The 1,128,080-nt window shown below is 47.1% G+C and overlaps 1 protein-coding gene across 2 annotated transcripts; it reads left to right on the plus strand.

Moving 5' to 3' along the window:
• Window positions 1–207,991: 207,991 nt before the first annotated feature.
• Window positions 207,992–908,988, plus strand: PRKRA (protein activator of interferon induced protein kinase EIF2AK2). 2 transcript variants are annotated; one of them, XM_069616107.1, is made up of 9 exons: window positions 207,992–208,181; window positions 248,217–248,386; window positions 357,984–358,065; window positions 461,024–461,188; window positions 491,483–491,561; window positions 681,020–681,137; window positions 749,559–749,656; window positions 856,631–856,805; window positions 908,195–908,988. In XM_069616107.1, the coding sequence occupies exons 1-9, from the start codon at window positions 208,117–208,119 to the stop codon at window positions 908,350–908,352; spliced, it is 1,110 nt and encodes a 369-aa protein (XP_069472208.1). In that variant the 5' UTR covers window positions 207,992–208,116; the 3' UTR covers window positions 908,353–908,988. The 2 variants fall into 2 exon arrangements, with proteins under 2 accessions (XP_069472208.1, XP_069472209.1); XM_069616108.1 differs by lacking the exon at window positions 461,024–461,188.
• The last annotated feature ends 219,092 nt before the right edge of the window (window positions 908,989–1,128,080 follow it).

Below are 1,128,080 nucleotides of genomic sequence, written 5' to 3' on the forward strand. Positions count from 1 at the left end.
AGCTCATGCTGTCCTGTGCCCCTGAAATCGCACAACATCCCATGAAGGAAAGCCTAAAGGATCACAGAGACCAGCATAGCACATCACTCTACCAGTTACATCACCGAAAGGAAAACAATGAGCCAAAACCAGCTAAACATAGCGCTTTTAAGTCATAGCGCTATGTTGAGCTAGAATGGTGAAAATGGGTGCCACGGGACTGCATATTGCTGGGTCAGACAGATGAATTTGCTGCATGTGTTCACCTGGAGAATCTTTCAAAGGACCTCTGTAATACACTATGATCTGCCTCTTTAACTGCGATGGGGTGTTTTTTAGGTGTTCGATGCTGATGGGAGATGGTTAAAACTCAAGGATTAAAACACATAATCAGTCAATTCAGTACAGAAGAGGCAGGAGCACCTAAAAACCTGGATGATGTGGTGTAAAGCATGAGATTACAACTTGAAACAAAATCCTAATAAAATTAATTACTTTCGGAAGGGACCCGCACTTATTAAAAGAAACATGGAAAACCTTACAACGTACAGTAAAGGGGCACACCGCTATCTTTATATTTGAATCTGTCTTTCAACTGAATGGGTTCATTGCTCAGGGATAATTATTTTGGTTAATTTACTATTACACGCATGTAATATTGATTTTCCTACATAAGTAATACATGATGATAGAAATATAAACAACGATCTTACCAGCTGAAATCTCCTTTTCCCCCTGCAGAATATCTTTAAGTGTAAAAGGTGTGGAGATGAACTTGGATTTTTTGGAGAGGAAGCGTCTCTTCTTTTTGATCACCAGGCTCAGGGGCTGGTATTTGTCTGCTTCACTCAGGCAGGGAACGGGGATTAGTTTCCCGCCATCGCCAACCTGCTTAACAAAATTCTTTGTAGCCGCCGCAAACATTGCACTGCGCTAGGCCTCCAATCCCACACAAGAGAATTCTGTAATTCAGCCTCGAGTGCACATCCGCGAGCCTTGCACTACTTCCCAAATCGATAAGCAGGGTGGCAAACCACACACGCGCATCTGTTTTTTCCTTTCGTTCTTTTAATAAGGGAAGGAGTCTGCGGTGTCTTGAATATCCCTTGCCTGCAGTGAACCGCAGAATGTATGGCTCGATCAGCTGGGATGGGCGCCCCAAGGCAATGAATTATAGACGAGGACTGTAAAACGATAGGTTTTAGGGAGGGACCAGTTAGTAGTAATAGTTTCCTTTTATACATGCAGCCACGAGGCGTTGACTTAAGTAACCCACTAAACGTGAAAGAATACTGCATATTAGTTTTAGTATTTCTAGTTCACTAATCAGAATCTTCAGAACTACGTCTATAAAGCAAGAAAACAACCAAACGCACACCTAGAGGAATGTCTAAGGGGTTGCCGAGTGCCGTAGGTGCATTGGCAAAGACAACAGCTTTGGCAGACATGTTCTCGCTAGTCACATATTTTTAACATTAGAACTATTATATATTACCATTTTTTACCAAATCGCCCCAATGAAGTCAGTCATTTTACTAAAAGTCTTGAACTTTTATTTACAAAACCAAAACAAAGAATACTGCAATTCTTTACCGTTTCTTTACAAAAGAAAATGAGACAAGCCAAGTACATGAATTCAGGGCTGTGTGAGATGCTGTATTACCTAAGTGAAGTGGCTGAAACAACGCTTTTTCTTGAAGTTTATATTTCACCAAGAGCTGCTTAATATCTGTATTTAACCCATAATCCCTTCATCCCTGATCTCTTCCTCGGCCCACTCCCAAGAATTGATGGGAGGATACCACAGGCGCAACATGATCCCCTTGGAAGCAAGACGATACGAGATGTTGCGTAGTAATACGCGAGTGCGCGCATGCGTGAGCGATGACGAGGCTCGCGCATGCGCAGTGTAAAATAAAGACGGCCCGCCGGCAGTTCGCGCCGGGGACCCGAGCAACCACACGTCTCCGGCATGTCTCCTTCTGCGAATGAGGAGCGCATGAGTGAATGCTAGCGTGGGGCCTGACACCGCCCCCACGCACACAACACTGACGACGAGGACGGCGCTGGAGCAGTCCTCCGCTCCGATAGCGTTTCGAGGAGGCGAACGCTGCTCCGTGTCGAAACAGACCCACACGTGTGGCCGGCGGCCATTTTGGATTGCACGCAGAGTGCAGTGGTTGCGGCCCGTGAGGGTGCTCATGCGCCATCTGCACCGCGAAGCATACATTTTTGGAACTCCCACAGCCTCTGCAGCTGCAAGGCTGTGGCATACTGCCTGGAGGTGAGAAGAAGTGCAGCAAGAAGGAACCACGCCACAAGTGGACTAGGCTGACCAGAACCTCAATCACTGGAGAGTTTCGACAACTACCTGTGAGTAACACGCTCCAGAATGGAGGAAGAAGATGATCAGGAAGGCGCCCTTGCACCCATCCCACGCAGGATGACCAGTACACTAGCTCCCATGCCCGAATTCAATACCACGGGCCCTCCATCCAAACTGGGATCTAAATGGCTCCTGTGGGTAAAGAGGTTGGAGATGTTCTTCAGAGCCTCGGGGATTACGGATGATGAAGAAAGGATTGCCACCATGGTGTACTCGGCAGGGGCGGAGGTCCACAAAATTTATGACTCTTTGGACATTGTGGTCGCCACATATGATGCCGTGAAACAAGCATTCAAAGATCACTTTCTTCCCATGGCAAATGTCGACTTTGACAGGTTTGTCATGAGTGCGGAGAAGCAACGTGAAGAGGAGTCATTGGACCAATTCTGTGCGCGGCTCAGAATTTTGGCAAGCTCCTGTAGATGGGGGAACGAAGAGGAGATGATTCGGAACCAGTTGTTGCAGGGTTGCAGCTCAGGAAAACTGAGGAGACAGGTCCTGAGAGAACCAGGTTTGACTCTGCAACAGATCTTGGACACGGGGAGAGCGTACGAACTGGCCGATGCCAGGGGACGAAGATGGACACAGCCACACACGGGAGAAAGGAAGATGAAGCTTTTGCAATCGGACGCTCCACCCCAGGAAAGGCAAGATGGGCATCAAGAGGTGGTGAGAGCCCCACGGGGCATGGCAACGCCCCATCGTGTCAATACTGCGGGTATGACCTGCCGCACGTGGGTGATTGTCTAGCCAAATCGAGAGTATGTGGCCGGTGTGGCACACCAGGACACTATGCGAGGGTGTGCAGGGCAACAACACCCGTCGCAGCTTCTAGGGGGCCCGAAAGGATTGGCAGAGGCAACACTCGAAGAGTAAGGGGAGTGTCGTCCATCGAACAAGGCATGCAAGATCTAAACATCGCCGAGGAGGAGTAGGAGGATGAAAGTTCAATTGGTCAAACATTTTGCAAGTAAACATTTTCTGATTATTTTGGGATTAAGACTAGCGACAAATGGGACTCGGGAGAGCTAATTGCTGGTAGTAGTTGCATTCTACGATGGAGGGGAGGTGCAACCCTAGCTTTCTCTAGAGAATATTGGAGGAGAAATTATACGCGAAACACTAGAGGTATATACAAAAGGCAGGCACGTTCGGCTGCCCTATATAGTGCCAAACTTTGGGGCTTTGTCCCCATACAGGGAACTGAAAGGGGCAAAAACAGTTTTCTGGTAAGGCTAATCAGTTTACCAACCTGTGCTCCAACTGTCCCCATTAATTTAAGCCAGGCCTGCTGCCAATTCAATATGCTGCATGGCAACGAGCCCTCATGTTCCGGGTTCACCTTATTACTAGGGTTGAACTAAAGCTACACATAATGTGTGTGCGTGATATGGAGACAAAAGGAGGGTTGCCGATGGGTATGGCTTGAAGATGGTGAATTAGCAGCATTAAGAAGTCTTTTAAGGATTGGTCGATGTATCTTTTCTTGAGTAGCCCAAAGTTGGGCCTGATGTCTATTGAATATCCTTGTTTTAGGACAACTACAGGGTGTGAGCAATATTTGGAGTGGCTAACATGTCCTAGTAAGCGGGCTTTGTTTTCCAAATTTAAACTAAATCTCCTTCCTCTTGCTGCTATCAGTGCAAAGTGGGACAAAGGAAACTCTAATGTCTGTCAGTTCAGTAAAACTACTAGTAAAACCCAAGACAGACATTTCTCAAGACAGCAGAAACCTACATACCTGGTTCCCCTTTATTAGGCATCAGCAGTGTAGTATAGTCTGACAGTCAATGCACCAACCACAGGACTGTAAGACTGTACTACAATGATGATCCCTAATGAGGATGAAAGCAACTTTGTAATTGTCCTGGCAGTCTTGAGAAATGTCTGCCTTGGGTTGATTAACCTATGTATAAAGTATCACTGCCCTAAAAGACAAAGGCAATTTTCTGGACCAAAAAGCCTCCGAACCACCCGCCATATAGTTCTGAGTTTTTTCAGTCATTTTGTTTGAAAAATTACTTTTAATAAAATCATGTCGGGAAACCAACGCAATACACTCCAGAAGACGTGATACCTAAATCCATGATATTTATTGTATTGCAATAAATGTTGATGACATATCTTCATGAATTGGGGTTGCCTTGGTGACCCTTGGTAATTGCTCGCAAGACATTGCGCATACAGGCCACCGTGTGCAACATGTGATTGGAGGACATTCAGATGCACGTCATCGAGCTCATGCTGTCATGTGCCCCTGAAATCGCACAACATCCCATGAAGGAAAGCCTAAAGGATCACAGAGACCAGCATAGCACATCACTCTACCAGTTACATCACCGAAAGGAAAACAAGAGCCAAAACCAGCTAAACATAGCGCTTTTAAGTCATAGCGCTATGTTGAGCTAGAATGGTGAAAATGGGTGCCACGGGACTGCATATTGCTGGGTCAGACAGATGAATTTGCTGGATGTGTTCACCTGGAGAATCTTTCAAAGGACCTCTGTAATACACTATGATCTGCCTCTTTAACTGCGATGGGGTGTTTTTTAGGTGTTCGATGCTGATGGGAGATGGTTAAAACTCAAGGATTAAAACACATAATCAGTCAATTCAGTACAGAAGAGGCAGGAGTGCCTAAAAACCTGGATGATGTGGTGTAAAGCATGAGATTACAACTTGAAACAAAATCCTAATAAAATTAATTACTTTCGGAAGGGACCCGCACTTATTAAAAGAAACATGGAAAACCTTACAACGTACAGTAAAGGGGCACACCGCTATCTTTATATTTGAATCTGTCTTTCAACTGAATGGGTTCATTGCTCAGGGATAATTATTTTGGTTAATTTACTATTACACGCATGTAATATTGAATTTCCTACATAAGTTATACATGATGATAGAAATATAAACAACGATCTTACCAGCTGAAATCTCCTTTTCCCCCTGCAGAATATCTTTAAGTGTAAAAGGTGTGGAGATGAACTTGGATTTTTTGGAGAGGAAGCGTCTCTTCTTTTTGATCACCAGGCTCAGGGGCTGGTATTTGTCTGCTTCACTCAGGCAGGGAACGGGGATTAGTTTCCCGCCATCGCCAACCTGCTTAACAAAATTCTTTGTAGCCGTCGCAAACATTGCACTGCGCTAGGCCTCCAATCCCACACAAGAGAATTCTGTAATTCAGCCTCGAGTGCACATCCGCGAGCCTTGCACTACTTCCCAAATCGATAAGCAGGGTGGCAAACGACACACACGCATCTGTTTTTTCCTTTCGTTCTTTTAATAAGGGAAGGAGTCTGCAGTGTCTTCAATATCCCTTGCCTGCAGTGAACCGCAGAATGTATGGCTCGATCAGCTGGGATGGGCGCCCCAAGGCAATGAATTATAGACGAGGACTGTAAAACGATAGGCTTTAGGGAGGGACCAGTTAGTAGTAATAGTTTCCTTTTATACATGCAGCCACGAGGCGTTGACTTAAGTAACCCACTAAACGTGAAAGAATACTGCATATTAGTTTTAGTATTTCTAGTTCACTAATCAGAATCTTCAGAACTACGTCTATAAAGCAAGAAAACAACCAAACGCACACCTAGAGGAATGTCTAAGGGGTTGCCGAGTGCCGTAGGTGCATTGGCAAAGACAACAGCTTTGGCAGACATGTTCTCGCTAGTCACATATTTTTAACATTAGAACTATTATATATTACCATTTTTTACCAAATCGCCCCAATGAAGTCAGTCATTTTACTAAAAGTCTTGAACTTTTATTTACAAAACCAAAACAAAGAATACTGCAATTCTTTACCGTTTCTTTACAAAAGAAAATGAGACAAGCCAAGTACATGAATTCAGGGCTGTGTGAGATGCTGTATTACCTAAGTGAAGTGGCTGAAACAACGCTTTTTCTTGAAGTTTATATTTCACCAAGAGCTGCTTAATATCTGTATTTAACCCATAATCCCTTCATCCCTGATCTCTTCCTCGGCCCACTCCCAAGAATTGATGGGAGGATACCACAGGCACAACATGATCCCCTTGGAAGCAAGACGATACGAGATGTTGCGTAGTAATACGCGAGTGCGCGCATGCGTGAGCGATGACGAGGCTCGCGCATGCGCAGTGTAAAATAAAGACGGCCCGCCGGCAGTTCGCGCCGGGGACCCGAGCAACCACACGTCTCCGGCATGTCTCCTTGTGCGAATGAGGAGCGCATGAGTGAATGCTAGCGTGGGGCCTGACACCGCCCCCACGCACACAACACTGACGACGAGGACGGCGCTGGAGCAGTCCTCCGCTCCGATAGCGTTTCGAGGAGGCGAACGCTGCTCCGTGTCGAAACACACCCACACGTGTGGCCGGCAGCCATTTTGGATTGCACGCAGAGTGCAGTGGTTGCGGCCCGTGAGGGTGCTCATGCGCCATCTGCACCGCGAAGCATACATTTTTGGAACTCCCACAGCCTCTGCAGCTGCAAGGCTGTGGCATACTGTCTGGAGGTGAGAAGAAGTGCAGCAAGAAGGAACCACGCCACAAGTGGACTAGGCTGACCAGAACCTCAATCACTGGAGAGTTTCGACAACTACCTGTGAGTAACACGCTCCAGAATGGAGGAAGAAGATGATCAGGAAGGCGCCCTTGCCCCCATCCCACGCAGGATGACCAGTACACTAGCTCCCATGCCCGAATTCAATACCACGGGCCCTCCATCCAAACTGGGATCTAAATGGCTCCTGTGGGTAAAGAGGTTGGTGATGTTCTTCAGGGCCTCGGGGATTACGGATGATGAAGAAAGGATTGCCACCATGGTGTACTCGGCAGGGGCGGAGGTCCACAAAATGTATGACTCTTTGGACATTGTGGTCGCCACATATGATGCCGTGAAACAAGCATTCAAAGATCACTTTCTTCCCATGGCAAATGTCGACTTTGACAGGTTTGTCATGAGTGCGGAGAAGCAACGTGAAGAGGAGTCATTGGACCAATTCTGTGCGCGGCTCAGAATTTTGGCAAGCTCCTGTAGATGGGGGAACGAAGAGGAGATGATTCGGAACCAGTTGTTGCAGGGTTGCAGCTCAGGAAAACTGAGGAGACAGGTCCTGAGAGAACCAGGTTTGACTCTGCAACAGATCTTGGACACGGGGAGAGCGTACGAACTGGCCGATGCCAGGGGACGAAGATGGACACAGCCACACACGGGAGAAAGGAAGATGAAGCTTTTGCAATCGGACGCTCCACCCCAGGAAAGGCAAAATGGGCATCAATAGGTGGTGAGAGCCCCACGGGGCATGGCAACGCCCCATCGTGTCAATACTGCGGGTATGACCTGCAGCACTTGGGTGATTGTCTAGCCAAATCGAGAGTATGTGGCCGGTGTGGCACACCAGGACACTATGCGAGGGTGTGCAGGGCAACAACACCCGTCGCAGCTTCTAGAGGGCCCGAAAGGATTGGCAGAGGCAACACTCGGAGAGTAAGGGGAGTGTCGTCCTTCGAACAAGGCATGCAAGATCTAAACATCGCCGAGGAGGAGTAGGAGGATGAAAGTTCAATTGGTCAAACATTTTGCAAGTAAACATTTTCTGATTATTTTGGGATTAAGACTAGCGACAAATGGGACTCGGGAGAGCTAATTGCTGGTAGTAGTTGCATTCTACGATGGAGGGGAGGTGCAACCCTAGCTTTCTCTAGAGAATATTGGAGGAGAAATTATACGCGAAACACTAGAGGTATATACAAAAGGGAGGCACGTTCGGCTGCCCTATATAGTGCCAAACTTTGGGGCTTTGTCCCCATACAGGGAACTGAAAGGGGCAAAAACAGTTTTTTGGTAAGGCTAATCAGTTTACCAACCTGTGCTCCAACTGTCCCCATTAGTTTAAGCCAGGCCTGCTGCCAATTCAATATGCTGCATGGCAACAAGCCCTCATGTTCCGGGTTCACCTTATTACTAGGGTTGAACTAAAGCTACACATAATGTGTGTGCGTGATATGGAGACAAAAGGAGGGTTGCCGATGGGTATGGCTTGAATATGGTGAATTAGCAGCATTAAGAAGTCTTTTAAGGATTGGTCGATGTATCTTTTCTTGAGTAGCCCAAAGTTGGGCCTGATGTCTATTGAATATCCTTGTTTTAGGACAACTACAGGGTGTGAGCAATATTTGGAGTGGCTAACATGTCCTAGTAAGCGGGCTTTGTTTTCCAAATTTAAACTAAATCTCCTTCCTCTGGCTGCTATCAGTGCAAAGTGGGACAAAGGAAACTCTAATGTCTGTCAGTTCAGTAAAACTACTAGTAAAACCCAAGACAGACATTTCTCAAGACAACAGAAACCTACATACCTGGTTCCCCTTTATTAGGCATCAGCAGTGTAGTATAGTCTGACAGTCAATGCACCAACCATAGGACTGTAAGACTGTACTACAATGATGATCCCTAATGAGGATGAAAGCAACTTTGTAATTGTCCTGGCAGTCTTGAGAAATGTCTGCCTTGGGTTGATTAACCTATGTATAAAGTATCACTGCCCTAAAAGACAAAGGCAATTTTCTGGACCAAAAAGCCTCCGAACCACCTGCCATATAGTTCTGAGTTTTTTCAGTCATTTTGTTTGAAAAATTACTTTTAATAAAATCATGTCGGGAAACCAACGCGATACACTCCAGAAGACGTGATACCTAAATCCATGATATTTATTGTATTGCAATAAATGTTGATGACATATCTTCATGAATTGGGGTTGCCTTGGTGACCCTTGGTAATTGCTCGCAAGACATTGCGCATACAGGCCACCGTGTGCAACATGTGATTGGAGGACATTCAGATGCACGTCATCGAGCTCATGCTGTCCTGTGCCCCTGAAATCGCACAACATCCCATGAAGGAAAGCCTAAAGGATCACAGAGACCAGCATAGCACATCACTCTACCAGTTACATCACCGAAAGGAAAACAATGAGCCAAAACCAGCTAAACATAGCGCTTTTAAGTCATAGCGCTATGTTGAGCTAGAATGGTGAAAATGGGTGCCACGGGACTGCATATTGCTGGGTCAGACAGATGAATTTGCTGCATGTGTTCACCTGGAGAATCTTTCAAAGGACCTCTGTAATACACTATGATCTGCCTCTTTAACTGCGATGGGGTGTTTTTTAGGTGTTCGATGCTGATGGGAGATGGTTAAAACTCAAGGATTAAAACACATAATCAGTCAATTCAGTACAGAAGAGGCAGGAGCACCTAAAAACCTGGATGATGTGGTGTAAAGCATGAGATTACAACTTGAAACTAAATCCTAATAAAATTAATTACTTTCGGAAGGGACCCGCACTTATTAAAAGAAACATGGAAAACCTTACAACGTACAGTAAAGGGGCACACCGCTATCTTTATATTTGAATCTGTCTTTCAACTGAATGGGTTCATTGCTCAGGGATAATTATTTTGGTTAATTTACTATTACACGCATGTAATATTGATTTTCCTACATAAGTAATACATGATGATAGAAATATAAACAACGATCTTACCAGCTGAAATCTCCTTTTCCCCCTGCAGAATATCTTTAAGTGTAAAAGGTGTGGAGATGAACTTGGATTTTTTGGAGAGGAAGCGTCTCTTCTTTTTGATCACCAGGCTCAGGGGCTGGTATTTGTCTGCTTCACTCAGGCAGGGAACGGGGATTAGTTTCCCGCCATCGCCAACCTGCTTAACAAAATTCTTTGTAGCCGCCGCAAACATTGCACTGCGCTAGGCCTCCAATCCCACACAAGAGAATTCTGTAATTCAGCCTCGAGTGCACATCCGCGAGCCTTGCACTACTTCCCAAATCGATAAGCAGGGTGGCAAACCACACACGCGCATCTGTTTTTTCCTTTCGTTCTTTTAATAAGGGAAGGAGTCTGCGGTGTCTTGAATATCCCTTGCCTGCAGTGAACCGCAGAATGTATGGCTCGATCAGCTGGGATGGGCGCCCCAAGGCAATGAATTATAGACGAGGACTGTAAAACGATAGGTTTTAGGGAGGGACCAGTTAGTAGTAATAGTTTCCTTTTATACATGCAGCCACGAGGCGTTGACTTAAGTAACCCACTAAACGTGAAAGAATACTGCATATTAGTTTTAGTATTTCTAGTTCACTAATCAGAATCTTCAGAACTACGTCTATAAAGCAAGAAAACAACCAAACGCACACCTAGAGGAATGTCTAAGGGGTTGCCGAGTGCCGTAGGTGCATTGGCAAAGACAACAGCTTTGGCAGACATGTTCTCGCTAGTCACATATTTTTAACATTAGAACTATTATATATTACCATTTTTTACCAAATCGCCCCAATGAAGTCAGTCATTTTACTAAAAGTCTTGAACTTTTATTTACAAAACCAAAACAAAGAATACTGCAATTCTTTACCGTTTCTTTACAAAAGAAAATGAGACAAGCCAAGTACATGAATTCAGGGCTGTGTGAGATGCTGTATTACCTAAGTGAAGTGGCTGAAACAACGCTTTTTCTTGAAGTTTATATTTCACCAAGAGCTGCTTAATATCTGTATTTAACCCATAATCCCTTCATCCCTGATCTCTTCCTCGGCCCACTCCCAAGAATTGATGGGAGGATACCACAGGCGCAACATGATCCCCTTGGAAGCAAGACGATACGAGATGTTGCGTAGTAATACGCGAGTGCGCGCATGCGTGAGCGATGACGAGGCTCGCGCATGCGCAGTGTAAAATAAAGACGGCCCGCCGGCAGTTCGCGCCGGGGACCCGAGCAACCACACGTCTCCGGCATGTCTCCTTCTGCGAATGAGGAGCGCATGAGTGAATGCTAGCGTGGGGCCTGACACCGCCCCCACGCACACAACACTGACGACGAGGACGGCGCTGGAGCAGTCCTCCGCTCCGATAGCGTTTCGAGGAGGCGAACGCTGCTCCGTGTCGAAACAGACCCACACGTGTGGCCGGCGGCCATTTTGGATTGCACGCAGAGTGCAGTGGTTGCGGCCCGTGAGGGTGCTCATGCGCCATCTGCACCGCGAAGCATACATTTTTGGAACTCCCACAGCCTCTGCAGCTGCAAGGCTGTGGCATACTGCCTGGAGGTGAGAAGAAGTGCAGCAAGAAGGAACCACACCACAAGTGGACTAGGCTGACCAGAACCTCAATCACTGGAGAGTTTCGACAACTACCTGTGAGTAGCACGCTCCAGAATGGAGGAAGAAGATGATCAGGAAGGCGCCCTTGCCCCCATCCCACGCAGGATGACCAGTACACTAGCTCCCATGCCCGAATTCAATACCACGGGCCCTCCATCCAAACTGGGATCTAAATGGCTCCTGTGGGTAAAGAGGTTGGAGATGTTCTTCAGAGCCTCGGGGATTACGGATGATGAAGAAAGGATTGCCACCATGGTGTACTCGGCAGGGGCGGAGGTCCACAAAATTTATGACTCTTTGGACATTGTGGTCGCCACATATGATGCCGTGAAACAAGCATTCAAAGATCACTTTCTTCCCATGGCAAATGTCGACTTTGACAGGTTTGTCATGAGTGCGGAGAAGCAACGTGAAGAGGAGTCATTGGACCAATTCTGTGCGCGGCTCAGAATTTTGGCAAGCTCCTGTAGATGGGGGAACGAAGAGGAGATGATTCGGAACCAGTTGTTGCAGGGTTGCAGCTCAGGAAAACTGAGGAGACAGGTCCTGAGAGAACCAGGTTTGACTCTGCAACAGATCTTGGACACGGGGAGAGCGTACGAACTGGCCGATGCCAGGGGACGAAGATGGACACAGCCACACACGGGAGAAAGGAAGATGAAGCTTTTGCAATCGGACGCTCCACCCCAGGAAAGGCAAGATGGGCATCAAGAGGTGGTGAGAGCCCCACGGGGCATGGCAACGCCCCATCGTGTCAATACTGCGGGTATGACCTGCCGCACGTGGGTGATTGTCTAGCCAAATCGAGAGTATGTGGCCGGTGTGGCACACCAGGACACTATGCGAGGGTGTGCAGGGCAACAACACCCGTCGCAGCTTCTAGGGGGCCCGAAAGGATTGGCAGAGGCAACACTCGAAGAGTAAGGGGAGTGTCGTCCATCGAACAAGGCATGCAAGATCTAAACATCGCCGAGGAGGAGTAGGAGGATGAAAGTTCAATTGGTCAAACATTTTGCAAGTAAACATTTTCTGATTATTTTGGGATTAAGACTAGCGACAAATGGGACTCGGGAGAGCTAATTGCTGGTAGTAGTTGCATTCTACGATGGAGGGGAGGTGCAACCCTAGCTTTCTCTAGAGAATATTGGAGGAGAAATTATACGCGAAACACTAGAGGTATATACAAAAGGCAGGCACGTTCGGCTGCCCTATATAGTGCCAAACTTTGGGGCTTTGTCCCCATACAGGGAACTGAAAGGGGCAAAAACAGTTTTCTGGTAAGGCTAATCAGTTTACCAACCTGTGCTCCAACTGTCCCCATTAATTTAAGCCAGGCCTGCTGCCAATTCAATATGCTGCATGGCAACGAGCCCTCATGTTCCAGGTTCACCTTATTACTAGGGTTGAACTAAAGCTACACATAATGTGTGTGCGTGATATGGAGACAAAAGGAGGGTTGCCGATGGGTATGGCTTGAAGATGGTGAATTAGCAGCATTAAGAAGTCTTTTAAGGATTGGTCGATGTATCTTTTCTTGAGTAGCCCAAAGTTGGGCCTGATGTCTATTGAATATCCTTGTTTTAGGACAACTACAGGGTGTGAGCAATATTTGGAGTGGCTAACATGTCCTAGTAAGCGGGCTTTGTTTTCCAAATTTAAACTAAATCTCCTTCCTCTTGCTGCTATCAGTGCAAAGTGGGACAAAGGAAACTCTAATGTCTGTCAGTTCAGTAAAACTACTAGTAAAACCCAAGACAGACATTTCTCAAGACAGCAGAAACCTACATACCTGGTTCCCCTTTATTAGGCATCAGCAGTGTAGTATAGTCTGACAGTCAATGCACCAACCACAGGACTGTAAGACTGTACTACAATGATGATCCCTAATGAGGATGAAAGCAACTTTGTAATTGTCCTGGCAGTCTTGAGAAATGTCTGCCTTGGGTTGATTAACCTATGTATAAAGTATCACTGCCCTAAAAGACAAAGGCAATTTTCTGGACCAAAAAGCCTCCGAACCACCCGCCATATAGTTCTGAGTTTTTTCAGTCATTTTGTTTGAAAAATTACTTTTAATAAAATCATGTCGGGAAACCAACGCGATACACTCCAGAAGACGTGATACCTAAATCCATGATATTTATTGTATTGCAATAAATGTTGATGACATATCTTCATGAATTGGGGTTGCCTTGGTGACCCTTGGTAATTGCTCGCAAGACATTGCGCATACAGGCCACCGTGTGCAACATGTGATTGGAGGACATTCAGATGCACGTCATCGAGCTCATGCTGTCCTGTGCCCCTGAAATCGCACAACATCCCATGAAGGAAAGCCTAAAGGATCACAGAGACCAGCATAGCACATCACTCTACCAGTTACATCACCGAAAGGAAAACAAGAGCCAAAACCAGCTAAACATAGCGCTTTTAAGTCATAGCGCTATGTTGAGCTAGAATGGTGAAAATGGGTGCCACGGGACTGCATATTGCTGGGTCAGACAGATGAATTTGCTGGATGTGTTCACCTGGAGAATCTTTCAAAGGACCTCTGTAATACACTATGATCTGCCTCTTTAACTGCGATGGGGTGTTTTTTAGGTGTTCGATGCTGATGGGAGATGGTTAAAACTCAAGGATTAAAACACATAATCAGTCAATTCAGTACAGAAGAGGCAGGAGTGCCTAAAAACCTGGATGATGTGGTGTAAAGCATGAGATTACAACTTGAAACAAAATCCTAATAAAATTAATTACTTTCGGAAGGGACCCGCACTTATTAAAAGAAACATGGAAAACCTTACAACGTACAGTAAAGGGGCACACCGCTATCTTTATATTTGAATCTGTCTTTCAACTGAATGGGTTCATTGCTCAGGGATAATTATTTTGGTTAATTTACTATTACACGCATGTAATATTGATTTTCCTACATAAGTTATACATGATGATAGAAATATAAACAACGATCTTACCAGCTGAAATCTCCTTTTCCCCCTGCAGAATATCTTTAAGTGTAAAAGGTGTGGAGATGAACTTGGATTTTTTGGAGAGGAAGCGTCTCTTCTTTTTGATCACCAGGCTCAGGGGCTGGTATTTGTCTGCTTCACTCAGGCAGGGAACGGGGATTAGTTTCCCGCCATCGCCAACCTGCTTAACAAAATTCTTTGTAGCCGTCGCAAACATTGCACTGCGCTAGGCCTCCAATCCCACACAAGAGAATTCTGTAATTCAGCCTCGAGTGCACATCCGCGAGCCTTGCACTACTTCCCAAATCGATAAGCAGGGTGGCAAACGACACACACGCATCTGTTTTTTCCTTTCGTTCTTTTAATAAGGGAAGGAGTCTGCAGTGTCTTCAATATCCCTTGCCTGCAGTGAACCGCAGAATGTATGGCTCGATCAGCTGGGATGGGCGCCCCAAGGCAATGAATTATAGACGAGGACTGTAAAACGATAGGCTTTAGGGAGGGACCAGTTAGTAGTAATAGTTTCCTTTTATACATGCAGCCACGAGGCGTTGACTTAAGTAACCCACTAAACGTGAAAGAATACTGCATATTAGTTTTAGTATTTCTAGTTCACTAATCAGAATCTTCAGAACTACGTCTATAAAGCAAGAAAACAACCAAACGCACACCTAGAGGAATGTCTAAGGGGTTGCCGAGTGCCGTAGGTGCATTGGCAAAGACAACAGCTTTGGCAGACATGTTCTCGCTAGTCACATATTTTTAACATTAGAACTATTATATATTACCATTTTTTACCAAATCGCCCCAATGAAGTCAGTCATTTTACTAAAAGTCTTGAACTTTTATTTACAAAACCAAAACAAAGAATACTGCAATTCTTTACCGTTTCTTTACAAAAGAAAATGAGACAAGCCAAGTACATGAATTCAGGGCTGTGTGAGATGCTGTATTACCTAAGTGAAGTGGCTGAAACAACGCTTTTTCTTGAAGTTTATATTTCACCAAGAGCTGCTTAATATCTGTATTTAACCCATAATCCCTTCATCCCTGATCTCTTCCTCGGCCCACTCCCAAGAATTGATGGGAGGATACCACAGGCGCAACATGATCCCCTTGGAAGCAAGACGATACGAGATGTTGCGTAGTAATACGCGAGTGCGCGCATGCGTGAGCGATGACGAGGCTCGCGCATGCGCAGTGTAAAATAAAGACGGCCCGCCGGCAGTTCGCGCCGGGGACCCGAGCAACCACACGTCTCCGGCATGTCTCCTTGTGCGAATGAGGAGCGCATGAGTGAATGCTAGCGTGGGGCCTGACACCGCCCCCACGCACACAACACTGACGACGAGGACGGCGCTGGAGCAGTCCTCCGCTCCGATAGCGTTTCGAGGAGGCGAACGCTGCTCCGTGTCGAAACACACCCACACGTGTGGCCGGCAGGCATTTTGGATTGCACGCAGAGTGCAGTGGTTGCGGCCCGTGAGGGTGCTCATGCGCCATCTGCACCGCGAAGCATACATTTTTGGAACTCCCACAGCCTCTGCAGCTGCAAGGCTGTGGCATACTGTCTGGAGGTGAGAAGAAGTGCAGCAAGAAGGAACCACGCCACAAGTGGACTAGGCTGACCAGAACCTCAATCACTGGAGAGTTTCGACAACTACCTGTGAGTAACACGCTCCAGAATGGAGGAAGAAGATGATCAGGAAGGCGCCCTTGCCCCCATCCCACGCAGGATGACCAGTACACTAGCTCCCATGCCCGAATTCAATACCACGGGCCCTCCATCCAAACTGGGATCTAAATGGCTCCTGTGGGTAAAGAGGTTGGTGATGTTCTTCAGGGCCTCGGGGATTACGGATGATGAAGAAAGGATTGCCACCATGGTGTACTCGGCAGGGGCGGAGGTCCACAAAATGTATGACTCTTTGGACATTGTGGTCGCCACATATGATGCCGTGAAACAAGCATTCAAAGATCACTTTCTTCCCATGGCAAATGTCGACTTTGACAGGTTTGTCATGAGTGCGGAGAAGCAACGTGAAGAGGAGTCATTGGACCAATTCTGTGCGCGGCTCAGAATTTTGGCAAGCTCCTGTAGATGGGGGAACGAAGAGGAGATGATTCGGAACCAGTTGTTGCAGGGTTGCAGCTCAGGAAAACTGAGGAGACAGGTCCTGAGAGAACCAGGTTTGACTCTGCAACAGATCTTGGACACGGGGAGAGCGTACGAACTGGCCGATGCCAGGGGACGAAGATGGACACAGCCACACACGGGAGAAAGGAAGATGAAGCTTTTGCAATCGGACGCTCCACCCCAGGAAAGGCAAGATGGGCATCAAGAGGTGGTGAGAGCCCCACGGGGCATGGCAACGCCCCATCGTGTCAATACTGCGGGTATGACCTGCCGCACGTGGGTGATTGTCTAGCCAAATCGAGAGTATGTGGCCGGTGTGGCACACCAGGACACTATGCGAGGGTGTGCAGGGCAACAACACCCGTCGCAGCTTCTAGAGGGCCCGAAAGGATTGGCAGAGGCAACACTCGGAGAGTAAGGGGAGTGTCGTCCATCGAACAAGGCATGCAAGATCTAAACATCGCCGAGGAGGAGTAGGAGGATGAAAGTTCAATTGGTCAAACATTTTGCAAGTAAACATTTTCTGATTATTTTGGGATTAAGACTAGCGACAAATGGGACTCGGGAGAGCTAATTGCTGGTAGTAGTTGCATTCTACGATGGAGGGGAGGTGCAACCCTAGCTTTCTCTAGAGAATATTGGAGGAGAAATTATACGCGAAACACTAGAGGTATATACAAAAGGGAGGCACGTTCGGCTGCCCTATATAGTGCCAAACTTTGGGGCTTTGTCCCCATACAGGGAACTGAAAGGGGCAAAAACAGTTTTTTGGTAAGGCTAATCAGTTTACCAACCTGTGCTCCAACTGTCCCCATTAATTTAAGCCAGGCCTGCTGCCAATTCAATATGCTGCATGGCAACGAGCCCTCATGTTCCGGGTTCACCTTATTACTAGGGTTGAACTAAAGCTACACATAATGTGTGTGCGTGATATGGAGACAAAAGGAGGGTTGCCGATGGGTATGGCTTGAATATGGTGAATTAGCAGCATTAAGAAGTCTTTTAAGGATTGGTCGATGTATCTTTTCTTGAGTAGCCCAAAGTTGGGCCTGATGTCTATTGAATATCCTTGTTTTAGGACAACTACAGGGTGTGAGCAATATTTGGAGTGGCTAACATGTCCTAGTAAGCGGGCTTTGTTTTCCAAATTTAAACTAAATCTCCTTCCTCTTGCTGCTATCAGTGCAAAGTGGGACAAAGGAAACTCTAATGTCTGTCAGTTCAGTAAAACTACTAGTAAAACCCAAGACAGACATTTCTCAAGACAACAGAAACCTACATACCTGGTTCCCCTTTATTAGGCATCAGCAGTGTAGTATAGTCTGACAGTCAATGCACCAACCATAGGACTGTAAGACTGTACTACAATGATGATCCCTAATGAGGATGAAAGCAACTTTGTAATTGTCCTGGCAGTCTTGAGAAATGTCTGCCTTGGGTTGATTAACCTATGTATAAAGTATCACTGCCCTAAAAGACAAAGGCAATTTTCTGGACCAAAAAGCCTCCGAACCACCCGCCATATAGTTCTGAGTTTTTTCAGTCATTTTGTTTGAAAAATTACTTTTAATAAAATCATGTCGGGAAACCAACGCGATACACTCCAGAAGACGTGATACCATGATATTTATTGTATTGCAATAAATGTTGATGACATATCTTCATGAATTGGGGTTGCCTTGGTGACCCTTGGTAATTGCTCGCAAGACATTGCGCATACAGGCCACCGTCTGCAACATGTGATTGGAGGACATTCAGATGCACGTCATCGAGCTCATGCTGTCCTGTGCCCCTGAAATCGCACAACATCCCATGAAGGAAAGCCTAAAGGATCACAGAGACCAGCATAGCACATCACTCTACCAGTTACATCACCGAAAGGAAAACAAGAGCCAAAACCAGCTAAAGATAGCGCTTTTAAGTCATAGCGCTATGTTGAGCTAGAATGGTGAAAATGGGTGCCACGGGACTGCATATTGCTGGGTCAGACAGATGAATTTGCTGCATGTGTTCACCTGGAGAATCTTTCAAAGGACCTCTGTAATACACTATGATCTGCCTCTTTAACTGCGATGGGGTGTTTTTTAGGTGTTCGATGCTGATGGGAGATGGTTAAAACTCAAGGATTAAAACACATAGTCAGTCAATTCAGTACAGAAGAGGCAGGAGCGCCTAAAAACCTGGATGATGTGGTGTAAAGCTTGAGATTACAACTTGAAACAAAATTCCAATAAAATTAATTACTTTCGGAAGGGACCCGCACTTATTAAAAGAAACATGGAAAACCTTACAACGTACAGTAAAGGGGCACACCGCTATCTTTATATTTGAATCTGTCTTTCAACTGAATGGGTTCATTGCTCAGGGATAATTATTTTGGTTAATTTACTATTACACGCATGTAATATTGATTTTCCTACATAAGTTATACATGATGATAGAAATATAAACAGCGATCTTACCAGCTGAAATCTCCTTTTCCCCCTGCAGAATATCTTTAAGTGTAAAAGGTGTGGAGATGAACTTGGATTTTTTGGAGAGGAAGCGTCTCTTCTTTTTGATCACCAGGCTCAGGGGCTGGTATTTGTCTGCTTCACTCAGGCAGGGAACGGGGATTAGTTTCCCGCCATCGCCAACCTGCTTAACAAAATTCTTTGTAGCCGCCGCAAACATTGCACTGCGCTAGGCCACCAATCCCACACAAGAGAATTCTGTAATTCAGCCTCGAGTGCACATCCGCGAGCCTTGCACTACTTCCCAAATCGATAAGCAGGGTGGCAAACGACACACACGCATCTGTTTTTTCCTTTCGTTCTTTTAATAAGGGAAGGAGTCTGCAGTGTCTTGAATATCCCTTGCCTGCAGTGAACCGCAGAATGTATGGCTCGATCAGCTGGGATGGGCGCCCCAAGGCAATGAATTATAGACGAGGACTGTAAAACGATAGGCTTTAGGGAGGGACCAGTTAGTAGTAATAGTTTCCTTTTATACATGCAGCCACGAGGCGTTGACTTAAGTAACCCACTAAACGTGAAAGAATACTGCATATTAGTTTTAGTATTTCTAGTTCACTAATCAGAATCTTCAGAACTACGTCTATAAAGCAAGAAAACAACCAAACGCACACCTAGAGGAATGTCTAAGGGGTTGCCGAGTGCCGTAGGTGCATTAGCAAAGACAACAGCTTTGGCAGACATGTTCTCGCTAGTCACATATTTTTAACATTAGAACTATTATATATTACCATTTTTTACCAAATCGCCCCAATGAAGTCAGTCATTTTACTAAAAGTCTTGAACTTTTATTTACAGAACCAAAACAAAGAATACTGCAATTCTTTACCGTTTCTTTACAAAAGAAAATGAGACAAGCCAAGTACATGAATTCAGGGCTGTGTGAGATGCTGTATTACCTAAGTGAAGTGGCTGAAACAACGCTTTTTCTTGAAGTTTATATTTCACCAAGAGCTGCTTAATATCTGTATTTAACCCATAATCCCTTCATCCCTGATCTCTTCCTCGACCCACTCCCAAGAATTGATGGGAGGATACCACAGGCGCAACATGATCCCCTTGGAAGCAAGACGATACGAGATGTTGCGTAGTAATACGCGAGTGCGCGCATGCGTGAGCGATGACGAGGCTCGCGCATGCGCAGTGTAAAATAAAGACGGCCCGCCGGTAGTTCGCGCCGGGGACCCGAGCAACCACACGTCTCCGGCATGTCTCCTTGTACGAATGAGGAGCGCATGAGTGAATGCTACCGTGGGGCCTGACACCGCCCCCACGCACACAACACTGACGACGAGGACGGCGCTGGAGCAGTCCTCCGCTCCGATAGCGTTTCAAGGAGGCGAACGCTGCTCCGTGTCGAAACAGACCCACACGTGTGGCCGGCGGCCATTTTGGATTGCACGCAGAGTGCAGTGGTTGCGGCCCGTGAGGGTGCTCATGCGCCATCTGCACCGCGAAGCATACATTTTTGGAACTCCCACAGCCTCTGCAGCTGCAAGGCTGTGGCATACTGCCTGGAGGTGAGAAGAAGTGCAGCAAGAAGGAACCACGCCACAAGTGGACTAGGCTGACCAGAACCTCAATCACTGGAGAGTTTCGACAACTACCTGTGAGTAACACGCTCCAGAATGGAGGAAGAAGATGATCAGGAAGGCGCCCTAGCCCCCATCCCACGCAGGATGACCAGTACACTAGCTCCCATGCCCGAATTCAATACCACGGGCCCTCCATCCAAACTGGGATCTAAATGGCTCCTGTGGGTAAAGAGGTTGGAGATGTTCTTCAGGGCCTCGGGGATTACGGATGATGAAGAAAGGATTGCCACCATGGTGTACTCGGCAGGGGCGGAGGTCCACAAAATTTATGACTCTTTGGACATTGTGTTCGCCACATATGATGCCGTGAAACAAGCATTCAAAGATCACTTTCTTCCCATGGCAAATGTCGACTTTGACAGGTTTGTCATGAGTGCGGAGAAGCAACGTGAAGAGGAGTCATTGGACCAATTCTGTGCGCGGCTCAGAATTTTGGCAAGCTCCTGTAGATGGGGGAACGAAGAGGAGATGATTCGGAACCAGTTGTTGCAGGGTTGCAGCTCAGGAAATCTGAGGAGACAGGTCCTGAGAGAACCAGGTTTGACTCTGCAACAGATCTTGGACACGGGGAGAGCGTACGAACTGGCCGATGCCAGGGGACGAAGATGGACACAGCCACACACGGGAGAAAGGAAAATGAAGCTTTTGCAATCGGACGCTCCACCCCAGGAAAGGCAAGATGGGCATCAAGAGGTGGTGAGAGCCCCACGGGGCATGGCAACGCCCCATCGTGTCAATACTGCGGGTATGACCTGCCGCACGTGGGTGATTGTCTAGCCAAATCGAGAGTATGTGACCGGTGTGGCACACCAGGACACTATGCGAGGGTGTGCAGGGCAACAACACCCGTCGCAGCTTCTAGAGGGCCCGAAAGGATTGGCAGAGGCAACACTCGGAGAGTAAGGGGAGTGTCGTCCATCGAACAAGGCATGCAAGATCTAAACATCGCCGAGGAGGAGTAGGAGGATGAAAGTTCAATTGGTCAAACATTTTGCAAGTAAACATTTTCTGATTATTTTGGGATTAAGACTAGCGACAAATGGGACTCGGGAGAGCTAATTGCTGGTAGTAGTTGCATTCTACGATGGAGGGGAGGTGCAACCCTAGCTTTCTCTAGAGAATATTGGAGGAGAAATTATACGCGAAACACTAGAGGTATATACAAAAGGCAGGCACGTTCGGCTGCCCTATATAGTGCCAAACTTTGGGGCTTTGTCCCCATACAGGGAACTGAAAGGGGCAAAAACAGTTTTCTGGTAAGGCTAATCAGTTTACCAACCTGTGCTCCAACTGTCCCCATTAATTTAAGCCAGGCCTGCTGCCAATTCAATATGCTGCATGGCAACGAGCCCTCATGTTCCGGGTTCACCTTATTACTAGGGTTGAACTAAAGCTACACATAATGTGTGTGCGTGATATGGAGACAAAAGGAGGGTTGCCGATGGGTATGGCTTGAAGATGGTGAATTAGCAGCATTAAGAAGTCTTTTAAGGATTGGTCGATGTATCTTTTCTTGAGTAGCCCAAAGTTGGGCCTGATGTCTATTGAATATCCTTGTTTTAGGACAACTACAGGGTGTGAGCAATATTTGGAGTGGCTAACATGTCCTAGTATGCGGGCTTTGTTTTCCAAATTTAAACTAAATCTCCTTCCTCTTGCTGCTATCAGTGCAAAGTGGGACAAAGGAAACTCTAATGTCTGCCAGTTCAGTAAAACTACTAGTAAAACCCAAGACAGACATTTCTCAAGACAGCAGAAACCTACATACCTGGTTCCCCTTTATTAGGCATTAGCAGTGTAGTATAGTCTGACAGTCAATGCACCAACCACAGGACTGTAAGACTGTACTACAATGATGATCCCTACTGAGGATGAAAGCAACTTTGTAATTGTCCTGGCAGTCTTGAGAAATGTCTGCCTTGGGTTGATTAACCTATGTATAAAGTATCACTGCCCTAAAAGACAAAGGCAATTTTCTGGACCAAAAAGCCTCCGAACCACCCGCCATATAGTTCTGAGTTTTTTCAGTCATTTTGTTTGAAAAATTACTTTTAATAAAATCATGTCGGGAAACCAACGCGATACACTCCAGAAGACGTGATACCTAAATCCATGATATTTATTGTATTGCAATAAATGTTGATGACATATCTTCATGAATTGGGGTTGCCTTGGTGACCCTTGGTAATTGCTCGCAAGACATTGCGCATACAGGCCACCGTGTGCAACATGTGAGTGGAGGACATTCAGATGCACGTCATCGAGCTCATGCTGTCCTGTGCCCCTGAAATCGCACAACATCCCATGAAGGAAAGCCTAAAGGATCACAGAGACCAGCATAGCACATCACTCTACCAGTTACATCACCGAAAGGAAAACAATGAGCCAAAACCAGCTAAACATAGCGCTTTTAAGTCATAGCGCTATGTTGAGCTAGAATGGTGAAATTGGGTGCCACGGGACTGCATATTGCTGGGTCAGACAGATGAATTTGCTGCATGTGTTCACCTGGAGAATCTTTCAAAGGACCTCTGTAATACACTATGATCTGCCTCTTTAACTGCGATGGGGTGTTTTTTAGGTGTTCGATGCTGATGGGAGATGGTTAAAACTCAAGGATTAAAACACATAATCAGTCAATTCAGTACAGAAGAGGCAGGAACGCCTAAAAACCTGGATGATGTGGTGTAAAGCATGAGATTACAACTTGAAACAAAATCCTAATAAAATTAATTACTTTCGGAAGGGACCCGCACTTATTAAAAGAAACATGGAAAACCTTACAACGTACAGTAAAGGGGCACACCGCTATCTTTATATTTGAATCTGTCTTTCAACTGAATGGGTTCATTGCTCAGGGATAATTATTTTGGTTAATTTACTATTACACGCATGTAATATTGATTTTCTTACATAAGTAATACATGATGATAGAAATATAAACAACGATCTTACCAGCTGAAATCTCCTTTTCCTCCTGCAGAATATCTTTAAGTGTAAAAGGTGTGGAGATGAACTTGGATTTTTTGGAGAGGAAGCGTCTCTTCTTTTTGATCACCAGGCTCAGGGGCTGGTATTTGTCTGCTTCACTCAGGCAGGGAACGGGGATTAGTTTCCCGCCATCGCCAACCTGCTTAACAAAATTCTTTGTAGCCGCCGCAAACATTGCACTGCGCTAGGCCTCCAATCCCACACAAGAGAATTCTGTAAATCAGCCTCGAGTGCACATCCGCGAGCCTTGCACTACTTCCCAAATCGATAAGCAGGGTGGCAAACGACACACACGCATCTGTTTTTTCCTTTCGTTCTTTTAATAAGGGAAGGAGTCTGCGGTGTCTTGAATATCCCTTGCCTGCAGTGAACCGCAGAATGTATGGCTCGATCAGCTGGGATGGGCGCCCCAAGGCAATGAATTATAGACGAGGACTGTAAAACGATAGGCTTTAGGGAGGGACCAGTTAGTAGTAATAGTTTCCTTTTATACATGCAGCCACGAGGCGTTGACTTAAGTAACCCACTAAACGTGAAATAATACTGCATATTAGTTTTAGTATTTCTAGTTCACTAATCAGAATCTTCAGAACTACGTCTATAAAGCAAGAAAACAACCAAACGCACACCTAGAGGAATGTCTAAGGGGTTGCCGAGTGCCGTAGGTGCATTGGCAAAGACAACAGCTTTGGCAGACATGTTCTCGCTAGTCACATATTTTTAACATTAGAACTATTATATATTACCATTTTTTACCAAATCGCCCCAATGAAGTCAGTCATTTTACTAAAAGTCTTGAACTTTTATTTACAAAACCAAAACAAAGAATACTGCAATTCTTTACCGTTTCTTTACAAAAGAAAATGAGACAAGCCAAGTACATGAATTCAGGGCTGTGTGAGATGCTGTATTACCTAAGTGAAGTGGCTGAAACAACGCTTTTTCTTGAAGTTTATATTTCACCAAGAGCTGCTTAATATCTGTATTTAACCCATAATCCCTTCATCCCTGATCTCTTCCTCGGCCCACTCCCAAGAATTGATGGGAGGATACCACAGGCGCAACATGATCCCCTTGGAAGCAAGACGATACGAGATGTTGTGTAGTAATACGCGAGTGCGCGCATGAGTGAGCGATGACGAGGCTCGCGCATGCGCAGTGTAAAATAAAGACGGCCCGCCGGCAGTTCGCGCCGGGGACCCGAGCAACCACACGTCTCCGGCATGTCTCCTTGTGCGAATGAGGAGCGCATGAGTGAATGCTAGTGTGGGGCCTGACACCGCCCCCACGCACCCAACACTGACGACGAGGACGGCGCTGGAGCAGTCCTCCGCTCCGATAGCGTTTCGAGGAGGCGAACGCTGCTCCGTGTCGAAACAGACCCACACGTGTGGCCGGCGGCCATTTTGGATTGCACGCAGAGTGCAGTGGTTGCGGCCCGTGAGGGTGCTCATGCGCCATCTGCACCGCGAAGCATACATTTTTGGAACTCCCACAGCCTCTGCAGCTGCAAGGCTGTGGCATACTGCCTGGAGGTGAGGAGAAGTGCAGCAAGAAGGAACCACGCCACAAGTGGACTAGGCTGACCAGAACCTCAATCACTGGAGAGTTTCGACAACTACCTGTGAGTAACACGCTCCAGAATGGAGGAAGAAGATGATCAGGAAGGCGCCCTTGCCCCCATCCCACGCAGGATGACCAGTACACTAGCTCCCATGCCCGAATTCAATACCACGGGCCCTCCATCCAAACTGGGATCTAAATGGCTCCTGTGGGTAAAGAGGTTGGAGATGTTCTTCAGGGCCTCGGGGATTACGGATGATGAAGAAAGGATTGCCACCATGGTGTACTCGGCAGGGGCGGAGGTCCACAAAATTTATGACTCTTTGGACATTGTGGTCGCCACATATGATGCCGTGAAACAAGCATTCAAAGATCACTTTCTTCCCATGGCAAATGTCGACTTTGACAGGTTTGTCATGAGTGCGGAGAAGCAACGTGAAGAGGAGTCATTGGACCAATTCTGTGCGCGGCTCAGAATTTTGGCAAGCTCCTGTAGATGGGGGAACGAAGAGGAGATGATTCGGAACCAGTTGTTGCAGGGTTGCAGCTCAGGAAAACTGAGGAGACAGGTCCTGAGAGAACCAGGTTTGACTCTGCAACAGATCTTGGACACGGGGAGAGCGTACGAACTGGCCGATGCCAGGGGACGAAGATGGACACAGCCACACACGGGAGAAAGGAAGATGAAGCTTTTGCAATCGGACGCTCCACCCCAGAAAAGGCAAGATGGGCATCAAGAGGTGGTGAGAGCCCCACGGGGCATGGCAACGCCCCATCGTGTCAATACTGCGGGTATGACCTGCCGCACGTGGGTGATTGTCTAGCCAAATCGAGAGTATGTGGCCGGTGTGGCACACCAGGACACTATGCGAGGGTGTGCAGGGCAACAACACCCATCGCAGCTTCTAGAGGGCCCGAAAGGATTGGCAGAGGCAACACTCGGAGAGTAAGGGGAGTGTCGTCCATCGAACAAGGCATGCAAGATCTAAACATCGCCGAGGAGGAGTAGGAGGATGAAAGTTCAATTGGTCAAACATTTTGCAAGTAAACATTTTCTGATTATTTTGGGATTAAGACTAGCGACAAATGGGACTCGGGAGAGCTAATTGCTGGTAGTAGTTGCATTCTACGATGGAGGGGAGGTGCAACCCTAGCTTTCTCTAGAGAATATTGGAGGAGAAATTATACGCGAAACACTAGAGGTATATACAAAAGGCAGGCACGTTCGGCTGCCCTATATAGTGCCAAACTTTGGGGCTTTGTCCCCATACAGGGAACTGAAAGGGGCAAAAACAGTTTTCTGGTAAGGCTAATCAGTTTACCAACCTGTGCTCCAACTGTCCCCATTAATTTAAGCCAGGCCTGCTGCCAATTCAATATGCTGCATGGCAACGAGCCCTCATGTTCCGGGTTCACCTTATTACTAGGGTTGAACTAAAGCTACACATAATGTGTGTGCGTGATATGGAGACAAAAGGAGGGTTGCCGATGGGTATGGCTTGAAGATGGTGAATTAGCAGCATTAAGAAGTCTTTTAAGGATTGGTCGATGTATCTTTTCTTGAGTAGCCCAAAGTTGGGCCTGATGTCTATTGAATATCCTTGTTTTAGGACAACTACAGGGTGTGAGCAATATCTGGAGTGGCTAACATGTCCTAGTAAGCGGGCTTTGTTTTCCAAATTTAAACTAAATCTCCTTCCTCTTGCTGCTATCAGTGCAAAGTGGGACAAAGGAAACTCTAATGTCTGTCAGTTCAGTAAAACTACTAGTAAAACCCAAGACAGACATTTCTCAAGACAGCAGAAACCTACATACCTGGTTCCCCTTTATTAGGCATCAGCAGTGTAGTATAGTCTGACAGTCAATGCACCAACCACAGGACTGTAAGACTGTACTACAATGATGATCCCTAATGAGGATGAAAGCAACTTTGTAATTGTCCTGGCAGTCTTGAGAAATGTCTGCCTTGGGTTGATTAACCTATGTATAAAGTATCACTGCCCTAAAAGACAAAGGCAATTTTCTGGACCAAAAAGCCTCCGAACCACCCGCCATATAGTTCTGAGTTTTTTCAGTCATTTTGTTTGAAAAATTACTTTTAATAAAATCATGTCGGGAAACCAACGCGATACACTCCAGAAGACGTGATACCTAAATCCATGATATTTATTGTATTGCAATAAATGTTGATGACATATCTTCATGAATTGGGGTTGCCTTGGTGACCCTTGGTAATTGCTCGCAAGACATTGCGCATACAGGCCACCGTGTGCAACATGTGATTGGAGGACATTCAGATGCACGTCATCGAGCTCATGCTGTCCTGTGCCCCTGAAATCGCACAACATCCCATGAAGGAAAGCCTAAAGGATCACAGAGACCAGCATAGCACATCACTCTACCAGTTACATCACCGAAAGGAAAACAATGAGCCAAAACCAGCTAAACATAGCGCTTTTAAGTCATAGCGCTATGTTGAGCTAGAATGGTGAAAATGGGTGCCACGGGACTGCATATTGCTGGGTCAGACAGATGAATTTGCTGCATGTGTTCACCTGGAGAATCTTTCAAAGGACCTCTGTAATACACTATGATCTGCCTCTTTAACTGCGATGGGGTGTTTTTTAGGTGTTCGATGCTGATGGGAGATGGTTAAAACTCAAGGATTAAAACACATAATCAGTCAATTCAGTACAGAAGAGGCAGGAGCGCCTAAAAACCTGGATGATGTGGTGTAAAGCATGAGATTACAACTTGAAACAAAATCCTAATAAAATTAATTACTTTCGGAAGGGACCCGCACTTATTAAAAGAAACATGGAAAACCTTACAACGTACAGTAAAGGGGCACACCGCTATCTTTATATTTGAATCTGTCTTTCAACAGAATGGGTTCATTGCTCAGGGATAATTATTTTGGTTAATTTACTATTACACGCATGTAATATTGATTTTCCTACATAAGTTATACATGATGATAGAAATATAAACAGCGATCTTACCAGCTGAAATCTCCTTTTCCCCCTGCAGAATATCTTTAAGTGTAAAAGGTGTGGAGATGAACTTGGATTTTTTGGAGAGGAAGCGTCTCTTCTTTTTGATCACCAGGCTCAGGGGCTGGTATTTGTCTGCTTCACTCAGGCAGGGAACGGGGATTAGTTTCCCGCCATCGCCAACCTGCTTAACAAAATTCTTTGTAGCCGCCGCAAACATTGCACTGCGCTAGGCCACCAATCCCACACAAGAGAATTCTGTAATTCAGCCTCGAGTGCACATCCGCGAGCCTTGCACTACTTCCCAAATCGATAAGCAGGGTGGCAAACGACACACACGCATCTGTTTTTTCCTTTCGTTCTTTTAATAAGGGAAGGAGTCTGCAGTGTCTTGAATATCCCTTGCCTGCAGTGAACCGCAGAATGTATGGCTCGATCAGCTGGGATGGGCGCCCCAAGGCAATGAATTATAGACGAGGACTGTAAAACGATAGGCTTTAGGGAGGGACCAGTTAGTAGTAATAGTTTCCTTTTATACATGCAGCCACGAGGCGTTGACTTAAGTAACCCACTAAACGTGAAAGAATACTGCATATTAGTTTTAGTATTTCTAGTTCACTAATCAGAATCTTCAGAACTACGTCTATAAAGCAAGAAAACAACCAAACGCACACCTAGAGGAATGTCTAAGGGGTTGCCGAGTGCCGTAGGTGCATTAGCAAAGACAACAGCTTTGGCAGACATGTTCTCGCTAGTCACATATTTTTAACATTAGAACTATTATATATTACCATTTTTTACCAAATCGCCCCAATGAAGTCAGTCATTTTACTAAAAGTCTTGAACTTTTATTTACAGAACCAAAACAAAGAATACTGCAATTCTTTACCGTTTCTTTACAAAAGAAAATGAGACAAGCCAAGTACATGAATTCAGGGCTGTGTGAGATGCTGTATTACCTAAGTGAAGTGGCTGAAACAACGCTTTTTCTTGAAGTTTATATTTCACCAAGAGCTGCTTAATATCTGTATTTAACCCATAATCCCTTCATCCCTGATCTCTTCCTCGACCCACTCCCAAGAATTGATGGGAGGATACCACAGGCGCAACATGATCCCCTTGGAAGCAAGACGATACGAGATGTTGCGTAGTAATACGCGAGTGCGCGCATGCGTGAGCGATGACGAGGCTCGCGCATGCGCAGTGTAAAATAAAGACGGCCCGCCGGTAGTTCGCGCCGGGGACCCGAGCAACCACACGTCTCCGGCATGTCTCCTTGTACGAATGAGGAGCGCATGAGTGAATGCTACCGTGGGGCCTGACACCGCCCCCACGCACACAACACTGACGACGAGGACGGCGCTGGAGCAGTCCTCCGCTCCGATAGCGTTTCAAGGAGGCGAACGCTGCTCCGTGTCGAAACAGACCCACACGTGTGGCCGGCGGCCATTTTGGATTGCACGCAGAGTGCAGTGGTTGCGGCCCGTGAGGGTGCTCATGCGCCATCTGCACCGCGAAGCATACATTTTTGAAACTCCCACAGCCTCTGCAGCTGCAAGGCTGTGGCATACTGCCTGGAGGTGAGAAGAAGTGCAGCAAGAAGGAACCACGCCACAAGTGGACTAGGCTGACCAGAACCTCAATCACTGGAGAGTTTCGACAACTACCTGTGAGTAACACGCTCCAGAATGGAGGAAGAAGATGATCAGGAAGGCGCCCTAGCCCCCATCCCACGCAGGATGACCAGTACACTAGCTCCCATGCCCGAATTCAATACCACGGGCCCTCCATCCAAACTGGGATCTAAATGGCTCCTGTGGGTAAAGAGGTTGGAGATGTTCTTCAGGGCCTCGGGGATTACGGATGATGAAGAAAGGATTGCCACCATGGTGTACTCGGCAGGGGCGGAGGTCCACAAAATTTATGACTCTTTGGACATTGTGTTCGCCACATATGATGCCGTGAAACAAGCATTCAAAGATCACTTTCTTCCCATGGCAAATGTCGACTTTGACAGGTTTGTCATGAGTGCGGAGAAGCAACGTGAAGAGGAGTCATTGGACCAATTCTGTGCGCGGCTCAGAATTTTGGCAAGCTCCTGTAGATGGGGGAACGAAGAGGAGATGATTCGGAACCAGTTGTTGCAGGGTTGCAGCTCAGGAAATCTGAGGAGACAGGTCCTGAGAGAACCAGGTTTGACTCTGCAACAGATCTTGGACACGGGGAGAGCGTACGAACTGGCCGATGCCAGGGGACGAAGATGGACACAGCCACACACGGGAGAAAGGAAAATGAAGCTTTTGCAATCGGACGCTCCACCCCAGGAAAGGCAAGATGGGCATCAAGAGGTGGTGAGAGCCCCACGGGGCATGGCAACGCCCCATCGTGTCAATACTGCGGGTATGACCTGCCGCACGTGGGTGATTGTCTAGCCAAATCGAGAGTATGTGGCCGGTGTGGCACACCAGGACACTATGCGAGGGTGTGCAGGGCAACAACACCCGTCGCAGCTTCTAGAGGGCCCGAAAGGATTGGCAGAGGCAACACTCGGAGAGTAAGGGGAGTGTCGTCCATCGAACAAGGCATGCAAGATCTAAACATCGCCGAGGAGGAGTAGGAGGATGAAAGTTCAATTGGTCAAACATTTTGCAAGTAAACATTTTCTGATTATTTTGGGATTAAGACTAGCGACAAATGGGACTCGGGAGAGCTAATTGCTGGTAGTAGTTGCATTCTACGATGGAGGGGAGGTGCAACCCTAGCTTTCTCTAGAGAATATTGGAGGAGAAATTATACGCGAAACACTAGGGGTATATACAAAAGGCAGGCACGTTCGGCTGCCCTATATAGTGCCAAACTTTGGGGCTTTGTCCCCATACAGGGAACTGAAAGGGGCAAAAACAGTTTTCTGGTAAGGCTAATCAGTTTACCAACCTGTGCTCCAACTGTCCCCATTAATTTAAGCCAGGCCTGCTGCCAATTCAATATGCTGCATGGCAACGAGCCCTCATGTTCCGGGTTCACCTTATTACTAGGGTTGAACTAAAGCTACACATAATGTGTGTGCGTGATATGGAGACAAAAGGAGGGTTGCCGATGGGTATGGCTTGAAGATGGTGAATTAGCAGCATTAAGAAGTCTTTTAAGGATTGGTCGATGTATCTTTTCTTGAGTAGCCCAAAGTTGGGCCTGATGTCTATTGAATATCCTTGTTTTAGGACAACTACAGGGTGTGAGCAATATTTGGAGTGGCTAACATGTCCTAGTATGCGGGCTTTGTTTTCCAAATTTAAACTAAATCTCCTTCCTCTTGCTGCTATCAGTGCAAAGTGGGACAAAGGAAACTCTAATGTCTGCCAGTTCAGTAAAACTACTAGTAAAACCCAAGACAGACATTTCTCAAGACAGCAGAAACCTACATACCTGGTTCCCCTTTATTAGGCATTAGCAGTGTAGTATAGTCTGACAGTCAATGCACCAACCACAGGACTGTAAGACTGTACTACAATGATGATCCCTACTGAGGATGAAAGCAACTTTGTAATTGTCCTGGCAGTCTTGAGAAATGTCTGCCTTGGGTTGATTAACCTATGTATAAAGTATCACTGCCCTAAAAGACAAAGGCAATTTTCTGGACCAAAAAGCCTCCGAACCACCCGCCATATAGTTCTGAGTTTTTTCAGTCATTTTGTTTGAAAAATTACTTTTAATAAAATCATGTCGGGAAACCAACGCGATACACTCCAGAAGACGTGATACCTAAATCCATGATATTTATTGTATTGCAATAAATGTTGATGACATATCTTCATGAATTGGGGTTGCCTTGGTGACCCTTGGTAATTGCTCGCAAGACATTGCGCATACAGGCCACCGTGTGCAACATGTGAGTGGAGGACATTCAGATGCACGTCATCGAGCTCATGCTGTCCTGTGCCCCTGAAATCGCACAACATCCCATGAAGGAAAGCCTAAAGGATCACAGAGACCAGCATAGCACATCACTCTACCAGTTACATCACCGAAAGGAAAACAATGAGCCAAAACCAGCTAAACATAGCGCTTTTAAGTCATAGCGCTATGTTGAGCTAGAATGGTGAAATTGGGTGCCACGGGACTGCATATTGCTGGGTCAGACAGATGAATTTGCTGCATGTGTTCACCTGGAGAATCTTTCAAAGGACCTCTGTAATACACTATGATCTGCCTCTTCAACTGCGATGGGGTGTTTTTTAGGTGTTCGATGCTGATGGGAGATGGTTAAAACTCAAGGATTAAAACACATAATCAGTCAATTCAGTACAGAAGAGGCAGGAACGCCTAAAAACCTGGATGATGTGGTGTAAAGCATGAGATTACAACTTGAAACAAAATCCTAATAAAATTAATTACTTTCGGAAGGGACCCGCACTTATTAAAAGAAACATGGAAAACCTTACAACGTACAGTAAAGGGGCACACCGCTATCTTTATATTTGAATCTGTCTTTCAACTGAATGGGTTCATTGCTCAGGGATAATTATTTTGGTTAATTTACTATTACACGCATGTAATATTGATTTTCTTACATAAGTAATACATGATGATAGAAATATAAACAACGATCTTACCAGCTGAAATCTCCTTTTCCTCCTGCAGAATATCTTTAAGTGTAAAAGGTGTGGAGATGAACTTGGATTTTTTGGAGAGGAAGCGTCTCTTCTTTTTGATCACCAGGCTCAGGGGCTGGTATTTGTCTGCTTCACTCAGGCAGGGAACGGGGATTAGTTTCCCGCCATCGCCAACCTGCTTAACAAAATTCTTTGTAGCCGCCGCAAACATTGCACTGCGCTAGGCCTCCAATCCCACACAAGAGAATTCTGTAAATCAGCCTCGAGTGCACATCCGCGAGCCTTGCACTACTTCCCAAATCGATAAGCAGGGTGGCAAACGACACACACGCATCTGTTTTTTCCTTTCGTTCTTTTAATAAGGGAAGGAGTCTGCGGTGTCTTGAATATCCCTTGCCTGCAGTGAACCGCAGAATGTATGGCTCGATCAGCTGGGATGGGCGCCCCAAGGCAATGAATTATAGACGAGGACTGTAAAACGATAGGCTTTAGGGAGGGACCAGTTAGTAGTAATAGTTTCCTTTTATACATGCAGCCACGAGGCGTTGACTTAAGTAACCCACTAAACGTGAAATAATACTGCATATTAGTTTTAGTATTTCTAGTTCACTAATCAGAATCTTCAGAACTACGTCTATAAAGCAAGAAAACAACCAAACGCACACCTAGAGGAATGTCTAAGGGGTTGCCGAGTGCCGTAGGTGCATTGGCAAAGACAACAGCTTTGGCAGACATGTTCTCGCTAGTCACATATTTTTAACATTAGAACTATTATATATTACCATTTTTTACCAAATCGCCCCAATGAAGTCAGTCATTTTACTAAAAGTCTTGAACTTTTATTTACAAAACCAAAACAAAGAATACTGCAATTCTTTACCGTTTCTTTACAAAAGAAAATGAGACAAGCCAAGTACATGAATTCAGGGCTGTGTGAGATGCTGTATTACCTAAGTGAAGTGGCTGAAACAACGCTTTTTCTTGAAGTTTATATTTCACCAAGAGCTGCTTAATATCTGTATTTAACCCATAATCCCTTCATCCCTGATCTCTTCCTCGGCCCACTCCCAAGAATTGATGGGAGGATACCACAGGCGCAACATGATCCCCTTGGAAGCAAGACGATACGAGATGTTGTGTAGTAATACGCGAGTGCGCGCATGAGTGAGCGATGACGAGGCTCGCGCATGCGCAGTGTAAAATAAAGACGGCCCGCCGGCAGTTCGCGCCGGGGACCCGAGCAACCACACGTCTCCGGCATGTCTCCTTGTGCGAATGAGGAGCGCATGAGTGAATGCTAGCGTGGGGCCTGACACCGCCCCCACGCACCCAACACTGACGACGAGGACGGCGCTGGAGCAGTCCTCCGCTCCGATAGCGTTTCGAGGAGGCGAACGCTGCTCCGTGTCGAAACAGACCCACACGTGTGGCCGGCGGCCATTTTGGATTGCACGCAGAGTGCAGTGGTTGCGGCCCGTGAGGGTGCTCATGCGCCATCTGCACCGCGAAGCATACATTTTTGGAACTCCCACAGCCTCTGCAGCTGCAAGGCTGTGGCATACTGCCTGGAGGTGAGGAGAAGTGCAGCAAGAAGGAACCACGCCACAAGTGGACTAGGCTGACCAGAACCTCAATCACTGGAGAGTTTCGACAACTACCTGTGAGTAACACGCTCCAGAATGGAGGAAGAAGATGATCAGGAAGGCGCCCTTGCCCCCATCCCACGCAGGATGACCAGTACACTAGCTCCCATGCCCGAATTCAATACCACGGGCCCTCCATCCAAACTGGGATCTAAATGGCTCCTGTGGGTAAAGAGGTTGGAGATGTTCTTCAGGGCCTCGGGGATTACGGATGATGAAGAAAGGATTGCCACCATGGTGTACTCGGCAGGGGCGGAGGTCCACAAAATTTATGACTCTTTGGACATTGTGGTCGCCACATATGATGCCGTGAAACAAGCATTCAAAGATCACTTTCTTCCCATGGCAAATGTCGACTTTGACAGGTTTGTCATGAGTGCGGAGAAGCAACGTGAAGAGGAGTCATTGGACCAATTCTGTGCGCGGCTCAGAATTTTGGCAAGCTCCTGTAGATGGGGGAACGAAGAGGAGATGATTCGGAACCAGTTGTTGCAGGGTTGCAGCTCAGGAAAACTGAGGAGACAGGTCCTGAGAGAACCAGGTTTGACTCTGCAACAGATCTTGGACACGGGGAGAGCGTACGAACTGGCCGATGCCAGGGGACGAAGATGGACACAGCCACACACGGGAGAAAGGAAGATGAAGCTTTTGCAATCGGACGCTCCACCCCAGAAAAGGCAAGATGGGCATCAAGAGGTGGTGAGAGCCCCACGGGGCATGGCAACGCCCCATCGTGTCATTACTGCGGGTATGACCTGCCGCACGTGGGTGATTGTCTAGCCAAATCGAGAGTATGTGGCCGGTGTGGCACACCAGGACACTATGCGAGGGTGTGCAGGGCAACAACACCCATCGCAGCTTCTAGAGGGCCCGAAAGGATTGGCAGAGGCAACACTCGGAGAGTAAGGGGAGTGTCGTCCATCGAACAAGGCATGCAAGATCTAAACATCGCCGAGGAGGAGTAGGAGGATGAAAGTTCAATTGGTCAAACATTTTGCAAGTAAACATTTTCTGATTATTTTGGGATTAAGACTAGCGACAAATGGGACTCGGGAGAGCTAATTGCTGGTAGTAGTTGCATTCTACGATGGAGGGGAGGTGCAACCCTAGCTTTCTCTAGAGAATATTGGAGGAGAAATTATACGCGAAACACTAGAGGTATATACAAAAGGCAGGCACGTTCGGCTGCCCTATATAGTGCCAAACTTTGGGGCTTTGTCCCCATACAGGGAACTGAAAGGGGCAAAAACAGTTTTCTGGTAAGGCTAATCAGTTTACCAACCTGTGCTCCAACTGTCCCCATTAATTTAAGCCAGGCCTGCTGCCAATTCAATATGCTGCATGGCAACGAGCCCTCATGTTCCGGGTTCACCTTATTACTAGGGTTGAACTAAAGCTACACATAATGTGTGTGCGTGATATGGAGACAAAAGGAGGGTTGCCGATGGGTATGGCTTGAAGATGGTGAATTAGCAGCATTAAGAAGTCTTTTAAGGATTGGTCGATGTATCTTTTCTTGAGTAGCCCAAAGTTGGGCCTGATGTCTATTGAATATCCTTGTTTTAGGACAACTACAGGGTGTGAGCAATATCTGGAGTGGCTAACATGTCCTAGTAAGCGGGCTTTGTTTTCCAAATTTAAACTAAATCTCCTTCCTCTTGCTGCTATCAGTGCAAAGTGGGACAAAGGAAACTCTAATGTCTGTCAGTTCAGTAAAACTACTAGTAAAACCCAAGACAGACATTTCTCAAGACAGCAGAAACCTACATACCTGGTTCCCCTTTATTAGGCATCAGCAGTGTAGTATAGTCTGACAGTCAATGCACCAACCACAGGACTGTAAGACTGTACTACAATGATGATCCCTAATGAGGATGAAAGCAACTTTGTAATTGTCCTGGCAGTCTTGAGAAATGTCTGCCTTGGGTTGATTAACCTATGTATAAAGTATCACTGCCCTAAAAGACAAAGGCAATTTTCTGGACCAAAAAGCCTCCGAACCACCCGCCATATAGTTCTGAGTTTTTTCAGTCATTTTGTTTGAAAAATTACTTTTAATAAAATCATGTCGGGAAACCAACGCGATACACTCCAGAAGACGTGATACCTAAATCCATGATATTTATTGTATTGCAATAAATGTTGATGACATATCTTCATGAATTGGGGTTGCCTTGGTGACCCTTGGTAATTGCTCGCAAGACATTGCGCATACAGGCCACCGTGTGCAACATGTGATTGGAGGACATTCAGATGCACGTCATCGAGCTCATGCTGTTCTGTGCCCCTGAAATCGCACAACATCCCATGAAGGAAAGCCTAAAGGATCACAGAGACCAGCATAGCACATCACTCTACCAGTTACATCACCGAAAGGAAAACAATGAGCCAAAACCAGCTAAACATAGCGCTTTTAAGTCATAGCGCTATGTTGAGCTAGAATGGTGAAAATGGGTGCCACGGGACTGCATATTGCTGGGTCAGACAGATGAATTTGCTGCATGTGTTCACCTGGAGAATCTTTCAAAGGACCTCTGTAATACACTATGATCTGCCTCTTTAACTGCGATGGGGTGTTTTTTAGGTGTTCGATGCTGATGGGAGATGGTTAAAACTCAAGGATTAAAACACATAATCAGTCAATTCAGTACAGAAGAGGCAGGAGCGCCTAAAAACCTGGATGATGTGGTGTAAAGCATGAGATTACAACTTGAAACAAAATCCTAATAAAATTAATTACTTTCGGAAGGGACCCGCACTTATTAAAAGAAACATGGAAAACCTTACAACGTACAGTAAAGGGGCACACCGCTATCTTTATATTTGAATCTGTCTTTCAACTGAATGGGTTCATTGCTCAGGGATAATTATTTTGGTTAATTTACTATTACACGCATGTAATATTGATTTTCCTACATAAGTAATACATGATGATAGAAATATAAACAACGATCTTACCAGCTGAAATCTCCTTTTCCCCCTGCAGAATATCTTTAAGTGTAAAAGGTGTGGAGATGAACTTGGATTTTTTGGAGAGGAAGCGTCTCTTCTTTTTGATCACCAGGCTCAGGGGCTGGTATTTGTCTGCTTCACTCAGGCAGGGAACGGGGATTAGTTTCCCGCCATCGCCAACCTGCTTAACAAAATTCTTTGTAGCCGCCGCAAACATTGCACTGCGCTAGGCCTCCAATCCCACACAAGAGAATTCTGTAATTCAGCCTCGAGTGCACATCCGCGAGCCTTGCACTACTTCCCAAATCGATAAGCAGGGTGGCAAACGACACACACGCATCTGTTTTTTCCTTTCGTTCTTTTAATAAGGGAAGGAGTCTGCGGTGTCTTGAATATCCCTTGCCTGCAGTGAACCGCAGAATGTATGGCTCGATCAGCTGGGATGGGCGCCCCAAGGCAATGAATTATAGACGAGGACTGTAAAACGATAGGCTTTAGGGAGGGACCAGTTAGTAGTAATAGTTTCCTTTTATACATGCAGCCACGAGGCGTTGACTTAAGTAACCCACTAAACGTGAAAGAATACTGCATATTAGTTTTAGTATTTCTAGTTCACTAATCAGAATCTTCAGAACTACGTCTATAAAGCAAGAAAACAACCAAACGCACACCTAGAGGAATGTCTAAGGGGTTGCCGAGTGCCGTAGGTGCATTGGCAAAGACAACAGCTTTGGCAGACATGTTCTCGCTAGTCACATATTTTTAACATTAGAACTATTATATATTACCATTTTTTACCAAATCGCCCCAATGAAGTCAGTCATTTTACTAAAAGTCTTGAACTTTTATTTACAAAACCAAAACAAAGAATACTGCAATTCTTTACTGTTTCTTTACAAAAGAAAATGAGACAAGCCAAGTACATGAATTCAGGGCTGTGTGAGATGCTGTATTACCTAAGTGAAGTGGCTGAAACAACGCTTTTTCTTGAAGTTTATATTTCACCAAGAGCTGCTTAATATCTGTATTTAACCCATAATCCCTTCATCCCTGATCTCTTCCTCGGCCCACTCCCAAGAATTGATGGGAGGATACCACAGGCGCAACATGATCCCCTTGGAAGCAAGACGATACGAGATGTTGCGTAGTAATACGCGAGTGCGCGCATGAGTGAGCGATGACGAGGCTCGCGCATGCGCAGTGTAAAATAAAGACGGCCCGCCGGCAGTTCGCGCCGGGGACCCGAGCAACCACACGTCTCCGGCATGTCTCCTTGTGCGAATGAGGAGCGCATGAGTGAATGCTAGCGTGGGGCCTGACACCGCCCCCACGCACCCAACACTGACGACGAGGACGGCGCTGGAGCAGTCCTCCGCTCCAATAGCGTTTCGAGGAGGCGAACGCTGCTCCGTGTCGAAACAGACCCACACGTGTGGCCGGCGGCCATTTTGGATTGCACGCCGAGTGCAGTGGTTGCGGCCCGTGAGGGTGCTCATGCGCCATCTGCACCGCGAAGCATACATTTTTGGAACTCCCACAGCCTCTGCAGCTGCAAGGCTGTGGCATACTGCCTGGAGGTGAGGAGAAGTGCAGCAAGAAGGAACCACGCCACAAGTGGACTAGGCTGACCAGAACCTCAATCACTGGAGAGTTTCGACAACTACCTGTGAGTAACACGCTCCAGAATGGAGGAAGAAGATGATCAGGAAGGCGCCCTTGCCCCCATCCCACGCAGGATGACCAGTACACTAGCTCCCATGCCCGAATTCAATACCACGGGCCCTCCATCCAAACTGGGATCTAAATGGCTCCTGTGGGTAAAGAGGTTGGAGATGTTCTTCAGGGCCTCGGGGATTACGGATGATGAAGAAAGGATTGCCACCATGGTGTACTCGGCAGGGGCGGAGGTCCACAAAATTTATGACTCTTTGGACATTGTGGTCGCCACATATGATGCCGTGAAACAAGCATTCAAAGATCACTTTCTTCCCATGGCAAATGTCGACTTTGACAGGTTTGTCATGAGTGCAGAGAAGCAACGTGAAGAGGAGTCATTGGACCAATTCTGTGCGCGGCTCAGAATTTTGGCAAGCTCCTGTAGATGGGGGAACGAAGAGGAGATGATTCGGAACCAGTTGTTGCAGGGTTGCAGCTCAGGAAAACTGAGGAGACAGGTCCTGAGAGAACCAGGTTTGACTCTGCAACAGATCTTGGACACGGGGAGAGCGTACGAACTGGCCGATGCCAGGGGACGAAGATGGACACAGCCACACACGGGAGAAAGGAAGATGAAGCTTTTGCAATCGGACGCTCCACCCCAGGAAAGGCAAGATGGGCATCAAGAGGTGGTGAGAGCCCCACGGGGCATGGCAACGCCCCATCGTGTCAATACTGCGGGTATGACCTGCCGCACGTGGGTGATTGTCTAGCCAAATCGAGAGTATGTGGCCGGTGTGGCACACCAGGACACTATGCGAGGGTGTGCAGGGCAACAACACCCATCGCAGCTTCTAGAGGGCCCGAAAGGATTGGCAGAGGCAACACTCGGAGAGTAAGGGGAGTGTCGTCCATCGAACAAGGCATGCAAGATCTAAACATCGCCGAGGAGGAGTAGGAGGATGAAAGTTCAATTGGTCAAACATTTTGCAAGTAAACATTTTCTGATTATTTTGGGATTAAGACTAGCGACAAATGGGACTCGGGAGAGCTAATTGCTGGTAGTAGTTGCATTCTACGATGGAGGGGAGGTGCAACCCTAGCTTTCTCTAGAGAATATTGGAGGAGAAATTATACGCGAAACACTAGAGGTATATACAAAAGGCAGGCACGTTCGGCTGCCCTATATAGTGCCAAACTTTGGGGCTTTGTCCCCATACAGGGAACTGAAAGGGGCAAAAACAGTTTTCTGGTAAGGCTAATCAGTTTACCAACCTGTGCTCCAACTGTCCCCATTAATTTAAGCCAGGCCTGCTGCCAATTCAATATGCTGCATGGCAACGAGCCCTCATGTTCCGGGTTCACCTTATTACTAGGGTTGAACTAAAGCTACACATAATGTGTGTGCGTGATATGGAGACAAAAGGAGGGTTGCCGATGGGTATGGCTTGAAGATGGTGAATTAGCAGCATTAAGAAGTCTTTTAAGGATTGGTCGATGTATCTTTTCTTGAGTAGCCCAAAGTTGGGCCTGATGTCTATTGAATATCCTTGTTTTAGGACAACTACAGGGTGTGAGCAATATTTGGAGTGGCTAACATGTCCTAGTATGCGGGCTTTGTTTTCCAAATTTAAACTAAATCTCCTTCCTCTTGCTGCTATCAGTGCAAAGTGGGACAAAGGAAACTCTAATGTCTGCCAGTTCAGTAAAACTACTAGTAAAACCCAAGACAGACATTTCTCAAGACAGCAGAAACCTACATACCTGGTTCCCCTTTATTAGGCATTAGCAGTGTAGTATAGTCTGACAGTCAATGCACCAACCACAGGACTGTAAGACTGTACTACAATGATGATCCCTAATGAGGATGAAAGCAACTTTGTAATTGTCCTGGCAGTCTTGAGAAATGTCTGCCTTGGGTTGATTAACCTATGTATAAAGTATCACTGCCCTAAAAGACAAAGGCAATTTTCTGGACCAAAAAGCCTCCGAACCACCCGCCATATAGTTCTGAGTTTTTTCAGTCATTTTGTTTGAAAAATTACTTTTAATAAAATCATGTCGGGAAACCAACGCGATACACTCCAGAAGACGTGATACCTAAATCCATGATATTTATTGTATTGCAATAAATGTTGATGACATATCTTCATGAATTGGGGTTGCCTTGGTGACCCTTGGTAATTGCTCGCAAGACATTGCGCATACAGGCCACCGTGTGCAACATGTGATTGGAGGACATTCAGATGCACGTCATCGAGCTCATGCTGTCCTGTGCCCCTGAAATCGCACAACATCCCATGAAGGAAAGCCTAAAGGATCACAGAGACCAGCATAGCACATCACTCTACCAGTTACATCACCGAAAGGAAAACAATGAGCCAAAACCAGCTAAACATAGCGCTTTTAAGTCATAGCGCTATGTTGAGCTAGAATGGTGAAAATGGGTGCCACGGGACTGCATATTGCTGGGTCAGACAGATGAATTTGCTGCATGTGTTCACCTGGAGAATCTTTCAAAGGACCTCTGTAATACACTATGATCTGCCTCTTTAACTGCGATGGGGTGTTTTTTAGGTGTTCGATGCTGATGGGAGATGGTTAAAACTCAAGGATTAAAACACATAATCAGTCAATTCAGTACAGAAGAGGCAGGAGCGCCTAAAAACCTGGATGATGTGGTGTAAAGCATGAGATTACAACTTGAAACAAAATCCTAATAAAATTAATTACTTTCGGAAGGGACCCGCACTTATTAAAAGAAACATGGAAAACCTTACAACGTACAGTAAAGGGGCACACCGCTATCTTTATATTTGAATCTGTCTTTCAACTGAATGGGTTCATTGCTCAGGGATAATTATTTTGGTTAATTTACTATTACACGCATGTAATATTGATTTTCTTACATAAGTAATACATGATGATAGAAATATAAACAACGATCTTACCAGCTGAAATCTCCTTTTCCTCCTGCAGAATATCTTTAAGTGTAAAAGGTGTGGAGATGAACTTGGATTTTTTGGAGAGGAAGCGTCTCTTCTTTTTGATCACCAGGCTCAGGGGCTGGTATTTGTCTGCTTCACTCAGGCAGGGAACGGGGATTAGTTTCCCGCCATCGCCAACCTGCTTAACAAAATTCTTTGTAGCCGCCGCAAACATTGCACTGCGCTAGGCCTCCAATCCCACACAAGAGAATTCTGTAAATCAGCCTCGAGTGCACATCCGCGAGCCTTGCACTACTTCCCAAATCGATAAGCAGGGTGGCAAACGACACACACGCATCTGTTTTTTCCTTTCGTTCTTTTAATAAGGGAAGGAGTCTGCGGTGTCTTGAATATCCCTTGCCTGCAGTGAACCGCAGAATGTATGGCTCGATCAGCTGGGATGGGCGCCCCAAGGCAATGAATTATAGACGAGGACTGTAAAACGATAGGCTTTAGGGAGGGACCAGTTAGTAGTAATAGTTTCCTTTTATACATGCAGCCACGAGGCGTTGACTTAAGTAACCCACTAAAAGTGAAATAATACTGCATATTAGTTTTAGTATTTCTAGTTCACTAATCAGAATCTTCAGAACTACGTCTATAAAGCAAGAAAACAACCAAACGCACACCTAGAGGAATGTCTAAGGGGTTGCCGAGTGCCGTAGGTGCATTGGCAAAGACAACAGCTTTGGCAGACATGTTCTCGCTAGTCACATATTTTTAACATTAGAACTATTATATATTACCATTTTTTACCAAATCGCCCCAATGAAGTCAGTCATTTTACTAAAAGTCTTGAACTTTTATTTACAAAACCAAAACAAAGAATACTGCAATTCTTTACCGTTTCTTTACAAAAGAAAATGAGACAAGCCAAGTACATGAATTCAGGGCTGTGTGAGATGCTGTATTACCTAAGTGAAGTGGCTGAAACAACGCTTTTTCTTGAAGTTTATATTTCACCAAGAGCTGCTTAATATCTGTATTTAACCCATAATCCCTTCATCCCTGATCTCTTCCTCGGCCCACTCCCAAGAATTGATGGGAGGATACCACAGGCGCAACATGATCCCCTTGGAAGCAAGACGATACGAGATGTTGTGTAGTAATACGCGAGTGCGCGCATGAGTGAGCGATGACGAGGCTCGCGCATGCGCAGTGTAAAATAAAGACGGCCCGCCGGCAGTTCGCGCCGGGGACCCGAGCAACCACACGTCTCCGGCATGTCTCCTTGTGCGAATGAGGAGCGCATGAGTGAATGCTAGCGTGGGGCCTGACACCGCCCCCACGCACCCAACACTGACGACGAGGACGGCGCTGGAGCAGTCCTCCGCTCCGATAGCGTTTCGAGGAGGCGAACGCTGCTCCGTGTCGAAACAGACCCACACGTGTGGCCGGCGGCCATTTTGGATTGCACGCAGAGTGCAGTGGTTGCGGCCCGTGAGGGTGCTCATGCGCCATCTGCACCGCGAAGCATACATTTTTGGAACTCCCACAGCCTCTGCAGCTGCAAGGCTGTGGCATACTGCCTGGAGGTGAGGAGAAGTGCAGCAAGAAGGAACCACGCCACAAGTGGACTAGGCTGACCAGAACCTCAATCACTGGAGAGTTTCGACAACTACCTGTGAGTAACACGCTCCAGAATGGAGGAAGAAGATGATCAGGAAGGCGCCCTTGCCCCCATCCCACGCAGGATGACCAGTACACTAGCTCCCATGCCCGAATTCAATACCAAGGGCCCTCCATCCAAACTGGGATCTAAATGGCTCCTGTGGGTAAAGAGGTTGGAGATGTTCTTCAGGGCCTCGGGGATTACGGATGATGAAGAAAGGATTGCCACCATGGTGTACTCGGCAGGGGCGGAGGTCCACAAAATTTATGACTCTTTGGACATTGTGGTCGCCACATATGATGCCGTGAAACAAGCATTCAAAGATCACTTTCTTCCCATGGCAAATGTCGACTTTGACAGGTTTGTCATGAGTGCGGAGAAGCAACGTGAAGAGGAGTCATTGGACCAATTCTGTGCGCGGCTCAGAATTTTGGCAAGCTCCTGTAGATGGGGGAACGAAGAGGAGATGATTCGGAACCAGTTGTTGCAGGGTTGCAGCTCAGGAAAACTGAGGAGACAGGTCCTGAGAGAACCAGGTTTGACTCTGCAACAGATCTTGGACACGGGGAGAGCGTACGAACTGGCCGATGCCAGGGGACGAAGATGGACACAGCCACACACGGGAGAAAGGAAGATGAAGCTTTTGCAATCGGACGCTCCACCCCAGAAAAGGCAAGATGGGCATCAAGAGGTGGTGAGAGCCCCACGGGGCATGGCAACGCCCCATCGTGTCAATACTGCGGGTATGACCTGCCGCACGTGGGTGATTGTCTAGCCAAATCGAGAGTATGTGGCCGGTGTGGCACACCAGGACACTATGCGAGGGTGTGCAGGGCAACAACACCCATCGCAGCTTCTAGAGGGCCCGAAAGGATTGGCAGAGGCAACACTCGGAGAGTAAGGGGAGTGTCGTCCATCGAACAAGGCATGCAAGATCTAAACATCGCCGAGGAGGAGTAGGAGGATGAAAGTTCAATTGGTCAAACATTTTGCAAGTAAACATTTTCTGATTATTTTGGGATTAAGACTAGCGACAAATGGGACTCGGGAGAGCTAATTGCTGGTAGTAGTTGCATTCTACGATGGAGGGGAGGTGCAACCCTAGCTTTCTCTAGAGAATATTGGAGGAGAAATTATACGCGAAACACTAGAGGTATATACAAAAGGCAGGCACGTTCGGCTGCCCTATATAGTGCCAAACTTTGGGGCTTTGTCCCCATACAGGGAACTGAAAGGGGCAAAAACAGTTTTCTGGTAAGGCTAATCAGTTTACCAACCTGTGCTCCAACTGTCCCCATTAATTTAAGCCAGGCCTGCTGCCAATACAATATGCTGCATGGCAACGAGCCCTCATGTTCCGGGTTCACCTTATTACTAGGGTTGAACTAAAGCTACACATAATGTGTGTGCGTGATATGGAGACAAAAGGAGGGTTGCCGATGGGTATGGCTTGAAGATGGTGAATTAGCAGCATTAAGAAGTCTTTTAAGGATTGGTCGATGTATCTTTTCTTGAGTAGCCCAAAGTTGGGCCTGATGTCTATTGAATATCCTTGTTTTAGGACAACTACAGGGTGTGAGCAATATCTGGAGTGGCTAACATGTCCTAGTAAGCGGGCTTTGTTTTCCAAATTTAAACTAAATCTCCTTCCTCTTGCTGCTATCAGTGCAAAGTGGGACAAAGGAAACTCTAATGTCTGTCAGTTCAGTAAAACTACTAGTAAAACCCAAGACAGACATTTCTCAAGACAGCAGAAACCTACATACCTGGTTCCCCTTTATTAGGCATCAGCAGTGTAGTATAGTCTGACAGTCAATGCACCAACCACAGGACTGTAAGACTGTACTACAATGATGATCCCTAATGAGGATGAAAGCAACTTTGTAATTGTCCTGGCAGTCTTGAGAAATGTCTGCCTTGGGTTGATTAACCTATGTATAAAGTATCACTGCCCTAAACGACGTAGGCAATTTTCTGGACCAAAAAGCCTCCGAACCACCCGCCATATAGTTCTGAGTTTTTTCAGTCATTTTGTTTGAAAAATTACTTTTAATAAAATCATGTCGGGAAACCAACGCGATACACTCCAGAAGACGTGATACCTAAATCCATGATATTTATTGTATTGCAATAAATGTTGATGACATATCTTCATGAATTGGGGTTGCCTTGGTGACCCTTGGTAATTGCTCGCAAGACATTGCGCATACAGGCCACCGTGTGCAACATGTGATTGGAGGACATTCAGATGCACGTCATCGAGCTCATGCTGTCCTGTGCCCCTGAAATCGCACAACATCCCATGAAGGAAAGCCTAAAGGATCACAGAGACCAGCATAGCACATCACTCTACCAGTTACATCACCGAAAGGAAAACAATGAGCCAAAACCAGCTAAACATAGCGCTTTTAAGTCATAGCGCTATGTTGAGCTAGAATGGTGAAAATGGGTGCCACGGGACTGCATATTGCTGGGTCAGACAGATGAATTTGCTGCATGTGTTCACCTGGAGAATCTTTCAAAGGACCTCTGTAATACACTGTGATCTGCCTCTTTAACTGCGATGGGGTGTTTTTTAGGTGTTCGATGCTGATGGGAGATGGTTAAAACTCAAGGATTAAAACACATAATCAGTCAATTCAGTACAGAAGAGGCAGGAGCGCCTAAAAACCTGGATGATGTGGTGTAAAGCATGAGATTACAACTTGAAACAAAATCCTAATAAAATTAATTACTTTCGGAAGGGACCCGCACTTATTAAAAGAAACATGGAAAACCTTACAACGTACAGTAAAGGGGCACACCGCTATCTTTATATTTGAATCTGTCTTTCAACTGAATGGGTTCATTGCTCAGGGATAATTATTTTGGTTAATTTACTATTACACGCATGTAATATTGATTTTCCTACATAAGTAATACATGATGATAGAAATATAAACAACGATCTTACCAGCTGAAATCTCCTTTTCCCCCTGCAGAATATCTTTAAGTGTAAAAGGTGTGGAGATGAACTTGGATTTTTTGGAGAGGAAGCGTCTCTTCTTTTTGATCACCAGGCTCAGGGGCTGGTATTTGTCTGCTTCACTCAGGCAGGGAACGGGGATTAGTTTCCCGCCATCGCCAACCTGCTTAACAAAATTCTTTGTAGCCGCCGCAAACATTGCACTGCGCTAGGCCTCCAATCCCACACAAGAGAATTCTGTAATTCAGCCTCGAGTGCACATCCGCGAGCCTTGCACTACTTCCCAAATCGATAAGCAGGGTGGCAAACGACACACACGCATCTGTTTTTTCCTTTCGTTCTTTTAATAAGGGAAGGAGTCTGCGGTGTCTTGAATATCCCTTGCCTGCAGTGAACCGCAGAATGTATGGCTCGATCAGCTGGGATGGGCGCCCCAAGGCAATGAATTATAGACGAGGACTGTAAAACGATAGGCTTTAGGGAGGGACCAGTTAGTAGTAATAGTTTCCTTTTATACATGCAGCCACGAGGCGTTGACTTAAGTAACCCACTAAACGTGAAAGAATACTGCATATTAGTTTTAGTATTTCTAGTTCACTAATCAGAATCTTCAGAACTACGTCTATAAAGCAAGAAAACAACCAAACGCACACCTAGAGGAATGTCTAAGGGGTTGCCGAGTGCCGTAGGTGCATTGGCAAAGACAACAGCTTTGGCAGACATGTTCTCGCTAGTCACATATTTTTAACATTAGAACTATTATATATTACCATTTTTTACCAAATCGCCCCAATGAAGTCAGTCATTTTACTAAAAGTCTTGAACTTTTATTTACAAAACCAAAACAAAGAATACTGCAATTCTTTACTGTTTCTTTACAAAAGAAAATGAGACAAGCCAAGTACATGAATTCAGGGCTGTGTGAGATGCTGTATTACCTAAGTGAAGTGGCTGAAACAACGCTTTTTCTTGAAGTTTATATTTCACCAAGAGCTGCTTAATATCTGTATTTAACCCATAATCCCTTCATCCCTGATCTCTTCCTCGGCCCACTCCCAAGAATTGATGGGAGGATACCACAGGCGCAACATGATCCCCTTGGAAGCAAGACGATACGAGATGTTGCGTAGTAATACGCGAGTGCGCGCATGAGTGAGCGATGATGAGGCTCGCGCATGCGCAGTGTAAAATAAAGACGGCCCGCCGGCAGTTCGCGCCGGGGACCCGAGCAACCACACGTCTCCGGCATGTCTCCTTGTGCGAATGAGGAGCGCATGAGTGAATGCTAGCGTGGCGCCTGACACCGCCCCCACGCACCCAACACTGACGACGAGGACGGCGCTGGAGCAGTCCTCCGCTCCGATAGCGTTTCGAGGAGGCGAACGCTGCTCCGTGTCGAAACAGACCCACACGTGTGGCCGGCGGCCATTTTGGATTGCACGCAGAGTGCAGTGGTTGCGGCCCGTGAGGGTGCTCATGCGCCATCTGCACCGCGAAGCATACATTTTTGGAACTCCCACAGCCTCTGCAGCTGCAAGGCTGTGGCATACTGCCTGGAGGTGAGGAGAAGTGCAGCAAGAAGGAACCACGCCACAAGTGGACTAGGCTGACCAGAACCTCAATCACTGGAGAGTTTCGACAACTACCTGTGAGTAACACGCTCCAGAATGGAGGAAGAAGATGATCAGGAAGGCGCCCTTGCCCCCATCCCACGCAGGATGACCAGTACACTAGCTCCCATGCCCGAATTCAATACCACGGGCCCTCCATCCAAACTGGGATCTAAATGGCTCCTGTGGGTAAAGAGGTTGGAGATGTTCTTCAGGGCCTCGGGGATTACGGATGATGAAGAAAGGATTGCCACCATGGTGTACTCGGCAGGGGCGGAGGTCCACAAAATTTATGACTCTTTGGACATTGTGGTCGCCACATATGATGCCGTGAAACAAGCATTCAAAGATCACTTTCTTCCCATGGCAAATGTCGATTTTGACAGGTTTGTCATGAGTGCGGAGAAGCAACGTGAAGAGGAGTCATTGGACCAATTCTGTGCGCGGCTCAGAATTTTGGCAAGCTCCTGTAGATGGGGGAACGAAGAGGAGATGATTCGGAACCAGTTGTTGCAGGGTTGCAGCTCAGGAAAACTGAGGAGACAGGTCCTGAGAGAACCAGGTTTGACTCTGCAACAGATCTTGGACACGGGGAGAGCGTACGAACTGGCCGATGCCAGGGGACGAAGATGGACACAGCCACACACGGGAGAAAGGAAGATGAAGCTTTTGCAATCGGACGCTCCACCCCAGGAAAGGCAAGATGGGCATCAAGAGGTGGTGAGAGCCCCACGGGGCATGGCAACGCCCCATCGTGTCAATACTGCGGGTATGACCTGCCGCACGTGGGTGATTGTCTAGCCAAATCGAGAGTATGTGGCCGGTGTGGCACACCAGGACACTATGCGAGGGTGTGCAGGGCAACAACACCCATCGCAGCTTCTAGAGGGCCCGAAAGGATTGGCAGAGGCAACACTCGGAGAGTAAGGGGAGTGTCGTCCATCGAACAAGGCATGCAAGATCTAAACATCGCCGAGGAGGAGTAGGAGGATGAAAGTTCAATTGGTCAAACATTTTGCAAGTAAACATTTTCTGATTATTTTGGGATTAAGACTAGCGACAAATGGGACTCGGGAGAGCTAATTGCTGGTAGTAGTTGCATTCTACGATGGAGGGGAGGTGCAACCCTAGCTTTCTCTAGAGAATATTGGAGGAGAAATTATACGCGAAACACTAGAGGTATATACAAAAGGCAGGCACGTTCGGCTGCCCTATAAAGTGCCAAACTTTGGGGCTTTGTCCCCATACAGGGAACTGAAAGGGGCAAAAACAGTTTTCTGGTAAGGCTAATCAGTTTACCAACCTGTGCTCCAACTGTCCCCATTAATTTAAGCCAGGCCTGCTGCCAATTCAATATGCTGCATGGCAACGAGCCCTCATGTTCCGGGTTCACCTTATTACTAGGGTTGAACTAAAGCTACACATAATGTGTGTGCGTGATATGGAGACAAAAGGAGGGTTGCCGATGGGTATGGCTTGAAGATGGTGAATTAGCAGCATTAAGAAGTCTTTTAAGGATTGGTCGATGTATCTTTTCTTGAGTAGCCCAAAGTTGGGCCTGATGTCTATTGAATATCCTTGTTTTAGGACAACTACAGGGTGTGAGCAATATTTGGAGTGGCTAACATGTCCTAGTAAGCGGGCTTTGTTTTCCAAATTTAAACTAAATCTCCTTCCTCTTGCTGCTATCAGTGCAAAGTGGGACAAAGGAAACTCTAATGTCTGTCAGTTCAGTAAAACTACTAGTAAAACCCAAGACAGACATTTCTCAAGACAGCAGAAACCTACATACCTGGTTCCCCTTTATTAGGCATCAGCAGTGTAGTATAGTCTGACAGTCAATGCACCAACCACAGGACTGTAAGACTGTACTACAATGATGATCCCTAATGAGGATGAAAGCAACTTTGTAATTGTCCTGGCAGTCTTGAGAAATGTCTGCCTTGGGTTGATTAACCTATGTATAAAGTATCACTGCCCTAAAAGACAAAGGCAATTTTCTGGACCAAAAAGCCTCCGAACCACCCGCCATATAGTTCTGAGTTTTTTCAGTCATTTTGTTTGAAAAATTACTTTTAATAAAATCATGTCGGGAAACCAACGCGATACACTCCAGAAGACGTGATACCTAAATCCATGATATTTATTGTATTGCAATAAATGTTGATGACATATCTTCATGAACTGGGGTTGCCTTGGTGACCCTTGGTAATTGCTCGCAAGACATTGCGCATACAGGCCACCGTGTGCAACATGTGATTGGAGGACATTCAGATGCACGTCATCGAGCTCATGCTGTCCTGTGCCCCTGAAATCGCACAACATCCCATGAAGGAAAGCCTAAAGGATCACAGAGACCAGCATAGCACATCACTCTACCAGTTACATCACCGAAAGGAAAACATTGATCCAAAACCAGCTAAACATAGCGCTTTTAAGTCATAGCGCTATGTTGAGCTAGAATGGTGAAAATGGGTGCCACGGGACTGCATATTGCTGGGTCAGACAGATGAATTTGCTGCATGTGTTCACCTGGAGAATCTTTCAAAGGACCTCTGTAATACACTATGATCTGCCTCTTTAACTGCGATGGGGTGTTTTTTAGGTGTTCGATGCTGATGGGAGATGGTTAAAACTCAAGGATTAAAACACATAATCAGTCAATTCAGTACAGAAGAGGCAGGAGCGCCTAAAAACCTGGATGATGTGGTGTAAAGCATGAGATTACAACTTGAAACAAAATCCTAATAAAATTAATTACTTTCGGAAGGGACCCGCACTTATTAAAAGAAACATGGAAAACCTTACAACGTACAGTAAAGGGGCACACCGCTATCTTTATATTTGAATCTGTCTTTCAACTGAATGGGTTCATTGCTCAGGGATAATTATTTTGGTTAATTTACTATTACACGCATGTAATATTGATTTTCCTACATAAGTAATACATGATGATAGAAATATAAACAACAATCTTACCAGCTGAAATCTCCTTTTCCCCCTGCAGAATATCTTTAAGTGTAAAAGGTGTGGAGATGAACTTGGATTTTTTGGAGAGGAAGCGTCTCTTCTTTTTGATCACCAGGCTCAGGGGCTGGTATTTGCCTGCTTCACTCAGGCAGGGAACGGGGATTAGTTTCCCGCCATCGCCAACCTGCTTAACAAAATTCTTTGTAGCCGCCGCAAACATTGCACTGCGCTAGGCCTCCAATCCCACACAAGAGAATTCTGTAATTCAGCCTCGAGTGCACATCCGCGAGCCTTGCACTACTTCCCAAATCGATAAGCAGGGTGGCAAACGACACACACGCATCTGTTTTTTCCTTTCGTTCTTTTAATAAGGGAAGGAGTCTGCGGTGTCTTGAATATCCCTTGCCTGCAGTGAACCGCAGAATGTATGGCTCGATCAGCTGGGATGGGCGCCCCAAGGCAATGAATTATAGACGAGGACTGTAAAACGATAGGCTTTAGGGAGGGACCAGTTAGTAGTAATAGTTTCCTTTTATACATGCAGCCACGAGGCGTTGACTTAAGTAACCCACTAAACGTGAAAGAATACTGCATATTAGTTTTAGTATTTCTAGTTCACTAATCAGAATCTTCAGAACTACGTCTATAAAGCAAGAAAACAACCAAACACACACCTAGAGGAATGTCTAAGGGGTTGCCGAGTGCTGTAGGTGCATTGGCAAAGACAACAGCTTTGGCAGACATGTTCTCGCTAGTCACATATTTTTAACATTAGAACTATTATATATTACCATTTTTTACCAAATCGCCCCAATGAAGTCAGTCATTTTACTAAAAGTCTTGAACTTTTATTTACAAAACCAAAACAAAGAATACTGCAATTCTTTACCGTTTCTTTACAAAAGAAAATGAGACAAGCCAAGTACATGAATTCAGGGCTGTGTGAGATGCTGTATTACCTAAGTGAAGTGGCTGAAACAACGCTTTTTCTTGAAGTTTATATTTCACCAAGAGCTGCTTAATATCTGTATTTAACCCATAATCCCTTCATCCCTGATCTCTTCCTCGGCCCACTCCCAAGAATTGATGGGAGGATACCACAGGCGCAACATGATCCCCTTGGAAGCAAGACGATACGAGATGTTGCGTAGTAATACGCGAGTGCGCGCATGCGTGAGCGATGACGAGGCTCGTGCATGCGCAGTGTAAAATAAAGACGGCCCGCCGGCAGTTCGCGCCGGGGACCCGAGCAACCACACGTCTCCGGCATGTCTCCTTGTGCGAATGAGGAGCGCATGAGTGAATGCTAGCGTGGGGCCTGACACCGCCCCCACGCACACAACACTGACGACGAGGACGGCGCTGGAGCAGTCCTCCGCTCCGATAGCGTTTCGAGGAGGCGAACGCTGCTCCGTGTCGAAACACACCCACACGTGTGGCCGGCAGCCATTTTGGATTGCACGCAGAGTGCAGTGGTTGCGGCCCGTGAGGGTGCTCATGCGCCATCTGCACCGCGAAGCATACATTTTTGGAACTCCCACAGCCTCTGCAGCTGCAAGGCTGTGGCATACTGTCTGGAGGTGAGAAGAAGTGCAGCAAGAAGGAACCACGCCACAAGTGGACTAGGCTGACCAGAACCTCAATCACTGGAGAGTTTCGACAACTACCTGTGAGTAACACGCTCCAGAATGGAGGAAGAAGATGATCAGGAAGGCGCCCTTGCCCCCATCCCACGCAGGTTGACCAGTACACTAGCTCCCATGCCCGAATTCAATACCACGGGCCCTCCATCCAAACTGGGATCTAAATGGCTCCTGTGGGTAAAGAGGTTGGAGATGTTCTTCAGGGCCTCGGGGATTACGGATGATGAAGAAAGGATTGCCACCATGGTGTACTCGGCAGGGGCGGAGGTCCACAAAATTTATGACTCTTTGGACATTGTGGTCGCCACATATGATGCCGTGAAACAAGCATTCAAAGATCACTTTCTTCCCATGGCAAATGTCGACTTTGACAGGTTTGTCATGAGTGCAGAGAAGCAACGTGAAGAGGAGTCATTGGACCAATTCTGTGCGCGGCTCAGAATTTTGGCAAGCTCCTGTAGATGGGGGAACGAAGAGGAGATGATTCGGAACCAGTTGTTGCAGGGTTGCAGCTCAGGAAAACTGAGGAGACAGGTCCTGAGAGAACCAGGTTTGACTCTGCAACAGATCTTGGACACGGGGAGAGCGTACGAACTGGCCGATGCCAGGGGACGAAGATGGACACAGCCACACACGGGAGAAAGGAAGATGAAGCTTTTGCAATCGGACGCTCCACCCCAGGAAAGGCAAGATGGGCATCAAGAGGTGGTGAGAGCCCCACGGGGCATGGCAACGCCCCATCGTGTCAATACTGCGGGTATGACCTGCCGCACGTGGGTGATTGTCTAGCCAAATCGAGAGTATGTGGCCGGTGTGGCACACCAGGACACTATGCGAGGGTGTGCAGGGCAACAACGCCCGTCGCAGCTTCTAGGGGGCCCGAAAGGATTGGCAGAGGCAACACTCGAAGAGTAAGGGGAGTGTCTTCCATCGAACAAGGCATGCAAGATCTAAACATCGCCGAGGAGGAGTAGGAGGATGAAAGTTCAATTGGTCAAACATTTTGCAAGTAAACATTTTCTGATTATTTTGGGATTAAGACTAGCGACAAATGGGACTCGGGAGAGCTAATTGCTGGTAGTAGTTGCATTCTACGATGGAGGGGAGGTGCAACCCTAGCTTTCTCTAGAGAATATTGGAGGAGAAATTATACGCGAAACACTAGAGGTATATACAAAAGGCAGGCACGTTCGGCTGCCCTATATAGTGCCAAACTTTGGGGCTTTGTCCCCATACAGGGAACTGAAAGGGGCAAAAACAGTTTTCTGGTAAGGCTAATCAGTTTACCAACCTGTGCTCCAACTGTCCCCATTAATTTAAGCCAGGCCTGCTGCCAATTCAATATGCTGCATGGCAACGAGCCCTCATGTTCCGGGTTCACCTTATTACTAGGGTTGAACTAAAGCTACACATAATGTGTGTGCGTGATATGGAGACAAAAGGAGGGTTGCCGATGGGTATGGCTTGAAGATGGTGAATTAGCAGCATTAAGAAGTCTTTTAAGGATTGGTCGATGTATCTTTTCTTGAGTAGCCCAAAGTTGGGCCTGATGTCTATTGAATATCCTTGTTTTAGGACAACTACAGGGTGTGAGCAATATTTGGAGTGGCTAACATGTCCTAGTAAGCGGGCTTTGTTTTCCAAATTTAAACTAAATCTCCTTCCTCTTGCTGCTATCAGTGCAAAGTGGGACAAAGGAAACTCTAATGTCTGTCAGTTCAGTAAAACTACTAGTAAAACCCAAGACAGACATTTCTCAAGACAGCAGAAACCTACATACCTGGTTCCCCTTTATTAGGCATCAGCAGTGTAGTATAGTCTGACAGTCAATGCACCAACCACAGGACTGTAAGACTGTACTACAATGATGATCCCTAATGAGGATGAAAGCAACTTTGTAATTGTCCTGGCAGTCTTGAGAAATGTCTGCCTTGGGTTGATTAACCTATGTATAAAGTATCACTGCCCTAAAAGACAAAGGCAATTTTCTGGACCAAAAAGCCTCCGAACCACCCGCCATATAGTTCTGAGTTTTTTCAGTCATTTTGTTTGAAAAATTACTTTTAATAAAATCATGTCGGGAAACCAACGCGATACACTCCAGAAGACGTGATACCATGATATTTATTGTATTGCAATAAATGTTGATGACATATCTTCATGAATTGGGGTTGCCTTGGTGACCCTTGGTAATTGCTCGCAAGACATTGCGCATACAGGCCACCGTGTGCAACATGTGATTGGAGGACATTCAGATGCACGTCATCGAGCTCATGCTGGCCTGTGCCCCTGAAATCGCACAACATCCCATGAAGGAAAGCCTAAAGGATCACAGAGACCAGCATAGCACATCACTCTACCAGTTACATCACCGAAAGGAAAACAATGAGCCAAAACCAGCTAAACATAGCGCTTTTAAGTCATAGCGCTATGTTGAGCTAGAATGGTGAAAATGGGTGCCACGGGACTGCATATTGCTGGGTCAGACAGATGAATTTGCTGCATGTGTTCACCTGGAGAATCTTTCAAAGGACCTCTGTAATACACTATGATCTGCCTCTTTAACTGCGATGGGGTGTTTTTTAGGTGTTCGATGCTGATGGGAGATGGTTAAAACTCAAGGATTAAAACACATAGTCAGTCAATTCAGTACAGAAGAGGCAGGAGCGCCTAAAAACCTGGATGATGTGGTGTAAAGCTTGAGATTACAACTTGAAACAAAATTCCAATAAAATTAATTACTTTCGGAAGGGACCCGCACTTATTAAAAGAAACATGGAAAACCTTACAACGTACAGTAAAGGGGCACACCGCTATCTTTATATTTGAATCTGTCTTTCAACTGAATGGGTTCATTGCTCAGGGATAATTATTTTGGTTAATTTACTATTACACGCATGTAATATTGATTTTCCTACATAAGTTATACATGATGATAGAAATATAAACAACGATCTTACCAGCTGAAATCTCCTTTTCCCCCTGCAGAATATCTTTAAGTGTAAAAGGTGTGGAGATGAACTTGGATTTTTTGGAGAGGAAGCGTCTCTTCTTTTTGATCACCAGGCTCAGGGGCTGGTATTTGTCTGCTTCACTCAGGCAGGGAACGGGGATTAGTTTCCCGCCATCGCCAACCTGCTTAACAAAATTCTTTGTAGCCGCCGCAAACATTGCACTGCGCTAGGCCACCAATCCCACACAAGAGAATTCTGTAATTCAGCCTCGAGTGCACATCCGCGAGCCTTGCACTACTTCCCAAATCGATAAGCAGGGTGGCAAACGACACACACGCATCTGTTTTTTCCTTTCGTTCTTTTAATAAGGGAAGGAGTCTGCAGTGTCTTGAATATCCCTTGCCTGCAGTGAACCGCAGAATGTATGGCTCGATCAGCTGGGATGGGCGCCCCAAGGCAATGAATTATAGACGAGGACTGTAAAACGATAGGCTTTAGGGAGGGACCAGTTAGTAGTAATAGTTTCCTTTTATACATGCAGCCACGAGGCGTTGACTTAAGTAACCCACTAAACGTGAAAGAATACTGCATATTAGTTTTAGTATTTCTAGTTCACTAATCAGAATCTTCAGAACTACGTCTATAAAGCAAGAAAACAACCAAACGCACACCTAGAGGAATGTCTAAGGGGTTGCCGAGTGCCGTAGGTGCATTAGCAAAGACAACAGCTTTGGCAGACATGTTCTCGCTAGTCACATATTTTTAACATTAGAACTATTATATATTACCATTTTTTACCAAATCGCCCCAATGAAGTCAGTCATTTTACTAAAAGTCTTGAACTTTTATTTACAAAACCAAAACAAAGAATACTGCAATTCTTTACCGTTTCTTTACAAAAGAAAATGAGACAAGCCAAGTACATGAATTCAGGGCTGTGTGAGATGCTGTATTACCTAAGTGAAGTGGCTGAAACAACGCTTTTTCTTGAAGTTTATATTTCACCAAGAGCTGCTTAATATCTGTATTTAACCCATTATCCCTTCATCCCTGATCTCTTCCTCGACCCACTCCCAAGAATTGATGGGAGGATACCACAGGCGCAACATGATCCCCTTGGAAGCAAGACGATACGAGATGTTGCGTAGTAATACGCGAGTGCGCGCATGCGTGAGCGATGACGAGGCTCGCGCATGCGCAGTGTAAAATAAAGACGGCCCGCCGGTAGTTCGCGCCGGGGACCCGAGCAACCACACGTCTCCGGCATGTCTCCTTGTGCGAATGAGGAGCGCATGAGTGAATGCTAGCGTGGGGCCTGACACCGCCCCCACGCACACAACACTGACGACGAGGACGGCGCTGGAGCAGTCCTCCGCTCCGATAGCGTTTCAAGGAGGCGAACGCTGCTCCGTGTCGAAACAGACCCACACGTGTGGCCGGCGGCCATTTTGGATTGCACGCAGAGTGCAGTGGTTGCGGCCCGTGAGGGTGCTCATGCGCCATCTGCACCGCGAAGCATACATTTTTGGAACTCCCACAGCCTCTGCAGCTGCAAGGCTGTGGCATACTGCCTGGAGGTGAGAAGAAGTGCAGCAAGAAGGAACCACGCCACAAGTGGACTAGGCTGACCAGAACCTCAATCACTGGAGAGTTTCGACAACTACCTGTGAGTAACACGCTCCAGAATGGAGGAAGAAGATGATCAGGAAGGCGCCCTAGCCCCCATCCCACGCAGGATGACCAGTACACTAGCTCCCATGCCCGAATTCAATACCACGGGCCCTCCATCCAAACTGGGATCTAAATGGCTCCTGTGGGTAAAGAGGTTGGAGATGTTCTTCAGGGCCTCGGGGATTACGGATGATGAAGAAAGGATTGCCACCATGGTGTACTCGGCAGGGGCGGAGGTCCACAAAATTTATGACTCTTTGGACATTGTGGTCGCCACATATGATGCCGTGAAACAAGCATTCAAAGATCACTTTCTTCCCATGGCAAATGTCGACTTTGACAGGTTTGTCATGAGTGCGGAGAAGCAACGTGAAGAGGAGTCATTGGACCAATTCTGTGCGCGGCTCAGAATTTTGGCAAGCTCCTGTAGATGGGGGAACGAAGAGGAGATGATTCGGAACCAGTTGTTGCAGGGTTGCAGCTCAGGAAATCTGAGGAGACAGGTCCTGAGAGAACCAGGTTTGACTCTGCAACAGATCTTGGACACGGGGAGAGCGTACGAACTGGCCGATGCCAGGGGACGAAGATGGACACAGCCACACACGGGAGAAAGGAAAATGAAGCTTTTGCAATCGGACGCTCCACCCCAGGAAAGGCAAGATGGGCATCAAGAGGTGGTGAGAGCCCCACGGGGCATGGCAACGCCCCATCGTGTCAATACTGCGGGTATGACCTGCCGCACGTGGGTGATTGTCTAGCCAAATCGAGAGTATGTGGCCGGTGTGGCACACCAGGACACTATGCGAGGGTGTGCAGGGCAACAACACCCGTCGCAGCTTCTAGAGGGCCCGAAAGGATTGGCAGAGGCAACACTCGGAGAGTAAGGGGAGTGTCGTCCATCGAACAAGGCATGCAAGATCTAAACATCGCCGAGGAGGAGTAGGAGGATGAAAGTTCAATTGGTCAAACATTTTGCAAGTAAACATTTTCTGATTATTTTGGGATTAAGACTAGCGACAAATGGGACTCGGGAGAGCTAATTGCTGGTAGTAGTTGCATTCTACGATGGAGGGGAGGTGCAACCCTAGCTTTCTCTAGAGAATATTGGAGGAGAAATTATACGCGAAACACTAGAGGTATATACAAAAGGCAGGCACGTTCGGCTGCCCTATATAGTGCCAAACTTTGGGGCTTTGTCCCCATACAGGGAACTGAAAGGGGCAAAAACAGTTTTCTGGTAAGGCTAATCAGTTTACCAACCTGTGCTCCAACTGTCCCCATTAATTTAAGCCAGGCCTGCTGCCAATTCAATATGCTGCATGGCAACGAGCCCTCATGTTCCGGGTTCACCTTATTACTAGGGTTGAACTAAAGCTACACATAATGTGTGTGCGTGATATGGAGACAAAAGGAGGGTTGCCGATGGGTATGGCTTGAAGATGGTGAATTAGCAGCATTAAGAAGTCTTTTAAGGATTGGTCGATGTATCTTTTCTTGAGTAGCCCAAAGTTGGGCCTGATGTCTATTGAATATCCTTGTTTTAGGACAACTACAGGGTGTGAGCAATATTTGGAGTGGCTAACATGTCCTAGTAAGCGGGCTTTGTTTTCCAAATTTAAACTAAATCTCCTTCCTCTTGCTGCTATCAGTGCAAAGTGGGACAAAGGAAACTCTAATGTCTGCCAGTTCAGTAAAACTACTAGTAAAACCCAAGACAGACATTTCTCAAGACAGCAGAAACCTACATACCTGGTTCCCCTTTATTAGGCATTAGCAGTGTAGTATAGTCTGACAGTCAATGCACCAACCACGGGACTGTAAGACTGTACTACAATGATGATCCCTAATGAGGATGAAAGCAACTTTGTAATTGTCCTGGCAGTCTTGAGAAATGTCTGCCTTGGGTTGATTAACCTATGTATAAAGTATCACTGCCCTAAAAGACAAAGGCAATTTTCTGGACCAAAAAGCCTCCGAACCACCCGCCATATAGTTCTGAGTTTTTTCAGTCATTTTGTTTGAAAAATTACTTTTAATAAAATCATGTCGGGAAACCAACGCGATACACTCCAGAAGACGTGATACCAAAATCCATGATATTTATTGTATTGCAATAAATGTTGATGACATATCTTCATGAATTGGGGTTGCCTTGGTGACCCTTGGTAATTGCTCGCAAGACATTGCGCATACAGGCCACCGTGTGCAACATGTGATTGGAGGACATTCAGATGCACGTCATCGAGCTCATGCTGTCCTGTGCCCCTGAAATCGCACAACATCCCATGAAGGAAAGCCTAAAGGATCACAGAGACCAGCATAGCACATCACTCTACCAGTTACATCACCGAAAGGAAAACAATGAGCCAAAACCAGCTAAACATAGCGCTTTTAAGTCATAGCGCTATGTTGAGCTAGAATGGTGAAAATGGGTGCCACGGGACTGCATATTGCTGGGTCAGACAGATGAATTTGCTGCATGTGTTCACCTGGAGAATCTTTCAAAGGACCTCTGTAATACACTATGATCTGCCTCTTTAACTGCGATGGGGTGTTTTTTAGGTGTTCGATGCTGATGGGAGATGGTTAAAACTCAAGGATTAAAACACATAATCAGTCAATTCAGTACAGAAGAGGCAGGAGCGCCTAAAAACCTGGATGATGTGGTGTAAAGCATGAGATTACAACTTGAAACAAAATCCTAATAAAATTAATTACTTTCGGAAGGGACCCGCACTTATTAAAAGAAACATGGAAAACCTTACAACGTACAGTAAAGGGGCACACCGCTATCTTTATATTTGAATCTGTCTTTCAACTGAATGGGTTCATTGCTCAGGGATAATTATTTTGGTTAATTTACTATTACACGCATGTAATATTGATTTTCCTACATAAGTAATACATGATGATAGAAATATAAACAACGATCTTACCAGCTGAAATCTCCTTTTCCTCCTGCAGAATATCTTTAAGTGTAAAAGGTGTGGAGATGAACTTGGATTTTTTGGAGAGGAAGCGTCTCTTCTTTTTGATCACCAGGCTCAGGGGCTGGTATTTGTCTGCTTCACTCAGGCAGGGAACGGGGATTAGTTTCCCGCCATCGCCAACCTGCTTAACAAAATTCTTTGTAGCCGCCGCAAACATTGCACTGCGCTAGGCCTCCAATCCCACACAAGAGAATTCTGTAATTCAGCCTCGAGTGCACATCCGCGAGCCTTGCACTACTTCCCAAATCGATAAGCAGGGTGGCAAACGACACACACGCATCTGTTTTTTCCTTTCGTTCTTTTAATAAGGGAAGGAGTCTGCGGTGTCTTGAATATCCCTTGCCTGCAGTGAACCGCAGAATGTATGGCTCGATCAGCTGGGATGGGCGCCCCAAGGCAATGAATTATAGACGAGGACTGTAAAACGATAGGCTTTAGGGAGGGACCAGTTAGTAGTAATAGTTTCCTTTTATACATGCAGCCACGAGGCGTTGACTTAAGTAACCCACTAAACGTGAAAGAATACTGCATATTAGTTTTAGTATTTCTAGTTCACTAATCAGAATCTTCAGAACTACGTCTATAAAGCAAGAAAACAACCAAACGCACACCTAGAGGAATGTCTAAGGGGTTGCCGAGTGCCGTAGGTGCATTGGCAAAGACAACAGCTTTGGCAGACATGTTCTCGCTAGTCACATATTTTTAACATTAGAACTATTATATATTACCATTTTTTACCAAATCGCCCCAATGAAGTCAGTCATTTTACTAAAAGTCTTGAACTTTTATTTACAAAACCAAAACAAAGAATACTGCAATTCTTTACCGTTTCTTTACAAAAGAAAATGAGACAAGCCAAGTACATGAATTCAGGGCTGTGTGAGATGCTGTATTACCTAAGTGAAGTGGCTGAAACAACGCTTTTTCTTGAAGTTTATATTTCACCAAGAGCTGCTTAATATCTGTATTTAACCCATAATCCCTTCATCCCTGATCTCTTCCTCGGCCCACTCCCAAGAATTGATGGGAGGATACCACAGGCGCAACATGATCCCCTTGGAAGCAAGACGATACGAGATGTTGTGTAGTAATACGCGAGTGCGCGCATGAGTGAGCGATGACGAGGCTCGCGCATGCGCAGTGTAAAATAAAGACGGCCCGCCGGCAGTTCGCGCCGGGGACCCGAGCAACCACACGTCTCCGGCATGTCTCCTTGTGCGAATGAGGAGCGCATGAGTGAATGCTAGCGTGGGGCCTGACACCGCCCCCACGCACCCAACACTGACGACGAGGACGGCGCTGGAGCAGTCCTCCGCTCCGATAGCGTTTCGAGGAGGCGAACGCTGCTCCGTGTCGAAACAGACCCACACGTGTGGCCGGCGGCCATTTTGGATTGCACGCAGAGTGCAGTGGTTGCGGCCCGTGAGGGTGCTCATGCGCCATCTGCACCGCGAAGCATACATTTTTGGAACTCCCACAGCCTCTGCAGCTGCAAGGCTGTGGCATACTGCCTGGAGGTGAGGAGAAGTGCAGCAAGAAGGAACCACGCCACAAGTGGACTAGGCTGACCAGAACCTCAATCACTGGAGAGTTTCGACAACTACCTGTGAGTAACACGCTCCAGAATGGAGGAAGAAGATGATCAGGAAGGCGCCCTTGCCCCCATCCCACGCAGGATGACCAGTACACTAGCTCCCATGCCCGAATTCAATACCACAGGCCCTCCATCCAAACTGGGATCTAAATGGCTCCTGTGGGTAAAGAGGTTGGAGATGTTCTTCAGGGCCTCGGGGATTACGGATGATGAAGAAAGGATTGCCACCATGGTGTACTCGGCAGGGGCGGAGGTCCACAAAATTTATGACTCTTTGGACATTGTGGTCGCCACATATGATGCCGTGAAACAAGCATTCAAAGATCACTTTCTTCCCATGGCAAATGTCGACTTTGACAGGTTTGTCATGAGTGCGGAGAAGCAACGTGAAGAGGAGTCATTGGACCAATTCTGTGCGCGGCTCAGAATTTTGGCAAGCTCCTGTAGATGGGGGAACGAAGAGGAGATGATTCGGAACCAGTTGTTGCAGGGTTGCAGCTCAGGAAAACTGAGGAGACAGGTCCTGAGAGAACCAGGTTTGACTCTGCAACAGATCTTGGACACGGGGAGAGCGTACGAACTGGCCGATGCCAGGGGACGAAGATGGACACAGCCACACACGGGAGAAAGGAAGATGAAGCTTTTGCAATCGGACGCTCCACCCCAGGAAAGGCAAGATGGGCATCAAGAGGTGGTGAGAGCCCCACGGGGCATGGCAACGCCCCATCGTGTCAATACTGCGGGTATGACCTGCCGCACGTGGGTGATTGTCTAGCCAAATCGAGAGTATGTGGCCGGTGTGGCACACCAGGACACTATGCGAGGGTGTGCAGGGCAACAACACCCATCGCAGCTTCTAGAGGGCCCGAAAGGATTGGCAGAGGCAACACTCGGAGAGTAAGGGGAGTGTCGTCCATCGAACAAGGCATGCAAGATCTAAACATCGCCGAGGAGGAGTAGGAGGATGAAAGTTCAATTGGTCAAACATTTTGCAAGTAAACATTTTCTGATTATTTTGGGATTAAGACTAGCGACAAATGGGACTCGGGAGAGCTAATTGCTGGTAGTAGTTGCATTCTACGATGGAGGGGAGGTGCAACCCTAGCTTTCTCTAGAGAATATTGGAGGAGAAATTATACGCGAAACACTAGAGGTATATACAAAAGGCAGGCACGTTCGGCTGCCCTATAAAGTGCCAAACTTTGGGGCTTTGTCCCCATACAGGGAACTGAAAGGGGCAAAAACAGTTTTCTGGTAAGGCTAATCAGTTTACCAACCTGTGCTCCAACTGTCCCCATTAATTTAAGCCAGGCCTGCTGCCAATTCAATATGCTGCATGGCAACGAGCCCTCATGTTCCGGGTTCACCTTATTACTAGGGTTGAACTAAAGCTACACATAATGTGTGTGCGTGATATGGAGACAAAAGGAGGGTTGCCGATGGGTATGGCTTGAAGATGGTGAATTAGCAGCATTAAGAAGTCTTTTAAGGATTGGTCGATGTATCTTTTCTTGAGTAGCCCAAAGTTGGGCCTGATGTCTATTGAATATCCTTGTTTTAGGACAACTACAGGGTGTGAGCAATATTTGGAGTGGCTAACATGTCCTAGTAAGCGGGCTTTGTTTTCCAAATTTAAACTAAATCTCCTTCCTCTTGCTGCTATCAGTGCAAAGTGGGACAAAGGAAACTCTAATGTCTGTCAGTTCAGTAAAACTACTAGTAAAACCCAAGACAGACATTTCTCAAGACAGCAGAAACCTACATACCTGGTTCCCCTTTATTAGGCATCAGCAGTGTAGTATAGTCTGACAGTCAATGCACCAACCACAGGACTGTAAGACTGTACTACAATGATGATCCCTAATGAGGATGAAAGCAACTTTGTAATTGTCCTGGCAGTCTTGAGAAATGTCTGCCTTGGGTTGATTAACCTATGTATAAAGTATCACTGCCCTAAAAGAGAAAAGGCAATTTTCTGGACCAAAAAGCCTCCGAACCACCCGCCATATAGTTCTGAGTTTTTTCAGTCATTTTGTTTGAAAAATTACTTTTAATAAAATCATGTCGGGAAACCAACGCGATACACTCCAGAAGACGTGATACCTAAATCCATGATATTTATTGTATTGCAATAAATGTTGATGACATATCTTCATGAACTGGGGTTGCCTTGGTGACCCTTGGTAATTGCTCGCAAGACATTGCGCATACAGGCCACCGTGTGCAACATGTGATTGGAGGACATTCAGATGCACGTCATCGAGCTCATGCTGTCCTGTGCCCCTGAAATCGCACAACATCCCATGAAGGAAAGCCTAAAGGATCACAGAGACCAGCATAGCACATCACTCTACCAGTTACATCACCGAAAGGAAAACATTGAGCCAAAACCAGCTAAACATAGCGCTTTTAAGTCATAGCGCTATGTTGAGCTAGAATGGTGAAAATGGGTGCCACGGGACTGCATATTGCTGGGTCAGACAGATGAATTTGCTGCATGTGTTCACCTGGAGAATCTTTCAAAGGACTTCTGTAATACACTATGATCTGCCTCTTTAACTGCGATGGGGTGTTTTTTAGGTGTTCGATGCTGATGGGAGATGGTTAAAACTCAAGGATTAAAACACATAATCAGTCAATTCAGTACAGAAGAGGCAGGAGCGCCTAAAAACCTGGATGATGTGGTGTAAAGCATGAGATTACAACTTGAAACAAAATCCTAATAAAATTAATTACTTTCGGAAGGGACCCGCACTTATTAAAAGAAACATGGAAAACCTTACAACGTACAGTAAAGGGGCACACCGCTATCTTTATATTTGAATCTGTCTTTCAACTGAATGGGTTCATTGCTCAGGGATAATTATTTTGGTTAATTTACTATTACACGCATGTAATATTGATTTTCTTACATAAGTAATACATGATGATAGAAATATAAACAACGATCTTACCAGCTGAAATCTCCTTTTCCCCCTGCAGAATATCTTTAAGTGTAAAAGGTGTGGAGATGAACTTGGATTTTTTGGAGAGGAAGCGTCTCTTCTTTTTGATCACCAGGCTCAGGGGCTGGTATTTGTCTGCTTCACTCAGGCAGGGAACGGGGATTAGTTTCCCGCCATCGCCAACCTGCTTAACAAAATTCTTTGTAGCCGCCGCAAACATTGCACTGCACTAGGCCTCCAATCCCACACAAGAGAATTCTGTAATTCAGCCTCGAGTGCACATCCGCGAGCCTTGCACTACTTCCCAAATCGATAAGCAGGGTGGCAAACGACACACACGCATCTGTTTTTTCCTTTCGTTCTTTTAATAAGGGAAGGAGTCTGCGGTGTCTTGAATATCCCTTGCCTGCAGTGAACCGCAGAATGTATGGCTCGATCAGCTGGGATGGGCACCCCAAGGCAATGAATTATAGACGAGGACTGTAAAACGATAGGCTTTAGGGAGGGACCAGTTAGTAGTAATAGTTTCCTTTTATACATGCAGCCACGAGGCGTTGACTTAAGTAACCCACTAAACGTGAAAGAATACTGCATATTAGTTTTAGTATTTCTAGTTCACTAATCAGAATCTTCAGAACTACGTCTATAAAGCAAGAAAACAACCAAACGCACACCTAGAGGAATGTCTAAGGGGTTGCCGAGTGCTGTAGGTGCATTGGCAAAGACAACAGCTTTGGCAGACATGTTCTCGCTAGTCACATATTTTTAACATTAGAACTATTATATATTACCATTTTTTACCAAATCGCCCCAATGAAGTCAGTCATTTTACTAAAAGTCTTGAACTTTTATTTACAAAACCAAAACAAAGAATACTGCAATTCTTTACCGTTTCTTTACAAAAGAAAATGAGACAAGCCAAGTACATGAATTCAGGGCTGTGTGAGATGCTGTATTACCTAAGTGAAGTGGCTGAAACAACGCTTTTTCTTGAAGTTTATATTTCACCAAGAGCTGCTTAATATCTGTATTTAACCCATAATCCCTTCATCCCTGATCTCTTCCTCGGCCCACTCCCAAGAATTGATGGGAGGATACCACAGGCGCAACATGATCCCCTTGGAAGCAAGACGATACGAGATGTTGCGTAGTAATACGCGAGTGCGCGCATGCGTGAGCGATGACGAGGCTCGTGCATGCGCAGTGTAAAATAAAGACGGCCCGCCGGCAGTTCGCGCCGGGGACCCGAGCAACCACACGTCTCCGGCATGTCTCCTTGTGCGAATGAGGAGCGCATGAGTGAATGCTAGCGTGGGGCCTGACACCGCCCCCACGCACACAACACTGACGACGAGGACGGCGCTGGAGCAGTCCTCCGCTCCGATAGCGTTTCGAGGAGGCGAACGCTGCTCCGTGTCGAAACAGACCCACACGTGTGGCCGGCGGCCATTTTGGATTGCACGCAGAGTGCAGTGGTTGCGGCCCGTGAGGGTGCTCATGCGCCATCTGCACCGCGAAGCATACATTTTTGGAACTCCCACAGCCTCTGCAGCTGCAAGGCTGTGGCATACTGCCTGGAGGTGAGAAGAAGTGCAGCAAGAAGGAACCACGCCACAAGTGGACTAGGCTGACCAGAACCTCAATCACTGGAGAGTTTCGACAACTACCTGTGAGTAACACGCTCCAGAATGGAGGAAGAAGATGATCAGGAAGGCGCCCTTGCCCCCATCCCACGCAGGATGACCAGTACACTAGCTCCCATGCCCGAATTCAATACCACGGGCCCTCCATCCAAACTGGGATCTAAATGGCTCCTGTGGGTAAAGAGGTTGGAGATGTTCTTCAGGGCCTCGGGGATTACGGATGATGAAGAAAGAATTGCCACCATGGTGTACTCGGCAGGGGCGGAGGTCCACAAAATTTATGACTCTTTGGACATTGTTGTCCCCACATATGATGCCGTGAAACAAGCATTCAAAGATCACTTTCTTCCCATGGCAAATGTCGACTTTGACAGGTTTGTCATGAGTGCGGAGAAGCAACGTGAAGAGGAGTCATTGGACCAATTCTGTGCGCGGCTCAGAATTTTGGCAAGCTCCTGTAGATGGGGGAACGAAGAGGAGATGATTCGGAACCAGTTGTTGCAGGGTTGCAGCTCAGGAAAACTGAGGAGACAGGTCCTGAGAGAACCAGGTTTGACTCTGCAACAGATCTTGGACACGGGGAGAGCGTACGAACTGGCCGATGCCAGGGGACGAAGATGGACACAGCCACACACGGGAGAAAGGAAGATGAAGCTTTTGCAATCGGACGCTCCACCCCAGGAAAGGCAAGATGGGCATCAAGAGGTGGTGAGAGCCCGACGGGGCATGGCAACGCCCCATCGTGTCAATACTGCGGGTATGACCTGCCGCACGTGGGTGATTGTCTAGCCAAATCGAGAGTATGTGGCCGGTGTGGCACACCAGGACACTATGCGAGGGTGTGCAGGGCAACAACACCCATCGCAGCTTCTAGAGGGCCCGAAAGGATTGGCAGAGGCAACACTCGGAGAGTAAGGGGAGTGTCGTCCATCGAACAAGGCATGCAAGATCTAAACATCGCCGAGGAGGAGTAGGAGGATGAAAGTTCAATTGGTCAAACATTTTGCAAGTAAACATTTTCTGATTATTTTGGGATTAAGACTAGCGACAAATGGGACTCGGGAGAGCTAATTGCTGGTAGTAGTTGCATTCTACGATGGAGGGGAGGTGCAACCCTAGCTTTCTCTAGAGAATATTGGAGGAGAAATTATACGCGAAACACTAGAGGTATATACAAAAGGCAGGCACGTTCGGCTGCCCTATAAAGTGCCAAACTTTGGGGCTTTGTCCCCATACAGGGAACTGAAAGGGGCAAAAACAGTTTTCTGGTAAGGCTAATCAGTTTACCAACCTGTGCTCCAACTGTCCCCATTAATTTAAGCCAGGCCTGCTGCCAATTCAATATGCTGCATGGCAACGAGCCCTCATGTTCCGGGTTCACCTTATTACTAGGGTTGAACTAAAGCTACACATAATGTGTGTGCGTGATATGGAGACAAAAGGAAGGTTGCCGATGGGTATGGCTTGAAGATGGTGAATTAGCAGCATTAAGAAGTCTTTTAAGGATTGGTCGATGTATCTTTTCTTGAGTAGCCCAAAGTTGGGCCTGATGTCTATTGAATATCCTTGTTTTAGGACAACTACAGGGTGTGAGCAATATTTGGAGTGGCTAACATGTCCTAGTAAGCGGGCTTTGTTTTCCAAATTTAAACTAAATCTCCTTCCTCTTGCTGCTATCAGTGCAAAGTGGGACAAAGGAAACTCTAATGTCTGTCAGTTCAGTAAAACTACTAGTAAAACCCAAGACAGACATTTCTCAAGACAGCAGAAACCTACATACCTGGTTCCCCTTTATTAGGCATCAGCAGTGTAGTATAGTATGACAGTCAATGCACCAACCACAGGACTGTAAGACTGTACTACAATGATGATCCCTAATGAGGATGAAAGCAACTTTGTAATTGTCCTGGCAGTCTTGAGAAATGTCTGCCTTGGGTTGATTAACCTATGTATAAAGTATCACTGCCCTAAAAGACAAAGGCAATTTTCTGGACCAAAAAGCCTCCGAACCACCCGCCATATAGTTCTGAGTTTTTTCAGTCATTTTGTTTGAAAAATTACTTTTCATAAAATCATGTCGGGAAACCAACGCGATACACTCCAGAAGACGTGATACCTAAATCCATGATATTTATTGTATTGCAATAAATGTTGATGACATATCTTCATGAACTGGGGTTGCCTTGGTGACCCTTGGTAATTGCTCGCAAGGCATTGCGCATACAGGCCACCATGTGCAACATGTGATTGGAGGACATTCAGATGCACGTCATCGAGCTCATGCTGTCCTGTGCCCCTGAAATCGCACAACATCCCATGAAGGAAAGCCTAAAGGATCACAGAGACCAGCATAGCACATCACTCTACCAGTTACATCACCGAAAGGAAAACAATGAGCCAAAACCAGCTAAACATAGCGCTTTTAAGTCATAGCGCTATGTTGAGCTAGAATGGTGAAAATGGGTGCCACAGGACTGCATATTGCTGGGTCAGACAGATGAATTTGCTGCATGTGTTCACCTGGAGAATCTTTCAAAGGACCTCTGTAATACACTATGATCTGCCTCTTTAACTGCGATGGGGTGTTTTTTAGGTGTTCGATGCTGATGGGAGATGGTTAAAACTCAAGGATTAAAACACATAATCAGTCAATTCAGTACAGAAGAGGCAGGAGCGCCTAAAAACCTGGATGATGTGGTGTAAAGCATGAGATTACAACTTGAAACAAAATCCTAATAAAATTAATTACTTTCGGAAGGGACCCGCACTTATTAAAAGAAACATGGAAAACCTTACAACGTACAGTAAAGGGGCACACCGCTATCTTTATATTTGAATCTGTCTTTCAACTGAATGGGTTCATTGCTCAGGGATAATTATTTTGGTTAATTTACTATTACACGCATGTAATATTGATTTTCCTACATAAGTAATACATGATGATAGAAATATAAACAACGATCTTACCAGCTGAAATCTCCTTTTCCCCCTGCAGAATATCTTTAAGTGTAAAAGGTGTGAAGATGAACTTGGATTTTTTGGAGAGGAAGCGTCTCTTCTTTTTGATCACCAGGCTCAGGGGCTGGTATTTGTCTGCTTCACTCAGGCAGGGAACGGGGATTAGTTTCCCGCCATCGCCAACCTGCTTAACAAAATTCTTTGTAGCCGCCGCAAACATTGCACTGCGCTAGGCCTCCAATCCCACACAAGAGAATTCTGTAATTCAGCCTCGAGTGCACATCCGCGAGCCTTGCACTACTTCCCAAATCGATAAGCAGGGTGGCAAACGACACACACGCATCTGTTTTTTCCTTTCGTTCTTTTAATAAGGGAAGGAGTCTGCGGTGTCTTGAATATCCCTTGCCTGCAGTGAACCGCAGAATGTATGGCTCGATCAGCTGGGATGGGCGCCCCAAGGCAATGAATTATAGACGAGGACTGTAAAACGATAGGCTTTAGGGAGGGACCAGTTAGTAGTAATAGTTTCCTTTTATACATGCAGCCACGAGGCGTTGACTTAAGTAACCCACTAAACGTGAAAGAATACTGCATATTAGTTTTAGTATTTCTAGTTCACTAATCAGAATCTTCAGAACTACGTCTATAAAGCAAGAAAACAACCAAACGCACACCTAGAGGAATGTCTAAGGGGTTGCCGAGTGCCGTAGGTGCATTGGCAAAGACAACAGCTTTGGCAGACATGTTCTCGCTAGTCACATATTTTTAACATTAGAACTATTATATATTACCATTTTTTACCAAATCGCCCCAATGAAGTCAGTCATTTTACTAAAAGTCTTGAACTTTTATTTACAAAACCAAAACAAAGAATACTGCAATTCTTTACCGTTTCTTTACAAAAGAAAATGAGACAAGCCAAGTACATGAATTCAGGGCTGTGTGAGATGCTGTATTACCTAAGTGAAGTGGCTGAAACAACGCTTTTTCTTGAAGTTTATATTTCACCAAGAGCTGCTTAATATCTGTATTTAACCCATAATCCCTTCATCCCTGATCTCTTCCTCGGCCCACTCCCAAGAATTGATGGGAGGATACCACAGGCGCAACATGATCCCCTTGGAAGCAAGACGATACGAGATGTTGCGTAGTAATACGCGAGTGCGCGCATGCGTGAGCGATGACAAGGCTCGCGCATGCGCAGTGTAAAATAAAGACGGCCCGCCGGCAGTTCGCGCCGGGGACCCGAGCAACCACACGTCTCCGGCATGTCTCCTTGTGCGAATGAGGAGCGCATGAGTGAATGCTAGCGTGGGGCCTGACACCGCCCCCACGCACACAACACTGACGACGAGGACGGCGCTGGAGCAGTCCTCCGCTCCGATAGCGTTTCGAGGAGGCGAACGCTGCTCCGTGTCGAAACGGACCCACACGTGTGGCCGGCGGCCATTTTGGATTGCACGCAGAGTGCAGTGGTTGCTGCCCGTGAGGGTGCTCATGCGCCATCTGCACCGCGAAGCATACATTTTTGGAACTCCCACAGCCTCTGCAGCTGCAAGGCTGTGGCATACTGCCTGGAGGTGAGAAGAAGTGCAGCAAGAAGGAACCACGCCACAAGTGGACTAGGCTGACCAGAACCTCAATCACTGGAGAGTTTCGACAACTACCTGTGAGTAACACGCTCCAGAATGGAGGAAGAGGATGATCAGGAAGGCGCCCTTGCCCCCATCCCACGCAGGATGACCAGTACACTAGCTCCCATGCCCGAATTCAATACCACGGGCCCTCCATCCAAACTGGGATCTAAATGGCTCCTGTGGGTAAAGAGGTTGGAGATGTTCTTCAGGGCCTCGGGGATTACGGATGATGAAGAAAGAATTGCCACCATGGTGTACTCGGCAGGGGCGGAGGTCCACAAAATTTATGACTCTTTGGGCATTGTGGTCGCCACATATGATGCCGTGAAACAAGCATTCAAAGATCACTTTCTTCCCATGGCAAATGTCGACTTTGACAGGTTTGTCATGAGTGCGGAGAAGCAACGTGAAGAGGAGTCATTGGACCAATTCTGTGCGCGGCTCAGAATTTTGGCAAGCTCCTGTAGATGGGGGAACGAAGAGGAGATGATTCGGAACCAGTTGTTGCAGGGTTGCAGCTCAGGAAAACTGAGGAGACAGGTCCTGAGAGAACCAGGTTTGACTCTGCAACAGATCTTGGACACGGGGAGAGCGTACGAACTGGCCGATGCCAGGGGACGAAGATGGACACAGCCACACACGGGAGGAAGGAAGATGAAGCTTTTGCAATCGGACGCTCCACCCCAGGAAAGGCAAGATGGGCATCAAGAGGTGGTGAGAGCCCCACGGGGCATGGCAACGCCCCATCGTGTCAATACTGCGGGTATGACCTGCCGCACGTGGGTGATTGTCTAGCCAAATCGAGAGTATGTGGCCGGTGTGGCACACCAGGACACTATGCGAGGGTGTGCAGGGCAACAACACCCGTCGCAGCTTCTAGAGGGCCCGAAAGGATTGGCAGAGGCAACACTCGGAGAGTAAGGGGAGTGTCGTCCATCGAACAAGGCATGCAAGATCTAAACATCGCCGAGGAGGAGTAGGAGGATGAAATCTTCTTCATCTCAAGCATAGCCAAGGGCCCAGGAAGAAGACGACAACCCACGTGCACGGTAAACATTGGGGAAACACCCACGCCAGTCTTGATAGACACTGGAGCATCCGTCTGTGTGCTGGCGACTGAACACTACAACGCACTCCCTGGTCCGCCAGGCTTGACAGAATCCACGGCACGTATATACGCCTTCGGAGGACACACATCTCTTCCCATCCAAGGAGTGTTCGTGGCTCCAGTAACTCATGGGCAGAACAAAATAAGAGCAAGGTTCTTTGTCACAAGCATGAGCCCACACTCCCTTCTGAGTTGTGCCGCAGCTGAGGCACTAAACATTGTACATTTCTCATTTGCTGTTTACCGCACCGACCTGGAGAATCTACTGCAGCGTTTTGAGACGATTTTCAGAGGCGTAGGGAAACTGAAGGCCGACCCGATACGCCTCCACATCGATGGGTCAGTGAGACCGACAGCACTCAAACACCGCCGCATCCCATTCCATCTGAGGGCACAGGTGGAAAAAGAATTACAATCCCTAATCGACCGGGACATCATTGAAAGTGTGGAAGGCCCCACACCGTGGGTCTCTCCAATCGTGGTGGCCCCAAAGCCCAAGCAGTCAGGTGCAGTACGCATCTGCGTGGACATGAGGCTGCCCAACATAGCAATTAAAAGAGAACGCCACCTAATGCCCACCTTGGACGACATTATTGGAGAACTCCAGGGAGCAAAAGTATTTTTGAAACTGGACTTGAGATCTGGGTATCACCAGTTAGAGCTCCACCACGAGTCAAGATACATTACGACCTTTACGACTCACGAGGGGTTATATCAATATAAAAGACTCAGTTTTGGGATCTCGTCTGGGGCAGAGGTCTTCCAGAATGCCATCAGGGGGGCCCTGTCTGGACTCAAGGGGGTGATCAACATGTCGGACGATATCCTAGTCTTTGCCCGATCGGAGGCGGAACACCTAAAGCGCCTAGAGAACACCCTTGAAAGGCTGCGTGACCTCGGTTTAACACTACACAAAGAAAAATGTGAGTTCCTAAAGGATAGGTTGGAGTTTTTCGGTTTTGTTTTCCATGCTGGGGGCATCTCCCTGGATCCCAAAAAGGTAAAGGACATCCGAGAAGCGACCCCGCCAACCTCACCAGCGGAAATCAGAAGCTTTCTGGGGATGGTGACTTATTGTGGTTGCTTTATCCGCGACTTAGCCTCCTTGTCGGAACCCCTGAGAGCGCTCACCAGAAATGACGCTGCATGGAACTGGAGCGGTAAGGAACAGAGGGCGTTCAACGACATCAAGAATGCCCTATCGGGACAAGAAACAATGGCCTATTTCAACCCTGACCGTGAGTCAGAAATCGTGGTTAACGCCAGCCCCGTAGGACTGGGAGCAGTCCTCATGCAGGCAGACAATCAGGGGACCATGAGACCCATCGCCTATGCCAGCAAAGCTCTCCCCGAGACAGAGAAGCGGTACTCCCAAATTGAATGGGAGGCCTTGGCCATACTATGGGGGTGCAGGCACTTCCGGATCTACATTTTGGGAAAACCAGTAGTCGTCGTAACGGATCACAAACCACTCATCCCGATCTTGTCAGGGACCTCGTCCAAACCACCACCTCGCATAGAAAGATGGATGCTTTCGCTAATGGAGTACGGTGTCAAACTACTATATCGGCCGGGTACAGACAACCCAGCAGACTATCTGTCCCGCCATCCAGGCGCTGGGTGATCACGTGACTCAATGGAGGTGGCCGACGGCATAGAGGCAGTTACCCCTAGCAGTTGAGTCGGCGTTACCCGTCGCCCTGGCCCGCCAGGAGATCGCGGAAGAATCCAACACGGACGAGACATTCATAAAGATAAAGCCTGTGATGGCAAGTGGGGAATGGCGCGAGGTCCTTCAGGATAACTCCCGGAGGAACGCAGGGGCACAGAAAGACCTGCAAGCCCTCTGGAGGGCGCGACACGGGTTGTCCGTAGCTGAGGATGGCATCCGGCTTAGGGGTCACCAGATTGTGATTCCAAGAACACTGGTTGACAAGGTCCTACACCTTGCCCACAATGGCCATCAGGGGATGGCAAAGATGAAAGCACGTCTGAGACTAAAAGTCTGGTTCCCTGACCTGGAAAGCAGAGTGGAGGAGTTTGTGAGAATTTGCATCCCCTACCAAGCAGCACGCCCTGTGGAGAAGGGCCCACCAATCCAGGCCATGGAGAGGAGCGACCAGCCATGGGGGACGGTTCATGCCGACTTCGGGTCCACAGGCCGAGGGTTATACTTTCTAGCGGTGACAGACCAGTGGTCGCGCTATCCAGAGGTTGAGCTGGTTGAATCCACGGCCAGTGACCACATCATCATGGCCTTGGAGAAAATGTTCGCCACACATGGGTTTCCCCTGGAGATATGTTCGGACAATGGGGCAATGGGGCACCATTCATGGGACAACAATTTGCCCGCTATTGTGAAGAAAGAGGGATACGACACAGGAAAGTCACCCCCCTCTGGCCGAGGGCTAATGGAGAGGTAGAGCGCTTCATGCGAACGCTCAACAAAGTGTTTCGCATATCAGCGGATGGGGCGAAGACCTCCGACGCAACCTATTTGACTTCCTTCGAGAATACCACTCGACCCCACATCAATCCACTGGGGTCGCCCCAGCAGATGCACTCTTCAAGCGTATACCAAGAGGGCTGCCCCCGGAAATTGAAGGTCGTCATCTGGGAGAAATTGATAATGAACACGTGCAAACGGAGAGAGCCGCTCAAAATGAAAGGGAGACAATCAGAAGGAGACTCCCAGAGAAAGAGATTGCCGTGGGCGACACTGTGCTCGTGCGAAACAGGAGAGCAGAAGGGAAGTTGTCGCTACCATACGAAACACAGCCCCTGGGAGTGACACATGTCAAAGGATCGATGGTTACCGCCGCCAATGCGCGAGGAACAGTCACCAGGAACGTCTCGTTCTTCAAGCGCTTCAGAGCTGCGGAAACGGAGGAGACCGACACACAAGGACCAGAGCAGAATGCAGGACCGACACTGAGACACGATGAACCGACAGAGACTCAAGGGACACAAGATGTGCCTCAGGCCGAGGCACGCAGATACCCGAGCTGGGCGGGGCGCAAGCCGCCGCAGAGGTTCCAGGACTTCATTATGGACCCTGCCTCGTAGACAGTACGTTATGGACAGATAAGGTTTGAAGCGTAAGATAATGATAATGTTTGTTAATGTTTACTGTTTGGGGGGAAAAGGAGGGATGTTGCGTAGTAATGCACGAGTGTGTGCATGCGTGAGCGATGACGAGGCTCGCGCATGCGCAGTGTAAAATAAAGACGGCCGCCGGCGGTTCGTGCCGGGGTCCGGAGCAACCACACGTCTCCGGCGTGTCTCCTTGTGCGAATGCGGAGCGCATGAGTGAATGCTAGCGTGGGGCCTGACACCGACGCCACTCACACAACACGATCAATACAGGTTCGATCCCGGTGTCCGCGCTTTGAAACCTCTGGGTATTAAGCCATTAACCTGGCAGCTCCCCTTCTGGGAGAGAACAAGAAACCTCACACTCCTGAGCAGAGGCGTTGCTGGGGGGGGCGGGTATGGGGGCTATACAACCAAAAGTCTAGCAAGCCCCTAGTCCCAACAGTTCCGACATTAGTGTAGCCCTGGGTCTTTTCCAGACCTAGCAACACCCCTGCTCCTGAGAAAGACCTGTTTCTCCAGGCTATGTCCCCTGTAAGATAAATACTCCGCTTTTTTGATAGAGCATCAGTGTACCTGCTGAGGTCGGACCAGTAAATAAGGCATGCTGTCTGTCAGCCCTGTGGACTGCGTGCATCCTCTTCTCCCCAATACATTGCAAGTCCTTGGCTCGCCTGACTGACTGTGGAGCCAGGGAACCAGGCACGAAAACCTGTACATGCAAGATATCATAATCAGTGCTGTAGGCGAGACACAGAGATCAGCTCTGTGACTACTTCGTTTTTTGCATTGCTGGCTCATTTCTCTGACAAAGAGCAAGCAAAGAGCAGATTCAGACCAGGCAGTCTCAATCACGCTTCTGTTCAAACAGGGTTCACCATAGAAGCCACAAAAAAATCAAAGAGACATTGCCACTCCAACTGCAGGAAGGGGTCTCTAGTGCCTCTGGTTGTTTCTAATGGTCCGACCATTACCAAGGCTGTTGTGGGTCTTAAAGTAAGGATTGGGGACACTATCAATTAGACAACTGACAAGCGATGGCCCCCACTTACCTCTGCTCCACAGTTCTCTCCAGATGGGAGGATTAGATGTGTCACTGGGAAAAGCAAATGGAAAGTACCGCCATAGAGAGCTGAAAGAGGGGTAATCTATTTGGGAACTTAGGATTGGTGCGCCATCAGCATACTGTGATGAATCCTGCGGATCCCTCACTAAACCCCTGACTATAGTCTCCTCCCACACGGGCGGGGAAAGACAGACGCTTCCTGATCCTGACCTTGGGGGTGGTGTACTGCAGAAGGGTCACCTGGGAGGAGACAAGGCCCAGGTTGATGAGCAGATCCTGTGGGATGAGACGTGGTATGTGTCCTTTGAAAGGCAACATCTCTCTAAATTGCCAAAGCAGGTAATGGCTTATTGCCATTATAATATATCTGAACTACACAAAATATGTGGCTCCGGGCACACATATTATAACACTTGAACAAGCCTTACCCACAGAGAGACCCTTCAAAGTATTTCAGGATAAACACCCTCCTTACTCCCAAAGGTAATGGAAAGGAATCTAAAAGTATTGCCTTTAATAGACTGTTTTCTTCTGTAACTGCAAATTCTAATAATTCATCCTTAAATAACTTTAAGGGCACTAAATCTACCCTTTAAAACCAAAAGTTGTTGAAAAGAAATAACTTTGTTGTTGGGAACTATGAGTCCCATAATCCCATGAGTACTGGGACGAAGGAGGGGACTGAAGAGGCATGTTGTAGCAGTAGTCAGGCAATTATGCCTAACAGCCCACACCTGAAGGAACTGTGTGGCATAAAAGGCCCCCTCAGGTGCAGGCAATCAGAAGAAGCTGTAACTGTAACTGGAGTGCGTGCTGAGGTAGTAGAAGTAGAAAGAAGAAGGCATGAAGCTGGCAAACCAAGCAGAAGTGGGAGAACCAGAAGGACGCCGGAACCTGGATGCAGCAGATTTCACATGCTTAGTCTTAGAGGGTCCTGTTCCCCCAAACTCTGAAGTGCAGAGGCTACACAATGTAAGACGTGCAGGAAGGTTGTCTTTCCCCTGTGAGCCTGGTTGCTGTGCAGAGAACATGTCAGAGACTGTGGCGAGGAGCTGTTGTCAAGCTGTGGGTCTCAGGAGCAAGAGGGGCTCCTTAAATGAGTGGCCAAACAGCAGACACCTTCAGCAGGGAAGGGTGTGGGCCCCTATAAAGCCAGAAGCAGTGGAAGTGGTGGCAGAAGTCGTAGAAGTTGTGTAACATGCAGAAAAAGGTTCACAGAAACCAGTAAGTGAAACCTGCCATTCTGATTCCTTGCGCAAGCACTGCCGGTAACAGTATCCAGTTTCCTATTCACTTGCGTATAGTCAGAAGAGAGCTGAAGTTATTTGTTGAAGCTTTAGTAAGGGAACAATGGAAATGTAACACTTGCGTGTACTGGCTAATTCCCATTTACTCACGTGAAGAGCAAACGCTGCGGGGACCATTGTTAAACCCTTATACTTTATAAACTTTATGACGAAGTGGTCGCATGTCTTTCATTATGAAGAGTAAATGTTGCGAAGGCCATTGCTGAACATTTAACGCTGCAAAGACCATTGTTACATCTTTAACCTTTCCAAACGACCTGAAGAAGTGGTCATGTGTGCCTAATTGTGCTTCCCAAAGGAAGACTGAACTCTAGCCTTTATTTCATGCAGGCATTCTTCTCTTATAAAACAAGTTGAAAAGTAAAACATTATCTACATTTGAAGAGAAGAGCAAGCATTGCCCAAGCCAAGAGTCTCCCCATATTAAGATTGAAAGTAGTCTGTCTGAGAGCCAAAAAGCAATCTAACTATTACTGTCAACCCAATAAAAGTCCAACATTGCCTAACATACAAGTGTGCAAGCATTACCTAAACCCAAGAGAGTGGCACCAAGGCTTTTAGGTAATTACTTGAGCTAACAGTTGGCCGAGAGGTGAAGGCAAAGTTGGGGAAGGGAAACCTGCTGTTGATGAACATTTTATGAAGTTGTTGATGTGGCAGACAGACAAAAGAGGAAAGGGGGTTGTCCCTTTTGAAGAGAGGTATTCAGAGGAAGAGTGCCTTGCCTACTTGAAGGTGTTGACATACTTTAAAGTAAATCTTGTCAAAGCCTGCCTTGAATCACAAATTACTGAAGCTGTGGTAGTTGTCCAAAGTACTGAAGGTGTGGTGGTATATCTGGTTGTCAGTAGATGCAACATTTCAGTAGCCTAAACAAAGTGGAGTACTATGAGGCAAAGGAGACTGGTCTCATGGTAAAATGGAGTAGAAGTGAAGTTTTTGAAATAGAAGTAGCAGCTCTGCTCTGTGAAGTCACCCTAACAAATAAACCTACTGGGAATCCTAATTTTGTAATTAATGAAATTCTAACGGTCAACTCACAGTCGTAGAAGTTGCATTTCTTTTGAACTGTGGCAAGTCTTCTTGGATTTCTGAAAGTGGTCGCAAAGCATTGTGGCTCGGAATATCATTGGTGAATTGCCATATATTTTCTTTGTGTATTTTTTGATTAGTGTAAGGGCCAGACATCCTGTGTTAGAGGGTTTCCCTTTAGCTTTGGTTGAGCAGGGAAATCCTCAGCAGAGTGGCTACAGTGAGGCATATTTTCTTCCTTTATTCTTTAATAAAATGGCATATGTTAACCAATCATCAAACAGTTGTCTGCCTCGCATTGCTGATCCCTCACATAACCCATCTCTGGCAGAGTTAGATCAAAGTATGCTTACAGCTACTATGAGCCTTTTGCCTGCTCTGGCTTTTCATCCTACAGAGCATGAGGAACATGGTACGCGAAGAATGATGAGACCAACAACAGAGAGCAATCGCAAGGGCTTGACCTAAAATGTATCAACTTCAGGGATTTGAGAAATAATTCCCTGTCTCAAGGCTGACTCCTTTTTGGCTTCTATCTCAAGCCAACCATCTGTACTTTCTGAATACACCTCCCCAACAAATCACTTGGCAAAGAGGGCAATGATAACCCTTAGGAAGGCATGTGCAGCATCATACTTTGCCTTACAAGTGGGTATTTAATGTGCTTACATCTTGCAATCTCTTGCAGGATTTCCAGGCCCTGATGACCACCTTAGTTGTGCTTCACTCATTGGTGAAGCAGTTGATGTGCACTTCAGACATTACAAGTGACATGCTTAAAACTACTGCCTTCAAAGAGGTGGCTATCATGGCTGACAGGCCAGACCTTTAGCTTCAAGGATATGAGGATTGAAGGGCGCAAGGGGGGCTTACACAAATCCATTCTGTTGGGTTTCATGTGAAGATGTCCCCAACAAAAAGACATTCATTACAAAATGTTGCCAGGATTAGGCTGTGGTGAAAGGCTGTTTCGTTTTGTATTGTCCCACGCATTCCATGTAATGGAAGCAGAGGAAACCCCTGCAGCCCCCAAACCCATTATATGCTCAAGAGGAGCAGGGGACATCCCTGCATCCCCTTGAACGTATGGTGCAATACAAAACAGCCTTTTCCCGGTGACATTTTGTAATGACTGTCTTTTGGTTGGGGATATTTTCAATGGATACGTTCTGTTGCACTTCTGCACATTCCATTGAGACAGGATACAGTGTAATTCACATTGTACACTCCAAAATCAGTAGTGCTGACAAAGCTTAGAGAACCAAGAGAGACTTGCGTTGTTGAAGTTGTGGTTCTCACACTGAAGAGTACAGTGTAGGGGTGCTTACAAACCCATGAGATTCAAAGAAGAATTATCTTGTAGGAATTGTGGTTCTAACCCTCCAAAAGTCTAGTGTAGTGATGCTGAAAAATCCAAGAGAACCAAAAAAGATTTTCTTTGTGAAAGGTGTAGTTCTAACACTGAAAATACCCAGCCGAGTTATCCTGACAAAGAGCAAGGAATCCAATAAGGAAAGGAAACTCAAAATTCTGGTTCCAACATTCCAAAAGGCCAGCATAGAGTGACTGATAGGCCCAGAGAGCCAAAGAGAACCTACCTTTTGGGAGTCGAGAGTCAAACTGCAAATGCCTCTTTTAGAGCCTCTTATAAACCAAGAGAATCAAGGATGACTACAGATTCATAACTGTGACTTGAACATTTCACAAACACATGGTGTGGACCCTGTTGAGCAGCAGTAAGCACTTGAGAACTACATGGTGGGAAGAGTGGTCCTGATTCTACCAGAACCTGATATAGATATAGAGTCACTGATAGATTAAAAGTAGACATCAAAGGGAAAAGATATGCTGAACAGAGTGGCTCCAACACTGACTTTAAAGCAAAGCCAATATGGAGAAGACTGGATCCTTTGTGAAACATTACACCATCCTTTCAGCTTCTGCCTAGCATACTCTTCAGTCCCTAGAGGTAGGAGGTTTCCCGGATTCTCATGGCTCCTTGGTGTGGTTTACTCTTGTTCCATCCTTAAGAGTAGGCCCTAGTTGAAAGCACCCAATCCATCTGTCTCCACTGAAGTGTCCTGCCCTTCCACGTCTGTTTCTGGAAACTGAACAGTGGGGTCTATTTCGCTTGGGTCTATCTGCACCTCTAGCAATGGCAGATCCGAATTTTAGGAAACCAACAAGCCTAACTGTGTTCCCCTGAATTTCTAATTCTTTCTGTGATTGGTGTGGCAATGGTGATCTGGATTCTCTAAAACACAAACTTGTTTGGATCCTACACTGTCTTAGTGAAGGGCTCTTCTTGGGATTGATGGTTTCCAGCCTGAATTTTCAACTAGCTGCCACTGATTTCTTTTTACGGATCCCTAGGATGGTATCGTTGAGAAGGAGAAGACCCCCCACTTTCATTAGGGGGATTCACCAAGCTAAGCATTCTTTGCAGTATCCTGGTCCTTCTTGGGACACGCATTTGGTTCTTTGTGCCCAGGGGGCTCCACCTTTTAAAGCGTTGGATGATGTTTCACTTCAACTACTGTTCTTCACCACTTTTTTTCTTTTGGCCATTACTTATATGAAGAGATTGAGGGAACTGAGCCCATCACTTTGCACATTCCATTAGTATGATTGCATCCTGCAGATCTGGTCTTGTGCACCTCAAGAGCCTTTAGTTCTCTTTCCACCTTAACGAGAACATTGTGCACAGGCTCTTTTAATTCTTAGGGAAATTGATATTTCAAGAGTTAATTTCCTGGGTGTCAAATGGTCAATACGGATCGACCTCGCTCTCTGGCTAAATTCAGTACCACTGATTCTCTGCTAGCCTCCTATTGAGCACACTTAGGGTTAAAACCTACTGTTCCTACGCTTCTACCATGAGTAGGTGAGTTAGATCAGCTATCTATGTATCATAAGCTACAGCCCAATTCATGATAGGTCCACTGGGACATGTCGGCATCTTGGAATACTTTCATGCATGCTTCATTGCTTGATTTCTGCCAGGCAGGCCCATTGGCATCACCTGGCACTTTCAGTTGGCCACTACTGAGTGGCCATGATAGGCCCATCTACTGCCTTTGGTTCAACGGTATTGGATTGTGCAAACCACTGATTAGTTTTACCTTGAATACATTTCACTTGGTCTCCTTCAGTGGTTTATTTTGTTTCCAGTGTCAATAGTAGCCACTACTTTGTATATCCTCAATTCTTAGGACTGGGACAAGGGGAAAAAAACAAAGGGGTAATCTATTCGTAATCTTCTGGAGTCCATCTGTTCCTCATCCATGTTCTACTTCCCGACCCGCCTTCCAATGGGGATAGTGCGATGTTTGTGACACTGCTTTTGCCAGTTCAGAATACTGGCGCCAGGGTGACACCAAGATAAATGTTTTTTGACGACGAGGAAGGGTGAGACTCTGAGCAATGAGGATTACGGTTAAGAATTCAGGGCATTACTTATAGAGAGATGCATCTGCTGGCATATATGTCTCTTCTAAATCACCTTAATTTGACAACGATATAAACACCATTTGAGGATGCAATAGCTGCACCTTACCCATTACCTATCAAAATGATCTTTTTGCAGGCATAAATGTATTTTTAAAATCACCTTTTTTGACAAAGAGTAAGAGAATGCCCACTGGTCATGCTACTGGCACATATGTATCGCTTTGCCAATACTAGAAAAAGTACTGAGCCCACATAAACTTTCTATTCCAATCGTCTTTTTATTAGTGCAACTTCTGTGACCCAAAGAAAAGTACTACCCACTAATAAATCATGAGGTACGCATTAACTGCTGAAAACAGACAAACAAATTGTCCAAGATCCGGAGATGCAGGGAGGGAATAATATTTACAAATACCCACTAATACAAGAAACAGTCCATTAAGGAGCAAATAAACAAGAACTGACAAAGAAAATCGCTTTGACTTTTATATAGTGAAAATGTGTTCCACACTGCTAGGTACATGTGGTCTATCATCATTTGCAGGGTATTGTCACGATAAGCTCGGGTACTCTTCAGTCCCGTTGGAGCTAGTTTAAGCAAATACTGAACCAACAATTTCTGTTGATGTTAATGTTGTCAAATCAGCATATTTTTGGTCATTCAATCACGTTATAACATAGGCAACTGGAGTGAGACTTGTTTTATAGCAAATATAAGTATACTTAGTAGGTGTGGCCCTGTCACTATAACTTTTTTTTGGTATTTGTAGCCTATGGGCCATCTACAAACTCAGTGATCCAATAAGAGCATTTGAGGATGTAATAGCTGCACCTTACCCATTACCTTTTAGACTGATGTTTTTTCCGGCATTTTTAAATTACCTTATTGACAAGGAGTAAAAGAATGCCCCATTGGGCAGGAGGAGGGGGAGGGATGCCAGAACTTGTCAAATTCGGTGGATAAGAAAAGTTAATTGGATTCAAACTAAATTGTTTAAGAGATAGTTGGTGTCTCATGGATGGAGTGGGCTGCAAACGTTGGCTTGCTCGATGTGTTGGACTACAACGCCCATCAGCCCTAGCCAGCATAGTCAATGAAGAAGGCTCATAGGAGTCATTTCCAAAGAGTTCTGGAGAGCAAAAGGTTAGCAGACCCCTGCCTTTAGGGTGCCTAGCACCACCCAGACATTACGCCTGTCAGTTGGGATGTTTCGCTGGCTTTCTGGCTTTGACCAATCTGTGTTGTCTTTCTTGTTGCTAAATAACGAATATTTACTGCGCTGTAAATGTGCCTCTTCACATCCACCTTCACTTTTACAAAACATCTGTTTTTATTAACATTTAATACGAGGGATACCCAAGAGAAAATCATGCAATATAATGACAGAACTACATTCATCCTTGAAATTCTATAGTTTACAGACAGCCCATAACAAACCTCCATCCGCCTACCTTCCCCCAATAGTGCCTCCTTGCGTTGGCATACATGATAAATACAGTGTTCAAGGGCAATAGAATTTCAATGCAGTGCACCTGTTAGATCAATCATTGATCTTGATGATGCTATCCTTTTGAAAAGGCATAGATAAGTACAAGGATACACTAGGGCTGAGTGAAACATTGCTTGTGAGGGTTGTGATGGAGTTAATAACATGGAATAACAACTGGTATGTGATGCATCGCAGAAGTGGTACCTGGTGGATCTCCCAGGTCTCCTCCCTCTCCTGTGGCCCGTGAACAATAGACATATTATGGTTTCAATGAGGAGGGAAAGGCCAGCAACTTTACTAAGTGCTCATGAGCCCTGAGTCACAGGAGTCTGCAAGCTGCTCTTTATGCAGCAAGGTAACAGATGGTGCGAGCCAATAGACGCACAAGTGCAGTTCACAAGTTAAACCACAAAACTCACCAGTGGGGGCAAAGAGAAGAGGACAACTAGGCAAAAAATAAGGAGATGCTCAGGATCGCACATTGGAGGTCCTCAGTGCCACCATGTTGGAGTTGGGCAGTCGAGGATACAAATCCACTTGACTTCTACTGGCAAATGGCCAAATGGCCATCTTAAGCACTCAGGATACAACCCTGCAGTGTGGCCCATGAGTCACACTTGTACACACGAGGAATCACCAGTTAGATCTGGCCTCAGCCAATTAGAGGTCCTGATCCTCCTTATCACACAAGTGCCCACAATTTGCCCATCACAGCCCAAATTGCGACCTGTAAAGGGGTGTACATGAAGGAAGAACAGGCAGGGTAGTGTGGGAAGTTAAAGGTGGACCTTGAGATGGAGAGTGGAGACAGTGAGAAATCAGGAGCAGGGCGAGGAAAGAGATGGAGGAGGGGAAGAGGTGGAGGCAGGAGCAAGAGGAGATTTGGAAGAAGGCAAGAAGATAAAGGAAGAATGAAAGTATGTAGCCGGAAAAGGGACTGCCAGGATGAAAAAAAGGAGGGAAGGCCATAAGGAGAGTTATGAGAAGGACGAGGACAGCTAGAAGAAAACCTCCTACTGGGAAAAAGGGGAAAGTGCAAAGAGAAACATCTAGTGAAAGGAGGAACGAGGAAAGAGACAGAAGAGGGAAGGTATGAAGAACCATTAGAGTGGAGGAGTAGTGAGATGGGAAGAAAACCAACAGTACCGAGGAGGGGTGAAGAGGAAGGGGTAACATCAGAGTGGTGAAGAAAGAAGGGAATCAGCAGAGAGAAGAAAGATGCAAAGAGGGAGCCTAGAAGGATCAAGGGATCGGCATTGACTGGGGAGTGTGATGTTCACGTGATCTGTGACTGACAGGGTCAGGACAGATCACGTGAAGCAAAGTAAATAAAAGGGAGCAAGAAAGCCCGCCAAGGCATTCTCCGCTCCGACACCAGACCAGAGTGTGTGTATCGTGTGCTGTCATTGTGCTGCGCAGCGTGCCCAGTCTGCAGGCCACGCCTGCCGTTCCCGCCATCCGCAAACCCACGAGCCTGGCCGGCAGTGCCCATCACACTGGCGGTGAGGAGGGAGGAGCGAATAATCTCCTGCTGCAGCCCCGACCCGCAACGGCAAGTCATGCCGTCCCGGCATTGCGCCCCAGCACATCAGGGCCTGCTGACTCGTGTCACGCCCTTCCCCACACGGGCCCTGGGTGTCGATGGAACACTGGCGATGGAGATAGGAAGACAAAAAAACATCAAAGACATTAAAAGCGCCCCTCACTGCCAGCCACGCAGGAACTCCCAGCCCTCGGCCTAAGGCCCCAGACAGCGCACCTGCTACGGCCTCACCAGCAGAAAGCAGACTACGTGCCAGGAAGCCCAACTTCCACAACATAAGCATCCTAAAGCACAGGACAACATATCTGGCATCTGGCCTTGACAACCACCAGTCACTACACAGCACTGGCCCTCAAACCTCATCCAGTGACCCCACCAGTGAGGACAACCACACGGCACAGCAACTGGTGCCACACACATCACTGGCCAGGCCAGTACTGAAGCTGCTGGCAGACAGCCGCAACACATCGGTTAGGAAAAGACAGTCACCAAGCGCACATGCCCTCCTGTGAACCACGCACCATGGCAGAGGACCCCACAGCAACACCACAGAGGCAGCCAGGCCAGAATCCCGACAACAACACTTGGCTTGACACCACGCAAGGAACATTTATGCAGCCATTTCCACCTTTTGACCCCTGTGCAGGGCTCCGCTGGGAGCTCTGGATCCAGCAATTTGAGCTGAGCCTCACGGCACGTGACATTAGAAGAAAGGACTTTCCTTATGCTTAACCTTAGCACCATGGCCCTTAGGTTATTCAATGCACTCCCGAACCGATGCACAGAAGACGACTATGAGACGGCGAAGGCGTCCTCACGAGGAAATTCAAGCCCCAGGCCAGCCCAGACTTTGAGCGGTTCAAAATGAGCCAAGCCAGACAACACCCACAAGAGAGCATCAATGACTTCCATGGCCAGCTGCGGGACATGGCCATCGGCTGTGACTTCCCGGATGATGAGGTAGCATTGAGGCAACAGGTCATACATGGACTCTCCTCTGAAAAACTCCAGAGGTCCATACTGTCAGAGACGAATCTCCCGGTAGACACCATCCTGACCATGGGGCGACAACGAGAAAGAACTGACGAACACGTGGCACAAAGGGAGCAAATGATCAGTCGCCTGCCACTGGATACGGAGATGCCATGCAACAGCATGACCACAATCAATGCCCTGCGATACACCAACCCCCCACAAGGACAGGCAGTAAGCAAGCCCAGAGAATGCCTGTGGTGTGGCGGACAGCAACACAAAGGAGAACGCTGCCCAGCGTATCGCACCACGTGCTACAAGTGTGGGAAGGTCAACCATTACGTGTTAGTATGCCTAAACTCCCATAGAACCAAAAATTCGTCCCCGAGGAAAACTCAAGACTGGAGGCGTGACACAAGGTCCAGGAATGCACAAACGTTCCACCCCAGACAACCTGGCAGTCGCCAGTGGAGTCAACCCGACTGGACCTGTGACACCCAGAGAGGACCGGGCAATTGAGGGAGAAGACACAGCAGCAGCGGCGATGACGATCAGCCGAGCAGAGAACAGTCCCCAAACCACACAAACCAGCACCACAGACCAAGGCATGAGAAAGCACACATAATCTCAGCCATCAAGCAGGCCCACGGCAGACCCAACAATGACAGCAGATCACATTGCAGCTGCACCATCACTGTAGGAGACATCCCGGTGACGATGATGATCGACACGGGAGTAACAGTGAATGTCATGCCGACCACACTGTTCGACAAACTAGACCCCAGGCCACCTTTGCGGTGGAAGACCGTGCAACTATTTGAATATGTGTGCAAAAAGACCCTGCCAGTGGTGGGATACTTGAAGACCCCCTCACAGACAAAGAGAAGAGAGTTGCAGAACCCACATCTACGTAGTGGATGCAAGAACTGAAACGCTACTTAGCTGCCAAACCACAGAGAGGTTGAAACTAATCCTGTTCACCTTTGCTATCAACTCCCAAGAAATCGATCACCTGCTAGCCAAGCACAGGAAGCTATTCCAGAGCATTGGATGCCTAAAGCAGAGGACAGTAAAACTCCACATTGACCCCACAGTTGAACCGAGGGCATTCCGGCACCGAAAAGTCCCCTTCCACATGACGGCGACAGTGGAGATAGAACTGAATAAGCTCGAGGACCTTTGAATAATCGAGAAGACCACAGGCCCCACACCCTGGGTTTCCCCCATGGTTGTGACTGTGAAGCCCAAGCAGAACCAAGCAGTGCGGATATGAATGATATGCGCCTGCCAAATGTGGCAATTGGGCGGGAAAGACACATAACGGCAACAGTAGATGAACTAATTGTGGACCTGACAGTGGCCACCATTTTCAGCAAGCTGGACTTAAGGTCAGGGTGCCACCAGATCTGCCTGGAAAAAGAATCAAGATATATCACGACTTTCTCGTCACACCTGGGACTAAGGAGATATCGTCGGCTTAATTTTGGAATTTCGTCCGCAGCAGAAGTGTTCGAACACGAAATCCGCAAAGTACTGCAGGACCTCCCTGGTGTCACAAATGTCAGCGATGACATCTCAGTGTATGGCAAAACCGAAAAAGAACACAACGACCGGCTGGCTGCCACACTACACCGGCTGGAAGAGTCAGGGTTAACGCTCCATGAAGAGAAATGTGAATTTGGGAAATCTACATTAAGCTTTTTTGGATAAGTCTTCAATGAGGAAGGTGTGTCCTCGGACCCCGTAAAAGTAGAAGACATCAAAAATGCCCGAGCCCCCACCAGCGCCACTGAAGTCTGCAGCTTCCTAGGTATGGCAACATACTGCGGTCGGTTTATGCCCGACCTGGCCACCATTGCCACACCCCTGCGGGAGCTCACAAAAGCACTATGGAGTGGGGAGCATCCCAAGAGACAGCATTTCAAAAGATCAAGGACTCACTGTCCAGCGACGCCACCATGGCATTTTTTGATACATCCAGAAAGACAGAACTACTAGTGGACGCCAGTCCGGTTGGCCTCGGGCAGTCCTCACCCAGTCTGACCGAGACGGGACAATTGTCCCCATTGAATTTGCCAGCCGAGCCGTCACTCCCACAGAGAAAAATGTGCGCACATAGAAAAAGAGGCCCTCCCCATCATATGGGGGTGCAGACACTTTCACGTATATATCCTGGGCCACCCCGTGACAGTACTAACGGACCACAAACCCCTGGTACCAATATTCAAGGGGTCAGCACCACACCCTCCACCCAGAATTGAACACTGGATGCTGCAGCTACAGCAATTTGACCTTGAAGTATAGTACCGTGCAGGAGCATACAACCTTGTAGACTTCTTATCCCGACATCCCCCGACCAGCCACAGGAACAGAATGCAAAGCGGCCAAGGAGACAGAAGACCACGTTTGCCAGATCATCGCCTGTGCCAAACCGAAGGCCATGAAGCTACATGAAATCATGGAAGAAACAGACAAGGACCCCTGCCTCCAGAAGACCAAAGAAGCAATACTCTCTGGGGAGTGGAATACGGTCCTCTCATCTGTTGCTCTGCGGACACCCCAAGCGCAGGAGATAATGCAATCTCTTTTTGGAATATGACACAAGCTGTCTGTATCACTGGAAGGCCTAATCCTTAAAGGACACTGCATCATATTGCCCACCAACCTCCACGAGAGAGCGCTCCAGCTTGCACACGAAGGGCACCAGGGCATCGTAAAGACACAGGAGTATGGATGCCGCAAATCGTACTGAAAGTCATGAACCTTGTTGAAGCCTGCACAGCGTGACCTGCCCCCCACGAAGTGAGTGTCGGTGGGATGCAGTGAGCATACACTTTTGCACTATCGCCAACGATGCCTACCTCCTGGTGGCAGTAGATGAATATACAAGATACCCCGAAGTCGAGCCAGTCAACTCAACTGATGCAGCCTCTGTCACAACAGCGCTGGAGAAGATGTTTGCAATCCACGGCATACCATCGTCGATAAAGAGTGACAATGGGCCCCCATTCACGAGTAAAGAGTTCAAACGCTTCATTGACGACATGGGAATCCGTCACCACCATATTACACCATACTGGCCCCAGGCCAATGGGGACGTGGAAAGATTCATGGCGTTTATCAACAAGTGCGTTAGGATCGCCAAAGACAAAAGACGGCCATAGCTACTGGAACTATACCGATTTCTTCGCTCGTACCGGCAAACTCCCCACTCAGCCACTCAGGTCAGCCCAGCTGCCCCGATGTTCGGGGTGCCCATTCAAGCAGGACTTTCCCTACATCACTCGTGGCGACCCCCACAAGTGGACCTGGAGCAAATAGAACAAAGGAGACAAGAGCCCAATGCAAGGGAAGACTAGGTAAGACGAGCAACACCAAATCACCTCAGAGTAGAATACACAGTACTCGTCAAGAACCGCACCCCTAGGGGAAAGATGACCCTCTCCTATGAGTCTCTCCCCTGGACCGTCACCCACCGAGAATACGGGGTGGCTATAGCCACACGAGGCCCTGAAACAGTAACCAGAAACGTGTCCCACTTCAGGCGGACACCAGCTACCATGTGGGAAGAAATTCAACAGGACAAAACCCCTGTGAGGACCTCCTCCATGCTGACGGAACAGACCCCACTAGCGGAAGCCCAGAGAGAAACATCAGATCCAGAGACTCCGGCACCTAGAGACAGAGAAAGGAGTCCACCCAGACCAGCAACTCCACGAAGGGAAGACAGAGGGCGATACTCACTCCAGAGGCGGCTGGTGCCATCCACCCGACCCCAAGGATATGTATTGCATGGCATCTACCAACGCACGTGAGCGAGAACACACGAGACAGTCACCACCAGAATGTTTAAAGGTCTTACTATTCACTTGGTTATTGGTCACGTTGTTTGTTGGCCCAAGTTGGAGAGGATTGTGATGTCCACGTGATCTGTGACTGACAGGGTCAGGACAGATCACGTGAAGCAAAGTAAATAAAAGGGCACGAGAAAGCCAGCCAAAGCATTCTCTTCTCCGACACCAGACCAGAGTGTGTGTGTCGTGTACTGTCATTGTGCCCAGCCCGCAGGCCCGCCTTCCATTCCCGCCATCCCGCAAGCCTGCGGGTCCGGCCGGCAGTGCCAATCACAGGGAGTTACCGTAGTGCTGTTTCCTGACTGCACTGTAACAAATTAGTCCCAAATACCTCTTCCCAAATATGTCTGTGGTACCCCTAGAAGTTCCTAACTCACCCTTACCTGAATTTACTTTTCTTAATAGTCACCCCTCATCCCAGCTTCCCAATGATCGACTGTGTGTGCATATTATGGGGAATAGCTCCCCAGTACCACCATTTACAACTCCACACCTCCATCCACACTGCAATGGTCAACCCTACCTCCACACTTCTTGCCCCTGGATTAGTGCTCTCCCAGTGCCCACAAAATGCATGAACTCCTATACTCTCTCTCCTCTTAACGTTCTGCCCTTCTTAACATTTTGATTTCTGTCACCTCTCCTTCACACTGCAATACTTGATGCCGCAAGATTGCATTTTTGCTGGCTCTTCAACGTGCTGTGACTATTGGCAACAGGTTTGAGCCCTGCTACGGATGTGTGGTCATACAACTATTGTTTCTGTAAAGATCACTAATGGCCATTTTGCCCCATAATCGGGTAACTTTCCCTGCACAAAGTGGTTTGTGAAGACATGGCTGGTAAACATGGATCATCCCACTGGTGAGAGAGCCAGAGGAGAAAAAGTAGGTGGAGAAACGTCTGAGGGGTTAAAGGCAAACCAACACCCCCTTGGCTTGACTACCATACAGGCCTGACAGTAGAAACAAGCATTGGCAACCGTTTGGGCTTTTGTGTAGACATGGAAAAGGCACTTTCCAGGCACTGCAGTAGTGGTATTAACTGCCCACTGATGGTAGCAGGTGCAAAATGGTGCGATTACCTGGGCATCTAATAGCAAATGCCTGATATGTATACAAAAGCCAAAACCGTTGGCTTTGCCAATGCTTGTTTTTAACAGGACTTTGGTGAAGGACATACATAGTGCTTATGAATAGTGGCTGAAGGCAGACCTTGTTAAGGCATTTTTATTACACCAGTAGCAGGTTTGGAACTCCATTAACTCTAAGAAGACTGCTTTAAAAGACCACTGGCAGGCACTTCGAGTGCAAAGTTTGATGGTAAGGTTTGACTAAAGCGAGCTCAAAGAGTTCCCATGAGGAGGTGTTTTGGGCGGGAGGGGCAGGAACTGGGTGGGAATGGCCATAAGGATTAGTATGGCCATGGGCAGTCAATGGGTGGGCAAATAACCAGACAACACCTACAAGCTGTGTGTCCCTCCTCATATGCCATTTCTCCCTATCTGCACTCTAATGCAATAGTTTCGGCTCACCTAATAGCAATGTGTTGCACCAGAGCTGGTTTACACAAGAACCTAACCTCCTGAAAAAATGTAAGAGAAGGGCAGAGGCCAAATGGCTTAAATGCCCCTCAGATGCTAACAAAAACAATTGGAAAATGTCAGAAAAAACATACAGGCAAAAAATGGCCGAAGTTTAAGGACATTTTTTTAACAACCAAATTGAGGTTGCTAAAAATTCCAAAAAACAGTTTGAAGTTTTTAGAATGTTAGAAAAGCTGAAGGCCTTATCACCTCCTAACAACCCCAATGACCAAGACTGTGTTAGGAATCAATCTGCCTTTGAAGACAAAATGCAAAAAGCAAGGGCGATGATACAAAGCAGCCTATATAACATGTTTTCTCCTTATCCTACTGATAGAGCTATGACTAGTGACACATCACTTAATTTTGACTTCCTACACATCACTACTTCAGAGATGGTTAAAATCCTATCTTCCATGCGTCCATCTGCTTGCCCAGAAAATGTAATAACCCCTAAGATGATCTTGGACACTAAAGACATTTTTGCTCCATTATTAACGAGATTTGTTTACACTTCTTTCTACCACGACATGGTACCGGATTCTATCACAAGTGCCACCATCACCCCCTTGATTAAGAAAAAGGTTTAGACCCTCAAGATGCTATTAACCAGAGGCACATTACGAATTGTAATTTCCTACTTAAAATCTTAGACAAAACTGCCACTTCACAACTCCAAACATTTATCGAAGCTTCCAACCTCTTGCACCCCAGGCAGTCTGGCTTCAGGCATAGCTACAGCACTGAGGCTGCTCTAATTGACCTACAAACCCACTTGTTAAGTATTCTTGACAAAGGTAACACAGCCTTACTCGTGTTATTAGACTTGTCAGCCTTAACCTTTTGGACCACGAATGCTTGCTCCAGACACTGACTAATACTGGATTACTTAGCTCAGATTCCATCAGCTTGGCACACTCATTTCTGTCCAATCGAAAGTCAAGAGTCTGTTGGGGTAATGCCTCCTCCCCTTCTTTACCCATTGTACATGGTGTTCCACATAGGGCCTGTATGTCCCCTCTCCTTTTTAACCTTTATATTAAACCGCTATGTGACCTGCTTGAAGGCTCCAGGACCTTCTTCATCAACTACACTGATGATACTCAGCTGGTGCTGGAGCTTTGTGGGAACTATAAGCAGGATTTAGCGAGCCTTAACAATCTTTATCTTGTGGTGGAAACCTGGATGTATCTTAACTGGATGTGTCTAAACGGTAACAAGACTGAACTGCTAATGTGTGGTTCCTCTCTGGTCCGGGCTAAACTCGACCCAATATACCAGTCTTTTAAAATCCACGATTGTGACATCCCAGTTGCCAAGAAAGTTATGACCCTTGGTTTCCACCTTAAAGCTTCTCTCAATTCAGACTTTCCCATCAATCAGGTTGTAGCTAATTGCTCGTACTATCTCCGACTTCTTGAAAACATTTGTTCAGTTCTCTCAGAGCCAAATAGCACATACATTGCACGTGCAATAATTCTCCCAAGGATCGATTATTGTGATGCATTATTGGGGAGCACAACTAAAAAGAACCTACAGAAACTTCAAGTGGTCCAAAATTATGCTGTTTGCATTGTCAAAAGAAAAACCAGAAAAGACCATATAATTGGATGCCGGCAAGCACTGTATTGGCTTCCTGTCTCTGCTAAGGTGCAATTTAAGGCAGCTACACTGGTGCATAGATGCCTGTACGGTACCAACGCCATATACATGCAAAATACGATATGCCCCTATGAGCCTTCAAGGATACTTCGTTCTTCTACCTTATCTCTAGTCAACGCTCTAAGGTACAAGCTTAGTTTAGTTTAGTTTAGTTTATTATTTGTATGGCGCGCCATACCCTGGAGTATCAGGGCGCAAACAGACAAGGATATGCTCAACTTAGTGACAGATACATGAAAATCAGATGAAGGTACAGAGATACCCTGAGCTTCGTTACAGATATGCTCGGCTAATTGCAAGTACAAGGAAAAGGCAGGAAGTGTAGACATAGGCATCAGCAATATTACAGTAAGCAGATATGAACAGGAAGAGATCAAGAGCAAGGGAGCAAGGAGCATGCTCCTGCATGGTCCTGTTCACGTAATATAAAGTTATATACAGTTATGTACAGTTATACAGTTATGTACAATGTGACAAGTGGAGTGGTTAGCTGTCACTGGCTCTCAGCCACCTAGTGAGGTTTTGTCTAAATTTTGCGAAAGGCTGAGGTTCTCTGACGTCATGGGGGAGGGAGTTCCATAACTGCGCAGCCTTGACTGGGAAGCTATTTCCTCCTATAGTGGCAAGTTTGAAACGCAGAACCTGGAGGCAGTTTGCGTTGGCTATTCTGGTAGGTCTGGAAGAAGTTCTTTTACGTAATCTGTCCATGAGGTAGGGAGGAGCTTTGTTATTGATGCATTTGTGGGTGAGGGAAGCGATTTTGAGATGAATTTTGTCTATGGTGGAGAGCCATTTGTATTCTCTTCTAGTAGAGGATATATGTTCATTTCTGTTCATCTTGAGTGCTTCTCTCAAGGCATTGTTCTGGAGCACTTGGATTTTGTGGATGGTCTGTTTATTTGCTCCAATGTAAAGTCCATTACAATAGTCTAATTTGGATAGTATCAAGGCTCTGGCAAGTGTAATGCAACTATCTGTACAGAGGAATTGTTTGCTCGCTCTGATAAGTTTGCATGTGTATGCTGTGGCAGAAGCTAGAGAGTTGACTTTTTTGGTAAAGTTCATGGTGGCGTCTAGGTAGAATCCTAGGGTTTTTACTTCGTGAGCTACTTTTATGTTGTTCCCATCGATAATGAAGTTGTCATAATCAGGGGTAAGTTTGGATATATAGGTAGTGGTGCCCAGGATGATAAGCTCAGTTTTATCATCGTTCAGGCATAAACCGTGTGTGGCCATCCATGCCTAAACGATGCTATATATCCTGTTCACTAGGGCCAGGTCCTTGGCGTAGTCTTCTGAGAGCGGGAGGAGGATCTGGGTATCGTCTGCGTAGTTGGTGTAGGCGATACCCAGATGATCCATTTCGTCAAAGAGGGGCTTCGTAAAGACATTGTAGAGGGTGAGTGAGGCACAAGACCCTTGTGGAACACCGCATGTTATGGGAATTTGATCTGCTGAGGCTGATGGAGCGAAGACTCTCATGGTCCGATTACTCAAAAATGACTTGATCCAAATTATGGCCTCTTTTGAGAAGTGGGCTGCAGAGTCGATGTGACTACAGAGGTCCGTGTGGTCCACTAAGTCGAATGCCGCTGATAGGTCCAGGAGGAGAAATAGGGCCGCTTGGCCATTGTCTCTGCAGTCGTCTATTTGGGCCTTGAGGTCTATTAACGCTGTCTCGGTCCCATGTTGCGGGCGGAATTCTGATTGACGGGTTCCAAGTAGGTGGTTAGACTCTAGGAAGTTTTGAATTTGCAGGTAAGCCACTAAGTTAGTCGGAATGGCAGGGTCAAGGGTTTGTTTCTTTAGAAGTGGCAGTACCCAGGACTCTTTTAGGTTGATCGGTACTGAACCAGAGGTAAAGGAGGAGTTGATTAGTTTGGTTATAAATGGCGATAGTTCTCTCGCAGCATCCTTGATGAGTTGTGCTGGGCATTGGTCACCTTTGCAGTTGGACGGTTTAAGTCCCAGGATTATCTTTTCTACCTCTATGATCGATACCTTAGAAAAGCAGAATCGGGCTCCCGTCTTAGGCTGTGGCGGTGGCATGGCCTCGGTAGATCCTTCCCTGCGACCTTGACGAAACTCTGGAACACATTACCGTTTGAACTTTGACAAAAAAACATTCTAAAACCTTTCACACACAACTAAAAACATTCCTGTTCACATAAAACTTCCCGGGACCCCCGGTCTGTTCTTGACTATATCAAGATTCCACAACTTCCGCCCCCATTTAAATACACTGATCTTCTCATCTTCCCATAAACCTTTCCATGACCTCCAGGTTGTTTTGTTCCTTTAACAACATTTTTTCAGTGAATTTCATAGGTTTTTATGAGTGAAAATATTTCATGATGTTACATCACTGTACGTACGTTTTTGATAATTCCTCTTTTAACATATATGAAAGAACTATACACCTCCTCTAACAAACATATTTCTTGCAACGCATACTGATACGTGTCGTTATCTGCAGCGCGTGCTGGGGATGCAAGTCATGGTTGAATTGTCTAGGTCATGAGGTTCGACCATGACCCTAGCCCCACCAAACCACCCACGTTATCCACTGCACCTACCCTGCACCCTTGTTCAGTGCCACTATACCCTCATAATGTGACCAATGGCCAGTGCTCATGGCTTGCAGCCATGGCCAGTCTCCACAATACATGGGGCATGGGCTTCGGCCATGCCGCATTCCCCAATAAGCAAATCAGAGTAGAAATTTTTCCTTGCAGAGCGCCAGGCCGGCTGCCCAGGCAGAAAAGTTACATCACTATTTTTGTACTTACATTTTGACACTTTGGAAAAAATAAAACACAGGACATATTTGCAAAAGCATGCTTTCAGGTCCTTGCTGATGCTCCTCGTGCAGGTTTGCTGAAATCCCGCCCAGCTCTTCAGGCTGTAGCTGCAAGCAGATTTTTTGTCCCATTTAAACCTAGGGCTTCAGCCATGCTGCATGCCCCAATAAGCAAATCAGAGTATACATTTTTCCTTGCCAAAGGCCAGTCCCATTGACCAGACACCAAAGTTATAACACTACTTTTTGTACTTATATTCTGACACTTTGGGGAATAAAACACAGACACATTTGCAAAACCATGCTTTCAGGTCCTTGCCAATGCTCCTTGCATGTGTTTGCTGCAAATCCGTCCATGTTTTATTTTTTGAAAAGTGTCAAAATCTGCATACAATATAAAGAATAGTCATATAACTTAGCCCCCACATCACATAATCCTTTCAGACTTTGCACAAACATTCAAGGTTGAGTCTATGATCTTTCTGCAAACTATTGTGCACATTCGTGAAACAGCAACAAAGTTATAAGCCATCTAAAAATGTTGAGACCCCCCTCTAATTTTGCCCCCTCTTGACAACATCACACCAAACTTTGCAAAAACATTCAGATCTGGGTCTAAAATCTGTTTTCAAACTTTTGTGCAGAGTCATCAAGCTGCACCAAATTGATAAGCCTTTCAAATATTTTGGGGCCACAGCCTCTAATTTTGCCCCCTCTTGGCGAAACAGCACCAGACTTTGCAGCACCATTTACGGTCAGCTCTAAAATGATATTGCAAAACATCGTGCAGTTTCCTTGAGTGGCACCAAAGTTATAAGTCATCCAAAAACTGCTTTTCACTGACCCTATAATGCAGAAATATGCATGGATGTCCCTGAAAATCTCAGATGTTTGCAGACATCACAGGAATGTTCCCGAACATCTGAGATGCTTGCGGACTTCGGAGAAGAAATAAAACCCAATTATTGGCTTTTTATAGCCATTTCCCATCCCACCCTCATCACCCCTCACCTCCCCAGAGATTGTTTCATTAGTTTGACAGGTGTTATCTCGGGTTTTTTAATATGTTTTTACTGCGATGTCCATGGACTACAGGCGCAGTTTGCGAAACCAACATGGTGTCTGTTTCAAATGTTTTGACACACCTCACGTTTTTAATTGACCAATCAACGGGCATGTATGATGTCCGTGAACGTCACGTGGCTGTCTGATTGGTCCAGAAGTGTACGAGGACACCGAATGAGGAAATTAGTCCTTGAGCTAGACGCAGCTATTACTAATTTTTTTAACATACTTTTTGGCCATTTAAAAAAAAACTACTGGACAGATTTACACAAAATTTGCAAAAGCACACTTTCGGGACCAAGCCATCGCTCCTCGAGGAAGTTTGGTGCAAATCTGTCTAGCAGTTTGGACTTTTTTTTGAAAGTTTGGTGAAGATTCGTCAAACGGCGCCCAAAAAGTGTCCTTCCTATGGGTTGAGCATCTTAACCAAATCCCGCAGGCCATGTAATGCATACAATACATTTATATATATATCAGTGAAAAAATGTTGTTAAAGGGAATGTTATGGTTAAGTGGCACTAGTAAAAATGTATGAAATTCAATGGAAATACGTTGTTACAGGGATGTTATGGTTACAGGTAAAACTGAAAAACCCCATAAATTCACCAGTTTTGGTAAGCTAAGCAACCATAACTCGCGCTACCACTGTGCACGGCAAGGACTAACACCCATGACATCAAAGATGACATCACAAATGTCATTGATGACATCACTGATGACATCACATGTGTATTTAGTTTTCATGCAAAGCCTCCACAAGGGATTGTCATTGTAAAGTTGGCAGAAAACTATCAGAGATCTTTGGAAGCACTATCATGACATAAATAGCTCATTACCCAATGCATTGCTATAAACACCCTTGCATTACAGAGTTCTTTCCAGTACATGAACCAACTCATGTAGAAACATAGGCATTGTCTGCAGCATACATCATAGAGACAAAATCTTCCCATGTTGGATAGTAAAATGATGAATGGTTTCGTTTCAGAGTTTTGTGTGCTGCAAAACATGTAATAAGTAACTAAGAATGCCTCACTTACAACATAATTGCAGTACTATACACAAAACATAAAGAGACCACAACGCATACAAAAATGAGCATATACAGGGAAAGTAAAGTAAGCAAAAAGTAGTACTACCAGAAAGTGTTCATAACCTAACTGAATATCTTCATGCACAGAAATGATTGCTGTGTTTCAGGCTGCCTTCTTCCCCTATCCATATGTATCATATGATGTGCCTGAACACTTTAGAAGACGTTTAAGAACATATGAGTAGGGTGAGGTCTGCAAACCTAGTACCTTTTGCATTCTTACTTCCTGAATATCATTGAAGAAAACCACCTGGCCTACATATGTCAGTGAACAAAAAAAGAGGGAGGCAGACATGTGATGTCATCAGTGATGTCATTAATGACATTTGTGAAGTCATCTTTGATGTCATGGGTGTTAGTCCTTGCAGTGCACAGTGGTAGCGTGAGTTATGGTTGCTTAGCTTACCATAACTGGCACATTTCTGGGGGGTTTCGGTTTTACCTGTAACCATAACGTCCGTGTAACAACGTATTTCCATTGAATTTCATATGTTTTTACTAGTGCAACCTAACCATAACGTCCCTTTAACAATGTTTTTTCACTGAATTGCATAGGTTTTTACCAGGATACCCTTAGTTTGTAAAGATGTACTTTACAACATACTGAACCTGCTGGCACCATGTTAATGCGCACAGCAGTCGCGGACTATGCGTCTGGTTGCGGACTTCCGGTGTCATCCAACCTGCTCAGAAAGGCAGGGGCTCTCTTACGTAGTGGTACCATACAGAAAACACAAGGAACATATAAAAACAGCACCATGTACATGAATTGCAAGTGAATGCACCAACAAGAGAAGTGCTGTCTGCCGTCAATAGTTTTACCGCACTGCTACTTTACATGGTAACAAAGAACGAACGGGCCGAGTAAAGACTGGAAAGTACTAAGAGCAAAACATCACTACAACGTAGTAAGCACAGTAAAGTTTGTCTGATAATTGCACAGGGGATGCAGTATACAATAGTAGAAAAGCATAACGTTTCTTTTTTTACACAGCAATGGCAAGCACCTTAGAGTGGCTGGAAGAAAATTTCCCTTATGACGCAATAACTTACGATAGTAACCCCATTAGTACGCACCGGAGTCTAAAACGTAAAATATTTAATAACTACTGCTTCATGTACACCTAAAAGATTTATTTTTTCTGTAACTGAACATATTGGAAAGGAAAGCAAGGCAACACAACACAAGCGGCACCCCTTCCACAACAGCATACCGACACAAGAAAGGAAAGAAATAGCAAAGTGGACGACCTGGAAGGCAAAATGAAGAATAGGTGAACAATTTTGCTGCCTTAAAAGATTACGTACAAGGACATATTATGGACAAAATAAAGTACCACTGTCAGACCTGCACGTGTACCCCTTCCCCATTTCATAGCCCGCCATCCCCTCAAAATATGTGTGATTAGAGATGTTACGCTGATACCTCAATCCCTACCTCCCCTCACGACCAACTTGTGCAAATCCCAATTCCCCACAGTAAGTATGCACTTGTGCTACGCCTTCCCTTTTGTAACGGTATGTATGAATGTGTGGAAGTGTACGTTGATATTTAAATTGCTGCTGAGTGTATATGTGGCTTTTCCTTTGTTGTTAAAATGCTGTTATGACTCTGCGGTGCACAGTACGGGTAGGAATGACCACATTTAAGTAAAAGGGAGGTGTCCTACAGACACTGCACCTGCCCGGCCTATCCGCAATCACAATGGAGTCATCCGTACGACGCCAGTACAACCTGCATGTGCACATCATGTGAACCACCTATAATTAGTTGTGGGAGCGGACGTTTGTCAGTTGCACAAGTACACGCATGCATATCTCTTCCTCTGTCTCCTGGTGACACCGCCCCTGTGCAGCATAGGCAAACACACTTGTGATAAACTTTAATTAGTTGAAGCTGCCCAGCCACGTCCTACAGGTAGCTGCAAACATAAACATCCCACCTGCTATACCCTATAAACACCCAGCGGTCCCAATCGAGAACATTTGGAAGGTCAACATGTGACCGCACCCATGCTGCACGTGGGCCTTTATTTCGCAGACACGATCCGGATCCTCGGACAGCAGTGTACTGCAATCTACAGATTGTTATTGGGAAAGTACAAGCTTACAAACACCCCACAATGTGCCATTGCACATGTATGTCTTTGTTTCAATGATGTAGGCCTGTTTTCCGGGTGCAAGATCTCCACAGCAGCCCTACAAAAGGCCACACCCCAGAGGTGCTCCTCGATCTGTTTGTAACTTTTGAGAACATAGTAGGGGGCCACATAGCTTTGAGCTGTAAGTGATGTCGGACTAAATCTGCTCTGCTACATTACCTTTGCAAGTAATGGCAACCATGTCAGCCGGGCTCACTATGCACAGTAATGGAGAAAAGTATCAAGACCCCTTCCTGTGACCCACACCCTCAATACCTATAGTCCCCACTGTCCCATTCCCATGGGCAGCATGCTGAAGACGGTAGTATGTGGCACGTGCGGTTCCCCAAGTACGGTGACGGCCATGCCCCAATAAAGCAGAAACAGTCCTTCTTCCCTTTCCACTATCTTCTTTCCAGCACGCCCTCATTGGGTACTGTTAAATAGTCACACACGCATCCACCAATCACATTGAAGAGCTCTCCATGTAACATTATCAGGTCTGTACAATAGTCCTCTTCGTACACACCACACCCAGAAATGTCATTGCACAATCCCTTAGCCTCCACAGTCCCATTTCCATGTCTGCCATCCGCAAAAGCCCCAGATGTGGCTTTCGTGCTGTGTGCAGTCGTGGGGAATACATTGCAACCAGGGTAATGGATTTCATATGTAGCGGTGGCTCTGAAAAGAGCCTTTTTTTCTGCTTCTAGAGAAACACCTTTATTTATAGGTTTTTCTGTTTTCTTCACCTCCTCACATTCTTACAGTAAATTTTTCAATGCCTTCTGTAGATGGGCAAACAAAAGAGCATCACCAATGCTGGACGAAAAAATGCCATCTGCATGGGAAAACTCTGCATTTCGAGAATTAATAATGTCATTGTTGCAGAAGAACATCCCACGAGCGCACAAAAAATCACACATGCTTCTGTTGATGAGACCCCTTCCAGCCTCTATCTGGGAACAACATACATTAGGATAGTCCCCTACTCTTCTTGGTGGTATGGCTGAGAAAACCACCTGGGCAGTGGGAAAAAGTCTCTTCACTGTATTCAGCAACCTCTTCAGTTGATGGAACAAACGTAAACAAGCCATGTAACCCAAACTTCATGCCGCCATAATGCACAACGACTACGTGGACAGTAGCGAAGTGCAAACATATCACTTGTGCAGATCTACCACAAAGGCATCAGCCAAAACCAAGACAATGCGTTTCTCCATGTCAGCCCTCCTCACTATGGAGAGTAATGAAAAACAGTATTACCGCCCCTTCCTGTGAACCACACCCTCGGTACCTGATTGGATAATCCCCACAGTCCTATTTCCATTGGTCCGCATGTTTAGAAGTGCAGACTGTGGCACGTGCGCTTCCCCAAGCACTGCGAGGGCTGCTCCCCAGTACAGCAGGACCAGTCCTTCTTCCCTTTCCTTTATTTTTTGTCCAACATTACCTCAATGGGTACAGTTAAATAGTGACACACGCATCCACCAATCACATCGAAGACGTCAGCATGTAATACTGTCAGTTCTGTACAACAATTAATATGTACCGTTAGACATTCAGAGTGGAAGTGGCGTGTGATGCGAAAGCACCTCCAGTAGAAAGTTCTGTAAAACTATCCAAGATTTCTGCATCCACATTCATCCACATGGTCACCCATCACCACAAAGTACAGGTAGAAATATTTTCTGTACACTATTTTTACAACTCTGTTATAAGTGTCTCTGAGCAGGCTGTCTGTCACTGAACGTCCACAACGTACTTACAAGGCGTACTGTTCTTTCTCGCATCACCTACCATCTAGTGCCACTGCAATGGAATATGCTTTCAACGTTTTCATTTACCCATATTAGCCATTCTAATATCCAAACAGTAACTTTCTTCTTTCCTTCCAACAATGCTACAAATGTGGATCCGCACTTACCCATCTCGTACAAAATTCGTTAAAATATCACACAAAAGCAGCATTCAATTTTTCTTAGCAATGTACAACAAGTACATACAGTGCATGCATACAAACAGGATGCCTCCCCTTACCTTGCACACTTCAACCATAGCCATCTGCAGTTCTCTGTACAAATAGAACTTCTGCCACAGTTTTTGCATACACACCACAACCAGAAACCTTATTGAGCAATGCATTAGCCTCCACAGTCCCGCTTCCATGCCTGCCATCCTGAAAAGGGCGAGATGTGGCACGTTTAATGCTCAAACTACAGCGGAATCCGCGGAGTTATCATGCAAGAAAGGGAGGGAAGAAATTTGAAACCGGGTATGGGATTGGGGCTGTAGTGGTGGCTCTGAAAAGATTTTTTTGTTTTGTTTCGTATTTGTTTTTTTACGTGATTGCAAACAACATTTTTTTCTCTTCATATAAGTTTCTGATTGCTTCTCCTACTTACGTTTTTACCGAATTCTGGTCAACGCTTCTTGCACAGTGTAAAAGAAAATGGCATTGCCAATGGTGCTCAAATAAATGCCATTTCTATAGAACCACTGCATATTTTGCGACCTCATGATCTCATAGTGGGTGGAGATCATCACAGCAGTGCACATTAATTCACACATGCTTCTGTTGATAAGACAACTTCCGAGCTCTGGCTGGGGACAAATTACACTGGCATGGTCCCATACTCCTCTTGGTGTTATGCATGAGAAAACGACCTTGGCAGTGGAAAAATTCCGAATCACTGCATTCAGCAACTTCTTCAGGTGACGGAGCAAATGTCCACTCAACATGTAACCCAAATATAGACTTCCATAATGCACCACCACAACATTAACAGTATCCACAGACGCCAAGGCGAACCATCCCACGGAAACTGCACTCATAGAGACTGCCCCACAAAACGTGCACTCCTTCTAACCTGAAATTATCAGCAACGCCTCTTTGCACGGCACACCTGTGCAGATGTTGCACAAAGGTATCACCCACGATCAGCACTGTGTGTCTCTCCATCTCTACCAACCTGACTACGCAGAGTATTGGGAAAAAATAGAACCGCCCCTTCCTGTCAACCACACCCTGAACACCTGATTGGATAATCCCCACAGTTCTATTTCCATGCCCACCATGCTCAGAATGGCAGGATGTGGCACGTGCGCGTTCCCAGCTAAAGTGAGGGCTGCATCACAGTAAAGCAGGGACAGTACTTTTTCCCTTCCACTGTTCTTTTTCCAGCACTCCCTCATTGGGTACTGTGAAATATTCACACACGCATTTAAGACCTCTGCATCCAACACTATAATTTCTGTACAGCACTCCATATTTACCATTAAACACTTTGAAGGCACGTTGCGTGTGCTTCCAAAGCACCTCCAGTAGAAAGTTCTGCAAAATAATCCACAATTTCACCATCCAAAATCAACCAGAGCACCACCTATCACGACTTTAGCCATGCACTCAAGAATCTAAGCCTTGCCCACACCCAGCACAACATAATGGAGCCATGCATACGAACATGTGGCCAGATACCACACTCCACAAACATTTCTTATCCAGCGGCACTTCTACCCAACCCCCTCACCATAACACAGTGATGCATGGAAACATGTAACAGGTAGCAGAATCCACAAACATACCACAGCCTCCGGCACCCCTACCCACTTCCAGTCACTAAGTATTGTGTCACTGCCAACCAAACCACAACATCTTCACAACATTGGCCCTACCTCCACCAATCTGCACAAACCAGAGTATCCAAGCACATAGAAGATCCACTTCAACCCTACCCTCTTCTACACTGACAGTACTCCAACACTGCACCCAGTGGCCACATTGCAGGACTTGTCATGGCACCATCGCCAGCCATACACCGAAAACTGTAGGATATTCTAACAATGACCACACCCATGGAACCAACAATGTACGCAGGTCAGCTCACTCCCGGTGCTCTATCAAGTCTAAAATGTGCTGCACAACCATTCTTTACAGGTCACTACCCTCTGACTGATGCACAGTCCAAACTGCATTGCTGCGGTGGGTGTGTCCAAGGCCTTGGCTCTTGGGTGCATAGCCTACGGCCATGCACCCAATAGTCTAGGCCTTGGACACACCCACTGCAACGTAATGCAACCATGCATGCCAACATGTGACTAAGTATCACAATCCACAAACATTCCACAGCCACCGGCACTCCTTCCCAACCTCTACACTGTGATACAGCTATACATGGAAACATGTAACAGTTAGCAGAATCTACAAACATAACAGAGCCTCCCACTTTCATTCACATATTATGTTGTTACTAGCAACCAAACCAAAACATTGTTCACAACAGTGGCCCTGCGCCGCAAATTTGGTTAAAATCCGTCCAGCCGTTCGGCCAGTAGGCGTGCGCAAAGTTTTTGCCCATTAAGTCAATGGAAAAAACAAAATGTTTGGGATCCCCCTATAACTTTCCCCCCACTCCACGAAACCTCCCCCAACTTTCTAAAAGAATTCAGAGCAAGCCATATACGTTATTTGCCAGGTTTGGTAAGGATTGGTCCAGGGGGAGCAAAGTTATAAGCTGCCCAAAAAGTGGTCTTCCTGTAAGTTTAGCAATTTAACCATAACTACACGCCCGATACCGCGGGCTGTATATATATATATATATATATATATATATATATATATATATATATATTACATGGCCCGCGACAGCGGGCGTGTAGTTGTGGTTAAGTTGCTAAACTCCTAGGAAGAGCACTTCTTTGGCGGCTTATAACTTTGTTCCCCCTGGACGAATCCTCACCAAACTTTGCAAAATAAGTATATGGGCGACTCTGAATATTTTCGCCGAGTTGGGCAAGGTTTCGTGTGGGGGGGGGGAGTTATAATGGGGGTCCCAAAATGTTTTTTTCCCATAGACTGAATGGGGAAAAACTTTGCGCACGGCTACAGGTCGAATGGCTGGATGGATTTTCACCAAATTTGCACCAGGAGCGGGGGCTTGGCCCACAAAGCATGATATTGTGTGTTTGGTAGAAATCGGACTGGTAAATATTTTGCAAAAAACTGAAATGTACGTCCCAAAAAATGTGTGATATCTGGGTCTGCTCCGTGGACCCATTTCCCTGTTCAATTTGCGGACAGAAGTGTCATTGGATCGCGGTACGGCGTGGTGTCAGAAAAGTTTGGACGTGGCCGGTGGTTGGCTGGAGGGAAGCGTGCTGTGCGTCAACATTTTTTGGGACAGCCGCCATGGTGTATCGGAGGACAGTGCGCGGGGGAAGGGTCTGGAAAATGTACCACACACATTGTGTTGGCGGCAACAAGGGAGGGAATGGCTGTGGGAGCGAGAAGTGCTTTATATGTGACATATGTAGACTAGTATTTTCTGTGGTGATTGTAGGCACCTGTCATAACAGTCCCTTAGCTTCTGCCGTGACTTGTTTGCGGCGAACGCTTTTCCTGGTGAGCGATGGCAGGTTATTTGCAGATGGGGAGTGAATTGCACATGACAGGTTGGGTGGGAGCGCGGGTGGCAGTGCGCTGCGGATGGAATGCAGTAGTTGGGCACATGGAGGCATGCATGGGTGAATGAAGGTGCGGTGGGTCTGTGGAAGGATTACATGATTGGGTGCATGGCCGAAGCCTGTAGGCTGTAGGCTGTAGGGCATGCACTGAGGAGCATAGGGCTGCAACATACACATCGCAGGAAGGCATGTTTTAGTCTGCATCCGGAACAGGGTGGCGGCTGCATAGTGCAGTGTGTGCAGATTGGTTGCAGTAGCGTTAGTGCTGCAAACTGAATGTGGGTAGGTTGGCAGTGACACAGTACTTTGTGAATGGGAGTGGGTACGCCTATAGTATGTGAATGAAAGGGTACAGGGCTGCAGGAGAGAGTGTTTCCTTTCCACATTGTGTTAACTGTTGCAATTTGTTGCTGAATAGCTACATGGTGGTGCGCAGGTTGGGTAGGACTGCTGGTGGCAGTGGTGTGTATGTCAATGGTCGTAGTTTGGTGAAATGGTGAAATGCATGGTGGCATTACGTTGCTGTAGGTGTGTTCAAGGCCTATGCTGTGTGCAGAATTACTGAAGTAGGCTGAATTTTGTGAAAATGTTGTGGTTAGTGACACAATACTTTGTGAATTGCTGTGGGTAGAGGTGGTGGAAGATTTGGTATGTTTGTGCATTCTGGTAAGTGTGACCTGTGTTCGTGATTGGGAGTTTTATGGCGTGGGGTGAAGTGCTGCTACCTACGTGTGGCACGTTTGTGCAAAATGGAAGCTGCACACATGGCCATTATGTTAACTGTTGCCATTTGTTGCTGTGTAGCGCCATGGCGGTGTACAGGTTGGGTATGAGTGTTGGCGGCAGTGGTGTCTATGTGGATTGTCGCAGTTGCTAATATGGAGATATGCATGGTGGCATTACGTTGCTGTGAGTGTATTCAAGGCCTCGACTATTGGATGCATGGCCGAAGACCGTCGGCCGTAGGCCATGCATTCAAGAGCATAGGCATTGAAGACACGCACGGCAGTAATGCAGTTAGAGGGTGGTGACATGTAAGGAATGGGTGTGGAGCACATTTAAGCTGTTACAGGCCACTGTTGCAAACAGATTGTGGGTGGGTAGGTTAGTAGTGGCACAAAACTTTGTGAATGGTAGTGGGTACGCCCATAGTATGTGATTGAAAGTGCACAGGGATGCAGGAGAGATTGTCTTGTTTGTACATTATGGTAACTGTTGCAATTTGTTACTGCATAGCTCCATGGCGGTGCCCTGTGGTTGAAGATGCTGTAGTGAAAAGTCACGCTATGTGGGCACTGGGTGCAATGCTTGTATACTGTCAGTATGTTACAGGGTATGGTTGAAGAGCAGCTTATATATGCTTGTAGAGTGTGCTGCATGCACAATGCTTGCAGTATGGGCAATGTTGTAAACATGTTGTGTTTATGTTGCCAGTGAAACAATCCTTTCTGAGTGGGAGTGGGTAAGACAATAGTATGCGAATGATAGGGCGTAGGGGTGCCGGAGACAGTGTAATGTTTATACATTGTGGTAACAGTTGTATGTAATGATGTGCATGTCCATTGTGGTGTCGAGGTTGGTTAGGAGTGCTTGTGCCAGTGGTGCATATGTGCATAGTGGTGGTGATATGCTGACCAGGGACGTCATTTCACCAAAATACCAGGGGTAGCGGAAGTGACATCACACGACCCTTGACCCCCCTGATGACATCACAGGAAGTGATGTCATTTTCCCCCACCCCTAAGTGATATCGCAGGAAGCGATGGAACACGACCTTTCACCCATTGACAAAACAGGAAGTGACATCACATAGCATTGTACACTACGAAAAATATGGTTACGAAATCACTATGTGATGTACATTTCATGCAAGAATAGATTGCCATATATAGCGTTAAGATCAGTGTGTATAGGCCTATATTCTCAAATTACTGTGAATGCAAGCAGACGTCCATGACCAAATGATAATGATGTGTTATTATATAGCACTTACGCTTAAGCGCTTTATATAGAAAAAATTTACAGCCAATATCATCCAACCTGTGTCGGTACTCATTTATCGACCTCAGAATGATGAAAGGCTGAGTTGAGGCGTTTAATAACAGACTAAATAAGTGACTCACCCCCTGAAGTGTGCCTGAAATAAACCTTTAATGAGTCTAGCAATTATTGTATAGAATTCCAGTAAGACACATTATTTGGTATTCCTATTCTTTCTTATTTAGGGTCAGTGCTGAAAGTGGTAGACTTGTGGCACTCCTGTTCTTATTTTTCTTCTTTTTTTTTTTAAAGGGCCTGTACAAGAAATCCAGCCGCTCCAGGAGCTTGCATTACAAAAAATGAAAAGAAAACAAAAAAAATACGTTTTATTTTTTACAGAGGTCGCAAGGGAGACCACAGAGGTCGCAAGGGAGACCTCAGAGGTCGCAGTTGCGACCTCTGGCGACCCCTAAATGACGTCCCTGATGCTGACATGTATTGATGAATTACGGTGGGGGGAATGTGTGCAAGGAGCAGACCCACTGGAGCAATGCAGGTTTGGTAGTGTATGAGGCACAGGGTGGTGATCTTTGGAGAATGCGTGTGGAGCACATTGTCGACGTGCTACAGCAGCACAAGTGAGTTGCAAAGCGTGTATTGTGCATTCTATGGTTGTGGTGATAGTTGGAACATGCTACAGTATTTGGTGTGCGGCAGGAGATGGTGCAGTGAGAAGTTGGGTAGTGTGGCCACAGCGTGCAGTGCGTACATAATGTGAGTATGGAAGTGGGTATGGTTGAAGGGAAGCTTATATGTGGTTGGTTACTCTGCTGTGTGCAGATTTATTGAAGTAGGCCCACTGTTGTGAAGGTGGTGTGCATAGGTTGGCAGTGACACAATAGCGTGTGAATGGTAGTGCATAGGGGTGGTGCAGGCTGTGCTATGTTTGTGGCTTCTGCTAAGTGTGATACGTTTTCGTGGTTTTTTATGGTTTGGGGAAGATGGGTAGAACTGCTGCTATGAATGTAACGTTTGTGCATAATGTTAAGTGCCCACATGGTCGCTTGCTTGGATGTGTAGTGTTGTGGTGGGTGTGGAAAGGGTTGCAATGTTGTGTGCATAGCTAAAGGTGTGCTTGGGGCGTGTTAGGATGTTTGTGGATGCTGCAATGGTGCTTTCTTTAGCAGAAATTTCTGGTGGAGGGGCTTTGCAATCAAACGGAACGTGTACTGAGAGTGTTTAACAGTAAATAAGGAGTGGTGTATAGAAATGACAGTGTTCAATGCAGAGGTTTTGTATGTGATCGGTGCATGCTTGTATTCAAATGTGACAGCAACCAATTTGGGGAGTGCTGCAAAAGGTGACCGTGCAAAGGGAAGAAGGAACAAGTTACTTACCTGTAACTGTTGTTCTCCAGCATGGGTCTGGCATGGATTCACATGCTCATGAATATTCCCCGTCGTCAGGCTGGGAATCCTCGGTAAAGAAAAAACCAGTATCAGTTTCGTTTCTGATCTGTCTTTCGTAGTAATAACCAATCACTGGTCTCTGCGTCATACTGACCACAGCCAATGACTGCCCTCTACCTAAGCACCGCCTCTGGCAGCCATCTTCAGATTTGGAAGCACGTGAAGTGGCAGTATGACCAAGTGAAGAGCCGCAGAGGGGTAGGCGGGAGGGTTCGCATGTGAATCCATGCCAGACCCATGCTGGAGAACAACAGTTACAGGTAAGTAACTTGTTCCTTCTCCAGCATGGGGTCTGGCATGGATTCACATGCTCATGAATAAAGAATACATAGCAGTACACACATGCACAACCACGGGAGGTGGCAAAGGCTCAACATTAAGCATCACATCAACTCAACATTAAGCATCTTACCTCCTCACCAGGCTCACCTCAGGCGAACAGGTTGCGCAGCACTGCTTGGCCGACCCTGGACTCCTCCCTGGAATCCCGGTCGACGCAGTAGAATTTCGTGAAGGTGTGCGTCGACCTCCACGTAGCAGCCCTGCATATGTCCAGCAGGGGCACACCAGATAGGAACGCCGTGGTAGCTGCGATCGCTCTGGTGGAATGGGCTCTCGGACGGCCAGGCAGCGGTCGGTTTGCCAACCGGTGACAGTACATGATACAGCCGGAGAGCCATCTGGAGATGGAAGCCTTCGAGAGAGCCTTCCCCTGATTGACAGGTCCAAAGTTCACAAAGAGTTGTGACGTCTTCCGAAACCCCTTCGTGCGGTCCACGTAGAACTTCAGCGCTCTAGCTACATCCAGCGAGTGCAAAGTCCTCTCAGCCGGCGACGAAGGCGACGGGAAGAACACAGGTAACACCAAGGGTTCGTTGAGATGGAAGTCCGACGGTACCTTGGGCATGAAGGAGGGGTGCGTCCTGAGCACTACCCTCGTGTCGTGGAAAGTCAAGTACGGGGCCTTGCAGGAAAGGGCCTGGATCTCTCCCACTCGTCGTGCGGAGGTGATGGCCACAAGAAAAGCTGTTTTCCACGATAGAAACTTCAACGGGGCCGAGTGCAGAGGCTCGAACGGAGGTCCCATGAGCTTGGTCAGCACCACGTTGAGCTCCCACGCTGGGGCCGGAGCCTTCACCGGCGGGAACGATCTGAACAGTCCCTTCATGAACTCTTTCACCAGACGATGAGACCACAAGGACGTCCGCCCCGTGGTTCTGGTGTATCGGGAGATCGCAGCAAGATGAATCTTGATGGACGCGTGTGCCAAACCAGCTTTGGCCAGCGTCAGCAGGTACGGCAGTACTTGGGGAGCCGTAATCCGTAGAAGTTAATCTTCTGTGCGTGGCACCAGACAGAGAACCTCTTCCATTTGTGTCCGTAGCATTTAAGAGTCGAGGACGCCCTGGCCTTTGCAAGAACCTCTCTGCAGTCGGCCGGTATGTCGTATCCTCCAAACTCTAGCGCTGCAGGAGCCAGGCCTGCAAGTTCAGCGACTTCGGGTCGTGGTGGAGGATGGCGCCTCCTTCCCTGGAGAGTAGATCCGCGTCCGCCGGCAGCTTGATCGGCGGGGACGCTGACAAGTCCAGAAGGTCCGGGAACCATATCTGCCTCGGCCACGCAGGTGCGACGAGGATCATCCTGCACCGTGACCTCTTGAGCTGGTTGACGAGCCGGATTAGCAGAGGCAAGGGAGGGAACGCGTAGAGGAACAGGCCCTCCCAGGGGAACGAGAAAGCATCGCCCATGCTCCTCGTCTGGGGAAACCTGCTGGCGAACCTCCGGCACTTGGTGTTCGTCGCCGTCGCGAACAGGTCGATCTGGGGTGTGCCCCACCGTCGGAAGAGGCGATCCACCAGATCCTGCCGTAGTTCCCACTCGTGGCACGAGCGCAGCTCCCTGCTGAGTGAGTCGGCGATGGTGTTTTTTATCCCTGCCAGATGAAACGGCACCAGAAAAATCCCTTGGGCGACGGCCCAATGCCACAGGTCCTGCGCCTCCTTGGACAGCGCTGGGGACCTGGTTCCGCCCTGTTTCCTGATGTAAAACATGGTGGTGGTGTTGTCGGTGAAGATCCTCACCACCTTGCCCTTGAGGGACGGAAGGAAGGACCTGAGGGCCCAAAACACTGCACGGAGCTCCAGGACGTTGATATGCAGGGACTTCTCCGTCGGGAGCCAGAGTCCCCTCGCGTGCAGATTTTCGGTGTGCGCTCCCCACCCTTCCAGGGAGGCATCCGTGGTCACAGTCTCCTGGTGGGCTGGGGTCTGGAAGTCCATGCCCGCCGTCAGATGCGCGCGGGTGCCCCACCACCGTATCGCTCGTCGGAAACTCTCGTCGAGCTTGATCCTTTCCTCGAAGCTGCCCGTCGTCTGGATCCAGCGCGCATCCAGGAATTCTTGCAACGGGCGCATCCGGAGCCTGCACATGGGAATGAGGTAGATGCAGGAAGACATCATCCCGAGGAGGGACTTGATGGATCTCACTTTGGCCGCGTCGGCCACCAACATCCGTTGCACCTTGCCCAAGATGGTCCTGGTCCTCTCCTCCGACGGGGAGGCCAGAAGGGACACTGTGTCGAGCCTCGCTCCCAGAAACAGTGCGACTTGCGCGGGCACCAGGTGGGATTTGGCGTAGTTCACGGAGAATCCCAGGTCCGTGAGGAGTTGGACGGTCCTTGCCGTGTGGACCACAGCGAGCTCCTTCGTCTTGGCGCGGATGAGCCAGTCGTCCAGGTAGGGGTAGACGTGAATCCCCTCGCGGCGCAGCTGCGCCGCCACCGGTGCGAGGCACTTGGTGAATACCCTGGGTGCCGACCGTAGTCCGAAGGGAAGGGCTTTGAACTGGTAATGACGCCCTTGGACCACGAACCTGAGGAATTTTCGGTGCCCCTTTAGGATGGGAATGTGGAAGTAGGCATCCTCCAAATCCAACGACGATAGGAAGTCTCCTTCCTCCAGTTGACCCAGGACGTGCTGGAGGGTGACCATCCGGAACTTCTGCGCCTTGATGAACTTGTTCAGCCGTCGCAGGTCCAGGATGGGGCGCCATCCTCCCGTCTTCTTCTTCACGAGGAAGTATCGCGAGTAGACTCCGGAGCCCCGAAGCCTCTTTGGGACGAGTTCGATGGCGCCCTTTCTGAGCATCGCCTTTACCTCCAGGAGAAGTTGAGGGACGTGAAGTTCTTTCCTGGCCACGGGGGGGACGCGCGGGCACCTTCTTTGAAACTCGAGCGCGTGGCCCCGGGCCAGGGCGTCCAGCACCCAACGGTCGGTGGAGATGGACTCCCACACGCTGACGAAGCCCGCCAGCCGGCCTCCCACCGGGGTGCTTCGGTGGGGGCCCGACCCCACGGCCGGTTCAATCCTGCTTGGACGCGGCCTTGCCGCCTTGACCTCCTTGTCGACGACGGCGGGGTCCGCTAGACTTGCCTCGTCCTCTGTAGGCCTCTTGCGACGACGAGCGGGCCGCTTGACGGTAGGAAGCGAAACCGCCGCCGGAACCTTTGGAGGCGCCCTTGCCTCCGCCGCTCCGAAAGGGCGTCCGTCGCTGCTGCAGGACTCCAAGGGCCCGGGCCGTCTCAGTATCCGCCTTGATGGCCTGAAGGGAATCGTCCACTGTCTTCCCAAACAGGTTGTTCCCGTCGAAGGGCATGTCCAGGACTCTGGTCTGGACGTCCTGCCGAAAATCCGTAGCTTTGAGCCATCCACGACGTCGAAGGCAAACGCCGTTGCCCAGCTGGCGGAACCCAGTGTCGGCGATGTCCGTCGCCACGGTGATGGCGTGGTCCGAAGCCACTTCACCTTCCTGGAGGATCTCAAGGGCCTCCGCCCTCTTGTCGTCCGGCAGAAAATCCAGCAGGGGAGCTATCTTGTACCAGAGCTCCCTGTCGTAGCGGGCCACGATAGCCAAGGCGTTGGCCGCTTTAATCGTCGTCGCTGCCGACGAGATGACTCTCCGTCCCATAGCATCCAATTTCTTTCCCTCGCCGTCCGGCGGGGAAGTCGATGTGGAGGCCGCACCCCCCCCCCGCTTTCTTCCTGGCTGCCGCGGAGACGACGGAGTCCGGGGTAGGCTGCGCCCGGAGGCATAGCGGGGCCGTGTCCGGGACCCGGTACTTTTTCTCGTACCGGTCTCTTCTAGCTGGCGTAGTGGAAGGGTTCTTGAGGAGGGACAGGCCCTCATCCCAAATGTCGTCCAACAGAGGCACTGCGAGGACCGTCTTCCTCTTGGCCTCGCGCCGCTGATAAAGGAAGCCTTCCTTTTTCTTCTCCTCAGGGCAGAGTTGGAAAAGCTCGGAAGCCCTGGAGATCATGGAGTGGAAAGATCCGATCTCGTCGGGCGGAGAAGCCCTGGTGGGGGGCGACGACGGAAAATCCTCGTCGTATGCCTCGTCGTCCGTACCCGTCGCTGCCGTGTCAGTCCCCGTATCATCCCCTCGGGTGGACGGGGAGGAGGGCTGGACGGGGCGCGACGGTTGAAAAGGAGGTGGAGGATGGATCCTTCTTTTCTTGGTAGGGGGAACACCAGAAGGTCCCGGTTCTGGATCCCCCGACGGGAGAGGTTCCTCCGTCGGTAACGGTAGCCTCGTCCTTATCTCGGTACATAAGGACTGTATGGCCAACAAAATGGCCGCCGAGTTGTCTTGCGGCGCTGGCAGAGGGGAATCCGACGGGCGAGCAGGGGCCCCGTCGGTATCCTCGACGATGTCGTCGTCGTCACCCGCGTCGGGGTCCATTCCGACGGGCTGGCCTTGTTCCACGCCTAGGCCGTGGCTTAAGACCTCGATCAGCTCCTCTTCTGAGGTTGAGGCCGAATCTACGACGACGCCCTGCCCCCCCTTCTTCTTCCCCACGGAGGGTTTCACGGGGGTCCTATCGATGGGCACAAAAGAAGACTCCCTCCGAGGAGGCAGGGAGATTCTGGGCCCTGATGTCGCCACCACTGGCGCAGCCTCCACAGGCTGAGCCAGGGCCGCCGCGACCGTTTCGATAGAGGGCTTGGTCGGATGGATCAAGGCCTTCACCACCTTAGGTGCGCTCACCGCCTTATCCTTGAGTGAGGGGGCACTGCCACGCTCCTCCTCTGCCTTAGAGCTCGACCGGGGCCTCTCCAGGAGCTTCGCCGGGTGCTCGGCCTTCCTCCTACCCGACCCAGAGCGTTGGCTCGTGGTTGATGGTGCCGGGGAGGGTGCGCCCTGCCTGGCGCCCGTAGAGCCCGACCGTTCGGCGCTCCCGGTGCCAGCGGACTCGCGGTGCTTGGCCTTATGTTGGGCCCCCGTCGCCGGGGCGCCCTCAAAGGTCTTAGAAGACCGCTCGGGTTTCTTCTTCTTCTCGCCAGACGGGCTCTTACCCTCCAGCCAGTTGGCGAGACGTTGATGACGGTCCTTCATGGTCCGTTCCGACATGTTGCCGCAAAACGCACAATCCTTCTCCACGTGCGTTTTGTCCTCATGAAGGCAGTAAAGGCAGAAAGAGTGTTCGTCTTCCTTAAAGACGTTCTGCAGCTGGCATCCAGGGCAGACCCTGAACAGCTTTCCGGGCGTCGAGCTTCCCTTCTCCTGGGCCATCTCCGAGACCGGGCCTGAGAAGCTTCTGGAGTCCGAAGTGTAGCTCGACGAAATCTTCACCCTTGAGGGGCACAGACGAATCCGACACGGGTCCCCGTTGATCGGATGTAGGATCGGTGGAGCTTGAGGCTCTTTTGACCGAAAGAATTGAAGTTTTTTGTGAAAAAGCGCGAAAAAAAGCACTAACGCTCGAGAGCAATAGCACGAGGATCCCAACACATGAACGTGCGGTAAAAATCTGAAGATGGCTGCCAGAGGCGGTGCTTAGGTAGAGGGCAGTCATTGGCTGTGGTCAGTATGACGCAGAGACCAGTGATTGGTTATTACTACGAAAGACAGATCAGAAACGAAACTGATACTGGTTTTTTCTTTACCGAGGATTCCCAGCCTGACGACGGGGAATATTCATGAGCATGTGAATCCATGCCAGACCCCATGCTGGAGAAGTATTGTCAGAGCTTTACTGGGCTGTGGCCCTCATTGTAGATGGGAAAGTGCATGTGCACATCCTCCCATTATGAGCATGGCAGAAATGGAAATGGAATTGTGGGAAATAGGCCATTAGTAGTTTAGGGCATGGTTCATAGGAAGGGGTGGTACCATTTCATCTCAATACTGTGTCGTGAATGTGGTCGACATGGAGAGACGCACAGTGCTTATCGTCAGTGATACCTTTGTGCGCCATCTGCACAGGTGTTGTGTGCAAAGAGGCATTGCTGATAATTTTGGGTTGGAAGGAGTGGACGCTTTCTGGGCCTGTCAGGGTGACTGCAGTTTCGGCGGGATGGTTTGCCTTTGCAGATATGTGGAAGTGCACATTTGGGTTACATGTCGTGTGGATGATTAATCCGTCTACTGATGAGGTTGCTGACCAAAGTGATGCATATTTTGCCCAGTGTCAAGGTGGTTTTCTCATGCATAACACCAAGAGCAGTGTGGGTCCATGACGGTGTAATTTGTCCCCAGTCAGCAGTCGGAAGGTGTGTTATAAACAGAATTATGCTTCCGTTTATGCAGACTTCTGGCATGTTCTCCACCCACTATGAGATCATGAGGTCGCAAAATATGCAGTGGTTCCGTAGAAATGGCATTTATTTGAGCGCCATTGGCAATGCCATTTTTTTTCACACTGTGCAAAAAGCATTGACCAGAATGCTGTATAAATGTGAGGACAGGCAAACAGAAATGCATATAAAGAGAAAATACAAAAAACAATTGCTTGCACGCACGTAAAATAAATAATAAAAAACATTTTATACAAATACGCTGGAAGACTGAATCCCCTGCCCAGTTTCATATTGTTTACCACCCAACCCCCCCCACCTTCACTATCATAAAAAGGTAGTGGATTACGCAATACTTTCAGGATGGCACATGCCACATCCTGGGTGGCTATGTGGATGTATGCGGATGGAGAAATTATGCATGCTTTCATTGAGCTTTGTCGTGGACGTGCTTTGGAATGGCACGACATTTGTACTGTAAATGTGTAACAGTACATTTCAAGTGTTGTACAGCAGTGACAGTGTTTGATGATGGCGGTTGTAATGCGATTGGTGGATGCGTGTGTGCCTCTTTACCAGTAACCTAATGAAGTAGAGCTGCAGAGAAGATGCAAAGGGAAGAAGGACTGTTCCAGTTTTACAGGGGTGCAGCCCACATGTTACTTTGGGAGACGCATGTGCCAAAATGTGCCCATTACACCACCTTGCCCAATTGCCATGGCAGTGTGGGGATTAGCCAATCAGGTAGTGTGGGTGTGGTTAACAGGAAGGGGTGGTTCAACGGTTGCACATTATACTCTGCGTACTGAGGGTGGCTGACATGGCGAAACGTATTGTGTTGACTGTAGGTGATCCCTTTGTAATAGATCTGCACAACTATGCCCTGCAAAGAAACTTTGACGGCAATTTTGGTTTGGAAGGAGTGGACGCATTGTGGAACACTGTTTGTGAGTGGCATTTCGTCGATATGCATGTACTTTGCAAAGACCTCGCCACGTTTCCAGTAGTAGATGTTATTGTGATTCATTAGGGCGGCATGCATATGGGTTACCTGCCTTGCTTACATTTATTCCGTAGACTGAGGAGGTTGCTGCATGTTGTGAGGAAGCTTTTTCCCACCGCCAAGGTGCTTTTCTCATCTATAATACCGCAAAGAGTATGGCCTACTGCTCATGGATGTTGTTCCGAGCCAGACGAAGGAAGGTGTCTCATCAACAGAAGCATGTACACTTTTTTGTCCGCTCGTGGAATGTTCTTCTGCAACAATTACCTTATTACTTGTGGAAATGCTGAGTTTTTCCAAGAAAATGGCATTTTGTTGTCATCCATTGGCAATGCAGTTTTGTTTGCTCATCTACAGGATATGGTTAACAGTTTACTGAAGTAATGTGCGTAGAAGAAAACACAAAAGCTACTAAAAACAGACAAAAAAGGTGTTTTTGTAGAAGGATCTACACAAAAAAAACAGACTCTTTTAAGAGTCGCCCCTTACTACGAACTCCCCCTGCCCTGGTTGCGAGTTATTCCCCCACGACTGCACGCAGCACGAACGTCACATGCAGGGATATTGCGGGTGGCAGCCACGAAAATGGAACTGTGGGGATTTTCCAATGAGTTGCTTAGGATGTGCGGCAATAGGAAGAGGGACTCCTTCTGCACTGGGGACCGTCCCTCGACGTACTTGGGGACCCGCACGTGCCACATTCGACACTCCTCAAGATGCTGGCCTATGGAAATGGCACAGTACCGATTGTCCTATCATGTGCTGCTTAAGATATGCGTCAGAGGAAAGCTGGGAAGAAAGACTCCTCCGGCTTTACTGGGGTGCGGCCCTGGCGGTACTTGGAGAAAGGCACGAGCCACATTCTGCGTTTGTGAGCATGCTGGCCAATAGACATGGGACTATGCCCTTTGGCCAATCAGGTGGTCAGGGTGTACGTTACAGAAAGAGCACCAATAGGGAGAAGGAGTCCTCCTGCTTCACCGGGGTGCCTCCCTCGCAGTGATTGGGCAAAGGTACGTGCCACATTTTGCCCTTCTCACCATGTTGGCCAATCGAAATGGGACTATAGCCTTTGGCCAATCAGGTGCTCTGGGTGTGCGTCACAGGAAAGAGAGGCATTCACTTTTCCATAACTTTGGGTACTGCGGCTGGCAAACATGGCAAGATGCACAGTTTTCGTTGTGGGCGATTACTTTGTGGTAGATCTGAGCGTGTATGCCCTCCAAGAAGACCCTACTGTACGGATGTGAGCTGAAGTTGAAAACACACATTCACGTATGAAAACCCCCAAAAAAGTGTTTCTAGAAAAGCACCTTTAAAAAATAAAATAAAAAAAAACAACAACAGAAAACAAAGGTACTTTTAAGAGCCACCACAACCAACGATGTGCGCTCCCCTGGTAGAAAGTTATTCCCCCACTCCTGTGCGCGTGCAGCACGAAAAGTCCATGAATATCGCAATAGTTGGCAGGGCGGCACGTGGTACATATGCCCCTTTTGCAGATGACGCCCATAGAAATGGGTCTGCAGAGGCTATGGGATTGGGCAATAAAGTTTGTGGGTGTGGTGTTGTCAGGGTAATTTCCCAGGGGCTGGCAGGGCCTTCCGCGGACCTCCGGGGGTGTGGAGGCCCCAACTCCTCCTGCGTCCCAAAAGGGAGTATGAGGCACACACAAGCGCAAGGTAGATACTGCTGTTTATTACAGAAACAGGCAGGGACGAACTCTCAGACCAGATGCATCCGGGAGGCTCTCATCATTAGTGGGCTCGCAGGCCCGTTTTACCATTGTGTGTCACCTGGGAAAACTATCCCCAAAACCTAGCGCCACTTCGGGTTGGCTCCCCGAGTGGTAGGGTCAGTATAGTTACCTATAGGAAAGGGTGTTATTGGGTGAGGAAGGGTCAGGTGGTACGCTTGGGCCATCCCTAACAATTGCTACAACAAATTTGTTACAGGGGGACACTTGGTGATTGGCTAGACTATATTGGCGTCATGATGCGCCCCTCATATTCTGATTGGTTCATCCGCGAGCCCCCAAGCCTGAGACCATCGTTGTTCACAGTTCGCGGTGTACCTGGTGCTGGCAACAATGTGTGACTATGTGTCAGTGACGGACAATGGACAGGTCTGACTAGTGGTTAGTGTGCATGTCTTTCCCATCGCTGTAGGTGTCCAATTTGTTACTTTATTGTTGCAGACTGTGTCCCAGACGTGAGACCCCAGCGCTCTTCTGTCCCGCAGGCTTGGCATTGTATCAGGTTGGCTTGGTCACGTGTGGCGAGACCATGGCTGGAGCAGAATAATGAGCATTTGATTTGTATTTCGGCTCTTACGAGCGTTTAGCAGTGGCATGTGTAACCTTGGCGCTGGGAGCTTGGCATGTTGATTGCAACATCACGGCTTTGGCAGTGGGCTCTCGTTGGGGCTCGTTCTGCGTGATCAGCGCTTTGCAGTTTTCGTCTGAGAGGCTTATACCTGGGGACTCTTGCTTTGCAGCCTTCCTGGGCCTAGTTTCTGGGTGCCGGTACATGATCCATAATATGGGGTCGCGAGGGGCGACAGAGTGTCATATCTATTAGTAGATATGTAGGGTGGCGTCTTCATGGCGTGAGTGGCGAAAAAGCGTCTGCAAGCATATACACAAGCTCTTCAGGCATCTTGCGTTTCTGTGGTGCTGTAGGTGGCCTAGGTGGAAAATAACAACGATGCATGTCTGTGGGTGTATACGGTCCTCTATGTCATAGCACTGAGTATGTTCTTCGTGTAGGTTGGTGTGTGAGTGACCGATGTGCATGGTGGCTATGTAAGCTCTTTTCTGTAAGCTATGTCGTCCTGGCATCTCTAACAATGATGGCGTTTGTGGTTACTGTCTAATCGAGTTGGTCCAAAAAGTCGACGTCAGTTCCACCTGAGGTTCCCGCACGTGGTTTCATTAACGGGCAGGCTCCCTGGCCGTGCGGAGCGTGGCCACAGTGGATCTTGCCGTCTGGTGCGGAAGTGAACGGGTCGAATTCCTCTCGCGGGTGGTGCTTGGGCCGTGACATCATAGGCCATGGTTTGGATGAAAATGGGGGGAAGCGACTCTCCCATTTTCCCTCTTCAGTGTGTACAGACCGACGGTGCTACATTGTGTATCAGTGATGTCATGAATGAGATTTGTGATGGCATCTTTGATGTCATGGGTGTTAGTCCTTGCAGTGCACACTGGTGGCACGAGTTATGGTTGCTTAGCTTACCATAACTGTCGAATTTCGTTTTTTTTCTCGGTTTTACATGTAACTTTAACGTCCCTGTAACAATGTTTTTCCTTCGAATTTCATAGGTTTTTGCTAGTGCAACTTAACCATAACGTACCTTTAACAATGTTTTTTGTTAGTGTATATATATATATGTGTCATGAACCGTCGCCTGCGTCCCTTTTGGACCTTGTGGTCCCTGACCCATAGAGCACTGAATGCAGTAACCCTCCCAACATGGCCATCGCATTCGAAACGCAGCTTGCCAGCCTTTACGTTCCACGCTCGGAGCACTACTAAACAGACACACCCCGCGGCTCTACGCGTCTCAACGCTACTGTTCGCCGTAGCTGGACGTGTGCTGTCGGAGTTCACTCGGGGCTATTTTCCTGATCTCTCTATTCCCGGTTCATTGATTCCTCCTCCTTTCCTTTCCTCCCTCAAACTTACCGAACTATCCTGGATTTTCACCCGCGCTCGAGCCATGGTTTCCGTGCCTCCACGCATGGACATTGTTCCTTCCTGGTTCCGTCCTGGACAATCTGAACGAAGCAAGCTGGAATCCGAAGACCGGCGTGCAGGCTTATATAAATCCCGGACTGTGCGGAAGAAGTCACAAAAGAAGGTCGCAAACAAACAAGAAAGACAGGAGAGAAGGGGAGAGGCTTGTGACAGATTGAGATGCCTAAAAATCGATACGGATACAGGGATAGAAGCCGCGGTTCAAGACCTCATGCGAGGCATGCAGGAACTCACCACAGAAGTTCAAACCCTTAAAGCTGAGAACGTTGCCTTAAAGCAGCTGGTATTGTGTTGTGATTCTGCTACCACGGAAAGTGTGTTATTGGGAGGAGTGGTGGACAAATATGATGGCTCTCCAAAGACCCTTCGTGCCTTCCTAGATTCATGCTTGGTACATTTCACCTTCAAGTCCTACTACTTTTCCACCCCTACAGCAAAAGTAGGGTTTATGATATCACACCTCACCGGCAACGCATTAACCTGGGCAACTCCCCTAGTCAATTCGGGTGACGCCCTCCTGGATGATTACAATGGATTCGTGGAAGCCCTAAAGGCCATGTTTGATCGTCCTGAGCAGGTTTACAGCACTCAAGAACGTCTACTTGATTTTCGACAAGGATCCCAGGATATGCTTACCTACGTCACCCGTTTCAAACAACTTATGAAGGAAGCTGATTGGTCCCAAGAGGCTAGCTTCACTCTCTTTCGCAGAGGGTTGAATGAAGAAATAAAGGACGAGCTAGCCAGGGTAGCTCACCCTAATTCCTTCCAGGCCCTCTTGGATCTTTTCTTGCAAATTGATTTTCGAATCCAGGAAAGAAAGGCAGAGAAAAAGAAGTCGAAATCATCATTCCCTAAGGCTGACATAGACCACCCTTCTAGTCCAGAACCTGCAATTTCTCCGACCTCAGATCCAGAACCCATGCAACTTGGGGCATTCCGTGGACCCATTACCCCACAAGAAAGGATGCGCCGTATTCACACTGGTCTCTGCATGTATTGCGCCTCCGATAAACATCTTGTCAGAGAGTGCCCTATTGCTCCTCCACAGCGTTCGGGAAACGCCAGCTCCCGATCCTAGATGGGGCACAGTTTCGGGAGAATTATGTCTGCTCCACATCAATTCCTTCCTTAAACTCTCCTGGACAAAATAACCTTGTGATTCTACAGGCCTTTCTATCGCCTTCCAAGAAAGAATCCTACCCCATCCTGGCATTAGTGAATTGCGGAGCCATGGGCATATTCATATATCATGATTGGGTCACAACTCATCACATTCCATGCGAAACACGAGAAACTGTGCAACCTGTTGGAGCTATCGATGGAAGACCCCTGTCTTCAGGACCCATAACCCTTCAAACCAAGGAGCTTCTTCTCTCCATAAACCACCATCAAGAAAAGGTTAAATTTGATATTATAAGATCTGCCCACTATCCAATGGTTTTAGGCATGCCCTGGTTACAGAAGCACAATCCTTATATCAATTGGGCAGCTGGCTCTCTATTTCTTGGTTCGGAACATTCTATGTCCCACTGTTTGTCCCTGAACATCTTACCAAAAGCCTCTGAAGACTTCCAAAAAGATCAACAAATACCAGTCACCGTCTCTAACGTTATCCAGATTCCCAGGTCCTATCAGGCGTACACAGATGTCTTTTCAACAGCCATAGTTCAAGCTCTACCACCCCACAGACCTGAAGATTGTGCCATTGATACCGAACCTTCAGCAGTAATTCCATTTGGAAGAATGTTTATCTTGTCAGAACCTGAAAAGAGGGCCCTCCGGGAATACCTGGATACCAATCTGGAAAACTGAACTATTCGACCATCCAAGTCCTCGGCAGGCGCCTCCCTATTTTTTGTTCCCAAGAAGGATTCCAAGGAGCTTAGGCCATGTCTCAATTACTGCGGTCTTAATCAATGCACTCTTAAGGACCGTTATCCATTGCCTCTCATATCAGACATCCTGGAAGCCGTCAGAGGTGCTGTCATCTTTACAAAACTAGACCTCAGGGGCGCCTACCATCTTATTCGTATAAAGGAAGGTGACGAATGGAAGACAGCCTTTAGAACACCCTTCAGCCATTTTGAATATCTAGTTATGCCCTTTGGACTTACTAATGCCCCAGCAGTCTTCCAACGCTTCATGGATCGGGTATTTTCTGATATGCTGTTCCTCTTCGTCATTGTATATCTAGACGACATACTGATCTACTCCAAGGACCATCAAAAACATGAAGAACACGCAAGGGCAGTCTTACAACGTCTACGGGAACATAAACTCCTGGCCAAACCCGAGAAATACCTTTTTCACGTATCTACTGTTCACTATCTTAGATTTGTTCTTAGCCAAAAAGGGATTGGAATGGACTCTTCGAAGGTTGACTTGATTCTATCTTGGCCTGTTCCCACTAGCGTAAAGCAAATTCAATCCTTCCTGGGGCTTGCTAACTTCTACAGAAAGTTTATTCAAGCATTTTCGGAAATTGTTCATCCTATTCTTACATTGTTAAAAAAGGACACCCCCTTTCATTGGACCTCAGTCCAAGATTCGGCGTTTCAACGATTAAAGTCGGAGTTTACACAAGCTCCCATCCTTGCTCAACCTGACACAGACAGAGCCTTCATTGTCGAAACTGATGCTTCCAACTACGCCATTGGGGCAGTCCTGAAACAGAAACTTGGAGACAAACTGGAACACCCCATAGCCTATCTCTCACGCACCTTCACTCCCAGTGAAACCCATTATTCCGTCCTGGAGAAGGAATTGTTGGCCATCTGTCAGGCCTTCAAGGATTGGCGTCATCTCCTTCTGGGAGCTAAACACCCGGTTCAAGTTCGCACAGACCATCGGAATCTCCAAGTCCTACAATCCCTAGAATGTAGAAACAGTCGCCAAGCCCGCTGGGCTTTCTTTTTTGCCCAATACCAATTCCAAATCCATCACTTCCCTGGAACACATAACGTTATAACCGATGCCTTATCCAGGCGTCCTGACGATGAACCCCTTGAGGATTGGACCTTTCCTAAGATGTTTCCCCACACAATATTTGTTGCCCAAGAAATTACTCTCCTGGAGGATATTCTAATTCAAAGCCAGTCCTCTGAACTTTGGAATGAGTTTAAGAGAAACAATCAATGGAATCTTAAAACAAAGGATGGATACCTGTTCAAGGACAATCGCTTGGTCATTCCCACTCCTGGACTGAGACAAAAGATCACAAGCCTATGTCATGATACTTTCCATTCAGGACACCGTGGCATCACCAACACTCTCCATCTAATACAAAGACAGTTTTGGTGGCCAAAGATGAAGGATGATATCAAGATCCATATCCAGACATGTGCAGTCTGCAATCAGAACAAACATGATAACAAAAGACCAGCAGGTCTCCTGCTCCAACCGGCGATACCAACAAGACCCTGGGAAATCATTGCCATGGATTCCATCATGGAGGGGCTACACAACTATAATGGTTACCATTGATTTGTTCACTCATATGGCTCATTTTACACCTTTATGCAAACTGCCATCCTCATCCGAACTTGCTGGAATTTTCCTGGAATACATATTCCGGCTTCATGGACTGCCTTCCAAGATCATTTCGGATAGAGGGCCCCAGTACATATCCCAGTTCTGGAAACATTTATGTCGTATACTGGGTATCCAGCGTGCCTTGTCTTCAGGTTATCATCCACAGACCAATGGAGCTACTGAGCGAGTAAACCAAACTCTGGAACAATATCTTCGTTGCTTCACCACCAAGGTCCAGGACGATTGGTCACTCTTAATACCTGTGGCCGAATTCACATACAACAATTCGGATCATTCAGCTATCAAAACCAGCCCCTTTTTCTGTAGTCAAGGATTTCATCCTTCAGTCCTACCGTCCATTCTTCCACATCCAACCCCAGTTCCTACGGTTGGTTCCTGGATTGAAACACTAATCAATGTACATAAAGAAGATAAAGAAAAACTAGAAAAGGCCCGAAGAGACGTGAAACATTATGCTGACTTCAAAAGAAGACCAGGGCCTTCCTATTCAATAGGTGATAAGGTCTGGTTATCCTCAAAACTCCTCCCACGTCACCTATGACCAAATAAATTGGCTCCCAGGTATTACGGTCCTTTTACTATAAAAGAAATCGTCAATCCAGTGGCTTTTTGACTCCGACTACCAGAATCTTGGAAAAGGAACCACCCTGTCTTCCATACTTCTCTGTTGAAGCCATATGTTCAACCGTCTCGAACTGCTCCAAGATCTACTCCAGTGATTGTCAATGACCAACTCGAATACGAGGTCTCCAGAATTTGTGATTCTAGATACCGACGTGGTCAGCTGCAATACTTGGTCGAATGGAAAGGATATTGTCATGCACCAGCCCTGGAAGATTGATTAGCGTTGGAAGTACTACTAAGATGGAATCCATTAGCAAGACCAACGGTCTAGCTATTCCAAGATGGCCGACGGAACCTATAACTAGCTGATCAAACTAGCGCACGGCGCGTTGTATCGTATGTGTTACCTGCGCTGCCAGTCTCATACAGTGACTAGCTTTACTCCGTCTCCCATATTACTTTGCTTTTGCCTTTACTGTTCCCTGCCACTCGCGGTGTCTAAAGGTTTTCAGGTAAGGTGATCGGGGACTTTTCTAGCGACTTTCGCTTTCACTACGCGGTCCCTTTCTCCACGCGTATTCCGTGTACTTGTCTCTCTTTGCAACCCTCTTAGTCTCCGCCTTCTTATACCTCTCTAGTATCTGGAAACTTCTATCTTTACTCTGTTCTATCCTAATTTTCGTGTTCCCTCTATTGTTATCTTTTCTGATCAATTCTTACCTGCATTGTTACCTATGTGCAATATCTTTCACGGAAGTCCGCTATACCATTTAAGCCTTCGGACCCCCTACACCAGGTCCCACAGCTTCCCGCATCCGGTCTCTGCTATTTACATCTATTTACATCAAAGCCTCGCTTCTTTGGAGTCAGCAGACCAGATTCCCTCTTCTGCAAGTCTTCTGGTTTATTATCGGACATTCCCATTACAACTGTCCTGGAATCCATCGGGGTTTTTTCAGCCAACTGGCTTTTTCCCCATTTTTAGGGCGTGCTCCTCGGGTTACCTCCGGATCTGTACTATATTCAGACCACGGAGGCGGCCGAGGGAGCGCGACCCTACTTACGTCAAAAAAAGGAGAAGGAAGAGCTCAGCCAGGGTAGAGGAAGTACCTGAGCATACAGGTGAGGAGGAGTCAGTGGAGGAGGAGAGCCCGTCTGACAGTATGCAACGCCAAAACAAGGAAATGGCATCTCCGGAACAAATACAAGAGATGTGTAACGCCATACAAGGTCTTAGAGCTGATATGCAATCACTCCATGCTGAAAACCTCCTTCTTCGACAGCAAGCTGCGGCTCGAGACGCCAGCAGAGATGACCTACCTCCAATGCCCTTTACCTATGGGAAATACGACAGAAATCCTAAATACATTAAGGAATTTCTAGATGCCTGCTCGGTTTATTTCTCCTTTAGACCTCGAGCATTTGAGTCCGGAAGGGCTCGAGTTGGATTCCTCATAGCCAACCTGGCTGGAAGTGCCCTGGCATGGGCGACCCCGTTAGTTACCGGCCAAGACCCAATGGTGAATGACTATGCCCTGTTCGTACAAGGATTCAACAACAGATTTGAGCGCTATGACGTACAGTACTCTTAAGTACGACGCCTTCCTCGAAGTCAAACAGGGGAATCAAGATTTACAAGGTTATATTGCACAATTCCAGGCCTTAGCTGTGTCAACTGAATGGCCAGACACCGCAAGACAGGCCATATTCAGACGAGGCTTAAATGAAGAACTTAAAGATGAGCTTGCTCGGGTGATTCGGCCTAACAGCTTCCAAGAACTAGTTACCCTAGTACTCCAGATCGATTTCCGTCTTCAGGAAAGGCGGAAAGAAAGGAGAAGAGGAAGAGGAACGGCCACTCAATATAGCCCCCCACAGGGAAGAAGAGAACGTCCTAACATAGAGGAACCCATACAGAGAGGTGCTACCCGAGGACCTCTTACCAAGGCCGAAAGGAGGTGAAGACAGGAACTGAACCTCTGTATGTACTGTGGGTCAGCGAAACATATTCTGAAGGACTGTCCTGACATACCCGCTAAGCGACAGGGAAACGCCAGACCCCAGGGGATTGCAAGGGAAACCGTGGGGAAGACAGCCCAAACCCTTGCAATCTTACCCGAATTTCCCCAGAAGGAGTAGAGGATAATCGATTGATGGTGTTCCAAGTTACGTTTACTTGCAGACCAGGGCAAGAGCTCTCAGTTTTGGCCATGCTGGACTGCGGAGCGGCAGGAAACTTCCTCGATGTGACGTGGGCCCCGGAGAACAAGATCCCACTAAGAGAAAAGGACACACCTGTACCAGTAGAGGGGGTGGACGGGCATCCTCTAACTTCTGGACCCATTACTATGGAGACCATTCCCATTATGATCGGAATGGAGCATCATGTCGAGACTCTTCGCTTTGATGTAATCAGAGCCGCCCATTTTCCATTGATTCTGGGAATCCCATGGCTGAGAAGACATAATCCCAGAATCGACTGGGCAAGGAACAAGATCGATTTCGACTCAGACTTTTGTCAAGAACACTGCTTGAATCCGAGGGTCTCCTCCACAGAAGTTCGATCCAGTCTAGCCAATATTCAAGGAAGCCTCTTGGTATCCTCTTTACCTAGGCACTACCAGTCTTTTGCTAGAGTAGTGGAAGATCTAAACCCTAGACTCCTCCCGCCTCATCGCAACGAGGACTGCAGCATAGACCTCAAGGAAGAAGCTTCACTTCCATTCGGACGCATGTATCCGCTATCTTTGGCCGAAAAGGAAGCCTTGAAAGAATACCTAGCTGCCAACTTGGAAAACGGCCTTATCAGACCATCGAGATCATCAGGAGGAGCATCATTGTTTTTCATTTCCAAGAAGGACTCGAAGGAATTACGCCCCTGTATAGATTACAGGGGTCTGAACAGTATATCCATTCGAGACAGATACCCGATGCCACTTATCAGAGACATTCTCGAGGCAGTCAGAGACTCCGAGGTGTTTACCAAACTCGACCTCCGAGGAGCATATCACTTATTAAGGATCAAGAATGGGGACGAGTGGAAGACGGCATTCAGAACACAGTTGGGGTTGTTCGAATATTGTGTTATGCCATTCGGTCTGGTGAATGCCCCTGCGGTGTTTCAGAGTTTTGTTGACAGGATTTTCGCGGATATGTTATACATTTTAGTTGTCGTATACCTCGACGATATACTGATTTTCTCTCCTTCCTTGGCTGAACATCGTGTCCATGTAAGTAAGGTTCTCCGCAGACTATTAGAGAACAACCTGTTTGCAAAGCCAGAGAAGTGTCAATTTGAGGCCTCAGAGGTACCTTATTTGGGATTCATATTATCCGCCAAGGGAATCCGCATGGATCCAGCCAAGGTTCAAGCTATAGATCGATGGCCAGAACCCTCCTCAGTCAAGGAGATTCAACGTTTCTTAGGTCTGGCAAATTTCTATCGCAGGTTCATACCAAGGTTCTCTGACTTCGTATTACCCATCACCAATCTTCTCAAGAAGGGAGTAGCTTTCCATTGGGGACCCTCCGCACAGGAAGCCTTCAGGAACCTAAAAGAATCTTTTACCTCTGCTCCTGTTTTGGTCCAGCCTGATCAGAGTAAACCCTTTGTTCTGGAGACAGATGCCTCTGGGGGTGCCTTGGGAGCCGTCTTGTTACAGAAAGGAACTGATGAGTTGGAACACCCGATTGCTTATTACTCTCGTACATTGACAGGAAGAGAAAGGAACTACTCGGTACTCGAGAGAGAACTGTTGGCTATACGAAGTGCCTGCCAAGAATGGAGACATCTTCTACAAGGAGCCTTACATCAGTTCATCATCCAGACGGATCATCGAAATCTGAAGGTTCTTCAACAGATGGAGTGCAGAAACTCAAGACATGCTCGTTGGGCATACTACTTCTCTAACTTTGACTTCCAGATCACCCACATACCGGAATCTCAAAACAGTGTCGCTGATGCCTTATCCCGAAGTTGGGCTAATGAGGAACTATCTGAGGTGAAGACGGAGATGATCCTGCCTAGACACCACTTCCTTATGATTGCCAATCTTTTCCTTCAAGAGGTCAGAGAGAAACAACTTCATAGCTCCCAGGAAGAGAAGAACTCCTGCCAGTTGCAGGAACGCAGGGGATTGTGATTCCATCAATCGGCTTTGTTTCTTCCCACACCCACTCTGAGAACACAATCCATTGGTTTTTGTCATGACCTACCCCTAGTCGGACATAAGGGAGAGAAGGCAACGTTTGAGTTGGTCTCCAGGAGCTTTTGGTGGCCGGCTATGCGAAAAGACATTACATCTTATGTATCTTCGTGTCCCACCTGCGCAATCAACAAGACCTCCCGTCATAGACCTCTTGGTCTCTTGCACCAAGCTAAGGCACCTACACGCCCCTGGGAAGATCTCTCACTGGACTTTATAGTGGAATTTCCCATCTCAAAGGAAAGGACCGCTATTCTAGTGATAGTAGACTCGTTCACAAAGCTGGCACATTTGGTATCCCTTTCAGGGGTTCCTTCTGCCTCAGAGACAGCTACCGTCTTCCTTCGTGAGGTGGTTAGATTACATGGGTTACCGCGTTCCATCTTATCTGACAGAGGGACGCAATTTACCTCAAAGTTCTGGAATTCATTGTGCACCCAACTGGGTATCCAAAAAGCCCTGTCTTCTGGGTTTCACCCGCAAACCAAGGGGCAGACAGAGAGGTTAAATGCCAATCTAGAACAGTATCTTAGCTGTTTTTGTAACAAGGAACAGGACGATTGGGCAGACCTGCTGCCTATGGCAGAATTCGCCTATAATAACACCTATCACACTGCAATCAAGATGAGTCCTTTTAAATGCACGTATGTATACCATCCTCACCATCTACCAGGAACTTCCATTCTCAGAGATCAGACAGCCACTCCCGCTTTGGAAAGGATGCTCACTGATCTCCGTCGTACCCACAAGGAAGCCTTACAAACACTAGAGGACAGCCGCAGGACATACAAGACTTATGCTGATGCCAAATGAGTGCTGTTCCTCTATGGAAGCCGGGTGATCTGGTCTGGCTCTCTACAAGATATCTTCCCCGGTGGGCACATATGGGAAAGTTTGCAGCCAGATATATAGGTCCCTATTCAGTCTCAGATCAATCCAGTGGCCTTCCGATTAAAGCTACCTCACGCCTTGCGGCGGATCCATCTGGTCTTCCATTCCTCTCTACTCAAGACACATAAGGAGGATCCCTTTAAGAGATCTATGAGAAGACCCATAGTCACACCTCGGGAAGAACCAGAAGAATATGAAGTGGACCGAATAGTGGATTCCTGTTACAGGAAAGGAACATTACAATATTTGATCCACTGGAAGGGCTATCCTATAGCCGAAAGAACATGGGAACCAAGAACACATGTGAATGCCCCCAGACTAGTACAGCATTTCCATAGACTGAATCCGGGGAAACCAGGAGGAAGCAAGTATAGGAGGGGGCATACTGTCATGCACCAGCCCTGGAAGATTGCTTACCGTTGGAAGTACTACTAAAATGGAATCCATTAGCAAGACCAGCGGTCTAGCTTATTCCAAGATGGCCGACGGAACCAGAACTAGCTGATCAAACTAGCGCACGGCGCGTTGTATCGTATGTGTTACCCGCGCTGCCAGTCTCATACAGTGACTAGCTTTACTCCGTCTCCCGTATTACTTTGCTTTTGCCTTTACTGTTCCTTGCCACTCGCGGTGTCTAAAGGTTTTCAGGTAAGGTGATCAGGGACTTTTCTAGCGACTTTCGCTTTCACTACACGTTCCCTTTCTCCACGCGTATTCCGTGTACTTGTCTCTCTCTGCAACCCTCTTAGTCTCTGCCTTCTTATACCTCTCTAGTATCTGGAGACTTCTATCTTTACTCTGTTCTATCCTAATTTTCGTGTTCCCTCTATTGTTACCTTTTCTGATCAATTCTTACCTGCATTGTTACCTATGTGCAGTATCTTTCACGGAAGTCCGCTATACCATTTAAGCCTTCGGACCCCCTACACCGGGTCCCATAGCTTCCCGCATCCGGTCTCTGCTATTTACATCTATTTACATCAGAGCCTTGCTTCTTTGGAGTCAGCAGACCAGATTCCCTCTTCTGCAAGTCTTCTGGTTTATTATCGGACATTCCCATTACAACTGTTCTGGAATCCATCGGGGTTTTTTCAGCCAACCGGCTTTTTCCCCATTTTTAGGGCGTGCTCCTCGGGTTACCTCCGGATCTGTACTATATTCAGACAACGGAGGCGGCCGAGGGAGCGCGACCCTACTTACGTCAAAAAAAAGGAGAAGAAGCTTGGGCAAGGGACGAAGATAAAGACCAAGAAGAAGAGCTCAGCTAGGGTAGAGGAAGTACCTGAGCATACAGGTGAGGAGGAGTCAGGGGAGGAGGAGAGCCCGTCTGACAGATATCCACCTAGTGAGCGCACCTGGGAACCCACATCAAGCATGGATGACCCCAGGCTGATTCGAAGATACCACCTTATCCATCCAGGCAAACCCGGAGGAGCTGGGTTTCAGAGGAGGCATGCTGTCATGAACCGTCGCCTACGTCCCTTTTGGACCTCGTGGTCCCTGAACCATAGAGCACTGAATGCAGTAACCCTCCCAACATGGCCGTCGCATTCAAAACGCAGCTTTCTAGCCTTTCCGTTCCACGCTCAGAGCACTACTAAACAGACACACTCCGTCTCCCATATTACTTTGCTTTTGCCTTTACTGTTCCTTGCCACTCGCGGTGTCTGAAGGTTTTCAGGTAAGGTGATCGGGGACTTTTCTAGCGACTTCCGCTTTCACTACGCGTTCCCTTTTTTCCACGCGTATTCCGTTTACTTGTCTCTCTCTGCAACCCTCTTAGTCTCCGCCTTCTTATACCTCTCTAGTATCTGGAGACTTCTATCTTTACTCTGTTCTATCCTAATTTTCGTGTTCCCTCTATTGTTATCTTTTCTGATCAATTCTTACCTGCATTGTTACCTATGTGCAGTATCTTTCACGGAAGTCCGCTATACCATTTAAGCCTTCGGACCCCCTACACCGGGTCCCATAGCTTCCCGCATCCGGTCTCTGCTATTTACATCTATTTACATCAGAGCCTCGCTTCTTTGGAGTCAGCAGACCAGATTCCCTCTTCTGCAAGTCTTCTGGTTTATTATCGGACATTCCCATTACAACTGTCCTGGAATCCATCTGGGTTTTTTCAGCCAACCGGCTTTTTCCCCATTTTTAGGGCGTGCTCCTCGGGTTACCTCCGGATCTGTACTATATTCAGACAACGGAGGCGGCCGAGGGAGCGCGACCCTACTTACGTCAAAAAAAGGAGAAGAAGCTTGGGCAAGGGACGAAGATAAAGACCAAGAAGAAGAGCTCAGCCAGGGTAGAGGAAGTACCTGAGCATACAGGTGAGGAGGAGTCAGGGGAGGAGGAGAGCCCGTCTGACAGATATCCACCTAGTGAGCGCACCTGGGAACCCACATCAAACATGGATGACCCCAGGCTGATTCGAAGATACCACCTTATCCATCCAGGAAAACCCGGAGGAGCTGGGTTTCAGAGGAGGCATGCTGTCATGAACCGTCGCCTATGTCCCTTTTGGACCTCGTGGTCCCTGAACCATAGAGCACTGAATGCAGTAACCCTCCCAACATGGCCGTCGCATTCAAAACGCAGCTTGCCAGCCTTTACGTTCCACGCTCAGAGCACTACTAAACAGACACACCCCTGAAGCTCTGCACGTCTCAACGCTACTGTTCGCCGTAGCTGGACGTGTGCTGTCGGAGTTCGCTTGGGGCTATTTTCCTGATCTCTCTATTCCCGGTTCCTTGATTTCTCCTCCTTTCCTTTCATCCCTCAAACTTACTGAACTATCCTGGATTTTTGCCCGCGCTCGAGCCACGGTTTCCGTGCCTCCACGCGCGGACATTGTTCCTTCCTGGTTCTGTCCTGGACAATCTGAACAAAGCACGCTGGAATCCGAAGACCCGAGCGCGGGCTTATATAAATCCCGGACTGTGCGGCAGAAGTCACAAAAGAAGGTTGCAAGCAAACAGGAAAGACAGGTGCGAAGGGGAGAGACTTGTGACAATATGACTTCAACAAACCAATACTCAGCGGGAAAACCACACTCCAGGGACCTCAGAGAATAAAAAGACAAACCAGGTAGTCCAAAAATAATAAAATATTCAATGTATTACTTAGTAGGCCTCAGGGAGGCAGAAAAAAGGAACAGCAGCACGTTTCACACTGCTTGGTGCTTGCTCACACAGCTGGTTCCTGCACAAATGCTGATTACATAGTTACATTGTCCATCATTAGTTGGCAAGTACCTGCTAGCCACCCACCCTAGTCAAACATGTCGGCCATCTTAAACTGCTCGTTAACACATGGATAAGCACTGTTGGAGTACTGATATCCACTCCAAATATTCCCTTCACATATAATTAACACATACTATGCAGAGCAATGTTCATTCAAAGTTGTCCAGAACAATTCAAATGCAAGTATCATTTAATATACATTTGCAAAAACCTTTTTAAGTTCTGAAAAGATTATGACTTTAAATGTCCATGAAAAATTATAGGTTACACTTCTATACTGTGTAGCTTCTAACTTCATTAGAACATCAAATTATACTGAAAGGAAATCATTTATCACAAATGGCATACAAAATTCCATACTACGGATATGATAAGTGCATAATGCTTAGCAGCAATACACACATCAAAGTGCAAAATGCCAACCAACCATCATTGATAAGCTAAAGCCTGAGACCTACACATCAACTGGCAGTGGATGTAAAAGGTGGGAAGTGCAGGAACTTGAGATATAAACATTCTAGTGTGACATGAATAAATACCTTAATGAAGAGATCACAGTAATCCATAGGTGTATCTACTGAGGTGCCGGGTGCAAAGTAATTGGCCTATCATACATGGAATACAGGACCATGAAGAGATCTGAGGTGCGTGTCGCCTCAAAATGGATGCCCACAAACATACACCTGAGCACCGTACTACTCTGTGTTCAGTGCATGCACAGTATAGACAATAATCTGTCATACCAATGCAGTGGTGCTCCTCAGATCTCCTATGGAAATCCCATACTCAAACGGCCCAGTTTTGAATAAAGTGCACAGTGCATGGCAACCTACATGAGCAATAATCACTGGCCCATATAAAGTGCATAGCAGCCAAATATAATGGTAATGTGCAAATCGGCAAATGACAAATCACAAAACACAACCACTGTATAATGCATCCAGCGCCCTCAGGAATCTATGTGTGCAGATGGCAGCATCAGCTATGTAAACTAATGGAATATATATATGATGATAAGAAGCTCAAGAAAACAGGTTTGCCCACTAGTACCTCCCTCTAAGTAAAAAAGGGATGGCAAGAACCCAATTGTTTTTCTTTTTTTCTTTATTTTCCTTTTGATATGAAGTTGAATGGAGCAGGTTTACTCAGCAGTACCTTCCTATACACAATTAAAAGGTACCAGAGGGTTCTGTGACAATTCACAAGGTCTCGTCACTTCTCCCCAACGGGGCGGGGGGCCTTTTTCATGAGCTAGGGAGAGCGGCTGCTAACTAATACTCCCCTTAGGGGTGGTTTAATGTGGAAGGACCTCATGAGGAGGGACTCCCACTTTGTGGACAAGGACGCTCACCTGGGGTGCAGCCCATTGACAATTGTCACTCCCCAACATTCCCTAGCCTTTCCCGCTGTTCAGAACCATTTTTCTTAATGCAAACTTATGTACTACTGTAATACAGGAGATAAAGCTGAAGCCAAAAGTACTAGGACGAAGAAGAGCACAGGAGACATGAAGGTCATTGACTATGCTAGTATTGGTACGAGGTGGCCCTGAGGAGGCATGAAGAATAAGTTATCAACAACAACAAAAGACTTTTACAATCTCTCAGAGTGGGACTGGCAACCTTGTATAAGTATAGACGACGGACTAACCAAGCGGTCAAACCCAGCTGGAAGAGGCAACAGGCACGGAAAACACAGACGTTTCAAACGCTGTGGGTCTTCTGAGAAGAGCAGAGGGCGCCGGCGAGGCAAGCAAGAAGTTCTCTGCGGGTCCAGCTGACGCAGACCCGAACACGAAGCAGGAACGAAGCAGACCGTAGTGCGGAGACGCTGCGGTGCTGTGGGAACCGAAGAAAGAAGACCGGTGTGGTGAAGAGAAAAACCCCAGTCTTAGGAAGTCCCGGTAGTGTGCTGAACTCCTTTAGAAGGTAATAGGAGGTGCAAGAGCCTGGTCAGGGACCCTAACATTGACATACCAGGGATCAGAGGAGAACTTCCTCATCGCAGTGGCGACCATAAAACCACTGACTACCGGAGACAGGTCGGTGACCGTAACCAAGATAAACCGAGCATCCGAGGAAAACTTCATCACAGTGGCGACCATAAAACCACTGACTACCAGAGATGGGTTGGTGACCCTAACCAAGATAAGCTGAGCATCCGAGAAGAACTTCCTCATTGCAGTGGCAGCCAAAAGCCCACTGACCACCAGAGAAGGGTTGGAGATCCTAAACAGCATAAACCAAGCATCGGAGGAGAGCTTCCTCATCACAGTAGCACTAATAAGCCCACTGAGCACCAGAGAAGGGTCTGGGACCCCAACAAATGGAAACTGAGCAAGTAAGGCGAACTTCCTCATCACAGTGGAGGCACTGGACCCAGTGATCAGCAAATAAGGATTTGGAACTTTGCTAACAACAGAACAGAGTGGCAACATGTAACCGAAGCTGAGGGTTATGAGAAGGAACTTTTGCAACACAAGGAGAAGGGAGCCATTCTCCTGAAGAAGGGGCCAAACCTCTTGGAACATACACTAAAGATGTCAGGGGAAGGGAGTAATTTCCCATGGCCTTTTTGTGAAATGTTCCAAGCAATACCAGGAGCAGGGAGTCATTGTCCTGGTCCCGAACTAGGAGCTGTGCTAAAGACGCCAGGGGAAGTGTGAGGGGTCAGAAATGTGGGACAGTCAAGTAGATACAGTTTTCTCACAAGAAGCCATTTTATTAATTAATAAGGGTGAGACAATCATCTATCTTTCCCTAACCAATCAAGGATTTCCCTACCTATCAAACTAAGTCTAAAGGAAAATGATCTAATATGCAAAAAGTGTCTGTCCCACACTCCCAAAATCATACAAGGGTTATTTGGCTGTTTAAACCTCAGAAAATAACAGTTATATTCAAACAGAAATCCTTGTAACCAGGGTCGAATCCCATTTGCCAGGAGTAATTCAGGATATTTCTAACCAAAGTCCAAAATCAAGAAAGTTCTTTTCGAGGGCCAAGTTCCGCTCCAAGTACATGTGAGGGGCCAGGAATGCGAGACGGACAAGTAGATGACATTCACTAACAATTAGCCATTTTATTGAACAGTAAGGTTGAGTAAGGTTGAGATAATAGCCTAACACTCCCTAACCCTAACCCTAACCCTAACCTAACAAACCCAAAACTAAAGAAAAAAGACCTATTGTCCAAATATTTCAATTTAAAAGACTCAGTAGTAAAATTAATTATCTATCCAGGTAATCCAGCAAGTAGATAATCAGGAACGTGGTAATATAAAGAATAATGTGGTTAAGTATCAGTTCTCTAGGTCTGCCCTTAATCAGGTTCCATATATGGAATGTGACCGCTGTGGTCACTAAGGACTCGGCACCATATACTGAGCCCCAGAATTCATCAGAACCATAGTCCTTAAATTCCACGTCACCTTTATTGTAGCAAGAAACCAGGCAACTAAAATTAGTAAGCACGTGTCTAGCGATTTCTATTTCCCCTTTACAAAATCTACATAGACGATCCTCTCTAGATACATTGATCCAAGCGCCAGTGTTGTCAAATACCGGTAACAACTCAAATATCAAATATGTAATAAAACGTATCAAGGGCGGAGAATGGCATTTTGTTAATTAACTATGAGCTCTGTCAGAAAAACCACCTTGTTGAGTGTATCTCACATACTTAGATTTGCCTGCAAGCTTTGCCAATGTCTGTATTCAGTCCCATTCTAAGGTCTTTTTAACATGGCCTGCCAGGCAAAACTCAATAAGAGTCTCAGGAAGTGTAAACACCCCGATTACGAAAAGGTGATCTCTGACCATCCTGTCAAGGTCTACAAACCAGGTACTTCAGGAGTACCTTGAGTGTTGGACAGAAGTTGACCTCATTAATGGGTTACTATCCTTCTCCAAGTTTCTCTCAAAGTGTGGCACAAAGTTCTGTTCTTCTTACCGATTTTTCACTTGACAACACAATTGTATTATTGCCCAATAGGGTTCCTCAATCTCCAAGGCAATATTCAAAGTGTCCACAAATTGTCCACAAATTGCTGGTTGTTAGACTGAAGATTTACTTTTATATAACATAGTTCTGTCAAGATGACTGCATAAAAGTTAACTAACAAGACCAACTCACTGGTTTTTCCTTGCGTCTCAACTGGACCCAGTGCTTTGGTTTCTTTGTTTGTCAGAATTGTCGTGGCGCCTGACAGGTCTGGTAACACTCCTGCTGCTCACGCTTCCTGAAAAGAGAGCTTTCTCTGCTCCGCACAAATACTCTGATGCACGCCACCCATTAGAGCGGAATGCAGGACCCGGAGAGCTAGTTTCAGTACTGCTTCACGCTGCGCGTTCTCTGCATTCTACAGGTGTCCAGACTTCTGCCACTCCTTTCGACACAGCGACCTGCTTGCAACACAGCAGCTGCTCCGTTTTCCACTGCTTCTTCCTGCTTCTGCTGGTTCCACTGCTTCTCCTTCATGGCTCGCACCTGAAAGGCCTTTAAATGTTTATAGTCCCAATCAAGTGTTGGCATTACAACCACAAGACTGCACACTATCGTTTTGAAACTCTGAGCCCCTCTTCCCCTCTTCCTCATCTTAGTACTATGAGTTATGGGACTTGAAGTCCATAATGTTCTTATTTATTTTAAGATTATTTAATTCACTCTGTTTTAATGATTTATAGAATGTAAATTTTGGGGGATCTTTCAAATGAATTAGTAGTTGGTTCTTGGTTTTATAATTCAAATATAATGTAGAATTATAACTATCAGAAGTAGGTGTATTAACTCTCTAACCCTTACATATATCATTCCCATGTTTACCATAAGGGTTTTCACAACTGACATTTTGGGAAAGCCTAACTATGACAACATGCCATTAGGTATTTATTTATTGATTTACTTGTTTTTTTTATAACGTGCCTAATACCGTACCTGAGTTTGGTTTCTAATCGCAGATCCAGGGTTCAGACCTCTGTTGCTCTGGGTGGTCTTGCTTCCAAGACCATCGCGTTGCCCCTGTGCTTTTGTCCGTTCACAGGTATTCAGGTATTAAAGAAACTTCACCCTTAGAAGAGGATGACTACAGAGTCATCATATTCCCTTGGTGGCCTTCTCCTCCTTTGTGATCCACCCTTCTAATACCACCCCCAGGGCTGCCTTCCCCTGGCCACATGGGAGGAGACTTTAGGCTGGGATTCTGTGAGGACTCTGTAGGATTCATCACATACCCTTCCCCTAAAGACCTGGCCTCCTGCTCCAGGTTCTTGTCCTACCTCTGATCCACCAGTCTCCCCTACATTCAAAGAGTATTCCTGAGTTTCCCAATTCCAAAATGGCTCTTTTGAAAAATGTTCTTCTTGTACCCAAGAATTTTGGGGAGAATAAGATGAAAACATTGTATTCTTCTTTTCATCAAGATAATTTATGGTTTTCAATTTTAGATGTGCCACTCAGTGGATCCATTCATCAAAATGGGGGACATCACTACCCAAAATCCTTTGAGTGGGAAGGTCAGGTATTGCTGCTACTAACAGCGAGATTTCCTTCCCCAATATGGTAACATCAGGTTTGGTTAAAGGATGTCCTTTAGCTTGACCATGAAGAAGAATAGCAGCTTTTACTGCAGACCCTTTGCTTCATGGGTCCAATTGGGCCCAAATCATCTTCACCTGCTCTAATTCCTGCTGGCAGGGTGAGTTACAGCTTTCTAGCCTATTAGAAGGACAACATTTTGTGGAGTGCCCCAGACTTCCACAGAAGAAGCATTCCTGTACTAGTGGACAATAGCCTACAGGGAATCCAAATTCCTCCCATGAGGGATCTGGTTCATCTTCACTTTCTTCTTCCATCAAGGGACTCTATCATCAGATTCTTTTAACAATGGTGTGATGGGATATCAATTCCCATCATATTCCCTTGGTGACCATCTTCTCTCATGTGATCTACCAGGCTAATACCACCCCCAGGGTTAGGATCAGGTAGCGGCTGCCTTCCTCTGGCCACATCGGAGGAGACTTGAGGCTGGGATTCTGTGGGGACACTGTAGGATTCATCACAGAAGGGAGTCATGCCCCCTGGCCCGATTGTGAACTGTGCCAAGCAATAGCAGGAGAAGGGAGTCATTCTCCTGGTACCAAACTGAGAGTTGTAGAGACGCTAGGGGACGGGAGTCTTCCCTCTGGTTTTATTGGAAACTGTATCAATCTGCACCAGGTGAAGGGAGACATTCTCCTGGATTTGGAAAGACTGTGTGAAACCTGCATGCCAGGGGAAGACAGTCATTCCCCCTAGCATATTTTTGTTGCAAACGAACATTCTGTTGAACATTATCCAAGCATCAGGAGAAGGGAGACATTCTCCTGGAGAAGGAACTTTCTGTTAGATTATCTTTAGTTGTAGTGGGAGGGTTGTAAGTAGGTTACAGGGCTCAAGTTGAGGGGACACGTGGGGGGACGGAGTCCACACACTTTATTCAGAGGGTGGCCTCACTCCCCCCCAGTAAAGATGAGAAAAATTGGATGTCATCCTTGAATTTATGAATTAAAGCCGTCCTTGGCAGTCAGCAGATTTGTAGACCGAACATTTCACCTCTACACTATATAACCTGATGAAAAATAAAAAACTAAAGGTGAAATGTCCCATTTTGGTACTGCAAGTTTCAGGGAAAACATTTGTATTGGTTCTTGGAGTTTAAAACATGCACACCTTTTAAAGTTTTCAGAAATACCATTAGAAGAAAAGAAAATCTCTTGGTTTTGTGTGTGTGTTGATTTCACAAAAGGCAAATGCCATTCGACCTGTTCAATTTGCGTGGTAATCTAAAGCCAATTTAATGAATTGTGCATATTTCACATTGATATTCTAATTTCTGTTTGTTGATGATTCCCTCCACTTTAATTTTTAGCACTTGACCCATGGTAGGTTATGACACAAGACAGTGGTGTTTTGATTAGACAGACATTCTTACAGACTCCTTATTGTTTGTTTTGAGGAAGGGAAACCACTCTTAGAAATAGGGATAGTGAGGAACTGTTTATACACAAATAAAAATCTATAACCAAAACCATGCCACCTTTGTGTCAGCTTCCTTCTTTGACACCCTTACAGTTCAAAAACACCACTATTTATCCTGGATCACCGCTGTGCCCCATTGGGGTTCCTACTTCATATTCTAAACTGGTAGCCCCACAAGAGGTAAGGACAGAGAAACAACTACATTTTAGCCACAGGGCAAGTCCGGCAAATTCCTATCGCAGGCTTCAAGAAGGAAAATAATTAAAATGATATCTGGCATACAGAGATGGGCCCTCAATGTTATATTATTGCTCATAATCTTCTAGCCCAAATGACTTGTAGAATATCCTAAACAGGAAGAACATACAACAGAAAGTCATCCGCAGACAAGTCTAAATAGCACAAACTACTTACCTCTGATACGCTGAAGAGGTGGCAAATGTGAAAAATGCCTCCAGTAGAGACCGACAAAACAGCAAGTCACAGGTACTTTATACTCAATTGAGAGAGGAACTTTGGTGTGAAAAAATGGGAAGAGCAAACCATTTTCCCTGGCGAGCACTCATCTCACACTGTATGTAACGCTCACCTGATTCTCGCAGAGGCGCCGGTCTTGACTGGGCGACTACCGTATCTTCAAAGGTGATGTGTAGCACCCGGTTGGCTCTTTGGGCTGGACCTCTGTGCACTGTATGCCTGACGTGTAGAGTAAGATGTCTTAGGTAAGTGAATGCCGAGCTCTCCATCTGCCTCGGGGCAGGGTGCTGTAACCAGTTTCTTCACTGGATAGGTAGCGCAGGCCTCTTGACTTCAGAGGACTGCTGTCCGTCGTTTACTGCACGAACGGTAAGTTTCGAGTCATTCAAATGTCTTTAAAGTCTTTAGTAATGATGTCTCTTGTTTTGCAGGGTTCCGGCGATGGCGGATGACGGGCTGAAGTGAGTTGAAGATGGAGCCCGTGTGATGAATAGAAGCGCCTGGAAGCACGTAAGTAAGCGCTTGTTGCCTGCTTCACGATGCGCTCTAACTGTCTTTTTATTTTGCAGGTACGAGTTCGGAGCGGCTGCAGGGTGCCGAAATACCCACTGGATTAGATGTGGAAAGGAGTAATGGCACGTGAGTATTAAAGTTCCCCAATGTCTTTAAACGCACCTTGTTTTGTCTTTCAGATGCGGGATGCAGCGCCGAAGGCCTCCGGAGCGTGCGAAGAGATGGTAAGCTTTTGTCTTTCAGATGCCGGAATGCAGTGTGAAGACCTCCGGAGCGCACGAAGAGTAGGTAAGCCTTTGCCTTCCTTTGCCTTTCAGATGCCGGAATGCTAACCTGTTCTTTCTTGTCTTTATAGGTGTTGCTGAAGACTGGATTCAGGATGGTAAGCCTTTTTCCTTAGGCCCAGGACCGGATGCAGAAGACACGATGAGCGTTCTGCTGCAGAGGTTGCAGAATAACGCAAAGCAAGATTCATCCACCGGGTGTGGTTTAAATAGCCTCCTGTAGTGCTTAGGTGTCTCCTTCCACAGCCACGCCTAGGTAAGAAAAGAGTTCCTGGTAAAAAAAGAGTTCCTGCCTTCCAGAAGAGTTCCAGTGTTCTGAATCTAGGGAGTGGCTCCAGCCCCACCCAACAGGAAAAGTAGTTCCAAACAGAAGAGGATCAGAGACTCAACTGGCAGGCAAGTAAGCAGCATGGTCTGCTGCAGGTAAGTCCACCCAAGCATTATGAGCCCGGCGCTTCCAGCGCTGGGACTGGGCATATTTATGAGCCTGGTGCCACTGGCGCCAGGACTGGGTCCAAAAGGTCCCAATTGGGACTGGTTGGCACTCGGAACCCGGGTTATGGATCTGCTTCCAAGGGAGTTGGGAAAACCCTGACCTTTTGGAAGCAGAGATCATGACACTGTATGAACTGTGATGAGGGAGACAGACAAGGAGAGGATGTGCTGTATAAACCTCCCTTCTATGAAAGTAAAACGTTGGTAGTGACTCTGTGATGCATTTGTTAGCAGTATTCAGAAATGTAGTCTCCCACTTCTCGCCTTCATATTTGTCTCATCTGAAGATGGATGTTGTGCTGTACATGTATCTAAAGACAAACTGATGCATACTGCGCTTGTTGTGTGATTTGATAGAAAAGCCTGGATGCACCCTCTTGCTCCCGGTATCATTCTGGTACACCACTCAGCGCAAATACTCCTGCCATTTAAAGGGAGTTTTCACAAAGCCAGGTGGTCACCACAAAAGACTCAAGTTGGATATAGAATTTGACATAAAGGTTTAGTCGGTCATGAACAAAATGTGGAGTGAGGTTGAGGTTCAACGCAAAGGCACCATATGTCAGAATGGCAGTTCCTTAGATAGCTTTTCAAAGCAAATGGAAAGATGTTTCTCATAAGTTTCGCCTGGTCTTTACCCAGCATCATATACAGTCCTGATCATTTTCTTTAGAGTTGTGGTGTCTTTTCGGAGATTGCTGGTTGACACGGTTGTGGCTTCAGCTTCCAATACAGATGTATGCCAGCAGATTCCACGTTGCCCACAAATCTTCCACATGTGAAGCAGGCTTAGAGGGCTTACTGGCTGATTAAAAGGGTTCTGACTGCATCCTTGTACACTTTCTATCTCCCCTTTTCATAGTCATGAAGGAAATGCATACCTGTGGACTCTTTTGCTAACTTTTCATTAGTTACCTTACTCTCCACTGACTCTTGAAGCACCTCTTTGATGTCTCAGTAAAACAAAAGAGCTGATGACTTGAAGGGTTAGAATTAGTCTCAACCTCTGGCATAGCGCTGTAGGCCAAGCCATTACAGAAAGGGGAAATACAACATGCAAATCAGGCTTGGTTCCATCCATAAAGGGGCACTCCGGCCTGAACTGTTTGACATACTGCAATACAATAGAATACAATTATGTGAATTGGCATGACTAAGAATTCAAGTATTGCCAAAGCTGCTTTATACATATTATTATATACATATTTCTTATCATATATCTATACATGCCGGTTGTGTATGGTCTATACGGTTTGGTTGTATGTCTCTAGTCCTTTGGGTATCTTATCTTGTGACTTGTAGCCAGGTAGTCTGCTGTTTTTTCTGCTGTGTTACAGTTCTCTGCTAGCAGTATTTGCATCGTTTGTTCATCATTTAGATATGGGAATCCTCTCATTTCTCTTGTGAGGTCTTCATCTTCAATATGGTTCATGTCACATTGTTAATCTATCCTACTGCTTTCTATTTTCCAAGTCCCTTTATGTCTTCAAATTTCGATCTCTAACCTATGGCCGCTCATCAAGTATTTGATCATTAGTTTTCTGTGTATAGTACTTTTGTCTCTCAAATGATAGTTGTCAAGGCGGTATTCCTGTTAACTAGTTTGTAACATTTCACCTTGCTCTGTTTCCTTGTTTGTTTTTCCTAGTGCATTATGTATTGTTCTTCAGTTTATTTTGTCTTAAAGTGCAAAATTACTTTTACAGTATTTTCATCTTGTCTGGATTGGTCTGTAACTGATTCACAGTTTGTTTAAGAGTGATATGTCCCTGTTTCACTTTCTATGATGTGATGCAAGAATTTTGTGGGTCTTCTTTTTATTTCATGCATTAGTGAGAATCTTCCTCGTTCTACTCCACATCCATTATTGGATGCATTTCAGTGGGCCTTGTGTATCTGTTTACAGGCTAATGGATGATTGCTTTCAGTTGATGGAATCTTAATTTTGGTTTGGTCCCCATGCTGCCATATGGCAGGAATGGCTTAACTATTTTGTTGGGTCAGTAATGATAGGCGGACAACTGTTTGAAGATCGCTCAAAATATGCCATTTTATCATTAAAGAAAAGGTATCAAGATGCCTCACTGTCCCTACTCTGGTGAGGAATTCCCTGCCTAGTCAAAAAGCTAAGGGAATACACTTTAACAGAGGATAACTGGCCCTCCCACTAAACGACAAACACATATAGAAAAGGTATGGCAATTCAACATAACATGAATATTATGAACATTTCCTAAATGACCTTCTCATATCCTGGGTGATTTCCCTTCGCCAGGATTTAAAGACACTTCAACAAAATGGTCAACCCTGGAAGGAAAATGTCTTAATTTAGTTCTTAAAGTTATAAAGTCAGTTATAAAGTCAAAGTAAAAGTTCATCAACAAAGATTCTGCTTGCAACAAATCTCCTCTTCTGACAAAAGGTCCAATGGCAACAAATCTCCTCTTTTGGGTGATGTTGTCCACTTCCCACTTCAAACAGAATATCCCAAATGGTAATCCTGGCCATGATGCTTTGTCAATCCCACAGGAGAATTTGCCACAGTTCAAAAGAAAATGCAATATCCACACTGTCAATGATACACAGTTAAATTATGGTTTCAACATTCAAAATGGTATATTTGTCAGGATGACTTCTTAGTATTGCTGCTTCTACTTCAACAACTATATTTCTGCTTGTTTTACCATGAGAACAGTCATTTATGTCCCACAGTATTTCAGGCTGGTTTCAACTAGTGCAAATTAGCATCTACTGACAACCAGATATACCTCTTGTGTTTCAATGCTTTGGACTACTGCCACAGCTTCAATGACTTTGGACAGACTTTGACAAGTGAGATTTTACAATACATCACCTTCCTCAGGTAGGCAAGGCACTCTTCCTTCAAATCACTTCCTTTAAAGGGGCAGCCTCTTAGCCTCTCTGGACTAACTGTCAAAATGATAATCTGTGTTTGCCTTCAAGACTCACTTATCTCTGGTCTCCACAGCCTTGGGCATTACAGAGTGAGTCTGCTTCAAAATAGTCTTCACACGCAGCCAATTCCCCTTCCTCAACTTTACCTGCACCTTTCTGACAGCTTTCAGCCCAACAATTACCCAGAAGTCTTGCTGCCACTCTCTTAGCCTCAGTTAAGAATTTCACATTTGTTGGTTTAGGCCAATTAACTGTTAATAACTTCACAGTCTTGCTGGATGGCTTTTTAACTTCAAGAAAGGGTCAGCTTCACAATTAGTGTGGGGTACCTCTTGGCTTAGGCAATGTGTGTTCTCTTCTTTAATCATTTAATATAAGGTATGTCAGAAAGTATAAGGTCCACTCTTTCAGTAGAAACTATAAACATGCACATGCGACCACTCTTTGATGTTCTTTTCAAGCTTTGAATGTGGGTATGTAATTGTATTCCCATAGAAGAAAGGAATAGAGTTCAGGCCTCCTTGGAGAACCACAATAAGGCATGCGCAACCTTTCGTTAATGCAGTTTTCCCACAGTAAAGATTGTAACTCTGTTATCGTCATGGTTAAGTGTTTAGAAATGGTCTTCTTAGCGTTCTCTTTCCTTAACTAGGGACACGTGACCACTCTTTGAGCAGGTATAGTCTTTAAATAGTGGAACAACAATGGGTGTTTGTAACATTAGTTCTTATGCAATTAAGCAGCACTTTGCCTTGTATGTGTATGTTACAATTGCATTGATCAGAAGCTTTTAAATATTGCGATCAACTTCTACTCGCTTCAGTTCTAACTCGAGGGGCTAAGGAGCTGGTTTCTGTGACCAGTAAGGCTTGCGGAATGTTGAAGAACGCCATGCTTCACTCACCGGCTTCTGAAACTCTTTCTCTGCAGGTCGCACTGCTTTCCCAACTTCTATTGCAACTTCTACTGATTCTGTCTTGCTGGGAATACACACCCTTCTCCTAAACAGGTGTCTCCAGTCCGGCGACTCGTTTTGGGAGTCTCCTCTACTCCCGAGACCCTTGGCTTGATATTTACTTCTTGCCTCAGTCTCTGACACACCAGCAGCTCGTCAACCATGGTAATCAGGCTCACATGGGAAAAACCATTTCTCCTGCACGTCTTCCTCTGCATAGCCTCTGCACCTCAGAGTTTGGGAGGACAGGATTCTATCAGAACATGCAGGTGAAATCTGTTGTCTCCATGTTCCAGCGTCCCTCTTGTTCTCCCACTTCTGCTAGGTTTGCCAGCCTTGTGCCTTCTTTCTGCTTCCACTGCTGCAGCATGCATGCCAGCCAACCTTCCAGCTCCCCTTCTACTCCTTCCTCCTGCCTGAATTTGAGGGGGCGTTTTATGCCTCAAAGTTTCCTTCAGGTGTGGGCTCTTAGGCCCAATCGCCTGACTCCTAAAATGGCTGTTAGACTTAATTGCCGGATTGTTACAGATGCATGCCTTTTCAGCCCTCTTCCTTGTCTCAGTCCTTATTGAATTCTGGGACGTGCAGTTCCTTTTTGACAAAGTTATTTTTTTCAAACTTCCAAGTTACTTTTAAGGGTAGATTTAGTTCCCTTCAAGATGTTGAAAGGTGGACTATGAGTTTTATCTAATATAGAGGAAGATCGTTTATTGAAGACAACATTTCCAGATTCTTTCATATTGTACTCTTGGGATTGAGGAAGGTGTTTAGTTTGGGATACCCAAAAATATCTTTTTTGTGGCAATGTTTGCTCAGATCTTACAACCTTAGGCTTCACAATCCTAGATCTAATAAGCCATTACCTCTTTAGGTATCTTGGGAAGAATATTCCTTCCAGAGGAAAAATTGCATGTCTCATTCCACAGAATCTCCTCACCACCCCGGGTCCTGTCTCCTCCCAGGTGATCCTCCTGTAGTTCACCAGCACCAGGGTTGGGATCAGCAAGCGTCTGCCTTCCCCTGGCCACCTGGGAAGAGGCTTTAGGCAGGGTTTCAGTGAGGGATCTGTAGGATTCTTCACACTATGTATTTGACTACTGTTGTTATTAAGTTATTCCTGTGGCTAAATCCCTATAATTAACTAGTTCACCCTGTGTGTATGTAATTTGTTCACCAACGGTTTGGTCAGTCCAGCCCTAGCATGCGCTGGTGTGACGCCTACAACCGAGGTGTTGAGGTTACTCACCCTATCCTCATTCACTACTTTCCTATCTCTAAAAGTCAAGTGCACCCTTATTACATACACACAGGGTGAACTAGTTAATTATAGTGATTTAGCCACAGGAATAACTTAATAATAATAAGTCTTCTGTCTATATTGTGATACAGATGTGAGGGTACAGACAGGAGAAAGTAGCCCCTTGACTCTAACTGTAAATATCAGTTGAATACTGTTAGCCAGACTGTTACAAATGGGTTCATAGGTACCTGTTTGGACTTAAAATTAAAATAGACCATTCTTGCTTTTCTTGGAAAGCATTTTGTGGCCAGGACAAAGCTTCCTGGGGCACTGAGGATTATTACCAGGTAGGTGTAAATTGTAATGTGCTCTAGGGTTTCACCTTTGAGATTAAAGTTATATAGTTTACTCCTGTTTGTGGGTCTCTTTTTGAATATCATTTGATTTTTACTTTGGTTAGCATTAGGGACCATCAGCTACAGCATTCGGATAGGATGTCTAGGCTTTTTTGTAAACCCTCTTGTATGAGTGATTGTAGGATTAGATCATCAGCAAAGAACAGGCAGTTAATCTGTATCTTTATCTTTATTTGTGCACCTGTAATGCGCCGGAGCCCACAGGCCTTTGGGTGATGATTTCTCCATGGCTATGAGTAAGTAATTTATGTATAGATTGCAAAGGATGAGTCTTAAGGGGCATCCCTGCGTCAGTTCCTTCTTCTGTGTGAATATTTTTGTTTTCATCCCATTTACTTTGATGCTGAATTTGATCAAATTCAGAATACTCACTGAGGGGAATCAGAGTCTCATTTCTGTATGCAAGTATACTGTGACAGATCGCAGGAGTGTGTCCCTTCTCCCCAAGGGGGAGCCCCCTCCCATACCCCTGTGAGGCTTGGGAGTTGAGCCCACTCTGCAATAACCTCCCTAGGGGTAGCGGCAAGTGGGACCTCACTGGGAGACACTCCCCCTTTGGGGACAAGGACTCCCGCTCCCTAGAGTACCTGCCAAAATGCCATCTTCTAGCCTTCCTTATAACAATCTATATGTGTTATTGCCAGCATGAAGTTGAAAACCTCCTTATAAGTTCCAATCTTACTGGTATGAGGAAAAGGACATCTGGAGGAGAGGAGAGTTCAAAACAGAAAGAGAAGAAGGAACAGATATTTGGGCAGAGGAAGCCCCACGGCTATGTCAGCCTAGCAAGGGGAGGAGACTGGGGGAATAAACAGAGGGCCCGCGAGTTTCAAAGACACACACACTGATTCTGTAGAGCAGCAGAACCAAGACGTGCAGTGTCTTCCAGTCAGAGGAGACTGAGTGCTGACAGGTGTGCTACTGTCCATAGCAAGGTCAGACGAGCTGAAGCCATACATGGGGCGTGCTGAGGCAAAGGAGGAGAAGGAAGCCAAGATTGGTGGTCTCCACGTTGTATAGTACGGGGTTAGATGGAAGACTTAATGGATGAACACACTTTGGCATGCGAACACACTTAGGTGGCTTGCTCTGCCCTCCAGAACCTTCTTGGCCGTTCAAATCTGAGTCACATGTTCACAGGTTTAACCTCTCGAGTTCCCATCACCCACGTTCAGGTCACCCTTCAAGCTTCTACACAGTTTCAACAAAAAGTTTCTAAGTATAGTATTTGGTCGCAGTTCACTATAGGTTCCCCTCAATCGGGTTCAAACCTTTTCTCCTTGGTAGGGTTCCCTTCCCCAAGCTTTCTTGACACACAAGGGCTTCCCTCCGTCGAGTTCTGTTAGGACTGCTAGGCCCTATGACACAAATGGACGCACACCAGGGATCGAGGCAAACGTCCTCCTTTACTAAACATTAAACAGGAATTGCCTTCCCTGCCTTTACTCCTCCCTCCTCCTACGTCACGGGTGATGTGACGGTGATCACCCGGGCTTGTCTCTATCTTAAAGAGACATTAGCCCTCTAACAACACCCACAGACAAATGTCCTTGCTTGTGTTCAGCATTCTTTGACCAGCCGTGGTGGCTTCTTGATGGTTCTCTGGGGCTGACCCATGGACCCACTGTTGGGTCCTGTCTCAGGGCTGTCAGTCAGCTCCATCGGATGTCGAGTCCACAGACTGTCTCTGGAATCGTGGGGTTCTGGATCCGGATCAGGAGCTGGAGGCCTCTCCTCTTCTTCACTAACGGCATGCTTGAACAGCGAGCTGTTTCGTGTTCTCTTTCTCAGCATTCACAGCGGTTACCATTGTTCCTTTGATGGCGGTAACCTGCAGAGGTTTTGGGGCAAATTGCGAGTCGGTGTTTCTGCTGATGGCTTGTTGGAAACACATTTCATCTACTGTGTGGAATTCTTTTGGTCAGGCTCCTCTCCTTTCATCTGGCTCCACTCGGGTCCTTTTCTTCTGCTCAGCATCTCTTCTTATGACCTCTTGGTTCACTTTAGGCTGGCTTGCTGGGTGTCTGACAAATCGCGTGCGAATCTAATACTTCATCATCAGTTCCGCAGGGGTCTTGTTCGTGGCTTCGTGGGGGGTGTTGCGGTAGTCTCTTAGCAGTTGACAAATCGCTTGATGGGGGTTGGCGCCTTCGATGCGGGCTCTCTGCAGGGTTTTCTTGATCGAGGCCATAAATCTGTCCGCCATTTCATTGACCTGGGGCCAGCGTGGTGTTATTTTCTGATGGCTGAACCCCATGTGCTTTGCAAAGACCGCAAACTCATGGCTGCTGAAGGGTGGACCGTTGTCTTATTTTATGGTATCTGGGATTCCTCACTCGCTTATGACTTCATCGAAGATGGCAGCCACCTGGGCAAATGCAGTGAATGTTGCCTTCTTTACAATCGAAAATCTTGAATGTTCATCGATGAAGAGTAATAGATACTCTCCCGATTCAAGGGGTCCATAAAAGTCCACAGCGACCTTCTCCCTTGGAGTGGGATGAGAGGCTTGGCCTTGGCTGTGCACGGGCAGGCTACACAGTTCTTCACTCACTGGTCTACCGTTGCATCCAAGAACGGGAACCACATGTGACATCTGAGCTGCCTCTTGGTGTTGTCTGCCCCACGGTGTCCTTCATGGGCTGTCTTGAAGACCTCAGATTGGAGGGTCGCCGGGATGACTAGCCGGCAACCTCTTAAAAGGATTGTTTTGTCCTGTACAGCCAGCTCCGTGTGTAACTTGACTAACCTCTCCAATTCAGCTTTGCATGCCCCTGGATGTCTGACCACAGCTCGGCGGTAGTCCTTCTGTCTATTGTTCTCAGTGAGGCTGATCGCTAAGGGCATGGAGGGGTTCGCAGCTGGGGCTGATGCCACAGTCTCGAGTGAGACGGCTGGCGGGAGTGCATTGGATGTCACGTAGCTGATGTATTCTGAGTCTTTGGGTCTGGGTACGGGTTTGCCTGCTGGATGCCTCGATGGATAATCAGCTGAGTTATTTTCGCCTACAGGTCGATTAATGATTTCAAAGTCGTACTCCTGTAGCCTGATGCCCCATCTCTCAATCCTGGGGGGCATTTTTGTCCTGGGGTTCCCAAATAGTGATAACAGAGCCTGGTGAACTTCTTTCCTATCACGAAGTTGTGGAAGTGTTCTAATGCGCATACGGCCGCCAAGCTCTCCTTCTCGGCCTGCGAGTACGCAGATTGCGGTGGGGCCAGTGCCCTACTGGCATATGCCACTATGTGTCTCGGATGGGCGTCTGTCCCATTGGTCTGTGCTAATATGGCTCCCAGCCCCACTGGGCTCGCATCCACTACGAACTCTGTGTGCCATTCTGGGTCGAAGTAGGTGAGTCTCTCGGCCTCGGCTAGGGCGTGTTTGATGGTGCCAAATGCTGTTTGACACTCAGTCAACCATGTGAACGGGACGTCCTTCTGTAGTGGCTCTGTGATGGTGGTGTAGTGTGGAATATACCTGGCACAGTAGCCCGCCATCCCCAGAAACGATCTCACATCAGCTGCCTGACCTGGTTCTTGAAGGTTAAATATGGTGGAGACTTTGTCGTGGTCGGGTGTCATGCCTTCGGCTGAGAAAATAGGTCCAAAGAACTTCAGTTTGGTTTTGCTGAAGCAGCATTTTTCTATGTTGAGGGTGAGCCCTGCTCCTTGAACGGCAGTGTAGGCTTCCCGTAAGGCTGTGTCGTGCTCTTCTCGTGATTTCCCAAACACGAGAATGTCATCACTGTAGTTGAGTGTCTGATGACCTGCCTGATGGCCTCGTGTAAGTTTTCAGCCGCTGACGAGATGCCAAAGTTTAGGCGCTTGTAGCGGAAGAGTCCATCATGGGTGGCGAAGGTGGTAATGCCTCTTGACTCAGGGTGGAGTTCCATCTGATGGTATCCTTGGCTGAGCTCAAGTTTGGAGAAGAGGACAGCTTTGTTGAGTTGGACAATCATGTCCTCTATTCTCGGTCCAGGTGCCACTCTATCTGGATGGCTGTGTTGGCCATCCTCATGTCCATACAGAGTCTCAGGCGACCCCCTTCTTTCGGTACGATGACGAGTGGTGAGAGCCATGGAGTCGGGCCTGTGGCAGGCTCAATGATGCCGTCCCTCAGGAGCTGGTTGAGTTTGTTTGACACGGCTGCCTGTAGGTGAAACCCCACTCTCCTTCGGTGTTGGGGGACTGGGCGGACTGATAGGTCTATGTGTAGTTTGATAGGGGGACCTTTCATTTTGCCTAGTCCTTTGCACAGGAGTGGGAATTTGTTTAGTATTGTCTCTTTCGTGTTGGGGTGCAAAGCTGAATGACTGTTCGCCATGTTGCAGATCGGGTCCCTCGCCTCAGTTGAAGGGTCAGTTGAGTGGATGGTGTCACCTTCCTGGATGTGAATGTCGATCTGGCCCAGACAGGAGGCCGTCCGGTAACTTAGGAGGCATCTTTCTTTGGTGGGGCTTCGGATCACATGAATGGCCGTTGCCGTGAACCGCTCGTCGTGGATGAGTCGGCGCTTGAATGATCCGATGGAGTGTAGCGGGATATCAGCTCCCCATTGAAAGATCTTGGATGTTGTATGTATTAGCGTTGGTTTGTCAGGGATCTGTTGAAATTCTTTCTCCCCCATGATGTTCACAGTGGCCCCTCAATCAACTGGAAAACAGAATTGTCTGCCACATATTTCCACTGGTATTCGGGGTGCTTCTTTGGCTTCTCTTTCGTCCATGATGAGGTTTACGTATTCATCTTGCGTATACTGGTCATACTGGTCACTCTTGTATTCTTGACCATGATGCGCCATCATGTAGTATCTTTGGCGTGATGAGGAGGACCATCATATTCATCACGAATTTGTGGGTTCTAGTCATGTGCCTCAAGTTCCCGGGGCTCGTCGTCAGGGTGGAGCTCTTCCACCACCCTCACAAATCTTCTTGTTCCTTGTTGGTATGGACGCATCTGGTACGTAGGGCTCTACGGTGACCAGTTGTATGACCTGAACTGTGGCGCTGTCGATACTCACGGTGTGGGGAAAGGGCTTCCTTCCTTGCAGACTGACTGGAAGTGGCCTTCTCTTCCACAGTTTCCGCATCTCTGGGTGAGTGTGGGACATGTCCCAGAGTGGGGAAAGGCCGTCCCACAGCGGTAGCACTGCCGTTGTATCCTCGGGGTCATCGGGTAGCTGGTCCCGGTATTCTTATCCCCCGCTCTTGTGTTACTTGTTTGGATTGCTGCTATGAACTCACCTCTATCCTGCTTGGGCGTGGTGTTGCCTGACATTTGAGTTGCCTGTATGTCCACTCTTTCGAGGATCTTGACCATTTCGCTGACCTCTTCGATGGTGAGTGATTTCTTGAGCAGTTGTTTTTTGAATATCTGCGAGACACACCCTTCAATCACTCATAGACGGATGGCTTCATCTAATGAAAAAGCATGGAACTGGCAGTGCGCTCCTTTGATTTGCAGCCGGGTGATGAATTCATCCACTGTTTCATCTATTCTTTGGGTGCATTGATTAAACATATATCTTTCATAACCTCTGTTTTGCCCTTGTTGAGGGCCGTGAGTAGTGATGTAAAATCAGGGTGTTCAGGCACTGGAATGGTCTTTATTAGTGTTTTTACCTCGTTTCCGACTATGTTGAGAAACATGCTGCATAGTTTAGGGGAGCTCTCTTCACCCACCGCTGCAATGAAGTTGTTAAAGTCCTCCAGCCACTATACCCACCGCAGGCCCTTGTCAGCTTGCGGGGTCATAGAAAATGGCTGAGGCATTCGCCACACAGTGGTGGCAGATTTTGTAGTGGGAGTTTGAACTGCCTGGGGGGGACCAGCTTGCCCAGGGGGTGAACTCATGGTGACTGCGGGAGATGGTGGGTGATTGAGCAGCCTGGCAAATGGGTCCACTCGTGGCACCTATCAGGCACGTTTCCCTGCTTGTTGGTATGTAGCTGATTGTGGCGGTATGTCGCATCTCCACGTGCTTGGTAAACAGAGGCCTGTCAGGCATATTTCTCTGCTTGTTGGTATGTAGCAGATGGTGTCGGTATGTTGCGTCTCCACGTGCTTGGTAAACAGGGGCTTTGGCGTGGTATTGCGAGGAGCAGGCTCCTTTATAAATGTTCTGGGAGGGGTGGGGAGCAGGCTTGTCCGTGTGTTTTATTTCCTATATACATATTTTTTCCACTTTCTTTCGAGCAATCTGGTTGGGCCCAAGTGCAGGCGGAGCGGTTGGCCATTGGAGCAGGATCAGTGGGGGAAGGGCGCCACCCGCCTGGTTGGAACGCGTGGGCTGCAGAGTTTCTGGATCATCCATCGCTGGCCAACTGCCACGTGGCAATGGGATAGCGCTTCCCATGTTTGCGCCACCCGTTCCGTGGGTCCACCACAGCAGTAGGAGGAGAAAGAAGACAGGGCCCGGGATTGTGTCAGATTATAGCCGCGGAGGAGGAGGAAGGCGGGGCCCGGGATCGGGACTGCCGCCGGAGGACGCGGCTTGGCGAGCCACGTAATTATAGTGCAGCAGGATCTCTAGCACCTGAAAGGAGGAGGACCTGGTGTGCGAGGTAGCAGCCTTGTCGCCAGTTGTTAGGGCTGCTAGGCCCTATGACAATAATAGACGCACACCAGGGACTGAGACAAACGTCCTCCTTTATTAAACATTAAACAGGAACTGCCTTCCCTTCCTTTTCTCCTCCCTCCTCCTATGTCACGGGTGACGTGACAGTGATCACTCGGGCTTGTCTCGATCTTAAAGAGACATTAGCCCTCTAACAGGTTCAAGCCACCTTTCCTGTTTTAATTTCGCTATCAAACACTTTCAAAATTGGAAGGATTTTTGCTCTCACCATCCCATGAACACTTCCACCATCCTTTCTTTCTTTTCTTGCACTTTATATATGTTCCTTCCATTCCAATGCCTCTTGGAAAATGTACTTGCTACGTATGACGGGCTTTTCATATCAATTGCTCTTAGATCAAGTCTTTCAAACCTTTCTTTCATGCAGTTTTGTGGTTACTTTCTTTCTCTTGCTTCCCGCTACCTCTGCAGCTTTAAAACATTTCACAGAGACTTTTGATTAGGTAATCTCACTTCACCGGACAACTATGCTACTTTCCATTTCATATTCAGAGTTCTTAACAATGGATTCACTTTCTCTAGCAGTTTATCGGCGCTCACATAAACTTCATCCCTTGGATACTGTCGCAAGCATTCAACCGAGAGAGGGCTGGTAACCTTGTAGTCAGCCCTCCAGATAAGGGGCTTATTGGGCATTTTTACACATTTTATTCTTGGCAATATGCCACATTTCATTTTTAAGTGCATACAGTTTACGCAGGATTGTCACTGTAATTCTTTATTTTAAAAAGTCCTCTTTCCGCCAGTAGATGGCCCTGCAGTATGAACCATTAGTTTAGCTCACGGGAGTTTCATGAGCAGACTGCAGTGCCACTGGATTTCTGGATATCAAGATATCAAGCTCTGCAGGACAGCACCCAGCCTGCAAAAATATGCACAACCATGGAGGCTTGCTTGAATGACAAAGAGGAGTGTTTTTAGGAATTTTTTCGGGGTAATGGCTGCAGGGTTCCATGTCATTTTGCTGACACCCATTTTTAAGACAGGGTTTTTTGCCGCTGGAGTTTTTATGTAAAAACTCATCGAAATTTATTTACATTATTTGTGGGGGGTTCCAAGCCCCCCTTCATTTTACAATTTTTTTTATTTCCCTAAATTTCCAATAAAAACTCCTGCGGCAAAACACCCTTCGTAAAAACAGGTGTTGGCGAAAGGACGCCATTCTGGCTGGTTGACCAGCTGGTCTTTTCAGCGGTTGCGTGTGGGAGGGTTACTCGCGTTAAGTCTAGTGAGTGCCAGGGTCTGCTTGTTCGTACGGGCATTTAGGGGTGAAGGTGTATGGCTTTGACCATACGGAAAAGTCTGTATAATTACAAATCACTGTGCAATAACAGGGCATAGACTTGCACAATAACGAGTTGATGGGTTTTGCATGAACGACGACTTCTACGCTTAGCTTCAGCAATTACTCCTCTATAACAATCGTTACCACTGGCAGTGGATTGGCTTAAAGTGTAATACTGTCTGTAAATGCGATTAATTTGTGATGAAAAATTAAGCCCACTTTTGCACAGTCCTTCAAATAATCCCTGTATACTTTTATGGCTACCTCTGTTAGTGTCCGGTTTAAAAGTGTAAATCGGCAGTGAACTTCGTTTCATTTATGTTAGTCAATGCAGAGTACTTATTGCAAGGCCCTTCAAAGGCATCCTTCCCAAAAAAAGGCGAAACCCATGGTCCAAGCGATTGCATTGCGTAGCAATGCTCGTTGCGGCTTATTTGCTTTCATGTACTGGGATTGCTTCATGGTCGCACAGTGGTAGTGAGGGCAAGAAGGGTTTCTGTGATGATTTAGTGTTGTACATCATCGCCTGTGCTTTCGCCATGGAGGGCCTCCTAGCTCGTAGGTTAGGGCATGTGGTTTCCAGTGGCAAGGTTGCAGGTTTAAGTCTCCTCATTGGTAAGGTAAATACACACAGCCAGATTGGTTAGGCGAGCATGGGAGAGAAAGGGCACAAGGTTTATGACTTGAGCCAGAACACCAGAAGTTCCGGAAGTAGCTCAATACCTTCCTTTTGCCTCTGCTTTCTCTCCCTCTCTACCCTGCTGACTGGTTGCCTAGCAACCCCCAGAGTCTCACTGGGTACCACGCTCCTCCGCCCCTACACTGCCTCCGGCCCTACTGTGCACTTAGGGGCTGTAACTGTAACCCTACAGTCCCCAGCCTCCTTGCACTTACCCAGAGCCACGCTGCCCTGGCTGCACTTCCCCCTTCTCCTCTACCTGGCACTTACCTGGCTTTTTACTAGCCGGCAGTGGTCTGAAAACGGGTGTGTGGATGCAAGGGTGTGTACTAAAAGCATAGGTGATAAAAAGCAAGTCTATGAGTATGCATGTGAGGCTACTTGAGACCTAGCAGAAGTGTGATAATGAGCAATGGTGTGTAAGTGTGCAGGAGTGTAAGTGCAAGGATGGTGTGAGTGCGAGCAAAGGATGCAAGAGAGGGAACAGGGAGGAGCGATGGTGTAGAAGAGAGAGGGTGAGCTACAAGGGTGGAAGTGAAGATTGAATCGAATTGTGGTGCAGAACGGGCAGTACCCTGGACCTAGGACAGCAGATGATGGGAGGTGACACTACCATGGCAGTAAAGGTCTGGCTTGGGCTTGAAGAGAGGCGGAGGGAAGGGGGCCGCATGCATTCTCTTAATGATGCAAATAACGGCATTAATGAGCTCACACAGCACACATTTTCTTACAGTAAGTAGAACGTGCAGGCCATATGCGCAGAGGCCTTGCTAGGAGGGGGAGGGGCTGAAGGGGCTATAGCCCCGGGTCTTTTTGTTGTAGCCCCAGATAGAAGCTGAGGGGTTACAACCAAAAAGGCTAGCTAGCCCCCACTCCCAACAGTCCCAAAATAAGCATAGCCTTGGATCTTTTCCAGACCTAGCAACACCCCGGCCGGTATATGCGGCACATCCATCACAAGTGTTCACACTGTGGCTTGGGCGAGGTTGGTGGTACATACAATGTCCTTTCACTAGGGTGTCCTTTATAATGTCAGTAATGGTGTAATTGGGCTCAGGCAGCACTGGTGTTTCTGCATTGGGAAATACTGGCCTTACTTGGCAGTGGCACCCTTACTGTTCTTACGGTGCATAATTCACTGTGCAGTGTGCATATATTTATACCAAGTTTGAACACTGGCCAAAATGTGCTCCAGAAGAAGTCTGGGTTCAGTGGACAGCCGGACACCCGGGGCCATGGAGGTAACAGGCGTTGCCTGGTCACTCTGTATCCCCTAAGGAAGGCTCCCTCTCTGGAGGCGTGCATTCCCAGGCACTGTACAAGAGGTAATTTAGTATTTTTTACAACCGGTACTCTCTTAATCATTTGTTTGTCCCTGTGTTTCTATTCCATTTTATTGCTTTTATATTTCATTGTATATCTGCTGATCATTCACACAACCTGATTAGAAAACTATAGGCGGGGGAGGTTGACTGGATTTTGCCTCAAGGTTGGGGTCTACTGATACTATGTGTGAGGTTATGTTCTGTAGTGCTTTTGCCAGTTGTTGCGGGACATGAGGCACTGCATCTTTTCAGGATGTAAGATGAAGATGTGCCCTATTGTACAGCATTGCTCTTGAAAGCAAAGGTGTTTTGAGAATCGTGCACCTGTTTGTAATGCAATAAAACAGCTCATTGGGTTTAGCACCATCTGCAGAGAGCTACGTGTATCCTGCAGGCCACAGGGTATAGGCCCTCCATGCTGGCTCAGCCTTTCATTTTTCTAATCTCTGATTATTCCTATACTGCGAGTGCAGTGGGATACCTATATTAAGTGAAGCCAGCGGATAGCAGGGCTTTGTCATAAAGTCCGCTTTCAAGCAGTTGGAACGACTTGGAGACCAGACAACTATGTACACTGGCAAGTGCATGTATGTGTGTGTTTCTGACTAGAATGGCATTGCATGCACCTGAATACTAAAGCAGTTGTGCGTTTACCCGATAGGGATAATGCACCTGCTGCAGAGATCATATTATTATCGGAGGTTCACGAGGATGAAACTTGGCAAGGATGAGTGCTTTTTATTTCCCGTCATTAAAAACGCTAGCTTCCTCTCTGTATTGGGAACACCTGGCAACATTTAAACAATAAATCTGTTGCACGGATCAAGAATACTAACACCAATAAAGGATACCAGATGTTTAAAGGATACACGTAGAGTCTACTAAACTGATTCGGAATACAGCGCTCGTTGAATTCAGACCTTCCAACTGATGTCACTCTTCGACTATGTATTATTCAGTCAAAAGGAGAGGAATCAGTGGAAATGGCGTGTTATTGAAAAAGGAGCCACCAGCCTGCTGGATAGAGCACAAGAAGGAGTTTAGGAACTGATTCAAGTGAATTGGGATAAATGGAGCTGAATGAATAGCACTAACCTGTGGAATAGAAAAGTCACTCAGGAACTCCACACAAAATAACAAACCAACGACCAGGGAGAGGACAGTTAGTAAGGATACTAACCCGAACGGCACGAGGGACACACTAGATCCGGGATGGTGCACACAGGAGCGCGTCCACAAGTCTAGTGCACTGAATCCTGTTGCCTTGGTTTGGAAGGAGTGGAAGTGCAAATAATCTGGAGGAGTTAGTCCAAGAAGTTCGAAATAAAGCAGACACTGATTGGGCTCTTGAGATGGAATGGGACAGATTTTGTAATAAACAAAGAGAACAGAAATGCAGAAGGTTCCTGCTCTCACCTTATTCAGTTGTACAAGATAGCTCTTTGAATGAAGGTAGTCAGGAGCAGGTGTCAGTAGACAGACGGCTGTGGCTGGTAACACTCCTGTTGGCAATGTCGGGACAGGAGCGTCTGCAGGAAAGTTAAGCCGTCGCCAAAGTGCAGAACCGCAGAGTGCAGTTCTGAAAGCAAAAGAGAATGGCTTTCCGATGGTAAATACAGGCCGCAAAGTAATGCGGTACAAAGTCTCTGCACTCCGTAGAAGAATGTGGAGCGAGCGCGGACTGCTGCCGATATAAGACGCCGCTGAGAGCTCAGCTATGCAGCGACAGAGGTGGCAGCTTAGAGAAAGCAATGAGAATGGCTTTATCCTCTGGTGGATGGATGCCGCGAGGAACGCGGCTGGGCGTCAGCTGCTAGAAGACTGAACAGCTGACAAAAGCTCTGCTAGGAAAGCGGGGAAGGAGTTTCTATAACAGCAGCTCCGGAACGTAGAAAAGTAAACGACGATCAGAAGCGCCGAACCCCAGAAGTGCCGGATTATATACATGTCAGTTGATGATAGCGTGTAGAACGTGGTGACGTTAAATCAGCTGACACTTGCATGCCTCAGAATCGACAGTACGCATCTGCTGAATGCTGAATGGACGTTATTGGCAAGAAGGCAAAAGGATTGTAAAGTCCCTTAAAGTGTAAGGCGCCTGTAATTGTTTTAATGGAATCGTTTGCCTAAGAGGCGCCAGCGAGTAAAGAACGGCCTGGCTGTCCTCTGGGCTGTGCGAGTAGGCGTAGGAGAGAGGCCAGGTCTGGCAGGCATGACAGTGCCATCCCCAAAGGGCGTCCCACCCCTCTGCAGGCATGAAACCGGCGCAACAGCGCAGGTGCATGGATTTTAGTCAATGGTTCCCAGGATCGATCTTCGGGACCATATCCCTTCCAGTCGATGAGATAGTGAGGACCCCAGCACGCATTTTCATGTCCAATATCGCCTTTACCTCATATTCATCAGAGCCTTTTACAGACACTGCCAAAGGCCGCACAGGTAACCGGGTACCATCCATGACTGGTTTCACCAATGACACATGAAAAACTGGGTGTACTCTTCAACGTGAGGGTAATTCCAAACGCACTGCTACAGGATTTATCACTTTGGTGATCATATATGGTCCCACAAAACGCGGTAGCAGTTTCCTTTTGCCTGGTATCCTCAGGTTTTTTGTGGACAACCAGACAGACATACCGACCCTGTAGGGTGAGCAACATGTATGTGTCTGTCTGCATTCCTTTTTGAGCGAGCGTGTGCTTCTTCCAGGTTCCTTTTTATCTTGGCATGCAAGGTAGTGATTATTTTAAGCTTGTCAGCTGCTTCAGGGACGGTACCAGGAGACTCCAAAACCACTGGAATGGACTGGGGATGCTGACCGTATAGGGCGTAAAATGGAGAAACCCCGGTAGAGGAATGCACAGAATTATTATACGCAAACTCGGCTGCGGGCAAAACTGCAAGCCACGTGGTCTGGTATTGTAGTAATAAACACCGAAGAAACTGTTCCATGGTACCATTAACCCGTTCTGTTTGTCCGTCAGTTTGAGGGTGATGAGAACTGGATAGACGCTCGTCCATCAGAAGGGCTGATGTCAGTGCCTTCCAAAAACGGGATGCAAACTGCAACCCCCTGTCGGTGATCACCACAGACGGTAATCCAAAAAAACGGAATACATGTCGCAGGAAGAGATCCGCTAAGACACTGGCATTAGGAATACCCTGACAAGGTAGAAATAGCGCCATTTTGGTGAAATAATCCACAACAACCCACACAGTATCGTACCCCTGGACAGGGGGCAATTCGACCACGAAATCCATGGATACCATGTGTAAAGACTGGTAGGGGGTGTCTGTACTTCCGCTCTCTATATGGTAGAGGAGAGGCACAGAAGACCCCAGCCAAGATTCTCTATAAGGTAGCAATGGATGAGCAATCAAGGCCTAGCTTCTCAGGAGGTGATGCGGGCTGGTTCTTAAGTACAGTGTAGTCCCTGAACCCCCACAAAGGAATGTCCACACACTGTATTACTGAAAACACAGTCTTTATATAATTAATATTCAAAGGTATGTACAAGATCACAATAACGCACGTTGTACTCGGAAGTCAATAATGATAAATATATACAATTCTAAAGTGGTACCACTAGTTTTGTCGAATCTCATTAAAGTGCATCAACTGTACGGTTAAAATGTCACACAGATTGATAACGAGGAAACCAGAAATAGAGATAGGCAGGAACGTAAGATGGTTGGAACAATAGGCAGAACACTGACCCCTACCACTAGGCGCAGTTCTGAGTGGAGATCCCCTACCTGGGCAACCTGTAAATAAAGATATATAGCACAAGCCCAGTCCATATAATGTTCGATAGTCTTACTTCTCCCTATTAAGGTTTTACCCCCCCAATGTACCTGGTGGAGTAGAGTTCTCCGACGATGCGCCGACCGATCCTTCTTGAGTGCCTCCCTTTCAGGCGGGAGCCACGGATCGTCGAGAGGTGTCGGGGAACTTGGCGTTCGGTGTCGGGGAATCGACGGCCCTTCTTGAGTGCCCTCCCTTTAAGGCGGGAGTCACGGGTCGTCGAACGTCCGACGGTGAACAGGGTGAACTACGGCAGGGAAGTGGCAGCTTCGTTCCTAGCGGTGCTCGTTGACGACAGAGCGTTGGCGTCCTGCAAGGAAGAGGCGTGCCGGGCACCTCGGTGATGAAAGTTCTGGACCGCAAAGAGATGATGAAGAACTGTGGCCCAGCAAGGGTGTCGAGTCGTCGGCATCTCTGTGGTCTTTAGGTGGCGGGAAACCCACCAGTGGATGCTCCTCGGCACGTCGGTGGGCGGGCCTTCTCCAGCGGGAGACAAGCGGATGACGATGCAGGCGAGAGCGTCCGATGATCAATGGAGCACGGCGGCTCCGGTCATCGACAGCGGTCGTCGACAGTGGCAGACAACAGTCCGAGGGCTTCTCCTTGGAGTTCCGCAGCAGACCCCGTATCGGGTCGGCAGCCTGTCGTAGATCTGTCTACCAGGGAGCGTTGGCAAAGATCAGCTGTGCACGATGGTCCCTCGTAGCTCGGGAAGAGGGCGCCTTACCAGGGCCTCTGTGGGTCAGTCCTTGGAAACACAGCAGCCTTCAGATTGCGAGGGAGAGCCACAGCATTCCTTCTCGTCCAGCGGGGGTTTCAAGGTCAAGCGTCAGTTACTCCAGTTACTCGTCGTAGTGGACTTCAGCTTCTGAACACGATTCCGAGCAGTGAGAGGTCCCCAGATATACTGTTGATCTCCCATTCATTCCGCTGGGTCACACTCAAGCATCCAATCATGACTACTGGCATTCATGCAGGCAGGCAGCCAATCAGGCACACGAGGTATTCAGGCCATTCACTTCTCTCCAGACACTCACAACAAGTTATGTGTATTGGGACAAGTACCAAGCCATTCAACACTCCAAGCTGCATTCATACCGGTTTCGGGCAGGGTTGTCTCAGTCATTGTGTCAACCACCAGATACTAGACACCCACAACACCGAATGCATATTCGTCACACACTCTATTCACCCAGGTCCCACGCACAGGAGGTACCCACAACATACATCACCGGGAAGGCTCCAACTAGTCTGGCCGGGCCTTCACAACAACACCATATATGGCACTTCCACCCAACAGCCAGTCAGGGGGAAGGGACAGAGTCAGGGCTTCCCAGGACTTTGGGAGAACAAGGTAATGGGTAATAGAAAGCAAGAGGCCTCGGGGCCATCTTGTTTTCCATCAGGAATCATCTGATCCCAATGGCAGGGCTGGGGTATCCCAAAATGGAGGATACTCCGCACACCTGTCAAACTCAGCATGGAGCTGCCACCAGCCCTTACCCTGCTCTGCGGGCCACCCGCAGGTGCCCAAAAACATACACTAGGGGCACAGGGTTGTACCCCCACCCATGGGTGCCATAAGGGTATCCCACGGGTCCGTTCACCAAACCAAAAGAGAGCTGCACCGCCAGGAGTCCCAAATGAACTCCTGCGTGGAAAACACGACAGAACACACAATAAAAAGCAGTAAAGGACAAGGATACGGAGGCCCTGTCCCTCCGATGCATTTCTAGCATCACAGTCGCCCCCCCCCTAGACTGAGGTGGAGGGTGCCTAATCTCCCACGGGATAGACACCCTCATCCAGACGGTCAACATACCTTCTGGAAAGGCCACCTGCATTATCGTGACTCTTCCCTGGTCTGTGCTCTATGGTGAAGTCTAGCCCTTGCAGGCTAATGGACCACCTGAGCAGTTTCGGGTTTTCACCCTTCATCTGCATAAGCCACTTCAGGGGCTTATGATCTGTTTGGACCTTGAAGGTAGACCCCGTAAGGTAGGGTCTAAAACACCTAAGGCTCCAAACTATACTAAAACATTCCTTTTCAACAGTAGCCCACTTAAGTTCTCTACCCTTGAGTTGTCTACTGATGAATATGATAGGATGTTCTCTCCCTTTGTCATCTAACTGGGACAAGACAGCTCCAATTCCGATGTCGCAGGCATCCGTCTGGACGATAAAGGGTCGGCTGTAGTCAGGCGCACACAACACGGGTGCCCGACACAGACTTTCTTTCAAGCCATCAAAGGCCCTCTGACAGTCTTCAGTCCAATTGACCTTCCTAGGCTACTTGGGTGAAGTCAGAGCTGTCAGTGGTGCAGCTATGGTTCTATAGTCCGCCATGAAATTGTGATAGTACCCGGTGAGGCCCAAAAAGGCTCTTACCTGGGTTTGAGTAGTGGGAGTCTCCCAGTCCTGTACATAATGTACCTTACTGGGGAGAGGATGGATTTGACCCCCTCCTATCTCATGACCAAGATACGTGACTTTCCCCTGAGCTATCTGGCACTTGGTGGCCTTGATAGTGAGGTTAGCCCTCTTTAAGGCCTGCAACACTCTACCCAGATGTGTCAAGTGCTCTTCTCAAGTGGAACTGTAGATGGCAATGTCGTCTAAATAAGCCACACAAAAGGCTTCCAGCCCACTGAGAGCATGTGTCACGATTCGCTCCCTTCGCTCCCGCCACTTGGGGGCATGTTTTGGGGTTTATTCCCTACTGGACATTTCCTCCAAACCTAATGCTACAGTGCTGTGATGAATTGGGAGCGCTAAAACCTTATTTTTCAAGTTACTTCAGTTCCGGATCCATTCCAGGTTTTTGGCAGCCAGCATGCTACTTTGATCAAATGACTATGCTTCCCAGAATGCCTGGCTCACTGCTTCACCTTCCCCCTTGCAGGACACGGTTGGGTGGAGGATAGGCAACACCTGTGGCTGCAGGTGCAGCAGGCGGCACACCTGAGGGGTGTGCTCGTTAAGCAGCTTTAAAAGCCTCAGTTTACTTCAGTCCAGCGCTGGTCATCGTTGCAGTGTTTCCTGTTGTGACTAGTCCCTTGTTCCTTGTTCTTAGCTTATGTGCCTAGTTCCTAGTTCCTGTTTTCTTGTTCCTCCGCCCTAGATTTCGGATTCATGCGCTAATTGATTTCTGCTCCCTAGATTCCCTTTTTTGTCTTCCTCTGTTTGCAGGCAGCATTTCTCAGTGCTTTCCCCTTTTAGATGCAGCCCAGTTTGTCTGTGTTCTATATTTCTTTGACTTTGTCCTTTCCTGCTGTAAACCCGTATGCCTTAGCCTTCCTCTTAGATTAGCTTCCTGTCTTTTCCTTAGAGGGGTAGGGGGAAGTTTGCCTTGGTTATTTCGTTTTTTTCCCTGCTCCTGATCCTTACTTTCTATTGGGATCCATTCCATGTTTTCCATTGCACTTCTGCATTTATTTCCCATTTGATTATTAGGTGTGGTGTGCTGTTGTAGCTAGCTCCTGTGTGAATGCTTATGTTTTCCTCACTATTTTGTAATCACTATTCCAATTTAGGTATTTAGTTATCCTCCCATTGCTGTTATAGCCTTTCTGGGTCCCAGTTTGATTCAACAGGGTTCGTGGGCTTGCTGACATTCAAGAGGTTTTTCTCGTCCTCGTGAGTACTGTTTTTTAGTTCCCTTATTTAATACCATCAAGAGTGTTAGTCCACAGATCCTGTCATTGCTTACCCTCTACGTGGGTTTAGCGCTGTCAGTACCTGTAACAGCAATTGGGGGTAAGGCACTTGCCGACTTTCCTCGCGGTCAGGTGCTTACCCCACATCCCTTTTCATATATTGGTTTTGTTGTCACACTCTATTTTGCACTCCTGGGTTTTAGCATACATGAGTCTTGGTTCCTGTGTGCACATAGTTTAATTCAAGGCTATTCACGGTGTGATTTAGTGCACATTTCCCTTGCCATATTCGCTGCCTTTGTACTCGCCTGATTAATCCTGACAGAATGACCAGCCTAAAATTCCCATTGAATATTTTTTTTTTATTTTTTTTTATTTTATTTGATTCAACTGTTTTCACAGTTTTAACAAAGTTTGTTGTTCAGAGAGTTTGTGATCCCAAAGGAATTCTGATCTATTGCGCTTCTGTGTCTAGACAGGTGAAAATGTACTTGTCAGATTGGATCTTCTTTCTTCAGGTTTATGTTCTGGAAGAACTGGCCGACTGCGATTACTGATTTTACATTTCCACCTGACATCAGGATATTCCACCAATATTCCTCCTCCCCGCAACTGCTGTTTTTGGATAAGTGGCCCATATGTATCATTCTTTTGGCCGCTAGTCCCGGGCATGACAGCAGCAGATGCCTCAAGGTTTCTATTGTTTCGGGTTTGTTGCAGAATCTGCAGAGGTTATTAGCAGCAGAGCCTCTGATGAATAGGATTTCTTTCGTGTGTAAGAGATTCAGCCTGGCCCTTAGAAAGGTGTTTCTAATTTGCTTACTTGGACCTTGTAGTAAATAGCTCATGGGTTCATTTTGTTTTTGGTAATTGACTGGTAGGTCCGCGGCCAGTTTGTATTTAGCGGCCTCTTCCAGCGTTTTGATCCAGTCCATTTGTTTAAATTTTTTTACTGTTTTAGCGGGGTTGCTTTCTAATTCTTCCCATGAGCTTCCAATTTCCTCAAGGGTTTCTGTATTTATTTGCTCCCAAGAGGCTAGGATGTTGTTCTCTCCTGTTTTGAGTTCTTCCTTTATAAACTTGAAGATCTTCACAGAGGATAGTCTAATTTTCCGGTTCAGCATTAAGATGTTTAGCTTGACTCTTCCTTTTAAAGAGATGACGTTGATTTCTCTGCGAATAGATGCCATCGGAGTAGAATTTGGGAGCATTAGAATTTTCCTCCAAAATAAGCCTTCTAGCTTCTGCCAGGTCCGTTCTGGAATCATGGGCATCGCTTCTGCACCATAGGTAATAGCGGGTACCGCTTTCGCTGTGTAGAAGTTCAGCACTGGTTTCAGTGAAAATTTTCCGTATTTTTTGTCCATGAGTCGAGCTTGTGTTATCATAATTTTGGTCTTGGCAATCAAGGATTCCTGCATGGGGGTTTCAAAGCGATTTGCGCTTATCGTGACTCCCAGGTATCGGAATGATTTTACTTTCTCCAGTTTCTCTCCAGCCAAGAACCATTTAGATTTTTCTTTTTGTGTAGTGGGTTTTTCCAGAGTCATTATTTTTGTTTTTGATGAGTTTAGAATCAGATCGTTGGTCTCAAGATATTCTGCGAGCGAAGTAAGTTTGCGTTGTAGCCCTATGGCGGTTTGATCCATTAATAAGATATCGTCGGCATAGAGTAGTCTGCCAACCGTTTCATCTCCAATTCTAGGCGGAAATGTTCTAATGGTGGGGTCCCAGTGTTGGTAGTCTCCAATGAACGCGTTGTACAGTGCGGGGGCCAGTGGGCAACTTTGTTTCACGCCTCTGTAAGTGTTGATCTCCTCTGAAAGTTGTCCTTTTCCATTGAGTCTGACCCTCATGGATGTTCCAGAGTACAGCTCCATGATTGGGTTCAGGATTGATGTCGGGCAGTTCCCTGTCCTCAGTTTAGTCCATAGGCACTCTCTATTCACCGTGTCGAATGCGTGAGAGAGGTCTATGAACGCCAGGTGTATCTTTGGTCGTCCCTCTAGCACCTTGGCTTTCAATACACTGAGTAACATTATGTTAGCTAGTGTTCCAATATGTTTTACAAATCCTGTCTGAAAGTCATCGTGTAATTCGGAAGTGGCTGCCCAGTTCTTAAATTTGTCTAGAAGAAAGGCTCCAAACAATTTCCCAATGGTGTCCAATAAGGCTATTGGGCGGTAATTTGCTGGGTTGCCTTTATCGCCTTTCTTGAAAATTGGGACCACGTTTGCTGATTTCCAAGATTTCGGGATGGATTGGGTGTCCGCGCATTGTTGGAATATTCGGGCTATGAGTCCGCCCCATACTTCGGTGTTCGTTTTGAGATCCATGTTAGAGATTCCGTCGGGTCCAGGTGCCCTTGAGTTGTTCAGTTTCCTTATTTTTTCGCAGATTTCCTTTTCATCCTTTTCAATGTCCCATCGATTTTTTTGGGGCCTTATTGTTTCTTGGGTGTTGCCCTTTGGTGAGGCGAACATATCCGAGAAGAATGATCTCCAGTGATTCTCTCCAATTGAGTTAGCTAGGGCCTCATTTGAGTTATTTCCTTTCGGGTTGATCAAGGCCCAGAAAGTTTTAGATTGTTTCCCACTTAGGGTCTTTAGCATGGTCTCAGAGTCTTCCTGGTACAAAATGGCACGGTGCGATTTAAGCCAGTTTTTGTAAGACTTTTTCGCAGATATTGCTGCCTCCTCTGTTTGTTTTGAGGGGCAAGATTTCGCTTTGCGTAAAATTCTTCTCATTTCCCTTCTTTTCTCCACCAGTGGCTTGTTGTATATATGATTTGGCTTTTTTACTGAAGATTGAGCTTTCCTTTGTTGTTGGTATGGGATCAACAGGGGATAATAGTCAGGTGGATTTTCTTCCCCTGGCACCGCAATAGTTCTTTCGAAGGTCCTTGTAATGGTTCTTATTGCTTCATCAGAGAGTCTTAGTCTGGTCCCTGCACCATTAGTAAGAATTGAGGTAGTCATTTCCTGTCGGTTTGCCTCCGATTTCCTTTCTGGGGCTGACTATGAGGCCGTCAGAAGGTTGTGATCACTATTTTGAGTTCTTATAACTTCATATGCAGATATCATTGCGAGCAAATTTCTGGATACATATATGTGATCCAGAAAGGCATTACGTGAGCCTTGTTCCCAAGTTGGAGTGTGATTTAGTGTGGTCGAGCTCAGATAATGGAGGTTATGGAGATCTAGTGCGTCCATGAGCAGTTCCCATCCTTTGCCTCTCAGGTCAGATTCTCGAGTTGTCGAAGAGACGGTAGGAGCCAATGCGGAGTGTGAATCGCAGTTCGATGTGGTTAGGCCAATGTTAGGTAATGTTAAATTTAAATCTCTGCATACTATGATGTGGTCAATTGTCATCGTATTAAGGCATGTCTCTATCGTTTGGCCGATGATTTCAAGAAGGGCTGTTTCTTTCACAACTTTTGGGTTCCAGTATGTGTTTATCACTAGGTAAGATGTTGGTTTGTTCCTATTCTCCCATTCTCCGGGTTTCTGTTCTGATACCAAGGAAGCCAGAATTGACGTGTTAGATAGTATTGTTTGTTTGAGTTGTAGGCCACTGCAGATTCTGACTGCTGTCAAGAGGCCTGAGGAGGGCCTGCCCAACGCTCCTTGTGTGGCTGGGGAGAAGTCGATTTCGAAGCCATCTATTGTTGGCTTCCTGAGGAGCCAAGTCTCCTGTAAACAAAGAAGGTCGAAGGTCCCCAGTTGTACATCTGAGTTGAGTGTCAAGTGAACGAATCCTCTTGTGTTCCACGACCCCATTTTAAGTTTGTTTGCGATCTGGTGAGGGTTACCGGATTCTTCCTTGACTCCCGTCGTGTACACTTGTGGCTATCTTCTTGTTTTTGTGAAGAGTCTTTCCGGCGTCCAGGTCCATCTTTTTTTTTCCAGGTCTTGACGATATAGCCGTGAATGGATGTGTTGGTCGCTTGACCTGTTTCTGGAATAGGCTGGGTCCTTTGATGACTTCCAGTTCTGCGGGGGTCCCTTGGGGTCTCGATCTGAGACCGTATTACTCTGTTTTTCGTTGTGTTTGCTCCTGGTGCTACTCAGGGCACTTTTGTGCCATTGTTGGATGTTAGTTGGAGTAAACTGTGGTTCCCATCTGTCTCTATAGATGAGGGTTCTTCTCGTCTTAGGTGCCCTCCCTTGCTGTTTACTAAGTGGGCTCAGTTCTTCATGGCCTCCTATTCTGATTTCCTCGAGGTTATTATAGGGTCTATAATGTGAGACCCGGTGTCGTGGGGGTTCGTCTTGAGAAACATCAGATGTGTTACTTTCACTCCTAAGTAAAGTTTCTGTTCCTGGGTGAAAGTTGCGAAAAGCGTGGCGAGAGGCTCGTTCTCTTGAAGGGGAGACTGTCTTGTGTTGGGGCGTACGGTCTCTGGTGGTTGTAAGGTCTCTGTCCTTTAATCCTCTCTGTGTATTACTGGGGATCTCCCTGTCGCTGTATAATTCTTCCAGATAGTAGCCTAGTTCTTTAAGGGCTCTGGCCTCCTTCTTGAGTTTGAGTCTCGTGCTAGCAGAAGATATGTGGATGTACACGCTGTCTATGCTGTGAGGGCCCGAGAATTCGATGACGTCTAGGCAGTCTGATGTTACTGATCTGAGAGCCGGGACTTGATGAAATAAGTCCAGTATGGCGGTTCTGTTTAGAACCCGGTTGTGCTTTGCTTTACAATTCGGCTGCAAAAAGAAGGAGCGCGTTGCCGTTGTTCTGTTATTTCTCATTAAGCCGTAGCGTTTCCATTCTCTCTCGCGGATATTCAGTGGAGTCCTCCTAGTGCTTTCCCTTTTTTGGCTGCGTTCTCTGGAGTCTCTTTTTTGTTTCAAGTGCACTCTAGTTTTCCACCTATTGGGAGTGGACTTGTGTTTCACTGTGGTGTCTTCCTCCCGTTTTTTGGAGCTCTGTTTTAGTTTGGTCCCAGCCAAAGACGCATCTTCCCCCCTGTGTGGTGCTGGGGGTTTAGACTCCCACTGTCTGATTTTCTTTGGAGGTGTGTCTTTATCCTGGCTTCGTTTAAAAGACACTGTTTTTCTTTTGGCTCCCCGATTGTTGTCTAGGTTTGGATCTTTGTCCTGCCAAAGCGACACAAGTTTCAGAGCGTCTTCCATTAGGTCGCTTTCAGTGGAAGTGGGAGATCTGTTGATGTTTTGGCTGTCACTGTTTTGCTGGCTGGATTTTGAGGTCAGTGGTTTAGTGCAGATTTTGATGTACTTTCTGTCTGACGATGGAGAGGATTTATTCGAGATCTGAGATTTGACCGTGGCCGATTTAGGAAGCACAGGTGGACCGCTTTTTACTTTTTTTGTTGGAGCCAAAAGCGTGGGTGGGTCTTCCGAGAAAGCTCTAAGATCTTGTTCTTTCTCGTTAACGATGCAACCATTGGTTTTTTCTATTATGCTCTTGCTCGATTGAAGTTTGGGGAATTTGAGAGTACTTTGGTTTCCATTGGTGTGGCCCTCCTGTGCTTTCTTTGTTGGCTCGAGATTAAGACTTAGGAGGGGTGTTTTTATGCTCCATTTGCCCGGGGCCGTCGACACTGCTGGGGTATTTACGTGATCCTCCAGACTGGAGTTGGCGATTGTTTTGCCAGTGCCTGCTTTGAAGTGGAATGTTTTCTCCGGCAAGAAGTCAGTCTTAGACTGAACTGCTTTCGTTTCTCGGTGATGTTGGTCCTTTGTTTGAGTGCAGGCGTGTTTTAAAGTCTTCCTGTTTTCAATTTTTGAAGTGATGAATCCCTCTAAAAACGTGAGTTTAGTTTGGGTCAGTACCGCCAGTGATGCTTGGTCCTTTACAGAGTCATTCAATGATTCGTATAGTTTTGTGAATGGAGTTAGGGCTATGGTGATAGCTGACATTATCGTCATTAAGTCTGGTTTTTTATTTGGAGTTTCTTTTATTGAATTACCCACAGTATCACTTTGTCTCCTGTTCATTGGCTGTGGGCTGGACGTACATGGCTTAGAAATTTGAGTTTCCGATTGTCGCCTAGTCATAGGCGTTTTGAGCGTTGTCAAGTGTTCTGGATGAACTGTGGCTTGTATTTGCTTACATGGCAAGGGTTGCGTTGTGGGTCTCGTTAAATTAGAGTTGGTTGGCTCTGAGTTCCTAAGAGGTGGACCGAGACTGTCTGATTTTCCCACTGAGGGTGTGGCTTCTGCCACCCCCCCATGTGAGGGATTTTCTTTGGGCAAATTTGCCTTGTTGGGGTTGTATAATGGGGCAGAGGACTGTGCGGAAGGCTCTGTTGATGTAAGTTCCGTGGACTTAGCTGGCGGTTTCCCAAAATGCCATCTTTTGTTGGTAAGCGGCTGAGGACTCGAGGTATTGGGGTTCGGGTTATGTGCGTTGAAAGTAAGTCTCAGTGGAATAGCGGGAGAGTTGAAATGAACTGATTCCTCTAGGGACCCCTCCAGAAGCTCTGCGTCTGATATCTCACTTTTCTCATTCTGATTTCTTTTTCCTTGTTTGCTAAAAAATTTGTCCAGGGTGCCCACCAAGGGCTTCGGGGCCTCTTTGCTCCGCTTGGTGGGAGCCAACTGCTGGTAATTCTTTTTAGTCTTGGGCATAAGGGGGTTTATTTTATTTGTAATTCCTGAGATGAGTCTATCTTCCCTTTCCGGCGCTTGTTTGTTCTCCTTTGGGATTGGGTCTTTGAGCGGCTTTCTGTCGATAGTTAGTGAAGGGGCCTCCTCGGGAAACTCCGTTGGCGCTGTCTTTGAGATATCTGGAAAAAGCGCTGAGTTTTGATTTGACATGGGTTCGTTTTCTGAATCCTCTATTAATGAACAAGAACAGTCGTCTGACCAGGCTGTTTCCAAATTTCCCAAGCTGGAGGGAGGGCTGACTAAGTCCTCTCTTGCTATTATAGGATGAATCTCCAGGTCGATTTTGATTTTATTGGGCCTGTCGTAAGGTGCGTTTTTATTGAGCACGTTTTTGGGGTCAGATCTCTTGTCAGTCTCAGGTGTAATGGAGTGCTCACAGATCTTGGGTGAGTCTGATGGCGCCGCTAGAACTAACACAGCGCATCCTCCCTCGCATCTGGGGCTCTGAACTCCCAAGCCCACTCCTGTAGGACCTGACCGTGCCTGGGAGCTCTCGCCCGCTGCCCCTTCGCTGGCGTCTCCTGGGTCAAAGTGACTGCCTGTGGGGCTGTTCGCCACGCCTGGAGAAACTTCGTACTCTGCAGCTGTCTCTTTGGGAAGTGCCCCGCCTTCAAGGCTTTCCGGCAGCGGGGAAATTTGGACACATCTCACCGGAGAAGCCCGCATGCCCGCCCCTGCGACGATCGATGGAGGTCGATCCGGCACGTCCGGGCCAGTGGGTAAGTGCGGGTCGGGCTTTGTAGGTGGGCGGTCTACTCTGCCTTCCCTTTTGCCAGACGTTGCAGTTGGAGATCGAGCCGACGCTCCCAAACCATCCGTCGTTTTTGTGGCATCCTGCTGCGGCTGGATTGTCTCCGCGGTTTCCTTGCCCCGCTCGTTGTCTTCTGTCGGTCTAGCTGGGCCAGCATCCAGGCCGTTCAAAGGCGGGCTGTGCGCTGGTGCTGTAAAGTTCGCGCCCTTCCCAGCTCGGTTTAGCTCCTCCGTGCTTCGCACTCGAGTCGCTAGTTCCAGTCCCTTCGAGGCTTGTGGGAGGGCCATACGAGAGTTGAGGGCAGCATCCCGTGACCCCCCCTGTTCCTCAAGGCCTGACAGACAAGCGAACGTTTCCAGACCCCCCAGGAGTTGAGGGACGGCCCCGGGCGGCCTGTCATTCTCCGTCCGGGCAGCCCTCAGCGGCGCCATCGCTGTGTGACGAGCCGGCCTTTCCGAGTGGGACTCTGCTGCTTGCCGGTGCGCCTGCGGAAAGGCAGGCAAGCTGAAGGCCTCCGACTTGGGGTCCTCGATTGACCTCCCCAATGACCCTCGAACGCCTTGACTTTGTAGGTTTGTCAAGGGTTCAGGCTTCTGTTGGGGGGGGATAGGCGGCCGCGCGTCTTGTGTTTTCTTGCTTCTTGGGAAGTGTTTATGAGGGCTACGGTGCTCAAGCCCACTGTCTTCACTACGGGTTCTCTGGCTTCTTAGCCAGTGTGTATCTAATTCTGATACATGTGCCGCTCGATTCATCTTATCAGGGCGTCGGGGCCCTAGTGGTCCTGGCTCGGACTGCCACGGACTGCCTTGACTCTGCAGCCTCGACTCCGCGGCCCGCTCCGCGGTAGGGTTGATGTCTTGTAGACACGCCTTGCTGTAGCAGCAACTGTGAAGAGACTGCCACGGACTGCCTTGACTCTGCAATATGAATATGGCAAGTTTAAGAAAGAAAGGCAGCAAGGCCTCTAACAAATGTGTACAGAAAGCTTCCCCTACATTTCCCTGTGACAATCAAATCACTAGTCCTGACTTGAATGAACTCCTTGTCACGAATGGACATTTAAGCGCAGAGTATTTTTCCCACAGGATGGCACATCTTACATTGCCTGATCCTAGTTCTGTCTTTTATTCAGATCCAGATTCTATGTCAGCGCAAGCCTTAGCCGCAGAAAACAACACACTGTTAGACTTATTATACAAGAGTACCTCTGTTGTTGAACCCCATGATTCCAGTTGTGCTTCACCTCAGATTGAACAGTTTCATGGTACAAACATAAAGAATGGAGGGGTTCCTTGCATAACTTCTGTTTTCTACCCTCAGTCTAAAGCATACTCCTTCGCACAGGTACATACTGTAGTCCCTAATGCCAAGAGGTCTAATGTCAATAGTTTGCTTAAGGAAAACACAGACCAAGTTGGTAAGAGAAAGTATAAGTCACAGAACCTGCAAGCAGTAAAGGACAATGTACAATCGGTGCACATCCAGACTGCTAGTGCAGGATCCAGCCCTGATGCCACTATGCCTCCCCCTGTGCCTACTGATAGTGATGTACAGTTAATGCAGGGCATGCTAAGAGCTAAGCTTGAGGAGTTAAGACAAGAATTCATTTCTTTACAAGAGGAGAATAAAACCTTGCACTCTTTACTGAATACACCTCAGACTTTATCCGTTGATGTTGATGAAGTGAACACTGTTCAGCCCCTGAGTGCAGAGACTTTGGTAAACCATGATATTTGTCAATATGTTAGATCTATTGGGAGTGAAAGTCTTTCTTCTAGCACAGCGCTTAATATGGGCACAGTTTCTAACAATTGTTCTGCTGTTTGTCAGGGATTGCAGTTAGCTGAAGATTTACAAGCCACTCCTTTTCCTAAAATTTCCTGTGTAGCAGTTTGTCATAATTCTGAGCTAGCACACATACAAGCTTCTGATTTCCAAACACAATCCACAATGGTGGCATACACAGATTCAGTCACTACAGTAGGCTTAGGCCCTGCTCTTGATACAGCTGCTGAGACTGAAGTAGATGTTAAAGCTGATGTGGAAAACGATGTTACCTCTGGGTTTACTCTTCCTTCTGCCAATTCTGATCAATACGAAGAGTCAGAGACAGTACAGATTTCATGTTCTGATGGACTCATTCCACAGTATACAGAACCAAAAGACCGGCAGGCGATTCCTGAACTGTTGATAGTTAATCTGCCTCTTTCAGAAGCTAAGACAGAGGAATGGACAATTGACGAAATCCTGATTAACAGAGACTTTACTATGGTGATTCCACTGGTTGATTTTGACTTCTACAAAGAAAGAGACTCTGTGTCACCCACTAAAGTAAGGGACTGCAAGGGTACAGCTCAGTCTTTGGTTACTGGTGCCAAGGAGTCTACTGCCCTAAAGGTGCCCTCCATTCCTGAGCCACCAATGTGTCTGTCAACTTCTGAGACTTCTGTCTGTCCTCCTACAACCATTGACTCTTCTATGATCCAACCCACAGCCCTGCAGTCATCTTTGGCACACGTGTCTCCAACCAATGAACCGCTGCCATGTCTGCCATTTATTCAAGAGCCAGTCCCAAAGACCTGGACATGTTTGTATCCAGCAACCGAGATTGCTCCAGCTTGCATGCCTTCAGCCTCAAGGTCTCCTCTGGCCTGCCTGTCTTCAGCTACAGTGACTCATCCTGCAAATCCTCCTTCAGCTACAGAGCCTCCGGCAGTCCATCATAAGTGCATGTCTTCAGTCCCGGAGTATACTGAGCATTTGCCTTCAGTTCATGAGACGCCTGTATCCTGCTTAGCCTCGCTGCCAATATCAGAGGTATACCTGTCTACACCATCAGATCCTGCTGTATTTTCTTCTGCTCCAGCGATTCCTCCTGAATCCCAACCATTTACTGCCGATGAACATCTAGCCTGCCTTTCTTATGCTTCAGGCGGATCATCAGAATGCCTGCCTTTTCCACAAGACGATTCTCCCAACTGCTTCACTTTAGCATCAGAGCCTCCTAAATATGCAGCATCAGAGTTTGAGACTTTTGCCAGCTCCCGCTTCAGAGTCATCAAGCTGGACCAAGTGATGGGTCAGAACCACTCACCTGGGTGTGCACAGGGGGTGGTGCAGACCGGCGTATTACCTACAGGACTTGTGCAACAGAATTCCGCCAAGAAGCACCAGTTGGGTGCTAGTAGCCAAAGGAAGGGAATGACTGCTGCAGTTCAAAGTGTGCCTGAAATACCAAGTACTGCGTCTATTACTCCTATCAGTATGCCAAACGTCCCTGCTGTTGTATCCCACGAGCAACAAGGTGGCTACACGACTGTCAACAGGAGTACTAGCCTTGTACAACCCATTGGACTTCCAGGTCTCCAAGGCGTAGAACATGTGCAGTCAAACCTTAGTCACTTTCAACCACAAGCCTTTTCCCAGATGGATGACAGAAGAAAATCTGAACCTCTACCTCAGCCACCACCTTCTCTAATGGCTGAACATAAACCTTTCCTGAAGCCAGCAATTTCCTCACCTCCTGCATGTCCACTCTCGGCAGAAAGGCTAACAGGGCTTCTACCATCGTCTAAGGCATGTTGCACCAGCCTGCCTCCCTCCTCAAAGACTTATAAGTGTCCACTCCCAGTGACTGAGCTTCCTGGACCTTCCAACCCTGCTTCAGGTCCTGCAAGTCCTTCATGCCTTTCTTCGAACCATGGGTCTCTTCCTCACCAGAAGCCACCGTTTCCATCAGTGCCACCTCCAAAGACAAAGCGCTCCTATCATGGAAGGAAGAGGTTTTGTGTGGGTGACGGTCGCCTGGAGACGGCCATGGGAGGGGGCATACTGTCACAATTCGCTCCCTTCGCTCCCGTTCCCGCCACTTGGGGGCATGTTTTGGGGTTTATTCCCTACTGGACATTTCCTCCACACCTAATGCTACAGTGCTGTGATGAATTGGGAGCGCTAAAACCTTATTTTTCAAGTTACTTCCGTTCCGGATCCATTCCAGGTTTTTGGCAGCCAGCATGCTACTTTGATCAAATGACTATGCTTCCCAGAATGCCTGGCTCACTGCTTCACCTTCTCCCTTGCAGGACACGGTTGGGTGGAGGATAGGCAACACCTGTGGCTGCAGGTGCAGCAGGCGGCACACCTGAGGGGTGTGCTCGTTAAGCAGCTTTAAAAGCCTCAGTTTACTTCAGTCCAGCGCTGGTCATCGTTGCAGTGTTTCCTGTTGTGACTAGTCCCTTGTTCCTTGTTCTTAGCTTATGTGCCTAGTTCCTAGTTCCTGTTTTCTTGTTCCTCCGCCCTAGATTTCGGATTCATGCGCTAATTGATTTCTGCTCCCTAGATTCCCTTTTTTGTCTTCCTCTGTTTGCAGGCAGCATTTCTCAGTGCTTTCCCCTTTTAGATGCAGCCCAGTTTGTCTGTGTTCTATATTTCTTTGACTTTGTCCTTTCCTGCTGTAAACCCGTATGCCTTAGCCTTCCTCTTAGATTAGCTTCCTGTCTTTTCCTTGGAGGGGTAGGGGGAAGTTTGCCTTGGTTATTTTGTTTTTTCCCTGCTCCTGATCCTTACTTTCTATTGGGATCCATTCCATGTTTTCCATTGCACTTCTGCATTTATTTCCCATTTGATTATTAGGTGTGGTGTGCTGTTGTAGCTAGCTCCTGTGTGAATGCTTATGTTTTCCTCACTATTTTGTAATCACTATTCCAATTTAGGTATTTAGTTATCCTCCCATTGCTGTTATAGCCTTTCTGGGTCCCAGTTTGATTCAACAGGGTTCGTGGGCTTGCTGACATTCAAGAGGTTTTTCTCGTCCTCGTGAGTACTGTTTTTTAGTTCCCTTATTTAATACCATCAAGAGTGTTAGTTCACAGATCCTGTCATTGCTTACCCTCTACGTGGGTTTAGCGCTGTCAGTACCTGTAACAGCAATTGGGGGTAAGGCACTTGCCGACTTTCCTCGCGGTCAGGTGCTTACCCCACATCCCTTTTCATATATTGGTTTTGTTGTCACACTCTATTTTGCACTCCTGGGTTTTAGCATACATGAGTCTTGGTTCCTGTGTGCACATAGTTTAATTCAAGGCTATTCACTGTGTGATTTAGTGCACATTTCCCTTGCCATATTCGCTGCCTTTGTACTCGCCTGATTAATCCTGACAGCATGATTGACCAATCTCTGGAAGGTGGCAGGGGCATTCTTCAACGCAAAAGGCATGACCCTAAACGGGTAGAGTCCCTCTGGTGTTGAGAACGCCGTCATTTCCTTGGCATGGTCCGTCAGAGCTATTTGCCAATAGCCTGAGGTGAGGTCAAAGGTGCTCACAAATTTGGCAGCACCTATGGTGTCCACAAGCTCATCAGCCCTGGGCAATGGGTGCGCGTCGGTTTTGGTGATGGCATTGACTCCTCGGTAGTCCACACAGAACCTTCAATCCGTGGTACCTGCCTGGGAACTTGCCTTGGGGACAAGGACCACGGGACTGGACCAGGGACTGGTTGAGGGTTCAATAACACCCAGATCCAACATCTTGGCGACCTCAGCCTGGATGTGGTTCTTAACCGTATCTGACATTCGGTAGCTCCTGCTCTTGACAGGCACGCTGTCACCAGTGTCAATCTCGTGCTTGCACCACGGTGTAAAGCCTGGCGTCAGTGAAAACAGAGAGGCATACTGCTGGAGCACAGTGCTGCAGGCCCTCTGCTGCTCGGTTGTCAAATCTGGAGAGAGCTGCACTCCCTCCACTGAGCCATCCTGAGGGTTGCTATGCAGCAAATCAGGAAGGGGCTCACTCTCATCCTCTTCTTGCTCTGAAGCTAGCAAGAGACATGAGACTTCTGCTCGCCGGTGGAAAGGCTTGAGCCTATTGACATGGAATACCTGAGGGGCTACCCCTGGGACTCCCATGTCAACCAGATAGTTGACCTCGCCCATCTTGGAGATTATCCGGAAGGGTCCAGTGCATTTATCTGCCAATGCCCGAGGCTTGGTAGGCTCCATCACGAGGACCTCCTGTCCCGGAGTCCAATCCACTTGCGATGCTTTAAGGTCATGCCAGTATTTGTTCAATTCTTGGCTGGCCTTGAGATTCGCCGTTGCTTGACCCATCATCTGTGTCATCCTCTGTCTGAGGCCTAACACATAGTCCCCCACTTGCTTGGCGGGACCGGGAGGGGTGGCTTCCAAACCTTCTCTGATCAAGGCGAGAGGCCCCCTCACGGGATGTCCAAAGGGCAACCCAAAGGGGCTGAAACCAACACCCTCTAGAGGTACCTCTCTGTAAGCAAACAGCAGGCATGGCAGGAGGAGATCCCATTTCCTCCTTAGGGGCTCTTCCAAAGCACCTAGCATGCCCTTGAGAGTTTTATTAAATCTCTCAACCAGACCATTGGTCTGGGGGTGGTAGGAAGTGGAGAACTTGTAGGTTACCCCGCCCTCTTTCCACATGGTTTTCATGTAACTAGTCATAAAGTTGGATCCTCGGTCAGAGACAACTTCCTTGGGGAATCCAACACGGGTGAAAATGCCCAGGAGAGCCTGGGCAACCACCTTGGCCATAAGAGTCCGAAAGGGGTATAGCCTCAGGGTACCTGGTGGCATGATCTACCAAAACCAGGATGAACCGATGTCCACCTGACGTGGGAAGGTCAAGGGGACCGACGATGTCGATGCCCACCCTCTCAAACGGTGTGCCAACCACTGGCAATGGCTGCAGTGGGGCAATGATACTGCCTCTAGTTTTGCCAGACAACTGACAAGTTGGGCAGGTCCTGCAGTGGGACTCCACTTCTACTCCCATCCGAGGCCAGTAGAAATGGGCAGAGAGCCTCTGCTTAGTCTTCTTGGTACCAAGTCTGTCCGGGGGGGTCCCCCTTCAGCTAACAAGCATTGAAGATCGGGATGATCCTCCAGGTTGAGAACCTCTCCCACAGGAGAGTCTTCTGGCTCTTCTCCCACAGGAGTTGAGACAGGGTTTACCACTGGACCCAGCCTGTCCGGAGCATGGATCCCAATGGGTGCTGTAGGAACAGCAGGAAGAGGAGGAGCTCCCTCCACAGAGGTGGCCTTCTTTCTCTTCCTTCGTCGTGCCTTAGGCCGCGCCTTCGGCTCGGGTACCTGACTCACAGCCAGACCCGGTGTCACCTGTGATCTAGTGACCGCAGCAGCAGTCATGGGAAGACCATCCGCGATCAATCCCAAATCGACTAGATCGTTACCTAACAGAATGTTAGCAGGGACATTGTCCTGAACCAGGACAGGAAGCTTTGCTATCTTGTCTCCAATTACGAGTGTGACTCGGGCTACAGGCGTTAATTTGGGAGGCCCACCAGCTAACCTGGTGGTTCTCAGAGGAGCATCTACATAGTCCTCTGGCTTGAGCAGGGTCCTGTCCACCACTGTCATGCTTGCCCCAGTGTCTCTCAAACCAGTAGGAGGCTGGCCATTCAGGAGGACACTTCTCAAAAATCTACGGGTGTTCTGTGGGATAGTCGCCAGTACTTCCATGTACTGGTCCCAGGCCCCAAGGGACACTAAGGAAATCTCTACGGGAGCACCAAAGGTGATCCCTGTAGAGGAGGGGAGGACAGTGGCCTCCACCTCAGACATGGGGTAAGGGTAGGTCAGGCTGACAGCCTGTACTCTGAGTGCCTTACCTTTACACTTGGAGTCACCCCTTTTGTGATCCAGAGCCCCATAGTCCCAACAAGTGCCGGGAGTGCGGGGTACGGTACTGGAACCACCGGGAGCCTGCTTTGCAGCAGGTGGACCACTACTCTTATTCCCACCCACAGATGACTTATCCCCACTAGAAATTTGGGTCTTAGGAGAGGAGGGTTTAGGTTTATTCGACTGTGACTGCTTTTGGGACTCCTCAGCTTTCTGAGAGGCCCCTTTTTCTTTGTCCTTGTCCTTCCCACTGGAGTCCTTAGGGCACACCCGGTGGGAGACCCACTTGTCAGCCAACCTAGCCAGCTTAAAGAGATCCAAAATGTTCTGGTCAACAACATACTGACGCAGCTCCTGTGAACAGGCTTCAGAAAAATGCTCAAAAAACAATAGGTGGGACAATTCAACGAAAGTTTTCACCTTGTAACCATCAATCCACCCCATCATATTCATGTGCGCAGCACTCACCCAGTCAACCCAATACACATTCTCTTTTTTCTTAAAATCCCTGAACCTTTTAAGGTATTGGGTAGGTGTCTTGCCAAACTTGGCAATCAAAGCAGATTTCATACACTCATACTGACCCCTTTCTTCCACACTCAGCTTCAGAATACAGTCATATCCAGTTTGAAGCACTCTGCTTAGCAAACACTTAGCCCAATCTCTTTTGTCAACATCATGAATTGCACATGCCATTTCAAACGCTTCAATCCATCGGAGGATATCAGAACCCTCTGAAAACACACCAACCAAATCCTTCATAAATTTAGTTGCTGGGGACCTGACACTCTCACTGGATTTCGCTGAAGTCTCCTCTCGAGCTTTCTCTAGCTGGATTCTCTGAAATTCAGTGTCCTTGTCTTTGAGTTCAAGATCCCTATTCTTGAGTTCAACTTGTTGAGCCAGCTCCTCCTTCTTAAGTTCAGCATCTATTTCCAACTTGCGATATTCAAAGGCCAATTTCATCCTTAATAACTCAAGTTCCAAGGAATTGCTGGGGTTCGGAACAGAGGCAGCAGGAATGGCGGCATTCCCAGAAACAGATTCAGTAGAAACCCCAGGGGCAGAGTCCTCATTGGTTGCATTCCCCCCCTCATCAAGAGTTTCACCATCGGCCTGGTAGTCCATCAGGGCAGCTATCAGCTCAGCCCTAGACTTATCCACAAAGTCTAACTCCCTGGCTTCACAAGCACTCTGGAGAGCCTCTAAGCTCATCCGAGTCAATTTACCATTTGCAATAGACTCCATTGCTTGTAATGCAGTTATTTTGTACACACCCAAACCTCAATCTAATAAAGTGCAGATATTTTGTAAGTGGCACGGTTATACACTGATTCTTAAAACCATAAGCATCCCGCCGCTGCCACCAGTGTAAAGACTGCTAGGGGGTGTCTGTACTTCCGCTCTCTATATGGTAGAGGAGAGGCACAGAAGACCCCAGCCAAGATTCTCTATAAGGTAGCAATGGACGAGCAATCAAGGCCTAGCTTCTCAGGAGGGGTTGCGGGCTGGTTCTTAAGTACAGTGTAGTCCCCGAACCCCCACAAAGGAATGTCCACACACTGTATTACTGAAAACACAGTCTTTATATAATTAATATTTAAAGGTATGTACACGATCACAATAATGCACTTTGTACTCGGAAGTCAATAAAGATAAATATATACAATTCTAAAGTGGTACCACTAGTGTTATCGAATCTCATTAAAGTGCATCAACTGTACGGTTAAAATGTCACACAGATTGATAACGAGGAAACCAGCAATGGAGATAGGCAGGAACGTAAAATGGTTGGAACAATAGGCAGAACACTGACCCCTACCGCTAGGCGCAGTTCTGAGTGGAGATCCCCCCACCTGGGCAACCTGTAAATAAAGATATATAGCACAAGCCCAGTCCATATAATGTTCGATAGTCTTACTTATTCCTATTAAGGTTTTACCCCCCCAATGTACCTGGTGGAGTAGGGTTCTCTGACGATGCGCCGACCGATCCTTCTTGAGTGCCTCCCTTTCAGGCGGGAGCCACGGATCGTCGAGAGGTGTCGGGGAACTTGGCGTTCGGTGTCAGGGAATCGACAGCCCTTCTTGAGTGCCCTCCCTTTAAGGCAGGAGTCACGGGTCGTCGAAGGTCCGATGGTGAACAGGGTGAACTACGGCAGGGAAGTGGCAGCTTCGTTCCTAGCGGTGCTCCTCGACGACAGAGCGTTGGCGTCCTGCAAGGAAGAGGCGTGCGGGGCACCTCAGTGACGATAGTTCTGGACCGCAAAGAGATGATGAAGAACTGTGGCCCAGCAAGGGCGTCGAGTCGTCGGCGTCTCTGTGGTCTTTAGGTGGCGGGAAACCCACCGGTGGATGCTCCTCGGTGCGTCGACGGTCGGGCCTTCTCCAGCGGGAGACAAGCGGATGACGATGCAGGCGAGAGCGTCCGATGATCAATGGAAGTTCTTAGGTAAACGGGAGCACAGCGGCTCCGGTCGGCGACAGCGGTCGCCGACAGTGGCAGACAACAGTCCGAGGGCTTCTCCTTGGAGTTCCGCAGCAGTCCCCATATCGGGTCTGCAGCCTGTCGTAGGTCTGTCTTCCAGGGAGCGTTGGCAAAGATCAGATGTGCACGATGGTCCCTCGTAACTCGGGAAGAGGGCGCCTTACCAGGTCCTCTCTGGGTCAGTCCTTGGAAACACAGCAGCCTTCAGATTGCGAGGGAGAGCCACAGCACTCCTTCTCGTCCAGCGGGGGTTTCAAGGTCAAGCGTCAGTTACTCCAGTTACTCGTCGTAGTGGACTTCAGCTTCTGAACACGATTCCTAGCAGTGAGAGGTCCCCAGATATACTGTTGATCTTCCATTCATTCAGCTGGGTCACACTCAAGCATCCAATCACGACTACGGGCATTCATGCAGGCAGGCAGCCAATCAGGCACACGAGGTATTCAGGCCATTCACTTGTCTCCAGACACTCACAACAAGTTATGTGTATTGGGACAAGTACCAAGCCATTCAACACTGCAAGCTGCATTCATACCGGTTTCGGGCAGGGTTGTCTCAGTCATTGTGTCAACCACCAGATACTAGACACCCACAACACAGAATGCATATTGTCACACACTCTATTCACCCAGGTCCCACCCACAGGAGGTACCCACAACATACATCACCGGGAAGGCTCCAGCTAGTCTGCCCGGGCCTTGACAACAACACCATATATGGCACTTCCATCCAACAGCCAGTCAGGGGGAAGGGACAGAGTCAGGGCTTCCCAGGACTTTGGGAGAACAAGGTAATGGGTAATAGAAAGCAAGAGGCCACCGGGGCCATCTTGTTTTCCATCAGGAATCAACTGATCCCAATGGCAGGGCCGGGGTATCCCAAAATGGAGGATACTACGCACACCTGTCAAACTCAGCATGGAGCTGCCACCAGCCCCTACCCTGCTCTGCGGGCCACCCAGAGGTGCCCAAAAACATACACTAGGGGCACAGGGTTGTACCCCCACCCATGGGTGCCATAAGGGTATCCCACTGGTCTGTTCACCAAACCAAAAGAGAGCTGCACTGCCAGGAGTCTCACATGAACTCCTGCGCCGAAAACACGACAGAACACACGATAAAAAGCAGTAAAGGACAAGGATACGGAGGCCCTGTCCCTCCAATGTATTTCCAGCATCACACCATGAACCAAGGTTTGTGAGGTACTGGTAATGGATGTAACAATCCCATAGATTTACCTGATGATTCCTTGCATTGAGCGCATAGAGCGCAGGAGGAAACGTAGTCTATTACATCTTTTGCCATCCTGGGCCACCAACACCATCTCTGGACTAGTTCCAGTGTCTTCTTTTGACCAGGATGGGCTGCCACAAAAGAATCATGACCCCATTTTAACGCCTTTGAACAGGTCTTTTCAGTGGGTAGATACAAGAGGTCATTGTAATACGGTAGTCCACCGTTGATATGAAGATTCAGATCTATCACTTCTTGGGGATTCTGAGAAACCCAATCAGCTATTTCTTGCTTCAAAGAGGGTTGAATAGAACAGCTACAAATCACCTTCTCTGCCAATAGGGTAGGTTTTGCTATATCGCCGTCAATGTTACCAGTATGAATACGGGATAACGCATCTGCTTTCATGTGGTCTTTGGCTGGGCAATATCTGATATGGTAATCAAATTGGGCAAAGAAAGAATGCCACCGAGCTTGACGCGCAGTCAGGCATTTCATTGTTTTTATGGCTTGAAGGTTGTGATGATCTGAATATACACAGACTGTATGTTTTGCCCCCAGGAGATGGTGACGCCAAGTCAGGAATGCTTCTTTAATCGCCAAGAGCACTTTCTCTGTGACTGTGTAGTTCCTCTCGTATGGGGCTAATTTACGAGTGAAAAAGGCCACTGGATGTTCCATCCTAGTGTACGCACATTCCTGAGAAAGGATAGCACCAATAGCCATGCTGGAAGCGTCCGCCTCTACAATGAATGGTACATTAGGATCTGGATGTTGTAAAATAGGTGCTGAGGTAAAGACTTCTTGCAACCTATCGAAGGCCTTTTGTGCCTCTTTTGTCCACTGATATGTATACTTTGGACTTGTCAACGCTGTGAGTGGTGCTAAAATCTTAGAGAAAGAATGTATAAATCTCCTATAAAAGTTAGCAAAACCAAGAAAGGATTGCAAGGATTTCACGTAGGTAGGCACAGGCCAATCCAGGATGGCTTTGACTTTGGAACGGCTCATTCTAACCCCCTGACTGGTGATGTCATAACCCAAAAACTCCACCTCGTGGGTGTGGAAGACACACTTTTCAGCTTTTACGAACAGATGATTGTCTCGTAGCCTTTGGAGGACTTTGGTGACATGTGTAATATGGTCTTTCATAGAGGACGAAATAAATCAGGATGTCATCGAGGTAGATGACCATAAATTGATCGCTATAGTCACTGAATATGTCGTTCATAAAGTATTGGAACGTTGTGGGGGCGTTGTACAGACCAAACGGCATGACGAGGTATTCGAAGAGACCGTACCGGGTTTTGAAAGCGGTCTTCCATTCGTCACCTCGTCATATGCGCACAAGATTGTATGCCCCCCTCAAGTCCAATTTCGTGAAAACGACAGAGGTACCCAGCTGATCCAGTAGTACATTGATTAAGGGTAGAGGGTACTGATTTTTCACAGTTATTGCATTGAGAGCCCTGTAGTCGATGCACGGTCGCAGATCCCCCTCCTTTTTTGGGACGAAGAACAAAGGAGAGGCGGCCGCTGATTGTGAGAGGTGAATGAACCTGTTCTTGAGGGCTTTGTCAATGTAGTCTTTCGAGACTTCGTCCTCCCGTTGGGTGAGTGAAAAAACACGCCCTGTTGGTATCTTGGCACCCTCAATTAGCTCTATGCGACAATCATATGGCCTGTGCGGTTATAACAACTCCGCTTTACCCTTGTCAAACACGTCGGAATAGGCTTCATACTCCTTAGGTACCAGGATGGAATTAGAACCAAGCACTGCAATACTAGGAGTCCCCTCAAGGAAAGCCAGTATAGGTGTGTGTGCTACCTCCGACTCTAGGAAGCATCTCTCATTGCAATAATCCGAGGGGTATTGGATGTGACCGTTGACCCAGTCTATGACGGGATTATGCAGTTTGAGCCAGGATAAGTCCAAGATTAATGGGTATTGAGGAGCGGCAATTATGTCGAAAACCAGATATTCCGTATGACCATCGGGCAAGGACACCTTGAGTGGTATGGTCTCTTCCGTTACCAACCCAGAAGTCAAGGCTGATCCATCAATGGTACTGACTGCTTCTGGAATTGGTTTGATAACCTTAGGTATGGATGACTGAGCAGCAAATGTTAGATCGATGTAACTATTGGATGCGCCTGAATCCAACATTGCCTTGGAGTGGATAAGGTTCCCGTTGAATTCCAATGATACTGCCACCGCTATGGAGGACACCAGGTACTGCGGGGAGTCAGTTTTGGTACTCGACAGAGGGACCCCTGCTATTGCCGAGCTTTGGCGTTTTCTGCTTTCCGAACCGGTTTCTTGGGGCATGAAACCAACTGATGTTCTGCTGAACCGCAGTACATGCCCAGATTGTTCTTTCGGCGGTTCTCGCGTTCAGCAACCAACAAGCGGCCACGTACCGCTCCTATCTGCATGGGTTCGGGTTCACTGAGAACAGACTGAGATGCCCCGGAACGACCGGGTGCAGACATAAAGGGTTTCTTTTCCCCTTTTCTAGCAGATCGCCGTGCATCGATCTGGAGGATCAAGTCTAATAGGTCCGAAAACCCTGCAGGGACCACGGGGACAGTTGACAAGACGTCTTTTGATTCTTCGGTCAGTCCTTTATAAAAGACTGCAGCCTTTTTGTCCTCTGGCCATTGTGTTTCAGCGGTGAGCTGATTAAAGCGAGCAAGGTATGTCAGCAACGTCTGATTGCCTTGCTGTAAATTCAACAGTTCCAAATCCGTGGCCTGAGTAGCATATCGCATATCGAAGACCTTGCTCATTGCAGCTAATAGAGCGTCACAATCATACAATAATGGACTGTTTGATTCAAGTAACGGGTTAGCCCATGCTGCAGCAGTACCGCCCAGATGCGACAATACAAATGCCGCTTTTGTGGTCAAGTCTGGAAATGAGCTAGGTCTACATAGGAAATGGAGGCGACATTGGTTTACGAAGGTACGATAACTCTTCGGGTCACCCATGAACCTCCCATGAACCTCTCAGGTGGAGCCAGGGGAAACTGAGTTGACATAAGTACTTGTACAGCTTCCTTTGGTGGGACAAAGAGACCTGAACCAGAAGCTCCTCCCCCTGAGGAGACGCGTGCATAGCATCTTGTAGCACATCTATGCGATGGTGCAAGGTATCCTGAGCCGCTATCATTTCCTGCCTCACATCAGCCACTAGCTGAGTGAGTACAGTTAAAGGGTCAGCACCCTCCATCATGGCTTCTGATTCTTTCACACAGATCAAGAATACTAACACCAATAAAGGATACCAGATGTTTAAAGGATACACGTAGAGTCTCCTAAGCTGATTCGGAATACAGCGCCCGTTGAATTCAGACCTTCCAACTGATGTCACTCTTCGACTATGTATTATTCAGTCAAAAAGAGAGGAATCAGTGGAAAGGGCGTGTTATTGAAAAAGGAGCCACCAGCCTGCTGGATAGAGCACAAGAAGGAGTTTAGGAACTGATTCAAGTGAATTGGGATGAATGGAGCTGAATGAATAGCACTAACCTGTGGAATAGAAAAGTCACTCAGGAACTCCACACAAAATAACAAACCAACGACCAGGGAGAAGACAGTTAGTAAGGAGACTAACCCAAACGGCACGAGGGACACACTAGATCTGGGATGGTGCACACAGGAGAGCGTCCACAAGTCTAGTGCACTGAATCCTGTTGCCTTGGTTTGGAAGGAGTGGAAGTGCAAATAATCTGTAGGAGTTAGTCCAAGAAGTTCGAAATAAAGCAGACACTGATTGGGCTCTTGAGATGGAATGGGACAGATTTTGTAATAAACAAAGAGAACAGAAATGCAGAAGGTTCCTGCTCTCACCTTATTCAGTTGTACAAGATCGCTCTTTGAATGAAGGTAGTCAGGAGCAGGTGTCAGTAGACAGATGGCTGTGGCTGGTAACACTCCTGTTGGCAATGTCGGGACAGGAGCGTCTGCAGGAAAGTTAAGCCGTCGCGAAGTGCAGAACCGTAGAATGCAGTTCTGAAAGCCAAAGAGAATGGCGTTCCGATGGTAAATACAGGCCGCAAAGTAATGCGGTAGAAAGTCTCTGCACTCCGTAGAAGAGTGTGGAGCGAGAGCGGACTGCTGCCGATACAAGACGCCACTGAGAGCTCAGCTATGCGGCGACGGAGGTGGCAGTTTAGAGAAAGCAATGAGAACGGCTTTCTCCTGTGGTGGATGGATGCCGCGAGGAACGCAGCTGGGCTTCAGCTGCTAGAAGACTTAACAGCTGACAAAAGCTCCGCTAGGAAAGCGGGGAAGGAGTTTCTATAACAGCAGCTCCGGAACGTAGAAAAGTAAACGACGATCAGAAGCGCCGAACCCCGGAAGTGCCGCATTATATACATGTCAGCTGATGATAACGTGTAGAACGTGGTGACGTTACATCAGCTGACACTCGCATGCCTCAGAATCGACAGTACGTATCTGCTGAATGCTGAATGGACGCTATTGGGAAGAAGGCAAAAGGATTGTAAAGTCCCTTGAAGTGTAAGGCGCCTGTAATTGTTTTATTGGAATCGTTTGCCTAAGAGGCTCCAGCGAGTAAAGAACGGCCTGGCTGTCCTCTGTGCTGTGCGAGTAGGCATAGGAGAGAAGCCAGGTCTGGCAGGCATGACAAAATCAAAATGGGAATCCCCTCGGGTTCGTTTGTTTTCTTTCCTCATTGGAGCTTTGCACCATACAAAAAATTGACCACAAACTGCTTCTTAAGTCTGTGTGCACAGCTGGAAGGTACAGTGTGCCCAAGCTGCACACTCTGTGCATTTTCATGACTTCAGGTACACTGTTGGCACAGGAACCATTCCACTGTACAGTTTACCACACCTCACCCCATACTCCATGGTCCAGTTACCATATCAATGCTGGTTGATTGGTTAGTCAAGGTCTGCAATCATGCCTTAAGACCTCATTTCTATCACTGACTGAATGCAGGGACTGAAAGTTTATTTCCCCAATGTCTGAACATTTCAGATACATTTTTACCATCTTAAAATTGCATTTACTCTCTAATTGTAAAATAAGGGAGTACAATACTCCCACCTCAAAATATTATCTGGAGCACTGCTTATAGCACTCGGAAGACTCTCCGCTGTCATGCGCAATCCTCGTGGCCTTTCGGAAATAACGATCTCTCGCCAGGGGTTCTCTGGCTTTCTGCCCCTTTGGTTCAACCCCCTGGTTTGTCACTCTCCTTCGCCTGGTTCGCCATTACCCTGGAGGTACTGCTCCTTCTTGTGCACCGCCTTGCTCAAAGTGTATCACAGTGTGCTACCTTTTAACCATGTGGGGAGAGTTAATAGGTACTAGGTGTGCGTGATTAAACCTCCCTGAAATCGTTAGAAGGACATGTCCAGTGTATTGCACGGGTGGTAATACTTCCAGCCTTAAGCCTCCTCTTCCTCGGCTCAGTGTTTGTGTAGGAAAGCTGGTCGGGGAGGATTTGGGAAGTTGGAATATCCTATGAAATAGGATTGGGTATTGGGAAAGGGGGTATACCGCGTCTTGCTATCGGGTGTCTCTCCCCCACTCACAGAGAACACCTCATCCAGGTGATCTTCCTGCACTTGTCCGCCCCCAGGGTCTGGATCCAAAGGCGATGGCCGTGCCTTTGCCACCTGAGTAAGGAATTCCCGGGTCTGGCAGTGAAACACCCTCTGGTTTTTTACACACTCATCACAGTCAAGGGTGAGAACTCGTAATACAAGTAAATGAGAATCATTAATGGAATGCTCATAGTCATCACAGTCAAGAGAGAGAAAACATAACAAAAGGAATCAGATTCATTGTTGGAGCACTCATTCTAATCTCAGGTTTGATGGAAACATTGTACAGACAAAACAAAGATAAGAGAAGGACATATATTTTGGAAAGGCTCCGATGAGTAATGACTTATACCAAAACAGCCTAGGTGAAATAACAGAGCCAGACATAAAGGGGAACCCTGAGTACAAGCTGGACTTTGTGAAAAGATATTCAGCAGAAGAAGAGAAATAGCAAATCAAAACATAATGAAAAGATAATTATTGGATAGAGTCCTCAGGGGGCGAGAGAAAGATCCCCTGTACTGGAAGAAAACAAGATAACAAACAAAACTCTAAAACAGTGTTGAATGAACTGTACAAACTGATAAAAGTGATCACTAGAGATTATGTTATCTTATGCTGAATTATACCGGGCACCGTTACCACCGATTACCCATTGTAAAGTGGCAGAACCATAAACTAACAAATCGTAGGCTATGGGAGACCTTCCCAATGTTTTGAGTTGTTAAACTTAATGGTAGGGTCAGATAGGTTAGAGTTGGATGGTGGATGGTTATCATTTATGGACTTTCACTGATGAATAACAAGCACCTTAGTTAGTTTTGTTAGGTAGGGATGCCTTGTAGAATAGGTATATACAGAGATAGACAGTCTTTATTAACATTCTTTAATAAATACCTGGTGAAATATCTAACCAGAATCCCTGTCCTTCCTCTGACCTACCACAAAACATACTATAATGCTCTGCAGGCGGGGTCAGGTTGCTCACACTCAGTTTGGACTTTGGTAGCACATTCACTGATGGGCCAGTGGTTATTATTGTTGAGGCATGTAGGTCATTGATGCACACTTTGCAGCGGGGCACATTGTTTTCCTGCTCTTGGTAGAAGAACACATCATCTTCTCCAGACTCATGTGCTTAAGGTGTTATTTTCCTTTCAGAGAGCGGTGGTACCCTTCTCATCATGTCTCTTACTACTTCTCTACTTTGTGTGGTAGGTCGCAATCGACAGACCTTGGAGAAATGGTTTAAATGGTTGCAGTTTCTGCAGGCGTATCCTCTTGCAGACATTCTTGTACATTATGTGGATTGCCTCCACAATGTGCGCATTTGCGCCTGTATATTGGCAGCACAGTGCTTCTTTCTTGTCGGCTTTTTCATGTGTCCGTCTGCCACTTTTTAGAGCCAGAAGGAGGGCTTCCTCGCTGAATAGCCTGCCCTTGCTCGACCACATGTGCTCTGCCAGGTGAGTTGTGTTCGACCCACTTGGACATGGTTGTGGCTCTTGTTTCAGTCAGTTTGTGGTTTTGTGACATTTCCAACGTGTTCTGCAATGAAATGCATGGTTTTCGCAAGATGTTTCTCTGGAGACTCACCAGCGCACTCCCTTGTATGAGCTGTGCTCTTATTTCATCGTTGGCATTAGTAACTGTTGCATGATTTGGCAATGCGTCCCAACCTGGCATGAAACACATTGAGGGACTCACCTTGTTTTTGGGTTGCCTGTCAACGACTGAAGCGTTCATAGTCACAATTTATTTGTGGCATGAAATGCACTGATAAAGCTGTAGTTGCTGAATCACAGTCATCGGCACGTTCTGTATTGGGGAGAGAGATGAAAAGGCCATGCACATCTTCCCCCCATCAAGTGAAGCAAAGTTGATCTCTTTTATTTATTTTATTTGTGTTGAGCCGTTAATTTGACTTTTCACAATTAGAAACATAGAAAGATACATCTGCCATACGAGGGGGGAAAAGCGTACATTAAATCCATCAGAACACCTTTGACTGTTTCAACCTATCAGAACATGTTAAATCTAGTTCATAATTATAATTTAACAAGATCTAATTCATTTAACAATCTTAAAAGTTCCAAAGATAGAAAGGTTTCATTCCCAGCTGATAATCTTGACCAAAGGTCCCCAGTATCCAACCAGTCATTATTATTCACAAATCTTGCAAAATACTTAAACCTCAAGGCCGTTGTAGCTCTGCAGACAATTAGCAGATGTGTCAAGTGTTAAGTCACTTCATCCCTGCAAAGATCACAGTTCCCCTCAAGAGGTTCTTTTTTTCTCAGAATTCTCTACATTTCTTTAGTAACGACTACGTTTAATCGGAATCTTAAAAGTTCGGATCTCCATCTTGCATTAGGCAATCGCCGCAGATAGGGTAATACAAAGTCCCTAGGTTTATCCCAGAGAGGTAATGCCCTGCAGGACTCCAATTCACTGAGCTTCTGTTTGGTCAGTATCCAGTCCATTCTCATTAAGGCCCTTTTGACTTTCATCGGGTTTTCAATTAACACTAATTCTGATTGGTCACAGACTGCAAGTATTTTACATGCTTCTTGTTTCAAGGTAGAGAGGAAGTCACAATTGCATTGACTCAGGTGAACCACTATATCGACATGTAGTGAGTTCCTCCTGGGCAATACAACCAGGCTCAAGACCTTCTTCCAAATACGCTGCTCCAATCTAATCCAATTTAGTTTTCGGGCACAGGGATCACTGTCCATACCATACAGAATCATAGGAATAACCTTCCCCTTATAGAACTTAATCAGTGGAAGTAATGAGAATCTACACTATGAATATGAGATATTTTTTATTTGGCATATTAGTTGAACTGCCTTTCTCTCAATATCTACTTCAAGGGCCTTTATCGAGGTACTAGCCCTCAACTGGAAACCCAGATAAGTAATTTATTTTATTACTGGCAAGGCCTGGTTGCCCAACTTCCATCTAAATCTTGGGGTTCTTTTTAGTGGATTGCAAACAATCCTAATGGTAGTTTTCGCTGGATTTATTAGGAGACCATTCAGATCAGCATATTTTTCAAAAGCAGAGAGCATGCGCTGGAGGCCTTTGGGTGTATAGTCTAATAGTAGTAATAAGGGTGTAGAGGAGCACACCTGTTGTCTATTTTGTCCTTAGCTTTTTCAACAGATCTTCTGAATTTGTGAAAAGTCTTCCAATAATTTAGATGCTGACAGAGCCAGATTCTGGGCTACAGAATCAAATCTAAACAGAAAAGTTTTTGGGGTCACTTTACATCAAAAATGACCATGGCTCCGTGCACACTTTTGGGCATAAAACTATGCAAAAATAATTTTCTATCACAATGCAATTGTGTCATTGGTGTGTTTTAATTATTTAAACAAATTGATAAATCATAAATATAAATATACCTGCTTAACTTGCAAATATTATCAACAAATAGTGTAAAGTACAATGATTTCAAAATATTAGCATTTCCTCATGCATAAAAGTGCTTAATTCAAATTTTACAAACAGTACTTAAAAATTGTTCTCTTTCGGATTGTTTTATCCCTCATGAAATGTTACCATTTATTCTCCTAAGAGTTAATTTCCCATTTTTGAAGAAACTAAATTCAGAGTTCATCCAATACGTTGATATGATTATATAATGCACGACGCGTTTCGGGCAATGGCTGCCCTTCATCAGGTGCTGACTACTGTCTTTTTTCTGAAATTAAAATAAACAGATGTACTAATCAGTATAGTTTTAGATGGTGCTTTCAACATTCTATTTGATTCAAAAAATTATATACTCTCATATTGTCTCTGACCTTAAGTGCCTGTGACTCTGGCGACCCTTTCTTCTTCATTGGACGTTCATCCTGTTAAGTTATCTTGTGCAGTATGCGGATACTGCATTGCTTACAGTGCAACCAGAGGTTCTTAGCTCAATCTGTAGGTTGAAGATGATTGAAATGCATTTTATGGTCAGCCATCCTGTTTAAGAAATGTAGGTTTTGACCCGAGACCAGTCGCTAAAAAGTAGCGCTGGGTACAAGTTACAAACCCATGTTCGCATATTGACTTGCATTTTTTTATCAAGTTGCTTGTTTAGACAGAGTTTCAGTTTTCATGCTCACCTCTGTCTGTGAGCAGCCCCACAACTGTCCTTGGATCTTTAAAGCGTCTCTGCTCGAGGGTGTTCAAGTATCAGAGTTGCCTCTTGCTTGGTTGTTCGATCCCTGTAAAGTGAGCGATTTGGTATGAGCGTCCTGTGTTTTGCCTCTATCTTGTTTCCGTAACACAAAATAGCGTGCACAACGCCATCTATTTTAAGAATACCTGGAGATGATTTTCTCTTCTCCTCTCCCTCTCGTTCGTTCGTCCTCCTTGGCTTAGTCGCTGGATGTTCATGACGTTATATTCCTCATCTACCGGGTTTGCAATCCAGTGGGGTGCTTCCGCCTTCCTGTGGTCTTGCGTACTCGGTTCTTGCAGTTGTTATGGAAACCGTGTTGTCATCCTTCAGTAATCTCCCTCAGTGTTTAGAGGAGGTGACTACCGCTTGGGTTAAGTGGGCGCCATCTTGGAATGTCCATGGTAAGCCTTTCTCCTTGGTCTTGAATGGAGGAATCCTTTGTTGGTCCGTTTAACTTTTAATTACTCCTCCTAGCTTAATTTCACTTTCTTTCAACTTGATGCTTCTCTTGATTTAGTATTGGCTACCGTTCAGAGTATTTCATCAGTAACCTCTCACTATATTAAGAGCGGTGCCTTGCCGCTGCAGAATCATGGGTAACTTTTTATGTTGTTGTTACCATTAATTTTGCATGTTGTCCTGGTCTTTGTGGTCCCATGATGTTTTCAATTCAGTAGGCTCATTTGATGTCTTCTTAATCTATCACACTGAGTTGATTCACAGAAAACAACTTAAATCCCAGTCTGCATTCATGCCATCGGGCTACATGGAATTAAGTTCTTCGATCCAGTAGGTTTCTTTATGTAACAGCATTTTGTTCAGGTTACCTCCCCTCCTTGATACTTTAACTTGTTCCAGAATGATAAATCGTATCTGGGCAATGTTGTGTCTCTCTTTTTTGAAGTGTTGTGTGACTGGAGATTTTATCGCACCTGTCCTTATGTTTGACTTGTGTTCTGACCACCTTGTTTTTGCCTTTCTCGTTGTCATTCCTACTACATTTTTGGAGTCACATGTGCAAGAGTGATAAAGATTTATCTTGAAGCCTTTGTGTGGATGAGTAATGGTATTTCCCTTTATTAAGTTGTTGCAGTTATTGCAGTTATAACACAGTGTCGTTCCTTTATGATTTGTCTGTGTCTGTCTTTCAACTGAAAAATCTACCTTGATCAAGTGTTCTTTAATGGATTTGCTTTTGTTATAAGCAAAGAGTGGAGGTTCAGGGAAGAGTCTTTTCATCATTGAATCGAGAGTGAGAGTGGTCCAGTTTTTTTATGATCTTTTTAATTTTAGGACTTTGTTGAGAGAAAGTAGTCACATATACCAACTCTTCTCCACCTTCCTTGTTTTTAGCTTTCAATGCATCTTCTCTACTTATCATGCTTACTTTTTCAGCACTTGTCCTGATGTTAATTTGCTGGTATCCTCTTTTTTCAAATTTGTTTTTCAATTCTTCAGTGTTCCTGTTGTATTCCTCTTCTTCGGAGATAATCCGTCTGTATCTTAAAAATTGACTGAACGGTATGCTTTCTATTGTTCTTCTTGGGTGAAAACTGCTGGCGTGCAGTATGCTGTTCCTATCTGTCTGTTTTGTGTATATTGTAGTCTCCAATTTCCCTCTTTTCTTGTAGATTTGTACATCTAAAATTTAATTGTTTCCTTGCTTGTCTTTGTTGTCAATTTTATCCTGGGTGCCATACTGTTTAGATGTAGAAAAAATGACTCAAGCTCATCTTGTGAGCCACTCCAAATTCCAAATATGTCGTCAATGAACCGATAAATGCATTTTAGTTGTTTCGTCCATCTTTCATCACTGAAGATGTTTGTCTCTTCTAGATAGGCCATATATGTGTTGGCATAGCTGGGGGCCATAGCGGCCCCCATAGATGTTCTGGATGTTTGCATATAGTATTTGTCTTCAAACATAAAGAAGTTATTTTGTAATACTATTTTCAACAGTTTTAAGATGAACAATTTATCTGCTTTGCAATCTGTATCTGGTTTCAAAAGAAGCCATTCCATGGCTTCAAGTCCCCCCCTCGTGGGTAATATTTGTGTATAAACTTACGACATCCATCGTGAAGAGGATGTCTTGCTCTTCATTGATCACTATATTCTTCAATTTGAACAAAAAGTAATTTGTATCCTTGATGTAGGTCTTGAATTTCTGAATTGAAGGTTGAATAGCTCGGTCTATGTACTTTGCTAGGGGTTCAAGTAAGCTATTATTAGCATGATTGGTCTTCCTGACGGGTTTGTCAAGTTCTTGTGAACTTTAGGTAACATGTATATAATTGGAATCGATGGATGAATATTCATCAAGAACATTTTTGTGCGATGACTTATTAGTTCATCATTTTCTGCTTTGTCTAGAGTAGTCTGGATTAATTTCTTTACTTTTTCTGTAGGATTCTCAAAAATTTTAAGGTAGGTATTGCCATCCTCTAGTTGTCTTTCTATTTCTCTTTTTTTTAAAAAAATTCTTTTTATTTGTGTGTAATCTTTTTAGATTTTTACAAAATGGTTTTTCATCGTTACGAAGTAGATGGACTAAAAAAAAGTTATCACAAGAGCTTTGGTCGTCTAAACTTTGATTGTCTAGACTATGCATTTCTCTTTTGTATTGTTCAGAATTCATCACTACTAGCGCTCCCCCTTTGTCTGCCGGTTTAATGCTAATATTTTGAAATCATTGTACTTTACACTATTTGTTGATAATATTTGCAAGTTAAGCAGGTATATTTATATTTATGATTCATCAATTTGTTTAAATAATTAAAACACACCAATGACACAATTGCATTGTGACAGAAAATTATTTTTGGATAGTTTTATACCCAAAAGTGTGCACGGAGCCATGGTCATTTTAGGTCTAAAGTGACCCCAAAAACCTTTCTGTATAGTCTAATAGGACAATATCGTCCGCGTAGGCCATCCAATTGATTGGGCATGCACCAATTCTAGGGCCGGCAAGGGCATGAGGGGATCAAGTTTCGGCAAGGTAGGCTAGATAAAGATTTAAGAGGCAGGGAGCCAATATGCATCACTGCTTCACACCCTTCTATGTTGGTATATGCAATGATAGATGTCCTTGCATATGAAGCTTGACCTTAATGCTAGTATTCTGATGCAGATGCATAATTATGGCAAGCAGACCTACTGGGGGGGCACAGCATTTCAATGTGTACCATTGTCTGCTCCTATTAACTGTGTCAAATGCTTTTGATAAGTCGGTCCATGCTCCATATATTGTAGGGCTATTCTTGCTCCAGGTTTTATCATTGCTGGTATTAATAATGAAACCATTTAATGTTGTGGAGAGCCCTTTCCGGAACCCAATGTGATATTTGGAAAGAATACCATTGAATTCCGCCCAGTCTTCCAGTTCCTTCAAAATTATGCCCGAAAAGATTTTACTTTCAGCGTCAAGAAGGGCGATTGGGCGGTAATTAGTGGGATCAGTCCGATCGCCCTTCATGTAAATAGGAATTATTATTGCCTGACTCCACGAGTCTGGACATCTTCTAGACATCAAAATGCCCCTAAATAAATGGAGCAGGATTTGAGTCCACATTCCTACATCATTCTTAAGGATCCTATTTGTCAATCTATTCGGCCCTGATGCCCTAGATCTAGAAGAACGAGCTATAAATCTTTCGACGGTATCACAATCTAGAGGAATTTTCCACTGATCTTCCTTTGTTTGCTCAATGCTCACTGGATTGGACTCCCTAAACACATTTCCAAAGTAATTTAGCCAATCATACTCCAAAATCACATTAGTCTGCAAAGGGCCTTGAACAGACAATTGATGGTTTATAATGCCCTAAACATTTTTAGCATTTCCTGGAGTCACTGCCTCCAACATCATTTGGCCATCAGACCAGCTGCACCTAAATCTGTGGCACCTGGACCTATTTCTGTTTATATTACACAATTCCCTTTTTTTAAAGGAAAGATTAAACCAGAATAAGCCTGTTGGTTTAGTGCCCGGATCTCCTTTCTCAGTACTCTCTTCCAGATGCACGTCTACTCGTAAAAATTGTGGTTATGCCTACCAAACATTAACCCCATTTTTACTCTAGGAAATCCAAGTCCCACAGAAATTTGACAAAACCTGCCAGTGTGTATAGCTTTCACAAATCCAAGTTTACCTAGTGCTTCGCCCAATTTCGCATTTAGAACCAAGCCTTCTCTTATGAATCGAACTATACAATTCTTACTGGAATTTACAGTTACAGCAGGACAAAGATTTTTCTCTGTTCTCTGTGATCCAAATGCGAATGAGGCCTGTAATGTACTGTGATTACTTGTTCGAATCTCCTCAATCATCAGAGTCACACAACAGTTGAAGGAATCCAAGGAAACCACCAAGTAATCAATGACAGATCTTACATTCCCGTTCCTCCAGGTCATTGCCGGAATCAAATCACCTATTACATTCCCATTAGCAATTTTCAGATTCCACTCCAAGAAGAGGTTATTTCATCTTTCGCCATTGAGACTACCTATAGAATTCTTATTCATCGTGCCTATGTTTGACAAACAGTGCCAAATATTCAGATCCCTGGACAATATAAGGCCATCACATCCAAATGTAGAATTCACCTCTGTGAACAAAATAGAGAGTTCCTCCACGAACACAGATAAGTTGGAATGAGCTGGGTTCCAATATGAATTAACAACCACCATAGATATAGTTGTTTTCCCCGATTTGAGGGAAACTCTAACGGACAAAATGCCTTGTACCAGGGAGCTGATACTTTCAGATTTTTCCATTGATGAATTTCGTATCGCTATTAAGAGGCTTCCTGAAAAACCCACCGCCATTCTGGTGGGTGGCCAGATGTTCAACAATCGTGAAGCCATCCAGCTTAAAACTCACCTGAAGCCAAGTCTCCTGGAAGAGGACCAGACACTGGTTATTGAAAAAAAACATACTCATTCCTTTACCCCTAAAAGAACTGGAGCCCTGTGTATTACAACTCATAAGTTTCACCCGTTCCCCAGCTAAAGAAGTCCCTCAGTCACATTTAATTCTTGAAATACCTGTGTCGGAATGACAGGAAGTAAGGCCCAGATGTTCGTTTTACTATCTTCTGTGGAACAACTAGCACCCCTTGTTAGGCAAGATTGTATACAGTACCCTTTGGATGCCCTACAACAACCCTGACCTCCTGGCAATAGGAACACAACCTTTGGTATAAGTCTGTACTAGACAGGTTGGTAGCTTGTTGAGCAGCCAGGCGTATCTCAAGAAGGGTCAATGTGAGCTGTAGGGGAGTTACACAGAGATTCACAGCTCCAAGTATTCAAATAAACGCTTACACACAAGGTTTCTTGATTAAACAATTATTAATTTATTTAACAGTCAGTTAGAGTAAGCCTTCTTCAGAAGGGGGCAATATAATAGCAACACACAAATACACTTCAAAATACACACTCTTAATATTTCTAAATCAGTAAGTACCCTTTTGGGGTGGCACACAGACACCCTCAGGTGACTTGAGTAACTAGGACACTGTGGACATTAATATGCCTCTATTTGCATTTAGAATCAGACTTAGGAGGGAGTCAAAGGACAAATGTTATTAGAACAGAACAAGAGATCACACAAATATTCTGAAGCAGGTAAGTACTTTTGGTAACCCCCAATGCAAATTTAGTTAACCCCTTCCTGGAAGGAAGACAAAACACAATGGGCCTCATTACGACCCAGGCGGTCCGGAAATAACGGTGGCGGTAAACCCGCTGCCACCGTTGTTTCCGGACCGCCTGAGTCCGACACCTGCAGGCGGGAGGTGATGTTCCCGCCAGGTCTGACCTGGCGAGTTTAACACCGCCCGCCTGCAGGCGGACGAGGAAACACCGGCAGCATTACAAGATGCTGCCGGTGTTTCCATGATCCCCATTCCCATCGAGTCCCAGAGGACTCCATGGGAATGGGGATTAACACCATTCCGCCTCCGTGATTCCCGGAAAACTGGGGTTGTAATGCCCCGGTAATTCCGGGAATCATGGAGGCGGAATGGTAATACGAGTACGGCGGTAACCAGGCGGTTTTACCGCCGCGGTTACCGCCGGACTCGTAATGAGGCCCACTGTCTTCCTTTCAGGAAGATTCATTCAGGGGGCCAGGCTAAACCAAAGTCAATTGGGCAAAAGTGTAGGTGAGCTGAAGCACTTCTTGCAGGTAAGTAAAAGTCTTGCACAATGTTTTCAGAAGTCTTTGTAGAAAAGAAGAAATCGAAGCAGGGCCACAAGCTGTTTAGGCTTGTGAAGTAAAGAAGCTGTCAGCAACTCTACAGAGCAACCACAACAAGTCTCACCAACAGAGAACAAGTGCAGACTGTACAGATCCTTAAGTTGAAGAAAAGTGAAGCAGATGGCTTCTGTTCCTGTGCAGCTCTGCATATCCTGGTGTTCCTGAGCCTCAGTCGTGGGGACAAGAGGGAGGACGCCTGGGGACTCCTGCACTGCAATGGGACGGTCACAGACCGCAACTGGCAATCTTCAAACAAGTGGCACTTCAGTGTTTCAGCTCCTCGCGTCTACAGCAAATAGCCACACTGCGGTTCCTGGCTGTCGTGATGGACTTTCCTTGCATCTGGGGTCCAGAACTCTGTTGAGGTGGCTCAGGATCGGTCAGTCCTGCTTCCTGGGAGCTCTTGGCTAGCTTAAAAGCAACGCAAACGATCTAGGGTTCCTCTTCCTGGCTAGTCGGTTCCAGCTGCAACTGCAGTGGAATTACAACCAGCTCCAAGAGGATGTCCATGTGGCTTAATTTGGAGTTGATTGGTCCCACCAACTCAAGGGGAGAAGTCGGCCTTGCAGGGGCTTCTCTAGTCGAAACGAAATTGGAGTTTCAGCACAGCAGCAGGGCTTCACTGGGCAAACCAATGGTCCAGGAGTTGCAGCAGGCGTCTTCTTCAAGTTCTTCTTCGGATTCCTTCGTCCAGTGGTCGACTCTGCCTTCCAAGCCAAAAAGCCTCGCCTTTTATGCAGGTTTCTCCCATTCATTCCAGCCTGGATGTCAGTCACCCAGCAGGATGGCTGTCCTTGCCGGACAGCCAGCTGGCCAGTCACCAAAGAGTGCATTCCTGTCTCCTAGGAGACTAAGAACAGGGAGTTTCGGGCACCTCCCGTGCTTCCTGTCCCCGCCAGACACCCTGGTACCAGAGGCGGGCTTCACTTGTGAATCCCGCCAAAGGCAAAACAAACAAAGGGATCAACCCTGGTTTGGTACGCAGAATACATTTCAAGAAGGATCTTTCCACAAAAGAATGGCAAAAAAAGAAGACCAGGGCCATTTTGACAAAAATGGCACCCTTGGGTGCTTTACTGCAGCTGCGAACGCAGCCCGCGGTAAATGCACACCACGGTAGTTAAAAGTAAACCAATGCCACCAGCCATTAATTGAGGAAAAGGTAACATAAAAATGTTACATGAGAAGCTAGACAAAAGGGGATACTAAGTAACCCCTCCAGCACCATATTGTAAGATAGTGTGTGCCGGGTCAAGAAAGTTCCAATGTAAGCGAAGTCAATTTCTCTTCACTTCTCTTGGAAACAGTAGTTTATCCAAGAGAAGGTATTTAAACCTTGGGGAATCTAAAAGACTTCCACTGCACTGAAGGTGCTGTGTGACACAATGTAAAAAGATGATGCCTATGGAGTTTGTCAGACTTCACAACCAAAAGAAACACAGAGTTCAAAATCACATTAAAATACATGAGAGAGTGGGAAAAAGGGTTTCACTCTCTCCAGGCAAAACATGTAAGTACTAGAGTCCAGCAAAAGAGCTTGGGGTCTCTAAGGTAGAGAGGAATTAGCACATTTCTGAGAATTCTCCCTAACACCCCTCCCCTGTTTTCCCCTGGTATCACAGTTTACACTCTTAGCCTCACTAACATCCGTACGGGTGGGGACACTTCTATCTTTCCCTGTTACACTACCTTCCTAGAATGGAATTCGGGAAGACAGACACCTCAATTCCCAACTTTTGAAACTCACTCGCAGAGTTTAACATAGCATTCGCCCCCATCCTAGTTTGGAGATCTACTTCTACTATGTAAGTCACTTCATCATAGGGAAAACAAATATAATCAATGTCATTGGGAGGAAAGCAAAAATAAATCTGGAATTTCCCTCACGAGTGATAATATGACTCCACGATATAACAACCTGTGACCTTCACTTATATCCAATTGTTTCAGCCAAACTTTTGGTAGTGCAAAGGGCTTTAGGGCATGCAGCAACCACGCTGATATGCCCATGAGACCTTGTTCCTTCGCGTTATAAATAAATAAAATAAATAAATAAATATCATCCTCTCTGGCAATATGGGGATCTGTCAGAGGTTTATCAACTTGAATCCTTAGAGGGCTATCCGTTAGTACCAACTCAGTCTCTGATGATCTAGCTGCTATTGACGTCACAGTAGAGGCATCCCTGAAGGAGATCTGAGGAGACTTCAAAAGATTTATCGGTGATGAGACTGACGCATTTATATTTTTCATGGGGTCTTTTTTCTGCCACCCTAATATCCTTATTGGAGTTATTCATGTTATTTCTTCCTCTGTAAAAGATAGGGGTGTGATGCTGGAAATGCATTGGAGGGACATGGCATCCCTGTCCTTTTTCATGTGTGTTCTGTATTATTTTCTGCCTTGGAGTCCATGTGGGACTCCTGGCAGTGCAGCTCTTCCTCTTTTTGGTTTGGTGAACAAACCCTTGGGTTACCCTTATGGCACCCATGGGTGGGGTTACAACCCTGTGCCCCTAGTGTATGTTGTGGGCACCTGTGTGTAGCCCACAGAGCAGGGTATGGGCAGGTGGCAGCTCCATGCTGAATTTGACAGGTGCTCTGAGTATCCTCCATTTTGGGATACCCAGGTCCTGCCATTGGAATCAGTTGATTCCTGATAGGAGACAAGATGGCCCCTGTGGCCTCTTGCTTTATATTGCTTGTTACCTTGTTTTTCCCAAAGTCCTGGGAAGCCCTGACTCTGTCCCTTCCCCCTGACTGGCTGTTGGGTGGAAGTTCCATATATGGTATTGTGTTGTGGGGAAGTCCAGGCCAGCCTGGCTGGAGCCTTCCCAGTGACTATATGTTGTGGATACACCCTTGGGGTGGGACCTGGGTGAATGGAGTGCGTGACCAATATGCAATTCTTGTTATGGGTGTCTGGTTTCTGGTATGTAACACAATGAATGAGACAGCCCTGCCAGAAACTGGTATGAATGCAGTGTGGAGTGCTGAATGGCAGAGTGATTGTCCCAATACACATTCCTTGTTGTGAGTGTCTGGAGGTAGGAGAATGGCCTGAATGCACTATGAGCCTGATTGGCTGCCTGCCTGCATGAATGCCCTTCTGAGTGATTGGTTGCCTAGGTGTGACCCAGCAGAGTGAATGAGAGACAGAACAGTATATCTGGGGGCCTCTCACTGCTAGAAATCGTTCAGAAGCTGAAGTCGAAACTTGATGCTTGATCTCGAAAGTCAAGCCCGAAGAAGGTTGACTGCTGTTACCTTTGACACAATCCGAAAGCTGCCGTGCCGTCGAGGACTGATCCGAGAGAGGACCTGGCTAGGAGACCTCTTCCCGAGCTACGAGGGACCATCGTGCACTGCTAACCTTTGCCAAAGCGTCCTGGAAGCCAGCCTTCGAAAGACTGTCAACCGAAGACGGGGACCGCTGAGTAGAATGAAGAGAAGCACCGGACATTCTGCCCACTGTCATCGACGAGGGTTCGGAGGAAGGCCATAACCGCTGGAGGCCTGTCGAAGCGGTGTTGCCCAGAAGCTGGGACAGCTTTACACCATGCCGCCAATGTCCGGAGCCGCAACGCTCCATTGATTAAGACACTTTGAATTCAAGGACGCTCTCGCCAGCACCGCCAACCGCGTTGTCCCGCCGGAGAAAGTCATGGCCGTCGACGCACCGAGGAGCATCCGCCGGTGGGTTTCCCGCGACCCGAAGACCTCAGAGATGCCGATGACTCGACGCCCTTGCTGGGTCAAAGTTCTTCAGTGACTCTTTGTGGCAACAAACTATCGTCGTCGAGGTTCACTGCACGCCTTGTCTCTGCAGGACGTCCACGACCGATCGTCGACGAGCACCGCCAGGACCGAAGCTGTTGCCTCAATGCCTTTGTTCACCATTTCTTTGAGGGATCTCGACGATTTGTGGCTCCTGCTTTATAGGGAGCCGCTCAAGGAGGATCCGTCGACGACCCGATGTCAAACTCTGCTATTCAAGGTACATTGGGCTGGTAGAACTATTTAGAAGGAAATACGACTCATATAAACAATATATGGACTGGGCTTGTATTATATCTTTATTTACATGTTGCCCAGGTGGGGGGATACTCACACAGAACTGTGCCTAGTGGTAGGGGTCCAGTATTCTGCCTATTGTTTTAACCAACCTGCTTTCCTCCTATGTCTGTTGTTGATTCACTTTATTAACTGATTTGTATGACATTTGAACTGAGTACAGTTGATGCATTTTAATCGAATCTAAGAAGTAATTGTGGTACCACATAGAAACTGTATATATTTACCATTTTAGATTAACTTTAGCACAAAGTGTGTTATTGTGATTGTTTACATAACTTGAGCCTATTTATATAAAGAACTGTGTTATCACTAACATAGTGTGTAGACATTCCTTTGTGGGTGCTTGGGGACTACACTGTACTTAAGAACCAGCCTGCATCATCTCCTGAGAGCTTTAGCCTTGATTGCTCGACCATAGCTACCGAATAGAGAATCTTGGCTGGGGTGCTCTGTGCTTCGACCCTGCCATATAGAGAGCAGGAGCGCAGATAGCCCCTTCCAGTCTTTATAGGTGGCCCTGCACATTGGCTGAATTACAGAGTTTGTAGGATTCATAGTTTGCTGGTCCACACTGATTTTTTGTGGATTTGTATCCTTGGCCCGGGCTCAGAACTATGAGGTGATTTTATCAAGCGTTGTTCACCGTCAGATGATTGTTCCTTGCTCATATCAACTTGCTGACAGAAAGTCTTAATTCTGGGTTTTGCACTGGTTTTCCCCAGCCGTGTCTCTTCACAGATTCTGTTTAGAGCATTAAAATAATGTCTCTTTACCAGCTTTTTCAATTTTCCTTGTCTTGGATTTTTAGATTTGGGCACGGGCGTCTGCTCACCCATTTCCTCTGCTAACAATGTTTTTTTGTTCTTTTTTCTTACCTCAATTTTTTTTCCTTTATGCTCTTGTTGCTCATCTTGCTCATAATGATCCGGTTGCACTTGTTGGGAACAGCCATTAAAGGAGGCAGTGAGAACTATTACGCCAATCACTATAGGCCAGCTTTTTGATGCATCTACTGGGAATTCCACTTGGTTTAGTTTCAGGCACAGTTCATCCTCTATCTGGGCCAACCTTATAAATTCCTCCAACACCGACTGCAATAGTGGGGTATCATCTAGGAGCGGGGATGAGGTCCAATCTCTAGATGCAGAGTGTTTCCGTCCACACCTCCATCCTTTGGAGAAATAGTTTCCTTTAGGCTTTTGATCTCAACCCACATTTGGTCAAATTGAATCTGATAAAGTTCTCCTTGAATTCTTTCAGGGATGCTAACTGATCATGGTAGGATGAATTCAAAGTTTTCAAAGAATCCAACACCGATGAATTGATTGCACCACTTAAGCCCACCAAGGATGATTCAACACCAACCCCCTTCTTGCTCAGCTCCAACAAAATGCCCGAGTGAGTTTGTACTTCACTTTTAAGTAACTTGAAGACGTTTACCAAGGAATTCAAAACAAAACTAAGTGCAGTTAAGGTTGACTCCGAAGGGTTTGTTCCACTGGCCAACACTGGACTTCCACGTCGCTGATTTCTTTATTACGTGGGCTACCAATAAGGGACGGAGAGCCAGTGTTCATAGGTGTACCCATTCCCAGAAATGTTTGCGGAAATTAACTGCAAGAGGGAGCCTCACATGCGGGGCTTCTGCCTTCCTCCCATTCCCCTGTTTCATCATCCCAATAGGAGGATTCTACACCAGGGTACCCATAGGATCTGGTTGTGAATATCAGAGCCTCTACCTCACCTAGACTATGCTATCTTCTTTTTGTGAAAGAAATCAGTTATGGTCCTTTTCATTGAGGTAGTCAATACTGTTTATTCCAAATTGTTCTTATATTCTTCCCCCAAAGGTTGCACCGGGGAGTGTGGGGATCTCCAAAACAATGATGTAATTTGCTCCCTGAGTGGGAGCTACGCCACATTTGGCAATAACCGAGACAAACAGTCTAACGCTGGAGAAAGAGAGCAGAGAGCATTCACCCTCACACTCTCGCATTGCGGTATAGCGTCCATCTCTGGGGCCCGTAGATCGTCCCTTAGGCTCCCGCTTCTCAAGTTATATATATTGGACATCCACACCCCTCTGACCAGGCAGAGAACTAGTAGGAATTCCGTCCCGGGTCAGTTTTACACCAGTCACTACTCAGTCCCACACTCTTTCACCCACACCAATATGTAGAAAGGGAATGGAGTCGCCGGGGGGGTAACTACAAGTTACTTCAACATGGTCAAATTTGTTTATGCGGGGTGAGGGCTAGGGCAGGAGATTGGGACCCCACAACAGCTATATGATATGATATTTTATTTGTATCACGCTCGTTCACAAGTGTTTCCAGAGCTCAGAAAGTCAAGCACTCACCACTTTCTGTCCTCGGCCTTCAGCTTGCGGCTTATCCAAAGTATTATCCTCTGGCCTCCATGCATCCAAGCCTCCATACCACAGCCATCTAGAGAATGCGGAAACACAGCAACACACTTCACTGCACTCCGCAACGCTATGCTTCAGGAGCAAGTTTTTGTTGTTAAAGGGCCGCCTCCTTGTTAGATACCGTAGGCAGACTGTATGACACCAGCTCCAATGATAGTACCGACACGGCAACACACTCCACCGCATTCCGTAAGGCTCCTCTTGAAGAGCAGGTTTTTATAATTAAAGGACCGCCTCCTTGTTACATACTGAAGACAGACTGTGTCCCACCAGCTCCAACGATAGTACCAACACACTCCACTGTGCTCCTCAACGCTCTGCTTGAGAAGCAAGTTTTTGTTGTTAAAGGACCGCCTCCCTGTTAGATACCGATGACAGAGTTTATCACACCAGCTCCAAAGATAGTATCAACACGGCAACACACTCAACCGCACTCCGCTGTTGATCTCTTTACCTCAGCGATGGTCTTCTTCACTACTTAGAAGTAGTGGTTAAGGGGCCTAGCCAACGAGCCCAGGGATGATGGATCATGTGCCATATCAAACTGTAGCAGAGGCGTAAAATGGGACCATGTGGGCCTACTGCTGGACGTGCAGTGGCTGCATAGCCAGGGGCAAACATGTCTAAATTTTGGCATGGATATTAGCACATCGAATTGTATCACAGTGTTGTGTGCATTACCTCTGGATAATATGTGCCACCATTTTGCCAAGGAGGATGTGCAGTGGGTCTTCGCCACTTCTGGACCCTCAATCACATATATGTCAACATTTCGACACACCTAGGCGGGAGATTTCGACAGAGAAATCACGAAACTCGGGAAACAAATTTTAGGCATGCATTGGGGCTAGAATTATTTTAGGCGGGAGAACGTGAAAAATAGTGATATTTTTCAATGAAAAATCGGGAGTCTCCGGACTGGCATGCGTGCAATCATCCTCTCAGTGTTGTTGATTAACTGTGTGTGAACATTGTAAGAGGTCCATGTTACTTTCTCATTTCTATATCCGCGGGCAGTGTTAATTGAGAATCGTGTGTGTGCATGCGTGCGTGTTAGGAACTGAACATGACATGACACAGCATGCATACAACTCAACTCACACGCTTTTGGTGGTGTGTCAACCTTTTGGATCGCCTGGGACATTTAATCAGGAGAATGAAATTTTCCCATTGAAGTGCATCGCGGTTAGGGTTATTTTAGGCGGGAGACAGTAAAACATAGCAACATTTTTGACAGGGGAATCCGGAGTCTCCAAATAAATAGCGAGGGTTGACAGGTATGCATGTAAGCAACTCTCTCGCATAAGTAAATGGACTTTCACCTGCTAAAAAACAAGATCAGGTGTTTTCACTCGCCCAGAAGCCACATAAGATTGAGAGCTATGCAGCATGTCACCATTGTACTGTATAGCAGATCTCATATCTAACGTTTTAATACCGTCAAACACATTCTGTCGTATAGAGATTGCGTTTATAAACCACAGAACACGTTTAAAAACATTAACACAATGCAAAATTGTACAAGAAATCTGCACGTGTTTATTTTAAGCGGAACTTGCTTTTTTACAAAGCGTGAAATAAACTGTATGGCAGTCTTGAGTTCCGACGTTTACTGCTGGATTAATCTTTCTTTGCAGTGAAATGAAGCGCCGACTTTCTCTGTCTCCCCTTACTTCCGGGTACCAGAAAAGCACAGCCAGGGAGGCTAAGAAAAATGGAGAACACCGGAACCACAACACAAAGCGGAAAGAGTAGAGGCCAGTCGTACTCCGGTGCCGGGCAAGAGCCGAGAGCCTTTTCTGCGCGGCTTCATTCAATCCTCCGCGAGCCCCAGCATATCAACATGTCACTGGAGGGGTTTGAAGCCGCGTCTAAAAGGCGCTCTGAAAAGATCCCAAAGCCCGTCAGGTCAGTCCACTTAAAGAGGGGAAATGCCATTGCCGCGCATTGCATGCTGGGCAGGGATGATCAACTGGTTTCAGTGTTGCCATGTCTGCTTATTATAAGCTACTTTCGGCTTCTTTTTCCCTAAAGTCGCTTATAATTTTGTCAGGTCGGGTGTTGCGGTTTTTGTCCGCTTATCACCCTGATTGTGTTCTTGCCTGTAAAAACACGCATGAAAGGAGAACTAATGTTCGTCCTTTCACACCTTTCTATTGTCATGCAATGACACACGCCTGCAGTCTTTTGATGGCCTGCTGCATTTGCCTTCTTATCCGCAGTGCGAAAGATGTATAAAATAAACATCCTAGAAGTGCATACACGGTGTGTTTCCTGTTTTATTTATTTATTTCTTTTTTGAAAGCATTCATCTCATTATAAACGGGCACAACTTTACATTTTTCTTTCTCTAGGTGTGTGATCCTGGGCAAGTATAGAGGACTCACCTTAGCAGGGTCAACATCAATTTTCACCCCCGTTGCTCCCATTCACGAGTTGCATGGGCCACCCACAGTACTGCCCCACAGAAGACTGTGACATTCTTTGCTATGCCCTGTTGATGTGCAGTCGAGGTTACTAACGTAAATTGCGTGATTGCCAAAAGATGTGCTTTTGGAAGCCCCATTCAGATGAGAAATTAAAGTACACACGTGTTCCTGAAAAGAAAATTGAATTGTTTTGTTCTAGCATATCTGTTATCTTTATGTAGGTGTGCGTTACTGTATTCTTTCTTTCTATAACTTATAGTTTGTAGTCTCTGTAATAGAGTGCCCTATTGCTTGCGCTGTGTTCTAAAGCGTTCGAAATGAATTCTCTCTGTACTGGGGTTTGCAGCAGGTGGTATGGTTCCTTGGGGTGCCACTCGTCCCTGTAGCTCGTTCTATGTCTCAAAATTGTATTTATTTTTTAAGCGCGGATTCAAGATATGAAGCTTTGTTGCTCTGCATGTTCTTGCTTTCAAGACCATCGCGTTGCCCCTGTGCTATCCTCCGTTCACAATACATTGTAAACGTAATTTTGCATCGTTTTGAAAACACAAGTGACCAGTAGTATTTTTGGAAATGTCTTAGTTTGTGTCCTTGCATTAATTTATTGTCATCAGGAAAAGGACTTTTCCTTATCCACCTACCCCGTTCGCTGGCCCAGGAAATACCCCTTAATTTTAATCGGGGGTGGAGTGGTGGCTGGGTGCAACTGCTTGCCCTTTGGCTGTCAAACTGTTCTTAGAGGGCTTTTGATGTAAAGATTCTGGTCCTACCTATTTATTTTAGGAGGAAGGGGGGGTGGAGGGCAGGGGCTAGGCAAACGCATCATTTAATTTGTATTGACCGGAACACGGGGGGGGGGCAGACCGCCCACACCAATCCCAAAAGTGACCCCACTGTCTGTCATACACCTTCAGAGTAGAAGGTCTACACTAATCATCGACTCGACCACAGGACCTGAAAACCCATGGGAGATCAACCGAGACCATGCAATAGCCAAACCGCCCATTGAATTTGTCTGATCCCAGACCCTTCTGCAGGGGACAAGGCCACCTCGGAATCAACCAAGTTTCCCGGGACCGAAGCTCCAACAGGGAGGGGATCCAGCTCCGGCGGGGCCAGAACGGAGCAACCAACAGCACGGAGCAACCAACAGCACAGTTGACCTGCTCTCCCTGATGCGCTGAACCACCTGGGGAAGAAGGGGGAGAGGAGGGAACGCATAAAGGAGACCCCAAGGCCACTCCACAGCAAGGGCATCCACCCCACAAACCCCCCCCGGCCGGGAGCAGAAGAGAGGAACCGTCACAGATGCCGGAGAGGCAAAGAGATCCAGAACCGGGAGCCCAAACTGACACAGATCTCTGTAAAATACCCTGTCTGACAGAACCAGTTCTAAAGAGGAGGGGAACCGGCAGCTGAGCTGATCCGCCTGAATATTGTCCACCCCCCCTGACATGAGAGGCCACCAGGGAGAACAGGTGCGACCCCCCCCCCCAGGAACCTGTCTGAGCTGCCAGAGCATTCAAGGAGCGTCCGGAAACCCCCGGGTGGTTGAAATATGCCAATGCTGTGGTATTGTCCGTCCGGACCAACACAGCCCTGCCTTTCAGAAACGCCCTAAAGTGCAACAGGGCCCGGAGAATGGCATACAACTCTCTCCAATTGGATGAAGGATGCACCTCCTCCGGAGCCCACAACCCCTGGGTCGTGAGGATGCCCAATGGGGCCCCCAACCCCTTCCGCAGCCATCTGTAGTAAGAGTGGTCAATCTGCCCGGATATTCGAAGCCTGCAACCGCCACAGTAAAGAGGCCCTCGGAGCAGGAGACACTGGGATCAAGGTCTCGTAAGCCTGAGAAGCCGGGAGCCAGTGGGCGAGTAGATAAGACACTGGAGGACACAGATGAAGACAAGCCAAAGGAACCAGGAAGACACCAGACGCTATGTGCCCCTGAAGCATGAGCAACAGGCGAGCCGTGACACACTGCCGCCTGAGAACCCTGCCCAGAGCAGACAGCAGGCGCTGGACCCTCTCCTGGGAGAGAAAAACTCTCCCCATCCTGGTGCAAATCTGAGCCCCGATGAAAACTAGATCTTGAGTGGGCTCCAAATGAGACTTCTGCCAGTTCACCAGAAACCCCCACTCCCGCAATGCCTGGCAAACCTGAAGGAGATGAGCCAGGACTGTCGGCCGGAGGGCCGCCTTGACCAACCAGTCGTCCAGGTAGGGAAAAATCTGAATGCCCCTCAGGTGAAGATGTGCCACCAGCTTGGTGAACACCCTGGGGGCAGATCGCTGACCCGACTCCCAAAAAAAAAAAGGCTGCAGGGGTGTCCCCCGCAACACCCTGCTCACTATACTGTACACCCCTGCAGCTGACCCCTAAAAAAAAAAATAAAGGAACCTGTGGCGCCGGTTCCCGATCACAGAAGTGAAAGTGAACTGGTGTTGCAGGGGCCAGCGAGACTGAATGAAAGGTAAGTAGGGGTGTGGGCGGGTGAGGCAGTGGTAGGAGGGTTAGGTTATATTTAGATTTGGGGTTGTTGTACCTTGAATGACCGAATGGGTAATGTACGAACAATTTTGCATTGCGTTCATTTTCATTCGGTCATTTCCGTCGTGGTTATTTCTGCCGCGGTAAAACCACCCCAATTCAGTCTAACACCAGGCCCCTTGTGGAGAAACTTTAATAAACTCCCAACCCCGGAAGGCACAAACACTACCAGACTGCCGGGGCTGTCCCATGCGCATAGATCCTAGAGAAACAGCACAAATCTGCGGAATGGACCGCCCCGGGGTATACACAGGGCCCCGATGCTGACTCAACACCAGGGCAGAGCCCCTTACCTTAGCCCGGGTCACATCTGTAGGAGCCTGGGCAGGAGCCTGGGCAGGGACACCTCTCAAGTCAGCCACGATGCCCAGCAAAAACCAGGAGAGGCACCAGTTCATGCTCAACCAGAGCCCAAGCCCAGCATGGGAACCGGGAGCGCTCCACACCTGTAGGGAACTGAGGCCCCGCCATGCAGCCCCACCCAGGGGCCAGCAACTAGCTCCCCAGAGCACAGCGCTGGGAAAAGTCAACCTGCCAGAGGCAGGAAAAATGAAACTGGATGATGTGGCTCAAGGGGAGGAGTTATAAAGAATAAAAGAAATAGAAGGTCCTGTGTCGGAAGCAGAGGCCTCATGATGTAAGTACTGCGACGAGGAAGAGTGGACACGGAGGTAATGCTGTCTCTGCAGACAGAGCATGGGTGCCCTTCTGAGGGATCAGATATGTGTATGTTTAAAGCGAATGTATATGGTGCGTGGGTATTCCTAAGATCCCCGCCTTTGTTGCTAGATTAATCTCATCTGCTTATACCTGCGGTGGTGCTGCATGCCCACCCATACCTAATTGGAAAGAGGAGCACATTTACTTATTTATTTCTAGATATCACAGGAAAGCAATGCATTCTTGGCACAAAATGCTTACAAAATGTAACATGGATGCCATGGGTCTTTGACAATGGGGTGATAGAATGTGACTTGAAAACCAGATGTTGCAGGGGAATGTGGAATGGATCTCTGTGTTTCTAAAAATGAAATAAAACATTAGTAACAATCCCTAAATACCGATATTGTTTTTTTTTTGTTTGTTTTGTTATTCGTTTTTTTAAATTGGGTGGGGAACCCCCCCCCCCCCACCTGTTTTAACCCCCCCCCCCACCTGTTTTAATCCTTTACCCAATCCCCAATATGTTTTTACAAAAAAATCTGTATTTTTTGGTATTTATGGGTTTGTTGAAAATGTATTTAATTATTTTCACTTCGTTAATATCACCACGTGGAAACATAAACCAGGGATGAAGACAGAATAGATTAAAATAGGAACATGAAAGGGGAGGAAGTGCTAAATTAAGGATGGTTGACGGAAAAGTACTGTAGGGTTGTCTGTGAGGGTAGGGAGATGGGGAAGCAGGGTGATGGAGTTACGTAGAGTGCTAGGAAACCGACAGGTTATTCAGATAGGAGCAGAGAGCGGGAATAACCACTAAAGGGGGCTCGAGTAGTGGCAAGGATGCAAGCCGAGGATGAGCATAGCAAGTGAGGGGGAGAGAAGGGAGTGAGATGAGCAGATAGGTAGTATGGGGCAAGTCCATGGATAGTTGTGAAGATGTTGAGAAGAGGTTAAGCAGAGATAAGCTGTTTAACAAGATTAAAAGGATGACATATTTTTCAGATATTTAGGAGGTGAGTCTAAATGCAGTGGCAGATTTGGAGAGGTAGAGCGAGAAGTTGTGAGTTGGGTCTAAGATGAAACCAAGGTTACAAGTGAAAGCAGATTAAGGATGGTAGTTAGGCGAGAAGAGGGTGGAGAAGAAGAGATAGTTTGTTTGGCTGGGAAGTAGAGAACTTCAGGAACTACGTTGAAAGACCGTATTCTGAAAAGCTCCAGTTACAAAATAGCAAAGCCGACTTGCTTGCATTTTGTAACTCAAGCATTTCCGAATGTCCCTTTTTGTCCCCGCTTTACATTTAAAGTATGTGGGGGACACCCCTGCAGCCTATAATGCTGAACTAGGGGGGCAGGGGACATTTTATCCCTTAGCCTTCCCCAGGTTGAGCCGCCCTGGGAAATTCCGTATATGGTCAGGCAGGCTACCGTGCAAGCGGAGGCTTTCGCAGGCTTCTGCAGGCCTTGTGGGTGTGCACCCAGGATGTGGGCTGGACCTTTCTAGTTCCAAAACACATCCTGGGTGCCAAGATGTCTGGTGTGCTGGGATGACTGGGACCACCGTGGTCCATGATTGGTCCACATCTGGGATGGTTGAATGTGAGCAGATCGCCCATTGGATGCTGTTCGTTTTGGCACGAAGCAAACTTTGGATAAGAGAAGACACCATACACCCATTTCAGGTCGATGTGCTTAGTAAAGGAGCCAAGTATCCTGAACCGAAGAAACAGATCCATAGAACCCCTGGAAACCCGCTGGAAGGTTTGGCACCCTGACCCCTCTGTTGTCCTGGCGGAGCCCCTGTTGCTCATCGATCACCGAAGGCCTGCAAGGGTTGGAGTAGTGGGACCAACTACTCTTGGCACCTCCTTCTTAACCTGCAAATGAGCCCCTTCGGAAGTGCTCCTGGACCGCTCACTGAACTGACTAGCTCGTGTTGGACCTTTGCCCTGGAATTGCTGCCGTCTCGAATTTTGACTAGAGACTTTGGGAACCGTAAGCTCTTGATAGAAGGCACTCCCGCCGACTTTCATACACCTAGCATTCGTAGGTATGGAACTAGGAGAGTCCGCCTGAATCCGAGCCTATGTGGTACCCGTGTCGCTCTGCTGTGGTGACGAGCTTCGTGGGTGCCTTGCTGCTGTGCCCTAATGAGCTGCAGTGGAACTAGCCCGATCCCTTCCCCAGAAGTGGAGTAAAGGCCACTGTCTTGACACGGACTGAAGTCCCGGAACGCAGCCTCTGAAAGCTGGAGGGATGTGCAACTGGTGGACTCAAACCTGCGAGCAAACTGGACTAGACTGGCGAAGTTTGGTTTGGGATGCATCGAGGTTCGGTGAGTACTTGCAACACTTGCTGGTGGCCCCTGGCGCATCCATAGACTTTTATGCACAAGTGTCCCCCAAAGGCCACTCTCCTTAGTTAGGGTAGCCTGAGCTACCATCCTATTCCAGATTCCTGGAAATCACTCTGCCCTCTTGTGGCAAACCTCCTCGAATAGTGGAACTCTATTCTTCGTCTCACCCCCCTTCCTAAGACCCGTTTTGTACTTAAACGCATGATCGAGTGCTACAGCGCTAAATATACTTTTGAGCATAAGGCTCCACACTTCTTAGGGATTGGATAAAAGAAACCCAGTCGGTTAATCTGTTTTATGCATTCCAGATCTGATGTTGACTTAAATCTAATACTCCTCTCTTAGAGTGCATACCTGCTCATCTGTGCCAAAGAGTCTGATGCACGAAACTCATAGAACACAGCGTTTGCCGTCGAGTGTACTGATGGCAGACCCAATGGGGGTTCACTTCCAAGAATTGTTACATTGACATTGGAATGCCATACAAACAGAAGTGTACTGGCCTCCAGCTGTCTATAAGGAAATCCATTGTTTTCTAGCACGTCTCTAACTGAGACGGGCAGTTGGACGAAGAAATTGTACTTTAAATGTATAAAGTGTAACTTGGCTCCACAACTGCTGAATTATTTTGATTTATTTGCAAACAGTTGCTCTATTTTCTATGGTTCTTTCATTCTGTTTTACTTTTTGTACTCTATAGGACCATCATCTAGGTCACTCACACCTCTTTGACACTGGGTCTTGTCTATTCACCAACTTATATTGTTTCCTCACTCAAGTGTGGTCTTTTCCCACTCATGATACATACTAACATTATTAGAGTATGGTAAATGCATTTAGAGCTGTTTCTACTCTGTACTGATGAGATTTAAAATATCCAATGAATTACTTTTTACTATGTTCCTTTTTCTTTATTTAAACTTTTTTTCTTCTATTTGGAACAATAATAACTCAAGTTTGATATACTCACAGGCTGTGTCTCATATAATATATCTCTATTGGGATTTGTTTATTATCCAAACCCAATGTTTGAGATCTTAAAAACTTTGCACCAAATAAGTGCTCTTGGTATCAACCTATAGCAGGAGTTTTCTCTTTTTTGATACGTGGAGTGTACTGTATACAGGAGACACCCAACATTGCCAGGCGATGCTGCGTGTCCCAGAACGCGCTGACGTTGCGACCGCCCTCATCTCGCAGATCCCTGTTGCCAGGGCCTACGTGATGTCAAGTGTCAGCGACACTGTGTCGCTGGCAATGTTCTTGTTTAATTCATATGTTTATTATAAAAACAAAACTCAAATGTTTGCCTTGCGTGTACGCTGGTGTGGGTTAAGTGTGTGCATTGAGACCTGCCGTTGCTAGGTGACATGACTCCACGCGTTCTAGAAAGCGTTGACGTAGCGATCGCCTCGCGTCCCGCAGGTCCTTGTTGCCAGGGCCTACGGGATGCCAGGTCTCTGCAATTATCGTATTGGGGGCCGCTGCCATAACATTTTTTTCACATATTTCTGCACAAATCATTCATTTTGTGCGCCATATTCCTAATCATATGCTGTAGTTGTTATCATTTAAGCAGGAGTCTAGATCACTGTGTATTCGTCACATAACACATTATAGTTGTCATATGAATCACCACTAGTATTCAGCCTGATCTGTGTTTTATTATTACGTTTCCATATCTATCCCTTGTTATCGCCTTATTGCCGTAGTCATGCATTATACCTACGTTGTTGCTACCTGCTTCTCTGATGAATCACTAAACATGAAACATAACGTAGAGTGTTAAGCATATTCTTATACTGTCGTTATCGCAGCTGATCAACATTAAATGATCGATGTATACCATTACTTGCTTCAGTGGAATTCATGTTTTCATTAGCATACATTAAATTGTGGGCATGTCTGGAGGCATGTTACATGGAACGGTCACACGCTGTTATAGAGCGGTCAAACGATAATTAGATACACTACGAGTAATCATTTTCATATCTCTCAGGGAGCCTTAACAATTGAACAATCGTAGTGTATAAAACATGTACCATCTCTGGTTACTAATGTCCACATCCTGTTACAGTAGATAGTTCACAGGTAACACATATAGTTTATCTCCTCATTAATCCCCCCTGGTGCGAGGCAGTCCAATCGGTCAATCCAGTATGTCTCGTTTTGATCCAGACGTCTGCTTAGGTTTTCGCGTGCATTATGTTGTTTTACCACCTTAACCACTTGAAAACGTATCTGGTTGATGTTATGCTTTTTATCACTCCAATGTCTTGCAACTGCCGAGTTGGTATTATTTGTTCTGATACGCGGTCTGTGCTCAATCCATTGCACCTTCCCTTGTCGTTTAGACTGGCCTACGTAGTAAATGCCACATGGGCACTTGATGGCGTAAATTATTTTGGGTGTATCGCAGGTAGTATAGCTATTGATCTTTATCTTTTCATCTGTACGCAGGTGATTGATTGTATCTCCTTTATTTATGAAACCACAATTACTGCAATGTAGACAGGGGAAGTGCATTTTCTCTGTGTAATTGGTGGTTTGGTTGTTGGTCTGGTTTTAACCAATCTGTCTCTGAGGTTCGCACTCCTTTTGTAAGCAAATATCGGATTGTCTTTAAATGTTCGACCCTCGATTCACTTGTTAAAATACGGCAATTTTTGTTGATTGAAGACTTTATACGACTGCTCTAGGTGGAATAGCAGGGTACATAAACAAGTGGTGCCGTTGCTTCATTTGATCTTTTTCTATTTGTTGGTGTTGTAATCTGGTCTTTTGCAGCCTGTATCTCTTCTGTTTTTGTATCCACGTGCTTCAAATTTGTTGCCCATATTCTCTATTTCTCTTTCATACGACGCTGGGTCATTTACAATTTTCTTCACCCGCATCATTTGGCTGAAAGGTAAGTTCTTTATTAGACTTGGCTGATGAAAACTCAGATGATGCACAAGGTTGTTGCGGTCCGTCTTCTTTCGAAAAATATTTGTCAGATATTTATCCTGCTGTACTTGTATGGATACATCTAAAAAGTGTATCTCTATCGTGGAACTTTCAATGGTGAATTGAATCCTTGAGTCTATTGTGTTCAGGTATTCAAAGAAGTCTTGCAGGCTTTCTCATGAGCCTATCCAGATACCAAAAATATAGTCAATAAAACGGACCCAAAGGGATATGTAATTGCGCCATACTGAATGATCTAAAATATTTTCCCTCTCAAACGTATGCATACAGCAATTGGCGTATGGGGGGGCCATGGTGGCCCCCATAGATGTTCCTGAAGTTTGTAGAAAAAACTGGTTTCTATATTGGAAATCCAAGTTTTCGGATATGAACTGGAGGAGAACCAGAATTAATTCTTTGATTGCTCTAAATGTCTCCCTCATTAAAGTAGGTTACATTCAATTGCTTCAAGTCCTGCGTCATGTGGGATAGACGTATACAGACTCTTGACGTTAATGGTAAATAGATTGGAGTCTTTAATATAACCCGTATCGTTAAGACATTCCAAAAAGTGAGTAGTGTCTTTGATATACTGCTGGTTTTTAGTATTAGAGGTTGAAGGAAATAATCAATATACTTTCCCAATGGTTGCAGTAGGCTGTCCATTCCTGAAACTATTTGCCTACCTGCTGGTTGAGTCGGATGTTTGTGCACTTTTGGTAAAGTATAGAAGTTAGGAAACCTGGGGTGTCTGTTGATCAAAAAGGCTTTAGTGCGATCATTAATCCAGCCTAATTCTTCTGCCCTGTTCTAACCTATTTTTGTGACCTGTTTTGTAGCATAACATTTGTGCAATTGGTGCTCAGCCCATGAGCTGATCCAGAACTCCTTGACATTCTATCTTATCACTCTGTTGCACTATATCGGCTATCCTGAAAGTCAGATGGCCACAAGCTACAATATTCCACCTAGTTTGCCCGGTTCTCTGTCTGCCACGTCAGCCACTCCGCTCTTACTTTCTTTCTTCTTACATAATGAATACACACAGCTAACTAAATATGTATGCAAAGTATTGATCAGTAGATCATCCAGTCTGTACATAAGGATTGCATTACATATTATATTATTTATTTGTATCCATTGATGCAGCTAACCTTTGCATTTTACGGGCACTCCTCTCACCATGGCTTACTTCAGCAATACACAAAAATGCTGTATTGTTGCTCATTTTATGTCTTTGGTACAGATAACTCCTGGTGACATTAAAAATATGACTATGTTGTTTGCTAATCAAGAGCATTTTAATTGGCAGACTGCAAATTATTTTTGTGAAATAATTTACACTGTGGTGCATTACTGCCCTGCTCCGGAGAATACCAATAGGCTCAAAAATACCAAATGGCTCTCCAGTATGCCTGGATGAGTGAAAGGAAGACTCTGTTTGCGACATCTTCCAGCTCCATACCTATGTTAAAGAGAATCGTAGGTGAACTGTTAAGGAACAGCCCTCCCGGACTAAATAACAGTACTAGTCAAAGTTCTGGCCAGTCCAACCGAGCAAATCCTAGATCCAACCAATACCCTGCACATAAGCCTCCCTCCTGTCAAAAACGTGCGAAAAGGATGTTACCAGAACAACTCAACGTGCCTAGCATGTGAGCCATCATAACCGTAAAACCGACACACAGAGCTTCACCAATACTAATGAGCACTCAAAATCATGGCAAGCCCTAAAAGGGGCAGGGCAGCCCTGGGAGATGGGCCATAACCCAACACTTAATGCACCTTGAAATCAAACCCATGCCCTCAGCCTTAAGTCTAAGCAATATATGCCAAACTGGAGCGGCCTCCCACAAGTCATCAAAACTGGCCAGTCACGACCACCAGAGCGCACACACCAGGCACTGAACATGGGAGTCCAGACACTCCCAGCAAGAGATGCATTTTGCAACCACTATATGAGAGAGAGAGAGAGAGAGAGAGAGAGAGAGAGACAGAGAGACGAGGGAGACAAGAGCGCATGGCAGCCACACTGGTAGGTAGCTTGGCCACTGTGCAGACATACAGGAGTATGCACCATTACCACTATCTAGCAACTACAAAGACCATTTTTGGCCCAAGATCATGAGGCACCCACTGCAATCCCAGACTCATCCCCCTGGAAAGCTTTTTCACGTTTGTCAGTCTGTAACCTGTACCCTCATTCCATGACCTCAGCGTGGGCTGCCTGTCTTCTCAATGGCCACCAACCTCATATGCTGCATAAGCCCAAATCATGTCCTTTACGGGTTTTAGACAAGCCTACACAATACTCAATTTGCTGTATCCTTCCTTTACTACTGGAAACAGTCATCGAGTCATAGGAGGGTGAGGCAGTTTGGGTGTCCCAGATCCAACTAAGAGGTACCTAATGCTACATATTTACAGAGTCATGATAGAAATCGCTCCTTGTTCTGCACCATGTTCTCATGATAGTTGCAGACCTCGCTGGGAAAGCATCATAAACAATACCAATCTGCAACACAGCCCCCTCTTCCCACAGTGCCAAAGTACGAGCGCAGGATTCTCTGTGGTGCTCACAGAATTCCTCTACTGCTCCTACTCTGCACCTTCCTGGTAGCAGGCTTGATGTGCACATGATCCGCAGTGGGATCCTGACCTGTTTATCGGCTCATTGCTGTAAACTGCATCTACTAAGGGACACAGTCCATACAAGAGCATGAGGTAGTGTTCCAGGTAGGCTGCACTGCCTCCTGATTATGTTCCGCAATACTTTATACTTTCTCTGATAAAGACTTTCCTTTCACCAGCCATTAAAATGCATTCACCGCCCATCGAGACCTTTGAGGGAATGCATCAGCCCTTAACCCATCTGCAGTGCCTCCTATCATGGTCTCAGTCCTTGCTCAATCCCACTGACGCTCACATACCTCCTCTGCTGCTCAATCTTCCTGCCTCACCAATTGCAGGTTTGGTGAGAGTTGTCCTCGGCGAGCCGCAGGCCTGTGTACTCATGGCGCTCTTCCCAGTTAGAACCCACAGAGGTGCCCTGAATACTCAGACCTCCACCTCTTCTCTTGTTTCAGTCCAGCAGGTACTGAGGGGGGGTTACAAAAAACCCAGAGCCCAGCGTAGGAGTCTTAATAGAGAAGAAGGAAGCCAGCCCAGCAGGCCTCCCCTGGATTCACTGTCTGTAGAGGCAGAAAACAAAATTGGATCAGTTGGGGTAAAGAGAAGGGTTGTATCGCCAGGATGACAGGGGAAACATTTGGGAAAGGGTTCTGTTAGAAGGTGGCCTGACTGAATGAGTAAGTACTGGGATTAGGAATGGGTCGTGGAGGTAGCAGGGCCGGGGATTTTAGGATGAATGTATAGATCACATACTTTTCATTAATTCTACTCTATCTCGTCACAGTTCTTACATAAGAGCCACTAACCTCCATGACAGGCTCCATTACCAAATCCATTTAATCCTGCCTTCGCACATATGAGAAGTCTAACTATTTCCCAATCTGTTATCTTGTCTAGAATGCTCATTGGCCATTCTGATTACCTCGAGGGAGAGGCATGTGGTCAGTTCTGCGCAAGGATGTGTACGCAGTGCTCCAGATAAGATTTTGAAGTGGGAGTTTTTTACTCCCTATTTTTGAAAGTTGGGAGGAAAATGATTTTTTAGGGAGTAAAACATGAGTCCCGTTCCAACGGAAGTATTTTTATAAACAAGTAAACATATGTTCAGTTGTAAAACAGAAATGTTTTTGTGAGAATTACTTTTACTTATTTGCGCCAAGTTATTCATGCATATTAAAAGATACATTTGACCTCTTCCGTTTTTATTGTCATTTCTTCCTGTGGTAGTAAATTAATTGCTAGTCTAAACGCATCCATGGACTGTTTGGGTGAAAGCAGGGGCACACGCTCCTATTTATACTTTTCCCATTTTTTATTGGGAGTATTTTTACTCCCTGTTTTTTTTTTTTACTCTCTGTTTTTAGAGAGTAAAAGTGGCTGATACACCCCTTATCTGTAGGGCTGTGTGTAGGACTAGGAGTAATGAAGGTTACAGTAAGTAATCTATATTACCTCCACACCCATCTTCATTGTCCTAGTACTTACCTATGAGGTGTACCAGTTCCTAGGATGTCAGAGTTCCATGTTCTATGACGGAGCACATTGACCAAGACATGTGGTTCCAGACCCTCTTTCACCAATTGGCAACAATTCACAGCATCAGGAAAGCAAAATGCATTCCAGAAAGCAAAACACCTGTGCCAAAAGAGTGTGTGGCCTGACTGTCCACATGAAGCCTGTAATGCCTACTGCGCTTGTCTGGATCTGCCCACTTGGCAGCCCTACATGCTTCCTCTAGTGAGGCCCACTGAGTGTTTGCCTGAGAGGTTGTGCCCCTGGTAAATCTCCCATGCACCTGACCTGGCAGAGAATGCCCTGCTATAGACCATAGTAATCATAGTTCTGATTCGATGACTGACACTACTGAGTCTTTTCTGGCAGCTCCTGATGTGCTGAACATGACCAACACATGTTCCTGTGTCCTGAATTCTTAAGTTCGTTTTAGATAACCCATAACTGTCAGTGCTAAATCTCTTCCTCTAGGAAATATGGATTCTGGAAGAAAGACAGCAAAAGTATTTCTTGCAAACTATGAAACTTTGAGAAGACCTTAGGCAACTATATTGGGTCTCATCTGAACACAATTGCATCTAAGTGAACTAACAGAAAAGGAGGTCTAGTAGAAGCACCCGTAACTCACCCCAGCCCCAACCTTTGGGTCAAGTGATTGCCACCAAAAAGGTGACCACCTGCATAAGATGTTTAATGTTGATGGATTCAAACAGCTAAATTGATATACCTGTAACGATTTATGTACAAAGGACGGATTCTATGGTGGTGTGATTGATGTATGATGAGTTGTCTGTGTTAGTACAGCTTGATCCATAGTCTGAGCTGAAAAGACCAGCAGAACCTTTCCTATTGCTGCCAGCTCCCTCCAATTGGGGGGGAGTTTCCTGCCACCTTGTTTGCCTTCTTCTGATGTGCACTGGCTACCAATGTTCCCCACACCCTATGCTGCCTGCATTCTTGGTAATTAGGGACATGCAATACTGTTCCAATCTCACCCTCTCATGAAATTGGACATTGGCAACTGCCATTGAAGTTTGAGCCGTTAGTCTGGGGTCACTGGGATCAATATATCAAAGGCTTGCAAGGCTGCAATACACTGTCTGTGTGACACAGGGGGACATTGATGCAATCCTGTCCACAGCACCTCAGAGATGCAAGAGCCCATGTGCCTCTATACCTGCAGGAATCACTTGGCCATTGGTGATGTCCCCTGAATCTCCTTTTTCTAAACCTACAGAAGCTAAGCCTTCCCGACTTGGTGCAGAGCTTTGCCCACCGAAGCTAAAGGACTGACCGATTTCCCGGTTGGACTTCTACAGATTCACCACAAACCCCAATTGGGACCGACACTGGCACGTCCTCCTGTATTTGAGCTGACTTCATGGTCCTGGACGTGGACGTGATACACCAGAAATTGACATATCTGGATCCCCTCCAAATGCAATGAAGATGCATCTGAGCCAGAAACTTGGTAAACAACTTGGGTGCTGTTTTTAGCTCAAAGGGGTAGAACTCTGAACTTTAAGTCCTCTTCTGGTAATTCAACCGTTAGGAATGCCTAGTCATGTTCCCTAATCTGAATGAGATGGTATGTGTCCTGAAGGACAATTGATGCAAACCAGTCCCTTTTTGATATAAAGGGTAATCTTTTGTAAGGTCTCCATCTTGAATCTTTCCTTGCCAATGTGCAGATTAAGAGACTTCAGGCCTAGTACCAGTATGAACTTTCCTAACTGTTTGGGCACAAGGAAATTATGAAATAAAAGCCCTAGCTACTGTCCCCGGGAACCTTCAACATCGTTCCTTTGTTAATTAGCTCCTGTATGGCTGAGGACATTGCATTCCGCTTTCCCTTGTTCCTTGTAGCTGGAGTCAGGATAAGTCCTATTTGGTGCCCAAATTACACAGTTCTGTGATCAATATATCTGATGACACTGTCACGAATCTTGAAGAAATGTTGGATTTTGCAACCTTAGTGGCCAACTTTGATTGTTAGTATTTCTGCAGTTCGTAAGGGATTTTCTGCTACACTTGATGCTCTGAAATCTTTCCTTTGTTTTCTGGAATGGCCTGGATCTGTATGAAGGCAGTCCTAGACGGATTTTGGGCCCCTCAGGGTCTGGTTTTGCATGCTGATCTGTCATTTCACTTCAGTTTATCCTCCATTGTTTCCACTTTAAACGCCCTCTGTGCTTTTTCCTCAAGGTGTCCACAAAGTGCTTTTTTCTTTTCAATCAGGAGCTTCAGGGCGATTGTCTCCTGGGACCCTTCAGAGTCCCAGTCCCTTAGGTGTAAATGTCCTCTATTAGAGAGGACTGCTCTCATTCCAATTGATGCCCCTCTCACTCTGTGAAGTCAGAGGTCTGATTACATCTCTGCCTGTCGTTCAGTATTGAGTCACAGTCAATGCCCTCCTCATTTGCCATGTTCCGTGCCTTAAATCAACAAAGTACTGCCTCTGTCGTTTATGAGCAATATGTATTGGCTGTCAAAGACAAGCCTCTGCCATGCAACCTTTTCCAAGCAGTCAGTCTTTCTGTCAACCTGGTCTCACACTGCTGTGTCTTCAGCTGCCATTGATGACCTGCCTACCAGGCTGGACAGAATCTCCTCCACCTCCATAGTCTATTCAAAGGCGGCTTCATGCCCTTTCAGTCTGTAAAACTAGGACTGTAATGGAGGCATGACCGTATTGCTCAGGCTTCTTCCATTTCTTCAATATCTAGTCCCTGATGCCCATGATCAGGGAGAGATCATTCTTCAGCAGCCTTTTGCACAGCCTGACCTGCTGAGGAATCCAGATTGAGTGTTCGCAAACCCCATAAAGTCAGAGACCTGAGTCTAGACGTATTCCACTTCGTCTCAATCCAAATACATTTTCCCCTCTGGTCACTCCTCCCCAGATCTGGAGGATAAAGTTGAAGGTGACGAGGATGAAATGACGAGGAGAATGAGATGGAAGATGTCTTTGATGTTTCTCTTCTTCCTTAAACTCTTTCTGCTCTTGCAAATCCATCCTAACACATTTCTTTAACCTCCTTTTAAAAAAACGTTAATGTTTTCTTGCTTTTTCTGAATTTGTGCTTTTTAAGTCCCGTTTTCTCTTAACTTGATGTATTTCTTTCAGGGAATCCTGTTTCTGTGTTTTTCCCTGTGCTTCGTCTTTTTTCTTTAACAAACTCATTCTGTCCGTTGACAGTGAACAAGCTAAGTGACAAGCACTGATGCCTGCTGCCTGCAGCAAAGTAACGCTGCTACGTGTTTGCAGTTTTTTTTCTCATTTTGGGGATAAATGTGCATGCCTAATTGCGCCTCCTGGTCCCTCAACCAACAAGGCCACCACACTCTTGCAGTGACGCATGAGCCTGCATCACCATTAACTGTTTTTCAGAGAGTGCCTGCTTCTCAAACCACAAAACTGTATCACAGGAATGCACAATACCTACAGTAGTGGGCCCTGCGGAGAGACTGAAAGTGAGACTGCAACCGCCTTGGTCCAGTTTGAAAGACTCCAGCAATTTCAGACTGTAAACAGTAGAGAACTACCAGCGAAACACAGACTTTCATGTTTTGTGGCAAGGTGAAGCACGCATTTCATTTGTTAAGGCTGACCGTCTTGTAAAATGTTCTACACTCGTGCTGTATATCTGTAAATACTAGGTCATAATTCAAAAACAATTCTGCTGATACATTTATGATCTGTGACACGAGAATAAGTAAGACTCTGAAGCATACAAAGCCAGTGTAAAGGAACTTGGTGAGTCGACAGAATAGGGGCCGTGACCATCCACACCCACAGTCAGAACTTGCCTCTGCCTTTTTGTACAGCGCTGTGTTGTTTCCTACCTATGTTTGCTCTATATGAGCTCAGATACAAAATTAAATTAATGTAATATATATTTTTAATTTTGGCTGTTAGGTGACCAACCTAATGCTGTACAGTTGTCTCTCTTCAAAAAACGTGCGTGCACAGTTCTAATGGTTTACTTTTTCTTAGGGCACTGAAGGCTGGTGAGGCAGCTAATGCAGATATGTCACTGTCCGCTCCTCTTGCTTGAATCTGGGTTAAGAACATGTGCATAAAAGGTTTTATTATTTTTTATTTTATTGTTTAAAGCGCTGACTTAGCTCGAGAGCAGAAGAGCACTGTACAGAGTGTGGGTAACCAGCATTTGGGTTGCCATCTTTTAACAGTAGCACAGTACTGTGAGGTCTGTGCGTTCCTTGGAATTAGTCCTCGGTCAGGAGTTGTTGAAAGAGCCATGTTCTAAGAGATTTGTGAAATTTGAGGATTGTGGTGGCATTCCGCTGCAACACCGGGGTCAAGTTCCAGATGGTGGGTGCCTAACAAGAGAAGGATTGTTTGCAGGTCCTCTGTTAGCAGACGAGTTGCGATTCAAGCCAGTTGGTTGATTTTCTGCACGCAGAACGTGTGGTACCGGATATGTGGAGCTTAGCCACCCGGTATGCTGGTGCGCTACTCGTGACTGCTTTGTAGATGAAACGCACAGTCTTGAACGGTATCCTGGCCTGGAGAGGAAGCCAATGTAGTTTGCGTAGGATGGGGATGATTCCGTCAAATGGCTCTGCCTGTAATAAGACATGCTGCAGTGTGATGGTCGTCTTTAAGTGGAGCCAACTGAGCAGCTGGGAGCCTTGTCATGAGAGCATTTCCCCCATCGATGTGCAAAACCACAAGGGCCTAGACTACAGTCCAGAATGCCTCTGGCGGGTTAAGAGTTTGATTTTTTTTAAAGGGTGGAGATTCGGAACCAGGCTTTTTGGGGCGCCTTGGCTATGTGTTTCTGGAAGGAGATGCTGCTGTCAATGGTGAAGCCTATGGATTGTTCTGAGTCTGAGAGTTGTTTATCAGTTCCTTCTAGGCACGCATCATTGAGCCATTGTTGAACAAGTTTTTTTTTTTTAAACCTTTATTTTATTTCGACAGACATGAAATAAATGTACAAGCTTTGGGAGTTAATCTTACAGTTACATAGGCAATGATAAGAATGTTCTCTACAGCACATCTGCAGTTGACCACCTTAGTTTTTATGTTTTCATGTGGAGTCCGCTGAGCTACTTTCTTCGTTATCCCTGAGATAAGATCGCAAGGGAGCCCAAATGTCTTTCGGTCTGTTAGTAGACGTGACACTGTTGACCTATTGTTCCCCTGATTCCTGGACATATATCAGGTCCTGCAACCATGCTCCGTGAGTGGGGCCTTTTCTAGATTTCCAAGACTGTAGTATATTTCTTTTGGCCACTGCACTTCCAATAGCCACCAATCTACAGATTTTAACGGATGCCTTCCCTATGTCCTGCTCTATGGTGCTGTCCAGATCCCGTTCCCATTTCAGTTTCATGGTATTCACGGATGGGATATGTTTCTGGGTTGCTTTATACAGTGTTGATATCGTTCCTGTGAAGCCCTCTTGTGTCATGACCTCAGACATGAATTGGTGTATTGGGGGGGCCTCAGGGAACAATGGCCATTGTTTCTTGCAAGCTGCTTTCATACGGTAGTACTGTAGCGTAGTGATGAGGCCCGGCCCCACTTTATCTTGCACTATTTTAAGTGATGCAAATTTACCATCTGGGTATAAATCTCCTGTTTCCATTTCTTTGTCCGGATCCCATTTTCGCTGGAGGGCCGTGTCAAACGTGGGTTCTAAATCGGGATAGTGCCACAAGGGGGTATACGGCCAGTATGGGTTTGTACAGCCCAGCCTTGCAAAGAGTGCTGCCCAGGCACGAACTGTTGAGTTTACAGGGTCTACCTCTCCAATATTCACTTTACTTTTAACAAATGGCATCGCTTGGATATTAGCCGGGGCTACCCCAAATTTCTCAGCCCCCACGTGTGCATGTTTTTCAGTAATGTCTCCCCAGTATTTTGCAAAATGTGCTTGCTCTGCGTGATAGTATAGCAGAAAGTCGGGGACTGCCATTCCGCCTGTTACATATCTTTCGCACATCTTGGGCCAATTAAATCGCACCAATTTCCCACCCCATGCAAAGTTTACAGCTAGCTTTTGTAATCTCTGGAAGAAGTCCCTGCCAGGCCATATGGGAATACCACAAAACATATATAACAACGTGGGTACCACCACCCTTTTAAGGAGGGCCACATGCCCATACATGGATATTGGAAGTTTTCGCCACACGGGCAGTTTATGCTCTATGAGTTGAAGATGTGGTTCATAATTATTTGTGTATAGTGTTTGCCTATCAGTGGCCATTAGTATTCCCAGATATCGCGCGGTCACAGGGGACCATCTGAAATCAGTGGTAGCCCGTGACTGTACTGTGGCCGGCGTCAGTGGAATTATTTCTGACTTGGATTGGTTAATTTCATACATGGAAAAGGTATTTATTTCCTGCATTATTGGGGGTAGGTGAGTTTCCGGGCATCTTACATACAACTTTGTGTCGTCTGCATATAGTGAAAGGAGCTGGGGAGACCCTCTAATGCGAATACCCCTCCATATGTGCTTGTGTCTAACCTTAGCAGCCATACCCTCTATCGTGAGTGCGAATGTGAGTGGAGACAGGGCAACCTTGTCGGGCGCCTCTTCCTAGCTTAATGGTGATGATAAGTGGAGTTATTGGTCCTTACTATTGCTACCGGATTTGTATATAGCAGGCGGATGTACCCCAGAAACATTGGTCCAAACCCCAGTTTACATCAAAAACATGTAGTTCCAGGAAACAGAGTCAAACGCTTTTTTCTGCGTCTAGTGATTTTGCCGCCACCTTGGCGTTTGGGTCCATTTGTGAAGTAATCGCAAAAAACCTCCTAAAATTCAGTGCCGTTGATTTGGCCGGGATAAATCCTGTTTGGTCCGTATGGATTAGATTATTCATGTGCTAGATCAGTCGATTTGCCATTGCTTTGGCGAAGATTTTGGCATCTGAGTGGATCAGGGACAGTGGGAGGTAACATGCAGGGTCTTGGGGAGATTTGTGGGGGCTTTAGCAGGACTGTTATTATCGCCTCTCTCATGGTGCCCGGAAGCTCTCCTCTTTCGAGCGCCTCTTCCCATACCTCCAGCAGTTTCGGGGACATCTCAGCTTTGAATATTTTGTAGAAGTCAAGCGGAACACCGTCTGACCCAGGGGTTTTACCCGCATGTAGGTCTGAGATCGCTTGTTCAATTTCCTCGGTTGTCAATGGGAGTTCCAGCAGGGTTCTTTCGGTTTCCCCCAGCTTAGGCACTTGAAATGTGTCCATGTAATTTTGTAACTCTCCTGGGGTCACTGTGTCTACATTGCTGTAGAGTTTGGTGTAGAACTGTTTAAACACCTCATTGATTGCCCTTCGTGTCGTTTGCGCTGCTCCATTGGGATCATTGATACTGGTAATATGTCTCGATCCTTGTTCTGCCCTGATTAGAGTTGCCATTGCCTTGCTCGCTTTGTTGCCCTCTCCATACTTCCTCGCTTTCATGGGTTGGGTTATGTAGTATAGTTATTTTTCTGCTAGGGCTCGAAACGTTTCCAGTTGTATTTGTATCTTTTGTAAATGTGCCTTCTCTGTGGACACGGGCTGCTGGGTCTCAAGGTCCCTAAATTCTTGTTCGGTCTAACAGAAGTCCCTTCTGACATCTCTCAGGGCCCCGTATGTTGTCCCCATCAGTTGGCCTCTCAGCCACACTTTGATGGTTTCCCAAATTGACTTTTGGGTCGGCACTGTTCCTGAATTTCGTTAAAAAAAGTCCACTATTTCCGTTCGTAATGGTTCAACCACCGACTCATCTTTGAGTAGTTCGGGCGGCATGCGCCAGGTACGCGTAGTGCGTATCTTTTAGGACCAGCTTCAGGAGGACTGGGGAATGATCTGACAGTGTAGGTGGGTGAATTAAGCATTGTTCTGTTTCTGCAATTAATCTGGGAGAACATAGCCAGTAGTTTATGCGGGAGCTGGACCCATGTACCCCAGAGTAGAATGTGTATTCCCTTTTGTGAAAGTACAGTTTTCTCCAGACATCTGTCAGGAGGAGTAAGGTAGCCATTGCTTGCTTCAGCACTAGTGCTGCTCTCGTACATTGTCTGCAGCCTCCTGTTGATCTGTCCAATTCTGGGTCTAGTATTACATTGAGGTCGCCTCCCCATATTACCACTGCCTTCCCAAGAGGTGATATTAGTCCCACTATGCGCAGATAGAACTCCAGACTATCTATGTTGGGGCCATACGTGTTTCCCAGAATGACTTCTCTGTTATACAGCTGCCCCCAGATGATTACATAATGGCCATCTTCGTCTGCCAGTGATTTAGAGATTTGAAAATTGACCCACTTGTGTACCACTGTGATCACCCCCCTGGCCATCGAGTAGTAGTTTGTAGCTACTTTTATGCGGCCTCAGTTACGTGCAAATACGTATGCTGGCGGGCCGTTTGAACACTGTAGGTGGGGGGAGGGGAAGCAGGCCACACCAACGCCTCTCTCCGCGGGGCTGTAGTTTGGATTTTCTCGGTGTTCACTGGTCGCTGAATCTTCCCGAGGGTGTTTTCAGGTGCACAATTGCTTCTGATTTCACGCCCTTTAAGGCACTTAAAAATTGTGCTGATCCAGAGAGAGAAAACTTATCAGGATTTTCCGCACACGGTGCAGCTACACAGCTAGGCGGCCATTTTCGGTCTGTTAGTAGACGTGACACTGTTGACCTATTGTTCCCCTGATTCCTGGACATATATCAGGTCCTGCAACCATGCTCCGTGAGTGGGGCCTTTTCTAGATTTCCAAGACTGTAGTATATTTCTTTTGGCCACTGCACTTGCAATAGCCACCAATCTACAGATTGTAACAGATGCCTTCCCTATGTCCTATGGCGTGCTCTATGGTGCTGTCCAGATCCCGTTCCCATTTCAGTTTCATGGTATTCACGGATGGGATATGTTTCTGGGTTGCTTTATACAGTGTTGATATCGTTCCTGTGAAGCCCTCTTGTGTCATGACCTCAGACATGAATTGGTGTATTGGGGGGGCCTCAGGGAACAATGGCCATTGTTTCTTGCAAGCTGCTTTCATACGGTAGTACTGTAGCGTAGTGATAAGGCCCGGCCCCACTTTATCTTGCACTATTTTAAGTGATGCAAATTTACCATCTGGGTATAAATCTCCTGTTTCCATTTCTTTGTCCGGATCCCATTTTCGCTGGAGGGCCGTGTCAAACGTGGGTTCTAAATCGGGATAGTGCCACAAGGGGGTATAAGGCCAGTATGGGTTTGTACAGCCCAGCCTTGCAAAGAGTGCTGCCCAGGCACGAACTGTTGAGTTTACAGGGTCTACCTCTCCAATATTCACTTTACTTTTAACAAATGGCATCGCTTGGATATTAGCCGGGGCTACCCCAAATTTCTCAGCCCCCACGTGTGCATGTTTTTCAGTAATGTCTCCCCAGTATTTTGCAAAATGTGATTGCTCTGCGTGATAGTATAGCAGAAAGTCGGGGACTGCCATTCCGCCTGTTACGTATCTTTCGCACATCTTGGGCCAATTAAATCGCACCAATTTCCCACCCCATGCAAAGTTTACAGCTAGCTTTTGTAATCTCTGGAAGAAGTCCCTGCCAGGCCATATGGGAATACCACAAAACATATATAACAACGTGGGTACCACCACCCTTTTAAGGAGGGCCACATGCCCATACATGGATATTGGAAGTTTTCGCCACACGGGCAGTTTATGCTCTATGAGTTGAAGATGGGGTTCATAATTATTTGTGTATAGTGTTTGCCTATCAGTGGCCATTAGTATTCCCAGATATTGCGCGGTCACAGGGGACCATCTGAAATCAGTGGTAGCCCGTGACTGTACTGTGGCCGGCGTCAGTGGAATTATTTCTGACTTGGATTGGTTAATTTCATACATGGAAAAGGTATTTATTTCCTGCATTATTGGGGGTAGGTGAGTTTCCGGGCATCTTACATACAACTTTGTGTCGTCTGCATATAGTGAAAGGAGCTGGGGAGACCCTCTAATGCGAATACCCCTCCATATGTGCTTGTGTCTAACCTTAGCAGCCATACCCTCTATCGTGAGTGCGAATGTGAGTGGAGACAGGGCAACCTTGTCGGGCGCCTCTTCCTAGCTTAATGGTGATGATAAGTGGAGTTATTGGTCCTTACTATTGCTACCGGATTTGTATATAGCAGGCGGATGTACCCCAGAAACATTGGTCCAAACCCCAGTTTACATCAAAAACATGTAGTTCCAGGAAACAGAGTCAAACGCTTTTTTCTGCGTCTAGTGATTTTGCCGCCACCTTGGCGTTTGGGTCCATTTGTGAAGTAATCGCAAAAAACCTCCTAAAATTCAGTGCCGTTGATTTGGCCGGGATAAATCCTGTTTGGTCCGTATGGATTAGATTATTCATGTGCGAGATTAGTCGATTTGCCATTGCTTTGGCGAAGATTTTGGCATCTGAGTGGATCAGGGACAGTGGGAGGTAACATGCAGGGTCTTGGGGAGATTTGTGGGGGCTTTAGCAGGACTGTTATTATCGCCTCTCTCATGGTGCCCGGAAGCTCTCCTCTTTCGAGCACCTCTTCCCATACCTCCAGCAGTTTCGGGGACATCTCAGCTTTGAATATTTTGTAGAAGTCAAGCGGAACACCGTCTGACCCAGGGGTTTTACCCGCATGTAGGTCTGAGATCGCTTGTTCAATTTCCTCGGTTGTCAATGGGAGTTCCAGCAGGGTTCTTTCGGTTTCCCCCAGCTTAGGCACTTGAAATGTGTCCATGTAATTTTGTAACTCTCCTGGGGTCACTGTGTCTACATTGCTGTAGAGTTTGGTGTAGAACTGTTTAAACACCTCATTGATTGCCCTTCGTGTCGTTTGCGCTGCTCCATTGGGATCATTGATACTGGTAATATGTCTCGATCCTTGTTCTGCCCTGATTAGAGTTGCCATTGCCTTGCTCGCTTTGTTGCCCTCTCCATACTTCCTCGCTTTCATGGGTTGGGTTATGTAGTATAGTTATTTTTCTGCTAGGGCTCGAAACGTTTCCAGTTGTATTTGTATCCTTTGTAAATGTGCCTTCTCTGTGGACACGGGCTGCTGGGTCTCAAGGTCCCTAAATTCTTGTTCGGTCTAACAGAAGTCCCTTCTGACATCTCTCAGGGCCCCGTATGTTGTCCCCATCAGTTGGCCTCTCAGCCACACTTTGATGGTTTCCCAAATTGACTTTTGGGTCGGCACTGTTCCTGAATTTCGTTAAAAAAAGTCCACTATTTCCGTTCGTAATGGTTCAACCACCGACTCATCTTTGAGTAGTTCGGGCGGCATGCGCCAGGTACGCGTAGTGCGTTCCATATCTTTTAGGACCAGCTTCAGGAGGACTGGGGAATGATCTGACAGTGTACGTGGGTGAATTAAGCATTGTTCTGTTTCTGCAATTAATCTGGGAGAACATAGCCAGTAGTTTATGCGGGAGCTGGACCCATGTACCCCAGAGTAGAATGTGTATTCCCTTTTGTGAAAGTACAGTTTTCTCCAGACATCTGTCAGGAGGAGTAAGGTAGCCATTGCTTGCTTCAGCACTAGTGCTGCTCTCGTACATTGTCTGCAGCCTCCTGTTGATCTGTCCAATTCTGGGTCTAGTATTACATTGAGGTCGCCTCCCCATATTACCACTGCCTTCCCAAGAGGTGATATTAGTCCCACTATGCGCAGATAGAACTCCAGACTATCTATGTTGGGGCCATACGTGTTTCCCAGAATGACTTCTCTGTTATACAGCTGCCCCCAGATGATTACATAATGGCCATCTTCATCTGCCAGTGATTTAGAGATTTGAAAATTGACCCACTTGTGTACCACTGTGATCACCCCCCTGGCCATCGAGTAGTAGTTTGTAGCTACTTTTATGCGGCCTCAGTTACGTGCAAATACCTCCGTGACTTTCTTCGTGGCATGAGTCTCTTGTAATAAAAGTATGTCTATCTTGTGACGATTTGCATATGCGATTACCTTTCTAGCTTTGATCGGGTGTGCCAGTATGTTCCAAGTGAGCAGCTTAATGTCTTGCATATTTGGCAGTTACAGTGATGTTGTCGAAGGTGTGCTGTGTCCCTGTGTTTATCACCTCCTCACGTGCGCCATGTCCATCAGTATTTTGTTGTATGTCCTTCTCTTCCCTCTCCCGTATGGATTCAGATCCCATTTCAGCCTGTCTACCTTGGAGCCTCTTTTCATGCATTAACTCTTCCCTTTCAACTGGTAGGCAACTGGCCCAACTTCACCTCCTCCCCCCACCCTCACCATCCCCCCAACTGGACAGTGTAGATCCCCTGAAAATTCTCAACCTTTGAACGTTTAGGCGGCTCTGCACGGTTATTCTATCCTGTTTTGCGTGCCAACCAGACCGCCCGCTTGGTCGCTGCATCCGTTCACTTCTGTATCCATGAGTTTCGGATGGTTTAAGTGTGGTCATGCTCACAGCAAGCACTTCCTCTATATACACCTCCATCGGTGTGTTGATTTGTTTTTTGCTAGCCCGACCACCCTGATGTTATTGCGGCGGGACCTAGATTCCAAATCATCGCATTTCATTTGGACTAGTTTCAGGTTTTTCTTTATGGTCTCCATGTCTTTGCCCTGACTTGTGAGAATGTCTTCCACCGTACTTATCCTGTTTTCTGTTTCCAGCACTCGGGCATTCACTTTTTGGAGGTCTGTTTTAATGGATGATATGGTGCTCACTATGTCGTCTAGTCTGGTGTTTACTGCAGCAAATCCTGCCTGTAATGCCACCATGTAAGGATTTGATTGCGAGTCTGTGGTATTCTTTGAGTCTGGTGTGCCTGGTCGCGATGCACCTGCATTCTTGTCTTCCATGGCGATGTTTGTAAATGCGTCCATGGGTCCCTTTTTATTTGATTTGTTAGCTCTGGTCATGGGCAATCTGTTTTTGTGGAGAATTGCCCAGTGTTTGGGCAATATTGGTCGTTTTCTTTGTACTGTGTCCCCGCTGTTATCCCAATCTCACAATCTCAGAGTTCTCCTGGGGACCGTTCTACTTGCACCCACCACCCCAATGGGTATATTGACTCGTGGGCATGAAGTCTTGCGTACAGTCCGGGTACTTTGTGTCACTCTTGCCACTGTGTTTATTTGGCCTGTGTGATTAGAGAATGTGCATTTTCGCACACTGCCGACACCCCTGCAGTGCTCCCGGGTTCTCCCGCTGAATGGAAGAGGCTCTCCCTCAACCCGGTCGGCCTGCCGCTCGCCCACAGAGCACACGGTGGCCTTCGGGGAGGGGGCGCCCACACCTCCTACTTACTTGCGGGGGCTCCGGAGCCTTCGTTCTCGCGTTGTGCAGTGCCCGTTCGTTCCGGTGCTGAAGGGCTCACGTCTCGTCACCGCTGTCCCTCTGTCAATGCAAGTTGAGCGCAGCTGCTTCCCGCGTATGCTGGCGGGCCGTTTGAACACTGTAGGTGGGGGGAGGAGAAGCAGGCCACACCAACGCCTCTCTCCGCGGGGCTGTAGTTTGGATTTTCTCGGTGTTCACTGGTCGCTGAATCTTCCCGAGGGTGTTTTCAGGTGCACAATTGCTTCTGATTTCACGCCCTTTACAGCACTTAAAAATTGTGCTGATCCAGAGATAGAAAACTTATCAGGATTTTCCGCACACGGTGCAGCTACACAGCTAGGCGGCCATTTTCATTGGCATCCGACAGCGCCCCCTCGGACAAGTTGTTTTTGAGTGGGCATACCAAAGAGGACGAAATCTGTCTTGGATGGGTTAAGTTTGAGGTAAGCAGTCGACATCCAGGACTGGATGATGGCTAGGTAATTGCAGAGACAAAATATGTCCTGCATGCTATTTACTTGCATGTACAACTGAGTATCGCCCTTGTATTGGTAGATGGCTATATTGGGATCTTTGAGGAGAGGGCCCAGAGGCTCCATATAAAGCTTAGAAAGGATTGGTTGGTGGATGGAGCCTTGGGGGGTGAGGGGGAGACCTGGAGTTGCTAAGAATGCAACAAGTTCATCTGGAGGTCTTGGTGTCTGCCTGAGAGGTAGGCAGTAAACCAATTCAGGACCGTGCCAGAGAATCCCATCCTGTCGGCAAGGAGGGAGAGAAGGATGCAGCTGGGAGGTCAAGGAGGAAGAAGAGGCGGGTGTCTCCCTTATCCATGATTTGGTGGGCATCATCCACCACCTCGATGGTGGCTGTCTCGATGCTTCACTTGGGGTGGTACCCTGACTGATAGTCATTTAGGAAGTGGAGTTGTTCGATTCTGGCGAGTAGTTGTGTAGCAACTACTTTTTCCAAAATATTGCCAATAAGCGGATGGTTCGTAATGGGCCGGTGGTTGGCCAGGTCGTCCGGATCGAGGGTTGGTTTTTTTCAATAGGTCGTATGCGACCAGTCTTGCGGCTGTCTGGGAATGACCCTTCTGTTTGGGAGGCATTGATGATGCTGAGGAGCGCATTGAGCACGGGACCCATCCATTGTTTAATGATGGAGGCCGAGATTATACCATCGGAGTAAGAAGTAGGTATGAGGGATGCAATTATTTTTAGGAGATCTGGGGGAAAGAGAGGAGAGAAATCAGTCCAATGGGGCAGTGTGTGTACAGGGGGCGCTAATGCTCTGAGAGGGTGATTCAATGGTCTCTCTGATTTTTGTCTATTTTGTTTCTATTAAAAATGTGTTGATTTCATGCTTTACTACTTCAAAAAGAACTTTGCTCCTGTTCGAGGCTGCTGCAATGGTTGTGTAGTGGTAAGCAGCATTGGCCTTCCTAATCTGAATCCTACGGTTTGCGCAGAGAGATTTGTCGTTGGTGAGGTCTCCCTGGTTATGGTTTTTGGCTACCGCTTCCCTAGGGATCTGATTGAGCATTTGTTGGAGGCTGGCTCGATGGTGTACCAAGTGGTGGATGGTTTGGTTTTAGCCTGGCTAGTTTTTAGGGATGGCAGGAGTGTCCACCAGTTTCATAGCAGAGTTGTTGAATAATTCAAGGAGGCCTGAGGCATTCCCTGTGGTGGGGAAGCCTGCAGAGTTTGCTTCTAGCTCATTGACCATGAAGGATTTGAAAGCGCGGCGTTGAGTGTGGGGGAGTGTAGCCTGACCTTTCTGGACATAGTCGAGTGGATGACTGATAATGGGATTGTCAGAGCAGTCAAGTAGTATACAGTCTGCACAGGTAATGTGGGGAGATGATGTGAAGACTAAGTCTAGAGGGTTGCCATTTTTGTGCGTGGTGTGAGCACAATTTGCTTCAGGTCCATGGAACCGGTCAATGCGAAAAGTATGTGGTTTGTCAGCTTTTGACTCTGAGATGTGCACCTTACCTGGGTCGAGGGTCGCCTGTGGTCAGGGAAGAGGTAGTGTCTATCCTTTTGGGAAGCCACCTGAGGTAACGGGGACAAGGCGGGGTCTTTCCCTAAAGAACGATCCAGTGAGAGGGGAGAAAAAACCAAAAGGGGGAAAACCCTATGGCAGCCGATGTTTTGAGGGTGCAGAGAAGCAGCAAGCGGGAATCGGACGCTGTATGCAGAGAAGCAGGCGCAACACGCAGGGCTGCGGAGTTGGTTCTGCAGGAGAACGGCAGACACCAAAAAGCAAAGCATATAAGTAGAGTCAAGGAAGCAATCCGAGTGGGCTGAAGGATGAGCCTTGCAATCGGGAGGCAAAGCAAGTACGGAGACAGAATCCAGAGTAACAAGGCTGAGCAGGGAAGGAAACTAGCGTCACTGCAATGAAGAGAACAGTTGCAACGCACTTGCTTACCCGTCGGGCGGTCTGATATCCCTGCGAGAGCTGTTCCGACCGTTATGTTTCTGGCGCTGGAACATTACAGTGGCCATCTTGGAGAAGTCCCTGCGGCACAATAAGTGCCATCTTGGTTGGGGCGTGAGTCTCCACGGAGTCCAGGCAGGTTTGCATTTCTGCCTCGTGACAGTGACTCAGGGACGTTAAAATCTCTGAGATGACATTATTACCATGTGCTAATTTGGCAGAGGAGAGTAAGTTTGAGATCTCAGAAATAAAGGAGTAGAAATAAAGGAGTCACTCCTTTGAGGTGGTCTGTCGATAAGGTGGAAGCTGATGATTACTTGTGCGATAGATGGGACCGGCAGGCTAGTGATTCAAACAAGGCTGTTCTGGGAGAGTGGATGATGGAGCATGGCCAATTGCTCCTGTGGGTTTATTTATTTTTGCATTTGTTACAGCGCACAAAACCCTTGGGTATCTAGGCACAAGTTACATTAAGGTACAAAGTTACAAGTTACATAAAGCCTTAATGAATAAGGTGAAAGGAGAGGGGGGTCGGGAGATGCAGTAGTGGGATGGAAGAGTCTTAGGAGGAACAAAGTTAGTTGAACAGCCAAGTCTTTTAAGTTTCTGAGGAAGGTCCAGTAGGCCTATTCTTTTCTGTATGCTGGTAGAAGATTATTACAGAGTTTGGCAGCCATGACCGGGAAGCTCTTGCCCCCTACTGAGAGAGGCAGTTGAAGTTGGGGAGGGGGGGGGTGCGTCTTCAGGAAGTGAGAGTTTGCCGATCTGAGTGGTCAGGCCGGGGCGTAATTCTCCACGCAGTGTGAGAAGTAGGTCTGGGGATTGTTGAAGAGACATCGGTGGACCAGGGACAATGTTTTGAACTTCATACTTTCCTGGATGGGCAACCACTGTACAGCTCTCCTGGCTTCGGAGATATGGTCAGATTTGGAGAGATCAATGGCTGCTTGGAGGGCATTGTTCTGAATCATCTGGAGTTTGTTCAGGTGGCGTTCAGAAGTGCCGGTAAATAGGGCGTTACAGTAGTCGAGCTTGGCTCCTAGGATAGCTCTTACAATTGTTAGGCGGTTAGGAGTGGAGAGGAAGGGCCTGCTGGCATGAAGTAGTTTGGCTGTGTAAGTCGCAGCTGAGGCGATCGTATTCACTTGACGTAAGAGGTTGAGGTTGGCATCCAGGTGGACGCCAAGAGTTTTGGCAGTGGCAGAGGTGGTGATACGGTTACTATCGATGATAAACTCCTTGTATGCTGGGTGAATGTTGCGAAGCGTGGAGTTGGAGCCAACGATGAGGATTTCGGTTTTGTTGTCGTCGAGGCAGAGTAGGTGAGAACCATCCAATTTTGTGTGACCTTGTATGCAGAGTTTATGGTGGCCGAGTACTGGGAGTATGATGAGAGGAGGATAAGGAGCTGCGTGTCGTCGGCGTAGTTCGTGTATGATATGCCTAGTATGTCAAGATGGGGTTTTGTATAAATGTTGTAGAGGGCGGGGGAGAGGCAGGAACTCTGGGGGACTCCACAGGTGACAGGAGTAGATTCAGCGGAAAAGTCATTGATGAAGACACGTTCTTCTGTTGATGATTTCATGTGTGTTATGTAGCAGTGAAACAAAAGTATTTTTCTCCATAAATTTCTCCCTGATTTCTTTTGCGCAGTGGATAAAGTAGGCATGACAGCTGGATACACAATATATTCTACCAATAACCACCCCCCATTAACATCTAGTGTGATAAAATGAATATTGCATACATAAAAGTTTGGGTCATGTACCATTCTTTCCTTTTCCTCTTTGGATGAACTGTTGACATAGCATATTGTCAACCACGTGATGGGTAAGGCAAAGGAACAGGCTGCAATAATACTGCAATTTTCTGGAGTCTCTTTTTTTTTCTTTTCTATCTCACCCCTTAGATCATCCAAAAGACGGTGGGCTTGCCACCTGGCCGCAATTCTTCAGGAACACATTTTCTTTTCTTTTCAGTCTGTAGTTCCGCTTACAGCTTCCTGGGTCTCAAGTTGTATTTTCATTCTTCTTTTGGTCCCCTAATGTCCTCAGGCACACTGTTTTTATAATAATCGTCACTAGTTTCATCACCCAGAGGTGGTTTTTGGGTTTCCTTACTGGCCAATGTTCTATCCACAAGAGCATGTATCAATGCGCAGGGTGCACGCTTCATGTGACTGGTGTGGATCCAGCTTTTATGGCCACTGCACTTCACAGTAGTCTGAGTGGTCAATGGCACCTGTGCCAGACCCTTCCAGTGGTTCTGGCAATTTGTCAGTGAACAGTTTGAGAAGAACAGATCATGTTTTAGTCCACTCCTTACAGTAATCTATCAACAAAGGGTAAGGTACAGTGCTTAAACGCTTTGGATTTGGCACACCCCACACATTAGTTTCCTGGCCCATGACTACTTCGTACGGAGTTAATCCAACACCTGAATGTACAATATTTTTAATTGAGAACAATGCCAGCGGAAGTGCATCTACCCATCCTAGGGTGCTACTGGCTCAGATTTTTGCCTGAGGCCTAATGCCTTACATACCAAATCCATAGTGGTATTTAACAAAATGAACCCCGTTATCACTCCAAACTGTGTGTGGCAACCGAAATCGGGGGGAAATATTCCTTAACTAACGCCTTTGAAGTGCTCAAAGCAGTATTATCCTTTAATGGGAATGCTTCTACCCATTTGCTGAAAATACATACTACTGCTAATGCATATTTCTTTCCTTGACATGGAGGCAATTCAATACAGTCCATCTGCACGGCTTCAAATGGGAACTCTGGAGGTCTAAAATGTCCCTTTTGGTGCGCCTTCCCCCTTACTAATATTGTGAACAGCACACACATGACAGTTTCTACAATATGCAATAGCTGCTTGCCTTCATTTAGTGTTACACCATACTGTGGTTAACAGACTAAACGTACCATCTACATGAGATGGACCATGGGCATGAGACAACATTAGGGGTATATATTTATTCGGTAACTTCCATCTATGTTCATTCCGTGAATCCACCCAACACCAATCAATACATGTTGCATGCAGTTTCCAATCCTGCAACTCTTGCTCAATGGCCTCAGCCTGAATGTTTCACACTGTCGCAAGGGTATTATCAAATACAATATTCTGTCTGCATCATGAGTGTAAGATACACAGGTGATACAGGGGACTGTGAAGTTGCCTTTGCAGTTTGGTCAGCAAAAGCATTTCCTCTCCCCATATCATTTACAATAGCCTTATGGGTGTTACATTTAATGACAGCCGATTTCTTTGGCAGGGTCAGTGCATACAATACATTTAAAATTAAGGTACCATGCTGTATCTTTGTCCCATTGGAAGTCAAAAAATCCTCTCTCTGCCCATAAGCGGCCAAAGTTGTGAGCCACTCCAAATGCATACTGACTGTCAGTAAAGATGTTAACTACTAGACCTGAACTTAACTTGCTAGCCCTAGTAAGGGCAATCATTTCAGCTGCCTGGGCAGAATGCTGAGGTACTCTACAAGCCTCAACAATGGTTCTCCATGTTGTATAGGCATATGCTGCCGTGGTAGTACCAATTGGTAATTTATAACACGACCCATCTAAAAATAATGTACCATCAGGTTTATCAATTGGAGTATCCAACAAGTCTACCCGTCCCTTCGTCTCCTCATCTGTTATTAATATACAATCATGCATTACTTTTGATTCATCTGATGGGATGGGTAGCAATGTGGCAGGATTTAAAGTGTTACATCGTTGTATGACAATATTTGGGGCCAATAAGGTCAGCTCATATTTTGTCAACCTGGCATTTGTCAGGTGCTGTGTATTAGTTATATTCAATAAAATATCAATTGTATGTGGCACAGACAATGTGACTTGATGTCCCAATATTATGGTATTGGCTTGCTTCATAGAAATGGCTGCATCCGCCGCACCCCTTAAACAATTTGTAAGTGCTTTAACCACTGGGTCCAATGTGGAAGAAAAATATGCACATGGTCTGTTTTTTCCCCCTTGTTGTTGAGTTAGTACAGATAACACACAGCCTTGCTTTTCATGCACAAACAAAATAAAGGTTTTGGTGCAATCGGGGATGCCGAACACGGGCGAGTTACACAATGCAGATTTTAGAACATCAAAACTCTCTTGCTGAGCAGCAGTCCATGGCAAGGGAACTTGGGCGCTGCTCAGTGTTAGTTCTAAAAGTGGTTTTGCTAAAAGTGAAAAATTGGGAATCCATTGCCCACAGAATGAAATCACCCCCTAATAACCTCTGACATCTTTCTGTGTGATAGGAACAGGTATTTTCATTATAACCTCTATACGCTCTGCGTGTAATCTACCCTCTCATTTTGACAACAAATGTCCTAAATAGGTGACCTGAGTTTTGCTAAACAGGAATTTCTTTAGACACTTCGTGTTCCAGTGGCACTAAAATCAGTAACAACCGTACGGTGCAATCTATGCATTGCTCTAGGGTATCTGCAACTATCAACAAATCATCAACATATTGAAGCAGTGTAGTATTTGTAGTTGGCGTGAACATGTTTAGCTGTATTTTGAGTGCTTGGCTGTAAATACTTGGGCTTTCACTGTTACCTTGGGGGCGCTACAGAAGGTGTTGGACCGCCCCTCCACATTGAAGGCAAATAAATACTGCCTGTCTTCATGGATCGGAATGCAAAAGAAAGCATTTTTAATGTCTACTACTGTGAAATACTGAGCTGAAGGTGGTATCATGTAAACAAAGAAGTCATGTCTGGTACCACTGGATACTGTGGTTGTACGATTTTATTTATTGATTGCAGATCAATTATTATTCTCCATTCTGCTGGAACACGGGGTTTCCCATGAATTTGTTTTTGTACAGGAAGAATTGGGCTGTTACATGGACTACCCACAATTTCTTTTAAAAATCCCTTTAGCTAGAAAATCCTGTATTACAGACTTAATTCCTTCCAGTCCCTCCTTGGGTATTTTATACAGCGGAATCCGTGGTAATATGGCACCGGGCTTGACTTATTTTCACTGGATCAACTACCATACAGCCTACATCATTAGATCCAGTAGCCCATATCACAGGGTGAATTCCCTTAAACTCGGGAGGCAGTTCATTAGTAACGGTGACAAAACATTTTGAACAGGACTCTGCATTACATGTTAGGTATACCCCATCCGGCGAACAATAAATGTTAGCATGCAAATGTTTAAACCAATCCATTCCCAACAGATTTAAAGCACATTTATCAGTGACAACAAGATGTGCCATGCAAGATTTAGGACCTATGCTAAACTGTACAGGGTCAGATATTGGACTTTGGACCGGATTAGTAGAGAATCCCACTGAGTTTACTTTCCCGGAGAGGGGAATATGGGGCACTAATTTGTAGGAAATTGATGTGTTAGACGCACATGTATGAAGGAGGAATGTTGCCAGTTTGCCTGGCACTGTAGCTTTTACAAATGGCCCATTTGATTCTGCAGGAATACTTATGCGCCCTCTTCCCTCTCAAGGGCAGCTCTATGCTGGGTAATTCATGGTACTGTATTCATCCTTATAATAATCCCAAGCTGAATATTGCTGACCTTGCCTAGGTTCAAAATAATTATGCTGCTGCTCATTATTCTCTTCTACTGTCCCAGTCTTTGCTACTATGCTGTTCCCCGCTCGGTTCTTAAAAAGGTACCCCTTGTCATTCCTCGTCCATAAGAACGTCTGCTCCCTCTCTGGCGCAAAGGACACCCCCTTATCCAGTGACCTTCTGCCTTACAAAAATGACACCCAGTGTCTATCATACCTGCTCCCATATGTGGCAGGGCAATACCACTTCTTCCTCCTATATACATTATTTTTCCACTTGGCATTCACATATTACCTCTGCCTCTTTCTGGAAAAGCCTGTTGCATTAGTGCCCTTACTTTTAATTCCTAGCCATAGTCAAAATCTGGCCAGCAGTTTGAGTGGACCATGTAGACTCCTAGGTTTGTATATCATGTTTTAAATAAGGCAACAATCCTTCTACAAAATGGGAACGCCAGGCTTTCTGTCCCTCTGGTATAGCCATGTCCATTCCGCTAATTGAAGTAAAAGCTTCTTCTTTTCGTGCAAAATACTGCAAGGGAACTGCAGGGAACCACTTGCTGCAAACGTGTTATCAATAGTGCTGGGAGAGCTATTATTTCTTTTGCCAATTTCTTCCCTCTTTTTCCTACTGCCTCATCACCTCTTCCCACTTTATGACCGGATCTAAACTGTCCTGCATTCTGCATTGGCTCCATTATCTGCTGGTAGTATGCATGACAACAGCTGATCTATGTCTCCCAATGTGAGCAGACCTGTTTTAAGCACCCAGTCTGTCTGGGTGTACCACTGTTCTGGATTTTGTCTAATATCTGGATAATCTTTAGTAAAGGACCGTAATTCCATACGGTTCCAAGGGACATGAACCCGGTGTGTCGGATTATCATTGTCAACCCCAGGAACTTCTCTCATTGGGAACACTTGAGTTACCATAGACTTTGATGGGGCATTTACGATCCACAATAACATTTTTGAATCTATTGCAGGACAGAATTTTGCATCAAGTTTATACCCCTTAATTGCTTGGTCTATTTCCTGATAACCATCTGGCAGGGAATATACTTCATCCATAGCGTTTATCTTTTTATGAAATTCCCACATTTGTTTGCACAGCCTCTGTACTATTGCAAATGTAAGTGTATGTATACTTTAGCTTGCTCCACTCCTTCTACCCCATTTTTAATCCATGCTCCTACTACCTTTTCCATAGTTTCCATGTCGTGGGTTGTAATCCTGCAAACACGATGTGGTGGAAAGACCACCTTGTCATTAGGTACTTGATAGGGTGGTGGAGGAGGTCTTTTAACCATTAAACATTCTAACAATGGATCTGCTTCATCCTCTAAAGTCATTTTTGGTTTGGGCGCTGGGGCTGAGGGGTACACACCCTTTATCCTCATTGTATCTTCACGATCTCCCTCATCCCAATCTTTTTTCATCTCTTTCTGATTATATGCACACTCTTTCTCTTTTTCAGTTTGTGGCTTACGTTTCTTAATCTGTGCTTCTCTGATGGTTTTCTGTCTTGAAAAATCTTCCCATTGCTTGTATATTTCCCATTGCAGGGGTCTGATGACCTGATCACCCTTAGAGGCTAGTACTTCCCTTGAATATCCTATCTTTTCCAGATCAATAGAACCATGTAATGGGAATTGCAGGTAAGGGTTGTTGGCAGTGTATTCATGCCATTTGTTCATAAACATTACTACGCCCAAGCCTTTTTTAATCATTTATTCCCAGCCTGGCGTTCCTTCAAGTGGGGTAGACGCATATCTTTCTAACTTCTGTTGCCTCTTAAAACATTTTAACCCAATTTCTTGTCTACTTACTTTGTGATCACAAAGTTGCATGGATAATGTCTCACTTAAATGTAGTGTGTCCACAATCGATGCAATCTACAAGCTTATTTCATGATTCATCCATGCCATGGTTTCTAACTTTATATACACCAAATGTATATTCATTACTCGTATGCTTCCTATAGAAACATTACATTACATATTCAACTGCGTTACCCTATGGCCCATTAACAATATGCTCTCAAAGGGAACACGGCACTACATATAAAAGTGTGCTTCTCTATGGTACATTAACAGTATGTTTTCACAGGGAACACATCACTACGTATCCAAGTGTATTTCTCTATAGGTCATTTAACAGTATGCTTCCTATAGGAAATGCATTTAATTCTTAAAATTTCAGATCATACAATATTATTGTGCAACGGTCTCGCCCCTTTTTCTCAGTCTTCTGTTGCAGTGCTTCACCAGGAATGTAAATCCTCTTTTCACGCAGACAGGGGACCCTCAGTTGTAGAGATTGTGTGTCAAAGAGGTCGGCTGATGAGAGAAAGTGTGGCTGCTAGGAAAGGTTCTTGTCCTTAGAACAGCAGTGCGCTTCACCCCGACTCCCACCTTTGCCTGCTATCTCACCATGGCAGCTTAGTCCAACTGGATCTTTCTGCAATGAGGTCCCATCTGGTGGTGCCAAATGTAAAATATATAATAATAATGAATAACTATATTTTATTAAGTCTAACAAATAATGAAGCACTCTAACAGAGTATTATTCTCAGCGAGCAAGAGTTTTATTTAATAACAGCTGTAGCTATTGCTCAGTTTGGTGTAAATACACTTTCTGAGCTGAATTCTCCTTTAGTCCATCCTTTCACAAAGCATTTCAACAGCTGTTCACTTTGTTATAATTAAACTGAAGCCAGGGTCTGATAGTCTCTGCTACAGCTGCTCCTAGCTATTTTAACATTATCCTGTATGTGCTCTAGGACCCCCAAACCCAACAGCTGTGACTTGGCAAGGACATTCTGTGTGTTTGCAGGCTGAAGCTATTTAAAACATGTTTGCAGTTACTGTTTCACAAGAGACTAAGCTCATAGTTTTTGGCGAAACACCCCCACCCCCATGTCGGAGGTCACATCCCTCCCCTGTGGCCTCTGTCTCTTCTGTCACAGCGCCACATCTGTTTCCCATTAGAAACCTAGGATTCAAACTTGATGAACAACTTTCCTTATTGCAGACCCATAAATTGCTTAATTTTGCTTTCACCAACTCTGAGTACTTCATTGGGACCATCCTTTATTCACCCCTTCTGCAAGAACAACCGATGGTCTCACACTCTTGTATTCTCTGTCAGATTATTGCATCTCTTTATATTGGTCTCCCCTCCTTCAAGGGACACTGTGGCTGGCTCCCAGAGGGACATGTGTCTTTCTGGAGGTTCGTTTTTCAGTAAAGTGTTTTTTCCTTTGCCACATCCTATTTTGCCAGAGGACCCTGTGCACCATCTGAGGATACTGCCCACAAAACGACTCATCACAAGGCTGAGGAAGCTTTGACAATGAGAGTCAGACACTAGGTTGTCATGTTTTGGCTGAAGACTTTCATTAAATGAAAATGGGTTGGGAAATGCTCCTCTGACCCTATTCTGAAGAGGAGTTTGCCTACTTAAAAACAAAACTAAGGATCTGTGTGTGTCAGAGCGTCAATGACTGAAAAGCCACCCTTGTGTCCAAAATGTCTTATCCTGACCCTCACACTACAAATAAAACAATAAAAGTGTGCAAGGAAATGTCTTCAACATGATATTGTCAAAACAGTGTTCACAACTGAAAATAAGGATAGCCCGAGCAGGGTGAAAGACCTTGGACCCAGAGGGTGTTCCACTTTCCCTGGATTCTTAAGTATGATGGTAATTCTCTCTTTTACTAACGGTCCTTAGTGTCTCTCCTTGATCCACAAGGTTCCTGTTTAGGCAACAAGTTCTGTAACAGTGTTTCTTTAACACAAGTTTCATGTTTAGGAAGCACTGGGCCTCATTACGGGCCAGTGGTAACCCTGCCGGTGCTACCGGCGGGTTGCTGCCAGACCTGTAATAATTTACCTGCGCCTGGCCTCCCAGTGCCACTTTCTCATTATGAGTCCGGCGGCTGGGATGTCAGGTACTGATATATTTGTTAATTCCCAACAGGACTCTATGGGAGTGGGGACACGGGAGCACCGGCCAGTGCTTCCGTGAAGAGTCTACCTACCGTGGCCGCTGCGCCTGGAAGAGTCAGACCTGTCGAGCACAGCAGCCACGGCAGGCAGACCCATAGTTTGTCCAAAATTGCATGTGGTGTTCTTGGTTTGGTATATATGTTTGTGGTAATGTTTGCTCAAACTTTGCCCCATATTTGCATCTCATGGATCTGTAGCTCACTGGGGTTTGAATGTGTACTTTGTCTTTTCTGTATTCAAACAATGTTCTTGGAGTCTTAGCAATGGTATTACATTCACATTGTCACTGGTACGGTAGCTGGGACGTCCCAGGGTCCCCACTGGCTTCGGGTTGCCTAACTGGCCCACTCCAGTGTATCCAGTCCAGTTCACTCTTCTGCGCTGAGGCTTTCACTCGCTTCACACGTTGGAGTGATCAGATGTGTTTCTGGCTTCCTTCGCGGCTCTGCAGTCACACGTCTGCTTCCCTTCAGCTCCTTGTATGGCGAACCCTGCTTCTTCAAGCTGCCGAGGGCCCAGGAACTCACTTGCGGTTCCCAGCGTCTCCACAGCACTTCTGCTTCCGCACTGCATTTCTCCATAGATCTTAGTGGGGGTTTGACCAGAAAAATTTGAAGAAGAGGTTTCTTTACTTTCGCTACAAGGGGGAACACGCACCTGACAATATGCCATTAAGGTCTTGGTTATTAGAGGGTCTTCCTCATGGAAGAAGGTCTTGGGTATTAGAGGGTCTTCCTCATGGGAAAGGGGGAGATACCGAGTCTCGTCCAATGAAGTCATTACATCTCCCCGGTAGTTATCTCCTTCCATGTGATCCTCCCTCACATAGCCACCCCAGGGTCCAGATCGGGTAGCGGCTACTGTCCCCTGGCCACATGGAAGGAGGTCACTGCCGGCGGAATCTGTGATGACTCCATTGGATTCATCACAGCCTACAGCACCCAGGACTCTGTCTGGAAGTGTGGAAGCCATTTGGAGCACTGTGACTGGCTCCCGTAAGAAAACATGTGAAACACTACCTCCCTTATACGGTCTCCCCTGGGCGTTGAGCCCAGCCGTCTCCAGCCAAGGGTCAAAAACAGCAAAGGGCAGCTTTCTGTTTGGACCGATAAGGGCCTCCTATGGAAAAAAACCCTGCTCAAGCTGGACTTCACCAAGCTCACTCTTTACCCAACTTCTGCTTCTATGCATAGAAATCCTTGCACCATTGATTATCCTTTCGCTGCAGAGAGAGATTTGTCTTCTGTTTTTTTTTAGTATCTTTTCAATTAATGACCCTTGCAAGAAATTTACTAATGACCCAAATAGGTTGTTACTTTACTAACAAACGAGCAAATTGATACTCTTTTGGCTGTGCCATTTATTCTGTAAATGCCACTAAGCCATACTTCGTATGCGCTAAGTAGGCATTACTTTTGTTAAGTAAACACAATTTGGAAGAGGGGTTAGAGTGAATTCCTAAAAACCGGTTAACTAGTAATTAATTTCCTTTCCTTGTTTCCAGCTTGAATGAAATGATTGCAGCCCATCCAGGAAAAACACCAATTCAGTTACTGCAGGAGTATGGAATTAAGACTGGTAAACCACCTATGTATGAACTGGAGAAAGCTGAGGGCCAAGCACATCTTCCAAGCTTTACATATAAAGTGACTTTGGACGAAATAGTCTGCACAGGTAAGCCATAGTGTTTTCAATATCAAGTGTTGGTCTCTTTTTTTTAATTAAATGAGTATGCATTGATGTTGTTCTATTGTCAAGACTCTCAGACCCCTTTTTATTTATTTTAATTTTATTGTTTAAAGCGCAAACCTATTTTGATAGCAGTAGAGCTCTGCAAAGACTGTGGGTAGCCAGCATTTGGACTGGCATCTTTTCACAGTAGCCCACAACTGTGAGGACTGTGCGTCAATATATATGCGTCCATTGGCATTAGTCCTTTGTCAGGTGATGTTGAAAGAGCCATGATTTTAGAGTTTTCTGAAATTGAAGAAGCGTGGTGGCATTCTGAGCCGACAACGGGATCAAGTTCCAGATGGTGGTTGCATAACAAGAGAAGGATGTTTTGCGGGTCCTCTTTGCGGATGAGTTGTGATTAAAGCCGGTTGGTCTATTTGCTGCGTGAGGAGCATATGCCACCAGAAATGTGGAGCGTAGCCGCCAGGTAGGCTTGTCTGCTACTCGTGACGACTTTGTAGATGATACATGCAGTCTTGAACAGTATCCTGGCTTGGAGCAGAAGCCAATGTAGTTTGCGTAGGATGGGGGTGTCTCAGTCAAATTGCTGTGCTCCTGTAATAAGACGTGCTGCAGTGTGGTGGACGGCTTTTAGGGGAGCCAAGTGAACAGCTGGGAACCCTGCCGGGAGCATTTCTCCCATCGATTCATGAGACCACCCGGGCCTGTCTTGTTGTGGGCTGATGGGTTTGATTTTTTTGAAGGTTAGAGATTCTGAGCCAGGCTATTTGGGCCTTCCTGGCTATGTGTTTCTGGAAGAACAGGCTGCTGTCCATGGTGAAGCCAAAGGATTTTGCTGAGTCGGAGAGTTGTGGATCAAATCCTTCTAGGCACATATCTCTGAGCCATTGTTGGACAAGTAGTTCTTTAGCGGGCGGTTCGATGAGGACAAATTCAGTCTTGGATGGGTATAGTTCACGGTAGGCGGTTGACATCCATGTCTGGATGGTGGCTAGGTAATTGCGTAGACAAATTATGTTGTGCACACTATTTACTCTCATGTACAACTGAGTATCATCCTCGTATTGGTGAATGGCTATATTGGGATCTTTGAGAAAAGTGCCCAGAGGCTCCATGAAGGTTAAAAAGGATTGGCAAGAGAATGGAGCCTTTAGGGACTCAGCAGGAGACCTGGAGTCGGTTAGAGCGCAACGGGTTCATCTGGACAGCCTGGTGTCTGCCTGAGAGGTAGGAGGTAAACCAATTCAGGAGAGTGCCAGAGAATCCCATCCTGTCAGCAAGAAGGAAGAGAAGGATGCAGTGGTTGACTGTTGAATGCAGCAGAAAGGTCAAGGAGGACGAGGAGGCATGAGCTGCCCTTATCCATGATTTGGAGGGTATCATCCATCACCTGGATGGTGGCTGTCTCGATGCTACACTTGGGGCAGAACCCTGACTGATAAGTCACTTAGGAGGTGGAGTTGATCGATTCTGGTGAGTAGTTGTGAAACGACTACGTTTTCCAAGATTTGGCCAATAAATGGGAGGTTCGAATGGACCTGTAGTTGGCCAGGTCGTCTGGATCTAGGGTTGATTTTTTTTTTAAAAGAGTTTTTATGATGCCAGGCTTGAGGGTGTCCGGGAATGATCCTTCTGTGAGGTGGGCATTGATGATGCTGAGGAGCGCATTGAGCGCTGGACCCGCCAATTGATGGAAGCCGGGATTATATCATCAGAGTACAAAGTGGTTTTGAGGGAGGCAAACATTTTTAGGAGATCCGGGAAGAGAGAGGATAGAATTCGTCCCAGAGGGGCAGTATGCGTCAAAGGAATGCAAATGCTGTGAGAGGTTGATTCAATGTTCTCTCGGATTTTGTTTATTTTTTCAAAAAACGATTTGTTGATTCTGTTGCATTTTTCCTGAGTTGCTAACATCTCGGGGTTGGATGAGAGTTTGGTACAGTGCTTTACTACTTCAAAGAGAGCTTTGCTCCTGTTAGAGGCTGCCGCAATGGTGGTAAGCAGTGCTGTCCTCAATAATCAGATTCCTAAGTTTTTTGTGGAGTGAGATTTGAGGTTGGTGAGATCTCCTGGGTTATGGTTTTTGCACCACCTCTGATTGAGCGTTTGTTGGATGCTAGTTTGGGGGTGTATCATGGGGTGGATGGTTTGTTCTCAGCCCAGCTGTATTTTAGGGGGTCATGAGTGTTCAGCAGTTTCATAGTGCAGAGTTGCAGAATAATTCCAGGGGGCCCGAGGCATTCCCTGTTGTGGGGAGGCCTACACATTTTTCTTCTAGCTTATTGACCGGGAAGGTTTTCAGTGAGTCTCGTTGTGAGGGGTCGTTTAGCCTGCTTTTGTGGGCCGTAGTTGAGTGGGTGACTGATAATGTTCTCGTGTTTAGTTTTCTCACTGGATATCAAGCTTGAATCTGAAAACCTATAACCTTTTGTTAATATTTGTTGTAATCTTGTGCATTCAACATCTGCAGCTGCTGTGAAACATGTATCTCCTGTTTGCTGTCTGTGACATGTAGAACAGCTTTATGTTTGCTCGTGTGGTAAGACGCAATACTTATCAATATAACTACATAACAAAAGTACTACTATAGAACAAAGCATTAAAAAATAGGCCAGTCCTTGTTAGTTTTCAGCAATATATCTTAGCCAACAGCAGTTCCTTGCTGCAAGTGTTGCTGCCCGTATGCTGTGTTTTTTAATGAGGTCACTTTCCTCGTTTGTAAATTACTCATGCATTTTTCCCCCACAGACGTTTTCATCGATGTATTTATTTTAGAAAAATCTATATGTATGTTGTGTGTTTGGGGGTAGGGTGGTGAGTGGCAGGGGGGGTGGTGGTGGGTGGGTTTGAGGGTGGGTGGGGCTGAAAGACCAAATAAATATCGAGGCTTAGTACCACAAAGGAAATACGCCAATTACGGTTTGACAAGATACAAGTATCTTTTATTTCTGTACAGTCAAAACAAAACTGATAGCTATCTGGCCCCCAACACCTCACAGTGTGTACTAGCAGACACAGTCAGGGGTGAGAGTGCTGGACATCTAAACACAGCAAAAACAAAGAGGTGATGGCTGGAAGGTTTAGACTTAATCTTAACCACTGGCAATGCTCTGGGCAACTCTCCAGACCACCGTTCTTCGCCTGCCAAGCCATTACAGAAGGGAAAGACCATATGCAAATCAGGCTTGGCCCCACCCCAAGAGGGGCAGTCCAGCCCGAACTGCTAGGCCACATCCCTTCTGCACGAGACCACAAGCATCCCCAAACATGTTTCGCCCTTGTTGGGGCTCATCAGTGAGGAGTAGCCTGGGTCTCTAGGCCCAGCAGGCACGGGACCCACGTCTGGGCATACCCGTCCCACTCGGGGTGACATAGCAAAAACAAAGAGGTGATGGCTGGAAGGTTTAGACTTAATCTTAACCACTGGCAATGCTCTGGGCAACTCTCCAGACCACCGTTCTTCGCCTGCCAAGCCATTACAGAAGGGAAAGACCATATGCAAATCAGGCTTGGCCCCACCCCAAGAGGGGCAGTCCAGCCCGAACTGCTAGGCCACATCCCTTCTGCACGAGACCACAAGCATCCCCAAACATGTTTCGCCCTTGTTGGGGCTCATCAGTGAGGAGTAGCCTGGGTCTCTAGGCCCAGCAGGCACGGGACCCACGTCTGGGCATACCCGTCCCACTCGGGGTGCCTGCTGGGCCTAGAGACCCAAGCTACTCCTCACTGATGAGCCCCAACAAGGGCGAAACATGTTTGGGGATGCTTGTGGTCTCGTGCAGAGGGGATGTGGCCTAGCAGTTCGGGCTGGACTGCCCCTTTTGGGGTGGGGCCAAGCCTGATTTGCATATGGTCTTTCCCTTCTGTAATGGTTTGGCAGGCGAAGAACGGTGGTCTGGAGGGTTGCCCAGAGCGTTGCCAGTGGTTAAGATTAATTCTAAACCTTCCAGCCATCACCTCTTTGTTTTTGCTATGTCACCCCGAGTGGGACGGGTATGCCCAGACGTGGGTCCCGTGCCTGCTGGGCCTAGAGACCCAAGCTACTCCTCACTGATGAGCCCCAACAAGGGCGAAACATGTTTGGGGATGCTTGTGGTCTCGTGCAGAAGGGATGTGGCCTAGCAGTTCGGGCTGGACTGCCCCTTTTGGGGTGGGGCCAAGCCTGATTTGCATATGGTCTTTCCCTTCTGTAATGGTTTGGCAGGCGAAGAACGGTGGTCTGGAGGGTTGCCCAGAGCGTTGCCAGTGGTTAAGATTAATTCTAAACCTTCCAGCCATCACCTCTTTGTTTTTGCTATGTCACCCCGAGTGGGACGGGTATGCCCAGACGTGGGTCCCGTGCCTGCTGGGCCTAGAGACCCAAGCTACTCCTCACTGATGAGCCCCAAAAAGGGCGAAACATGTTTGGGGATGCTTGTGGTCTCGTGCAGAGGGGATGTGGCCTAGCAGTTCGGGCTGGACTGCCCCTTTTGGGGTGGGGCCAAGCCTGATTTGCATATGGTCTTTCCCTTCTGTAATGGTTTGGCAGGCGAAGAACGGTGGTCTGGAGGGTTGCCCAGAGCGTTGCCAGTGGTTAAGATTAATTCTAAACCTTCCAGCCATCACCTCTTTGTTTTTGCTATGTCACCCCGAGTGGGACGGGTATGCCCAGACGTGGGTCCCGTGCCTGCTGGGCCTAGAGACCCAAGCTACTCCTCACTGATGAGCCCCAACAAGGGCGAAACATGTTTGGGGATGCTTGTGGTCTCGTGCAGAGGGGATGTGGCCTAGCAGTTCGGGCTGGACTGCCCCTTTTGGGGTGGGGCCAAGCCTGATTTGCATATGGTCTTTCCCTTCTGTAATGGTTTGGCAGGCGAAGAACGGTGGTCTGGAGGGTTGCCCAGAGCGTTGCCAGTGGTTAAGATTAATTCTAAACCTTCCAGCCATCACCTCTTTGTTTTTGCTACATCTAAACACAGACATATTTATACCATTTTTCAAAACATTGTTCAGCCTCTCTCCAAGCTAATAATTCACCTGCTAGAGTTCGTTCTCAGTTAACATGTCAAATATTACAATACAATACAATTACAATACAATCCCTTGTACATGGGATTAAAAGTTTGCATGTCCATGAAGTTACAATGGTGCTGTTGGTTCTCTGATCCACGGTAAGCCTTGTTCCAAGAATCTCTACAATGCAGTTCAGCCAGACCACACGATCTGAGTTTGTTTTCCATTGTCTCATTGTTTATATGAGGATTAGGCTTGTGAGCGCAGACAACACTTGGATGGCAGTTCATTCGAGTCACAAGGTTTCTTTACATTGGTCAAACAGTCTGCTCTCGGTCAGCCTAAACATTAACAGAACTCAAAGGTTGTTCGGCTCGGCTGCATGTTGAAAACACAGTCCACCATTTTAGAACACAGAAACAAGAGTTGAAATGAAAATAGCAGACAATTCTTAAAATGGTGGCAGAGTTGATAGAAAAGTGGAACATTTCAAATGCGGTTTTCTGTGCAACGCGAAAGGGCTTAGGCCAATATTCATAATAAGGCGGTAATATACGCATACAGTTTAACAAACCCTCCTTTTGGCCTAAGCCAAGAGCATTACTCAAACATTTGTTTTACTCAAAACCCCACATATCAATGTCTGTACATACTGAATCACATTCTTCAGAAATCCATCACCATGAGTTCCTTGATAGTGATATCTTTCATTACAAAAGCGTTAGCAGTTTCCTTGGGCGCATGTACCTTTTGGTCCTAATGTACCTATAGTTTGCGCACAACATCCTTCTAACATCGAACATATGGCAGGAAGACATTGTACACAACAACAACAAAACAATAGAACACCAAGAATTATCATCAGCACTGAAAAGAGCTTCCAATCCTATGTACGTAGAAAGTCCCAGAACCAAGCGCTAAGATCCCGGTTTCCCTCTGTGACCTGTACTTTCGTACTTAAGGTATGCAGATTTTGTATTGCCTTGAATATAGTAGGGGAGGAGTCCGGTACGAAAACACAGCAAGCAGATCCCACCAATTTACATACCCCACCACGTTCAGCCAGGATGACGTCTAACACCATCCTATATTGAAGGGCCACTAATCTAATCGCCTTTTGTTCCAGTTTCATGTTGTATATATCGGTGGTTCTGTTGATAGTTCTCTCCAACACTCTTGCCAGTCTCCTGATATCCTCACAGAGTTCATGATCTGTCCCCAAAATGGGTTTGCTACATCACCCATAACCTGCGGAGTATCACCACCATTCTCGTCCCGCCTTGGATGAGCTCTGGAGACCTCAGAGGTGCTAGCCACATATACACCTGGTAACAAGATACCCAAGTAACAAGTACCCTGCCAATCTCTACGTAGCCAAGGATAAGCTTCATTGCCACAGACAAAGTAAACGGGATCACCTACATACAAAGGTCTGTCCTCACTAGTTAGGTTTGCAATGTTGGTGCAACCCTCGAATGTACCAATTGGCTGAGAACCATCCCATTTTTATACAGAAGGAAACAGAGTTGGGGCTATGGTTGATGGTATAGGAAGGAGGCATGGCTGTAACGCTTACCTGGTATCCACAGGGACGCCACCCAATCTGGCTGGACTGCTACCGGCCTGGACCCACTCCCTCAGGTTCTTGTTCTGCCAATGATCTAGTCTGGAACACGGGAGTTTTGATTTTAGCTTACAGTCTCTTCTTTCCCAGAGCCCACCTCCCTTGTGGACCCAACGACTCCTTAGTGCTTTCCTCGCCTTGGTTTTTTATATGGTCCGCTCTCCGTCCTGCTGTTCTGTGCAGGGGCGCGTCGTGGATGGGCGCGCCGCCACCGAGTTGCTTCACTGGTGCGGGCCCTGAGAGTCCAGAGCTGCTGCGACTCAGTTCTTCAGGTAAGTCTGTTGGTTTGACAGCTTGTCCTTAATTGTTATTGCCAGTGTTAATGTCTTTCCTTCTCTCTTAGGTACAGAAAGAGTTCTAATATGCTGTGCTGGTTGGGGCTGTGCTCCAGATGGTAAGTGAAAGCGCAGAGCACAGCGCTATGTACTTTTCTTGCGGTGTGCTAACCTGTGTTGTCCTTCTCTTGCAGGCCACCACAATGTTTCGTATGGTAGCTGCCGAGAGGATGCGGAGCGGTGAGTAGATGTTGTTAGAATCTCTGCAGAGCAATTCTGCGTATTAATCAGCCTTGCCTTTTCTCTTGCAGGTTGTCAGAAGGCCGGAATGGGCATGAATCAACAGCGAGTTCAACTCAGGTAAGTGTGAGCCTTCAGATTGTTGTTTAAATGTGAAGAATTAATGCTTACTAATACTGTTTTTCTTTGTTCCCCAGGTTACGGCTTCCAGGAGAGAAAGCGGGCGTTCGCCAAGATGCTGGATGTTCGGGACACTGGAGAGTATGACAGGAGCTGGGCTCGCTAACAGGTTAGAATAACTAATGGTGGTGTTCATCTTGCAGGTGTAGGCCCGGAATGCTGAAGAAGATCCGACAGGCCATGATAAATGTCACGCTGTGAGAGCAGAGCAACACGAAGCGTGTTCTCCAGCTTGGGCGTGGCTTATATATATTTTTTTCTTTTTAAAAAAAAATAATATATTTTTGGATTTTACAAATATAAACACATACATTTGCACCAACCGGGTGCAATCAAAACCGTTCCAACTTGCCAGCTTCATTACTCACATCACCCTCCTTCTGATACACTTCTTAGAGAATACATGCTGTATGCTAGTTCCCGTTAACTTTTGCTGTTACTAGTGGCGCACCTTGTCGGTGCCCGTTTTCCCACATTGTTCATGTAGTTTGAGTTTGTGAATTTGCGTTCTCGGCTGTGTTTAGCAGTTGAACTATGTATGGACCCCAGATGTCGGGGGCCGTGCATGCAATGGTAGCGTCCGTATAAATTCGGTGTCCATATCCTGACAATATAGGATGTCTTTTTTTCCATGCTGCGATCGTAGGGGACGGGCCACGGCCCCAAGTCATAGCGACCCTCCTGCGTGCCAACACCAATAGCAGGGCTGCTAGTTTCCTTGTCGTGGGCTGTAGGTATTTGGTCAGGCCCAAGAGAGCCACCAGTGGGGAGGGGGACATCTCTTCACCCAATATGTCGGCTATGGTTTGTAAAACAGAGGACCATAATTGATGTATCCGGGGGCAGTCCCATGCAAGGTGCAAGAAATCGGCGATAGTGGCGCTGCATCTTACACATTTTGCTGACAGCTCCGGGTGGTGTCTGTGGCTCTTCGCCGGGGTATAGTAGTCTTGGTGCACAAAATTAAAGTGTATTTGTTTATATCGTGTGTTTATCGCGACTTTCTGGGTTTGCCGAAGAATGTATATCCAATGTTCGTCAGGTATTGTCGCCTGTATGGCTACTTCCCATCTTGACTTTGTTCGGGGATCGGTAGTTACTATGTCTGTTAATAGGGTTTTATATACCAAAGACACTAGTCTCCCTTTGCCTGGATTACGTTATGTAATAGGTCCCATGTTTCAGGTTGTTTGGGAAACGATGGGAACATGCCTTGTATAGTATAGCGTAATCTAAAATATAGGAACGTATCGAGTGAGGTGGTGCCTCCCTTTTCTTTGGCCATTTATGGAGTTAAGAACGTGCCCTCAGGGAAGAGGTCACCAAGGGATTGGATGTTGACCTTTTCCAGCCATATAAGAAATACTTTTTCAGCCGTTAGGGGGATGCCTGGGATGAATTTGACTGGCAATAGGGGAGAGAACCTTATGCTCATGTTATATTTCTGTGCAATCTTCTTCCATATTGCGTAGGTGGATAATACAATGTTCAACGTTGATGTGACTGATAATGAGGGCTTGCAGCAAGTTGGGGGATGCGAGGGCTTGTTCCACCTGTACATGCGGCCAGATGAAGTGTATTGTGTACCAGTGACTTAGAAATTGTGCCTGGGCTGCCCAGTAGTATTTCTCCATGTGTGGGAGTGCAAGGCCGCCACTAGATATAGGGAGAGTTAATGTTGCATGGGCTACCCGTGCTGGTTTCCTTGCGCATAGTAACTCCAGAATGAGACTTTTGATTTTTTGGAAAAAGGATCTCAGGAGAAGTATTGGTATATTTGTAAATAAATAGAAAAGTTTGGGAAGAATAACCATTTTGGTCAGTGAGGCCCTACCCCAGAGTGTTAGTGGGAGTGACTTCCATCTATGAACCTGGTCTTGCAGAGAGCTAAGCGTTGCCTCATAGTTATCCTTAAATTCAAAACCCTCTGCATTGCCCACAAGGCTTTCTGGGGCCTGGGTCCAAAATACCTTCAGCTATCCCTCCGCAAATACCTCCCCTCTCGAGCTCCTCGCTCCTCTACTTCCAACTCACTCAGGGTCAGTCATTTTTCTAAGAAACAAGCTGGGGGTAGATCTCTGTCTTCGGCTGGGGCCTCCCTCTGGAACGGCCTCCCTGCCATTCTAAAACTTGAGGAGAACCATCTCCGGTTCCGCAAGCACCTCAAGACCTTCCTCTTTTCTTCTGCCTTCGCTCCCCCTCTCCCCTGCTGATCTGTTCTCTCTTGGCACTGTGCACCTGGCCACCCTCTGTCTTTTGGGCCCAGTTACCTGCTCATCCTGCCACCCTCCCGCACTGCCTCCGGGCCACCCCTTGCACTGGGGTCTGTATCTGTACCCATACAGCCCCCCCTTTTTTCTTCCTGCACTTATCAGACCTACCCTGTCTGCTGCCTTAAACCTAGCACTTGCAAATTGCTGGCTGCATTACCACTGTTTGTTGCCTTTATTATTTATTTATTGTTATTTATCCTTTCTACTCTGCTTCGCACTTTCCACCTCTCCCCCCTTCCATTCACTTTTTCCCTCCCCCTCTCCCATGCACTTGCGCGTTCTCAATGTCACTGGGCCTAGTAAGATCGCTGTTTTGTTCTCCTCTGTTCCCCTCCCTTGCCTTGTCGCGCTCTGAAACACTTGTGTACAAGCGCAATAGAAATAAAATATTAATCAATCAATCCTTAAATATGTCGTTATAACTGAGGGACATGTAAATCCCGAGGTATCGGACCCGTGAGCTTTCCCACTTGAAACCATGATCGTCTGTGAACTTGACGGTGTTTGGAGTCAATGGGAATACCAATGATTTCGAGTGATTGGTTTTGAGGCCAGAGACGTGGCTAAATTTGATCACTTCACGCATTATCGGGTTAAGGTTGGTTTGGGGGTCGTTGACAAATAACATGACATCGTCCGCATATAAGGAGACCACTAGTTTATGGGGACCCAGCGTGAGGCCTCTGTGTAGTTGGTATTCCCTCAATCTAGAAGCTAGGGGTTCCATCACCAAGGCAAAGATAAGGGCTGATAGGGGGCAACCCTGTCTGGTCCCGCATTCCAACTTGATGCTGGGAGATTTAGTGTTGCCTAAACTGATATAGGATGTTGGGTCGTTGTAAAGCAGCGAAACCAGCTTAAGTAAGAACTTCCCCAGTCCTATTTGTTTGAGTTTTGCAAAGAGGAAGGGCCATTTGACGGAGTCGAAGGCCTTTTCGGCATCGAGTAGAACGGCTATTGCTTGCTGTGTTGGGTCAAGTGCTTCTATGACGCCGAAGAGCCTTCCGATACCATATGTTGTGTTCTGCCCTGGGATAAAACCTGCTTGGTCGCCCAACACTAGTGCCGGCATTATGGGAAGCAGACGTGTTGCTAAGATTTCGGCTAGGATCTTGTTGTCCAAGTTAATCAGGGAGATCGGTCTGTAGGATGCACATTCCTCTGGTGGTTTACCCTCTTTGTGTAGTAATATCACGTTGGCTTTGTGTAAAAGGTTGGTGGGAGGATCCCACGGTCTATGGCTTCTTCGTAGACACGAAGAAGAAGAGGGGTTATGGTGGACGGGTGAGCTTTATGGAATTCTCCTGTGAGCCCATCAGGGCCGGGTGTCTTGGTTTTCGGAAGATGTTTGCTTCTAGGATTTCTTCCACTGTTATTGGGGCGTTTAGAGGTTCCCGTAAATCATTGGACACCCAATACAGTTCGGTGTCGTTGAGAACGTTTTGCAGTGTCTCGGGATCTGTGCTCTCTTTGGAGCTGTATAGGTCTTGGTAGAAGTTACGGAATGCGTCGACGATGTCCTCCTCTGTGTAGACTAGGGATCCATTAGCGTCTTTTGATGTGTTCCACTCGGGTTGGGTTTCTTGTCGATTGTTAGAAGCAGGGCCAGTAGCGCTCCTGGTTTCTGGCCTTCACCATATCGCCGGATTTGGTGTTTATGCCCAAGGAATTTCAGCTCACGCTCAGCTATAGCTTTGAAATTTAATAGTTCTTCCTTTAGATCAGCTTGGGTCTGTGGATCACTAGAGGAGGTGTATTTCAGTTCAAGCTTCTTTAGCCGTTTTTCACTGTCAGCCAGTTCCCAACAAATTATTTTTAGGATCCCGTTCTCCTTTGCGATGCATACTCCTCGAACAAAGCATTTTAGTGTTTCCCATAAGGTGCCAGCGGAGTCCACAGAGTTTTGATTAACCTCCAAAAAAGTTGCAATTTATTGTTGCATTTCAGTTGCGAACACAGAGTCAGACAGTGAACCTGGCTTGAATCTCCAGTTACACTTCGGTACTGTAGCTCCCGATAGTGTGAGTTCTAGGGTTACCATCGAGTGATCCGAGAAGGAGCACGGGTGGATTTGACCAGGTCCCCAACAGAATGGGCTAAGCGCTGACGCCAGAATATAGTCTATGCGAGAGCTGGTGTTGTGGACAGCTGAGTGAAACGTATACTCTCTTGCATCTTGGTTGTAGTGTCTCCATGTGTCAATCAGGTTGAAAGTGTGACATATTTCCTTGACCTGGAGGCTGGCCTTAGATGATTTGCCTGTTGTGTTGTGAGACTCTGGGCTCTATTGGTGTGTTGAGATCTGCCCCCCAGATGATCGTCGCTGCGTTAGCTCTTCCCAACTGCGCCATAACCCAGTTGAAATTGTTTTGTCTGTCAGTATTAGGAGCGTATGAGTTCACAAGGACAATTTCTTTTCCTGCTAGGAGGCCTTTCACTAGTAGTGCTCTTCCCTCAGTGTCTTTCTTCGATTCAATCAAACTGAAATTGGCTTTCCTGTCTATTAAGATTGCGACCCCTCTGGCATATGATGAATATGATGAAAAGTACCTGCGGCACCCCCATGACCGGGTCCAGTGTTGTTCTGAAGTTGGAAGGAGATGGGTCTCTTGTAGCATGGCTATGCTGATTTTAGGTCTTCTGAGGTATTGGAGGATTCTTCTGGTTTTTGCTGGTTGGTTGCCACCCCGGATATTCCAAGTAGCAATTTTAAGCGGCGTTACCGGATGGTAGGTGGTAGTAGGTGCTGGATCTGACATGGTCGACGGGTCTCGTCTGGAGCCTGGTTTTTCCTCGGGAACTAGTGGCACTTAACGGTGTCTGGGTGGGGTGTACTCGTGTAGACATGTTGGTACGTGATTGAGCAATCGATGGCGACTTCTTGTTACTCTTGTCCCTCCCCTGCGTGGGCAACCCCCAACTGGCCCACGTTGACCCTTCCCTTCTAAACAAAAGAGTCAACATAGCTGCACTTGGGGCGCTAGTAGCCTTCCAAGAGGGGAGTGGGCTCCCTGAGTTGCAGAATTGAGGAACTGTGGCACAGGTTTTCTGGTATTAACAGTGATTTGTTTGTTACTTGTGCGCTGTGGTTTATGGTGGGTCTCTTCTCATCCGGTCTCTCTGCTGTGGTCTTGCGTTGTTGGAGTCAGGCCTGCAACCGGCGTGATCTAGATAGTCACTGACTTCTTCGGGCGTATTAAAAAACTGAGTTCTTCCTTCGTGCTGGACGCAAAGTTTAGCGGGGAAAAGCTTTGAGTATTGAATTTGGTTGACTTGTAGTCAGCGTTTGACGGCTGTGTATGTCCTTCTTTGGGCCTGGACCGCTTGGGAGAAGTCGGGGAAGAATTGGATGTGATCACCCTCGTACTGGAGGTTGCCTTTTTCTCTTGCCCCCCTGAGCATTGCGTTGCAGTCTTTATAATTTAAGAGTTTTGCTATAATCGGACGAGTACTTGTTCCTGCAATTGGTCTGGCACTGGGGACCCTGTGCGCTCTTTCGATGACAAACAATTGTGAGAGAGTCTCAGCTCGAAACTCTCTGACCCCGACTATTCTAATGTTATTTCTCCGAGAGCGTCCCTCTAAATCTTCGTTTTTGGCGCACACAGCTTTCATCTGGGACTCCAGTGGGAACACCCTGAAGGTCAGGGACGTTGCACCATCGTCAAGGTCCGATATGCGTTCCGCTGCGTCCAGCCTGTCTGCATGCTTGTCCAGCCTATGCTGAAGTTGGTCAAGTTTCGAGGACAGCATGTCCAGCTTGCTTCCCAGGCCTCCGATTTCAGCTTTCAATTCCAGTACAATCTCTCTGATGTCAAAATTCAACCACTCTTCTTCCGCCTGGGGGGCCTCATGTGTAGGTGATGGTGGGCTACTGTTGGGATTAGTCTTTTTGGCTGAGGAGCTGGCTTTAAAAGTCAGTTTTCTTTGGGACTTATCCGTCTTCCCCATAATTAGTCCAGAGGCGATCGATACTGGGCTGTCAGCTGAGTACACTTTTGAGGGTAGTATCTGGGCGTGGTCTCCGGTGTGTCGGGGTTTACGCCGTTGTTGCAGACAGATTGTGAGGGATGGTTTTTGAGTCTTGCGTGATTTGCACAGCAAGCACTTCTGATGGAATTGTGGGTTGTGCAGGACCCTATCCGCGGGCGGGTTATGGTTGGAGTTGGTGCTTATTTAGACTTGTTGAGGGTCCACTGTAGCGTATGCACTCAGGTTTTTGTGGGGTCTGGGGTGTCCAGGAGCATTATCCTCTGCCTGTGCACTGGTCAGCGTCCCGCAACCTTGTTTGTTAGGCAGGAGTCTCAGATGGCCACATGCTGGTCTGTCCAGGAGTAGGGGCCACCTCCTGCGTCTGAGTGGAAAATAGTTGGTTTGTGAGGCAGTCCGGCTGTGCTCTCGCTTATTGGACTATTTTCTCGTGGTACAGGGGTGTTGCTGGCAGTGTGGACGATCAGGGTGGCAGGAGATGCCGTTTGATTTGTACAGTGTTGGTGGTGCAGCGTTATGCTGTTCTGGGGCACTGCGTTGGGTGGATCTGCAACGATTATTTGGAGGCGTGTTCCTGTTTGGGTTACGCAGCTGGTGGTGGTGTGAGGATCAGGCCGGAGCACCCGCAGGGCCGGCTGTGTCAGGTAGGGCCGCCGCAGCGTTTTACTTGGTTGTCCGGGGTACTTCGTAGGACACAGGGAGAGAACCTGGCCCAGGCGGGCGGGGCGTGCGCCTTATCACCTGTGAGGCATTCGTATGATGTTCGTGCCGGTTATGGATTGCGGCGCGGGGACCCGCTGGGGACCAGCGTGCGATGCCTGCTCCTGGGGATGGGGAGGGGACTGTTGCGGCCGTGACGGGGGGCTGTGTCTACCTCGGGGTGCTCCTACCTTGACCTCTGTGGGGGCTGGATCGGGGTCAGCTGCACTGACTCTCCACTTAGCTGGGGACTGATGGGTGGGATCCACCGCAGGCAGCCGGATCACTCGTGCTCTTTCAGGCTACCGGGTCATACCCGCTTCTTGGGTATTGCTGATCCGCTCTCGCCTTACGCCGCCACTCTTCCCTGGCGTGTTACTCAACCTCCGGTCGCGTCTTTCCTGATGCCTCGTTGAGTGTGTCCGCCGCACGGCCCATGCAGGCGGCCACTCCAGGGCCCCGCGGGTGATCAAGCCATTGTCAGCCGTACTTCTGGCTCGCCGGTCTTGGGGGTACGTTTTTGGTCTCTATGTGACCAGCAGGATTTCCCACGGGATTCGTGCAGCAACAGGCGGGCGAAAAGGATGCCACAGAGCTTCGATGTGTCAGGATTTATTGGGAGCTACACAGAGCACTTTAGGAACCCGCTATCTTGGTCGGCTCTCTAGTGCCCTCTATGGGCATGGCTTATATAGCCCTTCAGATATCCCAAGTGTCTTCAGGCCTGACCACACCCTAAATGCTAGACCGCATGGTTCAGTTCTGGAAAAACTTGGAAGCACCTCCTTCTACCACTTAGCCGCAAAAACCTGGAACAAAATCCCAAAAGAAATGAGAAACACTGAAGATCACCTAAAATTCAGGAAATCACTAAAAACCTGGCTCTTCAACACCAGAGACTAAATCTGGAAACCAAAACCGGAAAAGGATGACTAAACCGGAAAGGACACGGACATCCCCGACCCGGGAGGGTAGCTCCCACGGCACCTGGACGGGTGACACCAGATAGACTGGAACACAGGCGGCACGCACGGGGACTGAGTCAACTACCCCAGACTATCCCACCAACACTTTCGCCCGCCCCTTAGTTATCGCCAGGTACCACAGTGGTGTGGAATTGTCGAGATACTGGCAATCACCACACTACCTGAGAGGTTGACATTGGCAGGTGCACTAGCCACAGGAGTATGAAGGGAGGATAAGGGGACCAGAGGAGTAAGGAACCTTGTATGCCAGTCGGACCCAGATCAGGACAGAGCCGCATCAGGGGAAACTATGCAAGCCGAGCGCCTCAACTAGGATAGAGATGCAAACTAACCAACCCTACTAACAATTTCCCTTTCTACATACACCTCTCAAACTCCAAACCAATCACAATCAAAACCTACAGCACAACAAACCGCACAAACTTCACTACGTTGCAACAACAAAACAAAAACACACATAGTCTTGCACAACAGTACACAACGACTACCGGCCGCAAACACCCCAGGCCCAGCCAACTGACCCACCGGGCTGAGGCCGCCAACAGCACATCATTGCTCTCTTGCACTTTTCCTGTTTCATCCCACTAACTCAACCTCCCCTCCTCTTTCAGAGCCGCCAGAGCGCCAGGGGACCACTCCGGTGGTGATAGTGTGCGGTACAAATGTCCTTTAACATTAACATGTGGGGACATCCATGTTGTGACACTGCCATTGTGAGCTCCAGCTCCCCCTTCTGCCATATGAACCTGGCGCCAAAGGCGCCAGGGCTGACTCCCAAGAGAGTCTTGGGGGACATGATTGGGCCCTTGGAGCCATGAAGGGACACCGTGGAACGGCCCAGGGCCCCCGACTGCCAGGGTTAGGGGCAGTGGTCATGACAATGGCATCCTGGTTGCCTATGACACCCATCTTGAAAGAAATTAGCGATTGGAAAGGTCTATAAAGTCTATCGGAAGGCCTAATAGAAGCAACATTGAGTTTGATCCTATTTGCGAAAAGGGAACATCTCAAAGGTGCCAGGACTCGTTTCTCGAACTCATTCAGATTAGTCTGATCGAAGTTCCCAGAAATACTATTGTTCAAACAACCAAAGAATAATGGCCTTAGTGAGGCATAGCATGCAGTAGTCAAAGGAAGAGGATGAATACACCAACCCAACCCATTTCCCCGTGTTGTGGCAAATGTGACCACACCCAGCAATTCGTTTAGAATCGCATGGGTCGTATTCATGATTAGTAGGAGAGTGTTATTGTGATAACACTGTCTATGTTGGGAGTCCCTAGGAGGTAGTGTGCAGATGCACGAAAGATGAAGACATAGTGGGAACAATTTCAGTAGGTAACAAAGTCTCAGGTCGACACACCCCTTCCAAATACCAAAACCCAAGCGAAAATACAACTGTCAGACCAATTAACACTGTGAAAATTAAACAATGAGTCCTCAAGGACCCATGATCTCTGATGAACAGATTCCGTCTCAGCCATAAGACCAATAGCTTGTTCCGTATGAGTAGAGTTAAAAAAGGACATTGTTTCTCAGAGTCTGTTCAGAAGCCTCTCCGTCAGGCTCTTACAGTTCATCCGTCTGTGGCCCCTGACCACGTGGCCTATCTTGCTTGAAGGTAACTTTGCCGGTCCCTGTCACTTATTTCCGTTTCAGTGAGAGCGTGGCAAGGGACTAGCTCAACAGTGGTTTCTTGTGGGCACAGCCGATGCTATGCTGTAAGTCTAGTGCCGCGGATGCAGATAGTACCTCAAGACTCCAGGTACGGCATGATCTGTGAACGGAGTGTTGTCGATGGAAGTGGTGAAACAGAAGCAAGATTGCTCAATGATGCAGAAAGATCCGAAGAAGAATTCAAAGGCAAAGCAGCAGTCTCCCCAAGCCCCACGGGCTCAGGAAGGGTTTACGGGACACCCTTGGTGTCGGTCAGAACGGGCTCGCAATGAGGAACAAAGTGAACAATTTCTTTCTCTTCTCCTTCGTCGTGCAGCAGAGGAAAGGGTATCTTCTTAACATGCGTTGTGTGTATCCAATGTTTCTTTCCGTCTACTCGTACAGCGGTCTGTGTGGCCAATAGGACTTGAAACAGTCCTCTCCAGCGTGGTGCGAGACAGGATGCTCTTTCAAGGTGCCCTCCTTGCAAGCAACTTCTGAGTCTGCAGCTAAAAGAAGATCGTCAACATATTGTAACAACGTACAAGTGGAAAGCAACTTGAGTGTATCGAGCTGCTCCTTCAAAGCTCTGCTGTAAATGCTTGGACTCTCAGTGTACCCTTGCGGCACACGAGTGAATGTAAACGAGCGTCCTCCTAGGGTGAAGGCGAACAAGTATCTACTGTCAACGTGTACAGGAATGCTAAAGCAAGCATTCTTTAGATCCACAACACTAAAATGAGTAGCTGAAGCTGGAATCATTGTTAATATAGTGGTTACATCAGGCATAATTGGAAATTGTGGAGCAACAATCTTATTGATAGCATGTAAATCAATAATGAAACGGAAAGGAATTGCATTATCCCCTTTCTTATACACCGGTAAAATTGGACTATTACACAAACTTCCTGCAATTTCCTCAATCACTCCTCGATGTACAAAATCGGAAACTTTACTCTTTAAAGCTTGCTCAATGTCAACTGAAATCTTATACTGTGGAATACGTTGCAACTTAACATCTGGTTTCAAAACAATTTTAACAGGTTCAATTTGCAAAATACCAACATATTATCATCAACTGCCCATAAACATGCCGAACCTTATCCAATTCAGTCGGTAAACGCCTAGTCAAAAATTGTAGAACGGAAGTTCGTTGAGGTGAAATCGTCAAATGCACTCCATCCGGAGAACAGTGAATTATTGCATTCAATTCTTTCAACAGGTTCAACCCCAACACATTTTCGCCACAATTCATCGTCAAAAGAAATGGACATGAATCAGTGAACGGCCCCAGTGAGATCGGTACTGGCTGAGAGACCGGACTAACCACTGGCGTACCAGAGAACCCTACAGAAATGTTATTCTGCCCTGACAGTGGAATATCTGGAAACCGTGAATGATCGACGGAACACTTCTGTGCTCCTGTAACTATCAAAAATAGATGCTTCCGATTCCCCACCTTCATTTATACGTAGGGCCCTTTCTGATCGACGGGAATAGGCACTGGTTCCAGACTTTGCTTCGGGCTGTCCTAATGGAACAATATATCATCAAATGCAAGATCCTCAGAAAGATAGGAAGTCGAAGGATTATCAAAAATATTCCTATTATCAACACTATGTTGCTGACTATGGATTCTGAGCGAACTGACTTCTAGCAGGACCCCCATTCTAGGACGGCCTCTGGATCGTCTACCCTTGGTACCATATGTGTTATTCGATCTCTGCTGAAAGTTCGGGCATTGTGCTCGCCAATGACCTTCTTGTCTGCAATAAGCACATTGGTTCATGTGTAAAGGACCCATCTGCACATTACTCTGTGTAGCAAACTGACCTCTAAACTGTGTACTCCCACCTCTAGTCACTCTTACTATCTGCTGCAACAATACTTTGGTTTTCAAATCTCCCTTCTTCTTTTCTAATCTCTCTTTTTCATTGTGGACTCTATTTTCATAATACTGAGCCATATGCAATACTTCGGACTGCGATTTAGCTTGCCCTGGACTTTCGGAAGTCATAATTTGTGATTGGATATCGGGCAACAATCTATGCACACATTTGTCCACAAACAGCCTCTTTCCTGACTCAGTGCTTATGTCCTGACTGCTAAAATCTGAAAATACTTATTCGAACCGATTGAAAAATTCGGTAGCACCTTCAGATTTCCCTTTGGTGCATGCAGTAAGCTTGTCCCAAACTATTCTCTCTGGAACTCGAGTCTTCAGTTTTGTTACTATTCTGTCTGGCAGTGTCCTTATCACCTGTGGTGGTCTCTCACCAGCTTTCCTTTCTCCGTCTATCCGTACCAAGTTAACCCAACCCTGCCTGATCACCTACAGTTCTAATCTGTTTCCATAAATCAGCAGGTCGTATCACAGGGAACAACAAGTCCATGTCACCCAGCGTGAAAACGGACAAATGCGAAACAAATTCTATTTCTTTGTAAAACCCTGTTGGATTTTTCCTAATATCTGGTATCAACTGTCTAATGTTATTCATTTCCTGTCTAGAGAATGGGACATGAACAAACTGTGAAACATAATGAGCTTCAATAGTAGCGGCTGCTGCGCCTGTTGCGACATTAGCTGGACTCTCTACTTTAGGAACAAATGTCAGAGGAACCTCCCTCATTGGCAATTGATAAGTAGGCAATTCTGAACGTTCATTAAGCAACAGGGCTAAATCAAGAGACAAAGCAGTCGAAGCAGTATCAGGTGAAAATGCTCTTATAAATGACCATCAAATCTGCGGGACAACAAACCTTTTTCTTCATACACTCATCCTGCAGGTACTCTACCATTACCTGTAACACTTTCCTTTGCATAGCCGGTGTATACTGACTAAACGTGTCATATACTTCCATGGGAGATATCGAATCATCTGAAATCCATCTAAGCGCATCCCTTGTACAAATACGCACCTCTTCACTCTTTGGTTTACAAGAGGGGAGAAATTGCTTATGCACATACAAAGCGTCCAATCTATCACCATTCATATCATCACTCTGTAACTGATCTAACTCCCTCTTAAACTCAAAAACCCTCTCAACATGCTCATGTACTTTCTCTGCAGTGTCTCTTGAGTAAGCTAAGACATTCAAATCCCTCAACACTTGTGGGACATCCATGTCTGTCAAATCATTCCACATTTCAGCCAAGTGCATTCCCATCCACTCTATAAAAATATTCTGTTCGGGAATACCTTCTTGGTCCGAAATTGCTGTTAAGACAGCTGATTGTTCACCTTTTTCTATACATTTCTTAGCCCATGCATACAATTCTCTTTTTCTAGCTTTTGAAACTGTACTTCGAGTCACTACTTTTGAATCGGCACAACCACCTGGAAAAGCAAGTTCAGACACATCTTGTACAACCGGTAGTGCAGACACTACCGCTGGCGGTAAAAGGGAACAACAAGTAGCGATAAGGGCAGAGATGCAAAAGGAGGAGCAAAAACTGGAGGAAGAGCTACAATAGGAGGAACGGGAATAACAGCGGGAGGAGGTGCAACAGCAGGAAGAGGTAAAGCAACAGGGAGAGTAAAATAGGGAGGAGGGGCAGGAGCAACAGTCCTACGTTCATTCAAAAGCTTATCGATCAGCTCGTCTGAGTCATGAAGTCCTGAGACGGATATATTTTCTGTACACCAAGTTGGAAAGCCCTATCCATATTTCTACCAGCCTCCGACTGTTTCTGTTGATCATACAATAATGCTTTCTCTGAGTTAGACATGTGACGACGTGCATGTTTCTCTTTACTCTTAAATTGCTGCATAGCTTCCTTTTTCCAATTCTGAATTACATCAAATTCTGCAGGCCTAGCCTTTTTCTTTAACAATATAGATTCCAAATACTCTATGCGAGCAATCTCAAAATTACCATTAACTGGCCACTGAAATTTGGAAGCATGTCTAGTTTGTCTGTGCCAAATATCGTTGAATACTATACTACCAATGCCGTACTTATAGTACATAGTATATGCCGGCGACACCACCTGTGGCGCCGGTCGGCCAAATTCAAAAGATTGTCTGTCTCTGCGGAATTAACCCCTGAAACAGGCAGACAATTTCCTAGGCATATCAGATCACTAGTGTTACCTGGCGTCGTTTGAACCCACGGGTGCAAATCTACAACCAAATATCAGGATACTTAGGAATCGGGGCACAACTCACCTGATTACAAAGGACTAAGGAGGTCCAATCGGATTACAAAGGACCCTTGTGGTTGGTGATTTCAGCAAAACAGCCCGCCTCGATATGGGGACCCTCGTCAAGATGCCCTCTCGAACCGCATGCTCACTGTTCAGGGATTCGGATTGTGAAGTACTGTCGAGGTGTTGCGTCTCCTACGAAGGGGCCCCCTTTTTCTCACTCTCCGATCCCGGTCCGATAGCCACGTATTCTCTTCAGCGAGGTGACATCAATTTTGAGGGTCCCTATTCTGGCGCCATCTGAAAGACCATAGAAATATTGAGGCTTAGTACCACAAAGGAAATACGCCAATCGCAGGTTGAAAAGATACAAGTATCTTTTATTTTGGTACATTCAAATCAAAACAGATAGCTATCTGGCTCCCAACACCTCACAGTGTGTACCAGCAGACATAGTGAGGGGTGAGAGTGCTGGACATCTAAACACAGACATATTTATACAATTGTTCAAAACATTGTCCAGCCTCTCTCCAAGCTAATAATTCACCTGCTAGAGCTAGTGCCCAGTTCACATGTCAAATATTACATTATTGTACAAGAGATTAAACAACTTTGCATGTCCATGAAGTTAGAATGGTGCTGTTGGTTCTCTGATCCACGGTAAGCCTTGTTCCAAGAATCGCTACAATGCAGTTCAGCCAAACCACACAACGTTTGTTTTCCATTGTCTCATTGTTTATATGAGGATGAGGCTTGTGAGCGCTTGGATGGCAGTTCATTCGAGTCACAAGGTTTCTTTACATTGGTCAAACAGTCTGCTCTCGGTCAGCCTAAACATTAACAGAACTCAAAGGTTGTTCAGCTCGGCTGCAAGTTGAAAACAGTCCATCATTTTAGAACACAGAAACAAGAGTTGAAATCAAAATGGCAGATGATTCTTAAAATGGCGGCGGAGTTGATAGAAAAGTAGAACATTAAAGATGCGGTTTTCTGTGCGGCGCGAAAGGGCTTAGGCCAAAATTCATAATAAGGCGGTAATATACAAATACGGTTTAACAGGGGAAACGAGGAAAAGTGACCTTGTTAAAAAGACATAGAACTGTTGTTGCCTGTGGAATAGGAGCTGTTGCAAATGTAATCTTATGCTACTTGTGCTCCCCGCTCTCGTGTATCTCTGCTTCCCTCCGTGTAAAATCCCATTGTCTAATTGGTATTTAGCAATCTATGTGAAAACCATGGGGACGCATATGTGATAATTCAAGTGTCCTAGTGGTTCACCCAGATGCTTCAATAGACAAAACTGACAGCGATATTCAGAAATTTCTATTTGCCGAAGTTAATCTGCGGACCAATTCTAAATTTGAAAAACAATTGTAATCATAGAACAATCAATGTTTACTTTATGTTGTCGGGGCTTAGGTAGTGCAACCTCTGACATTTGCATGCCTTCAAGTTCTATAACAGATGCAGGGCTGTAGAATGTTTAGTCGGAGCAGAACAAGATTGTTTTTGCTGAATTGGTGGTGCAAGCCAGACCACAGAAACTGTGCTCTGATGTTCCATGTGTACATGCAAAGTACCTATACACATATTCAAAGGCCTGGGACACCGGCAGTGACATAGGATGGACAGGATATTTGTCAGGTTTGACTGTACTGTAAGGTATTAACAGATTGAGTCTGAACGATTCATAAGAAAGCAAACATTTCAACAGGGAGTAGGTAGAATTGCATGGCAATATAATAGACTAGATCTACTTAATATCCTACACAGGACTACGGTGGACCTCCATAGCAGTTTGGCACTATTGTGTCTTGTGGTTTAGTGAGAAAGGGTTTTGATAAATGAGATGTTCTTTATCAGATCGATAAAAAAGATTCCACTTGTATTTGAGGGTTACTTGTGTTGGAGTGAACCCCAGGTTCCCCATCTCATCGGTCTACCTTTGTGGATACCATCTTCCTGTGTCTGATCATCTTTATCCTGGCTCACTGCTGCTAATTGTTATCGAGGATCCTTTCCTCCATTATTGCTGTGTCCCGACACCCTATATTCTTCATTTCCACAGCTTTGGAGGTGGACCTTACGATGCAAATGGTTGTGATCCATGTTCCATGATTGAGGGAGTGGATATCTGGTTGAGAAGTGACTTGATGGCTAATGTCAGCATGCTGTGTGCTTCTGGTGCCACAGGGAAGGTTGATGTTAGTTTAAAGCTTATGAAGGTATCTAAAGAGATGTTGAATCAGTGGCGTGCAGGAGAAAGGCAATTTGAAGGGGCAGAGATTAGTAAAGGGAGGAGAGTGATGCACCAAAAGAGAAGATGAAGGTATGAAGAGGAGGCCTAGGCAAGACGAGCAGTTGAAAAGAAGAGCGTGAAGTGACGGAAGAGGGCGACGAGAAGGGAGAGTTGAGAAAAGGCAGATAGAGTGGTTGAGAAGGAAGTGGGTAAGGATGAGAGAAAATATAGAAGATTAGAGGAAAGATGAGTAACTGTTGAGGTTAAAGAATGAGAGAGCGGCGATTGCGAACAAATTGAGGATGTAATGTGTTTTATTTAAGCTGCTTTTGTTGCTGAGAGGGTTTGAGTTATCTGACGCATAAAGGATTTGTATAAAAATGTAGAAAAGCATCAGATATTTTTTGGGGTTAGTTAAGATTGATCCATTATATAAATGAATATGCGTTATAGAATTCCTTTCTCTTTTATGTTTTAGATAAGAGGCTAGCATTTTACCAGCTTTATTAGAGCCTCCATAATATTTACATTTTAGACGAAGGATGGTATAGCACGCTTTTTCTGTGCATAATTTATCATATTGAAGGAGTGTCTGCTAATTCTCTTAATATAGGATCAGTCTGATTATTCAAGTAAGAGAATGCAAGATTTTTTATTTCTTCATTGCATTTTATGTGTATTTGTCAACATTTGTTTTTGGGCTACAAAGCTAATAATGAAACCCCTAAGAGATGCTTTGTAGGCATCCCAATTATTAGTGATAGAAGTATCTATACAACGATTGAATTGAAAGAACTCTGAGGTAAAACGAGTAATTTCTCCTATACATTTTTCATCTTTAAGGAGTAAGGAGTTACATCTCCAGCTGCAGGTTTTGTTAAGACTAGCGAACCATTCTAAAGTGGTACGTACCGGAGCATGGTCTGAAATAGTAAGGGAACCAATAAAAGAAGTTAAAATGGAAGGGGTGAGTACCGGGATAAGAAAAATATAATCCAATCTAGAAAAATAGTTGTGTGGGTGAGAGTAGAAAGTCAAATCTATCTGGTTGGGGTTAACCAAACGCCATGAGTCTTGTAAATGAGTGTCTTGTATAAATTGTAAGCAACATTTGCGAGTTTTAGAATTGACAAATCTGGATTTGGACGGCGGTCTAAAGCAATGTCCTTAATTTGATTAAAATCACCACAGCATATTACTCTATCGTAGTTATAAGAGAGCAGTCTAGAATTGAGTGATAACCAAAAATTTGAGTCTAAGTTGGTTGGACCATAAAGATTCAGAATAGTCACAGGGATATTATTAACCAGTAGATCAATCATAATCCATCTGCCATCCGTATCTTTTTCTTCATTTAAAGCTTGGCATTTCAATTTTTAGAGATAAGTATAGCCACACCTCCTTTATTACTAGTAGCCGGGCAGAAACAAACATGACCAACCCACTGTTTAGCTAACCTATTATTTTCCTGAGTACTATTCAAATGAGTCTCTTGAATGCAAGCAATATCTGTCTTTAAATTGGCTAAGTGAGTAATGATGTTATGCCTTTTGATGGGATGTTTTATACCCTTCACATTCCATGTAAACTTTGCCAGATGCATATTAACAAATATAGAGATACTAAAACATATTTGATTAATAAAAAGCAGCAATACAAGTGAAGAAACACACTGCAAGGAATATGAATTGTGACATGTGCCTCATACATCTTCGATTCCAAGAAGGTCCATAAAAAAAATGATTATCAAAACATAGTACAGACTACGCAAGCGAAGGATAAGACAAACATTAAGTGACAAATGAATAAAACCGATACATATGAAATATGAATGAGTCGAAACCCAAAGATGGAAAGACAAGCAAACACAAGGGGCACCAATCTATTGGGGACCCACACCCACTAATAGGAAGAAGTGACCATAACCGTAAACGGGCAGATCCGGGTAGATAACATTGTGAGATCTGTCATCATAAAATACATATACCTAATACTCTAATAGGATTCAAGAGTGTAGGGCAGTAAAAGATATTTCATTCAACTAGATAATTCAGGGGAGTTTCAGAACATTTAATTGGCGAGCAAGATTTATCTCTTGATCGGTCTCTGGATTTGTCTAATATTAGCTTGCTTTCAGAAGAGGAAGGGCCATCAAAGCGACCATGAAAGGAATGGTGTTTATTAGATTTGCCTTTTCGTTGAGAATACTGAGACGATTGAGGATTTGTGGATTCCGAATCCACAGATGACATAGACAGAGGATTGGAAATATCCATATGGTTAGAGTCAAGTTCATGCAGAAAAGAGCGAAGAGAGTCGGGATCCAGAAATTCCTTAGTAGGGCCATTAGGAAAAGTAATGATCATTTTGGCAGGTTCTAATAAACCACATTGAATGCCCATTTTTTAAAGCAACGGATGGATGTCAAGAAACTGTTTCCTTTTCGCTTGTGTCCCTCCTGGAAAAATCAGGAGCAAAGTAGATTTTATTACCAGCAAAAAACATTAAGGGCGTTTCTTTAGTTTGAGATAGGATCTGCCTAACTTGTTGGTGTAGTGGCAGGCATGCAATTGAAGGTCTTGGGGCCTGGCTTGATGATGTAAATCGCGGCTTGACTTGATGAGCCCTCTGCAACTCAAGAGGCGAGGAAATAAATATCCTGAGGATTTTGGGAATCCAGATCTCTAGGATTTAATCGGGTTGTCGCCTTCCTCTTTCTCTGGAATACCATAAATTTGAATATTATTCCTCCTGTTGCGGTCTTCTAACTCAATGTAGTTTCCCTCTAGCTGGTGTAATCTCGATTGCATTTGTTCTATGCCCTCAAGCCTGTCTTCTCCTGAGAAATGCACTCCTCCACTTCTTCAAGTCTGCTGGATAAACCCTTGATTTCATTTTAAAACATTTGAAAGTCTTCTTGAAAAGCAAGGGAACGCTTATCAAGAGCATTGATGGATGGTCGTATATTGGTGAGCTCCATAAGCATTTTATCTAAGTTCAGTTCCAGCTATGAAGGACCAGGCATATCCATATTTGGACAGGCGGTGACAAATGAAGTAAACGAGCGCAGAAAATAAGTTTGTGTTAGACACGCACCAACTGGCAGTTAGCAGGAGGCAGCCAAAATATAAGTCTGTGTTACTCCAAAAACTAGCAATGCAGTCAGTGTGGTTAAGAGAACCAAATTAAAGGCACAACTTGGGTATTGTACATATATTATTGTGAACATGAAATACGCTGCTCCAATAGTAGAACAAAAGCTTCATTAGAAGTAAGGCCTGTTAATGAGCATGCCTATACCATATTAGTAAAAGCAAGAGTAGGTCCTGTTAAAGTTATCGGAAAATACACAGTATTCACTATATGGTATCATTACAGAGTGCAAATACCATATATGGAAATATTGTGTGCTTTTGCAAAAAGAAAAAAATCCATATATCAACACCTTGTGATGGTAGTTAGTAGTAACATATCTCCCAAACAACCATTATGAGATAGGGTACAGTTGTAATGTCAAAAGATGAATTCTGAGTCAGGTTCATCACACAAACAGTAATACCTCACAGTTTGTAGACGTATCCAGTGTTATTCAGTCAATCTTTTAGATCACATATCTGATGAAAAGTTGAATTGTTGTGCAATTGTCAGTAACATTGTTTGGGGCAGAATATCCGATTTGAATATTTAAATTGACTTCACTCCGACATATATACACATTAAGCAAGGACTTTTGCAATAAACCACAGAGCAATAGTCTCACAATAACAAACAATTATCCTAGAGCTAAAAGTAATTGTCAAAGCGCATAATTCTGGGATTTCAAAGCTCCGCCTGCAAATATAAATACTGAAAGCCAGGCATTTCATACAGCCAAGGTGAGCAATTTTAAATCACGCAGGTGTGCCACTTCAGTCATTTAGTAGTCGTAAGGAGTACTGTGAACGTGGCACTAAGAGTAAACAGACTTCAAAATGTTGGAAAAAATGCTGCACTCGTGTATGGAGGAGAGCAGAAGGAAAAATAAATACATTTTTTTTTTAAGTGAAGCAGTCAGTTGGCGGCAAAGCTGGCACTGAAAATCTGAGCACTTTCTTCAGTGCTTATAAACTCTAAGAGAAAAATAAACAGTTTGACAGGAGAGCTGTCAAAGCAACTACAAAGCGTCTCAGTCAGCCGAGCGTGTAATCAGCTGTGTTAAAACAAGCAAACCACTCACTTGACAGATCCATGAAGTCCTCCAGGGCAAAGAAGCAGCAGCAGGAGCCGGCAATGGGACAGTGTGCACAGGCTACTTCAAAGGGTACATAACATCCCGCGTCGGTTGATGAAGAGAGCTGACAGGAAAGCGTTGTCCCATGGAAGCCAGTAAACATTGGCAGCAGCAGCGAAAGAAATACACATTCTTCAAAGCGGGCAACAGCGAATTAAAGAGTGTGTATGGAAGCAAAACATATCGTGTATATTGTGTCGGCAACACAACCGGCATGAAGATAGCGAGGCTAGCAATAATGAATGGACCCCAGGCTGATGTTGGAATGAAAACAGCAGGTGTGAGGAGAGCCCAAGTCAAGCGGCTATCTGGTGGGCTGCTGGCCACGCCCCCCAGAGCAGATGCCGTTTAACACAATGCTGGTTGGATTTTCATGTATACAATTTCTCAGGTGATTCACGGTTCACCCCGGATCCTCCTTAGCCGGACTCCGATCAGTTTTAACACAATGTTCAATCAGTCTCTCTCTGCCAGGCTCTGACCAATTTAATTCACTCTAACACAAACTTGCTTTAACCCAAAACTTTCACTTGATATCCCTCGTTTGGGCTCAGGCCAACTTTCTACTTTGTCATCAACTTTCTTGGCAATATCAACATTGAAAACCTTCGATTGTGCACAGGATTTAGCTTGACCCGTTGCAGGACCACTTCGATGCACAGTTCTTTGCCACTCTTACACCTTTGTCAACTCTCAGTTGGATACCTTACAGAAACCTTCGAATGAGCACACACGCGGTGCCGGACCACTCCACCAAAAGTATTGTATCTTGGTTTCAAAGTTAAATCACTCATCTGTTGTTCAATTTTACTCAAGTTGGTTATCACATGCGTTTCATACACTGTTCGCTTCAGCGCTCACCATACAATGTCGCCGCTTGCAACCTTGGCTTCAACACAGACCGGTCTGGTATCGGTTGTTAGGCATAATCCTGTGCAGTTCCCTTGGGGAACACTGCAAAAAGATTAAGACTACAGGAGTAAGCAGTAAACCCAATTGGTAGCAGTCTGTATCACCCATATTTACCTGGTAGCTGTGGCTGAGCAGTCAGACTTCTCTCAAGAAGAGTTAGGCAGTATACAGAGGATACACAATAGGGTCAAAAACACAGTAGAACAAGCAAATACTGACCAGAGCTTTGTATCAAAAGTATATAATGATGTATTTAATAGACACTTTAGAAAATACACTAGCACTACTAATCAAAAGCAAGTTCCAACACAATCAGAAAAGTATTTACATCTCCCTTAGCAATTACTAGACAAGTTAAAACGCCACTTTTTGTCAAAACAGAGGTGAGCGCGTAACTTAGATGGCACTCCAATAATTAGCTTAAAGGGAGAGAAAAAGGCAGGTCATAAAAATAAAACAGTTCCCAACACTTTTAAGAGACAAAATCAAGTTACTGAAGGCAGGGTATACTGTAGAGCCAAAGTTCATAGGCCAGGCCCACTTTGAATGGAGCAAGGCGAAATGTGCCCAAGATCACACGGTTTGGCAATGCATTCAAGTCTTTGTAGAAATGTTCAAAAGAGGTTGGGGTGGTTCAAAAGACAAGGTTAGAAGGTCTGGGGGCCAACCCAGTTGGAAAGCCAAGGATTTAAGGGTCACCTTGGGCAAACCTAAGAAAGGGAGGCCAGGTAGAACACAGTACCTTAAAGAGTGAGGAAGCTCCAGCGGTGGCAGTTGTTCCTGGCAGGCGGGTGCAATTCGTGGTTTCGACCAGGGGAAGAGAGGATCTCGTCGAGGAGGAAACTTGGAGTCGTTGCACTGCCCAGGGAAGAAACCAGCTGCGGAGTTCGTCGGTGAAAAAGTGTGTTCCTGGTATTCGCGGTCACAGTGGTGCAGCTTGGCTATCTGGCCACAGGGGTGCTTGGCACTGGCGATTCAACCAAGAGACGTTCTGGAAGGCGAAATGGCGAACTGGTTGATCCCACCAGCTCAGAGGGAGAAGACTCTTCCAGCAGAAGATCTCCTCTTGTCGTCGGGAAAGTGGTGAGGTCGTTGCAGCAGGGCTCCACCAGTGGTGTTGTCGTTGCAGATGGCTCAGCTTCTTCCCTCTTCGGATTTCTTAGGTCCTGTGGCAGTCCCAAAAGCCCTGCTTTTATACAGAAAACCCCCCATTCAATAGCCTAGCTGTCACTCAAACATGCTAAGTGGTGAGCCGGGCAGGTCACCACTGGCCCAATCAGAACAGAGTGCGACTTGAGTTGCTAAGGCAACGCAGTCCAGGGTGCCAGTTCCCCCACCCACACATCCTGTGGAACCCAGACAGAGTGGCACCAGTTGGAGGGCTACTGTGGAGAAGCCTGCCAAAAAGTGGAACAAAGGGCCCGACCTTGGTTGGAGTTACAGAGACGGACACAAACGCCATTTTAGAAAAGAGTTCTGGTGAAAAGACCCAACCGCTGATTTAATATTGAATAAATAAACCGGCAGTATATTTTAACATTGCACCGAAAAGTGGTGCGTTTAAAATCAGTGGGAAAATCCCATAGGAAATAGTCTGGTGGAATATTTTGCGTGGTAACCACTGCTACCAGCCAGAAACTCGACGAGGGGGGACTGGACAGTGCCCCCTTGGAAACAGACCCAGGGGGCAATCGAATTAACCCTTTCCAGTACTTCCACAATATGATGGTTTGTAATGGTTCTGTTCACAATTTTGGACTAGTAAAGTCAATGGTGACTTTACATGCCCTGGGAGACAGTAGTCAGTCCCAGGGTATGGAGTCTATGTTTGGGGGTCACTATGACACCCCTGCGTTATTGCACTGAGGGTGCTGTCTAACACATACACAAAAAACAGATGATACCCTATGGAGTAAAAGACCCCATAGCCCATAAGCACACAAAAAGTCAAACACATACCTCAAATCATGCCTAAGAGTGGGAGGAAATGAGTCTCACTCTTAGCAGGAGAAAAAAACAAACCCCAAAAATCCAGCAAAGCTGCTGGGGGACTCACTAGGTTTGGGAAATTAGCCTTATAAGAGAATTTCCCCTAACATCAGTCTCCCCAACTCACCAGCTGTGTTGATTTCACTGGTGCTGCTTTGTTGTAGGAGCCAAGGACAGTCCCATGGCAGTAGGCGATTATCCCTGCCTTGATTATCGACGCAGGAGGGCCCCGGGTACCTCTGCCACACAATGCAGGATTCTTCAGCCTGGTTTCCTGGTTTTATGCTTTCTATTCCTGAGGTTTTGTGTAAGTAATGGTTCCTTGTCGCAAAGGTCAAGGGCACTTCCCTCCTTGCGATCCCCTTCTGGTTTACCGTCTTTCCCCTCGTGTTAATCTGCCATGTTGGAACTGCTGCCCCCTTGTGTGCTTTGCCTCACTCAGGGTGTGCTCTTGTGCTCCGCCTTCTTTTCTGTGTGGGGAAGTGTAATGGAAGTCAGATGTGCGTGATGGTCAGTAATTGCCTGACCCTGCCTTACCATTGTATTGGGACATGTGAGATATACGGCTCGGGCGTTAGTCAGTTTTCTCTCATAGCGAGCTGTCCGTGAGAAAGTGTTTGTGTTGTAAAAGGGGCAGGGGGTTGAGTTCTTAAGTATCCTACCTTTTAAAATGGGCTAAAAGTGTTACAGGGAAGGGAATTCTGCATCTCGCCATCCGGTGTCCCACTCCCCGAAGACACCTCACCCAGGTGATCCTCCCACACTGGTCCACCCCAAGGAACTGGATCCAATAGTGATGACTGTGTTCTGGTCACCTGGATGACAGATCCCTGGGGAACACGCAGTCTCCCAGCACCACCAAACTCAGATAGACCATTAACCATCAAATCCTTTGACTCCTGGCTTAATGAATCACTACTTCCTCGCACCCCCTTTATGCCCCGCAGGCTCTCGCAAAGGACCATCCCCCAAATGCTTCACGACGCACCAGAAGACCTTCAAAAGCAAAAATAACTCTCTTGAGCGCAAATGGAGAACATCTAAAACCTTTCTCAGCAGATCTATGTTCGCCCGTCACCACCGTAATTACAAATCCGAGATCCAAAAAAGCCAAAACGGCCTATTACAATAAACGAATCCCGAACTTTCACAACAGCAGCAAAGAGCTCCATAGGATCATCTCCCAATTTGTGAAACCCTCCTGCACCTCTGGCCTGATCACGCCCACGTAAACACTCTGCAACTCCCTCTCCCTGCATTTCCACAACGCATAACTAGACCGGATGGCAACCCTGAATACCAGACTTTATACCCTCACCCCCTACCCCACATTGGCCCCTCCTGACTCCACTGCTCCAACCGTCGCAAAAGCATCTTTTGAATATTTTGGCCCCATCTCGAGAGACGAGTTCCTTGATATACTCTGTGGCAGCAGACCCTTCAGATCCCTCCTTGGCCCCTAGCTGGCCTCTCTTCTGAAAGAAATATTCTCTTCCACATGTGCAGGAGAAAAAGCAAAGTCCATTCTAAATGACTCCCTCACCTCTGGCATCTTTCCCGAGGCTTTTAAAATAGCGCATGTCAAACCTCTTCTGAAAAAGGCATTCATTGACCCCCTTCAGCCTAAGAATTACAGGCCGATTTCCAACATCTGATTCTTGGTGAAACTCATTGACCGGCTGTGTACTCTCTGCTCCAACGTTTCGTAGAATCCACCAACCTACTCGGCCCCACTCAGGCTTCAGGCCTCGCCATGGGACAGAAACCTCTCTATCTCAATATAGGATGATCTCAAGGTCTCGGCAGACTCGGAGGGCCGTGCAGCGCTGCTTCTCCTTGATTTGTCAGCCGCCTTGGACACCCTTAACCATTCTATCCTCCTTGACCGACTGCACTCCCTAGGAATCCGAGGCTCAGCACCCAAAGGAGTGCCTCATTCCTCAACAACAGGAAACAAATCACTTTCCTCTCCCCTTTTCTCTCAACCGCTCGCACTGTGAACACTGGAGTACCACAAGGCGCCTGCCTCTCTGCTCTCCTTTTCAACCTCTATCTGACCACTGTACTGGGGATTATCCGTGCGCACAACTTCACCTGCTACAACTACGCTGACGATACCCAAATTATCCAAAAGCTTCAACCCACGACCCAACCTTGAAGCTTGCCTCAGAGACATTGACCGATGGATGACAATAAACCACCTCCTTCTGAACCATGATAAAACTGAGATCATGCTGCAACACTGCTCTTCTACTGCTTCAACTCCCATGGCCCCCTCCCTTGGCACCCCCCCTTTCTACTTATGAAATAGTCAGAAACCTTGGCTGCACTATGGACTTGAGCGTAACCCTCTCCCATCAGATCAACAATGTATAAAAATCCTTTCACTACCAGCTCAAGCTCCCAAGACACATTTTCCCTTACCTTACCTACACCAACAGACTCGCTGCTTTTATGTCCACTGTTATGTCGAGATTGGACTATATCTGGGTACACCTGCATACCGATTTAACAAACTCCAAAGAGGACAAGATGTTGCTGCCAGACTCCTCCTTGCACTGGGACACAGGGACCACATCTCCCCCACTCTCTGCACCCTTCACTGGCTCACTGTTGTGCGAAGGGCCACTTTCAAAATCCTATATATTTCCCATTGAGCAGTGCACAAGACTGGCCCAGCATATCTACAGGAGAGGATTACACCCTACCACTCATCACACACCCTAAGGTCAGCCACTGCCCTCTTACTAGTGATTCCAACCTCCAATTCAGCCAAGATTGGAGGGTCCACCTACTCAACCTTGGCTCCAACTCTTTGGAGCTCACTCCTTCCTCACATGCGACACACGCAAAACTACATGGCCTTCAGAAAAAGCTCTAAAAACCTGGCTTTTTCCGTAAACCGTGATTAGGACCATCTAAGGCAGCCGAAACTCACCAAAATGATAGAATCATGAGCTCAATGACATTAAATTGGAAAGTAATTACAGCCGGCCAACGTGTGTTTGTATTTGTATTTTTATTGATCTTTATATAGCGCCTTTATCCAAAGCGCTTTACATCAGAGATCAACAGTACATCAGAACAGTGGAGTAAAACATGGATCAGGTACAGGTAAAGAAAAACAAAGATGTTCCCAGTCTCACTGCGCCAAGAAATTATAATTAGTTGTTTGTGCAAAGAAAAGCCTTTATTGTTTGTGCGAAGAGAAGCCTGACACGTGTTTCAAGCTGTGTACAGCTTTTCATCAGAGGCTTAGGTTGCAGCAATAAGAACTCCACATTTAGAGTAGGACAATGCCAGATACAGTTCTCAAAATGCCTCGCAGTTGCGGAAAGCTCAATGACCGCTTGTTTCAGTCTTCTCATGTTACCATTGCCAAGAGAGTAAGACGTAATAGAGCGAAGGGACAGAGGGAGCAAGTTCCAGTTAAGAAGGGCGAGGAGCTGAAAGGAGCGAAAGCGGGATTGAGCGCAGGGAGGCCTGGGAACGGTCAGTCTAAACAGATATGAGGAGCGGAAAGAACGAGAGGGAGAGTAGAATGAAAGGAGGGAAGCAAGATAGTCAGGGGCCAGTCTGTATAGAGATTTGAACACTAGACAAAGAAAGTTGTATTTAAGTTGAGTGGAAAGACAACCAAACAAGTGAGGCAAGAGAAGAAGAGATCGAGTCACAATAAGAACAAAAAGTAAGCGAATGGCTGAATGATAGATAGATTTAAGAGGAGCAAGGCATGAGTGAGGAAGACCAAAGAAGGTGACGGAACAGTAGAAAAGTCGAGAGAAGATTAAAGACGAGATGAGAAGTTTTGAGGCATGGAAAGTTAGGAAAGGGTGGACTTTGCGAATGTTGTAGAGGTGGAATCGACAGACGTGGGATGTGAGAGGGATATGGAGGGGGAAAGGAAAGGTTTGAGTCAAAGTATAGGCCGAGATTGCGGGCTGTGGGGGAGATGGATATGTTGGAAGGAGGAAAGGAGATGGATAAGCGAGGAGACTGTGGTGGGAGAGTATTTCCGGGAAAGAATAAGAGTAGAGTGAATGTCAGGCATGAAAGAGGAGAACGAAAGAAAGAGCTGTGTGTCATCAGCAAAGAAGTGGTGAGATAGTCCAAAAGAGGAGATTATGTGGGTGGGGAAAGAGGTATATAAGGAGAATAGAAAGGGACCAAGTACTGATCCTTGAGGAACACCGTGATTGAGGGGAAGAGGTAAAAAGGTCTTGCCACCCCAGGAGACAGCGAAAGTGCGGTTGGATAGGTAAGCGGAGAACCACGATAGAACAGAGCAACGAAAGCCAAATGAGGAGAGGTAGTTCAGAAGCAGAGAGCGATCAAAGGTGTCAAAAGCAGCAGATAAGTTGAGAAGAATAAGGACAGAGGATTGCTTAGAGTAACGAGTTTTGAGAATAGAGTTAATTACACAAGTCGGGTCTGTTTCAGTGGAGTGACGGGGACGAAAGCCAGACTGAGTGGAAGGAAAAAGAGATGGACCAGAGATAAATGAGAAATCTGAGAATAAACAGGATGCTCAAGGAGTTTAGATAGAAAGGGTAAGAGAGAAATACGATGAAAGTTTGAGACAAGAACGGGGTTAGCAGTGGGTTTTTTAAGCGGGAAGGGACCACAGAAACCGACCAATAAGACATCAAGGCAGATTTAGGATCTGTGAGGCTACAGTTGGCAGCCTTGGTGACCTACTGGCTCTCTGCTGACTCTCTGCTTCCTGATAGTACTAGACAGGCCTAGCAACCTCTTGTGCCATCAAGTTGATCATACCCATTCAATCCCTACCTTTCCAGACTACATACCTAAGATATGAACCGTCCAAAAACACCAAGCAACTGGGCTTTACAATGCCTCTGTCCAGCCTGTCCTTAGCACCACTGCCTCGGTAGGGCTACGTTGCTGCAAGATGTATCCTGTCCTATAACTGGTATCCTGCCAAGACCTACCCTGTAACCTACCATAAACCACAACCAGAGACCCGAAAATGGGCCCCCCGACACATAGTGCTGAGCATAAGAATAATGATCCTCTCACCGCGCAATACATAACTCACTCCAGCCCAACCTGAGAATCTACCTCTGAGTACTGCTACCGTGCATCATGAGGACGATCACTGCCAGCTCATCCAGACCCAGAAAGTAATCAGGAACAGTGGGCCCATATGAGTACATCATCCACTCCAGACACTCACTCTCCTACCACTATGCTCACTCTCCACTTTACACCAACAAACAATAGAGCGCAGCTATACCGCTCGATCAATTTCGGCGTAGCTGCACACCTACTGTCATGGCCACTTGCCCAGGATCACAGGAGCGGCACCATCAGGTGGAGGGAGCACAGGACACCATGGTTCACACACGTCCCTTTGGGATGTTTATACATTGGGGGCCCGGTTGGCCTCAGTCCCTGGCGCCTTTGGTGCCAGGCTCGTGGAAAAACATAAGCAAGACTCTCTTTATTATGGGCAGGAATGCTTGAAACAGAAGTAAGAATCTTTATTTAGGGGCAGGAGAGCTTTCAAGAACTTTCCACTTCTGTGTAACCAGTCTGGGTGTGGCCTTCTATCTATCTTCAGCTGCACGTGCAACTTCAAGGAGTAGCAGGGTGTGGCAAGCAGGACTGAGCTAGTGAGCGTGGCCTTAAGAACTCAGCTATAAAAGCCAGCCCAACCCCAAGGCACACACTTTGCGTTAATCTGCATTTGCATGCAGCGTAACGCTCACCGCCGCCTGGGTAAACTAGCACTTACGTTGGGAATCCAGTCTCCTGTTCCTATGCTTACCTCTTGGAGTAAGCTTACACCTGCATCCATCACTGCTGAGCCTGCCATCCATTCTTCATCTTCCGGATCACAGGACTTCAGCTGTGGGCACGACATCTTCTTCGCCTCCAACACGCAGAACTCCAGCTCCCGGCACTTCAGCGCGACATCTTGTTCATCTCCGGCACGCGGAACTCCGGCTCTGGACTCTGCAAGCAACACGACATCTCCTTCTTCCACGAAGGCAGACCCTGTAAAAGGACAAAAGACAAGGTTAGACATACGAACCTGCAGTTTAAGATTGCGCTTGCAAAATTCTTCGGGCTTGACCTTAAAAGCACACTTACCTGCTGCTGGACCCCCGCAGAATCTTCCGCACCTCATCAAGAGTCACTTCGGGCTCTGTTGCTCTGCTGGACCTCAATCACACCTATGTGGGGAGAAAAATAGACATTGTTACAGAGCTGACAACAGTTTGAGAACAAGACAATACCAATACTTCACGACAAACAGAAAACAGAAATACACTTACCAGAAACGCGTGGAATTGTGTCAGCTGGTCTGGACACCATGTATAAAGGACCAGTGAAGGAACTCGGTCCTCATTCTACATGCGCCCCTGCCACAAGTGGCAGGACGGAGAGTTCGCCCTTAATAATTTACAGGTGAGCCTTAATGGGAAGATGCATGCTCACCACACTATGGGAGGAAGGTATTGAGAGGGAATTCACTCGCGGGCCAGGAAACCTACGTCCTATCATATTTACGCAGGAGCAGGGGCCCAATTCAACGCAGCAGCAGAGGGAGGAAGCAGATCATGGGGTCCTACTTCCTGGGAGGGCTGCAACCGTGCCCCAATGGCCCCGCAGAGACCGGGTGAGCGTAACACATACAAACAATTCTCCATAAACATCTCACCAACCTGTTAGAACACAGCTATACCCCACGAAAAAATCAGCCTTGCTGCAAACATAAACGTCCTACACAGAGTTAATGCAGTCGCAGAGACCATCCACCTGACTGCACACATTCAACTGATCTCTCACTACCACCGCACCTAGTGCTAGGATGCAGCCACCATGACGCAAACCACACTGGCTGCACACATATTAAATGCACCCAAGCACAGTATACTACCCTACTCTCTCGACTAACTTGGACTACGGTCCCCAAGGGCGTTCAACCCACAAGCGCTTTGAGATCATACCAATGATATATAAGGTGCTTTGTAAATGCCAAATAACATAACATAACTAGCGGATGAGGTGTCTCATAGCACTGTGAATAGTCTCGTCCCCATTTACTGGTTGAATAGTGTTCAGCAGCCAAGGCCCACAGAGGCAAGAGTGGGCATCTCTCTGTACTGCTCCTAGATAGAGATAAAGGACAAGAAAGGTTATTCCCATGATTTATTTTCAGATCAAATCCCCCTGATGCATTCAAAGCCTTTCTCTGCATCAAGTGAGATGGCACTGGAATGGATTTCACCCTATAGTTGAAGTCTGAGATCTAATATGTGTCTTGTGCAGTGCCCCCGATAAGATTTGGAAGTGGGTATTTTTTTCTCTATTTATTTTTAACATTGGTAGTAAAATGATTTTTGGCAGGGGTAAAAAAGTAATTCCCAGTCATAATTGGAGTGTAATGAGCAAGTATACATGTTTTAACTTGAAAATTAAATGATTTTGTAAGAAATAGGTCTTTGTACCTAGTTATTCTAATGGTCGACTTTGTTGGTGTAGATCTTATCCTCAATATTGAGTAGTGTTATTGGCCCCTTTTGGAGTATCAGAGCACAAGGTCCTTACTGGGATTAGTGATCAGAGATCAAGGCATAACCTGTAGTGACTGCACCTTGCAGCATACTATGGTTAAGAATCCCCCTATGGTGCATGAAAGCAAATTCTGAAAGGATTTAGAGCATTGACCTCTTAAGCAAACTCGGCTGAGAACTATATTAAGTTAGAGGCTGGAAATTGATGATTCCTGCTTTCACAATGGGTTGTTGCAAGTATTATCTGTCCTGTCCAGATATGGAGAGATGGTCAATTGTATCAAAGTTCCACATTCTGTCCTCAACTGTTCAGTTAGATATACATAAAAACCCTTAAAAGCTTCTGTCTTGTTGTCTGACAACCCTGACCCTTAATGCCATGAATGTGTGTACTATGCGTTCTAGCTTTTAGTTTAAATGCAGGAACCTGTCTGGTTTATTTCCATTTTCATAATGTCTCCAATATGTGCTCTGGAGAGCCAATTCCTCTTTATTTGTTAAAATATTTAGTGGTCGCTGAACCAGCAGACGTACGTGTGATCCAGATGTGTCTGTGCTCCCTTTTTAACACTATTACCCTTTTTTTACATTAAAAAAAATAATGTATTTGTTAGTTTTAACCTTGTAAAAAACAATACAGAGGTACAAAAGTAGGAAGCTCAGAATTGTACAATCCCAATCCAGTTCAGTTACTCAGTCTTGTAGGATGTATATCCCTTTTTGTAGGTTTGTTCACTTCAGATCCTCTCAGTGTGGAGACTTGCTCTATCAGAAAGTCAATTATCATAGCCTTCATCGTGTCCCATCTGGTGGTGCTACTAGTATTCCCCAATTTGTTGTAGTCAAGGAATTTATTAATACTGTTCCTTCATTTCCTTATGTATGACTGGGTCACTCAAAAGGGTTGGGCACAACTTCCACATGCCAGGCCTTGTCTCGATGACCACCACATGCATCTCAAAATAGGCTAGAGTCTGGTCAGATAGTGATTGTGTCAGTTGAGACACTGTGTACCATGGTGATCATTACCCCAGACATCCAAACATTGTCAGTTTGGGAGAGTGCTGTACACGAGAATAGTACACGAGAATAGTAGTTCAATCTTTGGATGTATCGCTCTCCTAGGGTGTTCGACAGACCACCTGCACCCTTTCTACAGAGGCCCCACACAAAGATGGCCACCCCTAGCTCGTCTTCATCTCTCATGATTTCCTGCAGAGTACTGGCTACATCAAACATGACTGCCGGGTTCTCCCATCCAAGAGGCACCATAAAGCCGGTCAGTGCCTTCAAGCTGCACGGGGCACAGTTCAGCGCTGCAGGGTGACTCGTCCTCCCCAGATCAGCACGGGACACCAATCGGATGCCAAGACACCGGTCACACATATAACCCAGGGAAGCCTCTCTCACAGACCTCCGCTGCTCGATGTACGTCTTTGAACCAGGTCCCTCCAGCAGAACTCGCTTCTTCCAGGGAAGCAAGTACAGGGCTCACAGAAAATGCCCCCAAAGTGCTGACATCTTCGCCACGCCCCCACATTGTGCCATCTTAAAGTGCCTGCATCTTCCACCTGTATGACCTGGTGTGTTTTTACTTTCCCAAGTGAATTGCACCTCAAATGGAAATGTCCATTTGTATCACACATCTCCTTACTACAAAAACTTTCAGTGATCATATAGAAGACTTTTTTTTGTCTTTCTTTTATTTGGAGCATTGCTTGTGTCGAGGGAAACTGTTTCCTGCTTAGAGTTCTGCAATACTTTACATGCAAACCACATTCAGATTTGGTTGATATGTCTTTGATACATTGCAATGCATGCCCACTTGTCAGGTCGATGTCCAGTCCCACTGTACTATGAACACCAGCAGATAAACTCAAGAGAATATGTCTGTTTCACAAGTGGTAGATATTGTATGATAGACCAAAGGAAGGGAAATATTATTCTGCTCAGGATACGCATGAAAACCATCCAATAGAATAGAAAATGGTGTCGTGGGGTATTCACTGGAGGTATATGTGAATCATAGGTTGTGTTGCAATGCATTGTGTTATCATGAAGAGCCTATTTCCGATATTTAAATAAAGATATGAATACCTGGAGCTAAAAACAGCTCCTGTGTATCTGTCATCACCCAGTAACAGAAGCTCGTTATGGAAAACATGGGCTATTCTAATGCATGCCACAATTTTAACTCTCACATGAGATGTAACCTATCTTATTTTATCAATTCTATGTGACCCAATTATACTTGTCTTCTAGATGTACCCTAATGCCCATTTATTGACTGTTAAATTCCATATTCGGATCTGCCACTAACCCGACTCCTGAACGAGGGCAACCATCATACCATATACAAGAAAGAAGGCCGGGAGAACGCTGAAAATAACAGGCCCGTTTCCCTGCTCAACGCAGTTTGGAAGGTCTACGCGAGAGTTCTGTTACCACACCTCAAAGGATGCGTGTGGGAGAAGAACATAATCAGTCATCTCCAGGCAGCCTTTCAGCCCAACCTAAGCACCCTGGATCAATCTTTGAGATTATATATGTTGTTTCAAAAATACGTCTGCTTTAGGAAGATGAAACTGTACACCAAGTTATTGAAACCAAGACACAAACTGGACATTCCACTCCATTTGCTCTAAGAGCTCTTGGGTTTATACAATCGCAAGTTTCTTTTTACTTAGTGTGAGACACATAAATGTTTTGGCGAGACAAGAATGCACCCTTGTGCCAACACCATTTTGTGTCTTAAATTAACAAGATCAACAATTTCCCCTCTTAACTTGCAAAAGGATGCCCCAAAGCTGGGAGAGGAGTAAATACTGCTACAGCTGTTTGGAGATGATGTGGTCCTAATTTCCCTGACCTACTGGGGATTGCACAGCAAGTGAAAGCCTTTTATGAAGGATGTATTGAAAGCGAGTTAACCATTAACTGTGCTATAAAACCAAATCGATAGTATTTCACGCACCTCGTAAGAGAGGCAAACACAGACTCGGTACAGAGATTGATGGCCACAGTATCGAACAAGTGGAGCGCTTTATTACCTCGGCATCCGGTTCACAAGTGATGCTAGCTGGACAAGTTAAAACATTCCTAAAAAAGACTTTGTGCTTACCTCAAAGTACACCAAATACAACGTTACGTCTGGATCTGAATCGGAGGCAAAAGCTCAGATGTTATTTCTTTTAGCCCAGCCCGATACTGCCTTCGGTTGTGGACCTCACCACACCCGAGTAAATACAGGGGAGCAATGTTAGATCTTTTGTCGCAAAGTGGAGAGGCAGATTAAAGATGGTGTAGTCATGTCGGGTTCTGAATTCACTGGGCTTTGAAGATCTTTGGCTTAATCTCTAAAACAAAAATGTGCACAATAAGCCATTTCTTCTTCAGGCATGTGATACCTGTGACGAAACCAGGGTATTTGTCTCTTCTCCCCAGAGCCATCCCCTTTGTGGCTAGGGAGGCAAACCCATTCTACAAGAACCTCCCTAGGGGTCTGGCCAAGTCGGACCTCAATGGGAGTCACTGCCCCCTTGGAGACAGCGACTCCCATTCTGACAAGGAACCCCCTGTCCAGAACACGTCATCTGCCTACATGAGAACCAGAAAGATTGTTGTTACTTTTGTTTTGAACTCTCCAAATAATGACATTTCCTCAATCTCTTTGTAGAGTTCATGCAAGATGCAGAATTACCTGAAACCAGTCAAAGTGGAACGACATACCCCTTTTGTTTATGATGACGTACATAAAACCACAAGGAGCTTTGAGTCAGAGAGAGAGAGAATGCTATGCAGAGGATAGCCTCTGCCAGCAGGACATCCTGGAGGAGCGAAGCCACACTAGAACACAGAGCTGGCGGTCTCATGGAGAGCGAGCAAATTACTAGTTGGAAGACGGAAGGATGGCATCCAGACTGACCGAGAAGCAAAGGTCAAGATGGAGACCGAGACGGTAAAGCAAACGTCTCACCTGGTGGCGCGCCCACACTGGAGCCTTGGTGGGCCTCGGGCCTGTTAACTTATGCCGAGACCAGACCGCAGAAGAGAAGTCGGATCCCGATCTCCGCATAAGAACTGTGTTGGCTGTCGAACCGGACAGCGGAAGGGAAACGAATGCTCACAAAGAGGTAACGCTGTTGAGAGTGGTAAACATAGGTATCAGAAAACTATGAGGGTGATGGGAGCCGAGAAACCACGAACGGGCAGACGCCCTACTGAGGCCCTGCTAAAGCAAGCCTAGCAGAGGGCCAGAGGACCTTGGAATGTTCTGGGAAGCCGAGACACAGTAATCTTGGAGGCTGGAGAAGCTACAAGGCTTACGGGAGCCCAGAAAACCTGAACGGGCAGATGCCCTACCTAGGTCCTTTAGCAAGACTAGCAGAGGGCCAGAGCGTTTTGGGGAGCCCAGGATATACAACACATAATGAGCAGATCTGCAGAGAGAGAACATGAAGGGTTCTGGCACTTAAAAACAAACCATGGGCACTATCAGACACCAAGGCAAAGTAAAGGAAACCTTTCCTTCCTGGAACGAAGGAACCATAGGGAATATATGTAAAGACTGGGAGTTGGCCTACAGAACGTACAGAGAGACTGATGACTGTACTGTGCAAAACTGATGAACCTTTAAAAAAAAAAAAAGGACCGAGGCTGTTGCTATGGCAAGTTTTTTTTGTTTAATTTTTTCATTTTTCCTTTCTAAGGCCAGTTAGATATGAGGACTTTTTTTTATTTGTGACTTTGACGAGCACCCTTATTTTTTAGTTGGTTATGTAGGGAATACCCCTCATAGCAGTAGGGCAAGATGAGCGTTTTTCCTTTTTTATTTTAAATAAACACCGTTGAAAATGTGAAAACGTTGTCCGACTCCTTCGCCACCTACCTTATTGCGAAATAAAGCGAGTATCACCTGCTGCCAATCTAATCAAGCGGCTGCACACTGGAGCATAAAATCGGATTTTGGGTATGAAAATTATTTGGGCATCATTTCTTCCACTTATGTACGGTCTCTGTACATACAATTCTGTGTAATCACCTTACCAGTGACCACACTACTGCTGACTTGGCATATGGATATCTCAGAGTTGTGTCCATCTTGCTCAGTGGCCAAAGAACACATCACTCATTTCCTCTTTTTCTGCCCATCGTAAAGAGAATTGAGGGCACAATACATAAAGCCACTCTTATGAACATTTTCTGGGAAACATCTCAAGGATGCCTTAACTCCATGCAGGTCCACCGACAGCAACATGGTGATCTTTGCTGTTTCAACTTAATATACACAGAGAATGGTTAATCAAGAAAAACTGACCAAGCCCTATACCCTCACCATTGACTCTGTATCATTAGTTCAAGGATGGGGAGATGCTCCTTCTCTTGAAGAGATTTGCACATTGCACATACCACTCATGCTCCTAGCAACAGCAAGATTCTGTCTGTGATACTTTTTAAATCTACTTACTGCTATTTACTTCAATTCATGCCCCAGCAACCAATACATGAAATGCTTTTGAAAGTATTGTCATAAGGTGCAGGACCAGCATAGGACAGTGTAGTAAGCAGAATCTTTCAATCTCATGTATCGAAAATTAATGACTGCTTTCTGAATAATTCCTGGAAGGACTTGAGCAAGCATTTTGTATTCTTTTTTTAGATGTGGTTTTAATTTAATTTTAACTGCTGTTGCCTTCTAATTACGCTTCATGAACATCTGCTAACGGCCAATCATGTGGATTTTACACAATTCTTCTATTTTAAACTATTTTTTTACTGGTTTTACATAAAATAGGCATAACATGATACTCTTGCACATTATCAACATTGATCAAACATAAACCCCCCCCTAAACTCTTCCACCCCAACAGTACCCCCTTCCCTCTCCAGTTCGCTCCCCCCTGCCACATATACTACTGGCCATTGATTTATATGAACCTCCTGCAGAGTAACTCTGGTTGGCAACAATAATTATGGAGTGTCATGTCTGTGGGGGTGTATGCCCATCTTCTACGCCTGTGACCAATGGGGCATACAAACCCTGAATTAGGTCATCCCATGCCATAATATCTTTGCTGGCTACAGGTAGACCAAAGTGCGCCACCCCCATCCAAACCACTGTCTCGGCCTGTACCCACTTCTTCTGATCACGCCACCAGTCTTCAACGCTAGGGCCGCTTGGGGCTTTCCTTGCCATAGCAATCCTGCTTTTGGCCAAGATGTACGCCAGATCTTTCATTTAATGAATATGCTTCACACATTTAGGACGTGAAAATTGACCTAACAAACAAGCTCCACTGGACAGCATTCTAACACCAGCCCTCCTCTGCCCATTCTGGCTGCTACCTCCTGCCAATAATTCCTAACCATGGGACATGCCCAGAACATATGTAACATTCCAGCCTCTACGGAATTGCACCTAGGGCATTGTTGCGCTTTTCTGCCAGGGAAGCGTGAGATTCCTAAAGGGGTCATGTATGCTCTGTGTGTCACAAACAGCTGTATCAGCTGTAATCTGGCGTTGTGGGACACTCTTTTGTGGTATTCAATCATCTCCTTACAGTGTGTGTCTGGAAAGTGTGCACCTAGGTCTTCTTCCCATTCGCATTTTACCGCTAGTGTAGTGGGGGGACCTCCCATTAAAAGTAAGTCGTATATCCTGGATATGGTATGTCCTCCCTCTCAGACGTCATACAGGATGTCTACGATTGAATGCTTGCCCATTAGTTCACCGTACGTGGGCCATCTACCTATGATCTCCTTTTTAGGGTGCAGTGTGGCAAGTATTGGCCTTGGTGCAGGCCCGTGAGGTCGCATAACTCGCTAAAAGGTATGAAGGAGGTATCCTGCCGTAGGTCACCCAATGTAGCGACACCATTGCATACCTCGTCGCGCCTGCGTGGTGGACGATACTACTGACACTAAGGGGATCTGCACTGAGATTGGGTCCGTTAGTCCAATCTGTGTGAGCGCCCCAGGCCACACCTGTACCCCCAGAGACACCAGGTGAGAACTGTGGCGGACGCCGGGTCTCCTGTTCCATAACAATTCCCTTAGATAAAAGCGTGGTTCGGTGGGCAGAAGTATCTGCGTGTCTGGATTGGGGTCGTCTGCTAACCAATCCACCACACATTGCAATTGTCCTGCTATATAGTACAATATGAAGTGCGGGACCTTGATCCCACCCTCTGCATTCGGTCTCCGTAAATCAGACGGTGCTATCCTACTCCTTCTATTTTTCCAAAGAAATCTGCTACATACGGAGTCTAGCGTCTTGAAGAATGTTTTGGGTATGTAATACAGGATGTCTACAAAGAAATGCAATAATCTAGGCAGGGCCACAATCTTTAGCAGAGCCGCTCTTCCCATCAACGAAAGGGACAATCTATTCCAAAATCTGTTCCGCATGTGGATTCCAGCATATGTTGACCCCCAGGTATCTAAACGTATTGACACTCCACTGTAACGCCAATACAGGGAGTGTGTGCTGCTCTCTCCTAGCTAAGCTCGCCAACAGAAATAGGCATGACTTATCTACACTGATCTTGATCCCCAACAGTTTTGCAAACTGTTCTAGAACTTCCATAACTAATTCCAGGCTGTCTTCTGGGTTTGGTATGTACAGCAAGGTTTTATCGGCATAGATTGATATCGGGTGACTTGTACTATCTGTGTCTATGCCTGCTGTAATATATTCCACCCTCAAATACTGTGCTATTGGTTCCATTGCCAGGATGTAAAGCAGTGGGGACATCGGGCACCCCTGTCTAGTTTCCTTTTCTAGCTCCCAATAGTCCAAGATGTGTCTGCCTGTCTTGACTCTTGGGACAGGTTGGGTGTATACTAGCCGTACCCATCTCATGTACACAAGCCCAAAGCCGAACCTGTGTTCCGTATAGCCATTCCCATCTCACAGAATCAAAAGCTTTTACAGCGTTGAGCGCTGCCATTGCACAGGGGGTCTCCCAAAGTGCAGTGCTATCGATAACATGATGCAGCCGCTGCAGATTCCAGGCCATATTTCTGCCTGGCACGTATCAGGTTTGGTCTGGATGTATAATTGTGTGGATCATCTTTTTCAGCCGATTAGCCAACGTGGTAGTCAGTATCTTGTTGTCCTGATTGAGCATGGACAGAGGCCTGTATGAGTTGCACTCCGTCGGTGGTTTACAGGGTTTCAGAAGGTGAACAATAACCGACTCCCTCAAGCTAAGAGGGAGAGCACCGGCTTCATAGGAGTCCGTGAATGTGTTCAGGAGCTGAGGACCTAGTTCCACAATGTATTCTTTTTAAACTTGCTCCGTAAGCCATCTGAGCCTGGGGTTTTGCCCGTTGGCAAAGATCTAATCGTATTCTGTAGCTCATCTAATGTGATGGGTGTTTCAAGACTATCGATCGCCTCCTGGTTTAGCCGGGGGAGGTTTATCTCATTCAACGCCTCCTGTATGTATATATGTGGTGTCTTGGACCCCACTTGATATAGGGAGTGATAAAATTCCTTGAAGACAGCATTAATACCCTCACAGTTCTCCTTTCGGCATGCAGATTGGGTGGATAGGACTCTGGAGTTATTCCCTTTTTGTATAACCATGCCAACAACCTGCCTGGCATGTCTCCCTCCTTGTGTTATCTCTCAATATATTTAGCGTAGTTGTATTTACCCAGCATTCCACACACCTCTTCCTTAATGTCATTACCTCTGCCTCTATACTCTCTTGGCTCACGTGGGACTGTTCAGCGTTTGTAACTGTTTCTCTGCAGCGGCTAGTTCCCTGCCAATAACAGTTTGGACCCTGTTGGATTTAGCAATGGCAGAGCTTCTGATAACTACTTTCAGAGCTTCCCATAGGTTGCCTGCACTTAAGACACTGCCTGTGTTGAGCATAATGTAATCTGTAATGCTAACTGTAATATGGTCTCGGAAGGGGATGTCTTGCAAGGATTAGCTCCTAAGCCTCCACGTGGGTATCGGGGCTCTTGGGGGCACATACTGCCAGTGCAGCCAGAGAGGGGCATGATCCGACAGGACTCTACCCTTATAATCCGCAAGTGTAAAATTGCCAAATGTCTCTTGGCTAGTGAACAAGTAATCTATCCTAGTATGGACTGCATGTGGGGAGGAAAAGTGAGAGTAGTGCATAGTCTGTGGGGGCAGTGTCCTCCAGATATCTATCAGATCAAAGGACGTCAGGAGCATTTGTAGGGCTCTAGCAGGCGAAGAAGGTCTATGTAGCCTAGCATCTGATCTGTGTAGTTCAGGATTTAAAGCACAATGAAACCCTCCCTTCCCCACCCAAATGACGTTGCTATTTCTAAAGGGGCTAAGCCTTGGGTATAGCGATTGGAAGAACCTGGCCGCATTGCGATTGGGACCATATGTGTTTATTAAGCATACATCAATGTGTTCCAGGAGCCCTGTACCAGCACCATTCTATCCTCGTTGTCCGTTTTAATTTGGGTGACCTTAAACGGAGTCGTAGGCGCTATACAAAACAATTTCCCACTGGCATATGCAGAAAATGTGGGGCTGAACACACGCCCACGCCATTTACTAGACAACAGAGCTTGTCTCTCAGCAGTTAAGTGTGCCTCTTGTAACAAGGCTATTTCGAATGGTTTGTGTGCTCTAACGTATTCCTCATCTTTAACATGTAATGTTCAGCTTGTGTGCATCGATGGCGTGGAGTCGATGTCCCTCGAAGGCCTCCCCTGAGGGTGACGTCATCAGAGGATATATGTAGCACGCGTGGTGCCCTTTGGCCTCAGTTCCGTTTTTCCGCAAACAGCGTTTGCTTCGTGTGAAACTCAGCACACCTCTTAACTGTGAAGATCGTTACTTTGTGCGATTGTCTTCGAAAACTCGACGATTATGTCATCTTCATCTACACCGTCGACACCAAAGTCAGGGTTCAAAAAATGCAGGGCTTGCGGTTCGAAGATGTCCCTAACCGACCGGCATCGAATCTGCCTGTGGTGCCTCGGGGAGTACCACGATACTACTGTTTGCTCCAAGTGTCAGTCCATGACAGGAAAAGCCTTGAGGGAAAGGAAGGGGAAACTCAAGGTAGGAAAAACACCTAAGTCCCCTAAACCCCGACCTGCTAGGCCTTCGACCGATGAGTCGAGAGGTGACTCTCCTCGGAGGAAGAAGGCCAAGCGTTCCAGGTTTAGAAGTGGTTCACGCCACTCGTCATCTTCGAAGAGGAAGCTCCACCGGTCACCTTCGTCGACCTCTTCGTCTGACGGTTCCCCTGTAAGCGTCGAGTGCCCCTTGAAAAAGTCTACTCCACCAGAATGGGAAGCTTTCCGTGTGGAAATGCTAAAAATATTCGAGAAACAAAGCAGTGCTCCGACCGAGCCTTCTAAGGAATCCGGAAAGGAGAGGTCTAGGCCTAAAACTCACGCACCCTCGTGCCCGGGTACAAGGCATGATCATCATCGAGAGGCCTCGATCTGAGAAATCGAAGGATCACTCGAGACATGGGGAGAGCTTGAGGTCCTCAATGCCTTAGAGACCATTGTCGCTGTTGATGCTGATAACGCCCATCAGGCCCTCAACCCCTACTAAATCGTCGATGCCATGGGCGCCACTGTCGACGTCAGCTGTGCCAATTTTGCCAACTAAACCAGCTGTACTAAGTGACCTTCGTATAAAGGCACTATCTAAGAAAACGTTGACGACTTCGACCACCTCAAAGCCCCTGGGTTCAAAACCAGAAAAAATATATACTCTCCCTTTTTAAAAGGGCTTTTTCAAGTCTCTGACTTCTATTTTTGAGGAGCAAGAACATTGAGATGAGGAAGATGCCCCTTTTGGGCTTCAATACGGTACACCTAATGTGCCTAAATGCCTCATTTCAGAGGAAAGTAAAATGCAAGATCTATATGATAATTTGCACAATGCAAGTGGAATTGACACCTCTCCACAGCTGGAGTTCAGAAGACCAGAACCAGAGGAACATGCTGACTTCTCTTACAGGCAGCACATGTCCAAAGTTGTTGAGTTCTTGGTTTGGTCAAAGCCTCCAGCCCCCTATGACCAAGATGATAACTGACATTCTGGACAAGAGCCCACCTACTGATCCAATGTTGCCTTTCCATGTGGCACTTCAAAAATGTGTGGCCAGGAATTAGGAGACTCTGGATACTATTCCGGCAGTTGACAAGAATCTCACAAAAAAATACCATCCCTACAGTAGCGACCCTGGCTATCTGTCAAAGCACCCCACTCTGGAGAGTCTGGTGATCCAGGCAACTTTAAAACAAAAAGGTGTACTCTACCATCCCTCCTGATAGGGACGATAAGTGCATAAATGGATGGGCGAGAAAGGTATTTTCCGCAGAGAGCATGGCATTAAAATCTGCCAACTCCACTTGTGACCTTGCAACATTTTTCGTATACTCTATAGGAGTGTATTTCTATGGCGCCAGAGCATATTCCTGAAGGGGAGGAAAGGGACGGCTTATTAGCTATTGTTAAGGACAGCAAAGGAGCCATGTGTGAGTCTCTTCAATTTGGATTGGATTCTGCAGATAGCATCAGCAGTTCCATTGCTACCAGCACTGTGATGCGCAGATTTGCGTGGTTGCGGAAGTTGTTTTGCACCTGATGTGCAGGCTAGACTTCTCAACATGCCCTTTGATGGTTCTCATCTTTTTGGCACGAATGCTGTCGAAGGCGTCGGCCAAATCTTTAGGTGCCACTGTTACACAACCTCAGCCTTTTCGTCCTAGTGGATAACCTTGGAGGGGTAGATCTTTTTGCTACAACTCCTCATTTGGAAGGGCGAGAGGAAAGGCCAGTCAGAGAGGCCAAAGAAAATGTCCTTGTGGTGGACGAGGTTAGAGGTGCCAAGCCTGCTCAAGCAGCAGCCTCTTTACCATCAGCCTCTGCAACAGCCGCTACAAAACCACTCTGAGGGCTTGAGACACAGCTCACCAGTGGGGGGCGGACTGTCTCAGCATCTAGAAGAATGGCGAGACATTACTTCAGATGCTTGGGGTCTGGAAACAATAGCCCACGGTTACTGCCTTCCTTTTATAAAGAAGCCTCAGACCAATCCACCGGGGAATCACTCTCTGAGGATTCCGGATCTGCTCCTTGTGCAGGAAATTCTAACCCTGCTAAAGAAAGGCGCTATAGAACCAGTGCCTGTGACGGAGAGGAACAAGGGTTGGTATTCCCCAAAAAGGACTGAGACTGAATCCCATCTTGGACTTGAGATACTTGAACAAGTTCCTCAGAAAGCACCAGTTCAAGATGGTCACTCTTTCTCAGATCCTTCAGGCCCTCTAACTTCAGGATTGGTGTCATTGCACCTTCAGGATGCTTATTGTTATTTGCCAATCCATCTCAAGCACAGAAAATACCTGAGGTTCGCGATTGGTGGGTCGAATTATCAATTTTGAGTTCTGCCATTCGGGCTGACCTCTGCCCGAGGGTTTTCACCAAACTGATGGCAGTGGTTTGTTTGTTTATTTATTTGTATGGCGCACCAAACCCGGGGGTAACTGGGCGCAAGCAATACATGACAACGTTAAGCTTAGGTTACAAGATATGTCGTTAACAAAGTTTGAATATATGGTATACAGGATTTACAAGGTACATGGTGCATAGTTACACAGAGATCAGTAATATACAATATTTACAAAATGTATAAGTTACAGTTAGTCAGCAGAAGGAGAGCAGACTAGTTACTCGGTACAAAGTATGAGTCTGCGAGGCATTGTTGTTCACAGAATTGTGCTGAGAGATGAATTAGGTTGTGTGATGTTCTTGAGATTCGGTCCCAGAATGTTTATCGTTAGTTCTCAACCATTTCTGTATGTTGTGTCTAAAGCTAGGGTAAGTTTGATTAGTACGGAGTGTAAGAGGGAGTGAGTTCCATGTTTGAGCTGCCATAACTGGGAAGCTTCTGCCGCCAGATTTGATTAGGTTAAAATGAGGTACATTTAGGCAGTAGGAGTTACTGGTCCTGGAGGAGGCGATTAGAAGTTTTCCTGACAATACGGTTCGTGAGATAGATTGGGGCGGCGTTGTTCAGGCATTTGGAGGTCAAATATGCGATTTTAAGCAGGATTCTGCCCTTAATTGTCAGCCAGTGATTTGGTCGTTTAGGGCTTTTCTTAAAGCATTGTTCTGAAGTGTCTGAATCTTGTTCAAGGTATACTTATTAGCGCCCAGATAAAGCGCATTACAGTAGTCTAATCTTGAGAGTATAAGGGCGTTTGCTAAGGTGATGCAGCTGGGTGCGGATAAATACGGCCTGCATGCCCTAATTAACTTGCATGTGTAAGCTGAAGTCGAAGCCTAGTGAGTTAACTTGTTTGCTCAATGTTAAGGTAGAATCAAGGTAAAAACCTAAGGTTTTTACCTATTTTTCGACCTTGTTGGTGTTACCGTCAATATCAAACGAGGAGTAATCGCTGTTAAGTTTTTAAGGTTAGCCGGGGTTCCCATGATCAGTAGTTCAGTCTTGTCATTCAGGCATAGGCCATGGGTGGCCATCCATGCCTGAATGAGGAGATAGATTTTGTTCACAAGAGCTGTGTCACTGAGGTAATTGCCCGAAAGGGGTATGAGGATCTGGGTTTCGTCTGCATAATTGGTGTAGGAGACACCCAGATTATGCAATTTGTCAAACGGCTTTTTGAAGATGTTGTACATGGTAGGCGAGACGCATGAACCTTGTGGAACGCTGCATGTTATGGGAATCGGATCTGGCGAGTATGAGGGGGTGAAGACTTGCATGGTTCTATTATTGAGGAACGATTGGACCCATGCTATTGCGTCCTTAGAGAAGTGAGCCGCCAAGGCAAGGTGATTACATAAAACTTCATGATCTACAAAGTCAAAGGCGGCTGATAGGTCAAGGAGGAGTAGCATGGCGGTTTTCCCTTTGTTCTTAAGCTCCTCAATTTGGGTCTTTAGGTCAATTAGGGCCGTTTCAGTACCATGTAATGGTCTGAAGCCTGATCTACCGACGGCAACGGTTGAGAACATGGGGTTGCGATGGAGGAATCGTGTACTGGTCGATTCTGTTTTGCATGGTGGGCTGTCTAGTTTTGTCTTTCCCCATGTCGGTTGCCGGGCCCCTTGTGCTTCTTCCTGTGTCCAGATTATGGTCCCGCCACACTCTGACCCAGCCCCACAAGGGTACTTCACAGGTCGATAAACACAGCCCGCACCTTGTCTGGGTATAGATTGCCCCCCTCGACCGAGGCAGGTGGGAAGAAGGAGGGCGCAAACTGAACGGCGATTCCCTGTCGCAGACCGTTAGGCGGTGGTAGAGCCGGGTGGTGAGCTCGTGTTAGCGGCTGTGTTGGCCTGGCCACAGGGTGCTGGAGATCTTGCTGTTTTGCCCCAGGGGTGTATCGGGTTCAGTCAGCTTTAGTGCGTTGGTGTGCCACCACGTCCCCTTTTAGGCGGGCCAGTGTCCGTACCACTGAGGACAGGGAAGAAATGGGAGACCTCTCCCCCTTCAGACGGTTCCAGACAACGGGGGGCCCCCGCTGCAGGCACTCACCGGCGGGGCTGCCTCCGCTGTGTACGGGTCTCCGCCGCGGCCACCAACTGGCCACGCCCATCTCTCCTCGTCAGGGCAGGCCGGCTCAGAGCCCGGCACACCGATTCCTCCAGTCGGGGTCCCACAGGGCCTCGCCTCCGGTCCCGGCCCCCACCAGTTCTCCGGAGCTCCGTCCCCGATGCAAGCTGGCAACCACCGCAGGGTGTGTGGATGGTCCGGTCCCCACTCAAAGCGCGCCCAGCGCTCCGGCGGCCATCTTGGTTCGTCGTCGGGCCGCACTGGCGTCTCCTTCCCCGCTCCCACCTCTGCCGCCCCAGCGCGTTTCAGGCTGGAGTTCACCCCAGATGTTCCCTGGGGTATCACGCACCGGAGAGCGTATTTTGGGGGTCACCATATACCCTTAAGTAGTCGTTTATAACAGGATGTTAAGCCGCGGCAGCGGGAGCTCCAGAGGCACAGCCTCTCCAGAAGCTCCTTTGTTACAGCCTAATTCTATCCCTTACACTACAAATAAAGAATAATATAATCCATCAGAAAGTTCCTTCTCCAGGAGAATGACTCCCTTCTCCTGGTATTTGAAAGTTCCTTTTCAACTTGGCTTTCATCATGGAACTCTTTCACTATATCAGCAAAGTCCCAAGTCCTTCTCTGATGTCCAGTGGACCTATCTATGCCACTGCATTGAGGAAGATTTCCTCGTATGCCGTTTCAGTGATGGTAGGATCCCAGGCCCTTACCTGATCATCAGTGGACTTAACCCTGCCACTGCTGTGAGGATTGTTTCCTTCAATGCTTGTTTTACTTATATCGGGGTCCCAGACCCTTCCCTGGTGGTCAGTGGGCTTATCTCTGCCATTGGTACGAGGGAGATTACCTCTGATGCACTTTTTGCCTTGTTTTGGGTCTTGGATCCCTGACCGTTGATGGCCTTCTGAAAGCCTTTGCGCTTGCCCCTGCATGAAGCAGAGACCTCTCTACCCCCCCCCCACGTCTCTGCTGGTCTGCCCGTGGTTCGTGTTACTGTGCCGGTTTCTCCAGAGGCTGGGATTGGTCTCCTTCCCATCTGCTTTGTTACTGCTTTTGCAGCGAGTCTGCATGTTGTGACTCCTTGCAGTCTTGGCACCGTTAAAAGACTGCGTGATCCAACTCCTCCTAGAGGTCGTGCCACTGCGTTGCCTGCTTTCTGCTGGGCTCGATCCTGCCGACGCAGGACACGTTACAGAATCCTTCAGCCGCTCTGGTATCCTCTGCAGAGCCAACTCTTCCGGTCGAGTGTGGACTTTGAAACTCCTGGGTTCTCCAACGAGGACGGAAGACTAAGACGCAGAGTCTTTCCTCTCTTTCCACTTCATAGGGCTTATTCTGCACCAGCGTAACGTCAGCACCTGTTGTCAGTGGTTTCATGGTATTGCTCATGCCACCTGTGAGCCACCTCGTCTCAGTACTAGCAGTCAGTATTCTCGTTGTTTTCTGTGCTCATCTTTCGTCCTAGTATTTTCTGTCTTAGCTGTACCCCAAGTACTACAGAAATAAATTGGTTTACTTTCAATATAGTGGTTTAAAATGGAGGGAGTCTAAGGAATGTGGGGGTGTGATATTGTACCCAAGGTGGTTGTCCTTATCCCCAGAAGGGTAATCCCTCCCCATGAGGTTCTGCCGCATTAAACCACCCCTAGGGGGACTATTGGGTAGCGGCCGCACCTCCTTACCCTCATGGGAAAGGGCCCCCCGCTGGGGACAAGTGACGATACCTGGCAAATCGTCACAATATCCTCTGACTGGTTCACATGCACGGTTTCACATGCACTGCGCCCAGAGAGGGAGACTGGGGAACAGAGGACACCGGCCATTCCGTGATGCAACCTTTGAAGATGGTAAATGGAGGTTCCCACAGTGCTCCCCGAGTCCTCTCAAGCTATTCAGGGGATCCATGACTAACCAGCAAAGAGCAGGAACAGTACATTCATGGGAAAAATATGTGCCTTTTGATATCCAGTGAAGAGTGTAGGTTTGCGTCCTGAGTCTGATTCATGTCCTGATCAGAACAGGGCTCCCCAAGGAAAATCACCAAGAAACTCCCCCTCAAGAATATTTGGGAAGTTGTAAATACATGACTATTTTGAGCCAGTTTGAAATCTATCGCATGTTGAGTACACAAACCCTGCCATAGTATCTGAACACGAGCTGAATGTAAATCCTACACCAGTATGTGAAAATGCAGAGCTTGAGCATTGCACTCATAGTACGAATGCTGACAACTAGAGATCACCCTTACCCTGGAATGAAAAGCTGTCTCTGGATGCTGCCATGACAAACCCGCCTCACGGTAACATGGCAGGCAGACATTTTGTGATCTGCCAATCATTGCTGTACTCACTATCCAACTTCCCCACCCTCCCACCGCTATAAAAGGCAGAAATCTCCTAGTTGTGTCGGTGTTACAATGCCATTCCAGGAGCAGAGTAGTAAGTCAGTGGACAGAGTGAAAGAAGTCCAGCAACTTAGGATCTGTGTTGGCAGAATTGGAACTGGAGAATCAGTTAGCCATGCCAGTTATCTCACATCATTGACAGTCTAGAAAGTGATGCCTACTGAGAAACTGGACCAAGAGTCTGGGGTGAAAGACTTAATAGGAGCTACCACACTCTGGGGTAGGTGGTCTAACCCAGAGTGTGGTAGCACCTGAAAGGTCTCCAGCTGATATTAAGGAATCTTGTAAATACCTGAGAACACATATAAGGTGGAATCATCCTACCTCTAATTAACCTGTAGTGGGGAATACCTTCTTGCAAATAGTTGAGACAACCACTAGAGGAAGAGGGGTGCACTACAGGTTATGAAAAAGCTAGCAGAATTATGAAGATCACTTCAAACGGGGAGCGACGTAAGACCAATACAAAGACAGACCAGAACTTCAACAGGGTAAATACCAATACCTCAGTGGTGGCCCGTATCAAAACAAGGGAAAGGTCAAAGCAGTATCCTGGGAAACTATAACCCACCCTGTGACTCTGACTGACTTAAACAATATTGTACTGGGCGTGGATGCCCTAGGAACTTTGGGATCTACACTGGGTAATTGGACGTTCTGATTCAGGACATTAGGCACTTTAGACTAGTTTTCTTCACTTGGGTTCATTATTTCCCAACCTGACATATTTGCTATAGAAACAACTCCTGAGTTGGCCCTTCCTGGTAGTTAATCCTCCAACCCTGTCTTCTCCACAGAGAAATAATGGTGTTGAACTGTCATCCCTTGTCTGTGTGTTCTGTGGTGTCCACTCGTGACAGACCTTAGTTTTTTTATGGTATTGTGGTTGGTTACTTTTACTAGCATTAATGGTAGTCTTCGCTGGTTTAGAAGGTGCATTTAACCACCAGTCTGGAGCAATTCGCTCACAAGCTTATGTAACTCATTTTTGTATAAGATGATACCTACTTGGGTGCATCAGAGAGGCACACTAATATGTCACCTGAGCTCCTAACGTGTAATAACACTTGACCCTTAGTGCCAACTGGCTTGTAGTTAGTAAATATGTGCCTCTACCTACCAAAAGGGGAGTCCCCCACTAGTAAAATTGACAATGAAGAATATCTGTGTCACAGAGATGAAATAACTACATGTCTGTTTGCTAGTTGATTCGTTTAATTAACAAGTAGGCTTTAAAATACATTTTATGCACATACAATTAATGGATAACCCAATAGTTTCATTGTGACGATGAACTAAACTCTGTGGAGTTTTCTGCCCCAGCGCAGCTGTCTAACTCGGCGAGAAATGCTGCAGGCAGCGACATAACCTTATCCTTGCTAGAGCACATACCCATGGTGCTGCCTAAGACAGTCTGTATGAATGCTAGAAAGGCCCCAGCCAGAGCACCGCAGACCTTCTGCCTCTACCGGAAGCACAGTTATGAAAGGTGCCCTCAGTGATATCCAATGTTTGCCTGGGTAATTCCTATTAATACTGGCACTTTTTAAGTACCTCAGAATACATGTGTTAAACAACTTCAAGGCACCAATGAGACGCCTGATAAAATGAAAATGCTGTATGAAAATGCTGTAACCAGGGTGCATCATTTGCACTCCCTTCTAACCATTGGCTAGTCATAATTGACTCTTGGTGAATAAGAAATGGTGTTCTGTGTGTATGTGTAGAATAGAGACGGAGAGTGACTTTTTGTGGCTGCTTGCAACTTGAAATCTTTATCCCTGCTGTAATGCTCTGGTGCACCTTTTTTTAAGAGAATGACCGAAGGAGTGCTTTGGGAGTTGTGAAACCCTCGCCCACTGAATGTGATAACGGAGGGAATACTATGGGGGCTGTAAAACCCTCACTCTCCGAACATACCCTTTTGGTTGAGACTAGATTATGTGCACTAAAGGCTAGTGGACCCTGAACCCAGAAAACTACATATATCCTTGCATGGTCAGTCTGCTCACTCATCACTCTGCTCTATGGCACCAAAACCTCACCAGGGGCAGCACATGGGCTTATCCACAAGTAATCTCCCTCTTGAGTGGCAACCCTCTGAGGTTGTGTGTCATACAATCTGGCACAAGTCTGCATTTGTATCTTGGGGACTGCCTCCTCATCTGGGGGTAATAAGGCCCCAGGAAACTTACGAGGAAGAATCCTGGGACCTATTCAGTGCCTTTTTACCTGAATCCAAACAACTGTTCTTCACAGGCCTTCTCCCCCCAAAGAACCAGCCGTCCCACCCAACTGTCATATCTGTCTGTGTCAATGCAGTCCATTGGTTCTGTTCTTTTTTGTCACATGTCACAGATGGCAGAAAATCCTTCTAAGTGGTAAAGATGGTTCTAGAGTTTTTCTTTTTGTGGGGTCTAGGGCTGTCACTCTCTCTCGTTCTTGAATTGTTTGGATGCTCCTCCCTAACCCAGATGTCCATAACCCTTGGTTAGTGCTACTGAATGTTGACTCCTAATGTCTAAGCAGCTGGCTTATGCTAGAGAGGGTAATCTAAATGCTAGCTGTCTAAACTCTCTCCGGGACTTCGCAAGTGTCCCTACTCTATCCGTATATTAGTGATCTAATGGGATTTGGGATAGTGCCTTATAAATACACTTGTAATTCAGACTTCTTCTAACATGCCCACTCTTGCCTCGTGTTCACTTCCTCTCACTACTCTTCTGTTCCCTTCAATGTTCACACTCCACCTAGGTATTACCTCCACCCTTTGGTGTTACTCCTCCTTCCAGTATATACTACTCCCTTCTCCACACTACCACTTCCTCTCTCTCCACACTACTCCTCTTCCATCCAAACCATTACTACTCCATTCAAACGACCGCTGCTCTCTCCAAATGAACACTCAAAGACCCTGGACTACTCCCATGCCACACACTCACATTAACTTCTTAGCCAATACCTCACCTGTTAAAAAATTACCCTTCACACTGCTGATCCTTCATTATTTATTTTATTTATTTCATTGTTTGCTTGGTAGGTGCTTGTACAGGAAGTAAATACTTTTTCGAAGCGCCCACAGGGCAACAGGGAGGGAACATGGGAAATAAACATGATACGATACATGAAATATTAATACAGTGAGGGAAAAACTCACAAACCTACTATGCCTGTGAGTATTCAGAACGTGCAGCAAGGAAGAGGGCAGTGGGGTTAAGTGCTGGGGTCTCCGTGCTCGAGGGTGAGTCGCATAGGGAAGTGCAAGCTATAGTAACTGCTACGCGGCTAGGAGCCGCATTGGGTGTAAAGTGCGACCCTCCAGGGTGGAGGGATGTGCTGAAAGGTGCTGAAGGCAGACAGAAGCTAGAGTGAGTGAGTGGGTGTGGGAAGTCAATGGGCCAGAGGTTGAATAAGGGCCCTGTACACCAATCACAGCAACTGTGAGATTAGCAGAGGAGAGAAGGAGGGAAGGAGGAGGTAAAGAGGGAAAGTCTTGAGGAGCTTCCGGAAATTAAGAAAGTCCTGCTCAAGACGTAGAGGCTGTTCCATAGTAGGGAGCAAGCTGAGGAAAGTGATCGACCTCCGGCACTCTCTTTAGCAAAACGATTTACACACAGAGAGTTGGTGCCAGAGGAATGTAGAGGTCGAGAAGGAGAGTATTTAGCGAGAGTTGCAGATAGTGTGGCCCCCGGCTCCAGACAGCCTTGTAGATGATGCAGAAGGATTTTAATTTAATCTGTGTAGCAACCGGGAGCAAGTAAAGACTTTTTAGGGCAGGAGAGAGGCTGTCCCTGGGCTTAAGGCCAAGGGTAAGTCTTGCTGCCCTATTCTGGATTAGCTGGGGCGGTTGCAGAGTGGAAGAAGGTAGATTCAGGAGGAGGCCTAGAGAGAACCAGGGCTCAAATCACATTGAGCTTCTGGGGTAAGGTGGGGAAAGGGAGAATTCCTTTAGGAAGGAAGAGCTGAACGTGGGACTTCTTGGCAATGTCCTGAGTGTGAGGGAGGAAGGAGAGGGAAGAGTCGAAGATGATTCCAAGGTTTCTGGCTTCAGAAGAAGGAGCAGGGGGAGACCCCATGGAGGAAGGCCAGAGAGACGGAAAGAAGGAGGGAGCAGGGGTCCCAATGGGAAGGATCTCAGTTTTGCTGGCGTTGAGGCAGAGATCGTTGGAAGTGTACCAGGACTGGATGGCAGATGGGCAGTCAGGGATGATGGAAGGTGCAAGAGGGTTAGTAGGAAGTTTGAAAAAGAGTTGAGTTTCGTCTGCATTACAATGGAAGTTGGGGGAGAAGTAGGCGATAGTGCCAGCTGAGCAAGATAGATGTTGAAAAGCCAAGGGGAGAGGATTAAACCCTGAGGGACACCACAGGTGGAGAGGGAGATAGAAGAGGAGAAGGATCCCAGGATGACTTGGGAAGAGCGACCAGTTAAGAAGGAAGTCAACCAATCCAGTGCCCGCTCCGAGATACCAAGGGTATCATGGAGCCTTTATATGAGGATATCATGGTTGACCGTGTCAAAGGCAGAGGGGAGATTGAGTACAGCTGGGGAGTTGGAGTCCAGACAAGCAGGCAGTTCTTCACAGGTGTTCAGGAGAGACGTTTCTGTGGCTCTGGATGCTCGGAATCCAGATTGGTGGTTGTGGAGACCACCCACAAATTCAGTGTGCAGGTTGAGTTGGGCTAAGGCAAGATTCTCCAGCAGTTTCCCCAGGAAGGGGATGATGGAAACAGGGCAGTAGTTGGCTGGACAGGTAGGGTCTTCTGAGGGTTTTTGAGGAGGAGGGAAAAGATCCAGTGGCAAATGAGTGTGTCAGAATGTACCAAAGTATTAACTGAAAAGGATACAATACTCAAAAGGATACAGGAGGTAGGGTCTTCCGGATCCCTGTTCACACGATTTGATAGTCGTGAAGTCAATTAAAGACCTTCCAAATGATACAACCCTCTGGCTGATAAAACAGGCAGAGCGATGGATCACTGGAAAGGGCGTGGGTAAGGTATAGTAATCCAGCCTAGGACAAATTAAAGTATCATGAATAACTGCTCCAACCTGAGTATGATGAATTAGATAATGACAGGAATGTTCACACTGACCTTTAGATTTGGGTAGAATAATCCAGAAGTCTCTTGATGGATTTGAATGAAGAACAAACGACAAGGAAGGGAAAATTAGTAAGGGAGACTTATCCCGAATGGAACGAGGCTCACGCTAGATACGGGTTGAATTCACCACAGGATAGCGTCCAAAGTTCAGTTCAATGTCACCTTCCAATAATCCTGGAAAGGCTTCCTTCCCACTATAGGGATCAATCCTTCTGTTAATTCCACAGATGCAGGAGTTAGAAGTACACGCGGTTATAAACAGCCGCGAAGAAAATAACGTTTGAAGACAACGTGCGCGTGTGGATTTTACACGCGGGCAGGATTCGCGCAGTCTGGGCCAGCCGCGTGTGAAGACAATGTGCGCGTGTGGATTTACACGCGGGCAGGATTTACGCAGTCCGGGCCAGCCGCGTATGAAGACAGAGAGCGCGTGTGGATTTTACACACGGGCAGGATTCACGCAGCCTTGGCCAGCCGCACTTGAAGACAAAGAGCGCGTGTGGATATTACACGCGGGCAGGATTTACGCAGCCTTGGCCAGCCGCACTTGAAGACAAAGAGCGCGTGTGGATTTTACACGCGGGCAGGATTTACGCTGCCTTGGCCAGGCGCGCCTGAAGACAGAGAGCGCGTGTGGAATAACACGCGGGCGGTGTTCCCGCAGTCCGGAACAGCCGCGTTTAGAGACAGCGTGAGCGTGTGGAATTACACGCGGGCAGGATTCCCGCAGTCCGGACCAGCCACGCTTGAAGACAGAGAACGCGTGTGAATTATCACGCGAAGGGACAGCTCCAGGAATCAGCGTGTGGCGGAACACACGCTATTGAAGGCCCAAAAGTAGCTGTAGAAATATGCCAGGATGCAGATCAGAGGTTCAGCTACACAACGCCAATAGATACGATCAGAACCAGCGAGTGAAGTTTCTACGCTGCTTAAATACGTAATACCGTAGTTCACGTGACGAAGCAAAAGTCACGTGAAGTTAGCGACGTGAAAAGTGCAAACGTCATTTTCCCGGTAACGTATCGAATAACCTCCATTTGGAGTAGAACGGTCTAGCTGTTCTACGAGCGTAGCGTCCAGCATGCATGACAGAGTGGTTGCAGAAATCAGCGAGTGTCGGGGCATGAGAGCCAATGTTGTCCTTGTTGGTTCTGGATGAGCATGGGGGAATCCTGTTTGTAGGAGACCTTCATGGAGCAGACCACTCTGGTTACTTCTTAAGGCGTGAAGGAGCAGAGGGGGGAAAGGAGAAGGGCGAGTGGCCAACAGAAGCACAGGGGTGTGGGAAGGGTTGGGCGAGTGCGTAGCAAGGGTGTTCAGGATGTCCTCAGTTTTGGTGGCGAAATGTGTGGCCAGTGTTTTGCAGAGGGCCTGGGAAGCAAGCGGGGAGGCAGAGACTACGGAAGGATTGGCAAGTTGCCTGCAGATTTTGAAAAGTTCAGGCCCTTTTCTTGGCACGGATGGAGAGTCTGTATTGCCTTTGAAGCAGGCGGCAGGCCAGTTTTTCAGAGGGTGAGCCTGAGTATTGCCACTTCCATTCCGCCACTCTGCACTTTTGTTTCATGGTGGCAAGTTCGGAGCCGTACCAGGTGTTACGCTTAGAGGCAGGTTTTAGGCAGATCCTCATGACTGGGGTAAGAATGTCAATAGTATTGGTGATGGCCAAGTGGAAGTTGCTGAGAGCAGTGTCGGAGGTGGAGTCTTAGGCAGGGGGGCAAGGGGGATGAAAGTGGAGACGAAGGCAGCAGCTGACACTCGTTTCATCAGACGAATGGTCATGAACGAGGATGGCAGGGCTTTTGGAGGGGCTGTCAGAGAGCCAAAAGGACCCTGGAGGGAGGAGAGGAGCGAGTGGTCTGACCAAGACACAGGGGTGACCAGAGAGGGGGACAGAGAGAGGTCAGAGTGAATGATGGCATCTGGCGTGTGTCCAGCTGAGTGGGTTGGACCAGAGGGGAGAATGGAAAGGGAAAGAGGGGTGCAGAGGTCAATGAAAAGAGTGGATGCTGTGACAGGTGAGTCCAATTGGATGTTGAAATCACCCAGGAGGAGGAGGTTGGAATTGGTTGAAAGTAAGGAAGAACAGAAATCGTCCCATTCAGAGAGGAAACTGGTGGTAGAGCCTGGACGCTGGTCAATGGTGGCGATGGTCAGGGTGAAGGAGGGAAAGATTACCAACTTGCATACTAGCCTCTCAAAGTAGAGCTGGGTGGGTAAGAAGGGGGAAGGAACCCACTCAATGAAGATTAAGGCAACCACAAGCACAGTGAGCTTTAGAAATGATGTTGAGGCCTTCAGTGAGGAGGGAGTCAAAAGCAGTGAGTGAACTGGCGTTGAACCATGTCTCGGTAAGAGCGAGAATGTCTAGGTCAGTGTCTTCAAGAAGGAGGCAGATGTTAGCAGAGTGTTTGTTGGCAGAGCGGGCATCAAGAGTCACCAAGTGGAAGGGGTCTCTGCCTTTTAAGGTTTTCTGAAGTGGAGTACCGGTCTGTGGTGCTCCAGTCAGAGGGGGAGCCACAGAGAGAGTGGTAGGGGGAGAGGCAGGTGAAGGAAGGAAGTTAATGAGGGATGGCAGACTGCAGTCAAGGAGAAGGAGGTTGGTTTGAGGACCCTGAACCAGGATAGTGCCTGTGTGGTAGACATTAATGATGCAACTCGATGCTGAGAAGGACTTCCCACTTGGTGCCACCATTAATGGGAGAGGAAGTGAAAGGGGAGAGAGTAGCGATGAGATGAGGAGTCCATAGGTCTGGAGAGGGGACAGAGAAAAGGATATCAGTGAAGACCTCTCTGGAAGATGCACAGAAATAGGTGTCTGCGATGGGAAGGCCAGGGTTTGCACTTAGGATGTCTTTTTTGTGCGTTTTTCATCCAGACTTCATTAGAGAGGATAGGTTATAGTGTAGCAGTTAGAGAAGATAGGAGAGATGGTGAGTGCCATCCCAGTGGCAGAGAAAAGATGACAAGAGGAAAGTAAAAATGGGGGGCTGCACAGCACAGTCCTGGCCAGTTCTCAAGTGGCCTAGTAGCTAAGGAGGGCACAATTGCAGGGTGATAAGTAGGGGTGGGGTGCAGGGTATGTTTTCAAACAAGAATCACAATGTATGCAGAGCATAAAGTGTGAGAAGTACAGCAGAACGTCCTAGATTCGAATCTTAAAAAGTGTCTCAAAATGCAATGCAAAAAATGGCTGCAGTGATGTAAAAAGCACAACCACTTAAAAACTGATTTTTTTAAACAGTGTCCAAAATACAGTGAAAGAAGTAGAGTAGAGAGGAGAGGTAGAAAGGAAGCATGGAAACAACAGAATAAGGTTCAAGTGTTAGTGGTGGGGCAGTTGAAAAAAAGTTCAGCCATCACTCACGGGCTCAATGGGTTTATAGTAGTCCAGGGATACAAGGTCATTGATAAGCAGGGTGCGCCAAGTGAACGCCACATGGATGTGGGTGCACAAAGGTTGAGGGGCCCGCCCAGACCCAGACAGCGGCCTTAGGAGTGGGGCCTTAGGAGTGTGGGGCCTTAGGAGTGTGGGGCCTTAGGAGTGTGGGGCCTTAGGAGTGGGTCCTTTGGTGTATGGGCCGGCTGAAGCCTGCCGGCTTTGGGATTGGCTCAGATCGGGAGGAAGGAGCCAATCAATGCAGGAACTGGCTGCAAATGGAAATCCAGACCAGTGCTGTTCCCTGGGATGGCCATATTGAAATGGCCAGTGAGTATGCACAGGAGTGAGGCGCCATGTAGAAAAAACTAAATTTTAAGAGCGCCATAGCAATGATTAAATTAAATAATTTTGCTACATGGCGGTATTGCGCAAAATATGGTGCTAAAATGCCCCCTCAGTTCTGGAAAGCCTGTAAGGCCTACCTATGCTTTGAGAATATCGTGGTGGTCCCAGCAAGCACTCACGATCCTCGTGCTGAGGTGAGGCTCTCTCTCTCCAAGCAAAAGATGCTGTGTGTTGCCAGCCTCAATGCCGGCGATGAAGAGAAGGAGAAATGATGAAACGCAGGGGAGGGCCTTGGTGTATGGGCCAGCTGAAGCGGAAGGAGGAAAGAGCCAATCAATGCAGGAACTAGCTGCAAATGAAAATCCAGACCAGTGCTGTTCCCTGGGACAGCCATATTGAAAGGGCCAGTGAGTAAGCGCAAGAGTCTTACTAGCATTCCTCCTGCTAGTCTCTTGGTCCTCCTCCACCTCTGACCTCACCCGAAAAACCCACACTTCCTGCTTCTTGTTGCCTCCTAATAGTCTGCTTTCTCTGCATTCTGACTCTGGCTGCTCAGGAAGGCCAATGTTCATGTTTGTGTTCTGGGACCCCTTTTCGTGCTCTCTCTCTGCAAGTCCCTTAGGGGAGAGTGGGTCCTTTTCCCCTTTTGTTCCTTTTGTTCCCCTGTGGTCTAAGGGGCTATCTGGTTCTTGCACAAGTTTATATCTATTGTTCGGTCAGACCGCTGTGTTGGGCAGTTGGTTTGTTCTCTGCTCATCACAGCATCTCTTAGTGCATCTGCAGGCTTTGGATTTTGTTAGGCATCTTCCATGCATTCTCCAATTTTCTTGCATGCTAGTTTTCTGAAACACATAGAAGACTGGACGAACAACTGTTCAATGTTTGCCATGAGCAACTAGTGGTCTGCGCAGAAACATATCAGCACATAGGAGGGAACAGGAATTGAGGCCCTCTCAACTACCACCGTCCACCTCCGGGGTAGAATTGGTTCTGGATTTCTCCCTGGTAGTCCTCCCACCCAGTGGATCTAAAGGAAAGGGGCCCCTGCCAAATGAGGGGAACAAAATGGTGGGCTACGAAAGCTGGGGGTGGGAAGAACAAATGCCCTTGTCCCCCTCACCACCTAAAATTACGCCCATGCTCCCACCCCCAGCAGAGGGGTCCCTGTGACCTGGGTTTGTCACACACTGACAATCTCCTAGCAATGGGTCCTCCCTTTAGATAATCCCTGGATACCACACTGCCACCTCAGGTAAATAATGTGTCACCACTCTCCATGCAAGCTGTCCTATGAAACCCCGGCGATGTCATACAAAGGTACAGGAAGTTGGCAAAATAAACCTTCTGCCACCTAGTCCAGAGCTCTTCAGGGATCAAAATTAAATGGCCATAAACAAAACAGGATGTGGCTCGAGGCATAATGATCCAGTGCATTTATTTGATGGCTTTAAACTTGTAAGAGTGATTCTCCTTACTTTCTTTAAGAAAAATACATGTGAGTTTCTAGCATATATTTTCCAAGACATGATATGTAAAATGTTATCTGTGATGTTTCCATGTTGTGCCCATTGATTGAGATCTGTCCCGGCTGCTGGCTCTCACAAGAGTGAAAAACTCCTCGCTCTCCAAACATTATCAACCACACCTTGTATATAACTCGAAGACAAGGGGTCTCTGTCACTTTCAATTCTTAAGTTAACCCACATATCCGTGACCAAATTCCAGCTCTCATACCGATCCTAAAAAAAGATGATTGTGGCCAAGTGATTTGATCAGAATGCCAAAATATTAACATATTTCCCAGTTATTTTTCATATTCATATTTCATATATGTCTAACCTAGCTCGAGATCAGCTGAACGCTTTTCAACAGGAGGCTTCCAGCATTGGGCTTGACATTTTATACAGTAGCCCAGCACTGTTGGTGGAGGGATGCTCGGCAGTTAGCAGGTGAAAATGAATGGTTTTCGGAAGGATACAAAGGAAATATTTGAGACCTATGGTTAGTTCTATTTTGTCCATGATGACCAGGATCACCTTGGTTTTTGGGAGTCAGTTGGGGCTCTTGGATCTATGTGTTGTGCCTCCATGGATCTCTCCAATTGCGCTTCCAATGTGCCATAATTAATTTGTAGGCTCAGGTTTCTGCCAGTCCCTCACCATTCTCACTTAGGCTGCTAGATATATTCTAGGCGTCAGGTCCTCAGTCTCCACCCTAACATTTGGTCTGGGATCCTGATTTTCATTCCTTCACATACAAATGTGTGTAGCAGGACATTGAGCTGAATTAGCATTGCCTGTTGGCTGTAAATGGCACAGACAAAGTCATACAGGAGACTAGATGGCTGTCGTTTTAACAAAGACAAAATGATCCACCAAAGAGACCCTAAGATTCCTCTATTGCCTCAGACCCTTTTTAATCTCCTCTTTTATTTTGGGGTAGTTGGCCTTGAATAAGCATTCAAGGATATTGGTTAAAAATGTCCAGATCTCTCAGGTAAGAGAACGCTCATTTGAGTTTTACCATCTCCTCTTGCAGCATCTACCTTCCTTCTTTCTCCATTGTAACATTCAGTACCTCATACTTTTGTCAGATTAATTTTTTTATCCTAATTCTTTTCCCATGTTCAAGTTCATTTATCCGTGAGTGATAAGCATGTCATTGGTTCCACGATTCAGGCGTGCAGACTATGTCCCAACCAGGGAACCTAGTTTTGCTTGCCATATTTCAGGCTTTTGAACTCTTGGATTTCAGGGTTCTAATGATCATCGGGGTGTAATAAGGAACATCAGCCTTGACAAGAGTATAATCAAATCAACAAATGGCAGGCAACGATGCCAACACCAGTTTTAATGACGGGGATCATTTTGCATTTGTCAGTCCCTGCTTCTAGACTGGAGAGAAAGACAGGCTATCTACACCACATTGTAAAATGTGAAGTATTTATTCTGCACTAATGATATTTGATTTTACTTGTGAAAAATAAATCTATTTACCAATCAGAAAACTGAAGCATAGGAAAAGAGAAAGTAAACTGCCCAAGATGAAACCACTTTGTTCAAGTGGGCAAGCCAAAATAATAATGCTGATCACCTTAATCCAAAGTTATCAACTTGGCACTAAACTACTGTGGCAGGGTCATTCCTTGACTTCTTTATCAATTCCAAACATTGCTGCCCTCTGTGCCTAGTGCAAACCTTAACAAAGGCAAAAACAAAAAAAACACTTTATCTGGGTGTCAACGATCTACATGCACCAAACCGAAAACACGCTACATATCGAGAGAAGGGGGGAGGTCTGAGTGTCAAGAACCTAGTAAAATAGAACCAAGCAACCCAATTGAGAACTTTTAGAGATTGGGTAGACACACTTAGTATGAAGCTGGAAATGTGTTGAGGAAGCTAGTTGGGAAAGCTCTTAAGGTATATGTTAGGGGAGTTTTCCTAACGTCCTACTGGTAGTAAGACTTATCAGGCTATCCCTCCCAATGGTTTGTAGATTTCCTTTTAAGCCCAAAAATGCATCCCTAACTAAAGGCAGTTCGGATAGGGCTCAAAGTGTGGACCAGAAGCAGAATACGAAGAGCTGCAGAGGATTCCTTCCAGTCTCTAGTGTTATAGAAGCAGCAGGTTAACTAACAAGGGAGTCCTGTAAAAGCACTCGGTGAAGGGACACAAGCAGCGGCTTGAGTCGGAGGTAAGCGGGGGTGACCCTGGACTCCTCTAAATGCACTCCAATGCTCTGGAGCGACTTCTTGGAATCAGGTAAGCAATACTTTTTATCCCCACAATAATTTAGGTTAGAAGAAAATGTTTGTGCTAGACGGTCCAGGATATTGCAGCTCTGGACCCGACCTCCGGATTCCTTGGTCTGGTGACTGAAGGCAGGACAATGGACTGGATCTTTCAGCAGCAGTCTCGAGGGAGGACCTGGGGCACGACTTTCAGCAACTTCTTGGTTCACTCTGCGGCTTTGTTTGTTTGTTTGTTTATTTATTTATATAGCGTACCAAACCCGGAGGTATCTGGGCGCATTACAAGTAGATTTCAATTTTCAGGTTGCTCATAGAGTCATTATATACAAGAATCCAGCAGGGAGCAGACAATATAGTACATGAGGTAGGTACATCACAGCAGTTTACATGGCAAAAGACATTGTTTTGATGTGAAAGGACATCCGTAAATGTCTAAAGAAGATCATAGGTCCTTGGTGAATAGCCAGCTTTTGGTGTTTTTCCTAAAGCGAAGGAAAGACTGGTCTGTTCTCAGAGGTGTAGGGAGGGAGTTCCATAACTGGGCGGCCATAACAGGAAAGCTGCTACCACATGCATGTTTCAATTTAAATCTCGGGATTGTAAGGCAGAAAGAGTTGGCAGTCCTCGTAGGACGTGTTTCAGGATTTTTTGACAATTTGTTCCCTTAAATATTGAGGGGAAGAGTTATTTAAGCATTTGTGGGTGAGGGAGACAGTTTTGAACTGAATTCTGTCCTTGATTGAGAGCCAATTGTTCTTTCGTCTAGCCTCCGAGATATGTTGTCTCCTGGGAATACTTGGGGCCGTTCTATATTTGCTAGCACCTAGGTAGACGGCATTGCAATAATCAAGTTTTGAGAGAATTAGGGCTCTAGTAAGGTGATGAAACTTTCTGAGGAAAGGAAGGGTTTACAAGCCTGTATCAACTTACATGTGTAAGTTGTTGCTGAGGCAGTGGCATTAACTTGTTTGCCTAGGTTAAGAGTTGAGTCTAAGTAGAAACCTAAAGTTTTTACTTCCTTTGCCACTTTAATGTCAATGCTGTCGATATTTAAGGGGAGGTATTTGTTGCTGAGTTTAAGGTTGGCCGGTGCTCCTAGGATCAGGAGCTCCGTCTTATCATCGTTTAGGCACAGGCGGTGTGAGGCCATCCATGCCTGAATGATTAGATGGATTTTGTTCACTAGGGCCAGGTCCATATCATAGACTCCAGTAAGTGGTATGAGGAGCTGGTTGTCATCTGCATAATTTGTGTAGGTGACACCCAGTTGGTCAAGATCATCAAACAGTGGCTTAGTGAAGACATTGTACATAGTGGGAGATACGCAGGAGCCTTGAGGTACTCTGCATGTTATTGGTGTAGGGTCTGCTGAGGCCGAAGGCGAGAACACTCTCATTGACCTGTTATTAAGAAATGATTGCATCCATACTGTGGCTTCCTGGGAGAAATGAGCCGCAGTGGACAGGTGTGTGCATTCCACTGTTATGCTCACCTGGTATCCACAGGGACGCCACCCAGCCGGGCTGCTCGCTGGTATACTTCTCAGTGGTTCCCAGATGTGGTCTGCGGGGAAAGGTTCCGCCTGAAAATACAGGAGGGCTGTGTTCAAGACTGGTCGATCGAGGTAAGTATCCACCCTCCACCCCGTATGATTTCAGCCTCTCTGGGCCCTCTCCTCACCTTGTGGTAGAATTAGGCGTGCTCTCCGTCCTGCCTTCTTTGCAGGGGCGCGTTGTCTTTCATGGGCGTGTGCCGTCCAGTTACTTCACTGACGCCGGCCCGTTTGATGTCTTTCATGTAGGTCTTATTGCTGTTTTTTCATATTGTTGTTATTCCTGCATGCCTTTCTTTGTTTAATAATGTCTCTTTTCTCCCTTAGATATGCAGAGCTTCAGCATGGTGAACTGGCTTTGTTGAGCCTCGCTGGTAAATGATGGCACGTAATGAGCGCTTTGATGCGGTAAGTAAGTGCTATGCGCAGCGCTGCGATGTCTTGCCTTTGCTAACCTGTTTTCCTTCTTTTCTCGTAGGTCGCGGAGTTCTCCCAGCGCGTGTGGCATTTCCGGAGCGATGCCAGCCGACAGGCAACAGCCAGGTAAGCCTTTTGAGCAGTTCGTAGTTTGCAATGTCTCTAATGCCTACTTTAATGTTGTCTCTACCTTCCTCTTTCAGGTCGTTCGGTCCGGGAGGCGTGCAGATTCAAGGAAGCTGTTCACAGAAGCTGCGAGTGGATAAAGATGAGGATTGCAGGTAAGATGCTGCTGCTAACAGTGTTCCTTTTGTCTCCTTGCAGGTTCTGCTTCCCCGAGGCACGTGGGTATAGCTGGACACGGTGAGCATCACGTTGCAGACTGCAAAGTAGCACAAACCGTGTTGTCTTGTTCGGTGTGGTTTAAAGGATAGTTCCGGGACTTTTTTTTTATTGTCCCTACGGGTCGGCCATGTGTTTGTAAGCATAAATCGGTACATCGTAGAAAACTTTCCTATGGACCTTACCCGACTTTTCGCCCATTATCGCACTCGAAATCAGCCTCCATTTTGTGATAATCCTATCATTTCGCCCCATCGACCTGGCTCACCTGCCTTTGCGGCACTAAATCAAATCCCCCGCCCCCGAATCTTTCATCAGCAGACGCGTACCGCCCATTTCCCAAAGCCAAAGCACGTCTCGTGTCAACAATCGCTGCGCTTCAGCTAATGACGTGTCGCCATGGAAATGGCAGGACGCCTCTTTCCTCAATAAGTATAAACAGACCGTTTCACAACACACAGCAGCAGATTTTCGATTCCATTCCTCTCTCTGTGTTACTTTGAGTATTCTGTGACTCGTTTCTGTGCTCTGGTCAGCTACCTTCGCCGCTTCTAGGCCTTGTGAACACCTGTACCATCTCTGTAAATTATTTTACTTTCTTTACCACACAATGGCTACAATAATGCCGTATATGTACGAGCCCGAGTACACCGAGGAGGAACTACTGGAAAGGCAAGCACGCGAAAACGATGGGGATTCGGACGGCAGTTGGGAGGACCAGTCAACGGATGAAGAGCCTGGACCATGTCGCATGGACGGCGTCTCCACCTGGTGCACGTGCAATCGGTGCGAGCTAATGCCAACTGAGGAGGAGAACTGCTGCTGCCGTGAAAATTCCGGGTGCTTGGCCTACATTTCGGAAGGCGAGCAAAGTCTGCAGGAAGGCGAGCAAAGTCTGCAATGCATCACCGAGCTGCCAGAGTTCAGGGAAGCCTGCCTCTCACGGACCGTGTTGAGGATGATGATGGTGCTTATGCACGAACTTCGCGGCACTGTTCGTCCGCGTAATCCGAGTAACGAGTAAGTATACTCTGCTTGTGATGTCAGTGATGCCACTACTATTTCATGGTCGTCTCCCACATATAAAATTACATCTACATATCATTCGAACGCATGTAAATTGGTTCCATATAGTGCATTTTCTAGATATAATTTTTTTCAAAGAAAAATGACATGTTTTAATGTTTTACCTGAATCGACATTGATAAGAAAGTTTTGTCATTTTAATACAGTTTGCATCTTTCTTTTTCACAGGTGGTACAGGCTGGTGGCCTATCGTTGCTTCACTTGGTGGCTTCACGGGAGGCTCGGACACCGCGTTCGGAGAGTAATACCTGCCTGTGCGGTACTTGCCATTAGACAACATTTCCCCAGCGACAGTGGACAATACCGCGGGTTTTCCCTGGATGTGCTGCAACCGGAACTTTACAATGTGTAATGTTTATTATTTATGTTCAATTGAAATTAAGATCTAAAATAAAGCCCAACATATATTTTAACAATGGTTGTTTTGATTTTTTAAATGAATCTAGTGTGTCTCCATTGAATAGTCTTCCTGTGCCTTGTCTTGTCACACCACATGTCTCCGGCCAGCATCCTCCCTCACGCTGGCCGCCCACCTTCAATCCACATAACCGTTGAACCCATATGCAGCAGTCAAGCGTTTGCAATAAAAGGCAGTTGGATTTTATTGATACAAAACATGGTTATAGATAAATAATCAATATGGTTGATCATAATAAATCGTCCTTTTGGGCACCGGGTACAGAGATGACCCCCTCTGGCCCGTGCCGCCTTGCCACCACAGGCCAGCCTGCTGCTGACTAAAGGCCAAGAGGTGCCAAAGACCATGTACACTTCAAAGTGGTCTATAGAGCATGGGTTGTTGTTCCCATGTCTACCTCCAGACCCCGTGTCTCCTGCCAAGTATCCCCCCTCACGCTGGACGCCCCACTGCAATCCACATAAGTGTTTCTCCATTCACGAGTCTTCCTGTGTCTTGTCTGCACGACCACCGCCCCAATCCACCCCCCCCTATCAAAGGCAGTTCGCACCGGGGTACTTGCGCTGGCAAGTGGAGCTGTCAGGGAGCGATAAAGGCCAAGAGGTGCCAAAGACCATGTACACTTCAAAGTGGTCTATAGAGCATGGGTTGTTGTTCCCATGTCTACCTCCAGACCCCGTGTCTCCTGCCAAGCATCCCCCCTCACGCTGGACGCCCCCCTGCAATCCACATAATGCCACGACATATACACGTCATTCATTCACAAACACACCCCTGTTTCGAATTCTTTATAACCCACTTCATATTTCTAATGAGAACTTCTTTGCGCTTTGCTAGTCAACCCGTGAAGGTGCTGGTTATCTGCTCTTCGTCTCTGTGAACTTCCGTGACCACTTCGAGCAAACTCGTCAGTTTGCAACCTGTGAACTGCTCCCTGTTCTACGACAAGAAACTACTCTGATCCCTGCATCTAACTGTTTGTTCGTCAAGGTAAGGCCATGTAGCATAATCATTTTGCGTCCAATTTTTTAATTTATATCTATTTGCTAGTAATCATTAAATTGCATCCATATTTTCTTTTCGTTCACGACAGTACATGCAAGGAACTAGTCACATGTTCTGAGTTTAGTCAAATTAATTTTCTATTTTTTTAAAGTTATTCAAATACTTATCCGCATGTGAATAACGTGTATAGTTCCAAGAACCAAAACGAACCTTGCATTGAACCTTTTATGTGTCATTTAATTTTTTAACACATTGGTATTCATAGAGAATTGTTGATCTTTACTTTTCAGAACTTTCCACAATGCCTGCCTGTTCCATTGGCGGTTGCACCTTCGAAGACCCATAACAAATCTGAAGGTACTATAATGCATGTTTTCCCTAAGACAATAGATCAGATAAGAGAATGGGTCCGATATTGCGGATATCCACCGTCTGAGCTTGAAAGTAGAGTCCTAGAAGTCTTTGCGGACAAGAGGGGTGATCGATACCGCATCTGCAGCAGGCACTTTAGCTCAGACATGTACTCCACATCATTGCTAATAAAGAAGAAAACACCGCGAGCGAAGCGAAAATTGCTCTCAACCGCTATTCCCACTCTATTCGTCCACATCCCTCCACTGGTGAGTCAAGTTTACGGATTTAGCTCTCGGCCTTGCGGTAGAGTGTAGCATTAGCTAACCATAATTTCCCCATTTATGTATCCACTCAATATGAAGGCGGAAGATTCTCCATCCGTGTCGTTATTGCAGTCATCAGCCACTTCAAGCGCCTATCGGGTAATCTTACTTAGCTATTCTGACACTGACTTGTTTTAGGCATGTAAATCAATAGTTTTAATTTATCGTGTAATTATTTTACCTAATGGTACACCCTAGTACTCGTCCTCTAGTCTTTGTTTTCAGTTATAATTATGGTTATCCAAAATAATGCAAGTACTGTCTTTCAGGGAGATGCTGAGGAGTCCAACGCATTGACGACAACCGTTGATGTCACTCAGATGCTCGAGGTACGTTTCCGGACAGTTCTATCGATGGAGATCATCAGATCTTGCATTCTTGTAGCGTGATTGTTACACACAATGTTTCTTTCGTTTTTAGCCATTGATATGTCCTTCTGTCGTCGCCCTCCTATGTGTCTTCTTTTTTCAATATTGTGTTCATTACTAATGAAAGTCCTATGTTTCAGGGAGTCGATGGAGCATTAGTCCAAGAAGAAGGGGGAGCATGCAGTTACGGGTCGGCGCAACAGCTTGCAGAAGTGTGCACCGCAGTTACAGCGTCCCTTGATGTTCTTATGCATTTCGAGGTATGGATACTGACAGTTCGATCAAGCGAGATCATATGACGTGATTACATCCGCTATGCTTCCTTCTTTATTAACCCAAGTACTATGTTTCAGGGAGATGACGGAGCTTCTTCTACAAGAACATCACCCCTAGTAGTTGATGCAGATCTCTGGGTGGTGACACTTCCAACGATGGAGCAAATCGAATCATATTTAGATATCCATTATTTATTTTAGACAACTGATCATTTGTGCAGGTCTATTTAGATGAGCCGTTGACGCCTGCACAAAGTTTATGTTCTTTTTAACAAAATAGAAAAGAAAACCATACTAATGCAATTACTGTGTTTCAGGGAGTCGCTGAAGCGTCATCTTCAATAATATCATCAATGGAAGTCTATGCGGAGCCCGAGGTATGGATCTTGACAGTTCCATCTAACTAGATCAACAATGCGTGAATAATTGTCGTTTGAATGTTCTACACAATGCATTCATTCGTGTTTTGCTATTGAGATGTACGTATGGGTATTGGTCCCCAAGTACATTTTGTGTTTTCAATATTATTATACATACTAATGAAAGTTCTATGTTTCAGGGAGTCGATGGAGCGTCAGTGCGTGATGGATGTGCTTATCCAATCTGTCCTCTAGTTGCGAGAGGGTGTACGAACTAGATCTACACAAACAGTGAAGCGAACGAGAGATGTTGCTTGTCAAACCTTTTGGCAGGGACTTGAGACTGGAGATGCATTGTGCCAATGGGAAGAATATGAAGTGATTGACAACGGAGCTATACCACCACCAGCCATTGATAGTGAATGTCCTCCTGGTAGTTCGGATGCAGTCGGGGATCAATTCACAGAATCCACACCCGCAAAAACTAAGAGCGCGAGAAAGTTGAAGAAATTGTTTTATTCTCCCATCGCCGGAGAAGGAACAGATGTTGCAATGGAAGAGAATGAAATGGACGACAATGAAACACCATCAATATCACTGAACATAGCGGAAGACGATATCAGAGATTGTACCTTTCATGTGAGTGACATGTCCTCAACGTTACAGGCCGAACCAGCTGGGATGCAGAGTGACAGTATAAGGAAAGAGGCCAAATTCATTGTATTCGATAGTTGTTTGATGGATATTATTATGATGATGAAATGTGGGCATTGGGTTGGTGGGGAAGTATGTGGGGAGCCATTGATTAATGTGATTCGTGCAATTCGAGGCACTAACCTTAAAATACATGCCACCTGTACACAATATCATCCGTTCTCATGGTCTGCACAACCCATGCTGGGGCAACTGCCAGCAGGCAATCTACTTTGTGCAGCGGCCGCACTTTTTAGTGGTTCAAGTTTTAAAAAGTTACAGTATTTCTTTCAGTTTGTGGGAATCCATTTCATTGCGAAAACTCAGTTCTACAAATACCAAACCGATTATCTATTTCCAGCCATTAGCGAAGCTTGGAGAATGGAAAAAATGTCTATTGAAAGTACATTCGCGGGCAAACGGTTCAGGCTAGCCGGTGATGGACATTGCGACAGCCCAGGATTTTCAGCCAAGTACTGCACCTACCACTTTCAGGACATGGAAAGTAACAAAATTGTGAGTTCGGTGGTCGTGCAGGTGTCACAAAGTACATCCTCAGTGGCCATGGAGAAAGTTGGCTTTGTAGCATCATTGAAAGAACTACAATCGCGGGGAATGGTGATCGACCTGATAGCCACGGACAGACACGTTTCAATTGCCAAGACAATGAGAGAAGAGTACAAAAATATAAATCACCAATTTGACGTATGGCATCTTGCAAAAACAATCAATAAAAAAATGTCGGCTGCAGGTAAAAAAAAAGATATGCAAGGTATTTCACAGTGGTCCAAGTCAATCAGCAACCATCTTTGGTGGAGCTCAAAAACATGTGAAGGGTCGTTGGAAATTCTACTGGAAAAATGGCGGTCAATAATGCTGCACTGTACCAACGTTCACCGCTGGACCGCAAACCAACATTTCCACAATTGTGAACATGGCCATTTGTCCACAGAGGAGGCACGGAAGAAGAAGTGGTTGATTCCTTCATCACCCACTCACAAAGCCATTGAAAAGATTGTATTTGATAAAACTATAACAAGAGATTTGAGGGGACTCACGGAATTCTGCCACACAGGAGATTTGGAGGTGTTCCACAATATGTGCCTAAAGTACAGGCCAAAACGATTGCATTTTGGCATGGAGGGCATGATAAATCGGACTCTTCTAGCGGTCTTGGCACATAACTATAATGTTGGCCGTCAACAAAGTAGGACGACCGGAACTTTAGGGACGCTTCGCTACAATAAGGCCTTCACTAAAAGAAGTAAACAATGGGTGATCAAACCAGTGTTTGAGGATATGCAATATGAGTTTATTGAGAGACTTATCGTAGATTTCCTCGATAGGCACATACATGGAGTTGTGAACGAACCTATGCAGGGGACAACTGCATTGCCACCCAACATTGCCTCTGTTCCATGTCCACCTAAAGCAGAGCTCATTGAGAAATACACATCACGGTTTAAATGATTGTAATTTGATTGTCTGTTATCTCGAGTCTCCTCATGTCGCAGGCCCATTGTACATGCAATGTGTCTCTCCACCCTTGCCCCTCCCTTCAGCGTGCAGTAGTGCGAACCACCCGGGTGTCACCTGTGACTTTGCTCTCGAGTCTCCTCATGTCGCAGGCCCATTGAATATGTGTATCTATGTAATGTGTAAATAAAAGTGATTGCTCATTGTACATTCAATGTGTCTCTCCAACCTTGTTCATTTGCGCATTAACTTAAACCAGACAGTAATATAAATCATTTTTCAAAAAATATAGAATGTCTCCGTATTTATAGTTCTCTGGGGCTGCAAGGCACGCAGACAAAATGGCCTTACACTGACTGTAGCTAACTAGGAATGTGTGCTCGCTCGTTCAAAGTGAAGGTCAGCTGCTTTGATTTTTTGCTCGGGTGCCGGAATGGCCCACGACTCAGTATAAGGTTCTATTGTTATTTGACCTTGACAGGCCGGGACCATCCTGAAAGACTTCTTTTTGGCGTTGTGGTGCAATAACGTAAGAAACGATAATGAAAAAAATTTCAGAAACGATAGCCACGTTCATTAGAAGAAATAACGTCGGCATAGAAGGAGTGGTATTTCGGGGCTGCCCTACACACAGACACAATGGAAAATGCAAATATAATGTAAGTAACTTTTGATGAGTTTATACCGCAATTTAATTACTATACAGTGGCTTTAAAGATGGGTTAAGTTGTACTTGTTCGTTCTATGTGGCATATTGTTTTGTACCGCGCACTATCTTTCTTTTACGGAAGCACCTCAAAACCTGCACTGCCTCACTGTCAACCCCTGCACTGGGGGACTGTCTCAGTATCTACAGCCCCCCCTTCCCAGCACTTGTTCTGCACTTACCTTGCACTTGCCACCAGCTAGCCCTATGTATTTATTATTTTATGCTACTTACCTTGTACTCCACTTCCCTCCCCCCCTCCCTGCCTCGCCACTCCTTCAAACACTTGTGTACACCCAGTAGCGCTGTCTTAGCTATGAAATGAATAATTTTAATAAAGATCTGATGGTGAGACTAATTTCATTTTTTATGTTTTTAAAACAGGTACATCCTGCATTATTGTCTGTGTCACGAGTACCAGACACCGGCGGACGGGTTTTTCAACCGCCAGTTGCTTCTCCGCGTGAACAACGTTACCACCCTGACCATTTTATGGGACGATCGCCAAGTACAAGTATGCCCTTACGCGGTACTAACGGTTAGATGCAACATACATACCATTGTGGTGGCCTAGTGCCTCGTTGTTGGAACAGCCATGCGATTATCAGTGCGACCGAAGAGCTTATTATTATCGTAAACCAACACCCTGTGTACTGCACACGAACATCGCTTCCCTCAAGACGAACTATTTTGGATCGAGAGCAAAGAAAAATGCAAATCGCTGAATATTCTCTAAACATTTGATGTCCAATAAATGTACTTTGCCAAATGTACAATCTTGCCGTTTGCTTTTAAACCACAGTTTCACATTCCGAATTGTGGCGCTGTATTGTGAGATGATCTAAGACCCTGTGTACAGCAAAGGAACATCGCGTTCCTCAAAACGAACTTTTTGGAACGTGAGCAAATAAAAATGCAAATCGCTGAATATTCTCTAAACATTTGATGTCAAATAAATGTACTTTACCACATTTACAATCTTGCGGTTTGATTTAAAAGTACAGTTTCATATTCCGAATTGTGGCGCGCTGTGTTGTGAGCTGATCTGTGTTGGTTTCCGGGTTCTGTGTGGAGTCGCGTAGAAGACGCCTGGGCGCGTTTGCCTACGCAGCACAGTCACGTCACGGATAGAGGCGGGGAATATGAATGTTTTGATAAAGTCTGTTTCAGGGGCGGGGAATTTGGTTTAGTGCCGCAAAGGCAGGTGAGCCAGGTCGATGGGGCGAAATGATAGGATTATCACAAAATGGAGGCTGATTTCGAGTTCGATAATGGGCGAAAAGTCGGGTAAGGTCCATAGGAAAGTTTTCTACGATGTACCGATTTATGCTTACAAACACATGGCCGACCCGTAGGGACAATAAAAAAAAAGTCCCGGAACTATCCTTTAAATAGCCCCAACAAAGTATTCCAGGTAAAATAGTCCCTAGGCCACCACACCCAAAACACTATACTGCATAGCTTGGTTCCTAGGAGCCAAGCTATGTGGATGCCTCCATGTTGGCTGAAAGCCTCAATAAAGTAGTTCCCTGAACACATGTCTTTCACAGTGTATGAGCCTGGCCCCAAGAGGGCTTTTGAAGTGGATGCCAGGCCTTAGAGACCCGAGTCCTGATCCCACCTGGCAAATGGGCTTGCCAGTGGGGATTTGGGACGAAGGTCGTGACAAGCACTTTATGATGCACTAAATCAAACGCGGCTGATAAGTCTAATAAGAGTAAGAGGGCAAGTTTTCTATTGTCTTTAAGTTCATCGATTTGGTGTCATGATCACTGCTTCCAAGGAGCCAGGACCAGCTCAACGTCCTTGGAAGCAGGCCCCTAACCTTAATCTTAGGCACCAGCCGGTCCCCACTGGGACCTTTTGGACCTTGTCCTGGCGCCGGAGGCACCAGGCTCATCAAAGCCATCGGTCCCGGCACTGGAAGCGCCGGGCTCATAATATGGATGAATGTGCTTGAGTGGACTTACCTGCAGCAGACCATGCTGCTTACTTACCAGCTACATAGGAATCCTCTGTGAGCCGGAACTACTTTCTTACCTGGGTGGGGCAAGCTCCACTCCCTGGATACAACACTGGAACTCTTCTGGAACAGGAACTCTTTTCTTACCTAGGCGGGGCCGTGGAGGAAGACGCCTCATCACTCCTAGGCTATTTAAACCACACCCGATTGATGAAACGTGCTTCGCGTTATTCTGCATCTGCAGCAGAACGCTCACCGAGTCTGTTCCAGCTTTTCTTCGATCCTGAACCTGCAAGAACTATACTTACCATTCCTGTATCCAGTCTTCAGCAGAACCTGCAAGAACAATACTTACCATTCCTGTATCCAGTCTTCGGCAGCACCTGTAAAGACAAGAAACAACAGGTTAGCACGGCAACCTTCACACGCAGCGCATTCCTCACCTGATCCATCGGCAGCGGCCATTTCTTCACGCTGCACCGCCGCCTGTGAAGACAAAAGCATAGTTATTACTTACCGGCACTCCGCGAATTCCGGATGTCTTCATCGCTGCAACCCAGCATCTGAAAGACAAAAGAAGAGACATTAGACAGGTATTTACTTACGCTCATCGCGCTCGCCACAATAGGACGCCTGCAAAAACTCCGGCGTTTTCCAGCATCTCTTCAGCACGAACTCACAGCTGCAAGGGAAAAGAGACAGTTAAAGCGCTTGCATTTACTTACGCACTTCCAGGCGCTTCATTCCAAGGCTCTGGCTCCAGCTTCGGCTCTCTCCACTCCATCTTCTATCTCAAGAGCCCTGCAAAACAAATAGGAGAAAGCATTATACTGAGCCCTGTTCTATATTAACGTGCCCAAGCACCTAAAGACTGTAAGGACTAAAAAGGTGTCCGGAAACTCACCGCTCGTGCAGTTAACAGCGGTAGCGATCCTCTGATGTCAAGAGGCCTACGTTTCATCCAGTGAAGGAACTGGCAACGGCACCCTGCACCAGACGCAGATGGAGAGTCCAGCATTCACCTATCTAAGGTGAGCACGTTGACCTGGGGGCTCTACGGAGAAGCTAGGAAGAGCGAGAGAGAGAGGGACACTCAACTGCCCAGATCATTAACCCCCATATTCTTTCACCTGCAGAAATCTCACCCTTCGTGTTCGACACACAGTGCGAAGAGGCTCAGCACCAGAAGCCAATCGAGTCCTACACATCACTTTTCGAGTCACAGACACCTTCCTGCCTAGACCAGCGCCTCCGTGGGAATCAGGTGAGCGTTACATTTGGTTCTTCAGATCTATCACTGCCGTTTGTGTGCCATGTTGTGGTCTAAAACCGGATTGCCGAAGCCCTAAGAGATTGTTGGTCTCCAAGTACACTTGTATCTGGAGGTAGGCTGCTTTGTCTATTATCTTAAGTAAAAACAGTTCGAGGGGATTGGGTCCTCCGACGTATTCCATATCTATGACATGTAATCACCACAGCTGTGCTGCTTCGGAAACTTTTTTCTGCGTCCTGCGTCGATGACGTCGATGCGCCGTCGTCGAGGACCTCCTTCGACGTCCGACGTCATCCGATGTGATAAGTAGGATGCAGGACGCCCGTAGCCTCAGTTGTTCCGTTTTTTCCGCGAACGTGTTGCTTCGTGAATCTCGGTTAACGCCTCGACTCTTTGGAGTTCTGTTCTTCTCGGTTCTTCGAACCTGTTCGTTTTTGTGAGAAAATCCTTCGTGTGAAGATGTCTTCTACTTCGTCTTCGAACCCGCGTCCGGGCTTCAAGAAGTGCGGGGAGTGTGGGTCCAAGATGTCGGTGACGGACTTGCACGATGCCTGCCTCTGGTGCCTCGGGGAGGCCCACGACACGGATGACTGTATCGACTGCCAGTCGCTCACGTCCAAAGCCGTCGACGCTCAGGTCGTCGAAGGACACGCTCGGAGCTCCGGCTTCGAGGACTGTGTCGACGCCGCCGATGCTGGCGGCGCTGCATCTGACGTCGACGCCGATCCTCTCGGCGCCGATGCCTGTTCTCTCGACGCCGGCGCCGATTCACTCGACGCCCCCGACGCCTTTCGAGGCCGGGGTGTCGGAGGTACCCCGTGGCACGGGGGAACCCCGTAGGAAGGCTCTGGTTAAGAGCAAGCACTGTCGGGTGCCTTCTTTTCGCCACCTGGAATATATTTCGGAGGCGGATGAGGATTCTGATGGCCTGGTTCCTAGTCAGGTTCCAGATGAAATTGTCTCGGGCTATAGTCAGTTTGACGATTTGAGGCAGTCACTGCATGATGCCAGTGGACTGGACACGTCTCCGGAGGTGGAGTTTTGTAGGCCTGAGCCTGGCTCTCATGCCGATTCCTCGTACCGACGCCTTATGGCTAGGGTTTCCGAGTACTTGGGATGGTCTGCTCCCCCAGGGGAGTTTGTGCAGGATGATCTCGCGGACATCCTTGATGTTGGTCCCCCAACTGACCCGGTACTGCCGTTCCATATGGCTTTACAGAGAAGGGTGGCGGCGGCTTGGACTGCTCCGGAGAGTCTCCCGGCGGTGGGCAGGTCCTTGTCGCGAAAATACCGTCCAGCCAGTAGCGACCCCTGCTACTTGACCAGGCACCCCACTCCGGAGAGTTTGGTGGTGCAGGCGGCCACGGCCCCGGCAAAGCAGGCGTCGTACCCTACCATCCCTCCTGATAGGGACGACAAACGTTTTGATGGCTGGGCGAAGAAAGTGTTTTCTTCTGGTGGTATGGCGCTTCAGGGACCAATTCCATTTGTGCCTTGTCTCGTTTCACACACACTCTGTGGAACTGTGTTGCGTTAGCGGCTGAACATATTCCCGAAGGGGACGAACGGGATGGTTTCCTTGCTATGGTCCAGGATGGTAAGGATGCCATGTGTGAGTCTGTTCAGTCGGGTTTGGACTTGGCTGAATGCGTCAGCAGGTCCATGGCGGCGAGCACCGTGATACGCAGGTGTGCGTGGTTGCGGAAGTCGGGGTTTGCTCCTGATGTGCAGTCCCGGCTCCTCAACATGCCCTTTGACGGTGAACACCTTTTTGGCAGCAAGGCTGACGAGAGCCTTGATAGGTTGCAGACCTCAAAAGCTGCAGCAAAGTCGTTGGGCGCTGCAGTTCGCCAACCTCCGCCTTTTCGTCCTAGGGGACAGCAATGGAGGGGTGGTTCCTTTCGCTATTACTCGTCCTTCAGTAAAGCGAGAGGAGCTGGCAGTCAAAGAGGCCAACGAGGGGTACCAGAGGTGGACGACAGGGTACCCGTGGTGCCAAGGCCGCTCGGGCAGTTGCCTCTTTGCCCTCAGGTAACGCCGCAGCCGCTACCACTCAGTCATGAGGCCAAGTCCCATGGTTCGCCGGTTGGGGGAAGGCTGCGCAGCATCTTGTAGAGTGGCGTGTGTTAGGGAGAATTCTCTGTTTAGGCTGAATTTCCTAACCTAGTGAGTCCCCCAGCAGCTTTGCTGGATTTTTGGGGTTTATTTTTTTTTCTCCTGCCAAGAGTGAGACTCTTTTACCCTCACTCTTGGGCATGACTTGAGAGTGTTTCTGTGACTTGCTATGTGCTTATGGGCTATGGGGTATTTTTTCCCCATAGGCTATCATTGGTTTTTGAATGTGTGTTACACAGCACCCTCAGTGCAGTAACACAGGGGTGTCATAGAGACCCCTAAACATAGACTCCACACCCTGGGACTGACTACTGTCTCCCTGGGTCTGTAAAGTCCCCATTGACTTTACTAGTCTTAATTTAGGAACTTAACCAGTACAAACCATCATACTGTGGAAGTACTGGTAGGGGCGATTAGATTGCCCCTGGGTCTGTTGTCGAGGGGGTACTGTCCCGTCCCCCCTCGCCGAGTTTCTGGCTGGTGCCAGTGGATACCACGGAAATATTCCACCGTAATATTTCCCAATGGGATTTCCCATTGATTTTAATGCACCACTTTTTGGTGCAATGTTAAAGATACCGCCGGTTTATTTATTTAATATAAATTCACCGGTTGGGATTTTTGCCAGAACTCGCTGCCAAAATGGCGTCTAGGTTCACTTCAGTAACCCTGAACCCGAGTCGAGCCTTTGTTCTACTTTTGGCGGGCTTCTGCACAGAAGCCCTCCAAAGTGGTGCCATTCTGTCTGGGTACCACAGGTGGTGTGGGAGGGGGTTTAGGCACCCTGGACTGAGTTGCCTTGCCAACTCATGTCGCACTCTGGTGTGATTGGCCCAAGTGGTGAGCCACCCCGCTCACCACTTAGCATGTTTGAGTGACAGCTAGGCTGTATGAATGGGGGTTTGCTGCATAAAAGCAGGGTTTTTGGGACTGGTTCTTCAGAAGTCGCCACAGGACCTAAGAAGCCGAAGAGGGAGAAGCCGAGCCGACCTGCCAAGACGACACCACCGGTGGAGCCCTGCGGAACCGTCTCACCACTTTTCCCAACGACAGAGGAGATCTCCCGCTTGGAGAGTCTTCTTCCCTTGACTGGTGGGGACAACCAGTTTCTGCCTTCTTTTCGCCGCCCTGAAGCATCTCGTGGCCGCCTTGCCTGTGCCAAGCACCCCGGCAACCGGGATACCACTTTTTACCTCAACCGCGAAAGAGGGTTAACATCCTTTTAACCGGAAAGAAACTCCACGGCTGGTTTCTTCCCTGGTAGTGCAACGACCTTCAGCCTTCCTCCACGACGAGATCTTCTCCTCCTCTGGACGACGCCGCGACTTGCACCCACTACCAGGAACAGCTGCCACCGCTGGAGGATCCTATCCATTTTAAAGGTACCGTGTTCCGCCCGGCTTCCCTTGCCACCGATTGTACGGGGTAGATTTAGCCCTCGGCTCTCGACGCTGGGTAAGCCTGGGACACCCTAACTAAACTTTTCTAAACTTGGTAAAACCTTTTCTACTCACCGGTAAAGACTTGTGACATTGTGTGATCTTGGGCATCTTTTCGCCTGGTTTCCCATAGAGTGGGCCTGGCAACCGAACTTCCTTGCTCCTCAATAGACTGCCTTTCTACACTCACTGTGAATCTCTGAAAAGTGTTTTGCCTTGCTAATTTCATTACTTTTGCCTTTTCCCTCCCTTTTTAACTAACTTGTTGGAGTGCCATCTAACGTTAAGCGCTCACCTCTGTTTGGAAATAAGTGGTGTTAACTTAGACTTGTCCAACAAATAACTAGGGATGTACATATAAGTAATAGTGACTGTGTTTTGACTTACTTACCTTTTCTGTGCTAGTGTAATTTATGAGAGTGTCTTTTAAATAAATAATTATATACTTTTACACCTAGCTCTGGTCAGTGTTTGCTTGTACTACTGTGCCTCTGTACCTATTATGTATGCCCTGTATACTGCCTAACTCTTCTTGAGGGAAGTCTGACTGCTCAGCCACAGCTACCAGGTAAATCTGGGTGGTACAGACTGCTACCAAGTGGGTTTACTGCCAAACACCTGTAGTCTTAAATCTTTTGCAGTGGTCCCAGAGGGAACTGCACAGGTTTCTGTCTAACAGCGTGCCATTACTTCAGATGTGTGGGTTCTGGAGATCATAACCCACGGCTACTGTCTTCCCTTTTGGCACAGGCCTCGCGACAATCCACCGGGGAACCTCTCTTTGCAGAGTCCGGATCCTCTCCTTGCGCAGGAAATTCAAGCCCTTCTGGAGAAAGGCGCCATAGAACTGGTGCCTGTAGCGGAGAGGAACAAGGGATGGTATTCCCCTTATTTTTTGATTTCGAAGAAAGACTGGGGATTGAGACCCATCATGGACTTGCGCGGTTTGAACAAACTTCTAAGGAAGGACAAGTTAGAGATGGTTACTCTCTCTCAAGTCCTTCAGGCCCTTCAGCTTCAGGACTGGTTGGTGTCTCTCGACCTCAAGGATGCTTACTTCCATGTGCTGATCCATCCCAAGCACAAGAAGTACCTGAGGTTCGCGGTTGGCGACTCGCACTTTCAGTTTCGGGTCCTGCCGTTCGGATTGACCTCCGCCCCGAGGGTTTTCACCAAGCTCATGGTGGTGGTGGCAGCGCATCTCAGGCAAGGGGGGGATTCACGTCTACCCCTACCTGGACGATTGGTTGATCAGGGGGAGCTCTCCCGAGCAAGTCCTGGATCATCTGTCCGTCACCTGCCACTCCCTTCACAGGCTGGGCTTCTCCCTCAATTTAAAGAAGTCCCATTTGACGCCAACACAGTGGCTCCAGTACATCGGAGCAGTGCTTGACACTTCCCTGGGGCAGTGTTTTCCTCCCCAGGTGAGGGCTCTTCACATTCAGCAGATGGTGCACAAGTTTCAGCATGCCCAGACGCTCCCAGCGTTCGAGTTCTTGAGGTTGCTCGGCCTCATGGCATCCTGCATTCTTCTGGTGCCAGAGGCCAGGTTGCGGATGAGATATTTGCAGTGGGCACTCGAGATGCAATGGTCGCAGTCCTCCGGCAGGATGTCGGACCCGGTTCAGGTGCCGGCCTTGGTCGCTGGGACCTTCTGTGGTGGGCCGTCGAAGGCAACTTGATGAAAGGGGCTCCATTTTGGCTTCCCTGGCCGGAGGTGACGATCGTGACGGATGCATCCCTCACGGGATTGGGAGCTCATGCCAACGGGCTGACAGTCAGCGGTCGTTGGTCTCCGTCGGAGTCCAGACTCCATATCAATCTGTTGGAGCTGAGGGCCGTCAGGCTAGCCCTGAAGGCTTTTCTGCCGACTGCAAGGAAAGAATGTCCTGATCCTGACGGACAACACAGTGGCCATGCACTACCTCAACAAAAAGGGGGGGCAGGGTCACTTCCTCTGTGCAGGGAGGCGATGCAGCTCGAGTTCTGGGCCATCCAGCAGGAAGTTTCGATCTCAGCAGTTCATCTGGCCGGAGACGATAACGTGACGGCGGACGCTCTGAGCAGGCAGAGCACGATCTCTCACGAGTGGGAGTTGGCTCAGGAGATTCTCCTGGAGATCTTCGCCCTTTGGGGGACCCCTCAGGTGGATCTCTTCGCCTCCAGTGTCAACCGGAAGTGCAAAAGGTTCTGCTCGCGGGAATTTCCTCCAAAAGGAGCCTTAGGAGACGCGTTCGTGGTGGAGTGGTCATTCCCGCTGCTGTATGCGTTTCCTCCAGTCCCCGTCATCCTGCAAGTGCTGTGGAGGTTACGGAAGTTCGGGTCCCGGATGATCCTCATTGCTCCGGCGTGGGCTCGGAGGACGTGGTACCCGGACCTTCTCGACTTGTCCATCTGCCCTCCACGTCGTCTTCCCTACCGAGACGATCTGCTCTCACGGGAGGGGGGTCAGGTTCTCCATCCAGAGGTCAGATCCCTCAACCTTCACGCTTGGCTTCTGAAAGGTTGAGGTATAAGGATTGGGACCTCCCTGAAGACGTGATGGAGGTGTTGCTCTCGGCCTGAAGGCCAGCAACAAAGTCTCTGTACCGTTGGCGTAAGTTCTGCGACTGGTGCAGAGTTAATGTGGATCCTTTTGCATGTGACATCCCCATGGTTCTGTCCTTTTTACTTTCTTTGGCCCACAGGGGCTTGCAAGTGGGTACCATTAAAGGTTACCTGGCGGCGCTGTCCATCTTTAAGCGCTCGTCTGAAGAGTGTTCCTACTTTAAAATCCCTTTAATTTCACAGTTTCAAAAAGGGCTCACTAATGTGTTCCCTCCGTCAACTTTCCTGGTGCCAGGTTGGGATTTAAACCTTGTTCTTAAGTTTCTTATGGGGGCTCCTTTTGAGCCTTTACATTCTTGCCCTTTGAGGCTGTTAACTCTGAAAACTGTGTTTTTAGTTGCGGTTACTTCCGCTCGCAGAGTGAGTGAGTTACAGGCACTTTCAGTTAAGCCACCCTTCACAGGGTTGTCCTTAGAGTTCGTCCTTCTTTTCTTCTGAAGGTAATGACGGGATTTCATTTGGCCCAGAAGGTTGTTCTTCCGGCATTCTATCCTCCTCCGCATCCTGGTAAGGAAGAGGAGAGGCTCCATAGGCTTGATCCTAGGAGAGCTTTAAGCTTTTATGTTTCACGCATGTCCCGGGTCAGAGTGGACGATCAACTCTTTATTGGTTACGCTGGAAAGCGTTTGGGACAAGCTGTGACGAAACAGACTTTGTCTCGCTGGATTATTTTGGCCATCTCGGAGTGTTACCGCTTGGCGGGTAAGGACCCACCGGCTGGCTTGCGGGCCCATTCTACCAGGGGTATGGCTGCATCTACTGCCCTGCAGAGGGGTGTTCCTATTCGCAACATCTGTGATGCTGCCACCTGGGCTTCAGTACATACATTTGTACGTCACTATTCCCTCGATTCCATCCGAGGACAGGATTTGGCCTTTGGCAAGGCGGTCCTTTGCTCTGCTATTTGATTGGCAATTCTAAATTTTGATTCTAAATTCTTTCCCTCCTCCTTGCTCTGGTACTGCTTTGGGAGTCTGTCATAGATATGGAATACGTCGGAGGACCCAATCCCCTCGAAGAACAAGTTACTTTCTTACCTGGTAACGTTCTTTCGATGGGATGGTCCGACGACGTATTGCATATCGCTCCCTCCCTGCCTTCCCCACTGCAGAATTTCTTTTGCGATTGCAGCTTACGTTCCGCAAGGCTTTGTGTCTGACTGGCAGTTGACTAATGTCACACGTTCTGGGGGAAAAAACTACAACTGAGGCTACGGGCGTCGTGCGTCCTACTTATCACATCGGATGACGTCGGACGTCGAAGGAGGTCCTCGACGACGGCGCATCGACGTCATCGACGCAGGACGCAGACGCCGAAAAAAGTTTCCGAAGCAGCACAGCTGTGGTGATTACATGTCATAGATATGGAATACGTCATCGGACCATCCCATCGAAAGAACGTTACCAGGTAAGAAAGTAACTTGTTCGACTGTTGTAATCAGTCTGTAGTTAGTTGGGATAGTAGGGTCCACAGTGGGTTTTTGGCACATTTTGTGTAGCACCAACAAAGGACACAGATCGCCCGGCCAATCTTCTTCGCTTCCTACAGTCCCACACTCTGATGAGTGGGTCTGGGCGAGTTGGAGCAAAGATTTGGATAGATTCGGTCTTTCCATGACGATGCACTCCAAATGGGCAGCAGGTCACCGGGTATTTGGGTTCCACAGATCTGGAAGCTCCTAGGACCTCGGGAGATGGCTCAAGTCAAAGCTTGTCTTCGGACTGGCGGTTCCCACCAGCCAAAAGGAAGGAGCCATCCTCTTTGGAGCTCCACTGTCGCACAGAAAATTGGGTCAGGACAGCAGTGGTCGCTTCACGGTGTTGCAAAGGCTCTGCAGGCGTCTCTGGTCGTCGACGTCTTCTGTAACTTCAGCTTCCAGTGATCAACTTGCTTTTAAAACAGTTCCAGCACACACTCCTCTGCAATCTCTCTCAGCACTTTACAGAAAGGGGTGTTTGGCTGTCCAATCGGGACAGTCAGACCACCTGTAAGAGCTGGTCCTATTCAGGCACTCTGGCAGGCAAAGGACAGGGGGGTAGAAGACTCCTCCCCACTCTAGTAATGACAAAAAAAGAAGGGAGGCACCAAGTTGGTACTTGGGTGCCCCTATTGTGCACTACTGAGGCTATGGCCATAGCCTGTGGTATAAAAATGACATAATAGTTGGTAGAACACATCCTGTGCCACCAGCCATAACTAGGAGATTGTCTATTTGACTAAAAAGTCACAGGAGTAGAGAGAAGGGGGATACGAGCTATCACTTTTGCACTCCAATGAAGGTGGTGTGTGCCAATCTCTCAGACTAGAGATATAAATCAAGGATATAAAAAAAGGAATCTTAAAGAGGACCCTAAGGGTCCCCAGCAACACTGCCCATAAAGAGATGTGTGCTCCAGTAGTAACACACAGATGCCTTTGAGAGCTATGGAGCAGAAAGACTCCATAGTATAGGTAGAATACAAAGAATAGAGTTCCAAACAACAGAGCCCAGAAGTCCAGCAAAAAGTGCTGTGGATCTCATTAGGAGAGGGGAAGCATAACCATGATACATCTCCCTAACAGCATATGATATGACTACCAAAGAAATAAAGGCTGGGTGGAAATGGCACTATATTATAGTAATGAAATATGTATATTGTTGGCATGTTTATTGGAATGTGTTGAAAAACGAATAAAAACAAATTGATACAAAATAAAGAGATGGGCTTCTTGCAATGTATATACTACTTTCTATAAGGTCTAGTATAGCAATATGGGACATAGTGGTGACTACATGGAAGCTTACCAAGTGCCCATGTCCTACTCCAGCACAGCATAACCATGATTTTACACCTGCGTATAAGGAGAGGGTGTTTGATTGGCAGGTGTGAGGCTGCGAGTTAAATCAGATCATTTGAAGAGTGCAAACATACCTTTGGGATCCTAGAAAGACTGCTTCAGATGTTAACAATCGAGACTCTTAGGCAGTGCAAAAAGGTACTAAAGAGGCAGCGTTAAGTCCGTTAACCAAATTACAAAGAGTCTTATTTCAATTGAAAACGTAGAAGGGTCTCATTTCTAAACTCTATACTATAGTTTGGCTTAAGGAATTGTCACATGATCATCCTGATTTTGTGTAGAAGAGTATCTGGCAGGAGTCCAGGAAAATTGCCATAAGGGAAAAATATGCACAGCAGGCATGCACATTTATATCATGATGATATCTGAGACCTGATAACATGTAATGACCTAGGTAATTGAGGGTTGTGACTTGGATGGCAGGGGTGCGGGGGGGCTGCAACTTATCTGCATGTGCGGTGGAGCTGATCCAAGCTTGAAAAATACTGGAAGAGTTTAATAGAAGGAATAGGGGCTGTGGTAAACAGAAAGTTACTATGTAATCTGGAATTCTGATTGTTTGGCATAATGGATGATCAACCCCAAGTGGACGCAAGTGGCTGTTTGGCTATGGCGTGCTGTGCGTTCTCTTCTGCTTTTGGAACACCATCTGCAAGAAGTTTGTGCGACCTGGAAACGCAGTGTACCTTCCTAGAAATCAACACTCTCGTCTTTTGCCTCAGTGCTGGCTCCGCCCCCCTCCCTACCCAGCAAGCCTATATCAGCTCACAGCCTCGCGCACCCCAAGTGGACGCAAATGGCTGTTCGGGTGTGGGTGACGCGGGTGAGGATATTGTATTGTTTCTTAATGCGCTGTTAATTTTGTAGCTTATTTGATACATATCAATCTACTGATCATACTTGATCTGACGTTAATGATTGGTTTCTCTTTTGTCCTTGATACCATTGCAGCGTATTGCGAAATATATATAAGTTAAACGGCTATATTTACTTTTGTGGAAAACTCTATTTTACAATCCAGTTTCTTGTAGCATGGTGGGGTCTCTACAGAGTGGCAAAATTGTCAATTTTTCTCCTGACAAAAAAAGTGTGAAAAAGAGCTATAGAAAGAAAAGCTTGAATTTAGTCTCGGCGGAAAGCTATCTGCGTACTATTTTTTAGATATGGCAGATTCCGCCCCTGACTGCCCTATCTCTGCTGGAATTGATAAATCTGTACAGGACCTTTCACTTCCACCTAGTGCTATGCAGGACCCACGACAACTAGACATTGGGGAAAAGAAGTTAGCTACCTATGTTACACCCCCTCAGAAAGTTGAAGCTCCAGCACAAGTAAGCTTCTTAAGTATGCATGAAACAGCGCTTCAATCCTCTGTATTATTGGAGGAGGATTAGACGCTGTTTAAACCCATGACTTGTACGTCTTTACTAGCACCTATTGTATTGGAAGAGTTGGATAAAAGGGTGCGCCTGTCATGGGGCCCATCTACCCAGTTAGAGCTAGAGGGGGAGGTCTGGACAATGTTCATCTACACAAGGCTCCGTGCTGTGAGGAGGTTTCTTGTGAACCTGCCAAGCTTCAGACATCTGGCCTAATGTAGGAACCGCAGAGCTCTTATATACAGGAGATTGAAGGGGCTGAGGCCAAAGGGAAGGAATTCACTACTATAGAACCTTGTAAATGTTCAAGTCCCTCCTCCTCTAATCAATTACACATGATTTTGAGCACCATATTTTGCCCCTTCGATGGAGGCACTTACTCCTGAAAATCTGCTATCTGCTTACATGTCATTTCCTGTGTTTACCCGGGTTCTAAATCTTTTGGACAAGGGCCACGAAAGGACTCATGTGGAGTTACAAGACCTTAGAGTCTTTATAATAGAAAGTGCAGACAAATTGAGTAGACTTGATCAGTATATTTATGCCCTTGAGGCACGTTATGTTGGCGAGCCTGTAGTGGCCCCTACTAAATTTAAAATCTCTACAATGTCTCAAAGCAATCAAACTATGCTAAGTATCAATAGAGATATGGATAGTTTAAAGAATATACCCTCCAGGAATGTGCAGGTGGGGTCGAATTCCTTCACAGAGGAAGCAAGGTACGGATTATTAGACCAGAAGTTAGATAATATTGATGAACTACAGAAAATGGGAAAAGCAGTGAAGCTCAATACAGATAAGATTGAGCGCTTAGTGCGCACAATCAAATTCATAAATTTTGACCTGGATGTAGAGTGTTTGAACTTGGATACTCCACATAATCTGGGGATGTTTCTCGGTTGGAGAATAACTTAGATAGTCCATCAGCCCTCTTGGAAGTGATGGAACAAGAATCTAAAAGATTTCTGATTGTGCTGATGAACATGAAGTGGCTGCCTCTTTGGATCAAGATCCTCCATTTATACAGGCGGGAGAAAAAGATGCGTGCCAGGGCACTAAAATTAAGAGCTATTAAACAAACTGATGTATCCCATGAAGGCAAAAAAACAAATAATTTACCAACTACAAAAATAAAAAATCTGGATTTTAACATCAAAGATGCCTGCACTTTATTTGTGGGAGAAGGTGCCCTAAATTTGACACAGCTCAATGAAGAGAGCAAAAATGCTCTAGAACTTAGATTCCCTCCAAACCACATAAGAGATTGAGGTACACATTAAAAATGGAAATGGAAAAAGGTCTAAACATACGGTTAGATATCGCTGAAATAAAAAGTAAAAGTGAAAAAAATAAAATCGAAGATGGAAATGATGGTGATTTCATTACTAAACCCGAGGTTGGTAGAATAAGGAAATCTAAACTAATGTTGGGGAAAGGAAAGAATAGACCCTCCCGTAAATCCTGGTTGTGTCATGATAAATAAAGAAATTACTAGCTATAAACTGAAGCAGGTACGGTGGGAACAATTGATTTGACTGAAATTGATGATGCTTATGAAAAATATGGAGAAGCGTCAGATTCCCTCTCAGACGCTATGAAACACAAGGGCAAAAAACAGATTATAAACAAAAAAAATAAGAGAAGTAATCAACAAATCAGATGGATCTAAGGTGGGGACTGGTATCCAGCAATTCTTCACTAAAAATATCAAGGTTATTGAAAACCCATGTACAGTTACTTCTGATAATTTGAAAAACATAGTCAGTTCTCAAAATCAACAAATAGCCACTCAGTCTAATTGTGCTATAAAGATTGAAAATAACCTATGTAGTAATGATGATCAGAGTAAAGGAGTAGAAAATGTGGTTACTTCTGACGATAAGGGTAACAATATTCTCCCTAGTCAGGACATTAGAATTCTAGTAAAGCAAGCTTTAATGAAATTCCCCACTTATCGCTGATCTCATCTGGGGACATTAAGTTAATCGACTTTATTCATCCTGTCAGACTTGATTTTGTTAGGATAGTATTTAATTTGCGAGCTATTTATGAGCTTATACTTTCAGAGGGCGAATCATTTAACAGATTTGGTTATGATTTGTTGAATTATGGTCAACGTCTTCTAAAATCTTGGGGAGGAGAGCAGAGAGAAAACAATGGAAGCATGTTAAACCTCATAATGACAAAAGTGATGAAACCACAAAGCCTGCAGGATCTTCGAGAGAAGTGGAATTGAGATGGTTGGCCTTGACTTTAAGAGAATCTATCTAAAAAATCCAGGGGCTTAAGGAGAACTCTCAGCGTCACATGAGGTCAGTTGATCTCCTGGAATTCTAGGGGATCTTGGTTTTAAAAAATGGTCTATTGAAATGTGCACGATACTCTGAACTTGCCCCTTTCTTTGCATACAATAAACATGAGCTACTTCTCCGCTCTCCCTGGATGGCTATAGGATGTATCCGGAATTGGCTATCAAAAGATCTAAAGGCAGACCTTCAGGTGGGCTCCTGTTAGCTGTCAGAAATGATCTTGTAGGGAACATGTTAAACATTTTTAACATAACTAGAGGGATTATTGCTGTCCTTTTTAAGTTTAGTAAACGGAGGTTTCCAGTACATCTACTGATTGTCAATATATATTGGTCCCCTGACTCTGATTTGAAAGACACTATAGGACGCATAGATCCTATTATTCAGGAATGCCAGGAACTTTGTTCTGATTTGAATATTGTTATTTTGGGTGATTTTAACTCGGAAATGGGAACTAAAGTAGGGAATTGTGCTACTGTAGGTATCTCTATTGAGGATAAAAAAACGAGTGGAAAAGGCTGATATACTTAGGGCCGGCACTATAAAACGTATCCAGGGTGAGATATGGTTCCAATCTTTGGAAGATTGGGGCTTGTATTGCGTGAATGATTTGTTGGACTCTACCAGTGATAGTTATACTTGGAGCAATGGAATTTCTCACTCTATTATTGATTACGATTTTGCTCCTACAGGTCTGTTTAATCTTGTTAAAGAATTTATTTTGATCCCTATGTTGAAAAGTGACCACACAGTTCTTAAGGTAACCCTCCATTTGGATCTTACCAACTCTAATGGTGGTTTCTTTCCACTTGGGTTGAACATTAATAGGCCTTGCAATCATATTACTTGGCATAAAGGGAATGTTGAGAAAGTAAATCAAGTTTTCTTGCATGATTTTTAGAATATTGAGCTTAGCAAGAAATTGACTTTATATACACACAACGCTTTCGAACATTATGTTGAAACTGCAGTGAGGGATACATGTGGAGCTAAGAAATTTAGTATGCCTAGTAGGTATCATCAACATTCCCTTTGTGAAGTAATGAGAGATCTCAAGAAAAGAAGGAATTGGGAATTAAGAGCAATTCGAAACTTCTTTCTTCAAAAAGATTCCATTCTAGTTTTAGCTAAATAAATCAAACATAAATGGAAAAATAGAGCTAAAAATGTATGCACAAAATTGTTTGAGACGCCGCCCAATCCAGAATCAACATCCCCCACTAATAAACCATCAATCCACTAAACCAATATGTGATATAATGTATTCTTGAATATACACAATGTCTGATTTACTCTCATAAGTTAAAATGGCAATAATATGTTATGTTGAAAAAAAAATTATTGTTTGAGAAAGATGGCGAAGAAATTCTGACTTTAGTGCACGTAGGCGTTAGGCCCTGATAAACAGACAAGCAGAATTTCAAATGACAGCCCAAACGGTTTCTGTCAGCCCAGAAGCATGGGAAGGACATTTTGGACAACTTTATGCTCCCTCTGCATCGGAATGGTTAGTTCCTTTGGACATATGTAGCTGCCCTTGGAATGTTGTCTTTGGGCAGGCAGAGATTAGAAATCTAATCCTGCGTAGCTCTTCATCCTGTGCCCCGGGTCCTAACATGCTTTCCAATGTGGTACTGAAGGGTAATATTGAGCTTTGGTCAAAAATTCTCTATGTACTTTTTAACAATATGCTACTTGTGAGAACTATTCCTGATAGTTGGCATCTTTCTATATTGTTCCAATTTACAAGAGAGGCGATAGGGCTTGTCCCCATAATTACAGGTCCATCGCCCTCTTAACGCCGAGTCCAAGATCTTTTCCGGCATTATATTGGAACATATTCAGGAGTGGATGGACACACACTGTATCCTGTCTGCGTTCCAGTTTGGATTCAGGCAGAATATAGGCACGGATGCTGGAGGCCTCCTTATTTCAATTATGCAAGAATATGCATGGAAATCTGGAAATCTGCCGATTTGTGTGGCCTCGATTGATCTTGCGTCAGCATTTGATCTTGATGATAGAACTACCTTGTGGTCCAAGCTATACCAGCTAGGGATGCCAACTCCTTTACTCTCTATATTATATTATCTACATGAAGGTACGAGAATTAAATTTCCTCTAAACTCTAATGGTACGTTATCTAAAGACATCAGTGTACGTAATGGACCTAGAAGGGTGCATTTTTGCGCCGACTGTCTTCAACCTTTACATCTCGGATGTGGGAATTTCTTTGGAAACTATGGCTTTTGCTCCACCTAAAGTTGAAGGAAAGAGTGTGTGTTGGACCGCTTATGCTGATGTCACCTTGTATGATCACACCCCTCTTGGCCTTCAAAGACTTCTTAGTGTATTTAAGCAATATACTGTGTTGAATTCACTGCATATTAACAACAACAAAAAACAGTAATTGTGCGTTTCTCTAATAGGAAAAGCCCTATCAAGTTCTCATGGTTTTTTAATCATGAGAAATTACTAGTAAAACCAGTAACAAGGTATATGGAATATGCTGTGTTTGGAGATAACAACAAAATACATTTTCGTGAATATCTAGAGACGATCCTCTTGTATCTCAGCTGAGAAAAACTGATTTTAAGTTTGGGAAATGTTCAGTTCTCCCTTGTTTGCGCCTTTATAGAAGCAATACCATAGCTCAGTTCTGCTATGGACTTGAGTTTGCACCACTATGGTGCAGAAATGAACTTGTAAAATATGAGTCTAGAATTTTAAAAGCTATTTTCAAATGTTTGCCAAAATGTGTTCCAGTTTCAGCTCTTCGCTATGAGCTTGAGCTCATGTCTGTTAGAAGTGTCGTAGAGTGGTGATGATTGTCACTCTATAGAAAGCTGATTACTTGCAAAAACACTACCTTATATGCAATTATGGGCGATGGTCTCCACAATGGCTCTGCAGCTTTGCTGTATCTGCGTGACATAGAGGTGGAAGTGCATGAAGTTCTGGACAGATTGGGAATTCCTTATATCCGTTCCCTTGAAAGTAAATAATCTGTTACAACATCTCAATTGGAATCAGACTGTGGAAGAGGTTTCAAAATATAAATTGTTCAAACATCTTGTATCTGATTATAGTTAAGAAATTGGAACCATTGAACCATACCTCTTGAAATTTCCAGATAGCATATGGAGACAGGATTTTATGCACTTCCGGTTTAATGTCATAAAAACTGGTGAAATCATTGACATTAGAGAGGGTAATAGTGGCAATCCCTCCTTATGCAGATACTGTAAGCAAGCAGAATTTTCTGAAACATTGAAGCACATCTTAATTGAATGTAATAGTCTAAGATTGGAACATATAAATAGCTTTAGCCAATTTGTCCCTAATACAGCAAATGTGGATTTGGAAAACTTGCGGCTAGAGATGCTTCATGGTAAGCGACTTAAATTACAGCTGGCAGTAGTACGCTTTCTAAGGGATTCCTGCAAATTGCAAGGGCAGGCTGATTTATTATAATATGTAGTATGGACATTTGTGTTTTTTATTTATTACCGTTTTGGGTTAGAGCCCCAGGAATATTTAGAAGGAAGATTGGATAAACGTATATTTTTCCGAAGAAAGTGTGATGGCTGTGGGCACTTGAACATTTATGCCGGAAGACTGGCCAAATGTAATACTCTTATGAAAGTATTTAAGTATTTTAAGTATGTTTTAATGGTTAGGTCAAAGGATTGCAAATGAAATGTACCACTCAAATTTCATGTTATATGTATCCTCTACATGGAGAAATGAATTGCTAAGAAGTTATTTTAGGAAAATTGTAAATTGTTGAAAACATGGATATATAAATATGTAAATATGCAAATTTGTAAGTTTCTCTTTTATATCATTTTGTAAAGGTTACTGTGTAACCATTTACAAACAAAAAAATAAAAATAATAATAGATGATCTAACAGCCCAGTGTGGGAACCAGGGTATACAGCAGATGTTATTGGCTGGCAAAAATGCCCTGGCATCACAGTGGAAAATACCACGTATACCAACAATAGACGACTGGATGATGAAAATGTGGAGCTTTCTTCTTTGGGTAAAACGGTCTCTAATTATGAAGGATGTTGTTTGTATCCATCTTTTTTCAAAAAATGTATTTGAATGGATTGTGTCCCCCAACGTATTCCACATGTAATGTCCACAGCTGTGTTACTTTCGGAAATATTTTGTCAGAGGGCGTCCTGCGTCGATGACGTTGGGTCGATGTCCCTCGAAGGCCTCCGTCGAGGGCGACGTCACTGGATGTTATAAATAGGACGCATGGCGCCCGTAGTCTCAGTTCTGTTTTTTCTGCAAACGTGTTTGCTTCGAGAACTCGGCGCGGCTCGTGTGTTTGTCATGAATATGTCTTCTTCTTCGACCCCTCCAACTCTGTGGTCTGGCTTGAAGACTTGCCGGGACTGCAAGTCTAAGATGTCGATTACGGATCCGCACCCCATTTGTTTGTGGTGTCTGGGCGAGAGTCATGACACAGACGACTGTTTGAATTGCCAGTCGCTGGTTGCTAAAGCCTTGCAGGAGCGTAAGTGGAAGTTACAGGTAGTCAGGGGTTCTAAACCCAGTAAGTCCCGTAAAGCTGCTAAGGGGATGTTCACCGACGATTCGAGGGGCGCTGTGAGGAAAGTGGCTTGTCCCAGTAAGTCCTCGACTCCGGAGGAATGGGCAGCCTTCAGGGAGCAGATGCTAGCCATTTTTCAATCCCAGAGTACAGTTCCGTCCGCGCATTCGGAAGAAACTGGCAGGGAACGGTCGCGGTCCGTGGCTCATGCACCTTCGGGCTCGGGTCCTCAGCGCGATACTCATCGGGAACCTTCGAGGTCCCATTCGGACATGGTTCAGGTTGATCACCAGAGATGTGCTGCATCCAGGTCTCGGTCGTCGTTCCCGCCGAAACCGCAGAAATCTGGTAAGTGTCCGTCGGATATCGAAGCCTTCGGGGCCTTTTGGTCGAAATTTGACGATGCAGGTCCCTGGTACTGTGGATCCTCCAAGGAAGGCTACTTCCAAGTGTGTGAGGCCTGTTAAGGATTCCAGACCCTCTTCTGTCCCGAGGCAGGAGTTCTTTCTTCCTCTGGATAATATCTATGAGGATGAGGAGAGGTCAGATTTGGAATTTGACCCTGTTGAACCTGATGTGGCTCAAGTCTTTTCCGGGGACAGTCAGTTGGAAGAGTTACGTCAATCTCTTCATGATGCCAGTGGCTTAGACACTTCTCCTGAGTTGGAGTTTGGCAGACCTGAGCCTGGGGCTCATGCTGAGTCATCTTATGGGACACTGATGGGTAGGTTCACTGAGTATCTTGGTTGGTCTAGTCCTCAAGAAGCTTTTGTTCAGGATGACTTAACTGATATTTTGGATCAAGGTCTGTCCTCTGACCCAGCGTTACCTTTCATTTGATGTTGCAGAAAAGGGTTGCTGCTGCTTGGCAGACACCGGAATCTCTTCTGGCAGTTAACAAGTCGTTAACTAAAAAATACCACCCTTACAGTAGCGACCCCAGCTACCTTTCCTCTCACCCCACTCCCGAGAGTATGGTGGTTCAGGCGGCTATGGCCACCTCGAGGCAAGCGGCGTACCCTACCATCCCTCCTGATGGGGACGACAAATGCTTCGATGGTTGGGCACGCAAGGGATTTTCTGCGGGAGTATGGCACTGAAGTCGGCCAACTCCACTTGTGCCTGGGCAAGATTTTCACACATTCTGTGGAATTATGTTTCTCTAGCGGCTGAGCATATTCCCAGAGGGGGAAGAAAGGGATAGGTTCATTGTTCTCGTGCAAGATCCCTTCAGTCGGGATTGGACACGGCCACCAGTGTTAGCCGGTCCATGGCTGCGAACACAGTTATACGCAGATTTGCGTGGTTGCGGAAGTCGGGTTTTGTGTCGGATGTGCAAGCCCCTCTTTTGAACATGCCCTTTGATGGCGCGCATTTGTTTGGCAGGAAGGCTGACGAGAGCCTTGAGAGGTTGCAGACCTCAAAAGCTGCGGCTAAATCTTTGAGCACAGCTGTGTGACAACCTCTGCCTTTTCATCCTGGGGGACAGCAGTGGAGGGGGAGGTTCCTTTCGTTACTACTCCTCTTTTGGTAGGACGAGAGGAGCCGACCAGTCAAAGGGGTCATCGTAAAAGTACCCATGCTGGTCGGGGAAATGGGGGTGCCAAAGCCACTCAGGCAGCAGCCTCTTTGCCTACAGGCGCTGCCGCATCCGCTCCAAAACAACTATGAGGCCATGTTCCATTGTTTGCCGGTTGGGGGGAGACTGTCTCAGCATCTCGAAGAATGGCGAGCTATTATTTCGGATGCGTGGGTTCTGGATACAATAGCCAACGGCTACTGCCTTCCCTTCCTAAAACAGCCTCACGACAATCCACTAGGGACTGTCTCTTTGAAGCTTCCGGCTCCACTCCTTGTGCAGGAAATCTTGACCCTAATGGAGAAAGGCGCTATAGAACTGGTGCCTGTAGCGGAAAGGAACAAGGGATGGTATTCCCCATATTTTTTGGTTGCAAAGAAAGACGGGGATTGAGACCCATCTTGGACTTGCGTTGGTTGAACAAACTTCTCAGGAAGGACAAGTTCAAGATGGTCACTCTTTCTCAGGTCCTCCAGGCCCTTTGACTTCAGGATTGGTTGGTGCCTCTGGACCTACAGGGTGCTTACTTTCATGTGCTGATTCATCCCAAGCACAGAAAGTACCTGAGGTTTGCGGCTGGCAGCTCGCACTTTCAGTTTCGGGTCCTGCCATTCGGATTGACCTTCACCTCAAGGGTCTTCACCAAGCTAATGGTGGTGGTGGCTGCGTATCTCAAGCGAGGGGGGGATTCACGTTTACCCCTACCTGTACTGGCTGATATGTGCGCGTTCTCCCGAGCAAGCAATGGATCATCTCAGTCTCACCTGCCGCTCCCTCCACAAGCTGGGCTTCTCCCTCAATTTCAAGAAGTCACATCTAACACCTTCCCAACAGCTCCAGTACATCGGGGCTGTGTTGGACACGTCCTTGGGGAAGTGCTCGTCTCCTAAGGTGAGGGCTCATCACATTGTGCAGATGGTGGACAAATTCCAACATGCCCAGTGTCTCCCGGCTTTCAAATTCTTAAGGTTGGTCAGCCTCGTGGCATCCTGCATTTTTCTGGTGCCAGAGGCCAGGCTGAGGATGAGATCTCTGCAATGTGTCCTCAAGATGCAGTGGTCACAATTCTCAGGCAAGATGTTGGATCCAGTTTGGATTCCACTCTCGGTCTCACAGGATCTTCTATGGTGGGCCAACGAGGGGAACCTGATGAAGGGGGAGTTGTTTTGGCAACCGTGGCCAGAGGTGACAGTAGTGACAGACGCTTCCCTCACAGGATGGGGAGCTCATGCGGACGATCTGACCGCCAGCGGTCATTGGTCTCTGTCGGAGTCCAAACTCCACATCAACCTGGCCCTGAAGGCTTTTCTGCCGTCTGTGTGGGGGAAAAGTGTCCTGATCATGATGGACAACACAGTGGCCATGCATTACCTCAACAAAAAAGGGGGGGTAGGGTCACTCCCGTTGTGCAGAGAGGCGATGCAGCTCTGGTTCTGGACAATCCAGCAGGGAATAGCCCTCTCGGCAGTACATCTGGCCGGAGAGGAGAATGCGGCGGCGGACGCTCTGAGCAGGCAGAGCACAGTCTCTCACGAGTGGCAGTTGGCTCAGGAAGTCCTTCTGGAGATCTTCGCCCTTTGGGGAACACCACAAGTGGATCTCTTCGCGACCAGTGCCAACCGGAAGTGCGAGAGATTCTGCTCAAGGGAATTTGCTCCGAGGGGAGCCTTAGGAGACGCATTCTTCGTGGATTGGTGATTCCCACTTCTGTAGGCATTTCCTCAGGTCCCGTCATTCCCCAAGTGTTAAGGAGGTTGCAGGGGTTTGGATCCCACATGATCCTAATTGCTCCGGATTGGGCCAGGAGAGTGTGGTACCCGGACCTTCTAGAAATGTCCATCTGCCCTCCACACCGTCTTCCCTTCCGAGAGGATCTTATATCACGCGCGTAGGGAGGGGAGGCGGGGTTCTCCATCCAGAGGTCAAGAGACTCAACCTTCACGCTTGGTATCTGAAAGGTTGAGATATAAGGATTGGGACCTTCCGGATGACGTGATGTAGGTGTTGCTTTCGGCCAGGCGGCCAGCAACCAAATCCTTTTGCTGTTGGCCTAAGTTTTGCGACTGGTGCAGGGGACACAATGTTGATCCTTTTCAGTGTTCCATTCCCATGGTTCAGTCTTTCTTGCTTTCTTTGGCCCACAGGGGCCTTCAAGTAGGTACTATTCAAGGTTACCTGGCGGCACTGTCGATCTTCAAGCGCTCGTCTGAAGAATGTTCTTATTTTAAGGTTCCTTTGATTTCCTAATTTCTAAAAGGGCTCAAAAAATGTTCAAGCCGGTTTTTCTTGGTTGCGGTTACATCCGCTCGCAGAGTGAGTGAATTGCAGGCACTTTCATCTAAGCCGCCCTTTACTGTGTTCCACAAGGATAGGGTTGTACTCGGGGTACGTCCTTCCTTTCTACCTAAGGTAGTGTCTGAGTTTCATTTAAGCCAGAAAGTGGTACTTCATGCTTTCTATCCTGCTCCTCCTCCTCCTCCTCATCCTCATCCTGGTAAGGCAGAGGAGCGACTCCATAGGTTGAACCCTAGGAGAGCCGTGAGCTTTTATATTTCTAGGATGTCCAGGGTCATAGTGGACGATCAACTCTTTGTGGGGTACGCTGGACACCGATTGGGCCAGTCTATTACCAAACAGACCATGTCAAGGTGGATTATCCTCCCCATTACTGAATGTTACAGATTGGCGGGCAAGGACCCTCCTGAAGGGGTGCGAGGTCATTCCACTAGGGGCGTGGCTACTTCCACAGCCCTGCAGCGGGGAGTTCCTATTAGGAATATTTGTGACGCAGCGACAAGAGCTTCTATCCATACCTTTGTCAAACATAACTCTCTGGTGATACGCTCCATGGTCAAGATATGGCCTTTGGTAAAGCGGTTCTTTATTCGGCCATCTGATTGTGTATTCTAAATTCTTTTCCCTCCTCCATTTTCTGGTACTGCTTTGGGAGTTTGTCAAAGATGTGGAATACGTTGGAGGACACAATCCATTCGAAGAACCAAGTTACTTACCAACTGGTAACGTTCTTTCGACTGGATGTTCCTCCAACGTATTCCACATCTCCCTCCCAGCCTGCCCCTCTGGAGAATTTCCTATGCTATTCCAGCTTGCGTTACCTCAAGGATATGTGCAATCAAGCAGGCATTGTGTACGAGCATGTCACACGTTATGGAGGAAAAATCATAAACTGAGGCTACGGGCGCCGTGAGTCCTATTTATAACATCCAGTGACGTCGCCCTCGACGGAAGCCTTCTAGGGACATCGACCTGACGTCATTGACGCAGGGCACCCTCTGCTGAAAAATTTCCCAAGTAACGCAGCTGTGGACATTACATGTCAAAGATGTGTAATACGTTGGAGGAACATCCAGTCGAAAGAACGTTACCAGCAACTGACATATCCACGATGCTCCTAGCCACAGACCAGGCCAAGAAATCGGACCCCCCCCGAAACTCACTCTGCAGAAGTCCTCGGAGGAACTGGGAAAGTTGGCAACAAAGGAGGATATTCAGGCCTTTATGCTGGATATTAAAGAAGAATTTAGGTCTTACATCGCCGAATTTACCGCGAAACTTGAACACACGGACCAACGACTCACAGAGGCCGAGCAGAGACTGAATGAGGTCGAAGATATGACTCAAAGCCATGATGCATCCATAATAGAGATGCAACAAGCAATTCGGACCCTCCAGAGCAAAGGTGAGCTATTGGAATTTAAGCAGGAAGACCTGGAAAACCAGGCCCGAAGAAATAATCTGCGCATCCGCGGGGTGCCCTCGTCTATCCCAGACAAAGATCTCCCAGAATACATAGGAAATTTCTTTCAATCCTTACTTCCACACTTGGACCAGACCCAATTGATCCTTGATTGGACCCATATGCTACGCCCAAGACGGGGAGTATCCTCGGATTCCCCACCCGATGTGATAACGAGGGTCCATTTTTACTCTACTAAGGAAGCTCTGGCAGCGATTAGCCGCACCAAAGACAAATTATCCTTCATGAGCGCCCCGCTGCAGATCTACCAGGATCTCTCCCTGATGACCCTACAAAAAAGAAGAGCGCTGAAACCCCTGACCCAATTCCTGCAGAGCCAGAAGTTCCAATACAGATGGCAGTTTCCGACGGCCCTCCAATTCGCCTACCAAGGGGTCCAGCGCTCGATCAGTCACCTGGAAGACGCTGAATCTATCCTCCACCCGGCTTCTCCGAGAACTTCGCCCTCCCGCAGTCTGGCCTCTACTCCAGATGGCCCGACGCAACCTCCCCAGAAGCAAGCTTATCAGGCCTGGTCAAAGACACAGAGATGCCGAAAATGAAACAGCCCCACAAGAACCTCAGCTTAGAGGTTCCCACCCGCTACAATATGAAAGCTAACAAGTTTGCCGCGGGACCCTCACGGTCCATACCCCCACTCCAAGGTGTATGCCATCGTTTCACCCTTGGAGACAAACCCAGTATTGGATGATGCCCCTAGCCCTGTTGGCTCCTGGGACAAAGTAGGCCCTGTTGGCCAGGGGATCCGCCGGAAAGAAAATCCTGGCCTCCCCTAAAATGTTAAGTTTGGCCTCCCTTTGGAGGGAACATAAAACTCGATCACTGGAGAGCGACATCGAAATCAAGCTCATTGATGATGCCTGACCCCCTCCATTCCTCCCCCTCAAAAGCGTCCCACCTACTCGACGAAGAGCGGGAGCCTCCTCAGCCACATCGGAAACTGCGATTTCTGTCGATCAATGGCAGAGGCCTGAACACACCGCAGAAAAGAAAATCTATCCTACAACGTATCCAGAACGAGGAGGCCTCAGTGATATTCCTCCAGGAAACCCACCTGATCCCAGGTGACTTTCCCGTTGCAGTTTCTGGCATCGAATGGCACCAAGAACGGGGGAACGGCAATACTTTTTGCCAAGGACCTCCGACCCCAAATCTTAGACTCCTTACTGTGCCTGGAGGGCCGATTTGTGGCAGTCAAATGCCGGCTATTCGGCCAATTATACTCTCTGGTCTCGGCCTACGCCCCGAATGAAAAGCAGGAAGAGTTCTATACAACCCTAGAAGGAGCCTTATCGCAATTTATAGAGGGCCAGACAATAATCGGCGGAGACTTCAATGGGGTCCCTGACCCAATTAGAGATAAATCTCACCCTCCGGCTCACAAAGATTACAGCATTGCGACGGCCTTGCTCAAATGCTTCCGAACCCTTGATGTGGTGGATACGTGGAGAGTTCTACACCCAGAGTCCCGTGACTATTCATTCTATTCTTATGTGCACAGAACCCACTCACCCATCGATCTCCTGCTAGCTTCTCCCCAAGCATTAGCCTTCACGGACGATGTAATCATTGGCCCCAGAATCTTATCAGATCATGCCCCCATCATACTAACGATGAGAGCCCATGACCCGGAACCTCCTCCAAAGCGCAAATGGTCACTCTACGACCTGATCCTGGGCTATATGGCATTGAGGGACGTGACAGCGAAAGCTATCAAAGACTTCTTTAATGAAAATAAGAATGAGGACACCTCACCGGCCAATACATGGGATGCGATGAAGGCGGTGGTTAGTGGGGTCCTGATCTCACAAGGGACAGCCTATCACAGGAAGAGGCGTCAAATCCACCAGACCCTACAAGTCGAAGTAGAGAAAGCGGAAGCAACATGCAAAGCAAAGAACTGGATGCCTAAATCCCAGCGGGCCCTCCAGATAGCCCGGAAGAGGCTGGAAGCACACTACGCAGAAGGCACAGCCCAGATTCTAGCCAGAACTAAGCAAAGGTACTATGCTAAAGGAAACAAAGCGAATAAGTTCCTAGTGGAAAAACTGGCAAGGATAAGGAAGAGAAACGCAATCTTAGGCCTCAGAGACTCATAAGGGAGTGTCCAATTTGCAGAGAAAGACAAGCAGCAGATCGCAATGGCCCATCTCATGGACACGATGACGGCGTCCCCTAGTTCAGAAAACAGTATATGGTGGAAGGCACAACAATATTAAAAGTATATAAATTCAGGTCATTTCGCTACGATATGATAATTTGAACTCAGGTAGTTCATATACAGTTTCAGGTGCAGCAGGGAGATTCTCGAGGCCACTCGAGATCCTAAAATATGAAACACCAAACACACACCAGCTGTTGCCAGCTGATAATCCTATGCTGCACTCCTGATGGGGAGACAAGTCCCCAAGGTTATTTTCAGTATCACGTGAACCCAATCGGACTCCAACAAGGAGAAGTCTTAAGTCACGAGAGACCACACTGTCAATTAAAATACAATGCAAGAAAGCCTTAACTGCCTCTCGTACGGCTTACCTCGTTGCGGTACGACACAGGATACAGAGTGCCCCACGGACCTCCAGGGACGTTTAAACAACCACCACCCACTGGAAAACCCAGCCCTTCACCATCGTGTTCACCCGGGGAGAGGCACTGGTCTTCCTTCCAAATTGATCCCGGTTGTTGATACGTACACTGGAATGTGGAATTAATCAACAACTTTTGAAACTTTAACACATCCTACCCCGAAGAAGGATAGTTGCGTAATCTGAAACACGTCGGTACACATGGTTGTGTTTAGGAGATTCTGAGCAGAAAGAAGTGTACTGCCCAGATGGACAATTGTGTTAAATAATTCAATATTTAAATGTGTTACTTCACGAATAACTTTTTGAGAACATTTGTATGTTTTTGAGGACTGTGATTCAGCTCAGAATATTGTTGTTGTTTAAATGTATAACTACTTTTGTTTCTAATGATTACCACGCTATGAGTTAATAATGTGGATGTAACATTGGAACGCACCTTTTGTGAAATTTATTTGCCTATATACATAAAAATACTTTTATCTGTCTAAAACTGTTTTGTCTCAGCTTGGTGGTGCTTCTCTGTAGACAAGCAGAGAGACAGATGCTATTTATATCTTGTTTAGCATATAAATATTTTTTGAGTACAGTGAAGGCTTTCTTGCATTGTAATTTAATTGACAGTGTGGTCTCTCGTGACTTAAGACTTCTCCTTGTTGGAGTCGGATTGGGTTCACGTGATACTGAAAATAACCTTGGGGACTTGTCTCCTCATCAGGAGTGCAGCATAGGGTTATCAGCTGGCAACAGCTGGTGTGTGTTTGGCGTCCCCTAGTTCCCCACGAGATCAACAGGCTTACCTCCGAGATGCAGCTCTTCCCCAGATTCCCCAAGCGACCAGAGACGACCTAGAATCCCCGATCTCAACTGAGGATCTGGACACGGCTATTAAGAGCCATAAACCGAGAGCCCCAGGCCCGACGGGTTCTCGACCCGTTTCTATAAAATCTTCCGCCCCCAGCTGGTGACCCCATTGACGATTCTGTTTAATTCCTTCGCAGTCACGGGAGCAATCGCCCCATCGATGCAGGAGTCGATCACAGTCCTGGCCCTAAAACCAGGAAAGGACCCGAGAGACATCACGGCTTATAGACCGATTTCCCTATTAAATCTAGACGCCAACATATACTCCAAAGTCCTGGCCAACCAATTGGCGAAAGTACTCCCTGATGTTATCGACCCGGACCAAACCGGCATTATAATGAACAGATCTGCCCCGGACAATATACGCAGAGTTCTAAACATGGTTGAGATAACGCAGCGAGATTCACGAAAATTAGCAGTGCTGGCTCTAGACGTGACGAAGGCCTTCGATAAAGTAGACTGGTCTTTCCTCCGACTCACTCTGGAGTTCTTTCACTTTGGCCCCTCATTTCAGAAATATATCCTGGCGAATTACCAATCCCCGAAAACTGAGTCAACGGCCACCTATCTGGTCCGATCCCCCTATCCTGGGGGACCAGACAGGGATGCCCTCTGTCCCCCCTGCTCTTCGCCTTAATTATGGAACCCCTCGCCCAACGAATCCGTCTGAACCCCAGAATTAAAGGCCTCCAGGTAGGCCCCACCCAACATAAAATAGAGCTATATGCTGATGATGTGATGCTGACTATTAGACACCGCCCAATCACTAAGGTCCTCCCTAGCAGAAATCCACTCCTTCGGCAAGGCATCAGGCTTCGCTATAAACTTCCCAAAATCTTCCGCCCTAGGGGTGAGACTAAACTCAGAGGATAGAAGATCTTTTGGAGCCCTCTGCTCGATCCCCCTATCGGAAAAGGCGATATCTTACCTGGGGGTCCAAATCACAGCCCGCCCGGAAGACACCTATCGGGCAAACTTCCAGCCGTTATTTAAGTCCTTGGAAGAAGACCTCGAACGATGGCGCTCACAGGAAATCTCACTTCTGGGCCGCATAGCGGCATGTAATATGAACCTCCTCCCGTGCCTCCTCTATGCTTGCTCAGCCCTTCCTATTCTGATCCCTAGGCCCCCACTTCAACGTCTCCAAAGAAAAATGTTGCATTTCATCTGGAAAGGTAAAAAGCCAAGGATTCCGCTGAAAACGATGCTGACCAGTCCGAATCTAGGAGGCCTGGGGGTCCCGGATCTCCAGAAATATCAGATAGCAGCGCAACTGGCCCACACTCGAGCCTGGATCATCAGCTCGAATCGACCTAGATGGACGGAAATTGAACAATCCCGCCTACTCCTCCCCCTTTCGCTTCCTATTGCACCTGCCTCCCGCCTCAAGAAGATCGTGGCCAGCCACTCTATCGTCCACCAAGCTCACCCTGAAAGCCTGGGAATGGACATGTAAACATAGGGGTATCCCAAGGGACCTGGGCCCATCCGCCCCAGTCTTTCACAATCCGGCGTTCTCACAAGGAGCCCACTCCACGAATTTTAACAACTGGATCTCGGGCCGCCTCAGCTCCCTAGGCCAGCTTTTTGATGGGAATCGCCCCCTCAACTTTGAACAATGTAAGAGCGCCTTCAACCTAAGGGAAACGGACAGATTCTCATATGCTCAGTTATGACACTGGTGCTCCCATCCATCAATTCGCCAGTCAGCAACCCAAGAGTTAGACCCCATGGAGCTGACACTCGCAGACCCTCCGCATCGAGGGCGAATCTCGACGATTTACAAACTATTGCAGCCTAACTCTCTCATTTCCAGACTGTCCTACATGACACAATGGGAAACTGACCTAGGTAATCCGATAGAGGATCAGACATGGATAGACATTTGGTCTCGCACTCGCTCTTCTTCATTCTGCATCACCAACCGTGAGTGTGCCCATCAACTGCTTCTAAGATGGTACTACCCACCACTCCGACTACACCGCATTAACCAATCCATAGACCCCCAGTGTTGGCGCCATTGTGGCCTCCCGGGTTCATTTATTCACATGTAGTGGTCGTGCCCAGTGGTGGCAATATTCTGGTCCCAATGCACTCTGGCGATCGCGGATATCATAAAGATCACGTTGCCTGTTGCTCCAGAATCAATCTTACTGGGAGCCCCGATCCCAGGCTTATACCGAAGATCTGGCAGGTCTGCAGCCCTCCTGACTCGGCGACTATTAGCTGCCAAGATCACGGTAGCACAGACATGGAAATCTCCAGATGGCCCACTGATAATCCTGTGGTGGCTAAAACTATGAGATATTTTTATCGCAGAGAAAATCACAGCGACGAGTAGTGGCCTGCTTAATCGTTTCATGAACATTTGGTCACCATTGGTGGACTATGATGAGAGCTACCCGGCCATGACATTCAAGCCGAGGGCGATAGCAAACGCCCTGGCGGCCGAGCGCTTGGACTTGGTTCTCAGAGACGAGGAGCAAGAAACGGGTACAGACTGAAAGTCCGCGAGAGGAGGGTGGAGGGATAGCCGAAAGGAAAGAAACTCATGGGCTTGATAAATGACTAAGTATTACTTGCTGTAATGTATGTTCTCCTGTGTATCGACCAAAAATAAACACGTTTTTAAAAAAAAGCCATTGACCATGACATTTTTATATGGGTGGATTATTTTGTGAGCCACTCAGTGCTCCAGGTAAGATTTGGAAGTGGGAGTATTTTACACCCTATTTTTTAAAGTTGGGAGTAAAATGATTTTTTAGGGATTAAAAATCTAAGTCCATTTCTCAATGAGAGTATTTTACAAGCGAGTAAAAATATATTTTAACAGAAAAACAGAAATGTTTTTGTAATATTTATTTCTTTGCACCTCGTTATTCATGCACATTAAAAGATACATGTTTACTTCTTCCAATCAGGCAGTTAAAATAGTGGTTTCTTCCTGTGGTACTACGTGCACTACTGGTCCAAACATGTCCATGGAGCTGTGAGGGTGAAAGCAGGGGCATAAGATTCTACATGTCTTTTGCCCATTTTAACTCCCTATTTTAATTTTTTGGGAGTATTTGTCAATTTTTAGTAAAAGTGGCAGATACACCCCTTATCTGTAGGGCTGGAACCACTATTGTCATTCAGGTTGCTAATGTATTTTAGACAATATCTTGTAGTTATATTTAATAAATAAAGGTATTGGGCAGTGAGTCCCACATTTCTAGGATCCTTACTTGCTTGGAATTACTGCAATGCTTTCCTTAATGTCTCGGCCATGTTTCAAAACTATCACGCGACATGCATAAAATAATAGCTCATTTTAAACTTTGTGGCATTTGTTTCTTTATTGACTCAGGGCAAGGACCAAGTAAGAAAATTGCAAGACATAAAGCTGCAGAAGCGGCCTTGAAAATCTTAAAAGGAGATTGTGGGCTCAGGTGAATTGTTTTTCTTTATTTGTTATGTTATCCTTTCAATGATTTGACATTTTGTATGGGTCACATTCTAGTTGTCAGGCATTGGAAACATTGAGAAATGTTGCCCCTTTTTCAACCTCTCAATTCCAATTAATAACTTCTGGTCCTTGATTATTGAATGTATAGTAAATCAAAACTTCTATTGTGTACCACGCTTCTCTTACGTCCTTTGCCATAAACAGCAACAAACAGAAAACTCCATTAATTGATTATTCTGGAATGTTTTAAAGAAGGGTGACAGTAAAGGTAAACCTATTGATACAAATGGCAATTCAGGCCTTTCCTAATGTATTCCCACCACATATGAAAGATGTCCCACAAAACCCCCAGATGAACAGTAGATCATCAATGGTTCATGCTGTATGCTCTACCATCAAGCAGGTTTGAAAGAGGTCGGTGGATACAAATCTTACAGTGCCTGGAAAGCGGATTTCTAAAAGACTGAAAAGGGTCCCAGCTAAAACCTTTATTTTTTGGCATTTAACACACCGTACAAATACACACCCACATTAGGGTGGATTCTAAACTTAGCGCCATCAACTTGAGTCCCTTCCATCCCCCCTCCCGTATTCCTCCCCTGGCCCCCCGCTGCTCCCAGGTAGAGTCACTGGTGGACAACAATTCTCCCTGCCGAATCCCCGTACAAGGGATTATTGGCCTGAATTTAAGACTGCATCAGGGCGTGCTGCCAGACTCCGATGTGCCCGCTGAGGAGGCCTCTTCTTCATTTATCAGGAAAGTTATCAGCGGGCCCCATATGTCAGGCGGGTGCGCGTGCTGAGGGAGAAGTTTTATGAAGTCAGCCTCTACATCCTGGTAGTAGAGTAGGTCCTTTCACCAGGCAGTGTAGGAAGGAGGGGGACCGCGGCCCCATGCCATGGCAACTCCTGCGGGCTAGCATCAGTAGGACCCCGGCCAGTCTCCTCGAGGGAGCGGATAGCAATCTTGTCATTCCCAGCAACGCTGCCGTGCATCTCGGTTGTATTGCTTCTCCCACGATTGCCGTTGACGTATCCAGCACACGGTTCCAGAATGGGGCTACTTCAGGGCATTCCCATGCCAAATGTATAAAGCTCGCGGATACGGTTCCGCATCTCTTGCATTCTGCCAGGATGTCGGGATGATGTTTATTAGTTTTTTCAGGTGTGTGATATGTTTGGTGGAGGAAATTAAAATGAATAAGTTTGAGCCGGGAATTAAGTGCGATTTTCGGAGTCTGATTCAATATGTAGCCCCAGTCTGCATCTGTTATATTTGTATTTAGCGCTCTTCGCCCCAGTGTTGATGGGGGGTGATCAGGCGGTTAGTGCTTTGTATATTTGTGACACCAACCTGCCGTCCCCTTGTGCTTGAATGACATCATGCAGCAATTGCCAAGTAGGGGGTTGACGCGGGAAGTCTGGCAGATGGGTCTGCAGGGTGTAGCGAGTTCGGAAGTAGTTGAACACGTCTAGAGCAGTGTTGCCCCCTCTCTGTTTGGCTTGGTCTGGTGTCAGGAAGCCCTCTTCTGTGAATAGGTCCCCTAGGGATTGTATATGCAGCTTATCGACCCACTGGTGAAACACTTTCTCTGATGTTAGGGGGATTCCAGGAATAAATTTGACTGGCAAGAGGGGAGAGTACCTTGTTTGCACCCCAAGCTTCGTTGCCAGAGTATTCCAGACCTTGTATGTCGTGAGTATCACGTTCATCGTGCGGTTGGGAACAGGGAGCTGGCCGAGCACCACTGCAGTCAGGAAATTGGGAGTTTCAAAGGCCCGTTCCACCTGTACATGAGGACGAATTGATTGCGTTGCGTACCAGTGGCTGCCCAGAAATATTTCTCCAAGTCGGGGAGAGCCAGTCCACTGTTGGACACGGGGAGTGTCAGTATTGAGTACGCTACTCTGGCTGGTCTGCCAGCCCAAAGTAAATCAAGAACCAAGCTTTTCAGCCTTTTCAAGAAGGATTGTGGTAGTAGCAGCGGGATATTATTGAAGAGGTACAGTAGTTCTGGCAGTACTACCATTTTGACTAAGGAGGTTCTGCCCCAGAGTGTCAATGGGAGCGTCTTCCAGCGAGAAACCTTGTCTTGTAGGGACTTGATCACCTCCTCGTAGTTATCCCGGAAAACCTCTTGTTGGTCTAGTGACAACTGGATCCCCAGATATCGGACACCAACGGTTCTCCACGTGAGTCCGAAGTCATCGGCAAACTGCTTTGTGTCTCGAGTCAGTGGGAAGACGACTGATTTTGAATGATTGATTTTCAATCCGGAGGCCGCCCCGAATTTGATGACCTCCCTCATGACCGGGTTCAGATTAACTTCCGGGTCACGTATAAATAGGGCCACGTCATCGGCGTATAGGGATACGATGAGCTTGTGTGGGCCGATGATGAGACCCCTCTGTTGACGGAGTTCCCGCAGATTGGAGGCTAGTGGCTCCATCACCAGAGCGAATATTGGTGCCGAAAGAGGGCACCCTTGTCTCGTGCCACGCTGCAGGTTTATTGAAGTTGATTTTGCCGTGCTTACTACGATGTTAGCTTGTGGATTGGTGTACAGGAGGGAGACGAGTTTGATGAAGCGGGCCCCCAACCCCATCCTGGTGAGGACCATGAACATAAACGGCCACTCCACGGAATCGAACGCCTTTTCAGCGTCTAGCAGGACCGCAATTGCCTGGCCTGTTGGGTCTAAAGCCTCGATGATTCCAAACATTCGTCGGATGCCGAAGGTCGTATTGCGGCCTGGTATGAAACCTGCTTGGTCTGCTAGCACCAAGGCAGGCATCAGGGGCATCAATCTATTCGCCAGGATCTTGGCCAGAATTTTGTTGTCCAGGTTAAGCAAGGAGATCGGGCGATACCAGGCGCATTCGTCCGGTGGTTTTCCTGATTTGTGTAATAGAATGACATTGGCCTCACGGGAGGAGCGAGGGAGAGACCCAAGCTCCAGCGCTTCCTCATATACTGCTGCCAGTAGAGGAGCCAGGGTTTCTGCAAAGGCTTTGTAAAATTCCCCCGTTAGGCCGTCCGGGCCTGGTGCCTTGGAGGATGGTAGGGTTTTTATAGATGCTCTTATCTCTTCCTGTGAAATCAGTTCGTTCAGAGGTTCACGCAACTGATGTTCGACCCAATAGAGTTCAGTGTCTTCTAGGTATTCCAGAGGGAGGTTCGAGTCTTTCGGGAGCTTGGCGCTGTAAAGATCTTGGTAGAATAGACTGAACTCCTCTGCTATCTTTTCGTCAGTGTGGACTTCCTCACCTTGCCTGGTTCCGATCCTTTCGATTTGGGACTGTTTGTTATCGGCTTTGATTAGATTTGCCAATAGAGCACCTGGTTTCTGGCCCTCTCCATATTGACGGATTTGGCTGGCGCGGCATAGAAATTTAACCTCACGCTCCACTGCTGCGTTGAATTTCTGTAATTCCGTTTTCAAAGCTGCTGCAGACTCCGGGTTTGTTTTGTCCGAGTTCTGGATCTCGAGCTGCTTTAATTTATTTTAGCTGGTTGAAAGCTCGCTCCTAATGAGCTTGAGAATGCCAATTTCTTTGGCGAGGCAGACTCCTCTGATGAAACATTTTAAGGATTCCCAAATTGTGCCTGCCGAGGGGACCGAACCCAAGTTGGCCTCCAGAAACACGTCAATCTCCTCTCTTAATTCGGATGCAAAGACCTCGTCCCGAAGTGATCCCTGTTTGAAGCGCCATCGCTGTAGTGGCGGGGTGGGGTTAGCTGGTTTGAGCTTAAGGGAGAGTGGTGAGTGGTCTGAGAGTGTTCTCGGATGGATGCAGCACCGGCCACATGACAGGGGGCCCTTTATTGAGGTGAAAAAGTAGTCAATCCGGGAGCTTGTATTGTGGACTGCAGAATGAATTATTATTATTTTTAAAAAAAAATGTTTTTATTGCCATTTATGGTCATACATAAAGCAGTTAGGCATAGGTTATGTCTCATGAAATTGATTGTGTGACACATTCGCCAAATGAACAATAAGTGACAACAAAACAAAAATAAGAACAACTTAGACTGTCCTCTCTCCTGCTGTTACAATGCGGTCCACTCGTCACGTGTATACTCAGTATCGGGGCCGTCGTTCTCCATGCCAATCTTCGAAGGGTTGCGCCAGGGCGTGCGCAGGTTTGGTGGTCTCATCAGGATGACTAGTTTGCAGTTCATGCCATAACACTCTGCTCAGGGGGGTTTGAAATTCGTCGAGAAGATCATGTCTCTCATGAGGGCCTTCCAGGACTCCAGTGTGGCACTCACATCTTCTCTGCCCCTGCTGTTCCCTTCCTCCCAGGCTCTGGTTTCAGCGGCAGTCCATCTCTCCATTTCCTTGATCCAGGGTCCGAATCGCGGGCCTGCCAGCGACTTTCAGGCCATCGCTATTGTTCTCTTTGTGAGTATGCACGCCATGTCCATAAGTTTGACTAGATGCCTGATTTTACTGAGTCTCGGGTAGGTGCCCAAGAGGCATTCCTTGGGGGTCCATTCGTACCTTTCCAATCCAGCTTTCCTGCAGGTCTGTTCGGCAGCTAGCCAGAACTTCTGTGATCTGGGGCAGGTCCAGAACATGTGAATCATGTCGGCGTGTTCAGAGGAGCACCATGGGCACGTCGAGGGAATGCTGTCGTTGAAGGTGGATATTCTGTGCGGTGTCATATAGGTCCTGTGGAGGACGTTGAGCTGAATCATCCTGAACCTGGCGTTCCGTGAAACCTCCTTCGGTTGCAGCAGGGCCCGTGCCCATTCGCCCTCCGTGATTTCGGTTCCAATGTCAGCTTCCCACTTCTCTTTCAGGTGCGCACTTCTGGGGTTAGATCGGGCGTTTATTTGGGCACATAGTCTCGATGTCGGCTTCCAGCCGTCGCTCAGGTTGTACATTTCCTGTACAAGAGGGTGTGTCTCCGGCTCCTCGGGCCATGTGCTCCATTTTGCCTTGGCTACGTGTCTCACCCTCTGGTACCATAGGAACTGGCCCGGTGAGAGCCCATCTTTTAGTTGAAGCGAGTCAAAGTCTCTGAATGATCCCTCGTCGAACAAGTCTCTCCATGTGTAGAGACCACAGGTCTCCCAGCTCCTCATCATTGCCAATTCAAGGGGGGTCTTGTAAACATCAGCCAGAATGGGGATTTCGGGCATGTAGGGGTGCTGAAGGCCAAGTAGTGATTTGACCTTGTTCCAGACCTGTCTCCCCAGCGTCAGTATCATGGGTGGGTCGGGTGGTCCCACCAGTGAGCTCCATATTACCTCCTTGGGGTGCATTGGCGTGATCAGCCGATGCAGGAGGCCAGTCTCAGCCGAGGGCTCATCCGAAAGCCACTTGGTGACATGTGTTAGTTGTGCCGACAGATAGTATCTCTGGAACTCGGGCAGTTGGATGCCGCCCTCAGCATGGGGAAGCGTGAGGATGTGCAGGGCGAGTTTGTGTCTCGTCTGGCCCCATAGGAAGTCTCGAAGCAGGGATTCTAGTTTCCTGAAGAAGGGAGGGGGGATATAGTACGCAATGTTGGTGAAGTAATAGAGGAACCTTGGCAGTATTATCATTTTGGATATTGCAGCTCTGCCCATCACCGAAAGGGGGAGTTTCGACCAGAATCTGATGGACCTGCGTACCCCGCACAATGCAGTTTCAGTATTGCGCTCGTGACTGGAAAGTGGGGAGTGCGCGATGATGAGGCCCAGGTAGCGAAAGGCCTCCACCTGCCATTGAATTCCAATCTCGGGTAAATCTTCGATGTCTTTCCCTCTGAGTCTTGCAAGGGGAAAGGAGCATGATTTCTGTCTACTACACTTTATCCCAGAGTATTTGGCAAAGTTGTCGAGGATGTCCAGCGCGGTGGGTGCGTTCTCTCTGGGGTTCCGTAGATATAGAAGGACATCGTCGGCGTACAAGGAGATGATGTTATCTATTCCGCCGATGTTGATGCCGGAATCAAATAGCTGCCTCCTGAAATAGATTGCCACTGATTCCAGGCCCAGGATGTATAGCATCGGCGATAATGGGCACCCTTGCCTGGTTCCCCTTTGGATGGGCCAAGCCTCCGACACCATACTTCCAGTCTTCACCCTCGCCACCGGGTCGTTATAGAGGACCTCTACCCACCGGATGAATTGCTCTCCGAGTCCAAACTCCCTCAGGGTAGCAACAAGCCATTCCCAAAATATTGAATGAAAAGCCTTTATGGCATCTAGTGAGAGCACAGCTAGATCTTCCTGGCGCTCCGCTGTTTGTGCCATGACGTGTTGTAGCCTTCTTAGGTTGGCAGTGGTGTTGTGTCCTGGGACGAAGCCGTTCTGGTCCTCATGTATCAGGGATCCTATTACCTTCGAGAGCCTGTTGGCTAGTATGGTTGTGAGGATCTTGCCGTCATAGTTCAGCATCACCAGGGGGCGATACGAGTCGCATTCATCGGCAGGTTTACCTGGTTTAAGCATTGGTATTATGAGGGTCTCTCTCATGCTGCTCGGCAGGGTCCCGGTCTCGTATGCCTCCGTGTACACTCCATGTAGTATTGGGGTTAGGATCCCCTCATAGGTCTTGTAAAATTCCGGGATAAGGCCGTCTGTCCCAGGGGTCTTGTTTGTGGAGAGGGACCGGATCGCCTCCGATATGTCCTCCAGTGTGATGGCTTCTCCCAGCGTGTCTCGTTGTTCTTGGCTTAATCTGGGTAGCTCGATGTCATCCAGGGTGTCTCTGATATCCTCTTCAGGTATTCGCTCGTTGTGAGCATAGAGTTTGGCGTAGAAGTTTGAAAAGACATAGTTTATTGCTTGTTGTGATCTTTGCGTTATATCATCCTCATCTTTGATCTCTCTGAGGGGCTGTCGTGGGTTCTCCTTCCAGCATAACCAGGCAAGTATCCTGCCTGGCTTATCTGCTTCTTTGTGTGCCTTGAGGGTTTGTGCAGAGAAGTTGAACTTGGACAGTCTTTCCCATGCAATCCTGGAGTCCTCTCTAATCTCCTTCAGCCTGGCCTCACTCGCAATGGTCGGGGGTAGAGTTCCCTCTAGGTGCCTAATCTCTTCTTCCTTGTGCTCCAACTACCCTCTCAGTTGCCTCCTGATCCCGCCAGCTTCAGCTATTATCACGCCCCTTATTACCACCTTCATAGCTTCCCACAGCGTGCTCCATTTCTCGACTGATCCCGGGTTGATTTCTATGTACTCTTCCAGTTTTTCTCCTAGGGTTTCCTTAAATGCGGAGTCCATCAGGGTTTCCGTCGGCATGCGCCACATCGGGCTGGGGGGCCTAGGGCCCTTCAGGCAGAGGTGCATTAACAGAGGGGAATGATCCGAGATCGACCTGCCCTGATAGCACGCCGACTCAACTTGGAGGATTAGTTTGCTGGCTATGAAGAAGTGATCAATCCTGGTGTGCAGACCGTGAGGTGCAGAGTAGAAAGAGTAAGCCCTGTCGGTGGGGTGTAGGTCTCGCCAGATGTCGACCAAATGTAGATCTTCCACCGCGTTGCGTAGGGCACGGGAGGCAGGATTATTAAGGGTGCGTGGGGTTGCAGTCCTGTCTAGCTCCTCATTCATCACGCAATTAAAGTCTCCCCCCCCATAGGAAAGTGTCTTCCCTGTGGTGTGTGATTCTGGCATATAGCTGCTTGAGATGAGTAGGTATGCCATGTTGGGGGAAATATGAGTTCACGATGCATAATCGGAAGTTCTCCAGCATGCCCCACACTATGACGTATCTGCCTTCTTTGTCGGCCTCCATCCCCATCTGGCGAAATGGTATGTCCGGGCTAACCCATGTGTATACGCCTCGTGCGTACCTCGAGTAGGAGGCACCATTGCCTTGACCGCCCCAGTAGCCCACTAGTTTGTCGGTGACAGCAGTTGTGAGGTGCGTTTCCTGCAGGAGGGCAATGGATACCCGCTTCCTTTTCAAGTATGAATGTATGCGGTTCCTACGCAGATAGGATCCCATCCCTCTAACATTCCACGTGATTATCTTGAGACGTGTGGCCATCGTTCAGCTTCGATTATTGGTGTGGAAGGCTTCTCGCCTGTCTTGTAACTTGGTCGTGCGTTACCGGATGTTTTGTCCCGATTCAACTGTATGGAATGATAGGCTCCAACCTCTGGCCAGTGATCCGCTATAGTCTGATCAGTGGTCTTCATGAGGAGGGCAGTCTTGACATTAACAACAACAACTAAAAAACTGGAACTGGTGCGCCCAGCTACTGCACCATTCCTGCGGTACTCGGGTGCTCTCGGGCCGTCAGAACCCATCCGGGTGTCAGGCTCGAGCATGGTCGGTCAAGCAACTGGCCTGACCTAATCTATACGTGGGGGTCGGGTCCTGTGCCTGGTGTGAGGGGCAAGCGAGGGCCGCATCTAAATTGGCTATCAGTAGTGTATGTTACTTTCTTGGTTGCTTGAGGTTGCAGGGAAGCTACGCTCCTCTTACTTATGTGCTGCGGGTCGATTTCATTTTCAGCTGTCCTTGGGGTGGGCCTCAGTTCCTTCAGAGAGGTTGTTATCCTCCATCCACATGTTAGCGGCCGCCGGGGACTCCAGAAAGACTGCGCGGCCCTTGTAGATGACTTTAAGCCTCGATGGATAGAGCAGCATGTATTTTAAGTTTAGTTGCCTTAGCCTAGCCTTAACGGGCACAAACGAGTTCCTTTCCCTCTGTACCTTTCGGGTGTAATCCGGGTAAATGGTTATTGTGGCATTGCCACGTTCAATGGCGCCCATCTCCCTGGAGTACCGTAGGATGGTTTCCCGATCTTGGAAATTGAGTACTTTCGCAATTATCGGGCGAGGATGCGAGCCTGGAGGGGGCCTTTTCTGGAGGGACCTATGTGCTCTCTCTACGGTGAATCCTTGTGTGAGTTTTCCCGCTCCTATCTCCTGTTGTAGCAGGGATTCAATGTACGCTGTTGGGTTAGGACCCTCATCGCCCTCCGGGATGCCTAATATTCTGATGTTGCCCCGTCTGGCCCGTCCCGCCACCTTCTCGGCCCTCGCTTCAAGAATGGCAACTTTTCTCTCAAGGTCCACAACTTTAGCTTTCAGTTCAACAGTGCCTTCTGCCATTTCCTTTATGGTTGTTTCATTGCTGGTCACTCTCTCCGTTAGTTTCCTGGCATCGTGGCGCACCAGCTGGAAGTCAGATCGGAACTCGTCTATTTTTGAGTCTATATGTGTGCGGAGTGACGCTATGGCTTCTAGCACTTGAGATTGGTTCGCTGTGGAGTCTGGTTCTTTTGCTTGTGGGGGATCTGGGACGGCGGAGGGCGGAGTGGTGGAATCCTTAGCCTTAGTCGTGACATAAGTGTCCATTGTTGCAGGCCTAGTCTTGTTTCTGGAGCCCATGCTGAAGTCTCCGCCCCAGCCCTGACCGTTGGTCTTGGTAGAGGGTTACCACAATGGTTCTGGTGTTACCCCAGCGCTGCGGCCCGGTTCTGGGGATGTCCAAGCTAGGGAAGCTGGGGTTTATAGCGCTCAGTGTGAGCCGGGGAGGGAGCACTCCAGCACTCGTCCGTGGTGGGTCAGGGCACAGTGCGGGGTTGTGGCTGCCGAGGATTGCACACCCCCCAGCCCCTCCGGCTGTAAGGTCCATGGTGCGTCTCCCCACGGAGTTCCAGGGTGTAGTGTTTGGGCAAGGCGGGTTGAGGGGGGAGGGTCTCAATGTCCGGGGCAGCCCGCTGGGGTGTGCTGGTGTGGCGTAATGCGCGTGTTGTGCTGGGGACCCCCTCAATGCCACATCCCGGCCCAGATATCATTCATGCTGGTGGGCGCCTTATTGGGTGCCGGTGGGGCGGGGGACCAGGGTGCACTTCCTCTGGTTACGCTCCCCCCAGTTCTCCTCACCTCAGGCTTGCTGGATCGCCACTCGGGACCTGCCGCTGCGGTGTGCTCTCGTCTCGTGGCTCCTCTCTGAGGCCCCGCGGCTCCTCCGCCAATGCAGACTCCTTCGGAGTCGGGCTGGGACAGCCGGGTTCGTGGCTGCTATCTGGCGTGTTGCCGGCGGCTCATCTGGCTCACACGTTGGTGGGGTGTCGTCGCGCAGGCACCTGTCGCTGGGGCCTGAGCAGCCTGGTGGTCACCGACCCCTCCGGAGGGGGGATCGCGGGCTCCTCTGTTCTTCTCTCGCTAGCCGCTATGGAAACATGGGAGCAGAGGCGGCCTCCTCTCGGGTCGCCGCGGCTTCATGTGGCGGTCACCATCTTGGGCCCAGGCAGTTGCGGGAGTCAGGGGAAGTGCGGGCGGGCGTATAAGCGGTTCACCGCTCCGATTCCGCCAGCGATTCGCCACGCCTTGTGGCAGGTCGGTTCCCACACCTACACAGCAGCTTATAGTTTCGGGAGGTGTCTACTTCGCACCAATACAGGATCACGATGCAGCGTCTCGGCCGGAGCTCAACACATCAGCATCCGTCCACCATCAGCTCCAGGCCACACCCCCTGGACTGCACAATGAAAGGTGTAATCCCGCCGCTCCCCATTGGAGATTCTCCAGGTGTCCTGTAAATCAAACGCATTGCAAATTTCTTTTATCTGGAGACTAGCCTTGGAGGGTGGATATTGTGCGGATGTTGATCTGTCTCTCGAAGGATCCATTGCCGTGTTCATGTCTCCGCCCCAGACAATTGTTGCCGGATTGAGCGATGAGAGCTGTGTCAACACCCAGCCAAAGTTGTCGGGGCCATCTACATTTGGAGCATATGAATTAACAAAGGTCACTTTCTGACCTGCGATGATGCCGCTCACCAATAGCGCTCTGCCTTCCTCGTCTTTTGCCATGTGTAGTAGCCGGAAACTGAGCCGCCTGTGTATGAGGATAGCAACTCCTCTTGAGTATGTGGAGTAGGATGAAAAGTATCTGTGGCAGCCCCAGCTTTTGGCCCACTGGTGGTCCTTCCCCGGAGTAAAAGAGTCTCTTGAATCAAAGCCACGTCCACTTCGTGGCATCTAAGATAGTGTAGAATTTTCCTGGACTTAGCCGGGAAATTGCTGCCTCTTATATTCCACGTTAAAACATTGAATGGGGCGACTTAGATTTTATATTGGACCACATTTCCGGTTTCACGGGCTGCGGTGGTCTGGTTGTACTTGAGCTTACGCCGGGGTCTTTGCTCACAGGATGGAAGTCCCGGTGTGATGACGGGTTTGGCAGCGGGTAGGGAGCAGGTGAGGAGCAGGACAGTCGGGATCCGTTGGTGCTTAACTTTCCCCTTAACTTCAGAGGACTCGAACTACGGGCTAACCCCAACAGGCCCGAGACGTAACTCTCCCATGGGTGGGCAACCCCAAACTGGCCCACCGGGAGATTCTGAATTACCCAACAATTAACCAAAAAGGCCCATGGAGTCACCATGCTGAGGCGTTAGATCCACACCTCGTTGGACAGACTCAACGTAGGCTAACAGTAACTGAACAGCTGTGCTGGGGGCACCTGGGGCCCAGCCCCGACTCGTGCTGCTGTAAATGATCTGGCTTACTTTGTGTTGCTGGGCCGTATCTTGTACTCAGCTTTGAAGTGCCCTTTAAGGAGGATTCCTAGGGTTTCTGTCTCTCTGAGGTCTTGGGCGAGCCTGGTTCTGATCCGGGAGACCTAGACGGTCCAGGAACAGATTTGCTTCATCTGGATTTTTGGAAGAACTGGACCTTTCCCTCGTGCTGGATTCTTAAGCGCGCTGGATAAAGCATTGAATACGGCAGTTGACTGTTACGGAGTCTCTGTTTGACGCCAGCAAATGTTTTCCTTTGTGACTGTACTGCTGGGGAAAAATCGGGGTAGAAGTGGATTTTGTCCCCGTCATGGCTTAGCTCGCCTTTTTCCCTGGCGAGACGGAGTAAGGAGTCGCGATCTCTGTAGTTCAACAGTCTCGCTATTATCGCCCTGGGAGGAGCACCTGGTGCTGGTCTCGTTGCGGGAATCCTATGGGCTCTCTCGATTATGAATAGGTGGGACAGGGCCTCGCGGCCAAATAGATTGGTGCATAGGGATTCTACGAAGTCTTCCATTTTTCCTGCGTTTGCTGTTCTCTCACTCTGACTATCCGCAGATAGTTCCTCCTCGATCGACCTTCCAAGTCCTCACACTTGGCAGTGGTTAGTTTCATCTGCGATTCCAGCTGAGAGACTCTATTGGATAGGGATGCCGAACTGTCATCGATACTTGACACTCTCTGCTCCATCTCGTTCATGCGTTCGGCATGGGAGTCCATACGATGTTGCAGGAGATCGACCTTGGACGCGAGACCGTCTATTTTGCTACTCAGACTGCCAATGCCTGCTTTCAAGTCAAGAAGGATTTCTTTTATTTCAAAGGGGTTATCCTCAGTTGCGTCCTGATGAGGACAGACAGACGAAGAATCTTGGTCTTCTTGGTGGGGAGGAGCCCTAGGGGTCAGGCCGCTTTCGAAGTTCAGCTTCCTCTGGGATTTATCGTTTTTCCCCATCGTGGCTGTGAGATTGGAAGTGTCTGATGAGGGCTGCGGGTGGTCCTGCTATGCCCCCGGGCCCCTCTAAGACCCACATCCAGACTAGGTTGGTCACAGTTCGCTGTAATAGGTGATTTGGTGGTAATACAGGAGGAGGAGGGGGCCGGCTTTCGTCGTATGCGGAGCTCTCCTCGGTTAACGGAGACCCTGCAGTGAGTTTCCGCGCAAGACTGGCGTATGACAATAGCTACCCGCCATGTGGGCCTCTTAGAATCAGGAGATGACTGTAATGGGGCGTCGTTGATACGTGTCAAGTTTGTTTAATACAGTGCCCGCCAGCTTATACTTAAACAGGAGGAGGAAGAGTGAGGGTCTGATGCATGTACACATGCGCTGTAGTGCAGGGACGAGTGGTCTTCCATAGAAAGGTGGTTGCTCATCGAGTTGTAGCTGGTTCCTCCCCCACTTCTGGAGGTGCAGATTGCTCTAGCGTTGATGGATTCCCCAAGCGCTCAGTGCGCGCGGGTGCCGCATTGATCCTGGTATAGCGGGGGCTGGTGTGTATGAGATGCTGGGGGGGCGCCGAGCTGCCCGTGGGCCCCCACCGCTAGTGGTGAGCTCGCCGATGAGTTAGGTGGCGTTGGGGTGGGGGATGGGGGGAGAACCGAGCCCTCCTGGGGAATAGCGCTGACTCCCCACCCCTCCTTACCTCCCGGCAGCCCCGGAATAACACCTCCAGGCGGGGGGCCACCCCAGAGCGCGCTCGCTTCGCGCAGGGTGCTCTCTTCCTGCGCCTCTTCCAATGGCGCTCAGACTGCTCGGGCGGGCTCAGTGGTTGTAGACGGGCTCAAAGGAAGAGGATGTTGGACGCAGAGCCTCTCGCTCGCTCCCTGCGTCGCTGCACCTCCTTCAGGTGCGCTCGCCGTCTCCGAGCGGGGGAGGGGGAGCGAGGCCCAGACACCGCCTAGCGTCCTACGCTCCACGGCCCACGGCAGGGAAGCCGGATGCCGGAGCAGATGGGGAGGACGCAGGCTGCGGGTGGGGGGGGGGTCGGCAAAGCAGCCCGATCTTCTGGCTGCCGTCTCTGCTGCTAGTGTTGCCGCCGACCTGGGCGTCACACGGCTGCAACCTCCACTCCGGCGATGGCACCAGGCGAGGGGAGGGAGGGGGGCAGGATCTCCCACAGGCTCGTCGCTGGACGGTGAGCGTTCTTCGAACCGCTGCCGTTTCCTCGCCGACACTCCGTGCTCCCGCTCCGTGCACGGCACAGGGGGCTCCCCGGAGACTGCAGTGAAAGTGGCCGGCCCTGGGAGCGTGGAGTCGAGTGGGCCGGCCCTGTGATGCTCGACAGCCGGGCCGCTTGGGCTGATTATCGGGCAGGGAGCACCGATTTTCCTCAAAATTTCAGGAGGTTATAGCTGAGGGAGTCAGCATTTCAGGCACAAGGATTCAGGGACACAGCAACGCCAGGAACCGCAGGATTTCACAGGATTGATGCAGGGCTAGGTGGGAGCTGAGACCTAAGCGGCCATCTTGGATGGCTCTCTGTCCCAGCTAATTTTAAAGTCTGTATCTAGTTTCCAACAAGAGGACCTAGGCATTCATCCACAACAGTATTGATTCTGTATATATCAAGTCGGTTTGGACGTAGCTTACTGGATGGGTACGCAACTCTAGAAGATGTAAATCTGGACAAATCCATGCAATCAGGAAGATTCTGAAAGGTGCTGAATCCAAAGTACCAGCGGTCCAAAGCCCATCCATAATCTAATCTCAAACCTCCCAGTACAGGGTTTAGCCAGTGCTGCAGTTTCATGGTTAAGGGTTTTTCTGCACACTTCGCTCAAGTGGCAGCGAAGGAATCTAAGGTACGCGGAGTGAGAAGGCAAGCCTGTGAGCGACACGCTCAAAGAGGCTCTGTGGAAACCGTAACGAAGCACAAGAAAGCGAGTCGTGCTTTGCTGACCGCTGCAGAGATTGGAAAACCGACCAAACACCTTCTGGAGGTGCCGGCAAGTACAGAAAGGAACACAAGAGCTGTAGAAACACCTGACTTGAAGTTGGGAACGCTGTGAAAGCATAATGAGAGAACCAGTGAGCCCAGGGAAAGGGTTGGGGTGCCAAAGCACTGTCAGACAGCGGAACGAAAGTCCTAGACAGTGGGACTGGGACCCTCAGCCCAAATCTGGCAGAGGCCAAAAACGGAAACCAGAAAGACATTGCATGGTGTAACTTGGTAACACAATATACCAAGAGTAGGCAAAGCCAGGTGTTTAGTAGAAACTGCATACAAGTCCTGGAGAGTATACCAGGCAAAGCCAAGTGTTTGAGAGAAATTGCATACAAGTCCTGGCCAGAGAGTCTATCAGGAAAAGCCACGTGTTTGCAAGAAAGTGAAAGAGAGTGCATCCAAGACCTGGCAGGAGATTATACCAGCCAAAGTCAAGTATGTGTGATGAACAATATTGATAAGGGCCATGCCAACAGGCAGAGCCATGCTAACATTGTAAATTGTTATGAATGTGGAAAAGAGCCTGACTAACAAGTATACCAGGTGACCTGCAAGTCTGGAACTTGCAACCAAAGTTTAAGACAGCAATGAGAGAATCCCAAGGAGGAAGAAATATACCTTTAAGATTTTGAATGGTCTGGAATGTGAAAAGAGACCTGGGGAAAGGAGCCATTTCATCAGGAACAGTGAGCACATCAAGAGGAAGGAGTTGTCCTATTCAGTTTACTTTTCAGTTTGAACTTTTTGTTTAGAAAGAAAAGGAATCTGGGGACGGGAGTTACCTGGAATTGTCAACATTGCCCAATTGGATCTTTTTGTTTGGATGTTTCCTTTTGTGTTGGATGTGAACATTTCTGGACTTTGAAACCCAATAGACAATATCCTATGCACCTTAGAGTTAGTTTTTAGTGTACGGGCCAGGATAGGATTTCGGATGCAGGAAATATTTTTACTTTGGATATCTTGCCAAAGGACAGACCCATTCGTTTTGGTTGAGGTAGGGAAGCTCCTCATAGAATAGAGAAAAAAAGGCATTCTTCAACCCCTTTATCATTTCATAAAGTTTGTAGCCAGAAAATGAGTCCTCTGTGTCGTCGTCTTATTCCCGACTTCTCACATAGCGCCAAGATGCCTTTGGGCAACTGTTGCGCTTTATAAATGCTTTTAACATAACATGTTGGAATCAGGTGGTGTAATCGTAGTGGCCAACAGACCCAAAGTTCTGGCTTCTGTGTGTCCCTTTGAGGGTCTGTGCCAGTGAAATAGCAACAGGCTCTAGAGAGAGTTGGATCTCTGCCTTTAGTGCGAGGGAAACCACTATCTCATAGCATCTAAAAGACTTACTATTGGAAGGCAATATTGCTGTGGGTCTAGTGTGTAGGGTAGCTAGGAACCAATTCTCATTAACCTTTGTGTATGATAAACATTACAAGTTATCAATATATTTCCTACACAGTTAAATTACTAAACCAAAAGTTTTTAAACTTGCAATATAGTCTTTTATGCACATTAAACATGCTTTTTTGGTTAGCATTTTTATATTTATTCTTTTGTAGAGATGAGCATTACAAATAGTATAGTTCAACAATTACAGTTCCCAATGTTAGCATTACATTATCTGAATAGGATTCTAGCATCCTACTCTTTACTATTCACTTATCAGCAATGTGTATATTGCTTTTGGCGCACAGTGAAACTTAAAATCATACTCACAATTGTGGTGCTGTCAAGAATGGCTAGCCAAAGGACTGAAGAAGTTACACATACCAACCCCATAATAACCAGTGAAAGGGCAATTGTTAAATAATTCTATCAAACGTCCATCGTTTCTAAGGGCACTTAATTAAGAACAACCAAGACACAGCCCTACCTGCAGTCTAAAGCAATGGATACAAAGTTACAGGGGAAGCATTTTAAATCTACCTTTTAAAGCATTCCACTGTACTGTCCACTGTGCTTTCATGGATCCACTTATCATCCAAAGAAATATGAGGGGCAGGACAGGCGAATGTTATAGGCTGTGCCAAACTCGTATCACAATAAACTGTGTGTTTCACCAGCACTGGGATAGTTCAAAGGCTCACCTAACAAAAATACATCACAGTGTATCTTAATGGTGTAACCACAGAAAAAAGTTTCTGATGTTTGTTAATCTGCTTAGAATCACATGCTGTGCATAGGTCCGACATCCAGTGGTCACTGCGAAGTATTGCATTTTGTTTTTCGTAGTCGAAAAAGGGGACGTTGACAAGGCGTGTCTGTAACACTATCCCTATAGTGACGTGCGTTGTACCCACAATCCCTCACGCGTCGAGGTCCCTCAGATTGTTTTTTTTCTGCCCAGCTTCTGGTCGCCTTCCGCGGAGCTCCTAGAGAGACATTGCAAATACTTACTACGGACCTCGGTCCTTCATTATACTTATTATATTAGTAAAGATCCCTCCCCTCGACGTTAGCTGTGAAGCTGTTTCTCCGCCGAGCAAGTTTTCGACAGAGGGGAAGAGACGGAGGAGATCCTTCGGCGCTGCCGAACACGTGGCCTGGCCTCGCCGGCCAACATACAGTAGGGAGAGTGGGGGTTCGAACTTTTATCTTCTCTTTGAGAATGTCTTTCTTTCTCCCCTATCTTTCCCTTAGGGTTGTTATCACCAGTTATTATTGCCTCTGCTATGCAGAGGACACCTTTTAAGTTTTGCCCACGCTGTAGGGGCAAATACACTTGGAAGGACAAACACAAGCTCTGTAATCGTTGCTTGCCCCTCGATCATAAGGAGGACAGCTGCGCGGCCTGTAAGCTCTTGAAACCAAGAACTCTTAAAGAACGCAAAGTTAAGAGGTGGGCGGACTACGCTATGTCGAAGTCAGTTACCTCACCCGCCACCGCTGTTACAGAAAGTGACGAGGAGGGTGATAACTCGACGTCCGTTACGGAAGTCATCAACCCCCAGAAGGAGCGCTCGCGCTCCTCGACGTCCGTCCCCGGCCCCGACGGGCTCGGCTCACGCCCTGCTTATGGGGATGAACACCCCGGCGACAAGGACGCACATAGACCCCATAGGCCTAAGCACACAACCCACGGCTCTTCTTCGTCGAAGACGAAGGATCCATCAGCGCCGAAGGGGACGCAGGGCACTCCGGCGTCTACCTCAGACCGTAAGGGTCTCAAGCCCTACCCGTAAACGCAGCCGCGACCAGCGATTGGGCTTTCATCAAACACGGGCGCTACCCCAAAATCATCCGACGTAACGCTGCATAGAGCGGCCGTCGAGGAACAACGTGTAACGCAGGCAACGTCGACACCAGAGTCCTCTACTGACAAACTCGTTGTCGAGAGCCTGGCGAGAATTGTTTCCAAAGACAAACATAAGCGGACGACGAAACAAACGTCGAATACCGCACAAAAAGCTATGGAAACGCCGAAAAAGCACAAAAGTAGCCAGGAACTGCCCCCTTCATCTAAGGGCACTTCAGAACTACCGGAGGGCTTTTCAGAGGGCGACGGAAACCTTTCTTCGACGTTGTGGGAGCGTTCTAAGTGTTTTGAAGGTGAAAACACTGATTTCCCCCCTCTAGACTATTCAGGGGTCCCCCATGAGACCCTTGAAAGACTCCATTCTTGTATGGAGAAAATGGAAAGGTTTTTGGGAAACCAAAACCCACCCACACCCAAAGGACCAAGAGAGTGGCCCCAGGATGACCCTAGGGTCAAGATTCCTAGGCTGTTTCCCCCTTCTACAGACGTATATGACCTCACTGAAGAGGACCAATACCTCCAGGAAGATGAGGAGTGTTTGGGTGGAGAGGAAGAACATGAGGAAGAGGGGTTTGAAGAAGATCCTTACACTAGTGCAGGAGCTTTCGAAGAAGATACAGCTACCTCGCAGCCCTGGCAATCCCCATCAGTGCAGCCTTGGCAATCCCCATCAGTGCACTCAGACCCTGATGTCTTTCACCCTTCTCCTCCCAAGGATTCACCTATTGGAAACACCTCTCCCATAGATGACCAACCTTCACTTAATGCACTGTTGCGCAAGGCAGCAGCGCATTTTGAAATAGACACAGGGGAGACTCTTCCTGACATAGACTTTGCAGAGAAAGTTATTAAAGAAAAAGCCCCTGTAAGTCAGTCTATTCCGCTCCTGGCTTCTATAAAGAGAAGAATAACTCCTTCCCTTTCCAATCCTGCCTTAGTCAGAGGGGTCAACCCTCGGATAGAGAAGCTCTTCAGCCCTTCGTCCTCTGACCCTTTGTACATCAGAGGACATTCTATTCCGGACTCCCTCGTAGTTACTAATACAAGGAAGAGAGCGGGGGTACCACTATCCACTAGTGAGGCACCACCTGACAAAGAGGGCAAGAAGCTCTATGCACTTGGGAAGAGAATCACGACGTCCGCCGCCTTCTCAACTAGGATTGCAAATAACAATTCCCTACTAGCTAGCTATGCAGATGCACAGTGGAGCAAGCTGCGCAGCGAAGCAGAGGACGCCCCAGAACCCCTGCGTTCACGCCTGTTAGCTATAATCTCAGAGGGAACTCTTGTAAACCAGGGCATCGTAAAGAACTCCTTAGATGCAGCAGAGACGGCTGGCCGTTCCCTGGTTTAGGGAATACTTCTCAAACGCCATGTCTGGCTGCGCAATTCGGGATTTAAGCCAGAAACCCAGGCTTCCCTGATAAATAAGCCCATAGAACAAACTCATCTGTTTGGGAAAGCAGTTGATGAGGCCCTAGAACATGCGAAGAAAGAGTTTGATACTATCAAGACTCTTGACCAAATTTCTAGGCCCCCTAACAGACGCGGCTATGGCAATAGACGCTCCTTTCGTGGACAACGCCAGCAGCAAAACCAACAGCAATTTTACTCTGCTACCAACTGGCCCTCTAACCAGGGTAACAACACCCAGTTCAATCAAAGAGGCCAACGCCGTGGCAGAGGAAGAGGTCGCGGCTCCAGCCCCAAAGGTTCCACGCCCAATACCAACAAATGACCTGAAGATTCGGGTCCCCTCCAATGCATCACCAGTCGGGGGCCGGCTAACATCGTTCCTTTCAGCATGGGAGGGAATATCGTCAGACCGCTGGGTATTATCCACCATAGCCCACGGATACTGCATCGAATTCAACGGTTCCCCGAAGTACAGACCCCCACGGAACCGACGCATGACACCGGAACACCTCACCATTCTTCTTCAAGAAGTAGAAGAGCTACTGAAAAAAGAGGCTATAGAGGCTGTCCCCCTATCTCAGGTAACAGAAGGTATTTATTCAGTGTACTTCCTTGTACCCAAAAAGGACTTACCCATGCGCCCTGTATTAGATCTGCGCCCAGCGAACAAGTTTGTCAAACCCCAAAAGTTTCGTATGGTGACCTTGCAGGAAGTAATCCCACTGTTATCACAGGGGGATTACATGACAACACTAGACATGAAAGATGCATACTTTCATATTTTAATGTTGCCAGCGCACAGAAAATACCTCAGGTTCAAGATAGAGAACAAACGCTACCAGTTCAGAGTTCTACCCTTCGGGATAGCATCTGCACCAAGGGTATTCACGAAAGTACTGGCAGTGGCAGCGGCCCACCTGCGCAGGTTATCCATCCCGGTATACCCTTTCCTCGATGACTGGCTCATAACAGGGGATTCTTACGAAACATGCTTCTCCAATACCCAAAAGACCGTAGACCTTTTGTCCCAACTGGGCTTCTCCATCAATGAAAAGAAGTCCAGCTTAGACCCCAGCCAAATCAAACCATTCCTAGGGGCTCTAATTCGAACAAAGGACGGCCTTGTCTTCCCCTCCAACGAGGGGGTCCAAAACATGCTGTTTCAGATCCCCCATTATGTGGCAGGTCGAGAGGTGACGGTACGCAAAGCAATGCGCTTGCTAGGGATGATGGCGTCATGTATTTATTTGGTACCTCACGCGCGCCTGCGCATGCGCCCAATGCAAGAGTGGCTCTACAGCCAGTGGTGTCAGGCCAGCGGACAATGGGACGATCTAGTGGTGGTCTCGCAGGCCTTGGTTCTCTCGCTACGGTGGTGGACAAAAGAAAACCTGTTATTAGGGAAAACTTTTGCCACACCCGCAGTGGAAGAAACTCTAACCACAGACGCATCCCTTACAGGATGGGGGGCTCACCTATCCCATCAGACTGCTCACGGAACGTGGACTCCGAGCTTAGCATCCAAGCATATAAACCTGCTGGAAATACTAGCGGTCTTCAAAGCACTGAAAGCCTTTCAGGAACACTTACAAGGAAAGACAGTGATGGTCCTCACAGACAGCACCACAGCCATGTACTACCTCAACAAGCAAGGGGGCACTCGCTCTCCAGGACTGTCCAAGCTGTCCCAGAATATATGGAAGTGGGCTCTCAAACACAACATGTTCCTACTATCACAACATGTACCAGGGGAACTCAATCTGCTAGCAGACAAACTCAGGAGAGACTTCCCCCTGCCCGAAGAGTACGAATGGCAATTACACGAAGACATCGTCTTAGACGTCTTCACGCAATGGGGATTCCCGGAAATAGACCTGTTCGCAACTCTGGAAAACTCACAATGCCAAAGTTACGCCTCCAGGTACCACCAGAACCAGTCCAAGGGGAACGGTCTGTCGATTCAATGGTCAGGGAAATTTGTTTACGCCTTTCCCCCGACTCCCCTTCTCAACAAAGTAGTGCACAAGATGCACCAGGAGCAGGTTACCATGATACTAGTGGCTCCAATGTGGGCCCTGCAGCCATGGTTCGCTCACTTGATGGAGATGTCCCTATCTCCCCCAGTGAAACTTCCCTGCCCGTACAACATGCTGTCACAGGACAAGGGCAGGACACTGCATCCATGCCCTCAGACCATGAACTTAGCAGCCTGGCTCCTGAGATCATAGAATTTGGACATTTACAACTCCTGCAGAGATGTATGGACATCCTCAGGGAAGCCAGAAAACCTAATACTCGCCACTGCTATTCTAGCAAGTGGAAGAGATTTGTCATCTGGTGTAGAGGAAAGAGCATCAACCCGGTTGACTGCTCTCCCACTAACATTGTTCTGTACTTGACCCATTTACTGGATTCAGGTCTAGTGTTCAATTCCATTAAAGTCCACCTAGCGGCACTTTCTGCATACACCACTTCCCAACTTAGTGTCGTGGTGGAAGATACCAGTTATCAAGGCCTTCATGGAGGGGGTAAAGAGAATACACCCTCCGATAGCTAACCCAGCTCCCGGATGGGACTTAAATGTGGTACTTTCTAGACTCATGGGCCCTTCTTTTCTAACCCATGCACAAGGCAACTCTTAAAGACCTCACTCTTAAGACTGCTTTCCTAATATCTATCACCTCCATTAGGAGAGTAAGTGAACTACAGGCTTTTTCTGTACTAGACCCCTTCGTAACAGTTCACAAGGTTAAGGTGGTTCTACGCACACACCCAAGGTTTGCACCAAAATTAATCTCGAAATTTCATGTAAACCAGTCAATAGAACTACCAACGTTCTTTCAAAACCCTTCCAGCATGGGAGAAAAAAGTCTGCATACACTAGATGTACGCAGAGCTGTCATGTTCTACATGGAAAGAACCAGACCACTGAGAAAGACTAATCAGTTCTTTGTCTCTGTGGCAGCAGGAACAGAAGGAGATGCAGTTTCAAAGTCCACTATATCTAGATGGATTGTTCAATGCATCACTCTCTGTTACACTCTTGCTAAGAGAGAACTACCCTTCAAGCCAAGAGCACATTCCACTCGAGGCACTGGGGCTTCCATAGCGTTCATTGCAAATGTTCCCCTTGAGTCCATCTGCAAAGCGGCTACCTGGAGTTCTGTGCACACCTTTACAAAACACTACTGTCTAGATGCACACTCTAGATCTGATTCCCAGGTGGGACAAGCAGTATTAAGACATCTTTTCTCTACTGTTCCTTCTCATAACACACCGCCAACTCCGGGTACTGCTCGCTAGTCTATGCACAGCATGTGATTCTAAGCAGATTAACAAACATCAGAAGACAATGCATTACTTACCGTAAAAGCATTTCTGATGGTTGTATCTGCTTGGATTTGCATGCGCCCACCCTTCCTCCCCGCTCGGATGGAAGGAACATAGCCATCCTTTTCTATATTTCTCTCTTTTCTGTACTCACTCACGTCTAGAAGGCTCCCTCAGGGCAGAAAAATACAAACAGAGGGACCTCGACGCGTGAGGGATTGTGGGTACAACGCACGTCACTATAGGGATAGTGTTACAGACACGCCTTGTCGACGTCCCCTTTTTCGACTACGAAAAACAAAATGCAATACTCCGCAGTGACCACTGGATGTCGGACCTATGCACAGCATGTGAATCTAAGCAGATACAACCATCAGAAATGCTTTTACGGTAAGTAATGCATTGTCATATGTTGCATAAAAAGGTAAAAATGCTTATTTCAGACCCCAATTTATTGAAATATTCAAAAATTAGAATTTGGAAAAAATTGGCAACGTGGCAAGTTGTAGCTCCATAGTTTGAACTAATGGCATGGCCATACAATGAATTAGCTGCCTACTTTCTCTTACCCATTCAGTCTAGCTTGTAAATCAGCTGGGTCCTCCAAACGCTGCCACCATCTGGCCCCTTGATGGATCTGGCATCCAGCTGCTGCTACTTTACTCTGTGTCCCTGCTGTTCTGAAAAGTTGGTTGCATGGGGTATAAGCCCGTCGCTCAGGCTTGTTTAAACTACTGTTGTTTCCTTGCTAGACAACTGTCACTACTGGTTGTCATTTAATCAATATTTTCAAGCTGCTGGGCCTCAATGTGTGATCTGTGTCCTAGTTGAGTAACATTAGATTTCCAAAATGGTTACATTTCAAATGCCCTCCATCTTGGAACCCCTCCCAAGAACAATGCGATCTCATTTCCAGCTGCTACCTGAACTGCCAACTTGGACCAAAACATTAGGTGTGTGGCCCATATGAGTAACATTACATTTGCAAAATGTTAATATATTTGAAATTTGAGTTTAAAACGTATACAGCCTGAACAATATAGTTGCAGCCAATGAACATCCATAATGTATGACTGACCTTCATAACTAAGCCTTTTTACTTTTCATGTTGTCAGATTGTTAAATAAAATATACAAGAACGTGTTCTGTGAGAGAATATAAAAACTGTTTTGATAAGCAACAGCATGCAATGGATCATTTCAAAATAACACATGACGTTTCACAAGGGGGCGCGCTGTGTTTTTGAATCTTTGCGTTCTGTATGAAAATAAAATGAGAGTAGTGCTAGTTCATCACATACGTTCAGAATAATGGTTTTGTGTTTATTTGTGTTTGCAAGTATTACATGTCAAAGTCAATAAGTCTGAATGCACATGACAATGCATTACTTACCGTAAAAGCATTTCTGATGGTTGTATCTGCTTAGATTCACATGCTGTGCATAGGTCCGACATCCAGTGGTCACTGCGGAGTATTGCATTTTGTTTTTCGTAGTCGAAAAGGGGACGTCGACAAGGCGTGTCTGTAACACTATCCCTATAGTGACGTGCGTTGTACCCATAATCCCTCACGCGTCGAGGTCCCTCTGTTTGTATTTTTCTGCCCTGAGGGAGCCTTCTAGACGTGAGTGAGTACAGAAAAGAGAGAGATATAGAAAAGGATGTCTATGTTCCTTCCATCCGAGCGGGGAGGAAGGGTGGGCGCATGTGAATCTAAGCAGATACAACCATCAGAAATGCTTTTACGGTAAGTAATGCATTGTCTTCTGATGTTTGTTAATCTGCTTAGAATCACATGCTGTGCATAGACTAGCGAGCAGTACCCGGAGTTGGAGGTGGGTTGTGAGAAGGAACAGTAGAGAAAAGATGTCTTAATACTGCTTGTCCCACCTGGGAATCAGATCTAGAGTGGGCATCTAGACAGTAGTGTTTTGTAAAGGTGTGTACAGAACTCCAGGTTGCCGCTTTGCAGATGGACTCAAGGGGAACATTTGCAATGAATGCTATGGATGCCCCAGTGCCTCGAGTAGAGTGTGCTCTTGGCTTGAAGGGTAGTTCTCTCTTAGCAAGAGTGTAAAAGAGAGTGATGCATTGTACAATCCATCTAGATATAGTGGATTTTGAAACTGCATCTCCTTCTCTTCCTGCTGCCACCGAGACAAAGAACTGATTAGTCTTTCTCAGTGGACTAGTTCTTTCCATGTAAAACATGACAACTCTGCACACATCAAGTGTATGCAGGCTTTTTTCTCCTAGATTTGAAGGATTTTGAAAGAACGTTGGTAGTTCTATAGACTGGTTGACATGGAATTTGGAGATGAATTTTGGTGCAAACCTTGCGTGTGTGCGTAGAACCACTTTATCCTTGTGAACTGTTACAAAGGGGTCTAAAACCGAAAGGGCCTGTAGTTCACTTGCTCTCCTAATGGAGGTAATAGCGATTAGGAAAGCAGTCTTAAGAGTGAGATCTTTAAGAGTTGCCTTGTGCATGGGTTCAAAGGGTGACCCCATGAGCCTGGTGAGTACCACATTTAGATCCCAGCCAGGAGCTGGGTTTGCTATTGGAGGGTGTATTCTCTTTACCCCTTCCATGAAGGCTTTGATTACTGGGATCTTCCACCACGATACTTTGAGTTGTGAAGTGGTGTAAGCCGAAAGCGCTGCCAGGTGTACTTTAATAGAATTGAATACTAGACCCGAGTCCAGTAAATGGGTCAGGTACAGAATAATTTGTGTGGGAGAGCAGTCAACGGGGTTGATACTCTTCCCTCTACACCAGATGACAAATCTTTTCCATTTGCTAGAATAGCAGTGACGAGTGTTAGGCTTTCTGGCCTCTCTGAGGATGTCCATGCACCTCTGTGGAAGTTGTAAATGTCCAAATTCTATGACCTCAGGAGCCAGGCTGCTAAGTTCATGATCTGAGGGCATGGGTGCAGTGTCCTGCCCCTGTCTTGTGATAGCATGTTGTACGGGCAGGGCAGTTTCACTGGAGGAGATAGAGACATCTTCAACAAGTGAGCGAACCATGGCTGTCGGGCCCACATAGGGGCCACCAGTATCATGGTAACTTGTTCCTGGTGTGTCTTGTGCACTATCTTGTTGAGAAGGGGAGTCGGGGGGGAAAAGCGTAAACAAATTTCCCTGACCATGGAATCGATAGACCGTTCCCCTTGGACTGGTTCTGGGGGTACCTGGAGGCGTAATCTTGGCATTGAGAGTTTTCCAGAGTTGCGAACAGGTCTATTTCTGGGAAACACCACTGTGTGAAGACGTCGAAGACGATGTCTTCTTGTAACCGCCATTTGTACTCTACGGGCAGCGGGAAGTCTCTGCTGAGTTTGTCTGCTAGCAGATTGAGTTCCCCTGGTACATGTTGTGATAGTAGGAACATGTTGTGTTTGAGAGCCCACTTCCAGATGTTCTGGGACAGCTTGGACAGTCCTGGAGAGTGAGTGCCCCCTTGCTTGTTGAGGTAGTACATGGCTGTGGTGCTGTCTGTGAGGACCATCACTGTCTTTCCTTGTAGGTGTTCCTGAAAGGCTTTCAGTGCTTTGAACACCGCTAGTAGTTCCAGCAGGTTTATATGCTTGCATGCTAAGCTCGGAGTCCACGCTCCGTGAGCAGTCTGATGGGATAGGTGAGCCCCCCATCCTGTAAGGGATGCGTCTGTGGTTAGAGTGGCTTCCACTGCGGGTGTGGCAAAAGTTTTCCCTAATAACAGGTTTTCTTTTGTCCACCACCGTAGTGAGAGAACCAAGGCCTGCGAGACCACCACTAGATCGTCCCATTGTCCGCTGGCCTGACACCACTGGCTGTTGAGCCACTCTTGCATTGGGCGCATGCGCAGGCGCGCGTGAGGTACCAAATAAATACATGATGCCATCATCCCTAGCAAGCGCATTGCTTTGCGTACCGTCACCTCTCGACTTGTCACATAATGGGGGATCTGAAACAGCATGTTTTGGACCCTCTCGTTGGAGGGGAAGAAGAGGCCGTCCTTTGTTCGAATTAGAGCCCCTAGGAATTGTTTGATTTGGCTGGGGTCTAAGCTGGACTTCTTTTCGTTGATGGAGAAGCCCAGTTGGAACAAAAGGTCTACAGTCTTTTGGGTATTGGAGAAGCATGTTTCGTAAGAATCCCCTGTTATGAGCCAGTCGTCGAGGTAAGGGTATACCGGGATGGATAACCTGCGCAGGTGGGCCGCTGCCACTGCCAGTACTTTCGTGAATACCCTTGGTGCAGATGCTATCCCGAAGGGTAGTACTCTGAACTGGTAGTGTTTGTTCTCTATCTTGAACCTGAGGTATTTTCTGTGCGCTGGCAACATTAAAATATGAAAGTATGCATTTTTCATGTCCAGTGTTGTCATGTAATCCCCTTGTGATAACAGTGGGATTACTTCCTGCAAGGTCACCATACGAAACTTTTGGGGTTTGACAAACTTGTTCGCTGGGCGCAGATCTAATACAGGGCGCATGGTTAAGTCCTTTTTGGGTACAAGGAAGTACACTGAATAAATACCTTCTGTTACCTGAGATAGGGGGACAGCCTCTATAGCTTCTTTTTTCAGTAGCTCTTCTACTTCTTGTAGAAGAATGGTGAGGTGTTCCGGTGTCATGCGTCGGTTCCGTGGGGGTCTGTACTTCGGGGAACCGTTGAATTCGATGCAGTATCCGTGGGCTATGGTGGATAATACCCAGCGGTCTGACGATATTCCCTCCCATGCTGAAAGGAACGATGTTAGCCGGCCCCCGACCGGTGATGCATGGGAGGGGACCCGAATCTTCGGGTCATTTGTTGGTATTGGGCGTGGAACCTTTGGGGCTGGAGCCGCGACCTCTTCCCCTGCCACGGCGTTGGCCTCTTTGACTGAACTGGGTGTTGTTACCCTGGTTAGAGGGCCAGTTGGTAGCAGAGTAAAATTGCTGTTGGTTTTGCTGCTGGCGTTGGCCACGAAAGGAGCGTCTATTGCCATAGCCGCGTCTGTTATGGGGCCTAGAAATTTGGTCAAGAGTTTTGATGGTATCAAACTCTTTCTTCGCATGTTCTAGGGCCTCATCAACTGCTTTCCCAAACAGATGTGTTTCTTCTATGGGCTTATTTATCAGGGAAGCCTGGGTTTCCGGCTTAAATCCCGAATTGCGCAGCCAGACATGGTGTTTGAGAAGTATTCCCTGAACCAGGGAACGGCCAGCCGTCTCTGCGGCATCTAAGGAGTTCTTTACGATGCCCTGGTTTACAAGAGTTCCCTCTGAGATTGTAGTTAACTGGCGAGAACGCAGGGGTTCTGGTGCGTCCTCTGCTTCGCTGCGCAGCTTGCTCCACTGTGCATCTGCGTAGCTAGCTAGTAGGGAATTGTTATTTGCAATCCTAGTTGAAAAGGCGGCGGACGCCGTGATTCTCTTCCCAAGAGCGTAGAGCTTTTTGCCCTCTTTGTCAGGTGGTGCCTCACTAGTGGATAGTGGTACCCCTGCTCTTTTCCTTGTATTAGTAACTACGAGGGAGTCCGGAATAGAATGGCCTCTGATGTACAACGGGTCAGAGGGCGAAGGGCTGAAGAGCTTTTCTATCCGAGGGTTGACCCCTCTGACTAAGGCAGGATTGGAAAGGGAAGGAGTTATTCTTCTCTTTATAGAAGCCAGGAGCGGAATAGACTGACTTACAGGGGCTTTTTCTTTAATAACTTTCTCTGCAAAGTCTATGTCAGGAAGAGTCTCCCCTGTGTCTATTTCAAAATGCGCTGCTGCCTTGCGCAATAATGCATTAAGTGAAGGTTGGTCATCTATGGGAGAGGTGTTTCCAATAGGTGAATCCTTGGGAGGAGAAGGGTGAAAGACATCAGGGTCTGAGTGCACTGATGGGGATTGCCAGGGCTGCGAGGTAGCTGTAACTTCTTCGAAAGCTCCTGCACTAGTGTAAGGATCTTCTTCAAACCCCTCTTCCTCATGTTCTTCCTCTCCACCCAAACACTCATCATCTTCCTGGAGGTATTGCTCCTCTTCAGTGAGGTCATATACATCTGTAGAAGGGGGAAACAGCCTAGGAATTTTGACCCTAGGGTCATCCTGGGGCCATTCTCTTGGTCTTTTGGGTGTGGGTGGGTTTTGGTTTCCTAAAAACCTTTCCATTTTCTCCATACAAGAATGGAGTCTTTCAAGGGTCTCATGGGGGACCCCTGAATAGTCTAGAGGGGGGAAATCAGTGTTTTCACCTTCAAAACGCTTAGAACGCTCCCACAACGTCGAAGAAAGGTTTCCGTCGCCCTCTGAAAAGCCCTCCGGTAGTTCTGAGGTGCCCTTAGATGAAGGGGGCAGTTCCTGGCTACTCTTGTGCTTTTTCGGCGTTTCCATAGCTTTTTGTTGCGGTATTCGACGTTTGTTTCGTCGTCCGCTTACGTTTGTCTTCGGAAACAATTCTCACCAGGCTCTCGACAACGAGGTTGTCAGTAGAGGACTTTGGTGTCGACGTTGCCTGCGTTACGCGTTGTTCCTCGACGGCCGCTCTATGGAGCGTTACGTCGGATGATTTTGGGGTAGCGCCCGTGTTTGATGAAAGCCCAATCGCTGGTCGCGACTGCGTTTGCGGGTGGAGCTTGAGACCCTTACGGTCTGAGGTAGACGCAGGAGTGCCCTGCGTCCCCTTCGGCGCTGATGGATCCTTCGTCTTCGACGAAGAAGAGCCGTGGGTTGTGTGCTTAGGCCTATGGGGTCTGTGTGCGTCCTTGTCGCCGGGGTGTTCATCCCCATGAGCAGGGCGTGAGCCGAGCCCGTCGGGGCCGGGGACGGACGTGGAGGAGCACGAGCGCTCCTTCTGGGGGTTAATAACTTCCGTAACGGACGTCGAGTTATCGCCCTCCTCGTCACTCTCTGTAACAGCGGCGGCGGGTGAGGAAACTGACTTCGACATAGCGTAGTCCGCCCACCTCTTAACTTTGCGTTCTTTAAGAGTTCTTGGTTTCAAGAGCTTACAGGCCGCGCAGCTGTCCTCCTTATGATCGAGGGGCAAGCAACGATTACAGAGCTTGTGTTTGTCCTTCCAAGTGTATTTGCCCCTACTGCGTGGGCAAAACTTAAAAGGTGTCCTCTCCATAGCTGAGGCAATAATAACTGGTGATAACAACCCCAAGGGAAAGATAGGGGAGAAAGAAAGACATTCTCAAAGAGAAGATAAAAGTTCGAACCCCCACTCTCCCTACTGTATGTTGGCCGGCGAGGCCAGGCCACGTGTTCGGCAGCGCCGAAGGATCTCCTCCGTCTCTTCCCCTCCGTTGAAAACTTGCTCGGCGGAGAAACATCTTCACAGCTAACGTCGAGGGGAGGGATCTTTAACAATATAATAAGTATAATTAAGGACCGAGGTTCGTAGTAAGTATTTGCAATGTCTCTCTAGGAGCTCCGCGTAAGGCGACCAGAAGCTGGGCAGAAAAAAACAATCTGAGGGACCTCGACGCATGAGGGATTATGGGTACAACGCACGTCACTATAGGGATAGTGTTACAGACACGCCTTGTCGACGTCCCCTTTTCGACTACGAAAAACAAAATGCAATACTCCGCAGTGACCACTGGATGTCGGACCTATGCACAGCATGTGATTTTAAGCAGATTAACAAACATCAGAAATGTAAATATGCAGCTCTCTGTGTTTGCTAAAACATGCGCAATTCAATAGGCATTTCAAATTGGTTCCAGGCTTAGTATGTAGTTTGTAAGCTCTTCAATCTTAGGTGATTTTATGCTGTATGCTATAGTCTTTGCTCTTTACAGATGCGTTGTGTGTAGCGCAAGCATTCACAGCATGTATTTTCAGTGGCCTGCTTGCACACCTGCTTTGCAATGTCTCTACTCCCACCCCATCTTTGGCCCTTCTGCTTGAGTTTGCAGAGAGTGGAAAGTCACTCACTTATGGTGCATACGTAAAACAGTTATGATGTGGGCCTCTTCTAGCAGGGCTTTCTCTCTCAGAATTTGGTTCTAGGCCTTGGGACTATGGGAATGGGATTATTCTTCCCCACCATGAAACACATACCCACCTTGTCTAACTGGGATCTTTGTGCCATGCTAGACATTACCTGCACCGCTGATCCTCCCCATCGAAAGGCTGGGGGAGCTCAGAGGGATTCCTCAGTCTGCCGCCTCTAAGAGTTGCACCACACAGCAGGTGGATTCCCCTGACCCCAGAGTTTCCAAGCCTTCTTCTAATTATGAAACTTGTTGAATTGCTACATAAACTTAGTCCCATGCGCTCACAACATACTGAAAAAGGATGACAAATGACCCCTCTTTTCAGTGTTCAAAAAAGGACTCCACTTGTTGTGGTTTATTACAAAGGAATTCTTATTTTCTTCTCACATGCCCTATGTGATTACACGTGTTTCGATGACTAACTCATCTTTCTCAAATCAGGGCTAATTGTACTGTAGCACATCAATATATTTTCCCATATTAACACCATATGAGAATTGATGGATAAACATTCACATTTGAACATGTAAAAAGCAAAAACAGTTGTCATAAGCAGATAAAGTGGAGTCCTTTTTTGAACACTGAAAAGAGGGGTCATTTGTCATCCTTTTTCAGCATGTTGTGAGCGCATGGGACTAGGTTTATGTAGCATTTCAACAAGTTTCATTTTTTCCAAACGGAGTGGAGGAACCATTGACTCCGTTGCTACTCTCCTATGCAACCCTGAAAACCACCTTTTTCTAAGAAATAGGATTAAGGGCGCTGAGGTCCTACAAAGGACAACCCCAACCCAGTAAGTTCCTCAATATATAATTCTTCTAATTATGAGCAGCAAGGTGAAGCTGAACCTTTTCATTCACATTGCGTGAGGCAGACATGCCCCCCCCATAAGATCTGACTTCTTGTGAACAATGGGATAGACAGCAGGGTAGGGGTCTCCAGGGCTCATCAGATGATCTCTGCTCATCAATACTCGCTGTGGATACCAATTCCATCTTAGTAGGCCCCAGTCAACTTACAACACAGTTGCAGTACTGTATTAATTAGGGATTGCGTGGCTGATCCTCTATGCACGTCATAGGGCAGCACTGTGTAGTGAGATTCCCTTCAGAGTGGAGAAGGCCATCTTTCTCTTAGCTTCCGGATCTAATGGCACTTGCCAATATCATTAGGTCAGATCATGGGTAGATATGAATTTGGAATTCCCTCCACCAGCTCCTCAATACGCAGAATTGGATATGCGTGGAACTCTGACACCTCGTTGAGTCTTTTGAAGTCAATAAAAGCGCTTTGGCACCAGCAATATTGGGGAGGACCAGTTATATGACCTCTGGATCATGCCAAGTCAAGTATTTTCTTTAATTCTGCTTGGACAATCTTCTTCAGCCTTCCGATAAGGTTTACGGCAGATAACCCTCCTGGGAGGCTTTGTCATTTTGTGGAAGATTCCTCAGACTCTACTGTGATGAATCTGGTGGAGTCCTTGCTGAACCCCAGCCTAAAGTTTCCTCCCATGTGGCCAGAGGAAGGCAGCTGCTACCTTATCCAGACCCTGGGGGTGGCATTATGAGGGAGGATCACATCGGAAGAGATGGCTATCAGGGTAAAGTGGTGACTCCCTTAGGAGAGACGCAATATTCATACTTTTGTGACAATGAAGATCCTATGATCCCTAAATATCTGATGGCATGCTACCTACACCATGCCCGCCCATGTAGAAGCCCCAAGAGTAATACAGGAGAGACAATGTAAACAGAATACATTTTCCACTATGGGAGTATATGGATTACTTGTGGTACCCCCTGACTGTAATGGTTTTGTCTTGGGTAGAAATCCTAAACTTAAGGTTTTTGCACATCATGTTCGTATGACATGCTTTAGTAAACTTAAAAATGTCATGGACTTCAATGCGCAGAATGCTTGTAGTACTGGGACGAGGAAGAGGAGGGAAGAGTTGATGAGGATCACTGATGATGTCAAGCACACCGCATGGTCCAGTTGTTGTAATTCCAAACAGCTGAGCGGGACATTTAAATTTAAAGACAGCTGCAGCTGAGCAGTAGAAGAAGAAGTAGAGTGGCAAAAGCATTAGAAGTGGAAGCTGAAGCAGAGGCCAAGGCGGAGGTCGCAGAGGAGACTGCAGGTGTGCGCAGAGGGTGTCATGAAGAACAAATAATCTTTGTGGCGAAGAGGGAAGAGGATCCATACTTACTGGAATGTCGCATCGACAAACGTAATGTGCAGGTCTAGTCTTCATTGAAGAGGGTGCAGTGCATCCTTATTCCTGACTACGTGCGGCCCGAAGCACTGCAACCCTTGTGGTTCTTAGGGTAAGACGCTAGTGCCTCATACTCCTTCCTTGTGCATTTTGTGATAATCCTCTTGCTTGCCTACCTTTTTTCGTTCTGCTTTGCGCATCTTCCTTCTCCCTGCCTTTCCCTTTTGTCTCCGTTTTGCTCTGTTGCTTGTTTACCTTGCTCCCGACTTTGCTCCTTGGCGGTGGACTGCTGTATTCCATCATTACCTTACCAGGTTTCTTTACCTTACAAGGGAGCCCTGCCCCCTGTTATTTCACTGAACTTTTTCCTTGATGCTCGTTACTCTTCCACTTCTGAATCACTGAGCACTTTGTTCAGTCCCAGTGTTTTCTACATAAGGATTCTTCACTTTGGAAAGGATTCCTGCTCTTCAATGACTAGTCTTTTGTCTGTCTGGGGGGGTTTTCTGCCTTCAGAGGCTTTTCCCCCTCACTGGTATCGCTAATTGGCATTCCCCGGGTCTGTCTGTGTACTTCAGACTGGCACGGTGGCTGCTGAGAGGAACAGACCGTTTCTCTACAAGGAGCGGCAGCCAGTGCGAAGAAGAAGAAGAGAGAGGGAAACCAGTAAGTAGAAATTGAGTCCAGAACCTTTGCAAGAATCAGGTGAGAGCTTTGACAACCATTCTGGGAGTGGAAAGCAGCGGCGTGGAGGAATTGTGGGGTGCGAGAAGCCCAGCAGAGAGGAAGAAGTGCTGCCAAGTGACGGAAGACCACTCCAGCAGACCAGTCAACCCGAAGACCTGGTGGAGCCTGGTAGGTACCCGGGAAGTGCCATGCAAGAAGCAGCAATCACTGGACAGCCATCAACAGCGCTGGCAGATCGCAGAGGGTCTGACAGTGGCCTGAGGTCCGGCTGACATTCGGACTGCACCACAACCCTGTGAAACCATCCGGAGATGCTGAGGAAGCCAGCGCCTTTACCTAGAGAGCAATGTAACCCCGGGGTGCTCCATAAGGGGCAATTGCAATTTAAAAACAATTGGGAAATCCGACCAAGCAGACAAGAAGGGCAGCTTGAGTACAATTCTCCTCACATGGGATACCAATCTGGGGAAATCTGGAACCCGCTTTGCCACTAGCCAAGAGATTGTAAGAAAGAGAAGGAAGGGCAAGAAGGGTGCAATTCTCCTCACAAGGGATACCAGTTTGAGGAAACCTGTAACCCACATTGCCTTTGGCAGGCGAGTAGACCAGGAAAGGAACAGTTACTGTTGCTTTCAAATAGAAAACATTGTGGCCTCATTCTGACCCTGCATGTATCCTATCAGTAGAGCTGCCAGGATAACAGCAAATGTTGATACTGTTTCCGGTACCCTGTCTGGCGGCATTGCCACTGGATTACGGGTGCCGTAGTAACGGTGTAAATCCCCATTCATAGACCCCATGAGAGGATGTGCCAGTAATGAGGGCTGTTTTTGCCAGTCGGTTGCCTGCCTTACCTCCAGCTGGATGTAACCAAGGTGTCTCACCGGTAAAGTGCCAGTATCCACGAATACCGGCAGTTATTTACCAAGCCCGGCCGTCTCAGAATGAGGCCTATGTTCTTTAACCATTTGAAAGAAGGGTTGGATGAAAGGAACCATTTTCATTGAACTGAATAGAACACTGTTGAAACTGAACTACAGTAAAAGTCTTCCTGAATTGATTCAGGGGAAGGAAACTGAACCCTGGTCACAATAATTGCTTTATTTAAAATCTGAGGTTGAACCTTTGCACATTTTGGTTAAACTGGAAATAGACATATTTACCTTATTCACTTTGATTGTATTAGTGTTGGGGCCAGATACATTTGGACACAAGGCTTTTAGGTAGGAACACTTTGTTAAGGTTAGGGACATTCCCACTTTAGTTTAATAAATATGTAGAAAGTTGAAGAATCTACAACTTGTGCCCGTCTCTCATTTCTGACCCCTCACACTGTCTAGGCGTCTTCTCTGAGAAGCCATTAAGTTATCTAGGCATTCTACTTCATCTTTATGTTTTTGGTTAGGAAAGCCTGGAGGAATCATCACACCTTGTACTGCAATACGCAGAAGGTTTCTCAGGTAGTGTTCTCATATAATGTAAACAAAAGGGCGTTGCCGGTTTTCCTTCCAGAATGTACTTTTGTTGATATGACATATAGCTGTGAAGGCTTTCTCCGTTCTACCGGCTGAACTCTACATCAGGCTGGATACGACCCCAGTAATGACATGAGCACCAGGCCATCTTGGCAGAAGTTTGTTTTGCATTGTTTGTAGGTGGACCATTACTTTATCCCCATCGAAAAATGTGTACCTTCCCTTTCTGAGTGTAGGCGCTGTGCTGTTGGGGCTGGGCCTCCTGTATTTGCGATTTTAATAAAGCCCGGGCCTTCTCCATGTGTGTTCTAGAATTCCAGACCAGGGGATGGTCGCTGGTCAAATGGGGAGAATCTGTTTAAAGCTTGGGGTATCTTCCGTATGGTGAAGAGTGCCCATGGGATTAACTTGTCCCAATTTCTTCCCTCCTGATTGAGTAGTCTTCGTTTCAGGGTTTGATTGAACCTTTCTCTGAGCCCATTAGTCTGAAGATGATAGATGGATGTTAACGTTTTGATGTTCATTAGTTTAGTTTAGTTTAGTTTAGTTTATTCATTTGTATTGCGCACCAGACCCGAGGGTATGAGGGCGCATGAGCAGCAAGGTGATTCAAAGCTTGGTTACAGGTTGCTTATACTTTACATTACATAATTGTACTTTACATTACATAATTACAGTGTGACGATGAAGGAACATGTGTACAGTTTGGCAGGAGAGAATGCAGTAAATGTATTTAAAGAATTACAAATATATACAAGTTTAGTATTACAAATTTACAGATTCACTTAAAGCATGCAACGCGGAGAGCAGCCGTGTGGTGTTAGAGGTGTTAGTGGTTCGTGTTCTTTAACCAATGGATGTAGTTGCGTCTAAAAAGTGAGTAAGGTTGGGGAGTTCTGAGCGATGGTGGTAGGGAGTTCCAGTGTTGAGGTGCTTTCACCTGGAAGCTGTTGCCACCCATTTTGGTGCGTTTAAACCTGGGGACGGTGAGCAGATTAGCATTGGAGGTTCTGGTGGGTCTGATGGGGGTGTGTTTGCATATTCTGTCTGCCAGATAGCGTGGGGCAGCATTATTCAGGCATTTGTGGGTGAGCGATGCTACTTTAAGCAGGATTTTGTCTGTTGTGCTGAGCCAGTTATGGGATTTCCTGATATTGGAAATGTGTTCCCTCCTGGGAATATTGAGTGCTGCCCTAAGGGCGTTGTTTTGAAGTGTCTGAATTTTGTTGGTGATTTGCTTGGTGGCTCCTATGTAGAGGGCGTTACAATAGTCCAGTTTGGATAATACCAGTGCTCTGGCTAGTGTAGTGCAGCTGTGAGTGGAGAGGAAGGGTTTGGCTGCTCTTATGAGCTTACATGTGTAGGCCGTAGAGGATGCCATCGAGCTAACCTGTTTGTGGAAGGTTAGGGAGGAGTCAAGGTATATTCCTAGGGTTTTTACTTCTTTCGAAACCTTGATTAGGTTCCCATCTATGATGAAGTTGGCATAATTGTGGTCGAGTTTGGTTAGGTTGGACGTGGAACCAAGGATGATGAGTTCAGTTTTGTCATCATTCAGGCATAGACTGTGCGAAGCCATCCATGCCTGGATGATGAGATACACCCTGTTCACCAAGGCCAAATCCTGGTTGTAATCTCCCGTCAACGGGATGAGGATTTGTGTATCATCGGCGTAGTTAGTGTAGGTGATACCCAGGCCATCTAGATCATCAAACAGGGGCTTTGTGAACACGTTGTACAGAGTGGGGGAGACGCACGAGCCCTGTGGGACTCCACATGTAATGGGGATGGGTTCGGCGGCGGCAGAGGAGGAGAAGACTCGCATGGATCTGTTGCTGAGGAATGACTCAATCCAACTGATGGCTTCTTGTGAGAAGTGGGCAGCTGAGTCTAAATGATTACATAGGATTTTATGGTCAACTAGGTCAAACGCCGCAGAGAGGTCTAGCAGGAGTGGTAATGCAGTTTTCCCGTTATCTCTAAGGACGTCTATTTGGGCTTTCAGATCTATCAGGGCTGTTTCAGTTCCATGTTGGGGTCTGAAGCCGGATTGTCTTATTCCTAGAAGGTGGTTTGTTTCAAGATACTTTTGGATTTGTTGGTATGCTGTCTTGTCTAGTATCTTGAGCAGGAATGGGACGGTGGTAATCGGTCTGTAGTTGGTTGGGATGGACGGGTCAAGGGAGGGTTTTTTGAGGAGAGGGAGGACCCAGGACTCTTTAAGGTTACTGGGGACTGATCCTGAGGAAAAAGAGGCATTGATGAGTCTGGTGATGAATGGCGAGAGGTCTCGTGCCGCGTCTTTAATGATTTGTGGGGGGCAGAGGTCACCTTTGCAGTTGGAGGGTTTAAGGCCAAGAATTATTTTTTCTACTTCGAGAGAAGAGACTTTGGAAAAGCTGAAGCGAGCAGTGTTAGGTGTGTGGTGTGAGGGTGGAGGGCTCGAGTGGGCGTTGATGGGGTTGGTAAGATTGGTGAGGGAGTCTTTCTTATTTTTAATTTTTGTTTGAAGGCCAGTGACTTTGTTGTTTAGTGCATTTTGGACACTGGTGCACCATTGTTTGTTTTTAACGCAAGTATCTGGGATTGTTACCGGGGTTTCCAATTCTTTCAGGATAGTAAATAATTCTCTGGAGCTGGAGTTGGATTGGGAGATTCTCTGGTTATAGGATTCTTGTTTGGCCGCTATGATTTCTTTTTTATAGTTGGCCGTTATTTTGTTAAGCAATAGTTTGTTGTGGTCAGTCGGAGATTGTCTCCAGACTTGTTCCAGTTTACTCTTTTCCAATCTAAGGGTTTTAAGATGGCTGGAGAACCATTGGTTGAGGTGCTTTTTTGGTTTGGATTTTCTAAGTTTCAATGGTGCAATGGCGTCTAAGGCTATGCGCATGGTGTTGTTATAGCCTTCTACGAGGTCATAGGGATTAGAGTCTTGGAGTTGGCTTAGTGTAGGAAGAATGAGCGGGATCAGTTTTTCTACTGTAATATTTTTTTTGCTTCTCGTGTGGATGGCTGGGGCTAGTGCCATGTTGGTTGTAGGGCTTGAGGCCTCAAGTGAGAAGGAGAGGAGGTGGTGGTCGGTCCAGGATTGGGGAGTGTTGTTAGTGATCGATACGGCACAGTTATAGTCTGCTATCCAATCAAGGGTTCTCCCTTTGTTATGGGTGGGGTTGGTTACTTTTTGTGTGAAGCCTAATTCAGACAGGGTGTTACTGATGAGAGTGGCTTGATTGTCTTTGGGGTCTTTGTAGCCTAAATTGAAGTCTCCTAAGAGAAGGCATTGTGAGGAGTTTTTTAGGTTGTCGGTAAGGATGGCATTGAGGTCTTCCTCGAAAGATCCCGGGGGTCCGGGCGGTCTGTATAGTAAGTGAATGGATATTGTTTGGGAGTTAGCGATGGGTAGCTTGGCTGTAAGTGATTCACATGATGGGAGGTGTGTGGCGGAGTTGAGTCTGATGTTAAGGTGGGTCTTGGCAATGATGGCCAGACCACCGCCTTTAGCTTCAGTTCTGTCCGCTCGGATGATGGTGTAGTCAGTGGGGATGGCTAGCGAAAGGGCTGGGCCTGCGGCTGCATGAAGCCAGGACTCTGTTATGGCTAGGAAGTCTAGATCTTCAGCTAAAATGAGATCAGCGATGTCCGTGGCATGGGCAATCATGGAGCGTGCGTTGATGAGGGCACCTTTTATAGGTAGGGTTTTGGCTTTGGCAGGGGTGGGGGTGGTAGCTGTGCTGAGCGCTCTATTGTTGGTTGTAGTGGAGTTGACGGGTTTAGGTTCGGGTTTTTTTAGCGTAAGGTTAGCGCAGGAGCTAATGGATGTTCGGTGTGTGAGTATGGATTGTGTGGAGTCCCTGGCTCTAGGCTCGTGTATTTTGGGAAGTCTGGCTCGTAATCTGGTCAGCCTGTCCGAAAGGCATGGGGGAGCGAGTAGGGTAAGCATGATTGTGGTGCTGGGCTCTGTGAGGGTGGGTGATGCGGTGCCTAGGCTGGTCAAGTTAAGGGGTGAGCTGTGCAGGCGTGCGGAATTGGTGAAGTGGAGAATGGTTCTCAGTAGTATAGAGTAAAGGGCCGGGAGGAACATTGTGTGAGGGGGTAAGGTGCAGTGTGTGTCCTGTCTAGGGTCGAAATCTAGCAGTGGACAGTGCGGCCTGCTTGGAGTAGCAGAATACTACCTAATCCATGTAGCGCAAGGTTGCAGGTTGGCATCTGACTCAGATACAGGTAAGCAAAGTGGTCATGGTAAGCGTTTGTCAATTAGCACAGCATTAGGTTTAGAATTGCGCCAGTGTACCAATTAACATCTTGGATCAGAGTAGCATGTATTCAGAATAGCGCCTGGGTTGGGAATAGCACCTAGGTTCAGAGTAACACTTAGTTCAAGATAACACCTAGATTCAGAGTAGCACTTAGAGCAGATTAAGCACAGCATTGAGTTTAGTGGCTATAAAAGTATGTTGCGCGGGGACACATTAGTGTTAGGACACTGCCGAGAGTAAAGTGGCTGATTTACGTGTCACGCTGCCTGTGGGCCGGCGCAACAGGGGAGCATCGCAAGTGGGCAGAGTCACAAAGTATTCACAGTCAATAGTGCAGGTTAGTGGTAGTGCAGGTGGCAGGTATACCTTGCATTGCGAATGGGCACGTACCGCTGGTTGATGGGCAGGAAGGGCAATGGAAGCGTGATGAAGTTGCACCAAATTGAGCATAGGGGCATCGCCTAGCGGTAGCGCTCGGTCAGCTCAGTCAGAGGTGGGCCTTGTCTCTAGGCCTTACCTCATTGGCCGGCTCTCGCCTGCCGGTGATTGGTGCCAGAAAAAGTAGGAGGATTGGGCCAATCCGGTCGCAGCAGCGGCTCGTGTGAGGTCAGGCAAACAAAACAGACAAGGTCAGGCGCGGGAGCACAAAGCGCGGCGGCCATCTTTAAAGGCACAAATCAGCCGGCTTTCAGGCAATCTTGTTTGCACAGGGGTGGTAAGCTTGTGGATATTGCATCCAGATAGGTGGGCAGCTTAGCTGGATGAAGCAGGCAGGGTGCTGGGCATTGAAAACGATTTTAGGAGGCTTGGGAGTGAAAGCGACACAATGTGCATGAGGGGCTCTAAGGCAGCTGGTAATATGCCTGGAGCTTACCTCTGCAGCACGGCATCTCGGTGGCCGCAGATGTTGCTCCTGTGGCGCGCAGCGATGTGGATGAGCTCCTGCTCGAATCGATGGAAGGACTGGGGCCTTCATTTCTCCCATCAGTTTCAATCTGAAGCTGCTGCCCTGATCCATCAAAATTTCCCTGGGAGATCTCACCCGGGTGAAGAAGGGGATTAATACCATCAGGATTGCCTTTGTAGTATTGCTTCTCGAAGGCCTCTGGGGATCTGGTAGTGTAGTCCATATAAATAGATGTATTTGTTCCCCGCCCCAGAAGGCTCCAGCGGTCACACAATGTCCATGCCTATTTGGTGGATTTGCACCTCGATGATAGGTAGAGTTTGAAGCAAATCTCTTGGGACGTCATCTGAGGAAGTCTTCTGAAATGTGGGACAAGCAGCATATAATTGTTTGATGTGCACGTCGGCCCCATGCTGGTGAAAGCGCCTCTGAACTTTAAAAACTTTTCCTCCAGTCCCATATGTCCCACCGTGAGGTTTACATGTGCCAGTTCTCGTACCACTTTCTGAAATGGTTTTGGGACCAATAGTTGATAGTAATTGATCCCGTCCCTCTTTGTGTTTACATTGACACTATAGAGGATTCTTCTTTGTCCATTTGACCAAAACCTTAGCACTTTCGGTGTCCACCAGCTCATCAACCCCTTCCATCTCTGGGACCAAGATTTGTGACATACCAGCTCTGACCATCAGCTAACCTGGCTTAATTACATAGGCATTGTTTCACAGGTTGTAGAGGACCTCCTTTATTTCCCCTCCATAGTCTCCTTCTGTGACTGGTGGCCCCATATGTAGTGAGTGTTTGTGGGTCAGGTCGGACCTGAAGGTGATTCTTCCATAAGCGCCTTTGGGGAATTTCACAGGGATGCCAGCCTTAACTAGTGCCTTTCCTCTTGTTGGAACCAACACCTCCTCATCGCCATACAGTTTGCAGCCAGGGGCTCAGCATGTAGCCCTTATAGTTAATAGGGTGGTCTTCGTGATTCGGGCTATTCTCACTTAGTGGGCGGCATCTACATCAGGGCCTTGCTGATCCCAGGATGAACCACTTGTCACAGATGGCTTTAAGAGATTCACAAATCCACTGGCTGGCTCAAGGATTTTTAATAACAAGCTTTGTATATTGTTGTTGTGAGGTGTTTTTGGCTGTCGTGTAATGTGACAAAAGTGTCTTCTAGCTTTTCGCTCAGTCTCTCAGGGCCTCCCTCCTCCCTAGCCCAGACTTCCCTAACACCCAAGATCAGCTTAAGCACTAGAGATTGTACCTCATACTGTCTACTTATCTACTGTAGGAGGGTCTAAAGGCAGATGCCTTCTCTGTCTTATTCCCTCTGTAACATCCTAAGGGTTTTCCTACTCTAATAAACCCCAAATAGGTTTAGACAAGGATAAATGGTGCCCGTGTTCCCTTAGGGACTCATTTTTACTCTTTCTCTCAACGGCATTTGCTTGTTTCCCTGATCACAGGTTTCCCTGTTTACTGCTTACTTACCTTTCTTTTTCCTCCATTAGTGGTCGTGCCCAGCCCTCCTCGCCCCTTTTTCTACACCTTCTCCTCTCCTCCTGCTCCCACCTGACTCCTTCCTTTGCTACCCCTTCTCTCACCTGCTACTACCTCCCTATCTCGCTCTTTTCTCCCATCTTCTCTCTCCTCTGTCCCTCCAGTCGTCTCATTCTCTTCTCCCACCTACCTCTAATACCGTTGCCCTCCCTCCTACTTTCCACCTTTCTCTCTGCACTCTATATCCTCCACAACTCCTCTCACTCACTCTCTCTTTAGCTTCAACTGCTGGCCACTGTCAGTTCCCCCCTTCTTCCAAATGGCGGTGAGTCTTCACTCTTTTGTGACCAGCGCATAAGCATCAGTAGAAGTGCAGTTGTTTTCAATCTGCGTTATGCTGCGCTCGCTCAATACGGCAGGGCATGCTGGTCTTAGAAGTTCTGTACCGAAAGGTGACCTCTGGCCAGAATGGAGAGTTCATGGCATGGGGTGTCAAACGTGGTAACCAACATTACACAAGGCACATTCAGTGGGTTCAGGTACTTGAGCCCTCCAAATCCTTCACTCCAACCTCTGGGGAAGGAGGCCCTCATAGACCCCGACTCCAGGCTCGAGGGAACCCTGCGCCTCCCAGACCGCGTAAAACTGCTGATCTTGTCACAGAGAGTAAACATGATCACCCTAAATTTTAACTTTTCTATAAACAGTGGCAAATATCTGTTCTACTTTAGAATAGCTTGTTCATAGGAGTAACATTAAGTGAGACACTTTTACTTCCTAAAAATAAGCAAATACTCCCAAGCCGAAAATAATAGGGAATAAAAAAACACCTCCAAAAAAGAAAAACGGGGTGCACATATGAACCTGTCCCCTGCTTCCACAATACAGAACAGTGCTACAAGGTGTTCTACTATTCTAATCACCTCATCTGAAGAATTGTTTTTTTTACTTTGCATAGTTTACATGGTTCAGCGCTAAATATAATTATGGATAACAAAAATATATGTTTTAGAAGTAAAGTATGTTTTTGCTTCCCTAAAATAATTACTGCTCTACTTACTGAAATATCATTTTATTCCCCACTTCAGAAAATGAGTAGTTAAGTACTTGTACAAAGAAAGGAGCTGCATGCCACCAACTTCAGAAAGCTGTTTATTAAGAAAAAAATGCATTTCGCACACAATGCATTTACGTGCAAAACCCCCCTACAAAATATTATCTGGAGCAGTGAGTGTTATGTACAGTACACTGACAAGTTTTGTCACAAGTTGCTTTAACAAAAGTGGTGCACACAACTGTCCCCACAGCTCCAGCAGCTTTGTAAAACTTCAGACAAACAATTATGATGGTGCCAGTCTGTCCAAGGGGTGCTCTAGCAGGATATTCGACAGGCTAAGCTTTTCTTTTTCTTCATTTGTTCTATTTTTAACTTTAAAATTATTTTTGCATATTGTTAAATGTAACTTTTTCTGTGAAACGTGTGCAATACTTCATAGAGGCATCTGAAAACATTAGCTAACATAAGTTTAAGAAGAGTTCTTGAGGCTAGCCAACAGCAGAAATAGGTTCTGTTGACATGACCTCAAGCCTAGAATGTACCATTTTAAGTTCGGCAGAGGAAAGTGCAAGAGCAAAGCAAGTGACTGCAACCCCAGTGTGCAGGCCCCTAGACTCCGAGCCTTCCCCCAGGTAATAACTCTTTGAGGGCCCAACGGATGGTAGAAGCCGAGCCCCGTTTTCCAAAATGGGTTATTGGGAATGGTGGGCGAGACTGAGAGGAATGCTGGCACCAAAAGAAAGTTACCTGCTTAGTTATGTTTGTCCCATTTCATAATGGAGCATACAAGCTCAGAATAATGTATTTGCCCAAGATTGCAAGGCTACCCTCCAATAATAAAGTCTAATTTCAGTGCCAATTGCTTCCATTACTATCCTTGGTTGCAACACAACACTCCACTATAGATGTACTGGTTGCCCAAGATCATAAGTGCTGTGATGTAATTGATATATGATAGGTTATTTATAACGCGCTTAATACCCAGAGGTTTCTAAGCGCGGACCCGGGGATCGCCCCTGTGTTGCTCCGTGTCATCTTGCTTCCAAGGCAAGCATGTTGCCGCTGAGTTATCCTCCCGAGACTCCTTGATTCCTTCAACCCAAGTACTGACTGTGCCAATTGCTTTCTTCCCCATGGCTGGAGCACACAAACTCGGAATATACTTTTCACCTAAGGTCACAAGACTGCACAGTATTCAGCCCTTTCCACATAATACAAATTACATACATTAATATTAACTCATTAAAAAAAACAAATCAACAGATATCATAAACAGATGAAGATATGTAGTAAAACGAACAAAATTTCTTTAAAATATTAGGACCTAAGGAAAAACTAAATACTCAGATAAGAACAGTTGTGTATGACTTATAATCTTTGCCTTCTCGTTAACACAGTCTTAGCCATATATGCAAACATTAGACCTCTCACCCACTGGAGTCGAAATAAGGGTGAAATAGATGTGACACCCCTGACTGATCAGAGTGACACAAGCAATCTTGAACCCATCATAATGAGATGTTTCAAATCAAAGCAAAGAGCCCAGGTGCTTTTCAATCTGCTGCCAAACATTGTACAATGCAATAAACGGGTGCATGTTGCAGGTGTTAGTGCAATAGAGCCAGAATGATGTTTCACAGATGGTTAGAGGATCGTGTACAAATTCCCCAAGATATTTAGAGATTGAACGCTCCACAGTCGAACACTCAGTCAACAAATGCTTGGCTGTTTCCAAACATTCAGGGGATTTGCATAAACGGCAAACTCGCTCACTGGCAGGAATCTTTTCCCTGGCTCCTACGTTATAAAGGGAGGGTAATTGCTCCAGTCGGAACAAAATAATGAAACGTCAGAGCCTTTTGGTGGGACAGAGGTACAGATATGCTTGTGGTTGCATAAAAGTATAGAGTCTATATTTTACAAAATGATAGGACTTTAAGCTGCTTAGGTGTGAGAAATTCTCTAACCAGTCCCACAGGTCCACCTTTTTGCCGAGTGCTCCTAGCACTTCCTTAGAGACAATCTCCCCTCTCTGCGTCCAACCTATCTCCATAAGAAATTTGGTCATGTCTTTCAGGAGGGGAGAAGTGGTGTGTTTTTTGCTCACTTCTTGATGGATCACAGCCAATAACGGATTGGAAGGGCTGCCCTTCATTTTAAGATAGAATCCTGCCCTCCTTTTGAGTACCAATGCTTTGAGTGAGGGAAGGCCAAATTCAAGCCTAATCTGGGCCATTGGGACACTCGGAGGTAATCCCAGTATCCGGCGCCAGAATTTACCCTCCATCACTTGCAGCCAGGCAAGATCGAAAGAGAGAAGAGACTCAAGGCCGTAGGTAATCATGGGCGCAAACACTTGAATGTACAGGTGTCTGGTCAGAAAAAGAGAAAACAAACAAAAGACATGAGGAAAGTTAAAATGTGGGATATTGTCGATGTTCCGTCCTCCTGGAGCATTTGGAAACGCTGGCGTTTGTCGCCATTGACGTGACACCACGTTTTTGCACCGCTGCCTTTTGGCCGGTCTAGTCTTTTTCCAAGATGGCCACCGCTGTTCTTATCAACATTGGTCTTCGGTTGCTCGCGGCGTTGCAACCCAGCAGTTATTTCCTTTTCCCGTGTAAAACGCTGTGTTACACGCTCCCCGAGTGTTTTCCCCTGTTCTTGTTCTTTTCCAATTGCCATCTCTTGACAAGCCCCTGCTTTTCCCTTCTGCCTTTGCTTACCTCGCTACAAGCCTTTGCTTACCCTGCTACTATCCTTTGCCTACCTCGCTACCAGCCTCTGCTTACCTCGCATCCAGCCTCTATTTACCTCGCATCCTACGTTTTACTTACCTCGCTTCCTGGCATTGCTTACCTCGCAACCAACCTCTACTTACCTTGTAACCAGTCTCTGCTTGCCTCGCTTCCTCCCTCTGCCTTCTTTCTTCCGTTATGGCGTGCTCCCTACTTTACCTTCTGCCCGCTGACTCTGGCTACTCTCAGGATCTCCACGTTCTTCCCTGCATTCATCTTATCAAGGTTTCTTCTCTGCTCATACTGCATTATATCCAATCACTGGGAAGTACAACATACATCAAATCTAGTCTACTTCATCTGAAGGGTTTTTTTCTGCCATCCAAGGATTTTTCCCTTCTTTTCTGGTTTATCCTGTGAAGGACTCTCTTGCCTGGATTACTTACCAGCGGGCATAGTGCTTCATCTCGAGGTAGACCTTACCACTTCGAGGACCAAAAGTCATCCCGTAAGAAGGGAGCCTCACCTCCGCCAGAAGACATGTCTGAAGAATACTGCAGTGAAGAATCAGGTGAGGTGAGATCTCCCATTCAAATGGATTGTGTCCTCCGACATATTCCTCATTTTTGATATTCGATTTCTAGCTTCAGCTGCTTTGGAATTTTTGTTTCAGCAGAGGGCGCTGTGCGTCGATGGCATCAACTCGATGTCCCTCGACGGCCTCCGTCTCGAGGATGATGTCATCGAAGGAATATATAGCATGCGCAGAGCCCGTTGGCTTCAGTTCAGTTTTTCCGCAAATGCTATCGCTTTGAGAAATACGGCGCGCTTCTTTACTTAATACGACTTCCTTACTTCAAGAAATCGAGTATGTCTTCTTCGTTGACACCGACTACCCCGAAGACACCGGGTTCAAGAAGTGTCGAGATTGCGGGCCGAAAATGTCATTGACCGATCCCCACTGTATATGTTTATGGTGCCTCGGGTGGAGCATAACACCCCAGACTGCTCCAAGCGCCAGTCGATGACAGGAAAGGCCTTGAAGGAACGAAAGGAGAAATTGACGGTAGGTCGAAACCCCAAATTATCTACCCCCACCAAAAAATCTTTGACCGAGTCGAGAGGCGACTCTCCTCAGGGGAAGAAAGTTAAGAGGTTGAGTTCGAGGAGTGGCTCCCAACTCTCCTCATTGTCGTCAAAGAAGTCCAAGAAGAGGCGCCATAGGTCGCCTTCTTCGACTTAATCGTTGGACGCTTCCCCTGAGAGGGTATCTTGCCCCACAAAGAAATACATTCTGGCCGATTGGGAGGCTTTCAGAACAGAGATGCAAAAAACCCCAAGTCATGCTCCTACTGCGCCTTACAAAGAAGCCAGGAAGGAAAGGGCTCGACCTAAATCCTGCGTGCCCTTTAGCCCGGGACGAAGGCCTGATCCTCATCCGGAGCTGTTGAGGCCTCGATCCGATGATGTGCCATCGAAGGATCCGTCGAGCCGAAAGCATAAGAATAGGTCGAGGTCGTCGACGCCGGCTGCACCCTCTCTAGCCAAGCCCTCGACATCGACGTCTCCTTCGACGCTGAAGGCATCGACGCCAGCTGCGCCATCATTGCCAGCTGCGCCATCGACATCACCTTCGACGCCAAAGGCATCAACTTCAGCTGCGCCATCATTGCCAGCTGCGCCATCTAAGTCGAGCGCCTCATCAAACCTACGGCACCAGTGACAAAAGTTTCAAGACCCAGCGTCTCTCTTCAATGGGCTCTCAGAACTCAATGGTCCCAGTTCTCAGGAAAGATGTCGGACCTACTTCAGGTTCCAAACCGGGTCACACTGACTGCGGTGGGCCTGTGAGGACAAAATTCTGAAGGGAGAACCCTTTTGGCAACCATGGCCGGAGATAACGTTAGTGACAGACGCCTCACTCCCGAGGTGGGGAGCCCACACCAACAATCTGACAGTCAGCGGTCGTTGGTCTCCATCGGAGTCCAAACTACATATCAATCTTTTGGAGCTGAGGGCAATCGGACTAGTGCAGAAGGCCTTCCTGCCCTCTGTGCGGGGAAAGAATGTCCTGATAATGACAGACAACACAGTGGCAATGTACTACCTCAACAAAAGAGGAGGCGTAGGGTCACTGCCACTGTGCAGAGAGGCAATGCAGCTCTGGTACTGGACAATCCAAGCCACCATTTATTCTCTTCCATAAGGATAGGGTTGTTCTGAGGGTTAAACACTCATTTTTTTCCAAAATCATTTCAGATTTTCATGTAGAACAGAAAATAGTTTTACCTTCTTTCTCCTTGCAAGGAGAAGGAGAGATAGGTTGGACCCTTGCAGAGTTTTGAGCTTTTATATATCTAAGCTGTCAAAACTTTGCATTGATTATCAGATTTTCATTGGCTATACAGGCCACCAACTAGGTCAGGCTGTTACGAAACAGATCTTATTGAGGTGGATCATTCTGGCTATTTCGGAGTGTTACAGACCGGCAGGCAAGGATCCTCCTGAAGAGTTAAGAGCCCATTACACCAGGGGCATGGCTACCTCTACAGCCCTGCAAAGAGGTGTACTGATAGAAAGTATTTGTGAGGCAGCAACGTGGTCTACGATTCACACGTTTGCAAACCATTACTTTTTAAAAAATTAATTTATAGTGTAATTGGTTAATTAAAACCTTAAACACTTATACAAATTCATTACAAATTCACATTTTAAAACCATATATAAAGATCAATCTTATACGGATCTTATACAAAATCATCTTGTGAATCAATCATATACAGATAATTTAAAGATTAATCGATGATACATCTAATCATTATGCATAGCTAGGCATCTTACATCATTACAATTACCAATACATCTCAAGTTTAAGTTAAAAACCCTCCACAAAATTTACAAAATTCAGGTTACAAATTCCAACATAAATAAAATATCTTATCAAACTTCACCCCAAAGATCAGTACAAAAAGAAATGTGATTTCGAAGGGATTGTGTCCTCTGACGTATTCCTTATCTTAGATAATTCGTCTCCAGCTCGCTGGCCTCGGAAATGTTTTCTCTGTAGAGGGCTCTGCGCGTCGACGTCCGCCGAGTTGGTGTCCCTCGACAGCCACCGTATCGGCGCCAACGTCACCATGCCCATAAATAGCCACGCGCGGCGTCCGTTGCTCAGTTCTGTTTTTCCGCGCTTCGTGGGGCCTCGGAATATCGTTGCTCAGTTCAGTCAGATAACCTCTTATATTTCCTCGATAAAACCAACTCGTACTCGATGGCTTCCTCATCCGAACGGTCGACTATGCGGTCCGGCTTCAAAAAAATGTCGAGACTGCAGAAAGAAAATGTCGCTAACGGATCCTCACAGGATCTGTTTGTGGTGCTTGGGAGTCGAGCACCATTGTTCGGAGTGTGAGGACTGCATGTCCATGACGGTGAAAGCCTTGAAGGAGCGCAAGGGGAAGCTCGAGAGAGGTAAGTTAGTCAAAACCTCCTCGAAAGTTTCTTCGGCCGAGTCGAGGCATTCGTCTCCTCGCCATCGAAAGCATTCCCATTCTAGGTCTCAAAGTAGCTCCCACCACTCGTCGAGATCTAGACACTCAAAAAAGAGACGTTGAAGATCCCCTTCCTCATCATCTTCTGTTTCCCCAGAAAGGATCTCCTGTCCCACAAAACACAGCTCTCAGGCTGAGTGGGAGGAATTCAGGAAAAAGATGCTAAGCGTCTTCGAGAAAGCGGCCTCGACACCCTCGAAGACAGCTGAGGGTGATACCCTGTGTGAAAAACCCCAAAAAAACAAACGCCGCGAGTCGTTGCACCCGGCGAAAGAGTCCACCCGAGAGCGCCGCGGGCCATTGGGTAAGAAGGCATCATCTTCGACGCTGTCGTCGAAAGTCCCTGCGACTCATGGATCGGCGCCATCGACGCCGTTATCGAAGGGTTCTTCGACGCATCGGTCGATTGAGTCGACGCCATCGTCGACATCGATGCCGATAAAAGAAAAAACCACGGCTACTTTCTAGCCAACGGTTATACCCAGAGCCTCCAGCACGACGCTGAGAACGTCGTCTACATCCTCGAGCAGGATCCCGATCCTCTCGAGTTCCTCGAGGCCTCTTCCAGTTTTCTCGACGCCTTTCTCGGCGCCTTCGAAGCCTTTCACATCGGCGTTGACGACATCGACTTTTTCTCGCCCAATAATGACAAGTTTGGCTCCTTCTGCTTTAGAAATGGGTTTTACACCATTTCCGAGGTCAGAGTACCCCAGATTATCTTCAATCTATGAAGAAGGGGAGGATTCTGATCAAGAAAGACCCTTTGGGCTGCAGAGGACCACACCACCTGTTTCAGAGGATTTTACCTCTGAGGAAAGAAGGTTGAAAGACCTACAGGAATCCTTACATGAGGCAAGTGGGTTGGACACTTCCCCAGAAGTGGAATTTGTCAAACCAGACCCAGGGGAACATGCAGAAACCCCCTATAGAACCCTGATGGCAAGAATTATTGAATTCATGGGTTGGTCTGCGCCTTCACCTGTTTTTCAACAGGATGACCTTACAGACATACTAGATAAAGGTCCACAGGAGGATCCTGTGGTCCCTTTCCATACAGCTTTACAAAGGAAAATTTCATCAAATTGGGAAACTCCTGAGGGTATCCCTGCAGTCAATAAAAAATTGTCAGCCAAGTATAGGGTAGCTGCGGCTGACCCTGAATATTTATCAAAACACCCGACTCCAGAGAGCCTGGTGGTTCAAGCGGCAACTTCATCAAGCAGCAGATCCGCTTATCCTACTGTCCCACAGGACCGAGATGACAAAAGGTACGATTCTATGGCAAAAAAAGTATTTTCTGCTTGTAGTATGGTGTTGAAGTCCATCAACGCCACTTGTATGCTCGCCAGATTCAGTCACACACTGTGGGAGTGTGCTTCATCAGCGGCTGACTGCATACCGGAAGGAGATGAAAGGGAAGCCTTCCTTAACATCATTAAAGATGGCAAAGATGCCATGTGCGAATCTCTTCAAACTGGCATTGATTCCGCTGACAGTATCAGCAGGGCCATGGTGGCAAGTACTACAATCCGCAGGCATGCATGGTTACGAAAGTCTGGCTTTGCTCCAGATGTACAGGCCAGACTTTTGAGTATGCCCTTTGACGGCTTTTTTATTCGGTAAAAAGGCTGATGACGGTCTGGAAAAGTTGCAAACATCTAAAACGGCAGCAAAATCTTTAGGAGCTGCAATCCGCCAAACTCCTTTTTGCCCCTCGGGAACCTCTGGGAGTCCTTTCGCTATTATTCTGCATTCGGGAAAGGCAGAGGACAGCCGGCTCAAAGAGGCCAAAGGAGATACACCCGAGGTGGACGGGTCAAAAGTACTAAGGCCGCAGCAGGTGCCTCTTTACCCTCGGCATCTGCATCAGCCGCCCCCAAACCACTCTGAGGTCTTTCCACACAAAACACCTGTAGGGGGGCAGGTTAACTCACCATCTGACGGAATGGCAGGCTATTACGTAAGATGCTTGGGCATTGGAGACAGTTGCCCAACGTTACTGCCTACCCTTTCTACGCATCCCTCAGAGTCATCCACCGGGGCACAGCTCTCTAAAAGTTCCAGATCCGCTCCTCTTGCAGGAAATTGTAGACCTGCTAGAGAAAGGTGCCATAGAACTGGTACCTGTAGCGGAGAGGAACAAGGGCCGGCACTTCACCTACTTTCTCATACCGAAGAAGGATGGAGGACTGAGACCCATCTTGGACTTACGAGAATTGAACAAGTTCCTCAGGAAGGACAAGTTCAAGATGGTAACTCTCTCTCAGATGCTTCAGGCCCTCCAGATCCAGGACTGGCTGTTATCTCTGGACCTCCAGGATGCTTATTTCCATGTGCCAATCCATCTCAAACACAGGAAATACCTGAGGTTCGCAATTGGCGGCTCTCATTATCAATTTCGAGTTCTGCCATTTGGGCTGACCTCCGCCCCGAGGGTCTTCACCAAGCTAATGTCGGTAGTGGCTGCACGTCTAAGGAGGGAAGGGATCCACGTCTACCCCCCTGGACGATTGTCTGATCAGAGCTGAATCTTCGGAACAAGCTCAGATCCAGCTAGATTATGTCTGCCACTTCCTTCACAAACTGGGCTTCTCCCTCAATTTAAAGAAGTCACAGATGATACCATCACAGAGACTCCAGTTCATCGTAGCGGTCCTGGACACTTCCCTGGGAAAAGCCTCGCCACCAGAGGTGAGGGCTCAAGATATTCTGCAGATGGTCAACAAGTTTCAAAATGCCCAACATCTCCCAGCCTTCAACATTTTGAGATTGCTAGGCCTCATGGCATCCTGCATCTTCCTTGTGCCAGATGCTCGCCTGAGAATGAGATTTCCCAGTGGGCATGAAGAACCCAGTGGTCACAATACTCAGGAAGAATGACCGATCTCCTCCGGATTCCGGACAAGGTAGCCCACAACCTTCAATGGTGGGCTTATCCAGACAACATCTTGAAAGGAGAACTGTTTTGGCAACCATGGCCGGAGATAACAGTAGTCACAGACGTGTCACTCACGGGGTGGGGAGCCCATGCTTACGACTTGACCATCAGCAGTCGTTGGTCTCCATCGGAGTCCAGACTACACATTAACCTATTAGAGCTGAGAGCGATCAGACTAGCGCTGAAAGCTTTCCTGCCATCAGTACAGGGGAGAAATGTCCTGGTAATGACAGACAACACGGTGGCCATGCACTACCTCAACAAAAGAGGAGGCGTAGGGTCACTGCCACTGTGCAGAGAGGCAATGCAGCTCTGGTTTTGGGCAATTCAGGAAGGAATCTCTCTATCGGCAGTCCACCTAGCCGGAGAGAAGAACTTGACAGCGGACGCTCTGAGCAGGCAGAGCACAGTCTCCCACGAGTGGGAGCTAGCTCAGGAAGTCCTTCAAGAGATCTTCGCCCTTTGGGGAACCCCTCGGGTGGATATGTTCGCCACCAGTACCAACAGGAAGTGCGATCTGTTCTGTTCAAGGGAATTTCCCCCGAGAGGAGCTCTAGGTGACGCGTTCGTAGTGGACTGGGAGTTTCCACTCCTTTACGCATTTCCACCAGTCCCTGTTATTCCTCAAATGATCAGGAGGTTGAGAAGATTCCGGAAAACCATGATCCTAATTGCCCCGGACTGGGTCAGGAGAACGTGATACCCGGACCTTCTGGATATGTCCATCTGCCCTCCAATCCATCTTCCACTCAAAGAGAATCTTCTCTCGCAGAAGGGAGGTCAGGTTCTCCATCCAGACATAAGAACCCTCAACCTTCACGCTTGGCTTCTGAAAGGTTGAGGTACAAGGATTGGGACCTTACTGATGATGTCATGGAGGTGTTGCTTTCGGCCGAAGGCCAGCAACAAAGTCTTTATACCGCTGTCGTTGGAACAAATTTTGCAGCTGGTGTAGAGAGGACAATATCGAACCTTTTACATGCGGTACACCAACAGTGTTATCGTTTCTACTCTACTTGGCAAACTCAGGCCTTCAAGTTGGCACTGTAAAAGGCTATCTTGCGGCGCTATCAATCTTCAAGCGCACTGCGGAGGAACCATCGTATTTCAAACTACCCTTAGTAATACAGTTTCTTAAGGGATTAACTAATGTTTATCCTCCAAGGCCATTCCAAGTTCCCTTATGGGACTTAAATTTAGTCTTAAATGTCCTAATGGGTACTCCTTTCGAAACCACTCCACTCTTGTTCGCTGAGATTTCTCACTCTTAAAACTGTCCTATTAATAGCACTAACATCTGCTAGGAGGGTGAGCGAATTACAAGCTCGATCTTGTAAACCCCCCCCATACAATTTTCCATAAGTACAAAGTTGTCCTACAGGTGAAGCCTCATTTCCTCCCAAAGGTGGTTTATGAATTTCACATCACTCAAAAAATGACCTTACCTTCGTTCTACCCTCCTCCCCATCCGGGGAAAGAGGAAGAAAGGCTACATAGGCTGGACCCAAGGCGAGCTTTTACATCAGCAGACTGGCTAGGATTAGGCAAGCAGATCAACTGTTTGTAGTTTACTCAGGTCATAAATTGGGACTACCCATAACAAAACAGACCATTTCCAGGTGGATTATTTTGGCCATTCTGGAATGTTACAAACTGGCAGGGAAAGAGCGTCCTCAAAATCTTAGGGCTCATTCAACCAGGGGTATCGCAGCCTCTTCGGCCCTCCAAAGAGGGATACTGGTCCGAGACATATGTGCGGCTGCCACATGGTCGTCCGCACATACATTCACAAGATTTTACAACCTGGATTCCTCCGCTAGTCTTAGAGCCCAGATTTGGCAAAGCCGTATTACATTAGGTTAATTCCTAAAAGGGATACATGACATTCTTACTCCCACCTCCAATTACATGCCACTACTATGGGAGATAAGATAAGAAATACGTCAGAGGACACAATCCCTTCGAAGAACAAGTTACTTCTTACCTGGTAACGTTCTTTCGATGGGATGTTCCTCCGACGTATTCCTTATCGCCCCTCCTTTCCATCCCCGCAGTAATACTTCCCTTGTGGTTGCAGCTCACGCTCCTTCAAGGTCAATAGCCAATTCATACAAGACTTATCTTATACTACAAAACGGAACTGAGCAACGGACGCCGCGCATGGCTATTTATGGGCATGGTGACGTCAGCTCCGATACGGTGGCTGTCGAGGGACACCAACTCTGCGGACGTCGACGCACTGCGCCCTCTACAGAGAAAAAATTTCCGAGGCCAGCAAGCAGGAGACAAATTATCTAAGATAAGGAATACGTCGGAGGAACATCCCATGTAAAGAACGTTACCAGGTAAGAAGTAACTTGTTCATCTATTAGAGTAAGAAACAAGAAATACTTTACTCTGGGATTACTGTGACATCCTCCCACTTTTTGACAATCTCTTTCCATATATAGTAGGCAGCACTGACATACATAAGAGGAATAGCCATATATATGCTTGACCAAAACTGATCTGTAGCTTTCATCCTTACATCACTTGTCAGATCTTTATAACCTTGATAGTAAGCCTCTGAGAATTTGTCACAGTTCGTTAACAAGTGTCTGATAGTTTCCACCTTATCGTGACACAGTCTACAGACTCTTTTTCTCTCTTGGTATGCCTGTCCAGCCTCCCACATACTCAAGGCAGGGCAAAAGATTGAATCTTATGAATCTAGACAGTTCCCATTAGCTACCTTAATGATGTAGCTTCTGGGTTTGGAAAGTTATCCTTGTAGGCAATATTCTATGAATCGTTTCTTGTTTCCAAGAGATTCCAGGTTCTTACACATGTCCCACTGTATTGCTTTTCTTTTCAAGATTTTACATAGGTACCGTGTTTCAGCAACTTCTACAGGAAGATTTAAATTGATTTATTTTAGGAAACTCATCGAAGTATGCAATAGATCTCTGAAAAAAACATTATTATCCATCTTGGACATATAACTTCCAACCAATTTCAACAGGCTATCTTGGTTCTGAAGGAGAATTTTTATATATAACTTGCAACAGTTAATTTTCCATACTGTGGTGAGAGAAATCAGTCCTAATTCGCATCTTATAGCAGCGATAGGAGTAGATCTGGGCAGTCTCGGTGCAGGGCTCCATAATTTACCTTCAATTTTATCCTGATCCACCAAGAATCTAGATGTTAGTGATTCTAGGGCATACAGAGCACCCGGGACAATGCAGCTCTTATACATTTCCAATAGGCCTTCAACAGAATGCCCTCCCTTAGATGCAATGTATGCTCTGATCACATTCCATTTCCTGGAAACTTTGCTTGCTATCATCTAATGATAGTATTTGAGAGTCGGTTTTTCACAGATTAGCATACCTAAATACAGGTATACTTCTACTATTTCAATCACCTGACTGTCAATCTTCCATTGAAATTTTCGGCTTTTTACACTTCCCATTTCTTCCCCCAAAGATCATTATTTTGGTTTTCCCAGCATTTATATTGAGGTTGTTTTCTGCAGCGTACCGTTGAAGTTCGTCCAGTGACCTCTGCAGGCCAATCAGAGTATTATCCATCAATACAGTATTGTCTGCATAAGACAAAGAACTAATGTGACACCCCTCAATTTTTGGAGGGAAGTTTTTTATGTTAACAAAACTTTCCCCCATATCTGCTACATATAAATTATATAGCACAGGAGCTGTGACACATCCTTGTTTCAAGCCCAGATTAGTTAATATGGGTAGGGATCTGGTGATTCCTTTATTTAGGCAGGTAGTAACTGTTGTCTCTCTATACATTTCCCTCAAGAGGTGCAGTACCAGCGGGTTAATTTTTCAACCTGCTAACTTACTCCATAGCTTATCCCTAATAACACAATCAAAAGCTCTGGAGAAGTCTTTGAAACGAACATAGAGCCTGGCATCTTTATTTTTCCGTGTTTCTCCAACTATACAATTAAGAGCTATCATATCATCTAGGGTACTAAACCCCGCTCTGAAACCTGTTTGATAGGGTGAAAGAAGCCTGTTATCTTTGATCCATCTATTGATAATAATAAGTAAAAGTGAACAAAAAATCTTGCAACTAGAGCCGGCCATAGCAAGTAGTCAGTAATTATTGGGGCAGTTTCTATTGCCTTTTTTGCAAATAGCAATAAATAAAGCTTCTCTCCAGCTCTCAGGGATGTTTCCACTTTTCCAAATTTGTGTATACAATTTTAGCAATATCTCTCCCCATTTCAATGGGTTTTACTTAATAACAATGTTTGCTAATTTATCCAGGCCCAGAGCCCTTGACGCTTTCATCTTATTATAATTTCCAAGATGTTATGCAATCCAAAGGGGAAGATCCTGTCCTCTCCAGTTGGCCCTAATTTTTGCCTAACATCAGGCAGATTTTCTATACAATAAAGATTGGAGATGTACTTTGTCCATATATCTAACCATAAATGGTGTTAACATCGGAATCAATTTCCTCCGTGAGATATTTCCTGTATAGATACCAACATTTTTTCAAATCATGGGTTCAACATAGTGACAGGATTATTCTCCAATTTGCATTTTATATATAGCTCTTATGCGCCCTAATCCAATTTTAAATTTGGTGCGTACATTTCTAATAGCGAACATTTTCTCTGTATTATGAGTGTCCAAATCTTTTTTAATTTTATTTATATCCATCTTCAGCGACATTTTCTTTTCCTGGATCTGGCAATCATAAAGGTTCTTGTGTCTCTTTAATTTATTACCCTTTATTTGAGTCAGTGTAATTCTGCTATTTGTCCTCATCAGCATGGACAGAAGCTCTCCAATCACCTTTAATCCAGTTAGAGTTATCTCCTGTCTTTCTATAGGTAAGATGTTAAAGAGCTCATTGAATTTAGTTCGTTTTTTTTCCGTCCAGCATATCCGATTTGCCGCCCCATTACTTTGAATATTCAGACTTTCCCCATAATGTCCCTCTCTTACCATGTGTCAATCAAAGAGACATTTTATTTATTTATTTGTGTATTTATTTATTGCATTTGTTACACGCCCAGACCCTTAGGTACCACGGCGAGTACCGTCTATGTACCGTCTATGTTGATGGCAGAGTAATCTGGATGAAGAGCATTTATTTGCCAACAATGAGAATCTCTGTCTTCTCATCGTTGTAGCAGAGGCTATTTAATGCCATCCAGTTTTGGATTATGGCGTACATTTTGTTGATAGACAGGGTGTCTTGGGTGTAGGTCCCTGAGAGCGGGATAAGGATCTGGGTGTTATCTGCAAAGTTAGTGTAGATGACACCCATATCGTTCAGTGCTGAGAAGAGAAGTTTTGTATATGCGTTGTAGAGGGTAGGTGAGAGGCAGGCCCCTTGAGGAACACCGATGGGGACTGGTATGGGGTCTGCGGCTTCTTTACCTACGGAAACTCTGGATAGAACACTATAGGCCTCATTACGAGTCTGGCGGTAACCTGCCGGTTTTTCCGGCTCGGTTACCGCCGGACTCATTTTACCATTCCGCCTCTGTGATTCCCAGAATTACCGGGGCATTACAACCCCGGTGTCCCGGGAATTCCGGAGGCGGAATTCGGTAAATCCCCATTCCCATTGAGTCCTGTAGGACTCAATGGGAATGGGGACCATGGAAACACCAGCACCATCTCGTGATGGTGCTGGTGTTTCCACGTCCACCTGCAGGCGGGCGGTGTTAAACCCGCCAGGTCAGACCTGGCGGGAATGACACCTCCGCCTGCAGGACTCGAGATAACCCGGTATGGAAACAACGGTGGCGGCGGGTTTACCGTCACCGTTATTTCCATACCGGGTGACTTGTAATGGGGCCCTATGATCACTAAGTAGAGTAGGGATATGCTCAAACCTTTTCATTATGCTTTCCAATCCATTTATTATGTTTAAATTTATTTTTAAATGTTTTTATTGGCATTTTTGTTAAATATAGCATCATATCAATAATGTTTGCATATACATAATACCTTTTGGTAAACATGCTTATAGGTGCTCTGTGGGGTATCACTTTTGAGTGATCAGCTGCCCAGTGTCAGCGTCCGTGCTGTGGGCCACCAAGATTGTGAGCTGCGAGTCATATATTCATGGGGGTTCATCGTCCAGCGAACAAAACATGTCCCATAACAGTGCTTTCCAGGCATCGTATGCTGGGCTTGCTTCACCCCTTGTTTTAGAGACCCCTTCGCCCTACACTCTGGTCTCAGCGTTTGTCCAGTGTTCCATCTCCTTATACCGTTTTTTATATTGTGGCCCCCCTGAGGATTTCCAAGCCATTGCGATGGTTCTTTTTGCCATTATGCATGCCATATCCATTAGCTTACTAATGTGCCTGTATTTGCCTATCCGCGGGTACGACCCCAGGAGACATTCTTTTGGTGACCACTCGTACCTCACCATCCCGGCACTCCTACAGGCCTGCCCAATCTTATCCCAACCCTTGGGCATTCCCAGAGCATATGACTTAGTCTTGCCCCTTCTGTGCCACACCAAGGGCAGTGTGAGGTGGCCACGTTGTTAAACCTAGCAATTCTGCTCGGGGTCATATATGTCCTATACAGGACATTCAGTTGGATCAGTCTAAACCTGGCGTTTCTGGAGACTTCCCGGGGATATGCCAAGACCCTGGCCCATTCTTTGTCCGTTATGTCAGTTCCCTTGTCTATTTCCCATTTTTGTTTCAATGCTGCACTTTTTGGGTTTGGTCTATCTGTCAATTGGGTGTAGATTCTGGACACTGATTTCCACCCGTCCACAATAGTGTGCAGTACTGCTAATGTCGGGTCAGACACTAGTTCTTCGGGCCACTCCTTCCAGGTTCTTTCCGCAATGTTTTTAACCCTGTGGTACCATAAAAATTGGCCCCTGGGAAGCCCTTCTCTCGCTGTCATGGACTTGAATTCTCTGAAGGTTGCCTCCTCATACATGTTGCCCCATGTATAGACACCATACCCCTCCCACCATCTCATACCTGATAGATTCCCCCTTGACTACACAGACCTCAGCCGCTATTGGGGTGTCTGGGGAATAAGGGAAGTCCATTTTCAAAAGTTTGCAGACCCTATCCCAGACCTTCCTACCCAGTGTTACTATCATTGGGATAGCATTTAAGCATTTCAGCGAGATCCAGCAAGGATGAGGCAGGAAGGCAGAGGGTTGGAAACTGAAACAGCCTTTTATTCAGGTATTCAAGGGGAAAAAAAATAACAGAACTTCAATTCAGTCTGCTGCCTTTATAGGGATGGACCTGTTCTTTCCTTAGGTCAGTCCTCATAGGCCCAGAGCAGCTCCTGTGTGGCTCTCTCTCTCTCTGCTCCGGTGTTCTGAAAGAGATCAGACGAAACACACTGAGTCTGTTGTGAGTTTCTCCCTTAAATAGGGGGTAGAGGGTTTTTGACCAATCAGAAGGGACTTGTTTGGTATGTCTATAAATATCCCCATGAGCCCCGCCCCCTTCCTCTCTGTGCGAAGGTTGCCATGATGTCTCAACCACCATCACGGGTGAAGCGCCCACGTTTGTTTTCCCTGGACCCTCTTGATTTTCCCCCTTACTAGGACTGTTATCGGACTGAAGCAAAGGTGAGTTTGTTTGTATGCAGGAGAAAGGAGCGGGGTATGGTCAAGTCCGTGTTATGTATTTCGCCTTGCTCGGCGTCTGTTCCTGTTTGCTCGTTATTGCTAATGAACGGACGCCAGAGATGCTGTTCATGTTCCTTGTGGTTTTGTACTCCCACGTCTACGTTCCCCATAGCCTCCGCATGCCCTTCCCATTTGCTCTTGTGCTGACAATTCGGATTTCAGGCTTGCAGCCCCTCGGGTGAGCTCCCTTTTATCTGTTCGGTGCCCTGGCTGTTCCTCTCGTGTCTCTTCCTTCAACTATTGTCCGGCCCAAAATTCATGTCCGTCCCGAAATTCCGATACGGCATGGGTCTCGGTCCTTGTTACCGCATGGGCTTTTGTTTGGGTTGCGGCTGGGATTTCTGAATGGTTTAGCGTTGGAGGCCGTCTTGCCATCACATGTTCACAAACCCTTCCCGAAGATTCAAGCTGTTCGGGTCAATCCACACTCCTGGACAGGTAATCCGGGACCACCTGGAAAGCTGCGGGTTTATGAACGGTTTTGAAACAAAAAGCCTGTAGGGTGAGAGACCACCGCAGAATTTGCTGATTAGAATCCTTTTGAACCGCCAGCCACTGTAAAGGGGCGTGGTCTGTAAATACCGTAAATGTCCGTCCCAAGAGATAATATCTTAGTGTTTCCACTGCCCACTTGATAGCAAGGCACTCTTTTTCTATTGTTGAGTAAGCTTCTTCCTGTGACAAGAGTTTTCGACTGATAAAAGCTACAGGGTATAAATTCTCCTCAACCCCCTGTGAAAGCACAGCACCTAGACCAGAACCGGAGGCATCTGTCTGTAGGAACTCTTCATTAAAATTGGGACAACGGAGAACAGGTAAAGCTGAAATGGCCTGTTTCAACTGGTGCAATGCCCGAAGAGCCTCAGGGTCTGAGTGTATGTCTTGTTTGTAGGTAGTTTTCAGGGCTTCCATCAATGGAGCCGCTACTGAAGAAAATAAAGGAATAAATCTCCTGTAGTAACCTACAAACCTCAGAAAGGCTCTTATTTGTTTGCGGTTACTCTGCATAGGAAGCCGTAAAATGGTGTCTACCTTGTACAACTGAGGCCTGATTTTTCCTCCTCCAACCAGATATCCCAAATACTGAGTTTGTTGTGCTCCTAAGGTTGTTTTCTTTGGGTTGATTTTCAAACCTGCTGTATCTAGTTCGGTTATTACTTTCTGCAGATGAATGAGATGGTCGCTCCAGTGGTTGCTGTTACGCTCACCTGGCTCCCACAGAGGCGTCAATCTGGACTGGACAGCTGCGGTCTCCACCAATGTGACCCGTAGGGCCGAGATGACGGACTGGACTGGCCCACCTAGCTTTGTTTGCTTGGCCCTTAGGAATATTCTTCTGCAAATGGAGAAAGGGAATTAACCACCCGTGGAGTTGAGCGTAAATCCCCCCCACCCCCGCTGTTCTCCCCACAGATCACCTTTGATGTCCCCTCTTATAGTCTCACCTGATGGTTTGAAAAGATGAGCTCTCCATCCTGCATTGAGCGCAGGGGCGCGTTGATAACCAGTTGCTTCACTGGCTCGAAGGAATTGGTGAGTTCCAGAACAATATTGACTCCGAAAAGTGAAAAGTATGTAGTTCGTAAGAGTTCACATGTCTGACTTTCACTCTTGTCCGATTCCTTGCAGTTAGCAGCTTGACCCCAGCGAAGAGTTCCTCGTGGTAGCTGACGAAGTTCAGGTAAGGATTTGGCTTATCCTACACAGTTCAATAAAATAAGGCCAGAATGTAACCTGTTGCTTGCTCCCTTATTCAGGTGTGGAGAGAAAATATGAAGTTCGGGGAATAATGCCTCCAGCGGTAAAATTAGGTAAGTCTATTGCGGTGAGAAGAGTTCCCCTTGTTTGTCCCTTTGTCTCACTTTGTTGTCCTTTTGTTTCCCCTTAGGGGGCTGGGGTACGACGAGGATGGAATGGAGACAGCGTCGACCCGTGAAGAGGAATAGTACCCCCGGCGGTAATCGGGTAAGTCTATGGGGGTAGTTACTATTGCCTCTGTTTATTCCCTTGGCTCACCTTTGCTGTTCTTGTGTTCCCCTTAGGTGCCAGAATGCGGCGGGAACGTGCAGAAGGATGCGGTGGATCTTGAGGATGCTGCAAAGGCCGGTGAGTTCAGCACGGCGCTGCAGCAGGCGAGGCGGCGCGCGCAAAATTCTTCTTTCTTCCAGCTCGAAGGCGCTGTGGATCTGGAATTCAGGTAAGGTTCGAAGGTTTTGCTCTTATTCTAACCTTTTCTCCTTCTGTTCCTCCCTTTTTCTAGGAGCTGCAGACTCGAGGTGGGCGTGGCAGGAGACTGGATGCAGGCTTGCAGACACAGTGAGCGTTACGCTGCTGGATACAGAATAACGCGAAGCGTGTGCTGCTCTTCGGGCGTGGTTTAAATAGACTCCAAAGTAGTCCCAGGTAAGTATTCCTCCCCAGCCCCACCCGAGTAAAAAAAATAGTCCCTAGGTAAAATAGTCCCTTCCAAGCCTCATTTGGCTTGGAGCTCTGCAGCATGGTCTGCATCAGGTAAATTCCACTCTATGAGCCTGGCGCCTATGGCGCCAGGACTGACTCTCCATATGAGCCTGGCACCTTAGGCGCCAGGACTGCACCCAAAAAGCCCCTAGCAGGGGTTTTTGGGCTTGCTCAAAATAACGTGATGCCTGCTTCCGGGGTTGCTGGACCTGGTCTGGTTCCCCGGGGGTAGGCATCATGACAGTTGCTAAATACTATAATATCGTCCAAATAAGCTGAACAATATTCCCCATGTGGAGCTAATATCCGATTCATTAATGATTGAAAAGTAGCAGGGGCGCCATGTAGTCCGAAAGGTAATACCATGAACTGGTATAACCCTGATGGTGTCGCGAAAGCTCTCTTGACCTTGTCTTCTTGTCTTAAAGGAATTTGCCAGTAACTTTTGGTAAGGTCTATGGTGGTCAAATACTGTGCTGACCCTAGCTTTTCCAACAATTTGTCTATGCGAGGCATAGGGTTTGCTTGGTAGGTCGAAATGCCATTTAGTTTTCTGTAGTCCATACAAAACCGGGTGGAACCGTCCGGTTTTGGTACCAGCACGATTGGGGATGACCAATGGCTTGTAGAATGTTCGATGACTCCTAGTTTCAACATTTCCTCTACTTCTCGCTGAACTGCAGCCCTTTTGCTTTCGGGCAATCGGTATGGCCTTGTTCTGACAAATTGATTCGGAAGAGTCTCTGTTATATTCTATTAGGGTGGTTCTGCCAGGTAAGAAGGATAATACTTTCCCTAAAGGGTTAAGAAACTCCAAAAGTTTTCTTCTTCTCTTCTGTTAACTCAGCCCCCAACTGAACCGACTGAAGTGCGGTTGGCTCTGCCTCTCCGTTTATGGTGGTTAAAACCATGGCGTGGACTCCCACAGTGTCCATAGTGGGTTCTTTCCATTCCTTTAATAGATTTACATGATAGTTCTTTGTTTTCTCTTTTCAGTCTGGTTGTTGTATTAAGTAGTTGACTGGCCCTAGCACAGCCAACACCGTGTAGGGGCCTCTCCACTGGGCCAGCATCTTGTTGTAGGATGTTGGCAACAATACCGATACCTTTTCCCCTTTCTGAAAGGTCCATATCCTGGAGTTGCGGTTGTATATTTCTCTTGTATTGCCTGGGGTCTGCCTAGGTTCTCTTGGGCCCGTTCTCTTAGTTTTGTTAGATTATCTCTCAGTTCGATAACATAGTCAGTGAGTTGGGTTTCCTCTTCCTGTTCCTCCCATTCACTTTTTGCGATGTCAAGTACTGTTCTAGGTCGGTGTTCAAATAACAGTTCGAATGGGGAGAACCCCGTGGACGACTGAGGAGTGTCTCTTAGCACCATAAGGACCCATGGTAGTACTCTGTCCCAGTGTGCCCCTGATGGTCCGGTGATTTTTTTTTTTTAACATTGTAGTGATAAAAGTACCCGCACCTCCCTGGGATCCAGCCCTTTGTGCAAAGTAAATCACTCCTAATTACCTTCCCACACAAATAAGGTTTAAGAAGCACGATGAACTCAGTCTGGAAAAAAGCCAATCACACAGAATATGATGCTTGCATTTATTATCTACAATGACTAATGAAAACTAAGCAGCAATTTATAATAATGTGGAAATAGAGAGTGCAAGCTATATAATGCCAATTATCAATCACAGATGAATATGCAATTATTTGGTCTTACGCTCCTAATGAAATGTAGATGAAGATCACACCCAGGACCCTCGCCGCTACAGGTGCCCGGCACTCCTCAGCAGAGGAGGGGAGGACTGGCCAAGCCCCCACAGTCCTACACCAGAGCGGGGATGTGATGTTAGGAGCCTCGGCCCTGATAGCGCACAGCTGGTCGTCCAGGCACTGTCCTTGATACGCACGTCTTTCCAACAGTCCAGGATGAGCCCCCCCTCCCTGGTCCAAGTATAGTTCTCTTATTAGGAGCTGCACGTCAATCATCATGACGTGTCAGCTCTTCGAGAAGCTTCTAGGCTCTTCCCTCCTGGCAGTAAACATGTTTTTTGCTTGGAAAGTTACAAGACTGGAAACAGCCAGTCTTGGCTCCCAGGCTTCGGGCACTGTGTTTTTTTGCATTCTTGTCTAATCAGTGCACCTGACTCGCAGAGCGAAGACGGGCAAAGCTGTGCCTGGCTCCCACGAACTGCATGGAGCCTCTTGCTAATGCTAGATGTTTTATGTCTTCAAAAAAGGCCTTTGCAATTAACCCCTTGCAAGCATGCAGGCTCACCCAGTTTGAGAGTCCTGGTTGATGTCACCATTTTCCTCCACGCTTCGAATAGGCTCTAATACACACAAGATAGCTCAGTGGGTTAGTGCAAATGCAGGTTACTGCAAGCGCCTAGCAGCTTATCACGACATTCCACCCCTTTCGAAGTGAGGCCTGAAAATGCTGACTCAGTTCCATGATCTGGAAGCATGCACAGTGTGCTGTAGGCCAATTAAGCGTTTCTCTAGCGCAGTCATTCTAGTATAAAGGAAAGACATTCTGCGCAAGAGCCCAATGAAGACGATAAGTATGAATATTAGGGAAATCAGCAACCACAGCAGTGGGTGCAGTATTATATTAAGCAGCTTAGTGGAGGAAGGAGACCATCCAGTGAATATATCCCACCAGTGGTGAGTAGTAACAGATTGCAGATGGTCAGAAGTTTTGATTAATTGATTTCTGTCTATTATTAGCTTGTACTCTGCAGAAATAACTGAGGTAGCTAGCGTCTGGAAATCTTTCCAAGCAGTTTGAGCAAATTGTCTAATAGCTTGAAGCCGGGCAGTAATCACTCCATAGGATAGAGTCCAGTTAAGCAAATGCGTGAGCTCAGCATGCAGAGTAGTGTGAGACCACTGGGTTAAAGAATATAGGGTATGAGTAACAATGTCTAGGATAGTCACAACTTGATCTACGCAAAATACTTGAGGATTCCCTAATAACCTATAATTGTTAATAAGCAAGGAATGATTAGTAACTACGCAAGCTGTATGCTGATCTATCTGAAAGATGTCAGTCCCATTTATGTGGTATTGCATCCAGGTGCACTCCCCTGCTACAGGATGTATGCATGGGTCCGGAACCCTCCCAGTTAGGGGACACACCCACCCCTGATCCCAGGGCATGCAGGTGTGACTGTGGATGGTGTCGTTTTGGCTGTCTAACCATTCCCCTCGTATTTGCGGAACCCACCAGGAACCATTGATTTTCATAGGCAGTACTATAAAAGGGCACCATATTTCTAGAGCATAAGCGGTCCTACTCACTTGCATTAACGCATGGCAGGTGTTATTCATGCAATCAAAAGCAAGCGGCTTAATCCATATGTCTGCTGGTAACTGTAGCTCTGTGTGCCAGTGGGTTGAAGATAGTCGCCCCCATTCGGAGCGGAAAGCCAACACCTGCTGATTTAGCAAAGTTTGCCATAAAATACATCGTGTGTCTTTAGCAGTTTTGTTGACCTGTCCTATGGCAGAGAAAATGTCTTCATAGCTGAAATTCTGCCACTTCCAATGGTTGCCAATACTTGTAGCAGTGTTGCGCAGGGTAGGACTTATCAATGGGCCCCACTGAGCCAGAAGTTTTATAGCGCCGCTGGCATCAGAACCCATAGTGGCTAACTTGTTGCGCACAGTTTCTATGTCAAAAGCATTTAAAGCCCCCGTTCCCACTCCCGATGCACCCGCAATCAATGAATCTAAACCCCTAGCTACGCGCAATTTGGTGATGGGCCATAGAAATTGACTCCATTTATAGCAGCTTGGTAGTACTAAGGAGACATTGCCCCGTGACAAGTCTATGTCTAAGTGTACCTCTGAAATAATGGAAGCGTGCATCACATGTCTGCAATTTAAATGTTGTCTTACTATTGGAAAATCTACCATGTTTACCAACTCCACTTTGTGTGATTTGAAAAACACCATCCTCCAAGTGGGATGCCTACCATGTACAATATTGGTTTTTGATACAAACACCATACTACCATCTGGTAGAGGCTGTTTCAACGTACAATTGTATACAAAGCATTTGGATAAGTTATAGTCCAGAAAATCTTGGCGAGTACACTCGTTGCAGTTCTTGGGACAAAAGAAACATGAAACATCAAACAAATTATTTGATCCATTCACTGAAACTTTTGGACCTAAGATCTCGTAGGCGCCAGTCATATGAGTTAGTGATAAAAGGTGTCCAACAATGTGCCAATCTAGAACTCTTGCAGTTCCATGTGGATACTCATTTGTAACGCTTTTCTCACAGGTTACGGTGCGGTTGTAGTTATCACGCAGGACTGGAGCATCAGGTGTAGTGCATGCGATTCTCAGAGTCCATGTAGTGTCTTGCAATAACCCACTCTTTACAGAGAAAGCGTTGGTTTGGCAGGCCAGGAGCACCCACAGCAAGGCAAGTCCCATCCCCTTCATACTGCTCTACGTTCGTGGTGTGAGCCTAGTAGCGGGAATATAAACAGGCACATCAGAATTATGCAAAGGTACAACATAAGTACTTCCAACACCTTGACTTAACACTTCCCCAGCCTCAGGCTTTTTGTTAGGATGGTGCACCCACACCTTTTTTCCTGTGCTACCGAAGCCTCCTTCCCCCCTCAATGTAGTGTCTGGAGATTGCTTGCTTTCTACTACTAGGGGGACAACTGCTTGTTCACAAATCAATTGTGCAATTCGGTCATATTTGGTTAATGGTACTGCAGATGCACCAGCATTATGTAAAAGTACCGAAACAGTCCCTCTATAATCAGGATCAATCACACCTCCTAATATGTCGATGCCTTGTTTTGCCAGGCTGGATCGTGCAGCAATGCATCCATAAGTGCCAGCCGGCAATTTGATGCCAATACCCAGCGAGATGGATTTGGTTTGCCCCGCCGGTATAACATCATCTTCACAGGTAGATAGATCAAGTCCAATGCTGCCTGCAGTGGCTTGCACAGGCAGCTTAGCTTCTTTGTCAGTTTTCCACACAACAAGAGTCTTTGTAGATTCCACTTTCTCACTTGTCAGTCTCACAAAGGGTGTTTGGCGATTTCCCAGTGGACGATTGTTCAGTTCAAACAGTGCATGTGCCAGATGTTTGGACCACCCCTTGAGAGTGTGAGTCTTAGTCAGCTTCTTTATTTGTTGCTTGAGCAGCCCATTGCTACGTTCCACCAAAGCAGAGGATTCTGGGTATCGGCTGATGTGCAGTGTCCACTTTATGCCTTGCTCTAGTGCCCAGTCTTGCACATTGTGTCCAGCAAAATGGCTGCCTTGGTCTGATTGGATTTCATCCGGGATGCCATAGTGTCTGATGAGGTATTCCATGCCTTGCAAGGTAGCCCGTTGATCTGCATGGGCGGCTGGATAAGCTAATAACAGTCCAGAGTATGTGTCTACCATGGTCAACACATAATGCTTTCCATTCTCGGGCGGTAAAGGGCCAATGTAGTCAACTTGCCATACGCTAGCAGCTCTTTCACCTCTTCTCAAAGGGCCTTGAGGCTTCCTCTCCAGAGGGTAGTGCTTCACTTCACTGCACACGGAACATTGGGAGGCAGCTTGTCTGGCTTGATCCATGGTAATGGGCAATAGTCTCTTTTTTGCCCATTGATAAGTTCCTGTTTGCCCTAGATGCCCTGAGGTTTGGTGTGCCCAATCCGCCATCCCTTGCAGCACCTCAGCTTCTTGCGGTGTTGTCACTGGGCGAATCTTTGCCATTTGGTCCACTTCATTGTTGAACAGGGCAGCCAGTGAGGTGTCAGGGGGCATGTGTGCATCGACATGCCCAATGCAGATTTTGCACCTCTCACCTTTGCACCACATCTCTTCCCAGATGTCTGGCCCTCCCCAGATCGGCGTGTTCTTGATCTGCCAACCATCTCTTCTCCATGCCGGTGCCCAATGTGTCAGGCCTTGATATGTGGCCCAACTGTCTGTGTATATGTATGCAGTCTCTGTTTCCTTCACCTGTTCAATCACGGAGGCCACTGCTTGCAGTTCAGCATACTGACTTGATCCTCCCACACCTTCTCTCATTAGCAGTGTTTCTCGATGGGGCTGGAATGCGACAGCTTGTCAGTGTCTTTGTCCTTTATCATACTTTGCCGTGCCGTCCGTGAACCATGCAGACTTTTGTTCTTCTTCTGTCAATGTATCATAGGCGGGTGCGACTTTGAAGGGAGATTCTGGCAACGCCACAGGGGTGTTTGGTTCAGGCATCGCTTCCAGATCTACTGCCTCCAGCATTTGTTCTTGCAGTCTGGAAACCCCTGTGCGGCCAGCTTTCGCACGTTGCTGTAAATACCATTTCCATTTGACATGAGTGGCGTCTTGTGCTCTGCCACTTTTCCCATTTGCAGCAGTGTCACGCACCCAGCCCATGATTGGAATTTCTGTGCAAATTGTCACTGGTTGCTCGCCTGTGATTCTTTCAGTTTCAACTAGAGCCCAGTACACTGCAGCAACTTGTTTCTCAAGAGGAGTGTATCTTGTCATAGGATCTGTGAGTTTCCTTGACCAGAACCCCTGTGGCACTCTTTTATGTCCTTGCTTTTGCCACAAGCTCCACACAGCCACGTCATTGTAGACAAGAATTTCCAATTCAAAAGGATCAGTTTTTGTCAGGGGCCCCAGCGTGATGTAATTTTGCAATGCGTCTTTAGCCTTTTGGAAGGAAGTCTGTTGCTCTAGGCCCCATGTAAAGTCATGTTTCTTTCTGGTGACTTTGTAAATGGGTTTCAGTATCAGGCTTAAATGAGGTATGTGATTTCTCCAAAACCCCATTAACCCAATGAATCTTTGTGCCTCTTTTTTATCTGCTGGTGGAGCCATCTGCTGAACCATATCAATTACCGGGTCGGGAATTTTCTTAACTGACCCAGACCAGATTGCACCTAGAAATTTCACCTCTTGAGCAGGCCCCTGTACCTTTTTGGGATTTATGGCCCACCCCCGATTTTGCATGTGTGTGATCAACTTTTCAGCAGCATTTTCTACATGTTCTCAACACTGGTCAGCATGATGTCATCAATGTAATGAGCAATAAATACATTATCCAATTGCACCATCTTTAAGTCTCTGGCAATCAATCCATGACACAGAGGGGGACTATGCACATACCCCTGGGGCAATTTAGTAAAGGTAAATTGTCTGTCTCCCCAAATGATAGCAAATTGGTCTTGTGATTCAGTGTCAATATCAATGGAGAAAAATGCATTGGCCAGGTCAAGGACCACATGCCATTCACCCACTTCTCTCGTAAGGTTTTCAATCAGGGTGATGATGTCTGGCACCGCCGCAGCTAAGGGCGGCACCTTCTTGCGCAAAATGCGGTAATCAATTGTCAGACGCCATGCCCCATCCGGGCGGCGGACAGGCCAGATCGGCGAGTTGAATGGACTGACTGCCGGCCTCATTATGCCAGCTTTCACCAATGACTCCATAGTTTCACCAATCTCTTTATGTCCTCCTGGCAACCGGTACTGTTTCACACACACTGGGTCAGCAGGAGGAGGTAAATGCAAGGGGGACCATTTGGCATGCCCAACCACAACGGGGTTAATAACTCTCACATGGATTTTTCGATTGCCAAAAACAAATTCGCCTAAATCTGTAGTCACACTTTTGCCCAACAACACATCCATGCCAAGGATGTACTCCGGTATATCTGCAATCAAAACATTTGCTGTGAAAGGCAATCCCTCGCCAATTGACATTTTTACATTAAAGGCTTTTGCAACAGTTTCTGCTCCCCCATAACCATTGACCAAAACTCTGGGACCAGACAATTTACTGGGATTGCCATTCAGAATGGTTACCTCAGCTCCTGTGTCTAATAGAGCCAAAACATGTTTTACTTTCTCATCCAAGTACAAGGTAAGTGGCACAAAAGGGCGTCTGTCTCTGGGACTAGTTCTCTTTATTAACCGTACCTCAAAGACAGAGCCAGCCCTTCAATCAAAAATGGGGTCTGGGACCTCCCACTTGTTCTTTGCCAAATCAGGGTAACCTTTTGCTCGCACTTTGGGCTTTAACACCTCCTCTTCAGAGGGTGCAGAGGGCTTAGTTTTTTCCCGTCCCTGTCTTTTAATTGTTTTCCATTTCTCAAGCAGCTCAGATGTGGGTTTACCATCTATCGCTTCCCTTGGAATTCCTGCTTTTAGCAGGTCCACCCACATTTGTTTGCGTGTGATCTCAACAGTATCAGCTTTCTCTTTAGACTTTACATTTTTACCACGCTTTTTTTCTGAATCATTGTTTGCAGCCACTAGACGCGCTGATTTGCGTACATCCAGCCCTTCTAGTTGCCCTAACAGAAGTGCCACTTCACCAATGGCTTTGCCCTGCGCTGGACCCAGCAATGAAAGCAATGCGCCCTTCATGTGACTCGGTGCATTTCTTAACAAACGTGCGCGCATGCCAGCTGTAAACAACTCCATGTCAGGCCCTGCAAAATTTGCACTGTACAGTGCACACTGCAAACCCATCTCTCTAAGTTGACTTGTTGCTTCAGTTAATGATTGCCAACAGCCCCAACTCTCTTCCATATCCATTGGACTCCCATACAGAGTCATTAGGGCAGTCTGAAGCCAATTAAACAAGGAATGAGAACCTTGCTGTCCAAGCGCACCGCGCACTATCTGTCCCAACATCACATTAGTAGTGAGTGAACCCATCTTTAACAGTTCCTCTGGGGTTAAGAAGATACTATCGGCACCCGTGTCCCAGATGCGAAGGAACCAAGTCAAAAGTGCTTCACCTAGCTTCTGTCTAAATAACTTAGCAATCTCTAAAAGCTCTGTCTGTGTATAATCACGGACAATCCTTGTATTCTGAATGTTTCCACCGCCAGCTTGGCCTTTTGATTTGTTAGTGATTAACGGCCGTGCTGGATAAACACATTTCTTTGGAGCACATTCCAGCTCCTCTTCATCAGACCAATTTAATTCAGCAAGTCTAATTTCAACAGACTCATTCCAGTCATGTGCTTGCTCAGTTTCACTATCACTGACTTCACCCGACCATAAATTTGGGTCCCAGTTATCTTTCCTAATTAGCGCGCGAATCCTTATCTTTGACGGATTACCCCGCCGCTGTCTGCGCTTGTGCGTGGCTACACGCACAGCTAAAGAGGCACACCTGTCCTCCATCTGATCAGCCCGTTTTAACGGACGATTCAAGGGTCTCTCTCATAATAATTTGTTGCTCTTGGAGCAGGGATACCTCGTCTGTTAATTTACGAATTTGAGCATCTTTAAGCAATTCATTCTCATGCACCTTTCTGAGCGCCTGCAGGAATAACCAGCCTATGTTTCCTGCTGCCTTTAGCTCCTTTCTGCATTTCTCAAGCGGTAAACTCTCCAAGCACTTACTAATTACCGCCGGGGAAACATCATTTTCAAGCATGTCCCATGCCCTCGGTGCCGAGTACCGATGCAAAATATCTGCCACACCCGACCAAGCATTTGATGCCGGCCATCCTGGAATGTGACAGAGAGCACTATCTTCCCCATTGCATTCATCTTTTGCATGTTTTTTCCAGAAGGGCATCGTGCTCGTAAACCCTGCTCACAGCGCCAAATGTAGTGATAAACAGTACCCGCACCTCCCTGGGATCCAGCCCTTTGTGCAAAGTAAATTACTCCTAATTACCTTCCCACACAAATAAGGTTTAAGAAGCACGATGAACTCAGTCTGGAAAAAAGCCAATCACACAGAATATGATGCTTGCATTTATTATCTACAATGACTAATGAAAACTAAGCAGCAATTTATAATAATGTGGAAATAGAGAGTGCAAGCTATATAATGCCAATTATCAATCACAGATGAATATGCAATTATTTGGTCTTATGCTCCTAATGAAATGTAGATGAAGATACGATCTGATCACACCCAGGATCCTCGCCGCTACAGGTGCCCGGCACTCCTCAGCAGAGGAGGGGAGGACTGGCCAAGCCCCCACAGTCCTACACCAGAGCGGGGATGTGATGTTAGGAGCCTCGGCCCTGATAGCGCACAGCTGGTCGTCCAGGCACTGTCCTTGATACGCACGTCTTTCCAACAGTCCAGGATGAGTCCCCCCTCCCAGGTCCAAGTATAGTTCTCTTATTAGGAGCTGCACGTCAATCATCATGACGTGTCAGCTCTTCGAGAAGCTTCTAGGCTCTTCCCTCCTGGCAGTAAACATGTTTTTTGCTTGGAAAGTTACAAGACTGGAAACAGCCAGTCTTGGCTCCCATGCTTCGGGCACTGTGTTTTTTTGCATTCTTGTCTTATCAGTGCACCTGACTCGCAGAGCGAAGACGGGCAAAGCTGTGCCTGGCTCCCACGAACTGCATGGAGCCTCTTGCTAATGCTAGATGTTTTATGTCTTCAAAAAAGGCCTTTGCAATTAACCCCTTGCAAGCATGCAGGCTCACCCAGTTTGAGAGTCCTGGTTGATGTCAGCATTTTCCTCCACGCTTCGAATAGGCTCTAATACACACAAGATAGCTCAGTGGGTTAGTGCAAATGCAGGTTACTGCAAGCGCCTAGCAGCTTATCACGACAAACATCTGCTTAATGGTCTTAGTATATCTTTCCACAAGGCCATCAGTTTGTGGATGATAAACCGACGTTCAAATTTGCCTTATATTTAGTGGTTGGCATACATTCTGCATGACCCGGAGACAAAATTCCTTCCCTGGTCAGTGATGATTTCAGCTGGTAAACCTACCCGGCCAAAGAAAGGTACCAGCAGGTTGCATACTTGGGTAGCACTGGTTCCCCTCATGGGGAAAGCCTCTGGATATCTTGTGGCATAGGCCACAATGATCAGGATATACTGATGGCCGTGGCTATTAGGTTCCAGTGGTCCCACTATATCCATCCCAATCCTGAAGAAGGGTTCTTTTATCAGAGGCATTGGTTGTAAGGGAGCCTTAGGGGGGTATACGGGAATTTGTTTTCTGACAGACTACACACTCTTCACAATATCGACCCACATCCCGATACACCCCTGGGCAATAAAATCTTTTTAGCACTTTCTCTTGGGTTTTTTCTCTGGCCATGTGACCACTGGTTGGTTCGTCGTGTGCTAGTTATATCACTGTTGTTCTGAAACCTATGGGTACTAACAACTGTTCTACTTCTTTGTTTGCTTGACCCTTAGTCACTTGATACAAAAGACCTCTTGATGACTTGAACCATGGATAAGTTGAGCCCTTCTCAGGATGAACAATGGACTGTTCCCAGGCCGTTCTCAATGTAGGGTCCGTTCGTAGTTCACTTCGATAGGTAAGTTGTTTGGCTTCTGGTAACCAGTCTATCAACCCCGTGAATTTGTGCCCTTCAGCCCACTCCCTTTTTCCTCTTCTGATTTCACTCCTGCTTTTCTTGCGGTGTTTTATATGTGTATCCCTTAATTCTATTTGGGAGAATGGGGCAGTTTGTAGCCATTCCGCATCTTTTACACAATCTTGGAAGGAAGGAAGGTCTGTCCCTAATAATACAGGTGTTGGTAAATGAGGCATGATGGCGACCTTCATCTTAGATTCAATCCCTTTCAGTGCTATAGTAACTTCTTTTGAGGGATAAGATTTGGTATCACCATGAACACATTTGATAGGTATCTGAGACATCGCCCCACCCCCAGGCCCACTTACTTCCGGTTTGACTGCCATCTGTTCACTTCCGCTATTGAGTAGGGCTTGTCTGGACGTTACGTTCACTCTCACATCCAGGAAGTACGGTTCTTTGCTTCACCAGAATTCTTTCCCTTGGATGAACCCAATTTCCATTGGTTCGGCCGGTTTAGGTTTCTTGGGGCAGAACCTTGCGATATGTCCCCAGTCCCCACAGTCGAAACACTGCGGCTGTCGGCTTATACTGGGCCAGGTTACAGTCTTTGGTTCTATTTGTGGGTGTCTTGGTTCACATGTTCCCAGGCCCTTCATCGTGGTTGTTCTTGGTAGCTCAGGGGTATTTCCACGTGCTGAACCTGCCTTCTGGAAGGCTGAAGCAATGTCATTGGCTTCTGCCAACGTGGGCCAATGGTGTTGTCTTACCCACCGTTGCATCTGTGGGGGTAGAGCCTCTGTAAACTGCTCCAGCTTTATTTTGTCTACTACATCTTGAATACTACTGTTAGCTGGTTTTAACCATTTGTCCGGTTTATCCTGAATGTGATAGTACAACTTCCTGGGTGTTTCCCCGGGCTTTAGCTTGATCTCTCTGAGTCTGATTCTGTAAGCTTCCTCGTCCATTCCCATATGTTCTAGTATGGTCCTTTTTATATCAGCGTACGAGGTGTCCACGGCTGGATTAGCTGCTTGGTAAGCCCCCTGCATGGTTCCCGTTAATAAAGGGGCTATGAAGTGGCCCCATTTCTCCACTGGCCACTGGGCGTTTCGGCTACCCTTTCAAAGTTGCTAAAAAAGTAGCACGGATCCTCACCGGGTTGGAATTTCTGTTGGACTGCCGTTGGAGCCATGGGGTTCCCTCTAGCCACGATAGCCTCAGTCACCTTCTGCAAAGCGTCTTGACTGGCGGCTTGCAACTGTACGGCTTGCTGTAGGGTTTGGCGATTGATCTGGGCCTGGTGTGGTTGTACTTGGATTGCTTGTTGAAGCTGCTGCTGTCCTTCAGCTCGGGCTTTTATTATGGCTTCCATTGCGTGCTGCCTTATGCCACCAAATTTGTAAGGATGAGGCAGGAAGACAGAGTGTTGGAAACTGAAACAGCCTTTTATTCAGGTATTCAAGGAAAATAAAAATAACAGAACTTCAATTCAGTCTTATGCATTTATAGGGATGGACCTGTTGTTTCCTTAGGTTAGTCCTCATAGGCCCAGGGCGGCTCCTGTGTGGCTCTCTCTCTCTCTGCTCCGGTGTTCTGAAAGAGATCGAACGAAACACACTGAGTCCATTGTCAGTTTCTCCCTTAAATAGGGGGTAGAGGGTTTTTGACCCATCAGAAGGGACTTGTTTGGTATGTCTATAAATATCCCCATAAGCCCTGCCCCCTTCCTCTCTGTGCGATGGTTGCCATGATGTCTGAACCACCATCACGGGTGAAGCGCCCATGTTTGTTTTCCCTGGACCCTCTTGATTATCCCCCTTACAGGGATTGTTATCGGACTGAAGCAAAGGTGAGTTTGTTTGTAGGCAGGAGAAAGGAGCGGGTATGGTCAAGTCCGTGTTATGTATTTCGCCTTGCTCGGCGTCTGTTCCTGTTTGCTCGCTATCACTAATGAACAGACACCAGAGACACCGTTCATGTTCCTTGTGGTTTTGTACTCCCATGTCTACGTTCCCCATAGCCTCCGCACGCCCTTCCCATTTGCTCTTGTGCTGACAATTCGGTTTCAGGCTTGCGGCCCCTCGGGTGAGCTCCCTTTTATCTGTTCGGCGACCTGGCCGTTCCTCTCCCGTCTCTTCCATCAACTCTTGTCCTGCCCGAAATTCAGATACGGCATGGGTCTCGGTCCTTGTTACCGCATGGGCTTTTGTTTGGGTTGCGGCTGGGATTTCTGACTGGTTTAGCGTCGGAGGCCGTCTTGCCATCACATGTTCACACAAAGTATTTCTTTTAAGTGCGCAGGGGCCATCAGCTGCTGTATCAGTCTCGTTTCCAAAGTAGTCTCATCTGCTAGCCATTTGGCCACGTGACTGAGCTGTGCCGCCAGGTAATACCTTTCTAGGTCCGGTAACTGGACCCCGCCTTCTCTGTAGGGTAGCAACAGTGTGGACAGGGACAGTCTGTCTGGTAGTGCCCCATAACAATTCCCTCAACAGTTTCTCGATTGTGTGGAAGAAAGAGGCTGGTATGTAGTGGTGCACGTTGTGGAAAAAATACAGAAACCTCGGCAAAACTATCATCTTGGTTATAGCAACGTCCCCCATCACTGATAATGGTAGTTTCGCCGAGACTCCCATGGATTTTCTGAGCCCCTTCAATGCCAGTTTGGTGTTGTCTTCATTCATCAGGTCTGAGGTGTCCCAAATATTTACTCCCAGGTATCTGAATGTCAATGGCTGTCAGTTGAACCACACCACCAGTAGCTCTGCCTCTGGTTTCCCCGCTAGTCCCGCCAGCGGGAATATGCAGGACTTTGCCCTTCTGAAAGATATACCAGAAAATTCTGCAAATCTCTCCAATACATCTAGCATCACCGGGACATTCAGTTGTGGGTCCCGTAGGTATAAGAGCACGTCATCCGCGTATAGGGACACTACATGATGTATTCCACCCACTGTGATACCAGCATCAAAAAACTGTTTCCTAATGTAGATTGCTAACGGCTCCAGCCCCAGTATATAAAGCATGGGCGACAGCGGGCAGCCCTGCCTGGTCCCTTTCTGGATTTCCCAGGGGGCCGAGACTATTCTCCCCGTCTTCATCCTGGCTATTGGAGCTGCATAGAGCAGTTCCACCCATCTGATGACATGTTCCCCCAACCCAAATTCTCTCAGTACCGCTGCCAGCCACTCCCAATATATGGAGTCAAATGCTTTAATGGCGTCTAGCGAGACCACTGCAAGGTGTTCCTGCCTGTTGGTTGTTTGACTCACAATGGCCCTCATTACGATACTGGCGCTAAACCATGGCACTATTAGCACCATGGTTGGTGCCGGTATCGTAATGAGTCCGCCAATGTTCAATGGGGAATTACCACCCCATTCCAAGGTTGGCGGGGCGGTAATTCCCCATTGAACATTGGCCCTTCCCCATTCCCATTTTTGCCCCATAGTGCTCAATGGGACTGGGGAAGGTGCTAAGTACGGTACCACAAGTTGCGGTACGGTACTTAGCACCAAGGTCCCTTCGCAGGTCCCTACTTTAACGGCTGGTCCCGCAAAGGGACCTCGTAGTAAGGCGCTAAGTGGTTAACGGCGCCGCAGCCTTTTACGGCGCCGTTAACCACTTAGTGCCAGGGTCGTAATGAAGCCCAATGTGTTGTAGACACCTTAGGTTTATTGCTGTATTGCGACTTGGGACGAATCCGCTCTAGTCCTCATGTATTAGGTTACCTATTACCTTGGAAAGGCGGTTGGCCAGTACAGTTGTGAGGATTTTTACATCATAATTTAACATTGCTGAGGGCCTATAAGAGTCACATTCATCTGTGGGTTTACCAGGTTTTGGGATCGAGACCACTAGGGTTTCTCTCATGATGTCTGGGAGTACCTTGAGTTCAAAGGCCTCCTGAAACACTTCAAGTAGTATCGGGTCAGCTCCTCCGAATACGTTTTATAAAATTCAGAGGGCAAACCATCACTGCCTAGGGCTTTACTAGAAGCCAGTCATTTTATAGCCTCACTTATGTCATCAGCAGTCAGTTCACTATTAAGCATTTCTTTGTGTGCGTCATCTAGCTTGGGTAGCCCAATCTCCTCCAGCGCATCCAGTATGTCTTGGTGTGGTACTTGTTTGTCATGGCGGTACAAGTGAGAGTAAAATTGACAGAATGTGCCATTTATGGAAGCTGCGTCGCTTGCACTTCACCCAGCGCGTTTTTTAGAGACGTGGTTAAATGTCTCGGGTTTTCCCTCCTGCACAGCCATGCCAAAAGTCTGCTAGGCTTATCCCCCTCGGAGTGCGCTTTGGTGGTTTTTGCCATGTAATCAAATTTTGATAATCTATGCCACGCTTCATTATTGGCGTCTCTAATCTCCGCTAGTTCTTTCTCCCCCTCCCATGTCTTTGGGTATTAGTCTCTAGTTGGCTAATCTTCTTTTCATTTGCTTCTAGTTCCCTTCTCAGTGTCCTCCCGATCCCTCCCGCACCCGCTATGGTCTCTCCCCTTACCACTATTTTCAGGGTTTCCCAGATGGTTCTCCATTTATCTACACTTCCCACGTTTGTCTCGATGTACTCGGTCCATTTAGTGTGCCGGTCCTCTTGGAATGCGCCGTCTGTCAGCGCGTCAGACGGCATCCGCCACATTGGTATGGGGGGCTTAGGACCTTTCATTGCCCAGACCAGTTGTAGGCGGGAGTGGTCCGATATCGACCTGCCCATATAGGTTGCTGCCTCGATTTGGGGGAGAAGTGCTTTATCCACAAGTAACTAATCAATTCTCGTGTACAGCCCATGTGGGGCTGAGTATTAAGAGTATTCCTACTCCCTGGGTGTAATTCCCTCCACACCTCTGCTAAGCCCAGAGTTTCTTTAGCCCGCTTGATTGGTGATGTGGTGCTCCCTGTCCTGTTTAGTAGTGGGATGGATCTGTCAAAGTCGTGATCATGCACACAGTTAAAGCCCCCCCCCCAGGCAAAAAAACAATCACAATATGGGACCAGTAGTCCACTGAGTCTCTCTAAGTATGCCTCAGTGCCATGATTTGGGAGGTAAGTATTCACTATGCACACTTCATTCTGTTGGATGCTGCCCCTAATAATCACATATCTCCCGTCTGTGTCAGTTACCTTTGATATGAGGCGAAAAGGCACAGACGCATCTATCCAGGTGTATAACCCCCACGTATACTTTGAGTATCCTGCTCCAAAGCCCTGCCCTCCCCAGTAACTCACCATTTTATCATTGTCGCCTGCTATGAGGTGGGTCTCTTGTAGTAGAGCTATAGTGATTCTTTTCCGTTGTAGAAAAGACTTAATCCTGTTTCTGCGCATATACGTGCCCATCCCCCGTACATTCCAGGTCAAGATTCTAATATTTGCTGACATCTATATTTCTCTCGTTCAGATACATTGGTCCCATCAAACACCCGTTGTCTCACCATACTCACTTCCCCAAAGATTCTAACTTTTTCACAACCGCAACAAAACAACGACGATAACCAGCTGCACACAGCAGCCACTTCCTGGAGGTAGTGCTCGGGTGCCCCCGCGCCTTCGTGGCCCATCCGGGTCGTCCTGTGCGGGAGTTGGGGTGTCAGCAACAGGCCAACACCCGTCCTTTCGCGGGGTGTGTCCATTTGCCCAGGCCAGGTGGCCCGTCCGTGCCCCCGTCGATGTCCGTCTTAATTTTGATGTTGATGGTTTCTGACCGTATAGTGTGTACATTTCCTTTCCCTCCCCGGTCCATTCAATCTCTTTGCGAGCTAACTTCTTTTGCTGTGTGTTGGGTTATATTTTACGGCACGTTTTCTTCACCTGTGTCAAGATTATTGTGTTCTAGCCACGTGATGGCTGCAGCCGGGGTTTCCAGGAACACCGCCCGGCCTTTATATATTACTTTGAGCCTAGACGGGTACATTAGCATGTACTTGAGGTTCAATGCACGTAGTTTAGCCTTTATCAGTACAAAAGAGTTCCTTGCCCTCTGCACTGTTTGCGTGTAATCCGTATCTATGCTGATTTTGGCATTGTCCCTCTGAATCACTCCTCCTTCCCTTGAGCGCCGTAAGAAAATCCCCCTGTCCTGGAAATTCAGTATCCTGGCCATCATCGGGCGAGGGTGCGATTCCGGCTGCGTTTTTTTCTGTAGTGCTCTGTGGGCCCTCTCGACTGCAAAGCCCTGCGTGAGTCGACCCGCTCCGATTTCCTTCTGCAGTAGTAACTCCACAAAGTACGTTGGATTGGATCCCTCCATTCCCTCCGGGATTCAGACTAATCGCACGTTGTTGCGTCTTGCACGCCCTCAGCATCTTCAGCCCTGTTTCCAGGAACGTATTCTTTTTTTCCAATTCTCGCACCCTGGTTTCCATATCTTTGAGTGTTTCAGTTGTTGCTCTTTGCTCGGTTTCCATGGCCGTTACTCTGTCCGCCAGGTTTCTCATGTCCTGCCTCAGTAGTTGCATGTCTTCCTTGACATCTCCTATCTTGGTGTCTATGAACGAGCGCAGTGCTGCTATCGCGTCTAGCACCTGTTTGTCCCTTCCATCCTCTTTTGGGGTCTCCTGCGCCGATACAGCTCCTTTGCCAACTTGGGGATGATCTTTCGCTTTGGCCGTGACGAACTGATCCATCGTTGCAGGTTTGTTCTTCTCTTTCGTCGAGGGCATATTTGCAGGGCAACTCAGGGATGTTGGTGTGTCTGTGCTTCTATGTAGTGGTTTATTGATTGCCGTTTATCAGGGTTCTTGTGTGCGCCTTAGCCCTGTTCGATCCCGGTACCCTTGAAGTAGTTTGCCCCAGCACCGCCGGTGGTGTCTACCTTCTTGTTTGTTTTCCTTTAGTGCAGGGTAGAGTGACCCAGCTGCTCACTTGGTTAGAGACCAGTGTTGCCCGGGGGCGTATCGATGGCCGTTACCCCACCCGCACTCTCGTCGTGCTTGGCCTTGTTTCTCGCTCGTCGTTGCCACTGTCCGATGCGTGGTGTAGGGTACCAAGAAGATGCGAGCGCAGCCCCGATGTCTCCCTTGCGGCAGCTGCAATTGTGTTGGACTGCGTATTGCGGCCTCCCCCTGTTTCGCAATGTAGCGACAGTTCGGAGCACTGTACCCTTTCACCCCGTGGCGCTGTGTGTGATACCCCCCGCCACCATTTGGACCACTGTTACTGAGTTTGTGTGGGTGGATCTTGTAGTATAGGGTGAGTAGGCTTTACTTGAGGCCACTTCCAGTTGTCCTCTTCTGTGCTGCGAATATTGTGGGCGGTGAACCAAGCGCAGTTCACAATCCGTGCTTGGGCCGCCCTGTCTATGGGCCGTTGATTTTAGGTTGTTCGTATCATTCCCTAGGCCTGCAGTGGCGTGCAGAGTCATCAATTTTTAGTGGTGAACAATTACAGGCACTGTTGATGGCACGAAAACTTATTTGCAGTTCCAAGCAATTTATGGGGAAAGGGCTACTCACAGTGCTTTGTTGCATCCGCTCCTGCCGAGGTCCGTCCTGCGCAAAACCTCAAGGCACAGTGGTGTTGTCCAAGGTCAACTTAGACTTAAACCCGCAGGAGTTTTGCCCTGTTCCTTCGCCCGGATCCGGGACCCCCAGGCGCCACTCACCTCCGCACGGACTGCAAAGCCAGGTCAGACCGTTCTGCAGTCTAACAGTCAGGTGCGCTTTCTCGTATGGTGGATCCTCCGGCCAGCATGTGCTGTCCGCGCAGACCGCAGTTGCTGTGCACTAGTTTGCAGCACTTGTTTTCCACCTTGTTTGCTTTCGCCCATTAATGGGCCTGTTACTATGCCCCACACAGGATCCACCAATTCAACAGCTCCAGCCCAGTTCTACTATTGTTTATTATTTATGCGGTGAGGCACCAACGTGTCCTGCGACCTGCTGTTTCTATGCCATGCAAGTGCATATGATGTTCACGTTGTCTTTTGGAGAGCTTGGCGCCCGCACCAGCCGCGCACATTACCTCTGGGGGGGGCAGCAGCGTCTTACTTGATGGTAGCTGCTTTCCGTCCACACTCCCGGTCCTCCTTAGCTGGCCGCAGCTTCCCCCGTCGAGCCGCCAAGCAGGGGAGCTCTGTGTTCAGCTCCCTGGTGTCCGGATCTGAAAACCGCAACAAGCTGCAGCCAGGGTCGGGGCTGCTCACACTCCGGTTGGGCACTAGGAGATGCGCTGCATGTTGCGAGACTCGCCCGCGCTCCCGGGCTTTTCTGTTAGAGCGCGGCTCCGTCCGCCATCTTGCCGGGCAGGGAGGGACCAGTCCAGAGACCTCGTTTTTGAGGTTCCAAGTGCCGATTTTCTTCGGGGCTTCCACAGTCGGGGCAGGATCGCTTCCTCTTACGCAGGGCAGTCTTGAGTACCTTATACTTTTTACTCCCTTTCCTGACTGCACTGCCTCAATGCAGCTCAGCCTGTCAACCTGCAAGGCAGGGAGGTGCTCGTTCGGGTACCACACAACAGGGGCTCCAAGCTTCGGTGCACCACAAGTGGGCTGTTGTTGGGGTCAGGGTCGCCTATTCGTTGTTGGGTGGGCGTGAGTTTCCCATGCCATTCGCCCGCCTTCCTCATTGCCTTGCAGCTCCACCCGCATCTTGTAGGGCCGGGGGCATCTGTGTCGGACCCTCGTTTTCAGGTTTGCAAGCCTCGATTTTCGCCGGGTTTGTTGCGGACCGGGTCTGGATTGTTTCTGGTTCACTGAGATAGCGTTAGAATTTTTGTAGGTCGCTTTCTTTTGAACATCAAAGGATCTTGTACAGGATCAAGACGGGAGCTCTGAGCAAGCACGTCCTCACTCCATGAGCTCTTGGCCACGCCCTTCTGCTTTCCAATCCATGATCTATGAACATGTAATCGAGTCTATAGCTCACAGTTCCATTGCTCCATGTATTATGTTTCTCACCACTCTCAGTAGGTTCTAAAAAGCTTAAATCCCAATTCTGTTACAAGTTCAGCCAAGCAATGCATTTCTAATTTGTGAAGATGATTTAGTACCGACACCCATATTCTCTATAGTCGTAGGGGGAGTAACCTCATAATTGTCGTGTTTTTCTGTCCATTCCGCCATTTTTTTCAAGGCCTCATCACAATAACAATTTAGGTCTCCCACTAACATAACATACCCATTAGGTGATTCCTCGAGCCAACCATCAATAGTGTCTCTAATGATCTTTTCTATTACCTCAAAATCACTCCCTCCTTGCCTGGAGTACACATTAATCAGTAATAGATCTTTACCAAAGAATATTTTTTCTATAATAACACACAATACCCAATTTGAGACACCACATTTTTCGTATTTTCTGATGTTGAAGCGATATTTCACGCCAATACAGAGGCCCCCCATAGGTCTGCTCCTATTCCCAGCTATTGCATGTTTAATCAAAATATTGTATCCATCCATAACTATGGTTCCCAAGACCCACGTTTCTTGCATCGCAAATATTTCACAATTTTTTAATAATTGCGCACTTTCTTTCTGTAAAATAGATTGGAAGCCTCTGCTATTCCATGATATTAGAGTAATTGTGGATTCTTCATCTCAATTTTCCAATCTATAATTATCATCTGGAATCCATATCGTTGATTTTAGTTTTTTTTACAAGACCTGAGTTTAATTGAATGTTACCACCTATCAAGCAGTTTCTATTATTACTAAACTCCTCTAAGTTGTTACATATAATAATTTCATAGTCATTATTCCAGGTCTCGCCGAGTATTCTCTAAGGCAGGGGTCTCCAACCTTTACGTTAGCTAGAGCTACTTATAGTGGAGGCCAACATGGAGAGCTACTAGAGGGCGATATCGGGTTGGGGATATTTATAAACCTCGGAATTTTTACCAATATTTTTTTGGCTCGATTATTTCCCCCTCTATAAACAGATGGAATAACATATGCCTTCACGAATATATTAAGAACTTCAAAAACCTCTTTGTTGCATTATTATTTATTAGTAGCTGTCTCAAAAAGACAGATATTTGTTGGACTACCACACAAATAGCCTGCAATTTTTGTGCCCCTTACTTTGCGTTGTATGCAGGCTTTATACATGCTAGGCACACTATTGTTTTCCAATTGTGCATTTCACACTTACATAAAAAAAAATAAAAGTAATTTCCAAATTGAAAAATGTTGCTTGCGTTCACAAGTTTTCTTTGAAATGTTTTTTTTTGTCAGACACCACTCATACTCTGTTATTTGCCAGTAAGATAGCTCAGCGGGTTGAGCGCTCGCTGCTGCGATCTGAGCGTGATCTGCAGGTCGCAGGTTAAAATCCCGGCAAGGCCAACTCAGGCTTTCATCCTTCTGAGGTCGATACATGAGTACCAATTTCAGTTGGGTGATATTGCATGTAAATATGTGCTCTGTAAAGCGCTTTGGATTATAAATAACACATCATTATCATTATTTGTGTGCCCCTCTGTGTTTTAGCACAAGTTATATTTATCAAGATGTTATATGCTTGTCAAACTGGTTAATCACAAATAAATGCTTCTGTTATGCTGACAGCAGTTTTTAGGAAATTAAACTGTGGGTTCATGGGTGCCAACTTTTGATTTTCACAGGGGCAGAAATATCCCCACCTCAGCCCTGAATATAAGCAAGCAACCAGCCCAACCCATACCCTGGCCAAACACATTGTATAGCACTTTTTTTATAATGCATTGCAAAAAGTCATACGATTAACAACCTGTGGTTTTGAATATATAACATCTCAGCATCGGTCTGTCAACCTGCTGAACTACCCTGGTAGGCTTCTACTGTACAGCGTGTCTATGGATTGCTTAATGTACTAAAAGTGGGTGTACTTGTGTCATGTAAGTGATTTAAAGTGGAAATGTACCGTGTGGAATTTGGAAAGAAACCACCTGAAAGAAATTGCACCATTTTTTAAATATTATTTTGAATATTTACAGGCTAGCGGCAGTGCTACTGTGATATTTTCATTGTGTGGTCACAATGATCCTGATCCTGCCCCAGCCCCTCCAACAACTCTGGCAACCAAGAGCAGCTTGCTTAAGAAAGACTGTCGTGGGGGCGCACAAGGCCAACTGTGGTACTACAGGCAGCCTGCAGAAGCATAACGTGATACTGACATTTGTCAGCAGATTTACAAGCAGTTCGAAGTGGCACAGTAGCCAAGCTCTCTGCCTGCAATTGGGCTGACTAGGGTTCGGGTCCTGAACATGGAACATGGCTGCAAAAAGCACCATTAAATAATATAACTTAGGATAAATGTTTATTTTTTGGTATCTTCAGCGCGGGTGACTGAAAAGGCTCAGGCGAGCTACTAGTCGCCCGCGATCGACTGTTTGGCGACCTCTGCTCTAAGGAGTTCGACAATTACAGCCGTGCCAAATTGCACAATTGTCCAATTGTTCAAACTCCCAACCTCCGGCAATATAACTCTTTCTATATCAGAGGATTTAATACAATGTAGCTGTGGTACTTTGCCTAAGCATTCCAATAGCCATTGCCTATTGAGAAAGGGGGTATCCTCTCTAGGGTTTTTTTCAATAATTTTCTATACTTTTACCTCTATTTCTTGCCAGTAAGTGTCTATTCCCACTCTCTTCCGAGATACACAGCTCGTTGTCCCTACTATTTCTTTCTCATGGCCAGTCTTTCCATTTCCATACTTTAAATATCCTTATCCCTATCCCTAGATTTAAGGCAGCACCTTTCAGGATTGACCGGGATATCCAAGAATCTCACAATTAATTCTCTTTTTTCTTCAGAGTGATTCTTATCCGACGGCACACTGTTATCCTCAATATCAATGATGTCATCATTTAGTTGAGGAACTATAAACTCCTCAATAGTAGGCAATTTACTGTTACCTTTCAGGCAATTTGCCATACCTTTTTCCTTCGATTTAGTTTTATTTGCAACACTAGTTTTATCTAAATTATTTTCATTTATTTCAAATCTGTTTGCAATTTCTATACATTCTATATCATTAAGTGTGGTTCTGCCAAGGCCATACTATTTTTTTAGATATTATGTTTCTTTTTAGCTTTGCCTGGTTTACATTTATTTTTGGAACCTTTCTTATAATTTCTTTTGCAATGTAATGTGGGTCTATGGCCTTGGGATTGTCCTAGGGGTACCTCATTTTCTATTTCGGCCGCATTATTACTTTCTAACACTGACTCTTTATCAGTATTGACTGTGTTATGTACTACATTTTGGCTCAATTCAACTCTTTCTTCATTTACCAGAATACATAGTTCGCTCAGATCTCCCCTTTGTTCAGCAATGGAGCCATTTTGAACATCTACATTTTTAAATTTTAACCTCTCAATGGGGATCACAGTCGCCAATTCTTTCATATTTTCATTTACCAAAATTACAAGATCTTTCACTGTTTGTTGCTCATTTATCAGCTTAGTGCAGATGCCCAACAAGATGTCTACTGTGACAATGAGGGATTCAGTTTTTCCTCTCATATCCAGTGTATTGTCATCCGCTGTCTGAGTCATTCCAGGGGCAATTTATATCGTCTTCAGCCGAGATGGAAATATCATCCGGTGCCAGCTTTTCTAAGTCTGGTGTAATAGATTTGTACCAATAATGTTATTCATACTACTGGTTACTTCCGTACTTTTCTCTAACTGTGAAGGTAATGAGCCCATTTGAAGGCCCATAGAGTGGCACCGGAAATCATGGCAAAGATTTAGTAAGGAGTTATTATCGATCATAGAACTATTTCCATGTATAGGAATAATATTTCCCCTGGAAAGTCTTTGACCAGATCTATTTTAGTCAACGAATGTGATATTTTTGACTGCTCCAGAACTGTGTTTTCCTTATTGCTCCTGGTCTTTTTCAAAGCAGGGGTATGAACTTTTGGGGGCAAGAGTAATAGTTATCTGTGGTGCCTCTCTTCTTTGCATTTTTGTTTGATCTCAGTTTAGGAGCCATTTCCTAATAAAATGGTAACAGGTATTCGAGTTCAAATATTCAAAAAATGCAGTTCTCGATAATTCAAAATAAAGAAGATGGGGCAAAATAAGTCTGCTGAGCTATAAAAGAAGCCTGCTTAAGCCGGGAACCATACAGCATCTATGAACATTGGCATCCAACTATATGAAAAATATATATGTATGCCTATAAAAATAAAGATTTTACACACATTCACATCAATTAAAAGTGGAGGTATCCAGCATCATAACATTTGTGTACCAATTTCAATGCTCTATGTGCTATGCAAATAGTGACAACACAATATTAATCTATAAAAAGTCTATAGATAAATACTATTTAACACGTAGATCGTTCGAGCCTGTTCAGAATTCACAAAACTATTAAGGTTAAGCTGCCATGCCGCTATCAATCAAGTATAAAAGGTTCAGGTGCGAAGAAAAAGCAACAATAAAATCTCAAATAGCTAAAAGATCGCCTGTTAAGATCACTAGCAAATAAGAAGGGGGGAGAGAAATCCTTGCAGCCCCCCACTGTTACATAAATCAGGTGAAAAAGATTGTATATGCCAGTGTCCAGATGCATAAATAGATTGAAATTTAACTTTAGAGCACACCAGTAATAAATGTCAACAGGGCGAGGAATGCCCGACAGCTCAGGGAGCTGCCAGAGTCTGTCTCTAACACCCCCCCCCCGCCCTACAAAGTACCAACAAATATCAAATATATGGATTGATGTTTTACCGTTACGGTGCACTTTCTATCTTCCATGTGTTGGTTAAAAGGAAGGTCCCAAACACTTCTGTGTAGTTACAGCTTGTCATGCTGATTATACTGCTGGCAAGTAGAATATAAGATAAGATCCTAGGATTATATTATCATAGAAGCAGCAGGGCTATCTTCCCCATGACCACACGCCCAACAGCCCAGCAGTTTACCAGCGCCCTTGACTTCAGCAGCAGGCTTTACACCACAAAGGCGAGGATGTTCCGAATGTAATCCTCAGCTACCTGCGGGGGCATGGAACAGGGCGTTTCCCCAGCCCTTAAAGCAGCAGTTGGAATTTATTAACATGAAGAAATGCAAGGTTTCTTCTTTTCTGCACCTTTTCACAAAAAACGTTTTCAAAAGCACAGCCCAACAGTTTAGCAGCGCCCTTGACTTCAGCAGCGGGCAAAAACCATTACTGCCTAGAGTCTTCCCTCTGTCAGGATGGGAGCTTTGGAAAAACAGTCCTGCATTTAGTTCATGAAAACCTTTAAGAAACTGAAATTCTTTCTCCCAACAAATCTAATACTGCTTTTGGAGTCTATCAAAGATGAGGAATACGTGGGAGGACACAATCCATTCAAAGAACAAGTTACTTACCCCTGGTAACGTTCTTTCGACTGGATGTTCCTCCCACGTATTCCACAGTAGAATTTCCCATGTTATTACAGGGGCTGAGTGTGCTATATATGCATTTGATTACATCATCCTCGAGGCAGAGGCTTTCGAGGGACATCGAGTCGACCCCATCAACACACAGTACCCTCTGCCGAACACATTTTTTCCGAAGCAGCTGAAGCTGGAAATCGAATATCAAAGATGAGGAATACGTAGGAGGAACATCCAGTCGAAAGAACATTACCAGGGTTAAGTAACTTGTTCTTTTGGACAGATTGCAACGCCCACACTTATGCCCCATCATGGCAACAGCGGAACAAGTCCAAGAACTAATTTACGCAGTCCAGGGCCTCTCTGTAGAAGTACAGAATTTGAAGTCGAACAATACGGTTCTCAGACAGATGGTGTCTGCCAGAGACGAGTGGTCCACTAATCTACCTCCTATGGGATTAGCAGTCGGAAAGTTCGACGGATCACTGAAAAAACTTAAAGAATTTGTGGATGCATGTGTGGTGCACTTTACCTTCTGGCCTGCCACCTATGCTTCAGACCAGGCTAAAGTGAGGTTTATGATCACCAATGTGTTAGGAAATGCCCTTACATGGGCAACTCCTATGGTGACGTCAGTGAATCCCGTTCTACGTGACTACATCACCTTTGTGGGACTCCTGAGACAGACCTTTGGAAGATCAGAAGTGGTCTATTCAGCCCGGGAGACTCTTCTCGACATTCAACAGGGGTCCTCGGACCCCATGACTTACATTTCAAATTTCCAATGCATAGCCACAGAAGCTGGATAGCCAGAAGAGGCACAATTCACCATTTTCAGAAGGGGACTCAATGAAGAACTTGGCTTGCATGGCCAATCCTGTCGCTATCAGACCTCATTTCTCTGGTCCTTGAGCTGGATTAGCGGTTCTCAGGGTGAAGGGGCAAGCGGAAGAGACACCCACGCAGGGCGCATCCTCCTCCAAATCCAACGTAGTCCTTTTTCAAGACCGGAGAGTCTAATAAAGAACAACCTCTGCAGATTGGAGCTACAAGAGGACCTTTATCACCTTCAGAAAGGAGACACAGAAAGGAAATGGGCATATGTATGTATTGTGGGTCAAGCAGTGATACTCTCAGGGACTATACTTAGATCCCTCAACAAAGGTCAGGAAATGAAAGGCCCTGGCCTTAGAAGGGTCTTCGGCCAGGGAAGCAAGCATGCTCTCTTGTTTACTTCCCATTCTTGTGCCTTGAACACGGAAGACACATGTCTTCTTGTAGTTAGAATGTTACTACACCTACCTGAACGTACAACGGAAGCTCTAGCCCTAGTGAATTGTGGAGCAGCGGGGAACTTCATGGACACGTTGTGGGCTGAAAAGCAAAAGATACCATTCCAGGAACGAGCTGAAAACCAACCAGTGGAAGGAGTTAACGGAACTCCCTTAATATCGGGTCCCATCACAGATACTTCCAAACCTTTGGAGGTCGTCATATCTGACCATAAGGAGTTCCTGCCGTTCGATTAAAATAAGAGCAGATCACTTCCCAATCATATTAGTTATGCCTTGGTTGCAAAGACACACTCCGTTGATTGAATGGAGTAAAAATGCTTTTCGATTCGACTCTGCATACTGTGCAGCCCATTGTCTCTCCTCTTCGTTAGGAGATCCCACTGTAGTATAGTGTGTGGTATCAAAAACCCCTACCACAGGAATACATTGTATACCTGTGCAATATCAAGGATTTGAGAAAGTGTTCTTGGATAAGATTCCAAAGGAATTACCCCCTCATCACCCAGAAGATTGTGCACTTGACTTGATGCCTGGTTCATTGGTTCCTTTTGAGCGCATGTTTTCATTGACCATCCCAGAAAAGAAGACTCTTAAAGAATATTTAGAATCCAATCTTCAAAATGGTCTCATTCAACGTCCTAAGTCACCATCTAGATTCTCACTCTTCTTCATATCCAAAAAGGATACATACGAATTCAGACCCTGTATGGACTACAGAGGCCTCAATCGAATAACCATAAAAGACAGATATCCCATGTCCCTTATAAGGGAGATCGTCGAAGCAGTCCAAGGATCAGTCATCTTTACCAAGCTCGACCTCCGAGGAGCGTATCATCTCTTATGGATTTGCTATACAGACAAATGGAAGACTGCTTTTAGGACTCCTTATGGCCATTTTGAGTACCAGGTCATGCCTTTTTGGCCTGGCTAATGCTCCTGCTGTTTTTCAGAAATTCATGGACCGTTTATTTTCAGATCTATTGTTTGTCCGTTATCGTGTGGTTGGACGATAACCTGATATTTCCTCAGTCAAGGGACCTCCACTAGAGACACATTATAGAAGTTCTGGATGGACTAACAATGAATCAGTTACTAGTCAGACCAGAAAAGTGCCTTTTTTCGATGTCTCTTCGTTACCCTATCTGGGTTTCATCCCGTCACATCAGGGCATAGCTATGGACTGACGCAGGTTTCTGCGGTCATGGATTGTCCAGCTCTTACCTCCTGTAAAAGAGGTGCAACGATTACTAGGACTGGCTTTGCTCAAGAAAAATGTTTGGTTTCTATGGGGACCAGAAGCAGAAAAGGCATTTTGTCAGTTAAGAGATGTTTTGCTTTGCCCCTATTCTCAGACAACCTGATAAAAAACTGCAATTTATTGTAGAAATGGATGATTCTGCAGGAGCTTTAGGAGCTGTCCTCAAACAATATGTAGATGGACAAGAACACCCCATTGCCTACCTCTCCAAGACCTTCACCACGAACGAATTGATCTATTCGGTCATAGAAAGAGCTTATGTCGATGAAACAAGCCTGCATGGAGTGGCAGCATCTCCTACAAAGAGCAGTTCAGCATTTCGAGATTTGCACTGACCATAGGAACCTACGGGTTCTACAGCAGATGGAGTGCATGAATGCCAGACAAGCCTGCTGGGATTCTTTGCTCAATTCGATTTTAAGATCACATATATTCCCGGCACAGAGAATATACTTGCTGACGGTCTCTCCAGAACTTGGTCAGGGGAATCGCATTCGACTCCCAAAACTGAAGGCCTTTTTTCTAGAAAGAAATTTGTATGTGTTGTTTCATCATTCTTACAGGAAGTAAGAAATGTCTCCCCGCTGGTGAGGAATCAAACACACTTCTCTTCTTCTCTTCTCCGGATAAGAAAGAAGTGCTTCCGTTTCATAAAACAGGCTAGTTCTTCCAGAAAGAACTCTACAACAAAGAGTTATGTCTTGGTGTCACGAGGCACCTGCAACAGGTCACAAAGGTTACAATGCGGCTTTTGATCAAGTTCGATGATCTTTCTGGTGGTCTTCTATGTGCTAGGACTTGAAAGAATACGTATGTTCATGCCCGATATGTTGCCACTGTAAGTACCAGACTGGCAAATCCATAGGCCTGTTGGAACAAAGACCTACTCCTACCAAACCTTGGAGCCAAATATCCATGGATTTTGTGGTTGATCTACCTCCTTCATGCTGCAGTGGGACTTCTATTTTCTTTCTGCTTTCCCGTCGGCTCCCGCAGTCTGTACAACTTCTTCTTGGAGCTCTGACAGCTCTGGCGGTCATCCTGCACACTTAAGCGCTGCTTGTTGGGGTGGGAGCATGTCTCCCTCATGGCTGGGCTTTTCTTCCCAATACCGCTTCCTGCTGCGCTTACTCTGACATGCCACTGGTGTTCACCTCTCACGTCGGCATCAGTGGTCATTCTTTTGTCTGCTTCTGCGACTGATCCAGCATTCAGGTCTGCCTCAGCTACTCCTTCAGCGTCCTCCTCTCCACTTTCTCTCAGCTGCAACTCATTCCTGAGTTTGAATGTCCTACTCAGGTGTTGTGGTCTATAACAACTAGACCGCACGCTCTTGTTAAGGGCATTGTTGATCGTTACTAACTCTGGGCCCCTCTTCTTCGTCCCAGTACCAAGGGCATTATGGATCCTGAAGTCCATAATGGTTTTGGGGTTTTGATGTTCAATTGTTTGGATTGCTTTGTGAAATTATCATTGCCAGAGTTAGGGACATTTGTATAAAAGGGTTGTGTTTTAACTTTGGGTTTTGAACCTATATTTTAGACATGATCATGACAATGAAAGGATGTTGTATTTAATACTTGAACCCCCAAAGTATACACCTTATTCTGATTAGATGACTTTTCACAACATGTTCTTTGGCTATTTTCATAGGAGGGACTTGTACAATGACAGCATGCATTCAATATTTGGGGATCACATTCCCAAATCTTATGTAACTTGCCCCTTCCCCTGCCCTGTCTTCTATGACATCTTGCACCCTGTTATTTCAAAAACTTGACCCCTTTCATACGTCCTGCTGCCATGCCCAATATACCCTTATAGTACATTGCCTTGTGAACTAATGTCACTTTAATGGCGAAGGGGTATTCAGTCTCTGGAATTTTCTGCCGCCGAGCACCCTCTTGCATGGCAATAGCCCCTTTTTAGGGTCTCAAACTGCGGGTGTATCATCACCCGCCAATTGCTGAACTCCGCTCTTTTCTTTTTCAGAGAGATGTTGCAGCACCTGCTGGGCATCAGATGACATAGTAACTCTGTAGTCCACATCTTAAATCTCAAATACTAATGTAAATGGATACGCCTACCTATAGCGAATCCCCCCCTTTCATTGAGCTAAGCTGTCAGATGGCGACATTCTCTACGACAGGCCAGTGTGAATTTGGACAGATCTTTGTATATGTGCAGTGTTTCCTTCATATTCTATATTTCGCTATAGTTTCGCCTACTAAAGCACCTCTGCCTTTTCTCCATATCTGAAAAGCCAGACCACCACAGACCTTGACCCCTTTCCTCTACCGGCCCCGCCTCAGTGTGCCCTCTTGATTCCCACATCCTTCCCACCTTGTCCATAGGGAGTTCACCACAGCCTTCACCTTCTGCAGGACATCACCGGATGGCTCCCTGTTTTCGAAGTCGTCTAATTTCAACTTCATCTCATCGCAAGATTCCAAGTCCGGCATCTTAGCCACATACTTCACCTCCAAGCGGTCTGCGTTGAGTTGGTTGTTTTCCACACCCTCCATTTTATCCTCGAGTGCATCAACCCTAACCCGTAAGTCTGAAATTGAGGATTGGATATCTCCTCTCAACACCTTCATTTCCTGTACAATGTCTCTGATATCTTCCTTCGAAGCTGGGACCTGTGCCCCTACCTCCAATCCCAGCTGCAGTGGAGAATTTTTCTCCCCACTCGTCAACTTCAGCCCCCTTTGCTACTGCTGCAGGGCCTGTATTCCCACCAGAGGGTCCTTCTCCAGTTTGCCCCACTTGTGCTCCCGCTGATCTGCCTCGCCAGGCGGTCACAGATTTCCCTGCAGCAACCCCACCGGGCCCAACCTCTCTTCTGACTTGCTCTTCGTCCCTTCTCACTGACGCTTGAGTAAGCAGCAGTGCCCGGTGTGAGGACTTTATGGGAGCACAGTCTCCAATCACCACAGTGGTCCCCTCCAAATCCTTGTGAACCGTTGCTACCCTGCTCCAAGTTTCAAGTCCATCAAGTGTCCAGCCCTGGGTTCACATCCAGCACCCACAGCCTCCTCTCCGCCACTCCCTCTTCTGCCAGCTGCCACTGTGTAGAGTAGAGTTATTTTCCTTTTAAGCCCACCTTTTTTCTTTTTTTTTTGGATAGGGCCTTTTGTGTTACTGAAGCCCCATCCTCTGTGGGGCAGGATGTAGGGGTTATTCTTCTGCAACCTTCAGGGGTAGGCCTTCACTCCTTCGATCTCCTTGGTGCACCCCTCTTAACCGATGGTGCGGTATGGCCTTCTGTCCTGATCAGCCCTCTGGAGCTCGCCTTTCTCAGCACCTCCCCACTGGGCACTTATTCCTGTTTTGATAGGGGGCATGCTGCACACCTTTCACTGCTACCTCCCCTCGGGCCATAGCCCGCCAACTTAGCTTGGTGTCGCGTCCCCTGGACCTTCAAAACAGGGCGCTGGGTAAGCCCTGAGACAGAAGGGCGAGACATGTATGTTAAGCTGTTTGGTGAGATGGCGCTGGGCGATTGCAAGGAGAGTTTGATGCTCAGCGGGAAGGTATGACAGGAAGGTGAACTTCGCATTGAACGTTCAGGGAGGTCGCGAGTCACGGTAAGTGCCTCAGCAACTCTCTGTTGGAATTGTATATGCCTTTTTGCAATCATGCCTGGCTTAATCCAAATGTAAGGCACAGTTATTTTTAATTCTCAGTGCATCTGCCAATAGAGGCTACGGGAAATGGGCAATTGGTCTGCATAAATTACAGTGAGCGCCAAAAGTCGGAGGACAAGCCCTCCTAGAACAACAATAATGAAAACAACAAAGAAAATAAAGCTGCTTAAGTACAGCTGTGGCAATGCAACTGCGCTGTACATTGATTTTGGACAAGGCGAAGGGCACGGAAGGAGATGGATCCTACTTAGCTGATCCAATAGTGGGGATTCTCTCTTCGTCCTCATTGAACGAATTCACTCTGACTAACAATTGCCTGCTAACAACTCAGGCTCAAGTTCATGCGACAGCACAATTAGTGCAACCAGCGGTAGAAGAAGCAGAGCAGAATGCTCAATCTGTCCTCATTCAGCACTGGCAACCTGGGTTGGAATATGCTGTGACTTCCACAAAAATAAAAAATAAAATAAAGGAATATTTTAGGAGGAAGATGAACAAAAGTTTAAATGACGTGGAGGATGAAACCGAAACCTCATGGGTGGTTCCATATACTCCAATTGCTAATACAGAGGTCCATCTTACACCCACGAGATTGGAGAAGGCTCAAGCTTTGTCACTCACTGGAGCCAGAAACCTGTCCTTTTCTCAACTGGAAGCCCCCCATAGAAGTTGTGCCTGAAAGACTTTTGGGAATGGAAGGTTCTTCTTATGAAGGGTCCCCATAAAAAAGAGGATTTAAGTGAGGGTACCCTGAAGGCTCTGCATTTTGTGCTAAATTCTCTAGTGATGGTGTTTGAACTGCTTAAGACAGAAGTACAGTCGCAAGCAGGCATATTGCTTGAGCTTACAAATGAGACAGCCAAATGTGAATCCACATTGGTGGGTTTGGGTCCGGCCATTAACATCAATATAATTCCATCCTTGAGAGAAATGAACCTTGAATTGACCAAGCAAGGCCTAGAAATCTCCTCCTTACAGCATATGGCAATTTCTACAACAAAGGCTGAAGTGGAGAGGAACTGTCTCTTAGAGGAGGCAGTCGAACTTCTGAAAATTCGGCCACTGCCGTGCGAAGAGGGGAAAGAGGGTGCGACTGTCTCATACCAATGCTTCGACGATACTCCTCTTTCAGAATCCATGCTGGAAGAATTCCGGAGGTTGGCAAATATAGGTAGAAGTCCATGCAAAAAAAAACTTCCATCGACCCGGAGACCACTTTAGCAAAGCAGTTGGTCCCCGATTCTTCATGGAAACCGGCTCTTTGTCAGAGCTCGTAGGAAAATGAGAAAGCGACAAACGGGAAGGAAAAAGAAATCTAGAATCCCCCGACCAAGGTCGAAGAGAAGTCATAAACAACTGAAAACTTCAAAAGATGGTTTCATCGTCCTCAAGTAAAGGACACTCATCACCCATGGAACAGGGCAACAAAGGCATAGAGGGAAGAAATGCGTTGATTTCAAGCAGTTCACCGAAGCATGTAATGCTGCCCACGAAAATAAATGGATTGAGCAAAGCCGGGAAAAGTTCAAAGAAAAAATCGCTCACCACAGATTGCTACATAACAGACGATAATACTGAAGTAATAAGAGTGAGCAAATGTCTCCAAACAGACTTGAGGGGTGATCAGGGAACTGCTCAAGAAGCTCAAGGGAGTCAAAGCACGCTATCAAATCCAGAATCTAAGAACACTGGGCTGAGCATTGGTCTGGCTATCCATAAACAACTAGGAGGAAGCATCCCAGACAAAAATAAATGGGCCCCAATTTTCTTGCTGAAGAAAACCTCATTACCTAACAAGACTGTGGTCTCGCATACTGGAGCTGTTTTAAAGCTAGCTCCCATCTTCCTTGCAGCAGGCGGAAGAGTTGAAAGAAAAGCCCTGGTTGGATTAGAAAGTAGAGCTCCTCCCTCAACTTCAACTCCAGATCAAAGTAGTCAGCTTAAAATATCTGGTAAACAGAATGGACAGGGGAAATCGTCTACAGTTTTTGCGCAGCCCATCCAAGAGGGATCCGAGGCCACCTTTCAAGCAAGCAATCTGTCAGCTACAACATCTGCTTCAGAAAATATTGAGGACTTCGCCATCCCAAGGGTCTGGTTGAGACTTTTAACAAACACCAGACATCATAAGTCCTTGAACAGAACAGTGATTCTGAGGATATGCAAAAAAGTTAACAATTTATATCTTCTCTCCTCAAATGACATTGAGAATGTATCTTTTCCTCTATCACAAGATCTGCATTTTGCAGAGGTTGCATTCACCTCTTCCAGAGCAAAGTTAGCTATCTTGAATGCATCAAGGGAGTTGGAATCTCACAGTTTGCAGGTATCCTTTAATAAGTTTGGGGGTTGCACTAAAGCTTTCCACCAGGGTAAGGCGGCGACAAAAATGGAACCTCAAATGGTGGGGGAACTGCAATCAAGGGAGTTAAATGAGGATGGAAAGGAACCTTCGGGTTCCAGGTTTCAGGAGAATGCTTTAACCCTTCTTCCAGAAATCCTCTCCCAGGTTTTACAGAAGCTTGGCATGGGACCTCAGCAGCTTTAGAAGAAAGGGTGTAAATTTTGTGGGTTGGAACACGAGGGGCTCCAGTACCTTTAAAGCCACGGGGATGAGAGATTATCTATTTGACTTTAGTGATATTGTGCTACTGCAGGAAACCTGGCTGGTAAATCCCATCAGTATAGAAGGCTTTACGATGTTCTGTCTTCCAGCCCTGCAGAAAGCAAAAGGGAGACCCTCGGGAGGTCTTTTGATTGCCTTCAAAAACCAATCAATAAAAAAAGCCACTCCGATCTTCATGAATACTATAGGTATTCAGGCCTGTAGAATTCATCTAAACGGTGATCTCCCCGTCTCAACATGGACGATTGTTAATATTTTCTGGAACCCCGCATGCTCAGAACTCTACCCATTTCTTATGATCCTAGCTTTCTTGTTGGAAACAATTAAAATGGATCTCGGGGGGGACTCACATTATATTAGCTGGGGATTTAAACACAGAGTGTGTACAGGCAAGAAGAGGCTCAGAGAAACCGCACATTTGCAAAATAACAAAGAAGTGGCTGAGTTTCATGAAATCTTGGGATTTGAGCATGGTAAACGGTAATGCAGAGGGAGACTTGGGTCCTTCCACAACTTGGCACAGAGGGAATTCCTCATCGGTTCTAGATTATATCTTCTTATCCCAACCCCTTCTTTCAAGCCCTTCCTCCCTGGTCATAAAACATGATGGAGGAAGGGATCATTGTAGACTGCAGTTATCTTTTACTGATCTTTTCACCCCTCCATCAATTCTAGATCAACATGCCTTAGTGGGTTTGAAAGGGAAAATAAGACTTGTGAAATACTGGGGAGTGGGCACAAAACTGAATACCCAATTGAAAAAGGTACCTAGATTTATATGGGAGACTCAATGTCATCTGAATAATTTTAGAAATTCTATTTGGGCTACCTTAGCGCCTAGTGTCTCAAGGGGAAGATATATGCAAAAGCATTTGCACTGTTTCGATGAGGAGACCAAGATAAGGAAAAGAGAACTGAGAAAATCTTTGCGCGAATTGAAGTCAGATGGGTTGGGTGTAGTAAAGTATATAGCAGAAGTTAAGTGTTAAACTCAACTACCACTCATGGTCTCAAAATCATAGAGCATCCAGGCTGCAAAGAGAGGGGGAATATAGGTTAGAGCTCCTAAGGGAAAAGAACACTAGAAATTTCTGTTCAATAGTTGTCCAGCTAGAATCTGGCGATAATAGCTCTCTCTGCAATTTAGTCCCTGAGTCGGGGTGGGTGGATCACTTAATTGAAATCTTTAGAGACCCAAGGGGCACTATATCCAGTTTTAGATCTCCTTGGTTATCAACCTTTTATGAGGAGGAGGATATTAAAGATGTAATTCTCGAGTCATACTCATCCAGGGCGGCGGGCTCAAATGGTCTCACGTATCAAATTCTCAAAAGTGAGCCATTATTATGGTCCCGCTTACTTTTTTGTCTCTTTGAAGAGATTTTAAAGTGCCGCACTTTTCCATCCTCTTGGAAGACAGCCCTGTTTATACCTCTCTTTAAGGGAGGCGATCGTCGAGCAGCAGCAAACTATCGTCCAATTGCCCTGCTCGACATAAATAGTAAGATCTTCATGAAACTCCTGTTAAATGAAATACTAGCCTGGGTTGATCAACAGATGATTCTGTTTCGCTACCAGACTGGCTTTAAACGAGGCTTGTCAACAGCCCTAAATGGTTTGGTATTGAATCTGGCCAGTGAACATACAATGACTAAGGAGGCGCTTCCATTGTATGGAGTGTGGGTTGATTTGTCTAAAGCATTCGACTAAGTTAATAGAACTTTGCTTTGGGATACACTTAAGAACTGGGGCATTCCAGATACATTGTTAGATATGCTTATGGACCTACACAGAGATACCACCATAAGAGTCCGGCTAGGCGAACAGGGCCATCTGTCGGAGTCCATTAGGGTGGAAAGGGGGGTTAGGCAGGGATGTCTGGGGGCCATGTTATTTTTCAACCTTTTTCCAGCAGACATGGGTATCTTTATGGAGTTGCCTGCTTTGGCCAGTCCGGAATTAAATGGAAAGACGGTCCATTAGCCGGCCTATGCAGATGAAATTGTCTTGCTGGATAGAACAGCTATAGGTCTGCAGCGACTCTTGTCAAAGCTGGGTGAATATGCAGAAATAAATAATCTCACCATTAACCCACTCATATCAAGAATTGTGATCTTTAGACATCCGCAGAAGAAGATCCACTTTTCGAACTGGTTCCTAGAGTGTCAATTGATTTAAAGGGTCGAGGAGGTGAAATATTTAAGTTATAAATTCTGTGCCTCTCTAGCTTGCCATAAAGTGGAGGCAGATTTGGTTGCAACAACCGGTGTCCGGACATTTCATCGAAAACAATTGGTTGACAGGACATTTGGTCGACGTAATTTCGTCGAAAACCAAATGGTCGAATTTTTTTTAATTTATATATATATTTTTAAGGTTGTAGTTTAGGGAAAAAAAGGGTTTTTTTTAGAAAAAAAGGGGGTTGGGGGTGACCCCCCGCCCCCCCAAAGGGGTAAAAATAAAAAACAAAAAAATTCAACCATTAGGTTTTCGACCAAATTGGTTCGACCATTTGTCCAGTCGACCAATTTATTTCGATCAAATGTCTGGTAACCGCAAAAACCTTATAGATTGCTTCACAAATGCTTAAACTGAATGCTAAATACTGCAAGTTCTCAGTTTTACTGCTGATAACATTTTATGTGGCAAAACCGTTCCCGGTAATTCTTTACGGTTTGGAGGCGAAGCCCCTTCTTTGGCTTACAGATTGGAGGGCAGTAGAGGGACGACTATGGAAGAATACCCTGGGTCTCCCTACCTGTACTGCGGGTTGGAGCCTCAGATTTGAACTTGGTCTAAAATCGTTAGAATGCATGGCAAACTGGAAATTGGTATCACTCTACCAGGAAATCATCACTGGACAGAGCTCCTCGTTATATGGAGACATTAGACATCATTTGGAACAATCCAAATCTCCTATGCTGACCGATCTAGAAAGAAGAGTGAGGATGATGTTAGTGAAAGTAGACTTGGAGGTTGACACCCTCATAACAAATCCATTGAAGGTCAAGCGTAAGCTTGAAGCTATCGATTGGATAGAAACAATCACAAAGGTAAGGGAGTCCTCCCGCGTTAACCCCTTTCTCTTGGCAGAAAAAAAACTTGTCTGTCTTTCCCACTACCTTTTGAAGTTTCCTGATAGGGTTTTAAGGAATAATTTTCTAAGGATCAGATTAAATCTGGTGCACTGTGGAGAAGTATTGGCAATACAACAGCAAGGAGATAAAGCCATAAAACGGTGTAATGTTTGTGACACTCCATCAAACCAAACACTAAGGCACTTATTGATGGAGTGTGAGGGAACATGGGTAGCTCGTAAGATGCAGTTTAGGAGATTTGTATCTCGTGAGGAAGGGACCATCGCAGAATATTTCTGAGATACACTGGTCTCTGGACACAATGTTGCTCTAATAGCCTCAGTAGTTTGTGTCCTAAAACTTTGTAAAATAATTGAATAGTTTCTTTCGGACCGGCTACTGTCACTGGTGAAGTTTTAGCTTACCTTGAGTTTAAGTATGTAGTTGTGAATAATGTATTTTTAGAGGTCGATTGTCTTTTTTAAGCAATGCAATTTTGTTTCTTTTTTTTTCTTTTTGTCTAATGAGTTGGATTTTTTATGGAATGACTACCTGTCCCCGGCCATGCGTTGCTGTGGCTCAGTCGGGTTAAATGGAAAAGAAAGAAAATAGAAAGTGCACATTTCTAATATGTTTAATTTCACAATTCTTGTGGGTATACAATATTTTTTGTTGTTCCATTGTCTGTGCAGATAAAGAGATTGCCTTGTTTGCCGACTCTAGAACATGCAACATATAATTGTCCATGTGAGAAGCAATCCGTGTCTAGATCTAAACTGCACAATTCTAAAGATTGGCCTTGATCTTTGTTGATGATGATGGCAAACGCAAGTTGGCATGAATTGAGCCGTTACGATTTCTGCGCCGAACAACGTCATTTGGAAGCATGATTTGTATTTCCTGGCTCTGGCGGTTCTCCAAGTTGAGGCAGTTTAATTTTCCCGGCGGCGCAACACATGCCTTTAGTTTCTCCATTAAATTTCAGAGCCTTGCAATAAGGACACACTTCAGTCATAGTGCCGATGAGAACATGCCGGCTCAAACTATAATCATCAGCTGGGTTGTACCGGAATACAAGGCGATTGTAATCGCGTGATTGCTGAGCACGGAGTCGTGTTTGATGCTGATCTGCTGTATCTCGTTGATGTCTTTCAGCCACTCTCAGCCTGTCGCGTTCATTCTATTGAGAACGAAGCAGATCTGAAGTTGCAGAACGCGATCGCCGTGCTCGCAACCGTGCATCCTGAAGTCTGGCTGCACGTCGCTCTACTGCTCCCTTGGCACGTTTTTGAGCCATTCTAAATCGGAAACATTGAAATGGAATCGTAAAATATTTAGTATAGCGTGTGTTGCTTTTACGTCCACCAGATGGCGCTGTTTTTCCAAGAAAACATGTTTTTACCGGTCACAGGTGTGACATCTATGTATGGTAGGTATATAAAAACATGTGCGTATTTGAATGCAACATTGTGTCAAAATTTCAAAGCAATCAGTGAAGAACTTTTGGAGATTTAAGATTTTGAACAAACTAACATTTACATTTTTATTTATATAGATAGATGTATTGTTTTTATTTCTTTTCACTCTTTGTAAAGGTTCATGGCAGAACCATATACAAATAAATAAAACATTAAAATTAAAAAAAAACAGGGCACTGGTCACCTCTCAGCCCTGTGCCAACGTACCTCTCTGATTGTCACTGGTTGCTGCCAGGGTCTAACTGGTCCTTCAAGCACCGCCTCTGCTCCCTGGGGCTCACGCTGGCCCACTGTTCTCCTCCACCCGCCTGATTTGCTTCCCATGAAATCGACACCCTGGTCACCGGCCACCGTGGCACTGCTTTATTGATAATCTCCCGGTACCCTAGTGTTTCACTTGGATAACGCATGCCCCTAAATCCGAGCCTAAGCCGCGCTGGGAAGGGTCCGTACTTCAGTATACTATACAGGGCAGAGGCAGCCCGAGTCTGTTTTCACATGGCCATCTTAGTTTGTGCCCCATTGCGGACTCCTAAGTCTGCGCCGTTTTTGATCAGCCAGTGCTGTGAGTCCCTATTCCCACCCAGTCCCTACAGGAATCCCTCTCCTCTCACTCTCTGTCACCATCATGCATCTTGACAACATGGGCATTGAAATAGGGAAGGGATTTAGGCCGAGCTCTATTCACTGTTTCCAGCAGCCATTTTGGTTTGTGTTTTATTGTAAGGGGTATTAACCTGCGTGGACGGCATACAACTGATTATTCAATTAGAACTCTAGAGGTCTGCCTATGCTGCTAATAATGTCAATGGTCGGAGCTAGGGGTTATACAGCAGGTAATGGATCCAAGGCCTCATGAAGGATCTCACTTCACTCTGGCCTGTCAGCTCAGGCTATTGCGTGGTTAGTGGCTGTATAAACCCTACTCACCTCAGCCATCAATGCTATAATGGTCTCATAACCCAACCAGACCATCCCAAATAAAGGAAGATTCGGGAATCCTAATTGTTGGTGATTACACACTCCTGTGTCTTGTCTCAGTATGGAACTGCATAAACTAGCATTCCCTTCTAGAAATGAAAGCACTGAACAAAGCAAGGGCTGCCTTTTGTCAGTGTTAAGGGATGTGCACCGCCTTTGACCGTGGGGCTATTCTGCGTTGCCCCGTAGCAAACCGGAGTGGTGTGTTTCTGGGATTACCCTCTCCACATTCAACGACTGAGATTTGGAGAGAAGATAGCTACTATCATGTAGACTGTGCATCCTGAGGCCTGAGATGAGATTTTCATGAGGCTAGAGAAACACTAGAGTATACATAAATGGTGCTATGTCCCATACTGAACTATGTGAAAATACAGTTTGGTTGCATGGGTGAGCAGAAGTGTTGTGTTTAGCACTCTGTTTTGGAGGTTATTGGTACTTTGTGTTGGTAGCAATAAGATTGAAACTGATGGGAGTGCTGCACTCATCAGAGAAGGGATCCAAAATGGAGAGAGGTGCATAGAGTTAGGAATTGCATGACCACTAGAAGTTTCCATGTGTTAATATCCCCGCAAAAATATCGCCATACAAAAATATCGCCATATTTTTGCTGCGATATTGAGGCATGGAACCTGCGGGGGACACCACCGCAACCCCCGCAACCAAATATGACCCCGAGCCCCCAAAAATATCACCTATGGCGTTCCAGATTACCATATATACGGCAATATTTTTGGTGGGGATAATATGTAGTGATACCCACTAGAATGGTTTGCTTTTCGTCTGTGCTTGGCTTTATGCCTCACCAGCAAAGCCCTGGAAGTGGTGGCACCCGCTTTAAAATGTTGTGGTGTCCTCATCTACCCTTGCCTAAGTGGCTTACTGCTTCTCCTGTACATTTTGTATAGGAGAAGTGGAAAGTACCTCCAAATCAGTGGGCTGTGGCTCAAATCTTTTCATCTATTGTCTCCATTAACATTGAACTGATGACAAATAAAGTTGTCTTCCTTATTGCAGTTTCATTGGCTGAAAGGTTAGAACTGCACACAAATATTCTAATGACACTTTTTACAGTTTGTTATATAGAGAAAGTTCCTCTCAGAACTTAGTACTCCTGTTTATCAAAGTTATTCTTTTATTTCAGCTTGAAGCAAGGGAATCGCCTTGCATTTTCCAGAACTGATTCTGAGAAGACTCTTCGCAATCTGGATGTCAGAAGTGCTGTTGGGCTCTGTTTGGATACTAATAAGTGCTGTGGCCTTGAAATAAATTCTTTGTTCTGCATGGCTGCCCCAACTCAAGCAAACAGGTCACTAATTATCTATTCCATGTGTTGTATTTTTAGTGCTACACATATTTTGGTCATTCAGTCATGGTCATTGTTGTGCAAGGAGCCTTTTGGTAGCCTGTTATTCACATTAATTGCCCAGATAACTAGCTTGCTATCTCCACAGACTGTCTGTGCCTCTGTTACTATGCTGTGTAGGAATAGAGGGGTGCTGAGCGTATGGAAGTTGAGTGGTTAGTTTATAAGGCCTGGTTGAGTCTGGTCTTCTACCAAACTAACAGTATTTCCCATTAGCCTATAGGAAGGAGGGTTCTGATGATAGTTCTTTCCACTGTAAAAAGAAGCATCGCTCTCAATCGGTCACTGCTGGCTTGTCATAAATCTACACTAGTTGGTACCATGTTAGAGCAACATCTCCATTGTAGGATTCTTGGTATTCAGAAATGTGGACATGAACTTTATTACACACACGAATACGCCCTGATCTGGTTGAATCTTCAGCACCTGGGAATTCCCACAGTTTGGCCTCTTTGCCACTCAACACAAGTTCACCTGCTCTTGATTGGCATCTTGGTTTGGCACTGTTTAAGGCCACTTAGTGGTCCCTTTTGTGTATACATTAGTCCTCGAGCTTCATGAACACAATTGCCCCATCGCTTAGCCATACATACATTGATTCACCTGCTTGTCCCATTATAATGATTACAGTCAGCTCTACAGATAAGTAATGTAACAGAAACATTTGCTTTCTGAGAAATGGGGAAATACTCCCAACTAAAAAAGCATAAAACACTCTTTATAAGAAATGGGAGACAACGGATATATAGGGACTTGCCCCTGGCTTTCAACCGCACAGCTCTGTGGCTATCTTGGGATTAGTGGTACTTGCAGTGTCAGATCTGTAAAGTAACTTTGACTTTTAAATAATATATATAATCACTATATATAGTACCTCTCTTGGGAATGGAAATTGCATTTTACTCCCAAAAACTATTTTACTCCCATCTTCCAAAACATAGGGCGTAAAATACTCCCAATTCAAACATTTACTGGGATCACTGATTACTGCTATTTGGCCAACTATGTGTTTGTCATATCTCCTGATCTTAACCTATGAATAAGTCCTGTACCTCTCCTAATGTCTGATACATCTACAACATGCTGACATTTGTACGCATTGTAATACAGGTGTCTCAATACTACAAGCTTGCAGTTAACTAGAACCTGAGTAACATTATGGTTAGGACAGAATTTTTGGTATTTTCTTGTCGACTCCTAAACATTTTGCTTTTCCCTCCTGGTTTTCTTGGGTCTTAGTCTTGCATTTTGTGGGCATAGGGACTACTTTTGAAGTCCCCATGTCACTGCAACCCTTTTTCACGTGCTGGTGTATGGTAGTCTTTATGGCTATAATGGCAGATGTGCTTTTTAGGCCCTCCATTTTGGTTTCAGGGTGATTCTATCACCCTACAACTGAGTTGTGGAATAGGCAATTTTTTGGGGCTATCCCTTTGTCTGTGTGGATCACAAGACTGGCCTAAAATCGCTGTGTGCTGACATGGCCTTACTCTTGAGTCCAGCCCTGTACCCTCTAGTGCGGTTCAAATTTGCTTAGGCTGGTTTTCTTTCCTAGACAACAATACACATCCTCCGAGCTGTGTTAGGCAGCTTTTATGGCCAGCCCACTTGGCTGGCAGCCACAATCTTTGTGTGTGGCTGTCAGGTGTGTGATTGGAGGGCTGACTTAAGCCAGCCCCTAAGTGAGTGTACTTATCCAGGTGAGACCCAATACATTGCTCAATCAGTAGATTCTTCCCAGAATTACTGGAGGATTTCCATGAAAATGGAATGCTGTATTTAATGACCTGGTCTGGCTATACTGGTTGGACCTTCGCTCCTTTTGTCTTCGCTCCAGGTTACTTATTTGACTGCTGAAATCTTTCCTCATCTCACCTTGCTAGTAGTACTGGTTGTCCAGCAACAGGTCCATTTCTGGATGGTTGTTGTGCTTCCTCCCTGCAAACTCCTTCTGGAACCAAGTGCCTTCAAGATAGGTAGTCCGGCATTTCAAGCTGGCCACCGACCAGTGAGGACGTGTGGTCCTGTGCTCCGCCCTTGGCCGATAGAAGCAGGCCTTGCATGTCCGAGCAGAACTAGCAGAGCGCCGGGCCCTGAAGCACTGCAACAGCTGGGGAACACCCCAGCAAGTGTAGAGGATGGAGGTGCCAGCACCTACGGCACCAAAAAGCGGAAAAGGTGCAGAGTTGGGGTTGGGGACCCAGACGAGGGTCCAAAACGAGGAGGAGCAGGCAGGCTGGCATTGTTGGAGCAACCACCCTTGGGACACCTGGAGTACCGGTGGGAGGCTTAAAGAGGAGGAGGCACGCAGGCAGAAGTATAGCGAACCCCCCTTCCTCCCTGGCCCTCTGAGGACTGCCGGGGGACCTCCTGTAGATGGTCACAGTCTCAGCAGGGTGCTGGATGAGGTGGAAGTGGTGAGCCGTGGTGGACAAGGTCACAGGCCATTGCTGTGGGTGGCTCGGGCGCAGAGTCAGGTGCTGTGTGGAAGAAACCAGGAAACTCATGCTGCGGATATCCAGGGGGCCGGAGTTGAGTGGGGGGACACCCAGGGCCTCACCGTATAGAGGAGAGAAGTGTGAGGAAGGGTGGCGGCCTGGGAGAAGCACTGGGATGTGAGTGGAGATGCCAAAGCCCCACACGGACTCCTCAATTGTGATAAGAGGCAGGGTAAGGGACGTGCCTGGGTCCAAGAGTGGTACCCCATGAAGGCAGAGAAACGAGGGGGTGAGCCGAGGCCTACTACTATGAAGCGGGCCGGGAAGAACCGAGAAAGCTCCCTGAAGGAGGTTAAGGTGGTGGTGAAGAGCCTAGGCGATAGGGTGGACATCACAGAACAATGCTTGTCGGAAGTCTCGGTGGAGATAAAGCAAAATAGCGAACTGCTGGAACATGAAGCCTGGGTCACCCATACCCTAGAGCTGCAGGCGGAGTACTTGGAGAATCGATCGCGTCGGTCTAACATCCGTGTGAAGGGACTCATTGAATCGGTCCAGGATGCAGAGCCAGAAAACGTGGCGATAGACCGAGTTCATAGAGTCGGACCCAGGAGGATGGGTCCGGGAGCTAGGCTGAGAGATGTTTTGATGGCCCTCATCTCGTATGGACAGAAGGAGAGCATTCTGCGAGCAGCGAGAGGCCACGTGCACAGAACGGTGAACGGCTCGCAAGTCCAGCTTTATCAGGACCTGGTGTTGACAACCCTACTAAAACGAAGGGTTATGGGGATGATGACAAAGGCTGTCATTGAAAAACACATCCCAAATAAATGGACTTTCCCACTTGGCCTGCTCTTTACCCTGGATGACCCGCAACATTGCATAACCACAAGGGTGGAAGGCCTAGCACTGCTGCACCTGAAAGAGGAAGTAGATGACCCGGCACACAGAAACTGGCCCTCCCTGCCTCGAGGGTGCAGACAGTTGGAATGGTCCAAGGGGCAGGGGAGGCTGGGGGGGGGGGAAGAGGGGCGCACTTGAAAGGCCCTCGGGGGAGAGCAATGGAGGACTCTGATTGAGAGGGGGTGCTAGGCCCCTGATTTGCAGAAGAGATGTAAAGGGGGAATACGAAGGGAGGAATGGATGGATAGGCATACCTTAATAATGGGCACAGGGGAGGGAGGTGGTGAACGGCATGGGGGAGACATGAAGACGGGCCTATGGGGTCGGGACGAGGCCATGGAATCGAACGGGGGTATATTCAACCTCCAAAGGGGTGGGACCCAGGTGAGTATTTGGTCCAGAGCCTTGGGGCAGTTCCCTGAGGATATCCTAAAATCTCTGGCCCAGGCCTGGGTGGCCTGGTTCGGGAAGGGGGGGGGGAGAGAACAGGGGGGCTTGGGCTATGGGGTGTTGTGAGTTCTGCAGCAGTTGTTGGTGGGGAGAGGCTGGAGATAGGGTGGGGCAGGAGCAAGGGGCTGTAGGGGGGTGACTGGCAGCAGTAGGAACAGAATAAGACAAGCCAGAGACAGTAGGATTGCAGAAGGTACAGGGATTAAAACGACTCCGTTAGAGAGCATTTAAGATAATGTCACATAACGTGAGAGGTCTGAACTCGAAAGAGAGTTGGAAACCCAATTACTCAAAGTCATGCATGCTATAGTGGGAAAGAGGACGAGGGCCCTACACAAGAAGCTGAAGGTTATCCGGGGTCAGTTGGAACTGCTGCATACTCACAGAGACGAAAGTTCCCTCCTGGGGGCAAAACAAAGATACTATTTGAAGGCCAATAAGGTGGACAGGTTAACAGCCGGGCAAGTGACAGAATCGGAGACCATAATGGAGACGTTTGTTACGTTTTATGAAAATCTGTACTCCTCAGGGCACCCCGACCAGACAGCAATTAAAACATATTTCCATAGGCTGTCAGTGCCAAAAATGTCACCCATAGAAAGGGAGATGTTAAAAGGGGACATAAGGGAGGAGGAGGTGGAAGAGGAAGAAGCAATTAAAGATTTGCCTGTGAACAAAGCGCCGGGGCCAGGCGACTTCCCAGAAACATTTTACAAAAAGTACAGCCAGAAACTGACCCCCAGGCTCACGAGCCACAACTCACTTGCAAACAGGAGGGGTGGGGGGGGGCAGTAACACAGGCTATGGCGTAGGCGAAGGTGGTGGTATTTGGGAAAGCTAAAAAAAGACTTGCCGAAATGTGGGTCTTACTGACCCATCGCACTGATGAACATTGATGCGAAAATATACACAGGCATCCTGGCAGCGAAACTCGCATCCTTGCTTCCGGCGCTGGTTAATTCAGATCAATCAGTATTCATAAGGGGGCAACATAAATGGGACAACAGAAGAAGAATAGCACACCTCGTGGAGAAAGCCAAGTTACAGCATATTCCATCAGTGCTAATCTCACTGGATGCAGAGAAAGCATTCGACTGGGTAGAGTGGCCTTTCCTCTTTACAGCCATGGAGCACACAAGGGTGGGAGCTAAAAATCATGCAGATGGTGAAAGCAAACTACAGAGCACCCATGATGCGTTTGTCAATCGATACTCAGCTGTCCCACAGCATCAATAATAATAATAAGGTTGCGGCACAGGGCAGGGGTATCCTTTCTCCCCACTCCTATAAGCAATTTATTTGGAGCCATTTCCTATTAAACTAAGGCAAAACCCAACAATACAGGGCATACCATTCGGGGGGGAAGACCACAAGATAACCACCTTTGCAGACGATGTGCTGATGCCCCTGACACACCCTTAGTCAATGATACCTGCGTTCGTAGCAGAACTTGACATAATGGAACGGGTGGTGGGCTTAAAGTTAACAGGTTAAAGTCAGAGTTGCTAGGCATGGGGTTATCCCAAGATCAGGTGGCGGATCTGCCCATGTACTCGCCGTTTGTAGAGGAAAAACAGCAGCATAAAGTACTTAGGGGTCAATATAGCCAACACAGTTGTATGAGAAAAATTACTTTGAATTGTTACAACAGGTGAAAGCCGATTTGGGGAAGTGGACGCCATTGCGAATATCATGGTTGGGTCGGGTAGTGACGGTAAAGATGGTTATGCTACTAAGGGTACTCTATTTTTCCAGCTCTTCCAGTCTCAGTCCCACGGCCCTTCTTTAAGGCTTTAAATAAGACGATGTTGTGATTCTTATGGCAGAAAACAACACCCGCTGTTAGCGTTGCGGACACTGATGCCCCCCAAGGACAATGAGGGAGGGGGTGTAGGCCTCCCAAACTTCATCAAATACTATGAGGCAGCCCAATTGCGACTTGTGCGAGAATTGTTCTCTGGAGATATGACTAAGCCGTGGGCAAGGATGGATAGGGCAGTGGCAGGGAGCTCCTTGGAGGGGATTTTATGGTTGCATAGGTGGAATATACCCCACAACACCCGTTTATGTCAGGTATTAGCAGTAGTGTGCGACATATGGGACTGATTGGTGGATCAGGTCTCTTACCATGCGCTCCTCCCCCTTTACCTCATTATCTATAAATCTGCAATTCCTACCGGGAACGGTGCAGGAATCGTTCAATCAGTGGCACAAGGTGGGATGCAGGAAGCTACATTCCTCCTTAAGGAATGGAGCATCTCCGGGGTTGTAATGCCACTGTACCATAATTTTGTACCAAGCTTCTCTGAGTGGATTGCTTTCGTTAGCTTAGGAATGTTCCTCCACAGAATTTCCCAATGCTCCCTAGTGATCTCCACCCCCAGAGTGGTCTCCCATTGCTTCATATAGCCCCATGTAGGAGTGGTTCCCGATTCCATTAGGATTGAGTATAGTTTAGACACCATCTGCCTATTTCCTGTATGTGTGGAGAGCCCTATATGTTGCTTACACTGCTTTCCATCTGGAGCCAACTGAGTGTGTCCCTGTGTGCCTAGCGCCCTGCAGCCATCTTTTGGGCCTTGGCGATTGATCACCCATGCCCCCAGGCCATCTGAGGCCCCATCTTGCCTGCTCTTCCCCAGCCTGCTCCCCCTTCCCAACGTGAGCCCCTCCGCCTCCCGGACTGCGCCCCCCCCCCACCCCTGCCCTGATTGGAGGATCTCCATTTGGCTTCCTGCTCTACCGACTAGCGGGGACCTCACCTGCTCAATGTCCATCTGGAGCCAGGTGAGTGTGTCCTTGTGTGCCTAGCGCCCTGCAGCCATCTTTTGGGCCTTGGCGATTGATCACCCATGCCCCCAGGCCATCTGAGGCCCTATCTTGCCTGCTCTCCCCCAGCCTGCTCCCCCTTCCCGACGTGAGCCCCTCTGCCCCCTGCCCGGATTGGTCTACCCGAAGACCATAACTGACCCTCCCAGGGCAGCCCTCTGCCCCGCAGCCTCTGCGGCAAAGGGCCACAAGGCCAAGGGCAGCTCCTTCTTTGGCGGCTCCAAGATGTGTCTGCAGGTGTCAGCAGGGGAAGCTTGAGAAGCCAGCAGCTACCAGACACCAACAAAAACCTTAAGTGTGGCATGGGTGGGGTGTAGAGCAATTACTCTACACCAGAAAGCCCCCGCCACTCTACCTTACATTTCCATAACATAGACTGCCATAGACTTAGCCCATGCATACTTAGAAAGGTTTGTGACCACCAGCCCAAATATCTCCATAACAGTATTGAAAATGTTGTCTTGCATTGCATCCTAACATACTAATCAACGTTAACTAGTGTCACAGCTGTAGGAAATTGAGAACATTAGCCTGTGCCATATCTAGATAGGATTGTGAATCTTAGCATGTGCCACACTTAGATGGAACTTGAATGTTAGCATCTGTCACACTTGGATGGAACTTGAATGTTAGCACGTGCCACACTTAGATGGAACTTGAATGTTACCATCTACCATACTTAGATGGAACTTGAATGTTACCATCTGCCACACTTAGAATATGAGAACATTCGCCTGCGCCGTATCTAGATAGGATTATGAATGTTAGCACCTGCCACACTTAGATGGAACTTGAATGTTAGCATCTGCCACACTTAGAATTTGATAACATTAGCCTGCGCCGTATCAAGATAGGATTGTGAATGTTAGCATTTGCCACACTTAGATGGAACTTGAATGTTACCATCTGCCACACTTAGACGGAACTTGAATGTTAGCATCTGCCTTACTTAGAATTTGAGAACATTAGCCTGCGTCGTATCTAGATAGGATTGTGAATGTTAGCATGTGCCACACTTAGATGGAACTTGAATGTTAGCATCTGCCACACTTACATGGAATTGAATGTTAGCATGTGCCACACTAAGACGGAACTATGTAGGTCCGCATGTTAAATGTCATATAACCCACTAACCAATATAAGCTCAAACTCTCTGCATACTTATATCACTGAAAAACTCACACAACCATCTCTTGCACAACAAGCTGCACACACTTCACCACACCGCAACACATAAGCTGCACCAACAGCACACGCGGACCAACACCGATCCAGTACTTGCACCAAAGCTCAGCAGCCGGTGTCCACCGAGTTGAATCTGCCAACCGTATATCACCCCTCTCACTATCCTACTCCCTCTTCACCTTACTAACCCTTCCCACCTTCTCGTTTACAGATCCGCCAGAGCGCCTGGGGACCAATTCCGTTGGTGACGGTGCGCTATATAAGTACCTTTAACATAACAAATGTTAGAATGGGAAACTATGAAATGAGGCACTGGATAATGAGCCCAGGGGCGAAACAAGCAGCTGGAAGAAAATTAACGTTGTTTGAGAAATGTAACGCCACACATGCAGGAAGCAATGGGAGACCACGCTTGGGGTGGAGATCCCTAGGGAGCATTATCTGTGGGATCCATAAAATGTATCCCAAATCCCCAACATAAAGCTTTATGATGATGTTGATAGCGGCGTGGCTGCTAATAGCTAAACGCTGGAGACAATAAATACCTACAGCCTGCGTAGAATGGCTACAAAAATTGTGGGGGTTGTTGGCAATGGAATGGGTTACCTACAGTGTATAAGGGGAGGTCAGGAAATTTCGACAAGACTGGGGGAGGGCGTTAAGAGTATCTTTGAGGGACCACATGAAACAGTGGTGCCCACACAATTTGCGAATACAGGACATTATGTAACTGAATGCAGTCTCTCATAGAAATAAGGGGATTGCAGGGGGCGTGGAGAAATGGCCGGCTAAGTTGTTTGCTCCGCTATCCCCCAGAGACCTAATGGCAGAGTGTGCCGGAGATACTGGGCTGTGTGCTGATTTCATTGGGGCTGAAGAAGTGCCGAATGGCTAGCTGCAGTGGTCTGATGAAGATCGGAGCCAGAGGCAGCCGGGATTGAAAGCCCTGTGCCTTGGAGGTGCCGGTGGGGACAGGCGCTGGCGGATGCTGAGCCAGGCGGTCATGGAATGCGGATGAGGCCGCTGAGGCGATCTGGTGCACTGTGCTGGTGAGCACAAGTAAGGAGAAGGAGAGTGCATGGGAGGTCCAGAGCCCAGTGACTGGCTCATGCAGTGCTGAGCATGCACCGGCCGGATCATAGCGGGAGTGCGCAGCGTGGTCTTGCTCCCTTGCGGCCTGGATCGTAGCTGTAGATAAGCCCGGAGGAGGGGGTGAGCACAGTATGGCCGGAGCGCTGATTGCCTTCCCTGAGTGCAAGGAGCACCAGACAGGAGTCGATGATAGCCCAGGGATAAAGCGGGCCGCCTGGGTGAAAAGGGATAAATAAATAAAAAGTGAATTAAGTTTTCAGCGTTGACTGTCACATAGAGAAGCGGGCAGCCTGGCAGCCCCCGTTGCGGCAGAGGGAAGCCTGGGGGAAAAGTGAATGAAACACACGGAGGAAGTGGGCAGCTTGGCCGAAGGACAGTGGAAACACATGTCAGTGTAAATGGGAAGCCAACTCATGGGTGGCACCATACACCTAGCAGGAATGTTTTAAGCACGCCTGAACACACAGTACCCTAGGATACCCAGCAGTGGGAGAATCCAACGAAGAGCAGCTCATGACAGGTGGAATAGGGGCGCACGTGGCCCTGAGAGGGGGCAGTGACTAGGAGCCCTTTCAGTCCGGTGATTCTCCTTAGAGTCCTATAGCAAGCTAGAGTGAGACCACTGAGGCGCGCGCTTGGCCCTGCCCACCCAGTTTGCACTGCAGCCCGGACCAGCTCGAGGGTGGCCACCCAAGCACTGCCAAGCATCCAAACGCCAAGCAAAATGTCAAAGGGAGTGGCAAGGGCCAAGTCGGGGGCGGGGGACATCAAGGCGCTATTCGCTATTGGGGATTCTAGAAAAGGAGAAGGAGATGAATCCCAAGGAAACACAGGCCGTGGTCCACCCACCCCCACCTGGAATCCCGACACCAGCATCCTTCACAAAAGAAGACCTGGGTGAGATGCTCTCCTTAATGAAGCAAGATCTCACGAAAGAGATCAAGGACACTAACGAAACAATGCTGAAAACTGTGACAGACTTGAATTTTCACATGATCGGACTGGAAACTAGGGTAAACGAAGTTGAAGACACACTGTGAGAGCAGGCTCATGACCAGGCAGAACTCACCAATAGAGTTCTTGGCATAGAGGAGCAACTGGAACTGATGTGGGCAAAGCAGGAGGACCTTGAGAAATGCTCTTGGTGGAATAGTATCAGGATCCGTGGAATAGTGAGGGAAGTCCCGGATCAGGACCTGGGGGGCAATTGAAGGAGCTGTTCCAGATGCTACTAGAACTCCCAGAATCAACAGCGATGGAAATAGACAGAACGCGGCACCCTACTACCAGACATCATGGCTCGGGTCCACTTTTTCCAGCAAAAAGAGCAGATCATGGCGGCGGTTCGAAAGAGAGAGCTGGTGCAGTTCCGAGGGAACCAAATCGCACTATTCCAGGATTTGGCACCACATAACCTGGTAAACAGGCGGAAGTTGCATGTGGTGACGACCTGGTTGCAGGCAGAGAAAATTAAATACTGATGCGGGTTCCCCTGTAAGGTATTATTTAATTTTAAGAACCAAAAATATGCAATTGGAACTGAAGACGAGGCAGCAGTGCTGATAAGTGGGCCACAAGAGGTTCCTGCTAAAGGAGAGTTACTTCAAAATCGGGACTGGTCTAACAGAGGTAAACTGAGAAGGCCAAGACGGAGGAAGCTCCCGGAGGCGGCGCTCAACATGGACAAAGAATGACGGGACCCAAGGCACCGGATACTCAGCACAAGCTGGTTGTGGAGCATAACATTCGGACATGGATCCAAGCTCTGGATATGAAAGGCGGTCACTGAACACGACAAGCGAGCGAATGCACACTCCACAAGTCGGGGAATACTGGACACAGTGGGGAATAGATGATATCATGAAAGATTGGTGTCCGACCAACTGTCATCTCAATTGTCAGATGGCAGATCTATTAGAGCGCAGAAGGAAGGACCTGTGCAAAGTTGATTTGGGTTTTGTTTGGGAACATACATTCCTAGTTTATTGGTTATTATGGTTATTGGGTACGGTTCACAGTCCACAACACTTTTTACAATGTAAGTCTCCTGAGTAAGAGGTTCTCTACTTGCCGCTTCTGGCTAGCACGCCTGCCTCGAATCACATTGGGGTAGGTCTGGCACAATGGACATAATCCATGACTGACAACCCATATATAAAATGTCTGTCAATGAATGTAAGGGGGCTAAACTCGCCAGGCAAGCAGAAAGCTATCACCCAAAGTCTCACCGCCATGGAGATAGATATAGCTTTCCTCCAATAGACCCACTTACTAAAAGAGGATGAAAAATGCCTGATTGGTGAGGGTTATACAAGGGCATACTTTACAACGAGTGAGAAGAAACGGGGGGTGGCCATAATGGTCCGCAAGGGGCTACCACTGCGAACACGGGATGTGCTGAGGGACACGCAGGGGAGGTAGGTACCTGCTGATTAAGGGAGCCATAGGAGATTGTAAAATCACTCTTGCCGTGATCTATAGACCAAATGAAAAACTGGGAGTTCCTGGAGGGTTTTATTGGGTCTGTGGGGAGCTTTATGGATGGTGGTGTAATATTGGGAGGGGACTTCAGTTGTGTGGTGGATCCAACAATAGATAAAACTCTGGCCCGGACTAAAAATGACAAATCCATTTTTTTACGCCACACTACTGAGGGAGCTATCACTCATCGAGGTTTGCCGCTTTGCTCACTCAGGGGAAAAGGGATACATTTTCCTTTCAGCAGTACATGGGGGCTTCTCTAGGTTAGATATGTTTCTGGTTTCCCCCACGCTCCTACCATTGGTCACTACTATAGAAATCCTCCCGAAAGTACTTAAGATCATTCCCCTGTGTTATTAGAAATCGATCTGGAACTAGCTACCCCGCGGCAGATCCTCCCCTGGAGGCTCAACAAACGCAACCTTGGGGACACAGTTGCGAGGGCGGCGATTAGAGGAAGCAACCCAATATTTTCAACAATATATAACATAGGGGATGGACATCCGCACTATATGGGATGCGGGGAAAACAGTAGTTAGGGGGGTCCTCATAGGTCACACAATTTCTTGGAGTAGGACTCAGCGACTGATCCGTAGTGAGCTAGAGGAGACAGTGCAGGAAAAAGAAAAAGCACATATGAACAAAGGCAGCAAACGTACGGTAAGAGACCTTAGAATAGCTAGACAGGCCCTGGAAGCCCACTTGATGGGGAAAGCCGCGCAATCACTACTTATGACAAAGCAATTTTATGACTCTAGGAGCAATAAGGGGAATAAACTACTGGCGGCGAAGCTCAAGAAGAAAGCTACTCGCAACTATATAGGGGCCCTGAAAACCAGGGATGGGAGGAGGGTTAAAATGGATGCTGGGTTACAGGCCATGGAGGATTTCTTTAAGAATGCCTCCGCCTCACACAGGGGGGACCACTCATGCAGCCGACATTTTGTTCAACAAGCCCAGCTCCCTAAGATCTCGAAGGCAGCGAGAGACGCACTAGAAAACCCCATATCAGCCCAGGTAGTCATCCAAGCTATTCAGTCTCTCCCTGGGGGAAAAGCCCCCGGGCCGGATGGTTTCACTAAAAGATTCTAAAAAACATTTGCGAGGCAGCTGACCACACACCTCACAGCACTCTTTAACTCCTTCTCAGTCTCTGCAAAGGTGACCGACTCCATGGCCGAATCAGTAACCACTCTGCTACTGAAGCCAGAGAAGTACCAGGAGGACTGCTCTTCCTACCGTCCAATAGCCCTATTGAATACTGATGCAAAGTTATATAGTAAAGTTATAGCGGCAAGACTGAAGGAAGTCCTCCCACATATAATTGATGCAGACCAAATAGGGTTCATCAAACATAGCGGGCCCATGATAATATCAGGAGGGTGGTTGATCTAATGGCTTTAGCCCCGAAATTTCCAAAGGGAATGTCACTTATCTGCCTAGATGCACACTGTGTTTTCGACAGCATGGCCTGGGATTTTCTACACGCCCTCTTACCGGCATATGACTTTGGGCCGAATATCATCAAGCACATTATTTTTTTAAAACACTTTATTTTTGGATCAAAGGCATACAGGTACAATACACGGTTCAGAAATATTAAGTTATTGTTATAGTTCAGCCTCCCTCTCTTTCTGATATTGTCCAAAGGTGATTGAAGTCTCTTAGCCTTTGAATGTTCTCATTTTTCAGTTCCTTCATCCCTTTCCCTGCCCCTCCCTTCCCATTCCCACCCCCTTCCCTGCTTTAACCATCACTTCATGATAATACAGAGATCAACATGTGTGAGGTCCATGGGTAGGGTTTGATTTGTGTTCATTCCCTCTTGCTGTTGATGGAACTTATATGACATGTGTGCTCCTGAGAAGACAGGGTTTGAAGTAGTGGGCCTCTCTGTCGCTCACACACTTGTGGAATGGAGTCCAGACCGTCAAGAATTTTAGGTATTTTCCCGCAGTGAGTGCGCATATTTTCTCCTTGGCCATCACTCCCCAGATCTTGACCCACCACCATGCTATAATGGGGCCCTCTTTGTTTTTCCAGTTTTGCGATAAGGTCATCCTTGCCGCTGATAGCAGGTGAGTGTTAAGAGTAGCTGTCGCCCCTGACATTGCATATTTGCCATCTATCGGGACACCTAGCAGGATGGGTTTCGTGGACATCGGGAGTTCGACGCCAGTGATGTCTTTAATGTAGCCCAGTATTTCCTTCCAGTAGGCCACTGCTTTGGGGCATGTCCACCACATGTGGATTAGGTCTCCTCTCTCTCTCTGCACTTTCTCCAGCAGTTTGGAGAATAGGTCTTAGTGATCTTATGCAAGCGGTATGGGGGCATATACCACCTGAGGCACAGTTTATAGGCAGATTCTTTAATCGTGGTGCATCTGGAGGTACCATGTGCTCGTGACCATATTTTGCACCGTTCTTCTTTCGTTAAGGACTCTTGCAGGTCTTTTTCCCAGTTCACTTGGTATGGGAGGCGGTCTGTCGTCTGGGAATTTGAGAGTTTGTAGAGTCTGGTAACACCTTTTTTTGTTTGGCTGTCCTGCAAGGTTAGCTCTAGGCCGGATGGTGGTTGTGTTCCCGCCCTTTTCACCGTCGGATGGGTTATCCAATGCCTTACTTGCGCATATCTGTAGCGCTCCCTTTCCCCTATTCCGAACTTCTGCTGGCAGTCTGCGAAAAGTTCTGGGGAACCATCTTTGTACATCTCCGCAAGAGTCAGGGTCTCAGCTCATTTCCAGCCCTCCCAGTCTTTTTTCAGGAGGCCCGGGGCGAAATCCGGGTTATGCAGTATAGGTGAGTATGGGCCCAGACCTTGTGGGCTAGGTTTCTGTTTCCTGGCCGCATCCCAACTCTGCAGTGACCCCTTTGTTGGTTCCAGGAGAGCTCCACCTCTTCCTCTGTGTTCAACTTTCAAACCCAGGAGTGTGATCAGAAGGATTGACGTGACTGATTGTTCTATTCTGCACCATCCTTTGTGAGTCTCGGGTCTGGCCCAGCGCAGCATAGGGGCTAGTCGTGCAGCTAATATGTATCTGTCCACGTCTGGTACTCCCAGTCCCCCCAGAAGTGGAGGATGCATTAAGATACCCTTCTGGATCCTGGGCTTTTTACCGTGCCATATGAATTTGAAGATTGCATTTTGCAACTCTCTGATCTTGGTTGGAGGGATGGGCACCGGGATTGAGCCCAGCACATAGAGGAGACGTGGGAGGATGGTCATCTTGACTGCAGTGATGCGGGCGAGCCACGATAGTTCCTGGGGCTCCCATTTGAGCATATTGTCCTGTAGTTGCTTCCATAGGGGAGTGATGTTCGCCCGGAATATCTTGCTTGGGTCCCTGGTGAGTCGTATTCCCAGGTATTCGAGAGAGTCTTCCATCCATATTAACGGGAATGATTGCTCTAGCATTTTGATCGTTTCCCTCTTTGCCGTGATGTTCATAGCCTTTGATTTGGCAAAGTTCATGGAGAATCCTGAAACCTGCCTGAATTTCTCTAGCCGTGTCATCACTCTGGACATTGTGTCGCCTGGATCTCCCATGTAAAGAATGATGACATCTGCGTATAATATGATTTTATGAGTCTCCGAACCTAAGATCACGCCTTTTGATGTTGGCTTCTTGCCTGAACAGCGTGGCACATGGTTCCATTGCCATTGCAAATATTAGTGGGGAGAAAGGACACCCCTGTCTCGTGCCTCTTCTAATCTTCACACGGTCCGTTTTCTGACCATTGATCATGAGGTTTGTCGATGGGGTTTGGTAGTTGGCTAGCACCATCTTGGTGAACTCTGGGCCACAACCGAAGCGTTCTAAAATTAGAGTCAGATATCTCCAAGCCATACTATCAAATGCCCAGGAAGCATCCAGGGCGGCCACTGCAAACTCTTGTGTCCTTCGCCCCGCATCTATAACGTCTATTGACCTTCTTATATTGTCCTGTGTGTGGCGGTCCATGATGAAACCCGCTTGATCATCATGTGTTATGTACGGGAGGATTTTCATCAGTCGGGTGGCAAGTATCTTCGCATACATTTATCAGTGTTCAGTAACGCTATGGGACAGTAGCTTGCACAGTTGTAGGGATTTTTCCCGGGCTTCAAGGGCAGTTTTGTTGTGGACCTTTCCATGTCAGGTGTTACCCTCCCCTATTCTCTGATAGTGTTATATAGCTTTGTCAATGGGCCAAGTAATTGAGTACGAAGGTTTTTGTAGTACCCATTGCTGAAGCCATCTGGGCCCGGAGTTTTATTTGCCGGTAGAGCTGAGATGGAGTCACTGACCTCTTGCGCCAAGATCGGGCTCCCAAGGCTGATTCTGTCTTGTTCTGTTATCTGAGGCAGGGGGAGAGAGTTTATATAAGAGATTTGCTGCGTGGGGTCCAGTTTTTCATTGCCTAAGAGTGCCTCATGGAAACGTTTCATTATCTTTATTTTATCTGGCTCTGCTGTGTGTGGTTTCCCGTGTTCATCGTTCAATTGTACCATGTAGTTACGAGCTTTACGTTTCCTCAGTTTTGCAGCTAGAAATCGGTTTGCCTTACCCCCGTGGATGTAGTAGGACTGTTTCGTGCGGAGTATTGACTGGGCCATCTGATCCGCTGCATGGTTCTTGAGCTGGGCTCTGATTTTCCGGAGTGCTTGTAGGGATTTCCTTGAGCAGCAAGCTTTGTGTTGTGTTTCCGCATTTTCACCTCTGTTTCTAACCGGTGTGTCACTATTGCTCTTTCTCTGTAATATGCCGCTGCCTGTGACATAAATTCTCCCCTGATCACCGACTTCCCTGCATCTCATATTGTCCCCCAACTAGTTTCCCCATTATCATTTTCCTTAAAGTAGTTGTTTATGGAGGTCTCTCGATGTGTGCTCTAAGTGCTATGTCTCCCAGTAGAATTTCATTTCGTCTCCAGGGTGGTTTACTCTTGTGTTCTCCCTCCCTCCAGTCTACTCCCACCATCACTGGCGCATGGTCTGAGTGATATTCCACCCCTATTTCTACCCCGGTTATTTGTGGGATTAACGTGGCTGAAACAAAGATCATATCTATTCTGGAATATCCCAGGTGTACTGCCGAATAGTGGGTATACTCTCTGTTGTCACCTTGGAAGAGTCGCAAGGTCTCAATGACCCCCATTTTCCTGAAGAATCGACCCAGTGCCTGTCTATTTTTCTGCTCTGCATTCGTGGGAGGGAGCGTTTTATCCAGCAGTGGGTCCATAACACAGTTAGTCTCCTCCAATAATTAGTTGGCCCTCGCACCAGCTACCCAATTTGCCCAGTAAGTTTGCTATAAACACATCTTGACGTTCGTTAGGAGCTTATTTGGCCAGGATTGTGTACACTCTACCTTTGATCGACCCCTTCAGACCCAGGTATCGTCCCTCGTCTCTGCAGAGTTGGGTTTTTTGGAAAGATAGGGCCTTACTAATTAGTATGGCCACCCCCCTCCTTTCCCTCCGCTAGATGCAAAGTATTGCTGCGGGAAGGACCGATGAGCCATGCGCTTTTCATCTTTAGGGAGGAGGTGTGTCTCTTGCAGGATCCCTATTTCTGCCTGCATCATTTTCAGCCTATCGAGGATGACCCGACGTTTGATTGGAGAGTTCAATCCCTGAACATTCAGGGAAACTATCTTTGATTCAGCCATATTTATTTAGAAGCAGGAAATTTGCAGTTTTTGATATTATGATAGGTGGTACTGGTGTCACATTTTCCCTACCCACTGGGCCCCCCCCTCCCTGCCTCGTCGTGCCTTGAAACACATGTGTATAGGCGCGTTACAAATACCATATCATATCATATCATATGTGCACCTTTGGGGGCTTTTATTTTATTCGTCAGTGCGGAGTGCAGGGGACGTGCGTCCACTTCAGCAGGCGGCCATCTTGGAATCCCTCATCAAGCTAATTTTAGCAAACTTTCAAATCCCCCTCCACCGTGGTTAGGGTTAATGGGAATAATTCTCCCCCGATTCCTCTGTGCAGGGCAACCGCTCAAGGGTGCCCATTGTCATCCTTGGTCTTCACACTAGCCATAGAGCCGCTGGCACAAATAATACGGAATAATCCCCTCATACAGGGCCTGGAGTGGGCAAGGAGCTCACATAAAGTGGTGCTTTACGTGGATGATGTCATTTGCTGTCTACAAAACCCCATACAGTCAATCCCCCCCCACTAATGGACATCCTGGAGGAGTTTCACAGGGTCTCCGGGTTTCACATCAATCATCAAAAGTCAATTGGCATATCTATTGGAATTTCGCAGGTAACCCAGGTAGAATTACAATCGCCCTTCCCGTTCAGATGGGTGAAAAGGGGGTTCACCTATTTTGGGTAAACATCACCCAGGAATACAGAGACCTTCTCTGGGCCAATATTCCGAAACTATGGAAAAAGACAAAAGCCACACTAAAAATCAGGGAAATTCAGGAAATATCGTGGCTCGGAAGGGTGACGGCGGTCAAAATTAATCTTGCCCAGGCTCCTATATACTTTTCAGGCCTTACTGATTAGTATCTCTGACAAAGAGCTGGCAGACCTGCAGGGGGCAGTAGGGCAGTACATCTGGAAAGAGAAACGTCCTAGAATATCGCAACAAACGCTCCTCGGAACAAAAGAGTTAGGGGGGATTGGGAGTTCCCTCTCTGCACAGATACTATCAAGAAGCCTAGATTGCACAAATGTTTGTCTGGGCACTAGACGAAAACAATCCGAAGTGTATGGGAATAGAACAGGGCATGACGGACACTCCATTAACTCATCTGCCCTTTGCCTTCTTAGCTAGACAGGTTAGAGCCGGCCTGCTTGAATCCACACAAATATCGCTCACTACCTGGGAGAAGGCCTGGGCACGGTTGGGAATCAAAGCTAGCATAAGTCCGCTAACGCCGCTTTTGCTGAACCCAGAATTCTCTCCAGGTCTGGTAAGAGGGTCATTTCCTGCTGGGAATCTTTGGTGCTCTTGTGACTTAAAGACCTGTATAAAGACGGCCTTCCCCGCACATTCGTAGAATGCAAAAGCAAATTCACTCTAGACACTGGGTTTCTATCATAAACTAAAGCAGGCGGGGACACGCCCTCAAAGAGGTATCAAAACTAAATTAGTTGAGGGGCAAGGCACCCATAGGATCACTTAGTGTTAGGTTATTGGACAAGGCCCAGCTGGGGGATAAACTCTCATACATGAAACAGTGGGAGTAAGATTTGTGGCTGGAGATCCTGTGAGAGTCTTGGCAACATATATGGGCACGAACCAATAGGAGTTCCACGTGTACGGAGTATAAAGAATGTGCTGTTAAGCTGTTTCAGGTGGCATATGGCACCGCAGCGACTGCATGCAATATCAATAGAATATTCTGATCGCTGCTGGCATGGGTGTGGCCAATTGGGGAGCTTTTTTCACATGTGGTGGCAGTGCCCAGTAATACAAACGTCCTGGCATTAATTCAAGTCAAGAATAAAGGACGTTACTTGAGCGCTGCTCCCGTTGTGCCCCAGGTTATGCTCCTGGGGGAGGTACCAGAAGACTGGGAATATCCAGCCTCAGGACCTAGGGCAGATCTGGTAACCCAATTGTTACTGGCAGCAAAGCTCAACAGAGCACGATTTTGGAAAATAAGGGAGGGACCGATGCCATCATACTGGTGGATCAAAGTCGCAATGAAGAAACTGTCAGCACATGTAACAGGAAATATGACACGGTTTTCCCGCACTTGGGCCCCATTCTTCGACTTTGTAAATAACAGGGAACAGCAGTTCTTCCGCCCACAAACCTTGAGACACTTACTGCAGTGATGAACATCTGTTGGGGGGGAGAGAGAGCACCTGAGGCAACGGGAAAAGGGGCAGCCTAGTGTTGTTGGGAACATGGAGAACTTGCTGAAGCCACTGATAGAACTCTAAAGCAGACTGGGAGGCCCATATAAGGAGAACCATTGGCGGTTGTGTAATGCACACTCAGGCATGCCTTTTATTACTGACAAGTGGCTGTATACTGGAGAGGAAGAGACTGTTATTGCATCATTAAATCGCTTACAAAATTCAACGGCTCCTGGACCTGATGGCCTGTGTAACCCCTTAGTTAAACTGTATCCTCTCTGGTGGGGCAGACTACTACATTTCCTTTTTTCGTGATTATATTTATTTTTATTTTTTACATTTATATAGAGCACAAACAGCCCAAGGGCATTGTGGCGCTGTTACTTGCAGTAGACTTAGTTACATTCAGCATACGTTGGTGCATTGGAGAGCAGAGATGTAATACATGTTATGCATAAAAACGTACACAGTCATAGTATCCCGGGGAGGGGATGGACGTCATGTCAAGGGATAAGGTGATCAGGTGAATAGGATGGTTTTCATGGTTTTACGGAAGGCAGTGAGTGATGGTTCAACTAGCAGGGCAGTGGGGAGGGCATTCCAGTGCAGGGCGGCTAAGTAGGGGAAGCTGGCGCCACCTGCTCTTTCTCTTTTTACCATGGGTACGGTGAGCAGGTTTGCATAGGGGGTCCTAGTTGGTCTTGTGAAGAGGCAGGGTGGATTCTTTGCGATAGGTATGCTGATGTGGCGAGGTGTATGCATTTGTGGGTGAGGGTTAGGGCTTTGAAGATGATCCTCTCCTTTATGGGGAGCCAGTGGGATGCTCTTCTGGCAGCAGTGATGTGCTCTCTTTTGGAAATGCCTTATGCAGTATGTAAGGCGTTGTTTTGAATTACTTGTAGTTTCTCAAGGTTTTTTGTGGAGGTCCCTAAGAAGAGAACATTACAGTAGTCCAACCGGGATCCAGTGATGGCTCTCGCTATGTTTGTGCAGGTGTCATTGGAGAGGAAGTGTCTGACTGCATTGAGGAGTTTAGCATGGTAGGCAGCCGAGGAGGCAATTGCATTTACTTGTCTAGTCATGGACAGGCTTGAGTCCAGGTAGACGCCTAGGGTTTTTACTGACTCAGATACTGGAATTTTGATGAAGTCGATGATGAAGTGGCTAAACTGGGCGTCAAGTTTTTTGAGAGTGTCAGGGGAATCTACAAGCAGGAGTTCGGTTTTGTCTGAGTTGAGACAGAGGCTGTTTGCAGCCATCCATCTTTGGATGGTGTTGTAGATGATGTTGAGGGTCTAGGAGTCAGTGTCATAGTCACCTGTCAGGGTGAGGAGGATCTGCGTATCGTCCGCGTAGTTGGTGTAGGAGATCCGCATGGCGTCAAGGATGAGGAAGAGGGGGCGAGTGAAGATATTATAGAGGGTGGGAAAGAGGCATGAATCTTGTGGTACCTCATATAGCACAATGGTAGGTGAGGCAGTAGCTAGATCAAAGAAAACCTGCATGGTTCTTCCTTGTAGGAAGGAGGTAATCCAGGTACTGGCTTCAGCTGAGAAGTTGGCAGTGGAAGTCAGGTGGTGGCATAGCACGTCATGATCAACAAGGTCGAAAGCGGCGGAGAGATCGAGGAGAAGGAGCAGGATAGGTTTGCCTAGGTCTCTTGCGTCATCCATCTGTTTTTTTAGGTCAAGTAGGGTGGTCTCAGTCCCGTGTTTGGGGCGGAAGCCGGATTGTCTCAGACCTAGGAGTTTATTCTCTTCGAGGAAGTGTTGAACTTGCAGGTAGGCTGCTTTGTCCAGAATTTTAAGAAGGAAGGGGACGGTGGTAATGAGCATGTAGTTGTTGGGTGAGGTGGGGCCAAGTGTGGGCTTCTTTATGAGAGGCCTGACCCATGCTTCCTTGAGGGATGAAGGTACTTTCCCTGTGGTGAAGGAGGCGTTGACATAGGGTGTGAGAAATGGAGCGAGGGAGTCAGCACAGTCCTTAATAATGGTAGCAGGGCAAGGGTCTCCTTTGCAATTGGAGGGTTTGATGCCTTTCAATATGTTAATGATGTCTTTCTCCTGGATGGTTTTGAAGGAGAAGGTGGGGGAGGCATCTGAGGTGTGAGAGGGAGCAGGAGTGGGGGTTGGGGGGTAGGGAGAGTAAGTCTAGTGTTCATAATTATAGCTTGAAGTAGGTCAAGTTTGTTACGCATGGCTGTTTGAATGCCATCGCACCAGGCCTGATCTTTGGTTATGAGCATCATTGGCAAACTACCAAGTTCTTAGTTAAGTAGTAGTATCATCCAGGTGCATAAGAAGAGCCTGCATGTTAATCCAAAATATTATTGCATGTTGGCAATGCTTGACCCTCCTAAAATCTTTGCACACATACTGCTTTGTGAACTAAATGACTGGGCCCACACTCAGAATATCATATCGCTGAACCAGACGTGTTTCTGCAAGGGTTCTGGCACGTCTACTTACCTACTGGCAGTTATTGCTACTGTTAAATACTCATGGCAGGTTCTGAATGAAAGCATATACGTGGCTCTTATTGACTTCAGCGCCGCCTTCAAGGCTGTGCAGCGCAAAACCCTTTGGCTTAAACTTTTAAAGTGGGGTATTCCCTCTGAGCCTGTTAAGAATTATTGTCACTGCACAGTGAGGCTAGGGTTAAAGTCAGAATTCCGTCAATTGGCATGGTTACTGACACCGTAGCCATATTTGTCGGTCTAAAGCACGGGTGTATTCTAGCCACATTTATCGGTGTAAAGCAGGGGTGTATCCTTGCCCCGATCCTATTCAACTTGCATCTAGCCGATCTAACCTTTGCATTTAAGGATCTACTCTTCTTACCACCTAGGTTGGATATGAATCGTCTACAGTGGCTCTGCTATGCCGACGATTTAGTATTACTTAACTGCAGGCCAAAGTGTCTTCAAATCCAACTGGATTGCCTTGTTGTATTTGCTAAAAATAATTGATTGTTAATAAACACCAGCAGATCTAAAGTTATGATGTTCAATTCTCGTACTAACTGAAATTCGAAACCCCTAAGGTGGGAATTGGGGCATAATCAGCTCAATATTGTATCTACTTATGCGTGTCTAGGGATTACTATCGACTGTAGGCTTTCTTGGGTGCCCCAGCTCGAAGAAATTGAGACAAAATCTCGACAGCAACTTGATGCTGTTGACCAGTTTGCCCGTGAACGTAGTGCATATTCCATTGATTCCTGCCTGCAGCTATATAAAGCTAAAATCAGATTACTGCTACTCTATGGTTCTGAGCTATGGGGCAGGAAACATCTATCTAGTTTAAGAAAGAATGAAGGAATGTGTCTTAAAGCAGTTACCAAATGCACCAGACAACCTTCAGTAGAATATAGACTTGCCGAATGTGGGCTAACTAGTATCAGTGGTGCTCTTCTGGTGAGGAGGAATTTACTTGATTGGAAATTGATAAATAGTCCTGAAAAAACACTGCTCAACATCATACAGTCAGCCGTTCATAGTCCTGTTAATGGACTGGGTGAAACCTGCCTTAGGTCGATTATGGACAAGTGCTGCACATGGAGTTCCCATCTTTCTATTGACCCCTCACATAGTTCTTCTCTTTGCTTCAGGCAAGACATTAAACAGGCATTTTTTTGCTACTGACCTGGAACAGACCAGAGTTGACCTGGTCCCCAAGTCACATAGTGGCAAATATATTCTTCAATTTAGCAAACAAGATTGTTCCCCTTGATATCTATTTGAATATCCTCAGAATCAGATAATTACAGAATACTTGCGGTTGAAGTTTAACCTGGTCAACCCACTTGAAGTGGTGGGGTCTAGGATGATATGATATGATATATGATATGATAAGGCACTTATAACACGCCTATATACAAGTGTTTCAAGACGCGGCAAGGGAGGGGAACAGAGGGAAGACAAAGACAAAGATCCAACTAGGCCAGGTGTCATTCAGATCGCGCAAGTGCATGGGAAGGGGGAAGGAGAAAGTGCGGGGTGTTAAGGGGAGGTGTAGTGCAGTACAAGATTTGATAGAATAAATAACAATAAGTAAAAGTACAGCCAGCTGGTGGCAAATGCAAGGGTAAGTGCATTGGGTGTCAAGTGCTGGTAGTGGGACTGCATGGATACAGAAGACAGTCCCCAGGTGCAGGGGTTGCCCGGAAATCAGTGCAGGTGTGTGACTGGCGAGGGAGGGGACCTGGGACCGAGATCAGAGGGTGGCCAGGTAACCAGGGCAGTTTCAGTTGTAGCCAGGAATTCAGCATGTGAGAGAAGGCGAAAAAGCAGAAGTAAAGAGAAAGGTTTTGATGTGCTTCCGGAACCAGAGATGATTCTCCTCAAGTTTCAGGGAGGCAGGGAGGCTGTTCCAGAGGGAGGCCCCAGCCGAAGAAAGAGCTCTACCACCAACTCGTTGCTTGGAGAAGCGACTGACCCTGAGGGAGTTGGAGGCGGATGAGTGAAGAGCTCGAGACTGAAGATATTTAGGAAGAGAGAGTTGAAGGTATTAAGGCCCAAGGCCCCTGAAGGCCTTGTGGACAATGTAGAGGGGTTTGAACTTAATCCTCGCAGCCACTGGGAGCCAGTGCAGAGAGTTCAGTCCTGGAGAGATACGATCCCTGGGCTTGAGGCCAAGGACAAGTCTTGCAGTCCCGTTCTGGTTGAGATGCAGAGGGCGGAGAGTAGAAGCAGGCAGATTTAGAAAGAGGCTGTTGCAATAGTCCAGCCTAGAGAGAACCAAAGCTCTGGAGACAGTGAGCTTCTGGGGGAAGGAGAGGAAAGGAAGAATACCTCTGAGGAGGTGCAGCTGGTAGTGTGACTTCTTAGAGACGACGGCGATTTGAGGAGAGAAGGAGAGTGTGGAGTCGAAGATGACCCCAAGGTTTTTAGCCTCACAGAGACTGACAGGAAAGGTGGGAGCGGGTGTGCTGATGAGGAGAATCTCAGTTTTACTGGCATTAAGGCAGAGATCATTGGCGGCGCACCACTCCTGGATGGCGGACAGGCAGTCAGAGATGCGAGGGAGAAGAGGGGGCTGAAGGTAGCCTGAAAATGAGCTGAGTGTCATCCGCATAGCACTGAAAGTTGGGGCAGAGCGCAGCAATGCGGTGGGAAAGCAGTGTCAGGTATTGGTTGAACAGCCAGGGAGAGAGGTTAGACCCCTGGGGAACACCACAGGTAGAGATAGAGATAGAGGAGAGGAAGGACCCAAGTTGAACCTGGGAGGGTCGATCAGAGAGGAAAGAAGTCAGCCATGAGACTGTTGAGCAGGATGGCATGGTTGACCGTATCAAAGGCAGAAGAGAGGTCAATTAAGATGAGGACGCAGGGGGTGTTGGAAGCAAGGTTTGAGAGCAGGTCTTCACGGATGTTCAGGAGAACAGTTTCCGTGCTTCTGGCAGCTCTGAAGCCAGTCTGATGATCATGGAGACAACAAACCGATTCAGTGTGAAGATTGAGCTGGGAGATGGCCAGCTTTTCCAGGAGTTTTCCCATGAAAGGGGTGATGTAGATTGGGCGTTAGTTAGCCGGACAGGAAGGGTCGGCAGAGGATTTCTTAAGAAGAAGGTGCACAAGGGAGTGCTTCAGAGGGGAAGGGAAGACTCCAGTGGTGAAGTAGTTGCAGAAGTTGGCCAGAGCAGGAGCCAGGGAGTCAATGTGGTCCTTGATGGTTTTGGAGGAACAGGGATGATGCCATTTTGACGTGACTTCATAGATCAGACTTGTCTAGAAACCTTGTCTGGGGAGAACAGGGAAAAGGCAGAAAAGGAGTGAGGAGAGGTGGCCAAAGAAGGGCAAGAGGAAGAGCAGTGAGTAGAGGGAGGAAGGGGAGATGAGGGGAGAGAGGACAGGATGTCCTGGGTTTTGGAGATGAAATGAGTAGCCATTGCCGTGCAGAGGGCCATGCGGCAATTGAGCGATTCGATTGCTGAAGGGTGAGAGAATTTGGTAAAAGTCCCCACCCTCTTTGTGTGTTTTTTATTTACACAGTTTTGATCAAATTGGGCTGGACATCGTTTTATGGCGCATACCTGTCTGAATGAAAGTGAATCTCCACACTTTGGGGCGCCAAATTTTGGGTGCAACACCATCTGCCATCAATATCATTACAAGGTAATAACAATCTGGGACCCCAATCTTGGGTACTGTATATGGAGCTGGCAGTAATGGATAGTGTAAAAACGATTGGGTTCAAGAAAGCTGAAATTATATTCTATCCTGTATTATACAGGGAGTTGAGGAATTCCTCAATTGAATAGCAACTGGGCATCGGTTCAAGAACCCTAGGAGTAATTGGCAATCAAAGACACTATCCTATTTGGAAAGAGATGGATGCCTCCCTATGAGTAATAACAGGAAAGCCACACAGGTTAGGCGCTAATTGTTTCCTCTGTTCCTACTTGATTAGTGGGTCATTGCCAAAAGAGTGACTGGGCTTGAGCAAGAGGCTGAGATCACCCCTAGAAAGACCCAGCACACAGGTGAGGGGGTTGTCTTTGTCTTCTCTCTCTATGACCTTTTTCTGTGCATTGGATAGCGGGGACAACTGAAAGGTGAACAGTTCACAACCCTTGCAGATTCTGCTTATTTTTAAATTTCTTTATATGAATGTATACGAATATGGACAGAGTGACAGGATGCAGAATTAGGAAAAGTTTAACAATATTTTCCGTACAATATAGGAATGCGAAGTGGTTTGATTTATCATAAACAATTGGAGAGCTTGTCTTTGTTGACTAGAATTATAGATGGTCCTTACATTGATGGATATTCTCTTATTTGTTTTCTCCTTTTGTGTTCTCAAGTTGTGAGGCCTGCAAATTAAACACAAGACAGACCTATCATCGGCCAAATAGATTCAACACCTACTATTGTGATAAAAAATGACAACACTTGTATACGTCCTGATGAAAGCTTAGGTAGCTAAAAAACATCCGACACCATGCCCGAAACTTGAGTAGACATGATAATATCTCAAGTTCTAGTTATTTTGGATCTCGATTGTTCTTGTTAGTTCACAAAAATAATTTCTGGCAATTGAAAATATTAGAATTAAATTGTTAATATATGCCAAATAGATTGTATGTTTAATGCATTGATAGAAAACAATAATCATGTTACATCTGAGGTCGAATTGACAATCTCTTGTGTTTTAGACATTGTTATGATTGCGCAGTTTTTTGCACAGATATGAGTGGTTATTGTATGGGTATGTATGGTAATTGATAAGAATGAGTATGTATGATTACAATATGGTGCTAGTTTAATATGATATTGTTCAAACACCAAATCTTTGGTATGTTCTGGAATGAAGTTTTAATGATGTAAGGCTGTTTTTGACACTTTCTTGATATGTGATGAATTAAAAAAAAGCAATAAGAATAAAATAAGAAATAATTGCAAAAATCCAATTTTTGAATAATTTTTGTTGAACGAAGGTATTGTATTGAACACATTTTGGAATAATTTTAATGCGATGAGCATTTGTACATGTTTCTTCTGATAACTGTACTTTTTGTAAGGGCCTGGGAAGGGACAGGAGTGGTACAGACTACTGCAGGATTGGCCAGTCTCTTTGCAGATTTTAAAGAGTTCAGTTGAGTTATTAGATGCCCGCAGAGACGTGGGCTTGGATTGAGCTCTCTTCTTGGTGTGGACAGAGAGCTGGTATTGCCTTTGAAGCAGGCGGCAGGCCAGTTTGTAAGAGGATGTACCGGAAGCACGCCATTTCCTCTCAGCCACCCTGCACTTGCATTTGAGGGTGGCGAGGTCTGAGTCGTACCAGGAGTTGCACTTGGCTTTGGGCTTCAGGCGGATCCTCATGACAGGGGCAAGAACATCAAAGTTACCAGATATAGCAGAGTGGAGCATGGAAAGGGCTGTGTCAGGGTGTGAGTCAGTCAAAGGTGGAGGGGGGGGGGTTGAGAAAGTGGCGGCGAAAGCCTCAACTGACACGCTCTTCATGGATTGAATGACCGAGAAGGTGGGTGGCAGTGCTGGAGTTGGCTTGGCTTGAGGGGTAGAGAGGGTGAGCTGGGAGGAAAGGAGAAAGTGATCGCTCTAGGAGAGAGGAGTGGTGAGAAGGATAGAAAGGGGGAAGGTCTGAGGAGATCAGAAAATCCAAAGTATGCCCTGCACAGTGAGTCGGGCCAGAGGGGAGAATAGAGAGTGAGAGAGACGCAAAGGTTGCGAAAGAGTCCAGAGGAAGGACAAGAAGCCTCCAGGTGGATGTTGAAGTTTCCAAGAAGCAGGAGTTGAGTGGTCGAGACCAGGAAGGAAGAGGAGAGTCTGCCCACTCAGAGAAGAAGGATGAGATCTGACCAGGTGGCCGATAGATAGTAGCCACAGTAAGTGAATGGCTAAGAGATAGAGAGAGCCTGCAGACGCGGCATGCGAAGGAGGAGAAGGCCTGCGTAGGAATGACAGTGGCAGGAATCCACTTGGGGAAGATCAGTGCTACACCGCCTCCGGAACGGTTGGACCTAGGTGCGGAGAGGATCTTGTAGCTATCAGGGAGGAGTGTCAAACCATGTGATAGAGCTGGCCGTGAACCATGTCTTGGTGAGACTGAGGACATCAAGGTCAAGTTCCTCCAGAAGGTGGCAGATGTCGGAGGAGTGTTTGACAGCTGAGCGAGAGTTTAGAGTGGCAATATGGAGAAGGTTGCCGTCCTTGAAAGATTTCCGGGGTGGGGGGGGGGTACAAATCAGAGGTACCCCCTGCGAAGGTGTAGAAGAAGCACACGGGGGTGGGAGGCAGAAAGGGAAGGAGGAGAGGGCAAGGTAGCCAAGAAGGAGGCAGCAGGGGGAGGTGAGGAAGTTGATGAGGCACGGGAAGCGTCTATCAAAGAGGAGAAGGTTGGCCTGATGGCCTTGAACGAAGATGGTACCATTCACATAAACATTAATGATGACCTTAGAGGAGTGGAAGGAAGCCAGGAGGGCCTCCCACCGGGTGCCACCATTAATGGAAGAGGAAGAGAAGGGAGAGAGCACAGAGACAATATGTAGAGTCCATAGGTCTGAAAAGGGTACGACAAAGAGGATGTTGGTGAAAGTTTGCCTGGACGAGGCACTGGTATAGGTGACAGCGATAGGGAGGCCAGGGTTGGAGACCAGGATGTCCTTTTTAAACTTCGTCCTACCAGATTTAGTGAGGAGAGCAGGATAGTCGATAAAGAAGCAGTTAGAGAAGATAGGAGAGACATAGAGCACCATAGAGAAGGTGGAGAGAGGAGAGAGGAGAGAAGAGGAAGGGAGAGGGAAGGGGAGAACACTAGGAAAGGACACAGGACAGGGTGCAAGCAGATGAGACAGAGAGAGGTGAGACAAGTTGACAATTGGACACGACGACTGACACTCAGATTTCAGAGACTTTCACAATGCAATATTTTAAAAACTGGAAGAAAAACACACCTAAGTTTGAGAATCCTGGATAGAGGGCAAAAGGCCTAGGTTTCATGATCAATTTTAAAGACTTTCAAGATGCAATTTTAAAGACTTTCACAATGCAATTTTATATAGGGGTAGAGTGAGTTCTATGCCTATCCCGGTCAACTCCTACCTTCCTTGGTCGCAGCTGGTTGATGGCTGGCCCCTGGGCATTCCCCTGCTGACACCTGAAGACACTATCTGGTGTGCCTATGTGTGAGCCGCCCTTTGCCTAGGGGCTGCCGGGCAGGGGGCTGCCCTGGGAGGGTCAGTTAACACAGGAGGAATGACGAATCAGGCAGGGTGGGAGGGCAGGGAGTCGGAGGGAGGTGAAAGGAACAGGGAAGGAGGAAGTGTGAACAGAGAGGGAGAAAGGGTGAAACAGCGGGCCTGGGGGCACACAAACAGTCAAGATGATACAAGAGGCCCAGGGGGGGACTTCAACATGCGATAATGCTCACCTGCCCAGCTAGGATGGGCCTGCTCATCCAAGGATGGACTTGGATATACAATACAGACTATGTAGGCTTTGTGGAGCTCGGTCACTAGAGATCACTTAACAACTGCTACTCTACTGCGAAAGCCTAAGCAACATAAGAAGGAAGATATTTAGGTTCACAGGAATTTGGGTCAACAATCCCGAAAGTATTAAAAGTACATGGAAACTATTATTTTTGGGCTTATTATGTGGTGTTGATGTATCATCTGGTAAAAATGTGGGTCACCACTAAAGAGGTTTAAACTAATACGTGCACTTTAATTTTGGTTTTATATGGATTGGCCTTTTATTGATATTGCTTTGTTTGATATTCTGTTATAAATGTGATTTTACATTCTCTTGTATTGAAAGCCTTATTGTCTGATGAATACTAGAAAATACAAATTTAAATAAAGAATGAATTCTTGTGGCAACTCTTGCCATGAAGGGTAGTGTATTTAGCTGTAATTTTCTGATACGTTTTATTCTCAGATGATTATATAATTAAAGGTTTGAAACATTTGGACAGTAAAAGATGATGCGAAAAGGTAGAACACATGAAATTTAGGAAAATAACAATTGGTAACTAATAAATCAACATGTGCACCAGAAGTTAAAGATTTAAATTATGGAATTCAATCACTAGGTGCATCATATTATATTTGTTTATGCACTAAAACTAGGAGAAAAGATCTGCGATGATAATGAACCCACACTTGTTAGCAGAAAAAATATGGTTTGCTAATAAAAAGCATACAATCAACATGCATTCGATGTTTCTGAATTTTTGTTTGATTAAATATTACTTTAAAGAACTGCCATTTTCAGCTACCTCGACCAATCCATAATATGTGGAATATGTGATTGTACAGGTGCAATCATTAATTTGAGGCTCAATTGCAGCACAGCTACTACATATTAATAGCTGCAACTATTTGTGTCCAGCGATAGTTACCCCACAACACCTGCATTTCTAGGTTTGTTAAACCGCTATTATGAATTATACTGTTGCATAAGAATAAACCTAATCGAAATATATTAACAGAAAAAGTGTTCGCATAAGTCTAATTTCTGAGAAAGATTTTTGTTCTTTAAAATTATAATTTACTTTGAAAATTCTATTGTACAGCTTGTCAATGCAAGAACTTGCAGTCACAGATACGCCTAAGCAGCAACCAAACCAGCCCAATCCTATTGGTACACTACAGGTAAGGACATAGTGCTTTATTTGTATGTTGTATAGTTTCATTTGCCTATATTCTGGATACATCTCTCATGTCCACCTCTCACATCCTGGTGAGCACCTTCTTATGACATCTCAACTATATCTGTCTAAGAAATACCATCTATAAATATATTTCAACAAGTGTCGTCTTTTGCTGCCATACACGTTTAGAACATACCTTCCTTTATTGTAATCCGCCTATGGTCAACCTTAATGGATCAACAAGCACTTCTACATCACCCCATCCCTACGTCTGTTACATTTCACCCGCTTTTCGGTCTTCATCTTTTCTCCCTACTAATTTTGCGATGCAGCCTAAGGTCTGCCTACACTATGTGGGGGCACAATACACACAAGCCAGGCGCTCTGGGACCACTACTGTGGTGATAGGGTGCAGTATAAAAGCCTTGCAACATAGCATAACATTTGCTCAATAGGACCAATACTTGTGCTCTAATTAATGCCCCCTCTGGCTTTCCATGATGATTATATTTCTCTGCTGGGATAGCTTGTGGCTTGATGGGCTGCGTCGTTGCACAAAGAAACCCCACAGAACACATTTTTCTCTTATTTAATTTTTCATGAATATTTGCTTGCTTGTTCTCACTGAAGTCACTTCCTTGTCTCCTTTTATGCAACTAAAGTCCAGCTTTAAATTTGGACCATATTCTCGGTCTCACATCTGTGTCTAGCCTGGTGTGTGCCTGGGTATTATTCACCCCCCTTACACTTGCAGTATTTGCAACTCTTTCATGGAATGCAGCATTTGCATCTCTTTCTGGGAAGGCTCATAAAATAAATCACTTACATTGCTGGAAAGACAACTTCCGTTCTTGTGTTAGCAGGGACTTGCAGAACTTAGTCTACAAATGAAAATAAGACTACTTTATTGTCACAGCTTGCTACAGCAGTTAGCTTGTTCTTCCCACTCCTCATCTAGTCGACTCCAAGTGCACAGACTTAGCACGATCCCCAATCACTCTTCTGTGAAGGTGCTACAGTCCTATCAAAAGACAAACCAAAAAGTTCCTTTCTTAATTCTGGGGAAAGTCCTAGGTGCCTAATCAGTTTATAGAGGCATCCACAAAAAGTGTCTTTTCTTGCCAAAGTGTAGTGGGAAAGGTTTAGCGTTCAGTGTCTAAATTTTCCTTTTTCTTCTCTGTCATATGGATCCACTTTCACAAGTGGCAAGATAGTACATCAGCCAGCCCAACAACCCAATATTACAAAGGGAACATAGCAGGGTGGTTGTAGCACTTGGGAGCTGCATTGAACTTCTAGTACAAACCCAATACTGAAAGTTAACCGCAGCATGTCAATTGCTTCAGATACCATTACAATATGATTACACATATTATAGTGTCACATCCATTCACATAAACCAACCATCTTCCTCGGGTCAGACCCCACACAGCTCCAGGGCCATTGGGCTTGCAAGTGCCTAGATTCAATTGACCATGGGTTTCTATTACAGTGTAGAGCATTTTCTCTTTGGTACAAGTGTACATCTGCTGGCTCATAAGACCTCATTTCCAGCTGTGCAAAGCTGATGAAGTGTTTTTGATTCCTTTGGCCTTCTGTGAATACACAGCGTCATTGTACAATATCCCTACCTCTTGTTTGCCTTACCCCATTACTAAGCCTCTCGGGCAATTACAAAGTATGCTTTTAATGGATTGTGTCCTCCTATGTATTCCTCATCTTGTGATAATTCGTTATCGCCAGCTTTGCTGCTTTGGAAAAAAAATTTCGCCAGAGGGCGCTGTAATCAAGGCCGTGGCGTCGATTGTTTCTCGATGGGCTCCGTATCGTGTCAACGTCATTGGTGGTATAAGTAGCGCGAGCCGCACCCTTTGGCTTCAGTTCCGTTTTTCCGATTGCTTCGCTCTCGTGAACGGCGTGCTTCGAGATTTTCTGTCGAGAAAATATCTTCTTCATCAACCACTTCGACTCCCAAAACTGGGTTTAAGAAGTGTATCGACTGCGGGTCGAAGATGTCTATCACCGATCCTCACTGTATCTTTCTTTGGTGTCTGGGCTCAGACCATCGAACCGGCGATTGTGGCTCCTGTCCGTCAATGACAGAGAAGGCCCTACGTGAGAGGAAAAGTAAGTTAGCGGTGGGGCGGGAGGCGTCGAAGGGCTCTTCGGATGCCTTGTAAAAAAAAATAAGAAATCGTCCGATTCAAAAGAATCGGAACATCATAAAAAACATTTGAAGAGATCCCGATCTCGTAGCAGGTCGAGACGATCTTCTTCATCTTCTTCTAAAAAGCTAAAAAGGAGAGACAGATCTCCATCGTCATCATCCGATACATCGAAATTGGTTCGATGTCCAACAAGATCGGATTCCCCTTCAAAATTGGGAGAGCTTTAGAAGAAAAATGATGGAGGTCTTTGAGAACGTGGCTTCGACCCCCTCAAAGAAACCTCAGAAAAGCCAGACCCCGGTCGCTCCACAGGACGACACAGGGAAGTCGGGAACTACGGCGGTACAACCCAGTAGTACCCATAAAACCCGAGTCGACAAATCGTCGAGAGAGGCTCGAGTGTTTCTCCGATCCCTCATAAAAGGCAGAAATTGTCGAAGTAGAGTGCAACTTCGTCGACGCCATCGGCGCCGACAGCTTCGACAACGAAGCCTATATTATCCTCAACGCCTTTATCGAAGGCTTCGTCGAGTGTGTCGAAGGTTCCTTCGACCCCTTCGAAGAAAACACCTATTCCTTCGATGAGAAATCAGGAGGAAGAGAGAAGGTTTACACCTTTACCCAAATGGGACTTTCTTAGGTCCATGTCTTCAATTTTTGAAGAATCTGGCTCAGAGGATGAAGATGTCACTCCTTTTGGAGTAAAATCTGGCACTAGACAAGTTCCAGAGGAACTTATAAGCCCTGAAACAAAAATGAGAGACCTATGTGAAACTCTGCATTCTGCTAGTGGTGTTGACACATCACCTGAATTGGAGTTTGCTGCACCTGATCCTGCTGAACATGCAGACTCAGACTCGGGGTATAGGAGTAGGGTGATTGAATATATGGGTTGGGGAAGAGCCTCCCCTACTTTTGAGCAAGACGATATGACGGACCTTATAGTCCGGGGACCCCGGAAAGATCCAGTTCTCCCTTTCCATAGGACGCTCCAAAGGACAGTTGAAAGGAACTGGGAAAAACCTGATAGCATTGCTGCAGTAGACAGCAATCTTCCAAAGAAGTACCAAACTTCTACTTCGGATCCAGAATACCTGAATAGGCACCCTGTGCCAGAAAGTCTGGTTATTCAGGCCGCTACTACTTCCAGGCAGACCACATACCCAACCATACCTCCGGACAGGGAGGATAAAAAGGTTGATGCTTGGACTCGTACATTTTTTACTTCGGGTAGCATGGCCTTGAAATCGACCAATGTCACCTGTACCCTGGCCAGGTTCACACATACCCTGTGGGAATGCATTTTGGCGGCGGCTGAACATATTCCGGAAGGCGAGGAAAGGGAAGGCTTCCTGAATATAGTCAATGACGGGAAGGAAACAATGGGGGAATGTCTCCAGTCTGGACTGGATACTGCTGATAGTATTAGCAGGTCCATGGCATCAAGCACAGCGCTACGCAGATTTTCGTTGTTGAGAAAGTCCGTGTTTGCACCAGATGTGCAGACCAGATTTCTCAACATGCCCTTTGATGGCTCGAGGCTGTTTGGTAGTAAGGCTGATGAGAGCCTAGAAAAACTACAGACCTCGAAAGCGGCAGCTAAATCCCTTCGTGCCTCCATGCAAAAGCCTCAGAAACCCTATTCGGGCTCATTTTCCTGGAGGGGTTGTCCTTTTCAATACTACTCCTCTGTTGGTAGAGGAAGAGGACAGGCTTTTCAAAGGGGCAAAAGGAATGTCACTCGTGGTGGACGAGGAAAGACTACAAAGCCATCTTCAGGAACAGCATCTATGCCCTCAGCCGCTCCTGCAGCCGCTCCTGCAGCCGCCTCCAAATCTCTCTGAGGTCTTATCATACAAAACACTAGTGGGAGGCAGAATCTCTCAGCATCTGAAAGAATGGCGAGGCATTACTTCAGATGCTTGGGCACTGGAAACAGTAGCCCAAGGTTACTGCCTTCCCTTCCTAAAAAGACCTCGCGATCATCCACCGGGAGCCAGCTCTACCAAAATTTTGCAGGAAATTATAACCCTGCTAGAGAAAGGTGCAATAGAACATGTACCTGTAGCGTAGAGGAACAAGGGTTGGTACACCCCTTATTTTCCTATCCCGAAGGAGGACGGAGGACTGAGACCCATCTTGGATTTAAGAAAATTGAGCAAGTTCCTCAGAAAGGACAAGTTCAAGATGGTAACCCTTTCTCAGATCCTTCAGGGTCTCCAACTCCAAGACTGGTTGGTATCATTGGACCTTCAGGATGCTTATTTTCATGTGTCAATCCATCCCAAGCACAGAAAATACCTGAGGTTCTCAGTTGACGGTTCTCACTATCAGTTTCGAGTTCTGCCATTCGGGCTGACCTCCGCTCTGAGGGTTTTCACCAAAGTGATGGCGGTAGTGGCAGCGAGTCTCAGGTGAGGGGGGGATTCACGTCTACCCCTACCTGGACAACTGGCTGATCAGAGCACGTTCTCCAGGACAATCTCAGGAATATCTGTCGATCACCTGCCACTTCCTCCACAACCTGGGCTTCTCCCTCAACTTCAAGAAGTCCCACATGATACCATCTCAACAACTCCAGTTTATAGGAGCAGTCTTAGCCATTCCTCGGGCAAAGCCTCGCCGCCCGAGGTGAGAGCTCTCCAGATCCAGTAGATGGTAACAAAATTCCAGAAAGCCCAGCATCTACCGGCCTTCGATTTTCTGAGGTTGCTCGGTCTCCTGGCATCTTGCATTTTTCTGGTGCCAGGGGCCAGACTGAGAATGAGATCCCTCCAATGGGCCCTCAGAACTCAGTGGTCCCAATTCTCAGCTAATATGTCATCTGAGGCTCTTGTTTCCACCCTCCTGGCCATCTGTTGTTCTCTTGCACATGTGGAGTTTGTGTCTGGCTACTGACCATTCCATTAGGTAGGTGCACTTTCTGTGCATTACTGCACCTCCTGGGGAATTATTGAACCTGAAAAATTGAAATTTTAAAAAAAAGAAGATAAAGAAAAATAGAGGAAATTTGCATAATATTGTTGGAAAGGACTGTTTTATTTGGCATTTTCATCATGCAGCCATTTTTTGAGCTTTTTAATACCTGGAGCTGCATGCTATTTTGAAAGCACTTGTTTTTTCCTCCTATTGCTGCTTATTTGACTGTTTTTGGCCCTTCCAAGATGGCCCCCTTGGTTTTCTTTGTTGTGTAGACAGGTTGTGTTGAATCACCTCTCCCTGTGCTGCACTCCCATTGGTTGCTGAGTGTTTTCTTCCATCCAATCAGGGACCGACAGGTTCCAGCCAGCCCTCTCAGCAAAGGCCCACTTCCAAGGCCCCTGTCTGCTTCCTGTCCGTCCGCTTCCAGAACGCTAATTGGAGTCCTCCCTGCACCTTAACCGCAATGATGCGGCCACCTCTCTCCTCTAAGAAATCTGGACTGCCTTGACTTTGCCACCTCCAGAACTATGGGTTAGTTCCCTCCTTATGGAATCACTTCTACTGCCTTTGACTATCACTGTTCTTTCTGCTTGTTGCTCCCATGTTGTCATCTTGCTGCGCAGTGCTTCCTAAACCCTTTGCCAACATCCAATTCCAAGATTGAAAAAGTCAAATCTTGCTGTTTTTGCTTTGCTCTTAAAAGTAAAATCTTGCTGTTTCTGCTTTGTGCTAAAAAGTCATATCTTGCTGCCCAGTGCGAAATTCTCTGTATTTTTCTGTTTCTTCTCTGTAACTTGCCAGCCCAGTGACCTCACCACTCTCTTTTGTCTCACACCTACCTGCCTTAGCCCCCCAGTATCTCCATCCTCTCCTTACTTCCACCCCAATGGCGCTTTCTGTTTCTCCTATCTTCTCCAACTGCTTCTGCATTGACTATCCTTCCCGTCTCATTAAGTCTGGTAGGAAGAAGTTGAAAAAGGATATCTTGGCCTCTAATCCTGATCTTCCTATCGCCGACACCTACTCCAATGCTTCCACCAGACAGACCCTTACCGACATCCTCTTTGACGTACCTTCGCCAGATCTATGGACTCCTCATATGGTCTCTGTTCTCTGCCCTATCTCCTCCTCTGCCATTAATGGTGGCACTCGCTGGGAAGTTCTCATGGCTTCCTTCGACTCCTCTAAAGTCATCATTAATGTCTACCTAAATGGCACTGTCATGGTCCAAGGCCCTCAGGCCAATCTCCTCCTCTTTGATAGGCGCTTCCCTCGCCTCATCAATTTCCTCTCATCTCCTGCTGGCCCCTCCTCTCCCCCCTTGGCTACCTTGCCCTCTCGCTCCTCCTCCTCCCCTCCTAGTGCTCTTTCTCCTCCGCAGGACGTACCTCTGATCTGCACCCCTCCCCGGAAGGTCTTTAAGGCTGGCAACCTTCTTCATATTGCCACTCTCGCTCTGCCGTCAAACACACCTCTGACATCTGCCACCTCCTTGAAGAACTAGACCTTGATGTCCTTGGTCTTACTGAGACATGGTTCACGGCCAGCTCTGTTACGAGCTTTGACACTCACCTCCCTGATGGCTACAAGATCCTCTCAGCACCCAGATCCTCCCGGTCTGGTGGGGGGGGTAGCCCTGATCTTTCCTGAGTGGATTCCTGCCTCTATCATTCCCACTCAGACCTACTTCTCTTTTGAATACCTTGTCTGTAGGCTTTCTTTCTCGCCTACCCATTCTCTTACTGTGGTTAACATCTACCGGCCTCCTGGTCAAATCACCTCATTTCTCTCTGAGTGGGCAGATCTCTTCTCCTCCCTCCTGGCCTCTACCACTCAACTCCTCCTAGGTGACTTAAATATACATCTAGACTCTCCTTGCTCCTCCTCTGTACTCTTCCGTGACCTCTGCGACTCCCTCTCCCTGTCCATCCTCCCCTCTGGCCCGACTCACTCTGCAGGGCACACACTCGATATCTTGATCTCTTCTGACCTCCCCCTCTCCATCCCTCTGACCACTCCTCTCTCCTGGAGCGATCACTCCCTCCTCTCATCTCATCTCTCCCTCTCTTCCCCCCAAGCCAAGCCTACCCCAACACTGCCACCTACCTTCTCGGACATCCGGCCCATGAAGCGTGTGTGAGTTGAGGCTTTTGCCGCCACTTTCTCCACCTTTGGCTGTCTCTCATCCTGATACAGCCCTGTCTCTGCTCTACTCTTCAATTTCTGATACGCTTGATGTTCTTGCCCCTGTCATGAGGATCCGTTTGAAGTCCAAAGCCAAGTGCAATTGTAGGGCAGCTGAGAGGAAATGGAGGACTTCCTGTTCATCATCTGACAAACTGGCCTGTCGCCTGCTACAAAGGCAATACCGACTCTCTGTCCTCACCAAGAAGAGAGTCCACATTCAAGCTCGTGTCTCTGCGGCATCTAACTACTCGGCCGAACTCTTTAAAATCTGCAAGGAGATGGCCAACCCTGCTGCAGTCTCTACCCCTCCTGTTGCCTCCCAGGCTCTTTGCAATGCCCTTGCCTCTCACTTAATTTCAAAAACACAGGACATCCTGTCCACCCTCTCCACCCACACTCCTCCTCTTCCCTCTCCATCTGTGCTTGCTGACCCTCCTTTAGCCACCCTCCCACCATCCTTCTCGTCCTTTCCTCTTTTCACCCCTGACGAGGTTGCTAGACAAGTCCTATCTATGAAAGCCTCTTCAAAACAGGTTCACCCCTGTTCCTCTAAAACCATCAGGGACCACATTGACACCCTCACTCCGGCTCTTGCTGCTTTTCGCAACCACTCCTTTGCCTCTGGATCCTTCCCCTCCCCTTTGAAGCACTCCTTTGTGCATCCTCTTCTCAAGAAACCCACAGCTGATCCTTCTTGTCCAGCTAACTATCACCTAATTTCCATTACTCCCTTTCTTGGAAAATCCTGGAAAAGTTGGCCATCTCTCAGCTTAACCTTCATTCCAATTCTGTTGGCTGTCTCCATGACCACCAGTCTGGCTTCAGAGCTGCCAGAAGCACGGAAACTGCTCTCCTAAACATTCGTGAAGATCTGCTCGCCAACCTTGACTCTGACATTCCCTCTGTCCTCATCCTCCTCGATCTCTCTTCTGCCTTCGACACGGTCAACCATACCATCCTGCTCAACCGTCTCCGTGAAAACCTGGGTATCACTGATCAGGCTCTGGCCTGGCTGACCTCTTTCCTCTCAGATCGACCCTCCCAGGTCCAACTTGGGTCCTTCCTTTCATCTATCTTCCTCTCTACCTGTGGTGTTCCCCAGGGGTCTAACCTCTCGCCCTGGCTTTTCAACCAATACCTGGCAACTCTCGCCCACTGCATTGCCATTTTCTGCTCAAATTTCCAGTGCTACGCTGACGACACTCAACTCATTTTCAGGCTGCCCTCTGCCACCTCCTCTCGCTCTCTCATCTCTGATTGCCTAACTGCCATTCAAGATTGGTGTGCCACCAATGATCTTTGTCTGAATGCCAGCAAGACGGAGATCCTCCTCATCGGCAAACCTTCACCATCCTTTCCCCTCACTCTCTGGCCGGCCTCCCTTGGCCCTCCTCCTGCCCCCACCTGCGAGGCTAAGAACTTCGGGGTCATCTTTGACTCCACCCTTTCCTTCTCCGCTCACATCTCTGAGGTCTCTAAAAAGTCAAATTTCCGACTGCACCTCCTCAGAGGTACTCTGCCTTTCCTCTCCTTCCCCCAGAAGCTCATGGTATCTCAAGCTCTGGTTCTTTCTAGCTTGGACTATTGTAACAGCCTCTTTCTAAATCTACCTGCCTCTACTCTCCGCCCTCTGCAACTAATCCAGAACAGGACTGCGAGACTTGTCCTTGGCCTCAAGCCCTGGGATCATATCTCTCCAGCTCTGAAATCTCTTCATTGGCTCCCAGTGGATGCAAGGATTAAATTCAAAACCCTCTGCATTGTCCACAAAGCTTTCTGGGGCCTGGGTCCAAAATACCTTCGGCTATCCCTCCGCAAATACCTCCCCTCGCAAGCTCTTCGCTCCTCTACCTCCAACTCACTAAGGGTCATTCGTTTTTCTAAGAAACGAGCTGGGGGTAGATCTGTCTTCGGCTGGGGCCTCCTTCTGGAACAGCCTCCCTGCCACTCTAAAACTTGAGGAGAACCATCTCCGGTTCCGGAAGCACCTCAAGACCTTCCTCTTTTCTTCTGCCTTCGCTCCCCCTCTCCCCTGCTGATCTGTTCTCTCTTGGCACCGTGCACCTGGCCATCCTCTGTCTTTTGGGCCCAGGTACCTGCTCATCCTGTCACCCTCCCACACTGCCTCCGGGCCCCCCCTTGCACTGGGGTCTGTATCTGAACCCATACAGCCCCCCCTTTTTCTACCTGCATTTATCGGACCTACCCTGTCTGCTGCCTTAAACCTAGCACTTGCAAATTGCTGGCTGCGTTACCACTGTTTGTTGCCTTTATTATTTATTTATTGTTATTTATCTGTTTCTCCTCTGCTTCGCACTTTCCACCTCTCCCCCCTTCCATGCACTTTCCCCCTCCCCCCTCTCCCATGCACTTCCCCCCCCCTCTCCCATGCACTTGCGCGTTCTCAATGTCACTGGGCCTAGTAAGCGCGCTGTTTTGTTCTCCCCTGTTCCCCTCCCTTGCCTTGTCACGCTCTGAAACACTTGTGTACGAGCGCGATAGAAATAAAATATCAGTCAATCAAAGATCTTCTACAAGTCCTGAGTGCAGTTGCTCAGGATCTAACATGGTGGGCTTACAACGACAACATCCTCAAGGGAGAATCTTTTTGGCAACCATGGCCACAGATAACAGTAGTGACGGACGCCTCACTCACGGGGTGGGGAGCTCACACCAACAATCTGACAATCAGCGGACGTTGGTCTCCATCGGAGTCCATACTACACATCAACCTATTGGAGCGGAGGGCAATCAGACTAGCGCTGAAGGCATTCCCGCCCTCCGTATAGGGAAAGAATGTCCTGATAATGACGGACAACACAGTGGTCATGTTCTACCTCAACAAAAGAGGAGGCGTAGGATCACTAGCTCTGTGCAGAGAGGCAAGGCAGATCTGGTTCTGGGCGATACAAGAAGGAATTTCTCTATCGGCAGTTCACCTAGCCAGAAAGCAGAACACAGCGGCAGATGCTCTGAGCAGGCAGAGCACAGTCTCCCACGAGTGGGAGCTAGCTCAGGAAGTCGTTCTGGAGATCTTCGTCCTTTGGGGAACCCCTCAAGTGGATCTGTTCGCAACCATGGTAAACCGGAAGTGCGATCAGTATTGCTCAAGGGAATTTCCCCCGAGAGGAGCTCTAGGAGACACGTTCGTAGTGGATTGGGATTTTCCCCTGCTGTACGCGTTTCCTCCAGTCCCCGTGATTCCTCAAGTAATCAGGAAAACAAGGAAAGTTCAGGAAAACCATGATCCTAATTGCCCCGGATTGGGCCAGGAGGACGTGGTACCCGGACCTTCTGGACATGTCCATCTGCCCTCCAGTACGTCTTCCACAAAGAGAGGAGCTTCTCTCGCAAGAGGAAGGTCGTGTTCTCCATCCAGAGGTCAACACACTCAACCTTCATGCATGGTTTCTGAGAGGTTGAGATACAAGGATTGGGATCTTCCGAATAACGTAATGGAGATTTTGCTTTCGGTCAGGAGGCCAGCAACAAAATCCTTGTACCGGTGTTGTTGGAATATGTTCAGTAACTGGTGCAAAGATAGGGATGTGGACACTTTTCAATGTACCACACCAATGGTGCTTTCTTTTCTATTACATCTGGCCAATCTGGGGCTCCAGATCGGGACAATCAAAGGATATCTTGCTGCACTGTCCATTTTTAAGCGCTCCTTGAAAGAGGTTTCTTACTTTAAAATACCTTTAATAATACAGTTCCTGAAAGGACTTACAAATGTATATCCACCAATACCATTTCACGTTCCAACTTGGGATTTAAATTTAGTTCTTAAATTCCTGACATGTATACCATTTGAGCCTCTGCACTCCTGTCCATTGAGGCTTTTAACACTAAAGACTGTTCTTCTTGTGGCATTAACATCAGCCCGTAGGGTTAGTGAACTACAGGCTCTCTCATGTAAATCTGCATATACCACATTTTACAAGGACAAGGTAGTTCTGAAAGTTAAACCATCTTTCTTGCCGAAAGTAGTTTCCGACTTCCATTTGTCACAGAAAATTGTTTTACCAACATTCTATCCTCCTCCCCTCATTTGGGAAAAGAAGAGGAGATATTACATAGCCTAGGACCCCAAGAGGGTCCTCAGCTTTTACATTTCAAGAATGACAAAATTACGTCAAGACGACCAACTCTTTGTGGGTTACACAGGTCGTAAATTGGGGTTAGCGGTGACAAAACAAACTATATCCCGCTGGGCCATTCTAGCTATATTGGAATGCTACAGATTAGCAGGAAAAGACCCACTGGACGGGCTACGTGCTCACTGCACTAGGGGAATGGCTACTTCTGCGGCTTTGAAGAGGGGAGTCCCTGCAAAAGATATTTGTTCGGCTGCAACATGGGCATCAATGCATACTTTTATCAAGCATTACTGCTTAGATGCCTCCTCCTCCTATGAGGGGCTTTTTTCCAGAGCGGTACTTCACTCTCTCCATGAAAACAAAAACTAGCACTCCCACCTCCAAATTGATCACTGCTATGGGAGTCTATCACAAGATGAGGAATACGTGGGAGGACACAATCCATTCGAACAACAAGTTACTTACCAACTGTAACGTTCTTTCGACTGGATGTCCCTCCCACGTATTCCTCTTCGACCCTCCTAGCCTACCCCGCAGTACAGTTTATGTATTTTCTTACAATTTCCTCTCACGATGGGCCCATCGGTCACAGCATACGCCTGGATGTTCCACGAGTATTTCCTTGAAAAAAACAGAACTGCAGCCAACGGGTGCGGCTCCAGCTACTTATACCATCAGTGACGTCGACACGGTACAGAGCCCATCGAGGGACAATCAACACCACGGCCTCGAGCACAGCGCCCTCTGCCGGAAAAAAAATTCCGAAGCAGCAAAGCTGGCGATAACAAATGATCACAAGATGAGGAATACGTGGGAGGAACATCCAGTCGAAAGAACGTTACAATTGGTAAGTAACTTGTTCTTCTGCTCTTTGCAGTTCCTAGATACTCTGAGCCCATTCGTTTGTCAGAATAAAAGCTGTGGCTGATATTAAATGGAGTCAATGGGCCTCATTACACGGTAGGCGGTAAAAAACAGAATTTACTGGCATGGCGCTATTAGCGTGTCCGCCCTCGCAGGCGACCGTTAATAGCGCCCCATTCCGAGTACGCTGACACGCGCATAGTGCCATGCCGGTAAATGACCCTACCGCCATGCCGCAAAAGTCCCCCAAGAGCACCTTACCGGCTTTGAACAAAGTGCTGATAGCACCTCCGCCCTCACGCTACATGGAAATAGCGGTTACCGCTAATAGCGCTTACCGCCATTAGCGGTCACCGCTATTAACGCTCACTGTAAAAAAGCGGAACCGGAAATAGCGTCATCGCACAGGAACGGGAAAGAGCTCGGCGGCCATCTTTAAAAACACAATCCATTGCCATCCTCTGCACCCAGGACCCGCAGCAACACCATAGCTGGAAAAACTTCTTACCACGACATCAAAGAATGCCCAAGGCCCTAAAGAAAGCTGATGTGCGCCAGCGCAAACAACGCTTCTCCGACGAGGAGTTGACAATGCTAGCAGACACACTAGCTGAAAACGCAGATGTAGTGTTTGCAAGTGACATGCGGCGTCCCGCACTGCTGAGATCTGGGCATAGGTGGCGCGGAAAGTCAGTGCGGTGGGCACCACCCCCCGCACCGTAAAGGACGTGCGCAAGCGGTGGGACGTTCTGCGCCTCCGTGTACGCAGTATACTATCGGCCAACAGGAGTCTGGCCATGGGCACAGGAGGCGGAGGAGGATCCCCGATGAAGATGCAGGAGTGGGAGGAGACATGTGCCAGCCTCATTGGCATTGAATCCATCGAGGGAGTGTGCCAAATGGAGCGCGGTGTGGCAACAACGTCAGATGGAGGTGAGTGTCCATGCAAAACACTGCAATGCAAAGCATGAGGTCCTCCCCCAAATGTGACATGGGAATTATCTAATGGATGGGGGCATCACACACACATGTATAGAACCCTGCACATATGCCGTGCACATCCCCACACAACCACATGCATGCAGCACCTCACACACGTGTCACCCTGACTCATGTCTGGATGACCCACCCATCTGGCCAACAACTGCATGTCCAAACTAGATGTCCAAATCCATAGAACTGCAGCAACAACAACATATGCATGATGCACGTTGACCCATCACTGATGCTATCCCTGTCTTGCTCCCCCACAGGCTCACAATCTGACAGTGAGGAGGTGGACTCTGCAACGCAGGCCCCACCACCCAAAAAGCAGGCCAAGGGCAAGGATGCAGGCACCAGGCCCAGTACATCGAGGGGCACTGGGAAATCTGGAGTGGCCCAGTGGTCCAAAGCCACACACGCACCGACTACACCAAGGCTTGATATCCCATCCGACACTGTGGTAGCACCCACACCACCCACCCCCACCCCCACCACTCAGGAGCCAGTGGCAGAAGGCACGCTGTCTGCAGCCAATAGCTCCGTCGGGGAAGCAGCTACCACGGCACCCATGAGTGATGTGGAGGACCCATGTCCGACACTGGAAGTGCAGCGTACACCCAGTCCCCAGCTGTCTTCACACCACAGCCCATGCAAAACAACAAATGGCAGCATCCATGACGTGTATGCCCGAGAATCACTGGCAGGGTTATTGAGTCCCGTGGCAAGCTCCCCTGATGGCAACCACATGCAGCAAGCTGCGGCGAGGAGAAATAGGGGCAGGGCCACAGACGAGAGCATAAGCCTAATACGACAGTGCCAGGAGGAGCTCAATGCCCTGGTTGGCCGGCAAGTGAGCGAGGCTGCCTTGTCCAGGGAGGAGATTCGGGACTTTTCAAGGGACATGAAAGCCGCCATGGACAGCAACACGATGCGCTTATGTAATGAGATGGCCGCTGTGAGGCAGGTCCTAACCCGCATTGCTGAGGCGATGGAGAGCATGCGTCACACACAGGGACCTGATCAACCAGGCACCTCATTGTCTGCCAGCTCCGACCAAACAAGCACCATGCGCAGGTCCAGCCAGTCCTTGCGGCGGCCAGACTCACAAGCCCCCAATGGTGGTAGTGGAGGAGGGAAGTAGGGCCAGCCTGTCACTGTTGACACTTGCAGACCAATGCAGCACTGATGTGCACACCATGTTTGTGGGAGTTGTGGAGGAGGGGGGTGAGGGTGTTTGGAGGAGTTATGGGGAGAGGGGGGTGTGGGTGTTTGGGGGGATTGTGGGGGGAGGGGGTGAGGGTGTTTGGGGGAATTATGGGGGGAGGGGTTGAGTGTGTTTGGGGGAGTTGTGGGGGGAGGGGGGAAGGGAGAGGATGTTTGGGGTGGAGGGTACATGCACTTTTGATTCACATAATGCTCAATACACACGTTATGGCATGGATAATCACATGACTGGACATTGATTATTGTGTATGTTTGCTTTATTGGTGAAGGGTGCACAGTGTCAATGTCCTCCCAATACCCAGTGCCCTGAGCTCCACATCAATTGCACCCTCCTAATCCATGTGTATCAGAAACAATGGTCTATCAGGTGCTGGCGCACAGCACGTCCCTCCTGGGCATCGCCACCTGCATGACCTGCAGCCCCCTCTCCTCCATCCTCATCCCCGTCATCATCCTCAGCAGGTGGTTGCAGTTCAATGTCAGGGGGCATTGGCACATTCCGTCTGATACACATATTGTGCAGAATGACACATGCCATGGTGATCTTGGCCACCTTCTCATGCCTGTACAGGAGTGCCCCGCCCGACCTGCTGAGGCACCGGAAGCGTGCCTTCAAAAGGCCAAATGTCTGCTCAATTACCACGCGTGTACGGGTATGTGCACGATTGTAGTCCTCTTCGTGCCTGTTCTGTGGGTTCCGTACAGGGGTAAGGAGCCACCTCTTCAGGGGATAACCGGCATCACCTCCATGGGTGCAACAATGGGTATGTGTAAGTGTTTACATCAAGTGGAACCTGTACATATCACACAAACAATCATAGCATTGTGAATGACATCCACTGATCCAAGCATGCATGGCAATCAGGGTAACTGCAATGTGGGAAGGTGAGGTAGTCCTTGCAAGTGGACATGCACCATGCCTGCATACGGCAGAGATTGCCATGTCCTGGCTGAGTTTAAGTCATTCATGTTTCCCGGCCCTGGCAACGTTTGTACCACACTGCTAGTATACTGCCATTCCTCATTTGAAGGCACCATGCTGTTTAATGGCAATTCAGTAGTGTTGTACGGGTGTGGCTCACTTCAATGGCTACAGGAGATCCATTTGTATGCACTCATGGGCGCGGATCATTTCTGATGTTGTTCAGCGTACATTTCCGATGTGAATTTTCCATGCATGTTGCTGATTTGTGTTATGGGGCAAATGGTGTGTTGTGCGGTGTGCATGTGGTTGGAAATGGCATGTTTGGCGTAATGGATTGATATCTTTGTCCGGCACATCACACCTTGCATGTGGTTTTGTGTCTGGTCCATTGTGGGCTGCCTCACTGGACAGTGATGCTAATATGTATGTCCATTCTTCTCCTGACACCAGTTCACACCCAATTGGAGTATGCATCTCCCCCCCACTCACACCCAGTTGGGGTATGCACCCCCGACCCCCACACTCACAATCTACATCACACTGCCATGTGGTTGGCCTGCTACTCACCAAGTAGCCACGAACGTTGTCCAGTATGTCGCTCCATGTATCGTGGTATTGTCGAGTTCCGCAGGACCATTGAATCATGGGTTGATCCGGGATATCGGGCACAACAATGTGTGATGATCTTGTTCGAGTCACATACCATTTGGACGTTGATGGAGTGGTATTGCTTTCTGTTACGGTAGACTACCTCATTGGCATGTGGAACCACCAGTTCAACATGGGTACAGTCGATGGCCCCGATGCAACTTGGGATGCCTGCCAGTGAATGGAAGCCAACTTTGGTGTTGGAGATCTCCTGGGCAGTCCGTGGCATGGCTATGTGTTGACTTGTGTGCTTCAGGAGGGCATCGAGCACCTGGTTCAGCGTGCGTGAGAATACTGGTTGTGATATGCCATGCATCTGACCTACCGTATGCTGGTAGGTGCCTGTGGCCAAGAAGTGGAGCACAGTTACCACCTTCAGTAGAGGGGGATGGCAGTACGGATGTCTATGAGACTCACAATGTCGTCGTATATCATGTCTACAATGGTGGTGATGGTATCCCGGTCCAGACGGTACAGGGTGTGTATCTGCTCAGGGGTTAGGTTGAATGGACTGGCTCTGATCCTGGGAATTGGTGGCTGCCTCTGTGGTATCACTAGGTGCACTGGTGGTGCTTGCTGCGCCTGTCTTGCCCTCCTCCTCCTCCTCCTGCGTCTCCTATGTGCTGCCTGTTGTAGCTGCTGCACTGCAATCATGTCCTCCAGCCCATGTAATGCTGCTAGTATTGCATCCATCTTGGTGTGGAAATGGGTGTGGGAAGGGGTGTGGTGTGCTCTTTTGTGCTGCCAGTCTCCATTGCATCCACCTGTGCTGATTTTGTCAACCTGTGGCAGGTGGGAACACTGCTCAGGTCTTTTAACGGGTGGTTCGCGATGCCGGTATTAGTGCCTTGCCGGTAGGGGGTTTTTGGGTCTTCGCCATGCCGGTATTGCCATGTCCGCATGGCTTGGGATGGCGTGCTATTAGCGCTATGGCGCTATTTCCGGACTGAGGGGTCGCGCGCCCACGGACTTGCCGCTAATAGTGCCACCGTACTTAGCGGTGCCGCTAATAGCGGTTTCTTCGGGTCGTAATTGTGGAGGGGATTTAACGATACCGGTAATCCCTTACCGGTACCGGTAAATCCCTACCGTGTAATGAGGCCCAATAACTTGGATACTGAGTCTTTTTATTTATTTTTGATTTTTATTTTGGTTGGCTGAAAAAAATTCAACCTTTCAAAAACAAGAACAAAATAAGTGTGATTCGTGTTACAATGCATAAATATAAACACTCAAAATTTTAAACAAATGTAGACAATTTTAAACAGAATGATAAAAGGCAAGCATTCTCTTTGCCAACCAAGGAGTAAAAGCAGCGTTATAATAACAAGTAAAAAAGTACATTAAGTGATCAATGCGTGTCCCATGAATTGAGTAGGATCTCACAAAGCATAAACAACAGGTTAACAGTTCTGATTGGACACCAGCAGTTCTCAATTTCTACAACCAACAGAGTGCCAAGGCTATAAAAACTGTTATGGGGCAGAGAAAGTCCAATTACACTAGGTTGAATTCTTAGAGTTTAATTGCTTGACTGCGATGGAAAAATACTATAGCAATTTTAACTGTGATCCTGGGATTTGAAAAAATATCTGCCATACAGAGTTGGAGTCTAAAGGACGAAAAATGCAGATCACATTTTTAAAGTGTAATTTGCGCTCCTTCTCCAAGGCTGGACATTCTACGATTAGATGTTGAAGAGATTCTTGATGAAGTTTATCAACACAAAACCTACAGGAATTCTGATCACTTGGAATCTGTCCCCTTTTAGTCAGTACTGTAGCAATTGGCCATAAATGTAGCCTAATATGTAGAAAAGTATAATGAAGATGTGGATCAGGACACTCAACTAAGTAGTCTGCCATGTGCCGGAATTGCTTATGGCCAAAAGGAGCCCTGTTAAAGTCATGAAGAGATATACATTTAGCACGATTGCTGGTCCAATCAAATTCAAACAGTTAATTATTTGCCCGCAAGGGATTTTGTAAAAGAAGGTCCAGAGATATGGAGGCATCAGATAAAGCATCCAAAACGCGATTCCTCCACCTACTTGGAAAGTGATGGTCAGACTCCAGAAGATAGTGGGCAACGACACTCAGAATATTGTTTGAGCTAAGACCTAGGAGACATTTGCATAGAAAAGTGGCCATTTTCCATAAGACATGTACATACAAAGACAGAGAGCCCAGTTTGTGGCGTAAGATAGGAATAAGCAAACAGTTTGGAAGTCTTAAAACTTGCCTCCAAAAGCGCCCTTCTAAGCAATCTCAGAACATTTGTTCACACAGGATTTTCGCTTTGATTCCATATAGGAGAATTGGCACAACTTTCTGCTGGAAGAAAGTCATCACATGTTTACAAGAAAATGCGCCAAATTTGTACACTAGGATCTTAGCCTGTGAGATCAACGTTACCAATTTCAATTGCAAATTATGGTCAAGAAAAACTTCTGAGCACAGATTGGTAAAAAGTACTCTCAAATATCTATATTGGGAAACAACCTTGAGGTCAGCAGATTGTAATTTCCACTTAAAACTAGTGCGGGTGGATCTCGGCAGAGAGCCATTACAAACGACTATTGGGGTATTATCTGTGTTAATGATCATATTGTTCTCATGTGCAAACCTGGCCAGACCATCAAGAAGATTTTGCAGTGCTTTAGGGGTCTGGGAAAGTAAGACGAGATCATCTGCATAAAGGAGCCATATGATACGTTGTAGACCCAGTCTGGGGGCATCAGACGAAATGGTGATGAATGTGTTGGCCATGTCAAGAATAAACAAATTAAACAAGATAGAGGCCAGAATGCACCCCTTTTTGAGGCTGCGTTTAGTTGGGAAGCTAGATGACAAAAGCCCCTCTACTGAGAGTCTTACCTGCATAGTCGTATTTGTGTGTAGCAGTTTGATTGGAGTTAACAGCGAGCTGGGACATTTGTAATGTGAAAGTTTCTCAAACAAAAGAAAGCGATCAATGGAGTCAAATGCCACTCGGAAATCCACAAAAGCTAAATATAGTGGCTGTTTCCGAGTGGCATAAAACGATTTGATCAAGTTCAAAGCAATCAGATTGGGTAAGCTGCAGAGACCGGCTACGAAACCCAATTGAAATGGATCACGTAGATTCGCAATTAGGGATCATTTGTTAAGATCTCATAAAATGAGACGAGAAAAAATCTTTCCCCAAGCGTCCAATAGGCTATAGGGCGGTAGCTAGCCGGTTTGCCTCGATCACCTTTCGAGGGGATTGGGTCCTCTGACGTATTCCATATCTATGACAGTAATCAGCACAGCTGTGCTGCTTCGGAAAATCTTTCGGCGTCTTCATCCTGCATCAATGACATCGATACGCCGTCCTCGAGGACCTTCTCCGACGGCCGATGTCACCAGATGTTATTAGTAGGACGCATGACGCCCGTAGCCTCAGTTCCGTTTTTTCCGCGAACGTGTTCGCTTCGGAGATCTCGGCGCGCCTCGACTCTTTGGAGTTTCTGTTCTTTCGGTTCTTCGAACCTGTTAGTTGTGAAGTTTATCGGGATGTCTTCCTCTTCTTCCACCCCGCGTCCGGGCTTCAAGAAGTGTGGGGACTGCGGGTCCAAGATGTCGGTGACAGACTCGCACGACGCCTGCCACTGGTGCCTCGGGGAGGCCCACGACACTGATGATTGTGTCGACTGCCAGTCACTTACGTCCAAAGCCTTGCAGGAGCGTAAGAAGAATCTGTCGGTCGGTAAGGTGTCCAAGCCCCGGAAGTCGAGATCTACTGGGCTTTCGACGGACGATTCGAGGGGCGACACTCTGCATCATCGTCGTAGGTCTCAGGGGTCTCGGTCCCGCAGTGGGTCTCGCCATTCCTCTGCCTCTTCGGGGCACTCCCGGAAGCGCCGACATCGGTCGCCTTCCCCGTCCTCGTCTGAGGACTCCGCCCGTCGGCAGGTTGCTTATCCCACCAAGCATGCGACTCCAGAGGAATGGGCTTCCTTCGGTAAGAAAATGTTGGCGATTCTTGAATCCCAGGGCACTGGTCCGTCCGCGTCTCCGAGTGGGGTCGGGCGTGACCGTACTAGAGACCCCACTCGTACACCTTCGGGTTGGGTGGGCGGCACGATTCGCGGGAAAGGTCTCGCTCGGACAAGGGGAATCGTTCTAGTCGTGCCCGTTCCAGGTCCCGGTCCTCGACGCCCTCGAGACCATGTGCACCTGTGAAGTCTTCAAAGAAGACGTCGATGCCTGTGGCGCCGAGGTCGTCGAGAGACTCTCGAGGCTCCCCCTCCGAGGAAGTCGTCGACGCCATCGGCGCCCAGGCTGTCGAAGGACCTGCTCGGGGCTCCGCCCTCGAGGCCTGTGTCGAAGCCGTTGATGCTGTCAGCGCCACGCTCAACGTCGACACCACTTCACTCGACACCATCGACGCCGTTCGAGGCTGTTTTGTCAGAGGTACCCCGTGGCACGGTGGAACCCCCTAGAAAGGCTCTGGCCAAGGCCAAACATGTCTTTGTTCCCCAATCTGTGCCCACTTTCCACCATCTAGATTATATTTCTGAGGTGGATGAGGGTTCTGAAGATGGGATGGTTCCTGATACGGTACCAGACGAGATTATCTCTGGACATAGCCAAATGGAGGACCTGCGTCAGTCGCTGCATGACGCCAGTAGTCTGGACACCTCTCCGGAGGTGGAGTTCTGTAGGCCTGAGCCTGGCACCCATGCCGAGTCCTCGTACCGGCGCCTTATGTCGATGGTCACCGAGTACTTGGGGTGGTCTGCTCCACCAGGGGATTTTCTGCAGGATGACCTGACGGATATCGTCAACCAAGGTCCACCAACTGACCCGGTGCTGCCATTCCATATGGCTCTGCAAAGGAGGGTGGCGGCGGCTTGGACTACTCCGGAGAGTCTCCCGGCAGTAGGCAAGTCTTTACCGTGAAAATACTGCCCAGCCAGTAGCGACCCCTGCTACTTGACCACGCACCCCACTCCGGAGAGTTTGGTGGTGCAAGCGACTACGGCCCCAGCAAAGCAGGTGTCGTATCCTACCATCCCTCCTGATAGGGACGACAAGCATTTCGATGGTTGGGCGAAGAAAGTGTTTTCTTCAGGGGGTATGGCCCTGAAGGCAGTCGGGTCTGGAGATGGCAGATTGCGTCAGCCGGTCCATGGCGGCGAGCAGCGTAATACGCAGGTTTGCGTGGTTGCGGAAGTCGGGGTTTGCTCCTGATGTGCAAGCCCGGCTCCTCATCATGCCCTTTTTGGCAGCAAGGCTGACGGGAGCTTTGAGAGGTTGCAGACCTCAAAAGCTGCAGCGAAGTCGTTGAGCGCTGCAGTTCGACAACCTCCGCCTTTTCATCCTAGGGGACAGCAATGGAGTAGAGGTTCCTTTCGTTATTACTCATCCTTTAGTAAAGCGAGAGGAGCTGCTAGTCAAAGGGGCCACCGTAGGAGTGCCAGAGGTGGAAAACAAGGTACTCGAGGTGCCAAGGCCACTCGGGCAGTTGCTTCTTTGCCCGCAGGCAACGCTGCAACCGCTTCAGCTCAGTCATGAGGCCATGTCCCATGGTTCGCCGGTTGGGGGAAGGCTGGCGCAGCATCTTGTAGAATGGCGTGCCATTATTTCAGATGTGTAGGTTCTGGAGATCATAGCCCACGGTTACTGTCTTCCCTTTCGGCAGAGGCATCACGACAATCCACCATGGAATCTCTCTTTGAAGAGTCCGGATCCGTTCCTTGCGCAGGAAATTCAAGCCCTGCTGGAGAAAGGTGCCATAGAACTGGTGCCTGTAGCGGAGAGGAACAAGGGATGGTATTCCCCTTATTTTTTTATTTCAAAGGAAGACTGGGGATTGAGACCCATCATGGACTTGCGCGTTTTGAACAAACTCTGCAGGAAGGACAAGTTCAAGATGGTTACTCTTTCTCAAGTCCTCCGGGCCCTTCAACTTCAGGACTGGTTGGTGTCTCTCGACCTCAAGGACGCTTATTTTCATGTGCCGATCCATCTAAAGCACAAGAAGTACCTGAGGTTCGCGTTTGGCGACTCGCACGTTCAATTTTGGGTCCTGCTGTTCGGATTGACCTCCGCCCCGAGGGTCTTCACCAAGCTCATGCTCGTGGTGGCAGCGCATCTCAGGAAAGGGGGATCCACGTCTACCCCTCCCTGGACGATTGGTTGATCAGGGCACGCTCTCCCGAGCAAGTCCTGGATCATCTGTCCGTCACCTGCCACTCCCTCCACAAGCTGGGCTTCTCCCTCAACTTAAAGAAGTCCCACTTGACGCCAACTCAGAGGCTCCAGTACATCGGAGCAGTGCTCGACACGTCCCTGGGGCAGTGTTTTCCTCCCCAGATGAGTGCTCATTACATTCAGCAGATGGTGCAAAAGTTCCAATATGCCCAGAGTCTCCCTGCGTTCGAGTTCTTGAGATTGCTCGGCCTCATGGCATCCTGTATTCTTCTGGTGACAGAGGTCAAGTTGCAGATGAGATCTTTGCAATGGGCACTCAAGCTTCAGTGGTCTCAGTCCTCCGGCAGGATGTCGGACCCCGTTCAGGTGCCGCCCTTGGTCGCCCAGGACCTTCTGTGGTGGGCCGTCGAAAGCAATCTGATGAAGGGGGCTCCGTTTTGGCTGCCCTAGCCGGAGGTGACGATTGTGATGGACGCGTCCCTCACGGGATGGGGAGCTCATGTCAATGAACTGACAGTCAGCGGTCGTTGGTCTCCGTCGGCGTCCAGACTCCATATCAATCTGTTGGAGCTGAGGGCTGTCAGGCTTGCCCTGAATGCTTTTCTGCCGACTGTGCAAGGAAAGAATGTCCTGATTCTGACGGACAACACAGTGGCCATGCACTACCTCAACAAAAAGGGGGGGACAGGGTCATTTCCTCTGTGCAGGGAGGCGATGCAGCTCTGGTTCTGGGCAATCCAGCAGGAAATTTCGATCTCAGCAGTTCTGGCCGGAGACGAAAACGAGATGGCGGACGCTCGGAGCAGGCAGAGCGCGATCTCTCACGAGTGGGAGTTGGCTCAGGAGATTCTCCTGGAGGTCTTTGCCCTTTGCGGGACCCCTCAAGTGGATCTCTTCGCCTCCAGTGTCAACCGGAAGTGCGAAAGGTTCTGCTCGCGGGAATTTCCTCCAAGAGGAGCCTTAGGAGACGCGTTCGTAGTGGAGTGGTCATTCCCACTGCTGTACGCGTTTCCTCCAGTCCCCGTCATCCCGCAAGTGCTGCGGAGGTTACAGAGGTTCGGTTCCCAGATGATCCTCATTGCTCCGGTATGGGCCAGGAGGACGTGGTACCCGGACCTTCTCGACTTGTCCATCTGCCCTCCACGTCGTCTTCCCTACTGAGATGATCTGCTCTCACGGGAGGGGGGTCAGGTTCTCCATCCAGAGGTCAGATCCCTCTACCTTCACGCTTGGCTTCTGAAAGGTTGAGGTATAAGGATTGGGACCTCCCTGAAGACGTGATGGAGGTGTTGTTTTCGGCCAGACGGCCGGCGACAAAGTCCCTGTACCGTTGCCGTTGGAGAAAGTTCTGCGACTGGTGCAGGGTTAGGAATGTGGATCCTTTTTCATGTGACATTCCTGTGCTTCTGTTTTTTTTTGCTTTCTTTAGCCCATAGGGGCTTGTAAGTGGGTACCGTTAAAGGTTACCTGGCGGCGCTGTCCATATTTAAGCGCTCGTCTGAGGAGTGTTCTGATTTTAAAATTCCTTTAATTTCTCAGTTTCTAAAAAGTCTCACTAATGTGTTCCCTCCGTCACCTTTCCAGGTGCCCGGTTGGGATTTGAACCTTGTTCTCAAGTTTCTAATGGGTGCTCCGTTTGAGCCTTTGCATTCTTGCCCTTTGAGACTGTTAACTCTTAAAACTGTATTTTTAGTTGCCGGTCACTTCCGCTCGCAGAGTGAGTTACAGGCACTTTCAGTTAAGCCACCCTTCACTGTGTTTCATAAGGACAGGGTTGTCCTTAGAGTTCGTCCTTCCTTTCTTCTGAAGGTGGTGTCGGAATTTCATTTAGACCAGAAGGTTATTCTTCCGGCATTTTATCCTCCTCCGCATCCTGGTAAGGACGAGGAGAGGCTCCATAGGTTAGATCCTAGGCGAGCTTTAAGTTTCTACATTTCACGCATGTCCCGGATCAGAGTGGACGATCAACTCTTTATTGGTTACGCTGGAAGGCGTTTGGGACAAGCTGTTACTAAGCAGACTTTGGCTCGGTGGATTATCTTGGCAATTTCTGAATGTTACCGCTTGGCGGGTTAAGGACCCTCTGGTAGGCTTGCGGGCCCATTCTACCATGGGTATGGCTGCCTCTACTGCCCTGCAGAGTGGTGTTCCTATTCGTAACATCTATGATGCTGCCACCTGGGCTTCGGTCCATACTTTTATACGTCACTACTCCCTCGATGTCATGCCGCCGGTGTCTAGTCGCCGGTGGGGGATATGGAACGCCTGGCGTTGGCGGCGCCATTAGGTCATCCATTTCCAGGTTTACCGCTCTAGTCTTTCTCTGTTTTTCCCGGCTTCACTACTTAAGCACCGCCCACTTCCAGGTTCGGTGCGTTGCAACTTTGTTTCTTTCCCGAGTTGCTTGCTCCGTGTGTTTTTTCCTTCGTACTATTCTTGCTACCCTTTGGTGTCCAGTCGGCGTCTCTTCGCCGTTCGCTCTCTCCCTTTTGTCCCTTCCGTGGCGCCCCTCCGCCATTCTGGTTCGCCCTTCTTTCTTTTCTTAATTTTTCTCTTTGCTCCTTGCCCTCTCTTACTCTTCCCATCGTCCTCCTCTCCTGGATTCTTCCAAGGACTTACCTCGCCTTCCGTCTCCTGCCCAGGATCCTCGCTCCAGTCATCCTGCTTCTAACATCGGATCTGCTGAATTACTTCACATCACTCTCCGGAACTACTGGACCGTAACTTTGTTTCTCCGAGGGTTTTTTTGAGCATCCGCTTTTTTCCCTCATTACCCGGTCCTGCGGGAAGGAAGCCTCTTGCTTCCCTGCTTGGCAGGGAATCAGGGTGGCTTCTCACCGCGGACGGCCATACCTCTTCTCTAAGAAAAAGAAGATTGGAAAAAAGGTTTACCGCCGCGACACTTCCCCAGAAGACTCAGGTGAGGAGGAAGCAAAGGAGGTAGTTAATATCATTGATAGGCCTTCCAAGGCTGCGGAGGTTGACAGTTTGCAACGCCCACAGTTAAGAACCATGGCCTCACCTGAGCAGGTGCAAGAACTGCTAACAGCTGTCCATAACCTCACTCAAGAGTTACAGGTGGTAAAGACGGAGAACACTACCCTTAGACAGAGGTTGGACCGCTTCGAGCAGTCCCGCAGTGATCTTCCTCCTATGCCATTATCCTGCGGCAAATACGACGGATCACCTAACAAATTTAAGGAATTCATGGAGGCTTGCGTGATCTATTTCACATTTAGACCTCAGTCTTACGCTTCTGACCAAGCCTGCATAGGGTTTCTCATTTCCAATTTGACCGGGAATGCCCTGTCTTGGGCAGCCCCTTTGGTAACCAGTGCCAGTCCTCTCCTTCAGGATTATGCTGGATTCACCGGCCAGTTCAAACTTGCGTTTGAACAACAAGAGACTACATTAGTAGCCAGTGAACAGCTACTAGATATCCGTCAGGGAAGCATGGACCTCTTGTCCTATATCTCCCGCTTTAAAAGGGTGGCTGCTGATGCGGGTTGGCAAGAGAACGCCCAGTACACTATTTTTCGTCGAGGCCTGAGAGAAGACCTTAAGGATGAACTTGCTAGGGTTAGCCGCCCTTCTACACTCTCGGAGCTTTGGGCCACGGTCCTCCAGCTCGATTTTCGGTTATCCGAAAGACAGTCTGAGCGGCGGAGACAACGTGGGTTCCCTGTTTCCGCTAACCCAGCTCCGTCCTGCTCCGTTCCCTCGGGCTCAGTAAAAGACGAGCCCATGCAGATCGGAACTACCAGGGGACCGCTTACCCCCGAAGAACGGAAGCGGCGCAGAGATCTCAATCTATGCATGTACTGCGGTTCCAACACCCATGTCTTAAGGGACTGTTCGGACGTACCTCCCCGCAGGTCGGGAAACGCCATACCTCGGAACTAGTAGGGACCAGTTACCGAGGGGGCTACTCCGGTCCCTATGTCCCTTTGTCCATAACACCTACCATCAACTCCTCCGAAGACAATCATCTCATGGTTATTGCAGTCCAGTTGAACCACTTACATCAGACATTCGAAGTCCTAGCTCTATTGGACTGCGGGGCAGCTGGATGTTTTATGGACGTCGTCTGGGCTGACAAGACTGGTATCAGTCGCCTGGAGAAGGAGGAAGATCAAAAGGTTGAGGGCGTTGATGGTACACCTCTAAGCTCCGGTCTTATCACTCATGCTACCTCACCCATGATCATGAAGGTTCTCCATCATAATGAGACCATCCAATTCGACTTGATCCGAGCAGCTCACTTTCCTGTCATCCTGGGGGTTTCCTGGCTCCGGAAGCATAACCCTACTATTGATTGGACCAAGAACTAACTGTCTTTTTCTTCTAGCTTTTGCAAGAAGTCCTGCTCAATACAATCCTTGGCTGCAACGATCCATACCCTTCCGGATTCTCATACCCTGACGGATGTTCGGTCCGTGAACAATATTCCTAAGGAGTGTCTTCGTTATCCGGATGTTTTTGAGGGTGAAGGTCCTCAAGAACTACCCCCACATCGACCTGAGGATTGCCATATCACCTTGGTGCCCAATGCGGTGGTACCGTTTGGCCGCATGTTTTCTCTTTCCCTCAAGGAGAAGAGAGTTCTCAAGGACTACCTGGACTCCAATTTACAACACGGTCTCATCCAACATTCCCATTCGCCTGCGGGGGCATCTCTGTTTTTTGTTCCGAAAAAAGGTTCGGATGAATTAAGACCGTGCATTGACTACCGGGGCCTAAATCAAGTTACAATAAGAGACCGTTACCCCATGCCTCTCATGAAGGATATCCTAGAGGCGGTGCAGGGAGAACGGATCTTTTCAAAGATCGACCTTCGAAGAGCCTACCATCTTCTACGCATCCATCCTGGGGACGAATGGAAAACTCTGTTCCGGACTCCGTTCGGTCATTACGAGTACCGAGTAATGCCGTTCGGCTTGGTTAATGCACCGTCTATCTTCCAGCGCTTTATGGACAGAACATTCTCTGATCTTCTTTTTCATAGTGTCATAATCTACCTCGATGATATCTTGATATACTCAAAAACCGCACAGATCCATAGTACTCATCTCATCCAAGTTCTTAAAAGGCTACAGGACCACCATCTCAAGGCCAATGTAGAGAAGTGTGTCTTTGGTGTTTCTCAGGTGATCTACCTTGGGTTTATCCTTTCCGCGGAAGGCATCCGCATGGACCCAGCTAAGACCGAAGCTATTTTGCATTGGCCTACTCCGGAATCTGTTAAGGACATCCAAAGGTTCCTTGGGCTTGCGAACTTCTATCGCAAATTCATTCAGGGATTCTCGGAGACGGTTCTCCCTATTACCAGTCTACTCAAGAAGACTTCCAAACCTTTTTCCTGGACTCAAGAAGCTGATCAAGCCTTCTTACTGTTAAAGGAGAAGGTTTGTTCTGCACCCATCCTCCGGCAACCGGACCAAGGATTAAGATTCATTGTTGAGACCGATGCCTCGTCAGCTGCTTTGGGTGCAGTCCTCTTACAGGAACATGCTGAACTCGAATACCCAATAGCCTATCTTTCCAATACCTTGAATGAAAGTCAATCACATTACTCCGTCATTGAGAAGGAGCTTCTGGCCATGAAAACTGCTTGCGAAGAATGGCGTCATCTACTGCAGGGGGGTATCCACCCTTTTGAGATAAGAACGGATCACAAGAACCTCAAGGTCCTGCAGAATATGGAGTGCGTCAATTCACGCCAGGCCCGGTGGGCCCATTTCTTCTCCCAATACGACTTTCTCCTGACCTATCTCCCGGGATCTAAGAATATCCTAGCAGATGCACTTTCTCGGAGGCCATGTCCCGGTGGCGCGACCAGGGAACTTCCCAGTTTGCTTCTAACTGAAGTAAAATTCATATATACTGTAGATGCCTTTTTGGAGAAGGTACGTAAAGGCACACAATCTGAGGGAATTCCCCATACCGTTCTCCACTCAGATGACATCTCCATACAGGATGGCCTGGGATTCAAGCAACAACGTCTCTACCTACCCGATTCCCAGACTCGACGCACCGCATTAAGATGGTGCCACGACGATCTTGTGGCTGGTCACCGGGGGGCGAAGAATACTCTGGAACTTCTTCGACGGAGTTTCTAGTGGCCAGAAATGTCGAAAGAGGTAGACTTGTATGTCCGGTCATGCCCTGTATGCTGTAGATCTAAGCACTCTACCCAACGACCCATTGGCTACCTACAGCAGAGTGAGGCACCAAAGAGACCCTGGAGTATTATCTCAACAGACTTCATCGTGGAACTGCCTGCTTCAGAGGGATGTTCCTGCATCATGGTCACGGTTGATTGTTTCTCTAAAATGGCCCATTTTACACCCTTGGCTGGGTTACCCACGGCAGCGGAGATGGCAACCGTGTTTGCAAGAGAGATTTTCCGTTTACATGGCACCCCCAGTAGAATAATCTCGGACAGAGGTTCACAATACACGTCACACTTCTGGAGAGAACTTTGTAAGAGGCTGGGTATTGATCGTGCACTGTCGTCTGGTTTCCATCCCCAGACCAATGGACAAACAGAAAGGACAAACGCTACTCTTGAGCAATATCTACGTTGCATCACCAACAACCAGCAGGACAATTGGGTTAGTCTACTCCCGACTGCGGAGTTTGCCTACAATAATGCTGTTCACAGTGCCACTGGTCTTAGTCCTTTCTACTGCTCTTATGGCTATCATCCCAGTTTCACTCCTTCCTTGTCTCTTGCTCCTTCTACTGTTCCTTCTGTGGACTCCCTTCTCCTCACTTTGTAAGAAGCCCATAAGACTGCTATCGATAGTCTACGGGCAAGTAGCCAGCGGTATTGTAATCAGACTAACCCCAAGCGCTTGCCTTCCCCCGCTTGGCAGAGGGGAACTAAGGTATGGTTATCCACCAAATACCTCCCGCGTTGGCTTCACCCCTCTAAGTTGTCTCCCAGATTCCTGGGTCCTTTTCCCATACTGCGTAGGATCAACCCTGTTGCCTATCGGCTTTCTTTGCCCAAACACATGCACCGCTTACATCCTGTTTTTCATTCCTCTCTCTTGAGGGAGTTTAGGCCAGATCCCTATCACCGCTCCATTCCGGCTGTACCGTCCCCGGTTGCTTTACCCCCGGAAGAGTATGAGGTGGCCTCCGTTTTGGACTCCCGCTTGCGGGGTGGTCGCCTGGAATACCTTATCCATTGGAAAGGTTACCCCCACTCTGAGGACTCCTGGGAACCTGTCTCCCATGTCCATGCCCCGTCTTTGGTTCAGAGGTTTCACCGTCTCTTTCCGGGCAAGCCGGGAAGGTTTCCCATGGGAAGGTTTCCCATTGGAAGGGGGCATACTGTCATGCCGCCGGCGTCTAGTCGCCGGTGGGGGCTATGGAACGCCTGGCGTTGGCGGCGCCATTAGGTCATCCATTGTTTTTCCCTGTCCATTTCCAGGTTTACCGCTCTAGTCTTTCTCTGTTTTTCCCGGCTTCACTACTTAAGCACAGCCCACTTCCGGGTTCGGTGCGTTGCAACTTTGTTTCTTTACCGAGTTGCTTGCTCCGTGTGTTTTTTCCTTTGTGCTATTCTTGCTACCCTTTGGTGTCCAGTCGGCGTCTCTTCGCCGTTCGCTCTCTCCCTTTTGTCCCTTCCGTGGCGCCCCTCCGCCATTCTGGTTCGCCCTTCTTTCTTTTCTTAATTTTTCTCTTTGCTCCTTGCCCTCTCTTACTCTTCCCATCGTCCTCCTCTCCTGGATTCTTCCAAGGACTTACCTCGCCTTCCGTCTCCTGCCCAGGATTTTCGCTCCAGTCATCCTGCTTCTAACATCGGATCTGCTGAATTACTTCACATCACTCTCCGGAACTACTGGACCGTAACTTTGTTTCTCCGAGGGTTTTTTTGAGCATCCGCTTTTTTCCCTCATTACCCGGTCCCTGCGGGAAGGAAGCCTCTTGCTTCCCTGCTTGGCAGGGAATCAGGGTGGCTTCTCACTGCGGACGGCCATACCTCTTCTCTAAGAAAAAGAAGATTGGAAAAAAGGTTTACCGCGGCGACACTTCTCCAGAAGACTCAGGTGAGGAGGAAGCAAAGGAGGTAGTTAATATCATTGATAGGCCTTCCAAGGCTGCGGAGGTTGACACTCGATTCTATCCGTGGGCAGGATCTAGCCTTTGGCAACGCGGTCCTTTACTCTGCAATTTGATTGGGCATTCTAAATTTCTATATTCTAAATTCTTTTCCCACCTCCTTACGTTGGTACTGCTTTGGGAGTCGGTCATAGATCTGGAATACGTCAGAGGACCCAATCCCCTCAAAGAACAAGTTACTCTCTTACCTGGTAACGTTCTTTCAATGGGACAGTCTGACGACGTATTCCATATCGCTGCCTTCCCCGCTACAGAATTTCTTATGCGATTGCAGCTTACGTTTCCGCAAGGTTTCTGTGGTCAGACTGGCAGAAGATTGGTGCCACACGTTCTGGGAAAAAACTACAACTGAGGCTATGGGCGTCGTGCGTCCTACTTATAACATCTGGTGACGTCGGCCGTCGGAGGAGGTCCTCGAGGACAGCTCATCGACGCAGGACGCAGACGCCGAAAGATTTTATGAAGCAACACAGCTGTGGTGATTACTGTCATAGATATGGAATACGTTGTCGGACCATCCTATCGAAAGAACGTTACCAGGCAAGAGAGTAACTTGTTCTTCTTGTAGGTTGGGAGAACGATTGAGTGCTTCCAAGGTTGAGGTACACACTGAGAATGGATGACATGACAAAAGAGGTTATACAGGACTGTGGACCACAGTTCTGGATATTGTTTAAAGTGATGGTTTGACAGACCATCCGGTCCCGGAGCTCGGGCCCGACTCGCCTTGTGAATGAAAAATAGAACATCATCGTTGTCAAACTGTAACTGAAAAGAAGATACTGCTAGGCTGTCGGAGGAGAGCTTACGAGCGACAGGAAGAGCATATAAATTAGAATAATAAGAGATCCAATCCTGTTCTGTAACTCCCTGAGATTGAGATGCGACCTGAGGTCCGGTCAGCGTGTTGTTGATAGCTGACCCGATTTCAGCAGTGTTTTTAGTCGACAAAGCACTCAGCATTTTTGCTCCATCACATTGATATAAAAAGGACTTGCGACTACGAAGCCAATTTTTATACCTAGTTTTGAGCTGGGTCAAGGCAACGCCCTGAGATCCGTCAGTCAAACGCAAGGCTTCGAGTTTTTGACGGCGGTATATGTTTTCCGTTCTCTATGAACTGGATTATAAATATGCAATTTTGGAGTGAATTTGGATTGAGGACACAGATTTGGTTGGAAAAGCTAGATTAGGTCACAGTATGGAACTTCATACGCAAATTTGCCGCTACTTGCTTTGGCAATTTCAGTCGCTAAATAATTACTGAAAAGAAGCAATGAGGGCTCCGACCAACAAAGTCGGTTGCAGCTAGAATTAACAGTGAGAGAGTGCTTGAAATAGTTCTGTGTGGTAGATATAGGACCATGTTCAATGACCCAGGTCATTTGTAACATGTTTTGATCACTCCAATGTGTTGACAAGACCCGAAAGTCAATGACCTGGGTAGTTAGACAGGAGTCGGTATAGATATAATCAATAATTCCTGAGCTCTTTTGCCTATGCGAGGTGGAACGTGGCGGTATATCAGCTGTGAAGGAGACATTAAGCATCTGGAGGCACCGGGCTTCGACAAAGTGACGCCACTTGGCTAGTCTTCCCACACAAGGGGAAGGATTTGGTTTCAAACAATGCAGATTCAAATCGCCCGCAAGTATAATTTTTGAGACTTTTGGATGTAAAGAAATACGATCCATCTTGGCGTTTAGATCTTTAAAAAACATTTGTCATTGATCCCCATTGGATTCCAATAGACGTTGATCAGAGCGTATATAGTCCCAGTTATATGCAGTTTGATCATCTGCATAAAAGCATTAGGCGATGCCCAAGGCTCGGATAAAATATAGGACTGTATTTTAACTGCAATGTATAAGCCTGAGGATGGGCGACCTCGCGAGGCTTTAAGTGCTAGATGAAGAAGGATCACATCATGGCGATTTAAATCCAGGCTGGGATTGTTTATCAAATGCTTAAAACCTTGGGAGTTCCAGCTGAGTAAAGAAAAGGAAATATGTAATTGTTCACCATCTAGTTAGCGCTGTGCACCAGTACACTTGCACGAGCATTGTGAGGCAAACTGAGTAACAGAGATTGGACCTGGGCTGGGAACTGCAGTTGAGACAGATGTGATTTGAGAGTTAGTTGAATCATGAATTGTATGTGTAGAAAGCAGGGTGCCAGCCAATAGGATGAAACCCATGGAAAAAAGTTGAGATTTTGCAAGCCATATGGTATTTTGCACTGATCTGGATTTCATCCAGAGCTCAACAGAGGATAGCTGACTTTGGTGTGTAAATTCGACTAACTCAATATCTTCAAGTGCAGGAACTTCGGAAAAAATCCATAATGGATTTCCGGTTCAGGTCGTACTGTGTAAATGGCAAGGGTCTGCAAGAAAGCCACAAAGAAAAAGTTGCAGGACGTTTGCTGGATCGAGCAGAATGATGATTGAGATGAGCAATCCAAGAAGTATTTAACATGGATTTTACCTGGGATGAATTTCGAATGTCACAGTTGTTTCTAAGAGCAGAGTCGATCAAACGTAGTATCTCAGGGGTAAGTACAGATTGGGGGGGTACTGAATTATCTTGGTGTCTTGGCCAGGTCAGAAATGCAGAGTGTGTTTCGGGAAGGAACAAAAGATGAAGAGCTACTAGCAATAGGTGCAGATGTTTTTTGATTGGAACTCAATCAAACAGAGTTCAGTTGGGTGGCCTTAATGGCAGGAAAAGGAGTGTTACAATGGAAGGTCATGGGGGCAGGGCAAAGCTCACGCGTAGATTGGGAATTTGTACTACTGGGGCCACATCCGTGTCATTTAAAGTCACCGGGGGTACAAGCTGTTATTGAGATGGTTGAGTAGCCATGTATGTATCGACTGCTTTACGTATTATGGAAAAGGTCATTTGAGATTTTGTTCCGCGAGGAAACTTCAGGGGCGATATGAAGATCACCAAAAGACGGTTGAAAGACTATGTCGGTAGAGGCTGGCCTTGGCTTAGAGGCAGCTGGTTTGGCACCTCAGATCGATGAAGCATCCTTACCTTCAGAGGATGCTAAGGTAGCTGCAGCCACCAATTGATCAAGTGGAGGGTAAGAAGGAATAAACAAATTGGCTTTGCCAGCAAATTGCATCTTTTTATCACAGGCTAATTTTGCATATTTCTGAGTAACAGCTTGATGGGCGGTGGACAAGGCCTTTTTGGGTTGAGTAATGGCTTTTAGAAATTGTTTGGTTTTGGTGGATGGAATTTTTACACCTTTCAGATTTTTGGATTTAGTTTGCTGGGTGAAGGGCGGCTTCATAGCATCAAAGAGGGATTTATTTGCTTGAAAAATAGAATAGGCAGGTTTGTGAATTAGACTAGGGACTGCATGGGAAGGGATGTCCATATTAATAGGAGGTATATGGACGTCTTCCGAGGGGGGCGGAGGGTGAGAACTATCATGTATAATATCAGCAAAATGAGGCAGAGTCGGAATTACACTTGATAATGGATGAGCACCTGTGGAAGAAAAATCACATATTACACCAGGCAACCGAGATCATGTCGGTGATTGAACGAGAAGGAACAGATGGATCACATGGTTCTGACTGAGGGAGTAAACAAAAGGTTTTTTGCCATAGTAGGATCCGATCCAATTGAGCAGCTTGAGAAGATAATTTAGCATCTAAAGTGTCAAAAAGTTTTGTCATAGATTGGATAGCCAAATTCATTGCAATGAGAGTGACTTCTAACAATTGTGAGGAGGACTCAATTGTTTTCAGCAAGTTATGATGGAGGGACGGTTCACATGGTTTCCGCGGAGTCGGCGCAACATATGATACCGCCAAGTCCGAATTTGCATGAGAAGAGTTAAGAAATAGATCTGGGGACCTAGATAGATTGTGAAAAGAGTCATGAACAGAGAAACATGACTCATTTAAGTCCAGGTCAATCACCGGCATGTCAATTTGTCCCGGAGAATCAAGATTGGGCATACCCATGTTAATGGGAGCAGTATGTATATTATTTAAAAGAGCGCTGTCAGTAATAGATTTGATGGGGCAATCAGGATGAGAAGCAGCAGGTGACGAGAGAGGCGTATGCTGCGAAGGCCTGTCAGATGTTGGTGACGAGCAAAAAATGTGAACAATTTTGACGCCTGCAGAATCAATAGGCAGGACAACAGGGGGTGGGGCATTAAGGCTTGTCGGCTGAGGCAAGACAAGACTGTGGGGGAGGCTAAAGGCGTTTTGCAGGTGGCCGCATCCTTAAAAAAAGACCGAATGTCCTTGTTGGCTGTTGCTTTGCCCATTGAGAGTGTCAATTTTTTGGCAGAGCGAAACCGCGGCGTAGAACAGGACCGCGGCGAGCCCTTCTGTTTTTCAGGAGCATTGGACATCACTAAGTGAACATTTTCGAGTATAAGGGCAGAAGGAGGCATCCCAGTACATAAAGTGAAGACGCCTCGGTGCATGAATGTGAGGCCTAAAACAAACGTTGCAGTGAAATGTAGCTGGAGCACTCACCTATAATAACAGGAGCTAGCCAAGACCCCAGCCCACTCCTACCACCCTACAACCCTAACAGCACATTTAACGCACTTTCAAATGCGCTAATGCCTGTGATTTTTGTAAAATAATAAAAACTGGAGGGATGGAGGAGGGGTCAGAGTCCAGCCACGCAATGATTCTAAAGTAAAAGAAAGAATAAAACGTAAGTCATATTCAGAGTGTGCCACTGATGTCACAATTCTAGTATATCCCAGCCCACTCCAAGAAGCAATAGCCCAGCCCACACTGGCATCCAGTAGCCCAGCCAACCCCAATCAGTCAGAGTACAAACCACCCCCAATGCAGAGTCTCGATGTAAAAAACAACACACGCTCCATATATTTACTTTGGTAATTGCAGTCCGTGGCGTTTCGCCTTGTTACTGTATGCAGTCCTTCCTCTTGTCCGTACAGGACTTCAGCAAGTTCAAGGAAGAGGAATTAGTCCGGGGCAGCAGAAGAATCTCGAGCACAACAGCACACTTAACGCACTTTCAAATGCGGATACTGAGTCACTTGTAGTGGATCAACACATTTGTTATATACTCCATGGTAACATAAATACCAAAAGCCTAAACCGCTAAAGCGAAGATGCAGCAAACATTGCAGAGAGACAAATGTATCTTTGGCCGGTAACCAGTTACAGTGTTCTGTGGTGTTAGTGTTTTTGCAAACAAAATGTTTTGCAGGGAGCTGTGATCCCTGAAATGATGCACTGTGGGATCCTTGGCAAGCAGAGGTGAGATCCAGTGCAAAATTGGAGACTGAACAATGTTTTAAGAGTAAGGAATGGCGCCAGAGCGCACCACTGAACTGTTTAGCGCCCAGTCCCTTAAGGGGAGTATGGGGCTTCATTCTGTTATGCACCAGTTGTCCCTTTGTATTCTTAATGCTTCCAACTGCACATGCCTTCTGCTGACTCCACAACCTAAATGCCAGCATCATATTGGTGATTTCTCCCTTCTTGTGATTTTTTTTGCTTCAGAAACTTCAACTCGCATTCAGTCTCATGGGGCAGAAACGCTTTGAGTTCTGACTTACGCAGTTTCATTTCCCTAACCAGTGCAGTGCTGTTTTCTGCTTGCTTGTTCCAAATATCCTTCCTGAGGGTGGCTTCTTTTTTTTCTGTTCTTCTTTTATATGCCCCCATTTCTTTATCAAAATCCCCATCAGTTGCCTTCAAATCCTCCCACAGTATGGGTGTAGTTACTTCTCCATTGTAATTATGTTGAAAATACTCTTGTATTGTATCCCATGCAAAATTCTCTCCACTCTCTCTGTTGGCATTCCTCTGTCGGTTTCATGCTTGCCTTTGCAACTTTATCAGAATGCGTTACTTTACAATTGTTCACTTTGTTTCCCACTTGTCAAAGACATTTGATTGTACGAGGATTTTTGCGTGCACCTCTGTATGACCACTTTGACTTTCTTTTGATTTGGTTGGCCTCTCCTAAGGCCTTCTGGTATTTGCAGTCTTTGCAATTATCTTACTTTCAATCTAATAATTTCACACTGGGTGCGGAGCTATTCGAGAAGGTAATACTCTATTACCGGACCTCTGTTATTCTTAGCATATGTCAGTCTTAAACACATTAGCAATGTTGCAGGCTTCCCTCACGGTTTTTCATGACACGTGCAGCTTCTGCATTCATCGTTCTGTTTACAGGGTTTTCAGAAACCCTGCGAGCATCCTCAAACGTTAAGGTATCTTTCACTCGATAACGCCAACCGGTTTCACAGTTCACTCACTGGTAGCGCTCGATTCCATTCCTCCAGCGTTTCTGTGAAGCCAAGACTATCGGCACAGCACGGCTCGCCTCCTCTCAACTCTGTTGTTCACCCGAAGGAGGGCCCGCCTTCACCTTGAAAAGTCTGTGCGACGTTCCCTCTGCAGCTGGCCGGACCACAGCCCTTCTCTCACTTCTTGGTACCTTCTGCTCTGCTTCCAGGGTTGCTCCAATTTCATGGGATCTGTTCTCCTGTCGCTTTGCTGGTTCTGCTTCCTACATCCTCTCATGTTCCGCCTTTTATCCCAGTGGGGAAAAGGAACAGGATTCAGGTGCGAGTTATCAGGATTAAGTGCCTGACTCTGATATTGGGACATGTCAAACGGACTGGTTGTTCTGTGAGTTTGTCTTTCTCTGAAGCGCTTTGTCCGTGCAGCAGAGTGTGTGAAGGAAAGGGGGGGTAAGGTTTGTAGATGGTATATAGAATGAGGGTTTTCTACAGGGAAATGGGTGTAGGGATATTGTGTCTCTCCTCCGGGTGCCCCACTCCCCAGGGGCCCCCCATCCAGGTGATCCTCCCGCACTGGTCCACCCTCAGAGACTGTATCCAATAGTGTTGGCCGTGCGCCGGCCACCAGGATGAACGATCCCAAGGGACTAGTTGTTGAGACACCCTTTGGTTTCTCACATACCCTTCCCCTATGTGAGGTAGACATACCTGGTTTCCTCCATGGTCCCAGTCCCGTTGTATTCTGGGGAAAACGAAGGATAGATATGACTACGGGATCTCGCATAACTTTTTTTCGGTGTTGCTGAGGTACGAGGTTGAGATAAGTCTCTTGGGTGTACCCTATAGATTGGGGGGGGGGTGGATTCTGTGCATTTGAGTCGACCCTTGATGGAGTACAGGTTCATAAGAATCTGTTTCTGGCCAGACCCAGACTGGAGAGTCTTGAAGATGGTGATCTTTCTGCCAATTCTTCTGAGGTAGAACATCACTAGAGGAACTAGGTATTTCTTTCAGATGGGTGAAAAAAGTGTGGAAGTCTCTGCCCAAGATGACTCTTCAGGGAGTCTCGGGATAACCGCAGAGGGTGGTATTCTAGATTCTCCTCGAACATTATCCATGTGTACATATGTAATTCTTACTAGGGTTGCATTTTCTAGGTCTAGGGTAGAAACTAGAACGTCCTTATGGCTGTTAGGCGGCTACCTGAATCGACCAGTGCTTTCATCGACTTCCCATTCACTAGGACGCTCTCATATGAGAAGTCAACTGGAGTTTGACACAAACACATACTAAGAGTTTCAATATATCCCCCTGGGTCGTCCCACTCATCACCTTTCATACATCCTATAGCAATCGTTCCTCTTTGGTATTTTTGGGGCAGTGTCTAGCTAGATGGCCTGTTTCCCTACCAGAGAAACAGATCAGTGGTGATGGTTTCACCCCTTTTTTACATCTTCCTTTCTAGTTCCTCCTCTATCCCTTGGAGCAGATCTCTAGGCTTCTGGTTTTTCTTTGGGGTCCCACTCTCTGAATTTAGGATACCTTCCTCCTCTATCCATTGTTGTGGTTTGGGAGTGGTGTATGGGCTTCTGGTCTTTCCGCTCTTCACCTCGGTGCATAGATGGAAAATGCTTCACTACATCCAAATGGCTTTGGGCCATTTCAATTGCTAACGTGAAAGTGGGTTTGTTTAGCTGTAGGACAGGTTTTTGCAAATAAGTAGGTAGAGAGTTGATAAATTGTTCTAGCATATTAATTCTTCGATGGTTTTATTATTAATCCATAACAAGGTAGTGTTTTTAATTCACTCCCTGAGTTCAGGGGGTGTTTCACCAGGGTTAAGTTTGATATTTCATAACTTCTGGCAGTAAAAATTACTTGCCCGACTCGTCTGAGAAGACCTTCTTTTATAGATATAAAGGTCTCTCCTATGGTTAGGTTACGTGATTGGTAGGTAGTTTGTAGTTCCCCCTTTAGGAGGGCCCCAAATAACATTTCTTTAGGTTTTCCTCCCATTCTAGCTGGTTGGCCAGCCTTTCAAAATTAAGGAAGAATTTCCCTAAATCTTCACATTACTGTTAGGTAGTAGAGGTCTAGCTTGTAGTTCAATTAATTTAGTCAAGTTCTCTTGTAGACATGCTTCCACCAGCATCTGATGGGCAGCCAACTGGGTTATGAGGGCCTCTAGGTCAGCCATCTCTTAGGGAAGGTTTAAGGGTTTCCCCAGAGGTGTTCTGGGATTCTGAAAAAAAATTACGTTTCAACGTCTTCCGAGAAGGTCTCAAAATCGTTGACTCTTCAGAGTCTAGGCCTTGAGCAGGAGGAGATCTGGGTTGGCTAATTTCTACCTCAAGTCTTCTGGGGTTCACAGTAGGGGTAGCCCCAAAAATAAAAAGGTCCAGGAAAGGAAGGACTTAATGCGCCACGTCTAATAAAGTCCTGGTATGGTCTGATTCTTAGGACTATCCGATCCCACTGTTGGATGTTATAGTGAGAGACTATTAGAGTATCCAAAAAGACCTGAGCTTTAAAAAATAAGTCTTGTTGGTTAACTGGGTTATGTAATTGGACACACAAGATTTCTTTAAGGGTAAATAATGTGATCGGACTCGTTAATTGCAATAATCCTGTTTTCCCCCTATAGTGGTATAACTCACTAGCATGGGTTCCCAATTTTTCTCAGTTTAGTCACATCCCCCCCTGACACCATATGTAAGGAAGGCATGGTTATCAGAAGCAATACAGACACAAGGAGTATAATCCAAGGGTGTTTATTGAACAGTATAAGGGTGAGAAACGACTAATATAATACTAAATCTAAGATGGGAACAAGCTACAACCATCAAAATAAAGAAAACAGTCCTAGTGGTGTTGTGTCAAATCAAAATGGCCTATAATAATAAAAAATATTACCAAATCCTCTCTCTATATAACAAAAGGGTGTGGTACAATGATATGTATAACAAAAGAGTGACTTGCAAACTGAAATGTCCAAAAGGGTTTCGATAGTTCAGGACTGCTGAACTAGTTTCCTCCCTTCCCCACGTTACGTCACGGGACAAGGCAGAACAGTGGCATGACTGTGAGCACCCCTTGAGTCTATAGGCATCAGGAAGCAGTTTCTTCAGAAAAGGCAGGATCCCTCAAATCAATGTCTTTTGCTTGGCATCACAAGACTTTCCCAAGCTTTCCCTCTTCACCAGCTTCCTCGTGATACCCCCTTCATTGGGTTCACGTTCGTCTTTACACTACTGTTCAGTCACTTTAACAAAAGGTGGGATTCACTTTGCCTTGCTTTCACTTGGCATCCCTCCGTCAGGTTCATTAGAGCCTTCAAATCACAGTTCCGTTAACTTCATTAGATCTATGACTGTATAGCACTCAGGAACTCTTAATGTATTTTCAAACAAATATTTGGGGTGGCATCCCTCTGTCGGGTTCACATTTTCTCACCTGAGATGGGTGTCTCAAGGCTCTCTCTCACAGTGTCCTTGAAGCGAGGAAAAGCGGCCCCTTGCAAGTAGTCCTGTTGTTCTTTGTGATTCCTCAGGGATGCTGACATTATTTCCGAGAGGTGGGCGACTGCAAGTCGAAGCTTGTCTTGTTCTGCGAATTGGACTCGGCCGTGGAGGTCGCTTAGGCCTAGGATAGAGTTCAGGTTCTTTGCCTTGGTGAGTTTGTCACCTAATAGTTTGTTCGCCTTATTGCTTTTGGCGTAGTACCCTTGTTTGGTTTTAACTAGCAGCCTGGCAGTGTCCTCTGCATAATGTGCCTCCAGCCTCTTTCGCGCAGACTGTGGGGCCCGGTGGGATTTCGCGGTCCAGTTTTTGCATTTGCAAATGGTCTCAGCTTCGTGGACCTCATTCTCCAGGTCTATGTGGGCTTGCTGCCTGCGTTTGTGAAAGGATGCTCACTGGGCGATCAGTTCACCTTGCACCACCGCTTTCACAGCATACCAGGTGTTAGCTGGGGAAGCGTCCTCGTTGGTTTTCCCTGAAGATATTTTTGATCGTTTTAGCTATGGCATCTCTTAATGATATCGTTGAGGACAGGGTCATATAAGTTCCATCAGTGTCAGTGGAGGAGGGTCGGGACATGGGCCCGGAGCGTCAGGGCAAGTGGGGCGTGGTCAGAAAGCACCCTGGAAGCAATGATGACGACGTCCGTGAAGGCCAGGAGTTGGGGGAGGCCAGCAGGAAGTTGATCCGGGAGAAGGTTCTGTGCACATATGAGTAGAAGAAGTAGTCTCTTTCATTGGGATAAAGCACCCTCCATGTATCCACTAGATCCAGGGCCCGGAACAGGTGGAGGAGGCCTACCGCCAGTCCAAAGTCTGTGGGCCGGTGGATGCGATTTGTCCTTAAGCAGATCGGGGACCCCATTGAAGTCTCCTCCGATGATAGTCTGACCCTCGTTGAACGGGAGGAGAGATTCTTCCAAGTCACTGTAGAACCCCTCTTGTTTGTCGTTTGGAGCATAGACTCAGATGGAGTAAATCTGGCCCGAAAATGAGGCATTTGACCGCCATAAAGCAGCCATCAGGGCAATGCAGGGTCTCCAGAATTTGTGGTCTAAGCCCTCTTGTGAAAAGAATTGCAGTGTCCCCTTAGTACCATTGGAGGCCAGGAATTGCAGTTGAAAAATCTGCTGCGAAGGCGGGTAAAGTCAAGTCAGCTTGTAGGAATACCACAGAGGATTCCCCGTCCTGCAAGCTTTGTAGTGTGGATTTCATTTTAGAGGGGCGGGGGGTGTTCAGACCTCTGACATTTAGCGTGACGAATTTCAATTTCTGGTGAGGAGGGGGTGCGTTCTGGGTTTCCGTGGGTTCAAGTGGTGGGGGTTGGGCAGAGCTGAGCTCAGTCATCGTCTGGAGGCTTGATCAGGATGTAGTCATTGTGTGGCTGGGGTTTTAACAATAACCTCCAACGGAAGGGCAGAGCTGTTAACATTCACCTCCAACGGAAGGTTGAGAGGTCGAATTTATAATAATTTGGGAAGCCGAGTCTTTTGGTCTGGTGTATCCCATGACCAACGGGGCCAATAATTCGTCTAGCCAACAGGGCTAAAACGGGTGACAAAGTCTTGCTCCAAGGGGGTTTGGCATGGGCCGCGTGAAGCCCGCAGCAATGTTCTTCTAGCTCAGAGTCCCGAGCCGTCCGTTCTTTGGCAGGGCTGCAGATGGTCATCTCGCATTAGGATTCCTCTGCACCTTCGCCCAGGACGAGCATCTTAGCTTGGGGAGAGAAGAGCCCGCTTCACCCCCAGTGCAATCTGTTGGGGGGGTCATTTGCCCCCTCAGGGGAAGTCCAACTCCACTCCCTGTCGAGGGCACAGTCGATGGGTGCGGTCTAGCATAAGCAGTGACTTGTCTAAATGTGGTAGTAACGATTGAAAAAAGTCACCCACATATTCATCCAGGTCCTTATCCAGCACCGAGGAGGGAACCCCTCGTATCCGCAGATTATTTCGTCGAAGAGCTTGGATCAAGCGTTGTACCCCCACGAGAGTAGCAGTATGTTCTTGGGTCAAGTCCTCCACTTCCCCTAGCCTCTGCTCCGCATCTACGACCCTTTGGTCTATCCGCTCTAGCTTGGTAGAGAGCTCTGACATGCATGATCTAAATTCCACCTTGATGTCTAACATAAAGGCCTGGATGTCGTCCTTGGTTGCCAGCACTCCTCTGTCCTCCGAGGGTTTTTGTGGCCTGAGTTTTGGCGGCTCAGATTTTTTCCCCTTGTCTGCCGAAAGCAGCATGGTGGTAATGTCAGAGTTTTGGGTGGGTTTGAGGTGTTTGGCCATTGTTTCAGGCAGAGGCGTTGCTGGGGGGAGGGTCAGGGGGTTATAGCCCCATATCCTTTGGTTGTAGCCCCGGATAGAAGCTCACGGGTTACAACCAAAAAGGCTAGCTAGCCCCTAGTCCTGACAATCCCAAAATAAGCATAGCCCTGGATCTTTTCCAGACCTAGCAACACCCCTGGTTTCAGGTCTCTGTTGAGGGGATCCTGGGTGAATTCCAGAGTGGAGAAACCAGGGAGGAAGGGATCCAGTAATGTCTCTCACTCCGGAAGGTGGGGAGAAGGCCGCCGGTTCTTGTACAGCACTGAGTGTAAAATGGAGGCGCCTGAAACGTGGGTTTGAAATCTGGGCCGAGAGACTGTAAATTAATTCAGGGCCTGGGTGGGTGGCAGGGCCACTTGGTAAAATTGCCACCGAGCTGGGCTCCCAGTAGATGGAGGATTATTTTCGTTGATGCGGGTTGGGGTCCCGTTGGCTACACTGAGGTGGCGAGGGTCTGAGCAATGGTAAGGGCACAGTGAGGCACAGGCTCTTCAGCCACTTGCAGGTTCTGTGGCGCCAGGCTCCCAGTAGCGACCTCAAGGTGATGGTGCCTGCAGGATAATTTATTTCTCAGAAAGCCAGCTAGCCGCCCCCTCAGGCTTGGGGGCCGAGATGTCCCCAAACGGATACAGCAGGGGTGCTGTGGCTCCAGGAAGATGCATGGTTGTGGGCCGGAGCGCCCCAAGTGGATGATGCAGAACTGGAAGTGGGTGAAGCCAGGGCGGAGGCGTTCGGCGAGTGAGCGGGCCAAGTGGAGCAGAGGAGAGGGCCCTCCAAGCGCGACTGCACTGACGAGACCGCTGCGTCATATGCCACCATAGAGGAATGAAAGTCTGCTGGTGGCCTCGAGCGGGACCCGTGGTGGGGCTATGTGGAGTCTCAGTGATGGCCGCCCCTCCTCTGTGGCCTGGGACGATCCTGGGGGGTGGGTGAGTGTGTGGCAAGGCTACGAGCACCTGAGCTAGTCCCCCAGGGAGACCCTTGAGAGGAGGTGCCCCCCCCAGCGGCACACGGCAGGCCAGGCAGCCGCTTCAGGTGGCGGGGCGGGTTCCCTCGGCATTATGGCATAAGTATCTACTTTCTACAGTTGGCTGTGGACGCTAGGCCTTTCAGGGCTTGAAATGTCCCACGTCATCCAGGGCACCCAGCAAGCCGAGCCAGGGAAGCACGGCACGTGCAGGGTGGACCGGGCTAATGCTGGATTTAATTTCTGCCCGCTGTCAGAGGCCGGCCGCCCCCGCCACACTCCCCAGCAGCACTTAGTTGTTGTTCTTGACGTCTTCTTCCCCCGGGACTGCCATCAAGGCAGGGCTGTACTCCTGCTCGGCAGTGCGGCGAGAGACACCTTCTTGTAGCGATTGTGGATGGCCTGTGATCCTGATGTGGCATCCAAAGTAAGATGGTAGTGGGGCCAAGGACCATCGGAGAGTCAGCGCCCTTCATCTAACAGGACACCATCGCTGACAACGGGCGTGATCCCCAGATGAGGCGTTGCAATGAAGTCTTCGGTCTGTCTGCCTTCTTGGATCGACACGGCAGCGGACGCCACAGGATTCGGCACCTTTGTCCTAGGGATCCGGGAAGCGTTAGGGGCCCATATTGCCACCCAGTGCAGCCATGGAGTTCAGCTTGCAGCAGCTGGCTTCAATTCTTTGAAGCGATGGCGGGAACATCTTGCAATCAATGTGAACTGAGGGCTTCATATGGAGGCCCTCAAAGGAGCTGCTGCATCGCTGGCACTCCAGGCCACGCCCTGCTATCTCCTTTTCTTGTTTGTGTTATGTTTTACACTATTAGATATTAGCCTATCATTTGAAAATCTTTTTTAGCAAAATTAGTAATAAAAATTCATTTTTGTAGTGGAATATTTTGTAGTTATTTGACCACTGTGGTTGGATACATGCCTTCTATATTAATTATGAAGGTTGAAGATACTTCTCTGATGTAAATGTTTTTACATTTTACTGCTGCTATGTGGTTATTGCAATTTAACTGCACTTGTCATTTTAGTATTTATTTTTGCCTTTTAAACTAATCAACAAGGCATTCTTTTTTGAAGCAATCATGCTTTAAATTGTACTGCTGTTAACTGGTTATTGCACTTTAATTGCCCTCGTCACTTTGAGCTTTGTATTGCATATGTTGCACTTTTGACATAAATGTCTGTCTTTCATTTTTCTTGCAAACTACATATTTGTACCATATATTCTGGGTAATGTAGTTTTGAAAAAATGGGATTAAGTAGCCAGTCCTGTGTTTATTTTCTAATTCACCATGATTAAGCTGTGGTACACAGCAAAACGTTGGTGGTTGTTTTTATGTTTTTAATCAACTTTGAATAAAGGCCTTGGTTACTTGATATGTTATGTTACTTGGCATTTATATAGCGCTCTACATATCATTGGTATGACCTCAAAGCGCTGGTAGGTTGAATGCCCTTGGGAACCGCAGTACAGTTCAGTAGAGAGAGGTGGTGTCTTATGGTGCGTAGGTTCACCTGTTATGTGTGCAGCTTATGGTAGCTGGATACTAGCGTTCGGTGTGGTGTAGAAGATATTATTTGACATGTGTGCAGTCTGGTGGGTGGACATCCAGACTGGGATTAACTGTGTTAGGCCTGAAGGACGCTTATGTGAGCAACTAGGCCAGAATGTCATCGGATAGCTGCGTTTTATTAGGGTGTTGAGGTGTTCATGGGGTAGTGTTTGTATGTGAACAGTGTTAGGCAGAATCCTGTGCAGTGCCCTTAGGGACCACTACACACAATTAAGACCACAGGTGGCAATACAAGTTTTACCTTTGGTACAAGCCTGTACTACTAAGTTATAGTGATAGCAGTAGCAGAGCAGCTAGGCTTATCTCGAGACTATATGAGCAGTAGCAGAGATTACACAAAGGGACCACAATTACTGTGGCTCAAGCAAACACTGACTCAAGGTTTCAGGTAAAAAAATATAAGTACATTTATTTTTAAACCATCAGTTATAAACACAACACTTCTATTAAACTTTAAACAAAACCACACGTTAAATATACTACAACTAACCAATTCACTTTGTACAGTATGTCTCATGGTAAGTACCCTGTGTTTGAATGAACCGGTGTTATGAACCAAACACAATACCACGGATACGGTTGCGATCACTTTTTGACAGTTCGGTCTACTCAATAAACGCGTATCCATGACATGAAATGCTACCGGGGCAAAAACACACTCAGCACCTGAGATACCCAGAGGGAGTTGGAGGCAAAAATCACAGGCAATATTTAGCTTAGGCAGACAGCATCAAGAAACACTCAGAAACAGGAGTTCAAAAGTCAAAGGATCGGAGCCAGGGTTAAGTGACACCGGAGACCTGTTGCCGAAGATCACACCGTTAGAGAGTTCACGATTCAGCGTAGCCCAAACATACTTTGATATTGTCAATGTTCGGAAGCAAAAGTTATAAGAAGGAGGGAAGACAAGGGCGAGCCTTGAGGATGAAGAAAAGGGATTCACCCAGTTTCCTCGAGTAGAGCACAGTACCTTATTCCAATGATGCAGCTGGTGCACTGGCAGTTGTTCCTGTTGGTTTCCCGCAGACCCACGATTCCTGGTGCTTCGTTGTGAAGGAGGACGTCTGAAGGGGGTCTGCGCCACACAGGGATGAGGCCAGTAGCAGCGACAACAAATAAAAGGTTAGTTCCTTAAACAACAGCAGGAGAGACTTGGCAGGTGGCTATCCGGACCACTATAGCAGAGTGCAGCGATTTCGAGCAGGGCGGAGATCTCTGGCTGAAGAAGATGAGCTGGTTATCCCCACCAGGCTCAAGGGAAGAAGACTCCGGACTGGATCTCCTCTTAGTCGTCGAAGGGTAGATAGCTCAGGACTGCAGTAGGGCTTCACCGGAATGGGGTAGTTGCAGCAGCCGTCGTTCTCTCCGCTTCTCTTCAGTTCCTTGTAGTTCCAGAGGCGAGACTGACTTCTAGCCCAAGAGACCTGCCTTTTATGTGTAAAACCCCCATTCACACAGCCTGGCTGTCAATCACGCAGCAGGGGTGTTGTCCAGCCGGGACAACCACCTCAGCCAATCATGGCAAAGTACGACTTGGGTTTCCTAGGATACCCTGTGCAGGGGGTGACTACACCCCTCCCTCACATTCAGCCCACCTAGACACCCAGGCGCCTTGAGGAGGGCTTCTCTGCAGAAGCCCGCCAAAAGACGGTCAACAAAGAAGGCGAACCTAGTTTGCTTTTAACAAAAAGAAATGGCGAATAAACCCAACCGGAGCCAAAAGAAAGACGATTTGGTCAAGCGGGTTTATGTTCGAGGCTAATATAATAGCCAAGAACAGTACCACGTTTATCTAATATAATCGCGGTAGAAAAGTTAGGGTAGATACCGCTGCCACCAGCCAAGTCTAAATGTTAAACGAGCGAAACAATGCTCGGGGAGGTACAGACAGAAAAGGGGTACAGATTAGCCCTTTCCAGTACTCCATGTAAAATGGGGTGTACTGGGTCTGTGGTAAAAATGACTATGTAAAGTAAATGGCAACTTTACCTTTCTCTGGGGGACAGTAGTCAGCCCCAGTGAAATGGAGTCAGAGGGAAGTCTTAAAGACAACCCTGGGTTACTGCACTGAAGGTGCGGTGTAACCCATACAAGAACAGGGGCACCTGGAGTGGTGTGCTCCAGTGCCCAAGATCACACAATGAGTAAAAACACATAGGCCAAAACACATGTAAGAGTGGAAAAAATAAACTCCAGAAATCCAGCAAAGCTGCTGGGGGACTCACTAGGTGAGGGAAATTAGCCCTAGAAGGAGAATTCTCCCTAACAAACAGGTAGGCCGAATTTATCAGGGGTATAGCTGTGTTCTGGTTGGGTGATGGTGTATAGTAGAGAGTAGGCGTAATGATGTGATATGATATGATGGTTCGTCTTATTGACACACGGATACACAGTGACAATGGGTTGGGCTTAAGGTGATAGGAGGGGGCATACGGATATATAGCAACAGCGTGGGGGACAAGAAAGCAGAGAACAGTGATACATGGGCATGGAGGGTGCAATGGTGGCGAGAGGGTTGGTGATACATTGGGATACATAGCAACATCACGGAAGCAGGAGGCAGGGAGTACAGCGACACATGGACACATAATGACAGGGGGTGGGATTACAACAATAGGATAGGGGATAACTGCATGGGGGGCAAGAAAGTAGGGTACACAGAGACACGTGTGTGGCAGGCACACATGGGAACTACAGGGTAGGGTAAATTCATCCATGCCATCTATTCAATCCATCCATCCATTCTATCACTGCATCCATCCAAAAAAAAAAGAAAAAAAAGAAGAAAAAAAATTCGGGTCCTCAAGTTCTGGCAGGTTTTTGGGGGTCTCTAGGGTGAGGTGAGTTGGCACATTTGTGGGAGTTCTCCCTAACACTTGTCCCCCCCAGACTAAGGGACAGGAGGATTTAATCCACCCCTGGATGAATCTCCTTACTCCAGTCGGTCAAACATTCTGGAGAGACCATCAGCATGTTGGTGATTACACCCTGACCTGTGTTCAATGGTAAAATCGAACCCCTGTAGGCTGATTGACCATCTAGCAAAAGATTCTCTTTCAATGGTTGCCGACCTTCTTTCTGGTTCCCTCAGCTTTCTGCTGATGAAGCAGATGGGGTGCTCCCTACCTTTCTCATCCAGCTGACTCAGAAGTGCACCTATACCTGTATTGGAAGCATCTGTTTGCACAATGAAGGCTTGGCTGTAGTCAGGAGCTCTTAGGACTGGAGATTGACAAATGGCTTTCTTAAGTCCTTCAAATGCCTTAGTGCACTCCTCATTTCACCTGAACTTCTTGGGGAATTTGGGTGAGACCACCACATTCAAGGGAGAAGCTATGGACCCATAGTTCTCTATGAAGTTCTTATAATAACCAGTGAGACCTAAAAGGCTGTATTTCATCTCCTTCTTCCTCATGCCCAAGCTAGACCACTTTGCTCTGACCAATTTGACATTTATTTGCCTTTATGGTCAGATGGGCCTGGTCAAGATCCTGCAAAATATATCCTAAGCGGTCAACATGTTCTTTCCAAGTAGGGCTGAACACTGCAATGTCATCCAAGTATGCCATGCAGAGGTCCTCCATCCCATTCAGAACTTGATTAACCATCCTTTGGACCTGACAAGTTTGATCTATGAAAGCCTCATCAAAACAGGTTAATTCATGTTCCTCTAAAACCATCAAGGACCACATTGACACCCTCGCTCCGGCCCTTGCTGATTTTTGTAACCACTCCTTTGCCTCAGGATCCTTCCCCTCCCCTCTGAAGCACTCCCTTGTGCATCCTCTTCTCAAGAAACCCACAGCTGATCCGTTTTGTCCAGCTATCGCCCAATTTCCATTACTCCCTTTCTGGGCAAACTCCTGGAAAAGTTGGCCATCTCTCAGTTTAACCTTCATTCTAATTCTGTTGGCTGTCTCCATGACGACCAATCTGGCTTCAGAGCTGCCAGAAGCACAGAACCTGCTCTCCTGAACATCTGTGAAGATCTGCTCTCCAACCTTGACTCTAACATTCCCTCTGTTCTCACACTCCTCGATCTCTATTCTGCCTTCGACACAGTCTACCATACCATCCTTCTCAACCTCCTCCGTGATAACCTGGGTATCACTGATCAGGCTCTGGCCTGGCTGACCTCTTTCCTCTGATCGACCCTCCCAGGTCCAACTTTGGTCCTTCCTATCATCTATCTTCCTCTCTACCTGTGATGTCCCCAAGGGTCTAACCTCTCGCCCTGGCTTTTCAACCAAAACCTGGCAACTCTAGCCCACTGCATTGCCATTTTCTGCTCAAATTTCTAGTGCTACGCTGACGAAACTCGACTCATTTTCAGGCTGCCCTCAGCCACCTCCTTTCCCCTCTTATCTCTGATTGCCTAACTGCCATTCAAGATTGGTGTGCCGCCAAAGATCTTTATCTGAATGCCAGCAAGACGGAGATCCTCCTCATCAGCACACCTTCACCATCCTTTCCCCCCCTCACTCTCTGGCCGGCCTCCCTTGGCCCTACTCCTACCCTGACCTGTGAGGCTAAGAACCTCTGGGTTATCTTTGACTCCACACTTTCCTTCTCCGCCCACATCTCTGATGTCTCTAAAAAGTCAAACTTCCTACTGCACCTCCTCAGAGGTACTCTGCCTTTCCTTTCCTTCCCCCAAAAGCTCATGTTCTCCCAAGCTCTGGTTCTCTTTGGGTTGGACTATTGTAACAGCCTCTTTCTAAATCTACCTGCCTCTACTCTCTGTCCTCTGCAGCTAATCCAGAATAGGACCGCGAGATTTGTCCTTGGCTTCAAGCCCTGGGATTGTATCTCTCCAGCTCTGAAATTCCTCCATTGGCTCCCAGTGGATGCAAAGATTATATTCAAAACCCTCTGCATTGCCCACAAGGCTTTCTGGGGCCTGGGTCCCAAATACTTTCAGCTATCTCTCCGCAAATACCTTCCCTCTCGAGCTATTCGCTTCTCTACCTCTAACTCCCTCAGGGTCAGTCATTTTTCAAAGAAACGAGCTGGGGGTAGATCTGTCTTCGGCTGGGGCCTCCCTCTGGAACAGCCTCCCTGCCACTCTAAAACTTGAGGAGAACTATCTCCCATTCCGGATGCACCTCAAGACCTTCCTCTTTTCTTCTGCCTTCACTCCCCCTCTCCCCTGCTGATCTGTTCTCTCTTGGCACCGTGCACCTGGCCACTGTCATGATGCCCGCTCACGGGGAGCCGGCTCAAGCCCTGCGTCCCCGAAAGCGGACATCCAGTCCCCAGGGAAGGACCCAGCAACCCCATAAAAGACAGGCTCATAAAAGACATCAGTCCTGGCGCCATAGGCGCCAGGCTCATTTTGGATGTGCTTGGGTGCACTTACCTGATGCAGACCATGCTGCAGGATCCCGGCCTCCTTGAGGCCTGAAAGGAACTACTTTACCTGTTGGACTAATTTACCATCCGGACTTGGTCGGGGAAGGATACATACCTGATTGGAGGAAGGATACATACCTGGAACTTCTTCCAAGGCTATTTAAACCCCACCCGAACAGCCACACATGCTTCGCGTTGTCCTGCATCTAGCAGCTGGACGCTCACCGTGTCTGCTCCTGCATCCTGACTTCTGCCACGCCTACCAGCATCCTGGATCACCTGCAAAGGAAGAGAAGAAGAGAACAGAAGAAGGAAAAGTCCTTACCTGCTAAATCCGCATCCCGGAGACATCTCGCCAACAATCCTGAAAAGGAAGACTTTTATTTAAAAGCTCATCACGTCGATCGCTGCAGCGCCGCATTCCACTCACCTTTACTGGGCGCCTCCATGTTCAGCAGCGATCATCTGGATTCGCAGTCACGCCCCAGAACAAAAGGTGAGAGAGAGAAGGGAATAAGGAAAGCTAAATCTCCAGGTTAAGACTTACCTGTTGATTCATTCCCTCTTCATTTCGGGTCCGTGCCGCATCCTGGCATTTCCGGACCCCGGCCCCTAATGGAAAAAAAAGACATCAGCGTTAATGAGCGAATGAAAAGACATTACCAAAAAACGCTCCTTAAAGACTTACCTGATTTCTACAAGGATTTCACCTCTCATCTCGGGTCGGTGCCTGTTCCCCGGCATTCCGTACCCCGGCCCCTATGGGGAAAAAGACACTAGCATTAGTACATTAATGCATGGACACAAGGGGAACCTCTTAAAAAAAAAAAAACGTACCTGGAAGCCAAGCAAGTTTGGTTCTCACCAATCCGAAAATCCAGTGAAGTAACTGGATACCAACGCGCCCCTGCATCAGAAGCAGGATGGAGAGCTCGTCCTTCCAGACCCTAAGGTGAGACGCTACGAGGAATCACAGAAGGGTTTCGAGGAGGGTGAGAGGGGTGAGAGGGGAAAGTGGGAGGCTGATTGCATTACCCCGCAGACAGTTAATCCCCTATTTTCGCCTACAGAAGGATACTTCTGCGAGCCAGACAAGCCAGATTTGGGGGTCCGGTCCAGTCCGTCTTCCGAACCCTGCGCATCACCTTAGAAGAGGTCACAGCAGCGCGAACCAGGCCAGCGCCTCCGTGGGAGTCAGGTGGGCGTTACAGCCACCCTGTGTCCCCCGGGCCCAGGTACCTGCTCACCCTGCCACCCTTCCGCACTGCCTCCGGGCCACCCCTTGCACTGGGGTCTGTATCTGTACCCATACAGCCCCCCCCCCCTTTTCCTTCTGCACTTATCAGACCTTCCTTGTCTGCTGCCTTGAACCTAGCACTTGCAAATTGCTGGCTGCACTACCACTATTTGTTGCCTTTATTATTTATTTATTTATTATCTGTTTCTCCTTTGCTTCAGACTTTCCACTTCTCCCCCTTCCATGCACTTTTCCCCTCCCCCTCTCCCATGCACTTGCGCATTCTCAATGTCACTGGGCCTAGTAAGATCGTTGTTTTGTTCTCCCCTGTTCCCCTCCTCTCAGGCTTTGCTGGTAATTTAGCTGATACTGTATTAACCCCCACCTCCTCCTCACCTGTAGACAGATCCTCAGAAGAGCCTTCGGTCGTCATTTCCCTTCGCTCTCTCCAGGCTGAGTCGGGCTTCGTTCTGCAGACTTTGGGGATTAGCCCTTCTGGAGGCCACCTTGCCTAAAAGCTGTTTGCCCGGCAGCGGGGACCCGTAGTGGGCCAACCCCACGATCAGGGAAAAAGCCTTGCTGAAAAAATCCTGATTTGGATGAGGAGATCCGTGGAGTCAAAATATTGCGTGGTGTAGGCTGTGTGTGACTACAATTCCCAGAATGCAGCAGTTTGGGCTGGATCGGAGAGAATGCAGGAGCGCTGAATCCAGGTAATGCCCACTGCATACGCCCAAGTATCCAAGCAGAAACTGGAGAACCGAGGTAAGGGACCAGGAAGGAGGAAGGTAAGCGAACGAACCTTCGTTTCAAAAGAGTAGGAGCAGAAAGGAAGGAACTGGGAAACAAAAGGAATGAGAGATGGCAGGAAGCTCTGTGTACCAAACAGAGCGAAATGGGCAAAGGGAAGGCAATACGGGAAGAAAAACACAGAGGAAAAGGAGTAACAGGTAACTGCAGACGACAGAAACATTCGGCTAGCGTGTAAACCCATAGAACCTTGGGTTGCAACGTAACGAGCGTTACCTGACGGCAGGTATTTCACTACGTCAGGTCGAAGAAAAAACACTAGACCGCTGCATGCACTTCTCCTCATCGACTCAATGCTTCCTCCATTGAGTCCATAACTTCCAGGCACGATGGATCATGACACCTCCCTTGCCTTGTCGCGCTGTAAAACACTTGTGTACTAGCGCAATATAAATAAAATATCATTTTCAATGTTGCAGGTGCATTCTTTAGTCCAAAAGGCATTACCTTAAACTGGTAGAGGCCTGCTGGTGTTGAAAATGCAGTTTTCTCCTTGGCATGGTCTGTCGGGGCTATTTGCCAATAGCCTGACGTTAGGTCAAATGTACTGAGGTACTTGGCCAAACCAAGTTTGTCCACCAGCTCATCTGTCCTAGGTAAAGGATGGGCATCAGTCTTAGTGACTGCATTTAGAGCTCTATAGTCCACACATAATCTCAACTCATTGGATCCTGCCTTTGGCACTAGTACAACTGGACTAGACCATGTACTGGTACAGGGTTCTATTACCCCGAGATCAAGCATCTTGTTGACCTCTTCCTTTATGTGGCTTCTGACATTATCTGACATCCGGTAACCTCTGCTTTTAACAGGTAAACAGTTACCAGTGAGAATATCATGCTGGCCACCAGGGGTCAAGCCTGGTTATAGTGAAAACAGGGAGGCAAACTGATTTTTTTTTGAAAATATGTTTTTATTGACATTTTGTGGGTTATTACTACAAACATTGCACCAAAAAAACAAAAATTACATTTATAAAAAACGTACCTACCAATAACCCTTTTACCCACCCCCCACCCCCCTAGCCGTTTAATCAAAGTAGAATCTGGATTTAACACTTCGGAACACAATGCACAGTCCCAGAGCACAGGTGATGGGCACATTTTGCACACTTGTCCTTGGGCTCAACCTGTTAGGACCCCCTTGTGGGGGGGGAGAAAACATGTCCCAGTTAATGGGTGCCTTTGAAGTCCCCGACTGTACAGTTTCACAATGTCTAGAGGACAAAACCGGGCCCACCATGAGGACTGGACCCCTTATGCACTGCGCTCGTATCTCTCAAAAAATGGAAGCCAGAGTTCTCCGATGTTGGTTTTAGATTCATCAAGAACGTGCGTAAGGAACTCCATGTCATAAATCGCTCGGACCTTGGTGACCCATTCCTTTTCCTGTGGCATGTTTGGGTTTTTCCATTTTTGGGCCAGGCAACTCCTGGCCGCCACAAGCATGACCTGGAGCATGTGGCCCTGAGTGTCCTCCTGATCGTCCCCAACCTCAATCCCAAAGAGGAGTAACCAGGGGCAGAGGGGTCTGTCTATCCCATCAACTCCCCTGATCCAGGATAGGACCTCTCCCCAATACATCTGTACCCTGGGGCACGACCACCACATGTGTATGTAGTCTCCAGTGGTGTTTCGACATTTCCAGCAGTGTGGGTCATAGCCTGGGAGCATTCTAGATATTCTCTGGGGGGGGTTAGTGCCACCTATGTAGGACCTTTAATGCCTGGTGTCTGTATTGGAGGGACGTAGTTGAGCGATGGGCTCGGATACACATCTTGGTCCATCTCCTATCATCTATTGCCACGCCAAGGTCTCCTTCCCATTGCGTTCGTGCTGGGGGGGGGTCGTTGGTATTGAAAACAAGAGGAGTCTGTACAACCGAGCTATCACCCCTTTGGAGCCCCGGGTGGAGATGATCATTTTCTCAAAATCTGTAAGGTCCCTCCTAAGAGTGTCTCCCCATGAGGGTTCCGAGAGAACTCCCTTAAGCTGAAGGTAGCGGAATGGTGACAGTTTACCCAGACCTAGAGCCTCCTCGAGGTCAGGAAGGGGCATGAAGGATCCCCCCACCCATAGATGGCAGGCCCTAACCAGGCCCGTCTCGTACCAACTCTGGTATGCTGCTGGTTCTGCTATTTTGGCCAGGAATGGTGGTGCCCAAATGCAACTCAGCGGGGAGGGCCAGGTCGTGAGCCACCTGAAATAACTCCCCTCCTTCCAGATCGACCAGAGAACCCCCAACACTGGGTGTTCGTGTACCCTCCTAGGAATGCGTGTTCTTGGGACCCATAACTGTTCGTCGATCGTGACTGGGGCGAGAAGTCTATTGTCCAGGGCCACCCACTGTTTCTCCGTCCCAGGATTAAAATGGTCAACCAGGATCCTTAGCTGTGATGCCCTGTAGTATGCATCGAAATCGGGGAACCCCACTCCTCCATCCTCCTTCGGTCTTGTCAAGACATCGAAGGAGATTCTGTGTTTCTTGCCCGCCCAGAGGAATCTAAGCAATACCCGCTTCATTGAGTCGAAAAAGGGCTTCGGCACTTGGGTGGGGAGCATCTGGAAGAGAAATAGGAACTTAGGGAGTATTACCATCTTAATCAGGTTGAGCCGTGCCATCCATGAGAACCCCGCCGCCGCCCACCTCTCAATATCTCTCTTAACCGCTGTCCATAATGGGGTAAAATTGCGCGCGAAGAGGTCACCCGGGGTAGATGGGATTTGGATTCCCAGGTATCGGAACCCCTCTCTCTGCAGTTGGAAGGGGAGACTTTCTACATATTGTACCTCCGATTCCGGTAACTGACCCCCCACGAAAGCCACCGACTTGCCTAAGTTGACCTTGTACCCAGAGAGGTTACCATAGCGCGTCAGGGCCTGTAGTACATGAGGGATTGTCTGTGATGGCTTAGTAACATACAGGAGGACGTCATCTGCGAACAGACTGATCTTGCAATGGGAGTCGCCCAACTGGACCCCTGTGATGGTTTCGTTGTTGCGTACCGAGATTGCCCAGTGTTCCATAACTAGGGCGTATATCAGGGGGGATAGTGGGCATCCTTGTCTTGTACCTCGCCCCAAGGGGAAAGACTCTGACTTCGTCCCATTGGCTACCACCCTGGCTGTTGGGGAAGAGTACAGTGCCGCCATCCAGCCCAACCACCTCCGGCCCATCCCCACCGCAGACAAGACCTCCCCCATGAATTCCCAGCTCACCCTATCGAAGGCCTTCTCTGCATCTAGGGATAGGAGCAGAGCTCCCTCGCTCCGGATCTCCCTCGAGTACAGCACATGGAGAGTCTTACGCATGCTGTCCGAGGCTTGTCTATTAAGTATGACACCCGCCTGGTCGGGGTGAACTAGTCGGGGAAGGCACTTCTCTAGGTGAGATGCCAGAATTCTAGTGAATATCTTGGCGTCAAGATTCAAGAGGGAGATGGGTCTATAAGAGCCACATTCCCTCAGGTCCCTTCCCGGCTTCGGGATAACTGTGATTAGGGCCTGGAGGAAGGAGGGTGGGAGCGTCTCCTCGTTTCGGATTTGGTTAAAGAGCTTGGCTAGGGGCTCCACCAGCGAAGGTGAGAACTGCTTGTAAAAATCGGCTGTGTAGCCATCTCCCCCCGGGGCCTTGCCCACCCTCAGCCTCTTGATGGCCGCCTCGACCTCGTCAACAGTTATATCTGACTCTAGTTCCTGTAGTTCCGCCTCCGTCAAGCGGGGCGGGGGGTATTCCTCCAAATATGCCCGCATCTCCTCTGGTGATGTTCCCCCCTGTTTTGTATACAGTTCCTTATAGTAATCTGCGAAGGAGCCCGCGACCTCTGCCTTGTTGTTAAGCATGGAGCCCTCCCGGCCTCTGATGGGGCCAACCCTTCTCTCCAGTCGACATCCCCTGGCTCTGCGAGCCAGCAGCGTCCCCACCCTGTCTCCCCTCTCGTAGTACCTCTGTCGTGTGTATCTCAGCTTCTTAACCACCTCTCCTATGAGAACCGTGTGTAGGGCCTGACGTTTCTCGCTCATTTCCATTAAAACGGATTCCCTATCTGTCCCCCCCTGATTGAGCCTACCCCGCAGGATTCCAAGGTCCGCCCGTATCCTGGCTTCGATGAGCCCTCTTTCCCGTTTACGTCTGGCTCCCTCTGCTATGAGGAGGCCGCGAAAGGTGGCCTTTGCTGCCTCCCACACCGTCGGCATGTCTGTTTGCCCATTATCATTTGTTTCAAAGTATGCCGCCATTTCGCCTCTCAGGAAGTCCCTAAAGACTGGGTCTCTGAGAAGTATCACATTGCACCTCCAGTGGGTTGATCGGGGGGAGACGGGGAGAAACCAGCTCGCCACCAGGAGCTCGTGATCGGACCAGGTTATTGCCTCAACTCGTGGGTCCGTGGCCACTCCGCCTCCCTCCTTAGAGGTCAGGAGCAGGTCAATTCTGGTGTATGTATAGTGTGGGGGGGGAAAAATGTATAGCCTCCCGGTTCTGGGTGTGTCGCCCGCCAGACATCCTCCCAATAGTGTTCCCTCAGGAGAGTCCGGAACGAAATATTGTCTTTAGATGTCGCCTTGGGTTCAACCCCTCGGGCCGTCCACCAGTCTAGTTTGGGGTCCATTACAAGATTGAAGTCACCCCAAAGGATCATGGCCCCTTCCGCCCATTCATCGATTACCCCCATGATTTGGATAAGGAACCTAATCTGGCCAGAGTTGGGTGCATAGAGGGTGGCCAGGGTGATGCGTTCGCCCTCATGAGTGCCCTTGATTGCCAGGAACCGCCCCCCAAAGCCCCTCTTGGTTTCAATATTGGAGAGGTGGAACGTTTTATTCAGGAGGATCCCAACCCCCTCCTTCTTTGAACTTCTGTGGGAGGCCCAGTAATTGGATCCAATGTCCCTTCCCCTTTATGGGTGATTCCTTGCCCTGTCTATAGTGAGTTTCTTGGAGGAAGAGTACCATTAGTTGTTGTTTGCGAAACATGTTACTCGTCAGGGATCTCTTGTTCTGTGAGTTAAGGCCCTTGACATTAAGTGTGCCTATCTTGCCCTCAACCATTGTCATATGGGGAGGCCCCCTCTGTTTGTCCTGTGTTGCGGTGTTGCCCTGTAATCTGTTTCCGCATTGTAAACCCTAGTTTGATTCGGCTATTCCCCCCTCCCTTCCCCTGTGTCCCCCACCCACCTTCCCCCACCCCGTCTTCCCCGCCACCCTCCCCCCCATTCCCTTTTCCCTTTCATTGTAAGGCGTCCGTCCACGCCTCCCAACTGGTGTCGGGGTTGGTCAACGAACCACCAAGGACTCTTACCCCAGCCCCGGGTATTTCTTTTGTTAGGGATCCCCATCTCTTATTTTTCCATATATATCGACCCCAACCATTACCTCGGTGAGGATGGTCAGCACAGGAGCCAAGGAACCCCCCGGCCCCCACACCCACCCCAAGGTTCAAACTCAGCCCCTCACCGGGAAAAACACAACCAAACCATTAACATTGCCTCAAACTGCTTCCCGCCTTTCAACCTGGCGGGTTAAACCTTGCGCCAACGTGGCGCCCGGCCTTGGCCTCTTGCGGCCCGGCCTCCTTTTCCAGCTCTGCCAAAGCTTAGAATACAGGAGCATCGGTAAGGTTCCTCAACCCCCGAGAGAGTGGTATAGTCATGAGTTTGGGCGGTCCCCGGAGGCCGTTGATGGGTGTCTTGTTTTCTGGAATTTGCGAGTGCCCTTGACCTTAGACTTGCCGCTGAGCTTTCCCAGACCGACCGGGCCCCTAGGGACATCTTGGGTGCCACCCACTCTGCCGCCCGAGGGAGCGGGCATGTCGCCAAGCAGGTCATCTGTGGCTCTCTGGATGTCCTCCTCCGAGACCAAATGGTATTTCTCTCCCTGCCATTCAAACGATAGACAAAAGGGGTGGCCCCAGCTGTATCTGACCCCCTTCCCCTGTAGCCATCTTGTGAGGGTGCCACATTTCTTCCTCATTAGTAGAGTGAGGGCTGAGAGGTCCTGGAATACGGACACCCTAGAGTCCCCGTATTGGATATTGCCTAGGTTCTTTGCCTTCTCAAGGATCCTGGCTTTGTCTTTGTAGTGATGCAAACGAGCCAGCACCGAGCGCGGGCCCCTGCCTCCTCCGCCCGCCCGGTGGACCCTGTCAAATTTGATCTCGCCTCCAGCACTATCACCCAAGGCAATCCTTATGATGTCCAGTACTTTGCCCTCCAGACCTTGTTTGGTCTCGCCCTCGGATTCCACCAGCCCAAAAATGCGTAGGTTGTTCCTACTTTCTCTATTTTCCATGTCGTCCACTTTGAACCGAAGTTCCTCCTCCCGCCGTTGCATGTCCTGGAATCTGACCTCCATTTGGGTCTCGAGAAGTGCCGTGGAGAGCTGGTTATTTTCGACCCCCTCCATCCGGTCCTCGAGGGTGGTGACTTTGGTGGTAAGGTCCGCCAGTTTAGCCCCCATGTCAGTTCTCATCCCGCGTATCTCCTCTAGGATTATCTGGATATTATTCTGTATAGCCCCCAGGTCGGGGGGAGGGGTAGAGGTACCCCCTGCCGCCTTTTCACCCTCAGAAGCCACAAATTGGTATTTGGCGAGGGTCTCCCTCCAGCTCATGGGAAGAGCACTCCAGTGGGCTGTAGTTGGTGTGGCCTATCTAATCCACAATTTTGCGGGAGGGCGCAGTGTATAGTTGACAGCCCCGAAGGCGGGACGGGTAGGCACCTGGTGGACGAATGCCCCCCCGATGACGATCCCGAATGATGGGCGCAGCCAGGCCGAAGCTTTCGTGTGTGGAACGTGACCCAGTCGAAGAGTTGGGGGTCTGGTGTCGATGGGGTCCTTTGGTGTGCCTCCGGTGTCCCCTCCTCCCACAGTGTGTTCGCGGCGTCGTGCTCTGGTGGGGTGGTCGTGAGGGGGAATAGTCCGATTGACCTCTCGCCAATGGTCTGTCGTCCCTTGTAGTCCTCTGAGTGTCGACCTCTTTTTGTCGTGGATCTCCCCTCTCGGGGTCCCACCGGGATTCACTGGTGCAGTAGCGGGCCCGCTTCAGTCCCCGTTCGTCCCCCAAGCGTGGGGTTTAAGGCTAGAGAGGGGGGGGGGCGCGCACCAGCGTCGGCCTCCCGAGTTCGTGGGGGTGTCTGGGGTCGTTGTCCCACGTCAGGAGAGGAAGTTGAGGCCGGGGGGGGGGCCGTTCCTGCGTCGCCCCTCTGGGTCCGTGGGTGCGCCGAGGGCGGTCTCACCTTCCGCGCCGGGCCGACGCGCTGCCCTGCGGGTCCGGGCCTCGGGTTGTCTCCTCGCTCGGCCGCCGGTCTCGCGTCCAATCTCCGTCTCAGCTTCCGCACTCTCCGCGTCGCGTCTGGTCCCTCCTTCTCCGGGTCCGGCGCGGCCGCCGCGGCCTACAGCCGAGCTCCACTCCAGGGTGTGGGGGGAGGGGCCGGTGAATCCCTCGGACGGCCGAACTCAGCGAAGCCTTCACGGCCGAGGGTCGGAGTTGGACCCAGCTGGGGGCCGAGGGTTCCCACAATCTCGTGGGGGGGTCTCGAGGAGGATGGGGCCCCCACTCTACTTCACTGCCAGCAATTACCCGGGGCTGGGTACGGAGCTCTCAGCTCAGGCAGCCATGTTGCCTGCGCCCCCTGGTGGACTCCCGAGGCAAACTGATTTAACAAAAACTTGCACTCCTCCTGTTGTTCCAATGTCGGATTAGAAGAGAGATTAACTCCTATTTTCTCATCTAAAGGTTGTCCCCTCAGGAGATCAGGTAGAGGATCACTCTCTTCCTCCTCTTGAGCTGAAGCTAGAAGCAAAGCTCCCACTTCTGGTCTGGTGACATAAGCTTTTAGAAGGTTGGAGTGAAAGACCCTGGGGACCGCCTTGGGATTGCCTAAGTCCACCAGATAGTTGACCTGTCCAAGTTTTCCCACAACCTTGAAGAGTCCTGTCCATTTGTCCTCTAAGGCCCTCTGCCTTGTAGGAACCATAACAAAAACTTGCTGGTCTTGGGTAAACTCAACCATGTTGGCCTTCTGGTGATGCCAATGCTTCACCAGAGCCTGACCTGCTTTTAAGTTATCAGATGCTTCTGTCATCATGTGTCATTCTCCTCCAGAGACCTAACACATAGTCAGTGACTCTCACTGGCTTGGGAGAAGGAGCTTTCTCCAACCCCTCCTTAAAACTACCTCCTTGACCCATAAATGCCTGAACAACGCTGCCCTGTGCTACCTTTCCAACCGGATAATCAAGAAAACAACCACTCGCCCGACTAGGACTGCCAACACATGTTGCCTCGGTCTACCAAGATTCAACTTCTCCAAATCCGGCAGCAGAAGTTTCCCTGTTATGGCAGCCCAAACGTGGAACTCACTCCCCCCTTCACTCCGTGCCAATCAAACCTACCCCAGCTTCAAATAGAAGGCATGGCAGTAGAAGGTTCCACTTTCTTCTAAGGTCATCCTCTAAAGCACCTATCATGCTCTTGATAATACGGTTAAACCTCTCTACCAATCCATTTGTCTCTGGATGGTAGGCAATTGAGAACTTGTAAGTTACTGTTAGGGAGAATTCTCATTCTATAGCTTATTTCCCTCACCTAGTGAGTCCCCCAGCAGCTTTGCTGGATTGCTGGAGTTTTTTCCACTTGGTAAGAGTGTGAGCCTTTTTCCCACTCTTACATGTGTTTTGCCATGTGTTTTTCTACTGTTTGTGTGATCTTGGGCTCTGGAGCACACCACTCCATGAGACCCACTTTATATGTGTGTTACACAGCACCTTCAGTGCGGTGACACAGGGTTGTCTTTGAGACTTCCCTCTGATTCCATTTTTCTGGGGCTGACTACTGTCCCCCAGAAACAGGTAAAGTTGCCATTTACTTTATGTAGTCATTTAAAACTACACACCCAGTACACCCCATCTTACATGGAGTACTGGAAAGGGTTAATTCCTATCCCCTTTTGTCTGTGCCTCTCTGAGCTTTGTTTTGCTCTTTTAACATTTAGGGCCTCATTACACGTTGTGCGGTAAGGGAATACCGGTACCGGTAAAGAATTACCGGTACCGTTAATTTCCTAAGCCAATCACGACCCAGACCCACCGCTATCAGCGCACCCGTTAATTACGGTCCCACTAATAGCGGCAAGGCCGCGGGCACGCGACCCCCAGGCCGGAATTAGCGCCATGGCGCTAATACCAGGCCATCACAAGCCATGCGGACATGGCATTAGCGGCATGGAAAACACCCAAAAACCCCTTACCGGCATGGCGCTAATAACGGCATCGAAAAGCACCCGTTAAGAGACCTGAGCAGTGTACCCATCTACCACAGGTGGACACAATCAGCACAGGTGCATGCAATGGAGACAGGCAGCACAAAGGAGCACACCACACCCCTACCCACACCCCTTCCCACACCAAGATGGTCCCAATAGCAGCAGCATGACATGACGGGCGTGACTGCATGATAGCAGTGCAGCACCAACAACAGCCCGCACCAGATGTGACCCGTAACAGGTACCCATTCCTCACACCATACAGGCGATGCCAGCTATCCACTGAGGAGGTGGCTCCCAACCCCTGTACCGAACCCACAGAACCAGCAGGAAGAGGACAACAATATTGCACATCCCCGTACCTGCGTCGTGATAGAGCTGGCAGTCAGCCTTCCAATGACAGTGCTGCGCTGCCTAAGCAGCCTGTGGGAGGCACTTCTGTACAGCCGTGGCAAAGATAACCATGGCATGTGTAGAGCATCAAAAAATGTGCATATGATGGAATGTGCCAATGCCACCTGAAATTGACATGCAACCACCAGAAGAGCATGATGTGGATGGGGATGAGTAAGGGTGGAATGCCCCGGCAGGACATGCAAGAGGCAATGCCAAGGAGGCACACGATGTGCGTCAGCATCTGATTCTGAAATCCCATCAGGCACAAAGGTGAAATAGCAACTTCAGAACAGTGTGTATTGAACAGAATGTGATAAGAAGTGCAACACCCCAACACACCCAAATGCACCCTTACCCCCCTCCCCCCAAAACACCCAAATGCACCCTTACCCCCCTGCCCCCCAAAACAACCAAATGCACCCTTGCCCCCCTCCCCCCCAAAACACCCAGGTGAGTCTCATGGTGTCTACGTTTCCGGCACCACATGTGCCACCTGGTCCTTGGTGGAGCTAAGCATCAGGGCCTCCACCAACATTGGGTTGGTGTGATGTGGGCCGCCTCAGGTTGCGCAGGGAGCGGCGCAGGGGGCTGGTCTGCTGGGAACTCGCTGAGAAGGAGGTTCCCGGTCGATCCTGTGTTGGGGGTTGGTGATGCTGCTCCATGATGTCCCCAATACGTAAAATGGCCTGGCGGAGTTGGCCCATCTCCTGGCATATCCTGTCAGTGCAGGCCTCAATGGCCTCCTTTGTTTGCCCTGCATATTTTTTGAGGTCCTCCCTTTGACAGCCTGTCTCGGCCACATGCTGGGCGACCAGCGCAGTAATGTCTTCCTGCCTCCGGGTGATGGTTGCAAGGTCTGCCAGGGTGGTAGGTGCTGCTGGGCTGGACGGTGCGCCCTGGTCCGTGCTTCCGGCATCCGGTGAGGACAGCTGAGGGCTCCATGCACCTTCTACAGTGTGGGTGTCATGTGCTCCCTGGGTAGCAGATCCGGACGTTGCCCTTGGACTCCCCTCAATGGACCATGTTGGGCTGGGGTCATGGATGAGTTGTAGGACGTCGATTGCGTCCTCCTCGTCAGTGGCCGGTGCAGTGGTTGCTGCCTCCCCAGTGGAGCTGGTGGCTGCGGAGTGCGTGCCCTCCGTGCTCATCTCAGCAATGATGGGGCACACTTGGGTGGGTTCAGCTACAACAGGGGCCGTGCCCTCAGGCTGTGATGAAATGGTGCTCCTGCTGCCTTTGGCCCTCTGCAGATGGACTGTCCTCCCCGTTCCCCTGGAGGTGGTGGCGGTGTCGCCTCTCTCATGCATTCTGGCTTTTTTGGCTGCTGGGGGAGTACGTGCTGCAGTGCTTGTGTCTCCAGTGTCTGTCGGTGATCCTGTGGAGTTCATAAATAGGGTACATCATCGTTAATGGGTCTAAGTGCCTCATGCAGAATGTTCACGTCATGCTGCTCTATGCATTGGGGCCTATTCATCAGTGATTCTTGTAATGGGGATGTCGGGTTGGTCATGCATTGATGGGTCTGTATTGCACATGTATATGGCGATGCATGCATGGTTGTGTGTGGCAGGATCAATGGCCTGGTCATCGACACATGTTTGGGGTACCCCCTCACCCTTCACTGTGCATTGTTTGACGTATACACTCACCTCCATCAGATGAGATGGCCACACCATGCTCCATGTCTCCGACCCCCTCTATGGCTTCGACTCCTAGGCACATGTCTCCTCGCACTCCTTCATCTTCAGAGGGGATTCTGCGCCACCTCCTGTGGCCATTGCAAGGTTGCGGTTGACTGATAGGATATTCCGCACAGGTAGCCGGAGGTCGACCCACCTCTTGTGGCAGTCCTTCACACTGCGGGTGGTAGTGCCCACCGCACTAACTTTGCGGGCAACTTCGTCCCAGATGGCCTTTTTCTTGATGATAGCCTCCCGGCGCTTATCATTTAAGAAGATGACTTTGGCATTGGCTGCAAGTGTGCTAGTCAGCATTATGAGCTCCTCTGGTGTGAATTTCTCTTTCCGCTGTCGATCAGAGGTTTTTTTCAGGGCCTTTGACATCTTCAGGCAGTCATGGATGGTTTTTGGTCAGAGTTCTCCGGAAACTGTCCGGGATGCAGAGGATGGCAATGGATTGTGTTTTTAAAGATGGCCGCCGTTCTCTTTCCCGTTCCTGTGCGATGACGCTATTTCCGGTTCCGCTTTTCAACGGTGTCCGCTAATAGCGGTGACCGCTATTTGCATGTTGCGTGAGGGAGGATGTGCTGTCAGCACTTTGGTCGAGGCCAGTAATGGCCATTTTGTGGACTTTTGCGGCATGGCGGTAATGTCATTTACGGCATGGCGCTATGCTCGTGTCCGCGAACTCGTAATGGGACGCTATTAGCGGTTTTTTGCGAGGGCGGACACGCTAATAGCGCCATGCCGTAAAATTCCGATTTTTACCGCACAACGTGTAATGAGGCCCTTAGACTTGACTGGTGGCAGTGGTATCTACCCTAACGTTTCTACCGCGATTATATTATATAAACGTGGTATTGTTCCTGGCTATTATAGTAGCCTCGAACATAAACCCGCTTGACCAAATACTCTTTCTTTTGTCTCCGGTCGGGTTTATTCGCCATTTCTTTTTGTTAAAGTCCTTCTTGTGTTTTACTTTGCGCAGCAAACCAGGTTTGCCTTCTTTGTTCACCGTCTTTTGGCGTGCTTCTACAGAGAAGCCCTTCTCTTGGCGCCTGGGTGTCTCGGTGGGCTGAATGTGAGGGAGGAGTGTAGTAACCCCCTGCACAGGGTCTCCATGGAGACCCAAGTTGCACTTTGGCATGATTGGCTGAGGTGGTTGTCCAGGCCGCACAACCCCCCTGCTGCGTGATTGACAGCCAGGCTGTGTGAATGGGGGATTTTTGCATAAAAGTCAGGACTCTTGGGCTGGAAGTCGGAGTCGCCACTGGAACTGCAAGGAACCGAAGAGAAGCAGAGAAGAAGACGGCTGCTGAAACCATTGAGTCCCGGTGGAGCCATGCTGCAGTCCTGAGCTATCTACCCTTCAACGACAAGAGAAGATCCAGTCCGGAGTCTTCTTCCCTTGAGCCTGGTGGGATCAACCAGCTCATCTTCCACAGGCAGAGGATCCTCTTCTTGGTCGAAATCGCTGCACACTGCTGTAGTGGTCCGGATAGCCATCTGTAGAACCTTTCCTGTTTTAAAGGAGCATACCTTTTATTCACCGTCACTGCTGCTGGCCTCATCCATGGGTAGTGCAGATCACTCCAGACGTCGTCCTTCTTGTCCACACGACCGAAGCTCCAGGAACCATGAGTCTGCAGGAAACTACCAGGAACAACTGCAGTGGCACCAGCTTCTCCAAAGAATAAGGTACTGTGTCCAGCTTCGAGGAACTAGGGTGAACCCTTTTCTCCTCATCCAAGGCTTGCCCTTGTCTTCCTTCCCTCTTATAACTTTTTCTTCCTCTGTTGACAATATCCAAGTACTCCTGGCAACGTTGAATCGTGAACTGTCTGACTGTGTGATCCTCGACAACAGGAACCCGGTTGCACTTCGACACTGGCGCAGGCCTGTTGACTTTTATCTTTCTGTCAGCAAGTGTTCTCTGATTCTGTCTGCCTTAACAAATGTATTGCCAATGATTTGCGGGTACGCGTATCTTTAGTAAGACCGAACTGTCATTACTGTCAAAAAGTGACCGCATATGTATTCCCGGTAACGTCTTTTGTTTCATAACACCGGTCCGTCAAATCCTAAGGTACTTACCTTGAGTTGTTCTGCACAAGGAGAATTGGTTGTGCGTAGTGTATTTTTCGTGTGGTTTCAATTTAATAGAAGTGTTTTGCAAACAGATGGTCAAAACTAAATGTATTTTTACTTTTTAACCAAAAACCTTGAGTCTGTGTTTGCTTGAGTCACAGTAATTGTAGTCCTTTGTGTAATCTCTAGTACTGCTCATTTGCTCTTGAGATAAGTCTGGCTGCTCTGCTACTGCTACCACTTTAACAGTGTAGTACAGGCTTATACCAAAGGTGAACTTGTATTACCACTTGTAGTCTTAATTGTGAGTAGTGCTCCCTAACGGCACTGCACAGGATTCTGCTTACAGTTACTCCACAGTTTTTCACATAGCCTGCATGTAGTGGAACATAACGTTTGATCCCCTGTCAGAGATAACTCCCTTAGGAGCACCTACCCTGGTAAAAATACCAAGTTGGACCTTAGCAACAGCCTGAGCTGTAACAGTCCTCATAGGTATAGCTTCAGGATACCTAATAGCATGGTCTACTACAACCAATATAAATCGATTGCCTGAAGAGGTTGGAGGGTCTAAGGGACCAACAATGTCGATTCCTACCCTCTCAAAAGGGACTCCCACCACTGGAAGGGGTACCAAAGGTGCCACATTCTTGGCTCCACTCTTCCCAGAGATCTGACAAGTGTCACAGTTTGTACAGAATTTATCTACATCAGACCCCAATTTAGGCCAGTAGAAATACAGAGAAAGCCTTTCCTTGATCTTCTTGAAACTCAAGTGACCAGCCAAAGGAATATCATGGGCTAAATGTAGGAACTGGTGTCTTGTCTCTATAGGCACTACAAGTCTTCTGTAGTCCCCTGGGATAGACTCAGTTGGTTCACTGTAGAAGAGGCCATCTTCCTAGTATAACCCAGACAAAAAAAGCATGAGCATAGCTTTTGTTGCCATTGTCTCCAGACGCGCCACTGCAAGTTATATTGTACATATTGCTATACAATTACCTTTGCCGATTTGCCTCTAAGTACCTGCCTTTACTTGTTTTCAACGTAAGCATAGCGTCATTGATGTCACCTTGCAAGTGCTACCACAGATATTTATGTTGTATCTAGCCTAGTTGGCACAGTGTTTTCGTCCATGATGTCACCCCGCCCCTACCCGTAGCTGCACTGCTCACTACCGACTCTGCTAACCACACCTGCAGCAGCTCATGTTGTATTCTGGGTAGATTTCGGCAGCGGCAGTATTGCTGGCCACATATTGAAGTGGTACCATTGATCACTTCTCCTAAGGCGTTCTATGTGCCTTCATGCCCGACTGCATTCCCAGCAACGTGCACCCGACCAACTTGGCCAGATCCACACGACGAGACGACCATTCCAAGATGGCCGACGCCAGACTCCCTTCACCAACCTTCCTTGTTGCTCTGGGGAACTATCTCATTGGCCAGTCCTCGCTCCTAATAGCCTATCGGAGGAGTCGGCAGACGAAGCCGGCGCACCCCAAGGCACACACTAAGGCTCCTGACTGAGCTGACCGAGCGCAGCCGGCGCCAGGCAACGGAACGCTGCCCATCTATCTGCGATATCTACATGTTGTTCCTCAGCTTTGCTGCCCTGCATACCCCTAATACCTGCCTTGGCATCAGTAGTTGCGGTCTCCTACGCGACCCCCCCCCAATAAATCAACACCAAAACACAGTGAGTCCAGTCCCTCCCCGATAAGTGTTTGATTGTTTCCTCAGGCGCCTACCCTCTGGATATATGCTATACCTATGAACAATCACCTGACTTTGTAGCACCTTTAGACCTCCACAATTTGAAGTACTTCAGCACCTTTCTAGCGTCAGTCTGCAAATGTGCATGCATATTGCCCGTATTGTATTAAATGGAGTCGCCTTTATGACCTCACTGCCTGCAGTACAGTACCTTCCACTACTCCCCGCGGTATCACGATCCCGCAGAGCGCACCTGTACCGCTTCACCTCACTGCAAGCACAGTCCGTTATGAACTACTATACTTACTATACTGTAATAATCTATAATGCCTACATTGCCTTAAAGTATGACCAGCTAGTACACCCTACAATGTATATGCAATTACGAGTAGCATGTTCCAACAAATATTACTAGAATGAACACCGCTACCTACTGCCTAATTCTATATACTGCCCACTGACCTACTAAGCTTCTCAATTCTATATTGTATTAGTGTGTTCCTTCATGCTTGCCACTCATGCATTTGATTAACATTAAGTGTTCTGTCAGACCTTATAAGAAATTGTTTACCTGACTCCCTGATTGTGGCCCTAGCCTAGCACACTCCCTTGTATGCCGCTTATTGCGAACCTTGATAACTGTATTAGCAATATATGTTACTACCTCCTAACACCACTGTGACACCTGCTGTCTGTTAACAAAGTGTAAAGAGATACCTATACTGTCACATTGCCTAGCAACATGGACGCCAGCGCGTCCCTTGACCCTCAACTCTAGTGTATGCTGAAACCGGTCTACATGTCAACCACACGTACACCCGATAGGTCCTGGTTTAACATGCACTCGCTTACCACTACCCTCTGCCTTATTAGCTTACTATTAGTGCTCAACTTGATAGAAGGCTTCAACCCCCTGAGATTACAAGACCCATTGACCATGGCTCCTATGACATTTAATTGTTCTCACCATACTATGCATCCTAGCAACCTATTCAGTCCCAGCATTCCTTGCACTGTAGAAGCTAGAAATGTGAGACTACGAGAGCGCCTTAGTAAACTGTACGAACCTCTCGCTAGATCCCTACCCCCACTTAACATCAAAACCAACCCCCACATCACCCAGAAAACCTTAAGTGGTATGCCTAACCCTATTAACCTTATCCATCATGCCATCTCCAAACACTCATTGAACAAATCTAACAAATTAGTCCCCTGACCCCCACCTTCCACCAATATAACACCCACCCTTCCTCTCAAAGCAGCACTAAAAAATGTGAGATCCTTGGTGGCACATGCCACAGACACTGCTGACCTAATATTGGCTAACAACCTTGACCTCTTAGCCATTACTGAGTCTTGGCTACATGATGCAGCAGGACCCTTGCTCTCAGTAGCTGTCCCGGATGGCTATACCATAATCCGACAGGATAGAGATAAATCACGAGGCGGAGGAGTCGTCATCATCATATCCAAATCTAGCCTCTCTATGAGTCTAGCTCCTGGCCAAAACACCCCCTCCTGTGAAATCCTCCCTGCAAAACTCCCTCTAGTTAATTCCCAGACATTAACTATTCATCTTATCTATAGGCCCCCCGGCCCTATTGGAACGTTTGAAGAGGACATTCACTCTCTTCTATCCAATAACCTGCAAACCACATCTCGGGTACTAGTCCTGGGAGATTTCAACCTGGGTTTCAATGATCCTTTAGACACACATGCCTCTGCCATTGCTAACATACAATACAACAGATGTCCACTACCTTGTGGATCTCTCCCGTCCCCTGCACACCCAATGTTCGTTGTAAATACAACCAAAAGGTAATTGTTTTTTTGTAGGTCCAAACCTTATTGTAAACGTAAATATCAAATAAAATTAGTATCAAACAATCTTGTGTTATATTTCATCAATCAGTTTATAGTAAAAAGAACATTCTTTTCCAATTTTCATTATTATTCAAAAAAAGTGCATTTCAAAATTGGTATTGGCCTTTAACTTATATTTTGTTTCAACATAGTGTGGATAAACAAATTCAAATCATTAATATCGGATAGTTTTTCATTCCTTTCAATAATACTTCTTATTGAACATCCAATATTAAATTATGTGTCTCTACGCGTTTCGCTAGTACTAGCACAAGAGGAGCGGCTGCTATAAGATAGAACGCAGATGTGAGAACTGCACATGAAAAAGGATAGACAACTCCTGAAGAAGGGGAATCAATACCCCGAAACGCGTAGAGACACATAATCTAATATTGGATGTTCAATAAGAAGTATTATTGAAAGGAATGAAAAACTATCCGATATTAATGATTTGAATTTGTTTATCCACACTATGTTGAAACAAAATATAAGTTAAAGGCCAATACCAATTTTGAAATGCACTTTTTTTGAATAATAATGAAAATTGGAAAAGAATGTTCTTTTTACTATAAACTGATTGATGAAATATAACACAAGATTGTTTGATACTAATTTTATTTGATATTTACGTTTACAATAAGGTTTGGACCTACAAAAAAACAATTACCTTTTGATTGTATTTACAACGAACATTGGGTGTGCAGGGGACGGGAGAGATCCACAAGGTAGTGGACATCTGTTGTATTGTATTGTAGTACCACAACCCAGTGCCAGGGTTGTTTTTGTCTCCCCTGCACCCCATTAAAATACACATAGACAATTTAAAGATTGTAAGTCACTGAATGCATTGAGAGTGCACTAGGACTATCTAGATTTGGTTTGTCTGCCATTGCTAACACCCTATCAGAATTAGGCCTATCACAAAAAAATCACTGATCCTACCCACATTAACGGAGAACCCTCGACTGGGTCCTGGAACATAATTGCACAGTCAATATTACCTCCATCACTCCCTATCTATGGACAGACCACTTTCTCGTGTCCTTCTCAATTCTCACTACCAGACCACTCCTGCCAACTACTCCTACAGCCCGACCTTGTCTAACTAGAAACAAAAAAAATATCACTAGGGAGAAAGTGATCCCAGCGATCATCCCTACCCTCAACCTGCTTGGAGACCACCTTGACCCAGGCTCACTTGTCAATGAGTATAATAAAATCATGCTTACTACACTTGACATCATTGCTCCCGGTAAACTCAGACCTAGTAAGCCTAAAGCGCATCTGAATAAATGGTTTTCGCCTCAACTCAAAGACCTCAGAAACCTAAAGAGTAGTTGTGAAACCACTTGGCGACTACTTCCAACACTATCTAACAAAACAAAACTTACCAAAATCTCATCCCAATACAAAAAGGAAATTATCCTTGCCAAATGCAATTCCTACAACAAACGTATGTCTAGCGCTAACTCTAGCACCAAAGAATTATTCTCTATCCTCAAGGAACTTGAATCCCCTATTAGCACACCTGATATCTGCACCAAAGACAAAACATGGTGCACTGATCTCCAACAGGCTCTCCCCAACGAAATATCTACCCTTCAAAATAAAATATCCCAAAAAATACAATCCCTTAACCATCTTCCTCAAAATATCTCTCCAAGTGTCCCTGCGAAGGACCCTTTGGCTAACTTGACCCCCCGATTTAATTTCAACAAAATGTCTACCCTTGAGGCAGAGAAAGCAATTCTTTCCCTCAAGCCCTCTAACTGCCAGGGAGATCTCTGCCCTGCTCAGCTCATAAAAGACGCGGCTAGAGACCTAGCCCCCTTCATAGCCAAACTCATCAATGCCTCATTCACATCTGGTACCATCCGATCCAATCTCGAACAATCCTGGGTGGCCCGCTACTAAAGAAACAAACTCTAGATCCACTTATACCTACCAACTACCGCCCTATTACAACGGTCCACCTTTCTGCTTAAGATTCTTGATATTTACGTATCTTCAAATACAAAAATACTTGGAGCAACATAAACTCCTTGGAGCACGTCAATCAGGCTTCCGCCCTCAACATGGAACTGAGACTGCCCTTATCGACCTGAAGGCACAGGTAGACGAGTTGAGAGACGAGGAGAAATCAGCCTTACTATTACTTGACCTCTCAGCTGCATTCGACCTTGTGGATCACAAGGTCTTATGCAGACACCTGGATTCAGCTGCGCACTTCTCTAAAGATGCTAGTACCTGGATTGAGTCCTTCTTAAGCGATAGAACTATGAGGGTCTTCTCTCAGTCAGCAGCAGCAGACCCCATTCCCATCTCCTGTGGCATGCCTCAGGGCTCCTGTGTCTCCCCCACCATATACAACGTATTTACCAAGTCCCTCTTTGACAATTTGGACCTTCTTGGTATCACCTACACTAACTATGCAGATGATCCCTCCCACTTTCGAATGGATTGTGTTCTCCCACGTATTCCCCATCTTATGATAAATTGTTATCTCCAGCTTCGCTGCTTCGGAAAAAAATAAATCTCGGCAGAGGGGGCTGTGCTCGAGGTCGTGGCGTCGATTGTCCCTCGACGGACTCCGTACTCTGTTGATGTCACCGATGGTATAAATAGCTCGAGCCGCGCCCGTTGCTTCAGTTCCATTTTTCCGATCGCTTCGCTATCGAGAACAGCGCGCTTGAGATTTTCAGTGAAGAAAATGTCGTCTTCTTCGACTCCTTCGACACCCAAGACTGGGTTCAAGAAGTGCGTAGATTGTGGATCGAAAATGTCGATCACGGATCCCCACCGAGTTTGTCTCTGGTGTCTCGGTTCCAGTCACCGGACCGACGACTGTGGTTCCTGCCAATCCATGACCGAGAAAGCTCTTCGTGAGAGGAGAGGTAAACTGTCGGTGGGGAGGGAAGCCTCTAGGAAGGCTACGTCCAAAAAACATAAAGCGAATGACTCGAAGGAATCGGATCGCCATAGGCATTCAAAGAGATCTCGATCTAGGAGTAGATCGAGACACTCTTCTTCCTCGTCCAAAAAAATGAAGAGGAGACATAGATCTCCCTCATCATCATCTTCCGAATCGACCGAAGAAATTCGATGTCCGACAAAATCGATTCTCCCAGAAAATGGGAAGAATTTCGTAAAAAGATGATGGAGGTATTCGAGAATGCGGCCCGGGCCCCTCGAGTGAACCTCGGAAGAGCCATACCCCTAAGGTTGCTCCATTGGATGACAAAGGGAAGTCTAAGACTACCTTGGTAAAAACCGGTAGTGTCGAGGATACTCGAAAAACTCGAGTCGACCACAAGTCGTTGAGGACTCTTCGAGCGTCGAGCACCTCTCCGGTGCCATATAAAGAACATAAGTCGTCGAAGGCTTCGACGACTTCATCAACGCCATTGGCGTTGACCGTTTCGGCATCGAAACCAAAAATAACCTTGACTCCTGTATCGAAGTCATCTTCGAAGTCACCGAAGATTCCTTCGACAGCTTTGAAGGATTTTTCTATTCCTTCGACACGTATAGTAGAGGAAGAAAGAAGATGTACTCCGTTGCCCAGGTCAGACTTTTTTAAGTCCATGTCATCAATTTATGAGGAATCTGGCTCGGAGGAAGAGGAAGTTACTCCCTTTGGAGTTTCATCTGGCACGAAACAAGTTCCTGAGGAACTCATTGATCAAGAGTCCAAAATGAGAGACCTGAGTGACACTGTACATTCTGCCAGTGGAATTGACACCTCCCCAGAATTAGAGTTTGCCAGACCTGATCCTGCAGAACATGCAAGACAGAACCATGCAAGTATTCTCGGACCTATCCGCCGCCTCACCAATCATTATACTCTGTGGGGTGCCCCAAGGCTCCTGCCTCTCCCCCACGCTATACAACATCTTTACACGCCCCCTCTTCCTCATCCTCGACGCCATGGGCATCTCCTACACCAATTACGCCGACGACACACAGATCCTCCTCACTCTCACAGGCAACAACAACACTGACTCCCTGACTCTCAACAACCTCTACAACACCATCCAAGTCTGGATGGCAGACAACGGCCTATGCCTCAACTCTGACAAGACGGAACTCCCCCTGGTAGGTTCTCGCGACACCCTAAAAAATATAGATGCCCAATTCAGCCACTTCACCATTGACTCCATCAAAATTCCAGTTTCCGACTCTGTCAAAACTCTGGGAGTTTAACTAGATTCCGGCCTATCCCAGGACAGACAAATCAATGCAATAGCCTCTGCAGCTGCATATCATGCCAAACTTATCAATGCAGTCAGACCCTTTCTCTCCAAAGAGAACTGCACCAACATAGCCAGAGCCATCACCGGCTCTAGGCTAGACTACTGTAACATACTCTTTCTACGAACCTCCAACAAAAACTTAGAGAGATTACAAGTAATACAGAACAATGCGCTCCGGGCAGCCCAAGGCATTGCAAAAAGAGAACACATCTCTGAAGCCAGAAAACTAGCCCACTGGCTCCCAATAAAAGAAAGGATCTTATTCAAAGCCCTGACACTGACCCACAAGTGCATCCACCTCACTGCTCCTGCATACCTCTCACAAAGGATACACTCCGTCTCTTCCACCAGGCCAACAAGATCACCATACACCAACATGCTCTCGGTGCCACTAGTGAAAAAAGCGAGAGCGGGCGGATCCAGCTTCCCTTACCTCGCGCCCTCTCACTGGAATGCCCTACCACCCACTATCCGTCGCGAGGCCTCCCTCACCACCTTCCGCAAAACGCTGAAGACTGCCCTCTTCACATAAAACCTGACACACCAGCACGGTCACCTTCGTGTATACTGTACTATATGACCAAAAGCAATATCTGTAGCAACATTATGCTTCCCTGTAACATTCACAATATGTCAACAATCGCTATCCTGCCTGTACCATGTAACTAAGTTTATTGCAAGTCACAGCGCCTCAATGCCCCTGGGCTGCTTGCGTGCTATATAAATGTAAATAAATAAATAAAATGCAGACTCAGGGTACAGGAGTTTTATGACCAGAGTAATTGAGTATATGGGTTGGGGTAACACTTCACCCGTTTTTGAACAAGATGACATGACGGATATCATTTTCAGAGGTCCTCAAAAAGATCCAGCTCTCACCTTCCACAGGGCTCTTCAGAGGAGGGTCGAGAAAAACTGGGAAAAGCCTGAGAGCATTGCTGCTGCAGATAGTAATTTCCCCAAGAAATACAGACCAGCTGGTACGGATCCTGAATACTTAAACAGGCATCCGACTCCAGAAAGTCTAGTTATTCAGGCAGCATCCACATCAAAGCAAACTGCATATCCCACTATCCCTCCAGATAGAGAGGATAAAAAAGTTGATGCCTGGGCACGTAAAGTTTTCACTTCAGGCAGTATGGCCCTTAAATCGACAAATGTCACCCGTACCCTGGCCAGGTTTACCCATACCCTGTGGGACAGTATTTCGGCGGCGGCTGAGCATATTCCGGAAGGCGAGGAAAGGGAAGGCTTCCTGAATATAGTCAAAGACGGGAAGGAGGCAATGGGGGAATGTCTCCAGTCTGGACTGGATACTGCTGATAGTATCAGCAGATCCATGGCTGCAAGCATTGTGCTACGCAGATTTGCGTGGTTGAGGAAGTCGGGCTTTGCACCAGACTTGCAAGCCAGACTCCTCAACATGCCCTTTGATGGCTCAAGGCTGTTTGGCAGTAAGGCTGATGAAAGCCTAGAAAAACATCAGACCTTGAAAGCGGCAGGTAAATCGCTTAGTGCCTCCATGCGCCAGCCTCTAAAACCCTATTCTGGCTCATCTTCCTGGAGGGGTTGTTCTTTTCGTTACTGCTCCTCATTTGGTAGAGGAAGAGGACAGGCTTCTCAAAGGGGCAAAAGAAACTTTCCTCGTGGAGCACGAGGAAGAGGTGCAAAATCAGCCTCAGGAGCGGCATGTGTACCCTCAGCCACTCCTGCAGCCGCCTCCAAATCCCTCTGAGACCTTGTTTCACAAAACACCAGTGGGAGGCAGGATCTCTCAGCATCTGAAGGAATGGCGAGGCATTACCTCAGATGCTTGGGCACTGGAAACAGTAGCTCAAGGTTACTGTCTCCCCTTCCAAAAAAGGCCTCAGAATCTCAGAATCATCCACCGGGAGCCAACTCCGTAAAAACTCCAGACCCGCTCCCGTTGCAGGAAATTTTAACCCTGCTAGAGAAAGGTGCCATAGAACAGGTACCTGTAGTGGAGAGGAACAGGGGTTGGTACTCCCCGTATTTTCTCATCCCAAAAAAGGACGGAGGACTGAGACCCATCTTGGATTTAAGAAACTTGAACAAGTTCCTCAGGAAGGACAAGTTCAAGATGGTCACTCTTTCTCAGATCCTTCAGGCTCTCCAACTCCAAGATTGGACCTGGTTGATCAGAGCAAGTTCTCCAAAACAAGCTCAGGAACATCTTTCGATCACTTGCCACTTCCTCCACAAATTGGGCTTCTCCCTCAATTTCAAGAAGTCTCATATGATACCATCCCAAAAGCTCCAGTTTATCGGAGCAGTCTTGGATACTTCCTCTGGAAAAGCCTTGCGTCCCGAAGTGAGAGCTCTCTACATCCAGCAGATGGTAACGAAGTTCCAGAATGCCCAACGTCTAACGGCCTTCGATTTTCTCAGGTTGTTTGGCCTCATGGCATCCTGCATTTTCCTAGTACCAGAGGCCAGGTTGAGAATGAGATCCCTTCAATGGGCACTCAGAACTCAGTGGTCCCAGTTCTCAGGGAATATGTCGGATCTTCTGCAAGTCCCGAGCACAGTTGCTCAGGATCTTCTATGGTGGGCTTGCAACGACAACATTCTCAAGGGAGAATCTTTTTGGCAACCATGGCCGGAGATAACAGTAGTGACGGACGCCTCACTCACGGGGTGGGGAGCACACACCAACGATCTGATAATCAGCGGTCGTTGGTCTCCATCGGAGTCCAAACTACACATCAACCTTTTAGAGCTGAGGGCAATCAGACTAGCTCTTAAGGCCTTTCTGCCCTCTGTACAGGGAAAGAATGTCCTGATAATGACGGACAACATGGTGGCCATGTACTACCTCAACAAAAGAGGAGGAGTAGGGTCACTACCACTGTGCAGAGAGGCAATGCAGTTATGGTTCTGGGCAATATGAGAAGGAATCTCTCTATCGGCAATTCACCTAGCCGGAGAGAAGAACACGGCGGCAGACGCTCTGAGCAGGCAGAGCATGGTCTCTCACGAGTGGGAGCTGGCTCAGGAAGTCCTTCTGGAGATCTTCGCCCTTTGGGGAACCCTTCAAGTGGATCTGTTCGCCACTGCGATCAACCGGAAGTGCGATCAGTACTGCTCAAGGGAATTTCCTCAAAGAGGAGCTCTGGGAGACGCATTCGTAGTGGAGTGGAAGTTTCCACTGCTGTACGTGTTTCCCCCAGCCCCCGTGATTCCTCAAGTAATCAGGAGGTTGAGAAAGTTCTGGAAAACCATGATCCTAATTGCCCCGGATTGGGCCAGGAAGACGTGGTACCTGGACCTTCTAGACATGTCCATCTGTCCTCCAATACGTCTTCCACAAAGAGAGGATCTTCTCTCGCAAGAGGAAGGTCGGGTTCTCCATCCAGAGGTCAAGACACTCAACCTTCACGCATGGTTTCTGAGAGGTTGAGATACAAGGATTGGGATCTTCCGGATGACGTAATGGAAGTCTTGCTTGCGGCCAGAAGACCAGCAACAAAATCTTTGTACAGATGTCGCTGGAACAGGTTTAGTAACTGGTGCAAAGATAAGGATGTGCACCCTTTTCAATGTGCCACTCCAATGGTCCTCTCTTTTCTGTTACATCTAGACAATCTGGGGCTCCAGATAGGAACAATAAAAGGATACCTTGCTCCGCTGTCCATTTTCAAGCGCACCTCGGAAGAGGTTTCATATTTCAAAATACCATTAATCATTCAATTCTTAAAAGGGCTTACTAACGTATACCCTCCAGTACCTTTTCATACCCCAACTTGGGATTTAAATTTAGCACTAACATTTTTGACTTTCATACTTTTTGAGCCTCTGCACTCCTGTCCATTGAGGCTACTAACGCTAAAGACTGTCCTTCTTGTGGCCCTATCATCAGCCCGCACGGTTAGTGAACTTCAGGCTCTCTCATGCAAACCACCATATACTGTTTTTTATAAGGATAAGTTAATCCTTAAGGTTAAATCTTCCTTTTTACCAAAGGTAGTTTCGGAATTCCATTTGTCACAAAAAATAATGCTAGCAACATTTTACCCTCCTCCTCATTTGGGCAAGGAAGAGGAGAGACTGCACAGACTAGATCCCAAGCGGGCCCTTAGTTTTTACATCTCAAGGATGTCTAAATTACGACAAGATGACCAAGTGTTTGTGGGTTATACTGGTCATAAACTGGGCTCATCAGTAACAAAACAGACCATATCCCGCTGGATCATTTTGGCCATAATTGAATGCTACAGATTGGCGGGAAAAGACCCACCAGATGGGCTTTGAGCCCATTCTACAAGGGGAATGGCTACTTATGCGGCTCTAAAGAGGGGAGTTCCGGAAGCAGATATTTTTTTCAGCTGCAACTTGGAAAACAATGCATACTTTTATCAAGCATTACTGCTTGGATACTGCCTCCTCCAAAGAGGGGTTATTTGCCAAGGCAGTTCTGCATTCTGTCCATGAAAACTGTGATTAGTACTCCCACCTCCAAAATTAACACTGCTATGGGAGTCTATCATAAGATGAGGAATACGTGGAAGGACACAATCCATTCGAAGAACAAGTTACTTACCAACTGTAACGTTCTTTCGACTGGATGTTCCTCCCACGTATTCCTCATCGACCCTCCCATCCTACCCCGCAGTACAGTTTACGTTTTCTTACACTTTCCTCTCACGAAGAATGTATCTGTCATGGGGCACGCCTGGGTGTTCCTCCTATATTTTCATCGAAAAAACAGAACTGAAGCAACGGCGCAGCTCGAGCTATTTATACCATCGGTGACGTCGACGGAGTACGGAGTCCGTCGAGGGACAATCGACGCCACGACCTTGAGCACAGCGCCCTCTGCCGAGAATTTTTTTTCCCGAAGCAGCAAAGCTGGAGATAACGATTTATCATAAGATGAGGAATACGTGGGAGGAACATCCAGTCGAAAGAACGTTACAGTTGGTAAGTAACTTGTTCTTCTGGGGCCTGCGGAGAGGATTTGGCTTTAGTGAATAGGGTGTATCTCATCATCCAGGCATGGATGGCCACCCACGGTTTATGCCTGAATGATGACAAAACGGAGCTTATCATTCTCCGCACCCACACTAACCTGAAGAAATTAGGACATGAGTACTCATCTTTCATTATAGATGGTAACCTTATTAAGGTGGCTAAGGAAGTAAAAACGCTTGGCTTCTACCTTCATTTTAACCTCTCATTAGCCAAACAAGTAAGCTCCATGGCCTCTGCCACAGCCTACACATGTAAGTTGATCAGAACTGGTAAAGCCTTTCTCTCAGATGACAACTGCATTAACTTGGCAAGAGCCCTGATCCTATCAAGGCTCGACTATTGCAATGCATTATACATTGGGGCCAACAAATCTATCATGCAAAATGATGCATTAAGAGCTGCCCTTGGAGTGCCCAAAAGATCACATATATCGGCAATGAGGCGGCAAACTAACTGGCTCTCTACCCTCAACAAAATTCAATTAAAAACAGTCTCCCTGACTCACAAGACATTGAACAACGCTGCCCCTAGCTATCTCATGAACAGACTTCAAAGAAGAATCTCCAACAGACCCACGAGATGTATCAATTCCAACTGCATCACCATCCCCAGATTCAAACTCTCTAAGGTTGGTGGAAATAGCTTCCACGTCAAAGCTGCTCAACTGTCGAACTCCTTACCACATCACATTAGAGAAGATCAATCCTACCCTAAATTCAGACTAAGCTACATCAACTGGCTCAAGTCGAAAGACATCTAATGTCCGTACATACACATCTATCCAGTAGGACTACACTCTCGCATCATTGCACCACCTCCAGCATATTTGCCTGTACCCTACTGTATCCCAGTTGCTCCGACCTTGCCTTTGTATCCCGCCTATAATGTAATGATTGTCTTTGCACACTCCCTTGCATTGACCTTTCCTCTCTTTGTTCCTCAACGGCACTATTGTTTGCCTGTATTGCCATTTCTGTAACCTGTTAACTAAGCTTCGCATTATCTGTAACTGCTGCGCCCTGATACCACTGGGTCTGGTGCGCATTACAAATGAATAAACTAAACTAAACCTAGGCTTCCCTGGCTCTTGCCCGTCCAGCTAGGAAGCTGCCTGTTGGCGAAGACCTTCAAGAGGTAGGGCACTCCCTTTGACCTCTCCTGATGTCTGCCCTACAGGGGCCACCTTCTGCCAGTAAAGACTGCAACTCAGGATGGTCCTTAGGATACAGATCTCCAACAGGGGTAAGGTCTTCTTCCAGCTCTGAATCTTCAGCAGCTGATTCAACCTTTCTCACACTTATCATCAGCTGGTGGAGTAGTCACAGGTGTGACTTTGGACATTCCTCTCAGGGATGTCCTCTTTGGTAGCACAGGAGTGCTTTCTGACTTTTTCTTTGAGGTCTTGGGTTTCCCCTTTGTCTCATTCTTCTGCAATGAGGAAGCCGGCGTGAGGCGAGTGTGCCCCTCTGTGCCCATTTTGGTTTCATTTTTTTAGAAATGAAGGCCCCCCCAGACCCGTGAAACACCCCTCGCCGTTCCTCTCCCACCCCACAACCTCTTCCTGGTTTCCCTTCCCTCCAGCCTCCCGACCCCCCCCGCTCTGATTGTGCCTGCAGCCCTTGTTACCCAAGCCATAACTGACCCTCCCAGGGCAGCCCTCTGCCCGTACAGCCCCCATGGCTGAGGGCCCCAGACTCTCAAATTTAGCTGTGTTTAGAAATGTAATTCATCACCTGTGTTTAGGATTGTAATCCTTCCACCAACTGGGTGTGGCCCTTTCTCCCACTGTGCGAGGCTCTCAAATCTAGCTGTTAGCATTGAAATCATTATTTCACTTGTATAACAACTAGCTAACCTCCCAACCCCACATAGCCGGCTCACCGCAGTGAACCTCTTCCAGGGAGACTCATACTAAAGGCTGCCAACGTTAACCCAATGATACAATACTAACTAACTTCCCCTACCTTACTCAAAACACTGACTAAACAAGTCGGCAATAAAAGCTGCTGACCACCAACAGACAGTACCTTAACTTATAGCGGCCAATTCCCCTCCCCCAGTACCACACCGCAAGACCGCCAGACCAAAGCAAACAAATAAATAAAGACCAAAACAACCCTCAACCCAAAATGCCACGCAAACGACCTGTACCGAGTGGAAGAAAAAGAGCAGAAAGAACAAACACACAGAAGAGCAGAAAGAGCAGAAAGAACAAACACACCGGATCAGCAACAAAGACACACAACTGCAGAAAACACTCCGAATCACAGGAACGACAGTCAAACCAACGCTGGGAAAAGAGAACAATCCCTCTACTTAACTCCATACCTCGCAAACAACCAGTCACCAGAACGAAACAACTCAACGCGAGAATCAGCAACAGCAGACAACCAAACACAACCGCGCAGAAGATGATCAGACAATGCTAGAAATAACAAATATAATCGACGCAATAACACCCTACATCACCAAATCAAGAGTAACTTTCACTCGACACCCACAGTTTTTGGAAGAAGATCCTGAGGAAAACAAAAACCTAAGACTGAACCTAGAAGAACTCTTCGACGACACAGACGCACCTATACCAACACCTCATATAGAGATCGACCTTAAAGGAAACCCCAACACCTATCAGAAGATGACCCCAACAATAAAGACCAAAACAAACCACACCTCTAAACTCCACTGCAATCTATTAAATGCAAGATCCATGTCAAAACATTAAACAGAGATCTTTGACCTCCTCAATGACAACAGCATTGACATCCTATTCATCACAGAAACATGGCTGGACGACAACTACAAAATCACACTCGAAAGCTGCCTCCCAGCCAACTTCAAATGCCTTCAAATAAACAGGAAACATAAAAAAGGAGGAGGTCTTACGATAGCATTCAAAGAACACCTAAGAATAAAAAGGGCCGACCCTCTCAACATCATCAACTGAGAAACCATGGTCATACACCTATCGGCGAACCCAAAAGCCAACGTCCCATTCATCCTGGTGTACAGACCACCGTCATATGATGCAACCTTCGTCGATAACTTCATAGAAGCCATCACCAACATAGCCATCAAGCATGAACATCTAATCATCCTGGGGGATTTCAACATCTGGTTTGAAGCAAGTCACGCCAACTCCCAAAACTCATCGCCCAGGAAAAACTCATCACCACGGCACCACCGATACAAATACTGTGGAGTGACCATCTCATCATCCCTTTCATCATCAGGCTACCAACTCCACTGTACATCCAGGCCCCCAAACTCACAACCACCACAAAAAGAAACTGGAAAGCCGTCAAAACAAGCAACCTGTTCGAACAACTGGAGACGACCAAACCCTCAATTACAGAACTAGAGCTGGCTGACCTACACAAATGGATCGCTGATACAATCGAAAAGATCACCCCGGAAAAACCATTCAGCCCATCAAAAAAAAGAGCAATGGCAAAATGGTTCACACCACTACTAAGCACCATGAAAAAGGACAACAAGAAAATGGAGCTGGAATGGAGGAAAGAATACAACCCAGAGAAGAAAAAACTGTTCCAGAAACAAATCCGAGCATACAAGAAGGAAATACAAAAGGCAGAGAGAAGGCAATATGACGACATCACCAATGCGACAAACTCACAAAAATAAATGTTCAACATCGTCAAAGAAATAAGAAACCCACCAGGCTGCGACAACACCCCAACCCGCTCTGAGAAACTTTGCAACGACCTGGCAGAACACTTCAAGAACAAAATCAACGACATACGACAAATCATACAAAACAGACCAATCAACCCTAAATCCAACAAACAGAACCTAACACATAACCACAATACAAACTCCAAAACTTTCCCGAAATATCGGCAGAGGCTTTCGTCTTGCTGGTGAAGCACAGCAAGAAATCAGGTTCACCCATGGATCCATGCCCGCCTGATATCTACAAATCAATCCTCGCACAAGGAACACCATCCGCATATTAAAGAAACCTCCTAAATATCTCACTAGCAACAGGAACCGTACCAAAACATTCAAATCAGCATATATCAAACCACTCTTAAAAAACACAAGTGGCGACGTAGAAGGCCTCTCCAACTACAGGCCGATCTCAAACATACAAAGCCGAAATCCGGAAAGTAAAAAAAGCCCATTACAACTCTCGAATCCTCAACTGTGAAAACTCCAGCAAAGAACTCCACAAAATCATCTTTGAATTCACCAAACCATCATGTACATCCACCCAATCAACCCCATCTCAGTCACTCTGCGACTCACTCTCTCTCCACTTCTACACCACTGCTCTCGAAAGAACAAATTCTCTAATCAACAAACTGACCCTCTTGCACCCACCACATAATCCACCCACCCTATCTGCCAACCCACCGCCGGCACCTTCAACCCACCCGACTTTTGACTCGTTCACACCAATATCAACTGACCGATTTCTCAAACTTTATTCTGCCTGGAAACCATCCGGCTCCCCACTAGACCCCTGGCCAGCCTCAACCCTCAAAAAAATATTCGCATCTACCTGCGCAGGAGAATATGCAAGAACCATCATAAACGACTCCCTCTTCTCTGTAATTTTTCCCGACGTGTTCAAAAATGCTCATGTCAAGCCTCTTCTAAAAAAAAAAAAAATAAAAACCTTCCCACAACCCCAAAAACGACTGCTCCATCTCAAACACCAGGTTCCTTGCTAAACTCATCGATCAAACAGCTTACTCCCAACTAAATGCCTTTGTCGAAGCCAACAATCTCATAGACCCCGCTCAATCAGGCTTCAGACCCCGACACGGAACCGAAACCACCCTGACCTCAATCTGGGATGACCTTAAAAACACGGCAGACGCTGTGGGATGCGCTGCACTAATCCTTCTTGACCTATCCGCCGCCTTTTACCCAATCAACCACTCAATCCTCCTCGACCGCCTCCACTCCCTAGGAATCCGTAGAAATGCTCTGAAGTGGATAGCATCCTTCCTCAACAATAGGAACCAAATAACCCTCCTCTCCTCCTTTCCTTCCGCCACCCGACCAGTCAATACCGGACTTCCACAAGGAGCGTGCCTATCAGCCCTCCTGTTCAACCTCTATATGTCCACTCTCCCACGAATAAACCGCTCGCACAATATCCTGTGCTATAACTACGCTGACGACACCCAACTACTCCTAAAATTCCTTAACTCGAAACCCAGCTGCCAACCAGACCTCGCTGCCTGTCTCCTTGACATTGATCTTTGGATGACCACAAACCACCTCCTTTTAAACCCCACCAAAACTGAAATCATGGTGTGTGGCAACACCAAACTTCTTCCGCATCCTCTACCCCGGCCATCATCCATGGGCAATCCCCAGACAACCTCAGTAAAAAACCTTGGATGCACTCTCGACTCTGACCTTATCCTCTCGCACCAAGTTAACAACGTCTCTAAGTCCTGCCACTACCACCTCAAAATTCTTGGGTGCATTTTTCCATACCTCTCCTTTCCCAACAGACTTGCCGCTGTCCCATCAATTGTAATGTCAAGACTGGACTATGCTAACTCCCTCTACCTCGGAGTCCAAGCATACCACCTGATTAAACTAAAAAGAGCACACAATGCTGCAGCCAAACTGCTAGTAGCACTTGGGCCAAGAGATCACACCTCCCCAGTTCTCAAAACTCTCCACTGGCTCCCGTTTGGACGAAGGGTGACCTTCAAAACCTTATGCATTTCTCACCGAGCAATGCATAAAACCGGACCTCAACACCTTTAGAACAAGCTAAAACCCTACCATCCACCGCACACTCTAAGATCAAGCTCTGCCCGCCTCCTAGTGATACCTAACACCAACTCAGTCAGGTTAGGTGGATCATCATTCTCAGCATTGGCCCCCAATCTGTGGAACTCACTTCCACCCCACATTCGACTCACCGAAGACCTCATGTCTTTCCGCAAATTACTGAAAACGTGGCTCTTCCCCTAAAAATCGACTCTTAGCACAAACAGAATGAACAACCGCAATAAACAGAAACCCAATAAACAGAAAACTAAGGTTCTTGAACAAAGATAACAATCCAGCATAGAGACCCGATCAAACTAGAACGGCCAGTGTAAATAAAATGGATGAAGTGGATGGAACGGAAGAAGTATCCTGAAGGGATGAAATGTAACGAACGGATGAAGTAGACGATACGGAAAAGTAGATTGAACGCGTGGAAAGAATGGAGTGGATGGATAAAATGGATAAAGGAATGAAATGGGTGAAAGGGTGAATGAATTGAGCGGCGGAGTGGATGGAACGGATGGAGTGGATGGAACGGATGGAACGGAGAGCTGGTTGAACTGAGTCTACTGGTCAGAACAAACAGATGTAGTAGATGGAGCAGACGGAACAGTTGGAGCAAATGAAACAGATGGAATGGAGTAGACGTACTGGTTAGAATGAATGGAACGGATGGTATAGATGGAACAATGAATGGAAGTTAGAACAGATGGTTCAGATGGGAACGGAAGAAATGGATGAAGTGGATTGAACGGATGAAGTGGATTGAACGGATGAAGTGGATTGAACGGATGAAGTGGATTGAACGGATGAAATGGATGGAAGGGATGCAGTGGATGCAGTAGATAGAACAGATGGAATGGATGAATCACGCCGAGTGGATGGAACGGATTGAGTGGATGGAACGGATTGAGTGGATGGAACGGATGGAGTGGATGGTAGGGATGGAATGGATAGAACGAATGAGTAGACTGAACCGATAAGACGAACAAGCAGATTGAACGGATGGAAAGGATGAGTAGATTGAACGAAGGAACAGATGAAAAGGATGAATAGATTGAATGAAGTGAGTGGATGGAACGGATGCAGTGGATGAAACGGATACAGTAGACGGAACAGATGGAGTTGATGAATCAAGTGGAATGGATGGAACAGGTGGAGTGGATGGAACGGATGGAGTGGGTCGAACATACAGAGCGGATCAAATGAATAGGAAGAATGGAATGGATAGAACACATTAAACGGATGGGAAGGAAGAAATGGGTTTACGGAATGGATGGAGTAGATCATGTGGATGAAGGGTTAAGAGGATGGAATGGATGAAAGGACTAGTAGATTAAATGGATGTAACAGACGAAATTGATGAACAGACAAAGTGGACGGACAGAGTAAATAAAACGGATAGAATAGACGGTACAGATGGAGTGCCCGATCTCAAGCGCTTTGCCGATGACCACCATATCACACTACCATGCTTACTCTCTCCTATACACCACCACTCAACTAGAACACAGCGATACTATGACACATTCGGTATAGCTGTTCTCATACTAACACCCGCCACACACTCCTCATCACCCTAATGAAACACAGCTAGCTTAGCACACACTGCTAGCTTAAGCGTCTTCTCAGGCCTAACGCAGCCAGAAATCAGTCTGGGTGTCCACCCTTCAGAATGAACACATACAAATGACCTCCCCACCACCAGACCTACTGCTAAGAAGCAGCTATTATGCAACTGCCACACCGGCTGCACACATATCCGGTGCACCCACGCACCTTATGACTCTCTCTCTCTCTCTCTCTCTCTCTACTCACTTGAACTACGGTTCCCTACCAGCGCTTTGAGATCATATCAATGATACATAAGGCGCTATATAAATGCCAAGTAACATAACATAACATTTCGCCCATTTCCTCATCCATTCATTCCATCAACCATCCATTCCGCTAATGCATCATTCCATAATTCATTGCTTCCATTTCTTCGTCTATTCGCTCCATTTATCCATTCCGTCAGTGCGTCCATCCGTTTCTTCCATTTCTTCATCCACTCATTCCATCCATTCGTTCCATCCATCCGATGCCTTCCATCTCTTCTATCAATTCCATCTCTTCCATTCAATCCATTCTGTCCATCCATTCCGTCCATCTATTCCATATGCATACATTCCAACCATTCCATCTATTCCATAAACAGATCTATAAACGTACATTCCATTCATTCTGCATGCATCCATGTCATCCCGCATGGGTCCATCCATTCAATCCTTACCCTCCATTCCATCCGATTCCTCCATTGCATCCGATTCCTCCATTCCATCCATCTCATCCATTCAATCCTTTCCATCCATTTCATTCATTTCATCCACTCGATCCACCCACTCTATCCATCCATTTATCCACTCCATCCACTTCATCTATTCCAACCCTTTATCCATTCCACCCACTTCATCCGTTCCATCAGTTCCATCCTTTTTTCCATTCTATCCATCTGTTTCATCCATCCATTCCATCTTATTTTATTCATCCATCCTTTCCATCTATTCTGTCTACTCCATCCGTTCTATCCATCGATCGATCGATTCCAATACATATATTCCATCTATTCTAATAATTCATCCATCCCATTCATCCAGGTAGTGACCTCAGTTGCTCCACTGCCCCATTTCGTTGCCGTTTAAATGTGCTTTTCGTGCTGCACAACTGCCCACCTTTGAGCAGTTATTCTGCTCTCTTTTTTTACATTGCTTCATATAACAGTCCTACGCCTAAGAAAATGGTGGAGTTAACCCACGACATTAGTTGACCCAGGACATTCCAAAAAAAACAGGCGAGTCATAGTATTTGCGTCCCAATACACATCTGGGCGACAGTATCTTCTACACCAAGGTGGAAACCAAGGCAATAAAATAGGAAAGTGGAAGTAAAACAGCCAGAGACAGTCCCAGCAAGCCCCACTCCAGCCACAAGGGGAAGAAGTATAGAATAAGAGGAGCACCCAGGAGGGGATGTCCAGCAACCAAAAATCAGAACTGGCGCTGAGGTTATGAGACACAAGTCCATTCATTATAGCCTAACTCGGTATCCAAATTGCAATAGCAGCTTCTTGACGAAAATTCCACCAGCAGGGATGCAACCCTGCAGCCTTTCAGGAGGAGTCCAGCAAAACTGAGGCTGGGTGTTCCTTCAATAAACCCATTTGTCGCAGGAGGATAGCTCAGCAGCAACGTGCTCGCCTTGGAAGCAAGACGACACGGAACAACACAGATTCGATTCCCGGGTCCGCACTTAGAAACCTCTGGGTATTAAGCACGTTATAAATAACTATTTTATATGTGGAGATCAGGCCTATCCATGGTTACCTAGAACTTGGGAAGGGACCGGTTATTTAGGTATACCTTTACCTGGTGTATTTGTTTCCAAAACTTCTGAAATAGCAAAACTATCTAGTTCTCGGACACGTCAAGATGATACCGCAGGACAGATCGAAGCGGATATAGTGAAATCATTTATACCATTTTGGGGACAAGCAGTAAATTCATGGAATATAAGAAAACTGTCTAAGGTGTTAGAAAAAACGATAAATGGAGCAACAGATATACTCTATAATATGACATTGGAACAAAAAGCAATCGGATTAATTGCACATCACAATAGACTGGTGCTTGATATAATTTTGGCTGATCGTGGAGGAGTATGCAATCTGGTGGGGTCAGCGTGCTGTGTATTCGTAAGTGACTCCTCCCCCACGATATTTGAAGCAATAAAAAAATTGCATGTCCTAAGTTCTGAAATTCATGTTCCCACAGGTGGTTGGAATCTGAATATAAGTTCTTGGTTTTGGGAACTGCTGCGATCATGGGGATGGAAACTAATTGCAATTCTGATTATGATATTTGGAATCCTCATGTTCTGCTATTGTTGCATACAGTGCCTGCCAGTCCTCTGCTCCCAAATTACAAATGAGTGTGTACATGCAATTAGAATGAAACCTCCTTGCAGTTTAAGTGAAGGTGCACAACACGAAAATGAAATAATTAAAGAATTAATGGCAATTAATATTTCTGATGACGACTACAACAGCATGGGTAGTTCAAAATTGGACACGTGGTCCGACGAAGACGCAATGTATGGATGATGCTATTGTCTTACGGCCAAAAGGAGGGTTTGTTAGACCAAAAAAGTAACCCTATAGTCGAAGGATACGTATAATATGTTGGCCAGAAGCCAATCGCATCATGTGACAAACATCGCGATCAAAGGATCGTCAATGTAACCAAAGGGCGTCCATTTTGTGAAATGTCGGCCATTTGCTTTTATCTTTTCTGTCAAAACACTTTGCAAAATGTATTCTATGCTTTAGACTCGCACACCGTGCAAGGCCATGGTTTGAACGCTGAAACACTAACACAGACAGGAATGTCAAACTGTGCAGAAATACATTGTTTTTCTCTTTTCCTAAGTCCTTGAAGTCAAGCAGAAGCCGCACCTAATCAGCAGACTAGGTGCCGGTTTGTCTTGCAAGCGCTGTTGAAAAAGGTAGTTAAACATGAATTATATTCTCCTAGCGGTGCTCCTTCATAGAGAATGGTATTTTCTGCTTCAGGACTATCTCACCCTTAGCTCATGAGCTGAAACATACAGATAACGTAGTAAGGAATGTTTCCCTGCTAAGAACACAATATCCTCGCTGAGCCAGAAGCTCAATTTTCCCCATAACAGAAAGCTGTCTCTGCTGCCTTTGCTAAAATATCTTTGTTTAGGCTGAATGAAAACTTGTCATAATTGTCAATCACTGAACCCTAGCCTGGATGACATGTATGTGGGCGGGTCGAACTGCCTTAGCAAAGGTTATTTTGAGGGGATTGGGTCCTCAGAGGTATTCTTCCCTTCCTCTCCTTCCCCCAGAAGCTCACTGTCTCCCGAGCCCTGGTTCTCTCAAGGCTGGACTACTGTAACAGCCTCTATCTTAATCTCCCTGCCTCCACTCTCCGCCCTCTGCAACTTATCCAGAACAGAACTGCGAGACTTGTCCTTGGCCTCAAGCCCAGGGACCGTATCTCTCCAGGACTGAAATCTCTTCACTGGCTCCCAGTGGCTGCGAGGATTAAGTTCAAAACCCTCTGCATTGTCCACAAGGCCTTCTGGGGCCTGGGGCCTAAATACCTTCAACTCTCTCTTCCTAAATATCTTCCTTCACGAGCCCTTCGCTCATCCGTCTCCAACTCCCTCATGGTCAGCCGCTTCTCGAAGCAACGAGCTGGGGGTAGATCTCTCTCCGCAGCAGGGGCCTCCCTCTGGAACAGCCTGCCTGCCTCCCTGAAACTTGAGGAGAACCATCTCCGGTTCCGGAAGCACCTCAAAACCTTCCTCTTCGCTTCTGCCTTCTCTCTCCCTCTCCCCTGCTAAACCTGCTTAACTCCCCACTGAATTCTGCACCTAACCTGCATCTGGGCCACTCTCAGCGACCTCGGTCCAGGGCCCAGCCACTCTCCACTTGCACTGCCTCCCTGGCTCCCCCTGCACTGTGGGACTGTCACTGTATCCCTACAGCCCCCTTCCCAGCACTTGCTCTGCACTTACCTCGCACTTGCCACCAGCTGGCCCTTTTTATTTATTATTTATTATTTTATTACGCCACTTACCTTTTACTGCACTTACCCCCCCACCTCCTCCCCCTGCACTTTCTCCTTTTTCCCCTTACCTCTGCACTTGCGCGATCTGAATGACACCTGGCCTAGTAGGATCGTTTGTCTGTCTTCCCCTTGTTTCCTCCCTCCCTGCCTCGTCGCGCCTTGAAACACTTGTGTATAGGCGCGTTACAAATACCATATCATATCATATGACAGGCAATGTCCACAGCTGTGCTGCTTTGGAAAATCTTTGGCGTCTGCGTCGATGACGTCGATGCGCTGTCCCCGAGGCCCTCCTCCGACGGCCGACGACGGGCAACATGATAAGTAGGACGCACGACGCCCATAGCCTCAGTTCTGTTTTTTCCGCAAACGTGTTCGCTTCGTGCATCTCGGTACGCCTCGACTCTTTGGAGTTTGCTGTTTTCAATTCTCGGTTCGTTGAACCTGTTCGTTTTTTTGTGAAGACCTGTTTGTGGCGATGTCTACTTCGTCTTCAACCCCGCGTCCCGGCTTCAAGAAATGCAGGGACTGTGGATCCAAGATGTCAGTCACGAACTCGCACAACACCTGCCTCTGGTGCCTCGGGGAGGCCCACGATACGGACGACTGTGTCGACTGCCAGTCGCTCACGGCAAAGGCCTTGCGGGAACGCAAGAAGAAGCTGTCGGTAGGCCGGATGTCTAAGCCCCGGAAGTCGAGGTCTGCAGGGCTTTCGACGGATGACTCGAGGGGCAACTCTCCGTTTCATCGTCGGAAGTCCAGTGGGTCTCCTTCTAGGAGTCGGTCTCGCCACTCCTCCACCTCTTCGAGGCATTCCCGGAAGCGCCGGCATCGGTCGCCTTCCCCGTCCTCTTCCGAGGACTCCGCCCGTCGGCGGGTCGCTTATCCCTCCATGCAAGCGACACCGGAGGAATGGGCTTCCTTCGGGAAACAGATGCTAGCGATTCTTGAATCGCAGGGCACCGGTCCATCCGCGCCTCCGAATGGGGTTGGTCGGCACCGGTCGAGAGACACTGCTCGTACGCCTTCGGGCTCGGGTGGTCGGCACGGCTCTCGGGAGAGGTCCCGCTCGGACAAGGGTAGCCGTTCTCGCCATGCCCGTTCCCGGTCCTCGACGCGCTCGAGACCGCGTGATCCTGTGCCGTCTTCGAAGAAGACGTGGACGCCTGTGGCGCCGAGGTCGTCGACGATTTCTCTCGAGGCTCCGCCTCGGAGTTGGTCGCTGATGCCGTCGGTGCCTAGGTCGTTGAGAGACACGCTCGGAGCTCCGGCTTCAAGGCCTGTGTCGACGCCGTCGATGCTGGCGGCGCTGCAGCTGACGTCGACGCAGATTCGCTCGACGTCGATGCCTTTTCTGTCGACGCCGGCGCCGACTCGTTCTGCGCCCTCGACGCCTTTGGAGGCGGTGGTGTCGGAGGTGCATCGTGGCACGGGGTTAGCCCCTAGAAAGGCTCCGGCTAAGGTGAGGCACTGCTTTGGTCCCCAGAGGTCTTCCTCTCCCCGCCTGGAGTACATTTCAGAGGGTGATGAAGGCTCTGATGACGGCTTGGTTCCGGTTACGGTACCAGATGAGCTTATCTCGGGCCATAGCCAGTTTGATGACCTGAGGCAGTCACTGCATGATGCCAGTGGACTGGACACCTCTCCAGAGGTGGAGTTTTGTCGGCCGGAGCCTGGCACTCATGCCGATTCTTCCTATCGGCGCCTTATGTCTCTGGTCACCGAGTACTTGGGTTGGTCTGTTCCCCAGGGGGAGTTTGTTCAGGATGATCTCACGGACATCCTTGATCTTGGTCCCCCCACTGACCCGGTTTTGCCGTTTCATATGGCTTTGCAGAGAAGGGTGGCGGCGGATTGGACTGCTCGTTAGAGTCTCCCGGCAGTGGGCAAGTCTTTGTCGCGCAAATACCGTCCAGCCAGTAGCGACCCCTGCTACTTGTCCAGGCACCCCACTCCGGAGAGTTTGGTGGTGCAGGCGGCTACGGCCCAGGCAAAGCAGGCATCGTACCCTACCATCCCTCCGGATAGGGACGACAAACATTTTGACAGCTGGGCGAAGAAAGTGTTTTCTTCAGGGGGTATGGCGCTTCAGGATATATGTGCCTTGTCTCGTTTCACACACACTCTGTGGAACTGTGTTGCATTAGCGGCTGAACATATTCCCGAAGGGGACGAACAGGATGGTTTCCTTGCTATGGTTCCGGATGGCAAGGATGCCATGTGTGAGGCCGTTCAGTCGGGTTTGGACATGGCAGATTGTGTCAGCCTGTCCATGGCGGCGAGCACTGTAATGCGCAGGTTTGCGTGGTTGCGGAAGTCTGGGTTCGCTCCTGATGTGCAGTCCCGGCTCCTCAACATGCCCTTTGACGGTGAACACCTTTTTGGCAGCAAGGCTGACGAGAGCCTTGAGAGGTTGCAGACATCCAAAGCTGCAGCAAAGTCGTTGGGCGCTGCAGTTCGCCAACCTCCGCCTTTTCGTCCTAGGGGACAGCAATGGAGGGGAGGTTCCTTTCGCTATTACTCGTCCTTCAGTAAAGCGAGGGGAGCTAGCAGTCAGAGGCCATCGTAGGAGTGCCAGAGGTGGAAACAAAGGTAATTGAGGTGCCAAGGCCGCTCGGGCAGTTGCCTCTTTGCCCTCAGGCAACGCCGCAGCCGTTACCACTCAGTCATGAGGCCAGGTCCTATGGTTCGCCGGTTGGGGGAAGGCTGGCGCAGCATCTTGTAGAGTGGCAAGCCATTACTTTGGATGTGTGGGTTCTGGAGATCATAACCCACGGCTACTGTCTTCCTTTTCGGGAGAGGCCTTGCGACAATCCACCAGGGAACCTCTCTTTGAAGTGTCCGGATCCGCTCCTTGCGCAGGAAATTCAAGCCCTGCTGGAGAAAGGCGCCATAGAACTGGTGCCTGTAGCGGAGAGGAACAAGGGATGGTATTCCCCTTATTTTTTGATTTTGAAGAAAGACGGGGGATTGAGACCCATTATGGACTTGCGCGGTTCAAGCAAACTCCTCAGGAAGGACAAGTTCAAGATGGTTACTCTTTCTCAAGCCCTTCAACTTCAGGACTGGTTGGTGTCTCTCGACCTCAAGGATGCTTACTTCCATGTGCCGATTCATCCCGGGCACAAGAAGTACCTAAGGTTCGCGGTTGGCGACTCGCACTTTCAGTTTCGTGTCCTGCCGTTCGGATTGACCTCCGCCCGAGGGTTTTCACCAAGCTCATGGTGGTGGTGGCAGCGCATCTCAGGAAAGGGGGATTCACGTCTACCCCTACCTGGACGATTGGTTGATCAGGGGGAGCTCTCCCGAGCAAGTCCTGGATCATCTGTCCATCGCCTGCCACTCCCTTCACAGGCTGGACTTCTCCCTCAATTAAAAAAAGTCCCATTTGACACCAACGCAGCGGCTCCAGTACATCGGGGCAGTGCTTGACACATCCCTGGGGCAGCGTTTTCCTCCCCAGGTGAGGGCTCTTCACATTCAGCAGATGGTGAACAAGTTTCAATTTGCCCAGGATCTCCCAGCGTCCGAGTTCTTGAGACTGCTCGGCCTCATGGCATCCTGCATTCTTCTGGTGCCAGAGGCTCGTCTGCGGATGAGATCTTTGCAGTGGGCACTCAAGCTCCAGTGGTCTCAGTCCTCCGGCAGGCTGTCAGACCCTGTTCAGGTGCCGCCCTCGGTCACCCAGGACCTTCTGTGGTGGGCCGTCGAAAGCAATCTGATGAAGGGGGCCCCATTTTGGCTGCCCTGGCCGGAGGTGACGATCGTGACGGACGCATCCCTCATGGGATGGGGAGCTCATGCCAACGAGTTGACAGTCAGCGGTCGTTGGTCTCCGTCGGAGTCCAGACTCCATATCAATCTGTTGAAGCTGAGGACCGTCAGGCTAGCCCTGAAGGCTTTTCTGCTGACTGTGCGTGGAAAGAGTGTCCTGATTCTAACGGACAACACGGTGGCCATGCACTACCTCAACAAAAAGGGGGGGGCAGGGTCACTTCCGCTGTGCAGGGAGGCGATGCAGCTCGAGTTCTGGGCCATCCAGCAGGAAGTTTCGATCTCGGCTATTCATCTGGCCGGAGACGACAGCGAGACGGTGGATGCTCTGAGCAGGCAGAGCGTGATCTCTCACGAGTGGGAGCTGGCTCAGGAGATTCTCCTGGAGATCTTCGCCCTTTGGGGGACCCCTCATGTGGATCTCTTTGCCTCCAGTGTCAACCGGAAGTGCGACAGGTTTTGCTCGCGGGAATTTCCTCCAAAAGGAGCCTTAGGAGACGTGTTCGTGGTGGAGTGGTCATTCCCACTGCTGTACGCGTTTCCTCCAGTCCCCGTCATCCCGCAAGTACTGCAGAGGTAACGGAGGTTCGGTTCCCGGATGATCCTCATTGCTCCGGCGTGGGCCTGGAGGATGTGGTACCCGGACCTTCTTGACTTGTCCCTCTGCCCTCCACGTCGTCTTCCCTACCGAGACGATCTGCTGTCACGGGAGGGGGGTCAGGTTCTCCATCCAGAGGTCAGATCCCTCAACCTTCACGCTTGGCTTCTGAAAGGTTGAGGTAAAAGGATTGGGACCTCCCAGAAGACGTGATGGAGGTGTTGCTCTCAGCCAGGCGGCCGGCAACAAAGTCTCTGTACCGTTGCCGTTGGAGAAGGTTCTGCGACTGGTGCAGAGTTAAGAATGTGGATCCTTTTGAATGTGACATTCCCATGGTTCTGTCTTTTTTGCTTTCTTTGGCCCACAGGGGCTTGCAAGTGGGGACCATTAAAGGTTACCTGGCGGCGCTGTCCATATTTAAGCGCTCGTCTGAAGAGTGTTCCTATTTTAAGATTCCTTTAATTTCGCAGTTTTTGAAAGGGCTCACTAATGTGTTCCCTCCGTCACCTTTTTTGGTGCCCGGTTTGGATTTGAACCTTGTTCTTAAGTTTCTTATGGGTGCTCCGTTTGAGCCTTTACATTCTTGCCCTTTGAGGCTGTTAACTCTGAAAACTGTGTTTTTGGTTGCGGTTACTTCCGCTCGCAGAGTGAGTGAGTTACAGGCACTTTCAGTTAAGCCACCCTTCACTGTGCTTCATAAGGACAGGGTTGTCCTTAGAGTTCGTCCTTCTTTTCTTCCGAAGGGGGTTTCGGAATTTCATTTGAGCCAGAAGGTTGTTCTTCCGGCGTTCTATCCTCCTCCACATCCTGGTAAGGAAGAGGAGAGGCTCCATAGGCTTGATCCTAGGAGAGCATTGAGCTTTTATATTTTGAGCATGGCCCGGGTCAGAGTGGACGATCAACTTTTCATTGGTTACGCTGGAAAGTGTTTGGGACAAGCTGTGATGAAACAGACTTTGTCTCGTTGGATTATTTTAGCCATCTCCGAGTGTTACCGCTTGGTGGGTAAGGATCCTCCGGCTGGCTTGCGGGCCCATTCTACCAGGGGAGTGGCTGCGTCTACTACCCTGCAGAGAGGAATTCCTATTCGTCACATCTGTGATGCAGCCACCTGGGCTTCAGTACATACTTTTGTACGTCACTACTCCCTCGATTCCATCAGAGGGCAGGATCTGGCCTTTGGCAAGGCAGTCCTCTAACCCGCAATTTGATTGGGCATGCTAAATTTGTTTTCTAAATTCTTTCCCACCTCCTTGCTTCGTACTGCTTTGGGAGTCTGTCATAGATATGGAATACGTCAGAGGACCCAATCCCCTCGAAGAACAAGTTACTTTCTTACCTGGTAACGTTCTTTTGATGGGATGGTCCGACGACGTATTCCATATCGCTTCCTCCCTGCCTTCCCCGCTGCAGAATTTCTTTCGCGATTGCAGATTTCGTTCCGCAAGGCCTTGTGTGTCTGACTGGCAGAAAACTGGTGGCACACGTTCTGGGAAAAAACTATAACTGAGGCTATGGGCGACGTGCGTCCTACTTATCACATCGACGTCATCGATGCAGGACGCAGACGCCAAAGATTTTCCGAAGCAGCAAAGCTGTGGACTTTACCTGTCATAGATATGGAATACGTCGTCGAACCATCCCATCGAAAGAACGTTACCAGGTAAGAAAGTAACTTGTTCGTCTAATGTATATATATTGCTGCTTGAGCGCTGTTCGCTTTCTCTCGCATCTCAGTGTTTGGGAACACACGTCATGAGGCGTGAGACCCAGTCGGCCGACTGAGAATACTTTAAAATAAACCAGACTTGTTTGGAAAACGAACCTTGTGACTGACGTGTCGTTTTAGTATATGGTTATTGTGCCTTAGTGCATAGTTTCCATATGCTGTCTTTATGGCCTAGCAATATCATATCATGAAATCAGGGGCTGCCTAAGCCAGCCCACCAGTCACACATCAGGGCACCAAACTAAGGATTTGGCAGTAAGCCAATCAGGTTGGCTGTAAAAACCGCCATAAATTCTGGTCTGTCCACAAAGGATGTGTAATGGCCTGTCTGGGGGTAAGGACTTGTCTAAAGTGCTCCAAACCACAATAGAAGGTGCAGGGCTGAGCTTGGAGTGAGCCCATGTGTGCAGAACAGCAATATGCCAAAAAATGTATTGGCCTAGAGCAAGTCATAAAAGTCTACATTGGCTATCAATAAGGTACCTTGGGCTACTAATTCGGTAAGGTGTCTTGCCCCACTGTTGCGGACACTGAATTACAGCGGCCACCAGCCTACTCCCTAAAAACAATATAATGTGATACCATCCAGGGCCCAACCGGGGTACTTAAAAAGCACCCCTTTCCCAGAAGCCATATGGGCTTTAATAGGACCATATACAAAACAAGCATTAGCAATGCCAATAGTTTGGGCTTTTGTTACCCGACAGATGCCCCATTCTTCTACACTAGCCAAAACTAATGGCATTTGGCAATGTTTGTAACAAGATTCCAGAGAAGGACATGCAGTGCTCATAAATGAAGTTTCTGAAGCAGACCTGGTTTTATTACACCAATAGCGGGTTTATAACTCCAAATTAAGCCATTAATTCTCGCATGGCCACGTTGAAAAAACACTGGCAGGCACTTCGAGCACAATGTTTGATAGTAAGGCTAGATTAAAGCAAGTTTACAGACTTCTGAAGAGGAGGTGTTTTGTGCGGGAAGTGGTAGGAACTGGTTGGGAATGGCCATAGGGATTAGCATGCTGCAGGCACGTGCATGAAACATGAACCATTCCCCCACCCAATGAAACCAAAAAAATCAGTATGACTCACGTGCTACCGCTCCCATCTACGGACACACTGCCACCTAAATATAAGTGACACAATGTGCTAACTAAATCACAGCGTCCAGATGTGGACACTGTCTTCTCAGTGCTTTGTTTCCGGGTGTCCTGAAACGGATGAATGGTCAATGGTCAATGCTAATGGGGAAGTGTTGGGAGTCCTCGTGCTGTAGCTCTCGAGCTTTTGATGCGTTTTCGCGCTTTTTCAGGAGATTTTTCTCTTTTTTTCGGTTAAATAGAGCCTCAAGCTCAACCGTTTCTACATCTGATCAACGGGGATCCGTTTCGGAGTTTTCTACGCCCCTCAAGGGTGAAGATTTCGTCAAGTTACGCTTTTGGAGGATTCCAGAAGTTCCGAGGCCTACCCCGGACATGGCCCAGGAGAAAGGAAGCTCGACGCCCGGGAAGCTGTTCAGGACCTGCCCTGGATGGCAGCTTCAGAATGTTTTCAAGGAGGACGAGCATTCGTTATGCCTGGACAAGATGCACAAGGAGAAGGACTGTGCGTTTTGTGGGAACATGTCAGAGCGGACCATGAAGGATCGCCACCTCTGTCTCGCCAACTGGCTGGAAGGGAAGAGCCCGTCGGGCGAGAAGAAGAAAAAGAAGTCGGAGCGGTCTTCCAAGTCCTGTCAGGGTGCCCCGGCGACGGGGGCCCAACAAAAGGCTATGCACCGTGAGTCCGCGGGCACCGGGAGTGCCGAACGGTCGGGCTCCTTGGCTGCCAGGCAGGGCGCATCCTCCCCGGCACCATCAACCACGAGCCAATGCTCGGGTAAGAGGAAGTGCGAGAACCCGGCGAAGCTTCTGGAGAGGCCCCGGTCGATCTCGAAGATTCCGGCAGAGGGGGAGCGAGGCTCGGACCCTCCCCCCAAGGTGAAGGCCCCAGGCGTCCAGAAGGTGACGATGGCCTTAATTCACCCTGCTAAGACCTCGATTGAGGATGTCGCCACGGCCCTGGCTCAGCCTGTGGAGGCTACACCAGTGGAGGTGCCCTCAGGACCCAGAGTCTCCCTGCCACCGCGGAGGGAGTTGTCTTTCAGGCCAATTGAGAAGACCCCCACGAAGTCCTTGTTGGAAAAGGTGGGGGAGGGGCTGGTGGCCATCGTGGATACGGACACGACCTCTGAAGAAGAGCTCATCAAAGTCGTGGAAGAGGCCCAGCCCATCGGGAGGGATCCCGACGAGGGCGACAACGAGAGCGACGGTGTAGCCGACAAGGCTCCTCAAGAGCCCTCGTGCCCGTCGTTTCCGGCGCCGCAGGACACCTCGGCGGCCATTTTTGCAGCGATTCAGTCCTTATGCTCGGAGATAAGGACAAGGTTGCCCCTTCCCCCGATGGAGGTACCTGAGCCAGACCCGACGGGGGAACCAGAGTCAGGACCTTCGGAGAGTCCACCGCATAAGAGGAGGACGACGCATCCTACGCCACCTCTCCCACCTCTGCGGCCTGCTCTGCCTTCCCCCCGGTCTACTACCCACGGGGATGATACAGGCACGGACACGGCTACGACAGGTACAGATGACGACGGAGGCGACGACGGGACGTGTCCCCCGTTGCCCCCCGCTCGGGCGTCCCCGCCCGACGAGATTGGATCCTTTCATGCCATGATTTCCAGGGCATCCGAGCTTTTTCAGCTCTGCCCAGAAGAAAAGAAGAAAGAAGGGTTCCTTTACCAACGGCGCGAGGCTAAAAGGAAGACGGTCCTCGCCGTGCCGCTTCTTGATGACATCTGGGATGAGGGGCTCGCCCTGCTCAAGAACCCTGCCATGGCGCCGGCAAAGAGGGACCGGTACGAGAAGAAGTACCGGGTCCCCGACGCTGCCCCCTTGTGCCTTCGGGCACAACCTACCCCGGATTCGGTCGTCTCGGCGGAGGCAAAGAAGAAAGCTGGGGGGGACATCAACTTCCCCGCCGGACGGCGAGGGCAGGAAGTTGGACACGATGGGACGACGGATCATCTCATCAGCAGCAACGACTATCAAGGCGGCCAACGCCCTGGCTATCGTAGCCCGCTACGACAGGGAGTTGTGGTTCAAAATCGCCCCTCTGTTAGACTTCCTTCTGGACGCCAAAAGGGCTGAGGCCCTTGAAATTCTACAGGAGGAGGAGATTGCTTCGAACCACACCATCACGGTGGCAACGGACATCGCCGACACCGGTTTCCGTCAGTTGGGCAACGGAGTTTGCTTGAGACGAGGATGGCTCAAGGCCACGGATTTCCGCCAGGACGTACAAACCAAGGTTTTGGACATGCCCTTCGACGGGAACAACCTGTTTGGGAAGGCGGTGGATGAGTCCCTTCAGGCCATCAAGACAGACACAGAGACTGCCCGGGCACTGGGAGTGCTCCAACGACGACGGCCGTCCTTTCGGAGCTCCGGAGGCAGACCAGGTGCCTCCAATGGATCCGGCAGTGGCTCCTCCACTTACCGCCAAGCGGCAAGATCTTCGTCCCAGGAAGCCTACAGGGGACGCAGCAAGTCAGGTGGTGCCCGTCGTCGTCAACAAGGAGGTCAAGGAGGCAAGGCGGCCTCCAAACAAGATTGAACCGACCGTGGGGTCGGGCCCCCGCCGAAGCACCCCGGTGGGAGGCCGGCTGGCGAGGTTAGTCAGCGTGTGGGAGTCCATCTGTTGGGTGCTGGATGCCCTGGCCCAAGGGCACGCCCTCGAGTTTCAGAAGAAGTGCCCTCGCGTTCCACCCGTGGCCATGAAGGAAAATCACGTCCCTCAACTACTGTTGGAAGTAAGGGCGATGCTCAAGAAGGGTGCCATCGAGCTCGTCCCAAAGAGGCTTCGGGGCTCCGGAGTTTACTCAAGGTACTTCCTTGTAAAAAAGAAGACAGGAGGATGGCGCCCCATACTGGACCTACGACGACTGAACAAGTACATTAAGGCACAGAAGTTCCATATGGTCACCCTCCAGCATGTGCTGGGACAGCTGGAGGAGGGCGATTTCCTGTCGTCGTTGGACTTGGAGGATGCGTACTTCCACATCCCCATTCTAAAAAGACACCGAAAGTTCCTCAGGTTCGTGGTCCAAGGGTGGCACTACAAGTTCAAGGCCCTCCCGTTCGGATTGAAGTCGGCACCCAGGGTGTTCACCAAGTGCCTCGCACCGGTGGCGGCGCGGCTGCGCCTGGAAGGGGATCCACGTCTACCCCTACCTGGACGACTGGCTCATCCGGGCAAGGACAAGGGAGCTCGCCGTGGAGCACACTGCGAAGACCGTCCAGCTGCTCACGGACCTGGGATTCTCCATCAACTTTCCAAAATCCCACCTGGTTCCGTCGCAAGTCGCCCTGTTTCTGGGAGCCAAGCTCGACACAATGGCGCGGCTGGCCTCGCCGTCGGAGGAAAGGACCAGGACCATTCTGGGCAAGGTGCAGCGTCTGCTGGCCACGGACATGGCCAGGGTAAGATCTATCAAGTCCCTCCTCGGGATGATGTCCTCCTGCATTTATCTTGTGCGTCTATGCAGCCATTGGATGATACCCTTACAGGAGTTCCTCGACGGCCGTTGGATCCAGTCGACGGGCAGCTTTGAAGACAGGATCCCTCTCAACGAGACGTTCCGTCAGGTGATCCGGTGGTGGGGTACCCGCTCCCATCTGTCGGCGGGCACAGACTTTCAGACCCCAGCTCACCAGGTGGTGACGGCGGATGCCTCCCTGGAAGGTTGGGGAGCACACTCTGGAGATCTTCACGCGAGAGGCCTTTGGCTCCCAGAGGAGAAGCGTCTCCACATCAACATCTTGGAGCTCCGCACGGTGTTCTGGGCCCTCAGGTCCTTTCTTCCATCCCTCAAGGGCAAGGTGGTGAGGATCTTCACCGACAACACCACCACAATGTTCTACATCCGGAAGCAGGGCAGAACCAGGTCCCCGGCCCTATCCAGGGAAGCCCAGGATCTGTGGCATTGGGCCGTCGTCCAAGGGATGTTTCTGGTGCCTCTTCATCTGGCAGGAATAAAAAACATGATCGCCGACTCACTCGGCAGGGAGCTGCGCTCGTGCCACGAGTGGGAACTACGCCAGGATCAAGTGGATCGATTCTTCCAACGATGGGGCGAACCCCAAATCGATCTCTTTGCGACGGCGACGAATTCCAAGTGCCGGAGGTTCGCCAGCAGGTTCCCCCAGCCGAGGAGCATGGGCGATGCTTTCTCGTTCCCCTGGGATGGCCTATTTCTTTATGCGTTCCCTCCGCTGCCGTTCCGGCTCATCAACCAGCTCAAGAGGTCCCGGTGCAGGATGATCCTCGTTGCACCGGCGTGGCCGAGGCAGATCTGGTTCCCGGACCATCTGGACTTGTCAACGTCCCCACCAGTCAAGCTGCCGACGGACGCAGACCTTCTCTCCAGAGAAAGAGGCGCCATTCTTCACCACAACCCGGAGTCGCTGAACTTGCAGGCCTGGCTCCTGCAGCACTAGAGTTTGGAGGGTACGACATCCTGGCCGACTGCAGAGAGGTTCTTGCAAAGGCCAGGGCGTCCTCAACTCTCAAGTGCTACGGACATAAATGGGAGAGGTTGTCTGTCTGGTGCCGTGCACAGAAGATTAACCCTCTGCGGATTACGGCCCCTCAAGTACTGCCGTACCTACTGTCGCTGGCCAAAGCTGGACTGGCTCACGCCTCCATCAAAATACATCTGGCTGCAATCTCCCGATATACCAGGACGACGGGACGGGTGTCCTTGTGGTCTCACCGCCTGGTGAAAGAATTCATGAAGGGACTATTCCGATCATTCCCGGCGTGGGAGCTTAATGTGGTGCTGACCAAGCTCATGGGGGCCCCATTCGAGCCTATGCATTCGGCGCCTTTGAAGTTCCTGTCATGGAAGACAGCTTTCCTCGTGGCCATCACCTCCGCACGACGAGTGGGAGAGATCCAGGCCCTATCTTGCAAGCCTCGATACTTGACTTTTCATGACTCGAGGGTGGTGCTGAGGACACACCCATCCTTTATGCCCAAGGTGCCGTCGGACTTCCACCTCAACGAGCCCTTGGTGTTGCCAGTTTTCTTCCTGTCGCCTTCGTCGCCGGCTGAGAGGACTTTGCACTCGCTGGATGTAGCTACAGCGCTGAAGTTCTACGTGGACCGCACAAAGAGTTTTCGGAAGACGTCACAGCTGTTTGTGAACTTTGGGACTGTGAGTCAAGGGAAGGCTCTCTCGAAGACTTTCATTTCCAGATGGCTCTCCGGCTGCATCATGCACTGTCACCGGTTGGCAAACCGACAGCTGCCCGGCCGTCCGAGAGCCCATTCGAGCAGACCGATCGCTGTTACCACGGCGTTCCTGTCTGGTGTGCCCCTGCTGGACGTCTGCAGGGCTGCGACGTGGAGGTCGACGCACACCTTCACAAGATCTACTGTGTCGATCGGGACTCCATGGAGGAGTCCAGGGTTGGCCAAGCAGTGGTGCGCAACCTGTTCGCCTAAGGTGAGCCTGGTGAGGAGGTAAGAGTTGCTTAATGTTGAGTTGTTGTATTGCTTAATGTTGAGCCTGTTGCCACCTCCCATGGTTGTGCATGTGTGTACTGCTATGTATTCTCTTATTCATGAGCATGTGAATCCATGCCAGACCCCATGGTGGAGAAGGAACAAGTTACTTACCTGTAACTGTTTTTCTCCAGCATGGGTCTGGTATGGATCCACACGCGAACCCTCCCGCCTACCCCTCTGCGGCTCTTCACCTGGTCTTACTGCCACTTTACGTGCTACCAAATCTGAAGATGGCTGCCGGAGGCGGGGTTTAGGGAGAGGGCAGTCATTGGCTGGGGGCAGTATGACCCAGAGACCAGTGATTGGTTACTACTAAGAAAGACAGATCAGAAACGAAACTGATACTGATTTTTTTTCTATACCGAGGATTCCCGGCCTGACGACGGGGAATATTCATGAGCATGTGAATCCATGCCAGACCCATGCTGGAGAACAACAGTTACAGGTAAGTAACTTGTTCCGTATTGATTATTCCCTATGACAACGCAAACTACTTACCCCACAGTAGCAAGCACGTATTAAAACGCTATCGGCGTATGTTTTTCCTAGCTTTCTATTAAGCATAATGGTTGACCGTATATTTTCTGATGGGCCAACTGGCAATACTGCATCTTTAAAAACTGCACTTTTATGTAAGAAATATAGTACAGCAGAGTCAGCAGATTCTGCAGTTAGAGGCAGATCGTGTCTGTGCGTTGGTGCTGCAGTCTGCTTTCACTGCTGTTCATGGAGCTGCAAGGTGGAGCCAGTACTTAATCCCCTTACAGGTGCGTAAAGCCACAGAGTCAGCAGTTGGTGGTGGGAGGTGGCGACTTCCGGCATCTGCTCTACGCCTGTCGGCTCTGGTGATCACTGAGTGTCTGTTATGACCGAGCTGGCTGCCGAAACACTGAAAGCTCGAATGGGTCGCCAGACTCGGGTGCAAGGCGAGGCGTCTACCCCAGCATCTATGCCCAGAATGGAGGACCTTGACTTTGCCTCCAACTCGGATCTGGAAAAAAGGCGAGACCCCCTCCCCCCCGCCAACCACTCTAACCCATCCATGCCACTTAACAAAGTTACATCTCTGGAACTAATTAAGAGGTCTCTGGGGGGGCGATGTTGCGAATCTGGCAAGATGGCTGCCTTCGCGTGAGTTCTGTGGGTGCAGGGAGTTCACTGGCACAATTGTGCAGCTAGAACACTGCTTGCCGCTAAAATCGCTGGACAAGGACATGAGGGGGTCCAGCATCCACTGACTGAAGCACAGCACGATTGCCCCAGCTGAAGCAGAGATACTCCGAGATCTGGTGGGCCCGGGCTGAAAGGGTGTGCAGCCAGGAATAGAGGCGATCAGGGGCCCTCCCTGAGGAGGTGGGACTGGCGACCGCTGCGATTCCCGTAATATACTCCAATAAGGACTCCAGGTAAGAACGTATTCCTGAAGTGAGAGCGGTCGTGGCACACAATTCTTCCACAAGTGACGGCAGTGGTCACCTTCTGGACCCGCCACAATCAACACGCTCTGCAGAGGGGGTGAGGAGCATACGTGGCCTTTTCGGTCGCTGCGAGCTGTGCTGCAGCGGCGGCCAGCGGACGAGCCGGTCTCCATGCCCCCACCCTAAGGCCACAGAACGATACAAAGAGCCGGTGAGGCGCAGGCAAGACCAGGGGGTTTTGCTGCCCTGAAGCACTGAAAACTTGGGACAGATTCGGAGGCCACTGTACGGCCGTGCCGTGCGGCCCGCACAAAGTGTGGGGCTACATGGTGATACTGATAACAGCCGGGGCTGGAGCCTGCGCTAGCCAGCTACGGAGGTGTGCAGATCCAGCCTCGCATGGTGTAACAAAGAACTGAAGGGCCACCGAGGAAGCACTTGTGGACACCCTCACGTGCAGGGGATAGAGCAACCCTGTGTATACACCGTGGTTAGATATTGGGCCGCAGGGCGTGCGCTGCCGAACTGCTTTCATAGGCCTGCTGACCTAGATCACGGAACAACTGTAAAGATACGGCGCGCAATGCAAGATTGAGATGGGATTCGACGCGCACTCCCAGATACACAGGAATGGGAGGTAGACTGCGAGACGGCGCAACTTCCCTCATTGTGCCCTCTGGCAGATGGAAGCCAGGCAATTCACCTGTTGCCCCCCCCATGCTTAAACACGCCCAGGTACTGCAGCGTGCTCTAGCACTTCCCCTGGACTGGCACGTGGCATCATGACATTGCGCTTTGGAGCCCATGGCTCCGCTTAAAACATTTGGCCAGAGGGGAAGGAATACACGCTGCGAACATCTACTAGGTTTTGTGAAGAGAGGAACACCCACAACCTTCTTGCCAGGGGCACTCTTGGTTACACTCTTGGGGCAAGGACACAAGAAAAGTCCTGCAGCACAGATATTGGGGGCACCAAGTCCTGGGCTGGGAGTGGGGAAACTGCCACTACGAGTCAATCCACTCTGCATCCTTCTACCAGAGAAAAGAAGCCCTGCGCACTGTGGCAGCGACCCGGCTCTGGCAGAGTGGACCAGCCATTGCGCTCAACAAATTGGGGGGGCGAGTGTTGACCTCTGGCTTTCCCTGCATAAGTGAGAGGGTTGAGGCTGCCCTGTTGCTCTGCCTGCGCAGCACCTGTGCGATAGGTGGCTGTGGTGCCCAGAGAAGCCTGGAGTACGAGACAGGGGAACCGGACCCTGGTTCAACCCGCGGACTGACCCACCGACACTCCCAAATAGTCAAAAAGATGGTCCCAGATGTTCGTGGTGGAGAGAGCGCACAGGACACTGATGGCGAGGCCCAAGCCAGGCGCATTTCCGCAACCGATTATTCCAAGACTAATGAACTACCGGGACAAGGACATAGTCTTGAGAGCCGTGAGAGAGAAACAAGAACTGAAGATGGGCTCTAATGTCATCCGTATTTTCCTGGACTATACTCTGGCAGTCCACCAAGAGAGATGCACCTTAGTCGGAGTCAAGAAACAGTTGAGGTAGTGTAAAATACCCTACGCATTGCTATACCCAGCTAGACTACGTATGCAATCTAAAAACAAAACTTATTTTTTCTAGTTCCAAGAGGAGGCGGCATAATTTGTGGAGGCCAATAGCCCCCTGCCGGATGAAGCAACCACTGGAGGAAGGATAACGCCCAAGAACGAACAACACTGCACGCCCAGAGAGTCCATTAACAATCCGAGTGATCAAATTCCTGTCAATGAACGTGCAGTATACACTGCGATTTGGGCAATGGCTTTTTAAGAGTCACAATACGGCCCGAGAAGTGGCGGGTGGAAGGCTAGTGTCCGGGAAGGGTTGTGCAGTACATTGAAGTTGATTATCGAAGTAAGACGTGCTGAACCTCCTCAGTAACTTTGTAAGTTAAAATGTGTTTTTGGTAACGTTGCCTCAAATGTTCATAGCAGTTCAGGCATAGCTAAAGTTGAAAGTCATGTCTGCTAGGAACTCTAGGCACAGAGGAAGCAGTCTCCCCCAATGCGAGTGCACATTTTGGTTAAACAAGATAAGGGGGTACGGGGAACGGGAATGGGACGAAGCATAGTCAAAGTTCGGGGTACTATGGGGTTGAGGGAAACTGGGGGAGTTGGGGAGAAATTGTTCAAACAATGCACAGGCTGGGTACACCACATCATGGTCAAAATGGAAGATGGTACAGGGCAGTGGAGACTGATCATAGGCATACGAGGTGATGGCTAGAAGAGAGCTGACCAGGGTGAAATTAATGAGTTGGAATGTGAGGGGTCTGGGCTTACCCATAAAGATGCATAAGGTAATGGTGTACGTAAACAGGCTAGGGGCCCAGTTATTATTCCTGCAAGAAACGCACCTACTAGAACATCAGGCACAGAGGGTTGCCCCGGGGTGGGGCGAGCAGCGTCAGTACACCTCCTACTCTACCAGAGCTTGGGGGGGTTATGATCCTGATTCACAGGTCACTGCCATTCACACACCACGCAACGGAAAGCGATACAGATGGCAGATATGTGATTGTACATGGGAAACTGGGGAGTGCAGAAGTCTTATTGATAAACACATATGTCCCCAATATAGATGGCCCTGCGTTCTACGAGGATGTGTTCCGAAAATGTGCCAGGTATCCCACTGTATCAGTGATTTGCGGTGGCGACTTCAATACTATACTAGATGCTGATCTAGACCGCACATCGGCAACGCCCAGGCCACTGATGAGTGACGCGCACAATACACAGACAAATGGTAGATCTGGGCCTGAGAGATGCTTGGAGCTCATTGCACAGAGCAAAGAGGGCTTTTACTCTGTATTCGTCGGTGCATGACATGCACTCCTATATAGACCTCTGGTTAACATCCCAAAGGGTGCTGAGTTGGGTAGTGGAGACTCAGATACTTGAAAAACAAAATAAGTTCCCGAGTTGGGCACTCACGTCCCCTGCACACTTTCTAGTATCTGGAAAACCAGACTAACAATTTAATGGTTGTTAAACCAATGATTCAAGTCTTATAATAAAGATACTTAGTACTATGAAAATTCAAAAAGACAAACAATATTAAAGAAATAAATATTGAATCAGAGGGGGTCACAAGAACCAATCATCATTTTATTCGTGATGTTGAAGCTGTGGATGGCCCAACGCGTTTCGAGTGGTAAAACACTCTTCATTAGGGGCAAGTCAAAATGTCTAGAAATAATTATATACAGTTATCACATTAGTGTTATTTAAAAAAATACATATATCTCAATAATCAAAACATCATAATTTGAACATTTCGACATCCAATCCTGAATGAACGATCTATAAGTCATTTGGCGCAATGTTCATAGTTTAAAGAAATAGTAACATATTTAACAATTAAGTATACATATGTATATATTGGAGAGAAAGTGACAATCTTGTAACTCCCTTGCCAGTGGTCGTGGTCACAAAAATTACTAAAGAATGAGTCCCGTACAAGTCTTAAAATATCAACAGATAGTCGTTTTTACTCTAACCTTGTGATCTTTTTCAGTGAAATAGTTTCAAGCAAGGAGCAATCTCTGGTTCAGAAAACCCTGCACATTCGGGGAAATCAGGTAAGGAGACTTGTGGGCTAATCCATATCTGTAAAAAGGGGTCTCAGCGTAAGGATCATCTAAATCAAGGGGGAGTACTGTTGGTCAACAATAGTAGAAAGGGGATATAGAAAGAAAATAGTCAAGACTTACAGCGTGTAGCCGTCATCAATAGATGCTGTTTTAACCAGATGGTCGTTTCAACACGTGGTGGAGCAAGTGGATCTAGTATACACCTGGGATGTAACCAGGGCTGTACCGATGAATAGGCGAAGGACAGGCTCTAAAAAAGAGTAGTGAAAATAGCTCAGTTGAAGGACCAGCAAGCGAAGTGAAGAATAGCATCGAGGTGGGGGAATCTGGTGCATGGAGCAGCCTGCCGTTAGCTAGCTGCCTAACGATTAGTGAAATTCTTACCTACAACCATCAGCGTTGCAACCAGGAGACCAGAGAACAGGAAGTTGTCCGACTCAGTACACAACGCTGACGAAGTTTATATGATGAATGGGGGCGTGACGTCATCACGCGCATGCACGTGAAGCGTCACAGTCGTCACTATCAGTATTGTAATATCAATTGTGAATGATTAGACAGGTCATTTAAAGAATGAGAGGTATGAGGTACAAGAAACGTCGATGCCCTATGAATTAATAATAAGAATCTTGAAAAATAACTTGTGTACGGGAATGTTTATGGTATGACGTCATCACGCATGCGCGTGCGTGACGTCATATGTACACAAACCGAGTGGAAACCCGATAGGTCGGGAATTAAAGTGCAGTGCTCCGGTATGATAACCCCTGGAGTGTATCTGGAAATGGGACATTCAGATACTTCCCAGAACATTGTCCTATCATTCCTCGATAATGCTTACACAGAATATTCCTCACGGGGTCCCCCATAGACCCCAGTGGCGGTTCAAGGCCTCATCCCTGTTAGATCCAATATTCCGGTCTGGTATGACGCAGCTGATTTCTTTGAGAACAATGAGGGATCAGTGAGCTCACAGGCTACCTTATGGCAAGCGTTTAAAGTCTACATGCGAGGAGTCGTGATGTCACAGAATATGGAGTGCGGCGCGACATCAGGAGAGAACTCGAAAGGCAGGAAGAGATCCTAGCGAGACTCCAGGCGGCACCGCACATTTGCAGAGAAATAAAAGCACAGCTAGACGAGTACCGAACAGCGGCAGATGGGGAACTAGGATATTTTGAAAGGCCGGCAGCGGCACGCAGGTATGGGGAGCTAGAGAGGCTGGGGAAACTGCTTGCACAAGCGGTTTGCACAGAGAGGGGCAATTCGACCATCCTGTTTATAACTAGACAGGATGGGGTAGTGGTCAATAAGACGGAAGAAGTCTCCGAGGTATTCCATGGCTTCTATGAAAACCTCTACTTCCCTCAAAGCGAAGCCACAGAAAGCGAGTTAGATAAATATCTAGCTAAGATACCAATTACGTTGATTTCAGCAAGGGCTCGTGAGGTGCTGGAAACACCTATAGCGCTGAGCGAGATAAAGGAGGTGATCAAATGTTTGCCAGGGGGAAAGTCCCAGGGTCGGATGGGCTGGGTGCAGAGTTTTATAAAGACTTTATTGACATTCTAACTCCTCATCTCCTCTACGTCTGGACTGAGGCCAGAGTCAATGCGAGCAGCGGTTATCACCCTTCTGTTGAAGCCTGGGAAGCCGCCAGAGGACTGTGGGTCGTATCGCCCTCTGTCTCTTATCAACACGGATGCAAAGATATTTGCCACCCGACTTACTCCACTGATGCCCTACATGGTGCATGAGGACGAGGCAGGATTCATACAGGGGAGGTCGACTGCATCCAATATTCAGAGGTTCTATAACTTATTAGCGAGCATACCACAAGACACATAAGGCGTGGCGTTGTCCCTTGATATGCAAAAGACATTTGATACAGTATACTGGCCATTCTTGTTTAGAGTGCTGCATAACTATGGGTTTGTCCTAAACTTCATAAGGTGGGTGCAACTACTATACACGCAACAGTCTGCTACAGTGTGCATAAACAGTATGCTATCCTCAATAATGGTACTAGCGGGGGGCACCAGGCGGGGATGTCCACTTTCGACTTTACTGTTCGCACTGGTTATAGAACCCTTGGCGGACCTGATGAGGGCTTGCCATGCTAGGGCTGGCATAGCCATTACTGGAAGGGTAGAATTGATAACACTATACGCCGATGACAACATGATGTATGTGAGAAATTCCGAGAAATATTTACAGAGGGTGTTGGCGGCTGTTCAAGAGTTTGGGAGATATTCGTGTATCCGCCTGAACAGTAACAAGCCCAAAATATTTCCTCTGACAGACTGTACGAGGAAGCCCAATAACTTGTTCGGATTAAGATGGTCTCCCCAACAGGTGAAATATCTAGGAGTGGAGATGGCATGCTCAGCAAGTTTGGTACGATCCCTTAAATTATGACACTTAGGTCAACTTGACAGAGGGAAAAAAACTCCCTATTTCACTGATGGGATGGGTGGCACTAGTTAAAATGAATATCTTGCCCAAATTGTTTTATCTTTTCAGCTCTATACCGCTGTGGTAGATCCCTTTTCACGAAAATAACTGGAGCGGGCTCCACGTTCGTATGGAAAGGACAGGCGAGGGTCTGCCGGAAACACCTTACACTGCCGTATGAGCAAGGTGGACTTGCTGCTCCAGTTTATGAACTGTATTATTTGGCAGCTCAGGCGTATTATGCAATATGCTGGGTGGAGAGAGGTCCACACTCATCACATGTGGAGCTAGAAAGACATGGGAGGAACAGGGCTACTCTGCTGCATGGAATTGCAATGGGAAAGAGGAAGAACAGTAACCAGCTAGACCCGGTGCTAGCTACACAGCAAGCATGGTCGAGGTTAGTCCAACACCCCAAGGACACTATAATGTATAGCCCAAGAATACCAATTTGGGAGGCGCCATATCTAGATCCGTCCAGGGATACAGTATTAGCAGCACACTTGCGGGGTGCAGGCATAATGAATCTTGGAGATCGGTACCGGGTTAGCATGTTTGTGCCCTGGGATGACATTAAGACACAGGTGAGAGGATACCCCACTTCAGAGATTCCAGTACCTTAGACTCCGGGCGGCGGTGGCGTAGGTGTCGGCTGGATTTCCCCAGGAACCGTCCTCACACCATAGTCTAAATTATTCAATCTCCACCGGAACACTGAGGAGGGTGCAGATACCAGACGTCGAGGGGGAATGGGAAAAGGACCTAGGTAATACTTTTTCAGAGCTGCACTGGTTGCAAATATGCAGGCTGACAAAGCAGGTGTCTTAGAACTCAAGGTACAAACTGATTCAATTTAAAATATTAAATGGGGCAAACCTCACTCCAGCCCATTTTAAGAAAATGTATGCAACAATGGAGGGGAGATGCCCGAGATGCAGAGGTGAGGATGCTGATATAATGCATATGTTGTGGTCTTGTGGCGCACTCTCCATATATTGGGGCAAGGTATGTGATGCACTGGAGGAAATGGTAGACCAACCAGTACAATGGGAACACACGTCATGTAAATTGGGCTATGTGCATAAAATGAACCCATTGAAATGAAAGCTTCTAAACATTGGCCTGCTTCTCGTAAAATGTGCTATATTAATGAGGTGTAAGAGTAGAGCTCCCTCCACAATGGAAGACTTTTTGAGTGATATAACGTGGGCGAGTGATAAGGAAGAGGTGTATTCCAATCTGCTACCCCTAACAAACAGACCAAAGGAAATCTGGGGGGGATTCCGCCAATATTTGATGAGCAAACAAGGAGACAGAGGGGATGAAAACGTAACACTGCGAAGATTTGTACACCTTGTTGCCTGATTAAGTGTTATTGTAATTATGCCTGTACATTATGTCACTTGGATGTGATACCATGCAATGTTGAATCCCTGTGCAAAGTTAAATAAAAAAAAAACATAATAAAGAGGTCTGTGACGTCTCGTTTAGACATCAATGATGAGGAGATGTTGGGAGTGGAGGGGGGCTTACTTCCACACTCCCCGCCGATGTCTGAAGGGGTTGACACCTTGGATAACCCAAATACCAAAGAACAGGTCACGGTTGAAGTCGAGGGAGCTCGTAATAAATCTCCCAATGCTGTACCATTACTCCAATTGGCAAACAAGCCCTTGAACAAATCAGCCAAGGCGGTTAATGGCGCTTCAGAGCAATCGGAGAGTGAGAAGTTAGTAAAGGAAGTGGTCTTCGAGGAGCCATATTTACCAGGACTCCCAAGTGTCCAGGAATGACCCTCTGCAAAAGCTCATTGGAAATGAGCGGAACACAAAACCCTAAGAAACATCAAGCTCTATGAATAAGCTCATTCAAGCCTCCCTGAACAATAAAGTCATTTGGAATTTGAATAACCATTCTGCACAGGTCACAGATCTGCTAACGGAGCTCGCATCTCCCATTCCCCATGGGAGGCGAGGCACAGCATCCATTACGGCCCCTGCCTTGGAAGTGGCCATGGCTCCGGAGGGTGAAACCAGCTTGATTAGGAATGCAGGCGAGGTTGAGGCTGAAGAAGTGGAGCCCCGTATTGTTAACTCTTCACCATCGGGGGCTATTGCTTTCCCGATAGTTTCCTTGCGGCGACCCCCCCTTGCCCACTGCTATTCCATCTAACGCCTCATCTGCTTGTCTAGCCTCAACGATTGTTTTTTCTCCAGACATCCCAGTTCATGAACATCAGGTGGGACGAGTTGAGATGTCTCAAATTCAATCCATGATTATGTCAGCGTTGACAATATCTCTATCTCCTTTCATCAAATTATTTGAATCAATCGACGATGATTTCAAGGATCAAGCTATCGATGGTGCATTCCAAACGTATCTACTTGAAGACTTTTACAACAACCATCCGAAGAAGAGCAATCTAACAAATGGCAAAACAGACTCTGCAACATAACAAGAGTAGAACAAGTAGATAAAACCTCAGTGATGGTTGCAATCCTTGAATCCTAAAAATTGTTTAGAGTAATGATTCAGGCTCCAAAGTGGAGTCTGCAGATAAAGTTAATTCGGACAAAATCCCCTCTAAAAAGGATCCAGAAAAGAAACTGATGTTCCAACACAAATCCTCAGGCCCTAGATCTCGTAATAAACCAAACTTGACTGTGGCCATGACGCAGGAGGTCAGTGTCAATGATGACGAGCCAAGAGCTGAAGGCCCACCCTCGCAGAAACCTGAAGGTAGAAACCCTGAGCCCCCGGGATTATAAATGATCCTGATGTCTGAGACGCAACCTTTATATTACCAACCCTGTCAAACACCATGGAGGGGCCCGACGAGGAATAGATAGAACCAATCCAGGTTGAAGAAACAGGAGCAAGGAATGGCAATACCATCGACCCAAAGCCAGTGTTTTCAATTTTTGGAATCAAGCCGAAATCAATGGGCTTAGACCCGCAACCCCAGCAAAAGAAGCAAAAAAATGTGGCTTCAACTAGAAAGCCAAAATCCAACGCTTCCAGAACCTTTATACGCAACCTGAAGATTCCCCCTGAACCTTCTAGTCTGTTAACTAAGCCACAGACCAATGGGATCGCAAAGATTGTGAAATTTTCCATGGCCAAAACGGGACCGCTCATCCACCCCAGAATCCACCAATCAAGGGAGGTTCGACCCTCAAGCCCAGAGGAGGTAGATAATGATTCACTCTCCTTGCTTGATTTTTCAATTTATTCAATTGAATCAACCATTGAAAGGACCCAAGAATTGCGGGTCGATCTGCAGTAGGTGAATACCCCGAGGAGGATTAGGCTGGAGCCTACTGTAATCCCCAAGCCAACGCAGTGCAGGCGGCAAAGCCTTTGAGAGAGAAGCAGTTTTTAACACTGGCCCAAAAAAGATCAAAGGCGGGTAAACTGCCTCCCTGTGGGCCCCCTCCCTTTTTCTATCAGTCAGGGTCACACAAATGGAAAATAGAAAAGATGCCCCTAACGTAACTAAAAGGAAGGGTGATGTAATAACAATATCTTTAGAATGACGATCGCAAGTAAATTATGACCTCATATTGAACAGGAAGAACGTAATGATCCTCCATTATATACCACACATTATGTGCAATAACATCAGAAGACATTTCAGTAGTGGAGTTTGACAAAGAGTCACAGATTGACTGGTCCTGCTTCATGTTAGATCATAGCGAATTAAAAAAAACTTGTCGGAGGCGGCCCCAATGTTTTGGTCACTGGGTTTTGAGCTAACCCAAGAATTAAACTACGCAGAATCCACATAGAAATCAATATATAAATCAAGAGACTGCCAGAGGCAAGATCACAAAACAAATCGGGATTGCTTAAAAGGGCAGACGGCTCTAAGTCAAGCTATTACCAAATGGGCTGAAGAGGACACAAATGCAGTCAATACCTTGACCAAAATAGCTATTCCACTGAAAATTACTTTTTCTAGGTTGAAAAATGAAGACGGGATGGTGGAACTTGAAAAGCAACACAGCTGGGATTCTGTAAATGATGACGATTGGACTTGGATCCAGTCCGCATTAGCTCCTTTGAAACACAACTAGCACAAGGACACAGAGTTGAAGACTACCCTTAAGATCAGCTCTTGGATCTCCCATCTTAATAAAGACAACATGGATTTGTCCTTGTTTGACATTATATGCCTGCAAGAGACTTGGCTGCGTGAAACTCTGATATGAATGTTTATATCCCTTTTTTAAATCCAGCGCAAAAGGGTCACTGTGGCAGACCCTCTTCAGGTATGTTAACGCTCATTAAAATGGGATTGGTAATGAAAATCCTAAAACATCATACTCCCAATCTTTTGTCCCAAATACTGACAGTTGAATGTGTGTGTGCAGAATCATCAATGCCATCTACTGTTGTCCATATTAACATGTACTGGAATCTGGCAAAAGAGGGGAAAGACCAATTTACAAATAGCATAATGGATGGGATTGGCCAGGCCAGATTAGAGATAGAAGATCCATTCATTATACTTTTTGGGGATTTGAACATCAGATGTATTGATTTAGATGTCTTGCCAGATAAGCCTTGGGGTAAATCGCACAGCACTAAGCGATTAAGAGCAAATGCATTGTATAAGAAATGCGTGTGCGAGAACTGTTTATGTTGAATAACAATACGGAGGGTGACATTCCCGCTAAATGTACATGGAGGGGTGGCCTAGTGACGGCCACCTTAGATAATTTCTTCGGTTCCAATAACGTTCAGAAAAGAGCAAAGTCATGAGCGAATGAGATGCGTAATAGAGATCGACCACCTATGCCCCTCATCATGCGCCCCCCCCTACTATCATGAGACAAAGTCACCCATTTATCCTACACAATATCATAACACTACATGAGGGTGCCCCCCAACAACAAAGGAGGTCCTGATCATATTGAGAAAAAGAAACCACTGATAAATAAAGAAACAGAAAATGCACAAGACCACTCTACTTCTAAGCATCACAAACCCAGCCCTGAAGGGGGGGGGGAAACGAGGAAAACGGAGCACAAATTTATATCATACATTGCAATCATACGAATGGAACTGTTAAGCTAATGTTCAAGACTGTTAATGGAACCATCCAAAACTGTGCCTCGATTTAAAAATGCATGTATACACAAATGTTTATCTCTCTCTGTTCCTCGAGAGTATTGTTCTGTGTATAAAAATCAATAAAACTAAATTTAAAAAAAAAGAAAGGAGCAAAGTCACTGGTGTTTATTGACATGGAATCCAATGACCACTCATTCCTGAAATTTAGTTGGCACTGTTAAAAAAAAAAATGGGGAAACCAACTGTTTGGAGGTCCAGGTTACACAAGGCCGCAACCGGCACTATATGACTTCCCAAGCTGTATTAGATAAGACAGTGATTTTGAATTTCAGGATGACACAGAAGTAAACTACTTACCCTTGCTGGCCAAATACCAACAAATAGATCACGGAATGGCTAGGCCAGAGTTCGTTTGGAAACACAGGTATAATACACATCTAATGGAAGAAAGCAAGAAATATAGAGCTGATATGGAAGCTCTTAGGCTAAATTCCTTGGTCAGCCAAATGCAGAATAAAAAAAAAACGCAAGCAACAATATAAAAATTGGCAACGCAGCTTTAGAGCGGAGCGTATGCAAACAGAAGGTGAAAACATATTGAAAAGTTCTCAGTAAAAAGAGCTCTAGGAGGCTGACATGCTAGTGGATTAACAAGGTGGGACACCTCACAGGTAGCCTTGCAAATTCCCATGGTTTCCGAGCAGCAATGGCAGGACCATTTTGGATGTCTCTTTTCGGTACAGATGAGCCAGAAACTGGTTCAGCCATCCTCTATCACCACCCATTGGGATTGGAGTCTAGATAAGCAGGAAACCTCAGATCTAATTTTGAACTACAGTGCCTCCAGGGCCCTTGGTCCTGATGGCCTCTCTAACTGCATCCTAAAACAAGCCCCTCGAGAGTGGACTGAATTTGCGCATTTGCTATTTCAGCAGATTCTGATAGAAAAAAGGGTGCCGGCCTCATGGGAAAAGGCTGTGATTATACCAATATCCAAAAAGGGGGTAAGAATGGATCCTAATAATTACCGCCCAATAGCTTTACTTGACACTTTAGGGAAAATCTTTGCCTCAATTATACTAAAACGTTTGTCGAGCTGGGCTAGTGAGCCAGGGCACCAAGACCCCCGACAAATGGGGTTTGTTAAGGGCATAAGCACTTCATTGGAACTTTTTCTGTTGAACCTGCTTACGCTCCAATCCATTAGAGAAAAGACTAAATTGGACATGGCTTTTGTGGATTTGGAGCAGGCATTTGACAGTGTCAACAGAGAGCAACTATGGTTGAAGCTGAGGGCCTGGAACTGTCAGATTGATCTAGTAACGGCGTCGAAAGAACTCTATACCGGCACCTCGATGCAAATCTGTCTAAATCTGCAGGGATAGCTATCTGATTCGATCAAGATTATCAAGGGCCTTTAACAGGGCTGTTTCCTGGCACCGATCCTCTTCACCTTATACATTTCGGATATGGAAATAAGTCAAAACAAGGTAAGAGGATTCCCTCCTAAGATCAACGGAATGCCGGTGCCATGGATCATATACACCGATGATCTGATCCTATTAGACCATTGGGCTGCAAAGATGCCTAGAGGCCCTCAAAGAGTATATGTTTGAACATGATCTGAGAGTCAATGTAAAAAAATCTAAAGTCATGTTTGTAAAAAGCAGGACTTGTATGCAAAACCACAAATTCAGATGGCAACTGGGCCAAGAACCCCTTGAGTGCATTGACTCCATCATGTATTTGGGAATGTGTGTCAATCAGAGCCTAGCGAAAACACACCTGGGCCAATTTGTATTTGTATTTTGTTTATATAGTGCACCGGGCCCGTGGGCATCTGGGCGCATATCATTGAAGGCAAAGTTACGATTACATACATGGAATAGAAGACTCTACCCGCTTACAGTAAACATGCGGGTAGGGTTCCGGTATGACACTAATATATGCAATATATAATAGTATGCTGCAAGTACAAGCACGAGGGATAAGCACGCAGTTCCTCTGGCCAATTAGAGCATAAGAGTATAGGAAGTTCAAACAAGAAAATATGCACAGGAAGATAAGTTATCTACATACAAGAGATAGATGCAAGAAGAAATACATGGAGGTGTGTGGTGTGAGTCAACTGGCTAAGTAGATAGGTGCCTGGTGGGTAAGGCACGTGTGAGTCAAGGCAAGTGTTTTCAGGGAAATTCTATGCTTAGCAGGAAGCCAATGTAGATCACGCCTGTGGTTAAAGATATGCTGATTTCTAGGTATCTTTAATGCTTCTCTGATGGCATTATTCTGAATGACTTGCAGTTTAAGGTTAGATTGACTAGTCCCTTAGTAAAGGCCGCTACAATAGTCTATCCTGGACATGACACGTGTTCTAGCCAAGGTAATGCAATTGGGAGTAGTCAAAAAAGGTCTACATGCAGCAATAAGTTTACATGTATATGCAGACACTGAGCTGACAGCGTTAGTTTGTCTGCACAGTGACAATGTAGAATCAAGGTCGATTCCTAAGGTTTTGTTGTCCTTGGAGACTTTGATGACGTTGCCGTCAATGATGAAAGAGTTAAAGGAAGGGTTGACTTTTTTGAGGCGTTGGTGTGAGCCCAGAATGAGTAGTTACGTCTTGTCATTATTGAGGCAAAGCTCATGTTGAACCATCCATGCCTGAATAACCAGGTAGACATCATTCAGGGCTTTAGTGTCCACTGCATAATCACCAGTGATGGGGATGAGTATCTGGGGGTCATCGGCATAGTTAGTCTACGAGACACCCAGATAGTCAAGCGCATCAAACAAAGGTTTGGTAAACACATTGTAAAGAGTTGGAGACACACAGGACCCTTGTGGTACACCACAGTTAATGGGAGCCAGCTCAGCAGATGCTAACGGGGAGAAGACCTGCGTGGATCTGTTGCTTAAGAAGGATCTGATGTGAGGTGCTGGCAAAGAATGTGGTGATTCACCAGATCAAAGGCCACTGAAAGATCAAGTAATAGTAGCAGAGCTATTTTCCTGTTGTCTTTCAGTACCTCAATCTGAGTTTTTAGGTCGATAAGGGCAGTTTCCGTCCCATGCCTGGGCCAGGAACTAGATTGCCTTAAACCAAGAAGATTGTTGGTTTCCAGATAGTCCTGGATCTGGAGGTAAGCGGCACGGTCCAATATTTTGAGCATGAATGGGACAGTAATAATGGGCCTATAGTTGGTAGGTAAGCTAGGATCAAGGGAGGGTTACGGGCACGGCACGGGATGGGGGCTGGGCATGAGTCTCCTCGACAGTTGGAGGGTTTGATTTTGTTAATGATACATTCAAATTCCGCGATAGAGAGTGGGGAGAAGCTAAAAGGTTTGATGTTGGGAGTGGCCTGTGGGTTTACAGACGTCGGAGTATTGAGTTGCTTGTCTGTCTGTAGATAATTCTGCTTAACTTTGATTTTTGTTTGGAGTGTGGCAGTTTTGTCCAAGAGTGCTTTCTGTATGTTCGAGCACCATTTGCTGTCTTTAATGCAAGAATCAGGGGGAGTAGCAGGCGATTCAAGTTCCTTCAGAATCTTAAATCATTTTTTGGTGTTGGATTCTGCTTGTGTTATACATTTGTTAAAGATGGTCTTTTTTGGCTTGAAGGATAGAGACCGTCCTTATGGGCATCAGAAGGATGACTTTCCCAGCGGGCTTCAGCATTGCGTTTTTCTTTTCGTAGCACTCTCAGATGTGGTGTAAACCGAGTTGAGATGGGCACGAGGTTTAGATTTCCTGAGTTTGAGTCGGGTGATTGAGTTCAGTGCTGTGAGCATAACATGATTATATGTTTCTGCTAGAATGGAAGGGTCAGAACATCTTTTAAAATCTTTTTAAATCTTTTAAGATCAAAGCTAGCTCCTCAGGGAACAATTTAACATCTGCAATTTGGAATGTTTTCTGTGATTCATCTGATTATTTTCTATAACCAGAAAGTTATTCCTCTCCTGTCATATGGAGCAGAGCCTGGTCTTAATCTACCGTGGCAGATATGGGAAATTCTAGAGGGCACTTTCTGGAAGCGAGTGCTCCGTCTTCCCAGTAGCACCCCAATGGCATGCATTAGATTCAAACTTGGTCTTATATCCCTTTACTCTCTCGCTTTGGAAGACTCTGACCCCGTTTCAAAAACCCCTACTGCCTCATACAGCCCCCCAGTTGTCCATATTGGGTCATCATGATCAAGTGTTGACCTGGCCCCTTCGCTAATTGAAAGGAGAAATGTGTTAGATGCCTTACTGAATTAAATACCTCCACAGATCTCCTTATATCCAACCCTGGGATAGGGAAAAAGAAACTTCAACAACAGGATTGGATATTGACCCAAGATAAAATAAATCAAGGTTTGAAAGCCTAAGCAGTGGAATGCAGAGCTCTTAAAGTGGTCCCCAAATACTTGACGAAGTTCCCGTGCCCGATTTCTAGAGGGTATTTTATGCAAATGCGTCTGAACCTTTATCTAACTAAGGAGGTGTTGGGAGCCCACAAGCAACTGGACAAGTGGCGGATAACATGCAGATTCTGTTCAAAGGATGTGTAGGAGTTGAAGCATGGCATACCTTCTTCTGAGATCCTTCCTCCAAATGGCCACTACGTTAATGGTAGGGGAATGGTAGCTGAAAGTTTTATTGGGGGGGGGGGGGCAATCTTTAATATTTGCAGTGATCACATTTTTTAAATGAACTTTTTACTGAGAATGTGACGTTATGTAACTCTAGTGAGGAAGAGCCAGTTACAAGGTGATGGGAACACTCAGGTAAATTGACTGTGACTGGCTATCAATGTATGCACATTATGAATGTTATGTTTTGTTATCGGTACTTGTATAGCGCACCGTCACCAACGGAATTGGTCCCCAGGCGCTCTGGCAGATCTGTAAACAGGAAGGGTGGGGTAGGGTTAGTCGGGAGGAGGGGAGAAGGAGAGTGGGTGATCTGGTGTGCTGTTGGCAGCTTCAGCTCGGTATACACCGAGTGCTGGGCTTTGGTGCTGGTATCGGATCGGATGAATGCCTCGAGTGCTGTGGGTGAAGTTTATGTGTTGATGCGGTGTGGTAAAGTGCGTGCGGATTGCTGGGGAGAGATGGTTGTGTGGTTTTGTATGGGTTTAAGTATGCAGAAGATTGAGGGTTGGGTTAGTGGGGTCTGTATCCAGGTTCAGGTACTTATGATTCCGTTAAGAGTTGTATACCTGTGGGTTCGGATGTTGCTGGTTCCTGGTGGCCGACTCAATTTGATGGTGTTGCGCTGATCCAACTGTATCCTATTGAGTATAGTTTGGATCGGTGGGTGCGCCTGAACCTAATCTTCAGGTGTGGTACTGGGTGGGTGATATCTATTATTAGGTGATCTAGTGTGACCGTGGTCGGTTAAGGCTTTAAGTGGTTCAGGGTTGCGGTCATGTTAAAGTGTTGTCCTAGTGGATCCGTCTTGGTGAGCGTGTGTATTAGACGTTCGTATCCTTCTGTCGTGACTGATTCTTAGATTTCCGTGGGGTGAACCTCCTTGAGACTGTTGTTTAGTTGTAGTTTGTTTGATGGGGCATTGTGCTTCCTGCTTTGTATTGGTGGACCGTGTGTAGTAATGGAACATTCTGTTTCTCACCCATAAAATTGGGCCCGTGATGCAGTGCTTCCTTTCCCTCTCTCTGTTTATTCTAAGGGCTGTTGGGGAAGGTCATAGTTCGGTCCTGGTCCTCTTGATGATTCATTCTAGTCTTTCTGTCTTGGTTTGCTATGTTTACTGTCTTTGGTCGTATTGCGACTGTCTCCCGTTTGGTCCTTTAGTATGCCGTGGGATATTTACCTCCGCTTTTCCCATTGATTGATCGGTGCATATCTGTAACGCTCACCTGATTCCCGTAGAGGCGCCGGTCTTGACTGGGCGTATACCGTATCTTCAAAGGTGATGTGTAACACACGGCTGGCTCTTTGGGCTGGACCTCTGTGCACTGTATGTCTGACTCGAAGGGTAAGATGTCTGCAGATAGAAAATATGGGATTAAGGAACTGGGTTATTGAATGTCTCTCTCTTCTTCCCTTTCTCTTCTCCTGTAGAACCCCAAAGGTTAACGCTCTCACCTTAGGTAAGTGAACGCCGTGCTCTCCATCTGCCTCGGGGCAGGGTGCTGTAACCAGTTTCTTCACTGGATAAGTGGAGCAGGCCTCTTGACTTCAGAGGACTGCTGTCCGTCGTTTACTGCACGAACGGTACGTTTCGAGTAATTCCAATGTCTTTAAAGTCTTTAGTAAAGATGTCTCTTGTTTTGCAGGGTTCCGGCGATGGCGGATGACGGGCTGAAGTGAGTTGAAAATGGAGCCCATCTGATGAATAGAAGCGCCTGGAAGCACGTAAGTAAGCGCTTGTTGCCTGCTTCACGATGCGCTCTAACTGTCTCTTTATTTTGCAGGTACAAGTTCGGAGCGGCTGCAGGGTGCCGGAATACCCACTGGGTTAGATGTGGAAAGGAGTATTGGCACGTGAGTATTAAAGTTCCCCAATGTCTTTAAACGCACCTTGTTTTGTCTTTCAGATGCGGGATGCAGCGCCGAAGGCCTCCGGAGCGTGCGAAGAGTTGGTAAGCTTTTGTCTTTCAGATGCCGGAATGCAGGGTGAAGACCTCCGGAGCGCACGAAGAGTAGGTAAGCCTTTGTCTTTCAGATGCCGGAATGCAGCGCGAGGCGTTGGTGACAGCCGATGGACCAGGTAAGTGAAGAGCTGTCACTGAAGACCGTAATGCTAACCTGTTCTTTCTTGTCTTTATAGGTGTTGCTGAAGACTGGATTCAGAATGGTAAGCCTTTTCCCTTAGGCCCAGGATCAGATGCAGAAGACACGATGAGCGTTCTGCTGCAGAGGATGCAGAATAACGCAAAGCAGATTCATCCATCGGGTGTGGTTTAAATAGCCTCCTGTAGTGCTTAGGTGTCTCCTTCCACAGCCACGCCTGGGTAAGAAAAGAGTTCCTGCTTTCCAGAAGAGTTCCAGTGTTCTGAATCTAGGGAGTGGCTCCTGCCCCACCCAACAGGAAAAGTAGTTCCAAACAGAAGAGGATCAGAGGCTCAACTGGCAGGCAAGTAAGCAGCATGGTCTGCTGCAGGTAAGTCCACCCAAGCATTATGAGCCCGGCGCTTCCAGCGCTGGGACTGGGCATATTTATGAGCCTGGCGCCACTGGCGCCAGGACTGGGTCCAAAAGGTCCCAATTGGGACTGGTTGGCACTCGGAACCTGGGTTATGGATCTGCTTCCAAGGAAGTTGGGAAAACCCTGACCTTTTGGAAGCAGAGATCATGACAATATCGCGGTCGCTCTACGTTCGTTGATGTTTTTTGGTATGTCTGTGCCCCTGTGACCAGTCTTTCTAGTTATGACGTGACGAGCCAGGTTTTGAGTAATTTCCTGAATAATAGGTGGTTTCTTGTGTTACGTATGTACTTTGGAAGGTCGTTCCAGGTTTTCGGGGCTTGGTGAGAGAAGGAGGATCCTCCAAGTTTTCTTTTGTTGTAGGACTTCGGTTCCAGGCGGATGTCCATGCTTGATCTGAGCGTTCTTGTTGGTTGATGTAGGCACAGTTTGACTCTTAGGAACTCAGCGCCTTCCTTGTGAACTGCTCTGTGCGTAATGCACATTGTTTTGAATTTAATTTGTTGTTTTATTGGTAGCCAATGTAGTGTTTTCAGCGCTGGTGCGGTGTGTTCTCTTCGGGGTAGTTTCAGAAGTAGTCTGGCTGCCGCGTTTTGTATGCGTTGTAGTTTTTTTAGGAGTCGTTCAGGCATGCCTATGTATAGGCTATTGGCGTAGTCTACTTTGGACATGACGAGGGCGATGAGGATGGTCGTTTTGTTAGCGAACGATAAGAACAGTAAGATTCTCTTTGCCGCTCGCAGGAGGAAGAAGCATTTCTTGAGGAGAGCGTTTACTTGTGGCTCTAGCATGAGATTATTGTCCATCAGAACCCCCAGGTTTTTTACAATCGCCGAGGGTGCTGGGGTAGTTCCGAGTTCCCTTGGCCAAGGGATGAATTGGTTTTCTCTTCCATTTTTTGTAACAATCGTTATTTCAGTTTTGCCTGGGTTGATTTTGAGGGAATTCGAGTTCATCCAGAAGAATACATCGCGGAGGCAGTTTTCTAGCGTTGTTTCTTTCCGGGTTGTCTTGTATTTTGAAGATGATTTGTGTATCGTCAGCGTAGTTGTAGCAGGTGAGGCCGTGGCTTTTGATGATTCTGATAAGTAGATACAGGTAGATGTTGAATAGTAGCGGGGAGAAGGATGATCCCTGTTGTACTCCACAGGTGGAATCTCTGGGGCTGGATTTGAAGGGTTTCATCCATACAGTTTCCGTTCTGTTTGTTAGGAAAGATTTGATCCATAGTAGGGCGGTGTCTGTTATTCCAAGTGCTTCTAATCTCGTTATGAGGGTGTCGTGGTCGACTGTGTCAAATGCTGCCGATAGGTCTAGGAGTATCAAGGCAGAGCTGTTGTCCGAGTCTGTGTTGGTTTTTAGATCATCCCATATTGAGAGTAGAGCTGATTCTGTTCCTCTCAGTCGTCTGAAGCCAACTTGTGCCTGGTCTAGTAGGCCGTGCTCTTCTATAAACTCTTGGGTCGTTTTGTATATGTATGTTTTGAGCAGCTTGGCTGTATATGGGATGTTGGAGATAGGTCTGTAGTTGGAGAGGTCCTCTACGTTTCCCACTGTATCTTTCAGTAGTGGCCTGATGTATGCAGTTTTGAAGGCTTGTGGCACTTTCCCAGTTGCGATGGAATGGTTGAGGACGTTCCTGTGATATTCCATGGGTGTTCCTTGTTTAAGAATTAATTTGTATATGTCTGGTGGGCATGGGTCATCGGGGGACCCTGAGTTTGGATATTTGTTAAAGGTTTGTAATAAACTAATAAAACAAAGCAAAAATAGTGCAGGTGATCTTTAAAAGCGCAATCGAAGGCACCCTACTATTTTCACATGGAATGGGCCCTATTGACTTGAGAGAATATGTGAACGGGTCATATGGAAGAGCAATCCCCACCTCCTCTCCCACCACTAAGAGGGGAGGGGGCGGGTAAAATGTATACAAAATCAAATGTCTACTTGTTTGTAACTAAGCCGTACATTAGTAGGTCACGCAGTTCTAGAGTTTGCTTTGCATTTTAGGATTTCTAGTTCTGAATTTTAAATGAAAAAGACATCATCAAGAATCAGAATGCAAAGAAAGAAAACAGAACTGCACGGCCTATTCATCCGTGGGCTAGGAAAAGTGAAAAGCATTGTATATGAATACGTTTTGAAATGGTACCACAAACTTACAATCAGCCAATTGCACAATTAAAACCCTGCCCATTTTAAGTCTGTCACTACCGATGTTACCAGATACTGTAAAAAAGCTATTTTATCTCAAAAACGATTTACTGTAGCCTCGGAACTGAACAGTCCTGCCTCTTAAAACTGCTGCCATGCCTAATACATAAATAAAAAGCTAAATAAGAGTGCAAAGGCATTATACCACCAGAGAATAAAGTAGACTGGCATGTGCCACCAGAACTAGAAAAATACCCCACCAACAACATTGCCATATATGCATGCACACAATGTGCACCTTTACATTAAAGCAAGTGGTGCTATTAGGTACAGGCAGCCCAGTTTAGAGTTGCGTGAATGGTGCTAGATAGTGAACACAAACATTTACAAAAACCTATTCCCTTAGCTATGAAACTCGCCGAACAAAGCACTCAGTAACAGGACGGTGTTCACATTGTATGTGTTATCACTTTTACATATCCGTTTTGTTTAATCGTTCGTTATAAAAGCTTCTAACCCACAATCAAGGCCCCAAATATTCCAAATTGTACATTCATTCCGATTTCCTCATGTGTTCCAAGACATCCCATCTTTGCTGAATGTCTGCTCCTACCACTATGCAGATAGGTTTGCAGCTGATACATTAAATATGAAAAGCAATGGTTACGCATTAAACAGATTCCACATAAGCCCCCCTTTACATGGTTTTGAGTGTCGACAGCGCTTGCAGAATCTAGATTGTTTGCTCCGATTATAAATCTCTGCCCGCAGCCTGCATTAGTAGATAAAACTACTGATAAGAAATCCAGTAGTATGGACATAGCATTAGAAACAAGCAAGGCGCCGAAAAAGTGGCTCTGGCGAAGGGAAGGAGTAGCCTACAGCGGCCTTGTGTTTGGAGCGGTCAGGGTCCCAATCAGAGGCTCTGGGGGCGGAATGGGAGGAGGATGGGTCTGAGACCCTGGAAAAGGCCTGCTGGGGGAAGAGCACGGGAGTTCTCGCAAACAAGGGGAAAGGGAAAATAAAAACATATAATAATTTTAAAAGCACAATGTGCTGCTGGGGGCTGCATGCACACTTACCCCAAGCCAGGTCCTGAAAAAGTGGCTCTGGCGAGAGGAATTATGAGAAATAAGGACTGCCATATGTTTTTTCAGTCTGTATGCAAGGGATAATATGGTGATATACCAATAAGTACAATATTCTGTTATGTTTCAAATTACTTAAGCTAATGATGGCTGGCTTGTTTCCAAAGAGCTTCCTTAGAGACAGTCCTCCAGGATGTCATCCCTCCCTGCCTTCACAGACACTATGGAGCCGGGGCAGGCTTGACCAAGGTCTCCTACCAAAGATAAAATGGACACAAAGGATTTTCCTGCCCTGGAGGTCAGGTAAAGGAACAAGAAAGGACAAGGCGCGCATTTAAGTGTTATTAAGTGTGGTGTTTTGACCTGATTCTGGTCACGGACTTTGGCTTTTCTTCCACCTTTAGCCTGCTGGAACAGCGTATGCGCAAGAGGAAGCTTGCAAGCTGTTCGCGGCGAAACAGAGACATTTTCCATTTGAATACTGGACTTCAACTCCCAAAGTAATTACCTACGTAATTTTGAAAGTTTTTAGTGTGGTCCAACGCTGGCGCTGGCTGAGCTGGGCTGGGCTAGTGTAGGATTGATACATTAAGGGTCTGGGCTGGGATAGGGTTCACTCTTCCTCGTTCCCAACATATACGCCCCCTTTGCCTGACCATCTAAGTACCTGCTTTCTGCTAACGCTGTTGTATCTGTTTTGTGTTTTAGATCCGACTGGATACCAAGCCACGCCCCCACCCACAGCAACACCCAGAAACTCCATATAAACTAGTGCGCATGCGCATTTAAGTGTTAAGTGTGGTGTTTGGTGTTCGGTGGTGGAGATGTGGTAAGCATATACACTTATAGTAAAATAGTTGTACCTTACAGCACAAAGGATTATTTAACTTCATCACGAAACTATATTGATTGAGAGCCTTTCGCCGTACACCTAGCACAGTATAAATATTACTGTTGATAGGTTATACTGCAATGGTGAGTGGATTGCGCAGCGGTCGCTGCATGGATGTTGTATTGCGTGCCATCACTGTTAACAACATCGATGCATTAATCTCTGTCGGGAATACTTTGTATTCTGACGCTGCCATTAATGAATCAATACTGTTTAAAAGTAGACAAACAACAATGGGGCATATCCAACGACTATTGATGGCACAAAACCTGAAAATAATGAGCATATATGGAATTTATTTGAACATGCAGTGATGATAAACAAATCTAAAGATACAAAATCTGATAGACAACACCATGAGGCCCTTCAAGGCACTTTTGATCTACCTTTGAATGACATGCATGTACCTGCAAATGAGACCAAGGAAACGGTAACAAATTCCCCCCAATCTAACATCGCCCTTGACGATTCTGACTTGGTTGGCCCAGAGATGATTGCAGCTCTCAACGACCAAGTACGTCTCTCAATAGGTTTACTGACACCTTTGGTTTCACGTTCAGAGAGACCTAACCAAACCACAATTGAATATCAGAAGGGGAGTTGACCATTTACATAATTTAGGGCCAAAACCCTATCCATCTACGGTAAAAGAAATGACAAATTCATTGATGCCAGTAAACGAAGATCATTTTTTCTTTTCTCCACCATACAATCCCAATATAGGAAAAACTGAATTTGAATGCGAATGCAAATATATCTAATAATCTTGATGAACCACAGCCGTCCACCTTTCCGGTCATAATTAGAATACTGCACTTGTTGGACAAAGGGCATGACCTCACCCACCTTGAATTAAAAGACATAAAAAGCACATTAAAGCAAATGACCTTGCAAATAGATAAACTAGAAGGGTACTTTTTTGCTAGATCTACTGAACAAGGGGTGAACGTTCAGTTCTGCAAAGTTACTGAAAGTAAAACCTAAGCTGAAAAATCTACGCAATATACCCTCTTTGAGACTGATCTAATATCCCACCCAAAAGAGAATGTGGACTCTCAAAAACCAATAAGTGGACATATCAACACTCTTAGGGTTCAGATAATGAACAACAACGATCTCATTAAAGAATTGGTTCTTGCCGTTGCATCAGGCAAAAAAACCCTCTCTTCGCTCGAAAATGAAGGGGGGTCTGTAGTTGCCCTAGAGATAAGTGAATCACCTGCCAGTCCAACTCCCCTTGTGAATGTTATGGAGGTTTGTGAAAACAAGCAAAAAATTAATGCTTTAGGACATAACCAAGATACTTTTATGTCACGTCGCTCCAAAAAGAACCATCAGCGTGCTCTAAAAAGAGTTGTGAATAGGAACAAGAGGTGTGTACCTGACTCTAACAGTCCTACCTCTCTGCCACAGGAAAAACTAGTTACGACTGCTATACCCCTTACAGAGACACATGGTATCACGATTGATAGTACTTTAAATAATGATGAAATACCTATTGATGTCGAGCAGTTATCAGAGGAGAGCCAAGTTGCTCTCCTTCCCAACTTGAGTAGCAAAAAAACCCTTTCCAATGTAAGGAAGGCCTCAAACATCAAAATACCTCCATCACCATGTGTGCAACGGGGTAGTCCTTTGGAAGCAAACAATTCTGTCATTATTAATACTATGAATGAGAGTACCTAACAAAACCTAAATAAGTACTTTGCTAGTAAAATAAGAAAATGTACCTCCACACAGCAGATTAACTTAAATAAAAATATCGAAGCTGTACCATTGACGATTGCTCCCATGAAGTCTCTGAAGCTTGTAGCTGCAAAACGTAGATCTTGTGCTTCTATCGTAGAATACGGAGAGCGACCCCTTATAGACAATTCATCAGTGCACGAACAAAAATACATCATAATAAACGGTGCTAGCAAACACCGTTTTATATCATCTTCACAAGGTCCTAGTTAGTGACAATCAGCAGGGACTTACACAAGCTAGGAATTCAATCTCTTTAACCAATGATTTTGCTAGTGCACAAGTAAGAGGTCTGTCTCCAAAAGTCCTATCAAATTTGATGAAGATAAATGATGCATCTAGGAATGTACAAAGCAAGGTTTCAAACAGTGAACAGCGCGGTCAGATAATTAGTACAGTGCGTAATGCACTGGATACTGGTTTTATCACGCACAATGCTATACTTAAAGAAGTTTCGAACGCAAATGGTCAGGTCCAAAAGGTACAGATAGCTCTAGATGGTAGTTCTAGTCATGAGAAAGATGATAAGAAATTTGATGTATTAAGTAACTGAAATGCCCCATTTTATTGGGGAATGGGAATGATACCCTTTTGGCAGCACAATGTACTCCTATGTCAAACGATGCTCAACAAAGAGATATATTTGTGCAGTATAGTGAGGACATCTCAAATCCATCGAATCCGAAGATTATCGGATTGGAAGGTAATGCAAAGATACTGGGGACAAAGCGAATAAATGGCACCTATTTCTTATCTTTATTGTCGAACATCCCACAGCTCTGTATTCTTACGACTAAAGATTTAATTAGAATATGTTATCTCCCCTCAGTAAATATTTTTAAATTGATTTGGGCTTATAGACAGGAGTTTCAAGAATTAGGATTTGTATTGAATAGTTTTGATGATGAAGTGAAAGCACAGGCATTTCTGCAGTACTCCATGACAGCTATTACTCATAAATTAAATCAATTCAAAGAAGGAAATGTGTCCTTTAAGGATCAGCAATTATGTATCTGTAACCTAATGGCTGCTTTAGGAAACAACAAAGACATGCTATGTGTAGAAACACTTTTAAAAACCATTCTGAATAACAGCACATTAGGAGAAAATCATTTGCAATCCATTGCTAAACCAGTTAGGGTTACTACTTGGAATTCCTGTGGTCTTAATAATTTACAACAATGGAGATCCCTTTCTCAATACGATGACCTTCCACACATTTTATTATTACAAGAGACTATGCAGCTCAACAAATTAATAATAGAAGGTTTTTCCACGCACTGTGTGCCAGCTATGAGAGGACTGACGGGTCGACCATTTGGTGGACTAACAATCGCCATCAATAACAATATTTCCCACGATTCTATAGTCATTTGGAAATCAATAGACATACTTGCCATTTCTCTTATGATGCCAGGTTCAAAATTTAAAAGCATAATTATAGTGAACGTGTATTGGAATCCAAGGAAAATAACTCAGGATGACATGTTTAATTAAATAGATCTTTGCTTTGAAACCATTTACTCTGTAATGAATGCATTTGTCATAATTAGGGGGGGTGACTTTAATGCACTATGCACTGTACCGTTGGTGAAATCTAACGCTACAGAGCATAGAGCTGAACCTAGGGCAACGAAATATGGGAAGCAATGGAGGAAATATTTTGATGAATGGACATGAGCTTTTTCGAGTGTAACCCAGAAGGACAGCAATATTTTTGGGAAAGAGGTGACCAGAAAACATTGATCGACTATTTATTTATCTCCAATGAATTAATACCCTTCTCCAGCATGGGGTCTGGCATGGATTCACATGCTCATGAATATTCCCTGTCGTCAGGCTGGGAATCCTCGGTAAAGAAAAAATCAGTATCAGTTTCATTTCTGATCTGACTTTCGTAGTAGTAACCAATCACTGATTTCTGTGTCATACTGACCACAGCCAATGACTGCCCTCTCCCTAAGCCCCGCCTCTGGCAGCCATCCTCAGATTTTTACCGCACATTCAAGTGTTGGGATCCTCGTGCTATTGCTCTCGAGCTTTAGTGCGTTTTCGCGCTTTTTTCATAGGAAAATTCTCTCTTTTTTCGGTCAAAAGAGCCTCAAGTTCCACCATTTCTATATCCGATCAACGGGGACCCGTGTCGGATTCTTCTACGCCCCTCAAGGGTGAAGATTTCGTCGAGCCACGCTTTTGGAGGACTCCAGAACTTTCTCAGGCCCATCTCGAACATGGCCCAGAAGAAGGGAAGCTTGACGCCCGGGAAGCTGTTCAGGGTCTGCCCTGCATGTCAGCTTCAGAATGTCTTCAAGGAGGGCGAACACTCCCTTTGCCTCTACTGCCTGCATGAGGACAAGACGCACGTGGAGAAGGACTGTGCGTTTTGCGGGAACATGTCGGAGCGGACCATGAAGGACCGCCATCTGCGTCTCGCCAACTGGCTGGAAGGGAAGAAAAAGAAGAAGTCTGAGCGGTCTTCTAAGACCTTTGAGGGCGCCCCGGCGACGGGGGCCCAACAGAAGGCCAAGCACCGCGAGTCCGCGGGCACAGGGAGCGCCGAACGGTTGGGCTCTTCGGTTGCCAGGCAGGGCGCAACCTCCCCGGCGCCATCAACCACGAGCCAACGCTCTGGCTCAGGTAAGAGGAAGTCCGAGCACCCGGCGAAGCTTCTGGAGAGGCCCCGGTCGAGCTTGAAGGCCAATTCGGAGGGGGAGCGAGGCGGTGACCCCCCCCTAAGGAGAAGGCGGTGAGCGCACCTAAGGTGGCGAAAGTCTTTATCCACCCGGCCAAGGCCTCTGTGGAGACAGTCGCTGCGGCCGTGGCTCAGCCTGTGGAGGCGACCTCGGGGCCCAGAGTCTCCCTGCCACCGCGGAGGGAGTCCTCTTTCAAGCCCATCGACAGGACCCCCGTGAAACCTCCGATGGAGAAGAAAAAGGGGGGGCAGGAGGCCATCGTAGATTCGGCCTCAACCTCTGAAGAGGAGCTGATCGAAGTCTTAAGCCACGGCATTGGCGTGGAGGAAGACCAGCCCGTCGGGAGGGACCCCGACGAGGGGGACGACGAGAACGTTGAGGGTACCGACGAGGTTCCTGTCTGCCCGTCGGAACCCCCTCAACCAGTGCCGCAAGACAACTCGGCACCCATTTTGTTGGCTATACAGTCCTTATGCTCGGAGATAAGGACGAGATTGCCGTTACCACCGACGGAGGAACCGCTCCCGACGGGGGACCCGGAGCCGGGCCCTTCTGGGAGCCCTCCTCCTAAGAGAAGAAGGATTCATCCTCCACCTCCTTTTCAACCATAGCGCCCGTCTCAGCCCTCCTCCCCATCCACGACCCGGGGGGATGACACGGGGACGGACACGGCCGCGACGGGTATAGACGACGAAGTTTACGGCGAGGATCCTCCGTCGTCACCTCCTCCCCGGGCTTCCCCGCCCGACGAGATTGGATCGTTTCATGCCATGATCGCCAGGGCATCCAAGCTTTTCTAGCTCTGCCCGGAAGAGAAGAAGAAGGAAGGCTTCCTTTATCAACGGCGCGAGACCAAGAGGAAGACGGTCCTTGCGGTACCTCTATTGGACGATATCTGGGATGAGGGTCTCTCCCTCCTCAAGAACCCATCCACAACGCCTGCAAGAAGGGATCGGTACGAGAAGAAGTACCGGGTCCCGGACGCGGCCCCCTTGTGCCTTCGGGCACAGCCGAACCCGGACTCGGTCGTCTCCGCGGCGGCCAGGAAGAAAGCGGGGGGGGCATCGGCCTCCACGTCAACTTCCCCCCCCGGGCGGCGAGGGAAAGAAATTGGACACGATGGGACGCAGAGTCACCTCATCGGCAGCAACGACGATTAAGGCTGCCAACGCCTTGGCTATCGTAGCACGCTACGACAGGGAGTTGTGGTACAAGATCGCCCCCCTGCTGGACTTCCTACCGGACGACAAGAGGGCTGAGGCCCTAGAGATCTTGCAGGAAGGGGAAGTGGCGTCGGACCACGCCATTACGGTAGCGACGGACATCGTTGATACTGGTTTTCGCCAGTTGGGCAACGGCGTGTGCCTTAGACGGCGTGGATGGCTCAAGGCAACGGACTTCCGGCAGGACGTGCAGACCAGAGTTTTGGACATGCCGTTCGACGGGAACAACCTGTTTGGGAAAACAGTGGACGATTCCCTGCAAGCCATCAAGGCGGACACGGAGACGGCCCGGGCTCTTGGTGTTCTCCAGCAACGACGGCCGCCCTTTCGGAGCACCGGAGGCAAGCAGGGTGCCTCCAAAGGTTCCGGCGGCGGATATTCCACCTACCGTCAAGCGGCCCGTTCGTCGTCACAGGAAGCCTACAGGGGACGAGGCAAGTCGGGCGGACCCCGCCGTCGTCGCCAGGGAGGACAGGGCGGCAAAGCCTCGTCGAAGCAGGACTGAACCGGCCGGGGGGTCGGGCCCCCACCGAAGCACCCCGGTGGGAGGCCAGCTGGTGAACTTCATCAGCGTGTGGGAGTCCATCTCCACCGACCGTTGGGTGCTGGACGCCCTGGCCCAGGGTCATGCGCTCGAGTTTCTAAAGAAGTGCCCGTGCATCCTCCCCCCCCCGTGGCCAGGAAGGAACATCACGTCCCTCAACTTCTCTTGGAGGTGAAGGCGATGCTCAAGAAAGGCGCCATCGAGCTCGTCCCAAAGAGGCTTCGGGGCTCCGGAGTTTACTCAAGATACTTCCTCGTGAAGAAGAAGACAGGAGGATGGCGTCCCATCCTGGACCTACGACGACTGAACAAATGTATCAAGGCACAGAAGTTCCGGATGGTCGCCCTCCAGCACGTCCTGGGTCAGCTGGAGGAGGGCGATTTCCTGTCATCATTGGATTTGGAGGATGCTTACTTCCATATCCCCATCCTAAAGGGACACCGAAAGTTTCTCAGATTCGTGGTCCAAGGGCGGCACTACCAGTTCAGAGCCCTTCCCTTCGGATTGAGGTCGGCACCCAGGGTGTTCACCAAGTGCCTCGCACCGGTGGCGGCGCGGCTGCTCCTGGAGGGGATCCACGTCTACCCCTACCTGGACGACTGGCTCATCCGAGCAAAGACAAGGGAGCTCGCCGCGGAACACACGGCGAGGACCGTCCAACTACTCACGGACCTGGGATTCTCCATAAACTACGCCAAGTCCCACCTGGTGCCCGCGCAAGTCGCACTGTTTCTGGGAGCGAAACTCGACACAGTGGCGCTTCTGGCCTCGCCGTCGGAGGAATGAACGAGGGCCATCTTTGGCAAGGTGCAGCGGATGCTGGTTGCGGACGCGGCCAAGGTGAGGTCCATCCTCGGAATGATGTCTTCTTGCATTTATCTCATCCGCCTGTGCAGGCTTCGGATACGCCCGTTGCAGGAGTTCCTGGACGCTCGCTGGGTCCAGACGACGGGCAGCTTCGAGGACAGGATCACACTCGACGAGAGTTTCCGATGAGCGATCCGGTGGTGGGGCACCCGTGCGCATTTGACGGCGGGCATTGACTTCCAGACCCTGGGCCACCAGAAGACAGTGACCACCGATGCCTCCCTGGAAGGGTTGGAGCGCACACCGAAAATCTGCATGCGAGAGGCCTTTGGCTTCCGACGGAGAAATCCTTCCATATCAACGTACTGGAGCTCCGTGCAGTGTTTTGGGCCCTCAGGTCCTTCCTTCCGTCCCTCAAGGGCAAGGTGGTGAGGATCTTCACTGACAACACCACCACCATGTTATACATCAGGAAGCAGGGCGGTACCAGATCCCCAGCCCTGTCCAAGGAGGCGCAGGATCTGGGGCATTGGGCCGTCGCCCAAGGGATGTTTCTGGTGCCGTTTCATCTGGCAGGAATAAAAAACACCATCGCCGACTCGCTCAGCAGAGAGCTGCGCTCGTGCCACGAGTGGGAACTACGACAGGATCTAGTGGACCGCCTCTTCCGACGCTGGGGCACACCCCAGATCGATCTGTTCGCGACGGCGACAAACTCCAAGTGCCGGAGGTTCGCCAGCAGGTTTCCCCAGCCGAGGAGCATGGGCGATGCTTTCTCGTTCCCCTGGGAGGGCCTATTTCTGTACGCGTTCCCTCCTTTGCCGTTGCTGATCCGGCTCATCAACCAGCTAAAGGGGTCACGGTGCAGGATGATACTCGTCGCACCCGCTTGGCCGAGGCAGATATGGTTCCCGGACCTTCTGGACTTGTCAGCGTCCCCGTCAATCAAGCTGCCAGTGGACGTGGATCTTCTCTCCAGGGAAGGAGGCGCCATCCTCCATCACGACCCGAAGTCGCTGAACTTGCAGGCCTGGCTCCTGCAGCGCTAGAGTTTGGAGGTTACGACATACCGGCTGACTGCAGAGAGGTTCTTGCAAAGGCCACGGCGTCCTCAACTCTTAAATGCTACGGACACAAATGGTAGAGGTTCTCTGTCTGGTGCCACGCACAGAAGATTAACCCTCTACGGATTACGGCTCCGCAAGTACTGCCGTACCTACTGACGCTGGCCAAGGCTGGACTACCGCACGCTTCCATCAAGATTCATCTTGCTGCGATCTCCCGATACACCAGAACCACGGGACGGACGTCTTTGTGGTCTCATCGTCTGGTGAAGGAATTCATGAAGGGACTGTTCAGATCGTTCCCGCCTGTGAAGGCGCCGGCCCCGGCGTGGGAGCTCAACGTGGTGCTGACCAAGCTCATGGGACCTCCATTCGAGCCTCTGCACTCAGCTTCGTTGAAGTTCTTGTCATGGAAAACAGCGTTCCTTGTGGCCATCTCCTGCGCACGACGAGTGGGAGAGATCCAGGCCCTTTCCTGCAAGCCCCCATACTTGACTTTTCACAACACGAGGGTGGTGCTCAGGACGCACCCCTCATTCATGCCTGAGGTGCCGTCGGACTTCCACCTCAACGAACCCTTGGTGTTGCCTGTTTTCTTCCCGTCGCCTTCGTCGCCGGCTGAAAGGACTTTGCACTCGCTGGATATGGCTAGAGCGCTTAAGTTCTACGTGGACCGCACAAAGAGCTTTCGGAAGACGTCACAACTTTTTGTGAACTTTGCACCTGTCAATCAGGGGAAGGCTCTCTCAAAGGCTTCCATTTCCAGATGGCTCTCCGGCTGCATCATGTACTGTCATCGGTTGGCAAATCGACCGCTGCCCGGCCGTCCGAGAGCCCATTCCACCAGAGTGATCGCAGCTACCACGGCGTTCCTATCTGGTGTGCCCCTGCTGGACATCTGCAGGGCTGCTACGTGGAGGTTGACGCACACCTTCACGAAATTCTACTGCGTCGACCGGGATTCCAGGGAGGAGTCCAGGGTCGGCCAAGCAGTGCTGCGCAACCTGTTCGCCTAAGGTGAGCCTGGTGAGGAGGTAAGAGATGCTTAATGTTGAGCCTGTTGCCACCTCCCGTGGTTGTGCATGTGTGTACTGCTATGTATTCTCTTATTCATGAGCATGTGAATCCATGCCAGACCCCATGCTGGAGAAGGAACAAGTTACTTACCTGTAACTGTTGTTCTCCAGCATGGGTCTGGCATGGATTCACATGCGAAACCTCCCTCCCTCCTACCACTCTGCGGCTCTTCACTTGGTCATACTGCCACTTCACGTGCTACCAAATCTGAGGATGGCTGCCAGAGGCGGGGCTTAGGGAGAGGGCAGTCATTGGCTGTGGTCAGTATGACGCAGAAATCAGTGATTGGTTACTACTACGAAAGTCAGATCAGAAACGAAACTGATACTGATTTTTTCTTTACCGAGGATTCCCAGCCTGACGACGGGGAATATTCATGAGCATGTGAATCCATGCCAGACCCATGCTGGAGAACAACAGTTACAGGTAAGTAACTTGTTCCTTAGTTCATACTGTAGAGCTCAACGATAGGCATGGAAGTGACCACTACCCTCTGACTCTAAGCTTAGGCATAGACAGTTGCTATTTAAACAATTTAGCAACATTAAAATTGCCTGAAATACACAGGGCTAAGACATCCATACGTTGGAATCCAGGTCTGTGCAAGGAAATATCCTCTTGTGTAACCATGGCTCTTCATGTTAAATCTAAGACACATAACACTACTCTTAGCTCTATAATAGAACTGGAAGCCTCTGTATCCCAACTCGTTACAAATGTCATCTCTACAATAGGCAAAAAATATAAGGAATGTAATGGAAGCTTTACACATCCCTTTGATCCTGAATGTAAAAAACTAAAAAGGGAGAAAAACGGAAACCTTAGGCACCTAAAGAAAAAGGGTGCTTTATCGTCTACTTATCAACAACAACGTAAATCTATACTTCAAACATATAATAATAAGATGAGGATTGCTCAATCTTTACACCTAAATAAAATCAACTGCCTATTGATCACCTCAATCTGTAAATATGACACGAGAACAATATGGAAAATTATAAAAACAAACGAAGAAGGAGGTAATATGTGCATCCAATATAATAGATAGTAACTCTTGGATCTCATATATTACCAAGAAATATACTATTCCTATTAAATTCAAGAACTACCCTTTTCACTTTCTACCTCTTAGTAAAATGTTCTCTTTGAAGTGGTCCAAAAAGGAGATAGAATGGGCAATTGGGAAATTAACGTTTTCAAGATCTGCAGGAGTGGATGGCATACCTCCTTGTGTCTATAAAACGGACCCGGGACTATGGGCAACCATACTAAAAGCGAAATATGATCTGATACTTACAACTGGCAGCATTCCCGAGTCCTGGACTACCTCAATAATTATTCCGATCTTCAAAAAAGTTGACCCAAAGAACCCAGCTAATTATCGACCGATTAGCCTAATTAATACAGAGGCTAAGGTCTTTCCTATACGTTTGTTATGTGATCTAGAAAACCATATTATAACTCATTCCCTATACTCAAAATTCCAAACAAGCTTCCGTAAACAAATGAGTACTTCCTTGAACGCTGCTGTAATAGCCCAATTGATTGCTGAAACTAAATGTAAGGATGCCCACCCTATGTATATAGCATATATTGATATATCAGCAGCCTTTGATACAGTGATCAGGAACCTCCTTTGGACTAAGCTAGTGGAAATGCACATCCCATCTAGCTTAATCTATTGGATAACCCGTTTACATGCAGATACATCTTAAAGGATAAGGGTTAATACCGAAGGAGATACAACGGACGCCATTCCTACAGAAATGGGATTGAAGCAAGGATGTAACCTGGCAGCGTGCTGTATGCTCACCTGGTATCCACAGGGACGCCACCCAGCCCTGGTTGGATGATTTGCACTCTCGAACTCTCTCACGGTCCCTTGGTAAGGCCTCTGGTTAAAGATGGGTCTTAATATTGTAGAAGGTGGATTCTCCGTCCTGCTCCTTGTGGCAGGGGCGCGTAGATGGGGGGGCGAGCAGCGACCAAGTTACTTCACTGGTGCAAGCCCCCACTGTGGGAATCCAGGCCTGCTGCGACTCCGTAGGTTTGCTGCTTTACAGTCTTTATATGCAGTTCTTATGTTCCTCTTAGTTCGAATAATAATGTCTTGCTTCTTTCCTTTTAGGTATGGAAAGATATTTTGGACGTGTCATGCAGTTTGAAGATGAGCATGGGACGGTAGGTGAAAGCGCGGCGTGTGCGCGATGCTGTCCGGTGAGTATTGCGCGATACACATCGCTGTTTCGCCTTTTATATTGCTAACCTGTGTCTTTTCTCTCCTTGCAGGTTGCGATGTTCCTCGCCGAGCGCCGTAATGTTCCAGCAATGATAAGGACCAGGAGATGACTACCCAGGTAAGAATTGTGTGGCTTTCTTCATTCAGAAGTAAACGTGAGTAAATGGCTACTAACGCTGTCTTTCTTTCTCCTCTTTCCAGGTTATGGTATTCCAGGATGCATGCGGTGCTGGATGATGGAGTTCGTACCTTCAGGTGAGTGGAACTGAAGTCGGCTATGGATTGAAGACAGGATACTGTTCCAGGTAAGTTTCGTAGTGTTCTTTCTCTTTCTGCAGGTCCTTGGTTTCTTGTAAGCTGGCATCAAAGAACTGGACACGGTGAGCGTTACGCTGCCCACAGCAAAGCATGTTCTGCTGTTTGGGTGTGGTTCCAATAGTCTCAGGTAAAGTAGTCCAGGTAAAATAGTCCCAGGCCTGCCACACCCAAAGTAGTCCAGGTAAAGTAGTCCCAGGCCTGCCACACCCAAAAGACTAGACCGCATAGCTCAGTTCCTTGTAATTGAGCAATGTGTGTGCCTCCATGTTGGCTGAACCCCCCTCCAAGTTAAATAGTCCCATTCTAATGTTGGTCTTCATGATGGTTTTTGAGCCTGGCGCCAGGACTGACTCCAAGAGAGTCTTGGATGAGGTTTTAAGGCCTTTGACCTGGCCCTAACTGGAAGGCTGACTTGCCAGTCAGGGCCAGGGGCAAGGGTCATGACGCGTGCCTATTCAATCTCTATATAAGAGACATAGAAAGAATATAGCAGGAAAATAATGTATTCTCCCTAAGGCTAGGACTAACTCGTATTTCATGGATAGCTTTTGCGGATGATGTTATACTGTTTGATCCTACTCCAGCGGGGCTCCAATTAAAGCTCAATTTGTTTGAGCAATTTGCTAATGAATATAATTTGTCTCCAAACGCTACAAAAACATGTATAATGGTATACAGTAAGAAATCAAAATACAATATGTACAAATGGTCCATTGTCGACACCATCATACCAATCATGCAGGAGACAATTTATTTGGGATACTTAGTATCAAAAAGTAATTCAATGAAAATGCGTTATGATAAACTCAAGGCAAAACTCAGACCGCTCCTGTCAAAAGCAAAAATTATTTATGGCAAATATTGCAGCTTTTCTTTGATACCGATTTTTGACTTCTGGAATTTGAAGGTGGAAAGTGTTCTTTTATATACCCTTGACATATGTCTTTTAAACATGAATAATAGTCTGGACCGAATACAGGGATGCTTCTTCAAATCAATTTTACAGCTTTCACCAGCAATTCCTAATTGTATTATCCGCCATGAATTTGGTCTGATATCTCTTTCTTCCAGGAAAAAATGGCGTGATCTTACAATTTATGGAAAGATTATGGATCTGCCTAAAAATTCACTATGTATTGGGCTAAAAGAGGCCCTAATTCAAACGCCTTCACTGCAAAGATTCCAAGAGTCGATGATACAGTCACTCGCAACCTTGGACATACCAGTAGCAGTATTAATCAGTAGACCCGTACATGTCAAAAAGGAATTATTTGAACATGACTGGATGAGAACGATATCTGAACTGAAAAACTATTCCACATACACTGAATATGCAAAATATGTACGAAAACGCTTACCGAGAAGTACCTACTTGGAGGTATTTCCCAGTCACAAACATCGTAAATATTTAACCCTTGTATGGAAGAGAAGGAAACTCTTAAACATCTGGTATTGGAATGCCCACATTTTAGAACTATGCGCACGATTTTATTTCTGAAATTTGTAAATCCTGATTTTGAGGACTGTCTAGTATTGCTATGGGATAGAATGATGTTGGGTCATCATCGGCCTTTAATATTTGCACTGGAGCAACTGTTGATGCATATTGAAGATGAACTGCTAAAATCAGCAACGTCAACTTGCATAAATGAACTGTCAACTACTAAATACCTTTTAGCCTGTCATTTACATTTTAGAGATTGAAAATGAATTTTAGGTTTGAATTTAAAAACTAGTTCTTAACTTTGTTGGATTTTCTTTTAGCTGAAAGATGAGTTTTTAGCGTTCATGGAGCTTATTGTCTAAAGAAAATGCTCTGATACTAAGATGTTTGTTTTTAAGAACAATTGTTACTATTTTGTAAAGGTTTGTAATGAACCAAAAATAAATAAAAAAAAAAAAAAAGAAAGGACAAGGAACACTAAAATGGGCGGAAAAAAAGACAGGCCATTTTGGTAAAATTAGCACCCATGGGTGCTTCTACCGGGACTGTGGAAACAGCCTGCGGTAGAGATACACCAAATTAGTAGAAAGGTTCCCTGCCACCAGCCATTAAAGGTAAGCTTGTGCCTGTAACAGAAATGGTGGAGTTTAAATGAGAAAAGGGATACCTCGTATCTCCCCAGCACTCCACATAAGGTGGGGTGTGCTGGTCTCACCTAAATAAAGTTTAGGGAGATAAAATATCTTTTCTATTCCTGGGAATTGTAGTTCTCACAATGTTAGTTAGAGAACATTAAAAGGGAAGCCCGAAGGGCAACCCAGAAACAATGGGCAGTAGGTAGGTGCCAAACTCTTTCAAAGAGGCTAAAATTAAAAATGCACTATGAAGAGTCTTAAAAATGACACCCATAAAATGAGTAAAAGGATCCCACTCACTGAGGCATAGGGAAAAATAATCCACCAGGAAAGCAAAACATTCTGGGGTTGACACAGGTCAGGAAGATTTTTCATTGATATGAAATTCTTACCTAATAGGGGGTGGGGGAGTTTAGGGGTGTCTTAAAAGTGACAGTAGAACCCCCAAAAATGCAATCTGTTGTAACAGCTTGTCATAGAAGTCGTAATCAATTTTCGTATTTTTTCTCTTGAACTGATAATTGTCAGCATCTTTACTTCGAGGGGATTGTGTCCTCTGACGTATTCCACATCTATGACCATAGTCAGCACAGCTGTGCTGCTTCGGAAAATTTGTCGGTGTCCTACGTCGATATGCTGTCCCTCGAAGGCCTCTGTCGAGAGCCGACGTCACCGGATGTTATAAGTAGGACGCACAACGCCTCTAGCCTCAGTTCTGTTTTTTCCGCGAACGTGTTCGCTTCGGAATCTCGGCGCGCCTTGGTTCTTCTCCTGTTGAATCGGTTCTTCTAACTTGGTTATTGTGAAAATATGTCTTTGTCTTCTTCTACCCCGCATTCGGGCTTCAAGAAGTGTCGGGACTGCGGATCCAAGATGTTCCTTACAGACCCGCAAGATGTCTGCCTTTGGTGCCTCGGCGATTTTCGAATTGCAGGGCACCGTTCCGTCCGGGCGTTTGAGAGAAGCCAGCAAGAAACACGCTAGGGCCACCACTCGCACACCTTCGGGCTCGGGCGGTCGGCGCAATCATCGGGAGCCATCGAGGTCCCGATCGGACAAGGTGGATCGCCATAGCTGTGCCAGGTCCAGGTCCCGGTCCTCTCGGCTCCGAGGAAGCCATGGACGCCATCGCCATTGGCGCTGAGGCCGTCGAAGGACACGCTCGGGACTCCGGCCTCGAAACTGTTGTCGAAATCGTCGGCGCCTCGCTCGACGTCGACGCCGATTCCATCAATGCCCTTGATGCCTTGGTGCCAGATGCCAGGAGGACCTTGGAACCTCTGAGGAAGGCCCTGAGTAAATCAGTGAGTCCTGTGTTTGAGCCTTTTTCTGTACCTTCATCCAGGGATTTATTCCAGCCTCTGGATTACACCTCTGAGGTGGAAGAAGGGTCAGATGAGGAGGGGTTTGTACCTGAGGTTCCTGATGACCTGTTGTCTGGTCACAGCCAGATGTAAGACCTGCGTCAGTCTTTACATGACGCCAGTGGTCTGGACACCTCCCCGGAAGTTGAGTTTGGCAGGCCTGAGCCTGGTACACACGCCGAGTCTTTGTACAGGCGTCTCATGTCGAGGGTGACGGAGTACTTGGGGTGGTCTGCTCCACCTGTGGATTTTCTGCAGGATGACCTGACAGATATATTGGACCAAGGTCCACCCACTGACCCGGTGCTGCCATTTCATTGGCCTTACAAAGAAGGGTGGCGGCGGCTTGGACTGCTCCGGAGAGTCTCCCGGCAGTGAACAAGTCGCTACTGAAAAAATACCGTCCAGCCAGTGGCGACCCTGGCTACTTGTCTGCACACCCCACTCCAGAGAGTTTGGTGGTGCAGGCGGCTACGGCCCCAGCAAAGCAGGCTGCGTACCCTACCATCCTTCTGGATAGGGACGACAAGTGCTTTGATGGTTCGGCGAAGAAAGTATTTTCATCTCGGGGTATGGCTTTAAAGGCAGCCAACTCCGTTTGTGCCTTGGCAAGATTCACTCACACTCTGTGGAATTGTGTATCTTTGGCGGCTGAACATATTCTCGAAGGGGAGGAACGGGATGGTTTTCTTGCCCTCGTTCAGGATGGCAAGGATGCCAAGTGTGAATCTGTTCAGTCGGGTCTGGACGTGGCAGACTGTGTCAGCCGGTCCACGGCGGCGAGCACAGTGATGCGCAGGTTTGCGTGGTTGCGGAAGTCAGGGTTTGCTCCTGATGTACAGTCCCGGCTTCTCAACATGGCCTTTGATGGTGACCATCTTTTTGGCAGCAAGGCTGACGAAAGCCTTGAGAGGTTGGAGACCTCCAAAGCTGCAGCAAAGTCGTTGAGCGCTGCAGTACGTCAACCTCTGCCTTTTCGTCCTAGGAGACAGCAATGGAGGGGAGGTTCCTTTCGATACACCTCTTCCTTTGGTAGATCGAGGGGAGCTGCCAGTCAAAGGGGCCAATGTAGGAATGAGGTGGAAAGCAAGGTACTCGAGGTGCCAAAGCCGCTCGGGCAGCTGCCTCTTTGCCCTCAGGCACTGCCGCAGCCGTTTCCGCTCAGTCATGAGGCCATGCCCCATGATTCGCCGGTTGGAGGAAGGCTGGCGCAGCATCTTGTAGAATGGGGTGCCATTACTTCTGATGTGTAGGTTCTGGAGATCATAGCCCACGGCTACTGTCATCCTTTCCGGCAGAGGCCTCACGACAATCCACCGGGGAAGCTCTCTTTGAAGAGTCCGGATCCGTTCCTTGCGCAGGAAATCAAATCCCTGCTGGAGAAAGGCGCCATAGAACTGGTGCCTGTAGCGGAGAGGAACAAGGGATGGTATTCCCCATATTTTTTTATCCCGAAAAAAGACAGGGGATTGAGACCAATCATGGACTTGCGTGGTTTGAACAAGCTCCTCAGGAAGGACAAGTTCAAGATGGTTACTCTCTCTCAAGTCCTCCGGGCCCTTCAACTTCAGGACTGGTTGGTGTCTCTCGATCTCAAGGATGCTTACTTTCATGTGCCGATTCATCCCGAGCACAGGAAGTACCTGAGGTTCGCGGTTGGCGACTCGCATTTTCAGTTTCGGGTCCTGCCGTTCGGATTGACCTCCGCCCGTGGGTCTTCACCGAGCTAATGGTGGTGGTGGTAGCGTATCTCAGGAAAGGGGGGATTCACGTCTACCCCTACCTGGACGATTGGTTGATCAGGGCATGCTCTCCCGAGCAAGCCCTGGATCATCTGTCTGTCACCTGCCACTCCATTCACAAGCTGGACTTCTCCCTCAACTTAAAGAAGTCTCATTTGACACCTACCCAGCAGCTCCAGTACATCTGAGCAGTGCTCGACACACCCCTGGGCTGTGTTCGCCTCCCCAGGTGAGGGCTCATCACATTCTGCAGATGGTGGACAAGTTTCAACATGCCCAGAGTCTCCCGGCGTTAGAGATCTTGAGATTGCTCGGCCTCATGGCATCCTGCATTCTACTGGTGCCAGAGGCAAGGCTGCGGATGAGATCTCTCAAGATGCAATGATCGCAGTCCTCCGGCAGGATGTCGGATCCTGTTCAGTTGCCGCCCTCGGTCGCCCCGGATCTTCTGTGGTGGGCCATCGAAGGCAATCTAATGATTGGGGCTCCATTTTGGGTACCCTGGCCGGAGGTAACGATCGTGACGGATGCATCCCTCACGGGATGGGGAGCTCATGCCAACGAGTTGACAGTCAGAGGTCATTGGTCTCCATTGGAGTCCAGACTCCATATCAATCTGTTGGAGCTGAGGGCCGTCATGTTAGCCCTGAAGGCTTTTCTGCCATATGTGCGGGGGAAGAGTGTTCTGATTATGACGAACAATATAGTGGCCATGCACTACCTCAACAAAAAGGGGGGCAGGGTCTCTCCCACTTTGCAGAGAGGTGATGCAGCTCTGGTTCTAGGCCGTTCAGCAGGAAATTTCGATCTCTGCAGTTCATCTGGCCGGAGACGAAAACGCAGCGGCGGACGCTCTGAGCAGGCAGAGCACGGTCTCTCAAGAGTGGGAGCTGGCTCAGGAAGTTCTTTTGGAGATCTTCGCCCTTTCGGGGACCCCACAAGTGGATCTCTTCGCCACCAGTGTCAGCCGGCAGTGCAAAAGATTCTGCTCGCGGAAATTTCCTCCAAGAGGAGCATTAGGGGACGCGTTCGTAGTGGAGTGGTCCTTTCCACTGCTGTACGCGTTTCCTCGGGTCCCTGTCATTCCGCAAGTGTTGCAGAGGTCACGAAGGTTCGATTCCCGAATCATCCTCATTGCTTCGGCATGGGCCAGGAGAGCGTTGGACCCAGACCTTCTCAACATGTCCATCTGCCCTCCACGCCGTCTTCTCTAGCAAGACAATCTGCTCTCACGGGAGGGAGGTCGGGTTCTCCATCCAGAGGTCAAGTCTCTCAGCCTTCATGCTTGGCATCTGAAAGGTTGAGGTATAAGGATTAGGACCTCCCTAAAGACGTGATGGAGGTGTTGCTTTCGGCTAGAAGGGCCGCAACAAAATCCCTGTACGGTTGGAGAAAGTTCTGCGACTGGTGCAGGGTACAGAATGTGGATCCTTTTCAGTGTTCAATTCCTGTGGTTCTGTCTTTTTTGCTTTCGTTAGCCCACAAGGGCCTGCAAGTGGGTACCATTAAGGGTTACCTGGTGGCACTGTCCATATTTAAGCGCTCGTCTGAGGAGTGATCTTATTTTAAGATTCCTTTGATTTCTCAGTTTCTAAAAGGGCTAACTAATGTGTTTCCACCGTCGCCTTTCCAGGTGCCGGGATGGGATTTGAACTTAGTTCTAAAGTTCCTAATGGGAGCTCCGTTTGAGCCCTTACATTCTTGTCCATTGAGACTGTTGTCTTTTAAGACTGTATTTTTAGTTGCGGTTACTTCCGCTCGCAGAGTGAGTGAGTTGCAGGCACTCTCCGCCAAAAACCACTGTTCAGTGTTCCATAAGGACAGGGTTGTCCTCAGGGGTCGTCCTTCTTTTCTTCCGAAGGTTGTGTCGGAATTTCATTTGAGCCAGAAGGTTATTCTTCCGGCGTTCTATCCTCCTCTGCATCCTCGTAAGGAAGAGGCTCCATAGGTTTGATCTGAGGAGTGCTTTGAGCTTCTGTCTCTCATGGATGTCCAGCGTCAGAATGGACGATCAGCTATTTGTAGGATACGCTGGAAGGCGTTTAGGTCAAGCTGTTACCAAGCAGACCTTGTCCAGATGGATCATTTTAACGATCTCTGAATGGAACCGTTTGGCGGGTAAGGACCCTCTGGTAGGCTTATGGGCCCATTCTACTAGGGGTGTGACTGCCTCTACTGCTCTGCAGAGGGGTATTCCAATTCGTAATATTTATGAAGCAGCCACATGGGCCTCTGTCCATACTTTTATAAAACACAACTCCCTGGATTCTATCCATGGGCAAGAATTGGCCTTTGGTAAGGCGGTCCTCTATTCTGCAATTTGATTGGGAATTCTAAATTCTTTTCCCTCCTCCATACGTTGGTACTGCTTTGGGAGTCTGTCATAGATGTGGAATACGTCAGAGGACACAATCCCCTCAAAGAACAAGTAACTTTCTTACCTGGTAACGTTCTTTCGATGAGATGTTCCTTCGACGTATTCCACATCGCACCCTCCCAGCCTGCCCCTCTACAGAATTTCTTATGCGATTGCAGCTTGCGTTTCCGCAAGGCTTTCTGTAGTCATACTGGCAGAAAATTGGTGCCACACGTTCTGGGAAAAAACTACAACTGAGGCTAGAGGCGTATCGACGTCATCCACGTAGGACACCGACGCCTACATTTTTTCCGAAGCAGCACAGCTGTGGTGATTACTGTCATAGATGTGGAATACGTCGGAGGAACATCCCATCGAAAGAACGTTACCAGGTAAGAAAGTAACTTGTTCTACTCTTAAGTCCCATCCCCTTTCCTCCATAATGCATGGGCGTCCCTCCCAAGGGACGGGAGACCGAACCTTTTTCTCCAGAAAAACCTTCTTCCTACTTTAAATTTAGAGGCGCGTGGGGGTGCAGCCCAGGGAGCATGCGCTGCCCTGACTCATTTGGCTTCAGCCATGTTTTCCACGCGCAGATACTTTGTCTTTTTTGTCTTTTTATCATTCAGGTATTCGGTCCTCAGGTGTCACGCCCCTCCCTGGCGCATATCGACTTCCACAGGGTTCAGCAGGTGTCCATCCTGCAGTTGGCTCTTCCCAACTTCAGACCCCCACGCCCTCTGCCTACGTTACCTTGGCCCAGACCACGATTGGCAAGCTTGTTCAGCGTGTGGCTCGCTGTCCTCGAAAGCGCTGAAGTACAGACCAGCAGGTGGAGGCAGCTCTTCCAGAAGTCGCCTCCAGAGGACCTCAAGAGCTTCGTGAAACATCAAACCAAGCCCAAGGTAGGGCCGATATTCTCAATCGCACCCCGCAAAGGAGACTCCTTCCTAGGGACTCTCCCGCGCGGGAGGGACTGGTCAGGTCCTTCTACCAGCACGTGCACCGAGGCTACTGCAGCTACCGGCCTCTGGGCCGAGGCATCCTCGGATCCTCCCGATGACAGTGTTGAGGCACCGGAAGGTTCTTCACCCGAGGGGCTCCACCCTTGTACCGGCACTATGCCCTAGTACCGGCAATACGTCCGAGGGGGAGCCTAAACGCAGCTCTACCGACCCCTGGGTTGAGGGTGTCGCACCTACCGGGCCTAGGCCCGAGGAGCAGGGTAGGCCTCGTGATCCACACGCAAGAGTCTTGGAGGAGGCTGCGCAGCACATCGCAGGCACGTGGCAGGCAGCTCGACAAGATGGCCGCCACGCCAGACAGAAGCACCCATCCAACGCCATTCCAGGAATTCGGCGAAGAACAAGTGTCAAGGTTCTACTGGCCTCAACCAGGTACGTGGCCTACAGCCTACCCCTCTTTTGCGCAGGGCAGCTTTCCTCTGTGTCCATACGTGCAGGGTACGCAGTGGCTCCAGCAGCTCCGCGCTACCCCGTCAGCACTCCCTGCCGCCTCCTCGGCCAGTGAAGAGGGTTTCTTCGAGAAGTTACTCAGCCTCATGAAATCACCTCGGGTGGGGGTTATCCTTAAAGACGCCATCAGGGAAGTCCTTCCTGCAGTGCTAGCGGCACCACAAGCGCCGGCGCCCCAGGCCCTGGTGCAGCCGCCCCCTCCGGCTCCCCAGCCGACTCCTCAGGCGGCACCGTACCAGTCGCCGCCACCTCCTCAGCCTCCAGCCGCAGTCCCTGTATCCCAGCCTCTGGCGCCAACTATTCATCCTCCTCCACAGGATCCCTCTGATCCACAGGATACGGATGAGGATCCTGACACGCCATCCTCAGCCAGGGCCATCCACGAACGTCTTGCTGGGCTGGTGGAGTATCTGGGCCTACCCCAACCCGAGGTCGAGCAGCCGGCAGAGGGGGTTCTGGCGGAAGTCCTCACGCGACACCCCTGTGCCAAAACGGGGATTCCACTGCAAACCTATGTAGTCTTCCTGGCCAAGAAGGGCTGGCTCAAATCCCACTCGGCCCAGCCAGTGAATCGACGCCTGTACGTCAAGTACAAGCAGATGGAGGGGTATACGCTCTTGCTCTCGGCCCATCCTCAGCCACACTCCTCGCTGATTGCTGCAGCATCACTATACTCCAAGCCTCAGTCGTCCTCCGGCTCCTCCTCTGCGGCAAGGAGGAGAAGAACTTGGAGGCGTACGGCAAGAATCTGTATTCCAACGCGTCCTTGCATCTTCGTCAGGCCAACGCTGATGCCATGATGGCTGCCGCCAACCAAAGATTATGGCGAGAAATTGCAGACTTCCTCCCAGAACGCCCCAATCAGAGCCAATCACGCTTTAAGGCGGGGCTAGCCGAGGCCAAGCTGGTGGCGCATGACCACATGGAATCCACCGTGGCTCATATTGACAGCTCTGGCCGTGCCATCTGTATCGCCACGGACATGAGAAGGACAGCCTGGCTCCGGACAACAAAATTCAACCTGGACGTCCAGGAACGCATATTAGATCTACCGTTCGAGGGGAGGACCTTTTCCACTCCTCCACGGACAAAGAGCTGGACAAACAGAAAAACAGCTCACAAACGGCCAAGTCTTTATCCATCCTGAGAAAGACCACGCCCAAATCGTACACCCAATCTCAGCAGCGCTCTGACAGGGGTCATACGTATGGAGGGTTCCGCGGGTTCCAGGAACGGAGATCCAGGCAGCCGGACCGCTCGCTGTCTCCGAACCGGCGCAAGCAACAAAAAGGGGGGGTAAGTAAGGGCTTTTTCCAGTCCCCCTCCTCCGCGACAGCCTCCGAGGGAAAGAAGGCATGACACGCCCCTTCGGGTCCACGTGTCTCAGGTGGGGGGCAGGCTTGCTCTCCATGCACATTTCTGGTGCCAGAATTTCGCTGACCCCTGGATCCTCTCCGTAGTATCCACTGGTTACCACCTCCCTATCCCAGCCTCTCCTCCCTCCTCCCCTCCACTCCCACAAGTTGGGACAGCAACTCTTTTGTCAGAGATCCGGTCGCTCATAGAGAGCCAGGCAGTGGAGGAAGTCCCAACCTCCCAGCGAGGCTTTGGCTTTTACTCCAGGATTTTTGCCATTCAGAAGAAGAATCAGGCGGGCCTGCGAGTTGTGCTGGACCTTTCCACCCTCAACCTCTCCTTAACCCTGCAAAAATTCGAGATGGTTACGCCAGCTTTTACAGCGGAGACATTGGAAAAGGGAGACTGGATGATGTGCTCCGTGGATCTGAAGGACGCGTACCTTCACGTCCCGATTTGGCAGCACCATCGTTCTTTCCTATGGTTCAGGATCATGGGCTACCATTTTCAATACAAGGTCCTTCCTTTTGGCCTCAACTCGGCCCCCAGAGTCTTTACCAGGCTCATGAATGCGGTGGCGGCCCTCCCCAGAGCGCAGGGCCTCCACATCTACCCATACCTCGATGACTGGCTCGTCAGGGCTACACCCTGGAAGCGGTTCACCACTCTTCCCATGCCCTTATGAACACACTGCACGATCTGGGCTTCTCGCTCAATCTCAAGAAGTCGCAGCTGCTGCCTATGCAGACTCTGACATTCTTGGGCCTCATCTGGGACACGTGCTCCGAGAAGGTATTTCTGTTGAGTGCAAAATCTCGGCCATCAAGAGGTTCACCACCCACTTCCTCAGCAGAGAAGTGACCTCGGCATGGTGGTACCAACATCTCCTGGGTCTAATGACAGCGGTCCTATTAGCTGTCCCGCACACGAGACTAAGGATGAGGAGAACTCAGCTGCACTTCGTGGCCTCATGGAACCAGGAGCGGGGCTCTCAATCCGAGATGATCAACGTTCCTCCATCTCTCCACCCGGATCTAACTTGGTGGTCCATAGACTGCAACCTACGGACGGGCAAGTCCTTCTGGCTGCCCACTCCGCAGGCCACAGATTCCTCGCTCAAGGGCTGGGGAGCCACCCTGGACGATCTCTCAGTACACGGCACCTGGACTCGATAGGAGCAGGAATACCTCATCAATTGGCTAGAGCTGAACGCCATCTGGCTAGCGTTTAGGGCCTTCCTACCAGTTCTCAGGAGCAAGTTTGTCCTCATCCAGATGGACAACTCGACTAGCATGTACTATGTCAACAAGCAGGGAGGCACCAGATCTCCTCCTCTGTGCAGACAGGCAATCAGCATGTGGGAGTGGGCCCTGGAAAACGACATGTACCTCACGGCAGTCCACCTCCTGGGGGAATCCAACCTGGAAGCGGACAGGCTCAGCATGCTGGTAGTGGACAATTACGAGTGGCAGCTAAATGACCTAGTTATTCCGGAGATCTTCAACAGGTGGGGTCTTCCCTAGGTGGATCTCTTTGCCACCTGGCACAACAAGAAGTGCCCTCAGAGCCCGGCTCCCTGGGCGACGCATTTCGCCTCCAATGGAACAGCATGAAGGCCTACGCCTTTCCGCTCACGTCGATGATTCACAGAGTAATTTGCAAAATCAAGGAGTCTCGCCAACTCCACATCATTCTAATAGCTCCCTGGTGGCCGGCCAGGCCATGGTTTTCGGAGCTGCTCAGCCTCTCGGAGATGCCTCCGATTCACCTCCCGACGGGCCCAGCACATCTTTTGGCACAACAGGGGGGCAGAGTCATCCACCCCGCACCACAGAAACTAGCCCTCACAGCGTGGTACCTGAGCAGGTAACTCTGCGGCACCTCAGCCTCTCACAGGCTAATCTGGAGATCATACAGGGCGCTAGGAAGACTACCAGGACCCAGTACAAAAGCAAATGGACCAGATTCTGCCACTGGGCAGACTCCAAAGAAATCGATCCCCTGGCGTGCACTTAGGTCGACATGCTCTCCTTCTCGCCCCCTCTGGCGTGCAGGCTGACACCTGTCGTACTTACCTCGCAGCCATCGGAGCTTACAGGAACTCGGAGGAGGGCATCTTCTCCTCCTCCAATCCTATTGTCAAGAAACATCTGACGGGACTCGCAAGGTTCTACCCGCCCATCAAGGGCCTTAACATAGTCTTGGGTGCCCTGGCGCACAAACCGTTGGAGCCAATGGCGTCCGCAGACATCAGGCTGGTCACCATCAAGACAGCCTTACTAGTCGGCCTCACCTCAGATCGTAGAGTCAGCGAAATGCAGGCGCTGATTGCCTCAGAACCATATACTACATTTCACAAGGACAAAGTAGTCCTGCGGACACACCCAGCATTTCTGGCCAAGGTGTCTTCTGCGTTCCACTTGAATGAGGAAATCGTCCTTCCTACGTTTTTTCCCGATCCAAGGACGAAGCACAGAGAGTGCTGCACTGCCTGGATGTCAGGCGTGCCCTGAAATTTTACTTGGGCAGGACCAAGGGCTTCCGCAAATTGGACGCCCTGTTTGTCACTTCTGGAGGCTTAAGACTAGGCTATCGGGCCTCCAAGGCTTCCATATACCGCTGGATGGTCTGTGCCATCAAAGAAGCGTATGAGGGCCAGCAGAAGCCGCTCCCGGCCAACATGCATGCCCATGCAGTCAGGGCCAAGGCAACGGCCATCGCATTCCAGCGCCATGTCCCTTTGCAAGTCATAAGCAAGGCGGCCACTTGGGCCACTCCCTCAGCTTTCTGCAAGCATTACTGTTTGGATGCCGGCTGCAGATCTGATGCGGCTTTCGGTCAGGCGGTTCTCAGGAACCTATTTGCTTAAGGAGGGTCTCCTCTCCACCCTGAAGCTACATTCAGTTGTAATCGCCCATGCAGTATGGAGGAAAGGGAACGGGACGTAAGAGTAATTATAAGTTACTCACTGTAGTGACTAAGTCCTTAGTCCCCTTTCCTCCATACGTCCCACCAACCTCCCCCATAATAATACTGGAGTCATTAGGCAATGTTAAATCTATTGTCGATGCGTCACTGGGGACTGAGGTGTGCCGCCGGAGGGTGGAGTCAGGGCAGTGCATGCTCCCTGGGCTGCACCCCTGCGTGCCTCTACATTTAAAGGGGAAGAAGGTTTTTTCTGGTGAAAAAGGTTCCATGCAGTATGGAGGAAAGGGGACTCGTTAGTCACTACGGTGAGTAACTTATAATTTCTTCACACCCCAAATATGGTTCCTTTCAGGTGGCGTAACCATGTTCAGTCTCATTATTGCCTTTGTCTGTCAGCTTCCAAATCAAGTGCCTTGGCCCCCGTGAATGTAATGTTACTAGTGATCAGTCCCACAAACGGAAGAGCCTAGTTTATCGGGCTCCTATTGGTTTTACAATTAAACAATTGTTTGTGGTGAGCCATTTTAATTCAATATGTTGGCAAAACCCTAAAAGGGAAGTACTAGACATATATAGTAATCAACAGGAGGGGGAATGGTTTAAACATATTCGGAAATCGACCCAGAGGGCCAAAAACCAGATTGTAAAACAGTAATGGCCCTAAATAGGTCCTAATTCACCCTAAGAAACATAGAAACAATGTAACCAAAAGTTGTTACTACAAAACCATTACTTGTACTGCTCAGAGAGAACTGTAGTGATTTATTTGCCTAAAATCTATAAAGAAAAACACTGTTGCCTTCTAAAATTGTAGTTTCTTTCATATAAGCTCCAGGGCTGGGCCAGGAAACCATGTCCATGCCTAGTTAAGTGCCTTTTAATTCACTTTGCAGAAGTTGTAAAGTTTGCAAAGGATTTCCCCTAGGGATTGTTAGGTGAGTTTTCTTAAAGTCCTAATGATAGTAAGACTTTAGTAAGCTCCCCTAACACTGGTGTTGCACCTGGTGGGATTTGTGTAGGTTGGATTACATTGACTCCTGGTTGTATTGTACTCAAATAGTCTATCCCCAAGGCTACTATACTGTAAAGAACTAAACCATGTCCACTAGGGAAAACTATAAGGTAGAAGCTCTTCTATCTCTTGCTGTTGAAAAACTGAAAGGAATGTGAAAAGATACATGTCTTAGTACTAAAGGAAAAAATGAGTTAATCCAAAACTTGCTGGATTACCAAACTGCGAGTAGGCCCGTAACCCACTATTTGGAGCTGCCTGCTGTTCGTCGTGCAACCGTTGAAACCGTTGCACCCTGCAGCACCCTTCGTGATCATCGTGTTCCTCCATTTTGCCCCAACTTTTCTGTAACAGTGAGGACAATCAGCAATTGAACATCCCCTCATGTTCGCCAAAGCTCAATAGCCCTTCTCACTTATTTTCAGCTGTGACGTGCTTGTTATCTTTATTGCCGATCTGCCGCCTGATTCCAAAATGGCGGGCGCAATGCGGCCCCATAACAAGGCTGTTTTAGGCCAGAATTGCATGCATATTACCCTCTGGGACCACCACATACAATTAGGACCTCGGTGTAAGCAAAACCAACCTTTGGTATAAGTCTGTAATACACAGTTTTGTGGTAGCGAACTGAGCAGCGAGGCTTATCTCAAGAGGGAATGTGAGCCGTAAACGAAGCTACACAGAGGTCTTACAATAACAATGGCTCAAGTAGACACACTCAAGGTTTCTTGGTAAAACACTTATACATTTATTACACAATCATTTAGAAAACATTCACTAGAAGGAGGCAACTTAATATTATTCACACATCTACTTCAGCACAAAACCAATACGTTTCTGAACAAATTAGGCTCCCCTGAAATAGGAGCAAAACGGCATTTCAGTCACTTTAAATGGGAATACAAAGGCACAAGTTAATAGAATAGATCACAAATTCTTTCTTAGGCAGTGCAAATAGTTTCAGTTCACTAGAGGACTCGAGTCAGTTCAATAGGCCTAGGCCAAAGTCAATGGGCTAATGTCTTGGATAGGAAAGAGCAGTTCTTGAAGTAAACGGTAAAGTCTTTGCCAAAGTTCTCAGAAGTAGTTTGTATGAAAAAGAATCATTTGTTGGGTCAGAAGCTGATTAGGCCTGCAAGTTGGGAAAGTTCCTTGAACTTTCACCGGGAGAGGTAAGTTCTCTCAATCGGGTTGGCACAGTACCTTAATATGAAGAACAAGCTGCAGCTGAAGACGTTGGTTCCTGGCAGTTCCTGCAGATCTCACTGTTCCTGAGCCTCAGTCGTGAGGACAAGAGGGAGGATGTCGGGGGACTCCTGCACTGCACGGGATCGTCGGAAAACGCTGACAAAATTGAGTCATTTTAGTTCCAGTAGCTGTAATTCAAGCACCCAAGCTGGTGTCCCTCTCCCTGGTTAATCCTAACCAGCTTGAGAATGGTATCCAGGTGGCTTAAGAGTTGATTGGTGCCACCAACTCAAGGGAAGAAGTCGTCCTTGAAGGGGCTTCTCTGTTGAGATGAACTTGGCAATTCGGACCTGCAGCAGGGCTTCACCGGGCTAACCAACGGTCTAGGAGTTGCAGCAGCTGTCCTCTTCCAGCTCGTCTTCTTTCCTTTCAGTGGTTGACTCTGCCTTCCAAGTACAGAGACTCGCCTTTTAAACAGTTTTCTCCCTTTCATTTCAGCCTAGCTGTCACTCACCCAGCAGGTGGGCTATGCTTGCCGGACAGTCAGCCTGCCAATCATGCCAGAGTGCATTTGGGTCTCCTAGGAGACTAAGCACAGGGAGTTTCGGGCACCTACCTCCCTCCCTCCCTTCCTGCCCACGCCAGACACTCAGACGCCAGAGGCGGTCTTCAGTCCTGAAGCCCGCCAAAGGCATATGAACAAAGGGACCAAACCTAGTTTGACGCGCAGAGAGAAACACTAGAAGGATCTTTCCAAAAAGAAATGGCGAAAAACGAAGACCGGGACCTTTTTAAACAAAGGGGCTTAAGGCGCCATCTTGAAAAACATGGCTCCCGCGATTTTTAGCTACCGGTGTTCATGGTCGGGAAAAATCATGGTAGTTCGTTGTAAAACCACTGCCACCAGCCATTTCGATAGGAAAGGTTAGCATTTGACTGCTACATGAGTTTTTAGACACAGGGGATACTAGGTAACCCCTCCAGCGCTATATTGTAAGGTAGTGTGTGCTGGGTCTAGGAATTTAAAAAGACTAGTAAAGTCAATTTAACCTTACATTCTCTAGAAAACAGTAGTTTATCCCAGAGAAGGTATTTAAACCTTTGGAAGTCTAAAAGACATCCCTGTGTCACTGCACTGAAGGTGCTGTGTAACAGACATGAAAAGATGATGCCTATGGAGTTACTAAAACTCCATAATCAAAGAACACAAGAGTAAAACACACGTCAAAATACATGAAAGTGTGGGGGGAAAAGGCTTGCACTCTTTCCAGGTAAATAAATCAAGTCCTCAAAATCCAGCAAATTTGCTGGGGGTATCTAAGGTGGAGGGAATTAGCACATCTATGAGAATTCTCCCTAACAGGCTGTTGTCCCCTTGCCAAGCAACTGAGACCTACTTCAGCCAATCGTAACCGCCGGCAGGTGGAAGCGCCGGCCCACACAAGAAGGCCAAGAAAAAGGCCCTGTTTGCCACTGCGAGCTACGGACCTAATCTGGCCAGGTGAACGCATTCGTTCTCTCACCACATTCACTCTCCACGATCCTGTACTTGCCCTAAATGACACGCCTGGCCTACTAATCTCCAAAGCACTGGCCTTCCATGCCGATTCTCAGTCCTCCACCCTCCCTACTCACGCACACAGTCCACCGCGACGAAAACTCTATTACCCCGGCGTGCTACACCCGGTTCTCACACCATCCGTATAATTCCCTGCCATCGTACTGCACAGCACCACTGACTATATTATCAGGCTACCTGTCTCTTTGGTCGCTAGAACCCTGAGGCAGTCCAACCACAGCTACGCCCGACTTGGACATATAATGTCAGTTAACATTGCGTGAGCTCTCCACACCTGCCGCTTTAGCCTATTTTGCAGCCCAATGCCACATTGGGACCTTATTTTTTTTTTTTAAGTATTTTATTGGCATTTATATAAGTGCAATACAAACAACAAACAGTGACACGTCAAACAAACTAAGACAATTTAACTAATTAACTACTTAACTACCACAGCCTTCGTAGTGCAGTATATTGTCCGTAATGGTGGCGGGGGGGGAGGGATTGGTGTGCGGCACACCCAAGGTCGCAGGGGACTGGTTGTGGGGTTGACCATTCTTGGAAACAAGTCACAGGCGATTCTTTGTTAGGAGCGAGAGCTCAGGGGGGTTTGTGGTCGGAGGCAAATTGGATGTCGCGCACCAGGGCCTTCCATGAGTCCAGAGTGTCATTGGAGTCGTCATCATTCGAGCGGATTCCATCCTGCCAGGCCCTAGTTTCTGCCTCCGTCCACTTTTCCAGGTCCCTAAGCCAACGTCCGTGCCTAGGGCCCCTTGGGGATTTCCATGCCATTGCTACGGACCTTTTCGCAAGGATGCAGGCTAGGTCCATTAGTTTGACCTGGTGTTTGTGTTTGCTAAGTCTGGGATTGGCTCCCAGTAGGCATTCCTTTGGGTTCCACTCATATCTTGCGAGTCCCGCTTCAGTACATGTGCGTTCCACCATGGACCAGAAATTCGCTGTTTTGGTGCAAGTCCAAAACATATGGATCAAGTCCGCCTTGTCATTGCCGCACCAGGGGCAGTTCGGCAGTGCACGATTGTTGAAGGTGGCAACTCTTAGCGGGGTCATGTATGTCCTGTATAGCACGTTTAATTGGACTTGTTTAAATCTAATGTTCCTCGACACCTCCTTGGGGTATAGTAGTATTCGCTCCCATTCACTGTCGGTGAGCGTGATCCCTAAATCGGATTCCCATTTTTGTCTCAGGGACACGCTTTTCGGGTTGGGTCTGTCGTTCAGTTTGGTGTATAAGCGGGAGACCGGTCTCCAGCCATCTGCTAAGTCGTACATCTCCTGGAGGAGGGGGTCCGGTGGGGGTTCTTCCGGCCAGACAGGCCATTGTGCCTTTGCTGTCCGCTTGAGGCGGTGGTACCACAGGAACTGGGCGTTCTGGATGCCTTCATTGGCTTGTAGGGATTCGAGTTCTCTGAACATGCCGTCTTCAAACAAATCTCCCCATGTATAGATTCCAGCCCTCTCCCATTTCCTCGTTGTCGCTAAGTCTGCCTGAGTTTTGCACACGTCCGCCAGGATGGGGGCATTGGGATTGTAGGGGTGTTTCAGGTGTCGAAGAAAGCCGGTTCTGGCCCATACCTGCCTGCCCAGGGTAACAATCATGGGGACTCCTGAAGTTTGTTTCGTAGGGTTCCAAAGCACTTCTTTGGGGAACAGCTTGGAAGTCGGGTATCGCAGGAGCCCTATTTCCGCTGAGGGTTCGTCAGAGAGCCATTTCGTTGTGTGGCTGAGCTGGGCGGCTAGGTAGTACCTTTGCAGATCTGGTAATTGTATCCCTCCTTCTTTGTGCGGAAGCGTGAGTGTGGCAGGGAGATCTTGTGTCTGGATGACCCCCATATGAAGTCCTTGATTAGAGAGTCAAGTTTTTTGAAGAAGGGCGGCCTGATGTAGAAGCATACATTCGTGAAGTGGTACAAGAAACGGGGGAGAACTATCATCTTGACTATTGCCGCTCTACCCATTACCGCCAGCGTTAACTTCGACCAGAAGTTCATGGATTTGCGGAGGGTCCTTACTGCTTTTTCCGTGTTGTGTTCGTGCGTGAGGGCTGGGGTGTGGCACACCTCAATTCCCAGGTATTTAAACTGCTCTGGTTGCCATCGTATCCCGACATCTGGGAGGTCTGACTCATCCAGGCCCCTGAGTCTGGCTAGTGGGAACGCACACGACTTCAGTTTGCTAAATGTTATTCCGGAGTATCGGGCATAGTTATCGAGGATATCAAGCGCGACATGTGCGTTGAGCCGGGGATTATTCAGGTACAGGAGGACGTCGTCCGCATACATGGATATTATGGCATATTCACTGCCCAGCCCAATGCCCGCGTCGAAATGTTGTGCCCTGAAGTAGGCAGCCACTGGCTCCAGGCCCAGCATGTATAACATTGGGGATAGTGGGCATCCTTGCCGCGTACCCCGCTGTATCGGCCAGGCCTCGGACAACGTCGTACCAGTCTTCACTCTCGCTGTCGGGGTGTTGTACAATACCTCGATCCACTTTACGAAGCTCTCTCCAAAGCCAAATTCTTTTAGCACTTCGATCAGCCACTCCCAATAAATGGAATCAAAGGCTTTTATGGCATCCAGAGAGAGTACTGCAAGGTCTTCATCCCGATCATAGGTCTCCGCCGTGATGTGTTGGAGCCTCCTCAGATTCGCGGTGGTGTTGCGTCCTGGCACAAAACCGTTCTGGTCCTCATGGATCAGGGTTCCAATCACCTTTGCCAGCCTCTTAGCCAGAATTGTGGTCAGAATCTTACAGTCATAATTCAGCATGGCGATTGGGCGGTATGATTCGCAGTTGTTGGCGGGTTTGTTAGGCTGGAGTATAGGGATGATAATTGTCTCTTTCATGGAGTTGGGTAAGGTTCCACTTTCGTATGCCTCCATATAAACCTTGTGGAGTGTCGGGGCAAGGGTCGCTACGTACGCTTTGTAGAATTCGGGCGGGAGTCCGTCGCTCCCGGGGGTTTTGCAAGTGGTCAGCGATTGAATCGCGTACGTCACATCCTCAGCAGTGATCTCCGCGTCCAGTGAATCTCTCTGGGCCTCCGTCAGACTTGGGAGCTCGATCTTGGCCAGTGTGGCCTTTATGTCGTCCACTGGTATTTTGACGTCATGGGCGTACAACCTGGAATAGAAGGCCGCAAAAGCTGAGTTGATGTCTCATTGCGTCCGGTGAGTCGTCCCCCATTCATCCGTTATTTCAGTTTGGAGGTGTCTTGGGAACTCGCGCTTACATAGCCAGGCCAACTTTCTGCCAGGCTTATCCGCTTCTTTGTGAGTTCTGGCTATGTAGGTCGTGTAGTCAAATTTGGACAGTCTGTCCCAGGCCAAGAGGCACTCCTCCCGGTTGCCCTTCAGTTCTGTTTCGGCATCGGGCACGTTATTGAGTTCGGATTCAAGGTGGGTGATCCTGTCCTCCAATTCCTCCAGTTTCAGTCTCAGGTGCTTACGGATACCACCGGCACCTGATATAACTTCACCCCTTGTGACAACCTTCATGGCCTCCCAAAGTGTGCTCCAGCGTGATACTGAGCCTGTATTAATGTCCAGGTATTCTTCAAGTTTGGTACCCAGTTCCTCCCTAAATGCGTGGTCTGTGAGTGCTGCGGGTGGCATTCTCCATAGCGGGATAGGCGGTCTGGGTCCTCTAGGGGCCCATTGCATGATCAGCGGTGAGTGATCGGATATGGTTCTGCCCAGGTAAAGTGTGTCGTCCACCTGTTGAGCCAGCTCACGATCTATGAACAAGTAGTCTATTCTCGTGTGGACCTTGTGCGGGGCAGAGTAATAGGAGTAGCACCTCTCGGTGCGATGCTGTTCCCTCCAGATGTCCACCAGGTCGAGCTGTTCTATTGCCGTGTTCAGCGCGTTGGACGCGAGGCTATTCGAGGTACGGGGGGGGTCTGATCTGTCCACAGCGCCGTTCCTGACGGAGTTGAAGTCACCACCCCATATGAAAGCACTCTCTCTCCGAGGAATGATTTTGGCACTGAGCATTGCGAGGTGTGAGGGTATTCCGTGTTGTGGAAAGTATGAGTTCACCAGGCAGACTGGTGTGGATTCAATGGTGCCCCATAATATTAGTTATCTGCCCTCTTTGTCGGCTTCGTGGCCCAATAGGTGGAAGGGCACAGTTGGGCTCACCCACGTGAACACTCCTCTGGCGAATTTGGAGTATGGCGCCCCTTTCCCAGTACCACCCCACCTGTCGGAGAGTTTGGCCGTTGTTTCATCCGTGAGGTGGGTTTCTTGAAGCATCGCTATTGATACCTTTTTCCTACGCAGGTAGGAGTGGATCTGGTTCCTTCTCATGTACGTGCCCATGCCCCTCACATTCCACGTCATCACCTCACCTTGAGTTGGAACGCCATGGGGTTTGTGTCTTGGCCTCATCTTCCGTGACGCCCCTGCCTCCGGGTGGTACAGTTTTCCCCTATGGGTCTGGTGATTTCACTTCCGCCGCCCCCAAGGGCCTCCGGTCCCATATTTCCGCTTCATTGGTAGTCTGAGGGCTGTGGTATGAACAAAAACAATTAACAAAACTATAACTGGTGCGCCCAGCAACGACAGGGTCTTGCGGGTGCTCAGGCGCTCTCGTACCGTCGGGACCCATCCGGGTATCGGGCACGAGGGAGGTCGGACAGGCAACTGGCCTGTCCTGTTCTGTTCGTGGGGGGTGGGGCCCTGTGCCTGGCATGGGCCGAGCGAGGGCCGTTTCATCTTTGCGAACTGTTGGGTGATATTACCTTCTTCTTAGATCGTATGCCTTGCGTCCGAGTTGGGTATATGAGGCACGGCATCTTCGATGTATCGGGGGTGGGGGTTCATCAATTCGCAGTAGGTTGAGGGTCATTGTCCGCTGCTAGATTGTTGTCCTCTAGCCACATGTTCGCAGCTGCCGGGGATTCCAAGAAGATCGCCCTGCCCTTGTGGATCACTTTCAGTCTGGAGGGGTAGAGCAACATATACTTCAGGTTTAGTTGCCTGAGCTGGGCTTTAATCGGCACAAATGAGTTCCTCTCCCGTTGGACTTTCGGGGTGTAATCGGGGTAGATCGTGATCTTCGAGTTCTCGCGTTCGATAGGGCCCTCCTCTCTGGAGTGTCGGAGGATGATCTCTCTATCCTGGAAGTTGAGAACTTTGGCAAATATAGGGCGAGGGTGTGAGCCTGGCGGGGGTTTCTTCTGTAGTGATCTGTGCGCCCTTTCAATCGAGAATCCTTGCGTCAGCTTTCCTGCACCCACCTCCTGTTGTATCAGGGATTCTATATAGGCCGTCGGGTTCGGGCCCTCGCTTCCCTCCGGTACCCCCAGTATTCGGATGTTGGCGCGTCTGGCTCGGCCCTCGGCCTCCTCGGCCCTGGCCTCGAGTGTGAGCACCTTCCGCACTAAGTCCATCACCTTAGCTTTCAGCTCCGTTGTGTCTCCCGACGTCTCCTTTATGGTGGATTCGGCGGAGGTCACCCTTTCCGTCAGGTTGCGGGCATCCTGGCGCACAAGTTGTAGCTCAGATTTGAACTCCCCGATTCTCATGTCTATAAATGCACGCAGCGATTCAATCGCCTCCAGCACTTGTGCTTGGTTTTCGGGAGAGCCTGCCGGTTGCGCTCGGGGAGGTTCGGGAGTGGAAGCGCTTGGCTGCGGAGGAGTTTTCGCTTTAGCGGACACATAGGTGTCCATGGTGTTTGCCTTCGTCTTGTTCCTGGTCGCCATGTTGAGAGGCGCCACTCGATCGTGTGGAGACGAGCGCCGGGGTTTTTGTAGTCGGAAGCAGGGTGGTCCGGGATGATCAAGTTTTCGGAGGGGTATACAGTGGCATACAATCAGTTGGTTCACGCCCTTGCCCAGCGCTCTCCTCACCTCCACCTTCTTCCGCTGTTGATGGCCGGACTCCCCGCACCGGGGCCGGCGCGGCCGCGCTCGGTGCTGTAGTTCTGGGCCCTGGCCCGGTCTCCCCGGTCGGGAGCTCCGGCTGGTTCTTCGCAGCAGAGGTTCGGGGCCGGATAGAGGTGGAGGCTCCTCACCCCCGATGCAATCACAGCAGGAGTTGATAAGTCGGTTTAGCTGCAAGAGCGGCCGGCGTTCTCCTGCGACATCAGCTTCGTAAGATGGCCGCCATCTTGGGTCCCGCCAAGGGGGGGGACCTTTATCGGGACGAATCCGTGGGTTCGGGGGCCCAAATCCCGGAGAAGACCACAGGAGCGTGTCCGGGGCCGGTTCCCCTCCCCTCGGAACCGATTCTTTCTATCTCAGGTGCAATTTTAGGCAGGCAAAAGGATCTGGAAACGGCGCCTCGGCCGGAGCACGGCGACACAGCTTCCACTCGCCATGAGCTCCAGGCCACGCCCCCTCCCACATTGGGACCTTATAACCTACCATACAGGTCTTCCGTAACTCTTAGCTCATTATGACCCAGAATTTACTGTGATACTTATGACTCATTGCATTTACCGACTGTATTGCTTAGCCTACTGTGACATCCAGCCTAATGTGATACTTAGTGAGCCATACTGTAATGTTTAACCCACTGTGATTTGTTTAGTGTCCTCGAGCTTGACGTCTAGCCTAGTGTGATAGATAGTGATCCATAGTGTAATGTTTAGCCTACTGTGATTTTTAGTGTCCTCGAGCTTGACATCTAGCCTAATGTGATAGTGATCCATACTGTCATATTTAGCCCACTGTGATATTTAGTAATCTTGAGCATACTGTGTCGTTTAGCCCACGGGGATAATTAGTTTGATATTAACCTGCCTTATACTGTATACTGTGGTACGAATCTTGCATTAGCTCTCTGAATCCAGCTTGCTGCTCCCTGTACCCACTGAATTGCACTCTGTATTACCGCTCACCACTCTGCCATACATTCTATACCTAATCTAGGATAGTCTATTTTGCCCACATGGCCACCCTACACAGAGTCACTCTCACCATGGCCACCATTCTGCCGCTATTCCACACCATCGATCCTACCAACTTCCTACCCGCTCTCGTCCCACATACTTCTCACAAAGCCTTCACTATTGCACAGCACAACTACAATACTGCGGAATCCCTGCGGAATGGATCCAACATTGCGCTTCGCCAGCTAGTCCACTGGTAATACCTTGTCCTGTAAATTCTAGAAATTAGAGACTGAGGTCCTGCTTCCCTATCAGTAAATCCCTCACCAGGCCTACTAGTCGGCCGTCCTCACTCAAAATCATCACTGCACTGCCCGTTTCAGTACCTGCAGAGACTACTCCACCCAACGATAACGCCAGCCTACCATTACCTACACCCCAGCTTCAGGAAGCTCCTCACTTAGACACTCCTGCCATCAAAGGAGCCCTCATTAATGCAATGCACTAGGTCTCTGCTAATCTGGCTACCGACCGAGACACGGTACAGAAACGGCCCTCTTGGACTTAAAAATCCAAATGGACGAAGCCAAAGATTACGGCAACTTGGCCATCCTTTTGCTACTGGACTTTTCCGCAACATTTGATCTGGTTGATCACCTGATCCTTACAGAACACCTGACCACAACCGCTGCCTTCTCCACAAACGCTTCTAAATGGATACAATCATTTCTCTCAAACCAAACAACTAGGGTCTTCACACCTTCAGCGTCAGCTGATCCAGTCCCCATCTACTGCAGAGTACCACAGGGCTTGTGCCTCTCTCCGACGCTCTATAATATCTTCACAAAGCTCCTCTTTGATCATCTTGATAACATGGGTGTCACCTATACGAATTACGCAGACAACGCCCAAGTTCTCATTACGCTGACTGGATGTTATGAAAATGACTCCAAATTGATGAACGAAATCTACCTCGAAATCCAGGCATGGATGGCTGCACACAGCTTATGTCTGAATGATAAGACAGAGCTCTTGATCATTGGTTCGCAAGCACGTCTAAATAAACCCGACACACGGTACACGACCTTCAACATTGACAGGAACACCATCAAAGTTGCCAAGGAGGTCAAAACCTTAGGTGTCTATCTGGACTCCACACTCACTTAAGAAACACGTGAACGCCACTGCCTCTACAACAGCTTATACTAATAAATTGATTAATGCCTACAAATCATACTTGTCCCCTAAACAGTTGCATCACGTTAGCCAGGGCATTAGTCTTGTCAAAGCTGGACTACTGCAACACTCTTAGGCTCCTCAGAACGTAATCTCAACAGACTGCAGGTCCTACAGAATAATGGCTTGAGATCAGTGTTAAACATACCCCGGTCCAACCATTAGACGGGATGCCCACTGGCTCCCTGTGCGTGACAGGATCTCACTCTGCACTCTTGTTATCACCCATAAGTGTCTGTCAAACACCGCCCCTAAATATCTGGCTGACACATTCTCTAGAAACCAACCTGCCAGACCTACCAGATCTTTCTACTCGCACTGCCTCAATATCCCGAGGTTCAAACTAAAAATGGCGGGAGGAGCTAGCTTCCCAGTTTTGGCTGCCAAAAGCTGGAATTCTCTCCCCCTCACTATCGGAGCTGGACCCTCCTTCTGGTCTTTCAGCACTAAAGTGAAAAGCTGGCTCTTTGACAAGAAACACTAATAGGCCTCAGGTAAATTCACTATTCTCCTCCACTGTAACATATGCACCGTAAACTCATATCACCTTGTACTTTTGTATTACTGTACTTTTGTATTACTGTTCTCCTGTACGGTTGATCAAATTGTCACCTTCTGCGACAAATCTATGCCTTTATATGTAGTAATTAGCAAGTCGACCAACCTGTAACCTATCGTCGACAAGCTCGTCCTTCCTTTGTATTCTATTTGTATGCCGTTGTAACTTTGTCATAAACTACAGCTACCTCAGGGTGAGGTGCGCTTGATAAATAATAAACTGAACTAAACCCCTACTCCCAGAATTTATCTGGAAAATAATGATGGTCAAAGTTTAACTATTAGCTTTCAATTAACAGAAATTGAGGCAGATGATGATGTGGAAGAAAATGTGATAATCCCCTGCCCAATCTCTGACCCCACCCCTACCTCTATCTAACTTGTCAGCTGAGCTGGTTCTAGAGATAGAAAAAATGAAAATGCAGCTTGAATTTATAAAACTGGAGATTCAGTCTGAAATGAGAGAGTTGCAGTTCCTTCATCATTTCCTTGTAGGAATGATGAAGGAACTGCAACTCGGGGGGTTGAGGGGGATACAGGGTAGGGGGAAGAGATGCAGCATGAACTAGAGATGGACAAGTTGTCCCTTGATTCCACTTCTGTTTCAGAGTCCTCTTTGCCAGCCCACTCCAGAAACGGGAAGCCTTGTCTCCCCAAAGATTTGGTGAGTTTGTATGATGTGAAAACTGATATTCTTGATTGGCTGAGTACATTTGAATGTACATGTAAGGTACAAGCGATTTGTGAAAGTGAGTTTGTTCCATGAGTAATTTCTAGGCTCCCCCAGAATGGCTGTGATGGAGTTGAATGATGTTGATAGACAAGATTACCAGTTGGTAAAAACTGCTCTCAAAGCCAGGTTTGGGAAGACCCCCCTTCCCAATACCTAAAAAGGTTTAGGGACCACAAGAAGAGAGATGATAACTTGTGGCCCACTTGCGTGTATGAAAGCCTGAACAACTTAAATCGGTGGATTAAGGGCTACAAGGTGAGCTCTTATGAAGTCATGAGGTGTCTCCTCATGCTGGGGCATGAGGTGTCTCTTCATGCTGGAAAGTATTGTTGATGCCTGTTCCCCAGAGCTGAGACATCACCTTGCTGACTCTAAGGATCTGGACCCCAATACGCTAGCAGTGGCTGCTGACTTGTGGGTGGCCTACAGAGCTACTCACAGGGATTCTGGGGCTCCTCACAAGAAAGAGGATGGGGGAAAAAAGCAGAAGAACGATAAAAAGGATCATTCCAGAAATCCCCCACCAAAAGAGAGCCACAAACATAACAAGGGTAAATACCCCCCTAAGCAACCTTATCGGGATAGTGAAACCTCTCGACCCAAACCAGAGGGAGCTTATCGGAAACCCCCATTCCGGAAGATATTTGGGAAATGTGTGGTTTGTGGGTCTAGTAACCATGTGAAAGGAGATCCCAGATGTAAGGGTAAACCTTCAGGGATCCTCTGTGGATATACCAATATAAAGGGCTAGCTGTCACCCTCAAGCTGAAGAACCCATTGGTGTTCAAGCTAGAGTTTCCTTAGTATCTCTGGGACTGCGGGAACAACAACATAACATAGAAGTCTATAATTCCATTCCTGATAATATTAAAGAGTATTATAAAGACAGTGTACTTGTGAATGGTCGGGGCACCCTTGTCATTAGAGACACCGGAGCCAGTATAACTGTGGTAGATGAAAGTTTCATTCAACCTGAGGAAGTTTCCAAGGCTCCCAAAAGGCTTACCAAGTTAGCAGGGGGCCCAGTCCAAATGTGTTCAGTATTGGCAGCTATCATTAAAGTTATCATTAAATGTAATGAAATCACTGTTAAGATACTTGTACGTGTTCAGTCAGAAGTGCCAGCAAGGGTACTGTTGGGCAATGATTTGAAGGCCTTAGCTGTAGTCTCCAACACACCCAAACCCCCTGCTAAGAAGAGAAGGGAGTTGACAAGGAAAGCCAGAGAGGCAACTTTAAGAGTTCTTCCAACTGAGACCAAGGGGAAACCTAGAGTCTCCATAGGAAAGAAGGGCCCCAAGCCCAAAACTTCAACAAGGAAAAAGGTTCCTGTAGAAAACCTAGAGGTCATACCTGTGACCCCACCACCAGCTGAGGCTGAGTTGGTGCCAGAGGAATCTCCTGAAGAACGCACTTCTGATGAGCCTGAAGAGGAGGAGATTCAACCCTGTCTGGAAGATCTGGATCCAAGAGAACATCCTGAGCTGCAGACTTTGCTTACAGAAGGTGGGCCCGAAAGGCCATATTTCAGTAGGGGGCATAGAGAGGATACCTATCTAGAAGGTATGCATCAGCTGGCAGCACCCTGGGAAGCATAGGCTATACTGGGAGGATGGACTTCTCTTCAGTGAGTCTATGGAGTCTATTCCAGGGGACCTCAGGAGGCTGGTGGTACCCCAAGAATTGAGATCCAAATTCCTACAGTTTGCACATGAACTCCCCCTGGCTGGTCACTTAAGTCTTAAGAGGACCAAGGAGAGGTGTCATTGTACTTTTACTGGCCCAGTATGGGTGCATACATTGAAAAGAACACTGTGGGAGTTGTCACACTTGCCCATTATCTGGTAAGAGTGGAGCCAGGTATGTGGCACCAGTAGTGGGAGTTCCTTTTGAGAGGGTGGGGATTGACATTGTTGGTCCCCTAGACCTTTCAACTTCTTCAGGCAACCGATTTATATTGGTTGTAGTGGACCATACCACTAGATACCCTGAAGCTATTCCAGTGAGAACTGTTACTGCTCAGGTAGTGGCTAAGGCCGTACTTGGTATTTATACCAGAGTAGGATTTCATAAGGAGGTTGTATCTGACAGGGGGTCACATTTTATGTCCCACTACATGCAAGCCATGTGGAAAACCTGTGGGGTCACTTACACATTCTCAACTGCCTACCACCCTCGGACAAATGGTTGGCAGAGAGGTTTAATAGAAAAATGAAGAGCATGATTGGATCTTTGGAAGAACCACTTTGTAAGACCTTCTTCTGTCATGCCTTCTTTTTGCCTATAGAGAAGTTCCTCAAGTTGGAGTGGGTTTTAGTACCTTTGAGTAAATTCATGGTCATCCTGTCAGGGGCCCTTTGGCCCTGATCAAGGAGGGTCTGGAGAGTGCTCCTTCCCTCAAGCCAGCAAGGATTACTGACTGGGCGCCTTATCACTAGTTGGGCTGTAGACATTAAATGCAGCATTAATACTATTACTGCCACCTTTAAGGGTCACCCCAATCATGAGTATGGCCCTAATTGGACACATTAACCTTCCGCCCTTGGCTGGAGGTGAATGCGCCAGTTGTGAGGGCATTTTCGGCGCTAACAGCGCCCCCCACCCCTATTGGGTCGAATGGAACCAATGGGGAATGGGGTTTTATCACCTTGCCGCTACTCGTGGTCCGGCGCAAATTGCGCCAAACCGAGTAGCAGTAATGCAAATTGCGTTGGGCGGTAACCCGGTGCAATTAGCTCTGGGATACCGCCCAACTTGTGATAGAGCCCTTTGTGTTAGGCCTCAGACAGAGGATGGCACAAATGATGACAGAGGCTTCTGAGAATTTGAAAGCAGGTCAAGCTCTGGTCAAGCACTGGCATGACCAGAAGGCAAACATGGTGGAGTTTACTCCAGACCAACACGTTCTCATAATGGTTCCAGTCAGACAGGGAATCCTACAGGACAAATGGACAGAACACTTCAAAGTTGTAGGAATACTTGGAGGGACCAACTATTTGTTAGACTTGGGCAACACGAAGGAGGCCCCTAGGGTCTTTCATACCGACGGTCTGAAGGCTTATGTTTCCAGACCAGAGATATGACCTTTGCTCTTAGCTTCCGACCAAGAAGAGGAGAGTGAGCCTCTCCCACCTTTCAGATGGGCCAGTAGAAGCAGTAAAGCTCTCTACTAATCTGACAGTGCAGCAACAGCAGGAGTGCAAGGCTGTGTTAACTCACTTGGCCCCTCTGTTCTCACTTACACTAGGCTTGACTCCTTGGGTCCAACATGACATTGACACTGCTGATAGTGTACCTGTTAAAAGCAGGGGCTACAGGATGTCATATAATCTGAGGAATCTCATAAAGATAGAGGTCAATAAAATGCTTGACCTTGGAGTGATTGAACATTCCACAAGTCCGTAAGCTAACCGAGTTGTGTTAGTACCAAAGGCAGGAACTAAGCAACTTGGATTCTGTGTGGCCTATAGTGCACTAAATGCAGTTACCAAGACTGATGCCCATCCCTTGCCAGGGACAGATGAACTGGCTGGATAAGCTGGGCTCAGCAGGTAGGGGCGCTAGAGAGCCCAGTCAAAATGGCTGCAGGCCTTTAAGCTCTCGAGCACCCAAGGCAATCCAGAAAGTATCCTGATGAATCCCAGCCTGCCATGGTCATAACTTGTGCTTCATCAGCTGTCTGACTGTGTTGGGCATGTTTTGTGCAACTTTGAAGATCCTGCGTGTGATCTCGACTGAGATGGTGATAAAGGTACAGTGAGGACGTGAACAACGGCCCCCTGAGCAGGGCCTAGGTCGGGAAAGTGGAGGCACAGACCGGGAACACTCCGCCCGGCGTTGCGGAACATGCAGCTCCACTAATTGGATTACTGTGGTGCCACTAGCTGTGGGAGAGGAGACAGCTGCGTTTGCGGAGATCTCCGCCTGAAGTGTCACAGCCCCGCAGAGGGCCTTGGGTTGCTGCGAGGGAGGGTGCCTTGAATTGCTCCAGTGGTGTCTGGCTGGGTGCACCTGCCACCCTAACACCAGAGAACGGGGAGGCATCCGCCAAGAGGTACCCTGCAAGTGCCTAATGTGTGAATAGCTCCGGGGTTTCGACCAGAGCGGGGCACTGTGCAGCAGTCTGGTAGGTGTTGGGGGCACCCGTGAGGACTGCTGCCTCCCAGTGGGGCGAGGCGAGACACCGCCGGGAGGCTGTGTCCTGGGTGTGGGGCCCAGAGCACACTGTGCAATCTGCAGCGGTAGTCGGGTCTGCCGTGATTATAGGTGGCGGAGCAGGGTGTTCTAATAGATATTGGATATCTTAAATAGATATCGGAAACCCGGCCCCGGAGCGGCACTAGAGGAGACTGCGGTCCGGTGGAGTCTGTGTGCTCCTATTCTGAGATCTGAGGACACCAATACATTGGGAGCATATGGGATGGTGGCCATCAAACCTGCGGGGAGTGGCACTGCATCTGCTGTGCTGCATTGAGGGGTGGCGGGGGCCCTGCTGATACCCCTGCTGGATTATGTAGTGCGGTATGTTACGGATTTCAATCTGGTGACACATAACTTGGTCTCAGCCTAGGATGTAGCGCTCAATTGATATGCCTTTCTCTTTATTTTATGCAGATTAAATTTGAGATGGTACACAACTCGTATCACACCCCCTTTTTTCAAATATCCCGGGTCACAATGGACCGTGAACCAGGCCGGTTGGTGAAAATGACAATATTTATTTATTTTTAAAATTCAAAAGAAATCATACAATTTTTAATATGGGGCAGCAATCACCAGTGGGGTGATAATTACAATGAAAATGGAAGGAATGCACTTAATTAACCTTCTAGAAAACACATACAAAGCACAAATTAATAGGAGCACTTTTAGAATTAGGAGAGATAGCACCCAGGTTAAGGTTTCCCCTGCAATGTTCCCTCAACCCACAAATAATCAAATTCTGAGTAGATAGAAAGAAGCAGCAGGTAGGCAGGGATAACAGGCAGAAAACAGACTCATCATCCGACCTTCCCTCACAGAATAAGAGGCATAAACAGACTTTAACCCTTAGCAAAGGCCTAAAATAACACTTGAATTTTACAAATAATTAATGTGTGGGTAAATTATAATATGCATATGTTTTATCACAATAGCATGTATGTTATATCACTGGCAATCACAAGGCAATGGATCAGCAAAAGGCATACAATTCGAAAATGAGCGGAAAGTTTAGAACTTGCTGCAGCCAAACGAATGGTTGGAAAGTTGCAATTTTCTCAATTCCCGCTTTTAAATTACCCAAACGGTTTTTAACAAAAACGGGTAAAATACTCTGATTTGGAGTGCGGTTTGTGGGCTGGGGGATAGATATATATCACAGGGACAATATAGAGGTGAAAATAGGTCTTCAGCTGGTGAATTGAGAGAGATTTGGAAGGTAGAGTGAGGTTCATTTTTAGGAAAATAGAGCAGCTAAAGTGAACTTAGGTTTTAAAAGAAAGGCAAAGGTTACTTAAAATGAAATTATCTAGACTATATTGTTAAAGAGGATCACAGTAAGCTCCAAGGTTGATTTGCGAGGTCAACCTTGTCCCCGCAGTGCTCAACCCCAACAATAAAATATATGGAAATTAGTTTGATTACTCCAAATATAACTAAGGGCTTATAATTTACACCAGACAAAATTGAAACGAGATGGCGCTAGCACTTAAACATTAAGGACAGTATACAAGGATAATTCTAACAGTTTGAACAAGTTACCAGGGTATGAATATGACTACTTAGAGAGTGGGATAAGGGCAAAGGCAATGCAAGGTTAGCGATGTGTTTCTGTGGGGTGAGGATGATACTCACAGACCACTTTTTAGTTTTGGGATTTTTGGCGCGCCTGGCAAAAGTCAGCTCAGCAAGGTCTGGTCACCGGGTAGCAAACAGTTGGGCAATTTGGATCACTGGAGGGCACAGGTACCGCTGGATGCAGTCAGTGGGCAAGCAGTTAGTGGGCAGTAAGACAGACTGATCTCAGGATGCAAATGGGAGATTAGTGGGTTTTTCCAGATCAATGGCCGTGTTGGAGTAGGAATCAGCTAGGCTTGGCTTTTGCAGTGGGCTCTGGAGTAGGGTCAGCAATGCTTAAGCATTGTAGTTGGAATCAGCAAGATGAAGGGAGCAGATCAGGAACGCAGCGCAGGAACTTCAGGAAGAGAGTGTGTCTAGAGTCCTGTCATGGACTCTTATTTATAATGCCTAGTGACATCATAGAAGTATATGGCTGGGAAGGCTTAGCTAAACACACCTGTAATCCACTGGATTGGTCAGGGGTGCTAGTGTCCGCCTCACTCTCAGCTGGTTGGAAATAAAAGGCAGGAGGGCAGATTTATGATGGGCGTTTTACAATGTCCAAAAACCACCCACAGTTACTTTAGCTAAAACCCGATTTTGCCACAAATGGTACATTTATACAGTTGAAGTCTCTTGGCAAATTACATAAACAGGTTACATATTTTATGCAGACCATTGCAGTCCAACTCTGCAATCTGTGAGACATTGTTTTGTACATTTAATAATCTTTGATCATTTTCAGTGTGAAATGTTCGGCCTAACATTCTGTAACTTTACACGTGCGTGCATACTATCATAGGGCCTATTTCTGTTCATTTTTAACGTTCCATCATATGTCCTTTCCCCATGTTTCACATTCTTCTGGCTTTGTGTCCCATACATGCTATTGACAGCCAAGACCTCTTATTTGAAAGCCTCAAAAATCACAATTAAACTGCTAAATTTTAATATTTTTGCAAAGTCCTGCTGCAAAGATAAGTCTTTAAAGTGTATTCGTAAAATAGTCTCTGGAACAGATGGGCAGTCCTTTGTCCTGCACCGGACCATTTTTTTTCTTTTCAGCTACTACCAACTGTCATTTCCTCCAGAGTAAGGTGGAGGTTTCCCAGCTTGATTGAAGGTTTATTGCCCCTTCTCCACTTCGCACTTCTGTGTCCTGGAAATTCCATTGTAGAGGGCTCAGCCCAGACCAGATTCAGTCCAAGCTAGTAATTATCACTGGGGTGTTCGTATCTACTGAGAGGGCCCCTTTTGTTTCTGTCATCCTGTCAGCAGAAACCTGTTTTTGGCTGACATCCCCCCATGCAGCCACTGAAGTTTAATTTAATTGTATTTATTTTGTTCTGAATTGGAAGGAAATCTGTTGAATAGAACCATTTCCTTCATTGTATTTTCACAGTACAATCCCCTTTCACATTGCTAGGCAAGAAGATGTTTTTGTTCAACATAGTATTCTCCAACAAGCATTTTTCTTCTTTAGTTTGTAAAGCCCATTTTTACACATGTGGTGCAAGCAGCTAGCACTTTTCTTTCAAATTCGGTTTTTGATTCCCACACTGTTTTGCAGCCACAGTTATTTTCTTGAAGGCAGTACTTTGTTTGAACCACCTATGCACTGAAATTGACATAGCCCAGAGCTGATGTTTCTTTGAATTACTGATCAATGACACTTTGTAACTTAAAATGTGAAGCTTTTCCCGTGCAGCAGAAAATGGAGTTTCATTGTTGATTTTTCTCAGATTTGGTTTGACAGAGCCTGTCATTCAGGGGTCATACTTGGTTTTGCTGAAGCACAATGGGGATATGAATGGGCATGGCAGGGCCTTATTAATAACAGTAGTTTGAGGAAGAACAGATAGAAATACCATCAGAGCAGCATCATTTTAAGGTAAAATGCCCCCTTTTCAATGGGGACTTTGGGGCTGGCAGCAAAGCAGCGCTGCTTTTTCACTCTAGTTCTTCTGTATATGTAAGAACACACCGGCAAGCTCCCTCAGTGTGCCCCCTTGTTCCATCCTGCCCAATATGTGCTTGGCAAGATGGTGCAGCCATCTTTTTGTCGCTGCAAAACACAGTTTTGAGGCCATGGTGCTCACAGGAGCAGGCACAGCCATTTTGTTGTTTCTGCAGATGCGCAGCTTGGTGATGTGGGGACGTACAGCTGAGTTGGGTCAATATAGCCCACAGGTATGCATAAGCCCCTTATGATTGTGTGACAAGGCCCCTGCTGTGATCCGTGTACTGGGGAGCTCACTGTTATTTGGTGGCACGGTGGACGTGGCTGGGGCAACGATTGGATCCTGCACTGGATCCACAGGATCCGGACATTCCATGTGGGTGCCGTGCTCAGTGGGGACATATGTGGTCTTGCTGCGGATGACAGGGTATACCTGTTCTGTAGCTGTTTGTGCTCTGTTACCTACCTTAACCACCTAATACCGGATTTCTGTGCGGGGGCCGCTTGTGACATCCCACCTGGATAGGCAGACCTTGGAGTGCTCTGCTTGATTGGTCTCTGGGATATTGGCTGATGTTGACCAGGCATGCCTGGGTACCTACCTCCAGTCAACACATCGTGGTGAAGAAACTTGTGACTTGAGTGTTTTTGTAATTATTTGCTGCCTCTGCTTGTAAGGGTTGCTATATGTGACAACACGCAACCGGGCTATCCTTGCTGCCTTGGGGGGAGTGCGGGCCATAGGGGTGCACAAACTGGAGTTGGTGGAGGTGGAATGGGGGAGAATACTGCTGGTGCTGCTCTGCCTTGTCTGAATTTTTTTTACGGCATGGGGCGTCACAACCATGTCTGAATAACATGTTATTCAGAAATGATTGTGACGGCCCATGCCGTAAAAAAATTCGGGCATGGTTGTGAAACGATCACTTGTGTTGCTAACATCACACAATATTGAGTCAACAATTGTATCTGCGTTTATATGAATCATCTGGGTAAAACGTGCATATATATATATATATATATATATATATATATATATATATATATATATATATATATATATGTGTGTGTGTGTGTGTTTTTCTTCAAAACGCAATTAAGTACATCAACTGCAAATGGTGATTTCTCTCTTCTTTTTTTAAAAGATAAACACATTTTGTGGTGTTCATATTATGCTGCTTTGAATGTATATTTGTATTAAAATATGTGATGTTTATATATCTGGTCTACTGCTACGCATTTGTTTTGGTGATAGCTTTCCACTAGTAGCAGGGGAGTGCTTGATCCAGAACCTGTGTGCTGGGTGTTAGGCAGAATCCTGTGTGCAGTCCCTTAGGGACCACTACACACAATTAAGACTACAGGTGGTAATACAAGTTTACCTTTGGTACAAGCCTGTACTACTAAGTTATAGTGGTAGCAGTAGCAGAGCAGCCAGGCTTATCTCAAGAGTATATGAGCAGTAGCAGAGATTACACAAAGGGACCAAAATTACTGTGACTCAAGCAAACACTGACTCAAGATTTCAGGTAAAAAATATAAGTACATTTATTTTTAAACCATCAGTTATAAACACAACACCTCTATTAAACTTTACACAAAACCACATGTTAAATATACTACAACTAACCAATTCACTTTGTACAGTGCGTCTCAAGGTAAGTACCTTGTGTTTGAATGAACTGGTGTTATGAACAAAACACGATACCGCGGATACGGTTGCAATCATTTTTTGACAGTTCGGTCTACTCAATAAACGCGTATCCGTGACATGAAATGCTACCGGGGCAAAAGCACACTTAGCACCTGAGATACCCAGAGGGAGTTGGAGGCAAAAATCACAGGCAATATTTAGGTTAGGCAGACAGTATCGAGAAACACTCAGAAACAGGAGTTCAAAAGTCAAAGGGTCGGAGTCCGGTTTAAGTGACACCGGAGACCTGTGCCGAAGATCACACAGTTAGACAGTTCATGATTCAGCATAGCCCAAAAGTACTTGGATATTGCCAATGTTCGGAAGCAAAAGTTATAAGAAGGAGGGAAGACAAGGACGAGCCTTGAGGATGAAGAAAAGGGAATTCACCCAGTTTCCTCGAGTAGAACACAGTACCTTATTTCCACAATGCAGCTGGTGCCCTGGCAGTTGTTCCTGTTGTTTTCCCGCAGACCCACGATTCCTGGAGCTTCGTTGTGAAGGAGGACATCTGAAGGGGGTCTGCACCACACAGGGATGAAGCCGGCAGTAGCGACAACGAAAAAGGTGTGCTCCTTAAAAACAGGGGAGGCTCAGCAGGTGACTATCCGGACCACTACAGCAGCGTGCAGCGATTTCGACCACGGCGGAGATCTCTGGCTGAAGAAGATGAGGATGGCCAACAGGGTCAAGATCTCCTACCAAGGTAAGATCCTCTTCTAGATCTGATTCCTCAGTATCTAGTTTGACCATACAGGGTTGAACCTCACTCTCAGCCTCAGCTGGTGTGGGAGTCACAGGTGTGACTTTGGACAGTCTCGGAGATGTCCTCCTGGGCACAGGAGTGCTTGCTGGTTTCTTGCTGGCAGACTTTGGTTTACCTTTTGTCTTTTCTTGCCCTGCAATGGCAGTAAGTAAGTCCTGTGGACTTGGGGTGATAGCTTCCTCTATCATGTCCCCAGGAGAGCCTCTTAAGGTTCTCTCCCTTGCAGACCTTGTGAGCTCCTGCTTCCTTCTGCTGGGGGTACTAGACACAACTCCAAGAGTTTTAAGGTCATTACCCAGCAGGACCCTCACAGATACGTTATTTTGCACACTTACAGGTATCCTGACAGTCATGTCATTACACTGGATGAGAGCTGGTAACTGGGGAATCATTTGCACAGGACCTCCAGCTAACTCGGTTAGGTGTTTGGGTGCCTTAGCAACATCCTCCACCTTGAAAAAACATTCATCAACCACAGTTATGCTCGCTCCAGTGTCTCTGATGGCAGGGGTCTCCTGACCATTCACAAGAACACCATCTTTGTAATACTCTTTAGTATTATCTGGGATTGAGTTGTAGACATCTAAGTTCTGTTGTTCCCAAAGACCCAAGGACACTAAAGAAACACTAGCTGAGACTCTCACGGGCTCATCAACTAGTAGCTGAAAGTTTCCACTTGTCATAGGTACTCCATCCACCTGAGAGAAGGCTAGGAAGACAGTGTTGATCCCTGAAGGTTTACCCTTACACTTGGGATCTCTTTTCACATGGCCAGGCAATCCACAAACAAAGCATTTCCCAAATGCTCTCTGGAATGGGGGCTTGCGCTGACCTCCATCTGGTGTGGAACCAGATGGGACACTAGCCTGATTAGGTTTACCTTGTGGCTTACCCTGGTTATGTTTGGGGCCGTCTTTTGGATGGGAATTATTGGAATTCTCCTTGTTGTCTTTCTTGGACTGCCTTCCCTCTTCCTTCTTCTGAGATGCCCCAGAGTCTTTGTGAGTAGCCCTGTTGGCAACCCACAATTCAGCAGCCTTCGCTAACTTCTTAGGATCTATCTCCTTTGAATCAACCAAGTGCTGTCTAAGCTCAGGAGAGCAGGCATCAAAAATAGACTCCAACATTACAAGATTCCTCAAACCTTCATAAGTGTTCACTTTGTAACCCTTAACCCAACCATCTAAGTTTTTCAAACAGTCACACACACAGGTAGTCCAAGGGGTACCATCATGCTTTTTGAGGGTTCTAAACCTCTTAAGATACTGGGAAAGGGTCTTCCCAAACCTAGCTATTAATGATAGTTTCACACACTCATAATCTTGCTTATCCTCCTCCCCCAACTCCATTACAGCATCACTTGCAACAGGGGCAAGCCTAGAGAAAAGCCAAGGAATCAACTGATTCCCTGAGATACCTTGAATCCTATGATTGTACTCAAACAGTGCTAACCAATCCAAAACATCAAGTTTAGTCTAATACATACCAATCATTTCCTTTGGCATACGGGGTCTCTTAGGGCTGGAAGACCTAGAAGACTCTTGGAGAGAAGCATTTTCTAGAGACAGTTTCTTCATTTCTAGTTAATGATTCAGCTCCATTTCTCTGAGCCTTAACTATTGATGTTTCATGGCAGTTTGTGCATCAATACATTTCACTTCTAATTCAAGTCTCATTTTCTCAAGTGCAATAAATTCAGGAGTAAGTGCAGGACCTGTGGGGGTCCCTGTGGACAGAGGTAGTGCATTCTGAGCAGGCAAAGGAGTTGTAGGGTTTCCTAGCAAGGACTCATCTACTTCTTCTAAATTAACACTCTCAGAATCAGAAACATCAAAATCAACATTGGCTGGAGTGGTAGGCCCTTCTGACCCACTCTCCAAACTTTTTCCCATTAACCTTGCAACCAGTTCAGATGTCTTTCCTTTACCAGAGAGATTCTTATCCCTACACATGGTTCTAAGAACCTCAGCAGTATAGAGTAAAAGACTCTCTTCAGTGCAGTTTTCCATACTTGACATGATTTCTCAGTTAAATAGATTTAGTGGTGTTAGCCTTGTGGTTAGTTGAACCCAAGCAATAGCAGTACTCTAAGTGTAATCACTCTACTTCCAAATCCTCACCGCTGTACACCAGTGTTAGGCAGAATCCTGTGCAGTGCCCTTAGGGACCACTACATACAATTAAGACTACAGGTGGTAATACAAGTTTACCTTTGGTACAAGCCGGTACTACTAAGTCATTGTGGTAGCAGTAGCAGAGCATCCAAGCTTATCTCAAGAGTATATGAGCAGTAGCAGAGATTACACAAAGGGACCACAATTACTGTGACTCAAGCAAACACTGACTCAAGGTTTCAGGTAAAAAATATAGGTACATTTATTTTTAAACCATCAGTTACAAACACAACACCTCTATTAAACTTTACACAAAACCACACGTTAAATATACTACAACTAACCAATTCACTTTGTACAGTACGTCTCAAGGTAAGTACCCTGTTTTTGAATGAACTGGTGTTATGAACAAAACACGATACTGCGGATACGGTTGCGATCACTTTTTGACAGTTCGGTCTACTCAATAAACACGTATCCGTGACATGAAATGCTACCGGGGCAAAAGCACACTTAGCACCTGAGATACCCAGAGGGAGTTGGAGGCAAAAATCACAGGCAATATTTAGGTTAGGCAGACAGTATCGAGAAACACTCAGAAAAAGGAGTTCAAAAGTCAAAGGGTCGGAGCCAGGTTTAGGGGACACCGGAGACCTGTGCCGAAGATCACACCGTTCGACAGTTCATGATCAGTGTAGCCAAAAAGTACTTGAATATTGTCAATGTTCGGAAGCAAAAGTTATGAGGAGGAGGGAAGACAAGGATGAGCCTGGAGGATGAAGAAAAGGGATTCACCCAGTTTCCTCGAGTAGAACACAGTACCTTATTTCCACGATGCAGCTGGTGCCCTGGCAGTTGTTCCTGTTGTTTTCCCGCAGACCCACGATTCCTGGAGCTTCGTTGTGAAGGAGGACGTCTGAAGGCGGTCTGCACCACACAGCGATGAAGCCGGCAGTAGCGACAATGAAAAAGGTGTGCTCCTTAAAAACAGGAGAGGCTCAGCAGGTGGCTATCCGGACCACTACAGCAGTGTGCAGCGATTTCGACCACGTGGAGATCTCTGGCTGAAGAAGATGAGCTAGTTATCCCCACCAGGCTCAGGGGAAGAAGACTCCGGACTGGATCTCCTCTTAGTCGTTGAAGGGTAGATAGCTCAGGACTGCAGCAGGGATTCACCGGGACGGGGTAGTTGCAGCAGCCGTCGTTCTCTCCGCTTCTCTTCGGTTCCTTGTAGTTCCAGAGGCGACTCTGACTTCTAGCCCAAGAGACCTGCCTTTTATGCGCAAAACCCCCATTCACACAGCCTGGCTGTCAATCACACAGCAGGGGGGTTGTCCAGCCGGGACAACCACCTCAGCCAATCATGGCAAAGTGCGACTTGGGTTTCCTAGGATACCCTGTGCAGGGGGTGACGACACCCCTTCCCCACATTCAGTCTACCTAGACACCCAGGCGCCAAGAGGAGGGCTTCTCTGCAGAAGCCCGACAAAAGACGGTGAACAAAGAAGGCGAACCTAGTTTGCCGCGCAAAGTAAAACACAAGAAGGACTTTAACAAAAAGAAATGGCGAATAAACCCAACCGGAGCCAAAAGAAAGACGATTTCGTCAAGCGGGTTCATGTTCGAGGCTAATATAATAGCCAAGAACAGTACCACGTTTATCTAATATAATCGCGGTAGAAAAGTTAGGGTAGATACCACTGCCACCAGCCAAGTCTGTTAAAAGAGCGAAACAATGCTCAGGGAGGTATTGACTGAAAAGGGGTACAGATTAGCCCTTTCCAGTACTCCATGTAAGATGGGGTGTACTGGGTCTGTGGTAAAAATGACTATGTAAAGTAAATGGCAACTTTACCTTTCTCTGGGGGACAGTAGTCAGCCCCAGCGAAATGGAGTCAGAGGGAAGTCTTAAAGACAACCCTGGGTTACTACACTAAAGGTGCTGTGTAACCCGTACAAGAACAGGGGCACCTGGAGTGGTGTGCTTCAGTGCCCAAGATCACACAATGAGTAAAAACACATAGGCCAAAACACATGTAAGGGTGGAAAAAGGATGTACACTCTTACCAGGTGGAAAAAATAAACTCCAGAAATCCAGCAAAGCTGCTGGGGGACTCACTAGGTGAGGGAAATTAGCCCTAGAAGGAGAATTCTCCCTAACAATGGAAAGTAGGGTAGCTGGGTGTGGGACCTTCTCTTTTTTCGTTTACTTGTCTCCTCATCCACACTAGTCCCCTTATAAAAAGAGGATACACTCTTGCTCAATCTGTGTTCATGCGTTACCGATATAACTGTCAAACTCCTGTAACAATTGTATGCTTTCAGCAACTACTAACTAAGAAGTGACTATTTGAAAGTACTGAAAAGTTTACCTATGTGTGATGGTTTAATGTCCTAAGTATTTAATCATGAGTCTTGTGTAAATATAATAAATATATATTTTAATATACATTTAAGTGTAAGTGTTTCTTTTGATGTACTTTACTTACTGGGTTCGGTGTACTTAACAGCTCACATCTTCCTCTTAAAATAAGCCTGACTGCTCTGCCACTCTACCAAGGTCCTAAGTTAGTACAGACTGATACTAAGCGTTGGGATCTACAAACCACTGGGATAGCTTACTAAAGTCTTTCTATCAATAGGACTTTAAGAAAACTCCCATAACAGGGATCAATGGGATAAATTCAATAGGCCTTCCGCTCAGATGGTGAACATTTGGGTAAGTTCTGTCTTTCACTCCCTAAGTGCTGCAAGAGAGGCAACCAGCCAGCTGAAAGATCCAAGGGATCCCTCATGAAGATATGCTGCTCAAGTTTTGAGAAGACAAAGAATGAAAAGAGGTGGTTGAAGAACAAGTTTGGATCCCACGCAAACATGGGGAGCAAGGCAGTGGTGGGGGCATCTGGGAGGGCAGATCTAGCTACAGGATCATAGGGTCAGAACCCAGGGACACGTACTCATGACCCAGCCAAACCTTGAAACAGCCACCAAGATGAAGAGGACAGGGAATCCCTGAGGTGGAGGACACAGCAGGTGCAACAGCGGGGGTTGTACTCAGGAGGGAACTACAAGGGTCACAGTTAGGCTAAGGAAGCAGCAGGATCAGCCAGTCTGCAAGGAAATGGTTTGCAAAGTCGCCCCATGATGCAGCCCAGTTGGAGCAACATCAGTCGACTCGATCCTTCAGTTGAGACCCTCAGCCTTTATGTACTTGGACCAGAAGGAGTTTTACCAGGGAAACAACACTGCAGGTGAGGAGGGGTAGAACAAAGGACAGCCAGTCCAGCCATCTTCGAGGAGGGCAAGAAGCAACTGAAGAGCCTTGTACATGATTCCTCCAGCAGCAAGAAGCAGGAGGCCCAGGAAAAGGGAGCAATGTTCCAGCAAATATGGCCAAACCAAGTTCCTCAGCAGCAGCCCATCCTGACAAGGAGTCTTCAACATGTCAGGTCAGGAACTGAGAAATCCCAGGGTCCCCCCACATACATTCTCATTTGTACAGGAATGGCTTTGCCAGCCTACCAATCACAATCCAGGCAGCACACACACATTTTGGCCAGTTAGTGTCCCTAATCAGCACCAACCACATAGGCACTCCCACATAGGATGTAGATTGGGAAGTCTGCTAGACTTATTGATATTTTATTTGTATTGCGCTCGTACAAAAGTGTTCACAACCGACTGTGGCTTTATGGGCTCAGGATCATCCCACGTGAACAAAATCACCATTGTTGATTGTGCCACATGGTCCACACAGACAAAGAAAAATCACAAAACAAAATGGCTGGGAGCAGGACATAAAAAACACATAAGTAATCCAATGCCTGCCATCTTGTTGCATAAGGCTACTAATACGGTATAAGTGGCTACAACCATACTATTGGCAAAACCTAATCACAGCTGCCACTAACCTATTCCACAAAACATTTTCAGGGTGGCAAACACCCTGGGACAAAAAATTGGGTACTTTGAAGCACTCCCTTGACTGGTAGCCATACAGGCTACTAGAGGCAGCTCAACAGAAAAATAGTTGCAGTGACAGGGGTGGGGGGGACTTCCCTCATGTCACAAAGGAACAGTTGAAAAGCAATGGAGGCCAGCAACACTTTTAATGGTCTCCAAAGTCTTTTTAAGGTAAGCCTTGCCTTTGCTTTGTAAGTGCTACAAAGTGACTGTACTAACATTTGGCACCTTCTAAAACTCCAATATATAAAAATTATTTAAACCTATTTCATAGATTACTTAAAAAATAAATATTTGTTTTAAAGCTGAGTGTTCCATTGTTAAGGCCCTTAAATGCAAGGTCTTGTCCTCTCGGTCTTTGGTTGGCCCATTGGGGATGTGTTTACCAGTGTATTGTGTGATAGACGAGAGAGAGCTGCCTGGCATAGTTTGTGATCTTCTTCTGTATGTGAATTTTACTGGTTTCCCAGTATGCTCTTTGCACTAGATTATGACGAGAATGTTCAAGTCAATCCTCCTGTTCACTAGAATCCAATGGAGAGAATGTAGAGTGAGCTGTGCATGATACCAGTGTTTCAGATTCTGAATCTTTTTGTCACTCTCTTTTGAAGGATCTGAATTCTGATCATTGTTTTCATGGGAGGGGACTATGTGAGCTCTAATTTGAAAATAGTGTCGGGTGCCTTTGAACAATAGAGGAAAGTTAATTACCATTTTCATTTCATCGGCCCCACATGTAATCATTATTTTGGGGGCCTCACTAGCGACACAGAAGTTCTGTGCAGTCTACAAAGGAGTTTAAGGGGGAAAAGGGGTAGTCTGTGCCAATTACACAAAATGACTAGCAAACATTAAAAGTGTAAGTAGATGTTTAATTGGCAATTGGTGATGTCAGACCATTTATGGGAACTATTTGAGACTGAGCATTGCCACTCAGTTAGCCGGGTGCTCTCTGCCCTGGAATCCAGTTGCAAACATTATTCTTTGATCAAAGTCAAATATTATTCAACGATAAGTTCATTGCCATTAATGATTGATGGGTGAATCACATTCATAAAAATGCCCACATGTCTTTTTTAAATAGTCTTCCTCTTGAGAAGCAGTGTCAATCAAACAATGTGTCCAAAATATGCCAATGCATTTCGTAATTGTTCCATCTTTAGGGCTGGACACTATGTAATGTACTGCCCAAGTATACGTCTGGGCTGTTCTTTCAATTGCTCACATGCATGTGAACAAAGATTCTGTCCCTCAATATCTGTTAGGACACGTACTAAAGGTGAGGGACGTGTCCTAGCAGCTATCGACAGGCAGAATCTTTGCATTGGCATACTTTGGACAGATTGTTAAACAAAACTGTTCAAAATTGCAAGTGAATGTTGATGCGAAAACCAAAAAAAATGCTAATATAGTAACAGTCTTCAATCAATCAAAGTTTATTCGGATTAAAAACATCCATTAAACACAAACATCACACACACATAAAAAGGGATTAACAATATCCATTACATCACACTTAAATAGACCGCATTACCATTGTCCAGGCATTACACAGATAAAAAATACAACTATATTAAAACCAAATTTATTAAGACAGTTAAAACAGTGCTGACTGCATGGCAACTCTTTCTCCTTGTGGCATTTCCAGCACTTCTGAGTCCCGCAGTTTGGCCTTGTACATCCACTGATATCAGCAAGACCGCATCTGTACTTCATTTCATTACCGTGCATGGCCCCCTTTTCCACCTACACATTGTCTTGTGCTTATTCCTCTGTAAACAAACATCTTCTTATTTTAATTTCTTTTCTGTAGCATTTGTTGGTAGTGAGGTGACACATGTTAGGACAGTTTTTTGAAGTCCAACTAAGTAGTGAAACCATTCAACTGAGTACAAGACTCCACTCTTCGTATAAGGCTGTACCAGCGTAGACAGAGCAGACTAGCTTATCTTAGGAGGGAGAGAGGGATGTAGAATCAGTACAAAGAAATAGTACTACTCATATGGTCCAAAGAAACACTGAAACGCTATGTATTGTAAAAACAAATGGTTTATTTAAGTACAAATAGGCCCAGATAAATCTTGGCAGACATGAGTACTATCGCAGATCAAATTAACACATTATAAAAACGCAACATTATGCTTTAAAGTACACAGAGCAAAGCATAGACCTTATTTAGAAAACATACAGTATTTCTAGGTAAGTCCGACCTTATCAAACACATTTAGTATAGGGCACACCTATTCTTTGGGAGTAAAACCATGAGTTACTTTCAGATTCAGCGCATACCACGCCCCTGTACTCCACCTCAAAAAAATTTTCAAAGGCAGTAATCTTCTCCATCTGGCGACCCTCAACGCACACTCAGGCAACAAACGCTGTGCTGACATCTGCCTTCTCCTGGAAGACACTGACCTTGACATACTCGCACTCATTGAGACTGGTTCAATGCCAACTCAGTCACTCCTTTGACTCGCTCTTACCCGACGGCGTTAGGATCACCTCCACGCCTCGACCTCCCGCTGGCGGCTGGGTTGCCTTAATCTTCCCTAATTGGATTCCTTCTTTCATCCCACCTACTCAACTGTATTTGTCCTTTCAGTGCCAAGTATGCAAATTGGTCATCTCGCCCTCCTCCACTCCGACCATTACTACCATTTATCTGCCTCCAGGCGCTTCTTTGTTTCTGAGTGCAATGATTTCTGTTCCTCCTCACTCTCTACCACCTCCAACCTGCTACACCTGGGTGACTTTAACATCCATTTGGACACACCGTGCGCAGCATCCACCCTTTTCATTGACCTCTGCACCTGCCTATACCTCTCCATTCTTCCTTCTGGTCCAATCCACTCTGCCGGACACACGCTGGACGCCATCATCCATTCTGACCTCCCCCTCTCTTCTCCTCTGGTCACCCCTCTCTTGGTCTGACCACTTGGGTTCTCTCCTCCCACATGAGTCCCTATGGCCCTGTGACAACTCCTCCAAAAGCCCTGCCAACCTCGTTCACGAACATCCGTCCGATGAAACGAGTGTCAGCTTCTGCCTCCACCTTCATTCCCCCTTGCCCACCCAACTCGGACACTACCTCTGAATCTGCTGTCAGCAAACTATATCTATACATTACCAACACCCTTGACATCCTGGCCCCAGTCATGAGGATCTGCCTGAAACCTGCCTTCAAGCGTAACACCTGTATACTACTCCGAACTTGCAGTCCAAAAACGTAAGTGCAGGGCTGCAGAACCGAAGAGGCGAACTTCAGGTTCACCCTCTGACAAACTAGCCTGCCGCCTGCTCTGAAGACATTACAGACTATATCTGTGACAAAAGAAGGGCCCACATTCAGGCACTAGTACCTAGCACGTACAAAAACACGGCTGAACTCTTCAAAATCTGCAGGGAACTTGCCAACCAGTCTGCAGTTTCCATCTCTTCAAAACATGTTGCCCCTTGCTCATCCAGAACCATCAAGGACAACATCTTCTCTCTCTGCCCTGCTCTTGCTGATCTTTGTAACCACTCCTTTGCTACTGGCTCTTTTCCACCCTCCCTCAAGCGCTCCCTTGTGGCCCCCTCCTTAAAAAAATGTCAGCAGACCCATCCTGCCCGGCCAGCTATCGCCCCCATCTCCATCACCCCTTTCCTTGGGAAACTGTTTGAGAAGTTGGTCCTCCCCCAACTTAACTCCCACACTGAATTTGTTGGCAGTCTTCACAACCATCGGTCTGGATTCCGAGTAGCAAGAGGCACGGAAACTGCTCTTCTAAACAACCGTGAAGAACTGCTTGCATCCCTTGATTCCAACTCCCCAGCTGTCCTCATCCTCCTTGATCTCGCTTCTGCTTTTGACACAGTGAACCATTCCATCCTCATAAAAAGGCTCCATGACACCCTTGATATTTCAGAGCAGGCACTGGACTGGCTTACCTCCTTCCTAACGGACTGCTCCTCCAAAGTCATACTGGGCACCTTCTGCTTCCCTACTTCCCCCTCCTCCTGTGGCGTCCCCCCGGGCTGAATTATTTCACCTTAGCTCTTTAACATCTACCTTATTCTGCTGGCATGCCTCATTTCCTCCTTCTTCCCCAACTTCCAGTGCTATGCTGACGACACACAACTCTTCTTCAAACGTCCTACAGACAACCTTACACCCTCCTTCATCCCTGACTGCCTCTCAGCCATCCAGGCCTGGTGTACATCTAATGATCTTTGCCACAATGCCAGCAAAACAGAGATCCTCCCTATTGGGACCCCAGCACCCTATTTCTTCCCTTCACACTGGCCTTCTTCCATGGGCTCTTCCCCTGTTCCCTCTTCGGAAGCCAGAAACCTCTGAGTCATCTTCAATTCCTCGCTCTCCTTCTTCCCTCATACTCAGGACATTGCCAAGAAGTCCCACCTTCAGCTTTTCCTTCTGAAAGGAATTCTACCTTTCCTCACCTTCCCCCAGAGACTCAATGTTACCCGGGCTCTATTCCTCTCTTCAGTCTTGCAATAGCCTCCTCCTTAATCTACCTTCGTCCACTCTGCGACCCCTCCAGCTAATCCAGAATAGAGCAGCAAGACTTATCCTTGGCCTCAAGCCCAGGGACTGCATCTCTCGTGCCCTACAAAATCTTCACTGGGTCCCGATCGCAGCACAGATTAAATTCAAATCCCTCTGCATCAACCACAAGGCTTTCTGGGGCTGGGGCCACTCTATCTGCAACTCTGTCTGACCAAATACTCCCCCTCTAGACACCTGCGTTCCTCTGGCACCAACTCCTTGCATGTGAAGCGATTTGCAAAAACAGAGAGCAGGTGGACAGTCACTTTTCTCAGCGGGCTCCCTTCTTTGGGACAGCCTCCCCCTCCCTCTTCGTCTTGAGCAGGACCTCCTTAAGTCAAAGAAAATCCTCAAGACCTTCCTGTTAACCTCTTCCTTCACTCCGTCTCTCCCCTGCTAAACGTACAGTAGATTGACTGGTGTGCAGGGCCCTTATGCATCCTCGTGGCCCTGGCATCCCACATCTTTCACCCCAGCTGTTGTATATCCCCTGCACTTGCCTCGGCCCACCCTCCACCACTGGAGTTTGCACTTACCTTTCTTCATAGCACTTCTCCTGCTGCTCTCCATGAGCACCACAGCACCTATACCATACCCCTCTCCGCCTGCACTTGCACTTTCTGAACACTCACAAGGCATAGTAGGTTTGCCTTCCCCTCTCCATTGTCGTTTCTCCTTTGTTGTATTTAATTATTTAACTTTGCTGTAATTACTTTTTCTTTCATCCCCTTTCCCCCTCCATGTTGCCCTATGGGTGCTTTAAAACAGTATTTGCTTCCCGTATAAGTGCCTAACAAGTGAACAATAAATACATTACTTTACAGTAATTCAAGTGTAGTAGACCATGTCAGTTATGCATTGCCACTCAGTTAAGGGATCACATAATCAACCAACCCTGTTACTAGTATACTTTTCTGAATAGTGAAGCACTCATTCAAGGAACAGTAAATACCTATAACTACATTTATGATGACACACAGTTAGACTAGGCGAGTAAGACCTTTTGGTGTAATATTCAATTGCAGTTGCTTTTCAGATCAGTGGAACACAGGCTAAGCTAAGCAGTAACACTTTACACTAATATAGGATGCACCAGGCTGACCTAGGTCAGCTACACCTAAAGAACATTCTTCAAGAATGGCAGACCGCTATTGTAGGCAGGTAAAACCTAATGTTGTAATATACTATTACGGTTGCTTTTCAGAACAGTGGAACACAGATTGAGGTAAGCAATGACTCTTTAACTTATTTTAGAATGGCACATAGCTAACTCAAGGTAAGTAAAACATACATACTTTTAAAAGGAGCTATCATATATACAGCAACTTAAAGGTATGTATAGACCTAAGACTGTTTGAGCATCTGTATGAAACGGATGAGGGAAAGCAAAACCCAATGTTACACTTTAAGAATGACTCAATGTTATTCCAGGTAGGTAAAACCTAAGGCAGCCTTATTCTAAACAGGCTATACAGCAAGTTAGGAGAGGAAAGACCGAGTTGGGTAACCTATACACCTATTCTCTAAAACAAATAGTTAGTGAAGCCAACAGCATTACTTTTGGGTGAGAGGCAAAACCAATTCACAGGTGAGTAAATTAACCTTATATATACTTTTCAGAATGGCACAACACACATTCAAGGTAAGAACATTTGCAACTGTTCACTCTCATAGTTGCAGTTACCAACTAACTCTTGCACAAGTAAGTACTTTTAAACACTTGTTATACTTTTCAAAACAGAATACTTTACTTATCCTCTCCTTCCCCAGTCTATTGCATGAGTTCACTCAGAGGCTGAAGAGGGACCCTAGTGGTCTAGGTACCAGCTGTAGGCAGGGTGAGATAGGGTTCTGTTGCAGGCAAAAGTCAGAGTTCATGTGAAAGACTGTTGAAACAAGTAAGTAGTTAGTTAGGGTCCAGGGACTTCAGAGAAGACACCCTAGGAGGATTCCAGCAGTGGACCTGGGATGAGAGGACACCCAATCACAGAAAACACCCCAAAAGCTTTACAGAAATCACACAGGTTTAAGGTAAGTAAATACCCCAGCCAACACAGTACCTCAGCACAGAAGAAGAGTTGCAGTAGGAAGACTTCAGTATCTGCAGCCAAAACCCGGCCGATGTATTCCTTTGTCGTGAAGACAGAAGACAGGAGTTTGGAAGGGAATTTTCAGCAGGGATCAACGGAGAAGGCTTGAGGCAAGAGTTTCCTCATGGCTGGATGCGACTGTGGTTTTGGCACCCTTTACAGGAGTCAGAAGAAGACTGAATATCACTGGTCGGATTCTTGTCGTTTGCAAGGTCCAGCACTCTGATGAGGGGACTTTTAGGACTCAAATTGTTTCTGGAGTTCCAGCAGGATGCCACCAAAGGTTCAGCTCGATTCGGAATTCGGAAGACCATGCACCACACAATGGCTTGAGGTCGCAGGGTATTGGGGTATAGCACCCTCGCAAGGTCACAGCACGATGTGGGATGGCTCAAAACGCAGGTGGTCCTGAGTCCAGTGGACCCCACCAGGCTCTGGGTTGTCTTTTTCAGAGTCCACAGGTCGCTTGGAAGGAAGGGTAACAGCAGGCTCCAGTTAGACAGCATGCTTTCGGGTCGCTGGAAGTCGTCTCCACTGCATTTTCTTCATCTTCCTCTTCGGATTTGGTTCCAGTGGTTGACTTTTTAGCAGCTTCCAGTTTCTGAGTTTTTATCAGGAACTAATGCACAACCTCTGCATTCTCTCCCTGCATTTTACAGAAAGGGCAGTCTGGCTGTACAATCAGGACAGCCAGCCCCCCACTGGGAGTTTGTTCCTATCAGGAAAGGTGGAAGACAAAGGGCTGCAGAGTTTTGGACTCCTCCTTCGCTTCCTGCTTTCCAGACACACTGGAGCCTGGGCAGGGAATCCACAGGATTCCCGCCAAAGACAAAACAGCCACTGAGATAGTTCCTGCCTAGAATGGCAGGGGAAGACCTCCGAAACAGAACGCACACAAGAAATGGCAAAGAAAGAAGGTGCCCACCATTTTAGGTGACCCCTCTGTACATAACTAAGGCTGAATTAACACCCTGTGAGTAATAAAGACTAAGTCATAAAGGTAAAACCACTGCCACCAGCCATTCATGTAAAACTTGCAATTGTAACACAGTGTCACCAGGTAAGTAAGAAAGGGGATACATTGTATCCCCCCAGCACTCCACATAAGGTGGAGTGGGCTGGCTCTCTCTATAAAATTTAAAGGGGGATGAAAACCCCTCTTTACTACTTGGGAACTGTAGTTCACTCAAGTACATCAAAGAGAAATAAACAGGGGAGCCCAAAGGGGCAACCCAGCCTAAGCCCAAACGTTGTAGGAAACTATAACTTCACCCATACACTATGCAGAGACATAAAAAGGTCAACAATAAAAAAGATTCCCCTTCACCTAGGGACAAGGTAAAATAATTACCCAGTAAAAGCAAAGGTTCTGGGGTTGACACAGGTTGGGAAGATTTATCATTGATATGAAAATCTTACCTTCCAACACACAATGGGCCATTTGATCCATCCCATTTTGTTTTTTACTTGGTTCTTTAAAGTGATGTATTCAGTAGCCTGTCTGTGTACCAGAAATTATATACTGTATGTCTGAAGAATTATAGGAACTGATAGTCTGTGATTGATTTGGATGAGGTGACAAGTATGAAAGCACACCGGCTTAAATGAACACATGCAAGAGATGGACAACTCTAACTTCAATATTAATTGAAACATGTTTTTCATATTATAAGTAAGTGTCTTCATTTTTGCAAACCTTTAGGAACTTGCTGTTAAAAAGGGATGGCGACTACCGGACTATTCCCTTGCCCAGGAGTCGGGACCACCGCACAAGAGAGAATTTACAATGACTTGTCGAGTAGAAAAGTTTGCAGAAACGGGTACAGTAGGATTACTTGCATTATATATTTAAACCCCACTATCACTGTTTGTAGGTCAAATTGTTTTTTAAGTAATTTCACATGCTTGGCTATTTGACTCTGAAAATCATCTTCATGATAAACACTGTTTGGGAAATTATCTTTTTGCCACTTTCCCGACATTTGTTTCAATGGGGCTCCCAGAAGTTCTGTCCATGTTGTGGAATGTGTTAGGGGAGTTTCCGAAAGTCCTACTGGTAATAAGCCTGTAGTAAGCTATCCCAGTGGTTTTTAGATCTCCAACTCTTAGCATCAGTCTGTACTAACTCAGGACCTTGGTAGAGTGGCAGAGCAGTCAGGCTTATCGTAAGAGGAAATTGTGAGCTGTAGGTAAGGACACTGAACCTAGTTAGACATGCACCCCAAAGAATCTCTTTATTTATTTATTTATTACATTTTTCATACGGCCAGACCCTGAGGTATCACGGCGTAGTTACAGACATAGGCAAAATACAATCTTGGTGAAGAACACCGCATTAGAACAAGAGATACAATTTACATTTCTCAGATATATACAATGGTGCTACATTTATGTACAATGGATGAGAGGAGAGTGCCTGGGATGTGGTGTGCTAGGGAGTATCTAAAACTGGTTGGATAACCACGTTTTAAGTCGTTTTTATGAAAATCGGGAAAGACGTTTCCTTCTTGATATTAAAAGGGAGGGCATTCCAGTGTCTGGGAGCAAGTACTTTGAAGCTGCTGCCTCCAGCTTTTTCTCTTTTGTACCGGGGATGGCGGCCTGCTGCTGAGATGAGTAGCGCTGAAGGTGAGTGAGAGCGCGATGCACCCCTTTCGTATTTGCATTGAACTGAGTTCTTTTTCTGTGTTTTTTAGGTGCCGCGACGTTTTCAGCGTGGATGCCGGTTAGGAAGAACAAATGTGGTGGGTAAGAGCGGTATGCGGCGCCTCTAGATGTTTCCACGCTAACCTGGAGTGTCTTTTCCCTCTTGCAGATGGATGAGAAGTTCCGGAGAAAGAGTTCCCCCAAAGTGGATGGGATTCAGGTAAGCGTTTGAAGCTCGTACAGTATTTAATAATAAGCGAAGATTTGCAGAATGCTTACTAATGCCTTTTTTCTGTTCTTTTCCCTTTTCCTTAGGAAGCGGCGTGCCGGGATGGGAATGACACCGCCGAAGATGCCCACAGAACAGAAGGAGCGATAACTGATGGGCAGAAGCGCCGCAAGGTAAGGCTGTTCCTAACGGTGTTCTTGTTCTTGAAGGAGCTGAGCGCAGAAGAAAGATGCAGGGCTACTGGAGACCGATCCAAACACAGTGAGTGTCACACTGCAGGTGCAGAAAACACACACAAAGCATGTTTCTCAGCCTGGGTGTGGCTTAAATAGTCTCTGGGTATCCCAGGTGCCTCTGGGCTGAACCACACCCAAAAGACTAGACCGCACATGCAGTTCTGGGAACCGAAATATGTGGGGGCATCCATCTTGTCCCCATGAATGCACTACAAGTCCAATCCCCAATGTTATCCTATGGGAGTGGGTGAGTCTGGTGCCACAAGCGCCAAGTCTGCTGTCATGATGCATACCCCCGGGCATCCAGACCACGTCCATCAGCCCCGGGAGCAGGCATCATGTCGCCTTGAGAAAACCCAGCAACCCCTGCTAGGGGCTGTCTGGGTCCAGTCCTGGCGCCTATGGCGCCAGACTCATATGGGACATCAGTCCTGGCGCCATAGGTACCAGGCTCATAGGTGCACACTTACCTGATGCAGACCGTGCGGCAAGAAGATCCAAGCCCATGTGAGGCCTGGAAGGGACTACTTTACCTTAGGGACTATTTTGTTACTCGGGTGTGGTCGGGGAGGAATACCTTCTCTGGAGGCTCTTTAAACCACGCCCGAAGAGCAGCACACGCTTCGCGTTATTCTGTATCCAGCAGCGTAACGCTCACCATGCCAGCAGCAGCATCCAGCCTCCTGCCACGCCTGCCTCGAACCTGGAGCACCTAGAAAGAAGGAAAGAAGCAAAGATTAGAACAAGAGTATTACCTGATTTCTTACCTGATTCCGGATTCATCGCATCTTCAAACCAGAGGAAAGACTTTGTTTTAAACGTGTCTCATCGCCTGCAGCAGCGCTGCGCCATACTCACCGTTCCACGCAGCATCTCTTCGATCCGGTGCTGTCTCCATCTTTACATCGCCGAATCCCGGCCCCTAAGGGGGACAAGAAACAACAAGGTGAGTAGAGAGAACAGACAAAGACAATCTCTTTAGCCGCCATATGCTTACCTGATTTTACCGCCGAGGTATAATTCATCAGCACGCCACATCTTCTAATGCCGCAACTGTAAGATGAAGAGAAAGCAGCAAGTTTAACCCTTGGCATTATTTACAGGACAGTTTTGGGTAACACAGACTTTTACCGGAGCGCTTTCAGCTGTCAATCTTCTTATTGGGTCAAAGCTGCAAGATAAAAGAGGAATTGGACAGGAGTGAATTCCAGACATTTTGAACTCTTACGAACTATATATTTACGGCTCTTCGCCAGGACCTTTTGGAGTCAGGATTCGTCTACAACTCTTCCAATATCTTCAGGCCAGTGAAGTAACTGGTCATCAACGCGCCCCTGCGTGCTTCGCAGGATGGAGGGCTCATCCTTCAAGAATATAAGGTGAGATTGCTGAGGGCGCTTCAGAGGTGATTAGTGGGAAGGACAGTGGGGGTGCCATCACTTGAATCCACAAGTGGCTAAATCTGTCTCTCCACTTATAGGAGAATATTTCTATGAGAAAAGCAGACAAGATTAGGAGGGCAGATCCAGTCAGTCATCGCTGCACTACGCATCACGTGGGTGGAGGCCGCAGCAGTCCGGGTCCGACCGACGCCCCTGTGGGAGCCAGGTGAGCGTAACAGAACGCGAAGCCTATCTACAAATCCCCACCCGGGCGTTATGGAAACCTCAGAAACCGACCAACTGGCACAACTATTGGGGGAACTTAGGGCAGAAGTGCACTCCGCTCGCCAAGAGACTAATGCCCTCAGAAGACAACTAATTGTATCGAAGGAGCGCACAGATGATCTCGCTAGACAACTGCTGCAAACTCTTGCTGGACAAGCACCCCTACCTGGTTCCGGGGGAAACCCAGCTCCTGTGTTATCGAGTAACCCTGTGCAAATAAACCTACCAGGAAATATTCCATTAGCTCCACCCGAATGCTTTGCCAGAGATCCCAAAAGGTTCGCCGTGTTTATGAACCAATGCCGCTTGCACTTTTTATGCAGACCAGGAGCCTTCCCAAACGATCAAGCCAAGGTAGCCTTTTTATTATTGTATCTCAGCGGCAGTGCAGCCGATTGGTCAATTCCACTAGTTACTCAGGATGACCCAATTCTTCGGGATTTTCAGGGCTTTCAAACGAGCATGGAAAGACTATTTGCCCGGCACTCCCAAGGACAGGCCCTGGATAACGAACTTTTGTCCCTACGAGACAGGGTAACCAGGATCTGCTAACCTATATCGCAACCTTCAATAGATTGATAGTGGAAACCGGATGGCCTGAGGAAAAACGAATTACATTGTTTCATCGTGGACTTCGGGGAGAACTTAAAGACGTCTTGGCTCAAGTTGTGAACCCACCTCTGGATTGCGCAGAGTTTATAGACTTAGTGGTCCAGCTGGATCATCGACTCCAGATTTGAAAGGCTGATCGAGCTAAGTTCGAAAATCGGGTACTGGTTAAATCCAATGTTGCCCCCAAAGGAACAGATGCATCGGAACCTATGCAAATCGGGGGGTCAAAGGACCCTTAACTCAAAAGGAAAGGTAAAGAAGAAGACAGATGCAATTGTGTCTGTACTGTGGAACCTCAGGACATTTTCTACAGGATTGCCCTATAAAACCACCCAAGAAGGTGGTAGGAGTTGCTGATAAAAGTCCAAAAGAGCCTGATTCGGAAAATGACCACGCCCGACAAGCGTAGAGGTCCCCTTGCCGAGCTTAAAGAAGGACACCCAGACCTCACATCTGATCATACCAATGGTCCTAATTGATCCTAGACAACCCTCACGTATGCACGCAGTAAGGGCATACATTGATAGCGGGCCGTACGGAACTATATGGACCACGAATTGGCTTCCAGGATGAATCTACCTCTCTGCCAAAAAACCACCTCAGATGTCATCACCACAGTCGATGGAACTGAAATAGCCTCTGGACCTGTAACTCATTCCACCCCAGAGATGACACTATTGGGTCAGGATGGGCATCGAGAGACTATTGTGTTTGATCTAATCCAAGCCCCACAATTCCAAATAATACTGGGGATACCTTTGTTGGAAACACATAATCCTTGTATTGATTGGCGAGAGAAGAGAATAACCTTCCCGGATTGTGCACAAACCTGTTACCCAAAGAAAAATCAGCACGCACGCCTGGCCACAGTAACCACAGCAGTCATGCAACTACCTCCAGAATACCAAGAATTCCAGGATGTCTTCCAAAAGGAACAGGCAAACATCTTACCTCCTCACAGATCGTACGATTGTCAAATCGATCTCATACCCGGTGCACAACCCCCTTGTAGCAGGATCTATGCCCTTACGGAACCTGAGAACCTTCACCTACGACAATACTTAGACCAGTACCTTGCCAATGGCTTTATTCGCCCTTCCAAGTCTCCTGTATCCTCAGCTTTGTTCTTCATGCCAAAAAAGGAAGGTGACCTTAGAACGTGCATAGACTACCGCACACTAAATCAGATTACGGTAAAAAAACGGTACCCATTGCCTCTGATCCCCGAATTACTAGACCAAGTAAAGGATGCTTGTATCTACACTAAGTTAGATATCCGAGGGGCATATCATCTGGTACGTGTAAAGAAAGGCGACGAATGGAAGACAGCCTTACGCACCAAGTACGGTTTATTCGAGTATCAGGTGATGCCCTTCGGGTTGTGCAATGCACCAGCAGCCTTGCAGTATTTTATGAACAATGTCTTTTGTGAACTCATTGACGTCTGTGTTGTCGTATACATAGACGATATCCTTGTGTACTCCTCCTCAGAATCAGACCATGTTAAGAACGTACGTGCAGTCCTTGAGAAACTACGCCAGCACAAGTTATATGCAAAATTGGAAAAATGTGTTTTTCATGTTACGGAAGTTGAATTCCTTGGATTTATCTTGACTCCAAAAGGAGTCCGAACGGACTCACGAAAGGTGGACGCAATTCTCAAGTGGCCATCACCTAGTTCAGTTAAAGGGGTGCAAAGCATGCTCGGATTTGCCAGTTTCTACCGCAGATTCATTCCGGACTTCTCACATGTTGTACATCCCATCACAGCACTTTTGCGAAAGAACAAACGTTTCTTGTGGACCGAAGAGGCTGAAAAGGCCTTCCAAGAGCTGAAAGCGAAAATTCACGTCTGCGCCTGTCTTAAAGCATCCACGCCCACAGCTTCCATACATAGTGGAAACTGATGCATCGGTTCCATGTAATAATGTTGCCACAAAAATCTCGCCATGCAAAAATATTGCCGAAAAATTGGTGTTTTTTGTGGCGACATTATTGCATGGAACACGCGGGGGACACCCCCGGAACCCCCCAAACTTTTTTTTTTCTTTTTTTTCTTTTTTTTTCTTTTATTTTTGCCCCTGTCCCCATATAAATGGTCACCCAAATAATATCGCCACGACATTTTCCCACCGATATTATTTACGGCGACCATATATATGGGGATATTATTACCTGATACCGATGCATCCAGTTTAGCCATGGGAGCTGTCCTGTCCCAGAAGGATCCTGAAACTGGTCAACTTCACCCAGTGGCATTTTGGTCCAGAAAGTTCTCGGCACCCGAGTTAAACTATGCGGTTACCGATAAAGAGTTATTCGCCATCAAATCCGCCTTTAAGGCTTGGCGACACTATCTTCTCGGTGCCAGGCATACCATTACTGTAATCACCGATCACCGGAACTTGCAGTATCTAAAAACAGCCAAAGCCCAATCATCGCGCCAACTTCGATGGCCATTATTCTTTGCCGAATTCGATTTTGTGATCACTTATCGACCAGGCTGTAAAAATGGCAAGGCAGATGCCTTATCCGGAATAGGAATGGAAGAAGCATATGCAAACCCAGAACCGGTGCCTATAATTTCTGAACAAAGAATTCTTGGCATAACTACTTTACAAACACTAGAAGAAATTAATTTAAAAATCCAACAACTCTTCAATCCAGCAGCTCTGCAGGACTGGGTAAAGAAAGGCCCGGATTACTCAGTCATCAATGACCTACCCTACTATCAAGGACGACTATTTCTACCACACAAGGAATTACAGGAACTTGTCATCTCCAATTATCATGATTCCCTAATGGAAGGTCACCCAGGTATCGCAAAAACCGAAGCCAAAATTAAGAGACAATTCTCGTGGTCCACCTGGCGAAAAGATATAAAGTCTTGCGGCATTTGCGCCCAAAACAAGAGTCAGAAGAAAAAAACAGCTGGCTTTTTACAACCTTTGGATATTCCACCTACACCATGGCACACCTTATCTTTAGACTTTATTACTGATCTACCTCCATGTAATGGATTTAACACCATTCTAGTTATCGTGGATCTTTTTTCAAAGATGGCCCACTTTATTCCTTTGAAGGGTTTTCCTTCTGCTTCAGTCCTGGCCAAGGAGTTCCTCGAAAACATCGTTCGAATACACGGGTTTCCTTCTGTATTGGTCTCTGACCGAGGTAGTAAATTCATTTCACATTTTTGGAAGAAATGTTGCCAATTGGCGCAAATCGACGTAAGGTAATCAACAAGTCACCATCCCCAGACCGATGGTCAGACGGAGAGGACCAACCAGACCCTTGAACAGTACCTTCGTTGCATGCTTCACTAGACCGAAAGTAATTAGAAAGATATTTTATGGATTTCCGAAATGCATACAATAAATCGGTACATTCAGGAACCGGACAAAGCCCCTTTTATACCATATATGGACAGCACCCTCGAACCTCAGAACTCGATTCTCCTCAGCACTTAGAAATGCCTGCAGTTAGTCATTTACATTCTACTATTACACAAGCCTTCAAAGAAGCAACAGAACATTTGAAGCAAGCAAAAGAGAAATACAAGAAAAATGCTGATCTACATAGAAGTGAAACTCCACAGTACCAAATTGGAGATCAGGTTTGGCTAGCTACAAAACACATGCCTCTGAAAGGAACTCGGACTTTTAATCCTAGATATTTGGGACCTTACACCATTAAGGCCATTATGAACCCGGTGGCCGTCAAACTGGAATTACCCTCCAATATGCGAATTCATCCTGACTTTCATGTTTCACATTTAAAAACAGTTCAACCAGGAACAAGATTAACCAAACCACCAGATCCTATCTTGATAGATGGAGAACCTGAATTCGAGGTGAAAAATATCCTGGACTCCAAGGTGGTTAAATCAAAACGTTTTTTACTTAATCGATTGGAAAGGTTACGGGCCACAGGAAAGGTCATGGGAGCCTAGTGACCACGTTCATGCACCACGATTAGTGAAGAGATTCCATCAGGACTTCCCAGACAAACCAGGACCAACGGGAGGAACGACTTTAGGAGGGGCCTTGAGGGGGAGTGCTGTCATGATGCATACCCCCGGGCATCCAGACCACGTCCCATCAGCCCCGGGAGCAGGCATCATGTCGCCTTGAGAAAACCCAGTAACCCCTGCTAGAGGCTGTCTGGGTTCAGTCCTGGCGCCTATGGCGCCAGGCTCATAGGTGCACACTTACCTGATGCAGACCATGCTGCAAGAAGATCCAAGCCCATGTGAGGCCTGGAAGGGACTACTTTACCCTAGGGACTATTTTGTTACTCGGGTGTGTTCGGGGAGGAATACCTACCTGGGACTACTTTGGAGGCTATTTAAACCACGCCCGAAGAGCAGCACATGCTTCGCATTATTCTGCATCCAGCAGCGTAACGCTCACCGTGCCAGCAGCAGCATCCAGCCTCCTGCCACGCCCGCCTCGAACCTGGAGCACCTAGAAAGAAGGAAAGAAGCAAAGATTAGAACAACCTGATTTCTTACCTGATTCCGGATTCATCACATCTTCAAACCAGAGGAAAAACGTTGTTTTAAACATGTCGCATCGCCTGCAGCAGCGCGGCGCCATACTCACCAATCCACGCAGCATCTGTTCGATCCGGCGCTGTCTCCATCTTTACATCGCCGAATCCCGGCACCTAAGGGGCACAAGAAACAACAAGGTGAGCAGAGAGAACAGACAGAGACATTCTCTTTAGCCGCCATATGCTTACCTGATTTTACCGCCGGAGGTATAATTCATCAGCACGCCACATCTTCTAATGCCGCACCTGTAAGATGAGGAGAAAGCAGCAAGTTTAACCCTTGGCATTATTTACCGGACAGTTTTGGGTAACACAGACTTTTACCGGAGCGCTTTCAGCTGTCAATCTTCTTATTGGGTCAAAGTTTCAAGATAAGAGGAATTGGACAGGAGTGAATTCCAGACATTTTGAACTCTTACGAACTATATATTTACGGCTCTTCGCCAGGACCTTTTGGAGTCAGGATTCGTCTGCAACTCTTCCAATATCTTCAGGCCAGTGAAGTAACTGGTCATCAACATGCCCCTGCGTGCTTCGCAGGATGAAGGGCTCATCCTTCAAGAATATAAGGTGAGATTGCTGAGGGCGCTTCAGAGGTGATTAGTGGGAAGGACAGTGGGGGTGCTATCACTTGAATCCACAAGTGGCTAAATCTATCTCTCCACTTGTAGGAGAATATTTCTACGGGCAACGCAGACAAGATTAGGAGGGCAGATCCAGTCAGTCATCGCTGCACTACGCATCACATGGGTGGAGGCCGCAGCAGTCCGGGTCCGACCGACGCCCCTGTGGGAGCCAGGTGAGCGTAACATCTGACTCCAAGTGGGTCTTTGGAGGGATGGAGAGGCCCTTGAGGGCCATGTAGGTGATTGTGGCCTGACTCCAGCCTGACATCTTGGAGGGCTGGGGACATGAGGGGCAGGAATCATGACAGCACTCCCCCCCGCCCCCCAAGGCCCCTCTCAAGGTGGCTCTTCTGTTTGGTCCTGGTTTGGTTGGATGGTTTTGATGAAATCGTCTAAGCAAGCGAGGTGCATGGATGTACTCACAAGGCTCCCATGTCCTGTCTTGTGGACCATACCCCTTCCAGTCTACTAAGTAGTACAATTTGGATCTGACGTACTTTGAATCTAGGATGTCGTCGACTTCAAATTCTGGCTCCCCGGCGTCTACTACTGGCTGCGGTGACGTTGCTACCCGGGTCCCAGGTTGAACAGGTTTAAGGAGAGACACGTGGAACACAGGATGAATTTGCATGTTTGATGGCAAAGCTAGTCTGACCGCCACAGGATTTATCACGTAGGTGACGGTGAATGGACCCAGGTATCTTGGACCGAAAGTTCGGGCTCCTTTAATGGACACGTGTTTAGACGCCAGCCAGACTTTGTCTCCCACTTGGTAGTTGGGGGCCTTGGCTCGGTGTTGATCAGCAAACCTCTTTTGGCGATTCTTAGCTTGAAGTAGGTGTTCACCTGCCCTTTTAAATGTTTGAGAAATGGTTGTGTGCAAGGTTTTGACTGCTGGCATTTCCAGGGTTGTAGGAACGTCCAACTCAGAAGTACGTGGGTGCCTGCCATACATGGTATAAAAGGGTGTCTGCCCAGTGCTGGTGTGTAGGGAATTATTATAAGCATATCCAGCTATCCATAATAGGTCGAACCAGCTTCCTTCAGCTTGGTGTAACATGCAACGCAGATACTGCTTGAGCGTCTGATTTGTCCTCTCAGTTTGACCATCCATTTGGGGATGGTGACTGGTGGATAGCCGGATGTCGATCTGGGCCATTGAGCAGCATTTTCTCCAGAAGTTGGATACGAATTGAGTACCTCGGTCTGAGACCAAAACCGAAGGAAACCCACAGAGCCATACGATGCCTTCAAGAAATACCTTTGCCAGAGTGGAAGCATTTGGGAGCCCCTTAAGAGGAATGAAATGTGCCATTTTTGAAAATAGGTCCACGACCACAAGAATAGTGTTAAACCCTTGACTGGGTGGTAGGTCAGTAATAAAATCGAGGGACAACGTGTGCCAGGGTGCTTGTGGGATTTCCAATGGTTGTAATAGCCCAGACGGTTTCTGCTTGGATGATTTGTTTTGAGCACACACTCCACAAGATAGGATGAATTGGATAATGTCTTTACGCCACGGCGGCCACCAATAATTTCGTTTTACCCTGCCTAGGGTTTTTAGCGATTCCGGGGTGGCCCTCGATCAAGGAATCATGATAACCGGACATGGCTTGTTCTCGTAGTTTTTGGTTTGGTAAGAATAAACGATTCCTGAAGTAGGGCAATTTATCTTTTATCATGTAATGTTCTCCTTGTGCACTTCAGGCTTGTAATTGCTCCGGACTCATCAGGTTTTGGATTTCTTCATGTAATTCTTTCTGAGTTATGGTTGCTGTGATTCCTAGGAGCTTGTCACTCGGGATGATTGCTATTTGGTCAGGGGTCTGATACCCTTGCTCTTCCAGCCCCATACGGGAAAGGGCATCGGCCTTCCCGTTTTTCACCCCTGGTCGAAATGTAATCACGTAGTCCTATTCAGCAAAAAGTTGTCGTGAGGATTGGGCCTTTGCCGTTTTTAGGTACTGGAGGTTCCAGTGGTCAGTTATTACGGTGATTGTGTGTCTGGCGCCCAAGCGGTAGTGCCGCCGTGCCTTAAAGGCTGACTTAATGGCCAGGAGTTCTTTGTCTGTGATAGCGTAATTGAGTTCAGGGGGTGTAAATTTACGCGACCAGAAGGCAACAGGGTGTAACTGGCCCGTTTCAGGGTCCTTTTGTGAGAGGACAGCTCCCATAGCCATGCTTGAGGCGTCCGTTTCCACCAGGTATGGGAGATCAGGGCGAGGGTGGCATAAGATTGGGGCAGATGTGAATCTTGCTTTGAGTTCCTGGAAAGCCTCCTCGGCTTCTGTGTTCCACTGGAACTTTGTGTTGCTTTTCTTTAGAAATGACGTGATGGCATGCAAGATTTGCGAAAATCCTGGGATGAACCGGCGGTAGAAGTTTGCAAAACCCAGCATACTTTGAACCCCCTTGAGTGAATTTGGGGATGGCCAGTTCAGGATAGCATCTACCTTGTGTACATCCATTCGGATTCCATTGGGGCTGAGAATAAAGCCCAGGAATTCCACCTCAGAGATGTGGAATGAGCACTTTTAGAGCTTGCTGTAGAGCTGGTGTTGACGGAGTTTCTCCAATACGGATCGGATGTGTTTAACATGGTCCTGCTTTGATGCAGAATATACTAGAATATCGTCGATGTACACTAGAGCACAGACATCAATCAATTCCCGTAGGACATCGTTCATGAAGTATTGAAATGCAGCAGGCGCGTTGCAAAGGCCAAAGGGCATTACTTGATATTCGTACAAGCCGTATTTGGTGCGAAAAGCGGTTTTCCATTTGTCCCCCTTTTTTTCGCGAACAAGGTGATATGCCCCCCTCAGGTCTAGTTTTGTGTAGATTTGGGCATCTTTGACTTGATCAAACAATTCAGGTATCAGTGGCAGGGGGGTAGCGATTTTTTACGGTAATCTGGTTTAGTGCGCGATAGTCGATGCACGTTCTGAAGTCCCCCTCCTTTTTCAGTACGAAGAATAGATGACTGGCTGCTGGAGCCTTCGAGGGACGGATGAACCCGTTGGCCAGGTATTGGTCAAGATAGGCCTTCAGGTGCCGGTTTTCTGGTTCCGTAAGTGCGTAAATTTGCCCACAAGGGATTTGTGCGCCAGGTATCAGGTCGATTTGGCAATCGTATGGTCTATGCGTTGGCAGGGTATTAGCCTGTTCTTTCTGAAAGACATCTTGAAAGTCCTGGTATTCACTTGGTAGGGTGCCGATTGCCACAGTCGCAAGCATGGAGGTTCTGGTGTCTATTGGTTGTTTCTCTTGGCGATAACATGTGTGGGCGCAAGTGTCGGAAAAGGCCCATTTTTTGCTCGCCAATCGATTCGAGGATTGTGAGCTACCAAACATGGCATTCCCAAAATCAACCGGAACTGTGGTGCCTTAATGAGGTCGTAAACGATAGATTCTTGGTGTCCATCCTGGCACAGAAGGGTTAAAGCTGCAGTGCATTGGGATACTGGACCAGAAGCTATTTCCGTGCCGTCGACTGTGATAACAGTGTCAGTGGTTGATTTAGGGCGTAACAGAAGCCCCATCTTTGCCGCAAGATCCTGGTCGAAGTAATTCCCAACGGCTCCACTGTCTATGTATGCTCTTACTGCGTGCATCCGAGATGGTTGTTGGTGATTGATCAAGACCACAGATAGTGCAAAATGGGAGGTCTGTAGTTCACTTTCTTAACTCGACAGGTGAACCCCTACACTTGCCGGGCTGGGGAGTTTTCCGATTCCTTGATGGTATCTTCCTTGTCTGTGGCCCCTACCGTCCTCCTCGGTGGCTTCACAGGGCACTCTTTAAGGAAATGACCTGACCTTCCACAGTACAGACATAACTGCTGCTGTCTCCTTTTATCCCTTTCCGCTTTATTCAAGGGGGATCTGACCTCCCCGATTTGCTTTGGTTCTCCTGAACCTTCCGTTGTTCGGGCAGTATTGTGCTTTGAACGCACATACATAGGACGAGGGTCCGGTCTGGTTCGATCTGCTCTTCGGTCCTGCAACCTAGGATCGAGTTGAACAACAAGGTCAATGAATTCTGTGCTGTCTTTCGGGGGGTTCACTACTTGTGCGAGAAAATCCTTGAGCTCCCCCTGCTACCCCTGATGAAATAACGCGGTTCTCTTCTCCACTGGCCATTCTGCTTCAACTACGAGTCTATTGAACGTGGCTATGTATGTTAATAGGTCTTGATTCCCTTGGTGTAGGGACAGAAGTTTGTTGCCTAATGCCTGCCCACGAGTACGACGGGGGATCAGCTTTTCCATCTCCCGCTGAAAGCTCCTGAAGTCATGCAGCAAAGGATCATCATGGACCACAAAGGTTACAGACCAGTCTGCGGCGCTACCACTCAGGTAGGATAGCACAAAAGCGACCCGTGATTGGTCATTCGGAAAGACCCCTGGCCTACAAAGGAAGTGCAGGCGGCACTGGTTCATGAACGTTGCAAACCTTTGGGATCCCCCGTAAATCGTTCGGGCGGGGCCAAGGGAACTGCCCCAGGAAGGGTTATCTGAACAGGATTGGCTGATGGCGTTGGCATCGAGGGCACGCTTACCGGAAATGGTGCATGCCCTGCTTGTGACTGGAGAAGTTGCCGGCTTAAATCATCAGTGCGTTCTTTGGCTAACATCAGCTCTCTCCTCAGGGTGTTGGTCTCCTGCCTGGCTGCATGTACTTCGGAACGTAGCTACCCCAACATGTGGGCTAACTGGTCGGTTTCTGACGTTTCCATGACGCCCAGGTGGATTTTGATGTGAAGCTTTGCGTTCTGTAACGCTCACCTGGTATCCACGGGGACGTCACTCAGCATGTTCTGACCTCTTACGACCTCGAACCCTTCCCTGGAGGCTATTCGACTGGAGACTGGGCCTGAAACACAGGATTGGTAGAGTTTAACTCCCTATTGTCTCTGTGTGCTTGAACCCCTTCTTCCCCGGGGTCCAACCCTTCCCTTTGATCCACAGCTCACCTTGTTTTCTTGGATAGTGTGCTCTCCGCCCTGCCTTCAGCGCAGGGGCGCGTTGATTGATGCGGGCTCATTGCTGCCTAGTTCCTTCACTGGCAAGAGTCCGACAGGAAAGTATAATGAGTCTTTTCAACAGTTCTCTAACTTTGTTCCTTTCCTTCCTTAGATGATGGCCGGCATCCGAGGATGGTGGCGTGCTGCTGAGATGAGTAGCGCTGAAGGTGAGTGAGAGCGCGATGCGTGATGCACCCCTTTCGTATTTGCATTGAACAGAGTTCTTTTTCTGTGTCTTTTAGTGGCTGAGTGAATCTGGTGCCACAAGCGGCAAGTCTGACTCCAAGTGGGTCTTTGGAGGGATGGAAAGGCCCATGAGGGCCATGTAGGTGGCCTGGCTCCAGCCTGACATCTTGGAGGGCTGGGGACATGAGGGGCAGGAATCATGACAGCGCTGCGAATAGCAACTTGGTGTAGGCATTGTACAGGGTGGGGGTAAAGGCAAGAGCCTTGAGGGACACCTAGTGGGACTGGTATGGGATCTGCAGCTTCTTTACCGATGGCGACTCTTGAGGTTCTGTCAGCGAGAAAGGATTTGATCCAATCTGTGGCTTGATTGGATAGGTTAAAGTTGTTATTTAAGGTGGCACAGAGTTTGTCGTGGTCGACCAGGTCAAAGGCCACGGAGAGGATGAAGAGCATTAGTAAACAAAGTTTACCTCTTTCTTTGGAGGCATCCATTTGGATCTTCAGGTCGAGAAGGGCTTTTTCTGTGCTATGGTTGGGGCGAAACCCCGATTGTCGGTCACCTAGTAGTTTGTGGTGTTCTAAGTGGTTCTGAATTTGGGACACGCTATTTTGTCGATGATTTTCAGGAGAAATGGGACGGTGGTTATGGGTCGGTAGTTGGTAGGGATTGAGGGGTCCACAGTCGGTTTTTTGAAGAGGGGTGTAACCCAGGCTTTTTTAATACTAGTGGGGACAGTGTTGGATTTGAAGGATGCATTGACAAATTCAGTTATGACTGACGTTAGTTTGACTAGATGGGAAGGGAATTGGTCTTCTTTGCAGTTGGGGGCTTTGAGTTTCGTTTTGGTGTCTAGAACTCCTTTGTTGGTGACAGAGGTGAATTGAAAAGGGGTGCCTATAGGTTTGATGGGAGTGTTTGGGCCAAAGGTAAGAGGGGTTTTCTCGGCAAGGAGCGTTTTTTACTGTCAATTTTGTTTTTGTTTTTTGCAGGATTTTGGCAGCTAGTGCATCTTGTATCGTGGTGCACCAGGTTTTGCTGGAGTTATGGGGTGCTGTCACTTGGCAAGGGTTCTCAAGCTCTCTGAGGATGGAGAACAGTTCTTTACTGTCAGAGTTAGCATTAGTTATGCGCTTGTTGAAGGCGTTGGCTTTATGTGAGATAATGGCTGATTTGTATTTTTTGTTAGCTAGTAAGAAAGCCATTGCTGTTTCGTTAGTATTGGTTTTTCTATGTAGGTGTTGTACTGCGTCTGAGGGATACTAGTTCTTCATCAAACCAGAAGCATGAACGCTTGTCAGGTTTCCGAGTTTTCGTGGTAATGGGGGCAAGTGCGTCAATAGTCCGGGTGAGACTTTGTTAATAACAGTCTGCTAAGTAATCAGGATTGTTCGTATTGGGAATGACATCGGCTAGTGCCGAGTGTAGAAGGGAGAGGTTATCTGATGTAAGTTTTTTAAGATTTCTGGTTTCAAAGGTGTCTGGTGCTTTGATTTTGGTGGGGTCGGTATTCTTGAATTCCAATGTGAATGTGATGCTGAAGTGGTCTGACCATTCTAAGGGAAGGATGGACTCTATGGTGAGTTGAGGGAAAGGATCCAGTCCAGCATTCTGCCTTTGGAATGGGTTGGTTCGTTTATCAGTTGGGTGAAGTTCATATCTGCCATGGCTTACACTTGTAATTTATATAAAATTGTATATTCATTATATTTACACCAGAATCACTTTAAATACTTTAGACGTTTACACTATAACACTTTGGAATACTTGAGAATACACTTCAAAGGACACTTTCACTTTTGTGTTGGTTCGCAGTTACATTTGTAGCACCGTTGGAAAGGGAAAAGAAAATGGTATTGTATTATCGGGTACTATGTGCACCTGTAGTTCTTACGGTAATTTACTCTGCAAACACATATAGTAAAGTCACTTAAAGTGAGGAAAATGGTTAGTTAGTGTAACATTATCCTGATTCAAGGTTCTAGAGAGGGTGTCTTTGCCTAGTAAGTCTTTTAAGTCCCAAAACACAACACTAGCTAAAGGAAGTTCAGAGTGGTCTCAAAGCTTCGACAAGCAGCAGAATTTCAAAGTGTTCCTGTGAATTTCTTTGTCTCTAGTTGCAACTCTGGACCCGACCTCCGGATTCCTTGGACTGATGAAAGGCAGGACAATGGACAGGATCTCTCTTCAGCAGTCTCGAGTGAGGACCTGGGGCACGACTTTCAGCAACTTGGTTCACTCTGCGGTTTTGGCGTCTTTTCTGCAGCACAACCCAAGAGCACGGATCGCCTGGTCAATCTTCTATGCTTCCTGCAGTCCCACGCTCTGATGAGGGGGTCTGGGCGAGTTGGATCTGATCTCTGGAGTGTCCTTACGGGTTCAGCAAAGATTTGAATTGATTCAGCCTTTCCATGACGATGCACTTGAAATGGGCAGCAGGTCTCCTGGCATTGGGGTTCTGCAGCTCTGGAAACTCCTAGGACCTCAGGAGATGGCTCGAATTCAACGTTCGCCTGAGGACTGGCTGTTGCCAGCAGCCAAAGGGAAGGATTCATCCTCTTCGGAGCTCCTCTGCCACACAGAAAACCGGGTCAGTACAGCAGTGGTCGCTTCACAGTGTTGCAATGGTCTGCAGGCATCTCTGGTTGTCTTCTTCTTCGGTTACTTCAGCTTCCAGTAGTCGACTTGCTTTTCACTCCAGCAGCCTCAACTTTTATACAGTTCCAGCACACTGCGATCTCTCTCAGCATTTTGCAGAAAGGGGGCGTTTGGCTGTCCAATTAGCCAGACCCCTGTGGGAGCTGGTCCTATTCAGACACTCTGGCAGACAAAGGACAGGGAGGCTGGAAAACTCCTCCCCCACGTCTTGCCTGCCCAGACACTCTGGAGCCTAGGTGGTGACACCCAAGGATTCCCGCCAAAGGCAAAACACACACACTGACCTCCCCCTCCCAGCATGGTGGAAGAAGTGCTAACAAAGTACAACCACACTAGTAATGGCGAAAAAAGAATGGAGGCTCCACGTTGGTACTTGGGTGCCCCTATTGTGCACTACTAAGGCTATGGACATAGCCTGCTGTACAAAAACTACACAATAGTTGAGGGGGGTACAACCTGAGAGAGCTCCGACTGCTCTGAAGTGTCCCGACATGTGCCAGAGCCCAGAGTCTGTGTGCGGCCTTGTGGAGGCGGTGGGGCCGCGGCGATGCGACCGGTCATGGCCGTGACTCCTGGGTGCCCGAGAAGAGGTGTGGGTGACCTGGTCCCGCTGCGCGCCTGTTGCGTCCCTGGCTTGGCAGAGTGCATGCCAGATTGGTCCAGGTGGGCTGCCTTGCCCCCTCTGTTTCTCCTTCAGAGCTGCTGCAGCCACTCCGGTGAGGCAACCCCAGAGGGTGCCTCGCCTGCATATCTGTGCCTTACTCCAGTCCCGCGACGAAGTTCCCTGCGGTGCCTGTCTCCAACATGGCGGGGCCGGACCTCCTCTGGCTTAGCGCCTGCCACAGACTCTATGTGGACTGACTCCATCGGCCCCTGCTGCACAGGGATAGCGGGGATATTGGTGTTTGGCCTCTGCGCACGTCGGACAGGGGAGTGAGTTGGCACCCCCTACCTCCCATCAAACTTATGAACCTGGGGCCTGTGGACTGGTGTGAGGAGTTTAGTGTATCCCCATTCCAATCCTGGCATATTATACTGCTGTTCCATACCAGCTGTGCTGGAGGTCTGCCGCTTGGGTTCACGGGGTGGAGTGCGCACTTCTAATTACGTCCATTGCAGTGCTGATGCCCCCCCAGCCTTGACAGTCCCTGCTCAGCTCCTGCAACTCTGAGATTTGGCACAGATAACTGCATGTTGTGGATGAAATATTAACTGGGAGCTGACTGGGCCCTGTCCACACCACCCCCAACTTCTTGAAGAACACAATCCTGTGGTTTAGCAGGGGCCCCAGAAAATAGGAGCGGGGCCTCCGCCCTGCGAACAGTGTCCAGCTAACAACGCTGCTGAGCTCACCAGGTCTCTGAGACCACTCCTGCGGCCATCTCGGGGGTTGACCATTGTGGCCCCCAGCCTTGCCAACACTGCAAGAGGACACTCTCAGTCCTGCCGGACCAGGCGCGGGCTGGTGGCTGGCTCCCCCCTCTCCCTACACACACCTCGCGGTGCCGCCCGACTGGGCCCCCCGTTCCTAGGCCGGATAGCACATGGTAAACCCTAAGAAATAGGGGAAACTGGACCAGTTCGCCAGGAGTGAGCCGGTCCCACCACCCCAACCTGGACTCTCCCAGCTGGACGTTGCTGCCCTTAACCACACTTTATTGGCCCTTAAATCCAGTACTGACTCCCTGGGTACGAAGATTGAAGCCCTCACGAGTAACGTGGATATATCGGCCATCCAGATCGACAAACTGTGTGGGCGGATGACTGAAGCAGAGACTAGAATTAGTGAGGGAGAAGATAAAGTGTCCGTTCTACAGCGCGAGGTCTCCTTCCTACAGCAGGCTGTCAAGAAAATAGCAGCTAAGAATGACGACTTGGAGGTGCGCTCTCTGCAAATAACTTACGCTTTCTTGGTGTGCCCGAGTCCATTGGTTGAAACGCTATTAAAGGAGGTGTTGTCTGACTCTTCAGTCTGCAAAATGTTCCTGGTGGAAAGAGCGTACCACTCTCTGGCTGCTAGACCCCCTCCTGGAGCTCCAGAACGACGCATAATTGCTAGGATCTTTAATTACCGCAATAGGGATGTCCTACTGAAGACGGCCAGAGAGAAGGGTTAACTGCAATGGCAATCCTCAACGATGTGCCTGTTTCTGGACTTCAGCCCCCAAGTGAAGGAGCAACAGCGATCCTTCCACGGCCAAGAATATCCTCCGTCGGAAGGGTGTACAATATGCAATGGTGTTCCCGGCCATGCTCGTGATACACATGGGGAAAGCCTCCTTTTTTGCGACACCTGAAGCAGCGGAAAGATTTGCACAGGAACTTCCCAACCCGCGTTGATCCTCGGACCACGATCCATTACCTATTGGGCGCTACTCACCATGCACTATGCCGATACCAGTCTTTTGCAGTCCTTCATCCCGGCTCCGGCCCGGGAGGCTTCTAATCGTCAAGAAATGAGCCTTAGTCACTGGAGCTAGTCTGCCACCGGTGGCTCCTCGTTACCGCAGTCACTGTGGTTGTTGTTGGTTACCTAGTTGTTGCTGGGAACTTTGGGGGGGTTCTCTGCCAATATGTTTAGGTTTCTGGCGTGGGAGTGGGTGGGAATTAGTGTGTTTGCGTGGGTTGGTTGTTGGTGCATATTTTTGGGTTCACTTAGTGGTGCAGAATCGGGCTGGTCCCCTCCCTTGGGGAGGTTGGCGGGCTCGGCCTCTCATCAGCGGGTGTTATTATTACGCCCAGATCTTTATGGTCCTATATTCGCAACTGGGGGCATTATGGCGGCGAATAACGACATCTCAGTGCTAACTTGGAATGTACGGGATTCACAAATAAGAAACAAACGAGGCTCATTGCCAATTGTGTAAAGAATAACAGTGTTCATATTCTGTGGCTACAAGAGACACATTTATCCAAAGAGACTAGGAGTCTCCCAGGCTGGGGGTGGGAGGTCCACAGGTACGCATTCTCTTTTACAACACACTCTAGAGGGGTGGCCATTTACATACACCACACTTTGGAGTTCAGGCTTCGTTAACAAGTTCGAGACTCGGAAGGCCGCTTTCTTTTGCTGGCTGGGGAAGTCCGGGGACTGAGAATCCTCATTGTAAATGTGTATGCACCTAATACAAACGGGTCCGAATTCTTTCAAAAATGTGTTCCTCCTATCTCCACAAATATCCTCACTATGAAACAATCTGGGCGGGAGACTTCAATATTGAACTTTCGTTAGATATGGATAAGTCTTGTACGTCCAAAACCACCCTCCTCAGAGCAGCATTGGCCTGGTTAGACAAAGCCAACTATCATGCTCTACATGACATTTGGCGGACAATACACCCGAATAGTCGAGAGTATACTTTTCACTCTGGAGTTCACAACAGCTCCTCTAGAATCGATTATGTGATGGTGTCCTTTGAATTACTACACAGGGTTGGTACTTTTAGGATTCTCCCTCGCACCCTCTTGGATCACTCCCTGGTTTTGGTCTCACTGCATCCCCCCCTCCCCTGTTCCTACATGCAGTTGCGCTGGCGGTTCCGTGCCTGCGTGATTTAGGATGCCTCTTTTCGGGATGGAATCGCCCGGGATATTGACAAATATTTTCAAGCCAGTGTAGGGTCCGTACCTGACAATGGCATAATATGGGAAGCCTTTAAGGGTTAATTAGGGGATGTTGTGTATTGTGCGAAGGGGGTGTCCTAAGAGACTTGCGTAACTCTGTCCTCCCTTGAATGGGAAATCGGGGATCTCGAACGGTGACAGGGGTCCAATGACTCCCCCGCCCTTCAACACACGCTTGGGGAAAAGAGAGCGGCTATGTGTTTGTTCATGGAAAGGGAGGAAAGGTTTCTTGGAGACCCAATAGCTGCGGCTTGGTATGGGGAGGGAGATCGCCCCAGCCGTACACTTGCCTGGGCCATCAGGCGAGAGCGGCAACTGGAGGATATAACTGAAATCAACACACCATCGGGAGAAACCACTCGTGACTCTGAGGCGACAAATTAGGTCTTTCATAACTACTACGAGAGCTTATATACTTCCGGGTTGGGCGTGATGCCATCATGCAATACCTGGACCAAGTGGTCTTGGGCTGGCTGGATGCCGAAATGGGCAGTAGTCTGAAACGTCCCCCCCCCCCCTGCTGAAGAGAAAATTATAGCTGCAATCCACCCTCTCCCGGGAGGGAAGTCCCCGGGTCTAGATGGTATTACCGCAGAATTATATAAGGAATATAGTGACTGTGTGGTCCCCCACCTGCGCAGTATATTCGAATCCTCGTTCTCCTCTGGGCTCCTGCCCAAATCCGCTTGAACCACGTTGGTTACTGTTCTCCTGAAGGACCCTGGGCACTGCTCTTCCTGCCGCCATTATCCTGAATAAACGCAGACCATAAGATCATCGTCAAAATCATGGCTGACCGCCTGCTGCCCTACATGCCAGCGCTGGTCTTCCCTGACCAGGCCGGATTCATACCTGGCAGGCCCACTCAAAATAATCTTAGATGCCTATTCATGCTGAGGCATAATGTGAATCCTGAAATCCCCATGGCCATAGCTGCACTTGACGCAGAGAAGGCTTTTGATTATATAGAATGGCTATTCCTTTTCGAAGTACTCCGCAGATCCGGACTGGGCCTGGTGTATTTGCAATGGATTAAGTTGCTTTATACGGCCCCCAGGGCACCTGTATACACCAACCACTTGTAGTCGGCATACGTTTTTCCGACCCGGAGGACTAGGCAGGGGTGTCCACAATCTCCCATCCGATTTGCTTTGGCCATAAGCCGGTAGCTTGTTTTCTCAGGGAATACCTTGCTCACCACGGTATCAGGTTATATTCACATGTTTCCATCGTCTCTCTGTACGCGGACAATATGTTGCTTTATGTTAAACATCCACGTGACAACCTGCAACCATTAATACAAGCAATCACATTCTTTGGTGACCTGTTGGGTCTTCAAATAAATTGGTCCAAATCTGAACTGATGCCTTTAACGCAGGCAGTGACCCATGGTGACATTCTGGGGGATTTCAGGTGGTGTACCATGGGATTCGATATGTGGGGGTCCAGGTGTCCCGATCCCTGGTCACTCTTTATGCTGAGAACTATCTGAAAACCCTAGAACATCTTGAGGATAGGGTTGAGGGGTGGATCCTGCTTCCCCTGTCCCAGGCGGCCAGGATATTACTTGCCAAAATGGTTCTCCTCCCTAAATTGTTATACGTCTTCAACAGCGTCCCCATCTGGCCGTTGCCCAGGTTTTGGTCCAGGCTTCGGTCTCTGTTGACTCGCTTGGAATGGGCTGGTAGATGGGCTAGAATCTTGTTTGACGTTCTGTGTTCACCGTATGCGGAGGGGGGACTTGGGTATCCTGACATGTTTCGCTATTTTTTGGCCGCTCAGATACAATACCCAGTCTGGTGGTAGAGCCCCTCCCTGAAGCTGCTGCATAACACTTTGGAGAAGGTGATGCTGTCCCCGTATGACCTGAAGGGGTTGGTGTGGGAAGGACCTCTGCTGACGCCCTGATCCGAGATACACCTGTGGAGATTACTTGCAAGGCTTAGGAACTCCTGGGCCGCTATGTGGATGCGGGTGTCCACTACTCCCCTGATCTCTCAGTGTACGCAGTAAGGGGGATCCCGGTCATGCAGGAGGGTGTTTTCCACCATCATTTTGAGCGTCTTGGGGTTCACACAGTCAGAGATCTTATGGTGGAGGGTCAATTTATTGCCTGGGATGCCCTGAAGGAGAAGGGCGAATGGAATGCTATTACAATGTTATACTTCCAACTGAGGACAGTGTTTCAAGCGAAGTGGCCTGACTATCCCTGTGCCTCCCCCCCCTCCTTCACCACTTCTTCAATACGTGACACAGGCCGGGCCGGCCACAAGGCTTGTCTTCTCTATATACAAAATCATTAATTCCCAGAAGACTCACCAGGTGAGCAACTACAGGGCCGATGGGAAATAGCCCTAGGTAAGATGCTCTCTGACCCCCAGTGGAAACTCGTATGCATGCAGACGAAAGGCCTATCTCTGAACAATCGTTTTCGCCTGACACATTTAAAATTCATACATCAGGTACATTACTCGCCGGCACGGTTACATCGATTTTACCTGCCCAGATCCACATCTTGCTATAGATGCCACAGGGAGGGAGCAGACTATTTCCATGTGGTTTGGACATGCCTCTGTATATGGTTGTTCTAGGCGGAGGTGGAAGAAGCGATGGTCTAAATGCTACCTACCCCACGGGAATATTCCCCCGAGGGGTGGCTACTTGCCCTGATTGAGGACAGTGCTCGGGCCGAGAAGAGGTTCCTTGGCCTGGCTTCAGTAGTGGCCGGATCCCTTGTGGCATGGCTTCAGTAGTGGCCTGTGTCACGTCTGGGGAGTGTAGCTCAGGTCTTGGGATGATAGCTCAGCGGCAACGTGCTCGCCTTGGAAGCAAGACGACAGGGAGCAACACAGGTTCGATCCCCGTGTCCGCGCTTAGGAACCTCTGGGTATTAAATAACCCATCATATCATAGCCAAAGCCTGGGGTAAACGTTGTGCGACGACTTTTCTGTCCTGGTTGAATTGCATGAACCTGTGTGAAGTGAGAGAGACTATGTATGCAAGGTTGCTACCGGCTAGCAGCAGACTGCTAAGACTACTGGGCCCCCCTCAGATTTTACAGGACTAAGAACCACTGTGGACACTACCTCTTCATGAATGAACTCGAATCATTAGCCCTTGCAGTTCACCAATTATTTGTAATGTCTGTGCGTTGTATATAACTATACTTTACTCCCCACAGGAACCGAGTCGCTGTTGTAGTAAATGTTGGCACTATTTTTCTTTTCTCGCTCATATATGCACCTATCTGGTAACTTGCACTGTTTTGGTTGTTGGGAGGGATACGGTGGGTATACGGGACATGTGGGCTATGGGTGGCATTTATTTGCCCACTGGTTTTCTTTTATTGTTTTTTTTGTTGTTGCTGAAATTCAATAAAAACATGTTTTAAAAACTACACAATAGTTGGTAAAACAGGTCCACTGCCACCAGCCATAACTAGGAGATTGTCTATGTGACTAAAAAGTCACAGGAGCAGAGAGAAGCAGGATACTAGGTATCCATTTGGAACACCACTGAAGGTGGCGTTTGCCAATCTCTCAGACTATACGTTACTATACTATATGGGAGAGATAAGAACTGTAGCTTCTTGAGGATACAGAAAAAGGAATCTTAAAGGAGGACCCTAAGGGTCCCCAGCAACACTGCCCATAAGGAGCTTTGTGCTGCAGTCGGAAAATACAGATGCCTTTAAGAGCTATGGGGTAGACAGACTCCATAGTACAGGTAGAATACAAAGAACAGAGTTCCAAAGGACGGAGCCCAGAAGAATGAATGAGTGGAAAAAGGCTCCACTCATTCAGGATTGAAAAAAGGTCCAGAAGTCCAGCAACAAGTGCTTGGGGTCTCACTAGAAGAGGGGATGAAGCATAACAATGATAAATCTCCCCAACAGAATTCTTAATGACTTTTGAGGTAAGTAAAGTCTTTTTAGCATGACTTACTTGCTCAACTTGTTTATTTTTGGAGCACTGGTGAGTCCCTAAGGCTGACAGCGCAGGGAGTCTCTTTCTCCCATGCATGGTTTCTTGTGTTTTTATTTTGGAACACAATTCACAAGTTGGGCGGTATCCCGCCTGCGATGCCGCCCAACTTTATTTGCATTACCGCCCACCCGTCTGATGGTATCACCGCTGGATCATGGGTTGGGCGGTAAACGTTATTCCCCATTGGGTCCATTGGACGCAATGGGGAATTTTCGGTGCAGTTACCGCCGGCGGTATTACCGCGCAGTAATTGCACCAAAAATCAGCATTTTCATTTTGCTATGAGCGGGGGGATAAACGCGCCTGATTTATGATTGGGCGGGCCCTAAAATGCAGCGGTAACCCTGTTACCCCCACATTTAAGAGCTACCACCCAACTTGTGATGAGCCCAACCCACCTTGCGTGTGGTATTGCATATGTAGATTCTATCCCTTTCCCCCCTTTTTTCTGGCAATAGGGGTACCATATACTGAAAATGTCAGCCACAATGTTTTAAGACCTGTCCTCTGGCCAGTTTGATTTTCGTCTGCCTTCCTTCCCTTTCGGGCTGGAAACTTTCAAATAAGGGCATGTACTTTCAGCACGGTACTGCTCAGGTTTCTCCATCCGTGCCTTGTGTGACTGGACCTGGCTTAAACGTGGATTGGCATTCGGACTGTCTGGTCCCAGTCTGCATGTCTCCAAGTGGAAGTCTGTTTCTGAGCAGGTGTGTGGGATGGCTGGCTCTTCTTGATTGGTCAGTCACTGCCAGTTTGAACAGTGCAGATCCTTCCTACTACAGGGCTGGGGTAAGGAGAAAGTCTGAGACGTTGCCCGCTTTAGCAAAAATCTGACGAAAGACCACAACGTTGTGAAGACCCGGAAGACTGCAGCAGAAGTATCCAGCATTTCCAAAGCCAATCATCAGGAAACCTTTTCTTCTCCTGCAAACTGGGAAGACCTACATCAATGCCTTTCCTCCCCTGGACCTAGTGGTAACCACCAGTCCTGTGTCCTGCAACATTGTTCTGCCATAGGCAGACTTTGAATTGTCCCTGGGCCATCCTGGGGGTTCACCATCCACTGATGAAACCTCTCTTTTGCATCAGACACCATGCCAAATCGGCGCATGTACAGAAATGAGCAACTGGCGTCTGTGTGGGAGTTTGCTGTAGGGGTTTTGTTTCTCAAGTGTTTCAGTTGTCAATGTGCTTTGGCCAGTGGGTGAGGTTTGCAAGTTGGCTGCACTGTTTGAGTTGTGCGTGCTTGGGTAGGGGAAAGGCTTTCCTAGCCGTTTGTGTTGGCCTGGTTGAGAAAGAGGTTGTTAGTGAGTTGTGTTATATCTGGGAGTTGCTATATTTCTTCTGACATGTTAAGGTATTTTTTGCTGGTCAAGTGTGTGGAGACGTGGTCAAGTGAGTGTCCCTTAACTTTGCTCTGGTCTTGTGTGTCATTGCAGGAATATTGGTTAACAGGCTTGATGAACTGCGCCTGTATGGCATGCTAGTCCAAAGCATTTTGACGTATGTGCCGTTTCAGTTTCTGCACCTGCTTGTTCCTTGTTAGCTGTTTGTTTCTTGTTTTCAACCGGATTGGACTTTTGATAACTTAGTAGGTGTCGGGCTGTCCATTAATGATGCTAGATGGGCTGCATGGGTGCCATGCTAACCTAGAGCTATTAGAGTTGATGATCAAGTGATTACGGTTTTCACTAATCCCTGTGTTCATTTAGGTGGGCTTTTTGAATTTTGGGCAGGGGTCAGGCGATCAGATCGGTGACGGTTTATGATCACATGCTATTATTTAGTTTGTATCACCCTCAAGTGGGTTGGGGGTCTAACCAAGTGTATCAACAACAGATTTTTAACATTTATCTGAAAGCTAAGTGGTTTTGTGTTGTCTGGATTCCTTTATGAATGAAGTTGCATAATTTTGCTGTGAGGGTGTAGAAAGCTGTGCCTCCATACATCGTCTTCTTAATTTGATTTAGCTCATCACTTCTATATCTTAAGATCCTTTGTGGTTGCTCAGGGGCGATGCGGATTGAATGATTCAGCTCCCTGCTATTGGTCACCCAGACGTTCATATCGCTAAGGTAGCAGGTGGTATGGTAGCAATTCTTGTTTAGCTCACATGTCCACATCCAGTTGCTGAACTAAAACAGACTGGAATAGGACTACAGAATACCTTATCTGGAGTATTACGCCATTTTCAATGTACGTCTAAGTACCATATAGCCATAGCTCAAATTGCAGGACATTCCAATATCATCCACCCTATTTGGTGAATCTGAATTTCAAAATTTTAAGTTGGCTAGCCATCGCATAGCAAAGATTTCTCCCTGGGTATATAGTGAACAAAATGTCAATGAAAATACACAAGAGCATGGAAATATTTGGGCACTAGACAAAGCACGTTGTAATGTTTACAGCTCTCAACGGAAAGCAAGTGTAGCTTTTGAAGAGCAGATTAAATATGTTCTTTATAACCAAGGAGTGTTTTTTTTAAGGGGTGACTTCTTGCAACAAATATTGGCTGTCCAAGAATTAATAGTGATGTCAGTCACACTCTGAAATAAACTTGAGTGTCCCTTCCTTCATCTAGAAAATGTATGTAGTTGTATCCTCGAGTTTCGCCAAACAGTTATAACACAATTAAATTGGTCATATCCCAAATTTTATTAATTCCGCTCTTATTGGTTGATTGTGCCCTTCTTGGTTAACACGTGTTTCGGTCATAGGACTTTAATAATCGTCATTGTGATAACCCAACATTCATAATGTTCAAGACAGAGAATATGGGTTGGTGAAAGGCAGGATTAAAATGAGAGGAAACACAGAATATACAATTAATACTTATTCCAATCCTTACTTGTAAGAAACAATATCTCTTGTAACTCAAATTCAGCAGACGTTTACGTTGTAAATCTGTAATTTTTTTCTCATGTTCCAATTGTCTCTCATTGAATGAATACATCATTATGTTGTTGATTGCACCAATTTTCAATAAGTGTGTTTTAATAATTTGAATCCTATAAATCATGCATAGTTTAATTCCAAATGTTACTTACATTACTTGTATGGTGGTCTGACCAATACCTGCAGTGTCCTTTAATTGTTTCCTAAATGTTCTTCAAATGCACTCAAATCACTGGATTTAAATCCCAGCAAAAGAATTGTTATATTGCTGTTCGTACATATGTTATTTGCAACCCAAATGAAGGCACACCCTAGCTGCAGCATTCTGAATAATCTGGAACGTATGGCACACACTTTTAGATGAGCCTAAATACAAAAGTCTAGAATACTAGAAATGAATAAGTCCTAAGAATTTTTTTAATCAAGTTGCCTTTAACTGTGCTGAGTGACTCGGATGAAAGATTAACTGAGTGTCATCTGTGTTAATCCAAAAGGAAATAACCCACGGTCAAATCAGGTCTGACCGGGTTTGCCTGTATAGATAAAACAGTAATGGACTAACTCCCCAGTTAAGTTCTATCCTGGACGATTCATAAGTAGGTAACACCACTGTTTGCACTCTGCCTGCAAGGAGGGAATTGAGTCCCATCAAGCTACTTTCTATGATACATAGTCCCTGTCACATGTTAAAAGTATTGATAGTGTCAAAACATGCTGTCAGATTGAGAAGGACTACAGCCCCCAATACCCCATCATTCCCCACTTTTCCTAGACCCATTGTGGCAACTAAGACCAATTCAGTACTGGGCCCAGGCCGATCACCAAACCCCCTGGCCCCCTGGGCATCTAACCACCCATGTCCTTCCACAAAGGATAGTAAGTGAGTGATTGTGATAGCTTTCATCAGTTTGCCAGGATAGGGAAATTGGGAAATAGTTTACTAGATTATCTGGATCCAATTAAGGTTTTTTGAGTAGTGATATGACAGCATTCAACTTAAGCCTATCTGGGACAGTGACAGATGTGAAAGAGGAATTAATAAAATGACAAAGACTTGGGAGCCACTAGTGAGCAAGCTTCCTTAATATTCCTAGCCTGGAGAGTACTTGATGGACCGCAAGGTGCCAAAAGCTCTGTCAGTGCACCTTCTGAGAGGGGCTGAAAGGAGGTAAACAGTGCTGGTGGAGCCCAGACAACCTCTGTCATCACTGCTGTGGTGTGCCTCCCATGTGCCAGAAAACAGAACTGCTAAATTATCACAGAGAGCTTTTGAGGGAATAACATGGTTAGTAAGAGAATTTGGTGTATGTAGTTCTGTCAGGGCCGTTCCTTGGCCAGGTTAGGCCTAGAAAAGAGGCTTTCTGAATAATAGCGTTTTTTGCTTGGCTTGTAGCTATGAAGCGTCTGCTTTATAAGCAAGTAAGGCGCTCTTTTCATATTTCTTCCTCCAAATCTGTTCAAGTGAACACAATTTGTTTTTTCCAATCTAAGGTAATGGGAATTCCAGCTGGATAACTGGCAGAAAAATGTTATAGTGGTAACTGTCCAAAGTATTTCATGGGTCGGATGCTGCCTGATCTGGTTCATATATAAAAGGGAGTCATCCTTCCTACCTGGAGATTATCCCATTTATGAGTGATAGATGAGGTTGATTTAACAGCAGGAAAAGGATTTCAATCACCACAGTCAGTAGTGAATGGTATGCCTGCGTGATCAGTCCAAGGCAGAAAGAAAGAAATGCCATCCCTAACCGTATCTGAATTGTAAAATATACAGTCCTGCGCTGTGGGTGGGAGATCTCACCAACTGTTCAAGGCCCAGATTATGCATTGAATTGAACATTTTTCCAGCTCGATCATTTTCTATATCCTCAACCCAAAAATTAAAGTCACCAGAGTAAGATGATGTGAGGAGAACAGAAGCAATTGAACCATTAAATCTTCAAACTCTGTCCTGAATTCCAACCCTCTAGAGCGAGGACGATAGAGTATTAAGAGATCGATTGAAGAGTATGGGTTGAAAAGTACATTTCAAATGTAGTATTTCAGTCTAATCCAAGAGAATAGTAGATTTAAGAATAAAGAGTCTCTATAGTTTGTCATGCCTCAACCTCTTTGCTGATTCTTTTGGGAAATGGCTTAAAACCCAGACAGGGTATTCCAAGATGGCGGCCGGAAGAGGAGGAGGTGCCAGAATGTTGCTCCCCGCCGAGTCACACAATTTAGCACCATAAATCAGCAGTGCGGGCGAGTCCAAGCCCAAATACAGCGTGTGTTGAGCGAGAGTACAAGGAATTAAAGCATACCTCGCAACGGAGGAGAAATTCACTACGGGCGAGAGAAGCCGTGTCCACGAGGGTCGCGATCCCCGGGCAGGCCGCATATGAGAGTGGCCGTGTTGAGTAGGGGACAACCTCCGAGCGATGCAAACGGAGACCGGAACGACCAGCAACGAAGCAGCCGGCCCCCGCTTCACCTTTCGTGTGGAGGCGGCCAGCCCGCCTGCCAAGGCAGCGAGCAAACCGCGGCACCCCCACCCACGGTGGAGGACACCAGGCACGTCTGGGTCCCAGCTGGAGGGGATGAAGGCGGCCACCGCCATTCATCCGCGCTACGGAGGAGGTAAATTAGGTGCACCAGGAGAGAGGTCGGCTTAGCTCCACCACAGCGGAGTAGGAGCGGGGAGACGGGATGGCGATGAAGGGCCTTAGATGCTGCCCCCTCCCTTGTGTGATGGACCTGCAATCCCAGACTGGTAGGCAGGCTGCAGCAAAGCGGCCACGCTGGCCGTCGGCCCACAGTTACCAAGCAACTACAACGCTCGGCTGTCATCCGGAGCAACTTGCGGCGAGAACGGGATCCAGCCGAGCAACGACACGGAACACACTGATGGGGCACAACTGTGACCTCTTCGCCACACATTTCCCAAGGATGCAAATCAGCCTACGAGGCTCCACTGAGAGGCCGGGACTCGGCGACTACAGTGAAAACCGCTGCAAGAAGCCCAACATAAGGGGAGAGAGCAAACATCAATCTTGTATAGCACCTGGCAGCAGTACCGTCGGGGCACCTCATAAGCAGCACACATGCACCCCCCCCTCCACCATACTGAAGGGCACAGTCAGCCGTGCCAAGAAGCAGCTTCCCAGGCGGCCTAAACACCTACTGGAGGAGCGTAACACACGCAGTCCACTACCAGGGCTGTGAGGCGGCCGTAGCCCTGCAGATTACCGGGGCACTTCCTGGGAAAGGACCCACTAAAGCGACCCGCAAGAAGTGCAAAGCCCTTAATCCACAGGTGTGCCCGGGAGACCAGAAAACGCCCACAAGTGCCCCAGAGCGAAGCGCAAGGGTTCCACCACCATTACAGGGCAGCAGCACGTGAGACAGGGCAGTGTAGAGAAGCATAACAGGGGACCCCCCCCCCCACATGATAGAAGCACAAGATAGCCCCAAGGGGCCTGCAAACAGACACCCAGTGCACCCCCCAGAGCATCCACCCATCTCATCTGCCGGACTCCGGGAACAGCGCGCTCGCTTAGGCTGCTCAATCCCCCCACGGGGAAAGGCTACTGAAAGGAGAGGAGCGCAGGAAGCGACATAGAGCACAGGGATCCCTCAAGGTCAGAGCCCTCACGCGGGGAACCGGGGAGGTGAATAACAGGACGGGAGCACGGTGAGTACTGGTTAATCCCACACGGGGCACTCAGTGGAAGGGGAGACAACCGCACTCGAATCGGGCCCTGCTGCAACCACTAGGGCTTGTGATATTCTAGCTGCTCCGGTGGGCACGAACAAGCGGGGGAGAAGGAACTGTGAGGTGGGAGGCTCATCGGAGGGCAACCCTGGCCAAACCGGCAGAACCGCAGCTAGACGCGCACCCACTAGGACATCATTCAACGCAGCAGCAATATATAAAGGCCCAGGGGTCTGGGGATTGGAGACCAAGGGAGCGGTGGGCCACTAGGGTCCGCTCATAAGAACACGGTACGATTGGACCCCCCCCCAGAAGACGCTACATTGTGGGAGCTACAGGCCACCTGAGGAACCCACCACGCTCCACCCCACCGAAAAGGTGAAACCGATTTGATATCGACGGGGCCCAGGGGCAACCAAAGACACAGGCCTTGATGTCCAAGCCGAGGACGAAAGCCACAGTACAGTCCCCCTCGACTCCCCCAAAGAAAGCACGGCAGAAACTTGCGACAACTCTGGGGCTCGCAAGGTACCCCCAACCCAAAAGCACAGGAGCCGGCATCAGACTCGTCAGTCCCCCCTAGGACATCATGGAAGGGGGCATGATGAGCAAAACAGACATGCAGAAATGCTTCCAAGAATTACAATCCAAGCTGCTATTGTTTTTGCAGGAACAGTTCAAAGCATTGAGGGAAACACATGAAACAATCACTCCAAGAAGTCAAGCGGGACATCGCGAATCTAGAGGAAAGAACAGATACCCTCGAAAGGCAAGTCCAACAGGTGTAGGAAGACTCTGAAAAGTCGGAGGCGACACTTGAACAGCTCTCCCGAGTGTCCACCAGCCTGGAGCTCCAATGCAAGGACTTGGAGAATAGGTCAAGAAGATCTAACATAAGGATAAAGAATCTGCCGGAATCGATCGAAGATAGAGACCTGCGAGGGACAGTAATGCATCTCTTTACAGAAATTCTAGTGGATGATTCAGAGCCACCGGTTGGAATTGATAGACTGCACAGGGTAGGCCCAAAGAGGGCATCGGAACCGGGTTCCAGACCAAGGGATGTCCTGGCAGCCTTATCATCCTACTTTCAAAAAGAACAGATGCTGCGCAGGGCAAGGACCGCAGCCCCCACAAGAATACACAGTCAAGAAGTTCATTTGTATCAAGATCTAGCACAATCAACTCTCCGGAAGAGACGGAACATGGTCCCAGTGATCCAGCACCTGGTTGCCAGCCAGGTAAAGTACAAATGGAAATTTCTGTTTGGCCTTCTCTTTACGTGGGAGGAGACCCAACACAGAATAACTAACAGCGAGGAAGCAAACGAATCCTAGGGCTTCAGAGTGAAATTCAAAACTCTCAAGACCTCCTTCAAAGGAGAATAAGGGGCCCTATAAGCTCATCAGGATGGTCGACCGTGGCAAAGGAAGGAAGGGAAACCAGAATGCGCAGCATGATTGAATAAGGAAACCATGAACATTATCAAGGAAGGACTTGGGCTCGTCCGGACAGTCGACAGCAGGCCCGGATTGAGGAGTCCGGGCTAGTATGGAACCTATAGTGGGGTTTAGGACCCCCCACATTGGGAAGATGAGGTGGAAAGAGGGCCGGGAGCACGAGACAAAACGTCCGAGTGCATTTAGTTTCTCCCAGTCCCCCCCTCATGGGGCAAGGGTAGAAGGGGAAGGGTTCAGGCAAGGGGGACGATAGGGATGGTGACAGCAATATGAGACGAGGAACCAGTAAGGATCAAAAGTGTGCAGCAGGAAGCATTGAATGAACGGATTAACCGAGGGTAAGAAGAACGTGGGTCAGTAATAGGCAGAATCCTGTGCAGTGCCCTTAGGGACCACTACACCTGATTAAGACCACAGGTGGCAATACAAGTTTTACCTTTGGTACAAGCCCGTACTACTAAGTTATAGTGGTAGCAGTAGCAGAGCAGCCAGGCTTATCTCAAGAGTATATGAGCAGTAGCAGAGATTACACAAAGGGACCACAATTACTTTGACTCAAGCAAACACTGACTCAAGGTTTCAGGTAAAAAATATAAGTAAATTTATTTTTAAACCATCAGTTATAAACACACCTCTATTAAACTTTAAACAAAACCCTACGTTAAATATACTACAACTAACCAATTAACTTTGTACAGTAAGTCTCAAGGTAAGTACCCTGTGTTTGAATGAACCAGTGTTATGAACAAAACACGATACCGCGGATACGGTTGCAATCACTTTTTGACAGTTCGGTCTACTAAATAAACGCGTATCCGTGACATGAAATACTACCGGGGCAAAAACACACTTCGCACCTGAGATACCCAGAGGGAGTTGGGGGCAAAAATCACAGGCAATATTTAGGTTAGGCAGACCGTATCGAGAAACACTCAGAAACAGGAGTTCAAAAGTCAAAGGGTCGGAGCCAGGTTTAGGTGACACCGGAGGCCAGTGCCGAAGATCACACCGTTAGACAGTTCACGATTCCGTGTAGCCAAAAAGTACTTGAATATTGTCAATATTCGGAAGCAAAAGTTATAAGAAGGAGGGAAGACAAGGACGAGCCTTGAGGATGAAGAAAAGGGATTCACCCAGTTTCCTCGAGTCAGTCACGCAGCAGGGGGGTTGTCCACCGGGGACAACCACCTCAGGCAATCATGGCAAAGTGCGACTTGGATTTCCTAGGATATCCTGTGCAGGGGGTGACTACAATCCTTCCCCACATTCAGTCTACCTAGACACCCAGGCGCCAAGAGGAGTGCTTCTCTGCAGAAGCCCACCAAAAGACGGTGAACAAAGAAGGCAAACCTAGTTTGCCATGCAAAGTAAAACACAAGAAGGACTTTAACAAAAAGAAATGGCGAATAAACCCAACCGGAGTCAAAAGAAAGACGATTTGGTCAAGCAGGTTTATGTTCGAGGCTAATATAATAGCCAAGAACAGTACCACGTTTATCTAACATAATCGCGGTAGAAAAGTTAGGGTAAATACCACTGCCACCAGCCAAGTCTAAATGTTAAAAGAGCAAAGCAATGCTCATGGAGGTACAGACAGAAAAGGGGTACAGATTGGCCCTTTCCAGTACTCCATGTAAGATGGGGTGTACTGGGTCTGTGGTAAAAATGACTATGTAAAGTAAATGGCAACTTTACCTTTCTCTGGGGGACAGTAGTCAGCCCCAGCGAAATGGAGTCGGAGGGAAGTCTAAAAGACAACCCTGGGTTACTACACTAAAGGTGCGGTGTAACCCATATAAGAACAGGGGCACTTGGAGTGGTGTGCAAGATCACACAATGAGTAACACATAGGCCAAAACACATGTAAGAGTGGAAAAAGGATGTACCAGGTGGAAAAAATAAACTCCAGAAATCCAGCAAAGCTGCTGGGGGACTCAATAGGTGATGGAAATTAGCCGTAGAAGGAGAATTCTCCCTAACAGTCAGATAAAGATCATATCCCAGAATAACAGGGGGATGAACACACCGATAAAAAGGGCAAAATTGGACAGACAAGCACGAAGAATGAGAGCGGACATTATCATGTACCAAGAAACACACATTAAAAAGTGTGACAAAGCCAAGATTAGAATGAGAGGGGCATCACACATATACCAGTCCAATGCGGAGGGCAATAGAGCAGGAGTCCTCATAGCCATACAAGACAGCCTGCAGGTGCAAGTGCAGAACTACCGAGCGGACAAGGAGGGAAGATTCATCTTCGTCAACTTGACATTTGAAGGAAAACGTCTTACGCTGGCTTCAATATATGCCCCCAATACGGGCCAGGAGGGCTTTTTTAGAAGCACATTGGAGGCGCCTGAACAATTTACGACAGGGGACATAATCATGGGAGGGGACCTTAACGTGGCCTGGGACCCGACATTGGATAGGAGCGCCAAAACGTGCTCGGAAGAAAGTACTCCTTCAAAGGCCATGAAGAAGGCGTTTGAAGTACTGTCCCTTCACGACCTGTGGCGAGCAAAGAAAGGGCGACAGCACGGATTCACATACCACTCCCATGTGTATAACTCCCAATCGAGAATCGACTACATGTGGGCATCAACGGCTCCGGTGGGGAAAGTCACAGAGATAGAAGTAGGCTCGCTTTCGCTCTCTGATCAGACCCCAATAATAACCTCCCTTAACATACGAAATACGAGGGGGCGAATGTGGTTATGGAGATTCCCGACGGATATACTGCACAATACTGTCACAGTAGCCGCGATCAAGGGGAAGATAGGAACGGTGGTCAGTCATAATCCCGAATTCAGAATCCTGAAAAAAAAATCTCAAATATAAAAGGTCGGAAAAAAAAATATCGAATTTTCATATATTTTTTTTTGGCTCTAGTTATATAATTAAAATAAGTAAAAAAAAAAAAAGGGGGGGGGGGGTTGGGAGAGGAACCCCCCCATTTCGAACAAAAAACGTCATTAAAAAAAATTCGAGATTTTTTTTCTGCCTTTTTTATTCGAGATTTTTTTTTTCGGGATTTCTAAATTCGGGATTATGACTATAAACCGATACGAACATATTTCCAACTGGAAGAGATTATTCAGGAAATTAAAAAACCTCCAAAGAACAAAGCTCCGGGGCCAGATGGCTACACTGAATGCTTCTACAAGACGTTTCAAGACTCGCTGGTCCCCAGATTGACTAAATTATAAACTAGCTTCAAGTCACAAGGCAGCATAACACCTTCAATGAGTGAGGCGAAGGTAGTTATTTTCCCCAAACCTGGAAAAGACCCGACCATAACGGGCTCATATCGCCCAATCGCCCTAATTAATCTGGATGCCAAGACATACACCAACATACTGCCAGACAGACTCTCTGTGCACTTAACGACGTTGGTAGCCCCAGATCAAGCGGGCTTCATACCGAAAAGACAGACAGCCGACAGTACGAGAAGGGTGTGCCGTTTTATAGAAAAAGCTGAACGCACAAACTTACATGCAATTTTGGTGGCGCTAGACGCCGAAAAAGCATTCAGTAAAGTCGAATGGACACAACTCTTCTCTATGATGGAACGCATGGGCATCAGCCAGTCATTCATGCGGATGGTCAAGGCCAACTTTAAGACCCCCGCGATGAGGATTTCAATCAATGGCTTCCTAACACCCAGGGTTGCATTATCCAGAGACACAAAACAGGGATGTCCGTTATCACCCCTCCTTTACGCTTTATACCTAGAACCTCTGCTCACGAAAATATGAAAGCAAAATTTTATCAAGGGCATCCAGATGGGGGGGACAGAGCACAAAACGATGGCTTTTGCAGACAACATGTTGGTGACCATGTCCAATTTGGACCAATCTCTACCGGCACTAGTTCAGGAGTTAGACGCGTTCAGAGTTATCTCTGGTCTCAAAATCAACAAAAACAAGTCAGAGATCCTGAACTTGACGATGGACAACGAGGCACTAGTTGAGCTGTCCCATACCACCAATATGAAAATAGACCCAAATAATATCACTTGCCTAGGAATAAAGCTGACGTCGTCAGTGATACAGCTTATGCAGCAAATTTCCCGAACCTGCTAACTCGGTTGTAAGCAACCCTAGATAAATGGAACCCACTCAACACCTCATGGTGGGGCAGGATCTCGGTGGTCAAAATGACCATACTACCCAAGCGCCTCTACTACTTCCAGACTCTCCCGATAAAGCTCCCGAAATCATTTTTCAGGTCTCTAAACAAGATGGTATCTGCCTACATCTGGCAAAATAAGAAGCCAAGAATAGCAATGGCCACACCAATGGCACTGAAACAAGATGGCGGTATGGCACTTCCTCACTTCAGGAAATATTATGAAGCCGCTTAGTTACGAGTCATAAGGGAATGGGTGGCGTTCAGGATGAGGCAGTGGCCGGCACCCCCCTCTCACATCTGCTGTGGAGAGACAAGAGTTACAGACACCCCAACACCAAAATCAGCGGAATCGTGGGGGCAGGACTTCATGCATGGGACACGGCAGTCAAACGAGGTCAGCTGACGACATACCTGTCGCCCTTCACTCCGCTGTTTGGCAATCCAGACTTCCAACCAGGGATGGATCGCAATGTCTTCACCAGCTGGAAGCAGGCAGGATGTATCAAAATCTGTGATATGTACAAGGGGCCAACAGGAGGTGGAAACAAAACCATCAGACGAGTATCAATATCTGCAACTAACACACTGGCTGGCGTCCCCGGCCAATAGAGAGGCGGCCACTGACAAACTTTGAAACCTTCAGGACAACGGACACAGGGTCACACAGGTTGGTCCCTAAGCTGTACAACCTATTGAATGAGCAAGGGGAAGAGGTGCACTGGAATTACATGAAGAAGTGGGAGAGGACGCTGGAAGAACCAATTCCACAAGACATATGGAAAGAGGTTTGGAACAAATTACCAAAGCTGGTGCGCGCCATACAATTACGAGAAACCTGGCAAAAAGACCTCCTCCAATGGCATCTTGACCCCGAAAGGCTGCATACTATCCTTCCCACCTCCAATGGGAACGGCTGGCGTGGCTGCCAGCAGCGGGGGGACTGGAAACACATGTGGTGGAGCTGTCCAGCCCTATCAAACTTCTGGAAGGAGATGAGAGAGCAAGTAGCGAAAATGGTGCAGGGGCAGAAGTTCTGGAAGACAGGATTTGGCTGGCGGGCCTCTGGGACCCGGTGCAGAGATCTTATACAAATAAACAGCAGAAAGGTATAATGATGCTAATTATAGCCGCCTGGCTAGTAATAGCACAGCACTGGAAGCAAAAAGACCCCCCATCACAACTGCAATGGCTCCAGAAAGTATGGAACTTCATCTCACTGGAGTGGATGACGTATAAAGTCCATGGGTCTCCTGAAGAATTCCAATCAGACTGGGGTACTATCCTGACATACCTGCAGAGTGACTATATGCTTCAATAGTGCCCACACAAGATCTGAATTCTGAACATTCTATAGGAAGACCGGGAGTACGCACACAGTGAACTGAAGGAAGCGCTCTGCCGTCCAGGGGTTGAGGGAGGGAACAGTTAGGGGGGTCAGGGGGTGGGGGTCGTTGGATTGCTGACTCGTTGATGGTTGTTTCTAGATGTAAAACCAATTAAAAAAAATGTTATAAAAAGAAAAGGTAAAAAATAAAAATACCAGACAGGCAGAGATTGTTGAAGATAGTGATCAGTAATCCAAGTTTCTGTGATACAGATCGGGTCCAAATGAAGCTCAACAATAAGGTCATGTATAACCAAATGATTTTTCACAGCAGACCAAGCATTCAATAAAAAGGCCCCGATTTAATTATTTTGCTTTGTGTCAAACACGTTTTTGAAGAAAATTGTTCCCCTGACTCGTAATGAGTAGATTAGCGGTAATAGAAGTTCCTGAGCCTATATTTTTGTGCTCAAACAAAAGCCAGGTACCCAGCTGCACTACAGTTTCAATTGCCAGAGGTCTTGGCCTGCAGGTTATTGAAGTGGAATACCATCTATCTCATGAGAAGGCAGACAATCAAGGGAAGGCGGGGCACTTCTGGCATTCCTGGTCGTTGTACTAAAACAAGAAATGGCCTGCTTGTGACCAAATAGGTGCATCTAACATAGGTGTATATAAAAGGGCTGGATCGGAATAGATTTTAACTGCAGTGTCCTCTTTAGATGTATTTCCTGTAACCACTGAGGCAGTCGTTATTAAGGCCATTTGAACGAATGTAATATAATCCTTGCCAGATATAGTGGCTACATCACTGTGCGCTAAATCAATATACTTTAAAATTATTTGGGAAACATGAGCGTCCTGAAGCATTCTCAATGGTGAACTGACTAAACTATCTCTTAATATGGCAGGTGGAACATAAGCTAAGCAGCTCACCTAGTCCCAGTGCCAAGACTGGAAAATGTCAGGGATCAAATAAAGATCCCAGTCGAAAAAAGCATGGCATGGCTTAGGCTGACTTAAGCCTGTTAAGTTCTCTGTGGCCCATTCTTTGAGACCAATACACGCCCAACGTGCTCAATGTGGAAGTGGTAGGTGGGGCTCCATGAGGAGCCCCTTTTCCATTTCCATGGTGGCCTGGGAGCATCAGAGGAGCAGCACGATGGTGCAGCATGTTAGGGAGAATTATCAGAAATGTGCTAATTCCCTTCTACCTTGGAGACCCCCAGCTCTTTTTGATGGACTTTAGGACTTTTAATTTCTAACCTGGAGAGAGTAAGACCTTTTTCCCCACTCTCTCATTTATTTTTCTGTGGTTTAGACTCTGTTTCTTTTGACTTTGGAGTCTGGCAAACTCCATAGGAATCATCTTTGCTTTGTGACACACATCACCTTCAATGCAGTGGCACAGGGAAGACTCTGAGATTTCCCCAAGGTTTAAATACATTCTCTTGGTGAAACTACTGTTTCCAATAGCAGTCAAGTGAAACTGACTTTACTTACATTTTGTAACTTTCTAGACCCAGCACACACTATCTTACAAAAGGGTGCTGGAGGGGTTACTTAGTATCCCCTTTGTCTAGTTTCTCATGTAACATGTTTGTTTCCCTTTCTACAATGAATGGCTGGTGGCAGTGGTTTACTTTTTGCTACCATTGTGTGTTTTTACCGCGGGCTGCAACTGCAGCCGCAGTAAAGCACCCATGGGAGCCCATTTTGTCAAAATCGCACCAGTCTTCCTTTTTTGCCATTTCTTGTTCGAAAGGTATTTCGTGAGATTTACTCTGCGCACCAAACCAGGTTTGGTCCCTTTGTTAATGTTGTCTTTGGCGGGCTTCAGTGCTGAAACCCGCCTCTGGCTCCTGCGTGTCTGGCAGGGGCAGGAAGTGACAGAGGTGGCCGCAACTCCCTGTGCTTAATCCCCTTGAGAGTAAATATGTTGTGGTTTGGTTAGTGGTTAGGATATGTTAAGTGTCAGGGGCGTTGTTGAGCTATGGGTTTGGGTAAGTGTTAAAGAAAGGGATACAGAGGTTGGAAAGGGCTGTTGATGTTGGCGTAGAAAAGCAGTTAATATAAACTTAGTGAATAGGGTAAAGTAAGGATTAGGTTAAGTGTTAATGTTGCAGTTAGGGTAAGGTTAGTATTTCAGCAAGGGTTTGGGTTAGGGCAAGTTCTATGTAATTTGTGGCAAGCTGGTGATTGGGTTGGAGATAGGTTCACTGTTGATTTTCCATTTATTTTGCATTCAGTAATATGCAAATAGAATGCATTAGTGAGCTGAAGGGTTAGTGTTCTGTGAGAGTTTAGGGTAGGCTGAGGTTGTAATTAGAGTTAGGTGAAGGTTTAGGGATAGAGTTTGTGATTGTGGAGATTTGTTGAGTGGTATGGGTCATATTCAGGGTTGCACCCTTGTTCTTTTTGTATTTAAAAATAATTTTTTGGAGACTTTATTACTGGCAACATTTTCACACTTTACATTGCTTGTATTGAATTACTAAATTTTTTAAAACACCGATTTGCTGACTACATTTTCACATGACTACATTTTCCAAGGGACATTTTCACAAGGAACTGAGCACAAAGCTTATTCCGAACCCGGCTGATCTCTTTAGATTCAGCTCTTTTTTTTCTGTTTCAATACAAGATAGAGAAGGAGATGTTTAAGTCATTTAATAAGGTAAGGACCCATTTTCACTGTGCGATCTGTCTGTAATTCCAAGGAAAAAGCAAAGTTACTATGAATTCCAAAATGTTTCACCTCGGTTGAAGTATTGGTGCAGAGACCCAAGGAGTTAAGGACTTTGAGACAGTAGCTTTTCCTACCACTAGAATCTCTGCTTTTGATTGATTTAATTTTAAGTTCTATTCATCCAGTAATTCAGAGGTTGAAGACACTGGGAACAGGTTTTGTTGAGATGGAAGGACACATAATTCAGCTCTAGAAGTATCTCAATGTCCTCTTTAGAATTATAAAGGAGAACCAAAATGAGCAGGTTTAACAGTACAAGAGGACAGAGATAAAGATTAAAGAAGGGGCTGAGTCAAGATGTCCTGTCTGAGCTCCTGCCTGGAATGCAACATATGAAGGTGTATTAAAGAGAGTCTCCTGCTCTCTGGTACTAGGGAAATGGCAAAAGTTCTCCCTGGACAGCCTCAAGGCATACATTCGTTTTAAAAAAAATGATTAGCAGAGTTTGCTAATGAATCTTTTTTGATTAGCAAACAGACCCATTTGATTAGCAATTTTGTACTAATATTGTTAATGTCACAAGATGTTATTTTTACCCAAGACATTAAATGAGCAACAATACAGAAGTTATGCATACCGCTGAAATAAGACATTAGTGAGAGGAGTCAGGCCTTGCCATTTCTTTACATTTCAGCTAGACCCGCAGGTTGGTTAACTTAGTTATGATGCATGTTACTACAAACCCACTTTGTTTGGCACACTGCTGCCCCCCAGAGGCCAGCCATGCACAGTGCAACTTGTATTTGATATTTACTGCAAACACAGTAAATGTTATATAAAAGTTTCAAACTTCTCTTGTAAATGCTACTCGCCCTTCATAAAATCTACTCGATTATGCAAGTGGGCAAAAAGACTTTGCAAGCCAGAGATGAGAGTCTGTAAAATGTAAAAGGTTAGCTGCATGAATGGACACAAATAAATGGATATGATAAAAAAGGCTCTGAAAACAGTTTGGCCAGTTGTCTCCCACAGGTGGTACTATATAATACAATCATAAGCATAACGTAAAGCGGGCTCTGGAGGCCAACTACAGTGTTTGGTATTGCAGTAGATCTGTAGATGTATAGACTGGATGGAACTACTAATCACTACTTTGGATAAGCATCTAGTTCGCTTTGTGTATTCATTATGTAAGAGGTAAGAAAGAGACTAAGCAGAGTGGATTGCGTAGCAGGCAGAAACTGGGCAAACTAGGTGGAATATTGTAGTTTGTGGTCATCTCAATTTTAGGGTACCTGGTATAAAGCAACAAGTTGATAAAATAGAATGTCAAGGACTACGGGTTCACTCATGGGTTGAACACCAGTTGTAAGATGTATGCAACCTGCAGGTTACAGAACAAGGTTTGTCATCAAAAGCATTTGATCATGTGCTTTTTCAAAAATGTGCTCTCGTCAATATGATGCATCTTTCCCAACAAAATGAAATATAGTTGAGATTGACATTTAGATACACTAACCTAAACATTACTGTTAACGCATAGAGGTGATGCAATGTTTTACAGTATCAATACTGTAATTATGCATTATATAACAACTTACATTTTAGGAATGAAATTGAATGACTATCTTAAAAATAAATATAAAGTTGAAACATACATCTTTTTTCCAGAAAGGATATAGAAAGCTTAATAAGAGTTTCATACTGATTACTTCTGGATTGCAATCATTTGAAAAAGAAATTCCTGCCTAGCACTCCCAAACATGCCTTTGACACTCAAGAGTGGAGGAGACGATTACTGCTGCACTCTCTCTCCATTAGCACTTGAAGTGAACAGAGAAAAGAGGGTGAAGAGGGCACCGAGGGTAAGAGAGGAATTCAGGGCGAGCTGTGCTTTCATTGAAGAGGGCAACTTAAATAGCTAACCTTGCTACACAAGTGTCCATTTGATTAGCAAACCTACAGAAATGCATAGCAAATTGCTATGCAACAGCGCTTATGTTATGCCTTTTGAGGAAACAATGGCCTGGAAACAGGAAAGGAGATGGAAATGGTGACACCAACATGCTGACCACTGGGACGCTGAATTTACACTGATCCTTTGGCCTACAGAGAGATGGGCGTGGATGGCGAGGCAAATAGTAGTTGGGAGCCAAAGAGCAAAGAGATGTGCCGAATTACCCTGATGGAGAAGTGGAACCAGGTAAGGCTACTGCAGAGAGAGTCACTGTAAGCAGGCGCACACCCAGAACCTCTTGAGTGTGGGATGGCGCGTTGCGGCTGATAAACGGAAGGCTTAGTTGGAACACAAACCACAAGCTACTCGGTCCCTTGGAAGGGACAATATTCCCAGAGATGCTGGAGCGCATATGCTTTGAGGTTGGGCATGGCTAGAGGTCAACTTTGAAGAAAGAATAGAAAGAGTGAGAACGGCTAGGCAGACCTCTTCTGTAGAGATAACACAATCAGAGCAAGGTCATCTCGCTTCTCAAGAACCGTTAATGCTAAGAAAACATAGAACTCCCAACCTGTATAAATGTATCCCAGTGGCAGGAACTACAATAGTAAACACAGTCAAGCAATGTAAAGCACATGGAAGACCTGGCAACAATCCAAAGGGGAACATTCAGCATCTCTCTCAAATTAGAACCCAATTACCTGTAGAAGGGACCTAACGAAAAATATATCCAGGGAAATACAATCCCTAAAGTCCATGGAGGGTATTCATGTAGAAATACATTTTCTCAGGGGAGAGAATCTTGATAAATGTCTAAGATACACAGGGGTGCTATGGCTTGATAGAATCTCACAAATCAGTTCTTCGATTATTGTCGAGACCTAGAAAATCATTCTAGGAGGAGCAATATCAGTCTGAAAGCGATGGAGGGCCTGGAGGAGCCAGACCTTTCTAGACACTATTTGATTCTCTCCTCCCACAAGATCATAATCATAGAGCCAACATGCTGGGTCCAACAACGACAGAGAAAGTAGCCAGACCAGGGAATGTACTCATTGCGCTTCATGAATTTTTTAATAGAGGGAAAGTCTTAGCAGCTGCATGAGATGAATGGAATGTGCAATTCAAGGGATGTAAAATACTCTTCTTCCAGGATGAGGCCACTTGCATCCAAATGAGTATCGTTTCATAAGTGAACATCTTCACAATAATAAAATTCATAATGGTTGAATAGTTCCTTGTGGGTTGGCCTTCTCCTTGACAGGATCTCAACACAAAATCGTAACTGTTGCAGAAGACCTCTCATTGCTAGGCCTGGACTAGAAGAACCAGTAGACAGCAAGCCGATAATAAAGAGAAGAGGGGCAGAGGAAAGAGAGATGGTCAGAAGTCCAAGGGAAGAAAAGCTGGGCAGGTCATCATTTCAAGTGTGAGGTAGGGAGTATTCTTTGGAACGCACCTAATTCTTTGTGCAATCTTCAAATTGGTTAACCTGTGACCACCAAGCTTAAATAACTCAGTTGAGACTCCTATATGAGGGTGTGCTGCTAAGGTAAAAGATATTCTGGAACACATCCATGCCTGGGGATTTAGAGCAAACTGAGGTGTTGAGTATTCTTCAGTTATTGAGAATGGATGGGGTTGGTACAAGGGCAGAGGGTGGCAGAAGGTGAGGGAGCTAAGGGTAGTCCCACTGTTTGTTACACAGACCAATTTTCACTTGTAAAACCAACAGGGATTGATACAAGAACACAGGTGGATTCCAGTACTTCTCAACGTCTCCTGGCTTGCAGGCCAGTTTTACTCTAAAATCAGGCCACTACTCTGTCACTACTTGGGCCCTTCTCCAAGAAACATTTTGTTGTGAGGGATTGGGTATTGATACCTCTATCACCTATATGGCTACCTATAGAAGTTATTCTACTGGCCCTAACATGTCAGGTGGCTGACCTGTTCCATTCCCAACTCACTATCTATTACATTGCTGCAAAGTAGTGGTCTTACCATTGGTTCACGCCCCTTGCCATCCACCCATTGAATACTAAACTGTGATTGGTTCGAGCGGTTCCCCCAGGTATTGGACTCAAACGAGTTCTCAGCTCGTGGTGTACATCTTCAAGGTGATGTGAACGAGTATGTGTCTGTATTGTAACTTGTGTACACCACCTTTTGCCTATGAGAATGTGCTCTGTACGTTGCAACAAATGTCGCAGCCAGTGTGCGCTTCCGCTGGGATGGGCTCCCTTTTCCCACCACAGGAGACTGCCCATTGTTTCATTCGGCTGTACCTCGTGTTTAGAGACCACAAAATCGAGCTCTGCAGCTGCTGATTATGAGGATTTATTCCGTTTCTCTGCAGCTTGTCCCTTTGTCGTCTGGGGATTGGAATGGGTCTTCATATCTGTGATCTTGGCTGGGGGCCTGCCTCGTGCTCCTTTTTCAGTGTGCAGCCTGAAACAGTTTTGTTTGTCTCCTGCTCAGTGGTTTGAGGCCTCCTGTAATTTTCCTAAACCTTGTAATGCGGTTTCTACATTGTCCATGTTATACTATATTCCCTATGGGTTAGCTATACCCTTGTTCGATCAGGTTCCATATGTACTCCTGTATGTCCACGCGACTATGGGCTTTAAGCATCAGCAAGCTTGCTCAGGATCTCTTTTGCCTTGCGTTTCTGCATTGCTGCATTTTGGCTAATGACAAAATAATAAAAGCATTGCCAGTGTGTATATGTATTCGTCCTCTAACTATAGAACTGTGCGCTCATGTTCTTCATGTATACTAGTATGTGTTTGTGTGTTGCAGTGCGGGCTGCACTTGTGCTTCATGTCTAACACTACTACGTCATGGTGTCACTAGGGATATCAGCATCGGGTCTTCTCGATGTTCAATTGAGGCTGTCCATATAGGTGTCTATGAGCATGGTCTCAGGCTCTTCTCCCACACGTGGATAGATTTGTACTGCACTTAGTATGTACCTCTCTGTGTACTTGTCAATTATTGGTGCATTTGGGATTCATTTGAAATAGAAGGGGTGGTTACAGGCTTTTCCGTCTCGTCATGAACTTGATGGCGCGAAGGAGTAGTCTTGGGACTCCAACTCCCTCTTCAGTCCCCCCTCTGGTGGACCTGTCGACGATATCACCATAAGTTAGTCCTTTTGCTCTTGGCTGCCATATCTTTGTAATTCCTCTGAGGTGTCCATATTAATTTACATGATCATTGAAAGTCCATGCCATATAACTGCACACTCCTTTGGGGGTTGCACCACACACACTTCCCTTCATAGTACTTTGCATCAAATGGGTTGTCCACTTCACTGCTTCAAATGGGAACAATTCACAGGTTGCTATTCTCTCTCAGCTTGGCCACAATCCAGTCTTTTGCTCCTCCTATGTTCACATCCATCAGGACCTGCATCCCGATAGCTTCATCTGCTGACTTTCGACACTGAGTAAGGCAAATCTTCACCCTGCACATTGACAACCCTCCCAATTCCAATGCTCCCATTATCACCTTTAGTCCATCTGACAGCCACGATGGCATCCATCACCATATATACGCTATCCAGCTCTGGTCCTTTCCCATCCCCTTTTGCTTCTTTTTCCATTTTGGCATGCATCTGGGATAGCTGAGCTACCGCGTCTGCCAGTGTGCCGTTGTCTTCGTCATTGGCACGTCTGAACGTGCAACAGGAAGTCCCAATGTTTGCGCAAACCCCTCCTTCCATTGCTGTGAGCAGATCCAGAACGTATCTATTCTGGAGCGCCACCAACCTCACTGCTCAGAGCTCTTCCTTTATTGCGTTGAACCCATTCACTGTGGAGTTGATCATCACCATCAGCTCCCAACGGGTTATCTGCAGCCACTTCACATTTGTTTATGCCTGTACAGATGGTTCGAGGGGATTGGGTCCTCCGACGTATTCCATATCTATGACAGTAATCACCACAGCTGTGCTGCTTCGGAAACTTTTTCGGCGTCTGCGTCCTGCGTCGATGACGTCGATGCGCCGCCGTCGAGGACCTCCTCCGACGTCCGACGTCATCCGATGTGATAAGTAGGACGCACGACGCCAGTAGCCTCAGTTCCGTTTTTTCCGCGAACGTGTTGCTTCGTGTTTCTCGGTTCTAGCCTCGACTCTTTGGAGTTCTGTTCTTTCTGGTTCTTCGAGCCTGTTCGTTTGTGAATATTCCTTCGCAGCGATGTCTTCCACTTCGTCTTCAACCCCGCGTCCGGGCTTCAAGAAGTGCGGGGTGTGTGGGTCCAAGATGTCGGTGACTGACTCGCACGACGCCTGCCTCTGGTGCCTCGGGGAGGCCCACGACACGGATGACTGTGTCGACTGCCTGTCGCTCACTTCCAAGGCCTTACGCGAACGTAAGAAGAAATTGTCGGTAGGTCGGGTGTCCAAGCCCCGGAAGTCGAAGTCGGCGGGGCTTTCGACGGATGATTCGAGGGGTGACTCTCCGCGTCATCGTCGGAGGTCTCGTCGGTCTTCTTCTAGGAGTCGGTCTCGCCACTCCTCTGCCTCTTCGAGGCGTTCTCGGAAGCGCCGTCACCGGTCGCCTTCCAGGTCCTCTTCCGAGGACTCTGCCCGGCACGTCGGTTATCCCACCAGCCGTGCGACGCCGGAGGAATGGGCTTCCTTCGGGAAGAAAATGTTGGCGATTCTTGAGTCGCAGGGTACTCAACCGTCCGCGCCCCCGAGTGGGGTCGGCCGTGTGAGGTCGAGAGACGCCGCTCGCAAGAGTGGTCGGCACGAGTCACGGGAGAGGTCCCGTTCGGACAAGGAGGCTCGTTCTCGCCGTACCCGTTCCAGGTCCCGGTCCTCGACGCGATCGAGACCGTGTGCACCTGTGATGTCTTCGAGGAAGACATCGACGTCTGAGGCGTCGAGGGCGTCGACAGGCTTTCTCGAGGCTCCGGCTCCGAGGAAGTCGTCGAAGCCGTCGACGTTCAGGTCGTCGAGGGACACGCTCGGGGCTCCGGCTTCGAGGGCTGTGTCGACGCCGCCGATATTGGAGGCGCTGCATCTGACGTCGACGCCGATTTCCTCGACGTCGACGCCGATCCTCTCGGCGCCGTTGCCGGTTTTCTCGACGGCGGCGCCGATTCGCTCGACGCCATCGACGCCTTTCGTGTCGGAGGTGCCCCGTGTCTCGGGTGTACCCCCTAGGAAGGCTCTGGCTAAGAGCAGGCACTCTCAGGTGCCTTTCCACCTCTTGGATTATATTTCGGAGGCGGATGAGGATTCGGTTGGCCTGGTTCCTGATCAGGTGCCGGATGACATTGTCTCGGGCCATAGTCAATTTGACGATTTGAGGCAGTCGCTGCATGATGCTAGTGGTCTGGACACCTCTCCGGAGGTGGAATTTGGTCGGCCTGAGCCTGGCTCCCATGCCGATTCCTCATACCGGCGCCTTATGGCTAGGGTGTCTGAGTATCTGGGATGGTCTGCTCCCCCAGGGGAGTTTGTGCAGGATGATCTGACGGACATCCTTGATGTTGGTCCCCCATCTGACCCGGTTCTGCCATTCCATATGGCTTTACAGCGTAGGGTGGCGGCGGCTTGGACTGCTCCGGAGAGTCTCCCGGCAGTGGGCAGATCCTTGTCGCGGAAATACCGTCCAGCCAGTGGCGACCCCTGCTACTTGACCAGGCACCCCACTCCGGAAAGTTTGGTGGTGCAGGCGGCCACGGCCCCGGCAAAGCAGGCGTCGTACCCTACCATCCCTCCTGATAGGGACGACAAACGTTTTGATGGCTGGGCGAAGAAGGTGTTTTCTTCTGGTGGTATGGCGCTTCAGGCGGCCAACTCCATTTGTGCCTTGTCACGTTTCACGCACACTCTGTGGAACTGTGTTGCGTTAGCGGCTGAACATATTCCCGAAGGGGACGAACGGGTTGGTTTCCTTGCTTTGGTCCAGGATGGTAAGGATGCCATGTGTGAGTCCGTTCAGTCGGGTTTGGACTTAGCTGAATGCGTCAGTAGGTCCATGGCGGCGAGCACCGTGATACGCAGGTTTGCGTGGTTGCGGAAGTCGGGGTTTGCTCCTGATGTGCAGTCCCGGCTCCTCAACATGCCCTTTGATGGTGAACATCTTTTTGGCAGCAAGGCTGACGAGAGCCTTGAGAGGTTGCAGACCTCAAAAGCTGCAGCGAAGTCGTTGGGCGCTGCAGTTCGCCAACCTCCGCCTTTTCGTCCTAGGGGACAGCAGTGGAGGGGTGGCTCCTTTCGCTATTACTCGTCCTTTGGTAGAGCGAGAGGAGCTGGCAGTCAAAGGGGCCAACGCAGGGGTACCAGAGGTGGACGACAGGGTACCCGTGGTGCCAAGGCCGCTCGGGCAGTTGCCTCTTTGCCCTCAGGTAACGCCGCAGCCGCTCCTACTCAGTCATGAGGCCTTGTCCCATGGTTCGCCGGTTGGGGGAAGGCTGGCGCAGCATCTTGTGGAGTGGCGTGCCATTACTTCGGATGTGTGGGTTCTGGAGATCATAACCCACGGCTACTGTCTTCCCTTTCGGCACAGGCCTCGCGACAATCCACCGGGGAACCTCTCTTTGAAGTGTCCGGATCCGCTCCTTGCGCAGGAAATTCAAGCCCTGCTGGAGAAGGGCGCCATAGAACTGGTGCCTGTAGCGGAGAGGAACAAGGGATGGTATTCCCCTTATTTTTTGATTTCCAAGAAAGACGGGGGATTGAGACCCATCATGGACTTGCGCGGTTTGAACAAACTCCTCAGGAAGGACAAGTTCAAGATGGTTACTCTCTCTCAAGTCCTCCAGGCCCTTCAGCTTCAGGACTGGTTGGTGTCACTCGACCTCAAGGATGCTTACTTCCATGTGCCGATCCATCCCAAGCACAAGAAGTACCTGAGGTTCGCGGTTGGCGACTCGCACTTTCAGTTTCGGGTCCTGCCGTTCGGTTTGACCTCCGCCCCGAGGGTTTTCACCAAGCTCATGGTGGTGGTGGCAGCGCATCTCAGGCAAGGGGGGATTCACGTCTACCCCTACCTGGACGATTGGTTGATCAGGGGGAGCTCTCCCGAGCAGGTCCTGGATCATCTGTCCGTCGCCTGCCACTCCCTTCACAGGCTGGGCTTCTCCCTCAATTTAAAGAAGTCCCATTTGACGCCAACGCAGAGGCTCCAGTACATCGGAGCAGTGCTCGACACTTCCCTGGGGCAGTGTTTTCCTCCCCAGGTGAGGGCTCTTCACATTCAGCAGATGGTGCGCAAGTTTCAGCATGCCCAGACGCTCCCAGCGTTCGAGTTCTTGAGGTTGCTCGGCCTCATGGCATCCTGCATTCTTCTGGTGCCAGAGGCTCGCCTGCGAATGAGATCTTTGCAGTGGGCACTCAAGATGCAATGGTCGCAGTCCTCCGGCAGGATGTCGGACCCGATTCAGGTGCCGCCCTCGGTCGCCCGGGACCTTCTGTGGTGGGCCGTCGAAGGCAACTTGATGAAGGGGGCTCCGTTTTGGCTTCCCTGGCCGGAGGTGACGATCGTGTCGGATGCATCCCTCACGGGATGGGGAGCTCATGCCAACGGGCTGACAGTCAGCGGTCGTTGGTCTCCGTCGGAGTCCAGACTCCATATCAATCTGTTGGAGCTGAGGGCCGTCAGGCTAGCCCTGAAGGCTTTTCTGCCGACTGTGCGAGGGAAGAGTGTCCTGATCCTGACGGACAACACGGTGGCCATGCACTACCTCAACAAAAAGGGGGGGGCAGGGTCACTTCCTCTGTGCAGGGAGGCGATGCAGCTCGAGTTCTGGGCCATCCAGCAGGAAGTTTCGATCTCGGCAGTTCATCTGGCCGGAGTCGAGAACGTGACGGCGGACGCTCTGAGCAGGCAGAGCACGATCTCTCACGAGTGGGAGTTGGCTCAGGAGATTCTCCTGGAGATCTTCGCCCTTTGGGGGACCCCTCAAGTGGATCTCTTTGCCTCCAGTGTCAACCGGAAGTGCGAAAGGTTTTGCTCGCGGGAATTTCCTCCAAAAGGAGCCTTAGGAGACGCGTTCGTGGTGGAGTGGTCGTTCCCGCTGCTGTACGCGTTTCCTCCGGTCCCCGTCATCCCGCAAGTGCTGCGGAGGTTACGGAAGTTCGGTTCCCGGATGATCCTCATTGCTCCGGCGTGGGCTCGGAGGACGTGGTACCCGGACCTTCTCGACTTGTCCATCTGCCCTCCACGTCGTCTTCCCTACCGAGACGATCTGCTCTCACGGGAGGGGGGTCAGGTTCTCCATCCAGAGGTCGGATCCCTCAACCTTCACGCTTGGCTTCTGAAAGGTTGAGGTTTAAGGATTGGGACCTCCCTGAAGACGTGATGGAGGTGTTGCTTTCGGCCCGAAGGCCCGCAACTAAGTCTCTGTACCGTTGCCGTTGGCGTAAGTTCTGCGACTGGTGCAGAGTTCAGAATGTGGATCCTTTTGCATGTGACATCCCCATGGTTCTGTCCTTTTTGCTTTCTTTGGCCCACAGGGGCTTGCAAGTGGGTACCGTTAAGGGTTACCTGGCGGCGCTGTCCATCTTTAAGCGCTCATCTGAAGAATGTTCTTACTTTAAAATCCCTTTAATTTCACAGTTTCTGAAAGGGCTCACTAATGTGTTCCCTCCGTCGCCTTTCCTGGTGCCCGGTTGGGATTTGAACCTTGTTCTTAGGTTTCTTATGGGTGCTCCGTTTGAGCCGTTACATTCTTGCCCTTTGAGGCTGTTGACTTTGAAAACTGTGTTTTTAGTTGCGGTTACTTCCGCTCGCAGAGTGAGTGAGTTACAGGCACTTTCTGTTAAGCCACCCTTCACTGTATTTCACAAGGACAGGGTTGTCCTTCGAGTTCGTCCTTCTTTTCTTCCGAAGGTAGTGACGGAATTTCATTTGGCCCAGAAGATTGTTCTTCCGGCATTCTATCCTCCTCCGCATCCTGGTAAGGAAGAGGAGAGGCTCCATAGGCTTGATCCTAGGAGAGCTTTGAGCTTTTATGTTTCTCGCATGTCCCGGGTCAGAGTGGACGATCAACTCTTTATTGGTTACGCTGGTAAGCGCTTGGGGCAAGCTGTGACGAAACAGACTTTGTCCCCCTGGATTATTTTGGCCATCTCGGAGTGTTACCGCTTGGCGGGCAAGGACCCTCCGGCTGGCTTGCGGGCCCATTCTACCAGGGGCTTGGCTGCATCTACTGCCCTGCAGAGGGGTGTTCCTATTCGCAACATCTGTGATGCTGCCACCTGGGCTTCAGTGCATACATTTGTGCGGCATTATTCCCTCGATTCCATCAGAGGGCAGGATCTGGCCTTTGGCAAGGCGGTCCTTTGCTCTGCTATTTGATTGGCTATTCTAAATTTTGTTTCTAAATTCTTTCCCTCCTCCTTGATTTGGTACTGCTTTGGGAGTCTGTCATAGATATGGAATACGTCGGAGGACCCAATCCCCTCGAAGAACAAGTTACTTTCTTACCTGGTAACGTTCTTTCGATGGGATGGTCCGACGACGTATTCCATATCGCTCCCGCCCTGCCTTCCCCGCTGCAGAATTTCTGTTGCGTTTGCAGCTTACGTTCCGCAAGGCTTTGTGTCGGACTGGCAGTTGACTATTGTCACACGTTCTGGGGGAAAAAACTACAACTGAGGCTACTGGCGTCGTGCGTCCTACTTATCACATCGGATGACGTCGGACGTCGGAGGAGGTCCTCGACGGCGGCGCATCGACGTCATCGACGCAGGACGCAGACGCCGAAAAAGTTTCCGAAGCAGCACAGCTGTGGTGATTACTGTCATAGATATGGAATACGTCGTCGGACCATCCCATCGAAAGAACGTTACCAGGTAAGAAAGTAACTTGTTCTATTATTGCTGCGAAGAACATTTGTGTCCTGCTGAACAATCTGTTCTGCCATAACTTCATCTAGTGCTGTCTTTGATGCTTCTGAGAAGTAATTACCTCCCCTCTTTAATCTGCTCAATTCTGCAGGCTTCTCGCTCTTGCTTATTTGCTCCTCTTCCACAGACCTCTTCTTCCTCTTGTTGGTGTCCATCTTCAAGAATTCATTAAGCTTCACATCTTTCTGTGACACGACCAATGAGGGCATATGTATGTGTACCAACAAGCAAACTCCTCCCCAGTTGGGTGGCAGCTTCTTGTGTGCCTTCGATCCGCATGCCCATTAGTGATCCGTCAGTACCACTGTGCCTGTCTTCATTGCTGCATGCTTATCTATGCTTCTGCATCCTACGTTCTTGCCAACTTCCACTTAACCATTATTGTGGTAACACAGTGCTGATGTCTTCAGGGGTATTATCGGCATTGGTCCAGCTTCGTTCTCCGACCATGTCAGTAACTTTGTGCTTGCATCCCACTCTTTCAGACACTTGTCGTTTTCTTCCTATACCTTGTTCACTGGGGACTGTGCTAAGGTGAGTGCCTTGCTTCCCACCACTCCATCCTTCCATCCATCTTCTGTCTATACTTGGCCATACACAACTATCTGCAGCCTTTCCCAGCATCCAGGCTCTCCCCCCATTTCCTTCACTCTTGTCCATGGGCATGGTAATTCCTTCAGTATTATTGTCTTTGTCTCCCCCTTCTCGGGCCCTTCAGTGATGTACTGTATTGCTTCGTCCAGCTGCCAATAATTGTTCATCATGTCTAATGTATTTATATAATTTTCTTCATACGGGAACGTTGCTCAGGACATCCACCTCAAGGTTGCTGTCTTCCCTTGTAATCTTCTTCGAGTTGTCACCATCGAGAGATACATCAAGCATTGTGCTCTTGCTGCCGGTATTTCAGTTGCTATGAATGTTCTGGAGGCACTCATGGCAAAGGGGATTAATGAGCAGGAGTAACGGCTCTCCCCAGTGGTTTCCTTACCTACTGTAGTCATGTGCGTGTACCGAGCAGTGTCAGTGAGATGCATGTTTACCCCTTTCATGTCTGTGTCAACACTGCGCTTACCTCTCCTTACCGTGCTTGCAGTGCTCTCCTGTACACCTGACAACGTCCTCCACCTGCTGGGGTTGGGGTAATGTTATTAGAGGATACAGCGGTAGCACTAGCAACAAAGGATATTCTCCAGAATATAAACACAACAACCCTACTTGGAATAAGGAGACACAACAGGATAATCGTGTTTTTTATTATTTCAGTCATTTTTACCTGTGCTGCTGATCTTGGTGCAGCCTGAAGATGTAGTTGCCAACCTCAAATGCACGAAGAAATGCGTTATTGAGTTAGTATTGTAAGTAGCTCCTTAAGCCCTGGTTACTAAATTATCGTTAATGGTGAAAACAAACCCTTCTTCCCACAATGCCTTTACTGCTGGGTCTCTCAGTGTGGCAATAATAGGAGGATCACCATGTTCGAGTTGTGGGTAGGCTTGGGCCAAATATTGTACAAAAGCAAGGTAATACACTCTTGGGGATCGTGCTCAGAACCTACTGCGTCTTCTCACAGTGTAGACAAATGGGTTCTAGAAAGTATCAGGGTGGTAGTCAGTGGGTAACACGAACAATCATCAAAAATTGCATCAGCTTTCTCGTCGAAGGGATATGATATGATATGACATTTATAACGCGCCTATACACAAGTGTTTCAAGGCGCGATGAGGCAAGGGATGGGGAACAGAGCGAAAAACAGACAACGATCTTACTAGGCCAGGTGTCAGGATCCATCCTTGGAGGCTATGGCAGAAGTGGAAGTTTTCGCCGCGGAGAACCTTCACTTAGCAGTCCAGTCCTCATCCAACATGGCTGCCTTTGTTATTTAAGCAAGCCCCGCCCACCTCCCGGCGCGTTGTATCTGTGTTGTTACTCCTAGTGATACCAGCGCTCAGCTAAATACTCTGTTTAGCTCCTTCAGTGCCCCCCCCCCGTAGTGCTTACTCCTACCCGCTTGCCTTTCCTCTGTTTTCCTCTGCCTTTCCTTACTCCGTTGTCCGTTCTCGGCACTTGTCCGTCACTCCTTTTCAGACTTTCCCTTTGCTTTCGGCATCTTGCCACTCGTACTAGCGGTCCGCCGCCATCCTCGCGTATCTTCGTGTTCCTCTCTGTGCCTTTCGTGGATCCAACCGTTTCTGGTAAGTAGGGACTTTACTGCTTCTCCCTCTTTCCCTACCTTTCCCTCTCTGCTCGGTCCGTTTCCCCGTTCCGGGCTCTTTACCTCTTTTCTTTCCTCCCTCATTGCTTCTCGTTGCTGCTACCTTGTATCCGGCCAAGCCTCTTCGGATCGGATCCTGCCTTCTTTTCCTCGAGCCATCTTCATTTTTGTGGACAGAACGAACTCGCTTGATCCACTTGTTTCTTGGTTTCGCTCCGGATCACTTGCTACCACATCCACCACTGGAGTCTCCCATTCAATACCATTTCAGGAAGACTACACAGGGTTTTTTTTACCGCCCATCGGTTTTTTCCCTGTCGAGGTGGCCTCCGAGGGAGCCAGACCCTACTTGCATGACAGGAGGTCCAGAGACAAGTCTACAAAGGAAGATACCAGAACCCCCTGAAGATCCTCCAAACACTCCAAGGACAAGCAAGAGGAAGCCTCAGGTGAGGAGAAGGGTGGTGAGGGTGAACAGTCTGACACCAGGTGTCATTCAGATTGCGCAAGTGCAAGGGAAGGGGGAAAAGAGAAGTGCGGGGGAGTGGGGGGACGTGCAGTACATGGGATAATAAAATAATGACATAAAATAAATAAGGACGGCCAGCTGGTGGCGAGTGCAGACATAAGTGCTAGTTAAGGGACTGAAGGGTTACAGAAAAACTGTCCCCCGGTGCAGCGGTTGCCAGGGAGGCAACGCAAGTATGCAACTGGCAGGGCTTGGGCCCGAGATCAGATGGGTGGCTAGGGAGCCTGCGCAGTCTCAGCATCAGCCAGGACTTCAGCAAGGGAGAGGGGGGAAGAAAGCAGAAGCAAAGAGGAATGTTTTTAGGTGCTTTCGGAACTGAAGATGGTTCTCCTCAAGTTTCAGGGCGGTGGGGAGACTGTTCAAGAGGGAGGCCCCAGCCGATGAGTGAGATCTACCACTAACTCGTTGTTTGGAGAAGCGACTGACCCTGATGAGCGAAGAGCTCGAGAGGGAACATATTTAGGAAGAGAGAGTTGAAGGTATTGAGGCCCCAGGCCCCAGAAAGCCTTGTGGACGATGCAGAGGGTTTTGAACTTAATCCTCGCAGCCACTGGGAGCCAGTGCAGAGATTTCAGTCCTGGAGAGATACGATCCCTGGGCTTGAGGCCAAGGACAAGTCTTGCAGTCCTGTTCTGGATGAGTTGCAGTAGATTTAGAAAGAGGCTGTTGCAATAGTCCAGCCTGGGGAGAACCAGAGCTCTGGAGACAGTGAGCTTCTGGGGGAAGGAGAGGAAAGGAAGAATACCTCTGAGGAGGTGCAGCTAGTAGTGTGACTTCTTAGAGACGCTAGAGAAGTGAGGGAAGAAAGAGAGTGTTGAGTCGAAGATGACCCCAAGGTTTTTAGGCTTGCAGGTGGGAGAAGGAAGAGGGCCAAGAGAGGCCGGCCAGAGAGCTACAGGAAAGGAGGGAGTGGGTGTGCTAATGAGGATAATCCCGTTCTTACTGGCATTAAGTCAGAGATTGTTGGCGGCACACCACTCCTGGATAGCAGACAGTCAGAAATGAGAGATGGAGAAGAGGTGGCAAAAGGGAGCCTGGAAATGAGCTGAGTGTCATCCGCATAGCACTGAAAGTTGGGGCAGGGAGCGGGCAATGTTATGGGCAAGAAGTGCCAGGTATTGGTTTTACAACCAGGCAGAGAGGTTAGACCCCTGGGGAACACCACAGATAAAGAGAGAGAGATAGAGGAGAGGAAGGACCCAAGTTGGACCTGGGAGGGTCGATCGGAGAGGAAAGAGATCAGCCAAGCCAGGGCCTGATCAGTGATACCCAGGTTATCACAGAGACGGTTGAGCAGGATGGCATGGTTGAAACTGTCAAAGTCAGAAGATGGATCAAGTAAGATGAGGACACAGGGGGGGTATAAGAATCGAAGTTTGAGAGCAGGTCTTCACGGATGATCAGGAGAGCAGTTCCTGTGCTTCTGGCCGCCCTGAACCCAGACTGATGGTCATGGAGGCAACCAGCAGATTCAATGTGAAGATTGAGCTAGGAGATGGCCAGCTTTTCCAGGAGTTTGCCCAGGAAAGGAGTGATGGAGATTAGATTGGGCTTTAGTTAGCCGGGCGGGAGGGTCAGCTGAGGGTTTCTTAAGAAGAGGGCGCACAAGGAGTGCTTCCGTGGGGAAGGGAAGACTCCAGTGGCGAAGTCAGCCAGAGCAGGAGCCAGCATGTCAATGTGGTCCTTGATGGTTTTGGAGGAACAGGGGAGAACATGTTTTCACGAGACTTTCATAGATCTGACTTGTCTAGAAACCTCATCTGGGGAGAACAGGGGAAAGGCAGAGAAGGAGGGAGGAGAGGTGGCCAAAGAGGGGCCAGAGGAAGAGCAGAGAGCTGAGAGAGAAGGGGAGAGGAAGAAAGAGAGGACAGGATGTCCTGAGTTTGAGATGAACTGAAAAGCCAGAGCCATGCAGAGGGCCTGGGAGGGGACAGGAGAGCTAGAGACTGCTGCAGGATTGGCCTGCTCCTTGCAGATTTTAAAGAGTTCGACTGAGTTGTTGGATGCTGCAGAGACGCAGGCTTGGATGTGGGCTCTCTTCTTGGTGCGGACAGAGAGCTGGCATTGCCTTTTAAGCAAGTGGCAGACCAGTTTGTCAGAGGATGCACTGGAAGCACGCCATTTCCTCTCAGCCACCCTGCACTTGCGTTTGAGGTTGACGAGGTCTGAGTCATGCAAGGAGTTGCACTTGGCTTTGAGCTTCACGCGGATCCTCATGACAGGGGCAAGAACATCAAGAGTATCAGATATAGCAGAGTGGAGCATGAAAAGGCCTGTGTCAGGGTTTGAGTCGGCCAAAGGGGGAGATGGATGAGAAAGTGGCGGCGAAAGCCTCAACTGACGCATGCTTCATAGGTCAGATCACCGAGAACATAGGTGGCAGTGCTGGAGTTGGCTTTGCCTGAGGGGTAGAGAGGGTGAGATGGGAGGAAAGGAGAAAGTGATCACTCCAGGAGAGAGGAGTGGGGAGAGGGATAGAAAGGGGAAGCCCGGGAGAGCTCTGAACATCCAGAGTGTGCCCTGCAGAGTGAGGCGGGTCAGAGAGAAGGATGGAGAGTGAGAGAGAGTCGCAGAGGTCGCAAAAGAGTCCAGAGGAAGGACAGGAAGCATCCGGGTGGATGTTAAATTCTCCAAGAAGGCGGAGATGAGTGGTCGAGGTCAGGAGGGAGGAGAGGTCCGCCCACTCAGTGAGGAAGGAGGAGATCTGACCAGGTGGCAGATAGATGGTAGCCACAGTAAGGGAATGGCCAGGAGAGAGAGAGACAGAGAGACAGACTGCAGACGAGGCAATCGAAAGAGTAGACCTGCATAGGAATGACAGAGGCAGGAATCCACTCCGGGAAGATCACAGCTACACCCCATCCGGTACGGTTGGATCTTGTCGTGGAGAGGATCTTGTAGCCATCAGGGGGGAGAGTGTCAAAGCTCGTGACTGAGCTGGCCGTGAACCATGTCTCAGTGACACTAAGGACATTGAGTTCAAGTTCTTCCAAGAGGTGGCAGATGTCAGAGGAGTGTTTGCCAGCTGAGCTAGAGTTGAGAGTGGCAATATGGAGAAGGTTGCTGTCCTTGAAAGTCTTCCGGGGAGGGGTACAAATCAGAGGTACGCCTTGTGGAGGTGTAGAAGAAGCCCGAAGGGGGCAGAAGAGGAAGGAGGAAAGGGCGAGGTAGCCAAGGAGGAGACAGTGGGGGCAGGCAAGGAAGCCGTGGAGGGAAGAGCGTGGACAGCAAGAGAAGACAGGAAATTGATGAGGCATGGGAAGCCTCTATCAAGGAGGAGAAGGTTGGCCTCAGGGCCTTGAACGAAGACGGTGCCATTTACGTAAACATTAATGATGACCTTAGAGGAGTGGAAAGGGCCAGGAGGGCCTCCCACCGAGTGCCACCATTAATGGGAGAAGAAGAGAAAGGAGAAAGCACAGAGATCATATGAAGAGTCCATAGATCTGGCGATGGAACGAAACAAAGGATGTTGGTGAGGGTTTGTCTGGAGGAAGCACTGGTATAGGTGTCAGCGATAGGGAGGCCTGCGTTGGAGACCAGGATGTCCTTTAGAACGTCTTCCTACCAGATTTAGTGAGGAGAGCAGGATAGTCGATAGAGAAGCAGTTAGAAAAGATAGGAGAAACAGAGAGCACCATAGAGTAGATGGGGGAGAGAAGAGATGGAGGGGAAGTGGGGGGAAGTGAGAGGGAGCGAGACACTGGGGAAGGACACAGAGAGGGGTGCAAGCAGACGAGACAGAGGTATGAGACAATAGTAGACAATTGACCAGTATGACTAGAGCCCAGACAGTAGTAGAACATTTTGCTAAGTGAACGATTTGCTAAGTGGACAAAACCAAAAACAACAAGGACAAAGTAGTAGGCAAATGAGAACCTGGAAGAGGGAAGAGTGCAACGGAACAGCAGTACAATATAGGACAGAGCAGTCAGTGTGGTGAATACAAAACCACAAAAAACTGAGAAATCGGCAAAAGCGGACATAGATGAGGGAGGAATATAAAGGAGAAAATACAGGCAGTGTAAGCCAAACAGGGCAGTCGGTGAGGAAAAAACAGTAATGAAGAGTGATGACCCCAGTAGGCAAAGATGCAGCAGAACGGGACAGTAGGACAAACAGTGATCAGACCAGGCAGAAACAGAGGGCGCGTGGAAGCAGGCGGACTGGAAGGGGGTGCGTGGTAGTGGGGGGAGCACACGGTCAGGGAATCGCAAAGAAGTTGCGAGGCACACGGTTAGGGAGTTGCAAGGAACCATGCAGTCAAGGGTTGTGAGGGACCACACGGGTAGCGCGATGCAATGCGCGGGGCATGCAGTCGGGGAATCGCGAGGAAGTTGCTATGACATGCGATTACGGAGTTGCGAGGAACCAGGCAGTCCAGGATTGCGAGGGACCACACGGGCAGCACGAGGCAGGGATTTGCAAGGAAGTTAAAGGAACAGTATTAGGGAGTTGCGAGGGACCACACGGGCAGCGCAAGGCAATACGCGGGTCTCGCGGTCAGGGAATCGCAGGAAGTTGTGAGGACCCACCATTAGGGAGTTGCGAGGAACAACGCAATCAAGGATTGTGAAGGGACCATACTGGGTTGGGCGCGAGGCAATGCCTAGAGCACACGGACAGGGGATCGTGAGGAGGAAGTAAGGACACATGATCAGGGAGTTGCGAGGAACCACGCAATCAAGGATTGCGAGGAGCCACATGGGCAATGGAGCGAGACAATGCATTGGGCATGTGGTCTGGGGATCGCGAGGTGGATGGGAGGGCATGCGATCAGGGAGTTGCGAGGAACCACGCAATCAGGATTTTGAGGTACCATGCCACGCGGGCTGGGGAGCGAGGCAAGCGGAGAGCACGCAGTCAGCAAATGTGAGGAGGAAGCAAGGACACGTGATCAGGGGGTGGCAAGGAACCACGCAACCAAGGATTGCAATGGACGAGGCGGGCTACGGCGCATGCGCAGAGGCAACAGGCAGTGCACGGGGGGAGTGCGAGGGGCTGCGCAGGTGAGGGTGCGAGAACGCACATGAAGCGAGGGTGGAGGTGGCTGGGGCTCACGTGTGAAGCGGGAGGGAAGGGTGTGGGAGGAGGGAAAGAAGTTCAGAGGAGCAAGCAAACTCCCAACTTCTTACCTGGCAGCCGCAGGCCGGAAGGTGAAACGTCCGTACTCGCAGTCTGCGCTGCAGATCCCTTTGTTGCCAAACACCTGCGTTGCTCAACACCGCTGCCTTGTCCTGCGAGGGCTTTGCCGCAGAGGGTCCTGAACCTCGGATTATATAATCTCGGTAGCATGGACGTAACAAATTTGTTACATGGAAAGTCAGGCAGCGTCTCCTTCGAGCCTGCATCACTCGACAACACGGCCTTGTCCTGCGACGGCATTAGTATATAGCCTTGTGATCGGGGTCAAGCTGTGTGTTTGTATTATTTACTTGAGTTTTATAAATTGCCAGCTAAAGGCAGTCGTTTCATAGTCAGTGGTCGAAGTGTATGAAAAAGTACACGAAACCACATCGCCAGGCCCCTTCCCACGCACATTACAACACAAGAAACAAATCTGCCTGCCGTTTAAGGAAATGTTCAGTGCAGTGCACTGAAGTGTAAGTTTCAACTGCTTCCTCCACTTTTATTTTAAATCAAAATCATTCCAGAACGATTTCTTTTTAAAATAAAAGTATATAAACAGTAAAACGTAAATTTAAAAAAAGTAGAGGAGCACCGCTCCCACCCACTTCGATCCCTGTCCATAGTCCCTAATGTTTCAGTTTCCATGACGGGGGAAGAACAGGAAACCACACATTGCAGTAAAGGGATTCAATGCAGTGCAGCCTTGTGTTTGTTTGGCAAACAGTATATTCCCCATGGCTGGAACCACAACAACTCAAAAAAAGCAATCGGCACAAAAGTCCATACTGGAGCGCTAGGGATTCATTACAGTGCAGTGATCTCAGGCACGCGTGCACCCAGGGCTCTTGTGTTGCAACCAAGGGGAGCAATGTAAGCAATCCGGACTGGAGACTAAATGTATTTGGACTCTTTCTGATTTGGAGGGGAGGGGGCTCATCATAGATGCCTTGTAGTATACATTTGGTTTTTCAGAAAAAACATCTTTTTACATCCATTGTGGAATTTTTTCTGTGAATGTTTAAACGCTACTGAAAATGGGGGTGAGATTAAATGTGCTCTACGTTTCTTAATGATTGTTCTAAACAGGATTTTCTACATTTGAGCACATTTGTCTGTCTGGCTAGCATTAATGAACAATTTCAAAGTTAGGGTCCCCTTGTTTAGTCCAACAATATCTATCCACTGAACTCCTTTCACTCAACTCGTTGTAATGGATCCTATGCAGAAACAGAACATGATTTACATGGAGAAAGCAACAGTGTCTAATCCCATACATGCACGCACGTAGTGCCCTTCCAATGAAATATGTCTGATTTCAGGAGCATAATGGATTGCTGGTTAGAGAAATTGGAATACTAAGGCTGGGGGAGCTGTTGCGCACCCGCCAAGATGGCTGCTCTTCATTAGAGCTCTGACACCCGGCCCTGTCAAGAAGCTGCAAGTTACCTCGTAATGATCTCTCCACAGCCGCAATCTCTACTGATGTGCCACTAAAGACACCAGTGACCCACCGGTCCTGGCCTGTCTTTCCTGCATGCCCGCTGTGCAGCGGGGCAAGCCCCCAAAATTACGGCTCGGCTCAAGCACGGAAGTGTGGGACAAACGCCTGAGCCACCTCCTACACCGACTCCGGGCCCCTATATCCTGCCGGGGTTCCTGCCCCCACGTCGGATGAACCATTAGAAAATTCCCCTCAACACTGGGAATGTGCCACTGAGAGGGCCCTCCATCTTGTGTGTCACCCCCAGAGGCGGACCTACAGCTGCTGCCGGCAGGCGTCCACTTCGCTTGCTGTGAGGGAGAGGGAAACGGAGACTGCAACCTGCCCGGGAGGGTAGCGGAGGATTGAGGCAGTTGGGTCTCTCTGGTGCGGGCACTGCTCCATCCTTGCCCACGCTGGGGGATCCCGGTGGTGGGCCTAGATCCTTGATGTGCAGGGCGACATTGGAGGAGGTGCGTGCTGGGTACTTCCGAGCCGCATAGAGACTCTTGTGCGGCACCCCACCGGGGCCTCTTCATTGCATGTGAGCCCATCGCGAGGGGCGTCCTAGACCACAGGGGCTGTTGCGCGCCCTCCTCTGGTGTTCCTGGACCCCATCTCGCTGCCTGGTCCTTTGGGGCCCCCTGGCGACCTAGCAGACTCCTGCGAGTCCTAAGCTTGCTTGGTGGGGCACGGGGCGTGTGCAGTCTGCCCACCCTGCGCCCTACAGTCATTTGCCTGCCAGGCCCCTGCCTTGGCCTCAGCTATTCGCCTGGTGGGCCCACCTAGACCTGCTCTCTTGGGCCGGTACTGGGGGGCGGACTCCTTCGTGGTGTGCGGACAGGCCATGCAGTTTGTACCCCTGACACGTAACATCCCGTGGTCACCGTCCACCAGCTATTTACCTGGCATCTGTTGCGGGGCTCGGCCACTCTGTGCAGCAGGGGCACTGGGACCCCCTGAGATGCTCTCAACCACAGCGGACTGCCCCGTTCCCTTGCGCAAGTTGACCAAGGGGAGCTCCAAAAAACAACGCTCCATTGACCAGTACACCAGATCCACCCTTAACCCTCCGGCGCCCAGCGGGGCTTCCTCCAACATGAACACAGATCCCTCAATGCCAGAATTCTCAGAAACTCAACGTCTGATGGCATGTATGCAGGAGGGTTTCGCTAAAGTACATCGTAAACTGGACGACATGACCAGCACAATAGACTCTATAAAATCCTTCAATGATAAAACTGACCAATGCGTGTCTGAGGCAGGGGTCTGGGTGGGCTCAGTAGAAGACAAGGTATCCACTATGAGAGGGGAACTAACAACCCTTACTAGGCGTGTACTCCAGGTCGAAAGGAAGAACGATTACCTGGAGTCGAGATCCAGACGCAACAACATTTGGATTGTCTGAGTCCCAGAGAGCAACTCAGAGTCCCTCCTGGAGCAGTGGATAAAAAATACCCTATTAGTGATACTGGGTAGCCCATTACTATCGCTGCAATTCGCCATCGAACGCGCTCACTGATCCCTGGCCCCCAAACCAAGACCTGGAGCCCCTCCACGCCCTATAATGCCCGCATACTCAATAACCGGGACTGGTAAGCCATACTGCATGCAGCTCGTCAACTGGGCGACTTGATGCTGGGTTCCAACCAAATTCATATCTATCCAAATTTTTCGGTGGCGGTTCAACAGGAGAGGAAATCTTTTCTATTGGGGAAGAAACAGCTCCGTGACAATAATATGAAATACGCAATGTTGTTCCCCGCCAAGCTGAGAATTGAATGGAACAACAAAACAGTCTTTTTCACGATGCCTAGCGAAGCCATGAAATTCTTGGACGAAACCCTACCAGCACCTGGAAACACTGACTAATCGTTTGACTCTGCGAATCATTGATAAGGCAGAGGTGCTGACTCTTCTTGTTTGCCCCAGCCTATGCTAACGAAAGATTATCACGCATACCGTAGAGGCCACGGCCAGACTGGGGGTCGGAATAATGACGGGCCCTCCCTCACCTCAACTTAATGTGCGGTGACTGCATCACCCCTCTGGGGTACAATTGTGAACAAAGTATACAAAGTTTGATCCTTATTGGTATTGTCCTAGTTTTGAACTAAAAGGCGGCCCGTGTGAGCCCGTGCCACAGTGACTCCAAGCGATGTTGCGTTTCAGGTTGGGAAGGTTCTCTATGGGTAAGCATCACCCCGATTGGTGGAGGGGGGCGGGGGGAGTTGGGGTGGATGGGAGGCTTTGAAGTAAAAATCAGTTAAAAAGCACTTGGAGCACACTATGGGACTCATTATGACCCTGCCGGTCCAGAAAGAACGGTGGCGCTAAAAATGCTGCCACCGTTCTTTCCGGACCGGCTGATTTAGAGTCCTGCAGGCGGGAGGTGTCACTCCCGTCAGGTCTGACCTGGCGGGAGTAACGCAACCCGCCTGCAGGCGCAAATGGAAACACTGGCTCCGTCATAGACGGAACCGGTGTTTCCATTGTCTCCATCCCCATGGAGTCCTGGGAATGGGGGCTTACAGAATTCCGCCTCCGGAATTCCCGGGTCACCGGGGTCGTAATGCCCTGGTGATTCCAGGAATCACAGAGGTGGAATGATAACATGGGTCCGGCAGTAGCCTGCCGGTTTTTCCGGCACGGTTACCACCGGACTCGTAATGAGGCCCTATGTCTGCAACTAGGAGGCGAGTGGGTGCGGAAGGAGGTGATGGATTGCGAAGTCAACAATACTATGGCCCGGGAAGGGGAAACACCACAATATTGACGTTGAAATGAGGGACATAACATGCCTTAGTTGGAATGTGCTCGGATTGGGGAACCCAATTAAGTGCCGGAAAATACAGCTCTATTGTGAAAGGCACAAAGCCAATATATTATTCCTGCAGGAAACTCACGCCCTCTCCGGATCTTGAGAGGTTTGCCAGAAACTCGGGTGGGAATCGTTATTATACCTCTTATTCCTCTCAATCCAGGGGGGTTATTAATAGGGCCAGCTTGCAGGGAGGGACGTTCTACTTATGAATATGTATGCCCTGAACATAGACCACCCACAATTTTATACTGAAGTGATAAGACGAGCTTGCCCATTACCCCCCTCATCCCCATACTCTGATTGATCTGAAACTCGATAGATCCTCAAACTCCCAATTGACTCTCACAAAGATCCGACCAGGTTATCAAGGAAGGTATTCAGTCCCTGGGGCTGGTGGACGTTTGGAGAACTTTACATATTGATGCCCGCTCATATTCCTTTTACTCCTGAGTCCTCGACTCTTCCTCCCGCATTTACATGTGGCTCCTATCAGACACGCTACTAGGGGGTTCTCCATTACACAATTGTTTCCCCGCACTTACTCCGACCATTGCCCCGTCAGCATCACCCTAAGACTGTCAACACTTTCCAAGTACCGTACCAATTGGCGGTTTAAACCCTCAGCACTTCTAGACACATCCAACTGTTTTTTGAGACAAAATGTAGGATCGGTGACCTCTCCCGACGTGGTTTGGGAAACCTTTAAGGTCTACATTATAGGGATTGCAATGGCCTCGGAGTTTAGCGTCCTAAAGGTGATCCAGCGTAGCGTGGAGCAGTGCAAGAACGACCTGACAGCACTGGAACAGGGTATAATATACACTATCCCAAATCAAGGAAGCACTGGACATCTTTAGAACTCATGCCGATAGGGAAGTGAAGTTCTTTTAAACCCCCCTGCTAGCCAGAAAATATGGAGAAGGGGATAGACCGGGCAAGCTGCTAACCCACATGGAGCGCAGCGCAAACGGTGGTAGGTGCATTCCCCTCATTACTGACACATCCGGAAACACGGTCCACACACTCATTGCCATCAATGGAATCTTCACCCAGTTTTACACCGATCTCTACTCCAACAAGGACACATGCACTGTCGAGAAAATCGACACATTCCTTGATGCCCTCCCACTCAGTCAACTCTCTCTTCTCTGAGACAAGAGATTTGCTGGAACTCCTGATAACACTATCGGAGATAAATCAGGCAAGTGACAGTCTGCCAACTGGCAGGGCCCCAGTCACTGATGGCCCCTCGGCTGAACTATATAAGCAGTTTAAAGGGACACTCGCCCCTTACCGATTGCAAGTGTGGCAAGAATCCCTGATGTCGCAAGTACTCCCTGGCAGCATGCGGGAAGCAGTGATCAAGGTACTGCTGAAGTCGGGCAAATCAGCTGATCCGTGTGGCTCCTACCGCCCTCTATCATTAATTAACACTGATGTTAAGGTGTTTGCAAAGATTTTGGCTACTCGACTGATGTCAGCGATGCCATATATTATCCATCTGGATCAAGCAAGATTTATTCCGGGGAGGTCAACAGCATTGAACCTAAGACAGCTATTTAAAATACTGGCCCGCATCAACCCCAATGTTCAGGCGATAGCTGCCACGCTCGATATTCAAAAAGCTTTTGAATCTGTGTCTTGGCAGTTCATGTATACTCTATTGGTGAAATGCGGATTTGGTCCACAATTCCTCAAGGCGGTGCGCCTTCTTTATACTGCACCGTTGGCTAGGGATAGCACGAACGGGATTACCTGTTCACAATTCAAGATAGGGAGGAGCACCCGCCAAGGCTGCCCCTTCTCCCCCCTAATATTTGCTATTATTGTAGAGGCACGAGAGGGTGCGATCCGCCTTAGACATAGTCACTGAGTGATACGGGATACGAATAGCTGGAGACCCACAAATAATTTTCCTTTACGCGGATGACACACTGCTGTATGTCCGTAATCCTGATATACATCCGGCACCCATTATGCAAGATGTCCTATTATTTGGGGAGGTTGCAGGTCTCTGGGTGAACTGTGCAAAATTAGAACTCTTCGCCCTCATTGATGCAACTCCTCCCCCTTCGGAGCGGCTAGGCTTGAAATGGGCCCCTGAGTTCATACGCTACTTGGGGGTGACAGTGACGCGCAACTACCCCACGTTGCACGATTACAATTATACCAGCTTTATGACCCAGCTGCGGGGCAAGCTCACGACATGGTCAAACCTACCCATCATGATTGCGGGCAAAATAGCGCTACTAAAGATGATTGTACTACCTAAGCTCCTATACCTTTTTCTCAATATACCTCTATGGCCTGGATGGATCTTTTTTCATGAGCTGAACAGTAAGATCTTAAAATTTGTTTGGCACTCAGGTGCAGTTTGGCTTAACTGGGACACATTAACCCAATCACACGAGAAGGGGGGACTTGCGGCACCGAACCTCCAGCAATACTTGATGGCCGCACAGGCACAATTTGCAAATGCTTGGTTCGGGGATGGCACTCCTCACCCCCACGTACAATTGGAGAGACACTCGGCAGGACCAGAGACCTCAGTTCGTTGGTTTTCCCAATGGGCTTCGCAGACGACTGCAGATTTGACCCTGCCAGTGTCACCGCACTGGCATGGTGCAAAATATGGGCAGAGGTCGGTGTCCCAAATCTCTATCACAAAAACCTTCCTCTCTGGAACTGCGTTCCCTCACTCCCACGCTCAGATACTGGCTCCCGGAAAATCTGGTCACAACACAGATATCATATGGTGGGTTCCCTGTATATATAGGGTAACTTTGTTCAGGCTGCCGAGATACCAGGTTTGAGACGGGGAAGAACCTCTCAGTGGCTGCACTACGCTGGCCTGTGGAAAGTATATAAGAAGCTTTGGCCTACGTTCCCGGCAGAACCTGACAGCGACCCTCTCCTTGTGTTCGTCCTATATGCACATGACACCCGTAGCCATGTGTCTACCCTATACCAACTGATCCAGACCCACTCAAACATCCTCCCTGTAAGACATGTGACAAGTGGGCATCAGACCTCCAACTTGAGATTAACGGTGTCCACTGGAGTGAAATGTGCTCCCAGATACCTAGGGTATCGTGTAACTCCCGATTTCCTTTCACCCAACTAAAGGTGCAGCACAGATACCACTACACTCTGAGCCGGTTTTATTTTCAGGCGAGGGGACCAGTGCATGCCCACGCTGCAGATCTCCAAATGGTAGATATCTCCACATGATTTGTGACTGCCCGTATTAACCCTCTTTTGGAAAGATGTATGTACAATGTTATCAGAGATGATATGTGAGCCTGTCAATCCCACCCCCCTGATGTGTCTATTTCATATCCCTGATCCCCCCCCCAAACCTGCTACAAGTACATTTGTGAAATTGTGTCTACTGTTGGCAAAACGTATTTTCTTGCGGTGGACAAACGCACAATCCCCTAATAAGGAACACTGATTGAGGGATGTGGTGTGGGCAAATGACAGGGAGGAACAATGGCTACGGATGCAACCGCTCACGGCATAAGGGCATATGGGCTCCGCCGAGACTATACTTGTTACGGATTGAGTCCGGACCAGGCGACTCCTCTGCACCCCATCCCCTGTAACTTTCATGCCCCCCGGCGGTACCTCCTCTACTGTTGCTAATATCTTGTTGTAATGTGACAATGTGATTCCAAGAGAGTTAGTAAAGAAAGTGTAAAATAAAAATGAATACGAAGGCTGCTATGCAAGCGGGGAGCTTGCAAGCCGAGACATGAAGTGAAAGCATTGGGTAGTCACTTAAATGGCAAATCTACAATATTAAGTATTTGCAAAGACAATAGGTCAATTTGTAAATGTGGAAGGTATGCTCTTTTTTTGGTTCCTTGTGGCCATACTAAATGTTGCAATTCTCCTGCAACAGATGCATGCTTGTGCCATTGTACAGAAGAATGCCTCCAGAGTAATTTGAACATACTTTTTCTTCTTTTGTTTTTATGCAGGAGCAGGAACATCTAAAAAAATTGCAAAAAGAATCGCTGCCAGCAAATTACTTGAAAAGCTTAAAATGGTAACTGACGACAGCATTGATAATGCAAAAGTAAGTTTTGGACATGCCTTGACACAAGTGAAACCATGCAGGATCTGGCAAAAGCCCAAGTAAAGGGTGTTTTTTTATTGTTCAATATTAGCAGTGACTAGTGCATTTGCTTTTCTTTGACATAGGGTGCTAGTTCAATTCTATTTTTCTGTTGTTGAGAGATCTGTTAGCGGGGATTTTCAGAAGTTGCACAAGTTTTTGATTCTGAGAGCCCTAACCTTGTGGTTAAGCTAGGGGTTTTCACACTTAACCCAAGCACACCCTATATGGTTAGTGTAGGCTGATCAGTAAGGCTTAGATTTCAGAGATCATCTGTTTCGTGTATAGGTACAATTAACAGGGCATAGAGACTGTCAAGTGCTGGAGGGCCACATAGATGCATACGCATATACTATTAGGGCAAAACACAAATGCAAATAAAAATCAAGGACACTATAAAGTACGCACACAATAACATGCACACATGTATGCACAATAAGTGCCCTCAATGGTGGAAATCACACAACACTACATTTATACACAATTTCAAGCACCAATGCAAAGCATAAACACTGCTGTTTTAAGTAAAGTAGTGAAAAGAAACATGGTTGGTCAAATAAACAATATGCCATCTAAATTAGAAGCCTGTTACCTTAAAAACTTAAGAAGTCTTTCCTTAGCCGGATAATTCATGTCCCAATGTTCTAATGCAGTAGTTGACAGGTAAGTACGTAGGTAGGGGTCTAGGAGGTCCAAATGTTCTCCTGCAGCAAGACTTGGCTAAAGCCAACCAGTAGGTTTTTACAACAGGAAAAGCACACATTGAGTAGAAAATCAGTTTTCTAAATGGAAGGGGATAACTGCCATTTCCAGGTCCCTGAGGGAGCCCCCATGAAGGAAATCCCATGAGGACTCCACTGCCCACAGTCAGGCAAGTGTAGTTATTAGGGATTGGACTACATCTCTATGGAATTGCTATAAGTGCGGCACACAAAGGTGTAAATACACTCAGCCCGATTTACAAAAATACCACCCCAAGTAAGTAGGAATCGCTGGGGATCAACTACTCGCGCTAGTCCAGGCACACAAAGCACTGACCCGGAATTTAAGGCTGGATCTTGCAAGAGTGCATTATTTTACTCTAGGGTTTCCACCCTCAGGGGACAGGAAGGCAGCCAAATAGCAAGATGGCACAAAAGTCTTGTTCAGTGAAGAGCAGCCATTTTGAGTGTCCGGCCATCAAAATGGCAGATCAACAAAATAAATCTTCTAATCCTTGGTATTCCCCAGATCTTAAAACTCTTAAACGATTTTATCGCTGGAAAGAAACTCTCTTGAGGAAAACAAGGAACACCTCTCTACTATAGGAAGCATCTGAAGCCCATACAGTCTACAAGAAATCCATTTTCAATGCTAGATCAGCCTTTTTTCTAAATCAGATTAACTCACCCATTAATAAGCCTGCCAAATGATTTTCAGTAGTAAACACTTTTATCAACCCTCGCTCCCTTTTCCAAGCTTTGGAAGATTGTGTACTTATACTTCAGTGTACTTGGCTAACCAATGTAATACTTTTTGATTGAAAATATCCAACATCTTCCTCAGAGCCGCCATTGTTTTCTGCATTAAACGTCAATTTACTTTTACACAGGTTTTCCATTAATTAGTTTCCTGACTGACTGACTGAGTTTGCTCCCTTTTCAGTAATGTGATGAATCCGATGGACTCATTACCGTTTTCCAGATGGTGACCTCCCATGTGGCTAGGGGACGGCAGCTGCTACCTGATCCTGACCCCTGGGGGTGGCTGTATGAGGAAGGATCACATGGAGTGAGACAACCTCCGGGGAGATGCCCTGTGTCCATCGGGTGAGATGCAGTAGCCCCCTTTCCCTTTTCAGGATGAATTCAACATTGTAACAATCTAATGACTTAGTGTGATATCTTTCCTTTCACCCATAGAGTATAGTGGAAAGCATTGGTCATATCTCAAAGGCCAACTACCTGACCCTGCAAAATTATGAAAGACACTTTTTCCAGCTGCACATAATCTTCTTACAAACATAGTTTGCCTTCTCAATTTCAAAGGTTTATACAATATTCTCTGAAAGCGACTATTGATCCCACAATCCCCACAACACTGGGACGAAGAAGAGCAGAGGCCAAAACCGATATAAAAAGGAAGAAAGACTTGAGAAGAGTGAGAGAGGCCCTTCCTGGAGAACCTGGCTGCTGAATTAGCGTTGCAGAAGGGAAAGAACTGTGGACTGCTGTTTAAGCCAGAGTAGAGGGGAACCCTTGCACCCCAGCTGCCAATGCAGAACCAAGGAGTGCTGGAGGAGCCAAGAGGATCAGTCTGGCCCCTCCCGAAAGAAGGTGACCACATGGGCCTTAGCAGCATGCTACAGCCCAAAGTTGACTGCCGGCTTTTTCAAAGAAAGGGAAGCCAGGGAGAGAGATTCCCATGCATGCTGCAGCAGGAGCAGTGCACGAGAAGACGTTGAACCCCACGATGAGGTTCACAAACACAAGGCACATGGACAGGTGTGGCGGAATGGAGAAGGCCACCGGGACAGTAGGAGGAAGGCCGCGTGCAAGCAAGTAGGGTCGTGCAGACGCTGGGAGACGCACCGGAGCTCCTGGATGTTGGGCAGCTCGAAGAGATAGCATTCTCCAATCCGGACCAAAAAGGAAAGCCGGTGTGTGACCGTGGAGCTGCGCAGGATTCTGAAACAACATCAGCACACTCCAAAGTGGAAAGCGGGTGAAGGAACCACACTGTAGAGGCGTGAGCAGAACCAGAGATGCTGGAAGAAACCGGTGAGTCTACCCAAAGCAGCTGGGGATCCCGGGGAGTTCCTCTTAGGTATGATGTTCGTAATTTAGGATACATTTTCCTGACCTGTGTCAACCCCAGAACATTTTGCTTGAACTTGGTCATTATTTTACCTTGTCCCTAGGTGAGTGGGAATCTTTTTCCCCTCTCACCTAGTATTTTACTCTTTTTTTTTTTTTTATGGATGACCTTTTCATGGCTCTCCATAGTGTATAGTTGAAGTTATAGTTTCCTACAAGGCTGGGTTGCCCCTTTGGGCTCCACTGTTAATTTCTCTTTCATATACTTGGGTGAACTACTGTTTCCAATTAGTAAAGAGGGACTTTCATCCCCTTTACTGTTTGTATAAGTGGGCCAACACACCCCCCTTATGTGGAGTGCTGAGGGATACAATGTATCCACTTTCTTGTGGGGGGGGTGTGTGGCTGTCCTAATTGGATAGCCAGCTCACCCCTTGCTGTAAAATGCTGGGAGAGGATGCAGAAGTTGTGCTGTAGTTCCTGATAAAAACTCTGAATCTGGAAACTGCTGACAAGTTGACCACTGGAGCTGAAACTGAAGAGAAAGATGAAGAAAAGATGGCTGTAGCGATTTCCAGTGTCCAGAAAGGGTGCTGTGTAACCGGAGCCTGCTGTAACCCTTACTGCCAATCGACCTGGGGGTCCCGAACACGACGACTCCTACCCAGAGGCTTGTGAGATCCACTAGTCTCAAGAAGACCTACATTTTGAGCCATCACACGACGTGCTGCAACCTTGCTGGGCTGTAATACCCTGGGATCTTGAGCCATTGTGCGGTGCATAGGCTTCCGAATTCCGAGACTTGATTTGATTCCCAGAAGTCCCCTCACCAGAGTGCTGGACCGAGTGAGTGACGAGGATCTCACAGATGATATTCAGTCTTCTTTTGGCACCTGAAAAGGGTTCCATAACCACAGAGCTGCATCCGGCCACAAAGAAACTCTTGCTTGGAGCCTTCCACGTTGATCCCTGCTTCAAAATTCCATCCAGTGTCCTGTCTTGAGTTTTCATGACTAGGAATTCATCGACTGGGGTTTTGGCTGCAGATCCTGAAGTCCTCCTGCTGCAAACTCTTCTTCTGTGCTGGGGTATTACCTACCTTAAGCCTTGTGTGATTCCTGTGTAGCTTTTGGGGAGTTCATGTGATTGGGAGTGCTGTCATAGAGTGCACCCAGGCCCACTGCTGGAATCCTTCTAGGTGTCTTCTCTGAAGTGCCTGGAACCTAACTAACTCAGGAACTCTAACCTTTCCTGCAACTGAACCCTATCTCAGCTGGCCCCTAGACCACTAGGGGCCCTCTTTTGCCTCTGAGAGAACTCATGCAATAGACTAGGGAAGGACTGGATAAGAAAAGGATTCTGTCTTGAAAAGTAATACAAGTGTTTACAAGTTGGTTGTGAAAGAGTTGGTTGGTAACTGTCCCTCTGAGATAAGAGCAGTTACAAAAGTTCTTACTTTCCTTCTGAATGTGTTTTTCCATTCTTAAAAGTATATAGGGCTAATTGTACTTGCCTGTGAATTGGTTGCTCCTCTTCCCGAAATGTTATGCTGCTGACTTTACTTTACTATTTCTATTAGGAAATGAATGGATAAGTTACCCAACTGGGTCGTGCTTCTCCTAACTTGCTGTATAGCTTGTTTAGAATAAGTCTGCCTTGGGTCTTACTTAACTTGAATAGCAGTGTGCGATTCTATTGTGGGTTTTACTAACCTTGGTCTTCCTTGTGCCATCCTAAAATAAGTGGGAGTGTTGGCAAGGGAGCAAGCCCATCCCATCCCCTTAGGCGCTTTAAGGCAGGGCAAACCCCATTGAAAGAACTATAATAGACCAGGTTGCAAGGGGGGCATCCTAAAAGTCCCCACACAATCCTAATATTGTATGCAATCCATAGTCAAAGCATAGGGCCTGCACAGCCATGCAGTATTTAGTGTTAGACACAGGCCGCAAGCCTGAAGGAGAATTCTGGAAAAGCCCAAGCGCTGATGAGAGAGGCCCACGCTGTTGACTTCCACTAAACCCTTCTTTGTTTTAAAGTTGTTCCCAATAAGTTTGTTCTAAAAAGAATGTGCCCTGCAAGGCCACGAGACAGAACTGGCCGCCTTGGTGTACGTGTTATCACAAACAGGCCAGAGCAGGCCTCCGACCCCCACCCAGCCAACTATGAGTTATAACCCCTGCAACTGGCCTAGTCACGAGACCCCTGAATTCCAAGAAACCAGTTGACCCCAGACCACCGGCCATAAACCAATTAACCATAAAGATCTGAAAGTATGGTCGTCCCACCTTTATTTCATAATGACATGGTTTGTAGTGCGAGGTACAGGGAGGGATACATTATAGTTCAAAAGGGAGGGTGGAAGCCTTGGGAGCTGATGACTCGATCAGGAATGAATGAAGTGTGTGTGGGTCGGTTTAACTTTGAGACTCCCCCTGTGCCAGTCTTCGAGCCTGCCAGGTGCACTGTAGAATGATAGAGTAGCATTGTTCACAAATGTAGGAGATGATGAGCCCAGCAGAACCCTTGTGATGGAAGATGGACGGACTGGGACCAATGACCTGGCATCCCCTATGGAGCAGGCCGGCCACGTATGGGGTTGCACCAACCAGCCTTGCAGGTTTTCACTGTATACGATGACATCACCTACAACGATGTGTCCCCTTATAAGATTCTGCTTGTACACTTTTTGACAGAACGCTCCATGGCAGCAGAGTTCTTTGCTGATGCACCTATTTTTGTAGAAATAAATGATTATCCTTGTAAGAGTTTCTTGGGCCTTTTTCCCTAGCGGGTTGTATTTTTTTCTGGTGTGAGCGTTTAGGGGCATGCCTTCATTTGGTGACCCCTGACGTGATTCAAGTGCCCCACCGTGCCTGCGGAGGCTCCAGGACACTTTTCCAGAGAGGCCGCCCACCTACAGCGACAAGTCCGGAAAAAAACACATATTCTCGATTGGTTTTACAAGAGCCGTCTCTGCAGAATTCCTGCCTGCTCGTTGGAGTGGGGCACAGCTCAGAGGAGAGTGCAGGCTGGTATTATTGGGACCACGTGATGGAGGAGTTCGGGTGAACACGCACATGTGCTTATATTTTTGCAAGTGATAACAAGAAGGAGACTGGTATATGGGAAAGTGTGAAGTTTGTGAGCACGCAGAAAGTGAGGCTGTTGGTGTGGTGTGGCTGTGGTTTGTGTTGTTTTTATTATTGTTTTTTAAGAAGATTATTAAGGAAAGGAAAACGGAATGGTAGGGGGCCTTCCTGAGTGAGGGGAGAAGGTGATACCATGTATATTGTGTAACAGAGGAAAATAAAAACAAGTAGAAGTCCTGCATAATTAGTGGGCTAGGGAATATTAGCTGTTCTTATTTTAGCTTGTTTTGTTAGTGTTTATATTGTGTCAGGTGGAGGCCATGAGGCGGTGTGTTGTGTAAGTAGTAGTGTGTTTTGAGTGTGTGGGATGAAAAGGAGAGGCGAGGGGGAGTATTTTCGATTTTTTTGTTTGTTTTTTTGACAGGGATGAAGGACTGACTTTTTTCACAGGCAGCATGCGCGGCATGCTAGCGAAGGAGTAAGAGCAGTAAGGCGCAAGGACTATTATAATGGGAGGAGACACTCATAAAGTATATTTATAATGCCCTGCCACTATATCATGACAGAATCAAGAAGTAGCACAAGCAATGGGCAGTGGAAACAGGAGGAAGGGGTGCCCCACTCATGGCCAGAGCAGGGCTTCCATAATAAAGGTATTGCAGAACACATGTATGTTAATACTAACCTGACTTATGTGTCCACCACGACGACACCCCCTCCCGCCCACATGCATCCCCTCCCGATGTCCTTGTACATGCTGATATCAATATAGGAGACCTAAAAGTAGCACTTGCACCGGCACAAACAGAATTGACCAGATTCTGGGCAGCACAGAGCGAAGTAAATACCGACAAACCAGCAGAGCAAGGATTAGTTGGGTGGAAAACAGTTCTGAAGAGATATCACAGCCATAAAGACTGTGCATATAGAGAAAGAAGGGGGCGAGCGGGCGGACATCTTAGGCTACGGGAATTTGATCTTGCAGGGACAGTGGACAAGACAGGTGGAGTACAATTGTTGTTTGTGGATGATAAGGAAGAGGGGGCAGGAGGCAGAGCAAGCGCCTGAACACACTCCCCAGGTGGACAGTTTTTGGGATGTTAGGTTAAGGAGCAGGTTTGGCCAGATGGCAGTAGCAAAGAAAAAAGGAAGTGGAAAAAGGACTGGCCGGGGTAGGGCACAGATGCCCCTTATACATAAGGGGCCTGGCAGGCCGCAGTAGTTTCCATGGGCGCAGGGGGATACAAATAATTGGATAAAGGCCCTCCCGCCCCTCACGTGCGGTAAGTGGATTTATGCATTCAAAAGCAGACAGCTGGGGTACCCCTGGCGGTGCGCCACATGAAGCGTTTATTGGTAGCGACTATTGGAGACCAGGCTGGGGATGTGTGGGTAAAAGCAAGATACCCGGGAGTGAATTTGAGAAATGATGCACATGGTGGAGCATTGTTTAACAAGGTTTGGACACAGATATGAGACGCATTCCCTGAAACACCTGACCTACAGTCGATAATGCATTGTACTATGGGCGATTATGAAGACCACACAGTTCATTCTGAAGGTTCAGGAGATGTGGAGAGCGGAGACGGGCGACACGTGGGACTGGTCAATACCCTTTTTCTACTTTGTTAAAAAGGGCCTGCCTAAAAAAGTGCTAAAAGTACTAGACATTGAGGCGAGGGGGTGGGCCGAAATACAGAGCATAATAATACACCATTGTAAGAGGATAAAAGAGCAAGACAAGGAAACGGCCCAGAGGCGGCAAGCAGAGGAAGCAAAACTAGTACAAAACAAATTAGCTGAAATTGCTGTTGAGGTGTCTGTTTCAGCAAGAGTGCAGATGGAGGTGGCAGGAAAGGCCCAAAAGTTTGCAAACAGTAAATAGCTGCGGTGTGGTCAGAAGGAGGGCAAGGATACTGGGGAGGGGTTGCACAGTACCATGGCCCACAGTGGCAACAAGGAGGACAGCAACAAGAGAGAGGTGGGTTCTGAGGAGAAAGGGGAGGGTTTATTGGAGAAATGGGACCCAGAGGGAGAGGAATCGGGCCTTCACAATGTTGGAACTGTGGAAAGTGGATGTATTTTTCAAGAGAATGCAGGAGCAGACCAAAGATGGGGTATAACTACGGCCCATAAACCCTGGGACCCCTACAAGGGCTGATGCCCATGTTAGGCAAGATTGTATGCAGTACCCTTTGGGTGCACTACAACAACCCTTACTACAGGTAATAGGAAATCCACCCTTTGGTATAAGCTTGTACTAGACAGTTTGGAAGCTTGTTGAGCAGCCAGGCATATCTCAAGAGGGGTCAATGTCAGCTGTAGGGGAGTTACACAGACGTTCACAGTGACAAGTATTCAAATAAACACTTACGCACAAGGTTTCTTGAATAAACAATTATTAATGTATTTATCAGTCAGTTAGGGTATGCCTTCTTCAGAAGAGAGCAATATAACAGTAACACTCAAATATACTTCATAAAATACACACTCTTAATATTTCCAAATCAGTAAGTACCCTTTTGGGATGGCCCACAGACACAACTTACACCCTCAGGTGACTTCAGTAGTTAGGGTGCTGGGGATATTAATATATCACTGTTGCATTTAGAATCAATTCAGAGTAAGTCAAAGGAAAAGGTTATTAGAACAAAACAAGAGACAACAAATATTCTTAAGCAGGCAAATTCCTTCAGATCCCTCAATAAGAGTCATTCAGTGAAACAGGCTAAGCCAAAGTCAATGGGCAAAAGTCTATATGACCTGAAGCATTTCTTTGTTGGTAAGTTGAAAAATATTTGCACAATGTCTTAGAAGTCTTTGAAAAAAATCTATGTAGGGCCACAAGCTGCTAGACGTGTGAATAGTAGAAGACGCAAGTAACTCTACAGCAAGATGTAAGTTCTCTCAGACGTTTTACAGTACATTTGTATTGATGAAAAAGTGCAGCTGATTACTTCTGTTCCTGGGCAGCTCTGCAGATCTCACTGTTCCTGGGCCTCAGTCGTGGGGACAAGAAGGAGGACTTCTGGGGACTTCTCCACTGCAATGGGACAGTCCCCGTTCGCAACCGGCAATCTTCAAATCAGTGGCTGTTTGGTATTTCAGCACCTCATGTTTACCGCAAATAGCAACACTGCAGTTCCTGGCTAACAAGATGGGCTTTCTTTGCTTCTGGGGTCCCGCACTCTTAAGGAGGCTCAGGCTCGGTCAGTCCTGCTTCCTGGGAGTCCGGAGGATCTTCATGGAGCTCTTGGCCAGCTTAAAAGCAACGCACACAATCTGGTGTTCCTCTCCCTGGTGTTTCGGTTTCCAGCAGCAACTCTGTGGAAATTCAACCAGCTCCATGAGAATGTCCAGGTGGCTTACTTTGGAGTTGATTGGTCCCACCAACTCAAGGGGAGAAGTTGTCCTTGCAGGGGCTTCTCTGTCGATACGAATTTGGAGTTTCAGCACAGCAGCAGGGCTTCACTGGGCAAACCAATGGTCCAGGAGTTGCAGCAAGCGTTCTACTTCGGTTCCTTTTATTCAGTTCTCTCCCATTCATTCCAGTCTACCTGTCAGTCACCCAGCAGGGCGGCTGTCCTTGCTGGACAGTCAGCCGGCCAATCACTACAGAGTGCATTTGGGTCTCCTAGGAGACTAAGCACAGGGAGTTTCGGGCACCTCCCTCACCTCTGCCCACCACAGCCACCCTGGAGCCAGAGGCGGGCTTCACTCGTGAATCCCGCCAAAGGCAAAGCGAACAATGGCACCAAACCTGATTTGGCGCGCAGAGTAAATCTCAAGAAGAACCTTACTACAAAGAAATGGCGAAAAAAGACGACTAGGGCCATTTTGACAAAAAAGGCTTCCTTGGATGCTTTACCGTGGCTGCGAACACAGCCCGCTGGAAATACACACCACAGTAGTTAAACGTAAACCACTGCCACCAGCCATTCAGTGAGAAAAGGGTAACATAAAAATGTTACATGAGAAGCTAGACAAAGGGGAAACTGGAAACCCATCCAGCACCCTATTGTAAGATAGTGTGTGCTGGGTCTAGAAAGTTACAAATGTAAGTAAAGTCAATTTCACTTTACTGCTCTGGAAACAGTAGTTTATCCCAGAGAGGTATCTAAACCTTGGGAAACCTGAAAGACTTCCCTGTGTCACTGCACTGAAGGTGCTGTGTGACACAATGTAAAAGATGATGCCTATGGAGTTTTTCAGACTCCACAACCAAAAGAAACACAGTCTACCAAATCACATTAAAATACATGAGAAAGTGGGAAAAAGGGTCTCACTCTCTCCAGGTTAAAAAAATCAAGTCCTCAAAATCCAGCAAAGTTGCTGGGGGTCTCTAAGGTAGAGGGAATTAGCACATTTTTGAGAATTCTCCCTAACACTCGCCCCCCTCCACCCCCGAGACTAAGGGACAGGAGGATTTAATCCACCCATGGATGAATCTTCTTACTCCAGTCGGTCATATTTTCTGGAGAGACCATCAGCATTTTGGTAATTACACCCTAACCTGTGTTCAATGGTAAAATCAAACCCCTGTAGGCTGATTGACCATCTTAACAATTTAGGATTCTCCCTCTTCATCTGCATTAACCATCTCAAGGCTTGGTGGTCTGTTTGAATCACAAAAGTACATCCATACAAATATGGTCTAAACTTCTTCAAAGACCGCACAATAGCAAAAGATTCACGTTCTATGGTTGCCCACCTTATTTCAGGGTCCTTCAGTTTTCTACAGATGAAGCAGATTGGGTGTCCCCTGCCTTTCTCATCCAGCTTACTCAGAACTGCACCTATACCTGTATTGGAAGCATCTATCTTTACAATAAAGGATTCGTTGTAGTCAGGAGCTCTTAAGACTGGAGCTTGACAAAGGTCTTTCTTAAGTCCTTCAAATGCCTTAGTGCACTCCTCATTCCACCTGACCTTCTTGGGGAATTTGAGTGAGGAGATCACATTCAAGGGAGAAGCTATGGTCCTATAGTTTTCAATGAAGTTCCTATAGTAACCTGTGAGACCTAGAAAGGCTCTCACTTGGGTTTGAGTAGTAGGGGTGGCCCAGTCCTGTACAGTTTGTACCTTGCTAGGCAATTGCCTTATTTCACCTCCTCCTACCTCATGTCCAAGGTAGACCACTTTACTCTGACCAATTTGACATTTACTTGCCTCTATGGTCAGATGGGCCTGTAGTACATATCCTAAGTGATCAGTATGTTCCTTCCAAGTAGGGCTGAACACTGCAATGTCATCCAAGTATGCCATGCATAAGTCCTCCATCCCATTCAGAACATGATTCACCATCCTTTGGAAAGTAGCTGGTGCATTCCTTAATCCAAAAGGCATAACCTTAAACTGGTAGAGGCTTCCTGGGGTTGGAAATGCAGTTTTCTCCTTGGCATGGTCTGTCAGAGCTATTTGCCAATATCCTGAGGTTAGGTCAAATGTACTGAAGTACTTGGCTGACCCAAGTTTGTCTACCAGTTCATCTGTCCTAGGTAAAGGATGGGGATCAATCGTGGTGACTGCATTAAGAGCTCTATAGTCCACACAGAATCTCAACTCCTTGGATCCTGCCTTTGGTACTAGCACAACTGGACTAGACCATGGACTTGTAGATGGCTCTATTACCCCAAGATCAAGCATCTTGTTGACCTCTTGTATGTGGGTTCTTACAGGGTCTGACATCCTGTAACCTCTGCTTTTAACAGGTAAACAGTCACCAGTGAGAATCGAATGCTGGCCCCAAGGGTTCAATCCTGGTGAGAGTGAAAACAGAGGGGCAAACTGATTTACACCACGGTAGTTAAACATAAACCACTGGTACCAGCCATTCAGTGGGAAACAAACATTTTACATGAGAAGTTAGACAAAGGGGATACTAGGTAACCCCTTCAGCACCCTATTGTAAGATAGTGTGTGCTGGGTCTAGAAAGTTACAAATGTAAGTAAAGTCAATTTCCCTTTACTGCTCTGGGAAACAGTAGTTTATCCCAGAGAAGGTATCTAAACCTTGGGAAATCTGAAAGACTTCCCTGTGTCACTGCACTGAATGTAAAACATGATGCCTATAGAGTTTGTCAGACTCCACACCCCAAAGAGAAACAGTCTACCAAATCACATTAAAATACATGAGAGAGTGGGGAAAAAGGGTCTCACTCTCTCCAGGTTAAAAAAAGAAAGTCCTCAAAATCCAGAAAAGTTGCTGGGGGTCTCTAAGTTAGAGGGAATTGGCACATTTCTGAGAAGTCTCCCTAACAGCCCAGACGTCTATACCCTACGAGATACACCAGGCCTACACCCAGTTACCTCTGCAGATACCTGGCCCACCAGTGAAACAGCACAAGACAGTACTTCAGCATCAACACCAACACACCTTCCACCAGGGGAATGGCACAAACCCCTTCAGTGGAGCACCAAATGGTGCAGTCGTTCCCTTTCAAGCCTTGGTAGGGGGAAACCCCTTTTCGTTTCCTGGGACAAACACATATCTTGACTAGGACAGCCCACAGAGAACTCGTGTGTCCAGTCCTGCCAATGACCTCCTACCCTGAAGAGGAATCCTTGGGAGGGGCAGAGATGGGGAACAAGCAATTCATTTGTATGGTCGATTCAGGTGCACCAAAATCGTGCATCAGTGAGGGGGACTTCCCACTATCGGGCAAAACTATAGACACACAGGGCTTTTCTGGGGCTATTTCTATGGTTCTATACACTAAAGAGTTGGACATAAAGGTAAGAGGGAGGGTGGTGCATGCTCCCTTACTGTATTCTGAAAGTTCTTCTGCCAACCTGTTGGGCAGGGATCACAGAATTGTTTGTGCCACGCCAGAATGTGCACAATGAAAGATATGGTAGTAATACATGTAATGGAACGGGAGGCAGTGGTCCGTGGTATACCAGTAGACCCAGACATGTTTATATACGGAATAACAGTACTTGTAGAGGCGGTGCCGCAAATTGCCAATAGCTGGTGGAGAGTGCCGACAGATTTAATCTTTCGCCCTGTGGTGTCCCCGAAGTTGGCAGAGGGCACAATATTTTTCCTAGACCTGCAAGGGTTGTGTCGGCTAAGAGAATGGTCGTACTAGGGACAGACAGGGATGGGTGCAAGTGGCGGACAGTACTTTGCATTGACCCCACTATACCTCTGAAGGAGGAGACGGATGCAGAATTGTTTGGAAATAATGACAGTGATTGTGAAATAATACTAGAGATTTGTATCCCCTGCAAAATTATGATACAATATTGAAGAGTGCAATGCCCCCTGATAGCCGTTGTGGCACTGCCCCCCTCATTGAAGCAGACAAGAGGCATATCCCGGGGTGGTGCGCCTCGAGGCAGGTGAATACGAAACACTGATTATGGAAATATTGCTAATGCCTTACTCGGCCCAAGCAGCGGAGCTCATAGTGCTCGGGTTGTATTTTGTTCTTGTGTGAGCGTTTAGGGGCGTGCCTTCAAGAGTTATTGTTTGCCTTAGTCTGTGTTCCACTGATAAAATAGTTTATTACAACATTAGGTCTTACCTAGTATAACTGTTCCATGAATTTGTGTTCCACTATTCAGAAAAGTATCCTTGTAAAACTGGGTTGTGCCTCCCCTGAATCTGCTTAGAACATTTCCAAAATAGTCACAGGATCCATTACTTACCTCGAAATACTGCTGTCTTTCTTAAAAGTGTAATAGAGTTTTACTGTCCCTGATTTGCTTATTGCATTCTACAATAGTTGGTGTAAGTAGCTTAAGGCCCCTCCAGAAAGTATAGGAGTTGATTTACTAACTCTGAACTGAGTTCTAAAAAGTAAGGTTACCAGGAATACTTGTAGCAGAGTTGGTTTGTTATGCGATTTCATAACTGTCACTGCATGACTGACAGGTTCTACTACCCTTGAAATACTGACTGTATAAAAAAAGTATATACCCTGGTTTTTCTCCCCATGAATAGCTGATTGCATACTGAATGTGTTATAGGTTTGACATACCTTGACTACTGATTGTTTTCTTAATAAGGTTATACTTTGGGTTGTATCCCTTAAGTATTGGATTCAGGCTTTAGAAGCCTTTTCTTGAAACCGACTTACCTGCAACTCAGATGTATGATGCTTGTAGTTTCTTTGTCGCGTCTTAGTAGAGTAGATTGGTGAAAAACCAAATACCGATAAATCAAATCTTTGTACATATACCCATTAAAGACAGACGCCAAAGTTTGATTTTATGGTGTCACCATTTAATTATCCAGTGTGTGTGCCCCTTAAGTATTGAGTTGTTTTTTTTATAATTGTGTACATATATAATGTGATCGTGCTCATTTACCCAAATTTCATCTCGGCCTACTTGTATTTAAATGAACCATTTATTTTTACAATACATAGGGCCTCATTATGAGTCCGGCGGTAACCGAGGCGGTAAAACCGCCTGGTTACCGCCGGACTCATATTACCATTCCATCTCCGTGACTCCCTGGAATTCCGGAGGCGGAGTGGTGTTAATCCCCATTGCCAATGGGGATGGGGATCATGGAAACACCGGCACCATCTTGTGATGGTGCTGGTGTTTCCTCGTCCGCCTGCAGGCGGGCGGTGTTAAACCCGTCAGGTCAGACCTGGCGGGTTTGACGCCTCCGCCTGCAGGAGTTGTGATCGCCCAGCATGGAAACAATGGTGGCGGCGGGTTTACCGCCACTGTTGTTTCCATACCGGGCGAGTTATAATGAGGCCCATAGTGTTTCAGTGTTTCTTTGGACTATATGTATGCAACAGTTTCTTTGTACTGATTCTACAGCCCTGTCTCCCTCCTAAGATCAGCCTGGCTGCTCTGTCTACACTACCAAATACTCTGGTGGTTCAGCCTTATACTAAGAGTGGAGTTTTGTACTGTCTCAGTTGTATGCTTTTTTTTTTTTATTGTCATTTTTTTATTTTCACACCTTTTGACATAAGTTTTTTTATAAAGTTAATACAAAATCAACATTTATCATATAAAATCAATGTAACAGCGTACAATAATTTCATTAACATTATACAATCAGTAGTTCATACATTTGTTAAAATGTATAGTAACAAATACAAAGATAAGCTTTAGTGACACTAAAAACCCCACAATTGCTAACACAGTAGAGCTAACCTGATCTGCTAAACACAGATGCCAAAAAGGACGTCCATCGTCAGTTTTCATAATAGTTCTTGAAATGTACTTCCCTTTTTGCATTCAGCTCCGAGCAATGTATAATCAGATGTTCTAGGGTTTCCACACTTAGAGGATGATTACATAACCGACAAACAGTAGACAGTTCAGTGGTCATCAAAATGTCCCTATAATTCTCTAGTTGGAAGCAAATGCCATGTAAATCTGATTAATAGGCGCCTAGCCAATGGATGGGGATACATTGATAAAAAAAGGGGCAATCATTTTGACCTTCTTGTAATCAAATTGTAAATGGGGCAAACATTGATAAGAATGTACAGCATCCAATGTCGAAGCCCAATCCTGTTTGTATAGAAGACATTTTACTCTTTCAGGATTTTCAAATAGATCAACTACCATCAGGTCCAGACCCAAGAGGATGGAAATGCAGGCCGTAGTAGAGGAAGAAAATAATTGATCTTTGGCATTAGCTATAATCATCTTCAAATCCTTATATAAGCATGACAGTGCGTCAGAGGAGAGGAATTTATAGTAGAGAGCCAAAAGCCCTGCTTACATTACAAGCCCTGAGCTCTACATTTCAGAGACAGAAGCCCAAGATCATAATGAATGATCGAGTTTGGAAGGCCTTTTGGTACATGAAAACCTAGTCTCCACAGATTTCCTTCAGCAACAGAGAGGGTATCACAGAAGCTCAATGCTGCACTGTTCCGACAAGCGTGCCAACAAATGTTTGATTGGTACGAAATTGCTGATGGAGAAAATACCAGATGTTTGTGTGAATGCAGTCAAGGCAAAGTACAAATTCAACACGCAATAAGAAGAATGTTTGAATGCAGACAAGGCAAAGTACAAAGGCAGACCCTAATCAAGTACATATGCATGAGATGCCATTGTGGGGAAAAGGTTTGAGCAAATGTTACCATAGACAGAAATACCAAGCACCTCACGGTATATGCTATTGTGGTATAGCCAAATAACTGTGAAATGTATAAGAAGTCCTGGCAGGCGAGTACAGAAAGATTCCTGGCAGGGGAGTATACCAGATGATCTGCAAAGTTACATGAAATTCTACAGAAAGTATGTTAACAGAGCGTATTGCTTAAACAAGAACTTTGCGAGTCCAGTGAAGACACAAAGGAACTGTTAGCTAAAGAGACATTTTTGCCATCCTATTTAAGAATCCAGGTGAAGGGGACCACACTCTGGATTCAAGGGTCTTTACCTGGAAGAACATTTTCATTGGAGCCATTATTATACTTTCGGTTTTGAACACCTTTGCCAAAATCACGTTAAAGACACTTCCTTGGACCCCTTTTTTGTTTTGTTTGTAGTGTGAGGGTCACAATAGGATGTTTTTGACACAAGGATGACTTTTCAGTTACTGACATCCTGACACAGACAGATCCTTCGTTTTTGGTTTCTAGGTAAGGAAGTTTCTCTTTAGAATCGGGCCAGAGGGGGATTTTCCCAACCCATTTTTATTTAATAAATGTCTTTAACCAAAAACATGACAAGACAGTGCAGAGTCTTGGTGTCTGCTATGCTGCTGTGGAAACCTGTTTCCAAGTCTGTCTACTGTCTTAATTTTTTGGATGCAGAGTTGAGTGAATTATTACCCAGCACCCCCGCGGAGCGGCGCAGAGTCGGTGCAGAGTCTTTAGAGGCTTTGCAAGGCTTCGTGCTTTCAGGCTGTCGCAGACTCCTTTACTCCCTGTTAATCTAACTGCCAGCACCCGTGTGAAAACGCTCCCCTACTCTAACATCCGTCAGTGTTGGTGTCCGTGTTAGCGATGGAATCCGAGAGCAAGCTGAGACCCCATCAGCCCCTAAGACGCCTGCAATAACGGCTCTGGACTATTGAACCTGGTGGTAGAGGCTTCATCGCTACCGCAAAAACGGACCGATAATCAGATGGCGGCCTGCCAAGACAAAACCAAGTAAGAGACCGCTTGCAGTCATCTGATAAATGGAACAATGTAATGATCGATAGTGCTTATCAAAACACAAATGTCTTCAATAATGCTTGTTGGCACAATTCTGTAGTCGAGAGGGGCGAGGGAGGTGAATGTTTAACTGTCAGCACAGGTCCTAACCTTGAAATTGCCTCTTCCAATGTCGTGCTGGCTAACTTAAACACCCCTCCATTTGCTATGACTCCTCAGTTACTTTCTCCCTATCATGTAGCCCCGCTAACGAACGCTACTGATCACAACAGCGGGCTCACGAGAGCTAACGAATTTGGCGAATTTACAGGACTGAACTGTGTTGGCGAAACGCCGGCAGGCTGTTGCTGGTTGCAAAATACTGGAGGCAAATGTTTGTGTTGTAAAATCCCGTTGCTGCGTGTACTGGCTTGGAGAGCATGCCCAAAATACGAAGCCAGAAATTAAGCCAGAAATTGTGTCTCTAACGCTGTGAAATGTCGTCTAACATTGGATAAAGCCGGCTCTTGGCTAACATCTGAGGTTGTATGTGGGCGAAGCAATGGGACAAGAGTAAGCTCTGCTTTAGAAGCACCATGTGCTTAATAATGAGAATTCCTCTGCCAGCAAAGAAAAGTGTTTCCCTGCAGGGTGGGAGAGTTAGTCTGCTTCCGCCTCATGGAGCTGATTTAAATGAGCTGAACGATGTGTTCTAGGTTGACTCCACAGCAAACTTGAATGCAGCATTTCCTGCGAGTTCAAATTCAAGTGTGACTTGTGCAGGAACCGCTCAGGGAAGTGAAACAACCGGCTATAACCCAGAAATGAACAACAGAAGAGATTTGCTATCAGTGGTTAACAAATTATTGCAAGTTCTTACCCAAATAAACAACAGTAGGTGCCACAACACAGCGCAAAATACTCATCCAGAGGATTGCATAAAGGAGATGCCAAACAAACCAACTCAAGTAATTTCTAAGGCTGAGAACCCTCTGAGATCCTAGACCAGCTCATGGGTTGCGGGTGCTCTAAAAAGAAGACGAGTCGAGTCTAGCTCATCTCACCCATCTTTTGTTCACAACAAAGAAGGCATCAGCAACAAATAAGCTCTCAAGTAAAAGCCGTTAGCCCTACGGGCATGTTCAAAACTGCCACTAGAAAGCTTATTTCTTCAAATCAACAAAGAACTCAGTCAGTCAGGGGACTCCTCTGATGAATCTACATCTGATTCTTCGTTTGTAGAATGTGAATTTCCAAAAATCAGACGGGTCCCTCCAAATGAAAACGCTTGTATCGTAAACCAGGCAGTTTTGATCACCGAAATAGTGAAAGGTGTGTTTTAAGAGATCCAGCCTAGCTTGATGTCCTCACTTACCATATCAATTGCTCCGCTACTCAAAATGTACGAACAAATAAATGACAACCTAAAAGACCTTGCAACACTCTCAGTCTGTGTTAGGCAGAAACCTGTGCAGTTCCCTCTGGGACCACTGCAAAAGATTTAAGACTACAGGTGTTGGCAGTAAACCCACTTGGTAGCCGTCTGTACCACACAGATTCACTGTGGTAGCTGTGGCTGAGCAGTCAGACTTCCCTCAAGAAGAGTTAGACAGTATACAGAGGATACACAATAGATACAGAGGCACAGTAGTACAAGCAAACACTGACCAGAGCTAGGTGTAAAAGTATAAACTTATTTATTAAAGGCACACTCATAAATTACACTAGCACAGAAAAAGGTAAGAAAGTCAAACACAGTTACTATTACTCATATGTACATCCCTAATCATTTGTTGGACAATTCTAAGTTAACACCACTTATTTCCAACCAGAGGTGAGCGCTTAACGTTAGATGGTACTCCAACAAGTTGTTAAAAAGGGAGGGAAAAGGCAGAAATAAAGAGAGCAGTAAGGTAAAACACTTTTCACATAAGGTTAGAAAAGGCAGTCAATTGTGGAACAAGGAGAATTAGTTCGGGGCCCGCTTTAGAGGGAGCCAGGCGAAAATATGCCCAAGATCACAAAATGTCACAAGTCTTTGCAGGTGAGTAGAAAAGGTTTTACTACGGTTCTGAAAAGTTTAGTTAGGGTGTCCCAGACCTACCCAGGTTCGAGAGCCGAGGGCTAAATCTACCCTGTACAATCGGTGGCAAGGGAGGCCGGGCGGAACACAGTACCTTTAAAAGTGGAAAGGATCCTCCAGCGGTGGTAGTCGTTCCTGGTAGTGGGTGCAAGTCTCGGCGTCGTCCAGAGGAAGAGGTGATCTCGACGTGGAGGAAAGCTGAAGGTCGTTGCACTACCAGGGATGAGGCCAGCCGTGGAGTTTTCCGCACACAAAGGGTTTTACCCCTCTTTCGCGGTTGAGGTAAAAAGTGGTATCCCGGTTGCCGGGGTGCTTGGCACAGGCAAGGCGGCCACGAGATGCTTCGGGACGGCGAAAAGAAGGCAGCAACTGGTTGTCCCTACCAGTTAAGGGAAGAAGACTCTCCGGCGGGAGATCTCCTCTGTCGTCGGGAAAAGTGGTGAGACGGTTCCGCAGGGCTCCACCGGTGGTGTCGTCTTGGCAGGTCGGCTCGGCTTCTCCCTCTTCGGCTTCTTAGGTCCTGTGGCGACTTCTGAAGAACCAGTCCCAAAAACCCTGCTTTTATGCAGCAAACCCCCATTCATACAGCCTAGCTGTCACTCAAACATGCTAAGTGGTGAGCGGGGTGGCTCACCACTTGGGCCAATCACACTAGAGTGCGACATGAGTTGTCAAGGGTGCCTAAACTCCCTCCCACACCCCCTGTGGTACCCAGACAGAATGGCACCACTTTGGAGGGCTTCTGTGCAGAAGCCCGCCAAAAGTGGAACAAAGGCTCGACTCGGGTTCAGGGTTACTGAAGTGAACCTAGACGCCATTTTGGCGGCGAGTTCTGGCAAAAAATCCCAACCAGTGAATTTATATTAAATAAATAAACCGGCGGTATCTTTAACATTGCACCAAAAAGTGGTGCATCAAAAACAATGGGAAATCCCATTGGGAAATATTCCGGTGGAATATTTCCGTGGTATCCACTGCCACCAGCCAGAACTCGGCGAGGGGGGACGGGACAGTACCCCCTCGACAACAGACCCAGGGGCAATCTAATTGCCCCTACCAGTACTTCCACAGTAAGATGGTTTGTACTGGTTAAGTTCCTAAGTTAAGACTAGTAAAGTCAATGGTGACTTTACAGACCCAGGGAGACAGTAGTCAGTCCCAGGGTGTGGAGTCTGTGTTTGGGGGTCTCTATGACACCCCTGTGTTACTGCACTGAGGGTGCTGTGTAACACACATTCAAAAACCAATGATGGCCTATGGGGAAAATTACCCCCTAGCCCATAAGCACACAGCAAGTCACAGAAAACACTCAAGTCATGTCCAAGAGTGAGGGTAAAAGAGTCTCACTCTTGGCAGGAGAAAAAAATAAACCCCAAAAATCCAGCAAAGCTGCTGGGGGACTCACTAGGTTAGGAAATTCAGCCTAAACAGAGAATTCTCCCTAACACTCGCCCCCCCCCCCAGACTAAGGGACAGGAGGATTTAATCCACTCCTGGATGAACCTCATAACTCTAGTCGATGACATACATCCTAGAGAGTCCATCAGCATTTTGATGGTGACACCCTGACCTGTGCTCAATGGTGAAATCAAACCCTTGGAGGCAGATTGACCATCTCAATAGTTTTGGATTTTCCCCTTTCATTTGCATTAACCATCTCAAGGGTTGGTGGTCAGTCTGAATGACAAAAGTAGAACCATACAAGTATGGCCTAAACTTCTTCAGTGCCCACACAATAGCAAAGCATTCTCTTTCGATTGTTGCCCACCTTGTTTCAGGATCCTTCAGTTTTCTACTGATTAAGCAAATGGGGTGTTCCCTACCCTTCTCATCCAGTTGGCTAAGAACTGCACCTATACCTACATTGGAAGCATCAGTTGGTACAATGAAAGTTTGATGGTAGTCAGGAGCTCTGAGTACTGGAGCTTGGCAAAGAGCTTTCTTCAGGTTTTCAAAGGCCTGATTGCATTCCTCATTCCATTTGACCTTCTTAGGGAATTTTGGAGAGGAAATCACATTCAGAGGAGAAGCTATGGTCCCATAGTTCTCAATGAAATTCCTGTAGTACCCAGTGAGGCCTAAGAAGGCTCTCACCTGGGTCTGAGTAGTAGGTGTTGTCCAATTTTGCACAGCTTCAATCTTGCTGAGCAAAGGCCTTATTTCTCCACCTCCGACCTCATGTCCAAGGTAGACCACTTTACTCTGACCAATTTGGCATTTGCTTGCCTTTATGGTCAGATTGGCCTGCTCAAGAGCCTGCAAAACATGTCCTAAGTGGGTCACATGTTCCTCCCAGGAGTGGCTGAAGACTGCAATGTCATCCAAGTATGCCATGCAGAAGTCCTCCATCCCAGCTAGAACTTGGTTCACCATCCTTTGGAATGTTGCAGGTGCATTTTTCAGTCCAAAAGGCATAACCTTGAATTGGTATAGGCCAACTGGGGTAGAAAATGCAGTTTTCTCCTTGGCATAGTCTGTCAGGGCTATTTGCCAATAGCCTGACGTAAGGTCCAGTATGCTGAGGTACTTGGCTGCACCAAGTTTATCCACCAACTCATCTGTCCTGGGCAAATGGTGGGCATCAGTCTTGGTGACTGCATTAAGAGCTCTATAGTCCACACAGAATCCCAACTCTTTGGATCCTGCCTTTGGTACTAACACCACTGGGCTAGACCATGGACTAGTAGAGGGCTCTATTACCCCGAGATCAAGCATCTTCTTGACCTCACCTTTGATGTGGGTTCTGATATGTTCTGACATTCTATATCCTCTGCTCTTGACTGGCAGACAGTCACCAGTGAGTATATCGTGCTGTCCCCAAGGGGTCAAGCCTGGTGAAAGTGAGAACAGGGGGGCAAACTGATTTAACATAGCTTTGCACTCCTCCTGTTGCTCAGGGGTCAGATCTGAAGAGAGATTAACTCCTTCAACCTTTTCGTCCAAAGGTAAGCCTCTCAGGAGGTCAGGTAGAGCTTCACTCTCCTCCTCCTCTTCTGATGAAGCTAGAAGCAATGCTCCTACTTCTGGTCTAGAGACATAGGCTTTGAGGCGGTTGGTGTGGAAGACTCTGGGAGCTTCCCTGTGTTTGCCCAGATCCACCAGATAGTTGACCTCTCCAAGTTTTCCCACAACCTTGAAGGGTCTCATCCATTTGTCTTGCAAGGCCCTCTGCCTTGTTGGGAGCATAACTAGAACTAGCTGGTCTTGAGTAAACTCAACCATGTTAGCCTTCTGATCATGCCAATGTTTGATCAGAGCTTGACCAGCTTTCAAGTTGTCACTTGCTTCTGCCATCATGTGTGACATTCTCCTTCGGAGATCTATCACATAATCAGTCACTCTGACTGGCTTGGGGGAAGGAGCACTCTCCAACCCCTCCTTAATCAGGGCCAAGGGGCCTCTGACTGGATGGCCATAGAGAAGTTCAAAGGGAGAATAACCTACTCCCTCCTGAGGGACTTCTCTAAAAGCAAAGAGAAGGCATGGCAGTAGAAGGTCCCACTTCTTCTTAAGGGGTTCTTCTAAAGCACCTATCATGCTCTTCATGGTTCTGTTAAATCTTTCTACCAACCCGTAGGCGGTTGAGAACTTGTAGGTGACTCCGCAGGTTTTCCACATGGCTTTCATGTAGTTGGACATAAAGTTTGACCCTCTGTCAGAGATCACCTCCTTAGGAAACCCAACCCTGGTAAAGATACCAAGGAGGGCCTTAGCCACAGCCTGAGCTGTAACAGTCCTCATAGGAATTGCCTCAGGGTACCTAGTAGCATGGTCTACTACAACAAGGATAAACCTGTTGCCTGAGGAGGTTGGGGGATCAAGGGGACCAACAATGTCAATCCCTACCCTCTCAAATGGGACTCCCACAACTGGGAGAGGCACTAAAGGTGCCACATTCTTGGAACCAACCTTACCAGAAGTCTGGCAGGTATGGCAGCTCCTGCAATACCTATCTACTTCAGCCCCCATCTTTGGCCAATAAAAGTAGAGGGAGAGCCTTTCCTTGGTCTTCTTGAAACTCAAGTGACCAGCCAAAGGAATCTCGTGGGCTAGTTGCAAGAACTGTTGTCTGTTCTCTTGGGGCACTACCAGGCGTTGGTAGGCTCCAGGTTCAGATTCGGTTGGTTCACTGTAGAAGAGGCCATCTTCCCAGTGTAACCTATACTTCCCAGGCTCTTGCCCATCAGCCTGAGAAGCTGCCTGCTGGCGGAGACCCCCCAGAGTTGGACATTCTCTTTGTCCCTTACGAAAAGCTGTCCTGCTGGGTCCACCTTCTACCAGTAAAGACTGCAGCTCAGTATGGTCAGCCGGGTCCAGGTCTCCAATAAGTTCTGGGCCTCCTACTAGCTCTTCTTCAGAGTCTATTTCAACCAAACAGGGTTGTACCTCCCTCTCAGCCTCAGCTGGAGGTGGAGTTACAGGTGTAACTTTGGACAACCTCGGGGAAGTCCTTGTTGGAAGTACTGGAGTGCTTGCTGTAGGCTTTTTCCTAGGAGTCTTGGGTTGCCCCTTTGCTCCTGATCTGGTAGTTACTGCAGTAAGCTGCTCCAGTGGGAGAGGAGTGATTTCTGTCATCATCTCCTGAGATAAACCTCGCAGGGTTTTCTCTCTTGCAGGTTTTGTGAGCTCCTGTAACCTTTTACTAGGAGGTCTGGGGGTATGTGACACAACTCCAAGAGCTTTCAGGTCATTTCCCAACAGAACTCTTCCTGGCACTTCACATTGTATACTGACAGGTATCTTCAGAGCCATATCATTACACTGGATGAGAACTGGGAACTGGGGACACATCTGCACAGGCCCTCCAGCTAACTTGGTGAGGCATTTGGGTGCCTTAGCAACGTCCTCTGCCTTGAAAAATGATTCATCCACCACAGTTATGCTGGCCCCAGTGTCCCTGATGGCAGGAGTCTCCTGACCATTCACGTGGACACTGTCCTTATAATACTCTTTAGTATTATCTGGGATAGAATTATACACATCTAAATTCTGTTGTTCCCACAACCCCAGAGAGACTAAAGAAACACTGGCTGAGACTCCAGTGGGTTCATCAGCCAGCAGTAGAAAGTTTCCACTTGCCATAGTGACTTCCTCCTCTGGAGCGAAGGCTAAGGAGACAAGCTGGACCCCTGAAGGTTTACCCTTACATCTGGGATCTCCTTTCACATGGTCAGTAGCCTTACAAACATAACAGGCCCCAAAGGTCCTTTGGAATGGAGGCTTGTTCTGACCTCCTTCTGGTTTAGCACCAGAAGGTATACTACTCTGCTGTGGTTTCCCAGGTGGCTTACCCTTATGGTTTTGTTTGGGGCCCTCTTTGGAATTAGGATTATTAGAATTCTCTTTGGAGTCTTTCTTAGGCTGTCTTCCCTCATCCTTCTTCTGAGTTACCCCAGAATCCTTGTGAGTAGCCCTGTTGGCAACCCACAAGTCAGCAGCCTTAGCTAGTTTCCTAGGATCTAATTCCCGTGAATCAGCCAAGTGCTGTCTGAGCTCAGGAGAGCAGACATCATAAATTGACTCCATCATTACAAGATTTCTCATTCCTTCATAAGTGTTCACCTTGTAACCCTTAATCCATCCCTCTAAGTTTTTCAACCCTTCACACACCCAGGTAGCCCAAGGGGTACCATCATGCTTTTTGAGGCTCCTAAACCTCTTAAGATACTGGGAAGGGGTCTTCCCAAACCTAGCTATCAAAGCTAGTTTCACACATTCATACTCTTTCCTATCCTCCTCCCCCAACTCCATTACCGCATCAGTTGCAACAGGGGGATGCCTAGAGAACAACCAGGTGATTAACTCATTACCTGTGATGTTCTGGAGCCCATGATTATACTCAAACATAGACAACCAATCCAACACATCCAACTTAGGCTCATACATACCAATTAATTCCTTAGGCATCCAGGGTCTTTTAGGACTGGAACTTCTAGAGTAGCCAGAGAGAGAAGCATTCTCAACAGACAATTTCTTCATTTCTAGCTCATACTTGAGCTCCATTTCCCTTAGCCTTAGTTCTTTGTCAGTTTGAGCATTAAGTTTCTTGTACTCTAATTCAAGTTTCATTTTCTCTAGTTCAAAGTATTGAGGGTTAAATGTGGGACCTGGCAAAGGTCCAGTAGGTACAGCTGGTAGAACAGACAGAGGCCTAGAGGGAACATCTACAACAGTTTCATCCTCCTCTTCTGGTTCTGACCCAAGATCATCAATACTTTGTTCAATATCAATATCATTGCTGTTCTCTACATTTGCTGGAGTGATAGGTTCCTCTGAACCATCCTCCAGACTTTGGTTTTCTAACAACCTTTCTATTAGCTCCATTTTCTTTCCTTTAGTCATGAGATTCTTATGCTTACAGAGAAGTCTTAGACAATCAGCAGTTTTTGTAGCAAGGGACTCTTGACTATAACTTTCCATAGTAGACAGGTTAAAAATGACTTTTTCTTTCTTGTGCTTAAGCTTTGTGGTTAGTTGCACTAAGGTATCTCAAAAGTACTCTAAAGTGTATACTCAATACAAATCCCACCGCTGTACACCAGTGTTAGGCAGAAACCTGTGCAGTTCCCTCTGGGACCACTGCAAAAGATTTAAGACTACAGGTGTTGGCAGTAAACCCACTTGGTAGCAGTCTGTACCACACAGATTCACTGTGGTAGCTGTGGCTGAGCAGTCAGACTTCCCTCAAGAAGAGTTAGACAGTATACAGAGGATACACAATAGATACAGAGGCACAGTAGTACAAGCAAACACTGACCAGAGCTAGGTGTAAAAGTATAAACTTATTTATTAAAGGCACACTCATAAATTCCACTAGCACAGAAAAAGGTAAGAAAGTCAAACACAGTTACTATTACTCATATGTACATCCCTAATCATTTGTTGGACAATTCTAAGTTAAATCAAATTATTGTGGATTACTATCTACACAGGCTGCGCTTGGTAACCATCTGAAAACCACTGATGTGGAAAGTTTAAACATAATGGATGGGGAAATAATCACAGATATATTCAACTGGTTTATTAATTACAAAGAACAGGGTTGTTCATTCACAGGTAAGGTGTTTCACATTCAATGTGTTAAATAAATCAAAACTTGGATAAATTGCGCAGAGTATTTTATACCAAGGGAATGCCAAGAAAAATCATTCAAAGAACAAGGTTGTGCAATCACAAGTACGGTGTCTCACATTCCATGTGTTGAGTAATTCAAAAAACCAAAACTTGAATAAATCACATTGTTTGTAACAGGCTATCTGCCAGATGACAATAATCAATTGATTATTGTCATCTGGCAGATAGCCTGTTACAAACAATGTTACAAACAATGTGAAGAAAAATCATTCAAAGAACAAGGTTGTGCAATCACAAGTACGGTGTCTCACATTCCATGTGTTGAGTAATTCAAAAAACCAAAACTTGAATAAATCACATTGTTTGTAACAGGCTATCTGCCAGATGACAATAATCAATGACACCGTACTTGTGATTGCACAACCTTGTTCTTTGAATGATTTTTCTTGGCATTCCCTTGGTATAAAATACTCTGCGCAATTTATCCAAGTTTTGATTTATTTAACACATTGAATGTGAAACACCTTACCTGTGAATGAACAACCCTGTTCTTTGTAATTAATAAACCAGTTTAATATATCTGTGATTATTTCCCCATCCATTATGTTTAAACTTTCCACATCAGTGGTTTTCAGATGGTTACCAAGCGCAGCCTGTGTAGACAGTAATCCACAATAATTTGATTTATTTCAAGGTGATAGTGGTAGATCACCTCACCACCTACACGACAGCAGCTTAACCATTACTTTACTTCCTTTCACGTAATTCCAGTTGTGCGCATTCCTGACTAGGGCTTTACTTCCACATACCGTATTTGCCTTTCTACTTGCCCTGTGGACTGCTGCACTGCCCCTAAACTCAGCAACAAGAATTTGTATTATTGCTTTCCACCATGACAGACTACCTTAAAAACAGAGAAGAGGACAGTGCTGCCCTTTTTGCACCTAGGGGTTCAGATACCAACCCCTTTAAGTCTAGACCTAATGTATCAGAAACGCTTATTCAAAAATTTATCAAATTAGAAAGACTATGCAAAAAAGAAATCAATAAGTATTGGGAACAAGTATCACTCAAAAACTATATACAGCAAGACATTATACCAAGAGGTTTAAGAATATTAATTTTTCCCGATTTTGTACATAAAGATGACCAGGATCTGGCAGCTGACTGGGAAAGCAACATCACAGCGAGCTCGGAGAACATGATGAAAATATTGGTCATACATGCAGAACGCGAGCATACTCGAGTACTTAAAGAAATTGACAAACTTAAAATTGAAATCACAGAAATGAATAATCCAGAAAGTTCAAAGGTAAAAAACTATGCCAAAATGAATGAGATTCTAGTCGAATATCAGGATGAAATCAAGTTGCGCAAATTCAGGAAATTCTATAGAGACGAAAAGGACTATCTAAATGATAGAGTATATACCTATCAACCTAAATATGAGGGGGATCTATCACAAATAGTCACGCCTACAACGTCACCTGTCACATCTGACACAGACTCAGAAATTGAAACCACTACCAACCCTAACAATGAGGGAGAACAGACAAATGCAGAAGGGTCTCGTCATCTTAGACGAGGCTTCCTGGCAGAAATTAAAAGATATAAGAAAGGTAACCAATCAACTTACAACTTTCAAAACAAACAAGTTCGATTTCTTAAAAATGTCCCTTTAGGACGCAAAAATCTCCCTACTCCAACAACCTCAGAGGAGGAAGAGGAAGAGGAGCAAGGAGGAGAGGACGAGAGAGATACAAACAAAAGACTCTCCAGATCCAGTTTCAAGAAAACCAAACCGAAATCCATACTAAAAGTCTAGTCATCAATTTGTCTGATAAACACCTCTCATCGTTACAACTATCTGTACTTAATCATGGGCTTTCATTTGCACCGTATGCCACATCTGATATGACTGAACTCCAAATTGATCTTTACAAATTTTCAAGAAAACTCAAATTGAAAAAATTCTTTCATAATAAAGTTGAAACGTATAGACCTTTGGAACAACTCCCAGCCACCAGTTCCAAAAGCATACAAGAAATAGAAAACATACATTTACTTTCCAACCTCATGGAAGAGGGATCAAAAACCGTCAGTGATATTCAGGTAGAACTCGGCATTCATCAACGAAATATGGATATCAAGGAACACAAGAACAGATCGAAATTCATGCCACCTATCGCTGGAGACAACGTCATTGATATCTTTTATAAGGCAATCACCAAGGAAATTCACAAACATCTAGATGGATTTCAACAAAATTGTTGCAGTAGGAAACAGAATCTTACTAAGATGGAACGACAGGCATTACAAGATATATGTGAAGACAGCTCAATCATTATCAAAGAGGCCGATAAGGGTGGCAACATTGTCATTTTGAACAAATCAGATTATATTAAAATGGCAATGGAACATTTAACCACGCCGGGATGTTATGAGAAACTCACTACCAACCCCACATTACCAACTTTACAAGAATTACAAACCTTACTTCAATTCTGGTACAACAAAGGACTACTTTCAGATGATGAAAAAGCGTTTCTATCGATTTCCAAACCACTTATGCCAACGATCTACTTCTTACCCAAGGTTCACAAACCGTTTCCGACTCTCCCAACAGTTCGACCAATTATGAGTGGACAGGGAGGAGTTACCGAAGCACTTGCTGATTATATAGACAGTAGTATTAAACACTTGGTACCTGAGATCCCAGCATATCTTAAAGACACAACACACACGTTGCAAATATTACAAGGGATTATTTGGAAACCCACATACTACTTAGTGACTTTAGATGTGGCAGCCCTATATACTTCAATCCAACACCAACTGGCCCTGGAAACGATTGATTTCAGTTTTAGAACCTACTCTGCTTCGCACTACACACATGTACAGATGATAAAAAGCTTTCTGGAATTTACACTTACGCACAATCAGTTCCTTTTCAATGGTGACTATTACTCGCAAATTAAAGGGATTGCGATGGGGGCAAAATATGCGCCCTCTTTGGCCAACTTATTTATGGCCTTTTTTGAGGAAAGATATATTTTTCAGAATAACCTGTTCAAGCACCACATTATCAGGTGGAAAAGGTATATTGATGATGTCCTGGCCATTTGGGAAGGCAGTAAAGAAGATTTTGAAGCATTCATGCTTTACCTAAATGACAACACTTTTGATATCAAGTTTACAGGACATATGGATGCAGCAGAAATTACTTTTCTAGATCTTAAAATCAATATTGTGTCTGATAACATCGAAACCTGCACTTTTAGGAAAGAAACTGCAGTGAACTCTATATTGCATGCTACCAGTAGCCACAGACAAAGTGTTATTCAAAACATACCTAGAGGTGAAATGTTAAGAGCCAAAAGAAATTGTAGTCAAGATGAAACGTTCCAATTAGAATCTAAGTCTATTGGACACAGATTTCGGGAAAGAGGGTATCCAATCCAACTAATTAGGAAAACCACTGATGCAGTCAAGAAAATATCGAGACCACAATTGCTGACAAAGAAGACAAAATTGCCCAGTGAACAATATCCTAAGTTGGCAATTTTATCACAAAATATTCAAGTGACCATAAATTTATACAGTACATACTGCAAAAACATTGGCACATTTTACATTTAGATTCTGATTTGATATCGTACATTACTGATCGACCTAGTATCATCTTTACCAAGGCAAAGACCTTGAGGAATATTCTTAGTCCCTCTTTCCTTAAACCTGACCCAATTGGACAGGATAATTGGCTCACTACAAGCACAAAGCCAGCAGGCTTCTATAAGTGTGGGACATGTAACTTTTGCCATCATGCTCTAGCACCTACAAAAATCTTCAGCTGTCATAATGGACTTCAAACCAAAATACTTGATTTTATCAATTGCCGTACAAAATATGTCATCTATGGTATTTTATATGTATGTCAGAAAATCTATATTGGCAGCACGATTAGAGAAGTTCGCTTCAGGATTCGAGAACATCTTAACAACCTCAACAGTCAGGATATTAGACTTCCATTGGCTTCCCATTGGCAGAAGCATCATCAACTGGACAACATTAAAGACATCAAATTCATTGGACTTAAACACATCAAACAACATCCGAGAGGTGGCAACAGAGAATTGACTCTACGACAGCAGGAAGCAAGAATGATTTGTAAACTACGTTGTCTGTCACTTGGTTTGAACCAAGACCATGAACTGAATGTGTTTCTATAATTTGTGCGAATCCAATGCTAAAGCATAGACAATCAAACTTATGAAAAACGATACGATTTACCGACTATGCCCGAGGTGTTTATACTTAGTCTAGTGACCCTATTTTGAGATGCTACCGATCATTTTCTTTTAATTGGGAACTATTTGCCCTCCAACGCCTTAAATTACACAGTAACCTACAAAATGTTGACTACTCTAGTATCAAAATATGCTAATTGCTAATTAATCATTTAGATGTTGCATGAATATTTTCAGGCATACATCAAATCTTATTATGGCAGTTCCTGCACGTTGATTGTGCGCACAACATTCATTTCGATTTTTATTTCAGGTTGATACTTAGCACCAACTACTAAGTATCCGAACATAATACAGGATTTGAACAAGTGCGGACTATGTCCGTTTCCTTTCTCTAACGTTATGTTGGTATTTAGCACCAATACCAAAATATCCATACTTAATCAAGTTGCTGTAACACTATTGCCGTAAATGAGTGCATTTCTGCATAGGAAGCGCTCCACAAAGGTCTGCTTCTAGTATTTCCGGCTTGGAAGGAGTTTCCAAGCAACTGAGTCAGGTGACCACATCACCTGACCTAATCCGTGGGGGTTACTATAGTAACCCCCGGACTTTGCCGATGCCTTCAGTATTGAGAAACAACCGGCCATTGAGCACACCAACATTTGGAGCGAATGCTGGTAAGCCAGTGCTGCTCCCTAACTGTCTCAAACGCAAAGTCTATACAGCATTTTTATATTATCAATTGTCTAAATACGCTGTCATATCCATGTTGTAGATTACGGCCGATATTAAAGGGAAGGCACGCTAAAAACGTGCGTTATACTTCAACTATACTGCACTAGCGGTACACCAGTCGAGCAACAACCACTACTTGATTGCAAGACTGGTAATTATAACCTCTATACCTTTTACAAATTATATGTTATTATTGCACAATAAATTAGCAATGCTAAATATGCGCCATTTTACTTCAAGGCTTTACAGCTTACAGACTCTGTTCAGCCAAGCATGTAGGAATTACTAAATTCTCAACTACCAAAAGTACAATCAAGAATTAGGAAACCACAATCATAATTTAAAGTATGAATTGATTCATTTATCCATATATCAGGAATTAGAATAATCCATTGTACGTATCATTCTAACGTTATGTTTTTATTTTTCTTTTCTCTCCTGTTTCTTCTTGTTTTTTGACCTACTACCTCCGACTTTGGTTGTTTCTATTTTAAGCCAAGGTTCAATAACTATATATTAGTGCAAATGGCAAAATGCATTTGCATGCCCTGAGGACGGCCTTTTTGGTTGAAACACGTGTTGGCATGTTTTGGCAATTCTTGGCTTTTCTTTAATATAAAATACTTTGCGCAATTGCATAAAAATTGATTATTGTCATCTGGCAGATAGCCTGTTACAAACAATGTGATTTATTCAAGTTTTGGTTTTTTGAATTACTCAACACATGGAATGTGAGACACCGTACTTGTGATTGCACAACCTTGTTCTTTGAATGATTTTTCTTGGCATTCCCTTGGTATAAAATACTCTGCGCAATTTATCCAAGTTTTGATTTATTTAACACATTGAATGTGAAACAACCCTGTTCTTTGTAATTAATAAACCAGTTGAATATATCTGTGATTATTTCCCCATCCATTATGTTTAAACTTTCCACATCAGTGGTTTTCAGATGGTTACCAAGCGCAGCCTGTGTAGATAGTAATCCACAATAATTTGATTTATTTCAAGGTGATAGTGGTAGATCACCTCACCACCTACACGACAGCAGCTTAACCATTACTTTACTTCCTTTCACGTAATTCCAGTTGTGCGCATTCCTGACTAGGGCTTTACTTCCACATACCGTATTTGCAATTCTAAGTTAACACCACTTATTTCCAACCAGAGGTTAGCGCTTAACGTTAGATGGTACTCCAACAAGTTGTTAAAAAGGGAGGGAAAAGGCAGAAATAAAGAGAGCAGTAAGGTAAAACACTTTTCACATAAGGTTAGAAAAGGCAGTCAATTGTGGAACAAGGAGAATTAGTTCGGGGCCCGCTTTAGAGGGAGCCAGGCGAAAATATGCCCAAGATCACACAATGTCACAAGTCTTTGCAGGTGAGTAGAAAAGGTTTTACTACGGTTCTGAAAAGTTTAGTTAGGTGTCCCAGACCTACCCAGGTTCGAGAGCCGAGGGCTAAATCTACCCCGTACAATCGGTGGCAAGGGAGGCCGGGCGGAACACAGTACCTTTTAAAAGTGGAAAGGATCCTCCAGCAGTGGTAGTCGTTCCTGGTAGTGGGTGCAAGTCGCGGTGTCGTCCAGAGGAAGAGGTGATCTCGACGTGGAGGAAAGCTGAAGGTCGTTGCACTACCAGAGATGAGGCCAGCCGTGGAGTTTTCCGCACACAAAGGGTTTTACCCCTCTTTCGCGGTTGAGGTAAAAAGTGGTATCCCGGTTGCCGGGGTGCTTGGCATAGGCAAGGCGGCCACGAGATGCTTCGGGACGGCGAAAAGAAGGCAGCAACTGGTTGTCCCCACCAGTTAAGGGAAGAAGACTCTCCGGCGGGAGATCTCCTCTGTCGTCGGGAAAAGTGGTGAGACGGTTCCGCAGGGCTCCACCGGTGGTGTCGTCTTGGCAGGTCGGCTCGGCTTCTTAGGTCCTGTGGCGACTTCTGAAGAACCAGTCCCAAAAACCCTGCTTTTATGCAGCAAACCCCCATTCATACAGCCTAGCTGTCACTCAAACATGCTAAGTGGTGAGCGGGGTGGCTCACCACTTGGGCCAATCACACTAGAGTGCGACATGAGTTGGCAAGGCAACTCAGTCCAGGGTGCCTAAACCCCCTCCCACACCCCCTGTGGTACCCAGACAGAATGGCACCACTTTGGAGGGCTTCTGTGCAGAAGCCCGCCAAAAGTGGAACAAAGGCTCGACTCGGGTTCAGGGTTACTGAAGTGAACCTAGACGCCATTTTGGCGGCGAGTTCTGGCAAAAAAATCCCAACCGGTGAATTTATATTAAATAAATAAACCGGCGGTATCTTTAACATTGCACCAAAAAGTGGTGCATCAAAAACAATGGGAAATCCCATTGGGAAATATTCTGGTGGAATATTTCCGTGGTATCCACTGCCACCAGCCAGAACTCGGCGAGGGGGGACGGGACAGTACCCCCTCGACAACAGACCCAGGGGCAATCTAATTGCCCCTACCAGTACTTCCACAGTAAGATGGTTTGTACTGGTTAAGTTCCTAAGTTAAGACTAGTAAAGTCAATGGTGACTTTACAGACCCAGGGAGACAGTAGTCAGTCCCAGGGTGTGGAGTCTATGTTTGGGGGTCTCTATGACACCCCTGTGTTACTGCACTGAGGGTGCTGTGTAACACACATTCAACAACCAATGATGGCCTATGGGGAAAATTACCCCCTAGCCCATAAACACACAGCAAGTCACAGAAAACACTCAAGTCATGTCCAAGAGTGAGGGTAAAAGAGTCTCACTCTTGGCAGGAGAAAAAAATAAACCCCAAAAATCCAGCAAAGCTGCTGGGGGACTCACTAGGTTAGGAAATTCAGCCTAAACAGAGAATTCTCCCTAACAGTCTGAATGAATTCTAAACTACTCAAGATTGAGAGTGAAAGTGACAGTTTCAAGACAAAAACACGAGAAGAATACAAACGATTGGAACTAAGCCTTAAAGATTTAGCAGACCAAAAACAAAATCACTGCGAAGACAAGAAGGTCACAAAAGAAGCACTGAGCTTACTAAAATACAATCAGTCATCTCCGTCTCAATGGACGGCTAAGGATGTCAAACCTCCCAGTCAAAATAATCTAATTGTTGAATTACCAAATAATTATGTGGAATTAGAAGAAAGAGATGACGCCTCTGGATCTCTGGATTGAGCCGCGAACAGAGTGTCGAACACAAAAATGTCCATAATAACGGCCAAAGTGGTTGTGATCGACCTAGAGGAAGAAGCCCAAACAGAGATACTGGAAGTGGCAGTGCAGACAGTTGACCCGGTGCGCCTGCAGTCTGCGGAAAAGACCCCAACTGAAGTATCTTCTCCAAAGCCCTCAACTTCCGCCAGATGGAGTGATTGATTACAGGATGCCTGAAGCATTGTAAATCCAAGGCACATTTTCACATATTTCAAGGACTGAAATCAAAAGTAACACAAATCAGAGAAAACAAAAACCAGATTTTAAAAAACGGAGCTTCAAATAATTCAAGAAAGTTCCTGAGAAACTTAAAAGCAGTAAATGTCTTTGTAAATACTGAAGGAATGGCAACTCTGAGAACAAAAAAAATGAGATTCAAATTGAAGAACCATTAACAAATGAAACTAATACCGAGACACTGTCCTCTTAAGAAGCTGATGTAATGAATGAATTATTGAATATGTCTACACACAATGATGAAGTGAACTTTGAAGATGTGGAGTCGCAAGTAGACGCCACACCACAAAAGTGATAAGGTTGTGTGTATAGACAAAATATAAATCATAGAAGTAGAGAAAAAGCCCTGCTTGGTGCCAACGCAAACTAGAACATGTTAATTAATCCTTCCATCTGGTACAACTAGAGTTGCTATAAAGGAACCACTGTCTCCTCTCTTCCTTACACTTGACAACAAACATCAAAGAATAATAGCAAACTTGGGAAAGCCCCAAGGTTGGAAGGACCAAACCCAAACTGTAAAGGCAGTATGGGTTGATGATGCGTTCAGGGAATCTGTAAGTGAAGAACCGAATGCACTTAACGGTCTGTGGTTGGCTTCCAGATCTGTCACTGAACAATCCCGAAGTGACGATGGAAAAGATCAAAGAATAAGCCAAAAAGAAAATCAAAAAACTAAGTAAGAGTGAATCTCCTAAATTGAAACCATCTAAACATCAACTAGTATTAGAACGAATCTTGTCGATAAAAGATGGACTGACATTGAATCGGTATAATGTTCTTCGACTACTACATCATGTCCCGTTTCTGAAAACAATTGAGCCCACAGACATCAAAACCGTAGAATGTGTAAAGGACTCACAAAATGATTGCGTGCGACTTCATTTAGATTAAAGAATTATATACAATCTGATCATAAATGCAGCTCCAGTTCTTCCCTCAGTGGGATTTGACATTACATCAACGCGCGTAGCGCAATAACATAACCATGCGATAAAGAATTTGGCCTACAAGGGGCGCTGAAACACGCGGAGCAAACTAAAAATCTTGATAAGAAAATCAACGATGTGAAAGAACAATTGTGTGCTAATTTAAGAGATAGCGCAAGTTTGTCAAGAATGAACAAGCAGCCACAAGATGGCCTAATGGGTGAGATAATTAAGATCACCCTTAATCGAGAACTCAAATGTCATAATACAGCTGAACCTCAAGCTTTTGAGAACAATGAAACAAGAAAAATTGATTATTGGAATTGGCTTGCTGTTGCGCCAAGTGGTCAACAATCGAGCTAACGCCCGAGAGATAAAGAAGATGAAAACTGTAACTTCGTCTCGTGGAATACCAGGGCGTTAGATATCTTTTTCAACAATCACAAACTGGGGCAAAGGCGTTAGATATTATATGCCTACAGGAAACCTGGCTTGAGGCCTGCCCAATTGCAGATGAGTTTATAATAGCATTTAAACCTGCAATCAAAAGAGCGATGGGTCGTCCTTCTGCTGGCCTCCTAACCCTTGTAAAAAAATCTTCGGGTTTCCACATCATTGGCGCAAAAAATCAAGGTAATTTCATACAAACAGTTATTCTAGAATGCAGAGGTGAAACCAAACAAAGAAATTGCAAACTTCACATAATAAACGTGTAGTGGCATCACAAAGTGGCCGGTACGACTAAATTCATGGATGAAGTCACAGAGATTATCGATGAGATAAACATGAATGAACCTCGTCCAAGAATAATTTTGTGTGGAGATTTCAACTTAAACTGTGTCAAAATAATGGCAGATTGTAACAGCACACATAAAAAGACTCAAAACTTGATGGAGTGAAGAATTAGAGAGCTGAAACCTAAGGATGCAAAATGGAAACATCAAAGATGACATTCCTGCAAAACCAACATGGAGGCGTAACACACAAGAGTCCGTATTGGATTACTTTTTTCCTTTCCAAGGAGCTGGATCGCAGTGCAAAATCTTTACAAGTTCTTAACTCGTTGAGTGATCATAGTATATTAAAATTGTCTTTGGTAATTTAGTCAATCAAAAACTAAAACCTAACTGGGACCATAGAGTGGAAGTGGAACCGAATAGAGGTCATTTAAGACTGAAAAACCAGGACATAGATACAATCACAGAGGTCTTTGATATGGAGTCATCACTCAATTCTAAAAAAGAAGTTGAGTACATCCATTTACTGAGTCATTACCTGGAAGAAAAACATGGTCTTAAACATTGCAGCTTTCAATCTAAGCATGTTTTTGACTTAGAGATCACGAAAAAAAAGTCTCCTAAGAAAGGAACTTCGACTCTGCCTCACCCACAACAAAGAAGACCAAAAAGCATCTAAACAACAATATAAGAATTGGATCATATCCCATAGAGCCATCATCGAGCAACGAGATGCAGAGAGGGTGATGGCCTGTTTCATCAACAAAAATGCACAGGAGTTTTGGAGGATCATTAATGATACCTGTAGTTTACAACAAGCAAAGCAAGCAAACAGGGTGACTGAACTACAATGGATTGTACACTTCCAAAGGTTATACGCAAAATGAGGCAAATTCAAAGAACCAGAACTGCCATCCCTAAAGATATGGGATCTTAAATTTGACAGAGAAGATATCCTTGATAACATCAAGCACATTAGCTCATCTCGAGCCCCCGGCCCCAATGGGCTTACAAATGTTATGCTAAAGGAAAATCCGAATCAATGGGCCGATTTCTGTGAAATACTGTTTGCCAAAATAGCGACTGAGGGCACTACGCCATCTACATGGAAATCCGCAATATTAGTACCCATTTTCAAGAAGGGCGATAGAGCAAATCCAAACGATTGTAGGCCCTTTGCACTTCTGGTTTTGAACCTCTTGAAAATGGAAGCCATAAAATCTGGATGCCCAATCTACTTGGCTTTCATAGACCTTTCCCAGGCGTTTGACAGCATTGACCAGGAACTATTATGGTCCAAAATGAATAAATGGAATTGTCCTCCGAGTTTATTAGGAGCAATTAAAGATCTCCACACAAATACAAACATCAAGTTAGATTGGACCTAAAAGGATCTCTATCTGGCCCAATAAAAACATATTGTGGATTTAAGCAGGGCTGCCCACTAGCCTCATTTATCTTTAACCTCTTTATTTCTGACATCGGAGATGATCTTGAAGCCGTTACTTCATTTCCTCCTAAAATCAATGGACATCATACAAATTGGTTACTGTATGCAGATGACCTAGTCCTGTTGGACATGACATCTATAGACCTGCAAAGGAAACTTCATGCCAAATGTATGTTGAAGCTAACGGCTTAAGCATAAACCCAAATAAATCAGAAATATTGATACTCCATGACCTCAGGAAAAAAGGAGGCACACGAAAAAAGAACTTCACATGGTGGGTTGAGAAACAGACTATCAGGGTAGTAACTACCACATGCTATTTAGGCATGTGGTTAAGCTCCAGCCTGAACGATGTCCCATGGACTAAAAAGCAAAAGCAAAAAGCAGACAACTAAGCATTCAAGCTTCCGTATTGAATACAAAATTCTGAATATTCTCATTGCGTCCGGCCTTGAACTTTTATAATCAAAAGGCTGTGCCTGCCATGATATATGGAGCTGAATGTGCTCTAGGCTGTAATGCCACTCTCTGATCTACCTTGGAAAATATCTTTTGGGCAAAGGTTCTATGGTTGCCGAAAGGAATGCCTACGGCATGTATCAGATACGAATTGGGGTTGGTATCATTGAACGCAAGAACAACTTGGAACACCTTTAAATTTGTATCGGAAAATGACCACAGAACCCTCCATTACCCAATCCAGAATTTTTCAAGAGCTTGATAGTTGTTTCAAAGATTCCATTTTAGCAAGATGGGCTGAGCGCTGCAAAGACATTTTAGTTGACCTTGAAACAAACAACCATACCCTCCAAACAAATCCAAATAGCGTGAAACTAAAGCTATGGAGATTGGATTGGATAGCTACTTGCAATCAGCGAGGTAAGCATAAGACCATGCAATCAGTTCCATGCAAAGTCAAAATGTTGCATACAATTCCGAACTACTTGGATACATTTCCAGATAAACGCAGAAGACGGCTATTTATTAAATTTCATTTAAATCTATTTCAAACTAAGGTGAACATGCAATCTTGGCATAGTGAGGAACTGAGAGATTTGAAGTGTCGGTTATGTAAGTCTTACGACGAAAGCCTGAAGCTTCTAATATTGTTCTGTCCAGTAATGCAAGATGCAAGGACGAAACATCTAGGTCCTTTCATAAAAGAGAGACCTTAAACACTAATGCTTGGTGGTCTGTATGCTTCAATGATTCTGATCGAAAATTCACAATTGCTTTGACCTTCTTTAAAGAGGACATTATAAAAACGTTCGTAGAGCTCGAAGGACAATGAACTGTGGCTTTTTTTTTAAAAAAGAGACTAATGCTATCTGATGAAAAAATCAAAAGTAAATCTGAATTTGACATAGTAAAGCGGCACTAAGCCCCCATGAATTTTTCTTTTTTTAATGAATGCTAGTTATTTATACTGACATGTGAAAGAACGAAGTTTGCAATCATTTTTGTTTTCTTTTTCTTTTTCTTTTTCAAAGGTTTGTAATAAACCAAATAAAAAATATAAATAAAAAAAACATTACAACTTTGTGTCCAGCTTTCATTTCTGACTGCTCACAGTAACCTTAAACTTACTTGCTTGATTGCGTTACCATCCTATGTTGCCCAAGCTCATATTGTGTCTTTGACCCGACACATCACACACTTTGTCAATCTAGCTCTCACTCAAGGGGTTTTCTTCAGGGACTTGAGGCCACTGTCATTCCACCCTTGATTAATAAACCTTCTCTTGATCCTTTGGAACTGTTCAATTATTGAATGATAGCTGGTGTAATCTGGGAGGCCAAGAGCCTTGAAAAAGCAGTGTTATTTAAACTCAAGGACTTTGTGGAGCGCAACTAGATCTTAGCTCAACTCTAGACTGAACATGTAAAGGAAACTGCTCTGGTCTCTGTCTGGGACAACCTGATTCTTCATTCTGACCATGGTTATCTGTGTCTATTGGTCATGCTGGACTTTTCTGCAGCATTTGGAACAGTGGCCCATTCTATCTGTCTGACTCGGCTCCATGCCTATGCTGACGATACCCAACTGTTTTTAAAGGTATTCATGCCCCCAAGAGTCTTTTGGACAGCTTTGTTTTGCAGATTTTAAATTATGGTTAGCCAACAACAATCTTCAATTAAACCCTACAAAGACTGAATTCATGCTCCTGTCGTCTCCATCTCCCTCATTGCTTGTTTGGTCACACAAATCCCTTTGCTAACAAAGTTAAAAACCCGGGGACCATATGGAAACATGAAATTTGCCTGCACAAATTAGTGAGGTTGTTAAATCTTTTTTAGTCTCAGATTGCTGCTACCTGCCCTCCCCTACCTTCATCACTCGGACCATAAAAAAGCAGTTGGTGCATTGGTTAATTCTCACTTGGGTTATGCATATGCTTTATACGTAGGGCTTCCTAATCGTCTCTTGTAATTACTTCAACTTGCTCAAAATGTAGATGTATGTCTCTTTTTCAATCTCCCCAAGTTGTCCCCTGTTGTGGTGTGTGACTGTTTATAGGAAGGGAGATGTTGTAATGTGAGTCAGTCTTGTTATGTATCACTGGTCAGGAGTGCATGCTGATGGAATGTTGATGTATGCATGATAGACAGCTCAGGACAATGTTGAGTGAGTGTTGTACGTGAGTGTTCTATGAATGTTAGTTGGGGACCTGAGCTGGGAGTGAGAGGATGGCTGGTGGGTCTGTCCCTTTAATGTCTAACTGTGGCTACCTGATCCTGCTATGTGCATACTTGCATGTAACTGGAGTTGTACATATGTGACTGAAAAATAAAGCATCCTCGTTTAACCTGCGTGGCTCCACAGCTGGTCTGTGTACTTGGTCAGAGCCCTACCAATCATCTTAACATTGGCGACGAGGATATTCAAAGTACCCACACAAGGAAGAGAGATTGAACACAGGAGAGAAAACGACTGCACCAGAGTAAGAGGCAGCAGCAACCTAATGAAGTAAGGAGAGCTGTGGGGGAAGAGGGGGAGCAGCCACATGACAGCACCCACCGTTCCCCCATACAGTCCATTTAACTATGCTCTCCCAGCGCTTTGGGCCATGATATGCACCAAGGGTTCTCTGGGCGGGATGCCCCCACCAGCAGATTCCACCCCAGGGATCCCCAGCAAGGGAGAGCCTACTCCCCACAAGAGACATCAACATGGCGATAGCTGCAGCAACTGAACCAGGCGGCACTAACTCATGTACATTCTCTGCGCTGGGGTACAGTAGATATCATTTGATACCCAGCAAAACTTATGTTTGTTGCCAGGACAGATGAGAGAAGGAAAAGAATGAATCCACCCATCTGTCTCTGGAGAGTTTGGTGGTGCAGGCGGCTACGGCCCCGGCAAAGCAGGCGTCGTACCCTACCATCCCTCCTGATAGGGACGACAAGCGTTTTGACGGCTGGGCGAAGAAAGTGTTTTCTGCAGGGGGTAAGGCGCTTCAGGCGGCCAACTCCATATGTGCCTTGTCTCGTTTCACACACACTCTGTGGAACTGTGTTTCCTTGGCGGCTGAACATATTCCCGAAGGGGACAAACGGGATGGTTTCCTTGCCATGGTTCAGGATGGCAAGGATGCCATATGTGAGGCCGTTCAGTCGGGTTTGGACATGGCAGATTGCGTCAGCCAGTCCATGGCGGCGAGCACCGTGATACGCAGGTTTGCGTGGTTGCGGAAGTCGGGGTTTGCTCCTGATGTGCAGGCCCGGCTCCTCAACATGCCCTTTGACGGGGAACATCTTTTTGGCAGCAAGGCTGACGAGAGCCTTGAGAGGTTGCAGACCTCAAAAGCTGCAGCGAAGTCGTTGGGCGCTGCAGTTCGACAACCTCCGCCTTTTCGTTCTAGGGGACAGCAATGGAGGGGAGGTTCCTTTCGTTATTACTCATCCTTTGGTAAAGCAAGAGGAGCTGCCAGTCAAAAAGGGGCCACCGTAGGAGTACCAGAGGTGGAAAACAAGGTACTCGAGGTGCCAAGGCCGCTCGGGCTGTTGCCTCTTTGCCCTCAGGCAACGCCGCAGCCGCTTCAGCTCAGTCATGACGCCAAGCCCCATGGTTCGCTGGTTGGGGGAAGGCTGGCGCCGCATCTTGCAGAGTGGCGCACCATTACTTCAGATGTGTGGGTTCTGGAGATCATAAACCACGGCTACTGTCTTCCTTTCCGGCAGAGGCCTCAAGACAATCCACCGGGGGAGTCTCTCTTTGAGGAGTCTGGATCCGCTCTTTGCGCAGCAAATTCAATCCCTGCTGGAGAAAGGCGCCATAGAACTGGTGCCTGTAGCGGTGAGGAACAAGGGATGGTATTCCCCTTATTTTTTGATTTCCAAGAAAGACGGGGGGATTGAGACCCATCATGGACTTCCGCGGTTTGAACAAACTTCTCAGGAAGGACAAGTTCAAGATGGTTACTCTCTCTCAAGTCCTCCAGGCCCTTCAACTTCAGGACAGGTTGGTGTCTCTCGACCTCAAGGACGCTTATTTTCATGTGCCGATCCAGCCAAAGCACAAGAAGTACCTGAGGTTTGCGGTTGGCGACTCGCACTTTCAGTTTCGGGTCCTGCCGTTCGGATTGACCTCCGCCCCGAGTCACCTGCCACTCCCTCCATAAACTGGGCTTCTCCCTCAACTTAAAGAAGTCCCATTTGACACCAACTCAGAGGCTCCAGTACATCGGAGCGGTGCTCGACACGTCCCTGGGGCAGTGTTTTCCTCCCCAGGTTAGGGCTCATCACATTCAGCAGATGGTGCACAAGTTTCAACTTGCCCAGACTCTCCCAGCGTTCGAGTTCTTGAGACTGCTCGGCCTCATGGCATCCTGCATTCTTCTTATCTTTGCAATGGGCACTCAAGCTCCAGTGGTCTCAGTCCTCTGGCAGGATGTCGGACCCTGTTCAGGTGCTGTCTTCGGTCACCCAGGACCTTGTGGTGGGCCCACGAAGGCCATCTGATGAGGGCGGCTCCATTTTGGCTGCCCTGGCCAGAGGTGACGATCGTGACGGACGCATCCCTCACGGGATTGGGAGCTCATGCCAACGAGTTGACAGTCAGCGGTCGTTGGTCTCCGTCGGAGTCCAGACTCCATATCAATCTGTTGGAGCTGAGGGCCATCAGGCTAGCCCTGAAGGCTTTTCTGCCGAATGTGCGAGGAAAGAATGTCCTGATCCTGACGGACAACATGGTGGCCATGCACTACCTCAACAAAAAGGGGGAGGCAGGGTCACTTCCTCTGTGCAGGGAGGCGATGCAGCTCTGGTTCTGGGCAATCCAGCAGGAAGTTTCAATCTCGGCAGTTCATCTGGCAGGAGATGAAAACGAGACGGCGGACGCTCTGAGCAGGCAGAGAGCGATCTCTCACGAGTGGAAGTTGGCTCAGGAGATTCTCCTGGAGATCTTTGCCCTTTGGGGGACCCCTCAAGTGGATCTCTTCGCCTCCAGTGTCAACCGGAAGTGCGAGAGGTTCTGCTCGCGGGAATTTCCTCCAAACGGAGCCTTAGGAGACGCGTTCGTGGTGGAGTGGTCCTTCCCACTGCTGTACGCGTTTCCTTCAGTCCCCGTCATCCCAGTACTGCGGAGGTTACGGAGGTTCGGTTCCTGGATGATCCTCATTGCTCTGGCGTGGGCCCGGAGGACGTGGTACCCGGACCTTCTCGACTTGTCCATCTGCCCTCCACGTCATCTTCCCTACCAAGACGATCTGCTCTCACGGGAGGGGGGTCAGGTTCTCCATCCAAAGGTCAGGTCCCTCAACCATCACGCTTGGTTTTCAAAAAGGTTGAGGTATAAGGATTGGGACCTCCCTGAAGACGTGATGGAGGTGTTGCTTTCGGCCAGAAGGCCGCAACAAAGTCTCTGTACCGTTGCCGTTGGAGAAAGTTCTGCGACTGGTGCAGGGTTAAGAATGTGGATCCTTTTGCATGTGAAATTCCCATGGTTCTGTCTTTTTTGCTTTCTTTGGCCCACAGGGGCCTTCAAGTGGGTACCATTAAAGGTTACCTGGCGGCGCTGTCCATATTTAAGCGCTCGTCTGAAGAAAGTTCCTATTTTAAAATTCCTTTGATTTCTCAGTTTCTGAAAGGGCTCACTATGTGTTCCCTCCGTCAACTTTCCAGGTGCCTGGTTGGGATTTGAACCTTGTTCTCAAGTTTCTGATGGGTGCTCCGTTTGAGCCTTTGCATTCATGCCTTTTGAGACTGTTAACTCTTAAAACTGTATTTTTAGTTGCGGTCACTTCCGCTCTCAGAGTGTGTGAGTTACAGGCACTTTCAGTTAAGCCACCCTTCACAGGGTTGTCCTTGGAGTTCGTCCTTCTTTTCTTCCGAAGGTGGTGTCGGAATTTCATTTAGGCCAGAAGGTTGTTCTTCCGGCATTTTATCATCCTCCACATCCTGGTAAGGAAGAGGAGAGGCTCCATAGGCTTGATCCTAGGAGAGCTTTAAGCTTTTATATTTCACGCATGTCCCGGGTCAGAGTGGACGATCAGCTCTTCATTGGTTACGCTGGAAAGCGTTTGGGACAGGCTGTGACGAAACAGACTTTGTCTCGTTGGATTATTTTAGCTATCTCTGAGTGTTACCGCTTGGCGGGTAAGGACCCACCGGTCGGTTTACGGGCCCATTCTACCAGTGGTATGGCTGCCTCTACTGCCCTGCAGAGGGGTGTTCCTATTCGTAACATCTGTGATGCAGCCACCTGGGCTTCGGTACATACTTTTGTACGTCACTACTCCCTCGATTCCATTCGGGGGCAGGATCTGGCCTTTGGCAAGGCGGTCCTTTACTCCGCAATTTGATTGGGCATCCTAAATTTAGGTTTTCTAAAATTCTTTTCCCACCTCCTTGCATTGGTACTACTTTGGGAGTCTGTCATAGATATGGAATACGTCGGAGGACCCAATCCCCTCGAAGAACAAGTTACCCTCTTACCTGGTAACGTTCTTTCGATTGGATGGTCTGACGACGTTTTCCATATCGCTTCTTCCCTACCTTCCCCGCTACAGAATTTCTTATGTGATTGCTGCTTACATTTCCGCAAGGCTTTGTGTGTCAGACTGGCAGAAGACTGGTGGCACACGTTCTGGGAAAAAACTACAACTGAGGCTACGGGCGTCGTGCGTCCTACTTATAACATCCAGTGACGTCGGCCATCGGAGGAGGTCCTCGAGGGCGGCGTATCAACGTCATCGACGCAGACGCCGAAGATTTTCCGAAGCAGCACACCTGTGGTGATTACTGTCATAGATATGGAATACGTTGTCGGACCATCCCATCGAAAGAACGTTACCAGGTAAGAGAGTAACTTGTTCATCTCAACCTTCTGATCATGAGTACTCAGAGCCAGGTAGATGGCTGTGCTCGGCAAGCAGAATCAATCTTCGCTTAGCTGGATTCCTCGTGTCTGTGAGGAGAGAAAATGCTTGTGGGCTAAGTATACATTGGCCCACAACCCGCGTTGTACCCACGGTCAGCTTATGGCAAGTGTTATGGTTGAGCGCATTGCCGCTCAAGACGATGAGTTCAGTGTTCACCCAGTGCTTACCTCCATCTGTTGAATGCTGTGTGACTGGCGTGTAGGCTTATCGCGGCTTGCTGGAAATCGATGTTGGCCAGCTAAGCGCAAAGCTTGTAGCTTCTCCGTCACGCGATTGGGGTGCGTGGCTTCAAAGGCTCCTCTTACTGGGCTCCAGCGTCCCAGGCGGACATCTTGGAATGTCTTAACTGTGCTCTATGCCGGTGCTCAACAAATCACTGCTCCGCGTTCTCTTTCCGGATACCGTTCCTGTAGTACAAAAATTGGCCAAGCTCTATATTGATTATTGTGTTACTGTTTTGTTGTTATTGCATTATGTCTGTTATGCGGCACGACGTGTTGCTTCGAAAGAGCGAGCAGCCTAATGCTGGGGACATGATGCTGATAACTACCTCCCAGATAGATTGGCCCCCACTGGGGTTCAAAGGGCTGCATCGCCCGTGTCAAGGTCACAACACAAGGATTACTCAGGTGCGGGCGCCATATCACGCAAAAGGTATTTGACATTCTGTGTGATAGAATAATTCACAAAGGTATTTGTACCTGGTAACATTGTCCATCATTTTAGTATGGTGAAAATGGCCATTACATACCAAATCTCTTAAGCACTTGTAAGCGCGAATTCGAGAAACCTCAGAAGTGTAGGTAGTCTCTTAGCGGGGTAGAACCACCAGATCGTGCCATTGTACCGCCTCATTTAGACCATTATTACATGTGCTAGGCAAAATATCCAATGTTGTTCTCTCGGAAGAAACATGTTATTAAAGTTGCCCCCCTGTCTTGGTTGGTGCATTTTTTCAATAATGGTCAGTTTTGTTGTGTCAAAAACTGTGAGCGATAACGGCAGCAATGTAAATTAACGTTCTACATTTCCAATCAATTACCCTGGTGATTTTGTATTGCATAATAGACCGCTCAGGAGAATGTTCAGTGAGTGTTGTGTGTGTTCTATGAATGTCATTTGGGGGCCTGAGCTGTGAGTGAGAGGATGGCCGGTGGCTCTGTCCCTTTAATGTCTATCTGTGTGTACCTGATCCTGCTATGTATATACCTGAGAGTAACTGGAGTTGTACATATGTGACTATGTAAAATAAAGCATCCTGGTTTAACCAACATGGCTCCACAGCTGGCCAGAGCCCTACCATTCTTCTTAACATCCCTATCCTCTGTCCTCGGGCACATTTTGCACTGGTTACCCTTTCACCACTTTCCAGATGCTTTGTTTTGTCTTCAGATAACCATGTTTTTGCACCACAATATCTTATCCAAATAATACACCTTTTAACAACCTTTGCACACCTTTGATCACCACAGCTTTGCATTTTAACCCTTCCTCTCGTTGTACTACAAGAGGAGATCTGCATTGGTGTGTTTAATTCTTCCTATCCTTTGGAATAGCTCCTCTCCCAAACTTTGTTGTTGAATTTTCAGAGAAATCTAAAGACTTTTCTTTTCTCCTAATCCGCCTTGTTTATTCAACTCTTTAGCGCAATCCTTTTAATGGTTCTCATCTGCGCCAGATGCAGTGACCCTGTGGGGTTCTGCACCATACAAATTAATAAAATCAATTAATCATTCCAGTAAAAAAGCTGGTGCGCAGTAGTGAGCTGGAAACCATGTAGAGCACTGTGCACCGTCCTGTCCTGTGTGAATCTGCAATGTACCAAAAATGTTGCTACGTAAAAATATATTGGAATAACTATGCAATCACCTAGACAAAGTCAGAAAACAGCCCTTAGGTACCATCTCACCAACAACTTTGGATACAACTGTTCATAACCCCTAATGGATGAGGGCACAAGACACCAACAACACATATTGGGTGTCAAAGCTGAAATGGTTGACACCTATTATCAAGCATAAGACTGTTAAGGAGGTTTTCCTAAAGTCCGCGTGAGGTAAGACTCTATAAAACTATCCCTTGGTAAACAGGTCCTCAACTCTTATTATAAGTCTGTACTACCCAAAGGATTTGGTGGAATAGCACAGCAGCCAGGCTTATTTTATGAGGAGGATGCAAGCTGTAGGTAAGTAGACTGAACCCAGTAAACACAATAGTCCAAAGAAACGCTTACACACTGAAAGGTGACTGCTTCCATTGTATTTGCTTGCGGTTACAATTGTTAGAGAGAATTAGACTAATGACAGTTCTACCGTAATACTAGTAGTGCCTCACACTCGCATAGATCACAGATAAATGACCATGGCATTCAGATAATAAAGTCACAGCAGACAAAGGGCCTCATTACAATCGACCCAGAATGGAAACAATGGTGGCAGTAAACCCGCCGCCACTGTTGTTTCCATGCCGGGTGATCACAACTCCTGCAGGCGGAGGTGTCAAACCCGCCAGGTCTGACCTGGCGGGTTTAACACTGCCCGCCTGCAGGCGGACGAGGAAACACCAGCACCATCACGAGATGGTGCCGGTGTTTCCATGATCCCCGTTCCCATTGAGTCCTATCGGACTCAATGGGAATGGAGATTAACACCATTCTGCCTCCGGAATTCCTGGGTCACCGGGGTTGTAATGCCCCGGTAATTCTGGGAATCACGGAGGCGGAATGGTAATACGAGTCCGGCGGTAGCCAGGCAGTTTTACCGCTGGACTCGTAATGAGGCCAAAAGTCTCTATTCCGGAAGGGCGGTTATTCCCACTTTAGCAACAATTTACTTTTCAAGGCTATCTAGCGCTTTGGTAGTACAATCCCTAACTATCCAAAAGTCAGTGTAGGAGTGAAACAAAAGCCTTGCGTAGCGGCTGGAAAGGCAATGTTCCTCAGGATACTTTAGTCACTTAAATAAAAATGCTTAGCAAGATAACACAAGTTATAGGGAACCCTGCAAAGGACACCCTAAAGGATACAAGCTGTAACACCCAAACACATTGTAAAGCACTCCAGTAACACTGGAGTCACTCTTCAGCTTAAGTTAAGTTCTACCTGTTGCCCCACAGCACCTTAGCAAACTTAGCTGGATTCTCTCCTGTGCAGCAGAGATGGACCCGGTCTCCTGATTCTTCAGTCTGGTGACGAAAGAAAGGACTCTGAATGACATGTAACAGCAGTAGTCATAAGAGAGGACCCTTAGCATGGATTTCTTCAGTCTCCCACTTCGATCGCCAGTTTTGGTGCCTTTTTTATCAGCTCCAACAAAGGATGGTTATCGGCTGGTCAATCTTGTGAGGGGACTTAGATGAGTGGGATCGTGCCTCTCTAGGTCCAACTAGAGCTCACTAAAATTCTGGGTGGATTTGTCCACGCAAAGACGTTGCACTGCAAATGGGTCGGAGGTCCCCTGGTATTTGCGGTATGCAGCTCTGGAAGGTCACAGAACCTCTGGGGATTGTTCGATCTGCAGTTCGTCTTGGGGGGGCTGGTTGGTCTCACTAGCTAAAGGGAAGGAGTCATCCTCTTCAGAGATCCTCTGAAGATGAGGAAACTGGGTCAGAACAGCAGTGGTCGCTTCACGATCACTGGAAGGGTCTGCAGGCGTCTCTGGTCGTCTTCAGCTGTGGATATTCTGTTCCAGTGGTCGAATTGCCTTCTGCCTCAGGAACCTCACCTTTTATTCAGATTTCCCATTCACTCCTCTGAAAACTCTCCCAGCAGTTTACAGAAGGGGGCGGGTGGCTGTCCAATCAGGACAGCCAGCCCCCCAGTGGAAGCTGGTTCTGTTCATGCACTCTGGCAGACAAAGGACAGGGTAGTGTTAAACTCCTCTCCTGCTTCCTGCCTTCACAGACACATTGGGGCCTAGGCGGGGACACCCAAGGGTTCCTGCCAAAGGCAAAACACACACACAGACTTCCCCCCCTCCCATAATGGTAGAAGAATGGCTAACAAAGGACAACCACCCGAGAAATGGTGAAAAAAGAAAGGAGGCACCATGTTGGAACATAGGTGACCCTATTGTGCTTAACTGAGACTTGAGAATATAGTCTGCGGTAAAAAAGAGCACAATAGTTGCTAGAACACATCCACTGCCACGAGCCATAACTGTAGGGCTGTCACTGTGACTAGAAAGTCACAGGAGCAGAGAGAATGGGGACACTAGGTATCCCCTTAGCACATCACATAAGGTGGTGTGTACTAATCTCTCATGAGTTAGAGTTTTAGGAAGGATACAAAGTATCCCTCTATCCGAACAGCAGTTGTTAAGGTTAGTCAAAGAATATCAAAGGAGAACCCAAAGGGTTTCCAGCAATACTTCACATAGGATGATGTCTGTTGCAAAAGTGTAACAAAGATGCCTTTAAGAGGTATGGAGGGAAGCAGACTCCATAAAATGAGGTAATACAAAAAGAACAGAGTTCCCAAAATGTCAGAGCTTATAAGATTGAATGAAGGGAAAAAGGCTCTCCTTATTCAGGATAGAAAGGAAAAGGTCCAGAAGTCTGGCAAAAAGTGCTGGGGCTCTCACTAGGAGAGGGGATTAAGCATACAACTGATAAATCTCCCTTTCTTCAGCATGGGGTCTTGCATGGATTCACATGCTCATGAATATTCCCTGTCGTCAGGCTGGGAATTCTTGGTAAAGAAAATAATCAGTTTCAGTTTCGTTTCTGAACTCTTTTTCTACTAATAATCAATCACTGGTCTCTGGGTCATACTGCCCCCAGCCAATGACTTCCCTCTACCTAAGCCCCTCCTCTTGCACCCATCTTCAGATTTTTACCGCACATTCAAGTGTTGGGAGTCCTTGTGCTATAGCTCTCGAGCTTTTACTGCGTGTTGTGTTTTTTTTCAAAGAGTTTACTCTCATTTTTTGGTCAATTCGAGCCTCAAGCTCCACCGATTCTTCTTCCGATTAACAGGGACCCGTTTCCGAAATGTCTATGCCCCTCAAAGGCGAATTTTCGTTGAATTTCACTTCTTGGTGGATTCAAGAAGATCTTTGAAGCCTACCCCGCATGGACATGGCCCAGGACAAAGGAGACTCGACACCCGCTAGATCCAAGCTGTTTAGGATCTGCCCAGGACTGCAGAACGTCTTCAAGGAAGATGAACACTCCTGGTGCCTCTACTGCCCGCACTCCGACAAGTCACATGTGGAGGAGGACTGTGCGTTCTGCAAGAACATGTCCGTCCGGACCATGAAGGACCGTCATACACAACTCGCTAACTGGCTGGAGGCGAAGAGCCCAGCAGCAGGTAAGAAGTCTGAGCGGTCTTCTAAGACCTTTGAGGGCACTCCGGTGACGAGGGCCCAACAGAAGGCAAAGCCGACGAAGAACGGCAGGTTGAGGAGTAACCGGAGGAGCCTCTGCCGACGCTCCCACCGCAACCGATACCAACATCGCCGGAAAGGTCGGATGACATCTTGCTGGCACTGCAGACCCTGTGCACGGAGATAAGGACAAGGTTGCCCTTACAGCCAGCGGACGATCCAGCGGCACCTGGACCGTCAGGGAGCCCTCCAGCCAAGCGGAGGCGAGTCCATCCACCCCCACCTTTCCATCCTTCACCTCCATCCCCTCTGCCGAGGGATGAGATGGAGACTGAGACGGCGACGACGGGGACTGACGACGGTGGAGATGACGGAACAGATCTCCCATCGCCCCCTCCCCGGGCTTCCCCTCCTGACGAAATTGGCTCTTTCCACGCCATGATTTGCAGGGCCTCTGAGCTTTTCCAGCTATGCCCCGAAGAGCAGAAGAAGGAGGGATTCCTTTATCAGCGACGAGAGGCCAAGAGGAAGACTGTACTCTCGGTCCCGCTGTTGGACGACATCTGGGACAAGGGACGGCCCATGCGTAGAGAGACAGGTACGAGAAGTACCAGGTCCCAGATTCGGCTCCTAAATGTCTCAGGGCGCAGCTGTCCCCGGACTCGGTGGTCTCCGCAGCGGCCAAGAAGAAATCGGCAGGGGTGACGGCATCTGCTTCCACTTCCCCGCCGTACTGCGAGGGGAAGAAGCTGGACGCCATGGGACTTCGGGTCATCTCGTCGGCAGCAACGACCATCAAGGTGGCCAACGTTCTCGCTATCGTGGCCCGCTATGATAGGGAGCTGTGGTTTAAAATCGCCCCCCCTCCTTGACTTACTCCCGAACGACAAGAGAGCAGAGGCCCTCGAAATCCTGCACGAGGGCGAGGTGGCTTGAGATCACGCGATCACAGTAGCCACGGACATCACCGACATCAGGTTTTGCCAGATGGGCAACAGCGTTTGCCGGCACGGTTGGCTCAGGGCCACCGATTTCCGTTAGGACGTACAGACCAGGGTACTGGACATGCCCTTCGACGGGAACAATCTTTTCCGCAAAGCAGTGGACGAGTCACTGCAGGCCATCAAGGCAGACGAGACGGCCCGTGCCCTTGGCATGCTACATCAACGACGGCCGTCCTTTTGGACCTCTGGAGGCAAGTCCCAAGGTGCATCCAAAGGATTCAGCAGCAGCTCTTCGGCATAGCACCAGGTGACCCGTTCTTTGAAGCAAGAAGCCAAAGAGAGGCCGCAACAAGGCCGGTGGACAACGTTGCTGTTGCCAAGGGGCCCAAGGGGTCAATGCCTTGGCGAAGCAGGACTGAACGGGCCGTGACGTCGGGCCCCCACCAGAGCACCCCTATGGGAGGCCAGCTGGCGAAATTCGTCAGCGTGTTGGAATCCATCTCCACCGACCGTTGGGTGCTGGATACCCTGGCCCATGGGCACACTCTGGAGTTCCAAAGGAAGTGGCCAGACTTTCCACCAGTGGCCAGGAAAGAAAACCACATCCCACAACTACTTCTGGAGGTACGAGCAATGCTAGCAAAGGGCGCGATAGAACTTGTCCCGAAGAGGCTCCTGGGCTCCGGAGTATACTCAGTGTACTTCTTTGTCTGAAAGAAGACCGGCGGCTGGCGGCCTGTCCTGGACCTCCGCCGCCTCAACAGGTACATAAAATCCCAGAAATTCCAGATGGTCACCCTTCAGCACGTGCTGGGACAGCTGGAAGAAGGGCGACTTCCTGTCGTCGCTGGACCTGGATGATGCATACTTCCACATCCCCATACACAAAGGACATCGAATATTTCTATGCTTCGTGGTCCAAGGGAGGCACTACCAGTTCAAGGCACTGCCCTTCGGTTTGAAGTTGACGGCAAGGGTCTTCACCAAGTGCCTAGCACCGGTTGTGGCGCAGCTGCGCCTGCAGGGGATCCACGTCTACCCGTATCTGGACGATTGGCTCAACCGAGCGAAGTCAAGGGAACTTGCTGTCGACCACACAGCGAGGACCGTCCGCCTGCTCATGGAACTGGGGTTCTCTATCAACTTTGCAAAGTCCTGCTTGGTGCCATCGCAAGCCGCCCTATTCCTAGGGGCCAGGCTCAACACGGGCACGGCTAGCTTCACCGTCGGAGGAGAGGAAAAAGGCCATCTTGGGCAAGATACAACGGCTGTTGACCATGGAAGTAGCCAGGGTGAAGTCCATCAAGTCCCTGCTCGGCAGCATGTCATCATGCATCTACCTCGTGCATCTGTGCAGGTTGCGGATGCGGCCACTGCAGGAATTTCTCGATGCCCGTTGGATACAAGTGGCAGGAAGCTTCGAAGACGAGATCTCCCTCAACGAGACTTTCCGTCAAGCGATCCGGTGGTGGGGCACCCACGCACATCTCGAAGTGGGCATGGACTTCCAGACCCCAGCGCATCAGGAAATGGTGATGACGGACGCCTCACTGGAGGGATGGGGCGCGCACACCGGAGATCTCCACGCTCAAGGCCTTTGGCTCCCGGAGGAGAGGTCTCTGCACATCAACGTCCTGGAGCTGCGGGTCGTGTTCAGGGCTCTAAGGTCCTTCTTTCCGTCCCTCAAGGGCAAGGTGGTACGGTTCTTCACTGACAACACCACCACGATGTTCTACATCCGGAAGCAGGGGGGCACCAGATCTCCAGCTCTATCCAAGGAAGCGCAGGATCTGTGGCTCTGGCCCGTAGCCCAGGGGATGTTCCTGGTTCCCTTTCACCTGGCAGGAGTGAAGAACACCGTCGCTGACTCACTCAGCAGGGAGCTGCGCTCTTGCCACGAGTGGGAGCTTCAGCAGGATCAAGTAGATCTTCTATTCCGATGATGAGGCAGTCCCCAGATCGATCTGTTCGCGACAGCGACGAACACCAAGAGGTGAAGGTTCGCCAGCTGGTTTCCCCACCCAGGGAGCATGGGGGATGCATTCTCCTTCCCCTGGGACGGCCTGTTCCTCTATGCATTCCCACCGTTGCCACTGCGACTCATCAGTCAACTCAGACGGTCCCGGTGCAGGATGACCCTCGTCGCACCGGCGTGGCCGAGGCAGATATGGTTCCCGGACCTTCTGGACATGTCAGCGTCCCCTCCAGTCAAGCTTCCAACGGATGCAGATCTTCTCGCCAGGGAAGGAGGCGCGATCCTGCATCACGACCCAGGATCGCTGAACCTGCAGGCCTGGCTCCTGCAGCACTGGAGTTTGGAGGCTATGATATCCCGGCGGACTGCAAGGAGGTACTTGCCAAGGCCAGGGCGTCATCGACTCTTAAGTGCTATAGACATAAGTGGAAGAGGTTCTCTGTCTGGTGCCGTGCACAGAAGATCAACCCTCTACGGAATACGGCCCCCCAAGTGCTGCCGTACTTGCTGTCGCTGGCCATGGCGGGGCTGGCCCATGCCTCCATCAAAATTCATCTGGCGATGTTTACGTGATGAGACAGAACACAAAGAGTGGAAGCAGAAAATAAATGAAGGACAGTACAACTGGTGAGGGGGGAGACAGAGGGGGGGTGGGAGGTATGCTGTTGAAATCCCGATGTTTACGTTTAAAGAAAATGGTAATAAAAATATCTTTAAAAAAAAAAAATCATCTGGCGGCTATCTCCCGCTACACCAGAACTCTTGGGCAGTCATCGCTGTGGTCCCACCGCCTGGTAAAGGAGTTCATGAAAGGACTGTTCGCTCGTTCCCGCCGGTGAAGGCTCTGGCCCCGGCGTGGATGCTCAACGTGGTGCTGACCAGGCTCATGGGTCCGCCATTCGAGCCGTTGCATTCGACACCTCTGAAATTCCTGTCGTGCAAGACCGCGTTTCTTGTGGCCATTACCTCCGCACGACGAGTGGGAGAGATCCAGGCCCTCTCCTGTTAACCGCCGTACCTGACATTCCACCAGACAAGGGTAGTGCTGAGGACGCACCCCTCCTTCATGCCCAAGGTGCTGTCGGACTTCCACCTCAACGTGGACTCGGTGTTGCCTGTTTTCTTCCTGTCGCCTTCGTCGCCGGCTGAGAGGACTTTGCACTTGCTGGATTTGGCTAGAGCGCTGAAGCTCTACGTGGACCGCACGAAGAGTTCCAGAAGATGTTAGGCAGAAACCTGCACAGTTTCTTTAGGCACCACTGCAAAAGGCTTAAGACTACAGGTGTTGGCAGTAAACCCAATTGGTAGCAGTCTGTACCACCCAGATTTACATGGTAGCTGTGGCTGAGCAGCCAGACTTCTCTCAAGAAGAGTTAGATAGTATATAGAGTATACAAGATAGGTACCAAAATACAGTAGCACAAGCAAACACTGACCAGAGCTTGGGTATAAAGGTATATAACTATTTATTTAAAAACACACTTTGTAAAATACACTAACACTAATATGGCAAGCAAGTTCAAACACAGTCACTATTAATATAGATACATCCCTGATCACTTATTGAACAAGTCTTAGTTAAAACACCACTTATTTTCAGACAGGTGAGCGCTTAACCTAAGATGGCACTCCAATAAGTTAATTAAAAAGGGAGGGAAAAAGGCAGAATTAGGAACATACACAATACCAACACTTTAGGAGAACCAGAGCAAGTCAGAAAAGGCAGAGTCTACTGAGGAACAAGAAAGTCATAGGCCAGGCCCACTCTTGGAGAGAGCAAGGCGGAATGTTTCCAAGATCACACAGTTGAATAGTACTTTTACAGAGTCTTTGCAAAGAGTTCAAAAAGGGTTGGATCAAGTCAGGAAAAGTTAGTTAGGAGGTCCCAAGTCACCCCAGGATAGAATGTCAAGGATTTACGGGACACCTTGAACAAGTTGCAAGGGAGACTAGGCGGGACTCAGTACCTGAAATGGTGAGAAAGCTCCAGCGGGGGCAGTTGTTCCTGGCAGCGGGTGCAAGTCGGTGCTTCGTCCAGGGGAAGAGAACATCTCGACGTGGAGGAAAGCTGGCGGTCGTTGCACTGACCGGGAAGAAACCAGCCGCGGAGTTTCCCGGTTAAAAGGTACTACCCTTTTATTCGCGGTAGTGGTGAAGCGTGGCTATCCGGCCGCCGGGGTGCTTGGCACGGGCGATTCGACCACGAGACGATCCAGGAAGGCGAAAAAGAGGGCAAACTAGTTATCCCCACCAGTTCAGAGGAAGAAGACTCTCCGGGATGAAGATCTTCTCCGTCGTCGGGAAGTGGTGAGACAGTTCAGCAGGGCTCCACCGGTGGTGTCGTCGTTGCAGGTCGGCTCAGCTTCTCCCTCTTCGGATTCTTTGGTCCTGTGGCGACTTCTGAAGTTCCAGTCCCCAAAGCCCTGCTTTTATGCAGAAAACCCCCATTCATCAGTCCTAGCTGTCACTCAAACATGTCATGCTCACCACTGGGCCAATCACACAAGAGTGCGACTTGAGTTGCCGAGGCAACTCAGTCCAGTGTGCCTAAACCCCCCTTGCCACACATCCTGTAGACCCAGACATAGGGGCACCATTTTTGGAGGCTTCTGTGGAGAAGCCCGCCAAAAAGTGGAACAAAGGGCTCGACTTGGGTTGGAGTTGCAGAGGCGAACACAAATGCCATTTTAAAACCGAGTCCTGGCAAAAAGACCCAACCGGGGAATAAATATTAAATAAATAACCCGGCGGTATCTTTAAAGGGATGGTCTAGTAAACATTTTTATTTCAAAAATAGATAGGCCACATTAAAGAAAAAATACTAGCATCCTCCGTTTTAAAACTTCCTATGTAAAATTTTGAGCTATTCAAGCTCAAAATTCGAAAAAGCAAGCACAGGGGCGCCGCCATTTTGTGAAATGGAGGCCCTCCTGTGCTGGCTTTGGCTTTTGCGGCACTAATGAAGGAAAAGCCAGCCAGCTGTAGTAAACAAAGTCTACCGCTGGGTGGCTTTCCCTTCATTAGTGCCGGGACTCGGAGGACGCGGACCGGAGACCAGACCAGGAAAGCTGCAGCTGAATCTCGGTAAGTGCTATTTATTTTTTTTTACAAAAAATAAGCACTAGCTGCGGTTTTTTTTCTAAGTTTTCCGGGCTGGAGGAGCCCGGAAAACTTAGAAATAAAACCGCAGCTTTAAAAACGTTGTATTTATGTTTGCGGTCGCTTTTGAAGCGACCGCAAACTTAAATACAACGTTATTGTGTTGGAAAACGCTGCGGTTTTTCTTTCCAAGTTTCTCAGGCTCCTCCGGATCGGAGGAGCCTGAGAAACTTGGAAAGAAAAACCACAGCGTTTTCCAACACAACCGCGTGTGTTTCTGCCTGCTGTGGCTATCACTTTGGGTCTCCGGTGCTCCCAGGGGAGCACCGGAGACCCAAAGTGAAAGCCACAGCAGGCAGAAACACACGCGGTTATGTTTACATGCCGCGTAGTGTTTCTACCTGCAGCTGATTTCCCATTTGGGGCTCTCGGGCTCCCCAAATGGAAAAGCAGATTCAGGCAGACACAACGCGGTTGTTTTCCGCAACGCCGCGTTGTGTCTGCCTGAATCTGCTTTTCCATTTGGGGCTCTCGGGCTCCCCGTGGAGAGCCCGAGAGCCCCAAATGGAAAAGCAGATTCAGGCAGACACAACGCGGTTGTGTTGGAAAACGCTGCAGTTTTAAAACCGCAGCGTTTTCCAACACAGTAACGTTGTATTTATGTTTGCGGTCGCTTCAAAAGCGACCGCAAACATAAATACAACGTTTTTAAAGCTGCGGAACTTAGAAAAAAAAACGCAGCTAGTGCTTATTTTTTGTAAAAAAAATAAATAGCACTTACCGAGATTCAGCTGCAGCTTTCCTGCTCTGGTCTCCGGTCCACGTCCTCCGAGTCCCGGCACTAATGAAGGGAAAGCCACCCAGCGGTAGACTTTGTTTACTACAGCTGGCTGGCTTTTCCTTCATTAGTGCCGCAAAAGCAAAAGCCAGCACAGGAGGGCCTCCATTTCACAAAATGGCGGGGCCTCTGTGCTTGCTTTTTCGAATTTTGAGCTTTGAATCCACCGCTTTCCCAAAGAGGTTAGATTCCTCAATGGGCTTACTGATGAGGGAGGCTTGATTTTCTGGTTTAAAACCTGAGGTACGCAGCCAAGCGTGTCTTTTCAGTAGGGTCCCTTGGGCTAGAGACCTGCCTGCAGTTTCCGCAGTGTCCAAAGTGTTTTTGATCACATGCTGGATAACTTGTCTTCCCTCCATTACAATGGAGAGAAGCTTTGACTTGGCGGGTTCAGGAACCTCTTGGAGGCCCTCCTGGAGCAAGTGCCATTGGGCGTCAGCATAACTTGCCAATAATGTTGTATTATTAGCAATCCGCGTAGTGTATGTGGCCGCCGATGTGACACGTTTGCCAAGGGCATACAGTCGCTTAGATTCCTTGTCCGGCGGTGATTCACCCGTGGCAAGGGGTACCCCTGCCCTTTTCCAAGTGGTAGTCACTACCAATGAATCTGGGATAGCGTGCCGTCTGATGTATAGAGGGTCAGAAGGGGAATGGCGAAATCATTTTTCGACTCTTGGGTTCACTGCCTGAGTTTGAGCTGGTGATACCAATGAGGGGGCCACCCTTCTTTTAACAGAGTTAAGGAGGGGTATGGCCTGACTAGACAGAGGTTTCTCCTTAGGGATATCCTCTACAAAATCCTGCTCAGGCACCGCCTTTTGAGTGGAAATTTTAAAGTATTCAGCTGCTTTTTTCAACATGGAGTTGAATGCCATTTCGTCATCTACAGGAGAAACCTGGCGAGCTGGGGTGGACGGAGGAGAATCCAGGCACAAAACATCAGAGTTCTGATCTTGCTGTGTCCATGGGTCTTGACCTTTCTGCTTGGTTTCTTCCCAGTTGTCCGTAGTATCCTGTTGTTCTTCCTCATAACTTTGTAGAAATGAAGCTTCTTCCTCTTCATTATAAATGTCTCTATATGTGTCCATGTGGACAACGTCTTCCTGCTGAAAGGCATGAGACTGATCTTCTTGAATTTGGAGGTTAGGGTCTACCCAAGCCCTTTCCGGGGGAGGATGATCAGAACAACTGATGATCTTCTCCAGCCGGTTCGGTCCATACACCCTTCAAACTTCTCTGTAGTCCACTTAGAGGAGCCAAACGGGCCTGCGAGTGGAAGAACGACGTTCTCTGCCCTACGGCATCGAAAAGAGTCTATTAGGGTGCCAGAAAGAGGCTCTTGACTATCTTCGTATGCGTCGTAAGAATCGGGATCCCAATCCGCATCTGAAACCTTTTCCGCGGCTTGTCCCATAACTTTAGGCGGAACCAGGGTAAGCCCCACCGCCGCTGTAGAGGGCCTAGCGGTTGGTTTTCCGGGTAGAGGCCTAGCCGTAGTGTTCGGGCCTACCACGGCCTTTGAAACCTTCAAAGCGTCGGATTTCCGCACTTCGACGTGTTCAGTTTTTTGAGTAGCGCTCTTACTTGATTTTGATTGCCCAGTTGCAAGATGCTGCTGCGGATGCAGGGAAGGCTTTGGATCAAAACAATCCGAGGGAACCAGCAAAGTTTTCGGCGGGCCTGTTGGCGCTTTAACCTTTTTCGACGAAGATGTTGAAACCGGTGTAGGGGTTGTCTGTTAAGTGTGATGCTCTTGTACGCCCCTGTCGCCGGGTGTTGTCCCTCTAGCGAGACCAGAGTCAGGCCTTAAAGGGTCGGGGACGGGCGTGGCGGACCTAGAAGCATCCGCCTCAAGGTCTATAACATCTGCAACGGATGTTTGGTCATCTGAAGTACCCCCGTCACTCTCAGCGGGTGTGGCGGTGGGGGAAGAGGGTTCCACCCGCGACATACCGTACGCGGCCCACCGCTTAACACAACGCTCCTTAAGGGTCTTAGGCCGAAGGAGTTTGCAGGCCGCACACCGCTTCTCGTCGTGCTCTAGGGGGAGATGAGCGTTACACGTCCTGTGTTCGTCCTTCCAAGGATATCTAACCCTATAATTAGGGCAGAATCTAAAAGGAGTCCTTTCCATAGCTAAAGGGAAGGATGACCAGACAAAAAGGGGAAAGGAGTAAAGACATACCGACAATATGGCCACCCTGACCCTACTCTCACTACTGTATAGGTCGGCCAGAGGGCCCGACCACATGGAAAATCCGGCCGCCGGATCTTAGGCGCCGAAATCCACAGCCATAGAAGAATCCCCCGTAGACTTCGTCAAAGATGTTCTGTGGCCGAAGTGTCTTAACAGGGAATAACCAACAATTCGGTAAAGATAAAAAATGTCTCTATAGGGCGACCAGTAATCTGGGTGGAAAAAAACAATCTGAGGGACCTTGGCGCGTGAGGGATTTTGGGTACACTACACGTCACGCTAGGGATAGTGTTACAGACATGCCTATGCCGACGTCCTCTTTCGGTCCCCGAAAGATAAGATGCAATACTCTGCGGTTGCCACTGGATGTCGGACCATATGCACAGCATGTGATTCTAAGCAGATTAACAAGCATCAGAAACAAGAATACATAGCAGTACACACATGCACAACCAGCAAGGCTCAACATTAAGCATTTCAACAACTCAACATTAAGCATCTCTTACCTCCTCACCAGGCTCACCTTCAAGCGAACAGGTTGCGCAGCACTGCTTGGCCGACTCTGGACTCCTCCCTGGAATCCTGGTTGACGCAGTAGAATTTCATGAAGGTGTGCGTCGACCTCCAAGTAGCTGCCCTGCAGATGTCCAGCAGGGGCACACCAGACAGGAACGCTGTAGTAGCAGCAGTCGCTCTGGTCGAATGGGTTCTCGGACAGCCGGGCAACGGTCGGTTTGCCAACCGGTGACAGCGCATGATGCAGCCGGAGAGCCATCTGGAAATGGAAGCTTTGGAGAGGGGCTTCCCTTGGTTCACAGGGCCAAAGTTCTCAAACAGCTGTGATGTCTTCTGTTAGGGAGAATTCTCTGTTAAGGCTAATTTCCCAAACCGAGTCCCCGAGCAGCTTTGCTGGATTTTTGGGGTTTATTTTTTTCTCCTGCTAAGAGTGAGACTCTTTTTCTCCCACTTTTAGACATGATTTGAGATATCCTTTGACTTTGTAATGTGTTTTATGGGCTACGGGTCTTTTGCTCCATAGGGTTTCATATGGTTTTTGGTAAGTGTGTTACACAGCACCCTCAGTGCAGTAACACAGGGGTGACATAGTGACCCCCAAACATAGACTCCATACCCTGGGACTGACTACTGTCCCCCAGGGCAAGTAAAGTCACCATTGACTTTACTAGTCTTAAATTGTGAACAGAATCAGTACAAACCATCATATTATGGAAGTATTGGTAGGGGTAATTAGATTGCCCCTGGGTCTGTTTTTCGAGGGGGCACTGTGCAGTCCCCCCTCGTCGAGTTTCTTGCTGGTGGCAGTGGATACCACGCGAAATATTCCACCGGAATATTTCCTATGGGATTTTCCCATTCATTTTAAAACGCACCACTTTTTGGTGCAATGTTAAAGGCATGGTCTAGTAAAAAAATGTATTGAAAAAATAGATAGGCCACATTAAAAAAAAAAATACTAGCATCCTCCGTTTTAAAACTTCCTATGTAAAATTTTACAATTTTGGGAAGAAGCCAAGAAGCCAAGAAGGAACATGGGAATCTGAAGTCTCTGCAACAGATCACATAGAAACCTTCCACCCAGAGGGGTAATAACTCTCAGCGGTCCTTTCGAGGGCAAGCCTGTGCTGGTCAAAACAACTACGGCACGGGAAACTTCAACTCAGGACAAACGTCTGGAAATTCTGCATACTACCCGACTAGGGGTCAGAAACGCGGCAAAGGCAGAGGTAGTGGCCCCAATCCCAGAGGAGCCACAGCCTCTGGTCAGAAATGACCACCAAATCCAGGTCCCCTCCCATGTCTCCCCGGTCGGGGGGTGATTAACTTCTTTCCTCATGGCATGGGAGGGGATAACTTCAGACCAGTGGGTCATAAAGACGGTCGCCCACGGGTACTGCGTGGAATTCGCCCGACCTCCACAATTCAGACCGCCGCACTTACGGCGCCTTTCAGTGGACCATCTGGAGATCCTGAATCAAGAGGTGGAAGCACTGCTGGGAAAGGACACCATAGAAGCGGTCCCTATTCTTCAGGTAAACAAGGGTATTTATTCAGTGTACTTCCTTGTAGCCAAAAAGGATCTCACCATGCACCCTGTTCTAGACCTGCGCCCAGCAAACAAGTTTATAAAACCCCAGAAGTTTTGTATGGTAACACTGCAGGAGGTGATCCCATTGCTGAAACAGGTGGACTACATGGCAACATTGGACTTGAAAGATGCATACTTTCATATTTCAATGTTGCCAGCGCACAGGAAATATCTAAGGTTCATGATCCAGGACAGGCATTACCAATTCAAGGTACTCCCCTTCGGCATCGCCTCGACGCCATGGGTGTTTACCAAAGTCCTGGCAGTGGCGGCAGCACACCTGCGCAGACTATCAGTCCCAGTTTACCCTTACCTCGACGACTGGCTCATTACGGGGGACTCGTTCGACGCTTGTTTTTCGAACACCCAAAAAACAGTAGATCTCCTCTTCAGTCTGGGTTTCTCAATCAACGAAAAGAAATCCAGTTTAGTCCCCAGTCAAATAAAACAATTTCTGGCAGCTCTAATTCGGACGAAGGACGGTCTCGTCTTCCCCTCCAATGAGAGGGTTCAGATCATGCTTTTTCAGATCCCTCAATATGTAGCCATTCGGGAGGAGACGGTGCGCAAAGCTATGCGCTTGCTAGGAATGATGGCGTCATGCATATACTTGGTTCCCCGCGCGCGGCTGTGCATGCGTCCCATGCAAGAATGGCTCAACAGCCAGCGGTGTCAGGCCAGCGGACAATGAGAAGATCTGGTAGTTGTCTCGCCAGCCCTCGTTCTCTCTCTGCAGTGGTGGTCAAGAGAAAACCTCTTGAAGGGGATGACCTTCACCACCCCTGCAGTGGAAGCCACTCTCACTACAGACGCATCTCTCACAGGGTGGGGAGCTCATCTGCTTCAACAGACAGCGCACAGAGTTTGGTCTCCTCAAGTAGCGTCCAACCATATAAACCTACTGGAGCAGTTAGCGGTGTTCAAGGCTTTGAAAGCCTTTCAGGTGCAACTGCAAGGGAAAACAGTGCTGATTCTAACGGACAGCACTACAGCTATGTATTACCTGAACAAACAGGGGGGCACTCACTCTACAGGGCTATCCAAGCTGGCTGTCCCAAAACATTTGGATATGGGCTCTCAAACACAAGATGTTTTTGTTGTCCCAACATGTTCCAGGGGAACTCAATCTTCTGGCAGACATACTCAGCAGAGATTTTCCTCTGCCAGAAGAATACGAATGGCGGCTACACAAAGACATTGTGTCCAACGTCTTCGCAGAATGGGGCTTCCCAGAGATCGATTTGTTCGCAACTCAGGAGAACGCCCAATGACAAGACTATGCCTCCAGGTACCCCCAGAACCGATCCAAGGGGAACGGTCTCTGGATAACATGGTCAGGGAAATGTGTCTACGCTTTGCCCCCCCCACACCCCCCCCCCCCCCCCCCCCGAGTCCCCTTTTCTACAAGATAGTGCACAAGATGCACCAGGAACCAGTTACCTTAATACTGGTGGCCCCCATGTGGGCCTGCCAACCGTGGTTCGCTCACCTGATGGAAATGTCCCTCTCCCACCATGAGACTACCCTGCCCGTACAACATGTTGCCTCAGGACAGGGGGGAGACCCTACACCCACAAACTCTGAACTTAGCAGCTTGGGTCCTGAGGTCATAGAGTTTGGACACCTGCAACTCCCTCAGAGGTGCATGGACATACTCAGGGAAGCGAGAAAACCGAATACACGTTATTGTTATGCCAGCGATGGAAATCCCATCGATTGCTCACCCACACACATTGTGCTGCATCTAACCCATCTGTTGGACACTGGGTTAGTCTTCAATTCCCTAAAGGTTCATCTGGCTGCTCTGTCAGCCTACACCACATCACAATAAAAGGTGTCATGGTGGAAAATACTGGTGATTAAAGCCTTTATGGAAGGGGTTAAGAGGATTTATCCTCCCATTTCTCACCCAGCACCGGGATGGGATCGGAATGTGGTTTTGACCAGGCTCCTGGGAGCTCCCTTTGAGCCTATGCATAAAGCAAGTCTGAAAGACCTGCGTTATAAAACAGCCTTCCTAGTGGCTATCACTTCTATCAAAAGGGTTAGCGAACTACAGGCTCTTTCTGTTCTAGACCCCTTTGTTACAGTCCACAAAGATAAGGTAGTTCTGCGCACACATCCCAGATTTGCGCCTACATTCATCTTAAAGTTCCATGTGAACCAATCAATTGAACTACCCACTTTCTTGCAGAACCCTACTAGCATGGCTGAAAGAAGCCTACACACACTAGATGTGCGCAGGGCAGTCATGTTCTACCTGGAAAGAACTAAACCACTGAGTAAGACAAAACAATTCTTCGTTTCAGTGGCAGCTGGTAGAGAAGGGGTTCCTGTCTCTAAATCAGCTATCTCAAGGTGGATTGTCAAATGCATCACACTTTGTTACACTCTTGCTAAGAGAGAACTGCCCTTCAAGCCTAGAGCACATTCTACTCGGGGTACTGTGGCATCCATAGCATTCATTGCAAATGTTCCCCTTGAGTCCATTTGCAAAGCGGCAACCTGGAGTTCTGTACACACCTTTACAAAACACTATTGCCTAGACACTCATTCTAGGTCTGATTTTCAGGTGGGACAAGCAGTCCTAAGACATTTTTCTCTACTGTTCCTTCTCACAACCCACCTCCAACTCTGGGTACTGCTCGCTAGTCTATGCACAGCATGTGATTCTAAGCAGATTAACAAGCATCAGAAGACATGCATTACTCGCGGTAATAGCATTTCTGACGATTGTATCTGCTTAGATTCTCATGTGCCCTCCCTACCTCTCCGCTCGGGGTGGAAGGAACATAGACGTCTTACTACTTTCTTTCTTTATGTACTCGCTCACTATAGCCATGGGCTCCCTAATGGGATAAAAAATACAATCGGGGGGACCTCGGCGCGTGAGGGATTTTGGGTACACTACACGTCACGATAGGGATAGTGTTACAGACACGCCTATGCTGACGTCCCCTTTTGGTCCCAGAAAGACAAGATGCAATACTCCGCGGTTACCACTGGATGTCGGACCATATGCACAGCATGTGAATCTAAGCAGATCCAATCATCAGAAATGCTATTACGGTAAGTAATGCATGTCATTCATGAGCATGTGAATGCATACCAGACCCCATGCTGGAGAAGGAACAAGTTACTTACCTGTAACTGTTGTTCTCCAGCATGGGTCTGGCATGGATTCACATGCGAACCCTCCCTCCAACCCCTCGGCAGCTCTTCTCTTGGTCCTACTGCCACTTTATGTGCTACCAAATCTGAAGATGGCTGCCACAGGAGGAGCTTAGGTAGAGGGCAGTCATTGGCTGGGGGCAGTATGACCCAGAGACCAGTGATTGGTTATTAGTAGAAAGACAGTTCAGAAACTAAACTGAAACTGATTTTTTTCTTTACCGAGGATTCCCAGCCTGACGACGGGGAATATTCATGAGCATGTGAATCCATGCCAGACCCATGCTGGAGAACAACAGTTACAGGTAAGTAACTTGTTCCATCAATGACACGATGAGACAACAATGCAAAATTGCACTGTTAAAACATTGTTAGCATTTGTTGCATTTGCATTACTGTATGCAAGCTAGGAAACCATTTTGAAACTTCAGCTATACTGAGTTAACAGTTCAACTTCAAGAGCATATTTTGTAGTGCTGCATTGCAAACAAGCTAGGAAACCTTAGCAGCTGTATTGAAATCACTACAATATCCTGAGACTACATAGAGGCTGCCAAACACCCTGTTTGAGGACTGCCTGTGCCTAATAGCATCATGTGACACCCTAGTTTTGAAATTCCAGATCTGTATTAGCAACTAACATTGTTCTGGTTCCAGACGCATATTTGGTTAAAAGAACGTTGCAAGGGAAATTAGGATCTGGTAATTTAAGCAGCACCCCATTGAGACGCGTGAAACATTAAGCTGATAACCCATGGGGCACGGGTTCCCTACACCGATCGCTAACATTGAGTGAGATCAGCTGTTAGTCTGTTAGGGAGTTTTACTTAAGTCCACCTGTGGTACGACTATAGAAGACTCACTCTTAGGAGTAGATGGCTCCAACTCTTTGGTTTGGCCTGTACTACCCAAAAGGTTTGGTAGCTATGGTCAAGCAGCAAGGCTTAGTCTAGGAGGGAGAAGGGTTGTAGTTGACTACAAAGTCCAATGAGCACAGTTATGGTCAAGTTAACACGTACACATTGTGGTATTATAAAAATAGGCTCATTTATTATATATACTAAGGCAATGTTAAAATCAAGACAGTTTAGGTAAGTAAAAATAGTTCACAACATTTACTCAAATAGCAATACTGGTAGGTTAACAACTTTAGGAAAGTCTTTTCTTTAGAAGTCCGACCCTGTCTGGTGAATAATTGTCTCAAAAGGTCAGATGGGGACACTGGGGAACCATTGACCCTTGGGCAGCAGAACAAAGGAAGGCAGATGCTGTCAAAGTTGGCAAATAGCAGAATTATTTTCGTAACAAGTAATGGAATTGGATTTAAAGGGGTGCAGGGGGACTAGGTAGGCCACCTGAATGATTTCATCCTCTGGGACAGGGGTCCTTAGTCCTCGGAGTACACGGTTGGGTGGTCCACCCCAATGTGACTCCAAAATCCCAAGAGGAGCGACCAGCAACACAACTACTACCTAGGTAAGTACCTAGGAGTCAGACAGTACCTTCTATGGTGAAGAACAGCATTTTCACTGGGGAGTCCCCAAGGTAAGACAAAAGCAGCTCCGGTTTGGAATCTGGCCTTGACGGCTGGATGAAGAACTTTTGGTGGGAGCAGATAGTCAGACTCAGTCACGGGGATGCCCAGCAGACGATCTTTGCAGCACTTGGTTGTGGATGCTTGATACAGGCTTTGTAGCACCAATGGTTGTCACCCGGCAGACTTTCTTCCTTCTCTCGGTCCTCGTCTCTTCTGAAGGGACTTCTACGATCGGGGTGGAGTCTATATAGGCCCAGACAGAGGCCCACAAATTTGCAGCCAGAACCACACTCGACGAAACGATGCACTGCAGCAGTGCCAGAGGTCCCCGGGTATTAGCATTTTGCAGGCCAGGAAGGTCGCAGCACTTTGTGGGATGGCTCAAATGGTAGCTGGTCCCGGGGCTCGTTAGGCCAACAAGTTCAGGGGAGGAAGTCAAGCAGTCTGGATCTTCCTTGTCGCACAGAAGAAAGGGCTGGAGCGGCAACGGTCACTCAGTCTGCTTGGCAGTCGCTGGAGTTGGCTGCAGAGGTCGTCCTTCCTTCTTCTTTGGAATGTTTCTTCCAGTGGTCGACTCTGGCTTCAGCATCAAGACCCTCGTCTTTTATGCAGGAACCCAGCCAATCGGCATGTATGCTACATTCAAACTTTGGGTGGTTGCTAGAACTGCATCGGAGCAGACACACTGGAGGACAAAGACCTCAGGATTTTCGGTGTTCTCTCAGACACAAAGGCGCTCTGGGCGGGCTTTCCAATGGGAGCCCGTCAAAGACAAAGGAGTGAGCAGGACCTCCTCCACCCAGGTAAGCAGAGGAAGGCTCAAGAAAGGGCAAGCCATTGTGAGTTGGCGTAAAAAGAAGATGGGCACCATTTCCGGTCAATTGTGACCCATGTGTCCTTTACTTCAGCTGCGACAGCAGCCTGTGTTTAAAATTCACGTAAAGTCGGTAGAAAATATTCATTGCCAGCAGCCACCCAGATAGACTTGCCACTGTAACTAGAAAGTTACAGGAGAAGTGAGAACAGGAATACCATGTATCCCCTCATCCCTCCACGTAAGGTGAGGTGGGCTGAACTCACAATAGAATAGCAAGGTAGGATAAAACGTTATCTCCCTATCTTTGTAACATTTAGTTGGCACAGGAAAATTAAAGAAAACCAAAGAGGGATGCTCAAGGAGCTCCCAGCAACACTGTACAGAAGATGCTGCGTGCTGCAATAGTAAAAGACAGATGCCTTTTAAAAAGATGGAGGAAAGCAGACTCCATCAAAGATGACCAAAAAGGGTTCCCAGAGTCACAGAAAAAGAATGAGTGAGTGAGGAAAAAGGCTCCCCCTCGCTCAGGAGAGTCAGATAAAAACCCAAAAATTGAGCAAAAGGGCTGGGAGACTCACTAAGTGGGGAGAATTGCACACAAGGTGGACATTTCACCAAACCAGTACCATCAATAAAGAGCCATTTCAAGCAATACAGCCTCATATTGACAAGTCCCCTTCCCCTGATGATCGCCATGACAAATGACTAGTGTCAATAAGAAAATCTAAAGGGGTCCTTGGCCCACTGGCATGCCATCTTACCCGACAAAATCTCGCTTTCCTGGTGGATTGATCTACAGTGGCTTGGGATTTATTCTGACCCTCCCCATTACCACAAAAGCCTTCTGAACAGCACGCATTATGGCATGTTATCAACTTCTATGGTTGGCAAAGTGGGTGCAAATATGCTGCTATATTAGATATGTTATAATTTGGTTACTGTAGTTAAGCTGATGCAATTTTGCCTCAAATGCACTTTAGCTGAACATTTCTTAGATGTTTATATCAGAGACTAAACATTTTTACTCCTACGTCCCGTCCCCTTTCCTCCATACTTTTGGGACATTCCGTCCTGTGGGACGGGACTGGAGCACTTTTGTAAAAGAGCATCAAATTGAAAAATGTGTCCTTCTTTTCTTTTAACGTGGGGTACAGAAGTGAAGGTCGACGTAGCTAAACTTGAGGAGAGGGTGGATATATCGGAAAGAGCACTGCAAGACTTGGCGGATGACTCGGAAAAGAACGGCGAGGTGCTGGAACACCTCTCTTTTCTCTCACATAACCTGGAACTCCAGTGAGAGGACTCCTGCAGATCTAACATACGGATCATGAACCTATCAGAGTCTGTTGACGACAAAGCACATCTATTTGCAGACCTCCTCTCGGGGGAGGACGAAGAAGCTGTCTGCATCGATCGTATACATAGGGTTGGCCCACGACGAGTAGTACCGGGCGCGTGGCAAAGGGAAATGCTAGTGGCAATCCCCTCCTATGACCAGAAGGAGACAATACTGAGAGCAGCAAGAAACTCTGGTCCGATGAGTATCGATGGTTCTGAAGTGCAGTTATACCAACACCTAGCCCAGTCAACATTGCAAAAGAGGAGATCAATGGGCCTGTTAGTAAGATTCCTGGCACAAAAACAAATCAGATACAAATGGACGTTCCCCTACGGGCTGCTCTCCAAGTGGGAGGATTGGCAACATTGAATTACGACCTGCGATGAGGGATTACAGATTATACATCTGCAAGATGAGGAAAGTGAGGCTCCAGATACCACCAGAAAGGCAGACAGGCTGGAAAGGAGGGGCCGAAAGCCATGGGAATGGAAAACGGCGACAAGATGGGACAGCAGGAAATTAAAAGGCGACCGGAGGCCCAGGCACTCTCATCTCTATTGCCAGACACAAAAGGGACACTGTGTTGAGAAGGAAAGGAGGAGAGCTACACCGTGGTTGAGACTTTACTGGGTATCGGAGGCAAAGAAAACACGCCGCGATGTTGAGTAAGACGGCGAGCCAAGGAGGCCACAAGGTAGCAGTCAGTTGGTTGGAATCTTAGAGTGGGGTTTAGGATTCCTCACAACACCTCTGTGGGTATTTTAGGGGGCCAATGACATTGGGCAATCCACCTGGGCGACCCTCGGTAGTTTGGCCCTCCTCAGGGATGGGGGGAAGGTTTGGGGCGGGGGGGTTAGGGCGAGGGAAGGGGATTGCTGTTGGGCTATGTTGAGTTGGGTGGGAAAGGGGGGAGGTTTTAGGGGTGGGAATGGACAGAACTGCCAAAGGGGAGGAGGACACGATCACAAACAATAAAAAAGAAAAAAGGGGGTTTATGGGACACAGAACTAATGTGAGGACCATTACAATCTAGCCTACAATGTAAGGGTCACAAACTCCACAGTTAAGAAGAAGAAACTAGAGCGGTATTCGAAAGGGGCGAAGCCGGATATCCTGATGTACCAGGAAACGCATATCAGAAAAACGGACAAAGGGAAGCTCAGGATGAGGGGCTACTTCCATCTATACCAAGCCAATGCTGCAGATGAAATCCCGGGGTACATATTGCCATAAGTGATAGGTTGGCGGCACAGGTTCTTGAAAGTAGATCAAACACCGGAGAGCGCTCACTCTTTCTTAATGTAACATTGGGAACCCATACATACACGTTAGCTACTTTATATGCACCTAATGCGGGTCAGGACGGCTTTCTGAAGGGATTACTGTCACAACTTGAGGATTTTGATAAGGGAGACATTATCTTGGCAGGAGATTTTAACATGGCGTGGGTTCCCCAAGCGGATAGGAGCACACGGGCCACTCATCACATATAGGTGCCGTCCAAGTCACTCAAGCAAAAAATCACCATGCTGGCCCTCCACGACACTTGGTGAGTGATCAAGGAGCAGGCCACGGGCTTCACATATTATTCCCATGTGCACTCTTCCCTATCAAGGATTGATTACATCTGGGTCTCCACTCGCATAGTGGAAAGGATGAAGGGGTAGAATTGGGAACTATCTCTCTCTCTCTCTGATCATGCCCCACAGTCGATGCAAGTGACAGTAGGGGGTGCCTCAGAAGGTATTTCGAAGTGGCGATTCCCATCGGATCTGATGCAGACCTGATTTTAGCGAACTCAATAAAAAACAAAAGTGATACCTATTTTGTTGAGAACGAAATCCAAGACATGGCCCTGGAAACAGTTTGGGTCACCTTCAAGGCAGTGCTGAGGACACATCTAATATTCCTGAAAGTGGAACGGGACAGGAAAATGCGGTTGTGGGAGGAGGCACTAGAAAATAAATTAAGAGACATTCAGGCGGAGATGGCAAACGGCCCCACTAGAAAACTGCAGAGAGTGATAAAACACGCTCAAGGCCAGTTGGAAACGCTCTACATGAAATATGCTGAAAAGGCTGGAAGCAAGACGACGCGGAGCAACACTTGTTTGATCCCCGGGTCTGCGCCGCTAACTTTTATAAACGATACCAAGACACCCTATCGGCACACCTCACTAGACTTTTCAGCTCCTTTAGATCAAAAGGCACGTTCACAAACTCGATTAACAAAGCCAAACTAGTGGTGTTCCCCTAGCCGGGAAAAGACCCATGTCCCCTAGGTTATATAGACCTATAGAGCTGATCAATACAAACGTCAAAATATACACTAAAATCTTGGTTTACCGTCTAATGGAGCTCTTACTGAAATGAATAGGGCTGGACCAGTCAGGGTTTATTACACAGACAGACGCACAATAATGTCTGCAAGGTCTGCAATCTGTTGGAAAAACTGCCTTAACGCACACACCGTTGTGTTGGTATCACTGGACGCCAAAAAGGCATTGGACCGAGTCGAATGGTCCTTTCTGTACCGGATCATGGAACGCATGGGACTTGGAACGTGGTTCCTCCAAATGGTGCAGGCAAATTACCACTCTCCGCAGATTAGACTGGCAATAAATGGGACTCTCTCTAGCAGCATAGCTATAAAATGGGGTACTAATCAGGGATGTCCCCTTTATTGTACGCCATTTACTTGGAACCCCTGTTGGCTCGGCTTCGGGTCTCAGACCAGGTTAGAGGCACAGGTATGGCTGGTGAAGAACACAAAACAATGGCATTTGCAGATGACATGCTTATAGCGATAGCAGATCCAGACATGTCATTGCGCCTTCATAGATTTTGGAATTGGATACATTCGGTGCAGTTTCTGGGCTAAAAATAAATAGGCCAAATCATAAATTTTGATTTTGTCGGTTAGCCCTGAAGTTTTGGAACGCCTGCGGATCCTAACCCAACTGTCTGGCGGAGAACGGTATTATATACTTGGGAGTAGTCTTAACAAAAACACCAGAACAACTGTACGAGGTGAATTAGCCACAATTACTCTCCATGGTGAAAACTGACCTGCAAAGATGGAACCCTCTTACTACATTCTGGTTGGGGAGAGTGACGGTAGTGAAAATGGTGCTTCTACCCAGAGTACTGTATACCTTCCAAGCACTCCCACTACAAGTACATAAACCCTTCTTTAGCTCACTCACAAAACTTATAACTGTGTACATATGGCAAAACAAACCAGCCAGAATAGCAATGGATTCAATCTAGGCTACAGCCTCCATCTAGGCTACAATGACCCAGCTGACAGCAAAGCGGCAGCATGTCAAAAGGCATTCCAGGAGATGCAGTTCTCCCAAATAGTGAACACCCCCACCCACTCCAAAGGCAGAATCCTCGACTGGATACTCACCCTTAATACCACAGTATCCATAATAGATCTCCTCAATGTGCACTGGTCCGACCACTGCCTTATTAATTTAAAAATAAGCCTAGATACGATCACTCTACCAAAACCTGTAATTCTGTACCCTTCCAGGTCAGAAATGCACGCAAGCTCACCCCTGAGAACTTAAACCCAATTCTCAAGACCCTACTCAACTCTAAACCACCAGACATCATTAACTTGGAGAGTATTGCTATGCACTACCACCAATGCCTAAAATTAGCAGTTGACGAAGTAGCCTCCCTCAAAACGAAAGTACCCAAACCTAAACGCAACGCCCCCTGGTTCAACAATGAACTCACAGAACTCAGAAGAGAAAAAAGAGCATTAGAACACCTAACCAGAAAAAACAACTCCCCAGAACTTCAAACCAAACTACAACAAATATCTAACATTTCAAACTTACTGTACTCTCCCACAAAGCGGAATCCCTAAATGACCGCATAGCGGCCGCAGCCTCCAATACCAAAGAGCTATTTACTATTATTAAAGAACTAGAATCCCCTATCCATCCCACCAGCCCCATAAATCCAGCAAAGCCTGGTGCACCACCATTCAGGATGCCTTATCTAAATTGACCATGCTCCAAAATAAAATCGCCTCACAAAAAATACTACTAGAGCTCACCTCCTTGCCCCCCCACCATCCAACCATGACCACTAGCTTGGACGTACCAGAATTCCACTTTGCACAAGTAACCTCGGTACAAGTCCTCAAAACTATAGCTTCACTCAAGCCTTCCAATTGTAAAGGCGAAAGTACCCCAGCTAAAGTAGTTAAAGACTGCGCCTCTACACTAGCACCCACCATCACCAGCTTTGTGAATGAGTCCTTTTAATTCCAGCGAAATACCAGCATCCATAAAAGTAGCACGGGTCGCACCCCTACTCAAAAAACCTTCACTAGACCCAAATATCCCCACTAACTACAGGCCAATAACAACAGTGCCATTTCTCCTCAAAATCATTGACAAAATAGCATATACCCAAATACAATCGCACCTTGAACAAAACCACCTACTAGGGGAAAGACAATCGGGCTTCCGCCCCAACCACAGTACTGAAACCGCCTTCCTGGATCTGAAAAACCAGATGGAGACTATCAGGGACTCTGGTAAATTGTGCATCCTACTACTCTTAGACCTCTCAGCAGCATTTGATTTGGTCGATCATGACAAACTATGCCAAACCCTGTCCAGCAACTTCCATTTCTCCCAGAAGGCCACTGCCTGGATAAAATCCTTCCTCTCCGACCGTACCTCAATAGTCACTCTAGGGGAAGTCGCAGCGGACCCTATTCCGTTACCACTAGGGGTACCATAAGGCTCCTGTCTCTCTCCCAATCTATACAGCACTTACACCAAATTACTCTTTGCAGCTCTTGATGCTATGTGAGTAATCTACACAAACTTTGCTGACAATACACAGATCCTTGTCCCCATCACAGGCAACCTGGAACAGGACACAGCCACCATCAACAATATCTATTCCCATATCCAAAACTGGATGGCGTATAACAGCGTGTGCCTTAATGGAGAAAAAACTGAGATCCTCATAATCGGTTCCCCGACCAGACTCCGCAAACTCCACCCAGACTACACCTCCATAGTGATTAATGGCATACCCATCACCATCTCTCACAAAGTCAAAACACTAGGAGTACATCTCGACTCCAACCTCACTATGAACAACCACATTAGCACTCTCTCCTCCTCAACGGCCCACACCGCCAAACTCATCACTCTAAGCAGGCCTTTCCTATCCATGGACAACTGCCTAACCCTGGCTAGAGCCCTCATCCTAACCAAAATAGACTATTGCAACATCTTATTGTTAGGCACCTCAAAAAAAACCTAACCAAACTCCAACTGCTACAAAATAAAGCCCTTAAAGCAGCACTGGACATCAAGAGAAGGGAACACATCACACAACACAGAAGAGACACACACTGGCTCCCAGTGCACGCAAGAATCCTCCACAAAACACTAACCACCACCCACAAATGCTTATTTGATGCTGCTCCCACGTACCTCAATAGCTGCATTACACGCAAAACCCCGTCCAGAACACTCAGATCCAATGTTAACGCCCAGCTACCCCATCGCAGCCCCCCGCATCTGGAACAAACTCCCCCCGCACCTGTCCAACAAAACTTCCTTACCTAAGTTTAAAAAACAACTAAAACATGGCTATTCAACAAATGCTAATACTCCTGCACCAGTTCTTCAACGGAGTGGGTCACCCCTCTCAGTATCAATAGCTAACCGCAAAGTCAAATGATAATCAAGCTGTATATATGATTTACCATCTCAGTAAAACAAAATGTATGTAACCCTGACATGAAAACAAAGATATATGTAACCTACGCCGTGATACCCAGGGGTTTGGGCGCAAAATCAAATGCAATAAATAAATAAATAGTGACCACCCTCACAGCCCCAAGACACTGGGGTGGATTGGGACTCCCTGTTAGGTAAGAATTGGTGCAGTCACACTGTGTGAGACTACACAACACGTATCTGCTTGGTATTAGGTAACCCAGCTTTTGGTATAGGTCTGTACTACACAAGTTGGTAGTGTGACTGAGCAGCCAGGCCTATCTCAAGAGGGGAAAATGTGAGCTGTGGAGCTGTACACATGAAATCTGTAAATGCAAGTAGCCAAGTAATACTTACACTCAAGGTTTCAGTTATAAATAGTTATTTATTTAATTAACATCCATTTTAAATAAGTGTTCTTTAAAAAGGCAATTTGTTGTAACAATGTAAATATACTTTTAAAGTACTTTCCAGAATCAAAACAAGTTAGTGAGTAATCTTTGGATATGCTTCTTACACAATTCCTACACCCTGAGGTGACTTCAGTCACAAGGACAGTAATGGCATTTATGTATCTCGCTAGTATACTTTGCAGATTCTGAGGTTGCAGAAAGGAAAGGTTGGGGAAGGAAAAAGGTTAGACAGTTTCTCAGTATATGTGAGGAGAACTAAATCTTCCAATGACATCTAGATAAGCCTTCCCCAGCAGATACAGTATACAACAAGCTACCACCTATGAGGGACAAACAGTATCAAAGTGAATGGATTAGAAAAGTCTTCAGGGAGTCAGGACAGCCAAAGTCATTTGGGACAGTCTGTGGATATTATGCACTTCGTAGATCAAAGTCTTGCACAAAGTTAGAGAGTCATAAGAAAAATCACTTCTAGGGTAACAAGCTGTTAAGCCTGTGAGAAGAGAGTTAAAATCAACTCTAAAAGGTAATCCAATGCGATTCCCAACTGCGAAGAGTGCGGCTAAAAGGTATTACCCAAATTGACCTTTTACAATTGACCTTTTGTCCCAATTGACCTAATAGTGGTCCTAATTGACCTTCTGCACAATTGACCTTTACACTTATTTTACTTTTATATATGTATGTGGGGTGGGTTTGGGGAAATATAATGAAATTGGGTAGGGGATTGCAGGGGGTTTTGAATTGAGAGGGGAGTTGTGGGTGTTTCCCCCGCATATATGTCCTCATGGACCTTCAGTTCACGATCATTTGTGAAAAGGTCAATTCTCCCGTGATCAATTGTGAAAAGGTCAATTCGTATACATCCCGGCTAAAAGGCAAATAAGGTAAGTAACCTAAGCCTAAACAGTACCTCTGATTTGAAGAAGAGTGGTCCAGCTGGATTCTGCCTTGCTACAGCGGTGCAGACCCTTGTTCCTGTGTCTCAGTCATGGGCACAAGAGGGAGGACGTCTGGAGGGCTCCTGTGGCAGTACTTGGGGAAGTAGTCAGTAGCTACGGGCTCTTTTCAGTTCAGCAGCACTTCATGGTTTCAGCGCTTAGCAAACAGCACTGTTGGTGATCTTGGACACCGGAAACTCTTTGCTCCCTTGGTCCTGCACTCTGGTGAGGGGACTCTGGATCCAGAGGTCCTGCTTCTGGAGGGTCCTTAGGAGTCTCTTGGAGCTTCTAGGCGGATTCGTTCTGCGGCAGACGCTACACTCCGCTATGGACCCTTACCCCCTGGCATTGGGCTTCTGAAGCAACGGAGAGGCACAGCAAGTCGGGGATGGTGGTCCAGTGGAGTTCGTCTCGGGGTTAGTTGGTCCCACTAACCCAAGGGTAGAAGTCGTACCATCCCGAGCTTCTCTGTCGAGGTGAAAAGGGAGTTCCGCACAGCAGCCGGGCTTCACAAGGGCAATTGAAAGGTCCAGGAGGTTGCAGCAAGCTTTGTTCATGGTTTCCTTGTCAGGTGTTTCTCCCAGTGGTCGACTCTGCCTGTAGTCCAAAACCCTCGCCTTTTAAGCAGGTTTCTTCCATTCATGCACAGCCTAGGCTGTCAATCACACAGTAGGGTGGCTGTCCTCAAAGGACAGCCAGCCTGCCAATCAGGACTAGTTGTATTCAGGCATTCCTAGAGACAAAGGACAGGGGAGTTTTGGGACCCTCCCTCACATCCTGTCCTTCCAGACACACTGGAGCCAGGGCTGAAGCCTGCCAAAAGCATGACAAGCAAAGGGCTCAAATCTGTCTCAATGCACAGAGATACACCTCACAAACAGAAAATGGCAAAAAAAGAAGACAGGGGCCATTTTGACAAAAATAGTCACCCATGGGTGCTGTACTGCAGCTGAGGGTTCAGCCTGTGGTAGAAAAGCACAATGGTAGGAAAAAGTAAACCACTGCCACCAGCCTTTTAAAGTAGTGAGGGTAACATAAAAATGTTACATGAGAGAGTAGGATAAGGAGCTACTAGGTATCCCCCCTGCCACCTCAGCACTCCACATTGTGTGCTGGACCTACAAAGAGAAAAGGGAAGTAAAGTCAATTTCACTTTATTATTCTTGGGAACTGTAGTTCACACAAGAAAAGGTAGTTAAACCTTATGTGTCACCATACAAAAAGTAGATGCCTATGGAGTTTGTCAGACTCCAAAAACAGTGAAAACACAATCCAAATCAGGTAAAAACACGAGAGAGTGAGAAAAAGGTCTCACTCACTCCATGGTTAACATTAAAAACTCCTAAATCCATCAAAAGAGCTGGGGGTCTCTAAGGTTGAAGGGAATTAGCACAGAAACGAGAATTCTCCCTAACACTCCCTCACTTCCACTGATGATATGAAGCGGCACAGCTGCGAGTCATAAAGGAATAGTTCACGGGGGAGGGTCGCAAGATATAGGCGCAGCAGGATAGGGCGGTTGCAGGTACACCTCTTTCAGGTCTTCTTTGGCTATATCGGAATCATAGGCCACCTTATGTAAAGATTAGCAAAATCGTGGTACTGGTGGCTGAGGTGTGGGGCTCCACAGTTAAAGAAGGGATTTTGTTCACATCCCAGTTCCCATTTCTCCCGTTGTTTCAGAATCCGTAGTTTCCTCCGGGAATGGAACCTGGAGCCTACAAAGCCTGGAGGGCGACGGGATGCTTGAAAATACGAGATATGTTCCAGGGTCACAGTCTCAGAACATTTGGGTGGGGGAGGAAGACAGATTCCGCAATAGTCTACTGTGACACTGACTATCTAATCCAGCAATTAAATCTGCGGCTATGCGACAATTGGCACCTTTCAAAGTGTATATTACGACCCACACAGGCTCGAGAAAGGTAATCTCAAATTTATACAAACTATTAAACGACGGCACAACTCAAGTGTTAGTCTAAAAATATGATTCGAGGGGATTGGGTCCTCCGACGTATTCCATATCTATGACAGGTAATGTCCACAGCTGTGCTGCTTCGGAAAAAATCTTTGGCGTCTGCGTCCTGCATCGATTACGTCGATGCGCCGTCCCCGAGGACCTCCTCCAACGGCCGACGTCACCCGATGTGATAAGTAGGACGCACAACGCCCATAGCCTCAGTTCCGTTTTTTCCGTGAACGTGTTCGCTTCGTGAATCTCGGTACGCCTCGACTCGTTGGAGTTGCTGTTTTCTTTCTCGGTTTGTTGAACCTGTTTGGTTTGTTTGTGGCAATGTCTTTTTCATCTTCAACCCCGCGTCCGGGCTTCAAGAACTGCGGGTCCAAGATGTCGGTCACGGACTCGCACGACGCCTGCCTCTGGTGCCTCGGGGAGGCCCACGATACGGACGACTGTGTCGACTGCCAGTCGCTCACTGCGAAGGCCTTGCGAGAACGCAAGAAGAAACTGTCGTAGGTCGGGTGTCTAAGCCCCGGAAGTCGAGGTCTGCGGGGCTTTTGACCGATGACTCGAGGGGTGACTCTCCGCGTCGTCGTCGGAAGTCCGGTGGGTCTCCTTCCAGGAGTCGGTCTCGCCACTCCTCCGCCTCTTCTAGGCATTCCAGGAAGCGCCGGCATAGGTCGCCTTCCCCGTCCTCTTCCGAGGACTCCGCCCATCGGCGGGTCCCTTATCCCTCCATGCAAGCGACGCTGGAGGAATGGGCTTCCTTCGGGAAGCAGATGCTAGTGATTCTGGAATCGCAGGGCACCGGTCTGTCTGTGCCTCCAAGTGGGGTCGGTCGGCACCGGTCGAGAGACACCGCCCGTACGCCTTCGGGCTCGGGTGGTCGGCACGGCTCGCGGCAGAGGTCCCGCTCGGACAAGGGTAGCCGTTCTTGCCATGCCCGTTCCAGGTCCCGGTCCTCGACGCGCCTGTGGCGCCGAGGTCGTTGACGATTACTCTCGAGGTTCTGTCTTCGAGGGGGTCGTCGACGCCGTCGGCACCCAGGCTGTCGAGAGACACGCTCGGAGCTCCGGCTTCGAGGACTGTGTCGACGTCGCTGATGCTGGAGGCGTTGCAGCTGACGTCGACACCTTTTCTGTCGGCGCCAGCGCCGACTCGCTCGGCGCCCTCGACGCCTTTTCTGTCGACGCCGACTCGCTCGGTGCCCTCGACGCCTTTCGGGGTGGTGTCAGAGGGGCCCCGTGGCACGGGGTTTGCCCCTAAAAAGGCTATGGCTAAGGTCCGGCACTGCTTTGGTCCGCAGAGGTCTTCCTCTCCCTGCCTGGAGTACATTTGAGAGGGTGATGAAGGCTCTGATGGCGGTCTGGTTCTGGTTACGGTTCCGGATGAACTTATCTCGGGCCATAGTCAGTTTGATGACCTGAGGCAGTCACTGCATGATGCCAGTGCATTGGACACCTCTCCGGAGGTGGAGTTTTGTCGGCCGGAGCCTGGCTCTCATGCCAATTCGTCATATCGGCGCCTTATGTCTCGAGTTACCGAGTGCTTGGGTTGGTCGGCTCCCCCAGGGGAGTTTGTTCAGGATGATCTCACGGACATCCTTGATCTCGGTCCACCCACTGACCCGGTTTTTCCTTTTCATATGGCTTTGCAGAGAAGGGCGGCGGCGGCTTGGACTGCTCCGGAGAGTCTCCCGGCAGTGGGCAAGTCTTTGTCGCGAAAATACCATCCAGCCAGCAGCGACCCCTGCTACTTGTCTAGGCACCCCACCCCGGAGAGTTTGGTGGTGCAGGCGGCTACGGCCCCGGCAAAGCAGGCGTTGTATCCTACCATCCCTCCAGATAGGGACGACAAACGTTTTGACGGCTGGGCGAAGAAAGTGTTTTCTTCTGGGGGTATGGCGCTTCAGGCAGCCAACTCCATATGTGCCTTGTCTCGTTTCACACACACTCTGTGGAACTGTGTTGCTTTAGCAGCTGATCATATTCCCGAAGGGGACGAACAGGATGGTTTCCTTGCTATGGTTCAGGATGGCAAGGATGCCATGTGTGAGGCCGTTCAGTCGGGTTTGGACTTGGCGGATTGTGTCAGCCGGTCCATGGCGGCGAGCACCGTAATGCGCAGGTTTGCGTGGTTGAGGAAGTCTGGGTTCGCTCCTGATGTGCAGTCCCGGCTCCTCAACATGCCCTTTGACGGTGAACACCTTTTTGGCAGCAAGGCTGACGAGAGCCTTGAGAGGTTGCAGACCTCCAAAGCTGCAGCGAAATCATTGGGCGCTGCAGTTCGACAACCTCCGCCTTTTCGTCCTAGGGGACAGCAATGGAGGGGAGGTTCCTTTCGCTATTACTCGTCCTTCAGTAAAGCGAGAGGAGCTAGCAGTCAAAGAGGCCATCGTAAGAGTGCCAGAGGTGGAAACAAAGGTACTCGAGGTGCCAAGGCCGCTCGGGCAGTTGCCTCTTTGCCCTCAGGCAACGCCGCAGCCGCTACCACTCAGTCATGAGGCCAGGTCCCATGGTTCGCCAGTTGGGGGAAGGCTGGTGCAGCATCTTGTAGAGTGGCAAGCCATTACTTCAGATGTGTGGGTTCTGGAGATCATAACCCACGGCTACTGTCTTCCTTTTCGGCAGAGGCCTCACGACAATCTACCAGGGAACCTCTCTTTGAAGAGTCCGGATCCGCTCCTTGCGCAGGAAATTCAAGCCCTGCTGGAGAAAGGCTATATAGAACTGGTGCCTGTAGTGGAGAGGAACAAGGGATGGTATTCCCCTTATTTTTTGATTTCAAAGAAAGACGGGGGATTGAGACCCATCATGGACTTGCGCGGTTTGAACAAACTCCTCAGGAAGGACAAGTTCAAGATGGTGACTCTTTCTCAAGTCCTCCAGGCCCTTCAACTTCAGGACTGGTTGGTGTCTCTCGACCTCAAGGATGCTTACTTCCATGTGCCGATCCATCCCAAGCACAAGAAGTACCTGAGGTTCGCGGTTGGCGACTCGCACTTTCAGTTTCAGGTCCTGCCGTTCGGATTGACCTCCGCCGCAAGGGTTTTCACCAAGCTCATGGTGGGGGTGGCAGCGCATCTCAGGAAAGGGGGGGATTCACGTCTACCCCTACCTGGACGATTGGTTGATCAGGGAGCGCTCTCCCGAGCAAGTCCTGGATCATCTGTCCGTCACCTGCCACTCCCTTCACAGGCTGGCCTTCTCCCTCAATTTAAAGAAGTCCCATTTGACACCAACGCAGCGGCTCCAGTACATCGGAGCAGTGCTCGACACGTCCCTGGGGCAGTGTTTTCCTCCTCAGGTGAGGGCTCTTCACATTCAGCAGATGGTGCACAAGTTCCAGTTTGCCCAGACTCTCCCAAGTCCGAGTTCTTGAGACTGCTCGGCCTCATGGCCTCCTGCATTCTTCTGGTGCCGGAGGCTCGTCTGCGGATGAGATCTTTGCAGTGGGCGCTCAAGCTCCAGTGGTCTTAGTCCTCCGGTAGGCTGTCGGACCTTGTTCAGGTGCCGCCCTCGGTAGCCCGGGACCTTCTGTGGTGGGCCGCCGAGGGCAATCTGATGAAGGGTGCCCCATTTTGGCTGCCCTGGCCAGAGGTCACGATCGTGACGGACGCATCCCTCACGGGATGGGGAGCTCATGCCAACTAGCTGACAGTCAGCGGTCGTTGGTCTCCGTCGGAGTCCAGACTCCATATCAATCTGTTGGAGCTGAGGGCCGTCAGGCTAGCCCTGAAGGCTTTTCTGCCGACTGTGCGCGGGAAGAGTGTCCTGATTCTGACGTACAACACAGTGGCCATGCACTACCTCAACAAAAAGGGGGGGGGCAGGGTCACTTCCGCTGTGCAGGGAGGCGCTGCAGCTCGAGTTCTGGGCCATCCAGCAGGAAGTTTCGATCTCAGCAGTTCATCTGGCCGGAGACGACAACGAGACGGCAGACGCTCGGAGCAGGCAGAGCACGATCTCTCACGAGTGGGAGCTGGCTCAGGAGATTCTCCTGGAGATCTTTGCCCTTTGGGGGACCCCTCAAGTGGATCTCTTCGCCGCCAGTGTCAACCGGAAGTGCGAAAGGTTTTGCTCGCGGGAATTTCCTCCAAAAGGAGCCTTGGGAGACACGTTTATGGTGGAGTGGTCATTCCCACTGCTGTACGCGTTTCCTCCAGTCCCCGTCATCCTGCAAGTGTTGCAGAGGTTACGGAGGTTCGGTTCCCGGATGATCCTCATTGCTCCGGCGTGGGCCCGGAGGACATGGTACCCGGACCTTCTAGACTTGTCCATCTGCCCTCCATGTCATCCTCCCTACCGAGACAATCTGCTCTCACGGGAGGGGGGTCAGGTTCTCCATCCAGAGGTCAGATCCCTCAATCTTCACGCTTGGCTTCTGAAAGGTTGAGGTATAAGGATTGGGACCTCCCTGAAGACATGATGGAGGTGTTGCTCTCGGCCAGGCAGCCAGCAACTAAGTCTCTGTACCGTTGCCGTTGGAGAAAGTTCTGCGACTGGTGCAGTTCAGAATGTGGATCCGTTTGAATGCGACATTCCCATGGTTTTGTCTTTTTTGCTTTCTTTGGCCCACAGGGGCTTGCAAGTGGGGACCGTTAAAGGTTACCTGGCGGCGCTGTCCATATTTAAGCACTCGTCTGAAGAGTGTTCCTATTTTAAGATTCCTTTAATTTCACAGTTTTTGAAAGGGCTCACTAATGTGTTCCCTCCGTCACCTTTTTTGGTGCCAGGTTGGGATTTGAACCTTGTTCTTAAGTTTCTTATGGGTGCTCCGTTTGTGCCTTTACATTCTTGCCCTTTGAGGCTGTTAACTCTGAAAACTATGTTGTTAGTTGCGGTTTCTTCCGCTCGCAGAGTGAGTGAGTTACAGGCACTTTCAGTTAAGCCACCCTTCACTGTATTTCACAATGACAGGGTTGTCCTTAGGGTTCGTCCTTCTTTTCTTCCGAAGGTGGTTTCGGAATTGCATTTGAGCCAGAAGGTTGTTCTTCCGGCGTTCTATCCTCCTCCGCATCCTGGTAAGGAAGAGGAGAGGCTCCATAGGTTTGATCCTAGGAGAGCGTTGAGCTTTTATATCTCGCGCATGTCCCGAGTCAGAGTGGACGATCAACTTTTCATTGGTTACGCTGGAAAGCGTTTGGGACAAGCTGTGACGAAACAGACTTTGTCTCGTTGGATTATTTTAGCTATCTCCGAGTGTTACCGCTTGGCGGTAAGGACCCTCCAGCTGGCTTGCGGGCCCATTCTACTGCCCTGCAGAGGGGAGTTCCTATTCGTCACATCTGTGATGCAGCCACCTGGGCTTCTGTACATACTTTTGTACGTCACTATTCCCTCGATTCCATCAGGGGTCAAGATCTGGCCTTTGGCAAAGCAGTTCTCTATTCCGCAATTTAATTGGGCATGCTAAATTTGTATTCTAAATTCTTTCCCACCTCCTTGCTTGGTACTGCTTTGGGAGTCTGTCATAGATATGGAATACGTCGGAGGACCCAATCCCCTGGAAGAACAAGTTACTTTCTTACCTGGTAACGTTCTTTCAATGGGATGGTCCGACGACGTATTCCATATTGCTCTCTCCCTGCCTTCCCCGCTGCAGAATTTCTTTTGCGATTGCAGCTTGCGTTCCGCAAGGCCTCGTGTGCCTGACTGGCAGAAAACTGGTGGCACACGTTCTGGGAAAAACCTATAACTGAGGCTATGGGCGTTGTGCGTCCTACTTATCACATCGGGTGACGTCGGCCGTCGGAGGAGGTCCTCGGGGACGGCGCATCGACGTCATCGACGCAGGACGCAGACGCCAAAGATTTTTCCGAAGAAAAACTGCTGTGAACGCCATCTTACATGCCTCTAGCTGCCATAGACGTTTTGTTTGTTTGTTTGTTTGTTTTGTTTTGTTTGTTATAAATAACATTCCCTTTGGAGAATTCCATCGTGCTCGTTGAAACTGCAGTTCCCAGACTGCATATGAACAGGAGTGTTCATTGATCAGGCAGCGGTTCTCAGAACGAGGTTATTCAACACAATGTATCAATAAAGACTTAGAACGTACCAATTTGACCACGAGAGATTCAATCCTGACTCATCTTAAACCAAAGGACATTACAAATCTTGCTGAGGTCCAGTTTATTACCAAATATGTGCAGGATAGTGGCAACATGTATCAATTGCTCAACAGACATTGGCATCTATTATGTCTTGATCCAGACCTACATTCTTACATTTCTAACCAACCGAAATTGATTTTCACTAGAAATAAAACTCTTAAAAACCATCTTTGCCCCTCGTTCCTCGAACCAAAGCCTGTTCATCATTATAATATTACATGGCTCAAGCCCAAGCCGACGGGTTTTTTCAAATGTGGAATGTGCAACTTTTGCCAATTTACACTTGGCACGAATGTGTTCACATGTCATCACGGTCTGAAAATGCAGATTTGTGACTTTATTAACTGTAAATCAAAGTATGTAGTGTATGCTATTCTATTTGTATATCAGAAGGTATATGTAGGTTCTACAATCAGAGAATTACGGGTCCGTATCCATGAACATTTCGCTCATCTCAGTCGAGACCCAAAATTGCCTCTCACAATCCACTGGCAAACATGTCACCAATTGGTTAAAGATCTACGTTTCATTGGATTGCTTCAAGCTCATGCCCACCCAAGAGGGGGTGACCGGCAACTACTACTCTGACAACCTGAGGCACGGACCATTGCCAAACTTAGATGTTTTAGACTAGGATTAAACAAGGATGCTGAACTGAATGTCTTTCTATAATAACAATGATTGCATTGATCAATGTTGGCACAGTCTCCCTTTGTTGGCATCCATCATTATGTTTCCCCCCCCTCTTTTGTTTCGCACAGGTTTTTTGCGATTTCGTGATACTAGCTCACATAATCAAAATTTATCCAGGGTGTCCGCTCTCTTCCTGCCCAAAATCCTTTATTTTTTCTCCACTATCATCTTTTTGCATTCTGTGATTACTTTTTCCTAATTGCTCAATATAGTCAAATGTACTAATGACTTCTATCTCTGTTTTAGACGTTAATGCATTGCATCCACTTTTGTCCCCCCATTTAGGTTTCGTTACATTGCATCACATACCTGATTATTTACTTACTTTTTCATCTCAAGAAGTCTGCTAATCCATGTACTGGGCAAGGGAATATCTTTGTCTCTTAAAATGATGTTGCTTCCCCACGTTTCGGGTTATTTTCTCAATATTAACTTTCTTTTTTCCAACCTGCACTTCGTAATTATTTGTCATACCATTTGTACATACCGGTTTTCAATTTCAACATATCCATGTCACTTAACACATATCTTGCAGCAATGAACTGTTTTTGGTTTGTTTTAATAATTAAAATTATTATTAGCACATATCAACTTATTGTATTATGCACTAATACAATTATGGTCAATAGATGGGTTTCTCTTTGCGGATCGCATCATCTGTACTTGGCGCCGTCCTTTTTATGAGAGGTACTTTCATATTCTCATTCATTGTATCATGTGATAGGGACGTTTCACGTGATCGTACATGACACGTAACACCAGGAAGCATTCCTCTCTTCCGTACGGACTTCGATCGGCTCCAGAGTTTAGTGTGCACACACACTGTTATTTTATTCTATTATGGGTATCTAACCCAGAGATACAGGTACGTTATGTCATTCTAAAGTGGTTAGCAACAAAGAATTGATTTCTTTTGTGTGTGACATATTGGCCCTCATTCCGAGATTGGAGGCAAGTACTGGTATTTTCCGGCATGGCGTAAAGTACAACACCGCCCTGGCGTCAGACCGCTAATTGCGGCCCATTCCGCCTCGCAGACATGCGCTTTTCGAAGCAGTAGCGTCAGTACATAACGGTGACCGTAATTTACGGATACCGTAAATTACGGTCACCGCAAAAAAAGGAACCGGAAATTACGTCATGGCACAGGAACGGGAAGGAGAGCGGCGGCCATCTTTAAAAACACAATTCATTGCCATCCTCATCCACCAGCACCTTTGGGAGCAAACTAAAGTTCGGAAAAGGACCAGACGACTAGCAACATGCCGAAAGCTCCAAAGAAGGCTGCGGACCGCAATCTCAAGAGGAGATTCATCCCTGAGGAACTCCAGGCCATGGTGGACTTCCTGGCTGAGCATGCAGATGTCGTTTTCAGCAACGACATGCAGAGGGAGTCTATCCTCCGCAAAAAGAACATCTGGGCTGAACTTGCCCAGAGGGTGAGCGCTGTAGGCAACACCCCCCGCACTCCCAGGGACTGCCGCAAGCGGTGGGATGACCTGCGGGTGGGGGGCCTCCTCTCCAGCAACCGGAGTCAGGCCATGCAGACGGGAGGCGGTCCAAGTACCCCTGTGCAACTAGAGCCGTCGGAGGAGACATGTGCGGCTCTGATTGGCACAGAATCGATCAAGGGCGCGGGGAACATGGAGTGCGGGGCAATGACTTCTGCCGAAGGAGGTGAGTGTCCACAGTGTACACTGCCAATGTCCATTGCATGATTCAAACTGCCCCAAGGGCCATCAAAGGCTCCTTCTCGTGTTGCCCTCCCCCATCCAACTAATGCAGAGACAAGTCCCACGCAATCAAGGGCCAAGTGCGAGTACACAACGCACATCAACCATAGTGCATTAACTTGCACATCCCATCATGCACACTGTGCAGCCGGCTCGGCATTGTGCCAGCCAAACTGCACATAACCAGGCCACGATGAGTCACTCCCAAACATGCGTACATGACATACTCATGCACATGTACCACTGCCGTAGCTACACCCAAAAGGCCACAAACCGCAATTGACTGAAATGTGAATGCAGCCATGTATGCAAATAGGACATCTTACAATCACTCATGATGTCCCTCTCTTCCACCCCCACAGGCACTGACCATGACAGCGCCGAGCCACAATCAAGCGGGCCAAGCACCTCCATGGGTAGTGGCAGGGTCAGGCGAATCCCTGCACCAAAAAGAACAGCCCCCCCACCTCCCTCCCCCCGGCTCCGGAAAGGCCACTGGATGCTGCCCCACCACAATCTATCCCAGCATTGGCGCCAGCCACAATGCCAACCCCAACATCGGCACAGTCGAGCATCTCTGGGGAGGCTGCTGCTACCGGCCCCGATGAGTGTGTGGACAGCCCATCACCACAGTCCACACCCCGGAGCCCTGCATTGTACCCCTGGCCTCATGTAGTGACTGTGGAGATGCACCAACACCTGTCCGTAGTCCTCAAATAGACCCGCAGGGGTATGATGATGATGTCCCAAGTCCACCAGTACAGCCCTCACCCGAGCATGCAGGGGCAAGTGGTTTCAGCGATGGTTTTCCATCATTCGGCACACGTCGAGTGAATCAGCTGGCAGACCTCATAACAGAGTTCATGGAGGACAACCGCCAGGCCAGGGTTCAATGGCATGATGGAGTAAGGGAAATGCGGCAGGCACTCACCAACTGCACAACCCGTCTGTGTCACATCCTTGGCCGCATATCCAATGCCCTTGAGGCAGGCCATTCTAATGCCCAGCCAGAGCAGGCGGACACGCCCGCATCCAGTGAGGCCACACAAGGCAGCCCAGCAAGATGCACTCAGCGTTCCATGCGGCGCAGGGATATGCCTCCCCCGGGCCAGGGGAGCAAGAAACAATAGTCATTGCTGCCACATGTGGCCTTTACGTCCTACATGGGACCACTGCTGTGGAGTTGGGGGGGGGGGGGTGATTGTTTGTTGTGGTGTTGGGGTTTAGGGGGCCGATGGTTTGTTGGGGGGTGGGGGGAGCTGCAGATAATGTTCTCACTAATACCATTTTCACAATACACTATTGGTGTTGCAAAGTTCAACCGTTGTCTACATTCATCATTGAGCATGTGTATAATGACGTCTGACAGTGCATGGTGTACAAGTATACACACATCCAGTGCCCTGTGTGCCCATGTTATGCCACCCTCTGCTGACTTGTGTTCTGGACATCTTGTCCACTCTTTTTTTGGCGCATTACATGTCCCTCAAGTACACTGCCTCCATGATGCTTTCTTGCCACTTCCTCCTCCACCTTCACCACATCGTCATGTGGTAGTAGCAGTACCATGTCAGGGGAGAGAGACGCAATTGTAGGGATGCACTGCAACGCTTACCTTGACTCCGCGGGGACACCCAGGAAGCTATTCCAAACCTCTTCTTAGTTAGCGCTGTTCACTTTCTACAATTTCTTTATTATCAGGTAAACCTATGAGAACACAGAAAATTCCCTTAAGTGAAGTGGAAACTACCCAAAAGTGCACAGGGAATGTATTTAATCTTCTGGCAATATTTCCCCTAGAGTCTCACCTAGTATGTTTTTTTAATGAGCTCTCCATCCTGCATCCGTGCAGGGGCGCAGTGTTCTGAAGAAGGATGCTGATGGTATGAGCGCCAGGCACGGAAGGTGATATTATATGAACTTTGAACATGTGAGGAAAGTGGAAACCTATGAGGTAGCTATAGGGCTTACTCTATGTGCTTAAAAAGTATAGGAAAATGTAAGAATGCTGTGGAAGAACCATGAATGAAGAGTGGTGCCTAACTGGGACTGAGTAAATCCAGCCAACAATGGTACCACAACGAATGCAACATCCAAAATACGACAAGCTACCAATAGCACATGCAAGAGAACAATTGGAACACAAGAATGACCCTCCTTCAAACTAGTGCTGACGTAATTCGCTAGTACAGTTTTCAACTTTCCACAACTTTAAAAACGTTGCACCCATACACAACTCAAAACAATGAATAACGTGTCATGACCAGAAAGGGCTGAGATACTTGCGGTGGTGTCGCCTCAGGAGGAATGGGAATGCTGGCAAGTTCAAGCGGGCTGTGGAGAATGAGCGAAACGCTAGGACACTGGCGCCTGACAGAAACCAAGGCGCAAGTTGCACTCGCTGCGGAATTGGGTTGTTGAGGAGAATTCAAGCGGGGCTGTAGACGAAGAGCGAGAGGCTCGGAGACTGCCGCCTAACTGGAACAAGAGGTGCGTAATAAACTCGCTTCAGGTAAAATTTGAAAACGCGAGTTTAGGCGGAGGCTCGCTAGAGCAATACGCTCGTCACAACGCCACCAATGTCTGCTATGAATGACAGGAGTAACGGAGGGAATTTACCGAAGGTTTCGTCACAAAATCAGTTAAGCTAATGTGAGAGGGAAGTGGCTATAAACTATGGTCGCTAAACTGTTGCTTCTAAGAACTATGAAAGTACGATCCTGACAGGAATCACGGGCATAGGTAAGCGTCGGCAAAACTGACTAGACGTGAAGCAGGGAGCGCACGCTGGGAGGGGCTTAAATGCCAATGGACCGCACAACACTGACTGGAGAACAACTAGGGCAGCCATGCTAGGTAGTCAGGAAGTGTTAGTCTAAGTCCACCCACTCACTGTGTTGCTGTTCCACTAACCAACAATGATAAGCTGATGTCCAGTCCCTTTTTGGGTTACCCCTGGAACCTTTTGCTGTGATCATGACATGCACATTATGTTGAGCTACACATATGACATGGGGTTTTTGGACACCAGATAGCAGTGGATGGGTCACCCACCAGTCCTGCTTCGCCAACTCATATGTGCCTTACGCAAGCCAGGTGACTGCTTCATCTACACGCATGCACGGGTATGGCAAGTGTTTTAGTGATCCCTGGGCCTGTTCTGTGGGTTACTGACAGGGGTCATGTACCATGGTGTCAAGGGACAGCTACCAACAGCTGCATGTCTAGCCAAATGAGGTGAGTGTTTGAACTGTCATGGTGGAGAACTGAACTTGGCTGACATGGCAGGGTTTCACTGATGGCCATATGCACATGTCCATGGATGCATTCCGCACATTCATGGACACAATATGTGTCCAATACAATGGAATGCTGTGGGGGGTTGCGTCTTCAAGATGGTCCGTGAAAGATGGCATGGACATCTCGTGGTACATGTTCCGTTGATGCATGCTGCTGTCCTGATGTTAGATCCATGTGGTGCTGTGTACTGTGTAGAATTGTATTTGGGTGTGATGGCTGTAGTCAGTGGCTCATGGTCATCATCCTGCTCTGATACATACTATGGAGAATTTCAACACTCCTATGGGTGTGCCATGCCGGTGACGTGGTGTGGTATCCCTGCTGCCCTCAGTTCAATCCACTCCCAGGGATGGGTCTCCGATGTGGTGCCATGCTGGGGGCAGCCACATTGTGCATATGCAGTGTGTCTTCCTATCTGCGCTTACGGTTGTGGTGGCCGCCAATGAGTGGTGCAAGTGTAGTGGGATTTGCCCTTGTCAGATGGTGGAGATGTAGTGTATTGTGAGTGCCTTATTCCATCGATGTGGTAATCTGTTCTCATGTGCCCTTGTACTGGCTCCGTGGCAGGTTGGTTGTTGGGGTGAACATCGTACGATGGCTTCATCATTTCAACCCAGTTGGTTCATGCAGGCACCCACCTCATGGCACCAATGCACTTGCATGACACAGTCAGACGACTCAACAGGCAGCCAGGCACGTCATCCTGCATGTTGCACCATGTGGCACGGTAGCGTGGTGAACTGCTGGCCCTTTGAGTCATGTGTAGTTCTTTGATGTCTGGCTCACCCACGTGTGCGGTTCTTGGTTGCGTTGCATTCCATCTGCACGTAGGGGGAGTGGTATTGTTTGCAGTTGCTGTCTGCCACCTGCATGCCATGCTGGTCCACATATGACACGTAGGTGCTGTCAGGGGCACCAATGTCATTTGGCATGCCTCCATATGCATGAGGTCCAGCTTTACTGTTGTGTATCTCCTGGGTGGTCCATGTTGGGGATTGGTAGGCCCTTGTGTGCTTGGGGAGGTGAAACAGCACTTGTTTGTGTCCGTCTAATGGACGGTTGTGACATGCCATGCATGGGCACCACTGTGTGCTGGTAGGTGCCTGTGGCATGGGTGTGGGGCACAGGCAACACCGTCACTTGTGCCAGGTTAGCAGTGTATATTTGTATGCTGCTCGCTTATCTCGTTATGTCTCAGGCCAAATATGGTGGTGACGGTGTCACAGTCAAGGTGGTCCGGGGTGTCTATCTGCTAAGGGTTTTCCTTGAGTGGCCGGACATGCTGCGTGTGCATGGGGGCTGCTGGGATGGTGACGGAGGCTGCACTGGTGCTGCATGCAGGGCCTGTCTCCCCTTCCTTCTCCCCCTGTGTCTCCTCAAAGGGGGGGGCCTGGTGTTGTTGCTGAAGTTTTTGTGGTTGTGCCCTTGCTGGTTATATTGGTGTCATCTTGGTGTGGGAGGGGGTGTGGTGTGTGGGTGTGTTCCTTTTCTGCTGTGGCAAACTCCATTGCCTCCACCTGTGCTGATTGTGTGCACCTGTGGCTCTGGGAACCACTGCTCAGGGTTCTTTACTCCTTCTCTGAGATGCCAGTATGTACTCCATGCCGGTAAGGTACTTTATGGGCTTGAGGAGGCTGTTATTTACGTGTGCTCCTTACTTGCGATCAGCTCCGGTTTACGCCATGCCGCTAATTTCGGCATGGTGGGGCGCGCGCAAGACCCAAGACCGATAATTACGGCATTGTAGTTTACCGTGCCGTAATTAGCGGTCTGAGGGGTCAGAATAGCATGTAGCGGTAAACAATGCCGGTAAATCATTACCGGCATGGCTTTTAGCTTACCTCCATGCTCGGAATGACCCCCATTGTGTCCAAGCTGTATTCCTTTCTCTATAGCGCTGACTTACTTGCACACAACTTTTGTTGGTTATTTTCTCAGGCTTCAAAATGAGGGCATAATTTGGATGCTTGCACTTTAATTGTTCAGCAAGAAACTTTCAACTCTACAGTAACTATTGTGTTTTGTCACCATAAAGCCTTTTCAGGTAATTTCCACAAAGAGCTTTTAAACATTTTATACAATATGGACATTACCGCTCTGACTTCAGTGTTTAGCTCACTATCCCTGTTCATGTCTTCAGGAATGATCACGCACTTGCGAATACAGACAACTATCCCATTTTGACCATTTGGAGGTCGCGTGGATATCAGTTCTACCTTATTTACGGTAACCCATACTAGAGTCCTTTCTATCTTCCTATTTCGCATTTCATAAAGTGGTCACAACGGTTTTGATTACCCTATGGATTATCTTCACCTTCTTTTATTTCATACATGTCCACCGCGGGTTTCATTTCATTATTTTTTATGCTTTACACTCTTTCTGTCTTTTGGACGGGAAGTAGTAGATGGACACCCCACCCACCTTCTAGCATCAGTGCACACACCCAAATGGGTCTGACAGGCTATTAAATCTCACCCCTTCTTTTGAACTACAGCTCACTGTGTGCGACATTGATCGGTAAAATCAATAGAGTATCCATTCACCGTTTCTTTTTGGTGGTTATATTACAAAAACTGTTCTTGTGATCTTGACTCTCTGTCTGAATTCTACTTATTGCAAATTTCATCTAAGCTTTATATATGTCTGAAATATTGTTTCCAACTAAAATTTGGACAATAGCAGCGCATCCCGTATGAGGAGTCACCCCCTTCTTTTCTAATGCAATTTGAAAGTAGGTTTGAGGTACCTACTAGTTCCTCAAGGGTGCAGCAGCTATTTCATCCACTCCCATTTTGTGTTTCTTCTGTTTTTTCTGCTCTTTTTGCCCAAGCGCTTTAGTCACCCGGCACACCTTGATTCAGCCTTGTGTTATTCATTCATACAGATCCAATGCATACTTCTATGTACAACATGGGTTATTCAAAACCCTAAAACACCTATCAATAAATCATTATCTAACACCTTTATCAACTGTAAGTGTGTCTTAAATCAAAATATCAAGGAGGCTTATTTGTTCAAATATTATTAGTATTATTAATTTGATGGAATAAAATTGTTTTTGATAGTATCCAAGTCGATTTGTTCAATAATTTCTGTTTCCAATCTCACTGACCAAGGCCCATTGTGTGATTTTCTGTATTACTGACCTGGAGGACCGTTGGGATTACAGGTAACCTTATAATAAATCCAAACCTTATAAGTCCTTCCCTATTCCTGAAGCATGAGTGTTCTCAGTGGCAGGAGGGGGTTCACTAGTTCTCGAGTGGCCAACAGGACAGTTCAGGATAGGCACGGATGTAGGAAAAGTCAGAGTTCCTGTGGAAAGCTCTCCAAAACAAGGAAGTACTTGAGTTCAAAGTTGCAGAAGGTTCCAGTGACTTTAGAGAAGACGCCCTAGAGGAATTCCAGCATTCGGCCTGGGCAAACTGGATGAGGGAACTCCCAATCACATTTATCACACCCAATGTTTCACAGGAATCACAAAGGCTTAAGGTAAATTATACCCCAGCCAATACAGTTCCTTACCAGAGAAAAGGAGTTTGCAGCTGGACGTCTTCAAGATCTGCAGCAAAAAACCCAGTCGTTGAATTCCTTGAAGACAGGACACTGGAAGGGAATTTGCGGCAGGGTCCATGGGGAAGACTCCAGGCAAGTGTTTCTTTGCGGCTGGTCGCAGGTTTTGGCATCCTTTTTTCAGGAGAAGCCTGGATATCGCTGTTCAGGTTCTCGTTACTAATGTGGTCCAGCACTCTGGCGGGGGGACTTACAAATCAAGTCTCTGGAGGTCCAGCAGGATGCCACCCAGCCCGATTTGGAATTTGGAAGACTGTGCAATGATTTAAGGTCTCAGGGTACTGGTGTACTGCAGCCCAGTAAGGTTGCAGCACATTGTGCGATTGCTCAAAATGCAGATCTTCTTGACTCTAGTGGATCTCACCAGGCTCTGGTTCGGGGTTGTCATTTTCGGGACCCCCAGGTCACTTGGAAAGAAGGGTAATAGCAGGCTTTGGTTACACAGCAGTCTCTTCCATTGCTGGAAATCGTCTGAGTCAGCTTTTCTTCCTCTCCGGATTTAGTTCCAGTGGTTGACTTTTTCTTCAGCTCCAAGGATCGGAACTTTATACAGGAACTCAGCCAATCAACAGGCGTGCAACATTCAAACCTGAGGGCGTGGCAGTCCTTTTAGGACAGCCAACCTCCCAGTCTCAGATGGAACTGTTGGGCTGCAGAGTTTTGGACTCCTCCCTCGCTTCCTGCCTTCACAGACAATCTGGAACCTGGGCGGGCTTGCCCAAGGCTTCCTGCCGGAGACAAAACGTTCACAAAGGACTTTCCCGCCCTGGAGGGTAGGGGAAGGACCAGGAAAGGACAAGAAACCAAAAAATGGCAAGAAAAAGAAGACTGGGCCATATTGGTAAAATGGGCACCCATTGGTGCCTTACTGCAGCTGTGTAAAACTTCCTGCGAGTAAGTTGCACCGAATTAGTAAAGTTTCACTGCCACCAGCCATTTAGGTTAAGCTTGCCTCTGTAACAGACATGTTACAGTGGTAATGAGAAAGGGGATACACTGTATCTCCCTAGCACTCCACATAAGGTGGGGTGTGCTGGTCTCACCAAATAAAATGTAGAGAGGATAGAAGTATCCTTTCTATCCTTGGGAACAGTAGTTCTCACAAGTTAAACCAGAGAAAATAAAAAGGAAAGCCCAGGGGACATCCCAGCAACACTGCTGTGTGCCGCTATAATGAAGGGTAGATGCCATAAAGGATAAAATCAAAAAGACACCATGGGGAGTCTTAAAAATGACACCCATACAAAGAGTAAAAGAAAGGGTGGGTGTGGAAAAGGTTTCCCACTCATTGAGGTATAAGGAAAAATAGTCTCAGAAGAGTGTAAGTGGGGTCAGGGGCCGTCAGTGAGCCCACACAGAATAGCGCACAATAATTCAATTTCGACAGTCAGTTATACAAATACAGTAATTTATTTTAAGCCTTTAGAACACATCGAACAGTGTAACTAGCAGGCAGTAATATCACACAAAACAAATATATGCAATCACCAATAAGCTCACTTAATTAACATCAGATAACTGAAGCAAAGTAAATTAAATGCAATAATACTATGAGAACCATTCACAACTGCAGTATCCTAGATTTAGAAGTACAAAGCCTAAGATGAGTGTGGCCTTGTGCCCAAAAGTCACAGGGTTCAACACATTGAGCCTCATTACAAGTGTGCCGGTCTGGAAACAATGGTGCCAGTGCTTCCGTGGTTCCCATTCCCAGACCGTATTACGCTGAAAATCCTCACCATCACACACAGATGCATCAACAACACTGCTCCCACATACCTATCTGAAGCAATATCAAGGACCACTTCCACCCGCCCTACCAGAGCTCAGTACACCAACCAGCTACACATACCACGCATCAAGAGAGCTACAGCTGGAGGCCTATGCTTCTCCTATATTGCACCACAACTCTGGAACTCTCTCCCTGCCACCCTTAGAGCCGAAACCTCCATCTCTGCCTTCCGCAACAACCTCAGGACCACCTTCCTAAACTAGTACCACGACTGCCTCCTCTACTCATGCCATGTATATTGTAATATAATCAGAAATGTAATATAACTTTATTGTAACATTGTTTCTGAGGCTTGTGGAATCTGCTTAGATCATATGCTGTGCATAGGCCGACATCTAGTGGAAGCTGCAGAGTATTACAGTTTGTTTTTCGAAACTCGAAAATGGGCGTCGACACAGGGCGTGCCAGTAATACTATCCCTAGTGTGACGTCCACTGTACCCATGATCCCTCACGCTTCTAGGACCCACAGATTGTTTTTTTCCGCCATACTGGTCGGAAGCATTCCGCGGAGTTCCCTGGCCTTAGCCATAATTTTGCTAAAATATTGTTATATTTCCCCATTTCTCCACCCCAACGTCGAGTCACCGAACATCCACACTCGATGCCGGCACGGAGAAAGAATCGACCTTCGAGAGCTGCACGACGGATTTGGGCCTCGGAAGGCCTCTGGCTTTGGCCCGGGCCTCGGAAGGCCTCTGGCTTTGGCCCGGGCCTAGGAAGGCCTCTGGCCTCGGCCCTGCAAGTAGGGAGAGTGGGGGGTGGACATACTCTACACTCTTTTGGTATATAGGTACATTCTTATATATTCCTACACTTATTAGCCCGCTGCCACAAGGTGCCTATGGAGGGTACCCCTTTCCAATTTTGTCCCAAGTGCAACCGCAAGTACCCTTGCAATCTCTGCTTATCGAGGGGCCACCCCGAGGCTAACTGCAGAGCGTGTAGTAGGTTCAAACCGAAAATACTCATGGACCGTTCAAGGGTTGGGCCCACCACGCCAGGTGTCAAGAGGCCATGGCAGCGGAGGATGCCTTCAGCGATGGCAGCGACGCCGTGCTTTCAGACGGCGAGGGCAACGTAGCGTCAATTGACAGCCAAGCGCAAGTCCCTGACCTCAGAAGGTCATCCGACAGGGCGGCTATGGGGAAGACCCCCCGGCGACACAAGCGCTACCCACAGCACTTCCACACAACACATGAAGTCCAACCGAGACTCGACACGCACGTCGAGTACTGGGAAAGAGACACATAGAGAATGGTCCAAATCGGTGTCCTATGGGCGTTCTCGATCTAGATCGCCGCATGACTCCAGGCAACCATCCACTGTTGCCAAAAGTGCCTTGCTCCCCAAAGTAACAGAGGTTTGATCGTCAGAAGACGAAGCCGACCTCTATCCCTAGACCACACTCCAGGGGGTGGCGTCAACAGGCCGCGCAACGGCGGTTCCCGAGTCCCAACCTCCACACTCCAGAGATAGGGACACTGCCCCCGAACCTCGGCGCCAGGTGTCAAAAGGCTCCGAAGGGGCGAAAAAACAGGGTAAACTCTTCCACCCACGGGGAAGGAGAAAAACAGAGGAAGCAGTCTCAGCCTCCTTCCACACCTCAGAAACATTCTACCCCACATAAACAGATGGACAAGTCTCAGTCTTCTGTTATCCCAAAGACCTCTGTTCAAACCAGTAGGTCTAGTCAAGATAAAACGGGGAAAGGCCTTCAAGAAAGAATCATTCGAGGGGATTGGGTCCTCCGACGTATTCTATATCTATGACAGGTAATGTCCACAGCTGTGCTGCTTCGGAAAATCTTTAGCGTCTGCGTCCTGCGTCGATGACGTTGATGCGCCGTCCCCGAGAACACTTTCTCTCTTTTACCCCCGATGGGTCAACTCCCTCAGGCTCTAAGGATCCTATACCCCCAAGTAAGAAGTCCCGGGTTGAAGCTCCTACTTCAGACCCCTTCAGTATACAGCCCTATTCTCAATATCAGGGAGATCCATCCTTTTGTGAGGATCCAGATTTGGGCATGTTGGAAGAACAAACTGGGACGGGCTACTATGGGGATGAGGAGGACCAAGAGGAGGAGGAGGAGGACAACCCAGAAACCTACAGGCTAGATTCCCCGGTAGATAAAGAACCCCCGGTTACCGACTCCCCTGTCGATAACTAGCCTCTCTTGAATGAAGTGCTGTCCAGAGCGGCAGAACACTTCCACATTGACACCCAAGGTGCTCAGGAAGAGAGGGACTTTGCCGAGGAGTTAGTGGGAGAAAGGAGACCTGTTGCCCAGGCCATCCCTATCCTTAAGTGAATTCAAAGAAGGATAGACCCTTCCTTTGTTAATCCCTATCTCATTAGGGCGGTAAACCCCAGAGTCTAGAAGCTTTTCAGGGCAGCCCAAACAGACCCACTGTACATAAGAGGGCATCTGAAACCGGACTCCCTGGTAGTGACAAACACCCGTAAGAGGGCGGGAACACCCTCGTCATCGTCAGAAGCTCCTCCCGACAAAGAGAGCAAGAAGATTTATGGCTTGGGCAGGAAAGCAGCCTCCACTTCCGCCTACCAGGCAAGGATTGCCAACTCCACCACCCTGCTGGCGAGTTACAACTGCCACCAGTGGGAAGAAGTCGCGGCACTCAGATTCCACACCAGAACCCTTAAAAAGCCAATTGGCACGAGTTTCGGCAGAAGGAAGAGCTGTGTCCGGTTGCATATTAAAAGCAACCTTTGATGCCGCAGATAACGCCGACAGATTGATAGCATAAGGTACTGTTATCAAAAGGCATGCTTGGTTGCGACAGTCTGGGTTGAAAGCCGAAACCCAGGCATCATTGATTGATAAACCGGTGGAGCCGGATCTATTGTTTGGAAAGGCGGTCGAGGACGCGCTGAAAAATGCCAAGGATGAGTATGAGACACTCAAATCCCTAGGCCAACTAACCAATAAACCCCCAAACCAGAGAGGGAATGGCAATTTTCGTCTCCCACGCGGACAAAATTCCCAGAGAGGGTCTAACTATTCCCAGGGGCAGGGTACACGTGGAACAACAACAGCCAGCAGTCTACCCAGGGTTATGGCAGGGGTAATAAGAGAGGATGTGGTAAAGCAAGAGGCAGCCCCAGTAGAGGCAGCGGCACGCCTCCACCAAAACAGTGACGCTCCGTTCAGGGTCCCTTCTCACGCATCCCCAGTAGGGGGACGCATTTCCAACTTCACCCAAGCTTGGGAAAGGATCACATCAGACAGATGGATGCTGTCCACAGTGTCCGCAGGATACTGCTTAGAACTGTTAGAGCGTCCCCAAAACCACCTTCCACGACAAAGAATACATTCTTTGGACCACCAGAAGATCCTCCTCGAGGAGATAGTCAATCTTCTAGCAAAGGACACGATAGAACTTGTCCCGGGACAACGGGTAAACAAGGGTATTTATTCAACTTACTTCCTTGTGCCAAAAAAAGATTTGACAATGCGCCCAGTATTGGACTTACGGCCTGCAAACAAGTATGTCAAGCCCCAAAAATTTTGCATGACTACTCTCCAAGAGGCAATCCCCCTCCTGAAAAAGGGGGATTACCTGGCAACATTGGACATGAAAGATGCCTATTTTCATATTTCCATGTTCCCAGCGCACAAAGTACTTGCGCTTCAAGGTGGACAGTCGGCACTACCAGTTCAAGGTACTGCCCTTCGGGATAGCCTCGGCTCCAAGGGTATTCACCAAGGTACTGGCGGTGGCGGTGGCACACCTACGCAAGGAGGCAATCCCGGTGTACCCTTACCTGGACGACTGGCTCATCACGGGGGAGACCCCAGTAATTTGCAGAACAAACATTCAAAGGACGATCGACCTCCTCTTCGAATTAGTTTTCTCAATAAACGAGAAGAAGTCAAGTCTGGTGACAAGCACCTCCAAACAGTTCCTAGGAGCTATCCTAGACACGCAAGAGGGGTTGACCTTTCCATTAGAGGAAAGAATTCGGAATATACTGCTGCAAATTCCGCAATATCGGGCCGGTTGCCAGGTAACGGTACGCAAAGCAATGCGTTTGCTGGGCATGATGGCGTCATGTATTTACCTGGTCCCCCACGCACGCCTGCGCATGCGTCCCATGCAAGAATGGTTGGCGAAACAGTGGTCTCAGGCAAGTGGTCAGTGGGACGATCTAGTGGTCGTTTCGCCAACACTGGTACAAAGCCTTCACTGGTGGACAAGAGAAAATCTGTGCAAGGGGAAACCCTTTTACGATCCCGAGATACAGGCGGTAGTCACAACCGATGCATGCCTGACAGAGTGGGGAGCTCACCACCTCCACCACACAGCTCAGGGTCTCTGGTCTCACTCAGTGGCCAAGAATCGCATCAAACTGCTAGAGCTTCTGGCAGTATTCCGAGCGCTTCAAGCGTTCGAGCCCTACCTGCTGAATCTGTCAGTGCAGATCCAGACGGACAGCACTACAGCCATGTTTTACATAAACAAGCAAGGAGGGACTCGTTTGCCAAATCTGTCCAAGCTTGCCCAGAAAATTTGGATATGGGCACTCAGACGGAAGATCTTCCTGTCATCTCAACATGTTCCAGGGGATCTCAATTCTCTGGCGGATGCTTTGAGCAGAGATCCCCTCTCAGAGGAACACAAATGGTGTCTACACAGAGAAATCGTAGAAGATATCTTCTCTCAGTGGGGTTTCCCCACTATAGACCTATTCGCCACAAGCGAAAACAGACAGTGCCCAGGATTTCCATCCAGGTTCCCTTAGCCAGACTCCCAGGGCAACGCCCTGTGGATGAACTGGTCAGGGATGTTTGCATACGCTTTTCCACCAACACCTCTCATCAGGAAGGTGGTCAACAAGATGAACAGAGAGTCAATGACGCTCGTCCTAGTTGCTCCCATGTGGGCGAGACAACCGTGGTTCCCACACCTACGCAGACTAGCGGCGTGCGAACCCATCAAATTCCGGGGCTGGTACAACCTACTGTCCCAGCACCAAGGTCAAACAGTGCATCCTCAACCCAACTCAATGAACCTAGCAGCATGGCTCCTGAGGTCATAGAGTTCGGACATCTCAAATTACCACAGAGATGTATGGACATCCTAAAAGAATCTAGGAAGCCAAACACGAGGCATTGCTACTTTGAAAAATGGAAACGATTTGTTACCTGGTGCCAGAATAAGCAAGTCAGCGCAGTTGATTGCACTCCTTCCACAATTGTCACATACATGCTTCACCTGCTGGATGCAGGACTGGTATTTAACTCACTGAAGGTACAGCTGGCAGCGCTGTCAGCATACACCACATCCCATAACAAGGTATTGTGGTGGAAGATACCAGTGGTTAAAGCTTTCATGGAAGGAGTAAAGAGACTTCACCCTCCTATTTCAAACCTACCACCAGGATGGGACCTTAACGTGGTGCTATCTAAACTCATGGGCCCCCCCATTCGAACCCATGCATAAAAGCAGTCTCAAACACCTGACTTATAAGACGGCCTTCTTAGTAGCAATAACATCTATAAAAGGGTCAGTGAAATTCAGCCTCTGTCAGTGCAGGATCCATTCTTTACAGTTCATAAAGATAAACTGGTTTTACGTACACACCCTAGGTTCTCACCTAAGTTTATTTCTAAATTCCACGTGAACCAGTCCATCGAGCTTCCGGCTTTCTTCCAAGACCCACAAAACTCGGCTGAGGTGAAACTACACACCCTAGATGTGCGTAGGGCGGTCCTCTACTATGTAAACAAAACCAGACCGCTAAGGAAAACAGATCAGCTGGTTGTCTCCGTAGCTACAGGCAGAGAGGGAGATAGCGTCTCTAAAGGTGCCATTTCTAAGTGGATTGTTAACTGTATCCAGCTGTGTTACTCTCTTTCTGAAAAAACTCTGCCTTTCACGCCGAGAGCCCACTCTACTAGAGGCATTGGGGCCACTCTGGCTTTCATTCAACATTTGCATGTACCCCTTGACACCATTTGCAAAGCAGCTACTTGGAGCTCTATTCACACTTTTACTCAGCACTACTGCATTGACACCCATTCCAAGACAGATACTCAAGTGGGACAAGCGGTTTTAAGACATTGATTTGCTCATGACCCTTCTCACATCCCACCTCCTTCTTCTAACACTGCTTGCTAATCTATGCACAGCATGTGATCTAAGCGGATTCCACAAGCCTCAGAAGGGATATATTACTCACCGTAATCGTATTTCTGATGCTTGTATCTGCTTAGATTCACATGCGACCCACCCTTCCTCCCCTCTGAGAGAAGGCACATGGATGCTCGTAGTCTTATCCATCTATCTGCTTGGATTATCTGTACTCGCGCTACTCCTCATGCCACCTAATGTCAGAAAAAATACAATCCGAGGGTCCCAGACTCGTGAGGGATCATGGGTACAGTGGACGTCACACTAGGGATAGTATTACTGGCACGCCCTGTGTTGACGCCCATTTTCGAGTTTCGAAAAACAAACTGTAATACTCCGCAGCCTCCACTAGATGTCGGCCTGTGCACAGCATGTGAATCTAAGCAGATACAAGCATCAGAAATACGATTACGGTGAGTAATGTATCCCATATATGTTGCTCATAACTATGTAACTAAGCTTTGTACTGTAACAAGTGCCACGATGTCCTCGGGCTGATGTGCACTATATAAATATTAATAAAAACAAAGCAAAACAAAACAGAGTCCCATGGGACTCCATGGGAATGGGGATTTACAAATTGCCGGCGCCTGACATCACGGACCCCCGAGGTTGTAATCCCCCAGTGTTACCGGGAAGTCAGGCGCCGGTAATTCATTCTGAGTCCGGCTGCAAACTAATTAAAAGTTCTACAACAATTTATGAGCTAATTGGTAAGTTTGCTCCTTTCTTCCAGATCTAAGGCTAACCCACGGGAAGAATACCTGACCAAGGTTCGACAACCATAGGAGACAAAGACACTTGTGGACAATGTTACCCTATGGAGGACAGGGGGGAAGAGACTGATGCTCACTTAGCCAACTCCCCGCCTTACACCCACCCCCCTCACGCCCAACTCCAATATTCCCAGATATCAATGTGGATCGTCTCGGGGCTTGATCTTCTGCCCTTTGTTCCGTTGAGAGGTGGCCAGGAGTTGTGGGTTTGAGGATTCTCTGGTCAGAAAAGAAATACAAGATGCAATCCCTGTCTGCGTAGAAATGCAGAATCCAAAGATACAGGCCTCTTTAGGACACTTGACAGGATGCATGGAGGAAGGCGAGTTCCAGCCACGATCACCGTTTGCAGGTGACGACAGGCGTCCTTCCAGTTGCGGTCACAGCAGCTGCTCCAGGACAGGTTGCAATGAAGATAGTACGTTGGAAATCCTTCAGGCTCTCCAACTCCAAGACTGGATGGTGTCATTGGACCTTCAGGATGCTTACTTTCATGTGCCTATCCATCTCAAGCACAGAAAGTACCTGAGGTTCGCGGTTGTCGGTTTTCAATATCAGTTTAGAGTTCTGCCATTCGGGCTGACATCCGCCCCAAGGGTTTTCACTAAATTAATGGCGATGGTGGCAGCGAGTCTCAGAAGAGAGGAATTCACGTCTACCCCTACCTAGACAATTGGCTGATCAGCTCACGTTCACCCGAACAAGCCTGGGAACATCTCAGCATAACCTGCCACTCTCTTCACAGACTGTGCTTCTCCCTCAATTAAAAGAAGTCCCACATGATATCATTTCAACGACTCCAATTTATTGGAGCCGTCCTGGATGCTCCCTCAGGGAAAGCCTCGCCACCCGAGGTGAGAGCTCAACATATTCTGCAGATGGTCACCAAATTCCAGAGTGCCCAGCATCTTCTGCCCTTTTATTTTTTGAGGTTGCTCGGTCTCATGGCATTCTGCATTTTTCTGGTGCCAGGGGCCCGCCTCAGATTGAGATCCCTCCAATGGGCTCTCAAGACTCAATGGTCCCAATTCTCAGGCAGAATGTCACAGGACCTTCTGTGGTGGGATTGTGAGGACAACATTCTCAAGGGAGAATCTTTTTGGCAGCCATGGCTGGAGATAATTGCAGTGACGGACGCTTCACTGACTGCGTGGGGAGCCCACACCAACGACCTGACAATCAGCAGTCATTGGTCTCCATCGGAGTCTAAACTGCACATCAACGTTTTGGAACTGAGGGCAATCAGACTAGCGCTGAATGCCCTCCTGCCCTCTATATGGAGAAAGAATGTCCTGATAATGACGGACAACACAGTGGCCATGTACTATCTCAACTAGAGAGGAGGTGCAGGTTCACTACCACTGTGCAGAGAAGGAATGCAGTTCTGATTCTAGGCAATTCAAGAAGGAATCTCTCTATCAGCAGTTCACCTATCTGGAGAAGAGAACACGGCGGCGGCTGTCTGAGCAGGCAGACCACAGTCTCCCACGAGTGGGAACTAGCTCAGGAAGTCCTTCAAGAGATATTCTCCCTTTGGGGAATCCCACCAGTGGATCTGTTCACGATCAGTGTCAACCGGATGTGGGAACTGTTCTGCTCCAGGGAATTTCCCCCAAGAAGAGTTCTAGGGGACTTGTTCGTAGTGGACTGGGAATTTCCACTCCTGTACACATTTCCTCCAGTCTACGCCATTCCTCGTGTGATCAGGAGGTTGAGAAAGTTCGGGAAACACATGATCCTAATTGCCCCCGATTGGGCCAGGAGGACGTGGTACCTGGACTTTCTAGACATGTCCATCTGCTTTCCAATACGTCTTCCACAAAGAGATGACCTTCTCTCGCGAGAGGAGGCTCGGGTTCTCCATCCAGAGGTCAAGACTTTAAACCTTCAGGCATAGTTTCTTAGAGGTTGAGATTCAAGAATTGGGACCTCCCGGATGACGTAATGGAGATCTTACTTTCGGACAGAAGGCCAGCAAAGAAATCTTTGTACCGGTGCCGTTGGGACAAGTTCAGCAGCTGGTGCAGTGATAAGAATGTGGATCCCTTTCTATGTGACACACCTGTGGTGCTTTCTTTTTTGTTTTTTGGGCGAATCTGGGGCTCCAGATTGGAACAATTAAAGGTTACCTGGCAGCGCTATCGATTTTCAAGCGCTCTTCAGAGGAGGATTCATATTTTAAAATCCCTCCGATTGTTCAATTCCTAAAGGGTCTTACTAATGTAATTCCACCAGTTCCATTCAAAGTCCCTGTATGGGATCTTAACCTGGTGTTGAAATTTCTAACATTCATTCCTTTTGAGCCTACACATTCATGCCCATTAAGACTGTTAACCTTCAAAACAGTTTTGCTAATTGCAATGTCAGCCCGCATTCCTGTAAACCTCCACATTCGACTTTCTATAAAGACGAGGTTGTTCTCAGGGTGAAACCTTCTTTTCTACCTAAGGTAGTCTCTGACTGCCACTTGTTGCAAAAAATCATTTTGCCAACTTTCTATACACCTCCTCACCCTGGAAAAGAGGAGGAAAGATTACATAGACTGCATCCAAAAAGGGCTCTCAGTTTTTACATATCAAGAATGGCTAAATTCTGTCAAAATTGCCAATTATTCAATGGCTATACAGGCCCTAAATTGGGTTTAGCTGTTAGAAAACAAACCATATCCAGATGAATCATCCTGGCTATTGGGGAATGTTACAGATTAGCGTACAAAGACCCACTGAAAGGCTTGAGATCACATTCCACAAGGGGCATGGCAACCTCTGCTGCTCTTCAAAGAGGTGCCCCAATCAAAGACATTTGTTCAGCGGCCTCTTGGTCGTCTATTCACACGTTTGTGAGACTTTATTGCCTCGATTAATCTTCCAGTCAGGAAGGACAATTTGCAAAAGCGGTCCTTCATTCAGTACATGACAATTAAAACAAAATATAATTTGTACTCCCACCACCAAATTGTTACTGCTTTGGGAGTCTATCATAAGATGAGGAATACGTGGGAGGACAAAATCCATTCGAAGAACAAATTACTTATCTCTGGTAACGTTCTTTTGATTGGATGTTGCTCCCACGTATTCCTCATCGCACCTCCCAGCCTACCCCGCCGTAGAATTTGCATGTTCTTACACTTTGTTTTCTTGGAGCCTATGGTCTATGGTACGCCTGGTAATTCCTCTTCAGGAAGGAGAAAAACAGAACTGAAGCCAACGGGGCGCTACGTGCCCTACTTATACTGATGATGACGTCAAACTGAGGCCCTCGAGGGACATCGACTCGACGAGATGCTACACAGCGCCCATTGTCAAAAAAAAATCCAAAGCAGTTGAAGCTGGAAGGATAATTATCTTAAGATGAGGAATATGTGGGAGGAACACCCAATTGAAAGAACGTTACCAGGGGTAAGTGAGTCTCTTAATCAATAGTGTGTGGTCTACCAAGTCAAATGCAGCAGACAAGTCTAGCAGCATGAGGAGTACTGTTTGTCCCTGGTCTATATTTTGCAGCATACAGGATTTGAGGTCCAATAAGGGGGTTTCCCTCCTATAACCTGGTCTGAAACCCATTGACATTTGGTAAGGATCTTGTGATTCATCAGGTGTTTAAGAATCGGTTTATAGGCCAACCTGTCCAATATTTTAAGCAAAAATGGAGTGTTAGTAATCAATCTGTAGTTAGTTGGTATAAGGGGATCAAGGCCAGGTTTTTTAAGAAGCAGTGAGATCCACACGCCTTTCAATTCGTCTGGCACATGATTTTCAGTAAAGGATGCGTTTACAAACTTAGTGAGAATGCCTATGTTTGAGTCGATACCTTGCTGTGCCCTTCCTAGCTGATTGTGCTACTTTGTCGATACCGACTACACGCACAACCATTCGCCTTGCTGGAATTCTCTTCACATGGACTTCCGCTCATCTCCTCTGCCTGAGCTCCGGGCTGACTGAACTAACTACCTGGCAGCGATAAGTCTATATCATGAACTGTGGGACCACCCTGCTGGATCTGTGGGATTTCTCACAACGATTGCCTCTCCCTGATAGATTTCCTCCCTCTATGTTTCTATTGGTCCAGGATCCCATCCATTAACTATACATCTGCCCTTAACTGGCAATTCCTCCAGTCCCTGTTGTATGGCTTGTCTTGCAATTCTCCTGTGCGCCCCTAGCCTCTGCTGTGCATAACTGTGTGTACTTTTCCCATGCTCTCCTCCCTCACAGTTCCAGATCGGAGGGGCAAAGGTCTATGAACGATTGGTCATCCTTCCTCCTCTCCCTTTCCTTAATGCACCATGAAACAAGCATGTTCGCTATGGGCGCTTTATAAATCAACAATAGATAAATAGATAAATATTGACTGGCATAATAAGCATCCGACCAGTATTCTGAAGTGCATAAATCAGTGAACCGTGGTGTGGAAGTACAAGCATTCGCAAGGGACTGTTTTGCTATTGTCCAGTTCGGTCAGAATACATCTGGCCTCATTCACACTTGTGGGGAATTTAGACACGTTAAACACAATGGACGATCCTGGACATATCATTCTATAAAAACATTTTTGTGCGCGTAGGTGTTGGGTCCATCACAGAAGGAACGCTTGGAAGTTTGCTTCCACAAAACCCTATAATACTAGACAAAGAACTGCTTTGGCCCTCAATGTTTCAGGAGGAGCCTTTGTGGAACAAACAGGAAGAATCATTTACCGGTCGGGCACCCAGAAACGACATGCTTTGTGCTAGTCTCTCCTGCAGGCAGCGCTTGTTATTGGTGGCCGACATCAACACTTGTGCTTTCTTTTTTTAAACCACCTCTCGCTTAGCCATATGAGAGCATCCAGGCATGGAAGTGGGCCCCAAATCCTCCTCTAACCTCTGTGTCATTTCAACAACTAATAACATTTCACTGGCGTCAGCGCCAGTGCCAGTGCCAGCAATGGGCTAACCGATTTCTCAAGAGACACAGAATTAGTGACCACTTCTGTGACCAGCATTTCCATTCAGCACATAGGAAAGTCCTAGTGGTTAACGATGCTCCAAGGCTCTTCTGACTCAGAAACGGGGATCAAAATCGCTTTACAGTTTTGTCCGAAATACTGATCCTCCTTGTATCTGGCAAGCCCAGAACAGGTAGTCGGTGATCAAGTTCTTAGTAGCAAATAGGGTAAATGTTTGTTGACCTTGTCTCTTATTTAACTGTTTATCTGTGATTTGAACCAGTTGAAGTGTATATAATGTTCCTTTTCCAGGCTTTGTGCCTAAAATGATTTTTCTTTTTTTAAGTACATTAATCCCACCTAAGGCAGTGCCGACAATCAGACTTGTATTAATCTTTCAGACACATACACTGGAAAATAATGTGAGATGTACGTGGGATTCCCTGAAAAATTCATCCGGTGAGAAAATGTCCTTGCTGAAGAGAAGTGCACTAAATATGCCCAACTGTGAATATGCCAAAATGCTGGAGGAAGTAGCAGAAGAACAACAGTTTGATGTCATATATATGGATATAGGTATGCTGTCATCTGTTAATTACAAGACGCATGTTTGCTTTCAGAACTGTACTTGAAGCAGAAGGCTAAAAACAGATTTGTTTAAAGCAACATTTTCTCTTTAAATACATAGATTAATAGAGCATATTTTCTGTTTTTGAGTAATGTTGGTGGTATGTTATTTTTTAGCTTAGATTTCAGTGGGCCTCATTACAAGCTGGGTGGTGCGAGTACAATGCAGCAGTTTTACCATATACTGCGGCATTACCGCACTGCCCAACTATGATTTTGATGGCAAGTTTGAGAATTCACCTCCGGCTATGAGCTGGAGGTAAATCTGCTGACTTTCCACCAAATTTTCAACGGAATTGCTGCCGTCGAAATTCCTGGCGCAGTAATTCTGCCAAAATCCTCCATTGAATCCTACAGACTAAACTTAAATGGGGACGTAATCCAGCGGTAATACCGCCGGACCAAGTGGCACTAACAGTAATAGTTTGGTGGTATGTCGCCAGGTTTACCGCTGAGATACCACCCAACTTATAATGAGGCCCAATGTAGTCACTTTGTTATTAGCTCATGAAGTAAGAGCAATGTCGCGTAAAAATTAAAACAGATGGTCAGGCGTAATGCAGTCAATTTGCTGCTCCGGGAAGAATACACCCAGTTCCAAAGTGTAAAATGTGGAGGAGGATGTGTACAAATGTAAACGCCCTAATATGATTTTAAAAAGCTCTCAAATGTATTCAATTATCACAAAAATGACATCAATCCATCACATGTTTATAGTCTAGGTCAAGGTCAGGTTTGCACGCACCCATATTTTTGGTGTGGTCTGGAGTTTCTTTGATTATATCGTAACATTCTGTGCCTTCCTGTACACTTTTCAAAAGAATCTTGCACAAGGGGATCTTAGACGCATGCATACGCTTCTTGTCGATATTTGCAATATTGACCGGCACGTGCTGTTTCCATGATGCGATAACCTTCATCTCAGCGCGCTGCATCCCACGCGTATGTTTCCCTATTGTAGATGCACTAAAAGAAAAGTAACTGCATCTCTGTATGGTGCTAGGTGCAAACCGGCTTGCCCATGCGCAAGGTTTTAGTCCTAGCCAACATGTGACATTATATAGTGTCCTGCGATGTATGCACTCTGTGCCATAGTAAATGTAATAGTAAGGCAGCTCAAGCAAATGTTTCCATCAATTGTTCAGCTCTGCTGTCCGACTGAAGCATTTATTTCGGTGCACTATTGCTGAAAATTGGTAATATATTGTAGAAGTTTGACAGTGCTAAAACGACTGGCACTTTTAAATTGGTAGCATGATTACACTATGTTATTGTCTATAATCAATCAGGTTGTTATGTGTGTTACAAAAATACCACTGCATGCACATGCAATTAACATTTCTCCAGTTCTGCATACAGATATTTTCCACACAGCGTGCTCGTGATCTTAATGATCCAATTCAAAATGGGACTACTTGACAATCTCCTTGGTGTGGACGATAGCAAAATGATCAAGTATCTTTACAACATTTCAGCTGCGAAATGTTGAAACTCTGCTTGCACATTACACAGCCCAAAAGGCATCAGTGGGTAGGCATCCACACCAGAGTATGGGGTGCCATCCCCCAATTTGTATTGTTACTAGGACAGGTCCAATTATCGGCTAATATGGAATGTAGTTCAGATCCATGTATTTACTATAGTAATAATTGTTTTCTGTTAGTTTGACTGAGGGATTTCTCCATTGATAGTTTGTGGTAATACTGTGCACTCCCAAATGAAATGACTTATTATGCAACAAACTTCACATTTATTCTTTGGTCATTCGTAGTGTTGCCACAAAGAGTGTTATACAGTAAAGTATCTGGTTGGCAAGGTGCTAGGGGAGTTTTCCTAAAGTTACACTGATAGTAAGACTTTAGTAAGCTATCCCAGTGGTGTGTAGATCCCCAACTCTTCGTATCAATCTGCACTAACTCAGGACCTTGGTAGAGTGGCAGAGCAGTCAGGCTTATTTTAAGTGGAAGATGTGAGCTGTAGGTAAGTACATTGAACCAAATAAATAAAGTACATCAAAGAAACACTTACACATAAATGTATATTACAATATATATTATATTTACACAAGAGTCACTATTAATGCTTAGCACATTAAACATCACACATAGGTAAACATTTCAATACTTTCAAATAGGCTCTTCTTAGTTGGTAGTTGCTGAACGCATTCAATTGTTAAAGGAGTTTGCCAGTTATATCAGTAAATTCGCGCACCCACAAAATAATAAGGTAATTGTATTTAGACTGCATACACATATAATATAGTGATTTTTGGGGAGGAAAACAGTTGGTTAGTATTATCCTAATAGAGCTTCAGGTTCTGGAGGCAGTTTCGCAGCACAGTGAGTCTGTTAAAGTAAAAAGCTCAGCCCTAGTTAAAAAGTAGTTTGTATGGGGTTTAAAGTTTTGCAAAGAAATAAAAAATCAAAAGTCCCTATGGATACTTTCTAGTCTCTAGGCAAGAAGATGCAAGAAGGCTTTACCAATGTTGGAGACCCTGAGAAAAGGACTCACTAAAGGGACACAAGCAGCAGAAGGGGTTGCCCTGGACACTTCTACGTGCACACCAAGGTTCTGGAGCGACTTTCTGTAATCGGGTAAGCAATACCCTTTCCCTCTCAGTACCTTAGGTTAGAAGAAAATGTTTGTGCTCTATGCTCCGCGATGTTGCAGCTCTGGACCCGACCTCTGGATTCCTTGGTCTGATGACTGAGCTCGATGCTCCGCGATGTTGCAGCTCTGAACCCGACCTCCCGATTCCTTGGTCTGATGACTGAAGGCAAGAACTGAATGGGATCTTTCAGCAGCAGTCTCGAGGGAGGGCCTGCGGCACGACTTTCAACAACTTCTTGGTTCACTCTGTGGTTTTGACGCCTTTTCTGCAGCACCAACAATGGACGTGATTCGCACAGTCAATCTTCTTTGCTTCCAGCAGTACTACACTCTGATGAGGGGGTCTGGGCAAGGTGGAGCGGATCTCTGGAGGATCCTTAAGGGCTCAGCAAAGATTTGGACGGATTCAGGCTTTCCACGACGATGCACTTGAAATGGGCAGCAGGTCTCCTGGTATTGGGGTTCCACAGCTCTGGAAACACCTAGCACCTGGGAGAGGACTCAATTCAAAGTTTGTCTTGGGACTGGTTGTTCCCACCAGCCAAAGGGAAGGAGTCGTCTTCTTCGGGGTTCCTCTGTGGTACAGAAAACAGGGTCAGGACAGCAGTGGTCACTTCACAGGGTTGCTAAGGCGCTGCAGGTGTCTCTGACCTTCTTCTTCGGTTACTTCAGCTTCCAGTGGTCGACTTGCATTTCACTCCAGAAGCCTCACCTTTTATACAGTTCCAGCACACACTCCTCCGCAATCTCTCTCAGCATTTACAGAAAGGGGTGTTTGTCCAATCAGGACAGCCAGACCCGTGTGGGAGCTGGTCCTATTCATGCACTCTGGCAGACAAAGGACAGGGGGGGGTGTAGAACTCCTCCCCCACGTCCTGCCTGCCCATACTCTCTGGAGCCCAGGCTGGGACACCCAATGGTTCCTGCCAAAGGCAAAACGCACACACTGACCTCCCTCTCCCAGAATGGTAGAAGGAGGGCTAACAAAGAATAGCCACGCTAGTAATGGCGAAAATAGAAGGGAGGTCCCAAGTTGCTACTTGGGTGCACATATTGTGCACTAACGAGGCTATGGGCATTGCCTGCGGTACAAAAATGACACAATAGTTGGTAGAACGCGTCCATTGCCACCAGCCATAACTAGGAGATTGTCTATCTTGTTCTTATTGTGGATTTGTATAGCGCCTTATATACCACTGGTATGATCTCAAAGCGCTTGTGGGTTGAACGCCCTTGGAGACCGTAGTCGAGATCAGTGGAGATAGTGGGGTAATCTATAGTGTTTGGGTGCACTCAGTATGTGTGCAGCCAGTACGGATGGCGCGTTGGTGGCCGCATTCTAACAAAACGTGCAGTGCAGTGGTTGTGAGAGATCAGTGGAAGGTGAGCATCAAGGTAGTTGGTCTGAGAGTCTGCATTCTGGTGACTGCGGGCCAATGTTAGAGATTTATGTGGGCAGCTAGGCAGATTTTTTCGTGGGGTATAGCTGCGTTCTTTCAGGCTGTTGAGGTGTTCATGGAGTAGTGTAGGTATGTGTGCAGCTAGGCCGAAATTGGTTGAGGGGTATAGCTGCGCATATTGGTATGTGTGATGAGTGACTGTGCTTACTAGTATGGGCCTCAGATTCTGATAACTTTCGGAGCCCAAAGTGCATGTCGTTTCTGTCCTGGTCGTTCCTGGTAGAGGATCTCTGAGTCAGATTCTCCTGCTGGTGCAGGTATGTTATGTTGGCTCGGTCGAGAGTCCTTGAAACGCAGGCTCTGTTTTAGGTGTCAGAGGGCTCATTTTCCGGGTCGCTGGTCAATGGTTTGTGGCAGGTGGCTGGGTATCTCGACATGATGGTGGTTATGGATCTGAAATTATATTGCAACAACGTAGTCTCATCGAGGCCGGGGTGCTAGAGAACAGATTGGACGGAGGCCGTACAGAATACTTAGTATTCAGCCTCAGGTGGGGTAATTCACTGCCTTATTGCTTGCCTGACTTGAGCATGTACCGCCTTGTATACCAGGTGTGGATGGTGAGATAAGGTCTATTCAAGATGTTGCTAAAAAGTCACAGAAGCAGAGAGAGGGGGGATACTAGGTATCCCCTTGGCACTCCACATAAGGTGGTGTGGGCCAGTCTCTCAGACTATATATTTCTGGGAGAGATACTAAGTATCTCTCTATCCTTAAGAATAGTAGTTCCTTGAGGATATAAAAAGAATCTCAAAGAAGGGCCGTAAGGGTCCCCAGCAACACTGCCCATTAAGGAGCTATGTGCTGCAATAGAAAAATACCAGATGGCTTTAAGAGTTATGGAGTAGACAGACTCCATAGTACAGGTAGCATTCCAAAAGACAGATCCCACAAGAATGAATGAGTGGAAAAAGGCTCCACTCATTCAGGATTAAAGAAAAAGGTCAAGAAGTCCAGCAAAAAGTGCTTGGGGTCTCACTAGGAGAGGGAATGAAGCATCAAAATGATAAAACCCCATAACACATGGCAAATAGCAAGACTTGTGGTATGCATCAGGAAAAGCACTGTATGTTATTTCTTGTGGTCCACCGCAGTAACATCTAGTGATGGCTTGCTTTAATAGATTTTAGCCATTCAGGAGTGTAGTATTCTGCATGTGCACCTTTCTGGTTCGGAACTGGGGAGAGGTTACACAGTTGTCCACCTCTCCTGCCGCCAAGCTCAGTTATATGTAGCCCATCTTCTTAGATGCTTGCATGGATGCTGTCTGCAGTAGCAACACCAACCAGGCACTTCCCTCAGCCCCCCATTCACTATCCCCCTGGCCTCCTTAACTTGTCTCCTGCACATGTTGGTGGCTGGAGAAAAGTCTTTGAAGTTGCAGCATGGTTGTTATGGCCAGTGCTGTTCTGAGGTCTGCAAGAGCTGCGGATGGGATCAGGCGGCCTTGTTTCCCCGTACGCTGAAAGAAGAGGAACAATAAGGCTCTGTTTGCCCCATACGCTGAATGACGAAGAGCAATAAAGGTGAGTCACATGTTTGAGGACTCTCTATCATTCTCTCACCCCAGCTCTTTCTATTGTGTTATTGTTTACCCCTCTATTTGGTTCAGTCCTACCTTCTCTCAGCATGATCAAGGCATCCTGACCGAAGGGTGGCGTGGGGGGGAGGGACATTTGTCATCCTAAGAAAGATAAATGTGCAAAAGGTGTGTGGGTTTGTGTGTGTTATGGGAACAAAATGTGTTTGTGATGCTTGTGTGAAGTATTTGTGCTTGTGAGTGATATATAATGGTTACTGGAATGCAGGAGTACAGGGATGAGTATTGTATAAAACCTTTATTCAGCCCCCATCCCACTTCTAAACCAGCAGTGATCACAAGCATTAAGGTGAAACTGGCAGAGACCTACAGGTATACCTTTGCCAAGGATAGGCTATACTATTCAGGACGGGTGTGAGCTAGCGCAGAAGCAGGCCGAACAACAATAGTACCAAAATAAAAGAATGTCCAACCAAGGTTATAAAATAGGATACTTTAAACTAAAAATACACACAACTAATAAACCTAATGACCCGCCCCTGCAAGGAAAAACACAGAGAATGCAGAATTTGGAATAAAGGGCACTCTGAGTTTGAAGTGGAAGTTAGCAAGGTAAAAAAATGTTAGGAGCAAATGTCCCAGTGGAAGGTACTATATTAAAATGGTGTTCAGATGGATTTCTAGAATCTGACTTGGTGGACAAATTTTAGGAGGCCACCCTACTTACAGTGAACATTGGAACTCTGGGAGGTTAGCCAAAACCCAATGAAGGTAGTAATGGAGAGCAGCCAAGGTTATTCTCAGAACAGTCCGAGTGGGGTGAGGGGTCCACAATGAGTCCACACAGTGAAGCACGCAATAATTCAGTCTAGATTGTATACTATATTTGTTCTAGGCCTCAAAAATACACAAAAAAATTAAACAAGTGGGTGATAGCCAATAATAAACATTTCTGATGTTTGTGAATCTGCTTAGATCACATGCTGTGCATATAGTCCGAAATCTAGTGGAAATCAGAGTATTGCATAGTTTTTTCGACAATCGAAAAGGGATATCGACATGGACGTGACTAACACTATCCCTAACGTGACGTGTAGTTTACCCAAAATCCTTCACGAGTTGAGGTTCCACAGATGTTTTTTTCCCACCTATCTAGTCGGTTGCACACAATGCAGAGCTCATAAAAGTATTATATTGCTGTTTCCTATTTCTTCAGTGGTTCGCATGCCTCGATTACTACTCGACAGCTGTTTGACATCTGATTTTGTCCGCTGACGATCCATCCAGTGACTGCTCAGTGACTGTTTTCCATGTGGCCTTGGCCCTGCGGCCCAGCCTTTACAGTAGGGAGAGTGGGGCCCTGTTCATACAGTCTTCTCTTGAGAATGCCTTTTCTTCACCCCTTCTCTCTCCTTTCCTTTGGTCTGGCTGCTGCTTCCCTCTGCTATGGAGAGGACGCCTTTTACATTTTGCCCGTCTTGCAACGGCAAATTCCCCTGGAAGGACACCCATCACAGATGCAATCTGTGTCTTCCTCGTGATCATGACGAGCGTACCTGTAAAGCCTGTAAGCTCTTTTGGCCCACGCCCTGAAAGACAGGTGTATGAAACGGTGAGTGGCCTACGCTATGCAGCCCGAGAGTCACTCTCCCACCGGCGCCTCAGACAAGTCTGTCAGCAGCTGCAGCTCTGATTTGGAGGCTGTCGACCTTACTGTGGAGCCCTTGCTCTCCCCCATGTCCGGCCCTGAAAAGTATGCGCCATGGGGGAGCCACATCCCGGCGACAAAGACGCACACACACCACCTGCTCCAAAGCACACAACCCCTAGCCTTCCCTCGGCTTAGCTGTCAAGGAAGGCTTCTGCGCATGCAGGCGGTTGCCCGACATTTCGTCGAAAAAAATTCGTCGAAACCATTTGGTCGAATGTTTTTTTTTATTTTTATTTTCACTTTTTTTTTGGGGGGTGGGGAGGGGGCCCAACCCCCTTTTTTTTCTAAAAAACCCTTTTTTCCCCTAAACTACAACCTAGTATATATATATATATATATATATATATATATATATATATATATATATATATATATATATATATATATATATATATATATATATATATATATATATATATATATACATTTTTAAAAAAATTTGACCATTTGGTTTTCGACGAAATGTCCGGACACCCATGCAGGCCTGGCGCCCTCTATGCACACGCCCTCGCAGCCTGGTGGTAAATCCTCTTCTGTTACGGGAGCGCCCACTAAATCTATGGCCTTTGATGCAGTTTCATCAAAAGATACACACAGACTGGTACACTCAAAGCTTCGGGAGTATCTTTCCAAAGCTGTTTTGCATGTTTCGACCCCAAGAAAGCCTCCCCTTCGTCTGAGGACTATTCTTGGACCTCTATTCCTCTTTCTGAAGCACCACACCAAAATCCAGTCCTCCTGCACGACCCTTTCCCCCTCCTGATCCTTCAAGCTCATCTGAATTGACCAGGGACAAGTTTGATCCTTGTATGAATAGAATGGCCGAGTTCATTCATTTCTCTGGCCAATTCGATGATATTCTGAAGAGACAAAGGGATTTTCATCCCTGTCCTCTCCCTCCTAAATCAGAGGCTCCACTACCCAGGTGCTCAAGTCTCACCCCTGGGTGAATACCATCAGGACCCCCAGGTGGATGTGTTTCTAGATGACCTATGTGAGCCTAGCCAGGAAATTTGTTATGCCCAGGACTCTGGACAAGACATCCAAGATCCTACTAATCGGGACCCTGAAAGGAACCCTGCAGATGGCCATGGCTCTGACCCAGTAAACATTTTTCTGGACTCCTCCTCAGGCCAGAGACTCGCCTATTGACGACCAGATGATGTTCAATAACCTTCTAAAGAAGGCTACTGACCATATTCAAATTACCAACACGAGAAGCCCTTCCTGATTCGGACTGCGTGGAAAATATCCTTAAGGAAAATACCCTGGTCGCCAGGCCATCCCTTTGTTGAACTCAATTAAAAAGTGTCTGCCCCCCTCATTGCTCACACCATCGCTCACATGTGTGGTTAATCCCTGTGTGGAGAAAATGTTCAGCCGGGTCCTTTGGACCCGCTGTTCATCAGGGGCCATGCCATCCCTGACTCCCTAGTCATCACTACTACACTTAAAAGGGCTGGGATACCACTTTCCTCGTCGGAATCCCCTCCTGACAAGGACTGCAAGAAACTGTACGCCCTTGGCAACTGTGTCACCAACTCTGGCAGCTTCTCCACCAGAATAGCCAATAATACCACATTCCTAGCCAGCTATAGTACCGTTCAATGAGGTCTCATCCATGAGGGCCTTCAAGAAGTCCCAGAACCCGCTTGCACCTGCCTTTTGGCCGTGGTTGCGGAAGGACAAGTCACCCAGAATATTCTTAAAAATAACTTGGACTCTGCCGAAACTGCAGGGTGTTTCCTTGCCCAGGGGACCCTCCTCAAACACCATGCCTGCCTCAAAAATTGAGGCTTTAAACCAAAGACACAAGCCTCCCTGATCAAGAAGCCGGTGGAGGAAGCCAAACTTTTTGGGAAACCGGTTTATGAGTCTCTGGAGGACCACTAAGAAAGAGCATGAGACATTAAAATCGATCAATCAAATCTCGGCCAAGCCCTTCGTCCAGCGGGACAATTTCAACACTTGCCGGCCCTTTCATAGGCAGTCCTTCTCCCTCTATTGCCAAGGACACCATGGTTTGGGGGGCTCGAACTCGACCTCCTGACGGGGCTCCCCCAGTGGTTTGTAGTCCCCTCAACAGAGAGGTTTTTGTCAGGGAAAAGGCAGAGGCAGAAACTGCTTCAAAAGGAAAGGCTCCCTGCCTCCGCCTCCAAGTGACTCAGTGATACAGGTCCCCTTCCACACTTCCCCGGTTGGGGCACATCTAACATCTTTTACCCACCTGTGGGAGGGGATCACATCAGATCAGTGGGTACTCAAGTCTGTTGCCCACAGGTACTGCATCTAATTCCTCCATCCACCCCGCTACCATCCACCTGTTAGCAGGCGACTGTCATCAGACCTTCTGCGCATCCTGTTGGACGAGGTCCAGGTCCTGCTAGAAAAGGGCGCCATCTAAGATGTCCCTCATCTCCAGGTAAACAAGTGCATTTATTCAATATGATATGATATGATGTGGCATTTATAACATGCCTATACACAAGTGTTTCAAGGCACGACGAGGCAAGGGAGGGGAACAGAGGGAAGATAGACAACGATCCTACTAGGCCAGGTGTCATTCAGATTGTGCAAGTGCATCTTTCTTCCTTGTACCCAAAAATGATCTAACCATGCGCCTTGTTTTAGAGATGCGTCTTGCAAACAAGAATGTCAAACCTCAAAAAGTCAGGATGAGAACTCTTCAGGAAGTAATCCTTTTGCTGCGGCAGGGGGATTACATGGCCATATTGTACATGAAAGATGCATACTTTCATATTTCAATATTGCCAGAGCACAGAAAGATAGAGGACACACACTGTCAGTTCAAGGTTCTCCCGTTCAGCATTGCCTCAGCCCTGTGGGTGTTTACAGAGGTACTAGCATTAGCGGCGGCTCACCTGAACAGGCAGTCTATCCCTGTGTACCCTTACCTCGATAACTGGCTCATACCCGGAGACTCGTACGGAACATGCCTGGGAAATACCCAGAAGACAGTAGCTCTCCTATTCAATCTAGGATTCTCTATCAACGAGAAGAGGACAAGTCTGGTCCCCAGCCAAGTCAAAAGGTTTCTGTGCGCCCTGGTTCGGACAGAAGACAGGCTCATCTTCCCCTCCAACGAGAGGGTTCAGAATATGCTGTTCCAGATCCCTCATTATGTAGCCAGCCATGCAGTTGCTGCAGATGATGGCTTCCTGCATCCTCCTAGTTCCTCAAGCTCGTTTGCGCACTCGCCCCAGGCAGGAGTGGCTCTTGAGCCAATGGCGTCAGGCCAGCGGCCAGTGGAACGATCTAGTGGTTGTCTCGACAGCCCTCGTTCAGTCTCTGCAGTGGTGGTCAAAGGAAAACCTTCACCACCCCTGCAGTAGATGCCACTCTCACCACGGACGCATCTCTGTCGGGGTGGGGAGCTCACCTCCTTCAACGGGCGCATGCCATATGGCCCCCATCAGTAGCATCCAGTCACATAAATCTGTTGGAACTGGTTTGCGGTGTTCAAAGCATTGAAAGCCTTCCAGGCTCACCTTCAGGGGAAAACAGTTCTCGTCCTTACAGCACCACAGCCATGTACTACCTGAATAAACAGGGGGGCACTCATTCTCTAGGGAGATCCAAGGTATCCCAGATCATCTGGAAATGGACACTCAAACACGACATGTTTCTTCTATCACAACATGTTCCAGGGGAACAGTCTTCTGGCAGACTCGCTCAGCCGAGACTTTGACCAACTCGTAGAGCATGAGTGACGCTTGCAAGAGCACATTCTACTCAACGTCTTTACAGAGTGGGGTTTTCCAGACATCAACCTGTTCGCGACTCTGGAGAACACATCCCCCATCTGAAAGGTGCTTTCTTTTTTGTGTCTTCTTCCTCCCAATTGGGGGAGTTTCTTGCAAGTGCCCTTCTATGCTGTCCAGGTGTTTCTGGATGGGCAAAAGCATTTCTGCAACAGCTTTCTTGATGCTGGTCGCCACAGAAGATCCCAGTACCTTCTTGAAGCTGTCTGCCATAGCCAATTCATCAATCTGGTAAGCATCCTCCTCATATTCTGACCAATCCTGATCTGCCTGAGGTGAGTACTGAGCTGCCATAATGCTAATATAGATAAACTTTAATGCACCTTTCTCTCACCTTTTTTTATTTTATTTTTTTATTATATCCTGCTGGCAACAGACCGCCTTCTCTCAAGCCCACTGTAGTCTAGTAAAAAGGGTGTGTGCTTAGGACACACTTTCTTTTCCTCCTCTCTTTTTCTTAATTTCCTTTTTATTATGATTTTCTTTTTTCTTTTTCTTGAAGATCAACGCAACTAGTAAAAAGAAACTAGTGAAAACTGCGTCTCAATTGGGCTCTGGAAGCTGCTGCTAGCGCTTGAAATCTGTTATGAAAAAGTAACGGAAATGCGGGCGCAAGCTCTAGCAGCTGAGGAAAGGACTTAAGGAGCAGGAGCTCCATCTAGTGGCCGCAGGGAGAACCGAGGCCACAGTGAAGTTCCGCGCTGCCTCCCCGAGCCTCACGAAGCAAGAAATGGGCCGGGGAGGCAAGCGCGAATGTCCGAAAAACGGACGAAAGAAAAACCAGCAATGGGGCCGCTCGCAAGATAATCATGTTATCAGTAGCTACCCAATAAACGTAGCGTGCTAGATGGATGTCAAAACAACAATGAATCCAATATATTATAATAACATTCAGTTAAATAAGAAGAAATCTAACTTTATATGCTATTAATCATAAAAGACAATAAGGCATGCCTGTACTTAACTCTTGCTGTGAACAGCAAAGAAAGAGGAAGTTACATCATCCTTATGTCTATTTGGAGGGACTACTACTATTGGTGAACTGAGGTCACATGTTTTGGTAACCTACTTGAACTTTGACTAAGGCTACAGGGAAATAAAGTTTTTCTTCTTCAGAGACTGTTATATGGACTAAAAGTTCTGGTTTATTGTGGTTTTGTCGTTATTTTACTGCACCTCGTGTTATGTTTACCTTTCCTTGCTCAGGTGCAGAAAATACTTGCTGCTGAGCTTCTTTTCGTATGTGAAATAAAAGAAAGAGAAGCATAATGTGAGCCTCCGGTCTTGACATAGAATCAAAGGCAGTTACATTAAGAGAGCAATAGGAACATTGCATGCTTGTAATCGTTCCTTGTAGTTAACTAGAATAAAAATGTTAAAGCAATGCTAAAAACACTTGAGGCAAGAGATCGCCAGTCTCAGACATCAGGAGATCGAATGGCCAATGGAAAAGTTAGTATGTGTAGCATTTTACACATGTTTTCAAATGATCATAGATGCAAACCTTTTCTCCAGGATCATCTGTAATGTGACTTTGTGACCCAACACACATTACTCATCATACCCTCCATTTTCTGCGCACTCTCCAAGCCTCCAAATAGTAAATTTTTTCCTTAACATGACATTTTATTGCTTATTTTCTAAAGAAGTCTCTGGTCCCAATTCTGATGTTGGCGCAGTGAGCATGCTAAAGAGCACGAATCATTGCGCCAAATCTGAACGCCCAGGCTCCACCACTATTCTCAAGTGGTCCTGGGCGTCCTCGTAGTGCACGACAGTGCACATTCATTCCTCCTGTTTTTGACAATGGGCGCAATGGAAATTCTCTACAGCACTTTGTTTAAATAACGACTTATTCGTTATTTAACGAAAGTGCTGCCGAGAACACAGCAGCACCCGAGGAAGCGCGGGGATTATTACAAATGTAAAAAACACCTGTTTCAAAAAATATAAAAGCACCCAGATTAAGTATGGAACAGCAATTGGTTACTTCATTTCAAAATGAAACAAAGCAATATTGTCAACCAATCAAAAGGAATATAAAGATAAAATAATACGCACACATCTTACAAAAATGCAAAACATACACATTTTTTAAAAAAACACTATCAGTGTATGTACATGATGGAAGCTTAATTTATCACTGTATGAATACATAGAAATGTGCATTGAACCCACAATTAAAACCGTGGATTATTACATTAATAATTACCCACCCACCCCTCTCCACAACCATTAATCTTCGCCCACCTGCCTGCACTCAGCAACCGGCTTCCTGTGGCACTCCTCCACAATACCGGCACGGAAATGGTACCATGTATGTGCGCCACTTTAACGCACATTAAAAAGTAGAGGAGTGCCACAAGACTACCCGTCTTAAATGGCAGGTAACGAATGTGGCGGTTCCTAAATTGGCTTCCCACCCATCCTAGCAACCGCCACATATATTCTGAAAGTGGCGCATTCATTCCGACTTCGAAAGAATGCGCCACCTTCCGAATAGGTCTTAAGTACCGAGAAGGTCGTTAATGCTTTTCCCGACCTTTTCGGTACTTAACACCCACACGAGAATCGGGCCCTCTGTTTTTTTATTTTGTAAGATGTGTTTTGGTGCGTGGAAGACATGAATTTTATGAGCAGGAGATTAATGGACATGACCCTTAACCTTTCTCTTCAGAGGCTGTACTACCATCCTGTATTGAAGGTATTTTTCACAGCACATACAATTCTTTTAAGAGTTTGAAATAAAAATCAGGAATCGTAGCATTGTTAGTGGTGGAAGTAATAAATAATGCTTATCAGTAGCAAATATGCATTTCTCCAACAACTCCTACTGCGGTGCAAGTGCTTCACCTGGACTGCTGCGGTTTTTTTCACCTTGCTGACAGTTGTATGCAGTTCAAGGGCTCTTCTGAGCTTTCTCCGTTGATTATTTTAAAGATGCCTTGAAGGAACCTGAAGTTTAAAAATGGCAAGTAGGAAAGTTGATTGCTGTCATCAATCACTCTGTAAGAGTTCTTTCTGTGTTTCCGGCCTGGTAACACTAATGACCAGTCCGCATGAAGCAGCATTGTAGTGGGTTTTAGTGGCATCCAAGAGGTGTAAACATTGACTTTAAATTGTACAAAATACTTGCTCACCATACAAGGTTGTAATCCAACACATACCATGTAAAGGTCCCCCATAATTTGTTGTGCACGAAGGAATCCCTGGCATAATACCCCACCCCTTTAGCCCCCATCCCTGCTCTGTTCATACACCTCTCTCTTAACTCAACACCAGAGGAATATAATTTTGGCTGAAATCTGACCCCCACTCCCAATTTCTTTCCTTCAGGGAGAAGACGGCTTTAGTATTTGAAATCTGCAGCAGTTTTTCGAATTACTCAAATGTGCTGATTTGCACAGCCATGCTTGGTGAGCATCCTAGAGCTCAACCAAAGCCAGTGACATGTCTGTGTGGGTGAGAAATGGCTGTGGAGTGCAAACTGCTTGTGAAATGTGCTTACACCACATAGAAATTGGTACTCAATTTATCGGCCAAGGACGGATAAAAGGCTGAGTCAGGCTTGCTGGTAGTCTAAACATCGACCTAAAAAGCGCCCATGCATAATGGGTTTAACTGGCCTACGGGGTAGTAGATCAAGGCCAAAGTAGCGGTACATCTTGCTAGATTGTGAAACCTTTTTTGGGATCTTGTGAGACAATATTATATGACTGACCGGGCCCTGCGAAGTAGGTAGTTTCATGAATATTAGATGATATCTCTCAAGGCAAACCAAATGAACGCTCTTGACACCAGAATAACTACACCATTTCCAACTCCATAGTTTATAGGTGTTTTATCACCAGGTACGATGAGAAGAGCACAGTTGAGGGGATAACAAGACGCTACAGGAATGCTTTTCAATTCTTGAATAAATACATGAAATTATGATCATTTTCACCTTATCTTCCGGTTTTTATATTTTTAAAAATCCAATTAATATTGTTGTATTGTCCATGTTCTGTCGATGTCTTCCTTACTCCTAAAACCGACAAATGTTCTGAATTCTTTGTGGATGGAACATACAATGAAGGCAGAAATCACTAGATACACTTTGGTTCCAAGTCTGCTATAAATCTACCAAGTATATGATTGATGTACCACAAGTTAGTACCATCTGTTGAAAGGATATCAAATGTTACTTTTTTAAAATTAAAGACTTCGATGAAGCTAAAAGCTCATTTTTGAAATAACTTGTTCAGAGACGTGTCATTAGCTATGGCAGACATCCCTACCTAGGCACACGTAGAGCCCAACTGACGACCACAATTTTTCATTTAATTTCATTCAGCTTTATTTTGACAAGTCATGAGAGCACAGCACCAAACATCAACATATTAAATCCATAAGTATCACAGATATTACAATATGAGTTAAAATACAATTAAATACACAGATTAAGAGTATAATACATCCACAAATCAAAATGTTAGTACATTACTATTTTTCCAAAATCCTGTCTGAATTTATAAATGTTTTAGGTGTTTGCCCTTAATAATATACAGCTGTACAAGAATAAATAAGCATTTTCAAATCACTTCATCCTTCTTAGCCAAGCGTGTATGAGATAGCTTGAAACCACGTCTGTACTGTCCTTTGTGGACAGTGTCTTACAAAGTGGCGAGGCAGAGGACAGGGTACAGCAACCTTTCATCCTCCACCATGGTTTCAAATGTCGCTTACGAATACCAATGTACGCAGGGCGCAGAAATAAAAAAAAGGTGTAGGCTTTCCGGACTTGAAATGTCTACATGATCAAGATTCTGCACATAAAAAGGACTCCTTTTAATGGACAATTAAAAAATTAAAACAATTAAAAAATTAAAAAACGGATTACTGTTTGCACAGCTCAGCATAGTTTTGTCTTCATGCCATTCCATGTCTTTTTTTTTTTTTAACCAATGCACTGGAATTTGTATTTATGGACGCAGGATTTTCCGCAACTCTGCCTCTTAGATTTCATCCAGACTAGTTTTCACATTTCTGAACCAAGAAGTTTGTAATATACCCGGTTGATTGAGGAAATCAAGCAATGCATCTCTGTAAACCACTAGGGCATGGTCAGTGTGCGATTTTAGGCAGTATAGAACTGACCTTAATGCAACAATTGTTTCAATCGGTAAGGATCCTAAATCATAGTGTACGGGAATGTTTGGTGCAGAAAAGAGAAGCCCCATCAATTGTTTTAAAATTTTATTTTCGCTCACTGTCAATGATTTTAGTTATGCATGCTTACCTCGCTTTGGACCTGTAAACAGTTAGTGCTGATTTAGCTAATCTGCCCCCTTTTTCGTGGGCATATTTTAGTACTGCACCAGCTTTTCTTTTGAAAATTAAGTTGGCTTTAGGGGGGTGCTGTTGCGCACTGCAGTGATGGCCGCCTGATTTGTGAGCTCCCGCTCCAGCTAGAAATCCTGCGATCAAATATCCTTTTTGGAGCCCCCTAAAGCACTACTAACTGCGGTGCAGATGGACTGAGTACCCGTCCCTAACGCCTGAAAATCCTGATGAGCTACGGTCATGGCCGCCGAAGTTGTGGCGGCCTGAGTATTGACCGGCCCTTGCTGCAGGCGCAATCGGCCTGAGAGCACCAAGAGGAGACAACGCAAAGCACCGGATTTGAATAAGCGAGGGCCCGCAGAGGGGTGGGGGCCTTTGACTGCGGCCCGCGCCCGTGGTGGGCTACTGAGATTTGGGATCCAAGCCGGCTGGGGAAGTTCGGCAGCGCCGGCGCTCTCAACATACGCCTGCCGCCGGTCCCCTGAGACGCCCTGCAGGGAAGCCATATAACAACGCGGCAACATTAAAACACACAGAGACCTGGTGGAGCAGCGGCATACTCCTTATTACACTGGGTAAGGAGATCAGAGGCACAGTGAAAGGGGGAAGGGATCCGGCTGGTGCGGCACCCCCGACTGTCCAACGGCCGTTCCCTTGCGGGCCAACGCACCCGCGGGTCCCAGTGCACGGCACGGGCCTGGCCCGCCCGGAAACTATAAAAGACTGCGCCTGCCACTGGCCTCAAATAGCAGTGGGGGGGTGTCTTGAAATGGGAAAAATCTTCCTCGGGGCCAGCCCTTGGGAGCAATAATTACCCAATTCAGCCCAAAATACAGGTTCTATTGTGCCGAGCAGTGAACTCATGCTAGTGACAAATGACACCTTCAATAAGTTTTAGTATTTATTCTAAACAGTGAATTTCATTTACATTTTGGGATTCAAGTTAGAGAAGATTACAAAGCACAAAACTTAGAGAAATGCAAAACATAGAGAAACATAGAGAAACACAGTCTTACGCCCCTTCAATCAGCACTGGGAGACCCTGGCCCTCATAAGCTAGCTGTAACAAGCCCCGCTGAGAGGACAGCGCAGTAGGGTACCGTCAGAGCTCCAAATTCCGGGCACTTGATCTTGCTCGAACCAAGTCCACAGATCGATCTCCCACCTGAGTCATGTGGGCATGCGTTTTTTATCAGTCCATGACGCACAGTTCCAGAACTTTCCCTGTGCAAAATATAGGCTTGCTCATGGAAAAACCCAACTCTGTGAATTTCCACTGTGCTGCTTTTCTGTGCCCCTCCCTGCTTGGAGCCCATCTGCTCGAAAGCTCAGGAATGTCTTATCAGTGCCTTCCCAGAGAAAGGAAGATTAGTTTACGAAGTCATGCAGGGCTACAGTTAGAAAGGCAGAATATTCTAAGAGAAGCCGAGATGATTTAATCCCATGTGAGCAAGCTCTAAAAGGCATGCACTCATAGCTTAGTGTTCATAGCGCTTAAGACTGGCTATCTAAGCGCTATATAGGTGCCATAATGTTTCAAACACTCTAATAATGTCTATTAGCTACAGAGCTGGGGCCTTCGCTCTGCCTGTTTATCTACAATGCATAATGTGACCTATCACTCCTACTAGGCCTGCATATTCCTTGTAGCTCACTACTGCATAATGGAAGTGCTACAACAGACTACTGTCAGCATTTTTGGCACATACTTTGAATAAACTATTGGCTTTCAGCGGCTAATGCTGTCATCTAAAGCCCTGATTGGCAAAGTTGCAATTTTGCTTATCACTACATTCCACCCCTATTCAAAGTGTGTGCGACAATGCTGACTAATACTCATCAATATAGTATTTAGTGCAGTGATAGAGACCTTGGGGCTTTGCAAGAGGTTTAAGCAAATTATCTTCTAGCGGTTAGTCAGCGTGGCATGCAAGGTTAGTAAAAACACTACCTAAACAAAAATGTACACAAAGTGAACAGTGACATATACCCTTGCCAAAACCTGGCCTACACAAAAATACCTACACAAAGTGAACATGGACATTTACTCTAGCCAAAACCTTGCCTACACAACAATACCTAAATAATTATTGTATAACTGATTGTCAGTTAAAAAGCAGCATGCAGTTAGAATGTCAAGGCAATCCGGTGTAGTCTAATCTACAATGCACTATTGCATTTATGTATGGTTACCAATTGTAAACCTGGCAGCCTTTCACTCTAAGGGCCTACCCTCCCCCTGATCCCAGGGCATTCAAACGGGACTATGGGCTGTGTGATTAGACACTTCCCCCATGTATGTGGAACCCAACCAGAAACCATCTAATTTCATGAGCAAGGTGAACCCATGGGCACCAGGTTATCTAAATAAAAACAATTCTACTAATTTGCATTAAAGCATGGCATGTGTTATTCATGCAATCAAAAGCAAGCGATTTGATCCATATGTATGCTGGTAACTGTAGCTCTGTGTGCCAGTGGGTTGAGGATGGTCGCCCCCACTCGGAGCGAAAAGCCAACACCTGCTGATTTAACAATGTTTGCCATACAATGCATCGTGTGTATTTAGCAGTCTTGTTGACCTGCCCTATGGCAGAAAAAATGTCTTCATACCTAAAATTCTGCCATCTCCAGTGGTTGCCAATACTTGTAGCAGTGTTGGGCGTATCAATGGACCCCACTAGGCCAGAGGTTTTATAGCAGATCTGGCATCAAAACCCATATTGGCTAGCTTATTGTGCACAGTTTCTATGTCAAAAGCATATAAAGCTCCTGTTACTCCCCGCTGCTCCTGCAATTAATGAATCTAGCTCCCTAGCTACGCGCACTCTAGTGATGGGCCATAGAAATGGACTCCATTTGTAGCAGCTTGGTAGTACTAAGGAAACATTGCCTCATGATAAATCTATGTCTAAGTGTATCACTGTAATAATAGAGGTGTGCATTACCAGCCTACAATTTAAATGTTGCCTTACTACTGGGAAATCTAACATGTTCACAGTTTCTACCTTGTGTGACTTGGAGAATACCCTTCTCCAAGTGGGATATCTACCATATACAATATTAGTTTTAGCTACAAACACCATACTACCATCCGGCAGTGGCTGTTTCATCACACCATTGTGTGAAATGCATTTAGTCAAATTATAGTCCATAAAATCTTGGCGAGAACACTTGCTGCAGTTCTTGGTCAGAAAAAACATCACATTAAACAAATTAAACAAATCGTTGTATCCATTCACTGAAACATTTGGGCCTAGGATTTCATAGACACCAGTCATATGAGTCAGTGACAAAAGATGCCTGACAATGTGCCAGGCTAGTACGCTAGCAATTCCATGTGAATTCTCATTTGTAGCGCTTTTCCAAGGAATTATTCTAAATGTCTACAATCAAAAGGTGACTCTTTGCATTAGTGTGCTGGAGACAACTGTCCCCACAAAAACATGAAACTGGTTGGTTTAACAAAAACCGTGTCACAAAATCAAATATCAAGTCAGTCATGGTTTCATTTACCCGCCTTAAGGCTGGCTGTAAAAGTATCCAGTGTTTCAAAGGTTACCATCTCAAATTAGAGCTCACACACTTGGCAGCATTACTTCAAATTAAGGACCTTACCCTACGCAAAGCTGACTTTGATGTGCGCACTCATTTTATCTCAAAATATATTACGCTCCTGCTTGCATAATCCTGCTGCCCCAACAATTCATAAATCATTTTCCTGCCTACGTGCAACGTAGTAGTTTTAGAAAAGGCAAAATATCTCTGGTTAAAGCAATTCAGTTGGAAAAGCAAAACATTTTGTTTTTTCAGATTCATCTAAAAAATGCATTTAAAAACCATTTTTCAATGTGTTAGCATTCAAGTGCTGTGTCACACAGCTGTTTGTGGTGCATGATGTCACAGTCCACAAGCCATTGTCCACAGTCCTTTAAACAAGAAAGGCAAAACATATCAACCAAGTTATTTCCAGCAACTGAATCATTTGAATGTGCAGCATCAAATATTTGATAACTAGCCAAGTCTGCACCGTGCCAGTTCAGCAAAAGTTATTACTCTGTTGGACACCTTTCGCAGGTTGCAGAACAAATGTCCTCATACGTCATGCATGTTAGCAGCATTGCGTGCGGTGCAGGACAGGTTCAAAGTTCACATATCTCGCAGTGACTCGCTTTCTCTGAGAATGCGTCTGCTTGACTGATCAGTGTCACCCGCAAATTGCACACATCTACCCCGATCATGGCACGCAACTGTCTTGTTTTTTTTGCCTAGGCAAAATACAAACAGAAATGTTAGGATTTCATCAAAAGTACAATGTCATTATTCTTCACGTTAGGATGTCATCAAAACTTCAATATCAGCATTATCCACCCCTTCCCTTAACACCACCCCCACCTTCAGAAGTCTCATCAGGTAACTACACACTTTATCATTGCTACCACAATTATTTGTCACCCTTCTTTGTGTTACTGGGGGTTTATTTGCACTCAACCATTCGGGGTGTAATTGCCTAATCACAAACTCATTTGTGCAATGCGATCATAGTTGGTCAATGGTACTTCCGACTGATCTGTGCTTTTACAAAAGCCATATAATAAGTACCCAGGTCGCACTTCTCAATGGATAAATGCTTTTCTTTTTCACCAAAGCGATCACGAATGCCAGGCGCCAACTTGCCTCCATTGTCTCATGATCTTGATTTAGGTTGCCCTGCTGGCATCACTCCATATTTCAAAGGTAAAGTCTTTCAGTCCAATACCGCCTGCAGTTGCACAAGCAGCTTTGTTTATTTTTCTCCATACAGCTAGTGTCTTTCAAGCCGCTGGTTTTCCACTTGTCATTTTCCCAAAGGGTGTCTGCTGATTTCTTGGGCCACCCCTTTGAGCGCGATAGTCTTAAGTCAGTTTCTTTTGTTTCTTCAACAAATCATTCATTCTTGCACTAAGCCGTGAGGCTTCTGGATCATGGCTAATGTGCAGTGTTCATGTTATACTCCAAGGCCCCGCTCTGCATGTTGTCTCTTGCAAAACGGCTACTTTTGTCAGTTTGCTTCCATCTGGAACACCATAATGTCTTTGTCAGTTACTCCAGCCCTGGCAATGTAGCTTGCATTTTGCCAGCTGTGTATTTTCACTTCTCAAAGCGTCGAGGTTTCTTCTCCAGTGCACAGCGCTTTACTTTAGTTCACATCACATGGAGCACTGGGATGCAGCTTGCACAGCAATGTCTCTTCACTTCACATCACATGGCGCATGGGGATGCAGCTTGCACGGCAATGTCTCTTGAAATGGGCAGCTGTCTTTTCTTAGCCCATTCACAGATGCACAGGTTCCCCAAATGTTCAGATGCGATGTGCCCATTCTGCATGTAGCATTTGTTTTCCTTCCAGTGTTGTTACTGGGCAAATTCTTTACTTCTGATCAGCTCTGTTATTGCATGCTAGTGTCAGCATGCGTACATCAGCATGTGTACGGTAGATTGCACTCTTTTTCAATTTTCTCACTCACAGCAATTATTGCCTTCAGTTCTGTTTTAGCACCCCCCTCCTCAGTTTTTGCTCACACTGACGGTGTCTCTCACAGGGGATGGAATACAGGAATGTCATTGTTTATCTTTCCTGTGCACATGGCAGCGCCATGAGCACGCAGCAAACTTATCTCTTTGCCTATAACTCTTAAACTGTGGCGGCTTCAATGGAAGGCACTCGTTTCAGACAGTTCATCCAGATTAACTATTTCCTGCACTGCTTTCAGCAACTCAGAAAAGCTCCCATATCTGCCAGCTTCTGTAAACACCATTTCACTGAACAGGAGCGCAGTATTCTGCTTTTTTCTGCCTTCCGCCAACAGTTTTTTTTTTTTCTCTTCGCGCACCTCGCCCAAGTCAGTGCAAGTTATCTTCAAGGCACAAGCACTGCACACACAGCAAGACTCTTATTTTCAAAAGAGGCCCTTTTTCTTGTCATCAGATTCTACTCCATGTAATTTAGCAAAATGTCAAAGCGTCTTTTAGCCTGTTTTGAACTGATCAATGTCCCATTTAAAAGGCATACATTTTTTTTTCTTTTTCCTCGTAACCTTGTAGTTTGGCTTCACAAGCTCACTCCAATGCAATGTGCGATCTTTCAAAAGATCCCGCAACCCACTAAATCTTTGTGCTGTTTATCACACACAGATTTTTCATTCTGTTGTACCATTGCCAGAATATAACCACTTATTTCGGTGCATTTAAAACATGCCATGTGTAGCGCAGCTCCCTGCACGTTTTTTTTTTTCTGCAAGAGCAACCCACACTCTATATTGCTTGTGGGCTGTTATTGTGTCAACAACATTTTTCACCATGTACCACAGTCAACAGGTCACTATTTCCAAAACATACATCACTTATAACGCAACAGTACAAATCCATGGCATAGCGTGGGAACAGTTAAAAATACTCCAGGGGCAATTTAGAAAAATATAAATTGTCTTTTCCCCCCAAACCATTGCAAACTGATTCTGCAATTTCAAATCAATACACAAAAATCGAAAATCCAAATACCATTCACTCACTTTCTTTTTTAAGTGAGTCTCTCACCCATTGTAAGCATGGCACAGCTAAAATGCAATCTATTCATTTTAGTGTGTTTCCTTAAAACAGAATACACCACCAGCACATGGAATTTACAGTTGCCAAAAGAAAAACAAACCCTTTAGGTTCTCAACACAGATGTTACTCTTTCTCCTAAACACGGCACATTCCCTACGTTATCTTCAGGAATGTCAACACTTCAAAAGCATACATTAAAAAGCGAACCTTCACCTCCGTACATTACAGCCCCCCACTCGCTAGCACACTGGGGCTGAATCAATGGTTGGATTACTATTCACAATTTGCATGTCAAATCCTTGCAACTGTTTTCCTGCCCTCATGACAGAATAGAGTTGAGAACTCCGTCTCACTTTGCATTTCAAATTACAACTTTAAACTGGGGAAACCGCATGATAAAATTCTTTCCTAATTGAACATACATCTTTCTTGACCATTCATCGGAGCGCTTTAAACATAGCCATTTCCTTCTTGTTTATCGCCATGTGCTCCCTGGCTCCATTCCCAAGCAATAAGTCAGTCACAACTGATTTACTGAAGGGAGTCTTAACCACACAAGCTATCGGCCACGGCAAGCCGACACAACGTTGCTGTCTTTTGAAGTCTCAGAGCTGCAGTGAGACCACAAAGGAAATGCGACAGCCTGCTCCTCACTCTGCACTGTGTTCTCTCACACAATTTGTCATTTCACAGCAAGGCACTGCTCTGCACAAATCCCCAAGCTGCCACCAAATGTCTTGAAATGGGAAAAATCTTCCTCGGGGCCAGCCCTTGGGAGCAATAATTACCCAATTCAGCCCAAAATACAGGTTCTATTGTGCCGAGCAGTGAACTCATGCTAGTGACAAATGACACCTTCAATAAGTTTTAGTATTTATTCTAAACAGTGAATTTCATTTACATTTTGGGATTCAAGTTAGAGAAGATTACAAAGCACAAAACTTAGAGAAATGCAAAACATAGAGAAACATAGAGAAACACAGTCTTACGCCCCTTCAATCAGCACTGGGAGACCCTGGCCCTCATAAGCTAGCTGTAACAAGCCCCGCTCAGAGGACAGCGCTGTAGGGTACCGTCAGAGCTCCAAATTCCGGGCACTTGATCTTGCTCGAACCAAGTCCACAGATCGATCTCCCACCTGAGTCATGTGGGCATGCGTTTTTTATCAGTCCATGACGCACAGTTCCTGAACTTTCCCTGTGCAAAATATAGGCTTGCTCATGGAAAAACCCAACTCTGTGAATTTCCACTGTGCTCCTTTTCTGTGCCCCTCCCTGCTTGGAGCCCATCTGCGCGAAAGCTCAGGAATGTCTTATCAGTGCCTTCCCAGAGAAAGGAAGATTAGTTTACGAAGTCATGCAGGGCTACAGTTAGAAAGGCAGAATATTCTAAGAGAAGCCGAGATGATTTAATCCCATGTGAGCAAGCTCTAAAAGGCATGCACTCATAGCTTAGTGTTCATAGCGCTTATGACTGGCTATCTAAGCGCTATATAGGTGCCATAATGTTCCAAACACTCTAATAATGTCTATTAGCTACAAAGCTGGGGCCTTCGCTCTGCCTGTTTATCTACAATGCATAATGTGACCTATCACTCCTACTAGGCCTGCATATTCCTTGTAGCTCACTACTGCATAATGGAAGTGCTACAACAGACTACTGTCAGCATTTTTGGCACATACTTTGAATAAACTATTGGCTTTCAGCGGCTAATGCTGTCATCTAAAGCCCTGATTGGCAAAGTTGCAATTTTGCTTATCACTACAGGGGGGCATACGTGACAGCCCATCCCGAACTGACTGAACATCGGGGGATTCCCAAGCAGATCGAAACGCAACACCCAGGGGCCCGCCGTTCCGGGGGTCGAGGCGTCGGAAATCCTACATTAGTTGTCTGGCTGGCTCTGGGCGCTGGAGACTACTTGAGGGCCCTCGCATGATTATATCATCATAAACAAGCATAAATCCCATGACCTAGTGACATAATCTGTGGGAGCACACAGTCCATTAACGGTGTGCGAGCCTCAAACCCTAAGACCCTAGCTCTACATACCTTACCGAAATACCACAAAAGAACCAGAAGCAAGGGGGCACGGTCTAGCGTGGCGCCCAGCGCCCAGTCAACAAGGGCAACAATAACAGTGTACTGTGGGGCGGCACCATGGGCGAACCACAAAAAACAGGGAAAGGAGGCAAGAACCCCAGCAGTAAGAAGAAAGGCCCTATGGATGCGTATACTGGCAGCCAAACGCAAAATATTACAGCAGACGTGCACATCAACATCAATGAAACCCTGAACGCAGAGAACGGAGATCAGGAGGACAGGTTGACTACAGTTGTGTAAAATGGATTCCGAGCAGTGAACATGAAGCTAGATGACATTGTGTCCAACATAGGCTCGCTAAAGGCTAGGGTCGAAAAAAAGAGTGCACGTGTCACGGAAACAGAAAACAGAATAAGCACTAACGAAGATACCATTTCACACCATAGCTGTGACATCACCCAGCTCAAGGAGGCTATGTCCAAAATGCAGAATAAATGTGAGGACCTTGAATCTAGATCAAGACGAAACAACATCTGTGTGGTCGGTGTGGCGGAGACATTCGGAAAAGGCCAAATGGAAAAGCAACTTGGAACTGCTAGTTAAAACGATATTCGGTCCAGAGGCATTCTCCGAGCATTTCCTGGTGGAGAGCGCACACCGCACATTGGCCCCAGCCCCTAAACCAGGCGCACCACCGTGTACAATAATTGCGAGACTCCTTAACTACAGAGATAGAGACGTAATCCTACGAATGGCTAGGGAGGCTGGAACACTCCAATATGAAGGGAACTGGATACATATGTACCCGGACTTCTCTGCCGGGGTTAAAGCGAGCAGAAGATCCTACGAACCAGTCAAAAGACTCCTTAGAGAACGCCAAATTCTGTATGCCCTGATGTTCCCGGCCAACATGAGGATTCAACATGCGGGAAGGGGAGCACTTTTTCGAATCCCCGGCTGAGGCCACGCAGTACATTGAGACTTCCATACCCCTTCCTCCCAGAGGGGGTAGGCCGGCGCAGAATAATAGACCCAGACCGGAGGATTAAAGTACACCTACTGTCGGAACACTTTCTACTCTACTGCATCATCAAACCGCAGTCCTATTGATCCGATGGCCAAGGCGGCTCCATCCAGTGCGACTATCGGAGTTATGGAGACAATCTGGCGGTCATGTGGAGCAACATGGCTACCCCTGGAATGCTCCATGAGTTACTTTGGGTACATCGTCAAGTTTGGGGGTGATGATGCGGGCGGGAGGGTGGGAAAAGGGTGCGGGAATTGGTGGTTTTGTTGTGTAAGTTTATGGTGGTGACATTCCTCTGAAATGGGAAGACAGCTAGGATAAGCTGGGAAAAGATGACAGAATCATACTCCACTGGTGGTATAGCAGCCCCCGACTTTGAGCTCTACTATTATGTTGCACAAGCAGATATTATGTAGAGGAATACACCACACACCCCACGAATATACGATCAGTTATCTTTGACACACAATACAAAGACACGTGTGAATACAACCCGGTCAGCTGTACGGTCAGGGCATGGGAGGCTATATACAAAAGATTGAAGTTGACGACACCCCATAACCCAGAAATACCTTTATGGAATTTCCCGGGTATACCCCCACACATGACACTACAATACAGGAATCCTGGGACCCTAATAACAAATTGAATATAGGGGATATGTTTATCAATGGCAGGTTTGCGACCCTAGGGGAGCTGCTGAGAGCACTGGGAGGTGGGCCACTTAGGACACTTCAATATTACCATATAAGGTCGGCATTTCAGAAAAGATGTCAGCTATTTCCAGATGAGCCCCAGCCACACCCATGTGTACAGTTGGTAACCGCTACTGAGGGCCTGGGAATTTCCAGACAGTATTCAGCAGTACAGGCACAAACCCCCAACGATAATCAAATTAAAGAGAAATGAGAGAGGGACTTGCAGACGCCCATTGGGGAGGAGAAATGGTCTAGATACTGCTCACTCACTAAGAAGGTTTCTCTAAATGCAGGACTGCGGCTAATCCAATTCCAAATATTGAACAGGCTACACTTCACGCCGGCTAAAATAGCAAAAGTTACCCCGGAGGTCTCTGATGCATGCCCTAAGTGCAAGATGCCACAGGCAGGAGACTGGCATATGTACTGGGAATATCGGGTGGTGGCGGGCTTCTGGAAAGAGGTGGCTTTGATGCTGGAGGAAATAACACAGATCCCCCCCTGACTTGATGCTCCAAAAATATCTATTTGGAGACATAGGCAAATGTTCAGAGAAGACTAGAAGACTGTTTAATATTTCATGTGCGGTGGCCCAAAAATGGAAAAGTGCGTGTCCACCCGGTACGAACCAATTTCTTCGTGAATTAACACATGTAAATGAAACTGAAGAACAATATGTCCGAACCCGACCTCCGACCTGCAGGCCCAAAGATATATGGGACCCATTTAGAGTCTACCTGTGTAATATGACCTATGATGATGATGAATCTATGTAATTATATATGAATACAATGACCATAAAATGTACATTTCTTGATTGTATAAGGTGCAATGTGAAAAGGTGCTCTGTATCTCTTTGTGACCACTAATAAACAAAGTTTAAAAAAAAAAAAGAAAATTGAGTTGGATTTAGTACATTGATCCTGCCAGGTTCCATTTCTGTTCAATCTAAGGCCCAAGTTATCGAAGAAGGACACTTCGTCTATAAAGGAATCATTAATGTATAAAATAAGGCTCTTGGCCTTCTTTTTCTCCCCACAGCAGACCATGCATTTCTCTTTATTTTTAATTGATAGTCTGGCCTTTGGAATTACAGAGCGTGGCAAAGATTGCAATTTGTTTGTTTAGGGCCTGTTTCATTTTGGATAATAAAATTGCATCATCTGCAAATAGTAAAATGCCCACTGGATGTTTATTTGAACAGAGGGCATCAGCCACCACATCTAATATACCCAGAGCAATGTCATCAATAAATAAGTTGAATAATGCAGGTGCTAGAACACAGCCTGCCTTACCCCTGTTTCAATTGGGAATAATTTAGTTCTTTCGCCTCCTAGACCATGACACACTTTGACTGTATTGTCAGTTTAGGGGAGCATTTTGTCTTTCAGAAGGTCGTAAGGTATTTTGAGATCTACTAGATTGCGCCACAAAACACCCCTCAGTACTGAATCAAAGGCTGTTTTTAGATCAATAAAACAAAAGTAGTACGTTTTTCTTAAGCTAACAAATTTGACGATGATTAGAAACAATCTAAACACCTGGTCTGTTGTGCCCACACCCCACCGGAAACTTGCCTGGACTGTAGAGGTAACTTAATTGGATCTCATCCAGATAGTTGGCGGGGTGGAGAGGGATGCACAGATGTCATTTCACCAAAATGCCTGGGGTAGTGGCATCACACGACCCTTGACCTTTGATGACATCACAGGAAGTGATGTCATTTGACCGCACACTGAAGTGACAGCATGGGAAGCAATGGAACACAACCTTTTACCCCTTGACAAAACAGGAAGTGGCATCACAGCATTTTTCCTATGTACACTACGAAAAATGTGCTTACGAGATCACTGTAATGTGATAGACATTTCATACAAGAATGGATCACGATATGTATCGTTAATATCAGTGTGCATATGCCCATATTACCAAATCACTGTGAATGCAAGGACAAATGATAATGATGTGTTATTATATAGAGCTTACGCGCTTTATATAGAACAAATATACATAAAACATCACCCAACCTGTGTTGGTACTCATTTATCAACATCAGAAGGATGAAAGGCTGAGTTGAGGTGTTCAAGAACAGACTAAATCAGTGACCCACCCCCCTGAAGTGTGCCTGAAATGAACCTTTATTGAGTCTCGCAGTTATTGTATAGAATTCCAGAAAGACAACTTATTTGTTATTCCTATTCTTTCTTATTTAGGGTCACTGCTCAAAGTGTTAAACTTGTGGAAATCCCTCTTTTTTTAAAAAGGCCCGAACAGGAATGCCAGCCACTCCAGAAACAAAGAGCCACGTGGCGCTGGCCAGAGATCAGGAACTTACATTTTTAAAAAAACAAAATGTTTTTTGAAAACTTTTTTTGAGGGTTCGCAGATGCAACCCGCCAAATAACGTCCCTGGAGGCATGATCTCTGTATTTTTCCATGAAGATGGTATTTTATTGGTAGTAACTATTGTATGAAAAAGCCAGCCACAATTTCAGATCAGGCTTGGACAGGCATATGGGGCAATAAGGCAATGGACAAAGTGAAGGGCCAGCATGTGGTTAAATGCAACATTTTGATGAGTTCACTTCACTATGCAACCACTGCATTTTACCATTTTAAATGAACTAATACTAATATAATTGGGAACTGCTGAAACGGTCCGTTTCAAAATGAATGATTTGATATTTTCCAGTGTGGTCCACCATTTTATTGTACACTGACAAGTGATAAACAACAAACCGTCAAAATTAATTAAGCAGTAAGCCCCGAGCCGCGGGGGCATTACCGAGTCAGGTAATGCCCCGGGGCCCATAGTTATAACTATGGCGAGGGGCTTATTGCTATTAGTACCCCGGCGCGCAAGACTGGGGTACTAATAGCATTTTTTCTGTTCCGAAACGCAGTGGTATTTCAGAACAGAAAAACAAATGTCAAAGAAAATGGCTGCCGGGGAAGGGAACACGGAGTCCGTTTTCCCTTTCTTTGGCAGCCATCAGGAAGGGACGCGCTGGGCGTTCGCTCCCGAATAAGGAGAAATAAGAAGGTAAGTGGGGTTGGGAGGGCGGGGAGGGCATTGTTTGTAGGGGAGGGAGGAGGAAATAAAACACCTGAATCCCCGGCAGGGGAGGATGGCAGCCTCCAGCCGCGTGGAGGCTCGAAGCGGGTATGGCCCCGTTTCAAGCCTCCTCATTGGCTGAGGGGCTGCCCCGCCACCCGCCGGGAACAATGGCAAGGAATCCCGACCGAGGGATTCCCGGTCGGGTAAAGCCCCGGCGAGGGCCAATGAGAATGTTTGTTACATTCTGATTGACCCTCGCCGGGTACTAATAGGCAGACACTTTAATTTTGGAAGGGAGGGAGAAAGAGATGGAGGGACGGATGGATATGGGTTAGAAATGTAAAAACCTTAGTTCCATCAAACAGAATACAGCTAATGAGGCTGATTAAGTGTAGTAGTGTTTGCATAAGATTTTTTGTAAAGTCATGCAATACTCATGCAGTGGGGACCCACCGAAAAAAAGAGTTCCCCGTACATCATACATCAATGTTATCAGCATGCAAAGAACTAAATGGGTAAGTCATGATATGTTATGTTATTTGGCATTTATATAGCGCTCTATATATCATTTGTATGACCTCAAAGCGCTGGTAGGTTGAACGCCCTGTGGGACCGGAGTCCAGGTTAGTAGAGAGAGTAAGTGGTGTTGGGTGCGGGGGTGCACCAGTTATGTGTGCAGCTGATGTAATTGCCTGATGTTAGCTGCATCCTAGCGTTAGGTGTGGTGGTGAAGATATCAGTTGAATGTGTGCAGTCTGGTGGGTGGACACCCAGACTGGGTTCTGGCTGTGTTAGGCCTTTAGGACGCTTATGTGAGCAGCTAGGCCGGTTTGTCATGAGATATAGCTGCGTTTTATTAGTGTGATGAGGTGTTCATGGGGTAGTGTTTGTATATGAGCAGCTAGGCCTAATTTATTGAGGGATATCGCTGTACTCTAATTGTGTGATGGTGTAGAGTAGATGGTAAGCGTAGTGATATGATATGACATGATAGTTCATCCACAAAGCGCTTGAGCACAGTGCACTTCGAAAGCGTTAAGTGACAAGGGGGGGGGGCGAGGGAAGAAAGCAGGACACTCCCGCAGGCCAAGCGCAGCACGAATGTGAAGACGCAATACAGTACTTGGTCTGGAGAACCCAGACTGTGCATGTGCTAAGGCACGGACAGGAGTGCATGCTTGGGAATGGTACATGGGGACCGGAGGGCTGGGTACATAGCGACATCGCGGGGTCAGGGGATGGCAAACAGCAGGCATGAAGGGGCAAGAAGTATAGAGAGGCATCACGGGACCAGAGGGGCTGCGGGTATACAGTGACATCAGGGACCGGAGGCGCAGGGCACACATCGACTACATGGGACACTAGAGGGATTTTAGAGGACCAGGTGGGACACTAGAGGGGCATGAGGTACACTGCAATGTCTTAGGGACCAGGTGGGAAGTGGGGGGCGCATAACGACTCTGTGGGGAGCCAAGGGGCTGGGCACACAATGGCGTTATATTGGACTGGCGGAAGTTACGAGACGGTCTGGGCACCAGTGAAACGTAGGGATCTAAGGGGTTGTGGGTATGCATGCCCTCGGGGACCGCAGTCCAGGTCAGTAGAGAGAGTATGTGTCATATGGTGCGTGGGTGCACCAGTTATATGTGGAGCTGATGTAATTGCCTGATGGTAGCTGCATCCTAGCATTAGGAGTGGTGGTGAAAATATCATTTGAATGTGTGTGTTAGGCAGAATCCTGTGCAGTTCCCTTAGGGAGCACTACAGAAGATTAAGACTACAGGTGAGAGCAATAAATCCCCTTTGGTATCAGTCCGTACCACAAAGATTTAGTTGGTAGCTGTGGTTGAGCAGTCAGACTTATCTCAAGAGGGAGATGAGCAGTATTCAGGGTTTACACAATAGGCCTACTGTACTATGGTACAAGGAAACACTGACCAAAGCTTTGTATTAAAAAGTAGATATATATTTTATACACTTCTAGTAAAACACATTTATCACAATCATCAAGCAAGTTAAATTAGGTCAAGGAAAAATATACACACTCCCTAGTTAAATTGTAGACCAAGTGAAACAGAGTAAAAACTGAGCAAAGCGGCACAGTGAAAACCACACACAAGGGGTACTCTAGCAATTTCTCACAAGGGAGGGAAAGCAAAAGTTATATAGAAATAGTTTCTTACACACCCTAGCAACACTTCCCATAAGTTTGTGAGCCACTTTAAGCAAAACAGTGCATCAGTATTAAATATACTTAAATGAAAACTGAGCAAAATGGCATTTCACAAGTTTTAGAAAGGGGAAGAAAAGGGTAGTTATAAGAAGTAGGTGCACCAACACATTTCTAGTTGAGAATCAATCTAATGAAGGCAGTTCTAACAAATGTAGCCAGAGACAGTAGGCCTGTGCCAGAGTCAGTGGTACACGGCAAGGGCCCAGGAGCGAAATGTTCTTGTAACTGCAGTCAAGTCTTTGGTTAACGATTTTGAAAAGGTGGATGCAGAAAGCGAAAGACAATGTTAAGGGAGAGGGGCGGCCAACCCAACAGGTAGGTAAAGGATTTAAAACACCTTTAGTGCTACCGCGAAGAAAGGGCGGCCTGGCGGAACAATGTACCTTTAAAATGAAGAAGTGGCTCCTGCGGTGGCGGTTGTTCCTGGTAGTTCCTGCAGTTCGGGGGAACCAGCAGAGGAAGAGAGGCTCTTGTCGTGGAGGAAGGTTCGAGTTACTGCACTACCCAGGGATGAAACCAACCGCGGTGCTGCCCGACGAATAAAAGGTACGCTCCTTTAAATCGCGGTCCGGGTGGACTGGTGCCTGGCTATCCGGCCTCCGAGTACTGGGTACTGGTGATTCGACCAAGGCAGGTCCGGGAAGGCGATTGGGAAACTGGTTGGCCCCACCAGCTCAAGGGAAGAAGGCTCTTGCAGATGAAGATCTTCTCTCATCGTGTGGAGAAAAGTGGTGAGATGCTGCAGCAGGGCTTCACCGGTGGTTCATTCGTTGCAGATGTCTTTGGCTTCTCTCTTCTTCGGCTTCTTAGTTCCAGTGGTGACGTCTTCCTCTTCCAGTCCTCCGGACCCTGCTTTTATGCAAAAAGAGCCCCATTCATACAGCCTAACTGTCACTCACACAGTGGAGTGTCATCCTTGGCGGGAGACCCTCCAGCCTATCAGGATAGAGTGAAACATGGGTTGCTGAGGCAACCCTGTCCAGGGGTCCTACTGCCCCTCCCACACAATGGACCCACCCCAGACTCAGTGGCACCGAAAGGAGGGCTTCTGGGCAGAAGCCCGCCAAACGGACGAACAAAGGATCCCGACCTGGGTTAGGAGTTTAGAGAAAGACACGAGAATGAATTTATATTAAAGTTCTGGCAAATAAAACCTACCGGAGTGAAGTTAATATAAAAATAAACCCACGGTATGTTAGAGGCTGTCAGAAAAAGTGGTAGCCTCGAACAATGTGAAAATCCCATAGGGAAATATTTGCGGTCGAATATTTGACCCTGTGGACCATCCTGAGCTGCAGTCTTTACTGGCAGAAGGTGGCCCCAACAGGGCAGACTTCAGTAAGGGACAAAGAGAATGTCCAACTCTGGAAGGTCTTCGCCACCAGGCAGCTTCTCAGCTTGAAGGGCAAGAGCCTGGGAAGTATAGGTTACACTGGGAAGATGGCCTCTTCTATAGTAAACCGACAGAGTCAACCCCTGGAGACTACAAGGACTTGTAGTGCCCCAAGAGAACAGACTCCAATTCTTGCAACTAGCCCATGAGATACCTTTGGCTGGTCACTTGAGCTTCAAGAAGATCAAGGAAAGGCTCTCTCTCTACTTTTATTGGCCTAAAATGGGGGCTGAGGTAGATAAGTATTGCAAGAGTTGACACTTGCCAAACTTCTGGTAAAAGTGGCTCCAAGAACGTGGCACCTCTAGTGCCTCTCCCTGTGGTGGGAGTACCATTTGAGAGGGTAGGAATGAACATTGTTGGTCGCCTTGATCCTCCAACTTCTTCAGGCAACAGGTTTATACTTGTTGTAGTAGACCATGCTACTAGGTTCCCTGAAGCAATTCCTATGAGGACTGTTACAGCTCCTGCTGTGGCTAAGACCCTCCTTGGTATTTTTACCAGGGTTGGGTTTCCTAAGGAGGTAATATCCAACAGGGGGTCACATTTTATGTCCCACTACATGAAGGCCATGTGGAAAATCTGGGGAGTTACCTACAAGTTCTCAACAGCATACCACCCTCAGACAAATGGGTTGGTAGAAAGGTTCAACAGAACCATGAAGTGCATGATAGGAGCTTTAGAGGACCCCCTTAAGAAAAAGTGGGATCTTCTATTGCCATGCCTTCTCTTTGCATATAGAGAAGTCCCTCAGGAGGGAGTGGGTTACAGTCCCTTTGAACTTCGCTATGGCCATCCGGTGAGAGGTCCATTGGCCCTGATCAAGGAGGGGTTGGAGAGTGCTCCTTCCCCCACCCCACCCCGAGTCTCTGACTATGTGATAGGACTCCGGAGGAGAATGTCACACATGATGGCTGAGGCAAGTGATAACTTGGAAGCAGGTCAGGCTCTGATCAAACATTGGCATGGCCAGAAGGCCAACATGGTTGAGTTCGCTCAAGACCAGCTAGTTCTTGTTATGGTCCCAACAAGGCAGAGGGCCTTGAAGGACAAATGGATGGGACCCTTCAAGGTTGTGGGAAAACCTGGAGAGGTGAACTATCTGGTGGTCTTAGGCAATCCTAAGGAGGCTCCTAGAGTCTTTCACATCAACCGTCTAAAAGCTTATATCTCGAGACCAGAACTAAGAGCTCTGCTTCTAGCTTCAGCTCAACAGGAGGAGGAGAGTGCACCTCTACCTGACCTCCGCAGAGGCAAACCTTTGGATGAGAAAATAGACACCTGAGCAACAGGAGGAGTGCAAAGTTTTGTTAAATCAATGTGCCCCTCCGTTTTCTCTAGCACCAGGCTTGACCCCTTGGGGCCAGCATGATATCCAAACTGGTGACTGTTTACCTGTCAAAAACAGGGGGCTACGGGAAGTCAGAAAATGTAAGAACCCACATCAAAGGAGAGGTCAACAAGATGCTTGATCTCGGGGTAATAGAGCCCTCTACTAGTCCATAGTCTAGCCCAATTGTGTTAGTACCAAAGGCAGGATCCAAGGAGTTGAGATTCTGTGTGGACTATAGAGCTCTAAATGCAGTCACCAAGACTGATGCCCATCCTTTGCCAAGGACAGATGAGCTGGTGGATAGACTTGGTTCAGCCAAGTTCCTCAGCACATTTGATCTCACGTCAGGCTATTGGCAAATAGCCCTGACTGACCATGCCAAGGAGAAAACTGCATTCTCCACCCCAGCTGGCTTATACCAATTTAAGGTTAGGCCTTTTTGGATTAAAGAATGCATCTGCTACATTCCAAAGGATGGTTAATCAGGTTGTGAATGGGATGGAGGACCTCTGCATGGCATACTTGGATGACATTGCAGTGTTCAGCCCTACTTGGAAAGAACATGTTGACCACCTAGGATATGTTTTGCAGGCTCTGGAACAGGCCCATCTGACCATAAAGGCAAGTAAATGTCAAATTGGTCAGGGTAAAGTGGTCTACCTTGGGCATGAGGTAGGAGGTGGTGAAATAAGGCCTTTGCTCAGCAAGATTGAAGCTGTGCAAAATTGGACAACCCCTTCTACTCAGACCCAGGTGAGTGCCATCCTAGGCCTCACTGGGTATTACAGGAATTTCATTGAGAACTATGGGTCCATAGCTTCTACACTGAATGTAATCTCTTCTCCTAGGCTCCCTAAAAAGATCAAATGGAATGAGGAGTGCAATCAGGCCTTTGAAAGCCTAAAGAAAGCCCTTTGTCAAGCTCCAGTTCTCAGAGCTCCTGACTACCACCAACCCTTCATTGTACAAACAGATGCTTCCAATATAGGTATAGGTGCAGTACTCAATCAACTGGAACCTGAAACAAGGTGGGCAACTATTGAGAGAGAATGTTTTGCCATTGTGTGGGCTTTGAAGAAGTTTAGACCATACTTGTATGGATCTACTTTCATCATTCAAACAGACCACCAACCCTTGAGATGGTTGATGCAAATGAAAGGGGAAAACCCAAAACTGCTAAAATGGTCAAATGGCCACATTTGTTAGAACTGCCTTCTTTCGATTGATTCTCAACTAGAACTGTTGGTGCACCTACTTCTTATAACTACCCTTTTCTTCCCCTTTCTAAAACTTGTGAAATGCCATTTTGCTCAGTTTTCATTTAAGTATATTTAATACTGATGCACTGTTTTGCTTAAAGTGGTTCACAAACTTATGGGAAGTGTTGCTAGGGTGTGTAAGAAACTATTTCTATATAACTTTTGCTTTCCCTCCCTTGTGAGAAATTGCTAGAGTACCCCTTGTGTGTGGTTTTCACTGTGCCGCTTTGCTCAGTTTTTACTCTGTTTCACTTGGTCTACAATTTAACTAGGGAGTGTGTATATTTTTCCTTGACCTAATTTAACTTGCTTGATGATTGTGATAAATGTGTTTTACTAGAAGTGTATAAAATATAGATCTACTTTTTAATACAAAGCTTTGGTCAGTGTTTCCTTGTACCATAGTACAGTAGGCTTATTGTGTAAACCCTGAATACTGCTCATCTCCCTCTTGAGATAAGTCTGACTGCTCAGCCACAGCTACCAACTAAATCTTTGTGGTACGGACTGGTACCAAAGGGGATTTATTGCTCTCACCTGTAGTCTTAATCTTCTGTAGTGCTCCCTAAGGGAACTGCACAGGATTCTGCCTAACACTGGTGTGCAGCGGTGAGGATAAAAGTATTGGATTTACATTTTAGAGTTCTGCTAGTACCTTGGTTCAAATAACCACAAGGCTAACTATAACAAAAAGTTTCCCGCGGGGAGGCAAGGGGCCGTGCACACAGTGGCATCATAGTGGACCAGCGGTTTGGGGGCGCAGTGATGAGATGGCCATGGCAACAGTGAAATGTGGGGACCTAAGGGGTTGTGGGTACACAGTGACATCGAGGGGAAAAGAGGAGCTGGGTAAAGAGCGACATCACGGTAACCTTGGGCGGGGTATGCATCGACAGCACATGGGCTGGAGTGATAGGGGCACAATGGGGACATCACAGGGATTAGCAGGCTGGGCATACAGCGACAGGGGCCAGAGGGTTACAGGGCGGAGGGCAAGAGGGGCAGGCATACGCAGCAACAACACAGGAGCTTGAGGGGGTAGGGGCACTCAGGGACGTCACAGTGACTGGAGGGTTGGGCTTACAGAGACAAGACGGGGGCCAGAGGGATACATACCGACTAGAGGGATGGGCTTATAGCGACAGGACGGGGGGCAGAGGGATACATAGCAACATCATGGGGAACAAGAAGGCAGGGTACACAGCGACACACAAGCACAGCGGGGCACACAGCAATATGACGGGGACTAGAGGGGAGGGCAATACAGAGGGATACATAGCGACATCACGTGAACAGGAGGGCAGGGGTACACAGCGACACACGGGGACTAGGCGTGTTGTCGAACAGCGACAGCACAGGGGACCAGAGGGGAACACTTATGACAGCACGAGGAGCCAGAGGGTCGGGAAACATATCGACAGCACGGTGGGCTAGAGGGGCACAGAGGGGTTGGGCATACCTCGATAACAAGGGGACTTGGGGGGGCTAACAATGAATACACAGGTAGCAAGTGAGCAGTGGAACACAGTGACAACATGGGGGACAAAGGGGCATATTGAGATATCACAGGTAAACTAGAGGGGCTGGGCAAACAGCGATAACCTGTGGAACAGAGGGGTACATAGCGGTATCACCGGAGCCAGTGGGTGGGGATATGCAGTGACAACACGGGGGCTAAAGGGTGGGGGCACAGCAAAATACGGGGGACAAATGAGTATGGGGGCATGCAGTGTTACACAGTGGACTGGAGGGGATGGGGCATATAGCGAAGGCACGGGGGCCAAGGGGTACACAGCGATATCGCGGGAATCCGGGGCAGGGCACACAGCGACAACACAGACCAAATGGGCTGTGGGACACAGCGGCCTCATGGGAATTGGGAGGAGTTATGATCCAAGGAGATCATTATTCTGTATTCAGGCATACGGTTGTCAATAGCCAAATCGATGGGCGTATTCATTGATGACATGGTTGGGAGTCCCTTGTGTATTTAGTCATTGGGTTGTTGCAAATTCAGTCGCTTCTTAAGGTTGGGGTTGGTGTTATGGAAGAGCCACGTTTTTAGTGCTTTGCAGAATGTCATATAGTCTTGGGTGTATCGAATGTGTGGGGGAAGCGAGTTCCATAGAGTCGGGGCCAAGGCTGAGAAACCAGATCCTCCGTTCCTGACAGTTAGTGGTTGCGATCACTAAAAGGAGGGCAGTGCTTGATCTTAGGGTGCGGGGTGGGAGGTAAGGTTTTAATTTTTCTTGCAGGTATATTGGGCCGGTCTTGTGCACTGCATGGTGAGTGATGCACAGGGTCTTGAAAGTGGCCCTTCGTCCAACTGGGAGCTAGTGGAGGGTTCGGAGAGCCAGAGAGGTGTGGTCTCTTGGACCCAGGGCGAGGAGCAGTTTAGCAGCAGCATTTTGCTCTCTTTGGAGTTTATTAAGGTGGTATGTCCGGACTCCTAGGTATAGGGAGTTCGCATAGTCCAGTCTCGATATTACAATAGACATAACAGCTGCAAGTCTGTTCGGGAAGGAGAGGTAGGGAACGATGCGTCTGAGAAGTTTGAGATGGTAGTGACAACATTTAGGCACATTGTTGATCTGTCGGGAGAGGGTTAGGCCAGCATCCATAGTGCAGCCTAGGTTTTTTACTGTGTGAGAGGGGGGTGGGCTGGCCCCAGGGAAGGGGAGGTAGAAGCGCAGTGTTGCCGCATACCATGATGGACAAGGGTCCACCTATAAACGAATGTACTGTTGTGGGGGTTGTTAGGACAGTTTTTCTGAAGTCCAGTTAAGGGCCTAGTAAAACCATTCAACTGAGGCAGTACAAGACTCCACTCTTAGTATAAGACTGTACCACCTGAGTACATGGTAGCGTAGGCAGAGCAGCCAGGCTTATCTTAGGAGGGAGAGAGGGCAGTAGATACAGTACAAGTGAAAATTGTAATACAAATGATCCAAAGAAACACTGAAACACTATGTATTATAAAAATAAAGGATTTATTTAAATACAAGTAGGCCCAGATAAATCTAGGGGTTAAGTAAATACTGAAACATTATATGAAATCACAATATAAACCACAACACTATACTTGAAAGTACACAGACCCAAGTATAGACCTTATTTGGAACACCTAACAGTAGTTCTAGGGAAGTCAAAACCTTGTTATACACATTTAGTATAGGCCAAGCCTATTCCTTGGGAGTAAAAGACCAATGGTTATTTTTAGATTACTTTTGGTAATACAAGGACAGTAGGCCCTACCAGGTGTACAGTGACTCTTGGAACAAATCACATAAACAGTCAACTGGCCAATATACTTTTGGTGAATAGTGAAACACTTATTCTAGGTGCAGTAAAAACCTATAACTACTTTTGTCATAACACACAGTTATACCAGGTGAGCAAACCTAATGGATGTAATATATAATTACAGATGCTTTGGAAATCAGGGAACCCCAGATGGAGATAAGCAATAACTCTTGTAACTTGTTTTGGATGGCACACAGCTAACACAAGGTAAGTAAAACCCATTTACTTTAACTTCACAATGAAGGGGAAAGTAAAACCCAATGTCACACTTTACAGAATAGATATTCTAGGTAGGCAACAACCTATTGTAGACTTCTTAAAGACAGGCTAGCAGCAAGTCAGGGGAAGCAAGACCCAGTTGGGGGACACTCATACAGTTATCCTAGCAGGACTAACATGGTGATACCAACACATTACTTTTGTAAAGAGGCACAACCTAATCACAGGAAAGTAAAATACCTTCACATCTACTTTCTTTTAGACTGGCAAAACAGTGGCTAAGGAAGGAAAGATGTTAACCATACTTTTAAGAATAGTGCATCACACATCCAAGATCAGTAAGAACTTTTGTAACTGTTCACTCTTAGAATTACAGTTACCAACCAACTCTTTACAAGTAAGTAAAAACACTTGATTTCTTTTCTAGGCAGAAGTCCCAATCCCTTCAAAGTCTTTCCCTTAGAGCATGAGTGTTCTCAGTGGCAGAAGGGGGTCACTAGGACTAGTGACCAACAGGCAGTGTTAGAATAAGTTCTTTAGTAGCAAAAGCCAGAGTTTCCTTAGGAAAACTGGGCAAACAAGTGAGTACTTTACTTCTAGGGTTAGAAGAGGGTCCAGGGGCTTCACAGAAGACACGCCAGCAGGATTCTAGCAGTGGGACTGGGTGTACTGGACGAGGGACCTCCCAATCACAGAAAACACCCCAGGACTACACAGAAATCCCAACAGGCTTAAGGTAAGTATATACCCAAGCCAACACAGTACCTCAGCAATGAAGAAGAGATTGCAGCAGGAGAACTTCAGGGACTGCAGCCAAATACCCGGTCACTGGATTCCTTGTCCTGGAGACTGAACACAAGACCTCAGAAGGGACTTTGCAGCAGGGATCAATGAAGAAGGCTCTAGGCAAGATTTCTCTCGCGGCTGAATGCGGTTCTGCGGGTTTGGCGCCTTTTCAAGGAGCACACATGAAGACAGAAAATCGCGGTTGAATTCTCGTCGTTTAAAAGGTCCAGCACTCTTGTGAGGGGACTTTTTGGACTCGATTCGTGTCTCTGGAGATAGACCAAGATGCCCACGAAGTTTCAGCGAGATTCGGAATTCGGAAGACCGTGCACCGCACAGTGGCAGGAGGTCCCAGGGTATTGGGGTATTGCAAGAACGCAAGGTCGCAGGAACCCGTGGGATGGCTCAAAATGCAGGTCGTCTTGAGTCTAGTGGGTCTCACCAGCCTCTGGGTTCGGGTCGTCGTTTTCGGAGACCCCAGGTCGATCAGAAGGAAGGGCTCCAGCAGGCTCCGGTTACAAAGCAGGCTCTCCGGCCGCTGGAAATCATTCCCGCCGCTTTTCCTTCGTCATCCTCTTCGGTTTTCAGTTCCAGTGGTCGACATGACTTCAGCCTCCAGGTTTCCAGTATTTATCAGGAACTGCAACACAACCTCTGCATTCTCTCCCCGCATTTTACAAGAAAGGGGCGTTTGGCTGTCCAATCAGGACAGCCAACCCCCCACTGGGATTTGGCCCAGTTGAAGGAAGACCTAAGACAAAGGAGGGGGAAGTTTGGGACCCCTCCCCCACTTCCTGTGCTTACAGACTGACTGGAGCCTGGGCGGGGTGTCCAGGGGACTCCAGCCGAAGACAAAACTCAAACAAAGGATTTTCCCGCCCTGGATGTCAGGGGAAGGAACAAGAAACGACAAGAAACTCTAAAATGGCAGAAAAAGAAGACAGGGGCCATTTTGGTAAAAATGAGCACCCTTAGGTGCCTTTACTGCAGCTGTGATTACAGCACGCGGTAAAGGTGCACCAAATTAGTAAAAGGTATCACTGCCACCAGCCATTAAAGGTAAGCTTGTCACTGTAACATAATTGTTACAGTTTAAATGTGAAAGGGGATACATTGTATCTCCCCAGCACTCCACATAAGGTGGGGTGTGCTGGTTTCACAGAAGTAAATGTAAAAGGGATCCAAAGATCCTTTCTACCCTTGGGAACTGTAGTTCACTCAAGGTTAGCACAAGAAAGTTAAAGGGGGAGCCCCTAGGGCAACCCAGCAACAACAGGCACTTATTGCCAATAAGTTGTTAGACATGATAACTTTAAAAAGACACTATGGAGAGTCTTAAAAATGACACCCATAAAAAGAGTTAAAGACAGGTGAGTGTGGAAAAAGGTTCCCACTCACTGAGGTATTAATGGAAAATATCTCACTAGGAAAGCAAAAAGTTCTGGAGTTGAACCAGGCAAGGAAGATTTACCAGCCCTGTGGAAATCTTACCCAATACTCGTCCCCCCCAGACTAAGGAACAGGGGAAGCTAATCCTCACCTGGATAGATCTCTTGTTTCTAGTCGGTTAAACTGTTTGCTGAGTCAACTAGCAATCTTTTTGTAACCCTTGCTGTGATACTTTTTCTTATATTAGTTATCATTTGCAAACTATATGACCTACAAGTAGTGTTGGGCACTTTACTCTTGTCTAAGGTATAGGGGATCTGTTTAAACAGTCCCTCAGAAGTTGTGACAACCTCTGAACCTACAATAGGCTTTTTAAAGGGGTTCTTATAAAGAATTCCCTTAGACCTAGAGGGGTCTCCATGATTCCTCACCACCTCTCTCACATGAGCAGGTTGGGTCTCAGGTATCCTAGTTGGAGGGGTTGTGGCAAAGCATTGTACATCCTTCCACTTGCTCTTAGATCTGTTTTTACCTTGGTTAGGGTTTTCCCTTCTAACTCTAGGATTTACAAGGGGGTCTTCAGCAGAAGAGCCCACAATGTCAAGGGGTTTAGCCTTAGACATATCTTTTCTGGATTTCCACCAGCTTTGAGGTTTACCAGTCCTCAAAGGCCTAGTTAGGTTTCCATCTTGTCTATCCACCCCTTCCTCAGAAGTAGTGTGGGTCAAAGACTTTAGAATTGGAACTGAAATGGTAGAGCATGGTTTGTGCTCCCATTTCCCTAATAGTCTAGATTTTGATGTGCCTTTGTTAGAGGTTGCCCTGCTAACATTAGGACTTACAGTAGGATTCGCTATAGAGGATCCTACTGGTTTAGAGTGGTCTCTTGAAACAGAGACCCTAGCCTTGTCAGAACACCTATCCATCTCTCCTGTAGGAGTAGTTGGAGTCACAGGCTTTTTATTAGAAGGCCTAGTAAGAAAGCTACTCTTAGGTTTCTTATAACTCTTTTTGGTGTTCAGTTTTTCAGGCCTAGAACTTACATTCTGGGCACTCTGAACTAAAGGAGAAAATTCAATTCCTACCTTGGGGTCAAGGAAACTCCTTGCCCTCTTAGGGTTGTTAAAAACACCTAAGCTTTGTACATCCATCTGGATCACCTCCACTGTAAGTGGGTTTTCAGGCGTATCCATGTTTAGAGTTTTAGGAAGCATTTCCACTGTAAGTGGGTTTTCAAATGTTTCAGCCACTACAGGTTTAACTGAAGGGGCCTTTATTCTAAAGGACATACACCACACAGGGTGTGTGACATGAACACTAAGGTTCTTGTCAGGTTCAACAAAGTTTTTACACAGTGTTATAGATTGGACAGGAATACATAAGTTTCTATCCACAGGTTGAACCACTTCCACTCTAGGTGGGTTTTCAAGAGGTTCTATAAACTCAGTGTTAACTGAAGGTGGGGTCACAGCAGTGACCTGGTTAATGGTATTACACCATATGGGTACTAGGACAGAAGTTTTTAAGTTTCTGGGAACTAGTTGAACCACTTCCACTACATGTGGTTTTTCAAGAGGCTCTATCACCTTAGCAGCAGCTAAAGGTGGGGTCACAGGAGTGACCTCTAGCTTTGTGGGCCTAGGGGCTTTGTCCCTATTTGAAGTTATGGGTGCTACACCCAAGTGCCCTTCAGAGTGGCAGTTAATGCCTTTTATCTCTAAAGAGGGGTCTCCTAAGGGGACCTCTCTTACTTCAAGGTTAAGAGCCTCAGCCTTTTTACAAGGGGGCTCAGCTGAGTCTAAGACCACAGCTTTTCTGCTATACTCAGTATTGACAGATTTCTTAAGGGATGAGGAGACAGCACTTTTTGACCTACATCTATGCTCAGAGTCCCTTAAGGAGTATAGATATGTAGAAGTTGTTTTCTTATATCTATCTATGAGAGCTGTTTTTACCCTATCCCAGTTACCTATTTCTGCTTCAGGTAAGTCCAAGAGCACATGGTAGTCCCTCTTGGGAAGTCTAAAAAGAACCCAGGGTATTCTATCACTCTCACACAGACCAAACCTTTTACAAGTGAGGTCAAAAGTTTTCAGCCATACAACAATGTCACACTTCAGATCATACTGACTCACCAATTCTGGAAACCTGGAAGCTGCAGACATAGAAGAACTGGAAAAAGAAGAAGGGTGCAGAAAATGGTCTTCTACAGACCTGTTATACTTTTTCTCATATTCCCACATCTTCATATTGTGTTCCCACAGGAATTGTCTTATATTCAATGCCTCAGATATCTCAGAGCACATGGTAGGCAGTAAGGTAGAGGCAGGAGAAGGAGAGGGGGGTGAACTAACATCCTCCTCATCAGAACCCTCATATTCCTCCTCTGAGGAGTTTGGACAGCTGTCTGAACCCTCATCATCCTCACTCCCAGCAATATTGTAAGAAGTGGACACAGGTTCACTGGAACCATACATATGGTCCCATAACCTTTGTAATAATTCAAGCTTACTCCCTTCACAATTGAGGCCCTTCTCTATACAAATTGTGAGCACAGTTTCCATTGCAACATAAGAGAAGTCCTCAGGCCTAAAGCAGGCCATGGTGTTGGTTCTTGTGTTAAATACAATAAGTACACTTTACCTTGGCTAAACCAAACCTACTGGATGGTTTCCTTTGGACACAAAGTATATCAATAATCAATGTAATGCAATCCACCTTGATCCCAGCGCATGCCAACAGTGTTAGGACAGTTTTTCTGAAGTCCAGTTAAGGGCCTAGTAAAACCATTCAACTGAGGCAGTACAAGACTCCACTCTTAGTATAAGACTGTACCACCTGAGTACATGGTAGCGTAGGCAGAGCAGCCAGGCTTATCTTAGGAGGGAGAGAGGGCAGTAGATACAGTACAAGTGAAAATTGTAATACAAATGATCCAAAGAAACACTGAAACACTATGTATTATAAAAATAAAGGATTTATTTAAATACAAGTAGGCCCAGATAAATCTAGGGGTTAAGTAAATACTGAAACATTATATGAAATCACAATATAAACCACAACACTATACTTGAAAGTACACAGACCCAAGTATAGACCTTATTTGGAACACCTAACAGTAGTTCTAGGGAAGTCAAAACCTTGTTATACACATTTAGTATAGGCCAAGCCTATTCCTTGGGAGTAAAAGACCAATGGTTATTTTTAGATTACTTTTGGTAATACAAGGACAGTAGGCCCTACCAGGTGTACAGTGACTCTTGGAACAAATCACATAAACAGTCAACTGGCCAATATACTTTTGGTGAATAGTGAAACACTTATTCTAGGTGCAGTAAAAACCTATAACTACTTTTGTCATAACACACAGTTATACCAGGTGAGCAAACCTAATGGATGTAATATATAATTACAGATGCTTTGGAAATCAGGGAACCCCAGATGGAGATAAGCAATAACTCTTGTAACTTGTTTTGGATGGCACACAGCTAACACAAGGTAAGTAAAACCCACTTACTTTAACTTCACAATGAAGGGGAAAGTAAAACCCAATGTCACACTTTACAGAATAGATATTCTAGGTAGGCAACAACCTATTGTAGACTTCTTAAAGACAGGCTAGCAGCAAGTCAGGGGAAGCAAGACCCAGTTGGGGGACACTCATACAGTTATCCTAGCAGGACTAACATGGTGATACCAACACATTACTTTTGTAAAGAGGCACAACCTAATCACAGGAAAGTAAAATACCTTCACATCTACTTTCTTTTAGACTGGCAAAACAGTGGCTAAGGAAGGAAAGATGTTAACCATACTTTTAAGAATAGTGCATCACACATCCAAGATCAGTAAGAACTTTTGTAACTGTTCACTCTTAGAATTACAGTTACCAACCAACTCTTTACAAGTAAGTAAAAACACTTGATTTCTTTTCTAGGCAGAAGTCCCAATCCCTTCAAAGTCTTTCCCTTAGAGCATGAGTGTTCTCAGTGGCAGAAGGGGGTCACTAGGACTAGTGACCAACAGGCAGTGTTAGAATAAGTTCTTTAGTAGCAAAAGCCAGAGTTTCCTTAGGAAAACTGGGCAAACAAGTGAGTACTTTACTTCTAGGGTTAGAAGAGGGTCCAGGGGCTTCACAGAAGACACGCCAGCAGGATTCTAGCAGTGGGACTGGGTGTACTGGACGAGGGACCTCCCAATCACAGAAAACACCCCAGGACTACACAGAAATCCCAACAGGCTTAAGGTAAGTATATACCCAAGCCAACACAGTACCTCAGCAATGAAGAAGAGATTGCAGCAGGAGAACTTCAGGGACTGCAGCCAAATACCCGGTCACTGGATTCCTTGTCCTGGAGACTGAACACAAGACCTCAGAAGGGACTTTGCAGCAGGGATCAATGAAGAAGGCTCTAGGCAAGATTTCTCTCGCGGCTGAATGCGGTTCTGCGGGTTTGGCGCCTTTTCAAGGAGCACAGATGAAGACAGAAAATCGCGGTTGAATTCTCGTCGTTTAAAAGGTCCAGCACTCTTGTGAGGGGACTTTTTGGACTCGATTCGTGTCTCTGGAGATAGACCAAGATGCCCACGAAGTTTCAGCGAGATTCGGAATTCGGAAGACCGTGCACCGCACAGTGGCAGGAGGTCCCAGGGTATTGGGGTATTGCAAGAACGCAAGGTCGCAGGAACCCGTGGGATGGCTCAAAATGCAGGTCGTCTTGAGTCTAGTGGGTCTCACCAGCCTCTGGGTTCGGGTCGTCGTTTTCGGAGACCCCAGGTCGATCGGAAGGAAGGGCTCCAGCAGGCTCCGGTTACAAAGCAGGCTCTCCGGCCGCTGGAAATCATTCCCGCCGCTTTTCCTTCGTCATCCTCTTCGGTTTTCAGTTCCAGTGGTCGACATGACTTCAGCCTCCAGGTTTCCAGTATTTATCAGGAACTGCAACACAACCTCTGCATTCTCTCCCCGCATTTTACAAGAAAGGGGCGTTTGGCTGTCCAATCAGGACAGCCAACCCCCCACTGGGATTTGGCCCAGTTGAAGGAAGACCTAAGACAAAGGAGGGGGAAGTTTGGGACCCCTCCCCCACTTCCTGTGCTTACAGACTGACTGGAGCCTGGGCGGGGTGTCCAGGGGACTCCAGCCGAAGACAAAACTCAAACAAAGGATTTTCCCGCCCTGGATGTCAGGGGAAGGAACAAGAAACGACAAGAAACTCTAAAATGGCAGAAAAAGAAGACAGGGGCCATTTTGGTAAAAATGAGCACCCTTAGGTGCCTTTACTGCAGCTGTGATTACAGCACGCGGTAAAGGTGCACCAAATTAGTAAAAGGTATCACTGCCACCAGCCATTAAAGGTAAGCTTGTCACTGTAACATAATTGTTACAGTTTAAATGTGAAAGGGGATACATTGTATCTCCCCAGCACTCCACATAAGGTGGGGTGTGCTGGTTTCACAGAAGTAAATGTAAAAGGGATCCAAAGATCCTTTCTACCCTTGGGAACTGTAGTTCACTCAAGGTTAGCACAAGAAAGTTAAAGGGGGAGCCCCTAGGGCAACCCAGCAACAACAGGCACTTATTGCCAATAAGTTGTTAGACATGATAACTTTAAAAAGACACTATGGAGAGTCTTAAAAATGACACCCATAAAAAGAGTTAAAGACAGGTGAGTGTGGAAAAAGGTTCCCACTCACTGAGGTATTAATGGAAAATATCTCACTAGGAAAGCAAAAAGTTCTGGAGTTGAACCAGGCAAGGAAGATTTACCAGCCCTGTGGAAATCTTACCCAACAGGGGTCATCATCAGATAGGTTGGCCCTGCAAGTTTAATTCTCCTGGCAACAGACATTCTCTGTTAATGTGGGCATCAGTTCACCCGATGGAGCCCTGCTATCTACGCTCCTGCAGCCCTCATCCTCCCTGATCTGCCTTCCTCGTGGCAGCACTGCATTGGGGTAAGCCTTACCATGATTGTGGGCACAACGCACGGCGGGGCGCATCTCTAACTTTTTGTGTTCCAATTTGCTGATTATGTTTCTATTCCTTTGCTTTACTGTGGCATGAATCGTGCGCTCTGTGTGCCACCCATTTGTGTTTGGGTTTTTCCATACACGGTGGATTTCTGGTTGCCTGTGATGTCCGTGTGTGTCCCTTTAGCCCCCCGTCCCCCCCATCTGGTTGCCTGTGATGTCTGTGTCTCCCTTGCCCCACCTCTGGTTGACTGATGTCTGTGTGTGTCCCTTGCCCACCCTCTGGTTGCCTGTGATGTCCGTGTGTGTCCCTTGCCTCCCTCTTTGGTTGCCTGTGATGTCTGTGTGTGTCCCTTGCCCCCTCTTGTTGCCTGTGATGTCCATGGGTGTCCTTTGCCCCCCTTCTGGTTGCCTGTGATGTCTGTGTGTGTCCCTTGCCCCCCTTCTGGTTGCCTGTGATGTCTGTGTGTCCCTTACCCCCCTCTGGTTGCCTGTGATGTCCATGTGTGTCCCTTGCCCCCCCTCCGGTTGCTTGTGATGTCCGTGTGTGTCCCTTGCCCCTCCCCCCGTTTGCCTGTGATGTCCGTGTGTGTCCCTTGCCCCCACCGGCTGCCTATGATATCTGTGTATGTCCCCTTCTTGCATGCATGTGTTTCCTGTTTTGGCTTGTTTCCTTCTATCCTGCTTTCCCCTCCCCCTTTTTAGCCCTTTCCTTCTAACCCCCCTACATCAAACCACTGTAGGAGTTTGTCTTGATACATTTGGTTTTACCCTCACCGTCTTGTTGCAAATGCTTGGATTTGACTTTTGTGGACTCATTGACCCATCTCATTTCTCATGCTGGACTTCCCCTGCATCGTGTACTCATGGTGGCCCTGAATCATGCTTACAGGACTAGATAAGCAGCTAAAGAATAGAATGGATCATGTTAGCAACTATGTTTAAGACCGAGAGCGTCCGTGAAACCTGCATTAGGATCATATGTGAACATAAATGTTGAATTGTGGGTTGCCTGCATAGGAATCAAGTCAGCCCTCAAGTTGTGAATGTTTTGGAGTAGCTTTATACGGCATAAAGACTTGTGGCAAAGGTTCATCTAATCACAAAATTCGCCCCGATGAAGGACCATTATGTTAGGTCCGAAATGCATTGGCAATTGTTTGGAATTCTGCTTCCTCAACTAAAATGAACTTTTGAAATTAAAAAAAGCCACAAGCAAAATCATAAAGGATCATTGTCTATCTTTTTAGATGGAAGTCTTACAGTTATCATTTGTTCCATTAAGCATCATATGAAAGAGTGAAATACGTTTCAGTAGTTTTTACTACAGCATTGGCGACCCAAGGTCTGATGAAAGCTTTTCATCAGACACATTTTTCTGTCCTGAATCATGCTGTGCCCATCTTCATCCCGATTCCCGGCCTGCATTTGCTGTTCTCTTACAACATCGTGTTATTACTGACTTCTGCAACTGTATTCGCTCTCCCCACTTGCTTCTCCACTGTTTTCACTGTCTCTCCTTCTCTCCCTTTCTTCCTTTTCTATCCCCCCCGTCCCCTTACTTTTTTCTATGCACTTATTCTATCAGAATTGTCCTTGGACCTAGTATGATAGCAAAAATGTTGGTTGGTGGTCTCCCCGTACCTCACGTGTCCCCCTCCACCGCGCAGCACTATCTGAAATGTCATCAGGCCTAGTACCATAGTCGCTTGTTTTGTTCCTCTCCTTCTTTCTCCTCCCCCTCACCTCTTGTAAATCTCTGGCTCTACCAGAAATGTCATCAGGCCCAGTATGGTAGTCACTTGTCTGTTCCCATTTCCTTACCACCCACCCCCTCCCTTCCTTATCTTTGTCTTAGCTCTTGCCAGGCCGAGTACGATAATTAATTTCACATTCTTATTTGTTTATGGCCTTGTAAGAATGTCATTGTATTTTACCTTGTTCCCTCCCCTGCCTGAAGCGCTTTGAAAACCATTGTCTAAAGGCGCTATAAAAATAAACTATCACATCATATCGTTGCTAGCATTGGTGCCATACGTCTTGTTTGCAGGTCAGGAAATGTGTTATGGTGTCATTGTCTTGCACCAGAAGTTTTTGACTTTGTCTGGCTTCCATTTCTTCATTAGTATTCTCTGGTTCAAACATAGAGGGGTGTGAACCATCCATTGAAGCTGGGGCAAAAAAATTGCTAAAGTGGACGACCGACATGTAACAAAAAGTTTAGATAAACGTGCATTAGTGAAAATGATGATAAATGATGGAACAATGGTGATCATAGTATTTGTGAAATTAATAAATCGAGAGAGACATGTCTACAAAATATTTAGCATATCATTTTTATACAATATTGGTTTATTAACTGTGGTCAAGTTAATAGGTAAAAAATCACATTATCAGAGAATGCCTAGTGAAACGCAGATCCTTTCATTGACCCACACTGGTACACTAAAAATCCATTCATCTGCCAATGCATTTCTCTGCCAATACATGCTGCATTAGACTTTCCATGGTGGCACGTAACTTGGAGAGTACTCTTAAGTGGCCGTAGGTGTCACCAGCATGGGCATATACTCCAGTTTGCATGTACTAACGCGTGTCTGACTTCACGTTAACACAAGATGGGCATAGCAAACAAGAGTGGGTCGCAGTGTTAAAGGCATCGAAATGTAAGTAAGACTCTGTAACAAACACAATTATGTTGCTTCCCTATGAGGTGCGGAGCAGGTGTACTGATAATTCAACGGGAATTGTGGGAGGGTGACCATTCCTTTAAGTGGCTGGTTGTGAACTCTCACTTTCTGTATCACAAGTTTGAATTTTGTAGTTCGGGGATCCAATACATATATTTCTAATGAACATTTTAATTGTTATTTTGAATGATAGCACCACCTATTACACACATATTTTCTTAAATTGTATGAAAAGTTTATTTAGAAATGTTTAATAAGCAATACATATAATAAATTCTGTCAAAAACCTGCATATAAATCGGACTGTTGCAAGCAGAGCAGTGTTACTTGGTACAGTGGGTGCAGATTAGAAGTAGCTAATAAAATATAAAGGAGCAGGAGTGAGTTCCATTCTACACCTGATTTTAAGATCGATACATTGACAGATATATTTTCTATGTGACCTGGTTCATGAGTGAATAGGTGAGATTTCATCTGAGATACTATTCTTTTTTTCTGAAAAATAAATTTTTATTAAGATTTTAACATTTAGACCCTCATTAAAGATAACTTTGAAACATGAACCTCCCGCTCTCCTCCCCACGCATGATATTGATTTATGAGGAGTAAGCAGTTTGAGTTGAATACAACAGGTTGCATCCTTCATGTTTATACTGACATTAGCATCCCTCTACTTCTTTCCCACTGACACATGTGATTCTCACCTAGTGTAGATAGTGGCATGATCGACAGCCTCGCAGTAGCTAATACAAAAAATTCACAACTGCTCAATACTTCTCATTTCGTTTGTTTACCTCAAACATCTACTCTTGATTTTCATAGGTTTGATTGCAGATGAAATCATAGACGTTGCTAAGACCAGACATGTTGCTGCAACTTTTTGTACAATATTATTTGAAAAGCTTTTTCTTTTTTTTCCAGATGAACTGAGTGTGAACGGGCAGTACCAGTGTCTAGCTGAATTATCAACAAGTCCAATTATTATTTGCCATGGTACCGGAATCTCCTGCGGTAACGCTCACAACGGAGCTGCCCACAATGCACTACAATATTTGAAAATTATGGTATTAAGAAAATAAACTAAAAAGGGACACACCAATCTCTTTTAAAGAATACAACCCTTCAAAATATTTTTTAAACTAGAATAATTCCACTTGATATTAGATAGGTTTTGTGATGTGAAGGTTTCCTAGGCTGGGAAACCTATACATATGTAATAATGTAACTGAAACAGAACTGTTAAATTTGGCTATATTTTATAATATCATCATTAAGATTTAATGATTTGAATAAGTAACTATAAAGTGATTCCCTTATGAACTAATTGAGTAATACAAATGTGGTAAAACCCACTCTGCTCCCCGTTATGAAAACCTTTAGCAAACGGTATCATAATTATAAAGGTGCATGTATTTGAAAAACAAACACATATCAAATAATGTTTGGTGGAAATCCTACGACTGTGTAACTATAAACAGGAATCATTTTGAAAAAGGAACAAGTTTTAAACAATAACATTTATACATATTCTTCTTTAATTTTATGTTTTCCCTTTATTAAATTAACCGTTCTAGAAATGGTGTCCTGTAAAAAAATAATATTTACTATGTATGGCATTTTAAAGAGAACGAGTGACTGTAGAAAAGCTTTGTTTTTTCTCAAAGAAATTCTCTAATTGTATTATTGGTTATTCTGAAATAAATTGTTTCGAAGAATGCTTGTTTTATTGGTGTTTTTTTCTTGCGCAGTTGCTAGCATATTGCATGTTTTAATGTGTGTTGTTGAACTGGATCGAGATCCTTTTTGTTAAAAAAATATTTTATATATATTGTTAGGAGACTGACACACAGGTGGCATTATTGTTGGCATATAATTTTATCAATCAAAATAAAAGAGAAAACCTACCTCTCAACTTTAAGAGGGGTTTCCCTACCTCAACCAAAACACTATAGACTGAGTCAGGATGTCTAAGTAATTCAAGAGTCCACTGTTCTGTGTCAAAACCCTGCTTCTGTCCCTTACACTCACAACTAAACTAAAAGGGGTAGTGGACTTTCTTGGTCCAGAAGAACGACTCCCTTCTTCTGGACAGTGTATCAGTGTTCCAAATGTAGTTGGGACCTTTAACTGAAGGAATGACTACCTTCCCCAGGTCACAATCCTTTTCCAGATCATTAAGCAAAGTTCCAAGTTGAAAGGTCAACAAGCAGCAGAATTCTCAGTTCAACTCAAAAGGACAAAAGTTCCAATTCTTAGGTGGGATCTTTACCTGAGGGAATGCCTCCCTTCCCCAGCTCTCAATCTCTTTTAAGGTACCAAACAATGTTCTAGATTAAAGTTCCAACTCAAACATCCACATTCCTTATTGCCCATAGTTTCTTCACTATTGATTTCTGGGAGAAACTATATGTTACTCACTGGAGTGACTAACGTACTCCTAGTCGTAAGTTCCCTTTCCGCCATAATGTATGGGCATCCCTCGTTAGGGAAGGGAAATGGAACCTTTTTCACCAGAAAATATTGTCTTAACCTTTAAATTTAGTTGCGCGTGGGGGTGCGGCCCCAGGAGCATGCGCTCCCTGGACTACGCCCAAAAGAGAGCCACAAACAGAAAAAGGGTAAGCCACATGGGAAACCAGGTCAGTCTAGTGAAACCTCTGGTGCCAAACCAGCAGAAGCCCTCATTTGTCAAAACATTTGGAAAATGTTATGCTTGTGGGTCAACTGACCATGTGAAAGGGGATCCCAGATGCAAGGGTAAACCTTCAGGGGTCCACACTGCCTCCTTAGCCTTCATCCCTGAGGGAGAAGTACAAATGGCAAGTGGTATCTTTCAAGTATTGGCTGAAGACCCCATTGGAGTCTCTGCCAGTGTTTTAGTGTCCCTGGGTCTGTGGGAACAGCAGAATATAGATGTGTATAACTCTATTCCAGATAACACAAAAGAATACTACAAGGACAGTGTACTTGTAAATGGTCAGGAGACCCCTGCCATTAGAGACACTGGGGCCAGCATCACAGTGGTAGATGAACACTTCTTCAAACCTGAGGATGTTGCTAAGGCACCCAAAGGTCCCACTAAAGTTGCTGGAGGCCCTAAACAGATGGTTCCAATACTACCAGCTCTCATCCAGTGCAACAACATGACTGTCAGAATACCTGTTAGTGAGGTGCCTGGGAGAGTCCTGCTGGAGAATGACTTAAAAACTCTTGGAGTTGTATCAAGCACCCCAGGCCTCCCAGTAAAAGGAAGCAGGAGCAGACAAGGAAGGCCAGAGAGCTCACTTTATATAACTCTCAGTGGATTGTTACAGAAGAACCTATAACACTCAGTCCAAAGGAGAAGCCAACTTCTATTTCCAAGAAGAAAGCGACAAAGGGGAAACCCAAGGTCTCAGGAAACAAGAAAGATGGCACTCCTGTGCACCTAACAAGGACATCCCCCAGGGGACAGTCCAAAGTCACACCTGTGACTACTCCACCAGCTGAGGCTGAGTGTGAGAACCAACCAGGAGAGGTTGAGTCAGCTGCTGAAGATTCAGAGCTGGAAGAAGACCTTCCCCCTATTGGAGATCTGGATCCTAAAGACCATCCTGAGCTGCAGTCTTTACTGGCAGAAGGTGGCCCCTGTAGGGCAGACTTTAGCAGAGGTCAAAGAGAGTGTCCTACTCTTGAAGGACTTCACCAACAGGCAGCTTCCCAGCTTGATGGGCAAGAGCCAGGGAAGCACAGGTTACACTGGGAGGATGGCCTTCTCTACAGTGAACCTAATGAGTCTATCCCAGGGGACTACAGAAGACTTGTAGTGCCACAGGAGGTGAGACCTCAGTTCCTACAGTTAGCCCTTGAGATTCCTTTAGCTGGTCACTTAAGTTATAAGAAGACCAAGGAAAGGATTTCCTTATATTTCTACTGGACTAAGTTGGGTTCTGATGCAGATAGTCTGTAGGAGCTCTCACACTTGCCGGACATCTGGCAAGAGTGGACCCAAGGATTTGGCACCCTTGGTGCCCCTCCCAGAGGTTGGAGTTCCTTTTGAGAGGGTAGGAATCGATATTGTTGGTCCCTTAGACCCTCCCACATCTTCAGGCAAACGATTTATATTGGTTGTGGTAGACCATGCTACCAGATATCCTGAAGCTATACCTATGAGGACTGTTACTGCTCAGGCAGTTGCTAAGGCCCTACTTGGTATTTTTTTACCAGAGTAGGTTTTCCTAAGGAGGTTATCTCTGACAGGGGATCACATTTTATGTCCCACTACATGCAGGCCATGTGGAAAAACTGTGGAGTGACCTACAAGTTCTCAACTGCCTACCATCCCCAGACGGATAGGTTGGTAGAGAGGTTTAATAGAACTATGAAGAGCATGATAGGTGCTTAAGAAGAACCCCTTAGAAGAAAGTGGGACCTTCTCCTGCCATGCCTTCTCTTTGCTTATAGAGAAGTCCCTCAGGAAGGGGTTGGATATAGTCCCTTTGAGCTTTTCTATGGTCATCCAGTTCGAGATCCATTGGCCCTAATCAAAGAAGGGTTTGAGAGTGTTCCTTCCTACAAGCCAGTGAGAGTCACTGACTATGTGTTAGGTCTCTGAAGGAGAATGACACAAATGATGACAGAAGCTTCAGAAAACTTGGAAGCAGGTCAGGCTCTGGTGAAGCATTGGCATGACCAGAAGGCCAACATGGTTGAGTTTACTCAAGAGCAGCTAGTTCTTGTTATGGTACCTAAAGGCAGAGGGCCTTAAAGGACAAATGGATTGGACCCTTCAAGGTTGTGGGAAAACTTGGAGAGTAAGAAAGAAAGTGAGCAGCTGAGTGTGCAGATATTGCAGACCCAGAGTCTTTCTACTGTTTTGACTGCTGCCTGAACTTCTCGGAACCTCATACAAATACTGGTCCCCCGCCGCAGAGCGAGCAGCTGAGTGTGCAGACATTGCAGACCCAGAGTCTTTCTACTGTTTTGACTGCTGCCTGAACTTCTCGGAACTTCTCGGAACCTCCTACAAATACGGAGTGAGCAGCTGAGTGTGCAGACATTGCAGACTGTGGCAGGCCGTGGGGGCCGTGTTAGCTACGAGACGCTGCCTGGCCTGTAAACTCAAGCAGCTACTACCTAGCGTGTGTTTTGGTACCTGGACCCGGTTTGCAGCCATGGATGGTCTCACAGCTAGTACCCTTCAGTCGGAGCCGGAGTTGGAGCAGGATGCGGCAAGCGTGGTTGCTGTCCGTGCAGGTACGGCGTCTACCCTAATCTCTTCATCCCTTTCTGTTTCTGCAATCCCCTCCCCGTCACTTCACCTTTCCCAATCCCGCTTTTCCCTTCCTTCTGTTCCTCCCTTTCCGATTTTTCCCTCTCCCGGTACCCGTTTCCCCGCCTTAACTGCCGGCTGCTCCTCCACGCGGAAAGAGGCAGAGCCCATTAGACGAGTCCTTCGTCCGCCGAAGGAAACAGTTACTTTTAAAGTCAATTTGAAGAAGCGGGGTGACAAGCTTGCCGCTTCCAAGTGGGCTCAGAAACCAGCAGCTTCCCCCGAAACTCTCGATCTTCTCTCAAACAGCCCTCGGCGGACTGCAGATTCGAGGGTGGGAGGAGCTGGTCTTCCTGTTGACTCTGTCCCTCCCGCTCAGGAAAAGAAGTCTCCCTGCTCCGCAATACAGAAACCAAGTGCAATCGCACTGGCAGTTGACACCGAACTGGCTGAAACCCTGTCGCCGTCCGTGCTACCGGGCTTGACCAAGGGTTTCACTGCGGGTGTTGGCACTAACAATGTACTTGTGAGCCACATCCCGCAGCTCAATACCGCCCACCACGTTATAGCTATCTCCAACCAGTAGGAACTTTCATCTCGGATCGCAAATCCTGAGGATGGATTGGGCCCCGCCCTCGACCAACCGGCGAAACCTCACATCGCGAACACTAAAATGGTATGTATTATCGACATGCACACGATTCCAATGCGGGAGGACTTAAGGAGCCCAAGGAGGTTTGTGCCCCTCCACTTGGAGATCAAAATGACCGCATTGAAACCACTTTGGATCAGAACAAGGCACAGCCTCTTGCGCCACGGACAAATTCCTTTGGAGAAACCCCTTGTGAGAACTATCTGGGGTTAAAGGGCTTGAAGGAATTAGTCAGCCCTCAGGGCCGGGTCTCCCCCAAAGCCAAAGCGCCAATCCTAATTTGTGAGTCTGAAGAAGAGGAGCTCTATGGTTCAAATAAGCAACAAAAATAAATCAAAAAAAGGAGTCTCAAAAGTTGGACCCCGTACTCTGACAACAAATCAATATTCCAAAACGTACCAATGTAACACCAGTAAGATAATAAGAATATTGACAGTAAGATCAAAGGCCTAAATAAAAATAGGGCCCAAGAAAGGACCAATCAAACTGCTGATTGTGGATTCTCTAAACGACTTCTTTAAGACGAAAACTGAGGTAATGCCGAATCAACAGAAAGAACTATCAGACACTGAAATCCTGGCAAGCATTTCTCAACAAGAAATACTGACTGAACTACCTCAAACAACTATAACCAGTCCTACCTTCAATCTTCTAGCTAAAGAACCTGATGTGCTTTTATCTCTGAAGAAGATAGAGAGCCCGCCGGTACTTAGATGGCACTGCAGCAGGAAAGCTGTAACAGATATCCGAGTGGATGGTCCGCGGACCGGCAAGAAGGTTGGCCTGGCCACCCCCACGGAAAATCCAGAATTTGTAAAAGATGATGGAGAATTGAAGAGACAAAACCAATTACCTGGTTTAAATCCCCCCTGCAGTCTCCAAAGCATTGCATGGAAGGGAGGGGTTTACAGAAGGATAAATCCCAGGAATTAAAGACAACTGGGTTTCAAGAAAAACCAACCACTCCACCGCAGATAGTAAAAATTACAACAACATCGGGGTCTACGTGGAAAAATCCTGCCCATGTCAAGGAAAGAGATCCCATCAACCCTTCAGAATTAATGCACACCCTGATACCAATGCAAAGACTGAGTGAACTTCAACATCCTCTTCCCCAAGACTCCCCACAAAAAAATAATTGACTTGTTAAGTATCATGTCTACAGTCACGATCGCGCTTGCGCCATTCAGCAAGCTCTACGAAAGTATAAAAGATACCCTGCGCGACCAGACGTCGCTTATAGCTCTGATGCAAACCAAGCTGAACTACCTGGAAGGGTTCATTGTGGGGACAGAAGGTAGTCTGGCAGCCAGGATAGAACAGCCTTTTAGGCTGGTTCAACCAGGATCTTCTCGCTGATCGACCTATGTCACGGAAGTTGCCAGAGAACATACTTACAGACCATCAAAGTACACACAAACACATTTTGACACACCGATAGCTGAAGACATAGACCTATCTAGTATGGTAGACCAACAAATTACGAGAACCATTGTCACTGATGCGGGGCAATCAACAGACCCCTTAGAAGAAATAATCGCCATAATAGAGGAAGAAGAGAAAAAAAAACAGGTCGATTCGCCAAGTGTTGAAACCACCGAAGTTAAAAGAAAAGCTCCAAATCCTTTTTCATACATAAAGCCACCAGTATGTAACAAGACTAAAATCAAAGGAGCCGGCCAACACTCAAATGTATTCTCATATGGCATATTTAATCAGCAAAAGCCGCTTGCACACTTCATTTCCAAATCAATCCAAAATAACACAGCTCTGACGCGGAGTTCACAAAGCCTGAAGACCTGGGCTAAACCTCTGGACCAAATGTCAGCAGTTAAAATCAAGCGTCAGTCTGATGCCAACCAATGGCTGGAAAACCACAAAAATATACCCAAGAGTCTAGGTAAAGAACGAGGGACACATCTGGTGATGATTGTGGATGACCAGTTGGATTGGAGTTTGCTCACGATTGACAAGACCGGTTCTGAAACTAGTATGAGAACCCCGAAAAGAAAATCAGAAAGGATGGCTACAGCAACTTCCAATTTGGAACTGCCAAGAATAGTGCAAATACATGACCTTTCGAGGGGATTGGGTCCTCCGACGTATTCCATATCTATGACAGGTAATGTCCACAGCTGTGCTGCTTTGGAAAATCTTCAGCGTCTGCGTCGATGACGTCGATGCGCCGTCCCCGAGGACCTCCTCCGACAGCCGACGTCACCCAATGTGATAAGTAGGACGCATGACGCCCATAGCCTCAGTCCAGTGGGTCTCCCTCCAGGAGTCGGTCTCACCACTCCTACGCCTCTTCGAGGCATTCCCGGAAGCACCGGCATCGGTCGCCTTCCCCGTCCTCTTCCGAGGACTCCGCCCGTCGGCGGGTCGCTTATCCCTCCATGCAAGCGACACCGGAGGAATGGGCTTCCTTCGGGAAGCAGATGCTAGCGATTCTTGAATCGCAGGGCACCGGTCCGTCCGCGCCTCCGAGTGGGGTCGGTCGGCACCGGTCGAGAGACACCGCTCGTACGCCTTCGGGCTCGGGTGGTCGGCACGGCTCGCGGGAGAGGTCCCACTCTGACAAGGGTAGCTGTTCTCGCCATGCACGTTCCAGGTCCCAGTCCTCGACGCGCTCGAGACCGCGTGATCCTGTGCCGCCTTCGAAGAAGACGTCGACGCCTGTGGCGCCGAGGTCATTGACGATTTCTCTCGAGGCTCCGCCTCTGAGGGGTCATCGACGCTGTCGGCACCTAGCTCGTCGAGAGACCCGCTCGGAGCTCCGGCTTTGAGGCCTGTGTCGACGCCTTCGATGCTAGCGGCGCTGCAGCTGACGTCGACGCCGATTTGCTCGACGTCAACGCCGTTTCTGTTGACGCCGGCGCCGACTCGTTCGACGCCCTAGACGCCTTTCGAGGCGGTGGTGTCGGAGGGGCCCCGTGGCTCGGGGTTAGCCCCTAGAAAGGCTCTGGCTAAGGTCAGGCACTGCTTTGGTCCCCAGATGTCTTCCTCTCACCGCCTGGAGTACATTTCAGAGGGTGATGAAGGCTCTGATGACGGCTTGGTTCCGGTTACGGTACCAGATGAGCTTATCTCGGGCCATAGCCAGTTTGATGACCTGAGGCAGTCACTGCATGATGCCAGTGGACTGGACACCTCTCCGGAGGTGGAGTTTTGTAGGCAGGAGCCTGGCACTCATGCCGATTCTTCCTATCAGCGCCTTATGTCTCGGGTCACCGAGTACTTGGGTTGGTCGGCTCCCCCAGGGGAGTTCGTTCAGGATGATCTCACGGACATCCTTGATCTTGGTCCCCCCACTGACCCGGTATTGCTGTTTCATATGGCTCTGCAGAGAAGGGTGGCGGCGGCGGCTTGGACTGCTCCGGAGAGTCTCCCGGCAGTGGGCAAGTCTTTGTCGCGAAAATACCGTCCAGCCAGTAGCGACCCCTGCTACTTGTCCAGGCACCCCACTCCAGAGAGTTTGGTGGTGCAGGCGGCTACGGCCCCGGCAAAGCAGGCGTCGTATCCTACCATCCCTCCGAATAGGGACGACAAGCATTTTGAGGGCTGGGCGAAGAAAGTGTTTTCTTCAGGGGGTATGGCGCTTTAGGCGGCCAACTCCATATGTGCCTTGTCTCGTTTCACACACACTCTGTGGAACTGTGTTGCATTAGCGGCTGAACGTATTCCCGAAGGGGACGAACGGGATGGTTTCCTTGCTATGGTTCAGGATGGCAAGGATGCCATGTGTGAGGCCGTTCAGTCGGGTTTGGACATGGCTGATTGTGTCAGCCGGTCCATGGCGGCGAGCACCGTAATACGCAGGTTTGCGTGGTTGCGGAAGTCTGGGTTCGCTCCTGATGTGCAGTCCCGGCTCCTCAACATGCCCTTTGACGGTGAACATCTTTTTGGCAGCAAGGCTGACGAGAGCCTTGAGAGGTTGCAGACCTCCAAAGCTGCAGCAAAGTCATTGGGCGCTGCAGTTCGACAACCTCCGCCTTTTTGTCCTAGGGGACAGCAATGGAGGAGAGGTTCCTTTCGCTATTACTCGTCCTTCAGTAAAGCGAGAGGAGCTAGCAGTCAAAGAGGCCACTATAAAGGTGCCAGAGGTGGAAACAAGGGTACTCGAGGTGCCAAGGCCGCTCGGGCAGTTGCCTCTTTGCCCTCTGGCAACACCGCAGCCGCTACCACTCAGTCATGGCCAGGTCCCATGGTTCGCCGATTGGGGGAAGGCTGGCGCAGCATCTTGCAGAGTGGCGAGCCATTACTTCAGATGTGCGGGTTCTGGAGATCACAACCCACGGCTACTGTCTTCCCTTTCGGCAGAGGCCTCACGACAATCCACCTGGAAACCTCTCTTTGAAGAGTCCGGATCCGCTCCTTGCGCAGGAAATTCAAGCCCTGCTGGAGAAAGGCGCCATTGTACTGGTGCCTGTAGCGTAGAGTAACAAGGGATGGTATTCCCCTTATTTTTTTATTTCGAAGAAAGACGGGGGATTGAGACCCATCATGGACTTGCGCGGTTTGAACAAACTCCTCAGGAAGGACAAGTTCAAGATGGTTACTCTCTCTCAAGTCCTCCAGGCCCTTCAACTTCAGGACTGGTTGGTGTCTCTCAATCTCAAGGACGCTTACTTCCATGTGCCGATCCATCCCAAGCACAAGAAGTAACTGAGGTTCGCGGTTGGCGACTCGCACTTTCAGTTTCGGGTCCTGCCGTTCGGATTGACCTCCGCCCGAGGGTTTTCACCAAGCTCATGGTGGTGGTGGCAGCGCATCTCAGGAAAGGGGGGATTCACGTCTACCCCTACCTGGACGATTGGTTGATCAGGGGGAGCTCTCCCGAGCAAGTCCTGGATCTTCTGTCCGTCACCTGCCACTCCCTTCACAAGCTGGGCTTCTCCCTCAATTTAAAGAAGTCCCATTTGACACCAACGCAATGGCTCCAGTACATCGGAGCAGTGCTCGATACATCCCTGGGGCAGTGTTTTCCTCCCCAGGCGAGGGCTCTTCACATTCAGCAGATGGTGCACAAGTTTCAACTTGCCCAGAATCTCCCAGCGTCCGAGTTCTTGAGACTGCTCGGCCTCATGGCATCCTGCATTCTTCTGGTGCCAGAGGCTCGTCTGCGGATGAGATCTTTGCAGTGGGCACTCAAGCTCCAGTGGTCTCAGTACTCCGGCAGGCTGTCGGATCCTGTTCAGGTGCCGCCCTCTGTCGCCCAGGACTTTCTGTGGTGGGCCGTCGAAGGCAATTTGATGAAGGGGCCCCATTTTGGCTGCCCTGGACGGAGGTGACGATCGTGACGGACGCATCCCTCACGGGATGGGAAGCTCATGCCAACGAGTTGACAGTCGGCGGTCGTTGGTCTCCGTCGGAGTCCAGACTCCATATCAATCTGTTGGAGCGGAGGGCCGTCAGGCTTGCCCTGAAGGCTTTTCTGCCGACTGTGCGAGGAAAGAGTGTCCTGATTCTAACGGACAACACGGTGGCCATGCACTACCTCAACAAAAAGGGGGGGGGCAGGGTCACTTCCTCTGTGCAGGGAGGCGATGCAGCTCGAGTTCTGGGCCATCCAGCAGGAAGTTTCGATCTCGGCTGTTCATCTGGCCGGAGACGACAACGAGACGGCGGACGCTCTGAGCAGGCAGAGCACGGTCTCTCACGAGTGTGGGAGCTGGCTTAGGAGATTCTCCTGGAGATCTTCATCTTTGGGGGACCCCTCAAGTGGATCTCTTCGCCTCCGGTGTCAACCGGAAGTGCGAGAGGTTCTGCTCGTGGGAATTTCCTCCAAAAAGGAGCCTTAGGAGACGCGTTTGTGGTGAAGTGGTCATTCCCACTGCTGTACGCGTTTCCTCCAGTCCCCGTCATCCCGCAGGTACTGCGGAGGTTATGGAGGTTTGGTTCCCGGATGATCCTCATTGCTCCGGCATGCTACCCGGACCTTCTCGACTTGTCCATCTGCCCTCCACATCGTCTTCCCTACCGAGACGATCTGCTCTCACAGGAGGGGGGTCAGGTTCTCCATCCAGAGGTCAGATCCCTCAACCTTCACGCTTGGCTTCTGAAAGGTTGAGGTATAAGGATTGGGACCTCCCTGAAGACGTGATGGAGGTGTTGCTCTCGGCCAGGCGGCCGGCAACAAAGTCTCTGTACCGTTGCCGCTGGAGAAAGTTCTGCGGTGCAGAGTTAAGAATGTGGATCCTTTTGAATATGACATTCCCATGGTTCTGTCTTTTTTTGCTTTCCTTGGCCCACAGGGGCTTCCAAGCGGGTACCATTAAAGGTTACCTGGCGGTGCTGTCTATATTTAAGCGCTCGTCTGAAGAATGTTCCTATTTTAAGATTCCTTTAATTACTAATGTGTTCCCTCCTTCACCTTTTCTGGTGCCCGGTTGGGATTTGAACCTTGTTCTTAAGTTTCTTATGGGTGCTCCGTTTGAGCCTTTACATTCTTGCCCTTTGAGACTGTTAACTCTGAAAACTGTGTTTTTGGTTGCGGTTACTTCCGCTCGCAGAGTGAGTGAGTTACAGGCACTTTCAGTTAAGCCACCCTTCACTGTGTTTCATAAGGACAGGGTTGTCCTTGGAGTTCGTCCTTCTTTTCTTCCGAAGGTGGTTTCGGAATTTCATTTGAGCCAGAAGGTGGTTCTTCCGGCGTTCTATCCTCCTCAACATCCTGGTAAGGAAGAGGAGAGGCTCCATAGGCTTGATCCTAGGAGAGCATTGAGCTTTTATATTTTGCGCATGTCCCGGGTCAGAGTGGACAGTCAACTTTTCATTGGTTATGCTGGAAAGCGTTTGGGACAAGCTGTGACAAAACAGTTTGTCTCGTTGGATTATTTTAGCTATCTCCGAGTGTTACCGCTTGGTGGGTAAGGACCCTCCGGCTGGCTTGCGGGCCCATTCTACCACAGGAGTGGCTGTGTCTACTGCCGTGCAGAGGGGTGTTCCTATTCGTAACATCTGTGATGCAGCCACCTGGGCTTCCGTACATACTTTTGTACGTCACTACTCCCTCAATTCCATCAGAGGGCAGGATCTGGCCTTTGGCAAGGCAGTCCTATATTCCGCAATTTGATTGGGCATGCTAAATTTGTGTTCTAAATTCTTTTCCCACCTCCTTGCTTGGTACTGCTTTGGGAGTCTGTCATAGATATGGAATACTTCGGAGGACCCAATCCCCTCGAAGAACAAGTTACTTTCTTACCTGGTAACGTTCTTTCGATGGGATGGTCCGACGACGTATTCCATATCGCTCCCTCCCTACCTTCCCCGCTGCAGAATTTCTTTTGCGATTGCAGCTTGCGTTCCGCAAGGCCTTGTGTGTCTGACTGGCAGAAAACTGGTGGCACACGTTCTGGGGGAAAAAACTACAACTGAGGCTATGGGCGTCGGGTGTCCTACTTATCACATCGGGTGACGTCGGCCGTCGGAGGAGGTCCTCGGGGACGGCGCATCGACGTCATCGACGCAGGCGCCGAAGATTTTCCGAAGCAGCACAGCTGTGGACATTACCTGTCATAGATATGGAATGCGTTGTCGGACCATCCCATCGAAAGAACGTTACCAGGTAAGAAAGTAACTTGTTTATCTCCACAGACAAGTAGGTCACCGCAACTTAGAAAAAAAGCCAGTACAAGCGGCAAAGGAAAACCGAGGGTTCGCACAATGAATCAAAATGAAATGGATTGAATGACTAAGGCTCGAGAAACCAACAGGAAAAGACTGGGGTCGCTGCACGGGAGCGCCCGATTCCAGGGACGTGAGCAGAAAGTCGGCTTAAAAACACCTAAATCAACTGAAGTACGTGGTACCGAAAACAGAAACAGCCATTCATCACTGAAAAAGCACATCAGTAATAATCAAAGAAGCTTGGGGTGGCGTGATAAGGAAAGGGATCAGAAAAACCTGTCCAAGCGAATAGAAAGTGACTGTGTTTTAAGACTGAAACGTATCCACCACCAAGATGATGGAGAGACTTTGAATAGAACTACCATCCTGAAAGTCCTGTTACAAATACCTAGTCTTACATATATTCAGAACAGGGATTTATGGATGGTGGAACCTTGTCCTTCAGGGAGAAGAGACTATTCATAGGTTTGAACTCCAAAATCATCAAATTCCAACTGATGAAAGAAACTGAAAGCCTTTTGATCCTGGGTTACGATTTAACGGAAGTCACATACTCAAATAATCCAGTGAAAACTATGAGAAAAGTAGACTTGGAATTAGCAAGTCCCAAAACAACATTGAGAACCATAGGTGGATCACGTATACACTACACAAGTAGGATGGAACATCTACGCACCTCTCATAATGATCAAGGTTCTGAGAGGTGCAGAGTTCTCACATCCTATCAATCTGACGCAAATGGTCAGAAGGGTCGTACTCGTAAACCTCTGATCGATTTACGGACCAGCCACGAGATCCCCATACCAAAGGCAAAATGGCACGCCATCTAAAAGAACCAAAGGAACAGGTGTCAATAACCCAGAACGGTGGTCCTGGCCTAAGACATTCAACAAACCCCAACAAAAAAATTTGCCATCATTGGTTAAGGACGGAATTCAACAAGCCTTAACTGCCATGAAGAATAATGGAGGAAAAATAATTCGAAGAAAGTGTATTAAATTCGGCTGCTGGAATACGCGTGGCTTTGAGCACCTCACTAAACCAACTGATGTCAACATGGGCCAATTTGACATACTTTGTCTACAAGAGACGTGGCTGATTAACAAACCCCAACTTGAGGGCTACGAACTAATCTTCACTGCAGCAAAGAAAGGAGCCTTAGGTAGACCAACAGCCGGTCTCATAACCACAGTTAGAGCAGGATCGGGCATTGATGTGTTCGAAGTCCTCTCCTCACCACACTGGATCCAGGCAATGTTATTCAACTGGAAATATACAACCGGTGATCTGTACCATCCGAAAAAAGAGAAAATTCTCCTAATCAACGTGTACTGGAACCCGGATCTAATATCTAACGAGGAATTTATGACTGTGATGCAGAACCTCTTGGACGAGGTAGATGCAAACATTTTTGTCATGATGCATACCCTCGGGCATCTAGACCACGTCCATCAGCCCCAGGAGCAGGCATCATGTCGCCTTGAGAAAACCCAGCAACCCCTGCTCGGGGCTGTGTGGGTTCAGTCCTGGTGCCTATGGCGCCAGGCTCATATGGGACATCAGTCCTGCCGCCATAGGTGCCAGGCTCATAGGTGCACACTTACCTGATGCAGACCATGCTGCAAAAAGATCCAAGCCCATGTGAGGCCTGGAAGGGACTACTTTTCCTTAGGGACTATTTTGTTACTCGGGTGTGGTCAGGGAGGAATACCTACCTGGGACTACTTTGGTGGCTATTTAAACCACGCCCGAAGAGCAGCACACGCTTCGCGTTATTCTGCATCCAGCACCGTAACGCTCACCGTGCCAGCAGCAGCATCCAGCCTTCTGCCACGCCCGCCTCGGACCTGGAGCACCTAGAAAGAAGGAAAGAAGCAAAGGTTAGAACAAGAGTATTACCTGATTTCGTACCTGATTCCGGATTCATCGCATCTTCAAACCAGTGTTTTAAACGCGTCGCATCGCCAGCAGCAGCGCCGCGCCATACTCACCGTTTCACGCAGCATCTCTTCGATCCGGCGCTGTCTCCATCTTTACATCGCCGAATCCCGGCACCTAAGGGGGACAAGAAACAATAAGGTGAGCAGAGAGAACAGACAGAGACCATCTCTTTAGCCGCCATATGCTTACCTGATTTTACCACCGGAGGTATAATTCATCAGCACGCCACATCTTCTTATGCCGCACCTGTAAGATAAGGAGAAAGCAGCAAGTTTAACCCTTGGCATTATTTACCGGACAGTGTTGGGTAACAAAGACTTTTACCAGAGCGCTTTCAGCTGTCAATCTTCTTATTGGGTCAAAGCTGCAAGATAAAAGAGGAATTGGACAGGAGTGAATTCCAGACATTTTGAACTCTTACGAACTATATATTTACGGCTCTTCGCCAGGACCTTTTGGAGTCAGGATTCGTCTACAACTCTTCCAATATCTTCAGGCCAGTGAAGTAACTGGTCATCAACGCACCCCTGCGTGCTTCGCAGGATGGAGGGCTCCTCCTTCAAGAATATAAGGTGAGATTGCTGAGAGGGCGCCTCAGAGGTGATTAGTGGGGAGGACAGTGGGGGTGCTATCACTTGAATCCACAAGTGGCTAAATCCATCTCTCCACTTGTAGGAGAATATTTCTACGGGCCAAGCAGACAAGATTAGGAGGGCAGATCCAGTCAGTCATCGCTGCACTACGCATCACGTGGGTGGAGGCCGCAGCAGTCCGGGTCCGACCGACGCCCCTATGGGAGCCAGGTGAGCGTAACAGAACACAAAGCCTATCTACAAATCCCCACCCGGGCGTTATGGAAACCTCAGAAACCGACCAACTGGCCCAACTATTGGGGGAACTTAGGGCGGAAGTGCACTCCGCTCGCCAAGAGACTAATGCCCTCAGAAGAGAACTAATTGTATCGAAGGAGCGCACAGATGATCTCGCTAGACAACTGCTGCAAACTCAAGCTGGACAAGCACCCCTACCTGGTTCTGGGGGAAACCCTGCTCCTGTGTTATCGAGTAACCCTGTGCAAATAAACCTACCAGGAAATATTCCATTAGCTCCACCCGAACGCTTTGCCAGAGATCCCAAAAGGTTCGCCGTGTTTATGAACCAATGCCGCTTGCACTTTTTATGCAGACCAGGAGCCTTCCCAAACGATCAAGCCAAGCTAGCTTTTGTATTATCATATCTCAGTGGCAGTGCAGTTGATTGGTCAATTCCACTAGTTACTCAGGATGACCCAATACTTCGGGATTTTCAGGGCTTTCAAACGAGCATGGAAAGACTATTTGCCCGGCACTCCCAAGGACAGGCCCTGGATAACAAATTTTTGTCCCTACGACAGGGTAACCAGGACCTGCTAAACTATATTGCAACCTTCAATAGATTGATAGTGGAAACCGGATGGCCTGAGGAAAAACGAATTACATTGTTTCATCGTGGACTTCGGGGAGAATTTAAAGACGTCTTGGCTCAAGTTGGGAACCCACCTCAGGATTGCGCAGAGTTTATAGACTTAGTGGTCCAGCTGGATCATCGACTCCAGAATCGAAAGGCTGATCGAGCTAAGTTCGAAAATCGGGTATTGGTTAAATCCAACGTTGCCCCCAAAGGAACAGATGCATCAGAACCTATGCAAATCGGGGGGGTCAAAGGACCCTTGACTCAAAAGGAAAGGGAAAGAAGACAGATGCAATTGTGTCTGTACTGTGGAACCCTAGGACATTTTCTACGGGATTGCCCTATAAAACCACCCAAAAAGGTGGTAGGAGTTGCTGATAAAAGTCCAAAAGAGCCTGATTCGGAAAACGACCACACCTGATAAGCGTAGAGGTCCGCTTGCCGAGCTTAAAGAAGGACTCTCAGACCTTGCATCGGATCATACCAATGGTCCTAATTGATCCTAGGCAACCCTCACGTATGCACGCAGTAAGGGCATACATTGATAGCGGGCCGTAGGGAACTATATGGACCACGAATTGGCTTCCAGGATGAATCTACCTCTCTGCCGAAAAACCACCTCAGATGTCATCACCACAGTCGATGGAACTGAAATATCCTCGGGGCCTGTAACTCAGTCCACCGCAGAGATGACACTATTGGGTCAGGATAGGCATCAAGAGACTATTGTGTTTGATCTAGTCAAAGCCCCACAGTTCCAAATAATACTGGGGATTCCTTGGTTGGAAACACATAATCCTTGTATTGATTGGCGAGAGAAGAGAATAACCTTCCTGGATTGTGCACAAACCTGTTACCCAAAGAAAAATCAGAACGCAGGCCTGGGCACAGTAACCATAGCAGTCATGCAACTACCTCCAGAATACCAAGAATTCCAGGATGTCTTCCAAAAGGAACAGGGAAACACCTTACCTCCTCACAGATCGTACGATTGTCAAATCGATCTCATACCCGGTGCACAACCCCCTTCTAGCAGGATCTATGCCCTTACGGAACCTGAGAACCTTCACCTACGACAATACTTAGACCAGTACCTTGTCAATGGCTTTATTCGCCCTTCCAAGTCTCCTGTATCCTCAGCTTTGTTCTTAGTGCCAAAAAAGGAAGGTGACCTTAGAACGTGCATAGACTACCGCGCACTAAATCAAATTACGGTAAAAAAATGGTACCCATTGCCTCTGATCCCCAAATTACTAGACCAAGTAAAGGATGCTTGTATCTACACTAAGTTAGATCTACGAGGGGCATATCATCTGGTACGTGTAAAGAAAGGCGACGAATGGAAGACAGCCTTTCGCACCAAGTACGGTTTATTCGAGTATCAGGTGATGCCCTTCGGGTTGTGCAATGCACCAGCAGCCTTGCAGTATTTTATGAATGATGTCTTTCGTGAACTCAATGACGTCTGTGTTGTTGTATACATAGACAATATCCTTGTGTACTCCTCCTCAGAATCAGACCATGTTAAGCATGTACGTGCAGTCCTTGAGAAACTACGCCAGCACAAGTTATATGCAAAATTGGAAAAATGTGTTTTTCATGTTACAGAAGTTGAATTCCTTGGATTTATCTCGACTCCAAAAGGAGTCCGAATGGACTCACGAAAGGTGGACGCAATTCTCAAGTGGCCATCACCTAATTCAGTTAAAGGGGTGCAAAGCATGCTCGGTTTGCCAATTTCTACCGCAGATTCATTCCAGACTTCTCACATGTTGTACATCCCATCACAGCACTTTTGCGAAAGAACAAACGTTTCTTGTGGACCGAAGAGGCTGAAAAGGCCTTCCAAGAGCTGAAAGCAAAATTCACGTCTGCGCCTGTCTTAAAGCATCCACGCCCAGAGCTTCGATACATAGTGGAAACTGATGCATCCAGTTTAGCCATGAGAGCTGTCCTGTCCCAGAAGGATCCTGAAACTGGTCAACTTCACCCAGTGGCATTTTGGTCCAGAATGTTCTCGGCACCCGAGTTAAACTATGCGGTTACCGATGAAGAGTTATTAGCCATCAAATCCGCCTTTAAGGCTTGGCGACACTATCTTCTCGGTGCCAGGCATACCATTACTGTAATCACCGAAACTTGCAGTATCTAAAAACAGCCAAGGCCCAATCGTCGCGCCAACTTCGATGGGCATTGTTCTTTGCCGAATTCGATTTTGTGATCACTTATCGACCAGGCTGTAAAAATGGCAAGGCAGATGCCTTATCCCGAATAGGAATGGAAGAAGCATATGCGAACCCGGAGCCGGTGCCTATAATTTCTGAACAAAGAATTCTTGGCATAACTACTTTACAGACACTAGAAGAAATTCATTTAAAAATCCAACAACTCTTCAATCCAGCAGCCCTGCAGGACTGGGTAAAGAAAGGCCCGGATTACTCAGTCATCAATGACCTACCCTACTATCAAGGACGACTATTTCTACCACACAAGGAATTACAGGAACTTGTCATCTCCAATTATTATGATACCCTAATGTAAGGTGACCCAGGTATCGCAAAAACCGAAGCCAAAATTAAGAGACAATTCTGGTGGCCCACCTGGCGAAAAGATATAAAGTCATTTGTGATGTCTTGCGGCATTTGCGCCCAAAACAAGAGTCAGAAGAAAAAACCAGCTGGCCTTTTACAACCTTTGGATATTCCACCTACACCATGGCACACCTTATCTTTAGACTTTATTACTGATCTACCTCCATGTAATGGATTTAACACCATTCTAGTTATCGTGGATCTTTTTTCCAATATGGCCCACTTTATTCCTTTGAAGGGATTACCTTCTGCTTCAGTCCTGGCCAAGGAGTTCCTTGAAAACATTGTTCGAATACAAGGGTTTCCTTCTGTATTGGTCTCTGACCGAGGTAGTCAATTCATTTCACATTTTTGGAAGAAATGTTGCCAATTGGCGCAAAACGACGTAAGGTTATCGACCAGTCACCATCCCCAGACCGATGGTCAGACGGAGAGGACCAACCAGACCCTTGAACAGTACTTTCGTTGCATGCTTCACCAGACCGAAAGTAATTGGAAAGATATTTTATGGATTTCCGAATATGCATACAAAAACTCTGTACATTCAGGAACCGGACCAGCCCCTTTTATACCATATATGGACACCACCCTCGAACCTCAGAACTCGATTTGCCTCAGCACTTAGAAATGCCTGCAGTTAGTCATTTACATTCTACTATTACACAAGCCTTCAAGGAAGCGACAACATTTGAAGCAAGCAAAAGAGAAATACAAGAAAAATGCTGATCTACATAGAAGTGAAACTCCACAGTACCAAATTGGAGATCAGGTTTGGCTTGCTACAAAACACATACCTCTGAAAGGAACTCAGACTTTTAATCCTAGATATTTGGGACCTTACACCATTAAGGCCATATCAACCCGGTGGCCGTCAAACTGGAATTACCCTCCAATATTCAAATTCATCCTGTCTTTCATGTTTCACTTTTAAAACCAGTTCAACCAGGAACAAGATTAACCAAACCACCAGATCCTATCTTGATAGATGGAGAACCTGAATTCGAGGTGAAAAACATCCTGGACTCGAAGGTGGTTAAATCAAAAATGTTACTTAATCGATTGGAAAGGTTATGGGCCACAGGAAAGGTCATGGGAGCCTAGTGACCACGTTCATGCACCACGATTAGTGAAGAGATTCCATTGGGACTTCCCAGACAAACCAGGACCAAGGGGAGGAACGACTTCAGGAGGGGCCTTGAGGGGGGAGTGCTGTCATGATGCATACCCCCGGGCATCCAGACCATGTCCATCAGCCCCGGGAGCAGGCATCATGTCGCCTTGAGAAAACCCAGCAACCCCTGCTAGGGGCTGTCTGGGTTCAGTCCTGGCCCCTGCGCCAGGCTCACAGGTGCACACTTACCTGATGCAGACCATGCTGCAAGAAGATCCAAGCCCATGTGAGGCCTGGAAGGGACTACTTTACCGTAGGCACTATTTTGTTACTCGGGTGTGGTCGGGGAGGAATACTTACCTGGGACTACTTTGGAGGCTATTTAAACCACGCCCGAAGAGCAGCACACGCTTCGTGTTATTCTGCATCCAGCAGCGTAACGCTCACTGTGCCAGCAGCAGCATCCAGCCTTCTGCCACGCCCGCCTCGAACCTGGAGCACCTAAAAAGAAGGAAAGAAGCAAAGGTTAGAACAAGAGTATTACCTGATTTCTTACCTGATTCCGGATTCATCGCATCTTCAAACCAGAGGAAAGACTTTGTTTTAAACGCGTCGCATCGCCAGCAGCAGCGCCGCGCCATACTCACCGTTCCACGCAGCATCTCTTCGATCCGGCGCTGTCTCCATCTTTACATCGCCGAATCCCGGCACCTAAGGGGGACAAGAAACAACAAGGTGAGCAGAGAGAACTTTAGCCGCCATATGCTTACCTGATTTTACAGCCGGAGGTATAATCCATCAGCACGCCACATCTTCTTATGCTGCACCTGTAAGGTAAGGAGAAAGCAGCAAGTTTAACCCTTGGCATTATTTACCGGACAGTGTTGGGTAACACAGACTTTTACCGGAGCGCTTTCAGCTGTCAGTCTTCTTATTGGGCCAAAGCTGCAAGATAAAAGAGGAATTGGACAGGAGTGAATTCCAGACATTCTGAACTCTTATGAACTATATACTTACGGCTCTTCGGCAGGACCTTTTGGAGTCAGGATTCGTCTACAACTCTTCCAATATCTTCAGGCCAGTGAAGTAACTGGTCATCAACGCGCCCCTGCATGCTTCGCAGGATGGAGGGCTCATCCTTCAAGAATATAAGGTGAGATTGCTGAGAGGGCGCCTCAGAGGTGATTAGTGGGGAGGACAGTGGGGGTGCTATCACTTGAATCCACAAGTGGCTAAATCCATCTCTCCACTTGTAGGAGAATATTTCTACGGGCCAAGCAGACAAGATTTGGAGGGCAGATCCAGTCAGTCATCGCTGCACTACGCATCACGTGGGTGGAGGCCGCAGCAGTCCGGGTCTGACCGACGCCCCTGTGGGAGCCAAGTGAGCGTAACAATTTTTGAACATTTTACAATAATCAATGAGACTTCAACAAGGCATGTGAAGGGATAGGTCAACATGTCAAACATCCTGACCAAAATCTCCCAGTGAGAAAACGAGGGAAGCTGCTGGAAGAGTTCATGGCAGCCTGAGACTTGCAAAATCTACACTGGCTGCAACCAAAAATAAACCTAAAGATACCATCATGGCAGAGAGGATTTCAACAAAGAGCGATTGATCACGTATACGTATCAAAAGACCTGCTCTCAGTTCAACACCTTCAGGTTCGAGTCGACGACGTTCAGTGATCATAATCTTCTCATCACAGAATGCCTTGCTTCTAGGCTCCAGGTCTTTTCGAACAATCCACCTATCGAAGTGTCATCTGGGGGGGAACACGTAAACATTTCACAAAAAGGCCTCCTCCTAATTGACACCCAGTACAAATGACTGTCTTTTGATGGGTGGAAACCTGTTAAAAGCAACACGGGCGATTTGGACTATACACCCCTATTGACAAGGTACGCGATGACTGCTAAGAATCCAACTAAACCACAGACAAACCATCATCACTGTTACAACAAGGACCTTGTGAAAAAAAGACAACTGCACAGACGACTTAAGAAAATTTGTCAGAAGTCACCGTCACTTGAAAATACCGCGAGATGGGCAATTGCCATTCGTAATTACAGGAGCTTGCTTACGCACTATCGGCACAAACTGTATCAGCGAGACGCCGAACAAATGCTTGGTGCAATTTGTGGAAACAAGCCGAAGGATTTCTGGAACTTGATCAAGGGGTTATCAAACAAGACGAATGACAACATTCAGAACAATATGGGAGAGGCCCACTGGATATCGCATTTTGCCGCCCTGTATGCCCCGATACCGGGTGACATAATCCAGAATAAGACTGCTACGGGAGAGAAGACTGGAGCTAAAGCTACCTGCAACATCCCAGCCGATAAAGAATCGATTCTAAACAAAATTTCCAAATTAAATATTTCAGGGGCACCGGGGCCTGATGGGATCTGCAATTTGGAACTAAAAAAACATCCAGAGCTGTGGGCAAATATAATGAGTAAGATATTCTCCAACTGTAATAACTACCAGGAAATTCCACCATCTTGGAAAAAAGCTACCATCGTCTCCATTTTCAAGAGAGGTGCGACTGACGATCCAAAACACTAGAGACCAATCGCCCTCCTGGACGTGATGGGGAAGGTGTTTGCCTCCCTGGTCCTGGATGCCTTTTCAACCTGGCTGCGCACAGCGGATTTTGCAGATCCATTTCAGAATGGTTTTGTCAAAAATTCAGGAACCACTACAAAAATCTTGTTGCTTAGCACCATTAAGGCCAAAGTTTTGCAGGATGGACCTTCTGTTTACATGGCTTTCATTGACTTGGTCCAAGCGTTTGACCAGGTCAACAGACAACACCTATGGACAAAACTAGAAACATAAAAATGCCCCTGCTCCATATTGGACCCGATAAAAGCCCTTCATCAGGATACATCTGTGCGGGTTCGTCTTAGTGCAGAAGGGCGCTTATCAGAGGAAATACAGACAGCGAGAGGAGTAAAGCAGGGGTGCCCCCTTGCGCCTACGCTATATAACTCCTACATAGAAGATTTCGGGGACACATCCGATGCGGTCAGACACTTTCCACCATCGTTGGGAGGCTCCAAGATAGAGCGACTCATTTTAATGGACCTTACTCCCATGGCTTGAAATGCCAACTTGATGATCTGGTGCTTTATCTGACAAAAAACAACTTACAACTGAACAAAGAAAAAACGAAAATTATGATAATGGGTAACATCGCAAAAAGGTCCCAGAATCTTTCATGGTACTGTGTAGGCCTCCGCCTAGAAAAAGTACGTACGTTCAAATATTTGGGAATAACGTTCAGCAATGACAAGGAGGAAGCGGCCATGCAAGAGGCGCTGTGGATGAAATTAAAAAACCTAACGGCACAAGTAAAGGCCGTTGATGGGAAACACGGCAGATTCTCCATTATCCCGACTTTAAGATTTTTTAAGATGAAGGTTGTTACTGCCCTGATATATGGCATGGACGCTATGCCATTGGCCACAAACTCAATTTGGGTGAAATACGAAAACTTCTTCTGGGGAGGCGTTTTGGGATTGTCCAAATCAACACCGATAGCGCTGATAAGAAGAGAACTTTGTCTGTCATCCCTACTAGCAACCAATATGAGAGCAAAACTTATGCTGTATCGAAAAGTAATAAATGCCCCAGAATACAAAGTTCTGGACCTTATTCGAAGGGAGACAGCAGGCGGGGCGGACTCCAACAAAGTCTCAAAAAAACTCTTCGAAGCAGACTGGATTCATACTCTGGAAGTAGCCAATAGTTACTCCCCGACGGCAAATTTGCTGTCAACTCAGATGAAGCTTGACGAGGTACGTGGGTACCTAAAACAATTCCCCGACAAAAGGCTAAGCAGAGCATTCCTAAGATTTCGATTAAATCAGTTGAAAACCAACGACATTTTAGCGATTCGAAATCAAGTCCAATCGAATAAATGCAGTTTCTGCAAAATGCCTGACCAAGCTGAAACCACCAAGCACTTGCTGTTAGAATGCAAAGGTCATGTAAAAGAAAGACGCAGGTTTCTTGTTGATCCACTGAAGAATTTTGCCACCCTCGATTTAGACAATTTATGGGCTCTGCTGACAAGTGGAAACAACAAACGAGGTGTGATTGGAGTGACTCCTTTCCTGAAGTTGTTGAACTTGTAACACTTTGGGGAAATAAGAAGGGCGTGCTCGCTCTGACTCCCCTCTACCTAACTATAGACTGGGGTAAAAGAAACTGGAACTTAGCATCTTTCTTTCTCTGAGGAGGATTTGTGAAAAATTGTAATTCAATTAAATAAATTTAAAAAAAGAAAGAGAATCGATCTGCACTCCCATGTAGTTATGTATCAAAATGATTCTATATACAGTTAGTGTAGAATTTTAATTTTGTTCTAGCTGCTGAGGAGATCAACAACCCTGGCATATGGGTTGTGATATATGAGCCAAACAATAAAGTCCCGTATGTGGGAACTCCCGTCCTCTGAACTCTATCAAAGGCTCACATAAGAGTCCTAGTCATTTGGGAAATGCGTAATAAGAGATTTTTACTTTCTTTAGTCAAAGAAAGGGATTTTTACATATCTTTTGAATAAGCAATATTTCTTTTTTTTTCGCGAGACCTTCCAAAAATTACATGACTCCGGAATCACCGCCACACGAGGTGCACGTGACGCGCAGAGCATGTTCAATGGAATAAAGGTGAATAAGCAATATTAAACATGAACATACAAATTGTAATGCACATCCAAATAACTTAAAATACACAAGTTATTTTATCAATCTTGATTCTTTTATTGTTGGCCAAACACGTTTCCTGAGTAATTTCTTCTTTAGCGGCAAATCACAATTAGTTTTCTCATATTAATATCTGCAAGAAGAATTTTTAAATAATACCCATTAGTATACATTTGTATTGACACTTTGCATACAATGTTCCAAAAAGCAAAATAAATTGTGTACATATTATTATTAATCCTATCAACAACGAAATTTGTGACCGTATTGTCCTATGGTTTTTTCAAAAAATAGCACATTTTGCACACACAGACATTTAATTGGCTTGATCATCAAAAGATCACCACTGTCAACCTAATTATTGACTAGTTAATAACATTTGTCACAACCTCTACATGAAAGGTATTATGGGGTAGATCTATTGGGGTCCCTATTTGTAATCTAATTCTGCATATAGTGCAACACTTTATAGAAATAGGTTCCAGATGTTGGTTAACAATACAGTTATAAGGGTTCTCAACCTAATAACATACGTGTTGGAGATAGTAACAGCTTACTGAGAATCCTAGTGTGGATCAATATGGAGTATTCCAATTGAAAATACTGGGGATGATGTCACTCAATTGTGGCTAATTCAGTTCAGGCAAGTGTTGGAATAGAATATCCCTAAATAAAAAATACAAAATACGGGATATGTTCAACATCAATATTATTCAATGCTGTGGAGATATAATGTAAGTGCATAACCACTTACCCAGAGTTCATATTCACATGTAGCTATGAAGGGAATAGCTATCCGAAACCAAGATGTCCAGGAAGATAAAGTCGATTCAAGACAGTCGTTTTTTAGAAAAATTGCAGATGGATTGGCAAGGGACCGCAAAGGATCACCTAAGTCAATAGAAATGACCATGGTCAAATAAGAGGGAGATAAGTGTAACAAGGAAGCTAGGATAGTAGCCTGTAAGTAAACTTACTTGATAATAAGTTTGCATGGTCCCCGTCAGATCACTGAGCCGCTTCCTGGATGATATCAACAGGAAGAAGCGGCCTTAAATACTGAAGAGGTAACGTCATGACGTTAATTGGCGAACGTTGGCGTGTGACGATTTGCTGGACGTAGGTGTAAACACTGTGACGTCATAGTGCGCATGCGTACCATGCGATATTCCGAGTAAACAAAGGGAAATTGTATTAAATAATGCTGAAGGGCAAACTTAGCGCGGATTGTCATTGCTACGTTAGTGGCTATAAACACCCGAATTGGTGTATATGTAAAATGACCTCCTTAGTGACAAATGCCATTCAGAAAAGCAATCCATGATGGAAGGACATTACGTGTGACCTTTCGCGGGATGCCACAATGTAAATGGTGTGACATCTCCGTACGCGTGCGCGCCCCAGACAAATTTTAAAAGAAAAAATATTAATTAAGCCCATAGATGTAAATTGCGTGTGATGTAAAGTCATGTGGGTTTAATGGCTATAGAGACCTAACTTGGTGTGAAGGACGAATAGTCTCCTTAGTACTCCTTAGTAAGAAATTGCATTCTGAAAAGTAATACTAAATAGGCGGACATTGCATGGATTTTAAAGTCCTTACTACTTTTGTGGCTATAGAAGCCTCTCAAAGTGTGAATCAAGCATAACCTCCTTAATCAATAATTTGCATTTTTGAGACAAATCATTACATGGAAACTTCCACTGAACCACAGTAATGAACGTGGTTACACATGAAAAAACATCTCTTCATGAAAACTTGTCATTCATTTCTATGCATATTATTATGAGTTAATGCTCTCAAAGCAACCTAACAAGGTATCATCAATGAGAGAGCCTTTGTGCAGGTAAAAGTCTACTGTTTCGCTCAAGACTCTTGAAAGTACAAGGGACAGTAACCCTATCTCTCTCCGAGCTCACAATCTGGTACATTTATAGGTATGGGCCCAAGTAGAATTCCTCTCCTCACAGAACATAAAATCCAATATCAGAACATGCAATACTAAATCCCCGGTCTACAGACATTTTCAAGAAAACAGACACAACATTTCACAGTTGAGATGGGTTGTCTTAAAAATTAACCAATTACCCAGAGGTGGTGATCTGGCCAAGTGTTTGGCACAAAAAGAATTGCTTTGGATTCACAAATTGGACTCATTGGGCCTCATTACACAGTAGGCAGTAAGTAACGGTTCTTACCGGCATGGCTCAAATAACGTGTCTGTGTAGTAACCAGCCAGCTAATTGCGTGACATTACGAATTACGCGGGCACGAGCTTTGTGCCATGCCAGTAAGGACATTAACGCATGCCGTTAAAGGACCCAAAAAGTCCCTTAGCGGCACCAAGAAAGCGCTGATCGCACTTCCGCCATCCATGAATCTGGCATTAGCGGTTGTTAGTCAGAATCCTGTGCAGTGCCCTTAGGGACCACTACACACAATTAAGACTACAGGTGGCAATACAAGTTTTACCTTTGGTACAAGCCTGTACTACTATGTCAGAGTGGGAGCAGTGGCGGAGCAGCTAGGCTTATCTCAAGAGTATATGAGCAGTAGCAGAGATTACACAAAGGGACTACAATCACTGTGACTCAAGCAAACACTGACTCAAGGTTTCAGGTAAAAAATATAAGTACATTTATTTTTAAACCATTCGTTATAAACACAATACTTCTATTATCTATTAAACTCAAATAAAAACCGCACGTTAAATATACTACAACTAACCAATTCACTTTGTACAGTAAGTCTCAAGGTAAGTACCCTTTGTTTGAATGAACCAGTGTTACGAACAAAACACGTTACTGCGAATAGGATTGCGATCCCTTTTCGACAATTCGGTCTACTAAACAAACGTGTATCCGTGGCATGAAATGCTACCGGGGCAAAAACACACTTAGCACTTGAGATACCCAGAGGGCGTTGGGGACAAAAATCACAGGCAATATTTTGGTTAGGCAGGCAGAATCAAGAAACGCTCAAAGACAGGAGTTCAAAAGTCAAAGGGCCGCAGCCAGGGTCGAAAGACACAGGGGCCAGTTGCCGAAGATCACACGGTCAAACAGTTCACGTTCCAACATAGCCAAAAGTACTTCGATATTGTCAATGTTCGGAAGCAAAAGTTATAAGAAGGAGGGAAGACAAGGGCAAGCCTTGGAAATGAAGAAAAGAGATTCACCCAGTTTCCTCAAGTAGAACACAGCACCTTGTTCCAATGGTGCAGCTGGTGCCCTGGCAGTTGTTCCTGTTGGTTTCCCGCAGACCCACGATTCCTGGAGCTTCGTTGTGAAGGAGGACGTCTGACGGGGGTTTGCACCACACAGGGATGAAGCCGGCAACAGCGACGAGGAATAAAAGGTGCGCTCCTTAAAAACAGGAGAAGCTCTTCAGGTGGCTATCCGGACCACTACAGCAGCGTGCAGCGATTTCGACCAAGGAAGAGGATCCTCTGGCTGTGGAAGATGAGCTGGTTATCCCCACCAAGCTCATGGGAAGAAGACTCCGGACTGGATCTTCTATAAGTCGTTGAAGGGAAGATAGCTCAGGACTGCAGCAGGACGGGATAGTTGCAGCAACCGTTGTTCTCTCCGGCTTCTCTTCGGTTCCTTGTAGTTCCAGTGGCGACTCTCTGACTGCTAGCCCAAGAGACCTGCCTTTTATGCAAAAAAAACCCATTCACACAGCCTGGCTGTCAATCACCCAGGAGGGGGGTTGTCCAGCCCAGACAAATACCCTGGCCAATCATGACAAAGTGCGACTTGGGTTTCCTAGGATACCCTGGGCAGGGGGTGACTACACCCCTCCCTCACATTCAGCCCACCTAGACACCCAGGCGCCTTGAGGAGGGCTTCTGAGCAGAAGCCCGCTAAAAGACAGTGAACAAAGAAAGCAAACCTAATTTGCCGCGCAAAGTAAGACACAAGAAGGACTTTGACAAAAAGAAATGGCGAATAAACCCAACCGGAGCCAAAAGAAAGACGATTTGGCTAATATAATAGCGAACAACAGTACCACGTTTATCGAATATAATCGTGGTAGAAAAGTTAGGGTAGATACCACTGCCACCAGCCAAGTCTAAATGTTAAAAGAGCGAAACAATGCTCTAGGAGGTACAGATAAAAAGGGATACAAATTAACCCTTTCCAGTACTCCATGGAAGATGGGGTGCACTGGATCTGTGGTAGTTTGACTAAGTAAAGTTAATGGTAACTTTACCCTTTTCTGGGGGACGGTAATCGCCTCAGAAATGGAGTCGAGGGAAGTCTCAAAGACAACCCTTTGCCACGCACTGAAGGTGCTTTGTGACGCACAAAAAGAAGGGGGCTACTGAAGTGGTGTACTTCAGAGTCCACAATCACAAAAACAGGTAGAAACACATAGCAAAACGCAGGTAAGAGTGGGGAAAAAGCTCTCACTCTTACCAAGTGGAAAAAAATAAACTCCAGTAGTCCAGCAAAGCTGCTGGGGGACTCACTAGGTGAGGGAAATTTGCCATAGATGAGAATTCTCCCTAACAGCGGTAACCGCTAGAAGCGGTCACCACTAATAGCGGTGACCGTAAATAAGCGGAACCGGAAGTAGCGTCATCGCACAGGAACAAGAAAGAGCACGGCGGCCTTCTTCAAAAACACAATCCATTGCCATCCTCTGCCCCCAGGACCTGCAGCAACACTACAGCTGGCCAAACTTATTCCTACAACACCTGAGAATGCCCAAGGCCCTAAAGAAAGGTGCAGCGCGGCAGCGCAAGGAACACTTCTCCAATGAGGCACTGGCAATGTTAGCAGGCACACTAGCTGCTAACGCAGAGGTTGTTTTTGCAAATGACATGCGGCGTCCCGCACTGATTAAAAAAAAAAAGGAGATCTGGGCAGAGGTGGCACAGAAAGTCGGTGCGGTGGGCTCCACCCCCCGCACTGTAAAGGATGTACGCAAGCAGTGGGACGATCTGCGCCTCCGTGTACGGAGTATACCAGAAGCCAACAGGAGCCTGGCCATGGGTACAGGAGGCGGAGGAGGATCCCCAATAAAGATGCAAGAGTGGGAGGAGACATGTGCCAGCACCATTGGCATCGAATCCATTGAGGGAGTGGGTGAAATGGAGCACGGTGTGCCGTCATCGTCAGATGGAGGTGAGTGTCCACACAAAACACTGCAATGCAAAACATGAGGTACTCCCCCAAATGTGACCTGGAAATTAGCTAATGGATGGGGGCATCACACACACATGTACACAACCCTGCCCATATGCTGTGCACATCCCCACACAACCACATGCATGCAGCACCTCAGACACGTGTCACCCAGTCTCATGCCTGTATGACCCAGCCATCTGGCTAACAACCTGTATGGCCAAACTTGAAGTCCAAATGCATAGAACTGCAGCAACAACAACATATGCATGATGCACGTTGACCCATCACCGATGCTATCCCTCTCTTGGTCCCCCACAGGCTCACAATCTGACAGTGAGGAGCAGGCCCCACCACCAAAGAAACAGGCCCAGGGCATGGAAGTAGGCACCAGGCCCAGCACATCGAGGGGCACTGGGAAATCTGGACTGCCGCAGAGGGCCAAAGCCACACATGTACCCACGTCACCAAGGCGTGAAAGGCCGTCTGACAATGAGGTAGCACCCACACCAGCCATTCCCACCACGCAGGATCCACTTGCAGAAGGATCACTGTCAGCCGCAAACAGCTCAATTGGCGAGGCAGCTGCCACGGCACCCATGTCAGATGTCGAGGAAACGTGCATTGCTCCCATGGAACACCACATGCCCAGCCCGCCGCAGTCAGCCCAACACAGCCCACGCCCCACATCAAATGCCAGCAGCGATGAGCTGTCTGGTGGTGAGTTTGTGGCAGGGAGCTGGAGTCCCATGGTGTCATCACCTGATGGCGGACACATGCCACAAGCTGCGTCAGGAACCACCAAACGCAGGCCCAGAGACCAAGGCATGAGCATCATACGATAGCGCCAGGAAGACCTGACTGCGCTGGGTGGCCAGCATGTGGGCGAGGGAGGAGGGCAGGGAACATGCCAAGGGCATTAAACAAGCCATTGAAGCCAGCACCAACCACATTTGCAAAGAATTATCAGCTGTGAGGCAGGTCCTCACATGCATCGCAGATGCTATGGCGAGGCAGCACCCAGCACAGGGACTGGACCAATCGATCACCTCCTCCTCTGCCAGCTCAAGGCAGACCAGCCCCCTGCGCAGGTCCATGCGGGCCATGCAGCGCACAAACTTGCAACTTGGGAAGTAGGGGCAGTCTGATGTTGGTGACTCGTGTACACTAATGCTGCACTGAAGTGCAAGCCATGTTTGGGGGAATTGTGGGGGAGGAGGGAAAGGGTGTTTGTGTGAGTCGTGGGGCATGGGGGAAAGGGTTTTTGGGTGAGTTGTGGGGGAGGGGGCAAAAGGGTGTTTGGGTGAGTTGTGGGGGGAGGGGGAGAGGGTGTTTGGGGCGGAGGGTTCATGCACTTCATTATCTTATCAGACTTAATACACCCATTGTGTCATGAAAAATCACATGAGTGGGCATTCTTCATTGTGTATGTGTGCTTTATTGCCAGACAGTGCACAGTGTTCTTTTCCCCCACAACACCCAGTGCCCTGAGTCCCACATCCATTGCACCCTCTTCATCCATGTGTATTAGAAATATTGGTCGATCAGATGCTGGCGCACAGCACGTCCCTCCTGTGCATCGCCACCTGCATGACGTGCAGCCCCATCTTCTCTCTCCTCATCCTCACCAGGTGGTTGCAGTTCAATGTCAGAGGCACATTCCGTTTGATGCACATATTGTGCAGCATGACACATGCCATGGTGATCTTGGCCACCTTCTCATGCCCGTACAGGAGTGCCCCACCCGACCTGCTGAGGCAGCAAAACCGTGTCTTCAAAAGGCCAAATGTCTGCTCAACCACCACAAGGGTAAGGGTATGTGCACGATTGTAGTCCTCTTCATGCCTGTTCTGTGGGTTTCGGACAGGGGTAAGGAGCCACCTCTTCAAGGGATAGCCAGCATCACCTGCATGGGTCCAACAATGGATATGTGTAAGTGATTACATCAAATGGAACCAGTACCTATCACACACAAGTCAACTTTGATTTGTGGATGACATCCACATATCCCTACATGCATGGAGGTAATCAAAGTAAATGCAATGTGGGAAGGCGATCTAGTCCTTGCAAGTGTACATGCACTGTGCATGCCTACGGCAGTTGTTACCATGAACTAGGTGATGTGTAGTCATTCGTATCCTTTGGTCCTGTCACCGTTGGAACCAGACTCCTAGTGATCTGCCATTCCAAACTTGATGTCCCCATGCTGGCATGCAGCACTTCTGTTGTGGTGTATGGGTGAGATTCCGTATATCATCTTCAGGTGATCCCTTTGTATGCACTCAAGGTCGAATTTCTGTTGTGATGCTGTTCAGCGGACATTTACATTGGCCATATTGGCAGCATGTTGCTGCATTGTGTTATAGAGGGTACGGTCTGATGATGTGCAGTGTACATGTGGATGGATATGGCATGGTTGCAGTAATGGCTTATTGTCATTGTTGTGCAGCTTACGTCTTGCATATTGTTTTCATGTGTTAGGTTCAGTCTGGCCTGCCTTGGGGGACAGTGGTGTATTTCAGTATGGGCATTGTTTAGTCCGTCAACTGATCTCACCCAGTTGGAGTATGCATCTCTCCCCCCCAATCACACCCAGTTGGAGTATGCATCCCCCCCCAATCACACCCAGTTGGAGTATGCATCTGTCCCCCCCAAATCTACTCCCCACATCACACTGCCATGTGCTTGCCATGCTACTCACCGAGTAGCCAGGAACATTGTCCGGCATGTCGCTCCATGTAGCGTGGTATTGTTGAGTTCCGCAGGACCATTGAATCATGGGTTGATCCGGGATATCGGGCACAACAATGTGTGATGATCTATACCATTTGCACGTTGATGGAGTGGTATTGCTTTCTGTTTCGGTACACTGCCTCCATGGCATGTGGGACCACCAATTCCACATGAGTGCCGTTGAGCGCCCCGATGCAACTTGGGATGCCTGCCAGTGAATGGAAGCCAACTTTGGGGTTGGAGATCTCCTGGGCAGTCCATGGCAGGGATATGTGTTGACTTGTGTGCTTCAGGAGGGCATCGAGCACCTGGTTAAGCGTGCTTGAGAATACTGGTTGTGATATTCCATGCATCTGCCCTACTGTGTGCTGGTAGGTGCCTGTGGCCAGGAAGTGGAGCACAGAGACCACCTTCAGTAGAGGGGGTATGGCGGTACGGATGTCTATGAGGCTGACGATGTCGTCGTACTCCTATTTCCGCCATGCCGCTAATGCCGGCATGAGGGGTCGCGTGCCCGCGCCCATGCCGCTATTAGAGGCACTGTTCTTTGCAGTGCCGCTAATAGCGGGTAGGAGGGTCGTAATAGACCGGAGCGGTTAGCGATGCTGGTAATCCTTTACCGGCATCATTTTTCCCTTACCGCCTACCGTGTAATGAGGCCCCTTGGCACCATTGGGGCTCAATGAGAAATTCTACTTGGGCCCATACCTATAAATGTTTGATAACTAATTGGCAGATTAGGTTTTACAATATGATATAACAGCATATGTTTACTACAGTAAAATCTTGAGTGCCTGAAGACTATCCAGTCCCTCTAGTAAACATATAAGCATTGTTCTAATGCTTTACAGTCCTATTCAAGATATTTTACCTCTTTAATAAGAATACTTACTAACCATTGAAACGTAACATCAAGATTTAGACATTCTTCAAGTGATCATATTGAATCATATGGATCTTAGATCGTCAACATCGTGCCAGATTGTGAACTCGGAGAGACAGGGTTATTGTCCTTTGTACTTTCAAGAGTCTTGTATACAACAACGAAACAGTACAATTTTACCTGCACAAAGGCTCTGTCATTGATGATACCTTGTTAGGTTGCTTTGAGAGCATTAACTCATAATAATATGCATAGAAATAAATGAAAAGTTTTCACGAAGAGATGTTTTTTCATGTGTAACCACGTTCATTACTGTGGTTCAGTGGAAGTTTCCATGTAATGATGTGTCTCAAAAATGAAAATTATTGATTAAGGAGGTTATCCTTGATTCACACTTTGAGAGGCTTCTATAGACACAAACGTAGTAAGGACTTTAAAATCCATGCAATGTCCACCTATTTAGTTCCGTGAGTCGAGGAATTCTACTTGGGCCCATACCTATAAATGTTTAATAACTAATTGGCAGATTAGGTTTTACAATATGATATAACCGCATATGTTTACTACAGTAAAATCTTGAGTACCTGAAGACTATCCAGTCCCTCTAGTACACATATAAGGATTGTTGTAATGCTCTACAGTCCTATTCAAGATATTTTACCTCTTTAATAAGAATACTTACTAAACATTGAACAAACGTAACATCAAGATTTAGACATTCTTCAAGTGATCATATTGAATCATCTGGATCTTAGATCATCAACATCGTACCAGATTGTGAGCTCGGAGAGAGATAGGGTTATTGTCCCTTGTACTTTCAAGAGTCTTGAACGAAACAGTAGACTTTTACCTGCACAAAGGCTCTCTCATTGATGATACCTTGTTAGGTTGTTTTGAGAGCATTAACTCATAATAATATGCATAGAAATGAATGACAAGTTTTCATGAAGAGATGTTTTTTCATGTGTAACCACGTTCATTACTGTGGTTCAGTGGAAGTTTCCATGTAATGATTTGTCTCAAAAATGCAAATTATTGATTAAGGAGGTTCTCCAGCATGGGGTCTAGCATGGATTCACATGCTCATGAATATTCCCCGTCGTCAGGCTGGGAATCCTCGGTAAAGAAAAAACCAGTATCAGTTTTGTTTCTGATCTGTCTTTCGTAGTAATAACCAATCACTGATCTCTGCGTCATACTGACCACAGCCAATGACTGCCCTCTACCTAAGCCCCGCCTCTGGCAGCCATCTTCAGATTTTTACCGCACGTTCATGTGTTGGGATCCTCGTGCTATTGCTCTCGAGCGTTAGTGCTATTTTTTCACGTTTTTTCTCAAAAACTTCGTTTTTTCGGTCAAAAGAGCCTCAAGCTCCACCGACTCTCCATCCGATCAACGGGGACCCGTGTCGGATTCGTCTACGCCCCTCAAGGGTGAAGATTTCGTCGAGCTACGCTTTTGGAGGACTCCAGAAGTTTCTCAGGCCCATCTCGGACATGGCCCAGGAGAAGGGAAGCTCGACGCCCGGAAAGCTGTTCAGGGTTTGCCCTGGATGCCAGCTGCAGAATGTCTTTAAGGAAGACGAACACTCCTTTTGTCTTTACTGCCTACATGAGGACAAGACGCACGTGGAGAAGGACTGTGCGTTTTGCGGCAACATGTCGGAGCGGACCATGAAGGACCGCCATCAACGTCTCGCGAGAAGAAGAGGAAGAAATCCGAGCGGTCTTCTAAGACCTTTGAGGACGCCCCGGCGACGGGGGTCCAACACAAGGCCAAGCACCGCGAGTCCGCTGGCACCAGGAGCGCCGAACGGTCGGGCTCTACGGGCGCCAGGCAGGGCGCAGCCTCCCCGGCACCATCAACCACGAGCCAACGCTCTGGGTCGGGTAAGAGGAAGGCCGAGCACCCGGCGAAGCTCCTGGAGAGGCCCCGGTCAAGCTCGAAGGCCCCATCGGAGGGGGAGCGAGGCAGTGTCCCCCCCCTCAAGGAGAAGGCGGTGAGCGCACCTAAGGTGGTGAAAGCCTTAATCCATCCGGCCAAGGCCTCTATCGAGACAGTCGCGGTGGCCCTGGCTCAGCCTGTGGAGGCTACACCAGTGGTGGCGACCTCGGGGCTCAGAGTCTCCCTGCCACCTCGGAGGGAGTCCTCTTTTATGCCCATCGACAGGACCCCCGTGAAACCTCCGGCGGAGAAGAAAAAGGGGGGGCAGGAGGTCGTCGTAGATTCGGCCTCAACCTCTGAGGAAGAGCTGATCGAGGTCTTAAGCCACGGCCTCGGCGTGGAAGAAGACCAGCATGTCGGGATCGATCCCGACGCAGGTGACGACGACATCGTCGAGGGTGCCGACGGGGCTCCTGATCGCCCGTCAGATTCCCCTCTGCCAGCGCCGCAAGACAACTCGGCGGCCATTTTGTTGGCTATACAGTCCTTATGCTCGGAGATAAGGACGAGACTACCGTTGCCAGCGGAGGAACCACTCCCGTCGGGGGACCCAGAACCGGGACCTTCTGGCGTTCCTCCCCCCAAGAAAAGAAGGATTCACCCTCCACCTCCTTTTCAGCCGTCGCGCCCCGTCCAGCCCTCCTCCCCGTCCACGACCCGAGGGGATGATACAGGGACTGACACGGCCGCGACAGGTACGGATGACGAGGTCTACGACGAGGATCTGCCGTCGTCACCTCCCACCAGGGCTTCCCCGCCCGACGAGATTGGATCGTTCCACTCCATGATCGCCAGGGCATCCGAACTTTTCCAACTCTGCCCTGAGGAGAAGAAAAAGGAAGGATTCCTTTATCAACGGCGAGAGGCCAAGAGGAAGACGGTCCTCGCGGTGCCTCTACTGGACGACATTTGGGATGAGGGCCTCACCCTCCTCAAGAACCCTTCCACGACGCCGGCTAGAAGAGACCGGTTCGAAAAGAAGTACCGGGTCCCGGACGCGGCCCCCCTGTGGGCCAGGAAGAAAGCGGGGGGGTGCGGCCTCCACGTCGACTTCCCCGCCGGACGGCGAGGGAAAGAAATTGGACACTATGGGACGCAGGGTAATCTCGTCTGCAGCGACGACGATTAAGGCGGCCATTGCCTTGGCTATCGTGGCCCGCTACGACAGGGAGCTATGGTACAAACTGGCTCCCCTGCTGGACTTCCTACCGGACGACAAGAGGGCGGATGCCCTGGAGATCCTGCAGGAAGGTGAGGTGGCATCGGACCACGCCATCACTATTGCGACGGACATCGCCGACACTGGATTTCGCCAGTTGGGCAACGGCGTGTGCCTTAGGCGGCGTGGATGGCTCAAGGCTACGGACTTCCGTCAAGACGTACAGACCAGAGTCCTGGACATGCCGTTCGATGGGAACAACCTGTTTGGGAAAACAGTGGACGATTCCCTTGAAGCCATTAAAGCGGACACGGAGACGGCCCGGGCCCTCGGGGCTCTGCAGCAACGGCGGCCGCCCTTTCAGAGCAGCGGAGGCAAGGGCGCCTCCAAAGGTTCCGGCGGCGGTTTCTCCACCTACCGTCAAGCGGCCCGCTCGTCGTCTCAGGTGGCCTACAGGGGACGAGGCAAGTCTGGCGGACCCCGCCGTCGTCGCCAAGGAGGTCAAGGCGGCAAAGCCTCGTCGAAGCAGGATTGAACCGGCCGTGGGGTCGGGCCCCCACCGAAGCACCCCGGTGGGAGGCCGGCTGGCGAGCTTCGTCAGCGTGTGGGAGTCCATCTCCACCGACCGTTGGGTGCTGGACGCCCTAGCCCAGGGCCACGCGCTCGAGTTTCAGAGAAGGTGCCCGCGCGTCTCCCCTATGACCAGAAAAGAACTTCACGTCCCCCAGCTGCTCCTGGAGGTAAAGGCGATGCTCAGGAAGGGCGCCGTCGAACTCGTCCCAAAGAGGCTTCGGGGCTCCGAAGTTTACTCGAGATACTTCCTCGTGAAGAAGAAGACGGGAGGATGGCGCCCCATCCTAGACCTACGACGACTGAACAAGTTCATCAAGGCACAGAAGTTCCGGATGGTCACCCTCCAGCACGTCCTGGGTCAGCTGGAGGAGGGCGACTTCCTGTCGTCGTTGGATTTGGAGGATGCCTACTTCCATATTCCCATCCTAAAGGGGCACCGAAAATTTCTCAGGTTCGTGGTCCAAGGGCGTCACTATCATTTCAGAGCCCTTCCCTTCGGACTACGGTCGGCACCCAGGGTATTCACCAAGTGCCTTGCACCAGTGGCGGCGCAGCTGCGCCGAGAGGGGATCCACGTCTACCCCTACCTGGACGACTGGCTCATCCGAGCCAAGACGAGGGAGCTCGCCGTGGAGCACACGGCAAGGACCGTCCAACTTCTCACGGACCTGGGATTCTCCGTGAACTACGCCAAGTCCCACCTGGTACCCGCGCAAGACGCACTGTTTCTGGGAGCGAGGCTCGACACTGTGTCCCTTCTGGCCTCCCCGTCGGAGGAAAGGACCAGGGCCATCCTGGGCAAGGTACAGCGGATGTTGGTGGCCGACGCGGCCAAAGTGAGGTCCATCAAGTCCCTCCTCGGAATGATGTCTTCTTGCATCTACCTCATTCCCCTGTGCAGGCTCCGGATGCGCCCGTTGCAGGAGTTCCTGGACGCGCGCTGGATCCAAACGACGGGCAGCTTCGAGAAAAGGATCACACTCGACGAGAGTTTCCAACGAGCGATCCGGTGGTGGGGCACCCGCGCGCATCTGACCGCGGGCATGGACTTCCAGACCCCAGCCGACCAGGAGACAGTGACCACGGATGCCTCCCTGGAAGGGTGGGGAGCGCACACCGAAAATCTGCACGCAAGAGGCCTTTGGCTCCCGACGGAGAAATCCCTACATATCAACGTCCTGGAGCTCCGTGCAGTGTTTTGGGCCCTCAGGTCCTTCCTTCCGTCCCTCAAGGGCAAGGTGGTGAGGATCTTCACCGACAACACCACCACCATGTTTTACATCAGGAAACAGGGCGGAACCAGGTCCCTAGCACTGTCCAAGGAGGCGCAGGACCTGTGGCATTGGGCCGTCGCCCAAAGGATGTTTCTGGTGCCGTTTCATCTGGCAGGGATAAAAAACACCATCGCCGACTCACTCAGCAGGGAGCTGCGCTCGTGCCACGAGTGGGAACTACGGCAGGATCTAGTGGATCGCCTCTTCCGACGGTGGGGCACACCCCAGATCGACCTGTTCGCGACGGCGATGAACTCCAAGTGCCGGAGGTTCGCCAGCAGGTTTCCCCAGGCGAGGAGCATGGGCGATGCTTTCTCGTTCCCCTGGGAGGGCCTGTTCCTTTACGCGTTCCCTCCATTGCCACTGCTAATCCGGCTCATCAACCAGCTCAAGAGGTCACGGTGCAGGATGATCCTCGTCGCACCTGCGTGGCCGAGGCAGATATGGTTCCCGGACCTTCTGGACTTGTCAGCGTCCCCGTCAATCAAGCTGCCGGTGGACGCGGATCTACTCTCCAGGGAAGGAAGCGCCATCCTCCACCACGACCCGAAATCGCTGAACTTGCAGGCCTGGCTCCTGCAGCGCTAGAGTTTGGAGGATACGACATACCGGCCGACTGCAGAGAGGTTCTTGCAAAGGCCAGGGCGTCCTCGACTCTTAAATGCTACGGACACAAATGGAAGAGGTTCTCTGTCTGGTGCCACGCACAGAAGATTAACCCTCTACGGATTACGGCTCCCCAAGTACTGCCGTACCTGCTGACGCTGGCCAAAGCTGGACTGGCACACGCGTCCATCAAGATTCATCTTGCTGCGATCTCCCGATACACCAGAACCACGGGGCGGACGTCCTTGTGGTCTAATCGTCTGGTGAAAGAGTTCATGAAGGGACTGTTCAGATCGTTCCGCCGGTGAAGGCTCCGGCCCCGGCGTGGGAGCTCAACGTGGTGCTGACCAAGCTCATGGGACCTCCGTTCGAGCCTCTGCACTCGGCCCCGTTGAAGTTTCTGTCGTGGAAAACAGCGTTTCTTGTGGCCATCACCTCCGCACGACGGATGGGAGAGATCCAGGCCCTTTCCTGCAAGGCCCCGTACTTGACTTTTCACGACACGAGGGTAGTGCTCAGGACGCACCCCTCCTTCATGCCCAAGGTGCCGTCGGACTTCCACCTCAACGAACCCTTGGTGTTGCCTGTGTTCTTCCCGTCGCCTTCGTCGCCGGCTGAGAGGACTTTGCACTCGCTGGATGTGGCTAGAGCGCTGAAGTTCTACGTGGACCGCACAAAGTGTTTTCGGAAGACGTCACAACTCTTTGTGAATTTTGGACCTGTCAATCAGGGGAAGGCTCTCTCGAAGGCTTCCATTTCCAGGTGGCTCTCCGGCTGTATCATGTACTGTCATCGGTTGGCAAACCGACCGCTGCATGGCCGTCCGAGAGCCCATTCCACCAGAGCGATCGCAGCTACCACGGCGTTCCTTTCTGGTGTGCCCCTGCTGGACATGTGCAGGGCTGCTACGTGGAGGTCGACGCACACCTTCACGAAATTCTACTGCGTCGATCGGGATTCCAGGGAGGAGTCCAGGGTCGGCCAAGCAGTGCTGCGCAACTTGTTCGCCTGAGGTGAGCCTGGTGAGGAGGTAAAATGCTTAATGTTGAGTTTGGTGTAATGCTTAATGTTGAGCCTTTGCCACCTCCCGTGGTTGTGCATGTGTGTACTGCTATGTATTCTTTATTCATGAGCATGTGAATCCATGCCAGACCCCATGCTGGAGAAGGAACAAGTTACTTACCTGTAACTGTTGTTCTCCAGCATGGGTCTGGCATGGATTCACATGCGAACCCTCCCGCCTACCCCTCTGCGGCTCTTCACTTGGTCATACTGCCACTTCACGTGCTTCCAAATCTGAAGATGGCTGCCAGAGGCGGGGCTTAGGTAGAGGGAAGTCATTGGCTGTGGTCAGTATGACGCAGAGATCAGTGATTGGTTATTACTACGAAAGACAGATCAGAAACGAAACTGATACTGGTTTTTTCTTTACCGAGGATTCCCAGCCTGACGACGGGGAATATTCATGAGCATGTGAATCCATGCCAGACCCATGCTGGAGAACAACAGTTACAGGTAAGTAACTTGTTCCTTATGCTTGATTCACACTTTGAGAGGCTTCTATAGCCACAAAAGTAGTAAGGACTTTAAAATCCATGCAATGTCCTCCTATTTAGTCTTACTTTTCAGAATGCAATTTCTTACTAAGGAGACTATTCGTCCTTCACACCAAGTTAGGTCTCTATAGCCATTAAACCCACATGACTTTACATTGCATGCAATTTACATCTATGGGCTTAATTAATAATATTTTTTCTTTTAAAATTTCTCTTACTCGGTATGCCGCAGGGCGCGCATGCGTACGAGATGTCACACCATTTACATTGTGGCATCCCGCGTAACGTCACACGTAATGTCCGTCCATCATGGATTGCTTTTCTGAATGGCATTTGTCACTAAGGAGGTCATTTTACATGTAACCAATTCGGGTGTTTATAGCCACTAACCTAGCAATGACATCCCACGCTAAGTTTGCCCTTCGGCATTATTTAATAAAATGTCCCTTTGTTTACTCGGAATATCGCATGGTACGCATGCGCACTATGACGTCACAATGTTTACACTGTGACGTCCAGCGAATCGTCACACGCCAACATTCGCCAATTAACGTCATGACGTTAGCTCTTCAGTATTTAAGGCTGCTTCTTCCTGTTGATACTAGCCAGGAAGCGGCTTGGTGATCTGACGGGGACCATGCACACCTATTATCAAGTAAGTTTACTTACAGGCTACTGTCCTACCTGCCTTGTTACACTTATCTCCCTCTTATTTTACCTTGGTCATTTCTATTGACTTAGGTGATCCTCTCCTCAGCATTGAATAATCTTGATGTTTGAACATATCCCGTATTTTGTATTTTTTATTTAGGGATATTCTATTCTAACACTTGCCTGCACTGAATAAGCCACAATTGAGTGACATCATCCCCAGTATTTTCAATTGGAATACTCCATATTGATTCATACTAGGATTCTCGGTAAGCTGTTACTATCTCCAATGCGTATGTTATTAGGTTAAGAACCCTTATAACTGTATTGTTAACCAACATCTGGAACCTATTTCTATAAAGTGTTGCACTACATGCAGAATTAGATTACAAATAGGGACCATATCCTCTATATACCCCATAATACCATCCATATAGAGGTTGTGACGAATGTTATTAACTAGTCAATAAGCAGGTTGACAGTGGTGATCCTTTGATGATCAAGCCAATTAAATGTCTGTGTGCGCAAAATGTGCTATTTTATGAAAAACCATAGGACAATACGGTCACAAATTTCGTTGTTGACATGAACATATGATTATTAATAATATGTACACAATTTATTTTGCTTTTTGGAACATTGTATGCAAAGCATCAATACAAATGTATACTAATGGGTATTATTTTAAAATTCTTCTTGCAGATATTAATATGAGAAAACTAACTGTGATTTGCCCCTGAAGAAGTGATTACTCACGAAACGCGTTGGGCCAACAATAAATTAATCAAGATTGATAAAATAGCTTGTGTATTTTAAGTTATTTGGATGTGCATTACAAATTGTATGTTCATGTTTAACATTGCTTATTCAAAAGATATGTAAAAATCCCTTTTTTGACAAAAGAACGTAAAAATCTCTTATTACACATTTCCCAAATGACTGGAAAACTTGGAGAGGTCAATTATTTGGTGGATTTAGACAATCCTAAGGAGGCCCCAAGGGTCTTTCACACCAACCAACTAAAGGCCTATGTCTCTAGACCAGACCTGGGAGCTTTGTTTCTAGCATCTGCTCAGGAGGAGAAGGAGGAGAGTGAGGCTCTACCTGACCTCCTCAGTGGACAACCTTTAGATGGAAAGATGGGAGTTAACCTCTCTTCTGATCTGACACTGGAACAACATGAGGAGTGCAAAGCTCTGGTAAATTAGTTTACCCCTCTGTTTTCACTATCACCAGGCTTGACCCCTTGGGGCCAGCATGGGATTCTCACTGGTGACTGTTTACCTGTTAAAAGCAGAGGTTACAGAATGTCAGACCATGTAAGAACCCACATAAAGGAAAAGGTCAACAAGATGCTTGATCTCGTGGTAATAGAGCCATCTACAAGTCCTTGGTCTAGTCCAGTTGTGCTAGTACCAAAGGCAGGATCCAAGGAGTTGAGATTCTGTGTGGACTATAGAGCACTTAATGCAGTCACGAAGACTGATGCCCCTTCTTTACCTAGGACAGATGAACTGGTGGACAAACTTGGTTCAGCCAAGTACCTCAGTACATTTGACTTAACATCAGGCTATTGACAAATAGCTCTGACAGACCATGCCAAGGAGAAAACTGAATTTTCAGCCCCAACAGGCCTCTACCAGTTTAAGGTTATGCCTTTTGGATTAGAAAATGCACCTGCTACATTCCAAAGGATGGTGAATCATGTTCTGAATGGTATGGAGGAATTCTGCATGGCATACTTGGATGACATTGCAGTGTTCAGCACTACTTGGAAAGAGCATGTTGACCACTTAGGATATGTATTGCAGGCTCTTGCGCAGGCCAATCGAACCATAAAGACAAGTAAATGTGAAATTGGTCAGAGTAAAGTGGTCTACCTTGGACATGAGGTAGGAGGAGGTGAAATAAGGCCATTGCCTAGCAAGGTACAAGCTGATCCCTTTCTAATTAGGTCCGCATTTCCCTCTTACGCTTTCGGTAGGCCGCTGTACGAGCTATAAGTTTGCCCCTCACGACAGCCTTCATTGCGTCCCAAGTGGTCTCGTCTGACGTAAGATTGGGGGATTCTCTTGGAAATAATTGCAAATAGCTTTTGCTATTGCATCCCTCAGTCACGTGTCATTCAAAATAGGGTTAAATAGTTGCCATTGCGGTCTGGGCGAGGATGCTGAGTCACAGATTTGGACCGTCAATCGCATAGGGGCATGGTCGGATAAGATTCTGAGCCAAATCTTCTCCTCGTCTTCATATGGGAGAAGATGGGGGGGTAGCCAAGAGGAGGTTTGGTGGACAAGGAGAAATCCCTAGCACTGGGGTGCAGCACTCTCCAGGTATCGACCACCCCAAGGCCCTTAAGAAGTGGAGCAGGCCCTATGCAATCTTAAAGCCCTTTGAAGTGGGTTCATGCGTTTTGTCCATCAGGGGGTCCGGGACTCAGTTGAAATCACCTCCAAGGATTACTTGACCATCCAAAAAGGGGAGGAGGACAGCTTCCAACCCTCGCAGAAATGACTTCTGTCCATCGTTGGGGGGCATACATCGAGATAAGAGTGTAAAGTTGTAAAGTGTCTGTATCGTAATCCTTTAACCCCTGTATAGCGAGCCTCCGGATCTAGCAAAATGTCCAGTTCCCTGAACAGAGTCTCTCTAGAAAGGAGAACACCCCCGCCCCTTTTCCGACCCGCTGGAGGTGTGAAATTGTATCAGGAAATTTCTGTTCCGTAAGCGATTAAGGTCTGGGGGGCTAGGTGAGTTTCCTAAACCTTTGTCAGTAAAAACAGTAGGGTGTCTGTCACTTCAGCATCAGACTCATTGATTTCCCACTCTAGGCAAGATCAAGGTCAGCGGACCAGCAACCTTTGGTTTTTGACTTTATATGGTGCCCAGCTTTTTTCCATCAAAAACCTCTTTTAAATATTGTATAAGGCAAAAAGTTTGTGGAAAGCTTTTGCATTCATTGAAGGAGTAGTAGCCAGAAGGATTCAGCGTCTTTTAGGTGCGAGGCCACCACCCATTCACTAAGATAATTGGTGCAGAGAGCAGTTAAGGCTGCACAGAACAAAGTAATATGCTTCAAAGTCTCCATTTCTCTGACCGTTTTGCAGAACCTACAGTCCACTGCCTCAGTTACTCTGTAGATCCGCATCAGCTGTTTAGAAGGGAAAAGGCTTAGTCTGAATCGCATAAATTGGTTCCTATACCAATTATTGGGAAACATCAGCAAGTATTTTGGAAGATAAACACAGTGCTTGTTTTCGTTCCTCATTGCTGTAGGAAACTTGAAAGAATTATTTCCGTCTTTCGTCCTGATCCAGTCGTCCTGCCAGAGCTTCCATTTTACTTTGGCTGGATTGATAGTTCGCTCCTCTAGAACGCTTTGGAAGTGGATTAGATGATTGTTGCATCCTCTGCACCATTGGATTAGTAGTTCGTTGGTCACTTTTCTGATTGCTTCAGCTAGTATGATGAAAGGTTTGGGAGGGCAGGGCAGCATATAGTTGCAGTACAGGACTAGAGTTTTTCATGTAGATCTTGCCAAGAGGGAAATTAAACCCAGCTCATCTCGGATAATAGAAATGGGAATAGGTTTTGGCTGGCCAAGAAGTTTCCTCCAGAAAACTCCTTCCAGTGCTGGACAAATCTCCCAAGGAGAAACGAGAAGCCCTCAGTACCATAAGTTAGAGCCGGAGAAACCTTAGAATTGCAAAAAGGTCAGTACAGGTAGCAAAGAGAACTTTCCGAATCTCCTGTGGCTCAAGCACTCTTGTGTCAAAAGTGTTCTAAGTTTTGACTTCAGGGCAGATTGACGCGGTTGGTCCACTCTGCTGTTGATCACAGCCCCAATGTAGGTTACCACGTTGGTCTAAGCCAGATTTTTTTAGTCTACGTACCATTTCAACAAAGGTTTTTGATGCTGGCCCTGGGAGCCCAGAACCAAAATGTTGGTTTTGACCAAGTTCATAGCCAGCCCACTGGCCAACAGATATCAGTGTAAGCTGTCCAGAGACCTTTGTAGACTAATAGGCGTGGTGTCAATCAAGACCAAGTCATCTGCAAAGAGCACTCTGGGAAGATGGTGGTCACCCATCTTCGGGGTAAAAACACAGACCTTGCTCATGTGAGTTCCGACATAAAAAGATTGAAAAGAGTTGGGGCCAGGGGACAACCCTGCTTCAAACCTTCAAAGGTGGCGATTTTGGAGGTTAGGAGACCCTGCTCGTTGAGACGCACCTGTACCTTTGTTGATTGGTATAATGATTTGATTGTCTCTAGCAAGTCTCTCGGGCAGTTCCAGGCCTCCATTTTGCCCAAAGCAAACCGCGATCTATGCTGTCGAAGGCCTTTCTGAGATCCACAAAGGCCAGATAGATCCTAAAGATGTCCTTGAGGGCTTTGCCCGTGAGTAGATTTAACAGGAGGAGATTCAGGGAGGTGATAACCCCCTTAACAAGCCCTGTTTTCCGAGGATCCTCTAGGTCGTAAAGGGTGATCCATGTCTCTAGGTGTCGTAAAAGGAAAGTCGCGAAAAGCTTGCCCACCGAGTCCAGGTGGGGCAATCGGACGATAGGTTGTAGGGTCATTTCTGTTTCCCTTCTAGTGGATGGGCACAATTATCGCTGTTCTCCAGGAGATAGGGATTTCGGCATTCTTCATAATATGACTGAATAATTTGAAGATGAAGGGTGCCCATTCTTCAGAATCTTCCTTGATCATTGAGTTTGAGATGCCATCCATGGGTTTGGAATGGTTAGCTTTTTTGATGAGCATCTCCACATCTTACATATCTAAGGGGAACTACCCTCCTCTCAGACTTCTAGGCGAGGGTCGACATACAAGGGTCTTGCGGGCTGCAAAAAGGTGTTGGTAGCAGGCGATCCAGGAGGCCTCCGAGATCATATTTACTAGTGTCACTGAACGCAAGGCCCCTGTAGCACTCGGGAGTTGCCAAATTCCTCTGGCGTCTTTCTTGGCTAACACCGTAAGCATGACTTCTGCTTCTCAATGCGCGAATTCCGCTTTATAAATTATCAGCCAGTTCTTGTACTTTAGGTTCCTTTTATTCCCGAAGAAGGACGTGTTGGAAGTTAGACAGACTGTTGATCTTTCTAAGGCCTTTCCGAAGGAGTTTTATTTCCTGGGATTTTTTGCGTCGAAAAGATGGTTGTAAGGAGTGAGACTAGTAGAAGCTTTGTGCGAGGTGCGTTTAAAGGCCAAAAGCCAGAGTGAACCTGCCTCGAGAATTTTTCCAAAAAGGACTGTACATCTTGGCGAGTAATCCTCAAGCGGTTGGCACCCATGGTCAGTTCGATGTCTGTTGTCCATAGCACTTTTGGAGACACCATTGGACCATGTAGCCTTAAGCGGGCAGTTGCCATTGGCTTGGCCGTTAAGAATATGGAGGTCTCCTGCGTCAATAAGCTGCATCCTTTCCGAAGCCCACTTTTGGCTTTCTGTTAGGTTTTGAGACCATATTTTGTTGATACACAGGCAGTTTAGGTCCCCCTCTATAACTATAAAGTGAGGATTGAAACTTAAAATCCATTTATCTATGGCTGATGCCATCACGTTCAAGAAGTCCTCTGTGGAAATGGCCGGGGGGGGTTCCAGCAGACATTCAACAGAAGATAGCACTGGGTCTCTTCTACCTTATTAGCTGAGAAGGCGATACCAATGCCCTGGAAGAAAGGGTTAAGAATGTCTTGCTCTTCAACAGTCATTGTCTTTTCGTTTTGCACCAGAATGAGTAGACCGGAGGCTGGACGTCCACGGTCACCTCTGTAGGCCGGGTTGAGGAATGAGGTATAACCATCAAGATAAGGAACTTTCATAAGCCAGGTCTCTTGAAGTCATATTATGTCCAAAGCTCCATGTCTGGGTCTCCAGGTAGGTGCAAATGGACCCTGGTATTCCAGAAGGCCAAATGACAGTTTGAGACTTGTTACTTGGACCTTGGAATCGGCAGCAAGCCATCTCCCAGGCCCATCAGGAGTCGTCGTTTGTCTTAAGGAGCAGCTTGGTCCAGAACAGACACACATCTTAAGGACCTGGTGTCCGAGACTGTAATACTTAAGAGGAATTTCCATTTATCTGGTACTGTGGATAGACAACACGGCTTTGGGGAACCCGATGTCCATTTGAGTGTCATCCCTGTTGGAAGACCAAGGATTCTTTTGATTGTTCGTCGGGTTAGGGTCTTCACTGATGACTTCCGACGGGTGGGGAAAGGCCATTTACTGACTAGCAGAGGTGGGGTCCCTTGTCTTAGGTGGAACGTCAGCACATTCAAATCCCATAGGCAAAAGCAACTGAGCAATCTCCGAAAATTAAGCCCTGACGGAGTTTGACTTCAGGTGGAGAATGACTTTGTCAGTGTTGTGTTCTTCTGGGAACTCCACGATTGTAATGTCCTTGGGTTGCACAAATCATAAGACAGGGACGTTGTGAAACAGCCTAAGTACGTTCGTGTGGTTCAATATCAGGCCGCCGTTAACTGGAAGGAGACGTTCCAAGCTGACCAGGTAGAACTGTTAAGGTTTTTTGAAGGTTATGCAATTCCTGTGGGTAAGTAGAATAGAAAGTTTTGCGTGGATCATAGTCTCTCCTAGCCATGTACCTCTGTGGCAAACAGCGGTCTGTTCTCTGGGCGAGGGGAATAATTCCTTGGGGAAGTAAGGGTTCTACTTTGAGTATAGATTGTTGTCTTCGGTCCGCCAACATCAAAAATTGAGAAGAAAGTTTTGGCAGACGAGGATTATTGTGGGTGTTTGAAACAGCTTTTTCAGGTCCGCAGGAGCGTGTCAGAGCGGCAGCAGGCAGATTCCTGACTCCAAAGGGACCAAGGAGGCAGACTCAGCCATCTGTGTAGAATGAAAAGATGTCATTTTTTTAGTCATCCTCGGAGTGGTCATCGTCCACCATGTATGTAGAGAAATTCAGACAGTCGTCCTCTTCTGGGTTATATGAGTTTTCGTGTTCGCCAAGTTTCATGGCAGCCTCCTTGATTGGAACCTGAGGAGGAAATGTCTCTCCTGTCTTCATAAGAACCTGTGGAGGACCAAATATTGGTTGAACGTGTTTGTTTAACGGATTGGGCAAGTTTCTAATAAAGGACTGTGCCTGGTTGGAATTTTTGATTTTTGGCATGAGTTGGTTTTTGGATTTTTTCCATTGAAAAGACTTGCAAGCTAAGGTATGGCACAGCTTTCTTTTTCCCCCCTCTGACCGGAGAAAAAAGGGTGGACATGGGCAGAGACATTTTTCACCAAATGCAATTTGCCATGCGACACAGTCTTGTGAGATGATCACAAAGTTGAAGGCCCAGGAATCAGTGACTGGGCTGGTTGTGAAGTTGACTGAGCAGCCAAGACAGTTGATACAGCAGGATCGGCCAGGGTGGAACTCGCCTTTGTAAGGGACTGATCGTATGAGTCTACCGAGGTCAAGATAGAAACATCCGGTTTGGCCAATAGATGCTCAGCCTCTTCAAGCAGCTGCACAGGCGGAGAGTATTGGATGTTATCAGGGTGTCTCTTTTTCCTGTTTTGGATGAAAGGTTTCAGGTGAAGTAAGTCTAAAACTGAACTTAGGAGGCATTTCTTGTCGCTCCTCTCAAGGTCAGGAGCATCTTCAAGCTGGCCACGAATCACCTTGGCACACTCCATCTCTTGATCAGCTCTCGATTGGAGAGATGTAATGAAAGATTCGATGTATATGACTTTAGAGTTGATTAGCACAAGGAGGGTTGCTTGGTCTTTGATATTTTCGTTGATGTCTTCGTTAAGTTTAAGAAAAGGTGCCAGAGAAATACTTAGAGCTGTCATTGTATTGCACTGGGGTTTGGATGGTGTCGTGTTTAGTTGTTTAGGTCCTGATTTGTGGCACTCGTAGGCTTTGGAGAAATATTGATCGAGTGGCCTACTGGAGACAACCCCCGGATTTTAAAATCTGGCACACATCCGCCGGGCTCAGATGAAAAAGAAATCCGACACGGATGGTCTTTCAGTGAAGTCAAGGCAGCCTTGTTCAAGGTAGGCTTAGAGAGTATTGGATGAGTATTCGGGTTGTTAACCTCCAGGGGTTGGAGAGTGGAGGACACCCCGCTCATGCAGCCTTCACGTAGGGAAAGGAGTCCCCGAGCTGTACTGGGCGGTGGCATCATCAGGTTCTACGACCATCCCCTGTGCACTTACTTGGTCCGAACGACCATCTTGCAGGTCTTTGGTATGTAAAACAGGTGTGGAATTGGGCTTAGTCAGTTTTGCTGTGGCCGTTGGCAAAGAGCTTACCTGGGACTTCAGCTGCTGCCGGGTCCCCGGAATCGGGAAGAAGCATTGCTCCGTGAGTGTTAGGGGTTTATGTAGAGCCTCGGTCCCAGTTCACAAAGAAAACAAGAGAAATGGAAAACACACTGGGTCAAAGCGTTCCCAGTGATTGCCGCAATGATCTGCATAGCAGTTCAAGGAGGTAGGGTTTGTGGCAACACTGTCAACACTCCTACACACTCTGCCTTTGCAATCAAATCACTCCCGAATGGGTTTACAATCTGGTTTTATAAAATCTTTCCGGCCCAGCTTGTATCCCCACTCATGACACTGTTTAACTCCTTTCAACAAACCGGATCTACGACCCCTTCTATGCAAATCTCCTCAACAATTTTACTGTTAAAACCGGGAAAAGACACTAAAGATTGCGCCTCTTACAAGCCGATCTCATTGCTTAATATCAATGCCAATATCTATTCTAAAGTCCTGGCCAACCGATTGTCCCGAGTTCTCCCCCAACCTATTGACTCAGACCAAACAGGATTTATTCAAGGTAGGACAACAGTGGATAACATCCACTGGGCCCTAAACCTGGCAGAAGTGGTGACATTAGAACATTGCAAGTTGGCACGGTTAGCCTTGGATGCTACAAAGGCATTCCTACCACAATCCCTCTCAGTATTAAAATCCTTTCAGCAAATGGAAGGTTTGGAAATTAATTACAATTCAGTTGCCTTGGGGGTGGGTATAACTACAAACGACATCCTCTCCTTGCAACCGTTTTGCCCAATCAAATGGAATAGGAAATCCATAGAATACCTAGGGGTATGGATTGCAGCCTCTCCAGAGAAGCTCTATGCAGCCAACTTTCCACCTCTTTTCAAAACATTAGAGGCCGACCTGGAAAGATGGTCAGCCCAAGAAATCTCGTTAATGGGGTTGATCACGGCCTGTAAAATGAATCTCCCTCCCCGGTTCCTATACATCTGTTCAGCCCACCCAGTGGAGATCCTGCAGAGCCCCCTCCTTCACCTGCAGCGGAAGGTTTTCCAGTTTATTTGGCGGGGCAGAAATGCTAGAATTCCCAGAAGGGTAATGATGGGCAGTGCCCGCTGGGGGAGGGGGGGGTTGGTTTCAAACTTACATTACTACAATGCTGCTGCACAACTGGCGCAGCTTTTCACCTGGCAAGTTTCCTCTAACAAGTCGAAATGGGTTACATCGAACAGTCCAGAATTCCACTTCTTATTCACTCCCTGCCACATGTTCCCCACTCTGCACGTAAGTCTTGGCCTTTGCTGCTCTCTTCTTCGAAAACGTCCATAAAAGTCTGGGACTGGGTGCTGAGGCATAGAGAGATTCCAAGAGGTATAGGCCCACTCACGCTAATCTTTCATAATCCTTCCTTTATGCCGGATCTGCGATGGATTCAGGGGGTGATTGCTCACCATAGCGGACCTGTTTGACAATGGCCAGCCTTGTACATTTGAAAACTGTAAGAAAAAGTGCCATCCGACCGAGCGGACAGATTTACATATGCCCAACGTCATCACTGGATCACGCACCCTACAGTTAAACAAGGGGCTACTTCCACTATGAATTACATAGTCTCTTTGAAGGATTGCTAAAGAGAGGGTACCTTAAAAAAAAGGGTACCTTAAAAATAAATTACTGAATCAAGCATCTAAGCGAGCACACATTAGAGATCGAAATACATTATTGAGAATCAACCAAAACAGTACAATCAAGAGTCTCTTGTGCCACAACATATTATAATCATTAGACATTCAAAATAAGATTTGTTTTAAAGAATTTACACCTTATAAAGGATACTTTCAATGAACGGAATCCACTGTTTGTGGTTAAACACAGTCAAAATCTAAAAGACATGTTAGTCAATGCTAATGACCAGCTCATAAAAAAACTAGAACTTAACGCGGACTTCCGGACTTCCCGAAAAGAAAGGAAGTCACTCCTGCAGCACCTGTGAGACATGTCACTGGATCACGCACCCTACAGTTAAACAAGGGGCTACTCTCACTCTTGTGCCCATTGAACTCACCCTGCAGGAAGTTTATCAAGGGGGAAACATATCTAAAATATATAAACTCCTACAAGATTACCTGCTTGCCTCTCGGCCCAAATATATGCCCCAATGGGAGGAGCACTTGGGTAACCCGATAGATGACCGGCGGTGGTTGGACATATGGATGAGAAACCACTCTTCTACCTGTGTGACGAACAAGGAGTGTGCCCTTAAGCTTGTATTCCGGTGGTGCCTTCCCCCAACACTGTTACACCATATGCAGGGGGCCCCAGACCAGACGTGGTGGCGAAAAAATGCAGAGCACAAGGCTCGTACTTTCATATGTGGTGGGACTGCCCCGTAATTCAGACATTCTTGGAAAAGATTCTCCTCTTTATCACGGATATCACCCACATCAGGCTCCCTCTTCAGCCCGAAGTGCTCCTGCTGGGGGCACCAGTTTTGGGGATATCCCCCTGATCCCGCAGGATGGCCAAGCTGATTACCCAACTCCTTCTGGATGCTTAGATCACAATTGCCCAGGCCTGAAAATCCACTGAGGGCCCAATAATTACCTTATGGTGGATAAAAATGTGGGATATTCTAGTGGCAGAGAAAATTACAGCAGCCAAGGAAGGTAGATTACATCAGTTCCCTGATATCTGGTCCCCACTATGATGCCAAGTTCCCAGCGTTAACATATAAGCCACAATTGCCGAGACTATTGCTACGGCTGCACTACCCCTGTGTTGCCTCACTGGATCGGGGGAGAGGGGCAGACGGCGGGGTGAGGGGAAGGGAAAAGGTCTATGCTTTCTGCTATCTGTGGTTTACTTTCAATGGTTTAAGCTTGACACATGTAATGGTACTCCATGTTGCAACGGACTTAAATAAAGTTAAAAAAAACATTCACATGTGTGTGCGGGTCGACCACCTCAGACCATTGCATATATTCGGAGAATCACAGGACACCTTCCAATCATTTCTCGTGGGAAATTATCAAGAATATGCTCATTACATGTTGCAAGTTTAACTTCGGAAGCACAACAGTCCTGTATCTGGGAGCATTCTGTAGCATATCCCTATACATATCATGGGGATACCGGTCCTCTAAGTGGGTCTGGCAGCCCACTGTTACACTCAAACATTCAGGGACACTGGCGGTAGTAAGCTCAACATCAGCTATGTTAGGCTCATTCAAATTTTCAATGGGCACTATTCTTTTCTTTCCCGCCTTTCTTGTTTTTCTGAAAATTTGATCAATCCTCGTCCTTACCTTCTCTACGGCATCAGCTAAATTCATCAAAAATGTACGGGAAGATTTCTGCTGTTTTTTTTTTTATTTTGCATGTTCTTTGTTTTCTTAATTTCCCTTCTTTGGGTTCCTCGAACCTCCTCTTTGATTATTCTGATGGATTGTTTCACAATTATCTGAAGGATTTTCATCATGACCATCTGCCTCTAATGATTCTGCCAATCGCAGAAGTTAATCATCAGTCAAGCATAAAGGCAATACTTCTAGGCCAGACAATGTATCATTTCCTAATGGAGCCTGGGGTACCATAGACTCAAACCTTTGTCAATCAAGTACAATCACACCGGCATGTGTCCCCTCGGCACTAGATGGCTGCTGCACTTCAAACTTATGAAATAGGTGATCCATGTTATCCTTTGTTGTCAAGAGTAAAGAAGTATGTTCTACAACTTCCACTTTCAATTTTCGAATAATTTAACAAGAGATGTTAGTGGAAAGTTTAGGATAATCAGGGCATTATTGCTCAAGTCACCCTTCAGTGGTGTCTCAACATCGATGAGAACTCTCCCCTATCAGATCTTACTGCAGATGGAGAGAATGTAGCATCACGACACTCTGTTTCGGATTCTTTGAACATAGTGTGTTAAGGCATGACTCCGACAAACCACCTTGTGTATTAACTTGTACAATTACGTCACTGGAGTTGTTAAGAGCCGTTGATGCCTGATTATTCCCCTTTTGTTAGACATTTAACCCGCCCGTGCTGCTGCAAAAAAGTTTGTAATTCTAATGGCAGCATCTTGTCAGGGGCAGGAACTCTCGCTGACAAGGTCGAGATCCCGTGTAAGTCAGCCAAGGCCTCACTGGGTGGGCGGGCGGGCGGAAGAGTCAAGGCATGGGCACGTTCCATCAGGGGCCTTTTCCGCATAGCAGCAGAGGTTCTGGATGCTTTCTCAAATGGTGCATCGTGGCTTGAATAAGCTCTTACCTGGGCTACAAATCTTCTGACACCCGTCCACACCCAGACTGCCGAGACTGCGCTGAGCACTCTGCTCACTGTGCTCCGCCCCTTAATGGAGGATTTATGGGAGATTCTGGTGTCACTTCAATGGTCGTCCCACAGCCAACACCAGCCACGATGCAAAACGCCTGTAGAAACAACAACAGTTTGCTGCTCTCCACTCATGGCGCTCTGCGCCATAATGGAGAATTTTTGTGAGAGTCTGGTGTCACTTCAATTGTTGTCCCACCTACAATGCCAGCCATGATACAAAACGCCTGTAGAAACAATAACAGTTTGCTGTTCTCCACTCACGGTGCTGTGCAGCATAATGGAGAATTTATGGCAGGGGCTGGTGTCACTTGAATTGTTGTCCAACCTACAATACCAGTCATGATGCAAAACGCCTGTAGAAACAATAACAGTTTGCTGCTCTCCGCTCATGAATTATCTCTACAAGAGAATAAACATACATGCTAAATGGGAGTGAGATCATTTGCTATGTGTTTCTATTTATGAGTATAAAAGACACTATATTACAAGTGCAAATACTTGTTGGTTTAGTGATAAAACTGTGTAGGGAAGATATCGATACCATCTAATGTTTATCATGTACACAAGGGTAATAAGCATTGGCTCCTAGATAATCTAGAAGTAGACCGACAACATGGCTGCTATCCAAAAGTAAGCCTGTCAGGTGCTCAGAGCTACGGGTTTCTCTTGCACTAATTTCAGAGATCCAACTCTCGCCAGAGCCTTACAGTGGATACAGCACTATTGTCTGCCACCAAACCTAGCACAGCCCCAGGTGAACATTAAGGCCACCTTTGTGGTGGGTGTTAGGCTCTTGCATACAGGCTATGATGAAAATCATGACACTAATGGCCTCCAACGTACAACATTACTTACTTACAAGAAGTGGATGGAACGGATAAAGTGATGGAACGGACAGAGTGGACAGAACAGATGAAGTGGACGGAACCGATAGAGGGGATGGAACCGACAGAGTGAATACAACAGATGAAGAGAATGGAGCGGATGAAGTGGATGGAACCAATAGAGTGGACAGAACGGACAGAGAGGATAGGACGGACGCAGTGGTTGAAGTGGATAGAACAAATGAAGTGGATGGAACGGATGAAGTGAATGGAACGAATGAAAAAGATGGAACCGATAGAGTTGATGAAACCAATAGAGTGGATGAACCCGATAGAGGGGATGGAACCGATAGAAGAGATAGAACCGATAGAGTGGATGGAAGGGATAGAGTGGATGGAATGGATAGAGTGGATGGAACAGTTTGAATGGATGGAACAGTGTGAGTGGATGGAATAGACGTAGCGAACGGACGAAGTGGATAGACGGATGGAAGGAATGATGTGAATGGAAAGAATGAGGGGATAGAATGGATGGAAATGATGGAGTGGATAGAACGGACGGAGCGGATTGAACGGATAGAGTGGATGGATGGAGTGGATAGAACGGACGGAGTGGATAGAACGGGCAGAGTGGATAGAAAAGAAGGAGTGGACAGAACAGAGGGGGCAGAGTGGATAAAGTGGATGGAACGGATGAAGCGGATGGAACGGACGAAGTGGATGAAACGGATGAAGTGGATGGAACGGGTGAAGTGAATGGAATGGATGAAGTAGATGGAACGGATGAAATGGACGGAATGGATGAATGGAACGGATCGGAGAGGATGGAAAAGATAGAGTGGATGAGGGATGGAGTGGATGAAGTAGATGGAAAAGATGGAAAAAGAAGGTAAAGGATGGAAAGTATGAAAGGATGGAAAGGGTGGAAAGAGTGGAAAAGATGGAATGGATGGAACAGATGGAACGGATAGAGTGGATAGAATGGATGAAGTAAATGGAATTAATAGAACCAATGGAGTGTATGGAAAGGATAGAGTGGATGGAGTGGATGGAAAGGAGGGAGTAGATGGAAAGGATGGAGTGGATGAAAAGGATAGAGTGGATGGAAAAGATAGAACGAATGAAACAGATGGAAAGGGTGAATGGAGTGGATGAAAGGATAGAGCGAATGGAGTGGATAGAAAGCACAGAGCGGATTGAGTGGATATATCTCTGTATATCTCTGTATCTCCTATTTATGCTATGTACCTGTATCCCCATGTTATCTGTATCACATGTTTACCCTATCCATTCTGTTTCTTTTTTTACGTATGCCGCTATGTACGCCCCCTGTCCTGCTCTCTTGCTTGGTCACAGGCGCTTTACTTATAACTACCATATCACACTACTATGGTTACTCTCTCCTATACACCATCATTCAACTAGAACACAGCTATGCTATGACACATTCGGCTTAGCTGTTCTCATACTAACATGACCCCGTGAACACCTCATCCTAATAAAACATAGCTAGCTAAGCACATTCCGGCTAGCTTAGGCGTCTCCTCAGGCCTAACGCAACCAGAACTCAGTCTGGGTATCCACCCTCCAGACTGACTGAACACATCCAACTGATTTCCTCAGCACCACACCTACCGCTAAGAAGCAGCTATCATGCAACAACCACACCAGCTGCACACATATCCGGTGCACCCACGCACCATACGACACTCTGTCTCTCTACTGACTTGAACTGCGGTTCCCGAGGGCATTCAACCTATCAGCGCTTTGAGGTTATACCAATGATACATAAGGCGCTATATAAATGCCAAGTAACATATCATATGTGGTCATGCCTGGCACCGTTCTTGTCGCCTCACCAGCTCCACAGCCTGTAGCACCACTCTCGACTGGATTTGTCCTTACCGAACAGGTTCACTACCAGAGTACCTGGCTTTTCTGCCCTTTCATCAACACTGGATCCAGACCACTGCTATCCTCCAAGCTGGGTCGAAGTAGGTGCTGTTTGCTGTTGATGTATCTCAGCGTACACTGTTACATCTCACGCCTGAAGTCCCCTGGCAACGCTGGTGGCATCGTCGCTTGCAGAGTGAGTCCTTCCCTTAAGAGTGCTGCGAGTGTGCACACTCCAGCTTCAAGGAGTCCGTAAATTCTCTAGGAGGAAAACACTTCTAATTAGACATCTCCTGAGACCTCATCACTCGGCATTCCTGAAAATGCTTAGCCTCGGATGTCACTCCTCGACATAATTCGCACTCCTTACTGTAATTTACAGTGCCCAGGCACCATATTCATTGGCGATGTATGCCCATAATGGACATCGTCCGCTGACACTAAAACATCAAATGATTGCAAAGGAAAAACTGTTGGAGCCAGCAGCTATGAGCACGTTCCAAGTCTCATAGCCTGTGCCATCAGAAAAAGGTACATTTGGGCTTGGTGTGGGTAGCTCTATTTATACTTTGGACACAGTCACTTCTGGGGGATGCTGCAAGGCGCTCCCTTCCAGCACTGCAGGGATGGGTGGCACTACCCAGCAAAGTGAAAATGTTCTGAGGTTCCAGGCAATAAAGAATTTTCTAAGGAGATACTATCCATTAAAACCTTAGTTTGAGATTAGGCAGGCTTAGAGCCAAGGTGTCTAACGGCTGCCACGAAAGTGCGCAGTTTATTTTGGTTCAGTAAGGAAGTTAAATGGCCAAGTGCAATAGAAATGCAATTGGGATGCTATATGGAGTTCAAGGTGATTTCAAAGTAGCATTTGTTTTGCTTTCTATGTATACAATTAATGCAAGGGTTAGTAATGTTTATAAAATATCTTAATCCAATGTTGCACTAAAGTGTACACATTTCTTCTTGCAACCAGCATTCTTTTTGGGCTCAAGGACTATGTAGTTTCAATATTAATTTGATTTGGCTCTTGTCCCTAGTTACTAATCTTAATAATTTGTACATTAGCCATTGTGCCTTAGTGCCTTTTTTGTCTCTTTATTTTAGTTTTCACTCACACCAACAGGTGTCATTTAACAGTGAAGTGCATTGTTGTCAATTTAGTGATGTTAATCTTGTTAACGTTTGGATCTAATATTTTGATTTCCAGCGGCCAGTGATATATTATTTTAACTTGTCACAAAATGTCTATGGTATCCTCAGGTTAGAGTTCCTTATCAAGGCTTTCTTTTCACACATTTCCGATGATATCTGAGGTCAAGAAGAGCATTGCAGTGAGTGTGGTTTTATCATAAACATTCCAAGACTGCACTCATCCAAAGTGTCTATTGGGGTCCCCAATAAGAGTATTGGGGTCACTGGGTTTTGATCCATTTTGTGTTAGGTTTTCCTTCTGTCAGATATTAAGGTTGTGAGATTCTGAATATTTGCAAGCAATGCTATTATAGTATAGAATTGATGTTGGTTATTGACAACAGATTAATATAAACTAGATGATACTTTTCGGCTGTCTGTTGCAATATGTCCCTTTAATTGTTAACTTTAATCTTAATATCTCATTTGTTGTTACATTTCTTTCTTGCTACCTCCTAACCATGTATTAATGGAAGTCATTACCCCCACCCTTTGTTAAGTAAAAGCTTTGTTTTTATTGACAGAAGTAACCAATGTGTTCTGATTCTGTGTTCAACCTTGCCAGATGGCATACCAATGATGTATTCAAGTTGCTTCTCTCTGACACAGTTTCAACATTCTGTTGCCACCTTGTATGTTGCCTTTGACGGTGTGCAGTCAAAAAGTCAAAAAAATAAAGTTGAATAACAAAAATGTCGAAAACAAAATGTCGAAAAAACAAATTTGAATGTTTTCTTTTTTTATTTATGTTTTTTTGGGTTTCTTAAGTAAAAAAGGGGTAAAATAAAAGAAAATACAAAAAAGGGGGGTGGGGGAAACCCCCATTTTGAAAAAAAAACAGAAAAATATACATTCAAATTTTTCGACTTTTTGTTTTCGAGATTATGACTTTCGAAAATATGTAATTCGACTTTTTGACTATAAACCGCCTTTGACATGTTTTTTGATGCCCATAAAATGTGTGTGTGTGCATATATATATATATATATATATATATATATATATATATATATATATACTGCGAAACAGCTAAAATAATACTCTGTTATGGTACATTGATGACTTATTTATCATCTGGGACAGTACCAGTACCGAGTGGCTAGAGTTCGTCAAAAAATTGAACATTAATGAGTTAAATCTTCAGTTCATGGAGAGTCATAACAAGACTGCTATCGTGTACCTAGATATTCTTGTTAAAGTGGCTCAAGACAAACTTGTCACAGAACTATACAGGAAGCCCACAAGTTCAAATATACCGTTGCATGCTAAAAGCAATCATCCCACCTCCCTCAAATGGAGCATACTATATGACGAATGTATTCGCATTAGAGGAAATTGTTCCAAATTGGAAACATTTGATGCTGAATATGCACGCATGGCCTTTAAATTGAAACAGCGTGGATATCCTAAAAGAATACTTGAAAGAGCCTATCACAAAGCTAGGAACCCAGAACGCTCCTCTCTCCTAAGAACACAAGTTTTACCATCTTCAGAGATGTGTAACAGTGAGACTCATCTTATTCTCACATATGGCAACACTTCCCAGCAAATACGACAGATCATGCGCAAACACTGGCATGTTTTACAGCTGGATGAAAAGTTGGGGGCGATCTTGGGGCGATCTTGGGAGAAAAGATGAACATCACATTTCGATGTTCTATCTCCCTTAAGGACAATTTAGTCTCCAGCTTTATGAACTCACCCACCATATCCACTGGGAATTCTTGGCTGAACACTACCACTACAGGCTTTTTCAAGTGCAGGAAATGTAAGGCCTGCCAGTATGCCAAAGATGTCTCCAACTACGAGCACCCTATTGTAGCAAAAAGTATCCCCATAAGATCGCAAATCACCTGTGACACTGAGTTCGTGGTATACGTACTCACATGTCCTTGTGGCAAGTGGTATGTAGGGAGTACCATAGGAAGACTTAAACTGTGTATCCTCCAGCACATTCGGCTATTAAAAATGTAGATCCGACATACCCCATGGCTGAACATTTTAAGGAAATTCATAATGGGAAACCAGATTTTTTGGCATTCACACTATAGCCAAACACCCAAGGGGTGGAAATAGGGAATTGGCACTTAGACAACTGGAAACGAAATGCATCTTGGACCTAGAAACGAAAAAAACAAAAGGCCACAATTTAGATGAAGCACTCTATACCTTTTTAGGAACTTAATATTTAATGACTGGTATATATGTGTTTTGATTACTCCAGCCATATAGATGTTCTCAATTCTTTATGATGGCATGTTTCCATGCCTTTCCATAGCCCCAATGTGGTTATTTATTCATTCTCTGAAAACCAGTCTGGTATATATAACTATGCCTTATGTTATGCTGTATATACTTGTTCTATTTGATGCCTAATGAGTGGCTATTTTTTGTATTCTTCTATTTATAGAGTATAAGATCTGGCCCCCTTTTTCTCTCTTTTTCGCTTCTTATACTTTTTCTCCTCTTTGGCCTTGTCTCAGGTAGCACTGGTCCATTCTGGTTTTCCCAGGACTGACTGACTGCTTGCGCTTGCTTAGATTTGTCACAAGGTATCTTCACCTGTATTGTTGGTTGGTTTGTAGAGATTTTCTCACACACATACATCTACTCCTTTAACTATTATTTCTGTTCTTGATTTCTGAATAGAGGCAAGATCTCTTAGAATTATCATATCTAAACGTGGTAGTTTTTGCCCTGTTTACTTTTAACCACTTTATATATACAGGTGTATTTTCAAAGGACCCAACATGAGATCTGTTACTGAGGGGACTAGACATATGTGAGATTGTAGCAGTCTAGAAATACAATTAAGATGTATACTTTTTTGCACTCTAGCCCTATCAGTAACAATTTTAGTGCAGGCATTGAAGAGTCATAGCTATTAATATTTACTGTTCTGCAGGTTTGCACAAGTCAGATGGTTTACAAAAAATGTTTACAAGCACTAAGCACATATTGCCTTGTGATTATCTTACTCATGCTGCTTTGCATATTTGCACAGGTCGAATTGTTTACTACGCCAATTTGTACTTGCACTAGGCACTTTATTATTTATCTCTATGGCTCAAACTCTTATTATGCTAATTAGCATTTGCACTATGCACTTTATTATTTATCTCTATGGCTCAAACTCTTATTATGCTAATTAGCATTTGCACTATGCACTTTATTAACTGATGCTTGCCGAGTCCTTTTGACGCTTTTATATCAATGTGGTAAACTCTTTTTTCTATATTTAGATTAAGGACATTTTTAAAGTGTACAATTTACCTGGATTATGAGTAATTAAGGACAACAACACACTGCGTTTTCTTATCACACACACTAATGGCAATATGTGGTGTTTAATTACAATGCTCACATTTATGAAGTGAATGGATGGTTATAGCGTGCAGTATGTAAAGTGGTCCCCGACTTTGTTAAATGGAGTGCACTATGCACTAACATGTAACTTTGTATATATTTTTCATGCAATTTTATTGGATTTAACAATAATATTTTTCGATACAAAATGCTCGAGCTAAATGTAAAAAGTCAATATACCTAGCAATGTTATTTTCATTTCATTGTGACTACCGTCAATTTCTCGTAGTCACGCCACTAATCGCCAGTGTAAAGATGTCTGCCGCAGTTAGAATCACAGAGGCATTTCAGCCTTCAATGGAGACACTCTATCTGCCTTCTGGGGATATAGACTGTGGAGCCCTTTTAAGTCACTTTGACAATGTTTTGTATTATCCACGTGACCAAGCAGTGTGTTACCGTGAAACGCGTCGTCTTTGCAGTTTTCTTTCCATGTTGACTGATATAAAATAAAAGAATTTCCAGTCTGGGCGAGTTCTGGTGTTCCTGTCTTCTGGTAGAGAGTCACCCTGATGTCCTCTACTGTTTTAAGGAGTGCAATCCGTCAACTTTTGCCTGGTCCCTTCACGGATCAGGTTTCAGAGGTTTATTGAATATATATATATATATATATATATATATATGAAAAGTTGCTTTATACCACAGTACAAAGTAGGTGGCGTGCACTCCAAAAAGCAGTCCAGGGAGACTGATCCACGCTGGACACAGAGTCAAAAAACCAATGGTGTCCAAGCATCAGAAATTATTCTTTAATTAAATAGATGTCACAGACAAAGGAAAGATGAGCACGAAAACGACGCGTTTTACGGCAAACAAACTGCTTGATCACGTTACGCAATATATATATTTAAGGAAAAAACTTTAGTTGCAGGGATGTTAAGGTGAGAACTTAACGCAACAAAACCCCTGAAATTCAGCTAAATCCACCTTAACGTTGCGCCCCCTGTTGCGATGACCACAATGACGCAATGATGTGTTTGTGCTTAAATTATTGACCAATCGCCTGAATCAACGAGAAGACGTGCCTGCACGTAGCCGTAACCACATCGAGGAAAGGCCCAATCACTTTGAAAGCTGCATTGATGCAGCTACGCGGCTTCGTGCCTGTTTGTAACTGCTAATCGGATCATGTAACAGTTTTGCCTTTCACTATATCTTGAATGTGTTCATTTTTCTAATGTTATCCAAGTAGACAGTTTACAGTACAGTTAGTACCCGACAAGGGATAATCGGATTGTTACAAACAATATGATTAGCCCTCAACGGGTCCTTAGCATCCAGAAAAGGCACTGGTCACCACTACATCCCTTGGTGTTTGTGCTGTGAGTGGATGCAATGGAAAGAGAGAAGGGCTACATGTTCTCCCTTCCCATAGCAGCTATTGTCTTTGTTTTTTTTCCTTCTATCTTTTGAATGGATGCCATTGAAAGGGAGAAGAGACTTTATATAGTCCTTTCTCCCATTCCATGGCAGCAATCTTTTTTGTTTAGTTTTTTAACTTTTTTAAATGGCCGCCATCATAACAGTGAACAGACTTCATATCCCATATCATGGCAGACATCTTTTTTTTTTTTTTCTTTTTTCAGTTGCGAAATGCTGGAGTGTCTACAGCCAAATAAAGACCCTATTAGTACCCCGGGATGAAGTGGATGAAGATTCTGGCAGATGCATTGCATCAGAAAGAAAAGATCCTGGGAAGGCCTCTCGCTCATCCAAGTGGTACTGCTGGAGATAGGAGCAGCACATATGTAGACACTTCATGAAAAGCCTCCTCTCTGAACCGTCTAGCATTCCTAATAACTTTTCAAATAGAGTGTTCCAGTGCTGCCAGTGTTTGAAGAATCTGGCTGTTGCTAGCAGCACCTTTAATGTGTGGAGGTTGATTATGCACAACCACCGTTCACAGCTACAGTAAAGATATAAGAACACATATAAACCAAAAAATGCTGCAGCCCAGTATGGTCCAGATCATCTCATGCAATTTCCAATACCCATCATCCCAGGAAACCCACACCAAATGATTTATCATAAGTGATGTTCCCAAGCTTCATATCCCATTCCATGGAGGACATCTTTATTTTTTATTTTTTCAGTTGCGAAATGCTGGAGTGTCTTCAACCGAATAAAGACACTATTAGTACCCCGCGATGAAGTGGATGAAGACTTCTGGCAGATGCATTGCATAAGAAAGAAAAGATCCTGGGAAGGCCTCTCGCTCATCCAAGTGGTACTGCTGGAGATAGGAGCAGCACACTGTAGACACTTCATGAAAAACCTCCTCTCTGAATCTCTCTACCATTTCTAGTAATTCTTCAAAGAGAGTGTTCCAGTGCTACAAGTGTTTGAAGACTCTGGCTGTTGCTAGCAGCACCTTTAATGGGCGGAGGTTGATTATGCACAACCACCGCTCACGGCTACAGTGAAGATAAAAGACCACATATAAGCCAAAAAAGGCTGCAGCCCAGTATGGGCCAGGCCATCTGATGAAATTTCCAATATGTATCATCCACATCATCCCAGGAAACCTCGCACCAAATGATTTATCATAATTGATGTTCCCAAGCTTTCTGATGGAACATTAGAAGGGCCACATCTTAGTGTTTGCTTGCACAATGTTGGACATATTCAAATGATTTTAAAATAATAAAAATTTCAACTCTAAAAAGACATGCCACAAAAAAATGATGCAGCCTCTCTGAACTTCTCTAGCATTTCTAATAACTCTTCAAATACAGTGTTTCAATACTGCAGATATTTGTAATAAAACATTACAATGGTCACGGCTTACTGTTTTCTTGCACAATGTGCACTGAAGATCTTGCGCCTCCCTTTTAAAGTATGGCATGTAATCTGCATGCAGGAATCTACTGTAAAAAATCATCAATACTGCTGCTGTTCTCCAACCAAATAAAGACACTATTACTACTCCAGTATGATGAGCCACAGTCCTAATAGCAATACGCCCAGAGCCAAGGGGGCATTCCTGCATCAGATAATGCCCCACAGTCTTTATTATGATATGATATGTCATTTATAATGCACCTATACACAAGTGTTTCGAGGTGCGAAAGCATTATTAAAGCCCTCATGTTGGTCGGACCCATAACTATGAGCATGCTAAATATTCAACTTAACTCCATGGCAGAACCAGTGTGCCCAGTAAACTGGCATTCACAGCTGCCACTATTTCTGTATCAAGTAGCAGCAGAGTAAAAATAACATTAAGACAAAAATGAGTGTATTTCCTATTTTAAACTGTTGCACATGGAAACATCTAATAAACCATCCCAACATTTTACAACCTCTAATTTCTGTACTGAAATTGGATTGCTAAGCACATACACATACTGCACCTGCATTTATTAGGACAATTTGCACAAGAAAATCGATTCCATTTCTATTTTACATAATGGCAGTTTGCACAACTAGTACCATTCCTATTTTCTTTATGAATATATATTCATTTAAAAATAAAACCAACCACGCATTTTTTATGAAATTAAACTCTAGGTTCCACAAAACAATAAACAAATGAAGACAATGCATTTTCTCTTATAGATAACCACACAGTAAAACATTTCAGCAAACCAAATCTTTTTTAAAGCACACACATTTTCAAATCACCCAACACCAGCAAAAACAAATCTTTTTAAAACAAACACATTTTCCTATCACCCTAAAAGCACTTTAACACACACCATAAGTGATTATAAAAGCATTTTAGATAAAATCACATTTCTACTGCTCCGTGATCATTCTTTTATTTTGCTTGCATGAAGTATACTTAATGATTCTATATCATGCACCTCACTGAAAATAATTTTCTTTTCTAATAAACAACTTCCAACAATTATTCCCACCCATTTTCTACATATACAGCAGGACCACTTCATTGTTAAAAAAATACAGTAAAAATAAAAATCAAGAGCCCCATTATCAACATATCAAATCAAGCTTTCAACAAAACAATGACAAACAACTGATTAATGGCAATCATATTTTATCAAAGGTAACATGAACTGCACATTGTAAGTTCTGCAGTCAAAATGAGAAAAGTGGACAAAATGGGGAGTTTCATACTTTCCAAAATCAAAACCAGAAAAAGAGGACTATATTATAAGAAAACGAATAAAATGAGACTTATTCACTGCAACCTATCAAAAAGAAGTACACATTTACAACATTAACACCCGCCAATTAGAAACACTGAAACACATACAAAACCCTGCCCAGCATCACTAGTAGCCGTGGATATTCAACACGGCTACAAAGCTTACATTTTCTACAAACTAAAAACCAAACTAAGTCAACCTTCAAAACTTGAAATAAGAAAAGACATCTGAGCACACAAATGAACACACACAGATAGAATTATGTGCTATATCATCCACATAACAATATGATTATTGCCCAGAAAAAGTATGTTTATACACGCAGCTATAAATATTACAGCGCCTACGAACACATCCAATAAAAAGACGAAAAGCGATGGCATGCCTGCACATGTGCCTTTTATACACATGGTTGTAGAAAAACCCATACATGAGCGTTTTACTGATAGCTGAGGTTATTCACAAAATGAACGAATTAAAAATATGTATTTCCACTCCCCCAAACTCCAAACAAGTGTCCCTAACACACATACCAGTCCCCCTCCTCTCCCCATCCTCCTCCTCCACTCCCCTGGTCTCTCCCACTCCCCCAAAACACTCAATGCATCTATGATACTACTCCACCCAAAATGTCGGATAGCCACGACTACCACATGTCCACAAACACACGACGTGTCATTTGCCACAATATAGCCACGGCTGCACAGTGTACCACATCTACCCGAGGATAGCAATGCCATGCACTGAGTGGCTGCTGGATATCTGCGGATAATTACAACAGTACCATCAACGAATTACAAACTCGAAAAGACACACAACATACATACCCATTTCATACAAACTACTAGAAATTCAAATTAGGAATCATTTTCCTGAAAACAGAGAAAGACTGCAGATATCTCATGGCTGGTTTGAACTCTGTGTGGTTGATCGGAGACAGTTGGCTGTTTTGGTTACTGCCTTTCTTAATAAATATGTACATAGTACATCAGTCTTCGAAATATGGTACACAATCGAACAGTCTTAGATGGGACTCTTTCCAGTACAAACAGTGTACTTTTTTGCACATTGAGGCCTATAGCGGCGGGTATGGTCCAACAAACCCGCGGCTATGACTGTCCCCAGTCATTGCTGTGGTTAACCGCGCCTCCACGCCGGGCCCACACCTTACCCTCGCATCACCAACGGTCCACTCCCAGTTCCTGTGGTTCAGCCGATGGCGGTAGAATTTAAGTACATGCGTACTGTAGGGTATGGATGGGCAGGTGTTGTGAAGGAGGGAGATCCTGGACTAAGAGAACCTGAATCAACATGAAGGTAATTTTTCATTTCTCTGTCGTCCTGGCTCTTCCACCGTCTCAACTGGTTGGGACTAGACTAAAAAGCCTTTGAATAAGCGAGGGTGGAGGAGACAGCATGTACAGGATTCAGGCAAACAAGTTGCGGAGAACCCCTTGGCCGAATTTTGCATCATTTCTGGACGATGTGTCCATAGCACAGTGCTTGCAAAAGGCAAGCAGGTTAGCTCAGGTAGCTGCTTTACAGATGTCTACAATGGGAACATTCCTTGTGAAGGCTACATATTCTGCTTTGGCTCTAGTAGAATGAGCACAAAGTCTCTGCAGAGTCGCAAGCCCTTTCAAGTCATAAGCCTTGGAGATACAGGAGACAACCCATCTAGCAATGGAAGCCTTTGCTGCCTTACTGCCAGGAGAAGGACCACCGTAGGTAATGAAGAGCTGGTCTGCTTTTTTAAACAGTTTGGTCCTTTCAAGCTAGAACTTTAAAGTTCTTACTACATCTAGATTATGTAATTTCTCTTCGGCCGCAGAAGTCTAGGAAGAAAAACGGGAAGACATATTTCCTGATTTAAGTGAAAATCGGAAACCACCTTAAGTAGAAAGGAGGGGACCTTATGTAAGACAACTTCGGCCTTATGGAATACAATATAGGGTTCCTTTGAGGAAAGAGCCAGGAGCTCACCAATTCGTCTAGCAGAATTAATGGCCACTAAGAAGGCCGATTTCCAAGTTAGGAATTCTAAATCGCAAGAAGCCATAGCTTCAAATGGTTTTTGCATTATCTTTGATAAAACCACGTTGAGATCCCACTGAGGTGGAGGTTCAGAAATAGGGGGATGCAAAAGTAAAAACACCTCGGAGTTCCTTTTTTAATGGCTTTGTTGGAAAGAGAGAAAGACTTGTGTTCACTATTCAGATAAGCACTGATAGCTGATAAGTAATGTGTGCACGTGTCTACTTTGACACTGCTGCAAACTAGGTAAGACATGAAAGACGTGACATCATCAATAGAGTCCTTTTGAGGGTTAAGGTTTTGTTCTAAGGCCCAGTGACCGAAACGTAACCATTTGCCACGATACTTGTTCTTAGTGGAAGCTTTTCTGGAGGCTGACATAATGGCAATGTTTTGTTCTGACAAATGTAAGTGGGAGAAGACTAGCTTCTCAGGAACCAAGCCTTCAAGTTGAGCAATTGAGCGGAGGGGTGAAGGAACTGCCCCTTCTGTTGATTCAAAAGATCTCTCGAAAGTGGGATATCTAAGGGGTTAGTCCCCGCTAATTCCAGAAGGTCTGGGAACCAAATCTGGCGAGGCCAGAACAAGGCTATTAGAATCATTGTTAGATTGTGTGACATTTTAAAATTCAGCAGCATTTCGTGAATCAATAGAAGAGGTGGGAACGCATAGTGTTAGATTCAACCAATCCAGATGTAGAGCATCTCCCAGGGATAGAAAACCGTGGCCTTGCCTTGATGCAAACTGAGGACATAGGGCCTCATTACACGGTAGGTGGTAAGGGTTTACCGGTACCGGTAAGGGCACCGGTACCGGTAAACCGTTACCCCTTGAAAGGGAGACCCTATTAAAAGGTTCTCTAGGGAGTTCCACCAGAGCAGAGAGTCCTGAACTTGTTTTGGAATTCGGATTTTCATTTCCTGAGACTCTGAGAGTTGGTTCCAGTTGAGAGCAAGATACCACTGGGTCGTTATCACATGGAGCCTTGTAAAGGGAACTAGGTTTATGCAAGAGGCCATGAGGCCTAAGAGTCTTTGAAACCACCAAACCGTTATGGTCTGGTGGGTAGTGACCCGAACAATGGTCTGTTTAATGGCTTCCCCTCTTTCCAAGGGTAGAAAGGCTTTGTGAAGAGTATTGTCTATAACTGCTCCTCGGAATTGGATCATCTGCGAGTTGGGAGTTTGTCACATTTATGGAGAACCCCCGGTTTAACAGAGTATGGCAAGTTACTTGCAATTTCTGAAGCATTTCCTCCGGAGACTGGGCTTTGAAAAGCTAGTCATCTAGGTAGGGGTATAGATGGACTGTCTTTAACCGAAGGTAGGCTGCCACTGACCCCAGAACTTTAGTGAAAATCCTGGAAGAAGAATTTAACCCAAAGGGAAGACATGTGAACTCGTAATGAGGCCTTCCTGTTGTGAATCTCAGAAACGGATGTGGTGTTTGTAGATGGGGGTGTGAAAATAAGCTTCCTGTAGATCTACAGATGCCATCCAATCATTTGGATGAAGAGAAGCCAGAATCTGAGGAATGGTTATCATGTGGGAGGTATCGAGAGACAGAAATTGGTTGAGGTCTGAAAGGTCCAAAATTTGACGAATTTCTTTGGGATCAGGAAATAATGAGAGTAGAATCCCTGGCCTACTTCCTCTTGAGGAACCAACTCTATCGATCCTAGAACAAGGGGTTTTTGAATCTCTTCCAGGAGCTTCGGGGGTGATTTTTGGAGCTTTTGAAGAGAGGAAGGTGGAATAGCTGGATGGGCAAGGCGGTAACCATGTTGAATATTATTCAGAACACATTGCTCTTGAGTAATGGTTTTCCAAAAAGGGAGGAAGTTGGAAAGCCTTCCTGCTACCGGGGATGTATGATCCTTGATGATGGTTGGAGCAGAAGGTATGTACAAGCCCGTAGGGAAGTCAAAAGACTTCTTCTGCTCTTGAGCAGAATTAGAGGAAGATGGAGGGGCTGATTTACTTATTTGTCTATATATTCTCTTTTTTAAAGAGTAGTACGATTTAGCAGAAGTGGATGAACCATTGTTGCCTTATGTACGTGGTTTAAATGCTTTAACATTTTGGTGATATGGTTGTTTCACCGAAATTGAGCTCAGAGTTTTAGCTGCTGTGACACTGGCCTTAGATTTCTGTAGGACCTCATCTGTGGATGGATCAAACAATGTTTTGCCATGAAATGGAAGGTCCAGCACTTTCTCCTGAATAACCTGATGACGGGAGGGGGCAGAGAAATATGCGTGTCTATGCATGCATACTGCACTAGTAACTACCCTTGCAGTTGTGTCAGTTAGATCTTTAACAACTTGAAGCTGTTGCATAGCAGCATCTCTGCCCTCTGAAATCCCTCTGTGGTTTCCTAAGGTAGCATGTCAGTGAAACGCTCAAGATTTTCCCAACTGAGGATATTAAAACCCACCAGAGCTGTAGCAGTGTTAACCTACCTAAGATTTAAGGTAGGGGTGGTGTAAGACTTCTTACCTTGGGTCTCCCATGCTTTCGCATTTTTGTCAAGCACTGAAGCTGGAGATGGAGAAGGGCCTTTACCCTTTGTGTCAAGGGCAGCAGAGACTACTGCTGATTGAGCTGGAAGATTTCCCATGAGAATTAAGGGTGTGTCCTTACGCACCTTGTATTTATTATCTCTAGGGCCTTAAAGATGTGGGGATCGGAATGGGGATATCCCCAACAAGCCAGGGCTTGCTCCTTAACTGACAATTCCATGGGCAGCGGAACATTTGACTGTTGAGATGGCAGTTTCCCAAAAACACCTTCTGTTTCAGGCTTATCCTTCGGAAGGATTTTCTAGTGCCTCCATGGCTTTAGTGACAATATCATGGAACACCTTGGAAGGTGAATGTGTTGTGTCCTCCTCTGAATCTGAGTCAGAGTCCTTTGAAAGTTTTTGTTTTTCGGGCAGAGGAACAGAGTCCTCATTGTCCACTGGTACCGTGACAGGGTCAGAAGTAGGGTCACCAGGTACTGAACCTTGAGGTAACACGGGTAACATTTTGTCCTTGATGCGTTGAGCCAACACTTCTAGAAAGAGCTCAGAAAGCATTGTTTCTAGCACAGTATTAGTGATGTTGTTTGCCATTTGGGATGGGCTAGGTAGAGGGTCTTCTAGTCAGATAGGAGAAGTAGAAGAGTCAGCTCTATTAGGCAGTTGGCTTGGATTGTATATGTTCAACACCACAGGTCTAGGCACCTGAATGTTGGTTAGAACCAGCTGGGTCCAGCTTGTGTTTGTACCAGTGTAGGTTGACCCAAATTGTCCTCTGACTGAGGAGAAAATTGAGGCAAAATGTGAGGGGTCTGACCTCTCACAGGAGTGCTGAACAATTGTTCTGGTGGAACCGTAAAGAATTTTGAAGCATCAAAGTCTTCTGAGTCAGAAATTATAGTTGAATTATCCTTCGGACTCTCCGGTACTGAGCCCGAGACAGAAGCCACGGGAGAATTCTTCTGTTTGCGTTTTCTTGGAGAATTCTATACTGGAGTAGATCTTGAATGAGAGTGCTTGTGCCTCTTATGAGAGGACTTATGAGATTTCCTCTGTACCGAGGAGCTTGACAGCTCAACTGCGGTAGTAGAAGGTAAATCCTTTTCTTTCGGTACCGAAGTGCCAGAAGTTTTGCAAGTGGAAGCCGACTTGGCCTTGTCTGGTACAGGGGAATATGAGTGGACCGAATCAACCCCAGAGGCTTAGGCCTCTTTGCAAGTACCCTTGCCTGTTCGGTTTCCCGAGGCAATAGAGGGTTTTCCCGGTAGCGTTGATATTTTGTCTGGAGTAAATTACTCATCCGGTACAGGGTGGGTCTTCTGCAACTCTTTCCCACCTGGAGGTACTAACACTTTCCCACCTGGAGGTAGTAGTGCTTTCTCACCCAGAGGTACTGACAGGTGGATAGGCCGGGGGTTTCCCCTGAACGGTCCTGTGACGATTCCGGGATTGAGGAGGCAGTCTTCCCTTGGGTACCGACGGCCGGTGCCAAAACTAATACCTCACCCGAAGGTACAGTCCCCCTCTTACCGATATCGGCCTCCCTCCTGTTCCAAACAAAGTCTTCGGTCATCTTCGGTACTGGTCCCAGCTCGTACATGGAGAGAAGACGAGTCCTCAGAGACCTCGCAAAAGATGCAGATACTCAACGGGTGTTGTATACCCAGACAGCGGGCACATGCCTGGTGGGGATCAGCTGCAGAAAAATGCTTCCGGCAACGGATGCACTGCTTGAAACCTGTTGCATACGCATGCGTTGAGGGAGGCACCACTAATTGAAAAAATGAAATTAAGAACCAATCACTAGCAAAAATGGGATGGAAAGCAAAAGAAACGCCCTGAAAAAGGGAGTCGAAGCGCAGCAAAGAATTCTGACCCGCCCAGTAGGTGGAAAAATAGGAACTGGGTGTGGACCGTTGGTGACGTGAGGGTAAGGTGTGGGCCCGGCACGTGAAGGGACGCACGTGTGACATAGGCCCTTCCCCTTTCAAAACTCTTAAAGTGAGAGCTACCTTTTACAGCCAGCTTTTCCGGCCCGCCTAAGGAGGGAGAGCCAGGATGACAGAGAAATATGTATCCTTCTAGCTGACGAAAAAGAAAACATAATCAGTTAGAAAACACCCACTTTAAGAAACAATTTAATACACACGTTTTTATGACCCTCATATCCTGTATGCAGTCCATCACATGCACTATATAAAATACAACATGTGGGCATGCAAAACTGTTGTTCTCTTTCCACATACTAATCACTGGGTCATTGGGAACAAAAACACAACTTGGATTAAAAAAAAAACATGAAAAGCTCAGTGTGAGCAGGGTTTGTGCATAATGAAACTCCATACATCAGTGGTGCTGCCACCAACAACCAGAGACTTGAAACACCTGCAGGACTCAATTTCAAGAATCATCAGAAATGCTATTTCTTGAATATAGGTTGACCTTTCACAGAAATTAACTGTCCAACATATTGTGCAAATCCAATGTGATGATGACAGCGATACAGCTAAAGCACAATACAAAAATAAAAAATGACTAAAATGAACTTGCAAAATACCATCAATTGTACTACCTTACAGAAAACAGCTAAGAGTACTGCATAGCTGAAACTGGATTAAAATTACATCAACTACAAATAAACCTTCAACCTCACTAACATTAATACAAAAATTCAATTCCTACATATAAAGGCCATTGATTGACAAATCTAATGTTGTAGGTCCTTGTTATTGAAAGTAAAAAAATACATAAAAAATACTTGACACACAATCAGAGCAGATGAACAAAATTATAATCAACACCATCTGATAGCAGTAATTAATATAACTAACACACACAAATAAACCTTCAAACGTGTAAATATTTATCAACACTTACTTTCACATCAGCCACACTCCTGCCATTTGTACAGTGAGAGTTCTGGAATCAAAAGGATACAACTGCAGAAAATTGTGGCTTTTTTACTTTCCAAAATGAATACCAAAAAAAGAGGGCTATATACCAGTAAAACTACTAAAATGGATGACACATTTTCACTACAACCAATCACAAAGAGCTACACAAATAGAACATTAACAACAATCAATAACAAACAATGAAACTCACAGAAATATTTTTTTCCCCAGCCAGCCTCTTTCATAGCTGCGACTATTTGACGTGTCTGCATACCTTGCTTTGTATCCGTGGCTACACGTACATTTTTCTACAAGCCCAAAATCAAACTAAATTGGCCTTCAAACCTTCAAATCAAATAAGTGAACAACTAACTACATAAAATAACCTAACCAAATACAATTCTGTACTGTATCATCCATATAACAGTATGATTATTTCACAGAAAATGTATGTTTATAGATGTGGCTATACCCGTGATTCCAGCCACAACTAATAAAATGCTGAATAATATCGGCGCGCCTATGCCCATGCTTTTTTAATAGACGCGGCTACAAATACACAATGTCCCATTTGCCATAATATAGCCGTGGCTGCAAAACGGTGTCACATTTACCCGCGGGTAACAACGTCGCGTGCAGAGTGGCTACTGCATAGCCGCGGATAAGCACAACAGTACCATCAACCAATCAAAAACTTCAAAACACACACATCAAACACACCCTGCTCAAACAAGCTATGAGAAAATTCAAAGGAATTTTTCCTGGAAACAGAGAAAGACTGCAAATATCAAGGCTGGTTTGAAAACTGTGGCTAATTGCAGACATTGGCTGTTTTGGTTGCTGGCTTTTTGTGAGAAACTAAATATTAACATGGACCTAGGTTTGAGAGATTTTACAATTCAATGGTTTGGATTGCGGGGAATGCGTTGGTTCCAAGTTTAAAAAATTGCTAAGTCTGAGAAGTACACGGCAGCCAGACACCATACTAATTCATTGCGGAGGCAATGATTTGGGGAATGTACGATGAGTGTCCCTTACTTTAATGATGAAACAAGGCATGGGAAAACTAATGCAACTATTTCCTCGCACCATCTTTATCTTTTCCAATCTGACTCAGAGGCAAAAATTGAGATGGACCACCACATTTAATGGTAAAATTGAGAAATCTCAGAGAAATGTTAATAACGCAGTTTCAGCATTCATGAGAGACCACAACCAATTATCGATTTCGAACAACAACATACAGTTCTATATGGCCAATTTCTATAGACATGACGGAGTACACGTAACTGATGAAGGAAATGCGGTGTCCCTTCAAAACATCAAAACAGTATTCCATATGTGCTAAAATACTACACTCAGTGTACCCCAAAACAGTCCTTTTAAGGAATACGTATGACATAAATACGCAAATACATTAAAATAAACAAAAACAAGTTTTTATTATACCCACAGTTACAGTTCATAGACTTTTATCATAACCGCGGTTAGAAAAATTGGTTAAAAAGGGTGCTCACTTCAGGTTTTATACTACAATACAATTTAAAAGATCAATGCATGGATTGGCCACCAGGGGGCACAGAGACAGCCATGCTCTCTACGTGAGCTCTGTTGCCACAGCCCCGAAAAGTGGATTGAGCCCCCATTTCCCGGACCCCCCCGCAAACGAAAAGGAAGCGACAACTGTGGGAACACCCCCCAACCCACTCTAAGTGGGATAAATTATGAAGGAAATCAGTTGAGGAAACCCTTGGAAATCAACACGACACGTTACGGCCCTGCCGGACCTGGATATTCAAAAGTGAAACTGCCCGGACACACGTGTACTGAAGGGCACCCCTTCCAAGAGGAAAGACTTTAAGGAGCTGTGAACGAGCCCCCCAAGAACAACGACAGACTGCCCCAACCCCAGCGGGCATAGTAACTGCAGCAGAGACCCCGGTGCCCCATCAGGCGGAAGAGGTGGGAGCCCCTGGCTATGCAGTGTTGGTTCCACTGAGGGTTGAGACTTGCTCCCTCATGGATTAGCATTGGGAGATTGCTGCTACCCCGGCTACTGCTGCACTCTGCTCTGCCCGGTCCCCCTGGGAAGCGCGTTCTGAGGCGCAGCCCTGGGCTGAGCAGTGGAAATTGCTGAGGGCCCCCTGCCAGAGGAGAACCCACGGTCTGGGCCTGCATGACGCTCTCTGTGCCCTCAGGCACCTCTTGCTCCCTGCCGCAGCCCCAGTGAATCGGAGACCGCTCCTCTGGAATGCAGGGAGGGCCTTGTGGCCCCTCTGTGGTAGGCGGACGCATTGGGACCCCCCGCCTCCAAACCACCACACCCCTGCTGAACACTATGAGACACGGTCTCAAAAGACCAGAACGCTCCCAAATCACCCGCTGGAGCACTGCACGCCCACACGAGACCCTGGACCTGCTGCAGACATACAGGCCAGTACAAATCTAGCTGACCTACATGGTGCTGCCCAAGTGAACACGGAGCAGGGCAAGGGCAAGAATCACACAAATTAAGTACACAGAGTGATGACCGGCCCACGGGATGTCCAAACATCCATGGCCCGGCATTGAACCCAGGGGGGCAATAATCAACGCTGTAAGCCGACCAGAGTGGCAGGACTGACGGAACTGCACACAGCTAAACCATAAAGAAATTGACCCATAATATCAGCGCGCTGCCGACTGTTGGCCCACAAGCTGCTAATAAATGGCAATCAATCCATTGCGGGAGAGAGTGGTATAGTGCACAGGAGCGAGGTTTCTGAGCGCAGGCCTCACAGGCCTTGAACATTTAATCTATCACAGCATGATCTAATGAAGAGCCATGCCCGCCCTGATAACAACGGTCTGAAGCAGTGCCCAGAGGTGAAGTATTAAAGGAGACGGGGTAGCAGCTGCTGGGTCCCTACGCACTCCGGGGACCACAAGGGAGACCGGTAAGGGGCAACGACATCGCAGCACATAACGGCTGCTCTCACCCCAACAGCACAAGGAGGGGGTGGTAAACCAGTGGAGAAAAGACAAGTGAGCCCTGACAACGTAATGCCCTGAGACACCATCAGACCCCGACCAAACCCAACTACGGCAGACCCCCAAAGGTGCTGGAGACCTCATCACAATAAGTGAGGCACAGGCTGCGTACGGCGACCCCCACCTGCTCTAACCCTAAGGCCGAAAAAGAGAGAGGGCATACCCCAGGGATCGAGAGCACCACCACCCCCCTCCCTCCCTTAAGTGGACAACAAAGTGTATTTAACCACATAAGCTGGTACACTCCCAATAGATGTGGACCTGACAGGGGCCCTACCATCGCAGCCCTCTCCTGGAACCATTCTGAAGACACCCTCCCATAGGTCTGAAGCAAAGCAACTCCACGGTTCGACACTTCCTTGACCAAGCAGTAAAGGGATCAACCTAATTTGCCATATAAATGGTTAAAGGGAGAGAGCAGTGCAGAGAAATTGGATATTAAATCACACACTTAAGGAATACTATTAACCTCCTGCTATGCGCCCCTGTGCATGACGGAACCCTCATAGACGGCAACACCAATAAGCCTCCCGGAAGGGACAAAGATAAATGCCCCACCTCTCAGTGTCCAGGAGGGCCCCGACGACATCCACCCAAGGTCTTCGCCTGACATTTGGACCAACCCGCCCTCACCATGTCCACTGGGCACCGCTAGCGCAACCCCTTAGGGTTACATGAGTGTGAGACAAAAACTAGCCCCATTTGCCTACATCCCCAAGCCAACTTGGTCTGGCGGCTCTGCCATGACAGCGATGGAGACCACGCAAACCGACTCCACAGCCACAAAAGGGGACATTGCAGCCTTATTGGGTGAAATTAAGACCATGGGAGCCAACATTGGGGGCAAAATAGACAAGATCACACAAAGGCTGGACAACATGGAAGAAAGGCTGGACAGAGTGGAGAACAACCAATCGTCATTAGACACTCTGGAAGCACAGCTCGAGCAAAGGATAACCGATTTGGAGCAGCGAAAAGAGGACTTCAAGCTCAAGATGGACGATTTAGAAAACCGGAAAAGACTAAACAATTTGTGCATTTTTGGGATTCCGGAACGAGGACAAACTGAAAGCGACCTGAGGAAAACGCTTCACGATATCATCAACTCTTAGTTGCGGACAATGCAATAGATGAACCCAAAACAGAACAAATCCACAGAGCTGGGCCCCCCCCAGGTGGACCACGATCGGTCCTAGCCCGATTCCATCGCTTCCAAGACAAAGCGAAAGTTCACGAGAAAGCTAGAACCAGTGATATAATTACCTTAGGTGGCGCCCAAATATCTATATACCAAGACCTATCCACGCTAACATTGGCCCCCAGGCGCATGTGCGGACCTTTCACAAAATGCCTGAAGGAGAAGAACGTTCAATACAGATGGGGCTAGCCCTTCTCCCTTTCATTTGAATATGAAAGAACCAAGATGATAGTGAGATCTGAAAAAGAAATGAAGGCATGCATCTCTGAACTAATAGGACCCAGAGAAGAAGAAGGCAATCAATGAGAGTCGAGACGGGAAGACCGAAGCTGGCATATCCAGGTCCCCAGGAGGAAGTGGGTGAAAGGCTAAAGAAAGTACCGGAGGGGCAATGCCTCCCCTGAGGGGGATAACTGAACACTCTCGAACTTGGTAAGATGTACCTACTCTAATGTTCAGGAAGTGACTTGATTAGGTGGCCACTTTTTGAACTCCAGTATGGCCATGACAAAGAAACTTGGGGGGGACACAAAGGGGGCTCAATCAAGATTGAGGTAACATGTTAGGTTAAGGGGCGTGAAGTAACGGCTCCCATAGGTGGTTCGATGCAAGACCGGTGCTATCAACCGGGTTCGATCGGACGCCACCAATTGGGAAAAGGAAAGGAGGGGGAGGGAGAAGGAGCAGACAAGGGGGAGGGGGTTGAGGTAGCAGCTTTATTGATCCAAAACGCTCAATATAGTTGGAATTCCGATGAGCAGATAACATACTGGCCACAGACTGTAAGATATTTCCCAGTGAAAATACCCAATGGCACTGACTATTGAAGCAAGAAAGGGGGATTGCCTTAGAATTGGGACACTCAATGTAAAAGGGCTCAACTCACCCACTAAAAGATCACTGGTATTCAGAGAATTCCGCAGGGCTACAATGGATGTTCTCCTGTTACAAGAGACAAAGTATGCTAAGCGGGAAGAGCAGCAAATCCTGGGGAGATGTTGGGATGGAATTCTGCGGATCTGGACCCCTAAGAAAAGGAGGAGAGGGGATCCTCATCAGAAAGGGTATAGAATTCGAGGCAACCAAGATCTGGTCCGATGTAGAAGGGCGGGCTCTATTGGTCATGGGAAACATTGCAAAAGTGAAAGTCACGATTGCCACAATTTACTCCCCCAACTCTGGTCAAAACTATCCCCAAAATCATGCTGGAGGCCTCAGCACATATTATTCTAGGGGGAGACTTCAATCAATGGGCAGATCCAACCAAAGATTGTAAACCTGGTAATCGCGACACAAGAGGCCAAGCTAGGGGTGACCGTACAGAATTTACAGGGATGATGGACACATAAAGAAGGGGTGATGTGTGGAGAGACAAGCACCCAAATGAACAGGGCTACACCTTCTATTCCAACCCACATAATATATTTACCCGAATAGACTATATATATCTATCCAAAGATCTCTCCGACATCACAACCCTAGCAGAGATAATCCCAATCTCGTGGTCAGATCATGACATGATAGTAGCAGACATCCAATGGGAGAATGTGCCGGTGATGGGAGGAAAATGGCGATGCAACGAAAGTTTATGGAAGGACCCTGTCTTCTGAGCAACAATGGAGACAGAGATTAGCGAATACCTCAAACTAAATGACACAGGGGATGTATCGAAGCAGGTAGTCTGGGAAGCAGGGAAAGCCAATTGGTGAGGTGTTTTAATAAAAGAAGGGGCATGCAAGAAGAGGGAGAGAAAGATCATTGAACACAGGCTCAGAACCGAAATCTGTCAGCTGGAGGGAGAATGTTTGAGAGACGAGATAAACGATCCCAATAGAATTAACAAAAGAAAAAAGAAAAGAGAGAAGCTTCGACTCTTGAAACAGAAATTTTATGAAAAAGGGGACAAAGCAGACACACTACTAGCTACGAGACTCAGACCAGAGAGCTGACCGGAAAGTATTAGAAATAACCAAGGATAACCCCTCCCCATCAGACTCTGCCCATACCATCCCCAAATGCTTTGCCACTTTCTATGAAACCTTATACACCTCGGAAACAAATCCTGACCAGCCTGACACCGAGATTTACCTGTCCTCTGTCAACATGCCCAAGATATCAGACCCTGACTCTGACCTACTAGAATCCCCCATATCTGAGCAGGAAGTACAAGACGCGATAAAAAGGCTAACATTAGGCAAATCCCCCGGCAAAGATGGCTACACGGCCGGATTTTATAAATCCTTTAGTGCACAACTAACACCATTCTTGACAGACCTCTTTAACGAGATACTTGACACAGGGCAACCCCCAGACTCCTTCATTCGTGCCCTGATTACGGTTATCCCTAAAGACGGAAGAGACCACAAAAAATGTGGATCGTACCGCCCCATCTCCCTACTCAATTTAGACACGAAAATTTATACGAGGGTTCTTGCTGCTAGACTAGAGACACTAATGCCACAAATCATACACCCTGATCAGGTCGGATTCACATTGGGAAGACAAGGCGCAGATACAATGCGTAAAACCCTCCATCGTATTCATGCATCCTAAGACATACCCAACACACCTGTCCTCCTTTCAATTGATGCAGAGAAGGCCTTTGATAGGGTGGAGTGGGGTTTCCTGAGAGCAGTCCTGAGGAAGGTGGGGATCGGCCCAAGATTCAGAGATTCAGAAGGGGAATACAGGCGGTGTACACAGCCCCCAAAGCATCAATATTTGTGAATGGGGAATACTCTAGATGGTTCGAACTAGGACGTGGCACCCGACAGGGATGCCCCCTCTCCGTAACCCTTTTTGCACTCTCCCTTGAACCTCTGGCCGAAACAATGAGGGTTGACCCCCAAGCAGAGGGTATTCGACTGGGACCGATAGAATATAAAGTGGCCCTCTAGGCCGATGATATACTCCTGCATATGACCAGCCCTATGATGTCCATTCCCCGGGCTCTCCACCTACTAGAAGAATATGGTCGTCTCTCTGGGTTTAAGGTGAATAAAACTAAATCCATTCTGTTCCCACTACGGGGATCGACAGAGACAAATGAAACCAGATATTCCCACTTGGAAGCTAAAATATTTGGGAATACAGATCACAAAAGAACTGGCCGATTTATACAAAGCCAACTTCACCCTTCTCCTCCAACAATTCCATGCCGATCTAAGCAAATGGGGCAAGCTGATGATCTCTTGGCTAGGGCACCTTAACACTATCAAAATGGTTTGCCTCCCCTGGTTCTTGTACCCATTCCAGATGCTACCCATAGAGATACCCAATAAATTCTTCCTCGAGGCCAAGAAAGCCATGATGAAATTCCTCTGGGAGGGAAAGAAGGCAAGGATCGCATATGACACCCTAACATTTCCCCAAGACAAGGGCGGGCTGGGACTCCCTGATCTGAGAAAATATTATGAAGCAGCCCAATTACGTGTTCTAATTCCCCACTTACGCAATTACAAAGACCCCTAGAAAAAAACTTGATAATACACTCATAGGTCACCCAATCCTGAGCACCATATGGGGAATTCGGAGGAAAGGTCAAGGATGCAAAAGATCTCTACATGGCCCTCCCCACTGAGTCACTTGTGGTCCCCGGGAATAAATGATCATATCCCCAATGTAGAAAAATTCCAAACATGGTACGAAGCTGGCCTAGAGAGGGTGGGACAGCTACAGAAGAAAGACTCTTTTGTCACACTCCCAGAATTGACTGAAGCCCTGGGGATAGGCACACTGTCCACCTTTCAATACATACAAATGAAGGGCATTCTAACGAAACCAGCATTTAAAGACAAGTTGATGCGAGACCTTACCCCCTTTGAGAAGCTATTAGACATTAGGACAGAAATGAAGGGCCTGATATCTGCGATGTACAAGGAACTGGTTGAAGCTGGGGATGAGACCACAGACCCACTGAGATGTTGATGGGAGAGAGACCTGGGTGACGATATTAGCCCAGACATGTGGGGAAGAATGTGCAAGGCAGCGTCGAAAACGTCCATATCAAGTCAATATAAACTACATGCTATTAAACTGCTACATAGATGTCAATACGACCGCCTCAGGCTCTCTAAAATGTTCCAAACGACCAACCCAAGATGCTGGATAGAATGTGGGGAGGTTGCTGACTATTGGCACATGTGGTGGGGCTGCTCCCGAATAAGAGTGTTTTGGGACGAGGTCTTGGGTTGGATCAAAGAGATCGATGATTGTTAGGGAGAATTCTCATCTATGGCTAATTTCCCTCACCTGGTGAGTCTCCCAGCAGCTTTGCTGGACTTCTGGAGTTCACTTGGTAAGAGTGAGAGCTTTTCCCCCACTCTTACCTGTGTTTTGCTATGTGTTTCTATCTGTTTTTGTGATTGTGGACTCTGAAGCACACCACTTCAGCAGCCCCCTTCTTTTTGTGTGTCACACAACACCTTCAGTGCCGTGGCACCGGGTTGTCTTTAAGACTTCCCTCGACTCCATTTCTGAGGCAACTAATGCCCCCAGAAAAGCGTAAAGTTACCATTAACTTTACTTAGTCAATCTACCACAGATCCAGTGCAACCCATCTTCCATGGAGTACTGGAAAGGGTTAACTTGTATCCCTTTATATCTATACCTCCTAGAGCATTGTTTCACTCTTTTAACATTTAGACTTGGCTGGTGGCAGTAATATCTACCCTAACTTTTCTACCGCGATCATATTAGATAAACGTGGTACTGTACTTGGCTATTATATTAGCCTCAAACATAAACCCGCTTGACCAAATCGTCTTTCTTTTGGCTCCGGTTGGGTTTATTCGCCATTTCTTCTTGTTAAAGTCCTTCTTGTGTCTTACTTTGCGCGGCAAACTAGGTTCGCCTTCTTTGTTCATCGTCTTTTGGCAGGCTTTCTGTTCAGAAGCCCTCCACCAGGCGCCTGGGTGTCTAGGTGGGCTGAATGTGAGGGAGGTGTGTAGTCACCCCCTGCCCAGGGTATCCTAGGAAACCCAAGTCTCACTTTGCACACTCCTGTAGTGGTCCGGATAGCCATCTGAAGAGCCTCTCCTGTTTTTAAGGAGCGCACCTTTTATTCCTTGTCGCTGCTGCCGGCTTCATTCCTGTGTGGTGCAGACCCCCTTCAGACGTCCTCCTTCACAACGAAGCTCCAGGAATCGTGGGTCTGCGGGAAACCAACAGGAACAACTGCCAGGGCACCAGCTGCACCACTGGAACAAGGTACTGTGTTCTGTTGAGGAAACTGGGTGAATCTCTTTTTCTTCATTTCCAAGGCTTGCCCTTGTCTTCCCCCCTTCTTATAACTTTTGCTTCTGAACATTGACAATATCGAAGTAATTTTGGCTACGTTGAATCGTGAACTGTTTGACCATGTGATCTTCGGCAACTGGCCCTGGTGTCTTTCGACCCTGGCTCCGGCCCTTTGACTTTTGAACTCCTGTCGTTGAGTGTTTGTTGATTCTGCCTGCCTAACCAAAATATTGCCTGTGATTTTTGTCTCCAACTCCCTCTGGTTATCTCAAGTACCAAGTGTGTTTTTGCCCCGGTAGCATTTTAAGTCACGGATACGCATTTGTTTAGTAGACCGAACTGTCAAAAAGTGATCGCAATCGTATTCGCGGTAACGTGTTTTGTTCGTGACACCGGTTCATTCAAACACAGGGTACTTACCTTGAGACTTACTGCACAAAGTGAATTGGTTAGTTGTGGTATATTCAACGTGTGGTTTTTTATTTGAGTTTAATAGAAGTGTTGTGTTTATAACGAATGGTTTAAAAATAAATGTACTTATATTTTTCTACCTGAAACCTTGAGTCAGTGTTTGCTTGAGTCATAGTAATTGTGGTCCATTTGTGTAATCTCTGCTACTGCTCATATACTCTTGGGATAAGCCTGGCTGCTCCGCCAGTGCTACCACTCTGACATAGTAGTGCAGGCTTGTTCCAAAAGTAAAACCTGTATTGCCACCTATAGTCTTAATTGTGTGTAGTGGTCCCTAAGGGCACTGCACAGGATTCTGCCTAACAATGATATCCAAAGAACTCCTAACCCCCATCTTATACTATTTGACCTGGAGAAAAGTGAGGACGAATGGAGTAGGATTAAAGGTTTAGCCCCTCAGCTTCTCCTAGCGTCTCGTGCCATAATTGTAACTAATTGGAAGTCCAGGTTGGTCCCGAGCAAGAGTGAATGGATCAATGTAGCATCAAACATATGCATAATGGAGAAGATAACAGCATCACTCCACGGGAGATCTTCACAATGTGAGGCTCTAAGGATGGACTTTGTGAATAAATATTTGTCAGGGAACTTAAAATGTCATGATGTTTGATGCAATGGGTTGAAATGCAATGGAAGTGATTGAAGGGGTTGTGAGCGAAAGAAAACAGAAAAAGACTCATCCAACGAGTAATTCCCTCATTAATAAATGGTGACCATGTAAAGATATATTCCCCAAGATGTCTGCTTGACCCACTGGGCTAGGGGGAGGGAGAAGGGAAAGTCATGTTGAAATGTTGCAGCTCAAAGACGAATGTACTTAATAAATGTATGACGAAATGGTTTTGCAACGTTCTGACACTGTTCTGTAACCTCAAGATTGTATTGTTTTCAAATAGTGTGACTGGCAATGAACAAAACTTAATAAAGTTAAATTATGTTTTTTAAAAAGATCAATGCATTACAACACTACTCATGTACTTATGTAAAGTAGATAAAGAAAGCAGAGAATAATACATTACAATAAACTGGTTAGGCAAACATTTAACATCCACACTATATAATAGTTATATGCAACTAAAATAGATTGTATAGGCATCTAACACTAGAGTACAATTTCTCATTTTCATTTAAATTTTGTCAAACTATTTTCTTCTCTTTTTCTCCAAATTGTCACATATACAAATGTCTAAAAACACACAGGCAAAATAAAAAAGACTCCCAAATACCTACCAGGTGGCCATGGCCAGTGATTTTTCACCCCCAACGTCACTATACCTATAAAAATAACTTTAACAAATAAATAAAACACTGACACCCCAATATATATAGCCGCGGGCACGGAACTACCACTACCCACAGATATCTGTAGTTCTTCGTAGCCTCAGATACAGTCGCGATTATCGGCAAAACGGCTGGAATAGATACCCTCCCTACCCCCCAAGCCCTCACCAATTGCCCCCCTCACCTGTGCCAGCTCCCCCCACTCCCCAGATGGCCACCTCACCTTCCCTGCCCTCTCGCTTGCCCCCCACAACAGACACTGTTTCTGTGACGCAGTTTGCTTTCAGATGTCGGCTATTCACGGCTATAGCCGAGGCTACAGATAGCTTTGTTTTGCAAACTCAGTCCATGGACCCCCAACAACTCCCACATTATACTTGGTGCCCTCTAGCCCCCCGTCCCTAGTTCTAACCTGATGGCATTTGCATGCTTTTTTACCTGAAAATAGCTTTTTTTCCTGTGTTTCATTTTCCCAGATCCTCAACTATAGCTGCGGATATCGCTTGCATCGAAAGAAAAACAAGATGGAGGTTGTTCATTTCTAAAAACAGACCAGTTTCGGATACATCCTCTAAATATCTCTATCTATTTTTGTGAAGGGGCACCCCCTTCTCTGTCAAATATTTAAAAACTACTGAATGGAATAACCCCAAACCATGCATGGATCGCGGGTCAACGCTTCGTGCCCAAGTTGTTTCGGACATGGTCCAAATCCGTCCAGCGGTTTTGGCTGTGCGCTTTGGCAAAAACTGACCCTGTTTGTCTATGGGAAAACGAATAGGAAGTAGGCTGCACTTTTGGAGCAAAAGAAAATTTGACGCTTAATGACTTTCTCATTTTTTAGCAAATCTTTACGAAACTTTGCAGTGGGGGGGAACAGGTTTTGAATCAATTTCAAAATTTTGGCTAAATCCGTACATCGAATCAAAAGTTATTAACAATATAATTTTGGGAGTCCGACTCACCTCGCTATCGCCGCCGTGTAATATATAATTATATATATAAAACACGTGAAATACCAAACTTTGAACATTCAAATAAATTAGGCAACTTTGTACAGCATATTAATATGTTGATCTCTGTGGCACCATGTAGATGTATGCTTATCATCACGGTCCATTCATTCCTCCATACCAATTCAAAATCACATTACAAAGTCCAGAGAAAAGCATGAAATATCTTACGATCTCACACAGATGATCAGAGAAAAATCAAACCAATCAATCAATCAATCAATCAATCGGGTACTTGTATAGCACACTTTCACCAAAAGCATCATGGCACTTAAGCAGACGGTTCCATGTGATTTCATCACCTGCTGTTTCATCGCAGGGTTTTTTACCGCAGATTTTTTTTCGAAAAAAATCGAATTCTTTTTATTTGGGGGGGTTACCCCCGAAACCCCCAACCCCTTTAATTATTTTTATATCCCCGTACACCCACACCCAATTTATATAATTTTTTAAACCCCCCCCCCAAAAATGCAATGATTTAAAAAAAAAAAAAATCAGCTGTAAAAAACCCAGCGAAAAAACATCCGGCGATGAAATGACATCGTTCCAAGCAGACGACACCAGACGGAGAGGCCAGTGAACCAGCTCACCTGAAGAGAAAGGTTTTGATACTTTGTTTAAAAGATAGGAAGTCCACATTAGTTCTTATATGGTAGGGCAGAGAATTCCAGAGCTTGGGACCAGCCACCTATGAAAGCTCGGCCACCCAGCTGCTCCTTTCTGTATTTAGGTACAAGCAGAAAGGCTGCGTTCGAAGATCTCAAGGACCGAGCTGGAGTGTAGATGTGTAATTTCTCCTGAATGGCTAGACATCCTTTGCCATTCAGCGGCCGATGCATGTTGCACAAAACTTAGAATTTGACCCTGGCTTCAATAGGCAGCCAATGCAGAGATTGTCGAGCCCTGGTTACTCCTGCTCCGATCGGAATGAGTTTAACTAGACGCACTGCTGCATTTTGTAGCACTTCCAAGCACTGGATGAGGAAGGCTGGTTGTGCTAGATAGATAGCGTTGCAATAATCAATGCTTCCATTTACACAAGCAGCAACTATATGGGCATGAAATTTATCAGGAACAAACGGGAGGACTTTCTTCAGCTGTTTAAGCTTAAGAAACCCTACTCCACATACTGTGTTAACCTGGGCCTCCATGGATAAGGACTCTGGTATTTTGACACCCAGATTTCAAACTACTCTAGCTGGTTCAGGCAGGAGGCCAAGTAAAGATGGCGGAAGTCGTCGGTTAATCCCTTTGACGCCTCTAACCAAGGGATAGCAAAGAGTGTCTCAGGTTTGGTTTTAGAAGGGGCCCAGGGTTGCAGAGGAGTACAGGGAGTGGAGGAAGATGCAGGGGGCACGGAAGTAATTCAAGTAATTTGAAAGAGAGATGGGCGCACCAGCACACTAGCTTTGAGACTATTTGCTATAGCAGATACATATATATGCCATTCACTATACTGTCACTACTGTGGAATGGTGTTGAATATTAGGGACAATGTGCCATGAGATTTTTGAGTTTGGTGAATAAGAGAAGGGAAATGCAAAGAGAGATTGCATAATGAACAGTGTTCTTGATCCAAACATGCTGGTTTATTAGGCACCAAGTTGCACAAAACACGCTAATACCTCACAATGTACATATAAACATTCAAATAAATTTGGCAACCTTGTACAGTATATTAATATGTTCATCTCTGTGGCACCACGTAGAGGTATGCCTATCACCACAGTCCATTCATTCCTCCACACCAACTCAAAATATAAATATATATATATATGTATATATATATATATATATATATACATACGCACACAACACCAAGAAAGTTATGGTGGGTTTAAAAAGGTTTGAAAAGGGGCGTGGCTAGGCAGCACGCCATGCGGTCGTGCTTCCCTTGAGCTCCATGCCACAGCACCCAACTCAAGCAATTTCCCCCGTATAACGGAAGACTTTTCGCCCGAGGAACATGGGAAACAAAGATGGGATGCTGAGGAGGCTTTTAATGAGCTCGGAGCCTTAAAACCCCTTATCTGGAGCCTTTTTTTAACTGAGGAGACTTGCCGGCAAGAAACCCCAAAATGGCGGTACGCGCCACCCTGAGTAGCCCCTGAGACGAGGAGCCTCGAGCCGGGCCGGAGCCTCCACGGCTGGCCAGGGCGATAACGGGAGGCAGGGACAGCAAATCAGAAGACTCGCTGGCAGAGAACGCTGCGGAAACAGTGAGGCCGGTCGGAGAAGGAGAGAAGCAACAGCGGGGGAACCCCTGGCTGGGAGGAGGAGCAGTGTTGGTGTCGGAGGCAAGCTGTGCTGCCTTCCCAGTGGCCGGTGGGCCCCTGGCCAAAAGGTGAAGGGCAACGGGGGGAAAGTGAGCCCCGCAGACCCCCAGCCACGTTTGAAACGCAGCACCCGCTCGCCTGAGAGCTGGCCTGGCGGACAGTGGCCCGCAGGCCGAAAGGAGAAGATCGCCGGAGAGGAGGTGAGTTCCGCGCTCCCTCTGGTCTCAACTGCAGCGTGGCACCGACCCTGCCTGCCCCTGGGAGCTTCGCTCAGGGCGGTGCGGGGCACTGCAAACCGCACCTAGAGGGGTCCCTGTTAGGGAGAATTCTCTATTTAGGCTGAATTTCCTAACCTAGTGAGTCCCCCAGCAGCTTTGCTGGATTTTTGGGGTTATGGGGTCTTTTACTCCATAGGGCTTCATGTGTTTTTGTGATGTGTGTTACACAGCACCCTCAGTGCAGTAACACAGGGGTGTCATAGTGACCCCCCAGTATAGACTCCATACCCTGGGCCTGACTACTGTCTCCCAGGGCATGTAAAGTCACCATTGACTTTACTAGTCTCAAATTCTGAACAGAACCACTACAAACCATCATATTGTGGACGCACTGGCCGGGGCAATTCGATTGCCCCGGGGTCTGTTAGATCGAGTTTTGGCTGGTGGCAGTGGATACTACTTTTTATATTCGACCACGAATATATCCCTATGGGATTTCCCATTGTTCGAGGCTACCAACTTTAATTATTTAATTCCTATAGCTTCGAACATACCGCCGGTTTATTTAATTAATATTAATTCTCCGGTTGGTATTTTTTGCCAGAACTCGGTTCTAAAATGACGTTTGTGTTCGCTTCTGTGACTCCAACCCAAGTTGAGCTCTTTGTTCCACTTTTTGACAGGCTTCTCCACTGAAGCCCTCCAAAGTGGTGCCACTATATCTGGGGTACTTAGGAGGGGTGGAGGGGGATTTAGGCACCCTGGACTGAGTTGCCTAGGCAACTCAAGTCGCACTCCGTCCTGATTGGCCCAAGTGGTGAGCCGGCCGGCTCACCACTTAGCATGTTTGAGTGACAGCTAGGCTGAGTGAATGGGGGTTTTCTGCATAAAAGCAGGGCTTTGGGGACTGGAACTTTAGAAGTCACCACAGGACCTAAGAATCCGACGAGGGAGAAGCTGAGCCGACCTGCTTCGACGACACCACCGGTGGAGCCCTGCTGAACCATCTCACCACTTTTCCCAACGACAGAGGAGATCTCCAGCCGGGAGAGTCTTCTTCGTTCGACTGGTGGGGATAACCAGTCTGCTTCCTTTTTTGCTTCCTGGAGCATCTCGTGGCCGCCTTGCCTGTGCCAAGCACCCCGGCAACCGGGATACCACGTTTTACCACTACCGCAAATCAAAGGGTAGTACCTTTAACCGGAAAACTCTGCGGCTGGTTTCTTCCCTGGCAGTGCAACGACCTTCATCTTTCCTCCACGTCGAGATCTTCTCTTCCTCTGGACGACGCCGCGACTTGCACCCACTGCCAGGAACAACTGACTGTACGGGGTAGATTTAGCCCCTGGCTTTTGACGCTGGGTTAGCCTGGGACACCCTGGCTAAACTTTTCTGAAACCTAACTAAAACCTTTCTGAACTCCCTACAAGACTTTTTAAGCCTGTTGTCATTGTGCGATCTTGGGTGCATTTGTGCCCTGCTCTCTCCAAGAGTGGGCCCGGCCTATGGACTTTGTCTCACAAGTAACTTTGGACTTTCCTGCCTTGCTTAAGAGTTCCTAAGTATTAGTGTGGTGTATTTTCCTACATTCTGCCTTTTTCCCTCCCTTTTTCGTTAACCTATTGGAGTGCCATCTATAGTTAAGCACTCACCTCTGTCTGGAAATAAGTGGTGTTAACTAAGACTTGTCTGATAAGGAATAAGGGATGTATATATAATAATAGTAACTGTGTTTAGAGTGATTTACCATAATAGTGCTGGAGTGTTTCAATAAGTGTGTTTTTAAATAAATAATTATATACCTTGATACCAAAGCTCTGGTCAGTGTTTGCTTGTGCTATTGTATCTGAGTGCCTATTGTGTACCTTTGCATACTGCCTAACTCTTCTTGAGGGAAGTCTGACTGCTCAGCCACATCTACCAGGTAAATCTGGGTGGTACAGACTGCTACCAAGTGGGTTTACTGCCAACACCTGTAGTCGTAAATCTTTTGCAGTGGTCCCCAAGGGAACTGCACAGGTTTCTGCCTAACAGTCCCTCCCTCCCCAGCAGGTCGTGGAGCTGACCGGCCGTGAGCAGCCCAGGGGGTTGCTGCGACACGCCGGACAAGAATAAGGGAGGCCCCCGCCCCCGCTGCCGGGCTAGTGGGCGACCTGGCGGGTGAGAAGGGAGCCTTTACCGCCTCGCCGTCCCCGGGCGTTCCACGGCCCCGGCTACATACGGCACTGTGAACACGGAAGAAACATCAGGGGACCGCATAGAAATAAAGATCTGGTGAGTGTGGGAGCCCCGGAGCATAGAACTGGGATTGTGGGTCGTGCCTGTGGGGAACCTCGACATTAAAGAGAGAACTCTGGAGGGTAATCTTAACGGCTAAGAACGGGCATCCCACAATATAATTTAAGTCTCACACACCCCTGAGGGCTCCTATGAACAATAAAACACACGTTGGGAACCCCTGTATGCCTCTCCCATTGGGTGCATCTGGTTGTTCTGGGAAGGCAAATAGGCGACACCACAACCCTGTCAGGGGATGTCCAAAACAACAGCTAAAAAGAAGTCACACAACATTCAGGCCTATCTAACACCACAGCTCGGAGACCCATTCCTCACAAGCACCACCACGGCCGAAATTCACCCGCTCCCACCCCCGAAGCTGTCCGCCAACATGGCTGTATCCAGGGAGAATCTGGAGGGAATGTTTAAGTCCTTTAAACAGGACATCACCCAAGAAATTAAAAAGGAGATCAAGACCTCCAAGGACTCCCTGGCCCAGTCACTGGCAGACCTCACATCCCACCTTGGGGGACTGGAGTCCAGAGTTAACGACCTGGAGAATGTAACCTGTGTGCAATCTCATGACAGCGAAGCATTAGCGGGAAGTGTAAAGGCCATTGAGGAGCACCTTGAAGACATTTGGGCAAAACAGGCCGACCTAGAAAATAGATCAAGTAGAAACAACGTGCGCCTTCGGGGGATCCCCCGGAAGATTCCCGACTGTGACTTGGCTGAATACGTAGAGGCATTGTTTAGAGCCCTCTTGGAGCTGCCACCAAACGAGGATGTGAAGCTAGACAGAACACATTGTGTGTACTCCTCAGCCCAGATGAAGAAAAACCTAACTCCAGACGTGCTCACCCGGGTGCACTTTTACCGCCAGAAGGAGGATATCATGGCTGCAGCCAGGGACTCTGACTCAATACGTTTTCAGGGTACAAAGATCCAACTGTTTCAGGACCTGGCTCCCTATACACTGACGCGCAGATGGCGACTGCAGAAGGTGACATCCTGGTTGAGGGACCGGAAAATACGCTACCGCTGGGGGGTCCCATGTAAGCTGATGTTTGAGCTCCATAATCAACATCACATAATCTCATCAGAGGAAGAAGCAAAAAGCTTAATGGGTGAGACACCCGAAGATGGGGCCCCCAACTCGCGATCTCATGAGGAGAATGGCGCTGCCTTATGCCCCCCGCTGAAGGTTGCGCGGGGGAGGTCCCGGCATCGACCGCAGCCCGCCACGACCCTAAGCCGCGAACCCAACCCTGGGAAAGCAACCAAAGCTCCAGAAGAGGCTTCACCTCCAGCATCATCGGAGGGAGAGAGCTGGGCAGCAACCTGAGCAGTTCGAGGGTAAGAGGTTAAATACTCTCTGAGGAGAAACGCCCACCTTTTGGACCCCCGTTGGGCCTTCGCGGTCACCCATAGAAGGCAATTTGCTTAGCAGGGTGGGGAATTCTGGACAGCATTAGAAATCTCTCTCTCTGCACCTGAAGAGCACCTGGGAACACCCCACTTGAAGTTTAAACTGAAACAGCAGTAAGAGACTAACCCATCTCAACTGTAGGTCAAGAAGAGCTAGGGCGTTCACGTGCCCCCCCCTTGATCCCATGTTTAGCTTAGCTTGACTTCAGGCTTGAAAATTCTGTTTAATAAGTTGACTTGGGCGTCGGAATGGAAGGCGCCCGACATATTTCGTATTTGGCTTAAATTACCTTGGGGACTAAGAACAATGCAATTTTTGATTTAAGTAGCTTGCTCATTTGTTACCATCTGTTCTTATTATAACCCTTCTTTTGAGTTTTTTGTGTACACCCCCACCTCGAAGTTGGTAGGGGGACATTATACTTTGATTCACCACAATCTCCAGTCAGGTTGCACCGCAATGTTTAATCTAAGAAGTTACACCTCTCCAGACTTGGCTAAGAGAGGCTGCTTAAGGCAAAATCCCGAGCGACTGTACCATGGCAACCCCTAGCTATAAATTCATTTCGCTCAATGTGCAAGGGTTGAATTCCCCCCTGAAACGTAAAGCCCTCCTCCACAGACTAAAATCCTTAGACGCATCATTTCTGTTTCTCCAAGAGACCCATTTATAACCGGCCGATGAATTCCGCCTTAATGATAAGCTCTATCCCACCAAATTCTTTGCCTCAAGCGGGCTGAAGAAGCGAGGGGTTGCCATCCTGGTGCGCAAGGGGATTTCATTTAAAACCCAGGGAGTGGTCCGAGGTGAGGAGGGGAGATTCTTGCTGATCAACGCCATCCTAGATGGCCGTAAAGTCACATTGGTCTCCATCTATGCCCCTAATACTAACCAAAACCAATTCTTCTTGAAGGTGTCAAAAACTTTATTTGATCATGCCGAGGGGGAAATGATTTTAGGGGGGGATTTCAATGCTGTGGTCAACCCCTTAGTCGATAAAACATTACCGCCAACAGCAAATGATGGCAACAACTTTAAGGCCCTCACCTCCTTGCTGAAAGACCACTCACTGATCGAGGTATGGAGATACCACCACCAAGAAGAAAGGAATTACACATATTTCTCGGCAGTTCACGGGGGATTCTCAAGGCTAGACATGTTTTTCATATCTGATTCACTGATCCAAAATGTACTGGAAGTGGATATACTTCCCGAAGCACAAGTAGATCATTCCCCGTCTCACTGGCCATAACCCCCCTCCGATCGGTCCCTCCTACGAAAACCTCTTGGAGGCTAAACGACTTCCTGTTAGATGACCCATTGATCCGTGCCCACATTAGAGAAACTATGGAATCATACTTCAGCGAGAATGACACAGGTGATGTGAACTGGGGCACGATTTGGGATGCGAGCAAAGCGGTACTCAGGGGCCATTTAATAGAATAGGAGGACAACAAGGGAGAGCTAGGAGATTGTTGAGAGAGCAATTAGAAGGGGAAGCACTCAGACATGAAGAAGCGCACAGGAAGAAGCCCTCCCGGCGTTCACTAAGGGACCTGAGGATGGCAAAAAAGGCGCTTGAAGCGCATCATATGGGGAGGGCGGCCTATGATACGATGCGCACCAAACAATTTTTTTACACAAAAGGAAACAAAGCTAACAAATTACTGGCGGCCAAACTAGGTAAACAAACTAAACAAAACAGAATAGATTTCCTGCGAGATAAATCAGGCAAAGGCACATAGTCCGAGGAGGGCAAATGCCGCATTATAGAAGAATTTTTCAGGGAACATGCGAGCCCACATAAGGGAGACCCGCAGTCCGTCAAAAAGTTCATTTCCAAGGCGGACCTTCCACAGCTGCCACAATCCTCATTAGAATCCTTAGAAGCCCCAATATAGGCGGGGGAAGTCGAATTCGCCATCAAAGCCCTCCCTATTGGCAAAGCTCCGGGCCCAGACGGATTCACAAACACGTTTTACAAAACATTTGCAAAGGAACTGATACCGCACCTCACAAAACTGTTGAACACCCTATGGGAAACGGGGTCTGTTACACAATCCATGGCTGAATCAAACACAACCCTACTCCTGAAACCCCTGAAACCCGGAAAAGACCCAGCAGATTGTGCTTCCTACCGGCCCATAGCTTTGCTCAATACCGATGCCAAGTTGCGCTTGGGGGAAACATTACCTACACTAATAGACAGGGACCAAACAGGATTTATTCAGGGACGATCGGCCTATGATAACATTCGGAGAGCAATAGATCTAATAGCTCTAGCTCCCTCCATACCAGGCCCCCTTTCCTTACTATCCCTAGACGCCCACCGGGCCTTCGACAGCATGTCATGGGACTACCTGCACCTGGTCCTGAAGGGTTTTGGCTTCGGCCCACATTTCTCTAAATTGGTCCTGGCCAACTTCCAGATCCCCTCTACTCAAATACGAGTCAACGCCCACTGGACACCGCAGATACCCCTTGGTAGAGGGACTAGGCAGGGGTGCCCCCTATCGCCTTTGGTCTTTGCTCTAGCAATGGAACCTTTAGCCCAACACATACACCTTCACCCTGAAATTCAAGGGTTCGAGGTGGGAGACCAGAACCACAAAGTAGCACTATACGCAGACGATGTGCTCTGTTTCCTGAGAGAGGATCAGATCTCGGTCCCTCCGCTCATGAGCCTGCTGGGATGTTTGTCATGATGCCCGCTCCCGGGGAGCCGGTTCAAGCCCTGCGTCCCCGAAAGCGGACATCCAGTCCCCAAGGAAGGATCCAGCAACCCCATATAGGGGCCCTTTGGACAGGCGCCAGGCTCATAAAAGACATCAGTCCTGGCGCCATAGGCGCCAGGCTCATTATGGGAGTGCTTGGGTGCACTTGCCTGATGCAGACCATGCTGCAGGATCCCGGCCTCCTTGAGGCCTGAAAGGAACTACTTTACCTGTGGGACTAATTTACCATCCGGGCGTGGTCGGGGAAGGATACATACCTGATTGGAGGAAGGATACATACCTGGAACTTCTTCCAAGGCTATTTAAACCCCACCCGAACAGCCACACGTGCTTCGCGTTGTTCTGCATCTAGCAGCTGGACGCTCACCGTGTCTGCTCCTGCATCCTGACTTCTGCCACGCCTGCCAGCATCCTGGATCACCTGCAAAGGAAGAGAAGAAGAGAACAGAAGAAGGAAAAGTCCTTACCTGCTAAATCCACATCCCGGAGAAATCTCGCCGACAATCCTGAAAAGGAAGACTTTTATTTAAAAGCTCATTGCGTCGATCGCTGCAGCGCCGCATTCCACTCACCTTTACAGGGCGCCTCCATGTTCAGGAGCGATCATCCGGATTCGCAGTCACGCCCCAGCGCCTAGGGAGAAAAAGACAAGAACAAAAGGTGAGAGAGAGAAGGGAATAAGGAAAGCCAAATCTCCATGTTAAGACTTACCTGTTGATTCATTCCCTCTTCATTTCGGGTCCGCGCCGCATCCTGGCATTTCCGGACCCCGGCCCCTAAGGGGAAAAAGAGACATCAGCGTTAATGAGCGAATGAAAACCATTACCAAAAAACGCTCATTAAAGACTTACCTGATTTCTACAAGGATTTCACCTCTCATCTCGGGTCGGTGCCTGTTCCCCGGCATTCCGTACCCCGGCCCCTATGGGAAAAAAGACACTAGCATTAGTACATTAATGCATGGACACAAGGGGAACCTCTTATCAAAAAACTTACCTGGAAGCCAAGCAAGTTTAGTTCTCACCAATCCGAAAATCCAGTCAAGTAACTGGATACCAACGCGCCCCTGCATCAGAAGCAGGATGGAGAGCTCGTCATTCCAGACCCTAAGGTGAGACGCTACAGGGAATCACAGAAGGGTTTCGAGGAGGGTGAGAGGGGAAAGTGGGAGGCCGATTGCATTACCCCGCAGACAGTTAATCCCCTATTTTCGCCTACTGAAGGATACTTCTGCGAGCCAGACAAGCCAGATTTGGGGGCCCGGTCCAGTCCGTCTTCCGAACCCTGCGCATCACCTTAGAAGAGGTCACAGCAGCGCGAACCAGGCCAGCGCCTCCGTGGGAGTCAGGTGAGCGTTACAATGTTCTGCGCAAATCGCGGGCTTCACAATAAATATGGCCAAATCAAAGGGTCTGAATCTTTCGGAATCACCAGAGGCGCTGAATGTCCTACAGAACACCTTTTCTCTTAGCTGGGTAAACTCCAAAATAACATACCTTGGGGTGCATTTAACTCCAACATACTCTGGACTGGCGAGAGCCAACATCCCTCCCCTGATAAAAGACGCAAAGGATTCTCTATTAAAATGGGCCGCTCAGGAGATATCTTGGCTGGGCCGTGTAACAGCCATCAAAATGACCTTATTACCCCGACTTCTTTACACATTTCAAGCACTCCCAGTCCACATCCCGGAGCGAGACTTGCACAACTTGCAGAAAGAGATAGGCCGATTTATCTGGCAGTGTAAAACACCCAGAATTCAGCGCATGATTGTCACCAGAAGCAGGCAGCTAGGAGGCCTGGGGCTCCTCTCTATCTTAAGATATTATCGAGCAACTCAAATTGCCCCTATCCTGAGCTGGGCAATTCAAGATGATCCCCCCAAATGGTAAGACATCGAACAGTTGTTCGCCGGGGCTCCTCTCTCCCACCTCCCCTTTCTACTGTGGGAAGCACAGCGTTCCCAGAGGCCCCTTCTTCCAACTACGAGCTCCACGCTCCGATGCTGGGACAGGCAGACAACCCTAAGAGGAATCACCCCAGGTCTGGGCCCTCTAACCCCGATTACGCAGAACCCAATGTTCACTCCAGGGCTCCAACGTAGATCTTACCAAAACTGGTTGGGAGTGGTGACCCTTAGACTACAGGAGCTATATGTCGATAATGACCCCTTAACTTTCATCCAGTGTAAGGAAAAATTCAACCTCCCAGAAACGGTGAGATTTAGATACATACAACTCAGGCACTGGGTCAATAATCCGACTGTAAAAAAGGCGGCCACCAGGCATCCCACGAGCCTAGAAATAACTGTCGCTGAAGGACAACGCTCACACAAAGTGGCAACGTGCTACCGCCTTCTAGAAAATGCCCCAGAGGAAGAAAAACTTTCTTACATGTTAGCATGGGAGAGGGAGCTAGGGAGAGAGATAGCTCCAGAATTATGGCTGAGAATCTGGGACAGAGCGCATAGGTCTTATAGATGCACAATTATTAGGGAGTGTGCATTTAAGGTATGTTATCAATGGTATTTCACGCCGCAGAGACTTCATGCAATTAATGTAGATTACCCTGATGTTTGCTGGCATGGTTGCGGGGCAAAGGTGGATCTGGGGCACATGTGGTGGCATTGTCCGATCGTTCAATCCTTTTGGTTAGAGATCAGGTCCAAAATAAAGGACATCTGTGGCACTCTTCTCCCCATGGACCCACTAATAATGGTGCTGGGCGACACCCCAGATGATGGATCCTACCCACAATCTGGTTCCAGAGCGCGGCTAATCACAAAACTACTAATGGCGGCCCGCCTCACACGCGCTCTATTCTGGAAAGAACTGGAGGGTCCCCACATCACACACTGGTGGGTTAAAGTCTGGGATATTCTGGGAATAGAGAAACTAACGGCTGCAATGGAAAACCGAACGGACACATTTCAGAACATCTGGGGCCCATTCCTAGACCATGTGGAGGAAAAAGAACACATGTCCTTCCAACCCAGACTGGTTAAATACCTCCTCCAACCCTGATCAGCTTCGGAATAAAGGAATGACCTACCAACTTGAAATCAAAATAAGGGGACCTTGCGGGACACTGGGGGCAATACCCGGAACTAATGGTGACTTTTAACTGAATCTAATGGTGACTCTAGTGAAGGTGGTAATTTAACTGAATGTGATTTTATTTATTTATTTATTTATTCTTCTTTCTTTCTCTCTTTCTTTCTTCTCCTCTCTAAATGAGTACGCTACAGAACACAACGTTGTAATACTATACTCCAAAGGATACCTATGAAATACACTCACTAAAAGAATTATAAAGATGTTAAAATGAAATGTTAATGCATTGCCATAAATTAATTGAATTTGGGAGCACAGTGACAAATGTTGAACTTTGTGAACTTTATGAATTGCAGTAGGTGACTCTATGGACAGGCACCAGTGGGGCGACTGACCGTCGTTTTGTTTTAATCAACCAATATTGCCACTGACTTGGTTTATTAATGAATTCAATGTTTATTGATGTTTTAATAAAAAGATTTTGACAAAAAAAAGGTTTGAAAAAAACCTTTCACCTGAAATGTGAAAGTAGGAAAGTCCATTTGAGCGAAGGCACACATTCCAGAATGCCACCTAGTAGCCATTGTTGGAAATTCACCTCCAGTACTGAGCCACAACAGCAAGGCATTGGGGTATGCAAATTAGCTCAAATGAAAATGTGTTTATTTCTATGCTCAGTGGCATACAGAATTGCTAGAGTATATTTGATGTCTGAATTACTGGCTGCTCTGATATGTTAGAAGATTCAGTTTTTGCTGGATTTTATTGAACGTCTTACTGTATGCATATCTTATTATCTTATGATAGGTACATTCTAACAGGTAGACAAAACTACTTCCTTGATGCTTTTTCCTAGAATTTTCATAATGACATTGTTTCATATGTCCAAACCATTTACAGTTGCCACATCATAAAAACAGTTGATATGGTGTGGGAGCTATGCTTTGGGCATTTCTCATTGGCTGTATAGACCACAGACTAAATTTAAGTTTAATTGAGGATTGTTGAGAGGCAAATGAATACGTCATCCATAGCTTCTGCCCCTCCCCCAGATCAATACCGTACAGGTGAGAAATGTTACTAAGACAACCGTACCACCCTTAAAACAGGCAGGTACAGCAGGAGAGGGGCACAATCTAAGCTAAAAATGGCACGACTAACCAACTAACATTGTGACAATATATGTGCATGCATTAGACACAAAGCAAATGTGCATTCAACATGAAGAACGCGGACACTAGCTAACATATGCTCTTATACGCACCTAAATACGAAGAAAATTAACATAGGAGCCATAAGACATGACGAATACTAACATAAGCAATGTAAAAGCTGAATGCAACATGAACAACACGTGAATATAGCTCACTAACATAGAAACGCAACAGTAATGGGCAGCCATCTTTTCCAAAATGGAAGTCAAAACATGCTTCTGATTAAACAAAAGGCTCAAGGCTTCACGAGAACTCAAAAGGTTGAAATCACAAAAATACAGATCTGTTCACAGCTCAAGAAGGAGCTGGCAACCACAGCCAAGGTTACCGAGATTTAAGGGAGGGTCAGCACGTTGCAGTGAAAGCACTAGATAGCAATCCCCAAATCCCCAATAAGGATACCCCCATATTGATTAAAGTTTTATAAGAGTAGAACCAGCCTTTGTAAGCCAGTTCAGGACAACTATAAGCCAAAAGACTCCATGAAGAATAATTCAAGCAAATCCCCAGTGGCAAGAGAAAACATAACTTGCATCAATATTAGCTAAATTCCCAATAAATGAAGGGTGAAATAAGTCCAAACAAGGTCCCATCACACGTGGCCATAATTGGAGAAAACTGTCTATTCATTAGCAACAAACCCAGGTAGGACAACTACCTTACTCCTTAAACGTATCCCCAGATACAACACACCACACAAGCCCAAATAGATGGCCTAGAAACGAGGGATGGTATTTTCTTTAATTGAAAGGAAAGCAGTCCGTCCGTGGACCTCTCTCCCCTACAGGTGTCTGGCTCATGTCTTGACGACCTGTCAGTTGTCCAAGGTTGGTTTGTAAGAAGCAAATCAATGAGAATCTCAAATGTGACGCTACCCATGAAGCAAGGTGCCAGCCAATTACATATTGCAGAGATTATGTCTTTTTAGCATTATAAATGTAGAGGTGGTTGCAGGAGTAGCCATCAGACAAGGTTTACCAATTGGAAATGTAACCCCTATGGAATGTATATGTAGTCGCCACTATTAACCAAACGCCATAGGTTTTGGTCATTAAGCTTACAGTATAATGTCAGCTATGACAAATGTTGAATATATAAACCATTGTTTTTTAGAAGCATGTAGAGAGTGCCAAGAATTCAATGCTTGTATAGTGTCCCTGCTTTATTGTGATGATAATAAAGCTGGGTTTTTCCTTGCACTTTGTCTGTTTCCGTTATTGAGTCCAGTTTGAGTTGACTCCAGAACCTCTTTATAATTTCGGACTTCCCAGGCCGTCTTAACGTGATGTTTTAAAAAAACATTTTTATTAATGCATATTGTCTAGCCAGTCACTACCATCTCCGAGAATAATCTGGATGTGCCATTTTTCGTGTACAGTTATGCACATTAATACATCTTACTACAATGTCCTTTTTTATATTACTCTTACCAGTTTTTATTAATAGTGCCCTTTGAATATACTTCATCAAACATTCTCTGCATTTTTGACATTTCATGTTCCATTTCTTTCATCCACCACATAGTTTAAAAAACGTTTTTGCTGCAGTTCTGTCTCAGTCTTAAAACATTCCTGTACAGGAGGTAAGCTCTTTATAAGTGATTTCTGTAATTCCAAATATAAATTTGTAGATTCAAAATATATTCATTCTCCATACAGTATTCCACTATACTTTGTATGCAGTAGGAGCTAGTATACAGATATTTGTAAAATTCACTTCTTTCCTGTGCAGTAGTAATATTAGCTTCCATAATCTTGGCAAAAAGGATGGGGCTAGTTGGCGTCTGAAGATTATTCTGTGTCACTTGAAGTGCTTCTTTCTCATAATCCTCTATATACATTATCTCATCTTTCTTTCCTCTGCCCACTTGCTTGATTGTTATACTTTGGTACGTTTTGAAGTCTATTTTTTAAAATACTTTTCACTTGTGTGTTTTACATTAAGTTGGTCACAGCCAATGCTAACCGCTTTGTAAGAGGTTTCAATAACATTGCCATTGCTTAGTGCAGGATTCATGTTTATTTTTGTTTGGAGCTGCAATCTTGATTTGCATCTTTTTGCACATCAAGCCCTTTGATAACATTTTGAAGCATGGCCTAATCTACAGCATGCAAAGCCCAAGAATGTACATATCCTTGATTTGAATTTCTAAGACTTGTTCGAGATGGGGGTACAATGCCATTTTTAACCCTTATAGGCTGTTACAATTCCTTTGTAAGTGTGAGAAATAAAAGTGATTTGACAGTCCAAAATTCATTTAGTTAATATATTTGAGTATTGCATTTATTTTATATTTTAAATATTTTATAAACTAGAAACACAATATAATTGATTTTTAAATAATTTTCATTGTTTTCAAAATCTAACACACCATATCCAAATCATGCAGGCAATTTCTTTTATTTTTTATTTTTTTATTTTGCGTTTGGTTTACAGAATATACACCTTTACAAAAGAAAACACAAAATAAATTTTTTTATACAAAAAGGAAAGTATTCAAGTTCAATTAAAAGCAAAAGATCATGAGGTAAAATACAGTTAAAATCCTATTTCACGTACAAAGTATACAGTGTCTGAGCTGATGTTAAGGCTATCCAAACTAGAACATACATACATTTAATGCGATGTATACCAGTTGTCTCTTCGAACACATTTTTTCCTTTTTACATTTGTTCAATTAGTGAGATTATTTGGCTGCAGGCAGATTACAAACTTCATGCAAAAATTTCACTATAGCCAATTTCAATGCATTCAATTTGCCATAAAGCATATTCCACCAAAGATCTTCAGTATCAACTCTTGACGGGTCATGAACAAATTTACCAAAGAACGCCAGTCGTTGGGTTACCAATGCCTGGCAATTTAATAGCAAATGCTTCAGTGTTTCAGATACTTCATTACTGTGACAAAAACGACAATGAATTCTCTGTGTAGTACCAGAGCGAATTTCTAAAATTTCCCCTGTTAACAAAACATTGAAGCCGAATCTCATATATAGAGCCCTCCTTTTAGGGTCAGGGAATTTAATTAGATAAGACTCCGGAATACCCCTTTTCTTTCCTTCATAAATGATCTGCTTATAGATCCTGGAGGACACCACCCTTTCCATGGACTGCATCCAATCCAGGGATTGAAGTTTTTCCTTAACTCTCAAAGGGTTAAGAATTAAGGTTTCCAATGTTAGACAAACAGAATCAAGACATTTCAAACAATCTATTTGGAGGTTCAACAGCCACTTCGAAGTTGAAGATCCGGTTCTCAATCTACAACCCATCAGTGCATATAAGGTATTCTCTTTGGCGATAATAAGATTCCGATAGAGATTTAGGGCCTCATTACGATCCCGGCGTTTAGGGGTTAACGGCACCGTGAAAGGTGTCGGCGCCGTTAAACCCTTAACGCCTGATTACGAGGTCTCTTTGCGGGTTGCACTTTAATGCCTGCTTTTAGCAGGCGTTAAAAAACCAACCCGCAAAGGGACCTAGGAGTTAATTACGGCACCGTAATTTACGGTGCCGTAATTAGCGCCTTCCCCATTCCCATTGAGCCCTATGGGGCAAAAATGGGAATGGGGAAGGGCCATGGCGGCATGGGGAATTACCGCCCCGCCAACCTTGGAATGGGGTGGTAATTCCCCATTCCGCCATGGCGGACACAGGCATGGACCATGGTGCTAATAGCACCATGGTCCTCCGTCTGGGTCTTAATGAGGCCCTTAGTCTTTTCAACCTGATTTTATTGTCTAATGAAGGAAGACCCAACTCAAAACGGATAGCTGACATAGGAACACCCTTTGGTAAACAATAAAGTATTTTTCGCCAGATTTTAGACTCCAATTTGGCGGCCAATTGGTGAGTTTGAAATGGTAGAATTTCAAAACCATATAGTAATTTAGGTAGAACTTTAAAATTATAAAACCTAATTACCGGTGTCACTGAATACTTACAGTATTTAGTAGCTACCTTTTACATTTGATAGATCAATTTATCTGTTTTCTCGAAATAATAATTCCAGTACATGTGGATTGTAGCCCCACTAAAGATCGGAAAACCCAAATACCATAGTGATCTAACTTTAAGCAGTAAACATCCCTCTATCTTCCATCTAAAATTGGGAAGTTTTCTAAGATTACTTAGAGTGATTACAACAGATTTTTTCCCATTGATAAACAAGCCATTATTATCCACATATTTTGAAAAGGCCACCAATTTCCGCTGGAGACCCACAGGGGTAGCATCAATCAAAAGGATGTCGTCTGTGTAGGCTGTCCAAGATATTTTCCCACCCTAAATCCTTGGTGTGACAAGTGATGCTACTGTTAATGGCCCATCAACGTCCCTTATATATAGATTTAAAAGGGTGGGTCCGAACAAGCACCCCTGTCTCAAACCATTACATGTTTGTATAAGCCGTGACAAGTCCCCTGATAAGTTTAATCAGATTTGAATGGCAGAATCTTCTTGTAAATGGATGAGAATGGTCAAAATTCCAGATGGAATACCCATTGAAGCCAGCTTGGACTACAATCTTACCCGATCCACCTTGTCAAACGCAAGGGAAAGATCGGTCGAGGCTAGATATATGGGAGTAGCGGCTTTCTTACACGCCTTTTCCAACAGAAGAGTAAAAATTAGACCCCCTATTTCGGTGCCCATCCCTTTTCGGAAACCAAATTGTTGCATGTGAAGTATCCCATTTGCTTCTACCCATTCCTCGATTTGCAAATACTATAGAGTCCGCGTCCATGATAGATATCAGACGGTAATTGTATGGGCACCTTCTGTCCCCTTTTTTATATATGGGGACAATGTAGGAGCTCCTCCAAGAGGGAGGAATAGAGCGTGTCAGTATAATGTCTGAAAATAATACGTAAAGAGCCTTAGCCCACAAATCTGGGTTTCTCTTCATAGTACTGTTTGTAAGCCCATTAGGGCCTGCAGCTCGAGAGGTGTTAGCGGCCTCAATTCGTTTTTCTATATCTTTGACATCAAAATTACATAGCCAGTTTCCCATTTTGATTGTTTCTAAGCTATTTGTCATAGCAAACTTTCCTTCATATAGGGTAGAGAAATGGGTGGCCCAGACATCCTCTTGTACACATACAGTTTGTTGCATTACCTGTGTTTTTTCCAATTAGTTTATTAGCGTCCAAAATTGGCGAGCAGATGAATCTCTTAGTGCCGTTAACATTGCTGTATTGTCTTTCTCCAGCATATACATTTTATGGGTTTTCAACCCGTTTTTTTTCGCTTGTTTGATAGAATGTATTGCCTTAACCTTTATATCCTGATGTTGGTTGGATTTTTGGATTGCTCTAATTTGTCGGTTTGTTTAATTTTTTTTCCCTCTTACTGTAGGATCATAGATGTGCACATGTTGAGGCCTTGTGTTTCCATTTTTTTTTAATTTTACAGATCTGTCAATTAGACATTTAATGTATTCATCGAAAAAGGGGACCGAAAATAATGTTAGTCTTGGCGGATATTGACGTACAATGATGCTCATAGAGAAAGGTGGCATTTCATTTATTTATGTTGCCATCATGCCATCGAATCCTATTGCCTCTACATGATGCTATCATAGTCATATCATGTTGTTGCCCCCACTGTTATTTCATGCAATGCCGATGCCCCCACTGCTGTTTCAGGCAATGTTGATGCCCCCACTGTTATTTCATGCAATGCCGATGCCCCCACTGCTATTTCATATAATATTGATGCCCCCACTGCTACTACATGCAATGTTGATGCCCCCAACGCTATCTCATGCAATACTGATGCCCCCACTGCCCTGCTGGCCAAAGTTTCCCCCACTGCCCTTAATGCCAATGGCAGGCAGGCCTATGCCCCCCTTACCACCAAAACTGAAGCCACCACAACCCCCAACCACAAACCTACCCCAATCTCTTCCTGTAATCCTCCATCCAAACTCCTGACTTGCGCCTTGGTTAACGCCCGCTCAATTCCAGCTCACACACTTGATGTGCATGATCTCATCAGCAGGGATAACCTTGACATTCTTTTTGTCTGTGAGACCTGGCTACAAGATACCTCTGGGCCCGCACTCTCGCTCGCCATCCCATCTGATTACACCATATTCAGGCAGGATCGGATAGGCCAAAGGGGGGGAGGGGTAGCCATCATAGCCAAGGACACCCTTGACATTAGAAGAATCCAATGGGAACTAGGACACAACGCCGAATACCTCCTCATCAAACTCAAAACGTCCCCCAACTCCACCATTGCCTTTCACCTCGTGTATCGCCCACCAGGCCCTCCCACAGAATTCCAAGAAACCCTCATCCATTCTCTGTCTCACAACCTGAAAAAAACTACCAAAGTAGTAGTACTGGGTGACTTCAACCTTGGGCTGAACGACCCCCAAGATGCCAACGCCTGTGCCCTTCAAAAAGGACTAACCACCTTAGGGTTTGTCCAGGCCATCACTGAGCCCACACATACTAAAGGTTGGACCCTTGACTGGGTTGCGCAACATAACTGCCCCATTCTCCAGCCCTCCATATCCCCTATCCCTTGGTCAGACCACTCCTGCATTAACTTTCACATCAACATCTCTACTGAACCATCGAAACCCACCATCCTGCTCCCCGGGACACTATCCAGGAGCTCTAAGAAACTAACTAAAGATGCCCTCCTCCCACACCTACAGGTTCTAGCCATGCAACCACCTTCAACCATCTCATAACCACTGCAGTAGATACTATTGCTCCATTGACAGCCAAAAAAGCCAAGAAAACCAAGCGTTCCAATGCCTGGTTCACCCAAGCGCTCATGGATCTTAGATCCACAAAAAGGGCCTCACTTGTCAAATGGAAAAGAAACCCCACTGATTCAAACAAAACCGCCTTCAAGGCCATTTCCAAAGAATACAAAATTGCTATTACACAAGCCAAAGCTGAATCCTACAACACCAGAATTAATAATGCAGAGTCCGGGACTAAAGAAATCTTTGCTATTTTCAGGGAACTTGAATCTCCCTCTACCCCACCACTCAGCATTGCCAAAGACGAGGCCTGGTGTAACCAAATTCAAAAAGCTATGCTCGACAAACTTGACTCCCTTCACACCAAAATCTTAGCCCACCAAAAGGCCATCTCCTCATTACTAGCAGCCCAAACGGCTCACCCTACTCTGGACAGACTTAACCAGGCACCTAAATTTGATTTCGCCCCCATGAGCGAATCGGAAGTCATTGCCCTCATCAAGTCTGTTAAGCCCTCTAACTGTAAGGGAGACGCCTGCCCAGCCCACATTATTAAAGATTGTGCGCCAGTCATCGCCCCCTTTGTGACAGCCTTCATTAACTCCTCCTTCCAATCTTCCACTGTACCCAGCTCCCTCAAAGAAGCTTGGGTCCGACCTCTACTAAAAAAAACATCTCTCGACCCACTGATACCTGGCAACTACAGACCCATTACTACGGCCCCCTTCCTCCTAAAGATCTTGGACAAAGCAGCTTATCTGCAAGTTCAGAAATTCATTGAGGATAACCACCTTCTTGGCCTGCGCCAATCTGGATTTCGCCCTCATCATGGCACTGAAACTGCCTTACTTGACCTAAAAAATCAAATAAACGACATCAGAGACTCAGGCAAACCAGCGCTCCTTCTGCCGCTAGACCTCTCTGCGGCCTTCGACCTGGTGGAGCACAAAACCCTATGCCATCACTTCGCAACCACTGCAAACTTCTCCCCAAAGGCTTGTGCATGGATCAATTCGTTCCTGCAGGAGAGAGTCATGAAGGTTTTCTCAGAATCCTCCAATGCCACACCCAGTCTGATCAAATGTGGAGTCCCCCAGGGCTCCTGCATTGCCCCCACTCTGTATAACCTCTACACCAGACCCCTGTTCCGTATTCTGGACTCACTGGGCATCTCATACACCAATTATGCGGATGACACCCAGGCGCTCATACCCCTATCGGGAGACTATCGCACTGATACAGATACCCTCAACATCATCTACTCCACCATTCAATCCTGGATGGCGGAGAACTGGCTATGTCTAAAGAGTAAAAAAAACGAACTCCTGCTGATCGGGTCCCCTGCTACACTGAGCAAACTCGACAAAGAGTATCAGGCCTTCAATATAGACAACACCCCCATCGCAGTATCACAAACCATTAAGACTCTAGGCGTATACCTAGAACCTAGCATGACCATGGATAGGCAGGTCAATGCTGTAGCCTCCTCAGCAGCGTACCATTCCAAACTGATCAATGCTATCAGGCCTTTCCTCACTCAACAGAACTGCATTACCATAGCCAGAGCTATCATTGGCTCCAGGCTTGACTATTGCAATGCCCTCTTCGTCGGTACCTCTCAAAGAAACCTGGCCAAACTCCAGATTGCCCAGAACAATGCCATAAGGGCCGCAACAGGCGTTTCATGTAGAGAACACATCTCCTTGATCAGGAGAGAGGCACACTGGTTACCCATCAAAGAAAGGGTTATCTTCAAAACCCTTGCCCTAACTCGTAAATGTCTTCATGGACTCGCCCCTCCCTATCTTGAGCAAAGGATTCACAAACAAACAGCGTCCAGACCCTCCAGAGCCGCCTATGCCAATCGCATCCTGACTCCTCACACGCGTAGAGTGCGTGCTGGGGGCTCAAGTTTCCCAACGATGGTAGCCTCTCTCTGGAATAACCTTCCAAATGAGATCAGATCAATTGAATCCCATGCTGCCTTCCGCAAGGCACTAAAAACTAGGCTCTTTGTCTAGAGGGCTTCCCTTTGTATGATCCCTGTCATATGCTCCTGCATTGAATGATACACTGTATAATACTGTTATGTAACTGTACCATCTAAAGCCAATGTTATTTACTTTTTGGGCCACTTTTTGTAACCCTCAAGCAAGCCTTCTTAAGTATCCTTGACAGCGCCTCTATGCCCGTGGGCTGCCGCGCGCTCTACAAATGCAAAATAAATAAATAAAATAAAATAGTCGTTGGAAGTGAATCCTGGATTTGTTTAAAACAATTCCAATACAGTTTAGCCTCCAAAGTTCTATGATCGCTCGTGTATGATTCACCCACACAGAAGTCAACACAACGAGTTGCAAGTCGGTCTGAAAGGAACATGTGATCTATAGCTGATTTTTGTATGCCATTCGACCATGTATGCTCATTAGCAGAGGTATCGAAAGCTGGATTCATATGGGTGAGGCCCCAAGAATGGAAGAGTGTAGACCAGATGTGCCCCTGCATAATTTTACGAGAGGTGAAGTAATGGTGCCCCATCTATCGGTCCCAAATTTCCCATAGATCTAATAGAAATAGAGCCCATCTTCTTATGCATTCCCACACCATATCTGATTTCTGAGTTAAGATCACCCAATATGATAATATCAAGACGTCTGTATTTGAGCAACATGTTCGGAAGACAAATATTAATGGACGGAACAATATTATCCATTGCATTTTTTTGTGGGTTATAGTAGATGTTCATTACTAGCATAAAACTCAAACAATATGAATTCTTATATTCCAGTACAATCACAAAAACACTGCTTGCAATACTGAGAGATTCCATTATTCGCATTCCATTTGCTATTTTCACTGCCGTTAAGAGGCCCCCAGATGATCTACCACAAGCCCTATCGTAGCAAATTGGTATCTACATTCAAAACCATCCAAATGAAGCAGAACTCTCAACCAAGTTTCTTGGATACAGATTACATCCATGGTTTTAAGTTTGGTACCTACCACATTAGAGGTCATCAAAGTTGAATGGACCCTACAGTTCCATGAAAGAATTTGCCAAAATTGCATGAGGTCTGTACAACTAAAGTTTCTTTTGCATTGTTTGGATTTGAGATATAGATTCTCTCAGGGATAGCGCTAAACATCTCCAATCTTGATCATCACCTCCCCTTGTAGGGATATTGAGTTCCTTATTCATACGGCCCTCCTCCCGCATTGGTGGCGCGTTGGGCTTCTGATCTTTAGAGTCCTTATCGCTATCCCAACCATAGCTGAAGATAAGGATATTGTACCCCATCTTATTAAAGTGCTCCGTCTCCTGTGTTATAAGGTCAAAGATGTTTTGAGACCTCAGGACTATTCTCACATGATCCAGCTGCGATGAGTGAATAAAGTCCACCAGACTAATGTCTGCCGAGGAGATCAATCTCAATTTTGGAATTTCATTAAACAGTGAGAGGACACATGATCTATTTAGGGAAGATGGACCACCAATGTCACATAGGTTATATAGCAGAATACTTGGGTAGTCTGGAAGGGCAGGTTGCCACCAGGTCATATTGCGCAAGTCACTATCTTTAATGTGAATTGGTGTTATTGGGCCTCATTACGACCCTTGCGGAAAGCAACAGACCTGACCGCCATAGCGTAAATAGCGTTTCCGCCATTGCACGATGGAGTAAAGTGCGGCTAACTCCGACCCATCGGGCATGAGCATTACGCCATGGCGGAATCGGAAAGCCTGCGATGGCGGAAATGACCCCAAAACGCCCCTTACCGCCGTCGTATGCCGCACTAGGTGCAATTCCGCCACCCATCTTAGCGGTCACCGTAATGAGCGGGCAGCGCAAATTACGGTCACCGTAAATATACGGAAACGGAAGCTAAAACATGTAGCCGGAACGGGAAACAGCACGCCGTACACCTATAAAATGAGAATCCCAACACAACCATAAAAAATCCGACCCTGAGACACATCCCAACCCGTTAGCCACTCCAGTTAAAAAAATAAATATGGGAAAAGTAGCTAAGAAAGCGTGTGATCGCAAGCGGCAGGTCCACTTCTCCCATGAGGAACTGACCGTGCTCACAGAGACCCTCCAGGAGAATGCCGCCGTCGTCTTCTCCACGCAAATGACCAGGACGGCCCTTGCAAACAAGAAGGACATATGGGCCCTGGTGGCACAGCGTGTAAGTGCGGTGGGGACCGCACCCCGCAACCCACAGCAATGCAGAAAGCGATGGGACGACTTGCGGATACGCGTCCGGAGCATACTTTCTGCTAACAGAAACATCGCCACAGCAACCGGGGGAGGATCGGATTCACCCATCAAGTTGACCCCCTGGGAGGAAATCTGTGCCTCCACCATAGGAATGGAGAGCATAGAGGGAGTCGGAGGGATGGAGAAAGGAGTGCCGACATCCGGAGAATCAGGTAGGTTGGCCAAATGAAACAATGCCAAATCCACAAAGTACAATCATGTGCAGTACCATGTGTCCCCATAGTGCAATAGAAACACATGTCCAGGAGAACGTCCACATACTTTGGCCTGATAGCGCCCTCTAAAAGTCAGAATAAATAAATAAATAATTTAAAATCCTAAAACCACCCTCTACATGTGCAGCATGCACCCCCTACCTGCAGGCTGCCAAATAAATGCATCCTCAATCCACACAAAAATGAGACCACCTCCAAGGCCCTGACCCAAATCACCCTCATGTACCACCCCAATGCATGTGAAACATTGCCATTCCAATTTCCACAGACCCATAAATAACGCTCGCCCTCCTTTACTCCACCACAGGGTCCGATTCAAACGACGAGCTGCAGGACACCCCTACCAGCACACCTGCAAAGAGGGCCAAGACCAACGGCCAAAGACCCTCCACCTCAGCTGCACGGATCAAGACACGGCAGCAGCAGAAATCAAGTGGCAGCACACTGGAGGGGACTGCAACAGGCACCCCAGCAGCCAGCATGTCCACAACACCAGCACCACAGGTCCCCCCAAAGGATGTATCAGATGGCACTGCTTCTGGTGGTAGCAGCACCATAGGTGACACTGCTGTCATGGCAGCATGCTCCGACACAGAAAACGGTGCTGGCGATGTGGGACCCATCCATGACCTGTCTCAATCCCCCTGTTTGTTTCATCCCGTACACCATGAGGAAACCACGCAGGGGCACCCACAAGACGACGACTGGCCAACCCCCACAAGCCCTGTGGCAAGGCAACATGTGGTGAGCAGCCCCTCTGTCACACCACCGCAAATGGGCATGGGCCAGCAGAGGCAACAGTCCCTCGACCAGCTGATCGTGCAACAGCAGCAACTGGCCACGCTCCTCAAGGAGCATGCTGATGAATGTGGGGGTTCTAGGGCAGCCATTGAAACATCCACTGAGACACTTAGGGCACAAATAGAGCAAAGTACTGAGAGCCTGAGGGGAGAAATGGAGAGAAGCACCGAGATCCTGAGAGCACAAATGGAGAGAAGCACCGAGAGCCTGAGGGGGAACTGCATGCGACGTCCAAAGACGTATGTGGTGAACTTGCCGCTGTGCGCCGTGTGCTCACTGAGCTCTCACAAACCCTTAGGGACATGCATGGACGTGAGCAGGCAGAGACATCATCCGTTGCAAGTTCCGTCCAGGGCAGCCCCCAACGTAGATCTGGCAGGAACCTGCGCTCCACAGGCAGGGGTGCCCCTGATACCTGGAGAGGGGGCTTGCAATAGCGACTACCCACGGACAATATGCATATTTGGACACTGGTGTTCGGGGAAGAGGTAGGAGGATGGAGGGGGTGTGTTGGGCTTTTCTAGGTGGCGGGTCCATTGGGTGTATAAATCAATTCACATTAGCAATACATTTCTTCATATTCATCCAATGAGATGTGTGGACATTGATCTTTGCGTACGAGGCCTTCATAGGCGTACAGTCCACAATGTGCATGTACTACACACACACAGTGCCACAAGTCCCCTTTCCATGTAATAGGCACCATGCGTGAGTGCTAGAAGCATGCATCTATGATGCTCTGTCGGATTTCACGTGCCTCCTGTGCCTCACGGACTCCTTGAGGTGCCGCCACATCCCCACCCTCATCATGACCATCTTCAGGTGCATGCAGTTCTGCGTCAGGGGGCATGGGCACATTTCTACGTATGCACATGTTGTGCAGCATGACACATGCCATGACCATCTATGAGACCTTCTCATGGCTGTACAGGAGTGCCCCGCCAGACCTGCTGAGGCAGCGGAAACGAGCCTTCAGTAGGCCGAATGCCTGTTCTATAACTACACGGGTACGTGAGTGGGCATGGTTGTACTCCTCCTCATGCTGGTTCTGTGGATTCCGGAGTGGTGTAAGGAGCCATCTCTTCAGTGGATACCCGGCATCACCTGTATGTGGCAAATAAAGGATGTAAGTGGAATGAGATTGCTATGTACGCATCCCCCCCCCTTCCTGCCAGGTCATTGACGCATCACATGGGCCACAATGTCATGCATGAAATGAGACTCACCGAGTAGCCAGGATCTGTGCCCTGCGTGTCGCTCCATGTAGCGTGGTATTCTAGAGTTCCTCAGGACCATAGAATCATGGGTAGATCCAGGAAATCGGGCACAACAATGTGTAAAGATCCTGTTGGAGTCACACACCATTTGTACATTGATAGAATGATATTGTTTCCGGTTGCGGTACTGGACCTCCATGGCATGTGGGACAACCAATTCCACATGGGTGCAGTCGATGGCACCAATGCAACCCGGGATGCCGCCAAGTGCATGGAATCCCACTTTTGCATTGGTAATCTCATGGTCCGTACGTGGTAGTGTGATGTAGTCGTCAGCGTGCTTCAGGAGGGCATCGAGCACTTGGAATAGTGTCCGTGAGAACAGTGGCTGTGAAATGCCATGCAACTGTCCGACTGTGTGCTTGTAGGTGCCTGTGGCCAGGAAGTGGAGTACAGACACCACCTTCAGTAGGGGTGGGATGGCGGTTGGGCTATCTATCAAGCTGACAAGGTCAGCGTGTGTCATGTCCACAATGGCGATTATGGTGTCCCGGTCCAAACGGTAGAGGGTGTGGATCTGCTCAGCAGTGAGGTCGAACGGATTGGCTCGGAGGCGTGGGATTGCGGGCTGCCTGCGTGGTGGTAGTGGCTGTGCTTGTGGGCCTTGCTGACCCTGCCCTGCCCTCCTTCTCCTGCGTCTCCTCTGTGCGTCCGGTTGTTGTAGCAGTTAGTGTTCGTCATCTTCTTGTAGTTGTAGTACTTGCAGTGCTATCAGGTCCCCCAGGGCCAACATCGCTAGTCCTGCCGGTAGCATTTTGGAGTGGGTGTGGTTGTGGGAGGGGGTTGGGTGTGCAATTTATGTGCTGTCAGGCTGTATGGCCTCCACCTGTGCTGATTAATTGAACCTGTGGCAGCTGCAATCCCTTTTGGGCGAGCACGTCCCGCACGAAACGCTGCATTTTGCCGCATGGCATCTTGCAATTGCAATCATGTATCAAATCCCGATGGCAGTGAAATGTACTTTGAATGTATATTATGCTATGGTCCCATTGTTACACATACTATATTTGTAGTTGCGAACCACCTTGTGAAGGGTCAGTGGAATGTAGGACTCGATCGACGGAGGACCCTCATGCAGCACTGTAACGAACTTCACCGACGGGCGTGGCGTCCCATTTGTGAATGTAGGCAGTTAGCATTATCACAAACATCCGCACTACATAGATGTAATTGTGAATGCAAGCGTTCACAGAAGCCTTTTCGACGTGATGTTGCAAATGAGGAATTCGAAGGACAGCGCTTTTGGTTTTCAACTAGCGGCGAGGAGACGCCCACAGGTCTGACTTGAAATATAACGTTCTATTGTTGAATGTCCTTGGGACAGGGCCCATAACGAGCAAGCAATGAATGATATGAATTGAATGGGATGCGCAATAGCGTAGTGGACGATAAGGCAGGACGTTCCCAAATCCATGTTACTTCACAACACTACAGATCCGGCCAGGAGCACTGTGGTTTTTGCAGACTGCATTACGCACAGACGCAATGGAAGTTTCAAATATTATGTGAGTGTATCTTCATGCGTTTTCATGGCGGGATGAGGGAATGATGAATGGATGCATGGACAGATGGTTTGATTTAGAGTCTGCATTGTACATGGGTTTTTGGAATAGATCCCCTTACCCTGCGCTATGTGATGCAAAGCTGCCATAGTGGCACCATCGTCTATCTGCCCTTGTTGGATCCTCCCTGTCTCGACGCGCCTTCATACACTTGTGTCTATGCACGTTACTAATCCCATGTAATGGGTTCTGTCTTAACGGACGCATGCACACGAACAAACATTAGTTATGGTGTATTCTCCTCGATTTATTTCGTTATGATTCGCTAGTGATTTCGGGGTGTATATATTCCTTTGGAGCGGCCCAGCATGCATATGGTTGTAGATTTAGTGTGTTGAATGAAGTGGGTAATACATCTGGAGTTCTGAAGGCCATACAGTTATTTTTTGTTTCATTTGGGTGACAGGTATCTCCTGCCCTTTTGCAGCTGCCATCTGTACGCCACTCCTCCAGATGGGTTTTACTCTTGACACCTGCAGCTTCGAGTTAATCAGTGGAGCACCATTACGATCTTATGGGACGATCGCCAATGGACCACATGCCCTTACGCAGTACTGGTGGCTAGGTGCAACATTTCTGCCTTTCAGCTGGACTAGTGCCTACCTCATGGGACGGCCCTGCGGTTCTGGGCGCTTCCATGTTGCCTTTTGGAACGTTGATGTAGGCCCTGTGTACCATGAAGGAACAGGGCGTCACACAAGTGGAAGCTGGTCATTTATTGCGGATGCAGCCCTCAGTGATGATTGATGTTTTGGAGTTTATGTGCAAATAGCTGTATGGCCTTTGTGATTTGGATGTGCATTAAATTTCTATTCAGATATTTGCCGTGTTGCGTTATTCTTTGCAGGTAATGTAGCATATTCCGATTTGTGGCGCTATGTATTGTGAGATGTTCTGCATTGTGTTCCGCCTTCTGAGCTGAGTTGCGTGGTACTGTACTGGCCGCGTTTGCCTACGTAGCACAGTATGGTCACGGATAGGGGCTGCCATTGTGACTGTTTTGATGATGTCATGCTCAGGGGCGGGGGATTTGCTTTTGCCCAACTGATGCCGGTGAGCCAGGTCGATTGGTGGAATGGTGGGATTTTCTGTATATGGCTGGTCACAGGTGCCTGTGTTTGCGTACGTTTGTTGGAGGGAGACTGAGGTCATGTCCATTGGAATAGCTTCTGTATTCGTGCCATCTGTGCCCTGCAGCTCCCATTGGCCCCTCTTGGGATTAGCCTGGCTGCTCAGTCACTCTGCCAACTTGTGTGGTACATGCTTTTGCTGATGGTTGGTTTGTTTACTGGCAAGAGTACAGGGCTGGTGCAATCTCCCTCAGGATACTGCTTTGGATGTTGCCTTACACTGGTGGCAAGCGATGGGGGACTGTTGCTGTTTTGTGTCATGTAATCTTTCTGTTCATTTTGGTGTACTTGTACCTTCAGATGCCTGTGCTGCATCAGTACGGCAATGGTGACATGCCGTATATGGATGGCCACTCACAAGGCACTTGGAGCCCCTGCATGCATTTCTACGTTGGCATGCATGGGTGACTTGTACATTTCACTGGTGGCATGGTGTGACTTCATTGCGCCTGCGAGGAGTTGTGCAATGTGGCCAGGGAGTGGAGTACAGGCACTCAGTAGGGCCATTTACGGTTGGTTCGCGTTGCCGTATTTCTCCCCATGGCGGAATGGTACTTTCCGCCATGCTTGATGGCGTTAAGTGCATGTCCGCTAGGGTCATAATTCGCGTACCGTTGCGCCATGGCGGAAATTCCGGTTTTGCAAGGTGCGCGTGCGCGTACTTGGTGCAGTTAGCGTTGCCGCTCACTGCGGTGTTGCTAATGGCATCGTACTTTACGGTGACGGGTCATAATCGCAACGAGCGGTATTCGATGGCGGTATTCCATTTCTGCCATCGTTTTTCGATTTCCGCAAGGGTCGTAATGAGGCCCATTGACTGTTGGCTAAACCTAGCATCACCATCCTGGTACTGTTTTGCTTGTGTAATTCTGGGGTTAAAAGGCTGTTCCAATAAGTTCCCACGGACCTTTTGTGAGTTTTCCCCCATTCTAGGCGGGGTAATACGAGTATGGTGTTTCAGAGTCTGCTCGCCTTGCATGTTAATATCAGTGGGAGCTTCCTCACCCTCATGGTCCTGATGGAAATTTCTGTTTCCTTCCTCTTGACTTTCCCATTGGTCCTGATTTTTTAGCCTAGATGCCTCTGGTAGCAAATCTAATAAAATGTTCTTAATGATCCTTGGAAGGTCACCATTGTCTTTCCCCGTTTCCTCTAGTAGCTGTTGTGGAATGGTTTTTAACCCTATTAGTACCTGGTCCGTATCATCCCTTTTCTTTATATTAGCTGGTTGCATTTTTATGGTGGGTGCCTTGTCCGGCAAAAGCCATGAGACCACTTCACTTGTTGGTAGAGGATCCCTATTACCAACCACTGGTTGAGAGGTGAAGCCCAATCGATTGGATTCTAATGATGTCATTGGGGCTTCCCCTTTCTGATTTAGGATCTTCTGTGGTAAAATTTGACTAGAGGTTGATTTTTCCAGTACTTTATAAAAGTTAGATAATTGGAGCTGTTTTACTTCTTTAGTGTCCTCCCCCTTCAAACTGAGTGAGAGAGATCTGTTCTCGGGCACAGAAGTTGTATTTCCACCTACGGCAGTCTTCTCCCCCCCTTGTTCTGTCTTTATATTTTTTGTTTTTTGTGATTTTTTATTATTTTTATTGTCCAAGACAGGACAAGGGGGGTTTAGATCAGGGATGACATTATATACCTGCAAAGCCACTCGACTTTCTTCATTCAGCTGTATTAGGTCGGACAGTGCAACCTCACTTGTCAGATCCTTACATTCTTTGGTTTTTGTTGGTACCTTGTCTGGTAACTGATTTTTCTTTAGCTGCCTTTTTTTTGCTCTCAATGCCAGATGTTTTTGGCGTCTTGAGAGGGAATAGTCCTCACATTCTTGCATTGATACGTCTTCTGTGTTTTGGGAGCCTGCAAGTGAGTTGTTTACATCTTTGGACTTTTCCAAAAGATCTGTCAAGACTGACGGACTATCCAGAGGATCTGGGGGGGATTTTGATGTCACCATGGTCTTTTCACCCTCCCGTCCGGTTATTTTGAGTGAAGAAGACTGAATCAAAGTTGACACTCCCTGTTCTACATTATTCATTTTTTGATAAAGTTCTTTCATTAGCGTAAGAATTTGTTTATCCCCTTCATCACATGTTTTTGGAGTATTGTTTATAAGAACAGAGTCAGTCATTGTCGATTTGCTTACTGCCGTTACAGCTAAACTGTATCTTGGACGATTATTTAATAATTTGCAGGCCTGAGAGCCCTGGGATTTAGCTGTCACAGGGAAGGGTAGGGTTATCTTTCCTGCTCCTGAAATATCGGTACAGATTTTACCCATTAGAAATCCTTCCACCCTATTAAGTTTGGATTGTGTATCTAATACAACCCGTTTCAGATCTCTGATTTCCCAGTGAGTCAGCTCATGTCCCTTGTCCAGGAGATTTAATATCCTAGAAATTACTGGCAATGATTCCTCAAAGTGCTCCTCGTTCCGTGGATTTGGGGAACTAGTCAAAGAGCCCCTAGGGGGCGGTGAATGGATTCTGGGCTCTGAAGTTATCATTTTATTATACTCCCTTGGACCCATCACACCCTCATGTAAAGGCAAGTCCATATTTTCCTCCAAAGGCCATTTTTGTCCCCTGGCCTCGGTAAAAATAGAGGCTGACGGGAGAGGAAATTTCGCATTGGCAGAGAATATTCTATGCGGAGTTAGGGTCTGCATTCGAGGAAGAGTATTAAAGAGGTGAACCTTATCAACACCGTTGCATGCTGCATTGACAGGGGTGGAGGGTCCTCTTGAGAGTATTACACGTTTGCTCAGTTCTAATGTCACAGTTTGTGACATCATTGATACATCCAGTTTTGTATCCTCAGACTCCACTAGTTGCTCCACAGACTGTTGTTCAGGCAGAATCTCTCGAATACTTAGGAAACGTGTCTGAATGGGAACTTGTGAGTCAAACGATAGACCCACTGTAGGAAATGTGTCATCCTCATCCTCTGACACATTTCCCCTATCTCTTGCGTGTACCTGGGCGATCATATGAGATAGTTCCACTTCCTGTATAATATCTGTTTTTATATGATTCTTTCCATTTACTGCCATATTCATCAAGAGGTCATTTTCTACCACCACCTCCCTGTTTATGTCCACAAAGCTCTCTTTTTGCTCATTTGTTTCTCCCCCTAACCCTAAATTCTCAGAGTTAGCATTGAGTTCAGCCATATCCTTTTCATTATTTAATACAGGGGAGCATTGACCCTCATTTGAGGGATCAGCATTTGAGTTTTTGGGAATTGGGATTGAAAGACATATTTTCCCATTTCTTAATACTGTGGCCATGTTGAAAAGTTATTGAAACCTGGCTTTACCTTTTTCCCCTATGAGGTCCCCCACCTCACCTCCACGCAACAAGTCCGCCCAACAGCCACACCTCCAAATTCAGGAAGTTGCTGTAACAAGGGGCGGGCTGGGAGCCAGCACCACAAATGGGGGGGGATTCAAAAAAATGCAAACTCAAAAAATCACACTTCACCAATTGTTACGCGCCACATTAAGTGAAGGTGAGCACGCGTCAATAGCAAATCAAAAAATGAACCATTAATGACTATATTACAAGAAAATATATAGCGCACTCACCACACCTAACCCGCCCACCCGAACAGCCAAGCAGCACACTTGGCAACATTTGGATGCACGCACAGGATGCAAGTGCATGCAAGTTTTATAGAGGATTCTGGGTGCAGTTGGAGAAAGGGGGTGTGTCCATGACACGCCGTGCATCTAGGGGAAAAAAAAGAAAAAAAACGGTGTCAGAGTACAGGTGCTTGGAGACGAAAGGGCTTGCGGGAGGGATGTTAAAACAAGGGAGGAGTCACCAGTCCAGTCCATCCCAGCCTTGCTAAGAGCACTACTAGAGCCCAGCCCAGCCCACAGACATGTATCAACAACCGCTCTATAGTTGTTTATATATATATTTACTGTTGGTTTAGTAGTCCTTAAACATGAGTCCAAGAAGCAGCGTTTCGCCGCATATCAAGAAATAAGGCTTCCTCTTGCGCATACAGCCTTTCAATCGGATACAGATGAAAGTCCAGGCAGAGTCCCATCCAAACGCCAAACAGCACACTTGGCAACACTTGGATGCGTGCGCAGGATGCGCATGCATGCAAGTTTTATAGAGGATTCTGGGTGCAGTTGGAGAAAGGGGGTGTGTCTATGACACGCCGTGCATTGTTGGTTTAGTAGTCCTTAAACACGAGTCCAAGAAACAGCGTTTCGCCGCATATCAAGAAATAAGGCTTCCTCTTGCGCATACAGCCTTTTCAGTCGGATACAGATGAAAGTCCAGGCAGAGTCCCGTCCAAACGCCAAACAGCACACTTGGCAACACTTGGATGTGCGCCAAGGCAATTTCAAATCCCAGTGAATTAAGAAACATACCAGAATATTCCCAGATAACATGTTGACTCCCACAAACCCTCTCCAAGTCCCCTCCCTCATTCCCACTGACTCTTCCCATTCTCTACCCTCCCAAGTTCCCATGATACTTCGTCACATGCTTGCCACCTGTTATTATCCATCATTCCAGCCTATAAGGTCCAACCATATCGCTGATCATTTTTACAACTTGTGTTACAGACACCAGTGTCTGTCCCGTTCGGGGGGTGGAGGGTTTAGATCCGGGGAGGAATCTAATTCATTCAACATTTGTCCCCACTCCAAATTTGCTCCTCCTTCTTCTTCCGTGTTCTGCCAGTCCCCATCTTTGTATAACCTGAGGCCATGGCATTATTGATCGGCTATTAGAACATTTCCAGGATTTTGCCACCCTTTGTTTAGCCAGAACTATTATGAATCATGCCATTCTATTTCTTGTTCTATATCTCTTCTTCCCCGAAAGCAATCTCCATAGGCAGACAGTTGGGGTGCGTGTTTAAGTGCTACCCAATAAAGCGTTGAGACGCTTCATTAGCCCTTTACAATATGTGATTGTAACAGGGCATTTCCAAATCATAAGCCAGAAACCTGAGGAACTCGCTCTGCAACATGGCATTCATGTGAAATTGAAGGGTGTATCATATGCAGTTTAGCTGGCGTCATACACACTCTATGCAAATAATTAAACTGAATCAATTTAAACCTAGCGTTTTGTGACACCTTTTTCACTTGTTCCCATATCCTAATCAATTTTTTTTCAGAGATCGGTATTTTGTAACACATTATACAACTTAGAAATTCCTACCTTCCCCCAACATTAATAGTGTATTTATTACTGAACTTGATTTCAGTTCTTCTGGTATGTAATCCCACAGTTCTGCTCATCTCTTGACTACCTTCGCATATGTGAGAAAGTGGCCACTTAAGAACACAATAACATTTATTAGAAGAAAAAGTAGTTTATGTAAGGCTGCAATCTCAAATTCTGACAATTGTCTATGTGAGCTATGGTAAACACTGTTAAGGAGAAGTTTGGCTCTTCTATTCTCGCCATCGATTCTTCATACCTCGGTAGCTTGTGTGTCCATTTTAGTTCTTCATCTGACTCATCTCCATTATTGCCTCTTTTGTTGGCAAAGTGTTCTTGTCCAGTTGGTTTCTGAAAGTTGACAAGTTTGAACGATTATGCACAATTGCCATGTGTGTAGAATCTGCTGTTCTCTACTGGGTTTTACCCTCACTACTTCACTCAGCAACCCCATTGAGAACTTAGATAGCAATATTCTTAGTATTTTGTTTGTATACTTATTTTTGATAGCTTTTTAAATGCTCTTTTTGATTATGCGAAAATAAACAATCTTGTGATTAATATTGAAAAATCAGAATTCATGATTATCTCAACATGTAAACACCCAAAAGGCAATTTTTGTCTGGAAATTAGGCTTAGAGTGAGTGGAAGTAGTATCAGAATACGCTTATTTAGGAATTATTTTTTAAGAAAGAAATAATATGTCTACCTCTTGTAAAGCAGATAAAGATAAAATAAAACCAACATTTGGCGTTTTAAAACATTTCCATAACGATTATATCGAAGATCCTTCGACTGGCTTTTCCTTAGATTTTTTAACAACTAATCAGGAATCTTTGTTACATCGGACAAAAATGTGTGGGAGGTAGAGGCCTCCAATCCTCTTAGGAAGTACAGATAGATGTCACTTTGACCTACTTTAATACCGATTGGTGATTATGTATTAGAGAAATGAAGATGAAGGCAACATCGTGGGACTCTAACGAAAGTGTGTACAATTTGGAAAACAAAAACAATCAAGAGGTTTTTATGTTTCTTCCTTGATTGTGTGTGCGATTTAGATTGAATTTACTTCCAACTTTGGGGGGTTTAGCACCGAGGTTGAAACAGGCATAGGATAATCACCTTTGTAGACAATGCATGATTAATGATCAAACTGAAACAGCTAAATATTGGTTGACCTTGTGATAGAAGAATATGTTATTTTAATCAATTTGTATACAGAACTGAATTAATTGGCAACTGTTGTTTTTGGGAACAAAGCATGGGTTGGAATCAAGTTGCGCTTTCCCTTGCTGTCACTAAACTTCTACAGGAGGTATTGAAAATGGTAACTACAGGAGACCACTAGAGGGCGCAAGCAAGGTGGCTGCCTGCTAGCAAAGTTCCATGTAGCCCTCCATTGCAGCTAATTGGAGGAGCGGCTTCACAAACCCCCTCGAACATCTGATGTCAGGACACCAAAGCTGCGAAGCCAGGGAAGCGATGGAACCGATTTGAGGAGGACCGGTGGAGCTTGAACGGCGAACTTAGGCTCAGCGTGCAGACCCTTCCCCCTCTGCAGACGCGGCTGTGGGGAGGTGCCAGTGCACAGAACCAGACTGAAATACGGCGAGGAATGAGGGCCGGCGTTGTGGGAAGCACACAAGGAAGATGCAAGCCTAGGCTCCCCCGGAGGGAGGGGCTGGAGGAGATAAGCCAGGCCAGTGCTGTGGAGAAGCCTGGTGTCCCACCGCATACAGAGGAATGAGTTCAGGGCCTCACGGGGACCGGCAACGGAGTGGTGGGGTGAGAGTGTGCCCCTACAGGAACTAGGTGGAGGAGCATCCCGAGAAGCGAGGGGAACGGGCATTAAGGATTATCACCTTCGGAAGCCCCACAGACAAGCATACATTCGGAGGAAACACGGGAGGCCTTCCAGGGCTAAGTGCAGGTAAGCATCCAGGACACCAGACACTAGGAAGGAGGCTGCCACCCAGACCAGTAAGTAGGTCGTGTGCAGTGCCAGGACTGCCAGAATAAAGAGATGCACGTGGACATATGGTGATCCAGGGATGCCCAGAAGAGGAAGGCCAGCATGGGGGTGGAGATCTGGAGATACCACGGGCATTGGGTGACTGCTAGGGAAGAAAGGTCTGGGACTCCGCATCACCCTTCTCGTACCCGAGAACCCACCTATGACAATGAATTAGGCGTTTTAGGACTGTGACAAGGGGCCCAATGAGCTGGAAGTTGTCGCTTCTGCAGTTCAGGAATTACAGCGTGGTGGCAGCGACTATGGCCCATGAAGAGAGCAGCACACATGTAATGGAGAAAGGGGCCACAAAGGGCGACATTAAGGTCATCCAGGAGGAGATTAGAGGAATGAGAGCAGACATTGGTACCAAGGTGGAACAAATCAATGAGAAGGTGGAGGGGATGGACGTGCAACTGCAAGGTTTGGAAATCAATTAGTCCTCAGTGGAAATCCTGGAAACACAGCTGCACATGAGAATTTCGGAGATGGCAAGGCAAAAAAACGAAGCACTGCGCCTTAAACTGGATGATATCAATAATAGAGCGAGGCACAACAATCTCAGATTTTTCAGAGTAGAGGAGCAGGACGGTGAGACTTCAGGAGAGGTCAAGAGGAAGGTTCAGGACACTATCTCTGCTCTGTAAAGGGAGCAACAGTCCTTGCTCCATATTGACAGAGCCCACAGAGCGGGGGAGGAAGAAGGGGTCCCCGCTCGATTATAGTTCGGTTCCACTACTATACTGAAGAAAGCCAGAATCTTGAGCAAAGCCAGAGAAATGGGATCCTTCAACTACGAAAACTCTAAGGTCCCTGTTTATCAGAACCTTTCCACCTACACCCTTGCATGCCGAAAGCAGTGTGCTGCCCTTATACAATGGCTTGCGTCACAGAGGGGTGCGATACAGATGGGGATACCCTTTCTCACTGTCATTTGTGTGGGAGGGAATTAAATACTAGCTCGTCACTGGGGATGACATCCAGAGTGTTTTGGAGGAACTGATTAAAGAGGGCGACGACAGGCATGAAACTCTGGGCCGCCTATTGAAATACAGACCGGAGGAACAAGGGGGCGAGGACAGATGAAAAATCCAGGAGGCCAGAAAATTCAAAAAATTGAAAACACACTCCCCTCGACAACATCCGGCATGAACTCTAGGGTTGGTTTGCTCCCGGTGAGGGCATGTTTGGCTATGGTTGAATGGAGTAGGTGCTGCAGGAAAAATCCAAAGGCCTAGGAGTTATAGTAGTGGAACAGGCGTGGTGCTATGATTGCTATTGGGGATAAAGGGGGGAATCAGACAGACTTTGGTTATGTTCTTGGGAGAGGAAAACTTATGGGTGAGAAACGGGGCAGGAGGGCGTGGGGGATTGTAGGGGTGGGGTCTGGGAAATAGGCACGTAGTGTGAGCTTGAGAGATGGATATAGGGTAGATTAAGGGAGGTGGGGGTTATAGCCCAAGAGGTGTTCAACATTTCAGGTACAGTGAGAGGGACAGGGGTTTTTGACCTGATGGTCTGTAACTGTGAATTGGCAGGGAGAGACAGGTTCAGACGCCTTCGGGTACGGGGGTTGGACACACGGAAGGGAAGTTCAGGGGAGTATATTGCATGGTATATGGGTCCTAGAGGTTCAGGTTTTAGTGTTTTTGCTTTTTTGTATGTGTTTGTGTATGTTTGGTCCAGGAGAGAGTGGAACACTTATGCTTGCTTGGTCTGCGGTCTAGAATTGGAGGCTGGGAGTGGGCGACAGTTGAGTGACAACACGACAGGGGAAATTGAATGATTTGGAAAAATGCATGAAAAAAAGCACCCTTGACGTAAGAGGCTTGAACTCTCCATTTAAGAGGTCACTGTTGAAAAGAGAAGTCAGGACAGCGAAACTGTATTTCCTCTGTGCACAGGAAATTCATTAAGTGATGGGGCAGACACTGCTAGCACTCTTCTTCCCCCATCTTCCACCTTCCTTCTAAGCTAACAAACTCATCCAAGGCTCGTAATCTTGGTCTCTACTTTGACTCAAATCTCTAATTCTCTCATCACATTTCTCTAACCTCTCTCTCTTGTCATTTTCATCTTCACAACATCCGACAGGGCTCGTCCGTTTCTCACATTTCAAGCATCTAAACTCTTAATCTGCTCTTTAATCTTTTCTCGACTTTTCTACTGTTCTACTGCTCTGTTTGGGCTCCATAATTCAGTGCTCCTCTTAGATCAGTATTTAATTCTTTTATTCGTCTACTTTGTCTTCTCACTTATTGGGATTCTATTTCTTCACTCGGCTGGCTGCGCTTTCTTTTTCAAATTAACTTTAATGTTCTCTGTCTTGTTTTCAAGTCTCTCCATGGTCTTGCTCCTAGCTACCTTGCTGCACTAATATCCTTTTACATTCCCTCTCACTCTCTTTGGTATTCTTCTCAGTTTTGATTTTTTGCTGCTTGTCCTCCCTGTTCTCAGTCTTGTGTTCGATCTTTTGAACTTCTTGCCCCCCTTCACTGGAATTCTCTTTCACTTTCTCTTTGTTCTATCTCTGTCTTCCTGTGGTTCTTTAAAATTTCATCTACTTCAACATTCCTGAGTGATTGTTTCCTGGACCTAATTGCTCATTCACGTTTATTGTACTGGTTCACATTTTTATGTTCAGCTCTTTGGCTTAAGGACAAATAAAATACAAAATATGAATACAAACCAAGCATCAGGCGGTGTGGTATCTCTAAGGTGTATTTTTCCTTAGTACTTGGGAAGATGAGTGGAGTGTAGTATTGAGGACGTCCTGTAAACTACAGGTTGGCAACATGGAATGCGACCGGGAGGGCCAATTTTTGTTTTCAAGGGCCTTTATCAAGGTGTTCCACTTATGGTCGTATCGGTATACTGCCCAAACACGGGCCAGGCAACCTTTTGGGAGGAATTGGGACAGCGACTACAACAGTTTGTGGAAGGGATGTTGCTGATGGGGGTGGGGGGTGACTTCAATATGGTCCTTAAACCACTGACGGACAAGCTGAGAACTAAAAGAGCACAGGGGGGAGATAGGGGAGGCATCTTGGTTAGGTTCAGGAACATGAACGTCATCCTATGGCTAGAGGATGTTTGGGAGGCGGATGCATTTGCTTCCGCCGCAGGGGTTTGGCCAAGAGCTCCATTTACCCACCACCCGACGGTGCATGATTCGTTCCCACACATTCATTTGGTGTTGGTGGACTTGAATATGCTGGACAGGGTTCAGAAGACTGACACAAGCTCCGTCCCTTGGTCAGACCATAACTGAGTTAGGGCAGGGGTGAGAGAGAGGTGAGGACTAGGGTGAGGTGATATTGCAATGATAATCCTTTAAGGAAAAGAAGGTGGGTCAAACCCTCTTTAAAAAAATGACAGAGTATTTTGAATTTAATGATGCAGGGGAGGTCAGTACGGCCACACTGTGGGGAGGGCTAAAGGCAACTATAAGGGGGGAGTTCATTTGGATAGGCTCACTACAGAAGCACGAGAGCTTGAGAAAAGAGGAGTTCCTGAGAGGCAAAATAGGAGAGCTACGCCGTAAGGGGGTGGGGTTTACCAGTTTGATTTTGACTAGGCTGGCAGAACTACAGACATATAGGTCCGAACCTAGGACCCTCCTGGCTCATAAAAAAAGTTTGGCACAGCAATGCCTGAAGTAGCAATATTATGACAAAGGTGAGAAAGCAGACAAGTTGCTGGCGTGGCATCTTTGAACACGGACGCAGTCCCGAATGGTGAATGCGTTGCAGTCAGAAGATGGCATTGTTAAACGGAGCAGCTTAGATATAGCAGAAGAAATTATAAGTTACTCACCAAAGTGACTAACGTACTCGAAGTCCATAATTCCCTTTCCTCCATACTGTATGGGCGTCCCTCGCTAGGGACGGGAAACAGAACCTTTTTCACCAGAAGAATCATCTTCCCCTTTAAACTTAGATGCGTGCAGGGTGTGTTCTGAGCACCACCTTGTCCTAGTGATATATAGTATATGGCTCTGAAGCCACCAGCGCCTCGATTTCACTGATTTGGTGTGCCAAGGTAAGGCCCACTAGCAGGGCTGTCTTAATGGTAACTAGCCTGATGTCTGCGGACGCAATAGGCTCGAATGGTTTAATGCGCCGGGGCGCCCAGGACCACACAGAGGTCCCACACGGGGTGTGGTTTCTTGATAGGTGGATACAGTCCAGTTAGGCCCCCAAAGTGCCTCTTACCCACCGATTACAGGATGAAAACACTTTTCTCTTCCGAGTTCTTGTAACCTTCAATGGCTGTCAGATACGTGCAGCAAGTGTCTACCTGCACCCCTGAGTGTGCGAGGTATGCAGAGAAGGATAGAACGTTGTCCAACATGCAAGTCAATGGATCAATTTCCCTTGATTCTGCCCAATGACAGAACATGGTCATCTTGCTTTTGTACTGGCTCCTGGTAGCGTCGCTCCTAGCCCCCTGTATGATGGCCAGGTTATCCTGTGACAGGTGCAGATGCTTCAAGGGGACCTGTTCAGGAACCACGTGGAAATGGCTAACTTCTGCAGGGAGAGGTGAATCACTGTACTCCCCCCTGCTGAGAGAGTAGGTGTGCTGGGCTCAGCGGAAGGTTACCGGGGCCTGGTCCGACAGGCTGAGAAGTTCTGAAAACCAGCGTCTTGCTGGCCACCATGGAGCTATAAGGATTAAATGAAGGTCCAGCGATTCCCTGATCCTGAAGATGACCCTGTGCACCAGGGGGTGGGGGGAAAAGCGTACACATTCATGTTGTTCCACAGGGTCTGCATTGCATCGCCTACCGAACCCCTGCCTTGCTCCAGCCAGGAGGCGAACTGAGGGCACCTGCTGTTGGTACGAGTGGTGGAGAGGTCCTGGTGAAGATCCCCTGAAGGACCTCCTTGCTCAACTGCAATTCGTAGTTGTCCGTGCCCAGACTGCTGAGTCTGTCAGCCTCTAGGTTGGACTCCCACGCGAGCTGGATTGCCGACAGGTGCATGTTGTTTACCAGAGCCCACTCCCAAATGCCAATCGCCAATCTGCAGAGGGGAGGAGACCTAGTGCCACCCTGCTTGTTGATGTAATACATGCAGGTGAAGCGGTCTGTTTGAATGAGAATCGCCTTGCTGGTGACCATGGGTAGGAAGGCTTTGAGAGCAAGTCAGATAGCCATCATCTCGAGCAAGTTGATGTGTGCCAGCTGCTCCTGACGAGACCATACACCATGGACACTGTGGCTGTCCACAGTAGCCTCCCATCCCTCTAGGGATGAGTTTGTGGTAATGATGACCTGAGGTGTAGGTTGCCAGAAGAGCCTGCCTATCCGCAGGTTGTTGTTTGTACCCCACCAGACTAGATCCTAGATCCTGGTGGAGATGCTGTGGTAAGCTGATCTGCTCTGCCTGAGATCCCTTCTCCTTGCTCCAGGAGGCTGAAAAGTGTAGCTGCAGCCTCCTCATTTTAAGCCTTGTATGTGGCACTGCAAGGAGACATGCGGCCATGCCTCCCAGCAGGTGTTGGTACCATCACGCCGAGGTCAATACTCTACTGAGAAAATGTCCAGTGGCCCTCTTGATAGCTGCGATCTTGTCTGCTGAAGGGAAGATCCTCTGGGAGCTTGTGTCCCATATAAGGCCCAGGAAGGTCAGACTCTGCGTGGGCAATAACAGTGACTTTTTTAGATTGATATAAAACTCCAGGTCGTATAGAGTATCTGTGAGAGCGAAGGCTGTATGCTGGACCGCCTCTGCAGATCTCGTCCTGACTAGCCAGTCGTCCAGATATGGATAAATGTGATGGCCCTGTGCCCTAAGTAGGGCTGCCACTGTGTTCATTAGCCTTGTAAAGACCCTGGGGGCCGAATTGAGTCGAAAGGGTAGACCCCTGTATTGAAAGTGAAAAACCATGATCCTGACCCTCACAAAGGACCAGTGGGGTTCCCAGATTGAGGCTTGTAGGTAGGAACCCTTCAGATCCAGGGAGCACATCCAGTCTCCCACATACAATGTCTCCGCTTTGAAGGCTGGGGTAACCATCTTGAACTTTTAGAGGGGAAGGTAAATGTTCAAGGTGGAAAGGTCTAACACAACTTTCAGGCCAGCCTGGTTCTTTTGTGTATGGCAAAAATTAGTGAATAGAAGCCCAAGCCCCCCTGCAAGGCTTGGACTTCCTCCACTGCCTGGCTCGCACCGAGCGAGTAGATTTCCACCAACAGAGTTGCTGTACCAATCTGCGGGTGCGGAGGGGAAGAAAGAGGAGGAGGAGGAATGGGGAGCCCGGAAACATGTGGATACTACAGAGAGGATCCAAGGGTCCATGAACTTTGTCCGCCAGCGGTGTACGTGAAGGGCAAGCCAGTCCTGGCGAGCCAGTCGCTGCTTCCTCAGTGCTCGCATTCGTTAGCCCTGCATGCCGCAAGCCGAGCCATGAGGTGGATGAAGAAAATGGCGGCGGTCGCTAGCCTGGAGAAGAGGGCTGGGAACGGGGAGGGGAGCCTTCTTATGAAGCATCCAACTGCTCCCAGCCTCGACACGCTTTGTTGCCAGATAATTGCTGCCCGGCGCCCTTGGGTGGAATGAGGCGCTCCCATCCCTGTTCGGCAGTGACTGCTGGTGTCTCTCGGTGGGCTGCCTGCCCGTAAAGCGATCACCCGGGGCTGCGGCTCTCCTACACCCTGACCGAGTGGAGTGCGCATCAGAGCACCAAGCCTGCCCTGCCGCATCTGCCGACAAGCCTTGGATCGGGACCCGCTATCACCAGGTGAGGTCCGAGAGGTGGGGCTCCTGGCTCGCTGGCCGCCCCATTCCATCACCAACAGCACAGATCCTCCCTGAGTGTCCACGGCGGGGGTGGAATTCATCAGCAGAGGGGGCGGATTAGGCCCTCGGCCGCCTCGGTGGGTCCGCCCCCCTACTCCGAGAGCACTGAAGCGGTGCTTGCAGTGCCCGGGGCCATCTGTATGTGGAGAGGATCTTCCCCCAGCTGCAGCCCGGGCCCCATCCAGTCCGCTGGTGCCCCTCAGGACCTGACTGCTCACGGCCCTCACCTGGGAGGACCCCTCTACCACTTCTCTGACCTCCCACATGGAGTCCTTTCATTGCGCACGGGCTCAGGGCCCTCACCTGCCGCCTGCCCCCTGGTTCCAGAGCACTGAGGTGGTGCTGGCAGCGTCCTATACTGGCTGAAAGTGGCTTCTCCTGCCGGCGTGGCTGCTGGCCGGGTCCCATTCTCGCAGTTGGTGCCCTCACCATCGGCTTCCCGACTACCCAGACTCAGTGCGCCCCCGCCTGGGAGCGCCCTTCAGCTGCTTTCCTGTCACCCCACGGGGAGCCCCCCTATCATCTACGGATCAGGCACAAGGCCCGCAGCTGCCTCCTACCAGCGGGCTCCAGGGCACTCAGAAGCGACCCCTGACCGGAGGTGAGGTTCGGCGGGTAGGTAGAAACACGAGCTGGACTTCAAGTGGGGAGCAAGGCGGGCCCGAGGGTCGGTTTGTGCAGTGGGGGTGAGAATCTACTGAACTGGGAGCGGCCCTCGCATGCCTGGGGAGCCAACATCACCAATCTCCATATCACTGCATCCTCGAAGGGCGAGAGGAGGGAGGGGTATCCTTGACACAAGGGCAGCGCCCGTCTCCCAGGAGGTCCCTGTGCGTGGGTGGATGGGGCTACTCAGCGGCTGTACCTATCACTGGTGGGCCAGGAATTATGGCGAAAAAGTGGAAAAACAGCCAGACAAGCCGACATTGCTGCCATGATGGGACACAGCAACCCAGACAAAGTAAGAAAAAGGGGACCAACCACGGAGCAATCGAGGGACCAGGGGGCCTCTCAGACGTCCGAGGAGTCGGACCAGGTGGCCACCAGGGCAGACCTGAGGGACCTCTTGACTGCCCTAACAAGAGAAATCCAAAAGGGCACGGAGGAAGTGACACAGAGAATCAACGCCTTAGATAAGAGAGTCGAAGCAGAGGAAAGCCGCACTGCTGAGGTGGAGGATGCACTGCATGACCAGGCATTCGAGCTGGAGAAAGGCCAAGATAGACTAACAGCATTGGAAATGTGATGTGAGGCAATGGAATTGAAATTGGAGGGCGTGGAAAACCAGTCTAGACTAAACAACATCCGCATCCGAGGGATGCCGGCATCAGTCCCAAGCTCGGAACTCGAGTCATATGTGACTGAGGTGTTTAGATTCATCATAACCCTCCCTGGGGACTCCCCGCTGGAACTGGACCGTGTCCATAGAACGGCCCCTCGGCGCTCTACGACTATGCCCCCCGATGTTTTGGTGCAGGTCCACTTCTTCAGACTGAAGGAGGAGATCATGAGAGAAGCCAGGGCGATGCAGCAAATCTCTTTCCGGGACTCCAACATTCTTCTGTTCCAAGATCTGCCATCCTCCACCGTCCAAAAGGGGAAATCCCTTAAGCCACTGACGGCTTGGCTGCGCGAAAGGAAAATCCCTTATCAATGGGGGTTCCCCACATCCATCAGATTCCTATGTGAAGGGGTGCAGTATAATTTCCAATCGCTGAAGGAGGCAGAGAAACTAATGGGCACTGACGCGCCGAGCGACGGATGCGAGGCGGGATCACACGTCAGAGAGCAAGGCAAGAAGCACGCTGGAAAATCATGGACAAGGCTGAATAAGCGGCGCAAACCCCGGGGCCCTCCGCAGAGGAAGCCAAATCCAGATTGAGCTGGATCACTTTTCTTCAGGCAGACATGGGGGCCAGAAGCAGACTGTATTGGGCCTGGGGGTCGGGGGTGATCCTAACCCCTCTGCTATCCTTCGGGGCTGGCTGTGTCTTCCATAGATTATCGCTCTGTAGGTTGTCTGAAATACTAATTATGATGTCCGGTCACTGGGAAATATTGAGGTTGTCAGGTGGGGCCCGGTTGGCCACAGTGGCTCGTGGTTGGAGTCCACCCAGTTGCCCGTTGGGGTAGGAATATTTCCTGTCTTTTAGTTTTGGGGGGGTGGGAGTTGGGGGAATTAAGTTCAGGGATAAAGAGGGGCAAGTTAATTCGCACTCAGACATGTTGAAACACTACGGCAGGCAAACACCTATATCATCAGTTACCGGGGGTGTCCCTGGGCCGTCTCATAATGCATCGGATCCTGGCGTGGGAGAGCCTTTCGCCAGTGCCAAAGCAACACCTATCAGGGCATCCCATGGGGCAGGCTGATGAAAGAGAGCTCAGAGTTCTGACATGGAACGTCCAGGGCCTCAATTTTCCGGGGAAATGTAGATCAGTGGAGCACTCACTCAGTCAGATGGAGGGAGACATTGTCTTCCTGCAGGAGACTCACCTGCTCCAGGTTGATGAAGCTCGGGTGAGATTCAAGAGGTTCAAAGCAAAATTCTTTGCCACCTCTGGGGGGAAGGAAAGAGGTGTAGCTATCCTGCTAAGTGAACAAGTCCCTCTGATGAGAATCACTGTAAAGCGTGACCCGGAGAGCAGGTACATTTTGCTGAAGTGGTGGCTGATGGAACAACCAATTACCTTAATCTCCATTTATGGCCCAAACACCGCCCAGGACAAATTTTTAGCGAAACTCACTCCACTAATTTTGACATTCACGGAGGGACACCTAATTAATCGGGGAGGATTTTAATGCTGTTCCGGACCCCAATGTAGATAAAACGCTCCCACCGTCCAAGTTAGGCTTCACCTCAGCACTAGCCTTAGCCAAACTATTTAGGGACACAGGACGGTGTTCGCGTGGATGTTGGCCAATGGGGGGGACCGAGGCTTCACTCACTATTCTCACCCCATAGAGGTTTCTCTAGAATTGACCTTTTACTGATTAAAGACACCATCTACCCATGCTTAGAAGGGGTAAGGATTCACTCAGGGACAATCTCGGACCATGCATCTGTATTGCCGGACCTATGCATCCAGGGCTCCCCCCCATCACCAACTAGGTGTTGGAAGCTATGTGACTCCCTATTGTTAGACGCAAATGTAAAAAGGGAAACGGAGGAAACATTAAAGAACTACTTCTCCGAAAACCTGGGGAAGGACACCCCCATCGGGGTTGTCTGAGATGCCATTAAGGCGGTGATTCGGGGATCACTCATAAGCGCTGGGGCTGAGCTACGAAGGGTTTCAAGGATCCTAGGGGCTAAACTAGAGGGGACAGTAACCTCATTGGAAAAAGACCTACAAGGTCGTTGGTCGAGGAAGGGGAAAAAGGCGCTACGCAAAGCTAGAATAGCGTTAGAGATGCATTGGGCGCACGGCTCAGCGAAATCCCTTGCGTCCACCAAACAGTTCTACTATAGCAGATCCAACAAAGCGAAGCGCATCCTAGCATACAAGCTAAAAAGAGTCCACACTAGGAATAATATAGCCCGCCTCAGGGACAAAATGGGTCATATCCACTATGACAACCAGGATATGATGAAGGTGCTTGTAGAGCACCACAAAGCGATTATGTCAGGCCCCCCTACAATCCTCGAGGGGCTACTGGAATTTCTTAGTGCCAGCAAAATCCTTGACCACCGGCCCAGATTGAGCACTTTAGAAGGTCCGATCACATTGGAAGAAACGACTGAGGCCATTAATACCTTGAAAAATTCCACCCCAAGCCCGGATGGATTAACGGCTAAATTTTATAAATCCTTTTCCCACAACTAACTGGGCTATTCAACTCATTCCTGGAGACAGGGGCTATCACCAAGTCAATGGCAGAATCGGTAACGGTTCTCCTGCACAAGCTGGGTAAAGATCCTGAGGACCCTGCGTCATATAGATCTATTTCCCTACTGAATGACAGTAAACTTTTCTCAAAAATCCTGGCAGCCAGGGTGAACGCACATCTCCTGCACATTAAAGATCTAGACCAAATGGGATTTATCCCAGGGAGGGGAACACATGATAATATTAGGCGTATTATAGACCTCATTGAATGCGCCACCAGAACGGGGGAGGGGACGCTGGTAATATCACTGGATGCTCATAAAGCTTTCGATCTGGTGGATTGGGACTGCATCCAAACCATTCTGCAGCACTGGGGTTTTGGCAGGAACTTTGTGACCTGGGTGATGGCTAATTACCAATTCCCCACAACGCAACTGCTGGTCAACGGCACTAGGTCAGAGACACTTAAACTCTCCAGGGGCATGAGGCAAGGCTGCCCCTTGTCACCTCTGATCTTTGCGCTCCCCATGGAGCCATTCGCGAATAGGGTCCGGAATAACCTGGGGATTCGGGGGCTCTCAGTGGGAAATCGGGAGTACAAAGTAGCGCTATATGCGGACGATGTCCTGCTCATGATAACTGACCCCCTCGTTTCGCTGGCCTCTCTTTGGAGAGAAATGAAAGTATTCGGCCAGCTCTCGGGATTCAGGGTGAATCTTGACAAATCGGAAGCAATGGCAATCAACCTTGCCAAACTGCATAAGGCGGGCCTTCACCAGGCCCTTCCAATCCCATTGGCCGCTTCGTCCAGAGGGTACCTGGGTTTCCGGATCCCTAGAGAGCCATCCTTAACATACCAGTGCAACTTCCTGCGGCTGTTCGGCGAGTTCAAGCGAGATTTGGAACAATGGCAAGCACAGGAAATATCGTGGTTTGGCCGCATAGCTGCGGTGAAGATGAACCTGCTCCCCAGGTTGCTATACTACTGCGCTGCCCTTCCAGTGCATATCCCAGATAAGGAAATTATGTCCATACAAAGGAATGTGCAAAGGTCCATCTGGGGGGGGTGAGGCCCAAAATAGCGAAGAAAATCTTGCTCCGGGGGAGGGAGCTGGGTGGCTTAGGGGGGCCGGATGTGAATAGGTATGCGCTAGCGGCACAGCTGTCTCACGCGTTCGCCCGGGTTCTCCCTTCAGATTATCCCCTGTGGAGGCACATAGAAGAGGCCTGGAGCCCGGTGTCTTTGGCGGATCTCCCGCACCTCCCACTTATTAAAATCCAAGGTAAACTCAGCCCGTTAGCATCTACCAGCAATACGGTGTGCAAATGGAAAGCTGCAGCCCGCGAATGGGGTTGCACTGCCTGGTTAGGCCCACTCACCCCTTGGTGGAACAACCCTGAATTCACCCCTGGAATCTCCCCACATGGGTTCCCTGCATGGCAGGCTGGAGGGCTCTGGGTCCTATTGGATTTCCTGGAGGAAGGCCACCCCCTTTCCTTTGAGAGGTGTAAGGAGAAATTTGGGGTTTCAGAATTAGAGAGGTTTCGATACTCCCAATTGAGGCAATGGGCCTCAAATCGGGTGGTGAAGATAAAGAGGGCGAGAGCCCTTTCGGCTCTTGAGCTCACTTTTACAGCACCGAAATCCAGGGGGAAGGTGTAATTACTCTACAAACTCCTAGATAGAATCGATCCCTCCACAAAGGAGAGATACATGGTGGAATGGGAGAGGGATTTCGGGCGGGAGATAGATTCCATTGAATGGGGGAAAATTTGGTCCAGGTTACATAAAAGCACTCAATGTGTCACGAACAAGGAATGCGGCTACAAGATTTGTTATAGATATTATGCAACGCCGGCTCAACTGAATAAACTCAACCCGGACATTTCCCCGAACTGCTGCAGAGGCTGTTCTGAAAAAGGCTCCCTGTTCCATCTCCTCTGGTCCTGCCTTAGAAAGGAGAAATATTGGAGGGAGGTGGTAGGTCATATCAAAGAAATCACGGGTCTATCCATCCCCTGGGATCCGGGGGTCATTCTCCTGGGTGAAAGAGGGGGAGGGGCATTCCCGGTGTCCGGGCACATGTCACGATTATGCACTCATATGCTTCTAGCTACAAAGATTGCACTGGCGCGTGTTTGGAAAAGTACAGAGGGTCTGGTAAGGTCCCTATGATGGTTTAAATGCTGGGATGTGGTGGCAGCCAAAAAAGTCTCAGCGATTTGCAGTGGGAACCTAGGCCCCTTCTTAAACACTTGGGCTCCTATGATGGACGTTGCTACAAAATACCCCACCCTCACCCAAAGGCCCCCACTCACACGCTGGTTGCAGGACTAAGAGGCCCTGTTGGGGTCTCAACAGGCCCTGGGCAAGCTGCCTGCCGTACTTGGAGCATTTACCAGCCTTTTCTCGGAGGGCCGATGTGACATGGTGTTAGGGAGAATTCTCATTTATGGCTAATTTCCCTCACCTAGTGAGTCCCTCAGCAGCTTTGCTGGATTTTTGGGGTTTATTTTTTCCACCTGGTAAGAGTGTGAGCCTTTTTTCCCCACTCTTACATGTGTTTTGCCATGTGTATTTCTACTGTTGGTGTGATCTTGGGCTCTGGCGCTACACCACTCCATGAGCCCCACTTTTTGTGTGTGTTACGCAGCACCTTCAGTGCAGTGACACAGGGTTGTCTTTGAGACTTCCCACTGACTCATTTTTCTGGGGCAGACTACTGTCCCCCAGAAACAGGTAAAGTTGCATTTACTTTATGTAGTCATTTAAACTGCAGACCCAATACACCCCATCTTACATGGAGTATTGGAAGGGGTAAATTCCTACTCCTTATTGTCTGCACCTCATGGAGCTTTGTTTCGCTCCTGTAACACTAAGACTTGGCTGGTGGCAGTGGTATCTACCCTATATCTTCTACCGCGATTATACTATATAAACGTGGTACTGTTTTAGGCTATTATATTAGCCTCGAACATAAATCCGCTTGAGCAAATACTCTTTCTTTTGGCTCCAGTTGGGTTTAGTCGCCATTTCTTTGTGTTAATATCCTTCTTGTGTTTTACTTTGCGTGGCAAACCAGGTTTGCCTCCTTTGTTCGACGACCTCTGGCGGGCTTCTACGAAGAAGCCCTACTTTGGCGTCTGGGTGTCTAGGTGGGCTGAATGTGAGGGAGGGGTTTAGTCACCCCCTGCACAGGGTCTCCTTGGAGACCCAAGTCACACTTTGTGTCCATTGGCTGGAGGGGTTGTCCGAGCCAGACAACCCCCCTGCTGTGTGATTGACAGCCAGGCTGTGTGAATGGGGTATTTTCGCATAAAAAGCATGACTCTTGGGCTGGAAGTCAGAGTCACCACTGGAACTACAAGAACCGAAGAGAAGCGGAGAAGACGGCTGCTGCAACCCCCCCGGTGAAGCCCTGCTGCAGTCCTGAGCTATCTACCCTTCAACGACAGAGAAGATCCAGTCCGGAGTCTTCTTCCCTTGAGCCTGGTGGGATCAACCAGCTCACCTTTCTACAGCCAGAGAATCCTCTCCTGGGTCGAAATTGCTGCACGAAGCTGTAGTGGTCCAGATAGCCATCAGAAGAGCCCTCTCCTGTTTTAAAGGAGCGCACCTTTTATTCACCGTTGCTTTGCTGCCCTCATCCCTGGGTAGTGCAGATCGCTCCAGACGTCCTCCTTCTTGTCCCCACGACTGTAGCTTCAGGAACCGTGAGTCTGCAGGAACTACCTGGAACAACTGCAGTGGCACCAGGTTTCTTCATTTGAATAAGGTGCTGTCCACCATTGGTCGTTCTGTACGTCCGACCTTGAGAAATCCAGATGAACCCTTTTTCTTACCAAAGGCTTGTCCTTTCTTCCTTCCCTCTTATAACTTTTGCCTCCCTTTGACAATATCCAAGTACTCCTGGCAACGTTAATCTCAAACTATTCTGTCTGATCCTCGACAACAGAGCTCTGCTCCATTTGACACTGGCGCAGGCCTATTGACTTTATCTGCATTGTTGAACTCGTCCTCTGATTCTAGTGCCTTGACAAAAGTATTGCGTATGATTTATATCCCCTTTGCCTTGGTTTTTATTCAATGTGCTAAGTGTTTTTGACTACGGTTGCATTTCTTCCCGCGGGTACACTTTTCCTGTCATTACTGTCAAAAAGTGAGCGTTTCTTAACCCCCGGTAATGTCTTTTGGTTCACAACACCGGTCTGTCAAATCCTAAGGTAATTATCTTGAATTGTCGTAAACCAAGGGAATTGGTTGTGTCTAGTACATTTTAGAGTGTGGTTTTGTTTAATAGAGTTTCACAAGTGTTTGGTGAACAGATGGTTTAAAAATAAATGTACTTATATTTTTTAACCAGAAACCTTGAGTCAGTGTTTGCTTGAGTCACAGTAATTGTAGTCCTTTGTGTAATTCCTATTACTGATCATTTGCTCTTGAGATAAGTCTGGCTGCTCCACTGTCAGTCCAGAAAAAGAAGACACCCCTCAATCATAAGGCAATGTACTTTGTTGGCCGAAGACCAACCGTCTCATGCGTTTAGTATTAGAAATACGTAGCCATAAGCTTGACTGAAGCGCAGCCATTTTTAAGGTGACTGAAATCGTCATTTTGTTTTCTTTAACGTTTGCTTTTTGCTTTCTGTTAAAACTGCTTTGCTGAAATATTATTCTGCTCCACTAGTGCATAACGCAAGGCCGCGAGAGACATGTTGAAACATAACGCAGCAACCCAGACAGAAATTCCCGGTCTCCTCCCTCACATATCTTTGGAAATTAAGCAGCAAGGCATTCTAATCAGTACACAGGTGCCAGTTAGTCTCGGAAACACAGTATAAATGCTAGAAGCGAACATTAAATGACTTGAATTATGCTCTTCTGTGCGGCCCCCTTTCTTGAGCCCTGTAGAGCCCTGGAGAGCAAGTTGACCCCCAGTACACAAATAGAAACTTGGAGATAGCAAGGCCTGGAATGTGTCTCTCCCCTGCACGCAGCTTGCTTGCAAGAACAGAAGCATTGTGTTCTTTTAAACAAAGACTTCTGTCTGTAGGCTCGCGAAAATTGCAAACTGTTGCTAAATAAATGTTTGATGGTGTCATACTCGTCACCATTGTCGATCATTGTACTCGATTCAAAGGAAATGTATTAGGGGCGGTGTTGGATGTGTCACTACTGATTGTAAGATGCTTGCTTTGTATATATGTAATTGTACGATTCTCTCGGCTCTTGCGTCCCCCGGGGTCTGGAAACACACGGCGTGGGACCCAGTGTCACGGTCACCTGGTCTCCATGGGGGCGTAGCACGTGGCTGCACAAATGATGTCTGCGCTGGCATGGTGCTGCGTGATTGGTGATGTTTCTGCGACTTCTCCCTTGTTATCACCCTCCCGAGGCTTTTGTCTGCAAGATCGAAATAAGGTATTAGCTACTGAGGGGGGAGTTGAGTTGGACCCACCTCCTCCACCACCTGATGCCCTAATCCGCTTGCTCTCACCTTGAAGTTTTGTAAGGTAGACTCTCCGTCCTGCAATCTAGCAGGGGGGCGAATAACACAGTCTTTCCAGGATCGAGTTACTTCACTGATCCGATGAGCGATTGTCGAGTCTTGTAGAGCTTGGTCAAACAGGTAAGTCTCTATGCCAATGACTGCTTGGTATAAAGTCTTTGAGTCTTTATTTTGCCCCAACTCCTTTTAATCTGTGTCTTTGTCTTTAATTTCAGGCGCGACTTCGAATGGATTTTGCATGAAGGTTCAAGTGGACTTAGGATGCTAAGCAGATGTCCTACAGGTGAGTGGAAGCACAAGAATGAAGCGCTGTAAATCTGAAGTACTGTTTTCCCTTCTGTGCGTGACTAACCTGTCACTCTTCTTCCTTTGCAGAAGCGGCGCCGCGCTGAAATGAAGAATGGAGGAACCACTCTGAAGATGCTCCGGAAGGATGCTGAACCCGAGAGGACTCTTACAGCCAGAACGAAGACCGTCCCCTTTGGCTGGTGCGAAGGCCCGGGAGCGGCTGAAGAAGCTGAAGAAGCAACCGATGGAAGATGCTGCAGGTAAGGCTTAGCCGTTGTACTGACTTGTTTTTCCTCTGTCTTTTTCTCTTCCAGGTACCGATGGATGAAGTTCTGGACGGGCGTGGCTGTAGGAGTTCAAGGACAGGACAGACACGGTGAGCGTTACGCTGCAGGAGTGCAGAATAATGCGAAGTGTGTTCTGTATGCAGGGCATGGCTTAAATAGCCTTGCAAGTAGTCCCAGGTAAAGTAGTCCCTTTACCACACCCTGTTCTTCGAATAAAATAGTCCCTCAGCCACACCCTGAGGAAACAGAAAGGCTCAGCCTGACTATACTGGGCAAGTAGTTCCACATGATTTATCCCATATTATGAGCCTGGCGCCAAAGGCGCCAGGACTGAGTCCAAGAGGCTCTGGGGGCTTGAAAAGCCCTTATGGGAGTCGATGACTGGGGGGGGCATCAGATCCATGGGGCTTTTAGTGCAAACCATGACAGCACTCCCCCTCAAAGCCCCCCTAACGGTGGGTTCTCTCAATGGGCCCGGTTTGTTCGGGTGGTTATGATGGAACCTCTTCAACAACCGAGGGGCATGAATGTGTTCGCTAGGTTCCCACGATCTTTCATGTGGTCCGTATCCTTTCCAGTCTATTAGATAAAATAGTTTTGATTTGACGATTTTTGAGTCCAGGATATCCTTAACCTCAAATTCAGGTTCCCCGTCAACTATGATTGGTTTTGGTGGTTTCAGTATTCGGGTTCCGGGTTGCACTGGCTTCAAAAGTGAGACATGGAATACAGGATGGATTTTCATGTGTGAAGGTAAGTCTAGCTTTACAGCTACTGTATTGATGATGGCCTTAATGGTGTATGGGCCTATGTATCTGGGAGTGAAGGTGCGAGTTCCTTTCATGGGGATATGCTTTGACGCCAGCCAGACTTCATCTCCCACTCGGTATTTGGGATCTTCACTCCTATGCATATCTGCTGATTTCTTGTATCTTTCTTTTGCTCATATCAGATGGTCAGTTGCTTGTCTGAAGGCTTGAGTGATAGTTGTGTGCAAACTTCTTACTGCTGGCATTTCCAAGGGTTGAAGTGGGTCAAGATTAGAGGTTTGTGGATGCAGCCCGTAGATAGTATAGAAAGGACTTTGTCCAATGCTGGAGTGTAGGAAGTTGTTGTAGGCGTATTCTGTTATCCATAAAACGTCTTTCCAATTGTCTTCTGTTTGGTGTAACATACACCTGAGGTATTGTTCTGAGGTCTGATTGGTTCTTTCAGTCTGCCCATCAGTTTGGGGATGGTGACTGGTGGAAAGTCTTACATCGATGTGAGCTAACTCGCAGCATTTTCTCCAGAAACGTGATACAAATTGACTGCCATGGTCAGAAATCAGGATAGAAGGAAATCCATATATCCGGACTATTTGTTCTAGGAATTCCCTTGCCAGGATCGAAGCCGAGGGTAACCCCTTCAGTGGGGTAAAATGAGCCATCTTGGAAAACAAGTCCACTACCACCAAAATTGTGTTGTAGCCATTACAAGGAGGAAGATCAGTTATAAAATCAAGTGACAATGTATGCCAAGGTGTAGGTGGAATATCCACAGGTTGCAATTGGCCTGGTGATTTCTTTTTTAGGGCCTTGTTTTGTGCGCAGACCCCACAGGATAACACAAACTGTTTGATGTCTTTACGCCAAGTTGGCCACCAAAAGTGTTGCTTTATCTTGGCTGCAGTCTTAGCGATTCCAGGGTGACCTTCGATCACTGATTCGTGATAGTTTGAGATGACCTTTTCTTGAGGTTCCTTGCTGGGCAGATAAAGACGACCCTGAAAGTATGGTAATTGGTCTGAGATTGAATGGTGAGCACTTTTGGTAGGCCAAGCCTTCAGAGTGTTGGTATCTATGAGATGAGTGATTTCCTCGTGGATGTCATCTAAGGTGAGGGACGTTGTAATTCCCAAGATTTTTGCTCCAGGGATGATTGGCACCGGGTCTGGATTGACGGTCTCCTCGTCTACTCCTATACGAGGTAAAGCATCCGCTTTACCATTTCGACAATTAGGGCGATGAGTAATCACAAAGTCAAATTCAGCAAAAAATAGTGCCCATCGAAGTTGGCGAGATGATTGAGCTTTTGCCACCTTTAGGTACTGTAGATTGCGGTGATCAGTAATTACCGTGATCGTGTGCCTTGCTCCTAAGAGATAATGCCGCCAAGCCTTAAAGGCGGCCTTGATTGCCAAGAGTTCTTTGTCCGTAATGCCATAATTCAGTTCTGGGGCTGTGAATTTCCACGACCAAAAGGCCACAGGGTGAAGCTGACCGGATTCAGGGTCCTTTTGCGAGAGTACCGCTCCCATTGTCAAGCTGGAAGCGTCGGTCTCAACCACATACAGTAGATCTGGGGGGGGATGTTTCAGGATTGGGGCTGAGATTAATTTTTGTTTTAAGTCCTGAAACGCCTTCTCTGCTTCCTCTGACCATCGAAAACGCCTGTTCTTTCTCAGTAACGAGGTAATAGGGTGCACCAACTGTGAAAAACCTGGAATGAAACGACAATAGAAGTTCGCAAACCCAAGCATACTCTGAACTCCCTTAATTGAGGTCAGGGAGGGCCAATTGAGGATGGCGTCCACCTTCCGCGTATCCATTCGTACACCTTGAGGGGTTAGGACAAATCCAAGAAACTCAACCTCTGTTACGTGGAAGAAGCATCTCTCCAGTTTTGCAAATAGTTTGTGTTGGCAGAGTGTGTCCACAACAGCACGGACGTCTTTCACATGTTCTTGTTCAGATGGGGAGTACACCAAAATGTCGTCGATGTACACTACGACACACACATTGATTAGTTCTCTCAGGACGTCATTCATGAAATACTGAAACGCCGCTGGGGCGTTGCAAAGGCCAAAGGGCATCACCTGGTATTCGAACAGCCTGTATTTGGTGCGGAAGGCTGTCTTCCATTCGTCCCCTTTCTTGATTCATACTAGGTGGTATGCCCCACGGAGATCCAACTTGGTATAAATTCATACGTCTTTAACTTGGTCCAAATGTTCAGGAATTAGAGGCAAGGGATAACGGTTTTTAACTGTCATCTGGTTCAATGCGCGGTAATCAATGCAAGTTCTAAGGTCACCTTCCTTTTTAGGCACGAAGAATAAGGGGGAGGCTGCCGAGGACTTGGACGGGCAAATAAAACCGTTAGCCAGGTACTGGTCTAGATATTTCCTTAGATGCAGGTTTTCGGGTTCGGTGAGTGCATAGATTCGACTGCATGGAATCTGTGCGCCAGATATGAGATCGATTTGACAGTCATACGATCTATGAGGAGGCAGAATGTTGGCTTGATCCTTCTGGAAAACATCCTGGTAATCTTGATACTCCGGGGGCAGTGGATTAGCTAGGCTCATGATCGTTGTCGCTTCCTTGACCAGGGGTTCTTTTACCTGATAGCAAGTACGAGCACATTCGCCTGAGAAGGTCAGACTCTTAGCACGCCAGTCGATGCAAGGATTGTGTAATACTAGCCAAGGCATTCCCAGAATAACTTGGAATTGTGGGGGCTTAATTATATCTAACACAATGGCTTCCCGATGTCTGTCTTGGCACAGAAGTGTCATCTCAGTCGTTGAATGCGTTACAGGACCCGAAGCGATCTCTGTTCCGTCGACAGTGGTGACTAGATCTGTTGTTGCCTTTTCACAGAGACGAAGATTCATCCTTGTAGCCAATTCTTGGTCAATATAATTTCCAATGGCTCCGCTGTCAATATAAGCTTGAACTGCATGCATTCGAGACGGCTGTTGGTGATTTATAAGGATCATTGGCAAGGGTATATGAGAGGTCTGGAAGTCCTTCTTTTCACTCGACAAGCGGACCTCTACGCTTGTCAGGCGGGGCAGTTTTCCGACTCTGGCTCTGCTTCCATTTTGCAGGCAACCCCAACTGCTTTCTTCGGAGGCTTCACAGGGCATTCTTGGAGAAAATGGCTGGTTGACCCACAATATAAACACAGTTGCTGCTGCCGTCTCTGATCTCTTTCAGCCTTGGATAGTGGCCCGCGCACCCCTCCAATCTGCATGGGTTCGGCCAAGTCGGTGGTTCTAGGCGCACTTTACTTTGGGCGTACAAATACCCGAGTGTCCATTCTTGCTCGGTCCGCCTCACGGTTCTGTAGTCTATGATCAAGCTGAACCACCAAGTCTATATATTCAGCACAGTGTCTGGGAGGGTTGACCACTTGCGCTAAAACATTCACCTCTTAACCCTCGGTGAAACAGTGTTGTTCTTTTGTCGTCTGGCCAGTCGGTTTCCACTACCAGCCGATTAAAAGTGGCGATGTAGGTTAACAGATCTTGATTACCTTGGCGTAGAGACAAGAGTTTGTATCCAATGCCTGGCCCTGGGAATGGCGGGCAAAAAGCTTCTCCATGTTCAATTGGAACCTCTGAAATTCCTGCTAAATAGGATCATCCCGACTTACTTGTGGCACTGACTAGTCCGCCGTGCTGCCACTGAGGTATGACAACACAAAGGCCACCTTAGCTTGGTCGTTCGGAAAGACTCCTGGCCTACAAAGAAAATGCAATCGGCACTGATTGATAAACGACTGCATACCTTTTTGGGTCTCCCGCAAAGTGTTCCAGAGGTGCCAAAGGTACGGCCCCTGGAAGGACCACTTGGCCTGGATTACTTGGTGTTGTTGGAACCGTTGACCCCAATCCAGGTAACAGTGTTTGCCCTTCCTGTGACTGAAGCAATTGTCTAGCAAGGTCATCAGTACGATCCTTGGCCACGATCAGTTCTCTCCTCAAGATATTGGTTTCCTGCCGAGCTGAGTGTACCGCAGCCCTGAGTTCCCCCAAAAGCTGAGCTAGTTGATCTGTCTCAGAAGTTTCCATGATGCCCGGGTAGAGGTTTTTGTATAAGGCTTCGCGTTCTGTCACGCTCACCTGGTCTTCACGGGGGCGTAGCACGTGGCTGCATGAATAATGTCTGCTCTGGCGTGGAGAGATCCAACAAGAAACAAAGTGATTCTGTGTATGTGTATTTATTTTGCATTAACACAGAAGGTTTTGGATGACTTGACAATTTACTTTACAATCCTTTCGATAAGCACGAAAGTTTAGGAAGTACAAACGGAAAAGGCTGGTTGTGGATAGTGGTAACACGGATGTGTGTCGACCTCTGGGGTTATTGAGGTCAAAACTTAATTATCCCCGTGACACAACTGTACCATCCCCCCTTGTGTATGTTATATGTAAATACTGTTGTGTGCACCATGTGTAAACCATGCCTTGGACCAGTTTAAGTCTCAGGCGCATTGTCCCTGCATAGTAGGGTTTTCCTACCTCATCCATTTTGGGAAATGTGCATTCTAATGAAGTTTTGACCTCAATAACCCCAGAGGTCGACACTCATCCGTGTTACCACTATCCACAACCAGCCTTGTCCGTTTGTACTTCCTAAACTTTCGTGCTTATCGAAAGAATTGTAAAGTAAATTGTCAAGTCATCCAAAACCTTCTATGTTAATGCAAAATAAATACACATACACAGAATCACTTTGTTTCTTGTTGGATCTCTCCATCCTGATTATTTTTGTATTTTACGTTTACCCACCTGGGTAGATCAGGACTCCGCCAGGTGCCCTATATTTTTTACCTGCGCTGGCGTGGTACTGCGTGATTGGTGATGTTGCTGCGACTTCTCCCTTGTTATCACCCTCCCGAGGCTTTTGTCTGCAAGATCGAAATAAGGTATTAGCTACTTGTCTCGGGAGGATAGCTCAACAGCAACATGCTTGCCTTGGAAACAAGATGACACGGAGCACCACAGGTTCGATCCAAGGGTCTGCGCTTAGAAACCTCTGGGTAGTAAGCGTGTTATAAATAACCTATTATATCATATCATACTGAGGGGGGAGTTGAGTTGGACCCACCTCCTCCACCACCTGATGCCCTCCTCCGCTTGCTCTCACCTTGAAGTTTTGTAAGGTAGACTCTCCGTCCTGCAATCTAGCAGGGCCGCGAATAACACAGTCTTTCCAGGATCGAGTTACTTCACTGATCCGATGAGCGATTGCCGAGTCTTGGAGAGCTTGGTCAAAAAGATAAGTCTCTATGCCAATGACTGCTTGGTATAAAGTCTTTGAGTCTTTATTTTGCCCCAACTCCTTTTAATCTGTGTCTTTGTCTTTACTTTCAGGCGCGACTTCGAATGGATTTCGCATGACGGTTCAAGTGGATTTAGGACGCTGAGCAGATGTCCTACAGGTGAGTGGAAGCGCAAGAATGAAGCGCTGTAAGTCTGAAGTACTGTTTTCCCTTCCCTGCGTGACTAACCTGTCACTCTTCTTCTTTTGCAGAGGCGGCGCAGCGCTGGAATGAAGAACGGAGGAACCGCTCCGAAGATGCTCCGGAAGGATGCTGAACCCGAGAGGACCTTTACAGCCAGAATGAAGACCGTCCCCTTCAGCTGGTGCGAAGGCCCGTGAGCAGCTGAAGAAGCAACCGATGGAAGGATGCTGCAGGTAAGGTTTAGCCGTTGTACTGACTTGTTTTTCCTCTGTCTTTTTCCCTTCCAGGTACCGATGGATGAAGTTCTGGACGGGCGTGGCTGTAGGAGTTCAAGGACAGGACAGACACAGTGAGCGTTACGCTGCAGGAGTGCAGAATAACGCAAAGCTTGTCCTGTATGCAGGGCGTGGCTTAAATAGCCTTGCAAGTAGTCCCAGATAAAGTAGTCCCTTTACCACACCCTGTTCTTCGAATAAAATAGTCTCTCAGCCACACCCTGAGGAAACAAAGGCTCAGCCTGACTAGACTGGGCAAGTAGTTCCACATGATTTATCCCATATTATGAGCCTGGTGCCAACGGTGCCAGGACTGAGTCCAAGAGGCTCTGGGGGCTTGAAAAGCCCTTATGGGAGTCGATGACTGGGGGGGGGGGCATCAGATCCATGGGGCTTTTAGTGCAAACCATGGCACCTAGTTGGTCAACTGAGACTATTTGCTTTGCAATAAACCCTAGCTTTTGGGAATACAACCTTGTGTCTGGCGTATCAGTGCGTGTGTGGTGATTGTGCCTTGTTTCCATGCGAGAGGGTCCCTCAGAGGCCCCTGCAAGATGGCGCCCGAATAGGGACCCTCCCCCACTTGTTCTATTGTGTACGTTGTAAGATAAGGAAAGTGGAGAGAACGGCGAGGACGGGACGATCGAGCCGGGATAAAGAGGTGTTCGGGGCGCCCCTGCGAAAGCGATGAGAGACTCCTTTGTAGATCTGCACACAACTGATCCCTGATCGACGTGCCCGGCCAGAGAACAAAGAGGTGAGGGTCCCGAAACGAGGCAGAGTGAGCCAAGATACGCAGACACAACATCATTGGTTGCGTCAGTATATGGATGAATTGCATCTTGAAAGACGACTTGACTGATCAGGTGAGTCGTGCCCCAATTCAAAGTAACCCTGATATTGGTTGAGAGTTGACTTTGCAAAATCAAACACCCAGTGTAAGGTTAATTAGCCAAGAGTAAGATTAAGACATGCCTGGGGTATTGTCCACCTTAGCAGGATTTTTCCGCTGCGGTAGACAATCTTTGGAAACTGGCCAGGTCGCGCCACACGTGGGGTCACCGGCGTATGAGATGTATGTGAAATATGGTGTAGGAGCGATAATGTTTTGTGAGACTTGGCATAGGCAAACCAGAAAACAGGAAGATCTTCACAGTGGCCGAATCATGGGAGTTTCGAGATTACGAGAATAGATAACTTGGAGAAAGTGTTGATGAAAAAAAAAACACGCCCTGCAGCATTTGATATCCTTACGGACTGGAGAAGGGAAGCTATGCTTCGTTGGAGAAGTAGAGAGAAACATGCGTGCAGGAATAAGTCGAAAGCAGAGAGAGTGAAAGAAAAGGAGGAGGAGGAGTGGAATGATAGTTTGAGAAAGTCAAATAGACACGACCAGTTGAGTATAGAAAAAATATACCAACAATGAGAGTTGCATTCATCAGATGAATTGATGAATAAAATATTGACTGATACAAAGGGAGGCCCAAGGGAAGAGACTAAAAAGACAGTGTCAGTAACTATTGCTCAGCCCCCTCCAGTTGCTCAGCCCCTCCCAACTGACCAAATCCCAGCACAGCCACAGACCACGCAATCGGCGCCTCCCATTAGCCAGTCAGTGCCGCAACAGTCACTTCCTGTTCCCGTTGTCCCATCTGCACCTCCCTCCCTAGAGATCATTTCTGTCCCATCTGCCCCTCCTGTGATTGAACTTGAACTCATTGTAACGAGAGAAGGGGCAAGAGTGACCCGTAGTGCGATCAGCAAGGAGAGAAGACGGGAGTTGCAAGAGCAGGCAGAAATGTATATAAACAGGAATGATGAAACGTCAGCGCTAGCTTCGATGTATTATTTCAGGAGGAGCAATGAAAGACAGGTAGTGTTGGAATGCATGGGGGAATATTTAATGGCAAGATGGAAACAGTTAATTGGAAGGCTACCGGCACAACGGTTGTTGGATTTGAATGCATTAGCACGTTGTAGAGAGAGAGATTAAGAAATAAGGGAACATGTAGACCGACTTTTTGAATTTAAGAATGAACTTGATGATGAATATGCTGAAATGTTTGCCACACCAGGATATAGGAGTAAAGATATTAGGAGAGATAGGAAGGAAGCGGCGGTGCCCTATATACAGCGGCGATTCTTGCCGTTGTCAAGACAGACAGGCGATAAACTAAAAGTATGTGTACGAGAGGCGTTAAAATGGATTTCAGATCCTAGTATCCCCACAATGGAAATACATGAGATATTTGATGAATACCCCTTGCCCATGAAAAGAAAAGCACTGCAGACAAGGGTTGAATATTTGATAGACAAAGATATAGATGAGAGGAAAGCCAGCCCCCCTGAAATGATGGCAGTGTATAAGAGAGCATTAGAACGTGGAACAGGAGAAACAGCCTTATCACTTGATTTGGGAATATTATTGCATATGAGAGAAGGGGTTGGAACAGTGAGTGCAGTAATTCCCATGAGAGAAGTTCCACCGACCTTTGTACCAAAAGTAGAGATTCCTGCATAAGGTACCACCCCAGCGCGGGTAACGGAAGCACATTATACAGCACAATATGTGCACGTCCCCTTCTCCAGACAAGAAGTAAATAACATAAAACAGACGATTCCCGATATAAGAAAGAATCCGGCGGGATTCTATAAGGAAATAGAGTCCTATCTGCAATCATCTGTGTTCACTATGGGTGATATAGATCTAATATTCCCAGTAATCCTGCCAGCAGACATATGGAAGCAAATAAGGAAAGAGGATGATGAGACGGCCTATGGCGCCACTTGGGCGAATTTAATACTGGAGGATAGGAATAAAGCAGTGCGGGGAAAACCGGGCCAAATATGGCGGCGTTACCAGCACGGATAATACAAAAATTAAAAGGAATTGTTCCAGAAAGAAGAATTCAATGGGACAAATTGACTGCGTGCATTCAGGGCAAGGATGAGTTAACTACAGATTATTTTAATAGATTTGAGGAAGTATTCACAGACTTTAGTGGACAGGATGTAAGCACAGAAGCGGGAAAAAGACTATGGGCATCATTACACGGTAGGCGGTAAGGGTTTACCGGTACCAGTATTTTACCGGTACCAGTAAATCCTTACCGCCTTACTACGAGGTCCCTTTGCGGGTTGGGGAATTTAATGCCTGCTTTTTGCAGGCGTTAAAAACCAACCCGCAAAGGGACAAGTGGAGCTAATTACGGTACTGCAATTTGCGGTACCGTAATTAGCGCCTTCCCCATTCCCATATAGCCCTATGGGGCAAAAATGGGAATGGGGAAGGGCAATGGTGTAAGGGGGAATTACCGCCCCGCCAACCTTGGAATGTAGCGGTAATTCCCCTTTCCACCAAGGCGGTGCCGGTATTTTACCGGCATGAACCATGGCGTCTAATGAGGCTCTATTTGTCTATAAGTATGTGAGAGGGTTAATACTTCCAATTCAAAACTTAATAATGACATCGGAAAGTGCATGGCAAGCAAAAACATTGAGTGAAGTATTACACATGCCCCATTATTATGAGAATAGAGTGAACACAGAGAAAGAGAAAGAGGTGAAGGATAGGGCGAATTTGAAAACAAGGGTGCTACTCCAGCAAGTGGCGGGACACAATAGAGGAAGAGGAAATGCACAAGGCAGAGGTAATTCGAACATGCATGTAGGGCCTCTGGGATTAAATCAATTTGCATATTGCAGAGAGGAAGGTCATTGGCGAGCGCAATACCCACATCTGCAAAATAGAAATGGGTATGGCCAGAGAAGACAGCATAGGGGGCATCCAGGAACTAATGGGCAAAATAGAAGCAACATGCAGCAGCACCAAAATAGTCAAAGGAATGGTACCCAAAATCAGAACCAAGCTCAGAATCAAACTTCTACTCAGAATCAGAGCCATCAAAACACGCAAAATGGGAATAGAGGAAGGGGCGGGAACATTTTGACACTCAATCAAATGCGTACTATAATAACAGCAGTGATTACACATCGGATGAGGTGTTGTTTCCTCAATAGGACAACCCAAGACAGGGGTTGGAACCAGTGGCTATTCCCGCGAATCAGAAAGGACCCTACGTAAAAATGAAAGTCGGGAATAGAGAGCATAGCTTTCTCGTAGATAGGGGGCACAGAAGTGCTCAATAGATCATCACTTGGTTCCAGAAATACCACTGTCAGGGCAAAGAAATAGTTCAGTAGGGTTTGCAGGTACCCCAGTGATAAATCCAGTGTCCCAACCAGTAGCAGTGACGTTAGGCCCATTCACTGAATATTGTCAATTTCTCTTAACAGAAAATTGTGGGGAAAATCTTTTAGGGTTAAACCTATTGAAAAAACTGAGTGCAGTTATCCACTGTACACCAGATGGAGTATTTTTGACCATTTCACCACAGAATGTACCGGTATCTGAATTTTTGTCCAAACCTTTGCCAGGAGAATTGAGTGAAGTGCCAACTTGTATATGGGCGATGAATGACAATGATGTGGGATGCTTGAAGATAGAGCCAGTAAAGATTGCTCTAAAGGAAGGAGTAACATCACCGCATATTCCACAGTACAAAATTGAAGAGATTACAGGCAGCACATGTAACAGTCCCATTCTTCCGGTGTGTAAGAAAGGAGGTAATGAGGTACCATATCGTTTCATAATTGATCTGCGTGCATTAAACAAGGTAGTAGATCCTCAATTCCCATTGGTTCCAGATGTTACCACAATTTTGACAATGATACCCGCCCGGCAGAATACTTTAGTGTTATTGATTTGAAAAATGCTTTCTTCAGTATTCCAGTACACAAAGAAAGCAGATATCTGTTCGCCTTCACGTTAGGACGACGATCATTCACATTCACACGCATTCCACAGGGCTACACAGAGAGTCCGAGTATTTACAGCAGAGCATTGAAAGAACAACTAGATATGCTAGAATTACCGGCAGGTTGTGTATTATTACAGTATATAGATGATTTATTGATCGTTGCAGGTACAAAGGAGATTTGTAAAAAGAGTACTGTTTTACTATTGACACACTTAGCAGCACTAGAATTCAAATATTGTGAAAAGGAGGCGACTTATTTGGGTTACCTACTTTCGAGAGAAGGGAGAAGACTGACGCCAGAAAGAATAGAGAGCATTTCTGGTATGCCTATTCCAAAGACACAGAAAGGAGTCAGAGCCATAATAGGCATGGCTTCCTATTGCCGGCAGTGGATTGTAAACTTTGCCTTGATTGTGAAGCCAATGGTGGAATTGACAAAAAAGGATGTTGTGATGCCTTTGCAGTGGAATGAAGAATGTCAGAGAGCATTTGATCTGCTCAAAACTGCATTGTGTTCTGCTCCAGTTTTGGGCACACCAAATTATGAGAACATTTTCAGATTGTTTGTACATGAGAGTGAAGGCTGCGCATTGGCTGTTTTGACACAGGAACAAGGTGGAAGAAATATACCATGCAGCTATTTTTGTTCCGCGCTGGACCCTGTAGTGCGCGCACTACCACGTTGTTTGCGAGCTGTTGCAGTGGCTGCTGCATCAGTGAAACAAACCGAAGGAATGGTATTGGGGCACACGTTAATTTTGATGGTGCCACATGCCATAGATGTTCTATTAAATAGAACGCAGACGCAACACCTCACCTCTGCTAGATTGACTGGATACGAAATTGTCCTTTTTGCGCCACACATCCAAATTATGAGGTGTAGTGCTTTGAATCCTGCTGAATTAATGCCATTGCCCACGGAAGAACTTGGTGAAAATGAATCACCTCCCCATGATTGCTTAATGGTTACTGAGGAAGAAACGAAAGGAAGAATTGATTTGAGAGATACCCAGCAAAAAGAGTCAGATGGAGAACTGTTTTGTGACGGCTCCTGTTTTAAACTACCTGATGGCACATCAACTGCTGCCTATGCTATAACCACGTTGAAGAGTGTTGTAGAAAGTAAAAGAATCCCCTACAACTCTGCACAAGCAGCGGAGATAATAGCCTTAACCAGAGCCTGTGACATTTCTGAAAATCTGAGTGTAAACATATATACTGACAGCCAATACGCCTTTGGCGTGGTTCACAACTTTGGCCGACTTTGGGCTGAGAGGGGTTTCTTGACATCACATGGGGCCAGAATCCAACATGGCCCTTTGATTGTACGATTGCTGTCTGCACTTACGTGTTCGAAGTGCCTAGCAATAGTGAAATGCGAGGCACATAAAAAAGTGACATGCAAAGTGGGAGAAGGAAACGCATTTGCAGACAGGATTGCGAAACAAACTGCCACTGACTTGAATACCAAAATGTTAACAGTACAGTCTGAGGAAGTGCCCTGCATGATAAAGAATGGAATTGCTACTGTCAAAGAGATGCAGGCAGAAGCCACTGCTGACGAAATACAAGGGTGGGCTGAGGGCTTTGCTGAATTAGATCTAGAAGGTTGCTGGGTGGACAAGAAGAGTAGAAACTGCATGCTGCCCAACTCCTATGTAACTGCAATGGTCACGATGGCCCATAGCCCTACACACATTTGTGCCAAACATATAGTTCAGCATTTAGCCACAGTTTGGGAGAACACACACAAAGAAAAATGCTGAGAGGCTGGTCCAGAATTGTATTACAGTTTCGGCCCTCCCTCTATGCCATTTGAGGTAATCCATTTTGATTTCCTAGAGATGGAGAGATGCCAAAACTTGAAGTATGTCCTAGTGGTTATATGTGCATTCAGTAAATGGGTGGAAGCATATCCATCAAAAGACTGTACCGCCATGAGCACGGCGAAAGTAATGTTGAAGGAGTACTTCTCGCATTTTGGTCTGCCCCGTGTCATATGGTCAGATAATGGTCCGCATTTTGTGGGCGCGGTAATATTACAGATTTGCGCAGGTCCCAGATTGATAAACGATTCCATTGTTCTAGACACCCCATGAGTACTGGTCTTATTGAACGCCATAACGGCATTTTGAAAGCTAAAATAAGCAAGATTTGTGCAGGTAACAAGTTAAGCTGGGTAGACGCATTACCAATAGCGTTACTGTGCATGCATACATCTGTGCAGACAAGAACTGGGCTCTCCCCATATGAAATAGTGATGGGGAGGCTGGCGAATGTTTGGTGTGCACCGCAGCCGGAGCGGTTAAGGGATCTTGAATACCCTGTGCTCAGCATTTATTGTAATCTTTTAATACAAAAATTGTGTTTGATTCATCAGCAGGTGCAGGAGGCATTACCGATCAGATACACTTGTCCGGGGCATGCACTGGAACCCAGAGATTGGGTGCTAATCAAGAACTTTGAAAGGGAGACATTGCTTGCGCCAAGGTGGCGTGGACCCTATTTGATACTCTAAACAACGCAGACCGCCATTCGTGTGGTCTGAAGGAAAACGTGGATTCATGCAACCCCCGCTAAAAAGGTCCCGTCACCGTCTGAAGAACTGCCTGATCGAGACGATCAGAAAGAGACAGCGGTCCCAGAAACGAAAGAGACAGTTGTCAGTTCTTTGCCACAAAATCTGCCTGACCCTGGAACGAAGCCTGAAAAGATTGCTGTAAAAGAGGAAGGGCAAAGAGTGCCGCAACGTTGTCCAGCAGAATCTGCAGCACTGCTGGCTGACACTAAACGTGTACCGCTTTGGCGCCCGCCCTCTTTCATTGCGCCGCAGCCTGAAACGTAAACCTGCATCATCACTTTGGCGCCCACCATCATCTTCCATTGCGCCACAGGCTGACTCCGAGCTTGAGTCTGGAAGTGCACCTGCACTATTCATTGATCACACGATACCAGGAGCAAGACGGTATAATTGGCGGAACCGGAAGAAGGAGTGATCCAATCTTCATTTCTTTTAGATCTTTGTTGCCTCTGTTTCCTATCACGGTTGAAATAGGAACAGGAGGCCTAGAGGAGAGCGGCGTGAGGGTTGTGCAAATCGGACAGCCCAAAAGCGAGGCTCCTCAGTGCTAAAGTAAACAAAATCCATGTGCAGATCACCCCTTGGGGACAAGAGGGGCTCACATGGTACGAAGGCAATTGATAACTGCTCTGGAGTTCTTTGCGCAATGTGCAAATGCACAGAGATCTTGCCCAATGTATAGCAATCCAGGCTGCTAAGAACTGGCAGAACAGACTGTTGACATTTACTGAACTTATTAACATTCGAACGAGTGCAACGAGGAGAGATATTCACGACGAACATTGCTGAAGAAGAAGAACCGAGAGAGAAAAATGCCGGAACCAGCTTTTGCCCCCTCCTGCACCACTGCTGATAATGAGTTAAACATAGAAACTGGAAGGTTACACAAAAAGAATTGCCCAAAAAATTGTATGCTGATTTTAACAATAGTCATGTGTGTGATGAGTATAATAGACCCAATAATGACCGTACTAGTATTGTGGTACTTAGAACAAATACACCCATTAGAGGTTCTCTTGCCTGTAAGAAACATCTCCACTATTGAAAGCCCGGTTCATGTAATTACTTACACTCTGTCCCCAATGGAAGAAAGACACAGAGAAGGTTATGGGAATAACACCTTGCTGCTAATAATGAATATGACACACTTAATATTAAGAAAAAATCATTGCTGAGTCTGTGCCCACTTGCCACAGCATGGTGGTAAAGGAATTGGTTGATATGTGCAGCCCCTGCCATTGAGTTCTGCATGTTACGCTTCTTTGAGTGCATTATATTATGGGAAATGGAACAAAAGTTAAACTGGTCAATTAGATAGAACACATATGAATTAATTCAAAGAAATTATTATGAAACCCGTAGGTTGTTCTATATTTCACAAAGCACGGCCAATCACACCAGTAGTGAGTCGGCAAGATAGACTATTTGTGCCCTATAAATCATCTGTAATCACGTTTCAAATGAACCCAGAAGGAAATAAAGATACAGTGCCCATCTCTTATACAGTAAATTACAGTCCACGGTCCGTTCCTTTTTGCCTGAGGAAGAAGGGTTCCTATTCGGTAGGGATATTCACTAGATGTATGAATATAGCAGTTCTTGATAAGGAGGTTGAGCCGTTTATGTAGGAGATCCTGTTTATTTTATATGTGGAGAAAAAGCGTATCCCTGGTTACCTAGAAACTGGGGAGGTACTTGTTACTTAGGATTCCTATTCCCTGGGGTGTTCCTTTCAAAAACAGCAGACATAGCAAAATTGGCCAGGTCAAGACCACAGCGGAATGAGGAAGGAGGGTTAATTGCAGAGGACATAGCTAAATCATTTATACCATTTTGGGGCCAAGCAATAAATTCATATAATATAAGACAACTGTCCAGGATTTTAGAGAAAACGATAAATGGGACAACGGATATATTATACAATATGACAGAGGAAAAAGATTAATGACCCTCCAAAATAGAATGGCTCTTGATGTAATCCTGGTTGATCGTGGGGGTGTTTGCAAAATCGTGGGATCAGCGTGCTGCGTATTTGTAAGCAACTCCTCCCCTACGGTTTTCGATGCGATAAGAAAGTTGCACGTTTTGAGCTCTGACTTTCACCCCCCAGAAGGGAGCTGGGAATGAAACATAAGCTCCTGGTTCTGGGAAGTATTACAATCATGGGGATGGAAATTATTTGCGATCCTAGTAGCAGTGCTAGGAATATTCATGACATGTTGCTGTTGCATACACTGCTTACCTATAATATGCACTGAAATAAGCGAAGAGTATGTCCAAATGATAGAAAAAAAGAGCACTATGAAACAAAATACTCACGGCAATGATTAATTAAAAACGGTAAAAGAATTCATGTCAATCGATATTGATGACAATGAGGAGGAGACCAATAGTATACAAGAATCAGAGTCAGAATCAGATACTTGGTCAGAAGAGGATACAATGTATGGATGAGGCATTTGGCATACGGCCAAAAGGAGGGGTTGTCAGTCCAGAAAAAGTAGACACCCCTCAATCATAAGGCAATGTACTTTGTTGGCCGAAGACCAACCGCCTCATGTGTTTAGTATTAGAAATATGTAGCCATAAGCTTGACTGAGGCGCGGCCGTTTTGAAGGTGATTGAAATCGCCATTTTGTTTTCTTTAACGTTTGCTTTTTGCTTTCTGTTAAAACTGCTTTGCTGAAATATTATTCTGCTCCTGCTCCACTAATGCATAACGCAAGGCTGCGAGAGACATGTTGAAACATAACGCAGCAACCCACACAGAAATGCCCGGCCTCCTCCCTCACATATCCTTGGAAAGTAAGCAGCAAGGTATTCTAATCAGTACACAGGTGCCAGCTAGTCTCGGAAGCACAGTAGAAATGCTAGAAGCAAACGTTAAATGACTTGAATTATGCTCTTCTGTGCGGCCCCCCTTTCTTGAGCCCTGGAGAGCAAGTTGACCCCCAGTACACAAATAGAAACTAGGAGATAGCAAGGCCTGGAATGTGTGTCTACCCTGCACGCAGCTTGCTTGCAAGAACAGAAGCATTGTGTTCTTTTATACAAAGACTTGTGTCTGTAGGCTCGTGAAAATTGTAAACTGTTGCTAAATAAATGTTTGAAGGTGTCATACTCGTTAGCATTGTCAATCATCATACCCGATTCAAAGGAAATGTATTAGGGGCGGTATTGGATGTGTCACTACTGATTGTAAGATGCTTGCTTTGTATATATGTAACTGTTGTACAATTCTCTCGGCTCTTGCGTCCCCCGGGGTCTGGAAACACCCGTCGCGGGGCATGGGACCCAGTTGGCCAACTGAGACTATTTGCTTTGCAATAAACCATAGCTTTTGGGAATACAACCTCGTGTCTGGCGTATCACTTTGTGTGTGGTGATTGTCCCTTGTTTCCATACGCGAGCCCCTTCACCACTACTGCTACCACTGTGTAGTACAGGCTTGTACCAAAGGTGAAATTGTACTGCCACTTGTAGACTTAATCACCTGTAGTGTTCCCTAAGGGTACTGCAGAGGATTCTGCCTAACACATGTGTTTGCCGATTGCAACTGCTAATGCTTACAATGCGATGTCTGCTGTTTTCACTTGTTAAAATGCTTAATAAAGAGTGTTGTTGAAAAAAAAGGGCCTATACTAAGAAAAACCTATTGCCAATCCTTACGCTAAATACAAAAGAAGTGTGGGATAATGTTTATAAGAAATAAGGAAGTGTTCACAAATAATAAGTCAGGATGTGGTGGTCAGGTCTCCCTTCCCCACATTTTAAGCACAGGACAAGGTAGGATTCCAGAGCACAGCATACGCTCAGGCTTTCCCAGCATGGGCTAACAGTTGCGCTTTCGATATCAGGGCCTTCAGTGGTTAAGTCTCTTTTCAACAAAAAGTGTCCCGCTGCCGTGGAACGGATGTATTCAAAATAATAAAGAAAAAGTTCCTTTCTGCTTGCACGTTGGGTGATGCCTTTCACCCTTTGATCCCCCTCTTCTGGGCGCAGATCCCTATAAAGTTCCTTAGTGATACCAGGACATCCGATATCTATGTTTTCTTGCTTTCGAGGGCCTGACAGTTTAAAAGTGTCAAAACAAAGATTCAATAAATGTTCCAGAGCTCTTCTCTGATTTTATTTGGGTGATAGCTCTTCACCCCTGGGCCCCCCTCTTCCAAGCTCAAACCCCTCTCGAATATCATCTTATCTTCTCTTGGTCGGGTTCACTGTGGCATAGGATGCATTCAAAGGCTTTCCCTCTTGTACTTTTCTTGGTTGCATTCACGGGTCGGTGGGTGGTGGCTTCTCACCCTTGTATCCCCTCTTCCGGGCTCAGATCCTACTCGACTGTTAGCCTCTCTCAATAGGGTTCACTATGGCTTTGAATGCAATTGCTTTTGTGACCTTCACAAATCTTAATGTCTTTTTAAACAGTTCACTATGGGCACCCCTCGGACGGGTTCATTCTTGTCAACAAAGTCAGGACTTTAGACTTCACCCCCTCTTTATCGGCATCCCTCATTCGGGTTCACTCTTGCCAATCTTGTCAATCGCACCTTTTCTTATTCAATTCTTATGATGCAGGATTCACTTCCCTTAGCTTCACAATTGTCGTTTAAAGACTGTACAGAGGATTTTACAAGACCCGTGTATGACCACTTTGACCCCTTCTCACATTTCCCAAGGCCTTCTGGTAATGGTAGTTTCAATAATCGGGTAATCGCCCAGAGTTTCCCGAGTGAGCACCCACGTGGTGCCAGACTTCTATGTTGCTGGTTTTCCCCCTTTTCGATATCAATAGTTCTTTGTAACCTTTCGTAGTTCAATTAGCCGTTTGCTACTTTCGTTCAACATAGTTCGGTTTCTTATCATTCTCCCCTCGACTCACTGGCTGTGATGAACCGCTCAGGTTTCTTCTCTCTGGAGTCAAGGTTGGTACCACAGAGACAAGCGTCTCTCCCCTGCTTGGTTATCAGCAGAGGAGGGTCCTGTGTACTGTTGACATCTGCTGCAACACACGCTGGCTATTGTTCGCAGTCTTACGTTTTCTTCTGCCGAGGTTTCAAGGGCGTTGGTCGGAAAGGGCAAGGTCGCTTCTCTCCTCGTCACCCTCTCCGTTCGCGCCGTCTTTCTCCTCTCTTGATCTGCTGTGCTGAGTTAGCTCTCTTGACGTGCGTTCTGCCTTGCTCGTATTGTGCTCTCAGACTCCACCTTCTATCCATGTGGGGAAGGGAAAGGGCCGTCAGGTGTGTGCGGTTCTGGTCAATTGCCTGACCCTGGTGTTGGGACATGTCAGGTGAATGGCTCAAGTCTTAGTCCGTTGTCCTTCGTGATATGCGAAAGTGTTAGTGTTGGAAAAGGGTGCGGGGGGCAGAGAGGCTGAGGATCCCATATAGTATGATGGGGAAGAGGGGCTATGAGAAGGGGAATACTGCATCTCACCCGTCAGTGTTCCCAATCCACTCCCTGAGGGACCCCCATTCAGGTGAGCCCCCCGCACTGGTCCACCCCAGGAACTGGCTAAGGAGACACCTTCAGGTTTCTCACAGATCTAATACCATTATATATGGTGGAGACCATTTTCTTGGCAGATGTAGTAGTGGTAATGTATTGTAACAGAGGGGAGGACATAGGAGTCGAAGGGTAGTCGGGCCATATAGTTCTAAGTACCTCCCGTAGTCGGAAATATAAAAACATTGTCACTGTGTTCCATTCTCCTCTGGTTTTCAAGACTTCCCATGTGATCAGGCGACCATCAACCACTAGGTTCGCCAGTGAGTGAATTCCAAGTTTATCAAAGTGTATCTGAAAAATCTTTTCATAAGTAAGTGGAATACCTTGGACCTTACATATAGCAAATATATGGGGGAATAAAGATTGTCATTGCCAGCGATACCTGTCAGTTTTTTCCATGCCCTGCAAGTGACCTCTATTGGTTGAATCTCTGCCTGGCTTCCCCCCACATGTCCCACCCACAGCAGTCCCTTCAGCTCGTTCGGGAAAGTAATCACCCGTTCCAATAAGACGTGTGGAAGGTCACCTGACAAGGACTACCACCTGTTGGAATACTGGAGTTGCGCAGCAAGTAAGTACAGGTACAAATCTGGATATTCTGGGCCGCCTTGATCATGGGGTAACCTTAATGCATCATAAGATATCCTAGCTTGTTTACCAGCCCAGCCAAGACTTATCAATAATTTATTACACACCATGGACCAAAAGCTGGATGGGGGCCAAACTGGGACATTGTTAAATATATGAAAAAGTACCTTTATGATGATTCAGGTTCCCTCTTTCAAATCTGGTTGGGGAACGCCTGCATCTGCAGGCGGGCTGGAAAAGCCCGGAAAGATAGCTATCACTTTAAGCGTTTTGGAAGGGGAAGGGCCAACGTCAGGCATGCGTCTGTCCCTCTGCGCACCGGGCCCACACTTTACCCTCACGTCACAAACGTTCCACACCCAGTTCAGTGGTTCCGCCGATGGCAGTAGATTTAAGTATAAGCGTACTTTAGGGGATGGCTGGGTGGGTGTTGTGAAGGAGGGAGAGCCTGGACTAAGAGAACCTGAATCACCATGAAAACCGAAACCGAAAAACCCCTGAAATTCGACAGTTATGGTAAACTAAGCCCCCAAACCTGCCACCACCCCTGTGCACTGCTAACACTAACACCAAGTCCTTCCTTCATTGCAAATTGCAAAGACATTCCAGATACATGGCCTAAACTGTTTCCTCCGCAATGAATGATCAGTAGTATATCTGGAGGACGCTCTGTCTGTAAAGTAACACAGAGAGGTACCAAGTCCAGCCATCTCGTGCCATGCACGCCATGCCCGTGTACTTCCACATGAGGAAATCCGAGATTTGCAGATAAAACACAGCTTTCTGCATGCATGCAAAGACTGCACAGAGTGAAGTGAAATGTACACGTGCACTGGGTTGAAATATGAAAGGTGAATGCTCTGACGAAAGAAGCACAATTAATGTGTGCAGTATCATCACTGCTGCAAACACACAAAGTAATTGATTTTGTGTTTTTGAATCGCAGTGAAGACTACTTTCCTGAGAATCAACAGCATCTACACTGCAGACGACATATCTGAAGAAACCTGGTCATCTTTCAAAAAAAAGTAAGTACAGTACAACTTTTATATTGTAACTACTCCTCAAAGAGGCTGCGTGGGTTATTTATTCATTTTGGGCACCAAAGCAAGCATTGATTTCTAAAGCATTCTACCTACAAATATCCATTTATTGAACAAAGATTAACAGGCAGAATGGCTGACAAATCCCTGTGTGTTTGGTACTCAAATAACATACATAATCCTTAGAAGGTTATATTGTAAAAAAGAAGTTGCTGTAGCAAGTTTATAGCATTTCGGTTCTTAATAATGGTTCTCGTCACAAGTAGCCCACTTTGTACTCTCATCTGAAGCACAATGTAGTAGTATACAAACAGTAAAGTAGCCTTACCAAATCATTGCAAGCGTTCAATGAACATTGACACACCATGACAAAGAGCTTACCCATCAGACTCATGCACACATGCACACTGCACACATACATTGGACTGTTAGGGAGAATTCTCTGTAAAGGCTAATTTCCCAAACCTATTGAGTCCCCCAGCAGCTCTGCTGGATTTTTGGGGTTTATTTTTTTCTCCTGCTAAGAGTGAGACTCTTTTACTCCCACTCTTAGACATGATTTGAGGTGTTCCTTTATCTTTCCATGTGTTTTATGCGCTATGGGGTCTTTTACTCCTTAGGGTCTCATGTGTTTTTGATGTGGGTTACACAGCACCCTCCGTGCCGTAACCCAGGGGTGTCGTAGCGGCCCCCCAACATAGACTCCAGACACTGGGACTGACTACTGTCTCCCAGGGCACTAGTCCCAAATTATGAACAGAAACCAGTACAAACCATCATATTGTGGACGTACTGGTCAGGGCAATTCGATTGCCCCGGGATCTGTTGTTCGAGGGGGGCACGTCTCCGTCCCCCCGATCGAGTTTTGGCTGGTGGCAGTGGATACTACTTTTTATATTCGACTGCAAATATATCTCTATGGGATTTTCCCATTGTTCGAGGCTACCAACTTTAATTATTTAATTCTTATAGCCTCGAACATACCGCCGGTTTATTTATTTAATATTAATTCACCGGTTGGTATTTTTTGCCAGAACTCGATTCTAAAATGGCGTTTGTGTTCTTTTCTGTGACTCCAACCCAAGTCGAGCCCTTTGTTCCACTTTTTGGCGGGCTTCTCCACAGAAGCCTCCAAAAGTGGTGCCACACTGACTGGGTATCACAGGGTGTGTGGGAGAGGGTTTAGGCACCCTGAACTGAGTTACCTTGGTAACTCAAGTCCCACTCTTGTGTGATTGGCCCAAGTGGTGAGCCAGCCGGCTCACCACTTAGCACGTTTGATTGACAGCTAGGCTGAGTGAATGGGGGTGTGCTGCATAAAAGCAGGGCTTTGGGGACTGGAACTTCAGAAGTCGCCACAGGACCTAAGAATCCGAGGAGGGAGAAGCTGAGCCAACCTGCAACGACGACACCACCGGTGGAGCCTTGCTGAACCGTCTCACCACTTTTCCCGACGACAGAGGAGATCTCCAGTCCGGAGAGTCTTCTTCCTTTGACTGGTGGGGATAACCAGTTTTGCCTTCTTTTCACCTTCCTGGAGCATCTCGTGGCCGCCTTGTCCGTGCCAAGAACCCTGGCAACCGGAATACCACGGTTGACCACTACCGCGAAGAGAAGGGTAGTACCTTTTAACCGAAGAACTCAGCGGCTGGTTTCTTCCCTGGCAGTGCAACGACCTTCATCTTTCCTCCACCGCGAGACCTCTTCTTCCTCTGGACGAAACACCAACTTGCACCTGCTGCCAGGAACAACTGGCCCCGCTGGAGCTTCCTTCACACTTAAGGTACTGTGTCCTGCCTGGCTTCCCTTGCGACAGATCGTTCGGGGTGACAGTAAAGCCTCGACTTTCTAACCTGGGCTAGCCTGGGACAACCTAGCTAACTTTTCCTGACTTTAATTTCATCCTTTTTGTGCGAACTATCTACAAGACTCTTTGGGCATAACCCCACTGTGTGAACCTGGACCCCTTATGCTTGCTCTCTCCAAGAGTGGGCCTTGCAATTGACTTCCTTGCTCTCCAGTAGAACTCTGCCTATCCTGCCTTACTGTGGTTCTTTATAAAAGTATTGAAACTTGTTGTATGCTTCCTTAACTCTGCCTTTTCCCTCCCTTTCTTTACAACTTATTAGAGTGTCATCTTATGTTAAGCGCTCACCTCTGTCTGAAAATAAGTGGTGTTTCTCACTAAGACTTGTCTAATAAGTGAATAGGATTGTATATATATATGATAGTGACTGTGTGCTGAATTTACTTACCTCGTTTTTGCTAGTGTAAATCACAAGTGTGTTTTTAAATAAATAATTATATACTTTTACACCAAAGCTCTGGTCAGTGTTTGTTTGTGCTACTGTGTCTCTGTACCTATTGTGTATACTCTGCATACTGCCTAACTCTTCTTGAGGGAAGTCTGACTGCTCAGCCACAGCTACCAAGTGAATCTGTGTGGTACAGACTGCTACCAAGTGGGTTTACTGCCAAACACCTGTAGTCTTAAATCTTTTGCAGTGGTCCCTAAGGGAACTGCACAGGTTTCTGCCTAACACTGGTGTACAGCGGTGGGATTTGTATTGAGTATACATTTTAGTGTGCTTATAGATACCTCAGTGCAACTAACCACAAAGCTTAGCACTAAAAGAAGTATTTTCTAAAACATGTCAACTATGGAAAGTTATAGTCAAGAGTCCCTTGCTACAAAAACTGCTGATTGTTTAAGAGTTCTCTGTAAGCATAAGAATCTCCTGACTAAAGGCAAGAAAATGGAGCTAATAGAAAGGTTGTTAGCAAACCAAAGTCTGGATGGTGGTTCAGAGGAACCTACCACTCCAGCAACTGTAGATAACAGCAATGATATTGCTATGAATGCTACAATTGATAAATTTGAGTCAGAAGCAAAAGAGGAGGTGGAAGATGTTAGAGTTGTCTCCCCTGGGCCTCTACCTGCCCTGCCAGCTGTACCTACTGGACCCTTACCAGGTCCCACACATAATCCTCAATATATGGAACTAGAAAAAATGAAGCTTGAATTAGAATTCAAAAGAATTAATGCTCAAACAGAACAACGGCACCAAGAACTAAGGCTCAGAGAAATGGAGCTCAACCATGAGCTAGAAATGAAAAAAATGTCTGTGGAAAGTGCTTCTGTCTCCGAATCCTCTAGGAGTTCCAGTCCCAAAAGACCCCGGATGCCTAAGGAGTTGGTGGGTATGCATGAGCCTAAGTTGGATGTGTTGGATTGGTTGAGTTTGTTTGAATATAATCATGGGCTCCAGAACATTACAGGAAATGAGTTACTTTCCTGGTTGTTCTCTAGACTCCCCCCTGTTGCAACGGATGTGGTAATGGAGTTGGGGGAGGAGGATAGGAAGGATTATGGATGTGTGAAGCTAGCTTTGATAGCTAGATTTGGGAAGACACCTTCCCAGTACCTTAAGAGGTTTAGGACCCTCAAAAAGAATGATGGTACCCCTTGGGCTACCTGGGTGAGTGAGTGTTTGAAAAACTTAGATGGATGGATTAAGGGTTACAAGGTGAACACTTATTAGGGAATGAGAAATCTTGTAATGTTGGAGTCAATTTATGATGCCTGCTCTCCTGAGCTCAGACAGCACTTGGCTGATTCAAAGGAATTAGATCCTAGAAGACTAGCTAAGGCTGCTGACTTGTGGGTTGCCAACACGGCTACTCACAAGGATTCAGGGGTCACACAGAAAAAGGATGAGGGAAAACAGCCACCAAAAGGGAACCAAGAGATTTCTAATGCCTCCCAACCCAAAGAGGGCCCCAAACAACAAAACAACCAGGGTAAGTCCCAGGGTAAACCACAACAGGCTAGTGTACCGTCTGGTCACAAACCAGAAGGAGGTCAGGCCAAGCCACCCTTCCAGAGAGCATTTGGAACATGCTATCTCTGTGGGGCAACTGACCACATCAAAGGAGATCCCAGATGCAAGGGTAAACCTGCAGGGATCAGCACAGTCTCCTTAGCCTTCACTCCTGAGGAGGAAGTCCAAATGGCTAGTGCTCACTTTGAAGTCTTTGCTGAAGAACCTTTGGGTTTCCAAGCAAGTGAAACAGTAGAGTCCATGGGTCTGGTTAGTGATCAGAATAGGAGTGTGTACAACTCCATACCAGAAAACTCTAAAGTTTATTATATGGACAGTGTTCTTGTCAATGGTCAGGATACTCCTGCCAGGCGAGACTCTGGGGCCAGCAGAACAGTAGTGGATGAAAGCTTTTTCAGGCCTGAGGATGTTGCTAAGGCACCCAAAGGCCCCACTAAGATGTCTGGAGGCCCTGTCCAAATGGTTCCAATTCTACCAGCCCTCATTCAGTGTAATGACATGACATTGTTGATTCCTGTCAGTGTTCAGACTGAGGTGCCTGGGAGAGTCCTGTTGGGGAATGATCTAAGAGCTCTAGGAGTAGTATCCAGTACCCCCAGACCTCCCAGTATGGAGACCCAGAACCAAACCAAATTGGCTAGAGAGGCCACCTTAAGGAACCACTCTAAGCCTGTGGGAACCTCTACTGAGAACCCCACTACAAGCCCTGGTGTTGGTAAGTTGACCTCTGACCCAGGCAAATTTTAGGCTAAAATGTTAGGGAAATGGGAGCCCCAACCAAGCTCCATCATTGTTCTCCCAGTTATAGAATCCGTGACTCCCCCTGCTTCTGAGGAAGAGGTGGATAGACCTACTGGAACCCTAACTAGGCCTAAGAGAACTGGTAATTCTCAGTGCTGGTGGAAAACCAGAAAAGCAAAGTCTAAGGCCAAAAACCTTCAGACTGTTGGACCTTCCACAGAAGACTCCAACCCAATTCCTAGTCTTAAGGAGGAAACTCCTAAAGTAGGTAAAGGTAGATCTAAGAGTAAGGAGAAGCATATACCTTGCTTATCTCCATCCCCTCCAACCAAGAGGCCTAAGACCCAACCTTCTCCCAACAGAGAGGTGGTGAGGACCTCTGGAGGCCCCTATAGATCTAAGGGAATCCTTTATAAGGACCCCTTGAAAAAGCCTATCACAGGTTCAGAAGTTGTACCAACTTCTGAGGGACTGGTCAACCAGATCCCCTATAGTTTCGAAAAGACTGATGTTCCTCAAAGGGTTTGTAGGTCATATAGCTTACAAAGGAAATCCTTTGATTTGACCATAGAGCACAGGTCAGGGTGTCAACATCAAAATGCTGATGGACTCTCTAGGATGCATGTCATCGACTAGAGGTATGAGGTTCATCCAGGAGTGGATTAAATCCTCCTGTCCCTTAGTCTGGGGAGGGGCGAGTGTTAGGGAGAATTCTCTGTAAAGGCTAATTTCCCAAACCTAGTGAGTCCCCCAGCAGCTCTGCTGGATTTTTGGGGTTTCTTTTTTTCTCCTGCTAAGAGTGAGACTCTTTTACTCCCACTCTTAGACATGATTTGAGGTGTTCCTTTATCTTTCCATGTGTTTTATGGGCTATGGGGTCTTTTACTCCTTAGGGTCTCATGTGTTTTTGATGTGGGTTACACAGCACACTCTGTGCCGTAACCCAGGGGTGTCGTAGCGGCCCCCCAACATAGACTCCAGACCCTGGGACGGACTACTGTCTCCCAGGGCATGTAAAGTCACCATTGGCTTTACTAGTCCCAAATTATGAACAGAAACCAGTGCAAACCATCATATTGTGGACGTACTGGTCGGGGCATTCGATTGCCCCGGGGTCTGTTGTTCGAGGGGGCACGTCTCTATCCCCCCTGATTGAGTTTTGGCTGGTGGCAGTGGATACTACTTTTTCTATTCGACTGCAAATATATCTCTATGGGATTTTCCCATTGTTCAAGGCTACCAACTTTCATTATTTAATTCTTATAGCCTGGAACATACCACCGATTTATTTATTTAATATTAATTCACCGGTTGGTATTTTTTGCCAGAACTCGATTCTAAAATGGCGTTTGTGGTCTCTTCTGTGACTCCAACCCAAGTCGAGCCCTTTGTTCCACTTTTTGGCGGGCTTCTCCACAGAAGCCTCCAAAAGTGGTGCCACTCTGTCTGGGTACCACAGGGGGTGTGCGAGGGGGTTTAGGCACCCTGGACTGAGTTACCTTGGTAACTCAAGTCGCACTCTTGTGTGATTGGCCCAAGTGGTGAGCCGGCCGGCTCACCACTTAGCACGTTTGATTGACAGCTAGGCTGAGTGAATGGGGGCGTGCTGTATAAAAGCAGGGCTTTGGGGACTGGAACTTCAGAAGTCGCCACAAGACCTAAGAGTCCGAGGAGGGAGAAGCTGAGCCAACCTGCAATGACAACACCACCTGTGGAGCCCTGCTGAACCGTCTCACCACTTTTCCCGACGACAGTCCAGAGAGTCTTCTTCCTTTGATTGGTGGGGATAACCAGTTTTGCCTTCTTTTCACCTTCCTGGAGCATCTCGTGGCCGCCTTGCCCGTGCCAAGCACCCCGGCAACTGGAATACCACGGTTGACCACTACCGCGAAGAGAAGGGTAGTACCTTTTAACCGAAGAACTCCGCGGCTGGTTTCTTCCCTGGCAGTGCAACGACCTTCATCTTTCCTCCACGGCGAGACCTCTTCTTCCTCTGGACGAAACACCGACTTGCACTTGCTGCCAGGAACAACTGCCCCCGCTGGAGCTTCCTTCACACTTAAGGTACTGTGTCCCGCCTGACTTCCCTTGCGACAGATCCTTCGGGGTGACAGTAAAGCCTCGACTTTCTAACCTGGGCTAGCCTGGGACAACCTAGCTAACTTTTCCTGACTTTAATTTCATCCTTTTTGTGCGAACTATCTACAAGACTCTTTGGGCATAACCCCACTGTGTGAACCTGGACCCCTTCTGCTTGCTCTCTCCAAGAGTGGGCCTTGCAATTGACTTCCTTGCTCTCCAGTAGAACTCTGCCTATCCTGCCTTACTGTGGTTCTTTGTAAAAGTATTGAAACTTGCATGCTTCCTTGATTCTGCCTTTTTCCCTCCCTTTCTTTACATCTTATTAGAGTGTCAACTTATGTTAAGCGCTCACCTCTGTCTGAAAATAAGTGGTGTTTCTCACTAAGACTTGTCTAATAAGTGAATAGGGTTGTATATATATGATAGTGACTGTGTGCTGAATTTACTTACCTCGTTTTTGCTAGTGTAAATCACAAGTGTGTTTTTAAATAAATAATTATATACTTTTACACCAAAGCTCTGGTCAGTGTTTGTTTGTGCTACTGTGTCTCTGTACCTATTGTGTATACTCTGCATACTGCCTAACTCTTCTTGAGGGAAGTCTGACTGCTCAGCCACAACTACCAAGTGAATCTGTGTGGTACAGACTGCTACCAAGTGGGTTTACTGCCAAACACCTGTAGTCTTAAATCTTTTGCAGTGCTCCCTAAAGGAACTGCACAGGTTTCTGCCTAACATGGACAACAGACCAAAGTATACTTTTTTTTTTCAAAAGACACCAAAGAATGCCTACCAAAAAGCAACTCTGTGGAAAGGAACGCAGAAGTAGAGCCAATAAAAATAAAGGTGCCCAATGTAAGCATCCACCTCTTGTAGAGAATGTTGGTACAAACCAGCTAATGCAGGTGGTTAGCAAAATAAAGTCTCAACTACCGAAATTTTACCGCCTCCATCAAAAAGTGTCACAAAACACACACATTTTGTCAATAAATGGCTACCAGTACAGCTAACAATGTTCCTAATAATCCTGATAGTGTAAGAAAAACCCATAGTAAAAAAAGTATTTTAGCAAAAATGTTTCGTCAGAGAGTCCTTCAAAATCTACTAAGAGGACCGAAATCATCCTCACCTCTTAAAACCTACCGTAGAAAGTTAATCCTACAAGCTCCTGTGGACAGTGCAATCCTTCTCAAAAGGAAGTTGTTCATATTAGTGTTAAATAGGATGAAAGCACTAACAAAACTAAGTACCAAACTACAAAAGAAACTCAGCAATAAACGGAATGTGAACAAAAATAATTTCTTACATGTTTGTGGTGGTGAATGGAGTCACACAACAACCACAGAGCCATATTTTAATGAAGAAGCATACAAACAAAATCAAACAAACACAATTGCCATCCATAGCAGTGGACAAGGGTATGAGAAAATCAATACTACCATCATGGAACAAGAAACACTGCTTACAAAAGTATCCCCTGAAAACTCAGAATTAACTCTCGATTCAGCAGAACCACACCGTCCAGTATACAAATGGCCATGCACATCAATGTGTGCCATTCCAAACAAAACTTTCAAATCTTTACGTAATTTCCTCAATCAATATGTAAAAGGTAAAGACAAAAGTAAAATGAAAGTGCTTCAAAATATGGATATGTGTCCAGTGCGGAAATACACAGGACTAAAAGGACATTCAATAGCCTGCATTTCTGGGCCTATTTGCAAAAGCACCTTCCATGATATCAAAAGGATAGCAATACATCATTCCAATGTAAGAAATCTAGTGTATAAAATATACTATGCAAAAAGTCCAGCTTTAGAATTAGGCAATTTAAATACCACTCTTCTGCATGGTACACCCAAATACTTACAAGAAGAAATTGACCGTATTCAGAGAAAGTATTTTGGAAGTGAGAGCCACTTACGAAATGCACCTGTTTTAGACATAGTAGCGACAATTCTGCACATAGCAACCTTCGATTACACACATACAGAAAAGAAATAGTAAAATTTAAAAGGTCATCAGCGGAAGTTCCAAACCATGTGTGTGTGTGTTGCCGCAGAACGTTTTACAAAAGGAACACAAAAAATGTGGACATAGTATACAAAATAGAAGACAATGAAGACTGTAAGTGGTTTGAATTAGCTCTCTATCTTTTAGCAGAAAACAAATATGAACTAACTGAACGCCTAATATGTTGCAGTTACTGTACTACAAAATTAGACAACAACCACACTCCTTCACGTGCTATTACAAATAATTTAGAATTGTTTCCATTACCATAAATCTTGCAACAGCTCAATTTGTATGAGAGCATAATAATTCAAACAGTTCACCCATTTCAAGCAATTATACGCCTTCATCCAAAAACAGCAAAATTACCTTCCTCTGACTTGGTGAAAGGCATTCGTGGCAAAGTAGTTTATTTGCCATTTGATCTAATGGAAAATGTACACACTCTAGGAGTGGAACGTTCAATAGAGCATTCTTTAATAGTCTTGGTAAATGGAGTACCAACAAAGGACACAAAAATTTGGCAACAATTAGTGGACTTACACAAAGTTAGACAAACATTGCAATATTTAAAAGACAATAATGAGTACTACAAGGAAATAAATATTGATGAAACCTTAAGGGAAACAACTGAAATTATTCAAGAGCCATCAGAAACTGGACAATTCGAACTTCTAGATCCTGCTACAGTATCCACTCTTTTGGACCATTACACAATCCATCCATTGCATTCCAATGAAAGCGTAGATGATGCACTAGAAACTTACCAAATGCAACAAACCAACGGGTCACCAATGAGTATATGGGAACAAAGTATAGAAGCACGTGCTTTTCCATTGCTATTTCATACTGGCAAAGGTGGAAGATACGATGATAGACCCACTCAGATTGGGGCATCAGAATACCGCTCATTACGAATGTATTCGCAAGATCCCAGATTTAGACAAAATGTGGAATACATATTCCACCTACTCTATGAAAGTGAACTAGCAACACTATGTTACAGAGTTGCACACATTCTTAAATCTGGAACCCACTTTCAAAATATGTCAGCTACGCAGTTAATACAAAAAGTACAGGAACAAAATGAGATTTTACAATCAAGTATAACAAATTTGTTTGCAAACATGCGTGGTACAAGGGAGTACTGGTTCCGATGGCATGGAGACGTGCATTGTATGATCAGAAACCTGGGGCCACCGACTTGGTTTGTTACTCTAGGTTGTGCAGAATATGCATGGGAAGATTTACATGAGTTCCTACGCATAGCAAACAGCAACAAAAACAACATAGATATATTAACACCTGGAGAACATTGCTCTCTAGATCCAGTGAATGTGTCAAGATATTTCCATCATCGTTTCATTGCCATGCTACACTTTATTTGCAATAAAACTGTTCCTCCCCTTGGAGAAGTGCAACACTTCTTTTGGAGAAAAGAATATCAAGCGAGAGGAGCACCACATATTCACATGCTGTTATGGATCAAAGATGCACCGAAATTTGGTCACAACAGTGATAGCACTGTTTTGCAGTTTATGCAAAAATATGTCACTTGCGAAATCCCTTTACAACAGACACATAGTGAGCTGCATGGGCAGATTTTACAATTTCAAAGACACAAATGTGGCAAATATTGTCGCCGCAAATACAAAAACAAAGGTAAATACTACACCAAATTCTGCTTTGGTTTCCCTAGACCAGTTACAGAAACAGGTAAAGTAAACAACTTCATGTCTTTAGTTCGACATAGTGTTAAAGGTAAATCACCTAAAAACACATATTACATAAAAAGAAGGAAAGAATCAAAATATACCAATGATTACAATGCAATCATTGCCCTCTTATGGAATGCAAACATAGATGTGGAGTACATTGCAGACAAGTCAACTGCTGTTGCACGATATGTTACAGCCTCCTTAACAAAAGCAGAAGAAACAGAGCTTCAAGACCTCTGGGATGACCTAGCATCAGACAAAACATTATCACAGAAATTGTACAGCCTAGGCATAAAAATGCTCTCTCATAGAGAATGTGGCACCTATGAAGCAGCAGATCGGTTAACCGGTACTGCTTTATATGGAAAATCAGGCAACATAGTATGGCTCAGTCTTGGTCCTGCAAAATCTAGAAAAAGCATAAAAATAAATTAGACTACTACAAACTTTCTGCAGAAGCTGCAATGGAATTACACAGAGTAATGAAACAAATGAAAATGCTACTAATAGATGAAGTGAGCATGGTCTCCAACCTAATGTTGGCTTTGATTCATCTTAGATTGCAAGAAGTACTTAAAAGTAACAACGAAGAACTCTTTGCAGGGAAACATATTATCATTTTCAGAGATCTTCTACAATTGACACCAGTGAAAGGTGAACCGATTTTTAAAACCTTAGGCCACAAACTCCGCCGGAAAACTGTTGGTAGCATAGGTAATGTTAACCTTTGGCAACATTTCCAATACAGAGAATTAACTGAGAACATGCGGCAATCTGCAGATCTCACTTATGCCAACATCTTAAAAAGTATTAGAGTTGGTGTATTATCACAAGAAGCACAAGTTGTATTGAAAAACCGGCACATACATGCACTTTATGGTGATAATGCATGTGCAACTGATGTCATGGAACAAATAGCGCACAAAAATGTCAATTGTATGGCCTTAATGCCAACTCTTGGAAGCTGTTTCAAATTCAATGAAAAGATGTTAAATAAAGAAATGCAACCAATAATCGAAATTAGCACCACAGACAAACTAGACGTTCATTGTATGACAGTACCCATGTGTGAACAAGCCACAACAAGACTAAATAGTTTAGAAAATTCAATCTCCAACACAGCTGGGTTGGAAAAAATATTGAAATTATCCTTAAATTGTAGAGTAATGCTTAAATGCAACCTTGACGTAGAGCAAGGACTAGTTAATGGAACACGGGGCACAGTTGTTGGCTTTCAATCATACCCACGTAATAGCAACATTCAGTTTGTCAATATTCGCCTTGATAAAGTTTCAGAAGTGAAAAGGATAGGGCGCTCAATTGCTGGATTCCTTCTCTTCAAAGACGTATGTACGTAGAGAGCAATTTTCTCTAACTCTTGCATATGCAGTTACCATTCATAAATCCCAAGGTCTTACCCTAGACAAAGCATTGATAGATATAGGAAACACAGTCTTTAAGGAAGGCATGAGCTATGTTGCATTATCACGCTTACGTACACTTGACGGTCTATTGCTAATTAACTTTGATGCAAGTAAAGTCAAAGCTGATATTCCTTGCATTCTAGAATACAACAGATTGCGTGCACTGTACACCCCTCATCTGAAACAATACCCTGTTCCAGATAAAGTAAAATGTGGTAAAAGAAAACTAAATGAAACAGAAATGCAACAAAATCCAACAGCAAATTCCGCAAACAAAAGAAAAGAAGCTAAAGTTTAATCAATTACCGCAAACATAGAAGAACCTATTAGGGAATGTAAACCAGGAACGTCAGCGAAGAAGCAACAGAAAATCCGAAAAATGCACTCAGATCCAGAACTTGCTGGTCCATTCAAATTTGCAAATGAAAGTGGGGTAAGTTGCTATGCAAATGTAGCAATGAATATACTATTTCAATTGCCACCAATTGTTAACAATATTTACCTGCACAGTACAGACCAATTTTGTTTGCAAATGTTCGTGCTGCGTAGAAATGCAACAAGCAATCCTGACAACACATACAGTGTTCATGGAGTAAGGCAACAATTGGACGACTGTGCTGGAATGGTGAGATTCACTATGAACTCACAAGAATTTCTAATGTACATGCTATTAATATTGGAAAACAAAAGCATACCTGTAAATGAAATCTTCCAGATTTCGTACATGTGGAAACATACATGCACTCTCTGTAGCAAAGTGATACAGGAAGAAATCCCAAATGAGCGATTTGTGTATGTTTCCATATCAAATTGTGAGAGCATTCCATTTCAGCAATTTGTACAAAATGTAAACCATGGCAGATTATGTACTATTTGCAATTCAGACAATCGCTCCACCTTATTGATACAATCACATAGCGCCTACATAATACTTATGCTGCTACGTTATAATGCAGATGGCACCAAAAACAACTGCAAACTGACTGGATTCACACACGGGCAAGTGTCACTTGGAAAGAAAACCTTTACAACAGTAGGTATAATCTACCATGCAGGAGCTACAACCAATGCAAGTCACTACACTGCATACATTAAAAAGGATTGTGGATGGTTCGAATGTAATGATAGCACCATTACTCTGAAGCAGAGATTGCCAGCTAACCTAACGAATGCATATTTATTGTTCTTAAAGGCAAAATTTACGAAATAATGTGTACTTCAAGATTGTCAAAAAATTATGTGAAAGACTACAAACAGAATACGCCAACAAGTATCTAACTAGCCAAGAGGATGTCAGAATGACACAAATAAATGAATGTGACAGATCGTTGGAAACAAATGCACAGATAGAATACGCCTACAGGTATCTAACTGTTGTTAAAAATCGGCACGAAGGCAACAAACATAACATTAATGGGAAAGATGAAGGAAACAGGATATAACAACGACACAAATGAATGAATATCACAAATCTGTAGGAACAAATGCACAGTTAGAATACGCCTACAGGTATCTAACTGTTGTTAAAAATCGTCAGAAAGGCAACAAACATACCATTAATCAGAAAGATGAAGGAAACGCTCAAAGGAAACAAGGAAGTTGTTAGTACCATACTAAATGAAGGTTTTTTTTAATCTGCCAAGGATTTTTTTTTTCCCAGACCCAAGGATTAGAAAAGCAAACACAGAAACTGAGCGCAATGCACAGTACACTGGTTTGTAAACTAAATATGAGGTTAAAAAAAAGGTAAACTGTCTATTATGCAATGTAGTACATTTTCAAAACATACAAAGACTAACATACCTTTTTGTTTTATCACAGAAATGGAAAAAAGGATACTTCCGCCAAGTACGATAAGCAGTTGAAAATTGTATTACCATTCTGAACAAAGTAAGGAGTAAGTATATTGGCAGTCATTTGCTACACATGTGAATCTACACGTCTAATCTATAGTACTAATATGCTGCAGTGCCTGTAGGCTGGCCCTTGCATCTTCGGTGTATAACCTACCACCTACACCTTACATCCAAGGTAAAAGGAGTATACTTCCTAGCCACAATCATCGCTGCATATCAAAACCATGGTCCTTGTAAATTAGCTTCTTATATATTTTATTTTCGGACCATCGACTGCAGCCATGAAGCTAAGACACTAGGGCGTCAACACAACTAGGGCATTACACCACACCCATATTGACTTGTAAGTGCACTGCTTATGACTTCAGTCTTGGGTGCATGGGCTTTGGCCGTGCACCCAAGAGTGCAGGGTCTCTCCACAAACACCTCAGTGATGTGTGGTAGTGGGGGGTTTTCTATAGGTGTGGTATCCTTCAGTACTCCTGGCCAGAGTCTTCACTCCTATCTGTATGTCCATTGATCTTACATGGGATGGGTGTGCAGTGGCTTGCACGTCTAGTACTTATAACTTTGTTCTTGGGTGCATGGCCTTTGGCCATGCACCCAAGACTGGACGCACTCCCCACTACTTGCCAATCGAAAGAACAAGTTACTTTCTTACCTGGTAACGTTCTTTCGATGGGATGGTCCGACGACGTATTCCATATCTATGACAGGTAATGTCCACAGCTGTGCTGCTTCGGAAAATCTTCGGTGTCTGTGTCCTGCGTCGATGACATCGATGCACCGTCCAAGAGGACCTCCTCCGACGTCACCTGATGTGATAAGTAGGACGCACGACGCCCGTAGCCTCAGTTGTATATTTTTCCCCCAGAACGTGTGACACCAGTTTTCTGCCAGTCAGACACAAGGCCTTGCGGAACGCAAGCTGCAATCGCAAAAGAAATTCTGCAGCGGGGAAGGTAGGGAGGAAGCAATATGGAATACGTCGTCGGACCATCCCATCGAAAGAACGTTACCAGGTAAGAAAGTAACTTGTTCTTCGAGCGGATTGGGTCCTCCGACGTATTCCATATCTATGACAGACTCCCAAAGCAGTACCAAGCAAGGAGGTGGGAAAAAGAATTTAGAACACAAATTTAGCATGCCCAATCAAATTGCGGAATACAGGACAGACTTGCCAAAGGCCAGATCCTGCCCTCTGATGGAATCGAGGGAGTAGTGCCATACAAAAGTATGTACTGAAGCCCAGATGGCTGCATCACAGATGCGACAAATAGGAACACCCCGCTGCAGGGCAGTAGACGCAGCCACTCCCCTGGTAGAATGAGCCCGCAAGCCAGCCGGAGGGTCCTTACCCGCCAAGCGGTAACACTCGGAGATAGCTAAAATAATCCGACGAGACAAAGTCTGTTTCATCACAGCTTGCCCCAAACGCTTTCCAGCGTAACCAATGAAAAGTTGATCATCCACTCTGACCCGGGACATGTGCGAAATATAAAAGCTCAACGCTCTCCTAGGATCAAGCCTATGGAGCCTCTCCTCTTCCTTACCAGGATGTGGAGGAGGATAGAACGCCGGAAGAACAACCTTCTGGCTCAAATGAAATTCCGAAACCACCTTCGGAAGAAAGGAAGGACGAACTCTAAGGACAACCCTGTCCTTATGAAACACAGTGAAGGGTGGCTTAACTGAAAGTGCCTGTAACTCACTCACTCTGTGAGCGGAAGTAACCGCAACCAAAAACACAGTTTTCAGAGTTAACAGTCTCAAAGGGCAAGAATGCAAAGGCTCAAACGGAGCACCCATAAGAAACTTAAGAAAAAGGTTCACATCCCAACCGGGCACCAGAAAAGGTGATGGAGGGAACACATTAGTGAGCCCTTTCAAAAACTGAGAAATTAAAGGAATCTTAAAATAGGACCATTCTTCAGACGAGCGCTTAAATATGGACAGCGCCGCCAGGTAACCTTTAATGTTCCCCACTTGCAAGCCCCTGTGGGCCAAGGAAAGCAAAAAAGACAGAACCATGGGAACGTCACACTCAAAAGGATCCACATTCTTAACTCTGCACCAGTCGCAGAACTTTCTCCAACGGCAACGGTACAGAGACTTTGTTGCCGGCCGCCTGGCCGAAAGCAACACCTCCATCACGTCTTCAGGGAGGTCCCAATCCTTATACGTCAACCGTTCAGAAGCCAAGCGTGAAGGTTGAGGGCTCTGACCTCTGGATGGAGAACCTGACACCCCCTCCCGTGAGAGCAGATCGTCTCGGTAGCGAAGACGACGTGGAGGGTAGATGGACAAGTCGAGAAGGTCCGGGTACCTCGTCCTCCGGGCCCACGCTGGAGCAATGAGGATCATCCGGGAACCAAACCTCTGTAACCTCCGCAGTACTTGCGGGATGACGGGGACCGGAGGAAACGCGTACAGCAGTGGGAATGACCACTCCACCACGAACGCGTCTCCTAAGGCACCTTTTGGAGGAAATTCCCACAAGCAGAACCTCTCGCACTTCCGGTTGACACTGGAGGCGAAGAGATCCACTTGAGGGGTCCCCCAAAGGGCGAAGATCTCCAGGAGAATCTCCTGACCCAGCTCCCACTCGTGAGAAATCGTGCTCTGCCTGCTCAGAGCATCCGCCGTCTCGTTGTCGTTTCCGGCCAGATGAACAGCCGAGATCGAAACTTCCTGCTGGATGGCCCAGAACTCGAGCTGCATCGCCTCCCTGCACAGAGGAAGTGACCCTGCCCCCCCCCCCTTTTTGTTGAGGTAGTGCATGGCCACCGTGTTGTCCATTAGAATCAGGACACTCTTTCCTCGCACAGTCGGCAGAAAAGCCTTCAGGGCAAGCCTGACGGCCCTCAGCTCCAACAGATTGATATGGAGTCTGGACTCCGACAGAGACCAACGACCGCTGACTGTCAACTCGTTGGCATGAGCTCCCCATCCCATGAGGGATGCTTCCGTCACGATCATCACCTCTGGCCAGGGCAGCCAAATTGGTGCCCCTTCATCAGATTGCCTTCGACGGCCCACCACAGAAGGTCCTGGGCGACCGAGGGCGGCACCTGAACATGGTCCAACAGCCTGCCGGAGGACTGAGACCACTGGAGCTTGAGTGCCCACTGCAAAGATCTCATCCACAGACGAGCCTCTGGGACCAGAAGAATGCAGGATGCCATGAGGCCGAGCAGTCTCAAGAACTCCGACGCAGGGAGATTCTGGGCAAGTTGAAACTTGTGCACCATCTGCTGAATGTAAAGAGCCCTCATCTGGGGAGGAAAACACTGCCCCAGGGATGTGTCGAGCACTGCTCCGATGTACTGGAGCCGCTGTGTTGGCGTCAAATGGGACTTCTTTAAATTGAGGGAGAAGCCCAGATTGTGAAGGGAGTGGCAGGTGACGGACAGATGATCCAGGACTTGCTCGGGAGAGCTCCCCCTGATCAACCAATCGTCCAGGTAGGGGTAGACGTGAATCCCCCCTTTCCTGAGATGCGCTGCCACCACCACCATGAGCTTGGTGAAAACCCTCGGGCGGAGGTCAATCCGAACGGTAGGACCCCAAACTGAAAGTGTGAGTCGCCAACCGCGAACCTCAGGTACTTCTTGTGCTTGGGATGGATCGGCACATGGAAGTAAGCGTCCTTGAGGTCGAGAGACACCAACCAATCCTGAAGTTGAAGGGTCTGGAGGACTTGAGAGTAACCATCTTGAACTTGTCCTTCCTGAGGAGTTTGTTCAAACCGCGCAAGTCCATGATGGGTCTCAATCCCCCGTCTTTCTTCGAAATCAAAAAATAAGGGGAATACCATCCCTTGCTCCTCTCCGCTACAGGCACCAGTTCTATGGCGCCTTTCTCCAGCAGGGCTTGAATTTCCTGCGCAAGGAGCGGATCCGGACTCTTCATAGAGAGGTTCCCAGGTGGATTGTCGTGAGGCCTCTGCCGAAAAGCAAGACAGTAGCTGTGGGTTATGATCTCCAGAACCCACACATCTGAAGTAATGGCGTGCCACTCTACAAGATGCTGCGCCAGCCTTCTCCCAACCGGCGAACCATGGGACCTGGCCTCATGATTGAGAGGTAGCAGCTGCGGCGTTGCCTGAGGGCAAAGCGGCAACTGCCCGAGCGGCCTTGGCACCTCGAGTACCTTGTTTTCCACCTCTGACACTCTTTGTGTCAGAGGTGGCCTCTTTGACTGACAGCTCCTTTTGCTTTACTGAAAGACGAGTAATAGCGAAAGGAACCTCCCCTCCATTGTTGTCCCCTAGGACGAAAAGGCGGAGGTTGTCGAACTGCAGTGCCCAACGACTTCGCTGCAGCTTTGGAGGTCTGCAACCTCTCAAGGCTCTCGTCAGCCTTGCTGCCAAAAAGATGTTCACCGTCAAAGGGCATGTTGAGGGCATGTTGGGACTGCACATCAGGAGTGAACCCAGACTTCCGCAACCAGGCAAACCTGCGTATTACGGTGCTCACCGCCATGGACCGGCTGACACTATCTGCCATGTCCAAACCCGACTGAACGTCCCCACACATGGCATCCTTGCCATCCTGAACCATTGCAAGGAAACCATCCCGTTCGTCCCCTACGGGAATATGTTCAGCCGCTAATGCAACACAGTTCCACAGAGTGTGTGTAAAACGAGACAAGGCACATATGGAGTTGGCCGCCTGAAGCGCCATACCCCCTGAAGAAAACACTTTCTTCGCCCAGCCGTCAAAATGTTTGTCATCCCTATCCGGAGGGATGGTAGGATACGACGCCTGCTTTGCCCGGTGCCGTAGCCACCTGCACCACCAAACTCTCCGGAGTGGGGTGCCTGGACAAGTAGCAGGGGTCGCTACTGGCTGGACGGTATTTTCGCGACAAAGACTTGCCCACTGCCGGGAGACTCTCCGGAGCAGTCCAAGCCGCCGCCACCCTTCTGTGCAGAGCCATATGAAACGGCAGTACCGGGTCAGTGGGGGGACCAAGATCAAGGATGTCCGTGAGATCATCCTGAACGAACTCCCCTGGGGGAGCCGACCATCCCAAGTACTCGGTGACCCGAGACATAAGGTGCCGGTATGAAGAATCGGCATGAGTGCCAGGCTCTGGCCTACAAAACTCCACCTCCGGAGAGGTGTCCAGTCCACTGGCATGATGCAGTGACTGCCTCAGGTCATCAAACTGGCTATGGCCCGAGAGAAGCTCATCTGGTACCGTAACCGGAACCAAGCCTTCATCAGAGCCTTCATCACCCTCTGAAATGTACTCCAGGCAGTGAGAGGAAGACACCTGGGGACCAAAGCTATGCCTGACCTTAGTCAGAGCCTTTCTAGGGGCTAACCCCGTGCCACGGGGCCCCTCTGACACCACCGCCTCGAAAGGCGTCGAGGGCGCCGAATGAGTCTGCGCCGGCGTCGAGAGAATCGGCGTCGACGTCGAGCGAATCGGCGTCGACATCAGCTGCAGCGCCGGCAGCATCGACGGTGTCGACACAGGCCTCAAAGCCAGAGCTCCGAGCCAGTCTCTCGACGACCTAGGCGCCGACAGCGTCGATGACCCCCTCCGAGGCGGAGCCTCGAGAGACTCTTGACCGGTGACGACCGACCCCACTCGGAGGCGCGGACGGACCCGTGCCCTGCGATTCAAGAATCGCTAACATCTGCTTCCCGAAGGAAGCCCATTCCTCCGGTGTCGCTTGCATGGTGGGATAAGCGACCCACCGAGGGGCGGAGTCCTCGGAAGAGGACGGGGAAGGCGACTGATGCTGGCGCTTCCGGGAATGCCTCGAAGAGGCGGAGGAGTGGCGAGACCGACTCCTGGAAGGAGACCCACTGGACTTCCGACGATGACGCGGAGAGTCGCCTCTCGAGTCATCCGTCGAAAGCCCCGTAGACCTCGACTTCCGGGGCGTAGACACCCGGCCTACCGATAGCTTCTTCTTGCGCTCCCGCAAGGCCTTGGCCGTGAGTGACTGGCAGTCGACACAGTCGTCCGTATCGTGGGCCTCCCCGAGGCACCAGAGGCAGGCGTCGTGCGAGTCCGTAACCGACATCTTGCACCCACAATCCCCGCATTTCTTGAAGCCCGGACACGGGGTTGAAGACGAAGTAGACATTGTCACGAACAGGTTTTCACAAAAACTGAACAGGTTCAACGAACTGAGAAGAATACAGCAAACTCCAAAGAGTCGAGGTGTACCGAGATTCACGAAGCGAACACGTTAGCGGAAAAAACGGAACTGAGGCTACGGGCGTCGTGCGTCCTACTTATCACATCGGGTGACGTCGGCCGTCGGAGGAGGTCCTCGGGGACGGCGCATCAACGTCATCGACACAGGACGCAGACGCCGAAGATTTTCCGAAGCAGCACAGCTGTGGACATTACCTGTCATAGATATGGAATACGTCAGAGGACCCAATCCCCTCGAACGCAATACTACGGGTGTATGCACGGGTGGCACATGCTACGGTGGTTGTGGCCAGGGCCTAGAGTTTTGGAAGAAAGGCCTTTGGCCGACGGCCATGCATCCAAGACTCTAGGCCACCGTAGCATGTGCCACCCAGGGCGGCGTACTGATGAATTCAATAACCTTAGGAAAAAGTATTGCAATTACGGCATGGTGCCAATTTCAATATTCCCTAACACCACACGTGTCCTTACAACTATAACAACTCCCCCTCATTTTCTGTGCATACAAGGAGGCCATAGGACATACGTCATTAAGAAGGTCACTCCCCACAACTTGCCAATCGAAACGCAATACTACGGACCCAATCCCCTCGAATGCAATACTACGGGTGTATGCATGGGTGGCACATGCTACGGTGGTTGTGGCCAGGGCCTAGAGTTTTGGAAGTAAGGCCTACGGCCTTTGGCCGAAGGCCATGCATCCAAGACTCTAGGCCCTGGCCACAACCACCGTAGCATGTGCCACCCACGGCGGCGTACTGATGAATTCAATAAACATAGGAAAGAGTATAGCAATTACGGCATGGTGTCAATTTCAATGTTCCCTAACACCACACGTGTCCTTACAACTGTAATAACTTCCGTGTGCACTGCACGGGCTGAAATACTGGCCTTATGGGACCCCCTCATTTTCTGTGCGTACAAGGTGGCCATAGAACATACGTCATTAAGAATGTATAAGTGTATTATTGTGTGCATGGCCTTTGGCCATGCACCCAAGAGTGTAGGGTCTCCCCACAACCACCTCAGTGATGTGTGGTAGTGGGGGTTATTCTATAGGTGTGTTATCCTTCAGTGCTTCTGGCCAGAGGCTTCACTCCTAGCTGTATGTCGGTAGATCTTACATGGGATGGGTGTGCAGTGGCTTCCACGTCTAATACTTATCACTTTGTTCTTGGGTGCATGGCCTTCGAATTGTTGTCAATTTTAATGTTGGCTACCACTACGCGTGTGCTTTCAAGTTACAAGTTTCCTGTCCACTGCATGGACTGAAGTGCTATCGTTATTACACCCGACATTTTCTGTACGTATAAGGTGTCCATAGAAATTACATCATGAAGACTGACCCCCAGAACAAATGCATTGATCGCCCATGTTCTTACTGTCTGAACCTTTCCCAATGCTCTGTGACACAGCAAAATAGTTTTATAAATAGAGCATGTGTACGCTGGTTGTTGCTCCGCTATCGGCGGAATCAAGATGTCGGGGCATCCAAACAATCTGACGTAGAACACGTCTCGTAGCAGCCAATGGGCAGAGACGTTGCATGTCCGCGGTCATGATGCCAGCCCCTTAGCCAATCAGTATCTTGTTCGTGGACCGAACAGGGAAGTGTGACCGCGGAGCGGACATAGATATCACTAATTTTTCAGACCTACTTTTTGATAATTATAAAGAAAAGTACTGAACAGATGGTCACCAAATTTACAAAAGCATGCTTTCTGGACCAAGCCCCTGTACCTGCCGCAGATTTCGTCAAAATCCGTCCAACGGTTTCACCTGTAAAAGTTTTGGGACCCCCCCTATAAATTGTGCCTACCTGCACCAAACATCTCCAAACTTTGCAAAAATATTCAGAGTGGCCCTTATACTTTTTTCGCAATGTTTGGTGAGGATTCGTCCAGGGAGAGCGAAGTTATAAACCAGCCAAAAAGTGCTCTTCCTATGGAAACAGCAACTTAACCATAACTACACGGCCACTACTGTGGCCGTGTAATATATATATATATATATATATATATATATATATCGAAAAGATAAAGAGGAAAGGGGAACCGCACTCTCCGCGGACACAATAAAAGCAGCAAAATGAAGAAAAAATTGCACAGCTCACAATGTAGGAATGGTCATACATTTAATAGGTAATACAAAAATGAGATAAAAACACAGCCGGAAAAGCAGCAGCAAAGACAGAGGCAGGACTCCCGGATGCACGACCCGCACACAATGCGTTTCACGCTCAACTGAGCTCTTGATCACGTGAAGGGAAGAAGGACCAGAGCACACTCATATCTGAAGGGTGTGGTCCTATTGCTATGTCAGTGGAACTGTGAGCGTGCATGGAGGGATGGAAAGGGTGGCAGCCATGTTGGAATGGGGGCGGCGGTGGCCGACAATGGGAACCAAGGCGAATCCCAATAAATGGGGAGCGATGGATTGGAGTGTCCATGCAGTGTGTAGTGCACAAAAAGGACAGTAGCATAAGAATAGCCAAAGACCCAAAATCGTATGGTCTGTACCACAAATCCGCGCCAGGCACACCCGCAGTTCCACTGTGAATCCAGTATAGTTTGCAAGTTCAAAAAGGAAAAAACCCATGGTCATAATATGCATACAATTGGAAGGATAAAAATACTGCACACAATGCAAGAATAAAAATACATGAATGACAATAGATGAAAACAAAACAAAAGGCAGCCATTTCCCAACCCCATATTAAAATAGAATAGAACAGCTTGTGTGTGACTAATAGCTGGACATTAATATGTCAGTATGACACAAGCAATGGTTAGGGTAAAGTGCAAGTGCAAACAAAAAATAGCAGCATAAGCATGTGCAAATATGCAATAACATGATAGCAGCATCTATGTGTGCAAAATTGCAAAATACAGCCCTGGCTCAGGAAGAGTGTAGCAGCATCAAAATGTGCAAATATGCAAAGCCAAAATAGCAGCATACACATGTGCAAAGTAGCAAAGTACATTCCTAACCATAAAATTCATACACAGTAGCTGGAAAAAACATTAGTCATAATCCTAACACAAGCTAGGGGGGAGGGGGATGGAATGCAAATAAAGGGAGAAATGGATGCCTCTAAATGACCAAATATGCAAAACAAGAGTGGCAAAACTGGAAAGCAACATAGGAGCAAACTAGGATTAAAGGAGCAAAGGACCACAAAGACATAATCACAAAAGATGATAGAGGGCTCGTTTCTCACAGAATCGTGACTGCAGCAGCACATAAATTAGACAAAATAAGTCTAAAACCAGAAAAGACAGGATCACCGATGAAATAAGGTGAATAATAATAAAAATAATACAAGCAGGCCAAGGATAAAGTAAGCAAAATAAATGCCAACAGGAAACAACTAAACCAGAAAAGACTCAAAAAACATCAGAGAAAAAAAGGGAAACAACATAGATGTATGTAGATCAAGCTTAAGTGCCTAAGAACGTATATAGCTCGTCATCTAAGTTGTGACCATTGGGAGACTTGGTGTCGAAGTCCAAATGAATCTGGTCTCCAATTGTCTTAGCTTTAACACACAGTCACCGCCCCTGGGATGAATGGGAATGTGTGATCTTGCCCTGAGATGCCCTGAGATGCTACAAGATCCTGAGTTTGAACTTGCATGTGGTGCTCCCGACGTACCATGCAGGGGCACGAGAGGACGTAGACAACAAAGGTAGTGTCACAATTCATAGAGTACTTGATAGTTTGATTACATTTGGTGACCGGATGTATGAAAGATTTGCAAGCAGTGGCATGAGCACAGGCTTTACATTTAGAGCACTTGGTAAAGCCAATGGGGGAGACTGCCAACCAATTGGAAAGAGGAGGACATCTGTCATTGGGTGGCAGAAAGCTGGAAATAAGCTTATCTCTAAGTGATGGAACTCTTTTGTACGTGATGGTAGGATGTTTGGAAAGGGGCATAGATCTTTGTCTAAGATCAAAACACGCCAGTGCCGTTCAATGATCCTGCGGACATGGTTTGAGGCATTATCAAAAGAGACGATTAGTCTCGGTTCATCATGAATAGCGATCTTATCGGACTTGATGCCATACAACAGTTTATCCCTACAGAGTCCACGGGCCTTCATATAGGCCATTTCTATAGTACGTTTTTCATAGCCTTGTTGCAGGAAATCGATGGCCGCTTGGGCACAGTGATAATCAAACGATGCCAGGTCAATACAATTCCAACGGTAACAAATAAATTCGCCGTAGGGAATGCTTCTTTTACATGACATACGGTGAGAACTATTGGCATGCAGAGGTAGACCGGTATTGGAGGGTTTTTTGTGCAAAACTGTGTGAAAACCAGATCTTTCAAGGGTCAGAACCACATCAAGATAAATAACTTCGTTGGTGCCATGCCATTTTGTAAACCGTATATTGGCCATGTTGGTATTAATGCTTTAAACAAACAGTTGCCAATCAGTTTCCGCAACCTTCCAGATTACAAACACATCGTCTATATAGCGCCACCAGGCGATAATTTGAGTAGGAAGACTGGATGCAAGCAAGTCACACAGAAAAGTAGCCTCCCACCATCCCATTGTCAAATTTGCGTACGATGGGGCAAAAGTTCTGCCCATAGCAGTACCCATGACTTGCCGATAAAAGGCACCATCAAACAGGAAAACATTGTTCGTCAAACAAAAAGACAACATCTACAAAATCATAGAGCTATGGCCATGATAGTTCAATGAACGATTATCCAAAAAATATTTGCAGGCTCCCATTCCCACTTGATGATTGATAGTATAGAGGGAAACAACATCGAGGGTGGCCAAAAGAAGCCCATCCTCCCAGAGTACCAGACTAAATTCTGGATCTTTCTTTTTTTCAGTTGTTGCAACCTTGTGTCCCAAGGCCTCAAGGTGTGCTCCGATACACATCATTTTGAGATTTAATGAATGATAATGAACTCAGCGGTGCCAGCCCATAATTATCCAGATTTTTCTCCTTTGAGAGAGCCTGGAGCTCACTAATCCTTCTAGCCAAAGTAATGGCTACTAAAAAGCCGTTTTCCAAGTTTCCAAGTTAGGAATTCCAATTCACATGAAGCCATCGGCTCAAATGGTTTTTGCATTAGGGCTAATAAGACCACGTTGAGATCCCACTGTGGTGGAGGTTCACGAATAAGGGGATGTAAACGTAAAAGACCCTCAAAGTGCCTTTTAATGGCCTCGTTGGAAAGAGAAAAAGACTTGTGTTCTCTATTCAGGTAAGCACAGATAACAGATAAGTAATGTTTGCACGTACGTGTCTACTTTGACACCAGTGGAAACAAGGTAAGACATGAAGGACATGACATCATCAATAGAGTCCTTTAGAGGGTTACGGTCTTGTTCCATGGCCCAGTGACAGAAATGTAACCCTTTTCTACAATATTGCTTCTTAGCGGAAGCTTTTCTGGAGGCTGACATAATGGCTATGTTTTGCTCTGACAAGAGTAAGAGGGAGAAGGCTAGTTTTTTAGGAACCAAGCCTTCAAGTTGAGCAATTGAGGGGAGGGGTGAAGGACGTGCCCCTTCTGTTGAGTCAAAAGATCTCTCGATAGTGGAAGATCTAATAGGCCATCCCTGCTAACTTTAGAAGGTCTGGAAACCAGATCTGGTGATGCCAGAAGGGGGTTATTAGAATCGTTGTCAGATTATGTGACATTTTGAATTTGAGTAATATTTTGGGAATCAATGGGAGAGGTGGGAACGCATAAAGTGTTAGATTCAACCAATCCAGATGTAGAGCATCTCCCAGGGAGAGAAGACCCTGACCTTGCCTTGATGCAAACTGAGGACATAGAAAGTTATGCTGGTTGGCAAAGAGGCCTACTGAAGGATGGCCCCACTTCTGAAATACCATGCATGCTACTGATGGTTTCAGTTCCCACTCGTGCGGAGCAGACTGTAACATGCTTAGTTTGTCTGCAAGGATGTTCTTCTTCCCCTCGAGATGGTACGCCAACAAGAAAATGTGATTTTGAATGTCGCAATACCACATTTTTTCTGCTACAATATTAAGGGGGCGGGAGCGAGTCCCCCTGCTTGTTGATATAAAACATTGCAGTGGTATTGTCCATTAAAATTTTTGCCACCTTTCATTGCAGAGAGGGAAGAAATGATTTTAGAGTGAACAATATGGCTCTTAGTTGCAGGACATTTATGTGGTCCTTCTTTTCCTGAGAGGACCAAAGACTGTGAGCTGTTACTTAGACAATGGGCTCCCCAACCATACTCTGAAGAGTCTGTTGTTACGACTATTTGGTGGGGAGGAGGTTGAAAAGGAAACCCTATTAAAAGGTTCTCTGGGGAGTTCCACTAGAGTAGAGTCCTGAATTTGTTTTGGAATCAGGATTTTAATTTCCTGGGCATTCGAAAGTTGGTTCCAGTTGAGAGCAAGATGCCAGTGGATAGTTCTCATATGGAGCCTTGCAAAGGGAACTAGGTTAATGCAAGAGGCCATGAGTCCCAAGAGCCTTTGGTACCACCAAGCTGTTAGGGTCTGGTGGGTAGTGAACTGTACAATGGTTGAATGGCTTCCACCCTTTCCAGGGGTGGAAAGGACTTGTGTAGAGAAGTATCTATAACTGCTGCTAGGAATTCGATCCTTTGCGAGGGATTGAGTTGGGATTTTGTCACATTTATGGAGAACCCCAGGTTGAACAGCGTATGGCATGTTACTTGCAATTTCTGACGCAATTACTTTGGAGACTGGGCTTTGAAAAGACAATCGTCTAGGTAGGGGTATAGATGGACTATACTTAACTGAAGGTAATCTCCCACTGACAGCAGAACATTTGTGAAAACCCTGGGAGCAGAATTTAGCCCGAAGGGAAGACATGCGTACTGGTATTGAGACCTTCCTATTGTGAATCTCAGAAACTGACGGTCGAGCTTGTAGATGGGGATGTGAAAATAAGCATCCTGTAGATCTACAGATGCCATCCAATCGTTTGGATGAAGAGAAGCCAGAATCTGAGGAATGGCTATCATGTGGAAGGTATTGAGAGACAGAAATTGGTTGAGGTCTGAAAGGTCCAGAATTGGACGGATCCTGCCTGATTTCTTTGGGATCACAAAGTAGCGAGAGTACAATCCCTGACCAACTCTATTGCTCCTAGAACCAGGAGTTTTTGGATCTGTTCCAGAAGCTCCGGGAATGATTTTTGGAGCTTTGGAGGAGAGGATGGTGGAATAGCCAGAAGGGCAAGGTGGTAACCATGCTGAATAATATTCAGAACCCACTCCTCTTGAGGAATGGTTTTCCAAAAAGGGAGGAAGTTGGAAAGCCTTCCTGCTACCGGGATGTATGCTCCTTGATGATGATTGGAGCGGAAAGTATGTACATGCCCGGAGGGAAGTCGAATAGACTTCTTTCGCTCTTGCGCAGATTTCGAGGAAGAGTGAGGGCCCGATTTAGTCTTGGGTCTATATCTTCTCTTTTTAGAAGATTAGTACGAAATAGCCAAAGTGGCAGAACAGCTGTTTCCTTATGTACGTGGTTTAAATGCTTTAAAATGTTGGTGATATTGTTGTTTCACCGGAATTGAACTAAGGGTTTTAGCTGCTGTGAGATTGCCCTTACATTTTTGTAGGACCTCATCCATAGACGGGTCAAACAATGTTTATCCATCAAATGGAAGGTCAATTCACGTTCTCCTGGATATCTTGGTTAAGTGAAGAGGCAGACAAATATGCGTGCCTATGCATGCAAACTGCACCAGTGAATGTCCTTGCAGTTGTGTCAGTGAGATCTTTGACGACTTGAAGCTCTTGCATAGCAGCTTCTTTGCCCTCTGAAATACAGAATAAAAATGTGTCTGCAGTTTCCTGAGGGTGCATGTCAGTGAAGCGTTCAAGATTCTCCCAATTAAGGATCTTAAATCCCGCCAGAACTGTAGCAGTGTTAACCTGCCTAAGTTGTAAGGGAGAAGGTGGTGTAGGACTTCTTACCTTGGGTCTCCCATGCTTTTGCGTTTTTGTACAGCACTGAAGCTGGAGATGGAGAAGGGCCTTTACCCTTAGCTGAGACTACTGTCGATTGAGCTGGAAGATTGCCCATGAATATGAAGGGCTTGTCCTTAGGCACTTTGTATTTGTTATCTAGGGCCTTGGAGATGTGTTGATTGGAATGAGTCTTTCCCCAACAAGCTAGAGCTTGTTCTAGAATGGCCAATTCCATGGGAAGTGGAACTTTTGACTGCTGAGATGGCAGTTTCCCAAAAACACCCGCTGCTTCAGGCTTAACCTTTGGAAGGTTTTCTAGTGCCTGCATGGCTTTAGTTACAATGTCATGGAACACCTTAGATGGGGACTGAGTGGTGTCCTCCTCTGAATCTGAGTCAGTGTCCTTTGACATTTTTTGTTTTTTGGGAGGAGGAGCAGAGGCCTCGTTGTCCACTGGTACCGTGAGAGGCTCGGGATTAGGGTAGATGGGTACCGAACCCTGTAGTATCAAGGGTGACATTTTGTCCTTGATGCGTTGAGCCAAAACTTCTAGGAAGGGCTCAGAAAGCATTGTTTCCAGTATAGTATTGGTGATGTTGTTCACCATTTGGGAAGGGCTAGGTAGAGGGTCTTCTAGTCTGATGGGAGAAGTAGAAGAGTCAGCCCTATTAGGCAGTTGGCTAGGATTACAGATGTTCAACACTGCAGCTCTAGGCCCCTGAATGTTGGTTAAAACCTGCTGGGATCCAGGTTGTGTTAGTACCAGAGTAGGTTGACCCAAATTGTCCTCAGACTGAGGAGAAAATTGAGGCAAAATGTGGGGAGACTGAGCTCTCACAAGAGTGCTGAGCAATTGCTCTGGTGGAACCGTAAAAGAATTTTGAAGCATCAAAGTCTTCCGAGTCAGAAATGTGAGTACAATTATCCTTCTGACTATCCGGTACCAAGCCCGAGACAGAAGGCACAGGAGATTTTTTCAGTTTGTGCTTTTTTGGAGAATTTGGTACCGGACTACATCTTGAATGAGAGTGATTATGCTTCTTATGAGATGACTTATGAGATTTCCTCGGTATCGAGGAGCTTGAAAGCTCAACTGCGGAAGTAGTAGAGGGTAAAACATTTTCTTTCGGAACCGAAGTACCAGACATTTCGCAAGCGGAAGCCGATTAGGTACAGGGGAATCGGAGTGGACCGAATCAAACCCAGAGGCACGGGACTCTTTGCATGTAGCCTTTCCTGTTTGGTGTACCGAGGCAATAGAGAGTTTCCGAAAATAACTCATCCGGTACAGGGTGGGTCTTCTGAGACCCTTTCCCACCTGGAGGTACTAACACTTTCCCACCTGGAGGTACTAGTGCTTTCCCACCCAGAGGTACTTTCAGGTGGATAGGCCAGGGGATTCTCCCTGAATGGTCCCGTGAAGACTCCGGAACTGAGGAGGGAGTCTTTTCTTTGGTACCAACGGCCGGTGCCAAAACAAGTACCTCATCCGGAGGTGCAGCTCTTACCGATGTTGTCCTCCCTCCTCTTCCGAACAAAGTCTTTGGTACCGGCCCCAGCTTGAACATGGAGAGAAGAAGGGTCTGCAGAGACCTCAGGGTAAATTCCACAGCAAAAGATACAGGTACTCACCGTGTGATATATACCCAGACAGCGGATGCAGGCATTGTGGGGATTGGCCGCAGAAAAATGCTTCTGGCAACGGATGCACTGCTTGAAACCTGCCACATACAGCATGCTTAAAGGGAGGCACCACGAATTAAAAAATAAAAACAAAGAACCAATCACTAGCAAAAAAGGGATGGACAGCAAAAAGGAACGCCCTGAAAAAGGAACTTGCAGTGCAGCAAAAATTCCGACCCGCCCAGTAGGCGTAAAAACAGGAACTAGGTGTGAAACGTTGGTGACGTGAGGGCAAGGTGTGGGCCAGGCGTGCGGAGGGACACATGCGTTACCTAGGCCCCTACAAAACTCTTAAAGTGACAGCTATCTTTTACAGCCAGCTTTTACGCCCCGACTTCGGATGCAGGCGTTCCCCAACCAGTTGGGAAGGAGGGAGAGCCAGGACGACAGAGAAATATACAAATTTCATTAGGATAACCATCGTAGCCAGAGACATTCAAACGGCATGTGAAATGGGTAGGGAGATCCATGCCTCAACTCTGCTCCAGGCATGTCAGGACTTACAAGTTGTTTTTTCAAATAAATTTGATGAGGAGGTAGTGATGTATATACCTAGGTATCGCATTGCCAGCGGGCACCATTTAAAGTAATTACCAATATCTTCTTGGCAAACCACAGAGGTCAAGGGCAATATCTCTGATTTAGACCAATTGATCTGCAGTCCGGAGATATTGCCATACTGTTTAATAGCCAATACAACAGGTTACAAGTTTATCTGAGGGTGTTTTAAGTACAGCAACATACCGTCTGCGTATAACCATACGATGGAAACATGGGAGTGGCCTTTAACCCCTCAATGTATGTGGTATTCTGTAGGGTAGTAAGCAAGGGGTTCAATGGTGAGAGCAAAGAGGATGGGGACAATGGGCATCCCTGTCTCGTGCCCTGGGTCGGTGTGATTTATTCTGACATGATTCTATTTGTATATATCGTAGCTCGAGGCGCGGTATATAACAATCACAGGCCAGAACGTTTCAGGACTTCAAATAGGAAGGGCAACTCCACTGAGTCGAAGGCCTTTTCTGCATCTAGAGCGGCCACTGGTATAGGGATTTCCAGGTTCACATTAAGCACAGTGTAAATAATAACCTTAAATCAGTCTGCGTAGATATGCCTGGAATGAAGCCTGTCTGTTCTGGGTTGACCAGAGCAGGCATATATGGGAGGAGACGTTCCGTTAAATTTTGGTCCAGAATGTTGTCCCTATTAATTAAGGATAACGGCCTATAGGACAAGCAATTTAAGGGGTCTTTGTCAGGTTTCAGCAATATCGTCAGGCTAGCTGTTCTGGTGGATTCGGCCAAGACTCCCGATGTAAAGGCTTCCTTATACATGTTACGGAGATGTGGGACTTTTACATCGACATATTCCTCATAAAACTCCACTGTGATGCTGTCTAAACCAGGTGCCTTACCATTTGGGAGGGATAGGATAGTTTTACGAATGTCTTCCCCTGAAGGAGGCTTATTCAGTTTTCCCCCTTGTATTGGGTCCAGCCAACCCAGGGCTACCTGATCCAGGTACGCCAATATAGAGTCATGCCCTACTAGTAGCTGTGACATGTACAACTGTTCATAATGCATTCAGAACATTTCATGAATTACCTTAGGGTCCCTGCTAAGGGAACAGTCTGGCTGTTCAATCTCGATAATATTATCTGGTTGACGCTGCCATTTAATTGCCCATGCCAGCATGCGGCTGGGCCGGTCTCCCTCCCATATGTAATTGCTCTGATGGGGTCCCCCTGAAACCTCTCCTCCCTTATCAGAAGGAGGCATATCTCCTCCTGTTTAAACCTGAGGTTCTCATGAGTCGAGAGGGAATCAACCCACCCCTGTAGTATTTCCAAATCTTTGATCTCCTGTTCTTTATTAGATATTGATCTACAAATTGCTTTTAACACTCCACCTTCTCTAGACATACAGCAACCCCTGAAGGCTTCCCAGACTATTCTATTATCAGGACCCAACCTCACATTGGTTTTGAAAAACGTTTGCATATCTTGCTTGATATTTTCGCAGAAGAGGGCGTTCTCTAATGCGGCAGCTCTAAAACCCCAGCACAGGTGCTGCAAGGGTTGAGGGGGGCAGGAACAAAGGACCTTCTCTGGGGAATGGTCTGAAAGGGAACGTGACAGCATTTGAGCATCCATGTTAACATGAAGCAAACTCGATGTGACCATGATGTAGTCGATCCTGGATGAACTGGCATGGACCCCGGAATAAAAGGAGTATTCCCTAGATATGGGGTGCAGTTCCCTCCAGGCATTGTATAACCCATGATATTCTGCAATAGTTAGCCATAGGATAAAGTTCTGGGGAAATGATCGGTATAAAACGGTTGCGACAAAGGGCCTCATTACAAGTACACCGGTCCGGAGTTAACGCCGGTGGTAAAACCATACCGGCACCGTTTCCACGTCCGCCCAATCATGACCCGCAGCCCCGGAAATAGCACCTCCTCAAACCGCCACCACGGAGTTAAGGGTCCCGTAAAGTCCACCTGCACAGAAACTCCTCCGTTACCGGCAACACGAAACACCGCGAGCATCACAACTAGCGCGGACATGGAAACACCGCCAGAAAAATGGCGTTAAAACCGTGATCACGGTGGCGGTACCGCCGCCATCGCGAACATGACGTTAAACAGTGCCTGCTGAATAGAATCAGGGCACAGGTGCACCAAATCAGCCCAGCTGGACCCAGCAGCACACTGGGAGCCCACAAAAGGGCCACACCCAGCCCAACACAACACAGAACCATGCAGGCAGCAGCTCTAGTAGCACTTGGACTGGGCCTACTCAACCAACAGGCAGCACTGCACATGATGGCAGCAATGGTGCAGAGGAGGAGATGGAGGAGGCGCAGGCGCAAACCAGCCAACCCTGCACCTATGGCAAACCCCATTGTGCAGCCGCCACTACCCCGCAGGTAGCCTACAATACCACGCATCAGGGCCTCACCCTGGAACCTTACCCCATACCCCAGGACAGATCCACACACTATACCGGCTGGACCGGCCAACAATCCTGTACATCACTGCCATGATTGAGGAGGACATCAGCACCCCCACTGCCACCCCGCCCTCCTGAAGGTTGTGTCTGTGCTGCATTTCCTTGGCACTTGCACCTATCAACACACGGTCGGTGACCTGCACGGCATATCACAACCCTGTTTCTCGAAAAAATCCTGGTACAGGTACTGGATGCCCTTTTGCGCCATGTGTCGGAACACATGGCCCTACCCCGTACCCTCCCCGAGGTCATTGCCACAAAGTTGGCCTTCCATGCCATAGCAGGCATGCCAAATTGGATAGGTACACTTGACTGCACCCACATTGAGCTGACAGTACCACGTGCAATTGAGATGGTGTTCCGCAATAGGAAACAGTATCACTCACTGAATGTACAGATGGTATGCGATGCCACGCTACTGATTACACACTGCTGCGCACGTTTCCCAGGCTCAACCCATGACTCAATGGTACTGCGAAATTCCACGTTGCCACGGTACATGGAACGCTATGTCGGACAAAGCACATGGCTATTGGGTGAGTAAAGCTGACAAGGCTCTGACCCTGTTGAAGCGTTATGTATGTGTCCAGGCTAATGAGCAATGTGAGTGTGCCGCTGGACCGCACATGCATCACCCCTCCTCCCATCTACCAAATAGACAGCGGATACCAAACATCACAAAGGAAGACATGACAGGTCACCACAGTGTGCCTGTACACACCCTGCCACAGCCCATCCTGTCACTGTCCCATACACCTTGTGCCACTGCACACACCCACCCACGAATGGAACACTGCCCTCCCTATGCAGAAGATGCGTGTAAATGAGACGTTGTGCATTGACTACTTCAGTACAGTGGAGTCACTCTGCCATGTGTGCACATCACTGCACAATGACATACTCACAATCCAATGTCACCCACAGGGCACAGTACACATGCACATAAATGTGTAGGCCAATATCCAGTTGGGGACATCCTCTGTGATGCCCAATCAACACCTCAAACCACTGCATGGCACATATGCATGAATGAACAATGATACAAGATAGCACAGCATCAGATTAAGACATGATACCACAAACATTGACATGTCCCCCCATCTTCATCCCATGTAGGTGATGCTGGATATGCACTCACGCCATGGATGATGACACCTGTACGGAGACCAAGGAACAGGCATGAAGAGGCATACAATAGGGCACATGTCCGCACACGTGGAATGATTGAGAGGACATTCGGACTGCTGAAGGCCCGTTTCCGCTGTCTGAGCAGATCTGGGGGATCACTGCTGTACAGCCCAGTGAAGATGGGTAAAATCACGCTCGTATGTGCATTGCTGCACAATCTGTGCCAGCGCAGGAACATCCCAATGCCCCCAGATGCAGATAAAGAAGATGGGGATGGAGATGGAGATGGGGATGGGGATGGAGAGGGGGATGGGATGGCACCACCTCCCCCTGGGGGTGCACTTGATGGCCAAAGAGCACGGGATGAGCTGATTCGCATTTACTTTTGAGACACAGCACATTCACAGCAATGCATAGAGTGATGACAATAAATGATTTGTTGTACTGCAAATGAAATGATAGATGTCCACACATGTATGTTTTGCTTCCAAATGATGATATATTGATGAATTCACAACAGGGAAGGAGGTGAAATGGTTAGGGAAGCTGTACACCCAAGCCCACCCACCACCCAAATGTACCCACCCCCACCCAGGCCCCAATGTTCAAACACCCAAAACAACCTCCCCCACCACCCAAACGTACCCACCCTCACCCAGGCCCCAATGTTCAAACACCCAAAACAACCTCCCCCACTACCCAAACGTACCCACCCCTCACACCCTTCAAGTCCACGTCCTGCAGTGCCCCACACACATATCATCACTTCCGTGTGCGCTTCTGTGCCTGTGCATCCTTGCCCGAGAGCCCGTTAGCCGACTTGAGCGCCTCCTTGGACTGGCAGTAGTGGAGCTTGATGGGGTGGTGGTATTTGATGGCACAGAATCCGGTATGGATGGCATCCGTGCAAGATTTGCCTGTTGCCCAATCAACATGGCCTCAATGAGCCTGGAGGTGTTGTCGTTACCCTCCCGCACATGACGTGCCATGGTGATTATTGTGCTTGCAAAGCGTCCAATAGACCTTGAGAGGCGACGCACTGACATGCTATAGCACTCGGTCTGCAGCCTAGATTCTTCAAGCTGCCTCTCCACCAGCTGGGTGAGGGTTGCCTGCTGCTCCTCCATCCGCTGCATGCGGGAATTCAGCTCTGCCATGGATGGGGTGGGTGACCTCATGGGACTTCTGAGTGAAGTGGGGCTAAACTCCAGCTGATGGAAGGAACCCAGGTCATCATATGTGGGCGTCTCCCCCTGTGGCCCAGTATCAGAGTGCTCTACCGGGGCACTGTTGTCACTACAGGCCGCCTCCTGTGCAGTGCAGCTGCCTTCTGTGTTTGTTTGGGTGCGCATGGTGGGTTCCCGTGGCACCTGTCTTGCCTCAGGCAGCGTGGAGACGGTGGGGATGTCGGTGGTGGTGGCTGGCACATCTGTTGCAGTTAGTAGTGGGGGCTGAGATGCCGAACTGCTGGCAGCATCCTCTTGTGTGGGGGCGGTGGCTTGGGCACGTGCCGGTGCTGATTGCCTGGCCTGTTGTGCAGTGTCACTGTCACTGGATACGGCTGTGGGGACACAGAGGACAAGCAATTGGTGGTGGCTGATGGGTGCATCACATGCATCATACAGGTTGGTCATTGTATAGTGTCCGTTACATGCATCTGATTGCTGGGGGTATGCATTGTTGTGATATTGGGTGCCATACGGATCTTGATGGGTCCTTTGGGCCAGGCATGCACTGCCTGGGGGGGGGGTTATTAATGGGTCCTTTGGGCCAGTCATGCACTGCCTTGGGGTGGGGGAGGGTTATTAATGGGTCCTTTGGGCCAGTCATGCACTGCCGGGGGGGGTTATTAATGGGTCCTTTGGGCCAGTCATGCACTGCCTGGTGGGGGGTTATTAATGGGTCCTATGAGCCAGTCATGCACTCCCTGGGGATGGGGGGGGGTTATTAATGGGTCCTTTGGGCCAGTCATGCACTGCCGCCTGGGGGGGGGTTATTAATGGGTCCTTTGGGCCAGTCATGTACTGCCTGGGGGGGGGGGTTAATGGGTCCTTTGGCACTGTAATGCCATCAACATATTCTCATATGGCATTCATGTTTGACCACTTACCAGCATCTGCAGGTGGGCTCACTCCTGCCTCAGCCTCCCCGATCCCATGAATGCCCTCAAGGTGGAGGACACTGCTGCAACGCTCATCCCATGCTTGCAGCCTCAGTGGGGAAGGGGGTCCTCCACCTGTCCCACTGCTGCGTTGGCGGTGTGTGCAGATGAGGTCACGAACCCTCAGCCTGAGGTCATCCCACCGCTTGTGGCAGTCCTTGACGCTCCTCACTATCATACCCACAGCGGTGCACTTGCGTGCTGCTTCTGCCCACACTTCCTTCCTCCGCTGCTGTGTGGCACGCCGTTGATCGGCACTGAACAGCATCTCTGCATGCTCCACTATGTGCTCCATGAGCAGTTAGCTCCGCCTCACTGAAGCGCTGTTTGCGCTGCCTCTGCGCTGAAATCCTGGCAGACATGCTGGTGGTCCCTTTTGCCTTCTCACAGTATGGATTGTGCTTGTGCTGACTCTGGATGGCAATGGATTGTGCTTTATATGATGGCCGCCTCTCTGTTTCCGTTTTTTGGCGATCATGGTATTTTCGGTTCCGTTTCCGTTGCGACTGAGGCGGACACGGGTTTTGCGCTACTTGTGGCAGCACTATGTCCATTTCCGTGGCTTTTTCCGTGATGGCGGTAACAACGTTTCCGCATCCGTGTGGTGCGCGCGACCGACAGCACGTAATCGGACGGTCTTTACGCAACATTGTGGACACGGAAACTTTATTACCGCCGTCACGGAATCACCGCGATTCGAAGCTGCCAGGCTGTAATGAGGCCCATTGTGCTTTCCATTATGCAATGAACCTGTCGAAACTTTAAAGCATTTAATTCTTGAATATGTACATTTTAAAGATGATAGAACCAAAAACACTGACGCAGTTTGTAAATGTTGACTTTGAGAATGCAACCAAATTTATCTGGAAGAGGACTATTGACTATATTGACTATAGACTATTGAAAACTGTCGACCTGGAATTAGCTTTGTTTAACTGAATGTGGTAAATTAAATATTAGCAGCATTACATGGTAAGAGATGAAACATGTAAAAATCATGAAATTTATATTGCATGAAAGGTGAAGTTCAAAATATTAATTTTTGTTTGTTTATACATATGGTAAAGTAATGATTGTATAACTGTATAGAATGTTTTTAAATTCGATCTGCCGTATATGAAACATTTTATGTATTTGTTTTACATTTTGTAAAGGATTTTTGTTAGCCCGAGACAATAATAAATAAATAAATAGTTAGCCACCTCACAGCTGCCTTGGGCAATACGGTTTGTTGCGTCTGTGATCTATCTAAGTTCAGTGAAAGAGCAACATTATAATCGCCTGCCCATACAACTCCATAATTCGGATATGTATGTAAATAATTGGCACAATTTTGGAGAAAATCAGGGGAATCAGCATTCGGGGCATATATGTTTATTATGAGTAGTCGGAGCCTGAGAGCCTCCACCCGCTAGAAGAAAAAAACGACCATCTTCATCAGCTATCTGTTCATGCAGTTTAAATGCTAAGGATCAGTGTATATATGTGGCTAAACCCCTTGAGTGTGTGGTAAATGAGGATCCATATCTATGTATACCCCACCCAGGCATATTGGGGTGCACGCTATACGGGGCCAAATGTGTCTCTTGTAAGCACACAATATTTATACCGTGATTTTCTAGCATAGTTTGCTATTAGACGTGATTTTTTATGATTAGTGAAACCTTGTGAAGACATCATAGCACACTTTCCAAGCATCTAATCCATTCCGTGTACCACCAAGGGGCATAGCAAACTTTGAAAATCCAGCAAGAGGATACTTTTCAGAGATTGTGGTAAATCAAATGAATGCTCTATAATTACTGTAGTTAACAATCGCCATCACCCACAACTTCCCAAGCCACCCCCCTACCCACGTCAGAAACAATAACATACCAGCAATACACCCCACCTCCATATCAACAGTTAACAATAAAATTCTAAACCCGCAGGACGCTGCCAGTAGCAAAAGGCTCTGATGGCAGTGGGCTCACCCCACTATACTATTTTGCCATTCCTGAACAGAGGGATATTGACTTGGAGCAAAGAATGTGAACCCCTGTCAGGGGGGCAACAGCATATCCAGAAAAAACAATCTGACTCAATGACCACCACAAGTGTACACCCAGCTGGGCTTAGGTTGTATGGACCGGTGAGCCCCGGGAGTCGGAAAGATCCGATGCAAACCGTTGTGAGTCGCTCGAAGTTTTGCAGGATATAACATTGCATAACGAATGCCCTTCCATCTCAGGATGTTTTTATCAGATTGAAAGGTCTTCCTTTGATCTTGTACTTGAGGAATGAAGTCCGGAAAAAGGCGAATTATTGCAGACCGCCAGTGTTGTTCGCCCTTCTCTCTGGCTGCTGTGAGTAGCACGTCTCAATTGCGGTAACTGAAAATAAGTACAATAATGGGACATTCGGGACCACCAGGAGGGGGTCTAGCTGCCAGGATTTCCAACAGAAGCTTCTCAATGAATTGCTCCATTTGTATTTGTATTTGTATTTATTTATTTATAACGCGCAAACCAACAGGCCCGGAGGCATCAGGGCGCAATTTGTAAAAGGTTACAGATATGCAGGTATAACAGAGAATCATTAAACATTTACACATGGGATCCGATATGCAGGTATAACAAAGAATCATAATATACATTTACAAGAGGATCTTATATACATATGTACAGTAGTTTCAGTGCCGATAGGTGATAGTAGCGGTCGGCAAGTCAGGGTAGGTCAGGAAGAAACGCGAAGCTGGCCTTAAAGCTGGTTGAAAAGCCAAGATCTAGTATTGGCTTTGAAGGTATTGAAAGAGTCTTCCGCTCTAATTGAAACAGGGAGGGAGTTCCATAACTTGGAAGCTAAGACGGGGAAACTTGAGCCCCCTGCTTTTTGCAATTTAAATCTGGGGATCGCTAGACAGTGGGATTGGGCTGTTCTTAGAGGTCGGGAGGTAGAGTGGCGCGACAGTCGACTACCAAGGTAGATCGGGGCTTTGTTGGCTAGGCATTTGTGCGTAAGGGCGAGTGTTTTGAGTGAAATTCTCTGTTTGACAGGTAGCCAATTTAACTTACTTCTGGTTTCTGTGATGTGGTGGTGTCGGGGAATGTTTAAAGCGGCACGAATGGCGTTGTTTTGTGTCGTTTGAAGTCTGTTCAGGTTCTCTTGGCTGGTGCCAAGATAAAGAGCACTGCAGTAATCAATTTTAGCCATAATAAGGGTTCTCGCTAGCGTAACGCTGTTAGACGTAGTGAGGAATGGTCTGCAAGCTGCGATAAGTTTGCATGTGTATGCAGACGCAGATCTGACAGCATTAGTTTGTCGGGTTAGTGAGAGTGTGGCATCAAGGTAGAAACCTAACGTTTTGGTATCTTTTGAGACACGAATGATATTACCATCTATGTTGAATGACTGATAGGACGGCTCTAGTCTGCTCAGGCGTTGTGCAGTGCCCAAGATCAGGAGCTCCGTCTTGTCATCATTCAAGCACAACTGATGTTGGGCCATCCAGGCTTGGATGACCAAGTAGACGTCGTTAAGGGCCTTGGTGTCACCTAGATAATCACCAGTGATGGGGATGAGTATCTGGATAACATGTGTTCGATGGGGGTGGACTCCGGCACCCTGAGGATACGCACATTATTGCATCTGCATCTCCCCTCTAAGTCATAATTTTTAGCCCCAATCTTTTTGACAGTTTGTTGCAGGATGGAGACCTTGTGTTGTAGGGCTGATACTTTGTCCTCATCTTCACTGATTCTATTCTCTGCCTCAGTCATGCAATTACATAAGTTGTCGATCTGTACAGCAGAGATTTCTACCTTACAGGTAAGGTCCTCGATTTGTGTGCCTAGTGAGTCAGTACTGTTCTTGAGGGCCACCAAGGTTTGATTGAGCGCTGCCATGTTGAACTGGGGGGGGGGGGGTCTGGATCAGCAGATTGAGAAGGCGAAGGCATGCCTGGCTTAGAAAACTGATCCATTTTAGGTTGCTTCTTGGGGTTCACCATGAAACTACAAGCCGCAATATTTTTGGGAGTTACAACACGCGGAGGAAGTCTTTAATGGTGTATCCAGCTGTGTGCCCCGTGGATGGAACAGGGTTATTGTACCCAGAGCACTATGCAGATCACAAAGGGGAAATGGTTTAGAACAGTCACCGCTATCTCAAAGTAAATTTAAACAACTTGTGAAGTGCATCTGATTCTGTATTGCCCCACACATAAAGTGATCACCGTTACCACAACTGGCTCTAACGTGCAGAGAATGATGCCTACTGGGTACGGTAGTGTCAAGCTTCCACCCTGCAGGGCATGCCAACCACCGAATAGTTCAGAAAAGGTAGAAGGCGCTCCTCTCTAGAAAGAACATGGCATGACAACTTGTTCTGAACATGGCATGATAACCTGTTCTGAGATGAGAGTTTGCTGCACATGCTTTTTGCTCACTGTACCTTTCACAGTCAACCACTGGAGAACACAACTTCCTGGGTTGGAGGGGGGCCACACCAGTCGAGACCTCCACTCTGTAGCCCAAACATTAAGCCTCACATGTATGGCCAGCTGAGTAGCTCCCAGGTAATCACTGGTCCGGGAGGCACACACATAGATTGGGACCACACCCGGTAACAATGAAAATGGCTGCCTGAAATGCCGCCCTGTGTGTAGCCACAACACTAGTAGGAGCCAGTATGGTTATGACACTTGCACACAACGGGGTGTGCAAAGGGGATCAGATAAATAGTCTGATCTTCGCGTGGGTTGCCAGAGTCTCCCCTCATAGATGTAACCTAGTCAGGCAGCACTTCACAGGGGGCTCAGTCTGTCGCAGCCACCCCGCTGCTGGTTACTGTAGCAATTGTTGTATTGAGAAAAGAAACTCTGCAGCGGGGCCGCAGCAACCAAGCATCTGTGATCCCCACTGTGCGGGGGAAATGAGGGCAGCCGGACCAGCCGTCCGGCATCACGCCTTCACACTTATCAGGATGAGGCCTGCCCCGTTTGTATGTTGGGCACAGAGTCTCAGTGTAGCAAGCAGAAGACTCCGAAGGCACCTGTCTCTTCTCTTCGCGTAGGCCACTCGTCCAATTCTGCCATCGGGACCAGTGCTGCAGGGACTGCCGCGGTCCCAATTCTTCAATACTTAGTATCCAAAGAACCTGTGAACACACACACCACCCATCAACAGGATTTTACAGTTCAGGAAAGCAAGGATATCAGGAAGGATGTGTGAGCTCGGGCCACAGCGCACTCAGGCAGCAGCCATTTCTGTTGTCGCGCAACAGCGCCCCCCTTTGAAAGCACTTTTGAATGCTGCACACAGTGAAAAGGAAGTTAAAGACTTGTGAAAGGAGTGAAAACAAAGTATTAAATGCAGCAGATACCACAGAATGTATTGTGTAAAACAAGTATTGGCAAAGGCAAGAGAATACCAAGGGGGTATGAAAAGGAGAAAGCAAGTTTTGGCCCAAAGCTGAGAGGGGCCAGAAAGTTCAGTTTAAGAGGAAACATGTGTTGGCAAGAGCCAAAGGAATAGAGAAAAGTGTAATAAAGTGCATGGTGTCTATGCAAGTCACGCTTCAGTATCTAAAGAGTGTGACACTGGGGAATCAACTAAACATCACTGTCAGATGGAAGCAGTGGATAATTGTTAATGAAAGCAGTAAGAAAGGGTATTAGTTGCGTGACCTGAACTGTAATGGGCAGACCTTGTGGTCTGCCAAATGCGCCTAGACTCAGTGCCCTGAATGGAAAAGCCAATGAAGGTATGCATAAAGAAACTGGGGTTTTACAACAGCCTTATATGTGAATTCAAAGTTAAGAAACAGAACTGCCTAAGTGAACTGGTGAAAAGTATTGATATTAAAGTAGCTGGGAAGTGTCCCAAGGAACTGAGTTATTTTTGACAGCTGAAAGATTTGAACTCTTGGGGAAGGGAACCCCGATATTTTGTGAAATATTTTAAACTTGGGGAAGGGGAAGCTGATCCTAAACCAAGAGCTGGAAGTAGCTCTGAACTTTGTTTTGAACACTTTTTCTTTGGTGCTGACATCCCTACACATTGTATACAGTTAGCTGTGAGGGCAAGTATAGGTTTTGGACACAGACACACATTTGATTTGGACTTCCTAACACAGACGATCCTTAGTTTCTTTACATAGGGAAATCCCCCCACCTTAGCATTCGGCAAGTTAGGCCTTACTCCATCCTGCATTTAATGTTAAATAAAACTTTTGAGCACAAATCTGAATCTGTTATCTCTATCTACTCCATGATTCCTTCACCAATGGTGTCAGAAATGGGATGCGGCTTAACCAATACCAGTTGGGGAACCCTAAAATTTGAAAAGTTAAGTCCCAGGGCATCGGACCCCGCAGTAGCCACTAAGGGCTCTATTGGGTTTGATATCTGCAGCAGTATGGAAGAGATCATTCCCCAAGACGACAGAAGACTAATACCCACTGACTTGATTCTGATTCCACCACCTGATACCTACATCAGACTGGCTCCCAAATCAGGACTAGCATGGAGGTTTAGAATTGATATGCTAGCTGTGGATATAGATCCAGACTTCAGAGATGACATCAAGGTGTTATTACAGAATCATGGAAAGGATCCAATCCAAGCCCATCAGGGGATAACATTGTACAAAGGGTGCTCGAGAGAGCAGTGTTCCCTAGCATAAAGAGGCCAGCAAGGAGGTAACAGATCGAGGTACTCAAGACTTTGGGGAGGCTGATAATACACCAGCCGCTCATCAAGACCCAGAAAGGTCAAAGAAGAAGAAACAGAAACTCTTCTCGACCTAGCCTTTTCCCAAAGGAATGACCCATTGTTGGGTGAAGTCTTTTTGCAAATTACACCTGAGCAACAGGACCGTGAGAGAGGAGGGCCTTTTTTCTTTCTGAGACATAGGATAATGTACTGGGGAGACACGACTCCAAGGGGCCTAGTAAAAACCCACCTAGTTGTCCCTAAGAGTCATAAGCAAGTAGTCCTGGAAATAGCTCATTCCCATCTGACAGGTGGTCATGTAGGACAGACGAAGATGTAGGCCCAAATCAGAAATAAGTTCTACTGGCCAGGAATTCATATTGACATTAAAAACTTTGTCTAGTCGTGTGCAATTTGCCAAAAGACCAGTACCCATATACCATTACCAGCCCCTTGCAATCATTGAAATTCCATTCACAAGAAATGGTATGGACATTGTAGGTCCCCTGGAAACATCAAAATTAGGGCACAAGTACATCTTGGTAATAGTGGACTATTCCACTTGCTATCCAAAAGCCTTTCCCCTGAGAGCCAATACCACTGAACAGATTTTGAAACACCTACTCCTTTTCTTTTCACAAGTAGGGTTTCCAAAAGAATTACTGACAGATCACGGCTCTAATTTTATGAGCAAACTCATGGGAGAAGTGAAACAACTATTGCAGATTACCACTTTAAGGACCTCAGTATATCACCCACAGACAGATGGCCTTGGAGAAAGGTTTAATAATAAGATCTTGGAAACCATATTGAGGAAGTTAGTGGAGGATGGTATAAACTGGGATCAAATTATCCCATGGGCTTTATTTGCTGTTAGGCAGACCACCCGTGCTTCTAAAGGATTCTCGCCATTCGAATCACTTTATCAACAGAACCTCAAGATTTCTTCGATATGTTGAGAGAAACCTGGGGAGAAAGGGAGGAAGCCCCAATTCCACTTTCCCAAACTGCCAACCGACTTAAAGAACATATGACGGTAGGTAGGTAATTAGTACAAACCCATATGGACAAGGCATAGGAACAACAGAAAGCCTCCTATGATAGAAAAGTTGCTTTAAGATCTTTTTCAGTAGGCCAAAAGGTATTGTTGCCTACTTCTGAGAACAAATTATTATCAAAGTGGCAAGGACCGTATGCAGTGCTAGTACAGACAGGACGACCACTAATTAAAAACTCGGGTATATCACATTAACCTTTTCAAGAAGTGGAGGGAAATTCCTTCAGAGTCTAATGCCACAATTTTTTCTTGTCTGTTATCTGAGGATTCTGATAGCAAAGTTCTGATCCACCTGAAATTAGTATTAACCAGAAGATCTATATGACCCCATAATAAAATGTACTAATGTAGTCAAAGAGGAACCAGGGAGAGTAAAATATGTCATAATACAATTTACTGATGTATTCAGAGAGGAGCCAGGGAGAATTAAATATATCTACCATCATACCTGCACTCAAAATGGCAAAGTGGTACATTTAAAACTGTATAGATTATCTGAGTACAGAAAATAAACCATCATCCAGGAAGTCAAGCAGATGCTTGAGGATAATATTAACGAACCATTTACTAGCCCCTGGTCTTCCCCCATCGTGTTAGTGTCAAAACCCGATGGGAGTTGGAGATTTTCTATCGGCTTTAGGAAAGTCAATGCCATCTCTGGTTTCAACACTCGCCCAATGCCATGTATTGATGACCTTACTGACCGGCTGGGTAATCCAGCTGTGTAATGCTGTGTAACTCGCTAACAAAGACCGCACAAAAGGATATTGGCAGGTTCCATTAGACGGTCATGACAAACAAAACACTGCCTGTTAGGCAGAATTATATGCAGTACCCTTTGGGAACACCACACACAATTAAGACAAGTGACAGTACAAATTCACCTTTGGTACAGGCCTGTACTACACAGAAAAAGTGGTAGCAGTAGCTGAGCAGCCAGACCCATCTCAAGAGTAAGTGAGCAGTATCAAATAGTTACACAAAGGACAGCAATTACTATGATTCAGGCAAACACTGACTCAAGGTTTTCAAGTAAAAGAATATACATTTATTTCACTCTTCAGTTGTATAACATTACACTATTATAAGCAGTTTAAAAATCACACTCTTAATACACCACACCACTTGCCTTAAATTCCAGACAAGTTAAGCTCACAAAATGAAGTGGGAGCAAAATGGCACTCCAGCAATTTAAAAATGGAGGGAAAGACAAAGTTAATAGAAATGGAACCACGGCAACAGGTTAGTACTCAGGGCAATTGAGCAAGAGGAACTACAGTGACAGAATCAGATAGAAAAGGCTTAGGGCTAAAGTCAATAGGTCAAAAGTCTTTTGCTCAAGATCACACAGTTCAGAGTAGTTCGCGGTAAAGTTCGTGCCACGGATTCCGGACGAGGTTGGTTGGCAGAAAAGTTAGTTAATTGAAAAGAGAAGGACAAGTCCTCGGATAGGAGAAAGATTTCAAACACTTTCACCGCGGCTGAACGAAACGAACGACCGGATTTGCACAGAACCTTAAAACAGAGAGGGAGCTGTAGCTGAGTCGGATGTTCCTGGCGGCTCCTGCAGGCTCACGGTTCCTGAAGCGACTGTCGGACTGACACGAAGTAGGAAGCTGGAGGGTCCTGCGCCACCCGGGGAAGAAGCCAGCAGCAGAGCTCCTTAAAACCCAAGCAGGATCCGACCTTCCTGCCTATCCGGCCCACTGTAGCTCTGTACAGCGAATTCGACCAGAGGAGGGGTCCTGGCTTGTAGTTTGGGCGAACTGGTTGGTCCCACCAGCTCAAGGGAATAAGTTTCCTGGAGGATCTTCTCTGTCGTCGGATTCTGAAGATTTGGACCTGCAGCAGGGCTTCACCGGGCGGTTTAGTCATTGTAGGGGTCCTCTTCTGTCAGCTCCTCGTTGGTTCTTTCGTTCCAGTGGCGACTCTACCTTTCCAGTCCCAGAGACCTGCTTTTTATGTAGTTTTCCCCCATTCATACAACCTGGCTGTCAATCACACAGCAGGGTGGCTGTCCTGGCAAGGACAGTCACCGAGCCAATTAAACAGGAGTGCTACTTGGGTTACCAAGGGAACCCATGGCAGGGGTCCTACGACCCCTCCCTCACATCCTGCCTACCCAGACTTTCAGGTGCCTTAAGAAGGGCTTCTGTGCAGAAGCTCACGAAAAGACGGCGAACAAAGGAACCAACACCGGTTTGGCCCGCAGAGTAAAACACGAGAAAGACTTTAACAAAAAGAAATGGCGAATAAACCCAACCGGAACTAAAATAAAATGTATTTGGTCAAGCGGGTTTATGTTCGATGCTAATATAATAGCCTAAAACATTACCATGATTATATAAGACAACTGCTGTAGAAAAATTAGGGTAGTTACCACTGCCACCAGCCAAGTCTTGATGTAAAAGGAGCGAAACAGTGCTCCAAGAGAAACAGACAAAAAGGGATAAGAATTAACCCTTTCCAATACTCCATGTAAGATGGGGTGTACTGGGTCTGTGGTTTAAAGAGACTACATAAAGTTAATGGCAACTTTACATGTTTCTGGGAGACAGTAGTGAGTCCCAGAAAAATTGAGTTAGTGGGAAGTCTAAAAGACAACCCTGTGTCACTGCACTGAAGGTGCTGTGTAACACACAAAATGAATGGTGCTCATGGAGTAGGTGAGGCTCCAGAGCCCAAGATCACCCAAATGGTAACGACACACACAGCAAAACACATCTAAGAGTGGGAAAAAGGCTCACACTCTTACCAGGTTAAAAATAAAATCCTAGAAATCCAGCAAAGCTGCTGAGGGACTCAGTAGGTAAGGGGAATGAGCCATTTATGAGAATTCTCTGCCTTTGCCAGCCCTATAGATCTGTTCCACTTTAAAGTAGTACCATTTGGTCTATATGGAGCCCACGCAACATTTCAGAGATTAATGGATAAGATCTTACAACCGTACTCTGATTTCTGCAGGGCCTATATAGATGATATTGTGATGCACAGTAAAACCTGGGAAGATCATTTATATCATCTTTACACAGTCATGTAGCTGTTGAAAATGACAGGCTTAACAGTTAGCCCAGAAGAATGTAAGTTGACTTAATCTGCAGTCAAATATCTGGGATTTTTTGTGGGTAATGGCACTGTGCAAACTCTGCAGGACAAAGTTAAGGCTGTCCTTCATACCTCCATACCAAAAACCAAGAAAGATCTAGCCTTTTTGGGATTGATCAGCTAATACCGTTGATTTATCCCAAACTTCTCAAGAAAAACCGCAAAACTCACAGATAAACTTAAAAAACACACAGCCCCAAAAGATCAGGTGGGATGAAGATGAAATCTCTTATGCTACATTAAAGCAGACCCTTTGTCAGAGCCCCATTTTAAAGGTAGCTGACTTCTCTAAAGAGTTAATTTTACAAACAGGTGCATCTTTAATGGGACTGGGAGCAGATCTCTCTTAAAATCATGACAGACTAGAACATCCCCTACTCTAAATCAGCAGGAAGCATAATGATAAAGTTATTGAGCTTGAGATCCTTGCAATCAAGTGGGCCATAATCATCTCAAATATTACCTACTCGGTCAAAAATTCAGATTAATCACCAATCATTCTCCCTTAATGTGGATCAGCCAAAGAAGAGAGTCCAACCCGAGAGTTATGCGATGGTTCTTGGACCTTCACCCATATTGTTTCACAGTACAACACCGGAATGGTCGCAATCAGGGCAATGTCGACTTTCTCCCCCGGTTACCCTGTGAAACATCTAGGTCCAACCTGCAAATGGGAAGGGTATGTGAGGAACCTGAGGGCATCCTCACTTCTTTTTCCCCAGGACCCACCTATTAGGTGGCCAAGGAAAGGCCATCGCTTTTGGATCCCGACCCTGCGGGTGGATATGCGAGGGAGGATCACCTGGGTGGAGGGAACTTGGGGAGCGTGGCAAGGACATCCTTAGGTGAGATATAGTATCCCCCTTTCCCGTTTCACAATGAAACCTCTATCCCTAAAGCCTTTGTAGGCTACTGGCAGCCCTTTCCTTTTTCTCTTTTTTTTCCCCTTGGAACTGTCCCCCAGAAACAACACCTTAGTACTGGGACGAGGAAGTGACCAACTGGGAGGACACATCCTCATCAGACTGCTACACACACAAATCAGAGACAAAACAGAGTTATATATGCTCCTTTTATTGAATCAGACAATTCCAAACACCACTCTGGTACTAAGATGAAGTAGAGGGGTATGGAGGCATACCGGTGTCACAACCTGGCATGTCCAACTAATGGATTTCTCCATAGTCAGGCAATTGAACTCAATGACCCACACATGGGGTCACTTAACACACCTGATAGATATAAAAAGACCCGCTGCAGTGAGAAAAGGGGAACAGACTGGAGAGAAAGGAACTGGAGACCCAGATGCCTGGAGTCATGTTGGGCAGGAGAAAGAGATGCCAGGGATGAGGATGGTTGTGAGAGGGTCTGTGGGACCTGCTATCTTCCTGAACTGGTCCGCACAGCAGGAGCTGTGAAACTTCCAATGACCCCAGGTGCTGCAGGAAACCAGGAGAGCGAGTTGTGTTCTCTGTGGATGTCGCAAGGAGGAGGCAGAGTTTGGCACAGCCCGAAGCTGAAGGTGCGTTGAGAAGCCCGTCGCAAGGGACGCCAAGCAGAAGGAAGCTGCTGTGTAAGACCGGTGAGTGTAAAGCAGAGAAAATTCATACAAGGGCGCTCCAGTAACTTATGACATAATCCTTTTTGAATGCCGAACAAACTGAAAGTAATTCAAAATACTTTTGAAGATCAGAACAAGTAATTCGGGATACCAAGTGAACCGAAAGCTATTGAAAGCACTTTTGAATGCAGGAAGTTGAACACTCGTGAACTGAGTGAAAGCAAAGTATTACATGTGGCAGATACCACCGAATGTATTGTGTGAAACAAGTATTGGCAAAGGCAAGGGAATATCAAGAAGAGTATGAAAAGGAGAAATCAAATATTGGCCTAGAGCTGAGAGGAGCCCAGAAAGTACAGGTCAAGAGGAAACCTGTGTTGGCAAGAGCCAGAGGAATACAGAAAAGTGTAAATAAGTGCATGGTGGTGACACGAGTCACAGTACAGTGTCTGAAGAATGTGACACTGGGGAATCAACTAAATATCACTGTCAGATAGAAGCAGTGGCTAATTGTTGATGAAAGCAGTAAGAAGGTATGTCCGTTGCGTGACCTGTAATGGGTGAACCGTGTGGTCCGACAACTGCGCCTATACCGAGTGCCCTGGATGGAAAAAGCAAATGAAGGTATGTATAAACAAACTGGTGTTTTGCAACAACCAGGTATGTGAACAGAACTGCTTATGTGAATTGGGGAAAAGTATTGCTATCAAAGAAGCTGGGAAGTGTCCCAAGGAACTGTGTTATTTTTGAAAGCTGGAAGATATGAACTGTTGGGGAAGGTAACCCTGAGATCATGAAAGCTGGAAGATTTGAACTCTTGTCACGACCCTCGCCCAAAACCCCCTCTGGCAAACCCATTGGCCAGGTGGAGTCAGGACTAGGGCCTCTAGAGCCTGGCATCCTTTTCAAACGCCCTCATGGGGCCAGTCCTGGCGCCTATGCCGCCAGGCTCATACACCATGAAAAACAATGTGCTTGGGAACTACTTTATTGTACTGTCAGCCAACATGGAGGCATCCACATAGCTTGGTTCCTAAGAACCAAGCTATGCGGTCTAGTGTTTTGGGTGTGGCATCCTAGGGACTACTTTACCTGGACTATTTTGTTGGGGCTATTTAAACCACCCCCGAGCAAGACAACACGCTTTGCGTTACTTTGCAGCTTGCAACGTGACGCTCACCGTGTCCAGCTATTCCCTCGAACCTTGGAGAAGCAGAACCTGCAAGGAGATAAAAGGAACATCATTAGCAGCAGCATCTTACCTGCATTCTTCATCTTTAAACACTCGCAGCTACTGGGAACAACTTCCTCGAATCTGCACGCCTCCCGGACAGAACGACCTGAAAGAGGAAGATAGAGGCAACCTTAAAGAAAGCAGTAAAGACATTTACAAATTACGAACTGCTCAAAAGGCTTACCTGGCTGGTCGCCTCTCGGCTGGCACCACTCCGGACATTCCACTCGCGCTGAAGAACACTGCGACCTACAAGGAAGGAAAACACAGGTTAGCAAAGGCAAGACTTTGCAGCGCTGCGCATAGCGCTTACTTACCGCATCATAGCGCTTTTAATGCGCCATCATTTACCAGCGGGGCTGAACCAAGCTAGTTTGCCGCGCTGAAGCTCCGCATACCCAAGGGAGAAAAAAGACATTTTAAACAAAAAAAGGCATGCAGGATAGCAACAAAACTAAAGAACAGCAATAAGACCTACCTGAACAATATCAAACGGGCCGGCGTCAGTGAAGTAACTGGACCGCACTCGCCCATGAAAGACAACGCGCCCCTGCAAAGAAGGCAGGACGGAGAGCACGCCTAATTCTACCACAAGGCAGAACCTTCCCCGCAGACCACATCAGGGCAAAGCTGAGAAGCATACCAGCGAGTAACACGGCTGGGTGGCGTCCCTGTGGATACGAGGTGAGCGTAACAGACCGCAAAGCCTACCATAACAAATCCACCTGGGCGCCATGGAGACATCAGAAATGGACCAATTGGCCCACTTACTAGGAGAGCTTCGTGCTGAGGTTCATTCCGCCCGACAAGAAAGTAATGCCCTCCGGAGAGACCTAATAGTGACCAAAGAACGCACTGAAGAGATTAGCAGGCAATACTTGTAAGGACAGACGCCTCTACCTGGAAGCAATCCAACGATGCAAAACCCTGCCATACCACCCACTCCGGTACAAATCACGTTACCTGGAACAGTGCCCCTGGCACCACCAGAAAGGTTCTCAGGCGACCCACGGAAGTATGCAGCATTCATCAATCAGTGCCGCCTTCATTTTCTTTGTAGGCCTGGAGCATTTCCAAACGACCAAACTCGGGTAGCTTTTATCTTATTATACCTGAGTGGTAGTGCAGCAGATTGGTCGGTGCCGTTGGCAGCCCATGACGATCCTCTATTACATGACTTTGGGGGGTTCCAGAGAGAAATGGAAAAACTTTTTGCTTGCCATTCCCAGGAACAAGCAGTAGACAATGAACTCTTGTCCCTCCGACAGGGAAATCAGGACTTGTTAACATACATTGCTACCTTTAACAGACTGGTTGCTGAAGCTAGGTGGCCAGAAAACAAAAGAACCACGTTATTCCATTGAGGCTTACGAGGCGAATTAAAGGACGTCTTAGCCCAGGTGTTTGATCCACCCAGAGACTGTGCAGAATTCATAAATCTGGTTGTGCAGCTAGACCACCGGTTGCAGGACCGAAAGGCAGACCAGTCTAAGACGGACCCTCGGACCGTGTATGTTCGACCAAGGGAAAACACACCCCGTGTACCTGAAAATGCTGTAGAACCCATGCAGATTGGAGGAATACGGCCTCCATTAACAAAACAAGAGTGGGACAAAAGAAGACAACAACAGCTTTGTTTGTATTGTGAGAAACCAGGACATTTCCTGAAGGACTGTCCAGTAAAACCCCCAAGAAGAACAGTCGGGCCACAGAGAAGGATGAAGCTAAGGAATCGGAAAACTACCAAGCTCGACAAACGTAGAGGTCAGTTTGTCGAGTGAGAAGAAAGAGTTGCTGACCTCGCACTTTGCAATACCAGTGAACTTAATTAACCACAAACAGTCATCAAGAATGCATGCCGTTGAAGCATACATTGATAGCGGAGCAGTTGGAAATTATATTGATCAAGAACTGGCAGCAGAGATGGGGCTTCATGTGTGTTCTAAGCCAACTATGGACAAGGTAACCACCGTGGATGGGACAGAAATCGCTTCCGGACCAGTAACCCAGTGCACAGCCAGGGTAACGTTGCTGTGCCATGATGGATATCGGGAGTCTATTTCATTCGATCTCATCAAGGCACCTCAGTTCAGGCTAATACTAGGGATACCATGGTTGGTTGCTCACAACCCTTTGATCAGACTGGCAGGCACGCAAATTAACCTTCCCCGGTGACTGCTCGCCTGCCTGCTATTACCAAGAGGAGAAACCCGACGTCTGTATCCCCATGACTCCCGGAGCGACAGTATCAACCCTGGGAGCAACTAATACCTTGCCAAGTGAATACCATGATTTCCAGGATGTTTTCCGAAAGGACCAAGCCAACGTGACGCTCACCGTGTACCGTGTTGCCGCCGCACAGGCCCTATGACTGTCAGATCGACCTTGTTACTGGTGCACAAATCCCTTGCGGCAGGATCTACGCTCTCACAGAACCAGAAAACCTTCATTTGAAATCCTATTTAGACCAGTACCTTGCAAACTGATTTATCCGTCCTTCGAAGTCCCCCGCAGCCAATCCTTTGTTCTTCGTACCAAAAAAGGAAGGAGACTTGAGAACCTGTATTGACTACCGCGCATTGAACCAGATCACTGAAGAACTGCTACCCCTTGCCACTTATCCCTGAGATGCTAGACCAAGTTAAAGATGCCCAGATTTATACCAAATTGGACCTTCGAGGAGCGTACTACCTGGTACGAGTCATAAAAAGAGATGAATGGAAAACCGCCTTCCGTACTAAGTACGGCTTGTTTGAATATCAAGTCATGCCCTTCAGGTTATGCAACGCTCCTGCGGCATTCCAGTATTTCATGAATGACATCTTAAGGGAGTTAATTGATGTGTGCGTCTTAGTGTACATAGACGACATCTTAGTATACTCAGCCTCGGAACAGGATCATGTCAGGCACGTTCGTTCAGTCCTCACCAAGCTCCGTCAACATCGCTTGTTTGCAAAGCTTGAAAAATGCTTTTTTCACGTCACCGAAGTAGAATTTCTTGGTTTTATCCTTACTCCAGGAGGCATCTGAATGGACGTGCACAAGGTAGATGCCATTCTGAAATGGCCTTCACCGACGTCTTTGAAAGGGGTACAAAGCATGCTGGGCTTTGCGAACTTCTACCGCCGGTTCATCCCAGACTTCTCTCAGGATGTGCACCCAATCACAGTACTATTATGAAAAAACAATAAAAAGTTTGCTTGGACCGAAGAAGCCTTTCAGGAACTTAAACAAAGGTTTACCTCCGCTCCAATCCTGCGACATCCTCGTCCAGACCTCCCTTATGTCGTTGAAACTGATGCGTCCAGTCTCGCAATGGGGGCTGTCCTTTCACAGAGAGACCCGGAAACCGGCCAGCTACATCCTGTGGCCTTCTGGTTGAAAAAGTTCTCACCTCCAGAGATTAATTATGCTATCACGGACAAGGACCTCCTGGCTATCAAATCCACCTTTAAAGCCTAGAGGCACTACCTTCTGGGGGCCAGACACACCATTACAGTCATCACAGACCACCGAAACCTGCAATATCTCAAAACAGCCAAGGCCCAGTTCTCGCGCCAATTACGGTGGGCCCTTTTCTTCGCCGAATATGATTATGTAATCACATTTCGACCAGGAGTCAGAAACAATAAGTCGGATGCCTTATCTCGCAGGGGCATAGATGAAATAGTATATACAACTCCAGACCCAGTACCTATTATACCTGAAGACAAACTCTTGGGTATCACGACAGCCGAACTACGAAAAGAAATCCAACGGACAATGAATCCTGATGCCTACCTCGCATGGCAAACTCAAGGAGAACAATATACCATCAAGGACCATCTACCCTTTTTTAGGTATCGCATATATGTACCCAAGAAGGAATTACAACAGCACATTATTTCAAACTATCACGATTCACTTATTGAAGAGCATCCTGGGATCACCAAAACCCTAGCTAAGGTGAAAGGGAACTTTTGGTGGCCTACCTGGCGTAAGGACATCATTCAGTATATTCAGTCCTGCTGTGTCTGCGCACAAAATAAATCACAGAAACAAAAACCATCTGGTCTCCTACAACCATTGGACATTCCTCCAGTTCCATGGCACACTCTTTCCCTTGACTTCATCACTGATCTACCTCCAAGCCAAGGGTTCAACACCATCCTTGTAGTTGTGGACTTATTCTCGAAGATGGCCCATTTTATTCCTCTCAAAGGCCTCCCAGACGCAGCCACTTTAGCAAAAGTGTTCCTGGAGGGTGTGGTTAAGTTACATGGCTTCCCTTCGGTTCTGTCCTTGATCGAGGCAGCCAGTTTGTTTCAAACTTCTGGAAAAAATGTTGTGCAATGGCGCAGATCGACGTTCGGCTATCTACCAGTCACCATCCCCAAACGGACGGCCAAACCGACAGAACCAATCATACACTCGAGCAATATTTACGGTGCATGCTGCACCACAAACAAAGGAATTGGAAAGACCTACTATGGATAGCCAAATATGCATATAACAAATCTTTGCATTCAAGCACGGGACAAACGCCCTTCTATACCCTTTATGGCAGACATCCACGTACCTCTGAACTAGACCTTCCAGCCAGCTTCGAAGTGCCAGCGGTAAAGACTCTACACACAACCATTACTCAGGCTTTCAAAAGGGCAAAGGAACACCTTATTCATGCCAAAGAAAAACAAAAGAGATTCACCGACCAACACCGGAAAAAGGCCACTGATTATCAAGTAGGAGACATAGTTTGGTTAGCCGCTAAATTCGTACCCATCAAGGGAAACCTGACCTTTCATCCCAGATTCTTAGGACCCTATACCATTAAGGCAATTATCAACCCAGCAGTCGTGAAACTGGATCTACCACCTAATCTACACATCCACCCAGTATTCCATGTGTCCCTCCTGAAACCAATGCAACCCGCCACACGGATTGGGACACCACCTTAGCCAGTACTTGTTGACGGAGAACCAGAATTCGAAGTCAAAGATATCTTGGACTCTAAATACTCTAGGACCAAGCTATATTATCTCGTCGATTGGAAAGGATTTGGACCACAAGATAGATCCTGGGAGCCCAGTGAGAATATCCACGCACCACGTCTAATCAGGAAATTCCATCGGAACTTCCCAACCAAACCTGGGCCAGACAGAAGGAACACCATGGGGGGGCCTTAGGGGGCAGTGCTGTCACGACCCTCGCCCAAAACCCCCTCTGGCAAACCCATTGGCCAGGTGGAGTCAGGACTCAGGCCTCTCGAGCCTGGCATCCTCTTGAAAAGCCCTCATGGGGCCAGCGCCAGGCTCATACACCATGAAAAACAATGTGCTTGTGAACTACTTTATTGTATTGTCAGCCAACATGGAGGCATCCAATTAGCTTGGTTCCTAAGAACCAAGCAATGCGGTCTAGTGTTTTGGGTGTGGCAGCCTAGGGACTACTTTACCTGGACTACTTTGTTGGGGCTATTTAAACCACACCCGAGCAAGACAACACGCTTCGTGTTACTTTGCAGCTTGCAACGTGACGCTCACCGTGTCCAGCTATTCCCTCGAACCTCGGAGAAGCAGAACCTGCAAGGAGACAAAAGCAACATCATTAGCAGCAGCATCTTACATGCAGTCTTCATCTTTAAACACTTGCAGCTACTGAGAACAGCTTCCTCGAATCTGCACACCTCCCAGACAGAACAACCTGAAAGAGGAGGATAGAGGCAACATTAAAGAAAGCAGTAGAGACATTTACAAATTACAAACTGCTCAAAAGGCTTACCTGGCTGGTCACCTCTCGGCTGGCACCACTCCGGACATTCCACTCGCGCTGAAGAACACTGGGACCTACAAGTAAGGAAAACACAGGTTAGCAAAGGCAAGACTTTGCAGCGCTGCGCATAGCACTTACTTAGCGCATCATAGTGCTCTTAATGCGCCATCATTTACCAGCGGGGCTCAACCAAGCCAGTTCGCCGCGCTGAAGCTCTGCATACCTAAGGGAGAAAAAAGACATTTTAAACAAAGAAAGGCATGCAGGATAGCAACAAATCTAAAGAACAGCAATAAGACCTACCTGAACAATATCAAATGGGCCGGCGTCAGTGAAGTAACTGGACCACAATCGCCCATGAAAGACAACGCGCCCCTGCAAAGAAGGCAGGACGGAGAGCACACCTAATTCTACCACAAGGCAAAACCTTCCCCGCAGACCACATCAGGGCAAAGCTGAGAAGCATACCAGCGAGTAACCCGGCTGGGTGGCGTCCCTGGGGATACCAGGTGAGCGTAACAACTCTTGGGGAAGGGAACACCGATATTTTGTGAACTGTTTTGAACTTGGGGAAGGGGAAGCTGATCCTAAGCCCAGAGCTGGAAGAAGCTCTGAACTTTCTTTTGAACACTATTCTTTTGATGCTGACATCCCTACACAATGTATACAGTTGTGATGGCAAGCATAGGTTTTGGACATAGGCAAACATTTGATTTGGACTTGCTGACACAGACTATACTTAGCATACGGCAAGTTAGGCCTTACTCCTGCATTGCAAGTTAAATAAAACCTTGGCGAACACATATGAATCTGTTGTCTGTGTCTACTCCATGAGACCTTCACAGAGTCCCTTGTACTGCTTTTGTGTATTCTTGGGCACCTGCGTGTTTCCCACAGAGCAGGGTATGGGCTGGTTGCAGCTACATGCAGACTTGACAGTGGCTCTGAGTGTCCTCCATTTTTGGGACACCCAGGCCCTGCCATAGGAATCAATGGATTCCTGAACACAGGCAAGAGGCCACTGTAGGCCCTTGGTTTCTTTTGCCTTTACCCCTTGTTTCCCAAAGTCCTGGGAAGACCTGACTCTGTCCCTTCTCCCTGACTTGCTGTTGTGTGGAAGGACCATATATGGTTCTAGGGATGCCTCCTGCCAGACTGGCTAGAGCCTTCCAAGGGACTGTGTGTTGTGGGTACACCCTTGGGGTGGGACCTGTATGAATGAGTACGAAGTCAACTAACATTTTGTACTGTGGGTGTCTGGTTTTGGTTGTGTGACATAATGCCTGGACCAGCCCTGTCTGAAACTGGAGTGAATGCACCGTAGTGCTCTGAAAGGCTGGGTGCTTAATCCAATCCACATTCTGTGTTATGGGTGTCTGGTTTGGGTGAATGGCACGAATGCCTGTGAGCCCGATTGGTTGCCTGCCTGCATGAATGCACTCGTGTATGTTTGGCTGACTGAGCTTGGCTCAGCAAGATTGAACAGGGAACACATGTATATAACTAGGGATCACTCTCTCACCAATTTGTTCTGAAACTGCAACCAAAGCTGTTCTAAAGCTGAAGTTGAGACCTGAAGCTTGAATCCTGGATCCAGTCTGAGGAAGGAGTCTGCAGCTGCATTTCTTCAAGGAATCCAAATACTGCTGAGCTGACCCAAGGACGGAATCAAGAGAGGACCTGTAAAGGTGACCTCTTCCCGAGCTACGAGGGACCAACGTGCACCTCCTGCTCTTCTTCCGACGTACCCTGGAAGCCAGTCCTGTGTGCCTACCGTACAGAGAGGGGGTCTTAATGAGTCTAGAAGAGGAGTGCTTGGACATTGTGATCCAAAGAAGTCCAGTTGTGTCGCCCAGGTCCCGGAGGAGTGTTTGTTACTGCTGGAAGCCAGATTGCTGCGTATCGCCCAGAAGGGGGTGGAGGGTACCCTGTCGTAGTGCTGCTTGACACCCGGAGTTGCAAATGTTCCACCTGATCAAAGAATCTTTCAAGGGACATCTCTGACACGTTTTCCCACCAAAGAGCTCGACATCCCAGCAACTCCTTCTTCCAAAGGGGGTCCATCCTCAAGGGGCCCCATTGAGTAAAGCCAGGAAACTCCACCACTTCGCCTGCCAAGGCACTAAATGTACTGTGACGAGGAAGAGCATCATTAGTCTTTGATCCTGCCCTGCTGTGGCATCTCAGGTACTTTAGGGTAGTGTAACCTATAAAAAGAAGAGCAGAGCATTATTGAACTTATTTGGACTTGGCGTAAAAAACAAGATAAAGTACAACCTACCTTTACCCTTTCAGGTTGCCCAGATGGGGGATATCCTTACACAGTAATACTATTTGAGTCTAAATAACGTATACTGCCTATGTTCTGAAACTAATCTGCCTTTCTTCCTTGATCTATGAAGTTACTCCATGCTTAGCAATTCACATGCTTTTTAAAGAATGTCAGCAGTTGGTGCTTTTTATGAATCTAAGTATTGTGTGTACCCCATAGTGTGTATATATATATTGTTGCCCTTATTATGATAGTGTTGCCTGAGCACAAAGTGTGTTATTTATTGATGTGTATATTTACTTGAACCTTATTTATCTAAGTCTTATCTAAGTCTTGATGGTAATTAAAGACTGTGTCATCACATAAAATAGTGTGTAGATATTCCTTTGTGGGAGCTTGGGGATTCATTTTACTTAAGAACCAGCCTGCATTACGTCCTGAGAGCTTAAGCCTTGGCTGCTCGTCCAACGTTACCCATTGAGAGCCTTGACGAGGTCCTCTGTGCTACTGCCCCAACCATGTAGAGGGCAGAAATACAGATAACGCCCCTCTAGTCTTTGCAGTGTGTAACCCGTTGGAGATTATGCCGATGCTGCTGGAGATACTGGGTATCTTTGGTACAATGTCAGGTTTTCGCATCAATAATTACTATTATTTGTGTTTGAGAGCCTCTGCAGCCGGGATATCGCTGTCCTACCGGATTGAGGGATACAGTGGGAAGGGGAATCATTTAGGTAGCTAGGCATCCACATTTTTCACAATCGTGAAGAAACTTTTGTATACAATACTGGCAGGGCATTGTCGGGAATTGGGGATGTGGTTCAATTTTGGAAAAAGCTATCGTTGTCATTGATGGGGCGGGTGGCGCCGTGTTAATGTTAAAGGATATTTGTACCGCGCACTATCACCAACGGAGAGGTCCCCTGGCGCTCTGGCGGCTCTGAAACGGGAAGGGGGGTGAGTTAGTGGGAAAAGTGCAAGAGAGCAGTGATGTGCTGTTGGCAGTCTCAACACAGTTAACACTGTTCACTGGGCTTTGGGTGCTTTCCGGTCGGTAGACGTCGTGTGCTGTTGTGCGAGTCTATGTGAGGTTTGTTTTGTTGTTGCAGTGTAGTGATGTTTGTGCGGTTTGTTGTGGTATAGGGTTGTGGTTGTGTCTGGTTAGAGTTTGAGAGGTGTAGGCGGAGGGGTGAAATTATTAGTGGATTGGTTATTTGGCATCATTGTCTATAAGCGATGTGCTGAATTTCCACATTCTTTCTAGGTGTGGCGCGCGGACATCACTGCATCTCTATCTAGCTCCGGCACCAGCCGATGTTGTAAAATGGTTATACTTCCAAGGCTATTGTATTTTTTTTTAGTAACATCCCATAGAGTATTAAGATAATGTGCTTCACTATGAGTGTGGCGGTCCAGAAACAAGGGTGCTGATAAGCTTACCAGCACCCTTGTTTCCGGACACGACCCTACGACTTTCCTTGCCGGGGCCGTCACACCCGGCAGGTCTGACCTGCCAGGTGCAGCGGCCCTGGTAGGCAGACTTTTCACTAAAGCACCGGCACTGTTAGCAAAGGTGCCAGTGCTTCCGTCTCCCCATTCCCATAGAGTCTTACTGGACTCTATGGGAATGAGGAATTACAAAATCTGGCGCCCGACTTCACTCCCGGTGGCACCGGTAAGTCAGGCGTCGGATTTGGTGTTACGGGGCCCAGTGTTTCTTTAATTACTTGATGAAAGAATTGGGCAGTTGCTGTGGAACACAGAAAGGAGGATAGTGTCTTTGGCAATTTAGCGACACCCCTACTTGGAGGGGTCCACAACCAGCTGGACTCTGAAAGGTATTTTATGGCCGCACGATTACAAGCGATACTGGTTTGGAACGACACACGGGGGACCTGTTGATGGGACTGTTAGATGCTCTTCTGAAATACTGACAGCAGGGAATTGACATGCTATGGGGTACTGTGGGAGGGAAGGGCGCCACTAACGTGTTTCAGGTGGTGCGAGTGGTTTGGATGAAACTGTTAACTGAACATGAAAGGGTTGTACTGTAATGATTTACCGTTGAGGGTGGACCCCGGAAATCCATTTGGCAATGAGAAGGGTGTGTCTAGCCAGCCTCAGTGAAAAAGGTTACCTAACACGTGGGAATTTATTTGAGGATTGGAAATTGATTCCATTCCAACAGTGGAGTGCTCTGCATGGGGTCTCAAAGGGGCATGTCCTAACTTTTGTGAAAGTGGTTAAGATATTGGCTGCCACGTGAGGGAATATTCCAGAGGAGCTGAACACTAGCCAGTTGATGCATGCGTTAGTATCACAAGGTGAAGGGGGGGGGGGCACAGTTTCCAGGATTTCAAAGGCAATTCAAGGAAAATTTCTCCAGGCAGATCTAGGGGTTACGGACAAATGAGAAAGGGATATGGGATCCCAGATCTCAGAAGAGGAGTGGGTTAAAATGTGGGAACAGGTCAAAAAGGTGTTCAGTTTAGCATCTTCCATTGGGTATCTGTGACCCCAGTTAAATTGCATGCAATGAACACTGCGCTAAGCCAGAATTGCCCCCGGTGTGGGACTGGACATGCCAGGACCTGGCACATGTTATGGGAGTATTCAGCTATTGCCCAATATTGGCAGGGAGTGATCTCCCGGATTAATGGATTGCTGCACTCCAGCTTCGAGTGTGTCCACAAAATCTGATTGTCAAGTATCGTTCTGGGTGGGGCGAGCCATAAAACCAGGCGGCGATTGGTGCAATTTGGTGCAGATGCTATTATTAGCAAAAAGGCGCTTGGCAATCTCCTGGAAGAGACCTCAGAGTCCATATTTGATGCAATGGATAGAGGACATTCAGATATGGGGTCTACCAGAATTGGACATTTTGCAAAAGACTCTTGTCCCTGACGGGGTGGTAGTGGGTTAGGATCAGATGTTGAACGAGCTCAATTCCTCCAAGGATTTGAAGCCTCCCTGAACAGAAAGGGAATGTATATGGAAATCATGCTGTTGGAGGGGTGATGTGTGTGGGGGAGGAGGGGAATTGGGGGAATGATAGGATGTCTGGTATCTGGCAGGAGGGAACTTTGGACGGGGGCAGATGTATTTTTATGTTGACAGTATACTGTTGGCCTGTAACTGATGCCCCTGAATATGATCTATTTGTGCACCGAAAACTTGAATAAACTATTTTTTTTAAAAAGCATTCTCAACTCCCACAGATTTACAATTTGTGGTGTCACTTACTTGTATTCAAGAGGATGAAAAACAGAGATCATCATAAGGAAAATATAAACTGATCCAGTTGATTTTCTTTGAAATTAAACATTTTATATTGATCAGAATGCCTCGGGTTTGTTAAGTCGGTATACAAGTTCATATCGGACCCCAACAAACAAAACAGGTTTTTTTAAAGGACGTCAAATACATACATTGGATTTCTGTAATCACATTAACTTCCTTCACCTTAGCATGTAGCTTTGAAATCTTTAATTACATGTATGAAACTGTTTACATTAGCTATCTGTTTACATGTAAGATAAAATATACATCCAAGTAACACTGTAAAAAAGAAATGTGGCCTAAATATAACTACAGAGCCATTTCAGTGATCATTTAACCATGACGAATGGGA

Source organism: Ambystoma mexicanum, chromosome 9 (assembly GCF_040938575.1).
Source record: "Ambystoma mexicanum isolate Mex_15411 chromosome 9, UKY_AmexF1_1, whole genome shotgun sequence".
In the NCBI taxonomy this organism is placed as follows: Eukaryota; Metazoa; Chordata; class Amphibia; order Caudata; family Ambystomatidae; genus Ambystoma; species Ambystoma mexicanum.

Coding starts and splice junctions, on each gene's coding strand:
- PRKRA (XM_069616107.1), top strand. CDS start 208,117: ATGTCACTGGAGGGGTTTGAAGCCGCGTCTAAAAGGCGCTCTGAAAAG. Junction 461,189..491,482: donor GCCCCAACTCAAGCAAACAG/GTCACTAATTAT, acceptor TCTATTGTACAG/CTTGTCAATGCAAGAACTTG. Junction 491,562..681,019: donor ATCCTATTGGTACACTACAG/GTAAGGACATAG, acceptor GCAAACCTTTAG/GAACTTGCTGTTAAAAAGGG.